This window comes from Scyliorhinus torazame, chromosome 4 (genome assembly GCF_047496885.1).
Source record: "Scyliorhinus torazame isolate Kashiwa2021f chromosome 4, sScyTor2.1, whole genome shotgun sequence".
In the NCBI taxonomy this organism is placed as follows: domain Eukaryota; kingdom Metazoa; phylum Chordata; class Chondrichthyes; order Carcharhiniformes; family Scyliorhinidae; genus Scyliorhinus; species Scyliorhinus torazame.
The window spans coordinates 198,926,329-199,974,814 of NC_092710.1; the positions used below are offsets into that span (position 1 = coordinate 198,926,329).

A 1,048,486-nucleotide genomic window follows, 5' to 3' on the forward strand; every position below is an offset into this window, starting at 1 on the left:
CACTTTCCGGCCCGAACACCATAACCCTTAATACCTTTATTCTTCAAAAAACTATCTATCTTTATCTTAAAAACATTTAATGAAGGAGCCTCTACTGCTTCACTGGGCAAGGAATTCCATAGATTCACAATCCTTTGGGTGAAGAAGTTCCTCCTAAACTCAATCCTAAATCTACTTCCCCTTATTTTGAGACTATGCCCCCTAGTTCTGCTTTCACCCTCCAGTGGAAACAACCTGCCCGCATCTATCCTATCTATTCCCTTCATAATCTTATATGTTTCTATAAGATCCCCCCTCATCCTTCTAAGCGTTGGTCATTACGTTGATTTAAGACACTTTCTCTTAACAATGGTGGAATGGTGGCCTTCATTCTCCAGAGGAGACAATCAGCCTGTACAAATAGTTTGAGTCTTCGGTGGCATATTGCTTCAATTCCGGGTTTGCTCCCACAGTCATGCAATGAAGCACCAGGTCCATAACTTCTTTTTTAGAAGATATTTTAGAAAATATTTTATTGAGTCATTTATAATTTTAACATTCTAATCAACAGAGTGATCCAATACACACAAAAACCCCACAATAACATACCCAACTCCCCCCCCCCCCACCCTAACTCTTAGCTACCCATATATTAGATTCCCTGCCCTTATTCTTCACTTACGTGCCTCCCCTTCACCCCATCCTCCCCCCCCCCCCCACCTCCTGCTGATGGTCAGTTTTTCAAAAAGAAGTTGATGAACAGCTGCCTCCTCCGAGTGAACCCCTGTAATGAACCCCTTCAGGAGAACTTAATCTTCCCTAGCCTAAGAAACCCTGCCATGTCACTGACCCATACCCCTGACTTTGGAGGCTCCTCCCCACTACCTATTTTATGTCCATAACTTCTGATGGTCGTGGATTATTTCTGGTATACATCGTAATTTGTCTTGCGGTTACAGGAGTATTATAGACTTCTTTGAAATAGAAAATGTTACCACTCAAACTATTCATTGATAGGTTGTTAGGTAAAGGTAAACTAGAGACTCCATCAGCATTTCCTTGGCGATTTGATTGAGGATATTTTATCGTATAAGTATGTGCTAACTTTTCAAGGTTATTTGTGCAGTCTTTACATCTATGACGTGCTCCAGGTATTCAATAGACGATTTGAAGAATTCACATTTATCCTTCTGTACTCATATTCCTTAATCTTCTCGTCTCTGGAGTGTAGCATCTACATTTTTAAAGATACTCTTCTTCATTCTTACCCTTAACTAAGATATTGTCTACATAGCATTGGACTCCTTCTAGTTTGCTTAGAATGTGACCAGGGGTTGCTGAAATAACCCAAGTGTGGATCTGATGCCAAATGGAAATCTTTCATATCTCAATAGTCCTTTGTGTGTCATGATTGTTAAATATTGTTGTGAATAGGGATCTACATTTATCTGGAGATAAGTTTTACTAAGATCAATGTTATTTAAATGCTGGCCTCCAGTCAACCCAGCAAATAAATAATGAATTAAAGGCAGAGGGTGCTGCTCTGCACACAGTACCTAATTGATAGTAACTTTAAAATCACCACATATTTGTCCCGAAACATCTTTCTTCATCACGGGTACTATGGGTGTGGCCCAATCACTTACACTAAGCCCCGTCTTGACCAGCCTCCCTACTTCTGGCCGGATGGTGTACGGCACTGACCTAGCCTTTAAGCATCTTGCTTGGTTTTTGCCCTTTTTCCTTGGAATCACAGAATATACAGTGCAGAAGCAGGCCATTCAAGCCATCGAGTCTGCACTGGCCCTTGGAAAGAACACCCCACCCAAGCCCACACCTCCACCCTAACGCAGTAACCACACCTACCCTTTTTGGACACTAAGGGCAATTTAGCATGGCCAATCCACCTAATCTGCACATCTTTGGACTGTGGGAGGAAACCGGAACACCCGGCGGAAACCCACACAGACACGGGGAAAACGTGCAGACTCCACACAGACAGTGACCCAAGCCGGGAATTGAACCTGGAACCATGGAGCTGTGAAGCAGCCATGCTAACAGCTATGCTACCGTGCTGCCCCTAGCTTGACTGAAATCTCTTTCATGCTTCCCAGCTCTCCATTAAATACTATGGCATGTTTCTTTAAAATCTTTGGTACACTTGCTTCTCACTCCGACATGTGATTCACCTTGGCCCAGCTTAGCTTGATTCTCTCCAGCTAAGTTCTCTCCATTAGGGCTGGATAGTTAACTTCAATGACCTGCAGTCTGTCCATTTAGCAACACATTTACATTGAAAAGGCCCTCGCTGCTACTATTTCTGCGTATATGATTTATGTTTTATCTTTGAGGGTTTAAAGGTAATATGTCGTAGTTTCTCTTGGTGAACAGTTTCTACCATTGAAACGGCTGCTCCAGTGTCCACCTCTATTTTCACCAGTTGTCTGTCCAGTAAAGGAGTGGCCCAGTAATAGTTTATTGTGCCCACAATGGCCAGTACGTTCAATGACAGTTTGTCATCTGACTGACTCTGGTCCTTTTTCACACCTGCTTTGTTTAATGTGGATCTTTTTCCCTCTTCAGTTTACCATTTGAAACACTTGGTTCTTGTTTTTTATAGTTCTTATTCAAACTTGTTTCTATCTCCTTTTTACCACAATTCCTGCATTTTGCATCTTTGCAGGAGCAGACTGCTGCTGCAAGACCAATTTTTGCGCATCAGTGGCAATTTTGAACCTGTGTCTGGGTTCGGGTCTCAGCTAACATTTTGTGGATTCTAGTACTCAGACTTAATTATTGTGCTGCCTTATCTACTAATTCTATCAAGATCGCCACTTCTAATGTCTTCTTTAGGTTTAAATTGCTCTCTGTTAACAGCCTTTTTTGGATTAGGGTTAGCTTCACTTCTTAACCCACACACTTATCTGTCTCTAATGGTGTCATTCAAGACAGCTCCAAATTCACAGTATTTAACTAATTTGTTTAAAGTAGTTCCGAACTTTGTGATTGATTCACCTTCTTGTTGATTATGTTTAAGGAGCCTGAACCTTTTGGTGATGACCAAAGGTTTAGATGAGAAGTGGCCCTGCAATATCTCCACAATCTCACCTGAGGTTTTCCAGCCTGGTTTTTCTTGCTGCACCAGACTTTGTAGGAGATTGAAGGCTTCCAACTCCCCCCCCCCCCCCCCACCATTGTACTCAGGAAAGTTGAGACTATAATATCTGCCTCAATTTTGTTCGCTTGCACAAAATAATACATTTTTTCAGGATATGAGCTTCGTGTTCTCATCATATGGCCTCACCGCACCAGAATTTCCAGCATTTTTACTATAGAAAACCTTGTGTAAGCATGATGTGCCATAAACTTTTTAGCACAACCTCGTTTCTTTTTTCAAACTAGGTAGCCCTGAGGTCACCCTGTTTCCTTCCGACTTTGGAATTGTTTCTACTCACAATGCTCCCTGTACTGTTCCAGATCTTTCTGGGCAGAGCATGTGGTGAGCTTCTTTTTGAAGTTGAATTCACTGAAATCTGTGTTTACATTTTGTTTTCTTCAATAGCTTTTACCTCTATTTAGCACCCCTCTGTCTCCAGCTTTGAGTAGCAAAGATTTTAGCTTCTAATCCTTTTCAGATTCTGTGCACAGATCAATGATTTTTCTGTATCTTTTTTCTTCAGGAGTCTGCCATGTGGTTCCAACCTCTTCCTCGCCAATTTTCTTTGTGATATTTTTAAAGGATAGGCTTTGCAGACCACAAAGGGACAAACAAATAAGAGATTTATTGGAAAGGTGTATACCCAACAAGCTGTAAAGATAGATTGCCTGGTTGCCTGCACGTACAGCCAATGAGGTCATCAATAGGTCAGATGATTGGACTCTTAAAGTGACCTTGTTCCAACTAAGAACAAAGATGAATGCACAACAACTGGAAGTCCTGCCTAATGTTGTGGAGGCTAGTAGGGGGTGTCCTCTACCCAAAGGATGGAAGGACGACAAGCTCTCAGACCAACCCAGCATGGGAGGAAGTCTCCAGGGAGATCAGTGCCAACGGCCTCCAACAGAGGACTGCCCTGCAGTGCAGGAAACGGATGAATGCTCCGCCAGGATCAGTGAACCCTCAACTGCTCACACTCACCTCACTGAATGGTAGAGAGGATTAGGCCTAGTGGGCAAGGGCACCATTCATGTGGCCCATGTATAAAAGATAAAGTGATGCCTAGTTGTTTACAGTGGTCCCTTGAAATCGAGGATGATGTTCGTCAGGCTTGGTGAGTCTTTAGATGACGGAGGAGCCCAATTCTGGATCCACAGGTTCTCTTGCAGTGATGGCATCTTGTTGCACAGGGAACAAGGAAATTAACTTTGCCCCAGGTTGTCTTTCCTCTCCTTCCTCTGCCGCCGCTATTTTGCCTCACTGTCAACCTTCTCTGTAATTTTAAAACCAATCTGTATGTATATAGTTTTCCACCCCCCCCCCTCCCCCGCTGGACTCATTTTTAACAGGGGGTGAATGTGGTAGTCACCACTGTTGTATTATATTGTATATATGGGTATTAAGGCCCCTGTACTACAGGTACCGGGGTAGATCCCTGTTTGCTGGCTCCGCCCAGTAGGCAGGGTATAAATGTGTAGTGCTCTCCGAACAGCAGCCATTTTGTAAGCTACTGTAGGAGGCCACACATCTCTGTGTAATAAAGCCTCGGTTACATTCTACTCTCGTCTCTTAATTGATAGTACATCAATAAGAAAAGCCCATCAAGTAGAAACAATTCTGTAATTCCACCCATAACGTTGCCCTCCTGTTTAAAAAAAATACTTCAGGAGTAAGTAGAACAAGACATGATTTTAAGGATGACGGCATGTATCAATTTCCTTTTGTTGTTAACATTAAAAAAAAATAATCATTCTGGTGGTAAAGGTAGATTTAAGAAGTGCTGGAAGCATGATCGGCAGAGTGGCAACAGCCAGGGCCCAACCCCCTCTGTGCGTCCATCAAATCCACCCAAATATTGCGGAAGTCAGAGGCAGCTCCCTCGCCGAATTTGTGGTTCTCATGTTCCCCATTTGTCTTCCTCCTCCTCTTGTCAGAATTTGTTGTTCGTGTGGGAATTCTTGGCCTAATGCGGTAACAGCGGAGGTAAGCGGCGGCCCGGGATTTGACGGAAGTTGCAAACACGGTAACATTGAGAATGCGGAGCGAACCGGCGCAGCACAGCCCGAGCCAGGAGCTGCTGGCAGCGTTTGCGGGTTATCCCCCGTCCCCGGGCAGCCCCGCTGGCTCTCAGCACGCTCCGCATTGTGTCCTTTAGGCCGGAGTGAAGCCGCGGGGCCAAGCCGCAAATGGGATGCGCTTCCTTCTGCATCAGTTTTGTCGGCAATCCCAAGGGCCGATCTCTTCGGGAGTCCAGTTGTTTATAAATTATTTCATTTGTCAGATGTATAGAAAATGCCGGGAATACGCGAGAATTTGCAGTTTAATGTATCAGGTTAAACAGCGTTTAATGATCAGTAATTATTTACAGTTTCATTGGGATATCATGGTGGGCATCAATTGGTTGCCGATCCTGTGATCTGATCGTACTAATAATATCCGTGTACATCATTAACCTGACCTCACAGTGTGACTAGCCTGCCTTCTCTTCCTGCTCCCGTAACGTTGCTTCGGATGCCCCTCCCTTATCCAGAAACGAAACATCAGCAACTCGACCTCCCCGCCCTCACCACCTCTCGACTCCACTGTCTCAGACGCCCAGTGTTCCGAGCAGTAATTACCTCTAATTAAATAATTGGAAGCCCAAATCCATTGTCTTCAGTCCCTGCCACAAATCTCCCTCGGTCTATGACTCCATCCCAATCCTGCTGCCCCATTTGATCCTGAGTTTCTGACCCCATAATCACGGGCATCTTGTAGATGGTACAACTACAGCTCAATCATTATGGGCAGCACAGTAATTAGCACAGCTCCAGGCACCGGGTTCAGCTCCGGCCTTGGGTGTCTGTGTGGGTTTCCCTGGGTGTTCCGGTTTCTTCCCACAGTCCAAAGATGTGCAGGGTAGCTGGATTGGCCATGCTAAAACGCCCACGAGTGTCCAGCGGTTAGGGGTTGGGCGGGGGAATGCTCTTTCGGAGGGTCGGTGCAGACTCAATGGGACAAATGGCCTCTTGCTGCACTGCAGACATCCCTCCAATGCCTCAGAAGCATATTCGTATCCGGCTTCCTGCGATGAACATACTTCCTGGCTTGTTCTTGGTTCAGGTCTGCTTTTGCGATTGATTGATTTTTATTGTCACATGTACTAAAGTACAGTGAAAAGTATTTTTCTGCGGCCCAGGGAACGTACGTACATAGTAGACAAAAGAATAATCGACAGAGTACATTGACCAATGGTACGTTAACAAATAGTGATTGGCTATAGTGCGGAACAAGGGCCAAACAAAGCAAAAAATGAGCAAGAGCAGCATAGGGCATCATAATGGTGTTCTTACTGGGAAGATCAGTCCAAGAGGGGAATCGTTGAGGAGTCTGGTAGCTGTGGGGAAGAAGCTGTTCCTATGTCTGGATGTGCGGGTCTTCAGACTTCTATCTTTTACCTGATGGAAGGGTCTGGAAGAGAACAAAGCCTGGGTGTGAGGGGTCTCTGTCTGCCTTCCTGAGGCAGCGGAAGGTGTGTGCAGAATCAATGGGAGGGTGACAAGCTTGTGTGATGCGTTGGGTGAGCTCACCACACTCTGAAGTTTCTTGCGATCTTGGGCCGAGCAGTTGCGATACAAGGCTGTGATGCAGTCAGATAGGATGCTCTCTATGGCACATCTGTAGACATTTGTGAGAGTCGATGCAGACATGCCAAACATCTTTAGCTTCCGTAGGAACTAAAGACGTTGTTGGGCTTTCTTGACTGTTGCATCAACGTGAGTGGACCAGGGGTGGTGGGTGGTGTGGAGGGGGGGTGTGGTGTTGTGGGGTGGTGGGGGGGGGGGGTGGTGTGGAGGGGGGGTGTGGTGTTGTGGGGGAGGGGGGGTGGGGTGGGGGTGGGGGGGGGGAGTCGTGCTTCGCTTCCTGTAGTCCGATGATCAGTTCCTTAGTCTTTCCAACGTTTAGAGAGAGGTTGTTTTTGGAACACCATGCAACCAAGTGATCTATCTTCTGTAGTCTGACTCGTCGTTGTTTGCGATATGGCCTGCCACAGCCGTATCATCCGCAAACTTACAGATCGAATTGGAGTTAAATCTTGTCACACAGTCGTGAATGTATAGGGAGTACAGTAGAGGACTGAGTACAGATCCATGCGGGGCCCCGGTGTTGAAAACTATTGTGGAGGAGGTGCTTTTACCTATCCTGACAGATTGCAGTCTGTTGATGAGGAAGTCAATGATCCAGCTGCACAGGGAGGGTTCAAGTCCAAGATTGCAGAGTTGCGTTACTAGTCTTGTCGGGATAATGGTGTTGAAGGTAGAGCTGTCGCCTATGAATAGCAGTCTGACGTAGGTGTCCTTGTTGTTCTAATCTGCTTCATAGAATTATAGAAATTGGAACAGCACAAAAGGAGGCTATTCGGCACATTAATCCTGTGCTGGCTGTTTGCTCATAGCGTGACATTTCCTTTCTGTTCAAGTTTTTATCCAATACTTTTTTGAACGTTACTATTGAGTCTGCATCTACTACCCCTTCGGCAGTGCTGTACGGGTCACAACAACTAACTCACTGTGTTTTTAAAAAAATCCTCATATTACCGACCTCTGGCTCTGTTGCTAATCTATGTCCTACAGTTATCCATCCTATTGCCACAGGAAAGTTACTCTATCAAATCTTTTCTGTTCTAATTTTTACTACTTTCCGAACTTCTGCCATAAACATTGAAGGAGATATCAACTATTAAACTGAGATTGTATTCACATTCTGCACTTAGAGCTGCTACTAAATTGGTAATTGACTGGATGTGAGAATGAAAGTCAGATGATCTCTATGAATTTAATGGACGAGCAATCAATTTGATTTTGAAATAGCCTAACACAAATAGCCTAACGCAAGTATGTTAAAGATAATTCCCAATAGTTCCATCTCATGATATAAAATGCTATCTAAATAATAAAACCATGCTAATCATGTTATGCTAATTCTGGAACGAAATGATTTGTTTGATTTGTGTTCACAAAGATGAAAAGAACAGCCTGAAAGATTTCTATAGTAAATATGCAATGTGATAGCTCCCTTCTCATTTCAGTGAATAGATTGAAGAAAAATTAATTTAAATTTGACGCTATGTAATGTTAAGAAGGCGTATTGTGTGCTGGCTTTCATTACCAAGGGATTGTGTTTAAGAGCCACGTGGTTTTGCTGCAGCTTTATAAAACCCTGGTTAGACCACACTTGGAATATTGTATCCAGTTCTGGTCGCCTCATTATAGGAAGGATGTGGATACTTTGGAGAGGGTACAGAGGAGATTTACCAGGATGCTGCCTGTACTGGAGAGCATGTCTTATGAAGAAAGGTTGAGGGATCTAGGGCTTTTCTCACTGGAGTGAAGAAGGCAGAGAGAATACTTGATAGAGGTGTACGAGGTGATGAGAGGCATGGATAGCCAGAGACTTTTCCCCAGGGTGGAAATGGCTGTCACAAAGGGGACAACATTTTAAGGTGATTTGAAGAAGGTATAGGGGAGATGTCAGAGGTAGATGCTGGGTGCGTGGAATGCACTGCCAGCAGAGGTGGTCAGAGTCATTAGGGACATTTAAGCGACTCTTGGACAAGCACATGGACAGACGTAAAACGAAGGGGTGTAGGTTAGGTTGATCTTCGATTAGAATAAATGGTCGGCACAACATCGTGGGCTGAAGGGCCTGTACTGTTCTATGTTCTGTCATGAGAATGTCACTTTAAGAAATGTTTGGCTGCTCATGTTACTGCAGTGATGTCAGAGTGTGGGTGGAGCTGAGCTCTGGTTCTGCTTTTTAGTTTCACTTTGAGAAAAGCTTGGGTGTGTCTGTCTTTTTGGTTTCGTTTTTCAGTGTGTTGCAGCTGAAGTCAGCCAAAGCAGCTGCATTGTTGATCTCTCTGCCATGAAGGACTATCTCTTACTAATTTGGTGAATTCAGAATTATAAATGTTTTCAGTATTGAATGTAAACTCTGATGTGCTCCTGTTTAAAGTTTGTTCAGTCTTTTGGGTGTAAAAGGACAGCATACAGGTTACTTAGTGTTGTATTCTTTGTGTGTTATCTTTGAATTAATGGTTGCTAAGATATTCACTGTTTGTTTTAGAAAGGTTAACTTGAGTTCATAGAATAAACATTTTTTGTTTTAAAAAATATTTTTCCATTTCTGTTGTACCACACCTGTAGAGTGGGCCGTGTGCTCCCCATACCACAATCTATTAAAAGTTGTGGGTGAGGTGAACTCCATGATACACTTTGGGGTTCTCTAAACCCTGACCCATAGCAAATTGGATTGGCTTAGTGAACTTAAAGACAGTGAGGGGTGAGCACATTGTGTTTGGTTTTCAGGTGTGGCATTCTAGTTTAAGTAGGGAGTGTGTTGTGGACAATGGCTCTTTCAGAGGCTCAGAAGTTTTTGGGGGTGGAGATGGTCACATGCAGTACCTTACGGACTAAAAGCAGACTGTTAGATTTGGCAAAAACATTGCAGTTAACATTACCTGACAAAATGCAAAAAGATGAGGTAATTATGGCGGTGGCTATGCATTTAAAGCTGCCTGAGATACAGTTTGACTCATTGGAAATGGCAAAAATTCAGTTGTAAATTAAACAGATGGAACATGAGAAAGAATTAAAGCAACTTGAATACTAAAGAGAGGAAAAGGAAAGAGAGAGCGAGAGGAAAAGGAGAGAGAAAAAAGGAGAAAAGAAAGAGTAGCCCTAGCAGAACAAAAAGAGAGGGAGATGCAGATCAGGCAAAAAGATAAAGAGAGAGAGTTTGAACTTCAGAAAATGGCCATGAAACATGACAGTAGGTTAAAATTGGCAGACGAAAAGGGAAATGTACAGTTGGATGATAGTGATGAGGATAGTGAGAAAGAGCGTCATAGTCGAAGGAGTGGTGGGGATCAATTTAAATATGTCCAAGCATTACCAAGGTTTGACGAGAAGGAGGTAGAAACCTTTTTCATTTCATTTGAGAAGGTAGCTAAACAAATGAAATGGCCACAGGACATGTGGGTGTTACTGATTCAAACAAAGCTGGTAGGTAGAGCTGGTGAAGTGTTTACATCACTACCGGAGGAGGTATCTGGGTCATATGAGGAGGTGAAAAAATCCATCTTAGGTGCATATGAACTAGTGCCTGAAGCCTCCAGAGAAAGGTTTAGAAATTTAAGGAAAGAATTTGGTCAAACATACATGGAGTTTGAAAGGATCAAACAGAGTAATTTTGATAGGTGGATAAGGGCTTTGAAAATAGATCAAACATATGAAGCTCTCAGAGAAATTATACTTTTGGAGGAGTTTAAAAATTCAATTCCTGATGTAGTGAGAACTCATGTGGAAGAGTAGAGGGTTAAAACTGCAAGATTAGCAGCAGAAATGGCAGATGATTATGAATTAGTTCATAAATCAAAGCTTGGTTTCCGACATCAGTTTCAGCCTGTGAGGGATAGAAACTGGGGACATGAGAAATACTCAAGTGATAAAGGTAAAGGTGATCTGATGGGAGATAATAAGGAGAGTGTACCTCAGATTAAAAAAGAAATCCAGGAGGGTAGAAAAGAAATGAAAAGTTTCAAATGTTTTCACTGTAATAAACTAGGCCATGTAAAGTCACAGTGTTGGTGGTTGAAGAAAAGCACTGGAAAGGCTGATGTGGGAAAACAGGATAAGACAGTAGGGTTTGTTAAAGTGGTAAAGGAAAGCCCTAGTGAAGTGAAGGAGGTGCAAAAGATTGTACAGCCTGATCAAGAGGTGATTGATAAGAAGGTGCCAGATCTCTTTAAAGAATTTACTTGTGTGGGTAAAGTTTACTCATGTATATCAGGAGGAGTATGTAAAGAAATCACAATTTTAAGAGATATGGGAGCTAGTCAATCTTTAATGGTAAGAGATGAGGAGTTATGTAGGTTGGGAAGAATGTTGACAGAAAAGGTGGTAATATGTGGAATTCAGGGTGAGAGATGTAGTGTTCAATTATATAAGGTAAGGTTGGAATGTCCAGTGAGTGAAGTGGTGAAGTGGTAGTAGGAGTAATAGAGAAATTATCTTGTCCAGGAATACAGTTTATCTTGGGTAAGGATATAGCTGGATCGCAGGTGGGAGTGATGCCCACTGTGGTTATAAGCCAATACAAAATCAGACAACTGAAGTGTTGAAGGACGAATATCCTGGGATTTTTCCGGATTGTGTGGTAACAAGGTCGCTAAATCACAGGTTAAAACAAGAGGAGAAATCAAAGAGTGAAGATAACGTTGAAGTGCAATTGTCAGAAACGATTTTTGATCAGATGGTTGAAAACGAACAAGAACAGGTGGAGGATGAGGCGGATATTTTTAGTTCAGGAAAATTGGTGGAGTTACAACAGAAAGATATAAAAATAAAACGGATGTATCAGCATATACAGAAGAGGTATCTGAGTGTATACCAGAATATTATTACCGTAAAAGTGATGTCTTGATGAGAAAATGGAGACCTTTACATATGCAGGCGGATGAAAAGTGGGCAGAAGTTCATCAAGTAGTATTGCCGGTAGGGTATAGAAAGGAGGTGTTGCGAGTTGCACCTGAGGTACCAGTGGGAGGTCATTTGGGAATAAGGAAAACTCAAGCTAAAATACAAAAACATTTTTATTGGCCTGGACTACATAAAGATGTAGTTAAATTTTGTCAATCATGTCACACATGTCAAGTGATAGGGAAACCTCAAGTAGTGATAAAACCAGTGCCCTTAATACCCATTCCTGCATTTGAGGAACCTTTTACAAGGATCCTAATTGATTGCGTAGGACCGCTTCCTAAAACAAAAAGTGGGAATCAATATCTTATGACGATAATGGATGTGTCTACTAGGTTTCCAGAGGCCATTCCAGTACGTAATATTACAGCTAAAAAGATTGTGGAGAAGTTACTTAAATTCTTTACTAGATATGGGCTACCCATAGAAATACAATCGGATCAAGGATCAAATTTTACCTCCAGGTTATTCAAAGAAGTTATGGATAGCTTAGGAATAAAACAATTTAAATCAACTGCATACCATCCAGAATCGCAGGGAGTGTTAGAAAGATGGCATCAGCCATTAAAGGCAATGTTGAGGGCTTATTGTCAAGATTATCCAGAGGATTGGGATAAAGGAATTCCATTTGTCCTGTTTGCAATTAGGGATGCACCGAATGACTCAACCAAATCTAGTCCTTTTTGAACTAATTTTAGGTCATGAGGTAAGAGGACCAGTTAAATTGATTAAGGAAAAATTGGTGAGTGAGAAATCAGAACTTATTGGATTATGTGTCAAATTTTAGGGAACGATTAAATAGAGCAGGTGAATTGGCTAGACAACATTTGAAAGTTGCACGTGATGAAACGGGTAGCAGACAAGAAATCCAAAGTTCATAGTTTTGCCAGTGGGGATAACGTTTTGGTGTTGTTACCAGTGGTAGGTGAACCTTTAAAAGCTAGGTTTTGTGGACCTTATCAGATTGAAAGGAAATTAAGTGAGGTAAATTATGTGGTAAAAACACCAGATAGAAGGAAGAATCACCGAGTGTGTCATGTGAATATGCTTAAAAGGTACTTTGAAAGGGAAGGAGAGAAAAAGGAGGAGGTTTTAACGATTCTAACTCAAAGTGACGAATCAAATCCAGATGACTGTGAATTTGACATACCTCAAATTAAATTGGCAAATGAGGATGTTCTTAAAAATTGGGATAAATTGCTGAGTTATCTTCCAGAGGAAAAACAAACTGACCTGAAAGAGTTATTGATATCACATGGGCAGGTTTGTGGAGATAAATTGGGAAGTACTAAAATGGCTACTCATGATGTAGATGTGGGAAATGCTGTTCCAATCAAACAACATCCATATAGACTTAACCTGTGCCAATTTTAAAGGGTTAAGAAAGAGATTGAGAGTATGCTTAAAAATGGCATAATTGAAGTGGGTTGCAGCCAATGGAGCTCACACATAGTGATGGTGCCTAAACCAGACGGTACCCAATGGTTGTGTGTGGACTATAGAAAGGTTAATGCAGTTACAAGAACGGACTCTTATCCTATCCCACGTTTGGAGGATTGCATTGAGAAATTGGGACAATCAGCTGTTATTTCTAAACTGGATTTACTTAAAGGTTACTGGCAGGTACCTTTATCCGAAAGGGCGAAGGAGAGTTCAGCTTTTGTGACTCCAGATGGTATATACCAATTCAAAGTTATGCCATTTGGCATGAAAAACGCCCCAGCCACAATTCAACGGTTAACTAACAAGGTTGTTTCAGGATTACCCAATTGTGCGGTATACATCGACGATCTGGTAATTTTCATCCAGACATGGACAGAACAAAACATCTGATGGAGTTATTCGATTGACTTCAGGAGGCGGGTTTGGTGATAAACCTAGCCAAAAGTGAATTTGGAAAAGCCCAAGTCACTTTCCTTGGAGTTTCCGATACCCTCAAGACAAAGGGAAATAATGCGATTTCTTGGCATGAGTGGATTTGATCGAACATTTGTGCAAATGTTTTATCTCGTGATTGCTCCACTGATGGACTTGCTGAAGAAACGTCGAAATTTTCAGCAGACAGTGGACTCTCAACAGGCATTTGACTGCCTGAAAGCTGTGATAACCAACGCTCCTGTGTTGGAGAATTGCAAGCGATTCTGTGATCAGATTGAACTAAAGTATCTGACTTTAAAGAGAAATGCTGAGGCTTAGAGAAATGGACAGATCATGCAGTGACCTTCTTGTTCAAAGAGACTCAATCGGGAAGGAATTTCAGTTGGAGGAAGAAGAAGAACAAAAAAAAAGGACTATTATTATACCTGTTTGCGTGTGTTGTTTTTTGCAATGATAAAATATATTTACTGTGTGCATTTCTTAAAGGATGGTGAAAAGGTGAAAAATGAAACCATCTTGAAGTTGATGGTTTGTTTTTTTTCTGAGGGGGGGGGGAAGGTTTCATGAGACTGTCGCTTTAAGAAATGTTTGGCTGCTCATGTTACTGCAGTGATGTCAGAGTGTGGGTGGAGCTGATCTCTGGTTCTGCTTTTTAGTTTCACTTTGAGAAAAGCTTGGGTGTGTCTGTCTTTTTGGTCTTGTTTTTCAGTGTGTTGCAGCTGAAGTCAGCCAAAGCAGCTGTATTGTTGAGCTTTCTGCTATGAAGGACTATCTCTTAATCATTTGGTGAATTCAGAATTATAAATGTTTTCAGTATTGAATGTAAATTCTGATATGCTCCTGTTTAAAGGTTTGTTAAGTCTTTTGGGTGTAAAAGGACAGCATACAGGTTACTTAGTGTTGTATTCTTTGTGTGTTATCTTTGAATTAATGGTTGCTAAGATACTTTTCCATTTCTGTTGTACCATACCTGTAGAGTGGGCCGTGTGCTCCCCATACAACAATCTATTAAAGTTGTGGGTCAGGTGAACTCCATGATACACTTTGGGGTTCTCTAAACCCTGATCCATAACAGTTCTAATGTGAAAAATGCTTCATAGGCCCTTGGCAGCAGTGCTTATGAATCGTTATAGATCTGAGACTTAGAGGGGGACCAGACAGGGGTGTCCCTTAAACCCCTTGCTGTTCGCATTGGTTATAGAATCTTTGGTAGATGCTATTTGACAGAAGCCTTTGGTTTGGGATTTTGTGGGGAGGGAGGGGGGGGGGGGATGGGGGTGCAACATAAGACCATGCTTTACTCTGTTGATGTGCCGCTGTTTATGCCAAAGCCAGATGTCTTGGTTCCCACTATTATTGATTGGTCAAGAAAGTGCTGCTTTCAATGTGGTAAATTGGATAAATGTTGGCTTAGTAACAGGAAACAAAAGGGTAATTGTCGATGGCTGCCCTTGCCGTTGGAAAATTGTTTCAAGTGGTGTTCCACAAGGCTTGGTGTTGGAACCCTTATTGTTTGTGTTATATATTAATGATTTGGACATGAACATGGGGAGCATGATTGGGAAGTTTGCAGATGACACAAAGATTGGCTGAGTGGTGGCAGTGTAGAGGATAGCTAAAATCTTCAAAAAGATATAGATGAATTGGTAAAGTGGGCGATATAGTGGCAGATGGAAATTAACACAGAGAAGTGTGAGGTCATGCATTTAGGGAGGTCAAACAGTTCTAGGGTGTACACAATAAATGGGAATAGGGAATACACTAAGAGCGATAGATGAAGTGCGAAATCTTGGCATACAGGAACATAGATCCCTAAAGGCAGCAGTTCAACTATTGATATATTGATATTTATTGTCACATGTACCGAAGTACAGTGAAAAGTATTTTTCTGCGGAACGTACACAGTAGGCAAAAGAATAATCAGGTTAAAGTCCAACAGGTTTGTTTCAAATCACTAGCTTTCGGAGCACTGCTCCTTCCTCAGGTGAATGAAGAGGTGGGTTCCAGAAACATATATATAGACAAAGTCAAAGATGCAAGACAATGGTTTGAATGCGAGCATTTGCAGGTAATTAAGTCTTACAGATCCAGAGATAGGGACAACCCCAGGTTAAAGAGGTGTGAATTGTCTCAAGCCAGGACAGTTGGTAGGATTTTGCAAGTCCAGGCTAGATGGTGGGGGGGTGAATGTAATGCGACATGAATCCAAGGTCCCGGTTGAGGCCGTACTCATGTGTGCGGAACTTGGCTATATGTTTCTGCTCAGTGATTTTGCGTTGTCTCGTGTCCTGAAGGCCGCCTTGGCGAACGCTTACCCAGAGATCAGAGGCTGAATGCCCTTGACTGTGGAAGTGTTCCCCGACTGGAAGGGAACATTCCTGCCTGGCGATTGTCGTGCGATGTCCGTTCATCCGTTGTCGCAGCGTCTGCATGGTCTCGCCAATGTACCACACTTCAGGACATCCTTTCCTGCAGCGTATGAGGTAGACAACGTTGGCCGAGTCTCACGAGTATGTACCGCATACCTGGTGGGTGGTGTTCTCATGTGTAATGGTGGTACCCATGTCGATGATCTGGCATATCTTGCAGAGATTGCCATGGCAGGGTTGTGTGGTGTCGTGGTCGCTGTTCTGAAGGCTGCGTAGTTTGCTGCCTTCAACAATGGTTTGTTTGAGGTTGAGCTGTTGTTTGAAGGCAAGCTGTGGGGATGACCTTGGCAAGGTGTTCATCTTCATCGATGACATGTTGAAGGCTGCGAAGAACATGTCATAGTTTCTCCGCTCCGGGGAAGTACTGGACGACGAAGGTTGGTTGTGTCCCGTGTTTGTCTTCTGAGGAGGTCGGTGCGGTTTTTCGCTGTGGCGCGTTGGAACTGTTGATCAATGAGTCGAGCGCCATATCCCGTTCGTACAAGGGCATCTTTCAGCGTCTGTAGATGTCTGTTACGCTCCTCCTCATCTGAGCAGATCCTGTGTATACGGAGGGCTTGTCCATAGGGGATGGCTTCTTTAATGTGTTTAGGGTGGAAGGTGGAGAAGTGGAGCATCGTGAGGTTATCCGTGGACTTGCCACAGACTACTGTCCAAAATCAGTTGCATTCTTAGTCACACCCATCTCCATCAAGGACGGTCCCCTCAACACTTCGCTTTACCGCAAGTCCACAGATAACCTCACGATGATCCATTTCTCCACCTTCCACCCTTTTGTTGTTATTCGTACCAAAATGGATAACCTCACATTTGTCAACATTGGTATTCCATCTGCCAGACCCTAGCCCATTCACTTAACCTATCCAAATCCCTCTGCAGACTTCCAGTATCCTCTGCACTTTTTGCTTTACCACTCATCTTAGTGTCATCTGCAAACTTGGAAACATTGCCCTTGGTCCCCAACTCCAAATCATCTATGTCAATTGTGGGCCCAACACTGATCCCTGAGGGACACCACTAGCTACTGATTGCCAACCAGAGAAACACCCATTTATCCCCACTCTTTGCTTTCTATTAATTAACCAATCCTCTATCCATGCTACTACTTTACCCTTAATGCCATGCATCTTTATCTTATGCAGCAACTTTTTGTGTGGCACCTTGTCAAAGGCTTTCTGGAAATCCAGATATACCACATCCATTGGCTCCCTGTTACCTACCGCACTGGTAATGTCCTCAAAAAATTCCACTAAATTAGTTAGGCACGACCTGCCCTTTATGAGCCCACGCTGCGTCTGCCCAATGGGACAATTCCATCCAGATGCCTCGCTATTTCTTCCTTGATGATAGATTCCAGCATCTTCCCTACTACCGAAGTTAAGCTCACTGGCCTATAATTACCCGCTTTCTGCCTACCTCCTTTTTTAAACAATGGTGTCACATTTGTTAATTTCCAATCCGCCGGGACCACCCCAGAGTCTAGTGAATTTTGGACCCCTTATTGTGAGACACCTATTTGAAATTTATAGGTTATGCCCTGTTTGACCTGCTCGTGTAAGGTTTCCGTGAGCTGTGTTGCAAGTCCTGATTTCGCTATGTATAAAGATGTGTACCTTGTTATGTAATTCTACCATGTTTGTATGGTTTTATCCTCCTCCTCTTTCCCCCCCCCCCCCCTGTTTGTTGCATTACCCATAAAACTCTAATAAAATATATATTTCCAAAAATGTAGAGGGGGTTGTAATGTACAAAAGCAAGGCTGCCAGTGTCCATAGAAAAGTCCGACAAGCATGAATGTGATAAAATAACCAATGAATCTATTTTTGTGTAATGTCAGCTGAGGGCTAAATGTTGACCAGGACACCAGGAAAACTGCCCTGCTCCAACTATCCTCCTGAAAGAGGAGACAATAAATGAAAAACATCACTTCTGGAAATATCATACAGCACTCCCTCAGTACTGTATCAAAGTGTCCGCCTAGATTACAAACAGGTGCATTTACCTCAATATCTCCTTGAGACATTGGGTTGGAATGAGGTCCTTTTGGTCTTCAATTATTTTGTGAATTCTGGGCAACATTTATATCCGATGCCCCATTACCCTGAGAATTTGTTGTTAAATAAATTTAGAGTACCCAATTCTTTTTTTTCCAATTAACGGGCAATTTAGCGTGGCCAATCCACCTAACCTGCACATCTTTGGGTTGTGGGGGCGAGATCCATGCAGACACTGAGAGAATGTGCAAACCACACAGACAGTGACCTGGGGCCGGGATCGTACCTGGGCCTTCCGCGATGTCGGCAGTAGTGCTAATCACTGCGCCACCGTACCACCCCACCCTGAGAACTTTTAAGGGTCAACAAAAAGTGCGGATCACAATCCGATATAGGCAAGGTGGGTGCGTCCCTTTCCACAAGGACATCAGTGAGCCAGTTGGATTTTTAAGTTATATTTGTCTGGTGCCTGTCCTCATATTACTAGGTTAACTGAATTACGTTTCAAGCTTGTCTTGGTGTGCTTTGAACTCTCAACCTCTAGGTAGTTCATCTGGTATCATAACCGTGTGGCTGTTATTCATTATAGTTACCAGCTAGTTAGATATGAGCTCACGTCCGTAAAGCATTAGCCTGGGCCTCTTGATTACTAGTCAAGTGACATTACATCTTGCATAGTCATATCAAACTAGCTAGTGAAAGTTAAAATGCAAATAACAAATCTGGAATAAAGAGCTAGGGCGGATCTACTGGGCGGCACGGTAGCACAGTGGTTAGCATTGTTGCTTCACAGCGGCAGGGACCTGGGTTCGAATACCGGCTTGGGTCACTATCTTCGCGGAGTTTGCACGTTCTCCCCATGTCTGCGTGGGTTTCCTCCGGGTGCTCTGGTTTCCTCTCAAAGTCCAAAGATGTGCAGGTTAGGTGGACTGACCATGCTAAATTGCCCTTCAGTGTCCAAAAAGGTTAGGTGGGGTTACGGGGCTAGGGTGGAGGTGTGGGCTCAAGGGCCGGTTCAGACTCGATGACCGAATGGCTTCCTTCTGCATTGTAAGATAGTCCACAAGCAAACTTCGGTATATGTTAGAAATCTGAAGTAGAAACAGAAAATGCAGGAAACGTTAGACTGCATCAGTGGAGAGAAAAGCTGAGTTAGTTTTCATAAGTTCACTGTGATTTAAGTTGGTATTACTCTTGTTGACCACCTTTAAAAGGACAGTGCCTCTGTCCTTTGGGAGTATGATTGAAGCCAAGCATAATGCTCTCCGCTGTGGTTTGATAAATATTTTAGATAAATCCTACGTGCACAGAAGAACAAATGTTAATTGATTTCTGAGCAAATTTCTAGAACAGACAATTGTCCAACACAAGATGAATGCATGACAGGATATCAAACTTTTCTCTGTTCCGAAACTCAATTTCAAGTATTTATTCTATCTAATCTATATGATATATGAGTGTATGCACGATATATGGGTGTATGTGTGTGAGCGAGAGGGGGAGAAATTACATTTTTCCAGATCTGATGTCACAACCATTAAAGCTGGTCAGGGTGGGGTAAGAGGAGTGCGACAGTGGTTCGCTCAGTTGACCAGACGGCGAGTGTTAGCAGGAGAGGATCTCAAAAGAAATCACTCCACACCCGGGGCTGCTGGTCCTCGCATCAAACGGTTTATTTCACCAGCGGGGAGGTGGCGTTTGTTAAAGACCCAGACCGTCTCTCCACCGAACAAATGAAACATCCATTCTTATACATTTTTCAAAACAGCTACACAGCCCATTTCGGCTGGACCTTGTCCAATAATATGGCTTATACATTACATAATAGTTATATATCCAATTAAATTTGACATTACTTAAATTTGACATACCTTACCAGCCCCTAACTTCATGAAGAAGTCACTCCTACTAACTGTTAAAATTATCTTTCCTGCCTGCACCTGGAGACCTCGGGCTGGTGAGGATGAACAATACTTCTCTGTGTATGCCTCCCCTAGAATCTCCCATATCGGTTTCCATTCAATGTCTTAATATCAATCATCCTTGTCACCCTGACTATCTCTGCTGTCTATATTTAAATTACAGTACGAAGTCTTACAACACCAGGTTAAAGTCCAACAGGTTTGTTTCGATGTCACTAGCTTTCGGAGCGCTGCTCCTTCCTCAGGTGAGGAACATTCACCTGAGGAAGGAGCAGCGCTCTGAACGCTAGTGACATCGAAACAAACCTGTTGGAATTTAACCTGGTGTTGTAAGACTTCGTACTGTGCTCACCCCAGTCCAACGCCGGCATCGCCACATCATTATATTTAAATTGTTATTTATACCAGTTTGCAACTTAACCCAGCTAATGCTTGTTCAGGAATGTGGCTAATTCAGCTGAAAGCCATTTTGTATCTTTATTATTGCTAACTCAGCTAACAGCCATTTTGTGTAACTTATTTTTAATTGTATGTCTGTCCTTTCTGAAATTAGTAATTCTTAGGTTATAAAATCATACACATTGTTTACACAGTATCTATTCCTACAAATTGCCTGTTATACAGGCATCTAAGCCAGGGTACTTTTATCTAAAATCTTTCTAAATCTGACTTCAACAGCTAGCATGTGGATCAGATTAAAGCCAACAGCACGGGTTTCAATTCCTCTACCGACAGATGTGGACTCAGGGTCTCTCTCTTCGCCCATCCCTGGTAGAAAAAAGAATCCCTTGAATCCCTACATTGCAGAAGGAGGCTATTTGGCTATCAAATCTACACCGACCCTCCGAAAGTGCATTCTACCCAGGCCCATTCCCCGTAAACTCATGCATTGATCATGGCCAATCCACCTAACCTGCACACCTTTGGACTGTGAGAGGAAACCAGAGTTTGCGGAGGAAACCCATGCAGACACTGGGAGAACATGCAGACTCCACACAGTAACCCAAGGCTTTAATCGAACCCAGGTCCCTGGCGCTTTTCAATAGATCAACAAATTATCACCAAGGACCTGCCTTCGGGCAAAGAATTTGAAGAATCTGAAGCTCCTGTAAAAGGGACTTTCCGTCACATGAAAGATCAGATCAGAAATCAAACTGTAGTTTATAGTTTAAACCAACATAACCCACTAGAATTGAGGTAGAAGAATTTATTTCCAGAACCCAACTTTCATTTTCTGTTAACTGTGCAGTCAGATCTTTTTCTCCTATTCCAGATGACACGATTCCACTGCACATCACCAGCTGGTCTGGTTTGCCCGTTTTAAATGACTACAAAGAGCAAGTTAGGAATATAAATAAGTAATGTCCTTTGACTTGAGATGCAAATATAGTCAAATGAGTTAATATTATAAATCTTTAAAAAATAAATTTAGAGTACCCAATTCATTTTTTCCAATTAAGGGCCAATTTAGCGTGTTCAGTCCACCTATCCTGCACATCTTTGGGTTGTGGGGTCGACAACCACACAAACATCGGGGAGAATGTATAAACCCCACACCGACAGTGGCCCAGAACCAGGATTGAACCTGGGACCTCGGCGCCGTGAGTCTGCAGTGCTACCACTGCGCCACCGTGCAGCGCTTAATATTATAAATCTTAAGCAAACATCTTGAAGTATCTTGGTATGGATTCTTACCTACTGGGACTGTAAGTTCACAAATTAACCTTTGTATCTATAAAGTCTGCTTTCCCCCAATTTTTGGATACCCCCTTCACCAGTTGCTGCCAGGTTAGATCAGATACTGATGTGTAGTGGAATCATATTTCCTCTAACAGGTGAAAAAGATGCTAATCTGATTATAACAGCAACTGGAAAAGGACATTGGGCTGTGAAATCAATTATTATTCTTGTGATTCAACTTTTAATGTTTATAGTTTCTGTTCTTTTCTTAGCTTTGGCTGTTTTTCCCCCTCTTTCTGTTTCATTTACTCCCAGTTTGTCGTTTGCTACTTCTCCTATGTTCAAATCCTAGTTCCTGTTTTACAAATATTCAGTAGTTGTCTGTTTGTCTCTTCAACTGCTCAAGGGGCTGTTGGATATTTTTCAACTGTTTCTGGAGAATCAGCAATTTAAAACACAGCTACATAAAGAATCATAATGACACCTTTTTAAAAAAACATATTTTATTGATGCATTTATATATTCACACAACAAACATAATCACAAACCAACTCAAACCAACAAGGCTGCAAATAACAAACTCAACAAAATACGCCATCATCCCACTCCCCACTTCCCAACTCCCTGCTGACATCTTAACTTTTCTCGAAGAAGTCGATAAACGGCTGCCACATCCGGGCAAACCACTCAAGGCGAACTTTATTTTTTCTAACCTGAGAAACTCTGCCAGGTCACTCATCCACACCCCTGGTTTCAGGGGCTCCCGAGACCCTCCATTCTAATAATATCCGTCTTTGGGCTACCGGGGAGGCAAGGTCAAGACATCGGCCTCTCTCGCCCCCTGAACTCCCATGTCTTCTGATACTCCGAAGATCGCTACATCTAGACTCGGGACCACCTTCACCTTCAGGACCTCCAACATAACGACAGCAAACCCTGCCAGAATCTTCCAAGCTTCGGACATGCCCAAAACCTGATTCGCGGGCCCACCCGCACACTGCCAAAACCTAATAATTGCACCTTTTAAAATACTTTGAAGACAGCAGGGACAGGATTTTTACCCTGATAAGGGGGCGGGAATGGAGGCGGAAGAGGCCTGTAATATCACTGGTTGCCAGCATCATCTTGATACCGTGCCATTTTCCTGGACACCACATGAGGAACAGTTACTCGTTGCAGAACCAACTGAGCTAATTAAAAGGCGAATTAAGGCCATTAAACAGAGGCTGACTGGAAATTCTAGTGGTCCTGTTGCCACCCCACCATGTCAGGAACATGGGTGCTGCCTGGAGGCTGATAGACTGGGGGTCAGTGCCCCAGGATGCCCTTTGAGCTTCACTCCATCCTCTCAGCTCTCCACAATGATGGTTAGCATCTGTGGCTCGTTTTATTTTTGTAGCTTATTTTTTACTTCAGAAGTTATAAAAGTGCTGTGAGGGTGCCTTTGGGGCTAGCATCTGCTGCTTGTTTTTTTTTAAGCTTATTTTTTACTTCAGTAGTTATAAAAGTCCTGAGAGAGTGCCTCTGGATATATCTCTTTCCCCCCCACCCCTTTATCTGCAACACTGGCTGCAGCCCTTTACAAATATCTCAAGAGGAGCCCAGCATATTAGTGCAAAAGGTGAGGCTGAAGCATTTGCAACAATTTTCAGCCAGAATTGCCATCATGATAATCCATCTCTGCTTTCTCAGGAGGTCCCTTGCATCACAGATGCTAGTCTTCAGCCAATTCAATTCACTCTACGTGATTTCAAGAAATGGCTGAAAACATTGGATACTGCAGAGTCTGTGGGACCTGACGATATTCTGGCAATAGTACTGGATGTGCTCCAGAACCTGCTGCATCTCTAGCCAAGCTGTTCCAGTACAGCTACAACACTGGCATCTACCCGGCAGTATGGAAAATTGTACGTCCCGTAAATACAAAGCAGAAATCCAACCCAACAAATTACTACCCATACATTCCTTCATCAGTTTATTCTCAGTCATCAATAAAGTGTCGATGGTAGCCATGATGTGGAGATGCCGGCGTTGGACTGTAGTGAGCACAGTAAGAAGTCTTACAACACCAGGTTAAAGTCCAACAGGTTTGTTTTGTAAAGGCCCCGAGGAATCCAGCACGAGTTTTAAGGATACAAAATAATAAAGTTTATTTACTATAACAATATATACATAGTAGTAGCAGTAACTTCCCTTGCTACCTTCTCCTTCCTCCTGGTTCCTGGACTGGCCAGCTTATTTATAGTAGGAGTTTCTCCGCCCCCCTCATTGGGGAAGTTCATACTCCCATAGGATTGTGGGATAATCATTAGTCCCCAGCCAATCGTCAGTAGGCAGGTTATAACATCCCTCCCCCCCAAAGTCCAAGGAATCCACCGTAGGCCCTGGCGAAGGAAGGCGTCGAACTCGTTTGGCCGCAGGCCGGACGCCATTTGCACGCGGCGCTGGATCAGGCGGCGTATAACGAGACGGAGACCGGCGCTTCCGTGATGAACGGCGCGGTTGTACATCCACGGCCTGTGGACCCGAGGATTCCCCCTCTGATTCATCCTGTGTCTCCATCTCGGAGTCAGAGTCTGCTGCCTCCGTCATGTCAGCGTCTCTGTCCCCATTCGGTCCCGTCATGACCTGCGCAGGCTTTGAGTGAGGCACCAGTGGAAGATTTGGAGGACTACCTTCCCTTGTTTCTGGTCTTTGCCGCTGTTGAACTGAGCTCCGGGGGCGGGGAATCTTTTGCGGGGATGATCTTCTGGACCGGACGTGGTCTACATGTTTTCGCCGGAGACGACCCTGGGCTTGCACTTGGTACATTATAGGGCCCGTTTGGCGAAAGATTACCCCAGGAACCCATTGGGCACCACCAGCAAAATTCCGCACGAATACTGGGTCACCGGGCGCAAACTGCCGAATCGGACGATGCTGAGACAATCCCGGTCCCTGCCATTCTTGTGTGCGGCGTACTTTTGCGCCAATGTCCGGGAAGACCATACTAAGGCGGGTGCGAAGTCTCCGGCCCATTAGGAGTTCTGCGGGAGCTACCCCAGTCACTGTATGGGGGGTGGTCCTGTACGTAAACAAAAACCGAGCCAGTCTCGTGTCCATTGATCCGGAAGACTGCTTCTTTAGGCCTCTTTTGAATGTTTGCACTGCACGCTCTGCCAACCCATTTGAAGCCGGGTGGTAAGGGGCAGTGCGGATATGGCGGATGCCGTTCATCTTTGTCAACCTAGCAAACTCCTCACTCGTGAATGGAGTGCCATTATCCGTGACCAGCACCTCGGGGAGGCCATGCGTGCTAAATGATAAACGCATTTTTTCAATTGTTGCGCAGGACGTTGTCCCCTGCATCTTATGCACCTCCAGCCATTTGGACTGGGCGTCAATTAGTAGGAGGAACATGGATCCCTGAAAAGGGCCTGCGAAATCTGCATGTAAGCGTGCCCAAGGCCGCCCTGGCCATTCCCAGTGATGTAGCTTCTGATGCTCCTGGCAAATGGAGCAGTTTTGGGCCACCTTCTCAATGTCGGTGTCGAGGCCTGGCCACCAGACATAACTCCGGGCCAACATTTTCATCTTGGTCACGCCCGGATGCCCATTGTGCAAGTCTGATAATATCAGCTCCTGGCCTTTTTCCGGGACAACCACACGCGTCCCCCACAAGAGGATGCCGTCTTCCACGCTGAACTCTGACAGCTTGGAGGAAAATGCCCGTAACTCGCCTGGGAGCTGTCTATGCTGCCCACCATACAGGACTATGTGCCGAACCTTTGACAGGACTGGCTCCGTCTGGGTCCACTCACAGATCTGTGATGCCGTGACAGGCAAGGTGTCCATAAAATTTAGGGTTGGGACCACCTCACCGGTCGTGGGGGTCGACATGGGGCCGGTCGATAAAGGCAATCGGCTCAGTGCGTCGGCATTTGCTATCTGCCTACCTGGTTTGTGCTCCAGAGAATACTCATATGCAGCAAGCAACAAAGCCCAGCGCTGGATCCGTGCAGAAGCAATGGGCGGTATCGGCTTATCCTCTCTGAAGAGTCCCAGCAGGGGCTTATGATCAGTCACGATAGTGAAATGGCGGCCGTACACATACTGGTGGAAGCGTTTCACCGCGAAAACCACTGCCAGGCCCTCCTTCTCGATCTGCGCGTACTTCTTCTCCGCTGCAGTCAATGTGCGGGAGGCGAAAGCTATCGGTCGCTCGGCCCCGTTCTCCATCTTGTGGGACAGGACAGCCCCAATACCATACGGGGATGCATCACATGTGACGAGCAAAGGCTTTCCCGGATCATAGTGGGTTAGTAACCCAGACGACGACAATTGTTGCTTTACCCGCCGGAAAGCGGTTTCTTGCGGCTGACTCCAAACCCAGGTGTGATTTTTCTTTAGCAGCAGGTGTAAGGGGGCCAGCGTAGTTGCCAGATTGGGGAGGAACTTCCCGTAATAGTTTACGAGACCGAGAAAAGAACGAAGATGCGAAGTGTCAGTCGGGGTGGGGGCATGTTGAATTGCACGCACCTTCTCTGCGACGGGGTGCAGACCCTCGCGGTCCACCCGATAACCTAGGTAGACTACTTCTTTTGCCTGAAATACGCACTTTGTGTGACGTAAACGGACTCCAGCCTCCGAAAGGCGTTTAAGGACAGCCTCCAGATTTTCCAAATGCTCTTGCTCCGACGTCCCTGTAATCAACACGTCATCTAGGTAGACAGCCACACGTGGTAAACCTCTCAAAATGCCCTCCATAACACGTTGAAAAATTGCGCAGGCAGAGGATACTCCAAAGGGCAACCGTGTATATTCATACAGGCCCCGGTGTGTGTTAATTGTTACATATGGTCGGGAGGCAGGGTCCAGCTCCAACTGCAGGTAGGCGTGACTCATATCTAATTTTGTGAATGAGAGTCCGCCTGCAAGTTTCGCGTAGAGATCCTCTATGCGAGGCATTGGGTATCGGTCGAGTCGGGAAACTGTATTCACTGTAAGTTTATAGTCGCCACACAAGCAAACTGTGGCATCTGGCTTCATTACTGGCACAATTGGTGCTGCCCAGTCAGCAAAACGGACAGGCCTGATAATGCCCAAACTCTCCAAACGAGTGAGCTCCCCTTCTACCTTCTCGAGCAAAGCGTAAGGCACTGGGCGCGCCCGGAAATAGCGCGGTGTGGCTCCTGGTTCAATTTGGATACGGGCTACGGCCCCTTTTATTTTCCCCAGACCAGGCTGGAATACCTCTGGGTATCGTCCTAGCACCTCAGTCAACCCTCCAGAAACTGTTTGGAGGATGTGCTGCCATTGCAACCGCAAATGGCGCAACCAGTCCCGACCCAACAGGCTGGGCCCATGGCCACGCACTACGATAAGTGGGAAACGCCCCTCCTGGCATCCATAGACAACAGGGGTCATTGGAGTTCCTGCAATGTCCAGTGGTTCCCCCGTGTAGGTGGCCAACCTCGCCTGTGAGTCAGTTAGTGTAAGGGTCTGTATACCCTGCTTGATGCGGTCGAATGTCCTCTGGGCGATCACGGAGACCGCTGCGCCAGTATCCAACTCCATCTCCAGCGGGTGGCCATTGACCCGTACTGTCACCTTAATGGGGGCCACACGGGGAGCTGCCACACAATGCAGCTGCAGGCAGTCGTCCTCCGTCTCCACGTCCTCAGGAGTGGTCGCCGCAGGTTCATCCACACGGAAGGTACGGCCTCTGGGCTGGTCCCAGTTACGGCCCCTGGGCTGGTCCCAGTTTCGGTCGGAACGACGGCGCCTCTGGCGTCCCCAGGACCGCCGTCCGCAACGGGGTCGGCGCCTACAAGTCTGACACGGACATGGCTCCTCATCCATTGGCTCTGGAGAAGGCTCCCTTCGGGGAGGAATGTCCGATGGCCACTGGCGTCGGTCTGGTCGTTGCCTCGCCCAAGGTACCGCAGGAGTGCGGGGGGACGTTTTTGGGCGGAAAGGGTTTCGCCCCAATGCATGCACTTCCATTCCCTGTAGCTCCTGTACTCCTCGCTCTGCGCTCTCTCGGGACAAGACTATTTGTATTGCCTGTTGAAAAGTCAATGTTGGCTCCGCTAACAACTTTCTCTGGGTGGCCGCATTGTTAATACCGCAAACCAAACGGTCGCGTAACATTTCTGACAAGGTCTCACCATAGTCACAGTATTCCGCAATCCCACGTAGCCTGGATAAAAAATCGGCAAGGGATTCTCCAGGGGTCCTCTCAGCGGTATTAAACCGGTAACGCTGGACTATCGTGGACGGGGTTGGGTTAAAGTGTTGCCCCACTATATTCACAAGTTCGTCAAACGTTTTGGTGTCCGGCGCAGCTGGGTACGTAAGGCTCCTAATCATCCCAAACGTATGCGGCCCGCAGGCGGTGAGCAATATGACCACCTGGCGCTCGTTTTCAGTGATATTGTTTGCCCGGAAATAGTAACGCATCCGTTGCGTGTACTGGTTCCAGCTTTCTAGCGCAGCATCAAAAACATCCAAACGTCCGTACAGAGGCATGGTATAATAGAAAACAACTTCCAACCTGTATCCAACAAAAATCCAGGGAGGTGGCTCCAGCAGTGTAGACAGCTATTCACTTTTACCTTCGTCGCCAGTTTTGTAAAGGCCCCGAAGAATCCAGCACGAGTTTTAAGGATACAAAATAATAAAGTTTATTTACTATAACAATATATACATAGTAGTAGCAGTAACTTCCCTTGCTTCCTTCCTCCTGGTTCCTGGACTGACCAGCTTATTTATAGTAGGAGTTTCTCCGCCCCCCTCATTGGGGAAGTTCATACTCCCATAGGATTGTGGGATAATCATTAGTCCCCAGCCAATCGTCAGTAGGCAGGTTATAACAGTTTGTTTCAAACATTAGCTTTCGGAGCACTGCTCCTTCCTCAGGTGAATGTGAGTGCCTTCACCTGAGGAAGGAGCAGTGCTCCGAAAGCTAGTGTTTGAAACAAACCTGTTGGACTTTAACCTGGTGTTGTAAGACTTCTTACTGTGACCAATAATGTGATTGAAGGAGTCCTCAACAGTGCTATTAAGGACATCCGGTTGCGGCGATGACCAGCTAAGCCGCACGTTTCGGCACCTCCCGTTTCAACGGACTTTTGGGCTCTTATCGGGAGCCCCAACGGAAATTTTTTGCGGCCAAACCCAGTGTGAGGTGACAAAGGAAGGAGTCCCCCCCGGGTGTGGATGGAAAGGAGCAACAGTAGTGGCTGGATTGCGGCGGATCCTTTGGAGCAGCGGTAGAGAAGAGAAGGGAGAAGCAAGATGGCGGCCGAGGGAGCCCAGATGGTATGGGGCCCGGAACAGCAGGAGTTCCTCCGACGATGTGCGGAGGAGCTCAAGAAAGAGGTGCTGGCACCGATGTTACTGGCAATCGAGGGACTAAAGGAAACCCAAAAGGTCCAGGCGATGGAGCTCTGTGGAGTGAAGGCAAAGGCAGCCGAGAACGAAGACGAAATACAGGGCCTGGTGGTAAAAACGGAGACGCACGAGGCACTACACAAGAGGTGCATAGAAAGGCTGGAAGCCCTGGAGAACAGCTCGAGGAGGAAGAACCTATGGATTTTAGGTCTCCCCGAAGGAACAGAGGGAGCGGATGCTGGGGCGTATGCGAGTACGATGCTCCATACTCTAATGGGAGCTGAGGCCCCAACGGGCCCTCTGGAAGTGGAGGGAGCGTACCGGGTCCTCGTGAGAAGACCAAAGGCAGGGGAAACACCAAGAGCAATAGTGGTGAAGTTCCATCGCTACAGAGACAGGGAGACGGTCCTGAACTGGGCTAAGAAGACACAGAGTAGCAAGTGGGAGAACGCGGTGATACGCGTGTATCAAGACTGGAGTGCGGAGGTGGCGAGAAGGAGGGCGAGTTTCAACCGGGCCAAGGCGGTGCTCCATAGGAAGAAAGTCAAGTTTGGGATGCTGCAGCCGGCGAGACTGTGGGTCACGCATCAGGGCAAACACCACTACTTCGAGACGGCGGAGTAGGCATGGACATTCATTCAGGAAGAGAAATTGGACTAGACTTGAGAAATTGATGCCCGGAGAGGGGTAGCGAGGTGGTGGCACAGAAATATAAAGTGGGGAGAGGGGAGGGCTAATGTGTAATAATGTTGGACGGGGAATTTTCTTTTTCTCCCCCCCGATGTGGGGGACATGAAGAAATGTGGGCGCCGGTGGAAAAGGGGACAGGGAAGGGGAATGAGGGAACTGCTCCATTAGGGGCGGGGCCGAGAGGAAGGCGCGGGTATTTTCCCGCGCTATGGAAACTATGGCGGGAAAAAAGGGCGCAGGAAGGAAGGGAGCCTCACACGCAGGGAGGTCAAAGGACCTCCCAAAGGGGCAGCACGGTAGCCTTGCGGATAGCACAATTGCTTCACAGCTCCAGGGTCCCAGGTTCGATTCCGGCTTGGGTCACTGTCTGTGTGGAGTCTGCACATCCTCCCCGTGTGTGCGTGGGTTTCCTCCGGGTGCCCCGGTTTCCTCCCACAGTCCAAAGATGTGCAGGTTAGGTGGATTGGCCATGATAAATTGCCCTTAGTTTCCAAAATTGCCCTTAGTGTTGGGTGGGGTTATGGGGATAGGTTGGCGGTGTTGACCGTGGGTAGGGTGCTCTTTCCAAGAGCCGGTGCAGACTCGATGGGCCGAATGGCCTCCTTCTGCACTGTAAATTCTGTGATAATCTATGAACGGGGGAAGCCGAGGTCAGCCAGAGTTAGCTGACTTCCGGAAGCAATAATGGGGGAGTAATCAAGCTAGAGGGGGATCTAGGGGGAGGGGGGGGGGGACTAACTGGGTTGCTGCTGCTGAGAGTAAGGGGGAGCTGATACGAGACTAGGTGGTCGGGACGGGAGGGCGCCGTCTCGGGGACAGACGGGTGCGTGAGACCTGGGTAAGGAGATGGTTTAAAAAAGGGGATGGCTAGTCGACGAGGGGGTGGGGTAAATGGCCCCCCAACCCGGCTGATCACGTGGAATGTGAGAGGTTTAAATGGGCCGATTAAGAGGGCAAGGGTGTTTGCGCACTTAAAGAGACTGAAGGCGGATGTAGTTATGCTCCAGGAGACGCACCTGAAGTTGGCGGATCAGGTTAGACTAAGGAAAGAATGGGTGGGACAGGTATTCCACTCAGGGTAGGACGCAAAAAACAGAGGGGTGGCAATACTGGTGGGGAAACGTGTAACGTTCGAGGCTAAGACCATAGTGGTGGATAGTGGGGGCAGGTATGTGATGGTGAGTGGCAGATTGCAGGGTGAGGCGGTTGTGCTGGTGAACGTATGTGCCCCGAACTGGGATGACGCAGGATTCATGAAGCGAATGCTGGGATGTATCCCGGTCCGGGAGGTGGGAAACCTGTTAATGGGGGGGGGGGGGGGGGGGGGGGAGACTTTAGCACAGTGCTTGACCCAGGGCTGGACGGGTCCAGATCCAGGACCGGGAGAAGGCCGGCAGCGGCCAAGGTGCTTAAGGGATTCATGGAGCAAATGGGGGGAGTAGATCCGTGGAGATTTGTCAGACTGATGGGTAACGAGTTTTCCTTTTTCTCCCACGTCCACAAGGTATATTCCTGGATAGACTTTTTTGTTTTGGGAAGGGCACTGATCCCGAGGGTGGCAGGAACGGAGTACTCGGCTATAGCCATGTCAGATCACGCCCCGCATTGGGTGGATCTGGAACTGGGAGAGGAAAGGGAGCAGCGCCCACTCTGGCGATTAGACATGGGACTACTGGCGGACGAGGGGGTATGCGGAAGGGTGAGGGGATGTGTCGAAATGTATTGGGATGTATCGGGATGTATTGACCTGGAGGTCAATGACGATGGGGAGGTCTAAGTGGGAGTAGTATGGGAAGCGCTGAAGGCGGTGGTTAGAGGAGAGCTGATTTCCATCAGGGCCCACAAGGGGAAACAAGAGGGTAAAGAAAGAGAGAGATTAGTAGGGGAAATTTTGAGGGTGGATAGGAAGTATGCGGAGGCCCCAGACGAAGGGCTATACAGGGAAAGACGAAGACTACAGACGGAGTTTGACCTGCTGACCACGGGAAAGGCAGAGACACAGTGGAGGAAGGCACAGGGGATTAATCATATAATTTACAGTGCAGAAGGAGGCCATTCAGCCCATCGAGTCTGCACTGGCTCTTTGAAAGAGCACCCTACCCAAGGTCAACACCTCCACCCTATCCCCATAACCCAGTAACCCCACCCAACACTAAGGGCAATTTTGGACACTAAGGGCAATTTATCATGGCCAATCCACCTAACCTGCACATCTTTGGACTGTGGGAGGAAACCGGAGCACCCGGAGGAAACCCACGCACACACGGGGAGGATGTGCAGACTCCGCACAGACAGTGACCCAAGCCGGAATCGAACCTGGGACCCTGGAGCTGTGAAGCAATTGTGCTATCCACAATGCTACCGTGCTGCCTGGGATGCAATATGAATATGGGGAAAAGGCGAGCCGGCTGCTGGCCCAACAACTTCGGAAGAGGGGGGCGGCGAGAGAGATTGGAGGAGTTAGGGACGAAACGGGAAAGATGGAGCAGAGAGCAGGGAAAGTGAACGAGGTGTTTAAGACATTCTATGAGAGGCTGTACAAGTCCCAACCCCCGGAGGGGAAAGAGGGAATCATACACTTTTTGGACCAGCTAGAGTTCCCGAGGGTGGAGGGGCAGGAGGTGGCAGGTCTGGGGGCGCAGATTGAGGTGGATGAGGTGATCAAAGGAATTGGGAACATGCAAGCAGGGAAGGCCCCGGGACCAGATGGGTTCCCGGTGGAATTTTATAGGAAGTATATGGACCTGTTGGCCCCGCTTTAGCGAGAACATTTAATGAGGCTAAGGAAAGGGGGACATTACCCCCGACAATGTCGGAGGCGACGATATCGCTAATTCTGAAACGAGACAAAGACCCGCTGCAGTGCGGGTCATACAGGCCCATCTCCCTCCTAAACGTAGACGCCAAACTACTGGCTAAAGTGATGGCGACAAGGATAGAGGATTGTGTCCCAGGGGTGGTACATGACGACCAGACAGGGTTTGTTAAGGGGAGACAATTGAATGCCAATGTACGAAGGTTGCTGGGGGTGATGATGATGCCCCCACCGGAGGGGGAGGCAGAGATAGTGGTGGCGATGGATGCAGAGAAGGCATTCAATAGGGTGGAGTGGGACTATTTGTGGGAGGTGCTGAAGAGATTTGGGTTCGGGGAGGGGTTCATTAGATGGGTTAGACTCTTGTACGCGGCCCCAGTGGCAAGCGTCGTTACAAACAGGCAAATATCGGGATACTTTCGACTACACAGGTGTACAAGACAAGGGTGCCCCCTGTCCCCGTTACTGTTCGCGTTGGCAATTGAACCATTGGCCATTGCGCTGAGGGACTCTAAGAAGTGGAGGGAGGTGCTTAGAGGGGGAGAGGAACATCGAGTATCACTATATGCAGACGATTTGCTGCTATATGTGGCGGACCCGGTAGAGGGGATGCCAGAGGTAATGCAGATACTCAGCGAGTTTGGAGAGTTCTCGGGATACAAATTAAATATGGGAAAGAGCGAACTTTTTGTGATGCACTCCGGGGAACAGGGCAGGGGGATAGATGCTCTGCCGCTGAGGAGAGTAGCAAGGAATTTTCGATACCTGGGGATACAGGTGGCCAGGAACTGGGGAACCCTACATAAACTTAACCTGACGCGATTGGTAGAGCAGATGGAGGAGGACTTTAAGAGGTGGGATATGGTGCCCCTGTCATTGGCGGGCAGAGTACAGGCGGTTAAAATGGTGGTCCTCCCGAGGTTTCTTTTCGTGTTTCAGTGCCTCCCCATCCTGATTATAAAGGCCTTCTTCAAAAAAATAGACAGGAGCATTATGAGCTTTGTGTGGGCGGGAAAGACCCCGAGGGTAAAGAGGGGGTTCCTGCAGCGCAGTAGGGACAGAGGGGGATTGGCACTGCCGAGTCTGAGTGACTACTATTGGGCCGGCAATGTGTCGATGGTCTGTAAGTGGATGAGGGAAGAAGAAGGTGCGGCGTGGAAAAGGTTGGAGATGGCGTCCTGTAAGGGAACGAGCCTAAAAGCGCTGGCGACGGCGCCGCTACCATTCTCCCCGAAAAGGTACACCACAAACCCAGTGGTGGTGGCGACCTTGAAGATCTGGGGGCAGTGGAGACGACATAGGGGAGTGACGAGTGCCTCGGTGTGGTCCCCGATAAGGAATAACCACAGGTTCGTCCCGGGGAGGATAGATGGGGGATTTCAATGTTGGCAGCGAGCAGGAATTAGGAAGCTGAAGGACCTGTTTGTGGATGGGACGTTTGCGAGTCTGGGAGAATTGGAGGAAAAATATAAGTTGCCACCAGAGAATGCCTTCCGATACATGCAAGTGAGGGCATTTACGAGGCAACAGGTGAGGGAATTTCCGCGGCTCCCGACACAAGGGGTCCTGGATAGAGTGATTTTGGGGGCATGGGTTGGAGAAGGTAAAGTGTCCGAAATATACAGGGAGATGAGAGATGAGGGGGAGGCGATGGTAGAGGAGCTGAAGGGAAAATGGGAAGAGGAGCTGGGGAAGAGATTGAGGAGGGGCTGTGGGCAGATGCCCTAAGTAGGGTAAATTCCTCGTCCTCATGTGCCAGACTTGGCCTGATTCAATTTAAGGTTCTACATAGAGCGCATATGACGGGAGCAAGACTGAGCAGGTTTTTTGGGGTGGAGGACAGGTGTGGGAGGTGCTCGGGAAGCTCGGCGAACCACACTCACATGTTCTGGTCGTGTCCGGTACTGCATGAGTTCTGGGAGGGTGTGACAAGAGTGATCTCAAAGGTGGTGGGGGTCCGGGTCAAACCAAGCTGGGGGTTGGCTATATTTGGGGTTGCAGGAGAACCGGGAGTGCAGGAGGCGAAAGAGGCCGACGTTTTGGCCTTTGCGCCCTAGTAGCCCGGCGAAGGATTCTACTTGTGTGGAAAGAAGCGAAGCCCCCGGGCGTGGAGGCCTGGATAAACGACATGGCAGGGTTCATAAGACTGGAACGAATAAAATATGCGTTAAGAGGGTCGGCTCAGGGGTTCACCAGGCGGTGGCAACCGTTCCTTGACTATCTCGCGGAACGATAATGGAAAAACAGAATAGACAGCAGCAGCAACCCAGGGGGGGGGGGGGGGGGGTGGGGGTGGGGGGGAGGATTATTCCGTGTTCTTGTTTTTCTTAGTTAGTTGTTGATATTTGCTTTTTGTTTATTTCTTTTTCCACCTGTTGTTTAATATATTATTTAAATAACGTTTAATGTATATTCCTTTATTAAGTTGTAAAAACGGAAAATCTTTGTTTGAAAAACTTCAATAAAATATATTTTTTTTAAAAACCAGTGCTATTAAGCAGCACTTGCTTCGCAATAACCTGCTCACTGATGTTTGTTTTGGGTTAGAACATAGAACTGTACAGCACGGTACAGGCCCTTCGGCCCACGATGTTGTGCTGAACTAGTCTGAAACTAAGATCAAATCAACCTACTCACACTCATTCTAGTGCACTCCATATGCCTATCCAATAACTGCTTGAAAGTTCCTAAAGTGTCCGACTCCACTACCATAGCTGGGAGTGCGTTCCACGCCCCAACCACTCTCTGAATAATGAACCTACCTCTGACATCTGACAAAAGGGCAGCATGTGGCGCAGTGGATAGCACTGGGACTGCGGCGCTGAGGACCCGGGTTCGAATCCCGGCCCTGGGTCACTGTCCATGTGGAGTTTGCACATTCTCCCCATGTCTGCGTGGGTTTCACTCCCACAGCCCAAAGATGTGCAGGTTAGGTGGATTGGACATGCTAAATTGTCCCTTAATTGGAATAAAAAATAATTGGGTACTCTAAATTTATGGGGCAGCACGGTAGCCTTGTGGATAGCACAATTGCTTCACAGCTCCAGGGTCACAGGTTCGATTCCAGCTTGGGTCACTGTCTGTGCGGAGTCTGCACCTCCTCCTCGTGTGTGCGTGGGTTTCCTCCGGGTGCTCCGGTTTCCTTCCAGTCCAAAGATGTGCAGGTTAGGTGGATTGGCCATGATAAATTGCCCTTAGTGCTGGGTGGGGTTACTGGGTTATGGGGATAGGGTGGCGGTGTTGACCTTGGGTGTAGGGTGCTCTTTCCAAGAGCCGGTGTAGACTCGATGGGCCGAATGGCCTCCTTCTGCACTGTAAATTCTATGATAATCTATGATAATCCCTCCTATATCTTCCACCATGAACCTTATAGTTATGCCCCCTTGTGCTACATCCACCCGAAGAAAAAGTCGCTGAATGTCCACTCTATCTATCCCTCTCATCATCTTATACACCTCAATTAAGTCACCTCTCATCGTCCTCGCTCCAATGAGAAAAGCTCTCTCAACCTTTCCTCATAAGACCTATCCTCCAATCCAGGCAGCATCCTGGTAAATCTCCTTTGCACTCTTTGTTCAAGATCACTCAATCCTGACCTCATTACAGCCTTGGTTCAAACATGGACAAAAGGGCTGAATGCCAGAGGTGAGGTGAGAGTGACTGTCCTTGACATCAAAGAAGGATTTAACAGAGCGTGGCATAAAGGAGCCCTAGTTGATCTGAGTCATTGGAAATCAGCTGGAAAATGCTCCACTGTTTAGTCATACCTGGTTCAAAGGAACATGGTTGTGGTGGTTGAAGGTCAATCACCTCTGTTCCAGGACATCACTGCAGGAGTTCCTCAGGGTAGTTTCCTAAGCCCAACCATCTTCAGATGCTTCAGAAGTGGGGGATGTTCAACACGATTTGCATCTCCTCAGATATTGAAGCAGTCCATGTCCAAATGCAGTAACACCTGGAAAACTTCCAGGCTTGGGCTTTTTAAAAATTCATTTATGGGATGTGGGTGTCCCTGGTGAGGCCAGCATTTATTGCCCATCCCTAGTTGCCCTTCAGAAGGTGGTGGTGAGCTGCCTTCTTGAACCACTGCCGTCCCAGAGGTGGAGCTACACCCACAGTGCTGTTAGGGAGGGAATTCTAGGACTTTGGCCCAGTGACAATGAAAGAATGGTGATATATATTCCAAGTCAGGATGGTGAGTGACTGAGCGAAACCTCCAGGTGGTGGTGTTCCCAGGTATCTGTTACTCTTGTCCTTCTAGATGGTAGTGGCCATGGGTTTTGAAGCTGCTACTTAAGAACCTTAGTGAGTTCCTGCAGTGCATTTTGTAGATGGTATGGATGGCTGCCACTGTTCATTGGTGGTGAAGGGATTGAATATTTGTGGAAAGGTAGCAATCAAATGGACTGCTTTGTCTTGGATGGTATCAAGCTTCTTGAGTGTTTTTGGAACTGCACTCATCAGGGCAAGTGGAGAGTATTCCATTACACTCCTGACTGGTGTCTTGGAAATGGTGGGCAGGGTTTGGGTGGGATCTGGAGGGGTTACTTGCCGGAAGACTCCTCGCCTTAATAGTATTAATATGGCTAGTCCAGTTCAGCTTCTGGCCAATGGTAAACCCAGGATGTTGATTGTGGGGGATTCAGAGTGACAGTAATACTATTGAATGTCAAGTGGCGATGATTACATCCTCCATTGTAGGAGATAGTCACCACCTGGCACTTGTATGGTGCAAATGTTACTTGCCACTTGTCAGCCCAAACCTAGGTATTTAACAGATCATGCTGCATTTGGACATGGTCTGTTTCAGTATCTGAGGAGTTGCAAATGGTGCTTAACATTGTACAGTCATCAGCGAACATCCCCACTTCTGACTACCTGATGGAGCAGCTGAAGATGGTTGGGCCCAGGACATTATCCTGGAGAACTCCTAAAGTGATGTCCTGGAGCTGAGATAATTGACCTCCAATCACCACAGCCATTTTCCTTTGTGCCAGGTATGACTCCAACCAGCGGAGGGGTTTCTCCTTGATTCCCAATGACTCCAGTTTTACTAGGGCTCCTTGATGCCATACTCGGTCAAATGCTACCTTGATGCACCCACTCCTGCCCATGTTTGTACCAAGGTGGTAATGAGCTCAGGAGCTAAGTGACACTGGCGGAACCCAACAAGGCCTCTTACACCCCCTTCAGTTTCTCATTCTCGACACCACCACCTTCACTGGGGCAATCACCTTCTCCACCAGCACCTTCAATGCTGCCATCATCTCCTTCCCCATCACCTCCATGTGCTTTGCGAACTGTTTTACAAGTTCCACAACCATCACCTCGGTCATCTTTTCTGCCTAAACAGTGCGGCCCCGCCCAGCAACCCAGCCTCCACCATCCTTCCAGTTGCTCAGCCGACCCTTCCACTCAACTGCGAACCTTCATTCGCCCCCTTCTTCACGGCAGCTTTCCTTTGGGTTTTGGACATCTTTCTTCCTTATGTCTTCCTGAACTTATTTAACCAAAAGTTGCCCCTGGGACCGGGCATTACATTAAAAAAAAAATCAAGCCTCGAGCAGGAGCCATCAAACATGCAACCTCCTCCGACATGCTGCCCTCGGAAGCCATTAAGAATGAAATATTGCGAGAATGTTTGCTTAAACAAAAAAAAAATTAACGCTAGAAGGCGCGATTGAAATGTGTCGTGCGAGTGATCTTTCAAGAAATTAGTACACAGATATACTGATTCGGGAATGTGGCGCGAAAGAGCACAACGTGGTCCATGCCATTGAAGCTGTGGTGCACCTAAAAAATCAGCGCTACAGAAGGCAGCCGTTTGCGCGGGTGCACTTGGAAAGACAGCGCGTTCCGGATGGAGACTGTTCTGCGCATGCGCATGACCAGTTTGCGCATGACGCAAGCAGGGTCATGATGTGTACGCATTGTGGCCACGCCCATTCAACAAAATGCACAGCCTTCGGAAAAGTCTGCGCAAAGTGCAGCAGACTAAATCATTTTGCCTTGCAGTGCAGAACAGGGATGAATTCACAATGAACAGCTGTCAGAAACGTTTGCAGCATGAAACAAGAAGTGAAGTTAAACAAATCTAAAAATAAAGAGGATAAATCCGACATTGTAGAAGATGAATTAGATTTGGAAGATATATTCTGTATAAACACAATTGAAAGTGTAGACAAAGGTCCACAGGAAATTTCAGAAGCTGAAAAAATAAAATCAATCACAATTGTTCAGAATCAGGATAATTGGACAATTCCGAAAAAGATTGGCGGAACTGATAGTTCCCTGGATTATCATTGCTACCCTTCTTAAACAGAGGAACAACATTGGCTATTCTCCAGTCCTCCGGGACATCACCTGAAGACAGTGAGGATCCAAAGATTTCTGTCAAGGCCTCTGCAATTTCCTCTCTAGCCTCCTTCAGTATTCTGGGGTAGATCCTATCCGGCCCTGGGGACTTATCTACCTTAATATTTTTCAAGACGCCCAACACCTCATCTTTTTGGATCTCAATGTGACCCAGGCTATCTGCATACCCTTCTCCAGACTCAAGATCCACCAATTCCTTCTCTTTGGTGAATACTGATGCAAAGTATTAATTTAGTACCTCGCCCATTTCCTCTGGCTCCACACATAGATTCCCCTGCCTATCCTTTAGTGGGCCAACCCTTTCCCTGGCTACCCTCTTGCTTTTTCTGTCTGTGTAAAAAGCCTTGGGATTTTCCTTGACTCTATTTGCCAACTTTTCATGACCTCTTCTAGCCCTCCTGACTCCTTGCTTAATTTCCTTCCTACTTTCCTTATATTCCACGCAGGCTTCGTCTGTTCCCAGCCTTTTAGCCCTGACAAATGCCTCCTTTTTCTTTTTGACGAGGCCTACAATATCTCTCGTTATCCAAGGTTCCCGAAATTTGCCGTATTTATCCTTCTTCTGCACAGGAACATGCCGGTCCTGAATTCCTTTCAACTGACATTTGAAAGCCTCCCACATGTCAGGTGTTGATTTACCCTCAAACATCCTCCCCCAATCTAGGTTCTTCAGTTCCCGCCTAATATTGTTATAATTAGCCTTCCCCCAATTTAGCACATTCACCCTAGGACCACTCTTATCCTTGTCCACCAGCATTTTAAAACTTACTGAATTGTGGTCACTGTTCCCGAAATGCTCCCCTACTGAAACTTCTACCACCTGGCCAGGCTCATTCCCCAATACCAGGTCCAGTACAGCCCCTTCCCTAGTTGGACTCTCTACATATTGTTTTAAGAAGCCCTCCTGGATGCTCCTTACAAACTCTGCCCCGTCCAGGCCCCAAGCACTAAGTGAGTCCCAGTCAATATTGGGGAAGTTGAAGTCTCCCATCACAACAACCTTGTTGCTTTTACTCGTTTCCAAAACCTGTCTACCTATCTGCTCCTCTATCTCCCACTGGCTGTTGGGAGGCCTGTAGTAAATCCCCAACATTGTGACTGCACCCTTCTTATTCCTGATCTCTACCCATATAGCCTCGCTGCCCTCTGAGGTGTCCTCCCGTAGTACAGCTGTGATATTCTCCTGAACCAGTAGCGAAGCTCCACCACCCCTTTTACATCCCCCTCTATCCCGCCTGAAACATCTAAATCCTGGAACGTTTAGCTGCCAATCCTGTCCTTCCCTCAACCAGGTCTCTGTAATGGCAACAACATCATAGTTCCAAGTACTAATCCAAGCTCTAAGTTCATCTGCCTTACCTGTAATACTTGTTGCATTAAAACATATGCACTTCAGGCCCCCAGACCCGCTGTTTTCAGCAACATCTCCCTGTCTGCTCTGCCTCAGAGCCATACTGGCCCTATTCCCTAGTTCTCCCTCAATGCTTTCACCATCTGACCTATTGCTCCGGTACCCACCCTCTGCCATACTAGTTTAAACTCTCCCATGTGACACTAGCAAACCTCGCGGCCAGGATATTTATGCCTCTCCAGTTTAGATGCAACCCGTCCTCTTATATAGGTCACACCTGCCCCGGAAGAGCTCCCAGTGGTCCAGATAATGGAAACCCTCCCTCCTACACCAGCTGTTTAGCCACGTGTTTAGCTGCTCTATCTTCCTATTTCTAGCCTCACTAGCACGTGGCTAGTAACCCGAGATTACAACACTAGAGGTCCTGTCTTTGAACTTTCTGTCTAGTTCCTTGAACTCCTGCTGCAGGACCTCTTGCCCCTTCCTACCTATGTGGTTAGTACCAATATGTACAACGACCTCTGCCTGTTTGCCCTCCCCCTTCAGGATGCCCTCTACCCGTTCGGAGACATCCTGTACCCTGGCACCAGGGAGGCAACATACCATCCTGGAGTCTCTTTCACATCCACAGAAGTGCCTATCTGTGCCCCTGCCCCTGACTATACAGTCCCCTATGACTATTGCTCTCCTGCGCTTTGACCTTCCCTGCTGAACATCAGAGCCAGCCGTGGTGCCGCTGCTCTGGCTGCTGCTGTTTTCACCTGATAGGCTACCCCCCCCTCCTCCCCGGACAGTATCCAAAGGGGTATACCTGTTCAAGAGGGGGACAACCACAGGGGATTCCTGCACTGACTGCCTGCCCCTTCTGGTGGTCACCCATATCTCTGCCTGCACCTTGGGTGTGACCACATTTATGTAACTGCTATCTATGACGCTTTCCGCCACCTGCATGCTCCTAAGTGCATCCAACTGCTGCTCCAACTGAACCATGCGGTCTGTGAGGAGCTCTAGTTGGGTGCACTTTCTGCAGATGAAGCCATCCGGGATGCTAGAAGCCTCCCGGACCTGCCACATCTCACAGTCAGAGCACTGCACCCCTCTAATTGACATTACATCAATTAATTAGTAAATTAAATTTTAAATTTAACAAAAAAAGTTACTGTTAACTATATGTTTTCTAGCACTAGATTTCTACTATAAATGTGAACGCTAAATACAGTACTCTCCGATCTCTGGCTTGGATCCCCCTTTAAATTATAATTAAGTAATTATGTTTAATTAGTTTAACAATGCTTAAGTTTTAAATTTAGTGTAGATTCCCAACCAACCAATCAGGTCACAGCTTTACTGTGACGTCACTTCAGTTCTCCTCCCCGCCCCCCCCCCCCCCCCCCCAATTTGAAAAGGTAACAAAAAATGAATAAAAATCACTTACCATCCCAGGTTCTCAGATGCTCTCTGGTTCTCTCCATGCAGATGAAAAGTTACAGGCCAGAAGAGAGAAAACAAAACAGTAGGGAAAAAGCACCTTCTCCCACTCTGCACCGAATTACCTCACTGTATCAAATTACCAAGTTCCAAATTCCCACTCTGGATGTGTCTCACTCTGGCTGTGTCTCCTTCACTTGGGGGTCACCCTCATGCTTGTGTTTTCTTGGGGGAGGTGGGGGTGGGGTGGAGCGGAGAAGCAACAATTCCCGTGGTTCGGGGAGGTTGGGGGGGGGGGGGGGGGGTGGAGGAACGGAGAATCTAAGCAGAGGTGTTTCCCGCTTCAGAGGCTGGTGGGAAAACATTCCAAATCTTCCAGCCCTGACCTCATTAATTATGCACTTGGGTGTTTTACATCTTATTCAGTGGCGGGGCAGGCCTGGATGGTGTGTAGTCCACCGTTATGTCTGGGTGCCACATTGAAAAGTTGTCCAACATCCCTGACACCGTTGAAGAATAGGTGGATTGTCTGAAAATGAAAATAGATCAAAGGGAAGATTCTGAGACCGGAAGATGGATCTCCTGAGAACGAAGATGGATCACCAGGAACATTCTGAAGTTGGAAGATAGACCCCATTCAGGACACCTAATCTGGAAGGTCCACCTGCTCCACTGCTATGGTATTCCGGACTTTCAGGCCGCTTACATCCCAAGTTCTGTAGACAGCCTAGACATTGTTTGTGTGAGTCCCGCCATCTGTATGCCACATTGTTTCAGACGGGTTTCTTGCCTGCCTCTGGATTTTCTGAGCAACTATGGCGGGCACCGGCGGAAGATCCCACTGTAAATTCACACTGGTGTGAAACTGATTTCTGGGCCTGCTGCCATATTTTCCCTCCACACTTGCCATCGAGCGGCAGTGGCTTGGGAGAATTTAACTCTATGGGGAGCTATCTTTGACAAACAATGAGTTCCCTTGCTTCAGCGCTGACCTTGAATCTGGGCCCATATAATTGTGAGCTTCTCGCGAGGGCTGCTGCTGTCCCAAGATAAGATCTTGCCTGATCACCTATGGCTCTTATCCAAATGTAGCTTTGTAAAAGCCTTTAAAAACTCAAAAGCTGCATCTCAAAAGTTCTGAATTCAATATAAATAATGTCATGATTTTCAAATATGGTACAGCAGAAGTAATAGAGTGCGTTTTTCCTAACTCTTATGGAAATGCTTGAAACCGTATCAATATTGACCGGTATTATAGCATTGGTGCAGGGTTTATCGTGACAAGAGTATCTGCCAATTGCTAGTAGGAACAGTAATGAGAAACCCTTTTGTTACTACATGTTTAAAGACACCATTCAAGTCATAACGTGTAAGCAGTCATATTTTGATATTGCTATTGCCATTTAATAACTGCCTTGTATCTTTCAGTGTACCAATAGGCCTCCCAGAAAAACAGTAAGACTGCGGCAACTTACAGAAAACTATCCCAAAATGCAGAGCCTATGGGTTTATATCTTGGTGTTCATATCTGGATTCCTTGAGTGCCATTGTAATAATGCAACAAACACCTCTGAGGTTAGATTACTTCTTGTGTCCTTTGATGGATTCAGGGCCGATTATCTTGAACAATACGACTTTCCGAACCTTCAGAAAATGATTGCTGATGGAGTCCATGTGAAGCATGTAACAAACGTGTTTGTTACCAAAACCTTCCCAAATCATTACTCCATTGTCACAGGCCGCTATGCAGAAAGCCATGGTATTGTGGCCAATACGATGTATGATGCAGCCACCAAAAAGACATTTTCAACCTTTGCAGATAAAGATCAGTTTTGGTGGAATGAGGCCACTCCCATTTGGATAACTAATCAGCAACAAGGGCACAAGAGTGGTGGAGTAATGTGGCCTGGTACTGATGTCAGAATACAGAATCATACTTCTTCCTATTTTTTGAAATATGACCGCGATGTTGCATTCAATCAGAGAGCTGACCACATTATAGAATGGTTTTCCAACTTAACAGAATCCATTAATTTTGGGGCATTGTATTGGGAGGAACCTGATGCCACTGGACACCGTTATGGACCTGAAAGTCACGAAATGAAGAATATGTTGAAGGAAGTGGATAATCACATTGGCTATTTAATTGATAAACTTCAAAAGGCTGGACTCTGGAACACAATTAATGTAATTATCACCAGTGATCATGGGATGGCACAGTGTTCTAAAACAAAAGTTATAAAACTGGATAATTGCATTGGACGTGGTAACTACACCGAGGTGACCTCCTCTCCAGTAACGGCTATCCTGCCCCATAAAAGTAAGTACGATGTGTAGCTATTCAAACTATCATAGCAGAAAATCTATTTTACAAGCATACAGTAACCAACTGTTAGTGAATCAACACACACCGGAATATGATGGGTAAAATCGACTTCATAGACCTCTTGTAATTCTCTCATAGACCCCACTTTGAAAACCTCTGTTCTAAATCAAATAAGGAATGAAATTGTGTAATTGTTTCCTGATACCTTAATTCTAGTCAGATACTGCTAGTACTTTCAATAATTAATTCTTTATTGTAGATTGCACATGAACTACATGAGAGCCGAACATAAGCACCACATACGTCAGGAAAAAATTGCCCCCATGGGCTCAAGTATAAAAAAGACTTGTACTTTATGTAGCATCTTATAGCACCTTCACAACCTCAGGACATCCAAAGGTGCTGCACAGCCAATCAATTATCTTTTGAAGTGTAGTCACCATTGTAATGCAGGAAGCACAGCAGCCAATTTGTACACAGCAAATCCCATAAACAGCAATGTGATGATGAGCAGATAATCTGTTTGTGATATTCATTAGAGAATAAATATTGGCCCGGATACCTAGGTCAACTCAAAAGCAAAATACTGTGGCTGCTATGTTACTGGAAATCTGAGATTAAAAAACAGAACATGCTGGAAATACTCAGCAGGTTAGTTAGAGAGCATGGAGAAAGAAACAGAGTTTATGTTTCAGATCTTATTCTACAGATGGCACCTGACTTAGAATCATTATGGCACAAAAGGAGGCCATTCAGCTCATCAAGTCTATACTGGCTGTCTGTAAAGCAATCCAATCAGTTCCGATTTGTCTGACTTGCTGAGCATTTCTGACAGGAATTTTTCTGTTTCAGATTTGCAGCATCTGATTGCTAAGGTGCAAGGTTTTAACTGGTAAAAAAATAAATGTTTTAATGTTCCCAATTTATATTGACTCAAAGATTCCTGTAGCCAGTCAACTATCTGCACTCGCTGTTAGTTAGACTTCTACTGGGGAGGCCTTTAAAATGGGGCCCGATCTTCAAGGGACTAGGTTGCTGGTGAAGTGGATGAATCCGAAGCTGCCCCGCCAATGTTTTGATGTGGGACCCATCTCTTGAGGTTTTTTTTCCATATCCAGGAGAAAGCGGCTGTTGCCGTTGACAGCTTCGACGGCGCTTTTCCCGCCCTACATCGACCTTTGCCAAATTCTGGGACAATTCCACTCAAAGACACCGACACTAAAGGGAAGGAAAGGAAAATGACACACAGCTGAAAAGGGGAGACTTTCCTTCACCTCTATTTGTATCCTAAGGTGTTGTGAGAAGCTGAGATGTATTGGTAGCCTTGGTTGTATAAATCTTTGATAATAGTTTGACTATTTTTTTCCCATTTGACTCGTTGTTGTAAGGGCTGATATGTTATATGAATGAGCCTCAAAAAATCTTCTACAATTTTTTTTTTTCATCAGAACTTCTAGATTTTACTCCCGACAAAATTAGAGTCTTTTGCCAACATAATTGATTTTATTGTGTTAATTGACAGACATCTGTGGCACCTACCATAGTTACTTCTTATACCTATTCAAAGAGGTGGCACGGTAGCATCGTGGTTAGATTTGCTGTCTCACAGGGACCTATGTTCAATTCCGGCCTTGTGTTACTGTCTACGTGGAGTTTGCACATTCTCCCCATGTCTGCGTGGATTTCCTCCGGGTGCTCTGGTTTCCTCCCAGTCCAAAGATGTACAGGCTGGATGGATTGGCCATGATGAAATTGCCCATTAGTGCTCAAGGATGTACAGGTTAGGTGGGGTTTGAGGGGTAGGATGGGGGAGTGGGCCGAGATAGGATGCTCTTTCAGAGGTTCGATGTATTCATGTTGGCCCGAATGGCCTCCTTCTGTATTGTAGAGATTCTACTCTAAGTTGGTACAGAGATCAGGTGGAAGCCATGATATCTGGTAAATTCCAGTGTCTGTATAAAATCATACAGATAAGGCCATTCTGCCCATTGAGTCTTTGCCAGCTCTTTTAAAGTGCTATCCAATTGACCCACTCCCCTGCTTTTGCCCTGTGTTTTTTTCCCTTTCACGATTTATCCAATTTTCCTTTGAAAGCTCCCATTGAATCTCTTTCAACCACGCTTTTAGGCAGTGCATTCTGGATCATAACTAAATACAAAAAAAATCTTCTCTCTCTGGTTCTTTTGTTAATTGTCTTAAATCTGTGTCCTCTGGCTACTGGCCTTCCTGCCAGTGGAAACCAATTTCAGGCCAATGATGATTTGTAAAATATATTCACAGCCTATGTTGCAGTCATAAATTTGCACATGGCAGCATATATTTCTGCAATGGAAAGAGTAAAGATCATGGTAATTGTATTGTACTTTCATCAGTGGACTCAGCCAGCATTACAATGAAGTTGCACAATTAAAAAATGTTTTATTTTAGTCAGTTTTGAACATCAGGTTCAACACGTGATTCCATCTTTGTTTTTAACAGACGTAACTTACGTATACGAATTGCTGTCGAACTGTGATAGTCACATGAAGGTATATTTAAAAGAAGATATCCCAGAACGTTTTCATTACAAACACAATGAAAGGATTCAACCAATTCTGCTTGTTGCTGACGAAGGATGGACAATTGTTCAGAATGGATCAATCCCCCAGAGTAAGTTCAGGATGGAAAATATTTTTGTTTTTTGTATTTGAGCATTATATCCATCCCAGTCCTTTCCTGGTGTTGCTTCCATATGTATGTCTATGTTTCCAATAATCAATGAGTTAACATTTACGGTGCAAGACTTAAAATTAAATTGCATTTTTTTAATAACCGAAGGAAAACTTCATGCTCAAGGTCACAAAATTGTAAATAAATTGTTGGAAAGCTCTTGAGATGGAAGGACACTTTTTTCCTAATAATTGCTTATGGATTACCACCCAAACTGGCAGGATTACTCCTTTCCGAACAGGAGGATTTTTGGTTTCAACATAAAAATAGACAGAATTATCAAGTATGATTTATTTTGGTGTTTGGGGGTGAGTTTCCCAAAAACAAAAACCAATTAATTAAGTAAATTAATTAACTAGTTAAGGGAATTTGGTGCTCATCTTAAGGAGGTGCAGAGAAGCAGACCTGTGAAGGAGTCTCGGGAGCAATTACATCACAGCCAGCAGGTAAGTGATTGGCTTGTGACTGGTAAGTGATTTCTCTCTCTTTGACTTTCTCTTAGCTGTGTAGTGTAGTTCAAATTAAACTTCAGGTTTAAGTCATGGCAGGAGAGCTCAGACCCGTGTCATGCTCCTCTTGTGAGATGTGGCAAGTCAGGGACCCTTCTGGTGTCCCTGACTCCTTCATCTGCAAGAAGTGTGTCCAACTGCAGCTCCTGTTAGACCGCTTGACGGCTCTGGAGCTGCGGATGGATTCACTTTGGAGCATCGGCGATGCTGAGGAAGTTGTGGATAGCACATTCAGTGAGTTGGTCACACCGCAGATTAAAATTACTGAGGCAGATAGGGAATGGGTGACCAACAGACAGAGGAAGAGTAGGAAGGCAGTGCAGGGATCCCCTGCGGTCATCTCCCTCCAAAACAGATTTACCGTTTTGGAAACTGTTGGGGGAAATGGCTCACCAGGGGAAGGTGGCAGCAGCCAGGTTCATGGCACCGTGGCTGGCTCTGCTGCACAGAAGGGCGGGAAAAAGAGTGGCAGAGCTATAGTGATAGGGGATTCAATTGTAAGGGGAATAGACAGGCGTTTCTGCGGACGCAAACGAGAATCCAGGTTGGTATGTTGCCTCCCTGGTGCAAGGGTCAAGGATGTCTCGGAGCGGCTGCAGGGCATTCTGGAGGGGGAGGGTGAACAGCCAGCTGTCGTGGTGCATATAGGCACCAACGATATAGGTAAAAAACGGGATGAGGTCCTACAAGCTGAATTTAGGGAGTTAGGAGTTAAACTAAAAAGTAGGACCTCAAAGGTAGTAATCTCAGGATTGCTACCAGTGCCACGTGATAGTCAGAGTAGGAATGACAGGATAGCTAGGATGAATACGTGGCTTGAGAGATGGTGCAAGAGGGAGGGTTTCAAATTCCTGGGACATTGTGACCGGTTCTGGGGGAGGTGGGACCTGGACAAATCGGACGGTCTGCATCTGGGTGGGACCGGAACCAATGTTCTCGGGGGTGTGTTTGCTAGTGCAGTTGGGGAGGGTTTAAACTAATGTGGCAGGGGGATGGGAACCGATGTAGGAAGTCAGTGGGGACGGAAACAAAAGGCAGGAAGGGAGAGTGTGTAAAGCATGACCAGAGAAAGCAGGGCAGAGAGCAAGGAAAGTCTACATTAAACTGCATTTATTTCAATGCAAGGGGCCTGACGGGCAAAGCGGATGAACTCAGGGCATGGATGGGCACATGGGACTGGGATATTATAGCTATGACTGAAACATGGCTAAGGGAGGGGCAGGACTGGCAGCTCAATGTTCCGGGGTACAGATGCTATAGAAAGGATAGAACAGGAGGTAAGAGAGGAGGGGGAGTGGCGTTTTTGATTAGGGAGAACATTACGGCAGTACTTAGAGGGGATATATCTGAGGGTTCGCCCACTGAGTCTATATGGGTGGAACTGAAAAATAAGAAGGGAGAGATCACCTTGATAGGACTGTACTACAGGCCCCCAAATAGTCAGCGGGAAATTGAGGAGCAAATATGTAAGGAGATTACAGATAGCTGCAAGAAAAATAGGGTGGTAATAGTAGGGGACTTTAACTTTCCCAACATTGACTGGGACAGCCATAGCATTAGGGGCTTGGATGGAGGGAAATTTGTTGAGTGTATTCAGGAGGAATTTCTCATTCAGTATGTGGATGGACCGACTAGAGAGGTGCCAAAACTTGACCTCGTCTTGGGAAATAAGGAAGGGCAAGTGACAGAAGTGTTAGTGAGGGATCACTTTGGGACAAGTGACCATAACTCCATTAGTTTTAAGATAGCTATGGTGAATGATAGGTCTGGCCCAAGTGTTAAAATTCTTAATTAGGGCAAGGCAAATTTTGATGGTATCAGACAGGAACTTTCAGAGGTAGACTGGGGGAGACTGTTGGCAGGCAAAGGGACGGCTGGTAAATGGGAGGCTTTTAAAAATGTGTTAACCAGGGTGCAGGGTAAGCACATTCCCTTTAGAGTGAAGGGCAAGGCTGGTAGAAGTAGGGAACCCTGGATGACTCGAGATATTGAGACTCTGGTCAAAAAGAAGAAGGAGGCATATGACGTACATAAACAACTGGGATCAAGTGGATCCCTTGAAGAGTATAGAGATTGTCGAAATAGAGTTAAGAGGGAAATCAGGAGGGCAAAAAGGGGACATGAAATTGCTTTGGCAAATAATGCAAAGGAGAATCCAAAGAGATTCTACAGATACATAAAGGGGAAAAGAGTAACTAGGGACAGAGTAGGGCCTCTTAAGGATCAACAAGGACATCTATGTGCAGAGCCACAAGAGTTGGGTGAGATCCTGAATGAATATTTCTCATCGGTATTCACGGTGGAGAAAGGCATGGATGTTAGGAAACTAAGGGAAATAAATAGTGATGTCTTGAGAAGTGTGCATATTACAGAGGAGGAGGTGCTAGAAGTCTTAAAGCGCATCAAGGTAGATAAATCCCCGGGACCTGATGAAATGTATCCCAGGATGTTGTGGGAGGCTAGGGAGGAAATTGCGGGTCCCCTAACAGAGATATTTGAATCATCGGCAGCCACAGGTGAGGTGCCTGAAGATTGGAGAGTGGCGAATGTTGTGCCCTTGTTTAAGAAGGGCAGCAGGGAAAAGCCTGGGAACTACAGACCGGTGAGCCTAACGTCTGTAGTAGGTAAGTTGCTAGAAGGTATTCTGAGAGATAGGATCTACAAGCATTTAGAGAGACAAGGACTGATTCGGGGCAGTCAGCATGGCTTTGTGCGTGGAAAATCATGTCTCACAAATTTGATTGAGTTGTTTGAGGGGGTGACCAAGAAGGTAGATGAGGGCAGTGCAGTAGACGTTGTCTACATGGACTTTAGCAAAGCCTTTGACAAGGTACCGCATGGTAGGTTGTTGCAGAAGGTTAAAGCTCACGGGATCCAGGGTGAGGTTGCCAATTGGATTCAAAATTGGCTGGACGACAGAAGACAGAGGGTGGTTGTAGAGGGTTGTTTTTCAAACTGGAGGCCTGTGACCAGTGGTGTGCCTCAGGGATCGGTGCTGGGTCCACTGTTATTTGTGATTTATATTAATGATTTGGATGAGAATTTAGGAGGCATGGTTAGTAAGTTTGCAGATGACACCAAGATTGGTGGCACAGTGGATAGTGAAGAAGGTTATCTAGGATTGCAACGGGATCTTGATCAATTAGGCCAGTGGGCCGACGAATGGCAGATGGAGTTTAATTTAGATAAATGTGAGGTGATGCATTTTGGCAGATCGAATCAGGCCAGGACCTACTCAGTTAATGGTATGGCGTTGGGGAGAGTTATAGAACAAAAAGATCTAGGAGTACAGGTTCATAGCTCCTTGAAGGTGGAGTCGCAGGTGGACAGGGTGGTGAAGGTGGCATTCGGCATGCTTGGTTTCATGGTCAGAACATTGAATACAGGAGTTGGGACGTCTTGTTGAAGTTGTACAAGACATTGGTACGGCCACACTTGAAATACTGTGTGCAGTTCTGGTCACCCTATTATAGAAAGGATATTATTAAACTAGAAAGAGTGCAGAAAAGATTTACTAGGATGTTGCCGGGACTTGATGGTTTGAGTTATAAGGAGAGGCTGGATAGACTGGGACTTTTTTCCCTGGAGCGTAGGAGACTTAGGGGTGATCTTATAGAGGTCTATAAAATAATGAGGGGCATAGATAAGGTAGATAGTCAACATCTTTTCCCAAAGGTAGGGGAGTCTAAAACTAGAGGGTATAGGTTTAAGGTGAGAGGGGAGAGTTTCAGAAGGGCCCAGAGGGGCAATTTCTTCACTCAGAGGGTAGTGAGTGTCTGGAATGGGCTGCCAGAGGTAGTAGTAGAGGCGGGTACAATTGTGTCTTTTAAAAAGCATTTAGATAGTTACATGGGTAAGATGGGTATAGAGGGTTATGGGCCAAGTGCGGGCAACTGGGACTAGCTTAATGGTAAAAACTGGGCGGCATGGACTGGTTGGGCCGAAGGGCCTGTTTCCATGCTGTAAACTTCTATGATTCTATGACTGCTCCATTTTTTCAGTTTTGTGCAGGTATTGCATAAAGGGCTCATTGGAAACGCCAATAAGATTAAAATAAATATGTAACCAAAGCTGGAAAAGACTGTCCACCAGCTAATTTGCCTTGACCCCACCCGGCAGCTCCCCGCTAACGAGGGAGAGGAGCTCTTAAACCGATCCCGCAGAGCAAACCCCACACAGCACGCAGCCATTCCACCATGCAGATCAGCCTCACATTTTGGTGATGGCCTGATTGTTGGACGTGGTGGAGTCCAGACGGGATATCTAGTTTTCCCCCGAGGGGGACGGAGGGCCAGCCACAAGACATCCAGTGATGCCTGGGAGCAGTGGCAGCGGCCTTCAGCACGGGGAGAGTCACCAAGAGACCGCCACTCAGTGCGATAAGAAGCTCTACCGGGCTGTAGAGTTGAATTGGCATTGGCCTCAGGTACCACCTGCCACTCTACCCACCCCCAAGCACAGCCCTGCTATGCCACCACATCAAACCCCTCAGCACAATATTGCACCTATGCCCCTGCACACCCAGTAGCCCACCCCACTCATGCCCAGCAGCGGTGGCCATGCCTGTCCCCTTCCAAGAGAACACCTTGGAGGAGAGCTTCGAGGATACCACCATCGGAGCGTCACAGCTGCCATTCCCACCCTCCACCAGCACAGAGACACCCACCTCGGTGGACGAAAGTAGTGGACAGGCTTCTGGAGCACAACCTGGTGAGCACAACACAGTTGCTGATACACATGGTGTCCAATGGTGCTCCATGCCCGTCCACCCCAACCCCACCTCCTGGCCACCCCACCACCACTGGCAGAAGCCCTCCGGTCAGTCGCACAACTGTCGGCAAACTATGACGATGTTGGACACTTTCCATACCCCCTGTCTCTCCCTCAGCAGCCACAAAGCAAGTTTCATGACTTTTAAAAATACAACTGAACCATCGGAGGCAGAGAATCGCGGAGGTCCAGAGAATATTGGATCGGGCCCGCTAATGATATGCAAACGGTGTCTACTATACGCATTGATGCCTTTTTAGAGGTGATGGAGAATCGCGATTTGGCATCAAATCGCCCTTTGCCAAAATTTTGCCGTCGGAAGCTTCTCTGCCCAATCGCATTTCCCGATTTTGGCGTCAGCTAACGGATAATCTCGCCCCCAGTGATTGGTATGTTAAACCAAGACAAAACCAGTCATCCTACACTAGAGGCATGATAAGCATGGCACCAATAAAATTAGAAAACACCTACCAGCACACCTGCTGTAAATTCATTGGTTGTTGGAAACTTTAAGAGGTGATGGAGAATTAAATTATCCTGCTTTATGAACTTGTATTAATTAATGCAGAGAAGTTGCATCATCCCTGGATCCAAATGACATTTGAAGCAAAAATGAATTAGTCCGTTACAGAGCAGAGTGGAGTAATGCATTAGGGAAACTGTTAAACCTGGATATTGCAATGGACAAGGAGTCAAAAATGGTAGTTATGTTCTACTGTAGGTGATAGGAATGTTTCAAAGATTCCCTAATCCTCGAGAACTAAGTAGTGACATTTGATGACTGTCTTCCTGACATTGAGTTTGTGTTGGGCTGGTATCTCCCCTTCCAGATTATTATTCACCTGAAATGATCCCAGGACTCGTTCACATGGCCACTAAAATCACACTAAGCTCTGAGTTTATTAAATGGTATTTTAATTATTTTTAAAAAAAAATTCAAATAAGATCCCTTTCTGGATTTTGAGTACAAGCTCTAAACTTGTCTGGCTGAATGTTTATCAGAATAAAAGAGTGATCTTTCAAACTTTAATTAGCACACTTTTCAAGTTTCACAGTCAAAAATGGTGAAATAATTTAGGGCTAATGTATGAAATTCTGTCAACCAAAATGTAATAATCATCTAAGCTGACACTCCAGTGCAGTACTGTCAGAGATGTTGTCTGGAAGTCCCCGGCCATTGGAATTCTCTGTTCCCGCCAGCAGTGCACCATCGTTTGTGGGCTTCCCAATAGCGTGGGGTGGCTTCAATGGGGAAAACCTATTGACAAGCCGTGGGAGCAGAAATTCCCACGGCCAGCAACCGGCATGCCACTGAGAAACACTCAGCTGGGGGACCAGAAAATCCTGCCCATTGTCTTCTAGATAAGACATTAAACTAAGACACCTTCCCTGCCCTCAGGTGGAGGGCACTATATAGAGGATCAAGGGAGTTGTCTTGGTATCCTAGATAATATTTTCGCTTAACGAAAATCCTAGAAACAGGTTATCTGGTAATTTATCTGTTTATGGAACCTTGCTGAGAATAAATTGTAAGTAATTGCACTTCAAATGTACTTAGTGTGAAGTGTTTTATAATTTCTTGCTTTCACCAGCCTTACCAATGGCATGGTTACAAAAGCAGGGCAAAACTAGGCATCCTGCAACAAGTTTCTTAATCTCCTGATCCCTTCAAAGCCTCTCCAACCCCTGCAAGGCTCATGTCAGGAGTGTAATGAATAAGCAATACTTGACTGGCTGGGTGCAGATGTAACCACAATCAAATCTTAGGATGGTTCAGGACAATGCTGTCTACTTGATCAATCTCCCTGAACTTGATATCCACCTCCTTCGCCCCATCGTCCCATAGTAGTAAATCCTATCTACAGATGCACTGCTAAGTTCAGTTAAATTGCACCTCCTAAATCCACAACTTTGATCATCAAGGACCAAAGCAGCAAGATAATAGAATACCATCACTTCAAGTTGCACACCATCCTGTCTCAGAATACTTACTTTGTTCCCAAATCTTGGCTTGTGCCCCAGTCTGTCATCTTTCATTGTGTAACTTGTGGCTCCCCATATATAGTTTCTGTACTTTTCTCTTATTTGCATGTTTTGCTGTACCATGTCCTCGACCAAACCTATTACCCACAACAAATCAGCACGTTTTGGCCACCATCGTCTTGTGAGCCATGGCTTCTAACATAGGGTTAACAAGTCGAGAAATGCACACATATTAGAGGCACTCATAGGCATTGAGTGATGCACAGAAAATTGGAAAGGAAGTATGATAATGTGAGCAGTACTGCAACAGAGATATGGATGTTGATATGAGAAACATGTATGAAAAACAAAGGCATATTTAAAACAAAGTTGAGACATAGAGAATTAGAGAGTAGAAAATTGGCATGAGATCAGTTACAGAGTGAGAAATCCAATTTTTCAGCAGGAAAAATCAAGTCACAGTATAAATATACATATACAAGTGTTAACATTTTAAAAATACAATTTCTATTTGTAGTGCCAAACATATGAATACCTATTCACTACTTCACCGATAATGGGCTGAAGCAAACCTGTTCTTAAGATCATCAGTTGAAATTATTGGAGTTACACTTGAAATTATTCCGAGACTCTCCTATCACTCCACTGTTTATGTAGAGGTGAAGGAGCCTGTTACTGAAGGAAAACCCAGCAAGAAGAGGTTCTCCCCAAATTTAACTGCAAAACCTATTATAATTTTTTTCTTCAATATCCTGTCTTAGTAACTGACCAAATTGGCAACCTGGCTGACAACGGGAACACTCAGCAATGAGAGGGTGTACCTGAGGACCCTTGGAAATTGTTCATGACAATTGTGATGGGGAGGGAGCGAGAGATTGGAGCTTGGCAGATGGGTGAGATGAGGCAATTGTGAAACTGAGATCAGGGCTGGAGGTCGGTATAGGGAAGGAGCAAATGATTAGAACTTGGTGGGGGGGGGGGGTAATCAATTATTAAAGCAGGGGGTTGCAGAGGCTACAGGTGAGAGAGATGGCCTAAATTGCAGCCATGAAAATAAAACAACTGCCACTAGTATCAAGAGAAATTCAGGAAAAAAAATCCTTTACCCATAGTCATGAGAATGTGGACCTCTCTCTCTCACGTGGAGTATTTGAGGCTAGTAGCATGGGTGCATTTAGGGGAAGCCAACTAAGTACATGAAGAAGAAACAGAAGAATGTATTGATAAGGTGAGAATAAGGTTGGAAGGGCTCATGTAAAACATAAACCTGTAGGGCTAAATGTGCTGTTAAGTTCTCTGTAATGCAAGTTTCCATTGGGCAATGATCAGTGGCAGAGTACCAACGTGGAAAACAATCTCGTTCTTCTTGGGTGTCATAATTGTATCATTTGTTTTTTTCTTTTTCTTCAGTGGGTGACCATGGTTATGATAACACTTTACCAAGCATGCATCCCCTTCTGGTAGCTCATGGACCAGCATTTCGAAAGGCTTACAAAACTAACACAATCAACAGTATCGATATCTACCCACTGATGTGCCACATCCTGGGGCTGAAGGAGGAGTCTAACAATGGAACGTTCAGGAATGTGAGATGTTTGCTGGTTAATGAGCACTGTGTGAGCCTGCCAGACGTGGTTGGAATTGTGATTGGCTCCTTAATGGTATTGGTCACATTGTCCTGTCTTATAATACTAATGAAAAAGCGAGTGTCACCTCAGCATGCATTTGCTCGTCTCCAGTTGCAGGATGATGATGACGATGATCCTTTATTAGAGTAGTTTTAAAGTTAGCAGTGTGAAAAGTCAACAGTGAAATAGATTTATAATTTTAATGTGGCAGAAAGAAAAACTAATTTCCTTTTAAAGATGTTAGCAATGGAATTACTTTTTTCCCCCCATTATCCTTTCAATACTGCAGACCTAATTTGCAAATTGTGGTGGTGAAATCGCCCAAGCAACAGGGATTATCTGCTGAAATGACTGTTATCAAGAGTCAAACAATTAATAAAATGCAGAATTGTTTTTATCCATACAAATTTCTGCCACATTAAAACACAAAATTTTTTGTGTACCCTGTTTGTACTGTCATTTTTCAATTAAAGTAAATACATTTCTCATGCAGTTTGTTTTGCAAGTGACAGTAGAGACTTGAAATTGGTGCAAGACAGTTTTTAGTAGATTAGAAGTGACGTGTTAGAAAACAGTTCTAATAGAAATGAAGCCAGAAATCTCATGGATTACCGACACCAGGGGCGAGATTCTCCGACGCCCCCGCCGGGTCGGAGAATCGCCGGGGGCTGGCGTGAATCCCGCCCTCACCGGTTGCCGAAGTCTCCGGCACCGGAGATTCGGCGGGGGCGGGAATCACGCCGGTTGGCGGGCCCCCCCCGCACGATTCTCCGGCCCGGATGGGCCGAAGTCCCGCCGCTAAAATGCCTGTCCCCACGGCGTAGATTAAACCACCTCTCTTACAGGCGGCGCGGGCGGGCTCCGGGGTCCTGGGGGGGGGCGCGGGGTGATCTGGCCCCGGGGGGTGCCCCCACGGTGGCCTGGCCCGCGATCGGGGCCCTCCGATCCGCGGGCGGGCCTGTGCCGTAGGGGCACTCTTTCCCTTCCGCCTCCGCCACGGTCTCCACCATGGCGGAGGCAGAAGAGACTCCCTCCACAGCGCATGCGCGGGAATGCCGTCAGCGGCCGCAACGCTCCCGTGAATGCGCCGCCCGGAGATGTCATTTCCACGCCAGCTGGCGGGGCACCAAAGGCCTTTTCCGCCAGCTGGCGGGGCGGAAATTCGTCCGGCGCCGACCTAGCCCCTTAAGGTTGGGACTCGGCCCCCAAAGATGCAGAGCATTCCGCACCTTTGGGGCGGCGCGATGCCCGACTGATTTGCGCCGTTTTGGGCGCCAGTCGGCGGACATCGCGCCGTTTCCGGAGAATTTCGCCCCTGGTGTCAGTACAAACATAGTTATCATGACGTGAGATGGAGCTGATTACAGAATTCAGCAGACCTATGAATATTTATCACCTGCTCAGAATTAAATTGTTGCCAATGTTTGGGGTAACATGAGATCAAGATTCAGAGTTCTGCATTTCTGACCATGCATAGACACTGAAATCCCCAAAATCAAACCAAATCCGACTGCACTGATGACACAGATGTGTTTAAATTTAGATGAGACAACTTGTCCATGCTATTGGGGCTGGTTTAGCACAGTGGGCTAAACAGCTGGCTTGTGATGCAGCACAACGCCAGCAGCATGGGTTCAATTCCCTTACCGGCCTTCCCGAACAGGCGCTGGAATGTGGCAACTAGGGGCTTTTCACAGTAACGTCATTGAAGCCTACTTGTGACAATAAGCGATTATTATTATTAGAGGTTGATGCAATCAGGTTCCATGACAAAATTAATTTGTCCCGCCATAGTGATGAAGTATTTACGAGAAAATATGGATTGGGCCTGGGCCATACTGTAGCGTTGGCAGTGGTAATATCAGAGTTCTGGGCCCTGTTTTTTTTTTTAAAATGGAGTCTGGCAGCCACCCGAAATGTAGTGAGAATGTATATAACAAATATTTTGTAAAAAGGTTGAGAACCAGAATCAAGGAAAAAAAATTATATTAATAGATGAGTAAATGAATGGGGAAAGGAGGACCGTCTATGGAAATGAAGAGTTAACATTTTTAATTAGAATGCTTAAGGTATTTTGCAAAATGAAACCTTGACATCCGAGGTATTATTGTAATGCCATGGTTACTTCAATGTGAATGTATTAAGGTCTATTGTTTTTAAGTTGGCTCTGGATCTGCTGGCAGTCAAAGGGTTAAAAGATTGAAATCTACAAACGGTGTGCGCATTTTCACAAAATTATTTAAGTCTAAACTATAGTTTAAGCAGAATATATTTTGGAGGCAAGACTTTCTAGGATTTATATGGGGAGAGGGAAATGTACTTTTCAGAAAATTAACTGAAAAAATCGTAAATCTTTATTTTGGCAAGTTGCATTTGAACAGATTTTATTCAAATTAGCTGTTTTGAAGATGACCCATTTTAAAAAGAGCATTATGAATATTTACCACTATCACAAACTCAGTTAACAGCTATGACATTAAGGATTAATACTTCTATTGCTTGCGATATAACAAATTTGTATTTTAATAAGTCAAGAATAACAAAGTCCTCAAAGTGATGAGTGCCTATATATGGGTCAAAACAAAAAGTGACATGTAACATTGAGTGTTTTTGGTGCACTGGCGAACGTGGTTGGCATCTTATGGAGTTAACAGGGGTCTAGACCACCGGTTGAAGAATTGGGAGAGCCTATCAACCTTTGGCATCTCATTTCACTCAGGCGCATGACAGGCCAGCAGAAGGTCTCTTCCCTGACATCCTAGGATCAAGGACCCCAGGGGCAGAAGTCATACCCAACTAGCGAATTATGAGGCCGGGAGCTTTACTGAACAGCAGTGCTATTGGCGAAGTGGTGACTGCTGCTGGTACACTACCCACCTTTTGGCATGGTGGTGGGAAAGGAAGAGTGCTGGAGGAGGAGGTACAGATTGTGGGGGAGGTCCACAGAAAAGGCTGGAGAGTGGCTTGCAGTGGACCTCTCCATTCCCAATGCCAGGTTCCTCAATCAAGTATTGTGCCTTTTAATGTGGGATCCCACTGGGAGCCTGCAAGCAACCGGACAAAACCCTGCCTACTGAAGGGTTAATCCCAGCAGCAAGCAAATAATACCCATAAATGGGCATCAATTGCTCATCTAAGGGCCTCTATTGGCAGCAAGGTCATCCATAGGTCTTTTGAATTGGGGTGGAGGCATGAAAGTGGTGAGGTCATCTGTAACTTTCCCAGCTGATTAAGTGCCACCCCCGGCACCAAACGCACCATGCAGTCGGGGGCACAAGTTTTCTCCCCCATGTGATATATGTTATGTATGCCTTATTCCGCGGAGAATTCAGCGTTGTATGGAAAATGTACTTACACAGACCTGAGGGTATCAACAAGATAGATAGTTTTTTGAAGAATAAAGGAATAAAGGGTTATGATGTTCGGGCGGGAAAGTGGAGCCGAGTCCACAAAGATCAGCCATGATCTCATTGAATGACGGAGCAGGCTCGAAGGGCCAGATGGCCTACTCCTGCTCCTTATGTTCTTATGCATCACAATTCCATTTACATCTTTCTCAACTAACCAGTTTTTAAAGATGAGCTTGTGTGGGCAACATTTAAGTTGAAAACCTGGAAGACATCTGATAGACCTGAGGGTATCAACAAGATGCAAACAGTATTTATTCAATATAGCTTATCTGTATATATTTCAGCTGTTAAAAGCAATATGATAATTCTGGATGTTAAGACTATCTTTTACTGCTCGGGTTACATTAGTCTTTAGTATCTTGAGTATTTAATTGTTTCTCGGTACAGATTTTTTGATGTAAGTGTGAATTTCATCTATTTTATGCCAATGAAATGTGAGAATTCTTTTTAAGCTTCACACAAAAAGTAAATGTTTGGAACGTTATACAAACAAAATCAGGAAATAATTTACCGCGACCTGCCAATAAAATGATCCTAAATATCCGCCTGTCAGTCTGTTGTATCACCTGCATGTGGATCAGCACTCCCATTGTATATTTGGTTGACAGCTCGGAGCGGTAGGTTTCTACAATTGTGCTCAACAAAGTTAGAGGTTCAACTGTGCTAGATGTGTGACTCCAGGGAAAGTTTGCTTTGTGTAATTTTAGTCTTCCTTCTTACGAATAGTTATAAATGCCATGTAGCAATAATATATTTGACTTATTCTGTAGAGGTGAGCTACCTAAGGAGCACTGATCCTCCACTTAAAAGGGCCATTGATGAATTTTGGTTCCCCATCCATTATATCCAACCCCCCCCCACCCAAGCTCATGATGAGGGGGGGGGGGTTGCCCCCGGGCAGGGCAGTCCGGCCCAATCGCCGCTGCATGAAAATGCCAGCTTGGCACCACCCAACCTGGCAACACCCCTGCCAGTGGCACCTTCAGTGCCAGGCTGGCACCCTGGTGGCATTGCCAGGGTGCCTAGCTGGCACCAGTAGTGCCAGGGTACCACCATGCCCAAAGCAGGCCTCTGATCCTCTGGGAGACCTCCACAAGTGCCGTTCCATCTGGTCCTCGGTTGTTGAGACCAATACTGAACAGTGCTCACCCAAGGTCTCCGAGGCCAAGGGGATAGATCCCAATGCCTCGGGAAACTGCATATTAGAGTGAGACTAGCTTCCTCGCTTTAATATGCTGATTTGCAAAAAATGATCCCGCCAACGTCTCGCGAGATCGCGTTAGATATCGCAATGCATTGTGAACCGGGTAGATCTCGGGACCGGAGTCTCCGGCTTCTATCGGCCACACTGCACCCAACTGTGTTTTTTGGGCGCAGCATGGTCATTCGATCATGCCCATTATCTCTGATACTTGCATTATTCAGCAATCATGTTATATTTGGAGATATTTGATTCAAACCACTGTAAATATGAACTTAAAGTTCTTTAGATCTACTTGATTTAAGTCAAAACCTAACTTTCTATATTATTAACAGAGTTACTTGGATGCTAAACAACTGTGGTAAAAATGTTGATATAGAAGAGTGTTTATCTTTTGGTCATAATTTATAAAACTGAATATACGTCTATGTACTTTCTTTCAATGTAATCAATTTGTAATAACACTGAATGTTAAGGTGACATTCGATCTTAATGGACTATTCCTACAGCTATGTGATGATTTTAAAACTGTGTTTGTCATTTGTGTTTTTGTTTTGAACTATGAGAACTGAAATAGCATTTCTGCACCCCTTTTAAAATAAGAGTATGTACTATCTTCCAAAATGACAAAATATTTGTATTCACAAATCAAAAGCCTGCTTCAATACTTAAAAGGTGAAAATTAAAGATATTTTTTGTACATAATGACAAAGGAATAAGCACTCTTAGAAACTGGTACTGTTATCATTTATTTGGATTCTGAAAAATGAACAATAAGTATTTTTTCATTATACTCCTTTTTGTTATTGACCTTTTTTACATTATGTGGACATATACCATTGAAGTAATGTGATCATTCCAATCACAGGAGCTTAGGAAAGGCAGCACCCATTTCATTCCTGCCAATAATTAAAAGACCACTTTGCTGCTGCTTCCATGTTTATTCTCCGACGGATCAAAAACTACATGGTCCATTAGGTATCTTTTATGTTAAACAAACTTTAATTTAAACACAATTAACCACATTAGCTAAGAAATAACTTGACAGTTAACAGTTCTTAAGTAAAAGAGAAAACCTTAACTTACTTCCTAAACCTGCCACTATATTCCAATTAAGCAAACCAATATATTTCAAATACCACTCAAATAATGTTAACAGCCAGGTTTCTACCTGCTTTTCTCTGTGCAGAATCTTTGTAGAGAACACTTTTCAGGATCAAAGTGAAACACCTCTGTTCAGATGAGAGTTCCAGGACCAACTGAATTTTCTGACAGACATGGCTCCTCCCATTAACTGCATCATTTTTACCCAAAGCATAAAGCATTATTTACTCTCTTACAAGATGTGCCTTGACGTGTTTAGTCAGGACCAAAAACAATCCCCCGCAAATTATTTACACTCCAGGAGTCTTTCAAATGCAAACAATATTCCATTAGGTAGCTATCTGTAAACAAGTACATGGTCTTCAAGAACTATTAGCTGACACTTCACCTGCAAATCAATAATGACCTCACTTTTACAACACCTTAATCACAGTTCTAGCAGTCATACTGTCTGGTTTTAACGTTATTGCAAAAAAAGACAATTTCTTATATTCTTAACAAGGTGCAAAAATTGCAGTTATACTTTTAAACGGTGAATATTATTTTTACCAATCATAGATTGGGAGTGTTTTAATCATTTCAAATGCGGATAACTGTAATTTTACTGATCATAATTACGTTTACAACTACTGAAACTTTACACATTAGGACAGTAAGGTACAGATTTCTTTCGTGCTTGCCTGCTGTATCCTCTGACAATCCTCTTCACTATCCGCAACTCCACCAATATTTGTGTCATCTGCGAACTTACTAATCAGATCAGCTGCATTTTCTTCCAAGTAATTTGTTTCACGGAAAGCTTAACGTTATCTAGGACAAACCAGCCCATTTTCTTGGCATCCCATCCACTACTTTCAACATCCACTTCAGAGGTCCTGTCTCCTTCAACAGTACCTTCCAAACCGATGACCTCTATCACCTAGAAGGACAAAGGCAGTGGATGCATGGGAATGCTACGACTTGCAAGTTTCCATCCAGGCAACATACCATGCTGCCTTGGAACAATGTCACCATTCTTTCACTGCTGCTGGATCAAAATTCTGGAACTCCCTTCCTAATAGAACTGGGTGTACCTACACAACATGGTCTGCTGTGGTTCAAGAAAGTGGCTCACCACCTCCTCCTCAAGGAAATAAGGGATAGCCAGTGACGTCTACACCCGGTGGAAGAATAAATAAATTGCCAAAAAACAAAATAGCAGTGAAATTATCCAGGATAAGACCATAGATTTTTGAGTATTCAAGTGGAAAAATCCAGCTTGTGATAATCATCATTTGCCATTTCAAAACTCATTAAGAAGGGACAGGTCATCTACCACTTTTGCAAACATAGGAACAGAAATAGGCCATTCACTACATCTCTATCCTACAAGGGTGACCACTAATTTTAAAACAGTTTCCCATAATTCTGGACTCCCCCACAAGAGGCAACATTCTTCCCGCATCCACCTTTTCAAGCCCATTCAGGATCTTATGTACTCCAATCGAGTCACTTCCTACTCTTCTAAACATTAGCTGCTCATAAGACACCTTCAACGAATTTACATTCTTGTTTGAAACAAGGCCAAAGCTGCACATGGAATTAGACATGCAGTCTCATCAATGCCCTGAATAACTGAAGTACAACATACCTATTTTATGTTCAATTTCTTTTGTAATATAGGATGGCATTCCACTAACCTCCTTGATTACTTACCTTCATACCAACTTTTTGTGACTCATGCAGAAATCCCTCTACACTTCTGAATGTGAGTGATTCTCTGTTTGAGTAATATTCTGCTTTTTAAATTCTTCTCATTATACTCCATCTGCTTGATTTTTGGCTACACACTCACCCGATCTATCGGTCTGCAAACTCTCCTCCCTTCCTTTGTATCGTATGCAAATTTATCCAAAATGTCTTCACTCCCCTCATCCGTGGCAGCTACCGTGGGCAGCACGGTAGCACAATTGCTTCACAGCTCCAGGATCCCAGGTTCGATTCCCGGCTTGGGTCACTGTCTGTGCGGAGTCTGCACGTTCGCCCTGTCTGCGTGCGTTTCCTCTGGGTGCTCCGGTTTCCTCCACAAGTCCCGAAAGACGTGCTGTTAGGTAATTTGGACATTCTGAATTCTCCCTGTGTACCCAAACAGGCGACTAGGGGCATTTCACAGTAACTTCATTGCAGTGTTAATGTATGCCTACTTGTGACAATAAAGATTATCATCTAAGTAATTTATGTAAATTGTAAAACGTTTACACAGCACAGACTGCTGTGGACCTACATTCGTCACATCCTGCCACAAAGACTCATTTATGCAGACTGTTCTTGCCTGCCAGTCAATCTTCTATCCATGCTGTTATCTCCTGCACCAAAAGCTTTCATTTTCCAGAAGTGCTTTCTAGAAATCTAAATACAGTACATCTACAGGCTTCCATTTTTCCATCTCATATGTTACTCCTTCAAAGGACTCTATTAAATTGGTTAAACATGGGGTGTGATTTTCTTCCCGCATTGTGCCTGGTACCGATGCAGCAGTGCCAAGTGCATCGCAGGAGTGGTCCAAATCGGCCTTCGCGCCTGGCGTAAAACTTTTCACGAGTTATCTGACCCATGACACCGGCACAACCTGGGTCATGTACTCACTGGGCGTGGTCCAATAATCATTTCTAAATTAGCAATTAGGTTTCTTGAAATATGCACAGCCTACCTGAGGCCGCATTCTCCAGGCACCTGGGAGTCACCAGCTGCACTGGCGAGGCCTCACCTGGGCATCCATTACTACTGGTCGCCACAAGCGGAGACCAGGCATGATGGCCACTCCAGGGGTCTCAGAGGCCATTAGAGTCCCCGGGTGGTCAGGGAGAGGGCAGTATCCTGGCAGTGCCAGCTGTCAGGACACCAGGGACACTGCCTAAGTTCCAGGGTGCCCTGTTGGCACTGCCAAGGGTCCCGTACCAGCCCCCCCGAACAGGCGCCGGAATGTGGCGACTAGGGGCTTTTCAGAGTAACTTCATTGAAGCCTACTTGTGACAATAAGCGATTATCAATTATCATTATCAACTGTTTATCTGCCACCCTCCCTCCTTAAACAAAGGGCTTATATTTGCTACTTTTCAGTCTGATGGAATCTTTCCAGAATCTAGGCAATTTTGGAAAATTAACACCAACACATCTACTACCTCATTAACCACTGCTTTTAAGATCCTATGATGAAGTTCATCTGGATGTGGTGACTGGTCAGCGCACAGCTCCATCTGTTTCCTCAGTATCGCTTCCCTAGTGATTGTAATTTCACCAAGTTCCTCTCTCCTACCCAGCTCCTGATTTACAGCTATTCATGGATGTTTTTTGTATCCTCCATAGTGAAGACAGAATCAAAACATTTGTTCATTTCATCAGCCATTTCCTTATTTATTAACTCCCCATTCCCTCTCCAAAGGACCAACACTCTCATTACCTACTCTTTTCCCATCATTTCCTACTCATTTCCCATTTAAATACCTGTATAAACTCTTGCTATCCATTTTTACATTTATACCTAGTTTCCTCTTATACTCCAATTTCTTTCTCCTGATTCTTTATATTCTGACCAGTCATCTGACCTGCTACTTTTCAAAGGTTATCACGAAAATACCACATCTTCACTGAGCTTCAACTTTTCCTTCCTTTTTTCCTCCGCCCTTCCACTGCAGATATAGTACTTTAAAGAAATAGTGTGACAATAAAACCGATGTTTTGGTATGCTGTCCAGCAGATACATGTAGTTTGGAGCAGGAAAAATCTTACAATTATCCACATAACACAATAAATGTATCTGGCCAAGACATAGGACAAGCTTTTTTGAATGGCAAGGTTTCCCACCCTGCCAGCTAAAGAGTTGGTGGGGAATGCACCTCCTGCCGATCACAGCAACCCCACAGCCATTTAACACTGCAAGACGTGTTTTTTGGCTGGAGGAGGTACTTCTGACCCTCACTTGGGCAGGCTTAGAGAGCAGTGCCATCTGAGTCCCAGCAACAGCAGTGGCTCGGACTGTAATGACCAGCAGTCTTCAGATTCTGAGTAGTGGAGTCCAGGACCACAAGAAAGTCTGATGTGGCAGGGGATGGTGTCTCAGTGGGGAAGCAAGGTGAAGCCAGAGGGGGATGTTGATGAAGAGGCCAGGGGGAGAAAGACAGCTTCCATGTGTGGGGGGAGGGTTCTCAATGTGGACTCTTGTGGAGGGTGCCCCCATTCATGCCCGAGCAGGATCTTCTCTTGGGACAAGGCATTCTTTCCCCCCCCCCTCCCCACCTCAATTACCCCAGGCCTCTTCTGCCCCATCTCTGCGTAAAATTGGAGAGAGGCCAGAGATGGGCAGGAGGTCCAACTGGGGAATTTCATGCCATACTCCCTGGCCTACCAGTCCATTGGCGAGGGGCAACAATGGTTTCAGTTGTGATTCCTACCAGTTGCTAGGATGGGTTTTGTGTGCTGTTTATGATTGTAACATCATGTAAAATCTTTGAATAATATTTCTTGGCATAATCCTGATCAAAGTCTTCTCACACTAATATTGTCGTTTATCACCGTGGAATCCCTCTTAACAGCAATACTTAGTATATTTGTTAGTAGACTCTATTCACTGCAGTTCAGTTCCCATTCAATAGTTCTACTGGGAAAACTGACAGAAACATTTTTAAAGACCTGCAAAACTACAACCCTGAATTCACATCAAGTAAATGAAAATGAAATGAAATGAAAATCGCTTATTGTCACAAGTAGGCTTCAAATGAAGTTACTGTGAAAAGCCCCTAGTCGCCACATTCCGGCGCCTGTTCGGGGAGGTTGGTACGGGAATTGAACCGTGCTGCTGGCCTGCCTTGGTCTGCTTTAAAAGTCAGCGATTTAGCCTAGCGTGCTAAACCAGCCCCTTATAGTATAATTACAGTCTCTCAGCTTGTTGTGACAAAGGACTACTAACAAATTACATATTTAAGCATTAGGTTCCACACATCAGAGAACAGTTCAATACATACAAATTTATGTTGACAGCAGGGGTTGAGCCATCTCACCACGGTGAATATTTAATCCAGACATCTGACTTTTTGTCACCTGCTGTACAAATGCTAGAAGAAATCCAGTAACCAGTACACTTCCAAGGAGAATACCTAGCCATGCATATGAACCCCTGCTGTTTATTTCATCTTGGGACACAATCTCCACATGTAAATTTTCAGTTATGATCACTTTTTCAGCGACTAATAATTCCTGTACATTTTTTAAGGTACCATTATTAGGCATTGGGTCAATTCCCAAAATGTGGCAAAGTAGTGGATAGAGGTCAACAATTGCCATGTTTTCCTTGGTGAAATTCTTCTTGAAAGCAGGACCATGGGCGATGAATATTGGGTGCATGCTCTTTATGGTGTTATCATATCCATGATTACCCACTAGGAAAGAAAAGGAAATCTCAGTGGCAAATAATCACAATTTCACATGAACATTTAGGCACAGTATTTTTTTTTAGTAAAAACAATGTCAATTTCTATAAAAGATACAGTTTTAAAAAATTCGATACATATTTTGAATAACTGTCAATAATTCAAAATAACAGTACTAAAAAAAAAAAATCATACTTATACTCATCATGAAAAAATGAAATGAAAATCGCTTATTGTCACAAGTAGGCTTTAAATGAAGTTACTGTGAAAAGCCCCTAATCGCCACATTCCGGCGCCTGTTCGGGGAGGCTGGTACGGGAACAGCAGTGTTGTGTGGCACTACCACCGTGCTAAATCGAATAGACTTCAAACAATCTAGCAACACAACAATGGACATGCATGAGGAGCTGTGGGACATGAGCAGCAGCAGAGTTGTACACAACTACAATCTGTAACCTCATGGCCCGGCATATCTCTCATTCGACCATTAATATCAAGCCAGGGGATCAACCCTGATTCAATGAAGAGTGCAGGACATCTGAGCAAAGGATAAGACTGAACCATTTGCCGCAATCTTCAGCCAGAAGTGCCAAGTGGATGATCCATCTCCGCAGCTCCCTAGCATCACAGAGGACAGTCTTCAGCCAATTCGATTTGCTTGACATATCAAGAAATGGCTGAAGGCACTGGATATAGCAAATACTATCCTGACAATAGTACTGAAGACTTACTGAGCACCCCGAGCCAAGTTGTTGCAGTATAGCTGTAACACTGGCAACGACCTGGCAATGTGGACATTTGCCCAGGTATGTCCTGTACATAAGAAACAAGACAAGTCCAACCCGGCCATTACCGCCCTATTAGTCTACTCTCGTATCATTGGTAAAATGATGGAAGTGGTTATCAATAACGCTACCAAGTGGCATTTACTCACCAATAACTTGCTCACAGATGCTCAGTTTGCAATCCCCCAGGGTCACTCAGCTCTTGATTTTATTACAGTCTTGTTTCAAAAATGGAGAAAAGAATTGAACGCCAAAGCGAGGCGAGAATGACTGCTCTTGACATCAAGACAACATTTGACAGAGTATGGCATCAAGGAACCCAAGTCAATAGGAATCCGGGGGGAAACCCTCCACTGGTTGGAGGCACACCTGGCACAAAGGAAGATGGCTGCAGTGGTTGGAGGTCAATCATCTCAGGTCCAAGACATCACCACAGATGTTCTCCAGGATAAAGACCTAGGCCCAACCATCTTCAGCTGCATCATCAATGATCTTTCTTCCAACATAAGATCAGAAGTGGGGACGTGCGCTGATGACTGCACAATGTCCAGCACCATTCGCAACTCATCAGATACTGAAGCGGTCAATGTCCAAATGCAGAAAGACCTGGACAATATCCAGGCTTGGGCTGACAGGTAGCAAGTAACATTTGCACAACACAAGTGCCAAGCAATGACCCTCTCCAACAAGAGAGGATCTAACCATTGCCACTGGACATTCAATGACATTACCATCACTGAATCCCCCCACTATCAACAATCCGAGGGGTTACCATTGACAAGAAACTGAACTAGGCTAGCCATACAAATACTGTGGCTACCAGAGCACATCAAAGTCCGAGGTGGTGCGGTGTTCCAGGACCTTCTCTGCAGGAGTCTTCGGTACGGTCCCCAGCACCTCCTCTCTCGGGGTTCCCAATGGCCCCCGGGCTTCTCCATGGGACGGGGGTGCGAGCCCTCCCCTGAGACACCCCCGATATTTGGCGCTGCCTGTCCTGGAGTCCCGCTGTAGCATCGACAAGGGTCTGGACGTTAGAGGCTATGGAGCCCAGGGAGTAGGCCATCCCTGCCTGGGATTGTGCCACTTCCCTCTGGGACTGCGCCACCTCCATCTGGAACTGCGCCACCTCCCCCTGGGACTGCGCCACCTCCCCCTGGGACTGCGCCACCTCCCCCTGGGACTGCGCCACATCCCTTACGGACTGCGCCACCTCCCTCCGTGTCTGTGTGACGACGGCCAGCGCTTCAGCAATGGCACAGATGCTCTCAGCCATGGCCTGCTGAGACTGGCGCATGGCCTTCTGGGACTGGGCCATGGTCTGCTGGGACTGGGCCATGGCCTGCTGGGACTGGGCCATGGCCTGCTGGGACTGGGCCATGGCCTGCTGGGACTGGGCCATGGCCTGCTGAGACTGGGCCATGGCCTGCTGGGACTGGGCCACAGTGAGGAGCGCCGCTGCAATCTGCACATGGCTCTGGCACATGGCTGCCTGTGACTGGGCAGCCTAGTCCTGGGCCATGGCACCCGCATGCACAGAAAGCCCCACGCCTGTCATAACTTGACCCATGTCCGACACCGTCGCCCCCAATTGCCTCCACCATGGACGCCACCCGTGTAGTTTTGGCCTGGGTGGCAAGCATAACCGGCACCACTCCCTGCTCCTGCATGCAGTTGGACTCCTCCACCTGCAGGTGCTGCAAGCGGCTGTCATTCCCTTGTCTGGTCCCTGGCTCACTGCATCAGATCTATGGGTGGGAGTGGAAAATCCAGCAACCCCGGGACCCGTCTGGGCGGCAGCTAGTTGCTGTGGCCGGGCTGGTCTCCGACCATCTGGCCCCGTGGCTGCTCCTACCTCCACCTGCTGAACTAGAGCGGCTGTGTGGTGCGCACCAGTATGTGTCGTCAGGAGCCTCCTCACTAAAGATCCCAATCGAGGTGATAGTCTCTGCAATGGTAGAGGATGTGGGTGATAGCAGTCACGGAACGTCTGACGACACGTCTCCCTCGGACACCAAGTCCAGCGTCTCCTGTGTCCTTGTGTGCTGTCTGTTGGATCCCTGCCTGTCTGTCCCCTGTGTCTATCCCGTGTCGATGTGTGGTGTGTCGCCGTCCCCGTGTGGGTGTGTCCTGTGAGGATGTGTCCTGTGTAGATGTGTCTTGGAGCAGGGCTGTTATAGCACTGATATTGAAAGGTACTTGCAATAGAATCTAATAAAATAGTAAGATGTTTTAAAAGAAATTAAGATTTTGGCCTGGATTTTCTCTCGTCAAAAGTTTGCATCCAGAACTCTTGACCTGGCCAGTTCCATGAAGAGTATCCCCTTATCCTCTGTAATTTTCATGGAGTCAAGCCAGGTTTTAAAGAATTGTGATTCATATCACCAAAGTCTTGAACCCTCGTTCACCTAAGCACCTGGCCGGCCCTGTGGATGCCTCCCAGGTCAGCTGACCTGACTTCAGCCTGCACCCCCCAGCAATTAAATTCCCTTTTTTGTGGGCACTTTCTCCCAAGTTGGATATGCCAAGCCAGGGATTTTCTCAACTCCCCCTACTCACGGAGGATGAAAAATGTTGGAAAAATGGAACACTCAAGATTTTTACATATACATGTGTAATCTGTGCACTGTCCAAGATGCATTGCTCCTTTCTTTACCCTTTCAATTCCATGTTTTGTAGACTTCTTTTGTCTTTGCACCACAAAATTAATGTAATCTTTTCTGAAGGTACTCTAAAGAAACCAACTAAAACAGATAATATGCATTTTTATAGCTGACAATGCTATACTTAGACACAGGTGAAATTATCTTCCTTTCTTTGCCACTGCCGTACGCAATAAAATGTCTGAAAATGATCCTCGCCACCCTTTTAAGAGCTTATTAACAATATTAGAAAATGTATTAAAATACATACAAGTAAATTTTCCAGCTGTTTTATTCTGATTGATTGTCCAGCCTTCATCTGCCACAGCTATTATTGGTTGAATTCTCACATTGTGTTTGTAGTGAAAACGATCTGGAATATCCTCCTTCTTGTATACAGTCATATTGGGGTGCGCATTCACTAAAGCATTATATACCTCATCGTATTTGCCTGCAGCAAAACAAAACTGTGGTCACATCAGCAGCTTGTACAGAATTTTGTTAAAGATTTTGCTGAAAGATATTTGGAAACTAAAATGAAAATCTAGTGCCCCAGAGCATTCATAATTATTATTTCTCTGGTTAGCGAGGTTTGTGACACAGAAGAAACACTCATCGCTATAATGAACGGTCACCAAGCAAAATTGTAAAGAAACCTGTTTGCCTAATTTTGGAGTGGGGGGGGGGGGTACATGAACTGCATGCAACAAAATTCTAAAGAGCAAACATACAATATTGAATAGGAAGAATGTCAGTCTTTAGTGAATGGTCCATCCTCAAACTCCCTTAATGTAACTGATTGGCTGGTTAAATAAGTATTTTGGAAGTAACTGGATTGGGTATCAGGTTACCCAACCAGCTGCAATGATTCTTATCCAATTTTCTATCATTACTTGCCACTTTGGACCCAACCCAAAGTGAATCCACTTGCTTCCCCCAAGGAAAACAGTCACTAGTCGGTTATGAAAACTGGCAAATCTTGTTACAAATCAAATAGCAGATATGAGAATCTCTTCGCAAGTATAATAGTGGGCATTGCGTGACACCATAATAATGTGAGTGCACTGATATTGTCCTTCAAACAGATACCATTATCCTTTTAAATGGTAGTTACAATATTTTGAAAGTGCACAATTTCAGCAGCTTTTCTCTTTGCAAGCTAATTTTGCCAAGTACCAAGCCATGGATAAATGAGCATCTTCTCACAGCCCCTTTCCAGGAATGCAGATGTCTTTTCAAATTTCAGAATTCCTTAATGGCAAGATTAGTAAGGGCAAGACTGTAGTAGTCTTCACGGATAAAATGGTCAGAATCATGAATTTTACCATTAAAACATTGGTAAATATTCCATAATCTCATGTAATTAAAGCAGAATTTGCTTTATTCAATTAAAGGCCAACAGGCTTAAACTTAAAACAGAACTGCACAATGCATTCCCAAAAAACTGGTTAAAAACCTTGGAATCTTGTAAGAAAGACTGGTAGCTGACAGATTTGGTCAGAGTACATTAGTTAAAGGACTGATCTTACCTCATTACAACGGACAACATGCAATGCGCAAATCATTTCATTTATTAGATAATCCCAGGTTCAATGGGATGCGAGTATTAACTATCACCAATCGTCCATCCCAAAAATTCAGCTCTCAGATCACACACATTGAAAGGAATAACCAATATTGAGAATCATTAGAATTTTGTATGTACATGACACATCTCAAGTAGAATAACATTTAAAGGATTTTACTGGGTGCTTTGAAAAAACTGAGTCAAAGGAGGAGAATTTAGGAGGGATGATCAACACCTTTTCCAGAGAGAACAATTTTAAGGAAAGGTTATAGAAAGATTTAAGATTGGAAATCTAGAAAATGGGGTCTAAATGCTAATGGAAGAGTGAGGAAAGAAGAAATGAACAAGAGGCTAGGTCAGATGAAACTAAAGTTTGGGTGGGAAAAGGGGTTGTAAAACTGAAGGATATTAGAGACATGAAGAGCCAAGTCTCCTTCTTGTCTTCTGTTCCCACTTCCTTCACTCCACCCTTCCCAAAGAAACAAATGTTTACACTGAAGTCTAAAAATCTTCTTAAAAATTAAGTTTAGTATTCTAAAAAAAGGTTCACATTAACAGTAGGTTGACAAGCCCACCAAACCAGTCCTGCCGTTCAATTACATCACACAAATCTTCACCTCATCACCATTCACCTGCATTTGTTTGATATTTGTCAATATTCCAAAATAACAAAAATATCAATGTTAGTCTTGAAATTTTCAATTGACCCAGCATCCAGTTTTTTGGCAGAATAAGTTCCTATTTATTTCCAAGTGGCCTAGTCCTAATGTTTAGATTTTCCCATTTGTTCAACGGAAACAGTTTCCCTGTCTAGCCTACTGAATCCCCTTATCATTTTAAACACCAATTAGATTACTCAACTTTCAAACTCAAGGAAATGCAAGTCATTCTTAAGCTCCAGTGTTCTGGCGAATCTGTGGCCGTTCCATGGCCAAAATCTTTCCTGAGGTGTGATGCCCAAGGCTGAAATCCAGTACTCCAAACAGGGTTTGACTATAGCTCTGTACAACTGAAGTAACTCTTCCTCATTTTAAAATTCCAATCCACTTGAGATAAAGGCCAATATTCCTTTAGGGTTATTGGTTCCTTTTGGTAGCTGTGCACCAGTTTTTATTGGGACACCTAAACCTATGCTACTCCACAACCACTAATATATCAGTATTAAAAAAATTGCCCAGGTCCAAAACAGATGATCTTACACTTATGTTCCAGGAACATAGAGTCAAACATATCAAATAAAAAAAACAATCCTACCTTTTTTGGGTAAAATAGCAGAAACCGGTGTGAAGTCAATCCAGGTGTACAGCTCACGATCAACGTATAGATCCAATTCAATGATCCTGTTTATAGAACATTGAGCCATCCCATGGTCACTGGTGACGATTAAGTTTATTGTATCCCACAGTCCTGCTTTCTGAAGTTGTTCTACAAGGTAACCAAGCTTTAGATCAATATCTGCAATTACCTTATCCATGAGAGGGTTTTCAGGCCCTAAGTCATGGCCCGAACGATCAGGTTCTTCCCAGTACAACAAACCAAAATTAACAGGTTCTTTCCCTCTGAACCAGTCAATCAATTGAGCCAATCGATCCTCAAAAGGAACAGAGATGTTATAGATCATGTAGTGAGTTGGATACAAACCGTGTATTTGAACATCAGTACCAGGCCACATTACAGCTCCAGTCTTATGGCCTTGAATCTGGTTTGTAACCCAAAGTGGGTCGGCTTCATCCCACCAGACCGGATCAAATATATCCATTCCATCCAAAGAGAAGGTTTTATTTAAATTCTGATCGTACATTTCATTGGCTACAATCCCATGGTTCTCTGCATATAACCCAGTAACAAGTGTATAGTGGTTTGGATAGGTTTTTGTGATGAAAATATTTGTAACCTGATTTACATGAATACCATTTTCCATGATATACTTGAAGTGTGGTGTTGGAACTCTGTGGATGTAATCCCAACGAAATCCATCAAAAGATACCAGCAGCACCTTTGGTTGGTCGAGATGGAGAGATACAGCTTCAGTGAGAGTGAAGATAATTACAACCTTCCAAAGGCACATTTGCCAGACGTAAAGTGCCATGATGGGAAGTTATTTGCGGTCAGGTATTTTGACACCAGCTGCAACACAGAAAAAGCATCAATCAACTTTGACTAAAATTGCTAATATCTCCATACTAGAGTTCAGAATATCAAAAACTCTTTCACCAAAATGTTTCTCACCCAATCTTGGAAATGCTTACTGTATTGGGGTAAAAATTCTCGAAATAGCTTTATCTCTCTGGTTCAGCTAGTTGAAAAGATCAACTGTGATGTCCCAATTGATATCAACTAACTGACTGCAGATAAGTAGGTAATTAGAAGTAGCAAGTACCCAAGAAATATATAGGTGTACATACATGGGTGAAATTTTCTGAGACCCTACACCACCACTAAGGCTTTGTATACAGCAAGTTAAAAATTGCAGGTGCATTTCTCAGGATTTTGCATGGATTATTCCACACAATTTTCCAATAAATCATCTGCTGCTTACAAGACCCATCCCTGCCCAGCATTTTAAGTCTCAGGAAATTTTGCCCATAGTCTATTCCAGGAATCATATTGAAAAATATTAACGCACTGCTCAATGTGATTCCATTTATTCATAGTATATAATTTGGCCTACATTTAAGGCAACTTGTCAAGGTGGCTGCCTGAAATCGGCAGCATTCAACTGTAATAGAAATGAGGCAGAGATTCCAATGAAAGAAAATAGCTTGCCGTTTCATAATGCCTTTCACATCCTCAGGGTGCCCTGAAATACTTTACAACCAACAGAGTATTTGCATGAAAATGTGGATACTGTTATTAGCAAATCAATTTGTGTGTTCATTTGAATACGGAAATATATGTACAAACAGCAATATGACAGATGACCATTGAATCAGTTTTAGTGTTATCATGTTGATTTGGAGAGGTGTGGCAGCACAACTGAATCTCATCTGAAAGACGACTGGCTGGATTCGCCATTCCTGAGACTTGGTGTTGACGCTGGGTCAGGATTCATAAGAACATAAGAACTAGGAGCAGGAGTAGGCCATCTGGCCCCTCGAGCCTGCTCCGCCATTCAATGAGATCATGGCTGATCTTTTGTTCCCGAACACCATAACCCGTAATCCCTTTATTCTTCAAAAAACTATCTATCGTTATCTTAAAAACATTTAATGAAGTAGCCTCTACTGCTTCACTGGGCAAGGAATTCCATAGATTCACAACCCTTTGGGTGAAGAAGTTCCTCCTAAACTCAGTCCTAAATCTACTTCCCCTTATTTTGAGGCTAGTTCTGCTTTCATCCGCCAGTGGAAACAACCTGCCCACATCGATCCTATCTATTCCCTTCATAATTTTATATGTTTCTATAAGATCCCCCCTCATCCTTCTAAATTCCAATGAGTACACCCAACTGGAGCTCCTCACAGACCGCATGGTTCGGTTGGAGCAGCAATTGGATGCACTTAGGAGCATGCAGGTGGCGGAAAGCGTCATAGATCGCAGTTATATAAATGTGGTCACACCCAAGGTGCAGGCAGAGAAATGGGTGACCACCAGAAAGGGCAGGCAGTCAGTGCAGGAATCCCCTGTGGTTGTCCCCCTCTCGAACAGGTATACCCCTTTGGATACTGTCGGGGGTGATAGCCTATCAGGGGAAAACAGCAGCAGCCAGAGCAGTGGCACCACGGCTGGCTCTGATGTTCAGAAGGGAGGGTCAAAGCGCAGAAGAGCAATAGTAATAGGGGACTCTATAGTCAGGGGCACAGATAGGCGCTTCTGTGGACATGAAAGAGACTCCAGGATGGTATGTTGCCTCCCTGGTGCCAGGGTCCAGGATGTCTCCAAACAGGTAGAGGGCATCCTGAAGGGGGAGGGCAAACAGGCAGAGGTCGTTGTACATATTGGTACTAACGACATAGGCAGGAAGGGGCATGAGGTCCTGCAGCAGGAGTTCAGGGAGCTAGGCAGAAAGTTAAAAGACAGGACCTCTAGGGTTGTAATCTCGGGATTACTCCCTGTGCCACGTGCCAGTGAGGCTAGAAATAGGAAGATAGAGCAGCTAAACACGTGGCTAAACAGCTGGTGTAGGAGGGAGGGTTTCCGTTATCTGGAGCACTGGGAGCTCTTCCGGGGCAGGTGTGATCTATATAAGAAGGACGGGTTGCATCTAAACTGGAGAGGCATAAATATCCTGGCCGCGAGGTTTGCTAGTGTCACACGGCAGGGATAAACTAGTATGGCAGGGGGGTGGGCCCGGGAGCAATAGGTCAGAAGGTGAGAGCATTCAGGGAGAACTAGGGAATAGGGACAGTGTGGCTCTGAGGCAGAGCAGACAGGGAGAAGTTGCTGAACACAGCGGGTCTGGTGGCCTGAAGTGCATATGTTTTAATGCAACAAGTATTATGGGTAAGACAGATGAACTTAGAGCTTGGATTAATACTTGGAACTATGATGTTGTTGCCATTACAGAGACCTGGTTGAGGGAAGGGCGGGATTGGCAGCTAAACGTTCCAGGATTTAGATGTTTCAGGCGGGATAGAGGGGGATGTAAAAGGGGTGGCGGAGTTGCGCTACTGGTTAGGGAGAATATCACAGCTGTACTGCGGGAGGACACCTCAGAGGGCAGTGAGGCTATATGGGTAGAGATCAGGAATAAGAAGGGTGCAGTCACAATGTTGGGGGTTTACTACAGGCCTCCCAACAGCCAGCGGGAGATAGAGGAGCAGATAGGTAGACAGATTTTGGAAAAGAGTAAAAACAACAGGGTTATGGTGATGGGAGACTTCAACTTCCCCAACATTGACTGGGACCCACTTAGTGCCAAGGGCTTAGACGGGGCGGAGTTTGTAAGGAGCATCCAGGAGGGCTTCTTAAAACAATATGTAGACAGTCCAACTAGGGAAGGGGCGGTACTGGACCTGGTATTGGGGAATGAGCCCGGCCAGGTGGTAGAAGTTTCAGTAGGGGAGCATTTCGGTAACAGTGACCACAATTCAGTAGGTTTTAAAGTGCTGGTGGACAACATTAAGAGTGCTCCAAAGATGAATGTGCTAAATTGGGGGAAGGCTAATTATAACAATATTAGGCGGGATCTGAAGAACATAGATTGGAGGCGGATATTTGAGGGCAAATCAACATCTGACATGTGAGAGGCTTTCAAGTGTCAGTTGAAAGGAATTCAGGACCAGCATGTTCCTGTGAGGAAGAAGGATAAATACGGCAATTTTCGGGAACCTTGGATAACGAGAGATATTGTAGGCCTCGTCAAAAAGAAAAAGGAGGCATTTGTCAGGGCTAAAAGGCTGGGAACAGACGAAGCCTGCGTGGAATATAAGGAAAGTAGGAAGGAACTTAAGCAAGGAGTCAGGACGGCTAGAAGGGGTCACGAAAAGTCATTGGCAAATAGGGTTAAAGAAAATCCCAAGGCTTTTTAGACGTACATAAAAAGCAAGAGGGTAGCCAGGGAAAGGGTTGGCCCACTGAAGGATAGGCAAGGGAATCTATGTGTGGAGCCAGAGGAAATGGGCGAGGTACTAAATGAATACTTTGCAACAGTATTCACCAAAGAGAAGAAATTGGTAGATGTTGAGTCTGGAGAAGGGTGTGTAGATAGCCTGGATCACATTGAGATCCAAAAAGACTTTAAAAAGTGTCTTAAAAAATATTAAGGTAGATAACTCCCCAGGACCTGATGGGATCTACCCCAGAATACTGAAGGAGGCTGGAGAGGAAATTGCTGAGGCCTTGACAGAAATCTTTGGATCGTCACTGTCTTCAGGTGATGTCCCGGAGGACTGGAGAATAGCCAATGTTGTTCCTCTGTTTAAGAAGGGTAGCAAGGATAATCCAGGGAACTACAGGCCGGTGAGCCTTACTTCAATGGTAGGGAAATTACTGGAGAGAATTCTTCGAGACAGGATCTACTCCCATTTGGAAGCAAATGGACGTATTAGTGAGAGGCAGCATGGTTTTGTGAAGTGGAGGTCGTGTCTCACTAACTTGATAGAGTTTTTCGAGGAGGTCACAAAGATGATTGATGCTGGTAGGTCAGTGGATGTTGTCTATGTGGACTTCAGTAAGGCCTTTGACAAGGTCCCTCATGGTAGATTAGTACAAAAGGTGAAGTCACACGGGATCAGGGGTGAGCTGGCAAGGTGGATACAGAACTGGCTAGGTCATAGAAGGCAGAGAGTAGCAATGGAAGGATGCTTTTCTAATTGGAGGGCTGTGACCAGTGGTGTTCCACAAGGATCAGTGCTGGGACCTTTGCTGTTTGTAGTATATATAAATGATTTGGAGGAAAATGTAACTGGTCTGATTAGTAAGTTTGCAGACGACACAAAGGTTGGTGGAATTGCGGATAGCGATGAGGACTGTCAGAGGATACAGCAGGATCTAGATTGTTTGGAGACTTGGGCGGAAGGATGGCAGATGGAGTTTAATCCGGACAAATGTGAGGTAATGCATTTTGGAAGGTCTAATGCAGGTAGGGAATATACAGTGAATGGTAGAACCCTCAAGAGTATTGAAAGTCAGAGAGATCTAGGAGTACAGGTCCACAGGTCACTGAAAGGGGCAACACAGGTGGAGAAGGTAGTCAAGAAGGCATACGGCAAGCTTGCCTTCATTGTCCCGGGGCATTGAGTATAAGAATTGGCAAGTCACGTTGCAGCTGTATAGAACCTTAGTTCGGCCACACTTGGAGTATAGTGTTCAATTCTGGTCAAAGAGATTTACCAGAATGTTGCCTGGTATGGAGGGCATTAGATATGAGGAGCGGTTGAATAAACTCGGTTTGTTCTCACTGGAACGAAGGAGGTTGAGGGGTGACCTGATAGAGGTCTACAAAATTATGAGGGGCATAGACAGAGTGGATAGTCAGAGGCTTTTCCCCGGGGTAGAGGGGCCAATTACTAGGGGGCATAGGTTTAAGGTGAGAGGGGCAAGGTTTAGAGTAGATGTACGAGGCAAGTTTTTTTACACAGAGGGCAGTGGGTGCCTGGAACTCGCTACCGGAGGAAGTGGTGGAAGCAGGGACGATAGTGACATTTAAGGGGCATCTTGACAAATACATGAATAGGATGGGAATAGAGGGATACGGACCCAGGAAGTGTAGAAGATTGTAGTTTAGTCGGGCAGCATGGTCGGCACGGGCTTGGAGGGCCGAAGGGCCTGTTCCTGTGCTGTACATTTCTTTGTTCTTTGTACAGTCCCAGTCTACTCAACCTCTCCTTGTAATCCAACCCCTTCAGCTCTGGGATTAACCTAGTGAATCTCCTCTGCACTCCCTCCAGCGCCAGTTCGTGCTTTCACAGGTAAGGAGACCAAAACTGAACACAATACTTCAGGTGTGGCCTCACTAACACCTTATACAATTGCAGCATAGCCTCCCTGGTCTTAAACTCCATCCCTCTAGCAATGAAGGACAAAATTCCATTTGCCTTCTTTATCACCTGTTGCACCTGTAAACCAACTTTTTGCGACTCATGCACTAGCACACCCAGGTTTCTCTGCACAGCAGCATGTTTTAATATTTTATCATTTAAATAATAATCCTTTTGCTGTTATTCCTACCAAAATGGATAACCTCACATTTGTCAACATTGTATTCCATCTGCCAGAGGCTAGCCCATTCACTTAACCTATCTAAATCCCTCTGCAGACTTCCGGTATCCTCTGCACTTTTTGCTTTACCACTCATCTTAGTGTCGTCTGCAAACTTGGACACATTGCCCTTGGTCCCCAACTCCAAATCATCTATATAAATTGCGAATAATTGTGGGCCCAACACTGATCCCTGAAGGACACCACTAGCTACTGATTGCCAACCAGAGAAACACCCATTAATCCCCACTCTTTGCTTTCTATTAATTAATCAATCCTCTATCCATGCTACTACTTTACCCTTAATGCCATGCATCTTTATCTTTTGCAGCAACCTTTTGTGTGGCACCTTGTCAAAGGCTTTCTGGAAATCCAGATATACCACATCCATTGGTTCCCCAATTCGTGGACGTCCACGACAGCAAAACAGCACTGCACCTGGACAGATTCAGCGACAGTTGAGGGGCTAGCACCGGTGCCATTTGGAACACAATCGATTCCAATGAGAAACCGTGTGGGATTCGCCGGTTTCGTGATTGACACTCAGGAGGCTGACAAGCTGCAGCCACATATACACATTTCACTCCCCACACACACCATCCCAGCCAACAAGATGGCAGCAAGACACGCCAAGATTCACAGACGGCAAGCTGGAGACCTTCCTGAATGCTGTGGAAAAGAGGCAGGCCACCCTGTAACCCAGGCCAGGGAAGTCAGGCTAGACGCCGCCATTCGCCGTACCTGGGTGCCGGTGGCAGAGGCGCCACCAGCAACATCATCCGAACAGGCCTGCAGTGAGGAAGAAACTGCACGACCTCCTCAAGGCGGCCAAGGTATTTGGCAGCACTGTGCCCCTGGCACTGACCACTGTCCCTCACACCCATATTCTCCCCCCACGAGAGCGGCGAAACACCCACCCTGCACCACATGCAGGCATTCATACCAGCAGCCCTAGCCGGGTGCCCTGGGCTACCCACCCCCTGGGCTGCATGCGCCAGACTGTCTAACACTGTTGTCTTTTGTTCCCCCCCACCAGGAGAAGGCCCCCCTTAACCGCCGGGAGCAGGAGAAAACTGGAGGGAGGGCCGCCGGAGCTGCCCCTTACCGTGGCTGAGCAGAGGACCCTGGACGTGGCCGGCGGCCCAGAAAGGGAGGTCGCCAGGGTCGAGGTCTGCCACGGGCGAGGAAGTGAGACTCTGCTGAGCTGCGGTTCCTCATGCCACGTGTGTCAACCACACCCCCAGCCCCAAAACACTCACATCCATCCTCACCCCACACCATCACTCTTCTCGCCCCAGTCTAACCATGCATCTTGTTTTGTGTCTTGCAGGACCTGGTGATGGGCAGGTCCATCAGCCAGTGCCACAGCCTGACCACCCCCCACCCCGTGTGCCCTGCAGTGACGAGGACAGCTGCACGGACAGGAGCTCTCGACGCGAGGCCCAAGACACCCCGGAGCTCGAGTCCGGGGATGACACAGACTTTCCGTCACAGCTGACCCTGCACCCTCCACCATCCCAAAGACACTGACCTCTGTTGGGCAGTTTAGTGGAGGCTCCCGGCTCACCCTATGGTGTGCACCACATAGCTGCTCCAGTACATTAGGTGGAGATAGGAACACCAAGGCGGTGGATGGTTGACCCCAAGGGCGAGCTGCCATCCAGACAGGTTTTGGGCTTCTGGAACGGGCAGTCCCATTTATAGTGGAAATGCAATCACAGATCCAGGGAATACATGCGGGGTTGTCGCTGAGCATCCAGCATCTTCAGGTGCAGTTGGAGGAGTCCAACCAAGTGCAAGAGCAGGAGGTGATGCCGACCATGCGTGCCACCGAGGCCAACACTGCACGGGTGGCGTCCGCAGTGAACGCATTAGGGCGAGGGCTTTGGCTATGGATCAGCATGTCCAAGGCCTGGAGCATTCTGTGCAGGCGTTGGCCGAAGCCCAGGACTCGTATCTCAGGTACTCCATCCCGGTCCTGGCCCTTTCCCATTTATTATGAGCCACCTTCTCCTGTGGGGAGAAAGAGAGGGCATTGTGAACTGCATGTTTGGTGGGTCAGGGGTCGATAGCAGTTGACATATGTGGGCACCGCACCTGGACATGAAGCGGTTGTGCTGGTGGTTGCCAGGGGAACAAGCACAAAAATCGATGTGGGGAGGATGCGAGGTGTCAGTCAGTGATCTATGCCGGGGTTGGGAATTTGAGGGGTGGCATGCGGCACTGATGCCAGGAAAGAGGTGGTAACTTACCCTTGCAGCTCAGTGGAGGTCGTTGGTCTTCTTCCGACATTGTATGGCGGTCCTTCTGTTCATACTGCACGCGCTGACAGCCGCTGCCACTGCCTCTCAGGTGTTATTGCTCACCCTGCCGCAGGCTCTCTGGCCTTCTCAGGGGAACAGGATGCCCCATCTCACATCCACGGCATCGCCAAAGCAAGGAGCAGTGTGTGTGGTGCCATGCTTGTGTGTTGATGGGGTGAGCGGTGAAAAGGGGTTTAAAAGCAACTTTCCCTTGTTAGCAGTGGGCTGCCAAGGCACAAGTGTGGTAAATCAGATGGTGAGACAGCCAGTAATAAATAGCGAGAAGCTCGTGGGGGCTCATATCCGGTACTAAGTGCCATTAAATACATGCCGCGATCTCACCAATTTGGCCACCAAGAAACACCCCGCCAATCGTGCCCAAATTGACACTTCGAAATGTTTCCATTAAATCGGGCCTCTATTTGAAATACTAGTGTAGCCATCTGGGATGGCCACTTTCAGAACACAAAATGAACACTCACAGAGACTATAGGGAAATGTGGACAATACTAAGCAACAAGCAGGCACATAGCCTGAATGTATATTTGGAAAGCAGTCAGCAGATGGAATCGAAACTCTGGGTCAATTAACATATTGATGGCCCATCTCCGAGGAACAAAGGACTAATGCTCAGGTAGCCTATACTGTCGCAGACATCCCGGCCCCAGTACCCCAACCGAAAGACACAAACACAACAAGGTCAACGGCCACCTAGGACACGCCCAGCCATCAGGGCACCCACCCTTTTATTGGTTTAGATCGATGACAATGATCAAGAAGCTGTCCAATTAATTGGGACCAAGTTTAAGGCCCGCCGAAAAGTGCACGAAGCCCCTCCAAGTATAAGAAGGAACCCCCACCAGAGATTCAGTCTCTTGGGTTTGACTCTCAAGCGGAGAGACCCATCCACCAGCATCACCAGAAGCAAGTAAGTTCAAGATCAACGCTCGCTACCAGACGGACGACCTTAGCTGTACTCCTGTTACCTCTTCGAACCCAACAGCCTCAGATCCGAACAACGGCCATTGTTCCTCTGACTAAGTGGGCACCCGAAGTTAAGTATAGATGTTAGTGAAAGAGATAGTTTAGTTTGTAGTAATATCATGCATGAGTAGATCTTACTGTGTGTAAATAAATAGTATTGACTTTGAACTAACTAACTGGTGTATTGGTTCTTTGATCGGTATTCGTGTTGAACCTTGTGACGGTATCGAGAGATACCTGGCGACTCTGAAAGTATACACATAATTAGGATTAAGAAAAGCGACCATATTAACTGCTATATTTATAGCAAGTAAACAGAGCAACACTAGGAAATTCCAGCAACACTATTCATGGTTAAGTTAAAGGAGGTGCTGAAGATCATAAATACTATTTGACAAAAGGATTGCTGGAAGGCCATAAAATGTAACTGATGTCAAATACCAAGGCCCAGAGTTTTCACTCGGTTGCACTGGTTCTTTTTGGTGCAACTTGCCTGAAACCAGTGAAAGCATAGTAAAAGATAGCAAAATTTAAGTGGAAATTAAGTTCAGGGCAACTTAAGTTTCTGCAATCTTCTGCACTAGTTTAATAAAAATTAAAAAAAATCACACTAGACGCCAGCACCACCCACAAAACTAGTTGCCTCACATACAGCTCATTCATGCTCATTGAACTCATTAGCATGGCTTAAAGGACACCATAAATTAAGCTGGACCTTTTCAGAGAAACCCGAATATTGGAAGAGGTCATTTGACCCATTAGGTAGGATTTTGGGGGGCTGTTAGCCACGGCTGCAAATTCCGTTATGCTAGATCATACGAGAGTACCAAAAGGGGATTTGAACCTGCGAGATCAGTTCGATATCTTCTCCACCACCCGATACATTTGTGGTTGGTGGCGGGGGTCGCCCCAATGCTTGTGGAAGTGGTCCTCTATGTCCATGGGGATGGCTGAGGGAACTTATTTTCAATGCAGATAGGATGCCATTTGCCGGTTCTATCAGGCCTGACCCCACCAGAGTGACGACGCAAACCACTCCCCCAGATCTTCTGTGCACTAAGTTCCAGAAAATCTGGTCTGAAAACCCGGCCGTGTTTCTGGAGAGAAATATACTGGTTTTCAATCAAACCCTGACACTTTACCATTTTTTGGTAAACTCCTGCCCATTGTGCCTGTGCCAGCAACCATGTAGCCATCTAGCTCAATCCCACTTTGTAAGGAAATTATTGGAAAAGATTTTTAGAGAAAATTTACTCACATTTGGAAACAAATGGACTTATTAGTTATGGACAGCATGGTTTTATGAAGGGGAGGTCATGCCTCACTAATTTGATCGAGTATTTCGAGGACGTGACAAAGATGATAGATGAGGGAAAGGCAGTAGATGTTGTTTACATGGACTTCAGTAAAGCCTTTGACAAGGTACCTCATGGTAGACTGGTACAAAAGATCAGAGGAGAGCTGGCAAGTTGGATACAGAACTGGCGTGGGCACGGAAGACAGAGGGTAGCAGTAGAAGGGTGCTTTTCTGAATGGAAGGCTGAGACTAGTGGCGTTGCACAGGGATCAGTTCTGGGGCCTTTGTTGTGCGTGGTGTATATAAATTTGGAAGAAAATGTTGCTGGTCTGATTAGTAAGTTTGCAGACGACACAAAAATTGGTGGAGTTGCGGATAGTGAAGAGGATTGTCAGAGAATACAGCAGGATATAAACTGACTGGAGTCTTGGGTGGAGAAATGGCAGATGGAGTTTAATCCGTAGAAGTGTGAGGTTATGCACTTTGAAAGGTCCTATGCATGTTGAAATTACACAATAAATGGTAGAACTCTTGCAAGTACTGACAGACAGAGAGATCTGGGCATGCAAGTCCACCGATCACTGAAAGTGGCAACGCATGTGGATAAGATAGTCAAGAAGGCATATGGCATGCTGGCCTTCATCGGTCGGGGCATTGAATATAAAAATTGGCAAGTCATATTGCAGCTGTACAGGACCTTAATTAGGCCTCATTTGGAAAACTGTGTACAATTCCGGTCACCCCACTACCAGAAGGATGTGGATGCTTTGGAGAGGATACAGAAGCGGTTTACTAGGATGTTGCCTGGCATTAACTATGAGGAGGGGATAGATAAACTTGGTCTGCTCTCACTGGAATGACGGAGGTTGAGAGGTGACCTGATAGAGGTCTACAAGATTATGAGTGGCATGGACAGAGTGCATAGTCAGATGCTCTTTCCTAGGGTAGGAGTGATGTGGAGGTGTTGGACTGGGGTGAGCACAGTAAGAAGTCTTACAACACCAGGTTAAAGTCCAACAGGTTTGTTTCAAACACTAGCTTTCGGTGCACTGCTCCTTCCTCAGGATACACCTGAGAAAGGAGCAGTGCTCCGAAAGCTAGTGTTTGAAACAAACCTGTTGGACTTTAACCTGGTGTTGTAAGACTTCTTACTAGGCTAGGGGAGTCAAGTACTAGGGGACATAGGTTTAAAGTGCATGGGGAAAAGTTTAGAACAGATGAGTGAGGCAAGTTTTTTTACACAGAGGGTAATAAATATATGGAACGCGTTGCCTGGGGAGGTGGTGGGAGCAGGTACGATAGCGGCATTTAAGGTACATCTAGACAAATATATGAATAGGTTGGGAATAGAAGCATACGGACTCTGTAAGTGCAGATGGTTTTAGTTTAGGCAGGTACCATGGTCGGGGCAGGCTTGGAGGGCAGAAAGGCCTGTTCCTGTGCTGGTATTGTTCTGTTATTTGTTGTTCTTTGTTCTTCATAATGTCACTTGATCACTTGCATATTCAAGTACTTTTAAAAACATTACAAAGTTTCTGCTTTTCCCACCCAGTCAGGCAGTGTGATCCAGATCCCCACCACATTCTGGGAGAAAAATATTCCCCTTGAATACCCTCTAAACCTCTTATCCTGAATCCACGTTCCCTTGTTCTGGACTTCTTAACCAAGGGGACTAGGGTGCTACTATCCACTCTATCCAGACTCTTCATAATTTGATACACTAAATTAGTTCTTTCCTCAGCCTCCTCTGTTCCAAAGAAAATAACTTTATCCTATCTAATCTTTCCTCAATTAAAATTCACCAGTCCAGTCAGCATTCTCGTACATCTCCTCTGTACACTCTCTAGTGCAATCACATCTGTCATATACAACTGCACACAGTACTCCAACTTTTGCCTTCTTAGTGTTTGTACAGTTCCAGCATAACTTCCCAACTCTTATTCTCTGCCTCGGCTAATAAAGGCAATTATCTCATCTGTTTTCTTCACCATCTTATCTACCTGTCTGTGGATGTGCACTCCAAGGTCCCTCTAGTATACTTTCTCAGTATTCTACTATTTACTGTGTTTTCCCATGCCTTCATAGACTACCTCAAATACATTACCTCACACTTCTCCAGATTAAACTCAATTTGTTCCATTCCACCAGACTAGTCCATTCATATTTTCCTGCAACCTACAGCCTTCTTCATTATCAACCATGCCACCTTTTCTACTCCTTACATTCAAGTCCAAATCATTGATCGAAAACCACTAAAAGCAAGGGACTTGTATTGAGCCGAAACCCACTATATAAACAAACTTACTGCCTTCAAGTCACAAAGACACCATTTGACCATTACCATTTACTTCTTTTCTCTGAGCCAATTTTGGATCTAACTTGCTACTTTACCTTGGATCCCATGTGATTTTTTACTTTCATGACCAGCTTACCATGTGGGACCTTATCAAAAACCATGCTAAGATCCATACAGACTACATTATATCAGATGCACTACCCTCATTGAGCCTCCTTGATAGCTCCTCAAAATTTTCCACCTGGTCACGTAGACACAACCTATCCTGAATCAGTGCTGACTGTTTGCTTAATCCATGTCTTATCTTATCTTTCAGAATTTTTTCCATTCAATTTTGAGTGCAGGGCTATTAGGCAATTAAAAAAAAACTTTTGAAGACATTTACACACTACCGTAACCCACTATAACTAGCAAATAGATCTGTACATTTTTTAAAAGTCATTTTTAGTTATATAAAAATCTGATTACTCAAGTTATGGGCTAGACACTAATTAAAAGGCTTATGTTTTGTGACAAACCTATTTTTGTATCAATCAAACATCTCCAAGTTACTACTATATAAATAAATATATTTTAAAGCAATGTTTTTCTTAAATTACATATCCCAATTGCACTAGTTGATAGCAGGTTCTAAGTTCAGCAACATACAAATTTGTTTTGAGGAGAGTAAATGCTTCTCAAAACTATTACCATTTTGGGAACAGTTCAAGCCCTGTTCATCGATTGCACCAAAAGTGGAAACTCTCCCTTTGGTTAATATAAAGGCTGATTAAAAGACAACACTTAAAGTTGACCCTCATTTTTTGCGGCCCTTTGTTTTATATTTTTTTAAATTTTAAGCACAAAACAGAAATTGGAGTTACATAATAGCCAGGAAACAGAGGGTCAACATCACCTGCATGCTCAGTCAGGCAATGCTGTGCCCTAGTAGGGCCAGTGTTCAAGAGGATAAAATTGTCCAATATCTCAACTACCTATGTTCAAAACTTTATCCAGTTATTTCACGGGAAATTAGACAGCCATTTTTTCAACAATGTGTTGCCTCACCAACTGGTTACACGAATCAGAAAACTACTGGTATGTTTCCAACAATTCTCCTCACAAAGGTATAATTAATTAGCTTATCCGGATTAGACCTATTACTCCACAACAATTAAAAATGTTCAAGTCTCAAAGAATGCTACACACAGAAACAGGCCATTTGGTCTATTAAGTCTGAAATCTTGAATTAATTTCCCTTTAAAACAATGCATCGACTCTGCTTCAATTATGGCAGGGAATTCCACATTCTTATCTGTCTCTGTGTAAAGACACATTTTCCAACATTCTTTTTGTGACCACCTTAAAAACGTTTGCCCACTCAATGTTTACTGGTCTACAGAATGCTCTATGTAGGTTATCATAATCCTTTAAATGATTATTAAATTTCTATCAGGTGACCCTTAAGTATTTCATTTTTAAGGAAGGTAACCATTACTTCTCAAATCTCTGCATAACTGTCAAATGTATTCATGGAATTCCCTCAGGAGTCTTCACTGCACTTTCCCCATTGTTTTACATCTTTCCTCTGATGGGATATTCAAAGGTCTACACAATAATCCCACTATTACCCAACCAAGTCCTGTCCATGTTCAACATTACCTCCTTGCTTTTGTACTCTACCACCAGGTATAAAACCAAAGGCTCTGTTTGTCATTTTTAATGGCCTTTTGCACAATATAGGAATTAAAAAGGGTTTACTGCAAAGAAACAGGTCACTCAATCCAACTGGTCTCCACCAGTGTTTCTCCACAGGCCTTCTCACATTCCTTTTAGTTATTCCCACACTTCCATATTCCTCTTTTTTTTAAAGCCACCAACGACTTCGACAACAACTGATAACATCAACATCTTGTCTGGGATTTGAATCAGGAACCTCACACATACTCGTTCAATAAAAACTCCAAAGCCTTAGGCCAATGAGCCGGCTCATTTCCCTCCCTGTTTATTGCCTAGTCCCTCATATATATCAAGCCTTCTTTTAAATGCCTGACACAATGTGCTTTAACCATTTATCGTCACCACTATCTAAAAATATCCTCTAAAATTCATTATTTGATCAATCAGTGGTTATGTTATATGTATGCCTTTTTATCTGAACTCAAACACAAGTCAGAACTGTTTTGCCACATTACCCCATAATTTTAATGACCTCCATCATGTCTTTTCTTTTCCAGAGAAAACATCATGAGCCTGTTAAACCTTTGCTGCCCACTGCATTCTATCAGTTCTTTAACATATACCCATTCTGCCATCATCAGTGATTTGTGCAACCGCACATTAAAGTCCTCTATTGCATTAAAAAGCTTACCATTAAAGGTGGATTTGTTTGCTCACTTTAAAAAGGCATTGCAATGCATTTCTTGACAATAAACTGCATCATCACCAAATCTGCCCATCCTATCAATAGCCTCCCTGTCATTTATTCCCTTCGAATTTGTCGCTCTCCAAAATCTGGGGTTGTCAGCAAATATTGTTTTTCTCTCAATTCCCAAGTCATTCATATATACAGTAAATATTAGTGGTCCCATATTCCTCCACGGAACACCACTTAAAACACTTTGCTACTCTGTGAAACTTCCTTTTAACCGTAGCTTTCCTTCTCTTTGATAATCTCTAACCTCATTCCGCTAAATTGATCATTCCCAAAAGTCGCTTCTGCAATACCTACTTTTTGCACCACTCTCTCTCCCCCTCCCCTTCTTGCAGGTAAGAGGCAAATGTAATATCCAGTCCTCTGGCACATGGGTTGTTTTTAATGGAGGTCACAGGGATCTTGCCCACCGACTAGAGAGCTGGCAAGAGCAAGGGAGTCCTTGATCCCAGGAAAGGCCTGATTAGCACTTAATTTTGTATGCCTTCCCAAAAAGCGATCCGATGCTCTTCCTGATATATATCAATGACCTAGACTTTGGTGTACACAGCACAATTTAGAAAAATTGTGGACGAAACAGAACTGGGATGCACTGTGAACTGTGAAGAGGATAGTGTAGAACTTGAAGAGGACATATTCAAGTTGGTAGAATGGGCAGAGAAGTGGTAAATGAAGTTCAATGCGGGAAAATGCGAAGCGATTCATTTTGGTAGGAAGAAAATGAAGATGCAATACAAAATAAAAAGCACAACTGCAAAGTGGGTTCAGGAAACAGAGATCTCGGTGTATACGAGAACAAATCATTGAAGGTGTCAGGACAGGTTGACAGCATGGTTAATAATGCATTCAATTGTTTTCTTAGTCAGCATGAAGGAAGTAAAACTAAGGGAGATGGTGGAGTTGTGTCATGTAGTGGGCTAGTAATCTAGAGGTCCAGGCACTTGGTGTCTGATTCAGGGACTGAGCATGGGATGAGGGAAAATGCACTGAGAACCACCCTTTACCACCCCATCCGGCGACCATCACTCACCTGTGCCTGTGTCGCTCAGCAATTCTAGGGCTCAGGTGGGTGTGCTGGCAGCAGCCATCACCTCCGATTGGAAAGCATACAGTATCTTAGACTTTATTGATAAGGACAGACTTTATTGATAGGGACATACAAGAGCAAGGAGGTTATGTTGAATAAGACACGGGTTCAGCCTCAGCTGGAGTATTGCATTCAATTCTGGATGCCGCACTTTTGGAATGATGCAAAGGCATTGGAGAGAGTGCAGAAAAAATTCTTAACTTCAGTTAAGAACATACATTGGAGAAGTTGGAACTGTTTATTTTTCTTGCAGCAGAGGTGGCCGAGAGGCGTTTTGATAGAGGTATTCAAAATCATGAGGGAGAAACTTTTCTCACTCTTGAAAGGATCAAGAAGGAAAAGGCATAGATTTAATGTAACTGATAAAAGAAGGAAAAGCGACAAAAGGGAAAATGCTTTTCACTTAGCAAGTGTTAAGATCTAGAATGCACGGCCCGAGTGTGTGGTGGAAGCAGTCCAAATCGAATTAGGCCATTATCTGAAAAGGAGGAATGTGCATTGTTACAGGGAGATGGCAGGGAATGACACTAGGCAAACTGCCAATTCGGAGAGAAGATGCAGACACAATTCTGTGAGATTTTCAAAATTATGGAGGGCTTTGATAAGAGTATATAAGACCAAACTATTGTCAGCAGCAAGCAGTAACAAGCAGACACAGATTGAAGGGAACCAGCAAAAGCACCAGAGGGGTCATCGGGAGAATATAAATAATTTCACAAGAGGCTGTGATCTGGAATGCATTGCCTGAAAAGGAGTTGGAAGTATATTCAATAATAACTTTCAAAAGGGAATTGAATGAAGGCTTGAAAAGGAAAGATTTTTGGAATCAGTAGGAGAGTGGCAATAATTGTAAGATTATTTAAAGAGCTGGGACCAGCATGATGGTTCAAATAACCTCCTTCTTTGCTGTATTATTCTATGCATGATCTTGTTTGGATCATTTGATACTCGCTAAAGCTATGTCGTCTCAAATTATTCCTGGCATTAGGACGACACCGGGAGACTCTGGAGTAAGATCTGCCCTCCAGCCCATATGGCGAAATGCTAAATAAAGGTATTTATAATATTGTATTCCACATCTGACCCTGCAGCGCTATCACCGACCAGGGTCAGGATGCGAGAATGAAGATCTGCCGAGAGTGAGACCCACTGCAAACCTGTATCACTCTGCAAGTCAGACGGGCTGTCAAGGTCCGAGGACACATCGCTCCAATATAAAACGGTCACGAATAAATAAGATGCTGCTTACAGAAAGCAATTTTACAGCCGTGCAGAAAGAACAAAGCCACACCGCCTCCGACCGCGGCCGGGGTCTGCCAGCCGCCGAGGTGCAAGGGGAACCCGAGCAGGGTTCGGCCCCCCAGGCGAGCCGGTGCTGATGCTGAGCGGCCCCAGCCCGCGGCGATGTCCGCTGCTTGTTTTATTGTGGGGGAGCGGGGGCCGAGCTTTCCCTCTGAAACCAACCTCCTCTTCTTCCTCCTCCTCCTCCTGACACCGCCGCTGACAGTCAGTCCCGCTCGCGCGCTCCCAACGCGCGCACAAACCGTTGCGACGTCGCCCCGGCCGTCAGGGAGCACGAGCCCGGGAGACCCGCTCCGATTGGGCGGCCGCCGCCCTGTGACGTCATTGGGGCCCGCCGCCGCGCTGCCGAGCCACAGTCAGAGCGCGCCGAGCCCCGCGCGCGCGCGCGTGCGAGGTGGCCTCCGACGAGGCACGTGGGGGGGGGAGGTGTGAATTTTACAGTCAGCATAAAGTCGTTTTCAAAATGTTGGCCTGAATTAAGCCATCGGCTTAGCAAGGACGTGCACCGCTGATTTCGGCTGGGAGATCCAGATTCCTACTGTGGTGTTGGGTGTTCTGGTGCACAGATGAGCCAACACAGTTGTATGTGGTACAACTCTATTTTATTATAACTCTTATAATACAGTTCGTTCTGGATACTCTGCACGTGCTGTCTCCCTGAGTGTGTCTGGTAGCAGGTCTGTCCTGGTCTTCCTCTCCAGCTAATACTGACCACCGGGGGTCGTGTCTGTGCTTTTATATCTTTCTGTCATTGGTTGTGGTGTTGTGTGTTCTGATTTGTCTGTAGGTGTGTCTATCATGATGTGTGTGTTTGAATATCATGACATCCCCCTTTTTACAAAGATATGTGCCTACGTGGTTATAAATATAATCGTGTCATGAGTGCATCTAAGAGTGTGTGCGTGTGTTGTGTACAGCGTGTGTATATGACGTAACTATTTACATGGGGCGATGTCGGGTGCGTCACACTAACAAGGTTGAACCATAACAAAACATGGATGCGAGAGAAAAAAAAACTTGAACAGTGGTCCGGTCAGACGATATCTGGAACAATAAACAACAACAGGTTATAATACAGAAGTGTTTGACTTTTTGAACGTATGAACAGCGTTATAAGTCCAGTCTAATGGGTGACCGCCTCAAGAATGGGCTGGTCCTCAAGCCGGTTCAGCTGTGGAGATTTGGGGTCACACTGGTTCACCTTGGACTGTTGGAGGTGATGCTGTTGCCGAAGTCTCTACTTTACCATTTGTTGTACTTCGTGCAGTGCTTGGTTTTTCATTCGTGCAAATATAACATTCAACATCTTTGTTAGTGTTGCCTTGGCTGTGGTTTGGTTCTGGTGGCGATGGAAGGGGCATGATCCGTGGCATCTCCACGAAGTCATCCTTGGGAACCAGTGGAGGATCCGGCGTGTGCGTACAGTTCAGTTGCGAGCGTGGAAGGCGGCGCAAAGCTCGCTGATTGCGCCTACGCACCAATCCATCCGCCCTGCATGCCAGGAACAAGGTGGAGTCTTTTTTCTTTTTATGTTTGTGGTGGACGGCATCTTGTAGCCGATGGGTCGTTGCCATCGAAGTAGCACCATCACTAATATCATGCAAGGCGATGACTGTGCCAGATGTGGAAGTTGGCCGAGACCGTGCACGCTGGGTCCGGCCACCTGCTGTGCCGGAAGGGCGACTCCGCAGAGAAACGTCGAAGCATGTCGCCTTGGAGAGAGAATTGTTGCTCGCATCAACGTCTGGCGATGGCGCGAATTGGTGTGTCCATCTTGGACCGCCGGTGCTGGTTGCCACTGCCGACCCAGTGGGACTGCCACGCGATCCATTCCCTGTCGCCGCGGCATCCGCCGTCACCCTGAGCGTGCCACCACCGAGGCCGCGACACCGCCCGTCCGGAGCAAGGTCTGGCGTGCGCGAATCAGAGTCGGCGCTTGGCTGCTCCCCATCTGGAGTCCGGTCTGCCTTCCGTCGATGCCCCCCGTCCGGAGTCCCAACAGGTTCACTGGAGGCAGCCGAGATTCCCTGAAGCTGCACTTCTGGACTCGGAACATGCAGGAATGCACCAACCAGTGGAGAGGCTCGAGCCATTGAGGGTGGAAGCGGTGCGCCGCCACCGCAGTCGTCAGTGGTCCCACCGTGATCGTCGAGTGCCTCGGTACGCACTAGGCGAGGTCTGTCACCTTGCACCTTTTGCATGGGAAGTGGGATGCTGTCGTCACTCGTCTCACATCCCGTGGATACATCCTCATTAGCAGCTTGCTGTTCACTAGGGTTGGGTAAATTGTCAGAGTTTTCATCTGGTGGTGCACACCATGTCGGTGGACTGTCATTGTCTTGCCGTTGTCCTTCATTTGGGCTTTTCTTCTTTGGAATTTTAAATCTTCCCCCAGACATTGCAGAACCTTGTTTATTACCCCAAATTCTCCCATATGTATGGTCTCGAATATAGGATCCAATGTTTCTATCGACATTGTACTATTTTCCAAAGAACATTCCGTTTCACTTTTCTTCTCAGGTACCTCATATGTGTCTTTGTCTAATGTACATGCCTTCATGGTCTCTGGGTCTGATTTTGCTGGGACTGGCATGGTCACAGTCTCTCTTTTACTGTTCTCAATTGCCCACATTATACTCCCCATACATAACTGCTTAATCACTGGGGTTAGTGTGGTACAATGGATAATCGGGTCGACCTTATCTGCATCTTCACCATTAGTGGAAAGCACACTTGGTTCACTTGAAACTGCTGTGGGTTTTAAATTTGTTATCTGGCTACTCAATGTCGGTGTCCTCAGGATTCTTGCTCCAATGTTCTGCTCATTTATCAGTGGAGTGTGTATAGGTTCAATGCAATTAATGTTCCCCTCAAGGTTTGAAGAGTCATTACTGACTAACTGCTGGTCTCCGAAGTTGGGACTTTGCGGCGTTGTGTTGAAGGGAGACATTTGTCCCTGCTGTAGATATGATTCAGGTTGTGTTATTTCCATTACCTGAGGATCAATGTCTTGTCCATTTTTTCGATCCGTACTAAACCACTGGCAATTCTCAGTCTGCTCCTTGCAAGTTAAACATTCAATTAATTTCTTTAGCAAATCCTCAGCATCCTTCTGTGGCCGTGCAGCATTATTAATCTCTGTTTGGCTATAATGATCCTGAAGGTCAGCGCATAAACCTTTTTTCTTCGGGCTTGGACGAGGCGATTCCTTTGGCTTGTCTTCAGTTGGGCTTGAACAGTCTTCAGCGCTGTGCCCTTCATTGTAGCATGAGAGACCGTCATGGTCATGCTGCTGTGTAGTGGAGCATGGTAGGCTGTTATAGCCTTCTTGCTGTTCACGTGAGCATGGCAGACTTGCATCGTCTGCCGCTGGTTGGTCAGGAGAGGTTGCTAGACCCTCATGGTCTTGTTCCTGCAAGGACTGCACATTGGAGTCTTGCGTTGCTTCTATCGTGGAGGCTGTCCACGAGCTCTCTGTGGAGGCTTGTGACACTGGAGTCACTTCTTGTTCGTGCAAGGACTGCGCTCTGGAGTCTTGCATTGCTTCTATCGTGGAGGCTGTCCACGAGCTCCCTGTGGAGGCTTGTGACTCTGGAGTCACTTCTTGTTCATGCAAGGACTGCGCTCTGGAGTCTTGCGTTGCTTCTATCGTGGAGGCTGTCCACGAGCTCTCTGTGGAGGCTTGTGACACTGGAGTCACTTCTTGTTCGTGCAAGGACTGCGCTCTTGAGTCTTGCGTTTCTGCAATTGTGGAGTTTGTCCACGAGCTTGCTGTGGAGGCTTGTGACACTGGAGTCACTTCTGGTTCATGCGAGGACTGCGCTCTGGAGTCTTGCATGTCTTCTTTCATAGAGTCGGGAACATTGAGCGGGACGTGGACCACGCTCTGTGTGGCAGCAGGGCGCTCTCCGTGTGCTTGCAGCGCTCCCTGTCTGTTAATGTCAGGCTGCAGCATCATCCGGTACTGATAAGTTGGGACGTCATAACTGCTGGATTGAAGATCCTCAAATCCGAAAAATGAATCCGCATCTGCGTCGGATTCAATGTGGGGGCCGCCAATGTGCAACACGAAAGGTTCGTCCGAGTCATAGTCGTATAGGACCACGGAGCTATCATTGGGCTCGCGAGGTCCGGAAACACTGTAAAGATCGTCATCGAAATATTCGAGGTCAGAATCATCGGCTTGTGCGTAGGTAACTGCTTGTCGGAGGGTTCTTCGGAGGTCAAATTCATCTCCTGGGTCAATTTGCGGCAATGTGCTGTCATTCCAGGTGACGGAAGGTTGTTTTACAGCTTTAACAGATTTTTGTTTTTTTGATTTGGGACGTTTCCCTTTTAAATTGGATTTGGGACGTTTCCCCTTTAAATTGGTGCAGTCTGGGGCCTCTGACATCCTGACGCTCGGTATGTAGCACGTAGGAAGCGACTGCGCATGCTCAGATCGCTGTTCCTTTACCGATGGCCGTTTTCTTGACTGCGCATGCGCAGCATCTCGCGCATGCGCAAACGATACTTCCGGTTCTGCGCACTGCTCGCGCAACTGTGCTAGCGTGATACCTTTAGCAAGATGGCCGCCGACCTCGACCCAGCCCTCTCTCAGGCCCGGGATTTCGGCCTCTGGGAATTCGGGCTCCGGGATTCCAGCCACGAGGTGAGTACTGCAGCTTTTCTTACCTTTACTTGCCGATTGGATTGCGTTTTCTTCACAGTACTTGGAGAATTTGTCCAGGACTGCCTGGTAATCGTACCTTTGCTGCCTCCTGAAGAACCTGAACCTTGTGAATATTTCTCTTGCCCTTGCACCGGCGATGGTGAGGAGAAATTCAATTTTTTCGCTATCATCCAGCTCTTGGAGTTCAGCTGCCACCAGGAACAATTCGAACACTTGCCGAAATCGCCGCCAGTTTTCGCGGAGATCGCCGTAGCACTGGAGCGGCTGCGGAACCGGGAGCTCTATCATTTTGCCTGGGCACTGCTGGTTGTCTGTGTACACTGAGGTATGCCGGCAGGTATCGATCCACTCCTGTACCATGTGGTGTTGGGTGCTCTGGTGCACAGATGAGCCAACACAGTTGTATGTGGTACAACTCTATTTTATTTTAACTCTTATAATACAGTTCGTTCTGGATACTCTGCACGTGCTGTCTCCCTGAGTGTGTCTGGTAGCAGGTCTGTCCGGGTCTTCCTCTCCAGCTAATACTGACCACCGGGGGTCGTGTCTGTGCTTTTATATCTTTCTGTCATTGGTTGTGGTGTTGTGTGTTCTGATTTGTCTGTTGGTGTGTCTATCATGATGTGTGTGTTTGAATATCATGACACCTACCTGACCCAGTGCAGGGTCACTGCAATACATAGGCATGAGGAAGCAATAGGCTGTGGGTGCCTTGAGTGTTGGTGGTTCAGAAAGTATGTGAGGTGACTTTAGGGAGAGAAATGAGTGGAGCTGTGTTGAACTGTGGACTCCTGTGCAGGAGAATGCTGGGCAAGTCAGAGTTTGGAATGGAACTTGATGCTGTACATCATTCCATGCCCACCTGAGATCATGCATCTTAGTGTGCTGTCTCCTGGTTACAGGGAGCGGCATGGTGGTACAGTGGTTAACACTGTTGTCTCACAGCTCCAGGGACCCAGGTTCAATTCTGACCTCAGGTGACTGTGTGGAGTTTGCACTTTCTCCCTGCGTGGGTTTCCTCAGGGTGCTCTAGTTTACTCCCACAGTCCAGGTTAGGTGGATTGACCATGCTAAATTGCCCCTTAGTGTCCAGGGATGTGCGGGTTAGGTGGGAATGCAGGGTGTTAGGGATAGGACCACAATCCAAAGATGTGCAGGTTAGGTGGATTGACCATTCTGAATTGCCCCATAGTGTACAAAAGGTTATGTAGGGTTACAGGGATGAGGTAGAGGCGTGGTCTTAAGTAGGCTGCTCTCTCCCAAGGGCTGGTGCAGACTCAATGGGCCATATGGCCTCCTTTTGTACAGTAAATTCGATGTCCAACTTCTCTATCATTTCCATCCAGACCTGCTTTGTTGTAGAAGTTGTTTTCATCCTCCTGTCCTTGGAAGAGCCCATTCCCCAGGTAGAAATGAGATACCTGGGGAACAGACTTCCATTTAATTCAAACTCCTTCCTTTGACAAAATGTACACTTCATCCCACTCACATCCCCAACCTCACCTTCGATTAGTGGGAGAGTTTAGAGGCAGGATGAAATGATGTCACTTTGGGAAAGAGCCTCGGCTAAGCCTTCCCTTTAGGAAATTGGGTTCCTGATCTGAATATATGCCTGCCATTATTAAAGAGTCAGGGGGAGCAATATTCTGGCCCAAGTCTCTTTGAACCTCTGTTTATAGCTTGTCATCATTTAGTACTAATCTGCTCAAGTCAAAAATAGATGACCTCACATTTGTGAGCATTGAAATCCATTTGCCTTAGTTCTCATCCACTTCATCAATGTCTCATCCATCTGCACTGCTTACACTTTTGCCTATCTTTGAGTCCTCAGAAACCTTGGCTATGTGGCTTTCTATCCCATCACCTGAATTGTGAACTAATATGTGATTAGTTTCAGCCCACAGAAAACCACTAGTCACATCTTGCCATTTACAGTACCTACCTATTATCCCTACTCTGTCTCCTGCTGATTTGCTAATCAGGTAAATCACTTTCCTTCAATTTTGTTATGTCGTTATAAAATGATTTACTAACTATACTGTTATGCATGTGTAGACATTTATATTCACTCACTACTGCACGACAGTTTTTTGCAGAGAGGCAACATATGTATTCCGCAGCTCATGGTGATATCTGAAAAATGCACTTGATAAAAAGCTCCAGTATTTGTATCTAAAACTGTGTTTATGAGTAAAACCCAAACATTATAAACAAAATAAATGCTGAATGAGATTTAGAAAAAACAAATTAGTACCAGAAAAAGAGAATTGAGTGAATCATATGGAAATGCCTGCCACCACAGCAATTGGCACGTAGCTACTGTCAAGGATGAATTGAGAGAGTGGTGTTATTTGGGAAGTTATTTGGGAAGTTTAAACAAAACCGCAGATGGACATTCAATAGTTTCCTAAAAGATACTAGTGAAGGGGATATTGTTAGCTATGTTGTGGAGTATCTAAAGACACTTGACTCATGGTCAACTGTAGATAAAGCAAGCAACAGTTTATTCAATACAAGTATGCATATGGGGATGGCTCCCTCAGAATGCTCTAAGAGAGAATTCAAAGATACACAGTTTCCATCAGTTATTTATCGCAACTTTGTGATACCTCATCATTAACTCACAAATTTCTTGTACATCTCGTTTCATAAGTCCGCAATTATAGATGAGTTTACAAAATAATCATGGAATAACCTAACCATCAACACAGATGATGTCCACAGTTTGGTGAATCACAAACTTTGCCTTCTCTAATCTGATGATTTACTAACTTGTCCAGTCATCTGCTGATCTTGGCCTGACCCTGATACTGGAGCTTTTCATCAAGTCATCCACTTCCTAGTCTGACCAAAAGATCACATTCCTTACTATGTCCACTCGAGTCAGTTCTTTTTACTGCAAATACTGCAGCACGGTAGCAGTGTGGATAGCACAATTGCTTCACAGCTCCAGGGTCCCAGGTTCGATTCCGGCTTGGGTCACTGTCTGTGCAGAGTCTGCACATCCTCCCCATGTGTGCATGGGTTTCCTCCGGGTGCTCCGGTTTCCTCCCACAGTCCAAAGATGTGCAGGTTAGGTGGATTGGCCATGATAAATTGCCCTTAGTGTCCAAAATTGCCCTTAGTGTTGGGTGGGGTTACTGGGTTATGGGGATAGGGTGTAGGCGTTGACCTTGGGTAGGGTGCTCTTTCCAAGAGCCGGTGCAGACTCGATGGGCCGAATGGCCTCCTTCTGCACTGTAAATTCTATGATAAAAAATTCTATGATAAAACTTCTACCAGCAATTAGATCAAGCCTGGGAAATGCCAGGGTACATTACTTCAGCTATATCCTTTGTGGGTAGGCGAAAGGTTTCAATCTTTTCAATAGCTGAGGAATGAATGAGAATGACAATAAAAACCCAGATAAAATCTTTAAGAAAATTAGCACATATACCAGCCAAAGTCAAATTATCTGATCCACCCGATATGAATGTCAGAGCTTGAGGCAGGAACCGTGAACCTGTGACTATTTCTTAATGAGATTGAGAAATGTAACCAACAACTGTAAATTCAGATAAACAGATGAAAGACTGATAGGACAGAGCATGTGAAGCCATGAGTAGCTAAACTTCAGTTAAGGCGAGGGAAAGACAACAGGGTTAATGCAGTGAAACAGCAACGGTTGAATGCATAATGGACAAAAAGGAAAATGTGCAAGAGCTGTGATACTTACAGATACTTATAATGTGAGCACATTACTTCACAAACAGAAGGAAATCTCCAGCAAATAGATCAAACTGCAGAGCATGTGTGAAGCCCAGTCACTGGGACAAGATATGTTGAACAAAGATAGAAGATGGTAAAGGAGTTGCCAGAGGCAAAGCGAGAGGGCAAAAGAAAAAAAAGAAATGAAAACATCTAGACTTTGGAAGTTGACGATACACACAATAATAATCTTTATTGTCACAAGTGGGCATACATTAACACTGCATTGAAGTTACTGTGAAAAGTCCCTCATCCCCACATTCTGGTGCCTGTTCGGGTACACAGGGGGAATTCAAAATATCCACATTACCTAACAGCACGTCTTTCGGGACTGTGGGAGGAAACCGGAGCACCCGGAGGAAACTCATGCAGACACACGGAGAACGTGTAGACTCCGCACAGAGAGTGACCCAAGCTGGGAATCGAACCTGGGACCCTGGAGCTGTGAAGCAACCGTGCTAGCCACTGTGCTACCATGCTACCCATGCAAACTTATGAAATAGGTGCAGAAGTATGCCATTCAATAAGATCATGGCTAATCTGTTTGTGTTTCAAGTTCAACATTCCCATCTACCTCGGATAACCTTTGATTCCCTTGCCTAACAAGAATCTATCTGCCCTGCCTTAAAAATATTCAGCAAACCTGAGGCAGAGAGATCCAAAGTCGCACAACCTTCTGATGGAAAAAAAATTCTCCACACTTAACTTTAAAACAGTGATCCCTAGTTCTGGATTCACCCACAAGAAGAAGAATCCTTTAAATGTCCATCTTGTCAATACCATTCAGCATTGATCTTGTATACTTTAATCAAGTCACCGCTCACTCTTCTAAACTGCAGTGGAAACAGGCACAACCTGTCCAACTTATCCTCATAAGACAACCTGCCTATTCCAGGTATTGTCATAATATACACATCAGTATATGATGGTGCAGAGACACACACTGACTGACACACTGCAAGACCAATCAACACACACAACACAGCAGCCAATCACCAGTTAGGGCACAGTCACTATAAAGACAGAGGGCACTAGTTTTCCCGCTCATTCGGGATGCAGCCTCTGAGAGAGACAGAGCCCGCATCAGTAGCACAAACATCCACCATGTGCTAGCAGTATAGGCTGGTCAGGTTAGGCATAGGTCTTCAGTCAATCTAACATAGTGTCGACCCACAGTGCAAGTATGTCGGTGGCGTACCGAACGTTCTGACGTCATGACGTGCGGCAACTGTGGCTCCGCCCACTTAAAGCGGCAATGTCCTGCAAAATCACGACGCTGTCTCCAATGTGGCAAGCTTGGCCACTATGCAGCCCTATGCAGGTCTGCTCAACCTACTACCTCTCGTCGCTCCAATCAGCCACGCAGGGATGTCCGAACCATCCAGCCACCGGTCACCGATTCCGACTCCGACTTGATTCCGGACCTTGACACCGAGGATCCTAAAGCACCATTTCGGGTGGGCATCATCACCAAACATAAGATGCTCCAGAAGACAAAAGCCAAGTCTCTCCTAATATTCAGCATTGATCCGGATGACGAGTGGTGTGCCACCCTCATGGTCAACCGATCCCGCATCCGATTCCTCCTCGACACTGGCGCTTCAGCCAACCTCATTACGCGGTCTGACCTCGAAAGCCTCCATGTCAAGCCTACCATCCTGCCATCCGCCTGCCAGCTTCTGGACTATAATGGTAATGCCATTGCTGCCAGTGGCTCTTGCCAGCCTTAAGTGTCGCACCGGTCATTAAAGGCTAACCTGCCATTCGAAATAGTGGGATCCACTAAAGCCTCCCTGCTTGGTGCTCAGACGTGCAAACTTCTAAACCTTGTCCAAAGGGTTCACTCCCTGTCATCCGCTCATGCTTCCGCATCTCAGGACTCTGACTTTCGGACACAACTGAACGCCATCATCCCCCAATACCATGGTGTATTCGAGGGCATGGGCACACTCCCACACACTTCTCAAATCTTGTTAAAACCAAATGCCATGCCTGTGGTGCACGCACCTCGCAGGGTACCAGCACCCCTCAAGGACCACCTCAAGCAGCAGCTGCAGGACCTCCAGGACCAGGGCGTAATTTTGAAAGTTACAGAACCGACTGACTGGGTCAGCTCTATGGTTAGCGTGAAAAAAACATCCAGCAAATTACGCATATGTATTGATCCCAAGGACCTCAACCGCAATATTATGAGAGAACACTATCCCATTCCAAAGCGTGAAGAACTCACCTGCGAGATGGCTCGCGCCACATTTTTCACCAAGCTAGATGCATCCAAGGGATTCTGGCAGATCCACTAGACGCATCCAGTCGGAAGCTCTGCACCTTTAACATCCCATTTGGCCGGTATTGCTACACCGGATGCCGTTTGGCATCATCTCTGCATCAGAAGTGTTCCACAGAATAATGGAGCAGATGATGGAAGGTATCGAAGGGGTTCGCGTATATGTGGACAACATCATCGTCTGGTCTACCACCCCGCAGGAGCACATTGATCGCCTCCAACGCGTCTTCCAACGAATCCATGAGCATGGCCTCCGCCTCAACAGGGCCAAATGCTCCTTTGGTCAAACAGAACTTAAATTCCTCGGAGACCACATTTCACAGTTTGGCGTGCAGCTGGATGCTGACAAGGTATCTGCCATTAAGGCCATGAAGACACGGGAGGACAAGAAGGCGGTCCTCCGCTTCCCGGGCATGGTCAATTTCCTGGGGAAATTCATCCCTAACCTCGCCACCCACACCTCGGCTCTCAAGAACCTGGTTAAGAAGACGACCGAGTTCCAATGGCTCCCCGCCCACGAACAAGAATGGCGGGAACTCAGGGCGAAGCTGACCACGGCCCTGGTGTTGGCATTTTTTGATCCGGCCAAAGAAACAAAGATCTCCATGGATGCCAGTCAGTCCGGCATTGGAGCAGTGCTCCTTCAACGTGACGACACCTCCTCATGGGCTCCTGTCGCATACGCATCACGTGCAATGACGCCCACCAAACAGCGCTATGCGCAAATTGAAAAAGAGTGCCTGGGCCTTCTTACCGGAGTTGTCAAATTCCATGACTATGTCTATGGACTCCCAAAGTTAACAGTCGAGACAGACCACAGGCCACTGGTCAATATCATTCAAAAAGACCTTAACGACATGACGCCGCGCCTGCAGCGCATTCTCCTTAAACTAAGGCGGTACAACTTCAAACTCGTCCAAACCCCGGGTAAGGAGCTCATCGTCGCCGATGCACTCTCCCGATCTGTCACCACACCCTGCGACCCAGCGGGCTTCGTGTGCCAAATTGATGCTCAGGTGGCATTCGCCGCATCCAATCTGCCCGCCACGGACGAACGACTCATCCATATTCGTCGTGAGACGGCCAACGATCCCCTGCTCCAACGTGTCATGCGCCACCTGACAGACGGGTGGCTCAAGGGCCAATGCCCTCAATTCGATAACATTAAATATGACCTGGCGGTGGTAGATGGAATTCGACTAAAGCTGGACAGGATCGTCATTCCGCACAGCATGCGGAACCTCGTCCTTGAGCAGCTCCATCAGGACCACCTGGGAGTGGAGAAATGCCGCCGACGGGCCCGTGAGGCAGTGTACTGGCCTGGAATCAACGAGGACATTGCCAACGCCGTTCTTAACTGCCCAACATGCCAGCGTTTCCAGCCTGCTCAGCCAAGGGAGACTTTGCCACCCCATGAGTTGGTCACGTGCCCCTGGACTAAAGTGGGCATCGACCTGGTCCATGCACTTGGCCGGGACTATGTCCTCATAGTGGACTATTTCTCAAACTACCCGGAGGTAGTTAGGTTCACGACCTTGTTGCTCTTCCTAGCTTTAGTCTATTTGCTCTGTTTAGGTCACCTTTGCTCATGAGTCGCCAGGTATCTTTATGATACCGCCACGTGGTTCAAGTTCAGGTTATGATTAATAACACAGCACACCGCTTAGTAAGGATTAAAACAACGGTCATTTATTGTATACAACAAGCAATATTAATACCCTAATACTACAATTTATATAATAAACCTATCACTACTGGCCAATACTTAACTTAGGAAGAGCCCACCAGGTCAGGGAAACGAATGGCTTGTCCAATCAAATCTGGCCCGCGGGATTCAAAAGGCTGCTACAGGTCGATGGCTAGGTGTCTCTATCGGATAGCGATAGTTGGATTCACACTTACAGTGGCCGGTGGCTGGCCTTGTGAAGGTCTCGAGCAGGCGAAGATGAGAGAGAGAGAGATCTGAACTTGGACCTTTACTTTTATAGGGCCCAGGGGCTTCCCGCCTCCCGGGGCGGCCCTTGACCCTGAGTCCCAAGTGATTGGATTCTGCCCCCAGTCTCTGGGGTCGATGTGTCCAATGGTGAGGCGATTCCTTGATCAATTGCTAATATGTTGCAATTGTTCCCGGGGATAGCCAATTTAACTGTGGATGTCTGAGTAGATTAGGTGTAAACAGTCCTGAATGAAACTGCGGATACCTGGGTTGATGGGCTGTTGATAGCCCTGAGTATCGATCTGGGCTACGTTCCCAGAGCTGAAGCTGCAAACCTGTCTGCAGCTGCCTGCTTGTGTCTTCTTGGCTGCTTTTCCCAGCAGTCTTTCGGGTTAGCCATTTTAACATGGGTTTTGGCCAGATTCATCGGAACGCAGCCATTTTACATGGCTACAACCTCACCGCAACTGCGGTCATTCGGGCGTGCAAGGAAACCTTTGCTTGCCATGGCATCCCGCTCACGGTCATGTCCGACAATGGCCCGTGTTTTGCCAGTCAGGAGTGGTCCAATTTTGCCAAATGATACAACTTCACACATGTCACGTCCAGTCCCCATTACCCCCAATCCAATGGCAAAGCTGAAAAGGGGGTGCACATTGTCAAACGACTCCTGTGCAAGGCGGCCGATGCAGGATCCGATTTTTACCTCGCCCTGCTTGCTTACAGATCAGCTCCATTGTCCACCGGCCTGTCACTGGCTCAATTGTTGATAAATCGCACGCTGCGGACTTGGACAACCTTCCGGTCCTTTGTCGAATGCAGTTGTCTCGGGCCCAACACAAATCGGCGTACGATGCCCGCTCCACGGATCTCCCTGCTCTGGCTCCTGATGACGAGGTCCGTGTCCAACTTCCCGATGATGGTTGGTCCGCCACCGCTGTGGTGCTCAGACAAGTGCCCCCCAGGTCATTTTTGGTTCGTCTACAAGACGGCTCTCTTCTTCGCTGAAATAGGCGGGCACTACGACTCCTTCCTCGCTCGCCACCAGATCATCATGTCCTGCCCCCCCGTCACGACGAACCCGTCACGGACTTTGCAGATCTCCCTTTCGCTCTGCCACCCTCTGAGTCTGACACAGTCCCGCCCATTCCAGAACAGGCGGCCCCTGACCCACCCTTGAGGTGCTCAACCAGAATCTGTTGCCCACCTCAGAGACTGAATTTATGAACTGCCTGAATTCATGGACTCTTTAAACTCATGAACTGATTGTTTCGTTACCCTGTTTGATTAACTCACTGGTTTGTACATACTGTTGTTCCAGTTATATTTTGTGTTACATACTGTCCATCTGCACTAGACACCTTCCAATGTAAATATCTTAGAGTTTCTGTACATAGTCCTGTAAATATGCTCGCATGTGCCACACATAGTTAGGAACATTCGCATACTACATTATTTATTGCCACGAACATACATTTTTTTTTTAGAAAAGGGGGGACGTCATAATATACACATCAGTATATGATGGTGCAGAGATACACACTGACTGACACACTGCAAGACCAATCAACACACACAACACAGCAGCCAATCACCAGTTAGGGCACGGTCACTATAAAGACAGAGGGCACTAGTTTTCCCGCTCATTCGGGATGCAGCCTCTGAGAGAGACAGAGCCGGCAGTCAGTAGCACAAACATCCACCATGTGCTAGCAGTATAGGCTGGTCAGGTTAGGCATAGGTCTTCAGTCAATCTAACATAGTGTCGACCCGCAAGTATGTTTAACAGCTCTTAGTTAACTAAAATAGAGCTGTACTATTACAAGTGTTGGTCGCCTGTCTATGTTACTGCTAAGGTAAATGCAGTCTCCACAGATCCAGAGTACCCAACACATCAGATATCAATCTAGTAAACCTCCTCTGAATTACCTCCAATGAGTTTGAGGAACCATACAACTGCATGAAATATCTGGATGAAACCGTTTCCAGAGAAAAGAAATTCATGCAACCTTCCAATTAGGAAGATGATGAGAAATAAGCCCACAACCATAAAACTGAAGCTTGATACCAGAGCACAAAATAACATCATCTCATTCAGTCTATACTGGAAGATCTTTCCTGGAAATTTGAAAGAAAATGATTACCAAAGGAAAGATACCTTGTGAACAAAGAACAATACAGCACAGGAACAGGCCCTAAGGCCCTCCAAGCCTGTACCGGTCATGATACTAACCTTGGCCAAAACCCTCAGCAATTCCTTGTGTCGTATACTTCTATACCCATCCTGTCCATGTATTTGTCAAGATACTCTTTGAACACCGTTAATGTATCTGCTTCCACAGCCTCCCCTGGCAACCCGTTCCAGGCACTCACCACTCTCTGCTTAAAATAGTCTCCTCTAAACGTTGCCCACAGACCTTAAACCTATACCCCCTGGTGACTGACCACCCCACCCTGGGAAAGAGTGCCTGCCCATCCACTCTATCCATGCCATTCATGATCTTGTAGAACTCTTTCAGATCACCTCTCAACCTAAGTCGTTCTGATGAAAACATTCCGAGTCTATTCAGTCTCTCCACATAGCTAACACCTTCCAGACCAGGCAGTATCCGGGTAAAGCTCCTTTGCACCCTCTCCAAAGCCTCCACATCCTTCTGGTAGTGTGGCGACCAGAATTCTGCGTAATATTCCAAGTGAGGTCTTACCAAGGTTCTATACAACTGTAGCATGACTTGCCCCGTCCAATGAAGGCAAGCATTCCGTATGCTTTCTTGACTGCTTTGTCCACTTGTGTTGCCACTTTCACAGATCTGTGCACCTGCAAGCCCAGATCTTTCTGACTTTCTATATTCCTAACAATTTTGCCATTTACGGTATAATTCCCCTCTATGTTAGACCTGTTCATTGAATCATAGAATTTGCAGTGTAGAAGGAGGCCATCTGTCTATCAATTCTGCACCGGCTCTTGGAAAGAGCACTTCACTCAAACCCACACCTCCATCCCATCCCCATAACCCAGTAACCCCACTTTAACCTTTTTGGACACTAAAGGCAATTTATCGTGGCCAATCCACCTAACCTGCAAATCTTTGGACTGTGGGAGGAAACCGGAGGAAACCCACGCAGACACAGGGAGAATGTGCAGACTCCGCACAGTCAGTGACCAAGCCGGGGAATCGAACCTGGGACCCTGGAGCTGTGAAGCAACTGTGCTAACCACTATGCCACCATGCTGTTATGTATTTAAGTAGTAAATCTCTGCTTATTGGACACCACATGATCTGTAGTGATGTCAGCAGAGTATTGGCATGGACTTTAATTTCTCTCTTCCATCTCAGACTGGTATGAGAAGCAACTTTTCCAGAATAAACCTTGCACCGTAATTTTAAGATACCCAATTTTAAGATACACTTGGATATCTTAAAATTATGGTGCATCTCCATACTTATTCTCTTTGTGGCGATTTAAAATTATAACACTTTGAAACTATGAGATGAAGGAAACACCACTGAAGGTAGGAGGGAGTACAGTCCTTGAAAAGCATCTTCCAATCTGATCGAAATGTATTAGAGTGTTCAGTGAGGTGGATGCTTTGAAGATTTTGAGTATCACATCACCAGTGATTCATCCCCCACGTAATATACCAACAGAACTAAAAGGAAAGCTTGAAAAAGAGCTCCAAGAGATGTAGCCATAGTATTTATATTTACCGTCCAGTTCAGTTTCTGGTCAATGGGAACCTTCAGGATGTTGATAGGGCTTCAGCTATGGTAATGCCATTGGATGTCAAGGGGAGATAGTTAGATTCTCCCTTGTTGGAGTTGGTCATTGCCTGGCACTTGTGTGGTGCCGTTGTTACTTACCTCTTGTCAGCTCAAGCCTGGTTAGTATCCAGGCCTTGGTACATATGGAAATGGACTACTTCAGTATCTGAGGAGTCATGAATGGTGTTGAACATCATACAATTATCAGCAAACATTCCCACTTCTGACCTTATGATGGAAGGTTATTGATGAAACAGCTGAAGGTGGTTGGGCCGAGGAGAATACCTTGAGCAACTCCTGCAGTAATGTCCTGGGACTGAGATGATTGACCTCCAACAACCACAGCCATTTTCCTTTGTGCCAGGTACGACTCCAACCAGTGAAGATTTTTCACCTGTTTCCCATTGAGTTCAGTTTTGCGAGGGCTCCTTGAAGCTGCACTCATTCAAATGTTGCCTTGATGTCAAGGGCAGTCACTCTCACCTCACCTCTCGACTCCAGTTATTTTGTCCATGTTTGGATGAAGGCAGTAATGAGGTCAAGAGCTCAGTGACACTGCAACTGAACATCAGTGAGCAGGTTATCATAGAGTCCCTACGGTTTTCACATTGAAAACAGCGCGAGAGGTGAGTGAGCCGGGACATTGAAAACAGCGCGAGAGGTGAGTGAGCCGGGACAGTGAAAACAGCGCGAGAGGTGAGTGAGCCGGGAAATTGAAAACAGCGCGGAAGGTGAGTGAGCTGGGACAGTGAAAACAGCGCGGGAGCTGTGAAATTGAAAACAGCGCGAGAGGTGAGTGAGCCGGGACAGTGAAAACAGCGCGAGAGGTGAGTGAGCCGGGACATTGAAAACAGCGCGGAAGGTGAGTGAGCTGGGACAGTGAAAACAGCGCGGGAGCTGTGAAATTGAAAACAGCGCGGGAGCTGAGTGAGCCGGGACATTGAAAACAGCGCGAGAGGAGAGAGAGCCGGGACAGTGAAAACAGCCGAGAGGTGAGTGAGCCGGGACAGTGAAAACAGCGCGTGAGCTGAGTGAGCCGGGACATTGAAAACAGCGCAGGAGGTGAGTGAGCCGGGACATTGAAAACAGCGCGGGAGCTGAGTGAGCCGGGACAGTGAAAACAGCGCGGGAGCTGAGTGAGCCGGGAAATTGAAAACAGCGCGAGAGGTGAGTGAGCCGGGACAGTGAAAACAGCGCGAGAGGTGAGTGAGCTGGGACAGTGAAAACAGCGCGAGAGGTGAGTGAGCCGGGACATTGAAAACAGTGCGGGAGATTTAAAAAGCGCAGGAGCTGCGAGTCAGAGCGGAGATTTTAAAAGATCGCGGCCTAGTTTCGGGAGCCGTTCGGAGGAGGAGGATCAGTCTCTGTCAGGGAGAGAACCTGAAAACATCTTAAGACACTCAGAAGGTAAGAAGGTAAGTAAGTGATTTTTACTCATTTTTACTTTTATACCTTTTTCAAATTGTGTGTGTTGGGGGGAAACTGAAGTGACATCACAGAAAAGCTGTGACCTGAGTGGCTGGTTGGGAATCTACACTAAATTTAAAAAATTAAGCATTGGTAACTAATTAAACATAATTACTTAATTATAATTTAGAGGGGTATCTAAGCCAGAGATCGGAGAGTACTATATTTAGCTTTCGCATTTATATTAGAAATCTAGTGCTAGGAAACAGATAGTTAACAGTAACTTTGAAAAAATAAAAAAAATATATAAATTTTTTAAAAAACTTTTAATTTTAATTAATTGACGCAATATCAGTTAGAGGGGTGCAGTGCTCTGACTGTGAGATGTGGCAGGTCCGGGAAGCTTCCAGCGTCCCGGGTGGCTTCATCTGCAGAAAGTGCACCCAACTGGAACTCCTCACAGACCGCATGGTTCGGTTGGAGCAGCAATTGGATGCACTTAGGAGCATGCAGGTGGCAGAAAGCATCATAGATTGCAGTTATATAAATGTGGTCACACCCAAGGTGCAGGCAGAGAAATGGGTGACCACCAGAAAGGGCAGGCAGTCAGTGCAGGAATCCCCTGTGGTTGTCCCCCTCTTGAACAGATATACCCCTTTGGATACTGTCGGGGAGGATAGCCTATCAGGGGAAAACAGCAGCAGCCAGAGCAGTGGCACCACGACTGGCTCTGATATTCAGAAGGGAGGGTCAAAGCGCAGAAGAGCAATAGTAATAGGGGACTCTATAGTCAGGGGCACAGCTAGGCGCTTCTGTGGACGTGAAAGAGACTCCAGGATGGTATGTTGTCTCCCTGGTGCCAGGGTCCAGGATGTCTCCGAACAGGTAGAGGGCATCCTGAAGGGGGAGGGCAAACAGGCAGAGGTCGTTGTACATATTGGTACTAACGACATAGGCAGGAAGGGGCATGAGGTCCTGCAGCAGGAGTTCAGGGAGCTAGGCAGAAAGTTAAAAGACAGGACCTCTAGGGTTGTAATCTCGGGATTACTCCCTGTGCCACGTGCCAGTGAGGCTAGAAATAGGAAGATAGAGCAGCTAAACACGTGGCTAAGCAGCTGGTGTAGGAGGGAGGGTTTCTGTTATCTTGACCACTGGGAGCTCTTCCGGGGCAGGTGTGACCTATATGAGGACGGGTTGCATCTAAACCGGAGAGGCATAAATATCCTGGCCGCGAGGTTTGCTAGTGTCACACGGGACGGTTTAAACTAGTATGGCAGGGGGGTGGGCACGGGAGCAATAGGTCAGAAGGTGAGAGCATTGAGGGAGAACTAAGGAATAGGGACAGTGGGGCTCTGAGGCAGAGCAGACAGGGAGAAGTTGCTGAACACAGCAGGTCTGGTGGCCTGAAGTTCATATGTTTTAATGCAAGAAGTATTACGGGTAAGGCAGATGAACTTAGAGCTTGGATTAGTACTTGGAACTATGATGTCGTTGCCATTACAGAGACCTGGTTGAGGGAAGGGCAGGATTGGCAGCTAAACGTTCCAGGATTTAGATGTTTCAGGCGGGATAGAGGGGGATGTAAAAGGGGTGGCGGAGTTGCGCTACTGGTTAGGGAGAATATCACAGCTGTACTGCGGGAGGACACCTCAGAGGACAGTGAGGCTATATGGGTAGAGATCAGGAATAAGAAGGGTGCAGTCACAATGTTGGGGGTTTACTACAGGCCTCCCAACAGCCAGCGGGAGATAGAGGAGCAGATAGGTAGACAGATTTTGGAAAAGAGTAAAAACAACAGGGTTGTGATGATGGGAGACTTCAACTTCCCCAATATTGACTGGGACTCACTTAGTGCCAGGGGCTTAGACGGGGCGGAGTTTGTAAGGAGCATCCAGGAGGGCTTCTTAAAACAATATGTAGACAGTCCAACTAGGGAAGGGGCGGTACTGGACCTGGTATTGGGGAATGAGCCCGGCCAGGTAGTAGATGTTTCAGTAGGGGAGCATTTCGGTAACAGTGACCACAATTCAGTAAGTTTTAAAGTGCTGGTGGACAAGGATGAGAGTGGTCCTAGGATGAATGTGCTAAATTGGGGGAAGGCTAATTATAACAATATTAGGCGGGAACTGAAGAACATAGATTGGGGGCGGATGTTTGAGGGCAAATCAACATCTGACATGTGGGAGGCTTTCAAGTGTCAGATGAAAGGAATTCAGGACCGGCATGTTCCTGTGAGGAAGAAGGATAAATACGGCAATTTTCGGGAACCTTGGATAACGAGAGATATTGTAGGCCTCGTCAAAAAGAAAAAGGAGGCATTTGTCAGGGCTAAAAGGCTGGGAACAGACGAAGCCTGCGTGGAATATAAGGAAAGTAGGAAGGAACTTAAGCAAGGAGTCAGGAGGGCTAGAAGGGGTCACGAAAAGTCATTGGCAAATAGGGTTAAGGAAAATCCCAAGGCTTTTTACACGTACATAAAAAGCAAGAGGGTAGCCAGGGAAAGGGTTGGCCCACTGAAGGATAGGCAAGGGAATCTATGTGTGGATCCAGAGGAAATGGGCGAGGTACTAAATGAATACTTTGCATCAGTATTCACCAAAGAGGAGAAATTGGTAGATGTTGAGTCTGGAGAAGGGGGTGTAGATAGCCTGGGTCACATTGAGATCCAAAAAGACGAGGTGTTGGGTGTCTTAAAAAATATTAAGGTAGATAAGTCCCCAGAGCATGATGGGATCTACCCCAGAATACTGAAGGAGGTTGGAGAGGAAATTGCTGAGGCCTTGACAGAAATCTTTGGATCCTCACTGTCTTCAGGGGATGTCCCGGAGGACTGGAGAATAGCCAATGTTGTTCCTCTGTTTAAGAAGGGTAGCAAGGATAATCCAGGGAACTACAGGCCGGTGAGCCTTACTTCAGTGGTAGGGAAATTACTGGAGAGAATTCTTCGAGACATGATCTACTCCCATTTGGAAGCAAATGGACGTATTAGTAACCGCTTCTCATAGCTAATGCCCTCCATACCAGGCAACATCCTGGTAAATCTCTTCTGCACCCTCTCTAAAGCTTCCACATCCTTCTGGTAGTGTGGCAACCAGAATTGAACACTGTACTCCAAGCGTGGCCTAACTAAGGTTCTATACAGCTGCAACATGACTTGCCAATTCTTATACTCAATGCCCTGGCCAATGAAGGCAAGCATGCCTTATGCCTTCTTGACTACCTTCTTTACCTGCGTTGCCCCTTTCAGTGACATGTGGACCTGTACACCTAGATCTCTCTGACTGTCAATACTCTTGAGGGTTCTACCATTCACTGTATATTCCCTACCTATATTAGACCTTCCAAAATGCATTACGTCACATTTGTCCGGATTAAACACCACCTGCCATCTCTCCGCCCAAGTCTCCAAACGATCTAAATCCTGCTGTATCCTCTGACAGTCCTCATCGCTATCCGCAATTCCACCAACCTTTGTATTGTCTGCAAACTCACTAATCAGACCAGTTACATTTTCCTCCAAATCATTTATATATACTACGAACAGCAAAGGTCCCAGCACTAATCCCTGCGGAACACCACTAGTCACAGCCCACCAATCAGAAAAGCACCCTTCCATTGCTACTCTCTGCCTTCTATGACCTAGCCAGTTCTGTATCCATCTTGTCACGAGGGCACTCTGTCCCCTGTTTCTTTGGTAAGTGCCTGAGAGTCCTGGTGGAGGAGGTTGGTGCCAGCAGCAAATTCACATGCGTGGGGACAGGACGAGAATGCTGCCCATATGACCAAAAAGGACTGACCAGAGGTTGCCATCCAGGTTAGTGGGCATGTGCGTGGGCACTACACATGGCTTCAGTGTGACCAAAGGTTTCATAATCTTTTGCGGTTGGCAAGGGTAAGTAAAGATTGCATGGACCTGTGTGGAGAAGTGTAGTTGGGTGCCCATTCCTCTGTGCACTCAGGGGTCTGAGTGTGTATGCCAACTGGCACTGAATCCTGCCCTGCCAAGTCTGGGATGTCAGTGAATTGGCCTCAGTACATTGGTGGATGAGGTGTGCCATTGTGAACTGGTCTGCTTAATGCCCGGGTGGGGGAGTTGGAAAACTGGAATGGGCCTTCAGGGAGACGGAGTACGAATGAGGCTTTCTATTGTTCCCTTTCAGGAGAAGACATGGCATAATGCTATGCAGTGCCGCAGAACCAGTGGGGGAGTTCCAAATCTGCCAGTCCTCACGAAGCATGAAAGTGATGCACAGGAACTGGAGTGCCACTGGCCAGCCCCCTCCTCCAATCATGGTAAGGCTGGGGTCTCAGATGAAGGCAAGATGCAGGTCACAGATGCATATGCGCAGGTACTCGAAACATGGGCTTCTCATAAGAAAGTGAACTGTTGACTTCCGGGTGCGGCGATGACCAGCTGAGTCGCACGTTTCGGCAGCTCCCTGTGAAGCGGACTTTTGGGCTCTTGATAGGAGCCCCAACGGCAATTTTGACGGCTAAAAACACTGTGCGGTAAACCAGAAGGGAATCCCCCCTGGATACGGATGGAAAAAGGAGGAGAGAGTGGCCAGATTGCAGTGGATCCTTTAGAACAGCGGCAAGGAAGGCAAGCAAAAACCAAGATGGCGTCGGAAGGTGGCAGTTTAACATGGGGCCCTGAACAACAAGAGTTCTTGAAATGCTGTGTGGAAGAGATCAAAAAGGAAATGAAGAAAGAGCTGTTGGCCCCGATACTACAGGCGATCGAAGGGCGAAAGGAGGAACAAAAGACCCAGGAGCGGGAGCTTCGGGTCGTGAAGGCAAAGGCAGCCGAGAATGAGGACGATATACAGGGCCTGGTGGTGAAGACGGAGACGCAGGAGGCACATCAGAAACGATGTGTGGAAAGGTTGGAGGCACTGGAAAACAACGCAAGGAGGAACAACCTGAGGATTCTTGGTCTTCCTGAAGGTGTGGAGGGAGCGGACGTCGGGGCATATGTGAGCACGATGCTGCACTCGTTAATGGGAGCGGAGGCCCCGGCGGGTCCGTTGGAGGTGGAGGGAGCATACCGAGTGATGGCGCGAGGACCGAGAGCAGGAGAAATTCCCAGAGCCATAGTGGTGAGATTCCTCCGTTTTAAGGATAGAGAAATGGTCCTTAGATGGGCGAAGAAAACTCGGAGCAGTAAATGGGAGAACGCGGTGATCCGCGTTTATCAAGACTGGAGTGCGGAGGTGGCGAGAAGGAGGGCGAGCTTTAATCGGGCCAAGGCGGTGCTTCATAAAAAGAAGATAAAATTTGGAATGCTGCAACCGGCAAGACTGTGGGTCACATATCGAGGGAGGCACCACTACTTTGAGACGGCGGATGAAGCGTGGACTTTTATTGTGGAAGAAAAACTGGAATGAGCGGGTTATTAAAAAGAACGTTCGAACAAAGTGGTGGGGCGAATGTGGGGGGCAAAGAGGGGTTTTATGTACTAATCCTGCGATGTGGTAACTTTTCTCTCTCCCACAGGTGGTGGTGGGGGGAGGAGGGGAGGTGGAGGAGATGGGGCGTTGGCCATTGGGGGCGGGGCCAAGGGAGAAGCGCGGGCTTGGTTCCCGCGCTATGATAATCATGGCGGGAATAGAGAAGCAGGAAGGAGGGGGCGTCGCACGGTGCGAGCCGAGGTCACGGGGGGAAGCCGAGGTCAGCCAGAGTTTGTTGACTTCTGGGAGCAACATGGGGGGAGTAATTACGCTAGCGGGGGATCTAGCGGGGGGGGGGGGGTGGGAGGGGGGAATTACTGGGTTGCTGCTGCTGGGGAGAGGGGGGAGCTGGTATGGGAGAGGATGGGCGGGGGGGCACCGCCTGGGGGAGATACAGCTGCGTGGGAACCGGGTGAGGAGCTGGAAAAAGGTGATGGCTAATCGACAAGGGGGGGGGGGGTAGGAAGCCCCCCAACTCGGCTGATCACGTGGAACGTGAGAGGGCTGAACGGGCCGATAAAGAGGGCACGGGTACTCGCACACCTTAAGAAACTTAAGGCAGATGCGGTTATGTTACAGGAAACGCACCTGAAACTGATAGACCAGGTTAGGCTACGCAAAGGATGGGTGGGGCAGGTGTTCCATTCGGGGCTAGATGCGAAAAACAGGGGGGTGGCTATATTAGTGGGGAAGCGGGTAATGTTCGAGGCAAAGACTATAGTGGCGGATAACGGGGGCAGATACGTGATGGTGAGTGGCAAACTACAGGGGGAGACGGTGGTTTTGGTAAACGTATATGCCCCGAACTGGGATGATGCCAATTTTATGAGGCGGATGCTAGGACGCATTCCGAACCTAGAGATGGGAAAGCTGATAATGGGGGGAGATTTTAATACGGTGTTGGAACCAGGGCTGGATATGTCGAAGTCCAGGACTGGAAGGAGGCCGGCAGCAGCCAAGGTACTTAAAGATTTTATGGAGCAGATGGGAGGTGTAGACCCGTGGAGATTTAGCAGACCTAGGAGTAAGGAGTTCTCGTTTTTCTCCTATGTCCATAAAGTCTACTCGCGAATAGACTTTTTTGTGCTGGGTAGGGCATTGATCCCGAAGGTGAGGGGAACGGAGTATACGGCTATAGCCATTTCGGATCACGCTCCACACTGGGTGGACTTGGAGATAGGGGAGGAAACAGGAGGGCGCCCACCCTGGAGAATGGACATGGGACTAATGGCAGATGAGGGGGTGTGTCTAAGGGTGAGGGGGTGCATTGAAAAGTACTTGGAACTCAATGATAATGGGGAGGTCCAGGTGGGAGTGGTCTGGGAGGCGTTGAAGGCGGTGGTTAGAGGGGAGCTGATATCAATAAGGGCACATAAAGGGAAGCAGGAGAGTAAGGAACGGGAGCGGTTGCTGCAAGAACTTTTGAGGGTGGACAGTGTGGCGCACAAAGACTCCATGAGACAAATAGAGTGAAGTCGATGAGGCTTTATTAAGCGTGTCTGTTCCCCAGCAGCCCGATAGTAAACTGGCATGCGGGGGAAGGCACCGGCTTCTTATACTTCTCCTTCAGGGCGGAGTATGAGGTCAACGGCCAACCAGGACCCGGGATCTGTCAGCCAATGACATTAGGGCTTCCAGTCCCACATGACCCCCAATACATACTACCACATTCACCCCTTGTCAAAAATGAACCCGGCGGGGTGATGCTTCGTATGGTGGTAAGGGTTTACAGTACTGGTCCTGGGAGGAGAGAACAGTTACATGGTAGTACCATATTGGACAGTATCGTCCTGTTACAACTATTTACAGAGGATATAGGAAAAACAAAATGTTCATTGGACAGTCCATCTTCGTTTTACATCGACGCCACGAGTCGGTCGGGCGGTCTGGTCGTCCGTGTCGATCGCCTCGGCCCCGGCGGTGGTGGTAGTGCTTGTACCAGCGTTGTCGCCTCCGGGAGCCGCACGGTTTCAGCTGTCGGTGCAAAGGGGAGGGGGACTGATCCTCCTGGGAAGGGGGCGGTCGCGGGGTGCGGCGGTGGCAGGAAGGGGGGCGGTTGGGTTGATGGTGCCGGGGGGGTGTGCGTGGTGCCGGCGGGCGCCAGATCCCGCAGGGAGACCGTGTCCTGTCGGCCGTCGGGGTACTCCACGTAGGCGTACTGGGGGTTTGCGTGGAGGAGGTGAACCCTTTCGACCAACGGGTCCGCCTTATGTGCCCGCACGTGCTTTCGGAGCAGGATGGGTCCTGGGGCCGCCAGCCAGGTCGGCAGCGACGTTCCAGAGGAGGACCTCCTAGGGAAGACAAGGAGACGCTCGTGGGGCGTTTGATTAGTGCTCGTACATAATAACGACCGGATGGAATGGAGAGCGTCCAGGAGGACCTCCTGCCACCGTGAAACTGGGAGATCCCTGGACCGTAGGGCCAGTAGGACGGCCTTCCAGACCGTACCGTTCTCCCTTTCTACTTGCCCGTTCCCCCGGGGGTTGTAGCTGGTCGTCCTGCTTGAAGCTATACCCTTGCTGAGCAGGAACTGGTGCAGCTCGTCACTCATGAAAGAGGACCCCCTGTCGCTGTGGACGTATGCGGGGTAACCGAACAGTGTGAATATGCTGTTCAGGGCTTTAATGACTGTGGCCGCGGTCATGTCGGAGCAGGGAATGGCAAAAGGGAAGCGGGAGTATTCGTCCACTACATTAAGGAAATACGCGTTGCGGTCGGTGGAGGGGAGGGGCCCTTTGAAATCGAGACTGAGGCGTTCAAAGGGACGGGAAGCCTTAATCAGGTGCGCTCCATCTGGCCTGAAAAAATGCGGTTTGCATTCTGCGCAGATGTGGCAGTCTCTTGTGACTGTACGGACCTCCTCTAAGGAGTATGGGAGATTGCGGGACTTGATGAAGTGGTAAAACCGAGTGACCCCCGGGTGGCAGAGGTCCTCGTGGAGGGCTTGGAGGCGGTCAATTTGTGCGTTGGCACATGTCCCGCGGGATAGGGCATCAGACGGCTCGTTCAGCTTTCCGGGCCGGTACAAGATCTCATAGTTGAAGGTGGAGAGTTCGATCCTCCACCGCAAGATCTTGTCGTTCTTGATCTTGCCCCGCTGTGCACTATCGAACATGAAGGCTACCGACCGTTGGTCAGTGAGGAGAGTGAATCTCCTGCCGGCCAGGTAATGCCTCCAATGTCGCACAGCCTCCACTATGGCTTGGGCTTCCTTTTCCACTGAGGAGTGGCGGATTTCTGAGGCGTGGAGGGTTCGGGAGAAGAAGGCCACGGGTCTGCCCGCTTGGTTAAGGGTAGCCGCGAGAGCTACGTCAGAGGCGTCGCTCTCGACCTGGAAGGGGAGGGACTCGTCGATGGCGCGCATCGTGGCCTTTGCGATGTCCGCTTTGATGCGGCTGAAAGCCTGGCAAGCCTCTGTCGACAGCGGGAAAGTCGTGGTCTGTATTCGGGGGCGGGCCTTGTCTGCGTACTGGGGGACCCACTGGGCGTAGTATGAAAAGAACCCCAGGCAGCGTTTCAGGGCTTTTGGGCAGTGCGGGAGGGGAAATTCCATGAGTGCGCGCATACGTTCGGGGTCGGGGCCTATTATCCCATTGCGCACTATGTAGCCCAGAATGGCTAGCCGATCGGTGCTAAAAACGCACTTGTCCTCGTTGTACGTGAGGTTCAAGGCTTTGGCAGTCTGGAGGAATTTTTGGAGGTTGGCGTCGTGGTCCTGCTGATCGTGGCCGCAGATGGTTACATTGTCGAGGTACGGGAACGTGGCCCGTAACCCATGTTGATCAACCATTCGGTCCATTTCCCGTTGGAAGACCGAGACGCCGTTTGTGACGCCAAAAGGGACCCTTAGGAAGTGGTATAATCGCCCGTCTGCCTCGAAGGCTGTGTACTTGCGGTCACTTGGGCGGATGGGGAGCTGATGGTAGGCGGACTTGAGGTCCACGGTGGAGAAGACTTTATACTGGGCAATCCGATTGACCATGTCGGATATGCGGAGGAGAGGGTACGCGTCTAGTTGTGTGTACCTGTTGATGGTCTGGCTATAGTCAATGACCATCCTTTGTTTCTCCCCTGTCTTCACTACTACCACCTGCGCTCTCCAGGGACTATTGCTGGCCTGGATTATGCCCTCCTTTAGCCGCTGGACTTCGGAGCGAATGAAGGTCCGGTCCTGGGCGCTGTACCGTCTGCTCCTAGTGGCGACGGGTTTGCAATCCGGGGTGAGGTTCGCAAACAAGGACGGGGGTTGCACCTTGAGGGTGGCGAGGCCGCAGATAGTGAGTGGGGGTATGGGGCCGCCGAATTTAAACGTAAGGCTCTGTAGGTTACATTGAAAATCTAAGCCCAGCAAGGTGGGGGCACAGAGTTGGGGAAGGACGTTAAGTTTGTAGTTTTTGAATTCCCTCCCCTGTACCGTTAGGGTAACTATGCAGAATCCCTGGATCTGTACGGAGTGGGATCCTGCAGCTAGGCAAATCTTTTGTGCGCTGGGGTAGGTAGTTAAGGAACAGCGTCTTACCGTGTCGGGATGTATAAAACTTTCCGTGCTCCCGGAGTCGACTAGGCATGGCGTCTCGTGGCCGTTAATTAGGACCGTTGTCGTCGTCGTCTGGAGAGTCCGGGGCCGAGCCTGATCGAGTGTAACCGAAGCGAGCCGTGGTTGTAGTAGTGGGGTGGGGTCCGTTGTTGCCGTCCAAGATGGCGTCGGGGATGGACAAAATGGCCACCCCATACATCGCCCGTGGCTGAGGGGTCACAAGATGGCGTCGGGGGTGGACAAAATGGCCGCCTCCATGCGTCGTACAGGTCGGGGGCGGTCCAAGATGGCGGGGCCCCTCCTCTCCTCGTGGTGGTCGGGACCCAAAATGGCGGCGTCTGCGGGTCGCACATTGAGTGCTGGGGGTTCTGGGGGGGCGCTAGGACCGCGCGGAGTTCCCGGGCCGCGGGCGCTAGGACCGCGCGGAGTTCCTTGGCTGCGAGCGCCAGGGCCGCGGGCGCTAGGACCGCACGGAGCTTCCTCGCTGGGGACCGCGGTGTTCGGGGCCAAGGCCGGCAGGTCAGTACTGCGAGCGCTGGGACCGTGAGGAGGTCCCTCGCCGGGGACGGAGATCGGGGTCCAGGTAAGTTGTATTGCCGGCGGGTCAGGCGCGGGGCGCGGGACGGGGGTGAGGGCCCAGGTCGGCGGCGCTGGCGGGTCAGGCGTGGGACGCGGGACGGGGCGAGGGCCCAGGTCGGCGGCGCTGGCGGGTCAGGCGTGGGGCGCGGGACGGGGGCGAGGGCCCAGGTCGGCGGGTCAGGCGTGGGGCGCGGGACGGGGGCGAGGGCCCAGGTCGGCGGCGCTGGCGGGTCAGGCGTGGGGCGTGGGACGGGGGCGAGGGCCCAGGTCGGCGGGTCAGGCGTGGGGCGCGGGACGGGGGCGAGGGCCCAGGTCGGCGGCGCTGGCGGGTCAGGCGTGGGGCGCGGGACGGGGGCGAGGGCCCAGGTCGGCGGCTCCGGCGGGTCAGGCGTGGGGCGCGGGACGGGGGTGAGGGTGGCGTTCGGGATACGAAAAACCCCTTCCTCTCCGTGGAGAGTGTTGGCCGGCACCCAAATCGGGAGCGCCGGCGGCGGGTCGTACATGGGCTGCGGGGAGGGGGGTTGGGGAGCGTAGGCGGCGTGCAGGGCTCCCAGTTCTCCCGGGGCCGCGGCGGGTACGTACGGGGCCCAATGGCCTGCCGCGCGGTCGGGGCCGTAGGCGCGGGTATTACGCGCGGCTACGTCCAGCGAGGCTGCCAGGGCCCGTGCCTCTGAGAGTCCTAGTGACTCTTTTTCTAGAAGTCTTTGGCGGATTTGGGAGGATTGTATACCTGCAACAAAAGCATCGCGCATTAACATGTCCGTGTGTTCGTTTGCGTTCACCGACGGGCAGCTGCAGGCTCGTCCCAAAATCAGCAGCGCGGCGTAGAACTCGTCCATCGATTCTTCGGGAGCTTGCCGTCTCGTCGCGAGCTGGTAGCGAGCGTAGATTTGGTTAACTGGGCGAACGTAGAGACTTCTCAGTGCTGTGAAGGCCGTCTGGAAATCGCGGGTGTCTTCAATGAGGGTGAAAATCTCCGTGCTCACCCTCGAGTGTAGGACCTGCAGTTTTTGTTCGTCTGAGACTCGGCCTGTGGTCGATGTGATGTAGGCCTCAAAGCAAGTCTGCCAGTGTTTGAAGGCTGCTGCCGCATTCACTGCGTGGGGGCTGATCCTCAGGCATTCTGGAATGATCCTGAGCTCCATAGTCCTTTTTAGACACGCTTAATAAATTGTGGCGCACAAAGACTCCATGAGACAAATAGAGTGAAGTCGATGAGGCTTTATTAAGCGTGTCTGTTCCCCAGCAGCCCGATAGTAAACTGGCATGCGGGGGAAGGCACCGGCTTCTTATACTTCGCCTTCAGGGCGGAGTATGAGGTCAACGGCCAACCAGGACCCGGGATCTGTCAGCCAATGACATTAGGGCTTCCAGTCCCACATGACCCCCAATACATACTACCACAGACAGACAATATGCGGAAGCACCGGAGGAGGGACTGTACAGGGAAAGGCAAAGGCTACATGTAGAATTTGACTTGCTGACTACAGGCACTGCAGAGGCACAATGGAGGAAGGCACAGGGTGTACAGTACGAATATGGGGAGAAGGCGAGCAGGTTGCTGGCACACCAATTGAGGAAAAGGGGAGCAGCGAGGGAAATAGGGGGAGTGAGGGATGAGGAAGGAGAGATGGAGCGGGGAGCGGAGAGAGTGAATGGAGTGTTCAAGACATTTTATAAAAAATTATATGAAGCTCAACCCCCGGATGGGAGGGAGAGAATGATGGGCTTCTTGGATCGGCTGGAATTTCCCAAGGTGGAAGAGCAGGAAAGGGTGGGACTGGGAGCACAGATCGAGGTAGAAGAAGTGGTGAAAGGAATTAGGAGCATGCAGGTGGGAAAGGCCCCGGGACCAGATGGATTCCCAGTCGAATTCTATAGAAAATATGTGGACTTGCTCGCCCCGGTACTGACGAGGACCTTTAATGAGGCAAAGGAAAGGGGACAACTGCCCCCGACTATGTCTGAAGCAACGATATCGCTTCTCTTAAAGAAGGAAAAGGACCCGCTACAATGCGGGTCCTATAGACCTTATCCCTCCTAAATGTAGATGCCAAGGTCCTGGCCAAGGTAATGGCAATGAGAATAGAGGAATGTGTCCCGGGGGTGGTCCACGAGGACCAAACTGGGTTTGTGAAGGGGAGACAGCTGAACACGAATATACGGAGGTTGTTAGGGGTAATGATGATGGCCCCACCAGAGGGAGAAACGGAGATAGTAGTGGCGATGGATGCCGAGAAAGCATTTGATAGAGTGGAGTGGGATTATTTGTGGGAGGTGTTGAGGAGATTTGGTTTTGGAGAGGGGTATGTTAGATGGGTGCAGCTGTTGTATAGGGCCCCAGTGGCGAGCGTGGTCACGAATGGACGGGGATCTGCATATTTTCGGCTCCATAGAGGGACAAGGCAGGGATGCCCTCTGTCCCCATTATTGTTTGCACTGGCGATTGAGCCCCTGGCGATAGCGTTGAGGGGTTCCAAGAAGTGGAGGGGAGTACTTAGGGGAGGAGAAGAGCACCGGGTATCTTTGTATGCGGACGATTTGCTACTATACGTGGCGGACCCGGCGGAGGGGATGCCAGAAATAATGCGGATACTTGGGGAGTTTGGGGATTTTTCAGGGTATAAATTGAACATGGGGAAAAGTGAGTTGTTTGTGGTGCATCCAGGGGAGCAGAGTAGAGAAATAGAGGACCTACCGTTGAGGAAGGTAACAAGGGACCTTCGTTACCTGGGGATCCAGATAGCTAAGAATTGGGGCACATTGCATAGGTTAAATTTAACGCGGTTGGTGGAACAGATGGAGGAGGATTTCAAGAGATGGGATATGGTATCCCTGTCAATGGCAGGGAGGGTGCAGGCGGTTAAGATGGTGGTCCTCCCGAGATTCCTCTTTGTGTTTCAGTGCCTCCCGGTGGTGATCACGAAGGCTTTTTTTAAAAGGATTGAAAAGAGCATCATGGGTTTTGTGTGGGCCGGGAAGACCCCGAGAGTGAGGAAGGGATTCTTACAGCGTAGCAGGGATAGGGGGGGGCTGGCACTACCGAGCCTAAGTGAGTATTATTGGGCCGCTAATATTTCAATGGTGAGTAAGTGGATGGGAGAGGAGGAGGGAGCGGCGTGGAAGAGATTAGAGAGGGCGTCCTGTAGGGGGACTAGCCTACAGGCTATGGTGACAGCCCCATTGCCGTTCTCACCGAGGAACTACACCACAAGCCCGGCGGTGGTGGCTACACTGAAGATTTGGGGACAGTAGAGACGGCATAGGGGAAAGACTGGAGCCTTGGGGAGGTCCCCGATAAGAAACAACCATAGGTTTGCCCCGGGGGGAATGGATGGGGGATATGGAATGTGGCAAAGAGCAGGAATAACGCAACTGAAAGATCTGTTTGTGGATGGGAAGTTCGCGAGTCTGGGAGCGCTGACCGAGAAATATGGGTTGCCCCAAGGGAATGCATTCAGGTATATGCAACTGAGGGCTTTTGCGAGGCAACAGGTGAGGGAATTCCCGCAGCTCCCGACACAAGAGGTGCAGGACAGAGTGATCTCAAAGACATGGGTGGGGGATGGTAAGGTGTCAGATATATATAGGGAAATGAGGGACGAAGGGGAGACTATGGTAGATGAACTAAAAGGGAAATGGGAAGAAGAGCTGGGGGAGGAGATCGAGGAGGGGCTGTGGGCAGATGCCCTAAGCAGGGTAAACTCGTCGTCCTCGTGTGCCAGGCTAAGCCTGATTCAGTTTAAGGTATTACACAGGGCACATATGACTGGAGCACGGCTCAGTAAATTTTTTGGGGTGGAGGATAGGTGTGCGAGGTGCTCGAGAAGCCCAGCGAATCATACCCATATGTTTTGGTCATGCCCGGCACTACAGGGGTTTTGGATGGGGGTGACAAAGGTGCTTTCAAAAGTAGTAGGAGTCCGGGTCGAACCAAGCTGGGGGTTGGCTATATTTGGGGTTGCACAAGAGCCGGGAGTGCAGGAGGCGAGAGAGGCCGATGTTTTGGCCTTTGCGTCCCTAGTAGCCCGGCGCAGGATATTGCTAATGTGGAAAGAAGCCAAGCCCCCGGGGGTGGAGACCTGGATAAATGACATGGCGGGGTTTATAAAGCTAGAGCGGATTAAGTTCGTCCTAAGGGGGTCGGCTCAAGGGTTCACCAGGCGGTGGCAACCGTTCGTCGAATACCTCGCAGAAAGATAGACGGAATGGGAAAAAGTAGGCAGCAGCAGCAGCCCACGATGGGGGCGGGGGTGGGGGGAGGTGGAGGAGGAACCAGAATGACTCTCAGGGTTGTTAATATATACTGTATAGTATGTATAGGTCGTTGCTACAGATAATTATATATTGGACTGTTAAATTATATTTTTGGAGAGTGTTACTTGTGACAAGGCAGTTGCCAATTAGGGCTAGTTTTCATTTTTGTTATTTATTATATTTTCTTTTTTTTTTTTATTTTTGTTTATAAAATAGGTCATTGTTATTTGTGTTGTTATAATATTGTGCAAAGGATGCACAATGTACTGTGTTGGTTGACCAAAAATTTTCAATAAAATATTTAATAAAAAAAAAAAGAAAGTGAACTGTTACAACTAGAGTGCCCATTGAAGCTCCAATGCAGATGCACCGTGCAGCAGGTCTCTATTGTCTCTTCAGCCTGCCTAGCATACATAATGACTATGATGATTGAATTTACTGATCTTTGTTCCTTCCACCGATACCCATCCACAGTAGCTCCTGAGGACCCCCGGTATGCTCAGCGGAAGACATCGCTCTGCTCCAGTATCACACTGTCTCTCGGAACCAGGCACCAGCGAAGATACTCACATGTCAGTGGGCATTAGGTCATCATGTCTACAGATGGCATCAGTCACCAGCTTGACATAACTGTATGCAGCTGAATGAGAAACACAGCATAGATCTCGCAGTGAACCCTGAAAAGCACCAGATGCGTAAACATTGTGGGTCACTGTGACCTTTGCCACCCGCATGGGGTGTCTGCCCACGCAGTCAGAGGTGATTTGGGGAACTATCATATTGCATATTGCTGTCATCATTGTGTCCCAGGAGAGTTGTAGCCTCCTGCAGCACTGGACCTCAGACATTTGGAGGTATTTGGAGCGCTGACTGTATCCCCTCGTCACTGGGTAATGCCATCTGTAATGTACTGTCCCATTTTGGCCTTCCTGCTGGGCCTTCACTAACTGAGCCTGTACCTTTCCACTTAAAGGTTGTTGCCTATGCACACCTGGCCTCATCTGCCCTTCTCTTCCCACTTAAGAGTAGATCCTGCCAGCAGACTACACTAGCCCCATTGGATCAGACGCAGAGAACTAGTGCCTTGCAAATGCAGGATCACTATGCTCCAATTCTCAGAGAAGCCTTCCTCGGAGGAAGAGCTCCTGAAATACTGAAAGGCAGGCTTGAAATGCTAAAGAATTGCTAAAAAAAAACCTCAGGTACAACTTGCACTCACATAGCGATGAACTCATGATGACAGAGAAAGTGTTGCGGCCTGGGGCTTTTATCCCTGCGATGAGGAAACATGATTAGAACCCACCCGAGCTGAAAATCACACAGGCATCGTAAAATCGCTATCCATTGGCTTGTTAATGGCCTTAATTGACCCTTTAATTGTCAGTGGGCCTCTGATCCTGAAATTGCATGATGCTGATGGGAACCACGCCCAAAGTTATTTGACAAAAGTTTACATTTGGTCAAGTAAATCGCCTGGCCCTAATGTACTTTATTCCATTCATTCTACTTCCAATCATTAACACATGTTTTTTCCCCCTCTTTAGGAAAGCTAGGTAGACAGATATTCCTATTGTATTGTTGGTGTTTACTCAAATGCTCCTTTGAGCTACAACTTGCTTTTCAGTCAAGGATAGGAAAAATTGAATACTGTCTTTGAAATGACATTGTTCATATTAGATCACAAATGATCTGCATGGGATTAGTTCATGGCAGTAACCAGAGTCAAGGTGACAGATCCTACCTCTTGATTAAGATATTAAATATACATGATTTTTTTCTGATTGAATTCTTCCAGGTCAACAGCCAGTGGCTTACACATTTCCCTCAATCTTTATCAGCGCCATAATGATAATCTTTATAGTGCCACAAGTAAGCTTACATTAACACTGCAATGAAGTTACTGTGAAAAGCCCCTAGTCACCACATTCCGGTACCTGTTCAGGTACACAGAGGGAGAATTCAGAATGTCCAAATTACCTAACAGCATGTCTTTCGGGACTTGTGGGAGGAAACCGGAGCACCCGGAGGAAACCCACGCAGACACATGGAGAACGTGCAGATTCCACACAGACAGTGACCCAAGCCAGGAATCGAACCTGGGACCCTGGCACTGTGAAGCAACAGTGATAACCACGTACTACCGTGCCACCCTCAAGCTATACACGGTGTTATTTTCATGAATGGGCTGTTACGGATAGGAAGGGAGTTCATTTAAACATTGCTAATTTCTCCTCACCATCCCCACATAAACAGAAAGGTGTTTTTGATGTGCTTCCCCCTTTATAAGTAGTGGCATATTTCCCAACCCTTCAGATTTGGTGTGATCCAATTTTCAATTAATGATGCCAGAGCAAACTCAAGATAGGATGAACTCAAAGGATTAGTTTATTTGCACGTACTCAAAACATGGGAGTAGGTTTGCAACATAATAAGAGGTTAGAGAAAAGAAAGAAAGATAGAAAAAATAAATATTGTTTCACATGAGTTCCAGAGTCCAGAATCAAAGCCCAATAAGGTATCTGTCATTGAAGTCGGTGAGCTCAAAACAGATACTCGATCGTTCATTTTTCTGGTGGTGTTTGACTTCACACAATAAGATAGGCCTGCAGAGATGAATCAGTCTTGTAGGTGATGGCACAGAAAATCCAGCAGAAGCAGTGTGGATGGAGCCAGGTGCTCCTGTCCTGGGCCAGATTTCCTGTCTGTTATGCTGCTATTAGATGGTAAAAAGAGTTTTCAGTTCACCAAGGAAATACCACTGGTTCCATAAGCCAGAGGTCTATGTTAAATGACACCCGCCTCTCCATACTTTCTTTGACAAAGGATGTGTATCACTCATCTGAGTCCCCAAGATTGTTGAACATCTGAACCATTAAGAATTGAAAGGAAAGGGCAGCAGTGGGTTAGCCCTGCTGCCTCACGGCGCCGAGGTCCCAGATTCGATCCCGGCTCTGGGTCACTGTCCGTGTGGAGTATGCACATTCTCCCCGTGTTTGCGTGGGTTTCGCCCTCACAACCCAAAGATGTGCAGGTTAGGTGGATTGGCCACACTAAATTGCCCCCTAATTGGAAATAATTAATTGAGTACTCTAAATTTATTTTTAAACAAAGAATTGAAAGGAAGGTTGTAGGATCCTTTATCAATGCAGGTGGCCTTTGTATAGCTCTGCGCCAGCCATTAAGCACCTATTTACTCTAATCCCATTTTTCAGCACTTGGCCTTGTGTGCTATGGCATTTCAAGTGCTCATCTAAATATTTCTTAATTGTTGTGAGGGTCCTGACCTCTACCACCCTTTCAAGCAGTGAGTTCCAGATTCCAACCACCTTCTAGCTGAAAAGGTTTTTCCTCAAATCTCCTCGAAATTTCCTGCCCTTTACTTTAAATCTATACCCCCTGGTTATTGGCCCCTCCACTAAGGTGGAATAGATCTAGAGGAGGACAATGCCAGTACCCACAGAGCGGAAGGCATCCACCTCGGCCCTCCTGTTCTCCCTATCTCCTGCAGCAGCTGGTGCTGCTTTTTCTGGCCTTGTTGTTCCCCATTCTTTCCCCATACCATGGGAGACCTCTAATAAGATACCTTTTTCCTGCTGACTCCTAAAAGGTATCCAATAAAATACACTAGCACAGCACTTATATTTGTGGGTGAAATCCTCCGAGAATTTGTAGAATAAACATTGCTAGAATGCTGGTAAAATAATGAGAAATTGTGTCCCAGAAAGTCTCCTGATGTGTTTTGGAGGTTCATTTCATTGCTCCGGCAGCAACTGGACCATAAAGAGTGAGTATCCCCTCTAGTAGCATCTGAAATCCACGACAATGCCATATTTACTTCAAAACAGCTTAACACTATGAGCGAAAAGTGTTAGGACAAGTGCTAGTCACCAAAATGCCATGGAGCTTCTGTAATGAGTGCTATTTAATTAGCTGTCAGCTCCTTAGAGAGCTTCCAGGTGGTGCACACTTCAACTTCTTTTGGAAGATGGTGTTGTGTTCTCGACACAGAATAAACCAGCATTTCACCATAAAACTCCAACCCACCTAAATACTTTGCTGAAAGTTTCCCCATGAAACATATTGATCATGAATCAGTTATTTCTGGCATGCTGGCACGTTTAGATCCCCCGATAGTAGCTCAGAAGTGCTAGATTGTATAAATGCAGAAATTAGACAAGTGTGTCACAAAGGAAAGTAGTATTAATGGGGGATTTTATGTTTAGCATAGATTGGGAGAGGCAGTCAAGCAGCTGTCAGAAAGTGAATTTCTGCAGTGTGTCAGGGATAATTTCCTACAGCAATATGTTCTGGATGCAACAAAGGCACAAGCAATATTGGATTTAGTAATGACCCGGCTTTAATTAGTAACCTAATTGTGCGTGAACATTTATCAAATAGTGATCATAACATGATCGAGTTCAATGTAATGTTTGAAATTGAAATGCAGGAATCAGCTACTAGAATTTTAGATTTAGGTAAGGCCAACTTTAATGAGATGAGACAGAGACTGTCCACAGTAAACTGGGAAAATCTGCTAATGTGTAAAACAACTGAAGAACAGGGGAAGATGTTTAAATAAACAATCAATGCAACACAGAACTAGTTTATACCCCTGAGAAGGAAAAACTCCACTTCACAGAAAAAAAACAGCCATGGACAACTAATGAGATAAGGGACAGCATAAAACTAAAAGAAAAAACTTCCAAAAATGCAAAAGATAGCACAGATCTCACCAAATGGGAACGATACAAGAACCAGCAAAGGGCCATTAAGCAGCTGAAAGAGCTGCTAAAAGGGATTCTGAAAGGAAACTTGCGAGTGACATCAAACTCAATAAGAAGTTTTGTAGTTACATAAAGGAAAAGCTGATGGTCAGGTGCAATGTTGGCCCGCTAAAGACTGAAAATGGGAATATTGTCAATGATGCTGGAATCTATCATCAAGGAAGAAATAGCGAGGCATCTGGATGGAATTGTCCCATTGGACAGACGCAGCATGGGTTCATAAAGGGCAGGTCGTGCCTAACTAATTTAGTGGAATTTTTTGAGGACATTAACAGTGCGGTAGATAACGGGGAGCCAATGGATGTGGTATACCTGGATTTCCAGAAAGCCTTTGACAAGGTGCCACACAAAAGGTTGTTGCATAAGGTAAAGATGCATGGCATTAAGGGGAAAGTAGTAGCATGGATAGAGGATTGGTTAATTAATAGAAAGCAAAGAGTGGGGATTAATGGGTGTTTCTCTGGTTGGCAATCAGTAGCTAGTGGTGTCCCACAGGGATCAGTGTTGGGCCCACAGCTGTTCACAATTTACATAGATGGTTTGGAGTTGGGGACCAAGGGCAATGTGTCCAAGTTTGCAGACGACACTAAGATAAGTGGTAAAGCAAAAAGTGCAGAGGATACTGGAAGTCTGCAGAGGGATTTGGATAGGCTAAGTGAATGGGCTAGGGTCTGGCAGATGGAATACAATGTTGACAAATGTGAGGTTATCCATTTTGGTAGGAATAACAGCAAAAGGGATTATTATTTAAATGATAAAATATTAAAACATGCTGCTGTGCAGACAGACCTGGGTGTGCTAGTGCATGAGTCGCAAAAAGTTGGTTTTCAGGTGCAACAGGTGATTAAGAAGGCAAATGGAATTTTGTCCTTCATTGCTAGAGGGATGGAGTTTAAGACTAGGGAGGTTCTGCTGCAATTGTATAAGGTGTTAGTGAGGCCACACTTTGAGTATTGTGTTCAGTTTTGGTCTCCTTACTTGAGAAAGGACGTACTGGCACTGGAGGGTGTGCAGAGGAGATTCACTAGGTTAATCCCAGAGCTGAAGGGGTTGAATTACGAGGAGAGGTTGAGTAGACTGGGACTGTACTCGTTGGAATTTAGAAGGATGAGGGGGGATCTTATAGAAACATATAAGATTATGAAGGGAATAGATAGGATAGATGCGGGCAGGTTGTTTCCACTGGCGGGTGAAAGCAGAACTAGGGGGCATAGCCTCAAAATAAGGGGAAGTAGATTTAGGACTGAATTTAGGAGGAACTTCTTCACCCAAAGGGTTGTGAATCTATGGAATTCCTTGCCCAGTGAAGCAGTAGAGGCTCCTTCATTAAATGTTTTTAAGATAAAGATAGATAGTTTTTTGAAGAATAATGGGATTAAGGGTTATGGTGTTCGGGCCGGAAAGTGGAGCTGAGTCCACAAAAGATCAGCCATGATCTCATTGAATGGTGGGGCAGGCTCGAGGGGCCAGATGGCTTACTCCTGCTCCTAGTTCTTATGTTCTTATGTTCTAATTACTTTTGTCTCAGTATTTACAGTAGAAAAGGAGGATAGCTTGCCGGAAGTCCCAAAGACATTAATAGTGGACAGGGGACACGGACTAAATAAAATTAACAAAGTAAAACATCGATAATGGGGACATTAATGGAACTAAAGAGTGAAAAATCCCCCGGACTTGATGGTTTCATTCAAGGGTATTAAAGGAAGTAAGGGAGCACATTTTAGGTGCCCCAACTATAATCTTTCAGAATTCCCTGGATTCAGGAGTTGTCCCTCCGGATCGGACATTGTGCATGTCACTCTGCTTTTTAAGAAGAGGAAAAGGGGAAAAACGGAATTACAGACCAGTTAGCATAACATCTGTGGTGGGGAAATTGTTGGAGTCTATAATCAAAAATAGGGTAACTGAACACCGCAAACATTTTCAGTTAATAAGGGAAAGCCAGCATGAATTCTTTTTTTAATGTATTTCCAAACATTATCAAATTCTTACATACAAAGGCTTAACTATATCATACAAACAGTTTGTCATTTTTATTTTAACAAAAGAACAGCAACAACCCTAAATCTCCTATCACCCCTCAGCCCCACTATCCTCCCTCCCTTATCCCCTCCCCTCCTAACCCTTCCTCCCCATCCCCCTGACGACTGGCAACGAACAGGTCCTTAAAGAAAGTGGTGAACGGCATCCATCTGGAATAGAACCTTTCTTCTGACTCTCTCAGAGTATATTTAATCTTTTCCAATCTAAGGAACCCTGTCAGGTCACTTAATCATGCCGTTGGATTTGTTTTACGGTCTCGTGTACCGAGGGGCAGTGAAAAATATTGTTTCATAGATTTCATAGAATTTACAGTGCAGAAGGAGGCCATTCGGCCCATCGAGTCTGCACCGGCTCTTGGAAAGAGCACCCTACCCAAGCCCACACCTCCACCCTATCCCCATAACCCAGTAACCCCACCTAACACTAAGGGCAATTTTTGACACTAAGGACAATTTAACATGGCCAATCCACCTAACCTGCACATCGTTGGACTGTGGGAGGAAACCGGAGCACCCGGAGGAAACCCACGCACACAGGGGGAGGACGTGCAGACTCCGCACAGACAGTGACCCAAGCCGGAATCGAACCTGGGACCCTGGAGCTGTGAAGCAATTGTGCTATCCACTATGCTACCGTGCTGCCCCATTGTTCTGCATACAGTCCAGACAGATCATTCCATGCATGAAAAAAACATAGGCCCTGAGTGGCAGCACCGACCTCCACCCAAGCAGGACTGGTCTCCGAGCCACCAAGGAGGCAAAGGCCAAGACATCAACCTTCCCCCCCCACCCCCACTCAAGGAGCTCCGGGGAGTCTTGACATGCCAAGGATCGGCACCAGCGGACATGGCTCTAGTTTGATCCGAACGATTGCTGACATGAAAATGAGACCCAACTAACTTATGGCAGGACCAGAACATGTGTGAATGCTTTGCAAGCCCCCCTGAACAACGCTCACACCTGCCCTTCACCTCAGGGAAGAACCCACTCATAGAGTGCACTCTATGTACAACTTTAAATTGTATCGAGCTCCCGCCGATCTCTCTGATCGTGAAGCGGGACAAGGACCCACTGCAATGTGGGTCGTATAGACCGATCTCGCTCCTCAATGTGGATGCTAAGTTGCTGGCAAAAGTGCTGGCTACGAGAATTGAGGACTGTGTCCCGGGGGTGATCCATGAGGACCAGACGGCATTTGTAAAGGGCAGGCAGCTAAGCACTAATGTGCGGAGGCTCCTCAACGTGATTATGATGCCATCGGTGGAGGGAGAAGCGGAGGTAGTGGCAGCTGTGGATGCGGAGAAGGTCTTCGACCAGGTGGAGTGGGAGTATCTTTGGGAAGTGTTACGGAGGTTTCGGTTTGGGGAGGGGTTCATCAGCTGGGTCAGGCTGCTATATAGAGCCCCGGTGGCGAGTGTGGCTACGAATTGGCTAGGATCGGAGTACTTTCGGCTGTACCGAGGGACGAGGCAGGGGTGTCCCCTGTCCCCCTTGTTGTTTGCATTGGCAATTGAGCCTATGGCCATGGCACTAAGGGAGTCCAGGAAATGGAGGGGATTGGTCCGAGGGGGAGAGGAACATCGGGTGTCGCTGTATGTGGATGACCTGTTGCTGTATGTGGCATATCCATTGGAGGGGATGGTGGAGGTCATGTGGATCCTAAGGGAGTTTGGGGACTTCTCGGGCTATAAGCTCAACATAGAACATAGAAAATACAGCACAGAACAGGCCCTTCGGCCCACGATGTTGTGCCGAACCTTTGTCCTAGATTAATCATAGATTATCATTGAATTTACAGTGCAGAAGGAGGCCATTCGGCCCTTTGAGTCTGCACCGGCTCTTGGAAAGAGCACCCTACCCAAACTCAACACCTTCACCCAACACCAAGGGCAATTTGGACATTAAGGGCAATTTATCATTGGCCAATTCACCTAACCTGCACATCTTTGGATTGTGGGAGGAAACCGGAGCACCCGGAGGAAACCCACGCAGACACGGGGAGGACGTGCAGACTCCGCACAGTCAGTGACCCAAGCCGGAATCGAACCTGGGACCCTGGAGCTGTGAAGCAATTGTGCTATCCACAATGCTACCGTGCTGCCCTTGAGAACAAATAAATCTACACTATATCATTTAACCGTAATCCATGTACCTATCCAATAGCTGCTTGAAGGTCCCTAATGTTTCCGACTCAACTACTTCCACAGGCAGTGCATTCCATGCCCCCACTACTCTCTGGGTAAAGAACCTACCTCTGATATCCCTCCTATATCTTCCACCTTTCACCTTAAATTTATGTCCCCTTGTAATGGTTTGTTCCACCCGGGGAAAAAGTCTCTGACTGTCTACTCTATCTATTCCCCTGATCATCTTATAAACCTCTATCAAGTCGCCCCTCATCCTTCTCCGTTCTAATGAGAAAAGGCCTAGCACCCTCAACCTTTCCTCGTAAGACCTACTCTCCATTCCAGGCAACATCCTGGTAAATCTTCTTTGCACCTTTTCCAAAGCTTCCACATCCTTCCTAAAATGAGGCGACCAGAACTGTACACAGTACTCCAAATGTGGCCTTACCAAAGTTTTGTACAGCTGCATCATCACCTCACGGCTCTTAAATTCAATCCCTCTGTTAATGAACGCGAGCACACCATAGGCCTTCTTCACAGCTCTATCCACTTGAGTGGCAACTTTCAAAGATGTATGAACATAGACCCCAAGATCTCTCTGCTCCTCCACATTGCCAAGAACTCTACCGTTAACCCTGTATTCCGCATTCATATTTGTCCTTCCAAAATGGACAACCTCACACTTTTCAGGGTTAAACTCCATCTGCCACTTCTCAGCCCAGCTCTGCATCCTATCTATGTCTCTTTGCAGCCGACAACAGCCCTCCTTACTATCCACAACTCCACCAATCTTCGTATCATCTGCAAATTTACTGACCCACCCTTCAACTCCCTCATCCAAGTCATTAATGAAAATCACAAACAGCAGAGGACCCAGAACTGATCCCTGCGGTACGCCACTGGTAACTGGGATCCAGGCTGAATATTTGCCATCCACCACCACTCTCTGACTTCTATCGGTCAGAGTAGGGAGTTTGGTGGTGTGGGAGGTGAGTGGGTGTGGGATGGTGGTGTCCATGCCCCTGGCAACCCCCCTCTCCCCGTAGTCTGTGAAATGGGAGGCGACGAGGGCGTCCCGTGTGCCCTGGGCCTGGTGATGCCGTTGTGCGGCCTCCCGTGCCTGCCCAGGCCTCATGTCCCGCACATTGTCCCCCTCCCCCTTTTTGTGAGGGCCACGACAAATCCAGCACAAGTTTGTAGAATAGAATGAAATAACATTTATTTACAATTACCTATATACACAACAGCAGTAGCAGTACTCTCTTGCTGCTCACTCCTCTCTAGCCTGTTCCAAACTGGCCAGCTCTATTTATGCGGGGACTCTGCTAATGATGTCTCTGCCCCCCTCATTGGGGAAGCTCATACTCCCTAAGGATTGTGGAATGGCCATTAGTCCCCAGCCACTGGTTATAACATCCCTCATCCGCCTCGTCTGATGATGCCCTTCCTCCTCCAGCACATCGCCCCTCTGCTGCGCGATGTTGTGGAGGACGCAGCAACCACCCGCTGCAGGTGACCCTCCTAGCCTCATACTGGAGGGCCCCTCTAGAGCCGTCTAGGCATCTGAAGCGTATTTTCAGGACTCCGAAGCACCGCTCGACTACACCCATGGTCGCTGTATGGGCATCGTTGTAACGGATCTCCACATCGGTGTGTGGCCTCTGGATAGGCATCATCAGCCACAACTGCAATGGGTAACCCCTGATGTCAAGCAACCAGCACCGCAGCCGGGGGTGGGGGTGCCCCTCAAACATGTCAGGGATCACCGAGTGTGGCAGTATGAATGCATTGTGCAGTTGCCCGGCTACCACAAGGATCTGTTTTGGGGCCACTGCTGTTTGTCATTTTTATAAATGACCTGGAGGAGGGCGTAGAAGGATGGGTGAGTAAATTTGCAGATGACACTAAAGCCGGTGGAGTTGTGGACAGTGCGGAAGGATATTACAAGTTACAGAGGGACATAGATAAGCTGAAGCGCTGGGCTGAGAGGTGGCAAATGGAGTTTAATGCAGAAAAGTGTGAGGTGATTCATTTTGGAAGGAATAACAGGAAGACAGAGTACTGGGCTAATGGTAAGATTCTTGGCAGTGTGGATGAGCAGAGAGATCTCGGCGTCCATGTACATAGATCCCCAAAAGTTGCCACCCAGGTTGAGAGGGTTGTTAAGAAGGCGTACGGTGTGTTAGCTTTTATTGGTAGAGGGATTGAGTTTAGGAGCCATGAGGTCATGTTGCAGCTGTACAAAACTCTGGTGCGGCCGCATTTGGAGTATTGCGTGCAATTCTGGTCGCCGCATTATAGGAAGGATGTGGAAGCATTGGAAAGGGTGCAGAGGAGATTTACCAGAATGTTGCCTGGTATGGAGGGAAGATCTTATGAGGAAAGGCTGAGGGACCTGAGGCTGTTTTTGTTAGAAAAAGTGAAGAGGTGACTTAATAGAGGCATACAAGATGATCAGAGGATTGGATAGGGTGGACAGTAAGAGCCTTTTTCCTCGGATGGTGATGTCTAGCACGAGGGGACATAGTTTTAAATTGAGGGGAGATAGATATAAGACAGATGTCAGAGGTAGGTTCTTTACTCAGAGAGTAGTAAGGGCGTGGAATGCCCTGCCTGCAACAGTAGTGGACTCGCCAACACTGAGGACATTCAAATGGTCATTGGATGGACATATGGATGATAAGGGAATAGTGTAGATGGGCTTTAGAGTGGTTTCACAGGTCGGCACAACATCGAGGGCCAAAGGGCCTGTACTGCGCTGTAATGTTCTATGTTCTGCCGGGCGCAGACGTGCATAATGCGCATCTGTTGGTCGCACCTGTTAGTGTAGAGCGGCCTGTTATCCGCAGGTGTCCATAGGGCGACATGTATGTCATCGATCACCCCTGGACCTGGCATCCCAACGGCGGCACCGAACCCTGCTGCCCGGGAATCCTGGTGGGCGCGAACCACATGGTACTGTATGTACTGCTCTGCCTGGGCATATAGGGCCTCCATGATGGCACAAATGCACCTGTGCATCGATGTCTGCTATATCCCGTACAGTTCCCCCACTCGCCAACTGGAATGACCCCGTGGCATAGAAGTTGAGCGTGACCCTCACCGTGACAATCACCGGGAGCGGGTGCTCTCCCCCATACCCCCGTGGTGCCAGATGTGCCATCATCTGGCATATGTGTTGAACTGTCTCTCTGCTCATCCGCAGTCTCCATCTGCATGCATGGTCCGGAAGGTTCTCAAATGACCTTAGTCCAGAAGGTCCTCAAATACAGTTGCGGCACACGTGGGGCCTCATCCGGTGGCTCCTTGTCACCTCCTCCTCCTCCTTGGCATGTTGGGTGGCCGGCCATCCAGCCAGTGAGGCCCCCACCTGCCCCCCTGCAGCCCGTTCCTCTGCTGCAGCCACCGTCTCTTTGAGCGTCCTCCCCTCATGCTATCACAGGGCATCTTGAAGAGCTGCGGCCATCACCACGGTGGCCAGCATCACGGGTTGGTGTCCGAAAGCCATTCTCTGCAGGGGGTGAAAGGCCAACATGTTAGCATGGGCTCTCGTAAATTGGGCTACATGGTGGGCTCGGTTGGCACTGCGGGCCCCACTTACGCATGTCCCCTCCCCCACCCCTGCCCCATCGATATCCAGCCCTGTCGATGCCCCCAGTCCTGACGCCCATCCCTGCTGCCATGGCACCGTTGTCTGGCACTTCCCTCACTGGGGCCGCCGAGGGTGTGGTCCTGAGTCGTTCCCCAGGTGGGTGGCTGCCGGTTGGGCGAGCTGTTTGGGGGCGCGGTGTGGTGGGGGCTGGAGTGCGGGCTTGGGTGCACCCATACAGCCGGTGTCACTGTGTAGAACCAGGGACCGGGGTGGGTGATCAGCAAGATGGCCACCGTAATGGCAGTCGGTGCCTGGGCACCGCTCCAGTCCTGTGGGGGTCACCCTAGCTGCTCAGCCTCTCCCCTCCCCTTCCCCCCACTCCTCCACCCTCCCACGGCCCTGTCAGGGTTCCCCCCCACCGCAGCCAGCACGGCCGGTGTCCGGGCCAGCAGCCCGCAATCACTCCATGCCATTTCCTACCTCCTCTCTCTCTCGCTCAGCAGCCAGGGTGCCAGGTTCACAATTTTTATAACCACAAGTGAACCATGCCATCGGGAACTCGGCCCATTGGAGGCGGTGAATCACGGAGGCCCCGGAGCATCAGGTGTCAGGATCTGATCAAAGTCTTAACAGGAAAAGGCAGGGTAGATAAAGATAAATTATTTTCACTGATTGGAGATTCCAGAACTAAGGGCATAGTTTAATTCAGGAGAGATGTTAGAAAGCATGTCTGCACACAAAGGATGGTAGAGCTTTGGAACCTTCTTCTGCAAACGAAAATCAGTTAATTTTAAATATGAGATAGATCAATTTTTGCTCAGCAATGGTATTAAAGGATGTGCCATGGAAGGATTTGAATACAAAAGATGCAAAATTGAGAAATAGTATTTTAAAATGGTGAGACTGGGAAATGTTGGTATTCACAGGTACCTGAGTGTCCTTTTACATGAATCACAGAAATTTAATATGTAGGTACTGTCATGACAATGGATCATAGCCCCAAATTACTTAAGGACATATTGAACTTTTAACTAAGATGTGTATTTTTGAAAAAGGACATACAAGCAAACACTGGCTGAGACTGCAAAGTAACCAATTGCTGGAAAATTCGATTGTGGATTATACTTGACCATTAGTCCAGAGAGACCAAAATATTGCTCTTTTCGTCAGACAGAGATACTTTAAAGGAAGGGTTGCAAGTCAAAACTAAACTGTAATCTCCTGTGGAGATAATAGAGACTGATACCATCGCATTGGAAACCATCTCATGTGAATTATATCCCAGACTGTGGATATGATGTGAGTTGAAAGAAAGCAGTTCTGGGGCCGCAGCAAAGACGCTCCCACACAGCCACAAAATCACTGCTTTTTTGGGGGGGTTTTCCCGGGGAATTTTCAAAAAAAAAAATTTCTTAGGCCCCGCGAATTCGGCCCTGCCCAGGCGTCAAAACTCCGATCCACGGGGCTGGAGAAGGAGAGGGAAAAAAAAGGAGAGACTGGTCCCGGTGAGCTGCACATGGAGGAGGAGTGGGGATCGCTCAGAAACGGCCTGAAAGTCGGAGCATGGAGAGGATCACAAGGACAAAATAAGAATTTTTTAATTCAACCTTCCTTGTTCCTCTCCTGCAAATTTTTTAAAAAAAAGAAAACTTTTTTAAACGGGAAAAAAAACTTTTTTTTTTAAAAATCCCTTTTTATAAAAAGAAGAATCGTTTTTAAAAGAAAGGCACAGACAGAAATATGCCTCCAAATAATAAACTGAGGGGATGCCGAGATGTAAGAAGGAACAGCAGCGAAGGCGAAGGAAAAAAGTAGGAGCTGCGGCCGCGCAAGCAGACGACCCCACGGGGCGAGGCAGAGGTTCAGGCGAATCAGGAAGCAGAAAAGCTGGCGAGCCGAGCAGCTGAGCAGGAACAGGATGTGGCGACCATCCCCCCCCCCCCCCCCCCCCCGGCACAGGGGGAGGAATGGAGAAGCGTGCTGAAAACGGAAATAAACGCCATAAAGGAGGAGATAAAAACGGAGACAAGCGCCATGAGGGAGGCACTCAGGACGGAGCTCCACACAATGATGAAGGAGATGCTGGTGGAGACAACAGAAAAAAAGCAGCGAACCATCAACGGCCTGGAAAGTGTTGCTAATTTTCTCCTTGGTTCAATTGCTCTGTTTTATTACCTTTGCTCTCGAGTCGCCAGGTATCTTTATGATACCGCCACGAGGTTCAAGTCCGAGTAATGATCAATAATCCAATACACCGATTAGTAAGATTTAAATCAAAGCACATTTATTATACACAGTAATCGCTACTCATGCACAAATTCTACGTCTAAGCTACTTCTACAACTAACAGGCCTATACTTAACTTTAAACTGGCACACCAGGCCAGGGGAACAAATGGCCTTTCGTTCGGGTTCTGAGTCTGCGGGATTCGAAGTTGGTACGGGTTGGTAGCTCGGAGCACCTATCTCGTAGCGAGCGTTGAATTAAGACTTACGATTTCGATGATCACTGGAATCACTGCACCGGTCACGGTCAATGTTGATTCGTTTTGCTGGGTGACCCGGGCAGGAAGAAGAGAGCGGTGAAGAGAGAGCGATTTGAACTTGGGGCTTAACTCTTATAGTCCCCAGGGGCTTCCCGCCTTTCGGGGCGGACCCTGTACCTGGTCCCAAGTGATTGGACTTTGTCCCAATCGCTTGGTTCGATTTTCTCCAATACTGGAGCGGTTCCCTGATTGATGGGCGGTCTTGATGGGAGGTGCTCGTTCACCTCCTTTGTTTTGGCTCCTGCTGGCGTCGAGGAGTCTGGCTTTGTGTGTCAAAAATGTTACTTATTGTTCCCGGGGATTGCTCATCAGTATGCAGATAGCTGTTACTTTGTTATGCTGATGGTCGCTGGTATCGATGTTGTCTGGTTTTTGCAGAGGTAAATACACAGCAAACCAGCAGCTGCTGGTTTTTGTCTTGTTGGCTGATTTTCCCATCAGCCTTTGCCGTTCACTATTTTGAATCGGGAGTTGGCCAATTTAAGTGGCTACAAAAGGAAGGTGGAGGTGCAGGAGAAAACAATTCAGGAGTTGGAGAGGGCCGCCTCGGACCAGAGCGACAGGATGGTAACTCAGGAAACCGAGGTGAAAATGCTGGTAACGACCCAGGGGAGCCTAAGAGGGAAAGTGGATGTAGCACCATCAATCACACACGAGGCGAGACGTAGAGAACTTCAATCGAGGCTTTATTGAGCAGACTTGTTCCCCAGAAGCTCAGTCACAGAATGCAGCTGCAGGGAGTAAACCGGGTTCTTATACCCCGCCTATCTGGGTGGAGCCCAGTAGGCGGCAGATCCAATCGGGACCCAGCATCTGTCCTCCAATAGCTCCTCGGCATTCATGGTGTACCGTATTACGCCTAATACATACCACCGCAGTGGAGGACCAGAAAAATAGGTCCAGACGGCAGTATATTAAAATAGTGGGTCTGCCAGAGGGGATGGAGGGCAGAGATCCAACAGGCTATGTCACCAAATGCTGGGCAAGCTAGTGGGAAGGGAGAAGTTTCCAAACCCCCCAGAAATCGACAGGGCGCACAGGTCGCTCCGACCCAGGCCCCAAGCCGGGGAGCAGCCCAGAGCGATTATCGTGAAGCTGCACAGGTTCCAAGACAGAGAAAAAATCCTAAAGTGGGCCTGGCAGACGAAAGCGAGCACGTGGGAAGGGAAGACCATAAGGGTGTAGCAGGACATTGGGGCGGACCTGGACAAAAGAAGGGCTGAATTCAACAGGGCCAAATCAGCACTCTACAAAAGTAATGTGAAATTTGGGATGTTATTCCCGGCCAAACTCTGGGTAACATTTGAGGGGAAGGAGCTGTTTCTTAACACCCCAGCGGCAGCGGAGGAGTTCGTTAGAACAAACAAACTGGGGGAGGGACAGCCACAACGGCCATCATGAAAGCGACGGGGATGGAAAAGAAAGGAAGAATCGGAACAAAGAGCAGTGGGCAGACCGCAAACAGAGACAATAAGATCACGAACTGTACACACGTGTTTGGTGCACTGTACGGGACTGTGCTGACTCATTCCCGGGCTCGTTCCACCTCTCAATGCAATAGGGGGGAGTGAAGCAAGGTGAATGAGGGTGAAAAAGGCAGACAGGAGGGCAAGACAAGGGCTATCAAAAGGAAGGTAAAACAGGACCAGAGCAAGGCAAGTGCTGGGAGGGGGGTCACCGTGCTAGCGCGGAGGGCTAACACGGAAGGGCAGGAAGAAAGGAGGGCCGCGGCACGCTTCTCAGGGGAGAGGGAGCGCCTGGCACAAAGAGAAGGGGGGGCAGGGCAGAAGGGGGGAAGAACATGGGGGGGGGGGTACAGAGGAACAGGGACTAGGGGGGGGGGGAGAGGCATCGGGGGGAGAGCGCAGAACAAAAGAGAAACAAAGGGAAGGGTGAGGTAGATAAGCAGCACGAACACAGGCCTCGGCAGGCATGGAGCAGGGTGAGGAACCAAGACGGTGCCACAAACAGCCACTCGGGAGGGCTTCAGGACGAAGAGAGACCTTGGAGTGCAGGGGCGCAGCCACGTGGCGTACACACAGCTGGCGGCCATGCTCTGTGCCCCCTGGACAAAAGGAAACCCTGGGGACTGACCTCATGGTGAGAGGGGTGACCGCGGCTATTTTGTACGACTCCCTAATGACGGGAAACCCCGGAGGGCAGGGGCGCATCCACCAGGTAAGTATGGGTGACCCTGCAGGATCGGGGGGGGGGGGGGGGGTCAAAACCCCCCCCACCAGGATTGTTACCTGGAACGTAATGGGACTCAACGGCCCGGTCAAAAGATCCAGAGTCTTCACCCACCTAAGAAGCCTGAAAGCAGACATAATCTACCTAAAGAGACGCACCTGAGGGAGAAGGAACGTTGGCTGGTAAGGAAGGGCTGGGTGGGACAGACATACCACTCATGCTACGGGATGAGGGCTAGGGGAGTAGCAATATTAATTAGTAAGAGGACGAGGTTTACGGAAACCAAGACAGTTACGGACCCAGGGGGACGGAACGTCATGGTCAGCGGTGTCCTGGAAGGGGCACCGGTCGTACTGGTATATGTGTACGCTCCCAACTGGGACGACACAGAATTCATATAGAAGACCATGCCAGAAATCCCCGACCTTGACACACACCGACTGATCATTGGGGGGCGACTTCAACTGTGTACAGGACCCACTGACCGACCGATCAAACCCCAGAACAGGGAAAAAGACGGGCATGGCTAGGGCACTAGGGACATTTATGGAGCAGATGGGGGCGGTGGACCCATGGAGGTTCCTGCACCCGGGAGAGAAGGAATTTTCATACTTCTCACAAGTACACAAGGTATACACCCGTATCGACTTCTTTGCAGTGGGGAAATCGGTGCTTCCAGGGATCACGGGAACGGAGTACTCCGCGATCGTTATCTCTGACCATGCTCCAAACTATATGGATGTGAGGTTGGAGACAGGCCATGCCCAGCGCCCCACATGGAGGCTGGACACGGACCTCCTGGCCGACGAGGCCTTCTGTCAGAAAACATCGCGGGCTACGTGAGTAACAACCTAAACGGGGAGGTCTCACCCTCCACGTTCTGGGAGGCACTGAAGGCCGTGATTAGAGGAGAGATCATAGCCTACAAGGCAAGCAAAGATAGGGAAGAGAGGGTGGCCAGGCAACAACTGGTGGACTCCATCCTGGAAGTCAACAGAAAATACTCCGAGGCCCCGACCGTAGGGCTGCTGGCGGAGAGGAAAAAGCTGCAAATGGACTTTAACCTGCTATCCACTAGGAAAGCAGTGTACCAACTCCGTCAGACACGGGGGACGTTCTACGAACACGGCGACAAGGCTGGCCGCCTATTGGCTCACCAGCTAAGAAAGCAGGTAGCCACAAGGGAAATAGCGCAGGTTAAGGATAGCAGAGGCAGACTGGTAACAGAACCAAAGGAGGTCAATCGGGCATTTGAGACCTTTTACCGGGGACTGTACACCTCCGAGCCCCCCAACGGGAACGCGGGGATGAAATTGTTCCTCGACGGACTGGAACTACCAGTTGTGGGGGAAGACAGACGGGCGGAGCTGGAAGCACCAATAGACCTGGGAGAAATCATGGAGAGCATCAGCTCCATGCAGGCAGGGAAGGCACCGGGACCCGATGGGTTCCCGGCAGACTTCTACAAAAGATTCGCACCAGTCCTGGCCCCACACCTAAGGGACATATTCGCGGACTCACTGGCAAGGGGCACCCTGCCCCCAACGCTAGCGCAGGCCACAATTTCACTGATACCCAAAAAAGATAAAGACCTGACGGAATGCGGATCATACAGACCCATTTCACTGCTGAACATGGATGCCAAAATACTTGCAAATGTCCTGGCCAAAAGGTGGCGGGCTCTGTACCAGAGGTAGTCACAGAGGACCAAACCGGCTTTGTCAAGGGTAGGCAGCTCACAGCGAACATCAGGCGGCTGCTGAACGTAATAATGACCCCCTCTGGGGAGAGAACACCAGAGGTGATCGTTTCCCTGGACGCAGAAAAGGCCTTCGACAGAGTCGAATGGAAATACCTCCTCGAGGTACTGGAACAAAGCGAGCGTCCGAACTAACACCACCAGCTCTAAATACTTCCAGCTGCAGAGAGGAACAAGACAGGGCTGCCCCCTGTCCCCACTCTTGTTCGCGCTAGCCATCGAACCCCTGGCGATAGCCCTGCAGGAAGCGAAAAGCTGGAAGGGAATCCGGAGAGGAGACAGAGAGCAGAGTCTCACTCTATGTAGATTACCTGCTCCTCTATGTCTCGAAGCCACAGGAGGGACTGAAGGCAATACTGCAAATGCTGAAAGAATTTGGAACCTTCTCGGGCTACAAACTTAACCTGGGCAAAAGCGAGGCATTCCCAGTGAACCCAAATGGGGGAGGGAGAGAGCTGGAGGGGCTCCTGTTCAAAACAGGCCAGAACAGATTCCACTACCTGGGGATCCAGATAGCCAGAGACTGGACACAGATCCACAAGTGGAACCTGACCAGCCTGGTGGAGGAAGTAAGAAGAGACCTTCAAAGGTGGGGCTCACTCCCATTCTCCCTGGCGGGGAGAGTGCAGACGATCAAGATGAACATACTGCCAAGGTTCCTCTTCCTGTTTAGATCCATTCCGATCTTCATCCCCAAGGCCTTTTTCCAAAACGTAGACAGTCTAATCATGGTGTTTGTGTGTGTGGTTAGGGGGGGGGGGGTGGTGGTAAGAACCCGAGAATTCCAAAACAGACACTGCAAAGAAGGAAAATCAAAGGGGGCTTGGCCTTACCAAACCTACAATACTACCACTGGGCAGCAACGGCAGAAAGAGTGAGGGGATGGGTACAAGAACCTGACACAGATTGGGTACAAATGGAGGTGGCATCCTGTAAAGGAACGACATTCCGGGTCCTGGCTACAGCAGCACTCCCATCCCCCTCAACAAGATACACAACAAGCCCAGTGGTAGCAGCCACACTGAGGACATGGACCCAGCTGAGACAACACTTCGGGATAACTAAAATGTCCCCCATGGCCTCCATCTGCGGCAATCACAGATTGCCCCCAGCCATGCTAGATACCACCTTCAAAAGATGGAGGCGGGACGGAGGCACATTGACGGTCGGGGACTTCTACGTAGGCCGCAGACTGGCGACACTGGACGAACTGACGAGGAAGTGGAGGATAGCGAAAGGACAGGAAATGAGACACCTCCAAATAAAACACTTCCTCTGCAAAGAGACAGTGGGGTACCCTGGGGCCCCAGAAAGCACACTACTAGAGGACCTGATAGGCACAAGCAACGAGAAGGGGGGGCTTTGTGGGAAAATATACGGACAGCTACTGGACAGAGCCCGGACTCCACTGGACGAGATCAGACAAAAATGGGAGGACGAACTGGGGACAGAGGTAGGATGGGGACTCTTGAGCGAAGCACTGAGTAGGGTGAACTCCACCTCCTCCTGCGCAAGGCTAAGCCTAATGCAGCTCAAAGAACCCGAATGAGCAGGTTCTCCCCGGAGGCGGAGGACAAATGTGAGCGGTGCCAGAGGGGCCCAGCCAACCACACCCACATGTTTTGGGCTCGCCCCAAGCTTGCTGGGTTCTGGACAGCCTTCTCTGAGGCAATATCCAAGGTTGTGGGAGTGAGGGTGAAGCCATGCCCAATAGTGGCAATCTTCGGGGTATCGGAGCAGCTAGAGTTACACATGGGGAAGGGGGCCAACGCCCTCACTTTCACTTCCCTAATCGCACGCCGGAGAATTCTGCTTGGCTGGCGATCGGCGGCACCACCCACAGCTGCAGACTGGCTCGCTGACCTCTCGGAATTTCTCCACCTGGAGAAGATTAAGTACGCCACCCGAGGGTCAGAGGAAGGCTTCCTGGATACTTGGGGGCAGTTTGTCGGTCTGTTCAAAATCCTGTTCGAGACCAGCAACGAGGAGTAGCCTAATAAGAATTTAAATTTTTACAAAATTATTAAAATACCAAGATAGATGAGTTACCAAAAGACTGGGCAACACGGGGGGGGGGAGAGGCGAAAGGAAGTTAGGGAAACCATGAGAGATTATTCCATTCTGTCCGGAAAATAAAAGAGAAGCACAGCCGAAGCCGGGGGGTGGTGGGGTGAACAGGGAAGGAGGAGGAACCATTGACCGATCCAGAGGGCAATGAAAGACACGTAGGGTCAGTTAAACGAAGGACAAACTAAACCTCTGTATAATAAAGGAAATTAGCGCAGGTGAGAAAAATGTGATTGGTATATATACAACTGCTTATAAATATGAGAAATGCCAATAAAATTATTTTTTTAAAAAATAAAGCAGTTCTGTGCGAAATACATGTTTGTGTTTTTCCCCTTCTAGGAATACGCAAGAAAAGGAGATTAAAAAGTTGCTCTCTGAGTGCTAGTCGGGTGCTCTAGTTCTTCTTTGCTAGTGTGTGCTATGAATGTCACAGCTGAAGAACATTCACTAGGCATCTTGTTTGCAGGTAAAAAGGTTTCTCTCTGATTGCTGGAAGACGCCACAAGCCAGCAAAGTTGAAAAGGAAACAGAATAACTCCTTTCTGCTAACCTGAAGAGACAACAATCTCCAAACCAACTACTAAACTGCCGAAGTCAGCACTACGAGAAAGTTTTTTTTCATGTTGCCACAGTCCCAGAGGAACATATGCTGCTCTCCCCATTGAGAGCTGACTGGTGGTGATTTAACCTGAGGGTCACCGCACCTCCTGCAAGGGTCAAGGGAAGGGTCAAAGAAGATGGGACTTTCATGAAAAAAGGCCTGGTTAAATTGGCTACTTTTAAAACATAAATATATTTGGACTGGGAAAAGGTATCCATGAGGGAAAGGATCCTTTTTAAAATTAACATTCTTGTGAGCAACCGAGCGGGTGAATAAAGAAGGGAAACCAGTTCATCGCTCCTCACCCAGGAGCATAACAGTTTGGTGGCATCTCATAGATTATCATAGAATTTACAGTTCAGAAGGAGGCCATTCGAAATGGTTTTGCAGTGTTTTAACAAAATTAACACAGATTCCCTACCAGCCATTCAGGTCACAGCATTCCCATCACGTCCATTTTTCAGCTTCAGTGGAATCCCCGATAGTCACCGCTCCGATGCTATGCCCTCCGAGACTGCTCACTGGAGGGGTGGCCGTGAATCCCTAAGGTAAGTTACTTTATTTACCCGCTTCTGGGGATGTGCAGGTGGCTCCCCTCCAAAAGAAAATAGGCACTTTTAGCCGAAATTAGCTCACAAAAATCAGACTAAAACATCCCCTCACCCTCAACAATACAAGAATCAACAGAGACGCCAGAGAGCAGCAGTTCCAGAGGCCACAGAGATACCAGAAACGGCGGTAAAGGACAGGAGCAGCGACCGAGTGGGTTAGCGGACCCACAAGGCGGGGGGTCCCCGGCCAATTCTGAGAGAGTGAGACCAGCGACCCATAAAACAAGCTCCCCCAATTCCTGCCAGAGGATGGATTGAAGACATTCCTCACAAGGGAACTGAAAGAGGAGATAAAGACTGAAATCAAGGTGGCAGTCAAGGTGGTAGTGGTGGAAGCGCTAGCCATCATGCAGGTAGCCCTCGACAAGATGGGAAAGAGGCTAGAGGCCCAGGGGAACACGATAAAGGAGCTGGAGAAAGCCTCAATAAACCAGGGTGACTGAATCATCGCCCTGGAGGCTGAAATAAGGTTGGTAGCAACTCAGGGGAAGGTGGAGAACCAGGTAAACCGGTTGAGACGTCAGAACATCAGGAACCGAGGGCAGGGATCCTACAGATTACATGGCCCAGATGCTGGGAACCTGGTGGGGAGAGACAGCTTCCCCAACCCACCGGAGATCGACAAGGCCTATAGGTCGCTCCAGCCGAAACCCAAGGCGGAGGAACAACCGTGATCGATCATCGCCAAGTTACACCGGTATCAGGACCAGGAAGAGATCCTACGCTGGGCCAGGCAAACAAAGGCCTGCAGCTGGGAGAGACACAGGATCAGGGTGTATCAGGAAATTGGGGCAGACCTGGCAAAGCATCGGGCAGAATCTAACAGAGCGAAGTCAGCCCTGTACAAGAACAATATCAAGTTTGGGATGATGTACCCAGCCAGGCTCTGGGTGACAAACCAGAACAGAGAACATTATTTCACTGTCCCTGCAGATGTGGACGAATTTATCCAAAAGAATGGACTAGACAAGCAACAAAGGAGGCAGCGGTGAGGCGGACACAGACGAGGCAGAGAAAGTTAAAAAACAATTTGCACAAGACTGTATCGCCTCGCTCTGAACTGGGGAAGCAGTTCGCAGTAAGGAGGGGCGAGTGTAGCAGAGCACAAGAAGTGTGAGGAGGAGACAAAGGAGAAACTGACAGAGCGGGCGCAGGGGTGGAGGCCACCACACTAACGGGAAAGCTAGCGCCAGGAGGTACAAGTGAGGAGGGGCCGTGGTGCATCTCCCACCATGGAGAGAGCGCCTGGTCAGGGGCCTACACCACGAAGGGAGGGGGAAAACAAGGGGGCAGATGAGCGGGCAAGTAGCGAGGGGGGCAACAGTGGGGTAGGGGGGTAGCAGAAGAGGGGGAAGTAAAACCACAGGAACAAAACAACAGGGGGAAGGGCTTTAGACTGGCCTCAACAGGCCACTCGTGGGACTGGGGAACAAGATGGCACCGCAAACAGCCACTTTGCAGGGTCCCTGAACAAAGGGAAAGCCAGGAGTGCAGGGGCACACCCACATGGCTTACAAACAGTTTGTGGCCATTTTGGGTAGGTCCCGAACAAAGGAACACCCTAGAGCAGAGGCACATCCACAAGGTAAGTATGGTTGATCCCCCAGGAGGTGGGGGACAGAAACCTCCATCAGAATAGTCACCTGGAACATCAGGGGACCTATTGGCCCAGAGAAAAGACCTAGACGCTTCACTCACCTGACAAGTGTTAAAGCCGACATAATCTTCCTCCAAGAGACACATCTGACGGAGAAAGACCAACTGCAGGTAAGAAAGAGATGGGTGAGACAGATGTACCATTCATGTTATGGGACGAGAGCTAGGGGGATAGCTATACTGCTCAGTAAGAGGATGGCATTTAATGCAACGAGGAAGATTACGGACCCGGGGGGACAATACTTCATGGTCAGCGGGTCCTAGATGGGACACTAGTAGTCCTGGTGAACGTGTACGCGTAACTGGGATGACACCGCATTTGTAAAGAAAGGTGGACTGGTAGCCGAACCAAAAAAGGTCAACGAAGCGTTTGAGACCTTCTACCAGGGGCTGTACACCTCGGAGCCCCCTGACGGGGACTCAGGAATGAAACAGTTCCTGGATGCACTGGACAGTCGTGGGGGGTGAAAGGAGGAGGAGGCTGGAAGCACCACTAGAACTGGGAGAGGGCATGGAGATCATCAGCTCCATGCAGATGGGGAAGGCGCCAGGACCAGATGAGTTCCCGGCGGACTTTTGCAAAACTTTTGCAGGAGCATTGGTCCTGCACTTGCAGAAGATGTTCGCACACGCGCTGGCGAGGGTCACCTTGCCTAGAAAGCTAACACAGGCCACTATATCACTGATAGCTAAAAAAGACAAAGAATGAACCAAATGCGGATCCTGCAGACCCATTTCACTGCTCAATGTGGATGTGAAAATACTCACAAAAGTCCTGGCCAGGCGGCTGGAGAACTGCGTACCAGAGGTGGTCGCAGAAGACCAAACAGGCTTTGTTAATGGTAGACAGCTAACAGCGAACATCAGGTGACTGTTAAACATGATAATGACCCCAGGTGGGGTGAGAACACCAGGGATGATCATATCACTGGACGCAGAAAAGGCCTTCGACAGATTTAGTGTAAATACTTCATTGAGATACTAGAGTGGTTTGTACTAGGGACAGGGTTCACCTCATGAGTGAAACTCCTGTGCAACGCCTCTGATGTGTTAGGCAGGTCGGTTCGGTGTGGACTGATCCAACACGGTTTTAATGAATGATAGAACTAACATACACATTTAACTGTGGGTCGCAACTATACTGAACTGACTAGAGACCTTGTACTAGACTGATCAGACTTACTAGCTACCGCAAGATGTTTGCACTGTGCGAGCTCGTGGACTGTGACTGACTCAGTGGCTGGGTCCAGAGAGAGCGGGAAACCTAGTGCCCTCTGGCTTTATAGTGGTGGTGTCCTGTCTAGTGATTGGCTGCACTGTGCTGTGTGCTTACTGGTCATCCTGTGTGTCAAACACTGCCTGTCTGCACTTCATTATATACATGCGTGGATATTATGACAGTCTCCATGCCAAGCATAAGGACCAACACCACCAGCTCTGAATACTTCCAGCTGCACAGGGACACAAGGCAGGGATGCCCGTTGTCCCCGCTTCTATTCATCCTGGCAAATAGAACATAGAACATACAGTGCAGAAGGAGGCCATTCGGCCCATCGAGTCTGCACCGACCCACTTAAGCCCTCATCCTATCCCAGTAACCCCTCCTAACCTTTTTGGTCACTAAGGGCAATTTATCATGGCCAATCCACCTAACCTGCACGTCTTTGGACTGTGCGAAGGAAACCCACGCAGACACGGGGAGAACGTGTAGACTCTGCACAGACAGTGACCCAGCAAGGAATCGAACCTGGGACCCTGGCGCTCTGAAGCCACAGTTCTATCTACTTGTGCTACCGTGCTGCCCCTGTGCTACCGTGCTGCCCCAATAAGCCATTGGTGATCACCCTAAGAGCGGCAATAACTGGAAGGGAACCTGAAGAGGAGACAGAGAGCATAGAGTTTCACTCTATGCGGACAACCTGCTGCTCTACATCTTGGACCCGCAAAACAGCATGGAAGAGATCGTGAGGCTCCTGAGAGAGTTTGGAGCCTTCTCAGGCTCCAAGCTCAACCTAAGCAAGAGTGAAGTCTTCACTGGGAGAGGGGCAGACCTAGGGGATTCCCATTCAAGTAAGCCCTGTGCAAATTCCACTATCAGGGGATCCAGATTGCCCACAACTGGACATGGATCCACAAGTGGAACCTGGCCAGTCTGGCAGAGGAAATTAAAAGGGACCTGCAGAGATGAAACACACTCCCAATCTCCCTAGTGGGGAGAGTGCAGACGGTCAAGATGAACGTGCTGCCCAAATTCCTCTTCTTGTTCAGACCCATAGAAACATAGAATTTACAGTGCAGAAGGGGCCATTCAGCCCATCAAGTCTGCACTGGCCCTTGGAAAGAGCACCCTACTTAAGCCCCACGCCTCCACCCTATACCCTTTATCCCCGTAACCCCACCAAACCACCTAACCTTTCTGGACACTAAGGGGCAATTTAGAATGGCCAATCCACCTAATCTGCACATCTTTGGACTGTGGAAGGAAACCGGAGCACCCGGAGGAAACCCATGCAGGCACGGGGAGAACGTACAGACTGCACACAGACAGTGACCCAAGCCCGGAATCGAACCTGGTTCCTGGAGCTGTGAAGCAACTGTGCTAACCACTATGCTACCATGCTGCCATACAGATCTACATCCCCAAGGCCTTCTTTAACTCGGTCAACAAATTGATCATGGCATTTGTGTGTGTGTGTGGGGGGTAGGGGTGGGGAGCGGAATAACCTAGGGATCCCCAACAAGGTCCTAGAAAGAAAAAGAAACATGGGAGGTCTGGCCTTCCCAAATCATTTTACCACTGTGCAGCCACAGCAGAAAGTGAGGGGAAGGGTGAAAGAACCGGAAATGGAATGTGTGAGGATGGAGGAGAGCTCCTGTATAGGGACGACCCTCCAAGCCCCCGCCATGGCAGCACTCCTATCCCCGCCAGCCAAGCACTCAACAAGCCCTGTGGTGGTAGCCATACTCTGAACTTGGAATCAAAAGAGACAGCACTTTGGCCTATTCAAAATATCCAATATGGCTCCCATCTGCAGCAACCGCATGTTTGCACCAGCCTTGTTGCACGCCATCTTTAAGAGGTGGAGACAGGACAGGGGAACACAGATGGTTAGGCATTTCTGTGTGGAGGACAGGCTATCGACTTCAGAGGAACTGACAGAAAAACTACAACTACCCAACGGGAGCGAACTGCGACACCTACAGGTAAAGAACTTCCTCGGCAAGGAGATGACATAATACCCACGAATTCCGAGACACACAAAGTTAAAGGAATTACTGGACAAGGATAATCTGGGAGGGGAGGACTGCGGGGTCCTGTATGGACAATTACTAGAATGGGCACACTCCCCACTGGATGAGACATGGAAAAAATGGGTGGAAGAATTAGGGATTGAAATAGGGTGGGGCTCTGGAGCTAAGCACTGAACAGGGCGAACTCCACCTCCACTTGAGCAAGCCTCATACAATTAAAATTGGTGCACTGGACAGACAGAACCATAACCCAAATGAGCAGCTTCTTCCTGGAACTGGAGGACAAACGTGAATGGTGCCATGGAGGTCCAGCCAACCACACCCATATGTTCTGGGCATGCCCAGACTTGTTGGGTTCTGGACAGCCTTCTTTGAAGCAATGTGCAAGGTTGTGGGGGTGAGGGTGGAGCCAAGCCTCAAATTGGCAGTCTTCAGGACATCAGACCAGCCAGAACTATTTATGGGGAAGCGGGGCTGCCACCCTTGCTTTTGCTTCCCTAATCACAAGACGTGGAAGCTTTTAACAAACTTGTTCCAGGACCTGTTTGAAGCCAACATCCAATAGAGCGAGGGGAGGAGAGAGGTGCATCCAGCCACCAAGAGACCAAAGGAAAGGAAGAGAGAGGAAAGGAGGGAGGAGGAGGGTAGGGAGAGGAGAGGTGCAGGGTGAGGGGGAAAGGAGAACATAGATACATCGAAGATATGACCAGGAGGAGGCTTTTTGGCCCTTCGAGCCTGCTCCGCCATTTATCACAATCATGGCTGATCATCCAACTCAATAGCCTAATCCTGCTTTCTCCCCATAGCCTTTAATCCGATTCTCCCCAAGTGCTATATCCAGCCGCCTCTTGAATATATTCAATGTTTTAGCACCAACTACTTCCTGTGGCAATGAATTCCACAGGTTCCCCATTCTTTGGGTGAAGAAATGTCTCCTCATCTCTGTCCGAAATGCTTTACCCAGAATCCTCAGACTGTGACAGCTGGTTCTGGACACACCCACCATTGGGAACATCTACCCTGTCTAATCCTGTTAGAATTTATAAGTCTCTATGAGATCACCCCTCATTCTTTTGAATTTGAGCGACAACAATCCTAACCAAGTCAATCTCTCCTCATATGATAGTCCCGCCATCCCTGGAATCAGTCTGGTAAACCTGCGCTGCACTCCCTCGAGAGCAAGAACCTCCTTCCTCAGAGAAGGAGAAAAAAACTGCACACAATACTCCCAAATGTGGCCTCACCAAGACAATTGCAACAACACATCCCTGCTCCTGTACTCGAAACCTCTCGCAATGAAGGCCAACATACCATTAGCTTTCTTTACCACCTGCTGCACCTGTATGCTTACCTTCAGCGACTGGTGCATAAGGACACCCAGGTCCCGCTGCACATTCCCCTCTCCCAATTTACAATTGTTCAGGTAGTAATCTGCCTTCCTGTTTTTGATTCCAAATTGAATAACCTCACACATCCAAATTATACTGCTTCTGCCATTGATTTGCCCACTCGCCCAATCTGTCCAGATCATGCTGTATGATCTCTGCATCCTCGTCACAGTTCACCCTTCCACCCAACTTGGTATCATCTGCAAACTTTGAGAAGTTACATTTTGTTTCCTCATCCAAGTCATTAATATATATTGTGAAAAGCTGTGATCCCTGTGATACGCCACTAGTCACTGCCTGCCAATTTGAAAAAGACCCATTAATTTCTCCTCTTTGTTTCCTTTCTGCCAACCAGTTTTCTATCCACCTCAATACACTTCCCCCAATCCCATATGCTTTAATTTTGCACAATAAACTCTTATGCGGGACTTTGTCAAACGCCTTCTGAAGGTCCAAATATACCACATCAACTGGCTCCCCCTTGTCAACTGTACTAGTTACATCTTCAAAGAATTCCACCAGATTTGTCAAGCATAATTTCGCCTGGGCAGCATGGTGGTGCAGTGGTTAGCATGGCTGCCTCACGGCGCCAAGGTCCCAGGTTTGATCCCGGCTCTGGGTCACTGTCCGTGTGGAGTTTGCAGATTCTCCCCATGTTTGCGTGGGTTTCGCCCCCACAACCCAAAAGATGTGCAAGGTAGGTGGATTGGCCACACTAAATTGCCCCTTAATTGGAAAAAATGAATTGGGCACTCTAAATTTATTTTAAAAAAGCATAATTTCCCCTTCATAAATCCATGCTGACTCTGACTGATCCTGCCACTGTTTTCTTAAATGTTCCGCTGTAAAGTCCTTGATAATGGATTCAAGAAATTTCCCCACTACTGATGTTCGGCTTACTGGTCTATAATTCCCTGTTTTCTCTCTACTTCCCTTTTTGAATATTGGAGTGTCATTAGCTACCCTCCAATCTGCAGGGACTGTTCCAGAATCTATAGAATCCCGGAAGGTGACCACCAATGCATCCACTATCTCCAGAGCCACCTCCTTAAGCACTCTGAGATGCAGATTATCAAGCCCTGGGGATTTATCCGCCTTCAATCCCATCAATTTTCCCAGTACCATTTCTCTACTAATATTGATATCCCTCACTTCTTTACTCTCACTAAACCTTTCATTCCCCAACATTTCTGGTATCTGATTTGTGTCCGCTTTTGTAAAGACCAGAACCAAAGTATGTATTCAATTGCTCAGCCATTTCTTCATCCCTTATTATCCCTGTTTCTGTCTGTAGGGGGCCAACATTTGTCTTTACCAATCACTTTCTCTTCACAGATCTATAGAAGCTCTTAGTGTCAGTCTTTATGTTCCCTGCAAGCTTACTTTTGTACTGTATTTTCCCCTTCTTAATCAATCCCTTGGTCCTTCTTTGCTGAATTCTAAACTGCTCCCAATCCTCAGACCTATTATTTTTCTTGGTCAATCTGTATGCTTCTTCCTTGGATCGGATACTATTTCTAATTTCCTTTGTGAGCCATGGACTGGCCCTCTTACCCCTTTGCTTTTGTGCCAGATAGGAATGAACAGTTGCTGCAGTCTCCCATGTGTTCCTTGAATGTTTGCCATTGCCTATCCACTGTCATCCCTTTAAGTAACTCTCCCCAATCTATCAAGACTAACTCACACCTCATATCTTCATAGTTCCCGTTATTAAGATTCAGCACTCTAGTCTCTGACTCAACTACTTCACTCTCCATCGTGATAAAAAATTCTATCATGTTATGGTCGATCATCCCCAAGGGGTCTCCACAGCCAGATTGGCAATGATTCCCTTCTCATTACGCAGTACCCAGTCTAAGATGGCCTGCTCTCTAGTTGGTTCCTCCACATATTGGTCAAGAAAACCATCCCGTATACACTCCAGGAATTCCTCCTCTACGGCATTGTGGCTAATTTGATTTGCCCAGTCTATATGCAGATTAAAATCACCCATGATCACCGATATTCCCTTATTACATGCATCGTGTTTAATGCCATTCCCAACATCCCCACCCTAGTTTTGGGGTCTGTATATGACACCCACTCATGTTTTTTGTCCCTTGGTAATTCTCAACTCTGCCCATACAGACTCCACATTGTCAGAGTTAATATCCTTTCTCACGATTGTGTTAATTTCCTCTTTAACCAGCAGTGCCAAGGCCCCACCTTGTCTTTATGCCTGTCCTTCCTAAATACTGAATACCCTGGGACATTCAGTTCCCTTCCCTGGTCACCCTGCAACCATGTCTCCGCAATTCCAGTTATATCACACCCATTTATATCTATCTGCATGATTAGTTCATCCACTTTATTGTAAATGCTCTGTGCATTAAGGCACAGAGCCTTTAAGTTTGTCTTTTTCACATTATTTGTCTTGCTCCCAATATTTTTCTCTTTTGCCCTGTCTGAATTTTGCCCTTGGTTTCTCCGCCGATCACTTTTCTTATTCCCTTTTCAACCTTTTGTTTTTGTCCTTGCTCCCTCTTTCTCTGACTCCTTACATAGCCCATCCCCCTGGCATATTAGTTTAAACCCTCCCCAACTGCTCCAGCAAACAGTCCCCTGAGGACCTCAGTCCCAGTCCTGCCCAGGTGTAACCCATCCAGTTTGTACAGGTCCCACCTCCCCCAAAACCAGTCCCAATGCCCCAGGAATCTGAAATCCTCCACCTGACACCATCTCTTCAACCACGTATTCATCCTATATATCCTATCATTTCTATCCAACTAGCATGTGGCACCTGTGATCACTACCTTTGAGGTCCGATTTCTTAACTTCCTTCCTAGCTCTCTGTAATCTGCTTTTAGGACCTCATCCCTATCTTTTACCTATGTCGTTTGTACTGATGTGTACCACGACCATGGCTGTTCACCCTTCCCCTCTGGAATAAATAACTGGGGCCAAGGACAAGGCCACAAAGACAGGGCCCCGCGGCAGGGACAAAGGGCCCCAGGTTGAAATGGGGACCGACCGTCCGGCACCCAGAGAGTGGTGAATCTGTAGAATTCACTACCACAGAAGGTACTGAGGCCACAATGTTGTGTAATTTCAAGAAGCAATTAGATGTAGCCCTTGGGACTAAAGGGATCAAGGGAAATGGGGGGGAAGGCCTGACCAGCGTATTGAACTTGATGATCATAATGAATGGCGGAGCAGGCTCGAAGGGCCAAATGCCCTCCTCCTGCTTCTATTTTCTATGTCTGTTTCTAAGTAATCCTGTTAAGTCTGTTGATAACAGATCTCAGGCAGAAGCCACACAACATTTGAATACTTCATTGAAGGTAGTCCTGATGAAGGCATATTTAATGTTATCAAGCAAGACCAGCTTGGCCAGACTGCTGCCATCGTGACTGAGGATACCAATGCTCAAAGGACAGGCTCCCACAACCATCCAGTGATCTGTGCTCCGGCAGATTACTTGGATTGTGGAGATACCTCTTGTGGTGGCTCAAGACATAGACTGGAGGCTTCCAGTTGTTTATTGATGAACGGCAAAGGCAGTTAAGTAACAGACACAGAACACTATACAGAACACTATACAACAGGTTTTTACATTTCAGCTTTCTGGTCCATAATGCCCGAGGTCCTGCTCCCAGGGCCCCGTGAATACTCCTAATTGGCCTGGGTTTGCACCCTCCCGCACTGAGCCGGTCACATGGTCTGTGGAGCCTGCCCTACCACATCTCCCAGGGGAACATCAGTGGCTTGGTGGTGCCTGAACCTTCTGATCTCTCTCAGGGTGACAGCCACTTGATCAGTTCTCCTACTGCTGCCTGTCCGCCAGCCAGCCCAGACTGCTGCCACCATGTTGCTCTGGGAGGCCTTGTCCAGTGGAGTCAACCCTGCTCCAATATGGTCGCTTGATGATGGCACAAATGGCAGACTGTACAGGATGAAAGCATCATGACTGATGGGTTAATGGGCAATCATCAACTTGATGTGGTTACACACTAATAGCAAAATCAGGGAGTTTAAACCTGTATGGTTGCACTAACATTTCACCATTGAAATGCATGAGTTGAGCCGAGCCATGAACATGGGGTCAATAGCTTTCTGCACCATTAGAAAGTCTGCTTCATAGACAAAATTGCTTGAGCAATCCTCGTGATTCTCTCTGCAATGAGATCCCTCCCACACCGCCCCCCCCCCACACACCACATCTCTCCTTGTACTCAGTGACCTTCTGGATACAGCGATGCACAGCAAACCAAGATATGTTGACAATGTATAGTATAATCTTTATTATTGTCACAAGTAGGCTTACATTAACACTGCAATGAAGTTACTGTGAAAATCCCCTAGCCGCCACATTGCAGCACCTCTTTGGGTCACGGAGAATTCAGAATGTCCAATTCACCTAACAGCACGTCTTTTGGGACTTGTGGGAGGAAACAGGAGCACCCGGAGGAAACCTATGCAGACAGGGAGAACATACAGAGTCCGCACAGACAGTGACCCAAGCGGGAATCGAACCCAGGACCCTGGCGCTGTGAAGCAACAGTGCGTCCGTGCCACCCATAATGTTGCCATTTCAACCCTGAAGAATATGCTGGTTTAGACATCGAGGGCCACAGTGACCTTGACCTCTGGCAATGCTTGACCTGCTGTTCTTCTGCAGATTTGAGTCGAGGAGGTGATATTGTTCTGAGTGAAAGATAACCCCGCAGACAATATTCCTGGGTAAGACGGAAGGATACATTCTGAAAACCCCAGGTGATTAAAGCCTCCTGTTGAGAGCTCTCCACTTCTCTGTTGCCTCTGTTCAATCTCCATGTCCTGTTACAGCCCAAAAGGAGCTACAACAATTGATTTCCACCTCTCCTGCCTGCACCACCCATGGCAAGAGCAAGTGTTGTTCTCAGATCAACATGCGACTTTCCAAATGTCCAGCAACACACTTCCCTGTCTGAAAGAACTTTTGCCATCCCATCCAACCACAAAATACATAGTAATTCCAGTAATACTGCAGCATTAATGAAAACCAACAGCACCTCAAATGAGGGATGAATGGTGGTGGTGGAGGAGGGCCCCTCAAGCAGCCACATATGCTTAAGCGATAGTGTTAACCGGTGATGCGCAAAATGGCAGCTAATGTGCTAAATCGGCATTAGACACTGACAGATATCACAATCTGCTGACTCTACACGCTTCCAGCATACGCACAAAATATGGTAGGCAGCAGAGGTTACATCTGAAATCATTGGGAGCAGACACCTGCCATTTTGTTCTGTCCCATCTCCTGTAGTGCCAAAACCAGCAGTGGGATGGTACTGGATTTAGCAGCTGAAATCCTTTGAGTATTTGAATATTTAGCCCTGGCGCGCACATCGTGTGCGCTTACCTGGGCCCCATTTCCTGCCCATCCTCGCCCTCCCCCGCATCTTCCTCGTCTGACGAGGACTGGTGTTCGCTCTCCTCCTCCAGCACGTCGCCCCTCTGCTGTGTAATGTTGTGCGACGGTGCAGGCGACCTTTTCAACGTCATAATGGAGGGCCCCTCCAGAGAGGTTCAAGTACCTGAACCGGGTCTTCATGAGGCCGAAGCACCGCTCTATCATGTCTCTGGTCGCTGCATGGGCATCGTTGTAGCAGGTCTCCGTGTCGGTCTGTGGCCCCTGGACAGGTGTCATTAGCAACGACCGCAGTGGATAACCCCTGTCACCCAGGAGCCAACCCCACAGTTGCGGGGGTGGGGGAAGGGGGGCGGGCTCAAACATGTCAGGAATTATCACGTGTGCCAGGATGAAGGCCTCGTGCACACTGCCCGGGAATTGGGCATAGACGTCTGTATTGTTACCTGTGTGGTAGGTAACATGTGCTACTCAATCCTTGGCTAATGAAGTTGTGATGATCTTGCTGATTATACAAAACCAATTAATATTTATGAGTCCAATCTTAATTTAAAAATTTGTGAGTCCAAACTTTATGAATTTGTTCGGTTGAGTTGCTTTTGTCTTCTGTTGTTGAAGTGGTGATGTTGATTACGTTATTTCTTTGTGAACATCGTCAGTGTTCTTGTATTTAAGTGACCATCAAGTCATCGTGAGGTGTTCAAATGGTCAAATCACTTTGTTGTCTGATTTAGACTTTCTTTTTTTTTCTATACTTGTGGTAGCGATTCTGTGTTACACCATAGTCTGAACTGGACTTTTTTCTGTGCTAGCGGTATTGATTCTATATGTCATCTATGGTGTCTGACCTGGACTTTTTCCTGTGCTTGTGGTATTGATCTAGTGTGTCATCCGCCTTGAAAGCTGGCGTGCTTGCTTGTTCTGGAGCAGATGTGAATTTGTGAGATTCTTTGTCATGCCTTGGCATGTTTGTAGTCTTGTCATTGTTTCGCAGTGTGCTGTGGCATTGTCCTTCACGTGCAGAGTTGTACCATGTTGTACAGGTCATTATTTCATTGCTGTTGTTTCTGTGTCTGTTGCTTTCGTCGTTGTTCTTGATGCTGTCGTTCTTGTTGTTTCTGTTTTTGTTGCTTTCGCTGTTGTTCTCATTGTTTTTCTTGTCGTGCTTGTTGTTTCTGTATTTGTTGTTTTTGTCGCTGTTCTTGTCGTTTTTCTTGTTGTGCTTGTTGTTATGCTTGTTGTTGTCTTTGTTGTTCTTGTTGCGCTGCATGCTGTTTTTGTTGTTGCTGTTGTTGTTCTTGTTTCTGCTGTGCTTCTTGCGGTGTTTGTTGTTCTTGTTGCGCTCAATGAGTATTCCATGTGGATGATTTGAGTCATTGTCACAGTTATTGGTATCAGTGTCCGTTGTGGTATCTGTTACATCGAGCATTTCTTCCTGAGAATTGTGAGAATCATCTGATGTTGCATTGATGTTGGTGACATCAGTCATTTGTGATGGATTTAATTCCTCTTCTTTGCTTCCTTGGTACTCCTCTTCTAGAGTCATTTCTGGTTCACTTGAATCATCATTGATTTCTTTGAGCTCCTCTTCTGGAGTTATTTCTGGTTCATTTGAATCACTTTTAGTTTCTTGGTGCTCCTCTTCTGGAGTCAAAATCTTCACGATTTCATTTTCTTGTTGGTCTTGGTGCTCCTTTTCTGGAGTCAAAATCTTCAAGGTTTAATTCTCTTGTAGGTCGTGGTGCTCCTCTTCAAGATTTCAATTGACGCGGTCTCTCTGGACTCATGAGTAGCCCTCCTCTGATTGTTGAGTGCTTCTGTGCAGACGAGCTGAGAAATGTCAGTGTCGCTGTGAACCTGCACACTCTGTATGGGAATTGTGATTTATTCGTCACTTGTCTCACATACAGTGGGTAGACATTCAGTGTCTTCTTGTTGGTTAAATGAGCTCGGTAGACTTTCATAGTCTTCTTCTGGTGGCTCGAATAAGCTGGTAGACTGTCATAGTCTTATTGTTGTTCACGTAAGCTTGGTAGACTTTAATAGTCTGCTGCTGGTTGCGCAGATAAGGTGGATAGACCTTCATAGTCTTGTTCACGCCTGGCGTTTGCAATGGGGTGTTTGCTTGCTTCTATTTTTGAGTCTGTCACCGAGCTGTCTGTGGAGACTTGCGTCGCTCTCTTTGTGGAGGCTTTCATCGCTCTCTCTGAGGAATCTTTCATCGCTCTCTCTGTGGAGTCCTTCATCGCTCTCTCTGTGGAGTCTTTCATCGCTCTCTCTGTGGAGTCTGTCATCACTCTTTCTGTGGAGTCATGCAGTGTTCTCGCTGTAGAGTCGATCTGTGCTCTCTGTGTGGCGTCGTCTTCGTCTTGGGTATTGCTGACATCCAATGTATCGACGATCTGCCATGGCACCATGGTATTGGATTCATCTACCATGAGAAGAGTCGTGTTGAGCATTTCAACCGTGTTGCTGATGCAATGATCATCAATTCCGAATAACTCATCCATGTCTGAGCAGTAGTCTTCAATGAACAAATCATCTCTTTTTGTTTCAGATTTGTCATTGTTCTTTCTATGTCCAATGAAGAAATCATCTTTTGAGTGGTATTCTTCAATGAACAAATCACTGTACTCTCCTCTTTGGGTGGTGCAAACTGTTTGTGCCAGGGTGCTGCGGAGGTTATTTTTAACTGCTGGTGTATGTTCGGGCATTGTTCTGTCTTTTGATGTAAGAAAATTTGGTTTCGCAGCTTTAAATGTCTTTTTGTTCATTTTTGTGCATTTCCCTTTTAAGTGGTCCTCTGACGTCATGATGCGTGTGACGTCATGCACAGGAATCAATTGCAAATGCGCAATCCGAGTTTCCTTTACTGCATGCTCTTTTCGCAACTGTGCTTCTTGCGCATGCGCAGAACACTGTTTCGCCGGTTTGCGTCTTTTCGGGTAGTGTGCATCTGTGTACTGGACAGAAGGCTCTCGCTCAAGATGGCTGCCAATCAAAAAGTGCTGTTGCATCGAGTGAGATTCTGCCTCTGCCTCGTGGTGAGTATTCACGCCATTTTTACGGATTTTGTTTTCGAGATAATGATTCTGTCTTTGTAAAGACTCAAAGTACTGATTTTGTTCATAAGCAAGGCATTTTTGTATTGTGATTTCTAGAGTTAGATACTTATCGCGTGAAAGTTTTGTCAGATAGTCCAGAAATTAATTGATCCATTATCATAGTGTCTCTGAAATCAGCATAATCACAGCCTTGTGGTATTAACTTGAGATTTTTGATAAAATCAGCGATGGGCCCTCCGTTTCTCTGGCATTTATGACAAGAGTTAAATCTTTCCAGCATCTCTCCAGACTGACTCTTACAGTGTTCATCAAATGTTTTGAGTAATCCTTCTATTTTTGTATTGTCTTCACCTTCTAAGTAATTAAAGCAATTGTAGATTTCTCTAGCTTCATGCCCTCCTATTGAGAGTAGTAGTGCTATTTTCGTTGCATCAGAGACCGTGCTTAAATCATTAGCTGCGATAAATATTTGGAATATCTGTTCAAATCTTTTCCAGTTATAACTTAAATTAACGGTTGTTTCCAGCTGCCAATGAGTCCCATAGTTAGTCGTTGAGGATCCATTTGCTGCAAAGTCTTGCACAGTCGAATATCCGGTCTGAATTTTCTTCTCTTTTTGTCTAACCTAATCTAACTAGTTCCGTTAAAGCCAACACGCCTGGTACCATGTTTTGTTACCTGTGTGGTAGGTAACATGTGTTACTCAATCCTTGGCTAATGAAGAGGTCTTCTGAATCTCGATGAAGAAGACTCAAACTCATCCAGTAGTAACAAAAGGTTTATTGAGTAACTATAACAATAATTGCATGAGTTCTTTACTTTAACTTTGATACTAGTGATAAGGTTAACAAGATCTAACTACAGTAATTATACGTAACTCCACTAGCCATCTGAACTACTCTGCTATTGCCCTGGTCACAGTGCACCCCCGAGATAGCCAGAGACCCAATGTGGTTGCCTTTTATACCTCTGTTGGTCCGGTCCTCTAGTGATCATGTGGTGCTACTGATTACACATTAACCCCTTGTGTACATGCACATATAGAGATCACTACAACGTGCATGACGCGCATTTGATTGTCACATATCAGCGGAACGTTCATCGAGTGGAACCCTTTTCGGAGGATGGGCAGCACGGTAGCACAGTGGTTAACACTTGTTTCACAGCGTCAGGTACATGGGTTCGATTCCCTGCTACGCTTACTGGCTGTGCGGAGTCTAAACGTTCTCCCCGTATCTGCATGGGTTTCCTCCGGATGCTCCGGTTTCCTCCCACAAGTCCCGAAAGACGTGCTTGTTAGGTGAATTGGACATTATGAATTCTCCCTCTGTGTACCCAAACAGGTGCCGGAGTGTGGTGTCTAGGGGATTTTCACAGTAACATCATTGCAGTATTAATGTAGCCTACTTGTGACACTAATAAAGATTATTATAATATTATTATTGTGTTGAGCGACCTGCCATCTGGAGGTGCTCGTAGGACGACATGCATCCTGTCGATCACCCCCTTGACCTGGGGCATCCCGGCGATGGCAGTGAACCCCACTGCCGGGCATCCTGGTGGGCTCGGTCAACATTGAAATGGATGCACTGGCATATAGGGCCCCTTTGACAGCGCGGATGCACCTGTGCACCGAGCTCTGTGAGATCCCAAACAGGTCTGCACTTGGTGCCTGGAAGGACCCCATGGCGTAAAAGTTCAGGGCGACCTTGATGGTCACCGGGAGTGGGTGTTTTCCCCCATTCCCCCATGGTGCCAGGTGCACCATGATCAGACAGATATGGCGTACTGTCTCTCTGCTCAGCCAGATTCTTCAAAGGCATGCCTGGTCCGGCAAGTCCACGAATGACAGGAGCTGTCGGTACACATGAGGCCTCATATGGTGCCTCCTTTGCACCTCCTCCTCCTCTGCTGTTGTGCAGCTGGTTCTCCATCCTGGGCGGCTGACTCCTGTTCCTCTGGGGCATGCTCCGCTGCTGCACGTTCCACTGCTGCAGCTTCCTCCTCCTCGAGCAACGCCAGCTCGTACAGCCGCTGCAGCGACTAGGAGGAAGGCCACCATTGCTGGTTGTATTCAAATATCCATTGACTGCAGGGTGTGAAAGGCCAGCATGTTAGCTTGGTGCATACCTCCGTGCCCAATCAGGTCCACCAGGCTACATGGTGGCTCTGGTTGGCAGTGCGGGCTCTGCCCATGCATGTCCCTCCCCCTGATCCCCGAACCTTTGGCCCCATCGGTGCCCAGCACCGTGGGGACTCTGGCCCTAGCGCCTGCCCCTGCTGCCAGGGGTACTGTTGGCTGGGGCTGCCCTTGCCAGCCGTACACTCCACGGCCGCCGCCCGGCGCCCCCGTAGGGGCTCCAGTGGGCGTTGCCCTGGATGGGCCGCCTGATGCACCGCCAATGGGTGGTGGGCATTTGGGTGGTGGGGGGATGGGCGGGGAACGAGTTGCGGGGGTGGAGGGATTTGGCACCCATACGGCTAGTGTCACTCTGCAGACAAGATGGGTGCCTTGCAGGTCGCAATAATGATGGTCCATGCCAGGGCACCGCCCAGTCCTGTGGGGGTTTGGCCCGGCCACAGGGCCCATTCCCCCGTCACCCACCCACCGGCCCTGGCAGGCCCCCCCAACCCAGCCAGCCCAGCCAGTGTCCAGCCCGACAACCCACGGTCACGCCTCTCCATGTCCTACCTCCTCTCTCTCCCTCTTCAGCCACGATGCCGGTTTCATGATTTTTAATAGCACAAGTGAACCTCACTGTTGGGAAATCGGCCCTTTGGAGCGGAGATTCGCAGAGGCCCCGGAGAATACCGGGTTGGGCCCGCTAATGATATGCAAATGTTGATCTGGAACATATTAGCGGCGTTGTCGAGGTGACGGATAATTGCGATTTGGTGTCAAATCGGCACCCGCCGCGATTTCTGTATTGGAACCGATTGTCCGCCCAATTGCGCTTCCCAATTTCGGGAAAATCCTGCACGAGACCTGAATGTAAGAGGAAGCGGGATGAGCACCTCATTCATGCTTTCTGCCTGCGCAGATCCTTTTAATCTGGGGTTGGCATAGCGTCTTACTTACATTTTATTTCAATGCCAGCTCTACCCAACCCTAACCCTAATTCTAACCCTCCTCTGAAGCATTTATCCAGTATTAGGATTGCAGAATTAATAAGATCTGCCTCTATTTTCTCTGCTGTGCATAGAAATATTTTTTCCCTGGCTGCAATAAGCAGTGAAACATCAGCCCTTATAGGGTTATATAGATTCATGTTTCTTGTTGCTCCAGTCAGTGCTAACAGCTGGATTCATGATCTGTACATCTTGCAAGGATCACTTCCAGTGACCAATAGCAGAACTATTTGTCTTGTTTTCTGACATTGTATGGTTTCCAAAATCTAATTGCCTCTGATATGAAGCTGAGATCTTTGTGAATCGTTGCTGTAAGATGAGATGGTTTCATTCAAAATGGTATGTCAAGAGTCCTTGAAGTATATCTTGTTTAAGTAAAACAAATGTCAGATAAAATGAATCTAGTACAGGTCAGGTCATTCCCCGGAACATTCCAAAACCAAACCATAGATCAAACCACATTCTGAATTGCCAAAGAAGTTTGGGCCAAGTGGGCTCTTGCTCCTTTGCTGAAGTGCATTTAAGCACTGGATTATGCAGGGAGGGGTGGGAGGGGGGAGTATATCTTGTGACGGAGGCCATGCCCATAATGGTGAGTGAATTGTTTAAAGACATGGTGGCAAGTTGCACATAAAACTCATTGACATAACTTCCCAGGAACGGGATTATGGACAGGGGAGCTAAGATGCACTGGGGAACCCCCATCAGAACTTCATAGGTAAGGTTTGCACAGCGTTTTCCCAGAAGTACAAACTTCCTCTGGGCAACTGCCCTGTGCTGGGAACCATCCAGAAATGCAATTTAAATCAGAACCTTTGTATGACTCTGACTGGGTTACACCAATAGTTACTCAGAAAAAGTTGGAAGAAAACCTCTTGTAACATTTGGGTAACTATTGTAAGGACTCAGCCAATCCCCCCCCTTTCCCCAAAACTCTCCCTGCAACTTCAACCCCACTTCCTTCACCCCCGATTAAGCATACCACCCACACGGGACTCCTCCTTCTAGAATCATAGAATCCCTACAGTGCAGAAGGAGGCCATTTGGCCCATCAAACCTATACCGACCCTCTGAAAGAGCACCCTACCTAGACCCACTCCCCCACCCTATCCCTGTAACCCCATAACCCCACCTAACCTTTGTAGTGATCTTGGCCCCTCCTCACCCCTATGGGGTTGATTCTCACCCCATACCTACCCTATTAGAAAAGCTAATAGAATGTTATCATTTATTGCCATGGGAATTGAATACAAAATTAGTACATGCCACTAATGAGATCACATTTGGAACACTGTGGACAGTATTGGTCATCTCATTTAAGGAAGGATGTAAATGTGTTGAAAGCAGTTCAGAGAAGGTTTACCAGACACATACATGGACTGGGTGGGTGGTCTTATGAGGAAAGGTTGGACAGACTAAGCTTGTTTCCATTGGAGTTTAGAAGAGTAAGAGGTAACTTGATTTAAACGTATAAGATCATTCGGGACTTGACTGAGTGGATGCAGAGAGGATGTTTCTTCTTGTGGAAAAATCTAGAACAAGGGTCACTGTTTAAATATCAAACAAGGCTTTCTTAAGTCAAAAAAAAGCACATTTATTAACCATTAAAACCCGAACATACGAAGAAGGAGCAAGAGTAGCCCCTCAGCCTGCTTCGCCATTTAATAAGATTATGGTTGACCTGGTGGGAACCTCAAATCTATATCCTACCCAGTCCCAATAATATTTTACCTCCTTGCCTATCAATAATCTCTCCACCTCTGCCTTAAAAATGTTTAAAGACTCTGGGCTGGTGTAGTGATCCCTGTATATGTATATACATGAAGGGTTAATGTGCAGTCAGTACAGTCAGATGATCACTAGAGGGCAACACTACCAGGGAGTATAAAAACAAGCTCAATCTGTTTTCCTGCTCTATTAGGGTGTGTTGTGACTAGAGAACAGAAGTATAGTTAGCTCAGAGTGTATAGTATAATATTCATAGTTAATCTAATTCTATCTGCTGGTTTAGCTCAGTGGGTTAGACATCTGGTTTGTGATGCAGAACAAAGCCAGCAGCGCGGGTTCAATTCCCATACCAGTTACCCAAACAGGTGCCAGAATGTGGCGACTAGGGGCTTTTCACAATAACTTCATATTTGTGACAATAAAAGGTTATTATTATCTTGTTTAATTTGACTACTAGTAAAAGTATTGAAGAATCAAACTCACAAGTTAATTGATAAGTTACTCATAAATTATTTGTTATCACTGGACGACTTTGAGTATTCATCATCATCAAAGTTAAGTTCAACTCGGCATAAACAAATGAGTAACATACATTACTCCAAGTAATATAACAGCTGGATTCTCCGATTTTGAGACTAAGTGCTGATGTCGACGTGGAAACAGTGGTGTTTTACACCCGAAAACCGGTGAAAAACCTGTACCGGCTCTAGCTGCGGATGCGGCCGGAGAATTGGCAGGTCCATGGCTGCGCATCCACACGGCGGCGGCCTGCAGTGGCCGCACCGTGCAACATGGCGCCGGCCTCGCGGACCCGGCCTGCCAAATAGTGTCCCCCTTTGGCCAGGCTCGCCACCCCTGGACCACCGTCACCAGTGCCCCCAGTCCCCGCCAAAGCCCGCCCTGCCCGCGGATCAGCTCCCCCCCTCCCCGACTGTGACAGCGCTGGACTCAGTCCGCAGCCACCACACTGGGTTCCCAAAAGAAAAATTGCATGAGTGACCCACGCCATCGGGAACTCGGCCCATCGGTGATGTCCTGAGGCCGCCAATATGGCGTACTTGTACGCCATTTTCGAGGTGGCGGAGCATCACAAAATCCACGCCGCCCCCGATTTTGGAGCCAATGGGAATTCTCCGGCCGATCGCCAAACGAGATTTCGGAGTCGGAGACCGGAGAATCCCGCCCTCTGCTTCCACCAATTCTTCAGGAAGAGAGTTCCAAAGATTCACAACCCTCTGAGAGAAAGAAATTTACCCCATCTCCATTTCAAATGGGTGACCTCCCTATTTTTAAACAGTGACTTTAGTCCTAGATTCTCCCAAAAGAGAAAAAACCCTCTTCACATCCACCTTTGATGTGGAACTTTATCAAATTGGGGATCCTTGTGCATCCATCACAAAAAGCTAGCATTAAAGTTCAGCAGATAATAGGGTAAGCAAATGGAATGTTGGTCTTTTTTTCAAAGGGAATGGAATATAAAAAAGAGAAGTCCTGCTAAAGCTATACAAGGCACTAGTTAGACCACACCTGGAATACTGTGAAATGTTTTGGTCCCCTTATTAAAGGAAAGATTTAATGACATTGGAGGCAGTCCAGAGAAGATTCATTAGGTTGATCCTGGGTATGGAGGGATTTTCATGTGAGAGAAGTTGGGTTGATTAAGCCTTACTCATTGGAATTTAGAAGAATGAGAGGTGACCTTGTTGAGACGCAACAGGATTCTCAGGGGGCTTGACAGGTAGATGCTGAAAGGTTGTTTCCCTTTGTGGAAGAGTCTAGGACCAGAGGGCATTGTCTCAGATTAAGGGGTCACCGATTTAAGGCATGAGGAGGAATTTCTTCTCTCAGAGGATCATGAATCTGTGGAATTCGTTACTGCAGAGAGCTGTAGAGGCTGGGTCATCAAGTACGTTCTGGACTAAGATAGACAGGTTTTTAATCAGTAAGGGAATCATGGATTATGGGGAGAGGATGGGAAAGTGGAGTTGATGAATACATCAGATCAACCATGATCTCATTGAATGATAAAGCAGATTTGATGGGCCGAGTGGCCTACTTCTGCTCCTATATCTTATGGTCTTATAAATTCCTTTTGGAAACTAAGTGCAGCACATCCACCAGTTTCCCTTTATCCACAGCACATGTTAGTTCTTCAAAGAGCACCAATAAGTTGGTGAAGCATGATTTCCCTTTCACAAAACCATGTTGACTCTGCCTGATTACTGTTTGCTTATCCAATGGCTCTGCTGTATCTTCTTTAATAATAGCTTCTAACACTTTCCCTATGACAGATGGTAAGCCATTTCGCCCGTAGTTTCCCGCTTTCTGTCTCTCCCCCTTTTTGAATAATGTAGTTGCATTTGCTATCTTCCAATTTAATGGGACCTTTCCTGAATCTTCAGAGTTTTGTAAAATTAAAACCAATGCATCAACTGTATCACTAGGTACTTCTTTAAGACCCTAGGATGAAGTCCATCAGGACCCAGGCTTTTGATAGCCCGCATACCCAACAATTTACTCAGTACCACTTCTCTGCTGATTGTGACTTTCCTGAGTTCCTCCTTCCCTCCATTTCCTGGTTAATAACTACTTCTGGGATGTTATTTGTATCGTCTATCGTGAAAATTGATGCAAAATACTTGTTCAATTCATCTGCCATCTCCTTGTTTTCCATTATCAATTCTCCAGACTCACAGGACCAAACCACGTTTTGTTAACTCTTTTATTTCTTAAATATTTATAAAAACTCTTGTCAATTTTTATATTTCTGGTTTGCTTTCTCTCGTACTCTAATTTTTCCCTCGTCATTAATCTTGTAGTCATCCTTTGCTTTTCCTTATATTCAGAATATGTGCCTTGTAAAGTTTATCTCATCATATCACTGTATGTCATGTCACTGTTGAGTATAATAATACTTAATAGTGTGAAATTATATGGAGAGTAAACACTTTATTATCACATTTAGATACCTTTATTTCACATGTAATGTTAATAAAAGCCATGGGAAGAAAAATAAATGTATTTTAGTATAACCGTTCACAACGAAATGAAGAATATTATAATTCACTTCATTTATTTAAATTAAGGAATATTCTTCACTAATTTCTTTTATATCGATTTAAGGGTGCTTCATATTTTTGGTGAGGAATAATATAATAACAGATAATATGAAAATGTTAAAAAATCCTTTCTTAGCTCATACTTGGAGTCTGATCTATTAAAAAAACTTCAGCAACAATAGTTCAGGTCACCAATAACCATAAGCTCACAATGCAAACCTTCCCTAACAGCTGAACTAAAAATGATCTGAAAGTTAATTTATAAAACTTGTAAAAATATGTAACAAAGGACACCTTGATCTGATTAATCTTTGAACAGCACACCTGTTTTAACCAAAAATAATTTGGGAAAGTTTGTAAGTAGACTAAAAAATAAATATATGGAAATGTCAACCAATTTTTAAATGTTGTTTTAAATACATCTACTAATTATATTTTGCATGCTGGCAGTCAAAAGACACTTGGAGCAATTTGCAGTTAAAAGTGTCATATAATTGGTATCCACAAGAGGTCAGGCATTGTACAGCGAAAGACAAACCTCAAAGCCCATTTGACTCGATCTTCATGGAAAATTTTGGGCGCAATCTAAAGGTAAAGAATAGTCTGTTCTGGGCGGGTTTGCAGGGTCGTTCCCTGCGCTACACCCTGGTGGGAAACAACAGTCTGTTTCTAGTACCCTGCCGGGAAACGCGCCCACCCCCCTTCCCCAAAGGCCGCACTTAGCGTAATTTCCTGCAGGGGGTGCACGGCACCCGACGCGACAGCTGGATTCCCCCCAATGCCCAACTCATCTATAATGGTGTCATCAAGTCCCCCCTACACCCCATCTCACACGGGAGGGCATCCAACGTGCCCGGATGGCACCAGCAGTGCCAGGGTGCCACCCTGCCTGGAGGCCGACCATCCTGTGGGCCTCTGGTTGTTTGGAAGACGCCCCGAGGTACCCTTCCGCCTGGTTCCCGTCACATAGCCATGAGAGACTGGGTGGGACCCAGATCGCGTAACGGCCATTGGGAATCCCGGGGGAGGCGTCTCCCAGGATCTACTGGCTGCGGCGTGTCATAATCACCAATCACCAATCACCAGTGAGAGCACACGCACTATAAAGACAAGGGACAGGAGAGTTCCCGCTCATTCTAGTAGCAGCCAGCTCGGAGCACAGAGCTCACAGCATGCAACACAGACATTCACCATGTGTTGAGTGCATCACCTGGTTAGGACTAGGCAAGGGTCAACAGTTAAAGCTGGTATTGCATTTACCCACAGTTGAAGTATGGTAATATAGTTAACCTGAAAATAAAATAGAGTTGCACCACTTCAAGGGTTGGTGACCTGTTTGTGATCCAGAATACCCAACACATCATGATACCAGGAGTGAACTGGTTCAGTCCAGATAGCCATACCTCAGCGTACAGTGACAACCAGCAACGATACCCAGGCAAGATGTTCAAGATCCGGGTTCCGCAGCAGCTCCAGTGCCACGGCGATCTCCGCGAAAACTGGCGGGCATTCCGGCAAAAGTTTGAAATCTTCCTGCTGGCAGCCGAACTAGAAGACCTGGCCGATCCTGAAAAAACAGAGCTTCTCCTCACCATCGCCGGTGCCAGAGCAGAAGAAATCCTTTAAAAATTCACGTTCTCCAAGGGGCAAAAGAGGAGTGACTTCCAGGCAGTCCTGGACAAATTCGGCAAATACTGTGAGGAAAACGCACTCCAACCAGCAAGAAAAGGTAAGAGAAGCGCCAGTACTCACCTCAAGACCAAAATCCCAGAGCAGAGAACGATTTTGGTCGGCGGCCATCTTTCTAAAGGGACTGCACTTGCGCAGTTGCATGTCGCCGCGCATGCGCAATCACGAAAACGGCCATCAGTAAAGGAATGGTCTGCCAGATGGTTCCATTCGCCGCCATAATCGGCGTGCCCTTCGTCTCGTTCCGCGCTCGCTACGTGATCCTCCACCGGTGCCACGCCTTCCTGTTGTCCCCAACCTGGACTATGTGGAGATTCCAAATACTCTTCATCCTCCGCACTCTGCCGTGGCCCAGCCCGTTCCTCAGCCGGTGGCTTCTGACCCACCCTTGAGGCGGTCAACCAGAATTCGTCGCCCACCTCAAAGACTTGACTTCTGAGTTTTACAATGTTGGACTCTTTGATCTGTTCTGTTATCCTGTTTCATCATTCCAGTAGTTTGTATAAAATGTTCATTTTGTTGTTGGTGTGACACCCTATTTCTCTGCACCAGGCACTTTCCCATGTAAATAGATTAACCTCATTAGTCATGTAAATAACACGCACACACAGTCAGGTACATTCACTACACAATATTTATTGTCACGCAGGCACATGTTCTTTATATAAAAGGGGGGATGTCATAATATACACCAGTATATTATGGTGCAGACACACGCACACACACTGATGGACATGCAGTGGGACCAATCAGCATACACAACACCGCAGCCAATCACCAGTGAGAGCACGCGCACTATAAAGACAGGGGACAGGTGAGTTCCCGCTCATTCTAGTAGCAGCCAGCTCGGAGCACAGAGCTCACAGCCTGCAACACAGAGATTCACCACGTGCTGAGTGCATCACCTGGTTAGGACTAGGCAAGGGTCAACAGTTAAAGCTGGTATTGCATTTACCCACAGTTCAAGTATGTTAATATAGTTAACCTTATAATAAAATAGAGTTGCACCACTTCAAGTGTTGGTGACCTGTTTGTGATCCAGAACACCCAACACATCACGGCGTACTGTGGTTCCGGCGGGACGTGGCCCCCAAATCACACCCTTTATCTTTTGAAACTTTCCCATACCATATCCTGACAACACCGACAATGCTTGATAATGATTCCACTGGCAGCCACAACCCCAGTACCCAACAAGTCATTCTTCATGTATAAGATAAACAGGAAGCTCTCAGTTCATGTTTCAGGTCGCTGATCTTTTCAGAAACTCTGTCACCGTTCTTCATGTCTGACTGTTGGTGTCAGAGAACTATTCAATCATCGGAATATATTACATGTTTGGGGTTTTTTCCATACTTTTTATTCTGGATTTTTGACTTCTGTCTTTTAGCATACTCCTATAGGTGAGTTCACCTCATTAATTGATAACGAGGTAAACGTTTGGTAATATTCCCAACATAACAAAGAGCTTTCTGATTAATAATGCGAAATAGTGGGGTTTTCCCATTCTTTTGATTGGGTATTTGCCCATTAATATCAACATAACAACAGAGCTTGTTTTAGGTTTAACCTATTAGGCAAATTTATTCAGGTCATATCCTGGGCATTACCTAATTTTAATCTCTCCATCAGCGAAATGTCTGTACCTTTAGTTGCCCGAGACCCAAGCTCTAGTTTACCTCCCCTATATGTCTCCATCTCATTATCTCACTTTCTTCCTTTAAGACATATATTGAACTTTTGGTCACCTCACCTAATTTCTCTTTTCATAGCTCAGTGTCATATTAAGTTTTACATTGCTCTTGCTAAGTGCCTTACGTGCTTTCCTGACTTTAAATGTGCAATATAAATATAGGTTGTTGTAGTTGTTTAGAAGTTGATTAAATCTTCATTCAATTCCGTGGTTAGCACTGCTGCCTCAGCGCCAGGGATCTGAGTTTGATTTCTGCCTCTGGTGACTGTGTGGATTTTGCACTTTCTCCCCATGTCTGCCTGGGTTTCCTCTGGTGCTCCGATTTCCTCCCACAGTCCAAAGATGTGCAGGTTAGATGGATTGGCCATGCTAAATTGCCCCTTAGTGTCCTGGGATATGTAGGTTAGATTAAGGGATTATTGAGATAGGGGGTGGAGTGTTCTTTCAGACGGTGTGTGCATACTCGATGGGCCGAATGGCCTCTTTCTGTACTGTAGGACTTCTATGATTCTATGATTCAATTCACCTAGAAATCAAACTTCATTGTGTCCATATTACAAACATAATACAAGCCTATGTACATCCCTGTTCATTGCATTGTTGGGAGAACAAACTTGCAATCTTATTGCTGTGAGATGAACCTTTTTACCGCTTCAATAGTTTTCTTTTAGTTCAATGAAGATAATCAGTATGGAAACGCAGTCTTAGAATAAATAACTTATTGCCATACTAAAATTACTTTCTGCAGGCCATTGAAAGAATGTCCTCTGCATCCGGTCCCAAAGGAAGAGGGTCAGGAGCCGGATGACAGGTAAATTGGGAGGTTCTTGCGGGGACGGGATCGAGGCCCTGGATGGAGTGGGGCAAAGGGGAGGGGGAAGAGAGAGGGGAAGAGGGGAAGGGGCAGGAGGAGCGGAGGAGGAGGGGGAGGAAGAGGGTGGAGGATGAGGGGGAAGGAGACGGGGAGGAGGAGGGAGAGGGGGAGGGGGAGGAGGAGGGCGAGAGGGAGGAGGAGGAAGAGGGGGAGGGGATGGAGGAAGGGAGGAGAGGGAGAGCGAGAGGGAAGGAAGAGGGGAGGAGGAGGGGGAAAGGGAGGGGAGGGGGAGGATGAGGGGGGAGAGAGGGAGGGTAGGGTAGAGAGGTGGAGGGGAAGGGGAGAGAGTGAGGAAGGAAGGGTCGGGGAAGGGAAAGGGGGAGAGGGAGGGTGGGGAGTGGGAGAAGGGGGCGGGGATGGATTGAGGGAGAGGGGATGGAGGGGGGAGGGTGAGGCAGGGGGGGATTCTGTCATAATATAAACCAGTATATCATGGTGCAGACACACACACACTGATGGACACACAGCAAGACCAATCAACACACACAACACCGCAGCCAATTACCAGTTAGAGCACACTCACTATAAAGCATCAGAGTTTCCGCTCATTCGAGATGCAGCCTCTTAGAAGGACAGAGCTTAAAGCTTACAGCACAGATCGTCACCATGTGCTGAGTGCATTACTGGTTGGGACAGGCATAGGTCTTTAGTTTAATCTAACATCGTGTTAACCCACAGTGAAAGTATGTTCAACAGTTTCCAACTTAATAAAATAGTGTTGCACTATTTTAAGTGTTGGTGGCCTGTATGTGTTCCGCGGATCCAGAGCACCCAACACATCATGATACCAGGAGTTGAGGGATGTTAGAACTTCTTAGACCTACCTGCAAGTGATCTGCCTTCCACCAGCATTCCGTCATCCTGCAAAATGGACAGCGTCCGCCCGCTGCCGCCGCTCCGCATCACCGGTAACCTAGGGGCCAACTGGAAGATATTCAAACAGCGCTTCCAGCTCTACCTTGAAGCCACAGACCGGGAAGCTGCCTCAGACACCAGGAAGATCGCTCTCTTCCTATCCACGGCCGGGGACCATGCCATCCACATTTTCAATTCTCTCACCTTTGCTGATGATGAAGATAAATCAAAATTCAAGACGGTCCTCCTCAAGTTTGACAGTCACTGCAACATCGAGGTGAATGAAAGTTTCGAGCGCTATGCATTCCAACAGCGTTTGCAGGGTAAGGATGAGCCTTTCCAGTCCTTTCTCACCCACCTCCGCATCCTTGTGCAGTCGTGTAATTACAGGCCCACCTCCGACTCCATGATACGTGACCAGATCGTTTTCGGTGTTCAGTCGGACCCCCTACGCCAGCAGCTCCTCACGGTAAAGCAGCTCACCCTAGCGACCGCCATCGAGACCTGCGTGCTACACGAACATGCCACTAGTCGGTATTCCCACATCCAAGCGGCTGAAACGGCGCGACAAGGTCCCCACGAGGCAGAACGGGTCCAAGCAATCGACCAACTCCAGGGCCCCAGCCTGGATGAGAGCGGCCATCTTGCGCGCTTTTGCGGACTCACGCGCTTGTGCGCACCGAACGAGGGGACGGCGACGTCGCCAAACGTACTACGCAGGCACACCCGACGTACGACCGCACCGCGCATGCGCGGTGACGTAGCGAACGTACTGACGCTACAACGTGCGGCAACTGTGGCTCCGCCCACTTAAAGCGGCAATGCCCTGCCAAATCCCGATGATGCCTGAGATGTGGCAAACCTGGCCACTATGCTGCTTTATGCAGATCAGCTCAGCCTGCCAACTCTTATCGCTCCAGCCAGCCTCGCAAGAATGTCCGGGCCATTCAACACACGGTCACCGAGTCCGATGCGGACCTACTAGCCGATATTGACACCGAGGACCCGAAGGCGCCTTTTCGAGTCGGTATCGTTACAAAAAGCAGGGTGTCGCCAAAGCAAAGAATCCAGCCTCTATCAGTACACAGCATCGATCCAGACGATGAGTGGTGTGCCACCCTTACGGTCAACCGGTCCCAAATACGGTTCCGTCTGGACACTGGTGCCTCTACCAATCTCATTGCGCGGTCTGACCTCCAACCCTTTCGTGTCAAACCAGCCATCCTGCCATCAGCCTGCCAGCTATTAGATTATAATGGCAATGCCAGCGGCTCACGCCAACTTGAAGTGACGCACAGGTCACGCAAAGCCATCCTTCCTTTTGAAATCGTGGGCTCCTCGAAAGTCTCCCTGTTTGGCGCGCAGGCAGGCAAGCTGTTGAACCTAGTTCAGAGAGTTCACTCTCTCTCTCCTGCTGACGCATCTGCCTTTCAGGACACCGACTTCAGGGCGCAGCTCGACGCCATTATCAACCAGCACCACAACGTCTTCGAGGGCATGGGTATGCTCCCGTACACCTACAAGATTTTATTAAAACCGAATGCCACGCCTGTGGTGCACGCACCTCGCAGGGTCCCAGCACCCCTTAAGGACCGCCTCAAGCAGCAGCTGCAGGACCTCCAGAATCAAGGAATGATTTCCAAGGTCACGGAACCGACCGACTGGGTCAGTTCCATGGTATGTGTAAAAAAGCCTTCCGGCGAATTGAGAATTTGCATTGATCCCAAGGATCTAAACCGCAATATCATGAGGGAGCATTATCAAATTCCCAAGCGCGAAGAGCTCACATGTGAGATGGCTCGCGCCAAGCTCTTCACCAAACTCGTCGCCTCAAAAGGATTCTGGCAAATCCAGCTCGATAAATCCAGCAGGAAACTTTGAACATTTAATACCCCCTTTGGCAGATATTGTTACAACAGGATGCCGTTTGGGTTCATATCCGCATCAGAAGTGTTCCATAGGATTATGGAACAAATGATGGAAGGCATGAAGGTGTTCGTGTCTATGTCGATGACATAATCATTTGGTCCACCACCCCACAGGAGCATGTTAGTCGCCTCCTGCGCGTATTCAGACGTATACATGAGCATGGCCTCCGCCTCAACATGGCCAAATGCTCTTTTGGTCAGAAGGAACTCAAGTTCCTCAGGGACCACATCTCCCAATTGGGTGTGCAGCTGGATGCGGACAAGGTAGCTGCCATCACAGCTATGAAAACACCAGAGGACAAGAAGGCGGTCCTCCGATTTCTGGGCATGGTCAATTTTTTAGGGAAATTCATCCCTAAACTCGCCTCTCGTACCATGGCTCTCAGGAACCTGGTCAGGAAGACAACAGACTTCCAATGGCTCCCTGCCCACGAGCGTGAATGGAGAGACCTCAAAACAAAACTGACCATGGCCCCGGTCTTAGCTTTCTTTGATCCAGCAAAGGAGACCAAAATTTCGACCGATGCCAGTCAATCCGGCATTGGGACAGTGCTCCTTCAACGTGATGAGGCCCCATCATGGGCCCCCGTTGCATATGCGTCACGTGCGATGACCCCCACGGAGCAGCGCTACGCACAGATAGAAAAGGAGTGCCTGGGCCTTCTGACCGGTGTGGTTAAGTTTCACGATTATGTCTGTGGACTTCCTCAATTCACCGTTGAGACCGACCATCGCCCACTGGTCAATATAATACAGAAAGACTTGAACGACATGACGCCTTGCCTCCAGCGTATTCTTCTCAAGCTCCGGCGATACGACTTCCAGCTGGTATACACCCCAGGCAAAGACCTCATCATTGCTGACGCTCTCTCCAGGGCAGTCAACACTCTATGTGACTCAGCGGAATTTGTCTGCCAGGTTGACGCCCATGTGGCATTCGCGGCCTCCAATCTGCCTGCCTCGGATGAACGCCTCGTCCAAATTCGCCGCAAGACGGCGGCTGACCCCTTGCTACAGCGTGTCATGCGCCACCTAACGGACGGGTGGCTCAAGGGCCAATGCCCTCAGTTCTATAATGTATAGTAGACGGGGTTCTTTTAAAACTGGACCGCATTGTCATCCCGCATAGCATGCGCCAGCTTGTCCTGGAACAACTACACGAGGGCCACCTTGGTGTGGAAAAGTGCCGCCGACGGGCCCGAGGGGCAGTGTACTGGCCCGGCATTGATGAGGACATAGCCAACACAGTGCTCAACTGCCCCACTTGTCAGCGCTTACAGCCGGCCCAACCACGTGAGACCCTGCAGCCCCATGAGTTGGTCATATCACCATGGACCAAGGTGGGCATCGACCTGTTCCACGCACTGGGTAGAGACTATGTCCTGATCGTGGACTATTTTTCGAATTACCCGGAGGTGATACGGTTGCACGACCTCACCTCGTCTGCAGTCATTCGTGCATGTAAATAAACCTTTGCTCGACACGGCATCCCGCTCACGGTTATGTCGGACAATGGCCCCTGCTTCGCCAGCCAGGAATGGTCCAACTTTGCCAGGCGATACAATTTTGTCCATGTGACGTCCAGCCCCCTGTACCCCCAATCCAACGGCAAAGCGGAGAAGGGAGTAGATATAGTCAAACGGCCCTGCCGATGCTGGGTCGATTTCTACCTTGTCTTGCTGGCCTATCACTCCGCCCCACTGGCCTGTCGCCAACCCAGTTACTCATGGATCGTACCCTGAGGACGATGCTGTCCATCCATGTCCCAGACCTCGACCATGTTCTGGTCCATCGCCGGATGCAGCTGTCTCATGCACAGCACAAGGCGGCTCATGACTCCCGTGCAGCTGATCTCCCTGCTCTGGCTCCAAATGACAACGTCCGTGTCCATCTTCCGGATGGTGGCTGGTCTGCAACCGCAGTTGTCCTTCGGCAGGTGGCCCCCCACTCGTTCCTGGTTCATCTACCGGATGGCTCTATTCTGCGCTGCAATCGACGCATCCTTCGTCTCGTTCCACGCTCCCCACGTGATCCTCCAATGTTGCCTGCCCCCCCCCCCCCCTCCGCTGACCCTGCCACGGACTATGCAGAGCTCCCTGTCACTCTGCATCCTCCTGACTTTGATGCAGTCCAGCCCGCTCCTCACAACTCACCCTAGCGACCGTCATCGAGACCTGTGTCTTACATGAAAATGCCACGAGTCGGTATTCCCATATACAAGCGGCTGAAACGGCGCGCAAGGTCCCCACGAGCCGGAACAGGTCCAAGTGATTGAACACCTCCAGGGCCTCAGCCTGGATGAGGGCGGCCATCTCGCGCGTTTTTGAAGGACTCCAGCGCTTGTGCGCACCAAACGTGGGGACGGCGACGTGGAGGAACGGAATGCGCAGGCGCGCACCACGCACGACCGCACCGCGCATGCGCGGTGGCGCAGCGAACGTGCTGATGTCACGACGTGCGGCAACTGTGGCTCCGCCTATTTAAAACGGCAATGCCCTACAAAATCTCAACAATGCCTCCGATGTGGCAGACTTGGCCACTATGCTGCCTTCTGCCGAGCAGCTCAGCCTGCCACTTCATATCGCTTCAGCCAGCCTCGCAGGAATGTTCAACCCACGGTCACCGAGTCCGATGCGGACCTCCCACACAGCAGTGACACCGAGGACCTGAAGGCGCCTTTTCGAGTTGGTGTCGTAACGAAAAACAGGCTGTCCCCGAAGCAAAGTCACCAGCCACTGTCGGTATACAGCATCAATCCAGACGATGAGTGGTGTGCCAGCCTGACGGTCAACCAGAATTCGTCACCCACCTCAGAGAGTTAATTTGTGAACTTTGTGGACTTACGGACTTTCTGATTTGTTCTGTTCTTCCGTTTAATTGTTCAAGTGGTTTGTATATAGTGTTCATCTCGTTATTCTTGTGACACGCTGTTTTTCTGCACCAGGCGCCTTCCCATGTAAATAGCTTAGTTTTCATGTACATAGTCCTGTAAATATTTCGCACACACGTAGTCAGGAACCTTCACCACACACTATTTATTGCCATGCAGGTACATTTTTAATAAAAGGGGTGATGTCATAATATACACCAGTATATCATGGTGCAGACACACACACTGGTGGATACACAGTGGAACCAATCAACACACACAACACCGCAGCCATTCACCAGCGAGAGCACATGCACTATAAAGACAGGGGGCATCAGAGTTCCCGCTCATTCAAGTTGCAGCTAGCTAAGAGGACAGAGCTCACAGCTCTGGGACCCTGGAGCTGTGAAGCAATTGTGCTATCCACAATGCTACCATGCTGCCCTCAGGACTACTTCCCTTTATTTTTTAGGTGGTAGAGGTAATGGATTTGGAAGATGACTTGGTGAATTGCTGTAGTGCACCTTGCAGATAATACACATGGTTGTCACTATGCATTGGTGGTGGTGGGATTGAATGGGATGCTGATATAATGAGTTATTTTGTCCTAGATGGTATCGAGCTTCTTGAGTGTTGTTGGAACTGCACTCACCCAGTTAAGTAGAGTCCATCACACTTCTTACTTGTGCTTTGTAGATGGTAGACAGGCTTTGGGGAGTCAGGAAGTGAGTTACTCACTGCAGAATTCCCTTACCTGCTCTTGTAGCTACAATATTTACATGGCTGCTCCAGTTAAGTTTCTGGTCAATGGCGATTCCCCAGGGTGTTGATGGTGGGAGATGCAGTGAAGGTACTGCCATGATTGTTAAGGGGAGACAGTTAGATTCTGTCTTCTTGAAAATGGTAATTGCTTGGCTCTTATGTGATGCAAATGTAACTAGTCACTCATTAGCCCAAGGCTGAATGTTGTCCAGATCTTTCTGCATATGGACATGGACTGCTTCAGTATCTGAGGAGTTGTGAATGATACTGTACACCTTGTAATCAGCATCAGACAATCCTACTTTGACCTTATAATGGAGAAAAGATCATTCAGGAACCCGCTGAAGATGGTTGTGTCTAGGATATAGCCCTGAGGAACCCCTACGGCCATGTCTCGGGACTGCAATATTGGCCTCCAGTAACCACAATCAGCTTCTAGTGTGTTAAGTACGATTCCAACTATTGGAGAATTTTCCCGATTCCCACTGACTTTTGTATTGGTAAGACTCCCCGACGCCATGCTCAGTCAAATGCTTGTTGATGACTAGTGCAGTCACCGTTACCTTGCCGGTAGAATTCACCCCTTTTGTCCATGTTTACACTAAGGCTGTAATGATGTCTGGAGTCAACTGGCTCAGGCAGAACCCCAACTTAGCATTGGTGAGTAGGTTATTGCCAAATAATATTGCTTGATAGCACTGTCAACAATACATTCCATCACTTTGGTAAGTAAGAGCAAATTGTTGAGCAGGTAATTGGCTGGATTAGATTTGTCTTGCTTTTTTGTGGAGAGGGCATAAATGGACAATGCTTTTGTGGTAATTCGCCGACATATTTTTTTCCGAATGCCAGGATATCCTCTTGTTTTGGACTGAGAAATAAATTAATGTTGGGAAAAGGAAGGTTTGCACCCCAGAAATTTCTAGATCTTTTGGGCAGCGTTCTTTGAGGCGAGCAGCTTTGTGACCGACTACAAAATCCTGTCCAACATGTTCATGTTGTGGCTGAGTTTAAAAAGTCACTGACAGAAATGCTGCACTTTATTCTGGGTTTCCTACATCCCTGCACCCAGAACTTTGAGATCTCAAAACCTAAGTTTTTCTGTCTATCCAACTAACAAAATTCAGTACATTTATTTTGATGTATCCAACAGTTACATGCGATCCATGGTCTAGGGGACAGTGCCAAAAAACAAAATAACAGCAGCTTTAGAATTGTTCGCATATATTAAGTAGATTTGTGATCACTGAATCGGAGCTCATGCTCTCATTTTTGTTTATATTGGTATTGACACGGTGGATATAAACACTTTTGCTATGGTTGACAGCTCGTTCCCATGTCAAAAGCAGCTAAGTGCTTTCTTCTGTGAATAAGAGGAAGTGAAACCACTTAGCTTCTTTTGATGTGGTGAGGAGCTGTCAATCGTAGCAAGAGTGTTTATGAACATTGTGGTTAGCAGGGTATTTGAGATGCATTCAAGCGTGAAGGGAAAGATAGATAGAAAGTCCACCAAGCACTGGACTCTGGACTAATAAAACTGTTAGCCACTGGCTAGTGAAATGTATTGGTGTGTGAAATTGAATGGGAGTTTTGCATTTCAAAGGCTGTTGGGGGATTTGAAGCCTATGCAAGGGACTTGGTTTTTGAGGAAGCCTCTGACACTTGTAACATCTGCTGCTTTAAACACTTTTCTCTGGGACATCAGTTTATGGGAGGCGATGACATAGTGGCATTGTCACTGGACAAGTAAACCAGAGACCCAGGGTAATGCTCTGGGACTCAGGTTCACATCCCACCACTGCAGTTAGTGAAACTTGGAATTCAATAAAAATCTGGAATTCAAAGTTGAATGATGACCATTGTCATAAAAATCCATCTGATTCACTAATATCCTTTAAGGAAGGAAATATGTTGACCTTACCTGATCTGGCCTATATGTGGGCAGTACAGTAGCACAGTGGTTAGCACAGCCACTTTATAGCACCAGGGATCCAGGTTTGATTCCGGCTTGGGTCACTGTCTGTGCAGAGTCTGCACGTTCTCCCCGTGCCTGCGTGGGTTTCCTCCGGGTGCTCCGGTTTCCTCCCACAGTCCAAAGATGTGCAGGTTAGGTGGATTGGCCAGACTAAATTGCCGTTTAGTGTCCAAAAAGCTTAAGTGAGGTTACGGGGATAGGGTGGAGGTGTGGGCTTAGGTAGCGTGCTCTTTCCGAGGGGCGGGTGCAGACTCAATGGGTCGAATAGCCTTATTCTGCACTGTAGATTCTATGATTAAGGGCAATTAGGGAGGGGCAATAAATGCTGGCACAGCCTGCGATGCTCATGTCCAATGAATGAATGAAAAAAAAATGTTCTGAAATGGTAAATCAAATGCAGTGATCTTTCACTGTACCGCCTGGTCTGTATTTCAGGTTTCAGGCAGGGGTGACTGGTGGTGGTCTCTGATGGGGAGGTGTAATAGGTTCTCTGATGTGGGTCTTTGATGGGGGTGACTGATGGGGGGTCTAATTGGGCGGCTTGGGGGTGTGTAAGTGCTGTGGGGAGGGGGGGGGTGACCCATTATTTCCATGGTAGATGGGGGAGGATGCCCTCCTCGTCAGCAGGGTGTGGGGGCAGAATTAGCTTTGTGGGGGCGTGAAGTGGGGCCTGCCGCCAGACCTCAGGATCGGATCGCCCGCTTAAAATGCGGGATTGCTACAGAATTTGGCGAACTCTCCACCATGCATATATTTGCATGGTTAAAGAGAGAAACTTGCACCTGGACCCTGCTCCCAGCGCCAGTGGAGACCAGTCCCGATTTTCCACTGGCGAGAGCATTTAGCCTCCAGAACAGAGAATCGAGGTCGATTCTTCCTCTTGTCAGAGAATATAGAACTTGGGGTCACTATTTAAAAATAAGGGATGGTCATTTTTCTCTCAGAGGGTCGTGAGTCTCTGGAACCCGCTTCCCCAAAGGGCAGTGGGAGCAAACTCTTTGAATATTTTTAAGGCAGAGCTAGATAGATTCTTGATTAAAAAGGGATGACAAGTTATCGAGGGTAGGCAGGAATATGGGATTGAAGTTACAAGTAGATCTTATTCAATGGTGATGCAAGCTTGCAGGGAAGAGTGGCGTATCCCTGCTCTTAATTCATATGTTTTTATGTATGTTCGTAAAACACGTCAAAACTGCTGGCCCCAACCACATTAGTCATTCACCCGGGTGTTCGACACCATATTTAGTGGTGCAGCATGCCTTGATGGAGTGTAGTCCGCTGTCATATCTGGGTGCCATATTGAAAAGGTGCTCAACATCACTGATGCCATGTTGAAGAAAGAACATGGATCTCCTGAGAATGAAGATGGATCTCCTGCAACATTTTGATGCTGGAAAAGGATCCCCTTCCGGGATCCTAATCTGGAAGGTCCATCTGCAGGTGCTTCCCTGACCCACTGCTGTGGTGTTCCAGGATCCAGGGCCCAGCCTCCATCCCGACTTCTAGAGGGACAGCCCCGGCGTTGTTCAGATGAATCTTGACTCCGCAAGCCATGTTGTTCCAAATGTGTTTCACACCGGCATGTTTTCCGCCAGCGTCACAGAGTATCACAGCGGCACGGTGGCACAATGGTTCGCAGTGTTGCTTCACAGCTCTAGGGACCTGTGTTCAATTCCCGCCTCGGGTGACAGTCTGTGTGGAGTTTGCACTTTCTCCCCGTGTCTGTGTGGGTTTCCTCCGGGTGCTCCGGTTTCTTCCCACAGTCCAAAGATGTGCAGGCTAGGTAGATTGGCCATGTTAAATTTCCCCTTAGTATCCAAAAGGTTAGGTGGGGTTACTGGGTTACAGGGATAGGGTAGAGGCGTGGGCTTGGGGAAGGTGTTCTTTCTAAGGGCCGGTGCACACTCGAGGGGCTGATTGATCTCCTTCTGCACAGCAAATTCTATGATTCTAGAATCTGGCGTGCGGGGGGAGGGGGACGGAAATTGGGCCTTCATCTGCATCTCATCAATTGTGTGCAAATGAAGATTAAGCATCTGGCAACTTTCCAACCGATCATTGCGGGCACCAGCGGAGACTTGAAACCGATTTCTGGACCACTCTGCTCCCACGCCTGCCATCAAACTCAGTAGCGTAGGTTTGGTAGAATTCTTCCCTAAATTTTCTGAATAGCCTGTAGGTTTTAATTGTCTTTATTCATTTTTAGGAGCAGAAATTCATTGTCTCCCAGCTTTGTGTGTGAAGGTGAAAATGCGAGCACAATGTGTGCCAAACCAGGGAGCCTAAAACTAGTCTTCAGAGCACTTCTAAATCAATGGGGGGGGGGGGGGGGGAAGCGGAATATAAATGTAACTTTTCAGTGGTGACCAGTTCCTAAGGCGCCAGCCACACCTTGAAATTTGAGTGGCTTAGGCCCAGTACCTAATCCACACACATCAGTCCAATTTCTCAGACTGATCCTAAATCTGGGATTAGACTGCTCATTATCTTATACAAGAGCCCTTACACCTGTTTGATGTGGACACTCTGAATGCCTGAAAATCATAGGTGGCTTTAAGACAGACAACTGCGAAATTGATCATTTTTACCCACCTTTTCCATATGGTACAATGATAACCAATTTCTATCCCTTAGTTTGTCATGCTTTTAAGATTCAATAATTTGCAGTTTCAACACTGATTGATGTAAGTAGAGATGCAATAAGTTAAACACCCCAAAATATTCTTTATTTTGTACTATGCTTGAAATAAGGAAAACAACGTTTTGATATTTGGTCTAGTGTTACAATTATCATCACAATCCTTGAACTGTTTTTAAAACGTTGGGAAAAAGATATAATTGGACAAAAAGCGCTAAACATTTACCTAGTTATGCTAGTTGTACCTATTGCACGTTGATATTTTAGGCGCAAGTTCAAAAATTCGTAACAAAGTAGTACTATGGAAATACGAAGAACTTTTTATTTACTTGAAAACCTTGCTTTTTCATTTCAACACTCCAAAAAGGTTACAATCACCTTGGGGTGTTCATTAACTGTGTTCTGACATTCATGGGGACATCTGTACAAGAGCCCCCTAAAAAGCAATAATCTAATAAGGTGCAGTGTGATTAGTAGCGAAAAACAGCTTAGTTGGTACACAAACTAACACACAATAGACCTCTTGCAAGGACAATGTTATGTTACAGAAACAATAAAAATAATATTTTAAAAAAGAGACTTAATGGAAACATTGCTTTATATGCCCAATAATCATGATTATTTAATCACAAAAACCTTCAACTTGTGTCTAAAGAATCGATTATATTTGAGTAAAGAGATTTTTGAAGATAAGTTGTATTTGTGAGAATGTGCCTTTTGCAAAATCTTAGAGAAGGCACAGGTACAATTCTGTCACAATGACCACAATGTCGAACAATAAGACACAGTTCTGTGCACAATCCACATTGTAACAGATATATACCAGACATACATTTATAAGGCAATTAATTTATAAAGTATTATTACTAGCACCCATTCAGTGGCAAAGACAAGTAATAACACAGACAATGTCCAATACTAGTATTACTCATAATGTTAACATTCTAACTATACACAAAAGCTCTTGGTACTTGGAAAAAACAGTCAAATCTCATCATTACCAGCTAATTGTCTCTTTAGTTTTGAAAGTCTGCATTTTAGGAAGGGGTTCTTAAGCATTTGTGACTCCAGATACATCCATGATCCTGGAACCACTTCCAGGATGACTAAGACAAATTCTTTTGGCAGAAGAATGCCAGAAGACTTGGTTATTTTGGCTTGGGAGTAGATTACAAAAAATGCTAAACTGAGCAAAATTAAGTTTAAATAACAATTGGAAGATCGTATGGATGGGAGGTCCAACATTGTCATTGGAAATCACATATTTCTTCCTTCACTTTAATGGAGTTTATGAGATTGGAGTTTACAGATTTTCAAATAATTGTTTTTGATGTAATGAGGTTTGACTGTTTTATCTTCATTTTCTTCATTCAGAATGACTACATCTTAACAGTGGTATTCACTAGTTCTTTTTTGTATCCTTTTAGCATCATTTTCTTTTGTGACATTTTTGTATACAGGCAACCTAATCCAATATCTTTCCCCAAAAGCATTTTCCTTCATGTGGTTTTAAAAAGGGAAAATCCATGAAAGTATAGTAGCTGAATTGAAAGGCTGAGCAGAAACTCAGCAAGAAAGTTCTTGCAACATTTTGGAATACTACAGAAGCACTTACTTATACATTAAACACAATGGTCATTACATATTATTCATCATCCTTGATAGATACAATTAACTGAGCAAAGCAAAATAAGTGCTTAGTCAGATAAAAGCAAATACTTATGGTATTCAAACTGATAGCGATTAAAAATATTTTGTTACATGAAAACTGAAAATATGATTGAAAAGCACAAAATTTAGTTTATTTTACACTGATTTCTCGTCCAATTTAACTAACAATGTTAAATATCTTCTGAATTTCTCAAAATGGAGGAGAATCAAGAAGAAGGCTAATTTATTTGTTCGGAATGGCGATAGACAAGAGTTCAGTCTAGTTTTTAGATGTACTCAATTATGTCACTAGAATCTACACCCCAAAGGGACGAAGTGCACATTTCATCATTACAACATTAAGTAACTTATAGACCATATTTTTCCAAGCAGATACTTGGACACATCCAATTGTCATGATGAAGTGCATGTTACTAATGCTAAGTAACACAGTAAAAGAAAATGTCAAAAGTTAAAAATAAATCCTATGTTTATGGAAATTTCATATTTTTAAATGTACACCATAGAATGGGATAACAGGTCACCTTGCACAGATTGGAGCATTAATCTGGCATGTAGCAGCACAATAGGGGTCCTTCAGTGCAGCAGGTGATATCACAATATGGTCTATTGATACTCATCCTGGTCAGATAAGTGCAGACTGGAAAACTCATGACTGTGATAATACTTATTTGTCTATCTGCCTTTATACCTACGCTATCATTCTTTTTTGTTTTAATAAGTATACTCTATATAACTTCAATCAGTACACTGTATCAATATTAAAACAGAGTGATAAAATACAAATTACAGTTACACTCTTTCACAAGATTATATTAGAAGATGCTGACATTATGTACTGCACATTGATATAAATGAGATTAATCTTTCCCCTAGTGTTACCTATACCTTTTACGTTTTCTACAAATAGTCTCACAGGATTTTCGCCAAGGACATCATTGGCAATTCAATGCCAAAAAAGTAAAACTCAGACTATTTATTAACCATTTCAGTTTCTGACCAAATCAGAGAACATGGTAGATGTAATCACGATATGCCTCAAGACTTTAGGTCTAATCTAAAATTGGATCAAGCAATTATATCAAATAATTTAGAACATCAGCTTACCAGGTTCTGAATCACTGAGATGTAATTTACCTTGGAATTATAATGCAAAACTTTTCAATTACTTGTGGGTTTTACTAATGTCATTCTGACATAAATGGATGCTTTATGATATGATCGGACACTAGTTTGTATGTAGCAAACAGGCATTCACAGAGTAACTCCTTCCATCCTATTTTGATAGGCCTTAGAAACACAATCGGGGGCTTAAAACAAATGCTCCTGTGACTGACAGACAAACCTTCCTTTCAACAGAGTACGGCTGTAGCAGAGAGCACTAGATGATACTTGACTGAAAGTGTGCACCAATGTTTCAATTGGACATTGCTGGTGGCAGATCAGGGCGCCTGGTTTGAATTATTTTTGGTTTTGGAGAATTCTTCGGTTCATCCTCATCCTCTGCTTCGCTATCGCAGACGTGGACCACCACACTGGGAGTTGATTCGGTTCCTGCATGCAATTCATACTTCTCTCCTGTAAAATCAAAGATGAAGAGGTTACATTAGCTTCTAGATGAATTCCTTCTCTGAAGAAAAATTTTGGGGATATTTGGTTTACTTATTTTTGTGCTTCAATCAGTTCTGAATTAAGCAATAGCCCATTTTTTCCTGGTTCCCAAGCGCTGTATTTAGGGGTTACCCCCTAGTGATTCGCTGGGGAATCCCTTGAGGAAATTCTGACGTGAGGGTTTACCTGGCAATGGTCCAGAAGCGTTAACTTCCTCTGGACAACTACGCTCGGACAGAGCAATTTAAATCGCTAACTTTGGATGATTTTGCTGGCACAGACCGAGACTCGCATGGGACACCCTCACACACAAGACCTCCAGTGAATCCCCCCACTCGGCCCGGCGCACCGCTCCCCCACCCCGGCCCTACATAAACTGACCCCCGCTCCAGCCCAACCCAACCCAATCCAATCCCTTACTGGCTCGACCAACATATTCCCCGCCCTTCCGACCAACCCACACCCTGGCCTTACCCAACCTCTCCTCCTGGCCTGGTCTCCCCCCTCCCTCCCCCCTCTCCCCACCCCTCCCCCTCCCCCTCTCCCCCCCTCTCCGACCCCCCTCCCCCCTTCCCCTCCCCTCTCCCACCCCCTCCCCCCTCCCCCTCTCTCCCCCTCTCTCCCCCCTCCCCCCTCTCCCCCCCTCCCCCCTCTCCCCCCTCTCCCCACCACCCTCTCCCTCACTCCCCTCTCTCCCACCTCCTCCCCCTCTCCCACCTCTCCCAATCAGCTCCCAGTTCTTTCCCTCCTCCCCTCCTGGTCTCCCCCCATGCACCACCAGTACCACCCCCCCCCCTTCCAACCACCTCTCCCTCCTGATATCTCCCAGTCCCCCCCTCCTCCTCCTCCCAGTCCCCCCCTCCTCCTCCCAGTCCCCCCTCCTCCTCCCAGTCTGCCCTCTCCCTCCCGGTCTCCTTCCCCATCCCTCTCCACCCCGGTCTCCTCCCCACCTCTCTCCCGCTCAGTCCCCCCTCCCCCAATCCCTCTTCCTCCGCCTCCTGTTCTCCTTTCCATCCCGGTCTCCCCACTCCCTCCCTCCTGATCTCCCCACCCCCTCCCTCCTGATCTCCCCACCCCCTCCCTCCTGATCTCCCCACGATTGCCTAAACAATCTACTTTATGGCAGCTAGTGCTGTAAAAGAGGGCATCCCTTCCTTCCCTGCGCCTCAGTTACTCTTCACAGATGCAACCAGGGGCACACTTCGCTGCTCCTGTCTCATCCAGCCTTGGGGGAGGAAGGTTGGGCGAGACAGGGGCTTTGGGATTTCAACAAGGGTAAGTCCATCCAGAGTTGCAATCTGCCAGAGATTGCCACTCTGAGGAAATTAACCGTCAATGTGTTTTCCTATTTTAATGAGGCATGTTGGAACTCCCCAGCACGATACTGCTGTTCATTTGGTTGTGAGTCTTAAACGTCTGTCAGTGAGTTTGACAAAAGCTAGAATTTCTTAATTTTATAGGTGAAATTTGGTGAACGACAGCAGCTTAAAAATATTTCTGTTCAAAATTGCATCCTTGACAAATATTAGTTGCTGTGCTATGTGCAGAACTGAAACTTGAACTATACAATATACACACTCTGCAATAGTTTAAACAAACAATAGCATATCAAATCTTTTTTCACATCTCTTCCATTTTTAAAATGTCTAATCAATGTATTTGGAATGGATAGCCAGAAACAAGACTGAGAGATGACACATGTGAACGTGGAGCAGCCATATGCCTCAAACAATGTCATCATCATAAGGTCAGGTGGGAGAGGAGCCAGGGTGCAGGGAATTCATAAATCATGAATTCCTGCACCCTGAGTCTTCAGTGGGATCCTGCATGAAATTCGGCATGAGACCGAGCCCACCTCCCTGATTACCAGCAATTTTGAGATCCGCCTTCGGGTCCAGGACAGGATTGGACCCATGACGATTATTCAAAACTTTTAAAGTAGCCCTCTTATAACTGAAGGAGTATCAGTAACTTGTATCCAGCTTCTCCGACCTAACCTGAACATGCAATATAGAGCCAGACCTTAAAATTTTAAGTCAATAATGGGTGCTCTAGAGGCTCTTTAATTGAATGAGAGTTCCCGTTGGTATGATCATTCTCAGTGGCCCTGGAGCCCAACAGCAACCATTTATATGGTTAAATCTGAGCACTCCATCCTAGATGTTACTGAAGCAGGGTGACTGTGTGGAGTTTGCACATTCTCTCCGTTTCTGTGTGGGTTTCCTCGGGTGTTCTGGCTTTCTCCCACAGTCCAAACATGTGCAGGTTAGGTACATTGGCCATGTTATATTGTCCCTTATTGTCCAAAAGGTTAGTGGAGGTTATGGAGTTACGGGGATAGAGAGGGGATGTGGGCCTTTTAGGGTTCTCTTTCGGAGGGTGGTTGCAAGTCAATGGGCCAAATGGTCTCTTTCTGCACTCTAGGGAGTCTATGATTCTAACGGAAAGGGGTGCTATTGTTCTTTCCACCCCATCAGGATTCTCAATCGGCAGGAGAATAGAGCATCCCCCCAAAAAACGGTTTGGCGCTGTTGCGATGCTCCGATCCCCTGCTGGTGGCCTCAGCTACCTGCCCCATGCTGGCAGGGGGATGCAAATCACCAACTTAATTGATGGGTTGGAAGTCTGATTCATCCCTCCCGCTATGCACTGACCCACACATTTTGAGTGGGCGGGCCGATACTATGGTCCAGTGGGAAATCCACTGGGCGGGCTTTGGTGAAAGTTTGCCCAGGTGTGGCTCTGACACGGTGGACCCTGAGGTGGGTCAAGGGGTCAGTGCATAACTAAAATGACCCCCAAGCCCATCCGAAGGCCCCCCTACAATGCAAATTCTGCCCGCCACTGACAAGTAGGGGCATCTTTCCTCCTACCACGGGAATAATGGATCACCCCCCAACACCTTGCACATGTGAGCTTTTGGCTGTGAATAAGTCGGTGTGAAACCACTTAGCTCCTTTGATGTGGTGAGGGGCTGTCAATCATAGCAAGAGCAGTTACAAATATTGTGGCTAACATCACAGCAGGGTACTTGAGATGCATTCAAGTGTGAGGGAAAGATAGATAAACAATCCACCAAGCACTCTCAATTAATGGCGAGAGTAATGTATTGATACGTGAATTTGAATGGGTGTTTTGCATTTCCAAGGCTGTCAAGGGATCTGAAGCCTTTTCAAGTGTGCTTGGCTTTTGAGGAAGCCTCTGACACTTGTAACAGTTGCTGCTTTAAACGCTTTTGTCTGAGACAGCAGATGTTGGAGAAGCATAAGTGAAAATGCAGTGATCTTTCACTGTACTGCCTGGGCTGTTCTTCAACTTTCAGGCAGGGGTGATTGATGGGTGCAACTGATGGGGTGACTGACGAGGAATCAGATGGGGAGGATCTGATGGGGGTGTCTGATGTGGGGGGTTGGGGTTGGGTCACCCTCATGTGTATGTGCTATGGGGGTGTTACCCATTATTTCCATGATGAGGGGGAGGATGCCATTCCATGCCCACAGGGATTGGGCAGCAAAGCTTTGTGAGGGGGTGGCACCACTGGACCATAGTATCGGGCCGCCCACTCAAAATGGTGGCCCGATACCAGGATTCCAACAAAATCTGGTGAGCTCTCCCTCATGCATGTATTTTCATAGTAAAGGAGAAACTCACGCCTGGACGATGTACCTAGCGGAGACTAGTCCCGATTCTCTGCTGATGAGAGTACTTAGTCTCCACAACTGAGAATCCATGATGGCAGCAAAGTAAAAGGCTACGTTAGCTAAATGGAACAGCTACAGTTAGCTTGGGTCACTGTCTGTGCGGAGTCTGCACGTTTCCCTGTGTCTGTGTGGGTTTCCACCGGGTCTCGGTTTCCTCCCACAAGTCCTGAAAGACGTGCTTGTCAGGTGATTTGAATACTCTGAATTCTCCCTCAGTATACCCGAACAGGCGGTGTAGTCTGGCGACTAGGCATTTTCGCAGTAACTTCATTGCAGTATTAATGTAAGCCTACTTGTGACATTAATAATATTATTATAATAACAGGTTTCTTTCTGAGCTCAATCTCAGATTTGGTAGGTTGCAACTAATTGAGATTGAAACATATCAGTGACAGATCGCTTATACATGCTTGTGTGTCAGAATCTGTATCAGTCCCAGTTTCATTGCAAGATCATTTCATGACTATCTCAGAGAAATTCACTTAAGAGTCTCTAATTATGGTATTTAAATATTTTATCAAAAGGTAATTAAAGCCGTTTTGTTAAATAGACTTTGTGATCAAAATGGATGCTTCATTAAAATGGAATTATGTATACCTTGTGCATCACAGCTGCTGTAAGAAAGAAAGTCTTGTATTTATATTGCACTTTTCATGACCACAGGACATGCCAAAGCAATTTGCAGCCAATGAAGTTATTTTTGAAGTGGAGTCACTGTTGCAATTTGGGCACAGCAAGCTTCCCAAAACACCAATGTAATAATGGCCAGAAGTCTGCTTTTGTGATGTTGATCGGGGGATAGGACACTTGGGATAACTCCCCTTCTCTTGTTCAAAATAGTATTGCAGGATGTTTTGCATCCATCTGAGAGTGCAGACTGGGCCTTGGTTTAACATCTCACTTGGACGACAGCACCTCCGACTGTGCTGCGCTCCCTCAGTACTGCACTTAATTAACAATTAACACATATAAAAGAGATGAGATTGTTACCAACAGAGACACAGCTGTCACTGTAATGAATAGGTTTTACAGCATTGTGCATTCTCTGTATTCTTGTTATTGGTACTTTCAGCCTATCAGCCAAAACAGTAATAAAGAAATGTGAAGAGACAGAGAAAAGATTCAGGATTATGAAAAGACCATTGTTCTGACGGGTATGCCCATTTTTCTGCCCCTTATATTCCTTTTCTCACCGTGACAAATGGAGGGCTTTAGGAAAATTGGATTATAAATGATTTGGGCATTTAAAGGGTTAAATGCCTGGGTTTACAGTGTTATTGATTGCAGTGGACAGAGGAATGTGTTTGTCAGTCTGGGCTGATGCACTGTGGTTTGACTGGGGACAGTCCCTGGGGGCTTAATGTGCTTTCAGTCCCAGGAAAGTTAATTTTTGTTTCAGCTTGGGGAGATGATGTCATTACTGAGTGGAGCTAAGAGATTCAAAGAGAGATTTTTTAAAGAAAGCTTTTGAATAGTTCTGATCTGGCTACCACATAGTCCACAAGTAAAGGCAGTTTTCTTTCCCAGCAGGGTAGTTTAAAAAAGAGTAATAATATTTTAAAGCAGAGCAGTTGTGTCTGAAGACAAGGAAGAGGCGGAAACAACCCAGTTGAAGCAGCTATTTGAAGATGTTCAGCCAGAATCTGTAGAGGTTCTAACCGTGGTCCAAATCTTTTCAGCAAAGCAAGTATTACTCTATTCGCTGTGGATTTTAAGCTGGATTGAGAGCTGTATGTTTTATTGATGTTTAATGAGGAATTGAGTAGTAGTGTTAAGGGGTCATTGTAAGCTGTTATTTTCGGGTGTGAAGTTAAAGAATTTAACATTATATTCAAAACAAAGTTTTGTTTTAAAATACCAAAGCCCTAATTTCTCGTGTAATCATTCCTGGAGTGAATCATTCTTTCCGCACACTCTTACAAAATACACTAAAGTATTGGGGTTTTGGTCCAGTACCCTAGTCACTGTTGTGATCTGAACTGGGATCTTAATATCACTCTTCCCTTCAAACATTTCTATTTCCCAAAACACATCAAACTATTTTTGAACCCATTAATCATGTCTGTTTCTATTATTTTGTTTGGCATCTTATTCCATAACATTTTTATTATTTAGGTGTAATGGTTCCATATGATTTTTCTTTACACATTTAATTTAGAGTCATGGTTTCACAGCACGAAAGAGGCCCTTGGCCCATCGTGTCTGTGCCGACCATCAAGAACCTGTCTATTCTAATCTTAAAGTCTTGTATGCTATGGCGCTTCAAGTGCTCATCTAAATGCCTCTTAAATGTTGTGAGGGTTCCCATTTCTACTATCTGTTCAGGCAGAGAGTTCCAGATTTCAGAAATGAGAGGAAGATGTGGCAAGGTAGAAATTCTATTGAGTCCAGTAAGCATGCATCAAACAGAGGTTGTTCGAGGAACTCAGTTGGATGGAGGTTAAATGGAGTAGGTTTTGAGTCCTGGAGAGAAGCTGAATCTGGTGAGAATTGGAAGAGAGACTGGGGGCAGCTCCAAAATGCTGTGATATGAAACAGGGGTTGTGGGTTGTAAGCAGTTGAAAATAGATTTAATGGACATAGGCATAAATGGGATTTCAGAGATTTAAAAAAATGTTTTGAAAATTAAACGCTCACTTTTAAAATTTTTTTAGAGTACCCAATTATTTTTATTTCCAATTAAGGGGCAATTTAGCGTGGCCAATCCACCTACCCTGCACATACTTGGGTTGTGGGGGTGAAACCCACGCAGACACGGGGAGAATGTGCAAACTCCACACAGACAGGGACCCAGGGCCGGGATTCGAACCCGGGTCCTCAGCGCCGCAGTCCCAGTGCTAACCACTGCACCACCGTGCTGCCCTAATTAAAAGCTTAATTAACTCTGTCGATGCCATATTGAATCTGTGCCCAAGATCTACCGGCCTTGCCGAGGAGACCGCAGCCAGGCGCTGTTCAGCACTGGTCCCCACAAACGATGGCCAGGCGAATGACATTTGGGGATGACTCCTGGGGAATCAAAGGCCCTCAGCTGGATGGTAACTGGGCAGGGTGGCACCCTGGCACTGCTGATGCTATCTGTGTACCATGGCACTGCCAGCCTGGTACCTTGGCATTGCCACCTGGGCACCCTGGTTGTGCCACCTGGCTGCCATTCTGAGACTCCAGTGTGCCCATGTGGCACTGCCAGGGTGCGAGGCAGCCAGTGCCAAGGTGTCCAGGTGGCATTTTTCCTTCTCCAGGGATTGGGCCTGTGGGTGCCTTGGCCATATGAGGTGAGGTGTGGGGGGCTCGAGGACCCTCCAACAGGTGAGTTGGAGTCCAGGGGTCGCCTCGGGCTGTCGAGCGCTTGGAACCCCACAATCTCTTCCTGCACTGATAAGTGGAGCTCCTCAGTGCAGGGAATGTGACTGAGTATGTCCTCGGCAGGGCGTTTCCCACTGAGGGCAGGTAAAAAAGAGTGCCGTTAGATATCGGCCAGGAATAGCCTGGCTAACCCTGCCCAGAACGGAATTTGCTTTTTTTCCCGTTAGCTAAGTTTAAAAAGCTGAACTGCTTCCAGATTCGAAGAAAATCTCGCAGGAGAGAATGGCAGCGAGGCAGTTACTAATACACCAAGGCCAGAACCCCTACAAGAACTCGCCTCCATTTGCCCCATATGGAACTTGGATCACTAGCACTTTTTCAATATTGGCTGGTGCAAAGCATTTCTGCGAACATTAGCTGTGGGGGCCCTATACAGTAAACAAATTCAGGATATCAACCTTTGCCCAAAACCAAATATTCCCAGACTCTCAAAGATATCCCGCATTCCACCCTATCAAATGCTTTTTAAGCATCCATGGAACAACTAATTTGGGCTCGGGCACTGAAGTGGGGGAGAGGACAATATTTAATAGAAAAAGTATATTGGCCGACAATTGCCGACCCTTGACAAAGATTGGCTGGTCTCCCAAAATAATCTCTGGGAGGCAGGACTCCAACCACGGTGCCAGCACTTTTACGAGTAACTTAGCATCTGCATTCAAAAGCGAAATAGGTTGAAACGAGCCACATTCTGTAGGGTCATTGTCTTTTATAAGGATCAGGGAAACAGAGGCCTGCGCAAGTGTAATGGGCAACAAATCTAAACTTAGAGGGATCAATTGTCCCTCAAACTCCTTATAAAACTCAATGGAAAAGCCATCCGGACCAGGAGCTTTACCCTGCATCAACCCAATGCATTTCTTAATTACCTCTGGGCCCAAAGAGGATTCCAATTCTTTCCGCCTCTCCCTGCTCATGCTTTTTTTTTACAAAAGAATACTCCTCCTGCGCATTAAAAAAATGTCTTTCCCTCAAAAGTCAATCTGTGCCACAGCGGGGACACCACCCCGAATCGGACTCCACTATTATATAGGGCAGCTTACAAAGTTCATAGAATTTACAGTGCAGAAGGAGGCCATTCAGCCCATCGAGTCTACACCAGCTCTTGGAAAGAGCACCCTACCCAAGGTCCACAATTCCACCTTATCCCCATAACCCAGTAACCCCACCCAACACTAAAGGCAATTTTGGACACTAAGGGCAATTTAGCATGGCCAATCCACCTAACCTGCACATCTTTGGACTGTGGGAGGAAACCGGAGCACCCGGAGGAAACCCACGCACACACGAGGAGAATGTGCAGACTCCGCACAGACAGTGACCCAAGCCGGGAATCGAACCTGGGACCCTGGAGCTGTGAAGCAATTGTGCTATCCACAATGCTACCGTGCTGCCCCTAAGCTTGGGCTTCTTTGCCAGCTCCACTCTCAGGTCTTGATAAAGTCTGATTGCATGGCCATCCCATTTACAGTCGCGATGCTCCTTAGCCCATCCCAGGACCGTTATTTTCCTTGAAAGCTGTGAAACTTCACAATTATTGCTCGCTGGGATGGGCTTCTGTCGGATTGTATGATGGACTCGATCCAGCTCGGGAGGTGCCGTTAATCCACCTCCCCATTGTGGTGTTGGGTGTTCTGACACACAGATGAGCCAACACAGTTGCATATGGTACAACGCTTCTTTATTTAAACTCACTATTTACAACTTGGTCTTTGCACTCTGCACGTGGGGGGCTCCCTGCTTGTGGTGTTTCAACAGCTCTTTCTTGTTTCCTTCTCCCCAGACCTACTGACCTCCAGGTGTCGTGCTCGTGCTTTTTATGTGGTTGGTGTTCTTGTCTGTGATTGGTTGTGGTGTTGTGTACTCTGATTTGCCTGTTAGTGTGTCCATCATGATGTGTGTGTTTGAATATCATGACATCCCCCCTTTTTACAAAGATATGTGCCTACGTGGTAATAAATATGATCGTGACGTGAGTGCATCTAAGAGTGTGTGTGTGTCGTGTGCAGCATGTGTCTATGACGGAACTATGTACATGGGGCGATGTCGAGTGCGTCACATGAATCCAGTTGTACCATAACATAACAGAAATGCGAACGAGAGAAGAAGAAAAAAATTTGAACAGTTGTCCAGTCAGACGACATCTGGAACGATAAACAACAACAGGTTATCATGTAAAATTGTCCAACTTATTAAACATATGAACTGTATTAGAAGTCCATTCTAATGGGTTTGCGACGAATTCGGGTTGACCGCCTCAAGGGTGGATCAAGAACCACCGGCTGCTGTGCAGGCATGGCCATGGGTGGCGATGGAAAGGGCGTGATGTGCGGCAGCTCCACAAAGTCATCCTCGGAAGCCTGTTGAGGATCTGGCGTGTTGTGTGGCTGTGAGCGTGGAAGTCAGCGAAGGGCGCGCCGATTGCGGCGACGCACGGAACCATCCGGCATGCGAACCAGGAACGAGCGGGGAGCCACTTGTCGGAGGACTTCGGCCGGTGCTGACCAGCCACCATACGGTTGATGGACGCGTACTTTGTCTCCGGAGGACAGGGGGGGCAGGTCCGTCGCTCGTGTGTCGTACCGACCTTTCTGGCGATCACGCTGCAGTTGCATGTTCCGAAGAACCGCCTCATTGTCTGTTGTCGGTGCCAGGACGGAAGGTACCGTCGTCCTGAGGGAGCGACCCATTAGTAGCTGCGCTGGCGAGAGGCCCGTGGATAACGGGGCCGATCGATAGGCCAGCAAGGCAAGGTTAAAGTCCGATCCGGCATCAGCCGCCTTGCACAGGAGCCGCTTTGCGATGTGGACACCCTTTTCAGCCTTCCCGTTCGATTGTGGATGCAGAGGGCTGGATGTCACATGAGTGAAACCATATGCTGCGGCAAAGGACGACCATTCACGGCTGGCAAAACAAGGTCCATTGTCTGACATGACAGTCCTTGGAATGCCATGGCGAGCAAACGTTTCCTTGCAGGCCCCAATGACTGCGGACGACGTCAGATCATGGAGAGGCATGACTTCCGGGTAGTTTGAGAAGTAGTCTATAATAACAATGTGATCTCTGCCGAGCGCGTGAAATAGGTCCACACCCACCTTCGCCCAGGGGGACGTCACCATCTCGTGTGGTAGAAGTGTTTCCGGAGGTTGCGCCGGCTGAAACCTCTGACAGGTTGTGCAGTTGAACACCATGTTGGCTATGTCTTCATTAATACCCGGCCAATATACCGCCTCCCGGGCCCTTCGTCTGCATTTTTCGACGCCCAAGTGGCCTTCGTGTAGTTGACGAAGAATCATCTGGCGCACACTGTGTGGAATAACGATCCTATGCGATTTCATAAGGACCCCGTCTATATTGGTGAGATCATCTCGCACATTATAAAACTGGGGGCACTGCCCTTTTAGCCACCCTTCCGTCATGTGGCGCATCACTCGCTGCAGCAGAGGGTCAGTCGCCGTCTCTGCGCGTATGTGGGCCAGACTAGGATCATCAGCTGGCATATTTGCTGATGTCAGAGTCACGTGTGCCTCAATTTGACGCACGAACCCCTCTGCATCTGGTGGTGTGCTCACTGCTCGGGAAAGAGTGTCCGCCACGATGAGTTCCTTCCCCGGAGTGTAGATCAGTTCAAAATCGTACCTCCTGAGTTTGAGTAAGATGCGCTGGAGGCGAGGAGTCATGTCGTTCAGGTCTTTGTTAATGATGTTGACCAGGGGGCGGTGGTCAGTTTCGACCGTGAATCGTGGCAGGCCATACACATAGTCGTGGAACTTGTCCAGTCCAGTTAACAAGCCCAGGCATTCTTTTTCGATTTGCGCGTAGCGCTGTTCGGTAGGGGTCATGGCTCGTGAGGCATACGCAACCGGGGCCCATGATGACGTGCTGTCTTTTTGCAGGAGTACCGCTCCAATACCAGATTGGCTGGCGTCTGTTGAGATCTTTGTAGGGCGAGTCGTGTCAAAGAAGGCCAGCACTGGTGCCGTGACCAGTTTGTGCTTGAGCTCCTCCCATTCCCGCTGATGCGACTGGTGCCAGTTGAATTCCGTCGATTTTTTTACGAGATGGCGCATGTTTGTTGTATGAGAAGCCAGGTTGGGAATGAACTTCCCAAGGAAGTTGACCATGCCCAGGAATCTTAAGACAGCCTTCTTGTCAGCCGGTCGTGGCATGGCTGTGATGGCGCTAACCTTGTCTGCATCGGGACGGACCCCGGACCTTGAGATGTGGTCCCCGAGGAATTTCAGCTCCGTCTGGCCGAAAGCACATTTCGCACGGTTGAGACGCAGGCCATTTTGCCGTATGCGGGTGAAGACACGTCGAAGACGATGCATGTGTTCCTGCGGAGTGGTGGACCAAATGATGATATCGTCCACATATACACGTACCCCTTCGATGCCTTCCATCATCTGCTCCATAATGCGGTGGAATACTTCAGATGCCGAAATGATGCCGAATGGCATCCGGTTGTAGCAGAATCTGCCAAAAGGGGTGTTGAATGTGCATAGTCTTCGGCTGGCCGGGTCCAGTTTGATCTGCCAGAATCCTTTGGACGCATCCAATTTAGTGAATATGTTGGCTCGCGCCATCTCGCTGGTGAGGTCTTCTCGTTTCGGGATGGGATAGTGTTCCCGCATGATGTTGTTGTTCAGATCTTTTGGATCTATACATATACGGAGCTCGCCAGAGGGCTTCTTTACACAGACCATGGAGCTGACCCATGGCGTGGGCTCCGTGACCTTGGATAGGACCCCTTGGTCCTGAAGAATCTGCAGTTGTGCCTTGAGGCGGTCTTTGAGAGGCGCAGGAACCCTGCGAGGTGCGTGAACGACAGGGATGGCGTCCGGTCTGAGTCGAATCTTGTACGTGTGTGGCAATGTCCCCATGCCTTCAAAGACCTCCTGGTTGTGAGCGAGGAGGGAATGGAGATTCGCGTGGAACTCAGCATCCGGGAAGTCGGATATCTCATCTGGAGAGAGAGACATAATGCGCTGTACCAGGTGAAGGACCTTACACGCTTGTGCGCCCAGTAACGAGTCCTTTGATGAGCCCACAACTTCGAAGGGGAGTGTGGCCGTGTACCTCTTGTGAGTCACCTGTAGCTGGCAAGATCCTATGGACGGGATAACGTTCCCGTTATAGTCAACCATCTTAAGCCGGGATGGTGTGATGGGTGGTTTGACCTTCATGGCCTGGACTGCAGAGTAAGCAATCAGGTTGGCGGATGCGCCGGTGTCCAGACGGAAGGCGACGCGCGATCGGTTGACCGTCAGGGTGGCACACCACTCATCGTCTGGATTGATGGCATTGACCTTGTTGACATCAATGACGGCAACTCGGAAGTCATCCTGGTCATCTGCATCACTTAAGTGGAAGTCTTGATGCGTGGGCTGGACGGTCCTGACTCGTGTGCGAGGTTGTCGAGGATGCGCCGGATCCATGGGTTGAGCCGCACGACAGCGGGCTGCGTAGTGGCCTATCATGGCACATCTGTTGCACTGTCGGTTTTTTGCAGGACATTGCCCTTTTAAGTGCAGACCTCCACAATTGCTGCACGTCATGACGTCACGGCGTTCGTTGCGCCACTGCGCATGCGCAGTGCGATCTTGCGGTGGGCGCGCCTGCGCAGTGCGTCCCTCGTTGTGGCCGTTATTTTTGGCGCGCACCTGCGCGGGAGACCGCGAAAAGCGCGGGAAGCGGCCGCTGTCGTCCGGGCCGTGGGGCGGGAAGAAATCGACGGCCTGGATGCGTTCAACGTCGTGGGCGGCCTGGCTTGCCGATTCGACGGCTGGGGACCCCCTCCGTGCCAACTCGGACGCCTGAAATCGGGCAAAACGGCAGGTAGCATTTTCATGGAGGACACAGGCTTCCACAGCAGACGCTAAGGTGAGGCTCTTTATTTTAAGAAGCTGCTGGCGTAGGCCACTAGAGGCAACGCCAAAAACAATCTGGTCCCTGATCATGGACTCTGTAGTGGTGCCGTAACCGCAGGACTGCGCTAGAATCCGGAGGTGCGTCAAAAAGGGTTGAAAAAGCTCCTCCTTACCTTGCAGGCGTTGCTGAAAGATGTATCTTTCGAAACTTTCGTTTACTTCAGTTTGAAAGTGCTGGTCCAGTTTGAGGATGACCGTGTCATATTTGGCCTGGTTTTCGCCTTCTTCGAACACCAGTGAATTAAAGACATCGTTTGGGTGGGGGCCTGCGTAGAAGAGGAGCATTGCAATCTTCGAATCATCCGAGGCATTCTGTTTTTCGGTGGCACGGATGTACAGGTCAAATCGCTGCCTGTAGAGCTTCCAGTTGGTGCCTAGGTTCCCCGTGACTTGCATCGGCTGCGGTTTGCCGGTGTGGTCCATGTCCAGAATGGCAGGTTGGTAGGCAGGTATCGATCCACTCCTGTACCATGTGGTGTTGGGTGTTCTGACACACAGATGAGCCAACACAGTTGCATATGGTACAACGCTTCTTTATTTAAACTCACTATTTACAACTTGGTCTTTGCACTCTGCACGTGGGGGGCTCCCTGCTTGTGGTGTTTCAACAGCTCTTTCTTGTTTCCTTCTCCCCAGACCTACTGACCTCCAGGTGTCGTGCTCGTGCTTTTTATGTGGTTGGTGTTCTTGTCTGTGATTGGTTGTGGTGTTGTGTACTCTGATTTGCCTGTTAGTGTGTCCATCATGATGTGTGTGTTTGAATATCATGACACCCATCATCCTCCCAAACATCTTCACAAAATATTCTGTGGGTGTTGGGCCTTCCATTCCTTATGTTAACCTTACAACTCAGATATTTTGCTTCTTGGAATGATTCCCCAAATCATTCACTTTGGCCTTTAGTGCCTCATTCACATCGGCCATCAGAGACATCTCTGCCTCCAGAGAAGCAATCTGGTTGCTATGTCGAGAGAGAGTCATGTCCATGCCTTGTATCACAGCTCCATGTGCTTTTACTGACTTTTAAAAAAAAACTTGATTTTATTCAAAATTTTACAGAATTTTTACAAAACCACTACTAAAAGAAGGCATCAAAAAACAAAAAATAAGAATTAACAACTTAACAAAACAAAGTGGGATAACTACCATTTACAAGAAAAATCTAGCCACAACCCATACAGCTCCCCGCTCTCCCCCCCCCCCCCCCCCCCCCCGGTTTGCTGCAGCAAACTAGAAACCCAGCCATGTCACGGACCCAAGTACCCACACTTGGGGGTTTCACATTCCTCCACATTAACAAGAGCCATCTCCGGGCTACCAAGGAGGCAAAGGCCAAGACTCCGGCCTCTTTCGACTCCTGCACTCCCGGATCTACTGACACCCCAAATATCGCTATCCCCCAGACTCGGCTTTACCCGAGTGTCCAAGACCTTGGACATAGCCTTTGCAAAGCCTCGCCAGAATTCTTTAAGTGCCAGGCATGGCCAAAACATATGGACATGAATTGCTGGGCTCCCTGAACACCTCACACACCTGTCCTCCATCCCAAAAAACTTGCTCATTCTTGTCGCTGTCATGTGCGCCCGGGGTACCACCTTAAACTGAATCATGCTAAGCCTGGCACAAGATGAGGAGGAATTGATCCTGCCCAGGGCGTCCACCCACAGGCCCTCGCCCAGCTCCTCCTCCCACTTGCCCTTCAGCACCTCCTCCTCCACCTCCTGCAGCTCCTGGTACATGTCTGATACCTTTCCGTCTCCTACCCACATGCCCGAGACCACCCTGTCCTGTATCCTGCGGGCAGGTAGCAGCAGAAATTCCATCACCTGCTTCCTCACGAAAACCTGGACCTGCAGGTACTCCCTGGGGGCAACCTGAATTTCTCCTCCAGCACCCTCAGGCTAGCAAAAGACCCGTCAATAAACAAGTCTCCCATCCTTTTGATACCCGCTCTGTGCCAGCTTAAAAACCCCCCATCCATTCTACCTGGGACGAACCTGTGGTTGTTTCGTTTCGGGGTCCAGACTGAGGCCCCTACCTCCCCCCTGTGCTGTCTCCACTGCCCCCAGATTCTCAATGTCGCCGCCACCACCGGGCTCGTGGTGTACCGTGCCGGTGGGAGCGGCAGCAGTGCCGTCATCAGTGCCCCCAGGCGAGTATCCCTGCAAGAAGCCGCCTCCAGCCGCTTCCACGCTGCCCCGCCCTCTACAACCCATTTCTGAATCATAGAGATGTTCGCTGCCCAATAATAGCTGCAGAAGTTCGGCAGCGCCAGCCCCCCCACCCCCGGCCCCCGACAGAGCTTTAAGAACAGTCTTTTAACTCGCGGAGTCTTATTTTCCCACACAAATCCCGTGATAATCCTGTTCACCCGCTTGAAGAAGGATTTGGGGATGAGGATGGGAAGGCACTGGAAGACGAACAAGAACGGAAGAACCGTCATCTTCATGGACTGCACCCTGCCCACCAGGGAAAGCTGTAGCAAGTCCCACCTCTTAAAGTCCTCCTCCATCTGATCCACAAGCCGCGTTAGGTTGAGCTTGTGCAGGGCATCCCAACTCTTAGCCACCCGTATGCCCAAGTAACGAAAGCTCGGCTCTACCATCTTGAGCGTGAGCTCTCCCAGTCTCTTTTTCTGGCCCCTCGCATGGATCACAAAAAGCTCGCTTTTCCCAACATACAACTTATACCCCGGGAAATCCCCGAAATCTATTAGGATCTGCATGACCTCCCCCATCCCCTCCACCGGACCTGAAATGTACAGGAGCAGGTCATCCACGTACTCCTCCCCTCCCCGAACCAGCCCCTTCCAGTTTCTAGACATCCCTCAGGGCCATGGTCAACGGCTCGATTGCCAGGGCAAACAGCAGGGTGGACAGGGGGCACCCCTGCCTCGTTCCTCGATGCAGCCTAAAGTACTCTGACCGCAGCCAGTTCATGGACACACTCGCTAAGGGGGCCTGATACAGTAATTTGACCCACCCCATGAATTCCTCGCCAAATCCAAATCTGCCTTACACTTCCCACAGGTACTCCCACTCCACCCGATCAAAGACTTTTTCCACATCCATTGCAGCCACCACTTCCGAGGGCATCATGATCAAGAGCCTCCGCACATTCATGTTCAGCTGCCTGCCCTTGACAAACCCATTCTGGTCCTCATTAATCACTCCCGGGACACAGTCCTCAATTCTAGTGGCCAGGATCTTGGCCAACAGTTTGGCGTCTGCATTAAGGAACAATATCAGCCTGTAGGAGCCACATTGCAACGGGTCCTTATCTCACTTAAGGATGAGCGAGATCAAGGCCTACGACATTGTCAGGGGAAGAGTTCCCCTTTTCTGAGCCTCGTTGAAGGTTCTCAGCAATAGCGGGCTCAACAGCTCTGGGAATTTCCTATAGAATTCTACAGGATATCCGTCCGGTCCCGGGGCCTTGCCCGACTGCATACCCTCCAAACCTTTAACCAATTCCTCCAACTCAATCAGGGCCCCTAATCCCACTACTAGCTCCTCCTCCACCTTCGGAAACCTCAGTTTGTCCAAGAATCGCTTCATCCCCTCCCCCCTTCCGGGGGTTCTGACTCATACAATTTACCATAAAAATCCTTGAAGACCTCATTGATCCTTTCCGAGCTCAGGACCGTGTTACCCCCCCGTCCCTAATTCCCCCAAGTAGTTGGTGCGCCAGCATCCTACTTGGCTTTTCCACATACTTGTACACTGCTCCTTGTAAATTCCTCAACTGAGCCTCTGCCTTCCCTGTGGTGAGCAAGTCAAACTCCGCCTGCAGGCTCCGGCGCACCTTTAGCAGCCCCTCCCCGGGGGACTCTGCATACCTCCTGTCCACCCTGAGTTCCTCCCCCAACAACCTCTCCCTCTCCATCCTATCCCTCTTCTCTCTGTGGGCCCTGATAGAAATTAGCTCCGTCCTGATAACTGTCCTCAGCGCCTCCCAAACCATACTTACTGAAACCTCCCCTGTACCATTGGTCGCCACATAGTTTTGGATACTTCTCCTAAACCGCCCACAGATCTCCTCATCCGCCAATAGTCCTACGTCCAGTCTCCATAGAGGACGTTAGCCTCTCTCCGCCCCCAGCCTCAACTCCAGCCAGTGCGGAGCATGGTCTGAGACTTCAATGGCTGAGTACTCTACCCCCTCCACTCTCGGAGTTAGCACCCTGCTCCCCACGAAAAAATCGATCCGCGAGTACACTTTGTGGACATGGGAGAAGAAAGAAAACTCCTTCGCCCTTGGCCGAGCGAATCTCTACGGGTCCACTCCCCCCATCTGGTACATGAACCGTCTCAGGACCTTGGACGCTGCCGGCCTCTTACCCGATCTAGACCGAGACCGGTCCAGTGCCGGGTCCAGGACCGTGTGAAAGTTCCCCCCCCTCCCTCCATTACCAGACTGCATGACTCCAGATCCGGAATTTTATTCAACATTCGCTTCATAAAGTCCGCATCGTCCCAATTCGGGGCATACACGTTCTCTAGCACCACCTGGGCTCCCTGTAGCTTGCCACTCACCATAATATATCTAACCCCTTTATCCGCAACAATACCCCCCGACTCAAATGCCACCCATTTGCTCACCAAGATTGCGACCCCCCGGTCTTCGCATCCAGCCCCGAGTGAAAGACCTGCCCCACCCATCCCTTCCTCAGCCTAGTTTGATCAGCGAGCTTCAGATGCGTTCATTGTAGCACGGCTATGTCTGCCTTTAGCCCCTTTGATGCACGATCAATGACCACTAAAGCGAGGTTGTAGTCCAACTGAAGGCTTTAATAAGCTAGATGTTTCCCCCAGCAGCTCAGGTACAGAATGAAGGCTGCTGGGGCGGCATGGGCTCTTATACCCTGCCTTGCAGGGCGGAGCTACCATACAGCTTGACCAATAGGAAACATACAATATCTACCAATGGTGTTCCAGCATTACCAGGTACCGTAATACCTCTACACAGACTACCACATTCTCCCCCATTAAAAAAAGAGTCCGGCGGGGGTGGTGGCTTGATATTACAACATGGTAACGTGGTAGAGATTATAGCTATGGAGGTACCGTAATACCTCCATACAGCGTTTTGTTATTATTTACAATTCTATTTACTATTTACAATTTATGATTCATAATTTACTATACACTTTAAAATGAAGCAATCAGTCGATTGGGGGCCCTGGTCGTCCTCTGTGATCGAAGCTTCAGTGGTGACTCCGGTGGAGGCTCGGGCGTCTGTGACTCCGGGAACGTGGCTTCGATCTCTGGCAGCTTCGACACCCGAGACGGTGCTGGTGGCTAAAACGGTTGACCTGGGAAGGGAGCGTCTGCGGGGGGCGTCGGTGGGTGGGGGGGCCTAGACGGGGCCGGCGGAAGGACCGATCCTCCTGAAAGGTGCACTGGTGGGAGGGAGGGTGGGACTGGTGGCTGGGGTGTGTGTGGGGCTCCGGCGGGCGCCAGGTCTCGTAGGGAGGCCGTATCTTGTTGGCCGTCAGGGTACGCCACGTAGGCGTACTGGGGGTTAGCGTGGAGAAGATGGACCCTCTCGACCAACGGGTCCGACTTGTGCACCCACACGTGTTTTCGGAGCAGGATGGGTCCGGGAGCTGCCAGCCAGGTTGGGAGCGGGGTACCAGAGGAGGAAGTCCCAGGGAAGACAAAGTTCGTGAGGTGTTTGGTTGGTTGTGGTACAAAGCAGTGACTGGATGGAGTGGAGGGCATCCGGGAGGACATCCTGCCAGCGGGAGACTGGGAGATTCCTGGACCGTAGGGCCGTTCCATTCTCCCTCTCTACCTGTCCGTTACCCCGGGGGTTGTAACTGGTCGTCATGCTCGAGGCGATGCCCTTGCTGAGCAGGAATTAACGCAGTTCATCGCTCATAAAGGAGGACCCCCTATTGCTATGTATGTAAGAGGGGAACCCGAACAGTGCAAAGATGCTATGGACGGCCTTGATGCCGGTGGTTGCGATCATGTCGGGGCAGGGGATGGCGAATGGGAACCGGGAGTACTCGTCAATCACGTTCAGGAAGTAAGTGTTGCGGTCGCTGGAGGGGAGGGGGCCTTTGAAGTCCATGCTGAGGCGTTCAACGGGACGGGAAGCCTTTATCAGGTGCGCGTTCTCTGGCCGATAGAAGTGCGGTTTGCACTCCACGCAGATTTGGCAGTCCCTGGTGGCTGTCCTGACCTCCTCGATGGAGTAGGGCATGTTGCGGGTCTTGATAAAGTGGAAAAAGCGAGTGACCCCCGGGTGGCAGAGGTCCTCGTGGAGGACTCGGAGGCGGTCCACTTGTGCGTTGGCACATGTGCCGCGGGACAGGGCATCAGGAGGCTTGTTTAGCTTCCCGGGACGATACAAGATGTCATGGAGAGTTTGATCTTATCGTTTTTTATCTTGCCCCGCTGTGCATTATCGAACATGAAAGCAACCGACCGTTGGTCAGTGAGGAGAGTGAATCTCCTGCCGGCCAGGTAATGACTCCAATGTCGCACAGCTTCTACTATGGCCTGGGCCTCCTTTTCGACTGAGGAGTGGCGGATTTCGGAAGCATGGAGGGTACGTGAGAAGAAGGCCACGGGCCTGCCCGCTTGGTTGAGGGTGGCCGCCAGAGCTACGTCAGAAGCATCGCTCTCGACCTGGAAGGGGAGGGACTCATCGATGGCGTGCATCGTGGCCTTTGAAATGTGTGCTTTGATGCGGCTGAAGGCCTGGCGGGCCTCTATCGACAGGGGAAAAGCTGTGGATTGGATCAGGGGATGGGCCTGTCCGCATAGTTGGGGACCCACTGGGCATAGTAAGAGAAAAACCCGAGGCAGCGCTTCAGGGCCTTGGAGCAGTGAGGGAGGGGGAACTCCATAAGGGGGCGCATGCGTTCACGGTCGGGGCCTATAACTCCATTTCGCACTACGTAGCCGAGGATGGCTAGGCGGTCGGTGCTAGGCACGCATTTATCCTTGTTATATGTAAGGTTAAGGATCTTTGCGGTCTGGAGGAATTTTCGGAGGTTGGTGTTGTGGTCCTGCTGGTCGTGGCCGCAGATGGTGACATTATCGAGATACGGGAATGTTGCCCGTAAACCGTACCGGTCAACCATTCGGTCCATCTCGCGCTGGAAGACCGAGGCCCCGTTGGTGACACCGAAGGGAACCCTTAAGAAGTGATAGAGCCGCCCATCTGCCTCGAAGGCATTGTATTTGCGGTCACTAATGCGGATGGGGAGCTGGTGGTAGGCGGACTTAAGATCCACCGTGGAGAAGACCTTGTAATGCGCGATCCTGTTTACCAGGTCGGATATGCGGGGGAGAGGGTACGCGTCCAGCTGCGTAAACCTGTTGATGGTCTGACTGTAGTCGATTACCATCCTATGCCTCCCTCCCACCAGTAGGGTATAAGAGCCCGTGCCGCCCCAGCAGCCTTCATTCTGTACCTGAGCTGCTGGGGGAAACATCTAGCTTATTAAAGCCTTCAGATGGACTACAACCTCACTTTAGTGGTCATTGATCATGCATCAATTTAATAAGCTAGATGTTTCCCCCAGCAGCTCAGGTACAGAATGAAGGCTGCTGGGGCGGCACGGGCACTTATACCCCGCCTTGCAGGGTGGAGCTACCATACAGCTTGACCAATAAGGAACATACAATATCTACCAATGGTGTTCCAGCATTACCAGGTACCGTAATATCTCTACACAGACTACCACACCCTCCAAGTGCGAGAACACACGGGCCCTCTTACATAGAACATAGAACGATACAGCGCAGTACAGGCCCTTCGGCCCACGATGTTGCACCGACATGGGAAGTCAAAAAACAAAAGCCATCTAACCTACACTATGCCATTATCATCCATATGCTTATCCAATAAACTTTTAAATGCCCTCAATGTTGGCGAGTTCACTACTGTTGCAGGTAGGGCATTCCACGGCCTCACCACTCTTTGCGTAAAGAACCTACCTCTGACCTCTGTCCTATATCTATTACCCCTCAGTTTAAAGCTATGTCCCCTCGTGCCAGCCATTTCCATCCGCGGGAGAAGGCTCTCACTGTCCACCCTATCTAACCCCCTGATCATTTTGTATGCCTCTATTAAGTTTCCTCTTAACCTTCTTCTCTCCAACGAAAACAACCTCAAGTCCATCAGCCGTTCCTCATAAGATTTTCCCTCCATACCAGGCAACATCCTGGTAAATCTCCTCTGCACCCGCTCCAAAGCTTCCACGCCCTTCCTATAATGAGGTGACCAGAACTGTACGCAATACTCCAAATGCGGCCGTACCAGAGTTTTGTACAGCTGCAACATGACCTCATGACTCCGGAACTCAATCCCTCTACCAATAAAGCCCAACACTCCATAGGCCTTCTTCACAACCTGGGTGGCAGCTTTCAGGGATCTATGTACATGGACACCGAGATCCCTCTGCTCATCCACACTTCCAAGAACTTTACCATTAGCCAAATAATCCGCATTCCTGTTATTCCTTCCAAAGTGAATCACCTCACACTTCTCTACATTAAACTCCATTTGCCACCTCTCAGCCCAGCTCTGCAGCTTATCTATGTCCCTCTGTAACCTGCAACATCCTTCCGCACTGTCGACAACACCACCGACTTTAGTGTCGTCTGCAAATTTACTCACCCACCCTTCTGCGCCCTCCTCTAGGTCATTTATAAAAATGACAAACAGCAACGGCCCCAGAACAGATCCTTGTGGTACGCCACTTGTAACTGAACTCCATTATGAACATTTCCCATCAACCACCACCCTCTGCCTTCTTTCAGCTAGCCAATTTCTGATCCACATCTCTAAATCACCCTCAATCCCCAGCCTCCGTATTTTCTGCAATAGCCTACCGTGGGGAACCTTATCAAACGCTTTACTGAAATCCATATACACCACACCAACTGCTCTACCCTCGTCTACCTGTTCAGTCACCTTCTCAAAGAACTCGATAAGGTTTGTGAGGCATGACCTACCCTTCACAAAGCCATACTGACTATCCCTAATCATATTATTCCTATTTAGATGATTATAAATCTTGTCTCTTATAATCCCCTCCAAGACTTTACCCACAACAGACGTGAGGCTCACCGGTCTATAGTTGCCGGGGTTGTCTCTACTCCCCTTCTTGAACAAAGGGACCACATTTGCTATCCTCCAGTCCTCTGGCACTATTCCTGTAGCCAATGATGACATAAAAATTAAGGCCAAAGGCTCAGCAATCTCTTCCCTGGAAGAGAATCCTAGGATAAATCCCATCAGGCCCGGGGACTTATCTATTTTCAGGCTGTCCAGAATTACCAGCACCTCTTCCCTTCGTACCTCAATGCCATCTATTCTAATAGCCTGGGTCTCAGCATTCTCCTCCACAACATTCTCTTTTTCCTGAGTGAATACTGACAAAAAATATTCATTTAGTATCTCGCCTATCTCTTCAGACTCCACACATAACTTCCCATCCCTGTCCTTGACTGGCCCTACTCTTACCCTAGTCATTCTTTTATTCCTGACATACCTATAGAAAGCTTTTGGGTTTTCCTTGATCCTACCTGCCAAATACTTCTCGTGTCCCCTCCTTGCTCGTCTTAGCTCTCTCATTAGATCCTTCCTCGCTACCTTGTAACTATCCATCGCCCCAACTGAAACTTCACACCTCATCTTCACATAGGCCTCCTTCTTCCTCTTAACAAGTGATTCCACTTCTTTGGTAAACCACGGGTCTTGGCCGACCCATTCAGGCCCCTCACGTTCCACGTGATCAGCCTGGTCAGAGGGTTAATTACCCCCACCCCCCCCCACCGACTAACCATCCCCTCTTTAGGACAGCCACGTGTCCACGTCTCCCACACACTCCAGCCCCCCAGCCGGAGGCTCTCCATCCCAACTCCCCCTTTGAATCCGAAAATTGCTTCCCCTACAGCCAGCAAAGCTGCATCCCAGCCCCCCCCCCCTTCGATCCCCCTCTTCCAAGTCAAGCATCCGCTTAACCCTACTTCTCCCCCCATTGCTCTCCCGTAAGCCAGCTGACCCCGGCCGCTCCCACCTCTACCTCCAATCCCACTGTTGGTTCCCTCTACGGGTCTCCAACCTCCCCCCCTTCACCCAAATGAGGGGGAGAGAGTCCCCCCCATAGTCCCGTGTGTCAAGAAAGAAAAGCTCAAACAAACAAACAAACTTCGGGTGCTATCCCCAATGATGAGCGACTCACCCTGCAAACTGCTCTCGCTGTCCGTCCCGTCCCCACCGCCTATGACGCAGCTCTATATCAACAGCAAACCGACCCAGAACCTCGAGGGCCCAGAACAAAGGGGCCAAAAAAAAAAAGAAAACACAGGGGAAAACCAACATAACACCGCCACCCCCCCCCCCCCCCCCCAGCCCCCACCGCCCCACTGGGGTGCCCCACCAACATACAGCAGTCCATTAGTTCAAGCCCAGCTTCTCATTCTTAATAAAGGTCCACGCCTCATCCGGCGTATCAAAATAATGGTGCCGGTCCTGGTACGTGACCCACAGCCTCGCCGGTTGTAGCAGCCCGAACTTCACCCCTTTGCTGGCTTCGCCTTGGCCCGGTTGAATCCCGCACGCCTCTTAGCCAGCTCTGCACCCCAGTCCTGGTAAATACGGATCTCGCAGTTCTCCCACTTACTGCTTCGCTCCTTTTTTGCCCATCGCAGGACACACTCCTTGTCGGTGAAGCGGTAGAACCTTACTGTCATAATATAAACCACTATATCATGGTGCAGCCACACACACTGATGGACACACAGCAAGACCAATCGACACACACAACACCGCAGCCAATCACCAGTTAGAGCACACTCACTATAAAGACAGGGGGCATCAGAGTGTCCGCTTGTTCGGGATGCAGCCCCTCAGAAGGACAGTGCTTACAGCTTACAGCACAGATCTTCACCATGTGCTGAGTGCATAGACTAGTTAGGACAGGCATAGGTCTTTAGTTTAATCTAACATCGTGTTAACCCACAGTGAAAGTATGTTCAACAGTTTCTAACTGAATAAAATAGTGTTGTACTATTTTAAGTGTTGGTGGCCTGTATGTGTTCCACAGATCCAGAGCACCCAACACATCATGGTACCAGTAGTTGAGGGATGTTAGAACTTCTTAGACCGACCTGCAACTGATCTGCCTTCCACCAGCATACAGCCATCCTGCAAAATGGACAGCGTCCGCCCGCCGCCGCCGCTCTGCATCACCGGTAACCTAGGGGCCAACTGGAAGATATTCAAACAACGCTTCCAGCTCTACCTTGAAGCCACAGACCGGGAAGCTGCCTCAGACACCAGGAAGATCGCTCTCTTGCTATCCACAGCCGGGGAATATGTCATCCACATATTCAATTCTCTAACCTTTGCTGATGGTGAAGATGAAACAAAATTCAAGACGGTCCTCCTTAAGTTTGACACTCACTGCAACATCGAGGTGAATGATAGTTTCGAGCGCTATGTATTCCAACAGCGTTTGCAGGGTAAGGATGAACCTTTCCAGTCCTTTCTCACCCACCTACGCATCCTTGCGCAATCCTGTAATTACGGGCCCACCTCCGACTCCATGATACGCGACCAGATCGTTTTCGGTGTTCAGTCGGACCCCCTACACCAGCAGCTCCTCAAGGTACAGCAGCTCACCCTAGCGACTGCCATCGAGGCCTGCGTGCTACATGAACACGTCACTAGTCGGTATTCCCACATCCAAGCAGCTGAAATGGTGCGGCAAGGTCCCCACGAGGCAGAACGGGTCCAAGCAATCGAGCAACTCCAGGGCCCCAGCCTGGATGAGGGCGGCCATTTTGCGCACTTTTCGCGGACTCCCGCGCTTGTGCGCACCGAACGAGGGGACGGCGACGAATGTACTGCGCAGGCGCACACCACATACGACCACACCGCACATACCGCAGTGGCGCAGCGAACGTACTGATGCTACAACGTGCGGCAACTGTGGCCCCGCCCACTTAAAGCGGCAATGTCCTGCCAAATCCCGACGATGCCTGCGATGTGGCAAACTTGACCACTGTGCTGCTTTATGCAAGTCAGCTCAGCCTGCCAACTCTCGTCGCTCCAGCCAGCCCAGCAGGAATGTCCGGGCCATTCAACCCACGGTCACCGACCCCGATTCGGACCTGCTACCCAATATTGACACCGAGGACCCGAAGGCGCCTTTTTGAGTCGGTATCATTACAAAAAACAGGGTGTCCCCGATGCAAAGAATCCAGCCTCTATCGGTATACAGCATCGATCCGGATGATAAGTGGTGTGCCACCCTTACGGTCAACCGGTCCCAAATACGATTCCGCCTGGACATCGGTGCCTCCGCCAATCTCATTGCGTGGTCTGACCTCCAAAGCCTTCGTGTCAAACCAGCCATCCTGCCATCAGCCTGCCAGCTATTAGATTATCATGGCAATGCCATTGCTGCCATCGGCTCATGCCAACTTGAAGTGACGCACAGGTCACGCAAAGCCATCCTCCCCTTTGAAATTGTGGGCTCCTCGAAAGCCTCCCTGCTTGGCGCGCATGCATGCAAGCTGTTGAACCTAGTTCAGAGAGTTCACTCTCTCTCTCCTGCTGACACGTCTGCCTTTCAGGACACCGACTTGAGGGCGCAGCTCGACGCCATTATCAACCAGTACCACGACATCTTCGTGGGCATGGGCACGCTCCCGTACACCTACAAGATTTTATTAAAACCGAATGCCACGCCTGTGGTGCACGCACCTCGCAGGGTCCCAGCACCTCTTAAGGACCTCCTCAAGCAGCAGCTGCAGGACCTCCAGAACCAAGGAGTGATTTCCAAAGTCACGGAACCGACTGACTGGGTCAGTTCCATGGTCTGTGTAAAAAAGGCCTTCCGGCGAATTGAGAATTTGCATTGATCCCAAGGATCTAAATCGCAATATTATGAGAGAGCATTATCCAATTCCCAAGCGCGAAGAGCTCACATGTGAGATGGCTCGCGTCAAGCTCTTTACCAAACTCGACGCCTGAAAAGGATTCTGACAAATCCAGCTCGATGAATCCAGCAGGAAACTCTGCACATTTGGAAGATATTGTTACAACAGGATGCCGTTTGGGTTCATCTCTGCATCAGAAGTGTTCCATAGGATTATGGAATAAATGATGGAAGGTATTGAAGGTGTTCACGTCTATGTCGATGACATAATCATTTGGTCCACCACCCCACAGGAGCATGTTAGTCGCCTCCAGCGCGTATTCAGACGTATAAATGAGCATGGCCTCCGCCTCAACAGGGCCAAATGCTCTTTTGGTCAAACAGAACTTAAGTTCCTTGGGGACCACATCTCCCAATTGGGTGTGCAGCCGGATGCGGACAAGGTATCTGCCATCACAGCTATAAAAACACCAGAGGACAAGAAGGCGGTCCTCCGATTTCTGGGCATGGTCAATATTTTCAGGAAATTCATCCCTAAACTCGCCTCTCATACCACGGCTCTCAGGAACCTGGTCAGCAAGACGACAGACTTCCAATGGCTCCCTGCCCACGAGCGCGAATGGAGAGAACTCAAGGCAAAACTGACCACGGCCCCAGTCTTAGCTTTCTTTGATCCAGCAAAGGAGACCAAAATTTTGACCGACGCCAGTCAATCCGGCATTGGGGCAGTGCTCCTTCAACATGATGAGGCCTCATCATGGGCCCCCGTTGCATATGCGTCACGTGCGATGACCCCCACGGAGTGGCTCAAGGCCAATGCCCTCAATTCTATAATGTCAGACATGATCTTGCGGTAGTAGACGGGGTTTTACTAAAACTGGACCGCATTGTCATCCCGCATTGCATGCGCAAGCTTGTCCTGGAACAACTACACGAGGGCCACCTTGGCATGGAAAAGTGCCGCCGATGGGCCCGGGAGGCAGTGTACTGGCCCGGCATTGATGAGGACATAGCCAACACAGTGCTCAACTGCCCTACTTGTCAGCGCTTCCAGCCGGCCCAACCACGTGAGACTCTGCAGCCCCATGAGTTGGTCACGTCACCATGGACCAAGGTGGGCATCGACCTGTTCCACGCGCTGGGCAGAGACTATGTCCTGATCGTGGACTACTTTTTGAATTACCCGGAGGTGATACGGTTGCACGACCTCACCTCATCTGCAGTCATTCGTGCATGTAAAGAAACCTTTGCTCGTCAAGGCTGCTGATGCTGGGTCTGATTTCTACCTTGCCTTGCTGGCCTATCGCTCCGCCCCACTGTCCACTGGCCTGTCGCCAGCCCAGTTACTCATGAGTCGCGCCCTGAGGACGACGGTGCCGTCCATCCATGTCCCAGACCTCGACCACGTTCCGGTCCTTCGCCGGATGCAGCTGTCTCGTGCACAGCACAAGGCGGCTCATGACTCCCGTGCAGCTGATCTCCCTGCTCTGGCTCCAGATGACAACGTCCGCGTCCATCTTCCGGATGGTGGCTGGTCTGCAACCACTATTGTCCTTCGGCAGGTAGCCCCCCGCTCGTTCCTGGTTCGTCAACCGGATGGCTCTATTCTGTACCGCAATCGACGCGCCCTTCGTCTCGTTCCACGCTCGCCACGTGATCCTCCAGTGTCGCCTCGCCCTCCTGCTGACCCTGCTACAGACTTTGCAGAGCTCCCTGTCACTCTGCCTCCCCCTGACTTTGATGCAGTCCAGCCCGCTACTGAATCGGCGGCTCTCGACCCATCCTTTAGGCGGTCAACCAGAATTTGTTGCCCACCTCAGAGACTAGATTTATGAACTTTTCGAATTTATGGACTCTCTAAATTGTTTTGTTGCTTTGTTTGATCGTTTCCCTGGTTTGTATATAGTGTTGATCTCGTTACTCTTGTTGCATACTGCTTATCTGCACCAGGCACCTTCCCATGTAAATAGCTTAGTTCTCAATTACGTAGTCCTGTAAATATGCCTTTGCACCCCACACATAGTTAGGAACATTCTCACCACACATTATTTATTGCCACACACATACATTTATGTATAAAAGGGGGGATGTCATAATGTACACCAGTATATCATGGTGCAGACGCACACACTGATGGACACACAGCAAGACCAATCACACACACAACACTGCATCCAATCACCAGTTAGAGCACACTCACTATATAGACAGAGGGCATCAGCGTTCCCGCATTTGGGATGCAGCCTCTCAGAAGGACAGAGCTTCCAGCTTACAGCACAGATCTTCAACATGTGCTGCATGCATAGACTGGTTAGGACAGGCATAGGTCTTTAGTTTAATCTAACATCGTGTTAACCCACAGTGAAAGTATGTTCAACAGTTTCTAACTTAATAAAATAGTGTTGTCCTATTTTAAGTGTTGGTGGCCTGCCTGTGTTCCACGGATCCAGAGCACCCAACACATGACTTACCACCATAGCTCTCGCCGGCTCGTTCGCCTTCGGCTTCCTTGCCAGGACTCTGTGCGCCCCGTCCAGCTCCAGGAGCTGTGGGAAGGCCCCCGCGCCCATCAGCGTTCCCAGCATCGTAGTCACATACGCACCCGCATCCGACCCCTCATCACCTTTAGGGAGACCCAGAATCTGCAGGTTCTGGCTCCTTGACCTATTTTCAAGGTCTTCCAGCTTCTCCTGCCATCTCTTGTGCAGGGCCTCGTGCGCCTCCACTCTAACCGCCAGGCCAAAAATCTTGTCCTCTTTGTCAGAAGCCTTTTGCTGCACCTCCTTGATCACCGTCCCCTGCATCTTCTGGGTCTCCACCAACCTTTCAATAGAAGCCTTCATAGGGGCCAGCATCTCCGCTTTTAGCTCAGTGAAGCAGCTCCTAAGAAACTCCTGCTGCTCCCGTGACAACTGGGCCCAAGCTGCCTGATCCGCGCCGGCCGCCATCTTGCTTTTTCGCACCCGTTCTCCTCTCTCCTCTAAAGCCGCTTTTTTGATCGCCCCAGTCCTGGTCCACTCCATACTGCGCTGGGGGACCCTCACTGTTTCCTTACCACACCGGGAATCGTCGTCCAAGTGCCGCTGGAGCTCCGTACAAGGGCCCAAAAGTCCGTTGTCGGCGTGAGCTGCCGACCGTGTGACCTACCTAGGCATAGCCGCAACAGGAAGTCCTGCTTTTACTGACTTGATGGTCTTCTCCAACGTTAATCGAATGGGAGCCAGCACCTCTTCCATCATTTTGTGACGATCCCCTGACACAACCTGCGACTGCTTCTCAAATTCCGCGGCCAAGTTGACGGTGAGCATCTCACCGCTAGTGGAGTGGCCGGAGTCGCAGAAGTTTCCTCCGCCTTTTTATCCACTGACGAGCCCTGAGAAGCCTCCGATTCAGTCAACGAACTCCTGCTCTCAGCCCTTTTCCCTCTGGTCTTTCTGGGCATTTACCCTATGCGAGCACCTTAATTCCATTAACCAAATGGGTTTTTAAACAAAAATACCGCAGAAACTGGGTGAAAAAGGGCTAAAAGTACAGTACCCTAGCGGCAGCCACCTCAGCACATCCTTCTCCTACATAACGCCACCGGAAGTCGGATTTCAGAGATATAAGAGATTAAGTAGGCGTAAAAGGTTCCAATGTTGCAGAGGCGAAAGAAGGTGTCTTTGACAATAATGTTTAAAGATTAGCTCAGGAAGGTACAAAGAAAATACAACACCAATTCAACTTGAGTAAGCTTCTGAGAAGAGCGGCGGACTTAAAGTACAAACTTTGTTGGAAGCCAAAAGAGATTGCTCCTGTCTTTCCAATATTGAATTGAGAAAATTTTGAATCATCCATGACTTGATGTCAGATGAGAAATTGAACAGCATACCCAAAGGATGGGTTTGAGGATGATGACAGAGACAAACCTGGGGCGAGATTCTCCGACCCCCCGCTGGGTCGGAGAATCGCCGGGGGCTGGCGTGAATCCCGTCCCCGCCGGTTGCCGAAGTCTCCGGCACTGGATATTCGGCGGGGGCGGGAATCGCGCCGCGCCGGTTGGCGGGCCCCCCCCCGCTCGATTCTCCGGCCCGGATGGGCCGAAGTCCCGCCGCTAAAATGCCTGTCCCGCCGGCGTAAATTAAACCACCTACATTACCGGTGGGACAAGGTGGCACGGGTGGGCTCCGGGGTCCGGGGGGTGGCGCGGGGCAATCTGGCCCCGGGGGGTGCCCCCACGGTGGCCTGGCCTGCGAACGGGGCGCACCGATCCGCGGGCGGGCCTGTGCCGTGGGGGCACTCTTTCCCTTCCGCCTCCGCCACGGTCTCCACCATGGCGGAGGCGGAAGAGACTCCCTCAACTGCGCATGCGCGGGGATGCCGTCAGCGGCCGCTAACGCTTCCACGCATGCGCCACCCGGAGATGTCATTTCCGCGCCAGCTGGCGGGGCACCAAAGGCCTTTTCCGCCAGCTGGCGGGGCGGAAATTCGTCCGGCACCGACCTAGCCCCTCAAGGTTGGGGCTCGGCCCCCAAAGATGCGGAGCATTCCGCACCTTTGGGGCAGCGCGATGCCCGTCTGATTTGCGCCATTTTGGGCACCAGTCGGCGGACATCGCGCCGTTTCCGGAGAATTTTGCCCCTGGATACTATCAGCACGGAAAGGAGTCTTATGGCACAGTGGCTAGCATGATTCGGAACCTCAGCATTCAAATCCCACTCCAGGACTGATGGCCACACAATGTGACCAACCAGATTGATTATCAACCTCTAAATCCTTCCAACTATGCCAATGGCAGACAGTTAGCGTGGTGTTCCTTAAGCTGTAGCCTCCGGCAACAAGCTGGTGACTTGCTGTAGAAAAAAGTAGCCACAGAAGCAGACATATGGGGTGCGAAAAAGTTTCTAGGTGTGGTAGCAAGCGGGAACTGGTGCAAGCATGGTAGCGCAGTGGTTAGCACAATTGCTTCACAGCTCCAGGGTCCCAGGTTCGATTCCCAGCTTGGGTCACTGTTTGTGCGGAGTCTGCATGTTCTCCCCGTGTACGCGTGGGTTTCCTCCGGGTGCTCCAGTTTCCTCCGACAGTCCAAAGATGTGCAGGTTAGGTGGATGGCCATGCTAAATTGCCCTTAGTGTCCAAAATTGCCCTTAGTGTTGGGTGGGGTTACTGGGTTATGGGGATAGGGTGGAAGTGTGGGAGGTGTAGGCTTGTGTAGGGTGCACTTTCAAAGAGCCGGTGCAGACTCGATGGGCCGAATGGCCTCCTGCATTGTAAATTCTATGATTCTATGCTTCCTGGCGCTTGACAGGCGAGGCCATCATTGCTATAAAACATTGATTGGACCACTTAGTGAGGCCCCAGCGGCTTCACACCGCAAAGACTTTCCCATTGGCTGATTCGCCAGGTCCACAGGTTCTCAGAGGGTCAGCCACAGCCAGTGCTGCCTGGGGAGCGTCACAGGAATTACTGGCACCCAGTGCCGTAAGAAGGTCAACAACCTCCACCGGGCCGCATGGGTGGGTTGGCACCGGCCCCCTCACCCGCCCCCCCCACACAGGTCTGGCAATGCCCCACCTAGCACCGGTCCATTCCCCTTGCCCATGGCCCACCCATGTCCAGCAGTGCTTCCCATGCCAACACCCCCATACACCGCATTCCCCCACAAACTCCCCATTCCCCCCTAAACTCCCCACCACTCCCCACGCCCCACTACTCCCCACCCCCCACTACTCCCCATCTCCCCCACTACTCCCCACCTCCCCCACTACTCCCCACCCCCCCTACTACTCCCCATCCCCCAATACTCCCCATCCCCTCTCTACACCCCATTCCCACCCTCTACTCCCCTCTACTCTCCACACTATCCCCATCCCCCCCGTACTCCCCACGCCCCCATATTCCCCACACTCTCCCAAATGTCCCATCTTCCCCCCCACCCACCGAAACCCCACACCCAGAATGAACGACAGCTGCAGTAGATGTTGGTCCACAACACACAGGAGAGCCCAGATGGGTGGTGGGGTGCTGAACGTCAGAGGCCTCATCCCCTACGAGAAATGGGCCCTAGAGGTCATGGGGTTGGCTGAGGACAGATCTGTCACCGCTGTAGAGGTTGGCGTAGAGTGCAGAGGTGAGGTTACATCGGTCCCCACCCAGATGACCTGTCACACTTGAGTTGTTAATTCCAGACGGAATGACCCATCCCTCCCACCAACCACATGTCTATTCTCTCGCAGGATCCTCACCCCACACTGCCGGCCCGAGGGTGACACCGACCCACCGCCACCCCCGCCGCCTCCCATGAGAATGCCTCGGAGGGGATCTCTGAGGAGACAACCATATTTGCGGCACAGCTGTCATCCCCACTCTCCACCAGCACAGAGTCACACACCTCGATGGGTGACGGTACTGGACACGCTTCTGGGGCACAATCTGGTGAGCGCCACACAATTGTTGATGCACATCAGGTGGAGGCAGGAATGCATTGGCGAGCCAACAGTCTGCCAGATTCCAGGACCCAGCTGGGTCCCAGTCCGATGCGGAGTGCCTGGAGCATAGATGGCGTCGGCAATGTGTAGCACCGAGGCCAACACTGCTAGGGTGGCGACCACAGTGGAAAGCTTGGTGCATGATGTCAGCAGCATGCATGGAGGTGTCACAAGATGTGGCTCAGTCAGTGATGGCCATGGCTGAACCCCTCGATAGCATGTCCCAGTCACTGGGGGCGTGACCCAGTGTTAAGTAATGGGTTAAGAGACATTGCAATTAGTTGTCTCATTTATGTTAAGTATCCATTAATTGACACTGATATGTAAAGGGGCTTCAGGTGGCCTCTGTCAGGTGATGTATAGTTAGAGTTTTGTGCAAAGGCTGTTGGAATTAAATAAATGTGTGTTTGTGAAAAGGGAACAGAACTTTAGACTCTTCATATCACAGCAACTAAAACGTCTAACAATTGGTAGCAGAGGATGGTTGCTGTGTAAATGTGAAGGGTTGAAAGATACAACTTTTCCAGATCAAACCAAGGAGTAAGTGAGAAATGAAGAAAAAAAAAAGGGATATATGGCTGAACCGAGGATAAAGATTGCTGGATATGACTATCCTCCCTTATTTTCTGAAAGGGAATCGTACGACCAATGGAGAAGTGCAGTAGTTATGTGGACTAAGGTAACTGTTTTGGGAAAGAGAAAACAAGGTATGGCATTGGCTTTTTCTCTACCATGTGGCAGTAAAATCCGAAACAAAGTGCTTTCTGAGCTGGAATTGGAATTGGAAGAGTTAGACTCAGAAGAAGGTCTGGAGACTTTATTACATTATATGGATAAGATTTATAAGAAAGATGACTTGTTATGTGCGTATGAAGCATGGTCGGATTTTGATAAGTTTCGGAAAATGGAGGATATCTCCATGGAAGACTATATAATGGAATTTGGCAGACTATATAAAAGGCTACAGAAACACAACCTGGAATTTCCACAGTCTGTGTTGGCCTTTAAATTACTTGACTGTGCTAGAGTGAGCAACATTGGTAGGCTCCTGGTTTTGACAGGAGTTCAGTTTACTGATAAGGATACCTTATTCGAACAGATGACAAAAGCTTTACAAAAGTTTCTGGGGAAACATTCGATTCCGATGGCTCTGATGACCCAAATAGGTCAGCCTGCAATAAGGCAGAATATGGAAGATACACTACTAACAGGATGGCGAAATCGTATGGCTACGAACAGGGCTCAAGACTATAGAAGGAGACCGAGACAAGGAAATTATGAAGACAGAAACCCAGTTAGAACCTACAATAGGAACATGAACCCCAGAAATGCACAGGGCATGATAAATCGATGTTTTCGATGTGACTCTCAATATGCTTTCAACTGTCCAACTTGTTATGATAGAGTGTTTGAAGCGACACATGACATGGAAGAGTCAGAAGAGGAAAAAGATAGTGACCAGAAACAAGGCATTGTCCTATTGACAAGCAGTTTTATGCCGGCAATGAGGGTGTTGGTTGCAGAATCCTTCAACTGTGCTGTTTTGGACAGTGGCTGCACATCTACTGTGTGTGGAATTGACTGGTGAAAATGTTACCTGGATTCTTTGAATGCTGAAAATCGTAACCAGGTTAAGGAATTTGAAAGTTCCACAAGTTTCAGGTTTGGGGATGATAATACTCTGAAGTCGCTGAAAAGAGTGGTGATCCCTTGCAATATTGCCGGAGTGAATCATTTTATTAGCACGGATGTTGTAACAAGTGAGATACCTTTGCTTCTGAGCAGACCGTCGATGAAGAAAGCACACATGAAACTGGATTTGGAACAGGATAAGGCAACAGTTTTTGGAAAGACAGTGGACTTACAATTTACACAGTCAGGGCACTATTGTATTCCATTACTGACAAATAATATTTCAAGTAGAGTGGTTAAGGATGTGTTAATGGCAGTTGAAAATGGGACTTTAGCTGATGAAAAGCTTGTGGTATTAAAACTGCATAGACAATTTGCACATCCGTCTCCTCGGAGGCTGAAAAATGTATTAAAGGATGCAGGGGTAAGGGATGACGACTATACTAAACTGATAGAACAGGTTAGTGACCACTGTGAAATTTGTAGGAAGTACAGAAGGACACCAGCACGACCGATAGTAACCCTACCTTTGGCCAGGGATTTTAACAACATTGTGGCCATGGACCTTAAGATCTGGGATAAAGCAAATAATATATTTATTTTGCATTTTATAGATTTAGCAACCAAATTTAGTCAATCAACGATTGTACGAAGTAAATCAAAGTACGAAGTGGATCAAATCGTGGAAAAATGGACAGGGATAGGAATGGGTCCACCGGCAAAATTCCTTACGGACAATGGGGGAGAATTTGCTAATCATGAGTTTAGGGATATGTGTGAAAACATGAATATCAGAGTTATGAATACGGCTGCAGAAAGCCCATTTAGTAATGGTGTCTGTGAAATAAATCATGCTGTCATCGATGTCATGCTTCAGAAAATGTTGGCAGATCGACCAAATTGCAGGCTAAATTCAGCTTCAGCATGGGCAGTACATGCAAAGAATTCATTGCAGATGGTTAAGGGCTATAGTCCTTATCAATTAGTGTTTGGTAGAAATCCTAAAATTCCGTCCATTTTGGATGACCAGCCTCCAGCTTGGGAGGGGACTACAATTAGCTCTGGTTTTGCTGAACATTTAAATGCATTTCATAGCAGTAGAAAAGCTTTTTTGGAAGCAGAAGTCTCTGAAAGAATTCGCAGATCTTTAAGACATAACGTACGGCCATCAGATTCCGTTTTTCAGCAAGGAGGCATGGTATACTATAAGAGAGACAATTCTAATGAATGGAAAGGCCCAGGGAAGATCATAGGCATAGATTGCAAAACAATTATTTTGCAACATGGTAATCAAACTGTTAGGGTACATTCATCAAGGATAATGGGTACAGATTACAAATTTTCAAATTTAGACAGAGCAGACAGATATGAAGAGGAACCAGAATCATCTGGTACGCATGTGTTACAGAACTATAAGGACCAATTAACTGATATAGACAGGGTTTCTGTGGAGGAACACAACACTTCTGATGAATTAAACAGGCCATTGGGTTTCTGTGGAGGAACACAACACTTCTGATGAATTAAACAGGCCATTTTTCCGAAAGGGCAACTGCCAAAAGTTGGTAGAAAAGTGACATACTTGCCTGAAGGGTCTAGTCAATGGAAGGATGCTACTGTTATTAGTAGAGCAGTGAAGGCCACTGGAAAGTATAAACATTGGTTGAATGTACAGCATTCAGGGGAAGGAGGCAAGATAATGGATTGGGAAAATGAAGTTAGAAAATGGAGGGCACAGAAACGCAGTGCCAGTTCAGATAGTACATCAGATAGTGAACAGGTCCGCAGGAAAAGGTCGAGAACTATTGAAAGGACATCTCACAGCAGAAGGGAAAGATCAAGCAGCAGCCGTGCAGAACGAGATACCAGGCAGGAGAGGGGACGTAGTTTATCAAAGATCTCGGAACATGAGTAAAACTACAAATACTAATAGGAGTAGAAGCCCACATGCACGTGAGATTTTGGTGGCTTCAAATAAATTAGATGAAAAAGTTAGCAAAGAAGCTAAACAGCAAGAATTGCATAGTTGGAGTGAATTTGAGGTATACACGGAAGTACCGGATAGGGGACAAAAAGCTCTATCCCACAGATGGATTTGCACGGAAAAGGTTCTTCCGGATGCAACTTATAAGGCAAAGGCCAGGCTTGTGGCAAGGGGATTTGAAGAAAACTTAGAAGATCAGAATTTAAGGGTAGATTCACCTACAGCAGGAAAGGTTATTTTAAAGATCTTCTTGGCTCTATTAGCCATAAAGGCATGGGAATGCAAATCTGTAGATATAAAAGCTGTCTTTTTGCAGGGGCATCAGTTCCAGAGAGACATTTTTCTCCGTCCTCCTAAAGAAGCAGCTAACACAGAAGGGGTACTCTGGAAGTTGAACAAATGTGTATATGGATTAAATGATGCATCTAGAGTCTGATATTTTTCGGTAAGGTCAGTTTTGTTAAAGTTAGGCTGTTGCCAGTTGAAAGCAGATCCTGCAATGTTTTACTGGCACTATAAAGGAAATCTTTCTGGCATTTTTATGATGCATGTCGATGATTTTTTGTGGGGTGGGGCTAGTGATTTTGAAGCTTTTGTAATCTCTGGTTTGAGGAAAGAATTCAGGGTTGGAAGTCAGGCTTCCGGTGCATTTAAATATATTGGACTGGAAATTGGACAGACCAAGTTAGGGGCAACTTTACGTCAGCAATCTTATTTGGAAAGCATCAGCCCAATAGCAATTAGTCGTGGCCGAGTTTCACAAAAAGACACAATGGCTTCAAAGATAGAAAAAGAGCAACAAAAGACATAATAAGAGCAAATAAAGTGTTGGCCAAACTAAAAATGCAGGAGTGTGTTTTGAAGTTCCCGGTTTTAGGTGACCTTAGGCACTTGAAACTCATAGTTTATGGTGATGCATCCTATGCAAATTTATGTGATGGGGTATCAAGCGCAGGAGGTTTTATAATTTTCCTTTTGGGGAACAATGATAAATGTTGACCGCTTGTGTGGGAAACAAAGAAAATAAGGAGAGTGATAAAAAGCACTTTGGCAGCTGAGACATTAAGCCTTGTAGAGGCGGTGGATATGGCCTTTTATATAAGTATGATATTGACAGAAATTTTGGGATTAGGGGATTTGGGTAATATACATATTGACTGTCACATTGACAATAAATCCCTGTGGGAAAATGTGCACTCTACAAAAAGTGTCAATGAAAAGAGGTTACGGATAGACATCGCAAGTTTGAAGCAGATGTTGGACAGAGGGGAAATAACAACAATTAAATGGGTCGACAGGAGCTATCAACTGTCAGACTGTTTTACGCAAAGAGGGGCGAGTTCACAGAAACTTTTGGATATTGTTAATGAAGGGCGCTTGTTTCTGTGACTGTTTTTTTTCTTTCTCGTCCAAACAAAAAAAAAGGTGGGGAAATCATGTGTGTGTTTTTGCGTTTCTTGAAATTTTGTTTTCACCTAATTATTTTTTTTCTCCAAGGCAGGGGAGACTGTTAAGTAATGGGTTAAGAGACATTGCAATTCGTTGTCTCATTTATGTTAAGTATCCATTAATTGACACTGATATGTAAAGGGGCTTCAGGTGGCCTCTGTCAGGTGATGTATAGTTAGAGTTTTGTGCAAAGGCTGTTGGAATGAAATAAATGTGTGTTTGTGAAAAAGGAACAGAACTTTAGACTCTTCATATCACAGCAACTAAAACGTCTGACACCCAGTACCAGGTGGACCTTGGCACTGCGGACCATATCCCAGTTCCAGACCATGAGGGCCTAGAGGCAGGTGTGGACACATATGTATAGCATTAAAAAAACTTTTCGCTCGAGAAATATGACACTTTCTTCTGGCACTTTCTTCCGCAATGTGGTCCGAGCACCAATCTCGTGTCCCAGCTACCCGGACATGGAGGTCCTGGATGCCTCTTCCTCGCCACACCCCGCTACCCAGGCACATCATGTGCAGGTGATGAGTATGCGTGAGCACTCAGCGGATAGGCAGGAGTCAGACTATGGCATAGATTGAGGGGCATCTATGCTCGGCTATCAGCGATTTATCATCACCCCCCTGTCCTCAACAGTAACTCGCTGGCAGTGATGGGAGAGGGAGAAAATGCAGGGAGGGGGGAAGGGAAGACTGTGGGGTGGGGAAGTTGGGAAGGGGGGGAATGATGCACGAGTCCTATGTGAGGCATGCGAGCATTCTAGGCCATCCAGGCTTGCCGGACCTTCACTGCTGCCACCTATCCTCCATCCTCCGCTGGTCCTGCGGGTCCCCCTCAGGCTCATCCTCCAGCCCTTTTTGGTTCGGTGCCTCCTCGTCTTCTTCCGTCCACATGTTCCACCTTCCCCACTTCCAGTATATTGCCCCACTGCTGTGCCAAAGCTGGTGACCCTCCAGGGGGCGTGGTGCAGGGCAACACCGGAGCAATTGATGCATTGGAACTGCATTTTGAGGAGTCCAATGCACCGCTCAATGACTGCTCAGGTGGCCACATGGGCCTCGTTGTATCAGGTCTTAGCATAGGTCTCAGGCCTCCCTACTGATGTCATTGGCCAGGTCCTCAGCGGGTACCCATTATCCCCCAGGAGCCAACCGGCCATCCTGGGGTGGTCCTCGAAGAGGCTGGGGATGTCCGACTGCCCCAGGACGTATGTGTTGTAGGCTGTAACTTGTAAGATGACGCACAAGTCCCGCTCAAGCCCTGGAATAATCCTGAGGTGTAGAGGTTCCGAGCTGCGGTGACTTTGACGACAATCAGGAGCAGGTATCCTTCTCCTCCACATGGTGCCAAGTCCGCAAAGATGTCTCCTTGTTGTGGTGGAGCCTCCTGCGGCACACGCTGTCTGTCATCTGTTTGAAAGACCAACGATGTCTGTACACCTAGGGCCATTGCTGGCCTCCCCCTCTGGGAGCCGCCCTGGCCTGATGGGCAGCTGGGTCCTCAGTGTGTGGCACGGCCACCAGGAGCCTCTGTTGACACTGCTGTCACTGCCTCTTCCAGCGCCTGGCCGCCTGGCCTGCCAGGACTACCACGAGAGCAGCTTCTGTGGGGTCCAAGGTATCATCTATTCTGTAAGGAATTGAAATGTGTGTGAGAGTGGTGTCTTCCTCTCCCAGGATCCTCCATTCCCCCATTGTGCACCCTCCCCAACCCCCCACCCCCTGCCATCCAACCTGCCCTGCCCTTGCACCCCTAGCCGCAATGGGGGCCCCTACTCACCGGACTCTGCAACCTTTACTCCAGTCACCCGTATATAATGTTACCTGGAATGGGTGCAGATCCCCTCCCCGGTGCACATACCTGATGTGTTGGGTGCTCTGAATCTATGGAACATACAGGCCACCAACACTTAAAATAGTGCAACACTATTTTATTAAGTTAGAAACTGTTGAACATACTTTCACTGTGGGTTAACATGATGTTAGATTAAACTAAAGACCTATGCCTGTCCTAACCAGTCTATGCACTCAGCACATGGTGAAGACCTGTGCTGTAAGCTATAAGCTCTGTCCTTCTAGGAGGCTGCATCCCGAATGAGCGGGAACTCTGATGCCCCCCTGTCTTTATAGTGAGTGTGCTCTAACTGGTGATTGGCTGCGGTGTTGTGTGCGTTGATTGGTCTTGCTGTGTGTCCATCAGTGTGTGTGTATCTGCACCATGATATACTTGTGTATATTATGACATCCCCCCTTTTATAAAAGAATGTATGTGTGTGGCAATAAATAAAGAATGGTGAGAATGTTCCTAACTACGTGTGGGGTGCGAAGACATATTTACAGGACTACGTACATGAGAACTAAGCTATTTACATGGGAAGGTGCCTGGTGCAGAGAAGCAGTATGCAACAAGAATAACGAGATCAACACTATATACAAACCAAGGAAACGATCAAACAAAGCAACAAAATAATTCAGAGAGTCTATAAGTCTGCAAAGTTCATAAATTAAGTCTCTGAGGTGGGCAACAAATTCTGGTTGACCGCCTCAAGGGTGGGTCGAGAGCCGCCGGTTCAGGAGCGGGCTGGACTGCGTCAGAGTCAGGGGGATGCAGATTGACAGGGATCTCTGCATCGTCCGTGGCAGGGTCAGCAGGAGGGCAAGGCGACAGTGGAGGATCACGTTGCGAGCGTGGAATGAGACGAATGGCGCGTCGATTGCAGCACAGAATAGAGCCATCCGGTAGACGAATCAGGAACGAGCGGGGGGCCACCTGCCGAAGGACAACAGCGGTTGCAGACCAGCCCCCATCCGGAAGATGGACGCGGACGTTGTCACCTGGAGCCAGAGCAGGGAGATCAGCTGTACGGGAGTCATGAGCCGCCTTGTGCTGTGCACGAGTCAGCTGCATCCGGCGAAGGACCGGAACGTGGTCGAGGTCTGGGACATGAAATGGACGGCACCGTCGTCCTCAGGGTACGACCCATGAGTAACTGGGGTGGCGACAGGCCAGTGGACAGTGGGGCAGAGCGATAGGCCAGCAGGCAAGGTAGAAATCGGACCCAGCATCGGCAGCCTTGCATAGGAGCCGTTTGACTATATGTACTCTCTTCTCCGCTTTGCCGTTGGATTCGGGGTACAGGGGACTGGATGTCACATGGGCAAAAGTGTACCACCTGGCAAAGTTGGACCATTCCTGGCTGGCGAAGCAGGGGCCATTGTCCGACATAATAGGTACAAGGAATCGAGCAAAGGTTTCTTTACATTCATGAATGACTGCAGACGAGGTGATGTCGTGCAACCGTATCACCTCCGGGTAATTCGAAATGTAGTCCACGATTAGGACATAGTCTCTACCCAGCGCGTGGAACAGGTCGATGCCCACCTTGGTCCATGGTGACGTGACCAACTCATGGGGCTGCTGGGTCTCACGTGGTTGGGCCGGCTGGAAGCGCTGACAAGTGGGGCAGTTGAGCACTGTGTTGGCTATGTCCTCATCAATGCCGGGCCAGTACACTGCCTCTTGGGCCCGTTGGCGGCACTTTTCCATGCCAAGGTGGCCCTCGTACAGTTGTTCCAGGACAAGCTGGCGAATGCTATGCGGGATGACAATGCGGTCCAGTTTTAGAGGAACCCCATCTACTGCCGCCAGATCATCTCTGACATTATAGAACTGAGGGCATTGGCCCTTGAGCCACCCGTCTGTTAGGTGGCGCATGAAACGCTGTAGCAAGGGGTCAGCCGCCGTCTTGCGGCGAATTTGGACGAGGCGTTCAACCGTGGCAGGTAGATTGGAGGCCGCGAATGCCACATGGGCGTCAACCTGGAGTGTTGACTGCCTGGAGAGAGCGTCAACAATGATGAGGTCTTTGCCTGGGGTGTATACCAGCTGGAAATCATATCACCGGAGCTTGAGAAGAAAACGCTGAAGGCGAGGCATCATGTCGTTCAAGTCTTTCTGTATTACATTGACCAGAGGGCGATGGTCAGTCTCGACGGTGAATTGAGGATGTCCGTAGACATAATCGTGAAACTTAACCACACCGGTCAGAAGGCCCAGGCACTCCTTTTCTATCTGCGCGTAGCGCTGCTCCGTGGGGGTCATCGCACGTGACGCATATGCAACGGGGGCCCATGATGGGGCCTCATCACGTTGAAGGAGCACTGCCCCAATGCCGGATTGACTGGCATCGGTCGAAATTTTGGTCTCCTTTGCTGGATCAAAGAAAGCTAAGACTGGGGCCGTGGTCAGTTTTGTTTTGAGTTCTCTCCATTCGCGCTCGTGGGCAGGGAGCCATTGGAAGTCTGTCGTCTTGCTGACCAGGTTCCTGAGAGCCGTGGTATGAGAGACGAGGTTAGGGATAAATTTCCCTAAAAAATTGACCATGCCAAGAAATCGGAGGACCGCCTTCTTGTCCTCTGGTATTTTCATAGCTGTGATGGCAGCTACCTTGTCCGCATCCGGTTGCACACCCAATTAGGGGATGTGGTCCCCGAGGAACTTGAGTTCCGTCTGACCAAAAGAGCATTTGGCCCTGTTGAGGCGGAGGCCATGCTCATGTATACGTCTGAATACGCGCTGGAGGCGACTAACATGCTCCTGCGGGGTGGTGGACCAAATGATTATGTCATCGACATAGACGCGAACACCTTCAATTACTTCCATCATTTGTTCCATAATCTGATGCAGATATGATCCCAAATGGCATCCTGTTGTAACAATATCTTCCAAAGCAGGTATTAAATGTGCAAAGTTCCCTGCTGTACTTATCGAGCTGGATTTGCCAGAATCCTTTTGAGGTGTCGAGTTTGGTGAAGAGCTTGACGCGAGCCATCTCACATGTGAGCTCTTCGCGCTTGGGAATTGGATATTGCTCCCTCATGATATTGCGATTTAGATCCTTGGGATCAATGCAAATTCTCAATTCGCGGAAGGCTTTTTTATACCATGGAACTGACCCAGTCGGTCGGTTCCGTGACTTTGGAATTCGCTCCTTGGTCCTGGAGGTCCTGCAGCTGCTGCTTGAGGTGGTCCTTAAGGGGTGCTGGGGCCCTGGGAGATGTGTGCACCACAGGCGTGGCATTCGGTTTTAATAAAATCTTGTAGGTGTACGGGAGCGTGCCCATGCCCTCGACGACTTTGTGGTACTGGTTGATAATGACGCGAGCTGCGCCCTGAAGTCAGTGTCCTGAAAGGCAGTCGCGTCAGGAGGAGAGAGAGAGTGAACTCTCTGAACTAGGTTCAACAGCTTGCATGCATGCGCGCCAAACAGGGAAACCTTCGAGGAGCCCATGATTTCAAAAGGAAGGATGGCTTTGCGTGACCTGTGCCTCACTTCATGTTGGCATGAGCCGCTGGCAGCAATGGCATTGCCATTATAATCTAATAGCTGGCAGGCTGATGGGAGGATGGCTGGTTTGACACAAAGGCTTTGGAGGTCAGACCATGCAATGAGATTGGCGGAGGCACCAGTGTCCAGGCGGAATCGTATTTGGGACCGGTTGACCGTAAGGGTGGCACACCACTCATCGTCTGGATCGATGCTGTATACCGATAGAGGCTGGATTCTTTGCTTCGGGGACACCCTGTTTTTTGTAACGATACCGATTCGAAAAGGCGCCTTCGGGTACACGGTGTCAATAACGGGTAGTATGTCCGCATCGGACTCGGTGACCTTGGGTTGAATGGCCCGGACATTCCTGCGAGGCTCGCTGGAGCGATAAGAGTTGGCAGGCTGAGCTGATCTGCATAAAGCAGCATAGTGGCCAAGTTTGCCACATCTCAGGCATCGTCGGGATTTGGCAGGGCATTGCCGCTTGAAATGGGCAGAGCCACCGTTGCCGCACGTTGTAGCGTCAGTATGTTCGCTGCGCAACCGCGCATGTGCAGTGTGGTTGTACGTGGTGCGCGCCTGCGCAATACGTTCGTCGACGTCGCCGTCCCCCCGTTCGGTGCGCACATGAGCGGGAGTCCGCAGAAAGCACGTGAAATGGCCGCCCTCATCCAGGCTGAGGCCCTGGAGTTGCTCGATTGCTTGGACCCATTCTGCCTCGTGGGGACCTTGCCGCGCCGTTTCAGCCGCCTGGTTGTGGGAATACCGACTAGTGGCGTGTTCGTGTAGCACGCAGGTCTCGGTGGCGGTCGCTAGGGTGAGCTGCTTTACCGTGAGGAGCTGCTGGTGTAGGGGGTCCGACTGAACACTGAAAACGATCTGGTCGCGTATCATGGAGTCGGAGGTGGGCCCGTAATTACAGGACTGCGCAAGGATGCGGAGGTGGGTGAGAAAGGACTGGAAAGGTTCATCCTTACCCTGCGAACGCTGTTGGAATACATTGTGCTCGAAACTATCATTCACCTCTATGTTGCAGTGAGTGTCAAACTTGAGGAGGACCGTCTTGAATTTTGATTTATCTTCATCATCAGCAAAGGTGAGAGAATTGAAAATGTGGATGGCATGGTCCCCGGCCGTGGATAGGAAGAGAGCGACCTTCCTGGTGTCTGAGGCAGCTTCCCGGTCTGTGGCTTCAAGGTAGAGCTGGAAGCGTTGTTTGAATATCTTCCAGTTGGCCCCGAGGTCAACGGCGGTGCGGCGGCGGCGGGCGGACGCTGCCCATTTTGCAGGATGACGGAATGCTGGTGGAAGGCAGATCACTTGCAGGTAGGTCTAAGAAGTTCTAATATCCCTCAACTCCTGGTATCATGATGTGTTGGGTGCTCTGGATCCGCGGAACACATACAGGCCACCAACACTTAAAATAGTACAACACTATTTTATTAAGTTAGAAACTGTTGAACATACTTTCACTGTGGGTTAACACGATGTTAGATTAAACTAAAGACCTATGCCTGTCCTAACCAGTCTACGCACTCAGCACATGGTGAAGATCTGTGCTGTAAGCTGTAAGCTTTGTCCTTTTAGGAGGCTGCACCCGAATGAGCGGGAACTCTGATGCCCCCTGTCTTTATAGTGAGTGTGCTCTAACTGGTGATTGGCTGCAGTGTTGTGTGTGTTGATTGGTCTTGCTGTGTGTCCATCAGTGTGTGTGTGTCTGCACCATGATATACTGGTGTATATTATGACAATACCCACCCTCTGGTTGCCGATATGTCCCCAGTGCTGGGGCCCAGCCCCTGGGTGTTCTGATGTTGGCTGCTGCGTCTGTGGTGTCGCCTCCCACAGTGTTCAGACAGTGTCGAGGAATCATGGTCTGATTGGGATGCTAGGCAATAATTCCCACATGCCACATGGTGCACCTACCCACGGGATTCTACTTGGGAGGTGTGAAGTGCTCACTTAACTACTATTGGCAATTCCCAATTAGCAATATTTTTTTTGATTTATTGGCACTTGTACCAAAGTACAGTAAAAAGTATTTTCCTGCAGCCGAGGGAACGTACACAGTACATACAGAGTAGACAAAGAGAATAATCAACAGAGAACATTGACAAATGGTACATCGACAAACAGTGATTGGTTACAATGGGACAAGGGGCCAAACAAAGCAAATACAGTGAATAGTGTTCTTACAGGGAACAGTCTGAGGGGGAGTCGTTGAGGAGTCTTGGAGCTGTGGGGAAGAAGCTGTTCCTATGTCTGGATGTGCGGGTCTTCAGACTTCTGTACCTTCTGCCTGATGGAAGGGTCTGGAAAAAGGAAGTGTCTGGGTGGGAGGTGCCTCTGATAATGCTGTCTGCCTTCCTGAGGCAGCAGTATGTGTATACAGAATCAATGTGGGGGTAGCAAGCTTGTGTGATGCGCTGGGCTGAATTCACCACACTCTGCAGTTTCTTGCCATCTTGGACTGAGCAGTTGCCATACCAAGCTGCGATGCAGCTGGATATGATGCTCTCTATCGCACATCTGTAGAAGTTTGTGAGAGTCGATGCAGACATGCCAAATTTCTTTAGCTTCCGTAGAAAGTAGAGTCGTTTTGGGGATTTCTTGGCTGTTGCATCAACGTGAGTGGACCAGGACAGACAGGAACTTAAAGCTATCGACCATCTCCACTTCGGAGCCATTGATGCAGACAGAAGTGTGTGTCGTGCTACGGTTCCTGAAGTCGATGATCAGTTCCTTGGTGTTTCCGACATTGGAGAGAGGTTGTTTTCGGTACATTATGCAACCAAATGATTTATCACCCTCCTGTAGTCTGATTCGTCGTTGTTTGAGATACGGCCCACCACAGTCGTATCATCCGCAAACTTATAGATTGAGTTGGAGTTAAATCTTGCCACACAGTCATGTGTGTACGTGGAGTACAGTAGAGAACAGAGCACACATCCTTGCGGGGCCCCGGTGTTTAGGGCTGATGTCGCGGTCTGTTGGTGAGGAAGTCAGTCAATATCATCCAGCCGCGCGGCCAGAGACCTCCGCGGTCAGTGGGAGTTATGGGTAGTCTGTGGGGATGGTGGGCTAGAACTGGGGCTGCCCCTGGAATGGGAACACACAATCTAGGGGTTGGCACTGCGGACCCACAGGTGCTGAGACACCCAACTCCCCCCCTCCCCGCCCCTTCTCCCCACCAACACCATCCCGATGGCAGGCCACCCCGACCGAGATTGCTCCCTACATCCTCCGAGCAACCCCAGTGCCACCAGGCTGTTTGCCTGGGAGTGAAGATAGCTACTCATCTCCTCATCTCCTCAGGTCCATGCAGCTGCCATTCCGCCAGATTCACATTTTTAAAAAGGAGTACTAATCAGCTCCGGCGTGACCACTTGCTGGGGAGGCGGTTTGATCATGGAAGGCCATAAGATAGGGGGCCGCTCCTGTTAATTGTTTGGAGATTGGTCTGAAGTGGTGATTATTGGTTTCTCGCCACGCTATGGTGGGTTCCTGATTTTCCCAACGGGAGCGGGCTGGTAAGATCATAAACCTATCGGTGCCTGGCGCAGTTCTCATATTTGGCCTCTCCCACGATCTAACGGCCTTGTCGCGCTCTTGCTTAAGTGCAATACGGCCATTAAATCATACTCATGAACATACTTTGTCTGCCTCATGCATCATTATACACGGGAAACTTCTCAGCCATCAACATGGGATGGCAAGAAGAGACTGTATATATGAGGAACTGTACAGAAGAAATATGAACTGGACTAGCTACTTTGGACCCTCAAGCCTGCTCTGCCATTCATTAAGGTGATTTTCCACTTTCCTGCTGACCCCTATAACCCTTGACTCACTTGAAGATAGAAAATCCTTAAAAACTCAGCTTTGAATGTATTCAATGACCTTCACTGCTCTCTGGTATAAATAATAAAAAAGATTTAAAAAGCTTCTGAGAGAAGTTTCTCTTCATCTCCATCTGAATTAGGAGACTCCTTATTTTGAGACTGTGCCTCCTAGTTCTAGATTTCCCCACAAGCGAGGCACCTTCTCAGCATCCACCCTGTCAATTCCACTCAGAATCTTATATGTTTCAAAAAGATAGCCTTGCTTCTTCTAAACTCCAGCGAGTACAGACCCAACTTGGTCAATCTTTAAGGCAACTCCTTCATCGTCTGAACTGCCTCCAGTGCAAGTATATCCCTCCTTAAATAACGAGGCCAAGACTGTACACGTGTGGTTTCACCAATGCCCTTTATAGTAGCACCTTTCCTTGCAATAGCGGTAAACATTACATTTGCGTTACTAATTACATGCTCTACATGAATGCTAAATTTTTTGTGATTCATGTACAGTCTCCTCCCTCCATTCAATAATATTCTATTTTTCTATTCTTTCCACCAAAGTGAACAACCGTACATCTTCCCATATTAAACTCCACCTGTCAAGTGTTTGGCCCACTCGTTTAACCTATCGTTGCAAATACTTTTTGTCCTCCTCATAACTTGTTTTCTTATCTATCTTTGTATCATCAGCAAATCTGGCTGTAAAACAGTGTGTCCCTTCATAAAAAATTATAATGTAGATTGTTCCAAGTCCTGATGGTACTAGTGGCACTCCACTAGTTACAATTGGAAATGACCTATGTATCCTGATTCTCTATTTTTGTTAGCCAACTATTTAAACCATGTTAACATATATCCCCCACACCGGGGGCGCAATTCCCCCATCGGGAGACTAAGTGCCGACGCCGGAGTGAAAATCGGAGTGTTTCACTCCAGCGTCGGAGGCCATTCCCAGCCCCCTATTCTCCTGCTCCTGGGGGTCTAGGAGCGGCGCCGCGTCATTTATGCGCGTATGCGGCGCCGCATAAATGACACGGCCGGCACCGCGTAAATGACGTCATCCGCGCATGCGCAGGTTGACCGTCGACAACCCGCGCATGCGCGGTTGCCGTCCTCCCCGCAGCCGCCCCGCAAGCAGATGTCGGATGGATCTTGCGGGGCAGCGGAGGAAAGGAGGTCCTCCTTCAGAGAGGCCGGTCCGTCGATCGATGGGCACCGGTCGTGAGCCAGACCCCTTTTGAGTCCCCCCTGGGGCAGGAACTCCCCTCCCCCCCCCCACAGGCCGCCCCCCCCCCGGCGTTCCCGCCCTGTTCCCGCAAGCAGCGACCAGGTGTGGACGGCGCCGGTGGGAACCCGTCGTATTGGGCAGGCCGCTCGGCCCATCCGGGACGGAGAATCGCCGCTCGCCCGTTACAAACAGCGAGCGGCGATTCTCCGAGCAGCCAGCCGTGGTTCTCGCCGCGCCGGTTTGGGTGGGGTGGGAGAATCGCGTGCGGGTGCCAGGGCGGCGTGGCGGGACTCGTGCGGCGCCCCGGCGATTCTCCCACCCAGCGTGGGAGGGGGAGAATTCCACCCCATGAACCTTCTTGTGTAGTAAGCTTTTATATGGCACCTTATCGAATGCCTTTTGGAAATCTAAATACACTATATCTACTGATTCCCCTTTATCTACCCTGCTGCTTACATTCTCAAAGAGCTCTAATAAATTTGTCAAATACTATTTTCTTTTCATAATACCATGTTGTCTCTTCTTTATAGTATTATGATTTTCTTAATGTCCTGCTATTACTTCCTATTACATCCAGCATTTCTCAATGACTGATGTTTGGCTAACTGGCCTATAGTTTCCAGCTTTCTGCTACCCTCCTTTTTGAATAGAGCAGCACAGTGGCATAGTGCTTAGCACTGCTGCCTTGCAGGTGGAAATGGTGGTAAAGAAAGCATATGGCATGATTGCCTTCATAGGACGGGGTATCGAGCATAAAAGTTCGAAAATTATGTTACAGTTATATAGAACATTGGTTAAGCCACATTTGGAATATTGTGTCCAATTCTGGTCACCGCACTACCAGAAGGACATGGAGGATTTGGAGAGAGTACAGAAAAGATTTACCAGGATGTTGCCTGGTATGGAAGGTATTAGCTATGAGGAGAGATTGAATAAACTGGGATTGTTCTCCCCAGAGAGACGGAGGCTGAGGGGCGACCTGATAGAAGTTTGTAAAATTATTAAAGGTATAGATGGGGTGAACAGTTGGAGCCCTTTTCCCGGGGCGGAAATGACAATTACAAGGGGGACACAAGTTCAAGGTGAGAGGGGAAAGGTTCAGTGCAGATGTTCGGGGGAAGTTTTTTTACACAGAGGGTGGTGGTGGCCTGGAATGCACTGCCAAGTGAGGTGGTTGAGGCTGATACGTTAGTGACCTTTAAGACTTATTTGGATAGGCACATGAACAGACGGAGTATAGAAGGATACAGGCGGTTGGTCTAGATAGGACATGTGATCGGCGCAGGGTTGGAGGGCTGAAGGGCCTGTTCCTGTGCTGTATTTTTTTTGTTCTTTGTTCTGAATTCTCCCTCTGTGTACCCGAACAGGCGCTGGAGTGTGGCGACTAGGGGCTTTTCACAGTAACTTCATTACAGTGTTATTGTAAGCCTACTTGTGACAATAAAGGTTATTATTATTATTAATTACCTACTGCACCTGCAAACCAACTTTTTAAAATTCATGCACAAGGACACACAGGTCCCTCTACACAGCAGCATGCTGCAATTTTTTACCATTTAAATAATAGTCCATTTTGCTGTTATTCCTATCAAAATGGATGCCCTCACATTTACCAACATTGTACTCAATCTGCCAGACCCTCGCCCACATATTTAAACTATCTATATCCCTCTGCAGACTTTCAGTGTCCTCTACCACTTTGCTCTACCACTCATCTTAATGTCATCTGCGAACTTTGACACATTACACTTGGTCCCCAGCTCCAAATCATCTATGTAAATTGTAAACAATTGCAGTCCCAACACTGATGCCTGAGGCACACCATTTATCACTTATAGGCAATCAGAAAAATATCCATTCATCCCCACTCTTTGCTTTCTGTTAGTTAACCAATCCTCTATGATGCTAATACTTTAGTTGTAATGTTGTGCACTTTTATCTTTTGTGTTTTGTGTGGCGCCTTGTCGAATGCCTTCTGGAAATCCAGAACACCACATCCACCGGTTTCCCATTGTCCACCCCACTCGTAATGTCCTCAAAGTATTCCAGTAAATTAGTTAAACGTGTCCTGCCTTTCATGAAGCCACGCTGCGTCTGCCCAATGGGACAATCTATATCCAGATGTCTCGCTATTTCTTCCTTGATGATAGACTCAAGCATTTTCCCCACTACAGAATTTAAGCTAACCGGCTTATAGTTAGTTACCTGCCTTTTGTCTACCTCCTTTTTTAAACAGTGAACTGCTCCAGAGTCCAGCGAATTTTGGTAAATTACCAAGAGCACATTTACTCTTTCCACCGTCATCTCTTTTTGTACCCTGGGATGCATTTCATCAGGGCCAGGAGACTTATCTAACTTTAGCTCCATTAGCTTGTCCAACTCTACCTCCTTAGTGATAATAATCATTTCTAGGTCCTCGCCTGCCATTGTCTCCTTGCCATCAATTATTGACACATTATTTGTAGATGGAGATGTCGGGGACCCCTCGCCTCGTGAGTCCGCCGACCTGCTCACTCGTCGCTCCTGCCCCGTTCCACTGCTTTTGACTTCCCTGCTGCCTCTTGAGCTACAGTTTGCTGGCATATTGCTCTTCTTCTCTGCCTTTCTGTTTAGAAGTAGAATAAGTCCAGATTTTTGGTCTAAAAGTTCTTCTTTTACTATATTCAGGAGGAGAGCCACCTGATGTGCGTCTGTTCAGCACATCCCCGTCACCGGAGGTCTGGAGCATCCTGAAGTTGTGAAAAGTGCAATATAAATCCAAGCCTTTATTTTAAACATTACTTTATTCCAATCTTTACAGGTATTCCGCCTAAAATAATTCTCCCATTTAATATAGCTGAATGTTGCAGACAGATGTCACCCGATCACAGAAGAAGATAACTGTAACATCAGAGTGAACTGAGCGGGAGAAAGATATCTTTGGAAGTCTGGAATGCCGTGGAAAATGGAGGAGGTGAAGTATGAAAGTTCCTGCCAGCTCATGGTTCACCATAAACATCTGCTTCCCTTCTTTCTCATTCTATTCTCTAAGTCACTTACTGTCAGCAAAGTATGATCTTGAGCCTTTTACCACATAACTTGTAGTAACAGAAATATGTTGGACTGCTGATTATGACACCACCAACCCTCTATAAAGGGAGGTAATCACTTGCCTACCAGCAACTTGGTAGGAGTTGGGAGATGGGGCTGCTGGTGCCACCCCATCCCGAATTTCCTCATAATCCGCACTTCTGCAGTTAGCACCCAGGGTGGCGTGGGTACCCACCAACAATTCAGGCTCCATTAATACAGTTAAACTACATATAACACACCATCACTTACTCTCATCCTCTGAAGCACCAGTTCAATACATGTGTTTAAGAGTGAATTAGGAGAAAAGCAACAGATTAGATATACAGCCCATGAGTGAGCTCGAGGAAAAGAAACAACCCCTGATGGGGGGGCCAGCTTGTATCTAGCCATGGACATCACCAGATGTATTTTCAAAGGAAGGGTACTTTCAAAATATCAAGATTTGCTTCTGACATTGGAGATCAGTGTGTTGCAGATAATGGCTCGGATGGAAAACTTTTTTGGTCACTTGATAAAAAATTTGCATGAAGACATCCATCCTCCATTCCAGAGAATGTTACTACATCTCTCCTGGTTGCTTAGGATACTACATTAGAAGCCTGGTCGAAGAATACTTCCTTCAGCTTAGATAAGCTTGGCGATCATTTAGGAAGGACAATGATGGCGGGCTTTACTGATCTCATTTGTGTGATTAATTGTGCTGTCATGTTGATGAGTAGCACCGTGATGGAGTTTCCAGAACCAGGGAACTGTCTGGAAATTGCACAGATCATTGTACTGATCATCCTTTTGATGTCTGGTGCCAGCAGGCATTCAGGCCCAGGCTGCCCATGCAGTAGTAGAAATGACATAGCCATGGGAAGGTCCACCTCAGACTCCAATGCTGAGGAACAAAGGTAACTTTGATCCCAAGAGACTTTTGTGCACATGCAACAACTATCCACTGAAGTAAAATTAATCTCATGTACTGGACTAGGTTTGAAAGTACAGACATAACACACCATAAGACCACAAGACATAGGAGCAGAATTAGGCCACTTGGCCCATCGAGTCTGCTCCGCCATTCAATCATGGCTGATATATTCTCATCCCCATTCTCCTGCCTTCTCCCCATAATTCCCTATCCCCTTATTAATCAAGAACCTATCTATCCCTGTCTTAAAGACACTCAGTGATTTGGCCTCCACAGCCTTCTGCGGCAGAAAGCTCCACAGATTCACCACCCTCTGGCTGACTGTTTTCAAAAAGTCATTCTAATATGATGTGGAGATGGGGTTGTTGTGGAACCAGGACCTTGGATTCATGTCGCATTACATTCATCCTAATATGTTTGTTAGTTAAATTTGGTTACATTAAAGTTTATGAAGAGTGTCTTTGTAATGACTTTATATAGAATTGCACAGCACAGATCAGGCCATTCAGCTCAACAAGTCTATGTTTATACTCGATGCAAATCTCCTCCCACGCATAATAGCATTTTGCAATCGAGCACACAGAGCTACAAGAACTGCAATGCATAACTTCCTGCATATTCAGGAGTGTGCTGGTAAAACTGCAATTTTCTCAAGCTGCTTTTCGTTTGGGGAAGGAGATGAAATTGATTGCTCACTAAAGCAAGGCACCAGTCACTTCTTTTTTTTAATTTTTAGAGGTCCCAATTCTTTTTTTCCCAATTAAGGGGCAATTTAGCACAGCCAATTCACCTACCCTACACATCTTTTTGGATTGTGGGGTTCAGACCCACGCAGACACGGGGACCAGTCACTTCTTTTAACACATCTATAGACGGCTCATTGACTTATGCTGCACTTACTCACAGTGAACGCATGAAATTGTGACCGTGACAGTACCCAGCAGTTCTCTGCCTGTGGAAGGTTTTGGCTGTAAATCTGGTTGCAGCATGCATTGCACCTCTTGTAAATTTGAAGCTCCAGGGTCACAGCTCCTCGGTCAATTGGAAATATGTGTGTCTTTGTCTGGAGGCTTGGGATTACTGGCAAGTGGATACAGAATGTCCCTGGTTCAGTCTGTTTGGCATCCTTCGATTGATCTTTGTCATTTTCCTCTGAAAAGTACATATATTAGGGCATACCTTTTTAGAATCTAATGGAGTTATGGGGAAAAGTGTCAGCAACACAATTGCCACCAATGTCCTTGAATAGCTGAGTGAAAAACAGACAAACTCATACCTTAGCAATGCTGAATGCACATATTACATGTGGAGGTAGGTGGAGATGGGGAAGTAGATCACACAAATAACACTGAAGTTTGTTGGGACAGCAAGGGTCCGGAAGCTGCACCAAAAGACTGGGGCCAACTAAATCTCGGACATCTGGAGGACTCTCGGCTGCAAATTAGGCCCATCCAACAGCCAATTATATCATGTTGGGCTCTTGTCTCTTTCTTTATTATTATTGTCACAAGTAAGCTTACATTAACACTGCAATGAAGTTACTGTGAAAATCCCCTAGTCGCCACATTCCGGCACATGTTCGGGTACGCAGAGGGAGAATTCAGAATGTCCCATTCACCTAATAGCAAGTCTTTCGGGACTTGTGGGAGGAAACCGGAGCACCTGGAGGAAACTCATGCAGACATAGGGAGAGCGTGCTAACTCCGCATGGACAGTGACTCAAGCCGGAAATCGAACATGGGACCCTGGCGCTGTGAAGCAACAGTGCGAACCACTGTGCTACCGTGCTACCCGGTCAATCAAATTACAGCAGTGCCACTGGGAGGATCCACCTGCCACTTGTAACGTGGTGGGAAGAGTCCCTTAGTGGCCATTTAAGTAGAACAATTGGTCCCTTGTGGGAGGACTGTCTTCTACCTTCCTTGCCATTGGCAGAGATCCGATGGGCATTCCATTCCCCAACCCCATCTTCCTTTACCATTTTATGTGTGTTCCCCCCAACCCCCGCCCTCCCGACCTCTGACCCCATCACCTGAGTGCTGGTAAGATCCAGCAGGAAGATAAAAGAAAATTACTATGGATGCTGGAATCTGAAACAAGAACAGGAAATACTGGACAATCTCAGCAGGTCTGACAGCACCTGTGGAGAGAAAAGGGAGGTAATGGGCGGGATTCTCCCATTCGGCGGCAGAGTGTCCACGCCGTCGGAAACGGCTTCACGTTTCACGATGGCGTGAATGGGCCGCTGGGAGTACCTATTCTGGCCCCTACAGGGGGCCAGCACGGTGCTGGAGTGGCTCACGCCGATCTAGCCTCCCACCCCGGCGCGAACTGTGCGCCGCGCCAACCCGTACATGAGCGGTGGCCTCCCTCAACGTGCCGGCCCCGATGCAACATGGCATGGGAGTTCAGGGGCCGGCGCATAAGAAAATAGGCCCGCGGAGCAAGAGGCCGGCCCGCCGATCGGTGGGCCCCGATCGTGGGCCAGGCCCCATCGGAGGCCTACCCGGGGCCAGAGCCCCCCTCGCCTCGGCCACGGGCCGCCCCCCGACCCTGCGCGCAGAGTTTCCGCCGGCTGCGACCAGGTGTGGATGGCGCGGCGGGACTCTGTCTTTTTAGAGTGGCCGCTCGACCCATCCGGGACAGAGAATCGGCGACCCGGCCGCGTAGAGTGGCCCGTGACCGGCGCCAATGGCGCCAATTCTCCGCTCCATGGAGAATCGCGTGCCAGCGTCGGGGCAGCGTGTAGCGGTTGCGGGGATTTTCCGGCCCGGCGCAGGGCTGGGAGAATCCCGCCCAATGTTTTGAGTCTGGATGACTCTTTGCCAAAGCATGGCAAAATTAAAATTGTACGTAATTAATAGAATAAAGCTGTTATTTGCGGCAGCAGCTCACTGGTTCCATTAAATTTAGCACTGGAAATGCATATTTTTGGGCAAAATAGGAAGAAAACTGGTGTGACTGCACTCCTCATTTTCCAATTGCCAATTCTAATCCTAATTGGTATGAACATCAACATTTCCATTGAAAAATCTACCTCAATGTCTTAAATACTTTGAATCATAATGTTGGCAGCAAACTGTTGGTGAAGTGTATGATTCATTCAGCTGCAATAGCTGAGTAATGCTACAATTTGTAGACCTATCCTTACATAGCATGCAATTATTTATGCTGCTGTGTGTTGTGAATTTATATCCATGGAGGCTGGATTAAAATCGACTAACACTTTTTTTTCTTATTGGGGATCAATTTGAAGACAGGTCTCAAGTATGAAAGTAACTTTACTAATTAGTATCAGATAACAACTCTTTTATGTCTCATTGCGTTAATGGAAAAAGGAAAAACTTCAACAATTCATTATCCATTAATTACACTGAGCACTCAAAGGTCGCTGAATGACATGACTTTTCTATGTATTGGATTTTTTTCTGGCACCCTCTGCAATAGACCCATAAGAAATAGTATTTTGTTGTCGCATCCTCCTCCCACATTGTGGCTGAGATTTTCCAGGCAGTCATGGAGGGACCTGGCGCGGGAGATTCAGCGACCCAATCGAAGGTTCATTGGCATTCAGCAGGGCAGGATGATCCTGGTAGTCCAGAAAATCCCACCCTGTGACTTATTTAGATGAGTTATGTGCTGAACTCTCGTCAGCTGTGTGCTGTTGTATTTAATGTATTCACCATGTATTTAATGTTGTCTAAGCTGAAACTGGCACTGGAATTAAAAGCAATCTGAGCCACAACAGCTGCTTGTGAAATGAATCTTTAATTGAAATCCAGACGTGAAAGGCAGTAACTGGGACAAACGTCTTGAAGGAAATCCTTCCTGTTTTTGGGAAGAAAATAGTTCAGAAGTGCTAGATGTTGATTTTGTGAATGCCTCCCATGGGGCACGATCTAACGGAAAAGTTTCTACGGTGGGAACTATCCGTCGCGTTGCGTCCGCAAAGCGGTGTGGCGCAGCCTGATCTGCAGATGCCAGGATATCCCACTTCCGGGATCTACCCAGCTCGCCACGTCATGGTGTGAATCCAACCCATTGTGGCCGAGACCACTTTTTGGCAAATCTGCATATTAGAGTGAGACAGCCTGGGAGACCTCAGGCGAGCGTCATTCAGTGCTGGTCTCCACAAATGGGGACCAGATGGAACGGCACTCATGGGGGTCACCCAGGGGATTGGAGACCCCCAGGTGCTTGCCCTCTGGGCAGTGTGGCACGCTGGCACTGTTGGTGCCACCTGGTCACCCTTGCAATGCCACCCTGGCACCCACGTGACACTGCCAGCTGGCAGGGGCACTGCCAAGCTGGCATTTTTTCTGTGGTGGTGATTGGGCAGTGCGTTGGTCTGCTCTGGTGTGGGGGGACCCGGGGTCCCCCTTATAGTGAGTTGATAATTGGGAGAGGTTCGGGGTCACATCGTGGGCTCGAGAGTTCAACATGGCATTTAAAAATGGCGTCCCAATCTCTCGCTGCACTGAGAAGTTTCAGTGAGCGGAAAAGGGGGCAAAGTGCGGCTTTGTCGGGGAGTTCCCTGCTGAGACCCCCAATCTACCCAGATGGGTGTTAAGTAGCGGGAGTCTCCCAGGGGATTGGAGGCCCCCCAGGTGCATGCCCTCTGAGCAGGGTGGCACCTTGGTACTGCTGATGCCACATGGACACCCTGGCACTGCCAACCTGGCACCTTGGCTGTGCCACCTGGCTAGACAGCTCCTCAGATCCAGAGATCAGGACACCATTTTGAAAGGATGCCATGGTCTCTAAGCGAGCTTACGTGTGCCCCAAATCGCTGTCCATACACAATGTCAATCCTGACATACATGGACATTACTCCTCCTGCCCTCCCCCCACACCAAGTGAGGACACCCGCTATAGGATCACTGTGGGGCCCCCCTTGTCAGGCCTTCCCATGCCCCCTTTCAGGCCTCCCCCTTCACGCCCCCAAACCGCCTAGAGGCCCCTCCATACCCACCCTTCAAACCTCATCCTTCATACACCCTTCATCTCTCCTTTCATGGGCATGGCCCTCCACAAGTCCTGACCCTTGACAGTGCCACATTGGCACTCTGGCTAAACTCCTGCCAGCCTGGCAGTGCCACTCAAGCTGCTCAGCAATGCCAGTGTGGCAGTGCCCAGCTGCTATCCTGGCAATGCCAAGGTGCTCAGGTGCTTGATGAGAGACAGGATGCCACCTTGCCCTGTCCCTGACCACATAGGAGCCTCCAATGGCATGGGTGACCCCCTTGTACCGTTCCAGGTGGACCAGTCCAAATAGGCGCCCCGTTTGGGTCTCCTGTGGAGGCCGATAGATGCCAGGAACCAGGTAGGTCCGGCATCAGCGCGGTTAAGTGGGTTCTTAAATCCATTTAGCTGTGCAAGCCTGGGTCCCACCCACCAGATCCCGTGAGACATTACAGCTGTCAGGAAGCACAGGAGAGGCCTCTTCCAGAATTTACTCGCTGCGTCTCTCTCCGATTCCGACGTGACATGACCAGTAGATCGCGCCAAAAAGATTTGATTTCTGCAAATCGGATGCTTCAAGAAGTGTGCCAGCTGCAAGATTGGTGGCTGGTAAAATTTGAATACCCATGGCTCCCACCTAAAACAGGTACTCAGCCAGAGGCTCATAATGCCTCTTCAGAACCACAGTGTCAAATTTAGGTTTAAGGTGACTGTGGTGATATACATCACTGTAAGTACACAAAGGGTTAATGTACATACACTACACCTAGCTAGACACTAGAGGGAACACCAGGGACATGACACACAGACAGTCAACCAATAGGTCAGTAAGATAGGACACGACCAATGGGCAGTCACGATACACACAGAGGTGACACTACCACAGGAGGGCATTACACCAACCCATATAAAAGGACACATCACACATGCTCAGTCTCTTTCCAGTGGAGACTCTCAGTGAGTACAGACACAGGGTTGATTGAAACACATCACTCCCACCACGTGGATTGTAGCAGACTGGTTAGTCAGTCTGAGTAGCTATAGCAGGATTAACAGTAGTGCCGAAACCAAGTAGGAGAATTGTTAATAGTTTAATAAACGTGTTAAAGCTATCTCCAAGTCTGAACCTTCCTTTGTCAGAGTGCACATCAAGGAAGCAGCTTATGCTACGACAAGAGCATAACAAAACATGATTCCAGGAGTGAACTGTTTCAATCCATATAGTTAAAACTCAGCAAACAGTGACTACCAGCAACAGCAGCCAGGCAAGATGACGTTCGAGATTCCGGTCCCACAGCAGCTCAGGTACCAAGGCAATCTCAGTGAAAACTGGTTTTGGTTCAGGCAGAGATTCGAGATCTACCTGGTAGCATCCGACCTAGATGGCGTGGCGGATGCAGAGAAAATAAAGCTTCTACTTACCATCGCGGGTCCAGAAGCAGCTGAAATCTTCCAGACCTTCAAATACTCAAAGGGGCAAAACAAGAGCGATTTCCGGGCAGTCCTGGACAAATTCCAAGAATTCTGCGAGGAACATACAAAACGAAAATGTAAAAGAGGCACCAAAACTCACCGCGAGGTAGGCTTGCAGCAACGAACGGCAGTTTTGATTTGCAGCCATCTTGGAAAAGGTGCTGCACATGCGCAGTTGCACGAAGAGCGCACAGAACGGGAAGGTCCGTTTGCGCATGCGCGAGAAGCCGTGCATGCGCAGTTGCGAAAAAGGTCCCAAGTAATGGAACAGCGATCTGCGCATTCGCAATTGCTTCCTATGCGCGACGTCACAAGCGTCATGACGTCAGAGGCCCCAGACCACACCCACTTAAAGGGGAAATGTCCCAAAACACGGAAAAAACAATTTAAAGCCTCCAAACCAGATTCTTTCACCTGGAACAACAGCACAATGCCGGAAATTCGACTAGTAGCTGAAAGTAACCTCCACAGAACCCTGCAACAAGCTGTTAGCACCGCCCAAAGAGATGATACAGTCCTTGAAGACTATGACTCAGACCTTGAATTCTTCTTTGGCCATCGCGAGCCCAATGCCAGCTCCGACACAAAACGTGATGATGTGGTCTTGGAAGACAACGACTCAGAAGCTTTCATCTTGGGAGGTGGCTACCCCAGTACCAAATCCGAACCACAACTAGCCGTGTTGTACATTGACGACCCCGACGACGTGTTCTTCGGATTTGTGGATCTTTAGCCCAGCAAATATGACATCCCGACTCGTGAGTGCAGGATTATCCTGCGGCCTGACACCAAGAGACAGAGAGCGGTACAAGCCCACAGAGAGCGGCCTGCTGCCACACAGAGAGTGGTCCATGCACTGCGAAGGGTCCCCGACTCCACACACAGAGAGTGGTCCACACACCACAAAGGATCCCAGCCTCCACACAGAGAGCGATGAAAGACGCCACAGCGAGACAACTGCACGTCTCCACACAAGAAGTGACTCCAGTGACACAAGCCTCAACAGAGAGCTCGTGGACAGACTCCACGATAGAAGCAACGCAAGACTCCAGAGCGCAGTCCTTGCATGAACAAGAAGTGATGACAGTTTCCACAGAGAGACCAATGCACGATTCCACACAAGGAACGCTGCAAGACTCCACAGAGGGAGTGACACAAGCCTCCACAGTGAGCTTGTGGACAGCCTCCACGATAGAAGCAATGCAAGACTCTGAAGCGCAGTCCTTGCATGAACAAGACCCATGATGGTCTTGCAACCTCCTCTGAGCAACTAGCAGCAGACAATGCAAGTCTGCCACGCTCAAGTGAACAACAGAAAGACTATGACAGTCTACCACGCTCAAGTGTACAGCAAGCAGACTATGACAGTCCACCCAGATTATTTGAGCCACCAGAAGAAGACTCTGATGGTCTACCCAGCTCAAGTGAACGACAAGAAGAGACTGAGGCTCTACCCACTGTATGTGAGACATGTGACGACGGAATCCCACTTCCCATACCAGATGTGCAACGTGACAGACCTCAGCTAGAATGTACAGAGGCACTCGACAATCGCAGTGACTACTGGTGACTCCGGTGACTCCACGTCACTTCAAATCTCATTCGCTCGAGCTTCTCCACAAGCAAATGCATTCCTGACTGTTTTGACTCCAGACGGGGAGCATCACGAAACTTCAGAAGATTCAAGTGAACCTAACATGACTCTGGACGTGGAGCATCGAGAGACCTCAGAAGATGCAAGTGAACCTGAAATGACTCCGGACGGGGAGCATCAAGAAGCCAAAACTGACTCAGGTGTAACAGACCAGACTCCCGACGGGGAGCATCGACAAGCCAAAGCTGATTCAAGTAAGCCAGACATGACTCCAGATGGGGAGCGCCGTAAACTCAGTGACGGCACGCTCAAGGAGACAGCAAGCGCCACAAAGCACTATTATTATCCACAGAGTGTGGTCCTTGAGCACAGCAAACACGGCAACAAAACCAACCACAACAACAACATCAAAGGCAATAGCAAGAAGCGTACCAAAGGCAACAACGTCGAAAACAAGCACGACAAAAACAACACCAATGGAACTACGACTGGTACGACATGGTACAACTCTGCAAATGAGGGACACTGTTACTGCTCAGCTCAGTACAATGACATGCCATGGCAGGATGATGCATCTTACCAATTCACGTTTGCTGCACTACCAACAGGCAACCTGGCTTTCAGGACAGATGCCATCAAGAATTACCACCACAAGCATCGAAAGAAAGAAAAAAAAGTCCAAATCCGACAACGAAGTGATTTGACCACTTCTTGGTTCCTTCAGCACAGGGACACTGACGGTGTTTACAAAGCAATGCCACCATCAACATCACCAACACACCAACCAAACAAGAAAGCCACTCAACCATAATAATTAATTAACTTTGGACTCATGCATGTGATTTGGACTTATTGTTTAATGATCACTGTGATCATAACTTGCACAGAGTATCACTTATCTACCTAGTTTGTTCAATTTTCTTTAACACTGTACAGAAAATATGTAACACGAAAAATGGGGGGATGTGGTGATATACATCACTGTAAATACACAAAGGGTTAATGTACATACACTACACCCAGCTAGACACTAGAGGGAACACCAGAGACATGACACACAGACAGTCAACCAATAGGTCAGTAAGATAGGACATGACCAATGGGCATTCACGATACACACAGAGGTGACACTACCACAGGAGGGCATTACACCAACCCATATAAAAGGACACATCACACATGCTCAGTCTCTTTCCAGTGGAGACTCTCAGTGAGTACAGACAAAGGGTTGATTGAAACACATCATTCCCACCACATGATTTGTAGCAGACTGGTTAGTCAGTCTGAGTAGCTATAGCAGGATTAACAGTAGCGTTGAATCCAAGTAGAAGAATTGTTAATAGTTTAATAAACGTGTTAAAGCTATCTCCAAGTCTGAACCTTTCTTTGTCAGAGTGCACATCAAGAAAGCAGCTTATGCTGCGACAAGAGCATAACAAACAAATCAGATGCTTCAGGAAGTGTGCCAGCTGCAAGATTGGTGGCTGGTAAAATTTGAATACCCATGGCTCTCACCTAAAACAGGTACTGAGCCAGAGGCTCATAATGCCTCTTCAGAACCACAGTGTCAAATTTAGGTTTAAGGTGACCGAACTAGCAGCCCTTAAAAGGACAACTGGAAGTAAATGAAGGACAGGTAAGTTATTGTTTTTTATTTATCTTAGTGAGGACCCATGAGGAGTAGCAATGTTCAGCTAGGTAGCCTGTGTTTGAACCTACTTTGTTCACTTACCTGCGGGCTGGATCAGTGTCGTATTATCAAACACAGAGAATTCGTTGATGAATAATTTACTATCACTCTGGGCATTATATGGTCTGCTGCTGCTCTTATTTCTTATGTTCTTCAGCATGGAAGCCCACTATAAAATTCATCGCTGTGGCGAAACACTCCTCTTGTCTGGCTTTTAAAAAATGTGATTGTCCACGAATTTCCCCTCTTTTTCTCTCCACATCATGCGTTATTTTTAGCTGGGAGGTTATATAGGGAACTTACTTGCGATCTCTGCCAATGTCAGTATTCAGCACCTTGCATGGTGTCACAGCTTCTGTGACTGCTACTGAGGGAAAGTTTCAGCTTTGCTCAGTCCCCCTTGTCGAAGGCCAACTGCATTTGAGAACTGCACTTGTGTACACAAATGTATGGTTGAAAACTCTACGGCACACCTGTGTTTAGCATCATCAGTCTTCCTTTTGTTCTTTTGCCGAGAATGGATGTCCGCATTCACAAGCTATAGTGAAGCCACAGGTGCACATAGAAAAAGTGCATTTCTCAAATTTTATTTCAGAATCTACAGTCCGGAAAGATACGCTTGGTCCAACTGGTCTACACTAGAGTTTATGCTCCACACAAACCTTTTCCCCCATCTCCTCATCTAACTGTATCACCATTGCTTCCTCCTTCATGTGTTAATCTAATTTTCATTTAAATGCATCTGCGCCATTTGCCTCAAAGGTTATTGTTATTCCTGCTTTAATATAGAGAAAGTAATTTACATTCCAAACGAGCGGGATTCTCCGATCCCACGCCAGGTCGGAAAATCGCCGGGGGCTGGCGTGAATCCCACCCCCGCCGAGTCCCGAAGTCTCCGCCACCAGAGATTTGGCGGGAGCGGGAATCGCGCCACGCCAGTCGGCGGGCCCACCCCAGCCAATTCTCTGGCCCGCGATGGGCCGAAGTCCCGCTGCTGGAATGCCTGTCCGCCAGCATGGATTAAACCACCTTTTGAACGGCGGGACAAGGCGGCGCGAGCAGGCTCCGGTGTCCTGTGGGGGGGGGGGGGGGGGGGAGGGGGGCGGGGCGATCTGGCCCCGTGGGGTGCCCCCACGGTGGCCTGGCCAGCGATCGGGGCCCACCGATCCGCGGGCGGGCCTATGCCGTGGGGGCACTCTTTTTCTTCCACCTTCGCCATGGTCTTCACTATGGCAGAGGTGGAAGAGACCCCCTCCCCTGCGCATGCGCGGAGATGACGTCAGCAGCCGCTGACGCTCCCGCGCATGCATCGCCCAGCGAAGACCTTTCGGCCCCGGCTGGTGTGGCGCCAAAGGCCTTTCCCGCCAGCCGGCAAAGCGCAAACCACTCCGGCGCGGGCCTAGCCCCTCAAGGTGAGTGCTTGGCCCCTAAAGGTGCGGAGACGTCCGCACCTTTGGGGCGGCCCGTCGCCGGAGTGGTTCCCGCCACTCCATCACGCCAGGACCCTCCACCCCGCTGGGTAGGGGAGAATCCCGCCCATTACTTCTGCTCCACTACAGCAACACTTCCACTATCCTGACACAAACAGAAGGCATACCATGCTAAACAGTACGAGACATCACCACTACCTCCATGACAGACATAAAAATGTTGTGTTTTGTGAGGTGTTTTGTTCTGTTACATAAGCAGCAGTCAGCTTACTTAAAAAAATAGTTGTTTTGAATGAAGAACCAAAAGGAGATCTTGTTCAGCCTCTTGATCAACATAAAGGAAACAAATCTCTGTTGTTCAACAAATCTTGTCCTTGAAATGTTATTGTCTTTCTCTTTTGTCTTCTGGCAAAATTAATTCCTCAGCCAGAGAATTACGTCAAATTTCTCTGCAGTCACCAAGAGCAACGCAAGCTGCTGCAAGTTTCTGCTTTAATTCATCCTAATATTACTGTAAAATCTGACGAAATGACCACATGGGAACTCACAGTTGGATACAAAACTAACACAGATTTATTTCTCATACAATAATTTCTCCACTCCCCGAAGGGTCCTCCTCCCCGACCTGGATGCAGGTCATGGTTTATATACTGAGAGGCCAGCCTTGTTAAGGGGGAATCCCTGCCCCGTTCATCAGGGACGTTCGGGGCCTTCCGGTTCTCCCATCATGTTTCGGAATGCTGAACCAGATTTTAGATGCCCGCGTCGATTCCGTGCCACCTGAGGTAGCTGTGGGCCAGCCATTTTCATCTTGGACACTCCCGGATGCACGTTGTGGAGGTCTTGCAGAACGGGGGGGTGCCCACACGCTGGATGACCACCCGAGTCCCCCACAGGATGACGTCATCCTCAACGCTTAGCTCCGAGATCTTCGAGGTATATGCTTGGGGTCATCAGGTGAAGCCTGGCGCTGGTCCCCGTACAAAACGATGTGGTGGACCCAGGATAGCTGCGGGACTGTCTGGATCCAACCCCGTATGCCAGCCGCTGTGACCAGCGGGGTGTTCATAAAATTGAAGGTGGCGACGACTTCCTCGGCCATTGCAGGTGCTGGTGGGCTAGTGGAGAGGGGGAGGTGGCTTAGCGCATCTGCATAAGGAATCTTGGTACCTGACCAGTGCTCCAAAATATATTCAGACGCTGCCAGCAGTAGGGCCCACCGCTGGATCCTCGCCGATGTGAATGGGGGAACCGCCCGATCTTCTTTAAATAACCCGGTAACGGTTTGTGGTCGGCGTAGACCGTAAATGAATGCTCATAGACATATTGGTGAAATTTCTTCACACCAAAGCCAACAGCTAGTCTTTCTTTCTCAGCTTGCGCATAATTTCGCTCCGTGTCGGCAAGCGTTCTGGATGCGAATGCCATGGGCTGTTCTGAGCCATCGCCCACACAATGGGCGAGGACAGCCCTCACTCCATAGGGTGATGCTTTGTTAGTCAAGAGCAGCGGCTTGGAGGGGTCGAAATGGGTGAGCAGGTTTTGAGGACAACTGACCTTTCACTGCAGAGAATGCCTCCTGTTGTGGCTGGGCCCATTCCCAAGGGTGTCCCTTTTTCAACAAACAGCGGATGGGCTGAGTAGCGTTGCCGGGTTTGAGATCAACTTCCGATATTGATTAACTAAACCCAAGAAAGAACGCAACTCCATTTGTTCTCCGGGATGAAGCCTACTTGACAGCCCGAACTTTATCTTCTACATGATATAGGCCATGGCAGTCCACCCTATACCCCAAGTACATGACCTCAAGATCATTGAAAACAACTTTTCCTGACAGAGACGGGCGCCTGCCTTCTTAAAGCACCAGAGGACCTCAGCCTGTTTCTCCAAATGTTCCTGGTTGGACGATCTGGTGATGAGGAAATCATCAAGGTAGATGGCCACTCTGGGTAACCCCCACAGGATGTCCTCCATCACTCTTTGGAAAATCGTGCATGCCGAGGAAACACCAAAAGGCAGCCGGATATACTCATATAACCCCCTGTGGGTGTTTACGGTAATGAACCGCCAGGAGGCGGGGTCCAAAACCAACTGCAGGTTCGCATGGCTCATGTCGGGTTTTGTGAAGGTCCTGCTGCCACTGAACTTGGTGCAGAGGTCCTCGATTCGGGGGACTGGGTAACAGTCCAGGCGGGAGACATGGTTGGCCGTCATCTTGTAGTCGCTACAGAGGCGCAGAAAATCATCAGATTTCAGGATGGATAGATAATCACTCGGCAATCTTCAGGCGCCCAGCGGCAGCAACCTCCATCTCTGCGGCATGCACCCCACTGCCAGGATCCCATTTTTCGGACCTTGGAAAACCCGTTGGCACTCGGTTTGGGGTCCCAGGCTTACGACCGCCATCCCCTGGAGCGCTTGTACCCCTAACTCAGCACTCTCGTGGGACACAGCAATTTTGAATGCCCACTGCAGAATGAGATGGATTTTGTCAAACGTTTCCTCTGCGTGGCTGCATTGTGGATACCGCAGATGGACCAGTCTCGCAGGGACTTGTGCAGGGTAGGCCCAAATTGAGCTTCTGCAATCGTGCCAAAAAGTCATTGTTGGTGTCCCCTTGGGCCTGGTATTAAAGCAGAACTTGCAGACGATAATCAGGGGGTTTGCACAAAAGTGTTCCCCAACCAGGGCTACTAACCTGGCAAAGAACCAGGAATCCGGGTGGTACCTCTGGGTGGCTTAAGCCCTTGATGAGCGCATAGGTTGGTCCACCAATGGTTGTAAGTCAAGACCACAGTTTGTCGTAAGTCTCCAACAATTGCATTCGTCCTGAAAAATACTGCATTCGCTCAATGTACTGAGCCCAGTCATCGGTACTCACATCAAACATCTTCAACTTCCCAATGTGGGGCATCTCGGTCGGCTAAAAAGAGGCCTCCTGAGGCCTAGATGAAATAGCTTTGGTATCCAATACACGGTGCCAACGGCAGTCCGACTTCAACCTCGTCACCAGTGTAGAATGCCGATGAAGTGACCACACGGAAACTCACAGTTGTATTCAAAACAAACACAGGTTCATTTCTCATTCAATAATCTCTCCACTCCCTGATGGGTCCTCCCCCCCGACCAGGTCCCAGGTCGGGGTTTTTATACTGAGAGGCTCCCCCTGTTAAGGGGGAAGCCCGCCCCATTCATTGGGGAATTTGTATTCTGAGGTGGTCATGGGAAATGGACGGTACACATCCCAAGACTTCCAAGGGGGGTCGTAACAATTATCAAATGAAACCACATTGTATGGAAGCAGACTGAAGGTTACTGCAGGGAGGCTAATAATATAAGTCACATTATTTTCTAGACTCCAGGCTTCATATTAAGCCAGAGGCCTTTGCCTAATCCATGCCCTGAACTCAAGGAAATATGGGCTAGAAGGAACTATGGCTTCAGGACATACTCACCAACTCGACCTGATGCTCACTCATGCCCAGATGCCTGGGCAGCACAGTGGCACAATGGTTAGCACTGCTGCCTAAGGCATTGAGGACCCGGGTTTAATCCCGGCCCCGGGTCACCATGTGGAGTTTGCGCATTCTCCCCGTGTCTGCGTGGGTTTCACCCCCACAATCCAAAGATGATTCTATGTGAAGTGTAGGTGGATTGGCCATGCTAAATTGCCCCTTAATTGGAAAAAATAATTGGGTACTCTAAATTTATTTTTAAAAACTCATGCCCAGGTGCTATCAGAATTATCCTCATTGCAGGGCTGAACATACTTTGCAGTTCAAAGTTCAGCTTCAACAGCTAATTCTTCAATGGTGGTTAGTGCATCACTACATTTACAGAAAAATGGCAATGATTTAAATGTGATGAGCGGCCCTTCACTAGCTCTGATATTCTGTTCCCTGATCAACATAACATTAGCAGTGCATCGTGTTCTACGTGGTAAGGGCGGCACTGCTGCCTCACGGCGTCGAGGACCCGGGTTCAATCCAGATCCCGGGTCACTGTCTGTTTGAAGTTTGCACATTTTCCCTAAGTGCGCGTGGGTCTCACCTCCACAACCCCCAAATCTGCAGGGTAGGTGGATTGGCCAAGCTAAATTGGTCTCTTAATTGGAAAATAAAGAATTGGTCAAATCAGTTTTCTAACTAATCAGCCGGCTTCTGATGGCGAGTTCTGATCGCATTTAAGTATGGTGAGCATATCATTAACCCTCATTTGCATTCATTTCCATTTCATTAGCGAGACTGAAGTCAAATGCAATGACCGCCTGGGAATTATCCTGTTCCCCCAGCAAGAAATCATGCGGGCATCGGTTAGTACTCCTTTTTAAAAATGTGAAGCTGGCACAAAGGCTGCTGAGGGGAACTGTGGAGGAGAGTAGCCATTCTTGGACGTGCAGCTTGAGGGCACCGGATCTGCTGCCCCAGTGCTCAGTGGAGCCTGGGGGAGGGGTGAGTGCCCTCAGGAGGGTTGAAGCGTTCCAGGTTGTCGGTGGCCCCTGGGCTGGAGGGGGGGGGGGGGAGTAAGGGGCTTTTTGTTTGTGAGGTCTTCAAGCCATCTTAAAATATTGCAGATACCCATTACAGGGGAAACTCCAGCTGCTGCCTGTCCATCCTACCAAGCACTTCCAGGACAGATCCTGTTCTTGGTTATATGCTGAAGGCTACTTTAACTCCCTTCGACTGTGAGCAGCCTCTAGCTTCACAGCTGAAGTCTATTGCTAATGAGAAATTGGCTTTGTTAGTTCCGAGGGCACTTCACAGCTGCAGTTTGTTTTCTATTTCTCCTGCTGGTGGCTGCAGATGCCTGGAGGTTGATGTTGCTGTAACCTTCCTTTTCTATAGTCAAAGGAAGGGCAATCTTTTCTAAGACACCTGAGTCCAGGAAAACCAGGCTCAGGAAGTTGTATGAGTCTAGAGGACAATCCTGTTTGAGGTAGGAAGACGCTGCAGGATCTGATGTGTGACATTGATCCAAATGGACCACCTGATGATGCTATTGAAGAAATGCTTTCGCAGATTGCTGCTGCTTTTGTTGCTGATGTGGTGAGTGCTGTGTGTAACTGGCACGTCACCGCAGGTTCAACACAGTGGAAGTCAAGGATGTTCAACTACACCTTGAGCTCCAGTGGAATATGTGGATGCCAGAATTTGGTTCCTGTGAGATTGAGCCGGGTGGAAGGGCCTGCACAGCTGTGGCTCCTGGACGGAGAATGGCACTGATACGTGGAACAAGTCACACATTGATGGACAGATCATTTCTGATGGACATGATAACACATTCTCAGGCTTATCCTCCATGCCTTTTGAGGAACCTGCGAGGGGTGATACTGCGTTTTTTTGTGTGAAAATGAACTGATATAGCTTTGTATTGGTACAAATATGGAATGGTGATGTTTAATGGTTATTGTGATATGTGGAATGTTACGTAGTTGATTTTCAAATCATTGTTACTGTTGCCCATTTATTAAACAAAAATTCTCAAGTGGCTTCTCGTGGGGACATGTTCCATGTCTCAGACAATGATTATTGCATCGCATTTCAATCAAACCATGAAATCTGAACACTGTGCCTGACTCTAGAAGGGCCAGCACCATAGAGGCTGCAGCCAACAACTAAACACTCAAGAGTTGGGCTTCAGCACTGGGGATCTCCTCATGACTATAGGGTACGTGTGTGGATCAGGGGAGGGCACCTGAGCATGGTCTTCCTCCTGTTCCCGGCAGGGGTCAGGGTTCTGGGGTCTAGGGGATCCTGGTGTGGCTGGGGGTCAGTGTGCAGAGCAAAATTTTCCAGCAAAACTGGCTTAGTGGATGGCACCCTAAGGAAAGGCAGGACACAGAAGGGTGTGGGACACTTGGGGGATTTGAGGATCCCGGGGTGGAAGCCCTAACTGATTGTCATCTCGCTCCTTCTCCAATTCCTTACAGATATAACAATATGACAGAGCATGCTCTTGCGGTACTGATGAGCGCCCAGGGAGCCAGATACCAGAGAAGGCAGCAGCATCAACACAGGCTGGAGCGGCACCCCATGTGCAGGGTGTTGTGTTCTGTTGTCTTGTTCTTGCAATTATTCATACAGAACTGCTGATGACTCACTTAGAATGATTTATTCATTAACACGTGGAAGGATAACATACAGAATGCTATACAGACTAGGTTGCTCTGGAACTACCCGATGTGCAACTGTCCTTGCATACACCTTACTACCAACTGCAGAAGCGGATGTCACATAATTGATGTCTGACACCACCTGCTTGTGGGAGGTCGCATTGCTGAGTGTATGCAATATTATTCACAGGCATATCACCACACAGGGAGCCGCTGCACACCCTGAAGACCCAGCCACCCATCAGGCAAAGGAGGAACCCAGAGAGGGATGCCAGCAATGTCCCAAGATGCACAGCCATTATTCGTCTTTCATGCAGATGACAGACAATATGTGCCTCAGGAGACTCTGTCTTGAGAGTGAGATAGTGCGGCACCTGTGTATTTCCTCGTAGGCTTGGCACACCATAGAGGAGGATGACACTCTTTCCCAGTGGCTGTGAAGGTCACCGCAGTGCAGAATATCTATGCAACCGGATCATTCCAGGGTTTGAGCAGGGACTTGTGCAGCATTTCCCACACAAGTGCATCCAGGAGGTCAGGAATGCCCTGTATTCCCAGGCATCAGACTTTATCAACTTTGTGTTTGGCCAGGCCCACCAAGATGGTAATTGATGGCACGCATGTCACCTTGCGTGCACTGGGGCATCAGGGAATTCACTTTGTTAATAGGAATGGTTTCCACTCCTGAATGTTCAACTCAGGTGCGACGACCACCACCGGATTATGCATGTGTGTGCCTGCTTGCCAGGGAGCACACATGAAAGCTACATCCTGGGACACTCTGAGATCCCAGGCATCTTCGAGGACCACCCCAGATGTTGGCTCTTTGGGGATAAGGGGTACGCGCTGAGGTTCTGGCTGATGTGACTGGAGGCCAGAAACCGAGGCGGAGACCTGATATAACAAGGCCCATATTGCCACCATTGCTGTCATTGAGTGGTGCATTAGACAGCTCAAAATACGGTTCCGATGCCTGGACCGCTCTGAAGGTGTACTGTTGTACACCCCCCAGAGGTTCTGCGCTTTGTGGGTGGTCTGCTGTGCCTTCCATAACCTGTCACAGGAGCGGGTCGACATGCTGGAGGAGGAGAAGGAGAGACCTGCGGCCTCATCTGAGGAGGAGGAGGTGGTGGACCAGGAGGGGTGGAAGAGGGGCCCGGGTAGGACCAGCAGGTGGAGCTGGAGGATGGAGGACTGGCAGTGGCAAGGGTACAGCATGCCCCAAGGACAAGGGAGACCCTCATCCTTCCCCGATTCTCATAGGATGAGGCTTTGTCCATCAGCTCACCCCAATTGCTCCTACCCTGTATCCTCCCCTCTCCCCAATCCCTCCTTTCCCGATCCCTTCACTCCCCAATCCTTCCTTCAATCACTTCTTCCCACGAAACCCCCTCTCCCCCATTCCCTTCTTCCCACCCATTTCCCTCCTTCCCCCCCCCCCCCCCCCCCCGCCCCCCCATTCCTCATCCCTTCCACACCTCACCCCTGGCCCCCGTCCCCGACTACCCTGTTCCTTCCTCCAAGGGTCTGTGTAACATCACCCCAGTGTGATGGGCCTGTGTTGGCACTGTCAGGGGGATCAATATACAAGGCAGAAGACTGAAACTAATTTTCTATGAGGTAAGCTCTGGTGCTCCTCAGTTAATGCCAATGTCTGACTCCTGTCTTTCTGTCAACAGCGCACTCACACCCTGAATGGGGTCGAAATTGGGGCATTTGACCTTGGATTGTCACCCAGGCGGAGGGGAGGGGAGGAAGAGAGCGGAGGGTAACAGGGGGTGGGGATGGAGGCAGGCCTACTGTGAAGATTAACATGACAGAGACTTCAAATATATCAGGTGTAACATGTTTTAAATGTGAACATTTGACATTTCCATTCCCCCTAGCTACATATTGTGCCCCCCATCCCCGCCCGGGTTGTCCTTCGGCACTTTCTCTTCCCTGACTTTGACCGTAGGGTCCTGGGGTCTCCATGGGATAAAGGGGCAGCTGGAGTGAGCTCCAGAGGCCTCTGAGTCATCTGGCTCTGCCAGTCCTGGCGGTTTCCCCATTGTCTGCACCATGGTGTCGACGTCCACAGCGATGCTCCTCAGTGACTGGGCCATGCTCTGTAGTGCCTCGGCAATGTCCACCTGCATCTGGTACATGTTCCTCTGTGACTGGGAATGATGTCGATGGCCTCAGCCATGGTCATCACAGACTGAAACATGCCTTGGACACCACCACTCAAGATGTGAATGTCGTTCTACAGGCTTCACACTGTGGTTGCCACCCTAGCAGTGTTGGCCTCGGTGCCACGGATTGTCGGCCGCATCTCCAGAGCCCATAGCCTTTGGGACTCCTCCAACCGGCTATGCACTCACTGTGGAATGTCACTGACATCCCTCTGAATCTCACTAGGCTATGTCCTATCATCTGCATCAGTTCTGGGATGACCAGAGGCTCGGCATCTGCCTGTGACTCAGCTGAGCCCTGGGACCCAGCAGACCTCCGAATGATGAATTACTTGGATGTTCCTGCATCAACAACTTTGTGGTGCTTACAGATTGTGCGCAGAAGCCTAACCCCTAATGCCGCACACCGAGGTGTGTGTCTCTGCGCTGGTGGAGGCTGCGGGGGATCGCTGCAAGGCCTCGATGTGGTCCCCTCGGAGCTCTCCACCAAGGGGTCTCTTGGATGGCGAGGAGGAACGCCTCCGGATGGCTCAGCTCCATCAGATGGAGATCCTGCGAGACAATGGACATGTGGTCAGTGAGAGGAAAGATCATTTAGTCTGACATGAACAGACCACTTGAGACAGTCCATATGGGTGAAGAAGAAATGGATCCTCAACTCGGTGGTGCAGGCTGACCTCTCTGTCTGTCATTGTTCTCTACTAGGTCAACCCCTGGGAATAGCCTCCAGGGCCCATTCCTCATAGGGGGTGAGGACCTGGCTCGCTGGTCCTCTGCCCCCGTCTTTGCCTTTTTCTGCTTATTATGTACTACCTTGTCCTGTGGGGACAAAGAGAGGGCATTCTGAGCCGTATGCTTGATGGGACGGGGGAACCTAGCAGATGGGATGTGGGGCACCACACCTGAAAATGAAGGGGTTGTGCTGATGAGTGCCAAGAGGTTCTGAGGTGCAAGTGCGAAGATCGAAAGTGGGGAGGGTGCGAGGTGTCGGTCAATAATCTTTAGGGGGCAGTGGTTGGGAATTTGAGGGGTGGCAGGCGGAACTGATGCTCGACGAGAGGTAGTAATTTACCTTTGCGGCTCACTGATGGTCGTTGGTCTTCCGACATTGTACAGCGGTCCTTCTTGTCATGCTGCCTGCACTGTCAGCAGCTGCCACTTACTCCCAGGTGGTATTGGTGACCATGCTACTAGTCCTCCAATCCTCTCAGGAGAACAGGGGCTGGGGCCGGAGAATTCCCGGTGGGGCGCGAGAACCGGCTTCCCCATTCTCCGGCGCCGTTTTTCGGGCGCCGGCGGGATCGCCGCCACGACGGTCGGGGCCCGTTGACAGCGGCCACCCCCCCCGATTCTCCGGGCCCCGATGGGCCGAGTGGCCGACGAATTTGGCCGAATTCCGCCAGCGTGAAGTACTCACCTCACACACAGCGGGACCTGGAAGGTGAGTGTGTGGGGGGCGTCCTGGAGGGGGAGGCGGGAGGATCCGACCCCGGGGGTGTCCCCACAGTGGCCTGGCCCGCGATCGGGACCTACCGATTGGCGGGCAGGCTGGTTCTATGGGGGCCTACTTTACTCCACGCCGGGCCCCTGTAGGGTTCTGCCATATTGCCCGGGGGCCAGCACGGAGAAGGGAACCCCCGCGCATACGTGGAAATACGCCAGCCGTTCAGCGCATGCGGCGAATCAGACGGCCAGACAGCCTATGATGGTGAGAAGATCATGGGCGCTCATTTTCAGCACTAATTGCTTTTAAATATGGGCCTTGATCTCGCCAGCGCGGCTGTTGAGAAACACCCCACCAGATCGTGCCCAAAATTACACTTAGAAATTTTTCTGTTAAATCACGCTCTATATCTTGCAATAAACGGAAAGCAAAATTTCAGTCACTCCTTTTCCAAAGAATTAATACTCTGTAAGGATCAATTAGAGCACTTCATCTGTTGAAATTACAATTTTTATTTTCTTGAAAGAAGCCTTTCTAAAAATGTATCTCAAATATTATTATTTCATGATGTGGAGATGCCGGCGTTGGACTGGGGTGAGCACGGTACGAAGTCTTACATCACCAGGTTAAAGTCCAACAGGTTTGTTTCGATGTCACTAGCTTTCGGAGCGCTGCTCCTTCCTCAGGTGAATGAAGAGGTCTGTTCCAGAAACACATATATAGACAAATTCAAAGATGCCAGACAATGTTTGGAATGCGAGCATTAGCAGGTGATTAAATCTTTACAGATCCAGAGATGGGGTAACCCCAGGTTAAAGAGGTGTGAATTGTATCAAGCCAGGACAGTTGGTAGGATTTCGCAGGCCAGATGGTGGGGGATGAATGTAATGCGACATGAATCCCAGGTCCCGGTTGAGGCCGCACTCATGTGTGCGGAACTTGGCTATAAGTTTCTGCTCGTCGATTCTGCGTTGTCGCGCGTCCTGAAGGCTGCCTTGGAGAACGCTTACCCGGAGATCAGAGGCTGAATGCCCTTGACTGCTGAAGTGTTCCCCGACTGGAAGGGAACATTCCTGCCTGGTGATTGTCACGCGATATCCATTCATTCGTTGTCGCAGCGTCTGCATGGTCTCGCCAATGTACCACGTTTCGGGACGTCCTTTCCTGCAGCGTATGAGGTAGACAACGTTGGCCGAGTCGCACGAGTATGTACCGCGTACCTGGTGGGTGGTGTTCTCACGTGTAATAGTGGTATCCATGTCGATGATCTGGCACGTCTTGCAGAGATTGCCATGGCAGGGTTGTGTGGTGTATTGGTCACTGTTCTGAAGACTGGGTAGTTTGCTGCAAACAATGGTTTGTTTGAGGTTGCGTGGTTGTTTGAAGGCAAGTAGTGGGGGTGTGGGGATGACCTTGGCAAGATGTTCATCGTCATCAATGACGTGTTGAAGGCTGTGAAGAAGATGACGTAGTTTCTCCACTCCGGGGAAGTACTGGACGACAAAGGGTATTCTGTCGGTTGTGTTCCATGTTTGTCTTCTGAGGAGGTCGGTGCGGTTTTTCGCTGTGGCGCGTTGGAACTGTCGATCGATGAGTCGAGTGCCATATCCCATTCGTACGAGGGCATCTTTCAACGTCTGTAGATGTCTGTTACGCTCCTCCTCGTCTGAGCAGATCCTGTGTATACGGAGAGCTTGTCCATAGGGGATGGCTTCTTTAATGTGTTTAGGGTGGAAGCTGGAGAAGTGAAGCATCGTGAGGTTATCCGTGGGTTTGCGGTAAAGCGAAGTGCTGAGATGACCGTCCTTGATGGAGACGAGTGTGTCTAAGAATACAACTGATTTTGGAGAGTAGTCCATAGTGAGTCTGATGGTTGGATGGAACTTATTAACGTCATCGTGTAGTCGTTTCAGTGATTCTTCACCGTGGGTCCAAAGGAAAAAAATGTCATCGATGTATCTGGTGTATAACGTCGGCTGAAGGTCCTGTGCGGTGAGTAGGTCCTGTTCAAACTTGTGCATGAAGATGTTGGCGTATTGGGGTGCGAATTTGGTCCCCATGGCTGTTCCGTGCTTCTGGATGAAGAACTTGTTGTCGAAGGTGAAGACGTTGTGATCCAGAATGAAGCGGATGAGTTGCAGAATTGCGTCTGGAGATTGGCAGTTGTCGGTGTTGAGTACTGAGGCTGTTGCAGCAATGCCGTCGTCATGGGGGATGCTGGTGTAGAGTGCCGAGACGTCCATTGTGACGAGGAATGTTCCTGGTTCAACTGGTCCATGGTTGCTGAGTTTCTGTAGGAAGTCCGTCATGTCGCGACAGAAGTTGGGCGTACCTTGTAAGATGGGTTTCAAGATGCCCTCGATGTAGCCAGAGAGGTTCTCACACAAGGTCCCATTGCCTGAAACAATAGGGCGGCCTGGTGTGTTGGCCTTATGTATTTTCGGGAGGCAGTAGAGATCTCCAATGCGGGGAGTACGTGGGATGAGAGCACGTAGGGTGCTCTGAAGATCTGGATCCAAGGTCTTGATCAGTCTGTTAAGTTGGCAGATGTGTTCCTTGGTCGGATCTGCGGGTAACTGTCTGTAGTGTTCTTGGTTGTTCAGTTGTCGGTATACTTCTTTGCAGTAGTCCGTTCTGTTCAGTACGACAGTGGCCCCTCCTTTGTCTGCTGGTTTGATGACGATGCTGCGGTTGGTCTTGAGAGTGCGGATGGCATTGCGTTGTGCTTGGGTGACGTTCGGGGCTGTCTTGTGAATGCGACTGATGAATCTGGCATTGACGCAACTCCTGACGGCTTGAGCATACATGTCGAGTCTTGGACAGCGGCCTTCCGGAGGGGTCCAATTTGACTCTTTCCTCTTTGGTTGGACCAGAACGTCACCCAAGCACAACGGGGGGGGGGGGGGGGGGGGGTGAAAATCTCAATCCGAGATCTCCCGTTGTGAATCCTATTTTGGCCCTCTCGTGAGAGCTTCCAGCCATAATGGGACGGAATAGGGATGGAAAACCACCCCTTGGATATTGTCCAGGTCTTGTTGCATTTGGACATGAACTGCTTCAGTGTGTGAAGAGTCACGAATGGTATTGAACATTTTGCAATTATCAGCGAACATCCTATTATGGGCCAGGGTTTAGAGAACCCCAAAGTATATCATGGAGTTCGCCTGACCCACAACTTAAAATTTTTTTTTTTTTAAGAGTATCCAATTCATTTTTTTCCAATTAAGGGGTGATTTAGCGTAGGCAATCCACCTACCCTGCACATCTTTGGGGGTGTGGAGGCAAAACCTATGCAAACACGGGGAGAATGTGCAAACTCCACACAGACAGTGACCAGAGCTGGGATCGAACCTGGGACCTTGGCGCCATGAGGCAACCGTGCTAACCACTTGCGCCACCGTGCTGCCAACCCAAAACTTTTAATAGATTGTGGTTATGGGGATCACACGGGCCTACCTTATGATGTAACAGAGATTTACAGTACTTTTAAATTAAAACACTGTTTATTTATGAAGCCAGTTAACACTTTATAAACCCACAGTAAACATCTTAACAACTATCAACACCAATAAATCCACCAAAGAACACAGTACTCTCTAAGTAACTCTTAATCTTTCCTTGCAACATCCATAAGACAAAAAAAGAACCCTTTTACAGGAAGACATCAGGGTTAACTTCTCTACTGAGACATGTACCACTTTGAAATCCCCAAATGAGCTGACGTCAGTCTGTAGCCTGCAGAGAGAGATCCCTGCAGCTGCTTTCTTTGCCTGCAGCAGTCCAGCTCTCAAAACGAAACTAAAACACATCCTGTAGCTGCAAGTCCAAAGCGAAAGTAAAAGTTGACAGACAGCTCAACTCCACCCACACTCTGACATCACCGCAGTAATAGACACCCATTTCTTAAAGGTACACCCACTACTGCTATTCTATAAAAGAAACCATTTCTTAAAGGTACTCTCACATGACAATCTTCACTTCTGACCTCATGATGAAGAGAAGGTCATAGATGAATTAGCTGAAGATGGCTGGGGCGAGGACACTACCCTGAGGTACTCCTGCAGTGATGTCCTGGAGCTGAGATGATTGACCCCCAACTATCGCAGCCATCTTCCTATGTCCCAGGTATAGAATCTCTACAATGCAGAAAGAGGCCATTCAGCCCATCAAGCCTACACCAGCCTATGGAAAGAGCACCCTACTTAAGCCCACGCCTCCACCCTATCCCTGTAACCCAGTTGAACCTTTTGGACACAAAGGGGCAATTTAGCATGGCCAATCCACCTAACCTGCACATCTTTGGACTGAGAGAGGCAACTGGAACACCCGGAGGAAACCCACGCAGAAACAGAAAGTCCAAACTCCACCAACACGGTCACCCAAGGCCAGAATTGAACCGGGATCCCTGGATGACTCCAACCAGTTTTCCCCCCCAATTTCCATTCACTCCAGTTTTGCTCGGGCTCCTCGGAAAGCACGGTAGCATTGTGGATAGCACAATTGCTTCACAGCTCCAGGGTCCCAGGCTTGATTCCGGCTTGGGTCACTGTCTGTGCGGAGTCTGCATATCCTCCCCGTGTGTGTGTGGGTTTCCTCCGGGTGCTCAGGTTTCCTCCCACAGTCCAAAGATGTGCAGGTTAGGTGGATTGGCCATGATAAATTTCCCTTAGTGTCCAAAATTGCCCTTAGTGTTGGGTGGGGTTACTGGGTTATGGGGATAGGGTGGAGGTGTTGACCTTGGGTAGGGTGCTCTTTCCAAGAGCTGGTGCAGACTCGATGGGCCGAATGGCCTCCTTCTGCACTGTAAATTCTATGATAATCTATGATACTCGGTCAAGCGCTGCCTTAATGTCAAGCGCAGTCACTCACCTCACCTCTGGGATTCAGCTCTTTTCCATAGAATCCAGAAAATGCCTATAGTGCAGAAGAAGGCCATTCGGCTCATCAAGTGTGCAAGAACCCTCCGAAAGAACATCCCACTTAGGCCCACTCCCCCGCCCTATCCCACAACCCCATAATTGCTTATTGTCACATGTAGGCTTCAGTGAAGTTACTGTGAAAAGTCCCTAGTCGCCACATTCCGGGGCCTGTTCAGGGAGGCCGGTACGGGTATTGAACGCACACTGCTGGCCTTGTTCTGCATTACAAGTCAGCTGTTTAGCCCACTGTGCTAGATCAGCCCCTATCTAATCCCACTTAACCTCCACATCTTTGGTGGACTGTGAACAGAAACCGGAGCACCCAGAAGAATATGCAAACTTCACACAGTCACCTGAGGTCGGAATCGAACCCGGGTCCTTGGTGCTGTGAGGCAACAGTGCTAACTATTGTGACCCGTGCCACCCCAAGGTGATGGCAAAGGAGCTTTGGTGAGTTGTTCTAGTGCATCTTGTAGATTATATACATTGCTGCAACTGTGTGTCCATGATGGAGGGAGTGAATATTTAAGGTGCCATCAATTTGGCTGCTTTTTCCTGGATGGCATTGAGCTTCTTGAGTGTTGGAGCTACACTCATTCCAGGTAGGTGGAGGGTATTCATCATACTCCTACCTTGTGCCTTGCAGATGATGGACAGTCTTTGGGCAATCAGGAGAGGTTACTCGCCGCAGAATTCCCAGCACCTGACCTCTTGCAGCTGCAGTGTTTATATAGCTGATCCAGTTCAGTTTCTGGTCAGTGGTAACCCCCAGGATGTTGGCAGTGGGGGATTCAGCAATGGTTATGCCATTGATTGTCAAAGGGAGTTGGTTAGATTCTCTCTTGTTGGAGGTAGCCATTGCCTGGCACTTCTGTGGTGCGAATGCTTCCAGCCACTTATCATCCCGTGCCTGAATGTTGTCCAGGTCTTGCTGCATATGCAATGGACTGCTTCAGTATCTGAGGAGTTGTAAATAGTGCTGAACATTTTGCAATTATCAGTGAACATCTCCATTTCTGCCCCCATCATGGAGGGAAGGTCTTTATGAAGCATCTGAAGATGATTGGGCCTGGAATATTACCCAGAGGAAGTCCGACAATGATGTTCCAGGACTAAGATTATTAACCTCCAACAATACAACCATCCTCATCTGTGCTAGGTATGACTCTAACTAGTGAAGAGTTTTCCTCGATTCCCATTGACTCCAGTTTTTGCTAGGGCTCCTTCATATCACTCTCGGTCAAATGCTGCCTTGATGTCAAGGGCAGTTACTCTCTCCTCACTTCCGGAGTTCAGCTCGTTTGTCCATGTTTGGACCAAATCTGTAATGAGGTCAGGAACTGAGTGGCCTGGCGGAACCCAAACTGAGTGTCAGTGAGCAGATTATTGCTGAGTAAGTGCCAGGGTCTTTGGATGGTAATGGGAAATTGGAATTCAGGCTGATTTTTATGTTCCTAACACAGAAATATTGATACCAACTGCAGTACTCTTACAGTTGTCTCGGCAAAGGAAATCACCATATCTAAAGGAAGTAAACTCTCCCAAAAAATGATTGTGTTAATTTGAGCGGGAGAACCGGTGGAAATAATGCTGGCTGTTCTGGCTCAATTCCCATCGTATTTCTCCCACAATTAGTAATTTTGGAGCCAGAGGTGCAACCCGCTGAAAAAATGATGTGTGGAACCAAGACTTCCCTTGGCAGTGCGTCTAGCACTCTGATGGTGCCCCAGTCAAGTCCCAGCTGGGGGCTCCAATGGGCTCTGAGCCCCCGCTGTTGTATTCATCACATTTGGGGCGGGAAACAGGATTGGGCAGAAAATAGGCTCTGACGCCAAAATTACGTAGGCGCCAATTTGACGCCAAATCGCAATTCTCCGTCACCTCGACAGCGGCGCCAATGCGGTCCAGAACACACGTACAATAAACACCGCTTGCATACCATTAACGGACCTGACCTGGTATTCTCCGGGGCCATGCGTCTCCACCTCCAATGGGCCAAGTTCACTTGTGCTTTTAAAAATCGTGAAACCGGCGTTGTGGCTGATGAGGGAGAGAAGGGGTACTGAAAGTGTCCAACATCACCATGGTTTGCTAACAGGTGTGCCGCTGGCCGGGGGGCTTCTGCCAGAGCTGGGGGAGTAGCAGGGAGTGGCCAGGAGGTGGTCTGTGGGGTCGGGGTGGACGGGCATGGAACTCCACTGCCGCAGCTGGCAAGGCAGCCATGCAACTGCACACATTTCTGACATCCCACTGTGTGTGTGCGGGGAGTGTTGTGTGGATATGTGGCTGCAGCTTGTCAACCGCCCGAATGTCAATCATAGATCCTGCGAATCCCCTTCCACAAAGAGATGGCTAGGGAAATTGTAAACGCACTAGTGATAATTTCTCAAAATTCACTAGACTCTGGGGTGGTCCCAGAGGATTGGAAAGTAGCAAACATGACACCACTGTTTAAAAAAGGTGGTCGGCAGAAAGCGGGTAATTATAGGCCGGTAAGCTTAACTTCGGTTGTAGGGAAAATGCTGGAATCTATCATTAAGGAGGAAATAGCCGGGCACCTGGAGGGAAATTGTCCCATTGGGCAGACGCAGCATGGGTTCACAAAGGGTAGGTCGTGTCTGACTAATTTGGTAGAATTTTTTGAGGACGTTACCAGTGCAGTAGATAACGGGGAGCCAATGGATGTGGTATATCTGGATTTCCAGAAAGCTTTTGACAAGGTGCCACACAAAAGGTTGCTGCATAAACTAAAGATGCATGGCATGAAATGAAATGAAAATCGCTCATTGTCACAAGTAGGCTTCAAATGAAGTTACTGTGAAAAGCCCCTAGTCGCCACATTCCGGCGCCTGTTCGGGGAGGCTGTTACGGGAATTGAACCGTGCTGCTGGCCTGCCTTGTCTGCTTTCAAAGCCAGCGATTTAGCCCTGTGCATGGGTAGAGGATTGGGGGTGTCATTCTCCGCCGGCAGGAGTCTCCGTTTTGCCGGCGCCCGGGGGTTTCCCGACGGCGTGGGGCTCCCCCACAATTGGAAACCCCATTGACCGGCCGGTGTAACGGAGCATCCCACCGGCCGTTCGGGGCAGAAATGTGGCGGGGCGGGTAGGAGAATTTCGCTCCAGTTAACTAACAGAAAGCAGAGAGTGGGGATAAATGGGTGTTTCTCTGGTTGGCAATCAGTAACTAGTGGGGTCCCTCAAGGATCAGTGTTGGGCCCGCAGTTGTTCACAATTTACATAGACAATTTGGAGTTGGGGATCAAGTGCAATGTGTCAAAGTTTGCAGGCGACACTAAGATGAGTGGTAAAGCAAAAAGTGCAGAGGATACCGGAAGTCTGCAGAAGGATTTGGATAGGTTAGGTGAATGGGCTAGGGTCTGGCAGATGGAATTCAATGTTGCCAAGTGTGAGGCTATCCATTTTGGGAGGAATAACAGCAGAATGGATTATTATTTAAACGGTAAGATGTTAAAACATGCTGCTGTGCAGAGGGACCTGGGTGTGCTGGTGCACGAGTCGCAAAAAGTTGGTGTGCAGATGCAACAGGTGATTAAGAAGGCTAATCGAGTTTTGTCTTTCAGTGCTAGTGGGATGGAGTTCAAGACTAGGGAGGTTATGCTGCAATTGTATAGGGTGTTGGTGAGGCCGCATCTGGAGTATTGTGTTCAGTTTTGGTCTCCTTACCTGAGAAAGGACATATTGGCACTGGAGGGAGTACAGAGGAGATTCACTAGGTTGATCCCAGAGTTGAGGGGATTAGATTATGACGAGAGGATGAGTCGACTGGGACTATACTCATTGGAGTTTAGAAGGATGCGGGGGGATCTTATTGAAACATATAAAATTATGAAGGGAATAGATAGGATAGATGCGGGCAGGTTGTTTCCACTGGTCAGGGAAAGCAGAACTAGGGGGCATTGCCTCAAAATAAGGGGAAGTTGATTTAGGACGGAGTGTAGGAGGAAATTCTTCACCCAAAGGGTTGCGAATCTCTGGAATTCCTTGCCCAGTGAAGCAGTTGAGGCTCCTTCTTTAAATGTTTTTAAGAAAAAGATAGATACCTTTCTAAAGAATAAAAGGATTCGGGGATATGGTGTACGGGCCGGAGAGTGGAGCTGAGTCCACAAAGATCAGCCATGATCTCATTAAATGGCGGAGCAGGCTCGAGGGGCCAGATGGCCTACTCCTGTTCCTAGTTCTTATGTTCTTATGAATCCCACACCGTTTTTCATTGGAATTGATTGCGTTCCACGTGGCGCCAGTGCTAGCCCCTCCATAGTCGCTGAATCAGTCCAGGTTGCGCGCCAGTTTTACTGTCGTCAAAGTCCACGAATCTTGTCCCGGTGTCAACAATTAGGGTGAGATTCACCATTCCCAGATGCCGATATCGGTGATCGGGTGGAGAATCCCTTCCGTCGCAGAAATCGGGGGCGCCGCCTCCGAAATGGCGTCATTGAGTCGTGTAGCGCATGCCGTTGGAATGGCATGCCGCGCCACCTGAAGGCCTTCCCCCAATGATCCGCCCCTGATGGGCCGAGTTCCCCACTGCATGGGAGACGTGCGGTCTCAGCAGTTGGGAACCCGGCTTGGCGGCTGCAGACTGTGTCCAGCGCCGCCACAGTCGGCCGGGAGCCGTGGGGCTGGCTGGGGGGGCTTCTGCAAGGGCTGAGGGGACTGGTGGGGGGTGGCCAGTGGGGATCTATTTGGTAGTCCGGGTCCACATCTTGTTTTACGACATGACTGCTGCATGTCATCGCCGTGCGCATGCGCGGCCACGGACCCACCCGTTTATTGCGTGGGAGCCGGGAGTTTTACTCGGTGAGGTTGCTAGCCCCTCACCGGTCGCAGGATCGGTGAGGGTTCGGCGAGATTTTGCCACTGTAAAAACGTCACAGTTCCTACGCTGGCATCGGCATTTATCCTCCAAAAGGGTGAATACAGCCCTCAGTCTCAGGAATGGAGAATCCAGCTCCTGGTCTTTGGTGATGGAGACCAGTCGTTATTCCCGCTAGCCTCAGTTGCGGCAGCAGTGGGTGCAGAATAAATAGTTTGAGTATATGAACCAGATTGCGTCAGGTGCCACGGGCCAGGAGCATCCTGCTCCATTTGGTGCCCGATGCGAACCTAGCTTAGGGGCTCTCCCACTATTCCTCCAGAATTGTGCGATGTGCACCAGGCGCAATGTGGCTGGGGAAGCGCCCTAAAATTTGGGATCTTCCTGGGCTGTAATGTTGAGCTACTCACCAAATAAACAGAATGCGCCATCATCGAATAAACATTCAACATTTGTAAACCGAAGGTCCTGGTGTATATAGTCACAGTTTGAAACAACAGACTTTTAAAAGCCAAGAAAAGAACTGGTGAAAAATGCAGTATCAAATTGTCTGACCTTATAAAACACAATAGGGGGTCAAATTCTTTGAGTTTCAGATGCCATGTTACCCTATAAAATGCTCAGAGCCCATAAACCTTTGCTTGTTAACTTCTCCCATGTTCCCACCCCCTGTTGCTTTCAAGCAAATGTTTTCCATCACATTTCAAAGCAATTAAATTGGTAAACAAAATCGCTGTGTCTAATTATTTTGCCTTAATGATTCCATTTATACATTTTAAAGTTTTTCCCACATATTTTATTCATGACCATTCATAAAAATGCAAAACAATGCAAACTTTTATTTTCTTAACTAGAATTTAAAGATAAGTTGGAAAACCTATTAAGAACATTAATCTTCAAAATTCTAATGAAAGCAAGATTTTGCAAATGGTTGGCATTTAATGGCTTGAAGTTTACTTAGTATCTTGAAAAATATCTCTGGTTGCAGCACATCAGTATTTATTTTATACACTAAAACAACGCTGAAGGTTGCACTGGCTACCTGGAATAAGAATGGAAAGGCTCAAATTGAGTCCATCAACCGAGGAAAATGTGTCAAAAGCTGCTCATATCTGAAACAGCTATCAGATTTCATGCCTATGAAATATGAAAAAAATGACAGCAGAACAAATAAAGAAATACCCAATTTTGCATTGATCTGGTTGTGTGAATATTGCTTACACACCACATGCAGGAATTACAGCTAGGCAGTGCACTTTCACCTTGTAATGAGCAGCAATTCTCCCAAGTATGTTCAATGGGGGGGAGAATATGGCAGGAGGCTCTGAAATCGGTTTAACACAGGTGTGAATTTACAGTGGAATCTCCTGCTGGTGACTGCCATGGCGGGTTGGAAAACCTGTTGGAGGCCAGCATGATCCTCATTTACGTCCCATTAATAGGATGCAGATGCAGGTCCCCCCACCCCCCCAAGATTCTCTACGATGCCAGCTGGAAAACACCCTGGCATGAACGACGCTATGAACAATGTGGTGTGCAGATGTTGGGATTCATCTGAACAATGGCTCCCGATTTCAGGACGGAGGTTGCCCGCAACCCTGGACCCTGGGAAACCATAGCAGTGGGTCGGGGAAGCAACTGCAGGTGGACCTTCCAGATGAGGTGTCCTGGAAGAGTTCAAACCTCCAGCCTTAGAATGTTCCAGGAAGTCCATCTTTGTTCTTAGGAAGACAATAGTCCAGTGATCCTGGGGATCCATCTTCATTTTCAGGGGGTCCACCACCTTTCTTCAATGATATGTCAGTGATGTTGGGTGCCTTTTCAATGTGACACATGGACAAAACAGTGGATTATGTGCCAACTAGGCTCGCCCCACCACTGAATATGGCTTAAAATAGATAGGTGCATAATTCTTTTTATAAAAATGGATTTTTTTTTTGAAAGTTTTTTTTTCCCTTAAAATTTTTTTTTAATTTGCAGGAGAGGAACAAGGAAGGTTGAATTTTAAAATTCTTATTTTGTTCCTGTGTTATCCTCTCCGTACTCCGACTTTCAGGCCGTTTCTGAGCGATCCTCACTCCTCCACGTGCAGCTCACCGGGTCCAGTCTCTCTTTTTTTTCTCTCCCTCTCCAGCTCCGTGGAACGGAGCTTTGGCGCCTGGGCAGGGCCGAATTCGCGGGGCCTAAAGAATTTTTTTTGTGAAAATTCCGCAGGAAAACCCCCCCAAAAAAGCCACGATTTTGTGGCTGTGGGGGAGCGTCGTTGCTGCGGCCGCTCCGTTCGCGATCGCTGCCGGAAGTGTCCCCAGGTGCATAATTAATGAGGTTGGATCGGATGATGTGGCGTGTTTATCCCGCTGGCCGCCACAGTGGGAAACACTCCACACTCCCACCCCCCGCCACGGCACTTAGCTTCAAAATGGGGGAATTCTGCCCAATGTATACACTCACCTGGTGACTTCTTTGAAAAATTGAATCAAATAAGCACTGCCTTTTTTTCTGGAAGCTGTGTTGCATGTCCCTGATATGCTCTTCTCTATCTGTTCTCCCTTATCCTCCCTTTAATTGGTTTTAAACTGCTTCAGCCTCAGTTGGATCAACACCAGCCTATTAACTAAATGCATTGTCGGCACAAGTACACACTGGTGGTACTGAATGATACTGTATTATCTTTTGGTCAGGCAAAATTATAGAATCATAGAATTTACACTACTGAAGGAGGCCATTTGGCCCATCGAGTCTGCATCGACCCTTGGAAAGAGAACCATACTCAGGCCCACGCCTCCACCCTATCCCTGTAACCCAGTAACTCCACTTAACCTTTTTGGACACTGTGGTGGTATGTATTAGGGGTCATGTGGGACTGTGAAGCCGTGATGCTATTGGCTGACAGATCCCGGGTCCTGGTTGGCTGTTGACTCCTGGCTTCTCCCCGCCGCTTCATTCTGTTGCTGAACTGCTGGGGACAAGTCTCGCTTAATAAAGCCTCATCGACTTCATCACTACTCGTCTCTCTCTCGTAAGTCATTGTGCGCTACAATTTATTAAGCGAGCTTAAAGGACTATGGAGCTCCGGATCGCCCCGGAATGCCTGCGGATCAGCCCCCACGCAGCGAACTCGGCAGCAGTATTTAAACACTGGCAAGCATGTTTTGAAGGCTACCTCTGAACGGCCCCCGGCCGGATCACAGAAGACCAGAAAATGCAGGTCCTGCATTCGAGGGTAAGCCCGGAAATTTACCCTCTCATAGAAGACGCAGAGGATTTCCCGACGGCGCTCGCATCACTGAAGAGCATCTACGTTCGCCCCGTGAACCAGGTCTACGCACGCTACCAACTCGCAACGAGACGGCAAAGTCCCGGAGAATCGCTAGAAGAATTCTACGCCGCGCTGCTAATTTTGGGACGGGGCTGCAGCTGCCCGCCGGTGAACGCGATAGAACACACGGACATGCTAATTCGCGATGCGTTTGTGGCAGGTATGAACTCTCCCCAAATCCGCCAAAGACTTTTAGAAAGAGAGTCGCTAGGACTCTCAGAGGCACGGGCCATTGCAGCTTCCCTAGATGTGGCCTCGCAAAATGCCTGCGCCTACGGCCCCGACCGCGCGGCAGCCCCTTGGGCTCCGTGGACCCCCGTTGCGACAAACCCCCCCCCCCCCCTCACAGGCTTGCGCGGTTAAAGCGCCAGACCATCCCAGGGGGGCCCGCTGCTATTTCTGCGGGCAAGCGAAACACCCCCGGCAGCGCTGCCCGGCCCGCGCAGCTATTTGCAAAAGCTGCGGCAAGAAGGGCCATTACGCGGCTGTGTGCCGGTCCCGGGGGGTCGCCGCAATCCCCGGAGAAGAGCGAGCCCAGCGCATCCCAAACGCTCCCCAACCCCCCCCAGCGCCCCATGTGCGACCCGCGGGCGCCGCCATTTTGGGTCCCGGGCACCACGAGGGGAGGATGGGTGCCGCCATCTTGTGACCCCCCAGCCACATGTGATTCATGGGAGCGGCCATTTTGTCCACCCCCGACCACGTGGCGATCCATGGGGGCAGCCATTTTGTCCACTCCCGGCCGCATGCGATTCATGGACGCCGCCATCTTGGATGACAACAAAGGACCCCAGCATCGACGGCTCCACGGGGTCCGAAGAAGACGCCGACACACTACGACCACGACTGGCTTCGGTGATGCTGGATCAATCACGGACCCGAACGCTCCAGACGGCGACAACAACGGTGCTGATCAACGGACACGAGACATCATACTTGATCGACTCCGGGAGCACCGAAAGTTTCATTCACCCAGACACGGTAAGACGCTGTTTTCTGACCATCCATCCAAGTACGCAAAAGATTTCCCTAGCTGCAGGATCCCACTCCGTAGAGATCAAAGGGTTCTGCATCGCGAACCTAACGGTGCAAGGGAGGGAGTTTAAAAACTACAGGCTCTACGTCCTTCCCCAACTCTGCGCGCCCACATTACTGGGATTAGATTTCCGGTGTAACCTGCAGAGCCTAACATTTCAATTCGGCGACCCAATACCCCCACTCACTATCTGCGGCCTCGCAACTCTCAAGGTTGAACTGCCGTCCTTGTTTGCAAACCTCACCCCGGATTGCAAACTCGTCGCCACTAGGAGCAGACGGTACAGCGCCCAGGACCGGATATTTATTCGGTCTGAAGTCCAGCGGCTGCTGAAGGAAGGCATAATCCAGGCCAGCAATAGTCCCTGGAGAGCCCAGGTGGTAGTAGTAAAGACCGGGGAGAAGCAAAGGATGGTCGTAGACTATAGCCAGACCATCAACAGGTACACACAGCTAGATGCGTACCCTCTCCCCCGCATACCCAACATGGTAAATCAGATTGCCCAGTATAAGGTTTTCTCCACCGTGGACCTCAAGTCCGCCTACCACCAGCTCCCCATCCGCCCAGGTGACCGCAAGTACACAGCCTTCGAGGCAGACGGGCGTCTATACCACTTCCTAAGGGTCCCATTTGGTGTCACGAACGGGGTCTCGGTCTTCCAACGGGAGATGGACCGAATGGTTGACCAGCACGGGTTGCAGGCCACGTTCCCGTATCTCGACAACGTAACCATCTGCGGCCACGATCAGCAGGACCACGACGCCAACCTCCAAAAATTCCTCCAGACCGCTAACGCCTTGAACCTCACATACAACGAGGAAAAGTGCGTTTTTAGCACAAACCGGTTGGCCATCCTGGAATACGTAGTGCGCAATGGGATAATAGGCCACGACCACGAACGCATGCGCCCCTTATGGAATTTCCCCTTCCCCACTGCTCCAAAGCCCTGAAACGTTGCCTGGGGTTCTTTTCATATTACGCCCAGTGGGTCCCCCAGTATGCAGACAAGGCCCGCCCGCTAATACAGACCACGACCTTCCCTCTGTCGGCAGAGGCTTGCCAGGCCTTCAGCCGCATCAAAGCGGATATCGCAAAGGCCACGATGCGCGCCATCAACGAGTCCCTCCCCTTCCAGGTCGAGAGCGACGCATCCGACGTAGCTCTGGCGTCCACCCTTAACCAAGCGGGCAGACCCGTGGCCTTTTTCTCCCAAACCCTCCACGCCTCAGAAATCCGCCACTCCTCAGTGGAAAAGGAAGCCCAAGCCATAGTGGAAGCTGTGCGACATTGGAGGCATTACCTGGCCAGCAGGAGATTCACTCTCCTCACCGACCAACGGTCGGTAGCCTTCATGTTCGATAATGCACAGCGGGGCAAAATTAAAAATGACAAGATCTTAAGGTGGAGGATCGAGCTCTCCACCTTCAACTACGAGATCTTGTACCGTCCCGGAAAGCTGAACGACCCGTCCGATGCCCTATCCCGCGGCACATGTGCCAATGCACAAATAGACTGTCTCCAAGCCCTCCACGAGGACCTCTGCCACCCGGGGGTCACGCGGTTCTACCATTTCATAAAGTCCCGCAACCTCCCCTACTCTGTGGAGGAGGTACGTACAGTCACCAGGAACTGCCACATCTGCGCGGAGTGCAAACCGCACTTTTTCAGGCCGGATAGAGCGCACCTGATCAAGGCTTCCCGCCCCTTTGAACGCCTCAGTCTGGATTTCAAAGGGCCCCTCCCCTCCACCGACCGCAACGCATACTTCCTGAACGTGGTGGACGAGTACTCCCGTTTCCCCTTCGCCATCCCCTGCCCCGACGTGACAGCGGCCACAGTCATTAAAGCCCTTGGCACCATATTCACACTGTTCGGTTGCCCCGCACATATCCATAGCGACAGGGGGTCCTCCTTCATGAGTGATGAGCTGCGCCAGTTCCTGCTCAGCAAAGGCATAGCCTCGAGCAGGACGACCAGCTACAACCCCCGGGGGAACGGGAAAGTAGAGAGGGAGAACGGCACGGTCTGGAAGACCGTCCTACTGGCCCTACGGTCCTGGGATCTCCCAGTTTCCCGGTGGCAGGAGGTCCTCCCGGACGCTCTCCACTCCATCCGGTCGCTGCTATGTACCACCACTAACCATTCGCCTCATGAGCGCCTCCTTGTCTTCCCCAGGAAGTCCGCCTCCGGAACGTCGCTGCCGACCTGGCTGGCGGCCCCAGGACCCATCTTGCTCCGGAAACACGTGCGGGCGCACAAATCGGACCCGTTGGTCGAGAGGGTTCACCTTCTCCACGCGAACCCGCAGTATGCCTACGTGGCATACCCCGACGGCCGACAGGACACGGTCTCCCTGCGGGACCTGGCGCCCGCCGGCAACACACACACCCCCCCGACACCGATCATCCCCTCCCTACCACCGGTGCACCCCACGACCGCCCCCTTCCCGGGAGGAACGGTCCTCCTCCCGTGCCCACCCAGGAGTGAAACAGGAACGAACACCGAAACGCTCCCGGAGACGACAACGCCTGAACAAGCACCTGCACCACCACCGGGGCTGAGGCGATCGACGAGGAAGACCAGACCGCCCGCTCGACTCGTGGCTTCGGCGTGAGACCAAGAATGTTGTTGGATTGTAACAAAAAAAAAAAATTTTTTCTCTTACTAATATTGTAAATAATTTCACAAACTTTGTACATAGCCCAGTGTAGGGCTAAAACTGTAGTAACATGCCCAAAATTTTCCTCTCAGGACCAGCCTTGTAAACCCCTACCACCATGCGAACCACCACCCCGCCGGGTTCCTTTTTAACAAGGGGTGAATGTGGTGGTATGTATTAGGGGTCATGTGGGACTGTGAAGCCGTGATGCTATTGGCTGACAGATCCCGGGTCCTTGTTGGCTGTTGACTCCTGGCTCCGCCCTGAAGGCAGAGTATAAGAACCCGAGCTTCTCCCCGCCGCTTCATTCTGTTGCTGAACTGCTGGGGACAAGTCTCGCTTAATAAAGCCTCATCGACTTCATCACTACTCGTCTCTCTCGTAAGTCATTGTGCGCTACAGACACTAAGGGCAATTTAACACAGCCAATCCACCTAACGTGCACTTCTTTGGACTGTGGGAGGAAACCGGAGCACGCGGAGGAAACCCACGCAGACATGGGGAGAACGTGCAGACTCCGCACAGACAGTGACCCAAGCCGGGAATTGAACCTGGGAGCCTGCAGCTGTGAAGCAATTGTGTTAACCACTGTGCTGCATAAAATGAAGCTCTATTTTTAAAATATATATTTTTATTAACCTTTTTCAGTTTATTAAGTACAAAAGTAGAAACAACAACAGTAAAAGTGAACAAGCCAAATCACATAACCCATACCCCCATCAACCAAATAAAGAAAAAAGGGCCCCCTCCAACAATTAACACCCCGCCCCCCATCGTGGGAGGAACAAGCCCCCCCCTTTCCCCACCCAGCAGCTAACAGTGCCCAACTCCTTGATAAACAGTTGGCATCGCCGGCAGAACCCTTCAACTGACCCCCTCACGGTGTATTTAACCTTCTCCAGGTGTAAGGCAAGATCTCCATTAAGTCACCGAGCCAAGCCGAGGCATTGGGCAGAGTTGCCAACCTCCATTCCAACAGGATTCACCTCCGAGTGATCAGCGAGGTGAAGGCAAAACCATCTGCCCCCATCACCTTTCGGCAGCTCCAGCAAGTCCCATTCCCGAATATGGCTATTAAGGGACATCTTGATGTTCAGAATCGCTGACATGTTGTTGTAAAAGGAGGCCCAAAAGCCCAGCAGTTTTGGACAAGACCAAAACATGTGCGTATGGTTAGCTGGCACCCTAGAACAGCACTCGCACCTGTCCTCGGCCCCAGCAGAAACAGATCTATTCTAGCTCTGGTAAGGTGTGACCTAAACACTACCTTAAGTTGGATCAAACTCAGCTTCACACACAAGGACATGGCATTCACCCTACAAAGTGCCTCACTCCACACCTCATCCTCCAATATGAGATCCAGTTTCTCCTGCCACTTGGCTTTCACCCCTTCCACTTCCACCAGAATCCACCCATATATACTGGACATATTGCCCTCCTCCGACCCCACGCACAAAAGGATCCTCTCTATCAAGGAGGATGGTGGCACATATGGGAATGCCGGGAATGCTCGTCTATCAAAATTTTGTACCTGAAGGTACCTAAACGAATCCGGGCCCTGAGAGTCCAAACTTCACTTTAAATTTCTCCAGGCTGGCAAATTGCCCATCCAGGAATAGGTCACATAATCTCTCCAGCCCCTTCCACATTCCAATTGTGGCATCCAATCTCACCGGCTCAAACAAGTGTTCAGCACAAATGGGGGCCAGCCTTATACTGACCCGAGTTTAAAATGTTGATGGAGTTACCTCCTTATTTTCAGAGTGGAGACAACCACCGGGTTCAACGAGTACTTTGATGGTGTGAACGGAAGAGAAGCTTCCCCCAGTGCACCCAAACTGGACCCCCTGCATGGCCCAGACTCCATCTGCACCCAGGTACCCCGGGTCCCCACACCAGCCCAACACCTCTGCATTAGCAGGCCAGTAATAAAAAGCGGTTCAGCAGCACGAGACCTCGCGACTGTCTATCCCTCTGTAGAACAACCCTCCGAATCCTCGTAGATTTACCTGCTCATATGAAGGCTGATATTAACCGTTCCACCACCCAAAGAATGATTTGGGAAGAAAGACCAGAAGACACTGAATTAGAAATAGAAATCCTAGCAAAATGTTCATCTTCATTGACTGATTCCTACCCCACCAGGGACAAAAGAAGGTTGTCCCATCTTTGTAGGTCAGATTTGGCCTATTCACCAGGCTAGTATGATTCACCTTACGGAGTCGAGCCCAACCTCAAGCCACCCAGATCCCCACGTCGGGGAACTCTAAGCCCTCTAAAAACACTGTCACTCCAAACTCTTCCTCTGGCGGCTCCAACCTGTAAAGCTTCTAATAAAAGGTCCAAAATGCCTCATTCACTTTATCCGGGGCAGAAACCAGCTTGCCATCTGATTCCCTGATTTGGATAGTCTCTGAGAGGCCGCCTGCCACCTTAGCTGGTGGCCCAAGAGACAGCTGGATTTCTCCTTATATTCATAGGTCAGCCCCCTCAGGCGCAGCAACTGGCGCACCAGCCTATCCGTAGATAACAGTCAAACTGCATTTACAGCTTTTCCCTGCTTGCCAGGATTTACAGTTTGGGTCACTCAAATGTCTACGGTCCATTTCCAATATGTCATCAACTAACTTCTGGCACTCCTTCCTAGCCTACCTGTCCATGTGTGCCTTACGCAAAATAATTTCCCCTCGAATCACTGCATTCAATGCCTCAAATAGAACAGAAAATGAAAGTATCCCATTCCCATTGAACTCCACATATTCATCTGTGACTCTCGAAACCCCGCCCGCAAAACCCCTCATCCGCTCTCTGCCCCTCCCCACCGAGCTCACAGACTGCCTGCCACCCCTGCTAACCCCCTCCCCCACCAATCAAACAAGCTAGACTCATTGAACCTCATCTAACCAGGTCCAAGAAATCGCAGCCCCTCACCCCGCTCCGCTCCCATTCACCAACCTGCACGTTAGTGCTCGTGAGACAGCCCCCTACACAGGGTACACACCCAAAACGCAACAGAAAACAAAAACATAAACCCGCTGGCCCGTCTTCCCTGCACAATTGCCTGAGCCCCAGCAACCCTACTTGATGCTCTATTTTTAACACGATTGAGAATGGATGTTTAAAATTTTTTAATTTAAATAGTTTAATCTCCCTTGAAGCAGTTGCAGTTAAGTTTGAAGAATAATTTTTTAAAACAGCTCAACACCTCTTTTACTCCTCTCAAAGTCCACAATTAAAATTGTGTCAAATGCTGTATAATATTTTTGAATTATGTGTATGTGAAGTAGAGTTTCACTTACTTCCTCAAACAGGTTTTGATGTCGTGTTTTTCAACAGAGCTTTTAGAGGATAACAGAAAGAATGTTCTGAATCAAACTAAATGTATTTTTATTGAATATTGCACACAGTCAATATTTTCCTCTACCTTTACTGCTTGGAATGCAGCATTGTAACTAAATGTTGACCTTAATCAAATGTCTTTTAACAGATTGCTATTCAATTCGTTTGTTTGTTTTTTGGGTCTGATGCCTGTCACTGTAAATCAAATCAAGTACAAATCTGAGCAAACAAAATGCATGTCCCTCTTGTGTGAGTCTGGCATTATTCTAATAGGATATTTCCAGTTGCACAAGATTTTTATGGTGCCAACAAATATCACTTTATAAATAGGTTTATATGAATCAGAACTTTGGAATAACATTTGGCACTCAGTGCGTGCTCGAGGGCAAGCAAAACCGAGGACAGAACTTATTGTTGCAAGATTTATTTTTTAAATCGTCTCATGCTGTTACCATTAATCCAATCCACTGAAGTGTTAGTACTTTGAAAGTGCAACATTGAAACTAAGCGTGGTCTCTGAAGTTGGAACTGGGAAATGTGATCTGACCACTGGTGCGTAGAGGCGGGTCTTTCTCCTGATGCTCCCACAGGTATAGAGATACTGGAGCAATACATCATACTGTTTCACACTGGCCCCTTTCTAAGACTAGAGGGGTAAATGGTCTGATATCTGCTGTCAGAAAAAATACCTCCTAGGCCAATGAATCCATAATAATGACACGGGGCGGGATTCTCCTACGCGTCGGCCATGGTGGAGGCTGACGGTCGGCGCATAGGAAAAGAGTGCCCCCAAAGCACAGGCCCGCCCGCGGATAGGTGGGCCCGGATCGTGGGCCAGGCCACCGTGGGGGCAACCCCCGGTGCCAGATCGCCCCGCGCGCCCCCCCCCCCCCCCCCAGAGCCCGCCCGCGCTGTCAGGTCCCGCCGGTAAGGGACCTAGTTCAATTTACGCCGGCGGGACTGGCATAGGAGTGCCCATCGCAGGCCGGAGAATCGCCGGCAGGGGGTCGGAGAATCCCGCCCATGGTCTTCCACCACCCCTGTCATAACATGATTTTAAACAGCAACAAACTTGCAGTCAATATAAAAAATGTCGTAAGGCATTTCGGAGAGGTGTAATCAAAATATCGACATCTAGCTAAATGTGATAGTAGGTGGGTGGTTAGAGAGGAATTTAAGTAGAGTCTTCATCAGAAAGATTGAGGTTGTGAGGTGGGTGCTATAGGAAGGGAATTCCACTGTGTGGAGTTTAAATGGATGAAACTATAGTCACCAATGATAGGATAATACATGGAAACATACATAGAAAGTAGAAGAAGGAGGAGGCCATTCGACTCTTCGAGCCTGCTTATCATGGCTGATCATCAAGTTCAATACAGAGCCTGCTTCCCCCATATTCCTTGATCCCTTTAGCCCCAAGAGGGTGAAGAGATTTTTCCTCCCCTCAGTCCTAAAAGATTTAGCCCTTATCCTCAAATTATGACCGCTAGTTCTGGACTCCCCCACCATCGGGGACATTCTTTCTGAATCTACCCTGTCTAATCCTGTTAGAATTTTGTAAGTTTCTTTGAGATCCCCGCTCACTCTTCTAAACTCAAATTAGTATATACCTGACCGATTTAGTCTCTCCTCATATGACAGTCCCACAATCCCTGGAATCAGCCTGGTAAACCTTTGCTGCATTCCCTCCATAGCAAGAACATCCTTCCTCAGATAAGGCACCAAAACTACACACAAGAGGGAGAGTTGCATAAAGGCCAGTGAGGGAAAGGGAATTTGGTAAGGGTGGTAGGGGTGAAGGAGGTTACAGAGCTAAGGACTAGTGAGGTCTTGAAAGGATTTAAATGCAGGGATAAACAATTAAAACTTTAGGCATTTGGGAACTGGGAGGTAACACAGGTCAATGGGGATGGAGACAATGGGAAAATAATGTCGGGCAGAATGTGGCTAGGAGGGTTGAGGATGAAATGCAGGCTAGTAAAGCAATGGGATAGTAAAGTCTAGAAATTACAATGAATGCGAGTTGAGGAGAGGCAATGTTGCAGACATGGAAAAAGGCAGTCTTTGTGATGCACAGGCCAGAAGCTCAGCTCAAGGTCAAATAGGATGCTAGGGTTTTGACATCTGGGGCGAGATTCTACGACCCCACCGCCGAGTCGGAGAATTGCTGGGGGCTGACGTGAGTCCCGCCCCCGCTGGTTGCCGAATTCTCTGGCATTGGATATTCGGCGGGGGCGGGAATCGCGCCGTGCCGGTTGGCGGCCCCCCTCCACCCTCCGTGATTCTCTGGCCCGTAAGGGCCGAAGTCCCGCTGCTAAAATGCCTGCCCCACCAGCGTAGGTTAAACCACCTACCTTACTGGCGGGACAAGGCGGCGCAGGCAGGCTCTGGGGTCCTGGGGTGGGCGCGGGGCGTTCTGGCCCCGGGGCTGCCCCCACGGTGGCCTGGCCCGCGATCGGGGCCCACCGATCCGCGGGCGGGCCTGTGCCGTGGGGGCACTCTTTCCCTTCCGCCTTCGCCACGGTCTCCACCATGGCGGAGGCGGAAGAGACTCCCTCCACTGCGCATGCGCGGGAATGCCGTCAGCAGCCGCTAACGCTCCCGCGCATGCGCCGCCCGGTGATGTCATTTCCACGCCAACTGGCGGGCACCAAAGGCCTTTCCCGCCAGTTGGCGGGGCGGAAATTAGTCCGGCGCGGGCCTAGTCCCTTAAGGTTGGGGCTCGGCCCCCCCAAGATGCGGAGCATTCCGCACCTTTGGGGCGGCGCGATGCCCGACTGATTTGCGCCGTTTTGGGCGCCAGTCGGCGGACATCGCGCCGATACCGGAGAATTTCACCTCTGATTCTGCCTCAGGCACTTGGTAAAGGAAAGGAATGGAACTGATTCCATGGGGCCAGACGGCAAGGAAGTCGGCTTTGGTTGGAAATTGCAGCTCATCCAAGATGGGATATTGTACAAGCAGTCATCACACATGTCCTTGAGTGGTCAAGAGAAGTGATGTCATCAATGTATATGTGGAAGCTGACTCCATGAGTGCAGATGATATCGAATGAGGCATAGCATGAAGATCAGAAAGAAAAGTGGGCCATGAGGAACTTTGAGCGTAACAATGTGGGTATAAACAGAGAGGTAAAGGTGAAAGAAACTGAGGGATATCCCAGGGAGAGACAGCAGAGGGATTGGAGGAGGATTGTGAGGGCAATCATGTTAATGGCTGCTGAGGGAGCGAGGAGGTAGGACATTAGGACATGTTGCCAGAGGCACGACAATGGGCTGCAAGTTCTGTTGCTGGCACGGCTGGCTGAGGGGGTGGGGGAGAACGGACATCTGCTAGGACCAGGGAGAGTAGCGGGGCGGGGGGGGGGGGGGGGTGGCGGAATGACCAGGGGATGAGCCATGGAATTCGGTAGACCCCCAGGACCAAAGCGGTGCCCAGGCACAGACCGCCATTGCTGCGGCATACAAGGCAGCAATCTTGCTGCATAACCCACTGACTGCCCACCTTGGCCATAGTTGTACAGAGTGACACCGACTGTATGGGTGCCCCAACCCCCCCACACTCAACCACTCTCTCCACCCCACCTCCAACCCACGCACCCTACCCTCTCCATAACCGGCGGGGCATCTGACCCACGGTTACCCCTACAGGAGGGTGCTGGATGGGGGCCGTAGAGCATACCACTGAAATGGGTAGCGCTAGCAGACAGCGCATGCCGCAGGAGGCTCCGCCTCAACAAGGAGATAGTGCGACACCTGTGCCATGTCCTCATGGACTGTGCCTGTGGGCCTGTGTGGTATCTCACAGGACACAGTCCACAGGTGCACCCAACAGGTCACAGATGCCCTGGTTGCCCAGGCGGAAAACTACTTCAACTTTGACATGGACCAAGCCTGGGCAGCAGGTTTTGCCGTCATCGTTGGGATGCCCCAGGTGCAGGGGGTAATAGATGGCACACATGTGGCCCTGCACACACCAGGCCATCTGGGGTGCCCTCTGTTAACAGAACGGGGTTCCACTCCCTGAACACACAGCTTGTGCGACCACCACATGAAGATCATGCACGTGTGTACACGCTTCCCGGGGACCGCCCGTGACAGCTACATCCTGGGGCAGTCGGTCATCCCGGCCCTTTTCGAGGTCAACTCCAGGATGGGTGGTTGGCTCTTCAGGTACCCGCCAAGGACCTGGCTAATGATGCCAGTACAGAGGCTAGAGACCGAAGCGGAAACCCGTACAACGATGCCCATGTGGCCACCCGAGCTGTGCATCGGACTCCTCAAGATGTGGTTCCCATGCCTCGCCCGCTCTGGTGGTGCCCTGCAGTACTCCGCCCTGAAGGTCGCCCGCTTTGTGGTGATCTGCTGTTACCTCCACAACCTCACACAGCAGCGGGGCGGCGAGCTGGAGATTGGTGATGAGGAATGTGTAGCCACCGAGGAGGAGGAGGAGGAAGACAGGGCTGAGGATGATGAGGTGGCACCGGACCAGCAGGGGCTGGAGGATGAACTCTGCCGCCACCTCGTCCCAGGCAGCACTGGCTACCCTGTGACTGACCCTCCGGCACCCTTTGGGGAACAGGACATCCCCCTGGCCTCCACTGCGTCTAGAAGCCTGGCCAGATCTGCATCCCCGAATCTTGGGGCCGGTCTCCTGGGCGCCAATGTTGCGAGCTGGCTGGGGTTGCTGTGCAAGAACTTGTTTAAGTGCTGCTCGACTTTGTTAGCAGGGGGGCTGGCAAGCCCAAAGCAGGTGAATCGGCTGGCAAGGCTTTGTTTGCGGCAAGAAGCCCTTGCAGCCTCGTTAAGTAGACCAATTAACGTTGCCGGCCTCGCTGGGTCGAGCGTCGAGAAGCCCACGGCAGTTCCTGCTCACTATAACACTGAGAAATCTTTCCGGAGAATCACGCCCATTATCACATTCCGTCCATGTGGCATCATCAAGGAAAGAATTGCCTTTTTCCTTGTGCCCTCCATGTATATCTATGTTACTTTTTTTTTTGCTCTCAGGAGGTGGAAAATGCTGGTAAAGTCGTATTTATTATCTACCTCTGGTTGCTGAGGAAATAGTGTTGGCCCTGTTTCTTGATACGGATCTTTTTTTTTTTACAGCTCAGTGTGCTGCTCCAAGGGCTACTAAAGATCAACCACATCATGTGGACTGCATACCCATGTAAACCAGATTTGGCAGCAGGAGTGGCAGTTTCCTTTCCTTGCACAAAGAGTTGAGTTTTTAACAACCTGCCAGTTTTTGTGGTTATGCTTTCTTGGTGGCAGCCCAGAAATTGCTAGATTTATTGAAGTCCATTATAACTTGGCATTATGGGATTTGAACTCACCTAATAAGATTGCTATTCTAGTACCATAACCACTGCACAACAGAGCAGTGTCTCTTTTATAAAATTGCAACATCTATTTGAAGGTTTGATTCTTGTGGGTAAAGTCTGAAAGCTAACATGTCAGTTGAGACTGGCCTGAAGTACTGAAAGATTTAGTTGCAAATCAATAGGAAGCTGTACAGCTACCCATACTTACATTTTCGCAAGAAGGTCACTCTTTCAGGTCAACAAGCAATGAGCTTTACTGAAGTGTTCCCATAGCCCACTCCTAAGACTTTCAAATCCAAAACAGTTTTCATTTTAGCAACATGAGTCACAGGACAGGATCTGGTACATGCCAGACTTCATGACCTAGATTTCCATCCTCGAGACGGGTCGTTGGAAAATTCCTGGTTCAGTCCACCCATGTCCGGATAAGATGTTCGTAAAGGTGGGATCTTCATTGCTGGGGTCAGTGTGAGCTAGAATCGGGCCAGCCGACCCGTGAAGGAGTGCAGAGGCAGCTGTTTAAAATCCCAATCTTAATGCTGTGGGACTTTGTCCCAGTGAAAAGAAAAAACACGGTGGCCCTCCAGCCCTCAGCCTCTCTTTATCCTGCAAACACTGAATTTGACTGCTAAGGTCAGAGACTCTGTCAGAACTGTCAATCAACCAAATGACTCCTCTAGGGCACAGGTGCTATTATATTGTAATAGCTGTTTGGGCTGTTAGCCAAGCCTCATTATGTATGTTTGGCTGGGCGTCCAGGCAGCTATTCCAACAGCTGGGATCTTCCTAATGCCTGGAGGGGCCCCCACTGAGGCCAAAGACCAGCAGGTTCTTGGTGCCCATGAGGCCTCCTACACATGACCCCTGTCAGTGACCTGGCAACTATGGCCACAGATATTTGTTCAAATTTATATGTTCTCGAAGAAACCGCAAAATGGAGTTGTCTTCATGGTCCCCCACCTACAGTGTCCAACTTTCCTGGTAGATGTGCCATCCTTCCAAGGCTGTAAGCCCAAGCAGGAACCCGCCCACTGTCCTGGAGTTCACACTGCCTGACATGCTAACCGGCAAGTGCAGGGTTGGAATTCCACCCAACGGGCGATATCTACCAGCCATGTCGCTTGTAGATGCTGGGTGTAACCTCCTGTTGGCTTCCTGACAGTTGCAACACCTCGCTAATCTCCCCAAGTAGATCCACAAACATGGACCAGGCGGAACAGCATTCCGGAGGGAGGGGGTCTTCCAGGCCATTGAGGCCCGTGGAGGGCCAGGGATAGTGCAGGGCAGCCAACTGGCCCTCCTGTTGGAACATGGGCACTTTGGCACTCCCACCCTGGCACTACCAAGATGCTCAGGTGGCATTGCCAAGCCAGCAGAATCACTGCCAGGGTGCCAGTGCAAGTGTATCTGGGTGCCAGGGCGGCACTGCTAAGGGTCAGGGCCTGAGGGGGCCCTGAAAAGAGGGTGGAGTGGGGTATGAAGGATGGTGGGGTGCCAGGTGGGGCTCCTGGAAGGGGGGAATCGTGGAAGGGGTTTGAGGGACGGCCTGAAGAGGGGAGGTCTCGAGGGATCCCATAGCAGGGTGTCCTTACTTGTGGGGGGGGGGGAGTAATGCCCATACGTAGGGGGGGGGGGGTAACACTGCCCATGGATTTCTAGAGATAGTTCTGTTGAGTGTCGAACTCAGATATAATCAATCGTTACTTCAAATAAATTAGTTTGCTTAAGTTGAAGACTCATGGTTTCTTCAGGATCACACCATCAGAATCAACATCAACTACTGATGATACATATTACTAGACCCAGTAATATAACACTGGCCAGCAGAGCTCCTCAATGCGCAAAACAGAGCTATGTGCAGCCTCGGCCGCGCATTCCCCGCTGAGGCCCCCTATCTAACCTGGGTGCCGTTTCATAGCATTGTGTTTCTCAGCGTTGCGAGCTCCAGGAAACACATGACTAAACGCGCTTGCTGTGGGACTTTGTTCCCATTTAGTTAAATCCCGCTAAACGTCATTAGATAGCGGTGGGGAACTTGCCTGCGGGTAACTCCCAGCAAAACCCCCACAAATGATACTTAAAAACTTTTCCCATAATTTGTGCCCAATGTCTCCAAGATCTGCAGCTATGACTTCAGTTTTCTCTGCCATTCTTATGCATCATCTCAGTGGCCTAGACATTCAGGCTTGTCCATTTTTATGCATGTATGTAGGGCATAGGTTACAATGTCTGCGTGAGAATGGCAAGACTCTAGGCATCCCTGATATTGGCCTTATTTTCATGAAGCAGGCAGGTTATGGAGAGTAGAAGTCAGCTCACCCAGCTTAGTGTCATTGAAGGTCTGGTTACAGTGAGGCTACTAGCGTCCCATGGGTAACTGAGGAAAGTGAGTGATGCTGGTCTGAGACACTTGTGAGGCACTCTTGAATACAAAGAGGTAGATAGGATAAAATATTTGATAAGTCGATACTGAAATTGTTGGATTTACCTCTTTTCTATTTGCGGTAGGAAAGACAAGGGGCGAGATTCTCCGACCCCCCGCCGGGTCGGAGAACCGCCAGGGGCTGACGTGAATCCCGCATCCGCCGGTTGCCGAATTCTCCGGCACCGGATATTTGGCGGGGGCGGGAATCGCGCCGTGCCGGTTGGCGGCCCCCCCCCCCCCCACCCCCCCGCGATTCTCCGTCCCGAATGGGCCGAAGTCCCGCTGCTAGAATGCCTGTCCCGCCGGCGTAGATTGAACCACCTACCTTACCGGCGGGACAAGGCGGCGCGGGTGGGCTCCGCGGTCCTGGGGGTGGCGCTGGGCAATCTGGCCCCGGGGGGTGCCCCCACGGTGGCCTGGCCCGCGATCGGAGCCCACCGATCCGCGGGCGGGCCTGTGCCGTGGGGGCACTCTTTTCCTTCCGCCCTCGCCACGGTCTCCACCATGGCGGAGGCGGAAGAGACTCCCCCACAGCGCATGCGCGGGGATGCCGTCAGCGGCCTCCCGAGCATGCGCCGCCCGGAGATGTCATTTCCGCGCCAGCTGGCGGGACACCAAAGGCCTTTTCCACCAGCTGGCGGGGCGGAAATTAGTCCAGCGCGGGCCTAGCCCCTTAAGGTTGGGGCTCGGCCCCCAAAGATGCGGAGGATTCCGCACCTTTGGGGCGGCGCGATGCCCGAATGATTTGCGCCATTTTGGGCGCCGGTCGGCGGACATCGCGCCGATACCGGAGAATTTCGCCCAAGCTGTCAGATGGCATAATGACATTTTCGAATGGCTCTGAAAACATCAGCTGTTCCGACGTATGCCCACCTTAATAATAACAGCGTGCAGCAGAACAGCCAGGAATTAGATATATGGGTCGGCAGAAACAGGACCTCCAAAGGGGAGTGATACTTTTGGAAAGTATTTATTACTGAGACCAGTTACAAGGTGTGGCTGCCGTTTATCGCGTTTCTGGTGGAGTGAACTGGCTTTCCTCTCCCTTCTCAAGTCGCTGCCTGCTTTCTGATTTTTTGCCAATAATAAATGTGCCTTTAATGGTATGGGTGCCCGCTTTGGTATGATAATGAAAGGACCTCCAGTCTGACTCCACCAACCTTGGCAGATTTCTGGGGTCAAAGTGTCTCGAGATGGATCTTTCATTAACCTAAGTGCATTAAGATTACTTGGCTGGGTCTACCTATCCACGTATCATTTTAGATTATTTTAATGAGCTGTAGAAAATGCTGTTCCAATGAGATGACAAAATTCCTCAGTACTGTGCGATTATTAGGAGCGTTCTGCAGCCATCTGCACTGAGCGTGTCTGGCAACTGTGTACAAAGGCGCTATGAAAAATTACAACCACCTACAAACTCTAAGTTTGTAAATAAAAGTGTCACTGGGAATCAACATTGCTCTAAATTGCTTGCTTTACACCCCATGAGGGTAACGTTAAAAATTCTAATTATGGGATAAATCACTGTACTGTAAACTTTTGAAATAAAGGACATGATTTTAGTTTTCTAAATATCACATATCCGCAAGCTGACTGACTCCCAGCACAATCACAGAAGCATGAATTGGTACTGGCATTCATTTTATTTTGGAAATGTGAGCAAATCATAGAATAGAATCATGGAAGCCCAGGAGGCGGCCATTGGCCTATTGTGTCCGTGCAGTCTCTCTGCAAGAGTTTTCCACTTGATTTCAATCCCCTGCCCTTTCGCTGTTTCCTCTTAAAATTTTCCTTTTCAAATATTTATCTACTTCCTTTTACAAGCTTTTATGGATTGTACTTCTACCGCTGTGCTGGGCTTTTCAAGTCTGACCTATTCTCTGTGTAAAAGAGCATTCTCCTTATCAATCCCTAAAATCTTTTGGTGACAATCTTACATTTTTTGCTGATAGATTACTGGCTCTCTGGTAATTGGATGTCGTTTTTTCCCCCAAATTGATGCATCAAATTCTTTTATAATTTTGAATACTTTTATCATAACTCCGTGAAACCTCTTTTTGTTTAAAAGAACCTCTGTTTCTCTAGTATGCTCTCATAATTAAAGCCTCGCATATAATTTTAATGTATCCTTTCTGAAACCTTGCCATGGTCTTGATACATTTCCTAAAGTAAGGAGTCCAAACTGGACTCAATGGGCTGGGTCTTTTTCGCAACAACTAGGTAGGGCTTCTGCCTGCCCCACCAACGTGCACAACCCTGGGTCATAAGTAAAGGATAGAAGAAAATTCAGACCAATATTCTAACTGTGGCCTGATAAATAATGTGTGCAGAGTATATTTACCAATCCTGTGTATGCAATAAGGAGGATATATTGGTGGCCAAGGACATCCCCAAGCATTTCACATCCAATGAATTATGATTAAATATAGTCACTGTTGATCTATAGACAAATATAGCAACCAATTCACACCAAATGAGGTTACAGAAAATGAGATGACTGATCAGATAATCTGCTCTTTTTTATGTTATTAGTTGAGAAATATAGAAATATATATTGGCCGGCACATTGGAAGAACTGCCCTGCTCTTCATTGACGAGTACCTCGGATTCTTTTACAGTCACCTGAACAGGCTTGCAGATTGATTTAATGGTCCCAATATTTTTGGAGAGGCATTTTGGAGCTGGGTGGGGAAGTTAATGCTCAAGAAACCCAGAAACCCAGGTCTCTCCAAATGCCATGAACATTTAACTCCAGAGAGTGCGTGTTTTAAAAAACAAAGATGCCCCACTTGGAAGTCAGCCAGATTGCCAGATTTTCCTGTTTGTTGGGTTGAGGGAGGTGGGAGCTATGCTCCAAAAAAGGTCGCAGTCAAGGATTGGGTAGGGTTAGTGGTTGCTGGGAGTTGAGTTTATCGGTGTTCGGTGAGATGTGAGCAAAGTATGGTTGGGAGGGGAGGGGAGGCGTTACAAATTGCGGGGGGGGGGGGGGGGGGGGGGGGGGGTCAGATTGAAATCAGAGAGGGTGGGAAATTGGGGGTGACAGATGGTGGGTGGGTGGTGGGTCGGGACAGTGATGGGAGAGGGGACCGGCGCGATTGTGAGAGAGGGGTTGTTTACACATAGATTGTTATATCAGCGTGAAGCACTTCTGTTTCTCAGCCACAAGGGAGAGAAAAGGACACTTATGTGACGGATTCAGGCCTTCCCACTTCGTTCTACCTGTCAGTTTCCCCACATTCTGGGAAACCTGCCCAACAAAATAAGGATCCTGTTATAAGATACCCAGGCTCCATTAAAGGTTTCAGAAAGCGGCTCCCCTCCACAGAGCAGATTCGTCACCCAGGGCCCAATCCCACCCTCCCTCCATTCAAAACAGAATTAGGTGGATTCATGACAAGTTTGGATTCCTGCTTCATGTTTTCAATATTTTAACTGCCCACCTGACCCAGGCCTACCTACCCTTTTATCATGGTTTAAACTATCCTCAATGTCTTTATCTGAAAAATGACACCTCTAATTGTGCAATGCTCAGCAAGGCAATGCACAGTATTGCAATTTATCTTTACATTGTTATCTATTCCCTTCTATATAAATTAGGTACAAAGACAAAGTACTGTTAAACTTAAGACTCCTCAACTGATGTAATTACTCTTTCAGATCGTGAACCAGTTATATTGGGCATTTCTTCAAAACACAGTGGGAAATGCAGTCAAATTGGCATGAAAATAGCTCATTATTACAAGATAGAAACAGGAAATTTCCTTTTTGAAGGAACTATATTTTATTGGCAGAAATTAAGTTTCAGCTTTAAGTAACACTGTTAATGCCATATGTGTGAGGCTGTTTTCCTCTTCAAAAATGTGAAGGTGTGGTGTACCTTACAGATATGGGGGCCCCAATTTTAACACGGGGTGTGAGGGCAGTGTGAAGGACTGGGAGGAGGGAGTGGGAAGAGCAACAAGCTCACGTGGCCAAGCTGGTGTCAGGCTTAGGTTATTTTAACCCCCAAGTCCTGTTACCATATTCCAGGAGAGACTCACTCTGTGGTAGTGTGGCCCCTGTAGGTGGGGATTCATTTGCAGGTCACCTAACCTGCCTGGGGCCTATTGCTTGGAGCTTCGTAAACCTTGGCCAGTGGTAAGCAAGTACGCAGGTCTGGGGAGCAAGCAGACCCTTAGTGTGAGCCTGGGAGTCAATGAGTAAAGACCTGTATTGTAGTTGCCATGCCTGTATATAGTTTTACCTTGTTGTTGTTTGAATAAATCACTTTGTGATTTAGTCAGTCTCCTCATGGATACCTCACTCTATTGCACATCTCGGTGGATGTGGCAATCTCCCCAGCAAAGTCACAAAATGAGCCTGATGACACATTTCCAGGTCAGGTACAAAGCTGAATTTGTTTTATTTCAGTCAATTACATTATTATATACAGGAGTCAAAGCCAGAAGGTTAGCTTTTGGACTGATGTAAAGGATCAAATGACAGCAGTAAGAGAAAGATCATTCAATTTCCCCTTTTGTTAGCAAATGATACCACTGATGAAGAATTTAAACATTGCATGCTAGATTTTACAAGTCAGATGTCAAAGGTGGATGCTGCAGAATTCTAAAATCCATCTGCACGGTGGCACAGTGTTTAGCACTGCTGCCTCACAGCATGAGGGACCCGGGTTCGATTCCGACCTTGGGTCTGTGTGAAGTTTGCACATTCTCACCATGAGTGCGTGGGTTTCCTCCGGGTGCTCCGGTTTCCTCCCACAGTCCAAAGATGTGCATGTTAGGTGGATTGGCCATGCTAAATTGCCTCGTCATGCTCAAAAGGCTAGATGGGGTTACGGAGGCGATGAGGGCCTAGGTAGGGTGCTCTTCCGGAGGGTTCTTGCAGAGTCAATGGGCCGAATGGCCTCCTTCTGGACTGTAGTGATTCTATGAATCAATAGAATAATCAGTGGAGAAGATCAAAAGTGAAAAAACAATCATTCTTTTGTCTAACAAACTTGTAAAGAAGGCTTCATTAGCAATTGCTCTGATTCCAACTAAGTGCCCAACTATGAACCCAAGTATTGCCAAATTTAACTTCTGAATGCTGATTGCAAAGCTCTGGACTAGGAAAATGGTTAATAAATTCTATCTGTGATTGGAATTTTTGATTAACTCCTCTTTAAATAACAAAAGGTTATTAGGTGATCCAATGTTTGCTGTCAAAATAATAGGGAGGCTAATTATGTTTGCCGTTATTTTTGTATAAATACCATAGCAACCTCAGGTGAGAACAAATGCGGAAATCCAAACATTGCAGTCAGAGTTCCACTGGGGTTAGCTTCACAAAATGGCACCTCACTGTCTGGTTCCACATTGGGTGGCATGAGATAAATACAAACTAAACTTGCCAAAAAAAGTAGCATCATTTCCAGCCTAAGTACCTTTTTAATGATGTGGTGCATGTTAATTACTGCTATTCAAGCTTTCCTGCACTGAAAGTTATCTAATACAAATGTGAGGTCTCATTCAGGTTCTCTAGTTGTTCGAGATATATTTAAATTGAAAATTGATTTTCCTTCCTGTCTCTTTATCTCCCTCTTTAAATCAAGCATTTCATTCCCTCTCTTTGGGTGGAATAACCGGCCCTTCATGCTGGCGGGATTTTCCATTCCCGCTGACAGCGCCGCCCCCCCCCCCCCCCCGCCTCGGGTTTCCCAGTGACGAGGGGTGCATTCAACGTGAAATCCCGTTGACAACAGCAGGACCAGAAGACCCCGCTGCCAAAAAACACACGGCGGGTTGCTGGGTAAATCCTACCCCTTATTTCTCTTTCTGTACAAAATCTGACATTGAATTTTGCCACCATCATTTAGACCTGGGGCGTCATTCTCCGACCCCCACCGGGTCAGAGAATGGCCGTTGGCCGCCGTGAATCCCACCCCCGCCAAAGTCTCCGGTACCGGAGATTGGGCAGGGGCGGGAATCGGGCCGCGCCGGTTGGCGGGACCCCCCCGCTCAATTCTCCAGCCTGGATGGGCCGAAGTCCCGCCCAGAAATTGCCTGTCCCGCCGGCGTAATTCAAAGCTGGTGTTTACCGGCGGGAACAGGCGGCGTGGGCGGGCTCCGGGATCCTGGGGGGGGGGGGGGGCGCGGGGCGATCTGACCCCGGGTGGGTGCCCCCACGGTGGCCTGGCCTGCGATCGGGGCCCACCGATCCGAGGGCGGGCCTGTGCCGTGGGGGCACTCTTTCCCTTCCGTCTCAGCCACGGCCTCCACCATGGCGGAGGCGGAAGAGGCTCTCCCCACTGCGTATGCGCGGGAAACTGTCGGCGGCTGCTGACGCTCCCGTGCATGTGCCGCATTTCCGCGCCAGCTGGCGGGGCAACAAACGCCATTTTCGCCAGCTGGCGGGGCAACAAACTCCATTTCCGCCAGCTGGCGTGGCGGAAATCCCTCCGGCGCCGGCCTAGCCCCTCAATGTTGGTGCTCGGCCCCCAAAGATGCGGAGACTTCCGCACCTTTGGGCCGGCGCGATGCCCGTCTGATTGGCGCCGTTTTTGGCGCCAGTCGGCGGACATCGCGCCGTTGGGGGAGAATTTCGCCCCTGTTCTCAGTTTTTGCACTGTGAATTTCACAATCCCTCAGGAGATATTGATGGCGTGGCTCACTGAATGCCCTGTTTCCATTTCACACTTCCAGCATCTTGCCGTACAAAATATCATTAACATGAAATGATCAAGGGCAAATCTAATAAACAGCTGGTGCCATTTGTTGCCCCGTAACAACCCATTTTGGGCCAATATGTGTCACACAGTAATAGCAATGGAGTCTCCTGTAGTTGTATTACCGTTGTCATTGAAAACACCATTGGAGATTTTCCCCCCAAATGTTTAGCTTGATAAGTTTACATAGGCATTTTCCATTATACATATGAATCAACTTATTCAAAAAACTACTTGATCCATCATTAATTTCAGTCTTGGCCTAGGAATTCAATGACCCTGTCCAGGCCTGTTGACTGTAAAATTGATGAATGGCATGTGCACTTGCATCCTCTCTAGGTCCACTGCCAGCATCTCAAAATCCCAAAATTGAAATCCTATTTGCTGATGAGCCTTTGCCTGAAGTAAATATAGCCTGAGACCCCTCCTCCCCCCCGCTACCCACATCTTTTTGATGGTGGGTGCAAGCTGATTGGACTAGATATTTCAAACATTTTTGGACTATCTGGGAGTGAATTTCCTCAGAGCATCATAGGCAGCACTGCTGTAACTTCAGCAGAAGGCCCATTTACAAATGCAAGCTGGTTGCCCACTGAACTTCCACCATGGTTATAAACGAGCAAAGAGAAAAACCTCAAGGCAATACATCCCCCTATATTTGTTTGCACAGGTTACAGTGAACATAGTACACAGCAACAGGTCATTCTACCCAACTGGTCCCTCTGCTGTTTATGCTCCATATATGCCTCTACCATCTGCCTTCACCTGACCCTACCTATTCCTTTCTTCCTTATGGGTTTATTCAGCTTCTCCTTGAACGTTTCCAACTGATTTGCCTTAACTACTCTTTATGGCAGCAAGTTACACATTCTAACCACTCTCAGTGTAAAGACATTTCTCCTGAGTTCCTGACTGGATTTATTGGAGAATTTCTCATATTTATGGCCCCTAAATTTTATCTCCCCCACATGCGGAAATATCTTGGCTGGGATTCTCTGTTTGCCGCCGCTAAGATCCGTAATCCCGATTGGGTGGAGAATGCCGTGGCGGGGCAAAAAAGAAGATTCACGTTGGGCAGCAAACCAATCGCAAATTTTCGTGCCCGTCCCACCAGTCTCTCGCCCCAACTCGGTAGGACATTGCAAATAGCTCATTAGGGCTATTTTACACGTCACTGTTGGGCAGAACGCCATTCACAAACCAGGTAGGACACTCCCCCAGTCGATATTCCCTCTGGCGTGAATTGGTGAAAGTATTGAGGAAACTGGGCCTGGTGGCTTGTAGTCCGAAGGCTGGAAAGATGGGAAGTACCGTCCTGACAATAGCTTCCAGGGTGCCGAGGGAGGGTCCTTCCTGGGAGGTGGAATCAGGGACGTTCGTGCTGGGCTGGAGGGGCTCAAGTCGGCGGTCTTCCCTGGGATGGGGTTCCTTTAACTGCTCTCCCCATCTGCAGCCTTTAAATCCATTAAAATCACTCAGTGTGTAAAAAATAAAGTTTGCCCATAATTCAATGAAAGTGTTCTTACCTGTAGTCATAAACTAAACAGTCAGTGTTTAAAAGTTTGTTTTCCCATAATAAAGTGAAATGTGCTCATCTGTACCCCTATCTCATTAATACACATCTCTAATAATAAAGTGTAAGTGTTCATATTTGAACGTCTAAACCCTTTAAACATTAAGGGCGCGATTCTCCAGAAAAATTTCTAAGTGTGACGGCGAGTGGTAACTGCCATGAGTGCCCTAGTGCTCGGCCCACTAAGGCTATTCAATGTTAATTGGTCCACTTAACGAAGCCCCATGGACTTCTCGCAGTAAATGAAGGGTCGCCCTCCGATTCACCTGGACCCCCTGCTAACAAAGTTGAGCAGCCCTTAAACAGCAGCTGCACAGCCAGTTCCACTCAGCTCGCAGCAATGGCACCAAGATCAACAGCCCCAAGAGACCCCTCGATGCAGTGGAGGACAGGAGGGATGTTCTGTTCACCTGAGGGGACCGGAGGCTGAGTCACAGGGAAGCCTATGTCGCCTGGGAAGAGGTTGTGGCGGCTGTGAGCTCGGGAAGTGTGACCAGGAGGACTAACCTCCAGTGTCACAAGAACATCAATGAGGTAAGCCGGGCAGCATGGATGAGTTGACACCAATGACCCCAAAACCCCCTCCGAGACCTTCCCACCCCCACGAGCATTCATCCCCCCAACCCTCCATACGGCCCCCAAAACTCCCTTCACTCTCCGTCTCTTTTCAACCCCCCAACCCTTCCATCACGCCCCCCCATCCCCCGCACCACCACTGTGAACCATGCCTGCGGCTGACGATGTCCTCTGTGTCTCCCACAATCACTGGGAGAGGGCCCAGACTGTCAGAGGGGTGCCGGTCATACAAATCCTCACCACCTTCGAGGAATGGGCCCTGGAGGTGACTGGGGTGGCCAAGGAAAGAATGGCCACCAATGTGGAGGTTGGCAGACGTCAGAGGATCCACCGGGCCCCATCCGGAGGACCTGTCAAACGTGACTTGTTATTGCCATACTGACTGACCCAACCCTCCCACAGACCACATGTCTATTCTCCCGTCAGGTCTGCAGCCAACGGCGACGGCCCATCCCGGGTGGCCCCTCCCCTGCCCCAGGAGAACACCACTGAGGAGAGCTCCGAGGATCCCATGATCGACGCGTCACTGCTGTCATCCCCACCACCAGCGCAGATACACGTATCTCGGTGGGACATGTTAGTGGTCAGGCTTCTGACCATAATCTAGTGAGCACCACACAGCTGCTGAGTTACATCAGGAGAACACAGGAACCCGCAGGTGAGACAGCATTTGGAGGTCTGCTGGATCCCAGGACCAACCTGGGTCCCAGCCTGATGCTGAGCCTCTGGAACAGGGTTACCTGGAGCTGATGGAGACGTTAGGGAGCAGCCGGGACATTCAGAGGGAGATGTCAGCGACACTCCAGCAGGTCCATAGACTATTGGAGGAATCCCAGAGGCTACTGGTGTAGGACACGTCACTGGCAATGAGTGGCAACGAGGCCAACACTGCTAGGGTGGCAACCGCAGTGGGGAGTCTGGTGCATGACATCAGCACAATTAGTGGAGGTGTCCAAGGCATGGCGCAGTCGGTGACGGCCATGGCTGATGGCCCCGTCAGAATGTCCGACGCACTAGGGATGTGACCAGTACCAGCCTGGCCTTGATGAGGTCTGCGGGACATGTCCCGCTCTCAGATGGGAATGGCCAAGGCGCTGAGGGCTTGTCCCAGTGGGCATTGCCAAGTCATGCAGAACACGGCCCAATCACCGAAGATAATCGCCGAGGGCATCAACACAATGGTGCAGACATTGGGGAGCTGCCATCGCTGGCAGAGACTGATTCTGGGGCACCCGCGGCTCAAACCAGCTTCCTCTCCATCCCAAGGTGAACCCCAGGGCCCTATGGGGACAGAACAAGAGGAGAGGGTGCTGGATGCCAGCCCGGACCCATCCCATGCAGTGCGGATGGTGGCCTCCAGCTCCCTTGAATTCTACCCATCTGACGAGGTTGTGCCTCAAAGTCAGCACACAGGCCAGGGCGGCATGGCTGTCCAAGTGCCAGCGACAAGTGTGCTGGGTCGCTCTGGCCCCTAGTGCCCCCAGAGGACGCCCGCCAGGAACATCGAAGGCCACGGGACATACCTAGATGTAGCGGCAGAGCAAGGAAGGTTAAGCACACTGAGAATCATTGAGGGCGCTGGATGAGGGGGGGAGAGGGGTTAGGTAGTGGGTGAGAGTGGATCAGGGGTTGGTGGTATGAAGGGGTGGTAGGGTGAGTGGGGCGGCACCATCGGGAGAGTGGGGAATTGTTGGACAATTGTGACACATTAAAAACCCTTGACCACAAGCAGTATGAAGCCTCTGTCACTTTCTTCTGCAATGCGGTACCCGGAACATGATCCAGAAGTTGGCATGGTGGGCTGTGCATGTTGCCTCCCCCTGCACCCCCTCCCACCCTTCGCATGGCGGCCCACCACTGCAAAGGATGCCCCCCCTCCCCCCAGCCGAGGTTCCCCCACCACCATGCCGAGCACTGGGACTGCAAGCACAGCATCCCTGGGCTCTTTGCCTGTGAGCAAAGATGGCTACTCACCTCCTCAGCTCCTCACAGAAGCCCTTCCACCAGGCTCACGTTTTTCAAAAGGATTACTAAGTGGTGCTAGCATGACCACTTGCTGGGGAGGCAGATGAATCACGGGAGGCCCTTGGATATGTATGGAAATAGAACTTAAGTGGTGAAAATTGGTTTCTCGCACACTACAGTGGGATCCCTCCTTCATCTACGGGAGCAGGTCGGTTTGCATCGCAACTGTTTGGCTCCTGTCGCGGTTCTTGTTTTTGGTCTCTCCCATTATTTACCAGCCTTGTTTCATTCAAGCGAGAGCGCCACAAGGCCTGAGAATCGCGCCCTAAGTCAGTATGTGAAAAATAAAAGTTCTCTCATAACAAAGTGAAAGTGATCCCATCTGTACCCCTTAACCTTTGAAAGGTCAGTCAGTACGCCAAGTCTGTGAGGTGAAGGTAACAGTAATTCCCTTAAAGTGGTGCAAACCTTTGAAGTGGTTTCCATACATGCAATTTCATTGCCTTTTGAAGTATTGAAGGCAGTATGTAAGTCTAGGAGCCTGATTGCTTTGAACTGGATTGTTTACATTGAATTTCACACTCCATTGCCTTTTAAAAGCATCATGATTGATATCTCGCTGAACCTTCAAAACAATGAATCAGATTGGTTTTTTTTAGGAGCCATTAAGTCAGGGTAGCAGCTGTTTCTCTAACCGCTATTCATTTTATGAGTCTGCCTCTTTGATCTTGAGTGCTTCATAGAAAGTGAAGTGGCAGCCCCCAAAGCCGTTCTTTCCTGGAGAATAAGCCCTCCCCTGATCCACTCATCTCCCACGAAGGACCCCACTTGGCACCCTGACGACAATTGTTGAGGTGGCACTTACCACCTTGCCACCCCTCGGACTGCAAGGTGCCAGGTTTGCACTGCCAAGGGATGGGGCCTTAAGAGAAAATGTAGCGGGACTGAAGGGAGGTCTTGGGGGGCTGGGTTGGGGGAATGAGGGGGGGATGAATAGGGGGCCTGGAGGGGCTCATGGGGGGCTCTGAGTGAAGGGGGTGCCTTGCCAATGATTAGGCTGGGGTGATACCCTGCCTGCCGTCCGGGAGGTGGGGGGAGGCAGCTGATTGAGATCAGAGCATTGTTTAAAAATGGCACTTTGATCTCAGAGGTCCTGGACTGTCCGGAGATTAGGGCCCGTCCCTCTCAGTTGCAGTGCAGACCCCAACCTGCCACAGAATGGCATGGAGAAGCCGATTTCCAAAAATGTTTTTTCCAAATGCCATGGAATGGTCCATCGGGGTCTCTCCTAGCACCAACGGGAACCACTCCGGGTTCTCCGCTGGTGGGAGCACTTAGACTCCGCAATGGAGAATCCCTCCCCTTATCGATGTACATTCTGACGAACACTTTCAAAATTCTCCACATTATACTTTCCTATATTGATATTAATTTGCTTGTTATGTACCAATTCTGCAAGTTTATACCCAGTTACCCTTTATCTAAAGGCAAAATCAGTTAGGTGACCCTTCACAACATGTGCAATAAACAAACATTTCTTTGCTATAACAGAGAAATTGGCAAATCAATGCATTTTTGTTAGACATATTGCCAAATGGGAACAGAAGTCTCATTTTTATGGAGCCTTTCATTTCCAAACGCATTGCATGCAAAAACTCCCTCCAATAATTTAAACGCCCCCTTCCCTTTATTTAACAGGGATTGATCCTCACCAACAAGCTCACAATGCTCCTAAAATAGAACTCTGACTGCTAATGGTATTTGTTAATGGGCCCAGAGGCACTTATGTTTGATGGCAAACATGACCTTGGTGGGAACAGCAGTCTTTAAAACAGTTTAATGAGTGACATATATGCTCAAGCATCCCAGAGCAGTGATTCATTTTCCAGTAAAGATACACAACAAAGGCTTGCTGGGCTCATTCACAATTACAGTGCACCCAGTGCCAATGCATTCCACAATAGAGCCCTCAACTTTGGGGTGATTTTCAGGCCGTGATCGCCATCAGTAAGAATGGCAACGCGGGCAGAAAATGTGGTGGGAAACTCTTTTAAATGGATGATACTAAATTTTAATATTATTAACAGGCCTCCCACCACATGATTCCCTCCTCACTAAACATTCATATTTCACCGACATTTACAAGAGCTTTTTAAAACCGGGATTTAGTTGAGAGGCTCCCTCTGGGTGCGCAAAGGTATTACAGCCCCTGGGGGAGAGGAGCATGCCCAGGCAGTGCCCTAACAATTGTGAGCGGGTACCTAGCACCTTCCAACCCCTTGGACTGCAAGGTGCCAGGTTGCCACTGCCAAGGGGCGGGGCCTGAAGGGGGAAATGGGGGTGGCTGAAGGGGATTGTTGAGGGGGGGGGGGGGGTGAGGTGCGGGAATGAGGGCGGGGTTAATAAGGGGGGGGGGCAACCTGTTCTGGACGGCAGTGCCAGGGGTAGGCACTCATGGGAGCCCCATTGAGGGGAAGGGGATTCCATTTATGTGTGGTGGGGAGGGAAGGGGCAGCGAGCAAGCTGTGAGGTGGCAACTTGCGGGGGTGGGGAGTGGGCACTGAGTGGGGGGGGGATGTCAGCGATACTTTCGCAGTGGTGAGGGAGCTCCTGATGATTGTCCTGGGGAGGTGAGGTGGGACCCCCAGATACCGATGTGGCGGGTGGGGGGGCTCAGATACCTATGTGCACGTTGGCACCTTGGCAATGCCCCATGTGTGTGGCGGCAGACAGTGGGTAGGGGGTGTGGGGGACCCACAAGCCCGCTTACGAGATCAGGGCACCCTTTCAAAATGGTAGCCCGATCTCTGAGGAGCCAGTCTGGCCAGGGACTCAGCTCCCCAGTGATGAAAATCGTTCTAAGTGTGGCCTTGACCTGGGAGAAACTTCCCAGTGCCCATAAAGTGACTCAGTGTGTTTAGGAGCGGTGGAGAACTCGTCGACAGAGCAGGGGAGAAACTCCCAACAATACCCACTACAAATGACACTTGAAACTTTTCCGTTTGATTGCGCCCAACATTTTCATTCAGGGGTCCCTCTTTTTTCTGAGTATATACTCATTAACTTTTGGCTGGACTGTAAAATAATTAAGGTTAAGGCCAGGTTGCAGAAATTTAACTACACACGAGTCCTGGTTAGCAAGACTGGCCTCTTGGCTGCATTAATGGCAGTGGCAAGGGTTTGAGCAAGAATGGTTCATAGCATCGCAACCGAGTGAAAGAGAAAATGATGCAGTGTTGGTATCTACTGGGATAAAAATGGTCAATCTTTCCACAAACTATTTAGCCATGCTAAGACCTTAAGAGTTGACTCAATAGGTTAAGTTTTGTTGCTACATAGATTTTGTGTATAAAAGCTGATAGATTATACATGATATGCATCATAAACATTAACTAAGTACCATTCTTCATTAGTAGGATGATATATGACCCGAGTGGACAAGGCTCCGCAATGCGAGAAAATCATAAAATCATCAGCATCTTCTGCCTATTTGAATATGGTGGGGATTACCACAGAAACTATTGTTGGCCTCTGCCTGATAGAGATTGGGAGTAGATAAGTAACTTACTTCCGGTTGCGGCATGTAGGTGGAGGTCGCATGTTTGGTGGCTCCTGCCAGAGTTGTCTTTAATAGACTCTTTACACCCAGATTTTGGGAACATTCTTAGGTGAGAAGTTGTGGGAAAGTCTGAGGCATTTCAAGAATGTCAAAAACTGAAAAAAGAACCCAGGAAGAAAAGAAATGAGTGGAAGTCCGCTGTCAAACATAGCGACGAGTTCAGCAGGAGACAAAAAGGCAGGAGAGAGCTCGTTGGGTGGGGCCACACCCACCACGGTGAAAAGGGTGGCTGAAGTGATGGTTGGGGAGTTTGAACGGCTCTTCTCATAAGAACATAAGAACATAAGAACTAGGAGCAGGAGTAGGCCATCTGGCCCCTCGAGCCTGCTCCGCCATTCAATGAGATCATGGCTGATCTTTTGTGGACTCAGCTCCACTTTCCGGCCCGAACACCATAACCCTTAATCCCTTTATTCTTCAAAAAACTATCTATCTTTATCTTAAAAACATTTAATGAAGGAGCCTCTACTGCTTCACTGGGCAAGGAATTCCATAGATTCACAACCCTTTGGGTGAAGAAGTTCCTCCTAAACTCAGTCCTAAATCTACTTCCCCTTATTTTGAGGCTATGCCCCCTAGTTCTGCTTTCACCCGCCAGTGGAAACAACCTGCCCGCATCTATCCTATCGATTCCCTTCATAATCTTATATGTTTCTATAAGATCCCCCTCATCCTTCTAAATTCCAATGAGTACAGTCCCAGTCTACTCAACCTCTCCTCGTAATCCAACCCCTTCAGCTCTGGGATTAACCTAGTGAATCTCCTCTGCACACCCTCCAGTACCAGTACGTCCTTTCTCAAGTAAGGAGACCAAAACTGAACACAATACTCCAGGTGTGGCCTCACTACCACCTTATACAGTCTTAAACTCCATCCCTCTAGCAATGAAGGACAAAATTCCATTTGCCTTCTTAATCACCTGTTGCACCTGAAAACCAACTTTCTGCGACTCATGCACGAGCACACCCAGGTCTCTCTGCACAGCAGCATGTTTTAATATTTTATCATTTAAATAATAATCCCTTTTGCCGTTATTCTTACCAAAATGGATAACCTCACGTTTGTCAACATTGTATTCCATCTGCCAGACCCTAGCCCATTCACTTAGCCTGTCCAAATCCCTCTGCAGACTTCCAGTATCCTCTGCACTTTTTGCTTTACCACTTATCTTAGTGTCGTCTGCAAACTTGGACACATTGCCCTTGGTCCCCAACTCCAAATCATCTATGTAAATTGTGAACAGTTGTGGGCCCAACACTGATCCCTGAGGGACACCACTAGCTACTGATTGCCAACCAGAGAAACACCCATTAATCCCCACTCTTTGCTTTCTATTAATTAACCAATCCTCTATCCATGCTCCTACTTTCCCCTTAATGCCATGCATCTTTATCTTATGCAACAACCTTTTGTGTGGCACCTTGTCAAAGGCTTTCTGGAAATCCAGATATACCACATCCATTGGCTCCCCGTTATCTACCGCACTGTTAATGTCCTCAAAAAATTCCACTAAATTAGTTAGGCACGACCTGCCCTTTATGAACCCATGCTGCATCTGTCCAATGGGACAATTTCCATCCAGATGCCTCGCTATTTCTTCCTTGATGATAGATTCCAGCATCTTCCCTACTACCGAAGTTAAGCTCACTGGCCTATAATTACCCACTTTCTGCCTACCTCCTTTTTTAAACAGTGGTGTCACGTTTGCTAATTTCCAATCCGCCGGGACCACCCCAGAGTCTAGTGAATTTTGGTAAATTATCACTAGTGCATTTGCAATTTCCCTAGCCATCTCTTTTAGCATTCTGGGATGCATTCCATCAGGGCCAGGAGACATGTCTACCTTTAGCCCCATTAGCTTGCCCATCACTACCCCCTTGGTGATGTCAATCCTCTCAAGGTCCTCACCTGTCATAGCCTCATTTCCATCAGTCACTGGCATGTTATTTGTGTCTTCCACTGTGAAGACCGACCCAAAAAACCTGTTCAGTTCCTCAGCCATTTCCTCATCTCCCATTATTAAATCTCCCTTCTCATCCTCTAAAGGACCAATATTTACCTTAGCCACTCTTTTTTGTTTTATGTATTTGTAGAAACTTTTACTATCTGTTTTCATATTCTGAGCAAGTTTACTCTCATAATCTATCTTACTCTTCTTTATAGCTTTTTTAGTAGCTTTCTGTTGCCCCCTAAAGATTTCCCAGTCCTCTAGTCTCCCACTGATCTTTGCTACTTTGTATGCTTTTTCCTTCAATTTGATACTCTCCCTTATTTCCTTAGATATCCACGGTCGATTGTCCCTCTTTTTACCGTCCTTCCTTTTTGTTGGTATAAACCTTTGCTGGGCACTGTGAAAAATCACTTGGAAGGTTCTCCACTGTTCCTCAACTGTTTCACCATAAAGTCTTTGCTCCCAGTCTACCCTAGCTAGTTCTTCTCTCATCCCATTGTAATCTCCTTTGTTTAAGCACAAAACACCAGTGCTTGATTTTACCTTCTCACCCTCCATCTGTATTTTAAATTCCACCATATTGTGATCGCTCCTTCCGAGAGGATCCCTAACTATGAGATCCTGAATCAATCCTATCTCATTACACAGGACCAGATCTAGGAACGCTTGTTCCCTCGTAGGTTCCATTACATACTGTTCGAGGAAACTATCGCGGATACATTCTATAAACTCCTCCTCAAGGCTGCCTTGACCGACCTGGTTAAACCAATCAACATGTAGATTAAAATCCCCCATGATAACTGCTGTACCATTTCTACATGCATCTGTTATTTCTTTGTTTATAGCCTGCCCCACCATAATGTTACTATTTGGTGGCCTATAGATTACTCCTATCAGTGACTTTTTCGCCTTACTATTCCTGATTTCCACCCAAATGGATTCAACCTTATCCTCCGTAGCACCGATGTCATCCCTTACTGTTGCCCGGATGTCATCCTTAAATAACAGAGCTACACCACCTCCCTTACCATCCACTCTGTCCTTCCGAAAAGTTTGATACCCTCGGATATTTAACTCCCAGTCGTGACCATCCTTTAACCATGTTTCAGTAATGGCCACTAAATCATAGTCATTCACGATGATTTGCGCCATCAACTCATTTACCTTATTCCGAATACTACGAGCATTCAGGTAAAGTACACTTATGTTGGCTTTTTTACCTCTGTTCTTAATCTTAACACCTCGCTCAGTAACCTCTCCTAAGTTATATTTCCTCTTAACCTTTCTCCTAATTTTCCTTGTCGTCGAACCCACATCTTCCTGTAACAACCTGCCGCATCGCTTACCATTAATGTTTTCACTTCCCGTTTTATTTCTTTTAGTATTCCTACTATTATGATTTCCCAGTCCTCTAGTCTCCCACTGATCTTTGCTACTCAAAACATTATGAAAGGCATCGGACAGAGATGATAGGCTGGATTCGCCATTTCAGCGGCTAAGTGCCGGCTCGAACGGAGAATCCGCGGGAGATTTACTCACAAATATTGGCGCGAACCCCTCACCGATTCCAGTACCAGTGAGGGGCTAGCAGCGGCACCGGGTGAAACGCCCAGCTCAGCGCTGAAAACGGCCAGAGAATGGCCGGGTCACTGGCCGCGCATGAGCAAGGCTGACGATCTGCAGCGGTCGCGCCGTACAGCATGTCGCCGGCCATGTGCGGACCCGACCTGCCATCCGTGATCCCACAGGCCAGCCTCTGGCCAACCGCCACCATTCCCCCCAACCAGCGGCACATTACGGCCGAGTGTGGCGGCGCTGGACAAAGTCTGCAGTCGCCACGCTGGGTTCCCGACCACTGAGACTACACATGTCCTGTGGGAACTCAGCCCATCGGGGCTGGAGAATCGCGGGTGGACCGGCCGATATCGCGCCAACGCCGTTGTAATGATGGCGAGGGGGCGGAGCATGGCTGACCGGCGTCAACCCGGTGGCGGCCCTGATTTGGGTGTCTGAGCCGATTCTCCGCCCGGTCGTCGGGCAATGGAGAATCCTGCCCGATGTACTCGCTTGAGGAGTGGGTGGGTGAGATCCTTGCCCTCATAAGAGAGGAGTTGGTGAACACTTTGACAGCGGTGCAGGAGCAAGGAGAGGAAATGAAGGAGTGAAGTAGGCATTGTCACTGCATAGCGACCAGTTCAACTCAATGGGTGAGGAGTTGTGGAAGGTGGCAGAGAGGGCCAAGAGCCAAAGTAGAGAACCTGGAGAACAGGTCACAAAGGCAGAATTTGAGGATTGTGGGTGCGCCTGAGGAAGTGGAGGGCTGGAAGCCTGCAGACTACTTTGCCGAGATTCTTATGATGATGTTGATGGGGGAGGGAGAGGACACGTCCCATTACGAATTGGACAGGGCCCACTGGTAGCTCCAGCTGAAACCAAGAATGAATGAATCGCCAACAGCTATGATCATCTGCTTTCACAATTTTCAAGTAAAGGAGAAGGTGCTGAGGTGGGCAAAGTAGATGAAGGAGGTGGTGCGGGACGGCAACGGTATACATATGTACCAGAGTCTGACGACAGAGCTGACGAGGAGGCGGGCGACCTTCAAGCGGGCCAAGGGGCCGTTGTATAAATGCAATGTGCGGTTTGTTGTGGTCTATCCGTCGCAGCTAAGGGTCACACATACCGGCAGGGATTACTACTTTGAGACAGCAGCGGAGGCTAAGGCGGTGAAGCAGAAGGCCTGTGACTGGACAGGGTTTGAATGTTAAAGGTTTTTGACTGGGTTTTTCCTTTATGGATGTCATGGTTAACTGTTTTGTGTAAAAGATGTTTGGGTTGGGGTGATTCGGGGAGGATAGTTGGGATTGGTTTGTTAGCTTTGGGAGCTTGTTTGGATGTAGCGTGTTGGGAATTTGGAGGGAGTGGGTGTGGGGGCTTTGAAGTTGGGCTGCCATGCTAGCAAACGCAGTGTTGGCTAGTGAACGGGCGCAAGGTGGGAGGAGGGGCCGCAGTCATTGGCACCAGTATGGGCAGGTTCCGATAGGCTTGGAGGTGTGAATGGTTTTGGGTGGGGATGATACTGGGTGAGGAGTTTTCAAGAGGAAGTGGTTGGGGAGTTTCTGGGAAGAGGGGTGGGGGGCGAAGGGTGTGACGGTGACTAGGGCTGGAGCTGGGTCTTGCTACTAGGCGGGGCCTGGGGGTATGGTCAAGGTGGGTAGGAAGGGCGAGGGGGGTGGTAACAGCCCCCGCCAGAGTGGTGATGTGAAAGGTGGGAGGATTGGGGAGAACGGTGAAGGGTCTGAAAATGGAGCTGGTGCAGTTACAGGAGACCCATTTAAGGGTGAAGGACCAGATGAAGCTCAGGAAGGGTTGGGTGAAGGGCGCCCTGCGGCACAGTGGTTAGCACTGGGACTGTGCCGCTGAGAACCCGGGTTCGTATCCCAGCCCTGGGTCACTGTCCGTGTGGAGTTGCACATTCTCCCCATATCTGCGTGGGTTTCACCCCCCACAACCCAAAGATGTGTAGGGTAGGTGGATTGGCCACTCTCAATTGCCCATTAATTTGAAAAAAAAAATAATTGGGAACTCTAAATTTAAAATAAAAGGAAGGGTTGGGTGAGCCAGGTGTTTCATTTGGGCTTTGACAGAGCCCAGAGAGTGGCGATTCTGGTCGGTAAATAGATGAGGTTCCAGATGGAGAAGGTGATGGCGGACCAAGGGGGCAGGTACCTGATAGTGACGGATTCACCGCCCCTCCGTGCCGAAATCGGGCTCGGCACGGGGGTGTAGAATATCCCAAATAGGCTCCCATGCTGACACACGATTCTCCGGTGACAGGAGAATCGCTGCCAGTCACACGCACGCGATCAACGGGGGCCATTGAAAGCGGCCCCCGCGGCGATTCTCCTCGCTCGACGGGCCAAGTGCCCACCGAGTCCCGCCGGCGTGGTTCACATGTGGTCCCACCCGGCGGACCTCGGCGTTCTGGTTCTGGCTACCGATCGGCAGGCGTGCTCATTCCGAGGGTGACCTATGTTCCTCCGTGCCGGGCCCCTGTAGGGCGCCGCCATGTTGCACGGGGCCGGCGCGAAGATGGCTGCTGCGCGCATGAGCGGCCTTGCGGTCTGCACAGCAGGGCCCTGCCCGCAGCCAGAGCTGAGGGACGCACGCCGGGGCCCTGCTGGCCCCCTTGAGGACAGCGAATCACCCCGGACTTTCAAAGAAAAAGTTCGGAGTGATTCCTGCCAGTTTTCTGGATGGCGTAGGGTCTTAGTCCCCAGAAGGGAGAATCCCGGCCGTGGTGCTGGTTAGTGTGTATGCCCCAAACTGGGGCGACATTGGGTTTGTGAGGAAAATGCTCGTGGCCATACTGGATCTGGATACTCGCCAGGTGATATTAGGGTGTGGGGCCTGGAATATGGTGTTAGAACCGAAGGGGGACAGATCCCGGCCACGCTCGCAAGCCCCATCAGGGGGTGGGGGGGGGGTGGAGAGACAGGTTCATGAGGGAGATAGGAGGGGTACATCCATGGAGAGTTTTACATCATGAGATAGGGAGTACTCGTTCTTTTCGCCGGTGCATAAGGTGTACCCAAGGATCGAATTTCTCATGGGGAAGAAGGCAGAGTATTTGCCAATCGTGATATCGGACGATGCGCCGCACAGTGTGGATGTGGTCTTGGAGAAGGGTCCAGCTCAGAGGCCTCTAGTTGAGGCTAGATCTGGGTTTCATTGCAGACCCGAACTTTTGCAATAAAATGGGGAAGGTGATTGAGCAGTATTTGGAGTTTAACTGGAATCTGGAGGTCTCGATGTCGGTGGTCTGGGAGGTGTTGAAGGTGGTAGTGAGGGGCGAGGCCATTTCATTCAAGACAAAGGTCAATAGGGAGGTGCGGGAGGAGCAGCTGATAGGGTAGATTTTGGAAGTAGACGGGAGATGTGTGGAGGATTGGAGCAGCGACTTTTGGTGAGGAGGGAGTTGCAGGTGAGGTTTGAGCTTCTACCCACAGGGAGGACGGTTCAGCAACTGAGGCGAGTGAGCGGGCTTATCCATGATCATGGTGAAAAGACCAGTCGATTGCTGGTGAGCCAGCTCCATCGGCAGGCAGCAGGGAGGGAGACTGTGTGGATAAGGAGTGGGACGGGAGGTTGGTGGTGGTGCTGGAGCAGGTGAATAAGGTGTTTGAAGACTTTTGTGGGGGCTTGTACAAATCAGAGCCGCCGGAGGAAGAGTTGGAAATGAGGGAATTTCTGGAGCGATTGTAGTGTCCAGAGGTGGGGGAGGAGGAGAGGGTGGGATTGGAGGAACCAATGGGAGTGGAAGGAGTGCAGGCAGCGATAGGGAAGATGCAATCAGGTAAGAGCCAGATGGGTCTCCTGTGGAATTTTATAAAAAATTCAAGAATCTGGCACCACTGATGGTAGAAATGTTTGAGGATGCGATGGTTAGGGGAAATATTGCCAGAGATAATGGGGCAGACATCCATCTCACTATTACTTAAAAAAGAGAAGGATCCAGTGGAGTGTGGGTCATACAGGCCCATTTCTATACTGAACATGGATGCTAAGATATTGGCAAACGTGTTGGCGGTGGGGCTGGAGGAGTGCCTCCCGAAGGTGGTGGAGGAGAATCAGAAGGTGTGATGCGCAATCAATTACCCTCGAGACAAGGTGAGTCATAACTAACAGGCTTTAATCTGCTAGAACTCTTCCCCAGCAGCTTCGATACAGAAAGTGAAGGCTGCTGGGACGGCATCGGTTCTTATACTCTGCCTCTCAGGGCGGAGCTATGTACATCAGCCAATGGTAGACTCCTGGGTCTAGCCAATGGTCATCCACCTCTCAGGTACCGCAATACCTGGTATTACCACAAGGTGTTCATCAAGGGCAGGCAGCTGTTGCTGAATGTGCGACTGCTGATGGTTGTGCTGCTTTCTCCGGCAGAGGAAGGGAGTTGGAGATGGTGGTGGCATTAGATGCAGAGAAGGCGTTTGACAGAATGTAGTGGAGTTATTTGTTTGTGATGCTGGAGAGGTTTGGGACTGGGCCGAAATTTGTGGCATGGGGAAAATTGTTATATAAGGATTTGACAGCATGTGTGTGGACAAACGATATGAATTCGGGGTACTTTCCACTATTTTGGGGAACGAGGCAGGGATGGCGATTGAGTCCTTGGCCATTGCGCTGAGGGGTTCGGACTTATCATAGATTATCATAGAATTTACAGTGCAGAAGGCGGCCATTCGGCCCATCAAGTCTGCACCGGCTCTTGGAAAGAGCATCAAGGTCAACACCTCCACCCTATCCCCATCACCCAGTAACCCCACCAAACATTAAGGGCAATTTTGAACACTAAGGGCAATTTATCATGGCCAATCCACCTAACCTGCACATCTTTGGACTGTGGGAGGAAACCGGAGCACCCGGAGGAAACCCACGCACATACGGAGAGAGGGTGAAGACTCCGCACAGACAGTCACCCAAGCAGGAATCGAACCTGGGATCCTGGAGCTGTGAAGCAATTGTGCTATCCACTATGCTACCGTGCTGCCCTATGGAAGGGGATTGTGAGGGGGAGGGATGGAGCATATGGTGTCTCTGTATGTGGACAATCTGCTGCTGTACATCTCGGACACGAGCACGTCAGTGAGGATATAATGGGGTTGCTAAAGACATTTGGGACGTTTACGCCGTACAAGTTAAATTTAGGGAAAAGCGATTTTGTGGTGTGTTTTCCAGGCACAGAGGCAAACGTAGGAGTTTTGCCATTCCGGGTAGCGACAACCCACTTCGAGATGCAGGTGGCGCAGGACTGGGCATGACTTTGTAAGCTTAATTTCACGAGCCTGTTAGGGAAGATGAAGTAGGTTTTTGTGCGATGGGATAGTCTCCCCTTGTTGCTGGCAGGCTGAGTGCAGGCAGTAAAGATGAACATTCTGCCACGGTTCCTGTTTCTGTTTCAGTGTCTGTCAGTCTTTCTGCCAAAGGCATTCTTTAGTGGGGTGGAAAGGCTGGTTTCATTGTTTGTGTGGACAGGGAAGATGGCCACGGAGTGGGGAGGCAGTGGTGAAGCGATATTGTCACTGGACTAGTAATCCAGAGATCCAGGGTAATGCTCTGGGGCAGACCTGGGTTCGAATCCCGCCCGGGCAGATGGTGGAAATTGAATTCAATAAAAATCTGGAAATAAAAGTCTAATGACGACCATGAAATCATTGTCGATGGTCGTAAAAACCCATCTGGTTCACTAATATCCTTTAGGGAAGGAGCTCTGCCATCCTTACCTGATCTGGCCTACTTGTGACTCCAGATCCACAGGAATGTAATTGACTCTTAAATGCCCTCAGGGATGGGCAATAAATGCTGGCCCGGCCAGAACCGCCCACATCCCATAAACGAATAAAACTAAAACGGTTCCGAACTTGTTATGTCATTACTGGGCAATGAACACGGAGAAGGTGCGGGGCTGGAGTAGAGAGACGGAGGCTTTGTGGGTGCGGGTGGAGGTGGGTTCTTGTAAAGGGTCGGGTAGCGGGAGCTGGCAATGACACCGCTACCGTTTGCCCCAGGGAAGTACTCAGGTAGTCTTGTGGTGGGAGTCACGCTGAAGATTTGGAGGCAATTCTGACAGCACTTTAAGTTGAGGGAAGGTTCGAGGATAATGCCGACAAGAGGGAACCATGGGTTTGAGCCAGGGAGGATGGATGCGAGGTTCCGGGGATAGGAGGACAGATGGATGAAAGAGATGAAAGATCTGCTTTTGGACGGGCGGTTCGTAAGGTGGAGTTACATAGAAACATAGAAATAGGAGCAGGAGGAGGCCATTCGGCCCTTCAAGCCTGCCCTGCCATTGGTCACGATCATGGCTGATCGTCCAACTCAATAGTCTAATCCTGCTTTCTTCCCATAATTTGGGTGGCATGGTAGCACAATGGTTAGCACAATTGCTTCACAGCTCTAAGTTCCAGGTTCGATTCATGGCTTGGGTCACTGTCTGTGCGGAGTCTGCAAGTTCTCCTTGTGTCTGCATGGGTTTCCTCTGGGAGCTCCGGTTTCCTCCCACAGTCCAAGGATATGCAGGTTAAGTGGATTGGCCATGCTAAATTGCCCTTAGTGTCCAAGGGGGTTGAGTGGGGTTGCTGGGTTACGGTATGGGGCGGAGGTGTGGGCTTGAGTAGGGTGCGTTTTCCAAGGGCCGGTGCATAAGACCATAAGACATAAGACATAGGAGCGGAAGTAAGGCCATTCGGCCCATCGAGTCCACTCCACCATTCAATCATGGCTGATGCAGACACGGTTCAGACTGGTGCAGACACGGTGGGCCGAATGGCCTCCTTCTGCACTGTAAATTTTATTCTATTCTATTCTAACTCTTGATCCCATTCACCTCAAGTTCCATATCCAGCCGCCTCTTGAATGTATTCAATGTCTTAGCCTCAACTATTTCCTGTGGTAACGAATTCCACAGGCTCACCACTCTTTGGGTGAAGAAGTGTCTCCTCATCTCTGTCCTAAATGGTCTACCCCGAATCCTCAGACTGTGCCCCCTTGTTCTGGATGCACCCGCCATCGGGAACATCCTCCCTGCATCCACCCTATCTAGTCCTGTTAAGAGTTTTATAAGTCTCTCTGAGATTCCCCTCATTCTTCTGAACTCCAGCGAGAACAATCCTAACCTAGACAATCTCTCCTCATTTGACAGTCCCGCCATCCCTGGAATCAGTCTGGTAAACCTTTGTTGCACCCCCTCGAGAGCAAGAACATCCTTCCTCAGAAAAGGAGACCAAAACTGCACACAATATTCTAGGTGTGGCCTCACCAAAGCCCTGTATAATTACAGCAGGACATCCCTGCTCCTGTACTCGAAACCTCTCGCAATGAAGGCCAACCTACCATTTGCCTTCTTTACCGCCTGCTGCACCTGCATGCTTACCTTCAGCGACTGGTGCACAAGGACACCCAGGTCCCCCTGCACACTCCCCTCTCCCAATTTAGAGCCATTCAGGTAGTAATCTGTCTTCTTGTTTTTGCTTCCAAAGTGAGTAACCTCACATCTATCCAAACTGCATCTGCCATTGATTTGCCCACTCACCCAACCTGTACAGATCATGCTGAGGAGTTGGGGGTAAAGTTTGGGCTCCAGTGTGAGGGGGGCTTCAGCTGTATGCTGGTGTGGAACTTCAAAATCTGGTCCCTGGCACTGTGAAGCAATAGTGCTAACTGCTGTGCTACAAGTACGGCCAAGTGGGAGGAACAGTTAGAAATAGTATTGGAGGAGGGATTAAAGTGCGAAGTGCTGCGAAGGGTCAATGCCTCACCCTCATGCTTGAGGCTGGGGTTGATTCAAAATCGTGTACAGGGCGCACTTAACGAAGGTGAGGATAAGCCAGTTAAGGGGGTGATGGGTGAAGGATAGCTGCGAGTGGTGTGGGAGGGGCCCAGCCAATCATGTCCATATGTTATGGTCCTTTCAGAAGCTTTCAAATTTTAGGGTTCGTTTTCAGCACCATGTCTGAGGTTCTGCACGTGAATTTGGAGCCGGGATCCTGGAGGTCATATCCGGGATGCCAATCCTGCCAGAGTTGTAGACAGGTGAGGGGCAGATGTCTTAGCCTTCACCTCGTTGATTGCTCGCAGACGGGTCCTGTTGGGATAGTGGTCAGCATCTCCCCTCTGTGCCTTGGTGTGGCTGAGGGATCTAATGGAGTTCCTGTATTTGGAGAAGGTGAAATTTGCTCTGAGAAGGGCAGATGAGGGGTTCCACAAGAGATGGGGTTTGTTTATCTTAGACTTTGGGGATCTGGTTGCCTTCAAGGGGTGGGGAGTGGTTCGGAGGGGGGTGGGGGGGAAGGGTTGTGTTTATTCGTTATACAAATGTTGAAAATTTGAATAAAAATATATTTTTTATAAACTTAAAAGGCGCTGAAACTAAATGTTGCACCCCAATGCCAACCCAAATCAAGATCTACCAGATTTGGATACAGCAGGGATTGATCTCAAGCGTATTCTCACAAAATCTGTACCTAAAGAGTGAAGAGCAGCCTTACCATTTACTCAAGTTAATAACCAGATCTTGCCATCACATGAGGAGGCATGTATTTCATGTTAAAAATACTTCCCTCAGTGACACACAATGACATGACCACATATTTTTTAAAAATCATTGTATAAAACCACTAACTCTGGGAGAATTTGACAAGTACATTGGGTGCAAACCAGTAGATTACAAATAATGAATGAAGTAATCATTCTGTTAGTATAAAGAGACAATTATTTATCTGAACAGCTGGTTCAGTAAAAACTTTACATACCATGATGCCCCAGACCAGCGAGGAGAGTAAAGTTGAAACAATGGGAAAAACTCTTACGAAATGTTTTATTCAAGGTCTACAATGGTTTTTGTAATTATTTAAACCACATGATGATGATAATGATCCGTGATTGCCAAGTTATGCTCGTGCTCATAGCCCACTTGCTTGAATGTGGAGGAGTTTATTTCTCCATAAACAACTGTTCCTCATCATTTATTTAATGGATACCTTGGGCCTGAAATTCTAATTAGGAGAGAAAGCACAATAAGTGCAGCAGATCGCTCTCAACTTGGATAAAGCAGGCAAGACAAGGTGGAAATGTAAAATGCTGAGAAGTTGGAGGGAAAGAGAAAGTGATGAGAAAGAGGAGGGAAAGGAGGGGGCAGAAATCTAAAAAGTAATTTGAGCCAATTGTGTGACATCTAGAAAAGCATGAACTACAGAAGTGAGGGATGATACAGGGATGATACAAGAAAATGTTGTAATGTTGCAGTAAACCACGATCAATTAATTTTGATAACAGGTAGTTTAAAAGTACTAATGTTTTGGTAATTTAGCTATAATGCTTGACCTTTTCTTCCTCATCCACTGAGTGTACATGGCAGCAGGTGGAATAGGAACTAAGGCCCGGATATTCATGTTGGAGGTGGGAATCAGGAGCTAGGAAATTTCCCAGCGTTGCGATTGGGGAGGGTGTGTTGGCATGGAGTCAGCCTGCCATCTTTCACACCAGCAGGGAGGAGTCTGACAATGAGGCATCTGTGGATAATCCTTCTCGGAGAGGGATGTTCCACTGGCAGGTCACAGGTTGGGGTTCAATAATTGGAAGAGCAGTCAGAGTTCCCTGAGGCTTTGCAATCTCATGCTCTGTGACTAGAGGTGACCATTGGGCAGTTGAGCTCAACCATATCTTGGCCAACCTCATGGAGAGTCCATGTGGCAGCATCTGCAATGCATGTAAGAGCAGCATGGTGTCCTGCACTGGGTGCATGGCACTCTCTGTTGCCTGGGCCAATTGCTTCAGAACCAAGAATGCCAGTTCAGCTGATGTTCATGGATTATGTGAGGCCTAACGGTGGCTGGAGGGGATACCAGCTGCACCCAGCAGCAGACTACATCAAGTCAGCATTAAACCGCTTGAAGGGATGAGAGTGTGCAAGAGGAGGATGAGGGATTCATGCAGCTTGTGGGATCCTCTTCATTCTCAGCTTCTTGACAGAGGAAGCATGTGGTCCCAATGACGATGGCTGTCCTTGCACAGATGTAGACAACGCAGTCACAGATCAGGGCCTTAAAATCCAGCCCCAAATCTCCAGCAGATTTCCCTCCCATCCAACCATGCTACCATTAGGTCCCAGGTGACCATGTGGAAGAGAACAGCTTTGAGGCATCTTTGTAAAGAGAGAGAGGGAGACAGCCTTGTAGCAGCCTCATCGCCATAGAGTCTGCCTAAGACCTGGGATGGTGTTTCTGAGTTTGGGTGCTTCTCCTCTCACTATTACAACAGCATCCTCACTGTGTTGTTATTCTGTTCTTCAGACTGGCAGGCTACCCCTTGGCACCATAAATTCCCAACATTAGACTGTCCAAGATCAGATGCAGCGTGGTTAGAAAGAGCACTCTACCGCAGGCTCGAGGAATTGGTCTCACCACAACCCTAGGAGGTGTTGTGGCTCTGTTGGTAGCACCCTTGCCTCTGAACCAGAATCCAGTGGGCTCAAGTCCCACTCCAGAACCTGATGGCCACACATGGAGCGTTCATGATATTGTTTAGACAGGGTGATAATCAGCCTGCCAAACTATTCCCCAAGGGAAAAAGAGGGGACGCAATGCCACACCCGCTTTGATCCAGGCTCCATTTCAGTATTTAGAGTGGTCACTGCTCCCAGTGGTGCTTTTGGTATCAGTGAGCTGCTGTCCTTTGATTGTCCGAGCAATCTCAAGAGGCAGGGATTTGACCTGCATCAAAAGATGCAGTGGGAAATTGCCCCTGCTGGAACAGTGGGGTTCCCACCAGCTGTCCAGCCAATGGACAGGCCCATCACCATGACCACTAAATTCCACCCAGTATATGTGAGGATAACTAACAAACCTCTGCATTAGTGAGATTTTTTTTCCATTACCCTCATCTTGTGATTTCACTGGGTGGGATTGTCAAATTAAGGAAAGATTTCTTCTTTGAACCCATGTCCACTTGGAACTGGATGAAGCTGCCAAATTGATTTCAGGCAGTATTATAACTTTTTAGCCAACATATGTCCATCAGTCTATGATTAATTTGAACCCATGTGCAATGTGTAGCCCATTGTATGACCCAGTTATATATCTTTTGCGCAACCCCACCCTGCCACCCAAAAATCTTCTCAAACTTCCTTTTTGTATTGTGAGCAGAGTCAAGAGTTGAATCAGCTCTTTGAAGACATTAAAGCTTAACCAAGTTTGACTCCTGTTTCCCATAGCACCCGCAGACTAAACACTGTTTAGCACAGAAAAGAAGTGATGAGGGGCTCATTGGGTCTGGCAGCCTTCCACCATTCGAAACACTGGTATTATCATAGCTGTAAGAACTACAAGGGTTACTGAAGTGTCTACAGTAGCCACTAGAGGGAGCTACAGTTACAAGTATATAAGGCGGTGATGCCAAGCCTTGGGGGAGAGTGTGTGCAGGCGTGAGCTAGAGAGAGTCAGAAATACAAATAGTGTGAGTGAGAGCAGTACATAGTTTATATCAGTATAAAGATTAGTTGTAGATGAGTGTAGTTTATATGTTAATAATCAACTGTGTATTCTTTAAGAGTACGTGTCAAATCCAAATTAGTAGTGTTAATAAATTTATAGCTTTGTTTAAGTTCAAGCTGTTTTGTGGTCTTTGTGAACACTACACCAACCATTCTGAATTAAGCAATACAAAGAACACCACAAACACGAGGCAGTTTTTAAATTGATCCCTGTGGACAGAAATAATGAAAACAAAACTTATTTTCATCAAGAGTTTAAAGATGACTTAAACAACATTGGGTTCTGAAGCTCAGTGGTGTTTTACTTGCAAGGTCAACATTTAGTTACGTCAATTTCAGAACTTTTCTTCAACTCGATGAAAGGCCAATGTCAATGCCAGGTATCAAAAAGCTCGAGTCAACCATTGCAAAATGGTACAAAATTATCATGGTGTGACCTTTCATTGCTGTGAAAGTGCAACACAATTCATTATTCCATGAGGCTTAACTCTGAAATCGCTTTTGAGCCTTGCTAAAATCAATTCCTGCAGGAAGGCGATTGGGAAGAGTGCTGATCTGACATCAACATCTAAATCTGCTCTTTAACTCACAAACATGCACCTGTTATAACTCTAATTTACAGGCAGAAGATAAAATATACCTTTGATGCAAGATGAATGTGAGGCTGTCTTTGTTGGCCTGTGACTGTAACCAGACTTATTTTCCTGATTCAGCACTTGAAATTGTAAATGTCACATCTGCAGACTCTTTTGAGCTATATTTTCACCTCTCTAGTCAAAGGTTGACGTGAGTAATATTTAATGCTACAACATATCCCCAACTCCCTGTTACTTACTACTGGCCAATCTGATAAGGGGGCTGGGAGCTGTGACCTGTGCCTCCCCATTTTGTAGGTCTCCGCATGGTAAATGAATGCAAGTGAGAGAAAAGGCAGCCTCCAGTGAGATTACTATCACTTATACTGCAGGAAAGTTGGACACAGGCACCATAATCCCGTGTTTAGATGTTGGTGAGAGGTGCACAGCCTAAAATGAGAAGAGGAGACTGATTATTTTTCAGGGCATGGCCATACTGAGGTTCCATCAGGGAAAGTTAGCACTGTAATGAGGCCTAAAAATGATTCCACCAGTTATATACCAGATGCCTCTTTCTTTTCGCTGGGGCAGAGCCCTACAGCACGACACACTTCCCCAGAGTGCAATGACTCCCTGGCAGAGGCTAGGAAGCCTGTCTCCTACTTATTAATGCTCCTGAGGCTGGAAGCAGGTGGGCATTTCTGAGTTATGTTGAAGGGCTCATCTACCTCAGTTCCACTAGTACAACATCCAAGCAGAAAGTTTTGGTTATGCTGCAAAATATTAACAAGCAGCCGTTTAATGATGGTTACTGTGTAACTACCCAATGGAACGGAAGTAACTGAAGTATTCACAGCTATATAATTACTAATGGTCATATATTGGCCAGAAGTCTCCAGCCATTGGGATTCTCTTTTCCCGCCGGTAGCGCACCTCCACCCATGGGCTTCCTGGTAGAATGGCATGGCGTCAATGGGAAATCCCATTGACAAGTGGCGGGAGTATAGAATCCTGATGCTAGCGAATGGTGCACTGCCGATAAACAAGCCTTTGGTGGACCGTAGAATCAAACCCCTTATCTAGTTGTTCATTGAATACTTTGAATTGAACATAACTAATGGTATTATTTGAGTCAGAACTATGTTGGAGTCTTGTTAAGGAAATAAATTAAGTAAACATTTCATGGGGTTATCTATGCAGCAAAGTTAACAATTTGGAGACGAAGCTTAATGTTCCATCATTTAGGCTCAAGGCATGATGCTAAGCTGAGTCCCAGTATTATCAACAGAAACCAAAGCAAATCAAATTAATCAGCAAAAATGCTTAACATTTCTTGAAATATTGCACACAATTGTGGTCGCCACACTACCGGAAGGATATGGAGACTTTGGAGAGGATACAGGGGAGGTTTACCAGGATGCTTCTCAGCTCTTGCTTTTAGATCTCACCATTGGCTTCCAGTGATGTGTTGGGTGTTCTGGATCACATACAGGTCGCCAACACTTGAAGTAGTGCAACACTATTTTATTAAAAGGTTAACTATTTAAACATACTTGAACTGTGGGTAAATACAATACTAGCTTTAACTAAAGACCTTTGCCTTGTCCTAACCAGTTAATGCACTCAGCACATGGTGAATGTCTGTGTTGCAGGCTGTGAGCTCTGTGCTCCTAGCTAGCTGCTACTCGAATGAGCGGGAACACTGATGTCCCCTGTCTTTATAGTGCGTGTGCTCTCACTGGTGATTGGCTGCGGTGTTGTGTATGTTGATTGGTCCCACTGTGTGTCCATCAGTGTGTGTCTGCACCATGATATACTGGTGTATATTATGGCATCCCCCCTTTTATATACAAAAATGTGCCTGCCTGACAATAAATAGTTTGTGGTGAATGTTCCTGACTATGTGTGTGCAAAATATTTACAGGACTATGTACAAAAACTAAGCTATTTACATGGGAAGGTGCCTGCTGCAGAAAAAAAGTGATTCACACAAATAACGAGATGAACACTATATACAAACCACTTGAATGATTAAACGGAAGAACAGAACAGACCACAGAGTCCATGAGTGCAAAGTTCACAAATTAAGTCTCTGAGGTGGGCGACGAATTCTGGTTGACCGACAGGGTGGCACACCACTCATCGTCTGGATCGATGCTGTATACCGACAGCGGCTGGTGTCTTTGCTTCGGGGACAGCCTGTTTTTCGTTACGAAACCAACTTGAAATGGCGCCTTCGGGTCCTCAGTGTCACTGCTGTGTGGGACGTTGGAATCGGACTCGGTGACCGTGGGTTGAATTGCCCGAACATTCCTGCGACGCTGGCTGAAGCGATATGAATTGGCAGGCTGAGCTGCTCGACAGCAGGCAGCATAGTGGCCAAGTCTTCCACATCGTAGGCATTGTCGAGATTTTGCGGGGCATTGCTGCTTTAAATGGGCGGAGCCACAGTTGCCGCACATTGTGATGTCAGCACGTTCGCTGCGCCACCGCGCATGCGCGATGCGGTCCTGCGTGGTGCACGCCTGCGCATTACATTCCTCCATGTTGCCGTCCCCTCGTTTGGTGCATACAAGCGCTGGAGTCCGTGAAAAGCGCGCAAAATGGTCGCCCTCATCCAAGATGAGGCCCTAGAGATGTTCAATCACTTGGACCTTGCCGCGCCGTTTCAGCTGCTTGTATATGGGAGTACCGACTGGTGGCATTTTCATGTAGGGCACAGGTCTCGATGGCGGTCGCTAGGGTGAGTTGCTTTACTTTGAGGAACTGCTGATGTAGGGGGTCCGACTGAACACCGAAAACGATCTGGTCGCGTATCATGGAGTCGGAGGTGGGCCCGTAGCTGCAAGATTGTGCAAGGATTCGGAGGTGCGTTAAAAAGGATTGGAAAGGTTGTCCTTACCCTGCAAACAGTGCTGGAACACGTAGCGTTCAAAACTTTCATTCACTCACCGCTGCAGTGAGTGTCAAAGTTGAGGAGAACCGTCTTGAACTTCGTCTTGTCTTCGTCATCTGCAAAGGTGAGAGAGTTGAAAATATGGATGGCATGGCCCCTGGCCGTGGAGAGGAGAAGAGCAATCTTTCTGGTATCCGAGGCGCCCTCCCTGGCTTCGAGGTAGAGCTGGAAGCGCGGTTTGAAAATCTTCCAGTTGGCCCCGAGGTTGCCGGCGATGCGGAGCGGCGGCGGCGGGCTGATGTTGTCCATGTTGCAGAATGACGGAATGCTGGCAGAAGGCAGATCACTTGCAGGTAGGTCTAAGAAGTGCTAGTATCCCACCACTCCTGGTATAATGATGTGTTGGGTGTTCTGGATCATATACAGATCACCAACACTTGAAGTAGTGCCACACTATTTTATTAAAAGGTTAACTATTTAAACATACTTGAACTGTGGGTAAATACAATACTAGCTTTAACTAAATACCTTTGCCTTGTCCTAACCAGTTGATGCACTCAGCACATGGTGAATGTCTGTGTTGCAGGCTGTGAGCTCTGTGCTCCTAGCTAGCTGTTACTCGAATGAGCGGGAACACTGATGTCCCCTGTCTTTATAGTGTGTGTGCTCTCACTGGTGATTGGCTGCGGTGTTGTGTATGTTGATTGGTCCCAGTGTGTGTCTGCACCATGATATACTGGTGTATATTATGACATCCAGTACAACTATTACAAAAATGGAGCTGAGCGTGTGAGCCTCTTCATTGCAAGCTTGATGTAATGCATCCCCATGGTGGTATACGTAAATTGAGTACCTTGCAAGATCTGGCTAAACTACAGGGGACTCACATAGCTTGCAGGCCCTTCAGCATATGGTTACCCCCTTGGGCCCATGAACTTGATCCCCAGCTATGTGTAAATGCCTTGTGGGTGTTTTGAGAAAGAAGAAGCTAAGGGAGTGTTGGCATTTTTAAAGGATATGCTTGTAGTCCATGAGGGTGCAAACAAATAGGAGTTTTATTAGAAAAGTGTTTACTCAACAGGCTGTAATTAGACTGCCCGTTTGCCCATGCAAATGGCTGATGATGTCATCAATATGTCAAGTGATCGGACTCAAGTGACCTTGGTTCTAACGAGGAATAAACATGAATACACAACATTTTCCTCCCCCTCTACATTCGAGGCGTCTGGAAATAAACACAATATAATGTTAACAGTCAACATTTACAATATGAACACAACAGTCAATAAGGTAGATGTTTCAGAGTATGTCAATTTCTCTGTGGTTGTTGGCGAACCCCAGGCCTCTGCGTTTTTGTGTTGACTGCAACTTCTGATGTTTCTGTTCTAGTTTGGACATCGTCCGTCGTTGTCTCAACCGGAGTCAATGTGGTGTTTACAGGTTGACACTGTGTTGAAATGTCTTCAAATGGGTTACTTCTTCCATAGTTGTTTCTGATATTGTCAGGTTCTCAGGAATGTCTAGGTCTTAATTTGGTACAGTTTGTTGCAGTCTTTCGGTTGACACTGACTCTGGCAAACTAGTTCTAGTTGCTGAAAGTTGATCAGCGTGTCTTCTCCACACTACGCCATCCTGAGTTTGAAAGGTGTAGTAGGAGACCGGTCCTGTCTGTGTAAAGGTGATGGCAGATATCCACTTCTCACTGGTGGTATCGTTCCTTGCCAATACTTCCTGACCTTTCTGAAAAGCATGGCATTTAGTCCTGTTCTCATGTCGCAAAATCTTACTTTGCTGTTTCCTCTCAACAATTTGTCTCATCTTAGACAGCTTCAGCAGGCCAAATGCTGTGCGTAACTGATGTTTTACCATGAGTAATGCCGGAGAACTTTGGGTTGTCGAATGTATTGTATTCCTGAATGACACCAGGAATTGACTTAATCATTTTGACATTGATCCTTGCTCACGAGTGTTTCACTGAATGCTTCCTTGTCTGAACAAAACTTTCAGCCAGCCCATTTGTGGCAGGATGATAAGGAGTAGATCGGATGTGTTGGATTCCGTTCTCCTTTAGATAATTTATGAATTCTTGCAAAATGAAGTGGCTCCTTGTCGCTAGTAAGTTGTTCAAGGTAACTGAGTCTTGCAAAACTCTTATCCAGTCTTTCCATTGTTCTCTCCAAGGACGTAGTCTTCATAATAGCGACTTCAGGCTACTTTAAGTGCATGTCTACCACAATTAAAAACATTTGTCCTTCGATTGATCCGGCATATTCTATATGAACTCTTTGCCATGCCTTCTGGCCATTTCCACGGATGTAATGGCGTTAGTGGTGGCAGGTTTCGAACCTTTACACAAGCCAAACACATGCCCATGATCTCCTCGATTTTGTTATTGAGCCCTAGCCACCAAAATTAGCTTCTGGCGATCTCCTTCAGCCTTATTATCTCACAATGACCTTCATGAAGTTGGTTTAGGACACATTCCGCAAATAATGACATAATAATGACCCTCATTCTCCAGGGGAGACAACCAGCTTGGACAGGTAGTTTGAGTCTTCGGGTAACATAAGGCTTCAACTCCAGGTTTGCTCCCCTGGTCTTGCCTTGAAGTACCATGTCCATAACTTCTGAAAATAGTGGATCATTTTTGGTATACTTCTTAACTTGTCCTGCGGTGCAGAAGTGTTATAGACTTCTTTGAGATAGAAAATTACCACTCTAACTGTTCATTGATGACTCGTTAGATAAAGGTAACCCAGAGAATCCATCAGCGTTCCCATGGAGATTTGATTGATGACTTTGTATCATTATATGTATGTGCTGACAACAGCAACATCCATCTCTGCATCCAGCTCACTGCTGGAGATGGAATACCAGTGTGCCGACCAAGTATCGTTGTCAGTGGTCAATGATCTGTTAACAAAGTACATTTCCATCCATATAGTTATTAGTAAAAATGTTTGATTCTGAAAATGATGCCTACAGGTTCTATCTCTACCTGTGCATTGTTCATTTCTGCTTTGTTCAAGGATCTTGATGCAAACGCGATTGGCTTCTCTTCACCATTGGGCCGTATGTGACAAATCACTGCTTCCCACCATACGGTGATACCTCGCAAGCCAGTTGCAATGGTAACTTTGGATCAAAGTGTATCAGGACATATGGCTTTAGTAATGCCTCTTTAGCTCATACGAAGGCCTTCTTGCACTGATTCACCCAATTTCCATTTCCTGTTTTGACACAATAAATTGTAAATGCTTAAGAATAGTTAGTTGCTAGATTGGGGAAAACCTTCCATAACAATTTGATAAGGTCAAAAATGATAAAAGTTGATTTATATTTTACGGTGCAGGTGCCTCAGTTATGGCTTTTACTTTTGAAGGCGATTTGTGCAGTCCCTTTACATCTATGACGTGCCCCACGTATTCAATAGAAGATTTGAAGAATTCACATTTATCCCTAAATACACGTAGTCTGTAATCCTCTAGTCTCTGGAATGTAGCATCTAAATTTTGCAGATGCTCTTCTTCATTTTTTTCCCGTAACTAAGATATCATCTAAGTAGCACTGGACTCCTTCTATTCCACTTAGAATTTAATCCATGGCATGTTGGAACAACACACATCCGGATATGATACCGAAGGGAAGCCTTTATATCCAAATAGTCCTTTGTGTGTCACGGTTGTCAAATATTGTTGTGAATCTGGATCTGGATCTACATTTATCTGAAAATAAGTTTGACTAAGGTCAACTTCATTGAATTACTGGCCTCCAGCCAACCCCACAAATAAATCATCAATTAAAGGCAGAGGGTACTGCTCTGACAGCTTCATCCCCATTGCTACTAAACTCCTGAATGACCCACTTATGGACTGAACTGCTCTCTCCACGCATCTTCTCAACTGAGAAGCACTCACCACATATGCTTCACCCGATGTCGATGTTTATGTATTTACATTGTGTATTTATTTGTATGTGCTATGTTTTTCATGTATGGAACAATCTGCCTGGACTATAGGCAGAACAATACTTTTCACTACCTCAGTACATGTGACAATAAATCTAAATCAAATCAAATCTGCACAAACCGGATTGATAGTGACTTTAAAATCGCCACATATGTATACCGAACCATCTTTTTTCATCACGGGTACTAGGGATGTGGCCCAATCACTTACATTAATGGGTATGAGGACCCTCGTCTTGACCAGCCTCTCAAATTCTGCCTTGACATTAGGCCTGATGGTGTATGGCACTGACCTAGCCTTTAAGCATCTTGCTTGGCTTTTGTCCTTAATCTTTAGCTTGACTGATATCTCTTTCATGCTGCTCAGCTCTCCGTTAAAGACAATGGTATGTTTCTTTACAATCTTCAGTCGACCTGCTTCGTACTCTGACATGAGATTCACCTTGGCTCAGTTTAGCTTGGTTCTCTCCAGCCAGGTTCTCTCCATTAGGGCTGGATAGTTACAACGTGCAGGGACAAGTCATCTATCTGCCCATGTGCCTGCTCATTTACATTGATATGGTCCGTCAATAGCACTATTTCCCGGGTATCTGTTTTAAGTATTATCTTTGAGAGTTTTATGGTGATATGTCGTAGTTTCTCTTCTTAAACAGTTCCTGGGAACAGTGAAATGGCTGCACCCGTCCCACCTCCATTTTCATTGGTTGCTTATCCAGTAAAGGAATGACTCATTAGCGGTTCTTTTACCCGCAATAGCCAGTACGTTCAACGACAGTTTGTCATCTGACCTAGTTTTCTTTCTTGCTTTTTTTGTATCACGTGAATCTTTTTCCCTCCATTTGGTTTTCCATTGATGCACTTGGTTCTTGCATTTTATAGTCCTTGTTTGGAACTTGTTTCTATCTCCAACACGCAAATCGATGTGCCTTTTTTTACCTGTTCCTGCATTTTGCCTCTTTGCACCAACAGTCTGCTGCTGCGGGACATGTTTTTGCACATCAGTTACAATTTCGAATCAATGTCTATGTTCGGATCTCAGCTGACATTTTATGGATTCTAGTACTCAAACTTAATTGCTGGGCTATTTTAGCTGCTAATTCCATAGAGATCACAACTTCTAAAGCCTTTTTTAGGTTCAAGTTTCTTTCTATTAACTGCTTTTTTGGATAGCTTCATTCTTAACCCACACACTAGTCTGTCTCTCATGGTGTTGTTGAAGACATCTCCAAAATCACAGTATTCAGCTAAGTACCTACGAACTTTGTGATTGATTCAGCTTCTTGTTGGTTACGTTTAAGGAGTCTGAACCTCTTGGCAATGACCAATGGTTTAGATGAGAAGTAGCCTTGCAATATCTCCACAATCGCATAGATTTTTCGAGCCTGGTTTTTCTGGCTGCACCAAACTTTGTAGGAAGGTGAAGGTTTCCCCCCATTGTACTCAGGAAATTTGGGTCTACAATAGCTGCTGCCATTTTGTTCGCTTGGACAAAATAATCAAATACTTTACTATATGAACTCTACCGTTCATGAGTTCTTGTCATATGGTCCCACCACGCCAAAATTCCTGCCATTATTACTTTGGATAGGGCTTGCATAAGCACGGTGTTACAACAAAAATGTTAGCACTCCCTTGCTTTTTCTCAAACAAGGTACCTCGGAGCTCAATCTCTTCCCTTCTGACTTTTGGAACGCCCCAGCGGCACGGTGGAACATTGGTTAGCGCTATTGCCTCACAGTGCCAGGAACCCGGGTTCAATACCGGCTTGGATCACTGTCTGTGTGGAGTTTGTACTTTCTCCCCATGTCTGCGTGGGTTAACTTTGGGTGCTCCGGTTTCCTCCCACAGTCCAAAGATGTGCAAGTTAGGTGGATTGGCCATGATAAAATGTCCCTTCATGTCTAGGGATGTGCAGCTTAGGTTTTGGGGTTACGGGAATAGGAAAGAAGAGTTTGTTCATTTGAAGGTCGGTGCAGACTGGATGGGGTGAATGGCCTCCTTCTGCACTGTAGGGATTCTATGAAACAATTGTAGCAGGATACTTGCTATTCTCAATGCTCTCTGTACTGTTCCTGATCTTTCTGGGCATGCGCATGGCGAGCTTTTCAATGTTGTTTCCTCTGAAACCTATGTTTAAATTTTGATTCCTTCGATGGCTGCTACCTATACTTTGCACCCCTCCATTGCCAGCTTTGGTGTTGTGAAGTATTTAGCTTCATAATCCTTTTTGGACGTCTGTGCATGGATCAACGATGTTCCTTTTTTTTGTTCTCTGGGCGTCTGCCAGCATGGTTCCGACCTCCGCTTTGCCAATTCTCTTTGTAGTATTTTTAAAAGAAAGGCTTGCAAACCACGAAGGCACAAACAAACAAAAGCTTTATCAACAGGCTGTAAAGATAGACTGCCCGCTTGCCCACGTAAACGACTGATGATGTCATCAATACATCATGTGATCGGACTCTTAAAAAAGCAACCTTGTTCCAGCTAGGACAAGCATGAATACACAACAGGTGTCAACTCTGACAGAAAATCCAGAGTTTAGTCCTCTAGGCAGTAATCCCTCATCTATCAGGCAGGTTTCTGGTAACTCCTGCAGCAGAACTGATACCAAAGAGTTTTATCCTTTTCTTTGGACAGTAACAGTAATTCTGAGAGTGGAGTCCTGATGCTTGGACAATTCCTGGGTCTCCAGAAGGGTGGGTTGCTAATCTATGCGCCAGGTGGGACAAATTAAACAAAGAAGATACTAGTCTTCCGCATCACAAGCTGGAATGTAAGGACAATGAGTCGTGGCCTTACCAACTACCTTCTGCAGATTGATGATGCATGCAAGACAGACAAACAACTTACATGGCTCAATGTGGACATTGCTGCACTGCATGAAACTAGGCTCACTCAAATTGGATCCCTTAAAGAGAAACACAACGGGCAGTCTTCTCCCCTGCCACCCCCGCCGGGTGGGAGAATTGCTGGGGCGCCGCGTGAATCGCGCCACGCCGCCCCGACCCCCGCACGCGATTCTCCCCCCCCCCCCACGAAACCAGCGGCGCGCGAATCGCGCCGGGCTGCTCGGAGCATCACCGCAAACGGCGTGCGGCGATTCTCCGGCCCGGATGGGCCAAGCGGCCGCACGTAAACGGCCTAGTCCCGCCGGCGCCGTCCACACCTGGTCGCTGCCGGCGGGTACTCGTCGCAAAGGCTTGGGGGGGTAGCCTGTGGGGGGGGGGAAGGGGGCTCCGTTCCCGGGGGGGCCCTCCGGAGTGGCCTGGTAAGCGATTGGGACCAACCGATCGGCGGGTCGACCTCTCTGTCGAGCCTGGATCCATCCGCCATGTTTGTGCGTGACGGCCTGGGGGAAGACGGCCACAGCGCATGCGCTAGTTGGCGCCGGCCCAACTGCGCATGCGCGGGACCCAAGGCGCCTTTTACGGCGTGCCGGGTCTCTGACGCCATGCCGAGGCCCCACCTCCGTAAAGCCGCGATGCCCCTGCTAGCCCCACGGAGGGGGTAGAATAGGGGTCTGGGAACGGGCGCTGACGCTGGAGTAAAACACTCCTGTTTTTACTCCAGCGTCGGCACTTGGACTCCCGTTGGGAGAATCCCGCCCAACTTGTGTTTCTGGTGGGGGAAACTCAAAAGGCAACATATGAGCATGGAGCGGGTTTCACAATAAAAAACAATCTTGTGGTAGTATGTATTGGGGGTCATGTGGGACTGGAAGCCCTAATGTCATTGGCTGACAGATCCCGGGTCCTGGTTGGCTGTTGACCTCAAGCTCCGCCCTGAAGGCGAAGTATAAGAAGCCGGTGTCTTCCCCCGCAGGCCAGTTTACTATCGGGCTGCTGGGGAACAGACATGCTTAATAAAGCCTCATCGACTTCACTATATTCGTCTCATGGAGTCTTTGTGCGCTACAATTTATTAAGCGTGCCTAAAAAGGACTATGGAGCTCAGGATCATTGCAGAATGCCTGAGAATCAGCCCCCATGCAGTGAATGCGGCAGCAGCCTTCAAACACTGGCAGACTTGCTTCGAGGCCTACCTCAGACCGACCACCGGCCGGGTCTCAGACGAACAAAAACTGCAGGTCCTGCACTCGAGGGTGAGCACGGAGATTTTCACCCTCATTGAAGACACCGACGATTTCCAGACGGCGTTCGCAGCACTGAGGAGTCTCTACGTTCGCCCAGTTAACCAAATCTACGCTCGCTACCAGCTCGCGACGAGACGGCAAGCTCCCGGAGAATCGATGGACGAGTTCTACGCCGCGCTACCCGCGCCTGCGGCCCCGACCGCGCGGCAGGCCATTGGGCCCCGTACGTACCCGTCGCGGCAAACCCCCCCCCCCCGCACACCCTACAGGCTTGCGCAGTCCAAACGCCGAGTCGCACCGGGTGCACCCGCTGTTATTTCTGCGGCCAGGCGAAGCACCCCTGACAGCGCTGCCCGGCCCGCGCAGCCATCTGCAAAAGCTGCGGGAAAAAGGGCCACTATGCGGTGGTGTGCCGATCCCGCGAGGTCGCCGCCGTCCCGGGGCCACAGGGAGACCTACAGGCAGTCTATGCCTCCCAACCCCCCCAGCACGCCATGTGCGACCCGCAGACGCCGCCATTTTGGGTCCCGACCACCGCGGTCCCGGGAGAACTGGGACCCCTGCACGCCGCCTACGCTCCCCAGCCCCCTCCCCGCAGTCCATGTACGACCCGCCGCCGGCGCTCCCGATTTGGGTGCCGGCCAACACTCTCCACGGAGAGGAAGGGGTCTTTCGCGTCCCGAACGCCACCCTCAACCCCGTCCCGCGCCCCACGCCTGACCCGCAGGCGCCGCCTACCTGGGCCCCGACCGCCGCTGTCCCCGGTGAGGGAGCTCCTCGTGCTCCTTGCGCTCGCAGCCCCACGCCTGTCCCGCCGGCGCCGCCTACCTGGGCCCCGACCGCCGCTGTCCCCGGTGTGGGAGCTCCGCACGGTCCCAGCGCTCGCGGCCTCGCGCCTGTCCCGCCGGCGCCGCCTACCTGGGCCCCGACCGCCGCTGTCCCCGGTGAGGGAGCTCCTCGCGCTCCTTGCGCTCGCGGCCCCGCGCCTGTCCCGCCGGTGCCGCCTACCTGGGCCCCGACCACCGCTGTCCCCGGCGAGGGAGCTCCGCGCGGTCCTAGCGCCTGCGGCCCTGGCGCTCGCAGTGAGGGAGCTCCGCGCGGTCCTAGCGCCCGCGGCCCTGGCGCTCGCAGTGAAGGAACTCCGCGCGGTCCTAGCGCTCCCCAGACCCCCCAGCACACCATGTGCGAACCGCAGACGCCGCCATTTTGGGTCCCGAACACCACGAGGGGAGGAGGGGTGCCGCCATCTTGGACCGCCCCCGACCTGTACGACGCATGGGGGTGGCCATTTTGTCCACCCCCGACGCCATCTTGTGACCCCTCAGCCACGTGCGATGTATGGGGGCAGCCATTTTGTCCATCCCCGACGCCATCTTGGACGGCAACAACGGACCCCACCCCATTACTACAACCACGGCTCGCTTCGGTTACATTCGATCAGGCTCGGCCCCGGACTCTCCAGACGACGACGACAACGGTCCTAATTAACGGCCACGAGACGCCATGCCTAGTCGACTCCGGGAGCACGGAAAGTTTTATACACCCCGACACGGTAAGACGCTGTTCCTTTACTACCTACCCCAGCGCACAAAAGATTTGCCTAGCTGCAGGATCCCACTCCGTACAGATCCAGGGATTCTGCATAGTTACCCTAACGGTACAGGGGAGGGAATTCAAAAACTACAAACTTAACGTCCTTCCCCAACTCTGTGCCCCCACCTTGCTGGGCTTAGATTTCCAATGTAACCTACAGAGCCTTACGTTTAAATTTGGCGGCCCCATACCCCCACTCACTATCTGCGGCCTCGCTACCCTCAAGGTGCAACCCCCGTCCTTGTTTGCGAACCTCACCCCGGATTGCAAACCCGTCGCCACTAGGAGCAGACGGTACAGCGCCCAGGACCGGACCTTCATTCGGTCCGAAGTCCAGCGGCTACTAAAGGAGGGCATAATCCAGGCCAGCAATAGTCCCTGGAGAGCGCAGGTGGTAGTAGTGAAGACAGGGGAGAAACAAAGGATGGTCATTGACTATAGCCAGACCATCAACAGGTACACACAACTAGACGCGTACCCTCTCCCCCGCATATCCGACATGGTCAATCGGATTGCCCAGTATAAAGTCTTCTCCACCGTGGACCTCAAGTCCGCCTACCATCAGCTCCCCATCCGCCCAAGTGACCGCAAGTACACAGCCTTCGAGGCAGACGGGCGATTATACCATTTCCTACGGGTCCCTTTTGGCGTCACAAACGGGGTCTCGGTCTTCCAACGGGAGATGGACCGAATGGTTGATCAACATGGGTTACGGGCCACGTTCCCGTACCTCGACAATGTAACCATCTGCGGCCACGATCAGCAGGACCACGACGCCAACCTCCAAAAATTCCTCCAGACCGCCAAAGCCTTGAACCTCACGTACAACGAGGACAAGTGCGTTTTTAGCACCGATCGGCTAGCCATTCTGGGCTACATAGTGCGCAATGGGATAATAGGCCCCGACCCCGAACGTATGCGCGCACTCATGGAATTTCCCCTCCCGCACTGCCCAAAAGCCCTGAAACGCTGCCTGGGGTTCTTTTCGTACTACGCCCAGTGGGTCCCCCAGTACGCAGACAAGGCCCGCCCCCTAATACAGACCACGACCTTCCCTCTGTCGACAGAGGCTTGCCAGGCCTTCAGCCGCATCAAAGCGGACATCGCAAAGGCCACGATGCGCGCCATCGACGAGTCCCTCCTCTTCCAGGTCGAGAGCGACGCCTCCGACGTAGCTCTAGCGGCTACCCTTAACCAAGCGGGCAGACCCGTGGCCTTCTTCTCCCGAACCCTCCACGCCTCAGAAATCCGCCACTCCTCAGTGGAAAAGGAAGCCCAAGCCATAGTGGAAGCTGTGCGACATTGGAGGCATTACCTGGCCGGCAGGAGATTCACTCTCCTCACTGACCAACGGTCGGTAGCCTTCATGTTCGATAATGCACAGCGGGGCAAGATTAAAAATGACAAGATCTTAAGGTGGAGGATCGAGATCTCCACCTTTAACTATGAGATCTTGTACCGGCCCGGAAAGCTGAACGAGCCGTCCGATGCCCTATCCCCGCGGCACATGTGCCAACGCACAAATTAACCGCCTCCAAACCCTCCACGAGGACCTCTGCCACCCGGGGGTCACTCGCTTTTACCACTTCATCAAGTCCCGCAATCTCCCATACTCTTTAGAAGAGGTCCGTACAGTCACAAGGGACTGCCACATCTGCGCGGAATGCAAGCCGCATTTTTTCAGGCCAGATGGAGCGCACCTGATTAAGGCTTCCCGCCCCTTTGAACGCCTCAGTCTCGATTTCAAAGGGCCCCTCCCCTCCACCGACCGCAACGCATATTTCCTTAATGTAGTGGACGAATACTCCCGCTTCCCTTTTGCCATTCCCTGCTCCGACATGACCGCGGCCACAGTCATTAAAGCCCTGAACAGCATCTTCACACTGTTCGGTTACCCCGCATACGTCCACAGCGACAGGGGGTCCTCTTTCATGAGTGACGAGCTGCGCCAGTTCCTGCTCAGCAAGGGCATAGCCTCAAGCAGGACGACCAGCTACAACCCCGGGGGAACGGGCAAGTAGAAAGGGAGAACGGCACGGTCTGGAAGGCCGTCCTACTGGCCCTACGGTCCAGGGATCTCCCAGTTTCACGGTGGCAGGAGGTCCTCCCGGACGCTCTCCATTCCATCCGGTCGTTATTATGTACAAGCACTAATCAAACGCCGCACGAGCGTCTCCTTGTCTTCCCTCGGAGGTCCTCCTCTGGAACGTCGCTGCCGACCTGGCTGGCGGCCCCAGGACCCATCCTGCTCCGAAAGCATGTGCGGGCACATAAGGCGGACCCGTTGGTCGAAAGGGTTCACCTCCTCCACGCAAACCCCCAGTACGCCTACGTGGAGTACCCCGACGGCCGACAGGACACGGTCTCCCTGCGGGATCTGGCGCCCGCCGGCACCACGCACTCCCCCCCGACACCATCAACCCAACCGCCCCCCTTCCTGCCACCGCCGCACCCCGCGACCGCCCCCTTACCAGGAGGATCAGTTCCCCTCCCCTTTGCACCGACAGCTGAAACCGTGCGGCTCCCGGAGGCGACAACACTGGTACAAGCACCACCACCACCGCCGGGGCCGAGGCGATCGACACGGACGACCAGACCGCCCGACCGACTCGTGGCGTCGATGTAAAACAAAGATGGACTGTTCAATGAACATTTTGTTTTTCCTATACCCTCTGTAAATAGTTGTAACAGGACGAAACTGTCCAATACTGTACTACCATGTAACTGTTCTATCCTCCCAGGACCAGCCCTGTAAACCCTTACCACCATACGAAGCATCACCCCGCCGGGTTCAATTTTGACAAGGGGTGAATGTGGTAGTATGTATTGGGGGTCATGTGGGACTGGAAGCCCTAATGTCATTGGCTGACAGATCCCGGGTCCTGGTTGGCCGTTGACCTCCAGCTCTGCCCTGAAGGCGAAGTATAAGAAGCCGGTGTCTTCCCCCGCATGCCAGTTTACTATCGGGCTGCTGGGGAACAGACACGCTTAATAAAGCCTCATCGACTTCACTATATTCGTCTCATGGAGTCTTTGTGCGCTACAAATCTACTCACAATAATTAAATGCTTCAGTGAAGGCAGCACGGTGGCACAATGGTTAGCATTGCTGCCTCACAGTGCCTGGGACACAGGTTCAATTCCGGCCTTGGGTCACTGTCAGCGTGGAGTTGTACATTCTTCCCAATGCGTGCGTGGGTTTCCTGCGGGTGCTTCAGTTTCCTCCCACAGTCCAAAGGTGTATGGGGTAGGTGCATTGGCAATGATAAATTGCCCCTTAGTGTCCAGGGATATGCAGTTTAGGTTATGGGGTTGGAGAGATATGGCGGGTGGACATGGGTGGAGTGTTTATTTGAAGGATCGGTGCAGACCCGATGGCCCGAATGGCCTCCTTCTGCACTGTAGGGATTCTATAATTCAGGGAGAATCACTTTTCACTTGTCAGCAAGCATGGGCCCAGTTAACCTCACATGCATCTATGCCCTGACACTCACCTCCACACCAAATATAAAGGGTCAATACTTTGAGGCACTTGATGCTGTTCGCAGCACAGAGGGACTGTACCCTCTAAGGCACTTCAATGCAAGGGTGGGTACCAACTAGACAGCTTGGCCAACTTGCATAGGGAACCAGGGAATTGGCAAAATGGACAGAGGTTGCTGGAGCTATGCTATTGCCATGGACCGACGCCAAAGACCAGAGTGCAGTGTCAAAGTGGGATTATCTGCACAACACCACATATAACTATGTACTCACTGCTTACAGGAAAAAAGATCAGAAGAATGCCGGTTTGAGGCCTACTGGGCTGAAATGGGGCCGGTTACTGCAACCAAGAGTAGAGCCCTCGTGAACCACAAGCAAATCCCCAGCAAAGAAAATCTAGATACTCTCAGAGTTGCCAAAATCAATTCTCAACACTGCATGACCCTGCGCCAAACAATACTAGTTGAAACTCTGCAACAAAAACAATCGGCTGCAGAATCCGGAGATGCAGGAGGGATGTATGAAGGAATGAAGAAAGCCACAAGCCCAGCAGAAGCCAAATCAGCCCCCCTTGAAGTGCAAGACCAGGTGATCTTTACTGAAACTAGCAAGCAGATGGGAAGGTGAGTGCAGCACGACCTCTAATTCTATGTAATGGTGAATGTTGTCACTGAAGAAGCTCTCAATGCAATTCCATACTTTCCTGTCATGGAGAAGCTGGACAGTGAACCCACCAAAGTAGTGCTCAACAAGGTCTATGAGCATCTTTCCAGTGGTGAAGACCTAAGAAATAGAATCATCAAATTGGGGCCAAAAACAAGAAATACTGGACAATCTCAGCAGGTCTGACAGCATCTGCAGAGAGAGAAGGGAGCTAACGTTTCGAGTCTGGGTGACCCGTTGCCCCCCCCCCCCCACAAACATTTGGGCGACCCTACCACACAAGCACCGGAGTTGGCACTGCCAGGGTGTCACTGCCATGTTGGCATGGCCAGAGTGGCATTATAGGAACAGTGCCACGGTTCTTCCCAGCCATGTCACTCACCACCCAGGGCCTATACTCACCTGTGTGTGCCTGGCATGATCATCATGATTGGTTTGCATTTTTGAAAACCAGTCTTGATTATCGCCAGCGTGATGTCATGCTGGCTGGCTGGGACGATACAGTGAGGGCAGAAGTAGCGATGTTAAGCCCATAAGTAGATCAAAATTTATTTTAAAATATACTAATCAGGCTTGCGCTTGTCCTGGGTGTGAACCTGATCGCATCATCGGAGGCTGGCAGGGAAGATCCCAAACCAAAATCTTGCTGACGTGAATCCGATTTTGGGCATCTCACGAGATTTCTCAGCCATTACAAGATTTACGCCCGTGGCTAGTGCAGCCGCCAGATCATCATCTGTGCCAGCAGCAGAAGGGGCTGCCATTCATGAATTGACCTTAACAGCCACAACAGATAATGTCCAATCCAGATGTGGTATATAGTCCAGGTGCATTTCATTGTCTCCCAAGACTGACCAATGTTGAAGAGAGTAGAATATATACAAATTAGTCAGAGCAGAAGCTTGGGGGGGGGGGGGGGGGGGGGGGAAACACACATTTCAAAAGGTTGCAGTTTTGGACACAATTTATGTACATTTTGCCCAAAGCCGATACTCTCTGGGCTGGATTCTCCACAGCCCCGCGCTAAAATCGCGTTCAGCGTAGGGGCGGAGAATTGAAGTTCCCAACCAAATCAGGCCCAGTGCCGCTCGGCGATTCTCCGGGCCTCGGAGAATCGCTCAGCAGCGCGGCTGGGGGGTCATTGCCAGAGGCATTCCCAGCGATACTCCACTCCCGACCTGCCAAGTTCCCGACGGCGTGGAACTAATGTGGTATGGCCTGTCAGGACTCCCGCGCGGTGGCTGCGGACTCAGTCCGCGGGATGCGGGGGTATCGAGCACCGGGGGGGGGGCAGACGGGGCAGCGATCGGGCCGGTCCAATGCAGCGGTGCACAGCCGATTGGGGGGGGGGGTCTATATTGTGCGCGTTGCTCCGCATTCCGATTCCGCCATAGCGCTCAGCTCGTCTGCTGGAGGTTGCTGCCGTGCGCGTGCATGGACTCGGAACCGGAAGTGCCGGGGCCCATATCCGCAGCCAAAGCTGTGTGAAGCTCCCCGCGTCTCTGCTCTAGCCCCCTACAGGTAAGTGAATAGCCTTTTCTTTTTTGCAGGAAACTGGGGAGTGAAAGAGCAACGTTTTTACGCCGGCGTGAGGACATAGCACCATTTTGGGAGAATCCAGCCCTCTATCTTAGAGTTATGAAATTTCTATGTAATAGATCCTGTCTCAGCTAAATTGCATCTGTCCTGAACAGCTAGATAGTGCAGGCAAGCATTTATACCACTACAGTTAGTACTAAATGGTCAATACAAATAGTAGTTATGAGATTAAGTAAAATGGGAAAATCTACCAGGCCCCAGTTTAACAATGGGAAAAACAATTATATAATCATCAGACAATTGGGAGGCAAGTACAGGCCAAAAGGCATGTAAAGAAAAACATTATTTTTGCAGATAATACCATGTAGAAGCTCTGACCAGTAATGACACTTTGCAGTTAAAAATGTCATTGACCTCAGCTTCCTTCTCTACAAAATATTCTCATTCTTATGGCTTGTAAAACAAAATAGTGATACCATACATTAAGCGTAACTTTGCAAAATGAACATTCCATTGGCTATTATTAAATAGTAATTATGAAAGATGGAAAATCCTACCAGGTCCCAGTTTTGCCACTGCATAGAGGAGATCATAATTGATGATTGGGGTGGCATCATCAATTTGTTGCCAACCCACGGGTGGTGATGCTGGAGGAGAGATGAGAAATTGTTTTGCTGGCTGAGGAGGGGCAAGGTGCAGATTATCTCCATCTGGACCTTGATTTTGAACCTGGAAAAAAATTGACATCTGTTGAAACCATAATCCACCGTGTATCAGATGACAGCAGCCGTTCACTTCCAATGTTTAAGCGGACTCTTTTCAATCTTACATTGGAAGTCTGGCCTTTCTCAGCAAGAAAATGTAGGTAATTACTTTCTCTAGCTTCCATATTCTATCTCGGTACTGCTGAAAAGCAGGATAAGACCATAAGATATAGGAGCCCAATTAGGCTATTTGGCCCATTGAGAATGCTCCGCCATTCAATCATGGCTGATATGTTTCTTGTTCCCATTCTCCTGCTTCTCCCCATAATCCCTAATCTCCTAATTAATCAAGAACCTATCTGTCGTGTTGGATGTTCTGATGCACAAATGATCCAACACGGCTGTAGATGGTACAACTCTGTTTTATTGTCTAAACAACGGTGACAACTAACTGCTGGTTTGGGCACATGCTTCACCAGCTAACCTGTGGACCCAGCCCTAGCACTATCTTAGTGAGGCACTCAGCACATGGTGTATGTCTGAGTGGCGCGCTGTGAGCTCTGTGCTCTGAGCTATCTCATGGTAGAATGAGCGGGAACTGTGGTGTTCCCTGTTTTACCGTGTGTGTGCTCTCACTGGTGATTGGCTGCAATGTTATGTGTGTGCTGGTTGGTCCAACTGCCTGTCCATCAGTGTGTGTGTGATTGCACCATGATATGCTGATGTCGATATCATGACATATCATGACATCCCCCCCTTTCACAAAGGATATGTGCCTAATAAATAGAAATGTGTACTGAGTGCATCTGAGTATGTGTGTGCAATATTTACAACATGTACATGAGGCTAAACTATATACAGAGGAAGGTGTCAGGTGCAACAGAACAACGAGGTTGTACCAATAACAGAACAAATGCAATCAGCAAACGACAAGAGAAAACTTCTGGAACAATGAACGACAAGAAAAGAAACTCGTTACAGTACTGTAAAACAATTCAGTGAGTCCAATGTGCTAACAGGCTCATAAGTCAAGTCTCTCAGGTTGGCGACGAATTCGGGTTGACCGCCTCAAGGGTGGGTCAGGATCCACCGGCTGAGGAATGGGCCTGGCCATGGGCGGGAAAGGAAGAGGCAGAATGGCAGGAAGCTCAACAAAGTCGACAACAGGAGGGCGTGGCACCGGTGCATGATCTCGTAGCGAGCGCGGAACCAGACGAAGGGCCCGCCGATTACGGCGGCGAATAGAGCCATCAGGCATACGAACCAGGAATGAGCGGGGAGCCACGTGGCGGAGAACCTCGGCAGTTGCCGACCAGCCACCCTCCGGTAGGTGTATGCGGACGTTGTCTCCAGGCGCCAGGGCAGGAAGGTCAGTCGCCCGAGCGTCATGTGCCACCTTCTGCTGAGCACGCTGTTGCATCCTTCGCAACACTGGAGCATGGTCGAGGTCAGGAACATGAATGGACGGCACAGTGGTCCTGAGGGCGCGACCCATCAACAGCTGGGCTGGTGAGAGGCCCGTGGACAGTGGGGCCGAGCGATAGGCCAGCAGGGCTAAACAGAAGTCAGATCCGGCATCGGCAGCCTTGCAGAGGAGCCGCTTCACAATGTGGACGCCCTTTTCCGCCTTGCCATTTGACTGAGGATGCAAGGGACTGGACGTCACGTGTGTGAAGTTGTATGAAGTGGCAAAGGAAGACCATTCTTAACTCGCAAAGCAAGGCCCTTGTCATACATGACGGTGAGCGGAATTCCATGGCGAGCAAAAGTTTCTTTGCATGCCCGGATGACAGCTGATGATGTCGTGTCGTGCAGGCGTATGACCTCCGGATAACTTGAGAAGTAGTCAGTCAGAATAATGTAGTCCCTGCCGAGCGCACGAAAGAGGTCCACGCCCACCTTCGCCCAGGGGGACGTGACCAACTCATGGGGGCTGAAGGGTCTCAGGGGGTTGCGCCGGCTGAAACCTCTGGCAGGTGGGGCATTTGAGCACCATGTTGACGATGTCGTCGCTGATGCCCGGCCAGTATACAGCCTCTCGGGCCCTCCGCCTGCACCTTTCAACTCCGAGACGGCCTTCGTGCAGTTGTTCGAGGACAAGCCGGTGCATGCTGTGTGGGATCACGGTCCGGTCCAACTTCAAGAGGACACCATCAATGACGGCCAAATCATCCCGGACGTTGTAAAATTGTGGGCACTGCCCCTTGAGCCACCCTTCCATCATGTGGTGCATCACATGTTGTAGAAGAGGGTCAGCCGCCACCTCACGGCGAATGTGGGCCAGACGTGCATCAGTGGCCGGCAGATTGGCCGATGTGAAGGCTACCTGGGCGTCGACCTGACAAACGAACCCCTCCGAGTCGGGCAGTGTGTTGACCGTCCTGGACAGAGCATCTGCGATGTTGAGATCCTTCCCCGGGGTGTAGACAAGTTGGAAGTCGTACCTCCGGTGCTTGAGCAGTATGCGCTGGAGGCGAGGGGTCATGTCGTTGAGGTCCTTCTGAATGATGCCGACCAGGGGGCGATGGTCGGTCTCCACAGTGAACTGCGGAAGACCATATACATAGTCGTGAAACTTGTCGATGCCAGTCAACAGGCCTAGGCACTCCTTCTCAATCTGCGCATAGCGCTGTTCTGTGGGGGTCATGGCCCGCGATGCATAGGCGACCGGAGCCCATGATGCGGTGTGGTCCCGTTGCAGGAGTACCGTCCCAATGCCGGACTGGCTGGCATCAGTTGAGATCTTTGTTTCCCGTGTGGTGTCAAAAAACACCAGTACCAGGGCGGTGGTGAGCTTGACCTTGAGCTCCTCCCATTCACTCTGGTGTGCGGGCAGCCACTGGAATTCCGTTGTCTTTTTGACCAGGTGGCGAAGAGCATTCGTGTGCGAAGCAAGGTTAGGAATGAACTTCCCCAGGAAGTTGATCATCCCGAGAAAGTGCAGCATTGCCTTCTTGTCTGACGGCTGCTGCATGGCTGCGATTGCTGCCACTTTGTCGGCATCCGGCCGCACACCCGACCGGGAGATGTGGTCCCCCCAAAACGTTAGCTCAGTCTGGCCAAAAGAGCACTTTGCTGGTTAAGGCGCAGGCCCTGATCCTGTATCCGTGTAAAGACACGCTGGAGACGACTGATGTGCTCCTGTGGTGTGGTGGACCAGATGATAACGTCGTCTAAGTAGACGCGTACCCCTTTGATGTCCTCCATCATCTGTTCCATGATGCGATGGAACACTTGATGGCGAATGGCATTCAATTGTAGCAGTATCAGCCAAATGGGGTGTTGAAAGTGCACAGCTTCCTGCTGGACTGATCCAATTGAATCTGCCAAAAGCCCTTTGAGGCATCAAGCTTGGTGAGTATTTTTGCCCGAGCCACCTCGCTCGTGATTTCGTCTCGTTTGGGTATGGGGTAATGTTCCCTCATAATGTTGTGATTCAAATCTTTTGGGTCGATGCAGATCCGGAGCTCGCCGGAGGGCTTCTTGATGCACACCATGGAGCTGACCCATGGCGTTGGCTCCGTGACCCGGGAAAGCACTCCTTGGTCCTGCAGGTCCTGCAGCTGCTGCTTGAGGCGGTCCTTGCGTGGTGCTGGGACCCTACGAGGTGCGTGAATGACCGGGATGGTGTCTGGTTTGAGCCGTATTTTGTACGTGTAGGGCAGTGTGCCCATGCCCTCGAAAACCTCCTGGTTGTGCGCGATGAGTGAGTGGAGCTGCGCCCAAAAGTCTGCATCTGGGAAATCGGATGTGCCTTCTAGAGACAGAGTGTGTACCCGCTGAACGAGGTGTAGGATCTTGCATGCCTGTGCGCCTAATGGAGAGTACTTCGAGGATCCTACGATTTCAAATGATAATGTGGCTTTGTGTGAGTTGTGCGTAACCTCGCGCTGGCAGGACCCCGTGGCCGGGATGACGTTTCCATTGTAGTCAACCAGCTGACAGTGGGATGGCAGAATCGATGGTTTGACCTTCAAGGTCTGGAAGACTGACCATGCGAGGAGATTGACGGAGGCACCAGTGTCCAGGCAAAATGTGATCTGTGATCAGTTGACCGTTAGAGTGGCACACCACTCATCACCCGGATCAATGCTGTGCACTGGCAGCGGCTGGTGGTTCCGACTTGGGGACATCCGGTTCTTGTGGATTACCGCAATGCGGAAGGGCTCCCTGTCTTCAGTATCGCTGGTCTGCATACTATCTGGATATGACTCAGTGTAGGGGGGCTGAATCGCCCGCACGTCCCTGCGAGGCTGGCGGAATTGTTGGGAGTTGGCAGGTTGAACTGCTCGACAGCTGGCAGCATAGTGGCCCATCCTGCCACAGGGGAGGCATTGTCGCGTTTTGGCCAGACATTGCCACTTTAAGTGGGCGGGGCCACAGTTGCCGCACGTCGTGACATCATGGCGTTCGTTGCGCCACTGCGCATGCGCGGTGCGGTCCTGCATAGAGCGCGCCTGTGCATCACGTTCCTCTGCGTCAACGTCCCCTCTTTTGGCGCGTACAAGCGCGAGAGGCCTCGGAAAGCGCGCAAAATGGCCACCCTCGTCCGGGCCGGGGGCCGGGAGGAACCCGATCGACTGGACCCGCTCCGCCTCGTAGGACCCGTGCCGTGCCGTTTCGGCCGCCTGGATTTGGCTGGTCGCGTTCTCATGGAGGATGGCAGTCGCTAGGGTGAGGCGCTTTACTTTAAGGAGCTGCTGGCGTAGGGTGTCCGAGGTGACCCCAAAAACTATCTGATCCCGTATCATGGAGTCGGAGGTGGCCCCATAGCCACAGGACTGCGCGAGGATACGGAGGTGTGTCAAGTAAGATTGGAAAAGCTCATCCTTACCCTGCAGGCGCTGCTGGAAGAGATACCTCTCGAAGCTCTCATTGACTTCCACGCTGAAGTGTTCATCGAACTTCAGAAGCACCGTCTTATATTTTGCTTTGTCCTTGCCTTCCACGAATGCCAGGGAGTTATAGATGTGGATGGCGGTATAGATCTCCGCCGTGGAGAGGAGGAGGGCGATCTTCCTGGTGTCCGATGCATTCTCCCTGTCTGTGGCTTCTAGGAAGAGCTGGAAGCGCTGTTTAAACAGCTTCCAGTTTACGTCGAGATTACCAGCGATTCGGAGCGGCTGCGGCGGGCTGATGTTTTCCATGGAGCAGGATGGCGGATTTCTGAAAGGGTGCAGGTAGGTCTCACAGTCGCTGGTTAGCGTCCACTACTGGTATAATGTCGTGTTGGGTATTCTGATGCACAAATTATCCAACACGGCTGTAGATTTTATTGTCTAAACAACGGTAACAACTAACTACTGGCTTGGGTACGTGCTTCACCAGCTAACCTGTGGACCCAGCCCTATCACTATCTTAGTGAGGCACTCAGCACATGGTGTATGTCTGAGTGGCACGCTGTGAGCTCTGTGCTCTGAGCTATCTCCTGGTAGAATGAGCGGGAACTGTGGTGTTCCCTGTTTTATAGTGCGTGTGCTCTCACTGGTGATTGGCTGTGATGTTATGTGTGTGCTAGTTGGTCCAACTGCCTGTCCATCAGTGTGTGTGTGATTGCACCATGATATGCTGATGTGGATATCATGACACTATCTACCCCTGTCTTAAAGAAACTCACGACTTGGCCTCCACAGCATTCTGTGGCAATGGATTGCACATATTCACCACCCTCTGGCTGAAGAAATTCCTCGTCTCAGTTTCATAGGACTGAAAGAAATCTGGCAAGATTTTATTTCAATATGGTTGCTGATCGTGGATTTGAAAGTATATACAAGGTAATTTTACAATTTTGCACCTCTGGAGTGAGTCTTCATCCAGTGGCAGCACATAGTATCAATTTCCATTGATTAATCTTGTAAAGTTACACTTTATGTTTATAATGCTTATTTTGAGGTACAAATGTTCTTCCAGCATTATAGTTCACAAATGACCACATTATTTTGGGTTCAAGATGGAGTTTGAAGCTTAAGCTTAAGTCCATAGGACTTTAAATTTATAATCTTGAAGATTATAAAAATATCCTACATGAACTTCTGGTGGCCTTATGAAGGGGAAGGGCGTACATGAGGTGGCTCCCACTAGAGTACTATACTTTTAGAGTACCTTTTCTTCCAGTTTCTGAGGGTATTTCTGTGTAAAAATCCACTTGGAATAAGGTGCCCACATAAGGGAAGGACCAGGTCAAAGAAACTTGAAAATAGAGGTTTGTTGATGGAATCGGGGGCTACTCAGGGCACGTCGCTGGAGAAAATGGCGGAGACAGCTTCTGTGACTCCGGCCAATCCACTAACCGGCACCCTGGCAGCAGAATTTGAGAAGCAATGACAGGTTGTGTCAGGGGACCTCCGCAAGTCAATGGAAGAGGCCCTGCCTCCCATTTGGTTGGCGTAGGAGAAGACTAACAAGATGGTAAAAGCGCATGGCGCTGCGATCAAGGCATGGACATGACTCTCTCAAGGCGTAACGATCAGATTGCCTCTCTGGAGGCAGAGATGTGTCTGATGGCTGATGTGAATGAAGCACTGAAGTGAATGATTTGTAGAATTGTTCCAGGAGGCAAAATATTCAAGGCATGGGGTTGCCATAGGGGATGGAAGGCCCAACTCCCACAGAATACTCTTTGAAGATGTTTGGAAAAGTAGTGGGGGAGGGTAGATTCACATCCCTTCCGGAGTTGGATTGAGCCGGCCGGACACTCCAACAGAATCCCGTCCCAAAAAACCACCGCGGGCAGTTATTGTGAAGTCCCACAGCTTCCAGGAAAAAGAGTGGGCTCTGAGATGGGCTAAGTAGCATCGTGACTATAAATGGGAAGACCTTGCCATCAGGCTTTATCAAGATGTTGGAGCAGAGCAGGAAAAGAAGTGGGCAGCATTTAACAAGGCCAAAGCAGCCCTGTGTAAAATTGGAGTCCGGTTTTGAGTGGTGTACCCTGCGCCGCACGGAGTTACTTTTGAGGGGAAAGACTATTTTTTTGATGCGCCGGAGAATGCGGATTCTTTATATAAAAGCATGAACTGGGGGTGGGTTGATGGATGTTTTTGGATGTTGGGGGTGAGCTTGTAGATATGGAGAGCTGCTGGGATTCCTTGTTCATGTTTGTATTTCTTTGTTCTTGTATAGATTGAGTGTTTCAAAAGTTGGATTTTGGCGTGAGATTTAATGTTATGGGGTTTTGCTCTTTGTGCTATAACTGTTATAAGAAATATATCTCCCCCTGTTGGAGTCTGATATTTTAAGGTTTTAAAAAATATATTTTGTGTCTTTTTTCTGTTTTATTTCACTCCGGGCAGGAGCCACCCTGCTAGCCGAAGTGTTAGCAATGGGAACAGAGCAGTGGGGGTGACTGCAGCTCATTATATTAGCTTTGTTGTAGATAATGAGCTTAGTGTTTTTGTTTTGTTTGGGGTTAGGGTTAGTGGAAGTAGGTTTTAGTTTTTTTTATTCGCCTTACTGTTCGTTCTATGTTTTGGTGTCGTATTTTTTGAGAGCGGGGAGGTGGGGTGTAATTTGATGACGGTGACAACAGATTTTACTTTGTTTTGTCTTGTTAGTGGGTTTGGTGGCCATCTTGTGTGGGCCTGGTCTCTGTACTCTCTAAGTAAATGCTGGATAAAATTTCTTGGTGGAAATGACTCCGGATCGAGGAAGGGGGCTAGGAGGCCCCCAATTCGTTTGGTCACCTGGAATGTAATGAGGTTGAATGGCCCAGTGAAGGTTGAAGGTATTTGCTCACTGTTGCTTCACCGTGCCCGGGGCCCCAGGTTCGATTGCCGCTTGGATCACTGTCAGTGCGGAGTCTGCACGTTCTCCCCGTGTCTACGTGGGTTTCCTCCGGGTGCTCCGGTTTCCTTCTACAAGTCCCGAAAGACGTGCTATTAGGTGAGTTGGACATTCTGAATTCTCCCTCAGTGTACCCAAGCAGGCGCCGGAGTGTGGTGTCTCAGGGATTTTCACAATAACTTCATTGCAATGTTAATGTAAACCTATTTGTGACAATAATAAAGATTATTATTATTTTTAATGGTGATGTGGTGTTTCTGCAGGAGAATCATTTGTGGGTCAGGGACCAGACAATGTTGTGGAAGGGGTGGGTGTGACAAATTTTTTATTTGGGTTTTGATGGTAATTTTAATCAATAAAAGGATTCAATTTTCGGCTGCCAAGATCTTGGCAGACCCTAATGGTAGACATGTGATTGTTAGTTGGTCCTTGGTGGGCACCTTGTTTGTCCTGGTTAATATTTATGCTCCAAATTGGGCGGATACAGGTTTTATTAACAAGTTGCTAGCCTCCATTCCTGATTTGGACTCGCATCAGCTAATCTTGGTGGGTGACTTAACTGTGTTCTGGATCTCAGGATGGATCGATCCAGCCCCAAATCTCTGACTCAATTAGGGGGGGTGATGCACAATCAATACGCTTGAGTCCACGTGGAGTCATATCGATTCAGCTTTAATCAGATAGAACTGTACCCAGCAGCGAAGTTACAGAAGTGAAGGCTGCTGGGGACGGCACAGGTTCTTATACCCCGCCTCTCAGGGCGGAGCTATGTACATTGCCCAATGGTAGACCCCGCGGTCTAGCCAATGGTTATTCCTCTCTCTGTTACCGCAATACCTGGTATTACTACATTCACCCCCTGTTAAAAAAAGAGCCAGCGGGGTGATGGCCAGTATTGCTGTCGCCTTTTCTGGTAGGACCAGATATTGCAGGTACCTTGCTATCGAGGGTTGCGGAGAAAGTTCCTGCGTAGTTAATTCTTCTTCATGGTGCTGCAATCAGACGATCGGGCAGCCTGGTCGTCCTACTGGAGCGTCTAAGTTTCGGCGGCGATCCTGATGAGAGCCCCGGCAGTAGTGACTCCGGGAACGTGGTGTCTTCCTCCCAGGCAGTTTCGTCACCCCTAGTCGGCGCTGTAAGGTCGAAGGATGGGCAGAAGGAAGGGGTGCCTGAAGGGAGCGTTGGTGCCTGCTCGGCTCCGGGTCGGGGTTCTGGCGGCAGGGGGGGGGGGTGGGTGGGTGGCAGTGGCTCGGGCGCGCGTGGTGCTCCGGCGGGCGCCAGGTCCCGGAGGGAGACCGTATCTTGGCGTCCGTCGGGGAATGCTATGTAGGCGTACTGGGTGTTGGCGTGCAGCAGGTGGACCCTTTCGACCAGCGGGTCCGACTTGTGCGCCCTCGCATGTTTCCGCAGCAGGACAGTTCCGGGTGTTGCTAGCCAGGTTGGGAGCGAGGTTCCCGAGGAGGACTTTCTGGGGAAAACAACGAGACGTTCATGAGGTGTCTGGTTCGTGATAGTACATAGCAGTGACCGAATGGAGTGCAGGGCCACTGGGAGGACTTCTTGCCAGCGGGAGACTGGGAGATTCCTGGCCTGAAGGGCCAGCAGGACGGTCTTCCAGACCATTCCGTTCTCCCTTTCTACCTGCCCGTTTCCCCGGGGGTTGTAGCTGGTTGTCCTGCTCGAGGCGATGCCTTTGCTAAGCAGGAACTGGCGCAGCTCGTCGCTCATAAAGGATCACTGTGGATGTATGCGGGGAAACCGAACAGTGTAAAAATAGTTTGGAGGGCCTTGATGACGGTGGTTGTGGTCATATCCGGGCAGGGGATGGCGAATGGGAACCGGGAGTACTCATCAATCACGTTAAGGAAGTACGTGTTGCGGTCGGTGGAGGGGAGGGGGCCTTTGAAGTCCATGCTGAGACGTTCAAAGGGACGGGAAGCCTTGATCAGATGCGCTTTCTCTGGCCGGTAGAAATGCGGTTTGCACTCCGCGCAGATTTGTCAGTCCCTGGTGACAGTCCTGACCTCCTCGATGGAGTAAGGCAGGTTCCGGGACTTAACGAAATGGAAGAACCGGGTGACTCCCGGGTGGCAGAGGTCCTCGTGGAGGGCTCGGAGGCGGTCTACTTGCGCTGTGGCACAAGTGCCGCGGGATAGGGTGTCTGGGGGCTCGTTCAGCTTCCCGGGACGATACAAGATCTCGGAATTGAAGGTGGAGATTTCGATCCTCCACCTCAAGATCTTGTCGTTCTTGATCTTGCCTCGCTGTGCATTATCGAACATGAAGGCCACTACGAAGCCTAGGATGGCAAGACGGTCGGTGCTAAACACGCACTTCTCCTTATTGTAGGTCAGATTCAGGAGGTGCGCGGTCTGGAGAAATTTACGGAGGTTGGTGAGGTGGTCCTGCTGGTCATGGCCGCAGATGGTGACGTTGTCAAGATACGGGAACGTTGCGTGTAAGCCGTACCGGTCAACCATTTGGTCCATCTCACGCTGGAAGTCCGAGACCCCGTTTGTGACACCGAAGGGAACCCTTAAAAAGTGGTAGAGCCGCCCATCTGCTTCGAAGGCAGTGTACTGGCGGGCACTAGTACGGAGGGGTAGCTGGTGGTAGGCAGACTTGAGATCCACCGTGGAGAAGACTTTGTATTCCGCGATCCTGTTCACCAGGTCGGCTATACGGGGGAGGGGGTACGCGTCCAGTTGCGTAAACTGGTTGATGGTCTGGCTATAGTCTATGACCATCCTATGCTTCTCCCCGGTCTTTACCACCACTACTTGAGCCCTTTAGGGGCTGTTGCTCGCTTCGATGACCCCTTCCTTCAGCAGCCTTTGGACCTCGGACCTGATGAAGGTCCGGTCCTGGGCGCTGTACCGTCTGCTCCTCGTGGCGACGGGTTTACAATCCGGGGTGAGGTTCGCAAACAGGCAAGGCGGGTCGACCTTAAGGGTCGCGAGGCCGCAAACAGTAAGGGGGGCTATAGGGCCGCCAAATTTAAAAGTAAGGCTTTGTAGGTGGCACTGGAAATCCAGTCCCAGAAGGGTGGCTGCGCAGAGGAGCGGCAGCACGTATAGGCGGAAATTGCGGAATTTCCTGCCTTGGACGGTGAGGTTCGCGAGGCAGAACCCTTTTATCTGCACCGCGTGTGACCCTGAGGCCAGGAAGATCCTTTGTTGGGTGGGGTAGGTGACCAGAGAACAGCGCCTTACCGTGTCGGGGTGGACGAAACTCTCCGTGCTCCCGGAGTCGATGAGGCATTACGTCACGTGGCCGTTGATGCCGATCATTGTGGTGGCCTTTGCTAGAGTTCGGGGCCGACTCTGGTCCAGGGTGACGGAGGCCAGCTGCAGCAAGGAGTGAAGATCGGGCAGTGCATCGTCAGCCGTGTTGGGGGCTTGTGGCCCCATCCAAGATGATGCCGGCCATGGCTCGCACATGGAGTCCGGGGACTCCGAGGATGGCGGCGGGGAGAAACAAAATGGCGGCGGGGAGGGACAAAATGGCGGCGCACACTGCTCCAGCATGGCGGAGGCCAGCTGCAACACAGGGTTTTAGTTGGGCGGCGCATAGCCAGCCGCGCTGGGGGCTTGAGGCCCCATCCAAGCCGGCCATGGATCGCACGTGGAGTCCGGGGACTCGGAAGATGGCGGCGATGAGGAGCAAACTGGCGGAGGTGGGCCTTGGACGGCCGGGACCCGCCAGAAAGACTGCGCTCGTGGGTCGGCCGTGGCCCTAGGGCAGGGGGGTGGAGGTGAGCGCTGGAGCGGGGCGTGCCGCGGCGTTTTGGGCGGTGAGCGCTGGCCGGTCGGGGCCCGGAGTGGGGCGTGCTGCGTCGTTCCGGGTGCGCAGAAGGCTGCGGCCACGGCGCGGGGTGGGGAGAGGTGGGCGGTCGGGGCCTGGAGCTGCGGCGTTTTGGGCGGGGAGGAGTAAACTAGCGGCGCATGCTGCTGCAATGTGACGGAGGCCAGCTGCAGCGAGGGGTTCTGGCCCGGCAGTGCGTAGCCAGCCGCGCTGGGGGCTTGAGGCCCCGTCCAGGATGGCGCCGGCCAGGGGTCGCCCGTGGAGTTCGGGGACGGAGACCCCGACGATTGGGTCGGTGAGGGACCAAATGGCTGCGCGTACTCCTCCAGCGTGGTTGCCGTGGAGAAGAAAGGCTGTGGCAGCGACGCTGCCTGGCGGGGCAAAAACTGTGGTGCGCGTTGGGCCGGCGGGGCTGGGAAAAGGGAGTGTGGCGGTGGGCCTGGAACGGTCGGGGCGTGGAGGAACGGCTGTGGTTGCGCGGCGGGCGGCTGGAGGAATGGCTGAGAGTAGTCACTTGACACCGCGTTCACCGCGCGGGCGAGGCAGACCGTGGCATAGTGGCCTTTCTTGCCGCACCCTTTGCAGGTGACGGTGCGGGCCGGGCAGCGCGCGCGCGGTTGATTCGCCTGGCCGCAGAAGAAGCAGTGTTGGCCGGCGGCGGTTGCGGGGCGTCTTGCCGCGCAGGCCTGCGGAGTTTGCGGGTAAGTCTGGGGGTTAGGCGAGTAAGTCGGGGGGGCTGGCGCGGCGGGGTGCCATGCAGCCCAGGGGGGCGCGGTGCGCACGGGGGCGTATACCATGGCGTTTCTGTACGCCACGTCCATAGACCCTGCCAAAGCCTGGGCCTCGGCGAGGCCCAGCGTCTCCATTTCGAGCAGCCTTCGGCGAATATCGGGGGATATCATACCTGCCATGAAGGCGTCTCGAATTAAACGTTCGGAGTGCTCGTTCGCCGTCACCGCTGGGCAGCCGCAGTTTTGGCCCAGCACGATCAGCGCCCTGTAGAAATCTTCTAGCGTCTCATCTGGGCTCTGCCGTCTCGTTGCCAGCAGGTGACGGGCGTAGACCTGATTAAGTGGACGAATGTAGTGTCCTTCCAGCAGTTCCATGGCTTTATCATAGTTCACCGCCCCTTCGATCAGGGGGTAGATCGCCTGACCCGCGAGCGTAGGAGGTGCATTTTCTGCCTTTCCGTGGGGGTGTCGGCAGCCGTCTCGAGGTAGCTCTGGAAGCATGTCAGCCAATGTTTAAAAATCTCGGTGGAGTTTTCTGCGTGCGGGCTGAGCTGAAGGCACGCCGGCTTAATGCGGAGATCCATCCTTCAAAAGTATTTATCTGATTAAATTGATGCACAATCAATACGCTTGAGTCCACGTGGAGTCATAACGATTCAGCTTTAATCAGATAGAACTGTACCCAGCAGCGAAGTTACAGAAGTGAAGGCTGCTGGGGATGGCACAGGTTCTTATACCCCGCCTCTCAGGGCGGGGCTATGTACATTGCCCAATGGTAGACCCCGTCTAGCCAATGGTTATTCCTCTCTCTGGTACCGCAATACCTGGTATTACCACAAGGGGCAAAGGTGTTGTTGGTTTTCATGGAGAAGATGCGAGGGGGATGGGGGATCCGTGGTAGTTTTTGCAGCCGAGGGATAAAGATTTTTATTTTTTCTCCCATGTCCACCAGGTATACTCACGTGTTGACTTTTTTGTAGTGGGTTGGTCTCTCCTTCCTTGGGTGAAAAGGTTTCCAGCGATTGTGATTTCGGACGATGCCACACATTTTGTGGATTTGATACGTGAGTCAAGTCCCTCCCAACATTGGAGGGATTGGATGCGGCATTGTTGGCAGACAAAAGATTTTGCAAACTCATATCCTCCGCCATTGGGAAGTATATTAAAGTTAATAAGACTGAGTGAATCTCATCTTCTATTTTGTGGGAATCCCAAAGCACTGAAAAAGGTGCACAAGAGCTGCAGAGCACACAAAATGGCATCGTTCACCAGTTAGGGCAGAAACCTGCAGCCAGGTGTGGTGCCAAACTACAGAAGCAGTCACAAAGTGGGAAGAATTATAACAGAATAGGTAATCAGTCAGCAATGCTGAAAGGGGAATATTACAGAATTGGAGGTAACCGCATTCCAGAATCATGTCGGTTTAAGGAGGCTGAGTGTTTTTATTGTCACTAATGAGGATTTTTGATAAAGCAGTACAGAGCTACGTTGAAATCGCCAAGTAATCGATCAATTAAGGTGTTATACAATGTGGAGCAGCCCAGCACCTGTGACTCTGGTATTCACTCTCTGTTTAATCTAAAAACAAGCAAGATTGACCCTCTTACTGTAACACTCCAGATAAATGGGAAGCCTCTTAAGGTGGAAGTGGAAACACAGGCATCAGCCACTACGATGGGCGAGTATACATTTCAGTACCGAGAGAGAGGCCAACATTGAACACCAAGAGCATTTCTGCCAAGTTAAAGACTTATACGTCTTTTGTTATGCTCTTGTCGTAGCATAAGCTGCTTCCGTGATGTGCACTCTGACAAAGGAAGGTTCAGACTTGGAGATAGCTTCAACACGTTTATTGAACTATTAACAATTCTCCGACTTGGATTCGATGCTACTGTTAATCCTGCTATAGCTACTCAGACTGACCCACCAGTCTGCTACAATCCACGTGGTGGGAGTGATGTGTTTCAAATCAACCCTGTGTACACACTGAGTGTCTCCACTGGAAAGAGACTGAGCATGTATGATGTGTCCTTTTATATGGGCTGGTGTAATGCCCCCCTGTGGTAGTGTCATCTCTGTGTGTATCGTGACTGCCCATTGGCCATGTCCTATCTTACTGTCCTATTGGTTGACTGTCTGTGTCATGTCTCTGGTGTTCCCTCTAGTGTCTAGCTAGGTGTAATGTATGTACATTAACCCTTTGTGTACTTACAGTGATGTATATCACCACATCCCCCCTTTTTTCATGTTACAAATTTTCTGTACAGTGTTAAAGAAAATTGAACAAACTAGGTGGATGAGTGATACTCTGTACAAGTTATGACAGTGATCATTAAACAATAAGTCCAAATCACATGCATGAGTCCAAAGTTCATTAATTATTATGGTCGAGTGGCTTTCTTGTTTGGTTGGTGAGTTGGTGATGTTGATGGTGGCATTGCTTTGTAAACACCGTCAGTGTCCCTGTGCTGAAGGAACCAAGAAGTGGTCAAATCACTTCGTTGTCGGATTTGGACTCATTTTTTTTTCTTTTGATGCTTGTGGTGGTAATTCTTGATGACATCTTTCCTGAAAGCCAGGTTGCCTGTTGGTAGTGCAGCAAACGTGAATTGGTAAGATGCATCGTCCTGCCATGGTATGTCATTGTACTGAGCTGAGCAGTAACAGTGTCCCTCATTTGCAGAGTTGTACCATGCCGTACCAGTCGTAGTTCCATTGGTGTTGTTTTTGTCGTGCTTGTTGTCGGCGTTGTTGCCTTTGGTACGCTTCTTGTTATTGTCTTTGATGTTGTTGTTGTGGTTGGTTTTGTTGCTGTGTTTGCTGTGCTGAAGGACCACACTCTGTGGATAATAATAGTGCTTTGTGGCATCTGCTGTCTCCTTGAGCGTGCCGTCACTGATTTTGCGCCGCTCCCCGTCTGGAGTCATGTCCAGTTTACTTGAATCAGCTTTGGCTTGTCGATGTCCCCGTCTGGAGTCTGGTCTGTTTCACCTGAGTCAGTTTTGGCTTCTTGATGCTCCTCATCCGGAGTCATTTCAGGTTCACTTGCATCTTCTGAGGTCTCTCGATGCTCCCCATCCAGAGTCATGTTAGGTTCACTTGAATCTTCTGAAGTTTTGTGATGCTCCCCGTCCGGGGTCAAAACAGTCAGGAATGCATTTGCTTGTGGAGAGGCTCGAGCGAATGAGATTTGAAGTGACGTGGAGTCACCGGAATCACCAGTAGTCACTGCGATTGTCGAGTGCCTCTGTACATTCTAGCTGAAGTCTGTCACGTTGCACATCTGGTATGGGAAGTGGGATTCCGTCGTCACTTGTCTCACATACAGTGGGTAGAGCCTCAGTCTCTTCTTGTCGTTCACTTGAGCTGGGTAGACCATCAGAGTCTTCTTCAGGTGGCTCAAATAGTCTGGGTGGATTGTCATAGTCTGCTTGCTGTACACTTGAGCGTGGTAGACTGTCAGAGTCTTCTTCTTGTTCACTGGAACATGGTAGACTGTCATAGTCTGCTTGCTGTACACTTGAGCGTGGCAAACTGTCATAGTCTTTCTGTTGTTCACTTGAGCATGGCAGACTTGCATCGTCTGCTGCTGGTTACTCAGAGGAGGTTGCTAGACCCTTGTGGTATTGTTCATGCAAGGACTGCGCTTTGGAGTCTTGCATTGCTTCTATCGTGGAGGCTGTCCACAAGCTCGCTGTGGAGGCTTGTGTCACTCCCTCTGTGGAGTCTTGCAGCGTTCCTTGTGTGGAATCGTGCATTGGTCTCTCTGTGGAAATTGTCATAACTTCTTGTTCATGCAAGGACTGCACTCTGGAGACTTGCGCTGCTTCTATCATGGAGTCTGTCCACGAGCTCGCTTTGGAGACTTGTGTCACTCGAGTCACTTCTTGTGTGGAGACGTGCAGTTGTCTCGCTGTGGAGTCTTTCATCGCTCTCTGTGTGGAGGCTGGGACCCTTTGTGGTGTGTGGACCACTCTCTGTGTGGCAGCAGGCCGCTCTCTGTGGGCTTGTACCACTGTCTGTCTTTGGTGTCAGGCCGCAGCATAATCCTGCACTCACGAGTCGGGATGTCCTATATGCTTGGCTGAAGATCCTCAAATCCGAATAATTCGTCGTCGGGGTCGTCAATGTGCAACACGTCTCGTTGTGGTTCGGATTTGGTACTGGGGTAGCCTCCCAAGGTGAAAGGTTCGTCTGAGTCGTTGTCTTCCAAGACCATATCATCACGTTTTGTGTCAGAGCTGGCATTGGGCTCGCGATGGCCAAAGAAGAATTCAAGGTCTGAGTCAGAGTCTTCAAGGACTGTATCATCTCTTTGGGCGGTGATAACTGTTTGTTGCAGGGTTCTGTGGAGGTTACTTTCAGCTACTGGTCGAATTTCAGGCATTGTGCTGTTGTTCCAGGTGAAAGAATCTGGTTTGGAGGCTTTAAATTGTTTTTTTCGTGTTTTGGGACATTTCCCCTTTAAGTGGGCGTGGTCCGTGGCCTCTGACATCATGACCCGTGACGTCGCGCATAGGAAGCGATTGCGCATGCGCAGATCGCTGTTCCTTTACTTGGGACCTTGTTCTCAATTGCGCATGGGTGGCTTCTCGCGCATGCGCAAACGGACCTTCCCGTTCTGTGCGCTCTTCGCGCAACTGCGCATGTGCAGCACCTTTTCCAAGATGGCTGCAATTCAAAACTGCCGTTCGTTGCTGCCAGCCTACCTCGCGGTGAGTTTTGATGCCTCTTTTACCTTTTCTTCTTGTATGTTCCTCGCAGAATTCTTGGAATTTGTCCAGGACTGCCTGGAAGTCGCTCTTGTTTTGCCCCTTTGAGTATCGGAAGGTGTGGAAGATTTCAGCTGCTTCTGGACCCGCGATGGTAAGTAGAAGCTTTATTTTCTCTGCATCCGCCACGCCATCTAGGTTGGACGCTACCAGGTAGATCTCAAATCTCTGCCGGAACCAATGCCAGTTTTCACTGAGATTGTCTTGGTACTGGAGCTGCTGTGGAATCGGAATCCCGAACATCTTCTTGCCTGGCTGTTGTTGCTGGTTGTCACTGTTCACTGAGTTGAAACTATATGGATTTAACAGTTACTCACTGGTACCATCTTTTGTTATGCTCTTGACGTAGCATAAGCTGCTTCCTTGATGTGCACTCTGACAAAGGAAGGTTCAGACTTGGAGATAGCTTCAACACGTTTATTGAACTATTAACAATACGTGAGAAGCAATAAAAATAATAGGCACCACAATGGTACCTGTATGCTACAAACAACAGCCGACACCTCCCATTGATAATAGTGACGCGTCAAGGACCAAGTCTTCTCGGCCATGATTGGCTTAAAGAAATAAGGTTGAATTGTACTGAGATTGTTCAAGTATGAAGGGGGACTGCCTGATCTGATAAGAAAATTCAAGAGCATCTGGCATCTCTAAGATGAAGATGCCTGTCAGGAATTGTGTGGTGGTCTGGTATTGATACTGATATCGAGAAAAGAGTCAAGCAACTGTCAAAAGTGCTAACTGCAACAAAATTTGCCTGCTACTTCCACTGCACCCTTGGGAATAGCTTGGCCAGTCATTGGTATGAATCCATATCAATTATATTGGTTCATTCCTGGGCTCAATTTTTTTGCTCATGATTGATGCACACTCTAAATGGATGGACATTTTGGAGGTGAAGTCACCTACATTGCATGTTACCGTTGAAAGATTGTGCCAAAGCTTTTCAACTCACGGATTAACTGATGTTATTATCAGACAATTGAACCATATTCACAAGTGCTGAGTTTCAAATCTGCTTTCAACGGTATTAAACATACAACTGCGTCTTAACACCCAGCATTAAATGGACTAACCGAGAGAGCAGTCCAAACTTTCAAGTCTGGCCAAAAGAAACTGTCAGGAGGAACCTGGAGAACCAAAATCTCACGATACCATTTCACATGCAGCAATGGGGGTTCCACCAGCAGCACTGCTAATGAAACATCGTCTCAGAACGAGACTAATCCCCATGTTTCCAAATTTGCCAGGGAGGGTGGGAGCCAGTCAAAGTAATCAGAAAGCAAGCCATGATTCACATGGTGCAGCACGGTCATTTATGCTAATTGAAGCTGTATGCGTGAGATACTTCGGTCATGGATCAAGTTGGATCCTCAGAATTGTCTCAAAGACTGGACCCCTTTCATACCAAGTGAACGTGGAGGGACAGATTGTCCATAAACATCTTGACCACTTCAGAAATAGGGAGACGCTCTAGCAGCCAGTGTTGCCATCAAGAAATGCTTATAGTTCAATGTCTCTGTGGAAGCAAATATGAACATAGAATATACAGTGCAGAAGAAGGCCATTCGGCCCAGCAAGTCTGCACCGACCCACTTAAGCCTTCACTTCCACCCTATCCCCAAAACCCAATAACCCCTCCTCACCTTTTTGGACACTAAGGGCAATTTAGCATGGCCAATCTACCTAACCTGCATGTCTTTGGACTGTGGGAGGAAACTGGAGCACCCGGAGGAAACCCACGCAGACACGGGGAGAACGTGCAAACTCCTCACAGACAGTGACCCAGCGGGGAATCGAACCTGGGACCTTGGCGCTGTGAAGTCATAGTGCTTGCCACTTGTGCTACCGTGCTGCCCAGAAACACCAGTGCCAGAAGAGGTACCTGTTATTGCAGTTCCTGTTAATATCGATCCTGTGGAAGCATCTCAGACAACAGAATTATGCTGCTCCACAAGGAAGAAAAAAAACCCTCAAAGACTTGATTTATATTTGTCCAACTCATTTACATAATGTTTAGTTAGTATTTGGGATTAAATAAATTAGCTATTGACGATTGTATCATGGAGTTATTGGGGTAGGGATGTAAGGGCCACATAGCAGAGTAAGGGTCATATGACCTGTGTGACCAATGCGGACTTAGAGGTGAAAACCACCCCAAAGCGAATTAAGTCTGTGAAAGTGCATCATCACACACTCATTTAAAAATACTATCAGTTGCATACTGTTGTGCTGCTCCCAGGTTGTAATAAATTCTACATAAATGTTGATCTAATGAAAATCAAAGTAGCACTGGTGAACAAAATGACAATATGTAATTTCAGCATGGAGCTTCATGCTCTATCAGGAATTTGAACATAATAGTCAATGGTCCATAAAGCCTTTTATGACCATGAGAATGTCCAACAATCCTTATGCTCAAATTTCCAACATGAGCTCCTCATAGAGTCATAGTCACAGAGGCCGTGGGCGCGATTCTCCGGAAATTCTTTTTAGTGTGGTAACGAGCGGGAATTGCCGTGAGCTTCCCAGTGCTCGGCAACACCATTCAACATTAATTGATCCACTTAACAAGGCCTCACGGGCTTCTTGCCACAAATGAAGGCTCGCCAGCTGATTCGCTGGGTCCGTGCTCACCAGCCCTCCACTAACTAGGTCGACAGCACTTAAGCTCAACCAACCCCAGCCAGCTCGCAACAATGTCACCCAGGAGACCGGGCTCCAAGATTTGGGGACCTTAACCTGGGAAAGGTCCTAGACTCTATGGAGGCCAGGAGGGAATTCCTATTCCCCCGAGGGTCCCAGAGGCTGAGCCATAGGGCAGCCTATGCTGTCTTGAATGAGGTGGCGGCAGCTGTGAGCTCAGGGAGTGTGCCCAGGAGGACTGGCTTCCAGTGCCAAAAAAAGGTCAATGACCTACACCGGGCAGCACCAGTGAGTAACGATGCCCCCTCTGTGTCGTCGGGAGAGGGTCCAAACTGGCGGTGATGTGCCAGATTTAAGAATCCTCACATCCTTCGAGGAACACACCCTGGAAGCGACTGGGGTGTCCGAGGACAGATTGGTCACCCTGCGGAGGCTTTGGAAACCGCAGAGGGGAGGAACCACCGGGCTCTACTCAGAGGACCTATCAAACATGAGTTGTTATTGCCTTACGGATTGACCCATTCCTCCCACTGACCACATATCCATTCTCCCGCAGGTCCTCCAGCAGATGCCGCTGGCCCATCCCGGGCAGCACCCTCTCCAGCCTCCCAGGAAACCACCTCAGAGGAGAGCTCCGAGGATGCCACCATTATAGTCACGCCACAGTTGTCATCCCCACCCTCCACCAGCGCAGATATGTGCACCTCGGTGGGAAACGTTTTATACAGCTCCAGCAAAACCTCCCTGCTCTCGAACTCTATGCCTCAGCTAATAGAGACAAGTATACCATATGCCTTCTTAACCACTCTACCACCTGCTCTGCTACCGTAAGGGACCAGTGTACATGCACACCAAAGTCCGTCTGATCCTCGGTGCTTCCCAGGGTCCTTCCGTTTTTCATGTATTCTCTTGCCATGTTTGTCCTATCCAAGTGCATCATCTTACACATTTGGATTGAGTACCATTTGTCCCTGATCAGCGTATCTGACCAGCCCGTCTATATCCTCCTGTAATAGAAGGCTATCGTCCCCACTACTTACCACCCCACAAATTTTCGTATCATCTGCAATGTTCATCTGTAATGTTCTGCAACGATGCACAAATTCATCAAATCTATCCTGAAGGTCAAAGTGTCCCACTGGCAATATTATTCCACTGAGAAGTTAATAAATCCAGGAAATTGATCATACAGCAATCCCGCCTGATCAGCATGGAGAAATCCCCTCCAGCACTGATTCTGTGATTCGGTTTTACATCCATGATGTTTTATTTTGAACAGTGTGTATTCAGACAGTACTGAAACAACGATCTCCAGCAAATGTTTTTGCTTACTAATCTACAGGTGTAAGTCGTAACCAAGGTTATAGGCACAATTTAAATGTGGTGCCAAAAATAAGCTCTGTATATCTGTCCTTCTGTTTTTTTCCTTTTTTTCCATCTTTGATCACTGTCATTTTCCAGGGTCAGTGTAAATTAAAAATTGAGATGCCACTGCAAGTGGTAGCCAAGATTTATCCTTCCTCAATTGTTGTGCTTCCATTCCTTTCCTAGCTAATGTGGGGATTATCCATTGTATCAGCCAATTTGCTTCCTACAGATGTACTGAACTAGTGGTTGACCCACGACTAAAAGCATGGCGAGTTTTTGCAATTCCCTTTCCAGTGAATTGCAGTGCAAGTATGATAAACGTACAAATTCACAAAATTTCCAAAATATTGGGGAACCGTTCATAACATCTCTGGGCATCTGGACAACAGGGCTCTGCTGCTCTTCTGCCATGAGCTCTTGCTCCTCCATACCGATATATACATTGAGTTGCCCAATGCTACCTCCAAGTCCACTAACTGGATCCTTTGAGGTGCATGGGGTTGTACTGGAGCCTATTAGGTATTGACTCGGTCTGGGCTACCGGCAATGGTAACTGGCTGTTCTTCCAGCTTACAATTGTGAAAAAGGAACATCTGGTTCCAAGACAGTCCAAAAAGAGTTTGGGTTATGAAAGGAAATGTTTTGTGATTTGTGATTATGTTTTGTATAAGACGGGGAAAACTTATAGAAGGAGACATTTTCACTAGCCTTTGTTTCTATCTCTCCCTATATTCTCTTTGCTCTTATCGTAAGAATATCCTTGGCAGCCTCTTCAAAGGAATTCAAAAGCTTGAAATCTCTGGTTTTGATCAGGACTTTTGTACCAGCGGTGTGATTTTGCAAACTGATGCTCCCGTGAACAGTGCCCCATGTTGTGAGCACTAGATCATGGAAACATACCAAAATGTCTTGAATTGATAGCAGCCTAGTATTGTTGAAATGCAGTCAGGGAGAATCCAACTTGCCAAGGTAGTCGCCCTCAAGCAGGACAATGGGTCAGAGTCATAGAGGAGTCAGACTGGCAGGCAGACATCCCTTTCCACACCACTTTCAGCAGCAAAACCATCCGAAAGAAAATTCAAGGAAATAATGAATACAGTTAGAAAACAATTTAACAGTCAATGACTTAAACCTATTTGTATATGGGCACATGTATGTTTTATTTCCTCCTACCATTTAGCAACAAAAGTCTTCTCGTTTTATGTTCTCATATGCCACATACATTTTCCAATTAACCAGAAGGTGTAGATATGCAATTTTTCAATGTTTCTCACACTTTGCCTCTGTGGGAGCACAGGGCAGCGTAAAAGGATGTGGCTGACTGTGGTAGTATGTATTAGGGGTCATGTGGGACTGGAAGCCCTAATGTCATTGGCTGACTGATCCCGGGTCCTGGTTGGCCGTTGACCTCTAGCTCCGCCCTGAAGGCAGAGTATAAGAAGCCGGAGTCCTCCCCCGCAGGCCATTCTACTATCGAGCTGCGGGGGAACAGACACGTTTAATAAAGCCTCATCGACTTCACTCTATTCGTCTCACGGAGTCTTTGTGCGCTACACTGACACACTCCCCAAACCCTTCTCCGTCCTTGTAGCAAAGTGGCCTCTTCACTTTTGCAATCCCCATCATCAGCAACCTCCTCACCTCACTACACCTGCACAGCCACTCATCCTGATAATTGTAGCAGCTTAAAGTGTGCAGAGAATCATGAAGTGAATCACTTTCTACTATCAAAACACCAGAGGAGTACATTTCAGAAATTGTGTTTGTGACAGAAGTGCGATTTTGTAAAATTATTCCGTAGGTCACCAGACCACCAAATGATGATACTGGAAAAATTAAGAACTTGTGGTTTCTGAAAAGTGTTTAAATAATAAAATTTTCGTCAGCAAAGATGGCGCGAAAGGTGACAAGTTGTTATGAAATATTCACTCACTGAACATTAACTGTGACATCTACTTGATGTACAGAGTTCTTGGTAACCTTTGAACAAGATATCATCCAACAGTGTCATATTATTAATTGTAGAACAATGTGCTAAACTTATATTAACAATCTAATCTGTATTACTGATATTATTATTGTAGTATCCTGTAAGACCACCAAGTAGATCAACAAATAACTGGTTTATTAAGGTAACTATTTATCATAGCATAGCATTTACAGTGCAGAAGGAGGCCATTTGGCCCGTTGAGTCTGCATCGGCTCTTGGAAAGAGCACCCTACCCAAGGTCAACACTTCCACCCTATCCCCATAACCCAGCAACCCCACCCAACACTAAGGGCAATTTTGGACACGAAGGGCAATTTATCATGGCCAATCCACCTAACCTGCACATCTTTGGACTGTGGGAGGAAACCGGAGCACCCGGAGGAAACCCACGCACACATGGGGAGGATGTGCAGACTCCGCACAGACAGTGACCCAAGCCGGAATCGAACCTGGGACCCTGGAGCTGTGAAGCAATTGTGCTATCCACAAATCTACCGTGCTGCAAACAGCGAGATGAAGGCTACCGTGTTCCATGACTCCAGACTCCCAAATTGGAAACAAAAACCCACGTTCAGCCCCAGGATGCGCATACTCCAGCCCGAACAGGTCACATATTCCTCTGAGTACTCACCCCTTAAAGGGGCATGCTATCACCCCCCCCCCCTTTAAGTTCCTGGTTAACACCTTTCAATAACGCATTTCAAAAACAATGGAACTATACACAGTATTGTACAACAAATGGGACTCAACACAGTCCCTTATAAGGCAAGTCGGTCCGGGGACTTCCTGATCCTTTGGGAGTGCCATCATTCACTAACGGGTCTTCCAGCACGAGAGATAAAATCAGTTTGAACCTCAATGGGGTGACTCTCAAATTGCGAAGCTCCGTTAGTGCAGATAACCTCTCCAGTTCCTACTGTAACATTACTGGGCTCTCCCTCAGGGTAGCTTGCTGCAGCATTACTTTCATCTGTGGCAATATCACTAACAGGCAGACTAGGGGCGGACTGCTCTACTGGCTCTGTGTGCGACTCTCTTCTTCTGAAATGGTCCAGGTGTTTCTTCACCTTTTTACATTGGACATCTAAATGACACTGGACCTGTTCTGGCCACGACTGTTCCAGGGACCTAAGTTTCATCAGCACCAAAATTATTTACATGTACCAAGTCGTTCACTTGAAACGTTCTCTCAGTTGTTATTGAGTCATGGGGCGGGATTCTCCGACTCCACGCCGGGTCGGAGAATCGCCGGGTGCTGGCGTGAATCCCACCCCCGCCGTGTCCCGAAGTCTTTGCCACCAGAGATTCGGCGGGGGCGGGAATCGCACCGCGCCGGTCGGCGGGCCCACCCCCGCCGACTCTCTGCCCCGCGATGGGCCGAAGTCCCGCTGCTGGGATGCCTGTCCCGCCAGCATGGATTAAACCACCTTTTGAATGGCGGGACAAGGCGGCGCGGGCAGGCTCCGAGGTCCTGGGGGGGCGCGGGGCGATCTGGCCCCGGGGGGTGCCCCCCACGGTGGCCTGGCCTGCGATCGGGGCCCACCGATTCGCGGGCGGGCCTGTGCCGTGGGGGCACTCTTTTTCTTCCGCCTTCGCCATGGTCTTCACTATGGCAGAGGCGGAAGAGACCCCCTCCCCTGCGCATGCGCGGGGATGATGTCAGCAGCCGCTGACTTTCCCGCGCATGCGCCGATCCGCGTCGCCCGTCGAAGACCTTTCGGCCCCGGCTGGTGTGGCGCCAAAGGCCTTTCCCGCCAGCCGGCGGTGCGCAAACCACTCTGGCGCGGGCCTAGCCCCTCAAGGTGAGAGCTTTGCCCCTAAAGGTGCGGAGACTTCCGCACCTTTGGGGTGGCCAGACGCCGGAGTGGTTCCCGCCACTCCATTACGCCGGAACCCCCCGCCCCGCCGGGTAGGGGAGAATCCCGCCCATGATGTCTCTTCTATGCATTCTGTTTTGCCTCCATCCTCCCTGCCAAATTCAGAAATATTAGAGCCTACCTTGTTCTAATACATCTGTCCATGAGTAACTCGGCAGGTGTAACACCTGTGGTAGCATGAGGTGTGGTTCAACAGGCGATCAGGAAATGGGCTAGTTTGCTTTGTCGGGGGGGCTGATGACTGTTTCTTCTTGACGGTTTTGAATGTTTGGACGGCTCTCTCAACCAGTTCATTTGGATCAGGGTGGTAGGAAGAAGTTCAAAGATATTGAACGCTGTTGGTTCTCATGAAATTCTGGAATGCTACCCTAGTGAATGCAGGCCCATTATCCAAGAATAGCACCTTGAGCAACCTGTGGATGGTGAATTCCTGTCACATTTTCTCTACCATTGCTGATGAGGTCATGGACTTCATTCCGTGTATGTCCAACCATCTACTATGAGCAGGAACAGGATGCCCATGAATGGGTCGCAAAATTGATGTCTCGTCACACTCATGGCCGACCTGGCCACTCCCAAGACTGCAGATTGCAATTTTTGCTGTATTTGACATCGGCCACATTGTTTGACCCGATTCTCTATGTCGGTATCCATCTCGGGCCACCACATGTAGCTGCGTGTGAGTATCTTTATTATCCCAGGATGGGCACAGCGTAACTCTTGTAATAATAATTTTCTAGCAGGAGTAGGAATGACCACATTTGCTTCCCATAACAATAAGCCATCTTCACAACTTAACCCACCTTTCCTTATCTAAAAGCGTCTTAATTGCTCAGATCTGTTATCATAATACCAGCCACAGGGGACCATATGCTTAACTCTAGTTAATATGGGGTCTTTTGGGTCCAGAACTTGATCTGTTGCGCTGACACAGGTAATGTATCGAGAAGGTTTAGAGCAGGAACAATTTCTTGTGGTACTGATGAAGGCGGTGTACTTTCTGACAGGGGAAGGCGGCTTTAAATGCACGTGTTTGATATATGTCTGCCCGGCCTATGATGTAAAGTATACTCATAGGCTACTGATAATAGAGCCCAGATGAAGATATGGGAGGAATGACTTTATCCTCCCTAAATAACAGGTGTTTGTGGCCAGTAACTGCTATGATGTGCCATCCATAAATGCATTGATGGAACTTCTTCTTCACTCCAAAGATTACGGCTAGTCCCTCTTTTTCAATTTGGGAATGAGCTTTTTCGGCATCGGTCAGAGTCCTCGAGGCTTTTTGGCGCCATCTTCCGCCAATAAAACCGTTCCGATTCAGTAAGGAGACGCATCACAGGTGAGAATTATCTCTTTAGAGGGGTTAAAATGAACTCCGAGACTGGATGACTGCAAAGCTGATTAAACCTGTTCAAAGGCTCTGATGCTTGTCCAACGCTACCTGTGGTACTTCTTGGGCAGTGTGTGTAGGGGCGCTAACAATGTAGAAAGATTAAGAATAAATCTTTCGTAATAATCCACCATTCCTAAAAAAGATGTCAATTCTGACACATTTTTGGGGCCTGGTACTTCCATAATTGCTTTTATCTTCCCCTGGATAGGGTATAACTCTTGGGCATCTACTCTGAACCCCAAGTGTGTCATTTCATGGGCCTGAAATATGCGCTTTTCCCTTTTTAGCCTTACTCTGACCTTCTTAAATCTTTTTAAAACTTCTTCCAGATTTGCTAGGTACTCTTCTTCGTACACTCCTGCAATCTGTACATCATCTACGTAGACAACCACATAAGGTAGGTCCTGTTATAAGCGTTCCATCGTGCACTGGAAAATCGCACACACCGATGAGACTCCAAAAGGTAACCAGATATACTTGAACATGCCTTTGTGGGTATTTATAGTAACAAATTCTCTCAGCTTTGTCTAATTCTAATTATTGGTACGCATGGCTCAGATAAGTTTAGTGTAAGCTAAACCTTCTATTTAGGATATAAATCTTCAATTCTTGGTATTGGGTATCGGTCCAATTTTGCTGCCTGATTCATGGTTATTTTATAGTTGCCACATATCCCATTGGTTCTATGTGGCTTAACCACTGGCACAATGAGTGCCGCCCACTCCGAAAACTGTACAGGCTTGATGATGCCTAATTCATCCAACTGCTTGAGTTCAGGCTCAACCTTCTTATGAAAGGCATAGGGGAGGGGTTGGGCTCTGTAAAACGTGGACATGAACTCAGGATCCATGTAAACATTTGTTTTTAGGTCCTCGGAACACCTCCTGAAATTTCTTTAAGACATCATGCAAATTTGCTTCAATAATTTTGAACGTGTCGTGATGTTAACACCACATACTATCCTGTCTCTCAACATGTCGCTGAGTGCAGACCTGAACTCGCACTGTTCAGCCGTATGTCTTAGGTTCGCCGTGAACACCGCTACAGTCTCCCCTGGGACTCTTGTCGAATTCAATTTATATTGTTGCATTATCGCATAGGACTTCGGGTTGACTAATTCCACAATCTCCTGAAATGATTTGGAGTTGGGGGCATCTGGAGAAGTCAGACTCCTTATCAGATTATACGTCGGAGTCCCACAGGCTAGTAGGATTACTCGTTGCTCCTCTTCCCCCTGCAAATTCATTGGTCTCAACAAAATTGCGCATGCATTTGACAATAGATAGATAAATGGATAGAGAGATAGCGAGAGAGAGAGAGAAAGGCCATTTTTGCCCATCGGGTCTGCACCAGCCCTTGGAAAGAGCACCCTACTTAAGCCGACGCCTCCATCCTATCCCCATAACCTACTAACCCCACCTAACCTTTTGGACACTAAGGGGCAATTTAGGATGGCCAGTCCACCTAACTTGCACATCTTTGGACTGTGGGAGGAAACCGGAGCACCTGGAGGAAACCCACGCAGACACGGGGAGAAAGTGCAAACTCCACACAGACAGTCACCCGAGGCTGGAATTGAACCCGGGACCCTGGGATGGAGCTGTGAGGCAGCGGTGCTGACCACTGTGTTGCCCCTTGCTTAGTGAGTTTTCTTCAAAACAGGCTTCTACATGAGGTCTGCTCCCCTGATTCGTGTAGCAGGAGGAAGGCACTCCAATTGATCCTCGTCGCCAAATGGAGAATCCTGGTGACCATCCAGTAGATCAATGAATAAACGGTTTATTAAGGTAAGTGACTGTTTACAGAGAGTGAGACAAAGGCTACCATACTCCACAGCCCTAGACTCCAAACTGGGAAGGAAAACCTCTGCCTCAGGATTCGGGCACTCTGGCCCAATTAACCAAATGAGTTGTATAACCCTCCAAGAACTCGTCCCTTAAAGGGGCATGCCAGCATAATTATGTTGGTTACTTCATTATTCGAAGAAAACTTGTAAAATAAAGTTAAAGACTGAAGTTAAAGTTAAAGAACGTTTTTTATAACGTTGAATATAAAACAGTTGAGGACAGGGTTTTACAGATCATTGGCACCCAATCCTTTCAACTTTGGGACCTGGTTTCAAATCCGATACAGACTAATGGGAAAAATCTTTGGATTATGTTGGTCGTAAAGTTCTAATTGACATGTGTTTGGGCAGTCGCAATTACAGCTCATTAAACTATATTCAGTATTAATTGTAACTCCATGAAAAATTATTCAGTAATTTTACTTTGTTTAGAGGGAGAGGGAAGGGTTGTATTTCAATACCATATACAGCAATGGATTAAAAGGTTTGCCAAAAACCTTCCACCAAGACAGTATCTATTTAACAGTTATCCAAACCTGGCCTGAATTAAGCAAAGCAGCATTTTTAAACCCTGTCGGTAGATTTTTGTCTTTACAGCCCAGGTGTTAAACATCATCTGAGCGGCACATGGAAAGGAAAATCTAGCTGATTGTTCTCACAACATTAACAGCGCTCATCTGGTTTTCTTTCCATTCAAATCAATAAAAGAAAAACCTGAGGATCTGTCAGAAGCGAATGACAGCTGCCCCCAACTCCAAATCGTTTCAGGAGATTGTGGAATTTGTCAACCCGAAGTCCTCGGTGATAATGCAACAGTACAAATTTAATTCGACAAGAGTCCCAGGGGAGACTAGAGCGGTGTTCACGGCGAACCTAAGACAAACGGCTGAACAGTGCGAGTTCGGGTCTGCACTCAGCGACATGTTGAGAGACAGGATAGTATGTGGTGTTAACATCACGACACGTTCAAAATTATTGAAGCAAATTTGCATGATGTCTTAAAGAAATTTCTCAGCGACATGTTGAAACTAGGTGCTAGATTTCCCTTCTTGTGCTCCACTCAGGTGGCGATTGTGCCTCGCTCACACCACGAATCCTTTGGTTCCATTCAGTCATAATTGTATCATTCTGTGGAAATCAGACTAAGGCTGAGAAACCTGAATCACACATTGAAGCTGAAATTAGCGAGAATTGTCCGTTCTACTATTTGAAATAAGCTTTCTACTGAAATTCAAATCTGGATTTGAATAATTCACTGTTAATGTTGGCTGATTAGGATTAGAAATCCCTCAAAGCCCAGGTTTGGGCAACACGTGTCCAAACTGGGTGGCCCAGGTCTGGCCTGATTTTGGGTGATGTGGAGATGCCGGCGTTGGACTGGGGTGAGCACAGTACGAAGTCTTACAACACCAGGTTAAAGTCCAACAGGTTTGTTTCGATGTCACTAGCTTTCGGAGCGCTGCTCCTTCCTCAGGTTCCTTCATGCACCTGAGGAAGGAGCAGCGCTCCGAAAGCTAGTGACATCGAAACAAACCTGTTGGACTTTAACCTGGTGTTGTAAGACTTCGTATTTGGGTGATTTTGGGTGTCAGGCCTCATCTGAATAATCTGGTTGAACTGCTGGTACCTGTCACAGCTCCACAGTCAGCTCACCCTTCTGTAGGAACAAAGTTTGGGTCAACAACCTTGCCAGCATCAGCCCCAACAAAGTATTGTATGGAGAGTGGGACAAGAGGACAGCAGAATGGGGCTGAATGCAGTTGGGAGCAGCCAACAGGAGCATTGTTTAAGATATTTAGGTCCTCCTTTTCAATGGCAGGTGTTTCTCGTCCACATTCATGACAGGTAAAGCAGGCCTATATATGCATGGTTCGTTAGGACACCAATTACTCCAGGAGTCCGAAAACATGTGACAGGTCCTTTATTTACAAATGTAAATGACTAATTTATTTTTGCGGCCACTGGGGATACCTGAAACATCAATTTTCCATCAGATGTCTTTCAAATATCCCAAAGGTGTAAGGTACTGGTCCCCAACAGTTTGCTTATGTTACCGGTTTAAATTTCTACCTGAAATGGACTAATTAAACACATCTTAATTTTGAATTAGTCTCTTTTCCTAATGTATTAATGATTAATGGTTTGTGATCACCCAAAGTCCTGAATTCATTACCTGTGCAAAGTAGAGTTTTAGCTTTTTCCCATTGAACTTTGTTTCATGGAGCTCTATTCTGGCACGGGCTGCGACTTTGGGATTGCTGAAGTTAATTCGTACACGTCTGAAACTTTTAAACAGCTGGAATGTAGCATGGTCATCATAGGCCAAGAAAAGCGCCTCAAATTTCTCCTGCATGTAACAAACACAAAGAGAACAAACTTAAAGTCCTGACTTGTTTCACAATATTAATCTAAATATTTAAATTTTTAAATAATGTCCTTTAACAATATCAAAATTTGCATTCAACAAAATCGTGCAAGTATTTCACATTCACATGAATAATGATATTTCGGACCTTGTAAATCAATACAAAATGTAAGTAATACTATGAAATTGTTTACATAGTCACGTAGAACAGTATAGAGTCTTTTACTTGCAATTGGAAGAATGTTGGAAACCCAGGTGGAGCCTATTAATAACTGCAATAACCTCTTGAGTTAAACAGCATTTGAAAGGAAAAACAATTCTGATACGGATAACTGCAGCAAGCCATTAAAACCAAAGCATAGGTTTTCACTTTCACCACCTGAGTGGTAACCGGTTGGAACAAATCACACGCTCATGGTAGAATACAAAAGTTTTCATTCCACTCCCAGATTGCCACCCAAGCAGTGAAGGTGAATCCTTAACCCCTGGTATCAATGGTGAATGTAATGAAAAATAAAAAATAATGCTGGAAATACACGGTAGGTCACGGTAGCACAGTGGTTAGTACTGTTGTCTCACAGCGCCAGAGTCCTGATTTGATTCCCGCTTGGTCAAGGTCTGTGCAGAGTGTGCACATTCTGCCGGTGTCTGCATGGGTTTCCTCCGGGTGCTCCGATTTCCTCACACAAGTCCTAAAAGACGTGCTGTTAGGTGAATTGGGCATTCTGAATTCTCTCTCAGTGTACCCGAACAGACGCCATAGTGTGACGACTCGGGGATTTTCACAGTAACTTCATTACAGTGTTAGTGTAAGCCTACTTGTGACACTAATAAAGATTATTATAAGGTGGGCCAAGGAAAATAATGAAATGCAGTGAGAAGGCTGCAGTATCCGCAACTATCAAGACATTGCAGCAGAATTGGAAAGAAGGCAGGCAGCTTTTAACATGGCGAAGCCGGCACTCTACAAGAGTGGGGTACGGTTTGGCATGGTTTACTCGGCGAGGTTGAGGGTGATACACAAGAATAGAGACCATTTTTTGAGATGGTGGAGGAAGTGGACTCATTTATTAAAGCTGAATGACTTGGACTGAACTGAAGGGGCTTGCATGGAACATGGTTGGTGGTTGGGCGGGTTTGTATGGAATTTGATCTGCTACCATGGAGTTGCTGCGTTTGATGGGGGTAGTGTACGAGTAAGGGGAGAAGGCTTTTGGCTGGTCATCTGAGCTGGCAGGCGGCTTCCAGGTGATTGTACAGATTTGGGATTCGGGTGGTAAGCTAGTGTCGGTGCCGGATAAGTTACTGGGGCGTTTGAGGCGTTCTATAAGATTCTGGAAAGTAGGAGCTGCCAGAGGAGGAGTTGGATATGCTGAGGTTTTTGGAAGGTTTGGAGTGTCCCATGGCGGAGGAGGAGAATCGGGAAGAGATGTAGGGACCTCTTGGGGTGGAGGAGGTTAGAATTGAGCGAAAGCGCCAAAGCCAGATGGGTTTCCGGTGGAGTTTTATTAAAAATTTGCTGATGAACTGGTGCTGCTGCTGCTGGAGATGTTTGAGGATCCGGTGGCTTGGGCTGCAAGCATCCATTTTGCTTCTAGTGGGTAGCACTGTTGCTTCAGGGCCAGGGTCCCAGCTTCGATTTCCGGCTTGGGTCACTGTTTGTGCTGAGTCAGCATGTTCTCCCCCTGTCTGCATGGATTTCCTCCGGGTGCTCCGCTTTTCTCCCACAAGTCCCGAAAGACATGCTGTTAAGTGAATTGGACATTCCGAACATGCGTCGGAATGTGGCGACTAGGGGCTTTTCACAGTAACTTCATTGCAGTGTTAATGTAAGCCTACTTGTGACAATAAAGATTATTATTATAAGGATAAGGATCCGGTGGAATGTGGGTCATATCTCCCTATTTCACTATTGACTGTAGATGCTAAAATTCTGGCGAAGGAATTAGCACTGAAGCTGGAGGAATGTCGCCCACAGGTTATTGGGTAAGACCAGACAGGGTTTGTGAAGGGAAGGCACTTGTCATTCAATGTAGGGCAACTTCTTAATGTGGTGTTGTCCCCAGCATAGGGGATGGAGCAGGAGGTCATTGTTGGATACTGAAAGGCCTTTGATAGGGTAGAATGGGGATACTTGTTTGCAGTATTGTAATGGTTCTGTTTAGGGCCTATGTTTGTGGCGTGGGATCAGTTATTAAATAAGGCGCCTTAGGCTAGTGTTTGGACAAACAATGTGAGCTTGATGTATTTCCAGTTGCACAGGGGAATGAGGCAGAGGTGCCCTATAACCCCCCTCTTATTTGGTTTGGCAATAGTGCCTTTGGCCATTGACTTGAGATCTTTAGATAGGTGGAGAGGGATAATGAGGGGGAGGGGATTGTGCATAGGGTGATCTTCTTTTCTACGTAACTGATCCGATCCTCACAATGGGTGATACCATTGCACTGCTGAAGTGATTTGGGGCTTTCTCGGGCTATAAATTGGGAGAAGAGTGAGTGTTTTCATGTAATTTGGGGGCATTGCCAGTCCGTCTTATGGGAACCCATTTTAGATATTTAGGGGTGCAGGTGGCCCAGGATTGGGCCCGGCTTTGGAAGTTTCATTTTACGAGCCTGATGCATAGGGTGAAGGCAGATTTACAGAGGTGGGACAGCCTCCCACTGTCCTTGGAGGGCAGAATTCATTCAGTGAAAATGAATGTCTTGCCACCGATGGGGGGCGGGGGGGGGGGGAGGGATGATTGCCAAGTGGGAGAAAGAGTTGGGGTCCGGGTTTTAGGTGGGGTGTGGTGGGAGATTCTGTGTAGGGTGAACGCAACATCATCATGTAAATAATAAATAAATAATCTTTCTTGTCACAAGTAGGCTTACATTAACACTGCAATGAAGTTACTGTGAAAAGCCCCTAGTTGCCACATTTTGGCGCCTGTTCGGGTACACTGAGGGAGAATTCAGAATGTCTAAATTATTTAACAGTACGTCTTTCATGACTTGTGGGGAGAAACCAGAACACCCGGAGGAAACCCACGCAGACAGGGGGAGAACACGCAGACTCTGCACAGACAGTGACCCAAACCGGGAATCGAACCTGGGACTCCGGCGCTAACCACTGTGCAAGGTTTGGGCTGATACCGTTGCAGGCAGACAAAGTCCAGGATGAACAGGCTATTTGAGGGAATGGAGGATGGGTGTGAGAATTGTGGGAGGGGCCGGCTAACCATGTACATATGTCCCGGTCGTGTCCTAAGCTTGTGTCGGCAATTCTATTGAATTGAATTGAAGAATTGTCCCCTCGTGCCATATTCAGGGTATCGGACCTGTTGGAGTTGCAGACTGGGGCGAGGACTGCTGTTCAGGCCTTCGCCTCGCTGATTGCTCGTAGTGGGTGCTGATGGGTTGGAGGTCAGCTTCTTCACCCAATGCCTCAGTGAGGCTGGGGGATCTTATGGAGTTTTCATATCTTGAGAAAGTTAAGTACAGCCACATTCCCCGACCCAGCTACCTGCCAGAATGAAAATCCAACCATTCTGGGAGGTTTCCCCCAATGTCAGGTTTGTGGAATTCAGAATTTTCCTGACTGCGCACCAAACTCAGGAGGAAATATTTGCCGTGTGTGTCAAACTGTAGCATGTTTGTAAAGGGAAGCCTCTCCCTCCAAGGGCATATCTGGCAGGAAGATGGAATGCGCAAAGCTGTTCCATTTGGTTGCTACAGACATCATTGCCAGCGGAAGTGTTCTGGCCCAGGGTTTAGAAAACTCCAAAGTATATCATGGAGTTCACCTGACCCACAACTGTTTATAGATTTTGGTTATGAGGAGCACAAGGGTCTACCTTTCAGTATTATTCAACAGAGGCCTTAAGCACTTTTAATCAAAAACAAAGTGTATTCTACAAATTCAGTTAACATTTTTATAAACACACACATTAAGCATTTTTATCAACTACAAACATAAATACCCCACACAGCTACAGTACTCTATATATAACCCTTAATAACGTCCCTTAACTGTTTCAATCAAATAACAACATCCATAAACCAGAGAACCCTTTTACCAAAACAGTATGTTTGAATTCCTTCCAGAAAACAGTTATTACTTTGAAGTTATCAAGTGATCTGGAGACACCTTTTAACATGCAGAGAGAGAGACAAGACAGACTTCTCTGACTCCAGCTTACAAATGTAAAACGAAAGTAAAACTCAGAGCCACAACCAGCTCCCAGCTCAAAAACGAAACTAAAAACCCAGAGCCACAGCCCAGCTCACCCACACAATGACATCACTGAAGCCATTTGATAACACAATACAGGACACCCACATGACAGAAGAAAGAACAACAATGAACAACATTCATCTCCAACGAGAGATGTAACTTCAGAATACAGTAAGGCAATCAATCTCCTCTGGAACTGATTATATTAATTCAGACAAGGTTTTCAATCTTTCCAATGTGCCTTGGTGAAATTCACTCCAGCTGTCAGCAGTTATTAGTTGTGCTGAGGGCTTTTAAAGGTGAGGGTGGAATTCCTGGGGTAGTTTGAAAATATTCCTGAAGACACCCCTTGACATGGAGGGGCAGGCAGCAGAATTAGTCATATCCTCCACCCCACCCCTCCCTGGAACCCTCACTTCCATCAGAAAGCGGGTGGATCAAAAACATGCAGTGGAATCCATGCACAACGCAGTGGAATCCATGCACAGTGCAGTGGAATCCATGCACAGCTTTGTTCTGTCCAATTTACAGGGTTGTTGTCAGGTAATTCACTGTAGATCGTTCAATCCAATCTGAAGATTCGGGCCTTTAAAGTCTTTGAAAATGGTGAAAATGGAAGTATGTATATGTGTTAACTGGCCAGTTCATATTAGACAATAACTGGTCTCCTGGTGGGTTCTAAATAGGGAAATACTAACAAGGTATTACTGGGATAGTCCCCAAAACATTGAAATGATTTAACACCCGTAATATTGCTATCTATAATTTCTAGTTTATAACATACATTCAACTTTAAATCTGACATCCATTACTACTTGCAGAGGGCAGCCCCTATGAAGTGCTTGTTTAAAAAAATGTTTTTTTCTTTAAAATGTTTCCAGCACTGATAAAGACGAAGAGATTCAGCAGGCCTGTTAGCCAGCAGGTAAAGACACCAAACTTCTACAGCACTTGTGCAAATCAAAGAGATAATTGGTTTATGGTAATTTAACAGAAGAATTAATAAGAGGCACCGTCAGAAATGGCGTTCACCTTTTACAGTTTTCAACTCTGAATTGGTGAATTAATTGCATGGATTAATCAGGCCCACGAGAACTAGGATTAAATACAGAAAATCACTTGAGAACTACAGAGATAAATAAATACTATGTGGAACATAGCACTTTCTGTGCTCCCGTGACCATGAATATAATAGACATAGATACAGACATAGACATGCAGCGGGATTTTCCGACCCCCCGCCGGGTCGGAGAATCCCTGGGGGGCAGCGCGAATCCCGCCCCGACCCGCCGCCCTGACGCTGGCTGCCGTATTCTCCGGCGCCGTTTTTCAGGCAGGGGTGGGGTTCACACCACGCCGGTCGGGGGCCGTTGGCAGCGGCTCCCCCGGCATTTCTCCGGCCCCGATGGGCCAAGCGGCCGTCTGTTTCTGGCGTGGGTTAGACATGATCACACACGGCGGGACCTGGCAGGTACGTCGGCTGGGGCAGTCCTCGGGGGGGGGGGGGGGGGGGGGGGGCGGATCCGACCCCCGGGGTGCTCCCATGGTGGTCTGGCCCGCGATTGATGCCCATCGATCTGCGGGCGGGCCTGTGCCATGGGGGCACTCCTTCCTTCCGCGCTGGCCCTGTAATGCTCCGCCATGGCCGGCACGGAGAAGACAACCCCCTGCGCAGGCGCCAGAATACTCCGGCCGGTCTGTGCATGTGCGGAACCACGCCGGATGTTCCGCGCATGCGCGATATCACACCGGCCCTTCAGCACATGTGCTAACTCGCCGGTCCCTTTGGCACCGGCTGGCGCGGCGCCAACCCCTCCGCCATCCACCTAGCCCCCAGAAGTGCGGAGAATTCCGCACTTTCGGGGACTGTTGACGCCGGGGTGGTTCGCGCCAGTTTTTCCGCCGGCATGGGGACTTAGTCCCCGGACAAGAGAATCCCGCCCATAGTATTTACAGTGCAGAAGGAGGCTATTTCTGCCCATCGAGTCTGCACCGGCTCTTGGAAAGAGCACCCTTCTTAAGCCCACACCTCCACCCTATCCCCGTAACCCTGCAACCCTATCTAACCTAAGGGCAATTTAGCATGGCCAATCCATCTAACCTGCACATCTTTGGACTGTGGGAGGAAACCGGAGCAGCCGGAAGAAACCCACGCAGACACGGGGAGAACGTGCAGACTTCGCACAGACAGTGACCCAAGCAGGAATCGAACCTGGGACCCTGGTGCTGTGAAGCCACAGTGCTATCCCCAATGCTATCAATGCAGTCTACCCCCTTCATTCAAAATCAGCTGATAATTTGACTTTTTTTTTGCACTAAATTCCAACTTTGCTGTGTTATTTACATTGCTTTATTTAAATGATTGGATAATTCAAAAAATGACTTCAAATTATCAGAAGAAGAATGTATGCCATGTCTGAATTATGTACGTTATAGTGTTGAGATAAATATTCATATTAATAAAGTGGCATAGAATCCTTTTGGTAATTACCTTTCTAAAATCATTCTAACCAGATCCAGATACTTTTGCGCCCTATCCCTCTGCTAAGCTTCCCTTGTGATTGGGCACACTGAGCTATCGCTTTCAGCGAGCTATCCATCACTACTCCCAGGTTATTTCCTGGGCTGTGTGCTATAACTTGAAGCCAGTTCATTTACATTTCTACTATTTGTTTCTCTTCCATAATCTTATTTCTGTACCTTTATCAACACTCATTGCAATTTGCCAGCTATCAGCTCATTTCCCACTGGATTTGGTTTGCCTTTTTTTGTGTTATTTGATACACTTGGAACCCAACCCCACCTATCCAGCCCCACCCCATCCAACCCCTACCCATCCAGCCCCACCCCATCCAGCCCCACCCATACAAACCCACCCATCCAGCCCCACCCCACCCAACCCCACCCATCCAACCCCAACCATCCAACTGGTGAATTTCAAGAGCTTTGCATAGTCATAAAAGCTTTTCTGAAATCTGAATACATTACACACACAGTTTTCTGTTGTCACCAAGATCTGTAATTTCCTCAAAGAACGACAGTTTTTTGTTGAACATGATCTCCGTCCTACATTTAAATGTTCCATTATACTGTCTTTCATGATGGCTTCTAACATTTCCAATGGCTTGTAATTTCCTGGACCTTCCAAATGTTCCCATTTAAAGTTTGCTTCAGTTTTTCCCACTGTCCAATTCTTAGCAGGAACCCCTAGTTCTGATAATTCCCTAAAGATACTGGCCACAACCCAATAAACTTTGCTATCCGCCACCTTAATGTACCTGCTGAAATCCATCCAAACCTGTGCTTAATCTCCCTTAAACTTCTTTAGCCTAATTGCTTTATCTTTAACTGTTCGTCTTTCCGTTTGCTCTCCCACTCCAGAAATTCAACTTCCATCCTAGAGATCACAACCCATAACCTCTTTCATAAGTGCGAAGAAGAGATTTCATTTATAAAAGTTGCAAATCCCTTGATGTTATGCTACCTTTGTGGTCTTTCAATGGCCACACTATTTCCTTTCATTAACGTGCTTCCTGAAAATGTATTAATAGAAATGTGTTGTATTTCTTTTACTGTAATGTCCTGCTTTCTAACCTAACTCCTAATTCTACTTTCGCCCTTCTGACTAGCCCATAAGGAAGTCTAGTGGCGCAGTAGAAGTGTCCTTAGTGTGAGGCCAGAAGCTCTGAGCGCAAGTCCTGCTCCGGGACTTAATGGCCAGGGAAGGTGAATTCATAATGTGGCCAACATGGTTGATTATCAGCCTGTAAAACCTTCAAAAATGCGTTATGGTAAGTGGGTGAGTTGCCTGGTCAGCCATATTGCAGAAGGGCAAACCACTGCAATACTTTTGCAAGCATAATCGTGGACTAACATTGCAATTTGCCAGCTATCAGCTCATTTCCCACTGGATTTGGTTTGCCTTTTTTTGTGTTATTTGATACACTTGGAACCCAGCCCCACCCATCCAGCCCCACCCCATCCCATTGGTGGCCAATAGTAATTGAAGGAGGAGGACTGGCTTGCTAACCACCTTTACCTTGTTTTTATATTTGCTTCAGTCAGCCACTCCCTCTTTAGCTTTATAATTTAGAAACATACATTTTTTTGTCCTTGTCTCACACATTGCTTCCATTGCTGTCACCATTCCTTTTCTGTCACTTCCTGTTATTTCCTCTCTAGACAAATGCTTTCTGCATGGAGACAAGACAAACTTAGCTTGAATGTTTCCATTGTACTCATCCACATTTCAATCATAATCTTAACTTTTACCTGCAACATTCTTATAGAAAGACTGTCTAGATTTCTTTTGTGCCACAATTGTCAAATCTACTTCATTCAATTAATACATGACCATAACTGTTATATTGCACTCAGACAAGGGGCGAGATTCTCCGACCCCCCCGCCGGGTCGGAGAATCACCGGGGGCTGGCGTGAATCCCGCCCCTGCCGGTTGCCGAATTCTCCACCACCGGATATTTGGCGGGGCCGGGAATCGCGCCGCGCCGGTTGGTGGGCCCCCCCCCGCGATTTTCCGGCCCGGATGGGCCGAAGTCCCGCCGCTAAAATGCCTGTCCCGCCGGCGTAGATTAAACCACCTACCTTACCGGCGGGACAAGGCAGGATCTGGCCCCGGGGGGTGCCCCCACGGTGGCCTGGCCCGCGATCGGGGCCCACCGATCGGCGGGCAGGCCTGTGCCGTGGGGAAACTCTTTTCCTTCCGCCTTCGCCGCGGTCTCCACCATGGCGGAGGCGGAAGAGACCCCCTCCACTGTGCATGCGCGGGGATGCCGTCAACGGCCGCTAACGCTCCCGCGCATGCACCACCCGGAGATGTCATTTCCGCACCAGCTGGCGGGGCACCAAAGGCCTTGGGCGCGATTCTCCACTTCCACACCGGTTGGGAGAATCGCCTGGGCCGCCAAAATTTCCGGGGACGCCGGTCCGACGCGGGAATGGCCCGGTCGAGTTTCGTGGGCCGCAGGCTGGAGAATCGCCGGAGACACCCAAAATGGCATTTCTCCGGCACCCCCGCTATTCTGAGCCGGATGGGCCGAGCGGCCAGGCCAAAACGGCGGGTTCCCCCCGGCGCCGTCCACACCTGGTCGCTGCAGTCATGGGCGGTGCGTGAACGCTGGGGGGGCGGCCTGTGGGGGGGCGAGGGGGGATCCTGCACCGGGCTTCACCTGGAATGTGGGGTGGCCCACGATCGGCGCCCACCGATCGTCGGGCCGTCCTCTCTGAAGGAGGACCTCCTTCCTTCCGTGGCCCCGCAAGATCCGTCCCCCATCTTCTTGCGGGGCGGACTTAGAGAGGACGGCAACCCGCGCATGCGAAGATGACGTCCGTTATGCGGCACCGGCCGCGTCATCTATGCGGCGCCGCGCCGCTTTTACGCGGGCGACAAGGCCTGGCGCGTGTAGATGACGCGGCCCCGATACTGGGCCATTGTCAGGGACTGAATCGGTCGTGACCGGGGCCGTTCCGCGCCGTCGTGAACCTCGACGGCGTTCACGACGGCGCGGCCACTTCGGCGTGGGAGTGGAGAATCCCGCCCCTTTTATGCCAGCTGGCGGGGCGGAAATTCGTCCGCCGCGGGCCTAGCCCCTTAAGGTTGGGGCTCGGCCCCCAAAGATGCGGAGGATTCCGCACCTTTGGGGCGGTGCGATGCCCGACTGATTTGCGCCGTTTTGGGCGTCAGTCAGCGGACATCGCGCCGTTTCCGGAGAATTTCGCCCAAGTAGTTTAGGAATAATTTCTGGCCAATCACACAGTGTTTCCCTCAGCGTCCGTTGTACTTCCATTGTCTTGGTCAACATCCTCAATGTTGTCACGGGGTTTTTCAAAATTACTTCTACAGGCTTCTATGTTAAATTGCTGCAGAAATTATGGCAGAATAAGTACAATGGGCGCGATTCTCCACTCCCGCGCCGGTTGGGAGAATCGCCTGGCGTGCCATTTTTCCCCGCGACGCCGGTCCGACGCCCTCCCACGATTCACCCAAGCGACGAGAATGGCGCAGGCCAGAGAATCGCCTGGGACACCCAAAATGGCGATTCTCCGCTACAACCACTATTCTCCGGCCCAGATGGGCCGAGCGGCCTGCCCAAAACAACGGCTTCCCGCTGGCGCCATACACACCTGGGGCGAGATTCTCCGACTCCCCGCAGGGTCGGAGAATCACCGGGGGCTGGCGTGAATCCCGCCCCCGCCGGTTGCCGAATTCTCTCACCACCGGATATTCGGCGGGGGCGGGAATCGCGCCCCGCCGGTTGACGGGCCCCCCCCGCGATTTCCGACCCAGATGGGCCGAAGTCCCGCCGCTAAAATGCCTGTCCCGCCGGCGTAGATTAAACCACCTACCTTACCGGCGGGACAAGGCGACGCGAGCGGGCTCCGGGGTCCTGGGGGGGGGGGCGCGGGGCGATCTGGCCGAGGGGGGTGCCCCCACGGTGGCCTGGCCCATGATCGGGGCCCACCGATCGGCGGGCGGGCCTGTGCCGTGGGGGCACTCGTTCCCTTCCGCCTTCGCCTTTCACGGTCTCCACCATGGCGGAGGTGAAAGAGACTCTCCCCACTGCGCATGCGCGGGAATGCTGTCAGCGGCCGCTGACGCTCCCGCGCATGCGCCGCCCAGAGATGTCATTGAGGGGGGTTCTTTCACCAGGGTAGGACTGAAAAGGTGTCTGGCCCGCGATCGTGCCCACCGATCGGCGGGCCGGCCTCTCTGAAGGAGGACCTCCTTTCCTCCGCGCCCCGCCAGATCCATCCGACATCTTCTTGCAGGGCGGCCTCGGGGAGGACGGCAACCACACACGCGCGGGTGATGCCAGTTACGCGGCAGATGACGTGGCGCCGCTTTTATGTTGTGCCAATGCCCGGCACGCGCTGACGACGCTGCTTTCGCGACACGCCCTCCGAGTTTCTCGCGGCCCCGATCCTAGCCCATTTTTGGGCCCTGAATCGGTCGAGATCGGGGCCGTTTCGCGCCGTCGTGAACCTCAACGGCGTTCACAACGGCGTGGGCACGTAGTCGCTGGAGCGGAGAATCACGCCCAATGTTATTTTTAATGGCAGCGACTATCGGGAATCCAAATGTAGAACAGGTCACTTGATTAACATACTTGAATCAGGTTTCCAAAGTACAATTAGCAGTCTGATTTAAAACTTACTGACCATAAGATTTTTAAAAATTGGAGTCCATTGAGTCTGCTCCACCATTCAATAAGATCATGGTTAGGGCAGCATGGCGGCGCAGTGGTTAGCATTGCTGCCTCACGGTGCCAAGGTCCCAGGTTCGATCCTGGCTCTGGGTCACTGTCCGTGTGGAGTTTACACATTCTCCCCGTGTTTGCGTGGGTTTCACCCCGACAACCCAAAGATGTGCAGGCTAGGTGGATTGGCCATGCTAAATTGCCCCTTAATTGAAAAAAATGAATTGGGTATTCTAAACTTATATTAAAAAAAAAGATCATGGCTGATCTGACTGGCTTGAATTTCACTTTCCTGCCTGCCCTTAACCCATGACTCCCTTTCAATTTTTGCTACTTTCCACTCTCCAGCACAAGCCCCTTTCTCTGATAATTCTCTGAAGATAGCAGCAGGTCTCAATCAACTTCACGATCCACCACTTTAAGTGCTCTGGTATAAACCCATCCAGGTCACTTGGCACCAGAAAACATGACAGTGAAAGAGAGGTGTGGGCAGTTAGCTCGACTCAACTCGTTCTCACCTCAGCTCATACCTCTGTAGTCGAGGAGGATGAGGATCATCACCTTTGCCCCTGCCCCAATTGCTGGCCACTGTACCCAGAGGTCCCTGGTTGCAGCCTCCAATTGGTTTTCCTACCCGGCCACTGGCTGGGCGGAAATGGAATTAACTAAAATTTATAATGAATTCCTGTTAAGTTCAGCAGAACTACCACGTCACTGGCCTTGTAGAGTTGGTTGGCCATTTTCACCCTCATCGGGGTCAATAAGAAGGAGAGGTAAGAAAGGAGAAATAAAATTAAGCAAAGGCAACCAATATCTCTAGAACCTCTAATCTGGGGCGTCGTGAATCCCGCCCCCGCCGGTTGCCGAAGTCTCCGAAGGGAGAAAAGTCGGCGGGGCGTTAATGTCGCCACTGCCGTCGGAGAATGGCACGGGTCTGCGCAAGGCAGCCGATTTTCGGCCTGCCGATATTCTCCCTTCCGGATGGGCCGAAGTCCCATCGACGTGATGACCGTAAACGTTGATGTAAATTAAACCTCCTTTTCATCGACGTGAACCTGTGCTCCAGGTTCACGCCGACCAGCGTGGAGGTGAGTGACGGCCTGGGGGGTTGGCTCTGGGCAGGCGATGGCGTGGCCGCAGTCTGAATGCGTGAGGAGAGGTGTGTCTCGGGTTGTGTGTGTGTGTGTGTGTGGCGGGGGGGGGGGTGGTGGTTAGAGTAGGCTGGGCTCCGGAGGAGTGCCGGGAGGGGGTCCGTGCCGGGGAGGGGGATGGGGGGTCCGCGCCGGGGTGGAGGTTGGGGGGGGGTCCGTGCCGGGGTGGAGGTTGGGGGGGGGTCCGTGCCGGGGTGGAGGTTGGGGGGGTCCGTGCCGGGGTGGAGGTTGGGGGGGGGGGGTCCGTGCCGGGGTGGAGGTTGGGGGGGGAGTCCGTGCCGGGGAGGGGGATGGGGGGTCCGTTCCGGGGTGGAGGTTGGGGGGGGGTCCGTGCCGGGGAGGGGGATGGGGGGTCCGTGCCGGGGTGGAGGTTGGGGGGGGGGGTCCGTGCCGGGGAGGGGGGTGGGGGGTCCGTGCCAGGGTGGAGGTTGGGGGGGGGGTCCGTGCCGGGGAGGGGGATGGGGGGTCCGTGCCGGGGTGGAGGTTGGGGGGGGTCCGTGCCGGGGAGGGGGATGGGGGGTCCGTGCCGGGCTGGAGGTTGGGGGGGGGGTCCGTGCCGGGGTGGAGGTTGGGGGGGGTCCGTGCCGGGGTGGAGGTTGGGGGGGGTCCGTGCCGGGAGGGGGATGGGGGGTCCGTGCCGGGGAGGGGGATGCGAGGGCAAGTGAGTTGGTCCACCTGGCCAGGTGCCAGCCTCCAACAGTTGGACCCACGCGGTCCATGCCACCTGGCTGGGGGAGGAGGGGATATGGGCAATGATGACATGTCGTTGTTCCCCTCCCCCCCACCAGGCCGTCATGTTTTCCGATCATCCAGCGATGTTGGCCGCCGTGGCGGCAGCCGCTCATGTCTATGTTGCCCTGGATGAGGAGGAGGAGGAGGAGCGTGCCAGAAAGGCGGCGCAGGCTGCCGCAGAGGGACAGGCAGCAGCCGCCCAGGCTGGAGGGACACCTGACCGACAGGACGAGGAGGGGGAGGAGGACGTCGCGGCCCCACGGCAACGGAGGCACCCGAGGGCGCCCCGTGTGTACCGGCCCCGGCAGTCGTACCAGGACCTCACGGACCGGGAATGCAGGAGGAGACTCCGGATGAGGCGGGAAACCGTGGCACACATCTGCCACCTGCTGGCACACCTGTCACCGCGTGGCACTGGCGGGGGACACCCTCTCCCAGTGTCCGTCAAGGTTACGGTGGCCCTGAACTTTTATGCAACGGGGTCATTCCAGGCACCGAGTGGGGACCTGTCCGGCATATCGCAGACATCGGTGCATCGGTGCATCCGGGCAGTGACAGATGCCCTATATGCCATGGCGCACCGCTACATCCGCTTCCCCGTGGACCGGGTCAGCCAAGATGCCCGGGCCGTGGGCTTCTCTGCCGTGGCCGGGTTCCCCATGGTCCAGGGCGCGATCGATGGGATGCACGTCGCCGTGCGGCCACCTGCAGATAACAGGGCCGTGTTCACCAATAGGAAGGGGACCTATTCGATGAACATACAGGTGGTCTGCGACCACCGCATGATGATCCTGCACGTCTGCGCCCGTTACCCAGGCAGTGTACACGACTCATACGTGTTGTCGCGGTCATCCATCCCCGGCATGTACGAGGGACGCCATCCCCGGCTGAGGGGCTGGTTGCTGGGCGACAGGGGCTACCCATTGCGATCGTGGCTGATGACGCCTATACGGAGGCCACGCAATTAGGCGGAGAACCGCTACAATGATGCCCATGTAGCGACAAGGGGAGTGATAGAGAGGTGCTTTGGCGTGCTGAAGATGCGTTTCAGGTGCCTGGACCTCTCTGGGGGCGCCCTCCAGTATCGGTCAGATAGGGTCGGCCGCATCATTGTGGTGTGCTGCGTCCTGCACAACATAGCCCAGCAGAGGGGCGATGTGCCGCAGGCAGAGGAGGGCGGACTGGAGGAGCAGCAGGAAGAGGCGCAGTCCTCCCCAGATGAAGGGGATGGGGGTAATGGTCAGGGCAGACAGGGTAGACACAGGCGGGTGGCCGTCCACCGTTACCGGCTGGCCCAGCGGGCACGGGACAGACTGATAGCTGCCCGCTTCACTGACTAGATGGGCGTGGGAATCGGGTAGTATGGCCACAGACCGCACACCATGGCAACAGCCGACCACCCACACCCCCCACCCATCCACCCACCCAGCACCCTCATCCCCCTCCCCAACCCCACCCACCCCACCCGCATGCACACCACCCCCCCCCATTGCCGATCCACCTGCGGCACAACGGGCCGGGCTCACACAGTTGCGGGTGGACGCGTGTCTATTGCAGGCCATGGAGGATGATGACAACCCCCCCTGCGGTGAGCTCCTGGCTCCACATCGTTGGACTATGTCCGACCCATGGCCACAGTACCACCATCCACCCGGACCATCCCTGCATGCGGCTGTGACACTGCAGCGCACGGTCCCGTCCTCTGCCCGGGGGATGTTGATGGCGGCCCAGGGGGAAGGGGGCAGACTCACCTGGGGCTGAGGTAAGACCACCCCTCACACACACTTGCGCTCAACGTACATGACACCCCCGCACGCTTTGGACAGAGCACAAAGGCAGCTTCTGTAGGTGTAACATTGACTTTAATAACCAAAGGAGTTCATGCACGTGCCCTAGCCCCTAAAACTCATCTGTGCCCTGCACCCGTGCCAACTTACTCAGTGTCTAATTGTTTGGCCTTACGGGCCCTTTGACTACGTCTACGTGGTTCCCCAGACGGTACAGCAGAACTGGAGGTGGACTCCTGTGATTCCTGCTCCTCTGACACTGGATCCCTTTGGCGGCCGTTTCCTGGGGCGTCCTGGCCTAGATGGGCCAGGCTGCGGCCCGGGCGACTGGGATGGCGAGCTGCCAGCCTGTCCTGCCCGTTGCCCACCCGATGCACCTGGGACGGAATGGGGGGAGTCCGAGGTGTCGCGGTGTACCGGGACCTCCCCTACAGGGGGAACCGGGACGGACCACACCACCTCCTCCTCCCTCGGGGTGCCGGATGGCCCCCAGGCCTCTACATGGGTGGGGGATGCGAACGGACTGGCCATCCGACGCCCCCCCGCCATCTGGCGCTGCCAGTCCTGGAGGCCCGTGCTGGTATCGACAGGGGGCTGCAGGTTTGCAGCCATGGAGCCCAGGGGGTTGGCAAACCCTGTCTGTGACAGTGCGACGCCGGCTCGCACATGGCCACTGGCGCCGATGCCCTCAGCGATGGCCTGCAGAGACTGGGCCATGGCCTGCTGAGACTGGGCCATGGCCTGCTGAGACTGGGCCATGGCCTGCAGAGACTGGGCTATGGCGTTGAGCGCCTCTGCCACCTGGCGCTGGCACTGGCTCATGGCCTCCTGTGAGAGGGCAGCCATTTCCTGGGCCACAGACGCCGCCTGCACGGAAAGCCCCAGGCCTCGCAAACCGTTCCTCATGTCTGACACCGTCGCACCCATTGCCTCCACCGCGGACGCCACCCGTGCGGTGTCAGCTTGGGTGGCACGCATGACCGGCACCACTCCCAGCTCCTGGACGCGGGTGGACTCCTCCACCTGCGACTGCAGCCGCCGCAAGCTGCCCGTCACCCTCTTCGCTCGTCTCCGGGTCGGTGGTTGCATCGGATCTATGTGTGGGTGTGGTAACTCCAGGAACCCGGGATCCATCTGGGCAGCAGATGTTCGCTTGGGCTGGGCTGCCCTCCGACCGCCCGGCCCCTCTGCTGCTCCTACCTCCACCTGCTGTACCGGGACGGCTGTGTTGTGCGCACCAGTGAGTGTACCAGACGCCTCATCACTAAAGTGCCCAACCGAGATGAGCGTCTCCGCGATGGTGGAGGGTGTTGGTGACAGCAGTGGCGTTGTGTCGTGCTCTTCGTCCCACTCTGACTCCATGGCACTTTGGGGTGGGGGTTCGTCTCCACCCATCCACTCTGAGTCACTGTCCGGTATTTCGTCTTCCTGGGTAGTGCTGTCCCGGGTAGGGGTTGTCCCGGGTAGCGGTGTCCTGGGTAGTGGTGTCCTGGGTAGTGGTGTCCTGGGTAGTGGTGTCCTGGCTCGGACGTGACGGGGGCCTGTGGCTGCCCCCCTCGTCGCTGGGTGGTCGCTCCTGCACGTGACGGGGGTGTCGTCTCCCTGTTGCTCCAGGTCTCTCCGTCTCCCGTGGCCTCCGAGGGGCATCCTGCGGGCGTCGCATGCTGGAGGGTGCGGGTCTCTCCGTCTCCCGTGGTATGCGAGGGGCATCCTACGGGCGTCGCATGCTGGAGGGTGCGGGTCTCTCCGTCTCCCGTGGTGTGCGAGGGGCATCCTGCGGGCATCGCATGCTGGAGGGTCCGGGTCTCTCCGTCTCCCGTGGCCTCCAAGGGGCATCCTGCGGGCGTCGCATGCTGGAGGGTTTGTGTCTCTCCGTCTCCCGTGGCCTCCGAGGGGCATCCTGCGGGCGGTCTGCATCTGCAGGGATGGGTGCCTGGACGTTTGGTCCTGCGATACACAATGAAGCATGCATGGTTAGATACGCAGGCAGTGATCAGGTGATATGGGGAGGGGGATATAGGGGAGGGGGGATATGGGGACGGGCTGTCGGTGGCTCACTTGCTACTACGCCCCCGACCTCTGCATCAGCAACCTCCCGGTCGTCAGGTCCGCCAGCCAGTTCCAGGGCCCTTTCCTCGTGTTCGGTCAGTGGCCTCTCATCAGCGGGGCCTCCTCCAGTCCTCACATGCTCCCTATTGTTGTGTGCGCGCTTATCCTGTGGGGGGGGGGGGTGGCAGGGGTAAAAGGCAACACTGTTAGGGAGGTATATGAATGCACGCCATCGGTTGCGCGTGCATTGCAGAGGTTAAGGTTAGGGCTGGATTCACTTGTGGATATGGGGGATATGGGGGAGGGGGGATATGGGGGAGGGGGGATATGGGGGATATGGGGGAGTGGGGATATGGGGAGGGCGGATATGGGGGAGGGGGGATATGGGGGAAGGGGGGATATGGGAAGGGGGGATATGGGGGATAGGGGATATGGGGGAGGGGGGATATGGGGGCGGGGGGATATGGAGGAGGGGGGATATGGGGGAGGGGGGATATGGGGGGGTACGGGGAGGGGGGATATGGGGGAGGGGGGATATGGGGGAGGGGGGATATGGGGAGGGGGGGGATATAGGGGATATGGGGGAGGGGGGGATTATGGGGGTTATGGGGGAGGGGGATATGGGGAGGGGGGATATGGGGGAGGGGGGATATGGGGAGGGGGGATATAGGGGAAGGGGGGATATGGGGGAGGGGGATATGGGGAGGGGGGATATGGGGAGGGTGGGATATGGGGAAGGGGGGATATGGGGGAGGGGGGATATGGGGGAAGAGGGGATATGGGGGAGGGGGGATATGGGGAGGGGGATATGGGGGATATGGGGATATGGGGGATATGGGGGAGGGGGGATATGGGGAGGGGGATATGGGGGAGGGGGATATGGGGGGGATATGGGGGAGGGGGGATATGGGGGAGGGGGGATATGGGGGAGGGGGGGATATGGGGGAGGGGGGGATATGGGGAGGCTCACCCTGCCTGCTCTGACGAGGTCGTTCACCTTCTTGTTGCACTGGGTGCCTGTCTGTGGTGTCAGGGCCGCAGCGGTGACGGCCTCTGCCACTTCCCTCCACAGACGCCGGCTGTGGCGTGGGGCAACTCTGCGGCCGTGCCCGGGATACAGGGCGTCCCTCCTCTGCTCCACCGCGTCCAGGAGTGCCTCCACATCCCGTGACTCGAACCTCGGGGCTGAGCGGCGGCCAGCCATCCAGTCGGGTGTTGCGGTCGGGTGTTGCGGTCGGGTGGGGGGGGAGCAGCGCGGCCTTATGAGCCGTCACGCCGTGTGGCGCGTATGACGGTGCACGGCGTGAACCTCTGCGCAAGTGCGGATCCCGTTACGTCGCTGCTAGCCCATTCCGGGCCGGAGATTTTCGACGCCTTTTTCCAACGTGACGCAAGTCGGATTTGCGCCGTTTTTTGCGCCGATCGGTGGACTTTCCGCCGATAACGGAGAATTTCCAGATATCTAAATCTTTTCCGTGGATAGATGTACAAGAACACAAGAAGGAAAATGTGCAGACTGTTTAACTGTACTTATTTTTCTATGTGCTTGCCTATGTATACAGAAAAGAAGATATTGTACAATATTATCATGACGTGTAATCATGAAAGTTTACAACACATGAGGTAATTTAGTGTGGTTCCCTAAGAAAATGATCCACTTCACCCCATTTCCCTGCCCATTCCCCATATCCATTTAATTTTCCTTTGACAAATATTTATCTATTTAATGTATTATTTCTCTTGTCCATGCTGTACTATCACAGAATATTCAACGTCCAAACCAATTAAAATAAAAGTCGAGAGATGTAATGTGGGTTCTCAATTAACTATCACTCATTTTGCATTGATTGGTAGATTTGATTTATTGTCACATGTACCGAAGTACAATGAAAAGTATTTTTCTGCGGCCATTGCCCCACAAAGTTTAAATTACTTCCACCATAGTATCTGATACAACAGAGATAGAAGTGTATATGGAGGTACCCAATTCTCATAGTGCAGGAATAAAAGAAAAATAAGCATTATTATTCAGAATTTTAGACAGAATTAAGGAAACTTCTCAATGTGCTCCGAATGTTCATCTAAATTTAACACATACATGCAGTGGGATGGATATTTATATTATTTCCATTTAAGGGTAGACAATGACATTTAAATGTTCAGTTTTAGATTACTTGTATCTGTATTTGACAGAAGAAGTACATGGACTCTTTGCCTGAATTAGTGTAAATGTCTACATTAATCTACAGATATTTGCGGAAAGTATATCAAATGCATGTATACTTTCTTCTTTTGTCAATATAACACATTAGGAGATACAGGGGGCTGGATTCTCGGATGGCGGGATTCTCCGTTGCGCCAGCAGCGCACCCACGTCCAGGGATTCCACGACAGCGTGGGACTGCCCAGTGGGAAACCTCATTGGCCGGAGAATCCCGCTGCCAGCGTGGGAGGGCCGCACCAGACAATTGGTGCGGTGGGATGGAGAATCCCGCCCAGGATGTGTGTTTCTAAAGGTTGACATGGCATTAAATGGTACTTTTGCTCTTGAGCCACCAATTCATCCCTCACCCTAGTCATTTTGAAACTCAGATTTGTGACCCACGGATGGGTCACGGGCGATTGTCGAGAGGGTCACAGGGCCATCGCTCGCAGCGTTCCTGAACAAGGGGAAGAAGTGCTCAACGGCATGACCAGCTTTAAAAAATGCGGGTCGCAACCGGCTTTCAGAATTTCTTTTTAAAAATAAATTTAGAGTACCCAATTCATTTTTTCCAATTAAGGGGCAATTTTAGCGTGGCCAATCCACCTACCCTGCATATGTTTGGGTTGTGGGGGCGAAACCCACGCAAACACGGAGGGAATCTGCAAACTCCACACGGACAATGACCCAGAGCCGGGATCGAAACTGGGACCTCGGCGCTGTGAGGCAGCAGTGCTGACCACTGTGCCACTGTGTTGCCCCGGCTTTCAGAATTTCAGCCTTCCTTCAGCACTGCACAGACCCAGAGCCCAATGAGGCAATCTGCCTCCTCCTGACATCAGCATGCTGACCCAGGAGCAGATTCTTGAAAGAAAATTGATGAAGTCTTCTCTCCAGAAGCGGCGGCAGAGAGCAGGTCATGCGCCCCGAACACTGACATCACATGCTCTGGCCGCGAGAGAGAATCCTCCATTTTGTAGCTGTCAGCAGTGGTGTGAGCTCCGGGGCCTCTGATGAACAACCTGTCATGATAGTCAGGTAAACATCATGGTACAAACATGCATACATACTGATGGACAGATCAACAGACCAATCAACACACACACAACACCACAGCCAATCACAGGCAAGAGCATACACACTATAAAACGGGGAACACAACACTTCCCACACATTCCAGCAGGAGACAGCTCAGGGCACAGAGCTCACAACAAGCCACTCAGACATTCACCATGTGCTGAGTGCAACTCCAAGATAGTGTTAGGAATAGGTCGACAGATTCAAGGGTTATGAGCGAACCACAATAACCAGTTTACCATTGTAAATATATGTTAGTAATAAAACTGAGTTGTACCATCCGCAACCGTGTTGGTTCGTCTGTGTAGCAGAGTACCCAACACAACAAAACCCATGAAGAAGAAGCTGAAAACAGGAACAAAGCAGCATAAAGATGATTTCTTGAGTTTATTAATTGTGCCACTGCAAATCAGGACGTTGATTTCATGGGTATTATATGCAGCGACGTACTGGCAAATGAAAGATTAAAACCTGCAAAACTTAAAAGGCATTTGAAGACTAAACATGGCGAATTCAAGGACAAAACTCTTGATTTTTTTCAATGGATGCAGTGAGATCTCAAATCATCAACTGAAGCCCTTAGTAGAAATGTAGCATTGAATGACAAAGCAAGTGAGAGCGTGAGGACCAGCTGTCACATTAAAGGATGAAAGAACGGTGGGTTGCGAAGGTTGGCCGGCATTGGGCCCGAATGATGACTGGTTGGTAAAAATGGTTCCATTGCAAAAAGGTTTGAAAAACCCCACCCTAATCCCTAATGCTATCCTGTGCACTGTACCCGTGTGAACTTAACTGATGTCTAACTTTCTGGATTTACGGGCTCAAATGCTATATCTAGGTGGATCCCTCGTGGTACATCAGTTGTGGAGGCAACCTGCTGAGTTTCTCGCCCTGTAATCTGGGTCCACTTTGGCGGGCCAGGCGGCCCCTGTCGTGTGGTGCCACCCTTTTCTGACTGCTGCCCATCAGATATGCCAGGGATGATGGGGGGGGGGGGGGGGGAAGAGAGCCCAAGGCACTGTGGTACATAGAACAAACATAGAACATACAGTGCGGAAGGAGGCCATTCGGCCCATTGAATCTGCACCAACCCACTTAAGCCCTCACTTCTACCCGATCCCCCTAACCCAATAACCCCTCCTAACCTTTTTGGACACTAAGGACAATTTAGCATGACCAATCCACCTAACCTGCACATCTTTGGACTGTGGGAGGAAACCGGAGCACCCGGAGGAAACCCACGCAGACATGGTGAGAACTTGCAGACTCTGCACAGACAGTGACCCAGTGGGGAATCGAACCTGGGACCCTGGCGCTGTGAAGAAACTGTGCTAAACACTGTGCTACCGTGCTGCCCCAGCATCTCCCCTATGGGGGTCACTGTCATGGGCCCAATCACTCCCTCCTCCCTTGGGGTGCCCAATGGCCCTGGGCTACTCCATGGGTCCTGGGATTGGGGTGCGGCCAGAGCGAACTCCTGGGGCTCACAATCTGGCGCTGCCTGTCGTATAACCCCAGCCCTCATCCTGACCAGGGTCTCAGTGCTCACCACCATGGAGCACAGGGACTGGACCACCTCCCTCTGGGACTGGCTCAGGTCAGCCAGTGCCCAACCCATGCCGTCGGTGCCCGCAGCCATGACCCGTTGTGACTGGGCCAATCTCTGGAGCGCCGCTGCAATGTCCAGGTGGTGCTGGTACATAGCTGCCTGTGACAGGGCAGTTCTGCCCTGGGCCCAGCCACTGCCCGCACAAAGTGCGCCAGGCCTTGGGCATCTTGACCCATGGCCAATACCTTCATCCCCAAGGCCCCCACCACGGACACCACTCGTGCGAAGTTGGCCTGGGTGGTACGCATGATCGACACCGCCTCCTGCACCTCAAGAGGTTGGATTCCTCCAACTGCAGCTGCAGGCGCTGGATGGTTGTTAACAATCCCTCATGTAGTCCCTGGCTCTTGTCTGCATCGCCAGCATCGATGGGGCCACTGTTTCAAGAAGCCCGACACCTGTCTGGTAAGCAGCTAGTCCCTGGAGTTGGGCCATTATCAGATCATCCGCCCCCTCATTGGTTCCTACCTCCAACTGAAGTACCGCTGCACTTGTGTGGTGTGCACCAGATAGTGCCCCGGGAGCCTCTTCACCAACATGTCCAACTGAGGTGAGTGTATCTGGGATGGTGGTGGGCGTTGGAGACAGCTGTGACAGGAGGTCAGTGTCATCCCCGGACTGGTGCTCCGGGATGTCGCGGGCTGGTAATTGGGGGCTCACATCATTGTCCGTTGCTGCCTCCTCGATGGATGTGTCCTGGGGTTGTGGCTAAGGGAGGGGTTACCAGAAGGGCCCGCCTCATTGCCAGGTGATCCTGCAAGTCACAAGACATGATGTATGGTTGGATCGCAGGTTGAGGTGATTGTGGATTGTGTGGGGAGATGGGGTGCTGGGGTGGTATGTGGGAGGTGGGGTGGAGTGGGGGTTGTGGTTATGCGCCGTCTTCTTCTGCAATGGGAGGAAACAGAAAGTGCACAGTGTCGGGCAGTCACCACAGGCAGCACAGGGGTGGCAGCTGGTGGCCTTTGTGTCTTTGTGTACAGGGCACCCAGCCACGGTGGGCGGTATGGGTGTTGGCCTGTGGCGCAGGGTATGGTGCGAGCTGACTGCCTTGGTTGGGGCTCGATCGTCCTCCGGGTGGGGGGGGGTGGTGGGTGTTATGGGTGTGTGGGACCGGGGTTGGCACCGGGGCACTGTGCTGGCTACTTACCCTGGCCACCCTGAGGTTGTGCAGTTTCTTGCGACACTGCTGGTCAGTCCTGGCGGTGGGACCCAAGGCGCTCACGACCTCTGCCACCTACACCCAGGCCTGGTGTACGGCAGCGGGTGGCAGCCTCCTCCTCCCCCACCCGGGGAACAGGGTGGCCCGCCTCTCTTCCGCCCATTCCTGCAGGGTGTCGGGCTCCACATCTGCGAACCGTGGTACTGCTCTCCGGGCTGCCACCTTGTTGGCTGGAATGAGTGTTTGTGGGGAGTTGCAGCTTGTCAGCCTCTCGGGTGGCAATCCCGACCCCGGCGAATCGGACCCCATTTTTCATTGGAATTGCTCTAGTTGCACGGGGCATGGTGCTAGCCCATTAATGGATCCTGAATTGCACAGGACTGGTGGCAATTCCGTGGTCGTAGAACACCACCGATTCAGGCCTGGCATCAGCACTTGGACTCTGGAACAGAGATTCCGCCCTCTAATCCCTGGAATCCCCTCCATATACCTCTGATTGTAGATTTGGGGGGGGGGGGGGAGGTGGGATAACATTTCCCCTTTTTCTCACCTCTTGGCTGATCGTAACCATAAACATATTATTTAGAAGGAGTGATTTAAACCTTTTAACATTTTGACTTCAAAGAAGAGACACAACAGGCTTTCTGGTGAGTTCAAATCAAAAGAAAGGAGAAATGTTTATTTGATGCCACATGTAAATGTAAACACACACACAAGAAAAGATGGGTTCTAGAGATGAAACTTGTACTTGTATCTAATAGAGTAACAAGAAACAAGTCATATATCCTTAACCGGACCTTTAAGATGAAAAGCATTGCTGGCCTGAAGGGTTGTCTCTCTTGGCTTTTGGAAACAATGGAGGGTGGATGTTTCTGGGTCATTCATATACAATTGAGGCCATACTTCTGTAGAGAAGGAATATAATTTTGTAGGTGAAACCAAATTAGCTTCTTTCACTGCCTGAGATGATAGGATTATTTTTTTATTTGCTGGGTACGATCCCCCCTGTGCTGCTGACCCAGACTGCCTTGCTGAGTTCTCTCGCGGAGTAATAAGGTGTTGGCCCATCTCTCCTGCTATCATTGGTCATGAAATGGCAGTTCCAATGTATCCCATTGTCCACATAATGGTTTGGAGCAGAGGTGATTGTCGTGTTGGGTGCTCTGCTATATAGACGAACCAACACGGTTGCGGAAGGTACAACTCAGTTTTATTACTAACAATATTAACATTTGTAAACTGGTTACTGTGGTTCGTTCATTACCCTCTAACCTGTGGACCCAGCCCTAACACTATCTTGGAGAGGCACTCAGCACATGGTGAATGTCTGAGTGGCTTGCTGTGAGCTCTGTGCCCTGAGCTGTCTCCTGCTGGAATGAATCGGAAGTGTCGTGTTCCCCGTTTTATAGTGTGTCTGCTCTTGCTTGTGATTGGCTGTGATTTTGCGTGTGTATTGATTGGTCCGTTGATCTGTCCATCAGTGTGTATGTGTGTTTGCACCATGATGTTTATCTGAATATCATGACAGTGATGGGTACACAATGGGAGAATGATTGGTATCCCATCAACATACCAGTTATGATTAGCTCACTGAAAGACCTCATGTGACATTTGATACCTATGATCTGGTAGCCATTGTTCTTCAAATCTCTTCTATTGAAATGGTGAGAGGCAGTTGATTTGCACCTGGAAAACTTCCCAGACATATAAAGCTGGATTTTCATGGAGTCTTGTGGTGCCCCTAATTTGTCTCCTGGCCTGGCTGGTTCCATTGCAGGAATAGGCTTCATTTTTGTGGAGTTGAGTCAGCTTTTTACAGACTCTGGTTCACAGCCCCTCAGAGATGTCTTGAACCATAAAAAGGTAAGTTCAAAAGACTCTACCCTTGCCCTCCACCCACCCCCATGACAGCTCAAATCCTACATACCAATCTAAGCCCCATCCACCCACCCCCATGACCCCCTCATACCCTCCATGCCAAACCATGGCATGTCAATGTCCGTTCACCAAGTATACACTCTGCAGAACTAATTAACCCTATAACAATGGTCGCATATGTCCATAATCAATAACTTTCCACTTTCTTTAAAACAAGTACTTTTCCGACAACCCTATAAAAATGTCAACCATCCAGAACATTAAAGTATCAAGAGTAGAAATTACAAGTACATGACACCTCTTTATCTTGTATGAACACACAATGTGAAATTGATAGAATGAATCACAGGGACAGAGCTGTCAATCAAGCAATGATTTCCCCCAGGCACAACAGACTCATGGGTTCTCAGCCAATTCTTCTTTGGCATGTGTGGGGTGAGTGGTGAAGGGATGTGAGGAGGGAGGACGCAAAAGTCCCAGTGCACTGAGGTCGGCATTTTATACTGTGACTCCGCACTCTCTCCAGGTGAAAGGGACCCAACTCCAATAATACACTGCAAACACCAACCTCCCAACCCATCCAGAATGAAAATCCCACCTTTTCAGGAGCTTCCTTCCAAGACAGGGGCAATAAGCTAGGAATTTTCCTGACTCCTTCCTGTCCTAGGATGAAAATCCAGCCCATTGTCGGACTGTCCAGAAAACACAAACAGACGTCACCTGGCTTCCTGGAATCCAAAATTCCATGTAGCGTTCTTTTTAAAAGTCATGTTCACTGCCCAATTCTTTTTAAGGGCACCGCTTTATCAAACGTTTTTCTCCCCACGAAAACCACACTGCGCTCTTGGTGGCATTCCGCTGATTCACTCAACCCAGGAAAATGTCATCACTTGGGAGCTCCAACACTGCCCGCCACTTGTTCCAGATCTATGGAAGAGGATAGCAGCACAAAGGCCAGCACCCGATTCATGGTGGAAGCCCTGACCAGACTCCGGATGGGGTGCAGTAGAGGCGGGAAGTCCTGGACAGGATTCTCTCAGCCCGGGGCCGGAGAATCACCACGATCGGCGCGAATCACGCCACGCCGCCCCGACACTGCAGAACGGAGAATCGGCGCCATTGCCGCTGGCGTGGTCAGCGCGGTGCCGATCGGGGGCAGCTCTACACGGTCCCCCCCTACCAATTATCGGGATGGGCCAAGCGGCCGTAACAAAGAGCCCGAGTCCCGCCGGCGCCATCCACGTGTGGTCTTACCCGGCGGGACCTTGTGGAAGTGTCCGGGGCGGCCTGTGGGAGTGGAGAGGAGGTCTGACCCCGGGGAGGGGGGGCCTCCACTGTGGCCTGGCCCGCGATCAGGACCCACCGATCGGCAGGCCGGCCTCTCGGGCTGGGGGCCTGCTTTCTTCCACGCCGGCCCCTTTAGCCTGATGCTATGTTGCGTCGGGGCCGGCGCCGGGAAGGGAGCCACTGCACATGTGCGGACCCCACGGCGCCCAGTTGACGCCAGGATCAGCAGCTGGATCGCTCCCGTGTCGTGCTGGCCCCTGTAGGGATAGCGTTTCTGACGGCGTCACACTTAGCCTCAGGATCAGAGAATCCCACCCCCTGTACCCGGTATCCGGGAGGCAGCCCACCAACAGAGTTTCTACCCCCATCTGGGAGGCAATAGCTGCCTTGGTGAGTGCCATCACTGTCCAGAAGAGGTCAGGGTAGCAGTGCAGGATGAAGATGATTGACCTTCTTCGCACAACCAGGCTAAATCTGCCACCTCCAGTCTCTCACTGCATCCCCTCAAACCTCCAAGGCGATCTCTCAGCCAGCCACTCACGGATGTCCCACAGGTGATGAAGCCCTCTTCTCTCCCCTCCCCCGCCTCCCCTCCCCCCTACCCCTCCCCCTCCCCCACCCCCCCTCCCCCCTCCCCCTACCCCCCCCCCCCTCCCCCTACCCCCCCCCCCCCACTCCCCAGCATCAACGCTCAAGCCTCTCACTGCAGCCAGTCGTCTCCAGTGATGAGGATGTCATGGGTTGATGAAATGAAATGAGGCTGACCCACTCCGGAGGGGAGTTGGAGGAACACAACAGGACCCGTGAACTCAAAGGGGGCTGTAGCAGATGAGAGTTCATCCTGCATCTCTAAATCCCATGACAAGCCCTTTCTTTGGCAGGATGTGGTCAACTCTCTGTCAGGCTTGAGTCAGACATATCGCTGAGATTGAGGGGAGCATCACTCAGTCCTCAATGCAAGTTATCGTCATTCTCCCGCAGAGTTTGGCCAATGGTTTTAGTGCCCTACCCATGAATCTGAGCACCATTATGAAAACCTACCGCTGGCACAACAGTGATGATGAGATGTCACTCCCCACGGTGAGAGAGCTTTGGGTCATCCCCAAATCGAGAGGCTATGAAGACGTCCCTAGCTCAATGACTCAAGTGAGTCCTGGCCATGGTCCGAGGTCCATCCTCCTCCTTCACCTCGAAGGGTTGCCCCTCGCTGTTTTTTTCACCCGAGGGGATGTGGTACTCCTCCATTCCCTCTGGGTCCAGATGGTCTCCCCTCTGCAGCACCAAGTTGTGGAGAGCACAGCAGACCATGATAATGCAGAACACACTCAGGCGGCTGTACTGGAGGGAACCCACAGATTGGTCCAGGCACCGGAATCACATCTTCAACTATCTGATCACCCGTTCCACCAGCACGTATATTGAAGCATGAGCAATGATGTAATAATAATAATCACTTATTGTCACAAGTAGGCTTCAATTAAGTTACTGTGAAAAGCCCCTAGTCGCCACATTCCGGCGCCTGTTCGGGGAGGCTGGTACGAGAATTGAACCCGCGCTGCTGGCATTGTTCGGCATTACAAGCCAGCTGTGTAGCCCACTGTGCTAAAGCAGCCCCTTAGCGAGTCAATGAGACACTGCTCTCCCTCAAAAACATCTATGATCTGAGAGCACTCAGAGATGTAATTATCATGGACGCGGCATGATTTGCATAATGTGGTCACAGACGATCTGCACGTTGATATAATGGAATCCTTTGCGGTTCATAAATGGCACCGTATGATGCCATGGAGACCGCAGGGCTACATGGGTGCAACCTGTCAAACCCTGCACTTGGTGCATGCCTGCTAAATGGATGAAGCCCATGGCCCTGGCGTCTTGGTTCTCCTGGTTTTGGTCCAAGTTTACATACATGTGGGCCCTTGCACGGGAAGTGGGTGTCCTCTAATCCTATGTAGTGCCAGCTCTTCCAGGACATGGCAAAGGCGATCCACCGTCCACCGGGACTGGTAGAATCTTCTCTGACACTGTGACTCCAGCATCTGTAGATGGGAAGGCAGATGATGGAAGGGCCTTGGCTGGTACCGTCTCAAAGGGGATGTTCCCTCTGTGATGCTGCTCCCTGTACAGCAAAGGGCTCAGGCTCCCCCTCCTCACCCAGGTGCTGGTCCTGGCCACATGCAGTGGTATGTCTCTGTCACAGCTCTACACTATGAGTAGAAATGCCAACTCGACAGGCTTCATGATTCTCCAGAATCATGCACTGAATAGAGAAGGAATCCAAAGTGAATGGTGAGGATTCCTGAGAAGGTCTGCCCCGCAGCCCCCTACTCTTCTGGAGCCTCCATCACATGCTTCCCCCTTAGCGAGTGCCTCTCCACTAAGCCTCATACCCTCCCCTCTCACATAGGGGAATCCCCACTCCTGTCCCTCTTAATTCCACCAGGGGTACGTGCCTGGACACTGGATCCTCATTGCCCCATTTCTCACGACCAATCCCCAACCATACCCCACTCCTTGCATCAGGTGACAGGACATTGAGTGGATACTTGGGACCCACGTCTGCATCCTCATGGGCACCTCAAAGAAGCTCCCTGTAATGGGGTGAGTGATGATAGACGTAACCATGAAGCCTTGCTTTGGGATTACATCAGTGTATTCTGTGTGATGTATACTCTTGATTGAGCATTGGGGTTCAATGCTTGAGACTCAGATCAGTGGCAGTTCTCTTTAGCTTTGCTTATCTCTTGATATGGTTGAGTTGCCAGTGAATGGTGAAATTGCATTCCAATCAATTGAATGTCTCTTGTGACAGACGAGACGCAGCTGATTAGGGTAAAGCTACAATGAGCATGACAAGCACACATCTAGAGGGCTGCTTCATTCTCCAATTTCACAGCCCTACACACTTATACCTGAAAGACAAACGTCCTTAACAAATTCAATTGATATTCAATAGAGCTCAACCCCTTAGTGTCAGAGAGCTGCCTGAGTGTGGGGTTCTATGCGCAGTGCAGTTGTGCTTCTTAAGTCCCCAGGTGAGAGGGTCTTCATTACTCATGAGGTAGGGATGCATGCCATTCCTGCGGTGCCACTCTACCCTTGCAGTCTGGCTTCTCATGGAACCCAGTGACCTCAAAGTCGCCCCCAGTGCTGGCAATCAGTATTCACCTCATGAACCCAATTCCCAGCTCCCACTGGGTACGCCCTCAGAAGGGATTTGGCCACAAGCCCAGCAAGGAGGACACAGGAAGTGATGCTAGACTCCAGACCCCCTTAAAGCAAGGGATACCCTAATGTTAAGGGAAGGTAAAACCTGCTAGCAACCCCTCCCTCTGAGAATAAATGACTGACCCTCAGCCCTGAGTTCAACTTACGTGTGTCCCCCACGTCCTCTTTGGTGAACCCTGATCATGGCTGAGCATTCACCTCCAATATCCCCCTCGGATGTGAAGCCGCCAACTCCACACTATTGTAGACCTGTTGCAAATGACAGCGGCACGTGGCAAATATTCTGTGAGAGGTGAAGGTCTGGAGAGTGCTCGCTAATGACATGTTAATATATTAAAATGCAGTTCCCAGGCTCCCGTGGTGCAATTCACACGACTCCACTAATTTAATCTCCATTTTTCTCTTTACACATTCAAATGTATATGTATGTATCAGTATCTTTTCTTGTCATTCAAATAAAATTTTCACAACATTTTTGAATTAATTCAAGTACCTAGTATTTCATCCAAATGGTTAATCTTTGGTCATGAACTTGGCTAGAAAATATTAACGAGCTATTTAGTCTTGGAGGACATTACAACTGAGATTCACACTATGTTGATACATGAACACTTTGTATCAGGAGTCCCTGGATAGTGATCTGATATTTCTTTTCCTTCTCATGGACCAAATGCCATTCAAATAATTTAATCAATTTATGGGGGGAATATTTTTGTGCACAAAATTGCTTGTGTAAATTGTAGACATGTATCTTGGTATATTTCTATGTTGTATTTAGTGGTCCATTCATTTACCAATAAATTAGCACATATATATACATACATAGTAAAGAGAAAACATTGCTACCTGTATTGAGTAAGACTGAGGAGAGCCTCTTTAGCCCTTCTATGGGTTCTAAATCAAATAAAGCGAGCAAATAATTTTTTCAAATTCTTACCACGGCATCGATTGAGGTTTTATTCCCATATCCTGACTACAAATTGTACTATTGTTGAATGCAGTATAGGAAAATAATCTCCATGGGTACATCATTATAAAGAGGTCTCGGAGCAGGCTAAACTTTGAGGTCAGTCAAGAACAACTTATATTCTAAAGCTATCATGACCTTCACTGGGCAAAGTCTGCTAGAAGAGGTGACGGACCAACAAGTTTGTTCTGTATGGGGACACAATTAAGTTTTCATTCTGACACAACTTCAATTTTGTCACAACACCCTGGGTTAGTGCAAGGTCAGTTCCAGCCCCACTTGGTCCAGGGTCGCAAAAGTTACTTAAATATCCAATGTCTGTAAATTATAACACAAATAACCTTTCATTATTTAACAATAATTAATATTAAATAGGCAACAACACAACTGGTTAACTACTATCTAGTTTGCAACCCTCCCCTTTCTAACTCGCCCCACTCTAAACACACACACACACACACATCATAGAGGGAAAGGATGGTAAAGAGGGAAGAGAATAATGGTAGAAAATAAAAGATAGGGATCTTTGACTTCAGATGGATATCTTCCTGTTGGTTCCTTTCTCCAGTTTAGACCCTCAGCTGGATGTTATCTTTTCCTTCAGCTTGTAATGGTCTTCACTGTAGATTTGCAGATACAGCAGACAGCCAGCAGACAAGAGAGAGGAGGAAAACACAGCTTCTTACTTCGAGGGTCTCATGTCTTCTCCTGGATTCTGTCTGAAAAGCTCCACGTGGCAGGAATCAGCTGCTGTCTGTTGCCAGGCAAGAACACTGTCCCTGGCGAACCCATTGGCTGCCAGCCAACAAATGGAGCCGTGTCTCACCAATTGCTGGGTGCCAGAAAGTCTGGGATTTCCTTTCCCAAGTACAAAACCTGAGGACAGTGTATTCCAGTTGTCAAGTTATGTGAAACGTTGACTTGTGTACTTCCTCTGCTCGACTTAAAGGTATATCTCAATTAATGATACCCAGATCAAAAAAACAATAAAGATAAAATAAAAGAAATGGGAACAGAGGGAATCAAAAGGAAGCAGTCTAACAATTTCAAATATTCCATGAAGGTAAGGTGTATACAAAGTAAAATAATGATGGGATTCTATCTCAATTGCACAATCAAGTGTTTATGAACGGAAATAATTAAGTTGAAAGTTAGATGCAAGACCACACAAGTACTTATTTTGGAAATTTAAGGATTATTGGTGCTTGATATCTGTTAATATAATTGGAGAAGAGCTTACGGCACATTTTTGGGGTCAGATGGATAATCAAACAGCTTACGCACGCAGTGTACATCACTACACAGCATCTTCACCGGTGTGATCCTCGGCCAGATATATCACTTTATACCAGACTGGGTAGCCAAGTTATGTTTCATGATTTTAAAAAAATTCTGGAGGAAGAGATCTCCTAAATTTTTACTTTCAGTATCATGATTTCTGTGCAATTCTTCTCACAATATGGTTCTCATTTTTCTTCCTCAGCTTTTACTGAGAATAAGTAACAACTTCTCATGAATTAAAGGAATAATTGGGAAGCATATGGACAGTCCTGGGATGGAAAGATGGGAATAAAGATCGGGTCCATCAATCTTCTAACTCAAAATCTGTTTGGCAAGACAGGTTCCTTACCTTCATTCAATCACTATTTTAACACTCTGATATTTTGGTTCTACTTATCAGTAATTTAAAGAAAAAATGCAACTTCTGAGAATGAGTGGGTTTGGGAGTAGGTGGATGTCAAGGGGTCAGGAAGGCATGCCAACATTTTATCTGCATTTACCTGCAGTGCGTTCAGCTGAATGCAAGAAGCCTCATAGGGGGAGACATGTCTATTTCATTATGTTAATATCTCATTAACAGCTATTACAGCATTGGTTTTTAACTTTCACTGTGGATGCACAGGTTTCCTGGGCTTCCTAGATCTCACCAGTGAAAACAAGACAATGGCTCGGCAGCAGTTGACATGGTTGAAGGGTTGACAGGTCAAAAATACTGTGACCTCAGACCTACTTCCTTGCTTAATTGAAATATTTTTTCTGACAGTACTTGTTCTGAAAGTTTATGTTCACTGCTCTCAGGTGGGTTTCTACTACTTTGGAGAGGACTTTCAATACTTTGGAGGCTTCTGCTTGTTATCCACTGGCCATCTGTGAAATATCGTACCGGTCTGGGAGCCATTTATCCTGTTTTACCTTGGTTTTCATCAACAGCAAGCAGCAACAGCAGAAGAACCATCCGCAACACCAGGAGCAGCAGCTATCTTCTCCTCACAGACCTACTGCTCCATAGGAGAGAAGGGATGAGCAGAGAGGTGCAGCTTGCAGGAGGCAACAGAGGCAGGCAGAGGATCGACTTCCTGGACACGGCTGAACATCAGTGTCCCAGGAGGTTATGAATTTTGAGTCAGGTCATGGCAGACCTTTGTAGCCTGCTAGAAAATAACCTGGTCCCACATGGAGCTGATGGCCATGCTTTACCAATGCCTGTCAATATAACCACCAAATTCAGCTTCTTTACCTCGGTTCCTTTCAGGGACAGTCACAAGCGCATGATACAGTTGCCAGGTGCCTTGTTTCCCAGGGCGGCAATTATATACATGTTGTTGCTGATAGAGCCAGTCAGCCTTCACTGATGCTCAGGTTTGTGACCCTGGCTGGCTTTCCACAGGGCATCATTGATACATGGACGTTGTAATCAAGACACCCATCGATTACGCCGGAGTGTTAGTGCATTATTAAATCTTTCCTTCCATCAATGCACAGGTCTGCCAATCCAAATTATAATTCTTACAACACCAGGTTAAAGTCCATCAGTTTGGAATCACGAGCTTTCGGAGCGTAGCTCCTTCATTAGAACATATAGAACATAGAACATAGAAAATACAGCACAGAACAGGCCCTTCGGCCCACGATGTTGTGCCGAACCTTTGTCCTAGATTAATCATAGATTATCATTGAATTTACAGTGCAGAAGGAGGCCATTCGGCCCTTTGAGTCTGCACCAGCTCTTGGAAAGAGCACCCTACCCAAACTCAACACCTCCACCCAACACCAAGGGCAATTTGGACATTAAGGGCAATTTATCATTGGCCAATTCACCTAACCCGCACATCTTTGGACTGTGGGAGGAAACCGGAGCACCCGGAGGAAACCCACGCAGACACGGGGAGGACGTGCAGACTCCGCACAGACAATGACCCAAGCTGGAATCGAACCTGGGACCATGGATCTGTGAAGCAATTGTGCTATCCACAATGCTACCGTGCTGCCCTTAAGAACAAATAAATCTACACTATATCATTTTCCCGTAATCCATGTACCTATCCAACAGCTGCTTGAAGGTCCCTAATGTTTCCGACTCAACTACTTCCACAGGCAGTGCATTCCATGCCCCCACTACTCTCTGGGTAAAGAACCTACCTCTGATATCCCTCCTATATCTTCCACCTTTCACCTTAAATTTATGTCCCCTTGTAATGGTGTGTTCCACCTGGGGAAAAAGTCTCTGACTGTCTACTCTATCTATTCCCCTGATCATCTTATAAACCTCTATCAAGTCGCCCCTCATCCTTCTCCGCTCTAATGAGAAAAGGCCTAGCACCCTCAACCTTTCCTCATAAGACCTACTCTCCATTCCAGGCAACATCCTGGTAAATCGTCTTTGCACCTTTTCCAGAGCTTCCACATCCTTCCTAAAATGAGGCGACCAGAACTGTACACAGTACTCCAAATGTGGCCTTACCAAAGTTTTGTACAGCTGCATCATTACCTCATGGCTCTTAAATTCAATCCCTCTGTTAATGAACGCGAGCACACCATAGGCCTTCTTCACAGCTCTATCCACTTGAGTGGCAACTTTCAAAGATGTATGAACATAGACCCCAAGGTCTCTCTGCTCCTCCACAATGCAAAGAACTCTACCGTTAACCCTGTATTCCGCATTCATATTTGTCCTTCCAAAATGGACAACCTCACACTTTTCAGGGTTAAACTCCATCTGCCACTTCTCAGCCCAGCTCTGCATCCTATCTATGTCTCTTTGCAGCCGACAACAGCCCTCCTTACTATCCACAACTCCACCAATCTTCGTATCGTCTGCAAATTTACTGACCCACCCTTCAACTCCCTCATCCAAGTCATTAATGAAAATCACAAACAGCAGAGGACCCAGAACTGATCCCTGCGGTACACCACTGGTAACTGGGATCCAGGCTGAATATTTGCCATCCACCACCACTCTCTGACTTCTATCGGTTAGCCAGTTCGTTATCCAACTGGCCAAATTTCCCACTATCCCATGCCTCCTTACTTTGTGCAGAAGCCTTCTATGGGGAACTTTATCAAATGCCTTACTAAAATCCATGTACACTACATCCACTGCTTTACCTTCATCCACATGCTTGGTCACCTCCTCAAAGAATTCAATAAGATTTGTAAGGCAAGACCTACCCCTCACAAATCCGTGCTGACTATCCCTAATCAAGCAGTGTCTTTCCAGATGCTCAGAAATCCTATCCTTCAGTACCCTTTCCATTACTTTGCCTACCACCGAAGTAAGACTAACTGGCCTGTAATTCCCAGGGTTATCCCTAGTTCCTTTTTTGAACAGGGGCACGACATTCGCCACTCTCCAATCCCCTGGTACCACCCCTGTTGACAGTGAGGACGAAAAGATAATTGCCAACAGCTCTGCAATTTCATCTCTTGCTTCCCATAGAATCCTTGGATATATCCCGTCAGGCCCGGGGGACTTGTCTACCCTCAAGTTTTTCAAAATGTCCAACACATCTTCCTTCCTAACAAGTATTTCCTCGAGCTTACCAATCTGTTTCACACTGTCCTCTCCAACAATATCGCCCCTCTCATTTGTAAATACAGAAGAAAAGTACTCATTCAAGACCTCTCCTATCTCTTCAGACTCAATACACAATCTCCCGCTACTGTCCTTGATCGGACCTACACTCGCTCTAGTCATTCTCATATTTCTCACATATGTGTAAAAGGCCTTGGGGTTTTCCTTGATCCTACCCGCCAAAGATTGTTCATGCCCTCTCTTAGCTCTCCTAATCCCTTTCTTCAGTTACCTCCTGGCTATCTTGTATCCCTCCAATGCCCTGTCTGAACCTTGTTTCCTCAGCCTTACATAAGTCACCTTTTTCCTCTTAACAAGACATTCAACCTCTCTTGTCAACCATGGTTCCCTCACTCGACCATCTCTTCCCTGCCTGACAGGGACATACATATCAAGGACACGTAGCACCTGTTCCTTGAACAAGTTCCACATTTCACTTGTGTCCTTCCCTGCCAGCCTATGTTCCCAACTTATGCACTTCAATTCTTGTCTGACAACATCGTATTTACCCTTCCCCCAATTGTAAAGCTTGCCCTGTTGCACGTACCTATCCCTCTCCATTACTAAAGTGAAAGTCACAGAATTGTGGTCACTATCTCCAAAATGCTCCCCCACTAACAAATCTATCACTTGCCCTGGTTCATTACCCAGTACTAAATCCAATATTGCCCCTCCTCTGGTTGGACAATCTACATACTGTGTTAGAAAAGCTTCCTGGACACACTGCACAAACACCGCCCCATCCAAACTATTTGATCTAAAGAGTTTCCACTCAATATTTGGGAAGTTAAAGTCGCCCATGACTACTACCCTATGACTTCTGCACCTTTCCAAAATCTGTTTCCCAATCTGTTCCTCCACATCTCTGCTACTATTGGGAGGCCTATAGAAAACTCCTAACAAGGTGACTGCTCCTTTCCTATTTCTGACTTCAACCCATACTACCTCAATAGGGTGATACTCCTCAAACTGCCTTTCTGCAGCTGTTATACTATCTCTAATTAATAATGCCACCCCCCCACCTCTTTTACCACCCTCCCTAATCTTATTGAAACATCTATAACCAGGGACCTCCAACAACCATTTCTGCCCCTCTTCTATCCAAGTTTCCGTGATGGCCACCACATCATAGTCCCAAGTACCGATCCATGCCTTAAGTTCACCCACCTTATTCCTGATGCTTCTTGCGTTGAAGTATACACACTTCAACCCATCTCCGTGCCTGCAAATACTCTCCTTTGTCAGTGTTCCCTTCCCCACTGCCTCATTACAAGCTTTGGCGTCCTGAATATCGGCTACCTTAGTTGCTGGACTACAAATCCGGTTCCCATTCCCCTGCCAAATTAGTTTAAACCCTCCCGAAGAGTACTAGAAAACCTCCCTCCCAGGATATTGGTGCCCCTCTGGTTCAGATGCAACCCGTCCTGCTTGTACAGGTCCCACCTTCCCCAGAATGCGCTCCAATTATCCAAATACCTGAAGCCCTCCCTCCTACACCATTCCTGCAGCCACGTGTTCAACTGCACTCTCTCCCTATTCCTCGCCTCGCTATCACGTGGCACCGGCAACAAACCAGAGATGACAACTCTGTCTGTCCTGGCTTTCAACTTCCAGCCTAACTCCCTAAACTTGTTTATTACCTCCACACCCCTTTTCCTACCTATGTCGTTAGTACCAATGTGCACCACGACTTCTGGCTGCTCCCCCTTAAGGATCCTGAAGACACGATCCGAGACATCCCTGGCCCTGGCACCCGGGAGGCAACATACCTTCCGGGGTCTCGCTCGCGACCACAGAATCTCCTATCTATTCCCCTAACCATTGAATCTCCTACAACTATTGCTTTTCTATTCTCCCCCCTTCCCTTCTGAGCCCCAGAGCCAGACTCAGTGCCAGAGACCTGGCCGCTAGGGCCTTCCCCCGGTAGGTCATCCCCCCCAACAGCATCCAAAACGGTATACTTGTTTTGAAGGGGAACGGCCACGAGGGATCCATGCACTGTCTGCCTGTTTGTTTTTTTCCCCCTGACTGTAACCCAGCTATTCTTGTCCTGTACCTTGGGTGTGGTTACCTCCCTGTAACTCTTCTCAATCACCCCCTCTGCCTCCCGGATGATCCGAAGTTCACCCAGCTTCAGCTCCAGTTCCCTAACACGGTCTTTGAGGAGCTGAAGTTGGGTGCACTTCCCGCAGGTATAGTCAGTGGGGACACCGGTGGTATCCCTCACCACCCACATCCTACAGGAGGAGCATGTAACTGGCCTAGCCTCCATCCCCTCTTACCTTACAGAATATAGCTGCTGTGTGGACTAACTAGATCTCCGCCCTCCGACTCTGCTTCCAGTCAGCTACACTTCCTGTAAACTCCTGGCTCTCTTCGCACTCTTTGCGGAAATGTCGGAAACAAAATGAAAGGAGCACCTTACTCCCTCCTCACCTAACTCCCTCGGTCACCAAACTCTCACTATCGCACTCAAAAAGCACCAAATTCAGCACTCCCTCGGTCACCAAACTCTCACTATCGCACTCAAAAAGCACCAAATTCAGCACTCACATTAGGTGATGAAGCATGAGCCAGGTCTCCAGAATAGTTTCTAATGCACTGTGTTCTGCACAACATTATGCAGCAGCGATGATTGGGTCTTCAGGAGGAGCAAGGCATATAGCACACAGACCCTTCAGTAGATGAGAAACAGTCTCCCCGAACAGGCGCCGGAATGTCGCGACTAGGGGCTTTTCACAGTAACTTCATTTGAAGCCTACTTGTGACAATAAGCGATTTTCATTTCATTTCATTTTCAGATAGGGAAATAAATGCTGTTCTTGCAGCTATGCTCACATCCCATGAATGGAAACAAAAAAGGAACATGGTGCAGTCATTGTAACAGTAGTGGCAAACATGAATACCTGGTATGTCCAGAATTGCCTCATAATGGTATGTGTTAGTTCAAAGACACTCAATGCATTCATCCAGCAGCCACATGCTAAATACAATTGCCACCCGCTACCCATCCAACTCCCTCCCCCCCCCCCCCCCCCCCCCCCCACCCTAAACAGTCCTGCAATCAAAAAAGCATCCTGATCACAGACACCCACAGATACACCCACAATGCTTTTTAAGAAGGGTGTTCCAAGATTTTGACCGAGTGACAGTGAACAACAATGATATGTTTCTTAATCCGGATTGTATATGTCTTGGTGGAGAATTGCAGGTTGTGGTGTTCTGGTGTGCCTGCTTCCCTTTCCCTTGGAAGATACTGTTATCGAAGCCTTGGCAAGATGCTGCAGTATATCTTGTAGATTGTGCACACTGCTGCCACTGTGTGCTGGTTTTGGAGGGAGCGAATATTTAAGGTAGTGGAAGACGGATTGGAAATCAAGCCTGGAACCTTCCTGTTCCTGCATTCCAGACCCACTCATCAGCTGAGCCCTGTGTCCATGTCGGACATGATACAAAATCAACAAAATTCTAGAAACTGTAGATTTCAATGCAAAGTAAGTACAAAATGGTTTTTACTGCATCTTAAAATATTTCAGATAACGTCCTACAAGGGTTTTCCAAAATCCTACATGACATTTTAGTAAAAATTAAAGGAAGAAAATATTTGATGTCTTAGTGAGCATTTGGATAAGAGAAGGAACAAAGGAATGACACTGAAGGGCAGACTGATGGGACTTCAAAATGGCCAATTTAATGTTCCAGTGCACAGGCCCAACAAAAGCCTTGATATAGTCTGCCTGAGAGCAAAATGAAAATCTAATTCATGTTCAAGCATAGGACTGACAGCTACTGAGGTCACAGCATGGCACTCAATTGCCTTTGCTCACTCTGAAGCAGTTCACGTCTTCAATCTGCTTCAGTGAATGACGCACATGTCTGATATGCAGCTGTAGCCAGCTGGGAAACAAAGGCTGCGGCAGATGAAGTCAAAATTTTCTGTTTCATTTTCTTTTTGATTTGCAAATAGGCTGATCTAATATCTTTACTCGGGAGATTTGTAACTGAATTTTACTAAAATGATAAACCTTGACTTACATTAGACCGCTGTGTCCTTTGCTATAATCAATGGTAACATCATAAAACACACAGCACTTTTTTCATATTCTAGACTCTTACTAAAATGCCCTTGTACAATTCTGATTTTTAAAAAATCTAAATATCACAGATTTGTGCTACATATCAGGAAACCAATTTATTAATTGTGAATTGGAAATTGTAGTTTCCTTAGGATATATTTGAATAACAATAATTTCCTGAAATTGTCTGGAATATGGTTACGGTTGATTCTCTCTGATTGCTGTGATTTTCTAAGGTTTACATTAATTGAATAACAATATTCCAATGAGGCGATTCATTATAAAAAGGTTAATGAGATAGATCATTCTGATAGCTTTACAACATGGCTGTCATGAAATATGTTAACTAAAACATACATTCAGGTTCAGATCAGTAATTTAATAATATTGCTGTAATTACTGTTTGTCCATATACTGTGAAACCTTATATAGTAATGCGATATAAAAAGGAGTATGAAATGCAGTGGGATGCAAGGGAGAAAGCCTGATAGCTTGCAAATGGTTTTGATGAAAAAACACAAATCTTCACGTTTTAAAATTATTTTTAGTAAATTTTGTACTGTGGACAAATAAATAATTTTGTTTGTTTTCCAGTCGTGGTGAGCAGTTCCTACATAATGTGCAACAAACCCGTCCTCAATTTTTTTTCAAAACGTCCTTCAGTCAAAAACTGAGGACGTGCAATGATTAATGAGAATGCAGAAACTACTGAAGCTATAATCAGCTGCAATTTATTGTAGCCTTTTACTGGAAACACTTTGGAGGTTGTGAATCTTTTTATTAAGCCAAACAGTAAATCAAAGGTTGAGATTTACATGGCAGCATGTGGTATGTTATAATACAGAGGGCCCTATTTTGCACCCTCCTTTAATTTGCCAGCCAAATATATGGCGGTGTGCAGATTACAACCCCAAAAATCATATGAGTATAAATTCATCCTGGGCAATAGCATAAAACAAGCCATAGTGAATTAATAGACCATTTGGCACTATGGTCAACTTGCAATAGCTTGTTTGCTCTACTACTCATGGGCATCATTCTCCGACCCCCCAGCGGGTCGGAGAATGGCCGTTGGCCGCCGGTTGCCGAAGTCTCCGGTACCGGATATTCGGCGGGGGCGGGAATCGGGCCGCGCCGGTTGGCGGCCCCCCCGCTCGATTCTCCGGCCCGGATGGGCCGAAGTCCCGCCGATAAATTGCCTGTCTCGCCGGCGTAAATTAGAGTACCTATTTACCGGCGGGACAAGGCGGCGTGGGTGGGCTCCGGGGTCCTGGGGGGGGGCGCGGGGCGATCTGACCCCGGGGGGTGCCCCCACGGTGGCCTGGCCCGCGATTGGGGCCCACCGATCCGCGGGCGGGCCTGTGCCGTGGGGGCACTCTTTCCCTTCCGCCTCCGCAACGGTCTCCACCATGGCGGAGGCGGAAGAGACTCTCCCCACTGCGCATGCGCGGGAAACTGTCAGCGGCCGCTGACGCTCCCCCGCATGCGCCGCCCGGGGATGTCATTTCCGCGCCAGCTGGTGGGGCAACAAAGGCCGTTTCCGCCAGCTGGCGGGGCGGAAATCCCTCCGGCATCGGCCTAGCCCCTCAATGTTGGGGCTCGGCCCCAAAGATGCGGCGCATTCCGCACCTTTGGGGTGGCGCGATGCCCGTCTGATTGGCGCCGTTTTGGGCGTCAGTCAGTGGACATCGCGCCGTTTGGGGAGAATTTCGCCCCATGTCTTTGGTAAAATTCCATTCAAAAATTAGTAAAATAATAATAATCTTTATTATTGTCACAAGTAGGCTTACATTAACACTGCAATGAAATTCCTGTGGAAAGCCCCTAGTTGCCACAGTCCACCGCCTGTTCGGGTACACAGAGGGAGAATTCAGAATGTACAATTTACCTAATAAGCACGTCATTCGGGACTTGTGGGAGGAAACCGGAGCACCAGGAGGAAACCCACACAGACACGGGGAGAATGTACAGACTCCACACAGACAGTGATGCAAGCCGGGAATCGAACCTGGGACCCTGGAGCTGTGAAACAACAGTGTTAACCACTGTGCTACCATGCCACCCATGTGTGCTACCGTGCCACCCAATAATTGCATGACATAACTTTGTTTGCTATTGAACAACGAAGGAACTTATTTATTTTAAGTGAATTAATTAATGTCTATGTTAAAATGGCGGTCAGAATATCTTACTAAGTACATTACTAAGTAACTCACCAAGTACTAGTCACTGATGTAGCACTGCTTCCAGCAGCTTTCTTCATTAATATCATTGAAGAATGCCATGCAGGCCACACAAGTGGCAGCCTGCAGCACTGCCTGTCCTGGTGAATTAGCAGTATCGCAATGCAAATATATCTCTCCTCCTTTGTATCTGAATGCTAATATTGTATTCAGTACTTTACAGCGTATTAAGGAAATGAACGTAAGGAATAGGATTAAATTACATTTCAAAAATCTGGAATTAAAATTCGAACGATCACAATCTGGTTCACTAATGTCCTTTAGAGAAGGTAATTTGTCCCTCTTACCTGGTCTGGCCAAATGTCACTCCAATGTGGTTGACCCTTAAATGCCCTCTAAAATGGCTAGCAAGCCACTCAGTTGTATCCAACAAGATAACAAAAAGGAATGAGACTAGACAGGCCTCCCGGCATCAACCTATGCACTGGAAATGACAACGGCAAATCCAGCCCTGTCAATCCTGCAAACTGCTCCTTACTAACATCTGGGGGCTTCTGCCAAAATTGGGAGAGCTTCTCACAGACTAGCCTGACAGAGTCATACTCATGGAATCATACCTTACAGATAATGACCCAGACACCATCATCACCAAAGGTGGTGGAAAGAACTCTGGCACCAGGACAAACATGGGCATGGAAACCTGCTCCTGATGATTACCATATACTGTCCTTCAGCTGATGAATCAGTATTCCTCCATGTCGAAGCACTGAGGGTGGAAAAGGCTCAGAATATACTCTGGGTAGGGAGCATCAATGTCCATCACCAAGCGTGGCTTAATAGCACCACCACAGACCGAGCTGGTCGGGTCCTAAAGGACATAGCTGCTATACTGGAACTGCAGCAAGTGAAGACCCAAAAACATACTCAACCTCATCCTCACCAACCTGCCCTGCCACAGATGCATCTGTCCATGACAATATCTGTAAGAGTGACCAGCGCACAGTCCCTGTGGAGACAAAGTCCTGTCTTCACATTGAGGATATCCTCCATCATGTTGTGTGGCAATACCTCCATGCTATATAGGATAGACTTTGAACAGATCCAGCAACTCAAGACTGCGCGTTCATAAGGTGTTGTGAGCCATCAGAAGCAGCAGAATTGTACTCAACTACAATCTTTAACCTCATAGCCCAGCATACCCCCCACTCTACCATTATTACGAAGCCAGGGGATCAACCCTGGTTCAATGGTTCAAGAGTGCAGAAGGGCATGATAGGAGCAACACAAGGCACAGCTAAAAAATGAGGTGTCAACCTCATGAAACTATAACAAAGAATTACTTGTGTGCCAAACAACATAAGTAGTATATAATAGACGGAGCGAAGCATTTCCAAACCAATGGGTCAAATATAAGCTCTGCAGTCTTGCCTCATCGAGCCGTGAATGGTGGTGGACAATTAAACATCACAGGTGGAAGAGGCTCCACAATTATCCCATCCTTAATGGTGGAGGAGCCCAGCACGTATGTGCTGAAGGCTGAAGGATTTACTTCAAGCTTCAGCCATTGTGTTGAGTGATGATCAATCTTAGCCTGCTCCAGAGGTCCCCAGCATCACAGATATTAGCATTCAGCCAATTCAATTCAAGTGACATCAAGAAACGGCTGAAGGCACTGGAAACTGCAGAGTCATACTCATGGAATCATACCTTCCAGATAATGGCCCAGACACCATCATCACCAAAGGTGGTGGAAAGAACTCTGGCACCAGGTCAATGTTGCCCAGACAATATTCCGGCAACATTACTGAACTTGCCGCCCCCTACCCAAGCTGTTCCAGTACAGCTACAAAACTGGCATCTACCCGGCAATGTGGAAAATTGCCCAGATATGTCCTGTACACAAGAAACAGGACAAATCCACCCCAGCCAATTACTACCCCATCAGTCTACTCTCGATCGATCAGTAAAGTGACAGAAGGAGTCATGAACAGCGCAATCAAGCGGCACTTCCCCAGCAATAACCTGCTTGCGGACGCTCAGTTTGGGTTCCGCCAGGGTCACCCAGCTCCCGACCTCATTACAGCCTTGGTTCAAACATGAACAAAAGAGCTGAATGCCAGATCTAAAGGAAGAATGAACGCCCTTGACATCAAGGAAGCATTTGACTGAGTATGACATCAAGGAGCCCTAGCTAAACTGGAGTCAATGGGAATCAGGGGAAAAACTCTCCGCTGGAAGATGGTTGTGATGGTTGGAGATCAGTCATTCAGCTCTAGGATATCACTGCAGGAGTTCCTCAAACCTAGGCCCAACAATCTTCAGCTGCTTCATCAGTGACCTTCTCTCCATCATAAGGTCAGAAGGGTGGATAATCATTGAGGACAGAACAATATTCAGCACCATTGACAACTCCTCAGATAATGAAGCAATCCATGTCCAAATGCAGCAAGAACTGAATAATATCCAGGTTTGGACTGACAAGTGACATTTACACCACACAAGTGGCAGGCAACGGCCATCATCAACAAGAGAGTATCTATCAATTGCTTCTTGGTATTCAATGGCATTACCATCATTGGATCCCCCACTAACAACATCCTAAAGGTTACCATTGACCAGAATCTGAACAGCATTAGCCACATAAAAGAGGCTAGAAGTCCTGTGACATGTAACTCACTTTGTGACTCCCCAAAGCATGTCCACCCACATGTCACAAGTCAGTAGTGCGATGGAATACTCTCTATGTGCCTGGTTGAGTGCAGCTCCAACAACACACGTAGCTCAACACCATCCAGGACAAAGTAGCCCACTTTACTGGCATCTCTTCCACAAACATTCACTCCTTCCACCACCAATGTACAGTAGCAGCCGTGTGGACCATCTACCAGATGTGCTGCAGGAACTCACCATGGCTACTTAGACAGCACCTTCCAAACCCATGACCACTAGAAGGACAAGGGCAGCAGGAACCTGGGAACACCACTACCTGGAGGTACTCCTCCAAGCTCTCACCACCCTGACTTGTAAATATAACGCCGTCCCTTCACTGTCACTGGGTCAAATCCTGAAAATCCCTCCCTAACAGCACTGTGGATGTATCTACATCTCAGACACTGCAGCATTTCAAGAAGGCAGCTGACCACCTTCTGAAGATAAATTAGGGATGGTCAACAATGAATGCTGGCTGAGCCAGCGCAGCCCGTTTTCTGTGAATGAATAAAAAATAGGATGTGGGGGGGGGCCTCAGGGGAACTCAATACAGTTCCAAAAACAAGTAGCAGGGCAGAAAGTAAAGAAATAGTCAGGAACCTAACTTCAGAACTGCAGCTAATGGCAAAACTAAAGGAGTACACTAGTTAAATCAAAAGTGAAATATAATATACAAATGCACCCAGTGTAAGGAATAAACTAGATGAGCTGCAAGTTGAAAATTATGATGCAGTTGCCATTACAGAGGCATGGCAGCAGGGTGGTTGGGACTGGGAAAAAAATATACCTGGTTATAAAGTTTACAGGAGGGACAGAGAATATTGCAGAGGGGGTGGAGTAGCCTTACTGATTAGAAATACTGGATGCGATCTAACCGGAGAAGTACCAAGAGAGGTAGCGAGTGGCCCGGCAAGACCATGACCGGTATCTAACGTCAATTAGGGCTTCTACGGCGGACATGACTGTCCCACCAGCTAATTCGCCCGCACTGTGCCCGGCAGTTCCCCGCTAACAGGGGGAACGGCTCTTAAATCGCTCCCTCCCAGCAAACCTCGGACAGCACACAGTCATGACACCAAGGAGGCCTGCACCACTTTTCAGAGATGCCAATCTGGCCAGGCTACTGGATACGGCGGAGGCGCAACAGGACACCCTGTTCCCCCGAGGTGGTCGGAGGGTCAGCCACAGGTCAGCCGGTGCTGCCTGGGAGGCAGTAGCAGTGACAGTCAATGCGGAAAGTGTTACCAGATGGACTGCCACTAGTGCCGCAAGAAGCTCACCGACCTCCAGCAGGCAGCATGGGTGAGTCGGCATCGACCCCCAGATACTGGCCCCACCTGTCATCGACACCCCCCCTCCCCTTCTTCCTCCGATGATGTGGCAGTTGGCACCGCAACCCCCCAGTGCAATACCACACCTATTCCCTAGAACACCGTGGCACCCATCAGCACACTCCACTCATGCCAAGTGGTGGTGCCCATGCCTGTCCCCGCCATACATCCCCCCCACCCCCACACCAATGATGCATGAAGGGTGAGGCTCACAATGCCCGCTCTTTGTCCTCTCAGGAGATGCTGGCAGACAATCATCTGGAAACTGCCCAGACAGGCAGCGGGTTGCCGGACGTCAGAGTCCTCATCCCCGACGAGGAACAGGCCCTGGAGGTCACAGGGATGACCAAGGACAGAGCGGTCACCAACATTGAGGTTGGCCTGCTCTGCAGAGGTAAGGATCTAGCTTATCCAGGCCCCCCATCCCACCTTCCAAGAGAACACCTCGGAGGAGAGTGCCGGGAATGCCACCATCAATGCATCACCCCAAGAGAATATTGCAGAGGGGGTGGAGGAGCCTTACTGATTAGAAATTCTGGATGCGATCTAACGGGAGAAGTACCAAGAGAGGTAGCGAGCGACCCGGCCAATGGTGGGGCTATCATCCTCACCTTCCACCAGCGCAGCGACGCACACCTTGTTGGGCGACTTTAGTGGGCAAGGGGCGCGATTCTCCGAAATGGAGACAGAGTGTTTGCGCCGTCGTGAACGCTGTTGCATTTCACGACGGCGCGAAACGGGCACGGGGACTACCGATTCTGGCCCCCACAGGGGGCCAGCACAGCACTGGAGCGGTTCACGCCGCTCTAGCCTCCCTTCCTGGCGTCAAATGGGCGCCGCACCAACCCATCCATGCGCAGTTGGGCCGCACCAACCCGCGCATGCGCAGTGACGCTGCGGGACTTCCTCAGCGCACCGGCCAGCCGCAACATGGCGTGGGGGTCAGGGGCCGACTGCGTAATAAAATAGGGCTGGGGCTGGAGAGGCCGGCCCGCCGATTGGTGGGCCCCGATCGTGGGCCAGACCCCATCGGAGGGCCCCCCCCACCCGGTGAAGGAGCGTTTTCCCCGCCCCACAGGCCGCCCCCGAACCCTCGTGCAGAGTTCCCGCCGGCAACAAGCAGGTGTGAATGTGCCGGTGGGACTCTGCCGTTTCACGTGGCCGCTCGGCCCATCAAGGCCGGAGAATCGGCGGCCCGGCCACGGACAGCGGCACGCAACCGGCGGCGCGCAAACACGCCGGCGCAAATGGCGCGATTCTCCGCTCCTCGGAGAATCGCCGCCGGCGTCGGACCGGCACCGCGGGAAAAAATGGCGTGAACGGCGATTCTCCCATACGTCGTGGCATGGGAGAATCGTGACCAGGGACCTGGGACACAATTTGGTGAGCACCACACAGTTGCTGATGCACATCAGGTGGAGGCAGGAGCATCCATGGGAGGTCAGCTGGGTCTCAATAAGATGCCGAGCCTCTGGACCAGGTTAACGCAGAGCTGATGCAGACACTAGGGTGCGGCCATGTGATTCAGGAGGGGATGTCATCGACAGGGGATGTCATAGCCGATTGGCGGAGTCCCAAAGGCTTTGGGCGCAGGAGAAGGCTCCTGCAATGCGTGGCACCGAGGCCAACACTGCTCGGGTGGCGATTGCAGTGGAAAGCCTGGAGCACGATGTCAGCAGCATGAGAAGCCAAAGCGTTGCTCAGCCAATGACAACCATGGCTACGTGCCTTGACATCATGGGTGTCATTCTCCGACCCCCCGCGGGTCGGAGAATGGCCGTTGGCCGCCGTGAATCCCGCCCCCGCCCCCGCCGAAGTCTCCGTTCCCGGAGATTGGGCGGGGGCGGGAATCGGGCCGCGCCGGTTGGCGGGACCCCCCGCTGGATTCTCCGGCCCGGATGGGCCGAAGTCCCGCCCAGGAATTGCCTGTCCCGCCGACGTAAATCAAACCTGGTATTTACCGGCGGGACCAGGCGGCGTGGGCGGGCTCCAGGGTCCTGGGGGGGGGCGCGGGGCGATCTGACCACGGGGGGTGCCCCCACGGTGGCCTGGCCTGCGATTGGGGCCCACCGATCCGCGGGCGGGCCTGTGCCGTGGGGGCACTCTTTCCCTTCCGCCTCCGCTACGGCCTCCACCATGGCGGAGGCGGAAGAGACTCTCCCCACTGCGCATGCGCGGGAAACTGACAGCGGCCGCTGACGCTCCCGTGCATGTGCCGCATTTCCGCGCCAGCTGGCGGGGAAACAAACGCCATTTCCGCCAGCTGGCGGGGCGGAAATCCCTCCGGCGTCGGCCTAGCCCCTCAATGTTGGGGCTAGGCCGCCAAAGATGCGGAGCCTTCCGCACCTTTGGGCCGGCGTGATGCCTGTCTGATTGGCGCCGGCTTTGGCGCCAGTCGGCGGACATCCCGCCGTTGGGGGAGAATTTCGCCCCATGTCCCAGATTAAAATGGGCAGTGCAGAGGCGCTCTGGAGCATGTCCCAGTCCCAGGTGGACATTGCCGAGACACTCCAGAGCGTGGCCCGGTCACAACGGGCATCGCTGAATTCATCGGCACCATGATGCACACAATGGGGAAATGCCAAGCTGGCAAAGCCAGATGACGCAGGGGCCACTGGAGCTCACTCCAGCTACTACTCCATCTGAAGCTGACCTCCCAGGGCCCTATGGACACCGTCCAGGAGGAGGGAGCGCTGGATGCTGACCCGGAGCCTCTGTACAGGGAGGCGAGAGGGGTCACCAGCTCTCCCAAGTTAGCGTCTCGCGGTCAGCGGGACGAACAGGGTGTTATGGCAAGGCATGTGCCACCGGGAAGGCAGCCGGGATCTTCAGGCTCCTGGGGCTCCAAAGAACACCCATCAGGGGCATCAAAGGCCACAGGGAGCGGTCAGCAACAGACTGCCTCCACCACTGGTGTGCATCCTGGGGACTCACCGAGACATAGCGGCAGAGTACAGAGAACTTAGCAATTTGAGGATCACTGAGCAGGAGTGGGGGGGGGGGGTGTGGGTGGCGGGGGCCAGTGGCACCGACAGCAACTATGAGCAGTTGGGGTCACGATTGTATACCATTAAAACACATTACATCCAAGACATGTGTGGTGGTATGTATTAGGGGTAATGTAGTACCTGTGAAGCCGAGAGACTATTGGCTGACAGGTCCTGGGTCCTGGTTGGATCTGCTGACTTCTGGCTCCGCCCTGAAGGCGGAGTATAAGAGCTCAAGCTTCTCCCCACAGCCTCATTCGGTTGCTGAGCTGCTGGGGACAAGTCTCGCTTAATAAATTGTAGCGAACAATGACTTACGCGAGACGAGAAGCGGTGAAGTCTATCTAGGCTTTATTAAGCGAGACTTGTCCCCAGCAGCTCAACAACAGAATGAGGCTGCGGGGAGAAGTTCGAGCTCTTATACTCCGCCTTCAGGGCGGAGACAGAAGTCGGCAGATCCAACCAGGACCCGGGACCTGTCAGCCAATAGCCTCTCGGCTTCACAGGTACCACATTACCCCTAATACATACCACCACAACATGTAAAGCCTCTATCACATTATTCCGCACTACAGGCTGGGCATTCACCTATCACCCCCCCCCCCCCCCCCCCGGGGTACTCTCTGCCCTGCCCCGGTCACAGCAACCCCTCCCCCCCCGCCCAACCCTCCCTCCCCTCCTCCCTAGGCACGGTGGTCCTAGATCTGAGGCCTACCACCTGCAGGTGATGGGTGTGAGTACCCTGTCGGCAGACAGGCAGGAGTCAGGCTATGACATTGCTTGAGGAGTATTAGAGCTCACTTCACTGCGGATTATCCCTCCTGCCTTGCATATTTAGCCCCTGACAGTGTCAACACATGCGTTACCCTGGAGTGATTTTACACAGACCCTGGGAGGGACAGACAGGCCGATTGGGGGTGGGGGGAATGGGAAGGGGGAGAGGGTGAAATGATGGATGAAGCCACATCCTATGAGAAGCGGGCGATGGTGATGGCCTCCCTGGTCCACCTGGCATGCCAGACCCTTGCCACAGCTTTCTGTCTTCCATCCTCTGCCTGCTCCCATAGGTCCTCCCCGGGTTCGTCCTCCAGCCCCTCCTGGTCCGACTCCTCTCGTCCTCCACCTCAGACGGAACTGCATGTCCCTCCTCCTCCACCTCCAGCACGTCGTCCCGCTGCTGTGCCAGGTTGTGGAGGGCACATCAGACTACCACAAAGAGGGCAGTTCTTTGGCAGGTGTACTGCAGTGCACCACCAGAGCGCTCGAGGCACTGGAACCGCATTTTGAGCAGTCAAATGCACCACTCAATCAATGACCCGCCTAGGTAGCTACATGGGCCTCAGTCATAGAATCGTAGAATCCCTACAGTGCAGAAGGAGGCCATTCGGTCCATCGAGTCTGCACCTTTGAATGACCACACTACTTAGCCCAATTCCTGACCTATTCCTGCAACTCCACCCTATGGGACAATTTAGCATGGCCAATCCACCTAATCAGCACATGTTTGGACTGTGGGAGGATACCGGAGCACCCGGAGGAAACCCATGCAGACATTGGGAAAATGTGTAAACATCACACAGACAGTTACCCCAAGTGATATCGGATCTCCACATCGGTCTCCGGTCTCCATCCTGGTGTCATTAGCCAGTATCTCAGTGGGTACCCCTTATCCCCTAAGGACCAACTCATCATCACTCGGAGACGCCGGGGATCTCCGACTGCCCTGAGATGCACTCGCTGGGAGGTGTGCAGACATGTGCATGATCCGGAGTTGCTGGTCACACACAAGTTGAATTTTCAGGTAGTGGAACCCCTTCCTGTTAATGAAGGGCAGTCCCTCACTGCCCAGTGCGTGTAAGGCGACAATGGTGTCCGGTGGGTGAGGGGTTTAGTGTCCCCATGTCCAACAGGCGATGGTAGAAAGTCCTGCTGCCCTTGCATCTTGATGGGCTTGGTCCCGGTCATTGTTTATGTAGTTGGCTGCCCAGACAAACAGGCATCTGTGACTTCACAGATGCACTTGTGGGCTGCAGGTTGGGATAAGCCTCACAAGACCCCGTTTGAGCACTGGAATGAACCTGAAGCGTGAAAAGTTCAGGGAATGGGTATCTTCCTCCTCCACATGGTTCCAAGTCTGAAAGGACATGGCACAAGTGCCGCACCATCCCCTTGTTGAGGCGGAACCTGCTGCGACACACGCTGTCTGGCATTTCCTCAAACGACCAGCGTCATTGCTGGCCTCCCCCTCTGGGTCCCTCCCCAACCTGATGGGCAGCCGGGTCCTCAGGGTGTGACATGCACCTGGCCTGCCACCAGCATTTCAAGGGCAGCTGTGCCAAGTCCACAATACTATTCATAATATATCTGGAAGGAATTGGAGAGAGTGAGAGACCGACAATCGTTTACCTCTTCCACCCTGGGCCTCTCAGGTCCCCCAGGCCACCCAACCCTTACATTCCCAGCCTTCTCTCAGAATGTCATCCAGCGAGTCGGTTGTGCTGGAGAACCTTGCCCTGCACATGCGTCCCAAGCCACAGCAGGGGCCTCTGGGCACCGGACGCCAGACCCCTGCCAGGAACATTACATGGGCTGCACTCAAGTTCCCTCACTGATCCACATTCACACCACCCGCTGGTCATGGGGATATCCCAAGTGCTGAAGCTCAGCTCTTGGGTGTTTGATTGTTGGCTGCTGCCTCTGTGATGGTGATGCCTCAAGAGTTCAGGCAATGTGTCCAGGCCTCACAGTCTGTTCAGGATGCTAGGCATTAACACTCGCCCATGACATGACATGTCTAGCTTTCAGCTCGATAGACATGAGGCCGCCGTGGTCAGAGGGAGTTATGTGACCTTCACCATATTACCACAGACAGGGGTCTGCCCTGGGGGTGTTCGGTGGGACCAACGGGCAGCAGCTGGAGTTGCCCTTGGTTTGGGTATGGTGGCCTATTGGACATGCGGGCACTGAACACCTCACCCACCGCCCAGGGGCAAAACCCCACCGATGGCAGCCGACCCACCCGACCAGGTCCATCCCCTCCCGCAGGACTCCCCCCCCCCCCCTGCGAAACCGATTGCCGCCTGGCGCGGATCAAGAAAGTATCCAGTGGAGACACCATATGGGTGGAACCGAGGAACAATAAAAGGATCTAAAACTGTAGCAAAGGCAGATTCGTATAAATGGGGGATTTCAATTTATACATAGGTTGGGAGAGGCAGACATGCACCTGTCAGAAAGGTAGTGAATTTCTGGAATGTGTCCGGGATAGTTTCCTGCAGCAATATGTTCTGGATGCAACAAGGGACAGGCAATATTATATTTAGTTATGAGCAATGAGCTAAATTTAATTCGTAGCCTGACTGTGCATGAATATTTATCAAATAATAATCACAACATGATTGAATTCAGTGTAGCGTTTGAAAGTGAAAAACACATTTCAGATACTAGAATTTTAGAACTTGGGTAAGGTTGACTTTAACGGGATGAGGCAGAGACTGTCCAAGGTAAACTGGGAAGATCTGTTAATGGGTCAAACGACTGAAGATTAGAGGAGAATATTTAAAGTAACATTTAACAAGATACAGAGTAAGTATATACCCCTGTAACGAAAAGGCTCCGCTTCACAAAAAAAATAGCCAAGGACAACTAAAGAGGTTAGGGCATACAACTAAAAGCCGGATAGGAGGCTCTTAAATAAGTTAAGAGCCCATGGTGTTAAGGGTAAGATCCTGGATAGAGGATTGGCTGACTGGCAGAAGCCAAAGAGTGGGGATAAAGGGGTCTTTTTCAGGATGGCAGCCAGTGACTCGTGGTGTACCTCAGGGGTCGGTGCTGGGACCACAACTTTTCACAATATACATTAATGATCAGGAAGAAGGTACTGAAGGCACTGTTGCTAAGTTTGAAGATGATACAAAGATATGTAGAGGGACAGGTAGTATTGAGAAAGCAGGGGAGGGGTGCAGTAGGACTTGGACAGGCTAGGATAGTGGGCAAAAAAGTGGCAGATAGAATACAATGTGGAAAAGCGCGAGGTTATGCACTTTGGTAGGAAGAATGGAGGCATAGACTATTTTCTAAACGGGGAAACACTTAGGAAATCAGGAGCACAAAGTGACTCAGGAGTCCTAGTTCAAGATTCTCTTAAGGTTAACTTGCAGGTTCAGTCGGCAGTTAGGAAGGCAAATGCAATGTCAGCATTCATGTCGAAAGGGCTAGAATACAAGAGCAGGGATGTACTTCTGAGGATGTATAAGGCCCCATTTGGAGTATTGTGAGCAGTTTTGGGCCCAGTATCTAAGGGTGAATGTGCTGGCCTTGGAAAGGGTCCAGGGGAGGTTCACAAGAATGAAATCTGGAATAAAGAGCTTGTCATATGAGGAGTGGTTGAGGACTCTGGGTCTGTACTTGTTGGAGTTTAGAAGGATGAGGGGGGAACTTATTGAAACTTACAGGATACTGAGAGACCTAGATAGAGTGGACGTGGAGGGGATGTTTCCACTCATAGGAAAAACTAGAACCCAAGGGCACAGCCTCAAGAATGATAATTTAAAACTGAGATGAGGAGGAATCTTTCAGCCAGAGGGTGGTGAATCTGTGGAAATCTTTGTCGCAGAAGGCTGTGGAGGCCAAATCACTGAGTGTCTTTAAGTCAGAGATAGATCGGTTCTTAATTAATAAGGGGATCAGGGGTTATCATAGATTATCATAGAATTTACAGTGCAGAAGGAGGCTATTTGGCCCATCGAGTCTGCACCGGCTCTTGGAAAGAGCACCCTACCCAAGGTCAACAGCTCCACCCTATCCCCATAACCCAGCAACCCCACCCAACACTAAGGGCAATTTTGGACACTAAGGGCAATTTAGCATGGCCAATCCACCTAACCTGCACATCTTTGGACTGTGGGAGGAAACCGGAGCACCCGGAGGAAACCCACGCACATACGGGGAGGATGTGCAGACTCCGCACAGACAGTGACACAAGCCAAAGTATTTATTTATTTTCTTTGTTCATTCATGGGATGTGGGCATCACTGGTGGGGCCAGCATTTGTTGTCCATCCATGAGGACATTTAAGAGTCAACCACATTGCTGTAGGCCAGACCAGGTAAGGACGATGGATTTCCTTCCCTAAAGGACATTAGTAAACCAGATGGGTTTTCATGACAATTGAAAATGGCTTCATGGTCATCATTAGATTTTTTTTTAATTCCAGAGTTTTATTGAATTCAAATTCCACTATCTGCCCTGGTGGGATTCAAACCCATGTCCCCAGAGAATTATCTCTGTATTACCAGTCCAGTGGCAATAACATTACGCCACTGCCTCTCCTGAAGAGAAGGCAGGAGAATGCGGATGAAAAACATATCAGCCATGATTGAATGCGGAGAAGACCCGAAGGGACAAATTCTCTTCTTAAGTCTTATTGTCTTACAATGAGGAAATGACAGAAATGCTGAACAATTACTTGTCTATCAAGGATAGGGTATCACCTTTCCAGGTGTTCAGATACGCTTAGTCTATTAGGAATGGGGTATCTGAACACCTGGAAAAACGTAGGTCAATCAGTGAGAGCCACCATGGATTTGTGAAGGAAAGGTCATGCCTGATTAATCTTATTGAATTTTTTGAAGATGTGACTAAGGTAGTGGACAGGGGAATGTCTATGGATGCCATTTATGTGGTCTTCCAGAAGGCATTTGATAAAGTCCCACACAAGAGACTGTTAACTAAGATGGAAGCCCAAGGAGTTGAGGGCAAATTATTGACATGGTTTGGAAATTGGTCGAGTAGCAGGTGACAGAGAGTGGGGATAATGGGTAATTAATCTAACTGGCTGGAGGAGATTAGTGGTGTACCAGAGGGATCTGTGCTGTGGCCTCATTAATTCACACTATTCATTAATGACATGAATGACTGCATAGAAAGTCATATATCTAAATTTGCAGATGATACAAAGTTAGGTGGCATTGTAGACAGCCTTGATGATAGCGTAAAATTGCAAGGAGATATTCACAGACTAGGTGAATGGGCAAAATTGTGGCAAGTGTGGAGTTATCCATTTTGGACCAAAAAAGGATAGGGCAGAGTACTTTCTAAATGGTAAGAGATTAAGTACAGTGGATGTCCAAAGAGACTTGGGGGTTCAGGGGCATAGGTCCTTAAAATGCCAGGAACAAGTGCAGAAAATAATCAAAAAGGCTAATGGGACGCTCGTCTTTATATCTAGAGCATTAGAGTATAAAGACACAGTATGCTGCAGCTTTACAAAGCCCTGGTTAGACCCCACTTGGAGTACTGTGAGCAGGTCTGTGCATCACATCTTAGGAAGGATATTTTGACCTTGGAGGAAGTGCAACATAAATAATGACAGAAATAATAGTACTCTGCCCTATCCTTTTTTGGTCCAAAATGGATAACTTCACACTAGCCACAATTTTGCCCATTCACCTAGTCTGTGAAAAAATCCTTGCAATTTTATGATTACAGGGGTTGAGTTAATTGAGGAGAGATTATTCAAATACACCTGGTTTTCACTAGAAGTTAGAAGGTTAAGGGGTGATTCGATCAAAGTATTCAAGATATTAAAAGGGAAAGACAGGGTAGATAAAGATTAACTATTTCCACTGGTTGGAGATTCTAAAACTAGAGGGCGTAGTCAAAAAAGTAGGGCCAGACCATTCAGGAGAGATGTTAGGAAGGACGTCTTCACGCATGATACATTTTAGTCCAATCAAACATAGCCAGATCTCCCATCATAGTTGTGCTTTGTTTCAATTTTCATTTGGGATTGGCCGATATCACTTCCAAATTTGAAATTCAATTCTGTTATGTTCACTTTTTCACAAAGAATCTTTTACGATTAAATTAGTAATTAACCTAGCCTTATTTCACAAAAGCATTGTACAAAATCATCTTCAGGCTACCTTTGCCAATTTGATTTGTCTAATCTATGTGAAGGTAAAGGTTCCCCACAATTATTACATGGGTGCCTTTGTTACAAACTCCAATTATTTCTTGCTTAATGCCAGATGCTTAATGGAGCCCATAATTAAAAAAACAACAGGAATACTAAGAAATACAGATGAACAGGGGTTCAGTAATATCTGTCATATAAGGGCATTGTTGGGTGCATGAATGTTATGATGGCTCTGCCAAACGATCTGGGTAGTTCAGAAGGGCCATTACTGTGTAAAGTGTAAAATTTCCTCCTACGCTTTTGTACATTTGTCGTGCTTTAGTGATGGAATGAAAGGCTGCTACTTCCACTTTTTATGGTAAACGCAGAAATTTCAGCTCAGATATGACCTGAGGGAAATTTTGTCATAATAGGGCATTCATGTATGTCTGCTTTCCATCACTATCCAGGCAGCCTGCAACTCAGAGATAATAATTAAGTGAGAAGAAAAAAAAAAGATGAAAAAATGACCAAAAAGAGATAATCATCTTCACTTTTAAGAGTTGTGTCCCTTTATTCTGGACCTCCCCACCAGGAGAAAATAATTTATTAAAGCCTCAATTTTAATTCCAGCCTCCCACTCTCTCTCTCCCCCCTCTCCCTAAATTCTGATCTGCCAGCAAAGCCCTTATACCACATATCCCCTTGGGCCCATGATGAAGTATATGGGGCGTCATTCTCCGACCCCCCGCCGGGTCGGAGAATGGCCGTTGGCCGCCGTGAATCCCGCCCCCGCCGAAGTCTCCGGTACCGGAGATTGGGCGGGGACGGGAATCGGGCCGCGCCGGTTGGCGGGCCCCCCGCTCAATTCTCCGGCCCGGATGGGCCGAAGTCCCGCCCAGAAATTGCCTGTCCCGCCGGCGTAAATCAAAGCTGGTATTTACCGGCGAGACCAGGCGGTGTGGGCGGGCTCCGGGGTCCTGGGGGGGGGGGGGCGATCTGACCCCGGGGGGTGCCCCCACGGTGGCCTGGCCCGCGATCGGGGCCCACCGATCCGCGGGCGGGCCTGTGCCGTGGGGGCACTCTTTCCCTTCCACCTCCGCAACGGTCTCCACCATGGCGGAGGCGGAAGAGACTCTCCCCACTGCGCATGCGCGGGAAACTGTCGGCGGCCGCTGACGCTTCCGCGCATGCGCCGCATTTCTGCGCCAGCTGGCGGGGCAACAAATGCCATTTCCGCCAGCTGGCGGGGCGGAAATCCCTCCGGCGTCGGCCTAGCCCCTCAATGTTGGGGCTCGGCCCCCAAAGAGCGGAGCATTCTGCACCTTTGGGCCGGCGCGATGCCCGTCTGATTGGCGCCGTTTTTGGCGCCAGTCGGCGGACATCGCGCCGTTGGGGGAGAATTTCGCCCAAGGTTTTAAGCTTCCCTACCCCCAAACAATAATTATTCTTCCCCCATTTGGTGTACTTTGTGCAGTTCTGGTCGCCTCATTTTAGGAAGGATGTGGAAGCTTTGGAAAAGGTGCACAGGAGATTTACCAGGATGTTGCCTGGAATGGAGAGTAGGTCTTACGAGGAAAGGTTGAGGGTGCTAGGCCTTTTCTCATTAGAACGGAGAAGGATGAGGGGCGACTTGATAGAGGTTTATAAGATGATCAGGGGAATAGATAGAGTAGGCAGTCAGATACTTTTTCCTCGGGTGGAACAAACCATTACAAGGGGACATAAATTTAAGGTGAATGGTGGAAGATATAGGGGGGATGTCAGAGGTAGGTTCTTACCCAGAGAGTAGTGGGGGCATGGAATTCACTGCCTGTGAAAGTAGTTGAGTCGGAAACATTAGGGACCTTCAAGCGGCTATTGGATAGGTACATGGATTACGGTAGAATGCTGGAGTGTAGATTGATTTGTTCTTAATCTAGGACAAAAGTTCGGCACAACATCTCGGGCCAAAGGGCCTGTTCTGTGCTGTATTTTTCTATGTTCTATCTCTCCCCGCCCAACCCCCACCACTACCATTTATCTGCCTGCCAGAGACTATTCCCATAAGTTTTCTTTAAAAAAAAAAATTTAGAGTACCCAATTCTTTATTTTCCCAAGAGAGGGGCAATTTAGCTTGGCCAATCCACCTATCCTGCACATCATTTTGGGTTGTGGGGGTGAGGCCCACGCAGGTGCCGGGAGAATGTGCAAACTCCACATGAACAGTAACCCGGGGCCGGGATCGAATCAGGACCCTCGGCAGCGTGAGGCAGCAGTGCTAAGCACTGCGCCACTGTGCTGCCCCTTCCCAGGAGTGTTCTGACCCAATTTATGACTCCTGGTCTGACTCAAAGTTAGAAATTGACCTAAAAACATCACTACCATCTTTAGAAAAGGTATAGCCCCACGGCGGTGTGGTCAGAAAATCCTGTGAGAATCAGAATATGTGATCGCATTTCCTGATTTTCCCTGCCCCTTGTCACGTCACAAGGTATTCACACCCATGAAGGGTGTGAACATCATTTTAATAGTTTTACATGTATTTAAATATTAGTAGCAGTCCCCCACCACAAGACTCCCCCCTCACTAGATAGTCATAACAGTTTGACAGAAGGAGAAGCAGTCAATGGGATCCCACTAGGGGCGCATAGCCAAGTATAGACAAGCCTGGGAACTGCCCTGGCACTGCCCCAGCACAGGTTGGCAGCGCCAATCTGGCAGTGCCAACCTGTGCCAGGTGCGTTGTCAGATGGGGACCCTAGTGGGAGCCCCATGGGGGGGGGCAGGATTGCATTAATGTTTGGTGTGGGGGGGGGGGGGAGGGTGAAGTCTAGAGAGCTCACACTGACAGGGGTGAGAAGTGCCAGCGATACTTCCGTAGTGTTGATGGAGGGGTGCAATTCCACTATTGAATTTTGGGGGGGGGGGCTGGAGAGGAATTCCTGCGAAGATAGTTGGGGTGTAGGGTGGGGGTGGTGGGAGGGGGGGAAAGACCTTGCTACCTCAGTGATTGGGACTGGGGGCCATGAGGCTGCAGTGATGATCGAGGTGCCCTTTGAAGATGGTTTCCCGATCTCTGTGGAGCCGGTTGCTGGCTTTATGAGCCAGCCCGCCAGAGTGATTGCCTAAACCATGCCCACTCTAAAACATTCTTCAGAAAGGCTCAATATTTGGTCAGAAATCTGGGGTGAAATTCTCCGGTATCGGGGCGATATCCGCCGACTGGCGCCCAAAACGGCGCAAATCAGTCGGGCATCGCGCCGCCCCAAAGGTGCGGATGCATCTTTGGGGGCCGAGCCCCAACCTTAAGGGGCTAGGTCCGCGCCGGATGAATTTCCGCCCCGCCAGCTGGCGGAAAAGGACTTTGGTGCCCTGCCAGCTGGTGCGGAAATGACATCTCCGGGCGGCGCATGTGCGGGAGCGTTAGCGGCCGCTGACGGCATTCCCGCGCACGCGCAGTGGAGGGAGTCTCTTCCGCCTCCGCCATGGTGGAGACCGTGGCGAAGGCGGAAGGAAAAGAGTCCCCCCACGGCACAGGCCCGCCCGCGGATCGGTGGGCCCCGATCGCGGGCCAGGCCACCGTGGGGGCACCCCCTGGGGCCAGATCGCCCCGTGCCCCCCCCAGGACCCCGGAGCCCGCCCGCGCCGCCCTGTCCCGCCGGTAAGGTAGGTGGTTTAATCCCCGCCGGTGGGACAGGCATTCCAGCAGCGGGACTTCGGCCCATCCGGGCCGGAGAATCGCGCGGGGGGGCCCGCCAACCGGAGCGGCGCGATTCCTGTCCCCGCCGAATATCCGGTGCCGGAGAATTCGGCAACCGGCGGGGGCGGGATTCACGCCAGCCCCCGGCGATTCTCCGACCCGGCGGGGGGTCGGAGAATCTCGCCCCTGGTCTGTGCAATTGGAGAGTTGCATCCTGCTTTTAGTCTGAGCCTGACACTTTGCCAAATTCTGGTAAGTTTCCACCCAAAAACAATATAATCAGGACTGAAAAGAAGTGGAATGGGGCATTCACAGAATTTACAAGACACTGCTATGGCAAAAGAACAAAATAAATTACTATTGGAGGGCAGATAACAGCAGTTTTTGTTCCTTTCCAATAATATTTTGTTCAGTTTTGAGCTCTGATAATGAGGGGGCATTGATCTGATAAAATACCTCCAAAAATATAATGGGGTAAACTGGTTAATACAAAATGAACCAATAGCAAGCCAACTTCCATGCCTAAATTTAATTTCCAATGATATCAGGTTATCGAGTGTGGAATTTCTTCTGATAACATACTTCTCAATAAGTTCGCTTATAATTCATTATTGCTTGGAGGAGTCGAGGGTGAACTTTGGGGTCCAGCGTGACGAGGGCTTCAGGTATATGCAGGTGCAGAATTTTGCAAGGAAGGATTTCCCGAGCTTCCTTGTGGCACTGTCCTCCACATTGTTGGAGGAGGTGCTGTCGGAAGGGGGTGAAGAGTGGGGTTGTTTTGGCGATCTATAGCAGGATTAGGGAGGAGGATAAGGAGTCCATGGATGGGATTAAGGTCATGTGGGAGGATGAGTTGGGAAGGGGCTAGAAAAAGGATTATGGTGTGAAATGCTGTGAAGAGCCAATGCCTCAACCTCATGTGCAAAGCTGCGGTTGAAGCAGTTAAAAATGGTGGACAGGGCGCACTTAACAAAGGCAAGGCTGAGCCGGCTGTTTGAGGGGGTAGAAGACGGCCGCTCCGCAAGAAGATGGCGGATGGATCTTGCAGAGCAGCGGAGGAAAGGAGGTCCTCCTTCAGAGAGGCCGGCGTGCCAATCGGTGGGCACCGATCGCGGGCCAGATCCCTTTAGACTCCTACCCCGATGAAAGAACCGCGCCCCCCCCCCCCCCCCCCCAGGGTTCCCGCGCTGGTCCCACCGGCAGCGACCAGGTGTGGATGGCGCCGGCGGGAAGCCGTCGTTTTAGGCAGGCCGCTCGGCCCATCTGGGCCGGAGAATAGCGGGTGTAGCGGAGAATCGCCACTTTGGGTGTCCCGGGCGATCCTCCGGCCTCCGCCGCGCAGAACTCGACGGGGCCGTTCTCGCCGCTTGGGTGAATCGGCGCGGGAGGGCGTCACGGGGAAAAATGGTGCGCCAGGCAATTCCCCCAACCGGCGCAGGAGCAGAGAATCGCGCCCCCTGTGTTTGGAGAAGGTGAAATTTGCTCTGAAAGGGGCGGTTGAGGGGTTTCACAAGAGATGGGGCTTGTTTGTTTTACATTTTGGAGACCTGGGGAGAAATTCTCCTACCCGCCCCGCCACATTTCTGCCCCGACCGGCCGGCGGGAGTCTCCGTAACACCGGCCGGTCAATGGGGTTTCCCATTGTGGGGCAGCCCCACACCGTCGGGAAACCCCCGGGCGCCGGCAAAACGGAGACTCCCGCCGGCGGAGAATGACGCCCCAGGTTGCTGTCAGGGCGTAAGGAGGGGGAGGGGCGGTGTTGCGGGGGGCTGGTGTTGTCTATTGTTGTAAAAATTTTGAAAATTTGAATAACAATATTTTTCAAAAAGAAATTCCTCGTTGCATGATTACAACACAGTCATTAGTCTGTTTATTGTCAATGGGCTAACAAATTAATTAAAATAACACAAAACAACATTTTCACAAATGACTTCAGTAATGCATTCCTAAAAGATTTTAACACGCTAGAATTTTAATCGTCTGCTTACATCACACTGATAAAGGCATTTTGGATATGTACACCTATTCTCTTTCTTCAACTTATCGGCTATGACAAATTTCCAATGCGCAACATTGCAAATTAAGAATTTTAATGAAACTTTTTTATCACATAGATCTTCACAATCCAGCTTGCAATTTAAATTGATCGTAATGATGTCACATAACATTAAGGCAACCAAACTAATAACTTTAGTGATAAATCAGTAAACTCCCAACTAAAGGACTCAAATTTGAATTGCAGTCTTGTTACTATTCAACAATGCAACTTTCTTTGGAAAGTCCTGCAAACAGTTGTCCAAGACACTGGATGAACAATTCTTTGCAGCACAGCAATCCATTCTGGAAGGTGTAGGAGACAATAACTGGCAAAATCAATCTTACAAATCAAAGACCCAAACATTGGTGGCAGCCTTCTGTCTTGTGCGATGAATGTAAGAAATTGATATATATATTGTATTATATGTGTCTCGTGCAGTAATGTTTTTAAAAGCCTGGGTGTGTATGTATCTGTTCCAGTAATATCTTTTTAAAATGCTGGCTTAAAAGAAAGACAAACACTGTGGCTGCAAAAGGTGCAATTAAGATGTCATAAAATTGAGATAATCTACCTTCCAAACTCGTTTATGTTTACAAGGAGAGGCCTGATGGGTTTCGGCGAATTCCCTGATGAGTAGATATTTAGAGACATGGGGCTGGATTCTCTGCAACCCCATGCCGAAATCGCGGCCGGTGCCGGGACAGAGAATCCAGTTTCACGCCGTATTCATGCCCGGCGACGGTTTGGCAATTCTTCAGGCACCGAAAATTGGCGTCACTGCGGAGTACGCCGCGTGTTCGGAGGCTCATTTCCAGAAGCCCGCCCAGCAAATCTCCGCTCCCGACCGGCCGAGTTCCCGACGGCGTGGAACTCACCACCTATTGCCAGTTGGGATGCTGGCATGGCAGCTGAGGGCTCGGTCCGCAGCCGCCCTGGTTGGGGGCGGGCGAATCGGAGACCAGGGGGGCCTTGTAGGTGGCCGGCGATTAGATATGTGGGGTTAGATGCTCGGACACGCGGCCAATCGAGGTGTTTATTTTTTTTGTCTGGCTCCACGGTCCGAGACCGCCACGGGGTATGGCGCGGCCGCCGGAGGTCGCCGCCGTGCACATGCGCGGCTTCTGACCCGGAAGTGTGGGGGCCCTTACATGCAGCAAAAGCTACGAGATTGACTCCGGGTCCCTGCTAGCCCCCTGCAGGGCTACGAATTCGTTTAACTCTTTCCAAGGAATTTCGGGAATAAAGCTCCACTGTTTTTATGCCGTCGTGGGGACATAGCCGGGATTTTGGAGAATCTCGGCCTAAGTGTTGACGCCGGTGTCAACGGGCCTCTTGGCCCAGTGATTCAGTGGGCCCCAGGGGGCCAGAATGGCGCCAGAGTGCTCCACGCAGCACCGGCACTGATACGCGGCCCTGCACTGCTGGCGTGGGTCCGCGCACGTGCGTGTCGGCCGTTTCCGCTCCAGCACATGCACGTGGTGGCCGTTTCCGCGCTGGCGCATGTGCGTGGTGGTCATTTCCATGCCGATGCCACGCAACATGCCGTAGCGACACAGCGGGCCCACGCAATAGAAGGTAGGCCCCCCCAGATCACGCACGCCCGCTGATCGGTAGCCCCCAATCGCGGGCCTGGCCATCGTGGAGGCCCCATCCCCCCAGAGTGTGATCCCCCTGCCGCCCCCCCCCACCAGGACAGCCACCGCGACTGCAGTTCTGAGCTCCCGCCAGGTGATACCATACACGAACCACGTCGGTGGAACTCAGCGGGAACACGGCCAGTCATCCGTGGAGAATTGTGGCGGGGGCCTCTTTCAATAGCCCCAGAATTGCGCCATGTCGACCATGCACACACGACTGCCACCCATTCTCCAGTCACCGGAGAATCGTGTCCCGTCGTCGGAGCGGTGTGGCGAGAATTCTCCAACCTGCCGCGGGCTCGGAGAATTTCTCATTTTGGGAGAATCCAGCCTGATACACGATCAATTGAACAAAGACATGGGGCAAAATTCTCCCTAATCGGCGCGATGTCCGCCGACCGGCGCCACAAACGCGCAAATCAGTCCGGCATCGCACCGCCCCAAAGGGGCTGAATCCTCCGCATTTTGGGGTGCCGAGCCCTAACCTTGAGGGGCTAGGCTCGCACCGGACTGATTTCCGCCCCGCCAGCTGGCGGGAAAGGCCTTTGGTGCCCCGCCAGCTGGCGTGGAAATGACATTGCCAGGTGGCGCATGCGCGGGAGCGTTAACGGCCGCTCACGGCATCCCCGCGCATGCACAGTGGAGGGGATCTCTTCCGCCTCCACTATGGTGGAGACCATGGCGAAGGCGGAAGGAAAAGAGTGCCCCCACGGCACAGGCCCGCCCGCGGATCGGTGGGCCCCGATCGCGGGCCAGGCCACCGTGGGGGCACCCCCCGGGCCCAGATCACCCTGTGACCCCCCCAGGACCCAGGAGCCCGCCCGCGCCGCCTTGTCCCGCCGGTAAGAGAGGTGGTTTAATCCACGCCGGCAGGACAGGCATTCTAGCAGCGGGACTTCGGCCCATCGCGGGCTGGAGAATCGCGGGGGGGCCCGCCAACGGGCGCGCCGTGATTCCCGCCCCCGCCGAATCTCCGGCGACGGAGAATTCGGCAACCAGCGGGGGCGGGATTCACACCAGAATTGGATACAACTGAGGTTTTATTGCTCTAAGATGTGTGGCCTCCCACAACAACTCGTGAAATGGCTGCTGAATGGAGGACACGCATATTTATACTCTGCCTACTGGGCGGAGCCAGCAGGCAGGGACTACCGGAGAACCTGTAGTACAGGTCCTACCTTACATCACCTAATAAAGGTGTAACAGTGGTTTATCACATTCACCCCCTGTTAAAATTGAGTCTGGTGGGGGTGGTGGAGAACTATATACAGCAATGAATCTATATTTACAGTATTTGAGCAGAAAAAAAAATGTCTTTTGAAGTCTGGTGGACCAGTTAGAGGTTTAACCGGTCCGGTGCCTTGATGTTCCGCTGAGAGCGACGTAATGATGGCAGCGTTGTCGCTGCTGGCCCGATGTTCGGTGACTCCGGGAGCGTGCCAAAATCCTCTTCATCCTCGGGCTTGGGCAGGGGAAGGATGGATGGTCCTTGTGGGGTTAATGCTGGAAGCACCGGGGGAGGGGAGGGTGGTGCCGGGCCGGAGGGGTGTGTGTGTGTGGAACCTGCTGGTGCCAGGTCCCTGAGGGAGACAGTATCCTGGCGGCCGTCGGGGTATGCCACGTAGGCACACTGGGGGTTTGCATGGAGCAATTGCACCCTCTCCACCAACGGTTCCGCCTTGTGACAGGGGATCCTCATTCATGAGCGATGAGCTGCATCAGTTCCTGCTCAGCAGGGTTATCGCCTCCAGCAGGACTGGTCCTGGAGGTGCGAGCCAAGTCGGGAGCGACACCCCGGATGTGGACTTCCTGGGGAAGGCAAAAAGACGTTCATGGGGTGTGTTGTTGGTGGCGGTGCACAGCAGTGACCGAATGGAGTGGAGTGCATCAGGGAGGACCTCCTCCAGCGAGAGGCTGGGAGGTTCCTGGACCATTGGGCCAGTTGGACGGCCCTCCATACCTTCCCGTTCTCCCTCTCTACCTGCCCGTTTCCCCGGGGCTTGTAGCTTGTCGTTCTGCTGGAGGCGATACCCCTGCTGAGCAGGAACTGACGTAGCTCATCATTCATGAATGAGGATCCACTGTCACTGTGGATGTAGGCGGGGAAACCGAACAGAGCGAAGATAGTGTTTAGGGCTTTGACGACGGTGGCAGACGTCATTTCTGGGCAAGGGATGGTGAAGGGGAATCTGGAGTCCTCATCGACCACACTGAGAATATACATGTTTCGGTCGGTGGAGGAGAGGGGCCCTTTGAAATCCATGCTGAGTCATTCAAAGGGGCGGGAAGCCTTCACCAGGCGCACACGGTCCGGCCGGTAGAAGTGCGGCTTGCACTCCGCACAGACCTGGCTGTCCCTGGTGACTGTCCTTACTTCCTCGACGGATTAGGGCAGATTGCGATCCTTGACAAAATGGTACAACCATGTGACTACCGGGTGATAAAGGCTGTCATGCAGGGCCCGGAGTCGGTCTACTTGTGCGCTGGCACGTGTACCTCGGGATAGGGTGTCTGGGGGCTCGTTGAGCTTCCCGGGGCGATACAAAATCTCGTAATTGTAGGTGGAGAGTTCGATCCTCCACCTCAAGATTTTATCATTCTTGATCTTGCCCCGCTGTGTGTTATTGAACATGACGGCTACCGACCGTTGGTCAGTGAGGAGGGTGAATCTCCTGCTGGCCGGGTAATGCCTCCAATGCCGCACAGCCTCAACAATAGCTTGGGCCTCTTTTTCAACGGATGAGTGCCAAATTTTTGAAGCATGAAGTGTGCGGGAGAAGAATGCCACGGGCCTGCCTGCCTGATTGAGGGTGGCGGCTAGGGAGACGTCCAATGCGTCGCTCTCTACTTGAAAGGGCAGTGTCTCGTCTACTGCGTGCATCCTGGCCTTGGCGATATCGGCTCTGATACGGGCGAAGGTCTGTTGTGCCTCGGCCGCCAGGGGAAAATGTGTGGACTGGATGAGAGGGCGGGCCTTGTCCGCATAGTTTGGGACCCACTGGGCGTAGTACGAGAAGACCCCAGGCAGCGTTTGAGGGCCTTGGGGCAGTGGGGAAGAGGGAGCTCCATGAGAGGGTGCATGCGGTCGGGATCAGGCCCCAGAACTCCGTTCTGGACCACGTAGCCAAGTATGGCTAAGTGGGTCATGCTAAACACGCACTTCTCCTTGTTGTAGGTGAGGTTGAGGAGAGTGGCGGTGTGGACAAATTTGGCAAGATTGGCATCGTGGGCCTGCTGGTCATGGCCGCAGATGGTGACGTTGTCTAGGTACGGGAAGGTGCCTGCAAACCGTACTGGTCGACCATTCGGTCCATCTCCCTTTGGAAGACCAAGACCCCGTTAGTGACACCGAAGGGAACCCTAAGGAAGTGATAGACACGAGCGTCCGCCTCGAAAGCAGTGTATGGACGGTCCGATTTATGAATGGGGAGCTGGTGGTAGGCGGATTTGAGGTCTACCATTGAGAAGACCCGGTACTGTGCAATCTGACTGACCATATCAGATATGTGTGGGAGGGGGTACGCGTCGAGCTGCGTGTACCGATTGATGGTCTGGCTGTAGTCCACGACCATTCTGTGTTTCTCCCCAGTTTTAACGACTACCACTTGGGCTCTCCAGAGGCTGTTGCTGGTCTCAATGATGCCTTCCCGAAGCAGCCACTGGACCTCGGATCTGATGAAAGTCCTGTCCTGGGTGCTGTACCGTCTGCTCCTGGTGGCGACGGGTTTGCAATCCGTGGTTAGATTTGCGAAGAGAGCAGGCGGATCGATCTTTAGGGTCGCGAGGCCGCACACAGTGAGGGGCGGTAGGGGCCCGCCTAATTTGAGGGTTAGGCTCTGGAGATTGCACTGGAAGTCCAGGCCTAGCAGTAGAGCAGCGCAGAGGTTAGGGAGGACGTAGAGGCGGAAGCCGCTGAGCTCTGCACCTTGCACCGTGCGTGTGGCCGTACAGTACCCCTCGGATCGCGCCGGAATGGGATCCGGAGGCAGGGAGATTCTTTGGTTGGCGGTGTGTACCGTGAGGGAGCAGCGCCTCACCGTATCCGGCTGTATGAAGCTTTCGGTGCTCCCGGAGATCAGCAGGCAAGAGGTCACATGTCCATTGATTTTCGCGCTGGTCGATGCGGTGGCCAGGTTGTGCGGTCGAGACTGGTCGGTCGTCGCTGGCGTCGGATGATGGGGAGCCTGGGGGGCCCGGGTCCTGGAATGCTTTCAGTGTCCATTCCCCGTGGGGGAGACAAGATGGCGGCGCCTGAAGATCCTGCGGGGGACAAAATCGCGGCATCCATGGGCCGCACGTTGTGGGGGTTGGACAAGATGACGGCACCCATGGGCCGCACGTGGACTGAGGGGGAGAAGATGGCGGCGCCCACTGGCCACGCGTGGCCTAGGGAGATGAAGATGGCAGTACCCATTGTGCGTAGGCTAGGGGGATGGGGGCGATAGCGGCGACTGCGCGGGCCTGGCACACCGCGGCGAAGTACCCCTTTTAGCCGCAAGCCTTGCAAAGGGCAGCGCGGGCCGGGCAGCGTTGGCGAGGGTGTTTCTGGTTGCCGCAGAAGTAACATCAGGGACACCCAGGGTGCGCGGTCTGGCGCGTGGCGCAGGCGTTCTGGCTGGGTAAGGTCCCCGCTGGGGCGGCCGTCTGTGGGGTCCACGATGTGTAGGAGGGGTGGGCCGTGTGGCTGAGGTGTAGGCCTGGCTGTTGCACGAGGCGACCGTCATAGAGAGTGCGAGCTTCTTTGTTTCAGCTAGGTCGAGCCTTCTAACAGTCATTGGCGTACGAGGTCCGACCCAATCCCCGTAACGAACGCGTCCCGCATAAGGAGGTTCGAATGTTCAGTGGCCGTAACGGCCTGACAGTCACAGTCCCGGACGAGTGGGATTAGGGCCTGCCAGAAGTCTTCTATGGATTCACCAGAGAGTTGAGAGCGAGTGGCGAGTACGTGCCTGGCGAAGAGCGTGTTCGTCTTCTGTGCTTAGTTTTCTTTGAGAAGCGCCATGCCGTCGGCGTAGTTCGGGGCGTCCTGGATCAGCGGAAACACGTTGGAGCTCAACCTTGAGTACAGTATCTGTATCCTCTGAGCCTCCGGAACAGGGGTGGTCGCTGAGTTGAAATACGCCTCGAAGCAAGCTAGCCAGTGATTAAAGTCCTTTTTGGCGTCGCTTGATTACGGATCCAGCTGCAGGCGATCTGGCTTGATACGGAGTTCCATCTTTTAGAAAATCTTAGAGCAATAAATTGATGCACGATCAATTGAACAAAGACTAGAGTTGGATACAACTGAGGCTTGATTGCTCTAAGATGTGTGGCCTCCCACAGCAGCTGGCGAAATGGCTGCTGAATGGAGGACACGCATATTTATACTCCGCCTACTGGGCGGAGCCAGCAGGCAGGGACTGCCGGCGAACCTGTAATACAGATCCTATCTTACATCACCTAATACAGGTGTAACAGTGGTTTACCACACACCCATTGTGTTTAAACTTAAGAAAGCAAGTCATGGGATTGGAGTGTAATGTGGGTGATATAATTAATGGGAGGAGCTAGGTCTGGGGCAGTCAGTTTTGTGTTCGTTCCTTTGGAAGCTGTTAGCTGTAAAGTAGCTTCTGCAAAAGGCTGTCAGGTTAAGTAGTAGTCTGATACCGACAAGAATCTGCAGGCTGTTATCTGAAAGGATCTCCCTCTCTTCGAGCAGTCTTTTAAAATAGCTCTTTATCCAAAGGTGGGGATGTAAACCTGTGTTTGCTAACTCTTAAAGTAGTTTTGACCTGTGATGGACTTTGCTTGATTGTAGAGAAGGTATCAGTTAGAAGTTAAAGTGTTTCCATTTATTGTTAAGCATTGTTTAACTGGTAATTATAAGCCATATATCTGTGATGTTAAGGTAGTATAATAAAGTCTATTTCAATATACCATGGGTGCGATCTTCCCAAAAGGGTTTACCCACAGCGGAAGCAGCCCACCGTTGGCGACCGGCGGGATCTTCCAGTCCCACCGAACTCAATGGCAATTCTCATGGCTCACATGTCCCACCAGGGAACCCATGGCAGTAGCCGTCTTCGGCATGGCACGAAGATCCAGCCGGTGGGAGGGCTGTAAATCCCACCCTGCCTGTTTGATCCCACTGTGGATTTCCTTGGGTTCCAATGTTTCCCCGTCATAGCTTACCTCGCCCGTCATGTGGTCATGGAAAGAAAACAAAATCACATTGAGAAGCTTTGGTGGGCAGTCAACTTTCCCCAGCAGCTTAAATGGACCACCTCTACTCACATGGTAGAATGCTTTCGTGACATTGATGAAGGAATGGTCTCCTTTATTCATGGCATTTCTCTTGCTGGACTGAGAAGCTCATGTGAAGTGTAGATCTTCTAGTTCTGAAATCACACTGGGATTTTGGACAGATGCCTTCAGCCACGATCCAAAGTCTGACAAGGGTAAATACTTTGTCCATGATGTCCAGGAAAGAGATACCAGGATAGCTGTTACAATCATTGTGGTCACCCTTGTGCTTGTACAGGGTCACAATCTTTGCATCACAAATATCCTGGGGCACTATCTTCTCCCTCAAGCAGAGTCAAAGAGGTTTGTGCAGATGATGCAGGAGAACTGGTTTTCAGTGCTTGATGAGTTCAGGCAAAAGGATCTGCACCTGAAACTTTGTCTATGGCAAGTGAGTCAACAGCTTTGCTAAGCTCCTCCACTGTGGGTTGAATATCCAGCTCTCCTGTAACAATCAGGCTTTCTATAATGTCTAGGGATTCGTTGGGGACCAGGGGCGAGATTCTCCGACCCCCCCGCCGGGTCAGAGAATCGCCGGGGGCTGGCGTGAATCCCGCCCCCGCCGGTTGCCGAATTCTCCGGCACCGGAGATTCGGCGGAGGCGGGAATTGCGCCGCGGCGGTTAGCGCCCCCCACCCGCGATTCTCCGGCCCGGATGGGCCGAATTCCCGCTGCTAGAATGCCTGTCCTGCCAGCGTGGATTAAACCACCTACCTTACCGGTGGGACAAGGTGGCGTGGGCGGGCTCCGGGGTCCTGGGGGCGGGGCGTGGGCTATCTGGCCCCGTGGGGTGCCCCCACTGTGGCCTGGCCCGCGATCGTGGCCCACCGATCCGCGGGCGAGCCTGTGCCGTGGGGGCACTCGTTCCCTTCCGCCTTCGCCACGGTCTCCACCATAGCGGAGGCAGAAGAGACTCCCTCCACACGCATGCGCGGGGATGCCGTGAGCGGCCGCTAATGCTCCCGCGCATGCGCCGCCCGGCAATGTCATTTCCGCGCCAGCTGGCGGGGCGGAAATCAGTCCGGCGCGGGCCGAGCCCCTCAAGGTTACGGCTCGGCCCCCCAAGATGCGGAGGATTCCGCACGTTTGTGGCGGCGTGATGCCCGACTGATATGCGCCGTTTTGGGCGCCGGTCGGCGGACATCGCGCCGATACCGGAGAATTTCACCCCATGTTCGCCCTAGAACTCAAGGTAGTGTTCCCGCTTCTCTCAAACTGCTTATTCCAGTCGGTGATAACCTCCCTGCCTTTGTTTTCATTGGTGCCGTATTCTTTGCCTTTTGACCCCTTCGTACATGCTTCTGATATTCCCTATGTTGAGTATTCTGCAGGAATTGTAATCACTTATCAATTTGTTGGACTTTACTTCAAGCAACTCTGAATACATTTAGAGTTTTCTTGCTGAGATCTCTCATAATTAATAAGAGCAGACTGCTTGGCTTCAGTGGCAGGTTCCAACACAATGATGTTAACCATGAATGAGTCAGCATTTCCCGACTCTTGTTTCCCATATGTTAAGAGTGATATGTTGAGTATTTCACTTCAGCTCTATATGTGAGAATGCCAGCGAGTGCCAGTTCAATTGAATCCTGTGTGTAGACAGTACAACTGACATTGATATGAGAACGGCATATCTGCTTTGAATAAAAAAACCTGGAGCGCGCAACCTTCTGCTCTTGTTGATGTTGAGCTTGCAGGCAGGAGGGGCATGTAATTAAGTGGGATAATGGTGCGCTGGAATGCCACTGTTTTCTGCCACTTACAGAACTGAGGCTGGGTCGGAATGCACATGGTCAACCCACACTGCTGCCAATTGAGGCATTTAAGTAGCCAATTAATAACCACTTAAGGGCCTCATCCACTGTTCGTATTAACCCCGTGACGGAGAAGCCTTTCACCATTTGGCTTGCATGGCAGCCAAAACCATGCGACCACCTAGTCACTTCCAGGGGAGGGGTCACTCGATCAAAGGCACTCAGGGCCTGATCGAGGTACTAAACATTGGGCCCACTGAGAGCGCCCCTCCCCTCCCTTGCTGCCAACAGCCCTCTAACCCCAACCCATATAAACCCTGCCTCCACTGCCCCTCAAGATCCATCCGACATCTTCTTGCGGGCGGCCGCGGAGAAGACGGCAACCCGCGCATGCACGATTTGGCGCCAGTCAACCTGCGCATGCGCAGATGACGTCATTTACGTGGCGCCGGCCGCGTCATTTACGCGGCGCCGCATTTACGCGGCGGCAAGGCCCGGCACGCGTAAATGACGCAGCACCGCTCCTAGCCCCTCGGGGATGGGAAAATAGGGGGCTGGGAGCGGCCTTCGACGCCGGAGTGAAACACTCCGGTTTTCACTCCGGCGCCAGGACTTAGTCTCCCGATGGCAGATGAAGTAAACAGTTACAGAGCAGAACAGGATGGGAGGTGGTCAGAGAACAATTTATAATGGAAGAAAGCAGGTTTACCAGCCAAAGATGTGCAAAATACACGGCATTGGGCAATAGAGCAAGAGCAGCAACTAACAGAAGTACAAACATGGAGCAGGGAGTCAGCCAACCTTTGTTTATAAGAATGTTCACAACCGTGAATAAGATTCAGAATTTTTACTGCATTCTTTTTGTCGGACATTTCGCTTTTTTCAAATGCACAAGTGTGATTATGTCAACACTCGTTTCACGATTTTTGGAAGCATGTTATTCAAATGTTTATGATCCACAGGAATTTTAAACAAAATTTTTAAATGCGATCTACCCTCCTCATTGTGGCACATGGTTTCAGTGCACATTCGGAAAGCTGGGCACCCTGGGCCTAAGAGGAATATATTCAGTTCAAAGTACTTCTTTTTATTGAGGAAAATAATGGGTTCACCATAAATTTCTTTGACAGTTTGGTTAAAAAGCTTCAGTTTTATTGGCCACATGAAATCATTCAGTGGGTCTCACTTCCTGTTAGAATGCTGCAGTGCACAGCACATTGGAGAAGGTTCATTGCAACCAGGTTGAGGGGGTGGGGGAGATTGCAGGAGCAGGGGCTACTTCAAACCAGTCATCAGACCCTGGGAAACTAAGCTACAGGCCAGCAATGCAAATGTTGAGAAAAAGGTTAACCACTTTAGCTAGACTTTTGTACTGCAAGCAGATCAACATCTGGAGCTAGATTTAAACTTTCATCTTCCAATAATGAACCTGTCAGTCCCTTTTGAAATACACCAGGACCAGCATTTGCATTATCCTCGTCAGCTTTCCCTTTTTACAACAGCCAGGAGAAAATTATAGCCTGGGGATTTTGTCCAAAAGGGTCACACAAGAGAGGGGAGAAAATTCAGACAGGGGAAAAGCCACATATTTTGTAAACTAATGTATAGTTTTTGGAATTGTAAACATATGTGTTGAAGAGAAAGTGAAAATGTAACAGGAACAATCCAGGCTAGGTTAAACCAGGGACAGACCAAGATTTTTAAAAATGTGTTTTTTCTCGAGCCAGGTACAGCAAAACAAGTGAAGTGGCACCAATAATTATGCGGTAGCACTCATTAAAACAATTTGTGCTTTTGGTAATTCAATTGAAATGACCGAAATCGATGATGGTAAAGGAACAAAACTATTTGTTTGCTGCTGTTATCTCGGAAAGAAGGGGAAGTTAGAAAGACAATTAGTACGGGTGAGCGAAGCCAATAAAAAGGGAAAAATGCCAATGATGGGGATCTCTATCACCCTGATAGTTACTTGATAGTAAAGAAAAAAATGATCAGTGCATAAAGCTGGTAATTACTATTACCAGCAATAACATGACTGCTTACTGCATTTATAAATTATCCCTTTCATGGAGAAGTTAACCCGTTTGTTTTAAACAGGTCAACTCCGTGGAGAAAGGAATGTAATACAAATGTACTAAAGCTTTAACCATTAATATTATGAATATTAATATACTAAAATATAATACTTTCTAGAAGTGGTGTCAGATTCCTTCTTTACCCAGTGCGTTGACTGCTCAGTAAAGGTAGCCACTTTCTGCGCCTTGGGGCCAAAAATCCACAGCCCTGTAACTCTGGTGGGAGTGCACCGAATTTAAGTTCTGCAGAACTTAAAAGAGGCAAAGATTCCAACTGCCCTTATAAGAGTAGTGACCAGGGCTGGGTGTTTCCATAAGGCTCCAGTGTATTGTTAGAGGCTGCATTTAAAGTATAGCTGGGAGTTTTAGAGCAGTAAGCAGAGTATGCTTTCAGATGTGAGTTTCATCTGAGGGAATGGACCTCCAAAGAAAAATCAAAATTTATTTCTGAAAATAATTTAACTGCAGTCCCTTTACAAAGCGAACTATTGGAGAAACGTCAAAGTTCTTTCAATGCAGTAGTGAGGTGCAAAAAAGTGTCTTCAGAACCAGTGAACCACAATGAGTTCTGAAGAAGTCATATTGGACTTGAAACGGCCGAGTGCGATCTAATGGCCTCGTCATGCCCCACTTGGGATGCAACGAGGCGGTAAATCTCGTGAGAGGTCTCGTGTGAATTTTACAATGTTCGTTACGCCTCGCATGATCTCGTGAGGCATCGTAATCTGGGTCCCGCTAATTGAGGGCGGGATCCAGATGTGCATATTCAAGTTGTAGTTAGTCTCACTTAAATATGACTGCGCCGGAGTTGCCCAAGGCACGGGATCTAATGGCCTTGCCTCGAAGATCTCGAGTGGGTGCTGTTTAGCACTGGCTTCCAGAACTGTGTACCAGCACTTGGGGGGAAGGGGGAGGGGAGGAGGAGGGGGTGGGGGAGGGGAGGGGGGGTGGGGGGAGTGTTCCAGGCAATTGGAAGACCTTGGGTGGTCACACCCTTGATAGGGTGGTACTGTGGCACCCCTGATGCCACCCAGGCACCATGGCACTGCCAGACTGACACCCTGGCAGTGCCACTTGGGTGCCACCATGGCAAAAGCAAGGATGCCCAGATGGCATTGTCAAGCTGCCTGGGGGCACTGCCAGTATGTCAAGCTGGTGGTACCAAGGCATCTTGCCATGTCAGGGATCGGGCCCAAGGGAGCCCTGCACTTGTGATGTGGGGTGCTCAATGACCCCCTAATTGGTAAATTGGGGCATTGGAAGGATCCATAGGCCACAGTGGGGATTCAGAGATTGGTGGCGCACCGATCTCTTCCTGCACTGGTGAGCTGGGCTCGTTAGTGCAGGAAATGAGCCTGAGTGCAGCCTCGGCCAATGCCCAAAAATGAAACAGAGTCCCGTTTAATAGCGGGGTCGTTCTTGGCACTGCAAGGTCTGGGAAGCACCTGGCTAAATGCACCCAAAACAGGATTCTGTTCATTACCGTTAATTCACTCGGTTTCTCCCTCAGCACATACCATCAGACCTGCTGGATTTTCCATCATTTAAGATTTCCAACATCCGTTGCTAGTTTGTAGATGCAGGTGGGTTCCCTAATGCAGATGGGTGACATGGTAGCATAGTGGTTAGCACTGTCACTTCACAATGCCAGGGACTCTGGTTCGATTCCGGGCTTGGGGTCACTGTCTGTGCGGAGTCTTCACATTCTTCCCGTGTCTGCGTGGGTTTCCTCAGAGTGCTGCGGTTTCCTCTCACAAGTCCCGAAAGACGTGCTTGTTAGGTTAATTGGACGTTCTGAATTCTCCCTCAGTGTACCCAAACAGGCGCCGTAATGTGGTGACTAGGGTATTGTCACTTACATTGCAGTGTTAATGTAAGCCTACGTGTGACACTAATAAAGATTATTATTATTAAATGAACCCTTGGTGGCGTGGATGTCCACCATGGCATTCAAATTTAGGGAGCCCCTTGACTCTGTGAGCTTTGATGGGGTCTTCAGGACCTCTTGAATGCACGTGACAAGATAGAAGGAAAAGGGAACAAAGGCATTTAGGCAAGGGTCCATCTATGAATTAGCTTGTTTTAAAAAATACTTTTTTGGCCACTAAAACCCATTAGAACTTTGGACTATTCGCGATAAAATTTAGCTCCAGTGGCATTCACTAGTAAAATATTTTCAGACTGTACAGGCAATCTTAGAAGGAATTAGTGAATTATGCTGCATGGCCTTATTTAGTTCCCAACAACAGCTGCAAAGACTTACCTCAGTAACTCAATTAGTCATTTATAAATATATGATCAAAGTTAAAGGAAAATTGCACAGAGCAGAGAGAGGTAGAGAATGGCCTTCACCTCTGGACTCTTGGATGAAATTCTTCTCTTTGTATCAGCTGCAAGAGTCTGAAGTGAAATAGGTTTATACAGACCCAATATTATACCAGGGATTCAGCATAAAACTGACAACCAATTAGCAATCTAACTGTGGGATCCTATGATGGATGTTCAAGGAAAGGTTCCTGTCCTCGCAAGAGCAACATTTTAAATGATGAATGCGAAATAATTGTTCTCAGGCTGGGGATTTCAGTATTCTGCAAGTACAGGGGCGAAATTCTCCTACCCGCCCCGCCACATTTCTGCGCCGACCGGCCGGCGGGTGTCTCCGTAACACCGGCCGGTCAATGGGGTTTCCCATTGTGGGGCACCCCCACGCCGTCGGGAAACCCCCGAGCGCCGGCAGAACGGAGACTCCCGCCGGCGGAGAATGACGCCCCAGATTACCAATTTTATAAAAAGTGCCACAGGGATAAAGCAGATTTAATGTGTTTTTAAAAAAACATTATTGACCAAGTGTTTGGATTGCAAGTGTCAACTTATCGTATCACTAAATAAATGATTGTTTACTGCTGTTAATGGGTTTCTACTTGGGCACCATTCTGTGCTATCAGTACTTTGACTACTAATGGCCACCACACAAAATATCTTTCTCCTGTTCAATTTTTTGTGTGAGAATGTTTCCATAGATCATAAATGAATAAATAAAAAGGATAGCAATATACATTCGTCTTGGAGTAAGAATATATTCTGCCTACTTCCCTGGGGTCAAAAACTGTTAACACTTCTTTTTTAAACCTCTGGAACAGCATATTTAAAAATAAAATACTCTTTTCATCAACAAAAAATTCCAGTTACTAACAACACATTCCTGTACAAATATGGATAAAATTCCAAATTAAATTAGGAATTTGGCAGCACAGATTTTCTAAAAACAGCTGCTACAGAAAATGGTCACTTTAGAAATGAAGCCAATTCTTCTCAGGAGGTGCATAGCTTTGCAGCAATTAGATTAAATCACCAGGATATAAATAGTCCAAGACTGATCCTTCCTGGGCAATGGAATAACATTCTAATCCAAATGCTCTTACTCAGGAAACAGTTAACTTTATTTCCACTAACAAAAGCTCACCCTTTGAGTGCCGGCTTTTAATGATTCTTCTCCTGTCGTGCAGCATTTGGCACAGGACCTTCTGTAAGGCTCTGCATTGTAAAGTGACTGCGAGGGAGCTGCTGGAAACATTCATGTCTTAATTTATGGTGTTTTCTTAATAAACTGTTTTTGCTGGAATGTGCTTTTATCCTTTGTTCAGTGCAGAAACGGTGCTGCAGTTCTCAGCAGGTCAACAACGTGATATATGCAGCACACCACCTAACCAGTCTCTCAAACCCGATGTTAGAAGTAACTTTGCTTTGTGTTCTGATGAAACTCTACCTTCGATAAAGACCCAAACTGTTAAAAAAGATTTATTAATATGTGGAAAGCAAGTTAAGGCACATGTAATTCCTCACGGGTTCTGCACGTCTATCATGGATACTTTTTCAATGGAACGTTGCCATTCCTGCACATATGTGGTGCAGGATTGAGCAGCGCCCCACAGCTACATTCCACTGCTGTGACTGGTTTGCAGTGGCCGAATGCATTGATGACATTGGGGGTAACTATTCTTCTGATCACCATTCCTATCAAAATCATAAACAGATCCAAATTCATTCTTGGGTGAATCAACACTTCCTCTATTTTCACTGAGCTATTTTGCACAAAACTTACACTCTCTCCAGTTAGATTAATTATCTACTTTGACCAAGGGTGTATTCAGCTGAAACAGCCACCTACTGCTGTAACTGGAAGTCTATCTGAGCCCTGCCGAAAATGCTGGGTGACAAATGGGGATCAAACTGCAGACAGCAATCGCTGCTCACCCTGAGAGAGAGAGAAAAGTGTGTAATCGGGAGACAATTTTCCATTTTCCGCTCAGAACCTTCTAAATGGTGTGCACTGCTAACAATTATCTTCTGCTTTTATACAGCTTGAACTCAGCCAGATGGCTCTTTTACATCTGTCCGAGAGGAATGTATCCTTCCAAGCAGTCATTTTCTTTTACCAAGAATAACTAAACGTCTGAAAGAGGGAAATGAGCCCTCGATAGTCCAAGACATACTAGTTAGCAGGTCATGATGGATGGCTCTAGATATGTTAGTTGCCCAGATGACTTGATAACAAGGTTCCATCCAAACTCACCCCATTGGGACAGATCCTGGGCGGGATTCTCCGTTTTAGAGGCAGAGTGTTGACGCCGTCGTGAACGCCAGAGCGTTTTACGACGGCGTCATCTGGCCACTAGGAGCAGCGATCCCCCAACCCACAGGGGGCCAGAACGGCGCTGGAGTGGCGTGGTGGGATTTGCGCCCCACCCCCGGCGATTCTCTGACCCGGCGCGGGACCAGAGAATCCTGCCCCCTGTGTCTCACAACCTGAGCATTATCTATTTAATTCCCTGAGTGCCATTCTTCACAGAGGGATTTTCTCTATTCTGCCAACAGGGAATGGATGAGTGTCCCAAGTGGACAGCCTTTTGTGCTGGGATGTACCCAAGCACCACTGTAGACTTGTAGAGATTGCTGCACAGCACAATGAATGTCAGATTTATATTTGAGCCATTTTTCTAATGTCTTTCAATCGTCCATTTTGCTCCTGGGTTGATTCTGTTTTCCATATTTACATAGAATGGTAGACATTCCAATTCCTTTGACACTCACAAATAAGTTGTTCATGCCAAAAAAAATTTGCACGTATTCTTTATCTTTGGTTATCTGGGGCGAAATTCTCCCCCAACGGCGCGATGTCCGCCGACTGGCGCCCAAATCGGCGCTAATCAGACGGGCATCGCGCTGCCCCAAAGGTGCGGAATGCTCCGCATCTTTGGGGGCCGAGCCCCGACATTGAGGGGCTAGGCCGACGCCGGAGGGATTTCCGCCCCGCCAGCTGGCGGAAATGGCGTTTGTTGCCCCGCCAGCTGGCACGGAAATGCGGCGCATGCGCGGTAGCGTCAGCGGCCGCTGACAGTTTCCCGGCGCATGCGCGGGAGCGTCAGCGGCTGCTGACAGTTTCCCGCACATGCGCAGTGGGGAGAGTCACTTCCGCCTCCGCCATGGTGGAGAAGATGGCAGATAGATGGGTGTCAAAATCAGTAGATTGCCTGCCGTTTGAAAAGAAATAATAACAGGCAAATGAGCTTGTCAACATGACTGTGACCAAAACATTATGCTGCCCACACCATACAACAGTTGGTCTGGCCAAACGGGCATGGATTAGAAGACTGTTTTTTAAATTACTTTGTCAAAAAGACCGGAATGGGGGGGGGCATAGCATTTGGAAGGGGGTGCTTTGTGCACATCCAAGGCAGCCCCCTCAAGATGTTACCATCACTCCCTTTTGTTTCTCCTGATCTAGCCTCCAATTTCTGCCTCCAATCCCCCCTCGTAAAAGTCTCCTGATCCCTCTCTGCCCAAAAGCCCTGGATCCAGATGCATGGCTGTAATCATCCTGTGGCTTACTTGCAAGTATACTTCCTCTGTCCCCTATTAGCAACCAGACATCCTTTTGTGAATTAATACAGAGGAAGAGGGTGTGTTATGAACCTGCACTGTGAGCTCACATTGGAAATTTAGGAACACATTGCCCTAAAATTTTCTTTCCAGACATTTTACTGGTCAGAACATCATGGATATTCTGGATTTCTAGTATGGTGACGTTCCTCACAAGGTGGGCATACTCATAAAATTATTTCTAGGGTTTCTACATCTGACCCAATTTTGGACGCTACCAAAATATCAAATCAGCCAGATGGTTTTCATCATAAAGATGATTTTAACATTTCATATTTTTGAAACTGTTCAAGAATGAATATGGCCATTCTCAATTTTAAGACATCGGAGCCTGTTGTGACAACATCCTTTGAAGCAACCAGTTCTGAATCATAGGACTTAATGCTAATATCACTTTATATCAAAACACTCACTCCCAAAGCGCTGTTCCCTAAAAGTCAAAAAGGCTTCCACTCTGTCGAACAATATTTAGTCACACATAAGTTAAAAAAGTCTGTTCCCTATTTTCCATGTATTTGGTAATGAATTTGTAATTCTTCAGTTTGTAAGTTCAACTAATCCATTAGCTATTTTTTTACAGGGCAAGTCACAGTTGAAAATAGGAATTAGAGAAACAAATTCTTTAACCAAATCATTTTGAAGGTAATGCACGGAAAAATTATTCTCTACAATGTGCAATTAGTCAACTTTAATTAATGGTTCTATTCAATAGACCGGTTGAAACAGGTGGGAAAAATGCTTTCTAGGGAGGTCAAAAAGGGACAGGGTTGATTTGTTGAATAACTTGTCTTTGAATGGTACACATGAAAAAAGCTAATGGGGAAGATTTGCTTCTTCATGCATTGAGCAGGTTGGATTAACTAGGTGAAACACAAAGGAAATTGAGCAAACTTTGTTATTTGTGGATAATTCTCCCCACTCAATTTTGTTATTGGTAGATAATCCTCCCCGCCCGATTTTAACCCATGTATTGCACTCTGGCAGCCTAACATGCCCAAGAAGATTAACAGCAAAGTCTGCCCGATATGCATATACAACCAGTAATTCTGCACATGCTTTAAAATATTTACATGTGCTTCTTTCAGCGGATACTGAATAAAGGCAGACCGGTCAGAGGATTAATTCATAGTTGACACTTAATTATCTGATATCAGCCAGGAAAATATAAATGGTCTCCGTACTGCAGGGCTCGAAGGAGTGGGTATCAGCCAGGTCACTGTTCTCTATTATTAGTACTAAGCTCTGCTAGAAGCACATCTTAGTAGAAACTACAAGAAAACAGGATAAATTTCAATTGTACAGTGCTGCATAGTCAATTAACTTCCTGACAATTACATTAAAACAGGCAGCAAGATTTAAGCAGAATGTAGGTATCTACTGTAGGTGGAGTCAGAATCGTCAGAGGAAGCGTTCAAGGTGAGTTACGGGGGATTTTCCACTTCCGCTTGACATGTTTCTTGGCAGCGGGAGGTGGCCCACTGTCAATGGGATTTCTTTTTTTTCTTTCCAATTGAAGGGCAATTTAGCATGGCCAATCCATCTACCCTGCGCATCTTTGGGTTGTGGGGTGAGACCCAAGCAGACACAGGGAGAATGTGCAAACTCCATACGGACAGTGACCCGGGGCCGGGATTGAACCCGGGTTCTCGGCGCCATGAGGCAGCAGTGCCGAACACTGCACCACCGTACCGTCCGTCAATGGGATTTCTCATAGAATCCAACCGCACCCCCGCACCCCCCCCCCCAACCCGCCGCCACTGGGAAACTCACGGCAAGGGTTTGCGGTGGGTGGGACAGCTGGCAAGAACAGCCAGAGAATCACCCTCCCACCCAACCCCTCGTTTCCAGAGTTAGTACCAGTGTTCAAACTGCTTGCAGAAACAAATTAAGCTGCCTCTGTTGGTATGATTTTCATTCAATTTAAAGTCAGATGTCAACCATTGGAAACAATTTCAAAGTACACCACACAACTGGAACGGATTATCAGCATTTTTGGATAGATAAATGATCCTTTCTGGAATCAATTACCTTTCCAGGCCCACAGTGGAACTCACCCCAGCACTCAAGACTTGTTTAAGTCCCATATCTCCAGAGAAAATACAATGGGTGAAACTGCCAGCAAAGTGCCGAAGTTCCTCCAGTAATGCCTCGAAAAAGTTTCTGTCTGTGTGGGGAAAGCACATAACCTGACCGCTAGATTTTACAGGACACTGAAACTGATGAAATCAGGATCTACCCCAAATCGTCACATCTTCTCCCTTCTGCTGAACTGCCCCATTTCTGTTGTCCTGCCCATGTGTGCTGCAGATCTATATATATTTTTTGTTTTAAATGTACTTCGCTGAGGTATTCCTGTCCAGCTTTTCACCCAGTAACGTCAGCCTTTTAAAATCCACACTGTGATATTTTTGTGATCATTGAAAAGGTGGAATTGCAGATGATTGAAATCTGAGAAGTGTCTTGACATGCACGGAAACTACCATTTTCTCAAAGTTATGTATAAATCTGAAATGCTGGCTCCTTAAACTTAAAACTTTATCTTACTCATTCACATATTATTGTATTTTTATTCTCAGAGATGTAATTCAAATAACATTTTCTGTTTACAGTGTTAACTCCAAAGCATAACCGAATCAGGGGCGTCATTCTCCGAACCCCCGCCGGGTCGGAGAATGGCCGTTGGCCGCCGTGAATCCCGCCACCGCCCCCGCCGAAGTCTCCGGCACCGGAGATTGGGCGGGGGCGGGAATCAGGCCGCGCCGGTTGGCGGGACCCCCCACTCAATTCTTCGGCCCGAATGGGCCGAAGTCCCGCCCAGAAATTGCCTGTCCCGCCAGTGTAAATCAAACCTGGTATTTACCGGCGGGACCAGGCGGCGTGGGCGGGCTCCAGGGTCCTGGGGGGGGCGCGGGCGATCTGACCCCGGGGGGTGCCCCCACGGTGGACTGGCACGCGATCGGGGCCCACCGATCCGCGGGCGGGCCTGTGCTGTGGGGGCACTCTTTCCCTTCCGCCTCCGCCACGGCCTCCACCATGGTGGAGGCGGAAGAGACTCTCCCCACTGCGCATGCGCGGGAAACTGTCGGCGCCCGCTGACGCTCCCGCGCATGCGCCGGGAAACTGTCAGCGGCCGCTGACGCTCCCGCGCATGCGCCACATTTCCGCGCCAGCTGGCGGGGCAACAAACGCCATTTCCACCAGCTGGCGGGGCGGAAATCCCTCCGGCGTCGGCCTAGCCCCTCAATGTTGGGGCTCGGCCCCCAAAGATGCGGAGCATTCCGCACCTTTGGGCCGCCGCGATGCCCGTCTGATTGGCGCCGTTTGTGGCGCCAGTCGGCGGACATCGCGCCGTTGGTGGAGAATTTTGCCCCAGAAGTTTTTCCAATGAGCCTTACATGAACATGAGAAATAAGAGCTGGAGTACATCATAATAATACTAGAACCTACTCCACCTTTCAATAAGCTAATGATTGAACATTTACATCAACACCGCTTTCCCACCCTATTCCCATATCCCCTGACTCCCTTAGTGCCCAAAGGTCTTTCCATCACAATCATGAATATACTCATTGGATGAGCAACCACAGCCCTCTGGGGTAGACAATTCCAAAAGACTCACAACCTTCTTGAGTGAAGACATTTCTCTTCATCTCAAGTCTTATTTGGCTGACCCCCTTATCCTGAGACTCTGATGCCTAATTCAGTCTCTCTAACTGGGGAAACTCAGCATCTATCCCGTTAAGCTCTCCAAATATTTCATAGATTGCAAAGAGATTACCTCATTCTTCCAAACACCATAGAATTTAGGCCCATTTTGTTTACCTCTCCTCATCGGATCACCCTCTTATTCCCAAGAATCAATCTAGTGAACGTTTGTTGCACTTTTTCTTGTATTTTCTTCGTGCGTAGGGGAACCAAAATTGTACACAGTGCTCCAGGTGTGATCTCACCAAAGCCCTATATAGTTGCAGCAACTTACGCCCTTTCAATGTCTTCTAACGTGTCATTTGCCTTCTCCACTGTTTGCTGTACCTGATATTCTTTTTCTGTGATTGTGTACAAGCACCCGCAAATCGTTCTGAATACCAACATTTACTTGTCCCTCACCGTTTAAAAATATTCTGCTTTTGCATTCTTCCGAGCAAAGTGGATAATTTCACAGTCCATAATTTCACAGATAAATTTAGTCCATTTGTCATCTTCTTGCCCAATCATTTAACAAGCCTATAATAAAAGCAAAATACTGAGGATGCTGGAAATCTGAAATAAAAACAGAAAACGCTAGAAACATTCAGAAGGTCCGGCAGCATATGTGGAGAAAGAAAGAGAGTTAATGGGTGAAATTCTCCCCCAACGGCGCGATGTCCGCCGACTGGCGCCAAAAACGGCGCCAATCAGACGGGCGTCGCGCCGGCCCAAAGGTGCGGAATGCTCCGCATCTTTGGGGGCCGAGCCCCAACATTGAGGGGCTAGGCCGGCGCCGGAGGGATTTCCGCCCCGCCAGCTGGCGGAAATGGCGTTTGTTGCCCCGCCAGCTGGCGGAAACGGCGTTTGGTGCCCCGCCAACTGACGCGGAAATGCGGCGCATGCGCGGGAGCGTCAGCGGTCGCCGACAGTTTCCCGTGCATGCGTAGTGGGGAGAGTCTCTTCCGCCTCCGCCATGGTGGGGACCGTGGCGGAGGCGGAAGGGAAAGAATGCCCCCACAGCACAGGCCCGCCCGCGGATCGGTGGGCCCCGATCGCGGGCCAGGCCACCGTGGGGGCACCCCCCGGGGTCAGATCGCCCCGCGCCCTCCCCAGGACCCCGCCCACGCCGCCTGGTCCCGCCGGTAAATACCAGCTTTGATTTACACCGGCGGGACAGGCAATTTCTGGGCGGGACTTCGGCCCATACGGGCCGGAGAATTGAGCGGGGGGTCCCGCCAACCGGCGTGGCCCGATTCCCGCCCCCGCCCAATCTCCGGTACCGGAGACTTCAGCGGGGGTGGGATTCACGGCAGCCAACGGCCATTCTCCGACCCGGCGGGGGGTCGGAGAATGACGCCCAATATTTTGAGTCCAATATGACTTCTTTGGTGCTTGACAACTAACATTTACGGGCAAGGTTCTCTGGCCTCCCCATGGCGTGTTTCTCAGCAGTGGGATGCGGCCCGTCATCGACCAGTGGCGGGATCGTCTGGCCGGCCGTTATCAATAGGAGTTCCCATCAGGTGCAACAGGAGCACTAGCAATAGCATTAGCGTGAACACCCAGAAGATCTTGGGCGGGGTTCTCCCCTACCCGGCGGGGCGGGGGTCCCGGCGGGATGGAGTGGCGTGAACCACTCTGGCGTCGGGCCGCCCCAAAGGTGCATTTTCTCCTCACCTATAGGGGCCAAGCCCTCACCTTTAGGGGCTAGACCCGCGCTGGAGTGGTTGCCGTCCCGCCGGCTGGCGTGGAAGGCCTTTGGTGCCACGGCAGCAGGGGCCGAAGGGACTCCGCCGGCCGGCGGAAGTCCGCGCATGCGTGGGAGCGTCAGCGGCTGCTGACGTCAACCCCGCGCATGCGCAGGGGGAATCACCTACGCGTCAGCCATCGCGGAGACCTACACGGCCGACGCATAGTAAAAGAGTGCCCCCACGGCACAGGCCCGCCCGCTGATCGGTGGGCCCCGATCGTGGGCCAGGCCACCATGGGGGCAACCCCCGGGGCCAGATCGCCCCGTGCCCCCCCCAGGACCCCGGAGCCCACTCGCACAGCATGGTCACGCCGGTAAGGGAAGTGGTTTAATTCACGCCGGCGGGACCGGCATTACAGCAGCGGGACTTTGGCCCATCACGGGCCAGAGAATCGCCGGGGGGGGGGGGGGTCGCCGACTGGCACGGTGGGATTCCTGCCCCCGCCGAATCTCCGGTGCCGGAGAATTCGGCGGCCGGCGGGGGCGGGATTCACGCCCCCCCCCCCCCCCCCCCCCCCCCCCAGCGTTTCTCCGACCCGGCAGGGGGTCAGAGAATCCCGCCACTTGTCCTGTATCTCTTTGCAACGTCTTTGCATCCTCCTCCCAGACAACTTTCCCATTGAGCTTTGTATCATGTACATTAAATTATGCAGCACCTTTGTTGGCAATCAAAGTCCCAAGGATCAATCAGTTGAACTACGAACATTGATGGAAATGTCAATACTACACATAACGTAATGCTACCAATTACAATATTCTACGCTGTTGATATGTGACAGGATGAAGTTGTAAAGGAGATCAAGCAATTGTACATTTGTTAATTGGATCGAATTCTGAATTGTATTGGGTGGGGGGGGGGGGGGGGGGGGGGGGTGCTGCTGGACTCCCAAAGCGCACATTTGTCTAACTTGAAGCCAATGCAACATTCCTGTGTGAGCTTTTTCGTGCTGCTAAAGACTTCAATTATGGCCCAAACTCTCCCTATGGCTTTACTGTATTCTTGATATTGTAAAACATCATGATCAGCAGAATGTCAATGAACTCTAATGCCTGTTACAGAATTTGAAGTACACCTTGGATGAAAGTCTAAAATTGTTTGTACTATTTCTCTGTTTTCCCGATTTAACCTCCTTTACATTAACTGCAATCTGGTGTACCAATCAATAATGTTCCATTACTCACCAACAGGTTTAGAAAGTAAATTGAAAAAGGTTTTACTTCACTAGATAGAAGGCACCATCCAGTTGCCGATTTTAGAACTGATGGACTTCATTTTGTATAAGCCTCATGGAATGATGTAGCAAAACTGTCAGAACTCTATTTAAACACGCAGTTGTTAAATCCCTAATTACTGAAGAGCATTGTGATAAATCAAAATTCTGGATCAAGTGGTTGCAAAATTTCTGTTACATGATTCCAACGTTAATGTTTGTTTTAAAAGTACCAGTAGTAAGAGAGCAGGAAAGCCATTACAAAATGATTACAGGTTGGTCTCCATGCCACCATTAGTCTAATGGGAGCTCAAATATAATTCTCTAAATACTCTGGGGTAGAAATTCAACTTCATTGCACACAGTTTACAGATGTGAAGTGGGCAATTTTGGGGGAAAAATGTCCTGCATCCAAAAGGTGGTTGGAAAATGCCCAGCCTGAAATTGGATCAACGCATTTAAAACTGATAATAGGTCCCTTTTATATATAAAAAAGAAACCGAACATCAGTGTTAGGTCCTGCAGCAGAAATTGGGTTGCAATTAATGAGCAGGGTAGGCTGCCTCGAGGAAGGTATGTTTCCTCTAAGTAGCAGTCACCAACCAAAGATTTTTTTAAAGAAAAAAAATCCTATAACAGGAATGCTCTTCACGGCTCCACAGTGCTCCGCAGCACTCTTGACAGTTTGCCGTGCCATGATTAGTCCCTCTCTGGTGACATGCCCTCTTTTTCCAATACTAACCTGGTGCTGCTGGTAAGTTTGGTAGTCTGAAGTTATTTTTACAAAATGTAGAACTGTCTGTGGAGGTGTAACAGGTTCCAGCTGCTTACCAACATTACTCAGATGAGGCCCAAGTCCATTGTTAAGCCAACCTCAGGTGTCTCAGTTTGGGTGTGTGCTAATTCTGGATCCAAAAATGGACTCCAAAGAAACTCTACCTCATATGGGTTTGAAAGTACACTGGCAGTGGACCAGAAAGGTTTGTCACATATTGACCTACCCCCTACTGCTTACCAGACTGAACAAATCAATAGGTAAAATAAACAGAAAGTGTCAGAAAGCATGGTTATAAATAATTCACTCAACCACAACAATAGTAGGGCAGTATCATGAGGGTATAATTGTTTAGTATTATCATTTTGTCAAACATCTGCGCTTGCCACACAGTGCGTTGCAAATTATTCCATTTGCCCTCCTTGGAAAAACTTTTTGTCAGAATGTCATTGAATGGCATTGTATATTATTTGTTGATCCCTAAGTTTGTGCTTGATTTCAAATTTTCTCATTAAGAACAATGCAGAATTTCTGCAATGAATGTGACAGAACGCAAAGACAATCATTAATGAGGTGCCTGCAGCACCAATACCTTATTCCAAATAACATTTTCAAAGCACAAAAAACACAAATCTATGGCATTAATGTCAAGCTGTTACCTTATACAATCTCATATATCTGGATCTGTAGCAATTTGATATGTTTGCTGTACACTCCTTATTTGGTCATCACTATTCATGTGTGACACGTAGTCACACCTGGAACTGCAAGCTTCTACCACTAGATGGAGCTTCATAAGCTCAAGACATTACAGATCTCTGTGCTCACATCTACAGCATCACTAATGAACTTTGACAAAAATGTCCTGATTTTGCAAGGACAAAACCATGGGAGGACCATTTAGTAGTTTGAATAAAATGTTTATTAAATATTAAAAAGCACCTTACCCCAAATGTCCTCTTACTCATTTGGCAATGATGTCTGGGTGGCTTTGTGCTATGGATTGGATCTAGTTTTCTTTAGAAAGATCCAAAGGCTAGGCATGGAGAAATTTCAGGATGTTCAAACGCCCTCATAAAATGTACATATAGTTTTAAAATTGGACCATTCCTTCTTTCAAAAGAGTGACTCTTAGGCCAACTGATAGGAAACTGAAACAATGAAGGAGCTAGACATCTCTGCAATCCAGCCAGTGAAAACTGATTCGCTGAATGCACTGAATAGTAGTGAAGTTATCGATAGAGAAATGAAATATTATTGAACAAGCTACTTTCCCCCCATTTCATTCACTTTGTGTTGCTGAATTAATATTAGGTTATTTTTGTGAAGTGCTGGTTTGAAAAATAATTCTTTTGAAGTAGTTTTTTGGTCTGGCAAGCTAAAATATAAACAACATTACAATGAAATCCCGCCTATATGTCAAAGAAGAGGAACAAAGGGTTTTGAAATACCCTACCTGTGGTGTTGGGTGTTCTAACACACAGAAGAGCCAACACAGTTGCATATGGTACAACACTTGTTTATTTAAACTCACTATTTACAACTTGGTCTTTGCACTCTGCACGTGGGGGGCTCCCTGCTTGTGGTGTTTCAACAGCTCTTTCATGCTTCCTTCTCCCCAGACCTACTGACCTCCAGGTGTCGTGCTCGTGCTTTTTATGTGGTTGGTGTTCTTGTCTGTGATTGGTTGTGGTGTTGTGTACTCTGATTTGCCTGTTAGTGTGTCCATCATGATGTGTGTGTTTGAATATCATGACATCCCCCCTTTTTACAAAGATATGTGCCTACGTGGTAATAAATATGATCGTGACGTGAGTGCATCTAAGAGTGTGTGTGTGTCGTGTGCAGCATGTGTCTATGACGGAACTATGTACATGGGGCGATGTCGAGTGCGTCACATGAATCCAGTTGTACCATAACATAACAGAAATGCGAACGAGAGAAGAAGAAAAAAAATTTTGAACAGTTGTCCAGTCAGACGACATCTGGAACGATAAACAACAACAGGTTATCATGTAAAATTGTCCAACTTATTAAACATATGAACTGTATTATAAGTCCATTCTAATGGGTTTGCGACGAATTCGGGTTGACCGCCTTAAGGGTGGATCAAGAACCACCGGCTGCTGTGCAGGCATGGCCATGGGTGGCGATGGAAAGGGCGTGATGTGCGGCAGCTCCACAAAGTCATCCTCGGAAGCCTGTTGAGGATCTGGCGTGTTGTGTGGCTGTGAACGTGGAAGTCGGCGAAGGGCGCGCCGATTGCGGCGACGCACGGAACCATCCGGCATGCGAACCAGGAACGAGCGGGGAGCCACTTGTCGGAGGACTTCGGCCGGTGCTGACCAGCCACCATACGGTTGATGGACGCGTACTTTGTCTCCGGAGGACAGGGGGGGCAGGTCCGTCGCTCGTGTGTCGTACCGACCTTTCTGGCGATCACGCTGCAGTTGCATGTCCCGAAGAACCGCCTCATGGTCTGTTGTCGGTGCCAGGACGGAAGGTACCGTCGTCCTGAGGGAGCGACCCATTAGTAGCTGCGCTGGCGAGAGGCCCGTGGATAACGGGGCCGATCGATAGGCCAGCAAGGCAAGGTTAAAGTCCGATCCGGCATCAGCCGCCTTGCACAGGAGCCGCTTTGCGATGTGGACACCCTTTTCAGCCTTCCCGTTCGATTGTGGATGCAGAGGGCTGGATGTCACATGAGTGAAACCATATGCTGCGGCAAAGGACGACCATTCACGGCTGGCAAAACAAGGTCCATTGTCTGACATGACAGTCCTTGGAATGCCATGGCGAGCAAACGTTTCCTTGCAGGCCCCAATGACTGCGGACGACGTCAGGTCATGGAGAGGCATGACTTCCGGGTAGTTTGAGAAGTAGTCTATAATAACAATGTAATCTCTGCCGAGCGCGTGAAATAGGTCAACACCCACCTTCGCCCAGGGGGACGTCACCATCTCGTGTGGTAGAAGTGTTTCCGGAGGTTGCGCCGGCTGAAACCTCTGACAGGTTGTGCAGTTGAGCACCATGTTGGCTATGTCTTCATTAATACCCGGCCAATATACCGCCGCCCGGGCCCTTCGTCTGCATTTTTCGACACCCAAGTGGCCTTCGTGTAGTTGACGAAGAATCATCTGGCGCACACTGTGTGGAATGACGATCCTATGCGATTTCATAAGGACCCCGTCTATATTGGTGAGATCATCTCGCACATTGTAAAACTGGGGGCACTGCCCTTTTAGCCACCCTTCCGTCATGTGGCGCATCACTCGCTGCAGCAGAGGGTCAGTCGCCGTCTCTGCGCGTATGTGGGCCAGACAAGGATCATCAGCTGGCATATTTGCTGCTGTCAGAGTCACGTGTGCCTCAATTTGACGCACGAACCCCTCCGCATCTGGTGGTGTGCTCACTGCTCGGGAAAGAGTGTCCGCCACTATGAGTTCCTTCCCCGGAGTGTAGATCAGTTCAAAATCGTACCTCCTGAGTTTGAGTAAGATGCGCTGGAGGCGAGGAGTCATGTCGTTCAGGTCTTTGTTAATGATGTTGACCAGGGGGCGGTGGTCAGTTTCGACCGTGAATCGTGGCAGGCCATACACATAGTCGTGGAACTTGTCCAGTCCAGTTAACAAGCCCAGGCATTCTTTTTCGATTTGCGCGTAGCGCTGTTCGGTAGGGGTCATGGCTCGTGAGGCATACGCAACCGGGGCCCATGATGACGTGCTGTCTTTTTGCAGGAGTACCGCTCCAATACCAGATTGGCTGGCGTCTGTTGAGATCTTTGTAGGGCGAGTCGCGTCAAAGAAGGCCAGCACTGGTGCCGTGACCAGTTTGTGCTTGAGCTCCTCCCATTCCTGCTGATGCGACTGGTGCCAGTTGAATTCCGTCGATTTTTTTACGAGATGGCGCATGTTTGTTGTATGAGAAGCCAGGTTGGGAATGAACTTCCCAAGGAAGTTGACCATGCCCAGGAATCTTAAGACAGCCTTCTTGTCAGCCGGTCGTGGCATGGCTGTGATGGCGCTAACCTTGTCTGCATCGGGACGGACCCCGGACCTTGAGATGTGGTCCCCGAGGAATTTCAGCTCCGTCTGGCCGAAAGCACACTTCGCACGGTTGAGACGCAGGCCATTTTGCCGTATGCGGGTGAAGACACGTCGAAGACGATGCATGTGTTCCTGCGGAGTGGTGGACCAAATGATGATATCGTCCACATATACACGTACCCCTTCGATGCCTTCCATCATCTGCTCCATAATGCGGTGGAATACTTCAGATGCCGAAATGATGCCGAATGGCATCCGGTTGTAGCAGAATCTGCCAAAAGGGGTGTTGAATGTGCATAGTCTTCGGCTGGCCGGGTCCAGTTGGATCTGCCAGAATCCTTTGGACGCATCCAATTTAGTGAATATGTTGGCTCGCGCCATCTCGCTGGTGAGGTCTTCTCGTTTTGGGATGGGATAGTGTTCCCGCATGATGTTGTTGTTCAGATCTTTTGGATCTATACATATACGGAGCTCGCCAGAGGGCTTCTTTACACAGACCATGGAGCTGACCCATGGCGTGGGCTCCGTGACCTTGGATAGGACCCCTTGGTCCTGAAGAATCTGCAGTTGTGCCTTGAGGCGGTCTTTGAGAGGCGCAGGAACCCTGCGAGGTGCGTGAACGACAGGGATGGCGTCCGGTCTGAGTCGAATCTTGTACGTGTGTGGCAATGTCCCCATGCCTTCAAAAACCTCCTGGTTGTGAGCGAGGAGGGAATGGAGATTCGCGTGGAACTCAGCATCCGGGAAGTCGGATATCTCATCTGGAGAGAGAGACATGATGCGCTGTACCAGGTGAAGGACCTTACACGCTTGTGCGCCCAGTAACGAGTCCTTTGATGAGCCCACAACTTCGAAGGGGAGTGTGGCCGTGTACCCCTTGTGAGTCACCTGTAGCTGGCAAGATCCTACGGACGGGATAACGTTCCCGTTATAGTCAACCATCTTAAGCCGGGATGGTGTGATGAGTGGTTTGACCTTCATGGCCTGGACTGCAGAGTAAGCAATCAGGTTGGCGGATGCGCCGGTGTCCAGACGGAAGGCGACGCGCGATCGGTTGACCGTCAGGGTGGCACACCACTCATCGTCTGGATTGATGGCATTGACCTTGTTGACATCAATGACGGCAACTCTGAAGTCATCCTGGTCATCTGCATCACTTAACTGGAAGTCTTGATGCGTGGGCTGGACGGTCCTGACTCGTGTGCGAGGTTGTCGAGGATGCGCCGGATCCATGGGTTGAGCCGCACGACAGCGGGCTGCGTAGTGGCCTATCATGGCACATCTGTTGCACTGTTGGTATTTTGCAGGACATTGCCCTTTTAAGTGTAGACCTCCACACTTGCTGCACGTCATGACGTCACGGCGTTCGTTGCGCCACTGCGCATGCGCAGTGCGATCTTGCGGTGGGCGCGCCTGCGCAGTGCGTCCCTCGTTGTGGCCGTTATTCTTGGCGCGCACCTGCGCGGGAGACCGCGAAAAGCGCGGGAAGCGGCCGCTGTCGTCCGGGCCGTGGGGCGGGAAGAAATCGACGGCCTGGATGCGTTCAACGTCGTGGGCGGCCTGGCTTGCCGATTCGACGGCTGGGGACCCCCTCCGTGCCAACTCGGACGCCTGAAATCGGGCAAAACGGCAGGTCGCATTTTCATGGAGGACACAGGCTTCCACAGCAGACGCTAAGGTGAGGCTCTTTATTTTAAGAAGCTGCTGGCGTAGGCCACTGGAGGCAACGCCAAAAACAATCTGGTCCCTGATCATGGACTCTGTGGTGGTGCCGTAACCGCAGGACTGCGCTAGAATCCGGAGGTGCGTCAAAAAGGGTTGAAAAAGCTCCTCCTTACCTTGCAGGCGTTGCTGAAAGATGTATCTTTCGAAAGTTTCGTTTACTTCAGTTTGAAAGTGCTGGTCCATTTTGAGGATGACCGTGTCATATTTGGCCTGGTTTTCGCCTTCCTCGAACACCAGTGAATTAAAGACATCATTTGGGTGGGGGCCTGCGTAGAAGAGGAGCATTGCAATCTTCGAATCATCCGAGACATTCTGTTTTTCGGTGGCACGGATGTACAGGTCAAATCGCTGCCTGTAGAGCTTCCAGTTGGTGCCTAGGTTCCCCGTGACTTGCATCGGCTGCGGTTTGCCGGTGTGGTCCATGTCCAGAATGGCAGGTTGGTAGGCAGGTATCGATCCACTCCTGTACCATGTGGTGTTGGGTGTTCTAACACACAGAAGAGCCAACACAGTTGCATATGGTACAACACTTGTTTATTTAAACTCACTATTTACAACTTGGTCTTTGCACTCTGCACGTGGGGGGCTCCCTGCTTGTGGTGTTTCAACAGCTCTTTCATGCTTCCTTCTCCCCAGACCTACTGACCTCCAGGTGTCGTGCTCGTGCTTTTTATGTGGTTGGTGTTCTTGTCTGTGATTGGTTGTGGTGTTGTGTACTCTGATTTGCCTGTTAGTGTGTCCATCATGATGTGTGTGTTTGAATATCATGACACTACCCTTAAAATAACTAACCGTTTAAGACAGTTACGCTTGCTCTGCATTGTCCATGTACTAAACAGAAAGCATTGTTTTCCAGACAATGCTGATCTGTACTGGCCCCTTGGTTAGTAATTTTGTCCTGTTGTATTTTCATGTGCTAAAAACCACACAAAAAACGATGAGACCTCTTTAACAAAAAGTGCCTGCCTTCTTCCACAACTACTTGCACTGAATTTTAAAAAAACAAGGCAAATTATAAAATCTTACTGAGAATATACCTAACCTGACAGAAGGTAGGTTGAGGCCTTGATTCCCTCATCAAGATTATCCTTTGTAAAAGGCTGGCAGTAGATTTTACAGGGAAATGAAAGTATAATTAGACAAAACAAAGATGAAATGAAGATTGTTCTCTGGAAGATGTTTTGTAATCATTTTCATGTATTATAAATAGTACTTGAGTACACACACAATATTAGCATAGGTTAATAACAGATGGAACTCTATGGGGAGTGATAAAACTGAGTGAGTTCTATTCCCTAATGTGATAAGTGCATTTATTTTCCATAAATTTGATGTTGTTTGTCTGAGACGTTTATTTCAATGTTGTATTGCTTTTCATAGCTCAGACTCTGAACAGTTTTGTAGTAGAAATAGCTTAAATAAAAATAGTGAAGGTAAATAAAGACTTGCATTTATATACCATCTCTAACTACCTCAAGATGTCCCAGAGTGCTTTACCAACAATGAAGTACTTGGACGTCCCTTTCAGCAGAACTGGTACTCTAATGTTGAAGCTTGTTGAATGTGGAGCTAGTTATGATAAACACTGTGCTGTAGACTTGAATATTTTATTATTCTGCTAGTACTTCATTCATACCGACCCAACAATGTGCCTTAATCCTTATTTCAGGACTCCCCAACTGCACCAATCTGAGATTGTCATTTCACATGCCCACAATTCACTTATGGCCTACCTGAATGAAAATAATAAATCATCAATAGTTTTTATGCTTTGGTCATATGTTCACCAAGAAATCATTTACATAGGATATCTTTGAGAGAGGACCCAGTTCCATAACGAAACAGCTATGCCATAACTTTGTGAAACCTAATGTGCCCTAATATTATGTTTTAAATAACAGGATCTTAAGAGGACCAGCAGGCGAAGCTGTGTAATGAAAAACTGAGGGGCCTTCACAACCTAGACATAATGGAGGGGGGGGGATTTTCCAGCCGTTCTCACCAGCAGGATCTTCGGTCCCACTGACTGCAAACCCCCACCGTGGGTTTCCCAGCATCGGGGGGTGGATTCAATGGGAAATCCTCTTGACAGTCCGCCACCACCCAACGGTGGGCCGCCTCCACCAAGAAACAGGCCGTGGGGGGCACGGAAACCCCCCCTATTGCATGTATTCTAACAAAGCAAATTAAATGAATTGATGGTGAATCATTATAGTTGTAGATAATATATCTGTTTGATGCAATCCATTGTTTGTTCCATTTTCACGCCATACACTTGAACTCCGTACAGTTGAATTAGCAAAATAACCCTTCTGAAGTATTATTTTGGATTTGCTTTCACATCTCAGTGATGTATACAGAACACGGTGCAATAGAAGTAGTAATATAAGGAATTAAAACATAAAACTTGTTCCTAACTGAATTATATAAATAATGCAAAGCTGTTCATGCATGTAGTGTTAACACACACAAGATATGTGCTACTAATATTTTGGTTTGTGTCATTCCAAGCTTGTCCAAATTCCTCGTCAACTCTGTTCCTATGCTACTGATGCAATCTAATCAGATTCCTTTCTAGTCTTCATCAAATAAATTCAGAGGAAGATCAAAGGGAGAGTTTTAGTCAAACCATGGGTTAAAGGATATAATAATTTAAAGAATTGGAACATCCAACTTTAATTTAATGAGGAAATAACCTAACTTACACAATCAGAATTATATAGGCAGCTGTTCAGAGAATAAAGAATAATAAGAAGAGTTAATCTACTACTAAAGGATCTAATCATAATTTATTATTTTACAAAGTACATCTGCCTCCAGGAAAGTGGAAGGAAAATGTTAAACATACTGTACAATTAATCACTGCTTCAGACGAAAAACTCTTCACTAGTCCTGCACTTTCTGAAGCATATTGTGCACAAGGTTGTAACACAGTTACAGAGCTGCATTCAGTCCAAAGGAAACATAAATATCACATTAAATATGTAGTCTAAACATTTAGAGATAGCTGACAAAGTAAAGGAATATTAAACGGAATACCTTAATCTCTTGACTGGTAAAAACTTCCACATCAACCAGACAGGCAAGCAATGTAGAAATCTCACAGTCCATGTTAAGGGCTGGCATCCTCCCACTCACCAAAACTGCACTGGCTATAACTTCTTTGCTTTGTAAAGTACACTTTACAAACAGACTGAGCAAGCTGCATCAAGAATTCAGCCACAAAACTCTAATGCTGGATGCTTTGTAGCTGAAAGCAAAAGTGCCGCCGCCTCTCAGCCAATAAGTGGCTGATTATTCCTCCGAGCTCTCACTCTGTATACTGCAGCAGAAACAGGACTGAACACCCTCTCTCGCTGATGACATCACTGCAAGACTGACATCAGCCAAATCTTTTTTTTAAGACTTTTATCTTGAGGCTGTTCAGCGAAGCAAACTGAACATGATTATGTGCTAAACCTGAGTTAGATCCATCCGTCTAAACAGTGCTATCTGCCACAATGCCTACTGTAACACAGCACTCAAACGCTTTGCAATCACTCGCAAAAAACACTGTTGAAGCATTTCTCCTTTAATTTATGAAATGGGTTACATTTATTTTAAAATATCCACTTTTGATATCTGGAGCACTTTTCACCCTAAAATATGTCATTTTCACTGACTGATTCCCAAAACATGAGAATGGTTTTCTGTAAAATCACAGCCATTATAAAAGTAACAAAAGCTCAGTTGCTATGAATATCACTCAGGTAAATGAAAGATGCTCTGCTTGATTTTATTTTGTTCTTCTAACTGTGTCAAGGAGAAAATTAATAAATATAAATTTGTAGCCAGTGGACATTTTCTCTTGATATTTTGTTATTGCTTCTTTATATACTAACTAAAAGACCGAGGCTAGAGGTCTGAAAAATAACACATTATTTAGAAAAGCCTTTGCTTGCGTAGGCACTGCACCCAGCTCTCACAATGCACCAGGAACAAACATCATTTGCTCCCAGGCTAACTAGCCTTTGTGCTCCTGAATCGGATGAATGCTCAGGCCAAGAGCATCCGTAGTTAAATGCTGATGTCTGAAAACAATCAGCTCAAGCTATTTTGAACCTTTTTTCCAATCTTCCTTCCACCCTGATTTTCCAAAATAAATCATCCGAGATGCTAATACAAGGGTCAACCTTCCCCAACATACTTTATCAAAAAATACACAATTTTATGATTCTGACTACACACTTCAATGTTGATAATTTAACTGAACAATTCATTTTCCAACAAGGCTTTGGCACCCGATCACGATGCCTGACGTAAATCATTCAGCATGAGTGTACATTTTCTCTTTCATCGTTGGTGATTAAATATGTGTGCCATGATGCAATTTGACAGCAATGACGCCAGCAAAAGATGAACATAAACCCTTTGTGGATTTGAATTTAATTGGGCTGCCATATTCGCAGTATCACAAATACCCTGGCCATGCATTACCTCGAGCTCTCTTCTGCTCTGCCACTCTAGCCAGGTTTCTGCCGTTGCAGTGGTGGCAGCAGACACACCTTCAAGGAAATTCCTGACCCTAGATGTCACGGCCATCTAATGTGAGATACAAAGCTACACATGGCTCTGTTCAGTGGCTTATTTATTAAATAATAAAGCTGACATTAGTGATTCAGTGTCTGACAGGCACAATACCTTTTTCTGACAAATTTTCCAACAAGATCATCTTAACACCTTTCATAATATTAGGATGCCCTCAAAACACTTTACTGTAGGGAATCATGGCAACCAATTTCTGCAAATAAAATCTGGAATAAAAGGCTAGTTTCAGTAATGATGTTCGTGAACTACTGGATGATGGTCACTATGTCCTTTAGGGAAGAAAATCTGCTGCCCCAACCTGGTCTGGTTCACACGTGACTCCAGACTACCACACCTACGTGGTTGACACTTAACAGCCCTCTGAAATGGCCGAGCAAGCTACTCTGATGTATAAAATCAGCACAGAAAAGTTAAATAACAACCGAACTGGTCAGTTCATTTAACATTGACCTCGGCACTGGAAAAGATAAAGTCTAGTCGACCCGACGGCACAGTGCTTAACACTGCTGCCTCACAGCTCCAGGGTACCGGGTTCAATTCCGGTCTCGAGTGACTGTGTGGAGTTTGCACTTTTTCCCCGTGTCTGCATGGGTTTCCTCCAGGTGCTCCGGTTTCCTCCCACAGTCCAAAGATGTGCAGGTTAGGTGGATTGGCCATGCTAAATTACCCCTTAGTGTCCAAAAGGTTAGATGGGGTTAGGGTGGAGGGTAGGGTGAAGGTAGGGTGCTCTTTCCAGGGCCCGGGTGGACTCGATGGGCCGAATGGCCTCCCTCTGCGCTGTACATTCTATGATTCTATGACCCTGAAAAGTCCTCCTCACAAACATCTGGGAAGGTTTGGAGCTATCCACAGACTAGTCAACTAACAGTCTGACATAGTCATACCCACTGAGCCATACTTTACAGCCAATGTCCCAGACAGCTCCACCATCGTTCTTGGGTATGTTCTGTTCCACCATCAATAGATCCACCCTCACACATGACAGAGAGAATGGAGTTCAAGTAAGGATTGCCATGTGCATCGACACTTCTCATTCTACGCCACACCTTCAACTTCCCACAATGTAGGTGTGTTTGGGGACTACATAACCCTCCACCTGACACAGTCAAGAATGAACATCACTTGAACCTGTAATGCATGTCAATGATGCCTTTCACAAGCACTCTTTACATTGAGGGTGAGGCATCACCGGCATCAGTATTGAACTGAGAAGGAGCATACGCTGTGATAGGTGGCTGCAAACAACATCGACCCGAGGTACACGATGGAAAATCTGTGATAAATGTGAGGATGGAATATGGTTTGACATCTGATCGAGCACAACTCAACTCAGCATACTAAGGAGGCGTCCACAATAGGAGATGTGGACTGAGTGAAATTCTATTCATACTGGCGGAAAGTATATACATGTGGTGAACACCCATGTCACCATTGTGCTCCTGATATTTCTTGATCTTCTCAACCCTATCATTACATCTTGGTGCATCCCCAACATCCTCAAAGGAGGTGAAGGAAGCCTCCTAGCTGCTACCCCCTGTTGTCTGTGATGATTTTGGCAGACCTCCTCTGGAGGGCCGAGACACAGAGGACCCCGCCTGCATTGTAACTCCTGCTGTGGTGCAGGTGCACCCTCCTTGGCCAGTGGAACTGGAGGTGATGAGGTCACAGGCAGAGAGGATTGGGATTTGGGCAGCACAGTGGCACAGTTGCACACTGCACACCTACAGACAGTTCATTCAATGTCTGGGTGGCACAGTGGTTAGCACTGCTGTCTCACAATGCCAGGGACATCGGCCCACCTATCATGATGAGGAACTGGGTCTAGAAGAGGGATGTTTGAGCTTCCCAGCCCAGGATTCCTGGCTATGGAGCCTTCTCAAACTCACTTCGAACTGCAAACCTGAATGCCGGGTTACATCCCCTTCTCGCCCACTGGGTAGCAACCATTTTCTCTTGGTTCTGGGGAGTGATGAGGCCTATCCAGATGAGGCAGGAGTTAGAATTCCCCCTAGCCTTACTCTGCTGAGGCCAGGAGCGAATTGCCGCATGCATGACTCCTGTCTATAGTTACAATAGGGCCTTAAATGTTGGCAAATCAAGTGTGTGCTTTCCCTCACATGAAGCCTGTATATGTCATTTTCCAATAGATACAATTGGCTAAGGATGCAGACCGTGAACGGTGGTCAATGTTTTGCTTATGCCTTGTCCTGCTCAGCAGAGGATATTTGAAGCATTTGCCATAATCAAGGTTTTGAACTTCCTGATTTGCATGACACCGTTCGGTGCATTTTCATCGGAACCAGCACAGCAGCCAATCACAACAATTATATGTGATGTTTTCACACTTTCACAATCATTTAGAGGAATGTTAGTGGTGAAACTTCTGCCTTGAATAATTTTAGCGCAGAACTTGACCAGGGTATGAAGAGGTTAAAAATACCTTATGTTCTTGTCTATATTTTCATTAAAAGTTTTACTCTTACAGAATCCAACGATATAATCAATTGAGAACACAAAGACCTTTCTTCTCTCATATCTTATCGAAATAAATAATTTCCTGTACATTTATAATGCTGAGGGTCACAGAGTAAAGAACTCCAGGACATTGTTCGACAGAAATGTCAAATCCATTTAAATGTAAACTGGATAGACACGGATTCTTGGAAATATTTTGACTCAAGCCAATCCTTGGTAACTGGTTCTCTTCCTGACTCACTACTGTTGTATATGTGTAAAACCCACGAGTTACAAGCAACATTTTTCGACCCTTCCTGAGTGTGACATCAAGATTCTACTACATAAAAAAGGATGTAATAGAAGTATTGGGACATTCTCCGCTCCGCCACGCCACTTTTCAGCCTCGACCCGCCAACGGGATTCTCCGTTACGTCAGCCGGTCAATGGAGTTTCCCATACATCGTCGGAAAACCCCTGGGCGCCAGCAAAATGGAGAATCCCGCCGGCGGAGAATCCCCCCCTATTTATCACGATTGTGTGCTGTACTTAGAAAAGTAAACAGCTGAACAGCAATGCAGAAAATGCAGAATAGGCTTGGCTTCAAACCAGGTTTTGTGCATAACCTAGAAAGGAATGTGCAATGGGGATATCTACTCAAATTGTAGTTAACAGAACTAAATACCACAAAAATCAACACTGCTTGTGTATCAGCTTAATTCTGTTCACTTTTGTAGTTTATATCTAGCCATTTTGTTGAGCCTTTAGTCAAGCTAGCTATTTATAGATTACACTATAGAGGGTGACATGTGGCACAGTGGTTAGCACCACTGCCTCACAGCGCCAGGGACCCAGGTTCAATGCCGGCCTTGGGTGACTGTGTGGAGTTTGCACTTTCTCCCCGTGTCTGCGTGAGTTTCCTCTGGGTGCTCAGTTTCCTCCCAAGGTCCAAAGAAGTGCAGGTTGGGTGGATTGGCCATGCTAAATTGCCCCTTAGTGTCCAAAAGGTTTTAAAAAAATTTCTTTTTCATTAAGTTGACGTACCCAATTCATTTTTTTTCCAATTAAGTGGCAATTTAGTGTGGCCAATCCACCTACCCTGCACATCTTTGGGTTGTGGGGGTCAGACCCACGCAGACACGGGGAGAATATGCAAACTCCACACGGACAGTGACCCAAGGCAGGGATCGAACCTGGATCCTCAGCACCGTGAGGCAGCAGTGCTAAACACTGCGCCACCTTGCCTCCCCAGTGTCCAAAAGGTTAGGTTGGGTTACGTAGATAGGGTGGGGGCCTGACCCTAGGTGGAGTGCTCTTTCAGAGGGTCGGTGCAGACTCTGCATTGTAAGGATTCTATAACTAGTTAAAATTCTATGGCTGGGATTTTTGGCTCCATTCGCAGCGGACATCATGGTGGGCGGCGTGGAAAATGACAGGAGATTGCAAAAATCAGTTTCACGTTGTCTTGAGAACCGTTTGCAATCATCCACTCCACCTATCAATGGCGGGTTGTGTTTCCCACCGCCACATGTTAGGAACCTGGGGCGAAATTCTCCGTTATCGGCGGAAACTCCGCCGATCGGCGCACAAAACGGCGCAAATCCCACTTGCGTCACGTCATAAAAATGGGCCGATAGTCTGCGGCCCGAAATGGGCTAGCAGCGACGTAACGGGATCCGCGCTTGCGCAGTGGTTCACGCCGTGCAGCGTCATACGCGCTGCACGGCGTGACGGCTCATAAGGCCGCGCAGCTCCCCCCCACCCGACCGGAACAGCCGACCGCAACACCCGACTTGATGGCTGGCCGTCGCTCAGCCCCGAGGTTCGAGTCACGCGATGTGGAGGCGCTCCTGGATGCGGTGGAGCAGAGGAGGGACGCCCTGTATCCCGGGCACGGCCGCAGAGTTGCCCCACGCCACAGCCGGCGTCTGTGGAGGGAGGTGGCAGAGGCCGTCACCGCTGTGGCCCTAACACCACGGACAGGCACCCAGTGCCACAAGAAGGTGAACGACCTCGTCAGAGCAGGCAGGGTGAGCCTCCCCATATCCCCCATATCCCCTCTCCCCCAAATCCCCCCCTCCCCCATATCCCCCCCTCCCCCATATCCCCCCCTCCCCCATATCCCCCATATCCCCCCTCCCCCATATCCCCCATATCCCCCCTCCCCCATATTCCCCATATCCCCCCCTCCCCCATATCCCCCCTCCCACATATCCCCCCTCCCCCATATCCCCCATATCCCCCCTCCCACATTTCCCCCTCCCCCATATCCCCCATATCCCCCCTCCCCCATATCCCCCCCTCCCCCATATCCCCCCTCCCCCATATCCCCCATATCCCCCCCTCCCCCATATCCCCCCTCCCCCATATCCCCCATATTCCCCCCTCCCCCATATCCCCCCCTCCCCCATATCCCCCATATCCCCCTCCCCCATATCCCCCATATCCCCCTCCCCCATATTCCCCATATCCCCCCCTCCCCCATATCCCCCCTCCCACATATCCCCCCTCCCCCATATCCCCCATACCCCCCCTCCCCCATATCCCCCATATCCCCCCTCCCCCATATCCCCCATATTCCCCCCTCCCCCATATCCCCCCTCCCCCATATCCCCCCTCCCCCATATCCCCCATATTCCCCCCTTCCCCCATATCCCCCATATTCCCCATATCCCCCCCTCCCCATATCCCCCCTCCCCCATATCCCCCCTCCCCCATATCCCCCATATCCCCAAGTGAATCCAGCCCTAACCTTAACCTCTGCAATGCACGCGCAACCGATGGCGTGCATTCATATACCTGCCTAACACTGTTGCCTTTTACCCCTGCCACCAGCCCCCCCCCCCCCCCCCCCCCCCCCCCAGGAGAAGCGCGCACACAACAATAGGGAGCATGTGAGGACTGGAGGAGGGCCCGCTGATGAGAGGCCACTGACCGTACACAAGGAAAGGGCCCTGGAACTGGCTGGCGGACCTGAGGACCGGGAGGTTGCTGATGCAGAGGTTGGGGCCCCACGAGCAAGTGAGCCACCAACAGCCCGTCCCCATATCCCCCCTCCCCTATATCCCCCTCTCCCGTATCACCTGATCACTGCCTGATGTCTAACCATGCATGCTTCATTGTGTATCGCAGGACCAAACGTCCAGGCACCCATCCCCGCAGATGCAGACCGCCCGCAGGATGCCCCTCGGAGACCACGGGAGACGGAGAGACCCGCACCCTCCAGCATGCGACGCCCGCAGGATGCCCCTTGGAGACCACGGGAGACGGAGAGACCCGAACCCTCCAGCATGCGACGCCCGCAGGATGCCCCTCGGAGACCACGGGAGACGGAGAGACCCGAACCCTCCAGCATGCGACGCCCGCAGGATGCCCCTCGGAGACCACGGGAGACGGAGAGACCCGAACCCTCCAGCATGCGACGCCCGCAGGATGCCCCTCGGAGACCACGGGAGACGGAGAGACCTGGAGCAACAGGGAGACGACACCCCCGTCACGTGCGGGAGCGACCACCCAGCGATGAGGGGGGCAGCCACAGGCCCCCGTCACATCCGAGCCAGGACACCACTACCCAGGACACCACTATCCAGGACACCACTATCCAGGACACCACTACCCAGGACACCACTATCCAGGACACCCCTACCCGGGACACCACTACCCGGGACAGCACTACCCGGGACAGCACTACCCGGGACAGCACTACCCGGGACAGCACTACCCGGGACACCACTACCCAGGACACCCCTACCCGGGAAGACGAAATACCGGACAGTGACTCAGAGTGGATGGGTGGAGACGAACCCCCACCCCAAAGTGCCATGGACTCAGAGTGGGACGAAGAGCACGACACAACGCCACTGCTGTCACCAACACCCTCCACCATCGCAGAAACACTCACCACGGTTGGGCACTTTAGTGATGAGGCGTCTGGTACACTCACTGGTGCGCACAACACAGCCGTCCCGGTACAGCAGGTGGAGGTAGGAGCAGCAGAGGGACCGGGCGGTCGGAGGGCAGCCCAGGCCAAGCGAACATCTGCCGCCCAGATGGATCCCGGGTTCCTGCAGTTACCACACCCACACATAGATCCGATGCAACCACCGACACGGAGACGAGCGAATAGGGTGACGGGTGGCTTGCGGCGGCTGCGGTCGCAGGTGGAGGAGTCCACCCGCGTCCAGGAGCTGGGAGTGGTCCCGGTCATGCGTGCCACCCAGGCTGACACCGCACGGGTGGCGTCCGCGGTGGAGGCAATGGGTGCGACGGTGTCAGAAATGGGGAACGGTTTGCGAGGCCTGGGGCCTTCCGTGCAGGCGGCGTCTGTGGCCCAGGAAATGGCTGCCCTCTCACAGGAGGCCATGAGCCAGTGCCAGCGCCAGATGGCAGAGGCGCTCAACGCCATAGCCCAGTCTCAGCAGGCCATGGCCCAGTCTCAGCAGGCCATAGCCCAGTCTCTGCAGGCCATGGCCCAGTCTCTGCAGGCCATGGCCCAGTCTCAGCAGGCCATGGCCCAGTCTCTGCAGGCCATGGCCCAGTCTCAGCAGGCCATGGCCCAGTCTCTGCAGGCCATGGCCCAGTCTCAGCAGGCCATCGCTGAGGGCATCGGCGCCAGTGGCCATGTGCGAGCTGGCGTCGCACTGTCGCAGACAGGGTTCGACAACCCCCTGGGCTCCATGGCTGCAAACCTGCAGACCCCTGTCGATACCAGCACGGGCCTCCAGGACTGGCAGCGCCAGATGTCGGGGACGCGTCGGATGGCCAGTCCGTTCGCATCCCCCACCCATGTAGAGGCCTGGGGGCCATCGGGCACCCCGAGGGAGGAGGAGGTGGTGTGGTCCGTCCCGGCTCCCTCTGTAGGGGAGGTCCCGGTACACCGCGACACCTCGGACTCCCCCCCTTCCGTCCCAGGTGCATCGGGTGGGCAACGGGCAGGACAGGCTGGCAGCTCGCCATCCCAGTCGCCCGGGCCGCAGCCTGGCCCATCTAGTCCAGGACGCCCCAGGAAACGGCCGCCAAAGGGATCCAGTGTCAGAGGGCAGGAATCACAGGAGTCCACCTCCAGTTCTGCTGTACCGTCTGGGGAACCACGTAGACGTAGTCAAAGGGCCCGTAAGGCTAAACAATTAGACACTGAGTAAGTTGGCACGGGTGCAGGGCACAGATGAGTTTTAGGCGCTAGGGCACATGCATGAACTCCTTTGGTTATTAAAGTCAATGTTACACCTACCGAAGCTGCCTTTGTGCTCTGTCCAAAGTGTGCGGGGGTGTCATGTACGTTGAGCGCAAGTGTGTGTGTGAGGGGTGGTCTTACCTCAGCCCCAGGTGAGTCTGCCCCCTTCCCCCTGGGCCGCCATCAACATCCCCCGGGCAGAGGACGGGACCGTGCGCTGCAGTGTCACAGCCGCATGCAGGGATGGTCCGGGTGGATGGTGGTACTGTGGCCATGGGTCAGACATAGTCCAACGATGTAGAGCCAGGAGCTCATCGGAGGCGGGTTGTCATCATTCTCCATGGCCTGCGATAGACACGCGTCCACCCGCAACTGGGTGAGCCCGGCCCGTTGTGCCGCCGGTGGATCGGCAATTGGGAGTGGGGGGGTGGTGTGCATGCGGGTGGGGTGTGTGGGGTTGGGGAGGGGGGTGAGGGTGCTGGGTGGGTGGATGGGTGGGGGGTGTGGGTGGTCGGCTGTTGTCATGGTGTGCGGTCTGTGGCCATACTACCCGATTCCCACGCCCATCTAGTCAGTGAAGCGGGCGGCTATCAGCCTGTCCCGTGCCCGCTGGGCCAGCCGGTAACGGTGGACAGCCACCCGTCTGTGTCTACCCCGTCTGCCCTGACCATTGCCCCCATCCCCCTCATCTGGGGAGGACTGGGCCTCTTCCTGCTGCTCCTCCACTCCGCCCTCCTCTGCCTGCGGCACATCGCCCCTCTGCTGGGCTATGTTGTGCAGGACGCAGCACACCACAATGATGCGGCCGACCCTATCTGACCGATACTGGAGGGCGCCCCCAGAGAGGTCCAGGCACCTGAAACGCATCTTCAGCACGCCAAAGCACCTCTCGATCACTCCCCTTGTCGCTACATGGGCATCATTGTAGCGGTTCTCCGCCTCATTGCGTGGCCTCCGTATAGGCGTCATCAGCCACGATCGCAATGGGTAGCCCCTGTCGCCCAGCAACCAGCCCCTCAGCCGGGGATGGCGTCCCTCGTACATGCCGGGGATGGATGACCGCGACAACACGTATGAGTCGTGTACACTGCCTGGGTGACGGGCGCAGACGTGCAGGATCATCATGCGGTGGTCGCAGACCACCTGTACGTTCATCGAATAGGTCCCCTTCCTATTAGTGAACACGGCCCTGTTATCTGCAGGTGGCCGCACGGCGACGTGCATCCCATCGATCGCGCCCTGGACCATGGGGAACCCGGCAATGGCAGAGAAGCCCACGGCCCGGGCATCTTGGCTGGCCCGGTCCACGGGGAAGCGGATGTAGCGGTGCGCCATGGCATAAAGGGCATCTGTCACTGCCCGGATGCACCGGTGCACCGATGTCTGCGATATGCCGGACAGGTCCCCACTCGGTGCCTGGAATGACCCCGTTGCATAAAAGTTCAGGGCCACCGTAACCTTGACGGACACGGGGAGAGGGTGTCCCCCGCCAGTGCCACGCGGTGACAGGTGTGCCAGCAGGTGGCAGATGTGTGCCACAGTTTCCCGGCTCATCCGGAGTCTCCTCCTGCATTCCCGGTCCGTGAGGTCCTGGTATGACTGCCGGGGCCGGTACACACGGGGCGCCCTCGGGTGCCTCCGTTGCCGTGGGGCCGCGACGTCCTCCTCCCCCTCCTCGTCCTGTCGGTCAGGTGTCCCTCCAGCCTGGGCGGCTGCCGCCTGCCCCTCTGCGGCAGCCTGCGCCGCCTCTCTGGCACGCTCCTCCTCCTCCTCCTCATCCAGGGCAACATAGACATGAGCGGCTGCCACCACGGCGGCCAACATCGCTGGATGATCTGAAAACATGACGACCTGGTGGGGGGGAGGGGAACGACGACATGTCATCATTGCCCATATCCCCTCCTCCCCCCAGCCAGGTGGCATGGACCGCATGGGTCCAACTGTTGGAGGCTGGCACCTGGCCAGGTGGACCAACTCATTTGCCCTCCCATCACCCACCCCGGCACGGACCCCCCCCCCCACCCCCCCAACCTCCACCCCGGCACGGACCCCCTCCCCAACCCCCAACCTCCACCCCGGCACGGACCCCCTCCCCAACCCCCAACCTCCACCCCGGCACGGACCCCCTCCCCAACCCCCAACCTCCACCCCAGCACGGACCCCCTCCCCAACCTCCACCCCGGCACGGACCCCCTCCCCAACCTCCACCCCGGCACGGACCCCCTCCCCAACCCCCAACCTCCACCCCGGCACGGACCCCCTCCCCAACCCCCAACCTCCACCCCAGCACGGACCCCCTCCCCAACCTCCACCCCGGCACGGACCCCCTTCCCAACCCTCAACCTCCACCCCGGCACGGACCCCCTCCCCAACCTCCACCCCGGCACGGACCCCCTCCCCAACCCCCAACCTCCACCCCGGCACGGACCCCCTCCCCAACCCCCAACCTCCACCCCAGCACGGACCCCCTCCCCAACCTCCACCCCGGCACGGACCCCCTCCCCAACCCCCAACCTCCACCCCGGCACGGACCCCCTCCCCAACCCCCAACCTCCACCCCAGCACGGACCCCCTCCCCAACCTCCACCCCGGCACGGACCCCCTCCCCAACCTCCACCCCGGCACGGACCCCCTCCCCAACCCCCAACCTCCACCCCGGCACGGACCCCCTCCCCAACCCCCAACCTCCACCCCAGCACGGACCCCCTCCCCAACCTCCACCCCGGCACGGACCCCCTCCCCAACCCCCAACCTCCACCCCGGCACGGACCCCCTCCCCAACCTCCACCCCGGCACGGACCCCCTCCCCAACCCCCAACCTCCACCCCAGCACGGACCCCCTCCCCAACCTCCACCCCGGCACGGACCCCCTCCCCAACCCCCAACCTCCACCCCGGCACGGACCCCCTCCCCAACCTCCACCCCGGCACGGACCCCCTTCCCAACCCCCAACCTCCACCCCGGCACGGACCCCCTCCCCAACCCCCAACCTCCACCCCGGCACGGACCCCCTCCCCAACCTCCACCCCGGCACGGACCCCCTCCCCAACCTCCACCCCGGCACGGACCCCCTCCCCAACCCCCAACCTCCACCCCGGCACGGACCCCATCCCCAACCCCCAACCTCCACCCCAGCACGGACCCCCTCCCCAACCTCCACCCCGGCACGGACCCCCTCCCCAACCCCCAACCTCCACCCCGGCACGGACCCCCTCCCCAACCTCCACCCCGGCACGGACCCCCTCCCCAACCCCCAACCTCCACCCCGGCACGGACCCCCTCCCCAACCTCCACCCCGGCACGGACCCCCTCCCCAACCCCCAACCTCCACCCCGGCACGGACCCCCTCCCCAACCCCCAACCTCCACCCCGGCACGGACCCCCTCCCCAACCCCCAACCTCCACCCCGGCACGGACCCCCTCCCCAACCCCCAACCTCCACCCCGGCACGGACCCCCTCCCCAACCTCCACCCCGGCACGGACCCCCTCCCCAACCTCCACCCCGGCACGGACCCCCTCCCCAACCTCCACCCCGGCACGGACCCCCTCCCCAACCCCCAACCTCCACCCCGGCACGGACCCCCTCCCCAACCCCCAACCTCCACCCCGGCACGGACCCCCTCCCCAACCCCCAACCTCCACCCCAGCACGGACCCCCTCCCCAACCTCCACCCCGGCACGGACCCCCTCCCCAACCTCCACCCCGGCACGGACCCCCTCCACAACCCCCAACCTCCACCCCGGCACGGACCCCCTCCCGGCACTCCCCCGGAGCCCAGCCTACTCTAACCACCCCCCGCCGCACACACACACAAGCCGAGACACACCTCTCCTCAGGCAATCAGTCTGCGGCCACGCCATTTCCTGCCCAGAGCCAACCCCCCAGGCCGTCACTCACCTCCTCGCTGGTCGGCGTGAACCTGGAGCACCGGGTCATGCCGATGAAAAGGAGGTTTGATTCACGTCGACGTGAACGGTCATCACGTCGACGGGACTTCGGCCCATCCGGAAGGGAGAATATCGGCAGGCCAAAAATCGGCTGCCTTGCGCAGACCCGTGACATTCTCCGCGGCAGCGGCGCCATTAACGCCCCGCCGACTTTTCTCCCTTCGGAGACTTCGGCGGGGGCGGGGGCGGGATTCACGGCGGCCAACGGCCATTCTCCGACCCGGCGGGGGGTTGGAGAATGACGCCCCTGATATTAATGCATTAGCATCTCAATATTAGCCCAGCTTGCTGGAATCAACGCCGGATCATGCGCTCACGTCAGCATGCAATCAGGTCAACATGTTTCACAGCAGTATTTAAATCAACTCTCGCCTGGCATTCTTGCAATTCATTCGGGACTTTTGGCTTGTTTGCCTACCTTGTTTCGGGCAACGCTTGTGGTCATCAGTGCCAGGCTTCGTGGAAGGAGGCAAAGCCCCCCAGCCTGGAGGCCTGGATAAATTATATGGCTGGGTTCATAAAGTTGGAGAGGATTAAGTTCACCTTGAGAGGGTCTGCGCAGGGGTGCTACAGGCGGTGGCAACCGTTCCTAGACTATCTCGCGGAGCGTTAGAGGAAGGTCAGTCAGCAGCAGCAGCAACCTTGGGGGGGGGGGGGGGTGGAGGGGACGTCCTGGGGGGGGGGGAAGGGAGGACTACCTGGGAGGGTGGATGAGCAAGAGATAACATGAAGGGTTGGGGAAACTGGCACGTACGGGTGAGGGCCAGTGTACAAAGCTGTGTAAATATATCATTTTGCCATGTATATATCTTGCTCTGCGCGATTTCTCGTTTTTTTTTGTTACGGGGGGGCGTTATTGTTTGTAAGGGAGAAAAATAGTGTTAAAAGACTTTAATAAATATATTTTTAAAAAATAAAATCAGTGCCAGGCTTCACAGGCAGCACCACATCAGTAAAGGTGGGGGTGGGGGGCTTTTCAATGGCTGCAGGGCTGGGTTTACTTGGGGAAGGGAAGAGGCTGTAGGGTTTGGTCTTGCTTGGAGAAGTGGGTGTTCCAGGATATGTGAGGCTAGATGTTGAACTGTATGTGGCCGCAAAATGCTGAGGTGCACACGGGGCCTAGGCACCTCCACCTCAGCATGTCCATGGACTAACAAGTGGATATCCACCACAAAAGCAACGGGATCAAGTAACTTCAGCCATAAGTTTCATATTCACACAGGAAAGGTCCAAGGTAGTCTGGCAGTGAAAGCTCAGCACCACCATACTCAACGTGCACAGCAATTGCACAGTACAAAATGTAAATGAGAACAGATCCTGATGGTGAGCTTTATGCGGGTGGCTTGGTGGCCAGTTGAATGCGCTGGAGGAGTCCAATCAAAGGGGAAGCCAAATGTACTGTACATTCCCACATATATCAGGAGGCACACCTGAGACAGGCTGGTGACCTCTTAAATGACATTGCAGAGAATCACCAAAGTGAAACAATGATGCACATTCGTGCAAGACTATTTGCACAAAGTGGCACTAATTGATCTCCTTGGTTTAACCCCTTGCTCACGTGGAAATTCACCAGAGCACTAAAGAGTTCCAGAGCAGTTGGGCAACTGCATAAGGTTCAGCAGTGTCTTTCAGTGGTGGCGCTGGGCAGTTCACAGAACAGAAGCCTCAGGCTCCTCTCAAAATATCTAACAGCCTAACTAAACAATGACATTAAACATAGTCCTAACATTCCAGTATTATCGTGTTACAGTGCTGTGAAAAAGGATGCCAGCTGAAAGGGTGTATGGTTGTGAGGGAGGACTAACCAGATGCCGACATGGAGGAGCTGCATGTGTCTTGAGTATGAGCACGAAAGCCCTGGTAGTTGACGGCCAGAGTTCCAGGATGTATGACCCTTCTCCATGCATTAATAAATCTGCCCTTCAGCATGGTGGCACAGTGGTTAGCACTGTTGCTTCACAACTCCAGGATCCCAGGTTCGATTCCCGGCTTGGGTCACTGTCTGTGAGGAGTCTGCACGTTCTCCCCCTTTCTGCGTGGGTTACCTCTAGGTGCTCCGGTTTCCTCTCACAGACCAAAAATTTCATAGAATTTACCGTGCAGAAGGAGGCCATTCGGCCATTGAGTCTGCACTGGCTTGACTTCCAGTGGTGGCCATGGAGGAGTAGGTCGCACATTTCATAGCTCCTGCCTGTGACGGACTTTTGGACCTTTTTCTCCCGTTTTTTTTTCCGGGTTTTATTGGATGTATCAGTGGAGAGTGAGACGGTGAGGAGAAGTCCCCCTCCAGTGCATAGAGAATTGGACCAGAAGTGGCTGCGTGAGAAAACAAAGTTTTACGAGAAAGACGCGAGCAGAGCCGGCAACACGGGAAGACATGGCGGAGAAGCAGGGCGGCGGGGCGATGGCACAGTGGTCGACGGAGCAGCTGGTGAAGTTTTTTGAAGAATGCTTCGCCAAGCTTAAGAAGGACACGCTGGACCTGATCAAGGCTTCGATTGATCAGGTGGTGCAGAATCAAGAAATCCACGGACGTGCGATCCAGGAGATGAAGAAAAAGGTGTCCGAGCACAAGGAGTACATAACCGTGGTGGAGACCAAGGTGGAGATGATGAATGACCGCCAGAAAACAATGCAGGAGAAGCTGGAGGACTTGGAGAACAGATCCAGGAGGCAGAACCTGAGAATCCTAGGCCTTCCTGAGGGCAGTGAGGGATCAGATGCGAGGGCCTATGTGACAAACATGTTGGAGAAGTTGATGGGGGCTGAGCCGTTCCCTCGGCCCCTGGAAGTGGACAGAGCGCACAGAGCCTTCGTGAAGAAGCCCCGAGCCGCCGAGAGCCATGGTGGTACGTATGCACTGGTTCCTGGACACGGAATATATTCTGCAGTGGGCCAAGAGAGAACAGAACAGCAGGTGGGAGAATTGTGAGCTGCGCATTTATCAAGACCTGGGCGCGGAGATGGCCAAGAGGCGAGCCGGGTTTAATCGGGCAAAATCGGCTCTCTTTAAGAAGGTGGTGAAGTTCGGGATGCTGTACCCAGCGCGTCTGTGGGTCACATATGAGGACCGGGAATTCTACTTTGAAACACCGGATAATGCATTGACTTTCATCAACGAAAAAAGACGTGGAGCGTCATTCTCCGACCCCCCGCCGGGTCGGAGAGTCGCCGGGGGCTGGCGTGAATCCCGCCCCCGGCGGTTGCCGAAGTCTCCGGCACCGGATATTCGGCCGGGGGGCGGAATCGGGCCGCGGCGGTTGGCGGGCCCCCCGCTGGATTCTCCGGCCCAGATGGGCCGAAGTCCCGCCGATAAATTGCCTGTTCCGCCGGCGTGGATTAAACCACCTTTTGAACGGCGGGACAAGGCGGCGTGGCGGGGCTCCGGGGTCCTGGGGGGGCGCGGGGCGATCTGGCCCCGGGGGGTGCCCACACGGTGGCCTGGCCCGCGATCGGGGCCCACCGATCCGCGGGCGGACCTGTGCCATGGGGGCACCCTTTCCCTTCCGCCTCCGCCACGGTCTCCACCATGGCGGAGGCGGAAGAGACTCCCTCCACTGCGCATGTGTGGGAAACTGTCAGCGGCCGCTGACGCTCCCCCGCATGCACCGCCCGGGAGATGTCATTTCCGCGCCAGCTGGCGGGGCAACAAAGGCCGTTTCCGCCAGCTGGCGGGGCGGAAATTCCTCCGGCGTCGGCCTAGCCCCTCAATGTTGGGGCTCGGTCCCCAAAGATGCGGAGCATTCCGTTTTGGGCGCCAGTCGGTGGACATCGCGCCATTTCCGGAGAATTTCGCCCTGGATGTGAACTAAAGACACTGGAGTCTTGGGGAGAGTATTGTCATGGCGATTTGCTGATAATCATTTTTGTGTGGGTTTGAATAAGTAGTGTTATGTGCAATATGGGGCTGTTTAGAGGTCTAAAGTTAACTTTGTTTTACTGGGAGCTGGATGAAGGCGGGGGGGGGGGTTCTGTTGTTGTTTTTGCACTGTTTTTTCTGCTGTTTGTTTACTGGGGAATGTGATGCTTTGAATATGTATGTCCAAGTTGAGGGGGGGGGGGGGGGGGAGGAGAGAGAACAATGGGTAGACAGTTAGTTTGGTGCCATGAGCGGAAGCTATCAGGTCAGCTGGCTCACGGAGCAGAGTGGGGGGCAAGCAGCTGGAGCTTGATATGGGGGGTTGGGTTTCTGGTGCTGTTACCAGGGGGGAGGGAGAGGGGGAGGAGCTGCTTCACTTACAGGGAAGGAACAGCTACGAGCGGACAAATGGGAGGTCGGGGATGGCGGATGCCCGAGAGCAGACTCGAGGAGGCCGGGGACGCGAGCTGGGGGCTGTCCTAAAAAGGGTGATGACTAGTCGACAGCGGGGGCGGGGGGTGGGGGGGGGGGGGGGGGGGGGGCGGGGGGGGGGGGGTAGAAGGGGTAGAAGAGCGTTGAGTCCCTTGACCAGCCCGATTACATGGAACGTTAGAGGGCTGAATGGGCCGGTCAAGAGGGCTCGCGTGTTCGCGCATCTGAGGGGGCTGAAGGCGGACGTGGCAATGTTACAAGAGACACACCTAAAGGTGTCAGACCAGACTAGATTGAGGAAGGGGTGGGTTTGCCAAGTATTCCACTCAGGGCTGGACTCAAAGACCAGGGGGGTAGCGATTCTGATTAATAAACGGGTGGCTTTTGAGGCAGGGAGAATCGTGTCAGACACGAGACTCAGGTACATAATGGTGAGTGGGAAGCTGGAGGGGGTGCGGGTGGTACTCATGAATGTATATGCTCCGAACTGAGACAATGTGGAATTTATGAGGTGGGTGTTAGGTAAGATCCCAGACTTAGAGTCACATAACATGATCATGGGGGGAGATTTTAACACAGTCATTGATCCGGAACTGGACCGGTCAAAATCCAGGACAGGGAGGAGGCCGGCCGCTGCAATGGAATTGAAGGGGTTTATGGAACAGATGGGGGGAGTAGACCCAGGGAGGTTTGGACGTCCAAGAGCAAGGGAGTTTTCTTCTTTTTCCCATGTCCAGAAGGTATACTCTCGGACAACATTTTTGTTCTGAGCAGGGCTCTACTACCGGGGGTGGTGGATACTGAGTACTCGGCAATCGCAGTATCGGATCATGCCCCACATTGGGTGGATCTACGGGTTAGTTTGGATAGAGGACAACGGCCACTATGGAGGCTAGATGTGGGGTTGTTAGAAGACGAAGCGGTATGTGGGCGGGTGAACAAGTCCATTCAGAACTATCCTGGAAACAAATGATACGGGGGAGGTCTCTACAGCAACGGTCTGGGAAGCTTTGAAGGCAGTGGTCAGAGGGGAATTAATCTCGATATGGGCCCACAGAGAAAAGGTGGAACGAGCTGAGAGGGATAGGTTAGTTGGGGAGATACTCCAGGTGGACAGGAGATACTCAGAAGCGATGGACGCGGGGTTACTGAAGGAGCGGCGGAGGTTACAGGTGGAATTTGGGCTGTTGACTACAGGGAAGGCGGTGGAACAGCTGAGGAAGGCAAGGGGGGCCAATCTATGAGTATGGGGAAAAGGCAAGCAGAATGTTAGCGCACCAGCTCAGAAAAAGGGAGGCAGCCAGGGAGATAGGGAGAGTAAAGAGTAGAGGTGGGATCACGGTCCTGGTCCCAACGGGGGTGGACTGAGGCGTTTAAGGACTTTTACAGCAAATGATATGAGTCGGAACCCCCGGCTGGGGTGGAGGGGATGAGGCAGTTCTTGGGTCAGTTGAGTTCCCGAGGGTGGATGAGGATCTGGTAGAAGGGCTGGGAGCCCCAATTGAAATATAAGAAATAATGGAGGGGTTGGAGGGCATGCAATCTGGCCGGATGGCTACCCGGTGGAATTCTATAAGAAGTTTTCGGAGATATTGAGCCCACTAATGGTGAGGGCATTTAACAAAGCAAGAGAGAAGGGAGTCCTCCTCCAACAATGTTGCAGGCCTCGATTTCATTGATCCTGGAACGGGAGAAGGATCCAGAGCAACTCAGCCATACAGGCCAATTTCTCTGCTGAATGTGGACACCAAACTGATGGCTTAAGATATTGGCCACAAGGATAGAGGACTGTGTCCCCCGGGTGATAGGGGAAGACCAGACGGGGGTTTATAAAGGGCAGGCAACTCATGGCCAATGTTCGAAGATTCCTAAATGTTATTATGATGCCCCTCAGAAGGAGAGGAGATGGAGGTGGTGGTCGCGATGGATGCGGGAGAAGTCTTTTGATCGGGTGGAGTGGGATTACCTGTGGAGGTGCTGGGAAGGTTTGGGGTTGGTGAGGACTTCATTGACTGGGTGCGGTTGCTCTATCAGGAATCAATAGCTAGTGTGCGTACGAACCGGTTGAGATCGGGTTATTTTAAACTACACCAAGAGACAAGGCAAGGGTGTCCCCTCTCCCCGCTGTTTGTGCTGGCCATAGAGCCACTGGCCATGGCATTAAGAGCCTCTAGGTACTGGAAAGGGCTGGTTCGGGGGAGGGGGGGGGGGGTGGAGCACCGGGTTTTGCTTTACGTGGATTACATGCTCTTGTATATCTCAGACCCATTGGAGTGGATGGGGAAGTTATGCCGATCTTAGGGGAATTTGGTAATTTTCAGGGTATAAATTGAACATGGGGAAAAGCGAGATGTTCGTGATCCAGACGAGGGGGCAGGAGAAGAGGCTGGGAGAGCTGCCGCTTAGAATGGTAGGAAGGAGCTTTCGATATTTGGGAATCCAGGTGGCCCGGGAATAGGAGGCACTGCACAAGTTAAACCTATCCCGGCTCGTAGAACAAATGAAAGAGGACTTTAAGAGATGGGACATGCTCCCGCTGTCACTGGCGGGAAGGGTACAGACCGTGAAAATGACGGTTCTCCACAGATTTCCGTTTGTCTTTCAGTGCCTCCCCATCTTCACCCCGAGGGCCTTTTTTAAACTGGTGAATAAGGTTATTTTGGGCTTTGTGTGGGCGGGTAAAACCCCGCGGGTGAAGAAAGTGTTGGTGGAGCGCAGTCGGGGGGAGGGTGGGTTGGCGCTGCCAAACTTCTGCAACTACTACTGGGCGGCTCATATAGCTATGATTAGGAAGTGGGTAGTGGGGAAGGGGTTGGTGTGGGAGCCAATGAAGGCGGCGTCATGTAAGGACACAAGTTTGGGAGCACTGATAACGTCATTCTCGTCGGCCCGATATTCCACAGGTCCGGTGGTGGTGGCGGCTCTGAGAATCTGGGGGCAATGGAGGAGATATGAGAGAGTGGAGGGAGCATCGGTTTGGACCCCAATTTATAATAACCATCGGTTTGTACCGGGTAGGCTGGATGGTGGGTTCCGGAGATGGCAGAGGGCAGGAATTAGGAGGATGGGGGATCTATTTATAGACGGGAGCTTCCCCAACTTGAAAGCCTTGGAGGATAAATGTGAATTGCCAGCAGGAATCGGTTAGGTATCTGCAGGTATGGGACTTTTTGAGAAGGCAGGTCCTGGCCTTCCCGCTGTTGCCGCCACAGTGGATACAGGACAGAGTAGTCTCCAGGACATGGGTGGGAGAGGGGAAGGTATCAGACATTACCAAGAATTTATGGAATCGGAGGAAACTCCGGTGGAGGAGCTAAAGGGCAAGTGGGAAGACGAGCTGGGGGAGAGATAGAGGCGGGTCTGTGGGCGGATGCCCTATGCAGGATTAACGCATCCTCACCATGTGCCAGGCTTAGCCTGATACAATTCAAGGTAGCCCACCGGGCATACATTTTAAAATGTTTTTAATTTCGAGTACCCAATTCATTTTTTCAAATAAGGGGCAATTTATCGAGGCCAATCCACCTACCTTGCACATCTTTGGGTTGTGGGGGCGAAACCCACGCAAACACGGAGAGAATGTGCAAACTCCACACGGACAGTGACCCAGAGCCGGGGTCGAACCTAGGACCTCGGCGCCGTGAGGCAGCAGGGCTAACCCACTGTGCCACCATGCTGCCCCTCACTGGGCACACATGACGGTGGCCCAGATGAGCAAGTATTTTGGGGTAGAGGACTGGTGTACAAGGTGCGCGGGACGTCTAGGAAATCATATCCACATGTTTTGGGCATGCCCAGAGCTTGGAGGGTTTGGCAGGGTTTCGCTAAGGCGATGTCCGCGGTACTCAAAACACGGGTGGGGCCGAGTCCGGAGGTGGCAATCTTTGGAGTGACGGAAGAGCCGGGAGTTCAGGGGGCGAAAGAGGCTGACGTTTTGGCATTTGTCTACCTGGTAACCCGGAGACAAATCTTATTAATGTGGAGGGACTTGAAGCCCCCGAGTGTAGATGGCTGTGTTTCTTAGTCTTGAGAAAAGAAAGTTTGCCTTAATGCTAGGGTTCGCCCGGGGGTGGCAGCCGTTCGTCTTTCTCAGGGAAAATTAAAATGTCAGCAGAATTCAGAAGGTGGGGCGGAGTGGGGGGGGGGGGGGGGGGGGGGGGGGGGGGGGGGGGGGGGGGGGGGGGGAAGAGGCGAGACTGTTGTTTTATTGTTGGGGGTGTGAAGATTGTGATGGGGGTGGAAATGTTTTTGTACCATGTTTATGTCATTGTTATTGTTATTATTATAAAAAATTGCAAATACCCTAATAAAAATATTTTTTAAAAACATGAGTCTACACCGGCTTTGGGAAAGAGCCCAAAGACCACACTTCCAACCTATCCCCGTAACCCAGCAACCCCACTGAACCTTTTTGGACACTAAGGGTAATTTAGCATGGCCAATCCACCTAACCTGCACATCTTTGGACCGTGGGAAGAAACCGGAGCACCCGCAAGAAACCCACGCACACACGGGGAGAACGTGCAGACTCCGCACAGACACTGACCCAAGCCGGGAATCAAACCTGGGACCCTGGAGCTGTGAAGCAATTTGCTAACCACTGTGCTACCATGCTGCAGGTGAGGTGGATTGGTCATGCTAAATTGCCCTTAGTGTTCAAAAAGGTTAGATGGGGTTCCTGGGTTACAGGGATACTGTGGAGGTGTGGGCTTAGTGCCCTTTCCAAGGGCCGGTGCAGGCTCGATGGTCCGAATGGCCTCCATCTGCACTGTGAACTCTTAGGATTCTATGATACTATACCTTCACCATTCAATCATGCGGACGAGATAGGAAAACACCTCTGCCTCTATGTTACACACACGAGTGAACATGACATGACCCCACAAAGCATGTGAAGGACATGCCTTGCACAAGCACATTCAAAAGTAAGGACAAGGCACCACTGATGTTGGAAATGATCTGAAAACGGTCAGTCACTGTGATGGAATGGAAGCTGACGACATAGACCAGGGGTTGGATTCTCCGCACCCCAACAAATTGAGGCAAGCGCCGGGGTGGAGAATCCATTTACCCGCATGGAATCGGGACCAGCGCCAGTTCCCCGATTCTCTGGGCCCCGAAAAGCGGTGTACTCTCCGAGTAGGCCGCGCCGCATATCCCCTACCTGCGGACACTGCTGGAGGCCCGCCTGGCTATTCTCCGCCCCCGACCGGCCGAAGTCCCGGCGGTGTGGCTCCAACATGGTTCTGCCGGTCGGGATACTTGCATGGCGGCTGCGGACTCAGTCTGCAGCCGCCCTGGTTGGGGGCGGACCAATCAGAGGGCAGGGAGAGCCTTATAGGGGACTGGGCAATATTCGGGGACACTATGTTTAAGGTCCAGCTTCGCGTTCTGAGTCCGCCATGGAGCACGGTGCAGCCACTGGATGCCGCCGCCGAGCACATGCGCGGCCTCTGACCTGGAAGTGCAGGGGCCCATATCTGCAGCAAAAGCTGCGAGCTTCCCGATGGTTCACTGCTAGCCCCCTTCAGGGCTGTAAATATGTGGCCCTTTCACGCCAGTTTTTCTGGCGTGAAAGGCATCAGATTTTACGACGGCATGGGGACAGAGTCCCCAAAACAGTGAATCCAGCCCGAGATATCCACGATAGTGGCAGCAGCGGGGGGGAAGGACCATGGTGTGTCATCTGATTGACTACAACACATCTCATCATGAAAAGGAGGCATAGATGAGAGGAGATGAGGGATAGATGATATTGTAGGTACAGTTGCGCACATGTTGTGAACACCCATACCACCATTGTGATCCGAATGGTATTTGGCTGCCCTATGTCCGGGTGCATCCCTAACATCCACAGCGCAGGTCGAGGCAGCCCGCTGACTGACTCGGTCTGTTGTGTATGATGACCTTGGTGGAGATCCTCTTGAGGGCTGACACCTGAATAGCGCTGGCCTGCTCTGGGTGTCCTGCTGTGGGGCAGGTGCAATCTCCTCGGCCTGTGGAGCTGGAGGTGATGGAGTCACCTAGGTGAATGGTTCCTGGGTCTTCAGCTGCTGATCCTCCTCCCTATGAGTGCCCAAGGGTACCTGGTTGATTCCTTGAGGAGAAGGGACAGCTGGAGTAAGATTGAGCTGTCCTGTACCCCTCTCATGTTGACACTGCTGGAAATGACCCAACCAATGGCCACAGCGATGGAGTTCAGCTCCCATAGCAGTCTAGGACCAATGTCGAGGACCAAGGTCTTATTGGCAGCTGCCATCCTGACAGTGTTGCCCTTGGTGTGTTGGCATGCCAGTGCTATCACGTCGGACTGAAGGCGAATGGACTCCTCCATTGTACATTATAATCTGAGGAGTGCAGCTGACATCCCTTCCTGACGTTCCCCTCCATTTTGCTGCAGTTGCAGCAACTGATTTAGGACCAAGTCCAGAGGCTCATCATCGAACCTGGACTCAGCAGATTTCAGCAGGCTCATGTCAGGGCAGATGAGAAGGAGACCAGGCATATTGGTGTGTGTGCTGAGTGGAGCCATGTGTGGGACGAGGAGGCGATCTCCAGAGGAGATGAGGCCAGGTGGAGATGTTAGGTTGTGTGTGAGAGAGGTTGTGTGTGAGAGAGTGAGTGTTCCCTTGAGCTGGTAGTGAATGAGATTCCAGTGAATGTATGAAAGTAAATGACTGCGGATGCTGGAATCGGAAACGAAAGAGAAAATGCTGGAAAATCTCAGCAGGTCTGGCAGCATCTGTAGGGAGAGAAAAGAGCTAATGTTTCGAGTCTGATGACTCTTTGTCAAAGCTTTTTCCGGCATTTTCTCTCCAGTGAATGTATGATGGGCTAGTGAGTGTGTGAGTTTAGATTAGAGCGATGAGATGGTTGACTTACCCTGGCAGCATGGATGAGATCAGTCATTCTTTTCCTGCACTAGGTGGCTGACCTCTTCTGTGCAGCACTGGATGGATGTCGAGTATCCCCTGGACAATTTTCTACTGCTTCTGCGCAAGAACCATTGCCAACAGTGGGCCATGCACTACATCAGCTGCAACTTCATGACAGCCCAACAAAGAATTTAACAGCATCTACAGGATTGGAAGATGACTGCTTTCTCTATCTGAATTCTTTGTGAGTAACATGCCACTGAGTGTTCTATCAAATATGCAGCTCCAATAATAAGCATTCCATAAATAACAACATAATTGTGTAATAGCGTCCTGATTTATGAGGACCATTTACTTTTCACTATTCTACCCTCAACGATTGGTTTCAATTCATCACAATAATTTGGAATACCAAGTGTAACTAGTTACCCTACTGAGGCCTATGGGTCATTATTGCCTTTCTAAGAATTCTACCTGGTGGGCACGTGCGTCCGAGCAGTAGGAAACTTTTGACATACACGGAACTCAGCATTGTGACCAAACACAAAATCATCAACATACCAATCACAACTGAGGAGGTCAAGAATAATTGCAATGAGTCAGTCAATGCTCTACAACACATGTGCCCAGAAAGATTTGATGCCAGAAGTGGCACTGTACTACACCTTCAAGACATGAAATGGATTGATTGGCTGTCCTAGGAAATGTAGTGTTCACAAACATGAGAAGCTAAAGGTTGAGTTAGATGACATAACAAGTCATGACATCATCCCTCGTGTGCTTGGACTCAATGGGCGAGATTCTCTGTTCCTGCGCTAAGTGCCAGCTTGAACGGAGAATCCGTGGGAGGTCTACGTGAAAAAATCGGCGAGAACCCCTCACTAATTCCGGTACCGGTGAGGGGCTAGCACTGGCATCGACCAAAACTCCTGCCTACTGCGCCGAAAACGGCCGGGTCCTGATAACCTGCAGCAGTCGTGTCGTACAACATGGTGCCGGTCATGCGTCGACCCGACCCGCAAACTGTGACCCCACAGCCCACCCTCACAGCCTGCAGCTGCCACGCTGGGTTTACGATTTGTGTGAGAACATGTGTCCCGTGCCTTCAGGAACTCAGCCCATTGGGGGCGGAGCACCATGAGTGGGCCGGCTGATGAGGCGCCAACGACATTGCAACTGCGCGTGCCGCACGTCACCATGACGCCATTTTGGAGAGGGCGGAGACTCGCAAACAGGATCCGGCCCCAATTCCGGCGTCGGAATAGATTTTCCGCCCGATCGCCGATTATGATATCAGTGTCGGGCAATGGAGAATCCTGTCCAATATGTCAGCGGCTCATCGTGAAGGACTTGTCTTCAACAGATTAACTTTATTGGTTCTACATATTCAAGTTCTTAGATCTGTTCTAACCCAAGCAAACCCGAAGACATGATGATTGATGATGATTGATTTGATTTGATTTATTGTCACATGTACCGAAGTACAGGGAAAAGTATTTTTCTGCAGCGGAGGAACGTACACAGTACGTACAGAGTAGACACAAGAATAACCAACAGAGAACATTGACAAATGGGACATCGACAAAACAGCGATTGGTTACAGTACGGAACAAGGGGCCAAACATAGCAAATACATGAGCAAGAGCAAGAGCAACATAGGGCGCCGTGAATAGTGTTCTTACAGGGAACAGATCAGTCTGAGGGAGAGTCATTGAGGAGTCTTGTAGCTGTGAGGAAGAAGCTGTTCCTATGTCTGGATGTGCAAGTCTTCAGATTTCTGTACCTTCTGCCTGATGGAAGGGTCTGGAAGAAGGCAAAGCCTGGGTGGGAAGGGTCTCTGATAATGCTGTCTGCGTTCCTGAGGCAGCGAGAGGTGTATTCAGAATCAATGTGGGGGTGCCAGGCAATGCTAGTCCCCAGGAATGAAAGGACTGGCAGAGATGCTTCAGATGTTTCAACTTCTTAGCACCATACATACCCAACTTTGGCAAGGGAGCACAATCACTTAGAGAGCTGCTAAGGAAGGATGTGACATATATATGGTACGAGGACAATCAGCCCGTGTTTGAGTCACTTAAACAGGCATTGTCAGAAAATACATTTTTTTCTACAACACTATGAACTAAGAATACTGTGAGCATTTTTGGTCCCCTCTCTAATGAAAGATACACTGGCATTGGAGGCAGTCCAGAGAAGGTTCATTAGGTTGATTCTGGGTATGGAGGGATTTTCTTATGAGGAGAGGTTGAGCAGGTTGGCCTGTACTCATTGGAGTTTAGAAGAATGATAGGTGGCCTTATATATGACTCTCAGGGGGCTTGACACAATGAATTCTGAGAGGCTGTTTCCTCTTGTAGGAGAGTCGAGGACCAGGGAGCAGAATCTCAGAGTTTAAGACAAGAGATGAGGAGCAAATTCTTCTCTCAGAAAGTAGTGAATCGGTGGAAATGTTTACCGCAGAGAGCTGGAGAGGCTGGGCCATTAAGTATGTTCAAGATTGAGATTAACACATTCCACAGTAGCGGAATTAAGGGTTGTGGGGATAAGGCGGGTAAGTGGGGTCGAATATTATCAGATCAGTCGTGATCTCATTGAATGGTGGAATCGAATCGATGGGCCGAATGCTCCTCCATCATATTGTCTTGGGGTCTTATACATACATTACTCAAATCATACTGATGGGGCTGGATTCTCTCCCCGCCGCGCCACATTTCTGTTTCACCCTGCCGGCGGGATACTCCGTTATGTCGGCTGGTCAATGGGTTTCCCATTGTGGGACAGCCCCAGGCCGTCGAGGAAATCCCCGGGCTGCCAGCAAAACGGAGCATCCTGCCGGCGGAGATTCCAGCCCACGATTTCCTGCCAATTTCTGATGCTGAGTGGCAAATCTTAGAATATTTTCCCCCTGCATTCAGTTATTTTCTTCTGACAGCTTGATTTGTGCTACAGCACACATTGGTACCAGATTAAGTTGGGCGAAAGCAGCCTGCTCCAAACCTGATCCACCATCAGTGGTCTTGCATTGCAGAACTACAACAGCAGTCCTTGGTGTTTCTTTTCCATTAGCATTTCCTCCCTGTTAAAGGGCATGTAACCCCCACTATGCTTGGCATTTCCTCTTGATGAACCCTGCTGAGATTAGGAGCTCAGAGTCTGTCAATTGCAAACATTAATCTATTTTCAGCCATCTGTGCATGCAAGGTTTTTGTTTTTCAATGTATTGTTCCTATACTTTATCCCAAGAACATTTTATAAATCATAGTATTTGCTGAGCAAAATAAAGACGACAGACACCAGCTGGGATTTTCCAGCCCCGACATTGGCGGTATTGGCGGGGGCGGGACTGGAAAATTTGGAGAGCTGTTGACTTTTAATGGCTCTCCAAACTTTCTCATCCCACCCACAACGATGCCAGCTGGTGCACATCATATTTCCATAATAGATTCAATAACAATCCTCTTGGACGAAGAAAAAATACAGCATGAAAATAATTTATGCCTTTAGGCTATTCCTACAAACCATTGTTTTCTTCATTAGTCTTCTACTAAGATCACGTTTTCTCACTAGCAATGGGATGAGGGTTAAGTGGGTTGTGTGAAGGAAGATTTGGTTTATGGATACATAGAGACATAGAAAATAGAAGCAGGAGGAGGCCATTCGGCCCTTCGAGCTGGCTCCGCCATTCATTCTGATCATGGCTGATCATCAAGTTCAATACCTTGATCCCGCCTTCCCCCATAACCCTTGATTCCTTTAGTCCCAAGAGCTATATCGAATTCCTTCTTTAAATTACACAACGTATTGGCCTCAACAACTTTCTGTGGTAGTGAATTCCACAGATTCACCATTATCTGGGTGAAGAACTTTCTCTTTGCCTCAGTCCTAAAAGGTTTACACCTTACCACGATTTTGACCCAGCGCCAGAGAAGGAATGGTGATATATTTCCAAGTCAGGAAGGTGAGTGACTTGGAAGGAAACTTCCAGGTGGTGGGGTTCCCATGTATCTGCAGCCCTTATTCTTCCAGATGGTAGTGGCCATGGGTTTGGAAGATACTGAGCGGGATTCTACGCTGACGTGATTCTCCGTTTTGCCGGCGCCCGGGGGTTTCCTGACGGCATCATCATAGAATTTACAGTGCAGAAGGAGGCCATTCGGCCCATCAAGTCTGCACCGGCTCTTTGAAAGAGCACCCTACCAAAGCCCACACCTCCACCCTATCCCCATAACCCAGTAACCCCACCCAACACTAAGGGCAATTTTGGACACTAAGGGCAATTTATCATGGCCAATCCACCTAACCTGCACATCTTTGGACCGTGGGAGGAAACCGGAGCACCCGGAGGAAACCCACGCACACACGGGGAGGATGTGCAGACTCCGCACAGACAGTGACTCAAGCCAGGAATCGAACCTGGGACCCTGGAGCTGTGAAGCAATTGTGCTAACCACCATGCCCCACCATTGTGGTCTGCCCCACAATGGGAAACCCCATTGACCTGCCGGCGTAACGGAGAATCCCGCTGGCGGATCGGGGCAGAAATGTGGTGCGGCGGGGCGGAGAATCCAGCCCACTGTCTGCAGTTCATCTTGTAAATGGTATATACTTGCTGCTGCTGGGGTAGAAGGAGTGAATGTTTGTAAAAGGGTTGCTAATCAAGCGGGCTGCTTTGCCCTGGGTGGTTTCAAGCTTCTTGAGTGTTGTTGGAGCTGCACTCATCCAGACAAGTGGAGAGTATTCCATTACAGTCCTGACTTGTGCCTTGTGGACAGGCTTTGGGAAATCAGGAGGTGAGTTACTCGCCTGAGGATTCCAAGCCTCTGACCTGTTCTTGTAGCCACAGTATTTATAAGGCTGGTCCAGTTCAGTTTTTGGTCAGTGGTAAACCGCATGATGTTGATATTGGGGATTCAGTGATGGCAATGCCATTGAATGATAACTTTGTTCCTCCTTCCACAGAGAGTATTTCCAGCATTTTCTGTTTTTTATTCAGATTTCCAGCATCCGCAGTATTTTGCTTTAAAGTTAATAACACTCCTCAGTTACGACAGTACATGCTACATGAACAGAATTCTTGGCTCCCTTGATACTTACTACTATGCTTGCGACAGATGTGTTATTTCAGGCATATGATGGCATGCTTGTAGGCATTGCCAAAGTCATGGAATATTGGGCATAAATTCTCCACCTCACGACGCCGCAATCGTGAATCTTGATTGGGCGGATTGAGATCTGCGTCCGGCATTGAATCGGGTGCTACGCCACTCCTCAGTGCACTCATCAGAAGAGCTGCTCCACTGCAGGGGAAGCAGAGGAACAGCAGAGCTCACCTAAAACAAAGGACAAATGCAACATGACCTATGGCACCCCCCCGACATACCACCCTTGCAGCGCAGAGGCCTTACCAGTGACGCATCAGCTAGCCCACACCGCAGGACCACCAGCTGTCTCCAAGCCCTGCCAGTGCATCACGCTCTTGCTCCCATCCATCCAGTCCCTGGATAGGTTGTCACAACCTCTGTGTCACACCCAGAACCCACATCACACTGCAGCTAAGCTCCGAGCAGACTCCCCTGTCTCACCCACATCTTAGACACCTGTCCACATACAAGCCTCTGAGCATGGAGGCGATTGGTGGCACACAGTGACCCCCTCCACCGCACAACCAGGTGCTACCCTGCTGGTGGGACAACACATGACCCACCCAATGAGGACAGCCACAGTAGACCTCACTGGGGAATCAGGACAGGGGCCGCACAGCCTATCACTGACATGGGTTGCGGCAGCCACCGGCATCCCTGTTGGCAGGGACGGGTGGTGAGGGTAGAGGCTCCTCACATCATAGACCTGGTGCCACTCACTGATGGATCAGAGGTGCAGTGTGGGAGGCAACATATCAGGGGGGGAACATGTGGAGGGTGGAGCTGAAGTGCAACTCAGGATCACCATGCAGCCTGCCGGTTCTGGATGGGTAAGGGAATACTCATCTTGCTAACATGTCTTCACTTTTCTCTCCCTCTGTAGAGAATGAATTTCAAAGTACAGCCAGGAATGTTTGCTATCTACCTGGCCACAGATGCTGTTGCGGATGCTGTTGAGGCCATAGGCACAGGACCTGGACGGGGAGGATCCTGCACAAGAGGAGCCTGCCCCAGAAGAGCAGGGGCCAGCCAGTGAGGCTCCAGTGTCAGCCGTCCAACTGGCTGAGGAGGAGGTGAGAAGGAGGCACCACATCAGGCCACGTGTATACTGTCAGCACCTGTCCTTCGAGGAGATGCTGGACCGCCTGTGCAGCCGTTGACTAACGCCACCTGTGCGAGATGATGACGCACCTGACACCGCAGGGTTACGGAGGCAGATACCCGCTCCCAGGGCCACCAAGATGACAGTCTCCCTAAACCTTTATATCACTGGGTCTTTCCAGGGGCCGAGCGAGGATCTGTCTGGGATCTCACAACCATCCATAAGAACATAAGAACTAGGAGCAGGAGTAGGCCATCTGGCCCTTCAAGCCTACTCCACCAATGAGATCATGGCTGATCTTTTGTGGATTCAGCTCCACTTTCCGGCCCGAACACCACAACTCTTTATTCCTTTATTTTCCAAAAAACTATCTATCCAAGCTGTGATGGATGCCCTATGTGCCGGGCAGCGGACTATATAAACTTCAAGTCCACCAGGATGCTTGGGCAGCAGGATTGCCCCCATTGCTGGCATGCCCCGGGTCCAGGGGATAATTGATGGCACACATTTCCCCCTACAAGCACCAACTCATCAGGGGGTGCCCTTCGTCAATCGGAAGGGCTTCAACTCCCTGAATGTGCAGTTGGCGTGCGACCACCATCTGCACATCATGTAGCCTGCGCCCGATATCTAAGGAGCGGGCACGGTGCTAATGTCCTGGCGTACTCATTGGTTCCCGGCACCTTAAAGGCACTCCCTCGGGTGGGGGGTTGGCTCTTGGGCAACAAGAGTTACACCCGCTAAGGTCTTAGCTAATTATACATGTCTGGCAACACCAGACTGACACTATAATGATGTCAATAAGACGACAAGACATAGGAGCAGAATTAGGCCACTCGGCCCATCAAGTCTGCTCCGACATTCAATCATGTCTGATATTGTCTCATCCCCATTCTCCTGCCTTCTCCCCATAACCCCTGATCCCATGTCCATGCAGCAACCAGGAGCAGAGCATCAGCTTCCTAAAGATGTGCTTCAAATGCATGGACTGCTGTGGTGGGGTACTCGAATATAGCCCCAGGAGGGTCTTGAACATCATTCTATCCTGCTGCGTCCTACGGCTACGGAGATGTTGGGTGGTGATGTGATACATATAATAATAATCTTTATTGTCACACGTAGGCTTACATTAACACTGCAATGAAGTTACTTTGAAAATCCCCTAGTCGCCACATTCCGGTGCCTGTTTGGGTACACGGAGGGAGAATTCAGAATGTCCAAATTACCCAGCAAGCACGTTTTTCGGGACATGTGGGAGGAAGCTGGAGCACCCGGAAGAAACCCACGCAGACACAGGGAGAATGTGCAGACTCCGCACAGACAGTGACCCAAGCCAAGAATCAAACCTGGGACCCTGGTGCTGTGAAGCAACAGTGCTAACCACTATGTTACCATGCCGCCCCAGCTTACTTACTGGGTAAGCTGTCCTACAAAGTGGCCTCACACTTCTGGCCCTGTTCCCTTCCGCCTCAGGTGGCCCAAGGTGGAACATTTAAAAAAATAATAATTTACAGGATGTGGTTAGGCCACTATTTATTGCCCGTCCTTGTTGCCCTTCAGAAGATGGTGGTGAGTTGCCTTCTTGAACCACTGCAGTCCTAAGGTGGAGGTACACCCACTGTGCTGTTAGGGAGGGTGTTCCAGGATGTTGCCCCAGCGACAGTGAACGAGTGGCGATATACTTCCAAGTCAGGGTGATGAGTGACTTGGAGGGGAACCTCCAGGTGGTGGGGTTCCCAGTTATCTGCTGCTCTTGTCATTCTAAATGGTAGTGGTCGTGGGTTTGGAAGGTGCTGTCTAAGGAACTTTGGTGAGTTACTGCAGTGCATCTTGTAGATGGTACACACGGCTGCCACTGTTCATCGGTGGTGGAGGGTTTGAATGTTTGTGGAAGGGGGGGGGCAATCAAGCGGGTTGCTTAGTCCTGGATGATGTCGAGCTTTTTGAGTGTTGTTGGAGCTGCACTTATCCAGGCAAGTGGAGAGTTTTCCATTACATTCATGACTTGTGCCTTGTAGATGGTGAGCAGGCTTTGGAGGGGTCAGGAGGTGAGTTATTCGCTGTAGGATTCCTAGCCTTTGACCTGCCCTGGTAGCCACAGTATTAATGTAGCTAGTCCAGTTCAGTTTCTGATCAATGGTAACCCCCAGGATGTTGATTATGGGGGATTCAACGATGGTAATGCCATTGAATATCAAGGGGTGGTGGTTAGATCCTCTCTTGTAGGAGATGGTCATTGCCAGGCACTTGTGTGACGCAAATGTAACTTGTCATTTGTCAGCCCAAGCCTGCATATTGTCCAGGTCTTGCTGCATTTGGACATGGACTGCTTCATTATCTCAGGAGTCGCAAATGGTGCTGAACGTTGTGCAGTCATCCGCAACCATCTCCACTTCTGACCTTATGATGGAAGGCAGGTCATTGATGAAGCAGCTGAAAATGGTTGGGCCTATGACACTATCCTGAGGAATTCCTGCAGTGATGTCCTGGAGCTGAGATGATTGACCTCCAACCACACAGCAGTCACTCTCTCCTCATCTCTGGCATTCAGCTCTTTTGTCCATGTTTGAACGAAGGTTGTAATGAGGTCAGGAGCTGAGTGACCCTGGCGGAACCCAAACTGATGATCCGTGAGCAGGTTATTGCTGAGTAAGTGCCACTTGAAAGCACTGTTGATGACTCCTTCCATTACATTGCTGATGATGGAGAGTAGACTGATAGGGCAGTAATTGGCTGGGTTGGATTTGTTCTGTTTCTTGTGTATAGGACACACCTGGGCAATTTTCCACATTGCTAGGTAGATGCCAGTGTTGTAGCTGTACTGGAACAGCTTGGCTAGGGGTGCGGCAAATTCTGGAGCACAAGTCTTCAGTATTATTACCGGGATATTGTCACGACATAAAGCCTTTGCAGTATCCAGTGCCTTCAGCCGTTTCTTGATATAACGTGGAGTGAATCCTATTGGTTGAAGACTGACATCTGTGATGCTGGGGACCTCTGGAGGAGACCGAGATGGATCATCCACTCGGCACTTCTGGCTGAAGATTGTTGCGAATGCCTCAATCTTGTCTTTTGCACATACGTGCTGGGCTCCTCCATCATTGAGGATGAGGATATTTGTGGAGTCTCCTACTCCTATGAGTTGTTTAATTGTCTACCACCATTCCCAGCTGGATGTGGCAAGACTACAGAGCTTAGATCTGATTAGTCATTGTCGAATCCCTTAGCTCTGTCTATTACTTGCTGCTTATGCTGTTTGGCACGCAAGTGGTCCTATGTTGTGGCTTCACCAGGTTGACACCTCATTTTTCGGTATGCATTTGTTGCTCCTGGCATGCTCTCTTGCACTCTTCATTGAACCAGGGTTGATACCCTAGCTTGGTGATAACCGTAGAGTGGGGGATTTGCCAGGCCATGAGGTTGCAGATTGTGGTTGAATACAATTCTGCTGCTGCTGAATTATTCTTGGGGCCCTGCCCAGTTTCATCCTCCAATACCCACACCACCAACCTTCTGACTTGAGATGCCTTTGACGACCATCCTCTGGGGGGCCTGGACCTGGATGGAGTCGGCCGACTTTTGGGTGTCACAGGTGATGAGGTACCCCCCTGTTCTTCCTGCTACCCATCAGATGCGCCAGTGTCAGATGGGGGGGGATCAGAAGCGCTGAGTTGTTACAGCACCTCCCCTGCAGCAGGCACCAGCACAGGCCCCATTACTTCTTGCTCCCTTGGGGTGTACGATGGCCCCCGGGCTGCACCATGGAACAGAGGTGAGGCCGGATTGAGCTTCAGAGGCTCCACAGTCACCTGACACTGCCAGTCCAGGAGGCCCTTTCTCGTCTCAACCAGGGTCTCGATGCCCTCAACCATGGAGTGCAAAGACTGGACCACATCCCTCAGCGATTCAGTCATGTTCCTCTGCATCTCGGTCATAACACTCTGTGACTGGGTCATGTTTCCCTGTGACTGGCCCAGGTCAGTCAGTGCTCGGCCAATGCCCTCAGCTATGATCCTTTGTGACTAGGCGAAGCTCTGGAGCACCGCGGCAATGTTCATGTGGGCCCAGTACATGGCTGCCAGTGACTGGGCTCCCCTGTCCTGAGCCTCAGCCATCGACTGCACAGCATGCCTCAAGTCTTGGACATCTTGACCCATGGCTGTGACTGATTGACCCAAGGCTTCAACCGCGAACGCCACATGTTCAGCCTGGGTACCACACATTGTCGGTACGATCTCCTGCAACTGAAGGTGGTTGAACTCCTCCAACTGCGCCTTTTTTTCTATTTGTTTAAGGGATGTGGGCTTCGCTGGCTGGGCCAGCATTTATTGCCCATCCCTGAGGGCATTTAAGAGTCAATCACATTCCTGTGGACCTGAAGTCACATGTAGGCCAGACCAGGTATGGAGAACAGATTTCCTTTCCCTAAAAGATGAATGCAGTGCTGAGAAGTAGGTGTCATCCTGTAGTGGTCTTCCGGGCGTGATGGGCTTGTGGCTGGGGTGAGGTATCCCAGATGGGCTGGCATGGTCTGATAGTGATCCTGCAAGGCAAAACATGTGGTGAGATGCTGGGAAGGAGTGGTTTGGGGGAGAGGGGGACTCACTTGCTGTAGCAACATCATTTTGCATTAGGGGCTTATGCCAACCTCGGCCTCGGACATAGCCCTCTCCTGCACCTCCCCATATAATGCCATCACCCTCTACTCAGCGGTGGTTATAGCCCAAGGTCCGGCATGCCCTCTTCAGTTTTCTCTCGCTCCCTTGTTACGGGCCACCTTTTCCTCGGGGAGACACATAAAGGATGTGGTGAGACACATGGAGGCGAGTTTCAGAGGGGGCCTGCAGCTGGTAACATGTGTGTGCGTGGAATCTGGCCAAAGAGGACGATACAGGTGTCGGGGTTTGGTGTAGGGTGGGATGTGAGGTAGATTTGGGCAGTTGGGTTTGATTTGTCTCTATGGGGTGGGGCTGTGATGGGAGGAGTGAGGGACAGGGATGATGCCAGGGGAACAGAGGTGCTGGCACTCCCAAGCTGCCATAAGATCGCACCCCATATCTCTGACGCATGAAACACCAACCCCTCTATTTCCCAGATAATCTACCCTATACTATAGATGGAGGTTAATTTTCCGTATGTGGCATACTTCACAATTATTTTCAATTGCAGCATAGCATAATCCATTCATTACAAGTAACTTTTCAATCATAGCAATATAATTTACCCTAATTCAAATATTAGAATCAGATTATCACTAAACTCCAACTGATGTGATCACAGTATGAGGGATCTGTTTTCACTCTGTTGACAGCTTCATGCCAACTTCACTAGTGCTGATTGCTAGTGAACCAAAGAGCTACTCTCCACCCAGGACTACATTTATAAGTTCAGGCATAGAGTTGAATGTGAATTCAGCTTCCCTTGTATTGGCTGAGATAAATGCTGTGAAATTCTTCAGACGTTCAACTGCTGCGCTGTCAAAGAATCATCAGAGGCGTCAAATGTAATCGGGACAGTTGCTGCATTGCACACAAAGATATGGCAGCATGACAGGAATAAAAAAGTCCAAGGAAATTCAGGGCAAAGATTTACCAAGAATTGCAATGTCCGAACTGGCTTAAGATTTCTGAGTGTTACATTTTTAAAAATTGGTCTTGGGTATATGGACCAGGCTAAAAAAGATGCACTTAGAGGCAATCCCAAATGGCATGGAGGTTGTGGTGAGCCTTCTTCTTGAGCCACTGTAATAGTTGCAATGATAGTGCTCCTAATACAGAGATAGGGGGGGAGTTTCCAAAAGAATAGCCCAGAAAGGAAAAATGTTCAATGGACAGGCCAAGAAAAGCTGTGATTTGGAAAAGGACGTGGAGGTATGTCTTCTCATTTCCAGAAGTTTAAAATAATCACACTTTTAGACTGGAGCTTTGTTTGGTCTTGAGTTCAGGGTCTCCTTTGAGGTTTCTTAGGGGCATCCTTTCTGGCTGCATCACAGCCTGGTATGGCAACTACTTGGCCAGACCGTAAGAAACTACAGAGAGTCGTGAACACTGTCATAATATACACACACAGAACACACAGAAAATACAGCACAGAACAGGCCCTTCGGCACAACATCGTCCTAGATTAATCAAAGATTATCATTGAATTTACAGTGCAGAAGGAGGCCATTCGGCCCTTTGAGTCTGCACCGGCTCTTGGAAAGAGCACCCTACCCAAACTCAACACCTCCACCCAACACCAAGGGCAATTTGGACATTAAGGGCAATTTATCATTGGCCAATTCACCTAACACGCACATCTTTGGACTGTGGGAGGAAACCGGAGCACCCGGAGGAAACCCACGCAGACACGGGGAGGACGTGCAGACTCCGCACAGACAATGACCCAAGCCAGAATCGAACCTGGGACCATGGAGCTGTGAAGCAATTGTGCTATCCACAATGCTACCGTGCTGCCCTTAAGAACAAATAAATCTACACTATATAATTTTACCGTAATCCATGTACCTATCCAATGGCTGCTTGAAGGTCCCTAATGTTTCCGACTCAACTACTTCCACAGGCAGTGCATTCCATGCCCCCACTACTCTCTGGGTAAAGAACCTACCTCTGATATCCCTCCTATATCTTCCACCTTTCACCTTAAATTTATGTCCCCTTGTAATGGTTTGTTCCACCCGGGGAAAAAGTCTCTGACTGTCTATCTATTCCCCTGATCATCTTATAAACCTCTATCAAGTCGCCCCTCATCCTTCTCCGTTCTAATGAGAAAAGGCCTAGCACCCTCAATCTTTCCTCGTAAGACCTACTCTCCATTCCAGGCAACATCCTGGTAAATCTTCTTTGCACCTTTTCCAGAGCTTCCACATCCTTCCTAAAATGAGGCGACCAGAACTGTACACAGTACTCCAAATGTGGCCTTACCAAAGTTTTGTACAGCTGCATCATCACCTCACGGCTCTTAAATTCAATCCCTCTGTTAATGAATGCGAGCACACCATAGGCCTTCTTCACAGCTCTATCCACTTGAGTGGCAACTTTCAAAGATGTATGAACATAGACCCCAAGATCTCTCTGCTCCTCCACATTGCCAAGAACTCTACCGTTAACCCTGTATTCCGCATTCATATTTGTCCTTCCAAAATGGACAACCTCACACTTTTCAGGGTTAAACTCCATCTGCCACTTCTTAGCCCAGCTCTGCATCCTATCTATGTCTCTTTGCAGCCGACAACAGCCCTCCTTACTATCCACAACTCCACCAATCTTCGCATCGTCTGCAAATTTACTGACCCACCCTTCAACTCCCTCATCCAAGTCATTAATGAAAATCACAAACAGCAGAGGACCCAGAACTGATCCCTGCGGTACGCCACTGGTAACTGGGATCCAGGCTGAATATTTGCCATCCACCACCACTCTCTGACTTCTATCGGTTAGCCAGTTTGTTATCCAACTGGCCAAATTTCCCACTATCCCATGCCTCCTTACTTTCTGCATAAGCCTACCATGGGGAACTTTATCAAATGCCTTACTAAAATCCATGTACACTACATCCACTGCTTTACCTTTATCCACATGCTTGGTCACCTCCTCAAAGAATTCAATAAGACTTGTAAGGCAAGACCTACCCCTCACAAATCCGTGCTGACTATCCCTAATCAAGCAGTGTCTTTCCAGATGCTCAGAAATCCTATCATTCAGTACCCTTTCCATTACTTTGCCTACCACCGAAGTAAGACTAACTGGCCTGTAATTCCCAGGGTTATCCCTAGTTCCTTTTTTGAACAGGGGCACGACATTCGCCACTCTCCAATCCCCTGGTACCACCCCTGTTGACAGTGAGGACGAAAAGATAATTGCCAACGGCTCTGCAATTTCATCTCTTGCTTCCCATAGAATCCTTGGATATATCCCGTCAGGCCCGGGGGACTTGTCTATCCTCAAGTTTTTCAAAATGCCCAACACATCTTCCTTCCTAACAAGTATTTCCTCGAGCTTACCAATCTGTTTCACACTGTCCTCTCCAACAATATCGCCCCTCTCATTTGTAAATACAGAAGAAAAGTACTCGTTCAAGACCTCTCCTATCTCTTCAGACTCAATACACAATCTCCCGCTACTGTCCTTGATCGGACCTACCCTCGCTCTAGTCATTCTCATATTTCTCACATATGTGTAAAAGGCCTTGGTGTTTTCCTTGATCCTACCCGCCAAAGATTGTTCATGCCCTCTCTTAGCTCTCCTAATCCCTTTCTTCAGTTCCCTCCTGGCTATCTTGTATCCCTCCAATGCCCTGTCTGAACCTTGTTTCCTCAGCCTTACATAAGTCACCTTTTTCCTCTTAACAAGACATTCAACCTCTCTTGTCAACCATGGTTCCCTCACTCGACCATCTCTTCCCTGCCTGACAGGGACATACATATCAAGGACACGTAGCACCTGTTCCTTGAACAAGTTCCACATTTCACTTGTGTCCTTCTCTGACAGCCTATGTTCCCAACTTATGCACTTCAATTCTTGTCTGACAACGTCGTATTTACCCTTCCCCCAATTGTAAACCTTGCCCTGTTGCACGTACCTATCCCTCTCCATTACTAAAATAAAAGTCACAGAATAGTGGTCACTATCTCCAAAATGCCTCCCCACTAACAAATCTATCACTTGCCCTGGTTCATTACCCAGTACTAAATCCAATATTGCCCCTCCTCTGGTCGGACAATCTACATACTGTGTTAGAAAAGCTTCCTGGACACACTGCACAAACACCACCCCATCCAAACTATTTGATCTAAAGAGTTTCCACTCAATATTTGGGAAGTTAAAGTCGCCCATGACTACTACCCTATGACTTCTGCACCTTTCCAAAATCTGTTTCCCAATCTGTTCCTCCACATCTCTGTTACTATTGGGGGGCCTATAGAAAACTCCTAACAAGGTGACTGCTCCTTTCCTATTTCTGACTTCAACCCATACTACCTCAATAGGGTGATACTCCTCGAACTGCCTTTCTGCAGCTGTTATACTATCTCTAATTAATAATGCCACCCCCCCACCTCTTTTACCACCCTCCCTAATCTTATTGAAACATCTATAACCAGGGACCTCCAACAACCATTTCTTCCCCTCTTCTATCCAAGTTTCCGTGATGGCCACCACATCGTAGTCCCAAGTACTGATCCATGCCTTAAGTTCACCCACCTTATTCCTGATGCTTCTTGCGTTGAAGTATACACACTTCAACCCATCTCCGTGCCTGCAAGTACTCTCCTTTGTCAGTGTTCCATTCCCCACTGCCTCATTACATGCTTTGGCGTCCTGAATATCGGCTACCTTAGTTGCTGGACTACAAATCCGGTTCCCATTCCCCTGTCAAATTAGTTTAAACCCTCCCGAAGAGTACTAGAAAACCTCCCTCCCAGGATATTGGTGCCCCTCTGGTTCAGATGCAACCCGTCCTGCTTGTACAGGTCCCACCATCCCCAGAATGCGCTCCAATTATCCAAATACCTGAAGCCCTCCCTCCTACACCATTCCTGCAGCCACGTGTTCAACTGCACTCTCTCCCTATTCCTAGCCTCGCTATCACGTGGCACCGGCAACAAACCAGAGATGACAACTCTGTCTGTCCTGGCTTTCAACTTACAGCCTAACTCCCTAAACTTGTTTATTACCTCCACACCCCTTTTCCTACCTATGTCGTTGGTACCAATGTGCACCACGACTTCTGGCTGCTCACCCTCCCCCTTAAGGATCCTGAAGACACGATCCGAGACATCCCTGGCCCTGGCACCCGGGAGGCAACATACCTTCCGGGAGTCTCGCTCGCGACCACAGAATCTCCTATCTATTCCCCTAACCATTGAATCCCCTACATCTATTGCTTTTCTATTCTCCCCCCTTCCCTTCTGAGCCCCAGAGCCAGACTCAGTGCCAGAGACCTGGCCGCTAGGGCCTTCCCCCGGAAGGTCATCCCCCCAACAGCATCCAAAACGGTATACTTGTTTTGAAGGGGAACGGCCACGAGGGATCCCTGCACTGTCTGCCTGTTTGTTTTTCCCCCCCTGACTGTAACCCAGCTATTCTTGTCCTGTACCTTGGGTGTGGTTACCTCCCTGTAACTCTTCTCAATCACCCCCTCTGCCTCCCGGATGATCCAAAGTTCATCCAGCTTCAGCTCCAGTTCCCCAACACGGTCTTTGAGGGGCTGAAGTTGGGTGCAGTTCCCGCAGGTATAGTCAGTGGGGACACCGGTGGTATCCCTCACCACCCACATCCTACAGGAGGAGCATGTAACTGGCCTAGCCTCCATCCCCTCTTACCTTACAGAATATAGCTGCCGTGTGGACTAACTAGATCTCCGCCCTCCGACTCTGCTCCCAGTCAGCTACACTTCCTGTAAACTCCTGGCTCTCTTCGCACTCTTTGCGGAATGTCGGAAACAAAATGAAAGGAGCACCTTACTCCCTCCACACCTAACTCCCTCGGTCACCAAACTCTCACTATAGCACTCAAAATGCACCAAATTCAGCACTCAGTGCAAACACACACCAGTATACACCAGTATATACACCAGTATATCATGGTGCAGACACACACACTGATGGACACGTAGCAAGACCAATCAACACACACAACACTGCAGCCAATCACCAGTTAGAGCACACTCACTATAAAGACAGGTGGGTCCCGATCTGGCCCCGGAGGGGTGCCCCCACAGTGGCCTGGCCTGCGATCGGGACCCACCGATCCGCGGGCGGGCCTGTGCCGTGGGGGCACTCTTTCCCTCCGCACTGACCGCTGTCAACCTCCGCCATGGCCGGTGAGGAGAAGAACCCCCCTGCACAAGCGCTGGGATGATGCCAGCGCACGCTGGCGCTCCCGTGCATGCGCCAACTCGCACCAGCCGGCGGAGGCCCTTCGGCGCCGGTTGGCGTGGCACCAAGCCCCTTCCGCGCCGGCTGGCGCGGCGCAAACCACTCCGCCGCCGGCCTAGCCCCTGAAGGTGCGGAATCCTCCGCACCTTCGGGGGGGCCCGACGCCGGAGTCGGTCACACCACTCCTCGGCGCCGGAGTGGCCCGCCCCGCCGGTTCGCGGAGAATCCCGCCCAAGGTATGCCTACGATTCTAAGAATACAACCACAAACTGTTATTCATAAAGGCATTCCTGTCTATTTACAGATATGTATACATACATCTCAGCACTCCACACGAGGTTGTGTCAAGGATGTGCTTTTATTTTAAGAGATACAATTTCTAATTTTATTCTTCTGGCTGGATTTTTAAAAACTGAAATCCTCTAAAAGGCTGCTGGACGGCTACAATATACAGCCTTCATTCTACCAAGTGGGATAAAAAAAAAAGACACCCTTGAGGAGCGTGAAAGACCCCAACTCCTGTTGCCTTTACACTACCCTGAAACTTCAAAAATGTTTCTGCGATGAGACCTCAAAATGCAATTACCTGTTCCAAGACAATATCTGCAGCAGACATGGATTGATTGAATTTCTCTGTTATATACAGCCAGCAGGGTACTTTAGGAAACAGACCAAGCAGAGAAGAGACCACAATGCCGTATTGAAACAGGCAGCTGTTTGCTCTTTTCCTCCCTCTCTCTGAGTGATTGCACCCTGATTTGCAAAGTAACCATCCTGAAACCATCAGCAAACCAAGATCTTTTGGGAAGAAATATGGAAATCTTCTCCATACAATTACACCCAAGAAGACAACTGAACGGAACAACTACAACATGGAATCACTGCATTGAGACCAGCCAAAGAACAGATCACCTTTATTCTATCTTCTTCACAAGCTGCAAAAATCCTTAATCTATCTTCTTATTCTGCCATCTGTACCAGTGTGTGTGGGTCCAGGAGAATGCCTACGATATATAAAAGGTGATTGTAATTTACCTAGCTTTGTTCATTTTGGGAGATCATTTTGGTAATCTGTAATGGGTGTTATGTATCGATTCCCTGGCAGCAGTTCTGAGGTGCTATATTGTATTTCGTAACTGTGTAGCAAAGAGTAGTATTAATGGAGAATTTCAACTTACACATAGATTGGGGGAAACAGACAAGTACCTGTCAAAAAGGTAGTGAATTTCTGAAATGTTTCTGGGATAGTTTCCTGCAGCAATATGTTCCGGATGCAACAAGGAGACAGGCATTATTTGATTTAATTATGAATAATGAGCACAATTTAATTAGTAGCCTAACTGTGCGTGAACATTTATCAAAAAGTAATCAGGACATGATTGAATTCACTGTAGCGTTTGAAAGTGAAAAGCACATTTCCGATACTAGAATTTTCGACTTGGGTAAGGTTGACTTTAACGGGATAAGACAGAGACTGTCCAAGGTAAACTGGGAAGATCTGTTAATGGATCAGACAACTGAAGGTCAGTGAAGAATATTCAAAGAAACATTTAATGGGATACGGAGCAAGTATATACCCCTAAGAAAAGACTCACAAAAAATGTAGCCATGGACAACTAAAGAGGTTAGGGACACTATAAAACTAAAAGAAAGGGCTTACAATAATGCAAGAAATAGCACAGATCCGGAAGAATGGGAAAGCTACAAAGACAAGTAAAGGATCACAAAGCAGGGACTTAATACAAATAACCTAAGTACAGCATCACTAACTAGGAAATTAATGGGACTAAAGAGTGACAAATCCCCAGGATCTTACGGTTTCCATCCGAGGGTGTTAAAGGAATTTGGGGAGACCATTGTAGATGCCCTAAATATAATCTTCCAGAGTCCCCTAGAATCAGGAGTAGTCTCTCTGGATTAGAAAACTGCACATGACACTTCACTTGTTAAGAGGAGTGAAAGGGGGAAATCAGGTAATTACAGACCAGTTAGCCTAACATCTGTGGTGGGGAAATTGCTGGAGTCTATAATCAGAGATGAGGTATCTGAACACCGGAGAAACATTTTGGTCGATCAGGGAGAGCCAGCATGGATTTGTGAGGGGAAGGTCATGCCCGGCTAATCATACAGAATTTTTTGAAAAGGTGACTTAAGATAGTGGACAGTGGAATGTCTATGGATGCCATTTATATGGGCTTCCAGAAGATATTTGATAAAGTCCCATACAAAAGACTGTTAACTAAAGTGAAAGCCCATGAAGTTGAGGGAAAATTGTTGACATGATTAGGAAATTGGTTGAGTGGCAGGCAACAGAGAGTGGGGATAATGGGTAATTAATCTAATTGACAGTTGTGTACCACAGGCATCTGTGTTGGGGCCTCAAAATTATTCACACTATTCATTAATGACTTGGATGATGGCATAGAATCCAAATTTCCAGATGATACAAAGTTAGATGATACTGTAGACAGCCTAGATGATTGCAGAAAATTACAAGGCGATATTGACAGACTAAGTGAATGGGCATAATTATGGCAGATGGAATCTAATATAAGCAAGTGTGAATTTATCCATTTTGAACCAAAAATGGATAGAGCAGAATACTTTCTAAATGGTAAGAGATTAGGTACAGTGGATGTCCAAAGAGACTTAGGGGTTCAGGTGCATGGGTCCTGAAAATACCAGGAACAAGTGCAAACAATAATCAAAAAGGCGATTGGAATAATAGCTTTTATATCCAGAGGACTGGAACATAAAGACACAGAGGTTCTGCTGCAGCTATACAAAATCCTGGTTTCACACCACTTGGAGTACTGTGAGCAGTTCTGGGCACCACACCTTAGGAAGGATATTTTCAGGGCAGCACGGTGATGCAGTGGTTAGCACTGCTGCCTCACGGCACCAAGGACCCGGGTTCGAACACGGCCCTGGGTCACTGTCCGTGTGGAGTTTGCACAATCTCCCTGTGCCTGAGTGGGTCTTACCCGCACAACCCAAAAAGATGTGCAGGGTAGGTGGAATGGCCATGCTAAATTGCCCCTTAACTGAAAAAAAAAGAATCGGGTACTCTGAAGTTACTTTTTAAAAAGGAAAGATATTTTGGCCTTGGAGGGAGTGCAATGTAGGTTTACAAAAATTATACCTGGATTACAGGGGTTGAGTTAAAAGGAGAGAATACTCAAATTAGACCTGTTTTCACTAGAATTTAGAAAGTTAAGGGGTGTTCTGATCAAAATCTTCAAGATATTAACAGGAAAAGACAGGCTAGATAAAGATAAACAATTTCCACTGGTTGGAGATTCTAAAACTAGGTGCATAGTCTAAAATGTAGGGTTCAATCGTTCAGGAGAGAGGTTAGGAAGGACGTCTACACACAAAGGGTGGTAGAGGTTTGGAACTCTCTCCCACAAACAGCAGCTGAAGCTAGATCTGTTGTTAATTTTAAATCTGAGATAGATAGATATTTGTTAAGCACAGATATTTAGGGTCATCGACCAAAGGCAGGTATATGGAGTTTCTTTTATTACGCTCCTGTATTATCTTTTATTACACTTCTCTGTGTGTTTTGATATACTACGGAGTGTAATATGTGTTACTCAAACCTTGGTTACTGATGACGTCTTCTGAATCTCGATGAAGAAGACTCAAACTCGTCCAGCAGTAACAAAAAGTTTATTGAGTAAATATAACAATAATTGCATGAGTTCTTTACTTTAACATTGATACTAGTGATAAGGTTAACAAGATCTAACTACAGTAACTATGTGTAACTACACTAACCATCTGAGCTAATCTGATACTCCTGTCCTGGTCACAGTACATCCAAAAGAGAGGGAGAGAGACCCAATGTGGTTTCTTTTATACCCCTGTTGGTCCGGCCCTCTAGTGATCATCTGGTGCTACTGAACACACATTAACCCCTTACGTACATGCACATACAGAGATCACTACAACCCCCTTTTTTTCCTGTGTTACATATTTTCTGTGTGTTGTAAAGAAAATTGAACAAACATAATGGATGCAGTTTGCAAATGCATTATATACCATCAATGAGTTAATCAGTCAAATGCTAATACATTTTAGGTTTTTTTTCCGTTTGCTTGAAATAGGTAGATAAATGATGATATGTACAAGTTGTGATGATATTGATGATTATACAAAGCCAATTAATATTTATAAGTCCAATCTTAATTAAAAAATGTATGAGTCCAAACTTTATGAATTTATTCAGTTGAGTTGTTTTCTTCTTCTGTTCTTGAAGTAGTGATGTTGATTTTGTCATTTCTTTGTGAACGCGTCAGTGTTCTTGTGTTTAAGTAACCAACAAGTGTTCATGAGGTGTTCGAATGGTCGAATCACTTTGTTGTCTGATTTTGACTTTTTTTTCTATGCTTGTGGTAGCGATTCTGTGTTACATCTTTGTTGTCTGACCTGGACTTTTTCCTGTGCTTGCGATATTGATTCTATGTGTCATCTGCCTTGAAAGCTGGTTTGCTTGTTTGTTGTCAAGCAAATGTGAATTCGTGAGATTCGTTGTCATGCCATGGTATGTTTGTATTCTTGTCATTTGTTTGGAGTGTGTTGTTTCATTGTCCTTCATGTGCAGCGTTGTACCATGTTGTACAGGTCGTTGTTTCATTGTTGTTGTTTTTGTTGTTTCTGTCGTTTGTCTTTGTTGTTTCCGTTGTTGTTCTTGTTGTTGTTTTTGTCGTGCTTGTTGTTTCTGTTTTTGATGTTTGTGTTGTTGTTCTTGTTGTTTTTGTCATGTTTGTTGCTGTTCTTGTTTCTGTTGTGCTTCTTGTGGTTTTTGTTGTTCTTATGGCGCTCAATGACTTTTCCATTTGGATAATTAGAGTCATTCTCAAAGTTATTGGTGTCAGTGTCCTTCATGGTATCTGATGTTTCATTGAGCTTTTTGAATTGAGGATTGTGAGAATGATCTGATGTTGCATTGATCTTGGTGACATCAGTCATTTGTGGTTGATGTGATTCCTCTTTGATTCCTTGGTGCTCCTCTTCTGGAGTCATTTCTGGTTCACATGAATCATCATTGATTTCTTGGTGCTCCTCTTTTGGAGTCATATCAGGTTCATTTGAATCATCTTTGGTTTCTTGGTGCTTCTCTTCTGGAGTCAAAATCTTCACGATTTCATTTTCTTGTGGGTAGTTTAGAGTAAATGAGGTTTTAATTGTCGTGGTCTCATTGGACCCATGAGTAGTTTTACTTGGATCGTTGAGTGTTTCTGTGTAGACAAGCTGAGATCTGTCAGTCTCGCTGTGATCTTGCACATCTTGTATGTCGATTGTGATCACATTGTCACTATTCTCACATACAGTGCGTAGGCATTCATTGTCTTCATGTTGATTAAATGAGCTGGGTGGACAGCTTGGTAGACTTTCATAGTCTGCTTCTGGTCACTCAGATAAGGTGGATAGACCTTCATAGTCTTCTTCATGCATGGTTGGCGCTCTGGAATCTTTAATTGCTTCCATTCTGGAGTCTGTCAACGAGCTCTCTGTGGAGGCTTGCGTCGCTCTCTCTGTGGAGTCTTTCATCGCTCTCTGTGTGGAGTCGTGCAGTGTTCTTTCTTTGGAGTTGATCTGTGCTCTCTCAACGGAGTCGTTCTGCGCTCCCTGTGTGGCGTCATTTTCTTCTTGGCTGATTGACAGGTTGCTGTCATCCAATGTTTCAACGATCTGCCATTCCATCATGGTATTGGATTCATCTACCATGAGTAGATTTGTATTGAGCTTCTCAACCATGTTGCTGATGCTATGATCATCATATCCGAAGAACTCAGCCAAGTCAGAGTAGTCTTCTTCAATATAGAAATCATCTCTTTTTGTTTCAAATTTGTTATTGTGCTCTTCATGTTCAATTAACAAATCGTTTTTGGTTTCGGATTTGTCATTGTGCCCTTCACTTTGGGTGGTGCAAACTGCTTGTTCCAGGATGCTGTGGAGGTTATTTTCAACTGCTGGTAGAAGTTCAGGCATTGTTCTGTCTTTTCGAGGTAAAAAAATTGGGTTCTGTAGCTTTAAAACTCTTTTTTTCAATTTTCGGGCATTTCCCCTTTAAGTGGGCGTGGTCCGGATCTTCTGATGGCATGACGCTCGTGACATCATGTGTAGGAATCGATTGCGCATGCGCAATTCGAGTTTCCTTTACTGTGCGCTCTTTTTGCAACTGCGCATGCACGGCTTCTCGCGCATGCGCAAACACTGTTTTGCCGGTTTGCGTCTTTTACGGAAGTGCGCATGTGCGGATTGGTCAGACTGCATACTCACAAGATGGCTGCCGCTCAAAACCTCCGTCTTCTTAAGTTTCAACTCTGCCTCTGCCTTGTGGTGAGTATTAGCGCCATTTTTACAGATTTTGTTTTCTAGATACTGATTCTCTGTTTGTAAAGACTCAAAGTATTGATTTTGTTTTTGTTCATGAGCAAGGTATTTTTGTATAGCGATTTCTAGATATTTTTAGATATTTTTTTTGTGAAAGTTCGTCCCTCAAATTTTTATCAGATAGTCCAGAAATTAATTGATCCATTATCATTGAGTCTCTGAAATCAGCAAAATTACAGCCTTGTGCTATTAACTTGAGATTTGTAATAAAATTAGTGATGGGCTCTCCGTTTCTCTGGCACCTATGACGAAAGTTAAATCTTTCCAGCATCTCACCAGACTGACGTTTGCAGTGTTCTTCAAATTTTTTGAGTATTACTTCTAATTCGGTGTTGTCTTCACCTTCTAAATAATTAAAGCAATTATAGATTTCTCTAGCTTCATGTCTTGCTGTTGCGAGTAGCAGCGATATTTTCCTTGTGTCAGAGACTGTGCTCAAATCATTAGCTGCGATAAATATTTGGAACATCTGTTACAACATTTTCCAGTTATAACTTAAATTACCGGTTGTTTCCACCTGCCATGGAGCTCCAACGAGTTCCATCGAATCAGTTAGTCATCGAGGATCCATATGCTGCGAAGTCTTCCACAGTCGAATATCCGGTTTGAATTTCCTTCTCTTTTTGTCTAACCTAATCTAACTAGTTCTTTTAAAGCCACCAGTCCTGGTACCATCTTTTATTATTATAAGATTAGCACCTGTATTATCTTTTATTACACTTCCCTGTGTGTTTTGATATACTACGGAGTGTAATACTCAAACCTTGGTTACTGATGAGGTCTTCTGAATCTCGATGAAGAAGACTCAAACTCGTCCAGTAGTAACAAAAGGTTTATTGAGTAACTATAACAAGAATTGCATGAGTTCTTTACGTTAATATTGATACTAGTGATAAGGTTAACAACATCTAACTACAGTAACTATGCGTAACTACACTAACCATCTGAGCTAATCTGATACTCCTGTCCTGGTCACATTACATCCAAAAGAGAGGGAGAGAGACCCAATGTGGTTTCTTTTATACCCCTATTGGTCTGGCCCTCTAGTGATCATCTGGTGCTACTGATTATGGGGCTGGTTTAGCACAGGGCTAGAGGGCTGGCTTTTAAAACAGACCAAGACAGGCCAGCAGCATGGTTCAATTCCTGTACCAACCTCCCCGAACAGGCGCTGGAATGTGGTGACTAGGGGCTATTCACAGTAACTTCATTTGAAGCCTACTTAATTTTCATTTTCGTTTCATTACACATTAACCCCTTATGTACATGCACATAGAGAGATCACTACAGAGTTAGGCCTCAAATCAGCCATCATCCCATTGAATGGTGGGACGGGCCCACTCCTATTTCTATGGTCATAACTTATCTTGTTCTTTGTATAACCAAAGAAAATCTGTCTGATTAATTATTTACAATCTTAAAGTGTAAAAAATGGGACTCCTGCAGTACAGGCAAAGCAGATCCTTGCTCAAGTCACAAAAAAAATCCAAGTTTCCCATGAACGCAATATTACTGAAAGGGGGGGGGGGGATTGTCATTGTTCATGACACTGTATTTTCGTCAAAATTCTTTGAGAACAAATTTCATCAAGAGAAATCTGCTTAGCAAATACCCTTCTTGCTTGGTTCTATAATGTTTCTGAAATTTCCTGGGAGAACAGTGCCAAGCAAGACAGTTAATGAGGCTCTCCAATCCAGCAACATAGAAGAGTTTCCATCATTGTAGTAGGATCTATTGGAAATGATTTTAATTTTCTGAGGTAACATGATCATGTTTGTCCCTTGGCCGCCACATCTGTAAACTGTTCCCTTCAATTCAAATTATGACCTCTTTTGATACCTAGATATCTGTCATTAGTAACTTTTCAACCGAGTTCCTATAGTTTCCTTCATTATCCCTTAGGAGACCCACAACTACCGTAGAATATTTCAGGATCATTATGTCATCGTACTCTGATCGACAAACATTTGTAAAGATTTTTTTTTAAATTTAGAGTGCCAACCGGGGCAGCACGGTAGCATAGTGGTTAGCACAAATGCTTCACAGCTCCAGGGTCCCAGGTTCGATTCCCGGCTGGGTCACTGTCTGTGTGGAGTCTGCACATTCTCCCCGTGTGTGTGTGGGTTTCCTCCGGGTGCCCCGGTTTCCTCCCACAGTCCAAAGATGTGCAGGTTAGGTGGATTGGCCATGCTAAATTGCCCTTAGTGTCCAAAATTGCCCTTAGTGTTGGTTGAATGGGGTTACTGGGTTATGGGGATAGGGTGGTGTGGGCTTGGGTAGGGTGCTCTTTCCAAGAGCCGGTGCAGACTCGATGGGCCGAATGGCCTCCTTCTGCACTGTAAATTCTATGAATTCATTTTTTCCAATTAAGGGGCAATTTAGCGTGGCCAATCCACCTACCCTGCACATCTTTGGGTTGTGGGGGCGAAACCCTTGCAAACACGGGGAGATGTGCAAACTCCACATGGACAGTGACCCAGAGCCGGAATCGAACTTGGGACCTCGGTGCAGTGAGGATGCAGTGCTAACCACTGCACCACCCTGCTGCCCTCAAACATTTGTAAAGATGATGAAAAGTAAAGGTGACAGGACACTACCCTGTGGAAATCCAGTATTTGTTAATATGGGCTCTGAGTAAGTCCCAGAAACTAATGTCTGTTAGGTCCTGTTGTGAACAAAATCACTGATCCAAAGTAGGAGAGTATGATTGACATCAAGGTTTTTAAATTTTTCAATAAACCTGAATGATTGTATCGTATTAAAAAATGAAGAGAAATCAACAAAGGTAGTGCGAGCCTAGTTGCCTCATTTTCTGTGTGTGGTTGGATCAGATGGACCAAGGTTAGAACAATGTCCACTGATTTAGGAGATTGATAGGTAAACTGTAACTGATCAATATGTGGAACAAGAGGATCTAAAAGCCACTTTGACGCAATGTGCTTGATGCATAATCATGATCATCGAGGTAAGAGCAACTGGTATGTAATCACTCTGCTCAACAAATTGTGACTTCTTAGCAACCGGGATGATAGTGGCCGACTTCCAATAGCAAGGAACAGCATACATGTCAAATAACGTCTGTAATACCAGAGAGATACGAACTGCCAACTGATGAGTACATTCCTTCAGAATTTTCCTGCTGATCTGATCTGGACTAGATGATTTCCATGGATTCACTCACTTGAACTGCTTCTCCACCTCCCATCTGTTGATCGTAGCATCAGATCCTTCTAATTCACAAAGTGAAGCTGGCTACAGAATCACATGGTCCTCAAATGCATCATTTTCAAATCAGCTAAAAATCTGTTAAATTCATTTGCAACATTACGAGGATTATCTGTTATTGATGTGAAGCCTGACATTTTATGCATACACTGCATCTCTGGGATTATTTGTCTGAAAACAATTCTGCAGCCTGACACTATGCACACCTTTCCCATTCTGAATTTCCCTTCTCGCTTTCATTTTTACTTCATCACATTTATCGTTGACCCCTACGCTAAATGCAACGTGTCTTTCTTTCATTATTACATTCAAGTCCTTTGTAGTCCAATGTTTCTTGTTTAGATAGATCTTAATCATTTTAGTTCAGACATGAAGTTTATCAGAAGATGACATAATAATTTATGATAACTGTGTTCATATTTATGCCTTTACCCTCCATAAAAATATCCCAATTCATGTTACTACAGCAAATTTGCAGATCTTCAATGGAGCACTACCCCAAACCTTAGCCACTTTCCAGCCTGATTTTACTGTTTTCAGTTTTTGTTGACACTTGTACTAAGTACTTTAATAAACCGTTACTCATTAATCAACTTGGTTGTCACGCGTCTGTCAGGATATTACATTGGCGATGAGGATCAACCGGAATGCCATCCTGCTGCTACATAGATCTGGAGAGCCTTTCCTTGAAACAAATTCATTTAGCAGTGTCTCTTTTGGCAAACTACAACCATTCTACCCGAATACCGAAAAATAGGCACTATATGCCGCTTTTCTTTTTAAGGCCACAAAATCAGGGGGGAGGAAAAGTATCGGGTAATCCTAATGATGGCTGCGGGTTTCCCACGTATAACCTAATTAGAAGTCTGACATCTCATCCCCCCCCCCCTTTCTCTTCCTAGTCATTATTGGCCTCGAACAGGTCTTGAAGCAATCTGATGAACTTCCCCACGCTTTGTGAAAGCCCTCGTCCGACCCTCGGATGGTGTACTTGATTTCCTCCAGGTAGAGAAATTCCACCAGGTCTTTCAGCCAGTCTGCAGCTATAGGTGGTGCTGTTGATCGCCAGCTGAGCAGGATTCTCCGGCGTGCAATTAGGGATGCAAAAGCCAGGGCTTTGGCCCCCTTCCCTATATGAAGATCTGGCTGGTCTGATACCCTGAAGACTGCCACTCTTGGGCACGGCTCCACCCTTACCCCCACAACCCTGGACATCGCCTCGAAGAAGGCTGTCCAGAACCCGACAAGTCTGGGGCAGGCCTAGAACATGCGGCCGTGGTTGGCTGGGCCTCCCTGGCACCGTTTTTTATATTACCTTTGATGGTAATATATTGTGTTCTTTGTCCTTTCTTCCAGAATGGTCCATTATGTTGATGAAAAGGAATCCACTAATCATTAGATTGAAACAAAACTAATTTATTGTATAATGATTAATTAAATGAAGTTTGCACACGCTACTGAGCTATAGTTAATTATAAAGTAATATTGAATCTGTCTAGCAGCAATCAATAATCTCAATAGTCACTAATAATATTCTAATCTAACATTGTGGTAACTCTATCTAACCTAATCTCCTTCTCGAGCTGTTCTCTTGCTTTCGCCTTCACTAACACTACCCGGCATTCCCGGAGGTCTGATTTATTTACAGAGACGTGGTGGTGCCCTCTAGTGTTTGAATTACACAGAGTTGTAATAATTAACCCTTCACTTGCTTGACTATATACATATCATTACACCGTTCACATTTGTCCTCCGCCTCAGGGAAGAACCTGCTCATTCAGGTTCTTGTCAGGTGTACTCCGTTCACAGTGCCAGGGTCCCAGGTTCGATTCCTGGCTTGGGTCACTGTCTGTGTGGAGTCTGCACGTTCTGCCTGTGTCTGTGTGGGTTTCCTCCGGCTGCTCCGGTTTCCTCCCACAAGTCCCGAAAGACGTGCTGTTCGGTAATTTGGACATTCTGAATTCTCCCTCTGTGCACCCGAACAGGCACCGGAATGTGGCAGCTAGGGGCTTTTCACAGTAACTTCATTGCAATGTTACTGAAAGCCTACTTGTGACAATAAAGATTATTATTATTATTAGGTAAGGGGGTAGGGTGAGTGAGGGATAAGGCGAGTGGTGGGTTAAGGTGGGTGAGGGGGTAGGGTGGGTAAGGGGATAAGGTGATGAGGTTAGATCAAGTCGGGCCGAGGTGAGTACGTGGTCAGGGGTGGGAGTCGGGTGTTGGTGAGGGTAAGATCGAGGAGGAGTCAGGAGGCCAGGGGCTTTGGATGATCGGGGGAGAATTGTGGGATCGGGAGAGTCAGGATGTTGAGCTAGTCAGGTTGGGTCAGGAGGGAGTCAGGGGTTCACGTGGGTAGTTGGAGAGGGAGAAGGTGTGTGATTGAGGAGCCTGTTGTATGATCACCCAGGAAATAGACTAAGATATTTCTGTCTAACAATTCCTGGATCACTATCCAGGTAAGTAAGTTGGAATTCCCTGGGACTCCAGAGTTGGAAACTTTTTCGGAAGGTCCCGGGAAGCTGGAGAATTGTCCATTGGAAGTTCAAACATCTTGGGCAATTTCCTCAGATTAATTGTATTGGGAGTTCTGAGAGGTCCCGTGACGCATCTTGGGTCCATTCCCCCACTATCCAGAGACCAAAATATTTTCAAGTATTAACACGCCGGTCTGAGTCATGGAGAGGGGGGATTTGAAATTCCATTGGTAGCAATAGAACTATTGAGAAAGAAAGAACTCCATGGAAAATAATAAGTCATTACTGTAAAAATCCACAGGGAACAATGGGTAACTAAGTGGGGGGGGGGGGATCAATAGGGAAGTTAATGGGAAATAAAGGAATGAAAACGCTACAATGAATAATAGAAATAATAAGATGAAAAGGTTCTGAGGAAACAATGGAGGGAACAAAGTGAAAATTCCAAAAATCCCAAAGGCATCAACAAAGGAAAAACTCTAATAATAACAGTTACTGAAACATAAAACATGTATGTATTGTGCGCATTGAGCAGAAGAATTGAAAAGCCTTAACAATTTGTGCAGAATATCAAAAACTGAGTCAGAGGCCATTTTTATGCCTTTAGTTGTTCTGTATGAATAACAGATAGGAAGTTAGCTAATGGTTTGGAGCTGGATTGTTACATGTTATTTTGCAGTCAATGAAACCGAGGAATTGTACATATTTAGGATTTAACTTTCAATTACTCTCAGTACATCAAGTAACACACTCAATATAAGCAACAGGCTTTTTTTGTTTGTTGTCATGGGATCTAGCTTTGCATAGTACGACTACAACATTGACCTGGGTGGCCATACTGGGTGGATTTTAATGCCCTCTCCCTGGCGTCTTAGGTGGTGGGGGGTGGCAGGTGGAACTCTGCCCCATTCACCCTGATTAAGCCCAATGCAGAAAGGCTTATAGATGCTCTTCCGTCCCCATCACCAACTGAGGCCACCTAAAGCCTCATTCTATCGTCATTGGTATTCAACCCAAACAGGCCCCTGGGTGTGGCGGGGCGGGGATTCCCTCGTTGTCAGGCACTCAGTGCCTGATTGAGCGACCCAGCATCAGGAAAATGGGTCGCACTGAGATCCACCCCTTTGGCCTTGCTGTCGACCACATCTTCCGTGACCTCTATCCCATCCTCACTCACTATGGACTGGGTCCCTCGCTGATCCTGGGCATTTGGGACAGATGATCTGTGGCCGGCAGCTGGTGCTGCTGCCTGCAATGGACAACGTTCGGCCTCTGATAGGCTGGCAGCTCGAGAGGGACGGGATTTTCATCTCCATGGTCCCTGATCCCAGGGAAGGCCTGCCGCTGGCTACTTTAGTGCCTAACTGGCAGGCCCTTCACAAAGGAGGTGACTCTGGGCTCTAACTGTTTCTCCAGCCAGGTGGTGAGAGCCCTGTCAACTGGATAAAATACTGCCCATTGTATTTTAAGTGTTGACATATTTTTAATAGCCATATGCCATATAAACATAAGTTTTTCATTTTCAGATTTATGAAAAGGATACTTTTTCCTCAGCTCTCAATCAAATCACAGGTTTTTACATGGCTCTCATATAACCAGTCTGTATGTGTATTGCTGTAACTGTATCAGGTCGCAACAAAGCCTAGAAGCAATTTTCAATAAATAGGCACCATGCTAATTAGACCATGGATTAAAGGCTGGCATTATTTGTGCGACTCTAATGTTGAGAGCTAATGAAAGCTTTAAAAGTCTTGGAGTTATTAGGAATGCAAAGACAGTATAGCCTGGAACTACTTTAAAAAAGTATGGTTCTCTTTTGTTACTGCTGAGAAGTTGAAATACATCAAGACTTTTTGTTTAATTTTCCTCTTTAGTTGCCGATTAATTTAATTTTGCAGGTAACCAGGGAGCTGAAATTCTGAGTGTCATGATTTGGGCATTTATACTGAGATTGTGCCCGCTCGCCCTTCCATGCTGACTTCACTGAAGTAGGTGGGATCAAGGGACAGGGAAACTAATTTGTATGGGAGCCAGCAGGTACCCGCTTGTTCCACAAGGACTCAAAGTACTGGACTGCAGACTTGGCAAGGGGAGGGAAGGGACTCTGACCCGCCTCACAATTGGAAGCATGAGATTGCACCAAAGGACCTTACCTAGTAAAAACATTTTTGAAACTTTACTGGCTTATGCAGGTCCAAGTGACCTTTGTGGCTATTCTCCTCTTCCATAGCCTGTATCATGTGAGGTGTGGACCAATGGCCAGGAAGATCCTGGGCGGGATTCTCCCTTAGCCAATGCCGAAATCGGGAATGGCGATTGGGTGGAGAATCGACTCCACCTCCGATGGGCCGAGTTCCTGACGGCTATGTTCACTTGTGCTTTTAAAAATCGTGAAACCGGCTTGGCGGCTGCTGAGGGAAAGAGAAAGGAAGTACGGAAAGTGTCTAACATCGCCATAGTTTGCTGACAGTTTTGCCGCTGGGCCGGGGGGGGGGGGGGAGCAGGGGGGGCAGGAGGTGGTCTGTAGGGTCGGGATGGAGGGGCATGGAACACCATTGCCACAGCCAGCAAAGCAGCCTTGCAGCTGCGCACACCGCAAACGGCCCACTTTGAATTAGTGCCACGGATCATGTAGGTGTCTCCCCAGGGCACTCCCCTGGATGCCTTCTGGCCCCAGCCGACCCATCAGCTGTATGAGCATGCTCCAACCCAACCAGTGCCATCTTTTTGGCTGGGATAAATGCATGTCGGGAGTGTAATCTGTATGTGCGGCTGCAGCTTATCAGCCTCCCGAGTGTCAATCCGTTTTTCATTGGAATCGTTGTGTTCCACGTGGCACCGGTGCGAGCCCCTCAATGGCAGCGGAATCGGTCCAGGTGCGGCGCCAGTTTTTCTGTGTGTAAGTGTGTGAATTCTGCATTGGCGTCAACCCTTAGTCTCAGAAATGGAGAATTCCGCCCCCTAGCTTCCACTCCACAGCCAATACCTCACCAAAAGTCCAGCAGGAACCTCAAACAGGGTTTCAACGATTCCTGATGCAGGAACAGCTCCCGGGAAGTTATTGGCCAACTCTGTAATAGATTATTGTCTTGCCAATGGAAAAACTCCAAACAGTTAACTCTGCAGCAGTAAATACGCTCACAATATAACAACAAAAGCAAAATAATGTAGATGCTGAAAATCTCTCAGCACAAAACTCAGAATCATACAACAATAAAGCACAGGAGGAGGTCATTCAGCCCAGCCTGTCTATGCTGGTTCTTTGGAAGAGCTATTTAATTAGTGCCACTGCCCTGTTATTGTTGCATAACCCTGAAAATTATTCCCACTCAAGTATGTCATAATATACACCAGTATATCATAGTGCAGATACACACACACTGATGGACACACTGCGGGACCAATCAACACACACAACACCGCAGCCAATCACCAGTAAGACATTTCTACGAAAGGTTTAATTCATCATAAAAGGTGTGCTGTCCAGAATTGAATACAATACTCCATCTGCGGCTTAGAAAGTGATTTAGAAAGGTTCAGCATAACTTCCTTATTTGCTGACATGTCTTCATTGGTTTCCGTTCCACTATGGTTAACAGAATTCTCAACCATGTCCGACCCATCTCCCGCACCTCCGCCCTCACCGCCTCTACTCCCTCCCAGAACCAGGATAGGGTCCCCCTTGCCCTTACTTTTCGCCACACCAGCCTCCGCATTCAAAGAATCATGCTCCGTCAGTTCCGACAACTCCAGCATGATTCCACCACCAAACACATCTTCCCCTCACTCCCCCTGCCAGCAATTCGCAAGGACCATTCTCTCCGGGATACCCAGGTACATTCCTCCATGACCACCAAAACTTCACGCTCTTCCCACGGCACCTTCACGTGCAGTCACAGAAGGTGTAACACCTTCCCATTTACTTCCTCCCTGCTCATCATCTCAATCCCTAAACACTCTTTTCAAGTGAGGCAGCGCTTAACGTGCACCTCCTTCAATCTGGTCTATTGCATTTGCTGCTCCCAATGCGGTCTACATTGGCGAACTAAACGCAGACTGGGTGACTGCTTTGCAGATCCCTGCCAGTCCGTACGCAAGCAGGACCCAGACCTTCCTGTTGCTTGCCATTTCAACTCACCATCCTGTTCTCATGTCCACATGTCCGTCCTTGGCCTGCTGCAATGCTCCAGTGAAGCCCAATGCAAAATTGAGGAACAGCATCTCATCTTCCGGACTTCCGGACTTAACTTTGAGTTCAACAACCTCACACTGTGAACTCTCCACCACCTTTACCCCATTTTTATTTCTATCAATTTATTTTCATTTCTTCCATTAATCTGTTTTCCCCTCACCATTGTTCTCCCGCCCCCCACCCCACTTGGGCCATCTGATCCTAGTTGCCTTTTCACACATTGCTCACCTTTATTCTACCATTCACACATTCTAATCTCTTTATGTTCCACTATCAGCAACCTTCTTAGCCTTAATCACCCCCATTTACATTTCTTTCATCTTCTGTCCTCAACATCGCTGGCCCCCTATCCAGCTCCACCGTTCCATGCCCCCCACTACAATACAAATCTGACCCCAATTCCAGTTCTCTCTAGCTTTGTCAAAGAGTCATCCAGACTTGAAACGTTCGCTCCCTTTTCTCTCCACAGATGCTGTCAGACCTGTTGAGTTTGTCCAGTATTTTCTGTTTTTGACTCAGATTCCAACATTCGCAGTAATTTGCTTTTATTGCCTCACTTTTGTATTCTATGCCTTTGTTTAAAAAGCCAAAGAGCCCATATTCTATTTTAACATTTGTTTGTATTTCAAAGCGTTGTGCACTGGTTTTTCAAAAGAAAAGAGATTTTATGTTGTTCTGGGTGAAATTATGGGCTGTGGTGATGGTTGTAGGGTACTTTGTCTTGCAGGGATTTGATGTGGGGGGGAGGGGGTCTTGAAGTTAGAGCTATTCTTCGGGAAACTGGGTTTTGTCTTAAGTGACTGTCTCTTCACTTTGTGTTAATTGCATCTTTTTTTTTTGCTGCTGTTTACTTACTGGGAATGTGAAGCTGTTTAAAGGTTTATTCATGTGGGGGGGGGGGGGGGGAAGAGGTTCAAATAATAGGGAGGCAGACTGTTTGGCGCCAGGGGCGGGGGTTATCGGGGTCAGCATGGTTCAGCTGACTCTCGGAAGCACAGTGGGGGCTAGCAAGTGTTAAACTGGTACCTGACCTGGGGGATGAGGCTGCTTTGCTGACAGGGGAGGAACTATTGTCAGGGAATAAATGGGAGGTCGGGAACGGCTGCTGCTCATGGGGGTACTCGGGGAAGCGGGGGGCGCGGGCCCGGGGCTGGCCTCAAAAGGTTGATGGCTAGTCGGCAGGAGGGGGGGGGGGGGTGGAAGTCCCCGTCCAGGCTGACTACAATAAACGTGAGAGGACTGCATGGGCCGGTCAAGGGGGCTCGCGTGTTCGCGCATCTAAGGGAACTGAAGGCAGACGTGGCTATGCTACAAGAGACACATCTTAAGGTCATAGATCAGACGAGATTGAGGAAGGGTTGGGTTAGCCAGGTGTTCCACTCAGGGCTGGACTCAAAGACCAGGGGGGTAGCAATTTTGATTAGTAAGCGAGTGGCATTCGAAGCGGGGAGAATCGTGTCAGATAAGGGGGTAGGTACATAATGGTGAGTGGAAGGTTGGAGGGTGTACGAGTGGTGCTCGTGAACATATATGCTCCGAACTGGACGGCGTGGAGTTCATGAGGCAGGTACTAGGTAAGACCCCGGACTTAGAGTCACATAACCTGATCATGGCGGTCATTTAACACGGTCATTGATCCGGAATTGGACCGGTCAATATCCAGGTCAGGGAGGAAGCCGGCTGCGGCAAAGGAGTTGAAGGGCTTTATGGTACAGATGGGAGGTATAGACCCATGGAGGTTTACACAGCAGAGGGCGAAGGAGTTTTTTTTTCTCACGTCCATAAAGTTTACTCTCGTATTGACTTTTTTTGTTCTGAGCAGGGCGCTAATACCGAAGGTGGTGGGGACAGAATACTCGGTAATTGCAGTCTCGGATCATCCCCCACATTGGGTGGATTTGCGGGTTAGCGAGGAGAGAGGGCAACGTCCGTTATGGAGACTGGATATGGGGTTGTTAGCGGATGAAGCGGTCTGCGGGCGGGTATTTAAGTCCATCCAAAATAACTTGGAAACGAATGACACGGGAGCGGTATCTGCAGCGACAGTGTGGGAAGCTCTGAAGGTGCTTGTTAGAGGGGAGCTAATTTCGATCCGGTCCCACAGGGAAAAGGGGGAATGGGCGGATAGTGGAGAAGATACTCCGGGTGGACAGGAGATACGCGGAGGCCCCGGACGCTGGGCTCCTGAGGGAGCGGCAGAAGTTGCAGGCGGAGTTTGAGCTGTTGACCACAGGGAAAGGAGTGGAACAGTTGAGGAAGGTAAAGGGGGCGGTGTATGAGTACGGGGAAAAGGCGAGTAGGCTGTTGGTGCAACAGCTTAGGAAGAGAGAGGCGGCCAGGGAGATTGGTAGAGTGACGAATAGGAATGGTAACATGGTCTTGGACCCGGGGGGGTGAACAAAGTTTTACAAGAATTTTACAATAAATTATATGAGTCGGAACCCCCGGCTGGTGTGGAGGGGTGAGGCAATTTCTGGATCAGTTGAGGTTTCCGAGGGTGGAGGAGGACCTGGTGGAGGGGCTGGGAGCCCCAATTGAGATTGAGGAAATTATCAAGGGGCTGGAGGGCATGCAGTCGGGCAAAGCTCCGAGCCAGACGGCTACCTGGTGGAATTTTACAAAACGTTCTCAGAGATTATCATAGATTATCATAGAATTTACAGTGTAGAAGGAGGCCATTCGGCCCATCGAGTCTGCACTGGCTCTTGGAAAGAGCACCCCACCCAAGGTCAACACCGCCACCCTATCTCCATAACCCAGCAACCCCACCCAACACTAAGGGCAATTTTGGACACTAAGGGCAATTTATCATGGCCAATCCACCTAACCTGCACATCTTTGGACTGTGGGAGGAAACCGGAGCACCCGGAGGAAACCCACGCACACACGGGGAGGACGTGCAGGCTCCGCACAGACAGTGACCCAATCTGGAATCGAACCTGGGACCCTGGAGCTGTGAAGCAATTGTGCTATCCACAAGGCTACTGTGCTGCCCTATTGAGCCCACTGCTGGTGAGGACATTTAACGAGGCTAGAGAGAAGGGAATCCTACCCCCGACAATGTCGCAGGCCTCGATTTCACTTATTCTTAAACGGGAGAAGGATCCTGAGCAGTGTGGGTCATATGGGCCGATCTCGCTTTTGAATGTGTTGTTGGCTAAGATATTGTCCACAAGGACAGAAGACTGCGTTCCGAGGGTGATAGGGGACGACCAGACAGGATTTGTTAAGAGCAGGCAACTCATGGCCATGTTCGGAGGCTTTTAAATGTTATTATGATACCCTCAGAAAGAGGAGAGGCGGAGGTGGTGGTAGCGATGGATGCGGAGAAGGCTTTTGATCGGGTGGAGTGGGAGTACCTGTGGGAGGCGCTGGGATGATTTGGGTTTGGGGAGGGCTTTATTGGCTGGGTGCGGTTGCTCTACCAGGCGCCTGTAGCAAGCGTGCGTATGAACCGGCTGGGTCGGGGTATGCTAAATTACATCGAGGATGAGGCAAGGGTGCCCCCTCTCCCCGTTATTGTTTGCTCTAGCAATAGAGCCACTGGCCATGGCGCTAAGAGCTTTGAGGAACTGGCAGGGGCTGACTCAGAGGGGTGTGGAGCACCGGGTCTCGCTCTATGCGAACAATTTGCTTTTGTACATTTCGGACCCACTGGAGGGGATGGGAGAGGATCTTGGGGGAATTTGGCAGTTTCTCGGGGTATAACTTGAACATGGGGAAGAGCGAAATGTTCGTGATTCAGACTGGAGGGCAGGAGGAGAGACTGGGGGAGCTGCCACTTGGAATGGTAGGGAAGAGCTTTCGCTACCTGGGAATCCATGTGGCTCGGAAATGGGAGGCACTGCATAAGCTTAATCTATCCCGGTTGGTAGAGAAAATGTGAGGGGACTTTAAGAGATGTGACATGCTCCCGTTGGCACTGGCGGGGAGGGTACAGACCGTGAAAATGATTGTCCTCCCCAGATTTCTGTTTGTCTTTCAGTGCCTCCCCATCTTCATCCTCAAGGCCTTTTTCAAGCGGGTGAACAAGATCATTTCGGTCTTTTTATGGGCAAATAAAACCCTGCTGGTGAAGAAAATGTAGTTGGAGCGTAGTCGGGGGGAGGGTGGGTTGGCGCTTCTGAACTTCTGCAACTACTACTGGGCGGCTAACATCGCTATGATTCGGAAGTGGGTAATCATAAAATTTACAAGGCAGAAGGAAGCCATTCGCCCATCGAGTCTGCACCGGCTCTTGGAAAGAGCACCCGACCCAAGGTCAACACCTCCACCCTATCCCCACAACCCAGTAACCCCACCCAACACTAAGGGCAATTTTGGACACTAAGGGCAATTTATCATGGCAAATCCACCTAACCTGCACAACTTTGGACTGTGGGAGGAAACCGGAGCACCCGGAGGAAACCCACGCACACACTGGGAGGATGTGCAGACTCCGCACAGACAGCGACCCAAGCCGGAATCGAACCTGGGACCCTGGTGCTGTGAAGCAATTGTGATATCCACAATGCTACCGTGCTCCCCCTAATGGGGGAGGGATCGGCATGGGAGCGGTTGGAGGCGGCATCATGTGAAGACACCAGTCTGGGAGCATTGGTAACGGCACCTCTGTCGTTCTCGCCGGCCTGATACTCCACAAGTCCGGTGGTAGTGGCGGCACTGAGGATCTGGGGGGCAATGGAGGAGGCATAAGAAGGTGGAGGGTGCGTCGGTCTGGACCCCGATTTGTAACAACCACAGGTTTGCACTGGGTAGGCTGGATGGCGGGTTCCTGAGCTGGCAGAGGGCGGGAATTAGAAAGATGGGGAATCTATTTATAGACGGGAGCTTTCCCCGCTTGAAGGCGCAGGAGGATAAATTTAAACTGCCGCCAGGGAATAGTTTTAGATATTTGCAAGTGCGAGACTTCCTGACAAAGCAGGTGCCGGCCTTTCCACTACTGCCGCCACAGGGGATACAGGATAGAGTAGTGTCCGGTACCTGGGTGGGGGAGGGGAAAGTGTTGGATATCTACCAGGAGCTGTTGGAGGTGGAGGAAACCCCGTGGAGGAGCTTAAGGACAAGTGGGAGGACGAGCTAGGTGGAGAGATAGAGGCAGGTCTATGGGCGGATGCCCTAAGCAGGGTCAATTCCTCCTCTTCATGTGCCAGGCTCAGTCTAATACAGTTTAAAGTGGTGCACCGGGCACACATGATGGCGGTGAGGATGAGCAAGTTTTTCGGGGTTGAAGATAGATGTGCGAGGTGTGCGGGAAGCCCAGCAAACCATGTCCACATGTTCTGGGCATGCCCGAAGCTTGGAGGGTTTTGGCAGGGGTTTGCTAGGGCAATGTCCACGGTGCTGGGAACTCGGGTGGTGCCGGGTCCAGAGGTAGCGATCTTTGGAGTGTCAGAAGACCCGGGAGTTCAGGGAGTGAAAGAGGCCGATGTCCTGGCCTTTGCCTCCCTAGTAGCCGGGAGACGGATCCTTTTAATGTGGAGGGACTCAAAGCCCCCGAGTGTCGAGACCTGGGTTTGTGACATGGCTGAGTCTTGAGGAAATAAAGTTTGCCTTAAGAGGGTCAATGTTAGGGTTCTCCCGGAGGTGGCAGCAGTTTGTCGACTTTCACGGGGAAAATTAAAATATCGGCAGAAGCAGCATTCCAAAAGTGGGGGGGGGTTGTGGCGGGTGGATAGGTGTTAGATGGTTGAGGTGTGTGAAGATTGGGTCGGGTGGGGAAATGTTTATTTTACCATGTCAATGTTATTGTTTTTGTTATTGTTATAAACATTTTGCAAATACTTTAATAAAAACATTTTTTTTTAAAAGGGATGTTGTGATTAGTGGGAGTTATGGGTTGGCATTGGTGTTTGAGGGACCACAGTGGTAGATAGAGGGTCATAGGGTGGCCTCGGAGGTATGAAGGGCTATAGGAGATAGCTTGAGGGGCAGAAAGTGGCATAGAATGTATGAGGGACCATGGCAGGTGACTGGGGGAAATGAGGTGGCATGGTTGGCATGGGACTGTGTGTGCAAGGTGAGCAGGTGAGGGCTGGTGGGATGATTTTATTTTGATAAGTTTTTAAGTAACTGAAATTCAGTGCCAGGTAACAGAGGCAGGTCCTCCACCCAGCCCGCCTCCTTGCCCAGCAGTTCTATGCTTGTTCTGGGGGTGGTGTGCCCAACGTCTAATCCAGCCAGCTTCCTCTGAATTAATATCTGACCTTCTGGGCCTCTTATTCCCAGGTCAAGTTTCCAGATCCAGGAAATGTTCATCTCTGCGCTCCCTGAACCGGGAGTGAAAATCCAGGCCACTGTTTCTGAAAACCACTTTTCAGCTTAGTCAGTAAAAATCCTGGAATTTATTATCTGACAACATTATGGGGTCAACATCAGATCAATGGGCTGCGTATTTCAAGAAGAAGTCCATCATTAAATTCTCAGCACAACTCGGGCTGTTTTTCCAGCATTGGCCCCACCTCAAGGTCAAATGTGTTCAAATGAATTGGACATACACAGCTGGTTCCTGTTATTCTGAAATTTGCTACTTATTTGAGATACAGTTGGTAGGAATTTCCACTCCCATTTTAGGAGGGGGGAAGGGTCGGTAGCGGGGACGGAAAATCCGGCGGGAGTTCCAAAACGTGGCTTATGACGGAGGAATTTCCGGTAGTGATGGTCCCCACCCCCTGCCAATGGAATAATGGGAATCCTGACTTTCAACATTGGGATCCCCATTAGGATACATTTAAATGTAATTATCATGCCTCCACGCCTCATTTGATTGTCCAGTCAGGTTGGCATGAGCGAACACTTACGTGACTCACAACAGGTCTCACACAGCGTGCGCCTGGTGGGCAGAACCCACCAGAGGAGCTCAGGTAAGTGCTGGGCTCAGGGGGGGAAAGAGGGTCACACCCGGGCACTGCCCCCGAGCATCACAGGGGGGTGGAGGGTTTTTGCAGTTGGGGGTGTTCGGGGCATGTCTGTTTTTGATTTCTTTTTTTTTTGTATCTTTAAAAAGGGCGCCCCGATCTTTTAAAACCTAAGTTGCTGACAGAATGGACTCAATCAGAGCCCGCCCTGCCAGTGCGACATTGTAGGACCGGCCCCTTGGATTTTGTTTCCATGTTGCTCGCAGTATGGGGGAGGAAGCCACCATTGGGGCTGATGGCTTCAGCGCCGTTTTTCCTACCTGCGGCCACGCTTCAGAAAGATTTTAAAGTTTAGCTCAGTGAAAACATCATGGGCTGGATTCTCTGCTTCGCTGGCAGCGCACTCACGTCCGCGGATTTTCCGCGTGGGGGTGTCCACCATGGGAAACTCCATTGGCCGGCTGTCGGCGGGGGCACGCTGCTCCAGAAAACAGATGCGGCAAGACAGAGAATCCCGTCCCATTTCTGATAGTCTCCATTTCTTAGGTTTAAAAATACAATGGACACACTGGGACCAATTTTCTCTTCACTGTCAGGGCAATAATCACCTGCGTCAGAACCATCCCAAAAACTGCCTGCTTTTCAATCCACTGAACAGCTATGTTTAATAAATCCAGATTTTATTCTTTGTGTAGCGTGGTGCAGAATCCCACTTTAATTACACAATTCAAGAGGTCCTGATGGGACTCTGAACACGTACTATCGCAGGAAAAGTTTCCAATAAAACGTCAACAGTTCTGCAGTCCACTTGAAGAAACCATGGTGGTAAAACTGCTTAGTGCTCATTTCAGGCCCAAAATGAGCACCAAGCTTGGAGCAGGCCCCATTACCGAAAGACTCAAGGTCATCCAGAAATTGTGCCTCAAGCCTCACTAACATTATTTTGATCATTTGACTTGTAATCCAGAGACCCAGGGTAATGCTCTGGGGACCTGGGTTTGAATCCCACCAGAGCAGTTGGTGGAATTTGAATTCAATAAAAATCTGGAATTACAAGTCTAACGACAACCATGAAACCATTGTCAATTGTCATAAAAACCCTTCTGGTTCACTAATGTCCTTCAGGGAAAAGAATCTGCTGTCCTTACTTGGTCTGGCCTACATGTGACTCCAGACCCACAGCAATGTGGTTGACTCTTAAATACCCAGCCAGCAATGCCCACATCCCATGAACGAATAATAAATATCAGCTGATTCCACACATAGCTCACCCATTTGAATTAATTGATTACTTGGCAGCAGTGAAGGTAAATGTCCAAAACATGTAATCATCGAGATACTTGTACAATGACTGGAGAGCCCATTCTCCTCCTGGCTCCACAGTAATGTTCTTTAAAATTATTCGTTTATTCTGAACTGATCTTTTTCTGACAGCGACTGCAAACATTTCTTTAAAAACATTGAAAGAATCGTCAGGGAAGCAGCCCCGTGCCCGCCCCATTCCACGTACACCAATTGGCAAAGGGACCTAAAACAGGCGAGGGCCCTAACTTACATATTTAAGAGTCTAACATCTGTTTTTAAGCAGCAACCAGGGTAGACTCTTTAAACATCAACTTGCCCATTTTCGGGTTGGACATCTTTTTAAAAAAATATTTCTTTATTCTCCTCCTTTTTCGCACTTTCTCCCAAATGTACACCCACCAACAATAAACAATAATCAGGAATAGACAATAATCAGTAACAAATATGTCAATCCCCATATCAATAACAACGATCCCATCCTCCCACCAAACCCAAAACATTCGCCCGCATGCTCACATGAACAACTGACAAAAAGGAATCAGGAATCACCCATAGTCACCATTAACACACACAGCCCCCTCCCCCCCCCCCCCCCCCCCCCACAAACCCCCCAACTAATGTCCGATGTTATCCAGTTCTTGAAAGTGCATAATGAATAATGCCCATGAATTGTAGAACCCCTCCATCCTTCCCCTCAGTTCATATGTAATCGTCTCAAGAGTCAAGAATTCCAACAGATCCCCCCGCCACGCCAGGGCACAGGGTGGAGAGGCTGCTCTCCAACCCATCAGGATCTGCTTTTGGGCGATCAACGAGGCGAAGACTACAACATCAGCCTCCATACCCGTTTCCAACCCTGGCTGGTCCGACACCCCGAATATGGCCTCCCGGGGGCCCGGGTCCAGTTTCACGTGCAGGGTTGAACATCTTTTAAGGTGTACTGGGCATTAGTCCTCAAAACCGACCATCACTAGCTGCACACACTTTACAAGGGTAGAATTTGGGAATCACCTGGAAGAAGCCCGCCGTGCAATTAGTACAGATAAGGGGTGCATTCTCCGTCCCGGGATGCCCAAAGCATGTATCCCGACGGAGAATCAAATGCTGGCAGCTGGATTGGGTTTCACGTCCACGTGCCAGCGGGAGGATGTAAATGAGTGGGCCCGGCGCCCTAATCCCAGGCCCTCCATGAATTTCCAGTCCACTGGGCCAGGAATCATGTGGCTGAGGATAAGTGCAGGTCTCACCCAAATGTGAACCTTACGTGGTGGACCTCGCGGTGGGCCAAGGGTGTAACTCCTCAAGGGAGTTGCCCAAAAATCCATCTGTGGGCCACACCTCCCGCCTCCACAATGCATTACCTGCCCACCCTCCTCTACCGGACCCCCTCAGAGACCCCAGAATGGGGGAAGCCCCCCAAGAGACCCCCTTAATAGGGAGACCCCTCTGGGACCCCTTTAACAGGGAGACCCGTTCTCCAGGGACCTCCATAATAGGGAGACCCCCCACATACTCCCTTAATAGGGAGACCCCCCAGGGCCCCTTAATAAGGAGACCCCCAGGGACCCCCAACGTAAGGAGACCTTAATAGGAGGAATCAGCTTAATAGGGAGACCCCCTCCAGGCATGGACCGCCCTAATAGGGCGGCATGGACCCCCCTAATAGGGGGAACCCCCCCCACCTCCCCCCCCCACCTCCCCCCCCCCCCCCCCATGGACCCCTAACTGAAGGAACCCCCACAGGGATCCCCTAACTGAAGGACCCCCCACTCCTCCCCCCACCCCCCCACAGAGGCCCTCTACATAAAGGGACACCCCACAGAGACCCTCTAACTGAAGGGACCCCCCACAGAGACCCCCTAAGTAAAGGGTCCCCTCCACAGGAACCCCTGGACTAAAAGGACCCTGCTGACAAAAGTGACCAACCACAGAGACCCCCTAACTAAAGGCACCCCCAACTGGGATCCCTTGACTAAAGGGACCCTCCCACAGGGATCCACTGACTAAAGAGGCCCCCACATGGAACCCCTGACAAAAGGGACCCATACAGGGGCTCCTTGACTCCAGGGACCCCTTTGCCAGGGTTATCAAAGTGCAGCTACGAGGAGAGATTGGATGCGTTGGGGTTATTTTCTTTTTTTTTTAATTTAGAGTACCCAATTCATTTTTTCCAATTAAGGGGCAATTTAGAGCGGCCAATCCACCCACCCTGCACATCTTTGGGGTGTGGGGGCGAAACCCACGCAAACACAGGGGGAATGTGCAAACTCCACACGGACAGTGACCCAGAGCCGAGATTGAACCTGGGACCTCGGCTAACCACTGCGCCATCTTGCTGTCTGGTTGGGTTATTTTCCTTGAAACAAAGAAGGCTGAGGGATTACTTAATTCAGGTATACAAAATATTGAGGGGAAGAGATAGAGTGGACAGGATAAAATTGTTTCCCTTGGTGGAGAATTCTAGAACCAGGGGATATAGGTTAAGTGGAAAAAGTATCGAGGGAACATGAGGAAGAACTGCAGCTCCGTGGTCAAGCTGTTCAACGGCCAGCACAACGACTGCTTGCACACCCATGACGCGAAGTATTGGTCGGGAAATGGTCAGCAGTCAGTGACTGAGGTGGATGCAGCTATTGGACAGTGCGAGAGAAGCCAGGCCAGGTTTGTCTGCGAGGAATACCGATCAAATGAGGCCAGTCAATATGGCTGAGACATGTCAACACTGGAAGAAACTTTGTGTCACCACTCTCTGGAAACCATTTTGGTGAGAATGGAGAAGGAAATTACTTAGATGTTTGGATGGTGCAATGCAGTGGAACCAGTAAGAAATTTTGTGACATTGTATGTGTTTGACAAGTTACTTCATCGCCTCTAAAGTCATAGTTTGTGAAGTAAAAACAAGATTGTACTTTTTTCTCTACTTGTTTAAATTTCTAAAAAAATGGGAATATATTGAAGTTTGTGCATAAATGTAAGGATGCGCATGTTAAACTGAAATTCTTTTAATTTTCAGTAGTAAACAGTCATAAACTTGGAAATAAATTAGGGGCAGGGTTTTCCGACCCCCCGCCGGGTCGGAGAATCGCCAATGGGTGGCGTGAATCCCGCTCCGACCCTCCGACGCCAGCTGCCGAATTCTCCGGCGCTGGTTTTCGGGTGGGGGCGGGAGCGGGGTCACACCATGCCGGCCGGGGGCCGTTAGCAGCGGCCCCCCGGCAATTCTCCAGGCCCCGATGGGCTGAGCAGCTATGCGTTCCTGGCCAGGTCCGCCGACGTGAAATGGACATGGTCCATCCCGGCGGGACCTGGCTTGGAGGGCGGCTAGTGGAGTCCTCGGGGGGGGTGCAGGGGATCCGGCCCCGAGGAGGGCCCCCACGGTGGCCTGGCCTGCGATCGGGGCCCACCGATCAGTGGGCGGTCCTGTGCCTTGGGGCACTCTTTCCCTCCGTGCCGGCCTCTGTAGGGCTCCGCCATAGCCGGCCCGGAAAAGAACACCCCTGCGCATGCGCAGGAACACAGTAGCGGTTCTGCGCATGCGCAAAACCACACCTGCGGTTCTGCGCATGCGCCAGCGCGCGCCGGCCCTTCAACGCCAGTTGGCGTGGCGCCAACCTCACTGCCGCCGGCCTAGCCCCCGGAAGTGCGGAGGATTCCGCAACCTGCGGGCAGCCCGATGCCGGAGTGGTTCGCGCCACTCTTTGCGCCAGCGTCGGGCCGTCCCGCCAATTACGGGAGAATCCCGGCCCAGGTATTGGAAATAAAGTTTCTAAGTTAAAATAAAAGAATGCCGGTCGCAACAGGCCTTTAAATATCCGCCAGAGACTGCGGCCGAGAGAAGATCACGCACACGCCCGGCACGTACACTGATGCCACACGCCTTTTACGTCCATGCTTAAGGCGTAAATCATGGAGGAGGGATTCCTCCATTTTGTAGCTGCCAGTAAGCAAGCAACAGGACTGAGTGAAGAACTGAAGATGAATTATTTTGTAATAAAGAAGAGAGGACCAAAGGCACAAACAGACCAGGATCTCACAACTGAATCACTCGGGGGAGCTTCGCAGGAGAGTCCACAGCAGGACAAAGCAGTGAGCTGTATCCAGAGCTCCAGGGCCTATGATGATCAACTCATTAAGAAGAAACTGAAATCGGGAACAAAGCAGTATAAAGAGGATTTCTTGAGGTATGGCTTTAATTGTGCCAATGCAAATCAGGGTGCAAAGCCCGTGTTATATGCAGGGAATTTCTGAAATGAAACCATCAAATCTTCAAAAGCATTTGGGCATGGGGTGTTAAGAGGACAAACCTCATGATATTTTTTCAAAGGATGCAGCGAGAATGTAAATCATCAGCTGAAGTCCATAACAAAAACATAATATTGAATGACGAAGCATGTGAGACCATGAGGACCAAGCAGGCTCACCTGTCACATTTTAACGTAAGCAATAATGGTGTGTCGCGAAGGTCGGATGTGTGGGTCGCCAAGGCCAGCCGGCATAGGTCGCGAACGTCGGCTGGCGTGAGTCCCCAAGGTCCGCCGGTTAGTTAAAGTGGGTCTTGGGACAAAAATGTGAAAAACACTGGTTTATGCGACAGGGCTATGGACCAGGTGTAGGAAGGTTGGATTAGAAAGGGCACCTGGGTGTCTTCAGGCTGGCATGGACAAGATGGGCTGAATGGCCTCCTTCTGTAATGTAACTTTTCTATGATTCTATGACTACGCGGAACAACCCCCCCTCCCCCCGCACAGAAAAGAGCCCCCTGTCTGGAGGCTAGAGAGCAGTCCAGACAGAGGCAGTGAACAAAATTACACCTTTAACACCTGGAAGGTCCACAGGTCCATTCCTTGAAGGAGAAATGCTGTCACCTGTATTTTAATCCCTCAGATCCATTAGCTGCAGGCTACTCATTCCTTCTTAGTAGTGGGCTATGATTGACAGCTTCTACAAAACAACTGCAGGCTTGTTTAATTCATCTCCTTTCATGGATGAGTGCCTAAATGCTGAAACCACAATGTTTACAAACATCAATCATATCAAAAAGTGGTAAGTGCATTGCAATCACATGCTTGAGTGCTTGGAATGCACTTACCTCTCTTTGATGCGGTTGATGTTTTCATTGCCTCTGTCTGGACTGCTCTCTATGTGAGAAATTAACCGCAATGTTTATAAACATCAAACTTTGTTTGACGGCTCCTGAACCACATAAAAGAGAGTTAAGTGCTTTCTGTTAGTTTCACAGCACTACTTCAAAGTCGCTCAAGCCTGAAAGTAGATTAATTAAACAATGCAGACAGCTGGATGTGTGTGGAAGATGTCAATCACAGCCTAGTAAAATCAATATCACAGAGAAGTGGATGAAAGGCTGGCAGATCAAAGGTCTGAGGTAGTTTAAACCCAGCTGACTGGGTTTCCCTTTCCAGGAATTGACAGATGCTGCTTCCTGCAACCGAACCAGAAGGTGAATTTTGAAGCAGTGATTTTTTTTTTTCACTGCCTTTGTCTGGACCACTCTCTAGCTTCCAGACAGAGGTCTCTCCTTTGGGGTGTCTCTGGGGGAAGTCTCTTTAATTAGAGGGTCTCTGGGGGGGTCTCTTTAATTATGAAGTCAAGGGGTATCTTTATTAAGGGGGTTTGGGGGGGGGAGGAGGTCCAGTGGGGGTAGGGTGTGCAGGTCTTGCATTATGGGGCAGAGGGTGGGCTGCCAATGGATTTTGGGGGCAATTCCATTAAAGAGTTTCCCCCTTGGCCCAATGGAAGGTCCACTACATCAGATATACGCTCAACAAGACCTGCATCAATTCTCACCCACGTGATTCACGGCCCGGAGGACTGGAGAATATGGTGCCTGGCCTGTTAATAGGACGCAAATGGCTCTTAATGACCCATTTGTATCCTCCCGTTAGTGCGGGATGCAAACTTCGATCCCGACGGCAGCAGGGGACCGGAGCATCAACCTTTTCTGCCTGACACTCAATTCTCCACCGCCCGCTACCATAGCGAAGTTCCTGATGCGGTGGTGAAGCCAGCTTCTTACACATACAATGGGCTTAATGTTGCTTTTAGCCCCACGGCTGTGATGAATGAGGCAATGCTAGGTTTTTGCCCCATTCAAGATTCTCCATTCGCAATCTGACTGCCAGCCAAAAATGAGACATTTTAAAGCCAATCTTTATAAATAACTTCCTGTGGAGGATGGGGGAGCAGGAGTGCTCCTTGTTTAAAGAATAGAAGTGCTTCAAGATTATTTTTTAACTGAAGGGATATAAACTGTACTGCTCAGTGGTCAGGGCTTTGATATATCGTTCATTGTGATACATATTTATGATCTTAATTTGGGTATGGTGAGCACATTATCAAAATTTGAAGGCAGCACCAAAATAGGAAGTGGGGTTAAGACCTGCTTAACCTTATCTTAACAGTAAATGCCTTCGGGAGAATGTACACAAGTTGGTAGATAAAGGTCAGGGTGAACCTCAAGGTGGAGAAGTGTGAGGTGATGACAGTTTGGAACGGAAAACAAGAAGAGGACATGCAAGAGCAGACATTCATGTTCCTTAGATTGTCCGAGCACAACAAAATCACAGGGGCAGGCAACAAGTTCGTAGCTTAAAGGAGTCCATATGATTCTCTTGTGTTCACTGCTCCCAAGCAACCCAAAAGCTTCAGGCACAGGCACAAGAAGATCTGCGAAATGATAAGACTTTAGAAACAAAAGGACAGATAGAACTAGGGGTTCAGCTTCAAACCTTTTTTTAAATTGGGAGGGCAAGTTCATAAACGTTGTTAGGAGAGTTTTATAGACTACACAGAATACAGTGGCATAGAAATCAAAATCAGAGGTAATGCTAATAAATAAATATTGGTTAAGGCTTCAATGATAATATTGTGTTAAATTCTGGGTGTCCTACTTTAGGAAGCATGCCAAGACCATGGAGGAAGTGGCGAAGAGACGAATGATATGAAGGATCAGAGGATTCAAGTGAGGAAGAGAGACTTGAATAATAATAGCTTTTTTCATTGGAATAAAGAATGTTAACAGTAAATCTGATCGAGGTTTTCAAAATTATGAGAAGTTTTGATAATGCAAAGCAGAAAAAAAGAACTATTTCCATTGTTCAGCGAATACAGAGGGTTGTTAGAACAGCACGGTAGCATTGTGGATAGCACAATTGCTTCACAGCTCCAGGGTCCCAGGTTCGATTCCGGCTTGGGTCACTGTCTGTGCGGAGTCTGCACATCCTCCCCGTGTGTGCGTGGGTTTCCTCCGGGTGCTCCGGTTTCCTCCCACAGTCCAAAGATGTGCAGGTTAGGTGGATTGGCCATGATAAATTGCCCTTAGTGTCCAAAATTGCCCTTAGTGTTGGGTGGGGTTACTGGGTTATGGGGATAGGGTGGAGGTGTTGACCTTGGACAGGGTGCTCTTTCCAAGAGCCGGTGCAGACTCGATGGGCTGAATGGCCTCCTTCTGCACTGTAAATTCTATGAAACATGCCTTGCGAGAAACAGTGGTGGGAGAAAAACCTGTAATAACAGAATCTAAAAATGAAATAGATAAATATTTGAACAAGAAAAATTTTAGAAAGGAAAGCCACAGAATGGAACTAACCAGATAGCTCTTTTAGAGAATTGGCGCAGGTACAATGGGCCAATGATCTCCTCCTGTGTTGTAAACTCTGTATAACTCTATCTGTAACAACTTTTTCTTTAAAGGGCATTCACACTGGCAGTACAGGCATACAGCATAAGTTGGTACAAATCATGAAAAACACAAAAAACGTTTCTGAACTAATTTGGCCAGAAGCATTTGGAGCAGGAAGAACTTTAATTACATGCAAAATATCTTCCAAGTCTATTTGCTGTACTCAGGTGCTTTTATCTTAAATCAACATAGACAATGTCAACTTGTCAAAGAAAGTCAACAGTTCCAAATCTGTTGGGAAAACTACTGGTTTGCAGAAGATTTTGTGAACATGCTTTGTTTCTATTTTAAAAAAAGAACTGCACCTACAGTCAGTTTCTTCGTCACACTTAATCCCATTACTATCCTGCTGCTTCAAAGGAGTGCATCATGAGCATGCCTGAATAATCAACTTGATTAGTGTTAAGAAGCTTTCAGTTCCTTCTTCAAAACAATCATTGTTTAATACAAAAGAACAAATTGATCTTATTCTGGAATATGAACTGTTTTTTCAATAATAGGGGCAAATTTCTCTGGGAGCGCTGAAGTTGACTGCTGTAACATCACCACTCCCACCCTGCCCTCCACCCCACCCAGGAAAAGCTGAAACAAGAGTGGAGACTTGATAAGAGGTCTTCATAAGATTTTTGCAGGTCTGTTATTTACAGCACAGAAGGAGGCCCTTCGGCTCACTGTGGCTGCACCGGCTCCCAAAAGAGCAAACTGGCTAGTTCTATTCCCCAGCCACATCTCCGTAGACCTAGAAATTCATCATTTTTCAAATATATATCCAGCTGCTCCTATAGAATCCACCTCCACCACTCTCCCAGGTAGTGCATTCCAAACCCCACCAACTCTGAGTAAATAAATGTCTCCTCATCTCGCTCCTCATTCTCTGGCTGACCATCTTGAAATTGTGATCCCTTGTCACTGACACACCAAATAGTGGAAGCAGAATATCCTTCTTTACCCTCTCAAAATTGTTCAGAATTTTGAACACCTCAATAAGGTCGCCTCTTGATCTTCTCTGCTCCAAGGAGAACAGGCGCAAATTCTCCAATCTTTCCTTGTGTGGCAAATTTGGGACCAGGGAGGTTCTTTGGTTGAGCATTGAATTCAAGGCACAGGGAACACAGATTAAGATCAAGGATATGAAAAGAAAATAGGGAATTTCAGCATTTGTTTGGTAAGAGAGTGATAGGATTACATAACAAATCAACATTGGCAGTGTTTGAATAGGAACCCATGGTAAATTGTAAAATGAGTGGATGAATTCCTTTTTGGAAGGAGGGTACAGGATTAGTAGTTGGAATAATTGAGTGGTTTGAAAGGGTATACAAGATGGTGGGTAGCTACCTAAGCACGATATAAAAGTATGCCATTTTCTTTGCAAAATGGAAATTCACTTTTCAATAATTAATTTCTTAGCAAGACATAAACAAAATTTGATAGTACAAGTGGCGTAGATTTTCACTGTTTCAAACTAGTGTTTCTGGAGAGGGGGCATGCAGTGTCCACTGGGATCATTACGCCCTTCGCTGCTGTTAGGCACCACAGGGCCTGGGGTGCTTTTTAGCCCTTTTAATTAATGACTTCATAATTAAATTAGGATAGTTTTGGCCCATATAGATTGTGCAGGAAGGCTAAAAGGTAGGACAGCCGATGAGCAGTGGCAGCTGTTTAAGTAGATACTCAATTCCTCACAACTAAAATATATCCCAGTGAGGAAGAAAGATGGGAAGAGGGGTAAAAAATATCCATGGCTAAACAAGGAGCTAAGGTATATCATATTGCAAAGGCCAGTGGCAGGCTGGGAGATTGGGAAACTTTCAAACATAAACAAAGGGATGCCACAAAAACAATAAAAATAACGAAGATAAATTACAAAAATAAACTAGCGCAGAATATCAAAAAGGATAGCTTACGCTTCTCCAGGTACATAAAAGGGAAGAGTGTCACTAAGGTGAATGTTTGTCCCTTGGAAGATAAAACCTCTTAATAGTGGGGAACACAGAACTGGCAAATATGCTAAATCAATACTTTGCCTCAGTTTTCATGGTGGAGGACACTAGTACCATTGCTATAGGAATGGGCAATTCAGAGGTAATAGAAAGAGTGGAACTTGGAACAATCAGCATCAAAGGGAAGCAATACTCAACACACTCTTGGGTTTGAGGACCTGATGGCCTAATCCTAGGGCGTTAAAGGAAATGGCAGCAGAAATATTGGATCCATTGGTTCTAATATTCCAAAATTCCCTGGACACGGGAAAGGTTCCAGTGGATTGGAAAAATGCTAACATCACGCCCTTATTCAAAAAGAGAGGGAGGCAGAATGCGGGAAATTACAGACCAGTTTGTTTAACATCTGTTGTTGGAACATTGTTAGAATCAATTATCAAGGACATTTGGAAAGCCAAAGCGCTATCCATTAGAATCAGTATGGTTTTATGAAGGGCAAATCATGTTTGACTAATTTGCTAGAGTTCTTCGAAGATGTAACAAGCAAAGTGGACAATGGGGATCCTGTAGATGTAGTATATCTGGACTTTGATAAAGACATTTCATAAAGGTGCCATACAGAAGGTTAATTCACAAGGTGTGATCACATGGGATGAGGGGTAATTTATTAGCTTGGTTAGAAGACTGGCTGATAGACAGGAGACAGAGAGTCAGGATAAATGGGTCTTTTTCTGAATGGCAAGATGTAACTAGTGGAGTGCCACAGGGTTCGGTCCTTGGGGCCCCAGCTATTTACAATCTATATTAATGACTTGGATACAGGGATAGAAGGTTCTATAGCTAAATCTGCAGATGACACAAAAATAGGTGGGACAGTAAATTGCAATGAGGAAATAAGAACCTTACAAATGGATATAGATAGGTTAGGAGAAATGTGGCAGATGGAGTTTAATGTGGATAAGTGTGAGGCCATGTATTTTCAAAACAATGGGAAGGCAAATTATCTAAATGGGGAGAAGACTTGCTCCGACGCAGAGGGATCTGGGTATCCTCATGCATCGTGCATGAGTCACAGAAAATGGGTATGCAGGTGCAGCAGGTAATAAGGAAAGCAAATGGAGGCATTTATAACAAAAGGAATGGAGTATAAAGGTAATGAAGTGTTGTTGCTGCTGTATAAGGCATTGGTGAGACCACACCTGGAGTACTGCGCACAGTTTTGGTCCCCTTATTTGAGGAAAGATATAGTGGAATTGGAGACTGTTCAGGGGAGGTTCACTAGATTGATTCCAGAGATGAAAGGTTTGTCATATGAGGAGAGATTAAACAGTTTAGCCCTATACTCTCTAGAGTTTAGAAGAATGAGGGGAGATCAAATTGAGGTATACAAAATGATAAAAGGTATGGATAAAGTAGACGTAGAGCAGATGCCTCCTTTTGTGGGGCATTCTAAAATGAGAGGTCATAATCTTAGATAAATGGCAGCAAATTTAAAACAGATTTGAGGAGAAACTACTCCCAAAGGGCTGTGAATCTGTGGAATTCGCTACCCCAGAGTGTGGTGGATGTGGTGGCCAATGATTAAATTTAAGGAAGAGTTAGACAGATTTTGAGGAGGTTAGGGGAACCGGTGAAGAGAGCATGAGTTTTCGCGCACTTGAAGTTTAAAAGCTGATGTGCTGATCTGCAGGGGATCCATTTGAGGGTGAAGGTTCAGGTGAGGCTGAGGGAGGGTTGGGTGAGTCAGCTGTTTCATTCGGGGTTCGATAGTAGGGTTCTGGGGGGGGGTGGCGATATGGTGGGCAAGAGGGTGAGGTTTCAGATGGAGAAGGTAGCAGCTGATCAGGGGGCAGGTACGTGATAGTGACGGGTGTTGGAAGGAAGGCTGGTGACGCTGGCAAGTGTATACGGCCCCAATTGGGATGATGAAGAGAGTGTTGGGGAGGGAGGGGGGATTTTTTTTTTAATGGTTCATGGGATGTGGGCGTCGCTGGCTGGGCCAACATTGCCCATCACTGAGGGCACTTAAGAGTCAACCACATTGCTGTGGACCTGGAGTCACATGTAGACCAGACCAGGTAAGGATGGCGGATTTCCTTCCCTAAAGGGCATTAATGAACCAGATGGGTTTTCACGACAATCGACAATGGTTTTATGGTCATCTTTAGCTTTCTAATTCCAGATTTCTATTGAATTCAAATTTCACTATCTGCCGTGGCGGGATTCGAACTCAGGTCCCCAGAGCATTACGCTGGGTCTCTGGATTACTAATCCAGCGATAATACAACTACACCACTGCCTCCCCTAAGGGAACATAGTGTTGGAACCAAAGGTGGACAGGTTCCAGCCACGCTTACAGCCGGGGGGGGGGGGGGGGGGGGGGGGGGGGGTGGAGGAGATGCTGGGCAGGGTTCATGAGGGATATAGGAGGGAGTGGCCCGTGGAGGTTTTTACACCCAAGGGATCGAGAGTATTCATTTTTCTTCCCGGTGAACAAGTGTTTGGATTGGATTTGTTTGTTTATTGTCACATGTACCGAGGTACAATGAAAAGTATTTTTCGGCGAGCAGCTCAAACAGAGGATTGACTTTTTTATGGTGGAAAAGGCGCTGTTGGCTGGAGTTAAGAGTTTGGAATACTCGGCAACTGTGATCTTGGAATATGCTCCACATTGGATGGATGTGCTTTTGGAGAAGAGGGCAGCCCAGAGGCCGGGATGGAGAATCGATGTGGGGTTGCTGGCGGATCAGAGCTTCTGTGCCAATAGAGGGAAGGTGATTGAGGTGTATGTGGGGCTTAATTGCATGGGGGAGATCTCATGTTCGGTGATCCGGGAGGCTCTGAAGGCAGTAGTGAGGGGGGAGTTGTTGCCTTTTAAGGCTAAGGTTGATAGGGAGGACAGGGAGGAATGCCAATGACTGATAGAAGAGGTTTAAGAGGCGGATTGGAGGTACCCGGGGGACCCGGACCCGGGTCTCCTGGCGAAGGGGAAGGAGTTGCAGGCGAGGTTTGTTTGACCTATTGCCCACGGGAAAAACGGTGCGTCAGTTGAGAAGGGTGAGGCGAGCTGTCTATGACTATGGGGGGAAGGCAGGGTGTATGTTGGCAGGTCAGCTCCAGAGGGAGGCTGCAGCAAGGGAGATAGTTCGGCTGCAGGATAAGATGGGGGAGTTGGTGGTCTGGAACAGATTAATAAGGTGTTTGAGGCGTTTTATAGAGACCTGTATAGGTTAGAGCTACTGGAGGAGGAGCGGGAGCTGATGCAACTGAAGGTAGTGTACAGGGCACACCTCACAAAATCTCGGGTGAGTCGGCTGTTCGAGGTGGTGGAGGATGTCTGTGAACAATGTGGGAGGGGCCCTTTAAATCATGTGCATTTGTTTTGCTCCTGCCCAAAGTTAGAAGTTTGGAGGACATGTTCAGCACCACCTCAGGGATGTTAAATGTGGATGTGGAGCCCGGTCCCCTACAAGCCTTATTTGGGGTGTTGAACCGACATGAGCCACAGGCAGGTGTGGGGGCAGATGTTTCAGCCTTCGCCTCATTGATTGCTCGTTGGCGGGTCTTGTTGGGGTGGAAGTCAGTTTCTCCACCCTGTGCCTCGGTGTGGCGGGGGGACCTGCTGGAGTTTTTGACCCTGGAGAAGGTGAAGTTTTCTCTGAGGGGACAAGTGATGAGTTCTACAATTGTTGGGGTTTGTTCATCATGCATTTTTGGGAGTTGGTTACCGCTGACTGTTGAGGGGGGGGGGTTTGTGGGGTTGTTTTGTATTGTAAGATTGTTGAAAATTTGTTGAATAAAATACTTTCAAAAAAAGTCCAGCATTGGTTAGATACAGAGTAAAACTCCCCCTACATTGTCCAATCAAACACTCTCTGGACAGGTACACATTAGAGTAAAGATCCTTCCAACCTTCCAATCAAATATCTCCAAGTCTTTTAAAAGGGTAAGTCTTCTTTTTCAAGGCCTCAGCTGAGACCAAGACTAGCAGCAGGTAAAGTTAGCGTTGTCAACCTTCCAGCATTGGCCTGAAGTCTCTCAAAAAAATTGAAGATTAATCTTCAGGACACTACTTTGTGCAATCTTGGATAAAAATAATTGGAATATTAAAAAGTATATTTTTTCTTTCAATTTGCTTTGAACATTTCTCTTTGCAGGACAAAAATATTGAAAAAGGGGTGAGAATGGTTGTTTGGCTGACAATCAAACATCATCCAATCATGTAAAGAGTTTTTTTACTTTCCAATTGACATAGCAAGGCAGTGCGTAACAAGGGTGGATGTGTTGGCCAACGAATGGCTGGACCATGAGGGCAAGTCGTGTGATGAAACCTCCAGGAATATACTTGATCACAGTGGCAACCATAGGTAAAAGCTCAAGCTGTAAGGCTCTCACCCCATCAAGGGATTTCAACAGTTTATCCCCATTATCCCAGTGTCTGCTCCAGCTTCACTTGGTAGGTCCCGAGAATTACAGTAAGGGAGAGAATCGGCAAACATATGCCTCATCTTCAATTGCAGCAGTGGGTGAGGAAGAGGCAAAGGGAAATTAAGATTCAGTGGCCGGAGGCTGCAATCGGCATTGCCGTCTGATTTTCCTTATTTTTGTGTCCAGCCCATGTGATTTATGATAGGATAACAGAGAAAGAAAATCCAAGCCAGCAGAACAGTCAACGAAAATCAGGTCCACCATCCAGTTAAATTAAATTTGTAATGTTAACATCATTTAAGATTTATAATTTGCATATGAGCAGGCAATAGAGGGCAGAATTCTCCCAAAAATTGACTTCTCGGGCAGGAACATTGGTGCAAATCGCATCTGCTGTTCCGGCATGATTCCTATCGCGATCTTCCCACATTTAGTTAATTTTTTTGAGCCGGGGTGATACGCGCCGAAAATGTGCTGTGTGGCACCCAAAGACACTTTGGATCCTCAGAGATCTGGGGCGACATTCTCCGACCCCCCAGCGGGTCGGAGAATGGCCGTTGGCCGCCGTGAATTCCGCCCCTGCCGGTTGCCAAAGTCTCCGGCACCGGATATTCGGCGGGGGCGGGAATCGGGCCGCGCCGGTTGGCGGGCCACCCCCCGCGATTCTCCAGCCTGGATGGGCCGAAGTCCCGCCGATAAATTGCCTGTCCCGCCGGCGTGGATTAAACCACCTTTTGAACGGCGGGACAAGGCGGCGTGGGCAGGCTCCGGGGTCCTGGGGGGGAGTGCGGGGCGATCTGACCCCGGGGGTTGCCCCCACGGTGGCCTGGCCCGCGATCGGTGCCCACCGATCCGCGGGCGGGCCTGTGCCGTGGGGGCACTCTTTCCCTCCACTGCGCATGCGTGGGAAACTGTCAGCGGCCGTTTCCGCCAGCTGGCGGGGCGGAAATTCCTCCGGCATCGGCCTAGCCCCTCAATGTTGGGGCTCGGCCCCCAAAGATGCCCGTCTGATTGGCGCCGTTTTGGGCGCCAGTCGGCGGACATCGCGCCGTTTCCGGAGAATTTCGCCCCAGAGTTCCATTTTTAAAGTGTGCCTCAATCTCAGAGAAACCTTACAGTGCCCCCACCTTCTTGCCGGCAAAGACCCCCCGGCCTTCTTTCCAAAAAAGGCACACCCACCCCCCCCCCCCCCCAAATTGCCAGCAAAGAACATCCTCGTCTTGCCAGCAATGAACCCTGCAGTTTCGCTGTCATCAGGCCACCCCCATTAATGGATCACCTCTCAGGCATTCCCCCCACCTCCCCCTCCCCCCCCTCCGCCCCATTTCAGACACTGCCAAACTGACATTGCTCCCTTGCAACCCTGGTACTGCCAGAATTCAACTGGCAGTTGATCCAGCTGTGACTGGGTCCTCATTGAGGAACCCTTGCACTTTAATGTCTGAGTGGTGCCAGCTGCTTCTGTGGTGGAAAGGTATGCTGTTCAGCCATCAGAGGTTGAAAAAGATCCAGTCTAAAAAAATTGCTGTCAGACAGAACACCTGCTCTTTCTAAAAAGCACTTCTGAGTTAATGGACCTTGAAGTGGTATAAAAACAAACAAAGCTTAACCTTCCTTTGAGAAAGCCTTCAGCTGTCAACCAAGAGGCTTGTAAAAATCAATGGGGTGTGAAATTCAACGTAAACAACCGTGTACAAAGGGATAACAGCAGGCATACTGCAACAGTGAAACAGGAGAGCCTTATAAAAATCAATGGCATGTGAAATTCATTGTAAACAACCAAGTACAAAGGGAGAAAAGAATGCATACTGCCACAGTGAAACCACAGAGTTTATTGAATCTTCAAGGGCAGTGAAATTGTATATAAACAACCAAGTACAAAGGGATAAAAGAAGGCATGCTGCAGCATTGAAACCAGAGTCTATTGATACTTCAAGGGGAGAGAAATACTTCTGCAAGAAACAAGTTGCAGAATTGCTCTGTCCTGAGGGAGGATTCTAGGAGAGGTAGGCGGTAGCTGTGCTTTGCCCTGTTATGGGGTGTTAAACATGAAAGTAAGCAGGCTTCAAAGACCCAAAGTGTCCCCCCATCCGAGGGGCGACCCCCAGCCCCCAAACCCCCAGCCCCCCCCCCCGCATCTGACCAGCGGCTGCTGTTCTATTGTGCTCCCTGGAGGTGGATAGGGGTTCTCACCTCCTTGCTCCCCCTTGGAGTCCATGGTGCCTGGTCCACGTTTCTAAAGAGCAGTAGCGATTCGTGTCCCAGTGGCCTCCAGGTGGGGGAAAATTTCCGGGAGGCTGGAACAATCGACTTTAATCTCACTAGTGAGGTTAAAATTAATGTAAATGATCTTTCAGTTTATAGCCCTTTCTAGTTGAGATCCTGATTGTGCCAGCTGGAATGGGCCGGGAGAATAGGAAACTGTTTTGCATCCAGCACAAATCCCGCTTCGGAGCATCTCATCCGCAATTCTCCCGATGTAGTGGGATTTGCTCCAGGCACAACGCGACCGGAGAATTGCCCCCGGAGAGTCGATAGGTAAATCTAAAAAATGCATCCATTCTTGGGTATCGTGGCCTCGACAAACTTGTTGACTAGCTACGTTAAACTGCTAAACATGCAGTACAATGATTATTACAAAATGGATCAGACCTATGATAATATTGTGATATAATATGACAAAATGTAAGAATAACTTGCTGCCATAACAATAAGCTAGGCTGTTGTAGCAGTACAATAGTAAACATCTATGACAATTTACTTCCTTCAAAAGGCTGCAGCTAATAAATGTTTGACAGTAAACAGAAAGGATAGTTCAGTGTGTATAGGAGTACATATGTTTGTCATCTATCCAACTGCTTTACAAGGGCAAATTATACCAAGGAGTAAAAAAAAAAGTTGCCTCAATTTGCAAAATGGAAGATTTTTTTCATTCATAAACTACGTCAAACTGCACCATCAAGTATCAAGCAATTCAGAGCGTAGAAAATAAATTCACAATGACGCTGAAAGCTCAGGGCCTCATTGAAACTGTCCTTGGCATTTTCTGGTAGATAACAGTACTGATTGGTAATATTTTTAATCATCATAATTAATTGGTAGAAGCTGGGATTTGACTTTAACCTTGAGGTCTGTAATGGATCTGAAAAAAAAATCATCTGCAATTTTATATTCCCAGAAACACCAACAGTTTATCACGGCTGTATGATTTCTTGTTTATTACAATTTCACAATTTAAACAGATCTAGTGCCATAAAAATGTGTTATCCATATGAAAAGGCACAATTCACTGGCAATCTTATGAGTGGCAGTTTAATGCAGCAATCACAGCTGAACACCACCTTTCTGTCTGCGGTACTGATCGATTGGCCTGAGCTTGACGTCGTTTTCTGAAGCAGAGGGAAAATTGCTTGCTTTTCTGGATGCACTATGAATTATTAATGATAACGAAAACAATAACCATGGCATAGCAGAAGCTTGACAAAGTTACTCTTCAGCATACTAAGTAAATGGATTTGAAGCTTATTCATTTTTTGATATTGATGATTCAGATGAACCAGAGACAGGCTCTCAAATCTAAATAACATTCCAATAGTCATATGTTCCAGTTCTTGCAATATTAAAATGTACATGTCATTAATTTAAGTCAATTCATACATCTATAATATTGGGTAAATTAATCAGTGAAAACACTGAAGTATTTCGAAATGAATATGGCATGTTGATTAAAATAATAGGGCCAACTCAAATTTGGGCGTGATCTACAGGCTGCATTGTGCACGAATGGGAGCGCGATGCAGCAATAGATGCCATGAGAAACCTCCCACGGACTTCCCAGCAACCAGTGTGCCTTGCAAGATCTACCTGGATCTTGCAATGCGTCGCGATCAGGATCCCGCCCCAAAGGGCATGACCAAGCCTCGCATCCCTAAGTAGGTTTTAAACCCACTTAGGCGATCTCACCCAGGATCTACCAGGCTCCCCAGGGAGTCCCCAGCCGGGTGCCGTTCAGTACTGGTCCAAACAAACTTTGACCAGGTGAAACGGCATGCAGGGGGGTCTCCCAGGCCATTGGAGGCCCCTGGATGTTTTGGGGTAGGGCAGGGTGGCACTCTGGGAACTCAGGGTGGCACCCTGGAATGCAGGCTCTTTGGTACTAGCAGGCTGGCACCTTAGCACTACCATCCTGGCACTGCCAGGGTGCCACTGCCAAGGGTCAGGGCCTAGAGGAGCCATGGCCATGAATGAAAGGTGGGGGGAGGGTATGAAGGGTGGGGAGATGCACGGCCTGGAAGGTGGGGTACCCGAAAGGGGGTTTGGGAAGGCCTGAAAAGGGGGAGCCCTCAGCAACGCCATAGTGGGATGTCATCACTTGGGAGGGGGTAGGGGGGTAATACCCATGTGTGTGTGGGGGGGGGTGACATTGCCCATGGGTGGGGTTTTGGGGGAACCCTCAAGCTCAGTTAGAGATCGGAACACCCTTTAAAAATGGTGGCCCAATCTTTGAGGAGCCGGTCTGGCCAGCGAGTTGAAATGATGAAAATAATTCTAAGAGTGGGCGAGCCAGGAGATAAACACCCCAGGGCCCAGAAAACTGACTAAGTGTGGTTAGATAGCGGTGGAGAACGCGTTGACAGAGCTGCGGAGAAACTCCCAGCAAAATCCACCAAAAATGATACTTAGAAACGTTTCCGTTAGATTGCACCCATTGCAACAAAATTAGTTTATGCTGTTATGTTTCTTTGATCTGTTGTCTTTTGAGTTGAAATCAAAAGATAGTTACATCAGTATCATAGAACACTGGTGAATATAACTTAAATTAGACAGTAAATACTTAGTAAGTGAAACTAGAACAAATACATGCAATATTGGAAATATGAGCGATTTAGTAAAACATTGTGAGTTGACAAGTCCAGAAAACAAATGTATTTCCAAGAAATGTGGCTACTCGTCTCTGAATGAGTATCTCAGAGCTGCCATTTTAATTGTGCTGTTCAGTCTTGACCATTGCATCATTGCACATTTATTGCATTCCCTCCAGCAGCTAGAGATGGTGAGGGCCTGGAACTTGCTGCCAGGGGAGGTAGTGGATGCGGGAGCAATAGTGACTTTTAAGGGGCTTCTTGCCAAATACGTGAATAGGATGGGAATAGAGGAATATGGGGCGGGATTCTCCGACCCCCTCCGCCGGGCCAGAGAATCGCCGGGAGACGGCGTGAATCCCACCCCGCCACCCCGACGCCGGCTGCCGGATTCTCCGCGCCTGTTTTTCGGTGGGGGCAGGGATCGCGACGCGCCAGTCGGGGGCCGTTGGCAGTGTCCCCCCCCCCCCCCCGGCGATTCGCCACTCCGCAATGGGCCGGGTGGCCGCCCGTTTTAGGCCAGTCCCGCCGGCGTAAATCAAACAAGGTCCTTACCGGCGGGACCTGGCACTGCGGGTGGCCTTCGGAGTCCTCGGGGGGGGGGGGGGGGGGGGGGCGCCGGGGGATCGGGCCCCAGGGTGGCCTGGCCCACGATCAGGGCCCACCGATCTGCGGGCAGGCCTGTGCCGTGGGGGCACTTTTTCCCTCCGTGCCGGCTGCTGTAACGGTCCGCCATGGCCGGCGCAGAGAAGAACCCCCCTGCGCATGCGCTGGGCTCATGACAGAACACGCTGGCGCTCCTGCGCATGCGCCAACTCACGCCGGCCGGCACAGGCCCTTCGGTGCCGGCTGGCACGCGCCAACCCCGCCGCCGCCGGCCTAGCCCCTGAAGGTGCGAAGGATTCCGCACCTTCCTGGCGGCCCGACGCCGAAGTGGTTCACGCCACTCCTCGGCACCGGTACGGCCGCCCCGCCGGGTAGCGGAGAATCCCGGCCATAGTCTCCAGAGGGGTGGGGGGTTTTAGTTCAGATGGGTAGCATGGTCGATGCAGGCTTGGAGGGACTAAGGGCCTGTTCCTGTGCTGTAATCTTCTTTGGTCTTTGTTCTAATAGCCCGAGGCTGAAAAACTTATTGGGGCACAGCAGCATTTTACCTTTCAGATTCAGGTGGTTTGCAAGGAGTCAATTCCAACACTGCAGTCATGACAGGAGTCTACAGGGTGATCAGAAGAAGCCAAGTTAAGTTTGAAAAATAACTCCATGTAAACAGGCTCAGGGGAGGAGTGTCCACCTTCCTCACTGGCCTTGCTAGGGACAATTTCTGTGTGACCCCAGCAGTGGACCTAACAACCCACAACTTTCCATTCCGGCCTGCTTGTCAATTTTGATGTAAACCCAGTTTCTTCGGGTGGAAGTCATTGTCAAGATATTCAGATGAAATTCAGGAGTGAAGGTCTCCCGGACCTCAAGCTCCGGGCAGTCAAAATTCACTGCTCACTTTGACCCTTACCTCCTGATTCTCATACCCGAGTTAAAATCGACCCCGCTGTGCTTTTGTGCTGTTAGTTGAGTGAGCAGTGTTGGGCAGGATATTTGCACCAATCACTGCTTTTCCTTGCTGTAGGATCCTGTCAACTCGGCCGTGGTTTATCATTTCATCTGGAAAACCACCTAAATGGGAAATCCCATTGACAACGGTGGGGCCGGTAGATCTGCTGGTGGGCTGCAGCCCCTGCCGTAAAACATACGCCGGGGTGGTCGGTAAATCCTGCCCCTTATTTAACGGTCACTTACATTTTCCAAAGACAGCACTCTCGTTGCTCACTATAGTAAACGCTGTTGTAACTCAGTCTTCAGCATTTGATGATCAATTGCAAAGGAAGCGAAACCATTTTTACTCATCTTGTACATGCTTCCCAGCTCCAATCCATTCCAGGGTATAGACGTTGCAGGCGCAAAGAGGGTGTGTGTGATGAACGATTACTGTATCCTTATTATCATGTAAGGTGATGTCCCCTTTAAGACCGGGCTTGGAACCCTGGGGGACTCCGCTTCCGGCTCCGCCCACCTGGGAGTCGTATATAAGGGGCCGCCTTGTAGGCGGCACCCAGTAAGCACCCGTCTCAGCACCAGGCTAGTTCTTAGCTTATTAAAGCCTTCTTTACCGTTTTACTCTCTAGCGTCATTATTGAGGGTACAACAGGGTGGTAAAAGAGGAGGAGGAATTACTTTATTGATTAGCGAGAACATCATTGTGTGATATGCATCACTGTAAATACACAAGGGGTTAATGTAGATACACTAGGAATGAGTAAACACTAGAAGGAGCACCAGAGACATCATGACATGCAGACATACAGCTAATGAACACATAGAATAGGACACGACCAATGGGCAGTCAAGACACCCAGAGGTGACACTACCACAAGGGGGCTACCCATATAAAAGGACAGGGCACACATGTTCTTGCTCTTTCCACAGGCGACACAGGGGCAGATCAGAAGCATCACACCCACGCGTGGATTAGAGCAGACTGGTTAGTTAGACTGAGTTACTATAGCAAGATTAGCAGGAGAGTCGAACTCAAGTAGGAGAATTGTTAATTGTTCAATAAATGTGTTAAACCTATCTCCAAGTCTGAACCTTCCTTTGTCAGAGTATACATCAAGGAAGCAGCTTATGCTACATGAAGAAGCATAACACAAAATGGTACCAGGAGTGCCTCTTGAATCTATATAGTTCAACCCAACAGATCCGTGACTACCAGCAATAGCACCCAGGCAAGATGTTCGAGATTCCGGTTCCACAGCAGCTCAGGTACCACGGCAATCTCAGTGCAAACTGGCGTGCGTTCAGGCAGAGATTCGAGATCTACCTGGTAGCGTCCGACCTAGATGGCATGGCGGATGCAGAGAAAATAAAGGTTCTGCTCACCATTGCGGGTGCAAGTGCAGCAGAAATCTTCAAGACCTTCAAGTACTCCAGAGGGCAAGACAAGAGAGACTTCCAGACAGTCCTGGACAAATTTGAAACATACTGCGAGGAAACTGCGAGGGAAACACATGAGAGAACAGTAAAAGAGGTGCCAATACTCAACACGAGGCGAAGGTAGGCCTGCAAATGCAGAAAACGCAGTTTTGAATGGCAGCCATCTTGGGAAAGGAGCCGCACATGCACAGTTCCCCAAAAGAAGCGTCCGGCAAAAGTGTTTTGCGCATATGCGAGAAGCCACGCGTGCGCAGTTGCGCAAGAAGTGCACAGTAAAGGAACAGCGATCTGCGCATGCGCGATCCATTCCTACGCTCTACGTCACCAGCATCATGGCGTCAGAGGCCCCGGACCACGCCCACTTAAAGGGGAAATGTCCCAAAATAGTGAAAAAAATGTTTAAAGCCGGAAAACACAATTCTTTCACCTGGAACGACAGCACAATGCCTGAACTTCGACCAGTAGCTGAAAGTAACCTCCGCAGAACCCTGCAACAAGCAGTTAGCACCGTCCAAAAAAATGATTTGAAAACTACGACTCAGATGTTGATTACTTCTTTGGACATCGCGAGCCCAATGAAATTAAATTAAATGAAAATCATTTATTGTCACAAGTAGGCTTCAAATGAAGTTACTGTGAAAAGCCCCTCGTCGCCACATTCCGGCGCCGAATGACAGCTCCGACACAAATAGTGATGATATGGTCCTTGAAGACTACAACTCTGAAGATGATTTCATTACTGGACGTGACGACCTCAGTACCAAATCCGAACTGCAACGAGATGTGTTGTACAGTGAAGAATCCGACACAGACGTGGACGAGTTCTTCGGATTTGAGGATCCTCAGCCCAGCACAGACGACATCCTAACCCATGAGTACAGGATTCTGCTGCGGCCTGACGCCAAGAGACAGAGAGCGGTACAAGCCCACAGAGAGCAGCCTGACGCCAAGAGACAGAGAGCGGTACAAGTCCACAGAGAGCGGCCTGAAGCCAAGAGACAGAGAGCGGTACAAGCCCTCAGAGAGTGGCCTGATGCCAAGAGACAGAGAGAGGTCGAAGCCCACAGGGAGCGGCCTGACGCCAAGAGATAGAGAGAGGTCGAAGCCCACAGAGAGCGGCCTGACTCCACACCAGTGGTCCACACACCACGAAGAGTGGTCCACGCACCACGAAGAGTCCTGACTCCACACAGAGAGTGGTCCACGCACCTTGAAGAGTCCCCGACTCCGCACAGAAAGCGATGACAGACTCCACAGCGAGACCACTGCATGTCTCCACACAGAGAACACAGAAAGACTCCACAATGAGACCACTACACAACTCCGTTGAGAGCGCATAGATTGACTCCACAGCGAGACCACTGCATGATTCCACACAGGGAACGATGCCAGACTCCACAGAGAGAGCGATACCAGCCACCACAGCGAGCTCATTGACAGACTCCACGATGGAAGCAACGCAAGACTCTAGAGGGCAGTCCTTGCATGAACAAGACCATGAAGGTCCAGCAACCTTATCTGAGCAGCCAGCAGCAGACGATGCAAATCTACCACTCTCAAGTGCACAGCAAGACGACCATGTCCGTCTACTACGCTCATGTGAACAACAAAAAGACTACGACAGTCTACCCAGATTATTTGAGCCACCAGAAGAAGGCTCTGACAGTCTACCCAGCTCAGCTAACCGACAAGATGACACTGAAAGTCTACACACTGTATGTGCGACAAGTGACAAAGGCATCACAATTCCCATACAAGATGTGTAACTTGACAGCGAGACTGACTGTTCTCCGCTAGTATGTAGAGGCACTCGACAATCAAAGTGAGGTTACGAGTGAATCCAGTGACACCACGTTAATTCAAACCTCATCCACCCGAGCCTCTCCACAAGAAAATGCATTCCTGAACGTTTTGACTCCGGACGGGGAGCATCAAGACACCTCAGATGATTCAAGTGACACCTCAGATGATTCAAGTGACACCTCAGCTGATTCAAGTGAACCTGAAATGACTCCGGACGAGGAGTGTCAAGAAACCAAAGCTGATTCAGGTGAACCAGAAAGGGCTCCAGACGGGGAGCATCGACAAGCCAAGGATGATTCCAGTGAACCGGATATGACTCCAGACGGGGAGCACCGAGGAATCAGAGACGGCAGCTCAATGAAACAGCAGATGCCACAAAGGACACTGACACAAGTAACTTTGTGAAGGACTCGAATTCTCAACACGGTGTGGTCATTGAGCGCAACAAACACAACAACAAAACCTACAAAAGCAACAACAAAGACAACAACAAGAAGTGTACCAACGTCAACAACAAGCACAACAAAAACTACGACACTGGAACAACGACGGGTACGACATGGTAAAACTCTGCAAATGCTGGACAATGTAACAGCACAGCTCAAGACAATGGCACGTGTGCAGACATACCATGGCATGATACCGCATCTTACAAATTCACGTTTGCTCTACTGCAAACAAGCAGACCAGCTTTCAAGGCAGCTGACATACGGCATCAATATCGCAATCACAATAAACAGTCCAGGTCGGACGACACAGATGACATACTGCATCGCTACCACAAGCATAGAAAAAAAGAGTCCAAATCAGACAACAAAGTGATTTGACACTTCTTGGTTCCTTAACACAGGGACACTGTCGGCGTTCACAAGGATATGCCACTATCAACATCACCACTTCACCGACAAAACAAGAAAGCCACTCGACCATATTAATTCATGAACTTTGGACTCATCCATGTTATTTGGTATTGTATCATCATCACTGTCATCATGATTTGTACATGTCATCACTTATCTACCTATTTTGTTCAATTTTCTTTAGCACTGTACAGAAAATATGTAACAAGGAAAAAGGGGGATATGGTGATATGCATCACTGTAAAAACACAAGGATTTAATGTAGACACACTAGGAATGAGTAAACATTAGAGGGAGCACCAGAGACATCATGACATGCAGACATACAGCTAATGAACACATAGAATAGGACACGATCAATAGCAATCAAGACACCCAGAGGTGACACTACCACAAGGGGGCAACCCATATAAAAGGACAGGGCACACATGCTCTTGCTCTTTCCACAGGCGACAGGGGAAGATCGGAAGCATCACACCCACGCGTGGATTAGAGTAGACTGGTTAGTTAGACTGAGTTACTATAGCAAGATTAGCAGGAGAGTCGAACTCAAGTAGGAGAATTGTTAACTGTTCAATAAATGTGTTAAACCTATCTCCAAGTCTGAACCTTCCTTTGTCAGAGCATACATCAAGGAAGCAGCTCATGCTACATGAAGAAGCATAACACAACAATCATGTCCATCTTCTGGATACATTCCCTCAAATTAAGCATATGGGTAGAAGTTAGTAACAAAAAGGGGGCGATCACATTGCTGGGATTGTACTATAGGACCCAAATAGTCAGGGAGAGATAGAAGGGTAGATATGTAGGTAAATTTCTGAGAATTGTAAGAAAAATCAGGTAATAATTGTAGGGGATTTCTACTTCCCCAATATCATAGTCAAAGTGTGAAAGGCTTAGAGGGGCCAGAATTCTTAAAATACATCCAGGAGAGCTATTTGTGCCAATATGTCAAAAGTCCTACAAGGGAGTGGGTGGTGCTGGATCTAGTTTTAGGGAATGAAGCCGGGCAAATGGATGAAGTTTCAGTGGGGGAGCATTTTGGAAACAGTGACGATAACTCAGTAGAATTTAAGGTAGTCATGGAAGGGGACAAAGACAGACTGGAAATTAAAGTTCTTAATTGGGGGAGGACCAATTGTAATAAAATTAAAAGGATCTGCCCAAAGTTAACTGGGAGCAGCTACTTGTAGGAAAATCTAGATCAGAGCAGTGGGATTCATTTAAAAAGGAAATAGAGAGAGTACAGGGCCAACATGTTCCCATGATAGTGAAGAGTGGGGGCAATGAGTCCTGAGAACTCGGAATGTGAAATGAAATGAAAATCGCTTATTGTCACAAGTAGGCTTCAATGAAGTTACTGTGAAAAGCGCCCAGTCGCCACATTCCGGCGCCTGTTCGGGGAGGCTGTTACGGGAATTGAACCGTGCTGCTGGCCTGCTTGGTCTGCTTGAAAAGCCAGCGACTTAGCCCAGTGTGCTAAACCACCCCCAATGTCGAGGGATATCCAGGATTAGAGGCTTATAGCGAGGGCTCAAAACAGCAGCAACCCAAGAAGAATAGAGGAAGTGGAGAGAGTTACTTAAGAAAGAGATTTGGAGAGCAAAGAGGGAGCATGAAAAAGCGCTGGCAGGTAAAATAAAGGAAATTCCAAAGGTGTTTCTAAATATATTAAGGGCAGGCGGTTGACCAGGGTAAGAGTAGTGCCCCATTAGGGACTTACCTGACAATTTGTGTGTGCAACAGGAAGATATAGCTGAGGTTTTAAATGAATACTTTGCATCTGTGTTCACTAAGGAGAAGGATGATGTAGGTATAAAATTAGGGAGGCGCATTGTGACTTACTTGAACGACTCAACATTGAGAGGGAAGAGATATTAATAGTTTTAACGGGCCTAAAAGTGGATAAATCCCCGGGGCCAGATGAGGTGTACCCAAGCTTGCTGTGAGAGGCAGGGGAGGAGATTGCAGAGGCTCTGACAACAATTTTCAAATTTTCTCTGGCCGCAGGAGAGGTGCCAGAGGATGGGAGAACAGCTAATGTGATGTCATTATTCAAGGAGGGAAGTAGGGACAAGCCAAGAAATTACAGGCCAGTGAATCTAACTTCAGGGGTAGAAAACTGCTGGAAAATATTCTGAGGGACAGAATCAATCTCCATTTGGAAAGGCAAGGATTAATCAGGATGGTCAGCATGGCTTTTGCAAATGACACAAAAATTGGTGGTGTGGTAAACAGTGAGGAGCAAGGCCTTGGATTACAGGACAACATAGATGGGCTGTTTAGATGGGCAGAAGAGTGTCAAATGGAATTTAGCCATGACAAGTGTACGGTAATGCATTTTGGGAGGATGAACAAGGCAAGGAAATATACAATGAATGGTTGTACCCTAGGAAATACTGAGGATCAATGGGACCTTGGTGTGTATGTTCACAGATCTCTGAAGACAGCAGGGCAGGTTGATAAGGTGGTTAAGGCCTATTGGATTCTTGCCTTTATTAACTATGGCACTGATATAAGAGCAGCGAGGTTATGCTGGAGCTGTATAAAAATGCTGGGTCGGCCCCAGCTGGAGTACTGTGTGTAACAGGGGCTGTTTAGCACACTGGGCTAAATCGCTGGCTTTGAAAGCAGACCAAGGCAGGCCAGCAGCATGGTTCGATTCCCGTAACAGCCTCCCCGAACAGGCGCCGGAATGTGGCGACTAGGGGCTTTTCACAGTAACTTCATTTGAAGCCTACTTGTGACAATAAGCGATTTTCATTTTCATTTTCAATTCTGGTCACCAGACCATAGAAAGGAAATGTTTGCACTGGAGAGGGTGCAGAGGAGATTCACCAGGATGTTGACTGGGCTGGATCGTTTCAGCTATCAAGAGAGACTGGATAGGTTGGGGTTGTTTTCCCTGAAGCAGAGAAGGCTGAGTAGGGACCTGATTGAGGTGTATAAAATTATGAGGGGCATAGATAGGAGTAGATTCCTTAGTGGAGGGCTCGATAACCAGGGGGCATAGATTTACGGTAATGGTCAGGAGATTTAGAGGAAATGTGAGGAAAAACCCTTTCACCCAGTGGGTGGTTGGAATTTTGAACTCACTGCCTGAAAGGGTGGCAGAGGGGGACTCCTCACAACTATTCAGAAGTATTTAGATCAGCACTTGAAATGCCATTACATTCAAGGCTACAGACCAAGGACTGGAAAATGGGATTAGGGTAGCTAGGTGGCACAGATATGATGGGCCAAAGTTCCTCTTTCCATGCAGTAAAACTCTTTGACTCCATGACTCTAATCCATGGATCATACTTCCACTGACAAGGTGTGATTTGGAAAAGCTTTCAAAACCCAGTTGCCTCACTGGAAATTGTAGAACATTGAAATGCCAACTTCCAGAATGGTGTCAGCAACGTCTAAACTACAGAGTCGCAGAGTGGCTCATTTACGTGTTCTAGATGCTACATATATTAATGCACAGGGTTCTGTTCTTTGCAGGCAGAAAGAACATGTACGCACATTGCGCCTGTTTTAGCTGAACAAAATAAATGACAGCCATTTGCTTGCTCATTCCACAGGGAAACATTTTGAGTAGAGTCAAGCTGTCTGGTTTAAATTTCAAACAATGTTTGGCGACAGTTAACTGTCAATCACCATCAACTGGCTCATTCTCCATGACAATGCTTCCACCAATCACTTGCCAACCAATCAGCACTTTCTTCTCATGCAGTATAAAGTTGTTGTTTCCCTTGACATTGGTATTCCTGTGATTGTCCGAATTTGTCCAAATAAGTGCAAGACGAAAAGCTTCAAAAATGTCTTTTCAGTAATACTCTAATTCATCTTACTTAAACGTACTTTTTGAAAAAGATTTAAACATCACCATTTAGTTTCTGAAAAGGTAACCAGCAAAATACAGGAAAAGTATAATTACCATCAATTTAAAACAAATTTAGCTGTCACCTCACACCAACACAAATTTGCCTATTGTTCTGCACTGCCTTTAAAAAACACTTCGGAGGAGGTCATTGAGCACAACACTGCTATTATCTTAATGGATTCTCAATAAATTGCACCCAAAATGTTTACTGAAAACACAGTACGCACTACAGGGGCCTGGCGCGGAGGAACATAGGCCCCAACCCGGAATGAGCGCGCCCGCCGATCGGTAGCCCCCGATTGCGGGCCTGGCCACCGTGGAGGCCACCCCCACCCCGGAGTCGGATCGCCCCCCCCCCCCACTAGGATGGCCCCCGCAGCCAGAACGCCAAGGTCCCACCGGGTGGGACCACATGTAAACAAACCACGCCACCGATACTCGGCGGAACTTGGCTCATCGAGCGCGGAGAATCGCCGTGGTGGCCGCTTTCAACAGCCCCCGACTAACGCCGCGGTGTGGGCGTGACCGGAGAGCGGCGGCCCGGCGTCGGAGCGGCTCGGCGGGATTCTCGGTCCCCCCCATCCCCAGCGATTCTCCGACCTGGCACGGGCTCGGAGAATCCCGGCACCAGTCTCTCTCATAGGGAGAACATCCTCTCAGATTTTATCTTATGCAGGTCCCTCAGAATCTTCTAAATTCCAATGGATACAGGCCTAAACTGTAAAACCTTTTTGTAATAACCCTCATGAGATCCAGGGGATAACCCAATTGATCACCCCATCGGGCTCGTGGAATGCCAGCTCTCCCACTGAGGGGCGGAGGCCAAGCAGCTGGAACTCATGAACCAGGCACTTACAAGCTGGCCAGGATTGGAACTGGCAAGATCGAAAGTTCCGGCTGGGACTCACGTACTGTGTGTCGCGTTGCGGTCTTATGTTTTTCTTTGACTCAATGAACCTTTATGGTTAAACCTTCCCGGAACTCCTGTGGATATTATACTGACGTCGAGGAAAAACAGAGCTACAAGCTGCGAATTTGGACGTCCGGACCACGTTTGAATTCTGCTGCAAGAGAGAAAGGTCAGAGCGCTTTTTGGGAGGCTTGAAGCTTTCGAAGCAGCCGTTGAAGACTTGCCCCAGTAGGCATTTTCAGGCAAATGCTATTACAGGAGACTGACAAAAAGTGATATTCTTGACCGCCTGCAGAGCCCCAACCTTGAGCATTATCAAAAGCCTTAACTTTGAAGGGCTAGTAACACTTGTGCCGGACCGTTATGAACCAAACCGTGGGTGATAGTACAGTGATACAGGTTCAACATGGTCAGGCAAACCCCGAGAGAATTGTTCATGGAATTCCGGACGCGTCTATGTAATCTGGCCGAACAGTGCAACTATGGGCCATCCCTTCTGGTGATGCTGTGAGACCACCTCGTGTGTGGCATAAACAACATGGCAACCCAATGCAATTTTCTGGCAGAACCTTCTATGGACTTGAAAAGGCCATCGACTTACCCCTCTCACATGAAACTGCAGAGAACGGAGTCCAGAAACTTCAGGGCTCACTGGATTTAGAGGTGAATAGAATTGGGCACCCTCCCCCCCCCCCCCCCCCCCATTTTGACGACAAGTTATGCCCCCTAAGAGTAGAGCCTATGAGAGCCAGTCACCACCCAAGCAGTATCAGGACCAGACCAGTGGCCAAGGGCCACTATAACCCGACAAGACATCTCTCCGGAACTCCAGGAGGATGACTCACAACATTGCTGCACCTGTGGCTGAAGGAACCACAGGACCAGGAACCATCAACGAGCATGGCACCCTGGTTGGGGGACACACCTACCCAGAGCCAGGGTTTTACACTCAGGACACCCCGAGGAGGACAAATGCATGCAGCTCAACGGCATTGCCACACCAAGAGTATCCCCCATCAAGATTACCATCCACATAAATGGCCACCCACTAGGAGATGGAAACAGACACAGGGGCTGCTGTCTCAGTAATAGGACAGCAAAAGTACTGTTAGTGGAAGAAATTGTAATATGTGTCAGAATTGGTATAATAAAGATGTCTCAAAATATTGTAACAGCACAGGTCAAGGACAAACCAGCAGGCAAGTTTTACCAACACCACGCGGTTGAGAACAGACTTTGAGGTTTTTCTTCCCTCCAACAGTTGGCGTACTCAGGGCAGGAGATCAACACAGGACGACCGGTGACTATGTGGCTCCAAATCGGGTGAGTGTCTTTTAGTCTACCACCCATAGTTAGGGAGCGATTCCACATTAGGCGTTGGCCGGCCGTAAGTTGCGATCTCAAAGAACAAAACGGAAGAAGAGTCTGACCGCGTGAGGTGAAGTAAAAATCATTGGGGGAAACTGGGGTGTGGGATCGGGTAGGTAAGTTAAGGAAAACTTGCTAAGGATCTTGCTTTGGAGATTGAAGTGCCTGGTCAAAAGTAAAAACCCGTAGGACGAAATACTACGGGAGAAAGAGTTAGAAGGATCTCACCTAGTGTGAGGAAGGAGTAGCCGCAGGAGTAACCACGAGAGGGTACCGCGGATGAGGAACCCCGCAGGAGCGGTGTGTGTGTGTGTGTGAGAGTGAACGGCAGAGATGGCCGGATCAGATAAAACAAGCAGCAAGAGCAAGATAGAGCAAGATAGATGGGGAACCGAGGGATTGATCGTGCAGATGATTGTAACCCACAATAGTACATTAATTACAAAGATGAGGGAGAAAGGATACAACCCAGATGCACCCGCGGCTGAGCAGAAGCCTGGTGGGCAGGCCAAACCAAGAATAAGTATGAGAAGGGGGTAATAATTGCAACTGCAATTTTAAGGAACATAGGGAGCAAAGAATTTCAGGAGGCAAGAGTAGCAGCTGTAAGACGCTCGCAGGAAGGGGACAGGAGAAAACCGCAGGGCAGATTTGTGGGGACTGTGACCTCGACCGCCCACGTGTCATGGAGGAGAGTGACTACGGGGATGACTGGGACAGTGCCGAGGAGGGAACGCACGGGGATTATGCATACCCCCCTCCTTATGAGGAAAAGGAGGAAACATTGCCTGTAGCGTGTAGTGCGTGTAGTGAGGAAAACGGTGGAGGGGCAAACCACTGAGCAGCATATTCAAACGCCCTTCACAGCTGGGGAAAAACAAATGATCCTAAACATACTGCCCTCTCTAAAAGACAGGATGATAATGGCCCTTTTTGGGATAAACTGGACGAATTACGGGAGGCTCATGGGTTAACCTGTGATGATATCCATTGTTATTGTTAAAGGCGAAGATTCCCGCACCGGTATGGGCAAGCATGCCACAACCATATAGGGATCGCACGTGGGTCACGCAGAGGGGTGGGGGAAACAAAGACACCTGCTTTGCAACCTTTAGAACGGCAGTGCGAATTGCCCTAGGGAGAGGTAGCCCGAATTGGATAATGATCACCTTACTTAAACAGGGACCAAAGGAAAGGGTCGAGGATTATGCAGAGAAGAAATTGAGGCATTTAAGCATCATTCAGGGACAGTAGCCCCCAGTAGAGATGACAAAATCTTTTTAAAATTGTTAACGGATGGAATGGGTCCACACCTAATTAGGATGGTAGATATGGGACTTCCAGTAGGGAACGACTTTAATCAGGTCTTAGCATGGGCTATGAAGGCAGAGGCTAACATAGGAAAGGGGTCCAAGGTTAGCTCCGTAGGAAAATGAGAAGGAGGAAGGCAGTGCTACACCTGCGGGAAAGAAGGGCATTTCGCAAGGGAGTGTAAAAGCAAGAAATAACCCAAACAGGGACTCCTGAGGTGTCTGAATTGCAAGAGACCAGGACATGAGCAGGAAAATTGTTGGGCAAAGGGAGGGGGCAAGGAAGGTCAGGGTCCCACAGCCCTAAACGGCAGTGGGGGGTCGAGTGCCCCAGGATCGGTAATACAGGTTTCAGCGAAGGATTTAGCCAAGATGTTCAGTGCCCTAAAGCAATGACACGTTTCAGCCCTCACTGGTAAAGAAAGGGACTCCTGGATATTTGTTGATGCGCTGTTAGGGGGCCAGCCGTGCACAATGTTGATAGATACCGGGGCCGCAATATCCATCACCGATATAGATTTACCCTTAGCCGGTCACACAACCCAGATCAGGGGTGTGGGGGATGGGGTCCGTGTAGCCACATTAAGCAAAACCACCCTTTTAGTAATCAGGGATTGTACGGTTAGAATCCAAATCTGGGTATGCAAGTGTAGAAGATTGCAGTTTAGTCGGGCAGCATGGTCGGCACGGGCTTGGTGGGCCGAAGGGCCTGTTCCTGTGCTGTACTTTTCTTTGTTCTTTGTTCAAGACTGCTGAGGGGACTATATTAGGAATAGACTGGCTAGAGCAATTGGGAGCAGTAATAAACACTAAAACGCAGGCCATTGAGTGGAAAGGGCCATACAATACAGGTCGGTGGGGAAGAAAGGCCTGGCATCGCATCCACAGCATGGCCTCAGTCACCACCGACTGGGGGCAGCAGGAATGCCAAGGAGGGAATGCACAGGGATTATGCATGCAATGTAACAGGATCACAAGGGAAGCTTGGGTATTTGCTCCATATTTAAATATAACAGACGGATGGGCCAGTCTGCCCCCTTTGTGTGGGAGCCTGGCCTTGGAGGGTTGTACTGTCAGGAATATTGCACACATGTGATAGACAGATTAGGATGTTAAGATGCTACAATCTCAGCACTTGTGGATATCAAACGCCCATGAAATGCCCCCATATGGTTGAATTTCCCCCGGACGGGTTAGTTAGGATTGAGAAGCCAAAATTACTACAACATGATGTCACCATGGTGTCGCTAGAAGTCACATATAACGTTACAAGGTTATTGGACGTTTTACGCTTCAAATGCGATGATCACCCCAGTGCTATAATTTGGGCAGAGACCAGACTGCAGGAAGCCATAAACGACTATACCTACAGGATCGCCCCAGGATCAAAGTTATACAGGCACAGCAAACGCAGTATCCTTGGGGACGTTGCGGGTTGTTATGAATTCAGCACAGTTAGCGGAAGTCAACAGTTATGCCTCCTGGGTAGCAGCCGAAGTAGGAAAGGGACTGCAGTACGGAGCTCATGGGACTGAATATGCACTGACTACCATAAACCTACAAGGAGAAGAGCTAGTGCGAGTCTTAGATATGCTATCAGCAGGAATAATTAACACCGCAGAAGAGCAAGCGAAAAGCAGGGCTTGCGATACATTGGCAAGGGGATGCATTTGACGGAATCAAAGCTGACATCACAGACTTACGATTTGGAACCATCCCGCGGCATCTGTTCGCCTCCCTACACAGGCTAAATCTCTTAAATTTACATAGGGACAGGCATGAGCTTGTAGTCACCAGGCCAGACGACGAACCAATTGAGGGTGGGAAGAGATTCATAATGGTGGCCCTCAGGAATGTCAAAGGGCACCTTTGAGGACAGTTACAGGTTCGAATCCCTGGGGACAGTACAGGAGGGCTGTGTCTATCGAACTGGATCCAGGGGGTACATTGCACACAGCGAAGGTTTGGCATATATAAGCACTGCGGAGTGCTGTTCAGAATCAATACATTATATTGTGTGTGCATGTAAAGCCCACGAGCCCCTGTCTAATACCAGCAAAGTGATGGTCAACATACTGCCTTTACAGGAAGCCTTCAAAGCTACACAGGTGGGGCCGACACAGTGGTGCTTCACAACGCCGGAGACGGAGATCATCTCAGGGGGTTTACTCTGTGGTAGCAGCCATAGCTTCTGTTTGCAAGTCTCAGACTCATTGACAGTGGGAGAATTTCACCTGCCAGGGAGCACATCAGGGTATTTATTCGGAGCCTGGTGGGACGATTCCATGTACATTGACAAGATACCGGGCAGTATAATTTGTGAGGCAATGAAACACGCCACACAGTTAGCCCAGGATTATACCAGGCAGTCTGCAGAACAAACTAGCAAGGGGAGAATTCAGGTGAACAAAGCGCTCCAGACCCTCATCAAGATAGGACTCTCAGGGGCACACCACTGGTGGGACATATTCGGAGGGGGTCATTCGGCAGGCGTATGGGAGACATTGAGGTTAGGGGTAACCCTGGGGACATGTGCTGTACTGATATGGGCAACAGTTATGTGCTGCAAGCAAATAAAGGCAGGGGGAAAGCCAATTGCCCCTCAGTGCATCCCAATGGCATTCGTCCAAGATGGGGGAGGGGAGGAGAAAGGAGTGGCTGGGATTTAAAGCCATGTTGTTTAGGACACGTTCCGTGGAACCGGAGGGCTGGCCACCCGATGGGATCAGGTGCGGTCAGTGTCTTCAACAAATAAGTAAAACGGTAGGAAGTCACCCATGGGCGAGCAGGTATGATAAATTCACATAGCTATAAAATATGTTTTCAACCAAAGGAAGCACACAGGGAGAAGGGAGTGTTTATATGGCTTCCTTGGGTATGTATATTACCAAGAGCCATCAGGGGGAGTGTTAGCAGAAGAAATTGCTATATGTGTCAGGATTGGTATAACAAAGATGTCTCGAAGTATTGTAATAACACAGGTCAAGGGCAAACCAGCAGGCAAGGGGTTAAACATATACCAAGGGAAAACCAGCAAGCAAGGGGTTAAAGTCACCCACATTGGAAATGATTTAATCATTTCACAGAGTATTTGAATATGAAAAGGGAAATACAGGAGGCCCCAGTAAGGGATCCATTGTCCAACACATTCGCACCTCTTCTAGAAGTTAAATATGTTAAGCACACACCCATGAGATTGTAAGGAAACATTGTATTCTTTAATCGTTTTCCCATTACGGGAACCAGAAAATATGCATACTGATCACTTTGTATTGTTCCGAATGATTCAGTGACGTCAATACCTGCTTGTGACTCCAAAGAATTTAAATATATATGCATGTAATTCTGAGGACAGGCAGAGCTGGCTTTAGCGAGCTAAAGCTAGCAGCAGAACTTGCCTCTCCTGTGTGCACACAGTTTTTCCGAATTTAACAAAGTTTTACCAACACCACGTGGTCGAGATCAGAGTTTGAGGTTTCTCTTCCCTCCAACAAGCACTGGGATATCATGCGGGGATCCAATACCTGGATCTAAGAGACACCACGGCATGATTCGCGATATATACTGGAGAACAATTGGCCATCGTTGGAACAAAGACATAACGTGGTATCAAATTGTCGAACATTTGAAGATAACAATGGAGAAGACAAGATGAAACAGACCAAAGAAAATTCTTCCACCTTCCTCGTACAACTGGAACTCAATGCATGGAAAGATTGTGAATTTAGAGATGGAAGGTTTGAAGGCACCCCACCAGCTTCAAGTCAGCAGTAATTTTGATGAGAATTGGCGTGTTTTTAAGCAGCAATTCAGACTCTATGTTGCAGCCCTTGGCCTGCAGGCACAGCCTGAAATGAGGGGTATTGCGTTGCTGCACATGGAAGCAGGTTCTCAAGCAATAGACATTTATAATACCTTCGTGTTCAACAGTAAAGCATTCAGACGGTGGGCGAATCTTTCAATATTTTTCTAACCGATTTGCGGTTGAAGGTACAGTTGTGCAATTTTAGTAATTTAGCAACATCGTGGGCCAAAGGGTCTGGGGCTGGATTCTCCATTAAGGAGACTATGTCCCCACGCCGGAGTCAAAATGTTTTACTCCTGAAAATCCTGGAAACAGTGAAACAAATTCACAGCCCTGCAGGGACCCGGAGTAAATCTTGCAGCTTTTGCTGCAGATACGGGCCCTCGCACTTCCAGGTCAGAGGCCGCGCATACGCACGGCGGCGACCTTCAGTGGCCGCGCCATGTTCCATGGCGGACTACGACCGCGGAGCTGGACCCGAAAAAGAGACCCCTGATCGGCCTCGCGCCCAACCCTCAAACCCTGCACAATCACTCCCCGGCCACCTATAAGGCCTCCCCATCCTCCGATCAGCCCGTCCCCGGCCAGGGTGGCCGTGGACTGAGTCCGCAGCCGCCACGCGAGTATCCTGACCGACAATAACAGGTTAGTTCCACGCCATCGGGAACTTGGCTGGTTGGGGGCTGAGGATGGTGGAGCGGGCCTCTGGTAATGGCCCCCGGTGGCACGGCGTACTCCCATGTGACGCCGATTTTCGGTGCCCAGAGAATCGCTGAACCGGCGCCGGGAACGATTACAGTGTCAAACTGGATTCTCAGCTATGGCGCCGGCCACGATTTCTGCGTCGGGATGGTAGAATCCAGCCCCTGTACTGTGCTGTGTTCTATGTTCTCAAGTCGTCGATGATCCGCGATTAGAGAGTGTTCGGGATATCAAATTACAAAGTACGTGAGAGGCTATTAAGGGAAGATGTGCTTCAATTGGAAAATGCTGTTAATATTTGTCATGCTTGCAAGCTAGCTGCACAGCATTTAGCGTGCTCAATCTGAAACTTTTTGCTGCTAAGGTGGAAGAAGGCACCAGCGCCATAAGCACTGTTACGCAGTCAAAGAAGAAATGTGGTCTCAGTGCGGGCAGCCATTTGCAGCGGCCAACCGGATCCGTCATTTTGTGCCAGCAATGTGGAAATCGACATTTGCCACGGCAATGTCCCGCATTTGGAAAGGTGTGTTAAGTGTGGAAGAACAAATCACTTTGCTAAGCGATGTCTCTCGCGCCCATCAGTCGACCAAACAAGACCAGTTACCTTAGTTAATGAGATATGCATCATCGTCTGGCTCATGTGGACATGATTTCACCCGAGGACACGAGTAGTCCGAACAGCCAAAATGGCAAAATTTTCCCTCACCATTTGCAGCCACAGTGATGCGAATACCATAGCAGATAGATGGACGATTCCATTGATGGTTAATGGGACGCTAATCAAATTCAACCTTGACACGGGAGCAATGGCCAAGCTTATCACTTTGTGAACATCAAAATGGCTAAAGAATTAAACTGAAAATGGTTCATTGATCAGTACTACTGAAGGACTATAATGGTCATCAGATCACAACGTTAGGAGCATGTGAGTTTTCAGTAACGGTCAAAGATAGAACTTGCATGATTACATTTTCCATAGTGGAGCCAGAGTGCAAATCGCTCACAGGAGTGGAAGCATGTGAAGCACGTAGGCTCGTCAAGCGGGTTTATCATAGAATCATAGACTTTACAGTGCAGAAGGAGGCCATTCGGCCCATCGAGTCTGCATCGGCTCTTGGAAAGAGCACCCTACAAAAGCCCAAGCCGCCACCCTATCCCCGTAACCCAGTAACCCCAGCTAACCTTTTTTTTGGACACTAAGGGCAATTTATTATGGCCAATCCACCTAACCTACAGATCTTTGGACTGTGGGAGGAAACCGGAGCACCCGGAGGAAACCCACACAGATACGGGGAGGATGTGCAGACTCCGCACAGTGACCCAAGCCGGGAATCAAACCTGGGATCCTGGAGCTGTGAAGCAACTGTGCTAACCATTGTGCTACTGTGTTGCCCACAGTAGAAAGCATGGCACCCCGCCAACAAGCATCCATAGAATCCATCATAAAGGACTTTCCGGAGATATTTTAAGGCTTTGGCACTCTGCCTTTCACATACTGCATTCAATTGAAGGAGAATGCGAAGCCAGTCAAAGATGTGGACCTGCTCCACTGAAGGATAAATTGAAGGCCGAGTTAGACAGAATGATGGCTGTAGGAGTCAGCAGATGCATAGAGGAACCTAAAGACTGGGTTAACTCTATGGTGTGTGTAAGAAATCAGAATAATGATCTACGTGTGCCTGGACCCCAAAGACCTGAACCTTAATATCTAGAGAGAGCACTACCCAATTCCCAAGGAGGGAGGAAATAACAGGCGAGGTGGCTGGTTCGACATGTTTCAGCAAGTTGGATGCGTCACACGTTTTCTGTCAGCTCAAGCTGGACAAAGTGAGCATAAAGCTGTGTATGTTTAACACACCCTTTGGGCACTACTGTTTCCTGAGGATGCAGTTTGGCATAATTTCTGCGCAGAAATCTTCCATCGTGCCATGGAGCACATAGGAGAAGGGTTACCAGGTGTCCGAGGTCTATGTGGTTGACATAATAATTTGGGGGTCCATGACAGAAGACTTCTCCATGCTTTACAAACAATAAAGCAAAATGGCCCGAAGCTTAATAAAGCAAAATGTCAAATCAGGATTGACAGCATCACCTTCTTGGGGGACAGGCTCTCTGCACAAAGTGTGCAGCCAGATAATGAGAAGAAAAAGGCTATTTTGATGATGCCAAGTCCCACAGATAAAAAGGGCATCCTACGGGTACTAGGGATGATCAATTTTGTTGGCAAATTTATTCCCAATCTGGTATCGAAAACCTCTCACCTCCGACACGATAAAAAAGGACGCAATGTTCCAATGGTCTCCCAGACATGAGCAGGAGTGACAAGCATTGCATATCTCATTGACCACAGCGTCAGTTCTGGCATTTTTCAATCCTGCGAAAAAGACCAAAATTTGAACCGATGCATCTCAGGATGGCCAGGGAGCGGTGTTGCTGCAGCAGGATGCAGACGCCAGCATAGATTTTTTTGACCAATAGAAAAGACTACCTTCTGGTAATCGACTACTTCTCTAATTACCCAGAGGTAGCATAGTTAGTGAACACGACTGCTCGGTGTGTTACCAAACATGTAAAAGAGATTTGTGCCCCGCATGGCATAACAAACACTGTTATGACTGTCAATGGTCCCTGTTTCAAAAATTATGAGTGGACTGAGTTCACCCGTCATTATGATTTTAAGCACACTACTTCAAGTCCTTCATATCCCCAGTCAAACGGGAAGGCAGAAAAGGGCGTACACATTGTCAAACAGCTGTTTAAAAAAGCCATTGACAGCCAAGAAGACATGTATCTGGCACTTTTGAGCTTTCGTTCGGCACCACTTATCAGTGGGCTGTCAGCAGCACAGCTGCTAATGTATAGACAGCCAAGAATGACCCTGCCTTCCAGACTCACCCTATGGATCGAGGACTGGAGTAGAAACTGCTTCTTCAGAAAAGAAGGCAGAAGGGGTTCTACAATAGACCCGCAAGGAAGCTCCAGCCACTGCATCCAGGTGACACGGTTCGACTGGAGGATGGCAATGGAAATGGATGGTCAAGACTTCCGAAAGTACTGCAATAGGCAGGTCCACATTCGTTTGACGTCATCTCTGAGGATGATTCAGTCTTGTGAAGAAACCGAAGAGCGCTGTTAAAAGTTCGACGTCCCTTCATTTTGAGTGCAGCAGAAGAGTTGGTATGTAATCCCAAAACACTTGAAGAGGATACAGACCACCCATCAGAGCCAGCGATCAGAGAAACATCCGCAGCAATTAATACAAAACAAGCAGGAACACCAACAATAAAGGAAGATGGAATACGATCGCCTATTCAGCCATTGCTCAGATCAACCAGATTACGCCAGAAACCTGAGAGACTGAACTTGTAGTGAACTGTGTACAGTCATACATATCATGTTTTATAAAGTAGTTACATTTGTAAATGTTAACACTTCCAAAGGAAGGGGGATGTGATGATATGCATATGCACATCAATGTATATAGTTATTGGTATGACCTCTGACCAGCAGGTGGTGATAGAAATACACAATGTGACTGGAGAGATTCGGCAGTGGGTAGTAAGTTATACTGCAGAACAATCGCACTCAAAGTAGCTCCCGGAGAATTCACTGAGTTCATTTATTTCGTTATCGTTTTTATCATAGTTTGTTAGCTATATAGTTTGTTGTGTGCATCTGTACTATGGTCACAACACAGAATATAACAGGCAGAACCTGAAGTCCTGGTGCTGTAGCTGGATAAGACCGTCCACCTGTGTGGCGACTTTAAATTGATGGGGAACAAGGCCTCCCGTTTTGATTAATACCCAATGCCACGATTGGATGACCTTTATGCAAAGTTAGCTTGAGGACATTCTTTCTCCAAATTAGATATGAACCACGCACACCTCCAGTTGGAGTTGGGTGTGGTGTCCAGGAGATATGTGACCATCAATACCCACAGGGTCTGTAGGAATACACCAGACTTCCATTCGGAGCATCATCCGCCTGTGCGATCTTCCAGCGGGTTATGGAGAGCATCCTTCAAGGGCTCCCGAGGGTGGCAATCGACCTGGATGATGCATTGATATTGCACAATCTGTTCAATGGACACCTGTGAGTGACCAAAATGAAGATGATCACCAGATGTTAAGTGTGCTTGCTGGGGTTTGTTGGCGACATCGAGAGGTTGGTGAAGCAGCGTACAGCATGCCTGGAGCATCAAAAGCTCCCGCCATCGGCTTCTTTTCACTCCCAGGTGTGGCCAGGGTGGCCCTGGGTGTGGTTCCAACTTTGGAACTTTCTTAGGGGCAATATATTTGCTACTCGTCGACCCCACTCAAAATGGTTGGGCGCTTACCGGATGTCGTCCACCACTTCACGGATACCAGTCATTTAGTGTCCATGGTATTCCGGAGGTACTCGTTACTGATAACGGCACTCCTTTTACAAGTGAGGAATTCTCGCAATACAAGTAGGCGAATGGAGTAAAACACATTCAGACTACCCCGTACCACCCCTCTTCAAACCGCTTGGCTGAGTGGGCGGTACAAACCTTTAAGAGGGGCATAAAAAACAAGACACGGGATCCATGGAGACAAAATTGGAGTGGTTTTCGTTTAGCTATTGAGATAGCATCGGCAGAATTGCTGATGGGCCGAAGACTACGAAACCTTCTTAACCTGACCTTTCCTAATATTGGCAGGAAGGTGGAGAGAAAACAAGATCTCCAGAAAAAGTACCATAGCCAATAGAAACAGGACAGAGGGTTCAAGCCAGGGGACAATGTGAATGTCTGCAATTTTGGAGATGATGCCCTGTGGATACCGGGGAACTTAGTGGAGAAAATTGGTCCATTCTCTTTTATGGTCAAAACCAAGGGGCGAACAGTACACAAACACATTGACCATTATAAAGGCAAGGAACCCACACCAGGACCAGCCCACCAAATGAATCAGTCCTTCGTCCCTTTTGCCCATCATTCAGGGACCAAGGAGCAACACTCCCCACGGGCCAGGAAGCAGATATGCACGAGATGGAAGATTCGGGATCAGACATGAAGACAGAAGCATCCATAGACTCAGATATTTGGCAGGTAGGATCAAGGAAAACCCAAAAGCTTTCTATAGGTATGTCAGGAATAAAAGAATGACTCGGGTAAGAGTAGGGCCAGTCAAGGACAGGGATGGGAAGTTGTGTGTGGAGTCTGAAGAGATAGGCGAGATACTAAATGAATATTTTTCGTCAGTATTCACTCAGGAAAAAGATAATGTTGTGGAGGAGAATGCTGAGACCCAGGCTATTAGAATAGATGGCATTGAGGTACGTAGGGAAGAGGTGTTGGCAATTCTGGACAGGCTGAAAATAGATAAGTCCCCGGGGCCCGATGGGATTTATCCTAGGATTCTCTGGGAAGCCAGGGAAGAGATTGCTGGGCCTTTGGCTTTGATTTTTATGTCATCATTGGCTACAGGAATAGTGCCAGAGAACTGGAGGATAGCAAATGTGGTCCCTTTGTTCAAGAAGGGGAGTAGAGAAAACCCGGCAACTATAGACCGGTGAGCCTCACGTCTGTTGTGGGTAAAGTCTTGGAGGGGATTATAAGAGACAAGATTTATAATCATCTAGATAGGAATAATATGATTAGGGATAGTCAGCATGGCTTTGTGAAGGGTAGGTCATGCCTCACAAACCTTATCGAGTTCTTTGAGAAGGTGACTGAACAGGTAGACGAGGGTAGAGCAGTTGATGTGGTGTATATGGATTTCAGTAAAGCGTTTGATAAGGTTCCCCACGGTAGGCTATTGCAGAAAATACGGAGGCTGGGGATTGAGGGTGACTTAGAGATGTGGATCAGAAATTGGCTAGCTGAAAGAAGACAGAGGGTGGTGGTTGATGGGAAATGTTCAGAATGGAGTTCAGTTACAAGTGGCGTACCACAAGGATCTGTTCTGGGGCCGTTGCTGTTTGTCATTTTTATCAATGACCTAGAGGAGGGCGCAGAAGGGTGGGTGAGTAAATTTGCAGACGACACTAAAGTCGGTGGTGTTGTCGACAGTGCGGAAGGATGTAGCAAGTTACAGAGGGACATCGATAAGCTGCAGAGCTGGGCTGAGAGGTGGTAAATGGAGTTTAATGTAGAGAAGTGTGAGGTGATTCACTTTGGAAGGAATAACAGGAATGCGGAATATTTGGCTAATGGTAAAGTTCTTGGAAGTGTGGATGAGCAGAGGGATCTAGGTGTCCATGTACATAGATCCATGAAAGTTGCCACCCAGGTTGATAGGGTTGTGAAGAAGGCCTATGGAGTGTTGGCCTTTATTGGTAGAGGGATTGAGTTCCGGAGTCATGAGGTCATGTTGCAGCTGTACAAAACTCTGGTACGGCCGCATTTGGAGTATTGCGTACAGTTCTGGTCACCGCATTATAGGAAGGACGTGGAAGCTTTGGAGCGGGTGCCGAGGAGATTTATCAGGATGTTGCCTGGTATGGAGGGAAAATCTTATGAGGAAAGGCTGATGGACTTGAGGTTGTTTTCGTTAGAGAGAAGAAGGTTAAGAGGAGACTTAATAGAGGCATACAAAATGATCAGGGGGTTAGATAGGGTGGACAGTGAGAGCCTTCTCCCGCGGATGGAAATGGCTAGCACGAGGGGACATAGCCTTAAACTGAGGGGTAATAGATATAGGACAGAGGTCAGAGGTAGGTTCTTTACGCAAAGAGTGGTGAGGCCGTGGAATGCCCTACCTGCAACAGTAGTGAACTCGCCAACATTGAGGGCATTTAAAAGTTTATTGGATAAGCATATGGATGATAATGGCATAGTGTAGGTTAGATGGCTTTTGTTTTTTGACTTCCCATGTCGGTGCAACATCGTGGGCCAAAGGGCCTGTACTGCGCTGTATCGTTCTATGTTCTATGACAGTTTGGCTTGGCAGAGACCACCGACAGCCACCCCAGATGATGGGTGGGGAAGCGACACTCTCCGACACATTACAACCCCCCGAACCAGCTAGACAGCCACTGTAAACACAGCCGTGGGCAAAAAAAAGGAGACCTACTCCATCCTCAATGACAGAAGGACTAGTGGACTTCAGGGGGGTGGGATGTAATCACCCTCATGAGACCCACCAGAATAACCCAATTGATCTCCCGTGGGATTCGTGGAATACGAACTTCCCGTTGAGGACTGGAGGCCTAGCAGCTGAGACTCGTGATCCAGGCACTTAAAAGCTGGCCAGGATTGGAACGGACAGATAGGATAGCTCCGACTGGGACTGATGTCCTGTATGCCACGTTGCGGTCTTATTTTTCTTTGCCTAAATCAACCTTTATGGTGAAACTTCTCTGGACTCCAGTGGATATTGTACTTTTCTCCTAAGATAACACCTTCATCCCAGCAATCAGTTGCGCAAACCTTCTCTGAACTGTTTCTAATGTAATTATATCCTCTCTTAAGTAATGAAACCAGGGTGGTGCGATGGAGCAGTGGTTAGCACTGCTGCTCACGCCGCTGAGGACCCTGGTTCAATCCCAGCCCCGGGTCACTGTCTTTGTGTAGTTTGCACATTCTCGCCCAGTCTGCGTGGTGCAGGGTAGGTTGATTGGCAATGCTAGATTGCCCATTAATTGCAAAAAAAGAATTGGATACTCTAAATTTATTTTTTAAAAGTAAGGAAACCAAAGCTGTACACGATACTCCAGATGTGGTCTCACCAATGCCTTGTACAACTAGAGCAAAACATCCCTACTTTTATACACAATCCCCTTTGCAATAAGCAAAAACATTCCATTTGCCTTCCTAATCACTTGCTGTACTGCATTATACCATTTTGTGTTTCATATACCAGGGCACCCAGATACTATGTATTGCAGAGTTATGCAATCTCTCCATTTAAATAGTACACTATTGTTCTTGATAAAATGGACAAGTTCCCATTTCCCTGCATTATACACCATCTGCAATTTTCTGTCCGTTTACTTAATCAATCTGTATACCTTTGTAGACTCTTAATGAGCAATGAGATTCACACCAGAGCGAGGATAGTCCATGAAGCAGACATACCTCAAACAATACTTCCTCAGCTTGGAATATTAATAGCCTGGTGCACTGAATAATATCCATCAACCATGTTAGAATAATTGTGGTATGAAATTGAATTACAGCATTGTTAAATAGAGAGGCATTACCAGCATACCTGAAACTAGACTCATAGGAAGGAAAATAAGTAACTTGCACCTACATTACCTTTCATTTCCCCAGAATGTCCCAAGCAAAATCAACAATGAATAAATGTCTTTAAAGTGTAGTCACTGGTGTGATTTACGCAAAAGGAACAGCGCAATCCCACAAACAGCAAATAAATTATCAGTTAATGTGCATTGATTGCATTGTTCTGATGAAGCTACATGCGCTTCTGCCCTGGAATGTTTACTTCCGGCTGAATGGAAAATGGGACCTTATTTAATATCTCAACAAAGGAAGCAACATCCCCAACAGTTCAACTTTCACCGAGTAAGCAATAAATCACCAGTCCGGTATAAATGAGAAGCAACAGGACACAGCGGTCATTTGCAGTGATGATCTATACATCTAAAGCATAGCCCAAATTTTCGTTCCTGGGTCAGGAGTGCAGAGACAAAAAAATTCCCACCTCTGCCAAACTTCAAATTGACTTCAGAAAAAGTGGTCAGGAGTTCAGATTTTCATTCTGGGAGGGCAGGCTGGATTATATGTTGAGCCAGCCGCCCCCGAGATGAGTGTGGATGCTGATGGGCACAGAGGTGAGTTGGCTGGTGCTTGGCAATTTGTTGAAGTTATTTAAAAATACACAAAACAAAAACATCGCTCCAGTCCTCACTACCCCACACGCTTCCAGTGACCAATCCTGCCAACCTATGCAACCTCAGCAACACCCCCCCCCCCCCCATCCCACCCTCACAGTCATTCAAAACCACTAAGCCCCTCTACCGATCCCTCATGGCCCTCATACACCCATGTAACCCTATGTGCCTCTACCCATTTCCATGACCACTCATATTCCCAAAGCCAACCTATAGCATTCCACCCATTCCACAGGGCTCTTCATATCTTCATGCAAACCTACACAACCCACTCGTCCCCATAGTTGTTATAGCCCATATGCCAACTCTTGTCAACCCATCCTCCCCACCCACCATCCTTTGCCCTTATCACTTCCATGATAACTCGCCTAACATACACCATGGGCAAACCTCAGGAGCCATATTGGCATAAAATAAAGTTGTGTGTCTATGGATGATGTTACCATTTTTAAAAATATTCCCTCATCTAGTAAAAAAAATCAATTAATACATTATAATTCCTTCAGCTCATCTTTTAGGAAAACAAACATTTCTATTCCATAACCACTTGGAGCTGTCAGTCAAACTGCTCAATTGTCAGGCATCCCAATTTGATAATATCAGGTTATAAAATCATCACACAGCCTAAACCTATAATGATAGTTCTTAGGCTTATATCAATGCACAGAGTGAAATATCAGGCACTGTTTTCTTTAATTCCACACTTTCTTTAAATTTAAAGCCCAGCAGGGTTAAATCTATTGACAGCTGGAACAATTCAAATACGTTAATACACTTTTTACACACAATTGCTTTTATTAAAACCTAACCTGTCCTAAAGGCTGTCATATCTCTCCCAAAGGATGCCTTTCCTCTGCTAACGGTGTCACCCAGCCACTGTCCTCAAAATACCCCACCCCGTGAAAACAGTGGAGTCTAGGTGTAGGGGCAGGACTTATGGGTCGGGCCTCTTACAGAATTTCCACACAGCAAGCCTCTCCATCTGCACAAATATTCAGGTCCACGTCAGTGTGTCTGGTGCAGTGATACAAATGTCTATCTGATGGAATATTGAGAGGCCTGACATTTTCATGATGGGATTCAATTTAAAATTCATGAAGAGCTACACTAATAAGCAGCTCACTGCCAAGAAAGGTAGGGTGGGGACTATAGCCAGAGAAATTCAGGACAGGCTGAATTTTGTAACATGAAGCGAGGTGCATGCTCCACCCACTGAAAATAGGTTTGAATTCCCATTAACATCGTAGGGCCCAATATGCTTTTTATGATGAGGGAGCTGTGGCCATTTACCTAAAAGTCCCAGAGACAAGGAAAGTGGATGGAACGATGGCAGCAATGAGGAAGTAAGTTGACTCCTTCATGCTACTTAGAAGCATCTAAGCAATGTCTTTAAATGCCAGGTTCCCAGTGGATGTTTCTTGGCATTAGTGCCAGGATTATGAATCAGTGCTTCTTTTCTGCCACCCACCACCACACCAGCAACACCACACCCACACTTTCTTGTGAAATTGTAAACCTGTTCTAAAAAAGCACAGATGACTGCTCACTAATGGAACATGGGGCTGGATTCCCCGTTGTCAGGATTCTCTGTTCCGCCGGCAGCTGGGGATTTCCTAACGGCGTGCTGATGCCCACAATGGGAAACCCCATTGGCCGGCCAGCGAGGCGGAGAATCCCGCCATGATCTTTCAGAAGAGTTATTCAGCAAATTCTCTGTCGTTTGTTTGCAAACAAGACAGAATTATTCATTAAAATACATAGTTGAATCACCACAAGCATATTGCTTTTCACACTTCTTTCCCTTAACAAACAAAAGGGTTGTTGAGGAGTTTTATGTAAATACTTCCCCTTTAACGAGATCCATGCAAAACCATTTTAAGATAATAAATGTTTTCAACATAATTCAGAGCTATCACAGGGTTGAATGTTACACCCATTCCTGCTAGCATAAATACCGTCCAGCTGCCTTACCAAACAGTCTGCTCATTGGGAGTGCTGGATTGCAACTCTTGAGCATTTTGCTTTGTGTACCCTCTGGATCACAAGGCCAAGTCCCAATGCTAGCTGATATTTTGGTCTGCCAGCCACAGCTGTGATTTTGCAACAGTTCTCAGCCTGCCAATATGCATAAATGGATCATTTCACCTTAGGATATCATTCAACTTTCCGCATGAAAAGAGTAGCTTCTGAACACAAACTTGCATTGGCATCTGTGGTCCTAGAAATGGACATGACCCCAATCTGTCCTGCTCCACAACGGATATATAGAGGCGACTGGCCTCCAAGAACAGAAAAAAACGGAGCATTAGGAAAAAAGTTAAATCAAAATGACATACTGAGCAATTGTAATAGTGCAACCATTAAAATGATCACATTTTGCTGTGGTGGTCGTAAGCTTGAATTTGGTGCAAATCATAAATCAGCATGAACAACCTTTTCTGAGTGTACCAAAACCAGTATTCAACTTGATAAAACAATTAAGATTCGAGTTCGCATCCGAGACATGTTGGACCCAAATGAGCACTGGAAGACCGAAGACCTCTATAAAATTTGTTCCTTGCTACAAAGTGATTCATGAAAGTAAACATGAATCCATTAGAGGCACAGGTGAAATTATAAGTGGGAATGAGGAAATAGCAGAGAAATTAAAACATGACCTTATATCTGTCTTCAGGGTAAAGGATAAAAGAAGTTTTGGAAATGATGGGGAATCAAAGGTCTAGTGAAAACAAGGAACTTAAGAAATATGTACAGAAACGCAAATAAATAGTGCTGGAGAGATTATTAAGACTAAGTGGCATCAAATTCCCTGGACCTTATGACCTGCATCCTCGAGTTTTAAAAGGAAGTAGAAATTGTGAATGCATTGGTTTTCATATTCCTGAATTCTTTAGATTCTAGATCAATTCAAAGAATTGGAAGTTAGCATACGTAATCCCACCATTTAAGAAACGAGGAATAGAGTTCAGTTAGCTTATCAGTAGTAGGCAAAATGCTTGAATCTTATTATTAAGTATGAGGAGACTTAGAAAATCGTAATATGAGTAAACAGAAATCAATACAGATTTATTAAAGGGAAATCATGTTTTTACAATCAGTGCTTTGCAATCAGTGCTTTGTAGCTAGTCGGATGGATAAGAAAGAACCAGTAGATCTAAAGTATTTGGATCTTCACAAAGCATTCAATAAAGTGCCACACAGGAAGTTATGACACAAAATTTTGACTTATTAATTTGGGGTAATACTTTAGCATGGCTTGAGGATTGGTTGTTCAACAGAAAATAGAGAGTACAAATAAAATAAATATTTTCCAGTTGACAGGTTGCAACTTGTGGTGTATTGCAAGGATCAGTACTTGGGCCGCAGCTATTTACAATTTATGGACATGACCTTTCCTGTCCCGAAGGACGTCCCGAAGCATGGTACATTGGTGAGACCATGCTTCGACTACGGATGAACGGACATCGCGCGACAATTGCCAGGCAGGAATGTTCTCTTCCAGTCGGGGAATATTGCAGCAGTCAAGGGCATTCAGCCTCTGATCTTCGGGTCAGTGTTCTCCAAGGCGGCCTTCAGAATCGCCGAGCTGAAACTTATAGCCAAGTTCCGCACACCTCAGTACGGCCTCAACCGGGACCTTGGGTTCATGTCGCATTACATTCACCCCCCACCATCGGGCCAGGGCTTGCAAAATCCTACCAACTGTCCTGGCTTGAGACAATTCACACCTCTTTAAGCTGTGATTATCCCACTCTCCAGTTGCTCCGCCTGGACCTGTAAAGACCTGTAATTACCTGCAAAGACTCACATTCAAAGTATCATCTTGCATCATTGACTTTGTCTATATATATGTTTCTGGAACCCACCTCTTTATTCATCTTAGGAAGGAGCTGTGCTCCCAAAGCTAGTGATTCGAAACAAACCTGTTGGAATTTAACCTAGTGTTGTAAGACTTCTTACTGTACCCATTTAAGATAAATAGCTTGACTTTGTTAAGATAGTCAAGAGAGAAATTTGCTATATGCATACTAAATTTGTTATATTAATGTTCACAGTCATTTTCAGGCTATGCACACAGAAGCATACTGGTCATTTCAGTAATTCTCAAAGAATAATTCTGTGAGCGAATCTCTCAGCATCTCATTAAATTGAATGATTGGTAATTGTTGTAAATTAACTTGTACAAGTTCACATTAGGGAAGGATTGTGCATGATGAGTGAAGTGGGATTTCCTTTTTCTACATTTTAGGCCCGTGAGCTTTGGTGTTGGAGATAGTCATTACCTAAACTTGCGCACTACAAATATTACTAGCCACTTATCAACCTAAGCCTGCATGTTGTCCAGATCTAGCTCTATAGGAACACAGAAGGCTGCAGTATCTGAGGAGTCACAAATCATGCCTTCATTAGCGAACATCCCCACTTCTGTCCTTATAATGGAGGGAAGGCCATTGATGAAATAGCTGAAGATGGTTGGCCTTAGAGCCAAACCCTGAGGAACACCTGAAGTGATATCCTGAGACTGAGATGATTGACCTCCAGTAACCACAGCCACCTTTCTTTGTGGTAGGCATGATAACCAGAAGAGAAGTTCCTCCGCTTCACATTGACTCCAATTTTGCTGGGGCTCTCTGATGTCACACACAGTCAAATGCTGCCCTAATGTCAAGGGATGTCACTTTCACCTCACCTCTGGAGTTCAGCCCTTGTGTCTACATTTGGTCCAAGGCTTTAATGTGGTTGAAAGGTCAGTGGCCCTGGCAGAACCCAAACTGAGCACCAGTGAGTAAATTGTTGCTTTGTGAATGCCACTAGCACTATTGACAAAAGATTTCATTATTTTACAGATGAGGGAGAGTAGACCAATCGGGCAGTAATTAGCCAGAATGGATTTGCCCTGCTTATTGTGTATAGGACATACTTGGGCAACTTTCTACATTGTCAGATAGATTTTAATAAAAGTCGTTTACGGGATGTGGGTGTCGCTGGTTAGGGCAGCATTTATTGCCCATCCCTAGTTGCCCTTCAGAAGGTGGTGGTGAGTTGTCTTCTTGAACTGCTGCAGCCCGAGGTGTAGGTACATCCACTGTGCTGTTAGGGAGGGAGTTCCAGGGTTTTACCCTAGCGACAGTGAAGGAACGGCAAAATATTTCCAAGTCAGGGTGATGAGTGACTTGGGGGGGAATTTTCAGGGGGTAGGGTTCCCAGGTATCTTCTGCTCTTGTCCTTCTAAATGGCAGTGGTCATGGGTTTGAAATGTGCTGTCTAAGGAACCTTTGCGAGTTACTGCAGTGCATCTTATAGATGGTACTCATGGCTGCCACAGTTTGTCGGTGGTGGGGGTTTGAATGTTTGTGGAAGGAGGAGCAATCAAGCGGCTGCTATGTCCTGGGTGTTGAGCTTCTGGAGTGTTGTTGGAGCTGCACTCATCCAGGCAAGTGGAGATTATTCCATTACAGTCCTGACTTGTGCCTTGTAGATTGTGGACAGGCTTTGGGGGGGTCAGGAGGTGAATTACTCTCCATGCGATTCCTAGCCTTTGACCTGCCCTGGGAGCTACAGTATTAATATGGCTAGTCCAGTTCAGTTTGTGATCAATGCTAACACCCAGGATGTTGATTTTTTTTTTTTAATTTAGAGTCCCCAATTTATCTTTTCTAATTAAGGGGCAATTTAGTGTGGCCAATCCACCTACCCTGCACACCATTTTGGTTGTGGGGGCGAAACCCATTCAAACACGGGGAGAATGTGCAAACTCCACACGGACAGTGACCCAGAGCCAGGATCGAACCTGGGACCTTGGCGCCGTGAGGCAGCAGGGCTAACCCACTGCGCCACCGTGCTGCCCTCCCAAGGTATTGATTGAGGGGAATTCAGCGATAGTAATGCCATTGAAGGTAAAGGGACGATGTTTAGATCCTGTCTTGAAGGATATGGTCATTGCCTGGCACTTGTATAGCGCGAATGTAACTTGCCACTTGTCAGCCCAAGCCTAGATAGTGTCCCTGCCTTGCTGCATTTGAACATGGACTGCTTCATTATCTGAGGAGTCACAGTGCAGTTAACTGCCAATATCCCCACTTTGACCTCATGATGGAAGGGAGGTCATTGATGAAGCAGCTGAAGATGGTTGGGCCTCAGACACTACCCTGAGGAACTCCTGCAGTGATGTCCTGGGGTTGAGATGATTGACCTCCAATCACCACAACCATCTTGCTTTTTGCCAGTGTTGTAGCTGTACTGGAACAGCTTAGCTGAGGGGCAGCTGGGTCTGGAGTGCAAATCTACAGTACTATTGTTGGAATGTTGTCAGGTCCCATAGCTTTTGCAGTATCCAGTGCCTTCAAACATTTTTTCATATCACAGAGTGAATCGAATTGGCTGAAGGCTGGCATCTGTTTTATTGGGGAACTCAGGAAGAGCCTGAGGTGGATCATCCAGCTGGCACTTCTGGTTGAAGGTGGTTGCAATTGCTTCAGTCTTTTCTTTTGCACTGATGTTCTGGGTTGCACCATCTATGAGGATATTAATAGGTCCGGTTCCACCAGTTAGTCGTTTAATTGTCCACCACCATTCACAACTGGATATGGCAGGATAACAGAGCTTAGATCTGATCCATTGGTTGTTCATCACTTATTTCTGTCTATCACATATCATTTATGCTCTTTGGCATGCTAGTGGTCCTATGATATAGCTTCACCTATTTGACATCATAATTTTAGGTTTGTTTGGTGCTGCTCCTGAAATGCCCTACTGAACTCTTCATTAAACCAGGGTTGATCCCCCAACTGATGCTAATGACTGAGTGGTGGACATGCCTGGCCATGGAGGCCTGGATGGGGGAGTTATCCTATGAGGAAAGGCAGAATAGGCTGGTCTGCATCCACTTGTGTTTGGAAGAATGAGGTGATCTTATTGAAACAAATATGATCCTCGGGGACTTCACAGGGTGGATGCTGAAAGGATGCATCCTCTTGTGAGAGAGACCAGAACCATTTAACATAATTTAAAAATAAGTGGTCTCCCATTTCATACGGAGATGAGAATACGTTTTTAAAAATCTCTGAGGAACGCGAGTGTTTGGAATTCTCTTCCCCAGAGAGTGGTGGAGGGAGGGTCATTGAATATTTATAGCATCTTATTGCATGGTAGAGTAGACCTAAGGTGTCAAATGGCCTTCTGTTCCTACTTTGTATGTTGGAATGCTACAGACTGTGGTTGAACATAATTCTCATGCTGCTGATGGCTCACAACACGTCATAGATGGCCAATTTTGATTTTCTACATTTGTTTGAACTCTATCCCATTTAGCACGATGGTAATGCCATACAACACAAAGGAGGGGATCCTCAGTGTGAAGACAGGACTTCATCTCCACAAGGACTGTGTGGACAGTTGGTCGTACCAATTCTGTCATGGACAGATGCATCTGCAACAGGTAGATTGGTGAGGTGAGGTCAAGTATGTTTTTCCCTCTTGTTTATTCCCTCACCACTTGACGCAAGCTCAATCTAACAGGCATATTTTTTAGGACTAAACCAGCTTGGTCAGTACTGGTGTTACCAAGTCACTCTTCTTCATGGACAGTGAAGTTCCCTCATCCAGATACATTGTGCCCTTGCCACCCTCAATGCTTCTTCCAAATGGTGTTCAACATGGGGGAGTACTGATTCATAAGCAGGGGGGGGGGGGAGGGATAACCAGCAGGAGGTTTCCTTGCCCATGCTTGACCTGATGACATGAGACTCCAATGAGGTCCGGAGTCAATATTGAGGGTCCCTCCTGACTGTGAACCACAGAGCCAACACCTCTGGCGGGTCTGTCCTGCCGGTGGGACAGGACATACCAGGGATGGTGATGGTGGTATTGGGACTATGGGTTCGATTCTCTTGCAGCGTTGCGCTCAAGCGAGAGCACAGTGCAGACGAAGAATCCCGGGAGAGCCCTCCAGCGGACCTCCCAACAGCCTCCACACCTCATGGGGTTCACCCAAGTCCCACGAGACGTTGGGAGTCAGAATGCTGCCCAAAAAGGGGTGGGACCAAACGACGCTCACAGAAGTAGGTTGTAAACCTACTATAATAATAATCTTTATTATTGCCACAAATAAGCTTACATTTACACTGCAATGAAGTTACTGTGAAAATCCCCCAGCCGCCACACTATGGCACCTGTTCGGGTACACTGAGGGAGAATTCAGAATGTCCAATTCACCTAATGTCTTTCGAGACTTGTGGGAGGAAACCCTCGCAGACACGGGGAGAACGTGCAGACTCCGCACAGACAGTGGCCCAAGTCGGGAATCAAATCCGGGTCCCTGGAACTACTGTGCTACCATGCTCACGACCTATCTGCCTGGGATCCACCGGCCTCCGTCGATTCCCAAGCCTCCCAGGGAGGCTGCGGCTGGGCCCGTTCACTGGTCCACACATCGGAGACTCCTGGGTGGTCAGGGTCAGTATAGGGTGGCTCGCTGGTCCTTTTCCTGGAACATGGGCACCTTGGTACTGCCCAGGTGCCTGAGTGGAACTGTCAAGCTGGCAGGAGCACTGCCTGGGTGTCAGTGCAAAGGTGCCCGACTGCAAGAGTGGCACTGCCAAGGGTCGGGGCGGGGGAGGGGCCACGTCCATGAAATGAGGGTGGAGGAGGATTTTGAAGGGTGCAGGTGTGCAGGGCAGGTTAGTAGGGCCTCTGGGAGATTGGGGAGGGGGGGGGTGATGGGTGGGAGTCCTGGGAGGGAAGCGGTGCTGTAAGGGGGTTTGAAGAGGGGGACCCCAAGGGATCTCGTAGCGGGGTGCCCTCACTTGGGGAGTGTGGGATAGTGTCCATGTATGTGTGGGTGGGGTGACATTACCCATGCATGGGGGGGGGGGGAAAACCCACAATCTAACTTACAGATTGGGGCACCCTGTGGTAGTCACCACTGATGTATATATTAGGTGCTTTGTGGTAAGGCCCTGTACTACAGGTACGGGGATAGTTCCCTACCTGCTGGCTCCGCCCAGTATGCGGAGTATAAATATGTGTGCTCCTCGTACAGCAGCCATTTCACCAGCTGCTGTCGGAGGCCACACCTCTTAGTGTAATAAAGCCTCAATTGCATCCAACTCTCGGCTTTGTGTAATTGATAGTGCATCAATTTATTACACTAAAGTTTTCAGAAGATGGACCTCCGCATCAAGCCGAATTGCCTGCAGCTGGATCTACAATCAGGCAACGCCAAAAAGGACTTTGAACATTGGCTAGCCTGTTTCGAAGCTAACATCAGGTCTGCGCCAGACCCAATTCCAGATCTCAGAAGATTCAGATCCTCTACACGCGGCTGAGCTCCAACGTCTTTCCACTTATCCAGGACGCGCCAACCTACGAACACGCCATGGCACTACTGAAGGAAACGCTCAGCGGACTAACACGCTCTGCGCTAGACACACCCTTGTAGTCAACTTCCTGGTGAGTCAGTGGAAGATTTCTGGCGTGCTCTAATTTCCCTAGTCAGAGACTGTGACTGTCAGGCCGTCGCGGCCACGGAACACTCGAACTTGCTCATGAGAGACGCTTTTGTTTCGGGGATAGGATCAGATTAAATCCGCCAGCGCCTCTTAGAAGGGGCCACGCTCGACCACGCGGCAACCAAAAAGGTAGCGCTCTCGCTGACGGTCGCTTCGCGCAACATCCAGGCCTACACCCCCGGCCCACCCCTCCTACGCATCGTGGACTCCGCAGACGGCCGGCCCATCGGGGACCCCACTCAGCCAACCCCACACATGTGCAGCGCAGCAGCCAACCAACCCCGGGAGCCCCAAATGTTACTTCTGTGGGCAGCCAAAACACCCCCGACAACGCTGCCCGGCCCGGAGCACCCTTTGCAAAGCCTGCGGCAAGAAGGGACACTTCGCTGCGGTGTGCCAGCCGCGCAATCACCGCTATTGTTCCGACACCCCCCACGTACGGCCAGTGGGCGCCGCCATCTTCCCCTCCCCGGACCACGTGCGGCCCCTGTGCGCCGCCATCTTGTTCGACCCCCACCATGTGCGGCCCGTGGGCGCCGCCACCTTGTCCTCCCCAGGATCATCAGGCGCCACCATCTTGTTTCCCCCACGACACGTGCGGCCCATGGGCACCACCATCGTACCAAGCCAACGTGAAAATCGATGGGCATGAGATCTCCTGCCTGCTGGACTCCAGGAACACCGAGAGCTTCATCCATCCCGATACGGGCAGCACGGTAGCATTGTGGTTAGCACTGTTGCTTCACAGGGTCCCAGGTTCGATTCCCGGCTTGGGTCACTGTCTGTGCGGAGTCTGCACATCCTCCCCGTGTGTGCGTGGGTTTCCTCCGGGTGCTCCGGTTTCCTCCCACAGTCCAAAGATGTGCAGGTCAGGTGGATTGGCCATGCTAAATTGCCCATAGTGTCCAAAATTTCTCTTAGTGTTGGGTGGGGTTACTGGGTTATGGGGATAGCGTGGAGGTATAGGCTTGGGTAGGGTGCTCTTTCCAAGAGCCGGTGAAGACTCAATGGGCCGAATGGCCTCCTTCTGCACTGTAAATTCTATGAACTCTATGAACGGTAAGGCGCTGCTCCCTCGCGGTACACCCCGCCAACAAGAGAATCTTCCTGGCCTCCGGGTCCCACTCCGTGGCAATCTGGGGGTACTGCATCGCCACTCTCACTGTCCAGGGCGTGGAGTTCAGCGGCTGCCGCCTCTACGTCCTCCTCAACCTCTGCGCTGCCTTGCTACTCGGCCTGGACTTCCAGTGCAACCTCCAGAGCCTAACATTGAAATTCGGAAGGCCCCTATCACCCCTTACTGTGTGCGGCCTCGGAACCCTAAAGGTCGACCCACCTTCCCTTTTTGCAAACCTAACCCCAGATTGAAAACCTGTCACCGCCAGGAGCAGACGGTGCAGTGCCCAGGACAGGACCGTCATCAGGTCCGAGGTCCAGTGGTTGCTTCGGGAAGGCATCATCGAGGCCAGCAACAGCCCCTGGAGAGCCCAAGTGGTAGTTGCGAAAACTGGGGAGAAACACAGAATGGTCGTGGACTACAGTCAGACCATCAATAGGTACACGCAGCTCGACGCGCACCCCCTCCCACACATATCTGATATGGTCAATCAGATTGCACAGTACCGAGTCTTCTCAACTGTCGACCTAAAATCCGCCGACCACCAGCTCCCCATCTGTAAGGTGGACTGCCCATACACTGCCTTCGAGGCAGATGGCCACCTTTACCACTTTCTTAGGGTTCCCTTTGGCATCACCAACGGGGTCTCGGTTTTCCAACGGGAAATGTACCGAATGGTTGACCGGTACGGGCTGCGGGCCACTTTCCCATACCTGGACAATGTCACCATCTGCGGCCACGATCAGCAGGACCATGACGCCAACCTTGCCATATTTTTCCACACCGCCACTCTCCTCAACCTAACTTATAACAAGGAGAAGTGCGTGTTCAGCACAAACCGCTTAGCAATCCTGCGCCCCCTCATGGAACTCCCCCTCCCCCACTGCCCCAAAGCCCTCAAATGTTGCCTGGGGTTCTTTTCTTACTACGCCCAGTGGGTCCCAAATTATGCGGACAAGGCCCGCCCACTCATTCAATCCACTCTTTTTCCCCTAATGGCCGAGGCTCACCAGGCCTTCAACCGTATTAAGGCTGACATCGCCAAGGCCGCGATGCACGCAGTCGACGAGACGTTACCATTTCAAGTCGAGAGCGACGCATCAGAAGCGTTCAAGCTGCCACTCTCAACCAGGGAGGCAGGCCCGTGGCATTCTTTTCACGCACCCTTCATGCCTCCGAAATTCGGCACTCCTCCGTCAAAAAAGAGGCCCAAGCCATCGTTGAAGCTGTGCGGCATTGGAGGCATTACCTGGCCGGCAGGAGATTCACTCTCCGCACTGACCAACGGTCGGGAGCCTTCATATTTAACAACATCCAGCGGGGCAAGATCAAGAACGATAACACGTTGAGGTGGAGGATCGAGCTCTCCACCTACAACTACGAGATTTTGTATCGCCCCGGTAAGCTCAACGAGCCCCCTGATGCCCTATCCCGAGGTACATGTGCCCGCGCACAGGTGGACCGACTCCGGACTCTGCACGACAACCTTTGTCACCCGGGAGTCACACGTTTGTACCACTTCATCAAGGCCCGCAATCTGCCCTACTCCGTCGAGGAAGTCAGGGCAATCACCAGAGACTGACAGGTCTGCGCGGAGTGCAAACTGAACTTCTACCAGCCAGACCGTGCATGGTGAAAGCCTCCTGCCCCTTTGAACCCCTCAGCGTGGACTCCACCTCCGGGCTGTCGCTCCCGACTTGGCTCGCAGCTCCAGGACCCGTACTCCTCCGAAAGCACGTACGACTCCACAAGGCAGAACCGTTGGTTGAGAGGGTACATCTACTCCACGCCACCCACAGGATGCCTACGTAGCGTGCCCCGACGGCCGCCAAGATACTGTCTCCCTCAGGGACCTGGCACCAGCTGGTTCCACACACACACAGCCCTCCAGCCCGGCGCCACCCTCCCCTCCCCTGGCGCACCCAGCCGCAACCCCCGCCCCAGGACAATCCGTCCTCCCCCCTGCCCACGCCCGAGGATGAAGAGGATTTCGGCAGGCTCACAGAGACACCGAAGACCAGACCAACACCGGAATTGCCGCCATCACGGACCGACTGAACCTGTAACTTGATCAGGACTCAAAAAAAACATCCGCCTTCTGTATAACTCTCCTCCACCCCCGCTGGACTTAATTTTTTTCTGTACTTTAAAACATCTACTTGTCTCTAGTTCTCCACCACCCCCGCCGGACTCAATTTTAACAGGGGATGAATGTGGTAGTCACCATTGATGTATATATTAGGTGCTTTGTGGTAAGGCCCTGTACTACAGGTACGGGGGTAGTTCCCTGCCTGCTGGCTCCGCCCAGTAGGCGGAGTATAAATATGTGTGCTCCTCGTACAGCAGCCATTTCGCCAGCTGCTGTAGGAGGCCACACATCTTAGTGTAATAAAGCCTCGATTGCATCCAACTCTCGTCTTTGTGTAATTGATCGTGCATCACACCCTTTCAAAATGGCGGCCCGATCTCGGAGTTCAGCCCCCAGTGCCAAAAAAAAAATCTCAGTGTGGACTAAATTGGTGAGAAACTCCCCAGGGCCCGAAAAGTGACTAAATGTCATCGAATAGCGGTGGAGAACTCGCCAGCAGAGCCGGCGGGAAACTCCCTGAAAAACCCGCCACAAATGAACTTAGAAATCTTTCCGGAAAATCGTGCGCATTATCTCTATGGTATGATTTGAAAATTACGACCATGTTAGACTGTTGCTTGCCTAGTCTGTGATACAGCTCTCCCAATTTAAGCACCAGGACCCTGATGTTAGAACATAAGAACATAAGAACTAGGAGCAGGAGTAGGCCATCTGGCCCCTCGAGCCTGCTCCACCATTCAATGAGATCATGGCTGATCTTTTGTGGACTCAGCTCCACTTTCCGGCCCGAACACCATATCCCTTAATCCCTTTATTCTCCAAAAAACTATCTATCTTTATCTTAAAAACATTTAATGAAGGAGCCTCTCCTGCTTCACTGGGCAGGGAATTCCATAGATTCACAACCCTTTGGGTGAAGAAGTTCCTCCTAAACTCAGTCCTAAATCTACTACCCCTTATTTTGAGGCTATGCCCCCTAGTTCTGCTTTCACCCGCCAATGGAAACAACCTGCCCGCATCTATCCTATCTATTCCCATCATAACCTTATATGTTTCTATAAGATCCCCCTCATCCTTCTAAATTCCAACGAGTACAGTCCCAGTCTACTCAACCTCTCCTCATAATCCAACCCCTTCAACTCTGGGATTAACCTAGTGAATCTCCTCTGCACACCCTCCAGTGCCAGTACGTCCTTTCTCAAGTAAGGAGACCAAAACTGAACACAATACTCCAGGTGTGGCCTCACTAACACCTTATACAATTGCAGCAGAACCTCCCTAGTCTTAAACTCCATCCCTCTAGCAATGAAGGACAAAATTCCATTTGCCTTCTTAATCACCTGTTGCACCTGTAAACCAACTTTTTGCGACTCATGCACTAGCACACCCAGGTCTCTCTGCACAGCAGCATGTTTTAATATTTTATCATTTAAATAATAATCCCTTTTGCTGTTATTCTTACCAAAATGGATAACCTCACATTTGTCAACATTGTATTCCATCTGCCAGACCCTAGCCCATTCACTTAGCCTATCCAAATCCCTCTGCAGACTTCCAGTATCCTCTGCACTTTTTGCTTTACCACTTATCTTAGTGTCGTCTGCAAACTTGGACACATTGCCCTTGGTCCCCAACCCCAAATCATCTATGTAAATTGTGAACAGTTGTGGGCCCAACACTGATCCCTGAGGGACACCACTCGCTACTGATTGCCAACCAGAGAAACACCCATTAATCCCCACTCTTTGCTTTCTATTAATTAACCAATCCTCTATCCATGCTATTACTTTCCCCTTAATGCCATGCATCTTTATCTTATGCAACAACCTTTTGTGTGCACCTTGTCAAAGGCTTTCTGGAAATCCAGATATACCACATCCATTGGCTCCCCGTTATCTACCGCACTGTTAATGTCCTCAAAAAATTCCACTAAATTAGTTAGGCATGACCTGCCCTTTATGAACCCATGCTGCGTCTGCCCAATGGGACAATTTCCATCCAGATGCCTCGCTATTTCTTCCTTGATGCTAGATTCCAGCATCTTCCCTACTACCGAAGTTAAGCTCACTGGCCTATAATTACCCGCTTTCTGCCTACCTCCTTTTTTAAACAGTGGTGTCACGTTTGCTAATTTCCAATCCGCCGGGACCACCCCAGAGTCTAGTGAATTTTGGTTAATTATCACTAGTGCATTTGCAATTTCCCTAGCCATCTCTTTTAGCACTCTGGGATGCATTCCATCAGGTCCAGGAGACTTGTCTACCTTTAGCCCCATCAGCTTGCCCATCACTACCTCCTTGGTGATAACAATCCTCTCAAGGTCCTCACCTGTCATAGCCTCATTTCCATCAGGAAAGAGGACATTGCAGGGTCGATTGGGTTAAGTTTGCTGTTGTCATTTTTGTTGCTTAGATCAATGCCAGGCAGTTCATCAGGCTCCAGTCCTTATTATCTTTTTTGTAGTGGTTGATACTCAGTAGCTTGCTCGGCCAATGGTTGCTGTGAGTTCAGAGTGATAATCAGGCCGGACCAGGTAAGGGACGCAGATTTCGTTTCCGAAAGGACATTCATGAGCTAGATGGGTTTTTCTGGCAATTAATTGACAATGATTTCATAATCACTATTACTAAGACTAGCAATTAATTCCAGCATTATTACTTGAATTCAAATTCTACCAGCTGCTGTGTTGCAATTTTAACTAGTTTTGCCAGACTTCTGGTTTACTAGTCCAAGTGCTTTGAATTAATCGAAAATGGAAAGCAGCCGCATAATGTTAGCTGGCATCTTTTTTAAAGAGCTGACCTAATTTCCTTTCAGTAACTAATCTACGGATTTAGGTCACAGAAGAACTAAAGGATAACAGCTAATTTAAAATAAAAAATAAATCAAGTTAGAATGGAGAATAACTATTCAGAATGCACCTCGTATGCTGCGCACTTTGTTATCTGGAGCTGGTTTAGCACAGGGCTAAAGAGCAGACCAAGGCAGGCCAGCAGCACAGTTCAATTCCCGTACCAGCCTCCCCGAACAGGCGCCGGAATGTGGCGACTAGGGGTTTTTCACAGTAACTTCATTTGAAGCCTACTTGTGGCAATAAGCAATTTTCATTTCATTTCATTTCAATATTAAATAGATATTTCTGGTAACTCTATCAGCTGCTTTTAGCTGCAGTCAGTAAAGCAACTTCGAAGATAAAAGAGTAAAGTCATAATTATGAGGTTCATAAAATTATGGGCCGTGATCTACCGGCCATGTTGCGCTCCTGATGTTAAGCCTTTACCAAACATCTCCCCCAAGACTTTAACCAAATAATATACATTCTGCCACATCTCTCCTCAAAGTCTCAGACTTCACAGAGTTAGTCCCTGACCAGCCTTGACTAAACTCCCTGTCTGGTCCTGATTTCATATTATAGATGAGGATGAATTGCACTCTCCATTTGATAGGTCTTCCACCTAGTTGCTTGCAGAGTTTCTGCTTGTTTCTGGTTTGTTTTCTCTATCTGGGTCTAAATAGTATGTCCAGGATTCCATTGATTTCTTTCCCAAACATACCAAGGCTCTTCAGTTCCTTCTGATATTTTCTTGGTCTGTCTCAATTCTATAAGATCTTGATTGTGGAGCACTTGGGCATGATTAGAATCAGAGAGAATAATAGAATTTACAATGCAGAAGGAGACCATTCGGCCCCTCGAGTCTTCACCGGCCCTTACAAAGAGCACCCTACTCAAGCCCACGTATCTACCCTAGCCCCGTAACCCAGTAACCCCCATTTAACCTTTTTGGACACTAAGGACAACTTAGCATGGCCAATCCACCTAACCCGGACATCTTTGGACTGTGGGAGGAAACCGGAGCACCCGGAGGAAACACACGCAGACACGGGGAGAACGTGCAGACTCCGCACAGACAGTGACCCATCCGGGAATCGAACCTGGGACCCTGGAGCCGTGAAGCAACTGTGCTAACCACTATGCTACTGTGCCGCCCTTTGATTCTCCCAAAAAATTTTGAAGTTCATTTAATAATAATAAACGCTTATTGTCACAAGTAGGCTTCAATGTTGTTACTGTGAAAAGCCCCTAGTCGCCACATTCCGGCGCCTGTTCGGGGAGGCCGGTACGGGAATTGAACCCGCGCTGCTGGCATTGTTCTGCATTACAAGACAGTTGTTTAGCCCACTGTGCTAAACCAGCCCCTGTGACGGGTTTTTCAGGGAGTTTCCTGTCGGTTCTGCCGGTGAATTTTCCTCCGCTATTCGATGACACTTAGTCACTTTTCTGGGCCCTGGGGAGTTTATCACCAGTTTAAGCCACACTTAGAATTTATTTTTGCATTGGGGAGCTGAACTCAGAGATCAGGCTGTCATTTTGAAAGGGTGCCCCAATCTCTAAGTGAGCTTGTGGGTCCCCCACAACCTTCACCCATGGGTAATGTCACTCCCACACCCCCAAGTGAGGACACTCCGCTATGGGGTCCCTGGCCCCCCACCTCTTCAAGCCCCCCATACCCACTTGCAGGTCCCTCCCCTTCCTGGACCCCCACCTGTCACCCCCAAACCTCCCAGAGGCCGCCACGTACCTGCCCTGCACACCCCCATCCTTCAGCCCCCCCTCCACCATTTTATAGACATGGCCCTCTTCAGCCCCTGACCCTTGGCAGTGCCTCCCTTGCCCCTGACTCTTGCACTTCCGGAAGTGCTCCTGCCAGCTTGTCAGTGCCACTCAGGCACCTTGGCAGTGCCAAGGTGCCCACATTCCAGGGAGAGGGCCAGTACTGACCGTGACCACTCAGGAGCCTCAGATAGCCTCGGAGACCCCCTGGGTGCTGTTCCGCTTGGTCCACATTTTTGTGGATCAGTGCTGAATGGTGCCCCGTCTGTGGCCACGCTGGGAAGACTGGTGGATCCCGGGTAAGTTTGCTGAAGTCGGTTTAAAACCGGCTTCAGTACGTGCCATTTGGTCTCTTACGAGCGTGTTTCTGACTTTGCCACCTCGCAGGACTTGGTTGAAACCCGCAAGGCGTGAAGACTGACGGGAAGCCCACGAGAAGGGCTCTCCCGGCATTCACCAGCCGCACAACGCTTGAGAGAGAGAGTGCAACGCGGCTGGTGGATCACGTCCCTTATCTGTTACAATGTCTTCTTTTTATTAATCTCATATCCACACACACACTACCTGGGCTGTCGTATTTTCCAATCTCGTACTCTGTGCCTGAATTTGAAATTGAGTTTGACTGCCTCTTTGTTTCTCCTCACTCTTCCTAACTTTCTCATAATGGTCTGAGGTAATGTAAGGTTGTTGTGTTTGTTGTGGAACTGAGAGTTATGTTCGCAGCCAGCTTCCCATCACTGGTACTCATGGCGAGAACCCATTTTTAGTGCTGAAGTTTGTAGTTAAGAAAGGCTAAATTAACATCTTCATTCTTTTTTTTAAAACAAGTCCTCTTTATGTTTCTCCATTCGACTTAGGATATCTAGGTGAATTAGTCACATGTATGGCACCGTTTTCCTGCACAGCTCATGAGCAAATCGAGGACTGTTGTCTGACACCACAATGTCCGGGATGCTCTGTGTCGTGAAGATTGTTCTTTGTGATGTAATGACTGCCTCTACCACGATGCTATGAAGTCTACTCACTTCAAAGTATCTGGAGTGGTAATCAATGACAATGATGAAAACTTTTCCGATAAGCCCAAATAAATCCTTTCCTCCGCGCTGTCATGGCCTCAAAGGAAAGGTGGTTTTGTTCTGCTGTTGGCTATTCGCTGCACACTCAAAGCAATTTGTGATTAACTCAATGGCGTAACTGATGCCATGCCATCAGACTGACTGCTCACCGCTTGCTTGGCATTACACTATTCCCAAGTAACCTTGATGGATTTTTTGGAGACTATCGATTCAAAGTGTTTTTGGGAAGATTAGTCAATGTTAAAAGCTAACAAATTATGGTCAGATGTGGACAACATTTAAGAAGCATTTAGATGAGCACTTGAAATGCCATAGCATACAAGGCCACAGACCAAGTACTGGAAAATAGAATTAGAATAGATAGGTGCTTAATGGTCAGCACAGAGACAATGGGCAGAACGGTCATCTAAATTTCTCTGCTCTAAATATTGATGAAGTGCTGGCCATCCGTTTTGGCAAAACTCCTATTTGGACGAATTTGCCATTCTATTATGCTTGGTTAATCTCTTTTCCATGGTTGATAAGTGTTTAGTAATGAGCAAGATATATACTTGCCATTGCTCAATAAAAATTAAATCATCCGTTTGTCTCCTTCCACTAGTATTCTTGACAATGCATCTGCTGTCATCTTGTATTTCCCTTGAACATACTCGGTAACAGAATCATTTCTCATGAGTCTCAGTTTAAAACGTTGAATTCTAGGCAGCATTTTTGCAATTTCCTATAAGAAGAGGTTTGTGGTTGGTGTCAATTTTAAACCTTAATCCCATGACATAATCAGAGGACATCAGCTCGCAGGTCTATGGGGATGCAAATGCTTCTTCCTCAATGGTTGGACATCTTTTCTCTGTATCTGGAATGATATTGAGGTATAATAAACTGGTCTTCTTTGTCCATTTATTAAAATTTAAAACAACACTATGCCCAAGCTAATAACTGTTTGCAATTCTGAATTATAGAGTTCTGGAATTTCTTGAAAATTAGGAGATTTTTGATCTTGCCTATATAATTTTTTTGGTCCACATTCAAGCACTACTGTTGTCCTTTTTTCAAAAGTTGTCATAATGGCTTGTTGATTTTTGCCAAGTTTGGTCGGAACTTGCCTACTTGGTTGACCATCGCAAGGTATTTTTGCAATTCTGTTATGGTACCATTCTATGAGAACTCTCTAATGACCTTGGCTTTCTGCAGGTCAGCAATAAATCCTGAAGCTTGCACAATGTGGCAAATAATTTTATCATAGGCTTTATAAATACGCATTTGTTGTTTAATGTCAAATTGTTTCTTGTAGAACTTTGAGGGCTGTTCTCATTTGACAGTCATATTCTTCCTTCGATGAACCATGTATAAAAATGTCATCCAAATGACATATTACACCTTTCATGCCTTCCAGGATCGGAGACATCATTCCTTGGAATATCTCGTGCAAAAGCAATTTTGAATGGTAACCTGTTAACACAATTATAATCAAATGGGGTGCTAAAAATAGTTAACAACCTGGATTCTTTGTTGACAGGCAACTTCCAAAAGCCATTTTCTGCATCTGATTTTGTGAAGAGGGGCTCTTTGATAATTTGGAAGACTTTCATCCACTGATGCGATTGGATGGATCTCATGGACTTGTTTAATTGAGTCAAGTCCACACAGATTCTAATTGAACTATTAGGCTTTGGTACTGTGGCCATCTCAGAACACCACCATCGTATGGTTATTGGAAAGCTGACACCTTGTTGTAACATGTGTGCAATGGCACTGTTGACTTTGTCTAAGTTGAGTGAGGAACCTTCCTCATTGTGAAGAGACAAAAAAGGCAAGCATCCACCCTGAGGTTACATGAGATTCTGTCTTCGGCTTTCATCCACCTGAAAAGAGGTATGGCAATTCATTTCTGAATACATTACTGGACTTCTGATCAACAATTTAATTAACCTTGTAAATCAGTCTCAGCTCAATAATGGTGACTCCTGTTTCTACATAACATACAGGGGTTCAATAATTTCTTCATCTTTGTATCTTAATCTTGCAACATGTTGACCGATTACATTCAGTGTAGTCGCTCCTGGGCTTTGCAACTAATGGAGGATGGCTGTAACATGATGGGTGCGATTCTCCGATATTGAGGCCAACTGTTCACGCCGTTGTGAACGCCGTCGCGTTTCACGACGGCGCAAACAGGGCCCGGACACAACCTATTCTGGCCCCCACAGCATGGCGCTGGAGCAGTTCACGCCGCTCCAGCGTCCTTACGCAGTGTCAAATGGGCACCGCGCCAACCTGCGCATGCGCACTTGGGGCAGCCCAATCCTGCGCATGCGCAGTTGGGCTGCGCCATCCTGCACATGCGTGGGGAACGTCTTACGCACGCCGGCCCCTCACCAACATATAAATGATTTGGAGGAAAATGTAACTGGTCTGATTAGTAAGTTTGCAGATGACACAAAGGTTGGTGGAATTGCAGATAGCGATGAGGACTGTCAGAGGATACAGCAAGATTTAGATTGTTTGGAGACTTGGGCGGAGAGATGGCAGATGGAGTTTAATCCAGACAAATGTGAGGTAATCCATTTTGGAAGGTCTAATGCAGGTAGGGAATATACAGTGAATGGTAGAACCTTCAAGAGTATTGAAAGTCAAAGAGATCTAGGAGTACAGGTCCACAGGTCACTGTAAGGGGCAACACAGGTGGAGAAGGTAGTCAAGAAGGCATACGGCATGCATGCCTTCATTGGCCGGGGCATTGAGTATAAGAATTGGCAAGTCATGTTGCAGCTTAGTTAGCTTATAGAACCTTAGTTAGGCCACACTTGGAGTATAGTGTTCAATTCTGGTCGCCACACTACCAGAAGAATGTGGAGGCTTTAGAGAGGGTGCAGAAGAGATTTACCAGAATGTTGCCTGGTATGGAGGGCATTAGCTATGAGGAGCGGTTGAATAAACTCGGTTTGTTCTCACTGGAACGAAGGAGGTTGAGGGGCGACCTGATAGAGGTCTACAAATTTATGAGGGGCATAGACAGAGTGGATAGTCAGAGGCTTTTCCCCGGGGTAGAGGGGTCAATTACTAGGAGGCATAGGTTTAAGGTGAGAGGGGCAAGGTTTAGAGTAGATGTACGAGGCAAGTTTTTTACACAGAGGGTAGTGGGTGCCTGGAACTCTCTACCGGAGGTGGTGGAAGCAGGGACGATAGTGACATTTAAGGGGCATCTTGACAAATACATTAATAGGATGGGAATAGAGGGATACGGACCCAGGAAGTGTAGAAGATTGTATTTTAGTCGGGCAGCATGGTCGGCACGGGCTTGGTGGGCCGAAGGGCCTGTTCCTGTGCTGTACATTTCTTTGTTCTTTGTACTGCAGTGATGTCAGAGAGTGGGTGGAGCTGGGCTGTCTGTCAGCTTTTTACTTTTGTTTTAGGCTGTTTGCTGCAGGGTGTGTTTTAGTTTCGTTTTCAGAGCTGGATAGCTGCAGTCACAGCCAGAAGGTGTATGAATCTCTCTGTAATCTAAAGACTGTAAATCGATCCTGGTGATTTAAAACACATAACAGTAATGACTTTAACCTGATGTGCTTCTGGTAAAAGGTGTTTTAAGTCTTATGGATGTTAAAAGGAAAGCTTAAAGGATTACTTAGTGTTGTATTCTATGGGGGTTGTATTTGAATTAATGGTTGCTAAGATGTTCACTGTATGTTTTAAAAAGGTTAACTTAAGTTCAGAGAATAAACATTGTTTTGCTTTAAAAAAAATAGTTTTCCATTTCTGCTATACCACACCTGTAGAGTGGGCCGTGTGCTCCCCATACCACAATCTATTAAAAGTTGTGGGTCAGGTGAACTCCATGATACACTTTGGGGTTCTCTAAACCCTGGCCCATAACACTGAGACAAATTGAATGGCATTTCAAGATTGTTCAAGGCAGCATGGTGGCACAGTGGTTAGCACTGCTGCCTCACAGCACCAGGGATCCGGATTCAATTCTAGCCTTGAGTGACTGTGTGGAATTTATTCACTCTCTCCGCGTCTGCATGCGTTTCCTCCGAGAGCTCTGGTTTCCTCCCATTGTCCAAAGATATCCAGGTTCGGTGGAGTTGTCATGCTAAATTGCCCAGTGTCCAGGGATGCGCCAATTAGGTTATAGGGATAAGGTGGGGGCGTGTAACTGGGGAGTGTGCTCTTTCAGAGGGTCGGCGCTGACTCAATGGGCCAAATGGCCTCCTTCTGCACTGTAGGGATTACACGATTCTGTGAAACATCTTAAACGAGTCAATACCTTGCTCTCTTGAGGCCCTGCTGATAAGGTGGTTCAGAAGGGACGTGGTGACTTAGTGGTAATATCACTAGACTGGTATCCAGAGGCCCAGGTTAATCCTCTGGGGCATGGGCTTGAATACCACCACGGCAGCTGATGGAATTTAAATTCAATGAATAAAATCTGAAACTGAAAAGCTAGCCTCAGTAATGATGACCATGAAACTATCATTGATCATTGTAAAAACCAAAATGGTTCACTGATGCCCTAAAGGGAAGAAAATCTCATGTCCTTTCCTGGTCTGGCCTACATGGGATCAATACTCTTAAATGCCCTGTTCCAGATATAAGTGCTGATTGGGTATTGGAGTCAAACCCAGGAATTATTAAAGAAATAACTGGATGCTTTGTGGGAAGGAAAGGTTGTGAGCATCTTTCTGGATAGAAGAGCTAAGATTGGTCGAATGGCCTCCCGCATCCAGAATCTAATTGTGATTAAGAGAGTAATTTCAGGTTTGATATTTGACATGTGAGGTCCACATTTTTAATGTTTTGATCCAGTCTGCAAACCAAGATTATGTATTTAATAAAGGCTTCTTATACAGACAAGGAAGTCTGACAGGTACCCCCTTGATTGACAAGAGAAAAGGGTATCCCTAACTCACCACCATCAATCTCTGTTACATCAGTTCACTGAATCAGCAGGGAACTCTAATTCACCATCTACTGGCATTAAAAGAATTATGGTACTCCCCCTCCTTCCTATGAATTATTAGGAAAACCTGATGCCTTTGTTGTCAACTATCTAGAACTTTTGATATCCTCCCACCACCGTCCCAGAATGAACTACCAGAAACTCTTGATGTAATCCAAGCTGTATCATCAGGGATTTCTGATGCGTCTCACACTAGACCATCAGAGAGCTCTGAAGTATTCCTCAATGGATCATTAGGGAGATCTGAAGTATGTTTCGTTGACTGCCAAGGAATTGTAGTTTATTTCCTTTCCTTCATAGAATTTTTACAGTGCAGAAGGAGGCCATTCGGCCCATCGAGTCTGCACCGGCTCTCGGAAAGAGCACCCTACCCCAAGGTCAACAACTCCACCCTATCCCTATAACCCACTAACCCCAACCAACACTAAGGGCAATTTTGGACACTAAGGGCAATTTATCATGGCCAATCATGGTCACCCTGTTGGGAGTTTTCTATAGGCCTCCAAATAGTTCCAGGGATGTAGAGGAAAGGATGGCGAGGATGATCCTGGATAAGAGCGAAAGTAACAGGGTAGTTATTATGGGAGACTTTAACTTTCCAAATATTGACTGGAAAAGATATAGTTCGAGTACATTAGATGGGTCGTTTTTTGTACAGTGTGCAGGAGGGTTTCCTGACACAATATGTTGACAGGCCAACAAGAGGCGAGGCCACGTTGGATTTGGTTTTGGGTAATGAACCTGGCCAGGTGTTGGATTTGGAGGTAGGAGAGCACTTTGGGGACAGTGACCACAATTCGGTGACGTTTACGTTAGTGATGGAAAGGGATAAGTATACACCGCAGGGCAAGAGTTATAGCTGGGGGAAGGGCAATTATGATGCCATTAGACGTGACTTGGGGGGGATAGGTTGGAGAAGTAGGCTGCAAGTGTTGGGCACACTGGATAAGTGGAGCTTGTTCAAGGATCAGCTACTGCGTGTTCTTGATAAGTACGTACCGGTCAGGCAGGGAGGAAGGCTTAGAGCGAGGGAACCGTGGTTTACCAAAGAAGTGGAATCTCTTGTTAAGAGGAAGAAGGAGGCCTATGTGAAGATGAGGTGTGAAGTTTCAATTGGGGCGATAGATAGTTACAAGGTAGCGAGGAAGGATCTAAAGAGAGAGCTAAGACGAGCAAGGAGGGGACATGAGAAGTATTTGGCAGGTAGGATCAAGGAAAACCCAAAAGCTTTCTATAGGTATGTCAGGAATAAGCGAATGACTAGGGTAAGAGTAGGACCAGTCAAGGACAGGGATGGGAAGTTGTGTGTGGAGTCTGAAGAGATAGGCGAGATACTAAATGAATATTTTTCGTCAGTATTCACTCAGGAAAAAGATAATGTTGTGGAGGAGAATGCTGAGACCCAGGCTATTAGAATAGATGGCATTGAGGTACGAAGGGAAGAGGTGTTGGCAATTCTGGACAGGCTGAAAATAGATAAGTCCCCGGGATCTGATGGGATTTATCCTACGATTCTCTGGGAGGCCAGGAAAGAGATTGCTGGACCTTTGGCGTTGATTTTTATGTCATCATTGGCTACAGGAATAGTGCCAGAGGACTGGATGTGGTCCCGTTGTTCAAAAAGGGGAGCAGAGACAACCCCGTCAACTATAGACCGGTGAGCCTCACGTCTGTAGTGGGTAAAGTCTTGGAGGGGATTATAAGAGACAAGATTTATAATCATCTAGATAGGAATAATATGATCAGGGATAGTCAGCATGGCTTTGTAAAGGGTAGGTCATGCCTCACAAACCTTATCGAGTTCTTTGAGAAGGTGACTGAACAGGTAGACGAGGGTAGAGCAGTTGATGTGGTGTTTTGGATTTCAGTAAAGCGTTTGATAAGGTTCCCCACGGTAGGCTATTGCAGAAAATACGGAGGCTGGGGATTGAGGGTGATTTAGAGATATGGGTCAGAAATTGGCTAGCTGAAAGAAGACAGAGGGTGGTGGTTGATGGGAAATATTCAGAATGGAGTTCAGTTACAAGTGGCGTACCACAAGGATCTGTTCTGGGGCCGTTGCTGTTTGTAATTTTTATCAATGACCTAGAGGAAGGCGCAGAAGGGTGGGTGAGTAAATTTGCAGACGACACTAAAGTCGGTGGTGTTGTCGACAGTGAGGAAGGATGTAGCAGGTTACAGAGGGACATAGATAAGCTGCAGAGCTGGGCTGAGAGGTGGCAAATGGAGTTTAATGTAGAGAAGTGTGAGGTGATTCACTTTGGAAGGAATAACAGGAATGCGGAATATTTGGCTAATGGTAAAGTTCTTGGAAGTGTGGATGAGCAGAGGGATCTAGGTGTCCATGTACATAGATCCCTGAAAGTTGCCACACAGGTTGATTGGGTTGTGAAGAAGGCCTATGGAGTGTTGGCCTTTATTGGTAGAGGGATTGAGTTCCGGAGTCATGAGGTCATGTTGCAGCTGTACAAAACTCTGGTACGGCCGCATTTGGAGTATTGCGTACAGTTCTGGTCACCGCATTATAGGAAGGACGTGGAGGCTTTGGAGCGGGTGCAGAGGAGATTTACCAGGATGTTGCCTGGTTATGGAGGGAAAATCTTATGAGGAAAGGCTGTTGGACTTGAGGTTGTTTTCGTTGGAGAGAAGAAGGTTAAGAGGAGACTTAATAGAGGCATACAAAATGATCAGGGGGTTAGATAGGGTGGACAGTGAGAGCCTTCTCCCGCGGATGGAAATGGCTGGCACGAGGGGACATAGCTTTAAACTGAGGGGTAATAGATATAGGACAGAGGTCAGAGGCAGGTTCTTTACGCAAAGAGTGGTGAGGCCGTGGAATGCCCTACCGGCAATAGTAGTGAACTCGCCAACATTGAGGGCATTTAAAAGTTTATTGGATAAGCATATGGATGATAATGGCATAGTGTAGGTTAGATGGCTTTTGTTTCGGTGCAACATCGAGGGCCGAAGGGCCTGTACTGCGCTGTATCGTTCTATGTTCTATGTTCTAATCCACCTAACCTGCACATCTTTGGACTGTGGGAGGAAACCGGAGCACCCGGAGGAAACCCACGCACACACGGGATGTGCAGACTCCGCACAGACAGTGACCCAAGCCGGAATCGAACCTGGGACCCTGGAGCTGTGAAGCAATTGTGCTATCCACAATGCTACCATGCTGCCCCTTCACAGCATTCAGGAAATATAATCTATCACCAACCATATCATATATCCCTTGTCCAGGACCACAGGGAGATCTCAGATGTCAATGTACTGTGAAAATACTGGAGAAGCAGACTATTAGGTTTTGGGGTTCCCTCCACCACTTCTACTGCAGCTATCTTTGACTTTAATGTTTTAGTTCACACCCAAAGGTAAGCCTGAGCTCCTGACATCCATTGTCCTGGTTTTAGATACATTCCGTTAGTGAGCTAATAAACCAAACAAAACCATAACAGTTGGAGTACTTTAGTGACTACTGCCCCTTTAGCTCTGAGGAAGCGTCATACAGACACAAAACGTTAACTCTGGGCGCAATTTAACTTTTGTTTTTAAGAGTCCATTCTGGGCAGGAATCGAGGGGTCATTTCCAGCACTACATTATCTAACCACACTCTGGGTTTCTGTCAGCGCCTAACAGGGAACGCCTCGCTGAGGCCGCACTTAGTTGCATATCCTGCACTGAGGAGCTCCAACGAGCAGAGCTACTCAGTGCAGGAAGAGATCAGGGCGCCACTGATCTCTCAACAACCCCGACACGACCCACGGTGCCCCCCCAACACCCCAACCACCCGTTGGGTGGGTCCTCAAGCCGCCAACCCTCCGCATCTTACCACATACCAGCAGGGCACCCCCCGGGCCCAATCCCCAGTACAAGAAAAATGCCAGCCTGGCACCATGGCACTGCCAGCCTGGCACAATTGCAGTGCCCCAACCAGCCTGGCAGTGCCAAGGTGGTACCAGCAGTGCCAGGGTGCCACTCTGCCCAGAGGCTAACCACCCTGGGGCTCTGGTCGCCTAGGAGACCACCGCCCCCATGCCATTTCACTTGGTCCCCATTTGTGGGGGACCAGTGCTGAATGGCACCCGTCTGGGGTCTCCTCGGCAAGGCCAACAGATGCCAGGGCAGTTTGATCCGGCAGCAGCATAGCTAACTGAGCTTTTAAACTCTTTTAACTATGTGAGTCTGGGTCCTGCCCAAAATCACAACGTTTATTTCAGCTTTCCAGCATCTGCAGTGTTTTGCTTTAATGCTAGAATACAACATGGTTTTAGATTTAATTGCTAAACACATTTATTTGTGAGGTGAATTGGACATTCTGAATTCTCTCAGTGTATCTGAACAGGCGCCAGAATGTGGCAACTAAGGGATTTTCCCGCCAACTTCGTTACAGTGTTAATGTAAGCCTACTTGTGACACGAATACAGGGCCGGGATTCTCCCCTACCCGGCGGGGCGGGGGGTTCCGGCGTAATGGAGCGGCGGGAACCACTCCGGCATCGGGCCGCCCCAAAGGTGCGGAATTCTCAGTACTTTTAGGGGCCAAGCCCTCACCTTGAGGGGCTAGGCCCTCGCCGGAGAGATTTCCGCCCCGCCGGCTGGCCGGAAAGGCCTTTGGCGCCATGACAGCCGGCGCCAAAAGGACTTCGCTGGGCGACGCATGCGCGGGAGAATGAGCAGACGCTCACGGCACCCACGCACATGCGCAGTGGAGGGGGTCTCTTCTGCCTCCGGCATAGTGGAGACCATGGCGAAGGCGGAAGAAAAAGAGTGCCCCCACGGCACAGGCCCGCCCGCCGATCAGTGGGCTCCGATCACGGGTCAGGCCACCGTGGGGGCACCCCCCGGGGCCAGATCACACACCCCCCCCCCCCCCCCCAGGACCCCGGAGCCCGCCCGCGCCATCTGCCCCCGCCTGTAAGGTAGGTGGTTCTATCCACGCCGGCTGGGACTTCGGCCCATCGTGGGCCGGAGAATCGCCAGGGGGAGCCCGCCGACCGCGCGGCGCGATTCCCGCCCCCGCTGATTCTCTGGTGGTGGAGAATTCGGGACACGGTGGGGGCAAGATTCACGCCAACCCCCACCGATTTTCCGACCTGGCGGGGGGTCGGAGAATCGCGCCGCAGATTATTATTAAACAGTAACAGGGCAAATAAACAATCATAGTAAAACAATGTACATTTTACAGCATTATTGAATTTAACTAGCTCCTTCATGGCAATGGAAAATAACGAGTTTAACTTTGATACAAAACAATATCAGAATTAATTTTATCTGCCGCTGCACTTTCCTTTTAATTTCTCTCACCAAATACAGCTACCTGATTGAGTTAATACTTTTCACAAGTTTAGGATTTGAAAGCTACCAACAACCTATTGCCTCAGCAAAAGCTCCCGACAGCCTCTCTGCTTTCACAACAACACAAGCTGCGAATAAATTCCTTTGAAGCAGCAACCAGAGCCAAACAGAACTGATCAGTTCAATTCAAAAAGCTAGCAATCAGACCCAGTTCTGAACAAATTGCACAAACAGTTCTTTTGAATTGGGTACCTTGATTCCTTCCTCAACTAAGTCACCATTCATACACTTAATCATCACAAAACCGATGTTAAGCTGGGAAATTGTTTCTTTGACTTAAACCAGTTTTGTGACAAGAGTGATAGAGGCCAATGTCAAGCATTTAGACAAAAAACAAGTTACTTTTGTCACATGGTTAGAAGAAAATCCAACAGTAAACTAAGAGGGAAATCTAAAGATCAGTCATGGCTGATTTTCTCCCTGTGGCCCTGGCAAATGTTCAGGGGGCAATTCTCCGGGCCCTGCGCCGGGCCCGAGAATCGGAGCAATTGTGCCACGACGCCCCGACACGCCCGGCGCGCGATTCTCTGAGGTGCGGAGAATCGGCGCCATTTGCGTGTGTGGCGTCGGCCGCGGGTCGCTGGAATCGGCGGGGCGCCGATTCTCTGGGCCGGATGGGCCAAGCGGTTGCTCGGACACGATAGAGTCCAGCCGGCGCCATTCACCCCTGGTCGCTGCCAGCAGGAACTCTGCGGGAATGCTCGGGGGGACGGCCTGTGTGGGGGGGCAGGGGGGCGTCTCCTTCACCGCGGGTGCCTCCGAAGGGGTCTGGCCCGCGATCGGGGCCCACCGATCGGCAGGCCCGTCTCTCTGTCGGCGGACCTCCTTTCCTCCACTGGCAATGTTATAGCCCTGCGCCATTGTTGTGCGGGGCGACCTGGGGGAGGACGGCCACTGTGCATGCGCTAGTTGCCGCCTGTCCAACTGCGCAAGCGCGGGACCCAAGGCGTTGCGTCTTTATGCGGCGCCGGGTCTCCGACGCCGCACTGAGGCCCCGCCTCCGCAAATCGCACCACGCCCCTGCCAGCCCCACGGAGGCCCCTGAATAGGGGTCTGGGACCGGGTGCCGATGCCGGAGTAAAACACTCCGGTTTTTACTCCAGCGGTGGCACTTAGACTCCCGTTGGGAGAATCCCGCCCTCAGTCTTCGGGAGTGTGGTGGTATGTATTAGGGGTCATGTGGGACTGTGAAGCCGTGATGCTATTGGCTGACAGATCCCGGGTCCTGGTTGGCTGTTGACTCCTGGCTCCGCCCTGAAGGCGGAGTATAAGAACCCGAGCTTCTCCCCGCCGCTTCATTCTGTTGCTGAACTGCTGGGGACAAGTCTCGCTTAATAAAGCCTCATCGACTTCATCTCTACTCGTCTCTCTCGTAAGTCATTGTGTGCTACAATTTATTAAGCGAGCTTAAAGGACTATGGAGCTCCGGATCGCCCCGGAATGCCTGCGGATCAGCCCCCACGCCGCAAACTTGGCAGCAGTATTTAAACACTGGCAAGCATGTTTTGAAGGCTACCTCCGAACGGCCCCCGGCCGGATCACAGAAGACCAGAAAATGAAGGTCCTGCATTCGAGGGTAAGCCCGGAAATTTACCCTCTCATAGAAGACGCGGAGGATTTCCCGACGGCGCTCGCATTACTGGAGAGCATCTACGTTCGCCCCGTGAACCAGGTCTACGCGCGCTACCAACTCGCAACGAGACGGCAAAGTCCCGGAGAATCGCTAGAAGAATTCTACGCCGCGCTGCTAATTTTGGGACGGGGCTGCAGCTGCCCGCCGGTGAACGCGATCGAACACACGGACATGCTAATTCACGATGCTTTTGTGGCAGGTATGAACCCTCCCCAAATCCGCCAAAGACCTTTAGAAAGAGAGTCGTTAGGACTCTCAGAGGCACGGGCCATTGCAGCTTCCCTAGATGTGGCCTCGCAAAACGCCCGTGCCTACGGCCCCGACCGCGCGGCAGCCCCTTGGGCTCCGTGGACCCCCGTCGCGACAACCCCCCCCCCCCTCTCACAGGCTTGCGCGGTTAAAGCGCCAGACCATCCCGGGGGGGCTGCTATTTCTGCGGGCAAGCGAAACACCCCCGGCAGCGCTGCCCGGCCCGCGCAGCTATTTGTAAAAGCTGTGGCAAGAAGGGCCATTACGCGGCTGTGTGCCGGTCCCGGGGGGTCGCCGCAATCCCCGGAGAAGAACGAGCCCAGCATAGCCCAAACGCTCCCCAACCCCCCCCCCCCCCCCCCCCAGCGCCCCATGTGCGGCCCGCGGGCGCCGCCATTTTGGGTCCCGGGCACCACGAGGGGAGGATGGGCGTCGCCATCTTGTGACCCCCCAGCCACGTGCGATTCATGGGGGTGGCCATTTTGTCCACCCCCGACCACGTGCGATCCATGGGGGTGGCCATTTTGTCCACCCCCGGCCACATGCGATTCATGGACGCCGCCATCTTGGATGACAACAAAGGACCCCAGCATCGACGGCTCCACGAGAGACGAAGAAGACGCCGCGACACTACGACCACGACTGGCTTCGGTGACTCTGGATCAATCACAGCCCCGGACGCTCCAGGCGACGACAACAACGGTGCTGATCAACGGACACGAGACATCATGCTTGATCGACTCCGGGAGCACCGAAAGTTTCATTCACCCAGACACGGTAGAGCGCTGTTTTCTGACCACCTATCCAAGTATGCAAAAGATTTCCCTAGCTGCAGGATCCCACTCCGTAGAGATCAAAGGGTTCTGCATCGCGAACCTAACGGTGCAAGGGAGGGAGTTTAAAAACTACAGGCTCTACGTCCTTCCCCAACTCTGCGCGCCCACATTACTGGGATTAGATTTCCAGTGTAACCTGCAGGGCCTAACATTTCAATTCGGCGGCCCAATACCCCCACTCACTATCTGCGGCCTCGCAACTCTCAAGGTTGAACCGCCGTCCTTGTTTGCAAACCTCACCCCGGATTGCAAATTTCGCCACTAGGAGCAGACGGTACAGCGCCCAGGACCGGATATTTATTCGGTCTGAAGTCCAGCGGTTGCTGAAGGAAGGCATAATCCAGGCCAGCAATAGTCCCTGGAGAGCCCAGGTGGTAGTAGTAAAGACCGGGGAGAAGCAAAGGATGGTCATAGACTATAGCCAGACCATCAACAGGTACACACAGCTAGATGCGTACCCTCTCCCCCGCATATCCGACATGGTAAATCGGATTGCCCAGTATAAGGTTTTCTCCACCGTGGACCTCAAGTCCGCCTACCACCTGCTCCCCATCCGCCCAGGTGACCGCAAGTACACAGCCTTCGAGGCAGACGGGCGTCTATACCACTTCCTAAGGGTCCCATTTGGTGTCACGAATGGGGTCTCGGTCTTCCAACGGGAGATGGAACGAATGGTTGACCAGCACAGGTTGCAGGCCACGTTCCCGTATCTCGACAACGTAACCATCTGCGGCCACGATCAGCAGGACCACGACGCCAACCTCCAAAAATTCCTCCAGACAGCTAACGCCCTTAACCTCACATACAACGAGGAAAATTGCGTTTTTAGCACAAACAAGTTGGCCATCCTGGGATACGTAGTGCGCAATGGGATAATAGGCCCCGACCCCGAACGCATGCGCCCCCTTATGGAATTTCTCCTCCCCCACTGCTCCAAAGCCCTGAAACGTTGCCTGGGGTTCTTTTCATATTACGCCCAGTGGGTCCCCCAGTATGCAGACAAGGCCCGCCCGCTAATACAGACCACTACCTTCCCCCTGTCAACAGAGGCTCGCCAGGCCTTCAGCCGCATCAAAGCGGATATCGCAAAGGCCACGATGCGCGCCATCGACGAGTCCCTCCCCTTCCAGGTCGAGAGCGACGCATCCGACGTAGCTCTGGCGGCCACCCTTAACCAAGCGGGCAGACCCGTGGCCTTTTTCTCCCGAACCCTCCACGCCTCAGAAATCCGCCACTCCTCAGTGGAAAAGGAAGCCCAAGCCATAGTGAAAGCTGTGCGACATTGGAGGCATTACCTGGCCGGCAGGAAATTCACTCTCCTCACCGACCAACGGTCGGTAGCCTTCATGTTCGATAATGCACAGCGGGGCAAAATTAAAAATGACAAGATCTTAAGGTGGAGGATCAAGCTCTCCACCTTCAACTACGAGATCTTGTACCGTCCCGGAAAGCTGAACGAGCCGTCCGATGCCCTATCCCGCGGCACATGTGCCAACGCACAAATAGACCGTCTCCAAGCCCTCCACGAGGACCTCTGCCACCCGGGGGTCACTTGGTTCTACCATTTCATAAAGTCCCGCAACCTCCCCTACTCTGTGGAGGAGGTCCGTACAGTCACCAGGAACTGCCACATCTGCGCGGAGTGCAAACCGCACTTTTTCAGGCCGGATAGAGCCCACCTGATCAAGGCTTCCCGCCCCTTTGAACGCCTCAGTCTGGATTTCAAAGGGCCCCTCCCCTCCACCGACCGCAACGCATACTTCCTGAACGTGGTGGACGAGTACTCTCGTTTCCCCTTCGCCATCCCCTGCCCCGACATGACAGCGGCCACAGTCATTAAAGCCCTTGGCACCATATTCCCACTGTTCGGTTGCCCCGCATATATCCATAGCGACAGGGGGTCCTCCTTCATGAGTGACGAGCTGCGCCAGTTCCTGCTCAGCAAGGGCATAGCCTCGAGCAGGACGACGAGCTACAACCCCTGGGGGAACGGGCAAGTAGAGAGGGAGAACGGCACGGTCTGGAAGACCGTGCTGCTGGCCCTACGGTCCAGGGATCTCCCAGTTTCCCGGTGGCAGGAGGTATTCCCGGATGCTCTCCACTCCATCCGGTCGCTGCTGTGTACCACCACTAACCAAACGCCTCATGAGCGCCTCCTTGTCTTCCCCAGGAAGTCCTCCTCCAGAACGTCACTGCCGACCTAGCTGGCGGCCCCAGGACCCATCTTGCTGCGGAAACATGTGCGGGCGCACAAATCGGACCCGTTGGTCGAGAGGGTTCACCTTCTCCACGCGAACCCGCAGTACGCCTACGTGGCGTACCCCGACGGCCGACAGGACACGATCTCCCTGCGGGACCTGGCGCCCGCCGGCAACACACACCCCCCCGACACCGATCATCCCCTCCCTACCACCGGCGCACCCCGCGACCGCCCCCTTCCCGGGAGGATCGGTCCTCCTCCCGTGCCCGCCCAGGAGTGAAACAGGAACGAACACCGAAACGCTCCCGAAGACGACAACGCCTGAACAGGCACCTGCACCACCACCGGGGCTGAGGCAATCGACGAGGAAGACCAGACTGCCCGCTCGACTCGTGGCATCGGCGTGACACCAAGAATGTTGTTGGATTGTAACAAAAAAAAAAAAAAAATTTCTCTTACTAATATTGTAAATAGTTTCACAAACTTTGTACATAGCCCAGTGTAGGACTAAAACTGTAGTAACATGCCCAAAATTTTCCTCCCAGGACTAGCCTTGTAAACCCCTACCACCATGTGAACCACCACCCCGCCGGGTTCCTTTTTATCAAGGGGTGAATGTGGTGGTATGTATTAGGGGTCATGTGGGACTGTGAAACCGTGATGCTATTGGCTGACAGATCCCGGGTCCTGGTTGGCTGTTGACTCCTGGCTCCGCCCTGAAGGCGGAGTATAAGAACCCGAGCTTCTCCCCGCCGCTTCATTCTGTTGCTGAACTGCTGGGGACAAGTCTCGCTTAATAAAGCCTCATCGACTTCATCTCTACTCGTCTCTCTCGTAAGTCATTGTGCGCTACAGGGAGCATCTCATAGAAATCATAGAATCCCTTTAGTGATTACTTTGAAACGCTGAGGAGGCGTGGACCTTTGTACAAGCCGAAAAGTTTGACTCTAACTGAGTGTTTGTGAGGGTGGGGGGGGATGTATGGGGTTTGATGTGTGATGGTTGTTGTATATAGGGGGGTCAATTACGCGCAGGAAATGTTACATGGGCTGGGGGAGAGAGACAAGGCCGCGACAGGAGCTGCGCCAGAGGGGGCGGAGCGGGCTTTGGAAAGGCGGGAAGGGGAACGAAGGAATGCATATGGATTGGGAGACTCACACGCGGGGAGGTCAATGGGACGGCGGGGGAAGCCGGGGTCAGCAGGCGTCAGCTGACTTACGGGAGTGACATGGGGGGAGCAAAAAAGCTAGACAGGGGTCTAGCGGGGGGAGGGGAGGGGGGGGAAGGGTTGCTGCTGCACTGGCCGAAAGGGAATGGGACACAGAAGAGGTGGTCGGGATGGGGGTCCCCCCTCTGGGGGACTGGAGGGTGAGGGAGGCGTGGACACGGGACTGGCCCAGAAAAGGAGATGGCTAGTCGGCGGGGCATGGGGGGGGGGGGTGAGAGCCCCTCCAATCTGGCTGATAACGTGGAATGTGAGGGGCCTCAATGGGCCGGTGAAGAGGGCTCGAGTGTTCGCGCACTTAAAGGGACTGAAGGCGGACGTGGCCATGCTCTAAGAGACACACCTGAAGGTGGCGGACCAGGTCAGGCTAAGAAAGGGATGGGTAGGACAGGTATTCCACTCGGGACTGGACGCAAAGAATAGAGGGGTGGCAATATTGGTGGGAAAGCGGGTGTCATTTGAGGCCAAGACTATTGTAGCGGGCAATGGAGGGCGATATGTAATGGTGAGCGGTAAGCTGCAAAGGACGTGGGTGGAGTTGGTAAACGTATACGCCCCGAACTGGGATGATGCAGGATTCATGAAGCGCGTGTTGGGGCGCATTCCGGACCTGGAGATAGGAGGCCTGATAATGGGAGGGGACTTCAATACAGTGTTGGATCCAGCACTGGACCGCTCCAAATCAAGGACTGGAAAGAGGCTGGCGGCGGCCAAGGTACTTAGGGGGTTTATGGATCAGATGGGGGGAGTGGACCCATGGCGGTTTGCAAGGCCGCAGGCCAGGGAATTTTCTTTCTTCTCCCATGTACACAAAGCCTACTCCCGGATAGATTTCTTTGTTCTGGGCAGGGCGCTCATCCCGAGGGTGGAGTGGACGGAGTATTCGGCTATAGCCGTTTCGGACCATGCCCCGCACTGGGTGGAACTGGAGCTGAAGAGGAGAGGGACCAACGACCGTTGTGGCGGCTGGATGTGGGACTGCTGGCGGACGAGGTGGTGTGTGGGAAGGTGAGGGCGTATATCGAAAGGTACTTGGAGGCCCAGGAGGTGTGGGTGGGGGTGGTATGGGAGGCGTTGAAGGCGGTGATCAGGGGAGAGCTAATTTCCATTAGGGCTCATAGGAAGAAGACAGAGGGTATGGAAAGGGAGAGGTTAGTGGGGGAGATTTTGAGAGTGGACAGGAGATACGCAGAGGCCCCGGAGGAAAGATTACTTGGGGAAAGACGACGGCTCCAGACGGAGTTTGACCTGTTGACCACAGGGAAGGCGGAGGCACAGTGGAGGAAAGCGCAGGGGGCGACCTACGAGTATGGGGAAAAGGCTAGTCAGATGCTGGCACACCAGCTCCGTAAGAGGATGGTAGCGAGGGAAATAGGGGGAGTCAAAGATGGAAGGGGAGCCACGGTTCGGAGTGCGACGAAAATAAACGAGGTATTCAAGCCTTTTATGAAGAGCTGTACAGATCCCAGCCCCCAGCGGGGGAAGAGGGGATGAGACGATTCCTAGATCAGCTGAGATTCCCGAGGGTGGAGGAGCAAGAGGTGGCTGGTTTGGGGGCACCAATTGGGTTGGAGGAGCTGAGCAAGGGTTTGGGGAGCATGCAGGCGGGGAAGGCCCCGGGACCGGACGGATTCCCGGTAAAGTTCTACAGGAAGTACGCAGACCAGTTGGCCCCGCTACTGGTGAGGACCTTTAATGAGGCAAGAGAGGAAGGGACCCTGCCCCCGGCAATGTCGGAAGCGACAATTTCTTTGATCCAAAAGCGGGACACGGACCCACTGCAATGTGGATCGTACAGGCCGATCTCGCTCCTCAATGTGGATGCAAAGTTGCTGGCAAAAGTGCTGGCCACGAGGATCGAGGACTGTGTCCCGGGGGTAATCCACGAGGACCAGACGGGATTTGTAAAGGGCAGGCAACTAAACACCAATGTGCGGCGGCTCTTAAACGTGATAATGATGCCATCTGAGGAGGGAGAGGCAGAGATAGTGGCAGCTATGGACGCGGAGAAGGCTTTTGACCGAGTAGAGTGGAGTACCTCTGGGAGGTGCTGCGTAGGTTTGGGTTCGGGGGAGGGTTTATCAATTGGGTTAAGCTCCTTTACAGAGCCCCGGTGGCGAGTGTAGTGACGAACCGGCAGAGGTCGGAGTACTTTCGACTGTACCGAGGGACGAGGCAGGGGTGCCCCCTGTCCCCCCTGTTGTTCGCATTGGCGATCGAACCATTAGCCATGTCATTGAGGGAGTCTAATAAATGGAGGGGGTGGTCCGAGGGGGAGAAGAGCATCGGGTGTTGCTTTATGCGGATGACCTGTTGATGTACATGGCAGATCCAATGGAGGGGATGGTGGAGGTCATGCAGACTCTAAGGGAGTTTGGGGAGTTTTCGGGCTAAAAGCTCAATGTAGGGAAGAGTGAGCTCTTTGTATTACAGGCGGGGGACCAAGAAAGAGGGATAGGTGACCTACCGCTGAGGAGGGCGGAGGGGAGCTTTCGGTATCTGGGGATCCAGATAGCCAGGAGTTGGGGGACCCTACATAAACTGAATCTGACGAGGTTGGTGGAGCAAATGGAGGAGGATTTCAAAAGATGGGACATGTTACCGCTCTCGCTGGCGGGTAGAGTGCAGTCGGTCAAAATGGTGGTCCTTCCGAGGTTTCTGTTTGTGTTTCAGTGCCTTCCCATCGTGATCACTAAGGCCTTTTTTAAGAGAGTAGGCAGGAGTATTATGGGGTTTGTGTGGGCGAATAAGACCCCGAGAGTAAGGAGAGGGTTCCTGGAACGCAGTAGGGACCGAGGAGGGTTGGCGCTGCCAAACCTGGGGAGCTACTACTGGGCAGCAAATGTGTCGATGATCCGCAAGTGGGTTATGGAGGGAGAGGGGGCGGCATGGAAGAGGATGGTGATGGCGTCCTGTAAAGGAACGTGCCTGGGGGCGTTGGTGACGGCATCGCTGCCGCTCTCGCCGACAAAGTATACCACGAGCCCGGTGGTGGCGGCAACGCTAAGGATCTGGGGCCAGTGGAGACGGCACCGGGGTGCAATGGGAGCATCGGTGTGGTCCCCGATCAGGGGTAACCACCGGTTTGTCCCGGTGAAGATGGACGGGGGGTTCCAGAGCTGGCATCGGGCGGGGATTGGAAGAATGGGGGACCTGTTCATCGACGGGACGTTTGCGAGCCTAGGGGCACTGGAGGAGAAGTTCGAGTTACCCCCGGGAAATGCCTTTAGATATATGCAGGTGAGGGCTTTTGTGAGGCGACAGGTGAGGGAATTCCCGTTGTTCCCGGCACAAGAAGTTCAAGATAGGGTGATCTCGGGTGTATGGGTCGGGGAAGGCAAGGTGTCGGAAATACACCAGGAGTTGAAAGAAGAGGGGGAAGCGCTGGTAGAAGAGTTGAAGGGTAAATGGGAGGAGCAGCTGGGGGAGGAGATCGAGGAAGGTCTGTGGGCTGATGCCCTAGGTAGGGTTAATTCCTCCTCCTCGAGTGCCAGGCTCAGCCTGATACAATTTAAGGTGGTCCACAGAGCGCACTTGACGGGGGCGAGGTTGAGTAGATTCTTTGGGGTAGAGGACAGATGTGGAAGGTGCTCAGGGAGCCCGGCGAACCATGTCCATATGTTGTGGTCATGCCCGGCACTGGAGGGGTTCTGGAGGGGAGTGGCGGGAGCAATATCTCAGGTGGTGAAAGTCCGGGTCAAGCCAAGCTGGGGGCTAGCAATATTTGGAGTAGTGGACGAACCGGGAGTGCAGGAGGTGAAAGAGGCCGGCATTCTGGCCTTTGCGTCCCTAGTAGCCCGGCGAAGGATCTTGCTAATGTGGAAGGAGGCGAAGCCCCCCAGCCTGGAGGCCTGGATAAACGACATGGCTGGGTTCATAAAGTTGGAGAGGATTAAGTTCGCCTTGAGAGGGTCTGCGCAGGGGTTCTACAGGCGGTGGCAACTGTTCCTAGACTATCTCGCAGAGCGTTAGCGGAAGGTCGGTCAGCAGCAGCAGAACCTTGGGGGGGGGGGGGGGGGGGGTGGTGGTGGAGGGGACGTCCTGGGAGGGGAGGGGGGGGGAAAGGGGGGACTGCCTGGGAGGGTGGATGAGCAAGAGATAACATGAAGGGTTGTGGAAACTGGCACGTATGGGTGAGGGCCAGTGTACAAAGCTGTGTAAATATATCATTTTGCCATGTATATATCTTGCTCTGCGCGATTTCTCGTTTTTTTTGTAACGGGGGGGGTTTATTGTTTGTAAGGGAGAAAAATTGTGTTAAAAAACTTTTATAAATATATATATATTTTTTAAAAGAATCCCTATAGTGCAGAAGGAGGCCATTTGGCCCATCGAGTCTACACTGACCCTCTCAAAGAGCACTCCACCTAAGCCACTCCCAATCCTATCCCAATAACCCCTTAACCTAACCTACACATCTTTGGATACTAAGGGGCAATTTAGCATGGCCAATCCACCTAACCTGCACATCTTTAGACTGTGAGAAGAACTTAGAAGAAACCCACGCAGTCACGGGGAGAACATGCAAACTCCACACAGTCACCCAAGGTCGGAATCGAACCAAGGACCCTGGTGCTGAGGCAGCGGTGCTAACCACTGTGTCACCAAGCTGTCAGGAAGAAAAAAGGTAGCAACTCCACATCTACAACCATTTTTGGAGTTTGAGATTTCCAGAACATCTCCCACAGTGGGAATAAACTTGCACCTGCCGTCTGCCCAATGATCTCATGACAATGAGTTAAGAAGGGTCAGTCTCCCATCCATTGGGAGTAATTTCTTGCAAGCACTCAAAGACAGTAGATATTTCTGGAACTCTCCATGTACCAGGGGATCTGTGAGAATTGTAGTGGAAGTCTGAAGATATTGGCCACTGTAGGTAAGAGACTCACCCACCCTTACATTGGATAATATTTGGCCCTTTGGACCATCAGTAGCAGGAGGCCCACGTGTCAATGGCCAGAAGCACAGCCATAGCTATCCTATTGTTTCCTGCAATGCTTTCTACGGGGAATAGCTCTGCACTTGCAGTATGCTCACAGCATTCTAAACGCACAGGATAGAAAATCCTTTTCAAAAGGATTTGCCACATTTTCCAAACCAATCCAATTCAAATAATTAGCTTTCCTTCTCTAATTCCTCCTTCTTAATCCTGTTCTCCTTACTGACCACACTTTTGATTTAGAACAAAACTCGAAGTGAAAACAGACATCCAGAAAGAAAAATCATGAGCTCAAACCTAATTTACATGCATTGCTACATATGTATAGTACTAAAACTTCATTTTAGTTAGAGAAATAAAAATGTAATTGCCATAAATGAAATTGCTTGATAAGAAAACGAACAGGATAGATATGAAAAGGCCAATCTTTTATCACAGTTCAAGGTTGTCCACATTATTTCATCATACAAAACTGACCAATTATGCAATTTCTACGACTACATTCTTTAAGAGGATCAAGAGGGTAAGCAGAAATATTGCACATATAGTATAGGTATAGTGTATTGATCCAAAGGGACAGATTGTGTATTCGTGACAATATGAGTACCTTAGTTTTCTGTAATTCAGAATCTATAAGCCAGTTAGCCTGAAGTTTGTCATTAGGAAAATGCTGGAATCCATTATTAAGGAAGTAGTAGCAGGACATTTAGAAAATCTATCATGGTTTTTTTGGCAAATGTATTAGTTTATTTGAGGATGTGACAAGCAAGGTGAATAAACAAGTACCAGTAGATCTAGTATATTTAGAATCCCTAAAGGCATTTGATAAAGTACCACATAAAAGGTTATACTGCACAAAATAGAGACTGTGCTGCTGGAGTTTATATATTTCCATGAATAGAGGCAGGCTAAATGGATCATCAGTGTCATTTACAATCTTATGTTAATAACTTGGGTGAAAAGATCAAATGTGTCATTGCCAAATTTGCTGATGATACAAAGATAGGTAGAAAAGCAAGTTGTAAGAGGATACAAAGAGACTGCAAAGAGATTTGGATAGGTTAAGTGAAAGGAAAAAAAGGATGGAGTATAATGTTGGAAAATGTGAGGTAGTCTACTTTGGCAGGAAGTAAAGAGAAGCAGAATATTATTGTATAATAATAATCTTTATTGTCACAAGTAGGCTTACATTAACACTGCAATGAAGTTACTGTGAAAAACCCCTAGTCGCCACAATCCGGCACCTGATCGGGCACACAGAGGGAGAATTCAGAATGTCCAAATTACCGAACAGCATGTCTTTTGGGACTTGCGGGAGGAAACCAGAGCACCTGGAGGCAACCCACGCAGACACAGGGAGAACGTGCAGACTCCGCACACAAAGTGACCCAAGCCGGGAATCGAACCTGGGATCCTGGCACTGTGAAGCAATAGTGCTAACCACTGCGCTACCGTGCCACCTATTTAAATGAAGAGAGACTACAGGATGCTGCAGCACAGAGGGATCTGGGTGTCCTTGCATATACAACACTAAAAGGTGGCATGCATATACAGCAAGTAGGTGGGAAAGGAAATCAAGTGTTGAACTTTATTGCAAGGCAGATGGAATGTAAAAATAAGATGTCTTGCGAAATATGTGTTGGAAATTGAGGCCCATGTGTCAATGGCCAAAAGCGAGACCGCACCTAAGGTACCATGTATATTTTTGATCGCCATACTTAAGGAGGGATCTACTGTGTTGGGAGTAGTTCAGAGATGGTTCCCTACATTGATTCCTGGGTTGAAAGGGTTGGCTTATAAAGCAAGGTTGAGAAGATTGAGTGTATAACTCCTTAAACTTTAGAAGAATGAGAGATGATCTTACAAAACATAAGATTCTGAGGGGACTTGACATGTCAGATGCTGACTGGGTGTTTCCCTTGTGGGGTAAATAGAATTTGGGGGTACAGTTTCAAAATATGGGGTCTCCCATTTCAGATGGCGATGAAGAGGAATTTATGCTCTCGGAGTCTCATCTTTGGATATCTCTTCCCCAGTGAACAGTGGAGGCTGGGTCATTGAATATATTCAAGGCCAAGTTGGACAGATTTTTGATCTACATTTTGATCTACAATTGAGTCAAAGGTTATGGGGAGCAGGGAAGAAAGTAGAGATAAGGCCACAATCAGATCAACCTGTTCTTACTGAATTGCAGAGCAGGTTCAATGGGCTGAGGAGCCTACCCCTGCTCCCATTTCTTATGATCTTGTTGGTTTGCACCAAAATCTTACATAAAGGACACCAACTTCTGTTGTGATGCAAAAGCAAAGTCCATGTAATCCAACTGTCAACAATTTAACCTAAATTCCATTTACAGAACAGCAATGCTCCACGTGCTCCACTAATAAACGTTACCATTTTGTAAACCGAGATTATAGAAAGGTTAAAAAAAAATCCCTAATTAAATAACACATTCAGAAGATGTTGGCTCTCTGTTCATGTGCCTAAGTTTCAGCTCAGAATGGGAAAAGAAAACTTTACTCGTTTATCTCTGTCCCTGAAGGCAAGAACATTATTATTTTTCTTCAAAACTGTATGCATGAGAGTGAGAACAAACTTACATTTGTTTGCAAGTATTCAGACACCAATTACTGAAATGAACTAAGCAAAACATTAGTACATGCTGGAGGCAAACAGCAACTTCAGAAAACAGATTATCCTAGAGGACGTCAATTGGATATTATCTGCCTCTCCTTTACTCGCCATATGCTCAACTTATTCATTCCCCATGTGGTTTTAAGCTATAGAAAGTTTTGATATTTGTCAACCCCATCTTCTAAAGTCATAAGAAGCCCAGGTCAACAAAGTCGCCTGGGATTTGCAGTTTCCCTCTTTGGACATTATTTTCCCAGGTCCTGCGTAATTTCCCAATTCTCGCCGCCAAACAGAAAATCATTTCCCATTCCAGAAATAAACAAGATTTGCAGCACAGGTTGATAAAATGACTCAAGCTACATTTCTTGATGCACTGCCACCTGCAGGTGGCTCACGTGAATGATTTTTAAAAACATTTCTCTTTACCCTAGTTGAAATATGTATGCTCCATTGCTGATCAGCCTTCCGCAAGTCGAGGATTTGTAAGATTACCAGGAAGGAGCTCTCTTGCTGATATTCCAATCCCTAAAGGTTGACCGCATAGCCATGAAACATAAGCACAAAGTTATCAACGGTTTGCAAGAAGTCTCCTGCGATCAGGAGCCGCTATAATTTATCGCCTACCTCATTGACAATGACCATCAAATGGTTATTAAACATCAATTGCATAACTGCTGAAACAGGCTGCTCATCACGTATTAGCGGGGCCCTTCTTCAGGAGTTAGGGTCGGGGGGATATTAGTACACGGTGCTCATGTCCAATATGGTATCAAACTTTCATGCTTTTTTTGATTTGGGTCTGGGTTCAAACCCAGGCCTTCAGAACTGAGTGACATTTACAACAACTGCACAATGCAACATATTGCAGCACAATATTGTCACTACCACCTCTCTGCAGTATTCAAAAGCTCTTCCACAGAAACACTGGCACTCAGCCCAAGAAAGTCTGAAATCCAGCCAACTGGCAATATCTGCTGCCTTGCTGGTAAGTACTAGGAACAGCATATAATTATGTGTATAATCGCACTCACAGGTCCATTAACAAGTAAATATATTAATTCATCATTTTATACAAGAAATTCAAATTTAATCTTTCACAAATTATTTTCAGTGAATACTTCAGCTTTCTCGCCACCTTGCAGCTGCCTGCATGACGTCAATTAGGTTAGTGAAGTATAATGGGATCGTTTTCTATTTCAAATTCTCTTGTTTCATTTTTTGCTATGATTTCAGAAAACTTGGTGGAACCTATTATCTAGTAGCAGCTCCTGCCAGTCCCTCTTACCTGTTTACGAATAAGAGAATGTATTTGCAAATAAAAGGAATGATAACCATGCATTTACGGAAGCAGCATTTTACTGTTTTGTTCAAGTGCCGGTTACTTATAATTTATGTAGAAAGATTCAGCGGCTATACTTACAATAGTTTAATGGCCTAGACTTTATTTCACACGTGAATGTATCAGAGAGGTCTTTCAAATTTTATTAATTACTTCAACTTATTGCCTTGTGGAAAGGTCTCCAGATTAATCATTTGGGTGGTGTTTTCACTGCTTTGTATTTCCACACACAGATGGAAAAGGTGATTTTAAAGTAGTGGCAAATTGGATTTCTATTTATAATATGTATAATAAATTGCTGAGCTTTACTGCCAGATTTATCAACATATTAACTCTAGCACCAAAATGTTCAGGCTTTATTGTCTTGGTGAGGCTTTACTTTGTAAACTAAAATAAAAGCAAAATTCTGTGGATGCTGGGAATCTGAAATGAATACAAAAATACTCAGCAGGTCTGGCAGCATCTGGAAACATAAACAGAGCTCACATTTTGAGTTTAATATGACTCTTCTTCAGTTCTATAGCCTGACCTTCTGAGTATTATCAGTACTATTTTTATTCTTGTTTTACTTCGTATACAATAGGTTGTCTTGGATAGTCTTCTGATAACGAGGGTGGTGCATGCTGCTAGAGTAGTATGATTAATAATGCCCTTTATTTCATAGAATTTACAGTGCAGAAGGAGGCCATTCGGCCCATCGAGTCTGCACCGGCTCTTGGAAAGAGCACCCTACCCAAGATCCACACCTCCACCCTATCCCCATAACCCAGTAACCCCACCCTACACAAAGGGCAATTTTGGACACTATGGGCAATTTAGCATGGCCAATCCACCTAACCCGCACATCTTTGGACTGTGGGAGGAAACTGGAGCACCCGGAGGAAACCCACGCACACACGGGGAGGATGTGCAGACTCCGCACAGACAGTGACCCAAGCCGGAATCGAACCTGGGACCCTGGAGCTGTGAAGCATTTGTGCTATCCACAATGCTACCGTGCTGCCCTGTCATTTACATGACTTCACTGTACTGTTGCACTTTCTTACATTATCTGACCCAATTCAAGGTGAGGGCTGCCCAAACACATGGACAGGTTTTACAGAAAGAGGTCGGGAATGGAGAAGAGGCATGACTCCAGATCAGGGTGTGCACATCATTTATTCTTCCTTAAATTTCCATGATAGAAACATAGAAATAGGAGGAGTGGGCTATTCGGCCCTTCAAGGCCTGCTCCGCCCTTCATTCTGACCATGGTTGATCATCCAACTCAGTATCCTGTTTCCACTCCCCCCCCCCCCCCCCACCCCCCACCTCCGTATCCTATGAGCCCATTAGCCCCATGAGTCATACAATTACTGGATCACAAGGGGCGGGATTCTCTGTCCCGCCGCACCCATTTTCCGGTGCGGCACCCCCCCGCTGCCAGTGGGACTCTCCGTCCCGGCAGCCGGCCAATGGAATCCCATTGTGGGCATCCCCCAAGCCATTGGGAAATCCGCGGGCGTGAGTGCACTGCCGGCGAAATGGAGGATCCTGCTGATGAAGAATCCAGCCCAAGATTGCACACATCAGCAGCTTCATGATAGTTGGTGGTCTGGTCATCTGCAAGTTGGTATGACAATAGGCCTTTAATACTGTTCCTCCTCCTCACAAGGAACAGCAGGAGAAACTGCCTGGGAGCCATCCACATGGGCTTTCCATGCATTTCGCCTGCTGCTCCATTTTTCAACCCTACTCCACAGTGTGTCAATCTATCCATCCGGGATTTATTCGGTTAGTTTGAGGAAAGCACATTTATAATTGACTAAGTGGCACGCTAGCACAGTGATTAGCACAGTTGCTTCACAGCTCCAGGGTCCCAGGTTCGATTCCTGGCTTGGGTCACTGCCTGTGTGGAGTCTGCATGTTCTCCCCGTGTCTGCGTGGGTTTCCTCCAGGTGCTCCGGTTTCCCCCCACAGTCCAAAGATGTGCAGATTAGGTGGATTGGTCATGCTAAATGTCCCTTAGTGTCCAAAAGAGTTAGATGGGGTGACTGGGTTATGGAGATAATGTGGAGGTGTGTGCTTAGGTAGGGTGATCTTTCCATGGGCTGGTGCAGACTCGATGGGCAGAATGGCCTCCTTCTGCACTGTAAATTCTATGATCTATAAGCACAAATTAGTAACAACAAGTGGAGGTGTTTCCGGAGCAGAAAGAAGAAACTGCAAAATTACCTTCAGGATCAGCTGAGAAAGGCAAGAATTCTGGGACCAGATTTTCATGGTGGGCTTAGAAACCTGATACCCACAAGGGTTTAGAGTCCCGGAGCTCAGTCGCACTCGTGACGTAATCTTAAAATGCAAATAGGCTAATTGGCCAAGATACAAGTTCAATGCCCAATTAGAGGCACCAAGCACCACCAGGAAGCGGGAGCTGCTTGCCTGGCCCAAGAACAAAGGCAGCTGATAGCCACGTTGAGGCAGAGATAGATAGGTTCTTGATTAATAAGGGGATCAGGGGTTATGGGTAGAAGGGGATGAAAAAAATATCAGCCATGATTGAATGGTGGAGCAGACTCGGTGGGCGGAGTGGCCTAATTCTGCCCCTATGTTTTATGATCTTATGGTCTTATGCCTTGCTGATTTGAGCAGGCAGCAATTCAGGAGGCTAAGAGGTCAAACAAAGCAGACAACAGTATTGCATGATGAGGTAAGGGACAGTGCTCACGCCAGCCAAGTTGGCCCCACAAATTCCTCTTAAAACCATCTGATGTGCACAAAACTGTTTGGGCTCACTGGAGAAAGTTTTGAAAATGTAATTCCATTCTGGACAAGCTTCTTAACAAGTTGCTTAAAGAGTTTAAGGGGTCATTAATTGGATGCAAACAGCTTCCCTCTTCCCTTCCCACCATTGATACATCGAAAATTTGAAACTTTTCCAGAGGCGTCAGGATGCCGTCATGACTTTCGTGACTCAATTTTTCAAAGTCCACTTGTACCAGTCACAAAGCTCAACCCATTTCTCTGGAACTCAGCTTTTAAGCAAAGAATACCTTCAGAGCAAAAGAGGTTATAGGAGTAATTGGAAATGTATTTAGGATCTTACAAGTCAGCACAAGAGGCTTCCGCAAAGCATACATATCACGTTCTCATGCACAGCATCTAAAGCATGCAGCAGACTTGGAGCGAGTGATTGCAATAGGGACACCTGCAACACATGATACAGGCCTTCACACTCAGATTGCTGCCACAGAAGCAAGGTCTGCAAAGTCACCTCCTTCAAACACAGACATGCTAATCAAATGCAGAAATAATGAACCGACTGATGCTAGCAACCGGTGATGCTGTTTTGACCCTCAATGGCAATGTATTGCAACCTGTCTGCCACCCATTTCCAAATGACTTTACAGCCCCCAGAAAATGTAGAGACAGACTATCCCTATACCTCAAAAGTGCAACATCTTCAAGCAGGCCCACCTTATGGCCACATTCATAGAGACCCTCTGATTTACAGTTGCAGTTAACTTCCAATCTCATATCAAAAGTGCTGGCATGCGGAAGTTCAGGTCGAGTTCAGCATACATAACTCAAAGTAAGATGAATTTTCTTTTGAGAGGCAGGGATAACAAATGTGTAGCAAAAGTTATTACCTGACTTGCAGATGAATAGGATTGGCATGAAAATGTTGCATCTGTTGATTTATTGCAGAGTAGGAAAAATGCTTGGAGGGTTCATAATAGGAAAAGTTCTTTGGGTCTCTAGGAGAAAGTATCCTTGTTCAAGGTCTGTTGAAAGGCCTGTTGTGTTATGCTTCTTCATGTAGCATGAGCTGCTTCCTTGATGTATGCTCTGACAAAGGAAGGTTCAGACTTGGAGATAGGTTTAACACATTTATTGAACAGTTAACAATTCTCCTACTTGAGTTCGACTCTCCTGCTAATCTTGCTATAGTAACTCAGTCTAACTAACCAGTCTGCTCTAATCCACGCGTGGGTGTGATGCTTCTGATCTGCCCCTGTGTCGCCTGTGGAAAGAGCAAAAGCATGTGTGCCCTGTCCTTTTATATGGGTTGCCCCCTTGTGGTAGTGTCACCTCTGGGTGTCTTGACTGCCCATTGGTCGTGTCCTATTCTATGTGTTCATTAGCTGTATGTCTGCATGTTATGATGTCTCCGGTCCTCCCTCTAGTGTTCACTTAGTGTTAGTGTATTTACATTAACCCCTTGTGTATTTACAGTGATGCATATCACCAAAAGGCCTCTGCAGCTGCTGAAGCTGTTTGTACTGCTGCATCCTGCAGCTGTGCAGACTCTTCAGTAACCTCCCCCAATCGCACTCCAGAGGGCTGTTTCACTCTCTTCATTTAGATGTCTGCCTGAATTGCAAGATTATGTAGGATGCAGCAAACCGAGATGATCCAAGAATATTGGGTTGGATTGTTCTGAAGGATGCCCCAAGATCTGTAAAGCCAGCAGAATCTCTACTTCAGAATGTCTATGGTGTGCTGGACAATGAATCTGGTAAAGACAGTGCCTCGTACCTGTGCTCAGTTGTGTAGGGATGCAACAGAGAAGTCATAAACCAAGGGACGAGCAGGTATACTTCTTTGTTTTCCATTCTCTGGATAAGGGCATTTCAAGGCCAGCATTTTATTGCCCATCCCTAGCTGTACTTTGTAGGGCCATGCTTTACCTCCTTCTTGAACTATTGCACTAGGGTGGAATCTATTTCCCCCCCTCCTCCCCCACCCAGGTCGGTGAAGGGAGGCATTTAATCAAGCATGAAGGTGGAGGGTGAGGACCCTGTCATCCTCCTACCTCCAACCCAGTTTAGTCCACAGCACGAAGGGGTGGTTAATGGCACAAAGTGGTTAATTAATATCCACTAAAGAGCCTCAGCAGACGGGGCTCGCCTTGCAGGCAAACCTCTGCGGGGTTACTTGCAGGCTCCTGGGGACCTTTCCTTTGTTCAAAAGAACTCAGTTCCTGATTGAGGGACCCAGCATTGGGGATGTGCAGAACATCCTCTCTGTTGAACCCGCTCCCTGTGACCTCCCCCTCCACCATCAGTCACCTGGGCCTGGTATCCAATGATGATCCTCAGCCTCAGGTGGGTGACTTACCTGCAGCAGTCACTACCTGCTCAGCAGCTCTCAGTGGGTGGGACGTCTGCCCCTAGGGTCCTTGGTTGGGAGGTAAGGCTAATCATCGGCTTGTCAAGTGGCACAGTAAAACAAGATGCAGCAGGTCTTCTGAAAAGATTCAGCCCATAGATTGCAGCAGTTCACAAGCATGTCCCATCACCAGGTTTATCCCCCGAACCTCTCAATTTAAATTTACTACAGCTACTTGATGCCACACTCAGCCCAATGCTACTATACATAATAATCTGAGACCAGACCCCAACAGTGGCTAGGATTCTGGACCTAAATCCCAATATTTCATTTAATTTTTGTAAGACTATGCGGTAAGAATACTTTGCTCCAGGAGTGACTGTATGAAGAAATAGGGATTTGGTATTGTAAAACAAAACTATTACTAATACAATATTAAACGCTTTAACAATGCACCTCAATACAGGAAATACAATACACTTAATTATATCTCTATTCACAATTAAACAACAAGAGGAAAAAACATACAGCTCTCAATCCATCCCACATCCCAATGGCCCAGATTAATACTTGCTTTCCGGAATAGATTTGGTTCGTGTTAGAGCCCCTGCAGACTCTGGCTGGATGTTTTTAAAAGCTGTTTCAACTGATTTGTTTCAACTTCCCCCTTGTCCTCAGACAAGTCTATCATAATAATAATACTAATAATATTGCTTTATTGCTTTACATACTATTACTCTTTGTTAACTATCCTACTGGGAGCAAAATACCTTACTTGTTATCTAAAGGGTCAGTCAGATCAGAACTCAATTCAAAAAGCTTTCTCAAAATGTCTGAAAACCGTAACTCCACTCAGCAATGACATTGTGTCCCCAAGCTGTAAACAAATTAACTTCACAGGCTGAAAACACCAATCTGGTCCGACACCGCTCCCGCGATTCTCCGGTTCCCAGAGAATCACGCGAATCACGCGCGCGGTCTACGCAGCATGGGTAGGGGGCCATTGACAGAGACACCCGCGGTGATTCTCCCAGGAAAACTGTCTGAGTTCCCGACGGCGTGGTTCTAACCACGTTTTGCCTATCGGGAACGGCCGGTGGTGGCTGCGGACTCAGTCCGCAGCCGCCCTGGTGGGAGGGTGGGGGGGATCCTTCACCGGGGGCGCTCACAGACGGCCAGGCAAGCGATCGGGCAGCACCGATCTGTGGGTGCCAACGATCTCGGGGGGGGGTGGGGGGGGACCTACTTCATTCATCATGGTCCGTGGTGCGAGTCCGCCATGTCGCACGGGGCAGCCGCTGCAGGCCACCACCGTGCGCATGCGCGGACTCCCGACCGGAAGTGCAGGGCCCGTATCTGCAGCCAGAGCTGCGGGAAGCACTTCGGGGCCCTGCTTTCATGAAGAAAATCCAGCGTGAAACGCCTGCGTTTTGACGCTGACGTGGGGACATAGCCCCATTGTTGGAGAATCCCACCCATTTTCTCCCCAGGGACTCACCCCAGTCAACCAACATTCATTCGGCCAGGCTGAAAACATATTAACTACCCAGGGACTCCCCTCAGTTAAACAACATTGCAATAGGCCAGGCTGAAAACATATTACTCTGGTCAATTTCACCTTTGGCTCCTAATGCTTTCTGGTCTCGCAAAACAAGAGGCGGGGTTGTTGGCTGACGCCAAAATCGCAAGGAGCGGAGAATAGGTTTCGATGCTAAAATCGCGGCGGGCGCCAATTTGTCTGCCAAATCGCAATTCTCTGTCACCTCGACAGTGGCTGCAATGTGGTCCAGAACACACATACAGCAACACCGTTTGCATGTCATTAGTGGGCTCGACCCAGTATTCTCCGGGGGCTCCGCGATGCTCTGCCTCCGATGGGCCGAGTTCCCGATGGCACAGTTCACTTGTGCTTTTAAAAATCGTGAAACCGGCGTCATGGATGCTGAGGGAGAGAGAGGTTGTACGGAAAGTGTCCAACATCGCCATAGTTTGCTGACAGTTGTGCCGTTGGCCAGGGGGTTCTGCCAGGGGTTTGGGGGGGCGGGGTTGTGGCCAAGAGGTGGGCTCTGGGGTCAGGGTGGACGGGCATGGAACACCTTTGCCACAGCCGGCAAGGAAGCCATGCACAGCCCACTGTGAACTTAGTGCCACAGGTCATATGGGTGTCGCCAAGGCCACTGCCAAGGTGCACTCTGGCCTCAGCCAACCCAGCAACTGTGTGGGCCCGCTCCAGCACAACTAGTGCCATCTTGATGACTGGGATGAGCATGTGTGTGGATTGTAATGTGTATATGCGGCTGCAGCTTATCGGCCTCCTGAGTGTCAATCACAGACCTGACGAATCCCGCACCACTTTTCCTTCAAATCGATTGTGTTCCACGCGGCTTCCGTGCTAGCCCCTCCACAGTTGCTTAATCGATCCAGGTTCAGCACCAGTTTCGCTGTCATGAAAGTCCACAAATTCTGCGTCGGGTCGGATAGTCGCCGGGGGGGCAACGTGAATCCCGCCCGCCGCACCGACACCGGCTGCCAAATTCTCCGGCGCCGGTTTATTGCCGGGGGCGGGGATCATGTCGCGCCGGTCGGGAGCCTTTGGCAGTGCCCCCCCCCCCCCTCCGGCGATTCTCCGGGCCCCGATGGGCCGAGCGGCCGCTCGTTTTCGCCCAGTCCCACCAGCGTGGATTAGACAAGGTCCATATCAGCGAGACCTGGCTCTGAGGGCGGCCTGCGGAGTCCTCGGAGGGGCAGGGGGGATCCGGCTCCGGGGAGGCCCCCGCGTTGGCCTGGCCCGTAATCAGGGCCCACCGATCTGTGGGCGGGCCTGTGCTGTGGGGGCACTCTTTTCCACTGCGCCGGCCTCTGTAAAGTTCCGCCATGGCCGGCGCGGAAAAGAAACCCCCTGCACACGCGCAGGGATCACGGCAACGGTTCTGCGCATGCGCCAGAACACGCTGGCACTCCCATGCATGCGCCAACTCACATCGGTTGGGGAGGCCCTTCGGCGCCGGTTGGCGTGGCACCAACCACTCCAGCGCCAGCCTAGCCCCCGGAAGTGCGTAGGATTCCGCAACTTCCGGGCGGCCGGATGCCGGAGTGGTTCATGCCACTCTTTGGCGCCAGTACGGCCCGCCCCCCAGTTGGGGGAGAATCCCAGCCTTCGTCTCAGAAACGGAGAATCCGGCCCAAGATGTTTTTTTTAAACGTGACTACTGCAGTCAAACACACTCTAACCCCAGCCTTTTAACCCTTAAATTGCCAAATGTTTATTATCCAATATATCTAAAATCCTGCATTTATCCACACTACCTTCATGTCAAGGGCAGTCTCACCTTACCTCATGTCAAGAATTTACCTTTTCATGTCAATATTTTATGAAGGAGATTATAAAGAGGTCTGTGTTCTATTCCAGAAAGCCAGGTGGTAAAGGATAGAACTGGAGTTATTCTGAGCACACTTTTAAGCATTTGTTTACACAAATTTGTATTACAAATACACCTCCAAAAATCAGAGTTTCAAGCTTTGCTTATTTATAGGGACATAAGTGAATCCTCAGTTAATGACCACCATCTGCTTACAATTGAATACAATTAATATACAATTAACAATCTGGAGATAAGTGGTCCTAGCTGAAACCAAACTGAGTATTAATGAGCAAATTTAGATCAGTTTATGTCCCACTTTCTGGAGCTGTTGACCAACTCTTTTATCACTTTGCTAATTATTGAGAGCAGGGTGGCAGATTCTATAACTGGCAGCTGATCCACTGAGGCATTGAAGACAATCTTTGTCAGAACAATGCTGAGAGAATTTCTGACACTATTTTGCTGACGTGAACCGTGTCAAGGATGGCGTTGTATACTTTTAAAAAGAAAGTAAATTATTTTTATATTAAAGTAACACACAAAAGAAGCAAACAACTAAAGGACCAAATTCAGATTGCAACTTCATCATTCGCAGCTTGTAATGTAGCCAATGAAGGGACAACATTTTAAATTCTGTGCAGTGGAATCTAACCTTGTACTGTCAATGATAACTTTACTCATTACGAACCTGCAAAAGGTCGTTGTTGCTATTTTAATTCCATGTCAGACTGCCAGAGGTAACTTATTTGCAATAATTTTTACAATGAATTGCCAGGCTGCTCCACAGTCTTATAAACCTAGGAGGAAAATGTCAAATATTTTAATTAATGTCATGAGAGTATTAAAAAATGACATTATTATATGTTAGGAAAACTTATTTATCATAACAAAGTAGGGAAATAATAGTTCTCCAGCCCCCATACCACCAAGCCCACCCACACCTCCCCAACCCCGCAAGGTCATGGCGAACATATTGAAATCCCAGCAGAAACTTTGAATTCTGACTTGAATATTAGGTGAGCTAGGATAGCATAGTGTGGCCTTCCTTCACCAGTCTTCAGCTGTGCGTTTATTTCCAAATGCGCTATGGAACTGATGCTGAAGATTGCACAACACATCAAAACACACTGCTCCCTTACACCTAATTTCATATACTGGGTGCATTCTTTGGTTACCAAGGTGACAATGTCCTTGCCTGCAAATGGAAAAGACTTTCACCCAGCACTGATGTCAAGTGTTCTCAGGTCAGGTGTAGCGTGACCAAATATTCCACACTAACAACATGTTTCAGCCCCAGAAGAGGTCACTCGGCTGCATCATTGTGACATATTTGAATCATATATAACTATCCTTATTTAGTGAGATAACCAGTGTGAAATTAAAGGCAGTGTGTTCTGTGGGTTGTCACACAGTGGTAACTGGATTGAGAATGTCCAAAACTTTCAGAAGAAGAGGTGACTATGATGATATGCATGTACACATTAATGTATATGCTCATCTATTAATGTATAGAGTTATTTATACAACCTCCGATCAGCAGGCGGCGAAAGAGATCCACCATGTGGCTCTACAGATCCAGCAGTTGGTAGTAAGTCGTACTAGAGGACAGTCGCATTAGATGTAGCTCCAGGAGAATGCACTTATTCGTAACCGTTTGCATGATAGTTCATTAGTTATCTTTCCACGTGTTCATTTTGTCAATAAACTATAATACTAGTCAAAGAACTAGATGTTCTGTGTCCATCATGACCTCAGCTACAACACAGAACATAACAGTGACTACCAACCCTACAGCTTGGATTAGGTCAGAACACAGGCTACAAAATGAAAGAATAGCACGCTAAGCCACTGTCCAACTCAAAACACAAGCCATTGATTTCATACATAACAGCAACAATATGCTATTTTTCAATGCACAAATATCAACAAGGGAGATTTTCGGCATGATCGAACGGCCACATTGCGCCTGAAAAGCAGCAACAGTGGCACAACGTGGCAGATAAAAGCCGGGAGACCCCACTCCTGGGGCCTACCGGGCTCACAATGTCTCACGAGACCACTTTTTGGCAAATCTGCCTACTAGAGTGAGATAGCCAGTCTCACTCTAATATGCAGTTCTCTGAGGTAACCAAGGCATTGGGATCTATCCCCTTCACCTCAGAAACCTTGGGTGAGCACCATTCAGTACTGGTCTCTACAAACGGGGACCAGACAGAACGTCATTAAGGGGACTCTCCCAGCGGATCAGAGGCCCCCAGGTGCATGCCCTCTGGGCAGGGTGGTACCCTGGTACTGCTAGTGCCAGCCTGGAACTGCCAAGGTGCCCAGGTGGCAATGCAAGCTGGAAGGGTGCTGCCAGGGTACCAGGTTGACACTGCCAAAGTACCAAGCTGGCATTTTTCACACGCGGAGAATCGCATTTGAGCCAAAACTCATAGGCAGCGCTGGGATACGGATGGAATGCCATGCTCCGGTGCTTCAACAGCAGCGGCAATACATTCTACTCCGCACCTACAGCCATTGCCATATCATTAACGGGCCCGACCCTGTATCTCCCAGGGCCTCCACAATGCTCCACCTGTGCCAGGAGGAATTACCGTTGGCGAGGCTCACTTGTGGTTTTAAAAATTGGGACGCGGGTGCTGTGGCTGCTGAGGGAAAGATCGGAGGTAGGTCATGTCCCCAGAGACAGGACCGTGGGCTGCTGGTCCAGCCGCTGGCAGGGCTGGGGATGGGGGGAAAAGAGTAATGAGGGGGCAACCAGGGGATGGGCCGAGGGGTCGGGGTGACCCCCCCTCAGGTGTCCAGGCAACCATCTCGCTGCGAACCCTACTGACTGCCCACCGTGACCCCTAGTTGCACAAAGTGACACCGGCCATGTGCGTGCGCTTATGCCACTACCCCGCACTGCACCGCACCCCGGCATAACTAGGCACCGACCGCCGTGTCATCACACAGCCCACACAAGGGGCAATGTCCACAGTCGTCCTTACAGGAGGGCACCAGCCGGGGGCCGGAGAGGGTACCACTGGCATAGGTAGGGCCGGCCACTGGTACACCTGCCGCAGTGCTGGGCACCGACAGGGCCAGGGGTCCGGTTTGGGGGGTAGAAGGCCAGGGGACGGCAGGAGGTGGGTGAGGGCGTGGGGTGGGACATGTGGAGGCAGGGGCTGCAGTGCACGCCAGAGCCACCATGCAGCCCAATGGAGCTGGTTGGGCACGGGGATACACACCATGCTAACATGTCTGCCTTTCACCCTCTGCAGACAATAGACTTTGGAATCCAACCAGGAATGGTGTCCTTCATCCTGGCCAACACAGCCCTGGGGGACGCACTGAGACTGACTGAGCAGGAGCTGCTCGGGGAGGACCCTGCAGCGGTGGAGCCTGCTCAGAGCAACTGGAGTCTTGTGAAGATGGAGAGCTGGCAGCCCAACAGTCCGAGAAGGAGGTGGGAAGGAGGCGCCGCATCAGGCCTTGTGTGCACCAGTCATACAAGGATCTGCCGGACTGGGCATGCCATCAAAGATTCTGGCTGAGCAACATATCTGGCGGTTCATGCACACCTGGAAACGCGGGGAAATGAAATAGGACATCTGCTCCCAGTGGCCATTGAGACGACGGTCGTCCTGAACTTTGACACCGTGGGGTCTTTCCAAACGCCGAGTGGGGACCTGTCTGGGATCTCACAGACCTCATTGCACAGGTTCATCTGCCTCATCACGGAAGTCCCATATATTGCTTGGCACAAAACATCAGCTTCAACGTGGACCAAGCCCACCAGGATGCCTGAGCAGCGGGATGCGCCGCCATTGCTGGGATGCCCCAGATCCAGGGCAGGATCGATGGGAGGCTTGTCCCCCTACGATCACTGGCCCATGACGGGCCGGTCTTGACAAACCGGAAGAGGTTCCATTCAATGAATGTGCAGCCGGTGTGTGACCATGAGCTGAACATCATGTACTTCTGTGCTCGATACCCGGTCAGTGTGCACCACGCCTTCATCCTAACGCTTCCTGACACCTTCGAGACCACCCCCGGGTGAGGGGTTGGCTCTTGGGCAACAAGGATTATCCGCTGCGGAGTGGCTGATGCCACCTATCCGGAGGCAACAGACTGATGCGGAGACCCGGTACAATGACACCCATGCAGCAACCAGGGGCATGATCGAGCGGTGATTAGCATCCTGAATATGCTGTTCAGGAGCCTGGACTGCTCCAGAGGGCCCCTCCAATTTAGCGCTAGAAGGATCTACCACATCGTGCTGGTCAGCTGCATCCTCTATAACATCGCGCAGCAGAGGTGTGATGTGCAGGAGGAGGGGGGTGAACGCCAGGCCTCGTCCGACGTGGAGGTTGCGGAGAATGGCCAGGACACGGGGCCTGGGCAGACCCAGGAGGCTGCACAAGGCCAGGGCCATCGCACACAGGACACTCTAATCACCTCCAGGTTCACCGACTTAGGTGCTTGGCCAACGGCATGAACATCCCCTCCGTCTGACCACCGCCCTCCCTGCACCCCCCGCCCCACTTTGCAAACCCCTACCCCCCTCCGTGATACATACCTGCCACACTACGGGGTGCGGGCCCTGGGTTGGCAGTAACAGTGGGTCTGGTCCAGGAGATTGAGGATGATGCGACCTGCTCTGCGATGAGCTCTGGTGCTCTGCATTGTTTGACATCTGACCTGCTAACGTTAGCACTTTCCAGCATCCGCCTGGGTGATTCCTTCAAGCGAGCTGGCAATTCCATCACACGGTCTCACTGAACCCTTAGGGTGGCGGAGGTGATGATGGAGCACGGGAAAGGGGTAGGGGGGAGAGTTTGGAGTTGTGAGGGAGGGGGACGGGCGGGGTAGTGGGGGGATGTGTAGTGTCCGACCTGGGAGCCTTGGCCCATGCCCACCTCCATCGTCTGCCCATCTCCCACTGCTGCGCCCCCCACCGCTCTCTGTGCAGCTAGCACAACCCATGTCTTCTAAAAGAGCACCAAGGCAGGTTGGAACTTTTGTGCACAGTTGTTTATTTTGAACATAACAGTTGAACATTCTTAGAATGGTTTGTGCCCTAGCCCCTAATGTTATCCTATGTGCTGCACCCCTGCCATCTTAACTGGTGTCTACCTTTCTGGCCCCAATGCTATGCCTAGATGGATCCCTAGGCGGTACATCAGGGGTGGAGGTGGCCTGCTGCCATTCCTGCCCTGTGACCTGGATCCCGTTTGGCAGCCCTTTGGAGTGACTGGGCCTGGATGGGCCCAGCAGTCGCTCGGGTGTCCAAGGTGTTGTGGTGCCACCTTGTTCTGCCCTCTGCCTCCTCCCTTGGGGTTCCTGATGGCTCCGCGACAGTGAGAGGCCGCAGGTCTGGTGGTCCCCGTCGGTCTTCTCTCTCTCTCTGCGGTTAACCGCTGCCTTCTCCTGGTGGGGTAGACAGAAAGTGCAGTGTTCGGCAGACGGACGCGTGCAGCACAGTGGGTGGGCAACTCGTGGTCTTTGTGGCCAGTGTCATGATATTCAGATAAACATCATGGTGCAAACATACATACACACTGATGGACAGATCAACGGACCAATCAATACACACACAACATCACAGCCAATCACAAGCAAGAGCATCCACATTATAAAACGGGGAACACGACACTTCCCGGGGATTCCAGCAGGAGACAGCTCAGGGCACAGAGCTCACAGCAAGCCACTCAGACATTCACCATGTGCTGAGTGCCTCTCCAAGATAGTGTTAGGGCTAGGTCCACAGGTTAGAGGGTAATGAACGAACCACAGTAACCAATTTACCGATGTTGTTATTGTTAGTAATAAAACTGAATTGTACCATCCGCAACCGTGTTGGTCCGTCTGTGTAGCAGAGCACCCAACACGACATAGTACCAGGATTGGAACCCAGTATCTGTGAGACCTACCTACGCATCTTCACAAATCCGCCATCCTGCGCCATGGACACCATCAGCCTGCCGCAGCCGCTCCAAATCGCTGGAAACCTCGGCGTCAACTGGAAGCTGTTTAAACAGCGCTTCCAGTTCTTCCCGGAAGCCACAGAAAGGGAGAATGCTTCGGACACCAGGAAAATCGCCCTCCTCCTCTCCACGGCAGGGCAACACGCCATCCACATCTACAACTCCCTGGTGTTCCCGGACGGTGAGGACAAGAAGAAGTACAAGACGGTCCTTCTCAAACTCGAGCAACACTTCAGCGTCGAGGTAAATGAGAGTTTCGCGAGGTACCTCTTCCAGCAGCGCCTGCAGGGTAAGGATGAGCCCTTTCAATCTTTCCTTACATACCTCCGTATCCTTGCGCAGTCCTGCGGTTACGAGGCCACCTCCGATTCCATGATTCGGGACCAGATTGTTTTGGGGTCACCTCGGGCGCCCAACGCCAGCAGCTCCTCAAAATTAAAAGCCTCACCCTAGCCACCGCCATCGAAGCCTGCGTCCTCCATGAAAACGCGACCAGCCGCTACTCCCAATTCCAGGCAGCCGAATCGGCACGGCAGGGGTCCTACGCGGCCTTTTCAGCAAGGCAGGGGTCCTACGAGGCCAAACGGGTCCAGGCGATCGAGTTCCTCCCGGCCCGCGGCCCGGACGAGTGCGTCCATTTTGCGCGCTTTCCGCGGCCTCCCGCGCTTGTACGCGCCAAAAGAGACGTAGACGCAGAGGGCCGTGACGCACAGGCGCGCTCTACGCAGGACCGAACTGCGCATGCGCGATGGCGCAACAAACGCCATGACGTCACGACGTGCAGCAACTGTGGATCCGCACATTTAAAGCGGCAATGTCCGGCAAAGAACCGACAATGCCTCCGCTGTGGCAAGATGGGCCACTACGCTGCCTGCTGTCGAGCAGCTCAACCTGCCAACGCTCCCCAATTCCAACAGCCTCGCAGGGATGTGCGGACCATTCAGCCTCCATACTCCGAGTCATACCCAGACAATATACAGACCAGTGATACAGCCGACCGGGAAGCCTTCCGCGTTGCGGTCATTGACAGGAACCAGATGTCTCCAAGCAGGACCCACCAGCCGATGCCAATGAACAGTGTCAATCCGGGTGATGAATGGTGTGCCACCCTAACGGTCAACCCGAATTCATCGCCCACCTACTAGGCTGGACTTATGAACCTGTTTGAACATTGGACTCACTGAAGTATTATGCCATAACGTTAATATGTTTCTCTTTTGTCATTACAGGAGTTTGTTTTGATGCTTGATGCTTACACTTGTTTTGTTTATGGTACAACCTCGTTGTTGCACCTGACACCTTCCTATGTATATAGTTTAGCCTCATGTACACGTTGTAGATATTGCACACACACATTCAGCTGCACTCAGTACACATCTATATTTATTACCACATAGGCACATATTCTTGTAAAAAAAGGGGGGATGTCATGATATTCAGATAAACATCATGGTGCAAACATACATACACACTGATGGACAGATCAACGGACCAATCAATACACACACAACATCACAGCCAATCACAGGCAAGAGCATACACACTATAAAACGGGGAACACAACACTTCCCGGGGATTCCAGCAGGAGACAGCTCAGGGCACAGAGCTCACAGCAAGCCACTCAGACATTCACCATGTGCTGAGTGCTTCTCCAAGATAGTGTTAGGGCTGGGTCCACAGGTTAGAGGGTAATGAACGAACCACAGTAACCAGTTTACCGATGTTGTTATTGTTAGTAATAAAAGCAGAGCACCCAACACGACAGACAGGACACCCAGCCATGGCGGGAGATATAGGTGCTGGCATGTGGTGCAATGTGGGCTGCGAGCAGACTGCCCATGTGTAGGGTTCAGTCACACTTCAGGTGGAGAGGTCACGGGTGTGTGGGACCGGGATTAGTGTTAGGGGCATGATACTGCCTACTCACCCTGGCCGCCCTGAGGAGATTATGCTACTTCTTTTCGCCCTGATGTCCGGTTCTAACGGTGGGGTCCATGGCGCTCAGGGCCTCTGTCACTTACTGCCAGGCCTGGTGTACAGCGGCAGGTGGCAGCCTCCTTCCCACTCCGGGGAACAGGTGATCCGCCTCTCCTCCACGGAGCCCAGTAGGGTCTCGAGCTCTACGTCCGCAAACCAGGGTGCCACTCTTCGTGCTGCTATCTTGTTGGCTGGGATGAGTGTATGTGGTGGGACTGGAGTGCTAACATGCAGCTGCAGCTTGTCAGCCTCTCGAGTGACAATCACAACCCCATTGAATCGGACACCGTTTTTCATTGGAATCGATCAAGCTCCACGTGGAACCGGTGCAAGCCCATTTCGTTGTCGTAGAAGTCCAATAATTCAGTCCCGGGCGTCAACTTAGTTTCTGAAATGGAGAATCCCACCCCACATGTTTGAATCAATATTCCACCAGATGCCAGAGTGAGATTTGAACCTGTGCCCCCAAAACATTAGCCTGGCCCTCTGGTTACTAGCCAAGTGACATTACTGCCATGCCACTACCTCCTCATTTGCAGTTGACGGGGGGCCTGGTATGGTTTTTGGGATTACCAACCAGATTATGGGGAGCAAGGCTCATTTGAATGCAAACTGAGATCTGCTGAGCTTTACACACAATTGATGTGCAAGATCCTAGTGCCCCAATTACTTACTCTCTGCATTATCCTATACTCATCAGACGGGGAGCAGGGTTTCAACACCAAATACCCAAAGCCCATAGCTCTTGGGGTGCCAGCTCCACTGTATCACTTGTGTATCACATCATCAATGAGTGGTATGATGATCCCAATGTGCTAAATTAGCATAAAAATACTGGGTGGGATTCTCCGTTTCTGAGACTAAGTGTTGACAGCGAAGCAGAATTTGTGGACTATCCCAACAGCAAAACTGCCGCCGACCCTGGATCGATTCAGCAACTTTGAATGGGCTAGCACCAGGGCCATGTGGAGCCCAGTTGATTCCAATGAAAAACGGTGAGGGGCTCACCGGGTCCGTGATTGACACTCAGGAGGGTGACAAGCTGCAGCCACCTATACACATTACACTCCCCACACACACTCATCCCAGTCAACAAGGTGGCACTGGTTGTGCTGGAGCGCGCCCATCCCGCTGATGGGTTGGCTGGGGCTAGAGGGCACCTAGGGTGGGCACCTATACGTCCAGTGGCCCAAAGTTCACAGTGGGCAGTCAGCGGCATGCGTGGCTGCATGGCTGCCGTGCCAGCTGCGGCAATAGTGTTCTGTGCCTGTCTACCCGACCCCACAGCCCACCTCCTGGCCATCCCCCGCTACTCCCCCCGGCCAGCGACACAACTGTGAGCAAACTATGGCAATGTTGGACACTTAGATAATGTGCGTCCTTTTTTAATTTTTCCTGCCAAATGGACAATTTCACATTTTCCTACATTATGCTCCATTTGCCAGATCTTTGTCCACCGACTCAACTTATCTATATTCCTTTAAAGCCTCCTTGTAATCTCTTAACAGTGTACTTTCCTACCGATCTTTGTGTCATCAGCAAATTTAGCAACCATGGTCGGGATTCTCCGAGACTGCGCCGGGTCGGAGAATCGGCGGGGAGGGGGGGGGGGGCGCAAGAATTCCGCCACCCCGTTCCGACGGCGGGCTGCCGATTCTCCGGCAACCGGAGAATCGGAGGCAAATGCGCCGACGCAGCGGCACTGGTCGGGGGCTGTTGAAAGCAGCCCCCACGGCGATTCTCCGCGCTCGACGGGCCAAGTGCCTGCCAAGTTCCACCGAGTCCCGCCGGCATGGTTTACATATGGTCCCACCCGGCGGACTTTAGCTTTCTGGCTGCGGGGGCTGTCCTGGGGGTGGATGGGTAGATCCGACTCCAGGGGGGATCATCACAGTGGCCAGGCCCGCGAGCAGAGGCTACCGATCGGCAGGCATGCTCATTTCGGGGGGGGGGGGCCCTATGTTCCTCCGCGCCGGGCGCCTTTAGGGCTCTGCCATGTTGCCCGGGGGGCGGCGCGGAGATGGCTGTTGCGCGCATGTGCGGACCCGCGCCGGCCATGTAGGGCCGGCTATCGGCGCCGGAGCAGCACACAGCACTCCGCCGCCGTTCTAGCCCCCGAGGAAGGGGAGAATGACGGGGCCTGGAGGCCCGTCGACGTCGACACCGCTTGCGCCGGTTTCGACGCCGTCGTCAACACTTGGCCGGGATTTCGCAGAATCCCGGCCCATATCTTTGGTCCCTTCATGCAAGTCATTTATATAAATTGTAATAAGTTGAGGCCGCAGACTGATCCATGTGGCACATCTCTCGTTACATCTTGCCATCCAGAAAATGGCCAATATGCATCGCCTGTTTCCTGTTAACTGGTCAATCTCTATTCATGCCAATATATTAATCCCTATACAACAAACTTTTATTTTTGCAATAACCTTTAATGTAACAGCTTACCAAATACCTTCTGGAAATCTAAGTACAGTACATCCACCGGTTCCCCTTTATCCACAGTATTTGTTGATTCTTCAAAGAATTCCAATAAATTGGTTGAACATGATTTCCCTTTCACAAAACTATGTTCACTCTGCCAAGTGCCTTGATATCATAGGCGGGATTCTCTGATCCTGAGGCTAAGTGAAAAATGAAAATGAAATGAAAATCGCTTATTGTCACAAGTAGGCTACAAATGAGGTTACTGTGAAAAGCCCCTAGTCGCCACATTCCGGCGCCTGTTCGGGGAGGCTGGTACAGGAATTGAACCCACGCTGCTGGCCTGCCTTGGTCTGCTTTAAAAGCCAGCTATTTAGCCCAGTGTGCTAAACCAGCCCTTATAGTGGCCTGGCCCCTAACTGGTCCCAAAGTGTTGACGCTGTCGGAAACGCCGTCGCGTTTCTCGGCGGAGTCAACACGGCCCCAGGATCAGCAATTCTGGCCCCTCCAGGGGGCCAGCAGGGTGTTGGAGTGGTTCACGCCACTCCAGCTGCTGATCTGGCCCTGGAATGGGCGCCAGTGGATGCGTGCATACGCAGTGGATCCGGCGTGAAACCGCGCATGCGCAGTCCCACCGGTGCGATTTCCGCGCAGTGTCTCCCTTGTCCGTGTCGAACCCGACCCAACATGTCGCAGGAGTACTGGCGCCGGCGCGGAAGAAAGGAGGCCAGGGGACAGAGAGGCTGGCCCGCCGATCGGTGGGTCCCGATCGTGGGCCAGGCCACATCGGAGGCCCCCCCCTAGGGTCCGACACCCCCTCCCCCACCTGATCCTTCAACGCCGAGGTCCCGCCGGCTCAGAGCAGGTTAGAACGGCGGCAGCGGGACTCGGGTTTTTTGTTACGGCAGCTCGGCCCATCCGGGATGGAGAATCGCGGGGGGGCCGCTCCGGCGCCGCGCCGACCACGCCGGCCCCAATGCGGAGAATCACGTCCCGCCGTCGGGCGGCGTGGCGTGATTCGCGCGGCCCCCCCGTGATTCTCCGATCCGGCGTGGGGTCGGAGAATCCCGCCCCATGTATTTTATAATAATTTCTAACATTTTCCCCATGATAGATGTTAAGCCAACAGGCCTGTAATTTCCTGCTTTCTGTCTCTCTCCCTTTTTGAATAAAGGAGTTACATTTGTTGTTTTCCAAACTATTTTCAGGAACCTTCCATGAATCTGGGAAATTTTAGAAATTTAAAAGCAATGCATCAACTATGTCACTAGCCTTTATTTTCAGAATCTTGGATGAAATCCATCAGGATCCGGGGACTTGTCAGCCCACAGCTCCAACCAGCTCCCTGGTGATTGTAATTTTCTTGGGTACCTTCCTTCCATTCCTGAGCAGCGATCTCACAATTTAGACAAAGTTCATTAGGTTTTTTTGACGTGCATTCAACAGTACGATTCGAGCCATTAATTAATTTCTGATTTGAATATTTCTGTTTCCACACTGTGGGTGCATTGGTAGAAACCAGTGGTAACAACAAGATTGTTGATTTCTCAAGTATGCCCGTATCCTTTCATACCCCATAAATATATATCCTAAATAGTCTTAAACTTCGCATGGTGTCCACTTTAGATGGCAATCTATTTTGTTAAGGGCTTGAGACTGTGCCATTTGTTTCTGTGGAAATATTTTGGTGAGTATAATTTGATAAGTAAAGGTTTTTACAACTTTCTTTGGAGAACATTACAGCATTGCTTCCAATACAATGCATTTCTTTGTCACACTGGCTGCAGTGATGTCGCTAATTAACAGGGATGTAATAGAACAAGGCCTCTAATTAAACAGGTGAGGTTTTTAAGGCATCAAGATAAGTCCCTAATGTTTCCTTGTTAGTTCAGACGCAAGCATTTGGTTTGTATTCCCCTTTGCTCTTTTCGTCAAGTACCTTGGCTGTCTTTTTCATAATGATGTTCTTACTGAGCAAAACAACACTTCAGTCACTGACTCACAGACTCAGCTAAAGAACTGAACACTTGGGAGTATAGCGGGCAAGATATTTATTGCCTCAACTTTAAACTAGGCTATCTTTCAACCTTCATTGAAAATAACATTTTGCTGACCGAAGCTTCTTTGAAAATAACATCTGACTGATCACAGGTGCCACAATCCGTTTTTTTAAATGCCTGTGTTACTTGTAAAACAAAAATCAAAGCAAAGCACAGGGCACACCTACCTTCTATAGTGCCCAGCAACAGAATGGGGCATCAACACTGCATGGCAAATTTCCACTGGAATCTCAGAAGACCCGAAACAAAGGAGCTATTGAGGTGAAAATGCAGCAATACTGAACTTTATTGCTGGACTTGGAACCTTGTGAAATGTACTGCATTGGTTTAACTGTCAGGGTATTAACGCAATGATGTAACATGGGTAAATGACATAAACTAACAATAACATCATCACCTGGTACTGTAGAGAGGCAATATTGCACTTTTACCACATTCACAGATTAATAGACATTTACAACACAGAAGTCCATTCGGTCCATCGTTTCCCCGCTGGTCGACAAAGACCCACCTACACTGATCTCATTTCCAACTCTTGGCCCACAATCCTGGAGGTTATGGCAGTGCTAGTGAATATCTAAATGCTTCTCAAATGTTACGAGAGTTTCTGATTCAACCACCCTTTCAAGCAGTGAGTTGCAGACTCCCACCACCCTCTGGGTGTTGTTACAATCATATGAGCCACAAACAACTAAGATAATAGAAAATAATGTCCCTGCAGAGGTGAAGGTAGTTCCAATAAGCAAAAGACATGCAAGGTATAAATCTATAAATTACAGACCGGGGGCGTCATTCTCCGACCCCCCGCCGGGTCGGAGAATGGCCGTTGGCCGCCGTGAATCCCGCCCCCGCTCCCGCCGAAGTCTCCGCTCCCAGAGATTGGGCGGGGGCGGGAATCGGGCCGCGCCGGTTGGCGGGACCCCCCGCTGGATTCTCCGGCCCGGATGGGCCGAAGTCCCGCCCAGGAATTGCCTGTCCCGCCGGCGTAAATCAAACCTGGTATTTACCGGCGGGACCAGGCGGAGTGGGCGGGCTCCGGGGTCCTGGGGGGGGCCGCGGGGCGATCTGACCCTGGGGGGTGCCCCCACGGTGGCCTGGCCCGCGATCGGGGCCCACCGATCCGCGGGCGGGCCTGTGCCGTGGGGGCACTCTTTCCCTTCCGCCTCCGCTACGGCCTCCACCATGGCGGAGGCGGAAGAGACTCTCCCCACTGCGCATGCGCAGGAAACTGACAGCGGCCGCTGACGCTCCCGCGCATGCGCCGCATTTCCGCGCCAGCTGGCGGGGAAACAAACGCCATTTCCGCCAGCTGGCGGGGCGGAAATCCCTCCGGCGTCGGCCTAGCCCCTCAATGTTGGGGCTCGGCCCCCAAAGATGCGGAGCCTTCCGCACCTTTGGGCCGGCGCGATGCCCGTCTGATTGGCGCCGGCTTTGGCGCCAGTCAGCGGACATCCCGCCGTTGGGGGAGAATTTCGCCCCATAAAGTCCAACATCTGCAGCTGAAAAATGTTTGAGGTTGTTTAAATGAGTGTGGTCAGCAGTCAAATGTAGAAATAACAGTGCAGCATTTCAATTTTATACTCATGCATAAAACTAGAGTTACAACAGATGCCCAATTGCCTGCTCGATGATCGTCCTTGTGAGCAGACAGTTTCAGTTGTAGCAACTCAAGGGTTGTCTCTCGGGGTCACAAAGATTTGAGTAGCTGTCGCTTAAAGCGTTATCCCTTGCTCCCGGGAATCCATCCACGCACTTTGAGGGGTGCAGTGAAGAGCTGCGGCATGCTGGACTGCTGGAGGATGAAGGCATTATGGAAGCTGTCAGGAAAGAGATTGCAAGATGCATACATTTTTTGTGCTCAGAGCAGCTAAACATTGAGGGAATGAAGACTGTTCTTGTTGATGAATCTCACTTGTCGTCTTTTAGCCCAACAGCTAAACTTCTGCAAAGCATGATGGGAAAAGTAGCCAACTTTACAGAATGCAATTGTTTCTGCAAGCAAGTGTGATAAGATGTACTCATCAAGAAATCACTGCGGTTGCGAAGAATGCTAAAACAAAGACAGATAAATAGAGCAAGGCCTAAAGTTGTGTGCTGTTTTTTCAAGCTAACATTGAGGAAAATGGGTAACAGTCATCCTTGTAGTTGGCTAAAGAACTTTCTTGATGCTGGAAGAAACTGGATAAAAAGGGATATGTTTGCAGTCTTAGCAGAGACACTTGCGGGACCAACCATCGCATAAGAAGACAGCTCCTAGTCCGGGACCCCAACAGAAATCCACCAGTTCAACTTAAGACGCAAGATTGGTCACCTCACCTTGCATTTGGTAATATCTAAGTCCAAGCTGTGAGTTCATCATCTGCTGTACTGCTACTTGAGAGATACCACCAATGTTCGCTGCTGATCTTGGAAGAAACCAGAAGTGAAGAAGTTCAAGATCACAGTGATTTTGACCAGCTGGCAGAACATGGCGAGCAGTGCTGCAAGGTGCGAGTCTTCCAGCGTGAATGCACAAATCTCAGATACCATATAAGTAGTTTCCTGAGGCACAGGTTCTCTGACATATTCAGGTAGTTTCTTCTTTGGTGGTACACTTGATGCTGCCTCTATGGTCTCTTTAGTCTTCCTGTCCTCCATTCCTGTACCCTGCCCTCCTCATGCCTCAGGCTCTGGTTTTGCTGCTGAGGATGTTTATCGTCATTGCTATTCGACCCAATTCTCTGAAAATTTTAATCCCTACTGACTGTCAGCTTCAACCACAATAATCCTAGGACACAAAACAGAAAATACTGGGAAATCTTAGTGGGTCTAACAGCATCTGTGGAGAGAGAACGGAGCTAAACTTTCAAGTTTGGATGACCCTTTGTCAAAGCTAGAGTGAACCGGAGATAGGTCGAATTTATACTGCACTTGGGGGGAGGGAAGGGTGACAGAGAGTGGGGCATGGGGGGCTGGATAGAGGGACAATGATGAGTGGAGGCTAGGGACAGACTGACAAAGATGTTGTGGACAAAAAGACGAAGAGAGTGTAAATGGTACTGATCAAGGCTAAGAAGGATGCTGATATGACACACTAAGTAATCAAGATCAAAATGTGTTTATTTCCTTTAATCTAAGGACACCCTGGACTCTCCCTGATCCATCATGTAACCTATACATCCCCACCGGAGTGGCAATTCATGAGCTGGCAACAAGGGCTGGGATTCGCCGGTTGGCATGAGATTCTCGCCATGCCGCTCCGATGCTGGACCGCCGATTCTCCGGTGACCAGAGAATCGGTGCCAGTCGCACCCACGCGGTCGCCGTGGCACCAGTCGGAGGCTGCTGAAATAGGCCCCCACGGCGATTCTCCGTGGGCAATGGGCCAAACTCCCGCTGAGTTCCGCCGAGTCCCGCCAGCGTGGTTCAAACCTGGTACCACCCAGCGGGAGCTCAGACCCGTGGCCGCAGTGGACATCCTGGTGTGGGGAGCGGGGATCTGACTCCAGGGCGGGGGCCTCCACGGGTCCAGGCCCTCGATCGGGGGCTTCTGATCGGTGGTCAGCCGCGATCTGGAGGGGGCTTACCTTCTTCCACGCAGGCCCGCTGCTCGGTTTCCAACATGTTGCTCCAGCGCTGGCGCGGAGACGGCAACCACGCGCATGTGCCGTTGCGGAGACAACCATTGCGCACATGCGTGGACCCGCGCCGGCTGCGCAGGTCCGCCTTTTAGCACCGGAGCAGCCCGGCACTCCGGCGCCGTTCTAGCCCCTAAAAACCAGAGAATTACTGGGCCAGGAGGCCCGTTGACGGTGGCATACACCACTCCGGTGATTACGCCGGCGTCAACACTTGGCCGGGATTTCGGAGAATCTCAGCCATGATTAATTGCCCACTTATCCAATTTAGGCAGGATGCCTGCTCCCACCTCTTTTACCCCGATCCAGAATAAAATCACCAGCAGCAGGAACAGTGATGCCAAACCGGCACACCGCCCAATGGCGCTACATTTTCTACCCACACACTTCCAAACTTGCTCCCACAGAGGCCTACAAATCTTACCCTTGGACTGACAGGCCTTTTTTTTTAGCTCCAAACTTGTTTTTGTTCATGACAATCATTATTATCAATGGACAGCATAACCAATACAGTTTTGTACTATTGCTCATCTTCCACTCTCATCATTGACTGAAAGATATGAATGCAATATCATTTTATGAGCATCAACAGTCCACAAAAGAGTACAAAATTAGAACAAAGACGAATATCCAGTCATCCCGTCACTGAGGCAATTGACTGAAAATGTATGGGCAGCCGAGCACAAAGTAACAGATTTTGGCAATGCATTAAATTTATAAATTGCCTGAGGACATTACTGATATCATTAGAAAGCACTTGAATGTGTTTTGAAAAAAAATCAGTCACAAGAACCCCTGAGGTTTGTAACTGATTTATTTCAATTTTTTAATCTTACTTTGTGCACTGTGCTTCATGGGGAAACTTGCTATATTTCACACACCTGTCAGTTACTGTTAACTTAAATTTAAGCACTTTTACTTGCATCCAATTGAAATTTGCTTCATTCATTTTGTGAAATTACTTGTTGAATTTTATTGAGTTGGTAAGTGCTTCATTTGCCAAGGGTTACAAATGTAAATCTGAGACCATTTAGTAAGCCCTCAGGTATCACAGCCAATTGTCTAGTCATTAGTGAGTAGATGCAAATCAACTTTGGAATTTGAGTGAATTTTAATGAAACCAATTTGGACTAATTGAACTTGAGGATGGTTGATGAAAAGAAGTCGGCATTTCCCAAGAAGCGCGGGAAGAAAGGTCTGAAGAAAACACAAGCAGCAAGAAAAGGAGGTGCTCGAGGAAGGACATCTACAAAGTGATGAAGCAGGTTCACCCTGGCACCAGCATCTCCTCCAAGGTCATGAGCATCATGAATTCATTTGTCTATGACATCTTCGAGCGTGCCATGGGTGAGGCTTCCCACCTGGCCAATTCCAACAAGCGGCACGCCATCAGCTCCCGCGAGATCCAGACCGCCGTGCGCCTGCTGCCGCCCAGGGAACTGGTCAAACACACTGTGTCGGAGGGGACAAAGGTAGTAACCAAGTACACCAGCTCCAAGTAAAACTACACCAGGTACTGAAAAACACAATCAGTTGTAGATACATTTTAACAGAACAGTGCCGTTCATGAGGCAAAACATTTGCTTTATTTTAGATTATTTTGTGCAAAGGCAGCACCATTTGTTTTAATAGTCAAACAAATTTGCACATTGTCAGGTCTTCATCACGTTAATTGCAGTAACTAGAGATATGACTGGCAGAGTATCTTATTTATTATTTTAGAATCCAACTGAAAATATTTTCCACGGTGACGTAAGGCATCCAGAAAATGTTGGAAAGTATAAAGGCTACTTAGACAGATTGATCATCAGCCAGTAAACCCTTCCTATACACCTGATGGCAAGTGGCAAGAGAGGGAATGTTTCCTGGTCAGACATCAGGGGCGAAATTCTCCATAATCGGCGCGATGTCCGCCGACCGGCGCCAAAAAGGGCGCAAATCAGTCCGGCATCGCGCCGCCCCAAAGGTGCGGAATCCTCCGCATCTTGAGCGGCCGAGCCCTAACCTTGAGGGGCTAGGCCCACACCGGACTGATTTCCGCCCCGCCAGCTGGCGGAAAAGGCCTTTGATTCCCCGCCAGCCGGCGGGGAAATGACATTGCCGGGCGGCTCATGCGCGGGAGCGTTAGCGGCCGCTCACGGCATCCCCGCGCATGCGCAGTGGAGGGGTCTCTTCCGCCTCCGCCATGGTGGAGACCATGGCGAAGGCGGAAGGAAAAGAGTGCCCCCACGGTACAGGCCCGCCCGCGGATCGGTGGGCCCCGATCGCGGGCCAGGCCACCGTGGGGGCAACCCCCGGGGCCAGATCGCCCCTCCAGGACCGCGCGCCGCCTTGTCCCGCCGGTAAGAGAAGTGGTTTAATCCACGCCGGCGGGACAGGCATTCCAGCAGCAGGACTTCGGCCCATCCGGGCCAGAGAATCGCCGGGGGGGCCCGCCAACCGGCGCAGCGCGATTCCCGCCCCCACCGAATCTCCGGTGCCGGAGAATTTGGCAACCAGCGGGGCCGGGATTCACGCCAGCCCCAGGCGATTCTCCGACCCGGCGGGGGGTCGGAGAATCCCGCCCAAGGGGTTTTTTTTTTTCAAAAATATACTTTATTCATAAAATATTCAGAACATTCCAAAATATTCACTTCTAGTGATATAAGTTGCAGAAGCAATGGCTACCATTGCAGTACTTTGCCAAGCAGAATCATGGAGCAATCCAATGGAAGTCTGTGGTCACCAATGCCCTCTTAGTGCATGAGTGAGTGAAATTTAAAGCAATTTAGCATGGCCAATCCACCTAACCTGCACACCTTTGGACTGTTGGAAGAAACCGGAGCACACGGAGGAAACCCACTCAGACATGGGGAGAATATGCAGATTCCGCACAGACAGTGACCCAAGTCAGGAATCAAACCTGTGACCCTGGAGCAGTGAAACAACTGTGCTAACCACTGTGCTATTAATAGATGAACACCTAACAGAGGCTTTAACTCTGGGTCGAATAGTAAACTGAGGAATTATATAAAAATGTGTGAAGCATCCGCCTGCTACTATTCCCAACAGTGATCACAAGGCTCTAATGACGATGAGGCAAATTTTCCTCAAGTCATGTCTGTAAAGGTAGGAATTGTGCGAGACCACCTTAAATAGTATTGCAATCACAGCACTCAAACCTTATGGTTTGGTTCACTGTATCATTATGTACAGGTGCAGAATAAGTCAAATGTAGGGAATAGACTAATAGTGGGAGCATGAAGTTGATTGTGAGTGAAATATAGAGGTACAAGGTATGAGGAAAATTAAAAGCAAGTATCATACTGGGCAAACAAAATTTTAAAGCATTTAGAATGACTCAGAAGGATTAGAAGGTAACACTTTTTTGTGACCCTTCTTTACAATGCTGAGTATCTGGATGCTAAGTTACATTAGAATCTTAGGGCCCAGTTACGATGGATAGAAGTCTCAACAGCTTTAGACAAATAATTAAATCAAATAAATGTATAACTGTGCAGGAGGCCACTGTTTGCATTTGATTAGCTCGATTGATAATTTCTACACCCTGCATTCCATCATTTGGAAATGTGGTCATGGGTTACTGGAATAGAGATGTGACACACTTAGGTGAATGAAATGAGCCCCTGTGTATTGTAGAATTCTCCGTGACTCAGTGGTTATGTGGCCAAGACCTCTGGGCGGGATTCTCCCCTACCCGCCGGGGCGGGGGGTACCGGCGGGATGGAATAGCGGGAACCACCCAGGCGTCAGCCGCCCCAAAGGTGCAGATTTCTCCGCACCTTTCGAGGCCAATCCCTCACCTTGAGGGGCTAGCCCCGCGCCGGCGTGGTTGGCGCACCACTGGCTGGCAGGAAAGGCCTTTGGCGCCACGCCAGCCGGGGCCGAAGGGACCTCACCGGTCGGCAGAAGGCCGTGCATGCGCAGGAGCGTCGGCGGCTGCTGACATCATCACTGCACATGTGCGGGGGTGGGGTCATGTCCGCATCGACCATCGCGGAGGCATTGGCCGAGGCGGAAGGAAAAGAGTGCCCCCATGGCACAGGCCTGCCCGCGGATCGGAAGGCCCCGATCGCGGGGCAGGCCACCGTGGGGCACCCCCCGGGGCCAGATCCCCCCCCCCCCCAGGACCCCGGAGCCCGCCTGCGCCGCCAGTCCTGCCGGGAAGGGAGGTGGTTTGATTCACACCGGTGGGGCTGGCATGACAGCAGCGGGACTTCGGCCCATCGCGGGCCGGAGAATCGCGGGGGGGGGTGCCCGCCAATCGGCGCGGCGCGATTCCCGCCCCCGCCAAATTTTCGGTGCCGGAGAATTCGGCAGCTGGCGGGGGCGGGATTCACGCCGCCCCCCGGGATTCTCGGACCAGGCGGGGTGTCGGAGAATCCCGCCCTCTGTCTGATTGTCCTTCATCCAGCAGCTCTATGATGTATTTGTGCTAAAGCTTCTGGTCCAAGACTTCTGCAATTATCTAGTTATTTTGGCCTCAAACGTTGGCAGGCTGCAAACCCAGTGGATCTTCCAGCACTGGCCTTGCTGCACCGTGCAGAAGTGAAAAGGCATTTTGCATAGATTGCAAGGACACCCTCGCCACTGCAGCCACATCTCCAGCACTTGCTTTCTATATGCAGCTAGAAAATTCAATGGCAGCTCCACTGTCTCCTCCCCTCCCTCTTGAAAACATTTTCCCAGTAAAGGATGAGCAGAGTTCTCACCAATTTCAAGGCAGGCAGCCAGAAGTCCACTAATTTCTATTGTTCTACCGATGGGAATTACAGCAGCAGGTGTCTGGCAGGACCAACAGTTAAATTCAGGTTTGCATGCCTAAGATGCCTGAATTCATTTAAAAGACACTTGGATATGTGAGGCAGGAGAAGATCATCCATAAAATTTGAGTGGTAGTCAGGGGAGCATTTTTCTCCAAGTAGAGATAGGTTTGTGCGTGCGGGGACCTCTGTCCTCCTTTTACCTATCAAGAAAACAGTTAATATACTTAAAAGGCCTCTTTTATGTACCTTTTTAACCCAAATTCTGCATTTTATAGCCAGGAGACCTGTTTTCTGACCTGTCAGTAACTCCCATGTTCACTGAGGCGAGTGCACAGCAGAAAGAGTGTCTTCCATGAAACTGAAAAGCTCGGAAGGCTTTGATCAATTACACTGAAGAGCTCCCGCCATGACCAGGTGAGAGATGTGTTCGCGGCACTTCTTCTAAGAGAGTGAAGTTACTGCTTGACGGGTGATTGCTAACTTCTTCAGTGCATTTCACTCAACTTTTGCTGCACACTTCCCTGCAGCCAGCCTCCACCATAACAGGGCGCAACGTATACAGGACCAACTTCCACCTCTGACCATGAACCAGAGAAGAAGCAACACTATTGCCAACAACAACACCAGTAGCCTCCTCCTCAGTGACAAGGTCCTCCACAAATCAAAGAGGAAGGAGGCAGGACCCCCAACCCGAGGTCTCGCATGTCTGAGCACTCAGTGCTTTGTGAGGCTCAGGTTATCACAGCGGGTCACTGCTGACATCTGCAGCCTCCTGAAACATGGGGGGCGATTTTCCCAAAAAGGAACAAATTCCCTTAGCAAACGCGTTTAGCCTTGTGTTTCCCGGCACTCACGACTCGCGTTGTATAAGGGACCTGAACGGGGAATCCGAGGCCAAGCCCGCACATAGCCCCGTTTTTTTACAGTGGGGAGCTCCGCTTGCCGGAACTCCCCATTGTAGCGAGATATCGGGACGCCATTTTAAACCGAGGCCCTCTGAAAAAATCCCCGAACTCTCAAACCACCCCCCCCCCCCCCCCCCACGCAGCCCGAACGAAATATGGGATGATCCCCGCACCCCCCACTGCCACCCACATCGGGCAGCCCCGGCCTGATCATACACGCATAAAAATGCCAGCTCAGCAACTTGCCAGTGTCAATCTGGCACCCTGGCAGTGCCCATGCCAGCTGGCGGCACCACCTGGGTACCTTGGAAGAGCCAGGCTGGCACCTGGTAATTACTACATGTTCCTCACACTGCTATGACACATCGAAGAAAATAGCACTAGTAAGGAAACTGTAAATGGACTAGCAATCCTGACTCCAAATTAAGTTGACTGAACTTCTGCGCCTCAGTTTTGACAGCACATTAAAAACACAGCACAAGTCAATGAGGCTGTCAGCATTCTGGAGTAGTATCTCCGAGGCATATCCGGAGCTGAGTAGAACAAGAATTTTGTTGCTTTTATCCTTCACAATGACCTCCACGTGCAGGGTTGGATTTTCCATCCTCACAAAAGTGAAGCTGGCACATAGGCACCGGCTGTATCCTGCACCCTATATGTGCATAGCCTTCTCCTGTGAACCTGATTGGGGTGCGATCGTGACGACCAAGCAGACTCACCTCTCGCATTAAAGGTAAGAGAAAATGGTGGGTCACGAAAGTCGGCCGGCGTAAGTCACAAAGGTCGGCCGGTTGGTAAAAATGGGTCCCCGGAAGAACACTACCTTAAGTAGTCAATTAACAAACGCTTAAGGACCTCTTCCTGCCTCCGCGGCAGTCTTCCCAGCTCCAGGTTGGCCTGCTAACATGTGGCCTGTATGACTGGTAAAACTGTCTGGTTGCATGTCAGCTGGGTGGGTGTGGGGGCAGGGGGGGGGGGGGGGCGTGAAGGGAGAGAGAGAGAGGCAAAGTCAAGGGCATCTGCCTTCACTGAATCCGGCACCCCAAATATGACCACTAGATGACACGGATCCATATTTAACATGAAGTATCTCCGACATGGTATTAAAGAGTGAAGCCCAGAAGCCTATAAGTGTGTGGTAGGACCAGAACATATGTCGATGGTTAGCCAGCCCAAGAGAACAGTGCTCACACTTATCCTCAACATGAGGGAAGAACCCACTCATCCTTAACCTGGTCAAGTGTAACCTATGCAAAACGTAAACTGAATCAGGCTCAACCGAGCACGTGAAGTCCCGAGGTTGATCCTACGAAGGGCTTCACTCCACACCTCACCATTAAGAATGGGACCCAATAGCACCCTCCCATTTCGTCCTCTTACCACTCACAGAGGAGAATCCATTGAAAGAATATGACCATATAGATCTGAAATAGACCCCGTCAGGCCTTGCCAGAGGCAGAATTTCCCTCATCTGGGGAGAACGTGGCGCCACAGAAAAGGAAAAGCTTTACGAGAAAAACCGCGAACATGGAAATACCAAAAAAAACTGGAATTGGGCAAATGGAGGGGGCGATTCTCTGAGCCACGCGCGGGGCCGGGGAATCGCCGCAACTGCACCATGACGCCCCGGCGCCGGCACACGATTCTCCGAGATGCAGAGAATTGGCGGCATTTGCGCCGGCGCGTTTAGCGCGGCGCTGGCCGCAAGCTGCTGGAATCCGCGGGGCCGCCGATTCTCCGGCCCGGATGGGCCGAGCGGCCGCGCCAATTCGACAGAGTGCCATTCACCCCTGGTCACTGCCGGCAGGAACTCTGCGCGAACGGTCGGGGGGCGGCCTGTGGGGGGTGGGGGGGGGGGAGGCTCCTTCACCGTGGTGGGGCCTCCGATGGGGTCAGGCCTGCGATCGGGGCCCACCGATCGGCGGCGGCGTTCACGACGATGCAAACACTTGGTCTCCATAATGGAGAATCGCCCCCAGCGATTCTCAGCTAACTCCCTAAAAGTGGCAAATCTCCCCTCCACGAACAGATCCCCAGACCGTTCTGGACACTTCACCTCCCAAGATTGAAATGCCAACTCCAAACCAGCAGGTAGGAAGAGGTGATTATTGCAAAATGAGACAGCAAAGACAGGGGAAGGAGCTTGAAATGCAGTCTAAACTGTTTCCAAATTCTAAGGGGGGACACCACCACTAGATTTGAAGAAAGTCCAATAGGGGAAAAAGGCAACGGTGGAATAATTATTGCAAGAGTAGACGTAGTGCAAGAACGAGCTTCCATTTGTCCCCAAATGGACCTGGAATTGCAAAATCACAACAATATATTTTAAATGTTGGCTTCCCAGTAATAAAACAATAAATTGGGGAGGACCAAGCCCTCCCCCCCCCCCCCCCCCCCCCCCCCAACTGTCTGTCCCTTTGGAGCAGAACACCACAAATTTGAGCAGGCTTACCCGCCCAAATGAAAGAGGATATCAATTTTTTGACCTGAATAAAAAAAGGATTTGGAGAGAAAAATGGGGAGACATTGAAAGAAAAATAAGGGGCGGGATTATCCGTCGGCGGGATCCTCCGCTTTGCCGGCAGCGCACTTATGCCTGCAGATTTCCCGATGGTGTGGGAGTGGCCTCAATGGGAAACCTCATTGGCCGGCTGCTGAGATGGAGAATCCCGCTGCCGGCGAGGGCGTGCCGTGCCAGAGAACGGGTGTGGCGGGACGGAGAACCCTGGCCTAGAACGTTCGCTTTAACGTTTTGAACCCTACCCGCCAAGGATAGGGGGAGGTTGTTCCACCTCTTCAAGTCTACTTTCATACGGTAAACCAGACTGGTGTAATGTCACTTATAAAGTGAGGCCCAGTTGTGGCCACCCGGATCCCCAGATAGCAGAAGCCTGCCTTACCAAGGTAAAAAGGTAACATCCCCAGTTGGGCCCACCTCCTGGGGTTTAACTGGGAAACATTCACTCTTGACTAACTTCAATTTGTACCCAGAGAAGGAGCCAACGGTGTTAAGCAACTTCATTATGTCATCTATGGAGGTAGCTAGATCAGTAACATAAATAAGTAGGTCACGCGGGTAAAGGGACACCTGATGCTCCACCCCTCCCCGACTAATTTCCCTCCACTTACGAGAGGACCTCAGCACTATAGCAAGTGACTCTATGGCCAGAGCAAACAGGAGTGGGGACAGTGGGCAGTGCTGCCTCGTGCTCCTATTCAAAGAAAAATAACAAGAGCTCAAGGCGTTCTTACAAACTCTGGCAGTGGGGGCCTTGTAGAGCAGGCAAATCCAAGAAATAAATTTGTGGCCAAACCCAAACCTCCCAAGAATCTCAAATAAATACTCCCACTCCACTCTATCAAATACTGTTTCAGCTTCTAGAGATAGTATCACCTCAGGTTTGGGCACTGAGGAGGGGAAAAGAACAACATTTAACAGGCGATATACATTGGCCAACAATTGTCGGCCCTTCACGAAGCCCGATTGATCTCCAAGGTTACATTTAGGAGGCAAGGCTGCAGCCGAAGCGGCAGCACATTGGTCAGTAGCTTAACATCCACATTCAGAAGCGAAATCGGACGGTATGAACCACACTCTGTCGGGTCTTTGGCCCTCTTAAGAAGAGGCTTGTGAGGGTCAGGGCAACAACATCCGGGATAGGGAACAATTGAACATGTCCCGCATTAAAGGTGCATGCTGCTCCAAGAACCTCTTATGGAATTCAATTGGAAAGCCATCCGGACCAGGAGCTTTGTCAGATTGCATCAATCCGATACATTTTAAAATTTCATCAGAGTGTAACGAGAATTGCAACTCACTGCTCCTATCCACCTCAACCATTAGGATGGGTAATCTGTCCAGAAAGTCAAACATGACCGTCCCATCTGCAGGAGGCTCCGATCTATAAAGAGATTCAAAAGCCACATTTACCTGAGGAGGGGTGGAAACTAGGTTGACGCTCGAATAGCATATGTGTGTGATTGCCTAGGAGGCAGCCTGCCGTTTAACCTAGAGAGCCACAAGAGGACTGGCCTTCTCCATGTATTTTTAAGACCTGCCCCTTGAGCATCGTCACTAACTCACTGCCCTGCTACTCGATAATAGTTCTAACTGTGTTTTTTCCTACTTGCCAGTAACTCAGAGGTAGGATCAAGCGAGTACTGGTGATCCACCTCAAGAATGAAGTCCACCAGCCACTGCTGTTACACCCTCGTTGTCCTCAACAAATGCGCTGTGCAGGAGATCATTTCTCCCCAAGGACCATCTTAAGAGCCTCCCACAATGTGGAAGGTGAGATTGACATGGTTTTGTTAAATTTTATATGGAGTGTGCTGGGGGATTTTCACAGTAACTTCATTGCAGTGTTAATGTAAGCCTACTTGTGACACTGATAAAGATTATTATTATACTCTATGGCAGTGGACATACGCTCACAAAATGTTTTATCCGCTAACATTGTTGTATCTAATCTCCATGGTAGACGTTGGGTGGGGCCAGACTATAGCGGCAAATCAATATAGTGCAGGCCATGACATAGAACATAGAAAATACAGCACAGAACAGGCCCTTCGGCCCACGATGTTATGCCGAACTTTTGTCCTAGATTAAGAACAAATTAATCTACACCCCATCATTCTACCGTAATCCATAGAACATAGAAAATACAAAATGACCACAGTGGTTAGCACTGCTGCCTCATAGCTCCAGGGGCCCAGGTTCAATTCCGGCCTCGGGGTGACTGTCTGTGTGGAGTTTGCACTTCCTCCCCATATCAGTGTAGCTTTCCTCTGGGTGCTCCAGTTTCCTCCCACTGTCCAAAGATGTGCAGATTAGGTGGATTGGCCATGCTAAATTGCTCTTTAGAGTCCAAAAGATTAGGTGGGTTACAGGTATAGGGTGGAGGCGTGGGCTTAAGTAGTGCTCTTTACAAGGATCTGTGCAGACCCGATGTACCGAATGGCCTCCTTCTGCACTGTAAATTCTATGATTCTATGATCTGAAATAACAATTGCAGAGTACTCGGCTACAACCACTGACGGGAGCTCCATTCAAAACCAAAAAAAAACAATATGCAAATATACTTAGTGGATGTGAGAAAAAACGTAAAGTCTTGTGTACAAGATCTACAGCCAAAGATCTATAGCCCCCCCCCCCAATCTGTGTCATGAAAAACGACAAAGCCCTGGCCATCCCCAATGAAGCCAGAGATCTAGGCTTGGAACGATCCAATCTCGGATCCAAGACACAATTCAGGTCCCCATCTGAAATAATCTGATGCGAGTCTAAATTGAGGGAGGGGGAGGGCCTGCAGGGAATTAATAAAATTCATAAGATCCCAGTCCCAGGTGGGGGCGTAAATGTTAACCATGACAACCGGGGTGCTCACCAGGGAGTCACAGACAATAACATGTCAAACGTTGGGGTTGGCTATAATCTTAAGAGGCAGAAAAATGAACTCTTTTATTAATTAAAATCACCACAACCCTGATCCAGCCTTCGAAACCCGAATAAAAACCCTACCCTACCCAGCCCTTGCACATCCTAGCTTGAGCTCAGACCTGCAAATGGGTCTCTTACAAAAACACATCGGAGTTAAAACTGAGATGAGCAAATACCCGCGATCTTTTCACTGAGCCAGTGAAACCCGTAACATTCTAGGTGGCCAAATGAGTTGGAGGTCTCCCACCACCCCCTCCCCCCAACCCCCCTCAATCTGGAGTCAGCCATTTCCACCAAGATAGATTAACCAAGGGGTGCACTGTAGCACAGTGGGTGGCACTGTGCTTCACAGCTCCAGGGTCCCAGGTTCAATTCCCGGCGTGGTCCCTGTCTGTGTGGAGTCTGCACGTTCTCCCTGTGTCTGCATGGGTTTCCTCCGAGTGCTCCGGTTTCCTCCCAAAAGTCCTGAAAGACGTGCTGTTCGGTGAATTGGATATTCTGAATTCTCATTCCGTGTACCCGAACAGGCGCCGGAATGTGGCGATAAGGGGCTCTTCACAGTAACTTCATTGCAGTGTTAATGTAAGCCTACTTGTGACAATAAAAATAATTATTAATATTAAAAGGGAAAGCAGGACTTCCGGTGGTGGCTATGGAGGAGTATGTCGCACATTTGGTGGCTCGCGCTCTGGTCGGACTTTTGGACCTTTCCCCTGTTTTTCTACCGGACTTGAATTGTAAAACGGATGTTAGTGGCAATCGTTTACTGAGTTCCCACTTTGGTGCATGGGGAGAAGGACTAGAAGTGTTCATAAGGGCAGAAACAAAAAGACAGAGAAGGCTTGGGCTGTAGCTGCAACAGAAGACAGCATGGCGGAGGTTCAGACCTCTGGCTTGTCGACCCAGCAGTCTATGGAGCAGCTGATGCAAGTTATTCAGGAAGGCTTTGCGACGCAGAAACAGGACTGCTTGGACCCGATAAAAGAGTCGATTGAGCGGTTGGAGTATAGATTGGATGCCCAGGATCGGACAATCCAGAAAGTGGAGAAGGCGCTGGCTGAGCAGGAGGAACATCAGACTACGGTGGAGCTGGAGGTGGGGATGCTGAGGGACCAGCAGAAGAAGCTCCTGGAGAAGGTGGAGGACCTAGAAAATAGGTCCTGCCGGCAGAACCTAAGAATCGCCGGACTCCCAGAGGGGTCTGAAGGAACGGACGCTGGGCATACATCGCAGACATGTTTGTGAAGCTGCTGAGGGATGGGGCATTCTCCCGGCCCTTGGAGGTGGATAGAGCTCACAGAGCACTCGCGAGGAAGCCACGAATGGGAGATCCCCCGAGGGCAATGATGGTGAGATTCCACAGGTTCGCGGATAAGGAGCGCATTCTACAGTGGGTTAAGCAGACACGGAGCTGTAAATGGGACAATACCATCCTGCGGGTTTATCAGGACCTAAATGTAGAGGTGGCCAGGAGGAGGGCAGGCTTCAACCAGTTCAGGTCGATCCTTTTTAAGAAAAAGGTCAAGTTTAGACTGTTATACCCAGCCCGTCTCTGGGTCACGCATGAGAAGCAGCACTTCTACTTCGAGTCGCCTGAGGAAGCGTTGGACTTTGCGGAAAAGAGCTGGTGATGGATTGAGAACTTTTGAACTTGGCTGCAACGTTCATGTTTTTGTTTTTTCTTTTTGTTTCTCTGTTTTTGTAAAAAGTTTCTCGTTTTGCGTTTCATGGAAGATGTTTGTGATGCCGTTTGCATTGATTTGGAACCAGTGGTAGAGCTGAGTGAGCTAAGGTTTTCATTTGCACTGTTGGGGGATGGAGGTGTGCTTGTTTTGATCTTGATGTTTTTCTGATGGGCAATTGTGTGGGGGTTGTTTGATGTTGGAGTATTTTGTATGAGCGGGGGGGGGGGGGGGGGGACAATAGGTGGGAGACTATCTGGCGCCAGGGGTGGGGGCCACCAAGCTAGCTGGGCGAGCTAGCTTTCAGAAGCGCAGTGGGGGGTGTGCATATGTTTGGTTTAGTAAAGGGGGGTTGGGTTACAGGGTGTTGTTACTAGGGCGGGGAGAAGGTGGACAGGGCAGAGATGGACCGACTGGTAAAGGAGATTCAACAGATTGATAGGAGGTATGCGGAGACCCCAGAGGCTGGGCTTTTAAGGGAACGGCGGAGGTTACAGGCGGAGTTTACCACAGGGAGGCCGGTGGAGCAGCTGAGAAAGGCGAGGGGGGCGATCTATGAACATGGAGAGAAGGCCAACAGAATGCTTGCACAGCAGCTTAGGAAGAGGGAGGCAACTAGGGAGATAGGGAAAGTAAAGGGACAGAGATGGGAACCTGGTTGGTGATTCAGTAGGGGTGAATAAGGCGTTTAGGGTTTTCTACAGCAGGCTGTACAGGTCGGAACCCCCTATGGGGCCGGAGGGGATGAGGCACTTCTTGGCAGGCTGAATTTCCCAAATGTGGACGGGGAGCGGGTAGAAGGGCTGGGGGCCCCGATCGGGTTGGAAGAGATAGTGGAGGGTCTGAAGGCCATGCAGTCAGCTAAAGCCCCGGGGCCGGACGGGTACCCAGTGGACTTCTATAAAAAGTTCTCTGAGATATTGGGGCCGGTGGTGATGAGGATGTTCAATGAGGCAAGGGAAAGAAGGGTGTTGCCCCCGACGATGTCACAGGCAATGATTTAGCTGATTCTTAAGCGGGGACAAGAACCCAGAGCTGTGTGGGTCCCACAGGCCGATCTCCCTGTTAAATGTGGATGCCAAACTGCTGCCCAAAACCTTGTCCTCCAGGATTGAGGATTGTGTTCAGGATGTTATTGGGGAGGACCAGGCGGCATTTGTTAAGGGCAGGCAGTTGGTGGCCAATGTAAGAAGGCTGTTAAATGTGATCATGATGCCCCAGGAAGGTAGGGAGGTGGAGGTAGTGATCGCAATGGATGCAGAAAAGGCTTTTGATCGGGTAGAATGGGACTATCTGGGGGAGGTACTGGAACGGTTCGGATTTGGGCGGGGCTTTATTGATTGGGTCAGGTTACTGTATCAGGCTCCTGTGGCAAGTGTACGGACGAATAGGACAGCATCGGACTATTTTAGACTGCGCCGGGTGACGAGACAGGGATGCCCTCTCTCCCCACTGTTGTTTGTGCTGGCTATCGACCGTTGGCAATTGCTGTGAGAGCCTCGAGCGGCTGGAGAGAACTGGTCCATGGGGGGGTGGGGTGGGGGGGGTGGGAGGGGTGGAGCACAGGGTTTTGCTCTATGTGGATGACCTGCTTCTGTACGCTTCAGACCCAATAGAGGAGATGGAAGAAATCATGAGGGCTCTAGGGGAATTTGTCCGGTTTGCGGGGTATACGCGTAAAATGTGAATAATATATGGGAAAGAGTGAGATGTTTGTGGTCCAGACGAAGGAACAGGAGAGGGGGGGGGGGGGTCGGCATGGGTGCGCATGCAGACGACTTCATGTAAGGGCACCAGTTTGGGGGTGTTGGTAACTGCGTCTCTGCCGTTCCCGCCGGCACGGTACTCCACCAGTCCAGTGGTGGTGGCAGCCCTGAGAGTTTGGGGACAGTGGAGGTGGCATGTGGGAGCAGTGGGAGCATCGGTCTGGGCCCCAATCTGTGATAATCACCGGTTTGCCCCGGGGAGTATGGACGGGGTGGTTCCGGTTATGGCGGAGAGCGGGGATTGAGAGGATGGGGGATATGTTCATGGAGGGGAGCTTTCCGAGTGTGAGGGCGCTGGAGGAGAAGTTTGGGTTGGTGAGGGGAAATAAATTCAGGTATTTGCAGGTGCGGGACTTCCTTCGTAAACAGGTGTCAACCTTCCCACTCCTACCGCTAAGGGGGATTCAGGACAGGGTAGTTTCCAGAGGGTGGATAGGAGAAGGGAGTGTCTCGGACATTTATAAGGAGCTCATGGGGTCGGAGGAGACGCAGACTGAGGAGCTGAGGCGCAAGTGGGAGGAGGAGCTGGGAGGTGAGATAGAGGATGGTCTATGGGAAGGCGCGTTGAGTAGAGTCAACGTGTCCGCAACATGTACCAGGCTCAGCCTGATACAATTTGAGGTTGTTCACCGGGTTCACATGATAGTGGCCCGGATGAGCAGATTATTTGGGGTGGAGGACAGGTGCGCAAAATGTGCGGGAGGACCGGCGAACCATGTCCACATGTTTTGGACATGTCCAAAGCTTAGGGGATTTTGGCAGGAGTTTGCAGATGTCATGTCCACGGTGTTAAAAACAAGAGTGGCGCTGAGTCCAGAGGTGGTGATTTTCAGGGTGTCAGAAGACCGGGAATCCAGGAGGAGAAAGAGGCAGATGTTCTGGCCTTTGCTTCCCTGGTAGCCCGGAGACGGATACTATCAGCATGGAGGGACTCAAAGCCCCCAAACCTGGCTATCGGACATGGCTAGCTTTCTCTGTTTGGAGAAAATCAAGTTCGGCTTGAGAGGGTCACTGTTAGGGTTCACCCGGAGGTGGCAACCGTTCGTCGACTTTGTTGCGGAAAATTAATCGTCAGCAGGCAGGGTGGGAGGGGAGGGGGAGTAGTTTAGATTAGAGTAGGGTGGGACCTATATGAGAGGTAAATGGCTTTTGCACTATGTTTATGGTTTCATGTATATTGTTTATTTTGTTGTTGTTACTGTACCACAAATGCCTCAATAAAATGTTTATTAAAAAAAAAGGGAAAGCAAAAGATCCACCCAAGATAGCCACCAAACCAAGTCAAAAGACCGGACAAAGAAAATATCAACAGACACAATCAGCAAACTACTCCCACCCCCATCGCCATCAAATACGACCACACCCAAGTACAAATGCAAATAATAGCGAGGCAAACAAAACTTACCCCCATACTAAAGCCTATGTTTAACAAACCAAAACAAAACAAGAACTCTAAGCTCATTACCAAAAAAAAACTACCATAATGAGCTACAGCTAAACCTCCAAAACTGCTCCCGTTAACGAACATCTTTAGTTAGCAGGGTGGCTCCCAACCGGAGGGAAAAAACAGATATAAACAATAAATAACAAAAGCCCATTTAACTTACGTACCACACCAAAAGGAAGCAAAAAATTTACACAACGAACAGAACCACACACAGTGTAAACCCCAATTCTAATCAAGAACTATAAGAACTCAACCCCAACAAGAACAAGAAAAAACGAGAACAAACATGAAACCCCAACAATGTAACAATGGCGACAAAGTCGAACACCCAATTACAACACACCCAACTTATGTCTTTTAACAAAGAATGTAGAGCAGCCAAGCTCTTCGGCATGTCGAAGAAATAGTCTTTTCCCTCAAAAGTTACTATGCAGTGAACTGGATAGACCAAACCGAACCGTACTCCACTCTTATACAGGTCGGCCTCAAGTCCATTGAACGCGGCCATTTGCTTTGGTAACTCTGGGTTTGTGTCCTGATAGAACCTGATGGAGTGGCCTTCCCACTTAAAGTCACAATGTTCCTTTGTCCATCGCAGAACCCCCTACTTTTCCCTAAAGCTATGGAACCTCACTATCACCGCACGCGGTGTACCTTCAGGACAATGCCTGATTTTTTTTGAGGTCTTCCAATTCATCGGTACTTTCAAAATTCTTTCAACAACGTATTAGAAAGAACCTTGGTTGTTAGTGGAGTGGACAGAGCACCAGAAACTGACTCCGCCATTTTACTTGCCATTGAGCTCCAAGAGGCCTCTGACGAGTTTCTGTTCCCAGCTTTTGTTTCCTTGATTTTTGGGGGGCATTTCAGTCATAAAAAAACCTCTATTCCGATAGCTATATGGGTTTCCAAAGAATAAAAGTTCCACGGCACCAAATAAAGGAGCAAAAAAGAACAGTATACTAACGGAAACCACCTCATGCACGTCTTCCCCCTACATGATGCCACCGGAAGTCTTGACTCTCTTGCTTGGCTGCTCTCCATTTGATGGCAAGATCAACCAGTGAAACATTTAGTCAAAATACCAGCTGCATCCTTCAGGTGGCAAAAACAGTGTTTCCTCATCTCCTCAATGCAGGATACAAGCCAGGGAGATAATGCAGCTAACACCCATTGCAACACCTGATTCCGATAATAAAATTGTCAATGCACAGGTGCCTCCCAGTTCCGGTCAGCATTAATGTCTCTCCACAACCTTACCATTCCGACTCACAAAGACTTCAGCTGAAGACAGCCTGGAATAAACTATAGCCATTAAGCCACTATTAAAATAGATAAATTGATGTGACAATGTCGCAAATTCAATGACAGACAAGAGTAAGATTATATAATAAAAACAGAAAATTCTGGATAAACTCAGCCGGTCTGGCAGCATCTGTGGAGAGAAACAGAGTGAGCCTTTTGGATCTAAATGATCCTTTTACAGAACAGGGCAGCACTGTGGCACAGTGATTAGCACTGCTGCCTCACAGCGCCAGGGACCCAGATTCAATTCTGGCCTTGGGTCACTCTGTGTGGAGTTTATACGTTCTCCCCATGCCTGCGTGGGTTTCTTCCGGGTGCTTGGGTTTCCTCCCACAGTCCAAAGATGTGCGGGTTAGGCGAATTGGCCATGCTAAATTGCCCCTTAGTGTCCAGGGTGTGCAGATTAGGTTACGTGAATAAGGCGGGGTGGACGGGTGAGTGGGTATCTTAGAGTGCTCTCTCGAAGGGACGGTACAGATTTGATGGGCTGAATGGCCTCCTTCTGCCCTGTATGGATTCTATGAAGAACTGAGGAAAGGTAGAAATGCACAAAATGTAATAGTTGGAAAGGGGGTGCAGGAGTTGGGACAGAATAGAAGATTAGGGATAGGTCGGGCAAATGAGATATGGACACATTTCTCAGAGAAATAAGACAAAGGAAAATGTTAATGGTGCCATTAAGAGTGCAAAAGGTGAGAAAGCAGAATGTGTTCATGGGTGCAATTGAAAATCCAGGGACAAGTGGCTAAGTAAAAATAAATAAATAACCTTTATTGTCACAAGTAGGCTTTCAGTAACATTGCAATTAAGTTCCTATGAAAAGCCCCTAGTCGCCACATTCCGGTGCCTGTTTGGGTACACAGAGGGAGAATTCAGAATTCTCAGCTGGTACGGGAATTGAACCCGCGCTGCTGGCCTTATTCTGCATCACAAACCAGCCGTCTAGCCCACTGAGCTAAACCAGCCCTGCCACACAGTATATGGGGGATGGTGGAGTTTTATTTTATATGTTCATGGGATGTGGAACTCACTGGCTGCGCTGGAACTTACTGCCCATCAACCCGGGCAATTAAGAGCCAACCACATTGCCGTGGATCTTGAGTCACATGTAAACCAGACTAGGTAAAGATGGTAGATTTTCTTCCCGAAAGGACCCGATCAGTATTTAATGACAATGGTTTCATGATCAGCATCAGACATTTATTGCCAGGTATTTTATTGAATTCAAATTTCATTATCTAGCATGGTGGGATTCGAACCCAGGTCACCAGAGCATTACACTAGGGGCGTCATTCTCCGACCCCCCGCCGGGTCGGAGAATGGCCGTTGGCCGCCGTGAATCCCGCCCCCGCCCCCGCCGAAGTCTCCGCTCCCGGAGATTGGGCGGGGGCGGGAATCCAGCCGCGCCGGTTGGCGGGACCCCCCGCTGGATTCTCCGGCCCGGATGGGCCGAAGTCCCGCCCAGGAATTGCCTGTCCCGCCGACGTAAATCAAAGCTGGTATTTACCGGCGGGACCAGGCAGCGTGGGCGGGCTCCGGGGTCCTGGGGGGGGGCGCGGGGCGATCTGACCCCGGGGGGTGCCCCCACGGTGGCCTGGCCCGCGATCGGGGCCCACCGATCCGCGGGCGGGCCTGTGCCGTGGGGGCACTCTTTCCCTTCCGCCTCCGCTACGGCCTCCACCATGGCGGAGGCGGAAGAGACTCTCCCCACTGCGCATGCGCGGGAAACTTTCGGCGGCCGCTGACGCTCCCGCGCATGCGCGGGGAAACTGACAGCGGCCGCTGACGCTCCCGCGCATGCGCCGCATTTCCGCGCCAGCTGGCGGGGCAACAAACGCCATTTCCGCCAGCTGGCGGGGCGGAAATCCCTCCGGCGTCGGCCTAGCCCCTCAATGTTGGGGCTAGGCCGCCAAAGATGCGGAGACTTCCGCACCTTTTTGCCGGCGCGATGCCCGTCTGATTTGCGCCGGCTTTGGCGCCAGTCGGCGGGCATCCCGCCGTTGGGGGAGAATTTCGCCCTAGGTCTCTGGATTACTCGTAACACTAAATCACTGCTTCACCATTGTGTTGGGGCAGGTCAGGGAGCTGAAAAACAACAAACAGCAAGCTTCCAAAGATGTGGAAGGGGGTTAAGATGGAGGGAGAATGTTTACTATCTAAAGTTGTTGAACTCAATTTTGAGTCCAGGAGGCTGTCATGTGCCTAATCAGAAGAAGTTTTTTTCTTCCACTTTGTGTAAGGCACCACTGAAGCATTGCAGCAGGTCTGTGATGGACATGTGGGCCTGAGAGCAAGATGCTGAGTTCTAATGGCAAGCGACTGGAAGGTTAGGGTCATGCTTGTGGACTGAGTGAAGGTGTTATGCGAAGTAGTCACCCAACCTGTGTTTAGTCTCCCCAGTGTAGAGGAGACCACATTGGAAACAGTCAATGCAGATTGTATACATTATTGTGCTGAAAGAGGCCTTACATATTACAACAGTTTGCAAACTGCTCCAGAAAAATGAAGAGTTCTGGCTTGGAGAAGGAATTATCGTTTCCTTCTGGATTCTATTTTTATACCTTTACTGCTGGCAGCAAATAATATTCACATTTGCATTTTTTTGCATCATTATCATACACTTTCAGTGAAGTGGTAAATTATAAAAACTGCAACATTTCTGGTTGGATGGCTATTTTTCCCAGTACATTAGATGAAAAACTGCAGATAATTTTAACTTGCTGTCCAGTCAGTCCGTGAATAATGTTACTGACAGACAGCAATCTAAAGATTTTAATGTTGTGGAGGAGAATGCTGAGCCGCAGGCTAATAGAATAGATGGCATTGAGATGCGTAGGGAAGAGGTGTTGGCAATTCTGGACAGGCTGAAAATAGATAAGTCCCCGGGACCTGATGGGATTTATCCTAGGATTCTCTGGGAGGCCAGGGAAGAGATTGCTGGACCTTTGGCTTTGATTTTTATGTCATCATTGGCTACAGGAATAGTGCCAGAGGACTGGAGGACAGCAAATGTGGTCCCTTTGTTCAAAAAGGGGAGCAGAGACAACCCCGGCAACTATAGACCGGTGAGCCTCACGTCTGTAGTGGGTAAAGTCTTGGAGGGGATTATAAGAGACAAGATTTATAATCATCTAGATAGGAATAATATGATCAGGGATAGTCAGCATGGCTTTGTGAAGGGTAGGTCATGCCTCACAAACCTTATTGAGTTCTTTGAGAAGGTGACTGAACAGGTAGATGAGGGTAGAGCAGTTGATGTGGTGTATATGGATTTCAGCAAAGCGTTTGATAAGGTTCCCCACGGTAGGCTATTGCAGAAAATACGGAGGCTGGGGATTGAGGGTGATTTAGAGATGTGGATCAGAAATTGGCTAGCTGAAAGAAGACAGAGGGTGGTGGTTGATGGGAAATGTTCAGAATGGAGTACAGTCACAAGTGGAGTACCACAAGGATCTGTTCTGGGGCCGTTGCTGTTTGTCATTTTTATGAATGACCTAGAGGAAGGCGCAGAAGGGTGGGTGAGTAAATTTGCTACTAAAGTCGGTGGTGTTGTCGATAGTGTGGAAGGATGTAGCAGGTTACAGAGGGATATAGATAAGCTGCAGAGCTGGGCTGAGAGGTGGCAAATGGAGTTTAATGTAGAGAAGTGTGAGGTGATTCACTTTGGAAGGAATAACAGGAATGCGGAATATTTGACTAATGGTAAAGTTCTTGAAAGTGTGGATGAGCAGAGGGATCTAGGTGTCCATGTACATAGATCCCTGAAAGTTGCCACCCAGGTTGATAGGGTTGTGAAGAAGGCCTATGGAGTGTTGGCCTTTATTGGTAGAGGGATTGAGTTCCGGAGTCGGGAGGTCCTGTTGCAGCTGTACAGAACTCTGGTTCGGCCGCATTTGGAGTATTGCGTACAGTTCTGGTCACCGCATTATAGGAAGGACGTGGAGGCTTTGGAGCGGGTGCAGAGGAGATTTACCAGCATGTTGCCTGGTATGGAGGGAAAATCTTATGAGGAAAGGCTGATGGACTTGAGGTTGTTTTCGTTGGAGAGAAGGTGGTTAAGAGGAGACTTAATAGAGGCATACAAAATGATCAGGGGGTTAGATAGGGTGGACAGTGAGAGCCTTCTCCCGCGGATGGAAATGGCTGGCACGAGGGGACATAGCTTTAAACTGAGGGGTAATAGATATAGGACAGAGGTCAGAGGTAGGTTCTTTACGCAAAGAGTAGTGAGGACGTGGAATGCCCTACCTGCTACAGTAGTGAACTCGCCAACATTGAGGGCATTTAAAAGTTTATTGGATAAACATATGGATGATAATGGCATAGTGTAGGTTAGATGGCTTTTGTTTCGGTGCAACATCGTGGGCCGAAGGGCCTGTACTGCGCTGTATCGTTCTATGTTCTATGTGCTAAAGACAATTAATACCCAGTAGTCAGGTATACCCAGACATTTAGGTTGTTTATCAAATAATAAAATAAAGTTTAATTTAAACTGCCATTGTTGTCTCCATCTTTCTGATAGAAGAATACTTTTCTTGGAAAACCAAGTTACTGCTATACTGTCTGGTCATATTCATCTGGATTGTGGCCAGTGCAACTTCGACTGCAGCTCCGACAGGTCCACCAGTAAGAAACAACTTAATATCACTTCTACCTTTTTACCAAACTGAGCTGAACAGTAATCCATTTGTTGTATCTAAACCACAGTGTGTCTTACCCCGTATAAGGTGGACAAATGACTACAAGTCCATTTCATACAACGGTTCAATATTTATTTGCAATCACACAAATGTTAATGTTACTCAATCACTCACACATACAACATAAGTTAAACTACAAAGCTAGTACACACAAGACCTTAACTTAACTTCAAGTGACTAGCAAGTACCAGGCAGATAAGGCCTTTATCTGTAACCTGCAATCTGCAGTTCTCGATGGGTGGTTGTTGGGCTTCCTCATTCTTGGCTCTGGTTTTCCTTCTGCTGGTGCCATGGACGGTCTTCTTCTTCAGCCGGTGGAGGGTCACCATTGTTGGTTGCTGTTGTCGAGAGAGATTGAGGGGTTGCGCAACACCTTTTATCCTTGAGGATTTTGCGGCCTTTTGGGCGGTCCCAGGTGAGCTACCAATCAATCGATCAGGTCTTGATCACCTTGATCGATTAAGTCCAATCAAGGCCCGCCATCTTTTTGGTGGGGCATGCCCTTACCGGCCATGTCCGTTGGTGTCCGAGACACGTAGGCCTTTCCAAATAAGGAAACAGACGCCACTGAGTCTGATACTTTGGAGGTGATTTGCATTTAAGCCCATTGTCCAGGGGTGGCCTGGAGATGGCCCTTTTCATGTGTTACCTTGCAAAGTATGGGCTGCAGCCTTTGTTTATTCGAAGCTGCAGCCTGCTTGTCTTCAAATCTGGCCAGTTTTGGCTGCCACACATTTATGGTACATTCCACCATATGAACACATTTTATTTTAAAATAAATCACTTGCTTTTGTAATGGTCCAAGAATACATCACTCAGCCCATCTTTCCACAATGTGCCCATCACATTTTTTCCTTAATACAAGTCATGCATTCAGTTCCAGAAATACAGTGGCACACATGGCACCTTGACATGAATCTTTTCACAGACATTTACATGTAATGGCCACAGCAACTACAATCGTATTAAGCATAATTTAATGCTCACGGCAATCGGCCCATCCACTGCCTGGAAAGCCAGTAGCAACCCTGCCATGGTCATTTCACAATCCCTCCCCTGGATTTAGTGTCAATCAGGCACTTACCTGATTGGCACCGGATCATAAATGTGTTCAGGGTGGATATTCTGCCTTTGAGACCTGCTGGCCAAACCAAGGTTTGCAGCTCTCAATATGGGCAGTGGCCCCAGGAGACGCAGACTGCAGGATCATTAATGGAGCCTGGAGTAAAGGTAAGTGAAGTTGGATCGACGGGGCCAGTCAGGAGACCCCAGCTAGTGGGTGTTAGCTTTGATGAGAGGCAGTATTCTCCACCCATGGTGGCCCTTACCTCTCCTTTGGGAATTTTGTTGCCCCATTGGAGGAATCTCAACCCACCAGGTCGTAAGCATGCCCATTAGTTTGCCTGGCAGGTTGTCCAAATGGTGTCATCCCAACTAACCCTGGGTGAATACCAGTGGCAGCAAAATGAGGTCCTTAAGTGTCCCTTAAGTAATACAGTAGTACTGTACTGTAGTACTGTTCATACTGTCCCATTTTCCATCTCTACTCACTATTTTCTCTATGCGAAAACCTGCACACAGAGAGGACATTTGTCTTGCATCTCGGCATACTTAGGAATCATCAATAATATCGTAACCTGCATCTGAATTCTGAAAGGTACACAATTTTAGACACTTGAAAGTACAAACAAGAAGAAGCAACTTGTAAATGCATTTCCAAATTATGGCCAACAGCGTGCAATTTGTGTACTAGTACACACTACCTTAGCGAGGTGATAGCAGAGTGCTAAATATATAATTAAAACAGAAAATGCTGGATAAAAATAAAACGTATACTTGAAATGTAACAGAAAGTTCCACGTATACTTATAAAATCTGCTAAGTTACCCCAATATCATGTAATTTGATATAATTTAGTTTTACATGATTCTGCTACCTCTGACATTGAACTGTGTAAATGCTCAATGAGTAACATACCTTTTAAATGTAACCATCGTCATGTAAATGTAACTCATAAAACTAGAATTTACCTGCATTATAACAATAACAACACCCCAAAATTACTTGATGTAAAGCACTTTGGGACAAAATTGTCTTGGCCCCGAAGCCAAAGGGTGGTTGTGGAGGGTTGTTTTCAAACTGGAGACCTGTGACCAGCGGTGTGCCTCAGAGATCGGTGCTGGGTCCACTGTTATTTGTGATAGATATTAACGATTTGGATGAGAATGTAGGAGGCATGGTTAGCAAGTTTGCAGATGACATCCAAGATTGGTGGCATAGTGGATAGTGAAGAAGTTTATATAAGATTGCAACAGGATCTTTACCAATTGGGCCAGTGAGGGCCGATGAATGGCGGATTGAGTCTAATTTGGATAAATGTGAGGTGATGTATTTTGGTAGATAAAATCAGGGCAGCACCTACTCAGTTAATGGTAGGGAGTTGGGGAGAGTTACAGAACAAAGAGATCTAGGAGTACAGGTTCATGGCTCCTTGAAGGTGGAGTCACAGGTGGACAGAGTGGTGAAGAAGGCATTCAGCATGCTAGGTTTTATTGGTCATAACATTGAATACAGGAGTTGAGGTGTTTTGTTGAAGTTGTACAAGACATTGGTAACTGTTCAGTTCTGGTCATCCTATTATAGGAAGGATATTGTTAAACTACAAAGAGTGCAGAAGAAATTTACAAGGATGCTACCAGGACTTGATGGTCTGAGCTATAAGGAGAGGCTGGATAGGCTGGAACTTTTTTCCCTGGAGCGTAAGAGGCTTAGGGGTGAACTGAAGAGGTCTATAAAATAATGAGGAAGATCGATAAGGTAAATAGTTGGCATCTTTTATCAAAAGTAGAGGAGTCTAGAACTAGAGAGCATAGGTTTAAGGTGAGAGGAGAGAGATACAAAAGAGACCAGAGAGGAAATTTCTTCACGCAAAGGGTGGTGAGCATCTGGAACGGGCTGCCAGAGGCGGTGGTAGAGGCTGGTGCAATTTTGTTCTTAAAAAGCAGTTCGACAGTTACAAAGGCAGGGTGGGTATAGAGAGATATGGGCCAAATGCGGGCAAGTGGGACTAGCTTAGTGATGGAAACTGGGTGGCATGGACAAGCTGGGCCGAAGGGCCTGTTTTCATGCTGTAAACATCTATGACTCTATGACTCTCTGCTTAAGTTGTTCAAGGTGTATAATTTCTTTCTGCAGCATAATACAATTGTGAGATAGCCAATTAAAAATCAAAGTTAATTCACTAATTTTGTTACCATTAACCATTTTTTCAAACACACAGATACCTCCTTTACTGACATTCAAGATAAATTTAAGTGAGCTGATCATCATGAGAGCTCATTGTATTGACAGACTGTTTCACAGAGTTCTCTTATTAAAGGAACATATTGATGTTACAAATCCAGAAGTGTTATGATTATGTATTTAAGTGATGCCACCCAGTGGTAATGCGCTGTAATAACAGAGCCAGTATGTGAATACTGAAAATAAGAAAGTAAGAAATAGAAGCAGGAGTAAGACATTTGGCCTCCCAAGCCTGCTCCACCATTTAATAAGATCACATCTAATCGGATTGTGGCCTTAATTGTACCCCCTCCCTCCCCAGTCAATCAAAAATCTGTCCAATTCAGCCATGAACATATTCAATGACCCAGGCTCCACTACCCATGCGGAAAGAATTTCAAAGACCAATGACCCTCTGAGAGAAGAAATTCCTACTCAGCTCTCCCTTAAATGGGAGACCCCTTATTTTTAATTTGTTCTCCCTAGTTCGAGATACCACCACTAGACATCACATCCTCTACTCAGTATCTACCCTGTCAAGCCCCCTCAGAGTCTTACATATTTCAATAAGATCACCTCTCATTCTTCCAAAATCCACTGAGTATAGGTCCAACCTTCTCAACCATTCCTCATAAGTCAAACCACTCCTCCCAGGAATCAGCCTCGTTAGCTTTCTCCGAACGGTTTCCGATGCAAGTATATCCCTCCATAAGGTGACCAAAACTGTACATAGTGCTCCAGGTGTGTTACCAATGCTTGTACAATTGTATGAGATTTCTCTACATTTATATTCCATCTCCCTTGCAATCAAGGTCAACATTCAATTTCCTTTCCTAATTACTTTCTGTAACTGGATGCTGACTTATTGTAATTTATGTACAAGGGCCTCCAGATTCTTCTCCACTGCAGCATTATGTAGGCTCTCTCCATTTAAGTAATAACCCATTTTTCATAAGATCACAATAAATAGCAGGAGTAAGACATTTGGCCCCTTGGATTTGCTCGACTATTCAATAAGATAATGGCTGATCTGATTGTGGCTTTAGCTCCACTTTTCTGCCTACTTCCCCATAACCCTCGGCCCCCTTGTTGATCAAAAATCTAACTCAGCCTTGAATATATTTAACAACGTTCTCCACTGCTCTCTGAGGGAGAGAGTTCCAAATTCTACCAACCCTCAGATATGAAATTCCTCCTCACTCACCTTTGCCTTAAATGAGAGACCTAATCTGTACACAGTACAACAGATGCAGTCTCACTAAGACCATATAGAGTTGTAGTAAGACGTCCGTCCCAATTTGTATACACTGTGGCCACATAAAATGGCTGCCCGCAGAGACCAATGGGAAATTTGGCCAAGCCTGAGCACAGACAGGCTGTAGCCTGAAAATATACAAAAGGCTGCAGCTCAGACTTAAGCAGAAACTAACATAAGAAAAAGGCCATTAAAAGGCCAACCCGGGAGAATGGGCTCCAGGTAGAAACTGACAATAAGTGGCAAACTCAGTGGCGCCTTCTTTCCTTATTTGGAAAGGCCTATGTGCCTCGGACACTAATGGCTATGGCCGACCGGGACCCGCCCAGCCATCAAGGTGTGCACCCCCAATTGGCTAAGATCGATCAGGGTGATCGAGACCTGATCGATCCAATGGATCCGAAAGCGCACGGAGATCCCAGGGATAAGAAATGCTGCACAGCCCACCACTCGCTCTCTCGACTGCAGATTTCGACAGCCAACAACAACAGTGATACCTTCACCAGCCAGGACCATCCACGCCATCCACAGAGGGACACAGACGACCAGCAATAGACATCCAGCACTGCCAGACTACAAGATCACGGATAAGACCTTATCTGCACTGTACTTGCCAGTCACCTGGAAGTTGCGTTAAGGTTGTTTAGTGTATTAACAAAGAACAAAGAACAAAGAAATGTACAGCACAGGAACAGGCCCTTCGGCCCTCCAAGCCCGTGCCGACCATGCTGCCCGACTAAACTACAATCTTCTACACTTCCTGGGTCCGTATCCTTCTATTCCCATCCTAGTCATATATTTGTCAAGATGCCCCTTAAATGTCCCTATCGTCCCTGCTTCCACTACCTCCTCCGGTAGCGAGTTCCAAGCACCCACTACCCTCTGCGTAAAAAACTTGCCTCGTACATCTACTCTAAACCTTGCCCCTCTCACCTTAAACCTATGCCCCCTAGTAATTGACCCCTCTACCCTGGGGAAAAGCCTCTAACTATCCACTCTGTCTATGCCCCTCATAATTTTGTATACCTCTATCAGGTCTCCCCTCAACCTCCTTCGTTCCAGTGAGAACAAACCGAGTTTATTCAATCGCTCCTCATAGCTAATGCCCTCCATACCAGGCAACATTCTGGTAAATCTCTTCTGCACCCTCTCTAAAGCCTCCACATCCTTCTGGTAGTGTGGCGACCAGAATTGAACACTATACTCCAAGTGTGGCCTAACTAAGGTTCTATACAGCTGCAACATGACTTGCCAATTCTTATACTCAATGCCCCGGCCAATGAAGGCAAGCATGCCGTATGCCTTCTTGACTACCTTCTCCACCTGTGTTGCCCCTTTCAATGACCTGTGGACCTGTACTCCTAGATCTCTTTGACTTTCAATACTCTTGAGGGTTCTACCATTCACTGTATATTCCCTACCTGCATTAGACCTTCCAAAATGCATTACCTCACATTTGTCCGGATTAAACTCATCTGCTATCTCTCCGCCCAAGTCTCCAGACAATCTAAATCCTGCTGTAACCTCCGACAGTCCTCATCGCTATCCGCAATTCCACCAGCATTTGTGTCGTCTGCAAACTTACTAATCAGACCAGTTACATTTTCCTCCAAATCATTTATATATACTACAAAGAGCAAAGGTCCCAGCACTGATCCCTGTGGAACACCACTGGTCACAGCCCTCCAATTAGAAAAGCATCCCTCCATTGCTACTCTCTGCCTTCTATGGCCTAGCCAGTTCTGTATCCATCTTGCCAGCTCACCCCTGATCCCGTGTGACTTCACCTTTTGTACTAGTCTACCATGAGGGACCTTGTCAAAGGCCTTACTGAAGTCCATATAGACAACATCTACTGCCCTACCTGCATCAATCATCTTAGTGACCTCCTCGAAAAACTCTATCAAGTTAGTGAGACACGACCTCCCCTTCACAAAACCGTGCTGCCTCTCACTAATACGTCCATTTGCTTCCAAATGGGAGTAGATCCTGTCTCGAAGAATTCTCTCCAGTAATTTCCCTACCACTGAAGTAAGGCTCACCGGCCTGTAGTTCCCGGGATTATCCTTGCTACCCTTCTTAAACAGAGGAACAACATTGGCTATTCTCCAGTCCTCCGGGACATCCCCTGAAGACAGCGAGGATCCAAAGATTTCTGTCAAGGCCTCAGCAATTTCCTCTCCAGCCTCCTTCAGTATTCTGGGGTAGATCCCATCAGGCCCTGGGGACTTATCTACCTTAATATTTTTTAAGACACCCAACACCTCGTCTTTTTGGATCACAATGTGACCCAGGCTATCTACACCCCCTTCTCCAGACTCAACATCTACCAATTCCTTCTCTTTGGTGAATACTGATGCAAAGTATTCATTTAGTACCTCGCCCATTTCCTCTGGCTCCACACATAGATTCCCTTGCCTATCCTTCAGTGGGCCAACCCTTTCCCTGGCTACCCTCTTGCTTTTTATGTACGTGTAAAAAGCCTTGGGATTTTCCTTAACCCTATTTGCCAATGACTTTTCGTGACCCCTTCTCGCCCTCCTGACTCCTTGCTTAAGTTCCTTCCTACTTTCCTTATATTCCACGCAGGCTTCGTCTGTTCCCAGCCTTTTAGCCCTGACAAATGCCTCCTTTTTCTTTTTGACGAGGCCTACAATATCACTCGTCATCCAAGGTTCCCGAAAATTGCCGTATTTATCTTTCTTCCTCACAGGAACATGCCGGTCCTGTATTCCTTTCAACTGCCACTTGAAAGCCTCCCACATGTCAGATGTTGATTTGCCCTCAAACATCCGCCCCCAATCTATGTTCTTCAGTTCCCGCCTAATATTGTTATAATTAGCCTTCCCCCAATTTAGCACATTCATCCTCGGACCACTCTTATCCTTGTCCACCAGTACTTTAAAACTTACTGAATTGTGGCCACTGTTACCAAAATGCTCCCCTGCTGAAACATCAACCACCTGGCCGGGCTCATTCCCCAATACCAGGTCCAGTACCGCCCCTTCCCTAGTTGGACTGTCTACATATTGTTTTAAGAAGCCCTCCTGGATGCTCCTTACAAACTCCGCCCCGTCTAAGCCCCTGGCACTAAGTGAGTCCCAGTCAATATTGGGGAAGTTGAAGTCTCCCATCACCACAACCCTGTTGTTTTTACTCTTTTCCAAAATCTGTCTACCTATCTGCTCCTCTATCTCCCGCTGGCTGTTGGGAGGCCTGTAGTATACCCCCAACATTGTGACTGCACCCTTCTTATTCCTGATCTCTACCCATATAGCCTCACTGCCCTCTGAGGTGTCCTCTCGCAGTACAGTTTAGAGTTCAACTTGCATGTGTGTGTGATTGATTAATATTAACCTTGTGTGTGTGTTAATAAACAATTATTGTATTAAGCAACTTGTGTGATCATTTGTCCTTCATATACGGGTTAAATACACACTGTGGTTTAGATGGTACAACAACTTCATCCTCCTTGCATTAAAGGCCAACTTTCCATTTGACTTCCCAGTGCTGGAACTGCACGCTAGCTTTTGTGGTTAATGTACCCTCTGCACCACATTCATTTACTATTTAAAATAATATCCTATATTTCTATCCTTCCTGCCATAGTGGACAATCTCAGATTTCCCCATATCATGTTCCATCTGCTAACCTTTTGCCAACTCACTTAACCTATCCAATACCTTTGCAAACTATACAAGCTCTTTACAACTTGCTTTCCTATCTATCTTTTTACCGTACAAAGTCTTACAACACCAGGTTAAAGACCAACAGGTTTGTTTCGATGTCACTAGCTTTCGGAGCGCTGCTCCTTCCTCAGGTGAATGAAGAGGTATGTTCCAGAAACATATATACAGACAAATTCAAAGATGCCAAACAATGCTTGGAATGCGACCATTAGCAGGTGATTAAATTTTTACAGATCCAGAGATGGGGTAACCCCAGGTTAAAGAGGTGTGAATTATATCAAGCCAGGACAGTTGGTAGGATTTCGCAGGCCAGATGGTGGGGGATGAATGTAATGCGACATGAATCCCAGGTCCCGGTTGAGGCCGCACTCATGTGTGTGCGGAACTTGGCGATAAGTTTCTGCTCGGCGATTCTGCGTTGTCGCGCGTCCTGAAGGCCGCCTTGGAGAACGCTTACCCGGAGATCAGAAGCTGAATGCCCTTGACTGTTGAAGTGTTCCCCGACTGGAAGGGAACATTCCTGCCTGGTGATTGTTGCGCAATGTTGGACTTTAACCTGGTGTTGTAAGATTTCGTACTGTGCTCACCCCAGTCCAACGCCGACATCTCCACATCTGGGGCGAAATTCTCCGGAAACGGCGCGATGTCTGCCGACTGGCGCCCAAAACGGCGCAAATCAGACGGGCATCGCGCCGCCCCAAAGGTGCGGAATGCTCCGCATCTTTGGGGGCCGAGACCCAACCTTAAGGGGCTAGGTCGGCGCCGGACTATTTTCCGCCCCACCAGCTGGCGGAAAAGGCCTTTGGCGCCCCGCCAGCTGGCGCGGAAATGACATCTCCGGGCGGCGCATGCGCGGGAGCGTCAGCGGCCGCTGACGGCATTCCCGCGCATGCGCAGTGTAGGGAGTCTCTTCTGCCTCCGCCATGGTGGAGACCGTGGCGGAGGCGGAAGGGAAAGAGTGCCCCCATGGCACAGGCCCGCCTGCGGATCGGTGGGCCCCGTTCACGGGCCAGGCCACCGTGGGGGCACCCCCCGGGGCCAGATCGCCCCGCGCCCCCCCCCAGGACCCCGGAGCCTGCCTGCGCCGCCTTGTCCCGCCGGTAAGGTAGGTGGTTTAATTTACACCGGCTGGACAGGCATTTTAGCGGTGGGACTTCGGCCCATCCGGGCCGGAGAATCGCGCGGGGGGGCCCGCCAACCGGCGCGACTCGATTCCCGCCCCCGCCGAATATCCGGTGCCGGAGACTTCGGCAACTGGCGGGGGCGGGATTCACGCCAGCCCCCGGCGATTCTCCGACCCGGCGGGGGGTCGGAGAATCTCGCCCCATATCTTTTTACCAGCAGCAAACCTAGCTACCCTACATTTGGTCCCATCATCCAAGTCATTGATATAGATTGTAAATAGTTGAGGCCCCAGCACTGATCCTTGTGGTACTCCACTTGTTACATTTTGTCAGACCAAAAATGATCCATATATTATTACTCTTTGCTTTCTGTTAGTTAGCCAATCTTCTGCCCTTGCTAATATATTACCCTAAAACCATACACTCTTATCTTCTGTAGGAACCTTTTATGTAGCACCTTATCAAATGCACCACATCTGCTGGTTCCCCATTATCTACCTTTTCTGTTACTTCCACAGAGAGCTCTAATAAATGTCAGCTCTGCTTGATTGTATTGTAATTTTCTAAATGTCTTGCGATTATCTCCTTACCAATGGTTTCAAATATTTCCCTATGACAGATGTTAGCCTAACTCTCCTGCTTCCCCTTCTTACCTGAGTAGAAATTCTTAAAAATTAATTTACGGGATGTGGGCATCACTGGCAAGACCAGCATTTATTGCCCATCGCTAGTTGCCCTTGAGAAGGTGGCAGTGAGCTGCCTTCTTGAACCACTGGAGTCCCCAAGGTCCTGTGAGGGAGGAAATTTCATGGTTTTGACCCAGTGATGGTGAAAGAACGGCAATATATTTCCAAGATGGTACATTTGTTGTTTTCCAATCCACTGGGACATGTCGAGAATCCAGGGAAGTTTCAAAGATTACAACCAATGATCCGCTATCTGTGAAACCACTTCTTTTAAGACCCTCGGATGCAGACCATCAGGTCCAGGAGACCTGTCAGCCTTTAGTCCCATTAGTTTTCCCAGTACCTTTTCCATAGTGATTGTGAATATTTTAAGTTCCTCCCTCCCTTTCCCTCTTAATTTTCAAGTATTTTTGGGAAGTTTTTTAAGTCTTCTACTGTGAAGTCAATCACAAAATACCTGTTCAACACTTCCACCATTTTAGTTCTGCAGTCTCACCCTCTCAGGGGCCAACACACAGCTTAGCTACACTTTTCCCTGTTACATACTTGTAGAAAGTGAACTTTCTCTCATATTCTAATTTCTCTATCCTTGTTTTTTTAGTAATTGTTTGCTTCTTTTTAAAATGTTGTTCAATCTTCTGAACTACCAGTAATCTCCATGTTATTGTACACATTTTCCTTTAATTTGATACTGTCTTTGACTTCCTTAGTTAGCCACAGATGATGCGTCCTTCTCATAAAGTCTTTCCTTCTCAATGAAATATATCTTTGTTGAGAGCCTTTATATCCCTAAATGTCTGCCATTGCTTTTTTTAAAATTATTTCACAGGATGTGAGCACCACTGGCTAGGCCAGGATTATTACCCATCCCTATTTCCCTCGAGAAGGTGATGGTGAGCCACCTTCTTGAACTACTACAGTCCAGTTTCTTCACTGTCCTTCCTTTTAACCTATTTCCCCATCCACTTCTCCATCTGCATACCCTTGCAATTGCCTTTGATTAAGTTTAAGACACTAATCTTAGAGGGTAAGAAGCATGGATCTAAGTGAGTGAGAAAATCTATCACATTATGACCAATGTTGCCTAGAGGCTCCTTCACCACGAGGTAATTAATTAATCCAGTCTCCACACACATTACCAAGTCTAAAATAACCTCCTCCCTGGTTAGTTCTAGCATATACTGCTAAAAACCTGTCTATAAACTCATTCTCTAGGTTATCATCACCAATTTGATTCACCCAAATCTCTCAGATTAAAATCATCCATGATTAATGTAGTTATTTTTTTATAAGCCCTCGTTATTTCTTCATGCATACTGTGCCCTACAGTATAGCTACTGTTAGTGGGTCTAAAAGCTGCTCCCATAAGTGATTGACTTCCTTTGGCATTTCTTATCTCCATCTAAACTGATTCCACATCTTGCCCTTCCAAACCAAGATCATCCTGCATAACTGCACTAATCTTACTCTTTAATAACAGAGCTACCCCACCACCTTTTCTTTTCTTCCTACCCTTTTGAAATGTCAAGTACCATTGAATATTTCGGGCCCAGACTTGGGGCGGGATTCTGCCGTAATCAGCGGGGCGGGCAACTCCGGCGGGAAGGAGTGGTGTGAACCACTCTGGCGTCGGGCCGCCCCAAAGGTGCGGAATCCTCCGCAACTTCAGGGTTTAGGCCAGCCCCGGAGTAGTTTGCGCCGCACCGGCCGGCGGGGAAGGGGCTTGGCACCACGCCAACCGCCGCCAAAGGGCTTCCGCCGGCCAGCGCAAGTTGGCCCATGCGCAGGAGCGCCAGCGTGTGCTGGCGTCATCCCAGCGCATGCGCAGAGGGCTTCATCTCCACACCGGCCATGGCGGACCGCTACAGCCACCGGTGCGGAAGAAGAGTGCCCCCACGGCATAAGCCCGCCCACGGATCGGTAGGCCCCAATCGCAAGCCAGGCCACCGTGGGGGCACCTCCCGGGGCCAGATGTCCCCTCCCCCCCCCCCCCCCCCCCTTGATCCCCGGAGGCCACCCGCACCGCCAGGTCCCGCCGGTAAGGACCTACTCTAATTTATGCCGGTGGGACCAGCAAAAAACGGGTGGTCACTCGGCCCATCGCCGGCCGGAGAATTCGGCAGCCGGCGGGGGCAGGATTCACGCCACCCCCCGGCGATTCTCCGACCCGGCGGAGGGTCGGAGAATCCCGTCCCATGTCTCCTTGCAATGACTTCTCTAATGGCTATCGGATAAAACTTAATTATTTCTATTTATGCTCTCAATTCATCCATTTTCTTATCGATGCTGCATGAATTCAGATACAGTGCCCTTAATTCTGCCTTTTTTACCATTCTTCCACACTCTGACCTTATCTACTGGTGTAATCTTATGTCCATATGCTCTGTCCCTCCCTGTCACAATCTTATCATTACCTTTATCACTACTCTCCTCGATTGTTTGATTCTTTCTCTAATTTACCAAATCTCCCCTCACATGATCCCCCCCACCGCCCAAATTATTTCAGTTAAAGTCCTCTCTAAAGCCTTGGTTATACGATTTGCCAAGACACTGGTCTCAGAGCGGTTCAGGTGAATACTGTTCAATGGTACAGTTCCCTCTTTCACTAGTACTAGTGCCCCATGAATCAAAATGTATTTCTCCCACTCCAATCTCCGAGACACGCATTCAGCTCTCTGATTTTACTTCCCTTATGCCTATCTGCTCGTGCCGCAGGTGGAAATCCAGAAATCCATAACCTTTGTGATTCTGTTTTATAATATAGTCCCTGACTACTCTTACTCCCTAATCATAGATCATAGATCATAGAATTTAGTGCAGGAGGCCATTTGGCCCATCGAGTCTGCACCGGCTCTTTGAAAGAGCACCCTACCCAATCCCACACCTCCACCCTATCCCCATAACCCAGTAACCCGACCCAACACTAAGGGCAATTTTGGACACTAAGGGCAATTTTAGCATGACCAATCCACCTAACCTGCACATCTTTGGACTGTGAGAGGAAACCGGAGCGCCCGGAGGAAACCCACGCACACACGGGGAGAACATGCAGACTCCGCACAGACAGTGAACGAGCCCGGGAATCGCTGTGAACCAAGCCAGGAATTCATAGCCTTATCTATGGCATTGGTACTCACATGGACCATAGCAACAGCATCCTTCCATTCCCACTGGAAGTTCCTCTCCAGCCTCTGAGCAAATGTTCTGAATGCTGGCCCCTGGACAGTCAACACAGTCTTCAGCACTCGTGCTCTCAGTTGCAGAGAAGAGTGTCTATACCCCTAACAATACTGTCTACTACTACAAATACATTCCTTTTTACTTCCCCCACTTGAACGACTCTCTTAATTTGTGGCCTTGGAGCAAACAAGTGCAGTATCTGTGGGTGTCAAAGAACATAGACACCGTAGTTGCTGTGGGATAGTTAGAACACACCTTTGTGTGGTCAGATATTAACTATGCATGGAGGAAATAGAATTATTTTCAGCTACTGATCACTTCTGGCTGCTCAGATGGTGTCTTAATGGGTATAGTCATAAATAGCTTTAACAAGCAGAATCCCTTTGCCCTCTCCACCTTGCTGTTTAGAATCCAGAATCTGATTAATTCTCCAGCCCACTTGTACAATGCATTTGTCACCTCCTTAATGCAGCAGCAAGTGGAACCTTGGGAGATGTGGCAGATGTCCCCAGAAAGGAACTGGATGCATAGAAGTTAAGAGCTGTAGTAGCCTTCAATACCACTGGTGCAGGGTTCCCACTATACCTGCGTAGAAACAGGTTGACCTGCAGTAGGGCACATAGTTCTGCGATGGTCTCCCAGGAGAGGCACAATTTCTTCTGACGCTGCCTTGTCTCTGTCTGGTCCTGCAAATGTTTGATGTACCAAGGGCCTCCATTTGCCTCCACCTTGCTGCCTAGCCTCCTGTTACACTGCCTCCTGTTGCTGCTGCTGTGGCTGGGCTTCCTGCATTGGTTCTTGTGCAATGCTGATTCCCTCCAGTGCTCGAGGATGAAGAACTACATGGGGAATGATTCCTATTGTGCAACATCCTCTCTCTTTCTTTCAAGTCGGGCTCTGAAGTGCCCTCCCCTCAGGGATTAAGGTTGTTCTTGCCACTTCATTACATTCTTCACTGAAGTAGAATTATTTCATTAATCTCCAAAGACAACATATCTCCCTGTGACTCCCTTTCCTGCAAGTCAAAAGAGTTCTTGCAGTGAGTCAGGCAAGCCACATTTAAGCCACCAGTGTTCAATGTGCGAGCTAACAAGGGACAAGAGACTCATATCAGGTTCATTTAACTGGGAAGACTGCATTACATCCCAGTGAATTACATTTAAATTGCAAGCCAGTGTTTAATTTTGAATTATTCATTAGTCCCCCACTGAAACAGGGTGAGTTTCCCACTTGCTTATCCTCCTGCCACCAACATAAATCAGAAGCCTATTGCCCACCACTGAGCTTCTGACATCGAGCCTTCTGCAAGACTCTCCAATCATCATGTCTGCTCCAGCGGGTTTCCCAAAATCCAGAACTATTTTTCTCTTCCACCTTTTTAAGTTCTCACCTGCTTTCACCAAACCTTGGTGCAAGTTTTCCACACCAGCAACATCTGACCAGCCAATGTGCAGAAACAAATATTATGCAAAACTCGGCAAATAACACTTTCTCCACGTTCCGTGAACACCCTTCCTGATGAGATCGGACACTGATATCATTTCACCAAATATCAGGCTGCCAAAGAGCAAATAAGAATCAAGCAACCCATCCCTAGGCTCAAATGAAAACAAAATGCTACAGATGCTGGAAATTGAAATAAAAACAGAATATGCTGGAAAAACCTAGCAGGCCTGGCAGCATCTATGGAAAGAGAAACAGACTTAACCTTGATCGGTGGGTGGGCACGACCTGGGAACACGTGAAATTGCACGAGAAGACATTGGGCACGTGTGTGGTATTTTCAGGTATTGCAGTACCCGAGAGGCTGAAGACCATTGGTTAACCTAGGAGTTTACCATTGGCTGTTTGGTATGTAGCTCCGCCCTGACTGGCGGGTATAAGAACCGGTGCCGCCCCAGCAGCCTTCATTCTGTACCAAAGCTGCTGGGGAACAGTTCTAGTCTATTAAAGCCTTCAGTTATGTTACTACCTCGTCTTTAATTGTAATTGATCGTGCATCAACGTGTAACTACACCATGATGTACTTGCACAATATTTCAGTCGGCTAACAGAAACAGGAGTCCTTCCAAGACATATATACTCAGTTCCATGCCAGATTGGTACTCATTTTTGCGGGACACAGAAGATCATGCAATCATTTCCAGCACCAGATCCAATTTCGACGTGCTTCATCATGCCTGCTCACCAGGGCAGCCACCTCTATCCAGGCCTTCCTCGTCTTGTGGGGGCGGCAGAGTAGCACTCGTAGTTAAGATTGCCAGGGACCCGAGTTCAATTCTGGCCTTGGTGATTGTATGGAGTTTGCACTTTCTCCCCGTGTCTGCATGGGTTTCCTCCCGGTGCTCCGGTTTCCTCCCAGAATCCAAAGATGTACAAGTTATGTGGTGGTACAGAGATAGGGCTGGGGAGTGGGCCTAGGTAAAGTACTCTTACAGAGGCTCAATGCAGGTTTGATGGGCCGAATGGCCTCCTTCTGCACTGTTGGAATTCTATGGTTCTCTTGCCATCCTGTGACATTAGTATTTCATGCCGGGCACTCACTTCCTCTATCATGGCGCTAAGGGTTCAGAAGCACCACCCTCCAGCTTGGCATGCCCTCTGCAAAATTGTGAAATTTCTCCTCCACAGCTCTGCATGTCCAGGCAGCTTTTGTGGAGCCTCTTGGGCTCATTTTAAACCCTCCTCCGGGTCACCATTGGACCCAGCGCCTGCCGTACTCCTGCCCGCAGCACTACACCAGTGCCCTGTCATGTTTCATGTTGGCTGGCCTTTAACTTGCCCCTGGCCAGCCAGTGTGAAAATCGGATTGGTCTTCCATTCATGGGCGGAAGCAGACACTGCAGTTGCTCTGGGCCCGCCAATGCAACACACTAGAAGAGCTCAAAATTCAGACCGTTGAATCATAGAATGTTTGCAGTACAAGGGTTGGTCATTTGCCAGCTATTTGTAAGAGCTCCTCAGCTCGCCCCACACCCCTACCTTTTTCCCATTGCCTTGGAATTTACTTCTCTTTAGATAATTATTCAATTCCCTTTTGAAGCCACAATTAAATCTGCCTCCAACACACTCTCAAGCAGTGTATTCTAGATCCTAAACACTCACTGCACGAAAGAGGTTTTCCTCTTGTTGCCTCTGGCCCTTTGGTCAATCAGCTTAAACCCGTGTCCTCCGAATTTCGATCTTTCTGCCAACTGGAAAAGTTTCTCCCCATCTACTCTGTCCAAACGCCACATGATTTTGAATAACTCTATCAAATCTCTTCTCAACCTTCTATTCTCTAAGTAAAATGTACCAGTTTTGTCAATCCATCCTCAACTGAAGTCAGAACCATTCTCATTAATCTTTTCTGCACCCTCTCCAATGCCTTCATGCCCTTCAACTGTTGTACACAGAATTGAACATGATTGAGGGAGAACTGGTATTTTATAAAGGTTCACCATAACTTCCTTGCTTTTGTAGTCGATATGCCTCAAGTCCATGATCCCATGTACTTATTAATAGCATTCTTAGCCGATCCTGCTACGTTCAACGATTTGCTAAGTCACGCAGGCCCCTCTACTGCTGCAGCCCACTTTTGAATTGTATCCATTATTTTAAATTGCCTTTCCTTGTCATGTGCACCAAAAATGCATCACTTAACAGTTTGCTGCGGTAAATTTCATCTACAATGTGTCTGCACATTCCACCAGCTGGCCTTGGACTTCAAGCCTATCGCTATTCTCCTCACAGTTCACAATACGTCCACAATAAGTCCAAGCTTTGTGTCATTTGTCAATTTTGAAATTGTGCCCGACACACCCCAGTCTAGGTTATTAATGAAGATCAAGAAAAGCAGTGGTCCTGATACCAACCTCTGGGGAACCCCGCCACTATATACCTTCCTCCAGCCTGAAAACCAACCACTCTCTACGACTGCTTCATGTCACTCAGCCAACAATGGTGTGCTCAGTTTCTCATTCAATAATGCCTGAAAAAGTCACCCTCATTGAGCTACTACGGGGAGTTGGTAACAAATTGAATTTAGATTCCTTTTCATTTAAAATGACAAGGAAAAAGAAACTTTAAATTTTAAAAAATCAGCAACTGAGCCAGCAGGGTACAAGAACTTTAACAATAGGCCCATTTCATATCACTCCATTCCACTGTCCAATATAAACTATAACTTCCTCATACATATCTAGCAACAACACTTGAAGATATATCTGTGCTGGAAAGGCTTTGCAAATCCCATTTGCCAAATCAAAATTATCCAAATATCCCTACAGAATTGCTTACTAATCCTTTGAAAATTATTTTTCCACATTTTCATCAATATTCACTAGGTGGCAATAAAAGCTCTTTTGAATTAACTCACATGTTGCGACAGTGCATATGTTTAATTAAAAAGGCCTATAGAACTCTAGCGGTGTCTAATAATGCATTAATAAATCTACAACTTCTTATTGACATTATTTTTACACTGGTGTTAACCTATTTCTTATTTTTTGTATTTGTATTGAAGAAATTTCTCATTAGAACAAAATAATACCACACTATACTACAAATAAGTAAAGATACAACACAAAAATAAAACAAGAAATACTCAACAATCCCACTAAACCCAACTCTTCAAACATATAACTGACCGCCCCCCCCCCCCCCACCCACCTAACAGCTGACAGTGACTAACACTTTGAAAAAGAAAATGAATGGCTGCCATCTCCACTAGAACCATTCTACTGACCCCGTAATGATGTACCTGATATTCACTAGATATAGAAAATCCATTAGGTCACCCAACCAGGCCAAGGCACTGGGCAAGTAGGAGATCTCCACCCAAGCAGAACTCACCTCTGGGCTATCAACGAGGCAAAGGCGAGGACATCCGCCTTCACCTCCGTCTGAAGCACCGGCAAGTCTGAACCCTGAAAATGGCCACCAGCGGACAAGGCTCAAGATCGATACCAAGAATCTCTGACATGGTGTTAAAAAAGGAGACCCAAAAGCTTTAAAGTTTAAGACACGACAAAAACATGTGGGCCGCCAAGAACAACACTCAGACCTATCCTCCACTGCCGAGAAAAAACTCATCCATGCCATGGTCAGATGCGCCCTGTGCACCACCTTGAATTGAATCAAGCTGAGCCTAGCACATGAACACACGGGGTTGACCCTGTGAAGAGCCTCACTCCACTACCACACCATCCATTTCCAGCCCTCCGCCCCCCCCCCCCCCCCCCCCCCACTCCCCCACATCCTCATCCAAAATCAGACCCAGTTCGCTCTCTCACTTCCTCCTCACCTCACCCAATGGAGCCTGCTCCGCCGACAGGATCTGGCCATAAATCATAGGATCACAGAATTTACAGTGCAGAAGGAGGCCATTTGGCCCATCGAGTCTGTTCCGGCCCTTGGAAAGAACACGCTACTTCAGCCACACTTCCAGCCTTTCCCTGAACCAGCAACCCCACCTAACCTTTTTGGACACTAAGGGCAATTTAGCATGGCTAATTCATCTAACTTTCACATCTTCGGACTGGCCCAAATGTCCAAAACCTTCCCCTCATCCACATTGGCCAAAGGTAAGGGGCGGGATTCTCCGGCCCCCTGCCGCGCCGGGTCGGGGGCCGTTGGCAGCGGCTCTCCCGGCAATTCTCCGGGCCCCGATGGGCCGAGCGGCTGTCATCTCCTGGCCAGTCCTGCCGGCGTGAAATGGACATGGTCCACCATCACAGCGGGACCTGGCTTGTAGGCTGGCTAGGTGAGTCCTCGGGGGGTGGGGAGTATCCGGGCCCCCGCAATGGCCTGGCCCACGATCGGGGCCCACCGATCTGCGGGCAGGCCTGTGCCGTGGGGGCACTCTTTCCTTCCACGCCGGTCTCTGTAGGGTTCCACCATGGCCAGCGCAGAGAAGAACCCCTCTGCGCATGCGCAGGAACACGCCGGCCAGTCTGCACATGCGCGGAACCACGCCGGTGGTTCTGCGCATGCGGCAACTCGCGCCGGCCCTTTGGTGGCGGTTGGCATGGCGCCAACCCCTCCAGCGCCAGCCTAGCCCCTGGAAGTGCGGAGGATTCTGCACTTTCCGGTCGGCCCGATGCCAAGAGTCGTTCGCATCGCTCTTGGCGCCAGCCAGTTGTGGGAGGATCCCGCCCAAGATCTTATTCAAGAGGGAGGGCAAAGGTGTCAAGGGAAATGACGAAAACTCCATAGCACAAGAAACGGCGAACCTAGAAATACCTAAATAAATTAGTCCTGAGGAGTTGAAATTTGTCCAAAAGCTCTTGAAAACCGGCAAACCTACCCTTCACAAATATGCCCCCAAATTTCTCCAGTCCCTCCTCCCCCCATGACCTGAATGCCTAATCTAAAACCGCTGGCACAAATAGATGATTATTACAAATAGAAGCCAACAACGACATGGAACCGAGCTTAAAATGTTGCCTAAACTGCCTTCAAATCCTCAGAGTGGTCACCACAACCAGACTAGAGGTAAAGGGGAAACCAAAGCCCCCAAGCTAAAACCACTCCATTTGCCCGATATGGACTTTGGCTCCTTGAGCCACACCAGTACTTTTTAAATATTAGCTGCCCTGCAATAAAATAACAAATTGGGTAACACTAAACCACCTGACTGTCTCTCTCTCTCTCTCTGAAGAAGTGTCCTACGGACCCTTGGGGTCTTGCCCACCCAAATGAAGGAAGCTATCATCTTATTAACTCTAGCAAAGAAAGATGTTAGGAGAAAATAGGGGGAGACATTGAAAAAGAAATAACAACCCTGGGAGGACATTCATTTGAACAGTCTGAACCCTGCCTGCCAAAGTCAGGGAGAGGTTATCTCACTTCTGCAAGTCAGATGTAACCCCATTCACCAGAGTAGCATAATTTAATTTATAAAGCCAGGCCCAATCATGAGCCACCCGGATTTTGAGATAATGGAAGCTAGATCTGGCAAGTCGAAAAGGCAAGAATCCCAGATCGACTCCCCTCCCTGGGAGTTCACCAGAAAGTATTTGCTCTTGTCCAAATTCAGCTTATACCCTGAGAAGGAGACAAAGCTCCTAAGTAACTTCACTATCTCATCCATGGCAGAGACTGGGTCCGTGATATAAAGAGGCAGGCCATCTGAATACAAGGTTACCCTCCTTCCCCGTTTTATCCCACCCAATCAGTGGAAGGTCTTACCGCAATGGCCGATGGTTCAATAGCCAAAGCAAACAAAAGTGGAGACAGTGGACAACCCTGCTTCACACCTTTTTCAATCGAAAGTACCCTGAATTCAAGAATTTTACCAAACACGTGATGGGTTCCTGTATAGAAGACCAATCCAAGATACAGGGAGCGATTTAACTAAATAGGAACAAAGTCCCATGGCAAGCTCGTTTAGCCGCGTGTTTCCCCGCGCTCGCAGCACCAAGAAACACCCCACTATTTGACTCACCCCCGGTGAGATATGGGGCCTCAGCAGGCAACTTGCGGCCGAGGCCACACAGAACCTCGTTTTCCGCACTGAGGCGCTCCACTCTCCGGATCGCCCCAGTGTAGCAAGACATCAGTACGCCATTTTTAAATGCTGCCCCGATCTCTGGGGCCCCCGACGCGATCCCAGACCCCCACCAAGCCCCAGCTCACTATGAGGTGGTCACCAGGGGACCGGGCAACCCCCCCCCCCATTCCCCACCCCCCATCCCCCCGCCCTACCCGCCAGTTTACCTTCCAGGTTCCACCGTGTGGGACCATACGTAACCTACACCAGCAGGACTGGCCAAAAACGGCCAGCCACTCGACCCATCGGGGCCCGGAGAATTGCCAGGGGGGGCCGCTGCCAACAGCCCCCGACCGGCGTGGCGTGAACGCCGCCGCCCGAAAAAAGGCGCCGGAGAATACGGCAGCCGGCGTCGGGGCAGCGGGGCGGGATTTGGGCCACCCCCCGGGGTTTCTCCGACCCAGCGGGGGTTGGAGAATCCCGCCCAAGCTGTCTCAGATTTGCCAAAAAAGTGATCCCGCCCAAAATAGGCGTGGTTCACATCACAAAGTCTCGCGAGATCGCGTTAAATTTTACGAGGTGTTGTGAGTCTGGTAGATCCAGGTAGTGGGGTCTCCCGGCTTCTATCAGTCACGTTGTGCCGTGCAGCATTGCCTTTCAGGCACCACGTGGCCATTCGATCACGCCCATAAACATTGGCCCAAAACCTCCCCAAAATCTCAGAGAGATACCCCACTCGGCCCTATCAAATGCCTATTCGGCGTCCATTGATACAATCACCTCCAGTTCGGGCACTGGGTAGAGGGGAGAGCAATGTTTAATAATCAGCATATATTGGCCGACAGCTGACAACCCTTGACAAAACCTGTCTGTTCTTCCGAGATCACCTCTGGAAGGCAGAGCTCCAGCCACATTGTCAGTAATTTAGTATCAGCATTCAACAATGAGATAGGCTGATACGACCCACACTCTGTAGGGTCCTTGTGCTTCTTCAGAATCAGGGAAATAGAGGTCTTAGCCAATGTAAGAGGAAATACACCCAGGATCATGGAATCATTAAACATGTCCAATATCAGTGGGATCAACATTCCCGCAAATTTCTTATGGAACTCAATAGGGAGTGTTTTCCTATTTTAAATAAATGGATTAACACTGATCAAAAAATCTAACTGGCCTAGTGAGTCAGTATTAGGGCATATCTCTAGCAGCGACCCGTCACAAATACATAACCCCAAACCTGGCTCATCCTTCAGCTAATTTCAATATTGTCAGTGGGTATCCCAATCTTTTTCAGTGTCTTGTCAGATTGGGAACAGAGGTTTGCTGTGAAGATGCGGTAAACCACTCTAGTGTATAAAATGTGTATTGTGGTAAATGGCCACTGTATTATATGTAATGTGGTAAACCACTGCCCGATGGCTCCACCTCCCCTCGGCCCCAGTATAAAGTTGGCTGGTCACCGCCTCTGATCCAGTTCGTCGTGTGTTCATTGATGGCTTATCAATTTAATAAACTAAACTTCTAAGATGAATTCATCGCTCAAGCCTGATCGCCTGGAGCTGGACCCACAGGCAGCCGACGCCACTGCAACATTCGAGCACTGGCTAAGTTGCTTTGAAGCGTACCTCGGATCCTTCACCGAAGACTTCACCGGCCTCCAAAAAAACAGATCCTCAACGCACAGGTGAGCCCGCAAGTCTTTCTTCTCATCAGGGACGCCCCCTCGTATACGAAGACGATAATGCTGCTGAAGGGACAAGATGTGAAGTCCGTAAACGAAGTGCATGCTCGGCACCTTCTTGCCATGAGATGACAACGCCCTTGGGAATCACTAGCAGAATTCCTGCGTGCCTTGCGGGTACTCAGCCGGAACTGTGACTGCCAGGTGGTATCGGCTACCCAACACGCGGAGCTGTTGGTCAGGGACGCTTATGTCTCGGGCATGAAATAGAGCTACATCCGCCAGCGATTGCTAGAAGGGGGTACATTCGGCCTCCCAGAGACAGTGCAGCTCTCAAACACGCTGGAGGTGGCCTTCCAGAACATGGAGGCCTACACCTCCGACTGCGTGGCACCCTCATGGACCTCGTGGGCGCCACCATCATCCGACTCGAGTACAGCGCAGCCCGCCAATGCCGGAAGTCCGAAGTGCTACTTTTGCGGCCAGGGGAATCATCCTAACGCTGCCCTGCACGGAACGCAATTTGCAACGGGTGTGGGAGGAAGGGCCACTTTGCGAAAGCCTGCCAGGCCCGATCTCTCCCTAAAGCTTCTAGGCCCAGCAGCGCTGCCTGCTGCCTGTTGGGGCCGCCCCCAGCTGCCGCGCCACCCGCCATGTGCGACCCGTGGGCGCTGCCATGTTCGCCGCCATCTTCAATCTCGCCCACCACGTGCGACCCATGAGGGCCGCCATCTTTAACGCCATCTTGTACTCCACTCACCATGCGCGACCCATGGGGGCCACCATCTTTGACGCCATCTCCGATGCCACCCGCCACGCATGACCCATGGGGGCCGCCATCTTGGGACCACTCCGCAGCCTCCCGGGAGCCCTGCTCACCCGGTCGTACGCTGGACGCCGTTACCTCCGACCGGCCTACCCACCACGTTCCGAAGCTCGCCTCCATCACGCTGGACCAGTCCCGGCCTCATCACCTCACAAAATCTACGATGACCGTCTGGGTCAACGGGCACGAGACGGCCTGCCTTTTCAACTCCGGGAGCACAGACAGCTTCATACACCCAGATACGGTAAGGCGCTACTCCCTCCCAATTTCCCAATTTTACCCGCAACCCAAAAAATCTCCCTGACTTCCGGATCACATTCAGTAGAAATACGGGGATAGTGTGTCGCGACCCTTACTGTACAAGGCGTAGAGTACACTAACTTCAATCTCTACGTCCTTCCCCATCTCTGCGTTGCCCTATTACTGGGGCTCGACTTCCAGTGCCACCTCCAAACCCTTACTTTAAAGTTCGGTGGACCCCTGCCCCCCCTCACCGTCTGTAGCCTCGCGACCCTTAAGGTCGCCCCACCCTCTTCGCTAACCTCACCCCGGACTGTAAGCCCGTCGCTACTAGGAGCAGACGATACAGTGCCCGGGACAGGGCCTTTATCAGGTCGGAGGTCCAGCGACTCCTACGAGAGGTGATCATTGAGGCTAGCACCAGCCACTGGAGGGCCCAAGTGGTGGTCATCAAGACTGGGGAGAAGCACCGGATGGTCATCGACTACAGTCAGACCATCAACCGGTACATGCAGCTCGATGCGTACCCCTCCCCTGCATATCTGACGTGGTGAACCAGATTGCGCAATATTGAGTCTTCTCCACAGTTGACTTGAAGTCCGCGTACCACCAGCTCCCTATCCGCCCGGAGGACCGCCAATACACTGCCTTCGAGGCAGATGGCCGCCTCTACCACTTCCTCAGGGTTCCCTTCGGCGTCACCAATGGGATCTCGGTCTTCCAATGAGAAATTGACCGAATGGTTGACCAGTATGGGCTGCAGGCCACATTCCCGTACTTAGATAATGTCACCATCTGCAGCTATAACCAGCAGGACCATGACGAAAACCTCCGGCACTTCCTCCACACCGCTAAATCCTGAACCTCACCTATAATAAGGAAAAATGCGTTTTCCGCACAACCCGCCTAGCCATCCTTGGCTACGTTGTGGAACACAGAGTCCGAGGGCCCGACCCTGACCGCATGCGCCCCCTCCTGGAACTCCCCCTCCCCCACTGCCCCAAGGCCCTGAATAGATGCCTGGGGTTCTTCTCTTACTATGCCCAGTGGGTCCCCAATTATGAGGACAAGGCCTGTCCACTTATTAAATCCACCATTTTTCCCCTGATGGCTGAGGCCCGCCTGGCCTTCAACCGCATCAAGGCAGATATTGCCAAAGCCGCGGTGCATGCCGTGGACGAGTCCATTTCGTTCCAGGTGGAGAGCTATGCATTGGACTTTGTTGTGACCGCTACCCTCAACCAGGTGGACAGGCCCGTGTCTTTCTTCTCCCGTACCCTCCATGCCTCCAAAATTCGACACTCCTCCGTCGAAAAGGAAGCCCAAGCCATAGTAGAAGCTGTGCGACATTGGAGGCATTACCCGGCCGGCAGGCGATTCACTCTTCTCACTGACCAACAGTCGGTTGCCTTCATGTTCAATAACACACAGCGGGGCAAGATCAAGAACGACAAGATTCTGAGGTGGAGGATTGAGCTCTCCACCTACAACTACGATATCTTGTATCGACCTGGGAAGCTCAATGAGCCCCCAGATGCCCTATCCCGCGGTACATGTGCCAGTGCACAGGTAGACTGACTTCGGGCCCTCCATAATGACCTCTGTCACCCATTTGTTTCACTTTATCAAGGCTCGCAACCTGCCTTACTCCATCGAGGAGGTCAGGACCGTGACCAGGGACTGCCAGGTCTGCATGGAGTGCAAACCACACTTCTATTGGCCAGACAGGGCACCCTTGGAAAAGGCCTCCCACCCCTTTGAGCGCCTCAGCATCGATTTCAAAGGGCCCCTCTCCTCCACTGACCGTAATGTGTACTTCCTCAACATTGTTGATGAATACTCAAGACTCCCCTTTGCCCTCCCATGCCCTGACATGACCTCTGCCACCGTCATCAAGGCCCTGCACAGTCTTTTCACCTTGTTCGGGTTCCCCACCTACATCCATAGCTATCGAGGTTCCTTCTTCATGAGCGACGAGTTGCATCAATTCCTGCTCAGCAAGGGCATTGCCTCCAGCAGGATGACCAGCTACAACCCAATCGGGGCAACGGACAGGTGGAGAGGGAGAACGCAATGGTCTGGAAGGCCGTCCTCCTGGCCCTACAGTCTAGAAGTCTTCCAGTCTCCCGCTGGCAGGAGGTCCTCTCCCATGCACTCCATTCCATCCGGTCGCTCCTGTGCGCTGTCACCAACAAGACCCCTCACGAACGTATGTTTGCCTTCCCTAGGAAGCCCACCTCAGGGGTCTCGCTCCGTTCCTGGCTGTCAGTCCCAGGGCCCGTCCTCCTCCGGAAGCATGCGAGGAGTCATAAATCAGATCCCCTCGTCGAGAAGGTCCTGCTCCTCCATGCCAATCCATAATATGCCTACGTGGCATCATGACGGGCGGTAGGACACAGTCTCCCTCCGGGATTTGGCACCTGCAGGTTGCCCAGCGACCATCACCACCACCCCGACCCTACACCGTATCCACCCACCTCTACCCACCTACCTCAAGAACTGGCACCGCAGGCCCAACGGCGACCATCACCACCACCCCCTCCCATACACCGCCCCCCCCCTCCACCGACTCAACAACTGGGTGAAGAAGAGGACAACACACTCGCGACACAGGTCTCGACACCGGTGCCCACATCATAGCCGGGACTGAGGCGGTCACGGCGGAAGGTCAAGGCCCCAACAGACTTGATCTTTAAGTCCATTTCACCCCCGCTGGACTCTATTTTTTAACAGGAGGTGAATGTGGTAAACCACTGTAGTGTATAAAATGTGTGTTATGGTAAATGGCCACTGTATTATATGTAATGTGGTAAACCACTGCCTGATGGCTCCGCCTCCCCTCGGGCCCGGTATAAAGGTGGCTGGTCTCCGCCTCTGACCCAGTTCGGGATCAGAGGCCAGGCGGATTTCTGTTTAGTTTATTGAAGCCTCAGTTACGTTCACTACTCGTTGTGTGTTCATCGATGGCATATCAGAAGACCTCTTTATGTATAGGTGTGCTGTGGCAACTTCTGAACTGCCAGAAGAATGTTCCAACTTCCTTTCCCTTACCTCCTGGGGTCTGTTCAGTCTTTTATTGTCAGTAACTACACAGGTTTTACTACAGGGAAAAATGGAAAGGCTTCCCTCTGCTGCATTGGTAATACTGACAGTCCCCTTGCATTACAATAACAATGATTGTGGCAAAATACATCACAGAGTGCACTACTCCAATTTACATCTTAGAGGGAGCCCAAATACCAGAAATTGAAACACAAACAGAAAATACTGGAGAATCTCAGCAGATCTGGCAGCATCTGTGGAAAGAAAAGGAAGTTAACGTTTTGAGTCTGGATGACACTTTGTCACAGCTTTTACCAGAAAATCAAGATGGGGGGAACTAACAAAAGGCAGACTAGTTCCAAAAAGAATCATCATGGCTGAGTGGGAACAAGAGCCTTCATGGCCAATCTGATTGGATATTTTCCTGGAGGTTTCATCACATGGCCTCCGATCTCCAATTGTTTTACCCAATCAAAGAACCTTCTCCCCATTTCCAATAGTTTTAGAACTTACAAATGAAAGTGTTCAAAGAAAATTTAAAGCTCATTTTATAATGCGACAGCAATATTTTTCCTGGGATATTTGTAGTAGTGTCCAATTTATTCACCTTTAATAATTTCTAATAAATGAGAGGAATCCTGATTTCTACTTATTTGGTTTAGAATTCTAAATTTTTTAACTCTAAATTTATTTGAAATTATATCTGCAATTTGATTATTAATATCTTCATTCATTCCTTTGTGCTCTGCCTGGAGGCAGGTCCTTGGCTCATTGTCTGCTGATGCTTAAGTCTAAGCCGCTTTCTTGGCAGTTTTAATCAATGGCATTTTGCCATTAACTTCCACTCTTAAGGGCAGGACAAGGAGGCTGGTCCCAAGTTTACCTAACCTGGAATGGGAATTGAATCGAAGTTGTTGACTTTATTTTGAACCATGTGCTAGTCAGTTCACCATAGAACCATAAAATTCCTACAGTGCAGAAGGAGGGCATTCCCTCAGAAAGAGCACGTTACCCAGGCCCAATCCCCTGCCCTATCCCCGTAACCTACCTGGACATTAAGCGGTAATTTAGCATGGCTAATCCACCTAACCTGCACATCTTTGGATTATGTGAGGAAATCAGAGCATGCAGAGGAAACCCATGCAGACATGGGGAGAAAATGCAAACTCCACACAGTCACCCAAGGCTGGAATTGAACCTGGTTCCCTGGAGCTTTGAGGCAGCAGTGCTAACCTCTGTGCTGGTCAAGTCAAAATGCTGTACCACTGAGCTATACCCCCTGAGCTATAAACCCCACCCCAACCAACTGAGCGAACCAGCTCCTCTATTTCTAGTTACCTTACATTTAAATAACAGATGATCTTTTATAGAAAACCAATGCAATGATTGTAAATCTGGCACAGTACCCAGTGCAACAAAGAAACCAAAGTAATGCGTGATTATAAAAGGAGTGAACATTTTGTGGCATTAAAGCCATTTTGCTAAAAGCTTTCACTACAGTAAACTGCTTTCTCCACCACTGCTGTTAACCATGACATACGCATCAGAAAAGCAATGAAGCAGGACAAAGCAAAGTAGCAATGGTTATTGACCTGTTAAGCTGAATAGTGCCTTCTATGGAACCAATGTCGAATGGAATTCATAGGTAAAAGTAAATTACTGTGGATGCTGGAATCTGGAACAAAAACTGAAAATACTGGACAATATCAGCAGCTCTGACAACATCTGTGGAGAGAGAGAGAAGGGAGAGATAATGTTTCGAGTCTGGGTGACTCTTTGTCTTGAATATAATCCAGTTCACTGGTGTGAGTACTCCTAAACTAATAAGCAACCCATCATATAAGCAGGGACCTTTATATAACATCACAAAATAATTTTGTTCCTGCTCTTAGCACACTCTGGCACCATTTATGGTCACATTTTTGCCACATCTTTGCAGCTCCCTTAACTCTCTTCCAACTCTCCTTTCCTGACAGAATCAGAGCAGCCACCATTTTATCCCTGTTGCAGGAGAGACGGTGGTGGGAGGGCGAGAGGCAGACCTGGCAGAGGAGGAGTCTTGTAAGGGTATGAGCCAGAGGGCTCTGGTGATGGCCCCGCTGCCACTCACTCCGTAGAATGTATAAGGGGAGTAAGGTGGTGGAGTGTCTATAAAATTTTGAACCAGCAGAGGGGGCACTGGGTCACACGTCGGTGTTGACGCCATTGTGATGGAACTATAGGTTCACGCCGAGGGTGGGGGGTGAATGGGATGTATAGGTGGTGGAAGGTGGAGGGATTCGTGCGGGTCACAAACATGTTTGCTGAGGGGACGTTTGCCGGGCTGGAGGAGCTGTGGGAGAGGTTTGAGTTACCAAGGGAAAATGAATTTTGGTACATGCAGGTGCTGGACTTTATGCATAAGAACTGCCTTTGTTCCGTCAGATATCGGAGTACACGTTTCTGGAGAAAGTGGCAGGATTGTGGCTATATATGCGTGGTTGTGAGAGCAGGGCAAGGTATTAATGAAAAGGATCAAGTGGAAGTGGAAAGAGTTGGGAAAGGAGATCAGATGGGGACTTTGGTGTGACGCGATGCGACGAGTGAACTTAACCTCCTCCTGCGCAAGGATGAATTTGATACAATTTAAGGTGGTGCACAGGGTCCACATGACTCGGGCTCGGATGAGTGCATTTTTCTAGGGGTAGCAGACGGGTGTGAGAGGTGTGGGAGGGGACCGACAAATCATGCTCATATGTTCTGGGGGTGTGAGGAGTTGGAGAACTTTTGGGAGGCAGTGTTCGGGACCGTATCGAAGATTGAGGTGAAGTCGAACCCTATGGTGGTGAACTTTGGGCTGTCGGAGGTGCCGGAGCTGCTAGAGGGCAAGGGGGTGATGTCGTGGCCTTCGCCTCTCTGATTGCCCGGTGATGGATACTTTTGAATTGGAGGTCGACTACGCCACCAAGGTTCACGGCATGGCTGGGAAATCTGTACGATTTTCTCAGGTTGGAGAAAATCAAATTTGCCTTAAGGGGGTCAGAGGAGGGCTTCGAGGTACGGTAGAGGCCATTCATGGCTATGTTTGAGGAGCTGTTTGTTGCGGGTGGGGGGAAGGGGGGGATTAAGAGGAAAAATGTACAAACAGTATACTTTAATTGAATGTTAAACTTGTGTTATTTTGTTGAATGTGTTTGGAATCAAATATCTTTAAAAAAATAAATTACCCCTGTTGCAACTACTGTTGAGTTTGCATAGTGTTAAGTCTCTTGTGTCCTTTTTTCACTCACCTACATGTTTGAAATGCTCCGATCAGGTTTCAACCATGGATATGGCATTAAATACATACCTAACTGAAGCCACAAATTTGAGGGAGGCAGTGGAGACGTGGCAATATCACTGTACTAATAATTCAAAGGCTCAAGTTAATGGTCTGGGACACAGGTTCAAATCCACCACAGAGGCTGATGGAATTTAAATTATTGTCATAAAAACCCATGCTAATGCCCTTTAAGGAAGGAAGGAAATCTGCTGTGCTTACTTGGTCTGACCTATATGTGACTCTAGATCCACAGCAAAGTGGTCAACTCTTAAATGCCTTCTGAAATGGTGTGGCAAGCCACTCAGATGTATCAAAACACTGAAGTCTAAAAAGAATGAAAATGGATGGACCACCCAGCATCAACCTTGGCAGTGGAAACAATAATAGCACACCCAGTCCTGTCGACCCGGTGAAGTCTTCCATATTAGTAGCGGCTTACAGGACAGACCCACCAGAGTCCTGGGAGTCCTCAACATTGATTCCAGGATCATGGTATCAGGTCAAGCATAGGCAAGGAAACCACCTGCTGTTACCAGCCCCCCCCCCCCCCCACCCCACCCCCACCACTCCCACCACCCTCCAGCTGATGAATGAATACTCCTCGATGTTGACCACCACTTGGAAGAAGAACTGAGGGTGGCCAGGGCACAGAATGTACTCTGGATGGAGGGCTTTCATGTCCATTGAGCACACCCTACATCATGTTGTGTGGCACTACTATTAAATTAAATGGGGTAGATTGCAAGCAGGTATAGCAACCAAAAGCTTTGCATTCATGAGGCACTGTGCTCCATCGGCAACACCAAAATTGTATACAATCTCAACCTCTAACCTCATGGTTCAACATATCCCCATGGCAACATACCGTTACCATCAAGCAGGTGGATCAGCCCTGGTTTAATGAAGAATGCAGGAAAGTATGCCAGGAGCAGCATTTGGTATAGAAAATAATGAAGTATTAACCTTGTGAAGCTACAACACAGGACTACTGCAGGCTAAATAGCAGAGGCAGCATGCGATAGACAGAGTTACTTGATGCTGCAAAGACTATGGACCCTGGCAATAGTATTGAAGACTTGTGCTCCACAGCTAGCAGCGCCCCTAGCCAGGCTGTTCCAATACAGCTACAAAACTGGCCTCCACTCAACAATATGGAAAATTACCTTATGTCCTGTCCACAGAAAGTAGGACAAATGCAACATAGTCAAATACTGCCCCGTCAGTCTACCCTCGATCATCAGCAAAGTGAGGGACAATGTCGTCAATAATGCTATCAAGTAGCACCCAGTCACCTAGTCACCGATGCTCAATATTGGTTCCGCCAGAGCTACACAGCTCGTGATCCCATTACAGCCTTCATCCAAACACGGATGAAAAATAGCTGAGGTGATAGTGACTGCCATTCACATCAAGGCACAATTTTACTGAGTGCAGTATCAAGGAGCCCTAGCAAAACTGGAATAAATGGGTGAAAGCTCGTCACTGCTCGAGTCATATTTAGCATAAAGGAAAATGGTTGTGGTTGTTGGAGGTCAATCATTTCAATCCCAGGACATCACTGCAGGAGTTCCTTATGGTAGTGTTCCAGACCCAACCATCTTTAGCTGCTTCATCATTGACCCTCCCTCCATTATAAGGTGTAAATATCCCCATGTTTAGTGATTATTGTACAATGTTCAGCCCGATTCGCAAATCTTCGGATCCTAACACAGACTATACTCTCACACAGCCATTATCACCCCAAGCCCTTATCAAGTTTGCACAGATAAGTGCCAAGTAACATTCATGCCACATAAGTGCCAGGCAATGGCCATTTCCAACAAGAGAGAATCGAATCATCACCCCATGAGATTTAATGGTATTACCACGACTGAATCCCCCACTATCAACGTCTTGCGGAGGTTACCGCTGACCAGAAACTGAACTGGACTAGTCATATAAATACTGTGGCTACCAGAGAGGGTCAGAGGCTTGAAGTTCTATGGCGAGTAAAACTCCTTCTGACTTCCCAAAGCCTGTCCCACCATCTACAGGCCACAAGTCAGGAGTGTGATGGAATACTCTCTACTTGCCTCGATGACTGCAGCTCCAACAACACTCAAGAAGCTCAACACCATCCAGGACAAAGCAATTTGTTGGATTGGCACCCCATCCACCATCTTTAATTATCATAGAATTTACAGTGCAGAAGGAGGCCATTCGGCCCATCGAGTCTGCACCGGCTCTTCCCTCCATTCACTCCCTCCACTACCAATTCACAGTAGCAGCCGTGTGTCCCAACTACAAGATGCACTGCAGCAACTCACCAAGGCTCCTTAGACAGCACCTTCCCAATCCATGACCTCTACCACCTAGGAGGACAAGTTCAGGAGATACATAGGAACATCACCAGCTAAAAGTTTCTCTCCAAGCCGCACAACATTGTGACTTTGAACTACTGCCATTCCTTTATTGTCGCTAGGTCAAAATACTGGAGCTCCCTTTCTAACATCACTGTGGGTGTAACTACACCATATGGATGGCAATGGTTCAAGAAGGCAGCTCACCACCACCTTAAGGGCACTTAAAGATTAGCAATAAATGCTGACCTAGCCAGTGATGCCCATACCCTGTGAAAAAATACAAAAAACCTTGGGCAGGATTCTCCATCCCGCTGGCAGCGGGATTCTCCATCTCGCTAGTCGGCCAATGGGGTTGCCCATTGTGGGCACCCCATGCCATCGGGAAATCCACGGGCATGAGTGCACTGCCGGCAAAAAGGAGGATCCCACCAATGGAGAATCCCGCCCCTTGTCTGTGTCAAGGACCCTGGTGCACAATCCTCACTTTCTACCTTCTGTACAATCGTCTAATAGTCAACCACACTGTCTTTCTCTATTACTTTGCTTCTGCTGTCCAGCTGAATTGGATTACCCTCTTTTGTTTGCACTCTCACTAATCTAATATTGGCCAGAGAATCTACGGGCTTCTCTTCCCACCCTGGCCCCCTCCTAGTCTGCCTCTCAGTGACATCATTTGAAGACATGTGCCGGATTTTCACATGGAGGTGGGAATCAGAAGTCAATAGAGTTCCAGACATGGTGGTCCTGCCTCCTGACCAGTGGTGTCCACCCACACTATTTCCATGGTGGTGACAAGGAAAGGCTAGACGTGGTGCTATCAAGTCCCAAAGAAAGCTGAAGCAGAAGTGGGCAGGTATCAAAGCAACCATTTTAAAAGACTCACCTCCATTGGATGGGACACCCACCAGTTCTGGTGATGAATGTGAGGCCCCTTATCCTTCACAGCTCATACACACACCTTCATCATAACCCCCTCCCCCCAGCCAACCCCAATTAAAAAGGCACCGCTGCAAATTCGTCCAATGAGGGATGCCAGCCTGGTTCGAGCATTGGGTACAAATCGCGCAGCCCATGAAAGCTGCCACCATCCACCTTCCCAGTATGGACAATTCCTGGCCATCTACAGGAATGGCAGCATGAGTTCAGTGGGTGGGAAGCCCTGCCTTTGAAGCAGGGTAAGCATGAGCAAACATAACAAACTCTATGAAGTGGCTGCTTGGAAATAGTTGCCTTTTGTGAATTACTGCCAGCAAATAAATGCAAATGCTCAATGGGTTGAAGCTTGGATTTCCATTGCAAATCTGACTCTGATGAATTGCTGATCTCACGACGCAGCAGGAAGCCCTTATGTCCTGATGAAAATCTCTTGCAGCGTGGAAAATTGCAGACAAGTGGGTCATTGCCAGCATTAATTAGCTGATCCCACCAGTGCCAGCTGGTTTGTTGTTGAACCTGCTAGCCTGCCATTGGGGAAAAGTGCTCATGGAGCCGACTCATCATGTAACTTGCTACCAACACCATCTTTGCAGGCCTGGGAAAACACCGGCCTTTATGCTTTATTTCCTTGGCATATTAAATACCTTCTTTGAAGCCGACCTAAGGAAACTTTGCCTGGTGTTAGGGTACATGTTAATGTTATACTTTTGTCCAGTCTGATGAAGTATAGCAATTAGGCTGACTCAACTGTCCTACCCTTGGCTCTTGCAACAAGATAACTCACTCAGATTGGAGGCACCAGTGAAACTGTCTTTCCGACAAAGTAACAAAACATGTCTCAATTTTTTGTTTCTTTTCAAGTGCAGACAGATTTGCTGTTTACTTTCATATTTAAAATATTCATAAACTTTCTGGCACAGGGTGGCCACATTGTCCTCGTTGTGCCGGATCTCCGCTTCGGTCACTGGCCTCCGTACTGGCGTCATTAGCCAGGTCCTCAGAGGGGAACTTTGGGGGGTCCTCCAAGAGCCAGCCGCCCATCCTGGGGTGCTCCTCGAAGAGGCTAGGATGACCGACTGCCCCAGAATGTAGCTGTTGTGGAAACTCCGCGGGGAAGCATGCATAATTTTCATCTGATGGCACAGGTGTCACACTGTCTCCTTGTTGAGGCGGAGCCTCCTGCAGCATGCGCTGTCTGTCATCTGTTCAAACAACCAGCGATGCCTGTACTCCCTCAGGCGTCACGGGTCTGCCCAACTGGGTCCCTCCCTGGCTTGATGGGCGACCGAGTCCTCAGGGTATGGGGCGGGGTCCAGCACATGGGCCGCCACTGCCTCGAGCATCTGCAGATGCTGCCGTTGCCGCCGCCTCAGGTGTCTGGCTGTGCGCATAGAAGCAGAACCACTAGGGCAACTTCTGCATCTAATAAATGCAAATTACTGCGGATGCTGGAATCTGAAACGAAAGAGGAAATGCTGGAAAATCTCAGCAGGTCTGGCAGCATCTGTAGGGAGAGAAAAGAGCTAATGTTTTGAGTCCAATGACTCTTTGTCAAAGCTGTCAACAGCTTTGACAAAGTAATTGGACTCGAAATGTTAGCTCTTTTCTTTCCCTACAGATGCTGCCAGGCCTGCTGAGATTTTCCAGCATTTCTTCTTTCGTCTGCATCTAATATCTGTGCCATAGCATTCAATATCTTTCAGGAATTGGGAGAGGGTGTTAGACTGACAAACAGGGGTGACTCCCAGCCCAGGACCCTCCATTCCTCCATTGATGCCCTTCCTCCCTGCCCACGCACACCTCCCTTTCACCGGACCCCAGACCCTGTACACCGGACACCCGCTCGTAACATTACCTGGACCGGGTGGCACTTATCCACCCTCCAGCCATGGACATGTCCCTGGAGCTGTGTCCCGTCCCCTGGGTGTTTGGGTGTGGGTTGCTGTGTGTGTGGTGTTGTCTCCCACAGTGCTCAGGTACAGTGCCCAGTCTGATTGGGATGCTAGGCAATGACTCCCACATGCTACATGGCCCGCCCACCCACAGAAAGTGCTCACTTAACCACCATTGCCAATTCTCTATAGCAATAGCCTTCAGCCACGCAGCCAGAGGCCTCTGCAGTCGGCGGGATTATTGGTGGTCGTTGGGGCAGATGGTCAGGGACAAGGTTTGCCCCCGGAACTGGTACACAGGATCCAGGTGTTGGCATGGTGGTGCCATCGGCGGTTGCCTCCTGGTTGCCCTGCAGCACTTCCCCCCACCATTCCATGGCGGCCCACCCCTGCGGAGGGTCCCCCACCCCCAGCCGAGGGTCCCCCACCCCCTGCCGAGCACAGGAGCAGCAAGCCCAGCATCCCCTGGCTCTTTGCCTGTGAGCAAAGGTGGCTACTCAGAAAAGCCCTTCCGTCAGGTTCACTTTTTTCAAAATGAGTACTAATCGGTACCAGCATGACCACTTGCTGGGGAGGCCACTGAATGACAGGAGGCCATTGGATATGGAGTGGGTCCCATTAATTTTATGGAAATAAGTCTTAACTGGTGATAATTGGTTTCTTGCCACACTCTGGCGAGATCCCGATTTCACCTTCAGGAACGGGCCAGTTGCATTACAAACTGTTTGGCGCCTGGCGCGGTTCTTGTTTTCTGCCTCTCCCGGTCTTCACTGGCCTCGTTTCGCTTGAGCGAGAGTATAACGAGGCCGGAGAATTGCGCCCGAAGTGTGGGCTAAACCAGTGAAAAACTCCCTAGGGCCCATACAAGTCATTGAATAGTGTGGGGAACTCACCAGCGGAGCCGGTGGAAAAATCCCTGAAAAACCCACCGCAAATTAACTTTAAAATGTTTCTGGTGGGCCCAATTAAGACAGCACTTCGGGCTGACTAGGATGTCCCCCATGGCTCCCATCTGCGGCAACCACAAAGTCCCCCAGCCATGCTCGACACGACCATTAGGAAATGGAGACGGGACGGGGGCACACTGACAGGGACTGTTACGTAGGGCACAGACTGGCGACACTGGACAAACTGACGGAGAAATGGGAATTGCCGACAGGGCAGGAAATGAAACACCTGCAAATAAAGCACTTCCTCCGCAAAGAGACAGTAGGATACCCCGGGGCCCCGGAGACCACACTATTAGAGGACCTGAATGTGATGAACGGTTACTGTACCCTTATCATTCTGTAAGGTGATGTCCCCTTTAAGACCGGGCTTGTAACCCTGGGGGGCTCCGCCTCCGGCTCCGCCCACCTGGAAGTCGTATATAAGGGGCTGCCTTGTGGGCGGCATCCAGTTAGCACCCGTCTCGGCACCAGGCTACTTATTAGCTTATTAAAGCCCTCTTACCGTTTACTCTCTAAGCATCGTTATTGAGGGTACAACACTGATAAATACAGACAGTAAAGGAGGGGGACTCTGTGGGAAAATGTATGGGCAGCTACTTGACACAGCCCGAACACCACTGGACGAGATCAGACGGAAATGAGAGGACGGACTGGGGACAGAAGTGCGGTGGGGACTCTGGAGCAAGGCACTGAGCCTGCAAGGTTAAGCCTCATGCAGTTCAAAGTGGTGCACAGAGCACACTTGACCAGAAACCGAATGAGCAGGTTCTTCCCGGAGATGGAGGATAAATGTGAACGGTGCCAGAGGGGCCCCGCCAACCACGCCCACATATTTTGGGCTTGTTCAAACTTGCTGGGTTCTGGACAGCCTTCTCCGAGGCAATGTCCAAGATTGGGGGGGGGGGGGGGGGGGAGGGTGAAGCCATGCCCAAACGTGGCAATCTTCAGAGTATCGGAGCAGCCAGAGTTACACATGGGGAAGAGGGCCGACGCACTGGCTTTTGTTTCCCTAGTCGCACGCCGAAGAATCCTGCTCGGCTGGCGATCAGCAGCACCACCCACAGCTGCAGACTGGCTTGCTGACCTCTCGGAATTTCTCCACCTGGAGAAGATTAAGTATGCCATCCGAGGGTCGGAGGAAGCTTCCTAAATGCATGAGGGCAGTTCGTCGGCCTGTTCCAGAACCTGTTCGAGACCAGCAACAATGAATAGATGGGGAAACGGTAAAGTTAGAAAAAAATGGGAGAGGAAAAAGAAAGACAAAGACAGGGGGGTGAACCATAGGAACGCGCAATCCGGGGGGAGGGGGGGAGATGAGAAAAGGCTGGAGAGACACAACACCCCCACAACAACAGGGGAAACAGGCGAAGCTGACGGGGGAAGAAAAGAAAGAGGGGTGGGGAAATGGGGAGGAAGGGGGAAACCCCCCTCAAAACAATTCCCGTGGGATACACAAGGAGGGGGTGTCATGATATTCAAACACACACATCATGATAGACAGACCAACAGACCAATTAGCACACATAACACGACAGCCAATCACAGACACGGGCAGACACAGTATAAGACAAGAAACACGACACCTGGTGGACAGTCCATCTGGAGACAGGACAAGACCAGGACCTGATTAACAAGACACTCACACAGTCACCACGTGCTGAGTACCAAGACAGATCTGTAAATAACAAGTTGGAATAAAACTGCGTTGTACCAATCGCAACCGTGTTGGTTCATCTGTACCTCAGAGCACCCAACACCACAGGGGGTGGGTGGAGGGGGGCAGTGAAGGACGGGCTGGGGGTTTGGGGCAGGAGGGACAACACACCGAGCCAGATGGCGGCAGACTGTATATCGGAGAACTTAAGGGAAGGAAAAGACAAACCTTTCTGCATTGTACAGTGAATGAACATGGCCAGCAATGTAAATAATTGTTTATAATTTTTGAAAATGCAAATAAAAAGATTTTTTTTTTAAATAAATGTTTCCAGAGAATTGCGCCCTATGTGGTTGTTTTCTTTAAAACTGTGGTTTTTGTATGGAACTATTCTCACATTACCATGTTATCTTAAGAATCGCTGCACAATTGTTTCTATTTAACTTATGCCATCTGCAGATTGATTCTCTGTCATCAAACTACATGCATTGTTTCTGTAAGGCTTCTATTCATGTTTCTGTTCAAACAGTCTCATAAATGTTTCAGAAGAGCTGCCAAGTGATTAAAGACAACAGTTGCAGAAATGTTCACAGCTTTGTTATATACATTAAGTAGATATCAACAAAGAATAGTGGGTTCAATCTTCCAATTTGGGAAGATACTAGAAGAGGAAATTTGAAGTAAATCCACTGGATGGTTATTATTCTAATACTGTGTAATTGTGTAGCATAACATATTCTGCATCCAAGCAAATTCTGGTTGATAAGTTAATTGCATTGATTACCCAAAAATAGCTATTTGGTCTTTTCACAAATTCTGGGGCATTTCTGTCAACAATGTGCAGAATAGCTGTGAAAAAAACTTATTTACTGGATTCTACATTCCAGGCAGGATTTGTGGACTTCCATGATAGCAAAATTGGTGCCGCACCTGGACCGATTCAGCGACCGTCAAGGGGCTAGCACCGGCGCCATGTGGAGCACAATCAATTCCAATGAGGGACAGTGCAGGATTCGCCAGGTTCGTGATTGACAACTGGGAGGCTGTCAAGCTACAGCCTCATATACACACTTCACTCGCCTCACACACTCATCCCAACCAACAAGATGGCACTGGTTGCCCTGGAGCACGCCCATCCCACTGATGGGTCAGCTGGGGCCAGAGGGCACCTAAGGGAGTGCCCTGGGGGGGGGGGGGGGGAGAGAGAGAGACCCATAGGACCTGTGGCCCTAAGTTCACAGTGGGCATTCAGCAGAGTGGGTAGCTACATGGCTGCCTTGCAGGCTGCGGCAGTAGTGTTCTGTGTCCGTCCACCCCGATTCCACTGCCCACCCCCTGGCCACCACCGCTACTCCCCCTGGCCCTGGCAGAAGCCCCCTGGCCAGCAGCATGACTGTCAGCAAACTATGGTGCTGTTGGACACTTTCAGTACCCCCTCTCCCCTCAGCAGCCATGGCATCTGTTCCAGGATTTTTAAAAGCACAGGTGAAACTCACCATCGGGAATTTGTCCCAGTGGAGGCAGAGAATGGTGGAGGCCCCGGAGAATACCAGGTCAGGCCCGATAATGATATGCCAATGGTGTTTACTGTATGTGCATTTTGAAAGGCATTGATACCGCTGTCGAGGTACCAGGAAATGCGATTTGGTGTGAAACCGGCATCCACCACGATTTTGTTGTTAAAACCCATTCTCCACCCAATCGCGTTTCCCGGCCCACCCATTAACTTTTGAGATTTGTTATAAGTCAAGGCATCGAGTTTCCACGGAGGTTTGATTGATTCAATGCTCTTGGCCTTACTTAACTAGCTTAAATTGAAGGCTTGTCAGGTTTTTTAACACTGGATTCAAATGATCACAGGTACCTGTGTACCTGAGAATGAGAGCAATGTGATGAGCCTTGTCAAACAACTGCAATCGTCGGAAACTCCCCATTCCAAAGTGTGACTGGCTGGTATTGTGGATGAGGTGGAGATTGTTGAATTAGCTTAAAGAATCACAGATACTCGAATGTAAAGAAATTCTGGGATTAACTCAGTTACACTGAAAATAGTACAACATTTTACATTATTTAATTTGATTCCACATAAATCTGTTAAAGCTCCAGGTGCATTACTTCTGGTTTGAGGAAATGGGCCTATGCCTTTGCATTGCAATTGCAAAATCAAGTCTGGAGGAACAGGAGTATTTAATTTGATTCATCCAGCCTGCTCCGCCGTTCTCTTAATCATGGCAGCCTTTAATCCCAATTGCCTACCATTGCCAGCATTCCTTAATACCTCATTTCCCAAATAAATTTCTAAGTTAATTAACTCTGAAAATGTAGCCTTCTGTGGCAATACATTCCAATTTCTCAGAAAATCAGAGGCAATTTTTCAGATTTATTCTTTAACTGGCTTGCTTCCAATTTTAAGATTACGTTCTGCTGTTCTGAATTACCCTGTTAGAAGAGTTGTTCCCCATACACAGACAATGCCCATCAATATTTTAAAAATCAATTTTAACAGAACTGTCCCTGTAAACAAACGGTTTTATATCCAGCTAGTTTGAGACTCCAAAACATTTAATTTGCGTTTTCCAATTAGTTGAGCGTAAAGATACACTTGCACAGATTTTATTAGTGAATACAAAAGGTATGTATTAATAAGAATTGTTCAGCAGCCACATGGGCTGTGGCTTGCTCCCAAAATGACTCTACCCAGGAGCCTTTCTCGCCTAGTGATTCCCTATTCTGAGACCCCATTGGCCCTCAAGGCCACTCTGCTGTGTTGCTCTTAAGGGGATCTGCTGTGTCGCTGTGTCGCTCTGAAAGGGACAATCGCCACATCACTACCCCTTTAACTCCTGTATACAAAAACCTTCAATAATTAATTCACTCAGTCCTAAATTGTAATAAAACATTATTTGCATGAGTTGACCTTGATGTGGCATTGGGAGCGAGGCAGTGGTGGCGGCGATTCCGGTGTTGGTCTGGTCCTCGTTGACTCCGGGAGCGAGCCGAAATCCTCTTCATCCTCGGGTGTGGGCAGGGGGAGGACGGATGGTCCTGGGGGGGGGTTGCTGCTGGGTGCGCCGGGGGAGAGGGGGGCCGGAGGGATGTGTGTGTGTGGAACCTGCTGGTGCCAGGTCCCTGAGGAAGACAGTATCCTGGCGGCCGTCGGGGTACGCTACATAGGCATACTGGGGGTTAGCGTGGAGTAACTGCACCCTTTCAACCAATGGGTCTGCCTTGTGGCATCGGACGTGCCTACGGAGGAGTACGGGTCCTGGAGCTGCGAGCCAAGTCGGGAGCGACACCCCGGATGTGGACTTCCTGGGGAAGGCAAAGAGACGTTCATGGGGTGTGTCGTTAGTGGCGGTGCACAGTAGCGACCGAATGGAGTGTAGTGCATCGGGGTGGACCTCCTGCCAGCGGGAGGCCGGGAGATTTCTGGACCGTAGGGCCAGTTGGATGGCCCTCCAGACCGTCCCATTCTCCCTCTCCACCTGCCCGTTTCCCCGGGGATTATAGCTGGTCGTCCTGCTGGAGGCGATACCCCTGCTGAGCAGGAACCGACGCAGCTCATCGCTCATGAATGAGGAAAACCTGTCACTGTGGATACAGGCGGGGAAGCCGAACAGAGTGAAGATTGTGTTGAGGGCTTTGATGACGGTGGCAGACGTCATGTCGGGACATGGGATGACGAAGGGGAATCTGGAGTATTCATCGACCACACTGAGGAAATACGTGTTACGGTCGGTGGAGGGGAGGGGCCCTTTGAAATCCACGCTGAGGCGTTCAAAGGGGCGGGAGGCTTACACCAGGCGCATGCGGTCCGGCTGGTAGAAGTGCGGTTTGCACTCCGCATAGACCTGGCAGTCCCTGGTGATTGCCCTGACTTCCTCAACGGAGTAGGGCAGATTGCGGGCCTTTATGAAATGGTACAACCGTGTGACTCCCGGGTGACAAAGGTTGTCGTGCAGGGTCCAGAGTAGGTCTACTTGTGCGCTGGCACATGTACCTCGGGATAGGGCATCTGGGGGCCCGTTGAGCTTGCCGATACAAAATCTCGTAGTTGTAGTGGAGAGCTCGATCCTCCACCTCAAGATTTTATCATTTTTGATCTTACCCCGCTGTGTGTTATTGAACATGAAGGCTACCGACCGTTGGTCAGTGAGGAGAGTGAATCTCCTGCCGGCCAGGTAATGCCTCCAATGCCGCACAGCTTCAACGATGGCTTGGGCCTCTTTTTCGACAGAGGAGTGCCGGATTTTGGAGGCATGAAGGGTTTGTGAAAAGAATGCCATGGCCCTGCCTGCCTGATTGAGGGTGGTGGCTAGGGCGACGTCTGATGCGTCGCTCTCCACTTGAAAGGGCAGCGTCTCGTCTACTGCGTGAATCGCGGCCTTGGCGATGTCAGCTCTAATACGGATGAAGGCATGTTGAGCCTCGGCCGTCAGGGGGAAAAGGGTGGACTGGATGAGTGGGCGGGCCTTGTCCAGATAGTTGGGACCCACTGGGCGTAGTATGAAAAGAACCCCAGGCAGCTTTTGAGGACCTTGGGGCAGTGGCGAAGGGGGAGCTCCATGAGGGGGCGCATGCGGTCGGGATCGGGCCCCAGAACTCCGTTCCGGACCATATAGCCGAGGATGGCTAAGCAGTTCGTGCTGAATACGCACTTCTCCTTGTTATAAGTGAGGTTTAGGAGAGTGGCGGTGTGGAGAAATTTGGCAAGGTTGGCATCGTGGTCCTGCTGATCATGGCCGCAGTTGGTAACATTGTCTAGGTACGGGTAGGTGGCCCGCAACCCGTACTGGTCGACCATTCGGTCCATCTCCCTTTGGTGACGCCGAAGGGAACCCTGAGAAAATGGTAGAGGCGGCCATCTGCCTCGAAGGCACTGTAAGGGTAGTCCTCCTTACGGATGAGGAGCTGGTGGTAAGCGGATTTGAGGTCTACAGTTGAGAAGACCCGGTACTGTGCAATCTGATTGACCATATCAGATATGCGTGGGAGCGGGTACGTGTCGAGCTGCGTGTACCTATTGATGGTGTGGCTGTAGTCCACGACCATTCTGTGTTTCTCCCCAGTTTTCACCACTACCACTTGGACTCTCTAGGGCTGTTGCTGGCCTCGATGATGCCTTCCCGAAGCAGCCGCTGGACCTCGGACCTGATGAGGGTCCTGTCCTGGGTGCTGTACCGTCTGCTCCTGATGGCGACGGGTTTGCAATCCGGGGTTAGGTTTGCGAATAGGGAAGGTGGGTCGACCTTTAGGGTCGCGAGGCCGCACACAGTAAGGGGTGATAGGGGCCGCCGAATTTCAAGGTTAGGCTCTGGAGGTTACACTGGAAGTCCAGGCCGAGTAGCAGGACAGCGCAGAGGTGGGAGGACGTAGAGGCGGAAGCCGCTGAATTCTACAGCCTGGACCGTGAGTGTGACTATACAGTACCCCCGAATCGCCACGGAGTGGGATCCGGAGGCCAGGGAGATTCTTTGATTGGCGGGGTGTACCACAAGGGAGCAGCGCTTTACCGTATCTGGATGGATGAAGCTTTCGGTGCTCCCAGAGTCCAGCAGGCAAGAGGTCTCATGCCCATCGATCTTCACGCTTGTCGAGGCGGTGGCTAGATTGTGCGGGCGAGACTGGTCGATCATCACCGAGGCGAGTCATGGCTGGTCGTCACTGGTGTCGAACGATGGGGTGCCTGGGGGGCACGGGTCCTGGAACAATGGTGGTGCTCATGTGCCATGGGGAAGACAAGATGGCGGCGCCTGATGATCTTGGGGTGGACAAGATGGCAGCGCCCACGGGCCGCACGTGGCGGGGTTTAAAAAAGATGGTGGCTCCCATGGGCCGCACGTGGTCCGAGAAGGGGAAGATAGCGGCGCCCACTGGCCGCGCATAGTCTGAAGGGGATAAGATGGCGGCGCCCACTGGCCGCGCGTGGTCCGGGGAGGTGAAGATGGCGGCGCCCATTGTCCGTACGCGAGAGGAGTCGGGGCAATAGCGGCGACTGAGCGGGCCTGGCACACCGCAGCGAAGTGCCCCTTCTTGCAGCAGGCCTTGCAAAAGGCAGTGCGAGCCGGGCAGTGTTGGCGGGGGTGTTTCAGCTGCCCTCAGAAGTAACATCGGGGGCCCCCGGGGTTGACTGGCTGGTGCGTGGCACAGGCGTATTGGCTGGGTGAGGACCCCGGTGGGGCAGCCGTCTGCGGAGTCCATGATGTGTAGGAGGGGTGGGCCGCGCGGCTGGGGGTGCAGGCCTGAATATTGCGCGAGGCGACCGTAAGGTTTTTTTGTTGCTGCGAGGTTGAGCGTGGCCCCCTCTAAAAGTCGCTGGCGTATGAGGTCTGACCCTATCCCCGTCCCGCATGAGGAGGTTCGAATTTTACGGCCTGACAGTCACAGTCTCTAACCAGGGGAATTAAAGCATGCCAGAAATCTTCAACGGACTCGCCAGGGAGTTGACTGCGAGTAGAGAGTACGTGTCTGGCTGCTGGGCGTAATTCTCTTTCAGTAGCACCATGGCTTCGTCATAGTTCGGCGCATCCTGGATAAGAGGAAAAACGTTAGAGCTCAGCCGTGAGTAGAGTATCTGGATCTTCTGAGCTTCTGGGATTGGGTCTGGTGCAGACCTGATGTAAGCTTCGAAACAAGCTAGCCAGTGTTGAAAGTCCTTTTTGGCATCGCTTGGTTGCTGATCCAGCTGCAGGCCAACCGGCTTGATGCGGAGGTCCACCTTCTGAAAATCTTAGAGTAATAAATTGATGCACGATCAATTGCACAGAGACGAGAGTTGAATGCAACTGAAGCTTTATTACTCTAAGATGTGTGCCTCCTACAGCAGCTGTCGAAATGGCTGCTGTACAGCGAGCACACATATTTATAATCCGCCTACTGGGCGGAGCCAGCATGCAGAGACTACCCCTGTACCTGTAGTACAGGGTCTTACCACACATCTTCTAATATGTACAACAGTGGTGATTACCACACATGTATAAGGTTTAAATTACCAAAAATGATTGTGCTGTACCGTGTGACTCATGGCTTGCTGTCTGACTAAGCTAGAGTTCCAGACTAATGACAAGAACTCTCGGCGATTGTGGCAATGCTTAAACAATATAACGGACTACAAAGCAAAGCCGAGTAGAATCTCCAGCAACAGAACACTACTCCCCGATGAACTCAATGCATTCTATGCTAATTTGAGCAGGAAGCCCAAACCAATGTCACCTGATCCAATAGCCTCAGACACACCTATACCTACCGTCACAGTCTCAGGAGTTAGATCAGCCTTCTCGAAAGTGAACCTACAGAAAGCAACAGTTCCTGACAGAGTCTCTTGTTGCGCACTCAGATCCTGGCAGGTGTGTTCACAGACATCTTTAACCTCTCCCCACTCCGCTCCGAAGTTCCCACCTGCCTCAAGAAGAGCACTATCATACCGGTGCCAAAGAAGAAACAGGCAACGTGCCTCAACGACTACCGACCAGTGGCCCTGACATCTATTATCATGAAGTGTTCCAGAAGTTAGTCATGACACACGTCAACTCCAACCTTCCAGGTGCCTTAATCCACTGCAATTCACCTACCGCCACAACCAGTCCACAGCAGATGCTATCTCCCTGGCCCTATGCTCATCCCTGGACCCTGGAGCATCGACAACAAGTACTCCTACGTCAGTCTCTGCTCCGTCTTTAACACTATAATCACAGCCAAGCCCATGTCAAAACTCCAAAACCTAGGACTTGCCTCCTCACTTTGCAACTATAGCGTTCCTTTTTTCAGTGCTGGTGTTCCCATGACGCTCACTAACTCTGGGTTATTCTCACCCATGACCATGATGATTTATTGGGAAAGAATATGGAAATCAACTACCATGTAGAGGGAATCAACCAGTGCTTGGGGACAAAGACAGAAGCAAATCCTGAAATCTGTCTTCCAACAATAAATGATCCATGTATCCAACCGGAATATTTTGAAAACACCCATAATGGTATTTTGAGGCATCACAAAGCATCTCCATCATCAGTGACGGAATTTTAAATAAAATTTAGCTGGAGTTTTGCCCATCATACAGGAGTGCTCAGCAATCCTGTAAATCTAGATCAAACTAAAAGTCTTACTTACCATGGCTGTACTTGCTGCTGCAGAGATTAAATAAAGAAATCTTATTTGCAGATATACTAAATGAATGGGAAGAATGATTAAGTGAACTAAGCCAGGCGGGGAAAAAAGGATTGCTTTAAAATGGGTTTCCTGTGCCAAATTTGCAGGTAGGTTTAGCAAATGAACAGGGAGACCTGTGCACTATCACAATAAGACTATTGTAGTCTTGATGTAGGAGCAAGGTTGACCTGATTTTTTGATCCTGGAAGACAACTACGCCCAATTCGGCCCTCACTTACCTACTTGCATATTAGCAAAGGTTGTTGATGGTGACGAACAGCAGGAACATTCCGTTTCCCAAACCTGAAATGTTAATCTATCTATTCCCTCCATAGCTCCTGTCTCATCTGATTTCCAGTATTTTCTCTTTCATTTCAGATTCCTGGCATCTGCAGTACACTGCATATTGTTTCAGTTTTATATGTGTGCTCTTGTCCTCTGTCATTGTGAGCCGCCCTTTAAACACAAGGGACTAGTTTCAAAGCACATAATAACTATCAAATGGCATAGACAAACCAGTAACATTAAAGTTGATGGCTACGATCATTTTGACTGGTATGGCAGAGATCACAATTACATTCATATTTTAATTATTCTGCAAATCTTGAGAAAGGTCAGTCCAGATCATTTTTCTGAGTTTAACGTACTTTAATCTGTTAAATTGGCCCAGATCATTTCTGTTTTGAAGGTAGCAGGTTAATCTCCTGAGTTAGCCCTTTCACTCATCTGCTCTTTTACTGCCATTGGTACCGCGCAAACAATTAAAACAACAGAGTGGATTCTGCTTCTGAGGCTTACTTCAACAATTCCTCTAGACTAACAGAATTCTTAACCTGTTTAGTTTGAGGGGAATTATTTACAAAACATTTTCTCAAGTGAAGTTTTAGCGAGGTGGGACCTGATGCACTGACCGATTGCCTCTGAAATGGAAATCAAGTTGATGGAACAGCAGCTCTAAATTGCTGGTAATTCAATCTTAATTTGTTACAACATGGACTCATTTTATCTGTTTCTTTATACTTCACAAACTATTTAATGAATTAGACACAGGACTTGCTCAGTAATTAGAAACTGCTATGCAACAGTCATGGTAAGAAATTTCAAATGGGAGATGATATTTTCTCAGTGGGGTGACTGGTAGTCAAAGAGCACTCAACTCGTTTTCTTGTTTCATCAAGCTCATCAATCACTTCACTCAAGTGGCCATTATTTATGTGAGAGCCTCTAAAGTCGCACCTTATTTGTTAAGAGTGGGAACTACACACAAGCCCAATTGGACACACTTCTAGCAGAGGTTGCTGGATAGTGGGGAAACGCTGAAACGTGGGCTAATTCTTTTTCTCCCTCTACAATGTATAGTTATGTTACTGGACCAATAATGGAGGGAATGTGGCAGTTAAAGAGTTTTAGTTCCGTTTTTAAAAATAACTGGAGATAAAAAGCTGATATCAATTAACTGACCATGAAGCCATCGGACTGTTGTAAAACCCCAACCAGTTTATTCATACCCTCGAGAGAACAAAACTTGCTGTCCTTACCTAATGGGGCCTAGGTCTGACTCCAGTCCCATACCAATGTGGCTGACTTTTAACCACCTTCTAAAGTGGTTTCACAGACACACAGTTGGATTAATGCAGGAAAGGCCATCTTTAATAATTAGATGAAAATGAAAATCGCTTATTGTCACAAGTAGGCTTCAATGAAGTTACTGTGAAAAGCCCCTAGTCGCCACATTCCGGCGCCTATTCGGGGAGGCTGGTACGGGAATTGAACCGTGCTGCTGGCTTGCCTTGGTCTGCTTTAAAAGCCAGCGATTTAGCTGTGTGCTAAACCAGCCCCTTTGTAGTTTGTAGATTGTAGTTTACTTGGGCGGGATTCTCCCCCTGCCCGGTGGGGCGGGCCGTACCGGCGGCGAGGAGTGGCTTGAACCACTCCGGCGTCGGGCCGCCCAGAAGGTGCGGAACCCTCCACACCTTCAGGAGCTAGGCTGGCGCCGGCGGGGTTGGCGCCACGCCAACTGGCGCCGAAGGGCCTCCGTCAGCCGGCACGTGTTGGCGCATGCACGGGAGCACCATCGTGTGCTGGCGTCATCCCAGCGCATGCATAAGGGGGTTCTTCTCCGCGCCGGCCATGTCGGATCAATCGCGGGCCAGGCAACTGTGGGCCCCCGGCCCCCACCCCCCACCCCCCCGGGGCCAGATCCCCCCGCGCCCCGCGAGGACTCCGCAGGCCACCCGCAGAGCAGGTCCCGCCAGTATGGACCTAGTATATTTTACGCTGGCGGGACCCGCCGAAAACGGGCGGCCACTCGGCCCATCACGGGCCGGAGAATCGGCGGGGGGGGCCGCTGCTAATGGCCCCCGACTGGCGAGGCGCGATTCCCACCCCCGCTGAAAAACTGGCGCCGGAGAATCCGGCAGCCACCCCCCCCCCGGCGATTCTCCGGCCCGGCAGGGGATCAGAGAATCACGCCCCTTGTATGTCATCATCAAGTAATCAAGTATATCAATTGACCTAATTTGATAGTCTGCTTAAATGAAGTCAGGAAGACGCTAGTATCGCAACATGTGAGCCTTTGTCTGTAACACCATCCTTGACAAGTGAAATATACCACATGGCTCTCGTCCTGTGCAAAAGTGCACTTTTATTGATTAATTACACAGCAAACCCTGTGAAGCCAGTCATGGTTAAGTGGATCCAAGCATGGAACCATTATACTCGCTAGCCATTAATACTTATCGGTTATACACGAGTTAGAAGGCCCTATTGTGTGAAGGCAACAGCTGCGGGTTTTCAAACCTTGTATTTATATTGCTCATCCCTAATTGCCCTTGAGAAGGTAGTGGTGAGATTCCTCTTGACCTACTGCAATCCATGTGATGTAAGAACGCCCACAGTGCTGTTATGGAGAGAGCTCCAGTAATTTGACCCAGCGACAGTGAAGGAACGTGGAAATATTTCCAAGTCGAGATGGTATGTGGCTTGGAGGGTAACTTGAAGATGGTGGTGAACTATGCATCTGCTCTCCTTGTCCTTCTATTTGGTAGAGGTCGCGAGTTTGAAAGGTGCGGTCAAAGGAGCCTTGGTGAGTTTCTACAGTGCACCTTCTAGATGGGACACACTGCTGTCATTGTGCACTTGTAGAGGGAGTGAATGCTTAAGGTGGTGGATGGGTGCCAATCAAGTGGCCACTTTACCCTGGATTACGTTGAGCTTAGAGCTGCACTCATCTCGTGAAAGTGAAATGTATTCCATCACATTCCTATTTATGCCTTGTGGATGGTGGAGTCAGGAGGTGAGCTACTCTCTACAGAATCTCCTCTGACCTGCTCTTATAGCCACAGTATTTATATGGTGGGTCTAGTTCAGTTTCTGATCAAAGGTAAACCCCCGAGGATATTGATGGTGGGGGATTCAGTGATGGTAATGGCATTGAATGTTATGAAGAGATGGTTAGGTTCTCTCTTGTCAGAGTTGATCATTGCATGGCACATGTGTGGCACGAATATTACCTGTTACCTGCCACTTATCAGCTCAAACCTGAACGTTGTGCCGGTCTTGCTGCATGTGAAACGGACTGTTTCAGTATCTGAGGGGTGTGACTGGGACTGAACAGTGCTATCATGAGTGAACATCCCCACCTTATGATCGTTATGAAGCACCTGAAGATGATTGGATCTTGGACACTTCCCATTAGGACCTCCTGGAGCGCTGTCCATGGACTGAGATGATTGACCTCCAACAACCACAACCATCTTCCTTTGTGCCAAGTATGACTCCAGCCAGTGAAGAGTTTTCCACTGATTCTGGTTGACTCCAGTTTTCTACGGCTCCTTGATGCAATACTTGGACAAACGCCGCCTTGATGTCAAGGGCAGTCACTCTTACTTTACCTGTTGAGTTCAGCTCCTTTATGCACATTGCGAATAAGGCTGTAATCAGGTCAGGAGCTGAGTGGCATGGGCAGAACACAAACTAAGGACAAGATTTTCTCCAATATTGGCAAATGTCGATGTCAGGTGGGGAAAGAATGTTGAGGCCATCGACGGCAACAGTGGCTTTTTATGCCATGTCGTACGGGACTTTGAGCAAAACGAAAGCAGGCAGGGGTTCCACGTCATATCGCTGGTGGGCAGCCTCTGATTTGCCCATTCCGCTATCAACTCAGAAAAGTAATGCTCCAGATGTAATTTTTAAAGGCTGCCCCAGCGCACAGCGAGCATACCAGGAAATAATCTTCGCCCAGGTGCACCTAGAACCACCTTGGCATTCCCCTAACATTACCGTGCCATCCCCTGGCATTACCCCAGCATGACACTCTTCGCCACCCCTCAAAGTACTGTGCTCACCTCCAAGCTCCCCTTGGAATACTGCTCGCCAGGTGCATGCCTTCTGAGACCAGTCATGCTTCATGCCGCCGTGACCGTTGCGGTCGCATTTCTTGATGTGGGGGATATGATTCCAGTGTATTGGTCCAATAATGAGATATTTATTTATTACAAGGAAGTTCCCAACATTAAAAGGCAGGAAACGTGGCCCGCCACTGACTGAAGGAGGGGACGATCGCTTCCTGTTTTTGCGTCAACGTGAAATGTGACTGGCTTTCTTGCAATATTTTTCACTCTTGTCGCCAAACCCAACCCACTCATTCACAGAATAGACCGAATCCTTCCAATGCCAAACACAATGAGCGAGATTTTCCCGTCCCACCGATGGCACCCCCCCGCCGCAGGATTCCCAGTGGTGTGTGGTGGATCCAATGACAAATCCCATCGGCAGCAACGGGACCAGAAGAAACACGCCGTGGGGAGGCCAGAGAATCTCGCCCAATGAAACAAAACTTATTTTCTCGATGCGTATTATACAAAAGCAGTTTGGGCCAGAATTCTCAAGCCGTTCACGCCAGCAGGATTCTCCGGTCTCGCTTCAGTGAATGGAGTTTCGGCTCACTGCCAAATTCTCCGTTCTCACCGGCAGCGGTGGTGAGGTGAACTCAGATTGGAGAATCCCAGTTGTTCACATCAAGATACAAGAAAGCGAGTGTTGATCCCATCAGTTTGCCCTATTTCATGGAAGAGATCTTTGCAATTAAAAATGGTCCGGATAGATCACAATCAGCACTTGTCATTGACAAAATTTGCTTAATGCCTAATTCTGATATTTTTCTCAGAGCAGGAAACAAATTTGATTTTCTCTACTTGAACGAAGAAGGGAGCTATTTGGTACTATTTGGTAGCAATAAATAAAAGGAATATGAAAACTAGAAATCTGAAATTAAGAAAAGTACTGCAGTCAACTTCTGAAAACGCAAACAGGAACAGTTCAGCATATTGGGTGAAATTCTCCACCCTAAGGTGCATTCTGATAAAGAATTTGTCTGGAATTCTGGCCCGTCTTCCTCTTTCAGGCTATGTCTGCTATGTCTGACCTGTTATGCATTTCCAGCACCTTTGGTGTTTATTACTATCCATTTCATGCCAGCCTTAAATCTGTACTCCAGGATGTTCATGCACCTTAAGAAAAATAACACATATGTTCCCTTCCTTTCACAAGTAAACTTCCCCTTGTGCACTGGCTTTATTTATTCTCGTACTTTTTGCATTCAAATGAAAAGTATGGGCCAAATGCTGGCAAATGGAATTAGGATTGGCATATCAGGTGCCTTTCATGCGGTGGTGCAGACTTGATGGGCCGAAGGGCCTTTTCTGCATTGTATGTTTCTGTGATTCTGTGAAAAGCAAGATATACTGAGTACAAAGATGTGAAAAAATATTTCTGTGCACCTGAGAGATGTTTAAATGTACCAGTGACAAAAGTATAGAAGGTTAACAGACCAGTAGATAAGGGAATACATACTGTCAGTGTGCCCTTGCAATCAATGAGAGGGAGGAAATTGTGAGAATGCTCTTGAAAAGATCACTTACAAAAATGCCTCATCAGAACATGACCTGCATTTGAATGAGCCCAAGGATGAGATCTATCCCAGAGAAGAATTGTATTAAGATAACATTTTTAATGCTGGTTTATAATTGTAAATGAAGCATAATAGCAAATGTAAAATATCAACATAAAATGAGAACATTCTTGAAATCTTGAAATGCAAAACAAGACCAGTAGGATTAAAAGATAGAGAAGATAGGCTAAAATTTACAGTGTTGAAATTTCATTCATATGAGAACTATCAGTTCTGGTAAAGGCTTTATACTTGAAAGTTAAGGGGCGGGATTCTCCGACCCCCCGCCGGGCCAGAGAATCGCCGGGGTGCGGCGTGAATCCCGCCCCGCCGCCAGCTGCCGAATTTTCCGCCGCCGTTTTTTTGGCAGGGGCAGGAATCGCGTTGCGCCGGTTGGCAGCGCCCCCCCCGGCGATTCTTCGCTCCGCGATGGGCCGAGCAGCCGCCCGTTTTCGGCCAGTCCCGCCGGCGTAAATTACACAAGGTTTGTACCGGAGGGACCTGGCTCTACGGGTGGCCTGCGGAGTCCTTGGGGGGGTGCGGGGGGATCTGGCCCCACAGTGGCCTGGCCTGCGATTGGGGCCCACCGATCTGCGGGCGGGCCTGTGCCGTGGGGCACCGGGCGTGGCGCGATTCCTGCCCCCGCCAAATCTCTGGCGCCGGAGAATTCGGCAGCCGGCGGTGACGGGATTCACACCGCCTTTTGGCGATTCTCCAACCCGGCGGGGGTCGGAAAATCCCGCCCCTTGTCTTTCACATTAATATGTTACCAACTCTGATATATAGGGAGATTTTAAAAAATCATACAATCATGTAGTTTTTTCCAATAAAGCTGTAAGTTTGCATATCATTTATAAGTAAAAGTACCTGTCATATTATAAGAAGCTATACAACTTTTAGTGGCTCTGTTTTGTTATTTGATGGGGAATTAATATTGGCAATGCAGGAATTTCATACTTATTTAAGCAATACAAGTAACTGTCAGAGGTTGTACCACAGTTTTGACCAATGTAATTCTTTTTGACACCATATTCAACATTTGACTTAATCAAAGCCTCTTGATTGCCATTCATTTTTGCACACTCGGTTTGATGTGTAAACCAGGAGGCAAGTCAGATGGGAGGAGTGACGATCAAGAAAGATTACACACCAGCATCTGATGCACAAACTGTGAATGCATAGTGCTTTTCTCTTTGATCAATCTGCCACTCTAGAAGAGTTCTGGAGATCCAGAATGGTTAGCAACCATATTTGTAGCAGGTACAGAGAGTAACAAGAGCTTCATTAGCAACGTATAGTGAATCAATTAAGTAACTGAACACAAAACATTCAGCAAGTCATGTAAAGAATGTTGAAGCCTTTTGGGCAATGCTAATGACATAGACATATTGGTGGATTGGGCAGCCAAGTGGTAGATGGTGGATTGGGCAGCCATGTGGCAAATGAAGTTCAATGCAGAAAAGTGTGGGATGATTCATTTTGGCAGGAAGAATGTGAAAATAAAGGGAGAAATTCTAAAGGAGGTCAAGGAACAATGGCACCTCAGTGTTTATGTACATAAGTCATTGAATGTGGTAGAGCATATTGAGAGAGCAGTTAATAAAGTACATGATATCCTACGTTTTGTTAATGTGAGCATTGCAGAGCTGCCCACCTTTCCCAACAGAAATCAGTATTCCAGACACCGAAAATTTGTATTATGGCAGTAAAATTCAGATTTTAATTACAAAGGAAAAATGCCCACCAATCTGAAGTATAGCTTTACACCTTTATTGCTCAAATCTAAAACATAAATGGAAATGCAAATCCAATGCTTCCTATTTGTACATCATCATGAGTGGGTGTTTTCAAATTAAGTTTCAAACATTCAGTAAATCTAAGAATGAAAAATGTGAACAAAACATTGACCTTTTTACATGAAGTTCAAAATTGTCGTGATTAACTGAATGGAATTCTTACAAGAAACTGTAGAGAGACAAAAGGAATCCAGTGAATTTCTTTCTTTCAAAAAATATTTTCATGAAGTAGCACTAACAAATTTGATTTTCAAATTAGGGTTTATGATAGTAAAGGTAAAAGAGCACAAAGAAAAGAAGGCCACAAAACGTAGAAAGCAGAAGATATGGTTAAATAAATGCATGATGATTCAGGTTTACTTTTTCAGCATTTTTGTTTCACGCTCACAGCAAAAAGCACAGTTTCCACAAGTAAAACATGGATTTATTAACTGAATCCTACTGAAACTTACTTGTGTGCAATGTATTATCAGCTGCACTCCATCAGTTTGGAAAGAGGGAAGTAGAGTTAAAATTTCTGATCATTGACCTTTCAACAATTCTGAAATGTTAACTTTGCTTCTCTCCCCGTTGATGCTGCCTGACCTGAGTATTTCCAGCACTTTCTGTTCTTCAAATACAGAGCAGTGCTCTACAAAGATCAGTGATAGAGCTAGTGTCGAGTCTACTTACTGTAGTCTACCCTTCCTCGACGTGATTTCTTTATCCCAATAGAATCCAGGCACCTCAATGCCTCAGACACCTGACAGGTGATCCTGACATTCCCGCGGTCACGCACATGAGACATCGAGATGCGTATTGATGTCCTTGGCGACAGGGCCCCGCGCAGAGGCCCTGCCCCCTCTCCTCTCCACCCCGCACACTAACAAGCGCATGTGTATAAAATACAGAAAATCCATGCTAGTTGGCAACTCTGGCATTGAGCACCAAAGTAAGGAGGGTCATGTTGAACTTGTATAAGACACTAATTAGGCTTCATCTGGAGTACTGCGCCAGTTGAAATGAAATGAAATGAAGATCGCTTATTGTCACAAGCGCCATATTCCGGCGCCTGTTTGGGGAGGCTGGTACGGGAATTGAACTGTGCTGCTGGCCTGCCTCGGTCTGCTTTCAAAGCCAGCGATTTAGCCCTGTGCTAAACCAGCCCCTAAACCAGTTCTGAGGAAGGATATGAATTCATTGGAGAGAGTTGAGTGAAGATTCACAAGAATGATTTCAGGGTTAATTGACTTTAGCTATGAGAATAGTTTGAAGAGATTGGGTCTGTTTTCCTTGAAGAAAAGAAGACTTGAGAGGAGACTTGATAGAGGTATTCAAGATCCTGAGTGGTTTGAGCAGGGTAAGTAGGGAGAAATTGTTTCCTGTCAAGAGCAAATAAAGAACTAAAGGACACAGATTCAAAAGGAATAGAAATAACATGAGGGAATTATTTTTCACCGCGAGGGTGGTTGGAGTCGGGAACAGACTTCTGAAGAGGATTGTGCAGGTAGAGTCGATCGAGGTTTTCAAAAGGGAATTGGATTGCTATCTGAAAAGAAAGAATGCGCAAGCTTACGAAGATAAGGAAAGGGAGTGCGTTAAGATAGAATGTTCTTTCAGAGAGCCAGTGTGGATTCAACACGCCAAATGGCCTCCTTATGCACTGTAAATATTGTGTGATTCTGCTAGCAAAGTTGTAATTATTGCCTGTTCTTGGTTGAGCTATGATGATGGCGATGGCCCTTAAGACCATAAGACTTTTTCTTTTGAACTGCAATAATCCTTCTGGTGATGATGCCCCCGAGCTGGTATTAAGTGAGAATTTTTTTTCAAACTTTTATTTTGTACCTTCCACAAACTCAGGACATCCAAAATGCTTCACAGTCAAGGAAGTGCTTTTTGAAATGTAATCTTAGATGTGATATACGGAGCATAGCAGCCAATTTATACACAAAGGTGCCACAATAGCAATGTGATGGCCAGACAATCTGCTTATTAGTGATAAAAATAGAAAATGCTGGGACTACTCAGGGGGCCTCCCTCACAGCAACTTAACAGAAGCATTATTTGATTGACATCCCTGGCACAGTGGTGAGCACAGTGGAGTCTGTACATCCTCCCCGTGTCTGTGTGTGTTTCTTCCGGGTGCTCCTGTTTCCTCCCACAGTCCAAAGATGTGCAGGCTAGGTGGATTGGCCTGGTAAGATTGCCCCCTCATGTCCAAGGTTGTGCAGGTTAGATGGGGTTACAGGGATAGTGCGGCGGAGTGGGCATGGTAGGGTGCTCTTTCAGAGGGTCAGTGCAGACTTGATGGGCCAAACAGCCTCCTTCTGAATTGCAGGGATTCTACGGAATCTCTCTAGTCAATTTTACAATGTTTGTTTACTTTACTCAATGTTATAATATATTTGTTGTTTTTGAAAAGTCAAAGGGCCTATCATAGAATTTACAGTGCAGAAGGAGGCCATTCAGCCCATCGAGTCTGCTCTGGTCCTTAAACCCACGCCTCCACCCTATCACCGAAACCCAGTAACCCCACCTAACATTTTTGGACACTAAGGGAAATTTATCATGGCCAATCCACCTAACCTGCACATCTTTGGCTGTGAGAGGAAACCGGAGCACCCGGAGGAAACCCACACAAGACACGGGAAGAACGTGCAGACTCCGCACAGACAGTGACCCAAGCCAGGAATCGAACCTAGGACCCTGGAGCTGTGAAGCAACTGTGCTAACCACTGTGCTACCGTGCTGCCCGCCTGAATGTTTAACACTTTTAATGGCTTGTTGACCAGGCTTTTTTTCATAGGAGAAAGTGATTGATGGATTATTTGCACAGGACTGTCAGAATCATTGAACCTGAGGCCATTCAGCCAACATTTCTGAGGCAGATCTTTGGAAGAACAACTCACCTTATTCCACTATCCTGCTTTTTCCTTGTAGCCTTGCAAATTTTTATCCTTCAGATGGGAAGAGGATGACGTAGTGGCTACATTGGATTAGTAATGCAACAGTCCAGGCTCATGCTCCGGAGTCATGGGTTCAAATCCCACCATGGCACATGCTGAAATTCAAAATTCACTTCGTAGAAGATCTGGGATTATAAAGCTGATCTCAGTAACTGTGACCATGAGGCTATGATTGATTGTTGTTAAAACCCATCTGGTTCATTAATGCCGTTTAGAAAAGGAAATCTGCCATCCTTATCTGGCCTGCACGTCACACCAGAGCAATGTGGTCATCTCTTAGATGCCCTCTGAAATGACCTAGTAAGCCACTTATTCAAGGACAATTAGGGATGGGCAATAAATCAGAAGTAGTGGCAGCCCTGAGGATGTGGAGACAGTGGCGGCAGCAGAGAGGTTTGGAGGGGACATTGGTGTGGGCACTGATATGCGATAACCATCAGTTCTCTCCGAGGGGGGGTTCGGAGGCAGCGGGCAGGGATGGAGAGATTTGGGGATCTCTTTCTTGATGAGGTTTTCCGAGTTTGGAGGAGCTGGAGGAGGAGTTTGAGTTGCCAGGTGGGAACAGGTTCAGGTACCTGCAAGTGAGGGATTTTGTACGGAGGCAGGACTCGAGCTTTCCACGCCTCCCGCAAAGGGGGTTACAGGATAAGGTGATGTCGAGAACAGGATTTGGGGAGGGGAAGGTCTCAGATATCGCAGGAGCCCCACTAGGGGAGGTAAAGAGAAAGTGGGAAGAGGAGTTGGAGGTGGGGGGGGGGGAAAGATGGAGCAGGGTTATGGGAGGAGGCCCTGCGGAGAGTTAACACGTCCTCATTGTGTGCCAGGCTCATCTTGCTCCAATTCAAGGTGGTCTTGAGGGCTCATATGACTGTGGCCCAGATGAGCAGATTCTTTGAGGAGGTGGAGGGCAGGTGTGGCTGATGTGGGGGAAGTCCTGCGAATCATGTACACATGTTCTGGCCGTGTCCGAGGCTGAGGGGCTTTAGGCAGGGATTTGCAGACGTCATGTCAGAGGTCCTGCAAGGAGGGTAGTGCTGAGTCAAGAGGCGGCGATCTTTGGATTGTCGGAAGACCTGGAGCCCATGGGGTGAGAGAGCAAACGTTTTGGCCTTTTGCTTCCCTGGTGGCCCGGAGACGGATTTTACTGGGATGGAGGGACTCAGAGCCCCTGAACCCGGGGGATTGAGTTAGCGACATGGCGGGGTTTCTCAGGCTTGAGAAAATTAAATTCACCTTGAGGGGTTGGTTACAGGGGTTCGCACGGAGGTGGCAGCCGCTCATCGACTTCTTCGAGAAAAATTAGACTGTTAGCGCGTGGGGGGGGGGGGGGGTGAGGGGGGAAAGGGGAGGCATGGAAATAACAAAAAAGGGTAGGAAAACCAAAGCCGGGTGGGTGGTGAAGGGCTGGCGGTGTGTTTTTATAAGCCATGTTGGTTGAGGTCTGTGTTTGGGGTGGGATGATGGTTATTTTGTTGTGGGTTTTGTTGGATGTTATTGTTAAAAAGTGTTAAAATTATAAATGCCTCAATAAAATATTTTCTAAAAACAAGGGATGGACAATTGATCTCAACCCAGGAAAATTGTAAAATTTTATTTTGAAGGCCCCAATTGAATCTGTTTCAATCACACTCAGGCAGTGCATTCCGCTCCTAACCACTCATTGTGTGGAAACATTGGGCGGGATTCTGCGCCAGCAGGATGCTCCGTTTTGCCGGCACCCGGAGGTTTCCCAACAGCATGGGGCTGCCCCACAATGGGCTGAGGCAGGAATGTGGCGCGGCGGTGCGGAGAATCCCGCCCATTTTTCCTCATGTTGCCAATCATCTAAAATTGGTGTTCTCCTGTCAGCTGAGATATTTGTCCTCAAATTTCTGCAGCGGGACATGAACCCACAATCGTTTGACACTGATGTGCGAGCATTGCCAATTGCACCACAGCAGACCTAGTGAATTAGTGAAAAGATGTCACTTGATGGCAGTACAATTACTTTGATCACTTTGCTGATGACGGGGAGCAAACTGATAGGATGGTAACTGACCAGGTTGGATAGATATTTTTATGAACAGGACATATTAGGTCCATTTTTCTACATTATTGGGTAGATGCAAGTGCCATAGTTCATTGGAAAAGTTTGGCCTGGTGATGGCTAGTCCAGGTGTGGGAGTCTTCAGTACTACAACCTCAATGCTACCATTAAGTTCAAGTAAATCCTTAATCCTTGAAGTGCAAATGGAAGTGCAATGATAACCCGCTGGGATGGAATAAACTTCTTCTGACTTAGTGGTCCAGAGGGATGCCAATTGTACCCTAGATTGGAAAAAAATGAATAAGTGGTTTTGAATAAGCAATTTTTGCCACTAAAACTCTCCTTCCTTGATCTAAATGATAAAGAGCTATATAATGAACAGAATTATTTAATTGAGTAGATATTATCACAAGCACACACACACCCCCACCCCCACACACACAGTAGTGCTCTTTATACACCAGTTAATGAATGAACATAGTGCATCCAAGTCCAGTTAATGCAATTTACCTTATACCATCAGCATACCACCACCACCCATCCCTCACCGGGCATGTGTTCAGCATAAGGGCACATACAATATGACACAAGTGGATGTCCTTACTGTCTGTCTTCCTCTTTTCTTTCTCTAGGTGTGTCTGAGAGGAATAAAACTGCAGGAGCAATTTGTGGTGCCAGAGGATGAAGACCGTGCTATCTGGAGAGTCATGCATGCTGTCTTTACAGCATAGAATGCACGCTGTGCCACATGAAAATTCCTCTTCGTGTCAGTGCGGGGGGGGGGGGGGGGGGGGGGGAGGCATTTTGAAAATGTTTTTCAAAATAGCAGTCTGCTTACCCTGACAAATGAGTTTTATAGGTACCAAAAAATGTGCTTTCATTTAAAAAGGAGAACAAAGAATAATATTTATGTGGAACTTATGTGTAACAAGTTCCAATCAATCTTCACTTTTCACTGTGATGGCAATTTTCTTTATAATAAAAGAAAGATATTTTATTAAGATTAGCCTGATGCTGTTTAAATTAGGTGGTTTAATTCTTTTTGTCAAGCACTAAAATTACTCCAAATAATTTATTTCAATAATTGATTGATTGGAACTTGTTACAAGTATTTAGATCTATGCAAACTCAAATGTTACTTTTGTGCTGATTGGATTGTGTGAATACTGCTCAACCCGTGCACCGCAAAATATAATTTTGGATTTTAGCACTACATAATATTGTAAAACTTGTCGGTGAGTGTAACCCAACATTAATTAAGTGGTTGAAATGCTTGTATATCCTTTTTAAAAATAAACGTAGAATACCCAATTCTTCTTTTCCAATTAAGGGGCAATTTATCATGGCCAATCCACCTACCCTGCACATCCTTAGGTTGTGGGGTGAGACCCACACAGACAAGGGGAGAATGTGCAAACTCCATATGGGCTGCGACCTGGGGCCTGGGTCGAACCCGGGTCCTCGGCACCACGAGGCAGCAGTGCTAAATTCTTGTATAGCCTGATAATTGATCAGATCCTTGGTATGCAAAATTACACTGCGAGTTGTATGAGGAGCAGAACTGATTGGAAATCACCTCGTCAATATCCAAAATGTTGTTTTCAATAACTAAAAATGCCAGCTTATATTTTCCAATTTCCATCATGTTAATGCCCATGGTGTTTTAAATGAGTTACAATGGTATTATAATGCCAAAAAATCCAAGCCACCCTCTGCTTTAACTGATGTTTCTTACAAAGGGGGGATGATCTATTATTAATTTTCCATATTATTTTGTACTTTTTAACTGCTATTTTCTTTTTAACTGTAAATTAATACATACTCCTACCTATGATGATATCTGCCAAAGAGAAGTGAGTATGCACAAGACCACAGTTAATCCAGTAAGAAGGTTACTGCAAGAATAGTTCATCATTAATGCTTGAGTCACATCATTTTAAAGTGCATATTATTGGAAACAAAAATAAACCTTCTGGAGACAAGTTCCGTTCATGAAAAGTGCTGGAAAACTTCTGAGGGAAAGGTTCTATAAAAATAGAGCTGCTGGCTGATGAAATTGCATTTTAGTCTGAGACACTGCTTTCAAAAGAAGGAAAAATGAGAAACCAAATAAATACATTTGGAAAAGGAAAAATATATAAAAAATGAAGTGCAGCATTAATCATTACAATAAAAATAGGAAATGTTGAAAATGCTCAGCATCCGTGGAGAGGGGCAGGTAAAAATGGCCCAGAAGATGCACTGGTGGAGTCCACGGAGGTCCCCATGGAAGAACAGCAAGGGAATTTCCCAGGAAGTTTATACTCCTATAGACAATTGCCCTGCACCAAGAACCGTCAGATACTCCGATTTAAATTGGAGACTTTAAATAGTGCTGACTCGCTGAGCAGAATAGTTACCCAGAAAAAGTTCGAAGGATTAACTCTAACTCCTGGGTAACTATTGCACCAACATCCCCTCTGACCACCACTACGCCCCAGATTTCCGCCATCTTTGTTTTACTACTTGGATTAAAGTACCACACTCGGCAATAAATGTGTGATTACACACAGATAGAGGCATTCCTTCAGTCTTGTGAAGAACCATAACTCGTTCATACCAGCAATGATTGAGAATTATGGGCCTCCAGCACACACAAATGAACCATCATAAATCTCACCATTGCCATAATTTGTACTGATCATGGCAACAGTGTGAATGATATTACTGACCTTGTGCATTTGCAGTAAACTTGAATTTTTCTAGATACATCAGTCAGCAAAATAATAATGATTTGTCTGGACGTGGCAGTTTATTGATGTTGATAGATTTTTTATATGTACATTTTTATCAACTTGAATGGTTTTAATAGTTTTGATGGACTCACTTTATGGCTCTTCAGATAGAACAGTTGATGCTTTGCAAGCACAGGTAATGTCAAGACATTTACCTTTTCTTGAACTCTACAATACTGTACTTAATGGGTTTATGGTTATTTTAGGGCAGCTGGAGAGATGAGTCATTTGTATTTCATTTGACTCCTCTGTAAATAGAGCCATATTGGGGCAACAAAGAGTATTCGAATCGGAATATTCTATTATTTCAGGTCAAAGAAAGCAAATTGCACATGGTAATATTTTTATAATCATGATCTCACTAACAATTATCTGTCTTTCTATCATTAATACAATTTAAAATACCATGTTTTAAACAGCCTTTTGGTGCTATAAATATCTTTAGATGAATAATGGCTTCTTCACAAATAGCGTGCACAAGACAATGTTATTTTTAAAACATTGTAAAGATTTGCTAAAATAGACCAACAATAAAACTAAGCGACAACCTGAAAGGGAGAATAAAAATGAAGATAAAAAATATGTGACAGCAGATTCAGAAAAAATGGAAGCTAAGGGATACAAAACTGGAAAAATTAAGTCAAAAATGAATAAATATGCGATTGTATATCCCACAAATGTAAAAAGGAAAATTGCACAAGAGAAACAAGGATAATAAAAGGCCATTTGCCCCAACAATGCTCATACTCTCAATATCCTAATTATTTCATCAAGGTAAACATTCTTCTTCAATGTTCTGGACCCAAACTTTCATAAGCTGGAAACACATATCAGCCATCTGAGTACTCCCTCTCCATTAAAATCAACGGACACAATAACATGATGAAATGCAAACAAATTTTCAATTGTTGCAAATATCTAGTTCCATGGTTCATGTGATTTGGTACATAACTTATAGTTTGAGGAATAGAAAATGCGGTTAATGCAAATTAAAACAAAGGTGGAGTCTTTTATACTTAAACGATTGCGGCCATGTTGGTTTAAGCCTTCTACTCGGAAGGCAAGATCATAAAACAGCAGGTGGGGAAATATAACAATGCCTGACCTACCTATGCATCTTTTAGTGGAGACAGGATGGCTGTAATAGTTTTAGGAGCATTGAGAAAACGCAAAAGGGTTGAAAAATCCATTTATTTCATTAGATCAAATAGGAAATGGTAAATGAGGGATAATTAACCTGAAGGTCTGTTTGAATCCAGAAACAAACTGTCGCCATGGAGATGGATGGAGCTAAGGGAGCTTCTTTGGTTTCAATTCATTTAGGTGTTTGCTGCAGTTTTAATTGTGTCTCTAACCAGGGCCGGGATTCTCCCCTACCCGGCGGGCGGGGGGTCCCGGCGGGATGGAGTGGCGTGAACCACTCCGACGTCGGGCCGCCCCAAAGCTGCGGAGAAAATCTGCACCTTTAGGGGCCAAGGCCTCACCTTGAGGGGCTAGGCCCACGCTGGAGTGGTTGGCGCGCCGCCGGCCGGCGGGAAAGGACTTTGGCGCCACGCCGGCCGGGGCTGAAGGGTCTTTGCCGGCCGGCGGAAGTCCGCGCATGCACGGGAGCGTCAGCGGCTGCTGATGTCATCCCCGTGCATGCGCAGTGGGGGGGGTCATTCCCACATCGGCCATCGCGGAGGCTATGGCCGAGGTGGAAGGAAAAGAGTGCCCCCACGGCACAGGCCCGCCCGCGGATCGGTGGGCCCTGATCGCCAGTTCCTCCGCTAAGTTAGGTGGTTTGATTCACGCCGGCGGGACTGGCATGACAGCAGCGGGACTTTGGCCGATCGCAGGCCTCAAGGTGTGGGCTTGGCCCCTAAAGGTGCGGAGAAATCCGCACCTTTGGGGCGGCCTGACGCCGGAGTGGTTCCCGCCACACTATCCCGCCGGGACCCCCCGCCCCGCCGGGTAGGGAAAAATCCCGGCCCTGATTCTCCACGCCTCTATAATGCTCCTGCCCTCTCGGCCAGGATTCAAGCGAGCGTGAATTGGTGCAAGTATTTTCCAGCGTGGCTGTGGCACGATGGTCTTCATGATGGGTCAAGGGGGCGAGTATGTAACGGCTGTGCCCCCAATGACCATCAGAGGACAGCCCTCCCCACAATGCAAAATCCTGCCAACCCACATCAGGGGCGGGATTCTCCGACCCCCCACCTGGCCGCAGAGTCGCCGGGGTGCGGTGTGAATACCGCCCCCGCCGGCTGCCGAATTCTCTGGCGCCGGGGTTTTGGCAGGGGCGGGAATCGCTGGCAGATCCCCTCCCGGCGATTCTCCGGCCCGCGATGGGCCCAGCGGCCGTCCGTTTTAGCCCGGTCCCGCCGGCGTAAATTAGACCTGGTACTTAGCGGCGGGACCTGGCTCTACGGGCAGCCTCCGGGGTCCTCGGGGGGGCGCAGGGGATGTGGCCCCGGGGGGTGCTCCCACAGTTGCCTGACCCGCGATCGGGGCCCACCGATCCGCGGGCGGGCCTGTGCCATGGGGGCACTCTTTCCCTCCGCATCGGCTGCTGTGGACCTCCGCCATGGCCGGTGCGGATTCAAACCCCCCTGCGCATGCGCTGGGATGACGCCAGCATACGCTGGTGCTCCCACGCATGCGCCAACTCGCGCCGACCAGCGGAGGCCCTTCGGCTCCAGTTGGCGTGGCACCAAGCCCCTTCCACGCCGGTTGGCGTGGCGCCAACCCCGCCGGTGCTGGCCTAGCTCCTGAAGGCGCAGAGGATTCCGCACCCAGAGTGGTTCACGACGGAGTGGTTCACACCACTCCTCGGCGCCGGGTAGGGGAGAATCCCGCCCCAGATCTCCCAATCAAAGACCCCCATCCCATATCAGAGACCACCCCCCCCCCTACCCCACCCACCCCATCAGTCACCCGTGCCTGCAAGCTAAAGGGCAGTCCAGGCAATACAGTGAAAAATCACTTCTTTGTCACTTACCTGTCCCATACACCTGCTGCCTCAAACATAATTATAGAAAGCAGAGACCAAGATAAAGATAATGTACACAATCTGAGACAGTAATCCTTATTTCCAAAAGTTATTCCTCAGAAAAAATATTACTTGATGGCTGGCCACATTGAACCACTAGCGTGCACCAGCATGCTTGAGTTTGGCGATCTGACTCCTCAAGGAGCTTCAGGGGCAGATAACTGGAGGCGAGCAAGATTCTGGCCCTACCTCACCCCCAGCCCACATTGAAAATATCATTATATCCAGAAAGTAGCAGGACACTGTTTCGTCACCCAGGAGCATGATTTTCCAAGTGCAAGCTGCCATCCTTGCTCCCCACGGCAACTGAAAATCAGGCCCATGCTTTCAGCGAAGTACTCCAAACTAATAAGGAACAAAAGCCCATGCTATTTTTATTGGCTATATGTTGCGTGACTGTGCCATAACATAATTTTAACATTAAAAATGAGAATGTTAATCAAGAATTCAGAGCTGGGAAATCACTTCTGTAAACCAGTGCTGAACTTGCCCTTTCCTCCAGAGAGGATAGATCATCAGCTCAGTAATTGGAAATGCTTTAAAAGAATGGGTAATTTACAAGATACCATCACATCTCATTAAGGAGTTAGAACTGCTACACTAATAAACAAACATGAGGAGAGAAGCACTGAAAGTACCTCAGTCACAGTGGAAGACAAGGCTGATCTAGAGGTTGATCTTGTTAAAATTTATTAAAATATAGCAATTTTTCATTGGACATTCCTGAAACATCTAAATTCCATATACTCAATTGACACTGAAAATCTAATTAAACCATAGAGTTGATTGCAATATCACCGTACAATTATTGAAATCTGTAACTGTAAGGGTCCAGAGAAACTGTTATGAACTTACTGAGCAATGTTGCGAGGAAAAGACTTTTACAAGACCCAAATCTGGGGCGGGATTCTCCCCTACCCGGCGGGGCGGGGGGTTCCGGCGTAATGGAATGGCGGGAACCACTCCGGCGTCGGGCCGCCCCAAAGGTGCGGGGCCAAGCCCTCACCTTGAGGGGCTAGGCCCGCGCCGGAGTGGTTTCCGCTCCACCGGCTGGCGGGAAAGGCCTTTGGCACCACGCCAGACAGGGCCGAAAGGTCTACGCCAGGCGACGCGGGTCGGCGCATGCGCGGGAGCGTCAGCGGCTGCTGGCGTCATCCCCACGCATGCGCAGGGGAGGGGGTCTCTTCCGTCTCGGCCATAGTGAAGACCATGGCGAAGGCGTAAGAAAAAGAGTGCCCCCATGGCACAGGCCCGCCTGCGGATCGGTGGGCCCCGATCGCCAGATCGCCCCGCGCCCCCCCCAGGACCCCGGAGCCTGCCTGCGCCGCCGTTCAAAAGGTGATTTGATCCACGCTGGCGGGACATGCATTCCAGCAGCGGGACGTCGGCCCATCGCGGGCCGGAGAATCGGCGGGGTTGGGCCAACCGGCGCGGTGCGATTCCCGCCGAATCTCTGGTGGCGGAGACTGCGGGAAACGGCAGGGGCGGGATTCACGCCAGCCCACGGTGTGGGGTCGGAGAATCCAGCCCCTGATATGGGAAGATTTTATTGAACCGCAAAACAGAGAAAAACTAACTGCTCAGGAATAAATAGTAAGCAAAATGGAGAGTGACTCCAATTATGAAGCCTAGCAAATTTTTGGAAAGCACCTAAAGCAAACTTAGTAATGTGGGGAAGGTGTCATGTCAAGGTATTCTCCAATATTAAATGTAGAGAATGCTACTATTTCTAAACCAAATGGCCACAGTTCAGAAGTTAGGACAAAGGCAAATAGCATTAAAATTGCAACAAACCTGACTGTGATGAAGTTCTTGGTTCCAATAAGCAAAGTTTGACAATTTGACACTGTTAACAGGTAAGATTCTCCAGCCTCACCCCCGCGTCGTGTTTCTTTGGCAGCAGGAGGCAGCCCGCCGAAGGCTGACGACGGGATCTTCTGGTCCTGCTGCTGTCGGAAAGAATTCCTATTGAATCCATCCCATGCCACCAGGAAACCGCAGCAGGGGTGTGCCGTTGACGGGTTTGGAAGATCCCACCAGCATGAACAGCCAGAAGATCTCGCCAAATGTTCTACTGGAGAATGAATATGAGACCATTAGATGAAACAAAAGGACACAAGCCTCAGTTTTGTAACGATTCACTGGCCATGTTTAACAAAGCCACTGGGGAACACAGAAGTCAGGGCTGGGGTTTTACACAGTCGGGATAACTCCACAGACATTTAAAAATGGTAAGCGGGACCCAATTCCAGGATTCTCACATCCATTCCCAATACTCATTATGCATGCTTGGCTGAGAGCCCCGATCAATAGAAGCATTCGCTCAGCAGGGAATCTGTTTTGACAAGTGAAGTAAAGTGTTGGATTTGCTTGATTAACATCTTCCAGTGGTTATAGGTCTGGACATTTATTTGGACAAGATTCAGAGGTGTGAAGTGTTTGAAGTCTCCGTTATCAATACTTTAATGGCTGATATGATTGGCACTTCTGTAAGGTTATAGGAACAGTAGATTTTTCAGAGATCATTTTTGAATTTAGACGGTTAAGGGGTGATCTGACCGAAGTATTCAAGATATTAACAGGAAAGGACTACGGGGACGATTCTCAAATATGGAGCCCAAGTGTTCGCGCCGTCGTGATCACCGTCGCGTTTCACGACGGCCCGAACTGGGCCCTGGTACGACCGATTCTGGCCCCCACAGGGGGCCAGCACAGCGCTGGAGCAGTTCAAGCCGCTCCAGCCGCCTTTCGTGGCGCCAAATGGGCGCTGCGCCAACCCGCACATGCGCAGTTGGACCACGCCAACCTGCGCATGCGCGGGGGACTTCTTTAGCGCGCTGGCCCCGACTCAACATAGAGTCAGTGTTCAGGGGCCGGCCGCGCCAGAAAGTAGGCCCGGGTGGGGGAGAAGCCGGTCCGCCGATCAGTGTGCCCCGATCGCGGGGCAGACCCCATCCGAGGCCCCCCCCCCCGGTGAAGGAGCCCCCCTCCCCCCCCCCCCCCCCACAGGCCGCCCCCCCCCGACCGTTCGCCCAGAGTCCCTGCCGGCAGCGACCAGGGGTGAACAGTGCCGGCGGGACTCTGTCGTATCGGCGCAGCCGCTCGGCCCATTCGGGCCAGAGAATCGGCGGCCAGCGCCGCGCCAAACGCGCCGGTGCAAATGGCGCCGATTCTCCGCACCTCAGAGAATCGCGCGCCGGGGCGTCGTGGCGCGGTTGTGGCAATTCTCCGGCCCGACGCGGGGCTCGGAGAATCGCCCCCAGGATAGATGAAGATAAGCTACTTCCGCTGGTTGGAGATTCTAAAACTAGGGGGCACAGTCTAAAATTTAAGGCAAGACCGTTTCGGAGAGATGTTGGGAAGAACATTTTCACTCAAAGGATTGTAGAGGTTTGGAACACTCTCCCACAAACAACAGCTGAAGTTAGATCAGTTATTAATTTTAAATCTGAGATAGATTTTTGTTCAGCAAAGATATTAAGGGATATGAGCCAACGTTAGGTCCCAGTTCAGCCATGATCTCGTTGAATGGCAGGACAGGCTCTAGGGGTTGAATGACCTACTCCTGGGGCGAAATTCTCCCCCAACGGCGGGATGCCCGCCGACTGGCGCCAAAGCTGGCGCAAATCAGACGGGCATCGCGCCGGCAAAAAGGTGCGGAAGTCTCCGCATCTTTGGCGGCCTAGCCCCAACATTGAGGGGCTAGGCCGACGCCGGAGGGATTTCCGCCCCGCCAGCTGGCGGAAATGGCGTTTGTTGCCCCGCCAGCTGGCGCGGAAATGCGGCGCATGCGCGGGAGCGTCAGCGGCCGCTGTCAGTTTCCCCGCGCATGCGCGGGAGCGTCAGCGGCCGCTGAAAGTTTCCCGCGCATGCGCAGTGGGGAGAGTCTCTTCCGCCTCCGCCATGGTGGAGGCCGTGGCGGAGGCGGAAGGGAAAGAGTGCCCCCACGGCACAGGCCCGCCCGCGGATCGGTGGGCCCCGATCGCGGGCCAGGCCACCGTGGGGGCACCCCCCGGGGTCAGATCGCCCCGCGCCCCCCCCCAGGACCCCGGAGCCCGCCCACGCTGCCTGGTCCCGCCGGTAAATACCAGCTTTGATTTACGTCGGCGGGACAGGCAATTCCTGGGCGGGACTTCGGCCCATCCGGGCCGGAGAATCCAGCGGGGGGTCCCGCCAACCGGCGCGGCTGGATTCCCGCCCCCGCCCAATCTCCGGGAGCGGAGACTTCGGCGGGGGCGGGGGCGGGATTCACGGCGGCCAACGGCCATTCTCCGACCCGGCGGGGGGTCGGAGAATGACGCCCCTGTTCCTATGAATAGGTGTTATTGTTGCTCAGCAGTTCCACATGTGTCAATGTTATTATATGGTTCATTAGTTATGTACGAACAAATAAGCTAGGAACAGGAGTAGGCAACTCGATCTACAATGGGTGACCACTTATTTGAGCAGCTACTCCCAGTTCTAGATTTTCCCACAAGAGGGAACATCCTCTCCACATCCACCACGCCATTATCCCTCAAGATTTTATATATTTCAATAAAGTCATCTTTTACTCTTCTAAACTCCAGCAGGTACAAGCCTCGACTGCCCAACCATTCATCATAAGATAACCCGCCCATTCCAGGTATTAGTCTAGTAAACCTCCTCTGATCTGCTTCCAACACATTTGCATTCTTCAAATAAGGGGACCAGTACTGCACACAGTACTCCAGGGTTGATCTCAACAATGCCCTGTATACTTTTCATTCAATTCCTTTCAGAACAAACAATAACATTCTGTTTGCGTTCCTATGCATTCTAACCTTTTGTGATTCATGCACGAGGACACCCAAATCCTTCTCATCTCAGACCTCTGCAGTCTCTCACCAGTTAGAAAATATGCTTTATATTCTTCCTGTCAAAATGGACAATTTCACATTTTCCCACATTATACTCCATTTGCCAGATCTTTGCCCACTCACTTAACCTATCTGTATGTCTTTGTAATCCCCTTATGTTCTCTTATGTAACTATTTTCCTGCCTATTTACGTGCCATCAGGAAATTTGGCAACTATACCTTTGGTTCCTTTGTTCAAGTCATTTATAAAAATTGTAAGTTGAGGCCCCAGCAGAGATCCGTGTGGCTCATTATATCTTGCCAGAGAATGACCCATTTATGCCTACTCTCTGTTTCCTGTTAGCTATTCAATCTCCTGTCCATGCCAATATGTTACTCCCTACACCATGAGCATTCTGGGTGAATGAGGCATGGAAGGGTCATGAGTTGGCAAGGAGAGCATGAGGGTCATGGGAAATGACTGGGTTGCATTAGTTGACATAGATAGTACGAGGGGCCATGTGGAGTGTGGTGAGGTGGTGTGAGGGATGAGAGCTAGAGGCCTTCTAATACATTAAGTTCTAGCAAGCCGTGGCTAACCTTCTAAACAGTCTGCTTCGGCATTCAGAGGCAACTCCAACGGCAACTGAGCACAAAGCCTCTGGGGTCAACGTGCCTGACTCCATCACACCCCCGCCTCTCAGGGAGAAAATAGTGTGTGACCAGGTTTTATAAACCGAGGTGGGTCGGTTGAGTCTGGAAGTCTGTCAACTCGAGCTACGTGCTTCGATAGCGAAAATTCAGCAGGATGTTACAAAACCTCTCAAGGGCAGAATTTTTCAAATTGTGAGGCTTGCCACCCCATCACCCAAAGTGTCAGCGGTTAATGCATCCCTGACGATACCAGCTGTTCCGCAGCCATTTAATACTCGGGTAACCTGCTGGAGGGGCAACTTCTGCCCCTCATTTGGGAGTAAATCGTGTCTCAGAGCTGCTGGCCATCTGATCAGCTGGCAGCTCTGTATTGCCAGCTGCACTACTGGGAGCAGTGGCAACTTCTGAGACAACAAGCAATCCTACCAGACTAAGTATCAGAGCCCACAGGACCAGATGGGGAAGAGGAGCAGCCCAGGTGAGGGAAGAGGAGGGCAAGGGTCATGATATGGCAAGGTTAAAGAGGTTGGGGGCAGATCTTTAGGTGTACAGTGATGGAGACAATCCTCCCCTATCCACCCGAGGCCTAAGTAGGGTTATCTGGCAGGCTTTCTTCCTGTCCCTGAATTTCTCCTGCCAACTGTGAAATTGCAGCCAGGAGGTAAATGGCCTTTAGGTTGCTAATAAGGACCTCAATTGAGGAGAGGGTGGGATGACTGCCCCCAGGCCTCGTCTCCCTCACCTAAAATTGCAAACGGGTTGGGGTAGTGGGAATGCCACCTGAGGAACTTAATGTAACAGCCCTGCCTGCAAATCTGCCAGTGGGAGACCATAAAATTCAATCCCAAGAATGAGAAGTTTAGCATTGTGCTTCAGATAATGGAAGTGGACATAAATCTGTTCCAGGAGTCAGAGTCATTAAACATGTGCAACTTGTTAAGGGAGTATGTGAGCATGGAGCTTTCACAAAGCTAAGATTCAGGAAGATGTCAAAAAGAAACAGAATGTCGAAAAGTTGTCTGCATCCACAAATTGATCACTATTCAAATCCCAGATGGAAAGCTACCTTTGGCTTTAAATGAACGAGTCAACAAGAATATTAATGACCCTGTTCATAGAACAATTCTTGTACCGGCCACTGGCCTGACTGATTGTGTCTCTCGATAGCATTGAAAGGAAGTAACAAAATGCAGGTGTGCATTGATCCAAACCCACTTCGAAGCATGGATGATGTTCTGCCTGAGTGAGTAAAGCAATATTGAGAGCTGTGATCACAACTGCAGGTTTTGGCATGATGCATTAGATGAATGCCACAGAATGAATTATCTAATTTCATGACCAGGAACTCATGAAATTCATCCATTGAATTCACAAAAATCTAAGTTCCAACTGAGAAAGGACTGTGACCTCAAGATTTTCGAATCACGTTTCAGTGCTACTTAACGACTGCGCTTAGCTTGGTTTCTACAACAAATACGAATCACAAAATGGAGTTTCATGGATGTTAAACAACAACTTGCATTTCATTGCTTTCTCAACATAATGTTATGAAAATGTGCTTATTTTTTTAAAGAAAAAGATATATGCCTCTTTTTCTGGCTGTATTTTAATAAACTGTAATCCTATTAAGACAATGGAGGACTGACAGTCAGTTACATGTATATTCTACAATATATATTCCACATAAGCGGGATGAAAAGGAACAGACTCTCAAAACTCCCTAGGGAGCATGAAAGACTACGGGCGAGATTCTCCGATTGCCGACGCCGAAATCGCGTTCGGCAATCGGCCGGAGAATCCCCTTTGACAGCGTAATCGGGGTCAGTGCCATTTTTGCGATGCTCCGCCCCCTAAAAAAACGCACGGCGTATGGATGGCCTCAGGACGTCACCTGAGGCCCTCCCCCATACTCCACCTCCAATGGGCCGAGTTCCCGACGGTGTCGCTCGCATGTGCTCACACCGTTCGAGGACCTCACGTGGTGGCCGCGGACTGTGTCCAGTGCGGCTACAGTCGGGGGGGGGGAGCTGTTCCACTGGCAGGGGGGGCTTCGGCGGGATCTGGGGGCACTGGTGGAGCGTGGTCCGGGGCTGGCAAGGCTGGTTACAGGGGGCAGTTTTTTGCAGGCCACGTCCGCGCGCGGCCACGCCATGTTGCACGGCGTGGCCACCGCAGGCCCCCACCGTGCGCATGTGCGGCCATGGACCCAGCCATTCTCCGGCCGTATCCGCAGGTAAAGCTGGGGGCTTTACGTTACGCAGCTGCTAGCCCCCCCCCACCGGACGGAGGATCGGTGCGGGGGCGGCGCCGACTTTCTGGTCGTAAGACCAGATGGATCCTGCGGATATAGCCACAGGATCGGAGAATCCAGCCCCATGTCGTTTGTTGGCTTTTAGACTATTTGGAAACTCATCAAAAAGTTTCTGAGATACAATATCAAAATGTAATTCCCTGCAAGTAGACATGATAATTAAATTTCTCTGATAAATACAGCCAACAGGATTGTTTTACTGGAAGGCTGCAAAGAGCCATGTCTCTCTCTCGCTCCTTCAGCAGTACAGCACACACATTTGCAAAATAACAATTCTGAGAACAGAAATCTACTGCAAACCAAGATCTTTTATGGATAAAACATGGAAATTGAATCTGTACTACACCCTGGAAGACAACTGAACAAAATGGTTGCAATCACTACATCAAAACCAGTCAAAAGACAGTTAACCGTATATTTCTTCTTCAACTGTTTATTTTCTTCAAAAACTGTAAATAAAATCTTTAAGCCCATCTTCGTATTCTACTATCTGCAGTAGTGTGTGTGGGTGGCCCAAAGACTGTGCATGATGTATAAATGGTGGTTGTGATTTCCCTAGTGCTTTTTGAATTTGGAGAGCAGTGTCAAGAAATAACTTGTTATTTGTTTTAAACTCAGAAAACCGGTCTGATTAGTTCTTTATAATCTGAAAGCGTATACAGTGAGAGTCCCGCAGCACATCCACTCTAAATTCATAATAAAGCCCTGTTACGGTCAGACCTAGTGGTAAGCTAAAGGAGTAATTTTTATTAACCCTTCCTCACATAGCTGTAACAATAACAAAAAAAAATTCTGCGACATTTCATGTAGGAGATGTGATATTTTAAATAAGGACTTATCTAAAATATATATATTACTCTTGAATCCACCAGGATGATAAAATGACCAATAGTCTTCTTGGTGAAAGATGAACTATTTATTAATTAATAAAACAATAAACTGTGAGTCCTTTTACTCAATACTAAACTAACAATAAAGAAATAAAGTACAATACAGTTAACTATATAACTATACACTATTATAACAAACTAGTTCTAACTTCTCTCACTCGAGCTATTCTATGTCTTGCTTGTTTGCTGTTCTGAATCACATCATCATGATTATCTGACTTCGAAAAGGCAGGAATCACGGGCGGTATTCTCCCTACTGGGGTCTAAGTCCCCATGCCGGCTGGAAAACCGGCACCACGCACTCTCCGAATTTTCGGGGGCTAGGTAGAAGGCAGAGGAGTTGGCACCGCTCCAGCTGGCGACGAAGGGCCGGCGCGAGTTCGCGCATGTGCGGAACAGCTGGCATGATCTCGCACATGCGCGGATCACCCGGCGTATTTCCATGCATGCGCGGGGGTTCCCTTCTCCGCGCCGGCCCCCGGGCAATATGGCAGAACCCTACAGGGGCCCGGCGTGGAGGAAAGAAATCCCCCCACGGAACCAGCCCGCTCGCAGATCGTTAGGCGCCAATCGCGGGCCAGGCTACTGTGGGGGATCGCCCCGGGGTCGGATCCCCCCGCGCCCCTCCCCCCCGCCCAAGCACACTTACCTGCCAGTAATTCACGCCGGCGAGACGGGCCAGAACTGGATGGCCGCTTGGCCCATCGGGGCCGGGAGAATCGCCGGAGGGGCCGCTGTCAACGGCCCTCGGCCGGCGTGGCGGGAATCCTGCCGCCGCCCTAAAAACGGCGCCGGAGAATAGGGCAGCCGGCATCAGGGCGGGATTCGCGCCTCCCCCCTGGGGATTCTCCGACCCGGCGGGGGGGTCGGAGAATCCCGGACCTAGTTCTTACAGTATCTGACTGTGAGCCATCCAGTGTTGAATGACTCTACTACATTTACATACATTGATCATGTATATTGATATCTGAGTATCACTACAGGAGAGAGCAAAAGAAGCATCAGAAGAGGCAGGAGTTGACCAAAGGCAAGTTAAAAAGAGAGAGGCAATTTTAAAGGCAGCCAAAGAACGAGCAAGGTGAAGAGCGTTATGGAGAGGGTGATGGATGCCAGTCCAGTGTGGCTATCTGGACAACACAGAGCTAAGAGAGCTTTATTTCAACTAAGCCACTGACCCTTAATTTCTACAACACTGATGGATCCAAAATTTCCTCCCAGCTTCAACAGTGGTTGATCTTTGGTAGAAGAGACCTATTGTATAGCTCCTTCATTTGTACTCCAGATCCTGTCCACATTTCCGGCCAAAGATATAGTTAAGTCCCCGCTTGTTTTACTTTCACATTGTTCATAAAGTAATGACAATATATCCACTTGACATTGTGGGTGTCACTTTAAATTAATTTGCCAAACTTCCTGTTTTGTGGCCTGCATGCACACATGACTTTTTCCCCAGCGCTCCGACCCTTTACCTCAGTGCTGAGGTCCCTCTTCCCCAACCTCCAGTTCCCATCCTCCATTCCTACTTTTAAATTCCCTGGTGCCCATTGCCACCACTGGGGACTTCTTTCCCACCTTCCCCCAGGCTTGCCCTCAGTCCCTCTTCTCCCAAATCCTGTTCCTGCCCTGCGGCGTCTGTCACACTGGGGACTTCCTCAGCTGTTCCTCTTCTCTGCGCTCCCATTCCCATTCTGAGCTCACACTGAAGTCCTGAATTCCTCCATCTTGTGGCAAAGTTTGGTCAACCAACTTCTGCCACTAGATAAGGCACAGTCAATCCACAACTAGTGGCAGGATTGTCCATTGTGAGTCTGCCTCACTACTGCTGCCAGCGAGGCCGGAGAATTTGGTGCTCAGCCGAATCTTCATTCACTGCAGCGGGAACGGAAAAAAATCGAAGTCTAGATAGCAATTTTTTTCAAAACATTTATTTACATTTTCTATATTTTATATTTCTTTTACATTTTAAATTTTAATTTATTTTGAAAGTTATTTATGAACGGAGGCATTTAGGAATGTACAGCATTTCAACTTCTAATGTTTGAATGTTCTTTTCTGCTGAGAAATGTTTCAAAGTACCTGACTATACAGTAGTTCTTTTAAATTTAGTGATTGATTGTATTTTGCAAGTTATTTCAGCTAGGAACACACAGTACAACATATGTGTTGTATAGTACTTCATGTATAGTACTATACATTTGCTTTTCTGAGCAAGAATTGTTTGAAGGAAACTGCCTCCGATTTTAACATTGATCCTTCTGGGAACATATGATTCACTTAAAGTTATTCCATTCAAAGTCATGATTTTCTGGAACACAGCTGCAAATGTAAGTGAGGACTTGCTGGACTTCATTCAGGGAGGCAATTGTGCCATTTATGGCATGGTTGACATATCTGTCACAGGCTTGGGGAGTAAATGCTTGATGTTTAAACTACTTAAGTGTTTGCTATTGTATCACCACTTTCAGTGCTCAGGGTGCAGAGTGATGCACATGGTGAAATAATAGGCAGAACTTTCCAAGTCCAGGGTTGCCAGCTTGGAAGTCGGGGGGGGGGGGTCTCTGCCTTTTTAGAGCGACCGCACGGCCCATCCGGGCAGGAGAATCGGCGGCCGAGCGGCCCGCGACCGGCGCCACGGCAAACGCGCCAGCGCCATTGGCGCCGGGGCGGTGTTGCGCGGTTGCGGGGATTCTTCGGCCCGATGCGGGGCTGGGAGAATCCCGCCCAGAGTACCAGCCTCCCTGAACAGGTGCCGGAATGTGGCGACTAGGGGCTTTTCACAGTAACTTCATTTGAAGCCTACTTGTGACAAATAAGCAATTTTCATTTCATTTCACATGTCTCCCGTTGGGGCTGCCAAGAGTCCAGTGCTACCTGCCTTGTGATTGGGCCAGTAGCACCCAGAGGCCTCCTGCAGTACTTAGTTAGACAGCAAGTTTGGAGGTAGCCAATTAGAAGACTCCATCCAACAAAATAGCTTCCCCAGTACATCTCCAGCAAAATGCAGGCTTGGGACTTCCATTTGGTACCAACATCGGGGTCACAAAGCCTGCTGGAAAATACTGCTCAGTGTCATATCAATGCTGTCCAAACATTTGGCAGTCATTATATAAAAAAAGAGTGCAAAAGTTCCTTGTGGGAAACAAAAAATTCTGATCATAATTTGCTGGTGCTGGGCCAACATACTAAAAATAGTTATAGGCCAGAAAGAACTGCTGGTGTTGTTAGTGGACAAATACTTGACGTGTTCATATGACAATGCCCTGTTCGCTATTTTAGCAGCAGCATCGACCCATTATATAAACAGCTTTACATGTCTCCATTGCAAAGAGTCATGTATACAAAAGGAATTAACTGTTCAACTCACAATATCATTAAGTCATTTCTACCCTCTATCCACATGTGAGATATCATCACCTGGTGACATTCTGTCAATGAAATAACAATTCATTTTTAAAATTCATTTGACAGGATATGGGCATCACTGGCTAGACCAGCATTTTTATTGCCCATCGCCAGTTGTCCTTGAGAAGGTGGTGAGCTGCAGTCCCTGTGGCGTAGGTATATACACAGTGCTGTAAGGGAGTTCCAGGATTATATTCACCGCAGGGTTCCTGGCCTTTGACCTGCTCTGGTAGCCAGCGTTTCTGGCAGTAATCACTGGTTTTGTTCTGTAACTTCACTGAAACCAATGCTGCCTGTTCATTGTATCACAATTTTGGCCTTTAAACTGTTAACAGTAAATTAAGATTAATTGGATGATTGTCAAATCAGAATTCCACATAGAACCTTCAAATCATAGAATTCCTACAGTGCAGAAGGAGCCATTTGGCCCATCAAGTCTGCAGCATCCCTCTGAAAGAGCATCCTACCTAGGCCCACTCCCCCACCCTATCCCTGGAGCCCCTAACCTGCCCATCTTGGGACACTAAAGGGCAATTTAGGATGGCCAATTCATCTAACCTGCACATCTTTGAATTGTCGGAGAACCCACGCAGAAACAGAGAGGAAGTGCGGACAGTCACCCAAGGCCGGAAATGAACCCAGGTCCCTGGATTAGCAGTGCTAATCATTGTGACACCATGCTGCCATATGATAATTAAGTTTCAAGCTATTTGTAACTTCCTGGAATTTGCTAACAAAACAGCTTGATTCCGCTAACCAGTCAGAAAACTTGGTAATCATTTCAACATTATCCATGATTAGAGATTTTTTATTGATCTTCATGTTCCTAAATTTAGTGGTGAACTAGACTGAACAAATGCTTACTTCATGCATTCAGACTTTTAAAACATTTGTAAAATATTTCCAATATTTGCCATTATGTTGGGAACTATGTTGGGGGCCACTGTCGTACTGAACAGAACGGACTACTGCAAAGAAGTATACCGACAACTGAACAACCAAGAACACTACAGACAGTTACCCGCAGATCCGACCAAGGAACACATCCGCCAACTTAACAGACTGATCAAGACCTTGGATCCAGATCTTCAGAGCACCCTACGTGCTCTCATCCCACGTACTCCCCGCATTGGAGATCTCTACTGCCTCCCAAAAATACATAAGGCCAACACACCAGGCCGCCCTATCGTTTCAGGCAATGGGACCCTGTGTGAGAACCTCTCTGGCTACATCGAGGGCATCTTGAAACCCATCGTACAAGGTACACCCAGCTTCTGTCGCGACACGACGGACTTCCTACAGAAACTCAGCATCCATGGACCAGTTGAACCAGGAACATTCATTCCTCGTCACAATGGACGTCTCGGCACTCTACACCAGCATCCCCCATGACGACGGCATTGCTGCAACAGCCTCAGTACTCAACACCGACAACTGCCAATCTCCAGACGCAATTCTGCAACTCATCCGCTTCATTCTGGATCACAACGTCTTCACCTTCGACAAAAAGTTCTTCATCCAGACGCACGGAACAGCCATGGGGACCAAATGTGCACCCCAATATGCCAACATCTTCATGCACAAGTTTGAACAGGACCTACTCACCGCACAGGACCTTCAACCGATGTTATACACCAGATACATCGATGACATTTTTTTCCTTTGGACCCACGGCGAAGAATCACTGAAACGACTACACGATGACATTAATAAGTTCCATCCAACCATCAGACTCACCATGGACTACTCTCCAAAATCAGTTGCATTCTTGGACACACTCGTCTCCATCAAGGATGGTCACCTCAGTACTTCGCTTTACCGCAAACCCACGGATAACCTCATGATGCTCCACTTCTCCAGCTTCCACCCAAAACACATTAAAGAAGCCATCCCCTATGGACAAGCGCTCCGTATACACAGGATCTGCTCAGACGAGGAGGAGCGTAACAGACATCTACAGACGTTGAAAGATGCCCTCGTACGAACGGGATATGGCACTCGACTCATCGATCGACAGTTCCAACGCGCCACAGCGAAAAACCGGACCGACCTCCTCAGAAGACAAACATGGGACACAACCGACAGAATACCCTTCATCATCCAGTACTTCCCCGGAGCGGAGAAACTACGTCATCTTCTTCACAGCCTTCAACACGTCATTGATGACGATGAACATCTTGCCAAGGTCATCCCCACACCCCCACTACTTGCCTTTAAACAACCACGCAACCTCAAACGAACCATTGTTTGCAGCAAACTACCCAGTCTTCAGAACAGTGACCACGACACCACACAACCCTGTCATGGCAATCTCTGCAAGACGTGCCAGATCATCGACATGGATACCACTATTACACGTGAGAACACCACCCACCAGGTACGCGGTACATACTCGTGCGACTCGGCCAACGTTGTCTACCTCATACGCTGCAGGAAAGGATGTCCCGAAGCGTGGTACATTGGCGAGACCATGCAGACGCTGCGACAACGAATGAACGGACATCGCACAACAATCACCAGGCAAGAATGTTCCCTTCCAGTCGGGGAACACTTCAGCAGTCAAGGGCATTCAGCCTCTGATCTCCGGGTAAGCGTTCTCCAAGGCGGCCTTCAGGACCCGCGACAACGCAGAATCGCCGAGCAGAAACTTATAGCCAAGTTCCGCACACATGAGTGCGGCCTCAACCGGGACCTGGGATTCATGTCACATTACATTCATCCCCCACCATCTGGCCTGCAAAATCCTACCAACTGTCCTGGCTTGAGACAATTCACACCTCTTTAACCTGGGGTTACCCCATCTCTGGATCTGTAAAGATTTAATCACCAGCTAATGCTCGCATTCCTAGCATTGTTTGGCATCTTTGAATTTGTCTATATGTGTGTTTCTGGAACAGACCTCTTCATTCACCTGAGGAAGGAGCAGCGCTCCGAAAGCTAGTGACATCGAAACAAACCTGTTGGACTTTAACCTGGTGTTGTAAGACTTCGTACTGTTGGGAACTATCATAGCCATCCCATAAGTTTATCATGTCTCACGAGTTTCTTGCAAACTACATAAATTAAGAACCAGCTATAAGCTGGAGTGAGCACTCTGCCCATCATGGCTGGTTTAGCACAGGGCTAAATAGCTGGCTTTTAAAGCAGACCATGGCAGGCCAGCAGCGCGGGTTCAATTCCCGTACCAGCCTCCTCGAACAGGCGCCAGAATGTGGCGACTGGGGGCTTTGCACATTAACTTCATTTGAAGCTTACTTGTGACAATAAGCGATTTTCATTTCATTTTTCATTTTCATCTGGAGTAATAAGAACATAAGAACTAGGAGCAGGAGTAGGCCATCTGGCCCCTCGAGCCTGCTCCACCATTCAATGAGATCATGGCTGATCTTTTGTGGACTCAGCTCCACTTTCCGGCCCGAACACCATAACCCTTACACCCTTTATTCTTCAAAAAACTATCTAGCTTCATCTTAAAAACATTTAATGAAGGAGCCTCTACTGCTTCACTGGGCAAGGAATTCCATAGATTCACAACCCTTTGGGTGAAGAAGTTCCTCCTAAACTCAGTCCTAAATCTACTTCCCCTTATTTTGAGGCGATGCCCCCTAGTTCTGCTTTCACCCGCCAGTGGAAACAACCTGCCCGCATCTATCCTATCTATTCCTTTCATAATTTTATATGTTTCTATAAGATCCCCCCTCATCCTTCTAAATTCCAACGAGTACAGTCCCAGTCTACTCAACCTCTCCTCATAATCCAACCCCTTCAGCTCTGGGATTAACCTAGTGAATCTGCTCTGCACACCCTCCAGTGCCAGTACGTCCTTTCTCAAGTAAGGAGACCAAAACTGAACACAATACTCCAGGTGTGGCCTCACTAACACCTTATACAATTGCAGCATAACCTCCCTCGTCTTAAACTCCATCCCTCTAGCAATGAAGGACAACATTCCATTTGCCTTCTTAATCACCTGTTACACCTGTAAACCAACTTTTTGCGACTCATGCACTAGCACACCCAGGCCTCTCTGCACAGCAGCATGTTTTAATATTTTATCATTTAAATAATAATCCCTTTTGCTGTTATTCCTACCAAAATGGATAACCTCACATTTGTCAACATTGTATTCCATCTGCCAGACCCTAGCCCATTCACTTAGCCTATCCAAATCCCTCTGCAGACTTCCAGTATCCTCTGCACTTTTTGCTTTACCACTTATCTTAGCGTCATCTGCAAACTTGGACACATTGCCCTTGGTCCCCAACTCCAAATCATCTATGTAAATTGTGAACAGTTGTGGGCCCAACACTGATCCCTGAGGGACACCACTAGCTACTGATTGCCAACCAGAGAAACACCTGCATTAATCCCTACACTTTGCTTTCTATTAATTAACCAATCCTCTATCCATGCTACTACTTTCCCCTTAATGCCTTGCATCTTTATCTTATGCAGCAACCTTTTGTGTGGCACCTTGTCAAAGGCTTTCTGGAAATCCAAATATACCACATCCATTGGCTCCCCGTTATCTATCGCACTGTTAATGTCCTCAACAAATTTCACTAAATTAGTTAGGCACGACCTGCCCTTTATGAACCCATGCTGCGTCTGGCCAATGGGACAATTTCCATCCAGATGCCTCGCTATTTCTTCCTTGATGATAGATTCCAGCATCTTCCCTACTACCGAAGTTAAGCTCACTGGCCTATAATTACCCACTTTCTGCCTACCTCCTTTTTTAAACAGTGGTGTCACGTTTGCTCATTTCCAATCCGCCGGGACCACCCCAGAGTCAAGTGAATTTTGGTAAATTATCACTAGTGCATTTGCAATTTCCCTAGCCATCTCTTTTAGCACTCTGGGATGCATTCCATCAGGTTCAGGAGACTTGTCTACCTTTAACCCCATTAGCTTGCCCATCACTACCTCCTTGGTGATAACAATCATCTCAAGGTCCTCACCTGTCATAGCCTCATTTCCATCAGTCACTGGCATGTTATTTGTGTCTTCCACTGTGAAGACCAACCCAAAAAACCTGTTCAGTTCCTCAGCCATTTCCTCATCTCCATTATAAATCTCCCTTCTCATCCTCTAAAGGACCAATATTTACCTTAGCCACTCTTTTTTGTTTTATATATTTGTAGAAACTTTTACTATCTGTTTTTATATTCTGAGCAAGTTTACTCTCATAATCTATCTTACTCTTCTTTATAGCTTTTTTAGTAGCTTTCTGTTGCCCCCTAAAGATTTGCCAGTCCTCTAGTCTCCCACTGATCTTTGCTACTTTGTATGTTTTTTCCTTCAATTCAATACTCTCCCTTATTTCCTTAGATATCCACGGTCGATTTTCCCTCTTTTTACCGTCCTTCCTTTTTGTTGGTATAAACCTTTGCTGAGCACTGCGAAAAATCGCTTGGAAGATTCTCCACTGTTGCTCAACTGTTTCACCATAAAGTCTTTGCTCCCAGTCTACCTTAGCTAGTTCTTCTCTCATCCCATTGTAATCTCCTTTGTTTAAGCACAAAACACTAGCGCTTGATTTTACCTTCTCAACCTCCATCTGTATTTTAAATTCCACCATATTGTGATCGCTCCTTCCGAGAGGATCCCTAACTATGAGATCCTGAATCAATCCTGTCTCATTACACAGGACCAGATCTAGGACCGCTTGTTCTCTCGTAGGTTCCATTACATACTGTTCTAGGAAACTATCGTGGATACATTCTATAAACTCCTCCTCAAGGCTGCCTTGACCGACCTGGTTAAACCAATCGACATGTAGATTAAAATCCTCCATGATAACTGCTGTACCATTTCTACATGCATCAGTTATTTCTTTGTTTATTGCTGCCTGCCCCACCATAATGTTACTATTTGGTGGCCTATAGACTACTTCTATCAGTGACTTTTTCGCCTTACTATTCCTGATTTACACCCAAATGGATTCAACCTTATCCTCCATAGCACCGATGTCATCCCTTACTGTTGCCCGGATATGATCCTTAAATAACAGAGCTACACCACCTCCCTTCCCATCCACTCTGTCCTTCCGAATAGTTTGATACCCGCGGATATTTAGCTCCCAGTCATGACCGTCCTTTAACCATGTTTCAGTAATGGCCACTAAATCATAGTCATTCACGATGATTTGCGCCATCAACGCATTTACCTTATTCCGAATACTACGAGCATTCAGGTAAAGTACACTTATGTTGGCTTTTTTACCTCTGTTCTGAATCTTAACACCTCGATCAGTAACCTCTTCTAAGTTATGTTTCCTCTTAACCTTTCTCCTAATTTTCCTTGTCGTTGAACCCATATCTTCATGTAACAACCTGCCGCGTCGCTTACCATTAATGTTTTCACTTCCCGTTTTGTTCCTTTAAGTATTGCTGGTCCTATTCACTGAGCTCCCCTCAGTCACTGTACCTTGTACTGTCGCCCTTTTTGATTTTTGACTATGTCTTCTCTGCCTTACACTTTCCCCCTTACTGCCTTTGTTTCTGTCCCTGTTTTACTACCTTCCAACATCCTGCATCGGTTCCCACCTCCCTGCCACATTAGTTTAAACTCTCCCCAACAGCTCTAGCAAACACCCCCCCTAGGACATTGGTTCCAGTCCTGCCCAGGTGCAGACCGTCTGGTTTGTACTGGTCCCACCTCCCCCAGAGCCGGTTCCAATGTCCCAGGAATTTGAATCCCTCCCTCTTGCACCATCTCTCGCGACACGCATTCATCCTCTCTATCCTGACATTCCTACTCTGACTAGCTCGTGGCACTGGTAGCAATCCTGAGATTACTACCTTTGAGGTCCTACTTTTTAGTTTAACTCCTAACTCCCTAAATTCAGCTTGTAGGACCTCATTCCGTTTTTTACCTATATCGTTGGTGCCTATGTGCACCACGACAGCTGGCTGTTCGCCCCCCCCCCCCCAGAATGTCCTGCAGCCGCTCCGAGACATCCTTGACCCTTGCACCAGGGAGGCAACATACCATCCTGGAGTCTCGATTACGTCCGCAGAACCGCCCGTCTATTCCCCTTACAATTGAGTCCCCTATCACTATAGCCCTGCCATTCTTCTTCCTGCCCAGCTGCGCAGCAGAGCCAGCCACGGTGCCATGAACCTGGCTGCTGCTGTCTTCCCCTGGTGAGCCATCTCCCTCAACAGTATCCAAACCGGTATATCTGTTTTGCAGGGAGATGACCGCAGAGGACACCTGCACTGCCTTCCTACTCTTGCTCTGTCTTTTGGTCACCCATTTTCTATCTCCGTAAGTACCATTCACCTGCGATGTGACCAACTCGCTAAACGTGCTATCCACGACGTCCTCAGCACCGCGGATGCTCCAAAGTGAGTCCATCCGCAGCTCCAGAGCCGTCAAGCGGTCTAACAGGAGCTGCAACTGGACACACTTCTTGCACGTGAAGGAGCCAGGGACAGTAATGACTGGAACAAGTGAAAGAGGTAGTGGAGTATGAGAATATAGGCGGTACCTTACTGCTAATTGGTCAGGCTATTGTGTTTGTACTCGGTCAGTCAATGTCAATATTCTTACTGCTGATTAATTGACTGTCTAAAATGGATGCAAGCATGTTTAATGAACAAGGTTCCCCCTCCTTCCTTTCCTCCCTCCCCACCACCCTCCTTTCCCCTCTCTCCCCACCACCCCCCTTCCCTCCTCCCCTTCCTCTCCCTCCTGTTGATACAGAGGTAAAAGTATCTGGTCCCTCCAGCGCAAAGTTTAGTGCTTTTACCGTTTGTTTTTGTGCAACTTTGTTTTTAACCATTTGAATAACCAGAATATCCTACCCCCCTCCCCATATGTTGGCACAGAGGGGAGGGTACCCAGTTTCTCCAATCCAAAATTAGTGTTCGTACCGTTTGGCCTTGTACAACTCTAATGGTTACAGTTTTAATTTTTAAAAATATTTAATGAACAAATGTCATTGATGAGAAAGGCCTGGGAGATAGTGTGGTGTTGGTAGATCCCCATAATTTTCCTGACACATCTTGTATGTCAGTGTATAATGGATGAGATAAGTTTAGAGATGGACCATTAGATGAGGTGGTTATTAAGTTGAGCATATTTGACAAAAGCCGACTTGTCCCTTTCACTGTTGATGTTCCTGGAGTCTAGTATGCAGGCTGCGGCCCGTTTCCCCAGTGTAGATGACTCCGCAATCACGTTATGCTGTAAATTACCATTTTATTGTCGGAGGATTTATTTTCATTTTGGGTATGGAGAATGGAGTAGAGCTTTTAAAAATAATCATCAGAATAATCTTTATTATTGTCACAAGTAGGCTTACATTAACACTGCAATGAAGTTACTGTGAAAATCCCCAAGTCGCCACACTCCAGCGCCTGCTCGGGTCACAGAGGGAGAATTCAGAATGTCCCATTCATCTTTTAGATGATATTTGTCACACTCATGTGTCTGCTGACTTGAGTGTATGTTGTAATCTGTGCAAGGTGGAAACAATGTCAGGAGGCTGACTCTTACCTTTGCAGAAGTAATTGGAGAATGAGTCACTAATGGGTGTGAGTTAATCTTATGTGAAGGGAATGGTCAAAGGTTCCTGTTGTAGATGTTTTAGTCAGTGATGGGGTAGGCTCTTCTAACCGATTGGAGGGTAGATAGGGAAAAACTAGTTGGGGAATCAAAGTCTAAGGGGCATAACACAAGAGTTTATAGCTTGACCTTTCAGGAGTGAAATTTTGGAAACGCTTTCTCACAAAGTGTGGTAGAAGTTTGGAACTCTCTTGGGGATAGGAAAGAAAGGCAGCCAAGCATAGCAGCGATGCTGAGAAAGCTGGTCGATGAGGAGAGCTTCGTCAAGGTCCTGAAGCTAATCAACTCCATACTGAAGTGTCAGAGCATCCAGAGCTCTGGACAGGGAAGGGGGTGGATGCCCTGGACATCGCCTCACTGATAGCCAGGCAGGGGGGGTTAAAATTTTCAGTAAGAACACTTCTAAAAAAAGAACTGTATGATACACACTAATGTAAATAATGTAGGGAAATGACAGTACTGGCAGTACTGTCACAGACGCGGTGGCAGTTTGCATACTTGTGTGGGTTTATTGTATTGTTTTGGTTATTATTATTGTTTCAATATTCTGCAAAGGTTTGATATTAAGTTAACAATTGATTCTGGGATCTCAAACTCAAAGCAGTTCTATGTTTGGGGCCGTGGGGTACCGCCAGTCCATCTTCAGTATGGAGTCCATTAGCCGCTGCTTGGCTTCCCTTTCTATCCTGTCCTCAAGGATTCTGTAAGCTAGAATTTTGCCCCTAATCACCGCCCTCAGTGCCCTCCAGAACTTGGTGGGTGAGACCTCTCCATTCTACTTGCAGGTTACATAACCATCGATGGCTTGGGATATCTTTGTACAGAATTCCTTATCAGCGAGGAGAACTGTGAACCAGCCTCCGTGGGGGGCATTGAGACCGGCCCTTCTCCAACCTTAGATCCATGTAATATGGCGCATGGTTGGAGATTACAATCGTGGAAACAGGAATGAAATGTTTGTCCCACCCAGCCCTTCCTTACTCACAATCGGTACCTCTCTCTCTAGTGTCTCTCCTGTATGAAGGCTACAGGAGTCAACCCTCAGACTCTTGAGATTGGCGAGGACTCTGGATCTTTTAACCAGCCTGTTGAGGCCCCTCACATTCCATGTTACTATCCAGATGCCCCCCCCCAACGCCATGGGGTCAACCATACTCACCCTGTGGGTCTGGTCCTGTTCGTTCAGGCCTGCCCTTGCTCACGGGCCATTTAAGATGGCTGCTGTCTACTTCTTCATTCTCGCCATCTCCTCGTGTCTGCTGCAACCAGTACTCTACCCTCCCCCTACCCCCTCTGTTTCTCCTCCTACTATTGCTTCCCCCCTCCATGTCCCTCCTCCCCCATTCGCTATACCCCCATCTCTACCTCCGCCAGCACCCCCTCCCCTTTTGCCCTTTATTTCCCCTGAAGTTCTGTTTTTCCCTTCCCTAGTGCCAGGTACTCTCTCCCTCCTGGGAGGGGTGCCACGGCCTCCTCCTCTACTGTACTTCCGTGCACCTATCTATTCGCTAATGTAGTAGTACCCCTAACAATCGGATTCCCCTATTTAATCTCCGTCTACCTCCCCCCCCCCCCCCCCCCCCCCCCCCGGCCCTCTGCGCCTCTGCCTGTGGTCGCCTCTTGAATTCTTACAGCCTGCATTCAGGTCATTACCCTCTATTGTTGGTTCCCAGTCCATTACTCCAGAAAAACGTGTTGGCTTCCTCCGGGGCATCAAAGTCATGTTCCTTACCCTGGTATGTGACCCATGGCTTGTGAGGGTAGAGCATGCCAAATCGCACCCAATGTTTGTACAGTGCGGATTTGGCACCGTTGAATTCTGCCTAGTGTTTGAACAGGTCAACACCAATGTCCTAATACAAACGGATGGAATGTCCTTCCCACTTGCACCCTCACGCTCTTCACCCACCTCTGCATCCGTTCATTGTCCTGGTACCTGTGGAGCCTCACAATAATCGCCCGCGGTGATTCCCTAGCCCAGGGCTGCTGCTGAAGCGACCTGTGGGCATGGTCTACCTCCAGGAGCTTGACGAAGCTCTCCTCACCGACCAGCTTTCTCAGCATCGCTGCTACGTATTCTGTGGGGTTTCTCCCTTCCATTCCCTCTGGCAGCCCCACAGTTCTCAGGTTTTGCCAACGCGATCAGTTCTCCTGGTCATCGACTTCATCCTTCAACCCCTTCTGGGTTTCGACCAGGCTCGGTACCTCATGCTCGAGTGCAGCGATCTGGTCGTCATGAGGGGCTGGTTTAGCACACTGGGCTAAATCGCTGGCTTTGAAAGCAGACCAAGGTAGGCCAGCAGCACGGTTCAATTCCCGTACCAGCCTCCCCGAACAGGCACTGGAATGTGGCGACTAGGGGCTTTTCACAGTAACTTAATTGAAGCCTACTTGTGACAATAAGCGATTTTCATTTCATTTCATTTCATGTTCCGTGGCAGCTTTTTCGAGGTTCCGCGTCATCTTTACCTGGGCCTCCAGCCTCTGCTCCATATCGTCAATTGCCTCCTTCATGGGAGCCGTTCGCAGCTTCCACTGCCGCCTCACCGGCTGCCAGCAAGTCTTTTCCCATCTCCTCCCCATGTCTCTGGAGCTCGGAGGTGATGAAGCCCGTCAATTTGTCTGTCAGCACCTGGGCCTGCACTGGGATCTCTGGGGGGTCAACCCTCACCATTTCTGTGCCTCTATGTGAGGTTCCCTGCTCCGAGGCTGAGGTTTTCCTCCCCTCCCCTCGGCTAGGCAGCTGATTCTCTCCTATCCTGCTTGGCAGTGCAGCCGAAACGGGGTTAGTCTGGGGGATTTTGAATGCTTTTAGTGCCCGTTTGTTGGAGTTGAAAGGCTGTAGTCATTAACTGGAAGTGGAATTTCCTTTTTAAAAAGTATTTGGTCTCTGCGGAGATCATAACTCAGAATGGAAAAGCAAAAGGCGACCAAGTAGCTAGATGTTGATATCGAGTAGCAATTCTCAAACTCTTTTCGTTGAAGGACTCCTTTTCAAATGGATTAATAGTCACAGACCCCTCCATATAATTTATGATACTATATAATATGGCCAAGATGAATGTTTTTTTAATTCTTTCACTGGGTGTGGGTGTCGCTAGGCCAGCATTTATTGCTCAACACCAATTGCCTTTTAGAAAGTGGTGCTGAGCCACCTTCTTAAACTGCTGCAGGCCATGAAAGTGATGCATATAATCATAGAATCCCTACAGTGCTGCAGGAGGCCATTCAGCCCATCGAGTCTGCACCAACGCTCCTAAAGAGCACCCCATGCAGGCCCACCACCCCACCCTATCCCCGTAACCCAACCTAACCTTTAGACACTAAGGGGCAATTTATCATGGCCAAGCCACCTAACCTGTACATCTTTGGACTGTGGTTGGAAACCGGATCACCCGGAGGAAACTCACGCAGACACGGGGAGAATGTGCAAACTCCACACAGTCACCCAAGACCAGAATTGAACCCGAGTCCCTGGCGCTGTGAGGCAGCACTGCTAACACTGTAAAGAGTGTTTTGATAATACTTAATAGTCTCGGCCTATCCTTAGAAAGAACACAAAAAGAGCAGGAGAACGGAGAAGGCAGGAGTACAGAGGAAGCAGGAGCATGGGTAGAGGAGAGTCATAAAAAGCACTAGGGGAGCGGGAGTGTGTGTGTGGGGGGGGGGGGGGGGGGGGGCGGGGACAGGAGCACAGGGTGAGCAGAGCAACATTTACTGCTCATGCAATTGCTCATGGCCACAGCACCCTGGGCAGCTGCCCATACCAACCACTCATAATGGATCCCCTAAAAAGTTTCTCCACGTCCCCTGGGGTTTGCGGATTGACCCCGATTTGAAAATCATTTCCATGAGACAAAAATGCCCATTGTGATGTTTAGTATTAACTGAGAAATAAATTGCGACTTGGTCAAGATTCACTTATAGCAGAACTCTGTCAGAAATTGACTTGTATCATGTTTCTATATTTGTGAATATGAGGGAGCTCTAACCTTTCCAGTCTTTAAGTACTACCGGAGGAGGCAAACACATTTTCTTTTAATTGAAAACGTATATCAGATTTACACGAACACCCCGCAAATCAGAATGAAGCAAATGACATGGAGGAAAGAGGTTCAATGCTGCTCAGAGTACACTGATAGAGTTACAACTAAAATTGACCTTGAAAATCAAACCTCTTTCTAAAGCTCTGGAAAATTCTTCCTGATCCACAAGCTATGATATCGATGATGGAACTAATCCAACAGCAGCTGCAGCCTTTAATAGCATTAAAGTGGATTTAGTGCACTTTGATTACTGTAAACAGGAGACCTGGAGTTATTGACTTTTGACTGCAAATGCATTACATTTGCCACTGGTTTTGCCTTCCGTAAATTGCTTGCATTTGATTTAATGTTAAACTGCATAAATTGTTTAAAAAATCTCAGTAGGAGAACATCCTAAAGTGTCAATTTAAACACTAGCAGCTACACTCAACAAGTTCAATGCACCCCTGACTGATGTTCCACTTTCTACCCTCTGTAAACCCGAGGTCATCCAAAACTTTACTGCCCATGCCTTACCTTCCACAAAATTTCATCCCCATATCATCCCAGTGTTTGCTGGTCTATATTGGCTCCTGGTCAAGAAACGTGCTGATTTTGAAATTCTCATCCTTGTTTTCAAATCCCTCCATGGCCTTGCCCATCTCCATCTCTGTAATCTCCTCCAGCCCACAACCCTCCCAGATATCTGTGCTAATCTCATTCTGGCCTCTTGAGTATCCCCAAGTTAATTGTTTTCATTTTGAAAAGATTTTTATTAAAAACCTTTTCATTAGAACAGAACAGTACAATACAAAACAGATGCTTCAAGTAACACTATAAAAGAACACAATCAACCAGAATACATCCAATCCTACCCCCCCCCCCCCCCACCCCCCATACTGAACTAAACAAAACCCCCATTAATAACTGACAGTGACTAACTCCTTAAAAAAGGAAGTGAATGGCTTCCATCTTTGGTAGAAACCTTCTACCCACTCCCTAAAGATATATTAGACCTTCTCCAAATGTAAATACTCCATGAGGCCACTCAACCAGGCCAAGGGGCAGGGCGGAGTAGGAGACCGCCACCCAAGCAGAACTCGACTCCAGGTTATTAACGACGCAATGGCGAGGACATCTGTCTTCAGCCCAGACTGCAGCACCAGTGGATCCAAGACCCCGAAAATGGTCACCGGCACCAAGTTCAATATCAAGAATCTCTGACACGGTGTTAAAGAAGGAGATCCAAAAGGTTAATAATTTTGGACACGACCAGAACATATGCCTATGACTAGCTGGCCCTCGAGAACATAGCTCATACTTTTCGTCCCCCGAGAAAAAAACCACACATCCTCGCCTTGGTCAGATTAGCCTTGTGCACCATCTTTTTTTTTTTTAATTGTTATTCTACATTTTCACATTTTCCTTCAAAAATGTACCCCCCACCCACAAACAGTAAATGGTAACAAATACAAAATCAATCCCCCCAACAATACCAACGATCCCATCCTCCCACCACCCCAAACAACGGCCCACCTGTCAATATATGCATCCAATAAACCAAACGCTCCCACGGTGGAAACAAAAAACAAAGGAGAAAAAGAAAAAGGAGTCCGGGACCGCCCATGGTCACCATTGACCTATATAGTCCACTCCCCCTCCCCCCTACACACAACGCATCCAGCCTCTGAAAGAGTACCGTACATGATACCCAAGAGTTGTACACCCCCCCCCCCCCCCCCCCCCCCCCGTCTCCAGCTCCTCCCATCCACTTCCTCTTGTAAAACTCCTCCTCCCAACCTCGGTTCCTTCCCCCCAACTTTCCACGCCGGCTAGACCACTCGGACCCTGTTCTGCCAGGCTCCGATGGCCGCAGCCCCTTCCCCCACCTCACTCCCGTTCACTGGCCGACTTAAACCGGCCAGCGTGGAGGCTCCCGCCCGGGTCCCTTTCCCCCTTGCCCGGCCCTAGGAAAGCCCAGAGATCCCCTTTTAGCACACACACCCCGCATATCCACCTACACCCCAAAGAGCCCTCATTTCGAGTGAAAGTCCCATCCCTTCCCTTGTTCAAATATATACAACATTGGCTCCTTTAGCCCCTACACCCGCACGCAGTGAAACAAAAAGGAAGAAAATACAGTCATGAGGTTACATCGGCACATGGCCATTTCTCAATTTGTCAGTTCTGCCGCAGTCCTTCTGCCTTCGCAAACTCCTCCGCTGCTTCCGCCGTTCCAAAATAAAAGTCCCTGAGCTTGTCAGGCACCCTCAGCTTCGCTGGATATACAATGCCGCACTACACCTTGCTAATGTACAGTGCCCTCTTCACCCGGTTGAAGGCAGCCCACCTCCTCGCCAGCTCCACCGTAAAGTCCTGGTATACACGTATACCAGCTCCAGCCCACTGCACCACCCGCTTCTGCTTGGCCCAGCTCAGGACCTTCTCCTTCACACTGTACCTACGGAAGCACAGAGTCACTGCCCTTGGCGGCTCACTCGCCTTTGGTACAAGCCTCCACGACCGATGAGCCCGATCCAGTTCATATCGGGAGGGATCCTCCCCCTCCCCCAATAGTTTTGCCAGCATCGCGGCAAAATACTCAGTCGGCTTCGGTCCTTCAACTCCTTTGGGCAGCCCCACAATCCTCAAATTCTGTCGCCTGGATCTGTTTTCCAGGTCTTCCATTTTTCCTCGCAGATCCTTGTTAATGTCCATCACCTTCCGCATCTCCTTCCGCATCGAGACAAGTTGATCACCGTGCTGCAATAACGTCTCCTCCACTTCCTTCAGCGCCTCCCCTTGCTCTCGCACCTCTGCCACTGCGCTTGCCACCGCCGTCACCACCGGGCAAATTGCCTCCTCCACCAGCGCACTCAAAACCTCCCTCATCTCCTTCCTCACCGTCTCCATGCATTTTGCAAACTGCCTTTCGAATTCCGCAGCCATCACCTTAGTTATTTCTTCAGCCGTAAGCAATGTGGCCTCCCCTGGTGCTCCAGCCTCCAATTTCTTTACTGACCCCGCGGTGACCTTTCCACTCCCCGACGGACTTTCAGCCGCTTTTTTCACGGCCGTTTTTTTGCTGGTCTTCGACATTCCCCTCCTCTGTGCTGTCTCCCGACTTTTACTGCCTTCGCTGGCCCTAGGTCCGGGTGTTAACCCCCGACAATGCCGTTCCCGACGGGAGCCCTCCAACGCACGGCTGCCTCCCGCCCGCCGTCACCGGAGGTCCCTTGTACACAAACTTGAACTGGATCAAACTTAGCCGAGCACAGGAAGACGTGGAGTTTACCTTGCGAAGAGACTCGCTCCACATCGCCTCATCCCAAACAGGATCCAATTCACCCTCCCATTTTACCTTCACTCCATCCAACAGAGCCGACTTTGATATGACCTGACTATAAATACCCAAAACGCTCCCCCCACCAGACCGGGCCAAAGATAAAATCTTCTTCAACAGGGAGGACAGTGGTGCCAGTCCCTTCCCCTCCCATGTCCTAAGCATCGGTTCCAAGCTCACCCACACAAATTGATGACTACTACAGATAGGGCTAACAGCGGCCAAGTTAAATTTCTCCACCATTGCTGGCTGTATATTTAGTTGTCTAGACCCCAGGCTCAGGAATACTTACCCTACACTTGGACTTCTTTACCTTGCTTACCTCCTTTAACACACTATTTAAAATCTTTGACCATGTTTCTAATCACTTGGGGCACGTCTTAACATGTAAAATGCCGAGTCCCATTTTGGGTACATATAGAGGGGCGTTTCTCGCGCAGAACGACGCCTCTATCAAAGCTGCACTGATGAGGAAGAGACCGGGGTGCCACTTTTAATATCCCCGATCTCTCAACCCCCCCCACCCACCGTCAGACATTCCACCACGGCCTCTGGATCCCCCCACTGCCTCTTAGGAGGTGCTCGAACTCCGCTTCACCCCACCTCTTAAGGGCAGGGCAGGGCAGCTCTCCCCCCCCCCCCCCCCCCCCCGGCCTGAACGTTGGCACGTGAAACCTGGCACTTGGACACCTTCGCACTGCCAGCCAATAACCCTGGCAATGCCTCTGCCAAGGTTCCCAGGTGCCAGGAGTGCCAGGAACCACCCTGCCCAGAGTCAGACCACCTGGCGGCCTGGGAAACCACCCTCCCAGGTGCTGTTACGCCTGGTCCACTGTGCTGACCAGTGCTAAACGGCGGCTGGATGAGGTCTCCCAGGTGCAGGCGTTAGTTCCTGGGCCTCAGGAGAATGGGGGGCGGACATATTTAAATGATACGCAGTCTGGTACTAAGCCTGTGGCAGAGGCAGGAACAAGACGTGTTTCCCACTGCAGAGGCCGGTACGAAAGCACAGCATGGTCTGGTGTTCATACTTCATCCAGCTGGATGTGAGTCCTGACTTTTGCACAACACTTTGTTCCAGACTTGTTCTGGACCAGTGTGTTTTTCCATTGGCATCACAGAGAATCGGCCTGGGTGGAAGATTCCGATTAATCTGCATCCCATTAGTGGGATGCAGATCAGTTTTACGTAGGCCACCAGTGGGTTTCCTGATCAAAATCCTGGTCAAATCCTGGAACTCCTTCCCCGACAGCCCTATGGATGTACCCACACCACATGGACTGCAGCGCTTCAGGAAGGCAGCTCACCATCACCTTCTCAAGGGAAATTAGGAATGGGCAACAAATGCCTAGCCAGTGGAGCCCACATCCCATAAAAAAGTTGTTTTTTTTAAACTGAAGAGATGAATGGCTTCTTTGATGAACATTAATAGTCAAAGCAGTCCTTTCGTGTTGGGCATACACATGTATTACAGTGTTATTAAGTTTTAACATCCAGCTGGATGAAGTATGAACACCAGCCTCTTCGCTGTCTATTAATTATATTTGCATATAACATCTGACTTTCATATCTTAACTGCTCATAAACAGTTCCGAGGATTAATCAATTCTAAACCACCTTTTAATCTTCCTTGGAAACGATGTTCCTTTGCTTCTTAAAACCTTGTTAAGGAGCAATTACTTGTCTATTAAATTTATGAGGATCGAAGCTGGCATAAATAATTACATGGAGCTGGCAGATTCTGATTGTTGAAGAGCAAAAGTAACTTGAGGACATTGGCTCCAGAAATCTGCAGTCATTCTAGGATGCTGTACTTCTAACTTCAATAAGAGTCCATTAGAAACTAGAATTGGATCCAGAAAGGAGAAGTCCAAGGCGTGCTCCAAATGAGCATTATGGCAGATTTCCAGAGCTACCTCATTTTAAGTTGTTGTTGATCAGGAGAGAGGAAGTCGGCAACAATCGTAGGGACTCATCAGCTGTCTCTTGATTCAAGGATGGTATCAACTCAGGGTTGCAAATTTTTGCCATCGGCCTTCACGTTACTGAACAGGCCAATTCTCAACTGGAAGATCTTTCGGCACATGGGGCAGGATGTCTCAAGAGTTAGTGGGATCTGGAGTGCAGTGTTTGCTTCTTTTTTTTCCTTCTCTGCTGTCTGACCATTAAGACGTGATTTAAATTATGAGACAGCTTGACGGGCAAGCTCCTTGCAGCCATTCATATCAATGTGACCGTGCTTCAAGGAGAGCTTCAGAGTGTTGATGAAGCATTTTCTTTGTCCTCACCTGGAACATTGGCCATTTGAGTTTTGAGAAAACATGATCTGGTGGGAAAGATGGTGGGGAAGTGTCAGCATGGTAGCACAAGTGACTAACAAAGTGGCTTCACAGCACCAGGGTCCCAGGTTCGATTCTCCGCTGGGTCACTGTCAGTGCGGCGTCTGCATGTTTTCCCTGTGTCTGTGTGGGTTTCCTCTGGGTGCTCCGGTTTCCTCCCACAGTCCAAAGACGTGCAGGTTAGGTGGATTGGCAATGCTAAATTGCCCTTAGTGTCCAAAAGGTTAGGAGGGGTGATTGGGTTATGGGGATAGGGTGAAAGTGAGAGCTGAAGTGGGTCGGTGCAGACTCAATGGGCTGAATGGCCTCCTTCTGCACTGTATGTTCTATGTTCCATCGAAATTGATTTTTCAGAAGTTTTGCCTGAATGTTTGTGGAACTGACTTCAAGAAGGACACTAGCGTGTGCCTGATGGTCCTCCCATTGAATCCAAAGGATGCAATAAAGGTAATGCTGATGGTTTTTCCCTAGCACTCACGTGTCGCTGATACACAGTCCAAGTCTCACTGCAGTTCAGGAATGTGGTGACACTAACTGTTCTGTACACATCTTTGTTGTCAAAGACTCACCGTCATAGTTTGCAAAAGCTGAGCTGACGCAATTAATCCAATGTTGGATCTCCTCATCAGTGGTGGGCTTTTGAGAGAGGTGGCTGCTGAGGTCTGGGAAGTTTTAACATCTTCCAGAGTGTCTCGTTCATCATATATGAGAGATGGACTATTTGGCTGACCAGTTGTGGGTTGATACGAGACAGGCCAAGTTTCTTAGATGCAGAGGGAAAGAAATCAAGAGTGGCTTGCAAATCCGGCCAAGAGTCTGCATCGACGCTGCAAACTGTAGATTATGTATGTCTATTATGGCCAGTTTAGCTTTGGCACAGAGGTGACTGAGGTGAACAAGTTTCCCATTTATGTGATATTTAATGCTCAACAGGTTTGTTTGGAGTCACTAGCTTTCGGAGCGCAGCTCCTTCATCAGGTGAGTGAAGAGGTGGGTTCCACAAAATCATGTATAGAAAAAATCAATGATGCAAGATGATACTTTGAATGCAGGTAATTAAGTCTTGATAGTCTGCACAGCATGATTTATCTTCTTTCTTCAAGATAGTTACAATTGGCATATTCCTGAAGTCAGGGATTGGGGGAGTTCTTTTTCCTCCTAAATTGCTATGGTGAGTGCATGGGGGAGTCTTGGTGTAAGAAAAGGTCCACCAGCTTTGAAGACTTCAGCTGGAATACCACCAGGGCTGTAGGTTTTGTTGGTTTTCATTCAGTTGATTGCGAACTTGTATCGACGTTGGTTCACCCATGGATTCTACCACAGACGACTGGGGAAATAACCTGGAGATTGTCAGAAGAGTGTGGATTCATAGTTATGGAGCTGTTGACAATGTTTTTTCTTGTGTTGACAGATGGCAACGTTATCCTCAAGAAGAGAAACACCATCCTGCGAACGAAGGACATTTTGTCAATTTAACGTTCGCCTACAGATGGCTCTGGTGACTTCAAAAAGACTTTGCATGACCTGGTTCAACAAAAACAGTTCTGAAATACGTGACCTCCGAGAACAAAAAGGAGCACCCTTCATGGAGCACTTTGAGTCAAAATGCGCATGTGGCCACTGTCGTATTGGGTGTTCTGATACACAAATGATCCAACACGGCTGTAGATGGTACAACTTTGTTTTATTGTCTAAACAGCGGTAACAACTAACTGCTGACTTGGGTACGTGCTTCACCAGCTAACCTGTGGACCCAGCCCTATCACTATCTTAGTGAGGCACTCAGCACATGGTCTATGTCTGAGAGGCACGCTGTGAGCTCTGTGCTCTGAGCTATCTCCTGGTAGAATGAGCGGGAACTGTGGTGTTCCCTGTTTTATAGTGCATGTGCTCTCACTGGTGATTGGCTGCGGTGTTATGTGTGTGCTGGTTGGTCCAACTGCCTGTCCATCAGTGTGTCTGTGATTGCACCATGATATGCTGATGTGGATATCATGACAGCCACCTCCAATTTTATTGGACGCTTTACACTTGTACACCACGCGTATCATCAGCAAATTAATAGCAATCAAGAACAAGCCCTAGTTTTTAGGAAAGGTAGGTGAAGTTGATCTGTGAAAATAATACAAGTGTGTTCATATCTAAGGGCCGTTACCTGTTCCTAAAAGTTTCTACGTTCTTAAATGCTGCAATGTTCATTTCAGCAATATATAATTAACAGATTTAACCAGCCCAACATTATTATACAAGGTGTAATTATAAACTCTTACACGTCTCAATTTAATAACATCAGGGTACTGCAATATATCAGACATCTTTTCTGCAGCACAGTTTGAGGGATTATTGATTTTTTAAAAATAATTTATTTGCCTGTCAATCTCCCTCTATGGAGGAACTTAGAAAAAAACTTGCACCTTTAATCCTGAGAATACTAAGCACAATGTGGAGTTTTTTTAAAACTGTTCTCTTTCACAGCTAATATCTATTTTTAAATATTATGAAATGGATATGCTAGTTATTCTGAGGCAAAACAACAGCAATTCAGGGAACCAATAAATATTGTACAGTTCACTATAATGTGAATAAACTAAAACTAATTACTGTAAGTAAAAGAGACCAACATTCAAGTCAAGTGTCAGTGAACAAACAAATATTTATTAGCATCAAACAACCCTGTTTATTGATAGAAACTAACTCAATACTCTGATTAAGCTTCACATTGCTCAATGGCACCAAAAGCCAGGGATAGAAATAATAAGTGCTTGATAAATGTTACTCTCCCTAAGTATTCAGTAGCTGTCAGATCATTATAGTCAGGAGTAGAATTTTTTTTTAAATCCGAGAAACACCTTGTAATATTTGTTATTCCTGACTTTGTAATGGCATCTATCTGTTGTAATTAATTGCAATTGAATTCCCAGAATGTCTAGATATATTATAAATACACTTAAGTGAAATGGAGGCTGCTTTAGCTCACTTGGCTAGACAGCTGGTTTGTGACACAGTGCAAGGCCAGGTTCAATTCCCGTATCGGCTGAGGTTATCCTGCCCCTGCCCACTCAACCTTACCCTTGAGGTATGGTGATCCTCAGATTAAATCACCACCAGTCAGCTACTCCCCTCAAAGGGGAAAGCAGCCTATGGTCATCTGAGACGATGGCAACTTTGCCTTTACTCTTGATGAAATGGTCTTGCCAGGTAAGAAATTTTCTTATATTGGACATTTATACTTATCATTGGTAAATACTGTTTTCAGAAGGAATGCTCTGTCATTATTATAAATATCTAAATGGGAAGATGCTTAAGAAATCAGAAGTACAAAGGGACTTGGGAGTCCTTGTAGACGATTCTCTTCAGGTTAATGTGCAGGTTCAGTCGGCAGTTAAGAAGGCAAGTGCAATGTTAGCATTCATGTCGAGAGGGCTAGAATACAAGACCAGGGATGTACTTCTGAGGCTATATAAGGCTCTAATCAGACCTCGTTTGGAGTAGTGTAAGCAGTTTTGGGCCCCGTATCAAAGGAAGGATGTGCTGGCCTTGGAAAGGGTCCAGAGGAGGTTCACAAGAATGATCCCTGGAATGAAGAGCTTGTCGTATGAGGAACGGTTGAGGACTCTGGATCTGCACTCGTTGGAGTTTAGAAGGATGAGGGGGGATCTTATTGAAACTTACAGGATACTGCGAGGCCTGGATAGAGTGGACGTGGAGAGGATGTTTTCACTTGTAGGAAAAATGAGAAGCAGAGGACATAATCTCAGACTAAAGGACGATCCTTTAAAACAGTGATGAGGAGGAATTTCTTCAGCCAGAGGGTGGTGAATCTGTGGAACTCTTTGCCGCAGAAGGCTGTGGAGGCCAAATCACTGAGTGTCTTTTTTTTAAATTATATATATTTATTAAAGTTTTAACACAATTTTTCTCCCTTAAAAACAATAACCCCCACCCCGCCCCCCCCCCCCCCCCCCCACCCCCGTAACAAAAAAATAAAGAAACGAGAAATCACGCGGAGCAAGATATATACATGGCAAAATAGTATATTTACATAGCTTTGTACACTGGCTCTCTCCCATACGTGCCAGTTTCCCCGACTCTTCATGTTATCTCTTGCTCATCCACCCCACCCCCCCAGGCAGCTCCCGCCCCCGCGCCCCCCCCCCCCCCCCCCCCCCCCCCCCCCCCCCCCAGGTTGCTGCTGCTGACCGACCTTCCTCTAACGCTCCGCGAGATAGTCTAGGAACGGTTGCCACCGCCTGTAGAACCCCTGCACAGACCCTCTCAAGGCGAACTTAATCCTCTCCAACTTTATGAACCCAGCCATATCGTTTATCCAGGCCTCCACGCTGGGGGGCTTCGCCTCCTTCCACATTAGCAAGATCCTTTGCCGGGCTACTAGGGACGCAAAGGCCAGAATACCGGCCTCTTTCGCCTCCTGCACTCCGGGTTCGTCCACTACTCCAAATATTGCTAGCCCCCAGCTTGGCTTGACCCGGACTTTCACCACCTGAGATATTGCTCCCGCCACTCCTCTCCAGAACCCCTCCAGTTCCGGGAATGACCAAAACATATGGAAATGGTTCGCCGGGCTCCCTGAGCACCTTCCACATCTGTCCTCTACCCCAAAGAACCTGCTCAACCTCGCCCCCGTCAAGTGAGCTCTGTGAACCACCTTAAATTGTATCAGGCTGAGCCTGGCACACGAGGAGGAGGAATTAACCCAACCCAGGGCATCAGCGCACAGACCTTCCTCGATCTCCTTCCCCAGTTCCTCCTCCCATTTACCCTTCAACTCTTCTACCAGCGCTTCCCCCTCTTCTTTCATCTCCTGGTGTATTGCCGACACCTTGCCCTCCCCGACCCATGCGCCCGAGATCACCCTGTCTTGAATTTCTTGTGCCGGGAGCAACGGGAATTCCCTCACCTGTCGCCTCACAAAAGCCCTCACCTGCATATACCTAAAGGCATTTCCCGGGGGTAACTCAAACTTCTCCTCCAGTGCCCGTAGGCTCGCAAACGTTCCGTCAATGAACAGGTCCCCCATTCTTCTGATCCCCGCCCGATGCCAGCTCTGGAACCCCCCGTCCATCTTCCCCGGGGCAAACCGATGGTTACCCCTGATCAGGGACCACACCGATGCTCCCATTGCACCCCTGTGCCATCTCCACTGGCCCCAGATCCTTAGCGTTGCCGCCACCACCGGGCTCGTGGTATACTTTGTCGGCGAGAGCGGCAGCGGTGCCGTCACCAAAGCCCCCAGACTCGTTCCTTTGCAGGACGCCATCTCCATCCTCTTCCATGCTGGCCCCTCAACCTCCATAACCCACTTGCGGATCATCGACACATTTGCTGCCCAGTAGTAGCTCCCCACGTTTGGCAGCGCCAACCCTCCTCAGTCCCTACTGCGTTCCAGGAACCCTCTCCTTACCCTCGGGGTCTTATTCGCCCACACAAACCCCATAATACTCCTACCTACTCTCTTAAAAAAGGCCTTAGTAATCACGATGGGAAGGCACTGAAACACAAACAAAAACCTCGGAAGGACCACCATTTTGACCGACTGCACTCTACCCGCCAGCGAGAGCGGTAACATGTCCCATCTTTTAAAATCCTCCTCCATTTGCTTCACCAACCTCGTCAGATTCAGTTTATGTAGGGGCCCCCAACTCCTGGCTATCTGGATCCCCAGATACCAAAAGCTCCCCTCCGCCCTCCTCAGCGGTAGGTCCCCTATCCCTCTTTCTTGGTCCCCCGCCTGTAATACAAAGAGCTCACTCTTCCCTACATTGAGCTTATAGCCTGAAAACTCCCCAAACTCCCTTAGAGTCTGCATAACCTCCACCATCACCTCCATTGGATCCGCAACAGGTCATCCCCATATAGCGACACCCGATGCTCTTCTCCCCCTCGGACCACCCCCCTTCATTTATTAGACTCCCTCAATGACATGGGCAATGGTTTGATCGCCAATGCGAACAACAGGGGGGACAGGGGGCACCCCTGCCTCGTCCCTCGGTACAGTCGAAAGTACTCCGACCCCCGCCGGTTCGTCACTACACTCGCCACCGGGGCTCTGTAAAGGAGCTTAACCCAACTGATGAACCCTCCCCCGAACCCAAACCTACGCAGCACCTCCCAGAGGTACTCCCACTCTACCTGGTCAAAGGCCATCTCCGCGTCCATAGCTGCCACTATCTCCGCTTCTTCCTCCACCGATGGCATCATTATCACGTTTAAAAGCCGCCGCACATTGGTGTTTAGCTGCCTACCCTTTACAAATCCTGTCTGGTCCTCGTGAATCACCCCCAGGACACAGTCCTCGATCCTCGTGGCCAGCACTTTTGCCAGCAACTTTGCATCCACATTAAGGAGCGAGATCGGCCTGTACGATCCACATTGCAGTGGGTCCTTGTCCCTCTTTAGGATCAAAGAAATTGTCGCTTCCGACATTGTCGGAGGTAGGGTCCCCTCCTCTCTTGCCTCGTTAAAGGTCCTCACTAATAGCGGGGCCAGCACGCCTACGTACTTCCTGTAGAACTCCACCGGGCACCCATCCGGTCCCGGGGCCTTCCCCACCTGCATGCTCCCCAAACCTTGCTCAGCTCCTCCAACCCAATTGGTGCCCCCAGACCAGCCACTTCTTGCTCCTCCACCCTCGGGGAATCTCAGCTGGTCTAGGAATCGTCTCATGCCCTCTTCCCCCATGGGGGGCTGGGATCTGTACAGCTCTTCATAGAAGGCCTTAAATACCTCGTTTATTTTCGTCGCACTCCGAACCGTGGCTCCCCTTCCATCTTTGACTCCCCCTATTTCCCTCACTGCCATCCTTTTACGGAGCTGGTGTGCCAGCATCCGACTAGCCTTTTCCCCATACTCGGAGGTCGCCCCCTGCGCTTTCCTCCACTGTGTCTCTGCCTTCCCTATGGTCAGCAGGTTAAACTCCGTCTGGAGCCGTCGTCTTTCCCCAAGTAATCTTTCCTCCGGGGCCTCTGCGTATCTCCTGTCCACTCTCAAAATCTCCCCCACTAACCTCTCCCTTTCCATGCCCTCTGTCTTCTCCCCGTGAGCCCTAATGGAGATTAGCTCTCCCCTGACCACCGCCTTCAACGCCTCCCATACCACCCCTACCCGCACCTCCCCGTTATCGTTGGCCTCCAAGAACCTTTCGATACACCCCCTCACCTTCCCACACACCACCTCGTCCGCCAGCAGTCCCACATCCAGCCGCCACAGCGGGTATTGGTCCCTCTCCTCTCCCAGCTCCAGTTCCACCCAGTGCGGGGCATGGTCCAAAACGGCTACGGCCGAATACTCCGTCCCCTCCACCCTCGGGATGAGCGCCCTGCCCAGAACAAAAAAATCTATCCAGGAGTAGGCTTTGTGTACATGGGAAAAGAAAGAAAATTCCCTGGCCTGCGGCCTTGCAAGCCGCCACGGGTCCACTCCCCCCATCTGATCCATAAACCCCCTAAGTACCTTGGCCGCCACCGGCCTCTTTCCAGTCCTTGATTTGGAGCGGTCCAGGCTGGGTCCAACACTGTATTGAAGTCCCCTCCCATTATCAGGCCTCCTTTCTCCAGGTCCGGAATGCGCCCCAACATGCGCTTCATGAATCCTGCATCATCCCAATTCGGGGCGTACACATTTACCAACACCACCCATGTCCCCTGCAGCCTACCGCTCACCATTAAATATCGCCCTCCATTGTCCACCTCAATAGTCTTGGCCTCAAATGACACCCGCTTTCCCACTAATATTGCCACCCCTCTATTCTTCGCGTCCAGTCCCGAGTGGAATACCTGTCCTACCCATCCCTTTCTTAACCTGACCTGGTCCGCCACCTTCAGGTGAGTCTCTTGGAGCATGACCACGTCGGCCTTCAGTCCCTTTAAGTGCGCGAACACTCGAGCCCTCTTCACCGGCCCATTCAGCCCCCTCACGTTCCACGTTATCAGCCGGATTGGAGGGGCTCCCCCCCCACCCCCCGCAGACTAGCCATCTCCTTTTCTGGGCCAGTCCCGTGTCCACGCCTCCCTCACCCTCAAGTCCCCCAGACGGGGGACCCCCGTCCCGACCACCTCTTCTATGTCCCATTTCCTTTCGGTCAGTGCAGCAGCAACCCTTCCCCCTCCCCCCCCCCCCCCCCCCCCGCTAGACCCATGTCTAGCTTTTTTGCTCCCCCCATGGCACTCCCATAAGTCAGCTGACACCCGCTGACCCCAGCTACCCCCGCTATCCCACTGACCTCCCCGTGTGGGAGTTCCCCCTCCCACCTTTCTTCCCGCACGCGGGAAAAACCAAACCCCGCGCTTTCCAAAGCCCGTTCCGCCTCCTCTGGCGCAGCTCCTGTCGCGGCCTTGTCTCTCTCCCCCAGCCCATGTAACATTTCCTGCGCGTGATTGTGATTGACCCCCTATATACACCAACCATCACACATCAAACCTCAAATATCCCCCCCGCCCTCACAAACCCTCAGTTAGAGTCCAACTTTTCAGTTTGTATAAATGTCCACGCCTCTTCAGGCGTTTCAAAGTAGTAGTGTTGGCCCTTGTGTGTGACCCACAGTCGCGCCGGCTGCAGCATTCCGAATTTCACTTCTTTCCGGTGCAACACCGCTTTGGCCCGGTTGAAACCCGCTCTCCATCACTGAGTGTCTTTAAGACAGAGATTGATTAATAAGGGGATCAGGGGTTATGGGGAGAAGGCATGAGAATGAAGATGAGGAAAATATCAGCCATGATTGAATGGTGGAGCAGACTCGAAGGGCCGAGTGGCCTAATTCTGCTCCTATGTCTTATAGTCTTATGGTTATTATTTTACAAGCTGACACAGCATATTGGAGTTCAATTCACTGTGCCAAATGATACATTTGTCAACAAACTTAAAGCTCATGAAATTAAGACGGACTGTGGCAATGTGGATACAAAATTTCACGAGGGGTCAGTGAGCAAAGAGTCCAGGTGAAGAGTCATTTTTCAGGCTGGGAGTTACCACTGAACAGAACTGAACTGGACTGAACAGGTCATATAAATACTGTGGCAAAAGAGCAGTTCAGAGGCTAGGAATCCAACAGTGGGTAACTCCCGGCTTACTCCCCATAGTCTGTCTATCATTTACAAGGTACATGTCAGGAGTATGATAGAATAACCTCCATCCTTGCATGGATGAGTGCAACCTCAATAACACTCAAGAAGCTCAACACCGTTCAGGACAAAGTGTGCCGCTTGATCGGTTCGCACTCCACCACCGAGGAACAGTGGTAGCAGTTTTTGCTATCTACAACATGCATTGCAGGAACTCACCAAGGCTCTGTCAGCAGCACCTTCCAAATCCATGACTGCTACCATCTAGAAGGACAAGTGCACCACCACCTGGAAGTTCCCCTCCAAGACACTAACACTTGGAAATATATCGCCATTCCTTCACTGTCACTGGGTCAACGTCCTGGAACTCTCTCCCTAACAGAACTGTAGGTGTATCCACACCACAGGGACTGCAGCGGTTTAAGGCACCAGCTCACCACCACCTTCTCAAGGGCAACTAGGGATGGGCAAAAACTACCGGCCTTGCCAGTGATGCCCACATCCTGTAAATGTGGTGCTCTCCAGAGGTCAGCATTCAAACCACTTCTCCTTAAATAGATTATTAATAACCAGGAATTGGAGGAAGTCTTGTGGCACAGTGGGTAGCATCCCAGCCTCTGAGGCAGAACCCCCAGGTTCAAGTCCCAACCCAAGATTTGATGACCAAGGAAGGTGTGTTCATAATGCAGCCAACAGGGGAGTATCAAACTGTAAAACCCTTCCAACACAAGCCAGGCAGCATCAGTGGGAGATAAAAGCCTATGTGACAGGCTAGCAACCTATTCAAGGAAAATCCTCGCCCTAGAAACAGATGAAAGTCTTCCTTGTGCACCACTAGGAGTGGAAAGGGAAACAACAATCTGGAAGTGGTGTGCAGGATATAATTTTAGGATTTACAGATGAAATGAAACTTGGAAATGTAGCAAATATTAATGAGAATACTAACAGACTTCAAGAGCACATAAGTGAAATGGGTGGGCACATGGCAGATTAAATTTAATATAGAAAGTGTGAAGCGAGGATTCTAATAAAGCAGACGGTTTTGTTCTGGTGGTGTTGAGCTTCTCAATTGCTGTTGGAGCATCATTCATTCAACAGAAAACATTTGTTCCAATTTACCACAAGGCAGCACAGTAGCACAAGTGACTAACACTGTGGCTTCACAGCGCCAGGGTTCCAGGTTCAATTCCCCACTGGGTCACTGTCTGTGCGGAGTCTGCACGTTCTCCCCGTGTCTGTGTGGGTTTCCTCCGGGTGCTCCGGTTTCCTCCCACAGTCCAAAGATGTGCAGCTTAGGTGGATTGGCCATGATAAATTGCCCTTAGTGACCAAAAACGTTAGGATGGGTTATTGGGTTATGAGGATAGGGTGGAAGTGAGGGCTTAAGTGGGTCGGTGCAGACTCGATGGGCCGAATGGCCTCCTTCTGCATTCTATGTTCAAATGCCATCATGTGATCTGCTCACCTATGTTAGATGAATAAAGACCGAAACTCAGATTATTGTCCAAGAGACAAATTTATTTAACACTGTTAGATAAATGAAGAGTGCCTGAAAGAAACAGTACACTGATCATAATTACTGATCGCCTTACAACGTCAATACAAATCCTTGGATTTCATGAAACAGCAGAATAGGCAAATTAATCGGAAATTTGCACAAATCTTCCTATTAGCCAGTTAGGTTAAAATTTCCTGAGGAACAAGTGGAAGTCAGGATAAATAATCATGGCCTGATCAAGCATATGCCATGTTCTTTCTTTAAAACCTTGCATTTGCATGAAAATTAAAACTCAAAATTATTCAAACATCTTTGATGCACATTAAGCACAGCAATTTCATCTTCATGGTTCTGCTTTTGAGAAGGGCACCCTGTAGTCTACCCCAGCATGCGCCAAAGAGTCTCAGAGGGAGCACTATCCTGACACCAGACAGTCCTACCAACTGATGCCCGTATGTCCAATTTGGACATTGCAGGTCCAGACATCGAACTTCCCTATCACTGCAAAAAAAAAGCACTTAGGTGCAGGATGGATCCTGCACTCGTCTTTTTTAAAGCACCAGGCACCCAAGCTGTTTGTAAAATCATTTTTGTAAACTGACATTACAAAACGTGTGGAGCATTTTTGGAAACGTTCCAGGATTTGATGAGTTCCAGGATTTGTCTGAGAGACAAGCGAGCTGTCCACACTAAGACAGGTATAGGGCTGCAGCTGCAATGCCTCTGGGTCTGCAGCAGGACAGGGAGAGAGAGCAGAGGCTGTGGAGTGGGCAATCTCTGCATGATGCCCTCTGCCACTTGGAGTCATGTTTTTTGACAGTGACAGAAGGCCAGCTAGCAGACCAGTGCGTCTGCCTATTAATGATTTCATTAATGCTGCCTCCCCAAGGTCTGATATGACTATTCTGCAGCAGAGTTTGACTACAACCTCATACCTTGGGAGCTGTCAAAAAAAACCTGGCCTGGTTGCAGATCACTTGCACCCCATGCTGATCCCAACTCTATAAAAGTCTCAAGGGTACATGCCACACCAAGGCTGTGCATGTCAGATTAAGTGGCAGGGGTTCTTCATGGGTACTGTGCTGTCACACTGTTTCTCTTACTCACTGTTGTGGTTGGGCAGGAGGCAATTTTTCGGTGCCTGACAGCATAAAACAGACAGAGGAGTTTGAGATGAGGGAAGGCGGTTTGGGTGGAAAGCAAGAGGTCCACAGACATACCATCAGCAGTTTGCTCATCATGTCAGGTAGCAGGATATGGGTGAGCTCAGAGTTGAGAAGGGACATAAGGTAGGAATATACCATCATCCTCAATTTTCACAGAGGCGAGTAAATAGTTCAGTGCTCCGTTTAGATCATATGCCTATTGGAGAATAACTGGAGAATTATGGAGGCAGCAAGAAGTGGATGCGGTGAAGGGTAAGGTGGATTATTTGGATGTTCAGCCTAAGTCCTGGATGCCAAGAAGTGTTGCAGAACAAGCAACTGTGGGGTGGTGCAATGAGCATCATGGGAGGTGGGTGTCTTAGTGGGCAGGAAATGGCATTGGCCTTGACCACCTGCGTGAGATTATTAAAGTTCTTGTGGCACTGTTGTCAGGTTTCAGGAACCAAGTTCAGGAATTGACCTACTTCAGGAATTGACCTCAACCCATCCCTTCCACCAGTATTCCCTCCAGCACGACATCCTTCAATCTGGAAACTTCTCTCTACGCTGAAGATTCCTTTCCCATGTTTTGAATTGCAGCAATATTATTCTGAGCAATTTATTTTAAAGGAGAGACAGCCTTATGAAAAAGGAGGCTGGCCTGCTATTAGCACCAAGAAGAAATCAACGGTGAAACAAGCACTTGACCCCCCACTTTATAATCACGATGATGAGGCGGGAGTACCAAATTTATGTGCAGTTTGCATAAGGATCAGCGCAGATAGGTCACGAATTGCAACCCCACGCCCGAAAAACAGCGCCTGCCAATTATTAGTCCAGCAGGTTTAAGAATTACAATTGTGGAAGCTGTTTCATTGTTAAACCAGTATAAAATCACGTACACCAAAATTTTACTCATCTTTTATCCCAAAATTGGCACACGTTTTCAGGAAATTCCAGGTTAAAGGTTTTACATTGCCCCAGGAGTTCACTCGATTAATAACCAACTTCATTGCACCAAAATAATTAAATCTTTGGGATTCTTGAAGGAAGTGTTAGAAAAGATTTGTCAGCCTTTACTGAAAAATTAATTTTCAGAAATCTGTGGCAGGAGTCTCCCATGCTGCGCCATTTGGGAGAATCGCCGTTGCCGACGGATTTCTGCGCGATGTCGGTCCAACGCTGTTCCGCCATTCTCCCAACCGACGAGAACGGCGTCATCGAGTTCGGGGCCTCGCTGCCCGGAGATTCGCCCGAGGGGCTAAATTTGGCGATTCTCCGGGCCCCCCGGTATTCAGCAGCCCGGATGGGCCGAAGTCCCGACGGCGTGACCCTAGGCCACACCGTCGCAGTTCACACCTGCAAAATCAAATCGTCAGCCAGTCGTGCTGGCTGATGATGACGGGGTAGGAGTTGATCGGACGGCGTTTCGGCAGCAGTATGTTGTGGCGCCCACGGCCGGGGCTGGCCGGGGGGAGGGGGTTTGGGGAAGGGTGCCACCATGCTGGGAGGGGTGGGGGGAGGAGAGGAGGGAAAGGGTGCAGCCATGCTCGGGTGGGGGCAGGAGGGGGGGGGGGGGAAAGGTGCAGCCATGCTCGGGGGGGTGGGGGGGGGGGGGAGGAGGGGGGGGAAGGGTGCCGCCATGCTGTGGGGGGAGGGGAGTGGGGGGGTGGGTTCCGCCATGCTCGGGGGAGGGGTATGGGGCAGGGGGCCTCCATGTTCCGGGGTTGTGGAGGAGGGGTGGAGGGAAGGGTGCCGCCATGCTCGGGGGAGGGGTTCGGGGCAGGGGGCCTCAATGCTCAAGAAGTGCTGGAGGAGGGGTGGGGGGGGGGAAGGGTGCCGCCATGCTCGGGGGGAGGGGTGGTCCGAGGCAAGGGGCCCTCATGTTCCGGGGAGGGAGGGGGGAGGGTTTTCTGCAGGAACGACATGCCAGCCGGCCTGCCAAGGCAGAGCGGTGGCGAAGCCACGTCCGCGAGTTGAGGTCATGCTGATGGGCAAAGGCCACTGGCGCTGCCATCCCGCGCGGCCACATGCCTTGACCTTGGGTGCAGTTATGGAGCTCAGGAAGTGGGCCATCCCAGTCTGGGACTGTGCCACCTCCCTCTGGGCTTGTGCAAAGCCATCCAGCACGTGGGCAAGGCCGCCGATGCTCTCAGCGATGGCCTGCTGAGACTGAGCCATGGCCTGCTGAGACTCGGCCAGACCCCGGACTGCATGGCAGCAATGTCCAGCTGGCTATGGGACATGGCTGCCTGTGAGAGGGCAGCCCTGTCCTGGGCCATGGATGACACGTGCACATGAAGCCCCAAGCCTTGCAGAACCTGACCCATGGCCAAAACTGTTGCCCCCATTGCCTCCACCGCAGACGCCACCCGTGCGGTGTCGGCCAGAGTGGCAGCCATGACCGTGGCATCAGAGTTAGGCGGTCAGCAGCAAGACATGCAGATGTCGGCAACATTATGGCTGGGGGGGGGGGGGCACTGGGCACCATGCCAAGCAGGCTCGCAAGGGGTGTGTGGTGCCCATCTGGGTCGGGTGGAACGTGGTGCCCCCCCTCCTGCATGGGTGGGGGGGGCACGACATGTGGTGGGGGGGAAGGGGGGAGGGGTGGGATGTGGCCCGGGGGAACTCTCGGGGTACTTACGCTGGCTGCCCTCATCAGGTCGTGGAGCGTCTTGCGGCACTGCTCTCCAGTACGTGGGGTGTGCCCCACAGCACTAACGGCGATGCCCACATCACGCCAGTTGGGCCTGACTGTGCTGGGCGGGTGCCTGTGGCCATGACTTGGGCACAGGATCGCCCTCCGCTCTTCCACTACGTCCAGCAGTGTCTCCAGGTCATGGACCCGGAACCTGGGGGCGGCACGGCGGGGCGCAGCCATCTCTCCTGTGTCAGGGCCTGTGTGCGGACCACGCACATAAAATCCGGGTGTCGCGCGATGGCGGCGCCGCTCTGGTGCCACGCCCACCACGTTTCTCACGGCGCCGCTGCTGGCCCCTTTTCGGGGCCTGAATCGACGCTGCCGGCGGCCCGTTCGCGCCATCGTGAAACGCAACGGTGTTCACAACGGCATGGACACTCTGACGCGGCATCGGAGAATCCCGCCCATGACTTTCCCACATTTTCCAGGGCATGCACATCATCAAATTCAGCTGATCCACAAAGGCCTCAAGGACAAATCAGTTAAATTCATCAATTAGACCAAGCTCATTGTTATGAGGCTATGTCCCTTTATTTATGAAAGAATCATTTTTAAACTTGACTGGAAATTTTGAAATTTGAACTGACACAGAGCGACCTTCTTAAAAATGCAAAGCCACAATCCAAGGTGAAGGTGAAAAACCGACAAATCACCCTCAGGATAGAGTGTGAAGAGACATTTCTTGTAATCCAGACATCCATCAAAAGCGGTATAAGGAAGAGACATTAGAAAAGCAAAGTACTGGATATTGAAATGATGGCTGACACAGACATACTCAAAACCTCTTGGAAAACCTCTTAGAAATCCACAATGGGTAAAAATATTTCAAGGCAAGACAGCCAGCCACTAGAGAGAGATTGCAAGCGACTCAGGTAATATCCAGAAAGTCTTGAGCAGAGGAGACCAGCTGAGGGCTGCTCTCACTCCCTTGGTCCCTTTTGCATTAAGCCTGTTTCCAGGTTCAAGAAGCCAACACTACCAAAACCTACCATTGAACAGAGATCCTGTAATAATTGCAACATCTTCTACATCTGACCACATCCAAGAAACGAGCTAACCTAATTCAGCCACGATGTTTCAAATCTATGTCTCAAGGACAATTAAAGAACACTTAACCATATATTCTTTCACCTTTTTTTCTATTAGACTCTTAACTCCCCTTACTTACGATCTGTTTGTGTGTGCATGTGGGCCTGATTGACTGCATGGGGGCCAAAAGATTGGCGTTGCGTTTTTATTATTTTTTGTGGATTTTGTGGTTAATAAATTTACTCTTTTTTTGACTCAAGAAAACCTTGATTTGATTGGCTCCTTTTTGCTCATAGTTTAAACAGTTAAATCAGTCTGATTTAGAAAAGGCATATCTTTGTTAAAAAAAGAAAAATAAATCTTTGCTGTGACCAACCAAAGAGGTTGAATAGAGGGGAGGATCAGTTCATCCCTACTCAACTGATCATATCCAAACTGTGGAAGCATTAGAGATTTTACTGAAATATTTCAATCGAATTTGCACCTGAGCTCTCAGTGTAAAATGAAGTTCCATGTGGATTAAATGCAATGTATTGCATTGAAATGTTGGAATTAAAAATAGGAGAGTCATACACCAGTTCTCAAAGTGCCTTTTTATAATTTGATATGAGCATACCATTGCCCCCTTTGAAGCAGCTGTGAAAAAAGATATGGAGGAGGACATTAGAATGTTGCTGAGCAGATTGTTCTTTTTTCCAAATTATTAATAACAGCCAAATTGCTTCATTGTTTCTTAATTCTTAATTTTTACACAACCACCTCTCCCACATTAGGCCTTCCACAGTAAAGATTCACACGTCTCATTATTCTGGCCATTGAATGAGGAACAAAAACATCAGTCACGCATGACTGTAACTGATAATAAATACATCGAACATATCTAGAAAGTAATGAGATCAGTTTGGCTTACAGTATATGTTATACCATTTAAGCTTCGTGCTTTTGATAACACAAAATTTTGGAAACTAATAATACCATAGTGTAGGTCGGATCCTTCCACCAGCAATGGAAACCAGTATGGAAACCAGTATGACAAGGGTGGCATGGTGGCACAGTGGTTAGCACTGCTGCCTCAGCGCCAGGGACCCAGGTTCAATTCCAGCCTCGGGTGACTAGTGGAGTTTGCATGTTCTCCCCGTGTCTGTGTGAGTTTCCTCTGCCCAGTTACAATTTCTCTGGGTGTTCGGGTTTACAAAAAGATGAGCGCGTTAGGTGGATTGGCCATGCTAAACTGCCCCTTAATGTCCAGGGATGCACAGGTTTGGTTATGGGACTACGAGGATAGGTAAGGGTGGACAATTAATTGTAAATGGACAGAGTGCTCATTCGAAGGGTCGGTGCAGACTCGATGGGCAGAATGACCTCCCCCTGCACTGCAGGGATTCTATGACATAACAGCATTGAAATGACATTGTCTAAATATCTACAACTGAGCATTATTAATAGTTTGCAAACTGCTATTTTAAAAGTAGAATGTCACAAGGCACTTCATGGGAGCATTATCAAACAACATTTGAGAGGTAGATTTTAAGTGGTATCTTAAAGGAGGTGAAGGGCTGTGGTGAAGAGGCTTAGGAAGATAATAACTCAAGACACTGTTGCCAATGGCAGAGCATCACATTCTTCCAACATGTAAAGAGAAATGAATAGGAGATGCGTTCAGCTATTTAAGTATCCTCTACTCTATTATAATTAAAGTATTGTTTATCCTAGATTCTTAATTTCTTTTTGTCCATTTTGAAACTGAAAAATAATTTCCGTATTATATGTATCTCAAATATACTGAGAATAGAGCGAGAACGTCAATTTGTAATTTAATATCAGGGTTACAGTTGCATGCATTAAACATGAACCAATTTAAGATTTACAACATCACAGGGAACAGAGCAGGCACAAGAGATTAAATTTTGCTCAGGGAAGGACAAACAAGACAAGCTGCTTGGGCTAATTGGTCTATGCTGAGTTATAATTTGTACATCATCTATGTAATCCCAACCCTTTGAGTAAACGACATTATCCCTAAACACTTTTAGTGTCGTATATACATAAACACACATATAAGGAGGATCTTCATCACAGCAAGGTAGGTACGGACTGGAGTCAGATCAGCCAACCCAAGAGAGAGGTTGGAGCCAGCCACGGGGGCAAAAACTGCCTTGATGCTGTGGGACTTTGTCCTAGGTAAAACAAGAACAGAAAGGCGCAGCAGCCATCATCTCTCACACCCCGTCATCCTTATGCACTCCCCATGCCATGTCATGCCCTGCACCAACCCCCTATGGCATCTCATGCTCTCAATGCTAAGCTGTGGTACTTCCATGTTCATACACTGTGTAGAACCAATAAACCATCTGATAGCAGTTTGGTGTACATTTTAGAAAGCTTTAATTAAAAACAGTCATCAATTAACACCTTTCCGCTTAAAAAACACATGTTTACTACTGGGCAATCAAAGTGTCAATCATTCAGAATCCGTAATACATATTGAGGCTTGGCTGGGAGCCCAGAAATTCATTAGCGTCTGAGAGAAAACATTGCTTGATTGACTGCTGTCAATTTTACTGTTTTTTTTACACAAGATTAGAACATTTCAGGTGCCTGCAGTTTCACCTATTGAAACTTTAAAGGATCTGGATGATTGGTGTGTTTATTGCCCTGTAGTAGAAATGGTTCTTTTTTTAAACTTGAAAAGTTATCAAGAAATTACTTTTTAAAATAACCTTTTTAACATTTATACTGTTACTATAGGGTTAATTGTTTCTAAACATTGCATAATAGAGGAGTGAGCATAGAAGTGCCTTGGCTTGGCATATGCAGCATGAGGGGACATATTGGGTGAATGGGGGCCTTACCTTGGCATGAGGGCATGAGGACCCAGCCACAGAGTGTGGGGCATTTAAAAAAATTGATTTAGCGGATATGGGCCTCGCTGGCTAGGCCAGCATTTATTGCCCATCCTTAATTGCACTCGAGAGGGTGGTGGTGAGATACCTTCCTGGACCCATGGTGTAGGTACACCACAGTGCTGTTAGGGACAGAGTTTCAGGATTTTGACCCAGCGTCAATGAAGCAAGAGCGATATAGTTCCAAGTTAGGATGGTGAGTAGCTTGGAGGGGAACTTCCAGGTGGTGATGTTCCCATTTGTCTGCTGATCTTGTCCCTCTTGATAGTAGCGATGGTGTGTTTGGAACATATTGCCTGAGGAGCCTTCGTCAGTTCCTGAAGTGCACCTTGTAGACAGAACAATATGTCCTTCGATGGTGGAGGGACTGGATGTTTGTGGTAGATGCACCAATCATGCAGGCTGCTTTGTCCTGGATGGTGTTGAGCTTCTTGAGTGTTGTTGGAGCTGCAGTCATCGAGGCAAGTGGAGAGTATTTCATCACACTCCTGCCTTGTAGATGCTGGACAGGCTTTTGTGAATCATGAGCTGAGTTATTCATCACAGGATTGCTAGCCCCTGACCTCTTATGGACACGGTATTTATATGTCTAGTCCAGTTCAGTTTCTGATCAACATCCCCATGGATTATGATGGGGGAAATTAGCAATGGTAATATTGACTACCAAGGGACGATGGTTAGGTTCTCTCTTCTTCAAGATGGTCATTGCCTAGCATTTGTGTGGTGTGAATGTTACTTGCCACTTGTCAACCCAAGCCTTGGCATTGTCCAGGTCTTGCTGCATTTTGACATGGGAACTGCTTCACCATTGGATGAGTTGTGAATGATGCTGAATATTGTGCAGTCATCAGCGAACATCCCCACTTCTGACCTTCGGTTGAAAGGAAGGTCATGATGAAGCAGCTGAAGATGGTTGGACCGAGGACATTAGGCATACCCTGACATGGAAAGTACGGGGAGGTCCTTTTAAACAGTCCCCTTATGCAGATTATGGTTTATGACTCCTCTGAGGAGTTCTTTAAAACCTGGCCCAACACCATGTAACTTGCATAGGTGTAGGAAATACCTATCTGTGCAATGGAGCCAGCCAGGTCGGGAGTGCAGGGTGTGGGCTTTTAACCTTTTAATAGCCATTCCTGAAAACAGGACCATCTGGGGAAAGGAGCTTGGGAATCCCAGAATCTGAGCTATCCACCATTTTAAAGGTGTCCTGAGTCATCCCATAAGAGGTGAAAATCCAAGCCGTTGTTTCCAATTCTGTGAACAGATCTGTATCTTAAAGAACTCTGGTTTAGATATGCCACATTCACAATGAAACAAAGATAAGGAAATATCCAAACAAACCAATGTCAAGTGTACTCGGGAGATATTAAACATAAACGCATCATTCATTCCAACATCAGTTCTTGCAGCATTACATCACCCCAGGGCACACCATCAAACACCCTGTCTATTTATACATCAGAATGTGCATTGTGACTATATAAGCACGAGTAAGTCAGGGTTTAATATTGATGACGCAACAGTATTTATAATTTCAAGATTATTTATTTCTATGATTATCTGAATCTAACAGCTAAACTACGAGCTTTAATGTCACAAAGTGGTTAGCTTCCATTCTAATCCCCACCGCCAAAATTTACATATCATTATTCAAACTTGGTGATCCATAGGCAAGAAATTATCTTGACTGGTGTAATATTTTATTATCGACTATAATTATGTTCTGCTGATTTAAAAGGTAGAATTATATAGCTTAGCTAATGTTTAGTGGGTGCAAACAACTGACAAAATTTAGGTTCAGATGATCATTGGATTTTCAACTAATTCAGTGATATTTCCCCACATCACTAGACGTGAAAAAAAAGACCTGTTTGATCCTAAAAGGAATAATAGAGGCCCAGAGTAGAATGACTGATGGATAAAGTTAAACTTACTCTGCCCTCTGTTTTACCTAGTTAAGGCATCACATTTAACATAGGCCTGTAATTGCATTCTGTAAAAGTTTATACAGGTATAGGTTACTGAGTGAATTATCCCTCAACCATCACCATCCCTCTATTAACATTGCCAACTTCATCTTGTTAATACCGGGCCTCATTCCTCTCCAAGTATTATTGCTGACAAGCAGTGGGACTGCCATTCAGCAGATGTTTTCAAATGTGTGCGTGTTGTTAGCTGAAAGAAAATAGTTTCCAAGCTCACTGCATTACTCATTATAGTATGGAAGCTCACATTTCTGAAGTAGTTATCAAATAAAACCAATCTTATCTATTCAAGGTATGCTTGAACTACTCCTTGCTTATCCTTATTAATAATCCAGAGACCTGGGGTAATGCACTGGGGGCCCGGGGTTCAAATCTCACCACAGCAGATAGTGAAATTTGAATTCAATAAAAACCTGGAATTAAATGTCTAATGATGATTATTAAACCACTGTCTATTGTCATAAAAATAAACCTGGTTCATTAATGTTCTTTCGGGAAGGAAATCTGCCTCCTTACCTGGTCTGGCCTACATGTGATTCCACATCCACAGCAATGTGGTTGACTCAGGGATGGGCTAGCCAGCGATGCCGATATCCCATGAACATTTTTTTTTGTTAAATACTGAAAAGAAGTGCATGATGTTGCAAGAACAATCACTATTCCTGACCAGTATTCCTAATTTGTTTCCTTCAACATTTAACAGATACTGGTCCAGAAATCAATGGTGCCGAAAAACCTAGGACATGAGATATGTTCTGCATGTTCCCATTCATGTGAACACATGAGTCACATGAAATTTGTGCTGAGAGGTCACTGTCATTATACAGGAATGCACTCACACTGTTTATTGGCTGTGCATCTATTTGTGTGGAGTAGAATGGGGGGATGGGGTGGGGAGTTGAGAATTGGGCATTAAAGGCAGTCTACATCTCTTAAAAGGGCAGGTGCATTCTGCCTGCAGGCAGCAGTGAACATACTCCATGGGCAAAAATGGTTGCAAGCATTGCACAGATTATCTGATACAGCCTTGAAGGCCCTTATTCTGGCAGCCAGCAGGAGGAGAGAGATCACGGTCATAAGTAGAAATGCCCTCCAGACAGCATCTGCAAAGATAGTGGGAAAATGTGGCTGGAGAGGTGAATGCAATAGTTAAGACACAATATGCCGGCTGTAAATGAGACTCTGCCTGCAGTGTGAATTACAAAGATTTGGTGACAAATATGGGCAGCACGGTAGCATTGTGGATAGCACAATTGCTTCACAACTCCAGGGTCCCAGGTTCGATTCCGGCTTGGGTCACTGTCTGTGCGGAGTCTGCACATCCTCCCCGTGTGTGCGTGGGTTTCCTCCGGGTGCTCCGGTTTTCTCCCACAATCCAAAGATGTGCAGGTTAGGTGGATTGGCCATGATAAATTGCCCTTAGTGTCCAAATTGCCCTTAGTGTTGGGTGAGGTTGGGTTACTGGGTTATGGGGATAGGGTGGAGGTGTTGACCTTGGGTCGGGTGCTCTTCCAAGAGCCGGTGCAGACTCGATGGGCCGAATGGCCTCCATCTGCACTGTAAATTCTATGATAATCTATGACCTTACCTTGAGGAAAAGAATGCTGTCGCACCAGCTGATTCCAGAATTTTTTTCCCAAACAAATAGCAATCAATAGTGTATGTATACACACTAACATGGAGTCACTATGTACTGAAGAATGCTAGATTTTCGAAGTGTACTGAACAACAGTTATGCAAGAAAGATCAGTTAATAAGTGACAAGGAGCTATACTCTAAATCCTTTTGATTACCTGACTTTGGTGATGATCTGCATCTGATGTGTCATGTAATTTTACCAGAAATTTGGAATATCAACAAATACATCGCAGTTCCTCGATTATCATAGAATTTACAGTGCAGAAGGAGGCCATTCGGCCCATCGAGTCTGCACCGGCTCTTGGAAAGAGCACCCTACCCAAGGTCAACACCTCCACCCTACCCCCATAACCCCACCCAACACTAAGGGTAATTTTGGACACTAAGGGCAATTTATCATGGCCAATCCACCTAACCTGCACATCTTTGGACTGTGGGAGGAAACCGGAGCACCCGGAGGATACCCACGCACACACGGGGAGGGCGTGCAGACTCCGCACAGACAGTGACCCAAGCCGGGAATCGAACCTGAGACCCTGGAGCTGTGAAGCAATTGTGCTATCCACACTGCTACCGTGCTGCCCCTGATTATGCTGATGTATACTTAGAAACAATCCCAAAAGGTATAAAGTTAAGCTAGGATAATTTCAATAAAATATCCACGTTCATTTGTCTGTCCATCCGGGTGCCAGATAACCTCAGAAAGTAACACTTTCTGTTGTCCTGAGAACTCTGCTGAATCAGTGAGCCAGCAAAATTGGTTACCTTTACTCAGAATCATGAAAACAAAGTTCCCTTCATATTTAACCCTGATTTCTAGTCTCTCTCTCTCTCTTACATTTACAAACCTATCATATCTAGAATAAAACGTTTTCAGAGGCAGAAATGGTACTCAAAGATTTACAATAAAAATGAGCCAAATTAATCAGCTTTAGTAATTTTATCAGCAAAAAATCAATTCCCTTGGTCTCTCAGTACATTCCAGCGCATTGAATGTTGGGCTCTCCTAAGGCAACATCTTTTCCAGCCACTTCAAAGAACCAGCTTTAAACTGTTGAAGGAAGAACTGGGATAGATTTACTGTATTATTTATAGCTTTGTTTCAACTATCAAAAAAAAAAGAGAACTGATTATTTCAACGATCACTACCATTCCTTTGAATTCATTACAGATTTATGTTTACTTCCCTTGTCCCTCTTTTGCATGAGAAGAACCATTGCAACTTGTGTGATGCATTAAAGATATGGGCATGATGAAATTAGACTTGAGCATTAAGGTCTAGTATGGTTTTGAACTAGTTTTCCAACTACTGCAGTCAGCAGAGGCACAGGAATTTCAAGCAGAATCTGGATTCATCAGATTTCCAGCATTTGGCATAAAGCATGACAGATTATACCCTGAGGGTAATTGCTGTAATGTTACTGCAACTAGCTGGTGCCTATTGATAAAAGACGTGGAAAACATGAGACTTAATATGAATAAAATCCTCCCAATTCAACCTTTACTCTTCGCGTCATAATAATGAAAGCTATTTATTACCTTCTACGATTGTTTTTGAAGATAAATTTAATGCGGCAAAATGGAGCATTTGTCATGGCTTCCCCATGATCGCACAACAAACCTTGGGGAAGGAGGTCATCAACGTATTGGGATGTGTGCTGACACTCATAGAGCTTTCAGTAGTGACAGCCACCCAGTGTGACCATCAGAAGATCAGCACAATAGCATGCTGAATGCTTCTGCCACAGATTAAGGCACTGTTTTTTACTAAACATTTGTGCTGTATGTTGGCATGTGAAAAGTATTTTTAAATTAATCTCAGAGGCATACAGCACAATAACATAGAACATAGAGTACAGAACATACAGTGTAGAAGGAGGCCATTCGGTCCATCGAGTCTGCACCGACCCACTTAAGCCCTCACATCCACCCTATCCCCATAACCCAATAACCCCTCCTAACCTTTTTGGACACTAAGGGCAATTTAGCATGACCAATCCACCTAACCTGCACGTCTTTGGACTGTGGGAGGAAACCGGAGTACCCGGAGGAAACCCACAAAATAAGTAACCAGTTTCTAAGTGCCACAAAATCCGCCCCCCTCCCCCAGCCGCAGTCTGCCAGCCAAGTCTGTCCAAAATATCTGAATCACTGTTAAGTCTGGGCTCCATTACTACTTCTAGAGGGCTGTTTGTCATCCCAGCAGTGGTTACTGCTTGATCCTGGAGCTGCTGGGGCTAGAACTGCTGATGAATCAGATTGGCTGGCAGCTCTCTAGGGCGGGACTTCCTCACAAATGGAGGTAGAAGTACCACTTTGAAACAAGCGAATAATAATATAGTTGAGGAGCAGCTGGATTTCAGATGGGTGGAATGATGGCTGGCTTCTCAGTCATGGGGTGGGGAATACAGCACACTGTAAAATCCAGCTCATCATGTGGGATTGTAGCCATTTGTATACCAGACCAGGCAGGAGTGCCATGTAATAAAAACCAACAGCACGATGACCCTGAGACAATATTACAAATGTGCTTGAAGCACTGCTGCAATATTGATAAGTCCTTAGGCTCCAAAAATGATCTAAATGGACTAATGACTGCAATCAGTTCAAGACACGGGATAGCCCTTTACACAGATTACAAAAATAAACATCTAATATACATTAGAACATAGAACATACAGTGCAGAAGGAGGCCATTCGGCCCATCGAGTCTGCACCGACCCGCTTAAGCCCTCACTTCCACCCTATAACCCCTCCTAACCTTTTGGATACTAAGGGCAATTTAGCATGGCCAATCCACAAGATAATTATTTAGATACACTACTAACCTCCCACACTCCGAAGGGTCACTCTCACCAACCTGCACCCAGGCCAGGGTTTTTATGTGTGGTGCCTTCCCTGTTAAGCCATTTAATACTCCTTTTCAAAAACGTGAAGCTGGCGCAATGGCAACAAAGGGGAACTATGGAGGTGAATAGCCACTTCCATTTACCGGCCTACAGCTCAAGGGCACCAGATCTGTTGCCCTAGTGTTCGGGTGTGGGGGACTCCTCAGAGGGTTGGGCTTGGTTGGAGGCTGAAGCCTTCCAAGTTGGGGGTCCCACGCTGGGGGAGGGGAGGGGGGGGGGGTTGAGTGGCTTTGCATCCGTGAGGCTTTCAAGCCATCTAAACATTGCGGAGACCCATAACAGGGTAACCAGGGCTGCAGCCAGTCTGTCCTAGTAGACTCTTCCAGGACACAGCCATGATACACCTTCTCTCCAGAAATTCAGTTTCACCCCCTTTGACTGTGAGCAGTCTCTAGCTTCACAGCTGAAGACTATTTCAAATGAGGAATTAGCCTTGTTAGTTGTGAGAGCACTTCACAATTGCATGTTGTGTTTGCTGCTTGCTCTTGCAGGTGGTTGCAAATGTCTGAAGACTGCTGTTGCTGTTTGCTTCCTTTTCTGTAGCTGGAAAGAAAGACTGATTCTCCGATATGGAGACCAAGTGCCCGCGCCGTCATGAACACCGTCGCGTTCCACGACGGCGCGAACGGGCCTACGCCGCGGCCAATTCACTGCCTGAGAGGGGGCCAGCAGCGGCGCCACAAGGACCACGGTGTGCAGAGCGCTGGAGCGGTGCCGTCATCGTGCAACGCCACCATGACGCCGCGCCACCTATAAGGAAGTGCGCAGGGCGCACAGAAACACCGGGGGCGACATGGAGGAGCCCCGTCGCGCCGCACCCCACTTCAGGGACAGTGACCTGGAGTCACTGTTGGATGCGGTGGAGGAGCGCAGGGCCATCCTCTACCCCCAACGAGGACAACGGCAGTCAAGCAGCACCGTGAGGCGTGGATGGCGAGAGTGGGGGCCGCAGTCAGCGCTGTGGGGCACATCCCCCGCACGGGGGAACAGTGCAGGAAGAAGCTGCACGACCTCATGAGGGCAGCGAGGGTAAGTTCCCTGAGCCGCGCCCCGGGCAATGCCCCCCCCATTGCCCACGCTGAGGGGGGGCACCAAGGGCGGGGGGGGCGCCGGGGACGGGGGGGTGGCGCCGGGGCAGGGGCGCCGGGGGGGGGGCCAAGGGCCGGGGGGGACGGGGGGGCCAGGGGGACGGGGGGGCCAGGGGGACGGGGGGCCAGGGGGACGGGGGGGGGGGCGGGATGGGCGGTGGGGCCAGGGGGCGGAGGGGACGGGGGGGACCAGGGGGCAGGTGGTGGGGGCTGATTGCACCCGGGACTCATGTGGATCACCACCCACCCCGTGTGCAGATGCCATGGCATGGGTCGGAGTGTCCCCTGCGTGTGATAAAGTTGGGTTCATATGTGCGTCCTGCAAATGTGCGGCTAACCATGTGCTCCACACCCCCCACGCTACCCCCCAAGGGCAAGACAGCGCACAATTTCCAGGAGCGTGCAAGAACCAGAGGTGGATCTCCCCAGCTGCACCCCCTGACCACATACGGGCAGAGGGCACTGGACCTTGCCGGGGGAGCCGCCAGCTGGGAGGGAGCGCCGTGCCAGGTCGGAGGTGAAGCTCCAAGTGAGAATCCACTGTATGCATCTCTGTCCCCACCCCCCCTCACACCCTACCGCCTAACACTGCACCACCCCACAGTCCACACCCTCACACCCCACCGCCTAACACTGCACCACCCCACAGTCCACACCCTCACACCCCACCGCCTGACACTGCACCGCCCCACAGTCCACACCCTCACACCCCACCGCCTAACACTGCACCACCCCACAGTCCACGCCCTCACCACCCCACCGCCTGACACTGCACCACCCCACAGTCAACGCCCTCACCACCCCACCGCCTGACACTGCACCACCCCACAGTCCACACCCTCACACCCCACCGCCTGACACTGCACCACCCCACAGTCCACGCCCTCACCACCCCACCGCCTGACACTGCACCACCCCACAGTCCACGCCCTCACCACCCCACCGCCTGACACTGCACCACCCCACAGCCACACCCTCACACCCCACCGCCTGACACTGCACCACCCCACAGTCCACACCCTCACACCCCACCGCCTGACACTGCACCACCCCACAGTCCACGCCCTCACCACCCCACCGCCTGACACTGCACCACCCCACAGTCCACGCCCTCACCACCCCACCGCCTGACACTGCACCACCCCACAGTCCACGCCCTCACCACCCCACCGCCTGACACTGCACCACCCCACAGTCCACACCCTCACACCCCACCGCCTGACACTGCACCACCCCACAGTCCACGCCCTCACCACCCCACCGCCTGACACTGCACCACCCCACAGTCCACGCCCTCACCACCCCACCGCCTGACACTGCACCACCCCACAGTCCACGCCCTCACCACCCCACCGCCTGACACTGCACCACCCCACAGTCCACGCCCTCACCACCCCACCGCCTGACACTGCACCACCCCACAGTCCACGCCCTCACCACCCCACCGCCTGACACTGCACCACCCCACAGTCCACGCCCTCACCACCCCACCGCCTGACACTGCACCACCCCACAGTCCACGCCCTCACCACCCCACCGCCTGACACTGCACCACCCCACAGTCCACGCCCTCACCACCCCACCGCCTGACACTGCACCACCCCACAGTCCACGCCCTCACCACCCCACCGCCTGACACTGCACCACCCCACAGTCCACGCCCTCACCACCCCACCGCCTGACACTGCACCACCCCACAGTCCACGCCCTCACCACCCCACCGCCTGACACTGCACCACCCCACAGTCCACGCCCTCACCACCCCACCGCCTGACACTGCACCACCCCACAGTCCACGCCCTCACTACGCACCCCCTCAACCCCTAACAAACGACGACACAAGACCAACGAGACCTGCCTTAATGTGTTATCCAGGGCCACACGAGCACCGCCGTGGGACCGACCGTTCACCACGCCGTCGCGCAGCACCAACCTCTTCCGGCCGCAGTGTCCATCCGGACAGACGGGGACGACAACGGGCAGGAGAGCCATCCTCTGAGACTGGCACACCGAGGCCTGACGCACAGAGGACAGACAGAGACGTTGGGACGGATGATAACGACTCATATGAAAGTTTGACGGATGGGGAGGGGACAGCTAGTCCGGACAGTGACGCACAGAGGATGTCGCGACACTCGAGGCACCGGGGCAGGGAACCTCGCATCGGCCGTGGTCGAAACCCAGCGGGCCACGGCTCCACACGGGAGACAGAGCTGGGGACAGACGAAGACCTAGCGGCACTGCTGTCACTCACACCCCCCAACACCACAGATACACTCACGTCGGTTGGGCAAGTTAGTGGCGAGGCATCTGGTACACATTCTGGTGCGCACCACACAGTCAAACCGGTACAGCAGGTGGAGGTAGGAGAAGCCGAGGGCCTGGACGGTCGGAGGGCAGGCCAAGCCCAGCACCCAGCTGCTGCCCAGACGGCTCTCGCTTTCCTCTCCATCCCAGGCCCACCCACAGACCCGATGCAATTGGCACCCCAGGGACCAGACGACGGGATGACGGCTGTCTTCCGGCAACTGCAGACACAGCTGGAGGACTCCATCCGCGTCCAGGAGCAGGGAGTGTTGCCGGTCATGGCCGCAACCCAGGCCAACACCACACGGGTGGCGTCCGCGATGGAGGCAATGGGGGAAATGTCTTCGGCCATGGGTCAGGTTCTTCAGGGCGATTGGCTTAGTGCGCACGCGTCATCCATGGCCCATGACAGGACTGCCCTCTCACAGGTAGCCATGCTCCAGAGCCACATGGACATTACCGCCGTGCTCCGGGCTCTGGCCCAGTCTCAGCAGGCCATCGCTGAGAGCATCGGTGGCCTTCTCCATGTGATGACGGCGTCGCCCAAACCCAGCGGGATGGAGCGATGTCCCTGACAGGGATGTCGCACTCCCTCAGCTCCATAGCCGGCAACGTTCAGACCAGATCGGTTCCACAGGGGGCCTCCAGGACTGGCAGCGCCAGGTGTTGGTGGGGCAACGGGGCGTGCCTCCCCGCGCACCGCCGTCCGTTAGAGAGGCCCGGGGGCCAATTGGCTCCTCGGGGGAGGAGGTGGTCCCGGTGCCTGTCCTGTAGCCACAGCAAGGGAGGAACCGGGGCACTCGCACGCCTCCTGGCATGTCCCTGGTGCATCTGGTAGGCAGCGGGCAGAGGAGGGTGTCACCACGCCATCCTGCACGCCCGCCGAGCAGCCTGGCCCATCCAGGCCGGGCCGCCCCAGGAAGCACGCGGCGACGGGAAGCCAAGTCGAAGGGCAGGACTCTCAGCAGTCCGCATCCACTCCTGCTGTACTGTCTGGGGGAACACCGAGACGTAGTGGTCGGGCCCGTAAGGAACAAAAGTTAGGCACGTAGTAAGTTGGCACGGGTGCAGGGCACAGATTAGTTATAGGGGCTCCGGCACGTGTGTTGCATTGTCACAATAAATGTTGCTACTCCAAACCTCCATGTGTCTGCCCTTTTTCTGGGGGTGGGGTGGGGGGGTTAGGGGGGGGGAAGCGGGGGTGGCGGTGTTGGGGGGTTAGGGGCGGGAAGCAGGTGTGGGGGGATTAGGGGCGCGAAGCAGGGGTGGCGGTGTGAGGGGGTTGGGGAAGCGGGGGTGGCGGTGTGGGGGGGGCTAGGGGTGGGAAGTGGGGTGCCCACTGACGGTTCTGGCAGAGGATCATCGCAAGGGGGAGGCCAGGAGTGGACCCCATCCCGACACCAAACACACCTCGTCTTCCGTGCGACAACGCCCGTGGCTCCACATGGACATGTGATGGAGTGTCCCTGACGCATAGAGGGGACACCGAGGTGGTGGTGTTCAGAAATGGCCATGACTCAGGTGGTCAGTAGCGACTTGTGGCTTACAGCTCATCGCAGAGCGGGTTGTCATCATCCAGCATGGCAGTGTTCACACCCGCTTACGGAGGCAGCAGTCTACCGACAGTGACGAGGTGCCGCAGGTGCAGTGCGGCGTGATGGTGGTGCCGTGTCTGGTAGGGTTGGGCGTTGTTGCGGGACGTGTGTGAGGGGGGTGCTGCGTGGTGCCAACGCGCGTGGTCAACGGTGCCAGTGCCCTGAAGAACGATGCCCTCCCCCTAGTGAACCAACCGTGCGCTGATCAGCGCATCGCGTGCCCGCTGCCCCAATCAGTTCCGTCATGCGGCCTCTCGGCCGTATCCCACTCCCCGATGGTGTCTATGCCTCGCCGCCCCCCCCGCGTCCCCCCCCCACCCCCCTGCCCCCATCCTCTTCCCCCACCACACCCTCCTCCTCCTCCTCATGATCAGCGTCGGCGGCCTCACGTGCGTCCTCCTCCTCCAAGACATCGCCCCTCTGTTGGGCGATGCTGTGCAGAACGCAGCATGCAGCGACGATCCGTCCGACCCTGTCAGGGTCGTATTGCAGGGCACCCCCTGATCGGTCCAGGCACCTGAACCTCATTTTGAGGAGACCGAAGCACCTCTCCACGACACCCCTGGTTGCTGCGTGCGCCTCATTGTACCGGCGCTCCGCGTTCGTCTGTGGCCTCCGTATGGGCGTCATTGGCCACGGCCGCAACGGATAACCCCTGTCGCCCAGCAACGAGCCCCTCATCTGGGGTGGGTGACCCTCGGAAATTGTGGGGATGAACGACTGTGCCAAAATAAAGGCGTCATGCACGCTTCGTGGATACTGGGCGGAAACGTGCATAATCCTCATCCCCTGGTCGCACACCACCTGTACGTTGATCGAGTATGCCCCCTTCCTGTTCATGAAGATGTCCCTGTCCCGTGGTGGTGCACGCAGGTTGACATGAACACCATCCATGACGCCCTGTACCATTGGAATGCCGGCCATCTTGATGAATTGCGATGCCCTGGCAGGCTGGTGAGCGCGGTCCTCCGGGAAGTCGATGAACCGACCCGCGACTGCATAGAGGCCATCAGTTACTGCCCGGATGCACCGGTGCACCGAGGCCTGACTGATCCCGCACAGGTCCCCGCTCGGCGACTGGAAGGAGCTGTTCACAAAAAGATTCACGGCCACAGTTCTCTTCACCCTAACTGGGAGGGCATGTCCTCCCCCTGTTCCACGTGGCTCGAGGTGTGCCAGCAGGTTGCATATATGTGCAACCGCTCCACGGCTCATCCGGAGTCTGCTCCTGCATGCCACCTCCGTCATGTCCTCGTACGAGATGCGGCCCCGGTACACTCGGTCACACATGGCACGCCTCCGCCGCCTTGGCACGACCACCTGATCGTCCTCGACCCCAGGTGACGCTTCAGGAACAGTGTCGTCGCCCTGTTCCCGGCTGGCGACCTGGGGGTGGTCCGCACCCTCCGCCTCCTCGTGGACTGGTCGGGCATGGTGGCCTGTAGCAGCAGTGCCTGGAACGGGGCCTTCCGCTGCCACTCCCTCTGCCACACCATCCATGAGCCTCCCTCCTCACACGCAACGGTTTGCCATCTGCATGGCTGCCGCTGCCGCCACGGCGGCGAACATCGACGGCTGCTGCGAAAACATCATGCACTTGAAGGGGGGGTTGGTATGGGAGGGAGAGGCAAGGACCCTTGTTAGTAGGGCGCTTTGACAAGTGGCAGCCAGGGCCCTTTGGATGAATGGGTGCCCAGGCAGCCTGCACACTGTTCAATCAGACACGCACCGTCCACCCGCCACGGTATCCGTTTCAGGCACCGCTCAACCCGTGCCTCCGCATCGCTCGGCCAACAGACAGACCCCTTCACCATGTCGCCGGTTTGGCACGATGTCTTCGCCACCCTCCTGCCGCTGCACTCCATCGGGGGTTCTCCGTCCCGCGGCCAACCGTTAGTTGGGCCCCCCCCCCCAACCCGGCAGGATGGTGGGATCATTTCCCCGCTCCGTCCTCCGTTCCCCTGCCCAGGACTACAACACCGCCACCGTCCCCAACCCCATTTCCCCCTTCCGTGCACTCCCGCACACAACCCATCCTCGTTGGCCTTGTCGTCGCCCATCCCAGACCCAGTCCCCCCCCCACTCCCTCCCCCTCCATTCCCCCCACCCCCCTCCTCCTCCTTCCACCCCCTCCCTCCACCCCCCTTCCCACCCCCACCCCCCCTCCCCTCCCTCTCCCCTCCCCCCCTCCCCCCCCTCCCCCCCTCTCCCCCCCGCCCACCCTCCCCCCTCTCCCCCCCGCCCACCCTCCCCCCCCCACCCACCCTCCCCCCTCTCCCCCCCGCCCACCCTCCCCCCCCCCGTCTCCCCTCTCTCCCCGTCTCCCCCCCATCCCCCTCTCCCCTCTCTCCCCGTCTCCCCCCCATCCCCCTCTCCCCCCTCCTCCCCTCCCCCTCTCCCCTCCAACCTCCCCCCCACCCCCCCACCTCCCCATCCCCCTCTTCCCCCCCACCTCCTCCCCCCACCTCCCTCTTCCCCCTCTCCCCCTCGCCTCCCCTTTCCCCCTCCCCCTCCCCCCTCCTCCCCCTCGCCTCCCCTTTCCCCCTCCCCCTCTCCCCCTCGCCTCCCCTTTCCCCCTCCCCCTCTCCCCCTCTCCCCCTCCTCCCCTTTCCCCCTCTCCCCTTTCCCCCTCCTCCCCCTCCTCCCCTTTCCCCCTCCCCCTCTCCCCCTCGCCTCCCCTTTCCCCCTCCCCCTCTCCCCCTCTCCCCCTCCTCCCCTTTCCCCCTCTCCCCTTTCCCCCTCCTCCCCCTCCTCCCCTTTCCCCCTCCCCCTCCTCCCCATCTCCCCCTCCTCCCCCTATTTCCTCTCATCTCCCCTCTCCCTCCTCCTCCCGCTCCTCCCCCTCCTCCCCCCCCCACCCCCCTCCTCCCCCTCCTCCCCCCCCACCCCCCTCCTCCCCCCCACCCCCCTCCTCCCCCCTCCCTCCCGCCTCCCCCTCCCTCTCCCCTCTATCCCCCCCTCTCCCTCTCCCCTCCACCTCCCTCCCTCCTCCCCCCTCCCCCTCCCCCCCCGTCCCCCTCTCCCCCCCCCCCGTCCCCCTCTCTCCCCCCCCCCGTCCCCCTCTCTCCCCCCCCTCCCCCCCCCGTCCCCCTCCCTCCCCCCCGTCCCCCCCGTCCCCCTCTCTCCCCCTCCCCCCTGTCCCCCTCCTCCCCTCCCCCCCTTTGCAGGGGTGACCTCCCCCCTCTTTTGCAGGGGTGAACGGCGGGCCGGAGAATAGCAGGGGCCTGTGTGGAGCGCCTCGATTGCCCTCTCCGCGGTTTCTCAGACGTGCGCGGCGCTGAGCACGATTCAGCCGTTACCGCCGGTTGGGAGAATGGCGGGACGGCGTCGCGCGGAAAAGTGGCGCAAACGATCGATTCTCCGCCCAATATTTTCCAAAATACCTGGGCCCTGGAATACTGAGCTCATGGGGACGTACGAGTCCAGAACGCATCCGATGGAAAGCAATGAGACCTGGTGCGCGACACTGATACAAATGGACCACGTCATGATGCCGTTGAAGAAATCCTTTCGCAGATTGCTGATGTATTTGTTGCTGGTGTGGTGAGTGCTGCATGTAACTGGCACGTCACCACGGGTTAAATACGTCGGAAATCAAGAATGTTCAATTGCACCTTGAGCTCTGGGGTAATATGTGGATGCTAGAACGGTTCCGATGATATTGGGTCTGCATAGCTGCAGCTCCTGGACAGAGAATGGCATTGATATAGGGAACAAGTCACACATTGATGGACTAATCATTTCTATGACAAACTTCTGGGCAAAGAATCATAACACATTCTCAGGCTAATTTTCAGTTTCTGAAGAGGAACCTGCGAGGGGTGATACCGTGCGTTTTTTAAAGAAATGAGCTGATATAGCTTTGTATTGGCACCAATATGGAATGGTGACGTTTCCTTGTTGTTTAATGGCTAGTGTGATATGTGTTATGTAATTGATTTTCAAATCTTTGTTACCATTGACCATTTAATAAACAAAACATTCTCAACTCTCAAGGGCCTCCTTCACAGCACAGGTGCCATGTCTCAGAGGATGATTAGTGCACTGCATGTCCAGCAAACTTTGAGGCCCGAGCAATGTGCCTGAACTCTCAGAGCGTCAGCATCATATTGGCAGCTGACAATAATCAAACACTAAAGAGCAGGGCTTCACCACTGAGGATCCACTCATGGCCAAAGGTTAAGTGTGTGGATGATTGGAGGGTAGCATAGAATGGCCTCCCTAATTTTCCTGGCAGAGGTCTGGGATCTATGGGGCATCATCACGTGGCCAAGAGTGAGTGTGCAGAACAAGCTTTGCCAGCACAACTGGCTCGCTGCGTGGCACTCAGAGTAAGTGGGAAGGTCATGGAAAGGGTGGGGAAGGCTTGGGGCTTTGAGGGTCCCGGGATGGAAGGCCCAATGGATTGTCAGTCTCTCTCCTTCTCCCATTCCTTCCAGATAAAACTATGGGTGCTGGTGTGGATGGCGTGGAAGCTGCCCTTGCCTTGCTTGTGACAGCCAAGGCTGGCAGACGCTATAGAAGGCAGCAATGACAACACAGGCTGGAGGCGGCACCCAATGTGCAAGAGGTCACCACACACCCTGAAGGCCGGCCGCCCATCAGGCTGAGGAGGGAGCCAGAGGGGCCAGCGGCGGCCCGAGGTGTATAGTCATTGGTCATTCTATAAGCTGACGGACGTGGCACCCCGTGGAAGAGGAGGACACCCGCTCCTGGTGGCCATGCAGGTCACCGCAGCCCTCAATGCCTATACCACTGGGTCATTCCAGGACTCGAGCGGGGACCTGTGTGGCATATCCTAATCTTCCGCCCACAGCTGTGTCCGGATTCTCTGTAAGCCCAAGCATCAGACTATATCACCCTCGAATTGGACCAGGCCCACCAGCTGCCCAAGCTGCAGGATTTGCTGCCATTGCCAGGATGTCCCAGGTCCAGGGGGCGATCAATGGAGTGCATGTTACCCTTCGAGCACCAAGGCATCAGGGAGTGCCCTAAATTAACAAGAAGGAATTCCACTCCCTGAATGTTTAGCTTGTGTGACCACCACCTCAGTGTCATATACATGTATGCCTTAGCAGTGTGCATGACAGCTACACCCTGGGGCACTCAGAGATCCATGGTGTCTTAGAGGACCACCCCAGGATGACTGGTTGGCTAGTGGGGGGGGGGGGGGAGGGACAAGGGATACCCGCTGAGGACATGGCTGATGACACCGGTGCAGAGGCCTGAGATTGAGGTGGAGACCAGTTATAATGAGGCCCACATTGCCACCCAAGCTGTCGTTGAACGGTGAATTGGGCTGCTGAAAATTTGGTTCAATGCTTTGACCGCTCTGGCAGTGCCCTGCAGCACACCCCTCCGCAGAGGGTCTCCCACTTTGTGGTGGTCTGCTGTTCCCTCCACAATCTGGCACAGGAGCGGAGTGACATGCTGGAAGAGGGGGAGGTGGAGGCAGAGGGACATGCGGCCTCGTCTGAGGAGGAAAAAGGAGGTGAATCAGGAGGGGTTGGAGGACGAGCCTGAGGAGGAGCTGGAGGATGGATGACAGGCTGCAGCAAGGGTCCAACATGGAAGGAGGACCAGGGAGGCCCTTAGATTCTCCTGGGACGAGCCTGTGAACATCAGCTCAATGCCCCCCATCCTCCCATTTCCTCCCACCCAATCCTCCTCACCCCAATACCCCATTTCCCTCTCCCTCCCATCCCAGTTCCCCCAGTCCCTGACCACCTGTTCCCCTCTCCAAGGGCTGTGCAACATAACTCCAGGTTGATGAGCCCGTGTCAGCACAGTCAGCGGGTTACCATACAAAGTAGGAGAGTGATGGTCACTCGCTGCGAAGAAAGGTCTGGTGCTGCTCAGTTTCTGCTAGTCTGACTCCTGGCTTTCTGCTGACAGTGTGCTCACACACATCCTCTCAACGGAGTCTGCATCAGGAGCTTTTGATCTTGGACCATTGTTCCCGGGGGCTAGGGGGAGCGGGCAAATCCACTGGAAAGATTAACGTGACAGAGGCTTCACATTTATGAGGTGACCCCCTAGTGACCGCACCCCCCCCCCCTCCCCACCCAGTGGTCCTCATTCTTCTTGATCTTTCATGGTTTAGTGCTACATCTAGGTATGTCCCCAGAATGCACATCAGAATTGGAGGCAGTCTGCTGTTTTCCGTACCCTGTGGTCTTTGATGCCCTTAGCAGACGTCCTCTGGAGGGCCTGGAGCCGGAGAGCGCTGGTCGATTTACCAGTGACACAGGTGTCACCGTGCCATCCTGTTCTGCCCGTTGCCCTGGTGATACACTGGAGGGTGGGATTCGGAAGAGCTGGTCTCCTTGATGGCAGGCCCTGGGTTGGCCTCCATCGCTTCCTCCTCCCTGATGGTGCCCGTAGGGCCCTGCGGGACTCCATGGGACAGTGGGGCAGCTGGAGTGACCTCCAGAGGCCTCTTGAGTCCTCCGAGGCCTCTGCCAGTCCTGAAGGCTCCCTTTGTCAGCACCAGGGTATTAACGCAGTCAGTGATGTCATCAGTGACCGGTCTATGCTCTGCACTGCCTCGGGAATGTCCACCTGTTTCTGTGACACGTCCCTCAGAGACTGGAACATGACGTCGACGCCCTCAGCCATGGTTGTCACAGACCGAGCCATGCTTTTCGACACCACCACTCAAGACACGTCGTGCTCCAGGTTTTTCACTGCGGTCACCACCCTAGCAGTGTTGGACGCGGTGCCACTCATTATCGGCTCCATCTCCTATGCCTGAAAACTTTGGGACTTCTCCAATCACCTGAAGCTTTTGGGTCTCCTCTAATTAGCCTTGCAGTCACTGGAATGTCACTGGCACCCCTTCCTCAATCTTACGGCTCTGTCCTATCATCTGCATCAGCTCAGGGAGAACATTGACCAGTGGCTCGGCATCTGGCTGGTATACAGCAGTGTCCTGAGATCCAGCAGACCGTCGCCGACTGCTGACACCCCTGGATGTTCCTGCCTCCACCTGATGTGCATTAGCAAATGTGTGGTGTTCATCAGAGAAGCCTGTCCACTAATGTCACCCACCATGGTGTGTGGTGCTGCATTGGTGTGTGGAGCTCTCCTCAGGGGTGTTCTCTTGGATGGCATGGGTGGGGGGTGGAAGTCAGATAGACTGGCCTCATCAGATGGCGATCCAGCGAGAGAATGAATATGTGGCCAGTGACAGGGAAGGATCATTTTTTCTGTCATGAGCAACTCACTTGAGACAAGTCATCTGGATGAAGGGACAGTGGATGCTCACCTCTGCGACCTTCAGTGATTGCTCTCTCCTCAGGCAATCCCTCTATTTCTACGGCCCGTTCCTCATAAGGGGTAAGGACTCGAATCTCTGGGGTTCCTCCTCCCATCGTGCCTCTTTCCCGTTTATTACAGGCAATCTTCTTCTGTGATGACAAAGAGAGGGCATTGTAAGCCACACACTTGATGATTCGGGGGCTCTATAAGCAGGTGGTATGTGTGGCACCACATCTGGACATGAAAGGGTTGTGGTGGTGAATGCCTGGGGATTCTGAGGAACATGCTTGAAGATCGGATGTGGAGAGGGTGCAAGGTATCAGCCAGTGGATTGGGGGCAGCCGGGGCGGGGTTGGAATTTGAGGGGTGGTGGGTGGAACTGATGCCAGAAGAGAGGTGGTAACTTACCCTTGCAGCTCGTTGGAGGTCGTTGGTCTTCTCCTGACATTTGGACGGCGATCCTCCTGGTCATGCTGCCTGCACTGACAGCCGCGGCCACTGCCTCCCAGGCGGCATTGCTGAACCTGTTAACGATCTCCAACCCCCTTGGGGGAACAGGGTGCCGCTTCGCTCATCCACAGATTCAAGAAGCCTTATGAGGTCGCCATTCCCAAAGCGAGGTGCAGGTCTGCGCGCTGCCATGTTCGTGTGTTGACTGGCAGCAAGTGGTGAGGGAGCATTTAAATGTAGCTCCCCCTTGTTAGCTGCGATCAGCTGAGGGACGAGTCAGGCAAGTCAGACAGCGAGGGAACCAGTAATGTTGAGAATATCATGGGGACTATTTTTGGCACTGAGTGCCGTTTAATATTGGCCGCGATCTCGCCAATGCGATCATCACGAAACTCCCCACCAAACGTGCCCAAAACCAGACTTAAACTTTAGTCTGCTGAATTGCGCTGAATATCTCTGTTGCTAGCTCCTTTGCTGATCAGTCAGTCATATAGCCAGGAAGCTGGATGGCACGATTCTTGCTACACCACGACTGGCAGCACTGATAGTCTGCGAGTGAGTATTCCAATTATATTAGGTACAAAACTGTAACCATCTTAAAAGGACAGGCTTCATGAAAAAGGAAGCAGTTTTTCTTCTTCGGCAAAAACACAATGACATAAACTCATGCTGTAACTTCACAAAAATAATCATGGTACAAAAACATTTTAATATGGGCTCTTCTTTCTTCCCGCCTATGAAGTGAGCTCCTCTCAAAGATCAATTACATAACCACATTTTGGAAATATGACCTTCAAACCTACATGATTGTAGACCAAAGACACTTTAAGTAGCAGTTTTACACTACATTTATCACAGAATAGGGCTGATTCACTAAACGCAAAACACAAATGGCATTTATTTTAGGAAAAAATAATTGCTCTCTAAAGAACTGGGTCCAACAAATTCACTTCAATGCATATAGCCTAGCCTCAGAGCCCATAATTTGTGGTCAATAATGAGGAACAAAACAAGTGGATAAAAAAAAACAAATCTACATCACAAATGGAAATTTCTATGTTCAGATTGTATCAGGAGTCTAGATCTGTGGTCATAGGATCTAAAGGGGAAGGAAAAACAGCAGATGAGAAGTTGAAGCAGAACAACGTTTTGCTCAAAATGTTTGTGCTCAGGCTTAAGTGAAAATATAACTTCAAGCTCCAACTCAAAGTACTCAGACACCTTAATATGAGTATTGCTCACAATAGAGACATGCTATTGAAGCTTTGATTTAATATAGTATTTGAATTTCAGGGCAGCAAGTTGGCGCAGTGCTAACTTATGGCTGTTCGTGTGGAGTTTGCACATTCTCCCCGTGACTGTGTGGGTCTCACCCCCACAACCCAAAAAGAAGTGCAGGATAGGTGGATTGGCAACGTTAAATTGCCTCTTAATTGGGAAAAAAGAATTGGGCACACTAAATTTAATTTTAAAAAGTATATGAATTTCAGCGCCAAGGTACATACGCTGTATGTCCGATGACTGGTAATAATAATCTTTATTAGTGTTACAAGTAGGCTTACATTAACACTGCAATGAAGTTACTGTGAAAATCCCCTAGTTGCCACACTCTGGCTCCTGTTCGGGTACACTGAGGGAGAATTCAGAATGTCCAATGCACCTAACAAGCACATCTTTCGGGACTTGTGGAAGGAAACCGGAGCGGAACAACGTTTTGCTCAAAATGGAGGAAACCCATGCAGACACGGGGAGAACGTGCAGACTCCGCATAGACAGTAACCCAAGCCGGGAATCGAACCTGGGTACCTGGCGCTGTGAACCAACCTGGGTACCTGGTGCTGTGAACCAACAGTGCTAATCACCATGCTACCATGCCACCCAGTGTATCATATCAAACAGCACACCCCTCTGGCTGTTCACAATAGGCAAAGTACTGACCATATTCAACCAGCCCATGGTTGCAAAACTCCAAAAATAATGACTAACATTAGATGTGATTCTGCAATTGGACAGTACTTGCTGAACAATCCTGAGTGTCCGAAGAACTACTCTCGCAAATAATTTAAGATTATCAGTCAGGCTCACTTAAGCTTGCTAGAAGGCATATATTCATATGCAGGGACCTATCCTTTGCAGGAAAAAGGAAAATATCCAGAAATTGCACCTTTAAAAAAAATTAAATAAACGCAATAGTTCCTGGTGCATTCAACCATGATAACAGCTCATCCAATCAGTCAACTTGCCAATCAATTAGCGCCCTATTCTCATGCAGTTTAAATTGTTGCTCCCTTTGAAATGTGATATTCTGGCATCTGTCCTGTTGTGTGCAGGATGAAAAGTTTTGACATCATGTTTCCTTTTTCAGCAATACTCAAGTTCTAAACTACCAAGTGGTATCTTAAAATGTTATTCTCTCAATTTTATTGCATCTTGTAGGTAATACTGAGCAATTTATATTTCAGAATTTTAAACACGAAAGATCTAATTTTCCTCTAGTTAGTTACTATAATTATAGGGATCAAACAGCTGACTGAACTGTAGAGAAAGTGGTAATTTCCATGAAAAGTGGTAATTTCCATGAAAAGCACAGCATTGTTCAATTAAAATATTCACTGGGGCTGCAACAAATACATACTGCTCTTGTTAGGCTGTGCTGGTGGCTTTGGAGATTGACTATAGTGGAGAAAACCATCAGGAATGCAGAACTGATTTATATTCAAAATAATATGAGTATACAAACATATGAAATAGGTTCAGAAGTTGGCCAATTGGCCACTCGAGCCTCCTCCGCTATTCAGTAAGATCATGGCTGATCTGTTTGTGTTTAAGGTTCTACATTCTCACCTATCCCTGGCAACCTTTGATTCACTTGCTCAACAAGAAATATCTACCTCCAAATTAAAAGTATTCTCTGACCTCGCTTCCACTACCTCCTGAGGCAGTTCATTCCAAAGTCACAAAACCCTCAGAAAGAATGTTTGTTCCTCCGAACTGCCTCCAACACATTTCCATCCTTATATTAAATGAGGATACCAAAACTATACATAGGCCAGAATTTACATTCTCCCCACCCATGCCAACGGGTTCCAGGGCATGTGGGGGGGGGGGGGGGGCATGGACAGCCACTGACTGAGGGTGGGAAATATAGAAAGTTCTCACCCGAACACGGGCAGGAGGGGGGGGGGGGGGGGTGCTTCCTTCAGAAGGCCCCTTCAGAATAATGGCCGTCCTCGCCTCACAGGACCTCCAGCCCTCCCTATCCATCACCCCAGCCTATGCCCTGCCAGTGAAATTAACTCCCCCTCCTGACCCCCAGGACATCCTTTACTCTTCCCCTCCCTTGGGCCCCGGTACATACCAGCACTGTTGTTCCAGGGGCTTTGTTTCAAGCATGGTACTGCAGTATCTCTTCCGGCCAATGCAGCACTGTGTCTGAATGGGCTAGATAGATGGGCAGGAGAACTGTTGGTCAATCGCTGCCAATCAACACTCAGCTGAGCATGAAATGGCAGTGGACCTATCGGAATCCGGGTGAGGGATGCATTCCCCACTGACTCTCCAGATGACTGGTGCTAAGCATTCGCCATCCTGAAAATCCAGGCCACAATACTTGAGATGTGGTCTCAACAATAACCTGCAAAACTGAAGCATAACATCCTTACTTTTATGTGCAATTCTTCTCATAATAAATAGTAACATTCTATTAGTCTTCTTAAATATTACTTGCTATACCTGTATACTAATGCTTTGTGACTCATGCACTAGAACACCTAGATTTCTCTGCACCTCAGAATTCTGCAGCTGTACTCCATTTAAATAATACTGTTTTATTATTCTTTCTGCAAAAGTGAACAATACGCTGCATCGGCCAGATTTTTTGCCAACTCACTCAACCTATCTATATTCATCTGCAACCCCCCTTATGTCATCTTCACACCATACTTTCCTGCTTATATTTGTGTCATCTGCAAATTTAGCTACCAAGTCTTCAGTCTCTCATGTAAATCATTGGTGTAAACCGTAGAAAGTGAGGCCCTGGCTCAGAACCCTCCAATCAATTGATTAAACATGATTTCCCTTTCACAAAACCATGCTGACTCTTCACGATTGTCTTTTTCTCTATATTGCTGCATGGAAGGCCTTAAACGATTCTGGTAAAATCCATATCAAACATAAAATTGCTTCACATAAATAGATAGTTTAAAATATTAACTTGCTTAATCTTCATGCTTGCCAAGCTGAAAGCTTTCACGTGACAGCCACATTTGTAGTGTGCAATGTTTTCCATATTCCTTTTTCTTATATTTTTCCTGTTGGTGTCCTCCTTCTTTGGTCCCACATTAAACCATTCACAATTAGTAAAATGACAATTAATCTGTACTCTAGACATAATCCATTGGCCCATTCAACAGATATTAAAAGTTGCATAGCTTTAATCTGCTCTCTTTCCTCCCTCACTCACAGCTGATGATCCAACAATAATTTGTGACACCCTTCTTCCTCCTGCCAAAATGCCTCCAATCCCAGAGCCCAAATGAATTCATGTAAAAGATAAGCAAGTTACTAAAACATCAGTGGAGGAGGAGTAAAGGTGGGGTTGTGTCTTTTCTTTCTTTTCTTTGGGGGAAGGGGGGTTGAGGGTTATATTGGATAAAAATATTGGGACTAGATGGGATTGTATATATGTAGGGTTTGCCATGTTATGTTATTACATTGTTATATGATATGTTATTACATCATAGTTCATTTGTTATGGCTCTTTGAGTGTTTATGTTTCTGTACATATTTGGAAATACTTCCAATAAACTATCTTTAAAATAAAGATAAACAACAGTACATCAATCTTTGTGGAACACAATTTAAAAGAAGAACCCCAACAGCCTCAGGCAGACACTTAGGCCGGGATTCTCCAGTATCCGGCGGGCGTCCATACCGGCGCCAAGGGGTGGCGTGAACCAGTGCCAACCGGCGTCGAAGGGCCTCTGCCAGCTGGCGCATGCACAGGAGCGCCAGCGTGTTCCCAGAACCGTTGGTGTGTTTCCTGGTTTCTTCTCCGCACCGGCCATGGCGGAGCTTTACACAGGCCGGCGCGGAGGAAAAGAGCGCCCCCGCGGCACAGGCCCGCCCGCAGATCAGTGGGCCCCGATCGCGGGCCAGGCCACCCTGGGCCCCCCCCCTCCCCCGGGCTGGATCCCCCGCACCCCCCCCTAGGACTCCTAGCGCCCTCAGAGGCAGGTCCCGCCGGTACGGGGACTGTCGGGGACCGGAGAATCGCCGGGGGGGGGGTCACTGCCAACGGCCCCCGACCAGCACGGCGTGATCCCCAGCCCCGACAAAAAAACGACGCCGGAGAATTCGGCAGCCGGCGTCGGAGCAGCGGGGCGGGATTCACGCCGCCCCCCCGCCGATTGTCCGACCCGGCGGGGGTCGGAGAATCCCGCCCCTACTCTCATGTTCAAGGGAGAAGATTAAAATTGAAGACAGCAGGACCCATGAAGTTCAAGGGGAGATATTTTCCGTCCCCTCCAGCAGCAGGCATCATAATTGCGGAAAAGGAACATTTGGAGCGGCCAATCCACCCATAGAATCAGAACCATAGAATTATGGAGGTCATTCGACCCATTGTACTACTTCCGATCTATATTAACGTCTCAGGCAAAGGCCAGGAGTATTTTATTCATGTTTACTGATGATATGACGTTAGGTAGGAATGAAAGCTCTGAGGAGGACACAAAGAAGCAGCAGGTTAAGTGAACGAGTTACAAGATAGCAGATAGGGTATAATGTGGAAAAGTATTAGGTTGTGCACTTTCGACATGAGAAAAGAAATGCATAATATTTTCTTTTAAGTATTAAACTTGTCAATGTTGATGTTCTGAGAGACTTGGGTGTACTCATAAAAGGAACACAAACAGTCAGTATGCAGGTGCAGCTAGCAATTTGGAAAACAAATGACACGGTGGCCTTCAATGCAAAGGGATTGGAGAACAGGAATAAAGAAGTTTTGCTAAAATTTTATGGAGCTTTGGTGAGACCACACCTGGAATACTGTGGACAATATTAGTATCGATATATAGGGACAATTTTCATTAGGTTCACTAGATTGGTATCTGGGGTGAAAATAGTGTTCTTTGATGAGGGACTGAGTCGATATTCCTTGGAGTTTAGAAGAATGAGAGGTGCTCTCAATGAAACATTCAAGAATATGAAGGGGATTGTCAGGGCAGATACTGAGACGTTGGGCGGGATTCTCCACTCCCCCGCCGAAGTGCCCACGCTGTCGTGAACGCCGTTGAGGTTCACGACGGCGCGAAATGGCCCCTATCCCGACCGATTCAGGGTCCAATAATGGGCTAGGAGCGGGGCCGCGTCATTTACATGCGCCAGGCCTTGTCGGCACGTAAAGGCGGCGCCGCATACATGATGCGGCCAGCGTCGCATAACTGCCGTCACCTGTGCATGCATGGTTGCCATCCTCTCCGAGTCCGCCCCGCAAGAAGATGTCATACGGATCTTACAGGGCTGCGGAAGAAAGGAGGTCCTCCTTCAGAGAGGACGGACCGACAATCGGTGGGCACCGATCGCGGGCCAGACCCCATTTGAGGCCCCCCCCCGGTGCAGGATCTCCCCCCCCCCCCCCCGCAGGCCGCCCCCCCCCCCCCCCCCCCCCCCAGCGCTCCCGCGCTGTTCCCGCCGGCAGCGACCAAAACAGGGGGAACCCCCCGTTTTGGCCTGGCCGCTCGGCCCATCCGGGCCTGAGAATAGCGGGGGTGGCGGAGAATCGCCCTTTTGGGTGTCTCGGGACATTCTCCGGCCTGCGCAGCGCGGAACTCGACGGGGCCGTTCTTGCCACTTGGGAGAATCGCAGGAGGGCGGCGGACCGGCGTCGCGGGAAATCTTGGCGACCCAGGCGATTCTCCCAACCGGCGCGGGAGTGGAGAATCGCGCCCATTGTTTCCCCAGCTAAAGAATCTAGAATAACGGGACACATTTTCAGGTTAAAGGATCGATCATTTAAGACTGAGATGTACTTTGCTCACAGTCCAAACCAACAGTTGCTAGGATACTGGACAGAAACCCCAATATTTATTTTTAATTTTGTAAGACTATGAGGAAAGGATCCCTCGCTCCAGGAGTGATTTCACACAAAATAGGGATATGGCATATTAAAACAAACGTTATTATGAACATAGTATTAAAATATCTTTAACGTCACACAAGAAAATAGCTTACAATTACCCCTTAAACAATGATAATCAATACCGTGACACAATAACCCTTAGCTGCTATCTTTATTTACACTCAAACAACAAAATCATCTCAGGTCACAATCCACTTTTAAATACAGTAAGCAGACTCAGGAATACCTGTTGCAAAGAGATGTCTTGGATACTCCACTGTGAGAAAGAGAGGGCTTTGGAGACTGCTTGAATGATAGAGACCTGACACCCTGTCAGAATAATCCAGAATCTCTAGTTGTATTTCTTTAGAAACCTTCTCTGCTCACCTTCTGGCCAAAATCTAACCCTGAAAACCTCAACATCTGACTGTTTCAGCCCCTGGCTCCTCTCATTAACTACATCATTACACTAAGCTGAACACAATGGGCGTGATAAAAATCTAAAAAAAAGAGTCCCGTTTTGGGGGTGAATTGGAGTGTTTCTCAACGGGAGTCTTTCTTGCTGGCCATGGCAAGGAACGCCCTGCCAAGGACACACTTCCCTCACTATAAGCTAGTCAGTGCAGCAAGAGACTGGGGCTCTATTTTTAAATGCCTCACCGATCTCTTGCCCCTCCACAATGGCCTCCAGAACCCCCCAACACCCCAACTTACCTGTTATGGTGTCCTGGAGCTCCCCCTCACCCCATCTCATAAGAGCAGGTTACCCCTGAGCTTGAACCCCGGCAGCGGCAACCTGGCACCCTGGCAGTTCCCCTGCCAGCCTGGCAGTGCCAAGGTGCCTTCCACCAGGCTGACAGTGTCAAGGTGCCTTCCACCAGGCTGACAGTGTCAAGGTGCCCGTGTGGCAGCGGGACTGCCAGCGTATACCCCGCTGCCCAGAGCCCGATCACCCAGGGGCCTCTGATGGCCCTGGAGAACCCCCCAGGAGCCATTGCGCTTGGTCCACATTTGTGTGGACCAGTGCTAAAGGGTGCCATAGCGACATCTCCTAGGCATGGGAATTTGTTCCTGATAAATGGGAGAATGCAGCGCAAGCATATTTAAGTGAGATCCCACCCAGCGTGGGTGGGCTCCAGATCACAATGCCTTGCAAGATCTAATGAAATTTTGAGAGGTGTTCTGAGCGTTGCAAATCTCGCAAGAGGCCTCTAGCGAGATTTAACTGCCTCATTGTATCACCGAGTGGGGTGCAACAAGGCCATTAGATTGAGCTAGAGGCCCAATATCTCTAATTATCTGCTCCCCAGGGAACCCTCAATGTATTTTTTAAATTTATCCATGGGAAGTGGGTGCCACTGGGCCAGCAATTATTACCCATCCCTGAGGGCATTTAAAAATTAACCACATTGCTGTGGATCTGGAGTCAGTCACATGTAGGTCAGACCAGGTGAGCACGACAGATTTCCTTCCCTGAAGGACATTAGTGAACTAGATGGGTTTTTACGACAATCGACAATGGTTTCATGGTCACCTTTCGACTTTTAGTTCCAGATTTTTATTGAATTCAAATTTCACCATCTGCCATGGTGGGATTCGAACCCGGGTCCACAGAGCATCATCCTGGGTCTCTGGATTACTAGTCCAGCGACAATACCACTACAACACTGCCTCCCCTTAAAAATATAAAAGTCTATTAGCTCAAACCTTTAGAATCATAGAATTTACAGTGCATCAAGTCTGCACCGGCCCTTGGAAAGAGCACCCTACTTAAGCCCATGCCTCCACCCAACCTTTTGGACACTTATGGGGCAATTTTACGATGCTTTAATTATACCTCTAGTTCCAAAAAGCCTAGCTGCCTTTAAGACCAGGATTTTAAAAAACATGACTGCAGCAGTCACATACACACTCACCCAGTCTTTTAACCCTTACTGCATCAAATACATATAATACCATGCATCTGAAATTGCTACATTCATCATGGATGAGGGGAAATTTCTTCACACAAAGGGTTGTGAGTCTTTGGAATTCTACTCCACCTATTTTGTGTAACATAAATAACCAAGTAAATGAGATCAAATTAACTGAGGGACAAATTAAAAGGAGAGTTCCAAATGGAAACTGTCATAAACAAAAAATGAATCACAAATGAAATCAAAATGTGATTAATGGGGTTGGTAAGATACCCCAGCCCCTGCGGTGCCCAACAGGCACAGAAGGTTTCAAAGGTGACCAGTTGACATTGCATGTTTCCTCTCCAGGAACACCCGGCCATGAACATAGCCGCGGACGAGGGACAGGCAGTCAGGTCAGACAACTCCCTTCTACTTTAGGGCAGCACGGTAGCACAAATGGCTAGCACTGTGGCTTCACAGCGCCAGGGTCCCAGGTTCGATTCTCCACTGGGTCACTGTTTGTGCGGAATCTGCACGTTCTCCCCGTGTCTGCGTGGGTTTCCTCCGGGTGCTTGGTTTCCTCCCACAGTCCAAAGACTTGCAGGTTAGGTGGATTGACCATGATAAATTGCCCTTAGTGACCAAAAAGGTTAGGAGGGGTTTTTAGGTTGCGGGGATAAGGTGGAGGTGAGGGCTTAAATGGCTCAGTGCATACTCAATGGACTGAATGGCCTCCTTCTGCACTGTATGTTCTATGTACTCCAAAGGCTTGTGGATTCTTCATCATTGAATATATTCATGGCCGAGACAAACATATTTTTGGTCACTCAGAAAACCAAGGGATGTGAGGAGCAGGCGGGAAAGTGAAGTTGAAGCCCAAGGTCAGTCATGGTCATATGGAATGGTGGAGCAGGCTTACTAAATTGTCTGCAAAGCTTCACTGTCTTAGCTCATGTATAAATAGAATAGCAATGGATGAAGTGCCTGAAAGCCAACATTAGTATCGAACATTACACTGAGAAAATGGCAATAATGTGAAGTGGAACAAAATGGGTAGCTTACAGCTATTCTCGAGGTGCTTTCCAAAATGACAATTCTGGGCAATGGAAGGATTTTTTTCATGTTATTAACTCACCTATGGATCAGTTGGGAGCACTCTTGCCTCTGATATAGAAAGTTGTGAATTCAAGTTGCACTTCGGAAACTTGAGCACAAAAATCTAGGCAGATGTTCCAACAAAGTACTGAGGAAGTGCTGCACTTGGGAGTCCAAGATGTGACCCGTCAGATGTGTCCATTCAGGTAGATGTAAAAGCACTACTTCAAAGGAGAGAAGGTGGTCTGCTCAATATTTATCCCTCGCTGAATATCTCCAAAACAGATTAGCTTGTCATTATCACATTGCTGTTCATGGGTGCTTGACAAATAGGTTGCCACATCCCCTACATTAGAATAACAACTATAGAAGTACTTAATTGGCTGCAAAACACTTTAGAATGCCCTGAGATCATAAAACGTGCTACATAAATTCAAGTTTTTATTTTTTATTTTATGGCATTAGAATAGCAACTCTTATAGGAGTCAAATTCTGATCTTTGGACCCCATGGTGATTCAAAATGCTAAATATCTTAATTCCTTAATTAAAATTAATTACCTGTAGTTAAAATAATTTTGCAGCTGAATTTGAAGATTCACCTGTATCAAATTGTAGCAGTCAGATAATTTGATCTACATTTTGATGTAATGTTCTCTCTTGATTTCTATCCATGGGAATTATTCTACTCCATCCTGCCTCCAGTGCCAGTCTACATATCACCCGGCAAAAAACATCTGTGTGCAAAGGAAAACGACAAAACTGACATTTCCTACGACAACAAGGGTGGTCAGCAATGAAATTAAAGACAGTGACTCAGTGGGAAGATGTCTTCTGTGCACCAGCTGTATTGAAATCCTAAATCCATTTATAAAGAATGCATTTACGATTTCACCTAGTGCACAGAAGGAATCTTTTCCATTGGCTGATGTTATTGTCCCAGCTGGTACCACAGCATGCTGCCTACAGTAGGCGAGCCAATAAAAAAGTAGCAAACAAGTAGAATCTGATTGTTTTCAATTATACCATCCTGAAAATCTTTGTTAAACAAAAAACATCTTGGGCGCGATTCTCCGACCCCCCACCGGGTCAGAGAATCGCCGGCGGCTGGCGTGAATCCCGCCCCCGCCGTGTGCCGAATTCTCCACCACCAGAGATTCGGCGGGGGCGGGAATCGCGCCGCACCGGTCGCCGGGAATCGCGCCGGTCAGCGGGCGCATCCCCGGCGATTCTCCGGCCCGCAATGGGCCAAAGTCCCGCCGCTGTCAACCCTCGCCAGCCGGCGTGGATTAGACCTCCTTTTGAACGGCGGGACAAGGCGGCGCGGGCAGGCTCCGGGGTCCTGGGGGGGGGGGGGCGCGGGGCGATCTGGCCCCGGGGGGTGCTCCCACGGTGGCCTGGCCCGCGATCGGGGCCCACCGATCCGCGGGCGGGCCTGTGCCGTGGGGGCACTCTTTTTCTTCCGCCTTCGCCATTGTCTTCACTATGGCGGAGGCGGAAGAGATCCCCTCCCCTGCGCATGCGCGGGGATGCCGTGAGCGGCCGCTGACGATCCCGCGCATGCGTCGCCCGAAGTCCTTTCGGCGCCGACTGGCGTGGCGCCAAAGACCTTTCCCGCCAGCGGAGCGGAAACCGCTCCGGCGCAGGCCTAGCCCCTCAAGGTGAGGGCTTGGCCTCTAAAGGTGCGGAAATGGGCGGCCAGACGCCGGACTGATCTGCGCCGTTTTTGGCGCCGGGTAGCGGACATCGCGCCGTTTGCGGAGAATCCCGCCCCATGTTCGTAAGTGTTTCATTGACATTGTTGCTTCAGTTTTGAAAATAGTAATGTATCACTGTTGTTCTTGATCACAGTGCAAAAAGTAATGTAACTTTAAACTTTGCTACAAGTTACTTGATTTGCATCGGATAGTGGAAATTGAAGAAGTTACACCAACCACCTTTTTTTCCAAATAAATGCATTACGTCTTTTTATGTAATTTGCTGTTAACTAATGGGTGCTCCATACTAGGACACATTCTGACCTATGTGCAAGATGGCCCCGGAGCATGGCGACTTTCTGCGAGCTCTCTCACCCTGTCCCTTTTCTTTTATCTCCTATCTACGTTCTCTGTTGATTATTCTTTTGTCTACTCTGTACGTACTGTGTCCGTTCCTTCGGCCGCAGAAAAATACTTTTCACTGCACTTCGGTACATGTGACAATAAATCAAAATCAATCAATCAATTCCTGGTGAAGACTATCAGAAGACCTGTATTCTCACAACATGCTGCTGTTCCGCATAGAATTGATTGTTGGACTCCAGTTTACAATGAAATATCCTACTTCCCAATGCATCATAATTTTAATTAAATCAATACACCATGGCTTATGCGTCAGACTTGAAACAAAGACAGTTTGACATATGTCATGACAAAGGTGAGTACAAACAATACTTTGAGCACGATTGGTACTGTACCTAAATCAAATTGTGTTTGGAATAAAATGACCTGAACCCAAGCAGTCTCCAACAGCAATGAACAATGAGTTGCAAAGTCGTAAAAGTGAGTAGTCTGTGCTATGATCTCTGGTGTAGTTTCTCATTGTAATCTATGTGGGCCAACAGCATTGTTGCCCTCAAACAATTAAATATATGTGGACTTTTGCCAGGAGCCTGCAGGGTGCCAACACCTGTGCCCAAGACTATTCTGACGATGATCCTGATTGTACTAAAAGTGCATCAGAGAAACCGGGCGGGATCTACCGGCTGCATCCCACCAGAACCGGGACATGACACAGGTGGCAGAGCCAGGGGGAGGCCACTCCCGGGATTCCCGACAGTCGCTATGTCTCGAGAGAACCAGATCTTCTGAGACGTCGCAATCTGGGTCCCGCTCACAGCCTCGCACAGCTAAGTGAGTTTAAGAACCCACTTAGACACGCTAACGCCAGATCTAATGGCCACCCAGCATCTACTGGCCTCGCTGAAGAGACCTTAGCCAGCACTAGTCTGCACAAACAGGGACCAATAGGATTGGTACCTGGGGGGCAGGGAAGGGGGTCTCTCAAGCGATCAGAGGCCCCCAGGTAGTCGGCCTCCAGGCAGAGTGGCGTGCTAGCACTGCTGTTGCCATCTGGGCATCTTGTCATTGCCAGTCTGGCACCCTGGCATTGTCGCCCAGTTGACACTGCCAGGCTGCCAGTGCCAATGTGTCAGGCTGGCATTTTGCCAACACAAGGATCGGGCCCAGGGTGCCCTGCCCATGTGAGGTGCGGGGGGCTCAATGACCCCCTTATAAGTGAGTTGAGGCGTTGCAGGGGTCCGGGGGGTCGAGCGATTGGGACGCCATTTTAAAATGGTGTCCCGCTCTTTTCCTGCATGGAGGAGCTCCGCTTGCCGGACTTTCCCCATGCAGAAAATGGCGCTGAGTGCATCCTCGCGGGGTGGGAGATGTTCCCCGGCGGGGCACTAAAAGTGCTGTTAAATAGCAGGGTCGTTCAATTCTACCCAGACTGCACTTATCTTTTTAGTTAGATTGCACCCGTCTTATTTATGACTTTATTGGTTTAGTTAGATTTAAAGAGTATCAATGTGCCACATTTGAACTTTAATTTGGCCAAAAGATTTACACTTTAAAGGAAAGTTACAAAAGATTATTATAAATTTACAGTGGCACAGTGGTTAGCACTGCTGCCTCACAGCGCCAGGGACCCAGGTTCAATTCCGGCTTGGGTCACTGTCTGTGTGGAGTTTGTACATTCTCCCTGTGTCTGCGTGGGTTTCCTCCCACAGTCCAAAGGTGTACGGGTTAAGTGGATTGACCATGCTAAATTGCCCCTTAGTGTCCAGGAATGTGCAGGTTAGGTTATGGGATTAAGGGGGCAGGGTGGGGTAGTTGGGTGAGTGGATATGGATAAGAGTGATCGTTTGAAAGGTCAGTGCAGACTCGATGGGCTGAATGACCTCCTTCTGCACCATAGGGATTCTTTGATTCTATGATTCAGAGCTCTTTTCATACATCTGGAAAAGTTATACCCTAATTTTGACATAAACAATAATCATTTTAAACTTTCCTGCTGGGAGTAAAATGGGTGGGTTTGGATCAAGCACCCACTTTACTTACTGCCTGATTTTGTTCTCCATGTATGGTGCAAAACAGGCAGCCAACCAGAAAACACTGCTTCCTGCTGGGTGGGCTAGACTAAAATTATCACTCGAGTTTTTCAGATAAAAATGGGCATTGGAATTTATACAAAATAAATGGACCTGTAAATCGTCATACACCAGAAGGAATATTAGAATTGAAATCTTCACTCATCTGTATTTTTGAAATACACTGGTGCAAAAACGGTTTTTAAAAATTGCAATACTGAAAAATGTTAAATTTTGGATTGACAAATAATGAACATAGACATTTTTCTGCTCGTCAGGTCAAAGGCTTCCAGAATTGAGCACTATGGACACATACTAATGTACAGATGTTATATTAATATATCTACAATGGATGGCACAGTGGCTAGCACTGTTGCCTCACAGCACCAGGAACCCGGGTTCGATTCTAACCTTCAGTGACTGTATGGAGTTTGCACTATTTCCCTGTGTCTGCATGGGTTTCCTCTGGGTGCTCCGGTTTCCTCCCATAGTCCAAAGATGTGCAGGTTTGTGGACTGGCTATGCTAAATTGCCCCTTAGTGTCTAGAAGTTGGTGGGCTATGAGGTTGTGGGGAAGTGGGGTGCTCTTTCAGAGGGTTGGTGCAGACTTGATGGGCCGAATAGCCTCCTTTTGCACTGTGAATACTTTGAATTACAGTGGATTAGCATTTAGCATAGATCAGAACAGGATTATTTCAAATCTGTTAATCCAGGTAGTCATTTTTGTCTAACTAATGGTAAAATAAAATGTTTTGCATTTAAGAGCGGGCAATTATAATGTTACAAGAGATTCAAGACATAACTCTTATAGGTTTTAATTTGTTGTCGTTATTCCCGTTTTATAAAACATACACACTATGATGACCAATTTAAAAATGCTGATAGACCCTGGAGTTTGAGCCACTGCAAAATTGGTCAGGGCCTATTTTTTTTAAGTGCACCCTGGCAGTGGCCCAGTACACACCGGGGATCCTAAATTCTTTTGGCCTAATCATAACTTGCAACATAAATGATCCCATTCTTGGGATTTGGTAAGGGAATTGTCCACCTGCGTAGACCTTGGATTAATTCTATTATTCTTCACCAAATGAAAATTTTTGAGCTGGAAATTGCTGAGTAAAATTAATCACCACCAACCCTGACTCCTATTTTAATGCGAGGAAAACAAGAGATACCAAGGGAAAGGTACAAAATAGCTACTTGTGCACAATTCAAGTTGGTATTTTTCTGAAGTGCTCCTGTTAATGCACATAAATTTTACAAATGGCTCCTGTCCCATCAGACATGGTTGAAATTCTGCTCAGTATGGTTTCAGATCAACATGAAACTGATGTGGGAGTGGATCTTTCCCAGGCTGTTGGTGCTGGCTGAGAGATACGACTCTGGCTGCAGAGGTCAATCAAATATATTTTTAAAACACACAAAGAACCTAAGCTATCATCACTGATGGTAATTTTTACACAAGAGAAAATACAGACCTATTTTGGTGAATTACAAAATCTTCTCATCTATCTTGAAAATCTAAGCTTTTATAAACAGGTTAATAAAAAAATGTTCCACTGCTCTGAACTCATTATCACTTCATTCGTATTGACTGTCATATCCAATTTAAGGCATGTTTTCAGAAAATCATGTGGGATCGATATTCATTTATTGAAGCATGGATAATTTCAGAAACAGATTTGCTAAGAGTTTTAAAACAGCTACCATAATTTTCCAAATATAGCATACATTTTTCCCTAAAAATGTACCTGGAAGCTAGGATGCGTATTATACATGGTAACAAATCAAAATACGTTTTTGCAGCTGGTAAAGACCATCTTCTCCAGATGATTATGAATGATGATGCACACCTACTAGAAATGTTACTTTTTGAAGAAGTTCTTTTAAATTCCTCTAGTTGCTAAGGAATAAATGTCAATTGACTGTTGGTTTTATTAATTTTTGGCATTTATAAGCTTAATTTTGAAAGAAAGGAGAAGAATCTAAGTCTTGAGCTTTATTTTACATTTGTTTACATGTACAGAAGCACACTTAGAAATGTGCATGTTCAATATTCAATGCTACAAATCATTGCTGGTAAAATCTTGAAATCATGGGCGGGATTCTCCGAGCCCCGCGCCGGGCTGGAGAATCGCCACAACTGCACCACGCCGCCCCGATGCCGGCACGCGATTCTCCGAGTAACGGAGAATTTGCGCCGGCGTGTTTGGCACGGCGCCGGTCGTGGGCCACTGTCCGCGGCCGGGCCGCCGATTCTCCGGCCTTGATGGGCCGAGCGGCCCTGCTCGCAGCAGGCGGGAACTCTGCACGCAGGGTCGGGGGCGGCCTGTGGGGGGGGGGGGGGGGGGGGGGGCCTCCGATGGGGTCTGGTCCGCGATCGGGGCCCACCGATCAGCGGGCCGGCCTCTCCAGCCCCAGTCCTATTTTGTTACGCGGCCGGCCCCTGAACCCCTGCGCCATGTTGCGTCGGGGCCGGCGCGTTGAGGAAGTCCCCCGCACCTGCTCGGGCTGGCACGGCGCCACTGCGCATGTGCGGGTTGGCGCAGCGCCCAGTTGGCGCCGGGAAGGGAGGCTGGAGCGGCTTGAACCGCTCCAGTGCCGTGCTGGTCCCCTATGGGGGCCAGAATCAGTAGTGCCCGCGCCCTTTTCGCAGCGTCGTGAAATGTGATGGCGTTCACGACGGCGCAAACACGCTGTCTCCATTTCGGAGAATCCCGCCCACTATGTCTGAATTGCTGTCTTCAGATAATGTACACACTTCCAACTGTCACCTTTAGTAGCATCACCGCAGATATCATCTTCATTATCGATGGCAGTGGCGTTTTCATACTAAAGAATGTTTTCTTCTGAACTATCCATGGCATTTGAGAAAAAATATTTTTAAATACCACACAAGATCATGGATGGATCAATTACATCTTAGGCTTCTTTGATCCATTGGTCAATGAACAAAACGCCTTATTTCTTTTGGTTGTCGGACCATGTAAAGCACTGTTTTCCAGGGTAGAGCCACTCATTCCCGTTTATGTGCATCTGATGTTTAAATAGTTGGTTGCAGCTAATGTCCATCACTTGCAACTGCCCTGTCATGCCCCCAGGAATAATGGCAAGAAATGCGCATTAAAACTTTTAATTCAAAACATGAGTGCAAGAATCCTGCCTTATAATAGGTGGCCCACCATAGAGAATAGCTTTGTTAACAAAAGTAACAATTAGTATGCAAACTCAGTGAGGCTAATTGGCTTGATAGCTGTCGCATTTTGCAGATTATTGTGTTGGTTCCTGGGAAGATATTGAGTGGCTCTAATTCCAAGTGTACTTGAATGGGAGGCCACCAAATGCCAGGTAAACGTGCTTTACTGACTCAATTTAGTCTGTGCTGACTATTCCGAATAATAGATATGCATTATAGATGGTATAAAGCAAATTTGATGATTTGTTCATAAAGCTTGGAGTGTGTATTGAATCTGTATATTATGGGCGTCATTCTCCGACCCCCCAGAGGGTCGGAGAATGGCCGTTGGCCGCCGTGAATCCCGCTCCCGCCCCCGCCGAAGTCTCCGAAGGGAGAAAAGTCGGCGGGGCGTTAATGGCGCCGCTGCCGCGGAGAATGTCACGGGTCTGCGCAAGGCAGCCGATTTTCGGCCTGCCGATATTCTCCCTTCCGGATGGGCCGAAGTCCCGTCGACGTGATGACCGTTCACGTCGACGTGAATCAAACCTCCTTTTCATCGGCGTGACCCGGTGTCCCAGGCTCACGCCGACCAGCGAGGAGGTGAGTGACGGCCTGGGGGGTTGGCTCTGGGCAGGAAATGGCGTGGCCGCAGACTGATTGCGTGAGGAGAGGTGTGTCTCGGCTTGTGTGTGTGCGGCGGGGGGGGGGGTGGTTAGAGTAGGCTGGGCTCCGGGGGAGTGCCGGGAGGGGGTCCGTGCCGGGGTGGAGGTTGGGGGTTGGAGGGGGTCCGTGCCGGGGTGGAGGTTGGGGGGGGGGGTCCGTGCTGGGGTGCAGGTTGGGGGGGGGGGCCGTGCTGGGGTGGAGGTTGGGGGTTGGGGGGGGGTCCGTGCCGGGGTGGAGGTTGGGGGTTGGGGGGGGTCCGTGCTGGGGTGGAGGTTGGGGGTTGGGGGGGGTCCGTGCTGGGGTGGAGGTTGGGGGGGGGGGGGTCCGTGCTGGGGTGGAGGTTGGGGGTTGGGGGGGGTCCGTGTCGGGGTGGAGGTTGGGGGTTGGGGGGGTCCGTGCTGGGGTGGGGGTTGGGGAGGGGGTCCGTGCCGGGGTGGAGGTTGGGGGGGGGTCCGTGCCGGGGTGGAGGTTGGGGGTTGGGGGGGGGTCCGTGCTGGGGTGGAGGTTGGGGAGGGGGTCCGTGCTGGGGTGGAGGTTGGGGGTTGGGGGGGGTCCGTGCCGGGGTGGAGGTTGGGGGTTGGGGGGGGTCCGTGCTGGGGTGGAGGTTGGGGAGGGGGTCCGTGCCGAGGAGGGTGATAGAAGGGCAAATGAGTTGGTCCACCTGGCCAGGTGCCAGCCTCCAACAGTTGGACCCATGCGGTCCATGCCACCTGGCTGGGGGGAGGAGGGGATATGGGCAATGATGACATGTCGTCGTACCCCTCCCCCCCCACCAGGCCGTCATGTTTTCAGATCATCCACCGATGTTGGCCGCCGTGGTGGCAGCCGCTCATGTCTATGTTGCCCTGGATGAGAAGGAGGAGGAGGAGGAGGAGGAGGAGCGTGCCAGAGAGGCGGCGCAGGCTGCCGCAGAGGGGCAGGCGGCAGCCGCCCAGGCTGGAGGGACACCTGACCGACAGGACGAGGAGGGGGAGGAGGACGTCGCGGCCCCACGGCAACGGAGGCACCCAAGGGCGCCCCGTGTGTACCGGCCCCGGCAGTCATACCAGGACCTCACGGACCGGGAATGCAGGAGGAGACCCCGGATGAGCCGGGAAACCGTGGCACACATCTGCCACCTGCTGGCACACCTGTCACCGCGTGGCACTGGCGGGGGACACCCTCTCCCCGTGTCCGTCAAGGTTACGGTGGCCCTGAACTTTTATGCAACGGGGTCATTCCAGGCACCGAGTGGGGACCTGTCCGGCATATCGCAGACATCGGTGCACCGGTGCATCCGGGCAGTGACAGATGCCCTTTATGCCATGGCGCACCGCTACATCCGCTTCCCCGTGGACCGGGCCAGCCAAGATGCCCGGGCCGTGGGCTTCTCTGCCGTGGCCGGGTTCCCCATGGTCCAGGGCGCGATCGATGGGATGCACGTCGCCGTGCGGCCACCTGCAGATAACAGGGCCGTGTTCACTAATAGGAAGGGGACCTATTCGATGAACGTACAGGTGGTCTGCGACCACCGCATGATGATCCTGCACGTCTGCGCCCGTCACCCAGGCAGTGTACACGACTCATTCGCGTTGTCGCGGTCATCCATCCCCGGCATGTACGAGGGACGCCATCCCCGGCTGAGGGGCTGGTTGCTGGGCGACAGGGGCTACCCATTGCGATCGTGGCTGATGACGCCTATACGGAGGCCACGCAATGAGGCGGAGAACCGCTACAATGATGCCCATGTAGCGACAAGGGGAGTGATCGAGCGGTGCTTTGGCGTGCTGAAGATGCGTTTCAGGTGCCTGGACCTCTCTGGGGGCGCCCTCCAGTATCGGTCAGATAGGGTCGGCCGCATCATTGTGGTGTGCTGCGTCCTGCACAACATAGCCCAGCAGAGGGGCGATGTGCCGCAGGCAGAGGAGGGCGGAGTGGAGGAGCAGCAGGAAGAGGCACAGTCCTCCCCAGATGAGGGGGATGGGGGCAATGGTCAGGGCAGACGGGGTAGACACAGGCGGGTGGCTGTCCACCGTTACCGGCTGGCCCAGCGGGCACGGGACCGACTGATAGACGCCCGCTTCACTGACTAGATGGGCGTGGGAATCGGGTAGTATGGCCACAGACCGCACACCATGGCAACAGCGGACCACCCACACCCCCCACCCATCCACCCACCCAGCACCCTCACCCCCCTCCCCAACGCCACCCACCCCACCCGCATGCACACCCCCCCCATTGCCGATCCACCGGCGGCACAACGGGCCGGGCTCACACAGTTGCGGGTGGACGCGTGTCTATCGCAGGCCATGGAGGATGATGACAACCCGCCCTGCGATGAGCTCCTGGCTCGACATCGTTGGACTATGTCTGACCCATGGCCACAGTACCACCATCCACCCGGACCATCCCTGCATGCGGCTGTGACACTGCAGCGCACGGTCCCGTCCTCTGCCCGGGGGATGTTGATGGCGGCCCAGGGAGAAGGGGGCAGACTCACCTGGGGCTGAGGTAAGACCACCCCTCACACACACACTTGCGCTCAACGTACATGACACCCCCGCACACTTTGGACAGAGCACAAAGGCAGCTTCGGTAGGTGTAACATTGACTTTAATAACCAAAGGAGTTCATGCACGTGCCCTAGCCCCTAAAACTCATCTGTGCCCTGCACCCGTGCCAACTTACTCAGTGTCTAATTGTTTGGCCTTACGGGCCCTTTGACTACGTCTACGTGGTTCCCCAGACGGTACAGCAGAACTGGAGGTGGACTCCTGTGATTCCTGCCCTCTGACACTGGATCCCTTTGGCGGCCGTTTCCTGGGGCGTCCTGGCCTAGATGGGCCAGGCTGCGGCCCGGGCAACTGGGATGGCGAGCTGCCAGCCTGTCCTGCCCGTTGCCCACCCGATGCACCTGGGACGGAAGGGGGGGGTGGGGAGTCCGAGGTGTCGCGGTGTACCGGGACCTCCCCTACAGAGGGAGCCGGGACGGACCACACCACCTCCTCCTCCCTCGGGGTGCCCGATGGCCCCAGGCCTCTACATGGGTGGGGGATGCGAACGGACTGGACATCCGACGCCCCCCCGACATCTGGCGCTGCCAGTCCTGGAGGTCCGTGCTGGTATCGACAGGGGTCTGCAGGTTTGCAGCCATGGAGCCCAGGGTGTTGGCAAACCCTGTCTGTGACAGTGCGACGCCGGCTCGCACATGGCCACTGGCGCCGATGCCCTCAGCGATGGCCTGCTGAGATTGGGCCATGGCCTGCAGAGACTGGGCCATGGCCTGCTGAGACTGGGCCATGGCCTGCTGAGACTGGGCCATGGCCTGCTGAGACTGGGCTATGGCGTTGAGCGCCTCTGCAATCTGGCGCTGGCACTGGCTCATGGCCTCCTGTGAGAGGGCAGCCATTTCCTGGGCCACAGACGCCGCCTGCACGGAAGGCCCCAGGCCTCGCAAACCGTTCCCCATGTCTGACACCGTCGCAACCATTGCCTCCACCGCGGACGCCACCCGTGCGGTGTCAGCCTGGGTGGCACGCATGACCGGCACCACTCCCAGCTCCTGGACGCGGGTGGACTCCTCCACCTGCGACCGCAAGCCGCCCGTCACCCTCTTCGCTCGTCTCCGGGTCGGTGGTTGCATCGGATCTATGTGTGGGTGTGGTAACTGCAGGAACCCAGGATCCATCTGGGTGGCAGATGTTCGCTTGGCCTGGGCTGCCCTCCGACCGCCCGGTCCCTCTGCTGCTCCTACCTCCACCTGCTGTACCGGGACGGCTGTGTTGTGCGCACCATGAGTGTACCAGACCCCTCATCACTAAAGTGCCCAACCGTGGTGAGTGTTTCTGCGATGGTGGAGGGTGTTGGTGACAGCAGTGGCGTTGTGTCGTGCTCTTCGTCCCACTCTGACTCCATGGCACTTTGGGGTGGGGGTTCGTCTCCACCCATCCACTGAGTCACTGTCCGGTATTTCGTCTTCCCGGGTAGGGGTGTCCTGGGTAGTGCTGTCCCGGGTAGGGGTGTCCTGGGTAGTGGTGTCCTGGGTAGTGGTGTCCTGGGTAGTGGTGTCCTGGGTAGTGGTGTCCTGGCTCGGATGTGACGGGGGCCTGTGGCTGCCCCCTCATCGCTGGGTGGTCGCTCCCGCACGTGACGGGGGTGTCATCTCCCTGTTGCTCCAGGTCTCTCCGTCTCCCGTGGTGTGCGAGTGGCATCCTGCGGGCGTCGCAAGCTGGAGGGTCCGGGTCTCTCCGTCTCCCGTGGTCTCCGAGGGGCATCCTGCGGGCGTCGCATGCTGGAGGGTCCGGGTCTCTCCGTCTCCCGTGGTCTCCGAGGGGCATCCTGCGGGCGTCGCCTGCTGGAGGGTCCGGGTCTCTCCGTCTCCCGTGGTCTCCGAGGGGCATCCTGCGGGCGTCGCATGCTGGAGGGTCCGGGTCTCTCCGTCTCCCGTGGTATGCGAGGGGCATCCTGCGGGCGTCGCATGCTGGAGGGTCCGGGTCTCTCCGTCTCCCGTGGTCTCCGAGGGGCATCCTGCGGGCGTCGCATGCTGGAGGGTGCGGGTCTCTCCGTCTCCTGTGGTCTCCGAGGGGCATCCTGCGGGCGGTGTGCATCTGCGGGGATGGGTGCCTGGACGTTTGGTCCTGCGATACACAATGAAGCATGCATGGTTAGACATCAGGCAGTGATCAGGTGATACGGGGGAGGGGGGATATAGGGGAGGGGGGATATGGGGACGGGCTGTCGGTGGCTCACTTGCTGGTGGGCCCCCGACCTCTGCATCAGCAACCTCCCGGTCCTCAGGTCCGCCAGCCAGTTCCAGGGCCCTTTCCTCGTGTACGGTCAGTGGCCTCTCATCAGCGGGCCCTCCTCCAGTCCTCATGTTCCCTATTGTTGTGTGCGCGCTTCTCCTGTGGGGGGGGGGGAGGGGGGTGGTGGCAGGGGTAAAAGGCAACAGTGTTAGGCAGGTATATGAATGCACGCCATCGGTTGCGCGTGCATTGCAGAGGTTAAGGTTAGGGCTGGATTCACTTGGGGATATGGGGGAGGGGGGATATGGGGGAGGGGGGATATGAGGGAGGGGGGGATATGGGGGAGGGGGGATATGGGGGAGGGGGGTTATGGGGGATATGGGGAGGGGGGATATGGGGGAGGGGGGATATGGGGGATATGGGGGAGGGGGGATATGGGGGAGGGGAGATATGGGGGAGGGGGGATATGGGGGAGGGGGGATATGGGGGAGGGGGGATATGGGGGGGGGATATGGGGGAGGGGGGATATGGGGGAGGGGGGATATGGGGAGGGGGGATATGGGGGAGGGGGGATATGGGGAGGGGGGATATGGGGAGGGGGGATATGGGGGAGGGGGGATATGGGGGAGGGGGGATATGGGGAGGGGGATATGGGGGAGGGGGATATGGGGGAGGGGGATATGGGGGAGGGGGATATGGGGGAGGGGGATATGGGGGAGGGGGATATGGGGGAGGGGGATATGGGGGAGGGGGATATGGGGGAGGGGGATATGGGGGAGGGGGATATGGGGGAGAGGGGATATGGGGGAGAGGGGATATGGGGGAGAGGGGATATGGGGGAGGGGGGATATGGGGAGGGGGGATATGGGGAGGGGGGATATGGGGAGGGGGGATATGGGGAGGGGGGATATGGGGGATATGGGGAGGGGGGATATGGGGGATATGGGGAGGGGGGATATGGGGGATATGGGGGAGGGGGGATATGGGGGAGGGGGGATATGGGGGAGGGAGGATATGGGGGAGGGGGATATGGGGGATATGGGGGAGGGGGGATATGGGGGAGGGGGGATATGGGGGAGGGGGGATATGGGGGATATGGGGGAGGGGGGATATGGGGGAGGGGGGATATGGGGGAGGGGGGATATGGGGGAGGGGGGATATGGGGGAGGGGGGATATGGGGGAGGGGGGATATGGGGGAGGGGGGATATGGGGGATATGGGGGAGGGGGGATATGGGGAAGGGGGGATATGGGGGAGGGGGGATATGGGGGAGGGGGGATATGGGGGATATGGGGGAGGGGGGATATGGGGCAGGGGGATATGGGGGAGGGGGGATATGGGGGATATGGGGGAGGGGGGATATGGGGGAGGGGGGATATGGGGGAGGGGGGGATATGGGGGAGGGGGGATATGGGGGAGGGGGGATATGGGGGAGGGGGGATATGGGGGAGGGGGGATATGGGGGAGGGGGGATATGGGGGAGGGGGGATATGGGGGAGGGGGGATATGGGGGAGGGGGGATATGGGGGAGGGGGGATATGGGGGAGGGGGGATATGGGGGAGGGGGGATATGGGGGAGGGGGGATATGGGGGAGGGGGGATATGGGGGAGGGGGGATATGGGGGAGGGGGATATGGGGGAGGGGGATATGGGGGAGGGGGATATGGGGGAGGGGGGATATGGGGGAGGGGGGATATGGGGAGGGGGGATATGGGGGAGGGGGGATATGGGGGAGGGGGGATATGGGGGAGGGGGATATGGGGGAGGGGGATATGGGGGAGGGGGGATATGGGGGAGGGGGGATATGGGGGAGGGGGATATGGGGGAGGGGGGATATGGGGGAGGGGGGATATGGGGGAGGGGGGATATGGGGGAGGGGGATATGGGGGAGGGGGGATATGGGGGAGGGGGGATATGGGGGAGGGGGGATATGGGGGAGGGGGATATGGGGGAGGGGGATATGGGGGAGGGGGGATATGGGGGAGGGGGGATATGGGGGAGGGGGGATATGGGGGAGGGGGCATATGGGGGAGGGGGCATATGGGGGAGGGGGGATATGGGGGAGGGGGGATATGGGGGAGGGGGATATGGGGGAGGGGGGATATGGGGGAGGGGGATATGGGGGAGGGGGGATATGGGGGAGGGGGGATATGGGGGAGGGGGGATATGGGGGAGGGGGGATATGGGGGAGGGGGGATATGGGGGAGGGGGATATGGGGGAGGGGGGATATGGGGGAGGGCGGATATGGGGGAGGGCGGATATGGGGGAGGGCGGATATGGGGGAGGGCGGATATGGGGGAGGGCGGATATGGGGGAGGGCGGATATGGGGGAGGGCGGATATGGGGGAGGGCGGATATGGGGGAGGGGGGATATGGGGGAGGGGGGATATGGGGGAGGGGGGATATGGGGGAGGGGGGATATGGGGGAGGGGGGATATGGGGGAGGGGGGATATGGGGGAGGGGGGATATGGGGGAGGGGGGATATGGGGGAGGGGGGATATGGGGGAGGGGGGATATGGGGAGGGAGGGATATGGGGGAGGGGGGATATGGGGGAGGGGGGATATGGGGGAGGGGGGATATGGGGGAGGGGGGATATGGGGAGGGGGGATATGGGGAGGGGGGATATGGGGAGGGGGGATATGGGGGAGGGGGGATATGGGGGAGGGGGGGATATGGGGGAGGGGGGGATATGGGGGAGGGGGGGATATGGGGGAGGGGGGGATATGGGGGAGGGGGGGATATGGGGGGGGGGGGATATGGGGGAGGGGGGGATATGGGGTGGGGGGATATGGGGGGGCTCACCCTGCCTGCTCTGACGAGGTTGTTCACCTTCTTGTGGCACTGGGTGCTTGTCCGTGGTGTCAGGGCCACAGCGGTGACGGCCTCTGCCACTTCCCTCCACAGACGCCGGCTGTGGCGTGGGGCATCTCTGCGTCCGTGCCCGGGATACAGGGCGTCCCTCCTCTGCTCCACCGCGTCCAGGAGCGCCTCCACATCGCGTGACTCGAACCTCGGGGCTGAGCGACGGCCAGCCATCCAGTCGGGAGTTGCGGTCGGGTGTTCCGGTCGGGTGGGGGGGAGCTGCGCGGCCTTATGAGCCGTCACGCCGTGCAGCGCGTATGACGCTGCACGGCGTGAACCACTGCGCAAGCGCGGATCCCGTTACGTCGCTGCTAGTCCATTTCGGGCCGGAGACTATCGTCCCATTTTTATGACGTGACGCAAGTGGGATTTGCGCCGTTTTTTGCGCCGATCGGCGGACTTTCCGCCGATAACGGAGAATTTTGCCCTATATTCGGAAAATTGTGGTGCTAAATTATAATGCATTGTTATCGACTCAGTTTTCTATTTATACCAGGGGTTTGCAAAAAGAGAAAATTACATGCCAGGCATAAAATGTTCCAATATTATTTCTTGCTATATCTGTAATAATGATGCAATAATAAACATATATCTTTGTGAATGAGCATCATTAAGCAACAAATAAATAGAACCACAGAATTCTTGCAGCCATTTAGCCTATCGAGTCTGCAACAACCCTCTGAAAGAGCACCCTACCTCGGCCCACCACCCTGCCCTATCCCCATTACCCCATAATTCCATCTAACCTGCTTATCTTTGGACACTAAGGGGCAATCTTTTAGCGTGGCCAATACACCGAACCTGCACACCCTTCTTGCCTCCTTTGGACTGCGGGAGGAAACCGGAGTAACCGGAACCCACAGAAGCACAGGGAGAAAGTGCAAACTCAACACAGAGTCACCCAAGGCTGGAGCTGAACCAGGGTCCCTGGCACTGTGAAGTAACAGTGCTAACCACTGTGCCACCATGGCGTTCACATGGAGAACACTTCAGTACAAAAGCATCAACACACAATCAAATTGCATTTCAACAAGGCATAGGAAAAAGTAATTCTGAATGTACAGTTTAGCCTTGTGAGGTTAGACGAAAGTTATGAACAGCACAAGCAGGCGGAATGGTGGCGCAGTGGTTAGCACTGCTGCCTCACGGCACTGAGGACCCAGGTTCGATGCCGGCCCCGGGTCACTATTCCTGTGGAGTTTGCACATTCTCCCTGTGTCTGCGTGGGTCTCACCCCCACAACCCAAAGATGTGCAGGGTAGGTGGATTGGCCACGCTAAATTGCCCCTTAATTGGAAAAAAGAAAAAAAAATTAAAATAAATAAAAATAAACAGCACCAGTGTCACTCATGTAGTGTAGGACATCATTACTTTTGATATTTACTGTTGGTTAATTATTCCAGAAGAAATGCTTTACACTTAAATGTTGATGACACAATTCACTTCATTTTAGAGGATTAATTTTAACATATGAGTCCTAAAGAATTTATTGTCAGCCAAGGAGCCAGTAAAAGCTATCATGTCCAAACTAAAGTTGAGGATTTGGAAAGCTGACAGGAAATAGCTCAACTGCAATGGCAAATTCAGCTCACCTCTCACTGTACAAAGGACTATTTCAATAATGTAAAGGTATTGCTCTGACTTTTTTGTGAATTCTAGTATAACAGCACTGTAAATATTACTCATCCTGGAATTCATAGGGCCCACACTGCACTCCCCAAATCTGGAACTCATTTGAATCAAAATTTTTTACATATTTCACGTACTATTCACTTGGGAGTTAAAAATGTTCACTAGACCCATGAACAAAAATAGATTACTTTATTTTTGGGAGTTTTTAATCTTACATTTAGAGCTTAAAACCATATTTGGGTATGTATTTCAATAGGGCAAATAATTCAGGAGTAAATGAAAATAAATCCAATCACAGTATAGTTAGCCATTGACCTTTAAATTGTTTTGATATAAACAGTAGTATACTCAATTAACAGCAATCACTACAGATATATTGGTTATTGGTGCAAGTTTTAATATATTGCTATTTGTTTCTATTTTGTGCAATGCGATATGCCAAATTGACTTGTATATCTTCAAAGCTGCACCAAGGTGTCACACTATAGAAACAAAGTTCTTCAATTAAACTCTACACAAGAGGTTATATATGCCAGATCGTTGGACAGTGACCCTTGGAGAACTACAGTGGTGATTTTGCACCACATCCAAAAATAGCACAGGGTCAGTAGTTTTCTTCAATGTGCTATAAATATGATGTTTACATGTGCTTTGTGCTGTACTTTGCCTGGTTGCGCTATAAGTTTATATTGTCTCTTGGAGAAACAGATCACCATGTTGCAGTTGTGAGCTCAGGTCTGTAAATAGGTGCTAAGCATCAAAGTGAGGGAGCCATAGGATTTCACATACAATGTGGAAGCATTTCATTAGCTGAAATTGCTGCATTTTTAGAAATATTTTTTGTATTATTTTTAAAAAGGATTTGTTTTTCAATTTTCAATGACTGAAATGGAATCTGGTGGTGCCTGGCATAGCATATTGGCATAGCCAATTGATTAGCTGGACCAGTCAATTGTTTTTAAGGTATTATCACATATTTCTACAAATCAGCCTTGATTGAAGAGCAGTACGATAATGAGAATATTCAGACCAGTAGTTGCCTCACAGTGCCAGGGACCCAGGTTCAATTCTGGCCTTGACTGCCTGTGAGTTTATACGTTCTCCCCTTCTCTTGTGAGTTTCCTCTGGGTGCTCTGGTTTCCACCCACAGTCCAAAGATGGGCAGGTTAGGTGGATTTGCCATGCTAAATTTCCCCTTACTGTCCAACGATGGGCAGGTTAGGTGGAGTTACAGGGATAGAGGAGGGAATGGGCCTAGCCTTTTTCAGAGAGTCGGTACTACTTGATGGGTTGAATGGCCTCCTTCTGCACTTTAGGGATTCTATGATTCATAGTGTTCTTCTTTGCCAACACCATTTGTTGAGTGGAGGCATGGGGAGGGGGGTGTGGTAGCGTGATGGAGCAAAGACTGAGAATACAGCATCAACAGCACAGAAAGAGGCCAGTCAGCCAACTGGTCCGTGATGGTGTATATTCTCCACACCAACCTCCTCCCACCCTACTTCATCTAACCCTATGTGATTATCCTTCTAGTCCCTTCTTCCTTGTGTAATTATCTATCTTCCCCTTAAATACATCCGTAACCATTCACCTCAATTACACTATGTGCTAATAAGTTCCACATTCTAACCGCTCTTTGGGTAACAACATCAACAACTACTTGCATCATGCAGCAGTCATCACTAATAGATTAGAAAGGCACATTACCAAAGTCCTGCTGGAAGAATCATAGAATTTCACAGCACGGCCAGAGGCCCTTTGGCCCATCATTTCCACGCCGACCACCTCACTATTCTAATCCTATTTTCCAGCACTTGGTCCATAGCGTTGTATGCAATGGCATTTCCATCTAAATAAAGTTGTGAGAGTTCCCGCCTCCACCACCCTTTCAGGCAGTGAGTTCCAGGTTCCAAACACCCTCTGGGTGGAAAGGTTTTTCTGTCACATCTCCTCTAAATCTTCTGCCCATTACCTTAAATCTATGCCCTTAAATCTATGCCCCCGGTTATTGACCCCACCACTAAGGGAAAAAGTATCTTCCTATCCACCCTATCTGTCATAATTTTATACACCTCAATCAGGTCCCTTCTCTGCTCCTCCAAGGAAAAAAAAACCAGCCTGTCCAGTCTCTCGTGGAAGCTGAAACGATCCAGCCCAAGCAACATCCTGGTGAATCTTCTCTGCTCCCCTGCACCCTCTCCAGTGCTATGGCGTTCTTTCTATAGTGTGGTGACCAGAACTGTACACAGTACTCTTGGGGCCTAACCAGCATTTTATACAGCTCCAGCATAACCTCCCTGCTCTTATATTCCAGCATAACCTCCCTGCTCTTGTATAAGGTGTTAGTGATGTCACATCTGAAGTATTGTGTTCAGCTTTGGTCTCCTTACCTGAGAAAGGACACACTGACGCTGGAGGGTGTGCAGAGGAGATTCACTAGGTTAATCGTAGAGCTCAAGGGGTTGGATTACGAGGAGAGGTTGAGTAGACTGGGACTGTACTCGTTGGAATTTAGAAGAATGAGGGGCGATCTTATAGAAACATATAAAATTATGAAGGGAATAGATAGGATAGATGCGGGCAGGTTTTTTCCTCTGGTGGGGGAAAGCAGTACTAGGGGCATAGCCTCAAAATAAGGGGAAGTAGATTTCGGACTGAGTTTAGGAGGAACTTCTTCACCCAAAGTGTTGTGAATCTATGGAATTCCTTGCCCAATGAAGCAATTGAGGCTCCTTCATTAAATGTTTTTAAGATAAAGATAGATAGTTTTTTGAAGAATAAAGGGATTAAGGGTTATGGTGTTCGGGCCGGAAAGTGGAGCTGAGTCCACAAAAGATCAGCCATGATCTCATTGAATGGCAGAGCAGGCTCAAGGGGCCAGATGGCCTACTCCTGCTCCTAGTTCTTATGTTCTTATATTCAAAGCCTCAGTTAATAAAAGGCAAGCAACCCATAGGCCTTCTTTACTACTTTATCTATCTGTCCTGCTGTCTTCAAAGATCTATGAACATGCACACGACGGTCCCTTTGATCCTTGTACTTCCTAGGGTCCGACCACTCATTGTACATTCCCTTGCCTTGTTAGTCCTCCCAAAATGCATTACCTCACACTTTTCATGATTAAACACCATTAACCACTCTTTTGCACATCTTACCAGCCCATCTACACCATCCTGTAATCCAAGGCCTTGCTCCTCACTACTTACCACATCACCAATCTTTGTGTCATCTGGGAATTTTCTTATCATCCCTCCTACATTCGCGTCCAGATCATGAATGTGTACCACAAGGGACCCGGCATGGATACCTACGGAACACCATTGGACACAGGCTTCCAGTCACATAAACAACCTTCAACCATCACCCTCTACTTCACACCATTAATTTTGGATCCAGTTTGTCAAGTTGCCCTGAATCCAGTCTCTCTCGTGGGACCTTGCCAAAAGTCCACGAAGACTACATCAACCACACTACCCTCATCTACACATCCAGTCACCTCCTCAAAAAAATCAAATTTGTAAGACATGATCTCCCTTTGACAAATCCATGCCGACTATCTTTGATAGACTGGGAGCTTATGTCAAAACTCCGGACTCCAGAAAAACGGCATTGTGTCATGATGCATATTATCGATGATATGCATTTACTGACACGTCTTTACTGTTTCAGTTGTCCTGGTACTAAACAGAATGCGTTATCCAAGATATCCTGACGCATTTAAAACAATTACATAAACAGCACCGGGCCCATTGGTGCACTTTTTCAAGATTTCATATCCATGTTACTTACTAATAGTCACACATACCCTTCCTTGCTCGTCTTCAAAAACAGATTGGTGCACGTTGCAGGCAAAGAGCGAGGTCGGGAGGTCGTTGAAATCCGTTATCTCATCGAAGTCTTCCTGCGACAGGATGTGATCATTGGGATCGCGGATGCCTGCCGCCCGAAGAAGCAAAAAATCACCGGCAGCAGCTCTGTCGCTGAAACGTTTCAGGTCCCTCATCCCAGCAAACGGGTCGTCTCCTCTCATCCTGGAGAAAATACAAAATACACGATAAGTGCAGTCTTGCACCGACCGAGCAGTAAAATGACATCGCTTCAGTGGAAACATGACTATCTCAGACCCTTAGAAGAGAGATAAGAAATGACCACTCTGCAGCGGCACGCGCTTTATGTTATTCTTGGAAATGGTGTACTGTTTCCTATCTGCCAATATCGAAACGGCGAGACCGATACAAAAGATGCGAGAGCCTTCCGCAAACAATGTGTAAGCAGAAACTGACCATAATAAAAATAATAAATAACCCATATAAACGGTTTCACCAGTGACTGCGCCTCACACTTCATTCCAGATTGATTTCCTATACATTCTGATTTTACAAAAAAAAATCATTCGTTCCGGCTTTACCCCGAAAAATAGAAAACCAAATGAAAGTATTGGAGTGGGTGCAGGCAGCTTTAAGCACCATTGGGAATCTTTAGCAGTTCAGATGTGGAGCTGTCATTCCGGCGGCTGATGGGAATGAATTGCTGTCATCTCCACCTCCGGGGTCCTGTTCTCCTTCATCACCTCCAGCAGCACTGAGCTCGAGTTCAGCAGCATTCTCACATTGCAGCAGCAGCACTCACTCTCTCTCTGATATGTAACACAATCTCCTCAAGTCTCCGTACCTTGTCTGCGTGTCCCAACTCTCCGTATCTCTCTCTCCGACTATCACCTTACCTCTCAATCAGCCCAGCCCGGCCCGGCCCGGCCTGCCAGCTGGGGGGCGGGCGTGGGGCGGGGGCACGAGGCCCATTGATACATTCCACAGCGGCCGCCCGAGCATCCAATCCATTGTAGCAGCGCGCCGGCTCGCGCTGATCGACAGGCGACTCGGCCAATCGCCTCTCGCATGTCCGTGCGCCGCCGCTCCGGACCCAGGGCCAACCAAAGCAGAGAGATAACAGAGGAGGGTGGGGCTGGGCTCAGGAGGGAGTCTAAGGGGCCGGCGCTATCTGCTGGCTCCTCACGATCAGCTGGGGGGGGGAATCCAAATGTTGCCTATTTTAAAAAAATCTTTCACCAGATGTCGGTGTCCTTGGCTATGGCAACGTTTGTTGCCTATCCTAATTGCCCTTGAGAAGGTGGTGGTGAGCTGCCTTCTTCAACCATTGCAGGCCCAGTACTGGTGCAGATGTACAAACAGTACTGATAGGAAAGGAGTTCCAGGATTTTGATCCAGCAACGGTGACATAACTCTGATACAGTCCCAAATCAGGACTGCGTGTGACTTGCAGGTGGTGTTTCATACCTCTGCTATCCTTTTCTTCTAGGAGGTAAAAGTCGTGGGTTTAGATGGTGCGTTTGAAGGAACATTGATGAGTTAGTGCAGTGCATCTTATCATAGAATCCCTACAGTGCAGAAGGAGGCCATTTGGCCCATTGATTCTGCACCGACCCTCTGAAAGAGCACACCACCTTGGCCACCACCCACCCTTTCCCTGTAACCTAACCTTTGAACACAATGGGGCAATTTAGCATGGCCGATTCACCTCTCCTGCACATCTTTAGACCGTGGGAGGAAACAGGAGCACCCGGAGGAAACCCACGCCGACACAGGGAGAACGTGCAAACTCCACACAGACCATTGCCCCAGGTCAGAATTGAACCCGGGACCCTGGTGCTGTGAGGCAGCAGTACTAACCACTGTGCCATCTTGTAGATGTTACACCCTGCATTGCATAGTGGTGGGGAGAGTGAATGTTTAAGATGGTGGATGAGATGCTGATCAGGCAAACAGCATTGTCCTAGAGTCGAGCTTCTTGATTGTTGTTTGAGCTGTATTCATGCAAGCAATTGAAAAGCGTTCCATAGCGTTCCTGGCTAGTTCTTTGGACGTGGTGGGCATGCTTTGAGCAGTCAGGAAGTGAGTCACATACCTCTGAAACCTCTCAGTCTATGACCTACTATAGTCACAATTCTTAAATGGCTGGTCCAATTCAGTTTCTGGTCAATGGTAGCCTCCAGAATATTGATAGCAGGGGATTCAGCTATTGAATGTTAATCGGAGATGGTGAGATTCTCTGTTGTTGGAGATAGTTATTGCCTGGTACATGTGGCCTAAATGTTTCTTGTCCAGATCTTGCTGCATATGGACATGGATTGCTTCAATATCTGAGGAGCCGCGAATGATGCTGAATGTTGTGCAATCATCGGCAAACATCCCCTCTTCTGACCCTATGGTGGAGTGAAGGTCATTGATTAAGTAGCTGAAGATGGTTGGGCCTAGGAACTCCTACAGTGATGTCCTGGAACTAAAATGATTGACCTTCAACAACCACAACTATCTTTGTACCCAGAATGACTAACCAGTAGAGGGTTTACCCCCTGATTTCCATTGACATCAGATGCCCAAGGGCCCTTGGTGCCACACTCAGTCAAGTGCTGGGTTAATGTCAAAGGCAGCCACTCTCACCTCCCATCTTGTTTTCAGCTCTTGTCCACATTTGGATTAAGGCTCAAATGAGGTCAGAAGCTGAGTGCTCCTGGAAAACTGAGCATCAGTGAGCAGATTAGTACTGCGTAAGTGCCATTTGATAATACTGTCAGCTATACTTCCCATCACTCTACATCATGAGAGTAGACTGATGAGGTGGTAACTGTCCAGATTGGATGTTCTGATTATTATGGAGAGGAGATAGCTGAGCTATTTAACACATTGCCGGGTGGATGTCTGTGTTGTAGCTGTACTGGAACAGCTTGGCTGGGGGCATGGCTAGTTCTGAAGCCCAGTTATTCAGTACTATTGCCAGAGTGTTATCAGGGCCCATAACGTTTGCAATATCCAACCCCTACACCCATTTCTTAATGTCAAATGGAGTGACTTGAATTGATTGAAGCTTGGCATCTGTGATGGAGATCTCAGGAGGAGGGCTGAATTAGTCATTGATGAATTGATGGTGTTCTGGGCCAGGGTTTAGAGAACCCCAAAGTGTATCATGGAGTTCACCTGACTCACAATGTTTAATAGATTGTGGTATGGGGAGCACACGGCCCAGAGTGGGTGAGTTCTCCCAGTGAGCCAGAGAAGACACAGCCAGAGTGAGACAGAACCAAGAGTGAGTTTGGGAATTTGAATCTAGGTGGGAATTGAATCAAATCAGTAAGGCAGCTCCTTTTAAATTTCAGGAGTTTAAATTAATTTAACTTAAGCTAGAATTGTGCAGTGTAGGTTAACAAGGGCTGCCCCGCCCACTCATATAACTGGTTGGCAGCTAAGTGTCAGTCACTTAAATCTACCTTGAACTAAAAGCAGATGGGGGAGGGGAGTCAATTCAGGACAATTTAAAAAGAGCAACTTGTAAACTCACTCCCAGTGAGTTCTCCCAGTGAGCCAGAGACGACACAGCCAGAGTGAGACAGAACCAAAAGTATTAAATTCTTGATTTCTCGAGGAATTAAGGGCTATGGAGAGAGAGCGGGTAAATGGAGTTGAAATCAGCCATGATTGAATGGTGGAGTGGACTCGATGGGCCGAATGGCCTTACTTCCGCTTCTATGTCTTATCGTCTAATGGTCTTAAGAGTGAGTTTGGGAATTTGAATCTAGGTGGGAATTCAAAGCTGGGTGGGGAGGAAGTGCTTTTTATCCCTGGTAAGTGACTGGTAAGTCGTGTTTCTGTTTTCTTTTTCTTTTCATTGGTATATTTATTTATTTTTTCTTCGTTGTTTATTTATTTATTTATTTATTTTTTGGGAAATGGTAATTGTTGAAGTTAACCGAAGGTTTAAGACATGGCAGGAGATCTCAGACCCGTGTCATGCTCCTCGTGTGCGATGTGGGAGCTCAGGGACACGTCCACTGTCCCTGGCTCCTTCACGTGCAAGAAGTGTGTCCAGTTGCAGCTCCTGTTAGACCGCTTGACGGCTCTGGAGCTGCGGATGGACTCACTTTGGAGCATCCGCAATGCTGAGGACGTCGTCGATAGCACGTTTAGCGAGTTGGTCACACCACAGGTGAAAGGTACTGAGGGAGATAGAAAATGGGTGACCAAAAGAGAGAGCAAGAGTAGGAAGGCAGTGCAGGTGCCCCCTGCGGTCAGCTCCCTGCAAAACAGATATGCCACTTTGGATACTGTTGAGGGAGATGGCTCACCAGGGGAAAGCAGCAGCAGCCAGGTTCATGGCATCGTGACTGGCTCTGCTGCGCAGGAGGGCAGGAAAAAGAATGGCAGAGTTATAGTGATAGGGGACTCAATTGTAAGGGGAATAGACAGGCGGTTCTGCGGATGTAATCGAGACTCCAGGATGGTATGTTGCCTCCCTGGTGCAAGGGTCAAGGATGTCTCTGAGCAGCTGCAGGACATTCTGGGGAGGGGAGGGTGAACAGCCAGCTGTCGTGGTGCACATAGGCACCAACGACATAGGTAAAAAATGGGATGAGGTGCTACAAGCTGAAATCAGGTAGTTAGGAGTTAAACTAAATGAAAATGAAATGAAAAAAATGAAATCACTTATTGTCACAAGTAGGCTTCAAATTAAGTTACTGTGAAAAGCCCCTAGTCGCCACATTACAGCACCTGTTTGGGGACGCTGGTACGGGAATTGAACCCGCGCTGCTGGCCTGCCTTGGCCTGCTTTAAAAGCCCGCTATTTAGCACTGTGCTAAAAAGTAGGACCTCAAAGGGAGTAATCTCAGGATTGCTACCAGTGCCACGAGCTAGTCAGAGTAGGAATGTCAGGATAGATAGGAAGAATGCGTAGCTCGAGAGATGGTACAAGAGGGAGGGATTCAAATTCCTGGGGCATTGAAACCGGTTCTGGGGGAGGTGGGACCAGTTCAAACCAGACAGTCTGCACCTGGGCAGGACTGGAACTGATGTCCTAGGGGGGGTGTTTGCTATGTGCTGTTGGGGAGGTTTTAAACTGATGTGGCAGGGGGATGGGGATGGGAAGTCAGAGGTAAGTAAAACGGGGCCAGAAACAAAAAGCAGTAAGAGGGAAAGTGTAATACAGAGAAGCCACAGTCAAAAATCAAAAAGGGCCACAGTACAGGGTACAGTGACTGAGGAGAGTGTGAAAAGGGAGGTGGCCATTGCAGGATTGAGGGTGTTGCACCTAAATGCACGCAGTATACGGAACCAGGTAAATGAGCTTGTTGCGCACATTGAAATTGGCCAGTACGATGTTGTGTGCATCACAGAGACCTGGCTGCAAGGGGATCAGGGCTGGGATCTAAATATCCAAGGATATATGTCCTATCGAAAGGACAGGCAGACGGGCAAAGGGGGCGGGGTTGCATTGATAGTAAGGAATGAAGTTAAATCGATAGCAATGAGCGATATAGGATCAGAAGGCATAGAATCTCTGTGGGCAGAGTTGAGGAATCGCAAAGGTAAAACGAACCAGATGGGAGTTACGGACATGCCCCGTAGCAGTAGTCAGGATGTGGGGCAGAAAATAATTCAGGAGATGGAAAAGGCATGTAAAAAAGGCAATATTACAATAATCATGGGGGACTTCATGTGGACTGGGAAAATCAGGTAGGTAGTAGATCCCAAGAAAGGGAATTTGTGGAATGTCTAAGAGATGTCTATGGAGCAGCTTGTGACAGAGCCCACTAGGGAACAGGCAATTCTGGATTTGGTGATGTGTAATGAGGCAGACTTGATTAGGGAACTTAAGATGAAGGAACCCTGAGGGAGCAGTGACCACAATATGATAGAATTTACCCTGCAGTTTGAGAGGGAGAAGCTGCAATCAGATGTAACGGTATTACAATTAAATAAGGGTAACTACAAAGACATGAGGGAGGAGTTGGCCAGAGTTGTTTGGAAAAGGAGCCTGGCAGGGAAGACAGTGGAACAGCAATGGCAGGAGCATTTGGGGGTTATTAGGGAGACACAACAGAAATTCATCCCAAGGAGGAGGAAACATGCTAAGGGGAGGACAAGGCATCCATGGCTGACGAGGGATTTCAAGGACAGCATAAAGGCGAAAGAAAAAGCATACAAAGTGGCGAGAATTAGTGGGAAACCAGAGGATTGGGAAGCCTTTAAAAGCAAGCATGGGACAACTAAAAATGCAATAAGGGAAGATGAAGTATGAGTGCAAGCCAGCTAGTAATATAAAGGAAGCTAGGAAGAGATTTTTTTCAATATATAAAAGGTAAGAGAGAGGCAAAAATAGACATTGGACCACTAGAAAATGTGGCTGGAGAAGTAATAATAGGAAACAAAGAAATGGCAGATGAACTGAATAGGTACTTTGCATCAGTCTTCACGGTGGAAAACACCAGTGGGATGCCAGAGCTCCAGGAGAACCAGGAGGCAGAGGTGAGTGCAGTGACCATTACTAAGGAGAAGGTTCTGGGGAAACTGAAAGGTCTGAAGGTGGATAAGTCACTTGGACCGGATGGACTACACCCCAGGGTCCTAAAAGAGATAGCTGAGGACATTGTGGAGGCATTAGTGATGGTCTTTCAGGAATCACTGGAGGCAGGAAGGGTCCCAGAGGACTGGAAGGTGGCGAATGTAACACCACTGTTTAAGAAGGGAGGGAGGTAGAAGACAGGAAATTATAGGCCGGTTAGCCTGACTTCGGTCATTGGTAAGATTTTAGAGTCTGTTATTAAAGATGAGATTTCGAAGCACTTGGAAGTGCATGATAAAATAGGACTGAGTCGGCACGGCTTTGTCAAAGGGAGGTCACGTCTGACAAATCTGTAGAGTTCTTTGAGGAGGTAACAAGCAAGTTAGACAAAAGAGAACCAGTGGACATGATTTATTTAGATTTCCAGAAAGCCTTTGACAAGGTGCCGCATAGGAGACTGTTAAATAAGTTAAGAACCCATGGTGTTCAGGGTAAGATCCTGGCATGGATAGAGAATTGGCTGACTGGCAGAAGGCAGAGAGTGGGGATAAAGGGGTCTTTTTCAGGATGGCAGCCAGTGACTAGTGGTGTGCCTCAGTGGTCTGTGCTGGGACCACAACTTTTTACAATATACATTAATGATCTGTGTGGTGAATGTATAATTACTGATAATTCACCAGTGCACTGTGTTATGTTATTAACCCTGTGGGCTCTACCTATGGGCCATTGTGTGGCGTCACCCACAGGGGATATGTTGGGGCATGTACGGGTTCCGCCCATGGCTTTACAGGAAGTATAAGAGCTGCTGACCTGCGGGGCCGCCTTCAGTGTTGTACTGGTCACAGGCAGGCTCAGTTCTAAGCTGATTAAAACCACGGTTTACTTCTCCATATCTCTTCGAGTGAATTTATGGCGGTGTTGACAACTCCCAGGGCAACTGCCTCCTGACTATATACCATGATGTCACTACCTCTGGAGCTTCTGTCCTGCCGATGAGACAAGACATATCCAAGGATGGTGATGGTGTGGGCAGGGCGAGTCTTTACCAGTGCCTAAGTTGATGCTAGGTTGTCGATCACTTTTTTATTCCGTTGACTTTTCTATAATAATACTAATCTTTATTAGTGTTGTTATGGGCCAGGGTTTAGAGAACCCCAAAGTGTATCATGGAGTTCTCCTGATTCACAACGTTTAATAGATTGTGGTATGGGGAGCACAAGATCCACTCTACAGGTGTGGTACAGCAGAAATGGAAAAGTATTTTTTAAAGCAAAACAATGTTTATTCTATGAACTCAAGTTAACCTTTTTAAAACATACAGTGAACATCTTAGCAACCATTAATTCAAATACAACCCCCATAGAATACAACACTAAGAAATCCTCAATAACTTCCCAAACAACACCCAGAAGACAAAAGAAACACCTTTTAACGAAGCACATCAGATTTATATTCACTACTGAAAACATTCATAATTCATAATTCACCAAATGATCAAGAGATAGTCTCTTCATGGCAGAGAGAACTGCATTACATCTGCTTTGTCTGGCTTCAGCTCCAACACTGAAAACAAAACTAAAACACACCCTGCAGCAAACAGCCTAAAATGAAAGTAAAAAGCTAACATACAGCCCAGCTCCACCCACACTCTGACATCACTGATAAACACCCATTTCTTAAAGGTACATTTCTTAAACACCCATTTCTTAAAGGTACACTCACAATGACACCTTCCCCAAGAAACAAAAATAAACCATCAACTTCAAGATGGTTTCATTTTTCACCTTTTCACTATCCTTTAAGAAATGCACACAGTAAATATACTTTTTAGTTTCAAAAAACACCACACACAAACATGTATAATAATACAATCCATTTTTTTTTCGTTCCTCTTCCTCCAACTGAAATCCTTCTCGATTGACCGTCTTTCTGAACAAGAAGGTCTCTGCATGATCCATCCACTCCTCCACGCCACGGCATGTCTCTTTGAAGTCAGATACTTTAATTCAATCTGATCACAGAGTCCCTTGTAATTCTCCAACACATGAGCATTGGTTATCACAACTTTCAGGCAGTCAAATGTTGCTGAAAGTCTGCTGTCCACTGGAATTTTCGATGTTTCTTCAGCAAGTCCATCAGTAGAGCAATCACCCGATAAAACATTTGCACAAACGTTCGATCAAATCCACTCATGCCAAGAAACCGCATTATTTCCCTTCATCGTGAGGGTATTGAAGACTCCTCAATAACTGTTGGTTTCACATCCCGTGTGAACATTCGACCCTGTCCGACTGTATGGCCAAGGAAAGTGACTTGGGCTTTTCCAAATTCATTTTGGGCTAGGTTTATCACCAGGCCCGCCTCCTGCAGTCGATCGAATAACTCCATCAGATGTTTTAAATGTTCTGTCCATGTTTGGCTGAAAATTACCAGATTGTCGATGTATACCGCACAATTGGGTAATCCTGAAACAACTTTGTTAGTTAACCGTTGAAATGTGGCTGGGGTGTTTTTCACGCCAAATGGTATAACTTTGAATTAGTATATACCATCTGGAGTCACAAAAGCTGGAATCTCCTTCGCCCTTTCGGATAAAGGTACCTGCCAGTAACCTTTAAGTAAATCCAGTTTGGAAATGAATGCTGATTGTCCCACTTTCTCAATGCAATCCTCGAAACATGGGATAGGATAAGAGTCCGTTCTTGTAACTGCATTAACGTTTCTATAGTCCACACTCATCCGTTGGGTACCGCCTGGTTTTGGTACCATCACTATGGGTGAGCTCCATTGGCTGCAACCCACATCAATTATGCCACTTTTAAGCATACTCTCAATCTCTTTGTAAACCTGTGCCAATTTTAAAGGGTTAAGTCTATATGGATGTTGTTTGATTGGAACAGCATTTCCCACATCTACATCATGGATATCCATTTTAGTACTTCTCAATTTACCTCTACAAACTTGCCCACGTGATATCAATGACTCTTTCAGGTCAGTTTGTTTTTCCTCTGGAATGTAACTCAACAATTTATCCCAATTTTTAAGAACATCCTCGTTTTCCATTTTAATTTGAGGTATGTCAAATTCACAGTAATCTGGATTTGGTTCATCACTTTGTGTTAGAACCATTAAAACCTCCTTTTTATCTCCTTCCCTTTCAAAGTATCTTTTAAGCATATTCACATGACACGCTCGGTGAGTCTTGCTTTTATCTGATGTTTTTAACCACATAATTCACCTCACTTAATTTCCTTTCAATCTGATAAGGTCCACGAAACCTAGCTTTAAAGGTTCACCTACCATGGTAACAATACTAAAACTTTATCTCCACAGGCAAAACTATGAACTTTGGGTTTCTTGTCCGCTACCCGTTTCATCACATTTTGTGCACTTTTAAATGTTGTCTAGCCAATTCAACTGCTCTATGTAATCAGTCTCTAAAATTTGACACGTAATCCAATAATGTAAGTTCCGATTTCTCACTCACCAATTTATCCTCAATCAATTTAAGTGGTCCTCTTACCCCATGACCAAAAATTAGTTCAAAAGGACTGAATTTGGTTGACTCATTAGGTGCATTCCTAATTGCAAACAATACGAATGGAATTCCTTTATCCCAATCCTCTGGATAAACTTGACAATAAGCCCTCAACATTGTCTTTAATGTCTGATGATACTTTTCTAACAGTCCCCGCGATTCTGGATGGTACGCAGTTGATATAAATTGTTTTATTCCTAAGCTATCCATAACTTCTTTGAATAACCTGGGGGTAAAATTTGATCCTTGATCCGATTGTATTTCTGTGGGTAGTCCATGACCAGTAAAGAATTTAAGTAATTCCTCCACAATCTTTTTAGCAGTAATATTACGGACTGGAATGGCCTCTGGAAACCTAGTAGACACATCCATTATCGTCAAAAGATATTGATTCCCACTTTTTGTTTTATGAAGCGGTCCTACGCAATCAATTAGGACCCGTGTAAAAGGTTCCTCAAATGCTGGAATGGGTATTAAGGGCGCTGGTTTTATCACTGCTTGAGGTTTCCCTATCACTTGATATGTGTGACATGACTGACAAAATGTAACTGCATCTTTATGTAGTCCAGGCCATGAAAAATGTTTTTCTATTTTAGCTTGAGTTTTCCTTATTCCCAAATGACCTCCCACTGGTACCTCATGTGCAACTCGCAACACCTTCTTTCTATACCCAACCGGCAATACTACTTGATGAACCTCTGCCCACTTTTTATCCGCCTGCAGATGAAAAGGTCTCCATTTTCTCATCAAGACATCACTTTTACGGTAATAACACTCTGGTGTCCACTCAGATTCCTCTTCTGTGTATGCTTTCTGATACATCCATTTTATTTCTACATCTTTCTGTTGTAACTCCGCCAATTTTCCTCCGCCTCATCCTCTACCTGTTCTTTTCCAACCATCTGATCAAAAATCATTTCTGGTAATTGCACTTCACCTTTATCTTCACTCTCTGATTTCGCCTCTTGTCTTAACTTGTGACTTTGTGACCTTGTTACTACACAATCCGGAAAAATCCCAGGATATTCGTCCTTCAACACTTCAGTTGTCTGATTTTCCACTGGCTTATCAACCACAGTAGTCCTCACTCCCACCTGCGATCCAGCTATATCATTACCCAAGATAAACTGTATTCCTGGACAAGATAGGTTCTCTATTACTCCTACTACCAATTCACCACTCTTCACTGGACTTTCCAACCTAACCTTATATAATTGAACACTTCTCCTCTCACCCTGCATTCTACATATTACCACCTTTTCTGTCAACATTCTTCCCAAACTACATAACTCCTCATCTCTTATCATTAAAGATTGACCAGCTCACGTGTCTTTTAAAATTGTGACTTCTTTGCCTGCTCCTCCTGATACACATGAGTAAACTTTACCCACATAAGTAAATTCTTTAAAGAGATCTGGCACCTTCTTATCAATCACCTCTTGATCAGGCTGTACAATCGTTTGCACCTCCTTCACTTCACTTGGGCTTTCCTTTACCACTTTCATAAATCCTACTGTCTTATCCTGTTTTACCACATCAGCCTTCCCAGTGCTTTTCTTCAGCCACCACCACTGTGACTTTACATGGCCTAGTTTATTACAGTGAAAACATTTGAAACTTTTTATGTCTCTTCCACCCTCCTGGATTTCTTTTTTAATCTGAGGTACACTCTCCTTATTATCTCCCATCAGATCACCTTTACTTTTACCACTTGAGTATTTCTCATGTCCCCAGTTTCTATCCCTCACAGGCTGAAACTGATGTCGGAAACCAAGCTTTGATTTATGAACTAATTCATAATCACCTGCCATTTCTGCTGCTAATCTCGCAGTTTTAACCCTCTGCTCTTCCACATGAGTTCTCACTACATCAGGAATTTAATTTTTAAACTCCTCCAAAAGTATAATTTCTCTGAGAGCTTCATACGTTTGGTCTATTTTCAAAGCCCTTATCCACCTATCGAAATTACTCTGCTTGAGCCTTTCAAATCCATGTATGTTTGACCAAATTCTTTCTTTAAATTTCTAAACCTTTGTCTGTAGGTTTCAGGCACTAGTTCATATGCACCTAAGATGGATTTTTTCACCTCCTCATACGTCCCAGATACCTCCTCCGGTAGTGAAGTAAACACTTCACTTGCTGTACTTATCAGCTTTGTTTGAATCAGTAATACCCACATGTCCTGTGGCCATTTCATTTGTTTAGCCACCTTCTCAAATGAAATGAAAAAGGCTTCCACCTCCTTCTCGTCATACCTTGGCAATGCTTGGACATATTTAAATAGATCCCCACCAAGCCTTCGACTTTGACACTCGTTCTCACTATCCTCATCACTATCATCCAACTGGACGTTTCCCTTTGCGTCTGCCAATTTTAACTGACTGTCATGTTTCATGGCCATTTTCTGAAGTTCAAACTCTCTCTCTTTATCTTTTTCCCTGATCTGTATCTCCCTTCCTCTTTCTTTTTGTTCTACTAGAGCTATTCTTTCTTTTCTCCTTGCTTATCTCACTCTTCTTTTTCCTCTTTCTCCCTTTTTCCTCTCTTTCGTATTCAAGTTGCTTTAATTCTTTCTCATGTTCCATTTGTTTAATTTGTAACTGAATTTTTGCCATTTCCAATGAGTCAAACTGTATCTCAGGCAACTTTAAATGCTTCGCCACCGCCATAATTACCTTATCTTTTCGCATTTTGTCAGGTAATGTTAACTGCAATGTTTTTGCCAAATTTAACAATCTGCTTTTAGTCTCTGTCTGTAAGGTACTGCGTGTGACAGTCTCCACCCACAAAAACTTCAGGGCCTCTGAAAGAGCCATTGTCCTAAACACACTCCCCACTTAAACTAGAATACCACACCAGATAAGCAACCACAATATGCTCACCCCTCACTGTCTTTAAGTTCACTAAGCCAATCCAATAGATAGACTTTATCCCGGACGAGCCCCCAATTTTTTATGGGCCAGGGTTTAGAGAACCCCAATGTGTATCATGGAGTTCACCTGACCCACAACTTTTAATAGATTGTGGTATGGGGAGCACACTGCCCACTCTACAGGTGTGGTATAGCTGAAATTGAAAAGTATTTTTTAAAGCAAAACAATGTTTATTTTATGAACTCAAGTTAACCTTTTTAAAACATACAGTGAACATCTTAGCAACCATTAATTCAAATACAACCCCCAAAGAATACAACACTAAGTAATCTTTAATAACGTCCCAAACAACATCCAGAAGACAAAAGAAACACCTTTTAACAGAAGCACATCAGGTTTACATTCATCATTGAAAACATTTATAATTGTGAATTCACCAAATGATCAAGAGATAGTCTTTTCATGGCAGAGAAAACAGCAGTACACCTGCTTTGTCAGGCTTCAGCTCCAGCACTGAAAACAAAATTAAAAACACACCCTGAAGCAAACAGCCTAAAATGAAAGTAAAAAGCTGACAGACAGCCCATCTCCACCCACACTCTGACATCACTGATAAACACCCATTTCGTAAAGGTACATTTCTTAAACACCCATTTCTTAAGGGTACTCTCAGATGACAGTGTCACAAGTAGGCTTACATTAACACTGCAATGAAGTTTCTGTGAAAAGCCCCGAGTCGCCAACCGAATGGCCTGCTAGGGCACCACGGTAGCACAGTAGATAGCACAGTTGCTTCACAGCTCCAGGGTCCAAGGTTTGGGTCACTGTCTGTGCGGAATCTGCACGTTCTCCCCGTGTCTGCGGGGGTTTGCTCCTGGTGCTGCGGTTTCCTCCCACAGTCTAAAGATGTGTGGGTTAGGTGGATTGGCCATGATAAATTGCCCTTTGTGTCCAAAAAGGTTAAGTAGGGTTACGGGGATAGGGTGGAGGCGTGGGTTTGAGTAGAATTCCCTTTCCAAGGGCCGGTGCAGACTCGATGGGCCAAATGGCCTCTTTCAGCACTGTATATTCTAAGATTTCAGAAGGCAAATAAGAGTCAATTATCAAGTAGAGTGGCTGAAAATTGACATTTGTAATGGGGACCTCAGAAGGTGGCTTAGTTGGTCATCGACTGGGCACTGCAGGCTGATGATGGTTGCAAACGCTTCAGCCTTATCTTTTGTGTGCCACATTGTGTGGGCCTGAAATCACATGTAGGCTAAATCATGTACAGACAGCCGATTCCTTCCCTGCAGGGCATTAGTGAACAATAGTTTCATGGCACCATTACTGAGACCAGCTTTCATTTCCAAATTTTATTAATTAATCAAATTGAATTTAAATTCCACTATTGCTGAAAACCTAGAGATTCGTTTGACTTGGCGTCAGATTCAAACCAGGAAAATCTACCCCCACAACCCAAAAAGATGTGCAGAGTAGGTGGATTGGCCACACTAAATTGCCCCTTGATTGGAAAAAAAAATTGGGTACTCTAAATTTATTTTTTTTAAAGGGGGAACTCGGTGCCACAGAAATCATTAGATCTTTGTGGCAGTTTTTTTTCAAGGTCAACCACAAGTGTCATTGATTCCACCTGATAGGAAAACCTAGGCCATCAGAGTGAAGCGACTACCTGGACAACATTTCACTGTCCTTTGCTTCAGAGTTAATTACCTCCAAGTTTCTGCTGCTCGAGTTTAGCATCAGACAAAGTCAGCATGGATTTACAAAAGAGAAATCATGCTTGACAAATCTACTGGAATTCTTTGAAGATGTAACCAGTAGAGTTGACCAGGGAGTACCGATGAAAGTGGTTTATTTTGACTTTCAGAAGGCATTCAACAAGGTCTCACATAGCAGATTACTATGTAAAGTTAAAGCGCGTTGAATTGTAGACAATATCTTGTTCTTTAAAAGGTACTTTATTCCAAACATGTGCAAAAACAGCAAAATATAAAATACACATTCCATACAATCAGAGTAAGAAGTCTTACAACACTGGGTTAAAGTCCAACAGGTTTGTTTCGAATCACTAGCTTTCGGAGCGCAGCTCCTTCCTCAGGTGAAGGAGTTGTGCTCCGAAAGCTAGTGATTTGAAACAAACCTGTTGACTTTAACTCGGTGTTGTAAGACTTCTTACTGTGCTCACCCCAGTCCAATGCCGGCATCTCCACATCATACAATCAGAGACCACAGTTTGTACAGTTTTCCCCTTTTATCCCCTCCCCCCTCTCCCCCCCACCCCTCGTGCGACAAACAATTCCACAAACAGCGTCATGAACAACCCCCACCAAACTCAAAGCCCTCCTCTGACCCCCTCAACTCAAACTTAATCTTCTCCAACTTGAGAAAGTCATACAAGTACAACTTATACCACTCCCGCAGGTCATCCAGACCCACAAACCTCCCTTCCGAGTACAAGTCCCTAACCCTCTCCAGCCCTGCCTCCCTCCATCTCCCATACATCCCATCCATCTCCCCAGCTTGAATCTCTAGTTTCCACAGAGTGGTGTCAACACCGACATCCCCTCCTCAGATGATTTCACACCCTGACCGTCGACTGGCCAAACCCCCTTTCTATCTCTGCCTCTGCAACAGAGCACTCTTTACGCTCGGCATCTTCCCTGCCCATATGAACTCCATGATCACTGACTCCAACCTCAGAAGAAGGCCTCAGGGAGAAAGATTGGGAGGGTCTGAAAAACAAACAGTAACTTTGGCAGCACATTATCTTTACAACCTGCACCCTCCCTGCTGATGTCAGGTGCAATGTATCCCACCTCTTAAAATCCCCCTTAACCTCCTCCACTAATGGCGTCAAATTCCACCTGTGCAGCGTAGTCCATTCTCGCGCCACCTAAATCCTCAAATACCTAAACCTCTCTGTAGCTATCTTAAAAGGCAATGCCCCCAAATTGGCCTCCCGTCCCACCACATTCACCAGACACACCTAGCTCCATTCAACCTATACCCGGAGAAGGCCCCAAAACTCTCCAAGCGTCCCATGATCCTGCCCATATTCTCCAGCGAGTCCGACACAAACAAGCAACATGTCATCCATGTACAATGACACCTGGTGCTCCCTGCTCCACCTCACAATCCCCTGCCAATCCGCTGACCCGCGAAGGGCCATCACCAAGGGCTCAATTGACAGAGCGATCAGCAGTGGGGCCAACAGACACACCTGCCTCATTCCCCTGTACAGTCAAAACTTGGCAAACTCATCTCATTCGTATGCACACTTGACACCAGGTACATACTGGGGCTGGTTTAGCACGGGGCTAAATAGCTGGCTTTTAAAGCAGACCAAGGCAGGCCAGCAGCGCAGGTTCAATTCCCGTACCAGCCTCCCCGAACAGGCGCCGGAATGTGGCGACTAGGGGCTTTTCACAGTAACTTCATTTGAAGCCTGCTTGTGACAATAAACGATTTTCATTTCATATACAGTAAGCACATTCATGCCCCAAACTTCGGCCCAAACCGAAACCTTCCCAGAATTTCAAATAGGTACCTCCACTCCACCCGATCAAAGACCTTCTCCGCATTCATAGAAACTGAGTCATAGCCATATTTAGCAGCCTCCTGATTTTGCTAGAGAGCTGTTGGCCCTTTACAAAACCCATTTGATCCTCAGGAATCACGTCTGACACACATCCCTCCATCCTCCCCACCAAAACCTTATCCAGTACTTTCACGTCCGTATTCAACAACAAAATGGGCCTATACGACTCATACTCCAGAGGATCCTTCCCCTTCTTCGGGATCAGTGTAATCGACGTCGGTGTCATGGTCTCTGGCAACTTCCCCTTCTCCAACGCCTCGCTAAACATCCCCAAAAACGAGGTGCCAACTCTGCCACAAATGTCTTATAAAACTTTGCTGGAAAACCATCCGGCCTTGGAGCCTTCCCGACTGCATGACACTCCCTACCACCTCCCTCAACCTCAGTGGCTCCTCCAACACCTGCCTCCAACGTTGGGAGCTGCAACCCATCCAAAAGCCGCCCCATATCCCCTTCCTCTCCACTCGGTTCGGCCTTATACAACTCCTCATAATACCCCCCGAGCACCTTGTTTATCCTTCCCGCCTCTGACACCTTCTCCCACTTCTCTGCCCGCACCCTTAGAATTTCCTTAGACGCCACCTGCCTCCGCGACTGGTGGGCCAGCATGCAGCTAGCCTTCTTTCCGTACTCGTACTGCACCCCCCTAACCCTCCGTAACTGCTCCACTGCCTTTCCCATTGTCACCCTATCAAACTGCCCCTGCAACCTCTTCCTCTCCACCAACAACTCTGTCCATCTTGACTATCTCGTCCAGCAGCCATCCTTGCCCTCCTCCTGTCCCTGTGTGCCTTGAACAAGATAATCTCCTCTCGAACCACTGCCTTCAACGCCCCCCAGAATGTGGTCGCCAACACCTCCCCGTTCTGATTAAGCTCCATGTAATCCCCAGTCGCCAGCCTCACCTTTTTGCAAAACCCCTTATCTGCTAGGAGACCCGAGTCCAGCCTCCATCCCGGCCTCCGCACCTGCCCCGAGCTAAGCCTCACCTCCAGTCAATGCTGCGCATGATCAGCTATCACAATTTCACCATATATCGCCTCCACCATCCCCATCAGCACTGCACAACTCACCACGGTAGCATTGTGGATAGCACAATTGCTTCACAGCTCCAGGGCCCCATGTTCGATTCCGGCTTGGGTCTCTGTCTGTGCGGAGTCTGCACGTTCTCCCCGTGTCTGCGTGGGTTTCCTCCGGGTGCTCCGGTTTCCTCCCACAGTCCAAAGATGTGCAGGTTAGGTGGATTGGCCATGATAAATTGCCCTTAGTGTCCAAAATTGCCCTTAGTGTTGGGTGGGGTTACTGGGTTATGGGGAGAGGGTAGAGGTGTTGACCTTGGATAGGGTGCTCTTCCAAGAGCCGGTGCAGACTCGATGGGCCAAATGGCCTCCTTCTGCACTGTAAATTCGATGTAAATTCTAGAGAACACCTTGTACACGTGCAAGAAAAAGGAGTACTCCCCACCCACCTACCCCGGGTTCCTGAAACCTCCATGGATCAACCATTCCCATACATTCCATAAACCCTCCCATTTTCTTGGCCATTCTTGTCCTTCCCACTGACTTGGGGCTCGACCTGTCCATCCTCGGCTCCATCACACAATTAAAATCTCCACCCATAATCAGTTGGTGCTTATCCAAGTCCGGGTCTCTCCCACTAACCCCTTTACAAACTCTGCGTCATCCCAATTGGGCGCATATACGTTCACTAGCACCACCGTCATCCCCTCCAACACTCCACTCACTAACATATGGAGTTTTGGGGGGTGTCGGACATCCGGGGGTGGGGGGTCAAGTTGGGTCAGGAGTTGGGGGTTGGTGGGGAGGGTCCAGCCAGGTTGGGTCAGAGGGGTCAGGTAAGGTCGGGGTAGGAGGAGGTTTGGGACAGGTCAGAGGGGTATTGGGTTGGGTGGGGGATGGTCAGGTCATGTTAGGGGTATCAGATTGGGGAGTCATAGTCATAGAGTCATACAGTATAGTAAAGGCCCTTTTGTCCATCAGGTCTGCACCGATAAAACTACACTAAATTTACACCAATCCCACTTTCCAAGCACTTGACACATAGCCTTGAATATTATGACATTTCAAGTGCTCATCCGTATACTTTTTAGAGATTGTGAGGTTTCCTGCTTCTACTACCCTCCTAAGCACTGTGTTCCAGACACCCACTTCTTTCTGGGTGAAAAAGGTTTCCCTCACATCCTTTCTTCGTAGCTCAAATGTTCCTTCCCAGGCAACATCTTGATAAAACTCTGCTGCACCCTCTCCAATGCAATCACATCCTTCCTATAGTGAGATGACCAGAACTCCAGCTGTGGCCTAACTAACGTTTTGTATAGCCCCTGCTCTTATAATCTATGCCACCACTGATAAAGACTAGTGTCCCGTATGCCTTCTTAACTACCCTATTAACCATCTTCAGGGACCTGTGAACAGAAACTCCACGATCTCTCTGTTCCTCTGAGCTTCCGAGGTCCTGCCTTTCATTTAATACTGCCCTGTCTTGTTACTTCTTGCAAAGTTCATCACCTCGCATTTTTCAGGGTTAAATTCCCTCTGCCACTAATCTGCCCATCTGGCCAGCCCATCTATATCTTCCTGCAACCTAAGATCTTTATCCTCACTATTAACCACCCTATCAATCTTCATGCCATCTGCAAATTTACTTATCATTGCCTCTATATTCTCATCTATATTGTTTATATATCACAAACAGTGAGGGACCTAATACTGATCCCTGTAGTATGTCACTGGACACCAGCCTCCAGTCACACAAACAGCTTTCTACTGTCATGTTATTCGCCCTGGGGTAACACGGACTGCAACAGGATGCAGATGAACGGTAAAGCATACACCAAATGTAGGCATTGGTTCAATACAATTTATTGAACTTCTGTAACAATGCACACAGCTGGCTGTGGGTTGACACTCTACTACTCTAAGTGTACTAACTCTAACTTACTAGACCAGGCTAGCTCTGATCCACGTGTAGAAGGTGCTGCCTGATATATACACCCTGACTGTCACTACAGCTGTCACCAGTGGAAAGAGGCAGAGTGCTGATGCCTCGTGTGTTTTATAGTTGGAAGCCCCCCTCTGGTGATTGGTTGTGTTCTGTCCTGTATGTTGATTGGCTAACCTGGGTGTCTGTCATTGCCTGTTTTTACCTCATGATGTGCATGGGTGCATATTATGACATCTATCACCTTTGACAAAAGGAGCTTTGACAAAGAATCATTTGTTATATTATCATTCGTGGTAATATGTTGTGTTCATTGTCTTTATTTCCAGAATGGTCCGATGTGTTGTTGACAAAGAATCCACAATCCAAATAATGAAACAAAAACTAACTTATTATTAAAACTATTAAGTAAATGAAGTTTGCACACTCTACTGAGCTACAGTAATAATAATAATAATTGCTTATTGTCACAAACAGGCTTCAATGAAGTTACTGTTAAAAGCCCCTAATTGCCACATTCTGGCGCCTGTTCGGGGAGGCCGGTACGGGAATTGAACCCACACTGCTGGCCTTGCTCTGCATTACAAGCCAGCTGTTTAGCCCACTGTGCTAACCAGCCCACTGTGCTAACCAGCCCCTAATAATTAACCAGTTAATAATTAAGTAATATTGAATCTGTCTAGCAGTACTCGGTAAACTAAACAGTCACTAACTACACTATGATCTAACCTCGTGTTAACTCCGTCTAACCTAATCTTCTCTAATGCTGTCACCATGCTTTTTCCTAATGCTACTCCCAGAATTCCCTCAGGGAATTAAATACAGAGAAGTGGTGGCGCCCTCTAGTGTTTGATTTGCACTGCGATGTAACAATTAACCCTTCACTAACTTGTCTATATACAGATCATTACATCATTCAGTCTCGAAACATTAGCTCCCTTCTCTCTACGCTGCTGCTGTCAGACCTGCTGCGGTTGTCCAGTATTTTCTGTTTTTCTTTCAGATTCCAGCATCCGCAGGAATTTACTTTTATCTTTTACCATTACTCTCTGTTTCCGACCACTAAGCCAGTTTTGGAACCAATTTACCAAGTTAACTTGGATCCCATGTGCTTTTACCTTCTTTCTCTGTCTCCCATGTGGGACCTTGTCATAGGGTCATAGAATCATAGTGCAGAAGGAGGGCATTCAGCCCATCGAGTCTGCATCAACCCTCTGAAAGAGCACCCACCTAGGCCCCAACCCACCCCATCTCCGTAACACCTTCTAACCAAATCTTTGTTAAAATCCATATAAACTACCCTCATCTACACACCTGATCAACTCCTCGGAAATTCAATCAAATTTGTTATGCATGCCCTCCCTCTGACAAAATCCCATGCTGACTATCCTTGATCAAACTTTGCTCTCCAAGTGGAGATTTATTCTCTCCTTCAGAATTTTCTCCAATAGTTTCCCAATCACACATGTGAGACTCCTGGTCTGTAATTCCCTGGTTTAATTCTGCCACCCTTCTTGAAAAGTGGAACCACATTAGCTGCCCTCCAATCCTCTGGCACCGCCTCTGTGACAAGAGAGGAATTTAAAATTTGGTTCAGAGCCACTGTGATTTCCTCCCTTGCCTCCTACAGCAGCCTGGGATACAACATATCCAGATTGGGGATTTGTTCTCTTTTAAGCCTGCCAACACTTCCAATATCTCCGACCCTTGTCAAACTGTTCAAGAAACTCACAGTCCCTCTCCCCAAATTCTGCCCACATCCTCTTCACGAGTGAAGACGTATGTGAAGTACTCGTTTGACACCCTACCATTGTCCTCCGGCTCCACAAACAGATTTTCTCCCTCTGCAGCCATTTAGTGATATCCCTGACCCTGGCCCCAGGGAGGCAATATATCATCCTGAGGTGTTTTCAGAACCCCAAAATGTATCATGGAGTCCAACCAACCGCCCCCCCCACCCCACCACCCCCCCCCCACCCCCCCACCCCACCACCCCCCCCCCACCCACCCCCACCCCCCACACCCACCCCCCCCACCCCCCCCACCCCCCCCACCCCCCACCCCCCCACCCCCCCCACCCACCCCCCACCCCCCCCCACACCCACCCCCCCCACACCCCCCACACCCCCCCCACCCCCACCCCCCACACCCCCCACCCCCCCCACCCCCCCCCACCCACCCCCACCCCCCCCACCCCCCCCCCCACCCCCACCCCCCCCACCCCCCCCACCCCCCCCCCCCCACCCACCCCCACCCACCCCCCCCCCACCCCCCCCACCCCCCCACCCCCCCACCCCCCCCCACCCCCCCACCTCCCCCCCACCCCCCCACCCCCCCCACCCCCCCCCCCCACCCCCCCCACCCCCCCACCCCCCCCCCACCTTAATGGATTGTTGCTTTTGAAGCACATGGCTTGTTCCCTAGGTGTAGTATTACAATTATGGACTTGTGGTTTTTAAAACAAAACAATGTTTATTCCATGAACTCAACTTAACCTTTTAAATAAACATTGGATCTCTTAACACCCATTACTTCAAAGATAACCCCAAAAATAATACAACACTACCCAATCCTGCAAACTGTTCTTTTAAACCTCCAAAAGACTTCAACCCTTCAAAAATAGGAGCACAACAGGTTACATTCAATATATTTATAGTCTTTGGATTTGTAGAAATCACCAGACTAGCTCTTTTCCTTCCTGCTGCTCTCAGCAAACCAGCCAGGCATTTTTCAGCTGCTCTCTCAAACTGAAACTTCAAAATATCTGAGCTAAAAGCCCAGCTCCACCCACACTCTGACATCACTGCATTTCTTAAAGGTACATTGCTTTAACATCCATTTCTTAAAGGCACTCTCACATGACACCATGTGAGAGTGCCCTGAGACATGAAAAAGATCATAAGCTGTTTAAATCAGACCTTATTTCTTATCTTATTTAAAAAGTGGACTTTGTTGAACCAAAATATGGCTGCTACAGGTCACGGGATTCACAATTTGGCTACAGTTTCTGGAAATTTACAACAGCCGTTACAGGACAAAAACTTAACCCTAATCCTTGTGGAGTCTCACATCTCTCATAAGAACATAAGAACTAGGAGCAGGAGGAGGCCATCTGGCCCCTCGAGCCTGCTCTGCCATTCAATGAGATCATGGCTGATCTTTTGTGGACTCAGCTCCACTTTCCAGCCCGAACACCATAACCCTTAATCCCTTTATTCTTCAAAAAACTATCTACCTTTATCTTAAAAACATTTAATGAAAAGGGTTGCTGCTGCACTGGCCGAAAGAGAACGGGACACAGAAGTGGTGGCTGGGGCAGGGGTCCCCCAGCTGGGGGACTGGAGAGTGAGGGAGACGCGGACAAGGGACTGACCCAGAAAAGGAGATGGCTAGTCGGCGGGGGGGGTGAGAGTCCCTCCAATCCGGCTGATAACGTGGAACGTGAGGGGCCTGAATGGGCCGGTGAAGCGGGCTCGAGTGTTCGCGCACTTGAAGGGATTGAAGGCAGATGTGGCAATGCTCCAAGAGACACACCGGAAGGTGGCGGACCAGGTCAGGTTAAGAAAGGGATGGGTAGGACAGGTATTTCACTCGGGATTGGACGCAAAAAATAGAGGAGTGGCAATTCTGGTGGGAAAGCATGTGACATTTGAGGCCAAGACTATCGTAGCGGATAATGGAGGGAGATTTGTGATGGTGAGTGGTAGGTTACAAGGGACGTGGGTGGTGTTGGTAAATGTATACGGCCCGAACTGGGATGATCCTGGATTCATGAAGCGCATGTTGGGGCGCATTCCGGACCTGGAGGTAGGAGGACTAATAATGGGAGGGGACTTCAATACGGTGCTGGACCCAGCACTGGACCGCTCCAGATCAAGGACGGGAAGGAGGCCGGCGGCGGCCAAGGTACTTAGGGGGTTTATGGATCAGATGGGGGGAGTGGACTCATGGAGGTTTGCAAGACCGCAGGCCAGGGAATTTTCTTTTTTCTCCCACGTGCATAAGGCTTACTCCCGGATAGATTTCTTTGTTCTGGGAAGGGCGCTCATCCCGAGGGTGGGGGGGACGGAGTATTCGGCCATAGCCGTTTCGGACCATGCCCCGCACTGGGTGGAACTGGAGCTGGGAGAGGAGAGGGACCAACGGCCGCTGTGGCGGCTGGATGTGGGACTGCTGGCCGATGAGGTGGTGTGTTAGAAGGCGAGGGGGTGTATTGAAAGGTACTTGGAGGCCAACGACAACGGGGAGGTGCGAGTGGGGGTGGTATGGGAGGCGTTGAAGGTGGTGATCAGGGGAGAGCTGATCTCCATCAGGGCTCATAGGGAGAAGATAGAGGGTATGGAAAGGGAGAGGCTAGTGGGGGAGATCTTGCGGGTGGACAGGAGATACGCAGAGGCCCCGGAGGAAAGGTTACTTGGGGAAAGGCGACGGCTCCAGACGGAGTTTGACCTGCTGACCACGGGCAAGGCGGAGGCACAGTGGAGGAAGGCGCAAGGGGCGACTTACGAGTACGGGGAAAAGGCTAGTTGGATGCTGGCGCACCAGCTCCGTAAGAGGGCGTCAGCGAGGGAAATAGGGGGAATCAAAGATGGAAGGGGAGCCACGGTTCGAAGTGCAATGGAAATAAATAAGGTATTTAAGGACTTCTATGAAGAGCTGTACAGATCCCAGCCCCCAGGGGGGGAAGGGGGGATGAGGCGATTCTTGGACCAGCTGGAGTTCCCGAGGGTGGAGGAGCAGGAGGCGGTTGGTTTGGGGGCACCAATTGGGTTGGAGGAGTTGAGTAAGGGTTTGGGGAGCATGCAGGCGGGGAAGGCCCCGGGGCGGACGGGTTCCCGGTGGAATTCTATCGAAAATATGTGGACCTGCTGGCCCCGCTACTAGTGAGGACCTTCAACGAGGCAAGAGAGGAGGGAACCCTGCCCCAGACAATGTCGGAGGCGACAATCTCCCTGATTCTAAAGGGAGACAAGGATCCACTGCAATGTGGATCGTACAGGCCGATTTCGCTCCTCAATGTGGATGCTAAGCTATTGGCGAAGGTACTGGCCACTAGGATTGAGGACTGTGTCCCGGGGGTGATTCACGAGGACCAAACGGGATTCGTAAAGGGCAGGCAGTTAAATACCAATGTGCGGCGGCTCTTAAACGTGATAACGATGACATCGGAGGAGGGAGAGGCGGAGATAGTGGCAGCTATGGACACCGAAAAAGCCTTTGACCGAGTAGAGTGGGAGTACCTCTGGGAGGTATTGCGCAGGTTTGGGTTCGGGGGAGGGTTTATTAGATGGGTTAAGCTCCTTTACAGCGCCCCGGTGGCGAGCCTAGTGACAAATCGGCGGAGGTCAGAGTACTTTCGGCTGTACCGAGGGACGAGACAGGGGTGCCCCCTGTCCCCCCTGTTGTTTGCATTGGCGATCGAACCCTTGGCCATATCACTTAGGGAGTCTCAGAAATGGAGGGGGATAGTCCGCGGGGGAGAGGAGCATCGGGTATCGCTATATGCGGATGACCTGCTGCTATACGTGGCGGACCCAATGGAGGGGATGGTGGAGGTCATGCAGACTCTGAAGGAGTTTGGAGAGTTCTCGGGCTACAAGCTTAATGTAGAGGAGAGTGAGCTTTTTGTATTACAGGCAGGGGACCAAGAAAGAGGGATAGGGGACCTACCGCTGAGGAGGGCGGAGAGGAGTTTTCGGTATCTGGGGATCCAGATAGCCAGAAGTTGGGGGGCCCTACATAAACTGAATTTGACGAGGGTGGTGGAGCAAATGGAGGAGGATTTTAAAAGATGGGACATGCTCCCGCTCTCGTTGGCAGGTAGGGTGCAGTCGGTCAAAATGGTGGTCCTTCCAAGGTTTTTGTTTGTGTTTCAGTGCCTCCCCATCGTGATCACCAAGGGCTTTTTCAAGAGAGTAGGTAGGAGTATCATGGGGTATGTGTGGGCAAATAAGACCCCGAGGGTTAGGAGAGGGTTCTTGGAACGCAACAAGGACCGAGGAGGGTTGGCTTTGCCAAACCTAGAGAGTTATTACTGGGCAGCAAATGTGGCGATGATCCGTAAGTGGGTTATGGAGGGAGAGGGGGCGGCATGGAAGAGGATGGAGATGGCGTCCTGTAAAGGAACAAGCCTGGGGGCGTTGGTAACGGCACCGCTGCCGCTCTCGCCGACAAAATACACCACAAGCCCGGTGGTGGCGGCAACACTAAAGATCTGAGGCCAGTGGAGAAGACACAGGGGTGCAATGGGAGCATCGGTGTGGTCCCCGATCAGGGGTAACCACCGGTTTGTCCCGGGAAAGATGGACGGGGGGTTCCAAGGCTGGCATCGGGCGGGGATAAGAAGAATGGGGGACATGTTCATTGATGGGACATTTGCGAGCCTAGGGGCACTGGAGGAGAAATTTGAGTTACTCCCGGGAAATGCATTTAGATATATGCAGTTGAGGGCTTTTGTGAGGCGACAGGTGAGGGAATTTATGTTGCTCCCGGCACAAGAAGTTCAAGATAGGGTGATCTCGGGGGTATGGGTCGGGGAGAGCAAGGTGTCGGAAATATACCAAGAGATGAAAGAAGAGGGGGAAGCGCTAGTAGAAGAACTGAAAGATAAATGGGAGGAGGAGCTGGGGGAGGAGATTGAGGAAGGGCTATGGGCCGACGCCCTGGGTAAGGTTAATACCTCCTCCTCGTGTGCCAGGCTCAGTCTGATACAATTTAAGGTGGTTCACAGAGCGCATTTGACGAGGGCGAGGCTGAGTAGGTTCTTTGGGGTAGAGGATAGATGTGAAAGATGTTCAGGGAGCCCGGCGAACCATGTCCATATGTTTTGGTCATGCCCGGCATTGGAGGGGTTCTGGAGAGGAGTGGCGGGAGTAATATCCCAGGTGGTGAAAGTCCAGGTCAAGCCAAGCTGGGGGCTAGCAATATTTGGAGTAGTGCATGAGCCGGGAGTGCAGGAGGCGACAGAGGCCGGAATTCTGGCCTTTGCGTCCCTAGTAGCCCAGCGAAGGGTCTTGCTATTGTGGAAGGAGGCGAAGCCTCCTAGCCTGGAGGCCTGGATTAACGACATGGCGGGGTTCATAAAATTGGAGAGAATCAAGTTTGCTTTGAGAGGGTCTGCACAGGGGTTTTACAGGCGGTGGCAACCGTTCCTAGACTATCTCGCGGAGCGTTAGAAGAAGGTCGTTCAGCAGCAGCAGCAACCCTGGGGAGGGGGGGGGGAGGGGGGAATGAGAGACTGTTTGAGGGGATGGACGAGCGGGAGATAGCATGGAGGGTGGGGGGAAACGGTACGCGCGGCCAAGAGCCAGTGTATAAAGCTATGTAAATATACCATCTTGCCTTGTATATATCTTGCTCAGGGAGAATTTGCATTATTTTGTTACGTTGGGGGGGGGGGGGGGTGCGGGATTGTTTGTAAGGGGAAAAAATTGTGTTGTTAAAAAACCTTAATAAAAATATATTTTTTTAAAAACATTTAATGAAGGAGCCTCTACTGCTTCACTGGGCAAGGAATTCCATAGATTCACAACCCTTTGGGTGAAGAAGTTCCTCCTAAACTCAGTCCTAAATCTACTTCCCCTTATTTTGAGGCTATGCCCCCAGTTCTGCTTTCTCCCGCCAGTGGAAACAACCTGCCCGCATCTATCCTATCTATTCCCTTCATAATTTTATATGTTTCTATAAGATCCCCCCTCATCCTTCTAAATTCCAACGAGTACAGTCCCAGTCTACTCAACCTCTCCTCGTAATCCAACCCCTTCAACTCTGGGATTAACCTAGTGAATCTCATCTGCACACCCTCCAGTGCCAGTACGTCCTTTCTCAAGTAAGGAGACCAAAACTGAACACAATACTCCAGCTGTGGCCTCACTAACACCTTATACAATTGCAGCATAACCTCCCTAGTCTTAAACTCCATCCCTCTAGCAATGAAGGACAAAATTCCATTTGCCTTCTTAATCACCTGTTGCACCTGTAAACCAACTTTTTGCGACTCATGCACTAGAACACCCTGGTCTCTGCACATCAGCATGTTTTAATATTTTATCATTTAAATAATAATCCCTTTTGCTGTTATTCCTACCAAAATGGATAACCTCACATTTGTCAACATTGTATTCCATCTGCCAGACCCTAGCCCATTCACTTAGCCTATCCAAATCCCTCTGCAAACTTCCAGTATCCTCTGCACTTTTTGCTTTACCACTCATCTTCGTGTCGTCTGCAAACTTGGACACATTGCCCTTGGTCCCCCAACTCCAAATCATCTATGTAAATTGTGAACAATTGTGGGCCCAACACTGATCCCTGAGGGGACACTCATTGAGAGGACACATTACAGTGTATCAAACCAGGGGCCAGCAGTCAATCTATCTGCCCAGGCTGGTCCAATATTAAAGGGAGAGCCAACAAAAACTTGCTAAACTGGTAGATGCACCACTAGCAATCATCTCTCTCCTAAGGTGAACAATGGATTATGACCAGAGGCATAAAAACTGCTTTTTAGTTTGCAATTGACTGATTAATGGGCAACATCTATGCGGGATTAGGCTACTTAAGTGGATGATCAGCCATGATCATAATGAATGGCAGAACAGGCTTGAAGAGCCAAATGGCCTCCTCCTGCTAATATTTTTCTATGCTTCTTTCTGTTTCGAACATCACATGACCTAAGGTTTGTGTCTTTGGATTTTGCATTTAATATTGTATTTCAAGGCTTGCAACTCAGTCTGCTGTTTAAACTCCAGCCTTCAAACACCACAGCTGGGGACTCCAGGCTGACCAACAGCCTCCTTCAAGCCTCCTCTAAGCCTATTTCTCTGGTAGATTCCTGCCAATGCCTAGGCAACAGACCAAGTTTCTATATACCAACCTCCTCTCGCTGCATCACCATCAACTTTGAAAGAATTCTGGAGCCTTCCGGCATATAGGAGGAGGTTGCGCTTTGGGTGGCTCCTGCTCAAGGCTTGATTTTTTTATAATTTAATGCCTGGTCCCAGGGGCAATTTTGGGTTAAATAAGTGCAGGAAGACATAAGGAAGAAAGATGTCCAAAACCCAAAGGAAAGCTGCCGTGAAGAAGGGGGCAAGGGAAAGGTTCGCCGTTGAGTGGAAGGGTCGGCTCAGCAACTGGAAGGATGGCAGAGGCTGGGTCGCTGGGCGGGGCCGCACTGTTCATGGCAGAAAAGATGACCGAGGTGATGGTTGTGGAACTTGAAAAACAGTTCGCAAAGCACATGGAGGTGATGGGGAAGGAGATGATGGCAGCATTGAAGGTGCTGGTGGAGGAGGCGATTGCCCCGTTGAAGGCGGCGTTGTCAAGGACATCGGCTAAGGTGTGGGAGCAGGGTGAGAAACTGAAGGGAGTGGACAAGGCCTTGTCGCAACACAGGTGATGGTTGAGGAGCTGCAGAGGGTGGTCTAGGCCAACAAGGGTCTGCGAGCCAAAGTGGAGGACCTGGAAAACAGATCTAGGCGGCAAAATCTGAGGATCATGGGCCTGCCCGAAGGGGTGGAGGGCCCGAGGCCGACGGAGTATTTTGCCAAGATGTTGGCTGAGCTGTTGGGGGAGATCCCTCTTGGTACAAACGGGATCAAGCTCATCGGGCATGAAGGCCTAAACCAAAGGCGAATGAGCCGCCAAGTGCAGTGATTGTTTGTTTCTGTGTGAAACAATCATAATGAATGGCGGAACAGGATTGAAGCTGTGGCCTCCTCCTGCTCCTAACTTTCTATGCTTCTTTCTGTTTCGTACATCACATGACCTAAGGTTTGTGTCTTTGTATTTTGCATTTAATATTGCATTTCAAGGCTTGTAACTCAGTCTGCTATTTAAATTCCAGATTGCAAACACCACACCTGGGAACTGCGTGAAGGAGAAGGTCCTGTGTTGGGCAAAGCAGAAGCGGGAGGTACAGTGGGCTGGAGCTGGTGTACGTATATACCAGGTCTTTACTGGGGAGTTGGTGAGGAGGCAGGCGGCCTTTGGCTGAGTGAAGGCGGCACTGTATAACAGCAGGGTGCGGTTCGGCATAGTGTATCCAGCTAAGTTGAGGGTGACCTACAGCTCCAAAGCCTTTTATGGTGGAAGCGGCAGAGGCGTTTGTGAAGGCAGAAGGACTGATGCAGAAGTGACAAATGGAACTGAGGATTAGTCTTGGACTGAGGGTGGGGGAGGTGGGGGGTGGGGGTGGAGGAGTGCATGTAGCTCTATTTTTTACTGTATGTTGTTATATGTACTAAATGAGTTGAAGTTGCCCATTTGGACAAGGTAAGAGTTGGGATTTTCTTTTGCAATGATGTTCTTTGGGGTTTGTGTGTTTACACTGGGGTTGTGTGTTGAAGGGGATTTCTTTGTTTTCCTGGGACTGGGCAGGGAGGAGGAAATTGGAGAGGAATGAGGCCTGGGCTGGGGCCTCCACATTGGCTAGCTCAAGCTGGCCAGTGAACGGGACTGTGGTGGGGGGAAGGACTGCGGCCAACAGAGCCTGGTTAGAACAAGTTTCGATGGACCTAGGAGGTGTGAAATGTTGGGGGAGGGGACCAATACTGAGTGAGGTATTTTCGAGAGGAATTGGATGGGAGGATTCTGGGAGGGGGGAGGAGCTCGATGGTAACAAGGGGTGGGCGGGCCAAGCCCGGTGAGCAGGGCCTGAAGTTATGAGGATGGTGGATAGGACGGATGGGGGGGTGAGAAACCACCCGGTTAGGATGGTTACGTGGAATGTGAGGGGTTTGTTGGAGGAAGGTTCTTCAGGGTCATCTCGGGGTTCGTGCACGTGAACTTGGAACCAGGGCCCCGAGATGCCTTTCCCGGGGTGTCGGACCGGCTTGGGCAGCAGGCGGGTGCGAGGGCAGATGTTAGCCTTCATCGCTGATTGCCCGGAGGCGGGTCCTGTTGGGGTGGAGGTCAGCTTCTCCATCCTGTGATATGGCTTGGTGGGGGGAACCTACTTGAATTTCTTTGACTCTCAGGAAGGTGAAGTCCCAGCTGAAGGGGATGAAGGAAGGGTTTCACAATTCATGAGGGCTGTTTATTATGCACTTCCGAGAATTGGTTGCCATTGAACATTACGGGTGGAAGGGAGGGTTGGCGATATTGTTGTCTTTGGTTACACTGTTAACAGATTGATTGTTAATTTGTGTTTTTTTACCTGGAACATACAGGTGGATGTTTTGGTCTGTATATTGAGTGGGTTGCGCGGTTTGTATGTTGGGGCTTGTTATTGTTATTGTATTTGTTTTTGTTTGTTTTTTCTTTGGTTGTTTATTGATGAAAATGTTGAAAATTAGGAGAATAAAAAGATTTTTTTTTAAACTTTGAAAGAATTCTGCAACTCCTGTTTCAGATAGCTGAACCTACCTAAACTGTAACTCCTCCATGAAGAAATCCTCTCTGGACTCTGACTTCCTGGATTCTGGCAATCATGTGAACTGATATCCAATTCTGAATTAATTTTTAAAATATTCATAGTTGTAAGAACTCTTTCCTATCTTGAAAATGAAATGAAAATCACTTATTGTCACAAGTAGGCTTCAAATGAAGTTACTGTGAAAAGCCCCCAGTCGCCACATTCCAGCGCCTGTTCGGGGAGGCTAGTACAGGAATTGAACCGTGCTGCTGGCCTGCCTTGGTCTGCTTTAAAAGCCAGCTATTTTGCCCTGTGCTAAACCAGCCCCTTGTTATGAAGTTGGAAACATCCCTTTGGTTTAAATGTGTGAAGAATCCATTTGTCTCATTTAACCTTAAGTGTTTGCTGTGAGTAACTTTAAAATTTCATCTCACAATCAGAGGGTTCTTGGAAACGCTACAGCCTATTTCAAAAATTAAAACATCTCTTCTTACTGGCAGACAGCGAGAAAATAAAAGAGTTCAGTTTAATCTCTCCCCTGTCTGTTGGAAGTGTTAATTGGAAGTTTTTCTTTTAAATTTACTGACTAGTTTCATCTGGGTTTTCAAATTCACCACTTCCCTTTACTGTATACATCTTCTTATTTGTACATTGAAAGACATTTGTTCATTATTAATTTTCCTGTAATAGTCCTTATATTCAGGAAAAAACATGCGCAGAATTACAATTCCTTATAATGAGACTCCTAATAGTCGGTGAATTACAACACAACCATGATATCACTATAATACATATAACAGGGAAATTTACGCAACGTTATTTTATCTCCTAGTGGAACAATCCTTCCCTCCAGCCTGTAGCCTCAAGGACCACTGAACCAATCTTTGCATTGGGTGTATTATGTATGGTTGAAGACACAACCTTGAATACAGCTGATATTGTTCACCCAGAGGGCAGTGGGAATCTGCAACTCACTGCCTGAAAGAGTGGTTGAGTCAGAAACTCTCGTAACATTGAAGAAGTATTTAGATCAGTGTTTTTCAAACTTTTTTTCGGGGGACCCATTTTTATCAACCGGCCAATCTTCGGGACTCAACCCGGCTGACCTTCACGACCCACGCCGGCCGACCTTTGCAACCCACGCCGGCCGACCTTCGTGACCCACGCTGGCCGACCTTTGCAGCCCACGCCGGCCGACCTGCGTGACCCATCATTTTCTCTTATCTTGTTTGTTGCTGACAAAAATGGAGAAAATGGTTTTGGGTCCCTTCGGCCCCAATGGTCCCTTTGTCCCTTTGGTCCCTTTGGCTCCCCGAACTTGAAAAAAAAAGGCTGCGACCATAGTATTTATGTAGTTGGTCCTGTTAGATTTCTGGGAACCTTCAGGTCATTGATTCGAGGGGATTCAGCAATGGTAACGCTATTGAGTATCATGGGGAGATGGTTCAATTCTCTCTTACTGGAGATGGCCATTGCCTGGCACTTGTGTGTGTTATGAGCCAGGGTTTAGAGAACCCCAATTTGCATCATGGAGTTCACCTGACCCACAACTTTTAATAGATTGTGGTATGGGGAGCACACAGCCCACTCTACAGGTGTGGTACAGCAGAAATCATAGAATCATAGAATTTACAGTGCAGAAGGAGGCCATTCGGCCCATCGAGTCTGCACTGGCTCTTAGAAAGAGCACCACACCCAAGGTCCACACCTTCACCCTATCCCCATAACCCAGTAACCCCAGCCAACACTAAGGGCAATTTTGGACACTATGGGCAATTTAGCATGGCCAATCCACCTAACCCGCACATCTTTGGACTGTGGGAGGAAACCGGAGCACCCGGAGGAAACCCACGCACACACGGGGAGAATGTGCAGACTCCGCACAGACAGTGACCCAAGCCGGGAATCGAACCTGGGACCCTGGAGCTGTGAAGCAATTGTGCTATCCACAATGCTACCGTGCTGTCCCATTGGAAATGGAAAAGTAATTTTTAAAGCAAAACAATGTTTATTTTATGAACTCAAGTTAACCTTTTTGAAACATACAGTGAACATCTTAGCAACCATTAATTCAAATACAACCCCCAAAGAATACAACACTAAGTAATCCTTAATAACTTCCCAAACAACATCCAGTAGACAGAAGAAACACATTTTAACAGAAGCACATCAGGTTTACATTCACTACTGAAAAGATTTATAACTCTGAATTTACCAAATGATCAAGAGATAGTCTTTTCATGACAAAGAGATCAACAGTACACCTGCTCTGTCTGGCTTCAGCTCCAACAATGAAAACAAAACTAAAACACACCCTGCAGCAAACAGCTTAAAACGAAAGCAAAAAAGCTGACAGGCAGCCCAGCTCCAGCCACATTCTGACATCACTAATAAACACCCATTTCTTAAAGGTACATTTCTTAAACACCCATTTCGTAAAGGTACTCTCACATGACACCCCAACCCAAGAAAAAAAAACCTTCAACTTAAAGATGGTTTCATTTTTCACTTTTTCACCATTCTTTAAGAAATGCACAATAAATATACTTCTTTGTTTCAAAAAACAACACACGCAAACAGATATAATAATATAGTCCCTTTTTGTTCTTCTTCCTCCAACTGAAATCCTTCTTGATTGACGGTCTCTTTGAAGAAGAAGGTCCTTGCACGATCCGTCCATTTCTCCATGCCTCAGCATTTCTCTTTAAAGTCAGATACTTTAGTTCAATCTGTTCACAGAGTCCCTTGTAATTCTCCAATATATGAGCATTGGTTATCACAGCATTCAGGCAGTCAAATGCCTGTTGAAACTATCTGTCCATTGAAATTTTTGACGTTTCTTCAGCAAGTCCATCAGTGGAGCAATCATGCTACAAAACCTTTGCACAAATATTCGATCAAATCCACTCATGCCAAGAAACCGCATTATTTCCCTTTGTAATGAGGGTATTGGAAACTCCTCAATAACTGTTGGTTTCACATCCCGTGTGACCATTCGACCCTGTCCGATTGTATGGCCAAGGAAAGTGACTTGGGCTGTTCCAAATTCACTTTTGGCAAGGTTTATCACCAGACCCGCCTCCTGTAGTCAATCGAATAACTCCATCAGATGTTTTAAATGTCCTTTCCATTTCTGGCTGAAAATTACCAGATCGTCGATGCATGCCGCACAACTGGGTAATCCGGAAACAACTTTGTGAGTTAACCGTTGAAATGTGGCTGGGGCATTTTTCATGCCAAATGGCATAACTTTGAATTGGTATATACCATCTGGAGTCACAAAAGCTGAAATCTCCTTCGCCCTTTCGGATAACGGTACCTGCCAGTAACCTTTAGGTAAATCCAGTTTAGAAATAAAAGCTGATTGTCCCACTTTCTCAAAGCAATCCTCGAAACATGGGATAGGATAAGACTCCGTTCTTGTAACTGCATTAACCTTTCTATAGTCCACACACAACCGTTGGGTACCATCTGGTTTAGGTACCATCACTATGTGTGAGCTCCATTGGCTGCAACCCACTTCAATTATGCCATTTTTAAGCATACTCTCAATCTCTTTGATAACCTGTGCCAATTTTAAAGGGTTAAATCTATATGGATGTTGTTTGATTGGAACAGCATTTCCCACATCTACATCATGTATAGCCATTTTACGGCAGCACGGTGGCGCAGTGGTTAGTACTGCTGCTTCACGGCGCAGAGGTCCCAGGTTCGATCCAGGCTCTGGGTCACTGTCCGTGTGGAGTTTGCACATTCTCCCCATGTTTGCATGGGTTTCACCCCCACAACCCAAAAGATGTGCAGGGTAGGTGGATTGGCCACGCTAAATTGCCTCTTAATTGGAAAAAATGAATTGGCTACTCTAAATTTATTTATTTTTTAATTTTTAAAAAATGTATAGCCATTTTAGTACTTCCCAATTTATCTCCACAAACTTGCCCATGTGATATCAATAACTCTTTCAGGTCAGTCCGTTTTTCCTCTGGAAGGTAACTCAACAATTTATCCCAATTTTTAAGAACATCCTCGTTTTCCAATTTAATTTGAGGTTTGTCAAATTCACAGTCATCTAGATTTGGTTCGTCACTTTGAGTTAGAATCATTGAAACCTCCTCCTTTTTCTCTCTTTCCCTTTCAAAGTACCTGAAAGCATATTCACATGACACACTCGGTGACTTTTCATTCTATCTGGCGTTTTTACCACATAATTCAGCTCATTTAATTTCTTTTCTATCTGATAAGGTCCACAAAACCTAGCTTTTAACGGTTCACCTACCACTGGTAACAATACTAAAACTTTATCTCCAATGGCAAAACTACGAACTTCGGATTTCTTGTCCGCTACCCGTTTCATCACATTTTGTGCAACTTTTAAATGTTGTCTAGCCAATTCACCTGCTCTATTTAATCGTTCCCTAAAATTTGACATGTAATCCAATAACGTAATTTCCGATTTCTCACTCACCAATTTTTCCTTAATCAATTTAAGTGGTCCTCTTATCTCATGACCAAAAATTAGTTCAAAAGGACTGGTTGACTCATTAGGTGCATCCATAATTACAAACAGTATGAATGAAATTCCTTTATCCCAATCCTCTGGATAATCTTGACAATAAGCCCTCAACATTGTCTTTAATGTCTGATGTCACCTTTCTAACGCTCCATGCGATTCTGGATGGTACGCAGTTGATTTAAATTGTTTTATTCCTAAACTGTCCATAATTTCTTTGAGTAACCTCGAGGTAAAATTTGATCCTTGATCTGATTGTATTTCTGTGGGTAGTCCATATCTCGTAAAGAATTTAAGTAACTCCTCCACAATCTTTTTAGCTGTAATATTACATACTGGAATGGCCTCTGGAAACCTAGTAGACACATCCATTTTCGTCAAAAGATATTGATTCCCACTTTTCGTTTTAGGAAGCGGTCCTACGCAATCAATTAGGACCCTTGCAAAATGTTCCTCAAATGCTGGAATGGGTATTCAGGTCGCTGGTTTTATCACTGCTTGAGGTTTCCCTATCACTTGACATATGTGACATGATTGACAAAATTTAACTACATCTTTATGTAGTCCAGGCCAATAACAATGTTTCTGGATTTTAGCTTGAGTTTTCCTTATTCCCAAATGACCTCCCACTGGTACCTCATGTGCAACTCGCAACATCTCCTTTCTATACCCTACCGGCAATACTACTTGATCAACGTCTGCCCACTTTTCATCCGCCTGCATATGTAAAGGTCTCCATTTTCTCATCAAGACATTACTTTTACGGTAATAACACTCTGGTATATACTCAGTTTCCTCTTCCTATATGCTTTCTGATACATCCGGTTTATTTCTACATCTTTCTGTTGTAACTCCGCCAATTTTCCTGAACAAAAAATATCTGCCTCATCCTCCACCTGTTCTTGTTCTTTTTCAACCATCTGATCAAAAATCGTTTCTGATAATTGCACTTCAACTTTATCTTCACTCGACTTCCGGTTGCGGTGATGCACTGCTAAGCCGCACGTTTCAGCAGCTCCCGTTCTAACTGACTTTTGGGCTCTTATCGGGAGTCCCAACTGAATTTTTTTTCGACCTAACCCAGTGTGGGGTGACAAAGGAAGGAGTCCCCCCCGGGTGTGTATGGAAAGGATCGGCTGTAGTGGCCAGATTGCGAATGATCCTTTGGAACAGCGGCAGAGGAGAGAAGGGAGAAGCAAGATGGCGGCGGATGGAGCCCAGATGGTATGGGGCCCGGACCAGCAGGAGTTTCTCCGACGATGTGTGGAGGAGCTTAAGAAAGAGGTGCTGGCGCCGATGCTACTGGCAATCGAGGGACTGAAGGAAACACAAAAGATCCAGGCGATGGAGCTCCGTGGAGTGAAGGCAAAGGCAGCCGAGAATGAAGATGAGATACAGGGCCTGGTGGTAAAAACGGAGACACACGAGGCACTACACAAGAGGTGCACAGAAAGGCTGGAAGCCCTGGAGAACAGCTCGAGGAGGAAAAACCTACGGATTCTAGGTCTCCCCGAAGGAGCAGAGGGAGCTGATGTTGGGGCTTATGTGAGCATGATGCTCCACACGCTAATGGGAGCTGAGGCCCCAACGGGCCCCCTGGAAGTGGAGGGAGCGTACCGGGTCCTCGTGAGAAGACTAAAGGCAGGTGAAACACCAAGAGCAATAGTGGTGAAGTTCCATCGCTATGTGGACAGAGAGATGGTCCTGAGCTGGGCCAAGAAGGCACGGAGTAGCAAATGGGAGAAGGCGGTGATACGTGTGTATCAGGACTGGAGTGCGGAGGTGCGAGAAGGAGGGCGAGCTTTAACCGGACCAAGGCGGTGCTCCATAGGAAGAAAATAAAATTTGGGATGCTGCAGCCGGCGCGATTGTGGGTCACGCATCAGGGCAAGCACCACTACTTCTTGACGGCGGAGGAGGCATGGACATTCATCCTAGAAGAGAAACTGGACTAGATTTGAGAGTTTGATGTTTGGAGAGAAGCAGCGAGGTGGTGGTACAGGAATGTAAAGTGGGGAAAGGGGAGGGCTATTGTACAGCAATGTTGGACGGGGAATTTCTCTCCCCCCGATGGGGGGGACACGAAGAAATGTGGGCGCCGGTGGAAAAATGACAGGGAAGGGGAATGAGGGAACTGCGCCATAGGGGGCGGGGCCGAGAGGAAAGCACGGGTATTTTCCCGCGCTATGGAAATTATAGCAGGAAAACGGGCGCAGGAAGGGAGGGAGCCCCATTCGCAGGGAGGTCAAAGAGTGAACGGGGGAAGCCGAGGTCAGCCAGAGTTAGCTGACTTCCGGAAGCAAAATGGGGGGAGTAACCAAGCTAGAGGGGGATCTAGCGGGGGGGGGGGGGGGGGGGATTAACTGGGTTGCTGCTGCTGAGTGCAAGGGGGAGCTGGTAAGAGATGAGGTGATCGGGGCGGGAAGGCGCTGCCTGGGGGACAGACGGGTGCGCGGGACCTGGATGGGGAGATGGCCTAAAAAAGGGGATGGCTAGTCGACGAGTGGGGGGGGTGAATGGCCCCCCAATCCGGCTGATCACGTGGAATGTGAGAGGCTTAAATGGGCCGATTAAGAGGGCACGGGTGTTTGCGCACTTAAAGAGACTGAAGGCGGACGTAGTCATGCTCCAGGAGACGCACCTGAAGGTGGCGGATCAGGTTAGATTAAGAAAAGGATGGGTGGGACAGGTATTCCACTCAGGGTTGGATGCGAAAAACAGAGAGGTGGCAATATTGGTGGGGAAACGTGTATCATTCGAGGCCAAGAATATAGTGGTGGATAGTAAGGGCAGATATGTGATGGTGAGTGGCAGATTGCAGGGTGAGGCGGTTGTGCTAGTGAATGTATATGCCCCGAACTGGGATGACGCGGGATTCATGAAGACAATGCTGGGACGTATCCCGGACCTGGAGGTGGGAAGCTTGGTAATGGGGGGGGGATTTTAACACAGTGCTAGATCCAGGGCTAGACCGGTCCAGATCCAGGACCGGGAGAAGGCCGGCAGCGGCCAAGGTGCTTAAGGGATTTATGGAACAAATGGGGGGAGTGGATCCGTGGAGATTCGCCAGGCCGATGGCTAAAGAGTTCTCTTTCTTCTCCCATGTCCATAAGGTATACTCCCGGATAGACTTTTTCGTTTTGGGAAGGGCACTGATCCCGAAAGTGGCAGGAACGGAGTGCTCGGCCATAGCCGTTTCAGACCACGCCCCGCATTGGGTGGATTTGGAACTAGGAGAGGAAAGGGAGCAGCGCCCACTCTGGTGACTAGATATGGGACTACTGGCAGACGAGGGGGTCTGCGGAAGGGTGAGGGGGTGTATTGAGCGATACCGGGAGGTCAACGACGATGGGGAGGTCCAGGTGGGAGTAGTATGGGAAGCGTTGAAGGCGGTGGTTAGAGGAGAGCTGATCTCCATCAGAGCCCACAAGGGGAAACAAGAGGGCAAGGAAAGAGAGAGATTAGTGGGGGAAATTTTGAGGGTGGATAAAAAATATGCGGAGGCCCCAGACGAAGGGCTATACAGAGAAAGACGAAGACTACAGACGGAGTTTGACCTGCTGACCACGGGAAAGGCAGAGGCACAGTGGAGGAAGGCACAGGGGATGCAATATGAGTACGGGGAAAAGGCGAGCCGGCAGTTGGCCCACCAACATCTGAAGAGGATGGCGGCAAGAGAGATCGGGGGAGTTAGGGACGAAACGGGAAATATGGAGCAGAGAGCAGGGAAAGTGAACGAGGTGTTCAAGACCTTTTATGAGAAGCTATATAAGTCCCAACCCCCGGGGGGAAAAGAAGGAATGTTACATTTTCTGGACCAGCTAAGGTTCCCGAAGGTGAAGGGGCAGGAGGTGGCAGGTCTGGGAGCGCCAATTGAGGTGGATGAGGTGATTAAAGGGCCGGGGAACATGCAGGCAGGGAAGGCCCCGGGACCAGACGGGTTTCCGGTGGAATTCTACAGGAAGTATATGGATCTGTTGGCCCCGCTCTTGGCGAGAACCTTTAATGAGGCTAAGGAAAGGGGGATGCTACCCCGACAATGTCGGAGGCGACGATATCGCTAATCCTGAAACGAGATAAAGACCCGCTGCAATGCAGGCCATACAGGCCTATCTCACTCCTAAATGTAGATGCCAAACTGCTGGCAAAAGTGATGGCGACAAGGATAGAGGATTGCGTCCCAGGGGTGGTGCATGACGACCAGACAGGGTTTGTAAAGGAGAGACAACTGAATGTTAATGTACGAAGGTTGCTGGGGGTGATGATGACGCCCCCACCGGAGGGGGACGCAGAGATAGTGGCGGCGATGGATGCAGAGAAGGCATTCGATAGGGTGGAGTGGGACTATCTGTGGGAGGTGCTGAAGAGGTTTGGGTTCGGTGAAGGGTTTATTAGATGGGTCAGGCTCTTATATGGGGCCCTGGTGGCAAACGTAGTCACAAACCGGCAAAGATCGGGGTATTTTCGGCTACATAGGGGTACAAGACAAGGGTGTCACCTGTCCCCGTTACTGTTCGCGTTGGCAATTGAACCACTGGCCATAGTGCTGAGGGATTCTAAGAAGTGGAGGGGGGTGTTTAGAGGGGGAGAGGAGCACCGAGTGTCGCTCTACGCAGATGATCAACTGCTATACGTTGCGGACCCGGTAGAGGGGATGCCAGAAGTAATGCAGATACTTCGGGAGTTTGGAGAGTTCTCGGGATACAAACTAAATATGGGGAAGAGCGAGCTTTTTGTAATGCACCCCGGGGAACAGGGAAGGGGGATAGATGCTCTGCAGCTGAGGAGAGTGGAAAGGAACTTCCGATACCTGGGGATCCAGGTGGCCAGGAACTGGGGAACCCTGCATAGACTTAACCTGACGCGACTGATGGAGCAGATGGAGGAGGACTTTACGAGGTGGGATGTGGTGCCGCTATCGCTGGCGGGCAGAATGCAGGCAGTTAAAATGGTGGTCCTCCCGAGGTTTCATTTTGTGTTTCAGTGCCTCCCCATTCTGATCACAAGGGCCTTTTTTTAAAAAATAGACAGGAGCATTACGAGCTTTGTGTGGGCAGGAAAGACCCCGAGAGTAAAGAGGGAGTTCCTGCAGCGTAGTAGGGACAGAGGGGGACTGGCGCTGCCGAGTTTGAGCGACTACTACTGGGCCGCCAATGTGTCGATGATCTGTAAGTGGATGAGGGAGGAAGAGGGAGCAGCGTGGAAGAAGCTGGAGATGGCGACCTGTAAGGGAACGAGCCTAAAAGCGCTGGTGACGGCACCGCTGCCGTTCTCCCCGAAAAGGTACACCACAAACCCAGTGGTGGTGGCAGCTTTGAGGATCTGGGGGCAGTGGAGGCGACACAGGGGAGTGATGGGTGCCTCGGTGTGGTCCCCGATAAGGAATAACCACAGGTTTGTCCCAGAGAGGATGGATGGGGGTTTCCAGTGTTGGCAACGAGCAGGAATTAGGAAGCTGAGGGACCTGTTTATAGACGGGACGTTTGCAAGTCTGGGAGCGCTAGAAGAAAAATATAAGTTGCCCCCGGGGAACGCCCTCCGGTATATGCAAGTGAGGGCATTTGCGAGGCAACAGGTGAGGGAATTTCCGCAGCTCCCAACGCAGGGGATCCAAGATAGAGTGATTTCTGGGGTATGGGTCGGAGAGGGCAAAGTGTCCAAAATATACCGGGAGATGAGGGACGAGGGGGAGGCAATGATAGAGGAGCTGAAGGGAAAATGGGAAGAAGAGCTGGGGGAAGAGATTGAGGAGGGACTATGGGCTGATGCCCTAAGTAGGGTAAATTCCTCGTCCTCGTGTGCCAGGCTTAGCCTGATTCAATTTAAGGTTCTACATAGAGCACATATGATGGGAGCAAGACTGAGCAGGTTTTTCGGGGTCGAGGACAGGTGTGGGAGGTGCTTGGGAAGCTCGGCGAACCACACACACATGTTCTGGTCGTGTCCGGCACTGCATGAGTTCTGGGGGGGCGTGGCAAGGGTAATTTCAAAGGTGGTGAAGGTCCGGATCAAGCCAGGCTGGGGATTAGCTATATTTGGGGTTGCGGAAGAGCCGGGAGAGCAGGAGGCGAAAGAGGCCGATATTTTGGCCTTTGCGTCCCTAGTAGCCCGGCGTAGGATTCTACTCATGTGGAAGGAAGCGAAACCCCCAGGCGTGGAGGCCTGGATAAACGACATGGCAGGGTTCATAAGATTGGAACGAATAAAATTTGCGTTGAGAGGATCGGCTCAGGGGTTCTCCAGGCGGTGGCAACCGTTCCTTGACTATCTCGCGGAACGATAATGAAAAGATAGAAATGACAGCAGCAGCAACCCGGGGTGGGGGGGGGGGGGGGGGGGGGGGCGGGGGGGGGGGGGGGGGGGGAGCACTATTTTGTGTTTTTGCTATTTGTTTTTTTTTAGTTGTTGTTGTTAGTTCACTATATTATTTAAATAATGTTATTTACCAGTTAATGTATAATCCCTTGTTGAGTTGTAAAAACGGAAAAAATTTTGTTTGAAAAATTTTAATAAAATATATATATAATTTTTTAAACTTTATCTTCACTCTCTGATTCCTCCTCTTGTCTTAACCTGTGACTTTGCGACCTTGTTACTACACAATCCGGAAAAATCCCAGGATATTCGTCCTTCAACACTTCAGTTGCCTGATTTCCCACTGGCTTATCAACCACAGTAGGCATCACTCACACCTGCTATCCAGCTATATCATTACCCAAGAAAACTGTATTCGTGGACAAGATAGTTTCTTTATTACTCCTACTACCACTTCACCACCCTTCACTGGACTTTCCAACTTTACCTTATATAATTGAACACTACTCCTCTCACCCTGAATTCCACATATTCCCACCTTTTCTGGCAACATTCTTCCCAAAGTACATAACTCCTCATCTCTTACCATTAAAGATTGACTAGCTCCCGTATCTCTTAAAATTGTGACTTATTTACCTGCTCCTCCTGATACACATGAGTAAACTTTACCCACACAAGTAAATTCTTCAAAAAGATCCAGCACCTTCTTCTCAATCACCTCTTGATTAAGCTGTACAATCTTTTGCACCTCCTTCGCTTCACTAGGGCTTTCCTTTATCACCTTAACACACCCCACTGTCTTATCCTGTTACCACATTAGCCTTCCCAGTGCTTTTCTTCAACCACCAACACTATGACTTTGCATGGCCTAGTTTATGACAGTGAAAACATTTGAAACTTTTAATTTCTTTTCCACCCTGCTGGATTTCCTTTTTAATCTGAGATACACTCTCCTTATTATCTCCCATCAGATCACCATTACTTTTACCACTTGAGTATTTCTCATGTCCCCAGTTTCTATCCCTCACAGGCTGAAACTGACGTCGGAAACCAAACTTTGATTTATGAACTAATTCATAATCATCTGCCATTTCTGCTGCTAACCTCGCAGTTTTAACCCTCTGTTCCTCCACATGAGTTCTCACTACATCAGGAATTGAATTTGTAAACTCCTCCAAAAGTATAATTTGTCTGAGAGCTTCAGGCGTTTGGTCTATTATCAAAGCCCTTATCCACCTATCGAAATAACTCTGTTTGACCCGTTCAAACGCCATGTATGTTTGACCAAATTCTTTCCTTAAATTTCTAAACCTTCGTCTGTAGGCTTCAGGCACTAGTTCATAAGCACCTAAGATGGATTTTTTCACCTCCTCATACGTCCCAGATACCTCCTCCGGTAGTGATGCAAACACTTCACTGGCCCTACCTATCAACTTTGTTTGAATCAGTAATACCCACATGTCCTGTAGCCATTTCATTTGTTTAGCTACCTTCTCAAATGAAATGAAAAAGGCTTCCACCTCCTTCTCGTCAAACCTTGGCAATGCTTGGACATATTTAAATAGATCCCCACCAAGACTTTGACGCTCTTTCTCACTATCCTCATCACTATCATCCAACTGTACATTTCCCTTTACGTCTGCCAATTTTAACTGACTGTCATGTTTCATGGCCATTTTCTGAAGTTCAAGCTCTCTCACTTTACCTTTTTCCCTGATCTGTATCTCACTTTCTCTTTCTTTTTGTTCTGCTATGGCTATTCTTTCTTTTCTCCTTTCTTCTCTCTCCTTTTCTTTTTCCTCCCTCTCTCTTTCGTATTCAAGTTGCTTTAATTCTTTGTCATGTTCCATTTGTTTAAGTTGTAACTGAGTTTTTGCCATTTCCAATGAGTCAAACTGTATCTCAGGCAACTTTAAATGCTTAGCCACCGCCATAATTACCTCATCTTTTCGCAATTTGTCAGGTTATGTTAACTGCAATGTTTTTGCCAATTCTAACAGTATGCTTTTAGTCTCTGTCTGTAAAGTACTGCGTGTGACTGTCTCCACCCACAAAAACTTCAGAGCCTCTGAAAGAGCCATTGTCCACAACACACACACCACTTAAACTTTAATACCACACCTGAAAAGCAATCACAATATGCTCACCCCTCACTGTCTTTAAGTTCACTAAGCCAATCCAATAGATAGACTTTTATCCCGGACGAGCCCCCAATTTTTTATGGGCCAGTGTTTAGTGAACCCCAATTTGTATCATGGAGTTTGCCGGACCCACAACTTTTAATAAATTGTTGCATGGGGAGCACACTGCCCACTCTACAGGTGTGGTACAGCAGAAATGGAAAAGTAATTTTTAAAGCAAAACAATGTTTATTCTATGAACTCAAGTTAACCTTTTTGGAACATACAGTGAACATCTTAGCAACCATCAATTCAAATACAACCCCCAAAGAATACAACACCAAGTAATCCTTAATAACTTCCCAAACAACATCCAAAAGACAGAAGAAACACTTTTTAACAGAGGCACATCAAGTTTACATTCACTACTGAATTCATTTATAATTCTGAATTCACCAAATGACCAATAGATAGTCTTTTCATGGCAGAGAGATCAACAGTACACCTGCTCTGTCTGGCTTCAGCTCCAACACTGAAAACGAAACTAAAACACACCCTGCAGCAAACAGCCTAAAACGAAAGTAAAAAGCTGACAGACTGCCCAGCTCCACCCACAATCTGACATCACTAATAAACATCCATTTCTTAAAGGTACATTTCTTAAACACACATTTCTTAAAGGTAGTCTCACATGACATGTGGCACAAATGTTACTTGCCACCTATCGTTTCCAGGTCTTGCTGCATATGGACACAGATAGAACATAGAACATAGAACATAGAACATTGCAGCGCAGTACAGGCCCTTCGGCCCTCGATTTTGTGCCGACCTTTGAAACCACTCTAAAGCCCATCTACACTATTCCCTTATCATCCATATGTTTATCCAATGACCATTTAAATGCCCTTAATGTTGGCGAGTCCACTACTGTTACAGGCAGGGCATTCCACGCCCTTACTACTCTCTGAGTAAAGAACCTACCTCTGACACCTATCCTATATCTATCACCCATCAATTTAATGCTATGTCCCTTCGTGCTCGACATCACCATCTGAGGAAAAAGGCTCTCACTGTCCACCCTATCTAATCCTCTGATCATTTTGTATGCCTCAATTAAGTCACCTCTTAACCTTCTTCTTTCTAAAGAAAATAACCTCAAGTCCCTCAGCCTTCCCTCATAAGATCTTCCCTCCAGACCAGGCAACATCCTGGTAAATCTCTCTGCACCCTTTCCAATGCTTCCACATCCTTCCTATGCGGCGACCAGAACTGCACGCAATACTCCAAATGCGGCCGCACCAGAGTTTTGTACAACTGCAACATGACCTCATGGCTCCATGGCTCCGAAACTCAATCCCTCTACCAATAAAAGCTAACACACCGTATGTCTTCTTAACAACCCTCTCAACCTGGGTGGCAACTTTCAGGGATCTATGTACATGGACACCAAGATCTCTCTGCTCATCCACACTGCCAAGAATCTTACCATTTGCCCAGTACTCTGTCTTCCTGTTATTCCTTCCAAAATGAATTACCTCACATTTTTCTGCATTAAACTCCATTTGCCACATCTCAGCCCAGCTCTGCAGCTTATCTATGTCCCTCTGTAACGTGTTACATCCTTCCGCACTGTCCACAGCTCCACCGACTTTAGTGTCATCGGCAAATTTACTCACCCATCCTTCTACGCCATCCTCTAGGTCATTTATAAAAATGACAAACAGCAGTGGCCCCAAAACAGATCCTTGTGGTACACCACTAGTAACTGGACTCCAGTCTGAACATTTCCCATCAACCAACACCCTTTGCCTTCTTCCAGCTGGCCAATTTCTGATCCAAACTGCTAAATCACCCTGAATCCCATGCCTCTGTATTTTCTGCAATAGCCTACCGTGGGAGCCTTGCCAAATGCTTTACTGAAATCCAGAAACACCACATCAACTGCTTTACCCTCGTCCACCTGTTTGGTCACCTTCTCAAAGAACTCAATAAGGTTTGTGAGGCACGACCTACCCTTCACAAAACCGTGTTGACGATCTCTAATTAAATTATTCCTTTCCAGATGATTGTACATCCTATCTCTTATCAACCTTTCCAAGACTTTGCCCACAACAGAAGTAAGGCTCACTGGTCTCTCGTTACCGGGGTTATCTCTACTCCCCTTCTTGAACAAGGGGACAACATTTGCTATCCTCCAGTCTTCTGGCACTACTCCTGTAGACAATGATGACATAAAAATGTCATAGAATTTACAGTGCAGAAGGAGGCCATTCGGCCCATCGAGTCTGCACCGGCTCTTGGAAAGAGCACCACACCCAAGGTCCACACCTCCACCCTATCCCCATAACCCAGCAACCCTACCCAACACTATGGGCAATTTTGGACACTAAGGGCAATTTATCATGGCCAATCCACCTAACCTGCACATTTTTGGACTGCGGGAGGAAACCAGAGCACCCGGAGGAAACCCACGCACACACGGGGAGGATGTGCAGACTCCGCACAGACAGTGACCCAAGCCGGAATCGAACCTGGGACCCTGGAGCTGTGAAGCAATTGTGCTATCCACAATGCTACCGTGCTGCCCCAGATCAAAGCCAAAGGCTCAGCAATCTCCTCCCTAGCTTCCCATAGAATCCTAGGATAAATCCCATCCGGCCCAGGGGACTTATCTATTTTCACACTTTCCAGAATTGCTAACACCTCCTCCTTAAGAACCTCAAGCCCTTCTAGTCTAGTAGCCTGTCTTTCAGTATTCTCCTCGACAACATTGTCTTTTTCCTGTGTGAATACTGACGAAAAATATTCATTTAGCACCTCCCCTATCTCCTCAGATTCCATGCACAACTTCCCACTACTGTCCTTGACTGGCCCCACTCTTACCCCAGTCATTCTTTTATTCCTGACCTATCTATAGAAAGCTTTTGGGTTATCCTTGATCCTACCTGCCAAAGGCTTCTCATGTCCCCTCCTGGCTATTCTTAGCCCTCTCTTTAGGTCCTTTCTAGCTAACTTGTAAATCTCGAGCGCCTTAACTGAACCTTCCTGTCTCATCTTTACATAAGCCTCCTTCTTTCTCTTAACAAGTGTTTCGACTGCTTTAGTACTCCATGGTTCCCTCGCTCGACCACTGCCTGACAGGGACATACTTATCAAGGACACGCAGTAGCTGTTCCTTGAACCAACTCCACATTTCAATTGTGCCCATCCCTCGCAGTTTCCCTCCCCATCCTATGCATCCTAAGTTCTGCCTTATCGCATCATAATTGTCTTTCCTCCAGCTATAACTCTTGTCCTGCGGTATATACCTATCCTTTTCCATCGTTAAAGTAAACGTAATCGAATTGTGGTCACTATCACCAAAGTGCTCACCTACCTCCAAATCTAACACCTGCCCAGGTTAATTTCCCAGTACCAAATCCAATATGGCCTCACCTCTCGTTGGCCTATCTACATACTGTGACAGGAAACCCTCCTGCACACATTGGACAAAAAAGGACCCATCTAACGTGCTCGAACTATAGCGTTTCCAGTCAATATTTGGAAAGTTAAAGTCCCCCATAACAATTACCCTGTTGCTTTCGCTCCTATCCAGAATCATCTTTACAATCCTTTCCTCTACATCTCTGGAACCTTTCGGAGGCCTATAGAAAACCCCCAGCAGGGTGACCTCTCCTTTCCTGTTTCTGACCTCAGCCCATACCACTTCAGTAGATGAGTCCTTATCGAACCTACTTTCTGCCACTGTAATACTGTCCTTGGCTAACAATGCCACCCCTCCCCCTCTTATACCACCTTCTCTGAGTTTACTGAAATATCTAAACCCCGGCACATATAACAACCATTCCTATCCCTGCTCTATCCATGTCTCCGAAATGGCCACAACATCGAAGTCCCAGGTACCAACCCATGCCGCAAGTTCACCCACCTTATTTCGGATGCTCCTGGCATTAAAGTAGACACACTTTAAGCCACTTTCCTGCCTGTCGGTACACTCCTGCAACTTTGAAACCTTACTCATGACCTCACTACTCTCAACCTCCTGTATATTGGAGCGACAATTCAGGTTCCCAGACCCCATGGTAGCATAGTGGTTAGCGCAATTGCTTCACAGCTCCAGGGTCCCAGGTTCGATTCCCCACTGGGTCACTGTCTGTGCAGAGTCTGCACGTTCTCCCCATGTGTGCGTGGGTTTCCTCCGGGTGTTCCGGTTTCCTCCCACAGTCCAAAGATGTGCAGGTTAGGTGGATTGGCCATGCTAAAATTGCCCTTAGTGTCCAAAATTGCCCTTAGTGTTGGGTGGGGTTACTGGGTCATGGGGATGGGGTGGGAGTGTGGACTTGGGTGGGGTGCTCTTTCCAAGAGCCGGTGCAGACTCGATGGGCCGAATGGCCTCCTTCTGCACTGTAAATTCCATGAAACCCCCCCGAAGAGCATTAGCAAATTTCCCCCCCAGGATATTAGTACCCCTCTGGTCCAGGTGTAGACCATCCCGTTTGTAGAGGTCCCACCTACCCCAGAAAGAGCCCCAATTATCCAGGTATCTGAAACCCTCCCTCCTGCACCATCCCTGTAGCCACGTGTTAAACTGCTCTCTCTCCCTAATCCTCGTCTCGCTAGCACGTGGCACGGGTAACAACACAGAGATGATAACTCTGTTTGTCCGAGATCTAAGTTTCCACCCTAGCTCCCTGAATTCCTGCCTTACATCCCTATCCCTTTTCCTACCTATGTCGTTGGTGCCTATGTGGACCACGACTTGGGGCTGCACCCCCTCCCCGTAAGGATCCCGAAAACAGGATCCAAGACATCGCGGATCCTGGCACCTGGGAGGCAACACACCAACCACGAGTCTCTCTCCACAGAATCTCCTATCTATCCCCCTAACTATAGAGTCACTAATGACTAATGCTCTACTCCTCTCCCCCCTTCCCTTCTGAGCAACAGGGACAGACTCTATGCCAGAGACCTGTACCCCATGGCTTACCCCTGGTAAGTCATCCGCTCCCAACAGTATCCAAAGCGGTATACTTGTTATTCAGGGGAATGACCACAGGGGATTCCTGTACTGACTGCTTCCTCCCAGCCTCTCTCACCGTCACCCATCTGTCTTTATTCTTTGGAGTAACTACATCCCTAAAGCTTCTATCTATGAACACCTCTGCCTCCCGAATGATCCGAAGTCCATCCAACTCCAGCTCCCTTTCCCTAACACGGTTTCTGAGGAGCTGGAGATGGGTGCACTTCCCACATATGTAATCAGCAGGGACACTGACGGTGTCCCTCACCTCAAACATTCTGCAGGAGGAACATTGCACTGCCTTCCCTGCCATCCCCTCTAGATAAAACAAGAAGAAAGAAGAAAAAAAAAGAAAAGAAGAGCTTACCTTATATTCACTAAACCCCGTAGGTTAGAGGAAGTGGAAGGATGGGGGACACTACAAGTGTAGTGTCTTTTGTTTAGCAACCGCCCAACTTATATACAGAACCTTCCTGATTCCCAAGCTGCACTACGGCTCCCTCTCTCTCTCCCGCTCCCGGAAATGAAGGCCGCTGGGGGTAAGTTTAAACACACTCCTAATTCCCAAGCTGCACACTGGCTCTCCCTCTCTCTCCCGCTCCCGGGAGAAAAAAAATAGCCAGCGGCCTTCATTGTCTGAGGAGTTGCAATTGGTACTGAACATTGTGCAACTGTGACTGATCATCCCTGCTTCTGACTTTATGTACTTTAGCTACCCATAGAATCCCTATCGTGCAGAAAGAGGTAATTCGGCCCATCGAGTCTACACCAACCCTCTGAAAGAGCACCCTATCTAGGCCCACTCCCCCATCCTATGCCCGTAACTCTGTGCATTGATCATGGCCAATCTATCTAACCTGCACATCTTTGGATTGTGGGAGGAAATCGGAGCACCTGGAGGAAACCCACGCAGAGAGAGAACGTGCAAATTCCACACAGACATCATCCAAGGCCAGAATCGAAACCGAGTCCCTGAATCTGTGAGGCAGGAGTGCTAACCACTGTGCAACCGTTGGGGAAATTTCATTGATGAAGCTTCTGGAATTGGTTGGGACAAGGACACTACCCAGAGGAATTCCTGCAATTGTGTGCTGAGGCTGGGATTATTTGACTCCAACAATCACAAACATTTTTCTAATTCTCCAGCCAGTGGAAAGATTGTCCCTGATACCCATTGACTTCAATTTTACTCAGGCTCTTGATGCCACACTCGGTCAGTTGCTGTCTTAATGCCTAGGGCAGTCACTCTCATTTTACCTCTGTAATTCAGCTCTTTTGAAGCAAAGCTGGAATGAGATCTGGAACTTTGCAATGCTGACAGAAACAAAACTGATCACTGCGAACAGATCAATGTGAGGAAGTCTCACTTGACGGCACTGTCGACAATACCTTCTATCACATTGCTCATGGGACTGATGGGACAAAAATTCGGCAGGTTGGATCTTTACTCCTTTTTATAAGACAGGAAATACCTGAAACAATCTGAGGCAGAAAATGCTATGAGACTCCATTATAATTCCCTCACCTCCATAGCATTACATGTTGTAGATAACTGTGCATGTTGAAATCCCCAGGGTTAGGTCAAAGGGGACATTAATGGGTAATGCTGATGGTTCACCTCTTTTTGCCCTCTTTTGCATCTGGTAACTGAACACTTCCTCATGAGAGGAATATTGTGACTAAGATTGTGCTTCCGCTCCCAGAAAAATCATAGAGCTTCATGGAAAAAATGAGGATGGGGAAGATTTCCTCTGCATAGAAACTGTGGTGAAGTCACAAATCTGTTTATAAAGAATTTGTTTATGTTCTTGCTTCCCTTTGCACACAGAAGAAATCTTTGAACACAATAGAATAGGCCAACCATCCATGATTACATATGTGTGTCGCATCAAAGCCCATGCACATAGCCCACCAAAGTTCTGAGCTGATGTGTATCAAACTGGATAGCCCTTGTTTGCAGCTGAACTTCGGTTTCTTACCTTCCCATGTGCCATGGACAGTAAAAGAAGAAGCAAATAAGTAATCAAATTGACAATAACATTCCATTTGTCTCACAGATATTGGTGGATTTCTTATGAACAATGTCTTATTTTACGTGACCTGGGTTTTTGAAAATGCTGGGTGGTAACAACATTCCGAATGAACTGTACGTGTAAGTGGTACAGAAAAACAAAGGGTATGAACATTGAAGGGTGCCTCTGAAAATAATGCAAGATGCTTGAACAGGGAAATGTACGGATAGGTGAATTTTACTAATGAGACTGAAGTGTTTGTGACCACCTGTTACCGAACTCCACAAGGACATGAAGAAATTGGCACTCACGAATGATAAAATATACTATCTAATTTATTAAAACTCAACATAAAAGTGCAAGTAAAAACAGAAAAGATGAGAAAGGACAACAAGTCAGGCAGCATTTGTGGAGAGAGAAATAAAGTTAATATTTCAGGTCAATAGCCTTTCATCAGAACTGGCAGTGTAACATTTACCTTAAAATGCATGAACTGATCAGAAACAAAATAAGCACTTCTTGTAAAGAAAACCTTTTCAGGGACGGCCATGGTATTCAGATGCAGACAACCCAGTAAAAGACAAATAGTGCATAACCCTTGAACTTTGGAGCACAAACCTGAGGCATCTCACCTCAGCACTAAGGTAAAAATAAACAGTCAAAACTGCTGTCTCTGGAGCTGAAGCTAAAATTAGTGGTTGCTGCCTCTTCCCACTGCTGAAGCCTAATGAGCTCTCTTCCCCAATGAGGCAACATTTCCCGCACTCACCCCGGCTGGCTCAACTCCTCCTTCAGATCTTCCCCCTCCCTTTTGGGCCTCCTTCTTTCTATTCTCACGCTCCAATCATTTCCTGCTCTCTTCTACTGCCGCTCTCCCTTTCTTTCTTCCTCCACTCTACCATCTCTCCCTTCCCTTTTCCTCACCCCCCCCCTTTTCTCCATTGCTGCTCACCCGTTCCCCCTCCATTCCCCTTTCATTATCTGCTTCTTTCCTCTCCCTGTCCTCTGACAGTTTCCTTTCCTCTCCAGCCCCCCTTTCCTCTCTGCCGTTGCCTTTGGTTCAATTGTATTTCCACACTTTAACCCTACTTAGTCTTTATAGTAATTCTATCCCTTTGATACAAGCTGTATATTTTACAGAGGTCCCATCGCTGGAACCAAAAGGGAATTGTGAGTCCGTGTGGGCAGATAGGTAGCATTGTACTGCTGGCGATCAATTAGGAGGTAGCAGCCAGGATTCTCCTGCCAATGTAAGATAGCCACTGATTACTAAATGTGCATGCACACTGCCCCATGCATGCACAAAAATGCATTGATGTCACTGTTGGAGCCTGAAATCTGGAGACCAGAGTGGCAGAAGGGAGTGGGAAGGATTTGCAGATGGGAAACGAAAATCACTCCTTGTGCGAGGGATTGTGATGGTCACCAGGATGGGAGGGATAGGGGGTCACAAGCAGGTGGCAAAGCTGGGTAGAAGCAATACCTCAGCACCCCCATTTTTGTAGTTGAACCAATGACACAGTTAAAAAGGCTATGGGCCCTGACAATGTTCTGTCAATAGTACTGAAGATTTGTGCACTAGAACTTGTTGCACCCCTTGCAAAACTGTGCTAGTGCACCTAAAACACTGGAGGCAATTTGTGAGTGACTGTCCTTGACATCAAAGCGGGTGTGGCATTAAAGTGCCCGAGTAAGACTGGGGTCAATAGGAATCAGGGAGGGGAAAACTCTCTGCTGGTTGGAGTAAAACCTGGGAAAAGGGAGGCGGCTGTGGTGATTGGAGGTCAGTCATCTCAGTTCTAGGACATCACTGCAAGTGTTCATCAGGGTAATGTCCTCGGCCCAACCATTTTCAGCTGCTTCATCAATGACGTTGCTTCCATCGGAAGGTTAGTGGTGGCACGGTAGCAGAGTGTCTAGGACTGCTGCCTCACAGCGCCAGGGACCTGGGTTTACTTCTGGCCTTGGGCCTGTGTGGAGTTTGCATTTTCGCCATGTGTCCGCGTGGATTTTCTCCCGGTGCTCCAATTTCCTCCCACAGTCCAAAGGTGTGCAGGTTAGGTGGATTGACCATGTTAAATTGTCCCTTAATGTCCAAGGATGTGTAGGTTAGGTGGAGTTGTGGGGATAGGGTGGGGGAGTGGACTTGGTAGGCTGATCTTTCAACGGATGAGTGCAGGCTTGATGGGCCAAATGGCCTCCTTCTGCACTGTTGGGATTCTATGATTCTATGAGAAGTGGGGACGTTCGCTGTGATTGCGCAATGTTCTGCACCATTTCCGACTCCTCAAATACTGAAGCAGTCCTTGTCCAAATGCAGCAAGATCTGGATGATATCTAGGCTTTGGCTAACAAGTGGCAAGTTACATTCATGCCTCACAGGTAAGTGCCAGGCAATGATCATCTCGAACAAGAAAGAATCTAATCATCACCCCAGACATTTGATGGCATTACCATCTCTGAATCTCCCACTATCAACAAACTGGGGGTTACCACTGGCCAGAAACTGAACTGGACGAGCTAAGTAAATATTGTGGCTATAAGAGCAGATCAGAAGCAAGGAATCCTGCAGTGAATAACTCCTGACTCCCCAAAGTCTGTCCACCATCTGCAAAGGCACCACTCAGGAGTGTGAGGGCACATTCTCCACTTGCTCAGGTGAGTGCAGCTCCAACAACACTCATAGATGCTTGACATCTTCCAGGACAAAGCAGCCCACATGACTGGTACCCCTTCCACAAACATTCATTCCCTCCACCACTGATGAACAGTGGTAGCCGTGTGTATCATCTATATAATGCATCACAGCAACTCACCAAGACAGCACCTTCTAAGCCCATGACTTCTACCATCTGAAGCACAAAGGCAGCAGATACCTGGGAACACCACCACCGAGAAATTCCTCTCCAAATCACTTGCCATCTTGACTTTGAAATGTATTGCCATTCTTTCACTATCGCTGGGTGAAAATCTTGGAACACTCTCCCTTACAGCACTGTGCAGGTACTTACACCACAGGGACTGCAGCAGTGAAGATCTCAGCTCACCACCAACTTCTCAGGGGCAATTTGGAATGGGCAGTAAATGCTGCCCTCACCAGTGATGCCCATGTCCCATAAATGAATTTTTTAAAAAGCAAGCTGTGAAATTAATTGCCAGAGGTGGGCTCTCAGACTCTGTGGGAGGTGTCAACAACTGCACATTTAGCTGGTTTGAAGGACTACCAAACTCATTTCCACTTCACCAAATAGAGAGGAAGGTACAGCTCAGACATGTTCTGAACATTCAATTGCCAATTTAGATACTGTGGTATTTTAACCCACATTGCGGACTCGAATATAAACCCAGTTGGGCCATTGTAGGATTGATTTCCAAACGCCCTTTGTTCCTCTACTGGGAAATCCCAAGTTTCAAAAGGAATTAGTTGAAAAGGGGTCACGGACAAAAATGCATCTGCTTCATGGCCCCGAAAGACCTTTAAACCTTGCAACTGGCATTTTATGACGTTGCAAGTCTCCACCTGCACAATAGTCTCATAACATGTGTAAGTTGGAGCTGTTGTGTAATGCAATGGGTACAGTCTGACAGTGCCCAGACTGAGGTTTTGTCTTGTCTGATTAATTCAGTCAGATCCAAGCCCATGTGTCAAAACCCTATCATGCCTGTCTTGTTTGAGGTCAGTGAGGGCGGGTGTTGGGGATGGTGGGTCTCCTACCAGTGGGACTCCGAGGGACTCAGTGGGGATGTAATGGCTGGGATAAAAATGACCAATGGGCTTCCTAGTTAGCAAATTGAAGGTTATTGCAGGCTAATGATCAATCATGCTTCTGTTCAATGTTTCCACAGACACGAGTACAAGCATGAGTGCCTCACAGATGGAGAAGGCAACGTTGTGTTCATTTTGGCAATAAGGCAACTAAGGAGGAGGAAATGAAGGGCCGTTGCCGTTGGCTATGCTAAGGGAAGAGGCTGACCCAGATGAACAAGGGCCAGCCGGTTACCTGAAGATCCAGAAGTTGAGGCTGACAGAGCCAAGGAGAAGAAGCATCTGGCAAGACCAAGGATGTCCAGGAAATGCTCCTCATACAATGCTGCATGTGCTTTCACATGTCAAGGGTTGTGGTGGTTCACACCTTCCACATTCTCCGGATGGAATAAACGCTTAAGGTACTGGGAGGCTATCCATTCCCAATGGCTCACAAAGTGACGGCCGCTTTGAACTTCCTTGCGAGTGGCTCATTCCCAAGCTCCACTGGGGATTTCTGTGGGATTTCTCAAACACTCGTTTTAGCAAGGCACACAATTACGTCCAGTTCCCTGTAGATGAAGCCAGCCAGAGCAGTGGGATTTGCAGTAACCTCTGGATTCTCACAGGTGCAGGGTGCCATTGACTGCACACATGTGACTTTAAGAATTCCCTGGGTGGCACTGTGGCACAGTGGTTAGCACTGCTGCCTCATGCCACTGAGGACCCAGGTTCAATCCTGGTCCCAGGTCACTGTTCCGTGTGGAGTTTGCACATTCTCCCTGTATCTGCGTGGGTTTCACCCCCACAACCAAAGATGTGCAGGTTAGGTGGCTTGGCTACGCTAAATTGCCCCTTAATTGGAAAAAAATGAATTAGGTACTGTAAATTTATACAAAAAAAGAAGGAAAGGGTTCCAGTCTCTCAATGTGCTGTCGATCTACACCCACCAGAAGCAGATTATGTAGGCATGTGAGAGAAACTCTGGAAGCTCCCATGGCTTGTACATCTTGAGTCACCCACGGATGCCACAGATCTTCGCGGGTCCTAAACGCAGCCAGGCAATAACTCCTTGGCAGTAGATCCTACACATAAAATACGCATTTGATGATACCTGTTCGTCGGCCACAATGTGCTTCAGCACAGAGGTATAATGCTGCTCATTCTGCAACGTGTTCATTGATTGAGCAGACTATTGGCATTTTAAAGAAGTATTTTCGATGTCTGCACAAGTCAGGCGGCTCTCTCGAGTCATCTCCTCAGAGGGCCTCCAGCACCATTGTGATTTTCTGCACTCTACACAACCTGGCACTCCAGAGGGGTTACCTTGCCACAATGAAAGATGGAGGAGCTGCACATCTCCTCCCATGATGAGGATGTCGAGAGGGCTGAGCTCAATGAGGGGGAGGAAGCTGGAGCTTCAGTGGAAGAGGTCATAGCACAGGCCAGACGAAACAGGCATGCACCTGAGATGCTTCTAACCACCAGGTTCCAGGAGAATTATGGCACCTAGCTCGTACAAGCCTCTTTCACCATTGCCCTCCATGCTGTGCCACCTTACCACATCGGTTCTGATTCTCCTCGTCTCAACACAGCACATACACCTCTGAATGTGAAGTGACAATCTTGCCTCGCAATGTCCTCCTCTTTGGGAAGTACAGCAGCCTCAGGAACATATGACATTTCTGTTATGGGATAACAACTGCCACGGGGCGTATTGCGAACAGAGTTGAGGTGGGGCAGCACTGCAATCCTCAGTGCTCGTGTAGCAGTATGCCTGCAGTCTGGCAAGGCACAAGGAGGACAATCCTCACTGTGATTCTCACCTTCATGTCTGAGGTTGATGCTGAATTTGCACTGTGTTATCTTTGCCTAGGCAATCGATCAAGTGTCCAGGCCTCACCACCATCAGTCCCGAGCATTAGATATTTCTTCAAGACACAATCATTGTTAACTCTCAGAATTAGCTGCGAGGTGCACTTCAGCTCGCCTTTCAGTGAAATGTGAAAGGTTGAGGAGCAGAATGGTCTGTTATCTTTCAAATACTCATGACCATGCCTCCATTTCGACTCTATCAATGTCCCATGCTGCCTAGCGATTGTGGGCCAAAAAGAAAATGACACTCCACCTGGGCTTTAAGGACCACAATTATTGACATTAAAGAACACACAAAGATGTCTTGTAGACTGGCTCTGATCCCATTTGAGACTACCACATTTTAATTCTACCAGTCTGACAAATGCTTACGAAACTGAGGCACACCGATGCAATGGTAAGTTGTACATTACCATGTCGATTGACTATCTCCGAGCTAACAGATGGTTAATGTGACAAGATCTTCTGGCCCAGCGCTGCATCCTCCCATATTCAGGTCAGCCATTTGGGACCTCCGCACACAATTCCTAGGTTGCACAATTTTAGCCACCTAGCAGGAATCTCAAAACCCAACGTTTGTTAGCGAGGCTCAGAGCTCTAAATAATGGAGGATAGAAAGTGGGGACTAGTATCGAGGTGGTGTTCAGATGTACACGCGGACATGAGATAATGCAGCAGGGAGGCAGGAGTGCATAAGAGCTCTGAGTTTCGGTCAAGGCTGATGGAAATAACATGGAGGCTAATGAAAGATGCACCGACTCCATGTGCATTGCCATTCAATCCTGTACGATCCACGTTGAGCACTCTACAATGCAGAAGCATCCGGGACTAAAATAGGCTCAGGGTTCTCAACTCACAGAACAACATTAGATGAATTTTTATGAAGCTGGGTTCAGAGATGCCTTGGCGAACTGCAACTTTCTGAAAGGCAGAGGCTTCACTCATGTTGATACTCATGATGTGGAGATGCCGGCGTTGGACTGGGCTGAGCACAGTAAGAGGTCTTACAACACCAGGTTATAGTCCAACAGGTTTGTTTTGATGTCACTAGCTTTCGGAGCAACATTCACCTGAGGAAGGAGCAGCGCTCCGATAGCTAGTGACATCGAAACAAACCTGTTGGACTTTAACCTGGTGTTGTAAGACTTCTTACCATGTTGATACTGCACAGAGAGCAGTCAGGCACTATGGTTCTAGACACCATAGAGCAGGGGTAGATGATGGGACATCTGGGAGGTGTTGGTCGGGGTGGGGGTTGGGGGGTATCTGTGAAACTTGATGGATCATGGAGTGTTTCATCAGGTAGAAGGGGCATACACAACATGAGAAGTCGAATGAGTCCAAATCTATTTACATTTGTGCAAATTCTAGCAGGTGTGGAGACTTTTGTGTTCTTAGTATTTCTTCATTTTTCTTACCCCCACCTCTCACTTAGTCATTGATAGATCCCACCTGTAGTCAGAGCGATGGAGTGTGGTCCTGGTGAATATCGAGCACACAAAGTTCTCCATGGCGGGCGCCATCCTACCATTGTTAACCTCAGTGCGCTGGCATGTAGGCGTTATGACAACAAACTGAACACAGGCAGTCTCCACCTTTATCCGTTGCCATCTGGTGTCAGCATCCAATAACCCTGTGGATGTTCCAGTATCTTCCAACATCTGCGCGAGGGCGGAGTCCAGAGGCTTGTCACCTGACTCGGACTCTGCAGGAGCTAGCCGTGGCTGTCCTTGCCTGTTCCTGCTGTGGAACTGAATCTCTGCTGTGCTTACTAGACTGTGATCCTGAGCCTGCCCTAGAACTGAGTCCCACCGAGGTGTGTGAAGGGTTTTAGGTGAACACTGTGACATCTCTTTGTCCAGTGTGTCCTCAGGGTCCTCATCCATGGTGGTGTGGGAGCTGGGATGATGGGCTGGCTGCCAATTGGTCTCTTCATTTTGCTACTGGCTCCTGTCAAATATAGAAGAGGTAATGAATGATCGGTTGCATAGGCACCAACATTACAAAGCACTCACAGTTTTGTCAGGTGACCGATGTAATGGGCCCTTATCCTCGATAAAGGCACAGTCCATCCTCACCGGCCTGCTCTGCCATCCGCTTTTCATAAATGGTGAGGGCCCTGAGATCAGGCATCTCCCTTCCAGTCTGGGATCTCTCCCTGTTGTTACGGGCGATCGTCTCCTGCATAAGGACAGATGGACAGAGAGTGAGCAGGATGGATACCAAGGTAGAAGATAAGGATGCATGACTTCTTGGGTGCTGAGTAAACTTGTGTAAGGGCTGAGGGCGCGATGACACAGGATGTGAGAAAAGGTGAAGATTTCAAAGTGTGTGTGAGAGAGTGAGTGATGATGCCCCTTGTGCTGGCAGTGTGAGATCTCTGTGGGCTGTAACCCTGCCAATGCCCACAGGACTTGTGACAGTGTGAGTTGAGAGTGAGGAGAAGGTTGGCTTACCCTGGCAGAGCAGATGAGTTTATTCATCCTCTCCCTGCGCTGGATGATAGTCGTCCTCTGAGGAGCAAATGGCATTGACCGCCCTGGTTGTCTGATCCCAAACTGGCGTGGTAGAGTAAGTGGACCTCCTTCTACCATCTCGGGGGTAAAGAATGTCCTGGTGTGCCTCCACAGTATCCAGAGTACCACCAGTGCATTGTTGCTGCACTTGCTGGTAGTTGACTTCTTAACTTCGGTAATCACTCAGTCCTGGGCTACAGAGATTAAATGCTGTGCACAGATACAGTTTAAATGGGCTGTTTAGCACAGGGCTAAATCCCTGGCTTTGAAAGCAGACCAAGGCAGGCCAGCAGCACGGTTCAATTCCGGTAACAGCCTCCCCGAACAGGCGCCGGAATGTGGCGACTAGGGGCTTTTCACAGTAACTTCATTTGAAGCCTACTTGTGACAATAAGCGATTTTCATTTCATTTCATTTTTTCATTTTCAAATGACACTCAGCTAAATATTCTGCTCTTCATTCCACTCTCTGCAATATTTTTTCAGAAGTGATTTATTTTTCCTTTTCATTACTTGGTTGGTTTTCTGTGAGAATTCTTTAATGTGATTGGCTGCTTGGTAGATTGATGACACCACTGCAGCTTGGTGCTGAGAATCCCTATTTAACAATGCTGCAACCAAATGCATAGAGAGAGGGATAAGTTTCTCGCTACAAAGATCGCATACTTGGTTCTTAATTCAGCATTCCCAATTTCTATTTTTATTCTCTGTTGGCTGACTTTTGCTTTTGCTCATCTCTGGTACCACCTGGTGGTATAATTGGATTACTGCAACAATAATTGTAATGTTTGTGCAATGGTCAGATGCATAGATACATAGAACATACAGTGCAGAAGGAGGCCATTCGGCCCATCGAGCCTGCACCAACCCACTTGAGCCCTCACTTCCACCCTATCCCTGTAACCCAATAACCCCTCCTAACCTTTTTGGACACTAAGGGCAATTTAGCATGGCCAATCCACCTAACCTGCACATCTTTGGACTGTGGGAGGAAACCGGAGCACCCGGAGGAAATCCACGCACACACGGGGAGAACATGCAGACTCCGCACAGACAGTAACCCAGCAGGGAATCAAACCTGGGACCCTGGCGCTGTGAAGCCACAGTGCTATCCACTTGTGCTACCGTGCTGCCCACATGGTAATGTCTTTTACCATTGAGGGCTACTTTGCTCCATCAAGTGGTAACATTTAGGTACTCCAGTGATGACATTTAAACCCTTTCAGGTACATTCCCTTCCGCTTATAGCTGGAGTCTTTGTGCGAAAGCAATATTCCCAGTTTTCACAATGCCCGGTAAACTCATTGACCATACTCTGAACTCTTCTTTCTCTCTCCCTTCTTTCAATTTTGCTCCCTCCTCTCTTACTCCCATTTCTCTTCTGTCCTCCCTCTTCCTCCTGCCCCTTTCCTCTTCCCTAGAACCCTTCCCACATACTCTACCCCTCTCCATCACTCTCCACTTTCTCATCTTTCCTCACTTCCCTCCTCTTTTCATTGCCCCCACTTTCTCTTCTCCCATCCTCTTCCCCCTCCTTAGTCCAATTGCTCCTTCCCTCTTCGCCTCTTCTTCTCCCTGTATTGTCTAATGAAATCACCGACTACATACATGGCTACATGAGCATTCTTTTCCACTCCTCCCTGCTCCTCTGCCTATCCCTTTTTCCTCTCCCACTCCATCATAATCTGTATCCATCTTATACTTACGGTGTTAGGAAACTCGTATTCCCAGAATCCTTGGGGGAATACATGCTTCTCCAGTAAGGGGGCGTGGGTGACTTGAGCACTTCCAGTATAAAGCTGACCGGTCAGAAATCAGCCGGCACACACTCGGTTGGGTAGCGTCGAGTGCCGGGTAACCAGGGCTTTTGGAATAAATTGTTATTGCTTCATTCAACTCGGCGTGGACTCCCCTTCCTTGCAGATACAAAATCCTCTCCTCTCTCGCCTCTGCTTCCTCTTCCACCTACTCTCCTTTTCTCCCCTTACTCCCCTTACCCTCCTCTCCTCTTTTCATCTTTCTCTCCTCCTCCTTTACCCAACTTCGACGCCCTTACTTTTCTGTCATTTTCTCCCTTCAGATAAACTCTCCTCCCATCCTGTCATCCTTCTCTTATTCTCTTCCTTGTCTCTATTTTTACTGTGCCCTTGTTCGCCTCCCCATATTAGATGATACAGTTCCACCGATATATGTCGCCTAAATCAGCCAGGAATCTTGCAATTTTTTCCCTATTGCAAATATGCCTCTAATCAATTTGAGAATGGCACTGTTAAATCCCTCCAATAGACGCAAATATCAGTATCCTTGCTAAAAATGAAATTTTGATGTAATTACAGAATATCCAAAGTTGACGGAATACCACAGCCCAAGGCATCTCAGGTTAAACCCCCTTATAACTGTACCCAATTCCACCTCCACTAAAAAAGAATTTCATATCTGCTCAGATCTCAGAGTAGAGTCATATCTACTCGAGAGAAAAGCATAATCCCAACCCAATGTACTCTAGATAGGACTCTGTCCATCTGTGAACAATTGAAGAACCTGTTAACCAAACCTGCTGGATCTATGTGAGTTGTTGCAGCCACAACACTCTGGACCTTAGCACTAGCCCCAGCATACTCCGCAGAAGAGTACTGTGAACCAGTCCAGCAAAGTTCATCACACACACATCACTCAATTTAATTTATTTTTAATGTATTTACTGTGGTGAACCACTGTAATAGGAGATGTAAGGTAGGACCTGCACTACAGGTTCGCCGGTAGCTCCTGCCGGCTGGCTCCGCCCAGGGAGAACTGTATAAATATGCATGACCTCCAGTGCCCTGCCATTTCGCCAGCTGCAGTAGGAAGCCACACATCTGACTGTAATAAAGCCACAGTTGTACCCAACTTTAGTCTTTGTGCAATTGATCGTGCATCAATTTATTACAGTCAGATTTTCCACAGAATGGATATCAGAATTAAGCCCGATCGCCTGCAGCTGGATCCACACTCGCCCGACGCCAGAAACGACTTTACTCACTGGCTAGCATGTTTTGAGGCCTACATAAAGGCTGCGGACCCCGAGCCAACGGAGGCTCAGAAGATAAACGTCCCGTACTCCAGACTGAGCTCCAGCGTGTTCCCGTTGATCCAAGACGCCACGAATTACACAAAAGCAATGGAACTCCTCAAGGAACGCTATGTTCAGAAGGCGAACACGCTCTTCGCCAGGCATGTACTCGCCACCCGCTCGCAACTACCTGGTGAGTCCATTGAAGACTTCTGGCGGGCCCTAATTCCACTCGTCTGGGACTGTGACTGTCAGGCTGTTACGGCCGCCGAACACGCAAATCTCCTCATGCGCGATGCCTTCGTGGCAGGGATTGCGTCGGACCGCATCCGAGAACGATTACTGGAAGGGGCCACGCTCGAACTGGCGGAGACAAAAACATTGCCACTCTCCATGACGGTCGCATCCCATGACGTACAATCATACCCCTCCCGCCGCGCTGCTCACCCTTCTATTCCTTCCTACCCCTCCTGGACCTCGCCAACGACCTCCTCAGCCGGGGCCCTGCCTTCCCAATACGCCTGCGCCGCACGCCGATCCGCGCACCCCGGGGGTCCCCACTGCCACTTCTGCAGTCAGCAGAAGCATCCCCGCCAACACTGCCCGGCCCGCACTGCAGTTTGTAAAGCCTGCAGTAAAAAGGGCCACTTTGCGGATGTGTGCCAGGCCTGCACAGTCGCTGCAATCGCGCCCGCTATCGCCCCCTTGCCCACGCCAGACGCACAATGGGAGCCGCCATCATCTCCTCCTGGGTCTATGTGCGACCGATGGGTGCCGCCATCTTGTCCCCCTTCGGCCACGTGCGCACCATGGGTGCCGCCATCTTGTCCTGACCCCACAATGTGCGCACCATGGGCGCCGCCATCTTGTCCCCACCCCACAATGTGCGCACCATGGGCGCTGCCATCTTGTCCCCCACAGGGTCTCCAGACATCCCGACATTGGAACCGCACACGCTCGCCACCCGAAGCATCTGATGGCTACCCGCAGCTCGCTTCGATGACGCTGGACCAATCTCGCCCGCACAACTGGCCACCGCGTCGACGACGGTTAAAATCAACGGCCACGCGACCTCGTGCCTGCTGGACTCCGGGAGCACTGAAAGCTTCGTTCACCCAGATACGGTGAAGCGCTGCTCCCTCGCGGTCCACCCTGCCAATCAAAGGATCTCCCGAACATCCGGATCCCACTCCGTCCCGGTCCAGGGCATAGAATTTAGTAACTTCCGCCTCTATGTCCTTCCTAATCTTTGCGCTGCACTCCTGTTGGGCCTGGACTTCCAGTGCAACCTCCAGAGCCTCACCCTCAAATTCGGCGGGCCCTTACCCCCCCTTACCGTTTGCGGCCTCACGACCCTCAAGGTCGATCCCCCCTCCCCTTTTGCCAATCTAACTGCGGATTGCAAGCCTGTTGCCACTAGGAACAGACGGTACAGCACCAAGGACAAAATCTTCATCAGGTCCGAAGTCCAGCGGCTGCTTAAGGAGGGCATTATCGAGGCCAGCAACAGCCACTGGAGAGCCCAAGTGGTAGTGGTTAAAACTGGGGAGAAACACAGGATGGTCGTGGACTACAGCCAGACCATCAATCGGTACATGCAGCCCGACGGGTACCCCCTCCAAGGCATATCTGATATGGTCAATCAGATTGCGCAGTACCGGGTCTTCTCAACAATTGACCTGAAATCCGCCTACCACCAGCTCCCCATCCGGAAGTCGGACCGGCCATACACTGCCTTCGAGGCGGACGGTCACTTCTACTACTTCCTTAGGGTCCCTTTCGGTGTCACAAATGGGGTCTCGGTCTTCCAAAGAGAGATGGACCGAATGGTCGACCAGTACGGTTTGTGGGCCACCTTTCCGTACTCAGATAATGTCACCATCTGCAGCCATGACCAGCAGGACCACGATGCCAACCTCGATAAATTCCTCCGCACTGCCACTCTTCTCAACCTGACCTACAACAAAGAGAAGTGTGGGTTCAGCACGACCCGGTTAGCCATTCTCGGTTATATAGTCCAAAATGGTCTTCTCGGGCCCGGCCCCGACCGCATGCGCCCCCTCATGGAACTTCCCCTCCCCCACTGCTCCAAGGTCCTCAACCGCTGCCTGGGGTTCTTTTCCTACTACGCTCAGTGGGTCCCAAACTATGCGGACAAGGCCCACCCACTCATTCAGTCCACCCAATTCCCCCTCGTGGCCGAGGCACAACACGCTTTCGACCGCATCAGAGCAGACATCGCCAAGGCCGGGATGCGCGCAGTGGACGAGTCACTGCCTTTCCAAGTAGAAAGCGATGCTTCAGACGTCGCCCTTGCCGCCACTTTAAACCAGGCAGGCAGACCCCTGGCATTCTTTTCCTGCACCCTTCATGCCTCTGAAATTCGACACTTATCCGTCGAAAAGGAGGCCCAAGCTATCGTTGAAGCTGTGCGGCATTGGAGGCATTACCTGGCCGGTAAGAGATTCACTCTCCTTACGGACCAACGGTCGGTAGCCTTCATGTTCAATAACGCACAGCGGGGCAAGATCAAAAATGATAAAATCTTGCGGTGGAGAATCGAGCTCTCCACCTATAATTACGAGACCTTGTATCACCCCGGTAAACTCAACGAACCCCCAGAAGCCCTCTCCCGAGGTACATGTGCCAGCGCACAAGTGGACCAACTCCGGGCCCTACACGACAGCCTTTGTCACCCGGGGGTCACTCGATTGTACCATCTGGTCAAAGCTCGCAATCTGCCCTACTCCGTCGAGGAAGTAAGGACAGTCACCAGGGACTGCCAGGTCTGTGCGGAGTGCAAGCCGCACTTCTACCAGCCAGACCGTGTGCTCCTGCTGAAGGCTTCCCGCCCCTTTGAACGCCTCAGCGTGGATTTCAAAGGGCCCCTCCCCTCCACCGACCGTAACACGTACATTCTCAGTGTGGTCGATGAGTACTCCAGATTCCCCTTCGCCATCCCATGCCCCGACATGATGTCTGCCACCGTCATCAAGGCCTATCAGCACCATCTTCGCTCTGTTTGGTTTCCCCGCCTGCATCCACAGTGACAGGGGATCCTCATTCATGAGCGATGAGCTGCGTCAGTTCCTGCTCAGCAGGGGTATAGCCTCCAGCAGGATGAGGTACATGTGCCAGTGCACAAGTGGACCAACTCCGGGCCCTACACGACAGCCTTAGTCACCTGGGGGTCACTCGATTGTACCATCTGGTCAAAGCTTGCAATCTGCCCTACTCCGTCGAGGAGGTAAGGACTGTCACCAGGGACTGCCAGGTCTGTGCGGAGTGCAAGCCGCACTTCTACCTGCCAAACCGTGCGTGCCTGGTGAAGGCTTCCCGCCCCTTTGAACACCTCAGTGTGGATTTCAAAGGGCCCCTCCCCTCCACTGACCATAACACGCACATTCTCAGTGTGGTCGATGAGTACTCCAGATTCCCCTTCGCCATCCCAAGCCCCGATATGACACCTGCCACCGTCATCAAGGCCCTCAGCACCATCTTCGCTCTGTTCGGTTTCCCCGCCTACATCCACAGTGACAGGGGATCCTCATTCATGAGCGATGAGCTGCGTCAGTTCCTGCTGAGCAGGGGTATAGCCTCCAGCAGGACAACCAGCTACAACCCCCGGGGAAACGGGCATGTAGAGCGGGAGAATTGGACGGTTTGGAGGGCCGTCCAGCTGGCCCTACAGTCCAGAAACCTCCCAGCCTCTCGCTGGCAGGAGGTCCTCCCTGACACTCTACACTCCATCTGGTCACTATTGTGCACCGTCACTAATAACACACCCCATGAACGTGTTTTTACTTTCCCCAGGAAATCCACATCCGGGGTATCGCTCCCGACTTGGCTCGCTGCTCCAGGACCGGTCCTTCTCCGTAGGCACGTCTGACTCCACAAGGTGGACGCCTTGGTGGACAGGGTTCACCTGTTCCACGCCAACCCTCAATATGCCTACGTTGAGTTCCCCGACTGGCACCGTCAGGTTCCACCCCAACACACACCCCAACAAATACGCCCCCCCCCCCACCTCCCACCACGCCGCCAATATTTACCCCACCAGAGCAGCCCCCCCTCCTCTTTTCCGCACAAGAGGACGAAGAGGACTTCTGCACGCTCCCGGAGTTCGCCGATGACTGGCCAGCATCAGCACCGCCACCACCGCCATCGGTGCCACCTCCACCACCGCCTGCACCGACTTCGCCACCACCGTTACGCTGCTCCCAACGAAACACCAAAGCACCGGACCGGCTGAACCTTTGACGGACTCCGGACCGTCAACATGGACTTTTCTTTCCCTACCACTGTACATAATTGCACTAATTGGAGAGAGTTTCACATCAGCCCCGCCGGACTCATTTTTAACAGGGGGTGAATGTGGTGAACCACTGTAATAGGAGATGTAAGGTAGGACCGGCACTACAGGTTCGCCGGTAGCTCCTGCCAGCTGGCTCCACCCACGGAGAACTGTATAAATATGCATGACCTCCAGTGCCCTGCCATTTCGCAAGCTGCAGCAGGAGGCCACGCATCTGACTGTAATAAAGCCACAGTTGTACCCAACTTTAGTCTTTGTGCAATTGATCGTGCATCATTTATGAAATGTGGATTTCGTAGCTGGGCCAGCATTTATTGCCCATCCCTAATTGTCCTTGGGAAGATGGTGATGAGATATCTTCTTGAACTGTTTTAGTCCCTGCATTATCTGTTTAGCTGGTAGCGGTCATGTGTTTGGAAGGTGCTGCCGAAGAGCCTTGGTGGGTTCCTGTGGGGCATCTTGTAGGTGGTACACATGGCTGCTACTTTTCATCAATAATGGAAGGAGTGAATGTTTATGGAAGGACTACCAATCGAGTGGGCTGCTATGTCCTGGATGGTGTCAAGCATCTTGGGTGCTTTTGGAGCTGTACTCACCCTGCAAGTGGAGAGTATTCCATCACTCTCCTGATGTGTGACTTGTAGACCGTTGACAGACTTTTGGGAGTCAGGAGGTGAGTTACTTGCTGCATAATTCAGAACCTCTGACCTGCTTTTGCAGCGACGGTATTTACAGGTTAGTTACTGGTCAATGGTTGATTTGATTTATTGTTACAAGTACAGTGAAAAGTATTTTTCTGCGGCCGAGGGAACGTACACAGTACGTACATAGTGAACAAAAAGAATAATCAACAGAGAAAATTGACAAATGGGACATCGACAAACAGTGATTGGTTACAGTGCGGAACAAGAGGCCAAACAAAGCAAATACATGAGCAAGAGCAGCATAGGGTGTTGTGAATAGTGTTCTTACAAGGAACTGATCAGTCCAAGGGGGAGTTGTTGAGGAGCCTTGTAGCTGTGGGGAAGAAGTTGTTCCTATGTCTGGATGTGCGGGTCTTCAGACTTCTGTACCTTCTGCCTGATGGAAGGGTCTGGAAGAAGGCAATGCCTGGGTGGGAGGGGTCTCTGATAATACTGTCTGCCTTCCTGAGGCAGTGAGAGGTGTGTACAGAATCAATGTGGGGGTGGCAAGCTTGTGCGATGCGTTGGACTGAGTTCACCACACTGCAGTTTCTTGCGATCTTGGGCCGAGCAGTTGCCATACCAGGCTGTGATGCAGCCGGATAGGATGCTCTCTATCGTATATCTGTAGAAGCTTGTGAGAGTCGATGCAGTAATGCCAAATTTCTTTAGCTTCCGTAGGAAGTAGAGACGTTGTTGGGTTTCTCGACTGTTGCATCAACGTGAGTGGATCAGGCCAGAGGTGATGGTGACCCCCAGGAACTTAAAGCTATCGACCATCTCCACTTCGGAGCCATTGATGCAGATGGGAGTGTGTGTCGTGCTACAATTCCTGAAGTCGATCCCCAGTAATTCCCGGATTAGAGGATTCAGCAATGATAATGCCATTGAATGTCAAGGGGTGATGGTTAGATTCTCTCTTGTTGAAGATGGCCATTGCCTGGCACTTGTGTGGCACGAATGTTACTTGCTAATGTCAACCCAAGCTGAAGACAGAGGCAATTGTGTACTGAATTTCCACATCGGTGCATGGAGAGAAGGACTAGGAGTGCTCGTAAAGGCAGAAACAGAAAGACAGAGAAGGCTTGGGCTGTAGCTGCAACAGAAGACAGCATGGCGGAGGACCGGACCTCTGGTTTGTCGACCCAGCGGTCAACGGAGCAGCTGATGCAAGTTATTCAGGAAGGCTTTGCTAAGCAGAAACGGGACTGCTTGGACCTGATAAAAGAGTCGATTGAGCGTCTTAGATTGGACGCCCAAGATCGGGCGATCCAGAAGGTGGAGAAGGCGCTGGCTGAGCAGGAGGAACATCAAACTACGGTGGAGTTGGAGGTGGGGTTGCTGAGAGACCAGCAGAAGAAGCTCCTGGAGAAGGTGGAGGACCTAGAAAATAGGTCCCGCCGGCAGAACTTGAGAATCGTTGGGCTCCCGGAGGGGTCCGAAGAAGCAGACCCTGGGACATACATCGCAGATATGTTTGAGAAGCTGCTGGGGGATGGGGCATTCTCCCGGTCCTTGGAGGTGGACAGGGCTCACAGAGCACTCGCGAGGAAGCCGCGAACGGGAGACTCCCCCGAGGGCAACAGTGGTGAGATTCCACAGGTACTTGGATAAGGAGCGCATTCTACAGTGGGCCAAGCAGACACGGAGCTGTAAGTGGGACAATAGTATCCTGCGGGTCTACCAAGACCTGAGTGTGGAGGTGGCCAGGAGAAGAGCAGGCTTCAACCAGTTTAGGTCGATCCTTTTTAAGAAAAAGGTGAAGTTCGGACTGTTGTATCCGGCCCATCTCTGGGCCACGTACGAGGAACAGCACTTTTACTTCGAGTCACCTGAGGACACGCTGGACTTCGTGAAAAGGAAAGAATTGGTGGTGGACTGAGAACTTTTGAACTTTGCTGCAACGTTCATTTTTTTTTTCTTTTTGTTTCTCTGTTCTTTAAAAAAAAAGTTTCTCGTTTTTCGTTTTGTGGAAGCTGTTTGTAATGCCTCTGTATTGATTTGGGACCAGTGGCAGAGCTGAGTGAGTTAAGGTTTTCATTTTCACTGTTGGGGGATGGAGGTGTGCTTGTTTAGATTTTGGTGTTTTCCTGTCGGGCAATTGTGTGGGGATTGTTTGATGTTGGAGTATGTTTGTATGAGCTGGGGGTAGGGTGGGGAAGGAACAATAGGTGGGACACTATCCGGGGCCGGGGGTGGGGCCACCAAGCTAGCTGGGCGGGCTAGCTCATGGAAGCGCAGTGCGGGTGTGCATAGGTTCGGTTTATCAAAGGAGTTGGGTTACAGAGTGTTGTTACTAGGGTAGGAGGGGGGGGGGGAATGTTCTGCTGACGAGGGAGGGACTTGGGCCAAGGGACAGAGCGGAGGTTGGGGGCGGAGGCTGCCGGGGGGCAGGCCGGTGGAGGCGCGGAGCATGGTCTGGAGGCGGGCTCAAAAAAGGGGATGGCTGGTCGGCGAAGGGGAGGGGGGGGGCAATGAGCCCCCCCAACTAGGCTGATCACCTGGAATGTTCAAGGGTTAAATGGGCCGGTCAAGAGGACACATGTGTTCACGCATCTTAGGGGACTGAAAGCGGACGTAATGTTCAGGAGACGCATCTTAGAGTAACTGACCAGATTAGATTGAGGAAAGGCTGGGTCAGTCAGGTCTTTCACTCGGGACTAGACTCAAAGATTAGAGTGGTCGCGATCGTGATCAATAAGCGGGTGGTGTTTGAGGCGGGTAGTATAGTCTCGGATGTGGGAGGTCGGTACATTATGGTCGGTGGGAAACTGGAGGGGGTGCAGGCGGTATTAGTAAATGTGTATGCGTCAAATTGGGATGATGTGGAGTTTGTAAAGAGGATGCTGGGGAAGATACCGGACCTGGATTTATTTAGGTTGGTCATGGGAGGGGACTTCAACACAGTTATTGACCCTGGCTTGGACCAGTCAAGCTCGAAAATGTGCAGGGTGCCAGCAATGGCAAAGGAACTAAAAGGGTTCATGGAGCAGATGGGGGGTGGATCCATGGAGATTTGGGCAGCCGAGGGTGAAGGACTTCTCTTTCTACTCACACGTGCATAAAGTGTACTCCCGGATTGATTTCTTTATTTTGAGCAGGGCCTTACTGGCAGGCGTGGTGGACATGGGGTACGGCGATCACCATCTCAGACCATGCCCCGCACTGGGTTGACCTGCTGGTTAGTAAAGACAGTAACCAGTGCCCGCAATAGAGGTTAGATGTGGGACTATTCGCTGACGATGGGGTGTGCGAGTGGCTGAGGAAATGTATTCAGAACTACCTGCAGGTCAACGACACGGAGGAAGTTTCAGCAGCGGTGGTGTGGGAAGCACTGAAGGCAGTGGTCAGGGGCGTGCTGATCTTGATACGGGCGCATAGGGAGAAGGTGGACAGGGCAGAGACGGACCGACTGGTTAAGGAGATACTACAGATCGATAGGAGGTATGTGGAGACCCCAGAGGCAGGGCTTTTAAGGGAATGGCGGAGGCTGCAGGCGGAGTTCGGCTTGTTAACCACAGGGAGGGCGGTGGAGCAGCTGAGAAAGGAGAGAAGGCCAGCAGAATGCTGGCACAGCAGCTTAGAAAGAGGGAGGCAACCAGGGAGTTAGGGAAAGTAAATGATGGAGATGGGAACCTGGTTGGAGATTCAGCAGGAGTGAATAAGGCGTTTAGGGATTTCTACAGTAGGCTGTATAGGTCGGAACCCCCTATGGAGCCGGAGGGGATGAGGCACGTCTTGGGGGGGCTGAATTTCCCAAAGGTTGACGGGGGGCTGGTAGAAGGGCGGGGGCCCAGATCAGGTTGGAAGAGATAGTGGAGGGTCTGAAGGCCATGCAGGCGGGTAAAGCCCCGGGGCCGGACGGGTACCCAGTGGAGTTTTATAAAAGGTTCTCTGGGATATTGGGGCCGGTGTTGATGTGGATGTTCAATGAGGCAAGGGAAAGAGGGGTGCTGCCCCCGACGATGTCACAGGCCATGATTTTGCTGATTCTGAAGCGGGACAAGAACCCGGAGCAGTGTGGGTCCTACAGGTTGATATCCCTGTTGACTGTGGATGCCAAACTGTTGGCCAAAATTTTGTCCTCCAGGATTGAGGATTGTGTTCCAGATGTTATTGGGGAGGACCAGACGGGGTTTGTTAAGGGTACGCAGTTGGTGGCCAATGTAAGAAGGTTGTTAAATGTGATCATGGTGCCCCCGGAAGGTAGGGAGGTGGAGGTAGTGATCGCAATTGATGCAGGAAAGGCATTTGATCGGGTAGAATGGGGCTACCTGTGGGAGGTACTGGGACGGTTCGGATTTGGGCAGGGCTTTATTGACTGGGTCAGGTTGCTGTACCAGGCTCCTGTGGCAAGTGTACGGACGAATAGGACAACATTGGACTATTTTAGACTGCACCGGGGGAAGAAACAGGGATGCCCCCTCTCCCCATTGTTGTTCGCGCTAGCTATAGAGCCATTGGCAATTGCTCTGAGACCCTCAAGGGGCTGGAAGGGGCTGGTCTTGTGGTGGGGGGGGGGGGGGGGTGGCGTTCAGAGTCTCGCTCTATGCAGACGACCTGCTTCAGTATGTATCGGACCCATTATAGGGGATGGAAGAAATCATGAGGATTCGTGGGGAATTTGGCCGGTTTTCGAGATATAAGCTAAATATGGGGAAAAGCGAGATGTTTGCGGTCCAGGCGAGGGGACAGGAGAGGCGATTGGAGAGTTGCCGTTTAGATTAGTAGGGGGAAGCTTTAGGTACCTAGGCATTCAAGTGGCGCGGGAATGGAACCGGCTGCATAAATTAAATCTGGCCCGGCTAGTATACCAAATGAAGGATGATTTTCGGATGTGGGACGCGCTATCGTTGTCATTAGCTGGGAGGGTGCAGACGGTGAACGTGACGGTCCTCCTGAGATTCCTGTTCGCGTTTCAATGTCTCCCCATCTTTATTCCGCGGTCCTTTTTTAAACGGGTCAACAAAGTGATCTCTGGCTTTGTTTGGGCGGGCAAGACCCCGCGGGTAAGGAAGGTAATGCTTGAGCGGAGTCGGGGAGAGGGCGGGCTGGCGCTGCCAAATTTTAGTAACTATTACTGGGCGGCGAATATAGCCATGATCAGGAAGTGGGTGGTGGGGGAGGGGTTGGCATGGGAGCGTATGGAGGCGGCTTCATGCAAGGGCACCAATTTGGGGGCGTTGGTAACTGCACCTCTGCCGTTCCTGCCGGCATGGTACTCCACGAGCCCCGTAGTGGTGACGGCCCTGAGAGTCTCAGGGCAATGGAGGAGACATGTGGGAGAAGAGGGAGCATTGGTCTGGTCCCCAATCTGTAATAATCACCGGTTTGCCCCGGGAAGTATGGATGGGGGGTTCCGGATATTGCGGAGAGCAGGGATTGAGAGGATGGGGGATATATTTATAGAGGGGAGCTTTCCGAGTATGAGGGCGCTGGAGGAGAAGTTTGGGTTGGCGAGGGGAAACAAATTCAGGTATCTGCAGGTGCGGGACTTCCTACGAATACAGGTGTCAATCTTCCCGTTCCTACCGTTAAGGGGGATTCAGGACAGGGTACTTTCCAGAGGGTTGGTCGGAGAAGGGAGCGTCTTGGACATTTACAAGGAACTTATGGGGTCAGAGGAGACGCAGACCGAGGAGCTGAAGCACAAGTGGGAGGAGGAACTGGGAGGAGAGATAAAGGATGGTCTATGGGCGGACGCATTGAGTAGAGTCAATGCGTCCGCAACATGTGCCAGGCTCAGCCTGATACAATTTAAGGTTGTTCACTGGGCTCACGTGACAGTGGCCCGGATGAGCAGATTCTTTGGGGTGGAAGACAGGTGTGCAAAATGTGCGGGAGGACCAGCGAACCATGTCCACATGTTCTGGGCATGTCTGAAGCTTAGGGGATTTTGGCAGGGGTTTGCGGATGTCATGTTGACGGTGTTAAAAACAAGGGTGGCGCTGAGTCCTGAGGAGGCGATTTTCGGGGTTTTGGAAGACCCGGAAATCCAGGAGGAGAAAGAGGCAGATGTTCTGGCCTTTGCTTCCCTGGTAGCCGGGAGACGGATACTATTAGCTTATTACTCAAAGACCCCGAAGTCAGAGACCTGGTTATCAGACATGGCTAGCTTTCTCTGTTTGGAGAAAATGAAGTTCGCCTTGAGAGGGTCACTGTTAGGGTTCGCCCGGAGGTGGCAACCGTTTGTCGACCTCTTCGTGGAAAATTAATCGTCAGCAGAAGGTGGGGTGTTAGTTTAGCTTAGAGTAGGGAGTTAATAAGGTGTAAGGGAGAGAGATGGCTTTTGCACTATGTTTATAGTTTCATGTACATTGTTTGTTGTGTTGTTGTTATAATACCAAAAAATACCTCAATAAAGTGTTATTTAAAAATTAAAATAAAGTTGAGTGACCCTGGCAAAACCCAAACTGAGCATGCATGAGCAGGTTATTGCTGAGTAAGTGCCGCTTGATAGCACTGTTGATGATTCCTTCCATCACTTTGCTGAGGATCGAGACTGGACTGCTGGGACAGTAATTTGCTGGGTTGGATTTCTCCTGATCTTTGTGCATAGGATATACACAGGCAATTTTCCATATTCCTGTAGCTGTACTGGAACAGCTTCTGGGGATGCAGCAATGTGCAACACAACTGGAATTATCCACCACTCCCTGGCCTCCTTGTTAAGAACATCTCTCTCAACTTTGCCAGAAGAAAAGCGTAACCAAGGAGTAATGGTGAAGAAAACAAGTGCAGATTTCTAAAGAGCAGTCAGTTAAGGAGACTAGAGAAATTAAGAGCAGTTCCCATGAAGTTTGAGGTTAAAGGTACTAGAACAGAGCACTGTTCAGTAAAGATAGACTGAGCTGAGAAGGCGGCATAGATGCCAGAAAGATATTTGCGGTGATTTTCAAATTGGTGCGACTTTACTACAGTCTGTGACATTGGTGGCTGGATCTTGGAGTTTATGTAAAAGTGGTTAAGATAAAGGAAACCTAAAAGGGCATAAAATCCAAGACTGGATCCGCTATTAAAAGTGGAGCAGGAGCTCTGTTTCCGAGAGTAATTTTTAAAACCTGGGCTGGACTTTGGAATGCAAAATAAAAAGTAAAGTCGCCATGGTCCCAGATGACCATAGGCTGCTTTTCCCCTTTGAGGATCACCACATCTCAAGCAAGGGACAAGGTTGAGAAGCTGGAGCCTTTAAAATCAATTCAGAATGGAAACCACTGAGGAAAAGCATTATTATGAGAGAAACTTTTGAAGCATGTTTTTGGGAATGGAGTTTGGAAACTCTCATGTGACAATCATCAGGGCGGATTCTGAGGAGAAATCCGCAAACACTAACTTGGATTCAGAGCGGAGTGTGTGTATTTGACCACAGTCATCTTGGGTTCGTAAAAGGGGACTTTTTATGTTAATGAGAGTATTGTATGTTAAGATGTACTTTGTAATCAACGTTAATCTTCATATCTGTGTGGATTTCTTTTTTTTAAATTTAGAGTACCCAATTAATTTTTTTTCCAATTAAGGGGCAATTTATCATGGCCAATCCACCTACCCTGTACATCTTGTGGGGGCGAAACCCACGCAAACACGGGGAGAATGTGTAAACTCCACATGGACAGTGACCCAGAGCCAGGATCGAACCTGGGACCTCGGCGCCGTAAGGCAGCAATGCTAACCACTGTGCCACCGTGCTGCCCTTTATCTGTGTGGAGTTCTTAAACTCTGGGGGTGTAAAGGAGTGTTTCATTGTTATCCAAATTTTCCATGTTTAATGAACGTTTTTTTCTTGTTCTTGAAACTAATTAGCAGTCCTGTGACTCCATTCCTCCATGTTTTATAAAAAATAAAAGTTACAGTCTTGTGAGCCAGGGTACCATTCTGGGATCTTTCCGTCCAGTTATAACATCAACTGGGATCATAACACTGTCCTCGCAAACATCACTTCCCCACACATCTGTTGACTGACGAAAACCCACAAGCTGGTTGAAACTATTCTTGCTGCACCTCCCTTACCATTCCACGATGACCTGTTCAACCAATCTACTACCTACCTTCCATCTCACTGCCCCATGTGGAGCAACCTTCCTGAGCAAGATCCACCAATAGATGGCCTTCAAAGAAGGATAAACGTGGGTCGTCACTGACAGGTTCCTTCTGCCAAACCCAATCTGTCAAATGGCAAATTCGGGACAAGCCAGTGACCCTGTGCAGCCAACCTCCACCACTGGGTCCTCAGTACAAGCCCCTTTTTGCAAAAATATACTCTATTCATGAAATATCTGAAAGAAACATTACAAAAACATTTCAAAATGTCATAATGGGAAATGTGTAATGATATTCACATTTTCTCCAGAGATCCAGATGCACTCTGAGGTGCTTCAATTCAGTAATGAGAATATTACAAACATTTCAATATTTTTGTTTCAAAGAATACAATTCTGTTCAAATTATTTACATTGATCTTGTTGCATTCTATGGTGCCCAACACAGTTCCATATGGTTAGGGTTAAGCACACAGTCCAAGGGGTTTCTGCACAATAACCAGCCCCTCAGTGAAAGGCCTTACACAGTGGTCTTTCCCCCTTGTGCCTTGGTGGTGGCTGCCGCAAACTTGTAGTCATCAGTGTGTAATCCTTGACATTGGAATGGGCCAGCCTGCAACACTTGGTCAAGGAAAATTCTTTATACTGTAAAATCAACACATTTCAGACAGTCCAATGAGCGTCTTTCACTGAGTTGATCACCTTCCAGCAGCAGTTGATGTTTGTCTTGGTGTGTGTCCCCGGGGACAGCCCGCAGAGAACAGAGTCCTGCATCACAGAAATGCTCAGGATGAACCTCAACAAATTCAACTGCATCTTTCTCCAGACCTTTTTTGCAAAGGCACATTCCAGAAGGAGGTGTGCGAATGTCTCTTACACCCCCGCAACTGGTTCAAGGGCAGCGTTTGGTGGCGCAGAGACTTTGGGCATGCATGAAGGATCTGAAGTACCCTCCTCACCACCAGCCAAGCTAGGTCTTAACAGTCTGCTCAAGGAACCATCCGACATGACCTACCAACTCATTTTCCCTCAGGGCCTCATCAACTGCTTGATGGACCTGTGGACAAATGTGTTTTTCTGGACAAATTATCCATGAGGGACAGGTAATATGGCATGGTCCAACTACTTGGAGCATTCCGCGACAATATGGCCAGACCCATCCTTCACAACACTGGGGATAAGTAGAACCTCAGTACATAGTGACACTTGGTGTTTGCCGACTGAGGATCTGCACAAAGCTTGAAGCAGCGTAAGATCAGGGTATGGGCCAGACCTGGGTCATGTGCAACAACATCCAGAGCACCTCACACCTGATGATCAGGTTCTTACCCCCAATGGAGAGGAGTAGACAAGCCCCATATGAACTTGTGGAGACACAGAATGCTGCACATAACTGGGAGTGATATCTCTACAGACTAAGTGACAGATTAGCCACCTTAAATTCAGCAAATGAGGAGGCTATCACTTGACTTTGAGGATTTTAATTTGTTAAAAAATAAATTATGAAATAAATTGATCTCCCATTATCGTACTTTACTACTTTTAAACTGTAATCCAGTGTTCCATGTGTAGCACCGTCAATATGATGCGAGGCAGGTTGAGGTAATGTCAATTGAAGGCTTTATTAAGCAGAACTTTATCCCCAGCAGCATGGTTACAGAATGCAGCTGCTGAGGGAAATGGAGGGAAAAACTGGGTTCTTATACCGGCATTTCTGGGTGGAGTCCAGTAGGTGGCAGATCCTATCAGGACCTGGCATCCCTCCACCAATAGCCTGTCGACACGTGGTGTACCGTATTACCCCTAATACATACCACCACACCATGATGACTAACCCAATCAACATTTAGGACAGGAAGTAATTTTGTATTGAGCAATGTTTTGTTTACAGTTTATTTTGCAAAGTACAATCATACAGGAAATATAAAAGGTAATGCTATTCTGTTATATTGTATTTGGTCATTTGTCAAACCAACCTTACTCTTAATTTAATATTTTATCTTAAAACCTACATTCAATTTTCTTGGCTTCAGTTGCAAGACATTCTAACAGCGACAGAATTCATCATATTCATTCAGATGAGTTTCTGAAATGAAAGTAACAATGATAAATATCCAAGATGTGTATGTAATTAAATAGGAAGCAGAGATTGACGCAGGAGTATTGTGACAATGTCAACAATTATGTGCATTTTAGCAGCACACTAAAAACAGATGAGATTTTCTAAAACTAATGAGATGTAGCCCATGTTAAATGTTCTGCATGTTTGAAAAGTGTTGACACCCTGTGCGGAGAGGGGAAGGAGGAGGACTGCCTCATGAACCTGCTCCTGGGCCTGGTTAAACTTGCTATAAGCAGCTCCAGGCAGCGGGTGACCGAGATGGTTGTCCAACTCAACTGTTTGCCCCTCTTTTGCGGTTTAATTTGCGGCAGGGTGTCCCTGGGGAGGGGGCATGCGGTGTCCACGGGCACTATCGAGGCCTTCCATGTTCCTTGGGCACTGCAGGGTCTTGGGTCCTTTATCAAACTGTTTAATCATATTTTATTTTGATGTTTTAAATTTAATTTACTCTTTGTTTTTGTTTCAGGCAGTATTACTTTAAGGGGTTTCCCTATTTATTTTGTCCCTCAGTTTGTTTAATTTAGTTTAATTGGTTCAATCAAAATAGTTGAGAAGTGCTGATCTCAGTTCTGGAACCATTTTATGTTTAAGGCATGGTACGTCCTTTGGGTGAAAAGGCTTTCCCTCAAATTCCCTCTAAATCTCCTGCCCCTTCCCTTAAATCTATGGACCCTGGTTATTGACCCCTCTACTAAGGGTGGAAGTTCCTTCTTATCCACCCTATCTCGGTCCCTCGTAAGTTTGTACACCTGGATCACATAAACTACAAACAGCAAGGGACCCAGCACCAATTTCTATGGTACACCACTGGACAGGCTTCCAGTCACAAAAACAACTTTGACTATCATCCTTTGCCAAATTGCTCTGGATTACATGGGCTCTTACATAGAACATAGAACATACAGTGCAGAAGGAGGCCATTCGGCCCATCGAGTCTGCACCAACCCACTTAAGCCCTCACTTCCTCCCTATCCCCATAACCCAATAACCCCTCCTAACCTTTTTGGGCACTAAGGGCAATTTATCATGGCCAATCCACCTAACCTGCTCGTCTTTGGACTGTGGGAGAAAACCGGAGCACCGGGAGGAAACTCACGCAGATACGGGGAGAACGTGCAGACCCCGCACAGACAGTGTCCCAGCGGGGAATCCAACCTGGGACCCTGGCGCGGTGAAGCCACAGTGCTATCGTGCTGCCTTTTTGTCCAGTTCTCCAAAGGCGGGGCCTTGTCAAAGGCCTTTCTGAAATCTATGTAGACTACATCAACTGCATTGCCCTCATCTACACAACTGGTCACCTCCTCAAAAAATTCTGTCAAATTTGTTAGACACAATCTCCCCCAATGCAAGTCATGCTAGCTATCTGGGACTCTCCCAGTGGAGGCTAATTATGTCCCTCAGAATCTTTTCCAATATTTTCCCGATTACCGATGTTAGGCTCACTGGCCTGCAATTACCTGGTTTATCCCTACTTGTCCTCTTGAATAATGGTTTCACACTAGCTGTCCTTCAATCCTCTGGCACCTCTCCTGTAGCCAGAGAGGATTTGGACCTTGCTGCTGAATACCCAGATGTTATTCCTGGAGCATAAGAAGCCAAAGCTGGAGAAGTCAGACTGTGAATGAGGTAAATTAAAATATTGAGTCACCTAGGGCACTCAGGGCTACACTGTCCCATCAATGACGACAGATGAGAGTCGGAAGAGTAAACTGTGGCTTTAATCAGCTAAAAGATACCTGCTGGCAGCCGGTCCCAGAATGACGGCAGGGCTGGAGGTTAGCCACCTTTATACTTGAGCCCGAGGGGCGGAGCCAGCAGGAACAAACTCAGACATGTAACAAACAGTAAGAACAGTAAGTACAATAAGTAAAAACAGTAAGTACAATATAATACAGTGGTCCACCACATTCTCCCCCTGTTAAAAAAAAGAGTCCGGCAGGGGTGAAGTGGACGGGTTGAATTAGAGATCGAGTCTGTCGGGGGCTTTGACCTTCTGCTGTGATTGCCTCAGTCCCGGCTGTAGTGAGGACACTGGTGTCGGATGAAGTGTTGAGGCCTGCGTATCCAGGAGCGTGTCGTCTTCCGGATAAGTAGCAACGGAGGGAGACGGTGTAGAGTTGTGAGTAGCAACGGAGGGAGACAGTGTAGAGTCGGGGGAAGTGGTGATGGTCGCTGGGGAACCTGCGGGTGCCAAGTCCCGAAGGGAGACTGTGTCCTCCCGCCCGTCATGGTGTGCATATTGGGGGTTAGCATGGAGGAGAAGGACCCGTTCAACGAGGGGATCTGACTTGTGACTCCTCGCATGCTTCCGGAGGAGGAGGGACCCTGGAACCGTCAGCCAGGACAGGAGTGAGACCGCTGAGGTGTCATTCCTGGGGAAGACAAACATTCTCTCGTGAGGTGTCGCATTGGTGGCGGTACACAGAAGCGACCAGATGGAGTGGAGCGCATCGGGACCTCCTGCCAGCGGGAGACAGGGAGACTTCTAGACCATAGGGCAAGATGGACGGCCTTCCCGACCGTCGCGTTCTCCCTCTCCACCTGTCCGTTTCCCCGGGGGTTGTAGCTGGTAGTCCTGCTTGAGACGATGCCCTTGCTAAGCAGGAACAGACGCAGCTCATCACTCATGAAGGAGGAACCCCGATGTAAGTGGGGAAATCGAACAAGATGAAGAGGCCATGCAGGACCTTGATGACCGTGGCAGAAGTCATGTCAGGGCACGGGATGGCGAAAGGGAAACGTGAGTACTCATCAATGATGTTGAGAAAGTACACATTACGGTCAGTGGAGGGGAGGGGCCGTTTGAAATCGATGCTGAGGCGCTCAAAGGGGCGGGAGGCCTTCACCAGGTGTGCTCTATCCGGCCGATAGAAGTGCGGTTTGCACTCCGCGCAGACCTGGCAGTCCCTGGTCATGGTCCTGACCTCCTCGATGGAGTAAGGCAGGTTGCGGGCCTTGATAAAATGAAAAAAACGTGTGACCCCCAGATGACAGAGATCATTGTGGAGGGCCCAAAGTCAATCTACTTGTGCGCTGGCACATGTACCGTGGGATAGGGCACCTGGCGGCTCATTGAGCTTCCCAGGTCAGTACAAGATATCATAATTATAGGTGGAGAGTTCGATCCTCCACCTTAGGATCTTGTCATTCTTGATCTTGCCCCGCTGCGTATTGTTAAACATGAAGGCAACCAACCGTTGGTCAGTGAGGAGAGTGAATCGCCTGCCGGCCAGGTAATGCCTCCAATGTCGCACAGCTTCCATAATGGCCTGGGCTTCCTTTTCGATGGAGGAGTGTTGAATTTCGGAGGTATGGAGGGTACGGGAGAAGAAAGCCACGGGCCTGCCCGCCTGGTTGAGGGTAGCGGCCAGAACAATGTCAGACGCATCGCACTCCACCTGGAATGGGATGGACTTGTCTACTGCGTGCATCGTGGCTTTGGCAATATCTGTTTTGATGTGGTTAAAGGCCTGGCGGGCTTCAGCCGTCAGGGGAAAAATGGTGGATTTAATGAGTGGGCAGACCTTGTCCACATAATTGGGGACCCACTGGGCATAATAGGAAAAGAACCCCAGGCATCTCTTCAGGGCCTTGGGGCAGTGGGGAGGGAGAGTTCCAGGAGGGGGCACATGCGGTTGGGATCAGACCCTCGGACTCCGTTTTCCACACGTAGCCAAGGATGGCTAGGCGAGTTGTGCGGAAAACGTATTTCTCCTTATTGTATGTCAGGTTAAGGAGCTTGGCTGTGTGGAGGAAATGTTGGAGGTTAGCTTCATGGTCCTGCTGGTCATGGCCGCAAATGGTGACGTTATCTAGGTACGGGAACGTGGCCCGCAGCCCGTACTGGTCAACCATTCGGTCCATCTCCCATTGGAAGACTGAGACCCCATTGGTGACGCCAAAAGGGACCCTGAGGAAGTGATAGAGGCGGCCATCTGCCTCGAAGGCAGTGCATTGGCAGTCCTCCGGGCGGATAGGGAGCTGGTGGTACGCGGACTTCAAGTCAATAGTGGAGAAGACGCAGTACTGTGCAATCTGATTGACCATGTCAGATATGCGGGGGAGGGGTACGCATTGAGCTGCGTGTACCGGTTGATCGTCTGACTGTAGTCGATGACCATCTGGTGTTTCTCCCCAGTTTTGACGATCACCACTTGGGCTCTCCAGGGGCTAGTACTGGCCTCCATGATCCCTTCCCGCAGGAGTCGCTGGACCTCCAACCTGATAAAGGCCTTGTCCCGAGCACTGTATCGTCTGCTCCTAGTGGCGACGGGCTGCAGTCCGGGATGAGGTTAGCAAAGAGCGGGGGTGGGGCGATCTTAAGGGTCGAGAGGCTACAGACGGTGAGAGGGGGCAGGGGTCCATCGAACTCCAAGGTAAGACTTTTCAGGTGGCATTGGAAATCTAGACCAAGTAGTAGGGCAACGCAGGGTTGGGGGAGGACGTAGAGCTTGAAATTTTTGGACTTGACGCCCTGTACTGTAAGAGTTGCAACACAGTACCCACGGACTTCCACGGAATGTGATTCGGAAGTCAGGGAGATTTTCTGGGTCGCGGGTAAAATTGGAAGGGAGCAGCGCCGTACCGTATCTGGGTGAATGAAACTCTCTGTGCTCCCGGAGTCGAAGAGGCAGGTCGTCTCGTGGACGTTGATCCGGACAGCCATCATGGATTTAGTGAGGTGATGAGGTCGAGATTGGGCGAGGGTGATGGAGGCGAGCTTTGGAAGGTGGGTGGGCTGATCGAGGGTAGCGGAGCCAGTGTACGATCTGGTGAGCAGGGGTTCCAAGAGGCGGATGGTTGATTCCAAGATGGCGGCCCCCACGGATCGCACATGGCGGATGTCATCAAAGATGGCGGCCCCCACGTGGCGGGTGGCGTCGAAGATGGCAGCCAAGATGGCGGCCCCCACGGGTCGCACGTGGCGGATGACATGGAAGATGGGGGCGGTCCCCATGGGCTACACGGAGCGCTGTTGGGTTTAGAAACAGGTCGGGCCTGGCAGACTTTAGCGAAGTGGCCCTTCTTTCCGCACCCATTGCAGATCGCGCTCCTCGCTGGGCAGCATTGTCTGGGGTGCTTACCCTGGCCACAGAAGTAACAGTTCGGGCCTCCGGAATAGGCGGGTCGCTGCGCGGCACAGGCTTGTGGCGCCCCTGGGTCGGGTGATGGCGGCGCCCACGACGTCCACGAGGGTGCCGCGTGGTCAGAGGTGTAACCATCCATGTTATGGAAGGCCACTTCCAACGAGTCCGAGAGTTGTACTGTGTCTTGGAGGTTGAGTGTACCCCCTTCTAATAGGTGTTGGCGGATGTAATTAGATTTTATGCCTGCGACATAGGCATCCCGGATCAGCAATTTGGTGTGCTTGACAGCCGATACCACCTTACAACTGCAGTTCCGGCCGAGGGTGCGCAGTAATTCAGCTTGCGATTCTCCGGGGCGCTGTCGCCTCGTGGCAAGGAGATGCCACGACTTCCTCGTTGACTTCTTTAACATACTGCCCCTTCAACAGCGTTATCGCATCCTTGTACGAGGTAGCATCTCTGATAAGAAGGAAAACCTGCGGGCTCACCCGGGAGTTGGGGATTCGCAGCTTGTGGGTCTCAACTATGCTGATGGCGGAGGAATAAATGTAAGATTCGAAGCAGCTTAGCCAGTGTTCAGACGTGGCAGTGGCGTCGGCTGCTTGGGGGTCCAGCTCCAGGCAATCAGGCTTGAGCGATGGATCCATCTTAAAATTTTAGCTGATTAGATTGATGTCCCATCAATGATGACAGACGAGAGTCGGAAGAGTAAACGGTGGCTTTAATCAGCTAAAAGATACCTGCTGGCAACCGGTCCCAGAATGAGGGCAGGGTTGGAGGTTAGCCACCTTTATACTTGAGCCAGAGGGGCGGAGCCAGCAGGGACAAACCCAGACATGTAACAAACAGTAAGAACAGCATGTACAATAAGTAAGAACAGTAAGTACAATATAATAGTGGTTTACCACACACTTGCCAATAAATTGGGGATTTGACAAAGTGGCCACCTGTTCAGCATTTGGTTTTCCCGATAGAGGCTCCACTGGTAGTAGGAAATACATTATACCGTTTAGAGGAAGTATAAATTACTGCACTGCCTTACGATGGAAGACTGTTCCCACAAACCGGAACCTATATTTGCTCAATGTGGAGTGCACACTTTCTGCCTGTAAAGACACATTTGACTTAAATCCAGAGAGCTGAGATGCGGGCTAGTGCCAAGACTTAGGCACTGCCAAAGTGTGCAGAGGGCTGTTTCTGGCGAACAAACCAGAGAAATCGAGGTGATTAAGATGATCATTTTAACCGTCTGTACTCAACAATTACGAACACATCTGGAATATTTTCAGAATTTTGCTTAAAAAAGGAGCGGGCTTTTTGGAGATGGAAAGAGGTCAAAAATGATGCTGAGAATGGAAGTAGCTGAATTGAATCATTTCTCGTGAGAGAAAACTGGTTTTGCAAGATCCGATCGTTATTTCGCCTCCCCTTTCACAACCACTCCATCCCCCCCTGCAAGCCAAATCATCCGCTGTGGGCCGCTTGCCCCATGTTCGCCCTGAGCTGTTTCGCAGTTTGCTGGCGTGGCCATGGCTGCTGTGGGCTGTGTTGTGCTCCTGATTCCCATGCTCCTGGCCCTGGCAGCTGCAGCCCTGTTGTGCTGGGTGTTTAAGCCGAGGGAGCCAAGGAAGACAGCGGCTCCTCCCTGCATTAGCGGCTGGATTCCCTGGATCAGGGCTTCTATCCGCTTCGGGAAAGCACCACTTGAATTTATCAAGCAAGCCAGAACAGAGGTAAAAATGCAAGCATTGCCATGAAAACAGAATCTATCCATTAACCCGTGAGCAACAATTCTATTCTTCACAGTGCTGTCAGGATAGACCTGCACGTCTCTGAGGAGGCAAGGTTGCTTCTCGATATAAAACCGAGTGAGCCGACAAATTGTAATATCATTTAAGATGCATCACGGTCACAAAAAAACACAGCGTCATGTTTGCAAGTAGGTTGTACTTTTCTGCCTCGGACGTCCCTCTGCCGATTCAGCTGATAATTGCATTGCTTGGTGGGGAAGTGATTTATTGATCAGGAAGTTCCCAGCTGTTTTACTTTACGTACTGAATAAACTGCTCTCAGCGTGAGTGGCATTTTGCAAACTGTCATTGACCCCAGTTCTCGAGTGAGGTAAGAGTCGGGGTGAAACAAAAACAGGAAATGCTGGAAAATCTTGGCAGGTCTGACAACATCTGTGGAGAGAGGAGAGCTGACGTTTCGAGTCTGGATGGCTCTTCATCAAAGCTAAAGAGGACTGGGAATAGGATGAGATTTATACTGTTGTGGGGAGGGGTGGGGTGCAGCAGTAAGGGCTGGATAGAGTGCCAGCCATAGGTGGAAACTGGGAAGAGATTGACAAAGGTGTTGTGGACAAAAAGACAAAGGGAATGTAAATGATGGTGGCCAAGACACACTGCTTACCTTTGATCTGCCATCAACACATTCTGACCTCTTAATGTGCCCTTCTTAGCCTTGACCACGACCATTGCCCTTACTTCCACACTCCCCACCCCCCCCCCCCCCGCCACAACAGTATGAAGCTCACCCTATTTCCAGTTCTCTTCGCTTTGATGAAAAGCCAACCAGATTCAAAATGTTAGCTCTCTTCTCTCTCCACAGATGCTGTCAGACCTGCTGAGATTTTCCAGCGTTTACTGTTTTTTTTTGTTTCAGATTCCAGCATCAACAGTAATTTGCTTTCATCTAAGAGTAGTGTGTGTGTGTGTGTGTTGGGGGGGAGGGGTAGATTGGGTTGAAAGAGGACATGATTTTGGCATAGATTAAATTCTGCATGCAAGAAACTTGGCCTGTCCTTAAATGTTGTCAAAACAAAACTCATACCTGGTCAGCCAAATATTCCATCTCACATAAAACATTGAAGGAGGGACTCTGGAATATATTGAGCACTTCCCATACCTTGGCAGCCACCTTCCTTAAAAGGCCACCATTGATGAGAAGATCCAACCCACTATCAGCTGGGCCAGTTCAGCCTTTCACAAACTATGGCAGCGAGTGTTTGAAAGAAAAGGCAAGTCAACCAATGTCTTAGTGTTCAGGGCAGTTGTTGTCACTACACTCTTGTACTGCAGTGAGACCTGGACTGCGTATCGGTGATACGCAAGAGCGCTAGAGAAATTCCTTCAACAATGCCTCCGTTGCACCCTCTGGATGAACAGGCTCTTGTGACCTTCTTGAAGCCACCTCCACAATTATGCAGGAAAAACACCTGCTAAATTAATGTTGATGAATTGTCCACTGTGTTCACATTGCTGAAGATTGCCTTCCCCACCAGGTTCTGTTTTCTCAACTGTTAAATGGCCAATGTTCCAGGGGAGGACAAAGAAGATGCTTCAAAGTGTTTCCTGGATGTGTTTGGGACTTTTGCTTTCTTGTGATGCGACTGCGCACTATAAGTTTGACTGTACTGTAGATACAAAGGGACTACGTCATTCAATAAGAAAATGTTACAAAGGTTCTTGGTACTACTGGCAGATCTTGGTTGGATGTCTTGCATAGGAAACCCAATGGTGATGGCAGATTCCAGCATCCAGTAATTTGCTTTTATCTAAGAGTTGTATGTGTGTGTGTGGGGTGGAGGGGGGCAGGGGAGTGGTAAGTGTAAGTATAAATGGATCATTTTTCTGGTTGGCAAGATGTAACGGGTGTTGTGCCAGGGATCAGTGCTCAATGTTACACAACTACATAAATAAATTGGATTAAGGGGCCAAAGTTATAGAACATACAGTGCAGAAGGAGGCAATTCGGCCCATCAAGTCTGCACCGACCCACTTAAGACCTCACTTCCACCCTATCCCCGTAACCCAATAACCCCTCCTAACCTTTTTGGCCACTAAAGGCAATTTATCATGGCCAATTCATCTAAACTGCACGTCTTTGGACTGTGGGAGGAAACCGGAGCACCGGGAGGAAACCTACGCAGACACGGGGAGAACGTGCAGACTCCGCACAGATAGTGACCCAGCGGGGAATCGAACCTGGGACCCTGGTGCTGTCAAGCCACAGTGCTAGCCCCTTGTGCTACCGTGCTGCCCATGGTTGCTGAATTTGTTGATAGGTAGGAAAGTAAGTTGTGAAGCGGACATAAGGAGGCTACAAAGGGATATTCAGTGAGTGGGAAAAGATCTGGCAAATGGAGAATAATGTGGGGAAAATGTAAATTTATCCCTGTTGACAGGAAGAATAAAAAAAAAAGCATTTTATCTAAATGGTGAGAGATTGCAGAGGTCTGAGATGCAGAGGGATTTGGGTGTGTTAGTACATTAATCGCAAAAAGGTACTGTGTATGTATAGCAAGTAATAAGGAATGCTAATACAATGATATAATTTATTGCGAGGAAATTGATTATAGAAGTAAGGAAATAAATAAAATCAAATTAATGCGAATGCTGGAATCTGAAACAAAACCAGAAAATATTGGACAATCTCAGCAGATCTCACAGCATCTGTGGAGAGAAAAGGGAGCTAATGTTTCAAGCCTGGATGATTCTTTGTCAAAGCTGAAGTAAGGAAGTTATGCTGCAGTTATACAGGGCATTGGTGAGACCACTTGTGGAGTACTATGTACAGTATAGGTCTCCTTATGTAAAGAAGAAATGCATTAGAAGCAGTTAAGAGAACGTTTACTGGACTAATAGCTGGAATGGGCAGGTTTTCTTATGAGCAAAGGTTGAACAGGCTAGGTTTATCCCCGCTGGAGTTTAGAAGAGTAAGCAATGACTTGATTGAATCATACTGAGGGGCCTTGACAGGGCGGATATGGAGAGGATGTTTCTCCTTGTGTGAGGATCTAGAACGTGGAGTAAATATTTAAAAATAAGAGGTTGCCCATTTAAGGCAGTGATGAGGAGCAATGTTTTCTCTCAGAGGGCTGTGAATCTTTGGAACTCTTTTCCTCAAAAGACAGTGGAAGCAGAGTCTTTCAATATTTCAAAAGCAAAGTTAGATAGATTCTTGATAAACAAGGGATTGTGAACTGAGGTTACAATCAGATCAGCCTTGATCTTATTGAATGATGGAGCTGTTCCTGTGCTGTACTTTTCTTTGTTCTTTAAGATTTTAGTTTAGACGGGCAGCATGGTCGGCGCAGGCTTGGAGGGCCGAAGGGCCTGTTCCTGTGCTGTACTTTTCTTTGTTCTCTTTGTTCTTTGCAACTGAGTTGTTTACTCCTGCTCCTAGTTTGTATGTTTTTAGTTTGTATCTGCCCAGAATTCTAACAGCTGTTTCCTTTTTTACCTACTGTAAATATGGCAGTCAGTGAGGTTGCCCTCCTTTCTTTGGCTATCTGGGTCACTGGCTGTGCGGAGTCTGCACGTTCTCCCCGTGTCTGCGTGGGTTTCCTCCCACAGTCCAAAGACGTACAGGTTAGGTGGATTGGCCTTGCTAACTTACCCTTGGTAACCAAAAAGGTTAAGAGGGGTTATTGGGTTACGGGGATAGGGTGGAAGTGAGGGCTTAAGTGGGTCGGTGCAGACTCGATGGGCTGAATGGCCTCCTTCTGCACTGTATGTTCTATGTACTGTTCTATCTATATTATATTGCTCAGAGTCGCCAGGTATCAAATGATTCTACCACAAGGTTCAACCGGCTATCAATCAAAGAGCCAAACACCAGTTAGTTAGTTCAAGATCAAGGGTACTTTATTTACACACACAATTAGTCATGCAACATAAACACTACTAGTTAAACTACACCTATCGACTATGGCAACCTGTACTTAACTTCAGGCACCCGGCTTAGGTCAGAGGAACGGTGGCCGTTGTTCGATTCTGGGTCTATCGGGTCTGTAGAAGTAACTGCTGCTCAGCTAGGCTCATCCGTCTGGTAGCGGGCGTTGAACTTGACCTTGCTTCTGGTGGTGCTGCACTTGGAAGCAGACGTTGCCGGAGCGCCAGGTCCAACAGAGGCTGAACACATGGTGGTCTCTCTTTTTATCCTTGGGGGTTTTCGCGCTCTTTTGGGCGGTCCTTCAGTTTGGACCCCACTAATTGGGCAATTCCTGATCACTGTGTTCAATTCGAACCAATAAAGGGCGGGTGCCTTGATGGCTGGGTGCGTCCTAAGCGGTCATTGACCCTGTTGTTTACGCTTCTCGAGTACAGGGAGTGGCGCCAAAATGTCTGGGGTTGTATCGGTCGCTCAAGTATCAGTCCTTTGTCTGGCGGAGATGGGACATCAAATGCTAATCGGTTGGGGGTTTCGATACCGTCTGGATTCCTCACTCGCAAATATGCATTCAGGCTCTGAGCCTGCCTGAATCTCGTATTGTCCATTTTCCCCGCTATTTTACGACCTTCCCTGTTCCTGGTTGTGAGTGGCCATCCCCGATGGCTACACAGCACAGGGCCCTGGGTTTGGTACAGCATGGACTCCGACATCACAAGCAGATATTCGAGAGTCAAAATTCGCTCAGTCTCAAACACTGTTCTGCCCAATGAAGCAGACACTGAGATAAACTTACCATGTAGGTCAGCTTAGGAGCGGCAATGGGGTCTCACTGCAGTATCAAGACGAGGATCATGTTTTGAAATCACCAGAATTCTAGTGTTTGAACTGGTCCTTGTACATGGGCAGTGTCAGCAGGAGCGGGGGAAGGAGGAGGAGCATTCCCATGGCAGCAATGGTGAGGGAAGGATGAGGTGCATTCCAATGTCAGCAGTGGTGAGGGAAGGATGAAGTGCATTTCATATGTTTGTTCCTCTGGGACACAACCTCTAACGTCCTCTCTAAGTAACCATTTATTGTTGCCCCTGCCCCCCAATGAGCACCTGAAATTCACCCACACTGGTGAGTGAGACATTTCTGTTCTGCTGCACTTTGTTGGCCGAGGATTAATGAGCCCAGTAGCTTTGAAAAAACTAAGTTCAGTTTTCAGGTATAGCTAAGAAACTATTGGAAAATATACATTTAATAATATTTAGTTGTTCGTCATTGTGGAAGAGGTACTGGAAAAGAGTAATTGTAGTAATTGGTCAGTCGACCCCAATCTGCACATCAGAAAATGAGACCAGGATGATAATAGCAGTCGGGGCACTTCTGACCTCGTAATAAATAAATAAAAATGGCATGGGTTTAAAACAAAGTAATGAAATATAAACTCTGTTAGCTACCAGGAGTGAGATAGAAGGATATATGGTCCTCTTAACAGGAGAAGTGGCGCGAAAATTGAAGTTGGTATCCCATCCTTTTCATATCATGTAATTAATTCAGGAACATTTGTTGGAAAGTATGAATTACATAGTCATTGGCTCGGCGTTTTCAGTAAAGGTAATGGTAAAGCTATCAGGGCTCATTGTTATTAAAGACAGCAGCTTCCAGTTCACATATGCAGTTCAATGCAGAAATCAGGATGTTTCTGTCCAAATTGCATTGATCCTCCAGAGGTTTTGCTAAAATAATACCTTGGCAAGAGAATCGTGTAAGAGTGTAAAGTTGTTGTACTTACCCACTGAATACTGACTAAAGTCCCTGGAAATAAATATGACTTATCTATCCTAGAGCAAATGTATATCTAATGCCTTAATGGGCAATTTTAATCTTATTGGCAAAAGTAGCCTTAAGAATGAGTTCATAAAATGTCTTCGGGACAGTTTTGTTGCCACCCCCCATACTCCTTTACAGTTCATAGATGACATGACACACAAACTACACAAGACTAACAGTATTCACTTAAGGATTCTTTATTTGTACTAATATGTCACTGATGCACGATCAATGACCACTAAAGCGAAGTTGTAGTCCAACTGAAGGCTTTAATAAGCTAGATGTTTCCCCCAGCAGCTCAGGTACAGAATGAAGGCTGCTGGGGCGGCATGGGCTCTTATACCCCGCCTATCAGGGCGGAGCTGCCATACAGCTTGACCAATAGGAAGCATACAATTTCTACCAATGGTGTTCCATCATTACCAGGTACCGTAATACCTCGACTACCACATTCACCCCCTGTTAAAAAAGAGTCCGGCGTGGGGGGTGGCCTGATACAACAAACATGGCAACGTGGTAGAATTAGTTATGGAGGTACCGTAATACCACCGTACAGCGTTTTGTAACTATTTACAATTCTAGTAACTATTTACAATTTATGATTTAAATTTAGAATTTAAAATGAAGCTATCAGTCGATCGGGGGCCCTGGTCATCCTCTGTGATCGTCAGAGCTTCGGTGGTGACTCCGGTGGAGGCTCAGGCGTCTGTGTCTCCGGGAGCATAGCCCCGATCTCTCTGGCAGCTTCGACACCCCTAGACGGCGCTGATGGGGAAAACGGTTGACCTGGGAAGGGAGCGCCTGCGGGACGCGTCGGTGGGTGGGGGGGCCTAGATGGGGCCAGCGGAAGGACCAATCCTCCTGTAAGGTGCCCTGGTGGAGGGGAGGGTGGGACTGGTGGCTGGGGTGTGCGTGGGGCTCCGGCGGGCGCCAGGTCTCGTTTTGAGACCGTATCTTGTCGGCCGTCGGGGTACGCCACTGGGGGTTAGCATAGAGAAGATGGACCCTCTCGACCAACGGGTCCGACTTATGTGCCCGTACTTGTTTTCGGAGCAGGATGGGTCCGGGAGCTGCCAGCCAGATCGGGAGCGAGGTCCCAGAGGAGGACTTCCTGGGGAAGACAAGGAGGCGTTCGTGAGGTGTCTGGTTGGTTCGTTTAGCTTCCCGGGATGATTCAAGATCTCGTAGTTGTAGATGGAGAGTTTGATCCTGCACCGCCAGATCTTATCGTTCTTTATCTTGCCCCGCTGTGCATTATCGAACATGAAAGCAACCGACCGTTGGTCAGTGAGGAGAGTGAATCACCTGCCGGCCAGGTAATGCCTCCAATGTCCTATGGCCTGGGCCTCCTTTTCGACTGAGGAGTTGCGGATTTCGGAAGCATGGAGGGTATGTGAGAAGAAGGCCACGGGCCTGCCCGCTTGGTTGAGGGTGGCCACCAGAGCTACGTCAGACGCGTTGCTCTCGACCTGGAAAGGGAGGGACTTGTCGATGGCGTGCATCGTGGCCTTTGCAATGTCCGTTTTGATGCGGCTGAAGGCCTGGCAGGCCTCTATCGACAGGGGAAAAGCTGTAGATTGGATCAGGGGACGGGCCTTGTCCGCATAGTTGGGGACCCACTGGGCGTAGTAACTGAAAAACCCTAGGCGGCGCTTCAGGGCCTTGGAGCAGTGAGGGAGGGGGAACTCCATAAGCGGGCGCATGCGTTCAGGGTCGGGGCCTATAACTCCATTTCGCACTATGTAGCAGAGGATGGCGAGACGGTCGGTGTTAAACACGCATTTATCCTTGTTGTATGTCAGGTTAAGGATCTTTGCGGTTTGGAGGAATTTTCGGAGGTTGGTGTTGTGGTCCTGCTGGTCATGGCCGCAGATGGTGACATTATCGAGATACAGGAATGTTGCCCGTAAACCGTACGGTCCACCTCGTGCTGGAAGACCGAGACCCCGTTGGTGACACCGAAGGGAACCCTTAAGAAGTGATAGAGCCGCCCGTCTACCTCGAAGGCAGTGTATTTGCGGTCACTAGTGCGGATGGGGAGCTGGTGGTAGGCGGACTTGAGATCCACCGTGGAGAAGACCTTGTAATGCGCGATCCTGTTCACCAGGTCGGGTATACGGGGGAGAGGGTACGCGTCCAGCTGCATAAATCTGTTGATGGTCTGACTGTAGTCGATGACCATCCTATGCTTCTCCCCGGTCTTTACCACCACTACTTGAGCTCTCCAGGGACTGTTGCTAGCTTCAATGACTCCTTCCCTCAGTAGCCTTTGGACCCCTGACCTAATAAAGATCCGATCCTGGGCACTGTACCGTCTGCTCCTGATGGCGACGGGTTTGCAATCCGGGGTGAGGTTCGCAAACAGGGAAGGCGGGTCGACCTTAAGGGTCGCGAGGCCGCAGACAGTGAGGGGGGGTATAGGGCCGCCAAATTTGAAAGTTAGACTTTGGAGATTACACTGGAAGTCTAAACCTAGGAGTGTGGCCGCGCAGAGGTGGGGAAGGACGTAGAACCGGTAATTTTCCCTGGACTGTGAGGTTTGTTACACAGAACCCCTTTATCTCTTCTGAGTGTGAACCGGAGGCCAGGGAGATTTTTTGATTAAGGGGTGGACGAGGAGAGAACAGAGCCTCACCGTGTAGGGGTGTATGAGGCTCTCCGTGCTCCCAGAGTCGATTAGGCAGGACGTCTCGTGCCCGTTGATAAATACAGTCATTGTAGCAATTGAGAGTGTTCGAGGCCGGGACTGATCCAGAGTCACCGAGGTCAATTGCAGCAGTTGAGTGTTCTCTTCGGGCAGTGCGTGGTCAGCCGAGCTGGGGTCCTGGGGTCCATCCAAGATGGCGGCTCCCATTGGTCGCATATGGCTGGGGGTGCACAAAATGGCGGCGCCATCCATCTAATGTGGCGTCCGCGGGACAAGATGGCGGCGCCCGGGGGCCGCCCGTGGCCCTGGAGTAGGAAGATGGCGGTGCCCACTGGCCGCACGGAGACCGTGGAGAGGTTTGGGGTGGCGGTCCGCATTCGCCGCCGGAGACCGCGGCAACCGCACGGGCCTGGCATACCACCACAAAATGGCCCGCGACTCACCCTGGAGCGACCATGGAGCTTCCCCCAACTCAGCATTCCCGGGTGTGGAGCCCAGGCTAGGAACGAGGCCCTAAACTATTGAATGAGACGCCATCCCCCGGCAATGAACAAATTGCCATTTCAAACCCAAGATGCCGCATGCATTTCTTGGAGGACTTGTATCTGAGAAACCAACCCTATCACTGCTCTGTGAGACTGGCGGGTGCCCCAAAATTGCACCCCATTCCAGGAACACCAGAAGGCCCCACTGGCGGCCCCGATGGCCCCTGGGAGTGGCTGGGAGACTTGGTCCCATGTACACATTGACTTTGCTGGTCCATTTCAGGGGGCCACATTCCTGATAGTAGTAGACGTAAGGACGGCCCCGTAGCACCTAGCCTCTAATGGGCTAGCCGAACGAGCGGTACAAACATTCAAGAAAGCCATAAGGAAGATGACCTCGGGGTCGTGGGAAATGCGGTTTGAAAGCTTGCTTTTCAGTTATCGTACGATGCCTCACGTACAACTGGCATCGCACCAGTAGAGTTACTCATGGGGCGCCAACTCCGGACGCGTCTCAGCCTCGTCCTCCCTGAAGTCGGGGCATGGTTCCGTCAGCAGTAGAGGCAGATGCTCACCGCCACCCACAAGCTCGAACCTTCACAACAGGTGACGCGATTTACGTGAGGAACTTTGGGCCCGGAGCCACATGGATCCCTGGGACAGTCCTCCACATGATGGGGCCAGTCTCCTACGCGGTCCAGCTGCAGGGGGCAGAGACACACCGCCACCTGGACCACTTCCGACGATGCGACCAGGAACCATTGGCACATGGCCCGGAGGCCCCTCGCAGGATCTGGACGCTGTCTCCCGGAAGGCCAAGGAGGAGCCCCGAGACCAGAGAGGAACCTGAGGACCCCACCCGCGTATTCTGCCTCCTGTTGACCGTCAAGGCGCCGGGAGGCCTGTGGCACACGTGGACCCGGCCAGCGACGGCGTGGACAGCGAGTACGAGCACCACTTGTACGAGCAGCCGTACCGGCTGGACCATGCCAGCTGCGATGTTCTTCGCAGAAGAGGCGGGTCACCGGTACGCCACACATCTCCAAGACCGGCTGTACCTCCCCTGGAACTCCGCCCACAACCCAAGCGGCCACGGGATCCTCAGCCTGACAACATGGACATTTCTCTAGACTTGGGGGTGGGGGTGGGTGCGGCCCCCTACAGGGACAGAGCTGTATAGCATCCGCCTTCCCTCCTACACCTGAGTATGAGCTACTCAGGTGACTATTCAGGAGCTCCCGACAGAATATAAACCCTGACCTGGAAGCACTTTGGGGAAGGAATCCTCGGAGAATGGAGAGGAGTGATTATTGTGACTAGTGTGGAATAAAGTGAGTTGCACCCTATCAGCCTGGCCTCTCGTGGACTCTTTGCCTCCATCTACAACACTCTATCTTTAATCGAATAAGCTTTATATAGAAACTGCCCCCCCCCCACTAGATTCAAGCACAAGGAGAAACATAATCTCAGCATATATCTTTGCAAGTTCCCTCAAAATCTTATATGTTCAACAAGATCTTCTCATTCCTCCAAACTCCAAAAAGTAAGGACCCAATGTGGTAAACCACTGTTGCACCTGTATTAGGTGTTGTACGGTAAGACCTGTACTACAGGTTCGCCGGTAGTCCCTGCCTGCTGGCTCCACCCAGGAGGCGGGGTATAAATATGCGTGTCCTCCAGCCAGCAGCCATTTCGCCAGCTGCTGTGGGAGGCCACACATCTGAAAGCAATAAAGTCTCAGTTGGATTCAACTATCGTCTTTGTCCAATTGATCGTGCCTCAATTTATTGCTATCAGTTTCTAAGGATGGACCTCCGTATCAAACCGGATCGCCTGCAGCTGGATCCGCACTCAAGCGACGTCAGAAAGGACTTCCAACACTGGCTAGCTTGCTTCGAGGCGTATATCAACGTGGCACCAACCCCTGTTCCAGAGGCTCAGAAGATTCAGATTTTATATTCCAGGTTGAGCTCCAAAGTCTTTCCGTTAATCCAGGACACGCCGAATTACGCCAAAGCCATGACTCGACTCAAGGACAACTACGCACAGAAAACGAACACACTCTTCGCCAGGCACGTACTCGCCATTTGCTTTCAACTCCCTGGTGAGTCCATAGAAGACTTCTGGCGGGCCCTAATCCCACTAGTCCGGGACTGTGACTGTCAGGCCGTTACGGCCACGGAACACTCAGACCTCCTTATGCGGGACGCTTTTGTGACTGGAATTGGGTCAGATCTCAGACGCCAGCGGCTCCTAGAAGGGGCCACGCGCGACCTCGCAGAGATTAAAACGCTAGCGCTCTCCATGACAGTTGCCCTGCGCAACGTCCAGTCCTACACTCCCAGCCGCTCGGCCCACCCCTCCTACGCTTCGTGGACCCCACAGACAGCCACCCGAGCAGGGCCCCTGTCCACCCAATATGCCTGCGCTGCACGCCAGCCAGCGAACCCCGGGAGGCCCCGATTCTATTTTTGCGGCCAACAGAAGCACCCGCGCCAATGCTGTCCAGCCCGCGCTACCCTTTGTAAAGCCTGCGGGAAGAAAGGCCACTTTGTCGCGGTGTGCCAGGCCCGCTCAGTAACCGCTATCGCCCCCACCCCCCCTCGGTCGTGGACAATGCGCGCCGCCATCCCCCCCCTCAGACCACGTGCGGCCAGTGGGCACCGCCATCTTCCCCTCTGCGCAACACGTGCGTTTCATGGGCACCGCCATCTTGTTCCACCCCGTAACGTGCGTTCCATGGGCGCCGCCATTTTGTAACCCTCAAGATCTTTGGGCGCTGCCATCTTGTCTACCCCTCAGCACATGGGCACCACCAGCGTTCCAGGACCTGTGCTCACCAGCCGCCCCATTACCGATGACCAACCAAGACTCGCCTCCATGTCAATCGACCAGTGTCGTCCGCATCACCTGACCAACGCATCCACCAGCGTGAAAGTCGACAGACATGTAACCTCCTGCCTGCTGGTCTCGGGGAGCACCAAAAGCTTCATACACCCGGATACAGTAAGGCGCTGCTACCTCACGATACACCCCGCCAACCAAAAAATCTCCCTGGCCTCCGGATCCCATTGCATAGCGATCCGGTGGTACTGTACGGTCATGCTCACGGTCCAGGGCGTAGAATTCACCGGCTTCCGCCTCTACTTCCTCCCTAACCTCTGCGCTGTACTAATCCTCGGCCTGGACTTCCAGTATAACCTCCAGAGCCTAACCCTGAAATTCGGCGGGCCCTTAACACCCCTTACTGTGTGCGGCCTCGCGACCCTAAAGGTCGACCCACCTTCCCTCTTTGCCAACCTAACTCCAGATTGCAAACCCGTCGCCACCAGGACCACCCAGGACAAGACCTTCATCAGGTCCGAAGTCCAGCGGCTGCTTCGGGAAGGCATCATGGAGGCCAGCAACAGCCCCTGGAGAGCTCAAGTGGTAGTGGTTAAAACTGGGGAGAAACACCGAATGGTCGTGGATTACAGCCAGACCATCAACCGGTACGCGCAGCTCGACGCGTACCCCCTCCCACGCATATTTGACATGGTTAACCAGATTGCACAGTACCGGGTCGTCTCAACGGTAGACCTGAAATCCGCTTACCACCAGCTCCCCATCCGTAAATCGGACCGGCCATACACCGCCTTCGAGGCAGATGGCCACCTAAACCACTTCCTTAGGGTCCCCTTCGGCATCACAAATGGGGTCTTCCAAAGGGAGATGGACCGAATGGTCGACCGGTACGGGTTGCGGGCCACCTTTCCGTACCAAGACAACGTCACCATCTGTGGCCATGGTCAACAGGACCACGATGCCAACCTCGCTAAATTTCTCCACACCGCTACTCTACTAAACCTCACTTACAACAAGGAGAAGTGCATGTTCAGCACGAACCGCTTAACCATCCTCGGCTATGTGGTCCAGAACTGGGTTCTGGGGCCCGATCCCGACCGCATGTGCCCCCTCATGGAGCTCCCCCTCCCCCACTGCCTCAAACGCTGCATGGAGTTCTTTTCGTACTACGCTCAGTGGGTCCCAAACTATGTGGACAAGGCCCGCCCCCTCATACAGTCCACCCAGTTTCCCCTGATGACCGAGGCCCAACAGGCCTTCATCCGGATCAGAGCTGATATTGCCAAAGCCACAATGCATGCTGTAGATGAGACACTGCCCTTCCAAGTAGAAAGCGACGCATCAGACGTCGCCCTCAATCAGGCAGGCAGGCCCGTGGCATTCTTCTCCCGCACTCTTCATGCCTCAGTAATTCGGCACTCATCCGTCGAAAAGGAGGCCCAAGCTATCGTTGAAGCTGTGAAGCATTGGAGGCATCACCTGGCCAGCAGGAGATTCACTCCCCTCACTGACCAACGGTCGGTAGCCTTCATGTTCAACAACACACAGCTGGGCAAGATCAAAAATGATAAAATCTTGCGGTGGAGAATCGAGCTCTCCACCTATAATTATGAGATTATCATAGAATCATTGAATTTACAGTGCAGCAGGAGGCCATTCGGCCCATCGAGTCTGCACCGGCTCTTGGAACGAGCACCCTACCCAAGGTCAACAGCTCCACCCTATCCCCATACCCCAGTAACCCCACCCAATACTAAGGGCAATTTTGGTCACTATGGGCAATTTATCATGGCCAAGCCACTTAACCTGCACATCTTTGGCCTGTGGGAGGAAACCGGAGCACCGGGAGGAAACCCACGCACACACGGGGAGGATGTGCAGACTCCTCACAGACAGTGACCCACGCCGGAATCGAACCTGGGACCCTGGAGCTGTGAAGCAATTGTGCTATCCACAATGCTACCGTGCTACACGGTTGTACCACTTCATGAAGGCACAAAATTTGCCCTACTCCGTCGAGGAAGTAATGACAATCACCAGGGACTGCCAGGTCTGTGCGGAGTGCAAGCCGCACTTCTAACGGCCGGACCGCGCGCCCCTGGTGAAGGCCTCCCGCCCCTTTGAACGCCTCAGCATGAACTTCAAAGGCCCCCTCCCCTCCACCGACCGTCACACATATTTCCTCAGTGTGATCGACGAATGCTCCAGTTTCCCCTTTGCCATCCTATGCCCCGACATGACGTCTGCCACCGTCATTGAAGCCCTCAACACAATCTTCACTCTGTTCAGTTTCCCTGCCTACATCCACAGTAACAGGGGATCCTCATTCATGAGCTATGAGCTGCGTCAGTTCCTGCTCAGCAGGGGTATCGTCTCCAGCAGAACGACAAGCTATAACCCCCGGGGAAACGGACAGGTAGAAAGGGAGAATGGGACGGTATGGAGGGCCGTCCAGCTGGCCCTATGGTCCAGAAACCTCCCTGTCTCCCGCTGGCAGGAGGCCCTCCCTGATGCACTCCACTCCATTCACTCATTACTCTGCACTGCCACTAACAATACACCCCATGAACGTCTTTTTGCCTTCCCCAGGAAATCCACATCCGGGGCGTCACTCCCGACTTGGCTCACATCTCCGGGAACCGTGCTTCTCCATAAGCACGTCCGACTCCACAAGGCGGACCCGTTGGTGGAGAGGGTGCACTAGCTCCACCCTCAGTACGCCTATGTGGTGTTCCCCGACGGCTGCCAGGATACTGTCTCCCTCAGGGACCTGGCACCAGCAGGTTTCACCCCCACACCACCCCGTTCGCCCCCGGCGCCACCCTCCCCTCCCCGTCACTCACAATAGCACCCCCCCCCCCCCAGGACCGTCCGTCCCCCCTCTGCCCACGCCCGACGATGAAGAGGATTTCGGCACACTCCCGGAGTCACCTTCGACCAGATCAGCACCAACATCGCCGACACCACTGCGTCGCTTCTAGAGGAACATCAAGGCCCCGGACCGGCTAAACCTCTGACAGGTCCACCGGACATCAAAGGACATTTCTTTACTCAAATCTTGTAAATATTAACTCACTGTTGTACATAGTTATCCACCCCCCCCCCCCCCCCCCACCCCCCGCTGGACTCAATTTTTAACAGGGGGTGAATGTGGTAAACCACTGTTGAACCTGTATTAGATGTTGTACAGTAGGACCTGTACTCCAGGTTCGCCGGTAGTCCCTGCCTGCTGGCTCCCGCCCAGGAGGCGGGGTATAAATATGCGTGTCCTCCAGCTAGCAGCCATTTCGCCAGCTGCTGTGGGAGGCCACACATCTGATAGCAATAAAGCCTCAGTTGGATTCAATTATCGTCTTTGTCCAATTGACCGTGCCTCACCCAACCTGCCCAACCTTTCCTCATAGGACAACCGTCAATCCCAGGAATCAACCTATGGAACATTCCCTGAACTCCGTCCAATGCAAGCATATCCTTCCTTAAGTAAGGAGTCCATAACTAAATGCAGTATTCTCGATGTGGTCTCACCAATGCTGTGTACAGTTGTAACAAACTTTTATATTCCACCCCCCTTATAATAAAGGCCTAAATATCACTGGCAATGGGCTTCTCTTCCTACTCCTGCACCATTACCTCTGGCTTCTCCCAAGGATCTATCCTTTGTCCCTACTATTTCCTAACAACATTCTGCCTCTCAGCGACATCATCCACACAACATTAATTTTCACAGACACACTGACAGCTCTGAGTTCTACCTCACCACCTGCTATTGTAACGCCTCCACTGTTGTTAAGTTATCTTACATCGAGTACTGGATGAGCAGAAATTTCTTCCTGTTGGAAGATAATGGGAAGGCTGAGGCCATTGTTTTTGGCCTTGCTCCAAAGTCAGCTCCCTAGCTATCCCCCTCCCTGACCAATTTTGGTGTCATATTTGATGAGCTTCTGATCACATATTAATGTCACCAGTAAAACTGTCTTTTCCACCTCTGTAACACAATCTGACTTTGCCCCTGTCCCAATGCATCTGCAGATAACCTCATTCATGTCTGTGGGATTCATGGGCAAGGATCAAAGAGGATGAATCATGAATTGAGCAAGAACATTCTTGCACTTACTGAGTTAGCTGCCAAAGCCCTAAAAACACTTTCATGGAATCCCAACAGTGCAGAAGGAGGCCATTTGGCCCACCAAGCCTGTACTGACCCTCCGAAGGAGCATCCCATATAGGCCCACTCCCCATCCCTGTAACCCCACCCAACCTGAACAACCATGGACACTAAGGAGCAATTTAGCATGCCCAATCCATCTAACGTACACATCTTTGGAATGTGGGAGGAAACCGGAGCACCCAGGGGAGTTCATAGATTATCATAGAATTTACAGTGCAGAAGGAAGCCATTCGGCCCATCGAGTCTGCACCGGCTCTTGGAAAGAGCACCCCACCCAAGGTCAACACCTCCACCCTATCCCCATAACCCAGTAACCCCACCCGACACTAAGGGCAATTTTGGACACTAAGGGCAATTTATCATGGCCAATCCACCTAACCTGCATATCTTTGGACTGTGGGAGGAAACCGGAGCATCCGGAGGAAACCCACGCACACACGGGGAGGATGTGCAGACTCCGCACAGACAGTGGCCCAAGCTGGAATCGCACCTGGGATCCTGGAGCTGTGAAGCAATTGTGCTATCCACAATGCTACTGTGCTGCCCAGATGATGGTTGATATTAATTCTAATTGTATATTCTCAGGGATAAGATAAACTTCTCAGATTGTGCTCATTCACTCTGTGACATTTTTTTACAAAATTTTGTCATTTGTAGCATGGTGCGGTTTTTACCGTGGTAGCTTCTGGAAAGAGACTCACCTTTATTACTGAAGAGGAAGATTTTGAGATATTCTTTAAATCTAAAAATGTTGACTTTCAAGAAGCAGTACAAGAAGCTGTTTGGCATACTGGTAAGACATACAATGGAAAATGTAATTTAATGTAAATACAGTTTGAGATCATTCTAACCTTAATGTGTCTTCCACCATTTTATTAGTTTATGTCTCCTTTAACTATGCTCACTGCTTCATACCTTATAACCAGTTACTAACCCACTTCACAATGTTGTACCCAATTCTATGTGCATTCATCTTTGCTCCTAAGTGATTGTGTGGTGCTTAATCAAATGTTTTCTGAAGTCCATCAAGACAACATCATGGCATTTTTATCTATCTCCTTAAAAATATTCAGCTCCATTAGTTAAAATAACCTCCCATTTAACACTTCTTTGCATCTGTGTAAACTTTTCTTGCGACTATACTTGCCTTATTTGTTGACCAGATACAAATAGAACTTTTACCCTTTTGGGGTATGTACTGGAAAACCTATGCAAGACTTTCCTGTATTAGTCACTATTTTTTGACCAGGAACAAAGTTTACTTTGTGTGAAATTACACATCATTTTATGATGCTAAATGCATTTTAGATGTCTGAAGGGGCACCATGATGGAGCAGTGAGTAGCACTGCTGCCTCACGGCGCCGAGGTCCCAGGTTCGATCCCGGCTCTGGGTCACTGTACATGTGGAGTTTGCACATTCTTCCCATGTTTGCGTGGGTTTCACCCCCACAACCCAAAGATGTGCAGGATAGGTGGATTGACCACACTAAGTTGCCCCTTAATTGGAAAAAATGAATTGGGTACTCTAAATTTAAAAAATAAATTTTTTTTTTAGATGTCTGACTAATCCAATTGGTTGTTGAAGTCGCAGTTGTTGGATCGTACGATGGAAACCATGATAGTTTAATCCATTTGGCGAGATAATGAGTCCAGTGCAAATATGTAAATTAATCTGCATGACAAAACCTATTCCAAGGGTAAAAACCTCTGGCTTAAAGTCACTGTCCCAGGGATCTGCATGAGGATATTAACAATGTTAAAGGTATCAAGATTAAATATTGCATTTCCTATGTTTACAAATCTATATTATACAATTTTAGAAACATAGAAAATTGGAGCAGGAGGAAGTCATTCAGCCCTTCGAGCCTGCTCTGCCATTCATTATGATCATGGTTGGTCATCCTACTCAATAACCTGTTCCCGCTTTGCCCCCATATTCATTGCTCACTTTAGCTCCAAGATCTATGTCTAATTCTTCTTGAAAATATACAATGTTTTGCCCTTAACTGCTTCCTGTGGGAACCAATTCCACAGGCTCGCCACTCTCTGGGTGAAGAAACTGTCATGATATCCACATTAACATATCATGGTGCAATCACACACACACACTGATGGACAGGTAGTTGGACCAACCAACACACACGCAACATCACAGCCAATCACCAGTGAGAGCACACGCACTATAAAACAGGGAACACCACAGTTCCCGCTCATTCTACCAGGAGTTAGCTCAGAGCACAGAGCTCACAGTGTGCCACTCAGACATACACCATGTGCTGAGTGCCTCTCTAAGATAGTGCTAGGGCTGGGTCCATAGGTTAGCTGGTGAAGTACGAACCACAGCCAGAAGTTAATAGTTATTATTGTACAGAATAATAAAACAGAGTTGTACCATCTACAACGTGTTGGTTCGTTTGTGTATCAGAACACCCAACACGACATGATACCAGGACTGGAAACTCGCCAGCCACTGTGAGACCCACTTGCACCTCTTCATAGAACATAGAACATTACAGCGCAGTACAGGCCCTTCGGCCCTCAATGTTGCGCCGACCTGTGAAACCACTCTCAAGCCCATCTACACTATTCCCTTATTGTCCATAATAGAACATAGAAACCCGCAATCCAGCGCCATGGAAACCATCAGCCCGCCGCAGCCACTCCGGATCGCTGGAAATCTTGGCGTCAACTGGAAGCTGTTTAAACAGCGCTTCCAACTCTTCCTAGAAGCCACAGACAGGGAGAATGCATCGGACACCAGGAAGATCGCCCTTCACGGCGAGGCAACACGCCATCCACATCTACAATTCCCTGGCATTCGCGGAAGGCGAGGACAAGACGAAGTACAAGATGGTCCTTCTAAAATTTGAGGAACACTTCAGCGTCGAAGTTAATGAGAGCTTCGAGAGGTACCTCTTCCAGTAGCGCCTGCAGGGTAAGGATGACCCTTTTCAATCTTATTTGACACACCTCCGTATCCTCGCGCAGTCCTGCGGCTATGAGGCCACCTCCGACTCCATGATTCGGGAACAGATAGTTTTTAGGGTCACCTCGGACACCCTATGCCAGCAGCTCCTAAAAATAAAGCGCCTCACCCTAGCGACTGCCATCGAGACCTGCGTCCTACACGAAAACACGACCAGCCGGTACTCCCAATTCCAGGCGGCCGAATCGGCACAGCAGGGGTCCTACGAGGCCGAGCGGGTCCAGTCGATCAAGTTCCTCTCGTCCCGCGGCCCGGACGGGGGTGGCCATTTCGCGCGCTTTCCGAGGCCTCTCGCGCTTGTACGCGCCAAAAGAGGGGACGTCGACGCAGAGGGACAGGATGCGCAGGCGCGCTCTACGCAGGACTGCACCGCACATACGCGGTGGCGCAACAAACGCCATGACGTCACGACGTGCGGCAATTGTGGATCCACACACTTAAAGCGGCAATGTCTGGCCAAAGCGCGACAATGCCTCCGCTGTGGCAGGTCGCTGCCTGCGTCGAGCAGCTCAACCTGCCAACTCTCTGCAATTCCGCCAGCCTCGCAGGGACGTGCGGGCCATTCAGCCCCCATACACCGAGTCATACCCTGACGACGTGCAGACCGGTGATACTGACGACCGGGAACCCTTCCGCGTTGCGGTAATAAACAAGAACCGGATGTCCCCAAGTCGGACCCACCAGCCGATGCCAGTGCACAGCATTAATTCGGGTGATGAATGGTCAACCGATAACCAATCACATTCCACTTAGACACTGGTGCCTCCGCCAATCTCATTGCATGGTCAGCCTTCCACACCTTGAAGGTTAAACCACCGATTCTGACATCCCACTGTTAGCTGGTTGATTATAACGGAAACGTTATCCCGGCCATGGGATCCTGCCAGCTCGAGGTTACACACAATGCATACACAGCCACACTGTCTTTTGAGATAGTTGGATCATCGCAGGACACCCTGCTAGGCGCACAGGCGTGGAAGGTTCTCCACCTCGTTCAGCGGGTACACACTCTGTCTCCAGAAGGCACGTCCGATTTCCCGGATGCAGACTTTAGAGCGCAGCTCTACTCGTTCCTCGCCCACAACCAGGAGGTTTTCGAGGGCATGGGCACACTGCCCTACACTTACAGAATACGGCTCAAACCGGACGCCACCCCGGTCATTCAAGCACCTTGTAGAGTCCTAGCACCACTCAAAGACTGACTCAAGCAGCAGCTGCAGGATCTCCAGGACCAAGGAGTGCTTTCCCGGGTCACGGAGCCCACGCCATGGGTCAGCTCCATGGTGTGCGTTAAAAAGCCCTCCGGCGAGCTCCGGATCTGCATCGACCCGAAAGACCTGAACAACAACATCATGAGGGAATACTACCCCATACCCAAACAGGAAGAAATCATGAGCGAAATGGCCCGGGCTAAAATTTTCACAAAGCTTGATGCCTCAAAGGGTTTTCGGCAGATTCAACAGGATCAGTCCAGCGGGAAGCTGTGCATTTTCAACACTCCCTTTGGCAGATACTGCTACAACAGAATGCCGTTTGGCATCATCTTGGCATCCGAGGTATTTCACAGAATCGTGGAACAGATGATGGAGGGCATCGAAGGGGTGCACGTCTATGTTGACGACGTCATCATCTGGTCCACCACACCACAGGAACACATCAGTCGTCTCCAGCATGTCTTTGCGCGGATACGGGAACACGGCCTGCGCCTCAACCGAGCCAAGTGTTCTTTCGCCAAACTGAGCTAAAGCTTCTGGGGGACCACATATCCCGGTCAGGGGTGCGTCCGGATGCAGACAAGGGGAGTGCCATTACAGCCATGCCGCAGCTGGCAGACAAGAAGGCAGTGCTACGCTTTCTAGGCATGGTCATCTTCCTGGGGAAGTTCATTCCCAACCTTGCCTCCCACACAACGGCTCTTCGCCACCTAGTAAAAAAGTCCACGGAGTTCCAGTGGCTGCCCGCACACCAGAAGGAATGAGAGGAGCTCAAAGTTACACGACTACGTGTATCGTCTCCCCCAGTTAACCGTGGAAACCGACCATCGCCCCCTGGTCAGCATCATACATAAGGACCTGAACGAGATTACCCCTCGCCTCCAGCGCATCCTACTCAAGCTCCGGAGGTACGACTTCCATCGGGTCTACACCCCGGGAAAGGACCTCATCATTGCGGATGCCCTATCCAGAGCAGTGAGCACACCGCCCGACTCGGAGGGGTTCATCTGTCAGGTCGAAGCGCAGGTGGCCTTCACATCGGCAAGTCTGCCAGCTGATGATTCAAGTCTGGCCCGTATTCGCCGGGAGACTGCGGCTGACCCCGTTCTACAACGTGTGATGCGCCACATGACGGGAGGGTGGCTCAAAGGACAGTACCCACAATTCTACAATGTCCGGGACGACTTGGCCGTCATTGACGGTGTCCTCCTAAAGCTGGACCGGATTGTGATTCCACACAGCATGCACAAGCTGGTCCTCGACCAACTACATGAAGGCCATCTGGGGGTTGAGAAGTGCAGACGGAGGGCCCGAGAAGCTGTATACTGGCCGGGCATCAGCGATGACATTGCCAACATCGTGCTCAACTGCCCCACCTGCCAAAGGTTTCAGCCGGCACAGCCCCCTGAGACGTTTCAGCCCCATGAGTTGGTGACGTCCCCCTGGGCGTAGGTGGGTGTGGACCTTTTTCATGCGCTTGGCAGGGACTACGCATCATCATAGATTACTTTTCGAATTATCCAGAGGTCATACGCCTGCACGATTTGACATTGTACGCTGTCATCAGGGCCTGCAAAGACACCTTCGCTCGCCATGGCATTCCGCTTACTGTCATGTCGGACAATGGGCCCTGTTTTGCAAGACAAGAATGGTCTTCTTTTGCTGCTTTGTATGGCTTCACACACGTGACGTCCAGCCCTCTGCATCCCCAGTCAAATGGCAAGGCGGAAAAGGGCGTTCACATCGTCAAGTGGCTCCTCTGCAAGGCTGCTGATGCCGGATCGGATTTCTGCTTAGCCCTGCTGGTCTATCGCTCGGCCCCACTAGCCTCTCACCAGCCCAGCTGTTGATGGGTCGCGCCCTCAGGAACACTGTGCCATCCATTCTGGTCCCTACACCCAACTATGCTCCAGTACTGCAAAGGATGCGACAGCAGCGTGCTCAGCAGAAGATGGCACATGACAATCGGGCAACTGATCTTCCTGCCCTGGCGCCTGGAGACAACGTCCGCATCCACCTACCAGAGGGTGGCTGGTCGACAACTGCCGAAGTTCTCCATCGCGTGGCTCCCCGCTCGTTCCTGGTTCGCATGCCTGATGGCTCCATTCGCCGGCGTAATCGCCGGGCTCTTCGGCTGCTTCCGCACTCGCTACGTGATCATGCACTGGTGCCACGCCCTCCTGTTGTTCCTGATGTCGACTTCGTGGCGCTTCCTGCCACCATGACCACTCCTCTGTCGCCTGTGGCCAGGCCCATTCCTCAGCCGGTGGATCCTGACCCACCCTTGAGGAGGTCAACCCGAATTCGTCGCCCACCTACTAGGCTGGACTTATGAGCATGTTTGAACATTGAACTCACTGACGTATTATACCACAATGTTAATATGTTTCTCTTTTTGTCATTACAGGAGTTCGTTTTGATGCTTGATGTTTACACGTGTTTTGTTTATGGTACAACCTCGTTGCTATGTTGCACCTGACACCTTCCTATGTATATAGTTTAGCCTCATGTACATGTTGTAGATATTGCACACACACATTCAGCTGCACTCAGTACACATCTATATTTATTACCACGTAGGCACATATTCTTGTAAAAAAAGGGGGGATGTCATGATATTCAGATAAACATCATGGTGCAAACATACATACACACTGATGGACAGATCAACGGACCAATCAATACACACACAACATCACAGCCAATCACAGGCAAGAGCATACACACTATAAAATGGGGAACACGACACTTCCCGCTCATTCCAGCAGGAGACAGCTCAGGGCACAGAGCTCACAGCAAGCCACTCAGACATTCACCATGTGCTGAGTGCTTCTCCAAGATAGTGTTAGGGCTGGGTCCACAGGTTAGAGGGTAATGAACGAACCACAGTAACCAGTTTACAAATGTTGTTATTGTTAGTAATAAAACTGAGTTGTACCATCCGCAACCGTGTTGGTTTGTCTATGAAGCAGAGCACCCAACACGACACCGTCAACATCAAATAGGAAAAAAATAATATTTACACTTTGGACATAGAGGGAGTCCATGGCACTCACAGTCAATGTTGTGTGCGACCTCACTTCACTTGCCCTTGCATTATGTGCATAATCACTTCAGTCACACCAGTAGTAAAAAACTGCGGACAGAAATCAGTGGAATGTAGCAACCATGCGTGTGGGCAACAGTCAACAAAATGTCTCGTGGCTGCATATGGCCCCCCGGGTTGTAGGTTTCTCAGTCCTGCCCCATGATAACAATGTAATAGAAACTGTTGCACATTTAAGTTTGTCATTGAAATTTGACATTGATTTTCTTTCTCTCTTTTCAGAGTCCGCTCCATTTAGTAGGAACCCAACAGCCACTGGGTCCTTGCAGAGTCGAATATAAATGCGGATGGCCATTATTTACTGCAAATCTAACCATTGTCCTCAAAAATTGATTTGATTGATATTTTTCTTTCCTGTACAATGTAGAAGCAATAACCAGGATAGGATTCTCCAGTCACCCAGCCATGTGTTTCCCAGCAGTGCACGGTGTCATGGGAATGTCACTTTAAGAAATGCTTGTCTTCTCAAATGGCTGCAGTGATGTCAGCTCAGGTACAGAATGAGAGTTTTGGAAGCGAACATAGAGAATTCCTAAAAGGTATTACTCTAGATTTAATAAATAGCATTACCGGAGAAATTGAGGTATGTACCATTGCTCTACTATAACTGAAGGGGGGTGGTTCTGAGATGAGACCCCTTAAAACCGGATAGTTAGGGTAACATTAGAATGGTTCTACATAAGTTAGTTTATTGGGGATTAAGACTAATCATAGAAAGTATACCCAGTAATCATTATTAACCATTAAACATGTATTCTTAGAACATAGCAGTAACAAGCATTTAGTGGCTGCAATGGATGATGGGATTTAAGCTAGCTAACCTGACCACATTCCGAAGACAGACAGAATCAGACAGAAATAATGTGGTCAGCAATAACACAGCCAGCTCAATAAGCAGTTCTTACCAGTAGCTTGAACATCCTGTGCTCAGACAGACCATGGTACAAGCAGGAACCAACCGAGATAAGAGAAATGGGAGTAGGGGAGAGTACGAGATAATGGATACAGGGGTCCTGAAAAACAACAGATGGCCAGGGAACAGGATGGGGCTAAATCATGAGCTGATCACGCAGTCACCAAACTGCCTGAAGTAAAATTCATTGGTCAAATAGAATCGGCAGCTACAAGGATTGGATCAAGTCCAACTGGGGTGGGCTACTCATTTTTGGAAATTGTATAACTGTTGGACCTAGAGCAATGTAAAGCAGAGTGGTTTTGACGTTTATCCAAATCACTCTTCCTCGTACATTGACGAAGCTTGGAAAATAAAGCGTCTTAACCAGAGTTGCTGTCTCCATGGGTCTTTGTGTTTAACTGAGCCATAACTAAGGGGGAGGATCCCCAAGTAAATGCCAGCTCAATACTCAGTCTCTGAAAATGCTCCAACAATAACAATGATGCAGAGCTCCTGCAGGTATTATGGACAGGAGCATCCACAAGTGAAAGAAATAACTTAAACCCTGCAGAAAACATCACACAGTCAGAAAGAGATCAAAAACCTTCCAATACAGTTGGTGTGAGATATTTATCAATTATGTAGGCAAGTTACCAAGTTACACTCCATGAGGAAACTACATCAACTTTAGCTCATTAGCACCTCAGTCCATTTTCTCACTACTTTGTAATAATGTTGTGCTTAACAGCACAACAGAAGTAAGTTTTTCTGGGAAACTGGTTTCAGAAAATGGCCTCAAATGCAATATTTTTCTTGTCTGCTATGACTTCTCTTTTGGATTTAATACAATTGACCTCTTCCAATGCCTCTTCTCTTCTACTACATGGTCCATCTCAGTTGGACTGTCTTTTTTGTTCCACATCTACCTGTCCAAACGTAGCCAGAGCATCTCCACAAATAGCTTAACCAGTTTTTGCACAACCACCTTTGAGGTTCCGTGAGACTTTATCGTTAGGCTTCTCTTCCTCATCTATATGGTGGCTTTTGACACATGTCCGATATTGTTCTAAGTGTGACAGTATTACCTTCGGTTCACCACTGATAGGTGCAAATGCAATGACCCAGATCTTTCATTAATGGTGAGACTAATTTATTTAATGCTGCTCCGAGTAGGCATGAAGTCTGATTCCTGAGCATAGCCGTTTAAATCAGTAAAAATCTCAGAACAATCTCACATCCCCAGCTCTACTATCTGACCCCTCCCCCCAAACCCCCAGCATCATGCATCCTCCCCCCAACACCACCCCCTGCACCACTCAATTTCCCCCCCTTTGCTCTGTTCAAATCTCTCCCAGCACGACCCACAACATCTTCAGCTGGCAACTCCAGATCCTTTATTCCACTGAAGTCCGAGAAGAGCTGAGGGTGACAGATAGTGGCAGTTGTGAACAGAGCCAGGGATGCTGAGGGTGGGAGCTTCTCGAATTAAAAGTTGAATTAAGGGGAACAATGTAAGCACTTCAAAACAGTTAAAGGCACTTGCGCTTATAAACAGCTGAGAACACTGGCTAGCTCCTAAAAGCACTTGTGTAAACATCTGCTCATCTTACTCATTTTACTCAGCTACACATAAAAAGATATGGCTGTCGTGTTAGGTACACTGGTCTAACACTGGCTGCAACTGGATGCAGCATAGATCAGAAAGATACTCCAGATCTTGAAGTTAGCTCAATCAGGTTTATTGAACTAATAGCACAGTTAGCACAGTTCTCTGTGAGTTCGACTCGCTGCTAACTTAAGTGTGGTTACTTTGTCTGACTGAACCAGACTAGCTCTTAGCCACGTGGTGGAGGTGTGAGATTGTAACAACACCCTTGACTGACTCTCTAGATGTTCATCAGTGGAAAGAGGCGGAGTGTGAGTGCCTTGTGTCTTTTATAGTCAGATCCCACCCCTGAGTGTCCTGCCTGCTTATTGGTCATGTCCTGTTCTCTGTGTCCATTAGCTGCTTGTCTGTATACCATTATGTGTGTGTCTGCATATCATGACATCTTCCTTTTTTTTTATGTTTGGATGACATATGTGAACGTATTTACAAGAATAGGCCAATATTAACATATATACATGCAGTGGCTGTGAACATATGTACATGTGAAAACAGCTGTTTAATGCGAGAACACAGAACATAGGAAACAGAACAAATGTTCATTAGTCCAGTCTCTGTGGCTTGCGTCTGATCCTGGTCGACTGCTGGAGAGGTGGTGGTGGGGACGACAGCGCCTTGATGGGCGGGATTGAAGCCTGACTGGTGGCCTCGTGAGTCGAGGTATCAGGAGGTGGCAAAACAACAGAAGGAAACGGAGAAGAATGTGGTTGCGGGCAGGCAACTTTGCACAGTGCCCGTCTGTTTCATCGCACAACAGAACCATCAGCCAGACGCACAACATACGGGCAGGGGCAGCCTGTCGAACAACGACAGCTGGAGCTAACCAGCCTCCATCAGCGATCCTGACCCGAACAGTGCCTGACAGGGATAACCAGGGCAAATCGGTGGCATGAGCATCATAGCCCTGTTTTTGCCGGTCTCGGAGTTGCTGCACCTTCTGCAGCACCGGGAGGTGATCCAGGTTGGGCACGTGTATGGCTGGAAGTGTCATTCGCAGGTCCCTGTTCATCAGGAGTTGAGCCGGCGACATGCCAGTGGACAGTGGGGTCACGCTGTACGCAAGCAACGCAAGGTGAATGTCAGACGCAGAATCCGCGGCCTTGCAGATGAGCTGCTTCACTATGTGCACCCCTTTTTCAACTTTTCAGTTTGACTGCGGATAGTGTGGGCTGGAAGTGACGTGTTTGAACTGATACGACTGGGCAAACAGAGACCATTCATGGCTGCTGAAGCATGGGCCATTGTCACTCATGACAGTGAGTGGGATACCATGCCTGGAGAACGTCTCCTTACAGGCCATGATGACGGTCGAGATGTGAGGTCTGAGAGTTTCGCAACTTCAGGGTAATTGGAAAAGTAATCCATGATTAACACGTAATCACGACCATTTGCATGACAGAGGTCGATGCTAACCTTGGACCACGGAGAGGTCTCGATTTCATGCTGCTGAAGTGTCTCCTTACTCTGCGCTGGCTGGAAGCGTTGACAGATCGCACAGTTAAGGACCATGTTCGCGATGTCCTGGCTGATCCCGGGCCAGTAGACAGCCTGCTTGGCTCTGCGTCTGCACTTTTCCACACCCAGGTGGCCCTCATGGATTTGACGGAGCACCAAGCTCTGGAGACTGTGTGGAATTACAATCCGGTCCAGTTTGAGGAGGATACCATCAACCACCGTCAGGTCGTCCTTTACATTGAAAAATGGAGGGCACTGCCCTTTTTGCCAGCCATTGGCTAGGTGTTGCATAACACGCTGCAAGAGGTGGTCTTTGGCTGTCTCCTCACGGATACGAATCACCTTCTCATCAGATGCCGGGAGGGTGCTAGCACACAGCTGCACCTGTGACTCAACCTGTGACTCAATTTGCCGGATGACATTCAGTGGTTCACTAGGCACGGTGATGAAGCGGGAAAGTGTATCGACAATGATGAGCTCCTTGCCAGGTGTGTAGACCAGGTCAAAGTCGTATCTTCTGAGTTTGAGGAGGATGCGCTTCAACCGAGGCGTTATGTCATTAAGGTCCTTGTGGATAATGTGGACCGGGGCCTGTGATCCGTCTCGGCTGTGAATGTCGGCAGGCCGTAGACAGTCGTGAACCTTGAGAATGCCAGTGAGAAGGCCCAGGCATTCCTTCTCGATTTGTGCATACCTTTGTTCGGTGGGAGTCATTGCCCTTGATACGTAGGCAACCGGTGCCCAGGATGAAGTGTCATCGCGTTGCAGCAGGACCGCACCGATGCCATCCTAGCTCGCATCTGTCGAGATTTTTGTTTCCCTGTCTGGGTCGAAGAATGCCAATACGGGTGTAGTGGTGAGCTTGACTTTCAGCTCCAACCACTCTGCCTGATGGGCCGCCTTCCACTCGAAGGCAGTGGACTTCTTCACTAGGTTTCGTAGGGCCGTGGTGTGTGAGGCCATGTTTGGGATGAACTTGCCCAGAAAATTGACCATGCCCAGGAGGCGCAATACCGCCTTCTTGTCTTCCGGGACCTTCATGGCTGCGATGGCCTTGACCTTGTCTGTGTCGGAGCACACGCCCTTCTGAGAGATCTGGTCTCCTAGGAACTTGAGTGTCTACATGCCAAAGCAACATTTGGCCCTGTTCAGCTTCAGGCCATTGGCATGGACACGGCGGAATACCTGCTGGAGACGGGAAACATGCTCTTCAGGGGTCGTGGACCATATAATGATGTCATCCACGTACACACGAATCCTTTCGATGCCCTCCATCATCTGCTCCATGATGCGATGAAATATCTCCGATGCCGAGACGATGCTGAACGGCAGATGGTTATAGCAGTCCCTGCCAAACGGTGTGTTGAAGGTGCAGAGCCTCCTGCTGGACTCATCCAGCTGGATTTACCTGAATCCATGTGACGCATCTAACTTCGTGAAAAACCGTGCATGTGCCATCTCACTGGTGAGTTCCTCCCGCTTCGGGATGGGGTAGTGTTCACTCATTATATTCGGGTTGAGATCCTTGGGATCATTGCAAATGCGCAGGTCTCCAGAGATTTTTTTTAAAAATATATTTATTCAAAGTGTTTCCAACAAAAATTTTCAACCAATTAAACCCCCCCCCCGTAACAGAAAACAGAAAGAGAAAAGAACAGAACAAAACATAAACATATCAATCAAACATACTACAGAACTTATACAATGGGTTTCTCCCGCACATAATAACCCTCCCATATGCTTTTTACAAGTACCCCTCGGGAAAAAAACCCTCCCCCTGAAAAGAGCCCCCCCACTCCCTCCCTGGGTTGCTCTGCTGCTGACCGACCTCATTCTAACGCTCCGCGAGATCGTCTAGGAACGGTTCCCACCGCCTGAAGAACCCCTGCGCAGACCCACTCAAGGCAAACTTTATCCTCTCCAGCTTAATGAACCCTGCCATGTCATTTATCCAGGCTTCCACACTGGGGAGGCTTCACGTCCTTCCACATGAGCAAGATCCTCCGCCGGGCTACCAGGGACGCAAAGGCCAGAATACCGGCCTCTTTCGCCTCCTGCATTCCCGGCTCGTCCGCACCCCAAATAATGCCAGCCCCCAACTTGGCTTGACCTGGACTTTCACCACCTTGGACATAGACTTCGCGAAACCCCTCCAGAACCCATCCAGTGCCGGGCACGACCAGAACATGTGGGCATGATTCGCCGGGTTTCCCGAGCACCTCCCGCATCTGACCTCTATCCCAAAGAACCTACTCAGCCTCGCCCCTGTCATATGCGCTCTGTGAATGACCTTAAACTGTATCAGGCTGAGCCTGGCACATGAGGAAGAGGAATTAACCCTACTCAGGGCATCAGCCCACAGACCCTCTTCAATCTCCTCCCCCAGCTCCTCCTCCCACTTGCCCTTCAGCTCCTCTACTGAAGCCTCCCCATCTTCTTTCATCTCCTGATATATCGCCGAAACCTTGCCTACTCCGACCCATATACCTGAAATCACCCTGTCCTGAATCCCCTGTGCCGGGAGCAACGGGAATCCCTCACCTGCCGCCTCACAAATGCCCTCACTTGCATATACCTGAACGCATTTCCCGGGGGTAACCCAAACTTCTCCTCCAGCGCCCCTAAGCTCGCAAATGTCCCGTCAATGAACAGGTCCCCCATTCTTCTAATCCCTGCCCGATGCCAGCTCTGAAACCCCCCGTCCATTCATCCTGGGACAAACCGATGGTTCTCCCGGATCGGGGACCACACCGAGGCTCCCATCTCACCCATAGGTCGTCTCCACTGCCCCCAGATCTTTAGCGTTGCCGCCACCACTGGACTCGTGGTGTACCTTGTCGGCGAGAGCGTCAGCGGTGCCGTCACCAGCGCCCTCAGGCTCGTTCCTTTGCAGGCGCCACCTCCAACCTCTTCCATGCCACCCCCTCTCCCTCTATTACCCACTTATGGATCATTGCCATGTTGGCTGCCCAATAATAGTCACCCAGATTCGGCAACGCCAGCCCTCCCTGTCCCTACTACGCTCCAGAAACCCCCTCCTTACCCTCGGGGTCTTGTTTGCCCACACAAAACCCATGATGCTCCTACCTACCCACTTAAAAAAGGCCTTGGTAATCATAATAGGAAGGCACTGGAACACAAAAAGAAACCTCGGGAGGACCACCATTTTAATCGACTGTACCCTGCCCGCTAGTGTGAGTGGCAACACATCCCATCTTTTGAAGTCCTCCTCCATCTGCTCCACCAGCCGCGTCAAATTAAGTTTGTGTAGGGCCCCCCTGCTCCTAACTACTTGGATCCCCAAGTACCGAAAGCTCCTTTCCGCCCTCCTCATCGGTAGGTCGTCTATCCCTCTTCCCTGGTCGCCTGGGTGCACCACAAAGAGCTCACTTTTCCCTACATTGAGCTTATAGACCGAGAAGTCCCCAAACTCTCTTAGGGTCCGCGTGACCTCCACCATCCCCTCCACTGGATCTGCCACGTACAGCAACAGGTCGTCCGCATACAGCGACACCCGATGCTCCTCTCCCCCTCGGACCACCCCCCTCCATTTCCTGGACTCCCTTAATGCCATGGCCGAAAGCTCAATTGCTAATACAAACAACAAGGGGAACAGGGGGCACCCCTGCCTCGTCCCTCGATACAGCCGAAAATACTCTGACCGATTCGTAGCCAAACTCGCCACCGGGGCTCTATATAGGAGCTTAACCCACCTGATAAACCCCTCCCCAAACCCAAACCTCCGCAACACTTCCCAAAGATACTCCCACTCCACCCGGTCAAAGGCCTTCTCCGTGACAATAGCTGCCACTATCTCCGCCTCTCCCTCCACCGAGGGCATCGTAATCACATTGAGGAGCCTCCGCACATTGGTGTTTAGCTGCCTGCCCTTTACAAATCCCGTAAATCCTGGTCCTCATGAATCACCCCCGGGACACTGTCCTCAATTCTCGTGGCCAGCACTTTTGCCAGCAACTTAGCATCCACATTGAGGAGCGAGATCGGCCTATACGACCCACATTGCAGTGGGTCCTTGTCCCGCTTCAGGATCAGAGAGATCAGCGCCCCGGACATTGTCGGGGGCAGGGTCCCCCTCTCCCTTGCCTCATTGAAAGTCCTCACTAGCAACGGGGCTAGCATGTCCGCATACTTCCTGTAAAACTCAGCTGGGAACCCATCTGGCCCTGGGGCCCTCCCCGCCTGCATGCTCCCCAGTCCTTTAACCAGCTCCTCCAACCCAATTGGCGCCCCCAAACCAGCCACCTCCTGCTCCTCCACCCTCGGGAACCTCAGTTGATCTAGAAATCGTCGCATCCCCTCTTCACCCGCTGGGGGCTGAGATCTGTACAGCTCCTCATAAAAGTCCTTAAATGCCTCATTTACTTTCACCGCACTCCGCACCGTAGTTCCCCTGCTATCCTTAACTCCACCTATCTCCCTCGCTGCCATCCTCTTACGGAGCTGATGTGTCAGCATCCGGCTCGACTTCTCCCATACTCGTACGTCGCCCCCTGTGCTTTCCTCCACTGTGCCTCTGCCTTCCCTGTGGTCAACAAGTCGAATTCCGTCTGGAGACTTCGCCGCTCCCTAAGTAGTCCCTCCTCGGGGGCCTCTGCATATCTCCTGTCTACCGTTAGGATCTCCCCCACTAACCTCTCCCTTTCCCTGCCCTCTCTCTTCTCCCTGTGAGCCCTGATGGAGATTAACTCTCCCCTGACCACCACATTCAGCGCCTCCCATACTACCGCCACCTGCACCTCCCCGTTGTCGTTGGCCTCCAAATACCTGTCAATGCACCCCCGCACCCTCCCGCACACCTCCTCATCCGCCAGTAATCCCACATCCAGACGCCACAGCGGGCGTTGGTCCCTCTCCTCTCCTAACTCCAGCTCCACCCAGTGCGGGGCGTGGTCTGAGATGGCTATGGCCGTCCCTCCACTTTCGGGATCAGCACCCTACTCAAAACAAAAAAATTTATCCGGGAGTAGGCTCTGTGTACGTGAGAGAAAAAACAAAATTCCCTGGCCAGGGGCCTAGCAAATCTCCACGGGTCTACTCCCCCCATCTGGTCCATAAACCCCCTAAGCACCTTGGCCGCAGCCGGCCTCTTCCCCGTCCTAGATCTGGAGCGATCTAATGCTGGGTCCAACACCGTGTTGAAATCCCCCCCCAGTATCAAGCTTCCTACCTCCAGATCCGGAATCCGCCCCAACATGCGCTTCATAAATCCAGCATCATCCCAGTTCGGGGCGTATACGTTTACCAATACCACCCACGCCCCCTGCAACCTACTGCTCACCATCACGTATCGACCTCCATTGTCCACTACAATATTCTTGGCCTCAAACGACACCCGCTTCCCCACCAGTATTGCCACCCCTCTGTTCTTCGCATCCAGCCCCGAATTGGATACCTGTCCTACCCATCCCTTTCTTAACCTGACCTGGTCTGCCACCTTCAAATGTGTCTCCTGAAGCATGACCACGTCTGCCTTCAGTCCCTTTAAGTGCGCGAACACACGGGCCCTCTTAACCGGCCATTCAGGGTTCTCACATTCCAAGTTATCAGCCGGATCAGGGGGCTTCCCACCCCCCCCCCTCTTTCTTCAGCTCCTCAAAGCAGCGATTGAGAAACTCCTGCTGCTCCTGCACCCATGCCGCTTGATCTCCGCCCGCCGCCATCTTGTTTTTTCTCCCTTGCACTTTTCGCTGCTCCAAAAACGCTTTTTTGACCGCTCCGCGCCTGGTCCAATCCATATACTATGGGGGGTGGACCTTGCTATCACCTTCCCACACTGGAAGTCATCGGAAAAGTTCCGTTGGGGCTCCTCTGGAGAGCCCAAAAGTCAGTTTTAGCAGGAACCGCCGAATGTGCGGCTTAGCTCCGCATAGCCGCAACCAGAAGTCCCCAGAGGGTTTTTTAACCACCACCATCGAGCTGACCCAGTCAGTCGGTTCGGTTACCCTGGAAATGATCCCTTGCTGCTGCAGCTCCTTGAGCTGTTCCTTCAGGCGCTCCTTCAGCGGAGCCGGGACCCGGCGTGGTGCATGGACCACTGGCTTGGCATCAGGTCGCAGTAGGATCTTGTACGGATATGGCAAAGTGCCCATCCCGTCAAACACATCTGGATACTGAGCGAGGATGTCGTCAATGCCAGCTTGAAGATCCATGTTGGAGGATGTCGTTGAATAAACCCGCAGCACCAGGTTTAGCTTTTTGCAGGAAAGCGCGGCCAGTAGGGATGCCCTGTCTGGCTTGACAATTTCAAACCTTAGCCATGCATGGGTACACTGGTTGGAGACGAGTAGATGGCAGGGCCCCAGTGCCATGATGGCATTACCGTTACAGTCCAGGAGCCTGCAGGCTGCTGGAAGGACCTTGGGGGGCTTCTTGATGCGTTTGAATTCTGCCTGTGAGAGGAGGTTGGCAGAAGCACCTGTGTCCAGCTTAAACTGGATGGAGCAGCGGTTGACCTGCATCACCGCACGCCATTCGTCCTCCGAATTCACAGTGAGGATGGACTGAATGCGAGTTAGGTGTGGCATGTTCACGTGTGGTAATGATGCCCACTCGGTAGGCGGATTTCAAGCACTCTGGGTCCGTTGTACTGCCAGGATCAGAATCTTGTAATCGTCGTTGCACGTTCTGGACACGCCGTCGTCGGAATTGGGAGCGCTGGCCTCTGACTGGTGGTGCAGACCTGCACAAGGCTGCATAGTGTCCAGGCTTCCTGCAGTTTAAACATCGCCTGCCTCTTGCAGGGCAGTGTCCCTTTAAGTGGGCGTTGCCACAGTTTGGGCACGTCATGACGCGGCGTCGTGACGCGGCGTACATCGTCGCCCATGCGCAGTGCGGTCGGCAGACGTCTGCACCTGTGCAGTATGGGTGTCGGCCGCTTCATTATCCCGTTCGCATCGCGCATGCGTGGGGCTCCAGGAAAAGAGCGTGAGATGGCCGCTGTCTTCAATGTGGAGGCACTGCATCCGGGAGGTGGCCTGTATACTCACTGCTTCGTGGGAGGCAAGTTTCTCATTTTCAGTCAATTTGGATTGGGAATACCGATTGTTTGCGTGCTCATGCACTGTACATGTTTCAATCGCAAATGGCAGGGTCATATGCTTGATTTTTAAGAGCTGTTCTCGCAGAGGATCAGAGTAAACTCCAAACACAATTTGGTCTCCAATCATGGAATCAGCAATATCACCAAAGTTGCAGGACAGCGCTAGTAGGCGGAGGCTAGTTAAAAAGGCATTGAAAGATTCATCTTTACCTTGAAGACATTGGTTGAATATGTAGCGCTCGAAGATTTCTTTGTTGTCCACTTCACAGCGACTATCGAACCTATCGAGGATGGTATGAAACTTTGCCTTGTACTGGCCTTCGGTGAAGTTAAACGAGTTGAAGACTTCAATGGCTTGATCACCCGCTGTTGAGTGGAGAAGCGCTTGCATCAGACGCACCCTCGAGGTCTGAGGCTTCGATGTACAGCAGAAACCTTTGCTTGGCACTAAGATTGCCGGAGGTCCTGAGCTGGTGAGGAGCCTGAATCTTCTCCATGGTGCCGGGATACATTTGCTGGTCGTCACGGAATGGACTGAGGTAAGCCACCTTAAATTAGTAGTCTCCTGGTATCATGTTGTGTTAGGTACACTGGTCTAACACTGGCTGCAACTGGATGCAGCTTAGATCAGAAAGATACTTTACGCAAAGAGTAGTGAGGCCGTGGAATGCCCTACCTGCTACAGTAGTGAACTCGCCAACATTGAGGGCATTTAAAAGTTTATTGGATAAACATATGGATGATAATGGTATAGTGTAGGTTAGATGGCTTTTGTTCCGGTGCAACATCGTGGGCCGAAGGGCCTGTACTGCGCTGTATTGTTCTATGTTCTATATACTCCAGACCTTGAAGTTAGTTCAATCAGGTTTATTGAACTAATAGCACAGTTAGCACAGTTCTTTGTGAGTTTGACTCTCTGCTCACTTAAGTGTGGTTACTTTGTCTGACTGAACCAGACTAGCTCTTAGCCACGTGGTGGAGGTGTGAGATTGTAACAACACCCTTGACTGACTCTCTAGATGTTCATCAGTGGAAAGAGGCAGAGCGTGAGTGCCTCGTGTCTTTTATAGTCAGATCCCACCCCTCAGTGTCCTGCCTGCTTATTGGTCATGTCTTGTTCTCTGTGTCCATTAGCTGCTTGTCTGTATATCATTATGTGCATGTCTGCATATCATGACAATGGCCATACTTCCTGTGCAGTGCTCTGGCACTTATCAGAACATCCTGCCATTACGTTTGTTCCTGCCATAAATTTTATATCCTTGGCATTGATGCCATCCCCTTACCTTGTTTCTAACTTGCTTGAGCTTGACAGCACCCAAAGTTTTTTTTAAATTTAGAGTACCCAATTATTGTTTTTCTCCAATTGAGGGGCAATTTAGCATGATCAATCCACTTAAGCTGCACATCTTTGGGTTGTGGGGGTGAAACCCACGCAGATATGGGGAGAATGTGCAAACTCCACATGGACAGTGACCCAGGGCCGGAATCGAACATGGGTCCTCAAGGTCGTACGCAGCAGTGCCAACCACTGCGCCACCGTGCTGCCCCAACGGCACCCAAAGTTTTTTTTTAATAAACATTTTATTGAGGTATTTATGGTTTTATAACAGTAACAGAAGAAACAGTGTACATACAATTATAAACATAGTGCAAAAGCCGTCTTCCTCCCTCACAGGTCCCACCTTTTCTAACACCCTACTTTACACTAAACTAACCCCACAGCCCCCCCCCCACCCCCACCCCAATTCTGCTGACGGTTAATTTTCCCTAAAGAAGTCGACGAACGGTTGCCACCTCCGGGTGAACCCTAACAGTGACCCTCTCAAGGCGAACCTGATTTTCTCCAGACAGAGAAAGCTAGCCATGTCCGATAGCCAGGTCTCCGACTTCGGGGCTTTGAGTCCCTCCAAGCTAATAATATCCGTCTCCGGGCTACCAGGGAGGCAAAGGCCAGAATGTCTGCCTCTTTCTCCTCCTGGAATCCCGGATCTTCCGACACCCCGAAAATCGCCACCTCTGGACTCAGCGCCACTCTTGTTTTCAACATCTTGGACATGACATCTGCAAACCCCTGTCAAAATCCCCTAAGTTTTGTGCATGCCCAGAACATATGAACATGGTTCGCTGGCCCTCCCGCGCACCTTGCACACCTGTCTTCTACCCCAAAGAACCTGCTCATCCGGGCCACTGTCATGTGAGCCCGGTGAACAACCTTAAACTGTATCAGGCTGAGCCAGGCACATGTTGTGGTCACGTTGACTCTACTCAACGCATCCATCCAGAGACCATCCTCTATCTCTCCTCCTAACTCCTCTTCCCATTTGTGTTTCAGCTCCTCGGTCTGCGTTTCCTCTGACCCCATAAGTTCCTTATAAATGTCCGAAACCCTCCCTTCTCCCACCCACGCTCTGAAAACTACCCTGCCTTGTATTCCCCTTGGTGGTAGGAGCAGGAAGGTTGAGGCCTGCCTGCGTAGGAAGTCCTGCGCCTGCAGGTACCTAAATTCATTCCCTCCTGTTAGTTCAAATTTCTCCTCCAGTTCCCTCAGGCTGGGAAAGCTCCCCTCTATAAACATATCTCCCATCCTCTCGATCCCTGCTCTCTGCCATCTCCGGAACCCTCCATCTAACCTCCCCGGGGCAAACCGGTGATTATTGCAAATTGGAGATCAGATCGATGCTCCCTCTGCTCCCACATGTCTCCTCCATTGCCCCCAGACTCTCAGGGCCTCGACCACCAGGGGGCTGGTGGAGTACCGTGCCGGCGGGAACGGCAGAGGCGCCGTTACCAACTCCCCCAAACTAGTGCCCTTGCATGATGCCACCTCTACTCGCTCCGACATCGACCCCCCCCCCTCACTTCCTAATCATGGCTATATTTGCTGCCCAGTAATAATTTCTAAAGTTCGGGAGTGCCAGCCCGCCCTCCCCCCGGCTGCGCTCCAACATCCCCTTTTTAACTCGCAGGGTCTTACCCGCCCATACAAAGCACGAGATCACCTTGTTGACCCGTTTAAAAATGGACCGAGGAATAAAGATGGGGAGGCACTGAAACACAAATAGGAATCTCGGGAGAACCGTCATTTTCACTGTCTGTATCCTTCCAACCAGTGACAGCGGGAGCGCGTCCCACCTTCGAAAATCCTCCTTCATTTGGTCTATTAGTCGGTCAGATTTAGCTTGTGCAGCCGTTCCCATTCCCGTGCCACCTGATGCCTAGGTACTAAAAGCTTCCCCCTACCACTCTAAACTCCAATCGCCTCTCATGCCCCCTTGCCTGGATCGCGAACATCTCACTTTTCCCCATATTCAATTTGGAACCTGAAAACTGGCCAAAATCCCCCAGAATCCCCATAATTTCTTCCATCCCTTCCAATGGGTCCACCACATATAAGAGCAGGTCATCCGCGTATAGTGAGACTCTGTGTTCCACTCCCGCCCCCCCCCCCCCCCCCCACCCCGACCAGCCCCTTCCAGTCCATTGAGACTCTCAACACAATTGCCAGCGGTTCTATGGCCAGTGCGAACAACAGCAGGGAGAGGGAGCATCCCTGCCTTATCCCCCGATGTAGCCTAAAATAGCCCGATGTCAGCCTGTTCATCCGAACACTTGCCACGGGGCCTGATGCAGCAGCCTGACCCAGTCAAACCCAAACCGCCCCAGTACCTCCCACAGATAATCCCATTCAACCCGTTCAAATGCCTTCTCTGCGCCCATTGCGACCACTATCTCTACGTCCCTACCGTCGGGGGGCATCATAATTACATTCAACAGCCTTCTCACGTTGCCCGCCAACTGCCTCCCCTTAACAAATTACGTCTGGTCCTCCCCAGTCACGTCCGGAACGCAGTCTTCAATCCTTGAGGACAAGATCTTAGCCAACAACTTGGCGTCTGCATTTAATAGGGAGATCAGTCTGTAGAACCCGCATAACGCCGGGTCCTTATCCTGCTTCAGGATCAATGAGATAGTGGCCTGTGACATCGTCGGGGGAAGCCCCCTTCTCTCCCTTGCCTCATTAAATGTCCTCATCAGCAGTGACCCCAGTATTCCAGAGAACGTTTTGTAAAACTCCACGGGGTACCCATCCGGTCACGGGGCTCTACCCGACTGCATGGCCTTTAGCCCATCTGCTATTTCCTCCAACCCGATCGGGGCACCCAGCCCTTCTACCAAGTCTTGGTCAACCTTCGGGAACTTCAGCCTCCCTAAGAATTGCCTCATCCCCTCCGGCCCAGTTGGGGGTTCCATCTCATGCAGTCTGCTGTAGAATTCCTCGAACGCCTTATTGACCCCAGCTGAATCTCCGACCAGGTTCCCATCCCTGTCCCTTACTTTCCCAATCTCCCTAGCCGCTTCCCTCTTTCTAAGCTGCTGCACAAGCATTCTGCTGGCCTTCTCCACATATTCATAGATCGCCCCCCCTAGCCTTCCTCAGCTGCTCCACCACCTTCCCTGTAGTTAACAAGCCAAATTCCGCCTGTAGCCTCCGTCGTTCCCTTAAAAGCCCTGCCTCTGGGGTCTCCGCATACCTCCTGTCGACCTGTAGTATTTCCTTTATCAGTTGGTCTGTCTCTGCTCTGTCTGCCTTCTCCCTGTGGGCCCGTATCGAGATCAGCTCCCCTTTAACCACCGCCTTCAGCGTCTCCCAGACCACTGCAGCCGAAACTTCCCCCGTGTCGTTGACTTCCAAATAGTTCTGGATACATTTCATCAGCCGCCCACACACCACCTCATCTGCTAAAAGTCCCACGTCCAGCCTCCAGAGCGGGCGCTGGCTACCCTCCTTGCACACCTGTTGGTCAATCCAGTGCAGGGCATGTTCTGAGATCGTGATCGCTGAATACCCAGTGTCCACTACCCCCGTCAGTAAAGCCCTGTTCAGGATACAAAAGTCAATCCGGGAGTACACTTTATGCACGTGTGAGTAGAAGGAAAACTCCTTCATTCTCGGCCGCCCAAATTTCCATGGGTCCACCCCCATCATCTGCTCCATAAACCCCTTTAGCTCCTTTGCCACTTTGGCACCCTGCCTGTCCTTGAGCTAGACCGGTCTAGCCTGGGTTAATGACTGTGTCGAAGCCCCCCCCCCCCCATGACCAGCTTATGCGAATCCAGGTCCGGGATCTTCCCCAGCATTCTCCTTATGAAGTCCACATCACCCCAATTCGGCGCGTACACGTTCACGGGTATCACAGGCAGCCCCTCCAGCTTCCCACTGACCATAATGTACCGACCCCCCACGTCCGCAACTATTCTTCCCGCCTCGAATGACACTCGCTTATTAATCAGGATCGCAACCCCTCTAGTCTTAGAGTCCAGCCCCGAGTGGAAAACCTGTCTGACACATCCCTTCCTTAGTCTGAACTGGTCAGTTACTCTAAGGAGCGTCTCCTGCAACATTGCCACATCCCCCTTCAGTCCCCTCAAATGCGCGAACACGCTGCCCTCTTAACCAGCCCATTTAGCCCTCTTACGTTCCATGTGATCAGCCTGGTTGCCCCCCCCTCCCCCTCCGCTGATCAGCCATCACCTTTCTTGGGCCAGTCTCCAGCCCGCGCCCCACACATCCGCAGGCCCGCCCTCCGGCAGCCTCCGTCCCCGATCTCCCTATTGTCCCGCAACAAAAGTCCCTCCCCCATTAGCAGAACATTTCCCCCCCCCCCCCAGTAACAGCACTATACACACAGCCCCCTTCAACAAGCATAACATCTGCCCACCCCCCAATGCGCTTCTGTGAGCTAGCCCGCCCAGCTAGCTTGGTGGCCCCCGCCCATGGTGCCGGACATTTTCCCACCTATTGTTCCCTACCCCCCCTACCCCCACTCGGACACACTTATGCAAACGTAAACAATCTCAACCCAATTGCCCAAAAGAAACACAAAGAAAATCAAAAAGAAGATCCAACATCTACCATTCACACCTCCATCCCCCATCAGTGCAAATGCAAATTTTAACTCACACAGCTCATCCGCAGACCCCAAATCAATACAGAGGGCATTACATGTAATGTCCAAAAACAAAAATGTTTTAAAAAAACATGAACACTGCATCAAAGTTCAGTCCAAACACCTCAGTCCGCTACGAGCCCTTTCGTTCTAGCGAAGTCCAGAAATGCTGCTCTTCGTGAGTGACCCAAAGGCGGGCCGGATATAGCAGTCCAAACTTAACTTTCTTCTTATAAAGGGTCGATTTTATTTGATTGCACCCTGCTCTTCTCCTGGCCACATCCGCGTTCAGATCCTGATATATATGCAGGACGCTGTTCTCCCATTTACAGCTCCGTGTCTGCCTGGCCCACCATAGAATGCACTCCTTGTCCAGGTACCTGTGGAATCTCACCACCATTGCTCTCAGGGGGTCACCTACATGCAGCTTCCTCGCTAGCATTCTGTGCGCCCTGTCCACCTCCAAGGGTCGGATGAACGTCCCCTCCTCCAGTAGCTTCTTGAACAAACCCGCTATGTATGCCCCTGCATCCGTTCCTTCGGATGCCTCCGGGAGACCCACGATTCTCAGGGTCTGCTGGCGGGACCTGTTCTCCAGGTCCTCCACCTTCTCCTGGAGCCTTTTCTGCTGGTCTCTCAGTATCCTCACCTCCAACTCCACTGCTGTTTGGTGTTCCTCCTGCTCAATCAGTGCCTTCTCCACTTTCTGGATCGGCCAGCCGACCTTGAGCATCCAGTCTGAGTTTCAGCCACGCAATCGATTCCTTAATCGGGTCCAAGCATTCCTGTTTCTGCTAGGCGAAGCCCTCCTGTATGAACTGCATCAGCTGCTCCATCGACCGCTGGGCCGTCGAGCCAGAACTCCGGTCGTCCGCCATGCTTTCTCCCACTGCAGCCTCAGCCCAAGCTCTCCGTTCGCCTATTTCTTCCTTTGCGAGCACTCCTGGTCCACTTCGCCATGCACTGATGTAGGATTCCTCATCACAGTTGCATCCAACATCAATTTTCCACTTCAGATCCGACATAAAATCGGGGGAAAAGGTCCAATGTTCCGACCCGAGCGGGAGCCACCAAATGTGCGACCTACTCCTTCATAGCCGCCACCAGAAGTTCCAACGGCACCCAAAGTTAACATTATGTTTAACCCAGAGATCAACTTCAAACCTCCATATCCTGCCCACTACCAAGACTCCCATCCATTCCTCCCCTGCTGCCTAAGTCTTGACCATATCTTCGTTGCATCATGACTTCTCCAACGCTTTGCATGTCACCTCCCAAGCTTAAAATAAATGAGGCCCCCTTCCACAAATTACCCCATCTTCTTTGACCTATATTCGATTCCTGTCGTCCAACAGGCCAAATTTAAAATCTTTGACCGAGAAAGGTCACAGTGGAAGCTTCCCTCACCTCCACAATCTTCTCCAGCTTTACATCACTTATTGTTTTTTGTATCCTCCAGTTCATTGACCTTGGTATCTTATACTTGCCCCTCCCCCCTACATTTCCATTCCTTTTCTTCAAATTCAAGTGACGGATTTCAGCAACTTGCCCTGATTCCTTGTATTTATCCTCAAATCACCACCATGTTCCTACATCCCTTCTCATCTTCAAAGAAATACAACTTTTTGACAAAGCTTCTCATAGAATTTACAGTGCAGAAGAAGGCCATTCGGCCCATCGAGTCTGCACCAGCTGTTGGAAAGAGCACCCTACCCAAGGTCAACACCTTCACCTTATCCCCATAACCCAGTAACCCCATCCAACACTAAGGGCAATTTTGGACACTAAGGGAAATTTAGCATGGCCAATCCACCTAACCTGCACATCTTTGGACTGTGGGAGGAAACCGGAGCACCCGGAGGAAACCCACGCACACACGGGGAGGATGTGCAGACTCCGCACAGACAGTGACCCAAGCCAGAATCAAACCTGGGACCCTGGAGCTGTGAAGCAATTGTGCTATCCATAATGCTACCGTGCTGCCCCCTCTTTGGACCTAACCAAAAACACTTGCTGCTTCTCTCCTCTGAGGAGCACTTTTTGATTTTTGTTTAAATTAATTATACAAGTTGTAATATTTTTTATTGGATATTTTTATTACAGTTGGGTAATGAAAATATTTGAACTACTCAAGTTTCTCCCCCCAGCCCACTGAGCAATTTCTCCCAAGGTTCTCCCCTGCCCCAGGCTTGAACTCGGATCCTTAATTCTTTTCCTATTTCATCATTGCACCCTCCAATCTCCGTTTACTCATGAGACACATCTCTTGCTCCCTTAACCCTACCCTCTTTCCACCAAACTGATGACCACCTCGCTTCGCTTCCTGACTCCTGTATTAGCTGATATTATTAATTATTCTTTGAATATTGCCCCATTCCTCTCTAAATCTAGTATCACTAATTCCTCAAAAATCCCACCCTAGACTACTCCCAAACTTGCAAACTGTCCCATCTATGCCTATCTTTCCTGCAACTCCTTGTTTGAATCCTTCCAATCAGATTTCTACTCTGCCACAATACCGAAAAGGCATTTATCGAAGTCACAAGTGTAACCTATAAGACTGTGGCGATAGTAAATGATCTTTCCTCCTCCTTGTTGACCCATCCACAGCCTTCATCAGAGTTGACCACACTATCTCCTTCCAGTGCCTTCTCTATGCTCCAGCTGGGTGGAACTGCAGCTGGATGGATTTGTTTATTGTCACGTGTACCAAGGTACAGTGAAAAGTATTCTTCTGCGAGCAGCTCAAACAGATCATTTAGTACATGAAAAGAAAAGAAAAAGAAAATACATAAAAGTTAATACAAGGTCCACAATGTAAATACATAGACACCGGCATTGGGCGAAGCATATAGGAGTGTAGTATTGTTGCTCGTTTTAACCTTAGTTTACTTATTCTTATTCTGTCACCTTTGCTCATGAGTCGCCAGGTATCTTTCTGATACCGCCACGTGGTTCAAGTCCAAGTAATGATTAATAATGCAACACACCGCTTAGTAAGAGTTAAATCAACGCTCATTTATTATATACAGCAATTAATACTTATACAATAATTCTACTTCTAAACTACTACCTACCACTAAAGGCCAATACTTAACTTTGGAAATGGCCCACCAGGTCAGGGAAACGAATGGTATTTCGAATTGGTTCTGAGCCTGCGGGATTCAAAAGCTGGTACAAGTCGGTAGTCAGCAGTGCCTATCTGGTAGCGATCGCTGGAGTAAAACTTACGGTTTCTTGTGGAAGGGTCTTGAAGGTTGTGAGCAGGAAAAGAAGGGCCAAGTTGAACTTGGCCCCTATTCTTATAGTCCCAGGGGCTTCCCGCCTCTCGGGGCGGACCTTGTACCTGGTTCCAAGTGATTGGACTTGGTCCCAATCACTTGGTTCGATATGCTCCAATACTGGAGCGATTCCTTGATCGGGGGGTGGTCGTTTACCTTTCTTTGTGTCAGCCCCTGCTGGTGCCGAAAGGTCTGGGTCGGCTTTCAATTGCTAATTTGTAGCAATTGTTCCCGGGGATGGCTGATTAAAATGCAGAGGGCTGGGTTGTTGTGATGTTGATGGCTGCAGGTATCGGTCTGGACTGACTTCCCCAGAGGCGAATACACTGTTTTACCTGCAGCTGTCCGTTTGAGTCCTGTCAGCTGATTTTCCCATCAGCCTCTTCCGTTCGCCATTTTAAATCGGGGTTTGACCATTCTAATTGGGAGTCAGCCATTTTACATGGCTACAGTATTAATCGCTTCAGTCCATAAGAGGGTTGTTTAGGAGTTTGGTAACAGGGGGAAGAAGCTGTTTTTGAATCAGTTAGTGCGTGTTGTCAGACATTTGTATCTCCTGCCCGATGGAAGAAGTTGGAAGAGTGAGTAAGCCGGGTGGGAGGGGTCTTTGATTATGCTGCCCGCTTTCTCCAGGCAATGAGAGGTGTAGACAGAGTCAATGGATGGGAGGCAGGTTCGTGTGATGGACTGGGCAGTGTTCACAACTCTCTGGAGTTGCTTGCAGTCTTGGTCTGAGCAGTTGCCATACCAGGCTGTGATGCAGCCAGATAGGATGCTTTCTATGGTGCATCTGTAAAAGTTGATAAGAGTCAGTGTGGACATGCTGAATTTCCTTACTTTCCTGAGGAAGTATAGGTGCTGTTGTGCTTTCTTGGTGGTAGCGGCGACATGGGTGGACCAGGACAGATTTTTGGTGATGTGCACTCCTAGGAATTTGAAGCTGTTAACCATCTCCACCTCAGCTCCGTTGATGCTGACAGGGATGTGTACAGTACTTTGCTTCCTGAAGTCAGCTGTTTATTCCATTCTTATCTATCCAGTTGTAGCCTGAGAATCACCTGCAGTGATTCCCTTTCTACTTCTGTGTGTGGAGTGTGATCTATCCTCACACTTCTCCTATTTCTCATCTACATGCTGCCTCTTTCTAACATCTCTGAAATCTGGCGGGCTTCCACGTGTACGTTGATGACAGCCAGCTCAACCTCATTACTGCCTCTCAGCCCATCCACTGTTTCTAATTTGTCACACTGCTTGTTCGCCATCCAGCACTAGGGCATAAATTTCCACCGAAATCTCCCTTCCTAAGGCATCTGCTTCCTTCCTCATCCCTGATAACTGTTAGATTGTTCACAACCTCAGCATTACATTTGACCCAAAGATGGGCTTCTGATCACATAACCCCTCCACCAAAACCACTTAATCCACCTCTGTACTGTTGAATCCCAAATTTCTTTCCTCTGTCAGTCTGGCCTCAATAAAAGTCGAGATGGATTTGCAATTAAAAAGAAGTTATTTTATTCAGCTTGCAAGCTACCTAGTCCACAGTGATACAGATAACATGTTGCTGTCTGCAGCCCCGGGAACTAAGTGTAGGTCCCAGACAAAGAGATCAGTACTCATACATTCAAATGGCATCAAGTTTCACATACTCGACACCCATAGGTCATCCTATGTCCCTCCTGACTTGTTTGATCTATTCTGATTGGCTCACTTCCAATCCCTTTCTCCGGCCCCTATCAATGCAGCATCACTCTCATAGACACACCTCTTCCTGCTCTTTCCATGCGGTCTAAAATCCTTTGTCTCTACCTGCCAGAATCAAAGTGGCTTATTTCTACATTACATTAACTAATATCTCTAAAGTAACTATTTTATATCACATTCGTCAGTACCATTGCCTGGCTCTGCCTCAGCTCATTTGAAATAGAGACATAAGTTGGCTTTTCAGTCCTTAGAGACTATGCTGTCATTTTCTAAGATCATAGCTAATCATTTACATCGACTCCACTTTCTTGCAGTATCCTCCTTTCCCTTGAATCCCTCGGATAGATTTTTGGATACTATCACTGTCTTGAATATATTCACTGACATTGCATCCGCAGATCTCTGGGGTAAAGAACACTGAAGATTCACAACTCTTTGAAAGAAGACATTTCCCCTTATCCCGTTCCTAAATGGCAAAACCTTATTCTGAGACTGTGACCCCCTAGTTCTGGACTCCCCTGGTGGGATTCTCCTCCAGCGTGATTCTCCGTTTTGCCGGCGCCCGGGGGTTTCCCGACGGTGTGGGGCTGCCCCACAATGGGAAACCCCATTGACCAGCCGGCATAACGGAGAATTCCGCCGGCGGATCGGGGCAGAAATGTGGCGCTGCGGGGCATAGAATCCCGCCCCCCAACTTCCTCCTGCTGAAACCCTCGTCCGTGCCCTTTTAACTTTCGACTCAACTCAACTAATGGACTCCTGGAAGCCTCCCAACTTCCACCGTCCAAAAAGTTGAGCTATTCCAAAACTCTGCTACCTGTACCCTAGTTCACAACATATCCCATTCACCCATAGCCAGTGTGCCCTCTGAACTGCAATGTCTCTCGGTCCAGCAAAATACTTTTAAAATTCTCATTGTTTTTAAATCTCTCCTAGAACTTCTGAAATCTCCTGCAGCCTTACAACCTTCCAAGGTACCCTCACTCCTCTAATTCTTGCCTCTTGTACCTATCTGATTTCATGTGCCCCACCTTTGTAGACTGTTAAATGCTCCTTATAACCTACCACGTTGACCAAGCTTTTGATCATCTGACTTAACATTTCCTTATGTGATGCAGTGTCAAATTCTGTTTGATTAAACCCCTTTGAAGCATTTTGGGCTGTTTTACCACATTTAAGGTGCTGTGTAATTAGATAGATTTTGAGAATTCATAGGACAAGGGTAAGCTATTGTACTTTGTATCCTATTCACAACACCGATACAGGAGTTTTTCTATCCCCACAAACTTATCTTTAGCTCGCAGCGTCCAAAAGGACAAGAATCTTGAATTTTAAATCTTTAAGGCAACTAAGAGGGGAACTTAAAGGTTGAAAAGTAGTAAAAGATACGGCAGGTGACGTAGTGATTAGATGAAGTCCATCGTTCCATACCAACTTATTGTTGTTGATTCTTTGACCCAATATCAGAAACATTAATGTTATTAAAAATACATTTTAAAATATGTATAATGTAAGACATTGATCTGGAGAAAAATATTTTTTGAAGTGATCTATATTCTCTTTGCCAGCAATGACTAAGAGGTTGCACCAATGCACTTAGATTCATTCTTAAACTATTTTAAATTGTGTAATTTGCCACAAAACTTGGCAGTTTTTCTTTTTTTTTAATAAATATTTTATTGAAAATTTTTGGTCAACCAACATAGTACATTGTGCATCCTTTACACGATATTATAACAACACAAATAACAATGACCTATTTTATAAACAAAAAATGAATAAATAATAAATAACAAAAATGAAAACTAGCCCTAATTGGCAACTGCCTTGTCACAAGTAACACTCTCCAAAAATATAATTTAACAGTCCAATATATAATTATCTGTAGCAACGACCTATACATATTATACAGTATATATTAACAACCCTGAGAGTCCTTCTGGTTCCTCCTCCCCCCCCCCCCCCCACCCCCCGATCCTGGGCTGCTGCTGCTGCCTTCTTTTTTCCATTCCGTCTATCTTTCTGCGAGGTATTCGACGAGCGGTTGCCACCGCCTGGTGAACCCTTGAGCCGACCCCCTTAGGACGAACTTAATCCGCTCTAGCTTTATAAACCCCGCCATGTCATTTATCCAGGTCTCCACCCCCGGGAGCTTGGCTTCTTTCCACATTAGCAATATCCTGCGCCGGGCTACTAGGGACGCAAAGGCCAAAACATCGGCCTCTCTCGCCTCCTGCACTCCCGGCTCTTGTGCAACCCCAAATATAGCCAACCCCCAGCTTGGTTCGACCCGGACTCCTACTACTTTTGAAAGCACCTTTGTCACCCCCATCCAAAACCCCTGTAGTGCCGGGCATGACCAAAACATATGGGTATGATTCGCTGGGCTTCTCGAGCACCTCGCACACCTATCCTCCACCCCAAAAAATTTACTGAGCCGTGCTCCAGTCATATGCGCCCTGTGTAATACCTTAAACTGAATCAGGCTTAGCATGGCACACGAGGACGACGAGTTTACCCTGCTTAGGGCATCTGCCCACAGCCCCTCCTCAATCTCCTCCCCCAGCTCTTCTTCCCATTTCCCTTTTAGTTCATCTACCATAGTCTCCCCTTCGTCCCTCATTTCCCTATATATATCTGACACCTTACCATCCCCCACCCATGTCTTTGAGATCACTCTGTCCTGCACCTCTTGTGTCGGAAGCTGCGGGAATTCCCTCACCTGTTGCCTCGCAAAAGCCCTCAGTTGCATATACCTGAATGCATTCCCTTGGGGCAACCCATATTTCTCGGTCAGCGCTCCCAGACTCGCGAACTTCCCATCCACAAACAGATCTTTCAGTTGCGTTATTCCTGCTCTTTGCCACATTCCATATCCCCCATCCATTCCCCCCGGGGCAAACCTATGATTGTTTCTTATCGGGGACCCCCCCCAAGGCTCCAGTCTTTCCCCTATGCCGTCTCCACTGTCCCCAGATCTTCAGTGTAGCCACCACCACCGGGCTTGTGGTGTAGTTCCTCGGTGAGAACGGCAATGGGGCTGTCACCATAGCCTGTAGGCTAGTCCCCCTACAGGACGCCCTCTCTAATCTCTTCCACGCCGCTCCCTCCTCCTCTCCCATCCACTTACTCACCATTGAAATATTAGCGGCCCAATAATACTCACTTAGGCTCAGTAGTGCCAGCCCCCCCCTATCCCTGCTACGCTGTAAGAATCCCTTCCTCACTCTCGGGGTCTTCCCGGCCCACACAAAACCCATGATGCTCTTTTCAATCCTTTTAAAAAAAGCCTTCGTGATCACCACCGGGAGGCACTGAAACACAAAGAGGAATCTCGGGAGGACCACCATCTTAACCGCCTGCACCCTCCCTGCCAGTGACAGGGATACCATATCCCATCTCTTGAAATCCTCCTCCATCTGTTCCACCAACCGCGTTAAATTTAACCTATGCAATGTGCCCCAATTCTTAGCTATCTGGATTCCCAGGTAACGAAAGTCCCTTGTTACCTTCCTCAACGGTAGGTCCTCTATTTCTCTACTCTGCTCCCCTGGATGCACCACAAACAACTCACTTTTCCCCATGTTCAATTTATACCCTGAAAACTCCCCAAACTCCCCAAGTATCCGCATTATTTCTGGCATCCCCTCCGCCGGGTCCGCCACGTATAGTAGCCAGGGGCTCAATCGCCAGTGCAAACAATAATGGGGACAGAGGGCATCCCTGCCTTGTCCCTCTATGGAGCCGAATATATGCAGATCCCCGTCCATTCGTGACCACGCTCGCCATTGGGGCCCTATACAACAGCTGCACCCATCTAACATACCCCTCTCCAAAACCAAATCTCCTCAACACCTCCCACAAATAATCCCACTCCACTCTATCAAATGCTTTCTCGGCATCCATCGCCACTACTAGCTCCGTTTCTCCCTCTGGTGGGGCCATCATCATTACCCCTAACAACCTCCGTATATTCGTGTTCAGCTGTCTCCCCTTCACAAACCCAGTTTGGTCCTCGTGGACCACCCCCGGGACACATTCCTCTATTCTCATTGCCATTACCTTGGCCAGGATCTTGGCATCTACATTTAGGAGGGAAATATGTCTATAGGACCCGCATTGTAGCGGGTCCTTTTCCTTCTTTAAGAGAGGCGATATTGTTGCTTCAGACATAGTCGGGGGCAGTTGTCCCCTTTCCTTTGCCTCATTAAAGGTCCTCGTCAGTACCGGGGCGAGCAAGTCCACATATTTTCTATAGAATTCGACTGGGAATCCATCCGGTCCCGGGGCCTTTCCCGCCTGCATGCTCCTAATTCCTTTCACCACTTCTTCTACCTCGATCTGTGCTCCCAGTCCCACCCTTTCCTGCTCTTCCACCTTGGGAAATTCCAGCCGATCCAAGAAGCCCATCATTCTCTCCCTCCCATCCGGGGGTTGAGCTTCATATAATTTTTTATAAAATGTCTTGAACACTCCATTCACTCTCTCCGCTCCCCGCTCCATCTCTCCTTCCTCATCCCTCACTCCCCTATTTCCCTCGCTGCTCCCCTTTTCCTCAATTGGTGTGCCAGCAACCTGCTCGCCTTCTCCCCATATTCGTACTGTACACCCTGTGCCTTCCTCCATTGTGCCTCTGCAGTGCCTGTAGTCAGCAAGTCAAATTCTACATGTAGCCTTTGCCTTTCCCTGTACAGTCCCTCCTCCGGTGCTTCCGCATATTGTCTGTCCACCCTCAAAAGTTCTTGCAGCAACCGCTCCCGTTCCTTACTCTCCTGCTTCCCTTTATGTGCCCTTATTGATATCAGCTCCCCTCTAACCACCGCCTTCAACGCCTCCCAGACCACTCCCACCTGGACCTCCCCATTATCATTGAGTTCCAAGTACTTTTCGATGCACCCCCTCACCCTTAGACACACCCCCTCATCTGCCATTAGTCCCATGTCCATTCTCCAGGGTGGGCGCCCTCCTGTTTCCTCCCCTATCTCCAAGTCCACCCAGTGTGGAGCGTGATCCGAAATGGCTATAGCCGTATACTCCGTTCCCCTCACCTTCGGGATCAATGCCCTACCCAGCACAAAAAAGTCTATTCGCGAGTAGACTTTATGGACATAGGAGAAAAACGAGAACTCCTTACTCCTAGGTCTGCTAAATCTCCACGGGTCTACACCTCCCATCTGCTCCATAAAATCTTGAAGTACCTTGGCTGCTGCCGACCTCCTTCCAGTCCTGGACTTCGACCTATCCAGCCCTGGTTCCAACACCGTATTAAAATCTCCCCCCATTATCAGCTTTCCCATCTCTAGGTCCGGAATGCGTCCTAGCATCCGCCTCATAAAATTGGCATCATCCCAGTTCGGGGCATATACGTTTACCAAAACCACGGTCTCCCCCTGTAGTTTGCCACTCACCATCACGTATCTGCCCCCGTTATCCGCCACTATAGTCTTTGCCTCGAACATTACCCGCTTCCCCACTAATATAGCCACCCCCCTGTTTTTCGCATCTAGCCCCGAATGGAACACCTGCCCCACCCATCCTTTGCGTAGCCTAACCTGGTCTATCAGTTTCAGGTGCGTTTCCTGTAACATAACCACATCTGCCTTAAGTTTCTTAAGGTGTGCGAGTACCCGTGCCCTCTTTATCGGCCCGTTCAGGCCTCTCACGTTCCACGTGATCAGCCGAGTTGGGGGGCTTCCTACCCCCCCCCCCTTGTCGATTAGCCATCACCTTTTTCCAGCTCCTCACCCGGTTCCCACGCAGCTGTATCTCCCCCAGGCGGTGCCCCCCCACCCATCCTCTCCCATACCAGCTCCCCCCTCTCCCCAGCAGCAGCAACCCAGTAATTCCCCCCTCCCATCCCCCCCCGCTAGATCCCCCGCTAGCGTAATTACTCCCCCCATGTTGCTCCCAGAAGTCAGCAAACTCTGGCCGACCTCGGCTTCCCCCATGACCTCGGCTTGCACCGTGCGATGCCCCCTCATTCCTGCTTCTCTATTCCCGCCATGATTATCATAGCGCGGGAACCAAGCCCGCGCTTCTCCCTTGACCCCGCCCCCAATGGCCAACGCCCCATCTCCTCCACCTCCCCTCCTCCCCCATCACCACCTGTGGGAGAGAGAAAAGTTACCACATCGCAGGATTAGTACATAAAACTCCTCTTTCCCCCCTTTTTAACCCCCCTCTTTGCCCCCCACATTCGCCCCACCACTTTGTTCAAACGTTCTTTTTAATAACCCGCTCATTCCAGGTTTTTTTCCACAATAAAAGTCCACGCTTCATCCGCCGTCTCAAAGTAGTGGTGCCTCCCTCGATATGTGACCCACAGTCTTGCCGGTTGCAGCATTCCAAATTTTATCTTCTTTTTATGAAGCACCGCCTTGGCCCGATTAAAGCTCGCCCTCCTTCTCGCCACCTCCGCACTCCAGTCTTGATAAACGCGGATCACCGCGTTCTCCCATTTACTGCTCCGAGTTTTCTTTGCCCATCTAAGGACCATTTCTCTCTCCTTAAAACGGAGAAATCTCACCACTATGGCACTGGGAATTTCTCCTGCTCTCGGTCCTCGCGCCATCACTCGGTATGCTCCCTCCACCTCCAACGGACCCGCCGGGGCCTCTGCTCCCATTAACGAGTGCAGCATCGTGCTCACATATGCCCCGACGTCCGCTCCCTCCACACCTTCAGGAAGACCAAGAATCCTCAGGTTGTTCCTCCTTGCGTTGTTTTCCAGTGCCTCCAACCTTTCCACACATCGTTTCTGATGTGCCTCCTGCGTCTCCGTCTTCACCACCAGGCCCTGTATGTCGTCCTCATTCTCGGCTGCCTTTGCCTTCACGACCCGAAGCTCCCGCTCCTGTGTCTTTTGTTCCTCCTTTAGCCCTTCGATCGCCTGTAGTATCGGGGCCAACAGCTCTTTCTTCATTTCCTTTTTGATCTCTTCCACACAGCATTTCAAGAACTCTTGTTGTTCAGGGCCCCATGTTAAACTGCCACCTTCCGACGCCATCTTGGTTTTTGCTTGCCTTCCTTGCCGCTGTTCTAAAGGATCCACTGCAATCCGGCCACTTTCTCCTCCTTTTTCCATCCGTATCCAGGGGGGATTCCCTTCTGGTTTACCGCACAGTGTTTTTAGCCGTCAAAATTGCCGTTGGGGCTCCTATCAAGACCCCAAAAGTCCGTTTCACCGGGAGCTGCCGAAACGTGCGACTCAGCTGGTCATCGCCGCACCCGGAAGTCACCAAAACTTGGCAGTTTTTCTACGAACAATCTGATGGGATCAGCTTCTAATTGCTGGTCATTTTATCCAAAAGCGAAATATTGCCGATGCTGGAAATGTGAGTTAAAAGCAGAAAATGCTGGAAATACTCCGCAGGTCAGGCAGTACCTGCGGAAAGAGAAACAAAATAAACATTCAGGTCATTTCGAGCCCAGCATAACTAACTAAAATTCCAGAAATGGAACTGTAAAAAGAGGCACAATTAGATAATGGAAAAGACGTGTAAAGTAACAATAACTTGCTAGTTGCTAAAGGCAATGAGAAACTCGGCCATGTACACCAGCTAAGGTTCCCTACTACCCGCCTGCACTTGTATTAGCAACTTGGGAGAAATGCTTGGTACTGACCCATCCACCTTTTATTGCCTGTTACTGTATTTAGATGGAGAAACGTAAAAGGCAAGGGCTGATATTTTTAAATGCTGGAGCAGCCACATAGCTGTTTCCAACCTAGCTGTCATGTCATTGTAACATTGTGTGATCGAACCTTATTCCCAGCCCTAATTCAGTGGGTTGATTATCTGGAGCTTAATTTGTTGCTGAACCCCTCAGTCTAAATCTGAACAAGCATGCTGCTGTAATTCCCTGTAGATAATGCTGATCCAGAGCAGAATTCCTTCTATTGCTTTTGGCTTTCACAACTGTGGGCTGGATTTTCCGGTTCCCTCAGCCATGTATTTCTCGGCAGCGTGGCATTTGCTGGCAGCAGAATCTGCTGTTCCTGCCACTTGTCAATGGGATTTTCTATTTCAGACACCGCACGCCATTGTAAAACCTGCGGGTAGGGATGCGCTGCCGACAGGAACAGAGAATCTCAACGGCCGGAGAATTCCTATACCATTCCTATGCCTGGCCTGTACCAGAATTTTTGTGTTCTTAATTCTTTTTGTTTAATCTCTTTTTTTAAATCACAATAATCTTTATCAACCTGTCATTGCATTGTACAAAATTTACAGTCTATTGGAGATTATGTCGCAATGCAATAAACTGCCAATGTCTTCTGGTTCACATATGTTTGAAATAATCACACTTTAGACTTAAAATGCTGAAACTTTATTGAGTTATTTCTTTCATCTCTCCATGTGCCTAGTGGACTGATACATTGTTACATGGTCTGCGAATGCAGTGTGACAGTGAATGCGCACCCTGGGAAATTCATTCCTGGCTCTGTATGAATAAAATATTATTTAATATAATATATAATGCCTCTCTATCAGTAGAACTATTTGACTTTTTTTTGCTCAATTAAAGAAGATTAACAATTGACTTTTATAAATAAATTAAACACCTGGAGAGTCTTTTATAGCTTGTTTTCTTTTCTCTCAGGACAAATATTATTCGTAGTAATATTATTACTTGGATGGTAAGGTGTACCACAATCTTGCAGATTTGGCAATTATCACTCTCTGGTGAGTTGGCACACTACACAGGTGATGTTGTGCATGTAGATCCTGGTATCTTCAGAGTCATACTTGATGTCGCTAAAGTTGCACCACTTGTTCACAGAATTTACAGTGCTGAAGGAGGCCATTCGGCCCATCGAGTCTGCACCGGATCTTGGAAAGAGCACCCTACCCAAGCCCACACCTCCACCATCCCCGTAACTCCACCCAACCTTTTTGAACACTAAGGGCAATTTATTTATTTTATAAAAATATATTTATTCAATTTTCAACAAAACACTCCAAACAGAAAAAAAGAATAAAGCACAAAACAAGCAAAAATTATACATGAGATTTCCAACAAAATACAATAACCCCCATTTAACAAATAAACACACCAGTAAGGAAAAATCCCCACGCTAACCTAAACAAAACAGAAAAACCAGTAAGGAAAAATCCCCACGCTAACCTAAACAAAACAGAAAAACCAGAGACAGAGACAGTCCTCAATCCTCGTAGCCAGAACATTCGCCAACAACTTTAGCGTCTACACTGAGGAACGAAATCGGCCTATACGATCCACATTGCAATGGATCCTTGTCCCGCTTTAAAATCAACGAGATCAGCGCCCGGGACATTGTCCGGGGCAGGGTCCCCTTCTCCCTCGCCTCATTAAAAGTTCTCACCAGCAGTGGGCCCAGCAGGTCCATATACTTTCTGTAAATTCAACTGGGAACCGGTCCGCTCCCAGGGCCTTCCCCGCCTGCATGCTCCCCAATCCTTTAACCAGCTCTTCCAGCCCAATCAGCATCCCCAAACAGGCAACATGCTCCTCCTCCACCCTCGGGAACCTCAGTTGGTCCAAGAATCGCCGCACCCCCCCCCCCCCCCCCCCACCCGGGGGCTCAGACCTATACAGATCCCCATAGAAGTCCCTAAATATCTTGTTTATTCTCACTCACCGCACTCCGCACCATATTCCCCCCTCTATCACTAATTCCACCAATCTCCCTCGCTGCCTCCCTCTTACGAAGCTGATGTGCCAGCATCCGGCTCGCCTTCTCCCCATACTCATATACTGCCCCCTGCAATTTTCTCCACTGAGCCTTTGCTTTACCCGTGGTCAATAGGTAAATTCCATTTGGAGGTTTCGTCGCTTCCTTAGCAGCCCCTCCTCGGGGGCCTCTGCATAGCTCCTGTCCAACCTTAATATCTCCCCCACCAATCTCTCCCTCTCCCACCTCTCTCTCGTCTCCCTATGGGCCCTAATGGAAATTAGCTCTCCCCTAACAACCGCCTTCAGAGCCTCCCAGACTACCCCCACCTGCACCTCCCCCTTATCGTTGACCTCCATGTATCTTTGAATACGCCCCGGATCCACCCGCACACCTCCTCATCTGCCAACAGTCCCACATCGAGGCGCCACAACGGGCGCAGGTCCCTCTCCTCCCCCAACTCCAGCTCCACCCAGTGCGGGGTGTGGTCCGAGATGGCTATAGCCGAATATTCCGTTCCCTCCACTTTTGGAATTAGTGTCCTACTCATTCTCAAGAAACCTATCCGGGAATAGGCTTTATGGATGTGGGAGAAAAAATAAAATTATCTGGCCACCGGCCTGGCAAACCTCCACGGATCCACTCCCCCCATCTGGTCCATAAACCCCCTGAGCACCTTGGCCGCAGCCGGCCTCTTACTCATCCTGGACCTGGAACGGTCCAGTGCGCGGTCCAGCACCGTGTTGAAGTCCCCCCCTGTTATCAAGCTCCCTGCCTCCAGATCTGGGATCCGACCCAACATACGTTTCATAAATCCGGCATCATTCCAATTCGGGGCATATACGTTCACCAGTACCACCCGCGTCCCCTGCAACCTACCACTCACCATCACGTATCGACCTCCATTATCCGCCACAATATTCATCGCCTCAATCGACACCCGCTTCCCCACCAGTATCGCAATCCCTCTATTCTTCGCATCCAGCCCCGAGTGAAAGACCTGCCCTACCCATCCCTTTCTCAGCCTGACCTGATCTGCCACCTTCAAGTGTGTCTCTTGGAGCATGACCACATCTGCCTTCAGTCCCTTTAAGTGCGCGAACACCCGGGCCCACTTGACCGGTCCATTCAGGCCCCTCACATTCTATGTTATCAGCCGGATCGGGGGGTTACTCGCCCGCCCCGCCTTCCCCGCCTGCCGACTAGCCATCCCCTTTCTAAGGCGAGCCACATACTCGCGCCTCCCGCACCCTCCAGTCCCCCAGGCGGCGGACCCCCGCCCCGACTCCCTCTTCTACCTCCAGCTCCCCTTTGGCCAATACAGCAGCAACCCAGTTTCCTCCCCCCCCCCCCCCCCCCCCCCGGCCCCCTCCAGCCAGATCACCGTCCAGCCATTTTGCTCCCCCCATTACACTCCCGTAAGTCAGCTGACTCCTGCTGACCCCGGCCACTCCCGCCATTCCAACGGCCCCCCAGTGTGGGAATCCCCCCACCTCCCCCTGTCGATTAATGTGCGCTCTCCTCCAGCACCACCCTTCCCTGCAGGCCCTGCCCCTCCCTTCCTTAGCGCGGGAAAAAGCCCGCGCTTTCCATCCGAGTCGGCCCCACCCCCTATGGTGCAGCTCCTTTTTGTGCGACCTCGGCCCAGCTCCCCATCCCCGGGCTTCCAACCCCCCCCTTCATCAGCAGGGACCTGCCCCTACAGTACCGGCTCCCACACTTTCACACAGCCCCCACCTCCTATCCACTCACCCCTTCCCATTTCCCCTCTTACCAACCCGAAACCAGACGAACACCCCCAAAATACAGTAAACACCCCCCCACAACAAACCCTCAGTTCGAGTCCAGCTTTTCAGTCTGAATAAAGGTCCACGCCTCATCTGGCGTCTCAAAATAATGGTGATGGTCCTGAAACGTGACCCACAATCGCGCTGGCTGCAGCATTCCAAACTTCACCCCCTTCCGATGGAGAACCGCCTTGGCCCGATTAAAACCAGCCCTCTTCTTGGTCCCCTCCGCACTCCAGTCCTGGTAGACACGGATCTCCATATTCTCCCACCTACTGCTCCGTTCTTTCTTCGCCCATCTCAGGACACACTCTCTGTCCATAAAGCGGTGGAACCTCACCACTACAGCCCTTGGCGGCTCGTTGGCTTTAGGACTCCTTGGCAAGACCCGGTGAGCCCCATCTAGGGGCCTCCGGAAAGCTCCCGTGCCCATCAGCGTGTTGAGCATTGTAACTACATATGCCCCAGCGTCGGACCCCTCCACTCCTTCAGGGAGACCCAGAATCCGAAGATTCTTCCTCCTCGACCTGTTCTCAAGTCGTCAAACGTCTCCTGCCACTTCCTGTGTAGCGCCTCGTGCGCCTCCACCTTCACCGCCAGGCCCAAAACCTCGTCCTCGTTCTCTGAGGCCTTCTGCCGCACCTTTCGAATCCCTTGGGCCTTCTGGGTCTCCACCAGCTTTTCGATCGACTCCTTCATTGGCGCCAGCATTTCTGCTCTCAGCTCCGCAAATCAGTTTTTAAGGAACCCTTGTTGCTCCTGTGACCACTGCGCCCACGCTGCTTGATCTCCACCCGCCGCCATCTTGCTTTTCCTCCCCCGCTCTCTTCGCTGCTCCAAAACCACTTTTGTGATCGCTCCACACCTGGTCCACTCCATACAGTGCTGGGGGAACCTTACTATCACCTTCCCACACTGGGGACCGTCGTACAAGTGCCGCTGGGGCTCCACAAAAGGGCCCAAAAATCCGTTCTTGGCAGGAACTGCCGAACGTGCGACCTACCTCGGCATAGCCGCAACCGGAAGTCACTAAGGGCGATTTGGCATGTCCAATCCACCTAACCGGCACATCTTTGGACTGTGGGAGGAAACTTGAGCACCCTGAGGAAACCCACACACACACGAGGAGAACATGCAGACTCCGCACAGACAGTGACCCAAGCCAGGAATCGAACCTGTGACCCTGGAGCTGTGAAGCAACTGTGCTAACCACTCTGCTACCGTGCTGCCCTACTTGTTGGTGATGTTGTCTCATTGGTTAACGGTGTTTCTAGTGACGTTATTGATCTTTTCTGCTTTATAGCTCAGGTGTAGTTGAGTATGGATTCTGGACTTCCAGGGTGACGGCCATGGAGGAGTAGGTTGCACATTTGATAGCTCCCGCCTGTAACGGACTTTTGTACCTTTCTACCCCGTTTTTTCCCGGATTTTCTGGGATAAATCGGTGAAGAGTGAGACAGTAAGGAGAAATCCCCCTCCGGTGTATGGAGAATTGGACCAGAAGTGACCGTGTGAGAAGACAAAGTCTTATAAGGGAGATGCAAGCAGAGCTGGTAACGCGGGACAGTATGGCGGAGGGCAAGGGCCGCGGGGAGACGGTGCAGTGGTCGACAGATCAGCTGGTGAAGTTTTTTGAGGATTGCTTCGCCAAGCTGAAGAAGGACACGCTGGACCCGGTTAAGGCTTCGATTAATCAAGTGGTTCAGAATCAGGAAACCCACGGGAGAGTGATCCAGGAGGTGGAACACAAGTTGTCCAAGCACAAGGAATAAATAACCGTGCTGGAAAACAAGATGGGGATGATGAACGACCACCAGAAAAGAATGCAGGAGAAGCTGGAGGATTGGAGAATAGGTCCAGGAGGCAGAATCTCAGAATTGTTGGTCTCCCTGAAGGCAGTGAGGGATCGGATGCGAGGGCTTATGTAACGGACATGTTGGAGAAGTTGATGGGAGCTGGGGCATTCCCTCGGTCCCTGGAATTGGACAGAGCGCACAAAGCCCTCGCGAAGAAGCCCAGGGCGAATGACCCGCCGATGGCCATGGTGGTACGTTTTCACCGTTTCATGGACAAGGAACACGTTTTGCGGTGGGCCAAGAAAGAACGGAGCAGCAAGTGGGAGAACTGTGAGTTGCGTATTTATCAGGACCTGGGGGCGGATTTGGCCAAGAGGCGAGCTGGCAAAAACGACCCTCTAAGAAGAGGGTGAAGTTCAGGATGCTGTACCCAGCTCGTCTGTGAGTCACACATGAGGAACGGGACTTCTACTTTGAAACACCAGACGAAGTATGGACTTTTATTAAAGAAATGAAACGGAGGCAAATTAAAAGACACTGAAGCCTTGGAGAAGTACTGAGGCAGCGATTTGTTGTGCTGGATTGTATAAATTTAAGTAGCGCTATGTGAAATAATAGGCTGTGTGGATGGTTAAAGGTTGCTTTGTCTTGCAGGGAGCAGGTTAGAGGGGGGATGGGCTTTGAATTTGGTTCTGCTTTTTGGGTGTTTATTTTTCTAAAGTGACTGTTTCTTCACTGTTTTTTTCTGTTGTTTGTTTACTGGGGAATGTGATGCTTTAAAAATGTTTATTCATGTGGGGGGGGGCGAGGGGAGAGAACAATAGGGAGACAGACTGCTTGGTGCCGGGGTGGGCGCTATCAAGTCACCATGGGTCAGCTGACTCTCAGAAGTGCAGTGGGGGGTGAGCAGGTGTTAAGCTGTAGCTTGACTTGGGGAATTGGGTTTCTAGTGTTGTTGCTGGGGGGAGGGAGGGGGAGCTGCTTTGCTGACAGAGGAGGAACTGTTACTCGGGGACAAATGGGAGGTCTGGAACGGCAACTGCCCGAGTGGGGACTCAAGGAAGCGGAGGGCGCGAGCTCGAAGCTGGCCTAAAAAGGGTGATAGCTAGTCGGCGGGGGTGGTGGGGGGGGGGGGGGGGGGGGGGGTTGGAAGCCCCCCGACCAGGCTGATCACATGGAACGTTAGAGGACTGAATGGGCCGGTCAAGAGGGCTCGTGTGTTCGCGCATTTGAGGGGGCTGAAGGCGGATGTGGCAATGCTACAAGAGACACACCTAAAGGTTCTAGACCAGACAAGATTGAGGAAGGGATGGGTCAGCCAAGTGTTCCACTCAGGACTGGACTCAAAGACCAGGGGGGTAGCATCTTGATCAGCAAATGAGTGGCATTCGAGGCAGGGAGAATCGTGTCAGACAAAGGGGGTAGGTACATAATGGTGACTGGGAAGCTGGAGGGGGTGCGAGTGGTACTTGTGAACATATATGCTCCGAATTGGGATGACGTGGAATTTATGAGGTGGGTTTTAGGTAAGATCCCAGACTTAGAATCACATAACCTGTTCATGGGAGGGGACTTCAATACAGTCATTGATCCGGAACTGGACCGGTCAAAATCCAGGACAGGGAGGAGGCCAGCTGCAGCAAAGGAATTGAAGGGTTTTATGGAACAGATGGGGGAGAAGACGCATGGAGCTTTGCACGGCCGTGGACGAAGGAGTTTTCCTTTTTCTCACATGTCCACAAGGTATACTCTCGCATCAACTTTTTTGTTCTGAGCAGGGCGCTAATACCGAAGGTGGTGGATACTGAGTACTCGGCAATCGCAGAGTCGGATCATGCCCCGCATTGGGTGGATCTATGGGTTAGTGTGGAGAGAGGGCAATGCCCGCTGTGGAGACTGGATGTGGGGTTGCTAGCGGACGAAGCGATCTGTGGGCGGGTTAACAAGTCCATATGACCATAAGTCCATCCAGAACTACCTGGAAACAAATGATACGGGGGAGGTCTCTGCAGCGACGGTTTGGGAAGCTTTGAAGGCAGTAGTCAGAGGGGAATTCATCTCGATATGGGCCCACAGAGAAAAGGTGGAACGGGCCAAGAAGGATAGATTAGTGGAGGAGATACTCCAGGGACAGAAGATACTCGGAGGCCCCGGACGCGGGGCTACTGAGGGAGTGGCGGATGTTACTGGCGGAGTTTGGGCTGTTGACCACAGGGAAAGCGGTGGAACAGTTGAGGAAGGCAAGGGGGGCGATCTATGAGTACGGGGAAAAGGCAAGCAGGGTGTTGGCGCACCAGCTCAGGAAAAGGAGGCAGCTAGGGAGATAGGTAAAGTGAAGAGTAGAGATGGTAATACTGTCCTGGACCTAGCGGGGGTAAACGAGGTGTTTCAGGACTTCTATAGTAAATTATATGAGTCGGAACCCCCGGCTGGGGCAGAGTGGATGAGGCAGTTTTTGGATCAGTTGAGGTTCCCGAGGTTGGAGGAGGACCTGGTGGAAGGGCTGGGAGCCCCAATTGAGATTGAGAAAATAATCAAGGGGCTGGAGGGCATGCACTCGGGCAGGGCCCCGGGGCCTGACGGCTATCCGGTGGAATTCCACAAGACGTTTTCAGAGATATTGAGCCCACTGCTGGTGAGGACATTTAACGAAGCAAGAGAGAAGGGAGTCCTCCCCGCAACAATGTCATAGGCCTTGATTTCATTGATCCTGAAATGGGAGAAGGACCCGGAGCAATGCGGGTCATACAGGCCGATTTCTCGACTGAATGTGGATGCCAAACTGCTGGCTAAGATACTGGCCACAAAGATAGAGGACAGTGTCCCGGGGGTGATAGGGAAAAACCAGATGGGATTTATTAAGGGCAGGCAACTCAAGGCCAATGTTCGAAGGCTTCTAATTATTATGATGCCCTCAGAACGAAAGGAGGCGGAGGTGGTGGTAGCGATGGATACGGAGAAGGCTTTTGAGCGGGTGGAGTGGAATTATCTGTGGGAGGCGCTGGGAAGGTTTGGGTTTGGTGAGGGCTTTATTGACTGGGTGCGGTTGGTCTATCAGGCACCAGTAGCGAGTGTGCGTACGAACCGGCTGAGGTCGGGGTATTTTAAACTACACCGAGGGACGAGGCAAGCGTGCCCCCTCTCCCCGTTACTGTTTGCTCTGGCCATAGAGCCATTGGCCATGGCGGTAAGAGCCTCTATGAACTGGAAAGGGCTGGTTCGGGAAGGGGGTGGAGTACGGGGTCTCGCTCTACGCAGATGACCTGCTCTTGTACATTTTGGACCCATTGGAGGGGATGGGGGAAGTAATGCGAATCTTGGGGGAATTTGGCAATTTTTCACGGTATAAATTGAACATGGGGAAGAGATGTTTGTGATCCAGGCAAGAGGACTGGAAAAGAGACTGGGAGAGCTGCTTTTTAGAATGGTAGGAAAGAGCTTTCGATATCTGGGAATCCAGGTGGTCTGGAAAAAAGCTATCCCGGTTGGTAGAACAAATGGAAGGGGACTTTAAGAGATGTGACATGCTCCCGCTATCACTGGCGGGGAGGGTACAGACCGTAAAAATGACGGTCCTCTCCAGATTTCTGTTTGTCTTTCAGTGCCTCCCCATCTTCATCCCTAAAGCCTTTTTCAAGCGGGTGAATAAGATTATTTTGGGCTTTGTGTGGGCGAGTAAAACGCTCCCTGGAGCGTATTAGGAGGGGGGCGGGGGAAGGGTGGGTTGGCGCTGCCAAAATTCTGCAACTACTACTGGACGGCTAATATAACCATGATTAGGAAGTGGGTAGTGGGGGAGGGGTCGGCATGGGAGCCGATGGAGGCGGCGTCCTGTAAAGACACCAGTTGGGAGCACCTGCTCCCTCTGCCGTTCTCGCCGGTCCGATACTCCACAAGTGGGGCTGTTTAGCACAGGGCTAAATCGTTGGCTTTGAAAGCAGACCAAGGCAAGCCAGCAGCACGGTTCAATTCCCGTACCAGCCTCACCGAACAGGCGCTGGAATGTGGTGATTAGGGGCTTTTCACAGTAACTTCATTTGAAGCCGATTCAAGGGATTGTTGTTGCATGGTTGAGGTGCGTGAAGATGGGGCTGAGGGGGGGGGGGAATGTTTATTTTACCATGTTGATGTCATTGTTTATGTTACTGTTATAAAAATTTTCAAATACCTCAATAAAATATTATTTTTTAAAAATGAGTATGAATTCTGTTCCTTTTCATTTCCTTAACGGTTTCGATCTCAATGATGTATGACCTTGGAGTCTCAGCTCCATCAACAACTTTGGTTGGGTTCCAGATTTTCATGATTGGATCCTATACACGTACAATCTGTCTTTTCAACATCTAAGGCTGGGCAGTAGCATCCTTGTTGAAGTGTTAACGTACTTCTACCCATATATCAATGAGTTACTGTCTTATTCCCTTCAAGTGAACAGGAGGAAGTATCTTTCTTGGTGCAGTTGTCTTATACTTTCTTCCATTTAACAGCTCTGCAGGCGATTTCATGTCAGCCTTGAGAGGTGTAGATCAGAGTGGCAATAAGTCAAAGTTTGGACTGTCCTTTGTCTCTTGGCATTTCATGAGGGTTCACGTGACCAGCTGGATGAGTGTTCCTACAAACATGCGCTGCCTTGGATAACATGGTGATGAGGTGATAATGTTGAACTCATAATATTTAGTGAATTCCTTCAATTGTCCAGAAGTGAATTGGGTTACATTGTCAATATTATCCTCTGAGGAATCCTTTGCTCAGCGTACAGAACTCATACTGTTGAGATGATTGCTGTAGCTCACAATTATTTCACCTTTTAAATAAAAGGGAACTTTTGAGCAGCAGTCTGCAACTGTGAGATACCGTTCCTGATTGTGTGTGAATAAGTCTACTTGCACAGTCCACCATGATCTGGGTGGTATTTCAGTAGCTATCGTCTTTTCTTTCTCTGTGCATTTCTCTACTTCGAACACACAATTCATGGAGACAATGTTATTTTGATGACTTTGTACATACCTATCCAGTAGACAGCTGATCTGGTTCTGAACTTACACTTCTCTCTTCCCATGTGATTTTCATGTGAATTCGTGAGAAGTTCTTCCTGCTTCATTTTGGGTATGATTATCCTGGATATGGCTAGAAAAACACCATCTCCAAATAAGATGCCATCTCTGACACATCAATACTTCCATGGAGCTGTGTTTGCTGCATCTTATCAGGCCATTCTTGGATCAGTTGTTTAGAAAGCACCTGTAATTCTTTGTCTTTTCACTAATTTGACTATTTCGGTACTGCTACAATCACTCGGTGATGGTTCTTTATACCTACATTTTATATCTCATGAAATCCAGAATAATCTCATAATACAATGTTATAGAAAGAGAGATTACTGTAAAGGAACTGGGGAAGAATTGTCCTGCAGAATTAAACTGCAGAGAGATATTCTGTCATTCACTGACAGAATGGTACTGGAAATAGATTCTTGTGTTGTTTGCTAATTGGAGAATAGAACTGAGTGGAATGAATCTGGTACTCAGGAATTTACCGCTGTTCATTCTCTTGTGCAATTGAGTTATGTTATGAACACACAGACATATGAATTAGGAGCTGGGATCGGTCACTCAGCCCCTTGAGTCTGCTCCACCATTCAAGCAAACCATGGCTGATTTGATTATAACCTCAACCTCATATTTCTGCCATCCCAAGTAACATTTCACCCTCTTGTTAATCAAGAATCTATCTAGCTCTGCCTTAAAAATATTTAAACACTCTGCTCCCACTGCTTTTGAGGAACAGAGTTCCAAAATCTCAAAATAAAAATAATAACAAACTTTATTGTCACAAGTAGGCTTACATTAACACTGCAATGAAGTTACTGTGACAAGCCCCTTGTCGCCACATTCCGGCGCCTGTTCGGGTACACCGAGGGAGAATTCAGAATATCCAAATTACCTAACAGCACGTCTTTCGGGACTTGTGGGAGGAAACCGCAGCACCCGGAGAAAACCCACGCAGACACAGGGAGAACGTGCAGACTCCGCAAAGACAGTGACCCAAGCCAGGAATTGAACCTGGGTCCCTGGTGCTGTGAAGCCATAGTGCTAACCACTATGCTACCGTGCTGCCCCCTCTGGGAGAAAAGATTTCTCCTCAACTCAGTTTTAAATAAGCAATCCCATATTTTTAAACAGTGACCCTTAGTTCTAGATTGTCCCACAATTGGAAACATCAGAATCTTAAAGGTTTTGATAAGTCATCTCTTCCCTCTTCTAAATTCCAATGGATACAAACCTGGCCTCTTCAACCTTCCCTCATAAGACGACCCACCCATTCCTGGCAATAGTGTCGTAAACTTTTTTTGAACTATTTCTCCTAACGCATTTACATTTTTCCTTCAATAAAGACACCAAACTATATACAGTACTCCAGGTGCAGTCTCACCAATGTCCTGGACAATGGAAGCATAACCTCCCTACTTTTGTAATCAATTTCCCTCACAATAAATGATAAAATTGTATTAGCTTTCCAATTACTTGCTGTACCTGTATACGAGCCTTTTGTGAGTCATGCACGAGGATGCCCAGATCCCTCTGAATCTCAGACATCTGCAATCTCTCACCATTTAAATAAAAAGCTTTTTTAAAAAATCTTCCTGCCAAAGTGGAGAATTTCACAATTACCTACATTATGCTCCACTTTCCAGATCTTTGCCCATACACTTATCCTAACTGTCTGCCTTTGTAGCCTCCTTATGACCATTTCACAATTTACTTTCCTACCTATCTTTCTCTCGTCAGCAAATTTAGCAATCATACCTTCACTTCCTTCATGCTGCCAAACTGGCTACGTTTTTCAGCATTTTCTGTTCTTATTATTGAAATCAATTGGAATTAGGAGGAAAACACTCCCTGGCTAGAATCGTACCTAGCACGAAGGAAGATGGTTGTGGTTGTTGAAGATAATTCATCTCAGTACTGAGATATCGCTGCAGGAGTTCCTCAGGGTAGTATCCTTGGCCCAACCATCTTCCGGTGCTTCATCAATGACCTTCCATCCATCTTAATGTCAGAACTGGGGATGTTTGCGGATGATTGCACAATGTTCAGCACCATTCACGACTCCTCAGATACTGAAGCTGCCCATGCCCCAATGCGGCAAGACCTGGTCAACGTTCAGACTTGGGCTGATAAGTAGCAAGTCACATTTGTGTCAGGCAATGACCAATGATCCTGGTTACACCCACTTGGAGTACTGTAAGTAGTTCTGGGCACCACACCTTAGGAATGGTATATTGGCCTTGAAGGAAGTGCAATGTAAATTTACAAAACTGACACCTGGATTAAGTTATGAGGAGAGATTACAAAAATTAGACCTGTTTCCACGAGAATTTAGACGGTTAAGGGGTGATCTGATCGAAGTATTCAAGATATTAACAGGGAAAGACAGGGAATATAAACTATTTCCACGGTTGGAGGTTCTAAAAGTAGGAGTTATAGGCTACAAATTAGGGCCAGACCATTCAGGAGAGATGTTAGGAAGCACTTCTTTACTCAAATGGTGATTGAGGTTTGGAACTCTCTCCCACAAACAGCAGTTGAAGCTAGATCAGTTGTTAATTTGAGATCTGATATAGATAGATTTTTGTGAAGCAAAGATATTAAGGGATATGGGCCAAAGGCAGGCATATGGAGTTTGGCCACAGATCAGCCATGATCTCATTACATGGTGGGACAGGCATGAGGGGCTGAATGGCCTACTCCTGTTCCTATGTTTCTATATGAGAAAATCTAACCATCTTCCTGTGGCATTCAATTGCAATACCATTGCTTATTCACCGATTATCAACATTCTGGAGGTTATCATTAACCAGAAACTGAACTGGACCAACCATATAAATCCTGGGCTACAACAGCAGGTCAGAGGCTGAGAATCCTATGGCATGTAACTCACCTCTTGACTTCCCGAAAGCCTGTCCACCATCTGCAAGACAGAAGTCAGGAATATGAAGGAATACTCTCCACTTACTTGGATGAGTGTGGCTCCAATAACTCAAAGGGCTGACCACCATCCAGGACAAAGCAGCCTGCTTGACTGGTACCCCATCCGCTACTTAAACATTCTCTTCCTCCGTTACTGACAGACAGTAGTGGCAGTAGTGTGTGCCATCTACAAGATGTACTGCAGCAACCCATCAAGCCTCCTTCAACTGCACCCTCCAAACCATGACAAGAGCAGGATAACCAAAGAGAAAATGCTGGAAAATCTCAGCAGGTCTGGCAGCATCTGTAGGGAGAGAAAAGAGCTAATGTTTCAAGTCCAGATGACCCTTTGTCAAAGCTAAAAGACAGAGAAAGTGGGAAATATTTATACTGTGGAGTGAGAATGAAAGATGAGTCTTAGCTACAGAAACTTAGGGAAATAGGGTGCTAATAGCCACAGAAACCAAGGGGAAGGACTGCTAATGGCAGTCCCCAGAGAGAACAAAAGGTGTGAAAGGCCAAACAGCAGAGAAACTAACATCAGAGGGTGCGGTAAACCACTGTAGTATATTATATGTGTATTGTGGTAAACTGCTACAGTATTACATGTAATGTGGTAAACCACTGCCTGATGGCTCCGCCTCCCCTCGGGCTCGGTATGAAGGTGGCTGGTCTCCTGGCCTCTGTTTAGCTTATTAAAGCCTCAGTTAAATTCACTACTCATCTTGTGTCCATTGATGGAACATCAATTTAATAAGCTAAACTTCTAAGATGAATTCATCGCTCAAGCCTGATCGCCTGGTGCTGGACCCACAGGCAGCCGACGCCACTGCAACATTCGAGCACTGGCTAAGCTGCTTCGAAGTTTACCTCGGATCCTCCACCGAAGACGTCACCGACCTCCAAAAGCAGCAAGTACTCAACGCACGGGTGAGCCCGCAAGTTTTCCTTCTCATCAGGGATGCCCTCTCATATAAGGAGGCGATAATGCTGCTGAAGAGACAATATGTAAAGTCTGTAAACGAGGTGTATGCTGGGCACCTTCTTCCCAAGAGGCGACAACGCCCTGGAGAATCACAAGCCGAATTCCTGCGTGCCTTGCGGGTACTCGGCCGGAACTGTGCTTGCCAGGCGGTATCGACTACCCAACACACGGAGCTGTTGATCAGCGACACCTATGTTGCAGGCATTAAATCGAACTATATCCACCAGCGATTGCTAGAAGTGGGTACACTCGGCATCCCAGAGACAGTGCAGCTCTCAAACTCGCTGGAGGTGGTATTCCACAACATGGAGGCCTACACCTCCAACCACACGGCACCCTCGTGGACCTCGTGGGCGCCGCTATCATCCACTCGAGTGCAGCGCAGGCCTGTCCGCACAGCAGCCCGCCAATGCCGGAAGCCCGAAGTGCTACTTTTGCGGCCAGGGTAAGCATCCCAGACAACGCTGCCCTGCATGGAACATGACTTGCAACGGGTGTGGGGTGAAGGGCCACTTTGCAAAAGCCTGCCAGGCCCGATCTCTCCCTAAAACTCCTAGGCCCAGCAGCGCTGCCTGCTGCCTGTCGGGGCCGCCCCCAACTGCCGGGCCACCCGCCATGTGCGACCCGTGGGCGTCGCCATCTTCGCTGCCACCCACCATGTGCGACCCGTGGGCGTCGCCATCTTCGCTGCCACCCACCATGTGTGACCCGTGGGGGCCGCCATCTTTGCTGCCATCTTCGATTTCACCCGCCACGCACGACCCATGGGTGCCGCCATCTTTGACGTCATCTCCTATGCCACCCACCACGCGCGACCCATGGGGGCCGCCATCTTGGGTCCACTCCGCAGCCTCCTGGGAGCCCTGATCACCCGGTCAAACGCTGGCTGCCGCTACCTCCGACCAGCCTACCCATCACCTTCCGAAGCTCGCCTCCATAATGCTCGACCAGTCCTGGCCTCATCACCTCACAAAATCTACGATGACCGTCCAGATCAACGGGCACGAGACGGCATGCACTCCGGGAGCACAGACAGCTTCATACACCCAGATACGGTAAGTCGCTGCTCCCTCCCAATTTTACCCGCGACCCAGAAAATCTCCCTGGCTTCTGGATCACATTCAGTATAAATCCAGGGGTACTGTGTTGCGACCCTTACTGTACAAGGCGTAGAGTACACTAACTTTAAGCTCTATGTCCTTCCCCATCTCTGCACTGCCCTATTACTGGGGCTCGACTACCAGTGCCTCCTCCAAAGCCTTACCTTAAAGTTTGGTGGACCCCTGCACCCCCTCACCGTCTGTAGCCTCGCAACCCTTGCTCTTTGCTGACCTCACCCCGGACTGTAAGCCCGTCGCTACTAGGAGCAGACGATACAGTGCCCGGGACAGAGCCTTTATCAGGTCGAAGGTCCAGCGAATCCTACGAGACGGGATCATTGAGGCTAGTACCAGCCCCTGGAGAGCCCAAGTGGTGGTCGTCAAGACTAGGGAGAAGCAGCGGATGGTCATCGACTACAGTCAGACCATTAACCGGTACACGCAGCTCGATGTGTATCCCTTCCCCCGGATATCTGACATGGTCAACCAGATTGCGCAGTATCAAGTCTTCTCCACAGTTGACTTGAAGTCCGCGTACCACCAACTCCCTATCCGCCCGGAGGACCGCCAATACACTGCCTTCGAGGCAGATGGCCGCCTCTACCACTTCCTCAGGGTTCCCTTCGGCGTCACCAATGGGGTCTTGGTCTTCCAGCGAGAAATGGACCAAATGGTTGACCAGTACAGGCTGCGGGCCACGTTCCCGTACTTAGATAATGTCACCATCTGCAGCCATGACCAGCAGGACCATGACGAAAACCTCCGGCACTTCCTCCACACCGCTAAACTCCTTAACCTCACCTACAATAAGGAGAAATGCGTTTTCCGCACAACCCGCCCAGCCATCCTTAGATACATTGTGGAAAAAGGAGTCCTAAGGCCCGACCCCGACTGCATGCGCCCCCTCCTGGAACTCCCCCTCCCCCACTGCCCCAAGGCCCTGAAGAGATGCCTGGGGTTCTTCTCCTACTATGCCCAGTGGGTCCCCAATTATGCGGACAAGGCCCGTCCACTTATTAAATCCACCATTTTTCCCCATACGGCTGAGGCCCGCCTGGCCTTCAACCGCATCAAAGCAGATATTGCCAAAGGCGCGATGCATGCTGTGGACGAGTCCATTCCGTTCCAGGTGGAGAGCGATGCATTGGACTTTGCTCTGGCCGCTACCCTCAACCAGGCGGGCAGGCCCGTGGCTTTCTTCTCTTGTACCCTCCATGCCTCCGAAATTCAACACTCCTCCTTTGAAAAGGAAGCCCAAGCCATTGTAGAAGCTGTGCGACATTGGTGGCATTACCTGGCCGGCAGGCGATTCACTCTCCTCACTGACCAACGGTCGGTTGCCTTCATGTTTAACAATACACAGCAGGGCAAAATCAAGAACAAGATTCTGAGGTGGAGGATCGAGCTCTCCACCTACAGCTATGATATCTTGTATCGACCCGGGAAGCTCAATGAGACCCCAGATGCCCTATCCCGCGGTACATGTGCAGCGCACAAGTAGACCGACTTCGGGCCCTCCACAATGACTTCTGTCACCTGGGGGTCACCCTTTTTTTCACTTTATCAAGGCTCGCAGCCTGCCTTACTCCATCGAGGAGGTCAGGAGCGTGACCAGGGACTGCCAGGTCAGCGCCGAGTGCAAACCGCACTTCCATCGGCCAGACAGAGTGCACCTGGTAAAGGCCTTTCGCCCTTTTGAGCGCCTCAGCATCGACTTCAAAGTGCCCCTCCCCTCCACTGATCGGAACGTGTACTTCCTCAACATTGTTGACGAATACTCAAGATTTCCCTTTGCCATCCCATACCCTGACATGACCTCTGCCACCGTCATCAAGGCCCTGCACAGTCTCTTCACCTTGTTTGGTATCCCCACCTACATCCACAGCGATCGGGGTTCCTCCTTCAGGAGCGACGAGTTGCGTCAGTTTCTGCTTAGCAAGGGCATCGCCTCCAGCAGGACGACCAGCTACAACCCCCGGGACAACGGACAGGTGGAAAGGGAGAACGTGATGGTCTGGAAGGCCGTCCTCCTGGCCCTACGGTCTAGAAGTCTCCCAATCTCCCGCTGGCAGGAGGTCCTCTCCGATGCGCTCCACTCCATCCGGTTGCTCCTGTGCACTGCCACCAATGAGACCCCTCACAAACGTATGTTTGCCTTCCCCAGGAAGTCCACCTCCGGGGTCTCGCTCCCGTCCTGGCTGACAGTCCCAGGGCCCGTCCTCCTCCGGAAGCATGCGAGGAGTCATAAATCGGATCCTCTCATCGAAAAGGTCCTGCTCCTCCACGCCAACCCACAATATGCCTACGTGACACATCATGACGGGCGACAGGACACAGTCTCCCTCCGAGATTTGGCACCTGCAGGTTCCCCAGCGACCATCACCACCACCCCCGCCCATACACCGACCCCCCCCCCCCCCCCCCCTCCACCGACTCAACTACTGGGTGAAGAAGAGGACAACACACTCCCGGACGCGCAGGTCTCAACACCGGTGCCCACACCACAGCCGGGACTGAGGTGATCATGGCGGAAGGTCAAGGCCCCCAACAGACTTGATCTTTAAGTCCACTTCACCCCAGCTGGACTCTTTTTTTTAACAGGGGGTGCATGTGGTAAACCACTGTAGTATATTATATGTGTATTGTGGTAAACTGCTACTGTATTACATGTAATGTGGTAAACCACTGCCTGATGGCTCCGCCTCCCCTCGGGCTCGGTATAAAGGTGGCTGGTCTCTGCCTGTGCCCCAGTTCGGGATCAGAGGCCGGGAGGCTTTCTGTTTAGCTTATTAAAGCCTCAGTTACATTCACGACTTATCTTGTGTTCATTGATGGCACATCAGAGGGTAAACTGTGACAGATGTAGATGTGGGTGGAGGGGAAGGAGGAAGCAAAGGGTAGAAAGAGGAAGGAAAGGTGGATAAGATGGGGGGGGGGGGGATAAATATATATAAAGAAAGAAAGAAATGGTAAAAGACAGTTAAAATGAAATGGGATAAAAATAAATAGGTCGAGATGGGATGGAGCTAATCATCTGAGGTTGTTGAATTCGATGTTGAGACCGGAAGGCTGTAGCGTGCCTAACCGGAAGATGAGATGTTGTTCCTCCAGTTTGCATTGAGCTTCACTGGAACATTGCAAGTACAGACATGTGGGCATGGGAGCAGGATCTTGTGTTAAAATGGCAAGCAATTGGAAGGTCAGGGTCCTGAATGTGCACAGATTGAAGGTGCTCAGCAAAGCGATCACCCAGACCAAACGCAGTCTGGGTGATCGCTTTGCTGAGCACCTTCGGTTTCAGATTCCAGCATCCACAGTAATTTGATTTTAACAAGGGCAGGATAGGCATTCGACCACCATGACATGCATGGGAACACCATGACCTGCAAGTTTCCTAACAAGTTACCCACCATCCTGACTTTCAATTAAATTGCTATTCCTTCGCTGTTGTTGTATCAAAACCCTTCCTAATAACATTGTGGGTGTATCTACACCATGTGGACTGCAGAGGTTCACCATCTTCTCAGGGGCACTTAAGAAATGTGGGCAACAAATGCTGGTCTCCTGCACCACCCAGATCCCTTGATGAAATTTAAAGAGAGACTGCAGTGCGACCGTGAATATGGCGCCCAGGAATGCACATTGACATGACAAACAGTTCTTAGCTCTTCACGAATAATACTCCAATGTGAGATCAACCTCACAGTTTCCGATTTGCAAAGTGTTTAGCTGAACTGGAAGCTGCTGATTTGTGTGTCCCTTGTCCTCCCCCGACCCTCTTGCAGTGGTAGTTTGCTAATGCTGCTGTGCGTGGGAGAGACTTTCGAGGTGAGCTCGAGCCCGCCGCAGCCACTTCCTCAGAGGCTGCAGCCTGGGAGAGGCTGACTGCAGCCTTTCCCGCACTGCGGCGTGGGACGCGACAACTGTGAACTCGCAACATGTCGTTTGGTTTCGGTTTATCCGTGACGATGATTGTCAGGTTCCGATATGGGTTTTTTTTTTGGAAAAGGGGCGGAGGGGAATTGCAGCGTTTGTTATGCTGCTTCGGTGGTTTTTTTATGTTTCAAAGATAACCCTCTTTTAATTTATTTTCAGACACCTGCTGTGTGGGGTCGCTCCGCTCGGTTGCAATGAGCTTTGAGGAGGTTGAGCATGAGGGGGGCCCTGTCCGGAACATTCGATCTCTGCCAGCCAAGTTCGTGCTGACGGCCTGCGCCGCCACCATGGCAGAACTAGGTGCAACATTACTTTGTCCTTTCATTTTTATCGGTGCTCAAACGTTGTGCTCAACAGTCCAACATCGGCAGCTTGACTGACCCAACAAATGTAACAAACCTTATTGGCTTGAATAATTCCACCCCAGAATCACACACAAACCACTCATGTCTGCTGAGGGCGGCGTGGAGAGAGGTTTGAACAGTATTTGTTAATTGCCATGTGAATCATTGGGTATTGTGCAAGTTCAGCAGGTTGGAAGCACGCAAATATACTTACTGCCTGTCTGTCCTGGGCAAATATACCATCAAAAGTCGTTAGAATAATGGACAGCTGTCTAAGAGATAGACTGAAGAACTGTACTTAACTGAGAAATCGCCAACATACATTTATATTCTGCTCAACACATACCTGACATTTAAAAGCGTGGAATTAGCTGGGATATATTTCTATATTTTTGGAATCAGCCTTTTGGTCTTCTGGAAGATATTTCTAATAAAACTAAAACTTATGGCAATGCCGAGTAAACCACAAGATTAGATAACTTGGCTGAGAAACAAATCTGAGTGAGGAACGGTGTTAGGTTAGAGGTAGGCACTGCTTGTAACCCTTTTGTTAACTATAATAGTGGTCTTGATACAACCACCAATTGTAAACTTATATAATTCATAAGAGCTAAAACCTGCAGAGTGTGAGGGGAAATGGATGAAAATAGTGATTTGCATAAAGATTGAGATACAAGTGAGCAGACAGAAGTCAAATGAAAGTTAGCATTCACAAAACCACATTGTGGTTAGCACTGCTGCCCACAGCGCCTGGGATCCGGGTTCAATTCTGACCTTGGGTGTATAAAATAAAGGGCATCGAATTGCTATAGGGAGACGAATAAGAGACCCAGAAATGATAAGACTTGTCAATGTGGAGAACCAATTACAATGCAAATAGAACATTGTGATCCATAACCAGGAATGAGTATGGAGAGAGTAGGCAGGCTTTTTAGGAATATGGGCTGAGATTCCAGGAGGGTAGTGAATCTGTGGAATTCTTTACCGCAGAGAGCTACAGAGGCTGGGTTGTGAATTATGTTCACGGTTGGGATAGACATTCTTAATCAGTTAGGAAGATAGTGTTACGGGGATGACGCTGGAAAGTGGAGTTGAGGATTATATCAGATCAGCCATGATCTCATTGAATGGGTGGAGTAGACTTGATGGGCCAAATGGCCTACTTCTGCTCCTATGTCTCATGATCTTTTGATCTAATATCAAACCCATTAACCTCAATGTGTGCCGTTAATTCATTACTTTTGTGCCCAATGCTCCGTGCATTTAAGTAAAGAGCCTTTAATTTTGCCTTGTTACCATTTTTTCCCCTTTTTGACCCTATTTGTTGATTGTTTTAGTGTTGTACACTTTCCCTTCTCTGGTACCACACACTGGGTATCATTACCAAAATAGTTGCCTTTGATTTCTGATAAGGTTAATGCAAAATATTTGTGTGGCATGCCATTCTGGGTTGCATTTTACAGGATGCTAACAATGCAATAATAGCTAGATTTCAATTTATTTGCTTTGCTGCTTCCGTGACCCATAATTGACCAGATTGTAATTTATTTATTTCTTAGTGACGTTTCCACTTGATTTGACTAAAACAAGACTTCAGATTCAAGGAGAAGCCGCTTCTCATCAATTTTTAGGTGATAAAACAAAAAAACCTTATAGAGGGATGATCCAGACAGCAGTTGGAATAGTGAAAGAAGAGGGCCTGTTTAAACTCTGGCATGGTCTTACTTCTGCCATCTGCAGACATACAGGTGATTATCTAACTAGATTCAGTGCAGCCTTTTTGATTTTTTTTTTAATAAACAATTTTAATGAGGTATCTTTTGGCATTGTAAACAGTAGAATTACAAAACGAGAAAACAAAAGGACTGTACAGTAAACAAAATACATAGTGCAATTGCCGTAGCCTGCCCTACCCAGATCTGCCAAATTGACCCGCTAGACAACATTCCCCTAACCCTCTCCCCCACCGCCCCCCCCCCCCCCCTCCCCTGCTGATGATTAAATTATCTGTAAAGAAGTCAATGAATGGTTGCCACCTCCGGGCGAACCCTAACAACGACCTTCTGAAGGCGAACTTGATTTTCTCTCAGCCCAGGAAACTCGCCATATCTGACAGCCAGGCTTCCGACTTCGGAGGCTTTGAGTCTCTCCAAGCTAGAAGTATCCGTCTCCGGGCTACCAGGGAAGCAAAGGCCAAGACGTCGGCCTCTTTCTCCCCCTGGACTTCCGGGGCCTCTGAAACCCCCAAAATCGCCACCTCTGGACTCATTGCCACCCTCGTGTCCAGCACTCTAGACTTGATGTCCTCAAACCCCTGCCAGTATCTCCTCCGTTTTGGACAAGCCCAAAACATGTAGACATGGTCTGCCGGTTCTCCCAGACACTTTACACACCTGTCCTCTACGCCGAAGAATCTGCTCATCCGGGACACTGTCATGTGGGCCCGGTGGACGACCTTAAATTGAATCAGGCCAAGCCTGGCACATGTTGCAGTCCCATTGACCCTGCTCAGCCCGTCCGCCCACAGCCTTCCTCAATCTCCCCTCCCAACTCCTCCTCCCATTTATGCTTCAGCTCCTCGGTCTGCATCTCCTCCGACCCCATGAGCTCCTTGTAAATATCCGGGGCACTTCCCTCCCCCACCCATCCTCTAGACACTACCCGATCTTGGATGCCTTTTTGGTTTATTAATGTGTGATCATTTCCTAAGTAAAAATTATTGTTATTTCACTGTTTTGCCACGTGTGCTCCCAATTACTGAATGCAGAAATGTATCTTGGATTATATAAAATTGGAATATAAACTTGGGTTATATAAAAGTGGAATATTCATTTATGCTCTACTTGCGACAGCTTTCGTTTCACGTGGCAGTAGAATATGATAAGCCTAAGTTCCTTTTCAAAAGTCAGATTTCCTGTCTTACAGGGCAGCACTTACACTATTGTTTCACAGGGTTCCGGGTTCGATTCCCGGCTTGGGTCACTGTCTGTGGAGCTACCTGATCTCCCCGTATCTGCGTGGGTTTCCTCCGGGTGCTCCGGTGTCCTCCCACAAGTCCCGAAAGATGTGCTGTTAGGTAATTTGGACATTCTGAATTCTCCCTCTGTGACCCGAACAGGCGCCGGAATGCGGCGATTAGGGGCTTTTCACAGTAGCCAATTTGCACATAGCAGTCTGTCCCAAATAGCAATGTGATAATGACCAACTTTTTTACTTTAGTTATGTTGATTGAGGCATAAATATTCTCAGGACACCAGGGAAATCTCTTTGAGTAATGTGACAGGAGATATTACATCCACCTGAGAGAGAAACCTCGGGTTGAGGTTTCATCTGAAAAATGCCATATTTGACCCTTCAGGACTCCATTAGTATTGGATTGGAGTATCAGTCTAGATTTGAGTGCTCGCCTTTTTAGAAAAAAAAAATTTAAAGAGTGCCCAATCATTTTATTTTTCCTATTACGGGGCAATTTAGCATGGCCAATCCACCAACCCTGCACATCTCTGGTTTGTGGGGGTGAAACCCCCGCAGTCACCGGGAGAATGTGCAAACTCCACTCAGACAGTGACCTGGGGCCGGGATCGAACCCACGTCCTCAGCGCCGTAGGCAGCAGTGCTAACCATTGCGCCACTGTGCTACCTGTGCTCACCTTTCTGAATAGATCTTAAAACCACAACCTGACCCATGGCTATTGGTAATAGATTATCTTCTCCACCAATTCTGCCCCTAAGACTCTCTCAAACAAAACAGTGTGTATTAGAACATAGGGATAGAGTTAAAATATTTGCCTGGCCAAGACCATTCCTTATAAAAAATTATGTACAGCCTGCTCAATTGTGGAGTGTATCTTGACCTTTAATTTGAGAAGGAAATCTTGGAAACGTTTTCCACTGCATCTACATATATTTATTGTGTGAAAGGTGCCTTTACTTTTAATTGTCTTTTCTCATAAACAGTAACTTGGAAATAAATGTTTTAGGCCTCATTCTTTTCTTGTTTTTTTTAGTTGCCATGTGGAGGAACATTTCTGGTACTCTATCAAGGCTGTTGTTGGCTCTGAGTAACTCATTCTTACCACCATGCTGGCTGATTGCATTTGCTAGGCATTGTTTGTACATGCATAGCTACAACACCTGACAACCCATCTGGATTTGGGGCGGGAGCATATAACTTTTATAGAATTTACAGTGCAGAAGGAGGCCATTCGGCCCATCGAGTCTGCACCAGCTCTTGGAAAGAGCATCCTACCCAAGGTCAACATCTCCACCCTATCCCCATAACCCAGTAGCCCCACCGAACACTCAGGGCAATTTTTGACACTAAGGGCAATTTATCATGGCCAATCCACCTAACCTGCACATCTTTGGACTGTGGGAGGAAACCGGAGCACCTGGAGGAAACCCACGCACACACGGGGAGGATGTGCAGACTCCGCACAGACAGTGACCCAAGCCGGAATCGAACCTGGGACCCTGGAGCTGTGAAGCAATTGTGCTATCCACAGTGCTACCATGCTTGCCTTATTTAAGGCTTCTCAACAATTCTAACGTTCTGCCACAGGAACGGCTGAGTTAACTTACTGCCAGTGGGGATGGTGCTTGGCCCTTGCTTTGCACCTCCGATGGCATAGATGCAAAATTCAGAATAGCAGACATCAACCATACTGTGTCACAACCCATAATGGTATTGACTTCATTTAAATAAAAATACACGGTGGTGACGTGATGTGAGCACGGGAGCGGCTGCGCTTTCGCGAGCTCCGGCTCTGCTCATTTTCTAATCCTTTATTTTATCCTGATGACCATTTCATATTTGTTTTTCTTGGCATATATGTCTTGGCATATATGTCTTGCGTTATGTCGCTGGAGGATCCTGATATCCTGATTGGTGCTTTGTGAAGAGGAGTCAAAATAAATCCCAGTGAATCCTCGTTTGATGGTAGCGGTTGGGGTATGCTGATGTGAGGCCCAGCTTGCAGTAGCATTGTTGCCGGTGAGAGCATTTTTGATTCGGCGGATGATGGCCGCCATTGAGAATGTTGTTCTGGATATAGGTCTCGGCTCTAGGTGCAGGTCTTTAGAGTTCACGTTGAAGATTTGAGAGGTATCCTTGGGAGAATGGTGGAAGCAGATATGAGAGTTCTTGCATTCGAAAGAGCACTTTCCCTGGCAAGGGCCTGCCTTTGAGACATCGAGATCATGGTGCATGATGTGTTGTTTACCCTGAAGTGTTTGGGTGGTAGAGGCTGGACAAGATCTGTCAATGTGTCAGATCCCTGGTGAGAAGTGGGAGGCGAGTTCCCGATTGAGTTTGAAAATTGGCTGTCGTGCTTTAGCAATCTTGGACTGGAGGCCAGGTGCATCAGGTTTGACGGAGCACAGCGTAAGCGGTCTTTGAGGCCTGGGGTTGGTTGGGCTCCCGACCACTGTCCCTATATTATCCTATCCTCAATGCTCGTTGTGAAGGGTTGGAAGTGGCTGAACATGTCAGGTCACCCGCTGCCGGGGCCTGTGCTGTGGTTCGCTTGAGCATCAGGGTGACAGCACGGTAGAAGTGAAGGTGCTTCGTTCGTTGGATCCTGCCTTGGATCCTGCAGAAGTGTTTGATGATCCTGCCTCGGCTTTGGGCTTCTTGAGCAACATAGATCATGTTATAATCCTGAAATTCTTCTATAATTCTGGACGTTACTCCCTTATGATTATGTATCGGGTTTTTATTTGTTTATAAATATTTCTTTATTTTGAATTTAAGAATCCATACATATCTCCATCGATTTTGGGGCAAATTATGCATCCTGGGGAGGATTGGGTTCTCACTGACTCTTCTTTGAGGTTGAACCTTTGGTTTTTTTCTGTAGAGCTATTAGAATGGGAGGATCTGAATGGTGGTGCACGCTGAAGTGGGTTTGATTAACCCTTGGCTGGTCTGTTGAAGAGAGAGAGATGGTTTTGTATTGTCAGAGCCCTTCGCCTCATGTGGGAGTGGGTTTGATGGGGGAGGTGGCCACCCTAACTCTAGTTATACGAGGGAGGAGTGCTCACCTGGCACTTCCAGAGTGCCAGGCTGGCAGTGCCAAGGTGCCCAGGTGCTGGGGAAGTGCAAGGGTACCACCCTGCCCTGTTCCAGAACACCCGGGGTTCTCTAATGGCCTGCAAGACCCCACCCCTCCCAAGGTGCCGTCATGCCTGGTCCACGTTTGTAGAAACCTGTGCCAAACGGCGCCCTGGCAAGGTCTTGCAGGCCCGGCTGTTGACGCCAAGGCGCCGGGTGAAAGCGGCGTCCCAGTATTTAAAAGAGCCTATTGGAGTCAAGTCGACTCGCTCCACCTGCACGGAGCCTGATTTGGGGCTTTCGTGGGATTCACCCATTAAGCCTGGAACTCCACCAGGCTCAACACGGTCACTGAATCACCCAAAATCTTTTTATAGAACACTAAATATTTTTGTCATAAACAAGAAATATTATTTAACTAAAGATAAGAATTCCGTGAGTGATGGGATAAATCACAAGACCTCTGCCTTGCTAAATTACTGCCTCCAAAGATAAAATCTCACCACAAAGTCTGATAATGGCATTGTAATCAGCAAGCAGGAGATATATTTAAAATAAGTAGAAAATAACTTGCATTCATATAATGCCTTTCATGACTCGGGGCACCCCAAAATGCTTCCCAGCCAATGAAGTACTTTGGATGTTTAGTCCCCGTTGGACTGGTGAAATTTAAGATCTAACTCATTATGCAACCGTGCAGGCACAGCAAATCAAATTGCTTATGCGTATTACCAATGAGTTTAGGGACCAAGGTTCAAATTCCACATTGAATCATGGAATCATAGAATTTACAGTGCAAAAGGAGGCCATTTGGCCCTTCGAATCTACACCGGCCCTTGAAAGAGCTCCCTACTTAAGCCCATGCCTCAACCCTATCCCCGTAACCCAGTAACCCCACCTAACATTTTTGGACACGAAGGGACAATTTAGCATAGCCAATCCACCTAACCTGCACATCTTTGGACTGTGGGAGGAAACCGGATCACCCGGAGGAAACCCACGCAGACACGGGAGAAAGTGCAAACTCCATACAGACAGTCACCCGAGGCTGGAATTGAACCTAGGTCCCTGGAGCTGAGAGGCAGCAGTGTTATCCACTGTGCCACCCCCACTGGAGTGCTGTGGGGTAGTGTCAGTGCAGGCCAGGCATCTCCTATTAAGGGAATCTCTGTTTTGTGTCTTTCAACACTTAGTTGAAAATTGATGGAGTCATCCACCTTCCTTGTAACAGCAAGGGATGTGTAATCCAGTGAGTCACAACAAGAAGGAAATCTGAGATTGAGGATGGGTATTTTATGGTCTCTTTTTTTTAAAAAAGGCTTGATATGCAGAAAGTATAAAGCATTTTTCCTTTACTGTTTGTATTCTGAATGTAACCTTTATGTACACTGATACCTTCTACCTTTTCTTTTTGAAATGGCATATACTAGTGTATTCTGGAGTACGGATAGTTACCTATGAACATCTCCGTGATTCTGTACTTTGCAAGGATGAAGAAGGCTGTTTCCCACTGTGGTAAGTGTAAATTTAGTTCAAGCTTGTAATCTATTATGAACATGCACAGGTTTGGTTTATGAGTTAATATATTAAAATTCTTTAAAAGCATGCACTATTTTAAACACATGTTAGAAGTATAAAGAAGAAGGACAAGGTGATCATTTTATGCTTTTTATTGTGCCTTGCTACAGCAAAATGTGGATCAATAATTGAAAAATTGTCACAGACTTTGATCTTGCTACTGTAAGATAGTGGTCTAAAATAGTTACTCTATAAATGGACATTTCTGGCTCCTAAGATTGCAACTTTGCAACAAACTACTTTGGACAACCTAAAAGTGAAAATAATACAGACAAATTAACAAGAAAAATAAGGGAGGAGGCAAAAAGTTTAAAATAAACAATAAATATAACTTAGTCCAGTCATACAAATGTTGGATTGCTTGTCCCTGGCAATGTGGTTCAGTTGGGGGAGGGAGAAGCAGGATCAGTTAAAATGTGCCATCTCAGGTGGAGGTGATCTGCATTCTTCTATTGTGACTATATAAAAATAAAGTGGCCGTTTCAGGAGTGGGATCGAAAAACCCCCAACTTAATCTGCCCTAGCTAAACTTATAAATCTGTTCATTGACAGAGTGTTGTTTGTGGGAGCTTGCTGTGCACATAATGTCTGCCTTGTTTCCGACATTACAACGGGGACTAAACATCCAAAGTACTTCATTGAATAAAGCACTTTGGGGTGCCCCAATATCATGAAAGGCATTATATGAATGCAAGTTCTTTACTTATTTTAAATATATCTCCTGTTTGCTGATTACAATGCCATTATCAGACTTTGTGATGAGATTTTACATTTGGAGGCAGTAATTCCAGGACCGAGCCCTGTTCTTGGTGATATGCTGAAGGTCACTATAACTCCCTTTGACTGTGAGCAGCCTCTAGCTTCACAGCTGAAGGCTATTGTTAATAAGGAATTGGCCTTGTTAGTTGTGAGAGTCCTTCACAGCTGCAGTTTGTGTTTGCTGCTTTTTCCTGCTGGTTGCTGCATATGTCTGGAGGTTGCTATTGCTGTTTCCCTCCTTTTCTGTAGTCGGAAAGAAGGACACATTTTTATAAGATATCTGGCGGGCTCAGGGGTGGGCATGAGTCCAGAAGACAATTGAGTTTGAAGCAAGGAGATGCTGCAGGACCTGCTGCGCAACATTGCTCCAAATGGGCCACCTGCTAATGCCATTAAAGAATTGCTAATGTTATTATTGCTGATATGAGTAACTGGCTCTTCACCGTGGGTTAAACATGCTGGAAGTCAAGGTTGTTCAACTTTAAGCAGCAGTGGAACATGTGGATGCCAGGATTTGGTGAGATTGGGCCATGTGGGAGGGTCTGCACTGCTGTGGCTCCTGGATGGAGAATGGCACTGATACGTGGAACAAGTAACACATTGATAAACAGATCATTTCTACGACAAAGTTCTGGACATGATAACACATATCATGTGTTTGTTTTTCTTTGTGAAAATGAGCTAATATAGCTTTGTATTAGTACCAATGTGGAACGATGGCCTTTCTTTGTTGTTCAATGGTTAGTGTGATATGTGGACTCTTATGTACTTGATTTTCAAGTCTTTGTTACAGTTAGCCTTTTAATAAACAAAATATTCTCAAGTGGCTTCTCATGAATACACGTGCCACGTCTCAGATGATGATTATTGCATCGCATTTCAATCAAACTTTGAAGCCTGACCAGTTTTCCTGAACTCGAGAAGCATCAGCACCATAGAGGCAGCTGCCAATCAAACACATGAGAGTTGGGTTTAAGCACTGGGAATATCCTCGCGACCAAAGGTTAAGTGGGAGGGCACTTGAATGCTGTCTCCCGAATGTTCCCGACTGGGGTCTTGGGTTTGGAGCTCTTGCTGTGCCGGGTGTGTGTGCAGAGCAAGGTTCTCCACAAATGGCTCGGTGAATGGCACTCTGAGAGAAGGGTGGGGGAGGCTTGGGGGATTTGAGAGTCCTGGGGAGGAAGCCCTAATCGATTGTCAGCCTCTCTCCTTCTCCAATTCTTTATAGATATAACAACATGGCTGGTGGTGTCGGTCCCACAGAGGCTGCCCTTATGGTGCTGGTGGCAGCCCAGACAGCCAGACACTGGATAAGGCGGTAGCAGCGTCGTTGGAGGCGGAACCCCGTGTGCAGGGGGACACCGCACACCGTGAAGATCCAGTCCCCATCATACCGAGGAGGAACCCAGAGGAGGATGCCGGCGACGGCCCATGGCGTACAGTCATCGTTGGTCTTTCAATGAGATGATGGACAGCATATGAGGCTTCATCTCAAGAACATCCTCGCGGACATGGCATCCTGTGGAGGAGGAGGAGGACACTGTCCCGGTAGCCGTGATGGTCAGAGCAGCCCTGAAACTCTATGCCACCAGTTCATTCCAGGGCTCAAGCGGGGACCTGTGTAGCATTTCCCAAGTTACTACCCACAAATGTATCTGTGAGATTAGCAGACTGTCATCTTGGAGCTTGACCAAGCCCATCAAGGTGCCTGGGCTGCAGGATTCTCTGCCATCGCCGGGATGCCCCAGGTCCACGGGGTAATTGATGGCACGCATGTCACCTTGCGCGCACCAGGGCATAGGGAGTTTCCTTCATTAACAGCAAGAGTTCCACTCCCTGAATGTTCAACTCGGGTGCAACCACTGCCACCGGATCATGTGCGTGTGTACCCATTTCCCAAGGAGCATGCATGACAGCTACATCCTGGGACATTCGGACTTCCTCGGCGTCTTCGAGGACCACCCCAGGATGACAGGTTGGCTCTTGGGGATAAGGGGTATCCGCCGAGGACCTGGCTGATGATGCCAGTACGGAGATAGTGAACATTGGCAATTTCGGATATCAGGGCGGAGACTCGATACAGTGAGGCCCATGTTGCCAGAGGATGTCCCTCTTTGTGGTGGTCTGCTGTGCCCTCCACAACCTGGCTGTAATGACTTAGACCAGGCCTTTGAGATTGGCCAATTGGAATACGAGTTCCCTGATTAGTGGCCCAATCAGGGATCCTCTTCTTTGTATATAACAGAGAGTGTCAGATCCTCTGCACTCCCGGTGTAGACAGCAAGCTGAATGCACACAGTCGTACTGTTGTTGGTTCTGTTAATAAAAGAGATTCTGGTGAAGGAACTTCTCCCTCCGTGGCCTGGTGATATTCTGGAGGAGGAAAGCGGGGTGATATTCTGGAGGAGGAAAGACATGCGGCCTTGCATGAGGAGGAGGCAGACCAGGAGGGATTGTGGACGAGCCGGGGAGGACCCACAGGTGTAGCTGGAAGATGGAGGACAGGCGGCAAGGGTCCAACATGCTCTGAGGACTAGGGAGGCGCTCATCCTCGCCTGCTTCTCATAGGACGAGGCTTTGTCCATCAGCTCACCCTCCCCATCCCCTCTTTGCCCACTGCTCCCATTCCCCTCTTCCCTCTATACCACCCCCCCCAACCCCCAGACTACCTTGTTCCACCCTCCCAGGGTCTGTAACATCACCCCAGCGTGATGGGTCTGTGTTGGCACTGTCAACGGGTCGATAAGGGATGGGATGAAGATGCAGATTAACATGACAGGCTGCTGCACATTTATCAGGTGTAACATGTTTCAATAGTGAACATTGGCGCAGGGGAGGCGGGGAAGGAGGGGTGGGGTGGGACAGGGGAGGGGGTGGGGGGGGGTTGGCAGGGCAGGGGAGGGAGGGGGGGCGGGGAAGGAGAGAGCGGGGCGTTGCAGGGGAGGGAGAGGGGGTGGGGGAGGGTGGGGCAGGGCAGGGGGAAAAAATAGTGAACATTGGCAATTTCCAATTTCTTTAGTTACATATAGTGTCCCCCCCCGGTGCCCCTCAGTAATCCTCTCTCTTCATCTTACATGGTCTGCTGCCACACCTAGGTGTTTCTCCAGGATGCAAATCAGAGGTAGAGGCAGCATGCTGCTTCCCGCACCCTGTGGCCTTTGATGCTCTTAGCGGACGTCCCCACCTGATGTACATCAGCAACTGCGTGGTGCTCACCAGATTATGCCCAGAAGCCTTTCCACTAATGTCACCCACCGAGCTGTGCGTAACTGCACTGGTGTAAGATGGGGGTAATTGTTGTAACGCCTCGATGGTGGTCTCCTCCGAACTCTTCTCTGAGGTGATCTTTGGTTGGGGGGTGGGGGGGGGGGGGGGCCTGGCCCTGGCCCTGGCCCTATCAGATGAAGATCCTGCGAGAGAATATACATGTGGTCAGTGAGAGGGAAGGGTCATTTTGGCTGGCATGAACAACTCTCACCTCCCTGGTGCAGACCACTCTTTCTGCCAGTGACTGCTCTCTCCTTGGACAACCCCACAATCTCCAGAGCCTGTTCCTCACAGGGGGTGAGGACTTGGATTTCTGGTACTCCGCACCCCCTTCTTGGCCCTTTCCTGGATATTATGGGCTATCTTCTCCTGTGAGGACAAAGTGAGAGCACTATGATGAACCTCGCGCTTGATGGATTAGGGGGTCTATAGCAGGTCGCATGTGTGGGCACCGCAGCAGGACATGAAGGGGTTCTGCTAGTGGGTGCCAGGTGGCTCTGAGGAACAAGCACAAAGATCTGATGTGGGGCAGGTGCAAGGTGACAGCCAGTGATTTGTGGAGGGGCGGGGGGCATTGGTTTGGGAGTTTGAGATGTGGCAGGCGGAACTGGTGCCAGGAGAGAGGTGGCAGCCTTGCAGCTTGGTGAAGGTCGTTGGTCTACCAACATCGGAAGCTAGTCTTCCTGGTCATGCTGCCCCTCTGACAGCCATTGCCACTGCCTCGCAGGCAGTATTGGTGACCCTGCTGCTGGCCCTCTGACCTCCTCAGGGTGCCCCGCCAATCACGCACAAAACTGATACTTGAAATGTTTCCATTAAATCACACCTATGTGTTCCACTCCAACAGCGCCACTCTCGATGTCCCTGGGGAAATAATCAGGGAGTCCGGTAATAATAGCTTCATTGAGAATTTGGAGGTAGTTTCGCCAACACTTCGGGTTGGGGGCAGGGTCAAGGGACATGCCGATTCGAGGGAACCACAGATTTGAGCTAGGGAAGTGGGACGGAAATTTTTGGAAATGGGAGGAGAAGGGGATTAAGACACTCAAAGATTTGTTTCTTGGGGGTCGATTTGCAGGAGTGAAGGAGCTGGGAGCAAAGTATGGGCTGGAGCGGGTGGAAATGTTTAGATACATGCAAGTTCGAGATTTTGCCAGGAAGGAGATACAGAGCTTCCCGGTGGAGCTGGCCTCCACATTGCTGGAGGAGGTGCTGACGACAGGGGGACTGGAGAAGTGGGTAGCGTCAGCGGTTTACGGAGCTATTTTGGAAGAGGAGAAGGCACCACTGGAAGGGATCAAAGCAAAGTGGGAGGAAGAGTTGGGAGAGAGTATGGAGGAGGGGTTTTGGTGTGAGGTGCTCCGGAGAGTAAATGCCTCCACCTCGTGCGCAAGATTGGGGCTGATACAGTTGAAGGTGACATATGGAGCAAATCTCACGAGGGCGAGGATGAGCCAATTCTTTGAAGGGGTAGAAGATGTGTGCGAACATTGCAGGGGGGGCCCCGCAAATCATGTTCCTATGTTTTGTTCCTGTCCAAAGCTGGAGGATTACTGGAAGGAGGTTTTTAGGGTAATCTCTAAAGTGGTGCACGTGAAACTGGACCCGGGACCTCGGAGGCCATATTCGGACCAGCCAGGGTTGGAAACGGGTGCGGAGGCAGATGTTGTAGTCTTCGCCTTGTTGATCACCCGAAGGCGGATCCTGTTGGGGTGGAGAGGTCTCCACCCTGTGCCCTGGTGTGGCGGGGGGGGACCTGTTGGACTACTTGACTCTTGAGAAGGTTAAGATTGAACTGAGGGGAAGGATAGAGGGGTTCTGCAATTCATGGGCGTTATTCGTTATGCACTTTCAAGAATTGGATAACAGTCGAACATTAGTGGGTGGAGAGGTTGGGGGGAGGGGGACTGTATGCGTTAATGGTGACTATGGGTGATTCCTGATCCCTTTTTGTTATTTGTTTGTTAACATGTGGGCAGTTGTTTGGGGTTTGGTGGGAGGATGGGATTGCTGTTGATATGGGGATTGACATTATATTCGTTACTGCTTATTGTTTATTGTTGATCGGTGCAAATGTGGGAGAAAATGTGAAAAAGGAGGAGAATAAAAATATTTTTTTAAAATGTGTTCCACTCGTTATTTTTATATATTTATCTATAGTTTTTACATAATTGATTGTTGATATCCTTTGGAATAGTGATAAAGTACAGCTTAGGCTAGCCTAGGTGATGGAGCAAGGAAACTAAATTCTCAAGGCAGTGATACAAATGAAAGAATATTAAACGCCAACAATATGTGTTGTCCATTGGCTTGGGCAGGAAAGCTGTGATAGGAGGAATGGTGGCTGGAGGTCTTGGTCAGTTTTTTGCGAGCCCAGCAGATCTGATCAAAGTCCAGATGCAAATGGAAGGGAGGAGAAGGCTTGAAGGAAAACCGCCGAGGTGAGGCAAATATCTGACGTTTATATTTATGTTTATGTGATCTGAATCTGAATTTTGGAAAATAACTTTTAATCAGATATCCTATAGTTCGGGACATGGGAACAGAGGCCGCTCATTTAAGACAGAGATGAAGAGGAATTTCCTTTCTCAGAGGGTAGTGAATCTGTGGAATTCTTTACCGCTGAGGGCTGTGGAGGCTGGGCCGTTAAGTATGTCCAAGGCTGAACAAACTAGGCCGGAATTCTTTGGCTGTTCGCTGGTGGTGGGACCCTGGTTCCGCCAGCATCGCATCCCCATCTGCGGGTTTCCCGGCGGCATGGGGTGGTGTCAATGGGAATTCCCATTGACAGCTGCGGGAACAGAAGAATTAGATTCTGTCCTAATCGGGGCAAGATATTTGAGCCACGTGCAGAGGAGAACATGTCGTCATCAAAACAGTTCCGTTTTGAGTATTTCATGTCTTATATTTGTTACCACCGGCCCCAGGTGAGATTCCCTAAAAGGTGTTGATCTGGGCAAGACTCTCGGTTTGTCACTGTCTGGCTAGCTGGGATACCCCCCAAATTGTACAAACCCTGGTGAGGTGGAATGACTGGTTCCGTCTCTATTTTAAAATTCATTTACGGGATGTGGGCGTCGCTGGTTAGGCCAGCATTTATTGCCTATCCCCAGTTACCCTTCAGAAGGTGGTGGTGAAGGTGTTGCCTTCCAGAACTGCTGCAGTCCCTGAGGCGTAGGTGAGGATCGGGAGGGATTTCCAGGATGTTAGATTTCCAGAAGGCCTTTGACAAGGTGCCACATAGGAGACTTAAATAAGTTAAAAGCCCATGGTGTTAAGGGTAAGATCCTGACATGGCTAGAGGATTGGCTGACTGGCAGAAGGCAAAGAGTGGGATAAAGGGGTCTTTTTCAGGATGGCAGCCGGTGACTAGTGGTGTGCCTCAGGGGTCTGTGCTGGGACCACAACTTTTTACAATATACATTAATGATCTGGAAGAAGGAACTGAGGCACTGTTGCTAAGTTTGCAGATGATACAAAGATCTGTAGAGGGACAGATAGTATTGAGGAAGCAAGGGGGCTGCAGAAGGACTTGGACAAGCTAGGAGAGTGGGCAATGAAGTGGCAAATGAAATACAATGTGGAAAAGTGTGAGGTTATGCACTTTGGAAGGAGGAATCTAGGCATAGGCTATTTTATAAATGGGGAAATGCTTCGGAAAGCAGAAGCACAAAGGGACTTGGGAGTCCTTGTTCACAATTCTCTTAAGCTTAATGTGCAGGTTCAGTCGGCAGTTAAGGCAAATGCAATGTTAGTATTCATGTCAAGAGAGCTAGAATACAAGACCAGGGATGTACTTCTGAGGCTGTATAAGGCTCTGGTCAGACCCCATTTGGAGTATTGTGAGCAGTTTTGGGCCCCATATCTGAGGAAGGATGTGCTGGCCTTGGAAAGGGTCTAGAGGAGGTTCCTGGAATGAAGAACTTATCATATGAGGGTCTGTACTCGTTGGAGTTTAGAAGGATGAGAGGGGATCTTATTGAAACGTACAAGATACTGCGAGGCCTGGATAGAGTGGACGTGGAGAGGATGTTTCCACTTGTAGGAAAAACTAGAACCAGAGGACACCATCTCAGATTAAAGGGATGATTCTTTAAAACACAGATGAGAAGGAACTTTTTCATCCAGAGGGTGGTGAATCTGTGGAAATCTTTACCGCAGAAGGCTGTGGAGGCCAATTCACTGAGTGTCTTTAACACAGAGTTAGATAGGTTCTTGAATAATAAGGGGATCGGGGTTATGGGGAGAAGGCAGGAGAATGGGGATGAGAAAATATCAGCCATGGCGGAGCAGACTCAATGGACCAAGTGGCCTAATTCTGCTCCTGTGTCTTATGGTCTTATGTGAGCAACAGTGAGGAACAACAATATATTTCCAAGTCAGGGTGGTGAGTGACTTGGAGGGGAACCTCCAGGTGGTGGGTTTTCTAGGTATCTGCTGCTCTTGTCCTTCTAAATGGTAGTGGTCTTGGATTTGGAAGATACTGTCTAAGGAACCTTAGTGAGTTACTGCAGTGCATCTTGTCGATGATACACACGGCTGCCATTATTCGTCGGTGGTGGTGGGATGGAATGTTTGTGGAAGGAGGAGCAATCAAGCGGGCTGCTTTGTCCTGGATGGTGTTCAGCTTTTTGAGTGTTTTTGGAGCTGCATTCATCCAGGCAAGTGGAGAGTATTCCATTACACTCCTGAGTTGTGCCTTATAGATGGTGGACAGGCTTTGGAGGGTCAACAGGTGAGTTATTCACCATAGGATTCCTAGCCTTTGACCTGCTCTGGTGTCCACAGTTTGATGTGGCGAGTCCAGTTCAGTTTCTGATCAATGATAATCCCCAGGATGTTGATTGTGGGGATTCAGCGATGGTAATGCCATTGAATGTCAAGGGGCGATGATTACATCCTCTCTTGTGGGAGATGGTCATTGCCTGGTACTTGCGTGGGATGAATGTAACTTGCCATTTGTCAACCCAAGCCTGGATATTGTCCAGGTCTTGCTGCATTTGGACATGAACTGCTTCATTACCTCGGTAGTCACAAATGGAGCTGAACATTGTGCAGCAATATGCGACGAACCCCACTTCTGACCATGTGATGGAAGTGATGTCATTGATGAAGCAGCTGAAGATGGTTGGGCCTAGGACACTACCCTGAGCAACTCCTGTAGTGATGGCCTGGAGCTGAGATATTGACCTCCAACCACCACAATCATTTTCAGTTGTGCCAGAGATGACTCCAACCAATGGAGAGTTTTCCCCCTGCTTCCCATTGACTCCAGTTTAGCTCGGATCCCTTAATGCCACACTCTGTCAAATGCTGCCTTGATGTCAAGGGCAGTTACTCTCACCTCACCTCTGGCATTCAGCTCCTTTGTCCATGTTTGAACCACAGCTGTAATGAGATCAGGAGCTGAGTGACCCTGGCGGAACCCAAACTGAGTGTCCGTAAGCAGGTTATTGCTGAGTAGGTGCCACTTGATGATGGAGAGTAGACTGATGGGGTAGTTATTGGCTGGGTTGGATTTGTCCTGTTTCTTGTGTGCAGGACACACCTGAGCAATTTTGCACATTGCCGGATAGATGCCAGTGTTGTAACTACTGGAACAGCTTGGCTAGGAGTGCGGCAAGTTCTGGAGAACAAGTCTGCAGTACTATTGCCAGAATATTATCAGGGCCCATAGCCTTTGCAGTATCCAGTGCCTTCAACTGTTTTTTGTTTATTTTCTTTTTTTTGGAAATTTTTTATTTAAAACAAATTTGTAACATTTACAGAGAAAAAAGGCCATATGCAAAAATCCGTAACATATTGAAAACGAACAGTGGGAAAGAATAAACATACTAATAAGGCACTTCCCCTATCAGCTCTGTTTGTCCATGCCCCACGTGTTCAACTAAACTAATGTGGCTCTAACACACCCCCCCCCCCCCCCCCCCCCCCCCCCGAGGCTTGACCTGCCAGGTCAGCCCTGCGCTTGGCCCTAGCCCGCCCTTTCTCCTACTCTCCCTGGTGCTCCCTGACCTACGCTAGCTACGCTGACCCCTGCCCTTGGCGCCTGACTGTCTCCCGCCCGAGCGCTCGGGCCCTCCCCCCACACACCAAGGACCCATTAACCTGATTGTATCTCCCCGTGCCCTTTCAAGTCCCTTAACCAGCCCCTAGCCCATCCCCCCATCAGAGGCCCCGATCTCCCGCCAAAAGATACCAAGTGCCCAAGTGCAGGGCCCCCTTTGCAGGGCCCCTCTCTCTCTCTCTCTCCACCCCCCGCCCCCCCCCCCTCGTTGCAATCTCCCAAAATCACCCTAAGCAGTGCGCCCTCTGTCCAGGCTGAAGGCTGAAAACAATCTTGGATAAAACATTACAGTACAGGATAATTTAACAGACCGCCGCCACACAAAAGCTCTGAGAGCCCAGAGTCCTTTAGTTCAAGTCCAGCTTCTTTTAATAAAAGTCCATTCCTAGTCAGAGCAAGTTAGGTTAACAGACCGCCGCCACTGTACAGAACTGAAAAAACTAAGTGCCCGTTAGTTCAAGTCCAGCTTCTTATCTTTAATGAAAGTCCAAACCTGTTCTGGTGTCTCGAAGTAGTGATGGAGTTCCTCAAACGTAACCCAAAGCTTCGCAGGATACAGCATTCCAAACCTCACCTCCTTTTTGTAGAGGGCTGCCTTTACCTTGATGAAACCTGCCGCCTCTTGGCCAGCTCCGTTAGCAAGTCCTGGTAGATGCGCACCTCGCAGTTCTCCGATCTGCTGATTCTCTCCGCCTTGGCCCATCGCAGCACACGATCCCTGTCAGCAAGCCGGTGAAAGCGGACCACCAAGGCCCTCGGTCGGTCGCCCGTCCTGGGCTTCCTTGCGGGGGCTCTATGCGCCCCATTCAACTCCAGGGGTCGAGGGAAGACCTCCGGTCCCATCAGCGCCTCGAGCATACCCATCACGTATGCACCCGCATCCCATCCGTCGCAGCCCTCGGGGAGGCCAACGATCCTCAGGTTCTGCCTCCTGGCTCTATTCCCCAGCTCTTCAAGCTGCTCCTGCATCTTCCTCTGGCGGGAGTTCAGCTCCTCCACCTCGTGCTCCAGCTCCATTACCGTGTCCGCCTGGCTGGAGAGCTTCACCTCGACCTCCCTGAACGCCTTCTCCTGGACCGCCTGCGCCTCGACTATTCGGTCCATTACCGCCCTCATCGGGTCCAACGTGTCCCTCTTCAGTTCGGTGAAGCAATTCCTGAAAAATTCCATCTGTTGCTCCCTTGGCCAGTGAGCATCTGGTCCCTGCCGTCTGCCATGCTTCGCCGCCCGGTCTGGGGTCCCCGCTGCTCCCGCTTCGGTCCTTGCCGCTCCACTCGACCACTTCTGGTCCAACTGTCTATCCCCCGGGGGGAAAACCTCTTCCCTTCGTCTCCTCCACTGATTCAGGTCGCCAGGTCCTGAAAAAATCCTTTGAAACAGGTCCGTCTGCCCATAGCGGGCGGGAGCGATCCGACCTGCGACCTGCTTCCTCGAGGGCGCCACCGGAAGTCCCTTCAACTGTTTATTGATATCACGTGGCGTGAATCATATTGGCTGAAGACTTACATCTGTGATGCTGGGGACCTATGTAGGAGACCGAGATGGATAATCCACTCAGCACCTCTGGCTAAAGATTGTTGTGAATTCTTCAGCCTTGTCTTTTGCACAGATGTGCTGGCCTTCTCCATCATTGAGGGTGAGGATATTTGTGGAGCCTCCTCCTCCAGTGAGTTGTTTAATTGTCCGGCACCATTCAGACTGGATGTAACAGGACTGCAGAGCTTAGATCTGATGCGTTTGTTGTGGAATCGCTTAATTCAAGCTATTACTTGCAGGTTATGCTGTTTGGCACCCAAGTAGTCCTGTGCTGTAGCTTCACCAGGTTGACACCTCATTTTTACGTGTGCCTGGTGTTGCTCCTGGCATGCCCTCTGCACTCTTCAAGTCAGGGATGATCCCCTGACTTGGTGGTGATGGTAGAGGGGGGATATACAGGGCCATGAGGTTGCAGATTGTGGTTGAGTAAAATCCTGCTGCTGCTGATGGCCCACATGCCTCATGGATGCCCACTCTTCAGTTGCCTCATCTGTTTGAAGTCTATCCCATTTAGCACGGTGGTAGTGCTAGTGCCACACAACACGATGGAGTGTATCGTCAGTGTGAAGGCTGGACTTTGGTCTCCACAAGGACTCTGCGGTGGTCAATTCTACCGATACTGTCTTGGACAGATACATCTGCAGCAGGCAGGTTAGTGAGGATGAGGTGGTCCTCTCACCACCTGTTGCAGTCCCAGTCTAGCAGCTATGTCCTTTAGGACCTGGCCAGCTTGATCTGTTGTGGCACTATTGAGACACTTTTGGTGATGGACATTAAAGTCCCCCACCCAGAGTATATTCTGCGCCCTTGCCACCCTCAGTACTTCCTCCAGGTGGTATTCAACATGGAGAAGTACTGACCCATCAGCTGATGGTGGACGGTACGTGGTAATCAGCAGGAGGTTTCCTTGCCCATGTGTAACTTGAAGCCATGAGACGTCATGTGGTCCAGAGTAGATGTTGAGGACTCCCAGGCACCTCCCTCCTATTCAACCCAAAATCTGCTGGCAGCAGCAAAGGTTTAATCTAACAAGGCTCCATTTCCCTTGGATACCTTTTCCTGACACAATAGTTATTTGAAAAGGAGCCAATTTGACCAGGCTTTCTTAAATTAAAATAGAGTACATTTAGTAGCTACAAAAAAGGTAAGGTGAAATGGTAAAACACATGCAACTACATTCATATGGCTTAAGAATTGAGTCCAATAGTAAGTAAAAATGAATAAAACAAGTTATACAGAACAGTGCTTGAGTTGTGAGGAGTAGATGATTAAGCATTGCGGCTGACATGGGTTGATTCCAGTCGTTGATTCTTCGGTTCAGGTGCTCTGTGATTTGGTGGAGTGATTTCAGTTCTTTTTCCAGCTGTGATTCTTCTGCTGGCTGATCGACTTTCGCAGTCAGAGAGCAGCAAAAGCTGGCTAGTTTTGCAGGGGCCCTGCCTCGGTTACTATTTCACCTTCAGTGTGGCAACATCCAGCTACTTTTCTCACAGCGCACACATGCAGACCGACAGACAGACAAACCCTGAGCAGTTCTCTTGGTTAGCTTTTAATCCCTGTCTTTGTGCGTTCGAACTGGAGTCCACTAGTTACTCTAGGCAATTATATAACGGGCCCTTTGGATGAGATAGCCATTATGTTCCTTTGTCTTTACCAGAGATGGTAATCAGTTTTTGGATTCTTTTAGAATTATCTTGTCTGGAACCAGAAGGAGGGGTTCCAAACCCCCTATAGCCATTCCTGTCAGAGGCTGGGGTCAGTGTCCATCTTTAAAATATAAAACTCAGGTCTTTTTTAAAGTTCAAATTTTCATGTATAATTCAGGGTATTTTCACCAAAACCATCAGATTTTAATTCTTCGGTTTTGTTATTTATGCTGTTGTATGTGAGTGTGCAGATGATACTGATGTATAATCTTGTATTCAGAGTCCATGGAATCGCCCAAGCTTTTATGAAAATCCTGTCGGAAGGTGGAATCCGAGGTCTTTGGGCTGGATGGATACCAAATGTACAGAGAGCTGCATTAGTGAGTCTGGGAGGTAACCCAAGATATGCATTTGCTTTTTTTTTTAGCCTTGGATATTATAATAAGAGACCAAAAAGAAAATGCTGGAAAATCTCAGCAGGTCTGGCAGCATCTGTAGGGAGAGAAAAGAGCTAACATTTCGAATCCAGATGAAATGAATATCACTTATTGTCACAAGTAGGCTTCAAATGAAGTTACTGTGAAAAGCCCCTAGTCGCCACATTCCGGCGCCTGTTCAGGGAGGCTGGTACGGGAATGACCCTTTGTCAAAGCTTATTAAAATAAGAGACTGCATGAAGCCTAAAGACATCTCTCAAAGTCAATGTTGATGGAGTTGGAAGTGCCGAGATAGAGGGCAGAATATTACAGGCGGCTTGCTCTCCTCTGCGTGTTCAATTCACCTATCCTGCACATCTTTGGGTTGTGGGGTGAGACCCACACAGACACAGAGAGAATGTGCAAACTCCACATGGACAGTGACCCGGGATCGAACCCGGATCCTTAGCACCGTGATGCTGCAGTGCTAACCATTGCACCACCATGCTGCTCAACTCTCTCTGGAGTTGGCTCTATGCTAGTCCTTTCCACCGCCATAACATGCTGCGCGCAGGCAGAGTGGGACTTCTGCCCCAATCAGATTGGCCGGCAGCTCCATCAGTCTTGGCAATACCAAAAGAACATTAGTGGGCACTGCCGGACTGCAACTAGGAAGCAGAAGAAGGCCCAGTGGATCCTTGGAAACAGTAGACTGGGGTGTTAGGGAAGATTTGGGCAGGTTAGGGAGGAAGTTGGGGAGGCATTGGATGTGGTGGATTTAAAGCTGGAGGTGGGTTATGGTGTACGATCTTAGGGGTGGGCTGCCCCCAGTCTATAAAGGGCAGCCCCTTATGAGAGAAGACTGTCCTTTTCCCCCTTCTGACCCAGCTGCCCACATCAAACATTTAATGGTATAGATAGTATATTTTCGGGGTCAATTAACTTGATTCATCTTTGATTATCTGTTTAAATATGGCAGGTGGACTGCCGATTTTCCCAAGTCATCCACCATCCCGATTTTGAAATATATCTGTCATGACCCACACGGGACTTCCCTGTGTCCCTTGCAAAGTACGAGCTCCCTCGTTAAGGGGGCGGGGGAAACTCAGTCTATGTTGTGCATAAGGTCAGCCAGTTTGGCACCGACCTGTTAAGACTTGGTTGGAAATTGGTGAGAGCTGTGTATTATAGCCTTGTAGTTAAACCTACGTTTCTTTGATACAACGCGGTGTGGACTCCTCGTGACATCATAAAAATATCGTCACTCCTTCACTGTCACTGGGTCAAAATCTTGAACTCCCTTCCTAACAGCACTGTTGGTGTACCTACACCACACGGATTGCAGAAATTCAGAAGGAGGCTGACCACTACCTTCTTGAGGGAAATTAGGGATGGGCAATAAATTTTGGCCTAGTGATGCCCACATAATTAAAAACAAAATTAAAAAAACAACGAGATGATTGGCATTGAATTCAAGGAACAGATTTCCATGTAATATTGTGCAAATTCCATTTTTTTGGTTTAACACAAACTTGTGTTTCTCGATAAATTATATTGCGTACTATCGTAAAAAAGTTTTGATTATTTGTGCAATTTCATTACAGAACAACTGCTAAGGCTGATATAAAAACAAATTCAGACGGATGCTGGGAATCTGAAATAAGATTAGAAAATGCTGGAAACACTCAGCAGGTCAGACAGCAGCTGCGGCAGGAGAAAAACGGAATTAATGGCGGGATTCTCCGGTTCCCCAGCCACGTGTATCTCAGCGGTGTGCCGTTTGTTAGAAGCAGGATTCTGTCTTTGCACCGCTTGCCAATGGGATTTCTCATCGTAACCACCCCACACCGCCGTGAAATCCACTGGCGGGGTGCGTTACTGTTGGGAAAATTGAATCGCAACGACCGGAGAATTCCGGCCAATATTTCAGGTTGATGACCATTGATTAGTGTTGGAATATTTAAAGACGGAGAGAAACATCTCTAGCTTTAACCAGCTTTGTCATAAGTTAACTTTGTTTCTTTCTCAACAGATGCTGCCCGACCTGCTGAGTATTTCCAGTAGTTTCTGGTTTTAACCAGCCACAGTTCTTTCATTATGGTTTGTTAAAATCAACTTCTTCTACCAAGTGTCTTCAACAGAATTAAAGAAATGCATAGCATATTGAAAGTGCGCAATTTGTAAATTAATGGTACTTTGTATAAGTAGTGCAACCATCAGTCTCAATAATTGCATAGGTTTAAGGAGAAAGATCCGCCTGCATTCTGCTTATGAACATTGTAGTGTAGCTAAGTTGGTTTGCAATTTTAATTTCATCAAGACTGTTTTAACTTGACTTGTAGCAAGGTGGGGGAAATAAGTTTTGTCAGTTCTCAGTTGCCAGATTGACTGTTATGCTATACAGTGGTGATGTCACATTGAAACAACTGAAACAACAGGGCAGCACGGTAGCATATTGGTTAGCACAGCTGCTTCACAGCTCCAGGATCCCAGGTTTGATTCCCGGCTTGGGTCACTGTCTGTGCGGAGCCTGCACATTCTCCCCGTGGCTGCGTGGGTTTCCTCCGGGTGCTCCGGTTTCCTCACACAGTCCAAAAATGTGCGGGTTAGGTGGATTGGCCATGCTAAATTGCCCTTAGTGTCCAAAAAGATAAAGTGGGGTTACGGGGATAGGGTGGAGGTGTGAGCTTGGGTAGGGTGCTCTTTCCAAGGGCCGGTGCAGACTCGATGGGCCAAATGGTCTCCTTCAGCACTGTAAATTCAATGATCTATGATTCAAAATCGCAACTTTTTGTGCAGTTATTGTATGCCATGTTCTCCAAAAGTAGATTTGGGTCCATTTTGAAACTAAACTATATTCAGACTGCTGAGGAAGTGAGATGAGCATGTTTTTGGAGCAGGCTCACTTAACCTGAATATATCAAAATGTCCTAATAATTCAGAAAGTTACTTTAATCTTGCTTGTATTGGGAGACAGTACAAAATGGAGTATAAGTTTTGTAGTGAACTTTCAGAAGTCTTTTATTCATTGCTGGATCTCTGCAGCAAGAATGTAATTCAAAATAGGTTATTAATTTATATATTTGGACTTGCATAAGGAATTCAAATTAGAAAAAGGATGCAGGATTTTGTCTATCAGGAGTGAGAAATCTTAAGATTATTTTGTTTAAGAGTGCCATGTAGCCAAAGGATATGGACCAAAGTTTCTTGCGCTGCTTGTGCTGTCTGGCAAGCAGATGTGATTAAGCTTAAGAGGGTGCCTAATTTTCCAATTGAGCCAATGCACAAACACACACCTGTAAATAACGTGACACTACATTAGTTGCGTGTGATTTTTTTTAATGATAACATTGAGAAAATAGAGAATAAGCAAATTCCTCCTCCTGTTTTAAGGGTTCAGTTCAAAACTTTAAGTAATAGAAAATGTAGATCCATCTTTGTTCTTTAAAAAGTAAAGCTGTTGGCAGTACAGCTTTAGATGAACTGTTTATTATAGTTTGACCTAAAACTTTTTTGCTTCTCCAATTAATCAAATTATCAATCATTTACATTCTCCTTGCTTCTGTCCGTGGCATTTTATTATTTCACGAATACAAAATAGACCACCCCAAAGAGTGCAATGACTACTTCGGAGTCAATCTTCTTAGATGCCTCAGTGGGGAACAACAAAGTGCTGTATGGCATGAACCACCTCATATGCAGCATTTTTGGCAGAACTTCTCGCGGATTGGTCTGTTCAGCCATTTGCAGAAGTGTACCATATGAAACTATCCAATGTATGTGCTGCCTGCCTGTCATCTTGTAAAGATGTAAGGATTCTGCTCTTGTCGGCGATGGCAAGACGATGAGCCAAACACATCAGAGAGTTCTCTGGTCTGTGCTGAATTAGTTAATGATCTTTATTGTCACAAGTAGGCTTGCATTAACACTGCAATGAAGTTACCGTGAAAAACCCCCAGTCGCCACATTCCGGCGCCTGTTCGGGTACACGGAGGGAAAATTCAAAATGTCCAAATTACCGAACAGCGCATCTGCCGGGAATTATGAGAGGAAACCGGAGCACCCGGAGGGAACCCACGGAGACACGGGTTGAACGTGCATACTCTGCACAGACAGTGAGCCAAGCCGGGAATTGAACCTGGGACCCTGGCGCTGTGAAGCAACAGTGCTAACCACTGTGCTACTGTGCCGCCTGTTTGGGAGAGTAGTGGCAGCAGTTGACCTCAATTATTGCAGAGGTTAAAAAGAAAAATCAGATTGTATTTCTGCTTCTGATCATCGTCATGATCCCTGCTGAGTAATGTGGATGTACAGACATTGGACAAGGACAGAGTAGGGCTTCAGTCACTGATGCATAATTGAATAACCTGCAATATTCATGGACCAAGCACAAGTGTAAGGATGATAAGTCGGTGACGATAGAACTATATCCTAGCATGAGTCATCATCAGCAATGGAGAAAAATATTTTATAAGTAAAGTCGCCATAGTCCCAGATGACCATAGGCTGCTTTCGTCTTTGAGGGGGAGAGCTGATTGGTGGTGGTATAACCTGAGGATCACCACACCTCAGGTGAGGGGCATGGTCGAGAAGGTGGGCCTTCATGAATAAGTAGAAATGTTTTATTACACCTTATTTTATGAGAGAGAACAGCCTTGCATCACTTTTGTTGTAGTGTAATAGTAATGAATTTTGACATTTATGAAGTTGCTGTATATGTACATTGAGAGAATTAGTTTGGTAGATACGCTATACGTTTTCATTAAGACCATGTCATTAAACAATAAACAGGGGGATGTCTTCTACAAAATGTGCACTTTCCACCATAGCATTTTAAATTAAATTCCATTTTAATTTTTCCAACCTCTTTAATTATGGTTTTGTTAGATCTAACTACCTATGATACAGTGAAACAATTCTTACTGCGGAACACAACAATGAAGGACAACAGTTTATGCCATGGCTTATCAAGGTATCACCTTTCTCCTAAATATCTATTTTATCCAATTATACTGATAGAAATAAGGTGTTCTTTACTTTCAGACATCTTGAATAATGACCCTGCAATACGAGATATTTTTCCAAAAGTACTGTATTTGGCATCTGCATTATTTGTGATTGTTGCTCATGTATGATCGATTACTGGCAAAAGATGATAATATATATTGTGAAAATCCTAATGCCTGCCCTCCTTGACATTATTATTTGTACTTTTAGCTCCTCTGCGTTTTTTTAACTTATATCCCAGTATAATTTATTTCGTCATTTTATTCATCATTACACTAGATGGTTGGAAGTCTAATACTAAAGCAAAGTCCTGCAGATTATGGAAATCTGAAATACACTCAGCAGGTCAGGCAGCATCTGTGAGAGAGAAACAGAGTAAACGTTTTGTCATGACACCCTGGGCTAGAGTGCAGTCAATTCCAGATCCACAGAGTAGCAACAGAGATGAAATTAGATTTTATTTAAAATACCAAAGTCCTTGGTTGAGCCCAATAAACTACAGTCACCAGGGGCGAAATTCTCCCGAAACGGCGCGATGTCCACCGACTGGCGCCCAAAACGGCGCCAATCAGACGGGCATCGCGCCGCCCCAAAGGTGCGGAATGCTCCGCATCTTTGGGGGCCGAGCCCCAACATTGAGGGGCTAGGCCGATGCCGGAGGAATTTCCGCCCCGCCAGCTGGCGCGGAAATGGCATTCCCGGGCGGCGCATGCGCAGGAGCGTCAGCGGCCGCTGACAGTTTCCCACGCACGCGCAGTGGAGGGAGTCTCTTCCGCCTCCGCCATGGTGGAGACCGTGGCGGAGGCGGAAGGGAAAGAGTGCCCCCCACAGCACAGGCCCGCCCGCGGATCGGTGGGCCCCGATCGCGGGCCAGGGCACCGTGGGGGCACCCCCGGGGTCAGATCGCCCCGCGCGCCCCCCCCCCCCCCAGGACCCCGGAACCCGCCCACGCCTCCTTGTCCCGCCGTTCAAAAGGTGGTTTAATCCACGCCGGCGGGACAGGCAATTTATCGGCGGGACTTCGGGCCGGAGAATCGAGCGTGGGGGGCCCGCCAACCGGCGCGGCCCGATTCCCGCCCCCACCGAATATCCGGTGCCGGAGACTTCCGCAACCGGCGGGGGCGGGATTCACGGCAGCCCCCGGCGATTCTCCAACCCGGCGGGGGGTCGGAGAATGACGCCCCAGGTTTGACACTGGGACTGAATCGGTGGACTTATATGACTATTAAAGTGGTGCCGGTCTCGGAGTAATTCATGATCCGTTAATGGGCTAGCACCGGCGCCACATGGGACTCTTGCAATTCAAATGACAAACGGTGTCCGATGCTGCGGGGTGGGGATTGGTCCTTGAATGACACCGCAGCCGGTACACACGAGGCCTGATGCAACGCCTCCTTCCAAAGAGAAGGAATTGGTAGATGTTGAGTCTGGAGAAGGGGGTGTAGATAGCCTGGGTCACATTGTGATCCAAAAAGACGAGGTGTTGGGTGTCTTAAAAAATATTAAGGTAGATAAGTCCCCAGGGCCTGATGGAATCTACCCCAGAATACTGAAGGAGGCTGGAGAGGAAATTGCTGAGGCCTTGACAGAAATCTTTGGATCCTCGCTGTCTTCAGGGGATGTCCCGGAGGACTGGAGAATAGCCAATGTTGTTCCTCTGTTTAAGAAGGGTAGCAAGGATAATCCCGGGAACTACAGGCCGGTGAGCCTTACGTCAGTGGTAGGGAAATTACTGGAGAGAATTCTTAGAGACAGGATCTACTCCCATTTGGAAGCAAATGGACATATTAGTGAGAGGCAGCACGGTTTTGTGAAGGGGAGGTCGTGTCTCACAAACTTGATAGAGTTTTTCGAGGAGGTCACTAAGATGATTGATGCAGGTAGGGCAGTAGATGTTGTCTATATGGACTTCAGTAAGGCCTTTGACAAGGTCCCTCATGGTAGACTAGTACAAAAGGTGAAGTCACACGGGATCAGGGGTGAACTGGCAAGGTGGATACAGAACTGGCTAGGCCATAGAAGGCAGAGGGTAGCAATGGAGGGATGCTTTTCTAATTGGAGGGCTGTGACCAGTGGTGTTCCACAGGGATCAGTGCTGGGACCTTTGCTCTTTGTAGTATATATAAATGATTTGGAGGAAAATGTAACTGGTCTGATTAGTAAGTTTGCAGACGACACAAAGGTTGGTGGAATTGCGGATAGCGATGAGGACTGTCTGAGGATACAGCAGGATTTAGATTGTCTGGAGACTTGGGCGGAGAGATGGCAGATGGAGTTTAATCCGGACAAATGTGAGGTAATGCATTTTGGAAGGTCTAATGCAGGTAGGGAATATACAGTGAATGGTAGAACCCTCAAGAGTATTGAAAGTCAGAGAGATATAGGTGTACAGGTCCACAGGTCACTGAAAGGGGCAACACAGGTGGAGAAGGTAGTCAAGAAGGCATACGGCATGCTTGCTTTCATTGGCCGGGGCATTGAGAATAAGAATTGGCAAGTCATGTTGCAGCTGTATAGAACCTTAGTTAGGCCACACTTGGAGTATAGTGTTCAATTCTGGTCGCCACACTACCAGAAGGATGTGGAGGCTTTAGAGAGGGTGCAGAAGAGATTTACCAGAATGTTGCCTGGTATGGAGGGCATAAGCTATGAGGAACGGTTGAATAAACTCGGTTTGTTCTCACTGGAACGAAGGAGGTTGAGGGGCGACCTGATAGAGGTATACAAAATTATGAGGGGCATAGACAGAGTGGATAGTCAGAGGCATTTCCCCAGGGTAGAGGGTCAATTACTAGGGGGCATAGGTTTAAGGTGAGAGGGGCAAGGTTTAGAGTAGATGTACGAGGCAAGTTTTTTACGCAGAGGGTAGTGGGTACCTGGAACTCGCTACCGGAGGAGGTGGTGGAAGCAGGGACGATAGGGACATTTAAGGGGCATCTTGACAAATACATGAATAGGATGGGAATAGAAGGATACGGACCCAGGAAGTGTAGAAGATTGTAGTTTAGTCGGGCAGTATGGTCGGCACGGGCTTGGAGGGCCGAAGGGCCTGTCCCTGTGCTGTACATTTCTTTGTTCTTTGTTCTTTGTTCCCGTCTCCTCCTCGGCCTGTTGGTTGGCTGGCTCTCTATCCCCACCGGCTGTCTCCTGTTCCTCTGGGGCAGGCTCTGCTGCTGCAGGGTCCTCCCTGAGCAGCTCCTGCTCATACAGCCTCGTGCATCCCCCAGAGCTGCAGCGGCTAGGGTGATGACAACTATTCGTGGCTGAATTCCAAAATCCATTGTGTAGAGGAGGCGAAAGGCAGACATGTTACCATGGTGTGTACAACCAACCAGGTCCAATGGGTTACATGGTGCATTGCAGCCCTTGGGCTCCTGCCTCCTCTCCATCTCCCTGCCCCCATCCCCGCACCCACTCTCGGCTGCTCCCCTTGGCACTCTGCTCTCCACACGCAACCCTGGCCCTGTCGGTGCCCGGCACCGCGGGGGCCACTGGCCCCAGCACCTGCCCCTGTTGGCAGGGGTACCGTTGGCTGGCGCAAACCAAGCCAACGGTGCGCTCTGTGGCCCTCGTCAGGCCCCCTTCTGTAGGGGCTACCATGGACGTTCCCCTTGGTGGTCCAGGTGATGCCCTGCTGGAGGATGACATCCGGTCCTGGATGGTGGGGTTTGGAGGGAGCGGGTAGGGGTGTGGTGGTGCATCCTTACGGCCAGTGTCACTCTGTGCAACCACAGGCCACGGTGGGCGGTCAGTGGGGTGCGCAGCAAGATGGCTGCCTAGCAGGCCACGACAATGGCGGTCTGTGCCTGGACACCACCCCAGTCCCGGAGGCCACCCCGATGCCACAGTCTATCCCCTGGTCACCCTCCGCTATGCCCGCCTGGCCCTGGCAGATGCCTCCCAACCCCAGCCAACTATGCCAGCAGCAGGATGGGCAACCCACGATCGCGCCCCTGGGAACATGTCTACCTCCTCTCTCACTCAGCAGCAATGGCGCCTGTTTCCCAATTTTTAAAGCCACAAGTGAAACTCGCCGTCGATAATTCCTCCTGACGGAGGTAGACCCCAGAGAATGATATGCCAACGGCATTTACTGTATGTGCGGAGTAGAATCCATTGACGCTGCTGTCGAGGTACCGAAGCATGGCATTCTGTCGAGCGCCGGGCATGATTTTCGGCTCATGCGCAATTCTCTGCCCAATCATGTTTTGCAATTCTGGCGTCGCTGGATGGAGAATCCTGCCCAAGTTGTGAGTGACTGCCCTTGACATCAAGGTTACATTTGACCGAGTGTGGTATCAATCAAAACTGGAGTCAATGGAAATTGGGGCAAACTTTCCGCTGCTTGGAGTCATACCAGACACAAAGGAAGATGGTTGTGCTTGTTGGAGGTCAATCATCTTAGTTCCAAGACATCACTGCAGGAGTTCCTCAGGGTAGTATCCGAGGCCCAACCGTCTTCAGCTGCTTCATCAATGACCTTCCTTCCATCATAAGGTCAGAAGTAGAGATTTTCGCTGCAATGTTCAGCACTATTCGCTACGCTTCAGAGAGTGAAGCAATCCGTATCCAAAGCAGTAAGACCTAGACAATATCCAGGTTTGGGCTGACAAGTGGCAAGTAGCATTCATGCCACACAAGTGACAGGCAATGACCATTTACAACAAAAGAGAATTTAAGCATCACCTCTTGGCATTCAATGGCATTAACATCGCTGAATCCCCCACTATCAACATCCTGGGGATTACTATTTACCAGAAACTGAACTGGACTAGCCATATAAATATTTTGGCTACCAGACCAGGTCAGAGGCTAGGAATCCTGTGGCAAGTAACTCACCGCCTCACTCCCCCAAAGCCTGCCTGCAACCTGCAAGGCACACGTCAGGGGTAAATTGGAATACTCTCCACTTGCCTAGATGAGTGCAATTCCAACAACATTCAACAAATCCGACACTATCCAGGACAAAGCAGCCTGCTTTTTTGACACTCCTTCCACAAACATTCGCTCCCTTCACTACTGACATTAGCAGCAGTGTGTACCATCTACAAGATGCGCTGCAGGAACTCACCAAGATACCTTAGACAGCACCTTCCAAACCCATGACCACGATCATCTAGAAGGACAAAAGCAGCAGATTGATGGGAAGACTGCCACCTGGAACTTCTTCTCTAAGCCACTCACAATCCTGACTTTAAAATATATCACCCGTTCCTTCACTGTCGTTGGGTCAAAATCCTGGATCTCGTTCCCCAACAGCACCAGTACCTGCACCGTGGGGATTGCAGCAGTTCAGGAAGGCAGCTCAGCACTACTTTCTCAAGGCCAATTCGGGATGGGCAATAAATGAATTTTAAAAATGTGATTGTGGAGTCTTATCATATTTTGTTTTCAGGTTCTGTATACTTATAGAAATCCAGATTATACAGCCCAAATGAATAAATTAAAACTGTGCAACTAATCTTTAATTATATGCTGTAGTCAAATAAGTCAGTATTTAAAAGTTAGCATATTTCAAAGATCATTTTGCCCAAGTACAAGACTCATTAATAGTTTCAAAATGGGCTGGTATATATCTATTTGAAAGACTATTAAAAAAGAATAATTCTCTCTCTTTTCCTCTTCTCTAAATCAGCACCACATATTACCAGAAATCATCAGGATGGTGTAAAAATCAGCAGTGGGGTGCAGTTATACATCATGTGCACTCACATTCTAATGGACCAGTCAGGTAGAGATTCAGATATCCCACTGGATTGAGCTATTGATCAGAGCTGTTTTAATACAGGGTGTTGGAAAGTGAAAACAAGCTTTTGTAGTGCAGGGCTATCAGTTCAGAAACATCTCTTGAGATGGTCAAATGGCATGTGGACTGTGATTTGAGACTAAATCATTCACTCTCGCCCTTTTTAGCCACAGCAATGCATAGCCAAGGGAAGACCGAAAAGATTGGGATATTTAAAGGGTACTATCACATCAGTGAAGAATGTGATAATCCTTTTTAGTTGAAGCTACACTGAAGATGCATCTTTTTAAGTGTAATGAATTAACACTTTGATACTAACTTTTGCTCAGCGTTTGCGCAGGTCTAGTTGCTGCTTCCTTGGGAACCCCTGCTGATGTCATTAAAAGCAGAATAATGAATCAGACACGAGATAAACAAGGAAGGTAAGTGCAATAAATTCAGTATTAATGTTAAAGAGTCTCTCTTCTGTTGTACTTTTTTGTTGGGGGAGGGGGTGGAGGTTAAACGATGTATCGCACACAGCAAGAAGATTGGAGTGATTATAGGAAGTAATGAAGTGATGTCAGAAATCATAAATTTAACTTATTTTTTGAATACTCCTAATGAGCGTTTGTGATGAGATTATGGACACTTCACTATAGTACATTGTTCACAGTGTATAAAGATGTATCCAACCTGTAACCATGTTGAAAGCCCCTTTAGTCATACTGAAAACCAGGACACACCATTTAATCAAAGCTTGACGTGGCTTTACAGAGAGATTAGATTGGTGATGTAACAACTGCATCATTATCAAAATGTAGTCTTTGGCACATTACTGGAATATAGTCTTGATTTGTATTGATAGTCCTGCCCCTGTCCTTTACTACTGTTTTAATTATTCTCAAATTTGACATATTCCTGATTGAAAATTTTCATTCATTATATAAGTGCCTCTGCCACAAAAATGATCCTATTGCATGTGAAACAAAATTGTAAATTTACAGGTTCATTAAAACAAACCGTGACCAACCCACTGCACAAAAGTAGCAGCTGCTAATTTCAAGTGTTTCTGTTTTGATGACGCAGGACAATTTTAATATGCCCTTGTGAAATATAACATTTTGCTGTAACTAGCAAAATAAAAAGAAAATATGCAACTCCCTGTTATGGCCAGGGTTTAGAGAACCCCAAAGTGTATCATGGAGTTCACCTGACCCACAACTTTTAATAGATTGTGGTATGGGGAGCACACGGCCCACTACAGGTGTGGTACAGCAGAAATGGAAAAGTACTTTTTAAAGCAAAACAATGTTTATTCTATGAACTCAAGTTAACCTTTTTAAAACATACAGTGAACATCTTAGCAACCATCAATTCAAATACAACCCCCAAAGAAAACAACACTAAGTAATCCTTAAACTTTCCTTTTAACATCCATAAGACATTTAAAAAAAAACTTTTACCAGAAGCACATCAGGGTTAAATTCACTACTGAGAACAGTTATCACTCTGAATTCACCAAATGATCAAGAGATAGTCTTTACATGGCAGATAGAACAACATTACACATTATTTGGCTGGTTGCAGCTCCAACACTAAAACAAAACCAAAAAAACACAGGGACACCTAAGCTTTTCTCAAAGTGAAACTAAAAAGCAGAGCCAGAGCTCAGCTCCACCCACACTCTGACATCACTGCAGTAACTTGAACAGACAAACATTTCTTAAAGTAACATTCACATGACACTCCCTTAAATTGATTTGGCGAGCCTGGTCATTATAACTAAACGAATGGGTAAAAGAGGAACAAAGCAAGACTTAAGAACTAGAAGTAGGCCATCTAGCCCCTTGAGCCTGCTCCGCAAGACCTACATGACAGATTGATCACGTGTTTCAGAATTGGCAAATTTGGAAAGCAGAATCTTTGTATCATGGCACAGAAACTTTAAAAACACATTCTATGAAATTGAACTTTTCATCTTAAGCACTTTAGCCATTTCTTATTTTGTGAAATAAAATTGTTGCAGTAGACTTTACGACCTCTAATGAATTTATCTTTATCTCATTGTACATTGCAATAAATCTATGTGACTTTGTGCAGAAATTTATTTTTTAAAACTACATTTTTATTTGTGAACTCATTCCAAGAGATCTTCATTTTATTCATTCCTTGCTGCTAGGGGTTTACAATACAAATCCACAATTGATTGTCTGATGAAGACTGTCAAGAGAGAAGGATTGGTGTCATTGTATAAAGGATTTCTGCCAACCTGGGCAAGAATGGTAAATGTTTATGTAACATTTAAAATACATCTTTTTAAAGTTTGTGTGTTTTTTGTGTAAATTAAGTTTTACTATCTGTTTCAGGCACCGTGGTCAATGACATTCTGGCTCACATTTGAACAACTCAGAAAATTCACAGGAGTTACTTCATTTTGACACCTCCTCGGAGCTGATTCCGAATTAACTTCAGTGAAGTTAAGAACTGTATCATCTAGCACCATGCAGCTTGGGGGTAGGCAGGAAATGAAAAACATTCCACTGCAACGACATCACCCTGGCCACCCTGGCTATCAGTCTGGATTTTGTAATCAGCACCAATGTTTAACCTGTTAACTTCATTTAAGTTCAGTATTCTTTTTCTCAGGAAGTTTCAGTTGTACATCTTAATAACTATTAAAAAATTGAAGTTTTATATTATTTTGATGGCAGTGAAAGATGTGAAGACATAGCGTAAAATCACAGAGGCCTATGTTGATTAATAACCGGTAGGGCAGATCCTGCAGAGCTGGCGTCATAGTTATATACAGTTGGGATGGAGCTGCCCTGGGAGTGCTCAACATTGGCTCTGGACCCAGTGAAGTCTCACTGCATCAGGTCAAGCATTACCACCTGCCATCTTCCCTCATCTGATGAATTAGTACTCCTCCATGGTTAACTGCACTTCAAGGAAGCACTGAAGGTGGCATGGACACAGAATGTACTCTGGGTAGGAGAATTAAATGCTCATCATTAAAAGTGATCAGTAACATCATTAATAACCGAGCTGGCTGGGTCATAAAGGACGTATCTGCCAGATTGCACCCCTGGCAACTGGTAAGGGAATCAACAAGAGGGAAAAAATATACCAGATCTTGTCCACCCCAAACTACCTAACACAGGTGCATCTGACAATGACTGTATAGGTAGGAGTGACCTTACATATTCCTTGTGAAGGCAATGCCCTGTCTTCAAATTGAGTATACCTTCCATGTGTTGTTTGGCACTACCAGCATGCCGAATGGGACAACTCAGAACAAACCCAGCAGCTCAAACCTCAACATCCACAAGGCATTGTTGGCCATCAGCAGCAACAGAATTGTATTCAACCATAATCTGTAACCTCATGGTCTGGCATATCCATCACTCTACTACTACCAACAATCCAAGGGATCAACCCTGGTTCAATGAAGAGTGCAGTAGAGCATGCCAGGAGCAGCACCAGGCACACTAAAAATGAGGTGTCAACATGGTGAAGCAAGAACACAGGACTTACATGCCAAATAGTGGAAGCAGTATGTGATCGACAGAGCTCCAAGCTACAACACTGGCAATATGGAAGATTGTCGAGGTATTTCCTATCCACAAAAAGCAGGGCATATTCAATCATGTTAGTTGCCGCTGTTCAGCCTCCCCTCGAACATCAGTAAAGTGATGGGAGGAGTCATTGACAGTGCTATCAAACATAACTCACTCATCAGTAATCTTCATACTGATGCCCAGTTTGGCTCCAACCAAAGCCACTCAGCTGACCTTATTTCATCCTTGGTGCATATATGGACAAAATAGCTGAGAACTCGAGAGGAGGTGAGAGTCACTGCCCTTGACATCAAGACAGCATTTGACGAAGTGTGGCATCAAGAAGTCCTAGCAAAACTGGGAATTGGGGAAAACACTGCACTGCTTGGAGTCTTAACTATCACGGAGGAATATGGTTGTGGTTGTTGGAGGCCAGTCATCTCTGTCCCAGGACATTAGCTGCTTGATCACTGATCCTCCTTCTAAGATTAAAAGTGGGGATGTTCACTTGATGATTGCACAATGTTCAATACTATTCACATCTCCTCAGATATTGAAGCAGCCAATATGCAGAAAGACTTGGACAACATTCAGGCTTCGATTGATAAGTGGCAAGTAACATTTGTGCCACAGCAGTGCCAGGCAATGTCCATCTCTAGCAAAAGGGAATCCAATCACAACCCTTGAAATTCAATGGCATTGCCATCGCAAATCCTGGGGTGGTTACCACTGACTAGAAACGGAATTGGACCAGCCATTTCAATAATGTGGCTACAAAAACAGGTAGGTCAGAGACTACCACCTAACTCCCCAAAGCATGTCCACTTCTACAAGGCATAAGTCAGAAGTGCAATGGTTTGGATGAATGTGCCTCCAAGACAAGAAGTTCAGCACCATTCAGGCCAAAGCAGCCCACTTAAAGATTCACCTGAGGAAGGAGAAGCGCTCCGAAAGCTAGTGACATCGAAACAAACCTGTTGGACTTTAACCTGGTGTTGTAACTGCACTTAAAGATTGACACCCCACCCACAACATTAAACATTCTCTCCCTCCACCACCCATACACTGTGGCAGCAGGGTGTACCATCTACAAGGTGCACTGTAGCAACTCACCAAGGCGTCTTCGAAAGCACCCTTCAAAACCCATGACCTCTCCCATCTCGAAGGACAAGGGCAACAGATGCATGGGAACCTGCAGAATCCCCAACAAGCCCCACACCATCCTGCCTAGGGAACTATATTGCTGTTCTTCACTGTCCCACGATCAAAATCCTGGAAAGTCTGCCCCTGACTGGGTTTATTTCCACCAGATGGACTGCAGCAGTTCAAGGCATTGGCTCATCACCACCTTCTCCAGGGCAAATAGGGCACTGTAGTTGATTATATCTTTTCCCATTCCAATAGCCACATTTCAGAATCTATTATGAATGATTTGAATAGATTCAAACAATTCCATTAAATTACAGTGCTGAAATACAAATAGAAGATGATGAAGTACTCAGCAAGTCAGGCAAAAAGGTCACAGGCCTCAAACATTAGCTCCATTTCTACACAGATGCGGCTGGTTCTGTTGAGTATTTCCAGAATTTTCTGCCTGTATTCCATTCAGTGAGTTCTCGTTCTCAGTCTTTGTGATTCATGTGAGAGGTCATGCCAAGTATCACAGGCCAGAAGGCGGCTCAATACCTCAGAGTTTGGTTTTAACCCACATAATAGGATTACCTGTACGTGGCTTTACGACATCGGTTTGCCATTCATCATTTGAAATAAACGCACATATTTTAAAAGGCATAATGTAATAAATGAATATTTAATCATCACGGACATTAACATTTAACAATTGTTTGATAAAGGTACCAGATAGCTAGGCCCAAGATCCATCGTGGCTTTCAAATGGGAATTTAATAATGTGAAGAGAAAATAATTCAGGGTTATAGGGAAAAGACAGGGTAGTGGGACTAGCTGAGTTCTCACAGAGAGCTATGATAGGCTAAATGGCCACCTTCTGTGAAATGCCCATTCTATAATTCCGTGATGATTTCTTTCTTGGTTCAGTGTGATGTCCAATAATATTTATACTTGGATCTTCTATCCTGTTTAGGATTTTGTTATGGGTTTTAACGTTGCCTTTTTTGACCGAATTGCAGTTGCCGAATGTGCGTGAAATATTTTTCTCTGCTTCGTAAAATTTCCTGCATAACTTGTGTAGATTACTTCTCAGCAGTAAAGCATTCTTGATTAAAGATTGCTTTGTGGCATTGTTTAGCTTCGTTCAGCTATTGGGATTCTTTTATCAAAATGATAGAACATCTAAGCTTTGGCATTTGAAAGAAAGGCACATTATGGAATTCCACTTCCTACCATTTACATATAGATACAGAAAACATACAGTACAGAAGGAGGCCATTCAGCCCATTGAGTCTGCACAGACCTCACTTCCTCCCTATCCCTATAACCTAATAACCCCTCCAAACTTTTTGGACACTAAGGGCAATTTAGCATGGGCAATCCACCTAACCTTTGGATTGTGGGAGGAAACCCACGCAGACACGGGGAGAACGTGCAGACTCCGCACAGACCATGACCCAGTGGGGAATCGAACCTGGGACCCTGGCACTGTGAAGCCACAGTGATAGCCATGTGTGCTACCGTAGCATATTTATCAGTTTGATGTTTTGTGTAGCCATTCTGGTTTTTCAATCAACAGTTGCCCGCTGATACTCCAGTTTGTCACCACATTATCTTGGCATCCACTTTGCACGGACTTTTCTCAAACTCACTACGATGCTCCTCAAGCTCTTTCAATACTTTTAAATCTCTCAATATCTCATGGTTTGCTTTGTTGTGACCGTTATACTGGAATTACACAAACTAGGGTCTTCGGCTTTCTCTCGGACTCCCAAATAATTTCTGATGGAATCTGAACTTCCAGCTGAGACTATTGCACATCTTAGTATTTTGTATATAATTGGCCATTTAATGTTTCACTGGCTGTGTAGGATTTTGCTAACTGAGCTCTTAATTATTCTGTCAAACTTAATCAAGCTGTTCTGAGATACCTCTGATAATGTAAAGTATGAATTAGTTCTGGGATTCAGGCAAGACCTTTGCATTTCAACTCTGCTTGCTGGCTGCTTTTATGTGGAAAAAATTACTATCTTTTTGATTAACTCTGGACCAGACTTATCGAAGAATGAGTACATGCGTTTTCAAATTGGATATAGTGCTATTCTGAGTAAATTTCACATTGATATCTGCAAGGCTAGGGCTGTGCATCTAAATAACCAGTTTTTATGTTTTATAAAGTCTGCTAAGCCTTAATTTTGCATTGGAATAGTGAGACCATTATTTCTTAGAACAACAAGGGTGACAGATAGTTGTCTTCTTCAACATATCTCGTTACGCTCTGCTCCTTTCATGATATTTTGATGGATGATAATGTTCATATTGCAGCCCGGAGTTGAGTTCTTTTTCGGTGCCTGCCTGTCTTTTTGCCGAAGGCATTTTTTAAGGAAGTGGACAAGTCGGTCACTTTGTTCGTTTGGGGGGGCAGGAGGGGGTGGGGGGGGGGAGAAGAAGGTAGCCAGTGTCAAGAAGGTTGTCCTGCAGAGAGGACAGCAGGCGGGGGAATTTGGCCTTCCGAATTTAATATATTACTATTGGCCGACGAATGCTGAAAGGGTGAGGCGTTGAGTTGGAGGGGGAGAGAATGGAGGAGGGTCTGTGTAGGGGGTCGGGGTTGAGGGTGCTGGTAACGGCGCCACTCCCGATGGCCCCAGGCAAGTACTCTGGGCATCTGGTGGTGGTGGCAACACTGAAGATTTGGAGGCAGTTACGGCAACATTTTAAGCTGTGGGCGGGGTCAGGAGCGATCCTAATCAGGTTTGAGCCGGGGAGGCTAGATGGGAGGTTTTCGGAGATGGAAGGAGAGGGAGATCAGGGCATTAAAAGACCTGTTTCTGGGAGGACTGTTTGCGAGGTTGGAAGAGTTGGGGGAGAAATATGGACTGGGGCAAGGGGAAGGGACGTACCTACAGCTCCGAGGCTTTGTTAGGAAGGAGGTTCAGAGCTTCCCGATAGCGCTGACCCCCTCATTGTTGGAAGAGGTATTGACGGAAGGGGGAATGGTGAATGGGGTGGTGTCTGCGATCTATGGGAGGATTTTGGAGGAGGAGGAGGGGGTGTCCAGGGATGGGATTAAAGCCAAGTGGGAGGAAGGATTTGGCGGGGGGGGGGGGGGGGGGGTCGGGGGGTTATGGAAGTAGGTTATGTGGTGTGAGGTGCTCCGCTCTGGAGGGTGAACGCCTCTAGCCCATGCACGAGGTTGGAGCTGATACAGCTGAAGGTCATGCATAGGGCGCAGCTCACGAGGGTGAGGATGAGCCGACTCTTTGAGAGAGTGGAGGACGTTTGTGAGCATTGTGGGAGGGGCCCTGCAAACCATCTACTTATGTTTTAGTTCTGTCCGAAGCTGGAGAGGTATTGGAGGGAGGTTTTCGGTATCATCTCGGAGGTACTACAAGTGAACTTCGAACCTGGGCCCCTAGAAGCCATTTTCGGGGTGTCGGACTGGCCCGGGCTGCAGGCAAGTGAGGGGGCAGATGTTCATAGCCTTCACCTCGCTGATTGCCCGGAGGCGGGTCCTGTTGCGTTGGAGGTCAGCTTCTCCACCCTGTGCCTAGGCTTGGCGGGGGGACCTACCTGGATTTCTGACTCTAGAGCAGATTAAATTTGAACTGAGGGGGTGAAGGAGGGGTTCTACAATTAATGGGCTTTGTTCATTATGCACTTTCGAGAATTGGTTGCCATTGAATCATTGGGTGGCTGGGGTTATTGTCATTTTTGACGACACTGTTTACTGATTGTTGATTTTTTTTACCTGGATCGCACAGGTGGATGTTTTGGTCTATATATTGAGTGGGGTACAGTTTTTGTTTGGGGGATTGTTATTGTATTTGTTTTTTGTTTTGTTGTTTATTGGACAAAAATGTTGAAAATGAGAATAAAAAAGATTTTTTTTAAAAGGTGCCGACGACAAAGTTTTGTTTGACCTCAAGTTTTCAGAGGGTAGATGAAGGGAGACCATCCAGTAGTGGATTGGAGTAGTTGTGTTTAGAGTTAACAAAGGCATGAATGAGGATTTCAGCAGCAGATGAGCTCAGACAAAGGCAAAATCCAGGAATGTTACTGAGGTGGAAATATGCAGTCTTAGTGATGAGGAATAGAGGAGGTAAACATGCATCAGTTGCAGGAAAATCTCTTTCTTCTCCTGCCCCATGTTGGTAGATAAATATTCTAATGGAATCATCCCCTGCATACATGCTAATTGCAGTATATTGACAATTTTGTGACGTTCATGATTACAAATCTAAATATTGTCCAGCTTCAAATATGGCTGCATTAAAGTAATCAAAATACTCACTTTTATGGAGCATATTTTATTTAATATACCAAAATAATTTTTGATTGTTATGCAAAGACACAGTTGTATGGCAGTAAGTTTGTGGAATTATTGCAATGGACATTCCAATTTTTAATTCTGAATTTGCTGGGGCAGCTGTTCAGATTTTATGTTTTACTTGCACATTGGAGAACTAATTTTATAGTAGTTTGCAATGTGAGCAGACCATCTGTAACCTCTGACTACTGAAGAAATGGCTTTCTGATATTCACCGAAGCTGTTCCTAAAATTACAGTTTCACAGAATATGAAGCTATAATTCTGCATTTCTATGCCCACTGTCAGATTCCTGGCATACTAGAATTTCTTCAATGGAAATTAAATTATAAAATTGACATTTAGATGTCAGTGATTGGTTTGTTTAATGTTAGTATTTGAAGTCTTGATGTTTCAGAGACAACAAAAGTACTCGGCTGCTAAAGTCGAAAATGAGGTGCTTGGCTTGGGAGCTGAAGAAAGTGTGGTCAGCCTTGGACCTAGTAGTAAGGATTTCTTCCCTGCTGGTGCTAGAGTAATGTCACTATCGTCAGGTGCTGGGTATGGAGAATACGTCATAACACCTGAAAACCAACTGATGCTGATACCAAGTCATGTTCTTCAGCCAGGCCACAGACATCCCTAAGGCTTGGCCGACAGCCTCCCAGTTGCTGCATCTTGTCGGTAAGGAGAATATGAGCATACACGGACTCTGGTATAGGCTGTCAAATAATTAATTAGTACCATTTTCTGAGTGATTGGGGTGAGGGATTTTGGGGTTTTGTCGGGTAGTCGGGGGTAGAGGGAGTTGGGTGATTGAAGGGGGGGTCAGCTGGCAAGGGAGCCGCTTGTGGGGATAGATAGTAGTTGGGGGCTCCAGTGCGGGGTATGGGGCGGGGTCAATACTAAAAGAGCTCGTTTAGCTCAGTGGGCTAGGCAGCTGGTTTGTAATGCAGAACAAGGCCAGCGGCGCGGGTTCAATTCCCGTACCGGCTCATTACCCGAACAGGCTCTGGAATGTGGCGACTGAGTTTTTCACAGTAACTTCATTGCAGTGTTAATGTAAGCCTACTTGCGACAATAAAAGATTTTTATTATTTATTATTATTATAGTTACCCAGGAGTTAGCAGTGGTTTTAATCTTTCTAACTTGTACGACGAGCCCATTCCCGCCGGGATACATCTGTGGTTACCACATATCGGCGCCCTTAATGGCATCGACTCCAGATTAACATGTTGCCTAAACTGGTTCCATACTTTTAAAGAGGCTTATAGCACTCCATGAGTACCTGGCCGGTGAGAATGGCAGAGGAGCTGTCACCAATGCCCCCAAACGCGACCCTGTACAGGAAGCTTCGACATCCGTCCCCAAACCGACCCTTCTTCCACAACCCATTTTTGAACCTCCTCAATATTCGCCGCCCTGTAGTAATTCGTAAAATTAGGCACCGGCATCCCCCCTGACTGCCTATCCCTCTGCAGAAACACTCTCTGAACCTGGGCTGTCTTGCCCGCCTATACAAAGGTCGGAACCAGCTTACTAATCTTCACAAAAAAAGATTTAGGTAAAAAGATCAGGAGACTCTGGAATATAAATAAGAATTTTGGAAGCACCTTCATTTTCACCGTTTTATCCTTCTCGGGAGGGCATCCGACCGTTTGAAATCCCCCTTCATCCCTTCCACCAGACCGGCCAGATTTAGCTCATGCAACAGTGCCGATTCGTGAGCCACCTGTGTTCCCAAATATCTAAAACTCAATCTGGCTAACTGAAATGACAATTCCTCCAGATCCACACTCTTTCCCTGAGGATTTACCAGGAACACTTCCCCACACTGAGTTAATAACCCGAAAAGGAACCAAATTTACTTAATATCTCCATAATCTTTCCCACTGGAGAGAGGGCCTGTGACATTCAACAGTAAGTCATCTGCTTATAGGGACACTCGATGCTCCATACCTCCTCTCTCTATAACTTTCTCTCTGTTGATGACCTCAGTGGAATAGCTTGCGGTTCAATTGCCAACGCAAAAAGTAATGGGGAAAGTAGGGAAGGCAGTGGCATGCTGATATTGTCATTGGACATCCAGAGACCCAGGGTAATGTTCTGGGAAAGGGTTTGAATCCCGCTATGCCAGATGGTGAAATTTGAATTCGATATAAATCACTTCTTCCTCCAAGGAGGCAAACCGATCTTCATGATCTGAGACTGTCTCCTCCACCTTCTGGATCAACAAACTCTGTGCTTCCAAATGCTGTTCCACCATTTCCGGAGCAGCCCGAATTGGCTCAGTCACTTTTGCGAAATCGTCCGTGACCACCTGCCTTTGCTTTTTACTCTCTCGTCAGAAACTCCACTAACTTCTCAGTCGTCCACTGAGCAGGTAATGACACACAGGTCCCCTGCCATGTTTTCCCTTCCTTGCGCCACACTTGTCTTCTGAGTATGAAGGGAGCCCTTTACTCAACACACTCCTTGTTTGGTAACTTTTAGACATCGGAGGAGGAATCCTAACTCTTCCACCATATCACTTTTTCACCTGCACAGCACCTGCTAAAAGGGACAAATGTCCTCAGTTAGGAGCCATCTTATGTGTGACCACTCACTTCATGGCCGCAACCGGGAATCCCCTTGCACAGCCATTTCTAAGCTCAGGGCCGTGGAGCAATTTGTCGCGAAGCAATCGGTCGCGGCCTTCCCGATCAAGGGAAGAAGTGCCTAGCGGTTGTGAGCGGCTTTTAAAAATGCCAGCCGCAACCGTACATGCATGCCTGCTCAGCCGGATGTAGCAGTACGCTGGCCTGAACCCAGCAGGGCAGATGGCTTCCTCCGGACATCCAAGGTGCAGATTTTATTTTTTAAATCGATGGAGACTTCCCACCAGAAGCGGTGGCAGAGAGCAGGACATTAACATCAAGTGCTCTCGGTGTGAAATCACGGAAGAGAGATTCCTCTATTTTGTAGTTGCCAGCAAGCAAGCAACAGGACTGAAGAATTTAAAATGGATCGTTTCATAATAAGGAAGAGAGGGCCAGAGACAGGCCAGATTCTCACAACTAAATCTACTGGAGAGAGCTGCCCAGGAGAGTCCACAGCGAGAGAAAGCAGTGGTGGTGTGAGCTACTCAGCAGAATCCCACAGATGCAACATCGAGGGCCGAAGGGCCTGTACTGCGCTGTAATGTTCTATGTGTTATATGCAGGGCAGTGCAAATGAAAGTTTTAAACTCTCAAAACTTCAAAGGCATTTGAAGACCAGGTAAGACAAGTTCGAGGACAAACCTCTTGATTTTTTTCAAAGGATGCAGTGAGAACTTATATCATTTGCTGAAGTCCTTAGCAGAAATGTGACATTGTCATTGACAAAGCAAGTGAGATCGTGAAGACCAAGCAGGCTCACCTGTTGCATTAAAGGTAAGCAAAAATGGTGGGTCAGCCAACATGGGACCCGAAGGTCGACCAGTTGGTAAATGTGGGTCAAGGGGAAAAAATGTATGAAAAACACTGCCCGTGAACATACTTTTCATATAACTTTGTAAAATTAATCCTTGATTTCTCAAGATTTCATATTCCATGAGTAAAATTTTATTGTTAAAGTTATGTTTGTCCTGTCATCTGGCATCGCAAGTTTTAAGCGTCTTCAGTGGTCAACTCACAACTTGAATGCTTGAATGCCAATATGTTATGATGTCCAAATTCCAGTGTTATCAGCTCCTAATATATAAGAAATGTAAATGTTAAATTCCTCACAATGTCTGGATTATGTTGAACATTGTGTACTTATCTTTCTGAATGTTTCTAATTATGTACCAGGACTAACTGATTTCATAGAGAGAATTACTCACTGTGCTGAGTTGACCCTCAGATCAAATTCCGATCAGCCAGCTCTCTCTGAAAGGGGAGAGCAGCCTATGGTCCTCGGGGACTATGGTGACTTTAAAGTTTATTTAACAAAGGCAGGTAAATCAACAGCAAGGTAACACTACAACAGGAAGGGAACTGCAACTTGTCTCTTAGTTCATCATGTCTTCTTTACCCACCTCTGGTGCCTCATCACTTTCAGACATGCAGAGCATTGAACTGCCAACACGTGTTCAGTAAATTATTCTTTTAATTATATGAAAATTTACTGTTAAGGCAATCTTAGTTTATTATTGGGAATTCTAGTGATGAACCAAGACTTTTCAGATGGAAGCCAACCTTTGCTCCTGGGCGATGACAATGTCTGTATTGGTGATAATCTGGATCCATTTTACACAGTTATTAACTTTGTATAATAAGTGTACTCAAAGATCCTCCTACATTCTTATCACTTTCCTTTGCTCTTGATCTCTTGACTCACGGTTTCCATATGTTAGAATGTATTTTCCAAGGTATGTAAGGTGCTCACTATGAGTTGAGTCAAGGGATGGCAGCTCTTTTAGGGAGAATTTGCCACCTTTGATAATGTATTTGATGTACTTCCATGCTGAAATCATCTATAATTGGTTCTTCTCTATCACCGTCTCCTTTTCTAAAATCATGATTTATCACCTTATTAATCTTGTCCGGGGCCACCATCAATTTCCCCATCCTATTCCGTACCTGGACAATTTTTCCTGCCGCCACCCTCCCTCCGAAGTTGTCCTGCCAGCATGCGCCTCGCCTTCTCCCCATATTTGGAAATCGCTTCCCTCCCTCGCCCGCCTCAGTTGGCACACCACTTTCCCGTGGACAACTGATCAAAACTAGCTTGAAGCTCCCTCTTTCTGTTTGAAAGGGCCAGAGCTGCATCCCCCCCCCCCCCCCCCCCCCCCCCCGTACATCCTATCCACCTCCAACACCTGTTCTATAAGCTTTTAACGCTCTTCCCTCCTCTTTATCCACCTTGGCCTTAAACAATATCACCTCCCCCCTCGCTACCACCTTCAGGGCCTCCCACACCACCGCCTGTGATACTTCCCCCGTACAGTTAAAGCCCACGTACTCCTCAATCACCTTCCTGATCTTCTCACAAAAACTTTGGTTTGTGGACATCTCCCTCTTTCCTTCTGTCTTCCTACACTTATTTGTTGAAAATTGCCCCTGGGACCAGGCATTAAATTCTAAAAAATCAAGCCTCGAGCAAGAACCATGCAACGTGTGACTTCCTCCTATATGCCGCCACCGAAGGTCCTGTTGTCTGTACCTTAACTCACACACGGCAAGTCCCATTCCCCTATCAGCCCTGTGTTTGCTGGCCTACATTGGCTTGCAGCCAAGCATCGCCTTGACTTTAAAATTCTCATCTTTGTTTTTAAATCTCATCATCATGCTGCCCCTCGCTATCTCTGTAGTCTCCTCCAACCCTCCGAGATATCTGCGCTCTTCAAATTCTGGCCTCGTGTGAAAGTCCAATTTTAATTGCTCTGTCACGGGGGGAGGGGGGAGGCTATGCCTTCAATTATCCACGCCCCAAGCTCTGGAATTCCCTCCCTACCCTCTTCATTTCTCTACCTCACTTTCCACTTGTTGAGAATCTCTCATTCATTGTTCATGTTAATATTTTCGAAGTAATCTTTAGTTCTAGGAAACTTACTGTTTTAAAGGTAACTAAAATGCTGAGCTTTAGAGATTGCCAGAGCAGGTAAAAAATGAGTTCAAAATTTTACCCATGTTTGTTAAAAAGTCAAAATAGAAGAGATAGAACTATAAAACAGCAGGTGGTTTATTTAGCTTAAAAAAAACCAGGAGATGCGATGTCTGCAATCTCTGCAGTAATGGCAGTCCAGAGAAATGTTTTTGCTGTGGGAGTTAGAGTTCAATTAATCTAAAAGCATTCAGTGAACCATGTAAAGTTGTAAAACTCATTTATTTCATTAGCTCAAAGAGGAAATTGTAAATGAGGGATAATTCACCTAAAAGGTCAGTTTGATGGCAGCTCAGAACAGCATATGTTGTTGTTGGATGGGTTGAGCCTAGACAGGTTTTCTGGCTTCAATAATCACTGAGAGTTATTTGCAGTTTGGACCTCATGTGGTTTTCAGCTCACTGAGCAAAGATAGCCCAAGTAAATGACAATTAGACATACCTGTGCAGTAGGCAGAGTATTATCATCATTAATGTGGGTGTGGATTATTCTCAGTTTGAATCTTGTGTGGGACCAGAAGCTTGAAGATCGCCTAGTTTGAAAGTAGTGGGAGAATCTACAGTGGTCCTTCAAGGTCTTGTACTAATGACAACAGCAGATTAGCTTGGAAGTATTGAAAGTAACCAGAACAAGGGACTGAGGCAGCTACAGTCAAGAGAGGGTACCTCTGAGAATAGCTGGGGCTGAGGAGAATTCTCCAGAGGACTGGGTGATTCCTACATAAATAAATATAATTTAAGAATATTGCTGAAAAAGGAGACATGTTATCGAAACTTTCTGTCTTGCATTCATTAGGACTCGCAAGAAAACCAATTCTATAGGGAACAACAATTAATATTGCATTAGAAGAGAGTGCTGATTGGTTGGCAAATCATTGGTCTCTTTAAATTTGATCTGTCCTGACAAAAAGATTTGACTGCATGTCTCTTTATTCATCAGTATTCTAGTTCTGTACTACCAAATGACTTTTAAGACTGATGTGTCTTATAAAATACATCTTGAGGAAAGTAAACAGAGTGCAGAACATTCATGGCTATAAACCATACTTAAGTTAATCGTAGTTTTGTTTAATTTTTTATCGACAATAAGTTTGTGTTAAAAAGGTTAGATTTTGTAGCATAGTTCTATTGGCTAAAAAGAGGTATTCAGATTTATTTTTAAATGTTAATGGTCCCTAACCGGATCATAGCATCCGTTAAGACACTCCTTAAAACCTATCTCTTTGATCAAGTTTTTACTCAGCTGATCTAATATTTCCTGATGTAGCTCGGTGTCATACTGGTTATATAGTGCTCCTGTGAAGCACCTTTGGACATTACATTAAATAAAAGGCATGTGTTACACTACCTCATTGGCACATTAGTGTAATTAATAAGGCTTAAGTTATCAAACAGCCCATAAGCTTAATAATGCAAAGTCTTAATTTGTATGTCTTGCTGGGCGACACGGTATCACAGTGGTTAGCACTGTTGCTTCGCAGCGGCATGGTCCCGGTTTGATTCCCACTTGGGTCACTGTCTGTACGTTCTCCTCGTGTCTGCGTGGGTTTCTTCCGGGTGCTCCGGTTTCCTCTCACAAGTCCCGAAAGACGTGCTGTTAGGCGAATTGGACATCCTGAATTCTCCCTCAGTGTACCCAAACAGGTGCCGGAATGCGGCAACTAGAAGCTTTTCACAGTAAAGTCATTGTTGTGTAAGCCTACTAGTGACAATAATAAAGATTATTATTATTGGGGTCATTCGTTAATATGTTGTTAAGAAGGCTAAATGTTGGCATACCTTTATGTGCCAAACACTGTGATGAAGCTTTAAGAAAATAGCTGAAGTTATGTTGAGGAAAGTTGCCAGAGCAGCAGGTGTTCCAGGACCTTCTGTCAAAAGATACAAGTGATAGTGAGGTGTTCGGAGGGACACCAGGGCTTTGAAGCTGATTGGCTCAAGGAAGGTGGCCTGAGACCAAGTGTTCCAGGGCATCTTTTTTGGATACAAATTATCATTGTATCAGGGTTGAAAAGCTGATTGGTTGAATTTGCTGGGGTGTGGCGGTGGTATTTGTCAGGTGGGAGAGTTAGGAGTTAGCTGTAGAGCACTTGCGAGGCAGTTACCATTTGTCTTAGATTAGGGATTGAAGTGACTAAAGTAATTATCGTAGCTTGACAATTGCCGTAAGAATCCAATATAAGGTCTAAAGGTAATTAATTGCCTTGAGAGCAAATGGAAAACATACGGTCACTTAGCTGCTGCGGAATCATTCCATCATTTAAAGTGTATCTCAAGTAGCTTTAGCAGTTAAGGTGGACTGGAAATGTTACCAGTTAAGGTAGACTGAGAAACTCGAGTTGAAAGTCTGAAAGCTGCAAAGGGGTTTGCATTTATGTTAGAGTTAAGTTGACCAAGTTAAAATCTCAAAGGACATCAAGAGTCAAGAGAGCAGGTTCAAGGAACCAAGAAGACCAGACCCACATGTCCCAGGATCCACGGGAAAGACAGACTGACGTCATCAGATTTGTGTGCCGTGCCATGCCTCAAAAGTAATGAAATGCGGCAGCATTGCTGCCTCACGGCACCGAGGTCTCAGGTTCGATCCCGGCTCGAGGTCACTGTCCGTGTGGAGTTTGCACATTCTCCCCGTGTTTGCGTGGGTTTGGCCCCCACAACCCAAAAAAAGATGTGCAGGGTACTCTGCTGCCATTGTGTACACTAAATTGCCCCTTAATTGGAAAAAATGAATTGGGTACTCTAAATTTTTTTTTAAAGTAATGAAATGTTAAGTATTGTCCAATAAATCTTGTCCAATAAACCTTGGCAGTTTGCAGTCTAAATTAATGATTATCCTTTTTGTCATGAATTCTCAACAAGAATTTTCTAACTTTTGCAGTTTAGAATATAGTCCAGATCTATATAAATATATGCTGTTGTTTGAATTTCAGTGCATTTTTAGCAGCAATTCTCTGCTAATTGCCACATTTTGTGATGAAGACAAATCATACAGACGTCTATGTTTACAGCATGTGATGTGACTTGCTGCATTACTGAAATTTTGCATTAATGTTGCAGGGACAGTGAAAATGGTGATTTCTAAGTGGACTGAGGTTACTGAACAAAACCTGAACAAAATATGATCTTATTTCATTCTTTAGATTGTGCTCTTCTCCAATGCTGCATTTCTTGTTAAAGTGGCCTTATAGTAAATAAAAATAACTGGCTTTAGTAAACAATGTTGTAATAACATTAAATATCACATTTCATAGTGTATGGCTGGAATGCAAAAAACAGTAAATCAGACCTCTTCATGGTAGTAGCAAAACATTTATCAGGACCTGTCTTTTGGCTCTGGTCAAAGTACCTGTTTCATGTAAATATTTTTTAATCCTCCAGGCTGATCAAAATATACTACCTTCATCTTGTGCAATAGTAAATACAAAAGATAGTGCTTAAATTTGAGTTTGCATTTGTCATATCTTAAATATTCGCTCTCTCCACTGCCCATACACAATGGCAGCAGAATACCATCTACAAGATGCATTGCAGAAACTCACCAAGGTTCCTTCAACATCACTTTCCAAACCTGCCACTAAATCTCTATCTTAGAAGGACAAGGACAGCAGATGTATGGAAATACCACCAGCTGTGTTCCTCCATGCCACACACCATCCTGACTTCTAACTATCTTGTCATTCCTTCACTGTCATTGGGTCAAAATGCTGGAACTCCCTTCCTAACAGCACGATGGGTGTACCTACAGCAAATGGATTGTAGCCGTTCAAGAAGGTCGTTCATCACCACCTTCTCAAAGGCAACTGGGGATGGGAAATAATTGTTGGCCTGGCCAATGATGCCCACATACAATAAACAAATAAATAAAACTTTAGGATTTTTACGTGTGTCGGCCCATGCGGTTTAAGGAATGTTAAAGTGTTAAACTGAAAATTACAAATGCTTCAATAAAATATTTTCTAAAAAAAACCAAATAAATAAAAGAAAAGTAACACAAACTTCACATAACTTCCCGTTTTGTATATTAATGTTTCATTCAAGGATTTTTTTAAGCCACGACAATAGTAGTCAAGTAAGAAATGCTGCCAAATTGCAGCATTTTATGTATTTCACACTTTTTATCTTGAATAATGTAGCATTTGTTAAAGAATAGCTCAATAGCCACTTACAATAAAGCATCCTGGGGAAGCGATTCAACTTGCTGCTCTCCATTGCGCCTGAAAAGTGTAACAAAACAGTTTTTAAAAATTGTTTTTATTAAGGCATTTATATATATATATATATATCAAACATAATCAAAAAGAGAACAAACAGGAAATCACATGACAAATATCCAGCGCCCCACCCTCCCTGCCGTGACCCTCCACCCACCCTCCCTCCTTTTTTAAACACCCGCTGACTTCTTAACTATCCTTGAAGAAGTCGATAAACGGTTTCCATCTCCAGGCAAACACCTACACAGTCCCTCTCAAGGTGAACTTGATTTTTGCCAACCTGAGGAATTCTGTGCGGTAGCTCACCCACACCCCCGGTTTTGGCGACCCCGAGTCTCTCCATTCCAACAAGATCCGTCACTCGGCTACCAGGGAGGCAAAGGCCAAGACTCCGGCCTCTCTCGCCCCCTGGACTCACGGATCTTCCGACACACCAAAAATCACCACTTAGTAATAAGAATAATAATCTTTATTGTCACAAGTAGGCTTACATTAACACAGCAATGAACTCACTGTGAAAGCCCCTAGTCGCCACATTCCGGCACCTGTTTGGGTAGACGGAGGGAGAATTCAGAATGTCCAAATTACCTAACAGCACATCTTTCGGGACTTGTGGCAGGAAACCCACGCAGACACGGGGAGAACATGCAGACTCCGCACAGACAGTGACCCAAGCCGGGAATCGAACCTGGGACCCTGGCGCTGTGAAGCCATAGTGCTCACCACTATCCTACCATACTTCAGGTCCGTATCCTTCTACAAAATTAAAGATATTGAGGCCTGTAATAACATGGGGGGAGCTTCCACTTCTCTCTCGCCTCATTAAATGTCCTTACCAGCAGGGGCCTCAGGCTTCCCGAAAACATTTTATAAAATTCTACTGGGAATACATCTGGGCCCGGGGCCTTCCCTGCCAGCATTGCCCCCCATGTCCTCTGTGTGATAGTCACCACTGTTGTATTGTGTGTACTGCATATGAGGTGTATTATGGTAAGGCCCCTGAACGACAGGTACGGGGGTAGATCCCTGCCTGATGGCTCCGCCCAGTAGGCGGAGTATAAATGTGTGCGCTCTCCGAGCTGCAGCCATTTTGACAGCAGCTGCGGGAGGCTACACATCTCTGCATAATAAAGCCTCGATTACACTCTCGTTTCGTAATTGATAGTGCATCACTCCGTCACCTCCGCCAGTCCAATGGGTGCTACCAAACCCTCTACCAGGTCCCCCTCCACCTTAGGGAACTCCAACCTGTCCAGGATTCGCCACATTCCCTTCCCCCCAGTCGGGGGATCCAATTCATAAAGCCCCCTGCAAAACTTCTCAAATACCCTGTTCACCCCTGCCAGATCCTGTACCACTCTACCCCATCCTGTTCGTCACCCTTCCAATCTCCCTTGCCGCCTCCTGCTTCCGGAGTTGGTGGGCCAGCATCCGACTCGCCTTCCTCCTTTCCTCATACACTGGCCCTCCACAACTGTCCTACTGCCTTCCCCGTGGACACCAGCCCGAACTCCATCGAGAGCTCTGCCCATCCTTCAACAATCCTGCCTCCAAATACCTCACGTCCACCTGCAGAATCGCGTCCACCGACCTTGCCATCTCTGCTCGCTCCTCCTTCCCCCGATGCACCCGGATCGATATGAACTTCACCCCCCCCCCCAAACTCCTGTCCTGAGCGCCTCTCACAGTGGGGCAGCGCAGCCTGACCTGTATCGTTTAGTTCCACATACCCTCAGATAGCAGCCCTCACCCACTCACATATCTCGTCATCCGCTAACAACCCTACAACCAGCCTCCACTGCCGGCGCCGCTCCTCCTGGTCCACTTGTAAGTCCATCCAAAGAGGCGCATGGCCTGAGACCACAGCTGCCGCGTGCACCACCCCCCAATAATCAACCGCTGCGAGTCCAGGTCCGGGATCTTCCTCAGCACCCGCCTCATAAACTCCACATCATCCCAATTTGGGGCATAAACATTAACCAAAACCTCCGGCATCTCCTCCAGCTTCCCACTATCATGAACCTTCCCCCCCGAATCTACTACTATATTCACCAGCTCAAACGCCACCTGTTTACTTACCAGCACCGCCACCCTATGCGTCTTCATGTCTAATCCTGAATGGAAGACTTGCCCTACCCACCTTTTCCTTAGCTTTGTTTGATCCCCAATCTTCAAGTGTGTTTCTTTCAAAAAGGCCACGTTCTACTTCAGGCTCCTCAGGTGCGTGAAAACACGCGACCGTTGACTGGCCCATTCAGCCCTCTCGCATTCCATGTGACCAGCCTGGTCGGAGGGCATTCTCCTCCACCGCCCCCCACTGTCGATCAACCATATCCCTTCTTGGGTCAGCCCCTGGCTCATGCCGCAAGACACTCCAGGCCCACCCTTCAATGTCCACCGTCACCATTCCCTCCCATGCTACACCACAGCAAGAGCACCTTTGACAGCAGCCCCCCTCCCTACCCATTCCCTGAAAAAAACAGCCCCCTCCCCCTCTGCTACATTAACCACCTGACCACCCCACACTGTGCTCCCGTTAACTAGCCCGCCCAGCTAGCCTGCCAGCCCCCGCCAAAGGCGCCTGAGCCTTCTACTGATTCCCCTCCCCCCCCCCCGCCCCAGCTTGCACACCTCCATAGCATAAACAACAATGGAACAAGAAAAAAGGTGCACTCATCCTCAACGCAGCAAAACATCTCGAAGGAGAAAAATTCTCCAACAACCACCAAACGAAAAAGATACAAGAATAAATGGAAAGAAGAAGTAGCCATCTCCTCACACCTCCTCCATAGTTCAATAACCACCTTCTGCCAATCCATTGTCTCTTAAAACACCATTGCCTCCTCTGGTGTTCCAAAATAATGTTCTCAGCTATTAAGTCACCCAAAGGTGGACATTGAAGGGTGGGCCTGGAGTGTCTTGAGGCATGGGCCGGGGGCTGACCCAAGAAGGGATATGGTTGATCGACAGTGGGGGGCGGTGGAGAAGAATGCCCTCCGACCAGGCTGGTCACATGGAATGCGAGCCAGATTCAACATCCTGAACTTCTCCCCTTTTTAAAGAGGGTGATGCGCAATCAATTGCACAAAGACACAGATTGGGTACAACTGTGGCTTTATTGCAGCTGGCGAAATGGCAGGGCAATGGAAGTCACGCATATTTATACAGATCTTAGTGGGCGGAGCCAGCTGGCAGGGGCTACCGGCGAACCTGTAGTGCAGGTCCTACCTTACATCCCCTATGACAGTGGTTCACCACATTCACCCCCTGTTAAAAATGAGTCCGGTGGGGGTGATGTGAAACTATATACAAATAGTGCAATTATGTACAATGGTAGGGAAAGAAAAGTCCATGTTGCCGGTCCGGAGTCCGTCAAAGGTTCAGCCGGTCCGGTGCTTTGGTGCTTCATTGGGAGCGGCGTAACAGTGGCGGCGAAGTTGGTGCTGGCGGTGGTGAAGGTGGCACCGATGGCGGTGGTGGCGGTGCTGATGCTGGCCAGTCATCGGGGAACTCCGGGAGCGTGCCGAAATCCTCTTCGTCCTCTTGTGCGGGAAGGGGAGGGGGTTGATCTGGTGGGGTCAATGTTGGCGGCGTGGTGGGAAGGGGGGGGACGCATGGGTGGGGGAGTGTGTTGGGGTGGAACCTGACGGTGCCAGGTCCCTGAGTGAGACAGTATCTTGGCGGCCGTCGGAGAACTCCACGTAGGCATATTGAGGGTTGGCGTGGAGCAGGTGGACCCTGTCCACCAAGGCGTCTGCCTTGTGGAGTCGGACGTGCCTACGGAGAAGGACCGGTCCTGGAGCTGCGAGCCAAGTCGGGAGCGACACCCCGGATGTGGACTTCCTGGGGAAGGTAAAAACACGTTCATGGGATGTGTTATTAGTGTTGGTGCACAATAGTGACCGGAGGGAGTGCAGAGCGTCAGGGAAGACCTCCTGCCAGCGAGAGGCTGGGAGGTTCCTGGACCTTAGGGCCAGCTGGACGGCCCTCCAAACCGTCCCATTCTCCCGTTCTACTTGCCCGTTTCCCCGGGGGTTGTAGCTGGTCGTCCTGCTGGAGGCTATACCCCTGCTGAGCAGGAACTGACGCAGCTCATCGCTCATGAATGAGGATCCCCTGTCACTGTGGATGTAGGTGGGGAAACCGAACAGAGTGAAGATGGTGTTGAGGGTCTTGATGACGGTGGCAGACGTCATATCGGGGCATGGGATGGCGAAGGGGAATCTGGAGTACTCATCGACCACACTGAGAATGTACGTGTTACGGTCGGTGGAGGGGAGGGGCCCTTTGAAATCCACGCTGAGGCGTTCAAAGGGGCGGGAAGCCTTCACCAGGCGCGCACGGTCTGGTCGGTAGAAGTGCGGCTTGCACTCCGCACAGACCTGACAGTCCCTGGTGACTGTTCTTACTTCCTCGACGGAGTAGGGCAGATGGCGAGCTTTGACCAGATGGTACAATCGAGTGACCCCCCAGGTGAAAAAAAGCTGTCAAGTAGGGCTCGGAGTTGGTCTACTGAGACTTGGTTGAGGGCAGGGCAAGACTGGCAACTAAATATCCCAGGGTATAGATGCTTCAGGAGGGATCGAGAGGGAGGTAAAAGGGGTGGAGGAGTTGCATTACTGGTCAGAGATGATATCACAGCTGTGATTAAGGAGGGCACTATGGAGGATTCGAGCACTGAGGCAATATGGGTAGAACTAAGAAATAGGCAGGGTGCAGTAACATTGTTGGGACTTTACTACAGGCCTCTCAAAAGTGAGCGTGAAGTACAGGTACAAATATGTAGACAGATTATAGAAAAATGTAGGAGCAATAGGGTGGTCATGATGGGAGAATTTAACTTCCCCAACATTGAATGGGACTCATGTAGTGTTGGAGGCGTAGATGGAGCAGAATTTGTAAGGAGCACCCAGGAGAGTTTTTTAGAGCTGTATGTAAATAGTCCAACTCGGGAAGGGGCCATACTGGACCTGGTATTGGGGAATGATCCGGCCAGGTGGTTGAAGTTTCAGTCGGTGATTACTTTGGGAATAGCGATCACAATTCCGTAAGTTTTAAGAATGCTAATGGACAAAGACAAGAGTGGTCCTAAAGGAAGAGTGCTAAATTGGGGAAAGGCCAAGTATAACAAAATTTGGCAGGAGCTAGGGAATGTGGATTGGGTGCAGCTGTTTATGGGTAAATCCACATTTGAAATGTGGGAGTCTTTTAAGGAAAGGTTGATTAGAGTGCAGGACAGACATGTCCCTGTGAAATGAGGGATAGAAATGGCAAGATTAGGGAACCATGGATGATGGGTGGAATTGTGAGACTAGCTAAGATGAAAAAGGAAGCATACTTTAGACTAGCTAAGATGAAAAAGGAAGATCTAGGCAACTTAAAACTGATGAAGCTTTGGAGGAATATCGGGAAAGTAGGACAAATCTCAAACGTGCAATAAAGAGGGTTAAAAGGGGTCATGAAATATCTTTGGCTAACAGGGTTAAGGAAAATCCCAAAGCCTTTTATTCGTATATAAGGAGCAAGAGGGTAACTAGAGAAAGGATTGGCCCACTCAAAGACAAAAGAGGGAATTTATGCGTGGAATCAAATGAAATGGGTGAGATTCTTAATGAGTACTTTGCATCGGTATTCACCAAGGAGAGGGACATGACGGATGTTGAGGCTAGGGATGGATGTTTAAATACTCTAGGTCAAGTCGGCATAAGGAAGGGGGAAGTTTTGGGTATTCTAAAAGGCATTAAGGTGGACAAGTCCCCAGGTCCGGATGGGATCTATCCCAAGTTACTGAGGGAAGCGAGGGACGAAATAGCTGGGGCCTTAACAGATATCTTTGCAGCATCCTTGAGCACGGGTGAGGTCCCGGAGGACTGGTGAATTGCTAATGTTGCCCCTTTGTTTAAGAAAGGTAGCAGGGATAATCCAGGGAATCATACACCTGTGAGCTTGATGTCAGTGGTAGGCAAACTGTTGGAGAAGGTACTGAGGGATAGGATCTATTCACATTTGGAAGAAAATAGACATATCAGTGATAGGCAGCATGGTTTTGTGCAGGGAAGGTCATGTCTTACAAACCTAATAGAATTCTTTGAGGAAGTGACAAAGTTAATTGATGAGGGAAGGGCTGTAGATGTCATATACATGGACTTCAGTAAGGCGTTTGATAAAGTTTCCCATGGCAGGTTGATGGAAAAAGTGAAGTCGTATGGGGTTCAGGGTGTACTAGCTAGATGGATAAAGAACTGGTTGGTTCAACAGGAGACAGAGAGTAGTGGTGGAAGGGAGTGTCTCAAAATGGAGAAAGGTGACTAGTGATGTTCCACAGGGATCCGTGCTCAGACCACTGTTGTTTGTGAGAAACATAAATGATCTGGACGAAGGTATAGGTGGTCTGATTAGCAAGTTTGCAGATGATACTAAGATTGGTGGAGTTGCAGATAGCGAGGAGGACTGTCAGAGAATACAGCAAAATATAGATAGATTGGAGAGTTGGGCAGAGAAATGGCAGATGGAGTTCAATCCAGGCAAATGCGAGGTGATGTATTTTGGAAGATCTAATTCAAGAGCGGACTATACGGTCAATGGAAGTGTCCTGGGGAAAATTGATGTACAGAGAGATCTGGGAGTTCAGGTCCATTGTACCCTAAAGGTGGCAACGCAGATCGATAGAGTGGTCAAGAAGGCATACAGCATGCTTGCCTTCATCGGACGGGGTATTGAGTACAAGAGTCGGCAGGTCATGTTACAGTTGTATAGGACTTTGATTAGGCCACATTTGGACTACTGCGTGCAGTTCTGGTCGCCACATTACCAGAAGGATGTGGATGCTTTAGAGAGGGTGCAGAGGAGGTTCACCAGGATGTCGCCTGGTATGGAGGGTGCTAGCTATGAAGAAAGGTTGAGTAGATTAGGATTGTTTTCGTTGGAAAGACGGAGGTTGAGGGGGGACCTGATTGAGGTCTACAAAATTATGAGAGGTATGGACAGGGTGGATAGCAACAAGCTTTTTCCAAGAGTGGGGGTGTCAATTACAAGGGGTCACAATTTCATGGTGAGAGGGGGAATGTTTAGGGGAGATGTGCGTGGAAAGTTTTTTACGCAGAGGGTGATGGGTGCCTGGAACGCTTTGCCAGCAGAGGTGGTAGAGGCGGGCACGATAGCATCATTTAAGATGCATCTAGACAGATATATGAACGGGCGGGGAACAGAGGCAAGTAGATCCTTGGAAAATAGAAGACAGGTTTACATAAAGGATCTGGATCAGCGCAGGCTGGGAGGGCCGAAGGGCCTGTTCCTGTGCTATAATTTTCTTTGTTCTCTTTGTTCTTGTTCTACTTGTGCGCTGGCACATGTACCTCGGGAGAGGGCGTCTGGGGGCTTGTTGAGTTTACCGGGGCGATACAAAATCTCGTAATTATAGGTGGAGAGCTCGATTCTCCACCGCAAGATTTTATCATTTTTGATCTTGCCCCGCTGTGTGTTATTCAACCTGAAGGCTACCGACCGTTGGTCAGTGAGGAGAGTGAATCTCTTACCGGCCAGGTAATGCCTCCAATGCCGCACAGCTTCAATGATAGCTTGGGCTTCCTTTTCGACGGATGAGTGTCGAATTTCAGAGGCATGAAGGGTGCAGGAAAAGAATGCCACGGGTCTGCCTGCCTGGTTTAGAGTGGCGGCAAGGGCGACGTCTGAAGCGTCGCTTTCTACTTGGAAAGGCAGTGACTCGTCCACTGCGTGCATCCCGGCCTTGGCGATGTCTGCTCTGATGCGGGCGAAAGCGTGTTGTGCCTCGGTAGCGAGAGGGAATTGGGTGGACTGAATGAGTGGGCGGGCCATGTTCGCATAGTTTGGGACCCACTGGGGGTAGTATGAAAAGAACCCCAGGCAGCGTTTGAGGGCCTTGGGGCAGTGGGGGAGGGGGAGCTCCATGAGGGGGCGCATGCAGTCGGGTTCGGGCCGGAGAAGTCCGTTTTGGACTACATAGCTGAGAATGGCTAACCGGGTCATGCTGAACACACTTCTCTTTGTTATAGGTCAGGTTGAGAAGAGTGGCAGTGCGGAGGAATTTATCGAGGTTGACATCGTGGTCCTGCTGGTCATGGCCGCAGATGGTGACATTATCTAAGTACGGAAAGGTGGCCAGCAAACCGTACTGGTCGACCATTCGGTCCATTTCCCTTTGGAAGACCGAGACCCCGTTTGTGACGCCGAAAGGGACCCTATGGAAGTGATAGAGCCGACCGTTCGCCTAGAAGGCAGTGTATGGACGGTCCGACTTCCGGATGGGGAGCTGGTGGTAGGCGGATTTCAGGTCAATGTTTGAGAAGACCCGGTACTGAGCAATTTGATTGACCATATCAGATATGCGTGGGAGGGAGTACGCGTCGAGCTGCATGTACCGATTGATGGTCTGGCTATAGTCCACGACCATCCTGTGTTTCTCCCCAGTTTTAACCACTACCACTTGGGCTCTCCAGGGGCTGTTGCTGGCCTCGATAATACACTCCTTAAGCAGCCGCTGGACTTCGGACCTGATGAAGGTCTTGTCCTGGGTGCTGTACCGTCTGCTCCTGGTGGCAACGGGCTTGCAATCCGCAGTTAGATTGGCAAAGAGGGAGGGGTAATCGACCTTGAGGGTCGCGAGGCCCCAGCGGTAAGGGAGGGGTAAGGGCCCGCCGAATTTGAGGGTGAGGCTCTGGAGATTGCACTGGAAGTCCAGGCCCAACAGGAGTGCAGCGCAGAGATTAGGAAGGACATAGAGGCGGAAGTTACTAAATTCTATGCCCTGGACAGTGAGGGTGACTGTACAGAAGCCTCGGATTGGGACGGAGTGGGATCCGGAGGCTAGGGAGATCCTTTGATTGGCAGGATGGACCGCGAGGGAGCAGCGCCTTACCGTACCTGGGTGTACGAAGCTTTCGGTGCTCCCAGAGTCCAGCAGGCACGAGATCACGTGGCCATTGATTTTCACCGTCGTCGACGCTGTGGCCAGGTTGTGCGGGTGAGATTGGTCCAGCGTCATCAAAGCAAGCTGCGGGTAGTCATCGGATGCTTCGGATGGCGAGCATGTGGTTCCGATCTCGGGATGTCCGAAGACCCTGTGGGGAACAAGATGGCGGCGCCCATGGTGCGCACATTGCGGGGTCGCGACATGATGGCGGCGCCCATGAGGCGCACGTGGCCGAAGGGGGACAAGATGGCGGCGCCCATTGGTCGCACATGGCCCCGGGAGGAGAGGATGGCAGCTCCCATTGTGCGTTTGGCGTGGGGGAGGGGGCGAAAGCAGGCGCGATCGTAGCGACTGCGCGGGCCTGGCACACAGCCGCGAAGTGGCCCTTCTTACTGCAGGATTTACAAACGGCAGTGCGGGCCGGGCAGTGTTGGCGGGGGTGCTTCTGCTGACCGCAGAAATAGCAGCGGGGACCCCCAGGGTGTGCGGATCGGCGTGCGGCGCAGGAGTATTGGGAAGGCAGAGCCCCGGCTGAGGAGGTCGGTGGCGGGATCCAGGAGGGGTAGGAAGGGGTAAAAGGGTGGGCAGCGCGACGGGAGGGGTAAGACTGTACATTACGGGATGCGACCGTCATGGAGAACACCAAGGTTTTCGTCTCCGCTAGTTTGAGCGTGGCCCCTTCTAGTAATCGTTCCCGGATGCGGTCCGACGTAGTCCCCGTCACGAAAGCATCGCGCATGAGGAGGTTAGCGTGTTCAGCGGCAATAACGGCCTGATAGTCACAGTCCCGGACGAGTGGAATTAAGGCGCGCCAGAAGTCTTCGATGGACTCACCAGGTAGTTGCGAGCGGGTGGCGAGTACATGCCTGGTGAAGAACATGTTCGTCTTCTGAGCATAGTGTTCTTTAAGGAGTGCCATTGCTTTTGCGTAATTCGAGGCATCTTGGATCAACGGGAACACGCTGGAGCTCAGCCTGGAGTACGGGACGTTTATCTTCAGAGCCTCCATTGGCGCGGGGTCTGCAGCGTTGATGTAGGCCTCAAAACAGGCTAGCCAGTGAGTAAAGTCTTTTCTGGCGTCAGGCGAGTGCGGATCCAGATGCAGGCAATCTGGTTTGATTCTGATATCCATTCTGTGGAAAAATCTGACTGCAATAAATTGATGCACGATCAATTGCACAAAGACGCAGATTGGGTATAACTGTGGCTTTATTGCAGTCAGATGCGTGGCCACCAGCTGCAGATGGCCAAATGGCAGGGCAATGGAGGTCACGCATATTTATACAGTTCTCTGTGGGCGGAGCCAGCCGGCAGGAGCTACCGGCGAACCTGTAGTGCAGGTCCTACCTTACATCCCCTAATACAGTGGTTCACCACAGAGGGCAGACTTCACCCGAATGAACCCAGCTCTCCTCTTTGCCAGGTCCGTGCTAAGGTCATGGGACACCCGAAGCTCGCTCCCCTCCCAGTTGCACCTCCTCGTTTTCTTCGCCCATCTCAATATCTTCTCCTTATCCAGGAACCGGTGAAGACGCACCATCATCACCCTCGGCGGCTCATTCGCATAGGCATAAAGCTGTCTAAATACTAAAGCCAGAGTCCTTTGCAGATTGTAGAGTCCTGATTACAAATTTTGGGTCAATATACACATAGTATGTGCCCATGATGCTCCACCCAGTAGCACCATGTATTGAGTGGATGAAATAATATATATGACTGTCTCCTGGGCCTACACAAAATTCCACCCACTGTTAGCCCATTCAAGATGGGGAACCATCTACCTGAAATAACTCCTTCCACCATCTAGACCTGACTTACAGCCAGCTCATCATAGCACCCAACCAAATTACTGTACTTCCACAAGCAATGAACTGTAGTCGGTTTCCCATTTGAAGCCACAATTTGCCAGCAACATTGAAATGAAAACCGAGCAAGAAACTTCAATAGCTTTTTAAAACTTCATGTTTCTAAAGTTGACCTTGCAGCTAATACAACTTGTTATCAACTCACTAACCACTCGGAAGTTTTCAGCTTACTTTAAGTCTTTACTTTAAGCGGGCAACACGGCAGCACAGTGGTTAGCACAGTTGCTTCACAGCTCCAGGGTCCCAGGTTTGATTCGCGGCTTGGGTCACTGTCTGTGCGGAGTCTACACGTTCTCCCCACGTTTGCTTGGGTTTCCTCCGGGTGCTCCCGTTTCCTCCCACAGTCCAAAGATGGGGAGGTTAGGTGGATTGGCCATGATAAATTGTCCCTTAGTGTCCAAAAAAGGTTAGGTGGGGTTACTGGATTACGGGGATAGGGTGGATGGGTGGCCTTAAGTAGGGTGCTCTTTCCAAGAGCCTATGCATACTCGGTGGACTGAATCACCTCCTTCTGCACTGTAAATTCTATGATTCTATGATTCATAGCTTTGAAAACATCTATTAGATTATCTCTTTTTGATCCCTTGAATCTATCTATTCTGGTGGAGACCATCTAATGTTGCTTAACTTTAGCTTCTCATTCCAGGGGCATTGAGGGTCATGGGTCAAGGTAAGCAGCTGGCTGCCTCCACCTCAGATGTGCATCCTGAGGTAGCAGTAGAGCTACGAGGGTCAGGCACGTTGAGGATCACTGAAGGCACTGTGTTGGGGGAGGGTGTGGGGGTAGTGTAGGTAGGGGGTGGGGTAGGGGGCTGGGTGCGGCACTATCGGGAATGGAGTATTGTACAGCACATTAAACAACTTTTTGCACAACCATTCTGATGCCTCTGTCACTTTCTTCCGCAATGCGGGCTGACCTCTGGACCCTTTGCCCATTTCTCCAGGCAATCACCCACCCCCCCGGTGGCGCTCACCCAGCCTCCGGCCGTGGATGTGTCCTCGGAGCTGTGTGCCATCACCTGGGCGTTCGGATGTTGGTTGCTGCATGTGTGGTGTTGACTCCCAGAGTGTTCAGGCATCAAGGTGTGATTGGGATGCTCGGCAATGACTCCCACATGCTACATGGCCCGCCCACCCATGGGAATCCACTAGGCATGTGCCAAGTGCTCACTTACCCATGATTGCCAATTCCCTATTAGCGATAGCATTCAGCCACGCAGCCAGAGTCCTCAGCGGTCAGTGGGGGTTATGGGTGATTGGTGGGGCAAATGGGCAGGGACAAGGGTTGACCCCAGAATGGGGTTGGGATCCAAGGGTTGGCATGGTGGTGCTGCGAGCGATTACCTCCCCAGTTTCCCCTCCAGGTCCTCCCCCCCCACCCCCACACCCTCCCATGGCGACCCACTCCTGCGGAGGATCCCACACTCCCGCTGAGCATTGGGATGGTCCCTTTGCCTGTGAGCAAAGATGGCTACTCACCTCCTTGGCTCCCCACGGAAACCCTTCCGCCAGGTGCACGTTTTTCAAAAGGAGCACTAATCGACGCCAGCGTGACCACTTGCTGGGGAGGGCGCTGAATGAAGGGAGGCCATTGGATATGGGGTCGCTCTCGTTGATTGTATGGAAATGGGGCTTAAGTTGTGATAATTGGTTTCTTGCCACTCTATTGCGAGATCCCGATTTCGCCTTTGGAAGCTGGTCGGTTGCATCGCAACCTGTTTGGTACCTGGTGCGGTTCTCATTTTTGGCCTCTCCCGCTATTCACCGGCCTCATTATGCTTGAGCGCGAGTGTAACAAGGCCAGAAGATCGTGCCAGAAGTGTTGCTCCTCAAGATTACATCAAGCTTCACTGGAACGATGCAGTGGGCTGAGCACGGAGATGTCAGTATGAGAGCAAGGTGACAAATTAAAATGACAGGCCGCTGGAAGCTCAGGGTTATGTTTGCAGACTGAACAGAGGGGTTCCGCAAAACATCATCTAATCTGCGTTTGGTGTGCCCAATGTAGAGGAAACCACACTGTGAGTAGCAAATTCAGTAAACAAGATTTAAATAAGTACATGTAAGTTGTGGTTTCGCCTGGAAGCAGCATTTGGGTCTTAGACAGTGAGGAGAGAGAAGGTAAAAGGGGCAGATGTTACACCTTCTGTGTTTGCATGGGAAGGTGCTGTGGGAATGAAACAGGTTATTGGGGGTGAGTGAGGCGTGGACCAAATTATCATGGAGCGAACAATCACTTTGGGATGTTGAATTTTGAGGGGAAGATATGTTTAGTGGTGGCATCATGCTGGAGGTGGCAGAATGGGGGAAAATGATCTATTGAATATGGAGGCTGCGGGGGTGGAAGATGAAGATATGGGGAATCCTTTTGTGGTTCTGGGAGGGAGGGTAGATGTGAGATGAGGCTAGATGTGCAGGAAATGTGGCAGACACAATTGAGGGTCATGTCAATGACATCTCAGAAGTGCTGTTGTTCAAGGTTGCGTCATCGGAACAGATGTGATGGAGACGGAGATACTGGGAGAATGGAATGGAATCCTTAGAGGATATGGGATATGAGGAAGTATAGTCGAGGTAGCTGTGGGATTCAGTGAGGTTATAATAAACATTAGTTGATAGCCAATCACCAGAAAAGGAGACAAAGAAGTTAAGGAAGGAAAGTGAAGATTCAGAGATGGACCATGTGAAACTGAGATAAGGGTGGAAATTGGACGAAAAGTTGATGATGTTTAACAAT

The 1,048,486-nt window shown here is 49.0% G+C and overlaps 5 protein-coding genes and 1 pseudogene across 17 annotated transcripts; 4 read left to right on the forward strand and 2 right to left on the reverse strand.

Annotated features, from left to right (window-relative positions):
* Positions 1–4,674: 4,674 nt before the first annotated feature.
* On the forward strand, positions 4,675–60,832 carry enpp4 (ectonucleotide pyrophosphatase/phosphodiesterase 4). 2 transcript variants are annotated; one of them, XM_072499086.1, is made up of 4 exons: positions 4,675–5,119; positions 43,020–43,911; positions 46,396–46,566; positions 55,299–60,832. In XM_072499086.1, exons 1-4 carry the CDS (start codon positions 4,925–4,927, stop codon positions 55,664–55,666), a joined length of 1,626 nt encoding a protein of 541 aa, XP_072355187.1. In that variant the 5' UTR covers positions 4,675–4,924; the 3' UTR covers positions 55,667–60,832. The 2 variants fall into 2 exon arrangements, with proteins under 2 accessions (XP_072355187.1, XP_072355188.1); XM_072499087.1 differs by having other exon boundaries at positions 5,031–5,159.
* A 31-nt stretch (positions 60,833–60,863) lies between these two features.
* On the reverse strand, positions 60,864–91,216 carry enpp5 (ectonucleotide pyrophosphatase/phosphodiesterase 5). 3 transcript variants are annotated; one of them, XM_072499091.1, is made up of 5 exons: positions 90,898–91,106; positions 81,521–82,801; positions 72,882–73,754; positions 70,332–70,511; positions 60,864–66,645 (listed from the first exon to the last, which is right to left on the reverse strand). In XM_072499091.1, the coding sequence occupies exons 3-5, from the start codon at positions 73,714–73,716 to the stop codon at positions 66,236–66,238; spliced, it is 1,425 nt and encodes a 474-aa protein (XP_072355192.1). In that variant the 5' UTR covers positions 73,717–73,754; positions 81,521–82,801; positions 90,898–91,106; the 3' UTR covers positions 60,864–66,235. The 3 variants fall into 3 exon arrangements, with proteins under 3 accessions (XP_072355192.1, XP_072355191.1, XP_072355190.1); XM_072499090.1 differs by lacking the exons at positions 81,521–82,801; positions 90,898–91,106 and adding an exon at positions 91,113–91,216; XM_072499089.1 differs by lacking the exon at positions 81,521–82,801.
* A 92,933-nt stretch (positions 91,217–184,149) lies between these two features.
* On the reverse strand, positions 184,150–828,279 carry rcan2 (regulator of calcineurin 2). Of its 7 annotated transcripts, none has more exons than XM_072499093.1 (5): positions 828,181–828,279; positions 827,263–827,488; positions 367,028–367,201; positions 336,496–336,667; positions 184,150–187,101 (listed from the first exon to the last, which is right to left on the reverse strand). In XM_072499093.1, exons 2-5 carry the CDS (start codon positions 827,485–827,487, stop codon positions 186,941–186,943), a joined length of 732 nt encoding a protein of 243 aa, XP_072355194.1. In that variant the 5' UTR covers position 827,488; positions 828,181–828,279; the 3' UTR covers positions 184,150–186,940. The 7 variants fall into 7 exon arrangements, with proteins under 7 accessions (XP_072355194.1, XP_072355193.1, XP_072355195.1 ...); XM_072499092.1 differs by having other exon boundaries at positions 828,129–828,246; XM_072499094.1 differs by lacking the exon at positions 828,181–828,279 and adding an exon at positions 827,924–828,065.
* Positions 643,121–643,476, forward strand: LOC140411697 (histone H2B type 1-O-like; annotated as a pseudogene).
* An 82,744-nt stretch (positions 828,280–911,023) lies between the features above and the next one.
* On the forward strand, positions 911,024–935,753 carry cyp39a1 (cytochrome P450, family 39, subfamily A, polypeptide 1). The gene is made up of 3 exons (XM_072500716.1): positions 911,024–911,276; positions 927,836–927,971; positions 934,708–935,753. The coding sequence occupies exons 1-3, from the start codon at positions 911,073–911,075 to the stop codon at positions 934,764–934,766; spliced, it is 399 nt and encodes a 132-aa protein (XP_072356817.1). The 5' UTR covers positions 911,024–911,072; the 3' UTR covers positions 934,767–935,753.
* Positions 935,754–983,619: 47,866 nt separating this feature from the next.
* slc25a27 (solute carrier family 25 member 27) lies at positions 983,620–1,021,498 on the forward strand. Of its 4 annotated transcripts, none has more exons than XM_072499099.1 (10): positions 983,620–983,766; positions 983,883–984,023; positions 985,627–985,815; positions 991,550–991,634; positions 998,042–998,164; positions 1,005,253–1,005,365; positions 1,010,276–1,010,360; positions 1,016,471–1,016,563; positions 1,018,303–1,018,405; positions 1,018,490–1,021,498. In XM_072499099.1, the coding sequence occupies exons 2-10, from the start codon at positions 983,918–983,920 to the stop codon at positions 1,018,559–1,018,561; spliced, it is 969 nt and encodes a 322-aa protein (XP_072355200.1). In that variant the 5' UTR covers positions 983,620–983,766; positions 983,883–983,917; the 3' UTR covers positions 1,018,562–1,021,498. The 4 variants fall into 4 exon arrangements, with proteins under 4 accessions (XP_072355200.1, XP_072355204.1, XP_072355201.1 ...); XM_072499100.1 differs by having other exon boundaries at positions 983,649–983,761; XM_072499103.1 differs by lacking the exon at positions 985,627–985,815.
* Positions 1,021,499–1,048,486: the final 26,988 nt, after the last annotated feature.

Excerpts from the sequence above, each read along its gene's own strand:
- enpp4 (XM_072499086.1), top strand. The coding sequence starts at position 4,925 with ATGATCGGCAGAGTGGCAACAGCCAGGGCCCAACCCCCTCTGTGCGTC. Across the intron at positions 43,912-46,395 it reads GGCTATCCTGCCCCATAAAA|ACGTAACTTACGTATACGAA; the intron begins GTAAGTACGATG and ends TGTTTTTAACAG. Across the intron at positions 46,567-55,298 it reads GAATGGATCAATCCCCCAGA|TGGGTGACCATGGTTATGAT; the intron begins GTAAGTTCAGGA and ends CTTTTTCTTCAG.
- enpp5 (XM_072499090.1), bottom strand. The coding sequence starts at position 73,716 with ATGGCACTTTACGTCTGGCAAATGTGCCTTTGGAAGGTTGTAATTATC. Across the intron at positions 70,512-72,881 it reads TGCTATTTTACCCAAAAAAG|GCAAATACGATGAGGTATAT; the intron begins GTAGGATTGTTT and ends GTTTTGCTGCAG. Across the intron at positions 66,646-70,331 it reads AACAGCTGGAAAATTTACTT|TGGGTAATCATGGATATGAT; the intron begins GTATGTATTTTA and ends TTTCTTTCCTAG.
- rcan2 (XM_072499093.1), bottom strand. The coding sequence starts at position 827,487 with ATGAGAGGAGACGACCCGTTTGCTGGGATGAGGGACCTGAAACGTTTC. Across the intron at positions 367,202-827,262 it reads TTGAAGACGAGCAAGGAAGG|GAGAAATTTGAGGCGCTTTT; the intron begins GTATGTGTGACT and ends TGTTACATGCAG. Across the intron at positions 187,102-336,495 it reads AGTGGCAAAACTGGGACCTG|GAGAGAAGTATGAATTGCAT; the intron begins GTAGGATTTTCC and ends TTGATTTTACAG.
- cyp39a1 (XM_072500716.1), top strand. The coding sequence starts at position 911,073 with ATGGCTGCTGTGGGCTGTGTTGTGCTCCTGATTCCCATGCTCCTGGCC. Across the intron at positions 911,277-927,835 it reads TCAAGCAAGCCAGAACAGAG|CATGGTGCGGTTTTTACCGT; the intron begins GTAAAAATGCAA and ends TGTCATTTGTAG. Across the intron at positions 927,972-934,707 it reads AGAAGCTGTTTGGCATACTG|AGTCCGCTCCATTTAGTAGG; the intron begins GTAAGACATACA and ends CTCTCTTTTCAG.
- slc25a27 (XM_072499099.1), top strand. The coding sequence starts at position 983,918 with ATGAGCTTTGAGGAGGTTGAGCATGAGGGGGGCCCTGTCCGGAACATT. Across the intron at positions 991,635-998,041 it reads GAAGGCTGTTTCCCACTGTG|GAAAGCTGTGATAGGAGGAA; the intron begins GTAAGTGTAAAT and ends TGGCTTGGGCAG. Across the intron at positions 1,005,366-1,010,275 it reads TGCATTAGTGAGTCTGGGAG|ATCTAACTACCTATGATACA; the intron begins GTAACCCAAGAT and ends TGGTTTTGTTAG.